Below are 1,143,245 nucleotides of genomic sequence, written 5' to 3' on the forward strand. Positions count from 1 at the left end.
ACTGAGTAGCAGCCACAGAACTTTTTTCGCATCATTCATATATCCATTTTATTTACTAGAAGCAATTTAGAGGAAAATGTGGTAAATAGCTGGGGCCAAAGATCTATGGATTAGTTTCCCCAGAATTTGTTTTTCATCCTTTACTCTATCCTTCATAAGATTTAGGACACCACTTTGTTGAGAGACAGCTTTTAAAGCTCTGCTAACTTTAGCTACTCTGACAGCTGTATTATTAAACTCTTAGTTCAGCATGATGGAAACTCATACGTAAAACCTGATGTAGTTAGACTTTAACTGGCAGTGCTTCATAAATTACCGTGTTTGCATTAATAATTCATTTCAAAAAGAGAATGCAGCTTTTTTAAAATGCCATCGCCAACAAAAAACCACTGTACTTGTCCAGCGACATTTTGTAGTGCTTCAGAAAATGAGGTGCATCAGGACATTTTGCTTTCTTGTGAAACGTACAGTCTGAGAGAGAAACGTTTGCTGTGGTGGGATACCACAGTCTGAGACAGTAGCCATGGAAGTGGGTTAAAAGTAAATGAGTAAGACTTGGGGGTTTTGAGAGCTCTGGCTTCACTTCCTTGTTTTTTCTCAGCATGTGAAGTCATCTCACTGATCTGTGCCTCACTCACTCACCAGCAAAGCAAGATTGGTTAATCCTCCTTTCTTTTATATTCGTCTTGTCTATCCTAATCTTGCCAAAAGATACACTTGAGTAGATAGATCCCTTGACTGCTACCAAAGAACCACCCTCCGCACTGGTCATCTGAGGGTTCCGAGCTAATAAATTACCCTGTTTGCAAACTCTGTGGCTACATGGAGCCTGGCAGGGTGAAGGTACAAAGAGATTCAGATCTTCTTCCTGAACAGAAACACTGTCAAGTGATTACTCATGCTAGATTGAAAATGTTTTATACAGCACAGTGTCTTCCAGTAAATCATCTAAGGTGCATCTCCTACTTTCAAGCAGATATTTCTGTATCCACTAGCATAGAGTAGTACAGAAAAATATAGAGTCAATTAGCTCTAAGAGACCATTTTCCTTTGAATATAAAGGAGAGCAGAAAACAAAAGATATATGGAAACTTTGTGTTGCATGATTTTCAGAAAACTGTGCAGTAGTGAATAATAGAATATTTTAATGCCTATCGTTCTTTACCTGTCTTCCAAGACTGTACTCAAATTTTAGCTCTGTTGATTTTAAAGTCATGCTCTACCATAATATATTAATGTCAATTATCATCAGCATTTTATTTATTTTAATTACTTGGTTCCTTTTATTATTTCTTATACATAGTCAGCCTTGTACTGATGGGAACAATTCTGCTGTCTTCAAGAATGTGACTTGTACGAAAAAGACCTGTAAAAATGGTTGTAATATTCATAGGGTGTCAAAAAATGGTCTTCATGTCCTCTCATTTGTGATAGTATGACTCCATCAGAGTCAGTGGGTTTGTCACCAGTGTAGCAGAAACACGCTGGAACATCAGGCTTCCATTTTCTCTACTCTGGGGATTTTGTACCCACATTTAATTGAATTTAAACCCCGTTTTATCAGGTTTAGATCCTTGAAACACTAGCATTTCATGGAGTAGAATAAAGCAAGCCCCAAATCATCTGAGATCACCAATAACAGCATTTAAGTAAAAGTAGCAAATTTGAGGCATAAGAAAATTTTGTGACTATGAAGAGGTTTTTTTGTGTCACATAGAGGCTGTAAGAAAAGTAGGTGTTGAATCAAGAGTGGGAGGAAAGGACAACAGTGAAGGAAAGCATGGTGTATGGCAGTCAGTCTGCAACAAGGTACTTGGCAGATGTTTGTTGCTGTCTCAGTGCTTTTATTTCACATACGACTCTTAGCAGGTCAATGCTGGAGATTTTATTTTTGTCTTCCTCCTGATATGTTTGCCTGTAAGACTCGATGGGACCACTCGTGTCACTGAGTGCAGACTCCTATTCTTGCAAACACAGGAACCCATATAATGACCTTTTAGTATTCAGTGGACTATAGAAAATAGTCCACAAGCTCTAACTGACCCACTCTGTAAAACATTTCCTAAAACCTTCTAACAAACACTACAAACAAGGATTAAAAATTGCAACCAAAAGGTATCACAGGAAACAGGAGGGGTAAGGGAGAAGGTAAAAATCAAAAGCACTACTGAAAAGTAGTTAGTAGCAACCCATATTCCTTAATACGCTCCAGAGCATCTGGGTTGTGCTTTGGGGCTGAAAACAGTGGAGTAACTGAGGCCCTGCCAGCTTTCTGTATCCTTTGAAAAAGAAATTTGAAATTATTTGCTACATTTTGATAGTACTTGCATTCAGTTAGCCTCTACTAAAGTCAACAGAGACTAATGATTTCTGACAAGTTCTCATTTCATTTATTCAAGATTTGGGAAATTTGAAAAAGGTTTGAGGAGGGATTGGGGTTTTTGTTGTTCTTCTTTATATTTTGACTTCATCTTTAGTTGTGTAGGTTTTCAACTGCAGGAATTTGGGAGGTGAGATCTTTCCAGATAAAACATTTACTAAGAAAAATATTGCCTTTTGCTGGTAGGATTACTTTCAGTAGTTGATGCTAGATTTTACATTCCTTATATCTTTTAAGCTCTCATTAGCATGATGGCATTTTTCGGTTTGCTAATAATGACAGACTGTGTCTTTATTACGTATTTTTCCCTTTGCTAAATGCCCTCTTCTGACTTTTACAAGTGAAAATGCAAGATTTAGTAGGCTGCTTATTCCTAGTAAAGAGAAAACAGGGTCTTTGGGTATGGAGGGGGAGAAGGTGATTTTCATTCTTTCCCAGGACTTTCCCTATAAAGGTGGAGATGGAGGTCTTTGTAAGAGGTGTATTGGTAATTCTCTCAATTTATTCCAGCTCTCTGATATCCTTCTTACTGTAGGTTTTATTAATTTTTTTAAAAATTATTTTTATGCCATGATTGTAACCTTAGTATGCAAGAGCAGAAGAGAAATTAACTTCTTGGTTTACTTTGTTCAAAGCAAAGCTTGACCATGCTTGTATTAACTAACTTTCTAGAAAAAATTACCGATGTTTTTATCAGTACAATTCCTGACACTAATCCTGGCTCTTAGTCTGCAATTTGAGAGAAGGTGGGACTTCAAAAAGTGTAAAGATTAGGTTGTTTAAAATATGAAATGTGTCCTTTTTCTAAAGGATTGAGCTGCCTTTGTGGTTGGTGATTACATAAAGCCACAAACATAGTCTCACCCACAAATACAGAAGCTTTATATTAAGCTATATACTGTACCCTTCCATATTCTAGTAATTTGGCCAAAGGGAATAGCATCAGGTACATAAGGAGTAGAGAAGTCCTTCTACAAAGATGTGAATTCTTCTTGGAGACTAATAGCTAGCTGATGGAATTTTATCAGGGAAATTAAATAAGAGTATGACTAAGGAATCTTGTCAGGGTTTTGAAATCCTGCCATAAATTAGCACTTTTCTGGGCTGTCTCTATAGAGACCAAAGTGAAATGAGTAGTAATATAGAAGATCCTTTTTCTTCAGATTTGCTTCAGGGAGCAAATATTGACAATGTGGAAAAAATTTGGACTGCCCTTAATTTTTTTTTCACTCATGAAGTGATTTCAGTTTTCTAGTCAATGCTGCTAATTTGGCAGTTTTGGCAAGTGCTAAATTTGCCATTAATGCTAAATAGAAAATCAATGGCTAACAGTCAGCAACAATATGATCTACTGTGACTAACGTATTTTCAGCTAATCTGTGAATGCTGAAGATCTCAGGGCGCTTACTGATGTCAATAGGAATTGGTGGTGGTGGTGGTATTGGGCCAAGGTTTTCTGTTTCTTGTTTGTCGGGCAAAAGTCCCTCAATGGAATGGCACATTAGCAAAATTCTGTGCCCTTGTGAAATGTCAGTGTTATCTGAGAAACTATTTGCAAGTTTTTTTGTTGCTAACTGCAGGAAGTACACTAAGTTGGGCCTTCCTGTCAAGCCTGCTTCTCATGTGGTGAAATGAAATATGTGCTCTGTGTTCCCAGAGAGCTTTTATGACAAATGGCAGAATAATAGCCCTTGCTAATTTGTATTGAGGTATACATGCTGCTGGCTTGGTGGCATCACTGCAGCAAACTGTGAATCATGTGCAAAATGGAAAAATCCCTGCTTTTTCTGTACTGGGAGTGAATACAGAAGAAGCTGTTGTTTGCTCCAGCTTTTGGGCACTGGTGCTCCAACTTTGGCTTTTCTTTTTTAATGAAAGAATGCAGGAAACCAAAACTGCCTTGAAGAATAAGAATAAAAATTGTCGTGGTTTAACCCCAGCCAGCAACTAAACACCACGCAGCCGCTCACTCACTCCCCCCCACCCAGTGGGATGGGGGAGAAAATCGGGAAAAGAAGCAAAACCCGTGGGTTGAGATAAGAACGGTTTAATAGAACAGAAAAGAAGAAACTAATAATGATAATGATAACACTAATAAAATGACAACAGCAATAATGAAAGGATTGGAATGTACAAATGATACGCAGTGCAATTGCTCACCACCCGCCGACCGACACCCAGCCAGTCCCCCGAGCGGCGAAAACCCTGCCCCCTCCACTTCCCCGTTTCTGTACTGGATGGGACGTCACATGGTATGGAATACACCGTTGGCCAGTTTGGGTCAGGTGCCCTGGCTGTGTCCTGTGCCAACTTCTTGTGCCCCTCCAGCTTTCTCACTGGCTGGGCATGAGAAGCTGAAAAATCCTTGACTTTAGTCTAAACACTACTGAGCAACAACTGAAAACATCAGTGTTATCAACATTCTTCGCTCTGAACTCAAAACATAGCACTGTACCAGCTACTAGGAAGACAGTTAACTCTATCCCAGCTGAAACCAGGACAAAAATAAAAGAAATTCTGTTCCAAATACTGTTGTTTATTTGTTACTATAATAATATATTCAAATACTGTCCTTATTCTCCCAAGTTTAAGAATCATGATTCCCATTTCAAGCACCTTAGATGATTTAAACAAATGTTCAGTACTTGGATTCAGCTTTTCCTCTGCTCCTCTCTTTCTTTCCTATCCAGGTTTATGAATTGTGATTTCATAATTCATAAACCTGGCATGGACGACCAGCTGTGTCACTGTAACTTTGACAAACAAAAAAGGGCTGTCTTCCGTACCTGGAAGCCCTTTAACTACTTCCCTGGACATAAATCTTCTGTAACCTTTAACATAAGAAGAATATTTACCCGCAAAGGAGTATAGAAATCCAGGGCATTTTGTGTCCTTCAGGTCCTGGCCATTGGATGGGCTGGAAGGCTCTTTAAGAAGCTGAATTAAGCACTATGCAAAAGCACCTTGCATCGCAGGGATGACATGCTAAGCAGGGCTGTGCATACAGTATGAAATTGTCCTGTGAATGTTTCATAAGTGAGGTCAACAGTTTGGTTCCTGGAAAGCAGGCCTGAAACGCTCAGCATGAGTGTACTGCACAGGCACAATGCATTTGTGGGACATCGTTTCCACAAGATCAGCACAATTAGAGTCAGCCCTGCAATGTTCCAGCAATTTTCCTCTCAAATTGTATTCTCATTTTGACATGAGAGCATTAGGTATGTAATATGCAAATGCTGGGGGAATAGTTGTTTTGATGCCAGCTTGGTTAGGTGGAGAAAAAGGGAGCTGCATTCAAACTTGGCATATGAGGAAAAGGAAAATTGCGTGGGAGTCGTGAGCAGTGATGTATTTTTTTAAGCAAGGGGTTTCACAGTGCTGGAGGAGTACTTCTCTAGAGTAGGCTTCATCCCTGGCCAATTCACTGCATGGGGAAAACAGTCCCTGTGAGTAAAGCTGTTGTGTTCCCTTTGACTGGGAGGGGGGAAGCAGGTGAGATGGGACTATGGAGGTTTCCACTAAAGCCCTAGGATGAAGTACAAGGAGAGTCTGTGGCTTTTAAGTATAATGTCTTCTGCATTCAAATTGTCACTTTTTTTTGTTGTAGGAGGAAAAGAAAGTTGGGATGTTGCCAAATGTAACCTCTGTGAATGTAACTTCTTTTTTTTTTCTTTTTTTAAAGTTGACCTTAGAAGTTAGAGGATCACTGGGACTTTCAGCTTTCTTTTTTTCTAAATTACATTTACTATTTCATGGTTACTCAACAAGGAGCTTGAAAATGTGACCTGAGTGCTCCTCAAATAATTTATTTTTAAATAAAGAAATTTCAAGTCACAAATATTAAATATCTTTCACAAAATCTTGAGATTGTCTTAAAATAATACCATTTTTACTTCTTTACTTCAGTTATTTCTGTAAGTTGTGTAGAATAGACACATAAATTTATTGCAACTCATCTTTTTCTTTGATAGCTTTGTTTGATAGCTTCTTCAGCCTTTCATTTGGACTCATTTTTCATTGAATTTCTTTGCTAAAGCATTTTTCTCCTCTTAATTCCCCAAAGGAGAAAGAATATAAATTACTACATTCAGAGGTATACAAAATGCTGCATTTTTAAAGTGTGAGCAAACAATTATCCTTTCCCCATTACCTTTATGGAGAATTCCTAGGCAAGAATCCAAATAAAGAGCAAATCTATGGTTACTTCTTCCTGATGGGCCAGTTACTGGGCACAGTTTTATAGGTATGTTGAGTGTCTGCATCTCTTGCTTTGATCAATACCAGCTACCCTGCTACCTTTTCTATCCTTCATTTCTTTTCCAACAGGAATAAAAGAAAAAATAGTCAAATACAAATTTTCAGTTTGCTTGCATGTATCTTCTGTTTAAAAGACTTATTTTTTCAGTTGAGGTACATGGGACCATTTGATTGATTCTTACAACAGAAATTCTACGGATACAGTCCTGTGTATTCTCCACATCAGTTTATGAATATTTTGTCTTGTTTCATTATTTACATACTCACTACAAGTTTCTGCTGCACATCTTAGACCTAAGCCTGGATCAGTAATTCTCTAAGTTCAGGAATTTGACTCCAGTCTAGAGGACTATAGAACTTTATAGAGAGAATTCATGGAATTTAATTTACAAAAGAATCTTGCTACAGGATGAAAACATGCAGTAATTCAAGAATTTTCTTAATTTATTCCCTGTTAAATGCTTTTGTCAATATGAAGATGTTCTTTGCTTCATTTATACTAATTAACTAAAAATTACAGAAAAATGAGTTAATGAACACTATTGCTTTGAATTTGCTAGGTTGGTCTGAGAAGGAAAATATTGGGGAATTGCATATGTGTGTTTGCATGCATACACACACAGATGAGAAGTAGTCAGCCACTGTTAGGAAAATAAACATCTGTTTCTCAGTCTATTGTAAAACATTTTCTTCCTGGTAAAATTATTCATGATGTTTAGGAGTACCTGTGTTCAGTACCTTGAAAGAGGAATCAAATTTCTTGACTTTATTCTGGGAATCCCCTTTTGAAGATTTCCAGGGAAAATGTAGTTCTCTGGCCATCTTCTATATGTTTTAACATAGACATTGAGAGGTGACTTTTAGATTGTAGACTTCTAGTTTGTTGTTATAGGCACTCTACAAATACAAATTTTAACACTGTCAGACCAGCCTTTATTGATTGAAAGTAGGTAAAAATGGTTATGGGGAAGGATCTTCATAAATGGATAACTTAGGATGTTTGAATAACTTCCTGCTTCCACCAAGTTCATTACAGTAAACTTGAGCACAGCATTTATTTTTATAGCTAATTCCACCCCCCCCCTTTTTTTTAAGGTTGTTCCTTCATTTTTGCATAGAACTGCTAAAAAGTTCATCCACTGTGCCACACTGAAGAAGTCGTTTAGTAGGGTCCGTGACAAGGTGCTATGGAATCATTCTCTGTTGGCAGAATACTTAAAGAGTTTCCTGGTGCCCTTTTTTAAACTCATTTTCTTTCCCCATTCTTACATGAGTGCACTGCTTATCTTCAGTTTGTCTCTGTGTCAATGGTTGACTCATATGCTACATACTAGCTGGTGTAGCAGCTCTTTGACCTGAACTAACCCTTTTCCAACTATTCTTCACTTGCATCTTGGCTACTCTGGCTTCTCATTCAGGTGATGATTATTCTTTATGTTCCATGTAGTGAAATATGATGCAGTCCCAGTGTGCTATACTTTAAAAGATTTACAGAGGAACCTATAAACAAAACAGAAATTGTGTGAGACCTGAACTCTGAACTCAGCTTCTTGTTGAACCGTACACTGACCAACCTTCATGTCTTGTTTAAAACTTAAAAGACTGAAGTCCTCTTGCTGCTTATTGCAAACAATGTATATGCTCTTTCCCGTATACTTGCATTTTGAATTTAAAGCTCAAATAAATGGAACAGGGGAAAAAACAGTGTTGTCAAGTATCTTCACAGGCACAAGATAACATGCCAAAAAGCCAAAAAGGGATGTCAGCTGACTGGGGAGCAGCACAGCTGGAGTAATTTTCTACACTAACTACTGTTTTTTAGGCACAGAGAAGACTTTTTTCTTGAAGGTGGTATGAAGTATTTTGCCTTTTCAGCACAGAGGGAAGATTTTTTTTTTTTTTCATAATAAAAAGACTGCAGAGTATTATTGCATCTTAGGGCTGAAACATTCTCATTAACTCAATGAATGTTTTGTCATGGGCTTTGTGGGAGCTAAACAAATTGCTGAATTGACAGCTTAATGACTACAGCCCATTTCCACATCCATCCCACTCCATTCCATATCCAAAAGGCTGGTTGCAAGTTAGAAAATGAATCTCTTTTTGTTTATCCTTCCCTTGTCTCATTGTGCTATGTGCTATAAAAACAGGTGCTGTAAAAACAGGACAAAGGATGGGCTTATTAGGAGGGTTGGGCTGTGCTCTTCCTGCTTGTTAAGATGATAGTCTGGGGCTTTAAAGAATAGAGCTCCTTTCTCTGCCACAATAGCAGCCACCTCTGTAGAGCCACATCCACAAAAGGATTTTGGCCTCATGGGATCTAATAGCCCTCAGTTAGATACATAGGCTCTGTATGCTGGTATACATAGGTATATCTAATCTGAACTCCTAAAACTCATCAAAGTGGCTGCCAATTTTTGATAGCTCACAGTGAGAAATCCCGAGGAGAATGTATATTTTCAGCATACCTCCTGGCTCCATGGAGTCCGTCCACTGCTGGTAGTCACAGGTAGGTGTTAGAGCATGTATGTGTGCCTTTTTTTCCACAAAACATCCCACCATGTGGGATGGTAGAATTTATCCAGTATTCAGGTAAATTGAGCCCACGTATCATTTGGCTGTGGTGAATTCATGAACAAGCATGCCTGGAGGTGTAAAGGCCATCACGGCTTCTCCTGCTGAAGTTGTTCTACTTGTGAAAACTGAAGTTCGTTGGAGACTTGGTATCTTAGTGGTTAGGGCACTTACCCAGACTTCAGGGGAGACTTTCATTTCATACCCTCCTACAGTCAATGTCTGATGTAAAACATTTCATTACTTAAAATTGATTCCCAAGTGAATACGTTAGTTATAAGGTAGCAATGTTATGCTTCTTCCTGACCAAATGGATATTCAATTAGTCTGAGGGGATTAGTTTTAACAGGAAGAAGTCAGGCAACATACTCTACAGTGAGGTATAGCTGGGTAGTTAGACCATTCCCCAGGGAAATGCAAGTTCAAATCTCTTCAAAGGGGAAGAGAAATGTATGTACATTACCAATATCTTGATACCGATACCTCAAAACACTATGCTCCTGGATAGGAAGATAGAAATGCATGGTACCTTGTTTTTGTTTTGTTTGTTGTTTTTTTTAATGTGGGGTTCAACTCTCCTGGTAAGCTCTGAGGATGCCAGTTTGATTGAAATCTGCAAAACATAAAGGCAGAAAAGTACTTCCTTTACCCAGGCTTTAAGATGTCTGTCAAGAATAAGGGATCTGTGTCCATGTATTATTCTTACTCTGATAAAAGAACTGAAGCATATGGTTGTCTAGGCTGCTGAGCAATAATCCAGCAGGGTTTTGAAGACATTATTCACAGGACCAAGTGGTGTCCAGGCACTGTGCATGTGTGGTTTAACACAACTGCAAGACTGGGGTCAGACTTAACCTGGGACATGCATGTTGCACTAGTAACATTAAGAGCTATAATGTCCTTGGCCACCCTGTCCCCCTAGATCTGTACCTGGGGAAAGTCTGAAGATGACTGCATTGCTTTCCTGAGGAGACCCAGGTAAAATGGAAGCTAAAACACATGAAAATAGGAGAGGAGAAAAAATGAGATATTTATTATGTACAGAAAAAAACCACGAAGATGTTAACCACTGCACCTTTAAGAAATGAATGGTTTAGAAAATAATTTGATCTGTATTGAATTCATGTGTTATTCTCTTTGACCTTTAGACTTGTGTAATTTGGACAAGTAGTCAAAGTCAAGTTTCCTTTGGACCTGCATTTTAATCTGTATATATAGGTGCAAAGAAAATACAAAAAAACTGTCCCGTGCAAGTGAAAGGGAAGTGAGGGGTTCCAGCCTGCATTCCAGTTTTGCTCTATGTACACTTCCAGGTGGATAGTGGTATCTGCTAGCAACTGGGAACTCAAGTTTCCAATAAGGTTAGCAAGCTGCATTTGGAACAAGGCTGCTTTCAATGTGAGCATCTGCCCAGACCCTTATTTCCCAAGAGATTTTGAAAGGATTTGGGCTTTTCTATGTTTGGACAAGATCTAAGCAGCTCTGGAATAATGCTGATATCACGTATGTGAATACCCAAATGTCCTGAAACAATTTTCCTCCATTGTCCTGATTTTTATTAAGAAAATCCTTTTTTTCCCCCTTTCTCTTTTTCCTGGAACTAACAAGTACCGATTGTTCTCTGTTACTGAAAACAGAAAGGAACAGAGTACTCTGCTTTCTATTATTTTGTTCATGTGACTAAAATTTGCCATTAGATTTTTACTCATACAGAAGCAAGTGCCAATGTAAATGTTTCTTGTAATGATTCTAGGCAGATGGTTTGTCCCCCCAAAGTAGATATCCACTAAAATTCCCCTCCAAAAATAAGCTTTTTGTCTGTAAAGACGGAAGTCCTTGATTTAAACTTTTCTTCTGCTATGGAACTTTGAAATCAGTTGCAGCAGAGATAAGAGCTGTACCCGTTAATTTGCTAGCTCTGTTAAGACAGACTTGATATATCTATACTTAAAACGAGTTGCCTTCCAAAAAGCAAACAACTTTTTTTGTTATTCTGGAGTATGAGAAAGTGCTAGTCCAATATAAGATGCACAGTACTCCAGGTTTTGAGATCATCACCCTGGTATGGATGGAATGCCATTTAATTTGGTAGTTCCCAGCACTCACTTTCAAAACCAGACAATGTCTAATGTAAACTAAATATTTATTTTCTGTAATCCCAATATTAACACAATTACCAAATTTAGAAACAGATAAGTTATAGAGGACCACTACTTCTTTTTAACTTCCTGACTTCTGGATACTGCTCACAGTTAAAGTGACTCAGATCTGGAGATGAACCTCTCTTTGTATATTCATGTTTTCCTTCAGATTGCATTACATTCACATCTCTTCTGCAAGATTTCTCATCATTTATAACTTAATGATAAGGTAACATTGCACTTACTTAGAAATGCTAGTGTCCCTTGGGTGTGGCTAGCTGGAGCCATCTCCTGTTCAGACAGTAAACAGACTGTGTTAATGGCCATCCTTGTTAACTTAAACTTGGGTTTTATTTATGGCTTTGGAGTTGTTACCTTCTAACTTTCCAGGTGGGGATCCCAACCTTAGTGCATAGTCTTTTATATATGAAACCTATAATTCCAGCAAGTGTATATCCTGGTTAACAAACTTCATACAAGCTTTGGTCTCTATAGATTAATATCACAAATAAATACAGTTTTAAAACACAGGTAACCAATTTCTGTATTCTTCAGATTTAATAAAAGGAGCATTAAAAATCTAATTTAGGTAAAGATTATTTTTTTCAAGATACCAGATTTCTCCATTAACGTTAAATTATCTTGATTGAAATCTTTAGTTTGTCCATGCAGTAAAATTTGCAACTGTCTTGTGTTCCTTGTGGAAGAAAAAGATATGGTCTGATGCAGATATTTAAGGTGAACACTGAATTCTTTTTATTTGATATCAATTGAAAGTGTATCATATTTAATTTACAGACAGGGGCTGTTACTAAATTAGTGAATAAGACCTTTTTTACACTTACGATCAGAGTGAAGAAATACTTCAAAAATCTGAGCTAAGTAAATGCATATTCAAAGAAAGTGACAGAGAGAACAAGTATAGGTGTTGTCATGGAGTCCTGATGCAGAAAATGAATTTCAGGTTCATTACTTTGTCATTGAGAATAACAGAATTCCCTCAGTCCAGAATCCTTGTCATTTGGGGCTGTTTCTTAACCAGCTAACATTACCCTGGAGCACAAAGGGGGTTTCTATTGCTTATAAGTGTTCAAATTTCTTAGGTAGATAGGAAGTGCAAGCAAGCTAGAAGTACAGAAAATGCAGCAAACCATGTATTTTCACAAAGGTGAGGGTAAAATGACTAGAAAGAAAATAGGATGAACTCACATAGAAAGAAACTTCAGAACAGATGACATATTTGCTATGATTACTGTCTGGAGTTCAGACACAAAGATGTAGACACATGACAGTTGTACTTTTTTTCTTATATGTCAGGAAACCCTGAATTAATTTAAAAGCTAACTTTATATAGCACTGGTTTAGGTGACTTCAGCTGTATTTTATGGATCCATTCTGTCATATACTATATCAGTCTCTAAGCACAGGGAACAGTTTTAAGGAATTAGAAGATTTTTATGTTGGATTTCAATTGCTTATGTTTACCAGATAACAATACAGTGGGTATAACAGCTATGCAAAGTAAGTATGATGGATTCAAGACCCTTTAAATCATAAAATTTGTAGCAGAAATGTCCCATCATCTCTGCAAATACCATTCTGACTTGAGACTCACTAGGAAACCATGCTCTTACACTGCATACAGCTAGGGACAACTGAGGGAATGGAATACACAATAATCCTTCTAATTAAATTATTTATGAATTGTGCTTATGAATGAATCTTCAACTTGGATCAAGACAGCTGGAGTTCAGAATTTTAATTTAATAATTTTGCACAGTCCTGCCTTGCATCCCTTAATGCAAATAACTATTTCAAATTCACATTTTCATCTCCCTCCTTGGCTGTGAGAGTTAAGTAATCGTGACTCCACTAGCATATACAGAGAGCACATAGTTGACATTTGAGGGGAAAATTACTGTTTAAGGACCAACCACCTATGAACACCAGCAGTTTCCTACCAGCAGTGGCTGTGTTAGTCTTAATGCAGTCTTATAGATCCGTTGCAAAACTTGACTGGTATTTGGAAAAGTCTGCTGAGATTGTTGGGTTCAAGGTGATTTAGAAGTACAAAGGAAAACCTGCCCATGGAAGATTTTTTTTTTCTTTTTCTTTTTTTTTTTTTTTTCATTTTGCTTGAATGGTCAGATATCCATTGAAATTTTCATTTAAAAAATGTCATTTTGGGGCCGAGTCCACATGTGTAATGTTTAAGATACCAAATATGGTTTTGTTCATAATGAAGCGCGATGGAAGTCTGGCACCTCTATAAAGCATCTGCTATTAGAAATGATATATGTACACATGTTTAAAAAATTCACTGTTAGCAATTGACAAAAAAATTACATGAATTTTTGAGATCATGGGAAAAATTACTGTAAAGCTTTCTTACTAGAGATCATTTCAATTACATTCTTGTGAAATGTACCACGTCTGTATCTCTTTATCGCACTTTTAATATGAGGGAAGTTGAAATTCAGTATGGCTAACTGGGTGAGTAGGGTGTCCTTATGTGTGAAATAAGCAGTGTACCTAAGTGATAGATACAAACAGTGTTCATCAGATGTACCCTCCTGAAATAAATTCCTGGCTGTCTCCCTGGCATTGGCAAGAACAGATGCCCCCAGAGGCCCTTGTAGTAGTTCTGTCCATACTGCTGCAGGGATCTAAAATTAGCTATACAGCATCTCTTTCTGGAAAACTTCTGTTGTGTGGACTAGTTAAGGATTTTTTCTGCTAATATTTGGGGGACTGGTTCACTAGATGCCTGAAACACTAGACACCAGTTGGATTGCATCCCAACATCTTTGTAGAACCTGGGAAGGCCACATCAAAGCAGCCCAAGCCTTGCACTTCATGGCTTAGCATCCAAACACTTTCTCATTTACTCCCTGTTTTCCTGTCCTCTCCTTGCATTGTACAGCATATTTTTGCCCTGCTTTTTAAGGGCATTATTGAGACTGATTTTCATTTTCTCCTTGAAGTGGCTGCAAAATACATGGATCCATCTAAGGAAAGTGCTTCTGGGTTGAATTGAGACCTGTTCTGTTATTTTTGATGGACACTAGCTTGCTTTCAAGAAGAGACAAGTAGAGATGATGATAACACAGGATTTTTGTAAACAAGGTCCCATGTCTGGGTTAACTTCTCTCTGGGGGCTGTTGGTGAAAACATCCCAAGCACTACCCTGCTAAACCCTCTGTATTGAAAGCCTGTGCTCAGGGAGGAGGGGAAAAAGAAAAGAAATTTTTAAAAATTATGTTTAGTATTTGCATAGCTTTTTCACAGGAATGTTACAAGGGAGCACAGCAGCCATTTTGACTCTCTCACGAGGCCACCCCTGTATCTGCTCAGCTATATATTTGCTAGAAAATGAAGTGCAGTTAAGAGACTACTGGTCCTTTGCAGCTATTCTGTTTTGCTCATAAGTTTATGTGTTGTTAATTTGGAAACAAAGCTATTATACTTCAGATGGTGTTATGGGTTTGATAAAGGAAGCAACATGATAGATTAAAATACCCTCCTTTCAGGCATTGCAAATTGCCAAAGCAGTTGTATTTAGGCTCAGTAGGTCATTTATCTTCAAACTACACAGCTGACTCGGCACTTGGGTGGGTTGAGAAGTAAGCGGTTTTGACATTTAGCAGCCCAAGGCTTCTTTTCTCCTTGAGAGACTTGCATGTCAGCTATGTTAGGTTTTGTCTGCTGCTACTCTTTTGAAGCAGATGGTAAAACCTCACCTCAGCTGGGTGGTTGGGACCCTTGCAGCATTTAGCAAGGCTAACCAATTGAATTATAACTGATCGTGCCTGCGGGTATCGAGTAGCATATGATTTATGATTATGGTGTTTTAAATATAGTCTGTGGAAGGTACCAGAATGTAGCACTGAATATATTTTGAAAAATCGAGAGAAAAAACCAATCACTCGCAGAAAACCAAACAAAATAGTTTAGAATGAGATAAGCTCCCTTCTGTTACAAACAGCTCCATCATAAGCATTTTGTCTATTGTAGATGTGCTCCTGCATATATTTAGTCTGCATGTTCAGTCTTCATTATATCTTGAAATTATTTAAACATAAGATTTGCACAGATTATAGCTCTTTGCTGTAATACGTGCGGTTTAGGAAATGCAGATTTCAAAGCTGGAGTCTGTATAGATGCTGAAGTGATAAGCCCGAAATAGCAGGGTACATTCAATGAGGTTATTGCATCGGCACCTCAGCAAGCACTTCTGTTCAGTTAGGCATAAAGCCTGAGGGTAAAGTAACGACCATTGTGGGATCAGCAGTTCTATTTTTAGACAGCTCTTTTCCAAACCTCATCCTCTTACAACACAATATTGCTAAATTGGAAATAATACATACCAAACAATCTGAATAACTAGAGAACATGAGTATTCATGCTGCAACATAACAGCAATATATATGCATCTTTCTTAAAAGAACATCCCTTAAAATGAAGTGAAAATATGTTTATTCATAATGAATGTCTCCAGATAAATGCCTAGCAAGGGATATCTTATCTTCAGCCATTTAGTAATCCTGCTTAATTATGCCCCTGCTGAAACTGGGAAATGTTGTAGAGAAAAGTGATTAGGAGAAGCTGAGCACTTGCTGCAAGGTACTATTGTGAATACAATAAAAAAGCTGCCAGTCCCTCAATAAAGACTGTTTAGTAATATACAAAATCTAATCCAAAGTGTAGCTTGCAAATGACATTTTTAGTTGCATGATCTACATTTCCTTTGCACTGGCAGAAGACAGATGAGGTCTGCAACCTTACAAGAAGAATATAGTGAATGTTTTACTGAAAATAACATAGAGGACAAGCGTAGCCATTTTTAGTTCACAAACCATTGGTGAATGTGTTGAAATATATGTTCGGGTTTTGTGAACACTCTGAAGAAATGTGCTTGTTAGGTAGCGAGCTGCTCAGGAGGGGAGCATGCTGTATGTGCTTGCATAGCATACAATGGGCATTACCAGAAGATAAAAATTTCTTCTGCAATCCAGTACTTACTATATGTCTGTTATTCATGAGTGTTCACTGTTGGCACCATGGGTTTAATCATGTATGTTATCTTCTTATTGTTTCTGTTTCCTGCTGGGATAACCAAAGCTTCATAAATCTGAGACTTCTAAGAATGTTTTGGGAACACGGAGTTCTTTAACTGTATTTTGTGAAGTCTGCTATCAATTTAGATTTATTTGTGAATATTTGCTCACATTAACATTTGTGAGTAAGCATGCAACCAAGTGTTAAGAAAACTATATGGTTTGCAGGTGTAAGCAAAGCAAACTGAATAAAATGTCAACAGCTTTTTTGGCAATACTTTCCCTTATTTCCTACATGTATTCTGCTTTGACAACCTGCTCAAACATGTTTTGTTTTCCTGAGGGTAGAGAAAGCAGGCAAATGCACATACCTTGCTTAGCATGCTATTCACACTTTCTAAAGACATATATATGTACCTTGTGGGGGCACTTACATTTCTTTTCTTGGAACAGACAGAAAAATTCTCACTTTTGAAAATGAGGTCTCAAAAACTGTAATGTACCACAAGCAGAGCAGAGCAGAGAAGAGAATAGAAAGGCAGCCTTTCCTCCCCTGCCAGACTCCCCTAAAAATTCTTTGTCCATATGACCAGGCAAAAACTCCTTCCTGACTACAGCTTAGCATTCAGTTTGACCCTGAACATGTGAGGAACGTGCTCCACCAGGCAACCAATTTCTTGCTACTAGAAGAAGCATAGGTGCCTCCAGTCAAAAATCTCATCTGTAGTTATGTCCTGCCTGCAATGCTTTGCAGCAGGAGCTGGCCTGAGATGCATATACAGACCTGGAGTCCTCATAACACTGATCACAGTTCAGTTTTTGGTTTTGATCTTCCAGGAATATTAGAGAAAATTCAGACAGAAAGACTCCTAAAGAATGTGCTGCACTACAGCATCTTACTAGCTGTGCTAAAGCTTAAATCACATTGTATAAACAAAAGTCAGCTATTTACAGTGATCAAAGCAGCACATTCTGTGGTTGCATCTAACCAAATGTTTTCTCTAAAAGGCAAACAGTTAAGCAGAGACTGCTTAAATAAAACAGAACATACTTGCTTATATTTCTAGAGCACTAAACAGCCCTTCCTGTGAAGTGTGAAGTACCATTTGAGAACTGAGGCATTGAACTGTTCTTATTACTCCAAGCTGTTGGTTTCCGAGCAACATTACAAGTGCCATTGCAAGGGATAATTTTAAAAATGAAAAATTATGAGGCAGCCCCACATCAGTATTTTAGAGGAGCTGAAACACCATTGAAACTCAGAATTTGTCTGAATTTTCACCAGGTGGGGACATACAAGACTTCAGAGGTCCTTTTGTAGCATCCAACAGTGACACATCTTACAAGGGAATCACAGAATATTCTGAATTTAAGAAAGGGTCTTAAAGAGCTAGATTTGTACAGGTGACAAGTCATGGGTCTTATGGGTTATGTTGTGCCATTGTACTCTTCATCAAGGATGAGATAACACTATGGTAATGGCACAAAGCTTTTTGTTTTAGGCACCAGTTTAATGAACTGTATATACACGCACACACATATAAAGCTCATTGAGCCATGGAATTTTTTGTTATTCCTTATGTTTTATTGGTTATGTTTCTTCTAAGTCCTGATTAGCACCATAGTCAAATAATTTTTTCATTTCCTCCAGAAAGTTAAATTTTCATTACCACTTGTTGGCATTTCTGGTTTGAGGGTTTTTGCTTTTTTACTCAATTCAGTAAAGCTGGATCTAGTGCAAGCTTCCACAGACATGAAAAAACCTACCCTGAAGGCACAGAGACTATAGGTATGCTGCCCTTGGTAGGGTCTTTCTGTGATGTCAAACCCTCAAGGCTTTTGAGGTAGACAAGTCATGTTTTTCCTGCAGGTGGTGGTACAGGTGGCTGCTGTATGGTGTGTCCATTGTCCCATAACTATCTTCACCTTGACCCATAACTACATTATATCCCGCATGCAACCTTTCTGCCTCCCTGGTAGTGGGTGCCCACATCAGCATGCTGTAAGGTCCAAGCCTGAGCTAAGCCCTCTTTGCTCTTGTGGCTATGCTGCTCATGGCTCTGAGGTGGATTAGAACAAATAAACTTTCTCACGGCCATCATCACCCCATGAGATGGGGCAAGGCTGGGCAGAGCTTGAGGTCTACATCACCCTCAGGGATAGAGAGAGAGGGGATGTCCTGCTGTGACCTGCTGCTCTTAACCTTTTGCAAAGGTAACTGAAAATTTGACTCATTCCAGTCTCTCCTTCACTGCGCTGTGGTTTTGGCAGTGTGAGAAGAGTACCTGCCACATCCATGGAAAGCTAAGTAGGGTGGCTGTGACACAGGAAATGTTCAGAAAGGATAATGGACAATGATTGATACCTCTTCTAGGGCTAGCTGAGGATCCACAGGAGAAAACAAACATCAACCATAAACCTCTATTCATTTCAGCAGGGGGAGAAACATGTCTCAAGCTAACAGGAAAAATGGTTCTTGAAGTAGAATTTTCACCACTGAAACTGAAACCATTTATATTTTATATTAATTTTATATTAATCAGACCATTTAGGAAATTATTCCTGCTAATTGTTTGTTCCTATGTATGTTACACCAGAGTACAGCCTACAAGTAATAACACTTTTATTAATTGCAAGGAATTCTGCAATCAGGTAGTGCATTATGTAATAGTTACATTGTTAAGTGCTAAAGCACATCATTTCTTATGGCTTCTATAAATCACCTAGAGATTTACTTTTTTGTCTCCTTCAGCTCCTAAAATACCTTTTAAACTTTCAGTTAAACTGAAGGTACCTGTTCTGTACCTCTTTCTTCTGTGTTACTCTCTCCTACCATGTCTTCTTTTTCTGTATTTTACTGGTGCGGGTTCATGCTGTTTGCCACTCCTGCTGAGATGCTTGGTTTGACAAAACAGACTTGCTTAAGTATAAGCTAAAGGGCTTGACTGGGCTCTGTAAAGTCTTCTGGAGGATACTGTGACCAAAGTGTCTATTTTAGGGTGAGAACGGAGTAATAGAGATATTTCTATTTTAATTGAAACACACATGTCTCATTCAAAGAATGTGAACATCCTTGAGAATAGAAGCGCATCAGAGTTATTATGCTAGTGAAGGTACAAATTTTGTCCCTTTAAAGCACTTCAGAGTTTGAGTCTGACTGGTATCTAATTAATGCAAAGCATAGACTCAAAATCAAGATGGAATGAAGAAATATAAGAACGATTTTGTGCTTGATACTTAAAAAACCCCCAGCTGGATCATTCGGACCTGGAGTTTGTCTGGGACACAGCGCTATTCACTGCAGGGGTCCAGAGATGATCTGCTCCTCAGTCTTGTGAGGAAGACAGATTTACGTTTAGCTATAATAGTTCTCTCTTGTATTAACGGACTCTGCCATTTAGATACAAATCACAAGAAACAAAGTTAAAAGGGACTATGAGACCTCCTCTTCATGAGCAAGACAGTGTCTGTTGTTTTCCTGCACAGACTCTTGCCACTTTTTCCCTCCCCCAGTAAAAAAGAGACTACAGCATCATCTCAAGAATCTGCTTTTGTAATTAGTTATTCAAACCATGGAAAAGTTTTCATAGTGTGTAACATAAATCTTCCTTGCTGGACTTGAATCCAGTGCCTCTTTGTTTTATTTGTAGTTTATTTCTCTTCTTTTCACAGCTACCTTTTATTCTTTTGAAAACTGTTACCTTGCTAATGGAGCCGTGGCAGATAAAGGAGGTACCGTACGCTATTCTCCATACACAGACAGGATGACTAAGGAAGAGAGAGAAAGGACAAGGAGAATACAAGGGGGAGCTCCTGTGATACATGTAGCCCGTTGATATCTTTAAAATTTTCTTGATAGAAGTGGTATGTGCTAGTACATGACAGCTGCTCTCAGTTGGCAGCAGGGTTATCTGAAGGGTCTGGACAGGTCCTGTTAGGAGCTGGCAGATTATACTTAGTATTCTGCTTGAAGAAATCACTTGTTAAAAGCAAGCCTCTTCTCTGTACTTGAGTTTGGTGGTAGGGAACAAGCAACATAAACATTTAGGATTAGGGTTAGTTCTAGAATAAGGTTTGCCTTGGAATGTCAGGAAAGATGACCTGCAGTTACTGCTGGGTTTCCATAAGTTTGCTTCCCGAATATTACAGCTGGTTTTGCAAGGGAAAAGGCAAACCTGACACAATTTGTTTGCGAAAGACCAAGAGCTCTCAATTAGGGATACAGTAATGTTTGGAAATAGAGGGAGGGCTGAAATGTAGCGTAGTTAGGTTTGCTAACCTGTTCTTAAAGGACCTAAAACTTGATGGATTTGATTTATTTCTCTATAATTAAGTCCAATACTATCGTTATAATCCTAGATAAGGATAAAAAATTCCAGGATGCTGCTTTGGAAGTTAATGATGTGTAGCAATCTTTTACTCTAAAGTAATTTATTTCCAGTTAAGGGCTAGAAATAAGGTTAAAATAAAGGTACAAAAAATCAAGGGGGTGCTGAGCTGCAATTATTGCTGTGTCTGGGAAGGCTTGGAAGGTAGTGACACTCTTTGGCTACTTGTATTTCCAAAAATAAAGCCTATTCTTGAACATAAAGCCTTGGCTTTGCATGAGAAAAGTGCACTGCCAGAGACCACAACATGGTATGTTCTTCAATGTCCTAAAGCAATCAGTCTGACAGCACCAATCTAAAGATCAGTTAACTTAGCTAAAGCCGGCACTGATTACAGTTAGGCCTTCCTGCATTTCTGACTCCTAACCCTGACTTTAGACATGAATTTATATTAGGACAAGTGATGTCCATGAAACTCAATATAGAATCCTAACTCTTTACATTTGCATACATTATTCTGGAAATGGAAAGTCTGAGCAACTCCTGTTATTGTGGGACTTAGACACATTAATTGACCTAGGCTTATGGCTGGTTCCTTTAAGACCTAGAAAAACGTAATGAATTCTGGGTGTTTCCAGGGTATTTTGCCTGGATTCCAACATGTATACAGGATTAGGTTTCTAATGGTGTTGTGGTTGCAAGGGTTAGAATTCGGTTAGGATCCTGAAACGTAGAAAGTTCTGAGCTGTAGTCAATTCTGGGTTTAGAAATGTTCACTAACATAACCTTTAGGGCTTGTACACGAAAGGAAGTAATATGCTAAGTGACTTTCCATCACTTCCATTATATTGCACCTGAGTTAAATTTGGAGTTTGTGATAAAGAATGCCAAGAGATCAGGATTCATTTTAATATTGTGGTTAGAAAACATGTCTGGGCTAAATTTAGGGCAGTATTATTTGGACCTAAGAGATCTTGTTGAGTTTTTTGAGCGACCTTTCAGTCCTTGGCATGAGTTAGGATTGGATGTAAGAAAATGTCAGATTTGTTACCTGCTGTAATTTTGGAACCACTGCTTCTGAGAGAGTAAGTGGATAGTCCATATCAATTGTTTGCAGTGGGACTCAGTTTGAGATTAAAGTGCCTGAATTTAGGCATTTAAGTATATGTGACTGCTTGTGAGTAAGATGCCTATACTCCCTTTGCAGTCAACAGAGATCTGGTTAATAAGTGATTAATCAGAGACTTAATCCCTAGTGAATAGTCTCAGAAGTTATTATAATTCTCAGGAGAAAGAGACCCCTTGGTTCACTTAGGTTTAGGATTCGATTTGGGTATGGCTAGGGATGGGGTACAGCCATGCAGTAAGTAATTTAATCTCAGTTTGTTCCCCTAGTTCAAAATTGAGCTGCCGCTTTAGTTGATCACCAGAACTTTTTTCTTTGTGCTTTCTAAACCTATAACCTATGTTCAGTGTTAAGATAAAACTCGGTGTGTTCATCAGGCACCTAATGTAAATAGCACTAGAACTAGGTTAGCAATATTTTTCAAATCACAGGCTGACTACTGTACAGCTTTCCCTGTATGTATGAACTTATTTCAAACCCTATTCTAATAATTAACTTAACATTGGGTTGCAAGAGGTAGATACTCACTATGTTTTTATAGACTTTAACAGAGCCAAAGCTAAAAATAGTTTGACAAAACTATTTACATTAAGAAGTAATTGCAGATTTGTCCTCTCTGAAATTCTAAACCTGAGGCTCTTCTCCCAGCCTGCTACTTGACAGCAATAGACTGTTGCTACCAAATCTTCCCATGGTCTCTTAACTCCTAACAGGACCACTCCTAAAAATAAGCTGTCAAACCTTTAGAAACATAGCAAGTGAGCCCTCCATTGACTTCCAAAGCTTAATTCTAATCTCCAAGTTTGCCTCTTTAGGGTTATGGATTGTTCATATAGGACCTTGAGAGTATATGAAGCTTTGCAGTCCAAACCAGCAGACTTCTACAGCAGAAAATGTAACGTCATGTAACATTATTTCCAAGGTCCTAATCAGTGAGTCTGTAACACCAGGATGACCAGAATTTCCTGAGTTTATTTACCCTAGACTTAACATAAGCTGAAACTCTAAGGCACCAGTCAGAGACCAAAGTTCAACATGTTCATTTAAGCCCAAGTGGAACTAGACACAAAGTCAGGTTACCATAGCCCTTCTGATCTCAGTATTACCCACAACTCCTAACTCCCTTTATTCCCAAGCACCCACCTAGCCCTAGTTTGCACCTTAAAGAATATGGCATTGCTGGCTAAACCTCAGCATTTCCTTCTAGTTCTCTAAGGAATTAGCTCTGACTCTAGACTGGTAAACCTGCTTAAATTTAGCTCCCTTATTAACTCTAGTTCACAAGCCTGTTTTGAAACTCAGACCTTAACCTTCATATTAACCCTAGCCCCAATCTTACGTTTAATGGCAGAGCACTGACCAAAACTGAGCATGTTCCTTCTAATCCTGTCATAAATTTAGGTCAGCTAACTTTTCCCAAATCACTATTAAGCATAGATAATGAGGCCCTCTCTGTTCAAACTCCTAACTCTAACAGTATTTCCAACCTTACTTTCCACTGTAGACACCAGCCAAGAATCTTTCTTCTCTAAAAATGTTAGTTTCAGAACCCAAAAATAAATGCTGTATATTAAAACCTTATTCTGTTTCCAGTTCTATACAAATGCTCTTCACATATTTCATGATCAAGATATTCCTCTGGTCCCTTGAAATCTACTCTGCACTTTGTGGATCACTATTTGGACTTGTGCCTATTTGCACAAGTACCCTTTCAGATCTGAAGTAAGCATGTTTCCCATTAGGCAGAGAGGAGGAGCAGCCATCCCAGTCAGACAGTGAGAGCTGCAGAGCTATGTGACCTTTGACTGCATCCAATGCTTGAGGTACACTGCATTGGCCAGTGGTCAAAATGGACAAAGACGCCAGATTGACATCTTTATTTCTGCTAGTAAATTTGCACCTGAGGTCTTACCCTTGTATGGAGCATTTCTGCATGCATAGCAGGGGAGATAATAATAAGCCTGTGCTAGAAAATAGGTGCATTTGTATGAACAGGGCATCCCTTTGAGAACTCTTTTCCTCCATGTTCAAAACAGATCATGCTCAAAAACAGACCCAAAAGATAATAAGAGGTTAAACCATGCTATGGTTCTCTATACAGAACAGAGTTATCAAACCAGTAAATAAAGAAGGCTTTTTCCAAAGCAGCACTAATTTCTCTCTGAATGTGATTAATAGAAAAAAGGTAACCTGTATGTGTACTGGCCAAGATGGAGTTAATTTTCTCCATAGCAGCCCACATGGTGCAGTGTTTTGGATTTGTGGCTAAAATGATGTTGATAACACAGAAATATTTTGGCTACTGCTGAATAGTGCTTGCACAGCATCAAAGTTGTCTCTTTTTACCACTCTACACTCCTTCCCTCCCTCACCCCAAGCAAGTAGGCTGGGGTGGGCAAGAAGTTGAGAGGGGATATAGCCAGGACAGATTACCCAAATTGGACAAAGGGTTATTCTATACCATATAGTACCATGAACAGCAACAAAACTGAGGTAGAGGGAGAAAGGAGGCAGATGCCTTCCAACAGGGTCACTGCTCGTGGATGGGCACCAGTCTGACCATGGAAGGTGGCAAGTGATTGCTTTTGCAGACCTCTTTCCTCACCCCCCCTGCCTTCCTTCACCTGTTGAACATTCTTTACCTTGACCCACAAGTTTTCTTGCTTTTAGTTTTCCTATTCTCTCCCCTGTCCTGCTGGAGGAGGGAGGAGTGAATGAGCAGGTTCTTGGCTGATGGCTGGGGCCAGCCCACCACAGTATGGTAAGGGGAGGCTGATAATGTGATCAGCTGAGCATGAAATAATGACTCCTTATATTAGTAAATTGAAAGTATTGTCATTTCAGATTACCCTGGTAGACCTCCACTGTAGCTTGCCTGTATTTCATAAACCTCTTAATAAATGCATGGGTAGTCTGTCTCTGGCATTAGCATCTTTTGCAAAACATATATCTTAGCATGAATATTTCTATCAAAAGTTATTTGGCAGCTGGATAATTCTTGCAGTCCAGGAGGCTAAGTCATGAAGAGCATAAAGTATAATTGGTTTTCATAGTAAAACTTGGTATGGATTCTTACTCACTGAATCTGTTTTTCATATGTATTTAATTATATATGCTTATTTCAGGGCTGCAGATAAAGTTCTACTGGATTAACCTCCAGGGCTGTGCAAAAACCAAACATGCGGGTATTATGTATGCATATAGCTCAGGATCTCAGTTGGAAGAATTTAGAATTAGACTCATTCCACAATGTTTCAATGACATTCATTCCTAAAGACAGTGAAACTGAGAAAGAGAAACTGGTGGATAGCAACCATAAAGATCAAAAATATTATTAATGCTTTATTCTTTCTCATTTTAGCATTCAGTGCTTTACCACTAAGCCTCCCTCTTTTCTTCCTTCCTCACCCCACTTAGGCTACTTGATAAACAAAGATGAGGAATTTTAATGGCATCTACCTTGTCTTATTCCAGTCAAACCATGCTAAGTCATTAATACAATAGATATATGATTGGTTTCCTACCTTCACATAAGGGGAAAATCATAATAATCTAAGAATGATTTTGTAACAAACTCTACAGAATGAGTTATTAATGACTCGATCTTGACATTTAACATTATTATTTGTTAAAGAATGAATGCTTCTGGATAGGTTTTTTTAATTTCTCAGGAATACACAGCTGGGCTATGTTATAATCTCACACTGAATCTTATGAAATTGTTCAGCAATTGTGTTCATAGGATTGCAGCTCTGAACTCACTTTTTGAATGGTAGTGAATGCTCCATAAAATTTGCAAAATTGCCAACCTTGTAATTATGAACTTTTCAGCACAGAAACAAAACAAAAGGTAGCATTTACAGATAACCTCACTGTATCACTGAAATGTGCAGGAGGAGTTCCAGTTCTGAAAGCTTTTATTTTATCTTTAAATTCAACTAATCCTTTAAATTACGCCTCCAGGAAAGGAAGTTTGCAAACTGCCAAAGACAGAATAACATCATAGATACCATAAGACATAATCAGGTAGTGAGAGGACAGTGCTGTCCCTGAAAATATTAATACTTGCTAATGAAGAGCCTGTTGCATGATTTCAAGCTTGGTAGTAGCGTAAAATTAACTTGCCTTCATATTGAAAGGACTGCAACCATGAAAGCATTATTAGGTGTATCTTTGGTTCATCTTTTGTCAGGGTAAAACAACATACCCTTCCCTGAGCTTTGTTTGGATGGAAGATATTCCTGTGCTATGACATTGCTATCAATGTCATGACCAAGCACCAGCTGCAGTTTTAAGCATGCAGCTCTACATTTAAACATGCAGTCAACATTGAGACATGCTTTCACGGCTCAGTCTTTCCACCTGCATAGTTAGACTACTTCTTAGATGAGCTTTTGTACAAACTAGAAATTGATGTCATTATTGCTATAAAAGTCTTCCCTAATACATAACAAAGCATCAACATGCTTCAACTTGAAATACTGGTTACGGAAGGGCCAGTTCTGCTCAAAACAAAGATTACCAGCAGCTTAAATGAAATAAAGTGTGACAACCACATACAACATCTTGGTTTGGTCCTTGGTCACTGCCCCAGATACCTACCACACCTGATGTCAGTAAGATGAAAGCTAGGAGCAATATAGTTCAAAATGAAGCTGAAGCAGATGCTCTCTCTTTGTGGGTAGTAGCTACCATGACCCTCATCTTCTCAACAGCTCCATACAGCACATGAGCATGGGTGGGTAACATGTATACAGAATGTATCAACACTCATTTGGCCAGGGGTACAAAAATAGTTTCAGGAGCACTGAAGCTAGCACCAGATGTCTGGCTTCCAATCTTCATACATCACATCATCATCTTTGCTTAGAAAAGCTGCAATGTTGTGAAAATACAAGCACGTGGTAATTTTTTGCATGCGTCAAGACTTCCAAAATCTACAGAGGCCAACTCTGAGGCAATACTTTGAACTATTTAGGGAGAGCACGCTAACCTGAGGAGAAAACTTCATCACAGACCTGACAAAATAAACCTTGAAAGGTGAAGTCACTGTGGTTTATGAAGTGCCCTAAATTGCATCAAACCATGACATAGGCACTGCAGTCATTTACTATGCACATGGAAAATGAAAGACAAGTTCAAGACAACACTGATACAAAAGACTGTATAAATAAACCAAAGCTCCTGAAAGCAGCTGTGCTTAATTCTGTCAAACAGTAAACTGCAAAACTGCTTGCTTGCCACATTTATCTTAATAAGCATATCCTTTAATTTTCATTTTTCTTCTACCGTTAGCTCATGTATTAAATGAGGATTAGGAAGAAAATTATAATGTTTCATAGCACTACTGACTGTGTGCTTGTATTGGGTTTGTGTGGCAAGGTTTTGGTAGTGGGGGGGCTACAGAGGTGGCTTCTGTGAGAAGCTGCTAGAAGCTTCCCTCGTGCCTGACAGAGCCAATGCCAGCCGGCTCCAAGACAGACCTGCTGCTCGCCAAAGCCGAGCCCATCAGTGACAGTGGTGGCACCTCTGGGATAACAGATTTAAGATGGGGAAAAAGTTGCTGCTGGCAAAGAAACTGCAGCTGGAGAGAGGAGTGAGAACACGCGAGAGAAACAGCCCTGCAGGCCCCAACATCAGTGAAGAAGGAGGGGGAGGAGGTACTCCAGGCGCTGGAGCAGAGATTCCCCTGCAGTCCATGGTGAAGACCGTGGTGAGGCAGGCTGTCCCCCTGCAGCCCATGGAGGTCCACAGTGGAGCAGATATCCACCTGCAGCCCGGGGAGGACCCCACATTGCAGCAGGTGGGTGCCCGAAGGAGGCTGTGACCCCATGAGAAGCCCACGCTGGAGCAGGCTCCTGGCAGGACCTGCAGATCCATGGAGAGAGAAGCCCATGCTGGAGCAGGTTTTCTGGCAAGACTTGTGACCCCGTGGGGGACCCACGCTGGAGCAGTCTGTGCCTGAAGGACTGCAGCCCGTAGAAGGGACCCACGCTGGAGCAGTTCATGAAGAACTGCAGCCCGTGGGAAGGACTCACTTTGGAGAAGTTCTTGGAGGACTGTCTCCCATGGGAGGGACCCCATGCTGGAGCAGGGGAAGATGGTGAGGAGTCCTGCCTCTGAGGAGGAAGGAGCAGCAGAGACAATGTGTGATGAACTGACCGTAACCCACCTCCCCATCCCCCTGTGCCACTGGTGGGGAGGAGGTAGAGGAAAATCAGGAGTGGAGTTGAGCCAGGAAGGTGGGAGGTGCAGGGGGGAAGGTGTTTTAAGATTTGCCTTTATTTCTCATTACCCTGCTCTGGTTGATTGGCAATTAATTAATTTTCCCCAAGTCAAGTCTGTTTTGCCCATGATAGTAATTAGTGAGTGATTTCTTCCTGTCCTTATCCTGACTCATGAGTCTTTCATTATATTTTCTCTCCCTTGTCCATCTGAGGAGGGGAGTGATAGAGCGGCTTTGGTGGGCACCTGGCATTCAGCCAGGCTCAGCCTACCACAGTGCTCTTCTCTAGTTCATCTATTCATCCCTGCATATAAAAGAGAGCAAAACAACAGACAAGTAGGTATTAACAAGACTGGAAAAAATACTCAATTGATCTCACTTCAAATGTTTGTGAAGAGAACTTACGTGCATGGTTACTTGATGACTATCTCTTCTAAAAAGCAAGTGAATTCTGTGTTTACAGAAGTGAAAGACATCCTTTGAAAGGCCGACTTTGAACTCGGATCCAGAGGAAGTAAGTAACCTATGAGATCTTGTAGGCCTATTGGTCCTGACACCTGCTCTCTAATATTTTATTTCTGTCCTTATCGTGTGTAGAAATCATGATCCATGCCAGGTTGTCTTATTTTGTAAGTTGCATGCCCAGGAGCTGGAACACTACCAGCATCTTGCAAGTTTAAAATTTGAAATAAAGTTTACAGAAGAGAGTGGAAAAGTGTACCCAAAGTTGTGACATGCAGATCATCATGCAGGTTCAGTGATTGACCGTGAAGTTTTCTGCTATTTTGGCATAAATGAGTGATTTTTTCTGGAGCATTTTGCTGCAAGCGCATACATTTCTTGGAACAGAACCCAGTTCCAGTTGCTCTTGGAAATCTGTATCACCTGCTTTCAGCCAATTTACTTATATTTCCCTCTTTTTCTGAGGCAGGTCCATGGGCTTCATGAATTACATGCAGAAGTAACCTCTGCTATCGCCCTTACAGAATGCTAGGAAAAATTTCTAGGAAAGGTTTGTTTTGACATATGGAAAGAGCTCTTCATTATGTGTTCATCACTAATCATCTTTTCTCTTTGTGTGAAATTTCTTGCTAAGCTCAAAGCAAGTATACATTCAAAATATATCTGTTGCACTGACTTAATTTTCCTATCTTCTCTAGTAGAGTTCAAGTGCCTGAGATATGTAGCTTGCTTTTAAATTTTAACACATGCTTTTTATATTTGCTTTTTTTTTCACCAGATTTACAGACTTTTGTCACTTTTCTGATGCAACTGGCAAACAGAAGAAATCATGAAGTTCCTATTTATATTAGAAATAAGTTAAGCCATTCATGAAAGCTGTGAGGCAAAAATACACTTAAATTTGAATACTGGCTTCAGAAGTGAAACTAGTGAAACTGATACAAACCCAAACCCACAGGTATTCAAAGACTTCATTGGAATTACATGTTTCATGCTTGTCTTCAATTTTTTTTCTTTTTTCCGGATCATAGCATTATAGATGGAATAATTCACAGTGATAGTGTGGCTGTCAGAGCTGTAACCAGTTTGCAAATGCTTATAGTTATGCTGGGCTCATTGTGATAAAATGTCAAACAAATCTCAATGATAGTTCTCACAATGGAGAAACATCTCTCACCCAAGCTTTTATGCAAATATTCTTTCAGTCCTTCCTGAATCTTCATTGTTTAAAAGCCTGTGTCATTTCGAAGCTTGTTCTGCAATGTGTCCATTTGTTTTAAAGAGTTTATTCTTTGAGTTCTGTATTGGGTGAAAATTTGCTTGCATCTGTGGAAATGTAAAACAAAGTAACCAACCTTTTTTTCACAGCTTTCACTGAATTTAATTGGAAAACACTGTCATTTGCTTAATTGGAAATGGTAATGTAAAATTTACAAAGGCAATCCAAAGGAATTAAGCACAAAATCACCACATTACAATGCTAGCTTGTAGGTGTATTGTTAGCTGCCCTACCACCGTGGAAATTAATGTAGAAGTCCTACATACAAAGATAGCTAACTTTCTACCTTATATAATTTAGTATTGAAATAAACTCTGTTGGCCAAAATCAATTATTGCATAAGCCATTTTAGATGAAAATAGAGAGAAAATTTGAATTGCACAGCATGCATTTAGCAGGTCAACATTTAGCTCTGTGTTGGTCCCTGAACATCATGCCACAAACGGCTTGTTTAAAATTTAGAATATCTTCCATTGTCTTCTCTCCTTTTCTTCTTTCATATCCTCTCCATCACTCAGCACACTGATACACGTTTACCTTTTCTGTGCCTCTCTGTTGAAAGAACTTCTTTTTTATCACATGCTTCTCACATGACTCTCTTTCCAGACTTAAATTTGCACTTTGCTTCACCAGCCCTCAAAGTCCCCTTAATTTGGTTGAATCAAGCATTTATGAGAAAAAAGAAATACAAAAGGTAAAAGGACTTTTAAAATTTTCAAGGTCAGATGCCAGCTTGTGCTGCTTCAGAAGTGTTTCTTCTGAATGGCTAACAGGGATTCTGGTGGAACTGCAGATGATTAACTTTTGATGTATGATGTCATTTTTATATTTTATATTTCTGTTGTGGTTTAACAGAACAGAAAACAAGAAACTAATAATGATAACGCTAGTACGACAACAACAGTAATAATAAAAGGATTGGAATGTACAAATGCTGCGCAGTGCAATTGCTCACCACCCGCCGATCGACACCCAGTTAGTTCCCGAGCGGCGATTCCCCCCACCCCCACTCCCCCCAGTTTATATACTAGATGTGATGTCACATGGTATGGAATACCCCATTGGCCAGTTTGGGTCAGCTGCCCTGGCTGTGTCCTGTGAAAACTTCTTGTGCCCCTCCAGCTTTCTTGCTGGCTAGGCCTGAAAAGCTGAAAAATCCTTGACTTTAGACTAAACACTACTTAGCAACAACTAAAATCATCAGTGTTATCAACATTCTTCGCATACTGAACTCAAAACATAGCACTGTACCAGCTGCTAGGAAGACAATTAACTCTATCCCAGCTGAAACCACGACAATTTCTTTTGTTTTTCAACTTCTGCTTTCATATAATTCTTATTAAATGGTTGATAGAACTCCTTGAAGGCTAGTTCTTTTGCCACTTCTCTGAAATCCTAGCTGTATGTCTCAGTAACTGGTAGTATTTCAATCACAACATCAGACTAATATTAAACCCCATCCTGCATAATTCATATTGTCCTAGAGACATGAAGCAAAAGGGTTTGGGGGCAATAATAGAGATGTTGATGGAAAGTTTTTGTTTTCTAGCCTTCTATATAAAGAGAGAACCAAATTCCACTAGAGTTCATTAGTGAACCATTAATGTAAATGCTTACGCAGAGTAACAAGAAAAATCTGCTCCTCATTGAAGAGAAAGACTAACAACATCCTAGATAGGAGAGCCAAGTATGCAATTATTTAACACCCCAATATGTACATTTGTGAAGAAAATAACAATATAAAATTGGTCTTTTTGTGCTATGCTGAAGAGCTGGATTACTCACAAATCCTTGCTTAGCAGAAGATCCTTCTCTAGAGGCCCATATCTGTTGGCTGCACACAGCAAGCTGGCTGCCTCCAACATTCTTCTAGTCTCAAAAAAAAAGCATTTAAAGAAACTGTACACTTTGGTGTTAAGTAAGTAGAGCCAGGCAGATATCTCAGGATGAAAGTATTAGATGAACAGAAGAAAAATGGGCACATCTACATGGCACTGTATACCAAACAACAGAAGTATTTGGCAATTGTCTAACTACAAAGCTAGCCAGACCTAAAAGCACAATAGCAAGAGGATTTTAGCTGTAGGCTATAATTTAAAGCAGAAACTCCGTAATTCTCCAGAAACCTTCCACAAATCAGAAACTGGATTAGATAATTGTTTAGGTCATTCATTACAGGAGAGTTGCATTTATTTCAAGGATACTTTTTTTGGTGTAAGAAAGAATGAAATCTGGGCAAAGCTGAAGCCTACATTCATTTAATGGTGCAAAGCACCAGAGAAATCAAGTATTTCCAATGGTAGTCTGAAAATGAAAGTTCCCTATAAGTCCAAAATAATGAGAGGATACTGTAGTTAGACAATGAGGAGCCTAGAGTAAGGGAACCAGTTTATTGTAATCTACATGACTAATTCTACTGCAGGTCTAGAAGATGTAGTGACATATAAGATATTTAAGAAGAAATATAATGAATTATTCTACCTAAGGGTCTGGTTATCCATAAATTCTCCTCTCTGTAGCTATTTGTCCCCATGAAGAGGGATTGTCAAATGGAATTTGTGATGACAGAGGACAGCAGATGTTAATTTAATAACATTTTATATTTACTGTGCATAGGAAACACATTTACTGGCAATTCAGTGCAGTTGTTCTTAAGACTTCTGTCCAAAAATCAAGACATCATGATGGCAATTGTTCTTGTTTTTTTCAGGATTTTATTTCTGACTTTCCCTGGTAAAGGCTGGGACTGGGTTTTCATTCTACTTTAAGAGTGGGCAAGAAAGTAGGACTCAACTTTTGTCTTAAAATTATTCCCTGCTTTCCTGAGAAGAAGCCAAAATGATCAGGGTCTTTTGAACTGCTTGTCATATCGATTCAATTATCACTTCCTGGGCCATGCTGTGGGCTAAACAATGGAGCTATACAGCTTTGATTTTCACCAGCTCAGCTGGTTGAATGTTTTTGGTGATTTTAGCACTGTGATAAAGTAAATTGAAGTGTTGTTCTAGCTCTCCTAGGAACGTTCTTCTGCCCAGAACTATTGCAGTATGTTGTGCAAAAGCTTTGTCCTTTCTTATGCCATCTGGGGATTCCCAAATGCTGACTAAACTGGCAGCTGCCTACATACAGCAGATGTAAAATCTTTCTATACCAAACTAGGAGGAAAAGGGAATTTAACTGGAACCAAGAATTTCATGGCTTTTATTTGTTTGTTCTTGCAAATATTGACTGGATGGTTCAGCTCAGGTCGTGCTTTAGAAAAACAAACCAAACTTCCTGGTTTATATTCAGGCCACATTTGTACTTCAGATATTTTGAATTGGTGTTTTTCTGTCCCTTGGGCCAGATTATCTGACCACTTTCCAAAAACCAGCCAATTTGGGCTGGCCCTGTTAATATGAAGATTAGCCCAGAAAAGTTGTTTATTTTCTTTCCTTTGTCTGGGTACAGCTGTCTAAACTATATTTATACCGGATAAAGATGGGAAGCAGCAGGGAGCTCTAATGCACTATGTTAGGCTCTTAAGAAATTATTCTAATTTAGAGCAGCCCTAAGGCTGCCCTAGGTTATGTTCAGGCTAGCTTTAAGGAGCAAACTAAACTACATACAATATAGCATTGTCCTGGGTTCAGCTGGGATAGAGTTAATTTTTACAGGAACCTGGGAGGGGGGGGGGGCATAGCCGGGGCAGCTGACCTGAACTAGCCAAGGAGCTATTCCATACCATGTGACATCATGCTCAGTATATAAATGGGGAGCGGGCCAGGGGGAGCTCTCTCGACTTTCGGTGGGGGAAGTGGCGGAGCATCGGGTTCCGGGTGGTGAGCAGTTGCACTGTGCATCACTCTTTTTGTATATTCTTTCATTAGTACCGTTGTTGTTGTCCCAGTAAACTGCCCTTATCTCGACCCTCGAGGTTCCAGTTTTTTTTTTTCTTTTCTCTCCTCCGTCTCCTCCCTATCCCGCCGGAGGGGGGCAGGAGGAGTGAGTGAGCGGCTGCGTGGTCCTTTGTTACCAGCTGGGCTGAAACCACGACAGTCCTTTTTGGCGCTCAATGTGGGGCACAAAGGGTTGAGATAACAACAGATCTGGCCAGAACGTGTTGAAACAAATTTGTCATACGCATTTCTTATATTAGATAAATAGATGTTAGTCACAATGTTGATTCATTTGTTTACATGGTGGCGTTTTGTAAGTTCTTATATGCTCTATGTATTGCCTGTAGTTACGTTTCTCACCTCTGGGAGAGTGATTGGGATTATCATTTTGCTGTACTGGGCAATGTAGACTTGTGAAATGATTACATCACTGGTCATGAGGTTAAGCTGGTATCTGTATGAGGCAGTGATATCATTTCCATACTTCAGGCACCTTCTATCGGATTTTATTGGTAATTACACTCAATCCATGGGGAAGTTAGGGGGGGATACTTCCCCCCGTCCATTCGCCTCCCTTCTCTCCTTCCAACTAATTACAACAGCTTTTGAGAATTTTGAATATGCTTGGGATGCGCAAGCCAGTGTGCTGTTAGTGCTATGCCTCCTGAATATGTTTCAGGTCTTGTTTAGGGCTACAAAAAGGCTCTTTAAGAGTACCACTCAGAGATATGCCCCAAAGCTGGATATTCATGGGTGGCACGGCATGTGGGAGGATATGGGCAGGTATCTAGAGAACTTCTCACCTCCCGTGGCTTGGAAGTTCACTCCCGAACAACTACAGAACCCTCATGAAGTGGTAGAATATTTGAAAGAAAAATGCTGTGGCTATTCCAAAGACGTACAACTCGCTGCGCTGTGCTGGGCCCTGGCCAGTATCTACCAAACACTGCTTGATATTAGGCAGCACCCTCAGGGGGAAAAGGGGGAAAAGATGGAAAACAGGGCAACAGGCACCGTGGCTACCCCAACCCCAACAACAGGCACCGTGACTACCCCAACCCAGACAACAGACGCTGTGGCTACCCCAACCCCGACAACAGGCACCATGGCTCCCCCTACCCCGGCAACAGGCAGTGTGGCTACCCCAACCCTGGTGACAGATACTGCAGCCAAACCAGAGAACCAACCTGTGCCAGTATCAGTTGCCCCTGTACAGAAAAAGAAACACACACAGAAATCAGTTCGCTTGGTGAGAGATGAAGATGAACCAGGGTCGTCGCAAGAACAGGAGGAAGAGGCAGAACCTGAAATAATTACCCGATCTCTATCCCTGAGTGAGTTGCGTGACATGCGAAAAGATTTTAGCCACCACCCAGGTGAGCACATTGTTACCTGCCTGCTCCGATGCTGGGATAACGGGGCTAGTAGTGTGGAATTAGAGGGTAAGGAAGCCAAGCAGTTGGGATCTCTGTCTAGGGAAGGGGGCATCGACAAGGCGATTGGGAGAAAAACACAAGTCCTCAGCCTCTGGAGGCGACTTCTGTTAGGTGTAAAGGAAAGATACCCCTTCAAGGATGAAGTTACATGTCACCAAGGCAAGTGGACCACCATGGAGAGAGGTATCCAGTACCTGAGGGAATTAGCTGTGCTGGAGGTGATTTATAATGATCCAGAAAATGCGCAGTCACCCACAGATCCAGATGAAGTCCAGTGCACACAACCGATGTGGCAGAAGTTTCTACGAAGTGCACCACCAACCTATGCCAACTCATTGGCAGTAATGTCCTGGAAAGAAGGCTATGGACAAACGGTGGATGAATTGGCTGTCCAACTCCAGCAATACGAAGGAAGTCTCTCTTCCTCCCTACGGGCCTGTGTCTCGGCTGTAGAGGAATTGTCCCGAGAGTTCCAGCAATTCAAAGTGGATATGTCCTCCTCCCCACCTGTACAGGCTTGCATCACAGCTATTGGGAGTAAGCATTCCTCTGCCCAAGAGAGAGGAGAGAGAAAGTACACACGACGGGCTAACCTGTGGTTTTTACCTGCGTGACCATGGAGAGGACATGAGTAAGTGGGATGGAAAACCTACCTCAGTCCTGGATGCATGGGTACGGGAGTTGCGAGAAAAAGCAACCAGAAAAGAGGATTCTTCTTGGAAAACTGCTGCTCCGGTTTCCCGTGAGCAGTCCCCCAGACGCAGTAGATGGACTGATCCCATTTCTGATCCTCTTGAAGGGACTTCTGATTCACACGTGCGAAAAGTGAGTAACGGATATTCTAACCAGGATTAGAGGGGCCCTGCCTCCAGCCAGGTGGAGGAGAGGGACAACCGAGTGTACTGGACAGTGTGGATTCGATGGCCTGGCACATCAGACCCACAGGAATATAAGGCTCTAGTAGACACTGGTGCACAATGCACCCTAATGCCATCAAGTTATAAAGGGGCAGAACCCATCTGTATCTCTGGTGTGACAGGGGGATCCCAAGAGCTAACTGTATTGGAAGCTGAAATGAGTCTAACCGGGAATGAGTGGCATAAACACCCCATTGCAACGGGCCCAGAGGCCCCGTGTATCCTTGGTATAGACTATCTCAGGAGGGGGTATTTCAAGGACCCAAAAGGGTACCGTTGGGCCTTTGCTATAGCTGCATTGGAGACGGAGGAGATTGAATAGCTGTCTACCCTGCCTGGTCTCTCTCAAGACCCTTCGGTTTTGGGGTTGCTGAAGGTTGAAGAACAACAGGTGCCAATTGCTACCACAATGGTGCACCGGCGGCAAGATCGCACCAACCGAGACTCCCTGATCCCCATCCATAAGCTGATTTGCCAATTGGAGAGCCAAGGAGTGATCAGCAAGACTCACTCACCCTTTAATAGTCCCATATGGCCTGTGCGGAAATCTAATGGGGAATGGAGACTAACAGTAGATTATCGTGGGCTGAATGAAGTCACGCCACCGCTGAGCGCTGCTGTGCCAGATATGTTAGAGCTTCAATATGAACTGGAATCAAAGGCAGCTAAGTGGTATGCCACAATTGACATTGCTAATGCATTTTTCTCCATTCCTTTGGCAGCGGAGTGCAGGCCACAGTTTGCTTTCACTTGGAGGGGTGTCCAGTACACCTGGAATCAACTGCCCCAGGGGTGGAAACACAGCCCCACTATTTGCCATGGACTGATCCAGGCTGCACTGGAAGAAGGTGAAGCTCCAGAGCACCTGCAATACATTGATGACATCATCGTATGGGGCAACACAGCAGAAGAAGTTTTTGAGAAAGGGAAGAAAATAATCCAAATCCTTTTGAAGGCTGGTTTTGCCATAAAAGAAAGTAAGGTCAAGGGACCTGCACAGGAGATCCAGTTCTTAGGAATAAAATGGCAAGACGGGCGTCGTCAGATCCCTATGGATGTGATCAACAAAATAGCAGCTATGTCCCCACCGACTAATAAAAAGGAAACACAGGCTTTCTTAGGTGTTGTGGGCTTTTGGAGAATGCACATTCCAAATTACAGTCAAATTGTAAGTCCTCTCTACCAAGTTACCTGAAAGAAGAACGATTTTAAATGGGGGCCTGAGCAACGACGAGCCTTTGAACAAATTAAGTGGGAGATTGTTCATGCAGTAGCTCTTGGGCCAGTCCGGGCAGGACAAGATGTTAAAAATGTGCTCTATACTGCAGCTGGGGAGAATGGCCCTACCTGGAGCCTCTGGCAGAAAGCACCTGGGGAGACCCAAGGCCGACCCCTGGGGTTTTGGAGTCGGGGATACAGAGGATCTGAGGCTCGCTATACTCCAACTGAAAAAGAGATATTGGCAGCATATGAAGGAGTTCGAGCTGCCTCAGAAGTGGTTGGTACTGAAACACAGCTCCTCTGAGCACCCCAACTGCCAGTGCTGGGCTGGATGTTCAAAGGGAAAGTCTCCTCTACCCATCATGCAACTGATGCCACGTGGAGTAAGTGGGCCGCACTGATCACACAACGAGCTCGCATGGGAAACCCCAGTCGCCCAGGAATTGTGGAAGTGATCATGGACTGGCCAGAAGGCAAAGATTTTGGAATGTCACCAGAGGAGGAGGTGACATGGGCTGAAGAGGCCCCGCTGTATAATAAACTGCCAGAAAATGAGAGGCAATATGCCCTGTTCACTGATGGGTCCTGTTGCATTGTGGGAAAACATCGGAGGTGGAAGGCTGCTGTATGGAGTCCTACACGACTAGTCGCAGAAACTGCTGAAGGAGAAGGTGAATCAAATCAGTTTGCAGAGGTGAAAGCCATCCAGCTAGTGTTAGACATTGCTGAAAGAGAGAAGTGGCCAGTGCTCTATCTCTATACTGACCCATGGATGGTGGCAAATGCCCTGTGGGGGTGGCTACAACAATGGAAAAAGAGCAACTGGCAGTGCAGAGGTAAACCCATCTGGGCGGCTGCACTGTGGCAAGATATTGCTGTTCGGATAGAGAAGCTAGTGGTAAAAGTACATCACGTAGATGCTCATGTACCCAAGAGTCGGGCCACTGAAGAACATCAAGACAACCAGCAGGCAGATCAGGCCGCCAAGATTGAAGTGTCTCAGGTGGACCTGGACTGGCAACGTAGGGGTGAGCTATTTATGGCTCAGTGGGCCCATGATACCTTGGGCCATCAGGGAAGAGATGCAACATATAGGTAGGCTCGTGATCGAGGGGTGGACTTGACCATGGACACTATCGCACAGGTTAGCCATGAATGTGAAACATGTGCTGCAATTAAGCAAGCCAAGCGGCTAAAACCCCTGTTGCATGGAGGGCGATGGCTGAAATATAAACAGTGGGAGGCCTGGCAGATTGACTATATCTCACTCCCACGAACCCGCCAAGGCAAGTGCCATGTGCTTACAATGGTGGAAGCAACCACTGGATGGCTGGAAACATATCCTGTGTCCCACGCCACTGCCCAGAACACTATCCTGGGCCTTGAAGAGAAAGTTTTATGGCGACACAGCACCCCAGAAAGAATCGAGTCGGACAACGGGACTCACTTCCGAAACAACCTCATAGACACCTGGGCCAAAGAACATGGCATTGAGTGGGTATATCACATCCCTTATCACGCACCAGCCTCCGGAAAAATCGAACGATACAATGGACTGCTGAAAACTACATTGAGAGCAATGGGGGGTGGAACTTTCAAACATTGGGATACACATTTAACAAAAGCCACCTGGTTAGTTAATACTAGAGGATCCGCCAGTCGGGCTGGCCCCACCCAACCAAGACTTTCACATACTGTAGAAGGGGATAAAGTCCCTGTAGTGCGCATGAGGAGTATGTTAGGAAAGACAGTCTGGGTTAGTCCCCCCTCAAGCAGAGACAAACCCATCCAAGGGGTCGTTTTTGCTGAGGGACCTGGGTACACCTGGTGGGTGATGCAGAAGGATTGGGAAGTTCGATGTGTACCTCAGGGAGATTTGATTTTGGGAGAGAATAGCCAGTGAATTAGGCTGTATGATATTTAACTGCTAAATAACCTGCCAATGTATGTCATTGTATCTATAGTGTCTACATGCCATATCAAGGGTATTACTGTAAGAATTACCCAAATGACTGAAGGATGGACTTTGAAACTGAGCCAAGTACAACAGTGATAGAACTTGAACTGGTGCCCAGCAATTTCCTCAAGATCAACCTCTTCGACCTGCAGGCCAAGGGTGTGGGTTGCACCAAATGTACCGGCCACAAGTTCCAGAGGCAGCATACAACAACCTAACACCTCGCACCATCTCTCTTATCCTGAAGAACTGTTACAACAGATGGAGCCCCAAAGTCATGGACTAAATAAAATTGATGGACACATTGGAGGGATAGCCCATCGACTAAGGGAATACTATTTGTGTGTGTGTTTGTGTGTGTGTGGGGGGGTGTCCATATACATATATATATATATAAGACAAGGAAAGTGGTAGTGGTTGATTGGAAAATGTAAGATCTGGGCATGATGTAGATGGTATAGAATAAGGGGTGGATAATATCCTGGGTTCAGCTGGGATAGAGTTAATTTTTACAGGAACCTGGGAGGGGGGGGGGGGCATAGCCGGGGCAGCTGACCTGAACTAGCCAAGGAGCTATTCCATACCATGTGACATCATGCTCAGTATATAAATGGGGAGCGGGCCAGGGGGAGCTCTCTCGACTTTCGGTGGGGGAAGTGGCGGAGCATCGGGTTCCGGGTGGTGAGCAGTTGCACTGTGCATCACTCTTTTTGTATATTCTTTCTTTAGTACCGTTGTTGTTGTTGTAATCTTTTTTGTGTTGTCCCAGTAAACTGCCCTTATCTCGACCCTCGAGGTTCCAGTTTTTTTTTTTCTTTTCTCTCCTCCGTCTCCTCCCTATCCCGCCGGAGGGGGGCGGGAGGAGTGAGCGAGCGGCTGCGTGGTCCTTTGTTACCGGCTGGGCTGAAACCACGACAAGCATATATACAGTTCACTTTCAGTGATCATTAATTTCTTCTGCTACAAGTGGATTTACACTGAGGAGAGAATCTGACTCAGTGCACTGTACATTATAGGAGACAACCATAGGACGAATTCCACTGGGTTGCCACAGTACTTCAAGCCCTTTACCATTTGTGTCTTTAATGTCTGACTTATATTGAATAGCTGCAATGTCAGTGGGTTGAATTTCCTCACTCTGATAAATCTGGTTTTGCAGTCAAATGCTTTGCCCTCATTTCATTACTTTTAAAAATGAGAAACTCTATTGCTCTTAATTTGTAGACAGCAATCAGCTTCTAAACAGCCCCACCACACTATAAAAATCTGCTGAGGAATTGGCATCTGGGTCAAGTGTTAATGAAGATGTAGAATTAGCAGATGAGGACTCTGGCAGTAACCATGCTGACCTGTCCCTGACCAACTTGTTCCTCTGATCCTTCCCTGTCTTTTTATATACTTAGCAAACTCATCATGCCACTTTTGCCATATTTTAACTCTCTCTTGCTCTCCCCTCCACCCCTCCTTTTTCATTTTATAGTTGGAACATCTGTTTTCATGTTTCCTGTCTTTTCAGATTGTCTTTTGTGGCTTGAGTGTAATGGCAAACAGGTTACTGGCAAGAGAAAAAAAACCCAAACCCTGGAATTTACACAGCTGTACACTGCATTTAGGAGTGACTTTGACATTGGTAGTTTAGGCTAACTGAAGTTTTATAAATGGTACGTGAATCTTTTACAACTGTAGCCTTAAATTTCTGTAGCCTTTGCAATATTCATTGCAATGGATTGCTGTCCTCCATATGAAATTCTCTGGAGTAGCCCTTCACGTTTTCAAGTTGTACTTAAATTATAGTACTTTGAAATTAGTAATACTTTTATTTCCCAGTTACCACTGGGAAAACAGTTTCTAGATGTTCAATAACCTTATGAGAAAATGATTATAGGAAAATTACATAAGCATATACCCTTGAGAGTTTAAAATGATTGGGATGATTAGAATGGAAAGAAAGGCTATATAAGAAACCTGAAAAGAATAGCCGATACCGATAAGGGTTTTCTACATAAATTATTTTAATTTAATCTTATCCAGAGATTTCTTTAACAGTTAATATAGTTAAAAGACTAAGCCATTCATCATGAGTTTTGTTTTCATTTTTCTTCTGGTGAGAGAGAGAGAGGGATATAAGTGGCAATAAAGCAAATAAAAGCAGCCTACTACTATATTTGTCTTCATAGTTTCCTTCTTGTCTGTACCAAGATTTTCTGAGCTAGAAGAGCAATGAGCTTCAACTCTTCTGCCATGTGTGCAAGTTAGCAGTCATTGAACAACAGCTAAAACTTCTGAAATCAGAAAATCGGGCCTCTTGAATGTGAATATTCTGAGGGACTTTAAGAAACCTTCCAACTATGGTGTTTACATTTGTAGTGCTTTTTTGTAAATGTTCTGATAAATGAATCCAGTTTCAGGAAAATTTACTACAACAATGACTTCTAAGAGAGAATTACAAAATATTTTTAAAAAGGGAAGTTTATTCTTCATAACTGTAAATATTCATGCCTGACTAAGATTAATATACTCATTCCAGAATGGGGCAGAATCATACCATGGGATCTATGATGTGCTGAATCATCTCACATTTGACTATTACATGGTGAATATTTGTATAATTATATAAAATACTGACTTGGGTCTGTTTAAAATACTAAGTGAATCACTTTTAATGCAGTTTGAGGAACTTGTGCAGTATGCTTGAGTTTGTCAGTTTTATTACTAAGATTTGCTTCCTGAGTGGCAGAACTTTTCTTAGGAAAAAACACATCAGGACAGACCAAGGACCTTTGTGTTGATAATCAAGAATCTGGAGTGAGAAATATTTGCTGCCTTATATTCTCATGAATACATAGTGAACACTGTCCTAGAATCATAGGGCAATACAAGTCAGAGGAGACTTCAGGAGGTCCAGCCTCCTGCTCAGAGCTGGGCCAGCTCAGAGATCAGATCATGTTGTTCCAGGGCTTTGCCCAGCCTGGTATTGAAAACTTCCAGGGGTATAGACAGCACAATTTTGCTAGGCACTCTGTTCCAGGGCTCAACTGTTTTCATGATCAATCTTTTTTTGTGTGTGTTATATCCAGTCTGAAGAGCTCTCTGAAGTCTCTCATCTTCTGCCCATTGCCTCTCTGTCTCCCACTACGCACAACCGTACACACAACTGTGAAACGCCCAACTCTGTCTCCTCAATAACTGCCCCATAGGCCCCATCAGGCTGCTGCCAGGCCCCCTGGAGCCATCTCTTCTCCAGGTTGTATGAGGCCAGTTCTGTCAGCCTCTCCTCACAGGGCAAATGCAGCCCACAAGCATCTTGGTGGTCCTCCACTGAGCTCATGCCAATTTATCAATGTCTGGTAGTGAGGATCCCACCACTGGATGCAGTATCTAGGTGTGGTCTAATAAGTGCCAAGTAAAGGGGAATAATCACTTCCCTCCATCCACTGACTCTGCTCCTGTTAATACAGCCCTGGATGCTGCTGACCTTCTTTGCTGCCAAGGGAACGCTCCTGGCTCATGTTTACTGTCTACCAATATCCCCAGAATTGCTCTGCAGCCTGGCAGGCCCCAGCCACGATTGGTGCAAGGGGTTAATCCAACCCAATGTGGGACTTTGGCATTTATCCTTGTTGAATTTCATAATATTCACATTGGCCCATTCCTCCAGCCAGTCTAGGTCCCTCTGGATGGCAGTCCTGCCCTCCAGCATGTCAGCTGCACCTCCTAACTTGGTCTCATCTGCAAACTTGATGAGCAAGCAGCACTGTCACCTTCTCCAGGTCACTAGTAATGATGTTAAAAAGGAGTAGTCCCAGTACAGATGGCTGCAATACTCCACTTGTTACCAACTCTTTAACCACTGCTCTTGGAGCACAACTGTCCAACCAGTTTTTCACCCACTTAGTTTTCACTCACCTGTACTGAAGTGTCCCAACTTGCATACAAGAATATTGTATCCAAGAGACAATATTCTTGTACTGAGAGATAGCACCAAAAGCCTTGCTAAAGTTGAGGTAAGAGACATCCACTGCTCTTCCTTTACCTGCAAATCCAGTCATATATACTCAAAGATGTACATTTTACTTCAGTTCTGTGACATACCTTAATAAAGACCAGAGCAGAATCAACCTTATACACTTACATTAGAAATAAATCTGTTGGAGTGTTGTTGGGCATCAGTGATAAATAAAAATGCAGGTCCTTATATGGTGTAAATTGAAGCATGAGTTCAAAATATTTAGCATTCCATTGTTAGCTATAGACAATAGAATATTGGTTGCATCTTCCTCACTTTATTTATTAGTCTGTTTTAATTAGATACATATAGGTTTAATATACCTGCACCTTTAGTTCTTAAGCTCTCAGTGAATTAGACATTGTGTTATATTAATCTCTGCTGTAACTGAATTGAGATAAATATCACAAAGTGGTATGATTTCATAGACAATAATGAAGTTATATTAACTGTGAATTTGATGCATGTTTTTCTCTCACATCATTTTACTATGTTAGATATAATCCCTTGCCAATATTTTTGTGTGCGCTACATATAAAAGACTTACTGTGCACAAATATACATATGTGCACATACGGCGGAGGAACACCTCTCCAGAGTCAAGCTGTATTATAAAACTCCATCTGGAGTTCAGCCTTGTCTCAGATGAAGCTACTACATATACAAGACTGCACAAAAATGTATGTGATCGGTTTGGGTTATGACCTTTGGAGACATGATACAGCAATGCTTTCTGAAGTGTGCTCTGCTGTAGTTCAGGATTGATGCATTTATTATGCATTTATTATTAATGAAATTAGCATATTATTTTATTAGATAGTGTTTTATTCAGAGATTTGTTCTCCTGTTCAGACTTTTGCATTCATCAGTAAATTATGCTACCAGGATTTCTCCTGCTAGAGACTACAACCTCCTTTTCTCCCACTCTCTTAAAATTAGGGGCCTTCCATTGTTTTATTTTTCTTCCCCAATGTGTAAAATCCTGTGTTTTGTAGCTTTGTTGATAGATTTACTGAGCTGGAGGACATCCTTGGTGATCAAAGTAATGCTGCAAGTTTTACACTTTAACATTAATTTTGTAGTTTTGGAAAGCATAGCACAGCTCATACTGTACACCCAGTATCCCTCACCCAGGTTATGTATTGATTCTTTTGTGGTACCAAACAAAATAAAAATGAAGATGATGTTGACTGCTCTAGGCTGAACATTTTTTTTTTTTTAATTCATCTGGAAATGGAGAAATTTCTTGAGTTTTTTCTTCTTAGATATATTCCTCCTTCTCTTTGGGAGATTATGCTACTAACATATATTTTCTCCCCACTTTTAAAACATGATTAGGACCTCTCAAGACAAGGACTTTAAAAACTGAGGCTGGTGTGTTGCACAACATGGTCAGTATAGCCTTGTCCACACCATGTACAGAATCTTCCTAGCCAGGAATTGTCTGAGAGAGAGGAGTTGAGGAAAGTCCCATCATTCAGCATTTTATTCTCTCTTCATCAGCAACAAAATGTGTTGACTTTAAAAGATAATTCAAAATCCATCCTTTTGCAAGTCTGTTATGGTGGGTGGAATCGCACAGCTGGATTCATGTGGCAGGATATTAAGAAAGCAAGTTCAAATATTTTCTTAAGGATTGGATTTTAGGAGGAATCTAATATCAATTTTTAGGAGCTAGCGTGACTATTAGAGTTATTCTTTCTGTATACACAGTGATTAATTTACAGTGCTACTTGGGCTTATAATAGATGACCATTATTTTGACCATAATTTATTATGACCTCACTGAAGATTTGTGGCAGACCTTAGAGTAGATTCTCATTGTGTTTTGCTTAAGCTGCACCTCTGCTTTATGTAGTCACTCTCGGGGTAACAATAAATACCCTGATGATCCACAAAAGAAGAAGGAGCTCGTAGGAAAGTTCTAACAAAGTAGCTTTATTTCTCCAGCATACGAGAGAGTTATCTGCTTCAGAATAAGCAAAAACTTACAGAATACATTTTGTTAGCTTGCTGTGAACCATCACAGAGAGCTGATTGTTTCTCAGGCCAGCCTACAACAACCAATCCCTCTGGCTTGTCTCCAGTACTATCTAGAAAGATTTCTTCCTCAGGCAAGAAGACTTCCCAATGTGATTTACAGCCCAATTTGGCTATCCAGACAGGTATTCGGTCTCCTGAGTAATACAGAAAAAAAAACCTGTCTCCTTTATTCAACCTAAACTCTTTTTTGCAGAGGGAACTTTTGTAGGAGTACTACTAGACTCTGTCTAAAACTTTCTATGGCTTCCTCAGCTGGGGATGCCAAAACACTCAGCATTGATCAGACAGTCCTCCCACCAAGGCCAACGGGATCACAGTGAGCCTCTGAAAGAAGAGCTCCTGAAAAATCACATATCATGTTAGCCATCTGAGTGCTCAGGGCTATAACAGCAGGTACTGTAGACAGATATCAATGTTTACTATTTGCATTCTGATAGCATCCAAAATGTGTCCTGCTGTGTCCACACTCCCATAAAGTCAGGGTTGAAGGACTTCTTTCCCATTTTGGCATTGTCTTAGTACCATCAGAATTTCACACTGAGTCCTTGACTCAAAGCATTTACTTACACTACAACAGTAGATTTGCCTGTGCTCAGTATGTATAAATAGCCTATCTTGGATTGACATTTTGTATTGTTAATTTCACTTGTCTAATTTTTTTTTAAGTAACTATTTTATACTCTGACAAGGTTGTTAAAGCTCTATTGTTTGTGAATTGTAATGAATGAAGAACTGGAAGTCTGGCAATAAACCTCCATCATCATTAGGATGCGGAAAAGCTATCTATCCCCACAACCACATAGGACTAACACTGTGAATGTTTTTCTTCTTGCATTAAAGTAAACAGAAGAAAGGTTTACAAAATTATGTGGTCAGACAAACAAAGAAGTGATTTACTGTGTTTGTGCATGCTGATTTCATTAATTTTTAACATGCATTCTGTAGAAAATATTCCATGAACAATTCCAAACAAGAAACCTACTGTACAAGAAGGATGCTAATAAATGTGATTAGTGAAGTGGGCTTGTATTTAAATTAAAAATTCACCACGAGAAAATAAATTTTCCTCTTTGTTTTGTCACCTGGTAGAAAAATGAATTGCACCATTGATATGGTTCACTAATCTAGAAAAAGTAAGCAGGTAATGAGAGGTTGGTGTTCAGCTATTTCACCAAAATAAACAGTGAAAGGATAGTCAAGGTGATTTGCAAGGCCAAGAAAATATCTGGAGAAGAACAGAGGATGAGCTTTACTGAAGAGTAGAGCATGAAAGAGCTCGTACCTCAGCACAGCACCAAGTAATCACTATTATTTGACCAGATCAAGACTGAGCATGTTGCACCCTATCTGAATCAGCAACAAACATCCCGCCTTCTCTTCCTGTGCATGCTCTGGATGCTTTGAGCTGAACCACCCTGTCCTAAGACACTGAGGAGAAAAAAATTAGTGGAGTAGTCATTCTTGGTGTGCTTAAAACTGTTTTAACCTTATGAAGTGTATATAGCTTCTACCTTACTTGGAGTTTATTTAAGGTTTTCCAAAAATAACATTGTGAAATACCAGTGCATGATGTTTCATTGTACATATAGCAAACTACTTTCCTCTGTGTATTGAGACAGATTTAATTATGGAAAGAACTAGTTACCAACAGAAACAAACAAAAAAATTTAAACTCTTCATATACTTTTCCCTTTTTAACAAAGGTAAGGGAAAGTCAGTTCTTACTGTCTCCAAACCCCTCCTTTTGTCATGGACTTTGTAACTTTACCACTTTTTTCAGGAGAGATTTTTATAGTGGGGTGCCTCTTCCCTCTTTCTTTAGATTTGTCACCCACCAGCTCATCTGTACGGGCTCTTGCTGATGTGGAACATTCTCTGAAATACATGTAGGACTTTAGTTTTAAAGATACTTCTTTGTACTTCAAAGCATCTCTAGTTGGACAATTGCTCATGGAAGACCCATATTCTAGAGCTCACTCTTGAAAAAAAACAAAAATTGAAAACTGAAGTGAGTCTTCTCAAAGAAGTTGTACAGCACATGACGTTCACAAAGTCTAATAGTAAGTTCCATTATTTTTGCTCAACACTCCTTTGGTCAGCCTTTATTTTTAGTAAGATCAGTAACTATTATATTTGTATTTAGCAAAAAGTTGTATTTAATTAAAAATATTGCCATTATTACCTTCAGAGCAACTCTCCTTAAATAATAAAGACACCATGAAAAAGGAAACCTCAGAATAAGCAAGGTGCAATTAAAGAGTGAAATAACTAAAAGGTGAGGATAAATAGAAGCAGAGCACACACTAGAGAGAAAAGAAAAAACATTTCTAATCATATTTGAAATGGGACAAAGAGATAGTGAAATATAAAAAGTTATTCTGGGTGATTGAACAGATGAGCTGAGCAGTTTTGTCTATACTGAATTTTGTCTGAGCTGAAATAGAAAGAGGCTATCTACTGCATATACCTGGGCATGTACAGTGTTCAAATAAAAAATGAGCAAGATCTCACAACTTGTGGTTGACAGGATTCAACTGTTGTTTTTGTATAGAGAAAAGGAAGGGCTGGACACATTTTGACATGAATTGAAACATGAATATTTGACCCTGACATTGATAGCTGCCTTTCTGCATGTTTGCATCTCCAGTAATGTAGTCTTCTTCAAAGACTTGGTTTCCGTAGTTAGAAGAAACTAACCCCGGTAGGTAACGTTGAACTTAAATGAAAATTATATGTAACCTGTAAAACCTTAAACATACGAAAACAGATTAAGAAACATATGAACATTGCTATTAGGGAAATAATACTTGTGCTTCTGTCAATAAGCCTTACCCATATGGATGCATCTTTAAGTGGTTCAATTTTCTCTCAGAGTTTAAGGACCCCAAAGATGTGTTTATACCTTGCATGATGCCTGTCATTAAGTCCACCCATACACCTAGTGGTGTTTAGAGCTAACAAACTATTTTCCCCTGTCCTTTTTCCACCATGAATTGCTGTCAAGTCTACTTTCTTGTATTTTAAAAGGAGTCAAAATATACACAAAGTACAAGGAATATTTAGGAAAAAATAGTCTTTAGAAAAAAATGAGCATTACGTGGTGGGTTGGCCCTGACTAGCAGCCAAGCACCCATGCAGCCATTCACTCACTCCACACCTTCCAGCAGAACAGGAGAAAATAGGAAGAACAAGAGAAAACCCATGGGTCAAAATAAAGACAGGGAAATCACTCAGCAGTTACTGTCATGAGCAAACCAGACTTGACTTGGGAAATTTAACTTGATTTGCAACATCTAATTACTGATTCAGGTATTGGGAAACAAAGTTGACAAACATTTAAATACTATGGGCTGCAGTCCCTTTGTGGGTGCCTCTGTTCTGGTGTAGGCTCATCCATGGGCTGCAGTTCATTTGGGGGTGTCCCTGTTCCAGCATGGAGCTCCTCCAGCTCCTCTGGCCTTGTTCTTTTTCTCTAATTTCTGAAATGTGTTTTCACCAAGACACCACCAACACCTCTGACTGGTTCAGAGGCAACACCAACTCCACTGTTGGGCTCATCTATGTCCTGTGGTGGGTCCATTGTGGAGGTGGCTGGAACTTGCTGTGTCTGGCATAGGGCGGTCCCTGACCTCCCCCCCACAGAGGTTGGTCATTAGGGCTCCCCCACCAACCTTGCCATTTATACCCACACATTAGCAACATTATTGCAGAACATGAGTTCAGTTGCTATGAAATCATGCTTTTGCAAACCAATTTACCCGCTTGTGAAAAGTGCATGGCAGCGGTTGCCTGACGGATATTCTCCTCATGAATAAAGTTCAACCTACAGGGCACAACTTGCCAGAATGTGAGTCCCGGCTGATTTGGTATCTAACAAGGCCTTATGCAGGGTACTAATCTTCAGCATTGGCCCCGTAGTCCGTGAGGGCCTGAACATGAGCAAAGGAGCTGTGTATTAATGAAACTGGAGGCAAAAGGTGCTCTGCAGAGCTCAAGAGCTGGCACAACTGCCAGACAGACCTGGGTAGCCTGACTGGCACCAGCATTAGATGGTTTTTATTCCCCTCTAGTATTAAGACAACATACAGCAACGTTAAATCTGCCATTGATCTGAAGGTTGCAAAGTTCAATGCATAAATTGTTGGTGGAGCTTGAAGAGTGTTACTGACAGGAGAAACTGGTATAACCAGTCTCCTTATGGTGAGTATAGGCATATTTATGTAAATGAACTGCATTTTTGTAACAGTTATGCTATCAAAACTTCTCTGATACCGACTCATAAGCAGGTACCCACTAAGGCTCTGCAGACACAAACCATGTCCCATTGACTAAAATGAGTTGCAGTGCAAAAATGGAGTACAAGACCAATATATGTTTTTCCAAGAAGCTGAGACCAAGTCTCCACAAGAATAATTAGCAGCTGCAATAATTAGCGGCATTAGCTCTTTTAGACCACAATCAAATAGTCACTTAAGCCTCAAGGATCCACTGAGTCAGTGTAGCTTTTAGCAGAGCAGACTGTGTAATGAGCAGTGCATGGGGAGTTGGATCAGCCGCCTCTTATTCCTGGGCTCAAAAGGATCAGGTGGACTAATGGTGGGCAGCCTTCTGGTATGGGTTCAGACCAGTTTGTGCCATTGACAGAGACCTTTGCTGCTCTGTCCCACAGGTTAATGCAGAAAAGACTAAGAAGCAGCTCCTTAGAAAATTAGCTTCAGAGTAGCTAAATTTAGGGTAATTAATTTCACAGAAGTGATGAGAAGGAAACAACTTCTTTTTTTTTCATTTTTCTTTTTTTATAACTTGGGTTTCTTTCTCGAGTCCCAGCCACTCAATTGGAGGAGATGAGGTCTCACTGTAATAGCCAGTGCATGGAGCAGCAAAGAGCCTCTGAACTCAGAGGCTTCCACGAGCCTAGGGAGAATGGAGTGACCTGTCTGCATCACTGTGATGGAAAGCAGAACTGGCCTCTGTGCTTTCTTTCCTTTTCTGAAAGATGCTTATATTCTGAGAGAGAAAAAGGAAACTGCAGTCAGCAAGAGATCTCCCAGTATCAAGTAGGCCTGTGGTGGCACAAAAAAAAAGTGAGTGTGGAATTAAAAGAACCTTGTTTGTGAAAGATTCTTCCTTCCAAAGGCTTATTAAAAATAAGGATTGAAAAGTTGAATTCTATCAAAATACATAGTTTTAAGTAGTTGTTACTGGATCTACATTTAGGAACTTTACTACCTTTCTGTGAAGCTTTAGGTCAAGGGATTCTCTACCTAAAACTTCCCTCTCACAATAAATAAAAAGTCTCTTGGATTTTGCAGAATCAACATAAAACATTTTAAAAAAGGAGATGGCATGTTGATAAATGTATGCGAGTCAAATTCTGCACAGACTTAACTGAAGTTTTTTCTTAATAAACACTTTTCTATAGAATGGAAACCTTTAGACAAAGATTAACCGGGAAGACCATGGAATAAAAATTAATGATATTGGTCTAAATCATTTATTACAGTGAGGGAAAACCTGGCTTAAGATTTAGAGAATCAAATACACCTTTACCTTGCCATTGAAAAGAATAAATAGAAAATAAGAATAACCATACTATGTATCAGAAAGCAGAATTTGGTCCACAGCTCCCCAGACTGTTATCTTGTTTTGTCCATGACACATATTCTTGAGGTGAGATGACTTTATTCCAATTTTGCGACATTTTAGAGTCACTTCATACTTCCTCTGAGCATGAGCTTGGTGGGTGCAAAGCAGAAAAGAATGAGCTCAAAGACGCTGTGCTGCCAGGCATGATACTTTACAAGAGACACCAGACTTGGGAATGTCAGATGCCTGTCTAAATAATTGACAACTACAATGAAGTGAGGGCAAAAGTCATTCCCAACCAGACTATATTTAAAACTGCTAACCTGAGCAGGCTTCATATTCTAGGAAACGTGTCTGAGATTCATCTTAAAAACCCTGCTGTGTGTTTCCAAGTTCAGTCATCAGCTCCAGTACATTTTTAAATGAGAGATTTACTGAGCCTGTTACTGCACAAAACTAGCTATAGGGAAAGTTACATTGTACTGATGAAAACAAAATATCTTCTGTTCCATTATAGCAAAGCTAACTTAGAAACTATCTGCTGTCACAGAACTTCTGGCTGGGTTTATGCATTGAAAAGAATTAGTTTCATTTATGATCTGAGGTTGTGCTTTGTTCAAAGACCTACCAAGAGCTAGATTAGCTGTGGATGTAATGTTAAATTCCAGTCAATGCATAGGCAGAAGGAACAAGACCACTCTCCAAAGGGTCTGGTGGTTGTGTGCCAAATCACTGAGTGGGCACCAAGCTCGGGCCAATTCTTCACGGCATGAGTATGCCCTGCTCCTACCAAAGTCAATGTGAGCAGTGTGCCTACATTGCAAGGCAGAGCATTTGACAAAGAAACAAAGATACATTTCTGCAGAGAAATCTTTCTCATGTTCTTTATGAGTATTGTTGGGGGGGGGGGTGTTTTTGTTTTGGGGTTTTTTTGGTTGTTGGTTTTTGGGGGTTTGGGGTTTTTTGTTTGTTTGTTTGTTTTTGTTTTTGTTTTTAACAAGCCTGCAAAGCTGCGGGATATTGAGAAAACAGATATTGGATGAAATCCCAGTTCCACTAAAGTCATTGGGAAAATTCCTATTGACTTCCCCAGGGTCAGCTTCCATCTACAGTATGGTCCCTTGTGTATTCTTTCTTGGTGACACCCAAATAAAATGTGCTTTGCTTACAAACCAAACTTTTTTTTTTTTTTTAAGCTGCTAGCTCTTTCAGCTCAGCATGGTAGCTGAAATACAAGCTGTGCTCTTCTCTGCATCTCCTATTATTACCTGTCATAAAGAATCCACAATTAGGGTTTAGCTGGCAATTTCCTTGCTGATACACGAGGCAGATGAAAATCCAGATTGTTCTTCCAAATCTCTTTTAGCTCTATGTTGCCGATATAATAGCTTTTTGTGGTGGTGTTGGAATAGTAAGCAGATATGTACCTCCATCCACATTGCCAGATCAGAAGCCCAATGAAGTCAGTGGGATGGACTCCCACCTAGTAGAAAATTAATATACTCCACAATGTTGCTATCATTTAATTTCTACAATCCTGTAGTTGGGTTTACTGCAGCAGCTATTCCAGTGTACCTGATCTCTGCAGGAGTTTTTTGAATGACTTCAGTGACAGCAGGACCAAGCCTTCAATAGTTGACACCAGTACCTGCAGACACACACAGGAAGAAGCTGATAGTTTAAAATATTTTTCAAACAAATCTGACTTTAAAGAACCCAAAGTAGAAGAGAAATATTCACAGATATGAGCATTTCTACAGTACCACAGTAATCTGTTGAGAGACTTCTGTTTTACCTGCAGAGGAGTGAGAAATGGAAGACAAGAGAGGATGAGCAGGGAACAACACAGGGTGTCTGGAGTACGAAGAGGAACTATTTTTCTTTTGCAGATTGACCAGTGGAGCAGGAAATGTCTTGTACCTGTCAGGAGTTTAAGTAAGTCATGCAATTTCTTTATACATGGAAAACATTAGTTTTCAAGTTGCATGTAGGGAAGACAAACTAGTTGGCCTACACCTTAGTGTCTATAGCTGTTGAAGATGACCAGTACGATAACTTGTGGAGGGTGTCAGAAACCTTACATTTCTTTCTGTGAGAAACATTTCTAACTCGATTTCTGTCCTGTTGGAACAAAGTCAAGTTAAAATGTTTCCTTTTGCCACAGAATGTCAACGTCAAGTTAATAGTTATTATTATATATAGAATAATTTCACATCAATTCACAAAAAATGGAAAACAAAATTACTAAGAGGAAATAAATCAAATCTTTCATATTTTTTTAATTAAAAATGTTATTGAAATTGAGTCATTCCCATGTAACTTATATTTTCTCAAAAGAACAGTTCTTTTAAAATTGTTTGACCCTTTCTATTTATAGATATTGTTTGTTCTGCTCTTATTTGTTTCTTTTTGCATTACTGCTCAAATAATTTCAAATTGCGATTTATGTTTATATGGCAACACAAAGGATTGAAGCCAGTGACATCTATTAAAATAGCCTGTGTCAGAGATTATGCTGTATTTACCTCATCCTGAGGCATTTTCCTGTGATCTCTTTGAATTAATTTAATTTGAAAAATGCTTTTCTGAAGTTAAAGTACACTGAATAATAGTTGGTTGTTTTGGAAACTGAATAACAAGAAATAACTTCAGCCCTTTTTGTCAAGCTACTAATTGTTTTGTTTATTTAAATTAAGAAAACAGACATGTTATGAATTCTCAAGAGTATATATACAGCATTCTCTCTGCTCAGCAGCAAAGATTAAATAAAAAAAAATCTGTAATTAATGTTTCTTTTTACATACTTTTGTAAATGGAGAGCAAAAAAGTTTAAACCAAAAAGCACTCATTTATTTCCAAAAAAGGAAAGGCTTGTTTAGTGGCTCTTCAGTTAATTGAAGGCCTTTATCTTGCCTGAAACGAGAGTGGAAGTCAGGGACACGGCCTGTCCTCAAGAGCTGGGGTGGTTATCATGAACCATCTCACAAGGAAACCTTAAACAGTCGGGGATCTTCCTTTTAATGAGGATACTCTCTTGCTGACAGACTCTGGGCCGAAGCATCATCATATCTGTCCAAAACAATAGAACATTGTGCCTTGAGCTGGCATCACAGCAAAACCCTACTGATTCAGACCTGGAGGCACAACACGTACTGCTTGCCTCTACGTGAACAAACAGCACTGGAGTAGGCACAGTGCTGACTTGTAACAAGAACCAGCTGCTGAGAAGGGCATGCTCTAAATCAAATCAGACAAAAAGGAAAGCACAAGGATTATTTCTATCTTGCAAATGGGAAATGCAGAAAGAAAATAAGAGCCTTTTGAGAGGGCTCACATGGTCTCCATGTGTATTAATACCCGAAGGGAGGGTGCAAAGAGGACAGAGCCAGCCTCTTTTCAGTGGTGCCCAGTGACAGGACCAGAGGCAATGGGCACAACCTGAAACACAGGAGCTTCTGTCTGAACATCAGGAAACACTTTTTTACGGTGAGGGTGATGGAGCACTGGCACAGGTTGCCCAAAGATGTTGTGGAATCTGCCTCCTTGGAGATATTCAAAAGCTGTTTGGACATGGTCCTGGGCAACTGGCTCTAGGTGTCCCTTCTTGAGCAGGGCATTGGACCAGATGACCTCCAGAGGTACCTTCCAACCTCAATCATCTCGTCATTTTGTGATTCTGTCTCATCAGCAAATCTGGAAACCGACCCTGCCACTGCTCACCCTCAATCCAGTGGTGCAGGAAGCCCCTTACTCTGTGCCTCAGAGCTTAAGTTATTTGTGGAATAGTTTATTCACTCATTTTTATGTTGTTTTCAGGGAACAACAGGTTCTTACTTAACAGACTCCATGACTTAATGAGAAATAAATACTCTGATCCTTATATATACTTAGATCTCTTTATGCTGCTCTGGAAATGCAGGGGTTATACATGAGCATGTGGTGTAGAAACGACTTACCTTGTCAAAGAAGTGTTTCCTCTCATTTTACATCTGCTGATGGCACACTAGTTTCAGTCACATATTCCTGATTTATAGTGATATTAGGGAATACAAAGTATATCTGGATGGGGCTTTTTTTTATTTAACTTTAAATGTGACTAAATTTGGCTTAGTAAATTTATGGTGTATTTCACTAGCCTTGCAGATTTTACTCTGGTGAATGTTTTCTGGTTTCTTTTTCAAGTTGTGATGCCCTGTTTTCTTCTTTATCAATATTATATAGATAGGGCCATGTACAAATGGCTTATCTGTCTTTGCATGCTAGGAAGATTTCAGAAAAGTCTTTGTTTAGATCCTAAACAAGTAAGAACATCTTTTGGTTGACATATTTAAATTATTTGAATGCTTAACTGGGGCAATCGCATTCTTCACTGAAAGTGCAAATATTCCTTCTAAATCAGTAACCAGAATGAGGAACATTAAATAATTTGAAGCAATGCTAAAACAGATATAATATAAAAAGACAGTCTCCTGTAAACAACACGGGGTTTTTTTTCTATGTCCTTCAAATTCCATATCTTGGTTTGTAATTTATATCTACAGTGAGGGGAACCATAAATGAATTACGAATGACAAGACAGTCTTACAGGGGTGATGGTTTTCCCTGAGGTACTACAACTCTGAGAAACAGCTGAAGAATAAAAAGGTGTATGTGACATGGTAGGAGTAGGCAAAGTTAAAAACCATAATTATTCTGTAATTAAATATGCATGCAGGAGGCTTTTATTCATATCCATTCCCACAAGGTGGATTCTTGGGTGATAATTCATTGGTTCAGCTCCACCAGATTTAAAATAGATTAATGCACTCAATGCTTAATTTTAAGTCTATTTAAGCCTGTAAATGACAGAAATTTATTTGTTTGATCTAGGGTGATTTGCATTTCACCACATTAGCTGGGAACCAATTAAAATATGCTTATTTCAATGATATTTTATCTTTTCCTTCCAATTCCCAAATATCATGGAGGAGTAAGCAGAAATCTATGCTGTTATTTCTAGAGTGCTATTGAAGGGAGATGAGGTACCATGGCCAGAGGGAAAATAATATGTTTTCTGTTTATTATGTTTAAGTAACCTCTCTTTATTTCTCCAAAATATTTTTTTCATAAAAGCATCTATTCTCTGAACTGTCACCATTTTTCATGTAGGCATCTTGCAGGCATGATACATTACATTATATTTTAATTTCATTTTAAAAATAACTTTAAAATATCTTTTAAAATTACAAGTACATTTAGCATTTCATTTTCAAAAGGAAAATACTGTTTGGGGGGCATTTAATTTAGATTAAAAGTTAATTTTTGAGAAAAAATATACAGTTCAACTGCCTTAAAAATTATTCCTAATACACTTGGGAGAAAAGGCTCATAGTGAATGTACTAAAAGGGAAACATGCTGAAATGGCTGGCAGGTCATAAAAATAGTTTCCACTTTTTTTTTTTTTTTCATGGTAGTGTTAAAGCAGTCAAGAGATGTAAAGCGAAATCAGTACTTCTGTGGGTATGGTTTAAATGGAGAGAGCCTGGAACAGCGGTGAGGGAAATCATGCTTTCGTGAGAGACAGTCTGTTCAGGCCCAGTGAAAGATGAAATGTATAAAGCAAATGGGAATGAAGTCTCCTAGAGATGGCTGAGATGGCCTAAGGCAGTGCTCTTTCTCCCCTACCAAAGGTCTGATGGAGGCTCTCTGAGAGCAGCACAGTCCCAGCTCTGAAGGAAAATGTCAGTCCCATGAAGATAACCTGCTCCATTCCATCAGAGGCTGCGGTGCTCACAGGTGCATTTTAAGGAAGGCATGAGAGAGTCTGTGAAGGCTTTTAAAATACATACTTCTTAGAGTACTATTGTTTTATTTTAAGATGCTTTGATTTTCTCTCTACACACACAAAAAATCCCAACCCTCAAAAATAATTATGCAGTAATAAGCAGCTTTTAAAGTAGTTTGGTGTGATTGTCATACGGAGGTATAACACACAATGTCAAGAAATGTATCAGGAACACATGTTGGGGAATGAGCTTTGAAAACAAAACGCAGCTCTGTGATCAGCTTTTCAAGATGGAAAGCACTAGGCAGAAGTGAAAATACTATTGCAATATAACTGTTAGAAATTATTACAAAATCAGTCTTTACTATTAGCTAGTACTCACGGTTCTGCTAGTTGGGAAGGTATGGGGTTTTTTTGGATTGCTCAGCTACAGTAATTGCTGACAGATGGATGCAATTTTAAGATCATTATTTGTAATCCTTCCTGTGCCCTCAGTATTTTATCTTGAAACAATTGCAATTAAGATGTTCCTCAGTAGTTTTTTGCTGAGACACATTCTTTTCTTGCTCACCCAGGTTAAAATGCTACTGAATTAATCATTGTACAATTTAGCTAAGGAATATAGCTTTGTTGATATGCTGTTATTTTTAACATTTAATTAGAAAGAGTCAGAGAGCTGATTAGCAGTACAGCATGATAGCACAGATCATTAAGACTCAGATGCATACCTAAGTGCACTATCTTGTCCCACCACGTGCAGGTGGCAATTACCTGTGTAAGCAGAGCTCTCCTGGCACGAAGTGCGTCAGTACCTAAGTGAGGTGAGATTTTGACGATGGGACCTCATTTCTTTGTCAGATATGTGTGAACTGATCTGACTGAAACCCATGGGAACCACATGCACCAAGGGCAACCAGCAGTCCAGAGGACTGAAGGTGTGTCTCTAGGGATGGTTGTTTCAGATACACTTGCTCTTCAGAGCTGTAAGACCAGATTTCTAGCTTATAATATTATATCTACAGCATATATTCATATAAAGCCCAGATGAGATTCTATGAGGTGAAAAAAGAGCCAGGGTGCCTTTGGCTTCCTCCTGCTCTTAACACTGGCCATTTTTGCATAAGCTCCCTAATCCCATGACAGTGATGTGACTGGACAACTTTCCCAGCCAGACAGCAGATCGAGCTGCTGCTGCTAAACCGTCATCAATATACAGAAATTATTGACCAAAAATGGTCTCAGCGTTATAGATGGATGTAGTAGGATTTTAGTCTAGCAATATACACTGTGTTGGTTCAGCTGTAAAAACTATTTGTAAATGCTGACCAACCAATAGCCATTACACAGCTATACCCAATTCAAATTACATTTCATTATTTCATTCACTAGAAAGATTTCTACCAACTAGACAAGGAATTGGATCAGACTATAGATCTTCGATAAAATTGTGTGTTACAGAAACTAACAATTTGCTGGGTGTAGTCCAAGAAAAACTATGATTTCCAAGCATGTTGACAAATACTCTTTCAACTCTATGCCCTCTGAGCTTACTATTTTGGAGTCCTTTTTCACTTTCTCCATACCGTCTGTTTCTTATAAAAATGATTATTACTGTTTGGTAGAGAAAAAGGGTGATAGAGGCATGTACAGCTGAAAGAAAACCCCTTTGTTAACCATTAATTCCTATTTTTGCCTAACATTGAAAAAATGGGAATAATTAAAGTTTAGTCCCCAAATACTTTCATTTTTATTTTTATTTCTTTATGATTTTTTTTCTGTACTCTACCTTGGGCACAAACGTTTAATAATTGTTTTGCAGAAGTATAATGCAACAAAAGAAAACCCAATTCCAAATCTCCTCAAGTAACAATTTGGATGCCCCATGCTGAAGGACTTTGCTAGACACAATGCATCTCATCAGTGGAAAAAATTACTCAGTGGGAAATAGATTCTGATCTAATTAAAAGAGCTGGCAAAGGAGAAATAACCACGCTCCTTATTCATCTGCAAAACTATCCTAACAGGCTTCAGGTTAGGGCTCGTAATGGTTCATCCCAGCTGTTATCTCTTTCGTGACTCATCCAAAGAATATGAGCAGGCAAGAGCTGGAGCCTGGACTCTGCCTTTTTCTACAGTGTATTGGATGCCCAAAATGGGAGCAGATACTGGTCCTGAGGTTCTCGAGTGCTACTTTCTGGGTTGGCACTTTTCTTAGTTACTGCAGCAGAATAAATCCCTATCATGCATGAGTTACACAATCTGTCAGTCCACTTAAAATGTACAGGTTTGTTCTGACCCTCGTTCAGGCCATGCTCCCATTTAGGCAAAGGTGAGCTGTGTGAATCTACATGATGGAGGCTGTAATGACTCTGATTCAGCAAAGCCCTTTAGTGCATATTTAGCTGTACATGTGTTAGGTTCATCCTCATTCAGGAGAGTGTTAATTCATAAGGTGAATTTTGAACACACACTTGAGTGCTGTACTGTATGAGGGCTATTACTAAGACACCTTCTAACCTTTATTACTCAAATGTGCTGCAGGATTCTTAAAAATGATGGCAGATCTATAATGTACTGAGGTTCTAGTTAGACACTCATTTCATGGCATTTTAGGTTTGAGAATGCTTTATTACAACCTGTACTGTAAGAAAATATTTTGACTGCATTCAGATTGGAAGGGTTTAATTGAATCTCCATTTAATGGACTTCTGCGAATATGAAACTTACTTACCCCACAAAGTGAAGGCCAGAGACTGAAAGATGGCAGAATGTCAGAAGGGTTATGTAAGTCATGCAATTCAAAGAGCACTTTAATTTACTATCCTGCAGAGACTGTTTATACATTCTGTTTATATAGCAAGACAGTAATGATGTTATCTCACTTTTACTTTGTTTTGAGCATCCAAGGTTAATGTATTAAAGCAAAAAAAAAAAAAGGTGACTAAGTCAGGATTTTTCCTGGGGATTACATTGAATGAATTCTTTGGAATAAAGATTTTTGTTCCTCTCTTTATTTCAGATCAGTATGCTTAGTGTTCATCCCAACCAGCAGGGTAAATGGGTGAAGACTTCTTACAAGCAGAGACAACATAAATGTCATTTGAAAACTGCTCAGTTTATTTCAGAGGACAAGATGAAAATGAGATGTGTTCAGAAGATGTCAGTGAGATCCTTGTGGCATAGCTGGTGCTAGGAACTGTATCTGGTAACTTTTGTATGCTTGCACCTAGTATGGTAGTCCATTACTTAAACTGCAATAGCTTCAAGACTGTATGCAGATTTCAGAAATTGTCTGAAGAAAATGCTCACTGTCTCAGTAGATTTAATGATTACTGAGTAAAGTATAAGAAAGCACTGCATAGCAATGGCTTTTTAAATTTGTAGAGCTGCTATAAGCATGTTATATACCTCTACAGAACCTCTCCATAGCTTCACAGCTTCAGGAGTGGAGCTATGAGATGTACTATAGAGCTATGGAATAACTTCTCTAGTGGTTCAAAGTGAGAGTGAGAAATTCAAAGTGCCTCTTTTTAGTGTATTACTGCAGATGACCTTCTTGGCAATCATCTAGGCAAAGGTCCTAGATAGAACCTTTCTTTCTAACTTAGATCCAGAGGTGGTGTGAAAATCATCCTGTCCTGTCCTGATTTGTTCAGAGTATCCTCTCCTACTAAGAAACCTTAAGAGGTGCTAAGATGTGGATTGTAATTATACACATCAGACAGAGAGAAGCTGGAGATTTCGACAAGGACTCACTCCTTCAGTATAAGACCCCATCCCAGCCTCAGTTTCTCATAAACAACATACATAATAGCTTAAGTCATCACTTTGCTCAGGGGAGCAGATTATTTGGTCAGACAAGGGACTTAATGGATACACATGAATCTCTGTTCCTGCTGATGCACAGGTTAGAGTATGCAAAGCAGTTTTTGCCCCAACACTTTTTAAGTCACAGCCCCTTGGCATCAAAACGAAAAGTCCTCAGCAAGGTTCTTCTGAATTTTCTATCCCACGCTATTTATACTTTTCCCTTCTTGTGGAAGGAATGGCATTATGTGACCCTTCTCTTCCACTCACATATTCAAGATATTCACGTGTAAGGGCTTGGGTTTGTAGCAAGTCTGTGCATACTTGCAAGGATAAACAAGTGACAAGACCCCACATTACTTTCCAAACACTCTCACTTGCCATCCCCTTCATGCCCTACTGAACTGTCCCATCGTCTCTCTCACAGTCCTAGCCCACCAAGGTAACCACTGATTCCTCCTAAATTCCTTTACCCCTAGGAGCTCTGCTGACACTTCCCAGCCCTGTTGGTCCCCACTAATCCCTCTCCATTCTCCCCCTCACCCTTTTCCAACAAGCTATGCTGTCATCATCACAAAATTGCATTTGCTATCCCCAAAATAAGGACAAAAGTGGGTAGAAAAATGTAACACTTGCCTAGATTGTTAAGAAGACAAGTTTTGGCTTTGTTTTCCATCCTCATGGAAACAAACGCAACAGGTTCCATAAAAATGTTCTCCCCCTCCGGCTTTTAGCATAAAACAACAGCTCGTCTCAGAATGGTAAGTTTCTGGCCTCCAGTCTTGTCAGTCCCTAGCCCTCTTTGCGTCTGACCCCCAAAAGCAGATAGCTCCAAGCCTTTCTTCTCCATGGTAGGGAGAACTTTTTCTTCATTCTTCTTTAATCCTGAATCCCATGGAAATATCATGTCAAGACCATTTTTCCGTACATCTAGATCTTACTTGGCAGAGTACAATCCTAGACAGATACCATCTCCAGAACCCCCCCCTTTAACAGCTTAAATCACTTCCTCCTGCTAAGCAGGGAGAGCTCCTTCTCAAAGGAAACTGTGCTAACAGGCCATCACTGGCCCTAACCACTTTGGAAAGTGTGTACAGTTGAACTCTCCTATGTCCCTAGTAAACAACCTGTCCATCCTGTGAAAAAAGGTAAATATTTTCATGATCGTCTGATAAATATATAATTACTTCATACACAGTGTTTGACCATACAGTTCAAAACAGTTCCTAGAGCAACCAGTTTTCCATTCTGCCCCAGATTCCCCAGTGGGTGGCATTTCCTTTTAGTGAATCAGAGTTGATGGGTCTACAAAACTCATCCTGTGGGTTACCGAATGTCATTTCATCTGATTTATATCCCCCAGATCTCTATGACAGCCTGTTTAGCATGGCACTACTGCACCAAGAAACGCACAGGAACTGTTTTACAAGTATCAAATTCATGTTAGTAATGGAGGAGTACTTGTTTTCATTGGGCATTTCACTGCTGTATATTATACTCATGAACAGAACTGCTGGGTGAACATGGGTCTGCAGATGTGTCCAAGAGTCTTCACTGGCAGGGAATTATCTGCTGTAGAGGCAGGGAATCACAGTTCCTGTCTTTTTGGATGATCATCCTTTCTTGCAGTTTCCACAGAAACCATATTAATGCAGAAAGAGTGTTTATTTAACAGGACATTGATATTGGATGAAAGAGACCTTCTCAGTTCAGCTACAGACTTTATGTACAATGTTAGACAAGTCACTTTAAAGATTCTGTGACTCATATCCTCGTATGTAACATGGGCGTAAGTAATTTCACATGCACTCTTAATTAATGTTTTGATAAATAGCAGGAGACTGAAGGAGAATCCTTCTCCCATCTGATCAAGCTAGTAAAAGGTGCCTTGAGGGGAACAGACTTTCTTACAGTTCTAGAGAAAAGGGCATAGTTAAGAATAAATCCAAGAAAAAATAATTTATACCCACTTTTAACTTGTGCTATATAGTCCATCCAATTTTCACTACCCAACCCAAAGCTGAAAACATGTGAAATTTTCCATCCAACATCAATGACTGTCACAAATCCTCTAGCTTCTCTTGAATGAAAACATATGCCAACTAGTTTTAGAATATGTCATCAGTTTTTTGTGTGTTATAAGACAATACCTTAATGACTTGGTCCAAGAAAAACAATTGAGACCTAACAACCTTAACAGCCACATAAGTGCCACAGATCTCAGCTTTGCTGGGGATGAGCTACTCATTCAGCAGAAAGTTTGTCTGAGTATTGAATTTTAAGCAGACAAAATCAATGACAGTCCCTTATCCTCTCCCATACAAGATTCTGATGGGGTTTGCTTCCCATTTTAAAACATCAGTGCATGCTAATTTAGAGTATTTAGACAACGAACAAACTAAGGAGTAAAATGTACTAAGAGCTGATTTTGCACAAAAAAAGAGGGAATGTTCTAAAGGCTGTTTTGTACACATTTCTATAGATAGGATGCAATTGATACAGCTGATTTTAGAATGAAATCAATAGGCATCTCTTTGTAGAACCCAAGGCACTGTATCACTGCAAACACTTAAAAGGCGTTTGTTAGAGTGCTGCTTTCCATTGCTTTCACTTCAGTCAAACTTAGTTGAGGGGTGACAAAACAGTGTAAAGAGATGGAATCTGCAAAGTAAGGTGAAGGCAGGTGCCTGTGAAAAGAAGAGGGTTTGCAAGCTGCCCTTGAGGCTGAATTTTTCCATTTCCTAAAGAATGTCCTGGTAGAAGTCATTTAGTCTACGTCATTTATTCCAAGATAGCTCAACAGATATTCCTTGGGACTGGCTAGAAAATAAATCCACAAGGTAAAAGAGTAATCCATCTTCCAAGATTGCTCAAATTTCTGTTTATTTGCCCAAGACTGCTGCCTTATACCTGCACATTAGTAACACCTATGTTTAGGGAGTGAGTACCTCCTCTCTTGGAACCGCACCAACTTACTTCTCATCTTCTAAGCAGCCATAGGATGGCTGTAGAGTTTCCATTTTATTCACAATTTGCCTAGGTTGAATTGGATTCAATGGCCTGAATTCTGACTTAACGCTATAGGCCCAGTTCTTATTCACAATAAAGATCTTTACAGTGTTGGTTTAGAGATGCATGGAATTAGGGAATAAATAAATTCAACCACTTTAACAGCATGTATTCAGCTATGAATGCATGCTTAAAAGTGTTACATAGAACTGGTCATTTCCAATGGAGAGGCTATCACCTTCTCAGCGTCTCTCCTTTTGGTCATCAGAGGTGTGTAAGAGGGACTTAGTATAAACAAATCTTTGTAGTCTGATTTCTATTTCTTCATTGCCAGTACTATGTCATTCAATTACCCTTCATCCCACTGCATGACTAGAATTTTTTTGTCATGAACCATTTTTAAAGTCTCCAATGATAAAAAAGAGAAAAAAAAATTCCTTCAAAGAAGTCACGAAGAGTAAGATTGATGACTTTTGTTCATGAATCCAACATTTTAAATTAAAAAATCCAATGCCCTCATGACTCTAGTTAATTGTACTTTGGAGATGGGATTTCAGTATTTAACTTTCTGTAGTCATAATGAAAACTTGCCTGTACATTGAATGATTTTTTATTTTTTTCCCCTAGTATTTCATCATAATCTTTTTGTTATGGGAATCACAAATACAGGAAACGTTTCAAAACCAGCCAGTTGAGACAGCAAGCAGTTAAATAACTCTGGAAAAGAGTGCCTTAATGCTGCAAAGGTGTAAGCATGTGCTGAAAAGTATGCATGAATAGTCCCATGTGTAAAGTTAATTGCCTAGATCAGCACATAATGATGATGCAGCACCATAGTACAAATAAACTAAAGTGATTACATGGACAAAGACTGTATCTTTTCATTTTAAAAAGATAATGATTAGAATATTACATTTCCTTCCCGTCTTTATTTGAAAGGGTGGAAACCAGAGATAACTCACGCAGCTCCTCCTGGGCAGTCTTATTTACTCTGACTGAGGTCTTGCTTAGCTCTTCACCTCTCTGCAGCCTGCAGATTAGAAAGCAGGCACCCAGAGCACTTCCTCTCCTGCCATTGGACTCCAGTTTTATATCCCTGTTTTAATAACTGTCGCATGAAGTGATCTCCATCAAGGACGCACTTTTCACAAGGTCTTTTTCCCACCGTCTTTCTGATAGCTTATTATGACTGAAGTGGAAATGTTACATAAAACAAGCTGTTTATGGAAATCTTATTTCTGTCACATGAGCTCTACCCTGATATGACAGGCACTCTATCTGGCTGCAAGTATTAAATATATTAATTATATCTGTCATTATGCAATTCCCCTTTTACCACCACTGGTTTTTATACTCCTGGTAAAATATACTCCGAGCAGTAAAATCATTGCACCTTAGCACACTTTAACGTTTATAACAATCTGACATAATAAGGATACTGTCATTGCAGAAACACCTTCCTACACCCATGTGGGTACTTGAAAATCTGTGCTTTCTCCATCCTCCTACATAAATATAGTAGCTTAGGAACTTTTCTGCTGTGCCTTGATTGTTAATGATAAGAGATGTCAGGTACTATTTAAAACATAAGAGATGAAAAGGGGACAATTCAGCTTTAACTATAATGCAGCTTTCCTTCAGATGTAGTCACCTGTTCTGCTTCTGTGAAGTGGGAAAAGTGTGAGAAAATATGAAACAGATGAAGTTTTAAACTAGAAAGCATTAAGATCCTATCTCAGGACCCCTTTCTCCCACTCCTGGATACCTAAAGAATATAAACAGCTTAAGGTGACAGACTTTGATGCCAGTCTAACTCCACTCACAGCAATTAAGTATGCAAGACTTCTACAAATGAGATCTAAACTCTGGCCTGTAATGGCGGACCTAATCTTCTCAAGCATATGTAATAACTATGTATAGCTTGTTCTCTTGCACTTTAGCAAGTGCTCATGACAGTGGTTCCATGGCTGTCTTCTCAAAACACAAGACACAGGTTTTGGAGCCCAAAGAAAAAGTTCAGTCAGGACCTTGCTAATCTTATGCTCTTGCCTCCAAATTGCACCATCAAAATAATGGCTCAGTCTAGACTGCCCTTAGGGATTCTGATGCCTGAGTGTAGTAGGATTTCTACACAGGTTAAGAATTCTAGATTTTTGCATACAAGGAAAAATTCCGTATATGTTTTGTTTAGAATAAAACAATTAGCACATATATAGAGAAAATTAGCTAAATCCTGGAGAATGCTGATGATTTTGAATCATGAACTAGATTTGGGGTATGTAATTGTGTAAGCAGCACTTTTGCCCTGTTGTTAAGGTAAACGTTCAAAGGTTGGTGATCCATATTTAGGAGAGCCGAGGTGCTAGGTTGAGTGTTGGAGTGTTACCATGTTGTGTGCCACATCCAGGTTGTAAAACTGCAGTCCAAGTGGCAAAGCATTCCCTGCATCTGAGCCACAGGAATAAAGATTGGTACCAAGCAATCCAGTATGGCTCAAGTAGCAGCTCTGGATCTCTTGTTATGTTTTGCTCTGCTGCTCATTTGCTTTAGGACTGACACAGTTCTGGCCATTGTGAGAGTGACAGGAATGGCTACGACAGTGTTTTGGAAGAGACCAGAGAGTTTTGCAGTGGTGAGACGTGATGGACTCCAGCCCTTTTACTACTACAAGAGGAAGACGGACTTCCTCCTGAATTTTGACGGCAGCACCTGGGAGAGAAGAGGCCTGCGCACACCCCATCAAGGGGGCTCGCCTTTTAGGGAAGCGTTGGGCGGCGGCAGCCCGCGGCTGGCATCGCCAGGGCTCTCCGCGTCCTGCCGCCGGCCCGGTCGGGCGCGGGACGGAGGAGGTGTGCGAGCCGGGGTGCCGGGGGGAGGACCGGGGGAAGGTGCCGTGCCTTGTGGCCCTGGGGCGGGGCTGCCGTAGCGCCTCGCCTGTGCATTGGGTCTACATTCATACATAAATATAGCCGGGGTGGGCTCGCCACACTCCTCTCCCCCCCAGGAAGAGACGGGGGGGGGGGGGGGGGGGAAGGACACGACAAATAAGGGGGGGGGGGGGGGGGATAAAAAAAGGAAAAAAAAAATCCCAGTGAGGTCATTTCAATGAGAGCGCAGGAGGCGATCAGACAAGGTCGACTTTTCCGGCGGAGGCGCAGCCCCTGAGGAGCGTGCTGCTGCATACCGACCGCCGCGCTGCCCAGCCGGCCGGCAGCGGCGCCCTGTCCCCGCCGCCGGGCCGGCACCTTGGAGAGCTCCGCGGCGCCGGGGCCGCGCTCGCTGCCGGCGCGGCGCGGCGCGGCGCTGCGCGGCGCGGCGCGGCGCTGCGCGGCGTTGCGCGGGGCCCGGCGGCGCCGGGGCCGCCCCGCCGCCCCTGGGCAGCGCCCGCCGGCCGCGGATGCGGCGCTCCGCCCCGGCTGCCGGCGAAGGAAGAAAAGTTTGGGGGCGACTTAGGGCCGCGGGAGCGCCGGAGGAGAAGGAGGATGCGCGGTTTCCCCGGCTGAGCGGGAAGGAAGGATGACCGAGGGGAGGATGTGCACCAGCAGCCAGATCATCGGGAGCCTCCTGGTGCTCTCCGTGCTGGAGATAGGGTTAGGGGTGTCCAGCGTGGCCGTGGGGGCGGTCAGTTTCAGCCTGGTCCTCACAGAGCATAAACCTCAGCTGGGAGACTCTTCTCCGGTATGGAGCGGGGTGTGTGTACGTTAGCCATTTCACTCTCTCTTTAACTCTTTATGGTGATGATCAGACCGTGCGAAGGCATCCCCTTCCCTTCCCTTCCCTTCCCTTCCCTTCCCTTCCCTTCCCTTCCCTTCCCTTCCCTTCCCTTCCCTTCCCTTCCCTTCCCTTCCCTTCCCTTCCCTTCCCTTCCCTTCCCTTCCCTTCCCTTCCCTTCCCTTCCCTTCCCTTCCCTTCCCTTCCCTTCCCTTCCCTTCCCTTCCCTTCCCTTCCCTTCCCTTCCCTTCCGCGTGTGCATGCTGCGTCGAGAGCCTCGCCGGGTCCATTTCCAATGTGCATGGGGTACAGTCGGCATACTCGTGGGGCAAGGGGGAGGCACGGAGGGAAGAGATGTATGTGTGTGTTGCGGGGGGGACCCCTTCTTTCTCGGTCCTTTTCATTTTTCAATTTTGCTGTGAACAATTGAACTTTCTGCAAACCCATTCTCACACCTGGGAAAGCCCGATGCCTCGAGTGGCACACGGGCCATAGCTTACAATCTTTAAATTGACTGTGAGTTTTGCTTTTAAAAAAGAACAGCCCTGTCCCTTATGACGAGACTGTCAAAAGGTGTTTTAAAATAATGTCAAGGGTACAACAGCTGAGTTCTGAGCTTTTGGAGGAAAAAGAGAAAGAGGAAATGGGAAGGAAAAGGAAAGATATGTTCTCGTGATCGGGGCACCCTGAGCTTCTTGTAAAATGAACAAAAAAATCAAACACCAATAATGGGTTAATAGAAGCAGCATGTTCATATCACAGAGCATTTCTCACTTCTCAAAAACCTTTCTTATTTTTTCAGTTTGAGATGTGCATGTTTCTAGGAAGAATTTTCCTCCAAATGGTTATTTATATTTATGAAACAAAGAGTAGGAAATATTGAGTATTCAGCCTAAACATGAGTGGGCATTTTTGAACTCCAAAGCTGGTTTTCGCCAGCTTGGATTGTACAGCAGTATTTCTAAAAGGATTGTTTGCTTTGCTTGAGATAAGATGATAAATGCAAAACAGTCTTGGTTATTCATCAGTGTAACCTCCTGTAATTTATAGATTCATTCTGACAAAGTGCTTTGTGTAATATTCGCACTGTCAATAATTTTTAATTATTGACAACAGTCATAAATATTTTTGGCAGTATATAAACACACACATAATTCTGCACTGCAGAACAGGTAGGTGAGAAATGAGAATGAAGACCAGATAAGATAAGGCAGTGGCCAACAGGTAATGATATAATCAAAATCACTTCAAAGAGGGAGGTTTCTGATCATTGCTGATGAAGAAAAAAGATTACTCAAAACCATGTGTCTATCTGAAGATTTAATGACAGAGGGCAATATCCTGGGTTTCACTGAAGCCAAAGAATTTTGGCCAGTCAGTGAGATCAGTATTTTATGCAGTGATTACATTTTGTGACAATGCTATCACAGCTGATACCATTTCATGACAATGCACATTTCCTGCACAACTGCCTCATTCATTTTTATGATTTCTGTTACCCCAGAGTTTGTACTAGCCATAGATTAAGATCTTCTTGTTGGCTCAAAGGACCTACAATCAAAGCAAGAGACAGATGTAGGATAAAAGGACGTAAGGGAGTATAAAGAAACAACAGACCAAAATTGATTGGTATAACAGGTGGTTGCATTAACACAGCAGCAGTCTGGCTGATTTCAAGCTGTTCGTAGGTAGAGTTTTAGAGAGGAATAAGACAGAGGACAATGAAGTGATTTTGCAGATGTTTATAGGAAATTCTTCCCATACATGGGTGCAGAGGCACCAAAAGGAACCCCAAGGGACTTGTTTGAAAATGTAACAAGTGGGTGAAGGATGCCCACAACCAAAGCCAGCAGAGACAGGCATCAGCTGCTAGGAACTGAGCAAACAACTGCAGGTTGTGTAGGCAGAGAGAGGCCACAAAGAAACTGTAAAGTGGAAGCAAACAGCTTATGCTTCATGTAGTAGAGGAAAGCAGAAATCACAGAGGTGTGCAGGGTGGGGTGACACAGTTATAAAGGCTTACTTACTTTGCCTTGAACTAAAGATCTTTGGTCTAAATTGTCACCATTATGGCACCCTCTCTGTACCACTCCAGCTGTTCAAATGTCTCATAGGTTGTGTTCTTCTGACTAGAGGACTAGCAGGTGAGACAGGACAAGAAAGCGGCCAGAGATCTACCGTCCTCCAGGGATGCTTAGGGCCATGGGTAACTAGGTCCAAATTAAAACAACTGGAGAAAGGTTTGTTTGTACAATCCTCAGAATTGTCCTGCTGCAGAAATGGCATAAGACGCCTTTCTGCTCACTGGATCTTACGCTGAGCTCATGTTGCCTGTATTAAAGAATATGTCTTGCATAAAATTTGTTATTCTTTTTTTCCAATTCACACTCTTGAATCAAGGTTTCCCTTTGAGAAATGAACATTAAGGACAAGAAAGGGACATTAAAGGAAAAACTAATACTTTGACACATTAGGATGCAAAACACTGGAGTTAAGTTGAACAGTGTCATGTCTCCTGCTGTAATTTACCTGGAAATATACTGAAAGCTTTTGACCCTGTTCTATCCTTTTATGTGGGTGGAACTCAGCAGAGGCTCAAGTTCATAAGGAAGTAGATGAAGATAGCATCACCATGGAAACCCTAACCTGAATTCCTAAAATTTGGGCATCTTAAAATCATGCACATTCTATCTCCTATACTCGCCTCCCTATGATGCTTTGCATTTGATGCACATTAGCTTTCTTCTTAAAAGAGTTGTTCTTACTGTTCACTGTCTCCATTCAGCCAGATAATTTACTAACGTACCTAACTTTAAGCATGTGAATCCCACCCATAGGATTAGAGGTACAAGTGAAGTTAAGCATGGGCTGAAGTGCTCTGATCGTTGCATGCCCTGCATTATGTATAAGCAAGCCAGGGAAAGTGGAGTAGACAAGAATGAAGAAATGGAAAGCCTAGATAATGTCTGCATCAAAAATGCATGGAAATGAGAAAACAGTTTCTAAATTTGTTCTCATTGGAGTTGAGCTGGATTAAGATAGTAAGAGTTGTTTAAAAAGTAGCCAAAAGAAAACAATTGAAGGTGTGACTGACTTCTCAAATTATCTGGAGCATGTTCAGATGACTATCCAGTTTATTTTACATCATATCCACGCCTGCTAAATTAAAAAAAAAAAAAAAAAAAAAAAGGCAGTCAGGAATCTAAGGTGAATGTGTTGTTGATTTCTGGATTTTCTTTCTGTTTGTTGTGACTGTGTCGGTATAATCTACTCCACAGGCTGTACTCAGTGTCACCCAGATTTCTTTTTTCCAGAAATTGAGATATATTTCTGAAATCCACCATTCCAGTTCAGTTATATGACTTACTATAGAAATGATTCAACCAATGAGCATGCTGAACCACTAACACTAACATAGCAAGAATGACAACATCCATAGCAAAGGCTTTTGCACAAACAAAAAAAAAAATCAGAAGATAATAATTCAAAAAGTACTCACAGATATTTTTTAAATGGTCACATATTTTCCCATCTATATTTAGAACATAATGGTTGCATCACTATGAGTAGTGACTATATATTCACACACACACACACATGTATATGGCTCTAATTCTCATTTATTCTGTAGTGATGAATAAATTCTTGCTATAAATGAGATCCTCTCAGAGAGAGAATGAGAGACAAAAGCCACATCTTTAGTCAAATATGCCATCTATCTTCATATGCAAGAGAGATACCTGATGATTCACTTACAGCTATGCCCCTCAAGATTAATACTTTTTTCCCTTACAAAGACAAATATCTAAATGTATTTGAGAGAGGTACATTCTCTGGATGTTAGTTGGTCTGTCTGTCAGTCTGTAGGGGCAGAATTATTTCCATAATTTGTGATTTTAGCACAGTGGTAGTCTTCCTGCGCATTAAAAATCTGCATTTATAGTTTGGCTACAGAAGTTTGCTCCAAGTTAGCACTTGAAATATTTCATTTCAGTGACTTTTTTTTACCCATGATTTGAAGGAAAAGAAAAAGGGTCAGTCAGTGTGGAACTATCCCAGAGCAAGAACATCATTTTAGACTGTTAAATCAATGTTGGTGGCCTAAAATTTTAAAACATTAGATTTTACATCTAGTTTTTACTGCTGCCAAGTTTCCTTTGGAAAGAACAGTCAAACTATTTTTTTTTTTTTCAAAAGAACACTAAAAAATTCACATTATTGTTTATCATGCAGACAAAATGCAGATGTGATCCTACTTTATTTTAACATGTGCATTGCATTTTCATCAAACTGACCATATTTCTGGCTGGCTCCTGCTCCTGATGAAATGGATCGCAGCACTGTCAGTGAGCTCAGTGGAAGCTGGAGGGAGTTCTGTACCTATAGATGAGGGAGGATGTACGAAACGTGGGATCTTCTTGCCTTGCATGGAACCAGGACTATTCACAACAGCTGAGAAGTCTTTCAGTAGGTTTTCTTTATCATTCAGACCCTCCAGAAGTATGTTCTGTACCTATGGATGAGGGAGGATGTACCAAGCGTGGGAGCTTCTTGCCTTGCATGGAAGCAGAACAATTCACTCCAGCTGAGAAGTCTTTCAGTAGGTTTTTTTTATCATTCAGACAGTCCAGAAGCATAAACCAATCTGGAAGATGGTCTGTCCAAGGGGACTTGTAGATCCTGGATTGTATTTAAGAGGATCTGTTGAATATAGACTGACTTAAACATATGCTTAAATGTTTTGCTAAGACTTTAGTTCACCTGCAGGGAATAATCTTCAATTTATTACTTCAGAGACCCACTTCTAAATTTCCTTGCCTGTTTCTAAAAACTATTACCTATTTTTAAAGCATCTCTGCAGGCCTAGAACCCAATGAATGGAAACACTAATCACAGGGACTGGGATAGAATTTAAACTGCTTGAATATGGCTTGAATCAGTGGGAATTGTAGCAGCAACTGAGCTGAAATGACCAAACAGCACACTGCCAGGTCAAGGTATTAGCTCAGATTAGACACATTTTAACACTATGTCTCACTTCAAATAGCAAAGCCCCTCTGCTCAGCATGACAGATTCGGTGGGACACAGGGTTAGGTTGTGGCAATGCTGTTACTTCTGGTTCTGCATCTGGATGACTTGTAGCCAGCTAGACATTCCTCTCCCCGCAACCCCTTGCATGGGACACCACCACCGTTAGAAGTTTCCATCCCCCTTTTGCAAAGTTTATTGTGTTTCTCTATGGAGGTAACAGGCAAACCTACCACCTAGGCTCGCTTTTTTTTGCCCATTGTCATTTTTTTCTAGTTTGATGCCTTTGTTTTCATGAGTGGATTCTGTGCCCTTTATGGCTGCACTAAGAAAACGTAATCCTTGTCCTGAAATACTGCTTTGAAGAAGAGTTACAATTAGAGACACCTTGTCTGCTCAGTTCATCCATTAGGGATTTCAGCTTTTTTCTCATTCGGATGGAGTTGAAGCAATGAGATTATTAAATACAATGGTCCTTTCTAGACATTACTAATTTCACATTTCTGGGTATTCTTATGGCAGTCACATGTTTATACAGTTTTAGTGTAAAACAGATTTTGTGGTTTACCACCTGATAAGAGTAGACTGAAGGGAAGCTGTTGATTCTGTCTTGATGGTTTATTCTTCCAAGTAGAGGATTATTTGAATAGGTATGATATGCTTGCATTTTCACTGTGTTGTATTCAAATTTGGAATAATTTCCCTTCCTCTATTTCATCAGATACATATGGATGACCCAGAATATGGGAGGGCTTTCCACAGAGTGTATGTAGTTTAGGCTGCTTCTTTGTCACAAACAATAACTAGGGATCAAGGAGTCCTTATATTCAACAGGTTTTCTCCACTATCTTCTTCAGCCTCTCTCCGGAAAGATTTTTCCATAGATAGTTTTCATTTTCTCAATGGAATTACACTCACTATTGGTTTTGCCTCCTCAAAACAGAAGAAAGAAAGGTTTCTTAGCTTCAATATATAAAATAAAAATAGTTCCTTTTCTTCTGCATGGTGGAAACCAACAAATCTTTGGCTTTCTGCAGATACAACTAAAACTGAATCTTTTTTTTCAGACTACCAGTAAGAAAGCCCCCTTTTTCCAGGAGAAAGTGAAAGAGGCCAAGTCTTTTGTTCCAGGAAATATGAAATAGGGATGGATCCAAACCACAGAACTTGAATCTAAATTGAGATTTCAGTCTCCTTACCAAAATTTCTGGGTGTTTGGATCTGAGGTTTCATTTCAAGCCCATATTTAATATAAAGTAAATTAAAGCAGGCTCAAAATAAACATTCTCCTTTTCTGGGAGGTCTTTGGTTCTTTATTCCAAAGTTCAACAGACCAAAAGAGAGATTTTCAAATATGCATATTGAACATAAGCAGGCACAGCTGTAGGGTGAATGGCAAAGTCTCCACAGACAAATAGACACTACTGCATCACCTTGCAATGACACTAGTGCTATCAGAGGGACTCTGACTCTGCTAGGTCCCTGGCAAATCTTCACTGAGAGGGGGACTGAGGCACCCACAGCCTACTGAGTCGCTAAGTAGCTTTCGTGCTTTGTAGTACCTTTCTTTCGACTTTCTTTCGACTAGGAGGTATGAATAAGTCTGCAACCAAAAGTAACCCCAGAAGCACTGGGAATTGGTTGGAAGTAGTGATCTATGTAGGTTTTTAAGTAAGATTTTGGATCGTTCAGCCTTTTATGATTTTTCGGATGAATAATAATTAAAACAAAAGTCCAACAGTGAAACATCTGTTTCAACAAGTCCCAGCTGAAGGTCCTTCTCTAGCTCCCAGGGCATTTTGGAGGGCTTATTAATTTAGCTTATCCTCCATGAAATGTTTTAGCCTTGTTCTCGGCATGAACTGTGAACACTTCAACAATTGATCATTCCTTATAAGGAGCTTATCTTCAATGATACATTTCTTTTCCACTCCTGATTTATTGTATTTTCAGTGTAAAAGTGTGTTAACGTTAACTTACTTCAGGTTTGACATGGTTAGAAAATGTAACTACATTTAAAGAGTCCAAGAGGTTGGTAAAAATCGACTGAGGATAATCAATGATCAAGTAGAAAGGAGCAAGTCCTCACCATGACAGTATTAGTTAGTCATGAGTAAACTAGTCCAGAGTAGCTCAACAGTTACAAGCCAAGTTTAACTGGTATGACATAGTGACATGAAGATGAAGTCTTTCGGGGTAGCCAAAAATAGGCAGAGAGTGGCCAGACAACAGAGCCCCTGGTGGCTGTATTCCAGTTGGCAGTATGATAAAATAGAATAGTTCAAAATTAAAAGACAAACAGGAACAAACATAGGAAATTCCTTTTGAGTCTGATTTGTACTCACATCCTTTTTCTGGTACAAAGAGCTAGTGTAGTTTCTCCCATCTACTTTTCGCTACTGCTGATCACAACACTGAGACATCAAAAATTTTACAGGAAATTACTATAGCATCAACGAAAAAAATTCCCGAGTCCCTAGCTATTCTATCAAAAAAGCAATGATCAGAATCAATCACATAATGTCCCACTAACTTCCTAACCTTTCTAGAGATCTCCAGATTGAGAAGCCTGGCTAAGGCAACTCTGCATGAGCAGTGTTCCTGAGCCCCAGGTATTGTTAATATTCTCTCTGTAAAGCAGGTTTCCACTGCTTCCAGTGACTCAGAAGCCTCTGTTGCCTCAGAAGAGAGTGGTAAACTTGGCTGATCATTTTCAAAGCTTTGCACGAGGTTTAATTGCCTGACACTGTGGCTCAAATTCATCCATTAGTTTTAATAGCAAAATGCCTGCTGTCATAAATAAATAACCATACTGGGTTTTGGGCAAGCCTTTTCTCTGTGAATGTAACACACTGACATCTAAAAAAACCACCCAAATAATATCAATCCTTTGCTACTGTCCAAGTACTTTTCTTCCAAGGTTTTTAACATGTTCAGGCACACTAGTGCATTCAGCTTCACCACTTGTTTGTCTCATAGTCACACAGATTATAAAACTTTGGCATGACCTTCTCAAGCTAACACGGAAGAACCAGGAATACCCAACTCCTCCGAGTTAGAATAGAATAGAATAGAACAGAATAGAATAATTTCAGTTAGTTTTCTGTTGAGTTCTTTAACTACAGGACACCTTATTCCTTGCATATATGTATAAATATTGTAGATGTACAGAGAGAGAAAATACATACAGAGTACACATACAGACCCTGACACAACACAATATTATCATAGAATCATAGACTATCTCAAGTTGGAAGGAGCCCATAAGGATCATTGAGTCCAACTCCCTGCTCCTCGCAGGACTACTTAAAAATAAACCATATGACTAAGAGCATCGTCCAGATGCTCCTTGAACTCTGACAGGCTTGGTGCTATGACCACTTCCCTGGGGAGGCTGTTCCAGTGACCGACCACCCTCTTGGGGAAGAATCTTTTCCTAATGTCTAATCTGAACTTCCCCTGACGCAGCTTCATACCATTTCCATGTGTCCTATCGCTGGTCACCTGAGAGAGGAGATCTGCACCTCCCCCTCCACTGCCCTCCTTGAGGAAGTTGTAGGCTGCGATGAGGTTACCCCTCAGCCTTCTCTTCTCCAAGCTGAACAAACCAAGTGACCTCAGCCACTCCTTGTATGTCTTGCCCTCGAGACCTTTCACCACCTTGGTCACCTTCCTCTGGACACACTCTAACAGTTTGATGTCCTTATATTGAGGCACCCAAAACTGCACACAGTACTTTAGGTGGGGCTGCACTAGTGCAGTGTAGAGTGGGACAATCACCTCCCACAACTGGCTAGCTATGCTGTGCTTGATGCACCCCAGGACATGGTTGGCCCTTTTGGCTGCCAGGGCACACTGTTGACTCATATTCAACTTGCTATCAAGCCAGACCCCCAGATCTCTTTCCGTGGGGCTGCTCTCCAGCCTCTTGTCCCCCCAGTATGTATAACCAGGATTACCTCGTCCTAGGTGCAGAATCCGGCACTTGCTCTTGTTACATTTCATATCACTGGTGATTGCCCAGCTCTCTAGTCTATCTAGATCTTTCTGTAAGGCCTCTCTACCCTCAAGGGAGTCCACAGCTCCTCCTAGTTTAGTATCATCGGCAAACTTACTTAATGTACATTCATCTCCTGCATCCAGGTCTTTACTCCAGGTAGTCCCTCAGATACTTTAACAACTATGGAATACAGTAGTCACCCCTTGTTTTTGAGGGGCCAGTACCTTAGGGATGGCTGATAGCTCATTCACTATTCTTTGGATTTCAACTGGGAAATACATTAGGTAATATATATGTATATGGCAGTACATAAATGTAGTTTGGAAGGGTGTGTGTCCTGTCCTTGAAAAACAGTAAAGAACAGCAGAACTGCCCAAACTGGTAGGTTCTAATGCTGAGTGAATCTGTAATTTACTTGTTGCTCCTTTGGTCATTTGCAAGGTTAAAATAACTTGTTCATTGCATTCCCTTCTGGCTAGCAAAGACTGTACAATGGAAATAGAAACTCCTCATCAATTGAAATCAATGGTAAAAAAATCCATTGACTCTAATAGGAGCAGAATTAGAGCATTCTTGAAAAAATGGGTGACCTATTCTTTCAGCTTTGAAGGTATATTATCAAACCCCCAGCTTTTTAAACTAGCTAACATACACTTGTTACAAGTTGAAACTATCTTTGATGGTATCTTCCAGATTCTTTCTGTAAGCTTTCCAGAACTCATGAATTTTTCTTTATACAAAATTTTCCTTTCAATTCTATTCAAACATTACAGAGAGAAATTATATTATTAATCTGCTTTATCAAATCTGACTGAATAGAACTTAATTACAGTGATTCTTTTTTTGAGGTTTCTGCATTAATTTTGAGAAATACAAAACACTACATGTGAAGATCTGAAGCATGCCTTCAGCTGAAGGCAATCTGCAATGACAGGACTGGGAGTGAAATTCCAAAACTTCACAGAAAGCCTGAGTGAAAACTTAAAAGGCAGGTGTGTGACTTCTGAGCTGCAATCTCCTCTGCCTGTGGGAAAGGGGCAGAAGGAGCCCTACCCATTGGGTTTTTGATTGTTATTCCAATGGGTGAGCTCTAGTAGCAATTACCAGTTGTATGTCTTAGTATGTCATGAGACATTCAGCTCCATGGTCTACGTGACCCAGCTCTTTCCATAATCAGATTGGTATTAAGTCCACATCCCATGCTTAGTGTAGAGGTTAATAATATACAAAATTTAACCATATTCATTGCGGGGAACTGATTCAATGGTCCTAACTCAGAATAAAAATACATCTCAAGGCTTATGCTTAGCTATATGCATGACCTGCTTTAGTTGGAGGGAGATAAACTATGTATTAAAGCACCTCCTCAACTAATACTGAAGCTGCAAAATTTTGGAGGGTAAATGAGATGTACATTAAATATGTTACACGGACCCTGAATGCTGTATAGAAACTAGGGTGGGCTTTTTGTTTGGTTTGGGTCTTTTTTCCCATTTCTTATGTAACAGCCATGTCTGTTCTGTGATTTAATCCTAAATCAAGGTCAAGCAAAGCCTTTTGCTAGGAATACCATCTCAGTGCAAAAAGGATGTGGAAAAATCCAGTTTTAAAACTACTGAATTACTTCCCAATAGGGGTGTAGGGTTAGCTTTACTGAAAATAAGCAGCATAGATTTCTTAATAAAGGAGTTTATGAGGTATCGGAGGTATCAAAGAAATCTTTTGATAGTATTACAAACACCTGGAGAAGGCTCTATTGCTTTCATACAACTCTTGTAGTTCCCACCATGCCTGCTCCCTCAGGGACTATTCACCGTTTCCCTGGTTCAACTTTTTTGTAGGAGAAAGAGAGACATCAGAGAACGTCATCAGTCTTTGATGCAGATCACTAAAAAGCATCAACATCTATTCATATCAGCTGGTAGGAGGTGTTCCTGGTGTTGTTAATTAGTTGTTACCTAATGCATGATGTGACAATTAGCAGATCAGTTTGTGAAAGGGAACTAAATGAAAAAAGTACAGATACCTTCATGTTATCTCTTGCAAAGTGGGCTATCTAGAATCTGAAACAGATTTTCCTGCATGCTCAGTGTAGCCACACCGACAGATGTACTTGTATTTACACCTGCACCCACGGAGGTGACTGAATTGCATTCTTGCCCAGAGTTCCACTGTCTTGAGGACAACAATCCATGTATGATCCCTCAGTGGTTCAGAGAGTAGAATCAGGGCATTAAGTACCTCAGCTATGCTTGAAAGTAGATGATTTGGACCACTGACTACTACCTTGCTAAATTTTTCTGAGGAAAAAAAGTAAAGAGTAAAAAGGCCTCTTTTGCTTGCAACATTAGGGCTTTTTTTTCATGTTTTGTTTACCCAAGCTATGCTTAATGTTTTGTTTACCCAAGCAGCTTAAAAGTAGGATTTTTTTTTTTCTTTTTTTTATCAGTAGTCATCCTCAGTCTGACCTCTCATTCCAGTTTCTTCTTCTTGGATAAGTGTGCTTATGGTTGAGTTATAACTTCCTGAAAGATAAGGTCTGATAAAAATGATGACAATTGTAACCATTGCCTAACCTACTGTTGTGGTCACAACTACAGCAACACAGCAGGATTTAAACTTGAGACCTTAAATGATGAAATAATTGTGGGGGTTTTTTTCTTTGCAGTTTCTGCTGTGTGGCATATGTGGAATATTGTGCGCCAAAAAGAAATCTGGACTTGTTGTAAGTTTTTCCACTGCATATATAATACATAAGTATTGGAAAGGCATACTTATCTAACTTAAACTCCTTACTGGGGTCTTTCTGTGTCCAAGTGTTTCTGATAAAAAATCAGTAAAAATTATTGCAAGTCAGCAGTCCAAAAAAGCAATCAGCACTTTGGGTTAATCAAGTAAAACAAGGCAGTTCTGAAATGGCCTACTTTTAGGTCATATCTATTTAAGCCATGCATCCCTATTCATCCCTGCCTGGATAAATTTGGATGGAAAACCTCTTGACACAAATTTATGCCAAGTCAATAAAAAGTTCCCCAATAATGTCACTGGATTGTGTCTTCTCTCTTTCAAAAACAAACACTGGGCTGCCACGTCAATGAGGCTGCTGACCAAGTTTGATCCTAGATATCATAGCTGTTCACTGTTTCAATAAGTTCTTTTCGCAATCAGAATCATGTATAAGCCAGTTTTAAAGTGATGGCGGATGTTTTCTGTCTCTTCTAAGAATCAGAAGTACAGCCATTTTTCTGACTTCAGCAAAATGGTGTTATTACTACTCAAGTCATAGCAGAACTTCATGTTCAAGACATGATCCAATTGTAAGTGATAATGTCTGGCTTAATTTTCTGTCAGCTTGATTATTCTGCCATATACAGATGGAAGTCACATAAGTGTGAAGGGACTCAAGATCTCTCTCAGATTATTGTTGAATATCAATGAGTTATCCTAAACCCTGTTACAATTACAGTCTCATTTCTTAAAGCATATGGACCATAATCAGTTTCTAAAAGTTGTCTGTTCTGGTGGTCTCATAGAACAGTCAGTTCCCAGTGGACTAGATCATATAGCCTGAATGCCACGTTCCTGATGATGAAATTCTCATCATGTGTACAGAAGTGGTCTGTAAGGCTACATAAATTGTTTTTACCACAGTAGATAAGTACATATGCAAAGCCGTATTAAGTAACATCAAAGGCCCATCTAGGTCAACATCTGACAGACCAGCAGTATCAAGGGAAGTGAATAAGACAATAATTTAGCAGTGTCTTCATAATAATGTCTTTTGCCCCCGAGACATTTGTGGCTCAAGGACATCCTGAATCGGGGTGGCATCTTTGTGATTAAACTGATAAGAGGTCTTTAAATGTCTCATTAATTGCAGCCTGTTTCACATCCTTCTAACGTTCCCAGAAATATTTTAACCAAGTTAAAAACAAACAAACAAACAAACACATAGTCACCACACTGACCTGTAGAGCTGCATCACAGATTTCTTTGTTGTTTCTCTTGCTTCTTTGTCCAGCACATTCACCTTGAACACTTTCGAAGTCCCCACAAAAGCTGTAGAATGCCTCCAAACTGCTGTCTGACTGAACAAACTAGAATTGAACAGGAGACAGAGTCAGAGGGCACACAAAGCAAGAGAGGTTCACTGCAAATATGAGGCATTCACTCCTGAGGAGTGGTGAGAAACTGCACAATAGAAAATTACAACATATACTGTCATGTTACTGTTTTAAGTAAAATGCTGCAAATCAGATTTGTGTCCTAGTAGTTCTTCCATTGACTAGCTTTTAACATGACCAACTCATTCTACCCAACTTGATCTTACATGCAACATCAGTCTTAACTCTTGTACACCAGAAGGTATTGTATTCCCTTGGAGCTCTGTGGGAGCTGAGAGAGTTAAAAATTAGTGTCTGTGCAGTGTTTTGAATTCCATGATGCTATGGAAGCATTGAACTATGGTTAGTGTCATGTTTTATATGAATGAATCTGTCTCTGAAAAATGTTACTCTGACATAACCTCTCTTGTCTTTCCTGACAGATGATACTTTTTTCTGCCTGTTGCATCTGTGGACTAATCGGAGGAATCTTAAATTTTCAATTTCTTCGTGCTCTGACAAAGAAGTCGTCTGCCCTCTATTCTTTGCATCTTGCCTCCATGTCTCTTGCATGCATTGGAATTGGTGGTTGCACCCTTTCTTCATGGCTCACTTGTCGGCTAGCCAGCTATGAACAAAGGCGAATGTTCTCAGAAAGAGAACATTCATTGCATCACTCCCATGAAATGGCAGAAAAAGTGAGTTGTGTGTCCTCCCTTATTTGCTCTGCTTCTCCTAAAATGCTACTGTATGTGTTAATGTTTACAGTTGGCAAGAGATGTATTCAGTTTTCAGTTTTATATGAGAAAGAGCTTCTGGGAAATGAAATGCTGCCATTCTGTGTACGCTTTATTATGTTGCATTATATTGAGCTATTTTTAGGTACTGTATATTTGCAGTACATCCATTTCAGTGAAGTACATCCATTTTCAACATAATTCCATTGTATAGCTATTCAAGGGCTTAGCTGCTAAATATAGCACTTCATAAATAAATGGAAGCCTTATTAATATGGATTATCATGTATTGTACTATGAAAAGGCACAGAATGCTTTCTGTAACCACATCATTGCATGCTTCCAGGATTTAATCAATTTCTTCCTCTCCCAAGTACTCAGCTTATAAAGTAGGTTATTTAAACACAAAAGCCACAGTTCACAAACCTAGATGACTAAACCTAAGCACCTAAGGCCATATTTAGACACCTAAATGAAACTGGTCTGATTTGCTGCAGCACTGAGCATTTACTGCCTTTCTCTGTTAAAAGGAAGCTTAACAAGGCATCTAGGTCTATGTTTAGGTGCCGAAACTTAAGCTCCTGCAGTTGAGCACATAGGGCCAAAAGAATTAATTGAATAGAATTCTTGAAATCAGCATGGGATTTACAGATCTGATTAACATTTGAGGAGTAAAATGTTCACTGACATCCTGCGCTTTACATTTGGACTTCATACCCAATGTCTTTCATTTGAGAAATGAGTAGAGAAAGGAACAAAAGTCAAGTGGACTGCCCATCTAAAGCTCCATGTGCAAGTTTGCATTACAACTGTAAAAGTTCAACAGTGTGTACCATATCTACTGAGACCTCTGAACAGCAGAGCGGGGATTAATTCACTCAGACTGTAGAATGTTTTCAGATTCCCTGACAAAACATGATATAGCAGTTAATTGTCCATTAAGTAAAAATTACTTGTCACTATTCTTTAGTTTCTTAACTGAGATGAGACTCCAAGTAGAAATATAGACTGAATTCACCTTAGACTATGTTTGAAATGTGTTTTAAAAAGTTAAATAGTACAGGTTACAACAGTAACATGAAGCAGGGTGATAAAATCAAGAGAAGAGATACATTTCTCCCTCTCATTTTAAAATGAAGCAGAATTCTGATGAGCTATGTAGGCAAGTATGAGCATGGTCTTGCAGATGGTAGGCTAGATCTTGCCTGTCAAAGAGGCTCTTGCCTCATCAAGGACAAAGATGAAGCCCATTTGAGAGAAGAAGAGATGGCCTGGGAAGGAAAACCTTTCAAAATACAAACACCTGCCAACCCTATCAATTGGTTTGGGCTGAAAGTGACCATGTATAGCAGTAGTTCACTGCCTCCTTTCCTGGCCTGTTGACCTACTGAGCTTTTAGAGACTTAGCAGTGAGGACTGTCAGATGCCCACTTATCTTGGGTGAGGGGCCATGATGCATGTGCAGAGCAACCCTATTGCACATGGTCAGCGAATGTGGGATGTGCCCCACCGATGGTGGACTCCCTGTATGTGTGTTGTAGAATCAAGTATGCATGCATAGATGGTCTGATCTGGGACTTCTTAGACCTACAGCCTGTGGACTGCCTGCTGCTGGTAGGTTTGAGTACATTAGCTCAAGGCATGCCCCTCAAAAATAATGAAGGCCACTGAAAAACTTACATTAAATTAGGCCCTGATTTAGAAAATAGCTTTAAAGTGTTTCATATATAAGACTATTTTGTATATTTATACTGATATACAGTAATATAGACATGTACTGCATGTGCATTTTTGTGCTATATTTATTGTATAATTGTTATATTTATATTAGAGATTGAGGGGTATTGAAATAACCGACCTGCCCAGCTGCCCGGTGGTTCCCCCGACACCAGAGTTACCTCCAAGGTACGCTGAACACTAGGGAGCTACCATGTTGTTATGTCACTTCAGGAAGGGCCACCTCTAAGAGGAAGTCATAGTTTCAGCTAATGAAAGTTGGCTGATGCTGTGATGTCACTCTGAGTCAGGAATGGTGCTTCCAGGTAGTGACATAATTCTACGTGGTGAACGCTGCAATCTGGAAGTAAGTTGAGTATTTAAAATATTCACCCTAGTTATAGACATCCAAATGCTCCTATTTGGATGTTTCCACCATTGACTCACTCTGCTTCTAATCTGTGTGCTCCTTCATTTCTTGAATTCAGCAACATTTTTTAATTTATTAATACTTTTATTTTTGAAAATAGAAATATTGGGGAAAATAAATGGTTTTCAATATTTTCTGAAACTATGATGATATTCTAATAGCTGATGTCTGCAGTGATTCAAGTGATAAAGCTGACAAAAGGAAATTTACACTCACTCATGAGTAGCCTTCTGACAGATCATTACCTGTGGCTGACTGATAGTTAATATTAAATGTCTTTAGTATTCTTGGTCCCTTTCCCAGCTGACTGATATCTTCAGCGTAGATCCAACAAAGGGTTTAGGCACCTACAAACAGGCAAAATGTAGTGCTTTGTTTCAGAGCAGACAACCCCCAAACTGGGATCCAGAGTCCAGTGTTAGGCATGACTGTTCCTCCTCAGTATATGAGGAGAATAAGGCACCATATAAAAGCATCCAACACCATCACCTGCCAAATGGAGAGCTGGGTAGTAGAAAATGCTCAAAATTCAGTAAGTTTACACACCTTATTTTCTCTGAAGCTCACGATCGATTCAGGAGTGTTAATTGGCAAGGCTACTTGGTTTGGTGGCTCTAAGTTTACTTTGTAGAGAGAAATAGGATATCCTTTCTTTGAAAAACTGTGCAGGGAACAATTGTCTTGTGATCTACTTTAAAATGTAGCTTGTAACACCTGAGAGAGGAGGCACTCTGAGTTCTGTTTTTTTGCCTCGCAAACTATTTATAAATCAAATATTGTGGATTAAAAGAAGAGAGAGAAAGAGTCAGACTAGGAATAAAGACCAGGTCCCAGAATTTTCTTCTCTTTACCAAGAATGTCAGCTACTATGTTATAAAGTCAGGCTCACTCTTTCTGTCTTTGTCTGTTTAGCCCAATGAATCTTGCTTTACTTTCTTCATAGAAATTTCCACAAGAAGGGGGACAAACAAATCCCTTTCCTTCCACATTTTCTCCAAAGTGTAACTAGGGGGTAGAAGAGGTGAATTTAATCTTTCCATGCAGAGAAGAGCTTCTGGTTCTTCTGCAAATATTTTAGAACTAGCCTAACAGTGGCACCTCTACCTGAATTTTAAAAAGAATAGCCCAAACTGCATTTTTATCTGTGCCCATTCCTCTTGGCATAGCTGGATGTTCTCTGGGATCTGGGATTGGACATAAGCAGCAGGTCACTTCACTTCTGCATCTGGATTCAATTTGGTATGAAATAGGCCTAGGACTGCTCAGAATAAGGCCATTCTGAGCATAAACTCTATGTGGCTTTTCAGCCTTGAAGGTCAGAGAACGGCTTAATTAATGTAGCCATCTCCAGGTTTAGACAGCTGCTAAGTAGGTATAGTTTGGACTGCAATTTGAGAATTAGAAAATCTAACTCCAAACAAATCTTGGTTTAGGTACTTTAGGATTCTGACTCATGATCAGGTCAGTTTACTCCAGGATGACTCATCTGCCACTTGAGTAGCAATTGCTGAACTGCTACAAACTGTAGTCTGGCATATTAAGGGAAAACCAAAATCAGTCCCATCCCAAGGCAAGCAGTCAAAACCCTTACATTCTGTTTGGATCTAGGCCTACTTCCCAAATGTCTATCCCAGCTAGCATCAAATGGCATCTGTTTGTAGCATGTCAGCACAGAAAAAGGTTTGAATGGAAACAAAGATTTAATTACCATCTTGTTCCTTTGTAGATTACCACACAAGCTTGAGTTGATGCACTTTCAAAGGACAATGTCACAAAACTGGCATAGATGCCATCAATGCTATATATGTTGTCTGAGAGTAATGTCCAACTCAATCAGTATCAATGAGTCTATCAGCTTTCAAATGTACTTAATTTATGTAGGAAGAAATGTGATTTCTTTTTTTTTAGTGAGGTTTATCAAGCCAAATAAAAAACGTAAAGTTTTTCTGAATGTTTGAAATTCAGAGTTTGTTAAATTTTTATTACAACCTTACTTAACTGAATTTCAAATACCATAAAATAATTGTAATTTTAATCAGTGTTTTCTATTCTTGTTCTAGGAAATGACAGACAACCTAAGCAATGGTGGCCCACACCTGATTTATAATGGAAGTGTATATTAAGAGATTTTAAAAAGTCATGGAAAGAAGAGGTTTTAGAATTTTCTTCAGGAAAAAAAGTAGACTCCAAGAAACTGAGAAAATGGAACTATCTTAGCTTTTATGGCTCAAATGTCACAACTGCAGAACAGCACAGTTGCATTTCCCTTCTAGAAACATGTTCAAAACTTGTCTTCTAAACATTTTGCGGATATACAATATTTATTCACTTCCTGGCTACTCTCTTTTGGTTTTTTGTCTGAATAACTTTTCAGAATTGTAATAGTATTTGAAATAGACTTCTCAAGACTCTTCTTCTCATGAAGATGCAAAAACCAGAAAAAAATAATTAAACTGGACCACATTTAGCCTGGTCACAGGATTCCTAAAGAGAAGAGAAGAGGGCAGAGGAGGGATGGCTGAGGGGAATTTTTTTCTCCTCCCTACTTAGCAGCATCTGGTGTAATATGATGGCTTCAGGTCATGTGGCATGGTACCAGCAATGCATCTGCACAGTCCCCCTCCCCACACTGCGAATGCATCCAGCCTCAGTTTTCCCAGTAGATTGCATCAAAAGCGAGTGCAAATTACTCTTCCAAAAGGCTCCCATTTCACATTCAGAGTGTAAATGAACAGTGTGCTGAAAACAACACCAATGTCTTTGTTTTGAAAGACAGAATGCTCTAAGAACGCCATAAATCAAAACCTCAACAATGCCTTGTTGTAAAGAAATTGTAAATATTTCCAATTTGTGAATGAAGTATATTTCGTAATTTGTTCATAAAAGATGACAAATAAAATTCAATCTGAACCAGAGATTTTAGAGAGATATTTTGGAGTTTTTTCTTGTTAGAAAGATCTTGCAAAGCTGAACCATCACGCTTGCAGTTTTGCACAACACATTGAAAGGTTCTTAAAGGGGTGAAGCAAGCTCAGAAAGGAGAAAAATGAATGTTGAACAGAGGCATGATCAAGGCCAGAACATGCTGGGAATTCTGCACACCCACAATAGTTTGGGGTCTGTTAAAGCAGTGTGTATGTTAAGGCAGCAGTTTTAACTGACCCCAAACTTTATTATAAGACCTACTGGCTCATATAGCCATGAAAAATGTAAGATGTAATCTGTAACAGAACATATACAGCATAATATTAATATAAAATATTCATATAAAATCATTCATTATTGCGTAGTGAGTCTATCACTGTGCTGTGAAGCCCAGCACTTCAACATGAGTTTGAGATGTGAGCATTATTGATGACTGGTAACATTCGGTGTTTTATACCTATGTTCCCAGACAAATGTGAATAGAATCTTATTCTTATTCAAGGCATGCCATAAAAACCTCTAGAAATTACATTAAATTGTTTTGTGAATCTATATGGTATAAAATAATCTTTAATCCAATTATTTTAGGATTTTCTAAGTCTGTAAGGGAGTTTCCTGTCTAATTACAACATATGAAACATCTTCACTGTGATGTAAGTCTCTCCCTTAAACTTCATGTAAATTAGTTGGATGGCTAAGCTTGTGAGTCAAAAAATGGTCGACCTTATAAGGCTTCTCTTCACTTACCTACTGTCTCAAAGGATATAAATGTGGTCAGAGCAAAAGAATTAGGTGTTAAGACATCCCTGCTCAAGGAAAGTTATTCCCTTCCCAGGTCCTACCAGCCTTTAGACTCTCTCCCCTACTACATTCCCGCTTGTTTAGACTGTTTATAGGTGCCACTGCCTCTTCAGCTTGGTGCTCCTCTTCCTCAGCAGCAGGAAACATGGGATATATCTGTCTCCAGAATGTGCCCCTTCTGGGAGCACTTTTGCTGCAGCTCTGGAGACAACCTGTCAAGGCAGGACTACCATCTAAATGGGCTGCAGAGTTTCATACAGGTTGAAGAAATCTACACTGGATGTAGAACCAGAGGTCATTCTGTAAGATTCCCTTCCTCATTGCACCAGTAAAAAGCCTGTAAAAGGGCCTTATCAAAGAAAAGCAAAAGTAAAATAAAAAAATGACTCAAAAATCTACATCAGAAGTACCGGGCTGAGGTTCATCACTAGCTCTGTAGGACAACTGTAAAATCATGGTTCGTACAGAGGTATCTTGTGACACCTCAGGACTAGGAATGGTAGTTTCAGAGAGTGGTTTGGAATTGCAGTTCACAATTGCTGAGGAATGACATGAAAGAACAGACCATAACGCCACCCATTTACTTATCACAAACACTTCACTTCCTGGCTTGGTAGTAAGAGTATGGGATGGTGCAGGGGAATGGTGATTATTCTATACCCAACACAGTAGTCCAGGCAACAGCCCCTTTCTCATACTTTGGAAGGGAAAGGAGGACACATTCTCCAAGCTCACAATGTTTGAGGCCTTACTGTGATTTATGAAATACAGCCACACCACTTCTACTGCTTTTCAGGAGGTGCTGGAAAGAGAGAGAGAGGATCTGGGTTCCAGAGAACAAGAGATTCAATTGTTTGGGTTTTTTTTCTTCTTTTGCTGCCAAGCCTGTAGAATGCAGAAAAACTGGCTGGTCCCTGCATTAATAAAAGCCTTGAAAATGCAAAGCTGGAATTCAAAAGACTTAGGAACAAATGTGACAGAGAAGACTGTTCCTACCTGAGACATACAAAGAGGATCAGAATTCTTAAATTCAAAGTAAATTACCATAATATATGGATGTGGTAGGGGAATTCTAGGAAATGTTTCGCTTCGTTTAATGGAGTTTTATTCCATAACTGCATACAGAGTTCAGCTGTAATGGAAATAATATTTTCTGCATGTTTTCATTACTGGTACAGTTGAAAGGACACTCATTCCACTTATCCAACTGTATGAAAACCAAAACTTTCAGTTTTCAGAATGTGACCAGCCAACATATCTACACCAATAGCTTGAAGGCTGGGCACCAAAATCCATTTTAATCTAAATAAGATGAAGCAAGTATTGTCCTTGACACAGTTATTTCTGATCCATGCTGCTGTAAAAGCAGATGCTGGCTTAGATTCTCTCAGAGATACTCAGCCATTATTTACTAGGTCAAGCAACACTCTTCCTGAAGGGGCTTACTTATTGAACTTTGTGCGTAGAACTTAGCTGGTAAGTCCTTAATGTGTGTTTTAATATTTTAGGCTATATTTTAGGCTATGTTTGACATTTCATAGAACCTCACCATATGAGAAACACACACTTGTTTTGAATTTACAACAATCAACAGTTCTTATTGCAAACTGTGCAAAAAGTGCATATAATATGTTTTAAATCTTTGTCTTGCACAATCTTCAATATATATTTGTTGCATTAAGACATATGAATTTCCCTTCAGATGGTCTGGGGAGGTATGAAGAACAGTGGACCAGGTCATATTCAATAGAAAATTTATATGCAGTAAGCCATAATCACAAATAGTCATATCAAAATTTTCTTTGAGAGTGTGGTTTTGAAGATAGAGGGAAAAGAGACTATAATGGATTAAGCCATTTTTAATCCTTTCAGATCCCAGTCCCAGGCAGGTTAAGGAGTTAAAAGGAGCCTTTTATAATTAAAAGCTTAGAAATATCTAAAAGCAGACTGGTATTCAACTACCATACCATTGTAGATATTACTGCATAATCCTTCTGCCTAAAATTATTCTAGCTAGCTTTCCCTTCCTGTATCAAAGTGACACCTTTAGCTCCACTATAAACCTCCAACAAGTTCCACAAAGCTGTTGTACATGCACCTGGAGACAGATTTTGAAGAATATTTTTAGAACTTGTACAAGGGCTAGTCAGACAGACTCACAGTCTCCAGGGGGGGCGGAAAAAAAAAAAAGAAAAAGCAGAATGTTCTTCATAAAACATAATTTGATTTGAGTGAAGATGCTAAACTCACCCTAGTTTAATATCATCAGCCTGAGGAACTCTGAGTGAACTTGGGAAGCTTGCTCAGGAAGACGTTTTTTCCCCTAATTATAAAATTATGAAAATGCGATTCAGTGTTCTGAAGGAAAAGAGGAAACTGGGTGAGATGAATCAGTAGCTGGAATTTCAGCAGAAAGGTGTGTGCCTGGAGAGACTTGTTTGGCTGTGAAAGTGTTGTTCTGTTTCAGAAAGAAGCAGCTTTGATTTGGAGCAAAAAGTCCAGCTTTGTAATCAGTAGAAGGGGTTTTTTTTTCCCAGAGATCCTTTCTGAAATCCAGTTTTAATCCTGCTATAAACTGCAAAATGTGTCATTCTAAAAATATATATAGTTATGGCATGTTGAACAGGTTGACCACGTACATTAATTAAAAATAACTCTCTATCCATGAAAATAGCTGTTTTGATGAACTGGCGTAATGTGCAATGGGAACACGCTGGGAAGGCAGGCAGGAAGAGGGACCACAAACCTAACTGAAAAAGCCTTGAACTGCAAAGTGTCATTACAGTGCTGCATATAATTCTACTGATGTAAACCAGGTATATGAGTCAACACAACTCCTCTTTGTAACCCTGAGAAAGCAGACATAGATTTAAAAGGAGCTAAGAGCCGTTAGGATTTCCTGCCTTATTTCTCACATCCCATTACTAGTAGCTAGTGTGAGACAAATCAAATGATGTAACTGGGCCCACAAACTTGTGCAGATCCTCTCCCACATCATTAGGTGAACCTTTTTTCTCTCCCTCCCACTTCATGCTGGTTCAAGCTAGGAGGTCATGTCTTATATCTTCCCTTATCTCTTCTCTTCTGTTAAAATACAGCTGTATCCTTTAAAGTCTTTAGTACTGAATAAATTCTTACCTTCCCTGCCCAGAGAAAGCAAACAGATCATTGACTTCATTTTACAGGCAAATCTAAATCTAAACCATGAAGTCCAAACACCCAGGCTGACAGTATTAAATTCCTGTGGTTTGCTACACTTACTGATATCATGGCTGTCTTCCCCCCTAAATCCAGGCATAAACTCCAGGACTGCTGACAGCTAATATTTTTTCTGAGGACTATTTATTAACTGTGTAGCACCCTGGAAAAATATGTGTATCAGAGCTCCTTTGGTAACCATTACAAATAAAGGACAGTAGGCTAATACTGATACCCGCACTGTGGTGGCAGCAGCAGAGAACCTGAAAGGGCCCAAGATTTCTGGATCTAAACCTCACAAAAGGCATGGGATTTTGTATGATCATATTTGTGCAAGGGATTGTTTTTTTTCTATTTTATCCTTGCTAAAAATATTGCATAAAACTATGAATAACACTGTTAAGTTTGTAAATTATGACATTCAAACATGAAGAAATGTCTGAATGGATTTTAAGACTAGATAGCACCTTATGATCAACTAGTTTTTCCTTCTGTATAGCACAAGACATGATACTTCATCTGACAATTCCTGTATCAATCACATAACATCTGGGTAAGCAACATATATTTTTAGAATTAAATTGGATCTTTATTTAAAGACTTCAAAAGATGTAATCTATTACTTTCCTTATTCCAGTGAACATAAACTTTCCCACTTTAAAGTGATTTGTTTCTATGCAGAATTTTTTTGCCTTATTTCCCAGGCACTGGCTCTCACTATGTTACTGTCTGCTAAATTAAGGAGCCTGGGAGAAACTGGGATCAAGTCATGTCTTAACCATCTCTTGGGTCAGCTTCTTAAACTCCCTCACTGTGGGGCAGATTTCCAGACATCAAATATATATATATTTTATTTCTTTCCCAAACCTTTTCCTATTTTTCCATGTAAACTTATTCTTTCTTTCCTGTGCATAGGAATTATGACAGTACCTTTAACTACTTATCCCATTCACCCCTGCCTTACCAAAGTTACATTGGACTGACAGCCAGCAGGCTAAGAGTTCTCATCTCATCTCTTTCCCCGATTGCCTTGAACTAATCTTTATACTATAAGGAATTTAAAATTCAATAAAATTTCATACTCTCTTGGCTTTCTTTCCCAGTTTCTTCTCAGATAAATGGCCTATTTTACCCCTAGGAGTAATGAAGAAAATAAGGAATACTTTGTGTTTTAGAATCTGTCTCCTTCCCTGATTTCTATTAGTGGATAGAAAAATCTTTTGTGTGGATTTGTTTCAGGCTGGCAAGTTTACTTTAACACTGTTGCTTATACACCTAGGATCTTAAAATGTTTACACCATGCAATAAGGAATTCTGCAGAACCCCCTTAATCCTCAGATGCAGAACCAGTTACGGTGTAGTTGTATTAATGAGACACTCCTAACCTGAGCTAATGAGCCACGCTGAGAGGTAGGGCTGATAAACCTGAACATAGAACCACACACATATGAATATATTGCTTCTGCACATTACAGATCATGTACATTAATGCACTGTGTGGCACGGGCACACCTATAGTGCTTCAAACTCATGCCTAGCTCTGCTATAGCTAACTTTCAAAGCCAACTGTCAAACAAAGCTGAAAGACTACACAATTACATTTCCATCTGTCAAAAGAAAGACATTTGCCTTATGTTAAATGGCAAGCTCAAGAGGGACCGACCTTTCTTCCCCACCTTATGGTACGCGTTAGGTTTTTCAGAGTCTATGCTATGGACTTGGGTCATAACAGCCTCTTGGCAAGTAATGCAGCCAGAATGAGCATCCAACAAAACATCTTCAAGGATATATAAATACTAATTTGTTGCAATTTGCCATTCAAGAAAGTGTTGCAACATTCTTAACTCTGTGGTAATTCTATGGCTACAGCGATGAGGCTGTGTAGGCACAAAGGAACCAACTGCATCCCTGTTGCAAAACTGGAAAATCTGGAAAAAAACCTAATTCTGAGAAAAAGAGTTTAATGATGTATTGGCACATCATACATCTAATGGCAGTAAAATAAAAAAGAAGGAAAAACAAGGTAGGTTTATTCAATATACTTTTAAATTCTTCACTTTCATTTTAACAATTTTTTTTGTGTTCAATTTATTCTTGTATGTCATGTTTGGGAGTCTCCTATTCTGTATAGTATTATATTCAACATTTGGTTTGAAAATCACACACACATAAAAAATAATGACATGAATTGTTCATGCTTTATGAACAAAGGGTAGTATGTACGTGTATCTTGGGGCCCAACTTCTGAAATACTAAATTAATGTTCCTTTTGAGGACTACATATAAATATGTGCTTAAGGAACTGCTTCCACTGAGAGCAATGAGACTAAGACTTATGTTTAAAGTTAAACCTGGACCACTGTCTCAAACAAGGATTCTTTTGTGAATGACAGCCTAACATTGAGATGAGTCCAATGACTAGTAACACTTGATTTCCAGTGGTGTCAATGTGAGAATCAGGCCCTTAATCTGCATCGCCCTGAACTCTGCAAAAATAGCAAATGGATGTGCAGACCAAAGGCACAGAAGTGATCAGTCAGAATAAATGAATTTTATAAGTACAGATTTATTGGAGGGAAAAAAAAGGGAAGAGACAAACAAAGGGATTTCTACTGCCTTCTCCCCATCTTTCCATTAGCACCCAATAGTGAAAAATGCCCATTTGTATCAGTCAATGCAATCACAGCTGCCTTGCCTGCACAGTCCCCCGAGGTAGACTGCACCATCCTTCACCCCTCACGGCACCTACAATTATAGTTTGCAATACCTGCAAGTCTTTAAGATGACTCTTTTTAATGGTTCCCCCAAACACACTGCTCCTAACCCCAAAAAAGGTTCATGCACGAACTTAGAAGGTTTGTTTGGAAGGATTTACTTTTGATTTCAAATAAATGTACATTCTGGGGACTTCCAGGATATTCACTGGGTCTGTCAAGGAATGGAAACATAACAGATGCCCACCAGCTTACTGGCAAAGAGAAGAGGTTCTGTCAAAACAGCACATTTATTTGGAATTAAGAATCTAATTTTAAATCTCCTTCTTTGACAACACTTATATCTTTGGCATTTACATTTCCAATGTTTATACTACTGTCTTAAGAACACTTAAGTAGAACCTTTATTTCCAAATAAAGTTTCATAACTTGGCAGGCTCATGCTTACTTTATAAATATAAGAACTTTAAATCCTTTTCCATATAAACATATGTAATATTTCCTACCAAAAGTGTGTGACAGCCAACAAGTTCAATTATTCTCAATCTATAAATCTGTACAAGACAGGTCATCCAAAATAATGTATCAGCCCAGGCATAATTACGACTATACATGTCCAGTAGATAAATAAATAACCTCTCAGTATGAAATAGCAGCAACTTGCCAGGAAAATTATACTGTGTGTTAGAATATCCCATAGGTTCATTGGAATACAGTTGCAGTGAAAAATGACAGGAGGCCTCTTCCTCCTAAGAGTGTTCACAGTTCTCTGCTGAGTCGGAAATCAGCAAAAAGTGAGGAAGAGAAAGACACCCCAAGTTGTCCTCTTCGCTGGCATGCAGGCAGCCCGGCAGGGAGGAGGCTGCCAGGGAGAGCTGGTCAGTTCCTCCTGTCAGCAAGCGTCTGTGGAGATGGTCCAAAGATCCGCAACACTGATGCGGGCACCTTGCCTTCTGCTCCAAAACACAGAATGAAAACAGAATGACAAAAAAAAGTGTATTTTTCCAACTGACACCCTCAATACACAATGCCACATGAGCAGTCCCACTGATTGCACAGGGGGTGATTACAGAAGCAGACACTGCTCACCGAGAATGAGCGTGGTGCTGGTTTAGCCCAGATTACTTAGCTTTTTGGACAGCTCAGCAGCAAGAGATTAGGAGCAAGCCTAAACATGGGTTTAAGTGTGCTGAACCCTGTGGCCTTCACTGTTCGTAGCTCCCACCGGCTGCCAGCCTGGCTGCCGCAGCCACGCTGCCTTGGCAGAACTGACCCTTGGCTGCCTGGGAGTGGACCGGGCTGCATGCAGTTGTACCACACCTGACTCCTCTAGCCATGAAGAAGTTGGGAGATTACTAAAGCATGCAATGTCCTCCCACCACTCTCCTCTGGAGTTTGGCTCGAGCCTGGTTGTGCTGGTGAAGCTGAGTTTGACAACAGGCCTGGATTTTCTTAGAAAGCCTCCAATGGCAATAGCGTAACATGGACTCAAACTGAGGCTAAGCATAATTTAAGACCATGTAAAATTAAATCCCACTGATGAGTCCAGTACAGCGTTAAAAGGCATTAGATTCTGATAAATGCTTTGGGTAGCTGCAGACTAGGCCTTGCAAGCCTGATATCTTATGTGCCTTGTTCTCAAAGTGGGATATCCCAAGCTTCTTTAGATATTTGGCTAGTCAGGGAGAAAGGGGAATGTTTCCAGAGGAAACACTTCCTGTTCTCAGGATCCAGAGCTCTGAATCTTTACCTTAAATCGGGAACCTGTGAAGGAACCAGGCACTTAAAAGCTCAGGCTGCTTTGAGACGACTTCACGGTTCTACCTCTCGCATCACAACTCGACAGCAAGAGCCCCTTTTGCTCAGCCTGAATGCATTCAAGCTCCTATCCCCATTTCTCAGCGTGTTCACCAAATGTCTTGCTAAAGGTTAAGCTGGGAGGCCCTCTTCTGTCGAAATGAAGCAGGCATGATTTACTGCACAGAAGAGCACACAAAGTGGCACAGCTCTGGGAACTACTGATTAGGACAGTCAGCTACAAGCCCTGAATTTTGCTGTCAGCTTGTCGCACCGTTTCTTTCAGGTTTGGGTGTTGGGGGTTCTTTCCTCCACGACTGCCTAAGCAAACCTGAAAGCAGAAGCAGACTACTGAAAAAAATCAGCATTACTCGGTGCCACTCCCCGCTCCAGCAGCTGCAGGACAGCTCAGTTTTAACCCACTTTTTTCCTGTCCTCCCTCAGCCATACAGCTGGGTTGTTAAAGCACTCCCTGATACTGCAGTTTTGAATCTCCTCTGTCTGGGAAGGGAATCAAAGCCACTTCCCAGTTCACTCTTCTGGCTGCTACATAAAATAAGGGCTTGTCATCCACCCGCATTTGAAAAAAGGCTACAAATTTGTTGCAGGGAGCAGACAGATGATACTATCCATGTATTTTTACAGGTATTCTCATCATATCGCACAGATTAGGGCCCTCAAGACCTGTTCTGCTTAGAGGCTGGCTCCTGGCAATGTTTAGGATGGAGCCGGAGAAGGAGCCTTTTGAAGCAGGGCAGGTCAGCCCAGTGTACCACACTGAGCTTCAGGCAGCACAGGACAACTCATACTGAGTTTTATCCCAGGATTAAAATGGAGTTTCTGAATTGGCACCCAAAATCCATCTCAATCCCGTTTTGGCTGTCTAAGTCTTTCACAGAATCTGATTCTTTTTGTACAAGACAGTTCAGAGCTTTGTTTCACCAACACAATGCAGCCTAACAACAGTTCCTGCACTGGTATATCCAGGCATGAACCTGTAACATCACTGATTCTTTGCCCTTACCATAAGCAATCCAGTAAAAAAAAGGGGGACACCCCCCCCCATTAGTTGAAAATTCCATTACAGACTTAATTGGCAAACTGTTTTTTCACTCTCAGAAGTAAAGATTTAAACCAAAACACTCAGATTTGTTATCCCCTTTCTTACCCTGGCTGAAAATCAGTATCACTTCTATTTAAGTCAGCAAGGTTAAAAGCAGACATGGGAGAAGAATCAGTTCTGACTGGCCAACAGTGAGACCCTTCCAAAACCCTCCAAACCTACAGTGCGTGCATAAAGTTAACTAGTGAGGTGTACAAGATGCAACTGAAAACATAAATAACTTTGGCAAGCCAGTGTTTTTTGAGGTTGTTCCTTCCTACTATTTCCTAAAACAACCATGTCCAATGTTTCTGTATTCCTTTCCTCATTAGAGTATTGCCCAAAGGAATGATGATAACCCACCATAGTGATCAGATCACCTGAGAGACTCTATTACTCTGCAAAACATGTTCCACTGGAATTACTTTAAAGATGAAAAATATCTGCTTCTTCTACCTGTGGTTAAAAAAATAATTAAAAAATACTTTCCATGAATGAAAAGACTTTGGATTTTAATAATTATTGTAATACACCTGAGGGAGTTACATCATTACTAACCTGAAGCTTTTGTAGAAAGCTGTTGCTCATGGAAAGCAACTCAGAGTTCAAAGGCTTCATTTATTGGTTTTTCTTTATCCTGTCTAGCTGAAAAGAGACTGGGCAGATTTTTTTCCCCATTGTTGTAGTGACAAGCTAGTTTTCCCCAAGATTTTGTGTCCTATTGTTGCTGTGGCACTATCTGATTCTTTGCATGCTGACAGCAGTATGAATCCTCACACTGACTTTAGCTGGCAGTTTTTCAAGTCTAAGGCTCTCCTTACCTACATGTAATTGTGTCCCATGGTTTGGACTACTGGAAAGAAAGGACTTCATTGTGTAGAGTTAAAAGCAGTACAACTACTGTGACATGGCAAAGTATGAGTATTTTGGTTACTCATATGGTCTTTTCATAGTGAGATAAAGTACCTTTCTTTAATAGTAACAGTGCAGCTGTAGTTCAGTCTCTCTTACCGATGAGTACATATGTAATCACCTGCAAATGCCGCCAAGGGAGCCATGACTACACAAAATCATTGGTTTTATATGAGGAACACTGAAAGATGGGGTTCAAATTCTATTTAAAGAATCAAATATACATGCCATGTTACTGGCTCAGTGACTGAAATAACACCGTGCAAAAATAATATGTTATGATAAGTAAAAAAGCATATTTCATCTAGTAATGTCAAAGTACTTAATGAGCATGAATTAAGACTTAAAACATCTGTGTGAGGTTGATATTATTGTACCAAACTGATATGTAATCTGAAGTCAAGATAAATACAGTCAAGCTGATGGGCCCAAAGTCTCAAACTCAGTCACTGACAGGGCCCTGAGTACCTTCCCTCCCTCCTGGGGGTTTGGCTGCTTGGGCTAAGACCCAACCTCAGCAGGCAGCTCTCAGGCCTTGAAATGGTTATGAAGAAAGAGCTCTCTGAGAAAAAAGCTGGAAGAAGCCTCAGCAGAAGCTCTCCCCTTTTCTTGGGAGATTAATTTAAGTGGAGGCTCAACCTTGGTCCCTGTTGCAGGTCCACATGTGCTAGGTCTTGAATCTCTCCGATTCTGAACCTGACCTTGACCCAGCAACTTGACTTTTAGGCTTGACCTCAGACTTGCCTCCTCTCTACGGACCTGTTGGGCTCATAGTGGACCCCAGCTGACCCTGATTACCATCAGGGACATGCTCTGTTCTTCTAGCTCAGGTCCTGTGGGACAGCGCCCTTGCTGCACCCTGGCAGTCACTAGCAGGGCCAACTGAACGAACCAAACATCTAATTTTAACTTTAACTATTAGGCAACATGCCTTACAGACACATGTACACACATTTCAACATAAAAACAAAGTTAGGCTTAAAAAAATGGTATAGGAAACATGATCCAATTACATGATCATAATTTTAAAAGAAAAATTTGTTGTATTTCCAGAGTGTTAGGTATCTGAGAAACTCTTTTATGGCAACAGCAGAAAGAAGTGTTTTAACAGCAGTAATATATGGCTTCTTATCACTGCTAGTAAGAACTTCCAGCATGCTTTGCCTCACCAGTTCAACAGGGCTATTATACCCTCTAGCTACTTACTAACCCAACCAGTAGTGGCAAAAAAAAAAAAAAGGAAATCATACACCGGGAGCCTCTTACTAATCTTAAATAATGCCACAATAATAGTAGCCAGCCCCAAGAGGAATGCTTTTTACTTGATTTTGCAGATAGCATACTCAAACGGCTAAGCTGCATGTTTAACTGCTGTATTTCAGGAAACCAGATCATTTTCTTTCAGCATATTTGAGGTCCTTTATTGATGAGAGCACTTGCAAGTATCACAAATAGCTAGAGGTATTTAAAATAAATTAATTTAATTAAAGAAAACAAAAGCAAATATTTTTAAAGCCATGCAAAACACGCTAATATAGATGTTTACGAAGTATAAATCATGGGTAATGTCTGTGTGTTAAGTGCAAATTATTCTAATTGCACAATTCAATCAAGCTGTCTGTAGATTCAAATTCCTCCTTAAAACATACATGTATTCTTTAAATTCTTTCACTATTAGCTCATTAAGCTCCAAATATAAACTTACATAAATAAATACACTTAGCATTTCAGCTTCCCACTCACGTCTCTCATCTATCACATATATCTAATATGCACAGTCCTTATCTTGCAAAAATGCATGCAATGGAGAAATACCGCGTGGGAAGTTACACTGATTTCAAGAAAAGTTCTCATTTACATGTCTTACAAGACTTACAAGAATACATAAGGGGAACACAGGGTCTGTATATAGACTATTGCAATATCAGCATTAGGCGCAAGTAGTTAAAAGACTGCTCTGTGCTCTGCTCTCCTGGTCTAGACTCCTCTCCTCCCCACACTCTCCACAGTAACTGTGCTGTGCAGAGACTGCAGAGTGTTGGATGAGCCCAGGAGACTGCTTCACTGGTGAGAGAATAATTTAAACTCCTAATTCAAAGTCTTGCTGGATCGCCCTCTTTGTCAAAGGCCAGTCTTGCTTGGGAAGCGACACTGCTTGTGGAAATACCTAAGACTCCAGCCCTTGCCAACCCTTTGACACATGCTTATCTGTTAGCATGAGCAGTTTAATTGAAGTCCATTTTCAGAGCAAAGCGTTCTGTGTGCCTAAGTGTTGAAGGGCTGAGATTTAAAATGCTGTGCAACTAGAGGCTGGCAACGTGACATTTCCAAATTTCCTTCAGCACCTGATCATTAGCAAATATCAGCAATGTCACAATACTGAGCAGTGCTGAGAGTTGCAAATGGAGGGTCACATTATTTTTGGAGCACAGAGTGCTTTTAAAAAGCCTATTTCAATTTGCAAAGTACGCTGATGCAATACACTGCTGTTGTGCTGAGTAAGCATGTTAGTTACGCTTTGCCTCATCCAGCATATACTACGCAATCTGAAATATCTGCTGAGCAGCAGTACAATAAACGTCATTAATTAAATGTCAGTGAACCAACAGTAACCACATAGTGGTATCTAGGACATTTATTTCCTGCTTCAAGTTGAGATGAATATTGCAGAACTCAGCAACCGCAGTGTCGTAATTTTTGGTGAAAGGTGGTTGCTATTTTATGGATAACAACCACAGTGGCATTACTGTTTAACATCTGTTTAACTGAACAGTGTCATCCTGTTTAACATCTTCATTAATGATGTGGATGATGGGGCACAGCGTAACCTCAGCAAGTCTACAGATAACAAAAGAGGAGGAGGAGTGGCTGATGTGCCAGAGGGTTGTGCTGCCATCCAGAGGGACCTTGACAGTCTGGAGAAATGGGCTGACAGGAACCTCATGAAGTTCAACATGGAGAAGTGCAAAGTCCTGCATCTGTGAAGAAACAATCCCATGCACCAGTACATGCTGGGGGCCACCCAGCTGGAAAGCAGCTTGGCAGAAAATGACCTGGTGGTCCTGGTGGACACCAAGTTGAACATGAGCCAGTGATGTGCCCTTGCTGCAAAGAAGGCAAATGGTATCCTCGGCTACATTAGACAACGTATTGCCAGCAGGTTGAGGGAGGTTATCCTTCCCTTTTACTCACCACTGCTGAGGCCACACCTGGAGTACAGCTAACAGCCACCAGGGTCTCTGGAGAAGTCTCTGTCCACGACAAATTGACACAATGGAGTTATGGCCCCTATTTGTCCCAGAGCAGGAGGAGTATAGTGATGTGTATCCTATACTATCTCATCTTGCAGCTAGAAAGTACTTTGTAAGCACTCCCTGAGGCATCTAGAATGCTTTTGCTGATGGCTGCCTTGTAGATGTATAAATAAAGAGTTTTTCAGACCACAGGACAGATTGAGGGCTGCCACAGGGCACAGTCATATCTGTTCTGCTTTCCTCAGCTTTTACTAGTATGAACTCTGATTTAAAAGACTGCCATGGCCCTGAGTTAAAAGACTGCCCTGGCCCTGTTTGTGTCACTGTCAAATACTTATTTTTCTGTAATGAAGCTGTCATTCAATCTAGAATCACAGAATAATTTAAGTCAGATGGAACCTTCAGAGGCCATCTGGTCCAAAGCATTTTTTTAGTATTTCAAAGAACAGGGATCCCACAGCTTCTCCAGGCAACCTGTTCTAGAGATTATCACCCTAACTGTAAAGAATCCTTTCCTTGTAACTAGTAAGAATTTCCCCTGCTACAACTTGCAGCTGTTGCCTCTCATTCTTTCACTGTGCACTGCCACAAAGACTATGGGTCCATCTTCTCCATAGCTAATCATTAGGTTGTTGAAGAGAGCCAATTAATTCCCCTGTTGGCCTTCTCCTCTCCAGACCAAACAAGCCCAACTCTCTCATTGTGCTATTGTTGCCCTGTGTCAAATATGGCACAGCAGTGTATGTCTGTTACTCATTGAAGATATAGTAATATTTCATTTGCATCATCATTAATGTTGATGATGCAAACCTGGCTAAGTGGGACTCAACTGTCTGCATCTTTACTAGCCAGAGTGCTCAAGGATTGCTACCATGCTAATCCTGTGTAGTAGAGGCAGAAACCATTTCTAAAGGCCCAATCCAGAATGCACTGAAATCAAAGCAGAAACTCAGTCTTGGCTTTAAGTCAAGACACTCCAGTTTTCAGACCCATTTTCACAATGAAACAGAAAAAGGAGTTCTCCCCATTCAGAGTCAACTTGGTATTTCTGAATAGGTCCAACAAACACTTGAAAAGAGTTCCACTGCATTATGTACAAATGAGAATTAGAGACAGAGTAGGTTATTCCTAATATATAGAACAGATGCACTTCACAATGTATTCTTAAGTCTTCAGATCCCTCTGTAGATTTCTAAGGCCCAAACAGAAGCACAAGGGACTTCCTCTCCAGCTACTTGGTGCATAAGTGACTGCCTATCCTGTGCGTAAGCCAGTACTGGCAAGGCTGGCAGAATACTATCTGTTGGACTGGAGTGGAAATGCAGAGCACTGCATTGTCCAGGTGGCAACCAAGGGCTACGCTTCTATCAAACAGACACCTTTGCCTTGGAGAATGGGTGTGACATTTAGGGCAACACTTGGGTACCTCTCTGATGGAGCAAGCATGCTGTGCTGGTCTTTACTCAGACAAATTCCTTTGGCTTCAGTTGAAATTTGCTTGAGTGAAGACTAACAAATATCTTGGGATTTGACTGTTGCATCTCATTTGCTTCCAGGAAGATGGTGATGGTAAAAATAACAATGAGAACCTTGTGAATAATGTCACATTTAAATTTACATAAAGGACAATGCTGCACGTCAGAAATTTCTCATGCTCTTAAGGGATTTGAGTAAGTGAAAAGAGAATCTGAAATGAGAGCAGGATTTTGCCCACACTGCATTTATTTTTTTACTACTTTCACCAGTCTAGGGAATATTAAAATTGTACTTTTGTCATGACTCTCACAGAAGAATCCCTGATTGTCATGTTTTGTTTTGCTTTGGTTGTTGGGTGGTTGGTTGTTTGGGGGGGGGGATGTTTTGATTTTATTTTTTTTTTACTATAACCGTGACTTCTGTTATTTGGGGATTTTTGCATGTGGGTGGATGGATGTGATGGTAAACAGTTGAACCAGTTCAATGAGAACCCTGTGAGCTGCCAAACTAAACCATGAACTAAGCAGGAAGTTAAGTGAGAACATAAAATTTTCTCTTTAAACTAGGGCAACCTGGCAATTGCCTAAAAATTATGCTATGTCTGTTCTTACGCCTTATGATTCAGAGAGATCATTCAGGCATCAAGTGATACCTAGCACTGAATCACTCAGAGGTGAGTGACACTCAAACACTTTTTTAGATAACAGCTACTATAGGCACGGTACATTGGAGATTACCTAAAATACTGCAGGTGCATTTGCTTCAGCACCTAGAGCTGCAGTACTCAAATGCAAATGGGAACATCGAGCTCTTCAGTATCCACTCAGAATAATGACTACTACCCTTTATTTGCCTGAAGGTAGGTAATACTGCTATTGATAGTCAAAGGCTCAGCTCTTCTAAGAAAATCAATGACATTAAAGAGTTTCTGAAGTAGTATACACTGCCTGAGAAGGGCAGCAGAAAAATAATGTCTGGAATTGTTTCACACTGATGACTTTTTTTTTTTATGCTTGCCTTCAAGCAGAGAATGAGGAAGAATTTCTTCATCATTTAGGCAGATCTTTATATATCATATACTGATTCAAAATAATTAAAAGCTGATCTTTCAGTTAACTAAGGATATTCCTGGAAAAGGAATGCCAGGATTTTTGGAGATTTTGTTCAAACAGCCACATGTTATGATGTTTACTCAGCCTCTTTGGTTTACAATATGAGAACAAAATTCCCATCAGATTTGAGGTATTTTGTTCATTCTTGTAGGTTGGAAATACAATGAGAACAATTTTTTTTATGATATCCAAACAAGTCCATATTTGATCCAAAACAAAACCATATAGTCAAAAGACAAAAACTAATTACATTTTTGAACCTCAAAAATTAATTGGCTCTCACTTCCATTACATTTGGGGTAAAAGCTTCAGTTTTTCTGGCCTTTCAATAGAAAGGCATATAACTTTAAAGAAATAGAAAGCATGTAACTTTAACTGCATCAGAAAATATAGACAAAAGAAAACATAATAATTTGTTACCATAAATACAGGTGATACTCAATCTACCTATTAAAGTCTGTAGTTGAAAAGAATAAAATAGCTACATAACTGAATCCCTCATTCTCCTTTTTAATACTTCTCAAGTGTCAACCCCACTTTTAAACTCTATTTATAAAAAAAAAAAAAAAGAAAAAGGTAGTAGATGCAAAATTGGGAACAGCACTATAAATTAAAAAGTCCTGTGTCTCACCAAAAACTATATATAGTTTCTAGAGTTTTGTCTGAGCAAGAGTTTAGGTCTAAATGTCCATTTAAAAGATAGAGAACTAGTAGAAACAGATCATGTAGTATCTTGAAAAAGTACAGGAGTCATAAAGCAGCATGGCAAAAAGACATTTTCTACTTTTAAAGTTAAAAATGGCTTTTCTGGAGGCAATCCCCTGTGGATCCTTAATTCCTAACTTTCCTAACAATTTTAAAAAAGCTGGAGTAAAAGGTTGCTTGAAGTTTCTCAGAGTATGAACCGCAAAATAACACAGCCAGATTGTTAACAGACACCTCATTTACCCCATTTACAACCTGTGCATCCATCTTATTTGTTAGCACAATTCGTCAGAAGCATTTACAATGCTGTAGAAAAGCCTTTGCTGTTCTTTATGTTGGCACAGACTGCTTCCCTCCCTTGCTTTTTTGGCATCACCTCTTCTGTATATGGCAAAAGTCACGTTCTCACATTATTTGCTGTACTTTCAGCCAGTATCTGAACACACTTCACTTATTGGCTGGAAACATGGAGGAGAGACTAGGCATCAGATCAACAGCCAGATCTTCACAGGTCATGATGTCTCTACCATTGAAACTCTGCCTTCAAACACCAGCAAAGCTGGAGAGGGGCATCACAGCCAGCACCAGCCATCCTATGGCAGGTTCTCTCATTTACACAGATGTAAGGCTAGGGATCTACCCAGATACAGTTCTTTCAGTAATATATTTGTAGATGAGATGCTTTACCTCCAGAAGAGTGATACACACTGTAGGCAATACTGATAGCCATTTCCTGGCAGGCAACAATCTACTTGGAGAATCAAGGGCCAAAGGCAAATCTAGTGAGTCCCCAGTTGTTAGATGTCCATCCCAGACATCATAAATGTCACTACAAATCAAGACAGATTATTAGCTGAAAAAAATTAACATAATTGCTGTCTTATCCATTTCTTTCCCTTAATGTTTCTCTAAGTCATTTCCTAGCTATTAAAGATTGACCTAGTAATCACTGACAAAACAAAGCACAGTCTTCATATTGTAACACAGATTAAATTTTCAGCCTGCCATGCAGTTACTGTCGTTCTCCCGGATGACGGCACTTTTTCAGTATCAAGGCTTTAGTGTGCCATCTGGTGGATTTTCAGCATTTGGTACATTTTATGTACAAACCCAGTGACACAGAGATGTCCAATATACTGACAGGAGTATCTACCTTTTCTGGCCAATGTCCTTGTTAGAGGAAAAAACAGCATTGTTGATTTTATCATTCCACTTATGGTCAAATTATATTTTTGCCTGAGAGTAATAACTTAATTCCTTTTACATTTCCAGTCAAATGAGTTTTTAATACTGTAACTTTAGCTAATCCCTTAACACTGATTGATTTTATATGTAATTGATTGATGGCTCTCTCAAAAAAGGCCTCCACAAACCTAGCCTAAGAGAATTACATATTTAGGGCCACAAGTTGAGACCATCTATGACACCTAGAAGCTTAATTCTGACTGACCGAACATGCTAGGATTAGTCTCTATTTGGGATGAGGGTTAAAGATATTGAAGCAAGCCTATTACCATACAACTTCAAATGAAACTGACAGTCTGAGTACTGATTCTTCATTCTAAGTACCACAGCAACAACTGTCATGAAAAAATACTGTAGGTTTTTAAGATACTGCATGAAAAATGTGAAGCCAGCTAAAATATTTGAAAAAAAATTCTGAGCATGAGTTTTCTACTGTATTCACCCTTTCTTTGTAACTGTGAGGCATTTCTTCATTTCTCTTTTTTATAGAGCACAAGTTGTGTGATGAGGAACCTGGGATGGATTCAATTTCAAAATGCACCAAGTCCTTTGAGAACACGGCCCTAAGAGGGAGTGTATCTTCTATTCCAGCACAGTGCCACAGGCACTCTTCCACTCTGCACAAGATGCAGTATATTCCATTGCAGCTAAGACTTCCAGGATTTTAATGCTAGATGGAGGCTGCCCTCTGAATGAATGAGCTGCAGCTGCCACAAAAGAGCATGAATGGACAGTTGGATGAGGCTTCTACCCAACATATGATGTCAATTCAGAAACCTGGACTAAAGATGGCAATGACTGTATGGGAATAAAAGAAAAGACCCACTGAGAGGTGCTGGATATGTGGCTGTTAATGAATCTCCTTCCTGGAGTCTGGCCTTCTTTCCATAAAGAGGAAACAAGACAAACACAGATAAAACAGAAAGGAAAAGAAAAGCAGTGATTGAAAATGCAGCTTTTGTTTTTGGTCCCAATTGCTACTGGCAACCTGACCACTAGAGAAAACCAGGCTCAGCATAGTTTTATCAGCCACTGCGAGACTTGGCAAACGTACCAATGCTGTGCTGTTTTAAACATTGATTTTAGCTGTCTTTTTGGACACAGGCTTGCTGCAGTGCTGCTAAAAGGTCAGCTGAGACAGACTGTTTTTAAACTGAAAGCTAACGTCATGAAGTGAAAAGAAGATATACAACTAGGGAAGAAAAAGGAAGACAAGAAACAAATGGGGGGGTATCGGGATTTAAGTGGTATGGTCCAGGTGGTTTTCAGACCTGAACTGTGACTGGGGGAGGTGGCAGTAGCACTGAGATTCCTGTCTTTGGTCAGGACGTCCTTTACAATCAGGTAATGAAAGATGAAGTCATATGATAGGTCTGAAGTCTCTAGGAGACTGCAAGACAATGCTGCTTTTGGTCCAGATATGCTATGTTGCATCAGCAAGCAGTGTGACCTGACAGGTGTGGATTCACAGAGAAAAACAGCTGGTGCTGGGACCAGGTATCTATACTAAAAGTTTAAAGGAGGTTATTTTGAATTAGCTATGGCCTGACTCCATAGACTTAATGACAATTAGGATTTAGAGTTCACCCTCCAGATTACTTTAGCCTGAAAGGAAATCTGGAAGTCCCAAAAGCACCTTGCAATGAACACCAAAGCACAGTAGCAGGGATAAATGGAGATTCAATTAGAAAGTGCAGACCAGATCTCTGTAGGGAGTTTTCTGGTGGCAGAGGTCCATGGGGATAACCCCGGATTGCTGCAGGACGAGAGAGAGGAAGCCCTTCTAGCACCATCTTGTCCAACCTGCCTACAGGGAGAAAGACAAAAATCCACATTTTTGTTCATGTTGCCTTTCCATCTTATTCTGAGTTGTTATTTAAGGAGCAGAGTTAGGTTTTTATTATCGTGGATAAAGTTGAGTGTAGCCCTTAGTGTATTATATGTTCTCACTGCAAGCTAAATCCACTCATAAATAAGAGTTATAAAACGTATATTTCATTTAGGAATAGAAGTGCATGCAGTTATTGCATAAGGTCTTTAACCGAGATTGAAAGCACATTACAAGGTTTAAATATGATCTGAATAGATGAAATAAAAAATACAGATATTACTTCCAAAAAGCTGAGAGCGTATAACATACAATTAATTTCAACAGACATTAAATACCTTGGAGGATTAAAGCCACAAGAGAATACTGATTACAGTAGTTCAAGACATTTACTCTTTCAATTTTGCAAGTTCAGTATGATATCTGAAAACCATTTTCATGTCAGTTCTTTCACACTAATCCAACTTTACTTGCAGTAAAGTACTGCAAATTATACCATTTGTTTTACCCGTGAAAATTAACAACGTCCTGTCTTCACAGTATGTTCAGTCAAAGGAAACCTTCTAGTGATGTAGTATCTGAGTAGTTTCAAAGGCTTTTGCATCACTCAACATTTTGTAGGGAGTTCAAGTATTTCTGATATCTGACATAAGGCTTGTTTTTAGAGAACAACAGTGTTTCTGAGGCCTCCACAGCGTAAAAGGAATTCTAACACCTTTAATGACATTGATATATCAAAAATTTATTTTGATAACTGCCCATGTGGATTCCATCAGTTTGAAAGTGTACATTTACTAAAAGACGTTAAGCTGATGTAAATTAGATTTAAATCAAAGAAAGAATACCTTTTCAAGGTTTTGCACCAGTTCAGTTAAATCAGTTTAAAATAAAATCTTAAGGCAATACTGTGCAACTTTGTGCTCATATAAAGTCTGACTGACTTCTCTGAACAAAGCCTTCACTAACCAGCCACAAGTTCCATTGGCTACAACAGGACAACAAGCTTTTTTTTTGCTATTACTATGGCTCACTTTGTAGGTCATTGCAGTGTACAATTGTATTGGGTTTGCATGGCAAGGTTTTGGTAGCGGGGGGGGCTACAGGGGTGGCTTCTGTGAGAAGCTGCTAGAAGCTTCCCCCATGTCCGACAGAGCCAATGCCAGCCGGCTCCAAGATGGACCTGCTGCTGGCCAAGGCCAAGCCCATCAGCGATGGTGGTAGCAACTCTGGGATAACATATTTAAGAGGGGGAAAAAAAGTTGCTGCTGGCACAGAAACTGCAGCCGGAGAGAGGAGTGAGAACATGTGAGAGAAACAGTCCTGCAGACCCCAGCGTCAGTGAAGTAGGGGAAGACGTGCTCCAGGCGCCGGAGCAGAGATTCCCCTGCAGCCCGTGGTGAAGACCATGGTAAGGCAGGCTGTCCCCCTGCAGCCCATGGAGGTCCACAGTGGAGCAGATATCCAACTGCAGCCCAGGGAGGATGCCACGCCAGAGCAAGTGGGTGCCCGAAGGAGGCTGTGACCCCGTGGGAAGCCCACACTGGAGCAGGCTCCTGGCAGGACTTGTGACCCTGCAGGGGACCCACGCTGGAGCAGTCTGTGCCTGAAGGACTGCAGCCCGTGGAAGGGACCCATGCTGGAGCAGTTGTGAAGAACTGTCTCCTGTGGGAAAGACTTATGTTGGAGAAGTTCATGGAGGACTGTCTCCTGTGGGAGGGACCCCACGCTGGAGCAGGGGAAGTGTGATGAGTCCTGCCCCTGAAGAGGAAGGAGCAGCAGAGACAACGTGTGATGAACTGACCATAACCCCCATTCCCCGTCCCCCTGCGCCGCTGGGGGGGTACGTAGAGAATCTGGAAGCGAAGCTGTGCCTGGGAAGAAGGGAAGGGTGGGGGAGGGTGTTTTAAGAGTTGGTTTTATTTCTCATTATCCTACCCTGGTTTGATTGGCAATAAATATTTAATTTTCCCCAAGTCGAGTCTGTTTAGCCTGTGATGGTAATTGGTTGAGTCTGTCCTTATCTTGACTCATGAGCCTTTTGTTGCATTTTCTCTCCCCTGTCTAGCTCGGGGAGGGGGGGAGCGAGCAAGTGAGCAGCTGCATGGTGCTTAGTTGCTGGCTGGGGTTAAACACGACAACAGTGCACCTGCATCCCTTTTTGTGACTTTCATCTTTCTTCTATCGTCTAGTACGTGGTTAATGAAAGTGTTAAAAAAATTCTCATTATATGCGCAAATTAGATCCAGGCCCTAGCAACAGAGAAAATTCCCATATAGGAAGAACACCATTTAGGGTAATTTGACATCGTGTCTTTTGCCTGGATTACCACGTGTTCGATTTAAATTTACGATGGCATCATAACACGGTCTTCGGTCTGAACTACCAGATGTTTGACTCGGGTTGCCAGTGGGGCAACTGGACGCCGAGGGGCATCATTAGATGCAGCATCAGCTGAAAAGAGAAAACAGACGGCGCTGATCGCGGAGGTACAATCTGAGGAGGCATTCAACGGTGCGCCCGGGAGCGTACGGACGGATCACGGAGATAAAGCCCTGCTTCTCGGTGCTGCCGCAGACTACCCCATCAGCCCGGCACCGGGGGGGAGATGGGGGGGAGGGGGGGGGCGGGAGGGCACAGCCGGCCAGCAGCGACCCGGGGGGCCGCAAGCCCCGCGGCACTCCGACACCGAAACAGCCAGCGCCGTCGCTCGGGGCGGCCTCCCCGCCAAGGGACCCGCCGCACCGGGGCCCCGCCGCGACCAGGCCGCACCGCCAGCCCCGCGCGCCCCAACCGGCGGCGCAGCGGCCGCGCCGCTCCCCGCCGCCGGCGCTCGGAAACGCGTCACTCCCCGCGGCCGGGACCCCCCCGTTCCGCGCCCCCCCCGCCCCACCGGATGGTGCGTGACGCCATCGCGGCGCGCCGCGGCCTCTGCCATCGCCGCCGCCGCCGCTCGCAGCATGGCCGTGGTGGGGGAGCCGCCGCCGCCGCCCGCCGCCATCCCCTCCTTCGCCGTGGCCCGCGGCCTGGTGGGGCGCCGCTACTCGTGCCTGGTGGTGGCGCCGCACCGCAGGCACGTCGCGCTGGCGCCGCGCTACCTGGGCCGCAAGCGCACCGGCATCCGCGCCCAGCTCGACGCCGAGCTCCTGCGCTACTCGGAAAGGTGCGGCCGGGGAGGGGGCTCGGCTGGGGCCCTCCCGGGTTTGGGGGGGTCGGGGGGGGTAGGCCTCCGCCCGCCTGGGGGCCCCGCGCCGCCGCCTGGGCCCCGCCGCGGCCGGGGCCGGCCCGGTGTTGGCTGTCTCCGGCCTAAGAGCTGACGGTGCTCCCCCCCCCCCCCTTTCTCCTCCCAGCCTTCAGGGTGTGCCGGTGGCTTACGACAACATCAGAGTGGTGGGTGAGCTCGGGGACATTTACGACGACCAAGGATTCATCCACCTGAACGTCGAGGCGGACTTCGTCATCTTCAGCCCCAAGAAAGGGAAAAAACTGGTGGTATGTCAACATGCTGATGTCTCGTGGGGCACGTTTTTTTATTGAGTAATCAAAGCTTGGCCTGCCTCCGTCATCAGCAGAGGTCTGGGACTTAGGTGGAGCTATATGTTAGCTTATATTGGTAGTTCATTCGCGTATGAGTAGTTTACAGGAGTTTTAGCAGTTGGAAGCAGCAGGTTTTATTTCGTCCGTCTCTATGTTTGTTAAATTTATATTTAATATTTATATATTATTAAAATACCGTATCATAAGGATAACGCATTATTAAAATACTGTATCATAAGGTTTACGGATTACTAAATACTGTATCATAATTTTGCATATCGTTTATATCGATGCTTCTTTCTGAAGCTCAGATAATTCTCAAACAAGTGTGTTTGTTCTTATGTAGTAGTGGCAGGAATGTTTAGGATGTTCTCATGAGTTTATTTCCTTCAAGTACAAGAGCAGTACATCAAGTTGAAGCCTGCCTTTCAGTAAAAGGAAATGTATGGCTTGCAGAACAGCTTTAAGCTTGTTACTACGCTTGTGTCGGTACTTGCTGGGGAAAAATAGTTGAGGGTTGGCTTACTTTTGTTGTGCCATACCTTTTACAGCACAGCTTATGTCTTTCTAAATGTGATTAAAGAAATGAATGTGTCCCCTTGTTAGGAAATGAATGGAAAAACCCTCAGTGTCTTTCTTTCATCCTTGGGGAGGGCAAAGGTGAATAACGTTTGACATGCAAATGTGTCAGAAAACCACTGAATGGAGTACTTAAAAGCTTTTTATGTGTCATCTGTATCTTTAGCTGCTAAGTAGTGCTGTGCCAGCATGAAGACTGTTTTAAGCGAGTAAAGCAGAATTAAAATAGCTTTAAAGCAAAGTCGATGGCTGTAGTGCGAGGAAAGACTTACCTGTTCTATTCAGGTATTCACTGTAGCCAAGTCCCATGTTTTGACTTTCTTTCTTTTGCAGATACAGGTTCAGTTCTATTTTGGGAGGAATTGTATGAAGAGTATATAGGAGTAGCTTCAGTTTTAGTGAAGAAGAGTTAGCTGATTTGCTAGATAAACTGACTTCGTAACTTGTGCGTAAACTCTCGTCGAAAAGTGTCCACATAGGAAACTAATACATATCATGTGCGTTTAAAGGGGTGGTCTTCTTGACTATAGCTTCATATGACTTTCTTTTTCTTTTTTAGGGTGTAATTAATAAAGTGGCCCCTAGTCATATTGGCTGCCTCATACATGGATGCTTCAATGCTTCTATCCCTAAACCTGAACAAATGTCGATTGTACAGTGGCAAGACCTGGGGTTAAAAATAGGGGATGAACTCAAATTTCAAGTATTGCACTTGGATTCTGATGCAGCTGGGGTGTTCTTCATTCGAGGGGGACTCACTAAAAGGAGGTATTGTGCCCTACTAGAGAATATTTTTAACTGTTTTAATGGGCTTGTTACAAGCTAAATGATTTGAATTAACATCTTAATCTTTAAGCTTGCTTATTTTCACACAAACCCATGTCTATACATAGCCTGCGTTAGTTGTCTTAAACTAAACTTTCTACTGGTAGGGACTCACTTGGATGTTTTCTCTGGAAAAATAAAAGTAGATTTTTTTTTTTTGAGCTTTAAAAATCTGCGTGTGCTGACCTATGAACTGTTGGTTGTATAAATAATACATGTTCAAAATAGCACCCCCAAATGTCTAGAGCAGCTGTGTTTATGAATGTGCATAGGCTTTCCAAGTGAAAACACTGCAGTTCGTGAACACAATGTTGACATTGGTGTTTACACACACATGCGTGCGCGCACATTACATAACCACAAATAGTTATATGTGGACGACTTAAATCCTTGCTGAAACATAAGAATATCAAAGATGGTAAGAGAAAACGCATCGCTTTACTCCTTTCACTTACACACCTCTAAATTTTTAGAGCAGTTTGCTAAAAATCTTAGTAGTGATACCTTTAAAAGAATTCATACAGATTTTTTTTTAAATGGTCATTTGCTGAGCGATTTTTTTCTACCAATGTGGTTATGTTTTTAATATAAATGTACAATATGACTACTACTGACAAAATCATAACATTTTTTGTTTGGTTTTTCTTTTTTAATCTGGAAGGATGCTCTGGATTGTTTCAGTGAACTTACAATGAAACTTAACAATTTTGTCCTCAGTGCCTCTGGGGACATCTCCTCCTCCATGGTTTTTAACTGCATTATTTCCATATTTGTCTTCCTAGACATTTTCTCCAATGCTCTCAGTTGCAAGGTACCTGCTGGGTTTTTTTATTTTGCTTGGGTTGGTTTTTTTCTTCTTTTTTTGACTTTTCTGGCATCACCTTTGTTTTAGCTGTATAGACTTCAGCAAGGCAATTGCTTGGTAAAAATCAGCAGTGTGTCTCATTTAAGACTGAACAGGCCATTGGCTGTGTGTGTTTGTGAATAACTTAAAGCTGCACTACAAAATGTGTGATTATGAATTAGTGGATGAAGGAGTACAAGAAAAGAGGAAAATCAAAATGGTCTGTACAGCATTTTAGAGAAGAAATTTAGGCTAAGATTTGAAAGAGAATCTTGATTCTGTGGTAAGAAGGAAGCTAGTCAGGTAATAGAAATTACCCTGAAAGTATTAAACTGGCTTTATGATTTTCTGTAACTAGAGTATCATGTTCTCCATTTGTTGTTGTTTTTAGTAAATGCTTATCTTTTATCTACTTGATGTAAATACTGTGTTTTAGCAAATTTTGATATTTCACTGTGTGAGGTGCACTGAGATGTCTCTACTTCAGCTTATTTTGTATACTTCTTTACAGCATGAAGCCCAAACGATCTGAGACTGTCACTGACAGTACAAATGGAGATGAAATTCAAAAGTTTGACCACCAGGAAAATGACTTGAATGACTCTGGGGGAGATAATGTCACAGAGGAGCCTCTGGGTGAGACGGATAACACCGGGAGGGAAAATGGAGAAGAGCAAAGTGTTGATGCTGTGAATGGATTGTGCGATGATAAAAACAAGAAGAAGAAAAAGAAAAAGCATAAGCAAGAAGAACAGGAACATGTATTGCCTACCAGTGACTCCAGTGGTTACCAAAGTGACCATAAAATGTCAAAGAAAAAGAAAAGAAAGCATTGTGATGAAGTTGAAGAAAGTGAATTATCTCAGCTGTCACAAGAACCCAAAGCTAAAAAGAAAAGAGACTAAAGTCTGAAGTGCCTTTCCTGAATAAGATTTCAGATGTTTTTGATAAGCTTCCAATAAAATCCTGTTTTCAAAATGCATATGTATATTTCTTTACTAAACAATCTGCTCTACTAGGTGGGATAATGTTTGTGTGCATATGTGCGCCAACAGCTTTAAAGGCAGGAGCTTTTAAAGAAGTGATAGAAGAAATGGGATAGAAGCAATATCTGCCTGTTTTATTTAGGGGAAAATAAGGCACAGAAGAACAGTGGAATGTAATTACAGGAATACATGCATCACCTCTGTGTCTGCTTCCTGGTTCCACACATTAACCACTAGCTAGTTACGATCTTTACTACTCTTAATTCCATCTTTGCTGCTCAGTATCTTGATTTTGTAAGAGTAGATTAGGTTTACCTTTGGGGTTCTGGAGTACCTGAATACCCAGGGGCTGAGAAGAGATTTTTTTGTAGTAGTAGTGGTAAGGGACCATGAATGCCTGTAAATGAAACTCTGCAGCCTGACTTAAAGGTTAAGCAAACTCAAGTGTTTTGGATCTTTCAAAACACCTTTTGTGGTACTCCAGGAAAAACAGTATGATCAGTTGATTCAGAGCAAGCCAGGAAGACGGGAGAAGATTAATGTAATCTAATGTAATGAAGTACCACTTACAGGTTAGAATACCGCTGAGATATAGGCTGATAAAGCAGTTGGTAATGGGACATACTTTGATAAAGTTTATTTTTATGCTGTTAAGCTCATTGACTTCACAGTTTTCTTTAAAAAAAAAAAAAAAGCTGAAGTGCAACTCCCAAATTTTTGTGCTAGTTGTAGCTTTCAAACACTGCTCTCTAGAACAGCAGGTATCTACTGTCAGTATTTTCCAAACTGTTGGAATTAATGTTAGTGGGAAGTTTTGACAATGGGAAAACGACAGTCAAACATTAACAAATGTGCCTTTATTAAGAACTAATTTTCCTGGTGTACATGTATGATAGTTTTTTGAGTATCAGTACTTTTGGTTGCAGCTCTCTTCTGTTGTGAGGAGTTCTGGGGAGAACTGTAGTGTAACATGGTCTAGGCTAGCTAGATCTTTAATGGAGGTAGGAGGCAATGATTACTTTGGTATTGATTTACCTTATTACAAGAAGACATAACCAGCTCCTTGGAAGCCTTGTAAGTAAATAGCATGTATGTGGAAACTTGCTGTTTGTCTGTTCTTAGGTGACAAAACATTTTGCTCTAGCGATTATGCTGGTGCTGTTAGCTCAATTTACTAGATTTATATACAGTGCCTAATAACATATCCATTCACATTGAACATGTTCTGAATTTAAAATGTGACAGTACTTGTTTTAGGGCTCGCTTTGTGCTATATTAATGTCTTTTATGTATCTTTAAAGCTCCAGACTTATCAAGACAAATCTAAGTTTTTGTCTTCCAAGCTTGATGGCATGGTAGTACATCATAGGCATTCTAAAGTTGTAATACTATGAAGAACCAAGTTAAGAGTTTTTGAAGACCTATAAGGTGAGCTTAAATAGCTGTTTAAGGGCAGCAGAAACTTCAGTATATCCTGTTTTGCTTGCTGTTCAGCATACTTGGTCTTGAAACCAGTTTCTGGACAGTCCTGAGATGAACATGAGTTGTCCCTGTTGTGTTTCTACAAGTGACAATGCTGCCACTTGAACTACATGCAATTTCATGGATACTGTCTCATCTGTCCATTCTTCCTGTACTGTGACAAAACCTGAGAAGTCAGATAGTGTTTGTAATGCATTTCTAACAGCACGCTGCAAGATCAACTGAGGGCAGTATTCTGGTGTGTTAAGTGTTGCAGAGAGTAACACAAGTCCCACCCTAATGTGCTTAAAATTTAAATACACAGGACAGGCTGAAGGTTGGGACATAATTTACAGTTAGAAATTATCTGTTAGCTCTCCACACCCCCCCCCTTTTTTTTTTAACATGGATTGATATAGAGGGAAGAAGTTAGATAGGCAGGTGCAGATATTTTTTGTTGATGCCTATGGGAAGAGGAAGATGGAGGCAGTTGCTGTTGCAGATGAACCAAAGACTGAGAGTCGTATCACTTCATCTGTTAGTCCTTAATAATCATTATAGCTTACTTTCCCTTTTAGGGAAGGGAAACACATCTCCAGCAGACCCACTGTTGGTGACTGCAGCATGAGCCAAGACCTACCAATTCATAGGACCAGCTTGTAGCACCAGGAGTTTTTCTTGCTCTGTTCCAGGTTTTCATCAGCATGGAGAGAAAGGAGATGTTCAGGGAGGAAGAACTGAAGTTGCAAATAATGAGTCAAGTAATATAGTATAAATGCTTTCAGCACTTTGAATGCTCTTTTTCCACTTTGCTGCTTTACCATTCTCTTACTGAAAGAGAATTGCCTACTGTAATTTAACAAACTATGCAAACTGGTTTTTTTGAGGGTATTAAGCAACTTTTCTGAAAGCCTAAAGTAATCTGTCTCAGTTTTGGGCCTTACTTAAAGCCAATTTTTTTTTTTGGCACACAAGTGGGGCCGGCACCCTCTGGTATCGTTTTTTGGTTTTCTTTCTTGGATTACAACAGAAGAGAACAATTAAAAGTAAATTAAATGCAGGAGCTGGCAATTCATGATTGCTGAACAAGTTGCTGGTCCAATATTACAAATACTGTAATACATTACATTAAATTCTTGCTAGGTTAATATGCAAATAGCAACTGTGCTACAAAATAAAATTGTAGATTCCTTTGCCTGGCAATTGTACAAAGCAGTTGACTTTTCTGCTGGTTTGTGTCTTCGGAAGGGGAAAAGTGAAGAAAAGACTTAAAAAAAAAAGAGAAGACAAAAGTGCTTTTCACAGCTGGAGCCAATATTGGCAGCCTCACAGCTGCACTGTTGATGTTGCTGTAGACACTTTCGGCATTAGCTAAATATGGCAAGAAAACTTGGATTTTCAAAAGTGAATTGTCACTCTATTCATGACTTTAAAACACTTCCCTTTGTTTTTTTCCCCTTAAAAAAAAGTAAGATTTTCCAGTGCTTGAAATTAACAAAGGAAAGAAGCTGAACTTGACATTTTCCATAAAAGTTTCTGACAAGTTTGATCATTATAAATGTTTAGCTTTCTGTGTTCCCCTGGACTACAAAGGAAGAGTAGTATTGAATTTTGAGTTGAGCTGAGATTTTTGAGTATAGAGAACAAACATTTGCAAAGCTTCCAGTGAGGCCAGGTGACTTCATATTTGTTTGCATGACCCTTCTGTTCCTTTTTTTCAGAGTGCATTCTAGCACAACTCACTTCTGTCACACAGCAAAGAGCAGGTTAGAAAGTAAAATTGTATTTTGTCCTATAACTATATTGATAGTTACAGCAAGGTAACTGTCAGGTGATCTAGAGAAAACATATGCTGTTTTTTTTTTCCTGTTGTAACATTAAATTGGCAACAAAGCCAATATTCACTTCTGTCTGTGGTTGATAATCTTTTGTCTGTATTATGAAAAATGTAGTTCCAACTTAACCAGCTATAATAAGTTTCTAAAGCAGGGACTGTTTCTTTTTCATAGTATTATAAATATTTTGATTTTGCAAACATGTTTCTCAGTGTATTGCATGCCTTTGGCAGAAGAGCAAGTGCTCTTAGAAGAAAGTATCTTTAGCTCTCATTAAAACAATTGTTTTGTACTCTCTGAAGCTTGCAGTGATCTGCAGTGTTAACTTTTGCTCTTTGTCTTTTCCTTGCTTCTCTTAGAAACAAGTTCTTTGCTTTTGACTTGGCAGTTTGCTGCTGCTTGAAATATGCAGCCCAAACAGCCCAGTGGATGAGCTCTAGGGAAAGGATTTTTTCAGGGGCCTAAGTAAGCTAGCTGCCATTTGGAAAACATGAGCCTTGATCGCATCTGCCTCTGAATAAACAGTTTGCCTTTGGAAGCATCTGAATGTTTGATAGCCCTCAGATAGTATAGACCTTTGTTGTAAAAAGCATGGGGGTAGTTATGTACCCAAACTGTTGGAGTTGTGGTTTTTTTCCATATACCTGTGAAGAGGTTATGTGCTCTGATGCTCTCACAGTTATTAGGGTTGATTATGAAAGGATTGAAATAGTTTCATTCTAATAAGGCATATATTTTTGTTACCATAATGTTGATTCTATTCTGCTATTTAGCTTTCAGAAATTCTGTAATTTCAATAAAGCCTGAAGTACTTCAGTATCCAGTAGACTTAGTCTGTTTATAGGGAGAAGATACTTTGTCTTCTGGATTCACGTGAACAAAAATAAGACTGAAAATCAAGATTTGCACTTCTCCAACATTGTCAGTAAATAAGTTTTTACAGACACAGATCATGATTTTTGTGTCCTTCATCATGACTTTACATGTAACTAAGTTGGGGCCGGGTTAAATTCAGCTGTAAGTCTTGTAGCAAGCCGTTCAGTTGACCTCCTGTTAAGCAATTAGAGGTATTTGCAGCCTGGCAATGGATTCAAGTTCCCCTAGAGCCAACTGTCCCAGGTAAGATGGGTAAGAAGGAATGAGCTTTTGTTTCCCCACTTTACCTATCCTCAAGAACTTTTAAAGGACCCCTGCACCGAGACATTGAATACATAGACAATCTCCTCCCATCTCCCAAAGTGATATGTCTGTAGTGTATTATCGTAGCTGGAACATTTCTGTTTTGGCCAGAGATAGTTCAACTCAACAAAGACTTCTTTGAGAAATCTATCTACAGAAACAGCTAAAATAAACTTTCTCTACAGAAGATGAGTGAACAGTAGAAGTTCTTAGTACATAGCAAAGAAATCTTATGAACAGAGGAAAGAATCTTGATACAAAACTCATTATCAATACCTTCCTCTTCTATGGATTATTTTAGCGTATTTCACGTGACTAGAAGGCTGAGCTGTGATCTTTGGTGTCTAAAGCTATATGATACTTATTAAGAGTGCAGGTACCAAGATATGACAGACTATTGCTCCTAATCCTCTATGCTCCTTCTTCCTTTATGCTTTCTTTCACTGGTGGCTTTGATGTATGGGGACTTCTCTAGGAATATTCTTACTACACCTGAAACATGAGGCCTCATTCAAGAGCAGGATTTCATTGTGCTCCACAAATTGATTGAGGAGAACCATGTGTTTAAGAAGCTCTGGTAAAGAGCCAGTCTGTCAATCAGTGTGTTATTTAGAAGCTCACATTAGGCATGGTTGATCCACTAGAAGTTTGGACACTGAAAGAAGCAGTTCTTTGTCAAATACCTTGACTGAGTTGCAATTAAGGTTGCATTCAGAAGTAATATTGCAGTTCTGTCTGCAAAGCCATGATCAGTGGGCATGACCTCATTGTGATACGTACATGCACAGCACCCACAATTTCTCCTGAAGACTCGGGAGCACAGCAGTGCAAGTACAGTCCCAGATTTGATTGAAAGCATTTTGTCAAAACCTGTGGGCAATAACTCATTCATGAAGCTCGTTGAAGCCAGAGTTGTCTTGTTTTCAGGGAGAGTTGGACTGGGGTACAGTTGGCCTTGATAAAGTTAACTGTTCAGGCTTGTTTGTTACTGTGTATGAAGACACAGTCTATGCTTTTATTTTCTCATAATAAAAGTGTTAGTGTATGGATAAATTAAAAATTCTGTATGGATCAGTCAAGCCAACATTTAAAAGCTGGATTAAAAAGAAATGCAAAGTTATGCTTCATCATTAATTAATATGAACATCAGGAGAAATAAGATATAGTCTAGGAGCACTGTTAAATTTTTGCATTAGCTCCATTTTGTTTCGGGTAACAAACCAGTGACATCTGACCCTCTTTCAGGATAATGCCAGTTTATTACGTTCGTGCTTGAAGACTCATTTTTTTCTCCAGAGATTTAGTCAGCTCTCCATGGACTCAAAGATCACCAGTGTTTTGAAGCACTTTCCTGGAAGGACAGGTATTTGTCTCCCTACTGAAAAAAACCCCTCAACCCCCAAACCCCAACAACAAAACAAAAAGTCCACAGATTGTGTAGGAACTTGAAGTTCCTTCATGGAGCCTGTTGACTTGGATGAGGGGATCGAGTGCACCCTTAGCAAGTTTGCAGACGACACCAAGCTGGGAGGCAGGGTCGATCTGCTTGAGGGTAGGGAGGCTTTACAGAGAGATCTGGACAGGCTGGATCGATGGGCTGAGGCCAATCGTATGAAGTTTAACAAGGCCAAGTGCCGGGTCCTGCACTTCGGTCACGGCAACCCCATGCAGCGCTACAGGCTTGGGGAAGAGTGGCTGGAAAGCTGCCCGGCAGAAAAAGACCTGGGGGTGCTGGTTGACAGCCGGCTGAATATGAGCCAGCAGTGTGCCCAGGTGGCCAAGAAGGCCAATCGCATCCTGGCCTGTATCAGGAACAGTGTGGCCAGCAGGAACAGGGAGGTGGTTGTTCCCCTGTACTCGGCACTGGTGAGGCCGCACCTCGAGTACTGTGTTCAGTTTTGGGCCCCTCACTACAGGAAAGACATTGAGCTGCTGGAGCGTGTCCAGAGAAGGGCAACCAAGTTGGTGAGGGGTCTTGAGCACAAGACTTATGAGGAGCGGCTGAGGGATCTGGGGTTGTTCAGTCTAGAAAAGAGGCGGCTGAGGGGAGATCTTATCGCTCTCTACAACTACCTGAAAGGGGGTTGTAGTGAGGTGGGTGTTGGTCTCTTCTGTCAGGTGGCTGGAGATAGGACGAGAGGAAATGGCCTCAAGTTGCAGCAAGGGAGATTTAGGTTAGATGTTAGGAAAAATTTTTTTACTGAGAGGGTTGTCAAACATTGGAATGGGCTGCCCAGGGAAGTGGTTGATTCACCATCCCTGGAGATATTCAAAAAGCAAGTGGACGTGATACTTCAGGACATGGTTTAGTGGGCATGGTTAATGGTTGGACTCGATGATCTTGAAGGTCTTTTCCAACCGAAATGATTCTATGATTCTGTTCTATGATTCTCTTCTATGATTCTATGACTTTAGCTTGTGGCTTTGTGAAGAGAGGCACACCTTTGCCTCTGGTGTATCTACACCCCACACAGAGAAGCAGTTGAGGACCTCTGCCTTTCAAAGAAATTCTGTATGTAGTGGCTAAAAATAAGTACATGGAACAGTCTGCACTGATGATGAATGGGATATGCTGATAACTTGTTTTGGTATGATTTTCTTGATGTTAAACTGAATTTAGCATGAGTGACCTACTTTATGTCTGTTATTACTACTAGATCCCATGTTTTCCTAGTTTTATCAGAGAGAGGATGATTCCTGTTCCATATATATAATTTCAAAATTCATCTTTTCATTTAGGGATAGACGTTAGTTAAACTTGAACTCTTAGTGGCCTTGGGCCAAGTGAATGATATTATGAATAGTTGTAAGGTTTCTGAAATAGCAAAATTGTGCATGTATTACAGATTCAAGTGCATTTGAAAATTTGTATTTTTACCCAGGTAGTCTTTATAAAGTACTTACCAAAATGTGCAGATGCTCATAGATTAGTTCTGTTGTAATTTGTGTTGTCGTTATTTCCATCTCACTTCGATGCCTGGTTTGCAAAAATATTGTCAGAAAATATCCCAAAATAGAGCCCAGTATCATCTTACTCATTCCTGATTTATATTTATCCTATAAATGTGTGGTTGTGCAGTATTATGATGATGAATATAAGGAAAAGCTGTTGCAAATAACTTTATAACTTCCTATTAATTAAGCGCAGCAAATGTCTTTTCTCAGGCAAAACAAATTCCCCAAAGGCTGTTTTCTCATTTTATTAACAAGTCTTAGAAATAGAAGAGTAATTACTATATTTGTGAGACAGGCATTCAAATTCCTGAATTACACTTGAAAGAAAAAATAGTTGAAAGATGTCAACAAACTGGATTGAATTCAAATACCAATAACAGCAATAAGGAAGAGCTCTGTTTCATGAAGGAAGAATAAAAAGATTGCCAATTTTTAGCCAAATAGTAGCTGTGGATGTAAGGTGAAAAAAATAGACTGAATACCTCTGCAATGTCTTGATAGAGTTTTCACTGCGCTTGAGGTGCAGTCTTAAACACTTTCAGGTTGCAATGCAGCAAGGCACATCAACATCACCAGCGAGGGACTGTAGATACAAGCAGCGCTTCTTCATATCATAAAGACTATGTGAAAACTTGGTGAAGGATTCTTTCTCTCAGCAATTTTCTATTGAACGCTTCTAATTCTATAATGAGAAATGTAACAAAGGAAAAAAACATATTTTCATTTTCTGTAGCATTTTTATTTTGGTGGTGGTGGTTTTTTCTTGCCTCTGAACAAAAATGACAGTGTGAATAATATTTCTAGTGGTTAGGAAAACTTGAGTACAGAGAGTTCTGATACTTCAGGTTTTGGGGTTTTTTTATTATTATTGCAATTATTTATGGTTAGACTTTGTTTACTGGAGCATACTTTAGAAAATGGTCTAAGAAAATTCAATTAATTTACGGAAAACTGAGTAGGAGAGAAGGATTTTAAAAAAGAGAAAAAGCTGGGGATTTCTTCACAAACCCCGAGTACAAAGGGTAAAATTTCAGTTTAAGGAAGTTCTTGAAATTTCAAAATCTTTCCTGAGAATAGAAGGCAACTTGAAGACTTCTCTTTAAAGGCATTTCTCTGTTCTCTCCACTAAGCATTTTCAGTCCATTCAAAATGCTTCTCCAGTATTTGGAAGTGTGACATAACATACTTAAGACGTGCAAATAGTCATTTCAAATAGAGAAGTATTCCATTCTAGGTATCTAAATTACATTGTTAGATAAGGAACCAAAGGGTTTTTTTCCTTCCAGTTCATATTCTGGTGAAATTGACTGAATTTGTTTTTTTTTTAAATGTGTCAGAATATGATTCCAAGAAAACTACTCTGTTCCACTCTGAATTTATGCTTTATATGTCAAATCAGTGTAGGACTTGGAAAAGTCTGGCTTGAGAAAGGGCTCCGCCTGTTCTCATGCAATGCCACATGGTGGAGCATTGCTTTTTCTGTTGGGCCTTTTCCCCACATCTGTCATCTAAAGAACTCAAAACTTTTGTGAACTGGTATTTGATGAGAGGAAGTTTCTGGTAAGCAGAAGATGTTTTACCTTCAGAGCATTACTATCTACTAGCGCTGTGCTACTGGAGCGGTTACAAAGTCCCTTGTCAAGAACACAAAAGGTTCTGAATGACAAAGGACACTCCTGCACTTTGTTGTACTTTTTGATTGCTGCTGTTCCACTCTTGGACTACATTCATAATGATTCTTTTAAATTAATAAAGTCAGTGAGAGCCTGCAGACTTATTTCATTCCTTCCTTTGCAATATAGCAGGGTACTTCTGTATTACAGTTGACTGTAGAGAAAACTTGTTTATTCAGGTGGAAAATGAACTAATATGCAAAGCTACATTTTTTTAATCTAAGTAATATTTTAGCAGAGTGAAGTATAATACAGCCACAAATGAGAGGACTAGAGAGCTAACTGAATTAAGACTGGAAGAGACAAGCAGAATTTGTATGTGCTCTGTATTTCAGCATCAAAACCTTTGTATCTACCCTAGCTGCTGTCACCAGGTTAGTTTAGTTTATTTTTAGTTTCATATATCTCAAAGTGCACTTAATACATGTATTCATCCAGTTTTTCACTGGTCATATTTCAGATTCTTTCCTTAATTTGGTTGTATAGGAAAAGAGGCTTATGTGGCCATGCTGTGAATACAAGCTCATGCAAATGCTGTGATGTGTAGGTGCATTTGTTTGTCCTTCCTTAGTAAATTTTTAGTTATTGGCCAGTTTGCAGACTTCTTAACTGAAATACTGAATTCCTATAAGTTTCATGGAAGTGAGTCATTGGGCAGAGGAGAGAAATTATGTTAGTTCCCCTGTTTGAAGAAAAAGTCACCCAAGTTCAGCTGTGGTGAGCCTTGACCCTTCTGTGGACTCTATGGCAGTAGGAAAAGCTTCAGGCAGAACTTTGCACTTTATTAGGCAGGAGGAGATGGGAAGGGAGGCATCCTTAACTCTGGTGCTGAGAAAACAAGTTGGGTTTGTCTTCACTGCACTCGGGGGTTTTTTACAACATGTAATTATTTTTTGTTTATTCACATCTCTGTTTTTTTCTGGGTTTGCTGTATACTAATCTGTTCTCCATTGCTTACATGGGACAAAGAGGCTGAAAAGTCCGTGGGAGTCTTCAGTTCATGAAGGCATTTTAGTTTTCACATAAGGCCACTGTTAATCATCACAAGCTCAGTATTGATCATATCACGTCTCAATGGCTGGTGTAAGACTTGGAATTAAGATTTTAAAGAGCAAATTGGAGGTGGGGAAATTTCTCTCTGTACTGCCAACCTGCATACGCTGCTGTGCCATGACAATGCCACCTGTAGACACATTTGAATTATATTAAGGTAAAAAGGGTGACATCAGATCACACTTGTAGCTCTCTACACTATACCAGTCACAAAGTAAAATACAGAAACTGTCCTGGCAGTTGAGACCGTAACCCCTTTGACTGCACCGAACTACAGTAATGTGCTTAATTATGCTTGTCCTTGTTCTGGATAAGGGTGTCTTAAGTGCTTGTCTGTAGATCTTCGCTGGGAAGGTTAAAAGGTGTCTTAATCCTGCTTAGCAGGTTGAGTGATGTTCCCACCTGAACACAAATCCATGTGTTTTACATGTAAGCAATGTAACCATTAGAATCTTGCAGAAAAGGTGGATAACAAAATCTTTACCTCTAGTAACGAATTACATTTTGAGAGCAAACTGAGCTCTGGTTATGGAATAGTTGTGGTGATTTGTCTTCAAGAGGGATTTCAGCCTTGTGGGGGGTGACTCAAAAACATCAGTAGGACTCTGCCATGTGTGTGAGTATTGGTGATAGAATATGTAACTATGTTTGTGGTATGTCTGTGCTCTGGAGTAGATATAGATCTGGCTCAGATTGCTTCAGGCTTAGTCATGAAAGTATCCATTGACTTAGTTTAGGAATTGCATGATTTTTTGAAGGTTAACTAGAGAGTGGAATTAAGGGGATTCTCTAAAATCTCAAATATGAAAAGACTAATTCATAACTTTAGAGGCAGCATTGAATAAATCTGCTATGAAAGACAGGTAATGGAATATGATGGAACTGTGCACTGAACTATGGAAGATGTTCACACTGCTTTCTAGTGGGATGCGATATTAAAATTAGTGTAGGACCCTATCAAGAAAAACAGTCTATGTGGGACCAGTATTCATGCAACTCTGCTTATTAAAACTCTGGAAAACAGAAGCTTCTCTTTCACAGATACCATCCGTGCCTAAAGACTTAATTCTGTGAGTCTTACTAAAAAGTGCCTTTCACCACTGAGCTGCTTCATCTGCTTTTAGTCTTGAAGAACCAACAATATATTTTGAAAAAAATACTTTTTATTTAAAAAGTCTTTAGTGCTAGCAAATTGGCAGTGTTTATTTGTTTTCAGGTACAAAATTTAATCCAAACCACTTTTTTTCGCTTTGAGTTGGCAGATTTTGTAATTGGAAAAGCTTTGCACACAAATTATAAGGAAAGTAATATTCGCACTAGTTCAATATAAAATTAACAGACCGTATGTACTAAATCAGTACTAAAATATTGTTTAAGTGACAAATAAAGTAAATTCTTAATTTTGTGTGTCTATGCAATTTATGTAGTATGATTCATAGTACTATGCAGCAAGGCCAAGATGGGGAATAGCAGGTTACAGGAGAGTAAAACTTTGATCTCAGTCTGCTCTTCATAACATAACATATCAATCTGATCAGTATCAGGAGAAAAAGAAATGGTGTTATCTTAATATTTTATGCTAATTTAAACCAAATGTCCTACAGTATTATTTTGGCACTGTGCTAGTGATGTGTCAGCTGTCTCCAGGGGCCCTCGTCAAAAGCAGAGGAAAGTCTCCTGCTGTGCCAATACTGTAAAATAAATAACATTCTCAGAAGGTTAATACAGAGCTGGACCACAGAGTGTTACTAGTTGTCATAAAACAGACAGAAAAAGGGTTGCATTCTAAAAGGCAAGACTTAGGAAATGACTGATCCCAGGGAAGGGTAAGTTTGTTGATCTGGAAACATCATTTGAGAAAGAAATGATGAGCAAGTGTCCAACAGTTTGGAAGTTATGAAGGGACATGTGTCCAAAATGCAGATCTATAGCTGAACTTCTTCCAAGCACATTTAACCTTGTTTGGTCTGGAAATCTCATGAATCCGAATTGTGTTTTGAACTTACACTTATCAGTATTGGTTTTCCTTAGGCTGGATAGTAATTAAATGCTGTCTGGAGAGCCTTTTTTCCCTATATTGATACTCTCATTTCTAGCTGAAACTAGTAAGACAAATAGTGCATTAATTACTTAATAAATAAATAAATAAAAGACAAACCCTAAATGTACGTATTGTGGGGTGACAACTAAATTCCTGTCTAGTTTCCTTGTGAGTGAAGTTTTGCTACCCATTTCCAAACTGCAGTGAGAGTAACGAGACTCACGTCTCTCTTCATCCCTCTCCACCACCCCTCGTAAATCAGAGTGCAATCAGCAATTCCAAACTGCTTACTGTGTGCCTACAGATACTGTAAGTGTTGCTTAACAAGGAAGTCAAACAGCTAATCATAGTCACGCACACTGTAGGTAATTTATGGCTATGCCAGGGGCTCTGCCATGTGCTCCACCAGCTGGATCCTGCTGTGGAGGATCAGGGGACTGTTGGGGTGTGCTGCTGCCCCCATCCAGCCTGAACCTCAGCTTTCCTCTCCATAGGCTAGAGGTGTACACATAAGCCCCATCTCATTTCAAAGCATGATTTTAGGTAGAGGAATGTACACTACCCAAGAACTGAGTATATTCCTGATTAATTAAAATTCTGGAATAATTAAAAAAACAAAGAAAGAAAAGCTTAGAACGGTCATGAATTTGGAGGAGAGCTGGCCCTTTGATGTCCTTCTTCATATCACCTTAAACATGTATGTCTCAGTAACATAAAAGATATTTCTTCATGTTCCAGTCATTAGCAGCTGCTCCTGAGACAGGAGTGGACTGTTGGATGAGGCAAAACTAATTTTTAAGAAGTCTGAGAATTTAAAAAAGGTTCTTACCTAGACCATGCCAAGGGCAGGCTTTCAGGGCAAGCCAGAGGGTAGCACACATGCAAGCATCCTGGGTGCAAGGAGACCACACCTTAGACCCTACCCCACCTTTGTGAGTCTCATGCAGGTTTTGGTCAGGGAGTATTGGCTATAGGAGGATTGGAGAGTGATAGCGTGTTATACTTTTTCTTACTCTTATTTAATTTTAAAATTGCTGTTTAGAGCGCAGTATGTTATAATGGAGTTATTGTATTAGTAAAATGGCTTTCTTCTAGAACTGTTTCTCAGCTTTCTATTTATTGGTTCGTCTGTGCTTCAGGAGTTAGCACCATCCCCAACTCTCATTTTTGGTCCCATTGACTAGGTGCTCTTTCTGTCACTCTATTCTTCTCAATGTGACCCCAACTTATTAAGCCTATTCCTTGCAGTCTTTAAAGAATCACAGATTTCCTTTACTTTTCTAATCACGAATCCCTGGTTCCTGCAGCTGAAGCAGAAGTTAAATGGGAATCCCCATCTGTATTTAATGTGCACATGGCACAATGCCTCTGTTATTTCTTTAAAATTATTTCTCCCTTTTAAAAGCCAAGGTTGAAAGTCTAACCTTGATCAAGTCAATAGGATTTTTGCCATAGAGTAGTGGGGCTTCTGAAATTAACACCAGAATCCCAGCAGGTATATTTTTATTGTTTATTTTTATCTGTGAACATCAGGTTGCCTCTTCTCCTTGATTCCTTCATTACTGTCTCCTTAACAGTAGTGAATTTTAATCTTAGAAAATAAGCTTAAGGTGTTCAGTTAGTTACCAGAGATGGAAATAAAGCTCATGGAATCCAGTTTATTTTAATTTCTTCTTTTTAGGCTTAAAGAGTTTTTTATCTTTATGCATAACTGAGAAAATGTCTCTTCTAAATCCTCCAATTTTTTTCTCTAGTTCTAAGTACCAATTTTTTTGTAAGAGAAACCTTTCCAATTGTCTCTATTTACAGTGTAAATCTACCAATCTCTTGCTTTGCCTGCTTTTCCTGGTCCTTTTCATAATTAACAAATGTATTTACATAAGAAAACTGGTTTTTATGTTCTCCAACCCTTTTAACTGATCATGCATGAATAACAGCAGTGCTGTCTGAGATCACAAGAACCTAAATAGCAAATTTTGAGGTGAAATCCAAGATTATGTACCTGAGGTTCCAGCAAATAGGGAAAAATGGCCATGATCTTCATTAGGAAGTACCAACAGAGTCAACTGCTCTGTAACAGGGAGTGTAATTCTCATTGTGGGCAGATGGAGACAGTACAAGGTCAGTCTGTTATGGTTCCCTATTTGAACATGTTGGCTGGGTAGCAGAATGAAATCAACTCCTTTCTTTCTCCTGAGTAGTAGAAAATATCTTCATTCCCCTTTATAAACATGTAATCAGCAGCATCAAGCCGTTAAAAAGCTCAGCACAAAAAAGTCTCTGCAGTCCCTGTTCTGGTGTAATATGATGTCCTTTATTCCTACATAGTAACAGATGGCATATAACTTTTCTTTTGCTGAAGTGCTTACTCTTGGAGAAATTTGGACATCGGTAAAGGGAACTTTCTTCCCACAAAATGATGTAATTTTATTTAAAATTACTTCAAATACATATCAGAAAAAAGATGCATGTTTTTCCTACCTGTGTCACTAAGTGGTACTCTTTGACAGACATTTCTGATGCTCAGCTTTCAGAATAACTTTCTGATTATTTGCATGTACTGAGTGCAAAGGAAGTTACGGTTTAATCTCTGGCGGACTTCTCAACATCATGTCTCACACAGCTTTCCCATCCCCAGGGATCTGTCCCAAACCAGAACATTGTTGCTCTAATTAAAACAGAGCTTCCCCCCCCCCCCCCCCCGCCGCCAACTCTGTTTTGATCTTGATTTTCCATCCATATTTAAGTTGGATGTTATTTTGACCCACCAGGACCAAGCCAGTTGTTGTGCATCATGCAATAAAACCCAGTGAGCTCTGCATCTTCGTTTAACACTGGCTGCTATGAAGGAAGGACTAGGCAATGGAAATAATCCGTATTTGATGTCAGCACAGTTCAAATAGGGCAGGTGCCAGCAATGGTGACTGTGAACCTGAGAGGCCATAGCAGGCTCCTGTGCAGCTCTAAGTCTCTAAGGCGTTTTGAGCATCTTGGCAAGCTTGCTGAGAAACCTGCCAGTCCTGCTGTGAGGTCAGCAAGCACATCAAAGTGAAGACAAGAGTTCTGTTTTTCAAAAAAGTGAGGCAAATGCTCAAGAGCTCAGTTGCATGAATTATCTCAGAGGAGCATGGGATAAGGAAAGAAAAACAGATGAATGCAAAGAGCTCAACCTAGAAAAAAACCTGACACTAAACTCTTTCACCTTCAATATTTTTTCCTTACAGCTTGATTAGTTATATCTTTCAGCTTTCTCTTAATTCCATTTCCCCCTACATATTTTGAGGTCCGTTCCTTATTTTCTATCACATTTTTCTTTTCTTTTTTTCTTTCTTTTTTTTTCTTCTTATTTTCTGTCTGTCTTGGGATCTGGAGAAAGTAAGTTGTGAATACCTACAGAGCTCCTAGGTATGACGGTGGCTTACATTAGTAATGAGTTAAATTAAGGAGGAAGCTTAACAACACTTGTGGGATGCCAGCTACTGTACCAGAGAGGGGATCATATGGTGTAATGGTCTCTCTCGTATCAGCCTCTGTTTTGCCCATACATGTCATTTAGGAGGCCTTTTTAGTGTGACATTTTGTGCTTCTTTTAAACAAAAGGGCTTCTGGGAGCAAAATATAGAAGAGGAAGAAGTAGGAGAAAAAGGATTTCATTGCAGACATCCTTACTCGTAACATTTCCATTCCATGTTCCTAAAGAACATGTAAAGAACAATACCTACAAGCTTGAGTTTTGTGAAAAATAATCCTAAACTTAATGTAGAAACACTGTGAGCTTTGATCAGCTCTTGAATTTGCTCCACAGCAGATATTTGGTACCCATATGCTGGTAAAAAGCTAGTGTATTTGAACTGTCCTCCAGGCTGCCTCTTGTGCCTGCACAGCCTTTGTAATCGAATTTGACCCAGAAAACCAGCATCTTCTTGTCACCGAGTTCTCCAAAATGTAAACCAAACAGAGGAATTCCCAAGTGATTATAACTGAAGTATTTTTTACTAAATGTCAGCATGATCTCCCATAAAACCAACAATTTGATGTGTTTTTCCAACCTTGCGGGCTTCAGCCATTTGGTGTGGTAATAAACATCCCCAAACCGTATGTCATTGATTGTTTGGCTTCAGCGATGATGAAATATGGAAAACAAAATGAAAGAACATAAACCATGTCTGAGATTTATTTGGAGACCGTGTGTGAAGCATACCTGGCTTTTCATACTTACCATAGCACCTGACAGAAGGGACACATTCAGCCTTAGCCATGTCTAGTTTATCTTGTCAGTGTCTGAAACAGACAGGGGAAACCTTTCAATGTTGTACTTCATAAAATTGTAACCAGACTGATAAATCTGTTTATTTTTCCTTTAAATGTGCCCTGGTTTCCATAACAGAGACAGCTTGCATGTATGCTGATGAATGGTTACTCTCCCATCACAGACCTTTATGGACTTTTTGCCAAGAAACTTGTTTAGTGAATTCCTCAGCCTTTTTTTTTTTTGCCTTTTTTTTTTTTCTTTTCCAGCACCTGAAAACTTGCAACTGGCCTGGTTTGAAAGCTGCCTTGGCAATTTTACTAAGGCACTTACTTTGATAGCTAAAAATGACCTTGAAGAATGATTAATACTGTGTGGGGGTTGATGACATAAATCTGTTAAAATGTGCCTGATGTACAGCTTCACATGCAAGAATGTTGTAGCCGTATTCCTGTACTAACACAGTGACATTGAACAGACTGTAGCAGATACAAAATCTACAGAAAAAGAAAAAAAGAACCTCCCAAAAGGGTTTGATTTTTTTTTTTTTATTTGTTACCAATGAAATGCTTCTGGTAAGAGAATATAAATTTAATGGAAAATAAGAAACAGTGGTCTTAAGGTACATTGGGACATATGCTCTAACTCACATAATTCTAGGGGTTGTTACTGAGAATGTAGGTACTTGCTCCAGGAATGAGAGAGTCCACTCTTTCTGTACTGTACTGTTTGTAATGCAAAACAATAACAAAATACAGTTAAAAAGGGGTAAAAGCCCAATTCAGCAGCCCAAGAAATATGTCCATCCTTTGTCTCAAATGCATATGTGCAAATCTGTCAGTTGCTAGTCATTTTGGATGTACATATTTAGAAGACATAGGTTAATTCCTTCCTAACCTAAAAAAAAAATATATATATATAAAAAAAATAATTAAAATCATAAGGAGATAGATAGAAGAAGGAAGGATGTGCTTCGTACTGGACTGGTAAGAAATGAACTGAAGTTGCTATCCCTAACCAGAGAAAACGCATGTCTTGCTGTTTTGCCTTTGTGACTATGGAAAGTTAGCTGAATAATTAGATTTGCAGAGGAGCAACTGGGGACAGTTTCTAGCTAAGAGGTCTCAACAGTAGCTCACAGTGTGCCTAATCATAGGAAATTACGTTGGTGATCTTTTTGCTGTATATTGGTAATGAGTCTCTATCAAACACTGTTTTATCCCAGTGTGATTTCCTTTGCCTTCAGAAAAATTCTGGATAGGCTGACGAGGGGGAGATGAGTATCCTAGAAGTACTTAAAATACAGTGCTCTGTGCCAGGTCATCTTTTCCATTGCATAGATCAGCCAGCACACTTCCATTTACAGCCTCATCCCTTTCACCAGCTCCTATGTCTGCCAGTGTTACAGGTCTTCATGGCTGCACAAAGCTGGAGAAGCCTCCAACTGCAATTTTAACAATAAAATAAAATAAACATTCTCAGCACAAATAGACTATTTTAGTTTCCATGTCTGACAGTTTGGCACCTTTCACAGCACTAAATTAGCTTAAAACATTCATCACTACACTGCTTTCAGAGAAGCAAAACAAGTACTGAGTAGGATTTGAGACTTGGTAAACTTTCTATTTAAGATGAAACAATCATTTAAACTGACAGGAAAAGGCTGTGAAAACAACTCAGAAAAATAACTTATTTCTATTTAAGACTCGGCAAATAAGAACAAGAAATGGTACTAAAGTGGGTGTTGTGCTCTTCTGTAAAAATAATAAAAAAGTGACAAGACTGATTTGCGTAAAACTTTGTAAAACCATTTTGCATCCCAGCCTTTCCCAAACTAGAGCTTTGTATGCCAAGTTTCAGCTTGAACTGTTTCTTAAGGAAATAATTTCTTAAAGTATGAGAATTATATAATGAAGTAGTCACATCTTAATCCTAAGTGCAGTTTCATACGTGTCATTTTTTTAATAGTACAAAGTATAATACAAAAAACATTTGAGTGCAGAAAGAATGTACACATTCTATTAAAATTGCAGCGTGTGCAGAAACTTAAAGAACCTTAATATGGTAAAGCTTTAAATCATGCTACTGTATCTGTATCCCAGGAGATAGATTCCTACAATACAAAACTAACATTAACATTTTTGCTAATGCTTACTAGCCTGGCAAAAAGCTTCATATGCTTTTATGGGAGGAGAATGTAAAAAGCCATTTGTCGTATGTTTTTGTGAGAAGTAATAGTTCATAAATTAAAAGGAAACTTAGCAATTCCTCTTAAAAGATGAATTTGCATGGCTCATGACAATCCACACACAATTTGGCCCTGTTTAAGATTTTCCAAGTGATTCAGGCTAGGTGGAGATGCTCCAATAATTTTTAGTTCATCAATATCAATTTTTTGAGATCTTGTTGGCTTTCCATGACCTGAGAGTCTTCACTCAGTTACACCTTGCTGAAACCGCATAATGGTTTTCCTCTATGGGATAGATAAATAGCATGACTTATCTGGCTATAAAGAAAAAAAAAAATCCCCCCAAACCAAAACACATTTTATTTGTGTTCTAACACAGGAGGGTTGCCAAAGTGGAAACTTCTAATAAGCTCATGTATTTATCACGGAAGTTAGTGTTACTGAAGTTTGAAAATAATTTGCCATATTCATGTTCATAAAAACACAGAGGTTTGTTGCTAGGATCTTTACTTTTTGCTATCTGTTTGATCTCTATGCTTACATTAGAAAATAACCTGAAGGTGACTAGCAATACTTTTATTTAGCCTGGAATTCTTTAGGAGTGCATTACAATGAGCAGTGGCTTTGGATCTTATTCTAAACTCTGGAACGTGACAAACACACTTGGAACAAAGAGCTAAAAATCTGCTGTAAAAATGTCTGTTTTGATTTTCCAAGTTCAGATATGAAAAAAGCAGGCAAACAGGATGAACAGTGAAAAATGTAGCTGACTAAATTGTTTCTTGAGCATTAGTTATTTAAAGTGTTATGAACAGTTCAGACAAACTAGCCTTCTCTTCAACAATATAAATGTCGTTTATACTGTCAGTTGCACAGAAATATGTGGAATGGCCCTGTTTTTTTGAGATGACCTTTGCTTTTGACATGTCTGAATCCTTACTTGCCTTTCCTATTATTCATGTTTTAACCAACATAAAATACCAAATATGTGGATGATCTAGTTCATCCATACCAGAATATAAAAATCAATTCAAGGACCAGATAGAAAACCATCTCAGATTTTTTTCCGAAGTGTGTCTAAAGATAGTTCACTACTCTGACAGCCTCGCTCATTTAAAGTGCCAGATTCACACAGTAGCTTTAATTCCATCTTGGAGTAATGTTGAATAGAGGTTTTAAGTGGGGTTATATTCTGTTTTATCTGTTGCTTCTGTCCAACCTTGCTGTAATCCCCTTCTTCCCTAATCTTTGCAAAAAGAGATAATTTATTATAATCATAGGGAGAGGGAGAGAGAAATAGAAATAAAGTGACATCTGTTCCTAAGTTTTCCTTATCTCTAAATTTTTCTATTACTTCACTTTCCTGTGTGTTTCTCTTTCAGCCTAAAAGAAATACAAGACTCTTTTTTCCTTCTTTCTATATAATTTTATATTTTTGGAACCAAGAAACAGAAATATATGTTTGCACTGTTTTTTCAAGAAATCAAAGTAATAAGACTGTGTGGTGCCATGCTAGAGAGACTGAAATACTACTCATCATTTTTTGACTACATCCCTGCTACCATCGCTAGGCTAATACTGCCACTTCTCTTGTGTTTGTAACATCTACCTAAAATGCTGTGCAGTCTCAATTTTGTGTCACTTCATTCAATATCACCTCTCTTTAGTCTCCCTGGGAAATAAGTATTCAATTTATCTTGCCAGATTTGTGCCAAATTGAGTGCTCTCAGATAATTTGTGAGGTCATTAGGATTATCCAGATCGACATAGGGTACACGAGTCAAAAAGGAACGTAGTCTATTTTTAAAAGCACACTTATTTCAAGTCAGGGTTTTGGTTTTGATCCTCTCACTTTCTGTTGTGTATCCCCATGGTGTTACATTTAGTGCTGCCACCTACAAACTGAAGATTCTCTGTCTTTGCATTCTTTGGCATTGGCTGTCAGGAGGACTGCTTCTGCATAAAATACATATTTTGCAGATATATTTGGGTCTCCCACCTGTCAGTACACTGGGTGGTGCCACTATGATCTAGGCCACTCTTGACCTAGACTGTGACCCCATCAAAAACTGTCTTTTGTCCACTGTAGCTCAGGAAGAGAAAGCAATAGCTGGTAGGAGCCGAACAACAACAAACCCCATCCTTTGGCTGAGGGTGGACTCTGCTCTCAGTAGAGGGCAGCACTGGTACCACTATAATATAAATTAACCATAAAGGACTGTTCTATAGGCTTGCCAAATGCTTTAACCAGCTCCTTATAAATCAAAACCAATGAAAAAAACCAGCCTAGAGTGGGACTTCTGAATGCATTCGTGCAAGGCATCTGTTATCACAGTGGCAGAGTAAGAGCACTGGCACCACCTGAGAGCCATTTTTAATTTTAAAGGCCTGGTTTTGTGAGCACCCAGAGAGATGGGGTTAGTAACACAGGTTAGGAAGAAGCCTCCAGCAGCAGAGATTTTTAAATGATAATTGTGTTAAATAAATGCCCTGGTCAAAGTGGTTGTAGTGCTGTGAGTGTCTAACATACTGCACACTGTTCAATCAACATGAATCATATCAAACTGGGACATTAACTTCTACCAGCACTCTTAGGAACAGCAGGAGTCTTTCAGTGTTGTCCTTTTGATGGCTTTACATCGGTAATCATCTTGTCAAAGTTTGGTTCGCCCCGGAGTTTCAGTCTTTTTTAATACTGATTAAACTCCACTGCACCCCCAGTATGTGTTTCAGCACCACAGCTGTGAAATTAGAGAAGGATTTCCAGATGCAGGTTTAAATGGCTAGGAAGCAAAAATGGACTAAGTCAATTACAACTATCCCATCAGGCCATCTTGGAGGCCTACTACTGTTATCCACACGAGTAGCATTCGGCAAACTCGCCACTTAACTGGCTATAATTTTAAAATCTCCTTCCCCATGAGACTAGCAGTAAAATCAACGTGTGCCAAAGTACCAGGATTTCAGGATTTAGTTCCAAAAGTACATGAGATCTTCAGTGAAAATACTACCTCTAAGCTGCATTTTGAATATGAAAATCAAATATCTCTGCTTAGTTGTTATCACAATGCCTTGGTAGTGATTGATTTTGTACTGTACGTGCAATCTGAAAGCGTGGCTGTATCCATGTACCACAACCAAGCGATTGCAGACTTGGACTCCACAACTTGTCCCTGGGCGGTGTAACAGCAGCCAGCTCTGGGTGTCCCTCCATGCCAGGCACTTGTAGCTGTGGCAAACTGAGTTTTAGCATTGCTCTCACTTTCCCACTCCCGCTGAGAGTCTTTTTTAAAGAAAAATCATTGCTTAGGAAAGTAAAGTTGCAATTTTTCTGGACAACACTGGATTCCTAATTGCTTAAACACATGCAGTCCTGCAGGTCTCCGACCAATATAACTGACAAGCAAACTTACGCATATATATAACAAACTCACCAGGTTTTAAGTTAAAGTAAAGTGAGAAAAACTAATTGGCTGAAGGGTAAGCATAATAAATTCTGGGGAAAAAGTGTAGCTGATCCCATCATAAAACAACCAGAATGAGAATGTGCTACATAATAAACTAAGTGTTACTGTTTTCTACAATCACTCAGGCCCTGCATTTTGATTAATTGCAGATCCCGAATTACTGAGAAAATGGCAGTTAATTACCCCTAACACCTTTGCAGGAACAGCTTGGAGGGGACTATGAAATTAGCACTCTGAAGTCTGAGTGAAATATATCATTTTAGCTTAATGGAATTTAATAATATTGTAATTCAAACGTATGTTGCACAAAATTAATAGTTTTTAATACTGAAATACCTTTATTTGATCTGTCCCGTATTTTATACACACTGACATTTATTGATTTCTTCTGAAATAACCATCACTTCCAGAAACCAGAGGAGAAACTTGGGAGTGTGTATTTCAGGTGGGGTATTATTCCGAAACCAGCAGTCACGGCAGAGGTTTGATGTGCTTACCCTGACAGCTTGGGTGCCTTTTTCTGCCCTGTCTTTAACTCTCCCAGGTAGCTTGCATCCCATTATGAGTCCAAAGGGCTGAGCTGTGGGTTTCCCCTGGAGCCCTGGGAGGAGGGCACACGGCGGGACCCTGTGCCCCGAGCCAGCCAGCCGCTCGGCCAGAGCCCTGCCGCGGCCGCACCGGCTCCCAGTAGCTTTGCTGGAAGAGCGGCCGGTGCAATCCTGGCATCTCGGGGTACCGCGAGCAGCCTGAGAGGGGCTTCCTAATTCCACACGGTGAGCTGTTTAGACAGTCAGTAGAAATCCTCCGGAGATTAAGAGAGGGAGGCCGCGGTAAATCCCACTCGTGCCATGGCTGTATCTGTGGCGGGCTTGGAGTCACAGCCGGCCATGGAAAGTTTTATGGAGGTTTTTTGGAAACGTGGGATATGCTGAAATTTCATCTTTTTAGCAAAACCCACGGGGTGGCGCTAGGCCGTGCTTACTGCAGCTGTAAAATCTGATCCTCCGTTCTTCTCCAGTCCGATTAAAACCTGCACGTTATTCATTAAATTATAATTTGTTTGGACATAGGGGAATAGAAAAATAATATCTGATGTCTATTTACAGTTTGATAGACTCTATGAAAATTAGAAATGAATAACTAGGCTAATAGAAAACATATGCCCAAGAATTATCAGATATGTCAGTTTAAATAAGAGAAACCCTCAAGGTAGTCGGCTTGTCTGAAAAATATTGAACTAGATTTTACACTTAGGAAAAGCCATTTACATACTAAAGACAAAAATAGAAAAGTGTGCGACAGTACATCCCCACATCCAAATCAGAATCACATTCACACGCTGTTGGATGCTTTCCAAATTCAGAAGATAACATGATTCCTGCTTACATCACTGCAGCAGAAGCTTTGCAGAGTCACCTCAAACCCAGATCCACATCATTTATGAGTTCTATGTTGTCCTTTCGTTTCTAAATTCAAGAAGAATTTGTGAGTCTTTAAAGTAAAATCTCTTCCATGTCTGAAATATCCAAACATGTAAAATAGTGGGTGAGGCCTGGATTTAGGTCTTTTAGTTCCGAAATAATATCTGTAGTATGTCATCCATTCGAGGAAAGAAAGGATTAGTCATTAATTTAGAAATAAATAAAACAATGTATTCACCCTGCAGAATCTATATACAACTTTCAGTAGGGACGATGGGACAGTATAAGCAAGCATGCAAGCCCAAATATAACAGTTGCTTCCAGACATATACCATAAAACCAGAGGTAGTAAAAAAATCACTGAGGGCTAAAAGAGGACCAAGGAATATTTAAGGATAGTTCATAGATGAAAACAAGCACATAGACAGAAAAGTGACAAAGTTTAAGATTACATGTCAGGAGTAAGAGGGTCTTGGAAAGGTATTTAAAAAAGTATTTGCACAAAGGATATCAGACACACAGGCTATATTTTACAGATTTTAACATTTGCAAAAAATTGTGAAAAAAAAGTGGGATGACCAGATATATTCTGTTTCATTCCCAGACTTACTTGTTCTTATGCAGAGTTGCATTAGTGGAAGAAAACTTACCATCTGTGTGTCCAAACATCACAAGACCACATCAGACTCCCTTGATTTCATAATCTTAGGTTTTTTCAGGTGTAACAGTCTTGTCTACAAATAAGTGAAAACTTTCAAAGCAAAAACCCACTCCCTGAATAGGAGGCTTGTGTAAATTGTATCAACACTTCTGCCTTGTGTTGATTCCTGACCATGCTATTGGTTTTTCTTCAAATTGAACAGAATGGTTTACACAGTAATATATCAAAGGCAGAACAAATGTAGCAACAGGTAAAACCAATTTAACTTGTAGTGGTATAAAACATTAAAAGGTCCGCTATTTGGGAATCTGTAGTATCTACTGTGGATGATAACCATTTTTCACTGTCTTTTTTTATATTAGTTTGTAAATGACATTTTGACATAATTTGCACAATTGGGAGCTGATGCTTCCCAAACACTTACTCAGTGCAACAAAAGTTATTGTTTAAAATACAGTATGCAACATTACCCAGACCTGCCCGAAACTCCATGTGAGAGATTCATGTACTGCTGTGTCTCTGATTCCCCGAGGGAATCGCTGTGCCCCAGCCCCGAGCAGAGGAACGGTCCTATCCAGGTCGGTGATGCTAACACAGAGGTGGACGTCTGTCCTGAGGACTGATCCTGCCCTGGGCCTGGCTATGCTCTCTTCTCCTGCTTTTCCCCTGCTATGAGTTCAAGCCAATAAAGTTTTGATCCACTATTTATTCATTACTTTGTTTTGCTGGGCCACTCTCTCAACAGAAATTGTTCTTGAAAATTTTGTCCAAGTTTTTTACTTTCCTCTCAAAGAACACATCCATACTGCTCCCCGTAAGCATGGGAATCGTGCCCAGCTGGAATGGAAACCTTAAAAGCAAAACACCAAAGAAATACGTTTTTTTCTACTGATTATGTTAAATCTTTGCTGTGCACTTTGTCCTTCGCAAGTACTTTTCCTTAATTGTTTTTTGTTTTTTAATTTGTGTATATTATATTCAAGCTAGAGGCTACCTTGCATGTCAGGTGAGGATACAAATGAAAATCTTGGACCAAGAAATGAAGTATTCCGTAGCAAGTTATAAAAACATCAATGAGCAGTTGGTAAAGCAATCAGGGTCCCAAGCTGAAGCGTACAGCAAACACAGTGACCTTAGCCTTTCTCTTTTGATTTACAGCAGTGTTGGAAAGTAACTTAACTAGGTGCCATGGGGCTCCAAGAACAGTTGAGTAAATGTATTGTTTAAATTGTTACGGATGTTAATTAGATTAGCAATTTGATGTTGAGACCTGCAGAGAGAAGCGGGTGTGCTCTTTGAAACTCATTCTTCTGGCTTGAAAATTCAGGAAAGTTGAAGCCCTACACTGAAGAAATCAATGAGGTCCTACTGAGTCTCAGAATCCTTATCACAACAGCTATGAAATAGCAAAGGAATTATCCTATTTGGTTTTAGAGGTAACAGGCACCAGCATTCATGAACTGTTCAGTGTAAGCACCGCAACTGGAGCATGAATGTCATACACATTGGTATATTCCAGTATTGGGTCTCTTATCAGGTGCTAATAATTTTTTACTGATGGACTGGTGTCAAATCAGAAAAGTTCATTAGAAAAATTGAGTTGCTATTACATTCCTAACATACCTTCTGCTCATTACTAAAGTAGCTAAGCATCTTCCATATAAATTAGGACAATTAGTAACATCTTTAGAAGATTTCAAGGAATTCCTGCCACAGTCTAGGCTGAAAAGCAAGAAAATAAGCACAAAAATTCCTGTAAGAAGTTTTTTTCAATCCTGTGGAACTACAGTTGTCTTGTGCTTTTGGGAAATACTACAACTGAGTGCTTTAATAATGTAATGGCAAGGTATTAGGCTTTCTCCTTGTAATCCAGTTTATACTTTTTTCAAATTCAAAGCAATTATACTCCTAAAATCTTCAATCAAATATATAATCTTTGTAATTCAGTATCCACAAATTACTGTTTGAAGTGCTCATACATACCCTTATTTTGCTGAATTAGGGCTACAGAAAGGAGAGAGAGATCTGCTGAATCTGCTTTTCTTATTGCCACTTGGGTTTCTGCAGAGGTCTGGCAGGCCTCATCTTGTTTAATCTTTCAGAGGCCAGAATAGGTCTCCTACAAGTCACTACTGCAATTATAACACAGGCCGTCAAATGAAGCTGGATCTTTAAACCAATCCAGCAGCTAGAATTTCAAACTTGCTATTTTTTGTGGAAAAAAGTAAATGGAATTCTAAATTATGGAGGACCTTACTGAAACCTCCCACTAGTCCTGAGTTCACAGCAGATAAAAGCAATACAAATCCCCTGATGTCAGTGCACCAGTGTCCTTTCACTCCAGCCAAGTGGCTGGCAGAAAATTCCCTAATGTCAAAATGCCCAACTTTTGCAGAAAGGAAGACGATATGTTAAATTCCCTCAGCTCCTGGAGAGAAATTCTGGTCACAGAGGATTATCTATTGCAGAAGAGTCTTGGTAATAAGCTATTCAGGCACTTGCATTTTTTACTTATGCATCCCCGATGACGCATTCCCTGGCTCTGAGACTCATGGCTATTTTGGAGGGAAAAGGGGTTTTGTTTTGGTTTTTACCGGGGTGGGAACCAAAAAAACCCGTAACTGTTAAAAGCTTATGTTCTTCAAATAGAGTAGGACAGGAAAGCTTCTTTCTTTTCTCATTCTTGTGCTCCCATGTGCTGACAATGCATCATGGAGCCCACATGTTCACATGGGTGTTACAGAAGTTCGTAATTTTATGCCTGTGACTTCCATCGAACAGCTGAAAATGGTACAGTACATCTCATTCCCACTTCTCATCCACAGGCTTTTTCATGCACATCTCTGATTCTCATTACCACCCTGGATGTCCTGAGCTATCTGCATCCATAGAAGGCTCATGGACATTTTTTAACATGTGCCTGATTTAGGAAACTCTGCTGAAAAAAAATCAATGCCCTAGGCTGTCTTCTGAGAAGATTAGCAAGTGCAAAATACTGAAATGAGAAACAGCCACATCAATACCATCAGGATTAGTCTCAACAGCAAGAAAAGAATGTTACTGCACCTGTGCCAGGTTTAATTGCTATGAAGACTGTGGATGGCTTAGCTTTGGCATTTTCTCATCAAACCAAAATAGAGCAGGCTATATCCATGGCGTCTCAGTCTGCCTCTATATCAGTGGAAAAATATTCCTGCAATGAAAAATGAATGCATTTCAGGGAACCTGTTTTAATGCACTGAGAATACAAAGGTCAGTTACAGTTAGTACTGCCAAAAAGTGTGGTAGCCCATTATAATGAAACTACTACTTCTCAGAGTTTGGGGCTATATCTGAGGCAAAGATATATTTTTCGATATTATTCACACAAAACTTGCAATTTAGAAGATCCTCTATTCTGAAACATAATCCAGAACATGAAGGACGAATCATCAGCCACCCAGGCATTGAGGAACTGCAAACGCCGCAGTGACATACATCACTGTTTAATATTATTTCCTTTGAAACAACTTGTGGCTGTTTCCCCTCTTTCCAAACAGGCTGCTAGCTAATGATTACATGCCAAAATAACTGCCTCACACACATACAGATGTATAATGTCATCAATCTATCTAAGAGCTCCTACACCCAGTACAGTTAGGAATCCGTACTTTCTTTGACTATTGCCATCTTCCTTTTTCATACTTCTGCTACTTACGCCTCCTTCTCTTCCACTCCTGTACATACACACCCCTTTATAATAACTACTGATTAAATAATAGTTGGTGTAATCCCAAGAAAATCAGCTTTTCCTCAGAGCCTCGCATCTCATGAACAGTGTTTCAGGTACATATGGGTAACATTGCTATGTAACCAGTAAAAGGTGTAAGAATGTGAGTGTATGTGTCCATGACTGCATACAGTTAGTACTAAATCCTCACTGGTGTCTCTCTTACCGCAGGGTAATTACTGTAGTTTACACCAGCCAAAAAGCTCTTTTTTATGCACTACTTATTTTGACACTTCTCAAAACAGCTGGACTAGCATTCACATTTTAATGCATCTTTTCTGTCCAGGCAGCATTCCAAAACAATGAAAAACCGGCCCTGGTTTGAAAAAAAGACATTATGACCACTGTAAAAGAAGTTCCATTAATAGATTTCCTATTTTTATAAATTTATAAACTGATACCTATTAATGGAAAGCCACTTTTGAAATGCTAAGCAACAGTGATTGTAGATCATGTATATTGAGTGCTTTGTGTCTGTGTTACTGCCTGCTGAGACCTGTGGTGTCTAGAAGGCAAAGAGAATCTCAAGGATTAATTACCAATAGTTAAAAATATTTTTTGCTTTAAATTTTTATGCCATGTGCAAGGGTGTGTTAAACAGAGGTTTTACTTGGTAGCAATGACAAGCTTTAGCCAGCTACTCCTACATGTAATTCTTTTTTAATTGCAAAAATTGAATTTCTTGTCATCAGGAAACCACATCATTTTGACGGGCTGTACATCAAAGTTGAGCATCTGAGTGAGTGCTAGGAAGTGAGGATCTGGGAGCACCACAGCATCCTCCCCAGGGCAGGCTGAGCCTCAGAGATAGCTCATGGGCAGGGAAGTATACAAGACTTAAAATCGGTTCTCTGCTTGAACTATGAATAAAGTTTGAAAAAGTCTTATATGATATCTCACCAGTAGAGACAACAGGAGAAAAATCACGGTTTATATAATTACCTAAGGCACATCCAGAACCTAGCAGGTCCTTAATGTGGAGAGAAGTTAACCTGCCTGAGGGCTAAGGAGCACAGGACATTCTGGTGCACAACTCCAGCAGGGAGCTAAGGGCTGAAAACCCGCTGGGCACAGACTAAGGAAAAATGGATTGAGCGTGTGGTGCATGCTTACTGCCCCATAACCTTGGCTGGGGGAGATTAGGTGGCTGCAATGGCATCAGTCAGCTGGGGATTTTTCCCTTCGTTTGCCTGGTTTTAGATTTTTAAATATCCCTTGGCTAAGCTTTTCTCCTCCCTTTCTGTGACTGCCCAGTGGAAGCAAAAGTGATTTAGTGAGAGGGAAAAAGCACTCATTTCCTACCACAGGACTTATACCTCCTGCACATTATCCCGTGTATATGGGGTAGGCACAAGACCATAATCCTGAAAGAGTGCCAAGTGCATGGCGTGTTGAAGGCTGCTTGCCACAAAGAAAGTTGAAGCCTTACCCAAGTGGATGAAGCGGGTAAGAGGGCTGGGTAGGGAGTTAAACCTCTTTCACAGAGTTGTTTAACATTTCAGAATACACTACTGGATTTGCAATCAGTTTGGAAGTGGAGTCTTATAACCAAACAGACGTCTCTTTTAGGAAAACCTTTGTATGTCTGAACAGAAAGAGGTTTGTCCTCAAGCAGGAAGCCAAACGCAGAGCTTACACAACGATATATTTTCAGTCATGTGGCCAAGACAATAAACATGCATCTTTTGATCTGCGTGGCAACAGCGCACGAGTTGTAGTTTATGCCGGGACAGAATGAGACGCAAATCTGCCAGGAGTGAGTCAGTACTCTGGCGTGTTTCTGCACATCCTAAATTTCACCAGGCTGAGGCTAGGGGGCTTTGAATAAATGTCTAAAGAACCCATAAAAGTATTCCAGCAAGCATGATGGTTTAAGCTCTTATGTCAAAACACAGGAACATGCACTCTATTTTGTATGAAATATTTTTTGGTCTTCTAACTATAAATTAAAACTCTTTAAAATGTGTGCTCCTGTAGGCATACATTTACCAGCAGTCTTTTCCTCTTTATATGATGCAAAGAGGGGCAGTAATACCTCTCCTGGGACTACAGAGGACATGGATAGAATTTTAAAATACCATTAAAAATTATCTCTTATTAATTGCTGTCACGTTCAAATTTGAGCAATATCCTCTGGCCATTTAATAGCAGCGCTGCCATTATACCTTGTTGTCTTACAACATTATACGGCTAACCACACTAGTACATTATTTTCCTAGACCGCCTCTGTTTACAAATCGAAGTGCCTCGCTTAAGCGCAGTCTGCTGAAATGCAGTGCTGTTATTAGGAAATGTGAGTGGGCTGAAGTGGGGATCCCTGTAGAGTTAACTTGGCAGCCTTTGAGATCCTGGCTCAACCTGATATTAAAAGTGAGTCATCAGTTTACCCACACAGCAGGCCCTCACTTTGTACTTTTCACTGCAAGCAGCTCAGCAGAAGGCCGGGAGATCCAGCGTTTGCTTCTCTAATTAATAACCAGCTGAAAGGAACTCCTTGTTAAGGAAGACTTGGGGTTATTTTTGTCGTTGGTTGGTTGGTTGGGTTGGGTTTGGTTTTTTTTTTTGTTGGTCTTCAGTGTTAAATGCATATAAATAATGAAAGCACAACTCAGGTCTACCACCTGGAAGGCTAGTGTGCAGTGCATGATAGTTGCCTAATACAGGCTGCTTCGTTTCCACTCCAGGTCTAGGGCTCCGCAACTGCCTCAGCTCCCTCAAAGTTATTTTTATATCTGCTGGGAGCTATTTGCAGGTCAGATCTTTCATTCACATTAATTTGGGAGTAGCCTGCTTTCCCAAGAAGATCCACAAACTGCCTTGTGTTCCTGGAGGGCCTCGGGCAGAAGGTACACCAGTGCTCACACCTCTCTGAGAAGCAGAGGAACCACAATACCACCAGGCTGCAGGGAAAACATCCCTTCCAGGTTAATCAATCAAGGCCAGGTTTTCCTTCTGGTATACATTTTAAATATCTAACTAATTGGTCTTTCATGCAGTATTTTCTTGTTCTAGCAGTTTTGTAGCAGCACCCGGCAGCAGGTAAACGTAGCGTGAGGAGTTAGGATGGACAGACAGTTTCCTGTACTCTGAAGCTGACTTGGTACTGATCTTGCTGTTCTCTTGCCTTTACCCCAGTCCATCAATCACATTTATATGCTTCTCTGTAACTGAGGTAACTCTTCTGTCTCTTTTGCAGCCTAAACCAAAAGTTCATGATTTACATGTCCACTTTGCTGATTTATACCTACATTTTATTGAAAGGTATCATCTTCTTCAGATTGTAGCTTTTGTTCTTTCTGCCCCCAACTTGATGTAGCATCTATATGACCTAAAGTTAAAGCATGTGGATTTCAGTGGAACTTGAGCACCTAAATCTAAATATAGATACTTTCCTGAAGCAGAGCCCGATTTTTTGTCAATGATTTCTGTTTCTAAAGAAAACAGAAATCAGTACGATATTTCATAGTGGTCCTAGTATAGTTGCGTAGCCACGCGGGGAAAAAATGATGTTGCGAGTGCAAAAGAGAAGTCAATGCCACAGTTATTTTCACTGCAGAATTTGCGTTTACCAAATTCTGTGTTCACTAAATATATATTTTTCAGGGCCTCTTTTTTTTCTTTTGATTTAGTTCAAGATACATTAGTTTTATGTACCTTTCTCAGTCTGGTATCTTCCTATTTATGCCTGTAACAGAATTGTTGCTATTCATTTGATGATACTAATTTTATGACAATGCTACAGTCTTGTTTCATGCAACTGCAGACCCACTAAATGCAAAAGCATGCTTTAGTTTTGCTGCTATTCAGTTTTGTTGATACTTGGGCCAAACTTTTTTTTTTCTGTTTGTTTAGATCCTCCCAAAGGCAAGGCACTGGAATAGGGGGAAAACAAAAATTATGTTATATATGAAACGGGTAGAAGAAGGGCGGAAGGAGGCTGAAGAAAATGTAAATCTTCCTAAACAACCAAATTATTTGGATTATGAAAACAAGAGTATCTTATGTCAAGTGCCTCTTCACCCTCTAAGTGTGCTATGAAATATGATCACTTGTCTTGAATATGCTCCATCCTAACAGCAACATTCTTGAACTTATAAACACTATTAATTGTGTCGAACTTGGAATCTGAATCCTGCAAACCCTTCCTACGTTAAACTGAATGGGCCTCATTCATAGCTGGGGTAGGTTTGAATGAGCTCAGCATGGTTATGTTAGGCAGGACAATTTTTTGTAATGCAGAGTAATTCTGCATTCTTTTCGCAACAAATCTTTGAGTTAGATATTTTGAAGTAGTCTGTATGGCAACAGGACCCCTTTTCTATATGCCACAGTTAGGCTGAGAAAGTCATGTATCATTAAAGACCACTGATACTGAATTTTCCAAATGGAAGAGCAACAGCTATGTGAAGTTATCAGAATCCTTTCCAGGCACCGTTCTCCATTTGTGCTGCAGCTAGAGCCTTTCTTGTTAGGTGGAATACAGCTTTTATTCCTGCAGATGAGATCAATATCTCTTTTACATCTTGACTTAAGCATATATAAAACATAGTTGTTTTACACAAAATTATAGGAATAGAGAGGAATACAATGAAAATGTCCTTCCTCTAAGTTTGCTTTCAATGAACAAGCTAACATATAAATTGCAGCCAAACCAGAACAAAAGGCCCGATCCACACTTCAGTACAGGTACTGCTTCTTAAATTGGTCCCTCAGCTTTGCTGGCTCAGATGTCCCACACAGCAGTTCTCCATAGCAGCACACTGACACACTGACAATGTGAATTTGGCTTCAGCCTGAGACAGAGAGGGACACCCTGGGAAAAGACCAATGTGGGCAGCTAGGAATGAAACTAAAATTTTAGGCAAAGTTTGATGTTGCATTTTATGCTTTTGTTTTTGTTTCTAGAGTTGTAATAAATTATTTAACCTTTTGATTTGATGTCAGTGTCTGTAAAGTTTTTCTGGTTCTAGTAGCCTGGTTTAAAGTTGTTTTGCTAGATTATGAATAGGCTGTTCCCATAGGCAGAAAGATGCTACACACAAGCACAGACTGGCATGCCTCAGAGATGCCACTGTTCAGGACCTATTTTGGGGTTTGGCTGGCTAACTCAGCTTAATGGCCTGATAAAACTACGTGTTATACAAGAAGGAGATGTTTCCTTTATCTGGTGAACTCTGCTGTGTTTGAAAATATACCTGCTTTTTTTTTTTTCCTTTAAAGACGCAAACGGATGTTGACCACCCAGACTGAGTCATGCAGTATGTGATGCCAAGAAATCCCACTGAAGCTGTGATCTGAGTCTATGTGTGATGTACGTGTGAGGGCAGTGAGGCTTGTAAGGAGGAGATGCCAAACCTGCTTTGCTGTTGCGCTCAGGAGGAAAGGAAACGTGATGGGAAAGCATTTGCTGAGATCCTGGATCATTAAGTGCAGTGAGGGTGGGCTGGAGGTGCATGAGGGTTCTCCCTAAGGAGAGTGGGGAGGAGGGAAACACTGTCCTCTGCAGTAACACACCGCTTTGTGCATCCTCCGAGTGACAAGGGCCCCAGGGACTGCCGAGATCTCTGTCCAAACGACAAAAGGTTTGTGCCATCATTACTCAGCTCTCTTCTGCTTCCTTTGGGCTATGAAGTCCCTGCCCGTGGACTTGCCAAGAACACACTACAGTTACTACAGTCTCCAGAAAGCTCTGCAACAAACCTCAACAGGCTGATCAATAACAGCACATCTCAGAAAAAAACAATAAATCAACATTTATGTACTGCTTCACATTTGTAAAGCGTTTCTCAAGCATGAATTAATGAATACACAAAAACACTTCTATCAGAGTAGGTGGTTCACAGGCTGTAATGATGATGAACAGGCACGTTTAATCCAAACCACATTGTTCAAAATCAGCACTTGGTGCAAGATTACTTATAAAACTCAAGGGTAAATCCGTGATCAGCCAAAAGCAGATAATGCTAAATGGTGAGTTACCAGGAATTTCCCAGACTTTGTCTGGGTGGCAAACAAAGTGGCCACTATTACAGAACGCACAGGCAAAGTATGGCTGCCCAGTCACTTTTAGCAGTCACTTTTATCCAGGCATCTTACTTACTTAAAGTAGCATCACTGATACAGCAAGATGTTACTTAGTCTTAGTAAACGTAGCGCAATTTCCTCCCTTTGCTCTTAGTACCTGGTATATAAGGTCTCGTATATATGTGATAACAAGGGCCAAAAGTTCACTACAGAAAGCAAGATGGAGCAAAACTCTTCGAAAATGGGGACAATGTGAACATGTGGGACATAAACAGGAAAAGGATCACTCCAGGCAATTGCCTAGCACAAGAGATGAGAAGAGGAAAAGATGAAACTGTAAGTGAAGCTCTGCCAGAACCACAGAGCAGCCAGAGGAAAAGTGATCCCTGGATCGGTGGGCAGGAGAGGCTTTGGCCAGTTTTGGTCCTGACTGTGTCCAAATTCAGTAAGTCCAATTTCTGCAGGGCAAGACCATTAAAGCTTATTCCTAAAGTTTAATGTTTAAATGCTAAGTGGATCGTTGCGCTACAGCCATCTGAGGGAACTGCAAGGAGTGTGAGTCAGGACTGCTGTATCAAAAGCCTGGCTAAAGAATAGCAGACTTGGAGTAGGTGAAATAAAGTGCTGAAGTAGTTTAATAGACTAACCTGAACACCAGGCTGTGACAGAACAAAAACCAGATCACTTTGATATTTCTGAATTAGCAATTCTGTTTCACATAAGAAGGAATATTCAATCATCATTTTTCTTGAAAAGTATAACCAGATGGGCAGCCACCCTAACAGCCAAAAAACATGCCTTTTGAGAGTCATTCTGGGGCATTCCATAGAATAAAACACCCTTTTCTGTTTGTTTCTAGCAGCTTTAGTTTCAGGTTCTGACAAAGGCATACAGGAATAACTGTTACACATGGAAAATGGTGCAATGGGAATACTAGCAACAGTGAACCAGCTCCTGTAAGCAGCTGAGTTACTCCATTCTTACTTGGGCACAGATCTTGATAACAGGGTTTTGACCTGAGTAAGAACTTTAGAATCAGGGAATCAATATCATTAGGGGGAATTGATATTTTCAGGACCTTTTTCTCCACTCTTTTCCTCACGGTGTAGTTTAGGGCAAGGAACATTTCTGCTTCAGATGCAAAGTGAACATACCTGTGAAAAACCAGATCTAATTCTCCCTCCCTCCACTTGTCCTTCCCCTAGGTTACCCTGTATGTGTTTTTCAGGTAATGCTGATGTTTAAATGCACAAGGTCTGTTTCAGGGAGGTGGAATAGATCACTCTTCCCTCTCTGTCCTCAGTCCTTGGGTTGAGTTGAGAACATGCCATCCATTTCATCAGCCTCAGACGCCCCCAGCCCTGTCCTGGACAAGCTTGTACAGATTTTGCATGGAGAAGTAGGAACCGTTCTGCTTTACCACCACTGAATCTCTCCTGTTTCAAGTTCTGCAGGATTAGGAGAATAGCATGTAAATGTGGTTTTGATATTATGAAGAACCAACGTGCTTGTCTTTCATAATGCAGTTTTATCAAGGCAGGTGCAATCCTAAAGTTTACTCTAAGTACTAAGTCATTATTCTGAAGAAATATACAGCTAGTGGAGGGGTAAATCACTTCTAGAGAGACTGTTTCCAGATTGTAATAGAACACTGAATAAAGAAAACAACAGAAAGGTTTTTTAAAATGAAATAAAATTCTCACATAAAAATCACAAAATGGCAGGACAGAGGCAGAAGTGTCTTAGAGAAGGCTGGCAGTCTGTATTTGTACAGTCAGAGAAACACTAAAAATAATTCCATCTTCTTTCCTTTATTCCTGTAGCATAACAGTGAAAAGAATCATGAGATTTATTTCTGTAACTGCAGCAATCACTATGGGGAAACTTCTGACAAAGAGAACTAATCAATAGTAGAAGTATTTACTAGTAAACTGTACAGTGAATAAGCTGTTCTAGTAATGGTCAAACCTGGGAGATCTGCAACTGTAAATGTGCTAAAACTAACAGCCTGATATTCACTGACAGAGAATTATATGTTCTGTGTCTCTAAGATACATTCATTCACACACATTCATAAATACATTTTGCACACCAAATACTGCATGCATATGTGTGCATGACAGTTAATGAGAATAACTTTGCTGGTGCAGTGCTTGACACCTTATTTGGGGATGTTTTTGATCAAGAAAATGGCTGAAGGAACACCAACCCCCTGTGTGGATCTCTTCTGGGAATTCCCCTGCTGCATGTTAAGAGGGTGGGTTTGCCTAGGACAACATTTATATAAGACACAATGATTTATATCATTTAACTGTCACTTCACTCATTCTGGAAGAGCACCACTGACTCTAGATAGCAGATGCAAGTCTGTAGGTTAAAATTAGGGATCTGCTTTTAAATAGTCTGAAATGCCTAAAAGAAAAATATCTCCGGAGTGCGTGTGTTTGCACTCCTGTGTGTGTTTGGGGAGGGATAGATGTAGACAACTATATATAATAAGGAATCCTTCCTTTCTATACAGTATAGCTCTCTCCAAGCAATTCCATGATGGATAAGCCACCGTCTATCCCTGCTTTAGTGAGAATCTGGATGTCACAAACGTATTTCCTACTCTTTTGGATTATTTCTCCCTGAAGTTCTGTATGTAGGGGACAATGCTACATTATTTTCCTTCCACTTTTCAGGCTCAACACATAGTAAAATCCTTGTCTGCAGATTTCAGGCTTTCTTTTGCATGGTTAAGTTATCAGCTTTCTGTCGGGGTTGCGTTATGTTTTTTGAAGGAGGTGGAAGAGGTGGGGGAGAAGGTTTATTTTACAAGCTGCCAGTTAAGATGTGTCCTAATGAATAGAATCTGGCTAACTCTCCATCCTCTATCAAGCTTTCCAGACTTACAAAGCTTTGAACCCTGCACATGAAAGGGGGAGGTATTTATTGGAATCTGCTATGACTGAAACTTTGTTGCTCATCTGAAGGTATCGTTTGTATTCCACTTCATAAAATAATGAACACTGGAGCTGTCTCTTGTGAACTAGACCAGCAGTCTTGTCCAATTTTAGTGGTAAAGGTCATAAAAGTTAAGTGTTCCAGCAGTGAGACCAGCTCTATGGTAGTCTTCAAAGGACATGCTTCTGTCCTGGCCAGAAACTAGGCATAAGCATATCAAAGACCTAATTTCTAAGAAGGCCTAATTTTAACTGCATTTTCATGTTATAGATGTCAACTGAATCTTTATCCAGTATTTAGGAAGCTTGAGTGACACTATTGTGATAGAAATAAGAGGTATGAAAATAGTTTGTTAAACAGATTTAGACAACTTTTTTTTTTTACTTTACCAATTTAACTTCCTGCATTTTCATTTTGTGTGAGTTTTTCCATTCTTGTCATGAAACATTAATCTGACTTCATTTGCAACCTCTACAATCTGTTTAAAATGCCTTTTATGAAAACAGTTAAAATAAATGTCACAGAAAATGTCTATACTCAAATCAAATAGCATTTGTAGATCAATTGCTGGTTCAAACAGGCAAGCCAGGTATTTTCTCCCATGAACTACTTTCCTCTCATTTAATTTTGCCATCATTCTTTCAGCCTTCTGCCCCAATCTTGCTAACTCCGACAAAATTATCTGCTATGTATTTCAAACAACGAAAGTCCTCCAAAAAGAAATCCACATCCATGGATGAAGTACAGCTGGTCTTTCATTTAGTAGCAAGCCTGTGCCACAAGGAGATTTAGTGAGTATTTAGTTTATATCTGCCAAGTGGTTTTTGAGAAGACAATAGTATTAACTCCACTGCCAGACCTGATACACATTTTTCAATGATACATAAATAATTTGCATTAAATGAAAGGCTTATTTTCATGATAATTTTTTCTTCCTCACCATGTGCATGTATTTATCAGCTTTTTTTTAATCTGATTTTTATAAATAGTTGAAAATTTATCATCTGCTCATAGGCCATTTCTAGGAAATATATATACGAGTGAAGTCAGTTACCTGTGATTGGTTATCTAGTTGTTTCTGAAGGACACGCATATATTAACATGACTGATACATAAAAATCCATTTTAAGGCAAGTTGTTTAATACTCAGTGGAAAATACTTGTGCCACTTGAACAAACATGTTCAAAAATCTTAAGCATATAAAAACTGCCTTATTAGGCCAGACTGAAGACTGAGATAGCCCCATACGTTGAAAGAAATCAAACGCAACATAATCCTGCAGCAGGTGTATCATCCCAGCATCCAGCAATTATCAGTTTAGGGTTTTCTTCAGCAAGGAAACAGATTTTGTGAGCACTGACAAAGATAATTTTAAAGAGAATTCAGGCAATACTTGCTGCACTTATCATTCCTGGCCTCTTTGCCAGTAGATACAGTAATGCACAGTGGCTGCGCAGACCTGTTGTACACTGTTAAACATAAGCCGCTGTGTCCCACACCAAAACTGGCTGCATCTCACCATCAGGAGAAGGGATTTCTCCCCCATTTGCCTTGAGGGACCAGGCAGTGGAGCAACCGGTGGGGATTGTGTGCTACCGCTCAGCACTTTCTGTGTCAATTCCCCCTTCGTCTAACAAAATCACCGTTAAATAAACCCCAAACTTCTAAAAAAAAAAAAAGTTAAAGAAAAAGTTCAACTATATGGTCTCTGTTAGAGTTGCCAGGGCCTTGCGAGCTGGGCATCGGAGCCTGGGGAGAATGCTGGACCCCAACAGGAGGGCTGATAGAGAGCTTCGATGCCTCTTTGAGCAGCATGGAGTTTCTAGCAGAGATTAAAAGCTGATTGGAATTTTTGTTATTCTTTAATGACAATCTAGTTCCTATGGAGAATGAATATTAGACCAATATGATGACAAATACTGATGCACATTTTCCACTGTCCTGAGAGTTACTTCTCCTTTCTCACATTCACTTCTTTGGTTTAATCATATGATATAATGAAATAGTAGTTAACTTTCAAAAACGTCAGGCAAATATTGAAAGCAGTATGCAACCCACAGCATAGTATATCTTTCCATAGTTACAATAAGTCCTATGCAATCCTACAATTAATGTCAGATTTGATTTCTCTTGTGCTTTTCTCTCCTTATTATAGCAATCATTTCTGTTTTTCCTCTCTCTAGTCTTTTCTCAGGCTCTCACAGCAGTATTTTTCATGATCACTTACTTCACTTTTGTATATTATTCTAGTTTTCGTTCACTTCGGTATTATTGTTTCAATATTACATTAAATTAATTTTTTTCCTCTGTTCTACCTCCCACACTCCCACATATTGATATCACTTATTCCACCCTCATTTCCTCAATATTCCTGGATGGTGGTTTATGGATAGAGTCTTCAGCTGAGTGGTGTTTGAACATGGTCACAGATTTGTTTGTGAGGTGTCTACACCATGTCTGCTTCAACCACTTGATAGAGATTTTTTATACCCATATTGGTTTGGCACAACCCGTACATATTTCAGCATCATTTTTACATGGAATGTTGATCTGTTTTTTCTAGTTTGTTCCTAACATTCAAAGTGAACTGAAGAGTGCATTGATCACTGAATAAGCCTGAGAAGGGTGATTTGAAGCAAGACTTAACACCAGAAGTTAGTACCTTGGGATACATATAAAGCAAATAGAAATGAAACAAAAATATTTTCAGTTCCTGAGACTATTTGGGGAACTGAAATGAGGATTCTTTGAATTCTGTTACAAGCTAATTATTTCTTGTTCTGATCTCGGGATATTTTTTTCCCAGACCTATTTGGCTATATTGGCTTTTTCCCCAAACCTGGAAAATATTTTTGAATGAGCATTTTATCCTAAATTATTCCAAATATTTTTGGTTTATTATTATGGCCAATATTTTTTGTTTCAGGTTGGCATTCTCTCTGCCCCCAGATACATTTGTTTTCCCTTCCCACTGAAAAACCAATATAATAATTTAGAAGCTTAATAACTATTCAGTAGACTTGTCACTGATGTTCAGATTACAGTTTTACTGCTACATAAACATAAACCCACATTTAAAGGAAAGTGCTGCGTGGAGGCAGCGTAGGTGCCATTACAAAAGCTGGTGGCTAGAGGGAACTCTTTTTCCTTGTTGGAGAGAGTGGCTCTAACAAGGCGATGAAATCTTTTGCTGCAGCAAAGCAGTCCATTAAAAGAAAAAGAAGATGGGAAAATCCTCGAAACAAAAACATTAGCATGAATTGAGAAGTGCTCCCAGTCGAGCGTAGGAATCGGGAGACGTGTCAATGAAATTTATCATTTCTACAGCAATAAAGAGAGCCTTTAGATGTCCCAGTCCAGGGACAGTCGTAGGTCGGACCTGGTTAAATGCCCTCCCCGTAGCCAGCTCCTTGGAAGCTGTTAGACTAGTTATGGCAGCCTGGGTTACCTTGGCTGCAGGGGTGGATGTTTTGGTTTTGTGCATGGGGGAAGAGAAGACCCAGACCACAAGAAAGAGCAGGGAGTTCACAGAGCAGCAGTAGGTAAGGCATTTAGGTAACAGCTACTGTACTTTTAGGCCCCTAGCCAGCAAATTAATTAAGCACATGCTTAACTTTAAACATGTGAGTAAGTCATAGTTTTAGGTGAGCTATTTGGACGTTTAAAGTTAGGCAGCTTTAAAGCATACAGGCATCAGGTTGCTTAAGCTTTGGTGTTTTGGCTCCAGCTACACCCCTGGGTACTGCCTGGGAGGGGGGCACAGGCTGGGTGGGGAAAGCTTTTGTTTGGAGAGCGTGTTGGGGTGGTGCTTGGCAAAAGCTGAGGCGTGGGGAAGCCTGACATGTGCACAGTCTCACTCTCATATGAAACTGGGCTGTGGCCAGCTTGTGTACCTTACCTAGGAATTTGGAAGCACTCCTGGCACTGTAGCGTGGTCTCAGAGACCTATTTTTCTCTTGCCTGTTATTCACAACCTCAGATAATGCCCTGAAAGATCATGTAGTAGAGCAAATCATATAAAGGGGAGCAAAGCAAGGATGAAAGATTTGGACAGGAGATTACATTGATCAATGCTGACAATTAGCATAACCTTAATGGCTGGCTTAATGCTACCTTACTCCAGTTCTGTTAAACTCCACTGAGATCAATGAGGATGGCAAGAAAGTAGTATAAATCCTAGCATACTCCTCCCTGTTAATGGAGTGAATCTGAAGTCATGGATACCCCACAAGCCTCAACTGTCCTTATATGGACTAGCTATTAGAAGCCAAAGCCCACAGCCTTTTAATGGGGTCACCATTACAAACACAGTAGGGACCCAGGTGTAAGCGTTTCAGCAAATGCTCTTGCAGATGCGCTCCAAATGTTCTCAGCTGCGCTCCAACAGCACAATTTGCCAAGAGCTGTTGAATGTATCTTGCGTTCGGCAGCTGTGGCTATATTGCTCAAAGAACACCGTATTTGACAGCTCCTGCCTGCCCTCTGTCTGCACAGCCAGCTGGCCTGGGCATGCTTGGCCCTGGGATAATGTGTGGGGTGTATTCAGGCAGGTGTGGCCCAAGATCTGTGTCCTGTGTGATCGTGCCAGGACTGTGTTTGCCAACTGCACAGCATGCAGGGCTGATCCTGAACATGATCTCTGTTTGGACCATGGCATGCTGTTTAAGTACTGAACAGTTCAAAAGTGTTCAGTAGTGTCAAATCAGACCAAAAGTCCATCTACCCCGGCATCTTGCCTCTGGCAGAGGCAAGTAGAAGTTGGTAGCGGAGAGTGTAATAGTTCTTCTCAGAAATACTTTCACATCCTGGAGCAAATCATGCTTCAGCAACTTAGCCAGATGTGATATCTTTTCATTGAAAGGACCTGTCCTGTCATATCCACATCACCCAGCAGCAGGGACCTCCACAACACCCATCTCGTGCTTTTCAAAACTGCCGCCAGATGGTTCTTTTTGACATCCTCTGGTTCCCTGTGCAACCGCTCTGCCCTGTGCGTGATTTTGTAGATCTCTGTAAAGTATCTGTCCTCAGACATTTCTCTAGAGGCTAAAGAGCCCTAGTGCAGTTAATTGTTCTTCACCTGGAAGTTGTTCCATACCTTTGATCAGCCCTGTCACTCCCCTCTCTACTTTTTTTCAGTTCCACTATGTCTTTTTTAAGATGTGTGTGCCGGGGGAGGGAACCATAACTGCTGAACTAGGTCACCTAAAACCTTGGACGAATTCCTGGGTTTCTATTTTAATGTCTCCAAAGCCTTGGCAAAGGTTCAGAACTGTTCAGTTTTCTTCCTCTCTCTCCCTTCAGTGGAGTTCCTCCTACGATTAAGGCAAACCTCCCAACCTCCCTGCTCGCCAGTGTGAAGCTGGAAGAGAGCGGTGCAGCTAGAAACACACTGATGGAAGGATGACTACATTTGGTCCTCTTCAATCTCGGGCATACTTAGCATATAATCTCACTCACAAACTGATCAAGTCCTGTTTGAAAATAAGCTAGTGTTTTTGCCCCTACTACTCGTACCAGATGGCTGTTCCAGAATCTCACACTCTTGATCATAGGAAATCTCCTTTCCAGTCTACCTTTCTCCATGGTTGCTTCATACACATTTATTGTTATTCCTCTTCTCTCTTTCATTAATGTTTATTTACCTGATATGTTTATGGACCACAAATATGCTCAGGATCATTATGTTAGGTTATCCAAACCAGGTCCTTCTAGTCCCTTCTTGCATGATAGAGTTTCTATTTCTTTCTTCTAGCTTTTACCTTCATCTGCCCTTGTTTGACATTAGCTTTTCTGAACACTCACGGCTAAAGCTATACACAATCTTCTGGATGAGAACTCACCAGTGCCTTGGCTAACTGCGCGCTTCTGGAAATACTGCAGTTGGTTAATCCCAACATGACATCTACATTTTTCATATTGGTAATTGCCATTGTCCCCGTGATCAGTTAATGCAAATCATCTCCTTGTCTGTAGATATCCTTCAGTTTATGCAAAGATCCCTGTTAATAATTCCCATGTATATAGCCTTTCATTTATGCTGTTGAAATTTATCCCACTTCTATTGCTCCAACTCTCAGTTCTTCCTCTATGATGCTCTGAATTTCCTCTGTGCTGATGGAAATATTGACGACTGGTCCCGAGGCAAGTCCTTGTGGAATTCAACTAGCAGTCTCTTGCCAGCGCAACACCTCCTCTTCGAGAGCAATCTGACCTCATTTCTCTTTCTGCCAGTCCTTTATGTATACCATACTTCTTCAGTATTAATCCCCCCTTCTCCAGATGAATTAATAACTTCAGTGGTATAGCACAAAGTGCTTGACTGAGGTTGAATTCTTCTTGATTGCAAAATGTGGTAATTTTACCAAGTAATGTTATCAGATTAGACTGATATGATCACCCTAACTAAAGCCATATTGCATTTTATACCACTTTTTGGATGTCTCCATAAATTTAATTATTTTGTCCCTTAAACTTTGTTCTACAGTTCTCCATCCCTCTTGAGCTCCAGCTGATAGGTCTAGCCAGGTTTTCCTCTTTCTTCAATCCTGGTCAAAGAGGAGAATGTAAGCACCTAACTGCCACTGCCAAATGTCACATATTGTTAAAAATCCTTGCCACAGGATTTTTAGTTTCACGTATGAGTTCTTTCACTGTTCTGAGACAGACATTAGTGTTGATTTGTGCTTACTACATTTTAACTTGTTTGGATGTGATCATTTCTATTTATATCCCCCCAATTCTCTTCAGCTCTTCTGCCTTACGTCCTCAATCCCAAAGAATTAATTTAATTAGAGGGTATCCCTGGAATATTTTTATTATTGCCCTTTCTTCACTGCATCCCTGTGTCTTTCTTTGTTCTTTGTTTTTATGGCCAAGATAGTGTTTATTGTGTAAATTCTTTTGCAAGCCCTAATTCAAGTTGTCTTTCACCAAAATGTGAGTCAAATAATGGAAATGTTGAAGTTCAGTGTTTTGGGGGACTTCATGCCATAATGGACATGTTATTTAGACTTTGATTACCAAACTATTTTGAGGACATGTTATCATGCAGTTAAGCATGCTAACTTTTTGCTCTGGTTTTGTTTTCTCTCTTGATTTGAACTTGATCTCTGCTGATTCCCAGTGCAGATAACAGTTGCTGAGTGAAAAGAAAATGCTTCTTAGAGTGTTTTATAGTGTCATAGCTGCAAGATGGAGAAAAGTGACCCATGCATTTCCGTTGATGTCTTAAACACATCTCACAGCAGGGCAACGCTGGAAGGTGGCAGTACTGGAGAGAAGAGTGGAGTAGCATTCGAGCAGCCCTTGTGGCTAAAATAGGATTTGTGCCAAATATTGGCACAAATATTCTGAGTAGCAAGGCAGCCCAGTACAGGCATCTTACTTCTGTTTTAATAACAATGTTACCTTCATCGCTGGGTTTGCAGAACCTCTTCGTTAAGACGTTTTTAAAATGTGAGTATGCAGAAGTGCATCCTGGTGTCAGCAAAGAGCCTGTGTTCACTGAGGGTTTTGAAGCACCCAGATTCATAAACAGGAGGGTTGAAGTCAGATTCAATAATAACCTGAGTCCTACCCTAGAGCACAGAGGCAGGAGTCTCTGTTTCATTCTTAACTAGAGCAATGGTAATTTGGAGCATTCAGTGGAACAGAACTGGTCATCATGAAGCGGAGGCCGAGGCTATAAAATCTGACACACTTGAGACCCCTGGCTTGTAAGGCTTTAGGTTAAGCACATGTGTCAGTATTTGCATGCTCTGCACCTAAATCCTGTAGCTGCTATTAGAGCTCATGGATTATAAAAGCTGAGTTATCAAAGTGCTGAGTTGCTGGCACAAGTCCTACCATCATTTGGGGTTTTTTTTTAGCTCCATCACCCTAGTTTATTCCCAAGTTTATTACTACAATACAAACCTGCTTGAGATAGATAAACAGCAAAATAGATCTTCCTTTATTAGCACTAAATATGCCATTTTCATTCACTATGCATCATTCTTTTATTCTTCGCTGTGGCTACCTTAAAGACACCTAGACATTTGCTTAAAATACATTTTCAGACAATAAGAAAGCAATCAAGTGTAGCCGTGTGCATGGAGCAGTCTCTATCCCCAGGAACCTAGTGACATTTACAACTTCTTGCCTTCCGAGGAGTGATCTTTGGGTATTTTCATACTCCAGAAAGTTCTTTTAAATATTTTTAGTCTCAGGATTGTGGGAGGGGATTGAAATATTTCATGCCAAGTTTTTCAGAAGGTGTATTGCCAAAAATGTCTGTGTAGGAAGAGGAGAAAGTACTTAAAAAATAAAGATATTCAGTTCTTTTAACCCAAATTTCAACTGTTACACACATGCTCTCCTTCATTCACAGAATAAAATGCCATGCACCAACACACACACACTTTGTAATTTTCTTGATTCAGATGCTTTTACAAACATATGGCTGTTGACAGTAAAAATTTAGAGAGAACTCTTACTGAATCTGCTTTTTCTCTACTTGCTTTTCCTTTATACTCACTTTTTTCCTATTCCAAACTACGACAGGCATTTACAGAAGTGTATCTCAGAAAACAAGAATTTCCTAGTCTTTCTCACCTCTTAGCATTCTCATCACCTGCAATTATGCGAAGCAATAAAACCCCGGATTCCTTTTCCCAGGAAAAAAAGCTACATTAAGTAAAAGATTTGTGACTGTGATTGATTACAGACTACAGAAGAACAAGATTATTCTGAAGGAAAAGTCTTACAGATAAATGGATTATAGTTACTTACACTTGCTGACATGGGATTGAAATACTCCATTTCTGCTTTTGTGACCACTGGGTTCACTCATGAGAGCTGGGTGAAACTGCGTAGAAATGGATTAGAAACACAAATAAAGTCCATTTTCCACTGTCCAAAGAGTGCATGCACAACAGAAAAGGAAACATTAAATGAGATATTAAAATGTCTTTCTGTTTTTGAGCTTGACCCTGCATTCCCTTATTCCGTTACACTGGAATTGATGGGGCTGCTTTACTCCCACAAGGACGATTTAGGCTATTATTAGTAAGAAACCGTTCCCTTCCTTACATGCTGTTCATCTGAGGAGTGCGGAGGAAGGCACACAGAGGAAAACTCCCGAGGACCGTGCGGTGGGGCTCGCTGTACCCGCAGCCCCGAGACAATTCTGGAGCCCCTCGCAGTGGGTCACTACCGCCCCGCACGCCTGGCCCCCGGGCAACGCCAGCGCGGGCAGCCGGAGCCGCACACCGGCATTGGGGGAAGGAGGATATGAGACCGCTGCTCCCGGCAGAATTGTGCCTCCAGTTCGTGCACTTGGAGGCACCCAGGGAAGGATTCAGAGTTGACCCATGGAAGTCTCTTGCCTGAAGGATAGCTGCTCTTCACTTTCCAGGGTGGGAGCTTTTCTTATTTCAGTTTCAGAGCTTTTCTTATTTTTCTAAGCCTTTCCCCTTTCCCTCTGCAATAAAGCGGTATTTACCCATGCTGTGCTGGAATGTTTTTTTATTTATAATGAAATATAAATGATGCTAAACTTTTTAATGTTAGTTTATTACCTTTATTTTCTACCACTTTTTGTTTGTTTGCTTTTGTGCGCCTAATTTCTGTTTTCATTCTGTTCTAATTTGTTTGCAGTCATTTTGCAGACAAACATCTGATGTAGTTTGGACCACAAGTGGCTCATAGATCACAGTCTGAGTAACAAATACTTATTGATGTTTGTACTCTTTTGGTAGATTTTTACTTTCTCTGTATTTCGCTTAAGAGTTACACTGGACATCTGCACATCTTGAAGGAAAATCAAAGATAAAAGAGCTTCTATTTTGATTTATATTAGCATTTGTTCTCACACCAGAAAAAAAGAAAAAGAAAATCAGAAAAAGAAAAAAATCCTAGTTCATTAATATAGGGGGGGTTTAAAATTACATCACTTATTTCAGGTCCCACTTCAATTGAAGATGTGAAGAATTAAATCTTGGTGAACCCCTTTATATTCAGGCAGGTGGGCAGTCTGTGTGCTGTTAACATGGCATGTGTGTCAGATGATATATGTGTGAACTGATCTTGAATGTAGCCGAACAGCTAAAAAACACAGATTCCAATAGCTAAAGAGATTGGGACACAACTTGCAAACAGCCATACTCTATTCCTCATGACCAGGGGTGAAAAAAAGAATTATTTAGAAAATATACCTCATTGGAGAAAGAGATTTACATTGCATGAGTGACTTCTTTTTAAATTAAATGGCAGGCATCCTTAAAGTGTAATTTACTGGCACAGCTGAATTCCCCAAGGTAACAAAACAAACTCCAGGGCTGCATCGAGGAATGCTCAGTAACCCGCCACCACCGGACAGCAACAAGCCTGCAGTGTCTGCGAGGTGGGCAGGCACTGGAGCTCAGACCTGCAGCAAACTGCTTGCTGGAGCTGCTGACGGAGAGATAATAAAACTCCCTTTTCTCCTCATCTTACTGATATTTGGGGAAGGTCGCTCCTGACATACTCAGGGTTTCCATGACATAATGATATTTTTTGTCCTCATGATGCTGATGATAGAGCAAAAAAATAACAGTGTAATCTGAAGCCCTGGAAGAGCTGGGCAGGGGAGACCATGAAATCCTCGGCCTTTGTTTGGCCTCTGCAATAAATTTGGTTCACTGAAGGGCAGGTGCTTCCATGGGTTTTCCTTCCATTTCTGATGCTGCTGGGCTCTTTGCAGGAACTTCTACCTTTCTGCAGAAATGTTTGCTTTTATTAAGGTCCTAGTTCTGTGAGGTACTTGGGAACATTTTTAATTTCAGATCATCAGTAATCTTATTGACCAGAAGTTTGGTATCTGCTCTGCTGAGTCAAAGCTGTAGCTACTCATTTCACTTAAGCACTTAAGTGAGGAAAATAGAGCAGCATTTTTCCCCTCCATTTTTAAATGTAGGAACCTCCTATATTTCCCACATACTATAAACATCCCTTTCAGTAGATCTGAAATATTCCTACTGCATTAATTAAAATTTATCTTTTTTGTATAATCCCATTTTCTCTTTAAGTCTCATTAACTGCTTCCTCCTCATCCTTACCTCAAGTCAAAGCTTTTTTTGTCTTCAGGGCTCCCTGGTGCTCCTGACAGCACCTTGCTCTCAGTTCTTCATCATTACTGCTAATGATCTGTTGGCAAAACCACCAGGTTTTTGCAGCGGACTCACATACTGAGGTGAAGATATCCGATTTGGCAGCTTACAGACATATGAGGTTTGGTGAGGTGAATCCCCACCCTTCTTGTCCTTCCATCCTTGATTACTGTTATTATTTCTCTAGGAATAATAGAGAAATAATTTTCCTTCCATCCTTGATTACTGTCATTATTTCTCTAGGAGTTTCATTAATCTAATTTGATGAGACTGTCTCCTAAGCCATGTACTGTTTTTCCTTCTCCTTTGGCTGACCTAGGATTTTTACATGCTATGAAGTAGCTTATGTGATTATAAACTGCATTTCTTTCAGCATTTAAATGACTCTCCACTGTAAAGTTCAGAGTTTGCTTTTGCATGTACTTAGGAGAAAACTGAATGAAACAGGAGCATATGCACAAATTAGGTTTAGAAGTCACGAAAATTATTTTTCCTTCCTGTTCATTCTGTCCTAAAATGGTAGGATGACTCCAAGACAGTGAGAAAGTCTGAGGGCCAAATTCAACACTTGCTTAAGAGGCTACTGAGTTTGTGTATGAAGGGTGATAAAAAATAAAGGAGGGATATTTATCACACGGGCAAGATGTGATTCTCATTTTCATGCTTAGAAAGCTCATTAGACCCACTCATAGTCTGTTTACACTGCCAAAGGACTATTAAGAGACTGAAGTGCAGATAAGAAGTGGCCCCAAATTGAGGCAAGAAAGACCAGCGAGGAGATCTACAGCCTTGTGCTATACTTTATTTCAAGCATCTCCAGATAAAAAGTTCAAGGACAGGAGGCTGGCACAGAGCATGGACTAACATATTCACAATGCAAACCTCAGAACCACAAATAACTTATTATTTCATAATTTGACTTCTTCGAGTGCTGCTAGCCCCAAAAGGCCAGCTCTTAACTGCTCAATTTTCTCCATTGACTCTAATTAAGGTTTTCCTTGGCTCATGATCCTGGTGAACTTGGACAACTTTAATTTTCTTTTTTTTTTTAAATCTGCTTTTCTCACCAGGTGGAGTGTTCCCTGCAAACCCTGAAACTTATGAACTTTCCAGTACATTTTACAAGATACTTTTGCCTACACGTTTGACTGAAGATGGAGGCATTCCACAAATCCCCAAGTAGAAATCATTTTATTAGCCAGTTTGTGCACTGTATACAGGAGAATATGGGATTATTTGTTAAGAAATTTACTGCCAAAAAATTTATGGCAGTAATATAAACTCACAAGTGTCCCTTTCTGCTGAGGGGGAGTTGACTTCAGTAGCCATATGACTGATGATGTGACAAAGTGTGATAGGGAATGCAGCTGCTGGACCAGAAAAAAATAGTTCCTAAAAACCAGAGATAGAACAGAGCAATACCTTTAAAAGGAAATCATTTTTTATTATGATTGTGCTAATTAACAATCCCTTCAAAAAGCCTGAAGATTACTTACTTGTTTTTTTGTCTATATTAGTTATAGAACAGGTAAAAACATGAAAGTGTTTTTTACTATTGTATTAATTATCTCTACTTCTTTGAAAATTTTTTTTTATACTGTAGCTGTACTTAATTCATTTAATTTGTTTTTAATTAAAAATCATTCCCTCCTATGCAGTTTTCAAGGCACTGCATGATGCTTTTGTGTTTGAAATTCTGTGTTTGATAATATAAGATTTATTAGTGATTTCTACTATTTGCATAAGGTAATGCTAAGGAAATTCTGTGCTGACGTGTTTCTCCTTTAAATCAGACTAGTTATTTTTGGCTTTTACTCTTTGTCATTTTTAGTTTTTTCCAGCACCTTCTTTCCCCTTCGCTTCCTCCTGTCTTCTCTCCTCCTACTCCCCAAAGCATGGAGAATTTCCAGTTTGGATTTGAACTCTGCAGCTGGCTACTCTGTCAAAAACTGGCTGAACCAAAACTCCAGATTAAGGCTGAGTGAATAGTTAATGGATGTTTCTTTTCTTTTTTGATCTGAAAAACCACCCCCCTTCCTAGAACTTTATCTGAAGTCAAATGAACCTTTCCATTCAGTCTCCAAAAAATGCTTTAGTTTAGAGTCTGTTGATTTCATTTTGTTTTTATTATATTTTTGTATTCAGTTTAGGAAACTTTGATCTTAAATCACTGTTTTGAAACAAAACATTCTGTTTTGAAATAAACTGAAATGAAGTATTGTAACATAAAAAGAAAATGCCTCCACCTTTTTTGGCCAAAACTATTCATTGCACTTGGCAAAAATTTGTGAAAAGTTTTGATCAACCGGGAACCAATTTTCTTTGTCAAATAAACAATGTGCTTGGAAAAAAAAAATCCACATTTACTCCATATATAATATGCAAATATAGAATATTTGCATATGAATAATGGTTATCTGTAAGTGTAAGCCTACCGCAATGTAATTCCCTTAGAATCCAATTATCCTGGTCCAACTGCCACGCGTAAGATACAAATGCTCTTGTCTCCCTATTTAACGAAGACAAAACTCAAGGATCAGAGTGGGGTAAGCAGGACAGAATGCGTGTGCATGTCTGCTCAATCCTCCCTGCCCCCAGAGGAAAGGAGGCACAGGGTGCCTGCTAATGGTGGGGCAGGTTTCTCCTTCCCCACTACCTCTCCTGACGGCAAAAGCCAGGCTGGCCTTCGACAGCTTAAGCAAAGTAGGCAGCTGGGGCATTTTTTGCTTCCTCCAGCATTTCACTGAGCCTGGGCAGCTGCCTGCACTTGCCAGGAGCAGAGCGGGGCCGTAGAGCGGCTGCGGCTGGGGGCTCAGGGGGCCGTGGCTGTGCCGGGGGGACTGAGCTCACCCGGCTGCAGCAGGCCGGCGTCGGCGTTTAGCCTTGCCAGCCCAGGCTCTCCTCGATGCCACTGAAGAGAAACAGGCCCCGTTACAGAGTCAGTCGTGGGACCAATTTCAAAAGCCTTTTGGATGAGATGAACTCCTTCCTCCACTGACTATAAAGGGGCGAACCAGGCTTTGAGTGGTATGAAATAATCTACTTTTTGTCTGTAAAAAAGGGAGCCAAGAAACTACCATTCACCTTTCTTCTTTTAGTAGCTGTGCTAAAATAAACTCTCCCTAGTTGTGGCTGATAGCACGGAAACACTTCAGTTTGAACTGGGCAATGCTCTAAGGAGCAGAGGCAATGGCTGGATTTGCGATACAGCAACAGCCCGTTCGTCACCCGGCACACTCTAAGGCAGCTCTTCTAACATCTGTACAAAGAAAAATACCGCTTATCGTATCTTTCAGCATTTATATTTCTTCTCAAAGGTAAATTAAGATGTTGCTTTTAGAGTTAGTTCTGTTTAATGTTATTCAGATTTCAGTTTCAGCTATTTCACACCTTTCAAATTCATAAACATGTGAACGTTTTGAAGGATGTTGTTTGGATTCCTTTTGGCTTTGTGGTATCTGGCTCTGTTTTTGTTTATGGCTTGGTTTCTATGTTTTTGAATTTGACTCCTGATTTCTTTTATAATATTTGCCTTTTTTTTTACCCTCCCTATTCTCTAGCTGAAAACCTGGTGCATTAGAAATTCTTTGTAAAGGATATGTGCCATTCTGTAGCTGTGGTTGGGAGTTATGCGAGCTTGAAGCTAAAAAAAGAAAACACAGAGGAACTGATAAAAGCATGCATATAAAATAGCAGAAAATCTTTTGATTTCATTCTATATTGCAGAGAACAAAAATATTTTCTGCAAACTACTGTGGAGAAAATTACTCCATAGTAATAATGTTTTGAGTTACCAGTCACTGAAGTTTGAATCAAATAAAGCAGGGACTTGGGCTCTGTGTTTCCTCATCCAGGTGGTCTTCTCACAGGGCACTGGAGCCACGTAATTTTTTTTTGTGAGAAATTTCATCTTTGACATCAAATCTTTTTTGGGATGTGAGGATCTTATCCAAGCTGCTGCTGTTACTATCCTTGCTGCTGTGGCTCCGTTGTGACTAGTTTGAATGTCAGGCCTTCTTTTTTTTGACAAGAGGAAGTTTAGACCACAATCTTTAGACCAGTTTTGCTTGTGACTTACCAAGTAAATACCATAAATAGTTAATATTTGGAATTCACAGATGGAGAAGATGAAAGCACAGAAAAATTAAATGGCTTGCTAAAAGACGAAGAGTGAGCCAATGGCAGAGCCAAGAAAGGCACCTTAGACTCTCATTTTAGTGTATAACTCCAGCCAAGACAATTCAGTCTTCAAAAGGGAAAACTATTTTGTAAAACCAATTATTATTTTGAAGATTGTGGCTAAAGTATGATGCTCTTTTTGTCAGATTTTGGAATAACCTGTAGTTCCTTACTAAGACAGCCCTGTTTTGAATCACCTCTGGGGACTGATATATTTCAACCCTAGGGATAAAAATGTTACAGACTTTGGAAGTACGTGCCAGACATAGGATCACAAAAATGTGAAAGCTGGGTCCTGTTTCCAGTCAGAAAGGCTAGATATGGGAAGTCTTTGCTTGTCTGCTTTTGAAAAAGAGAAGTATGTTTTTATTGGAATCCAGTGGCCCCTTTACATTTGGTTTAAACTCTTTCCACTATCTGCACGTCAGCTGTAAAATATAGTACTTAGATTTCAGGGATTCAACATGGTAAATACTCATGAAAGTAGAAAGACAGAGGACTGTGGCTCCCAACCTTTCTCAATACATGTCTCCATTTAGCAATATTCCAGTAGAGGTGCAGGTACAGGTATAGAGAATTTTGGCTTACTGAGAAAAGTCTTTCTTCTTACGGTTACTTCTCTTCACCTCCTCAGATGTAGTTCTGTGACCACACGTTGTCTGCATACCATAGGCTAAAGGCACAGGGCTAAGCTAGGTAATGTTTACACCCTGGCAGCAATGTTACTTCCAGGACAGGATTTCTTTCCTTACCATAGAGAATTTGGGTCCAAAAGGAGGCGGATGCAGATGCAGATTTTTTAGTAAGACTATAGCTAATTAACCATTGCCTAAGTTAATCCATTACTATTTGGCACCTTTAAATCACATGGGGTGCTCTCGTCCTAAAAAAACTTTTAGAAAATTTTTCATTAAAGCACGGCAGACATTTAGTTGAATCACAGGCTGTTAAATCAAATAAGCTTCACTGAAATGAAAGAGGAAAATCACCTTTTCAGCAGGAGGACCAGAAAATGATGGCAGGCCAGTGGCCAGAGGGCTTCATTCTCGTCGGGGAGACATGGGCATCTCTGCATGAGTTGGGCTCATACAGAACCTCTGACCTGCTGCAGCATGTCCTTCCATGGCTTAAGCTGAGATGTCATCTCCTGATTCCCATTTCAGTCTCCATAGATACCCCTGGGAGAATTCTTCCAGGTTTGTCAGTCTCACAAGCAACAAGAGAAATAATTGTCCATGGCTTTTTTTAAGTGGAGTACTTTATCAAGTGCTTACTGATAAGAAACTGCAGCTGTCCCGCAAACAGTGCTCCAGGGTGCTGTGTGACTTCAGTGCCAGTGCCAAAGGACACTCACAGCAACCTCTACACATGTCACAGGAGCAGCCCTATAGTGGGGTGGCTGCCAAAGAAGGAGGGAACAAGGGTGTAAAGAGAAATTTAATGAAAAGCAACAGAAGAAATCAGTACAAGACTCAGAAAATAGAACAGAAAGAAAGATAGCTGATGAGTTGCTTTTGTTTTTTTGTAAGAAAATGTTTCTACACTGAAATCCTTAAACAATTTTTCTAATGTTATTTCTCCAAATGAGTGTAGTTTCTTTAGCTTTGTATACAAAAATAAATAAAATAGTCCAAGCATCACAGCGGGTTCCCAGCTACGCTTCACAGGGCTTGGTAGTTCTTGAGAATATCGTGGTAGTCACTGAGGAAAGAGAGGCTCCTCCAGGAAGAGACTGAGATCACCTAGATTCTTCTCTATGGGACTTTGTAAGAGCATCTCTTTCTCACCAAAAGGAAAGACTGGCCTTTGAAGTAAGCAACCAGGTTCCTGAAATTAAGCAGTGTGAATATCCCCCTAACTGGATGCAATCATGGTATACCTACTTCCACTCAGAAGCTGCTTTGACTGGTTTCTTGTGGCTTTACAGCACTGGAGAACAGTGAGCCCTGGTAGAGGAATCATGTTATCCTGGCCCTAGATCCAATAAGAAACTGTTGCTGCAGATGTCAGAGAAGAACTATTTGGTCAGAAATGAACACAAATATAGTAGGGGTTTTATTGAAAAACAAACTACAATGTTTTTACAGTTAGAGAGCCTGTTTTGTATAATGTATAATTCAATATAATACTGACAGTTCCTTTTGCCCTATAGGGCACTCTAACCATGTTGCACTGTTTTTTTTCTGTGGCACCCCTGTTCATTCTTACACGGATAGTTATGACCAGACATGTCAACACACACTTGATCTTTGCTCTTGGCATTGATGTATTAAGGTATTGCCCTGTCTTTTTTAGGAACTCTCTTTCCTAAGCCACCAGTAGCATGGCAGGCTGTACTGTTTTTTCTGTGGTTGCACTGAAGACCTGAGATAAATCATTTGCCACTGGCCTGAGCACTAAAGCCTTGTAGGTGTGTATCACCTGATTTTGGCATAATAATGTTCCTGTAGGTGTTTTGTTGGTGCACTACAGCCTCCTGCTCCTCACCCTTGAAGCTCAGAAAGTGTCACTGGAACGCCCATGCCACAGGCACATCCCAGACAAGCCACACTTTCCAGCTTGTCCATGGCCTTCAAAAATCTCTGCTTCCTTCACCATACAGGTACTGTTGCTCTGTGACCTCCTAATTAACCGTCACCTTCTGGGAGATTGTTTGATTCATTAGGTGTGAATGAAAAGAAGCAAAACAGTGATTGTGAGCTGGCTAGGGGGAAGGTGGATTTGGTTTTGGCAAATCTGAATTTTGTTTATTTTTTCTTGGCTTGTGTTTCTCTGTCTGATGTGGCTCTTAGTTACCTTCAGTGTGCACTGTACTCAGAGCAGCCCTGCTGCAGGCACTCAGCTTTCCTACATTGAGCAAGAGGAAGCATAGTTTTGGGGATGATTTCTGTACACTGCAGCAAGCGAGTGCCTTTCTGTAACCACAGAAAAAGCTCTTGCCTGCACTATGGCATTGCTGTGCCTTGGCTGTGTTCCTATGCTCTACACAATATATCATTCACCATGCCACGCATTAACACACACAGTGCTCTTTTGCATTTCTAGTTCCGTCCATCTCTAAGCTGGGTCCTCACTACAGCTGACGTAACAGGCAACCCCGCTATTTGGGGAGTCAGTGTGCTTGGCAGTTAGTTGTGCACTTGGTGGGGTTTCTGCTTTTTTCTGTTTTTCTTTTTCTTTTTTCTTTTTTTTAACAAGAATCATTTAAGGATTACTTTATGTATAGAACCATTGCCAGTATTTTCTATAACCATCAAGTAAGAGCAAGTATTTTCCACATGCCTAGAACTGAAGCCATTTTTTTAGGAACTAAAGAGTCACTGGAGTGAAATTTAAGAACATTATCTATGACTTGGAAGCTCATTTAAAAATTCATTTTCAAGGCAGGATTAAAGAGAAATCTCTGTGGATATATTCACATTTTCATTAAGCATGCTCACTTGCTACACTGTTGGTTAACAGTTATTACACTGTCAAGTTGTTATTTTAAGAATCCATTCAGGGATCTTGAGCTCCAGTACAAAACCATATGGTCTATCAACACATGCCTTTACACTCCTCCACAAACTACATCTTTACCAGCAAAGCACCTCAAAATCTAATGACTATATATAGGTGCAAACCATACCACCAATCCTTAAGTATTACTGAATGTTGGTGGTGGTATAGGAAGGCACTTGGGTGGCATGGATGAACAATTTATTACTATAATAGTTACGGTGCCTTCATTGTTTTGTTTTGTTTTGTCTTTCACCAAGATAGAAAGAAGACATGGGGGCACAGAGATTCAAGTATCTGTTCTACCTCATTTAAGGCACAGATTTTTGTTTTCCCCCCTCCTCATTCAAGAAATGGAAGGCTTTTTTTTTCTGGGTACAGCACACAACAACTCTGCATAGCTCTTGAGCTATACAGTGTGTGTGTGGCAGCTGTGTGCGCTTCTCTATGTCCTAGCTGACAACCAGCCAGCTTTTCTGACAAAGACTCTCTTCAAACACAAAACCTTTTAGTCAAAAAATTTTGATTTCTACTAAACATATTTTGCCAAAGCTAGATGTCATCAAAGCTGGTCTGACTGATCTTATTTAGCATTCTAAAGAAGTACTGACCATCTTACAGGGTCTGCTCCAGGTTTTCTCTGATTACACAATATAAGGGTCCCTGGAAGAACTGGGCAAATCTTTCTTTGGAATCTCTGATTTCAAACACAGGAAGTCCATAAAGTGAATGAGTCCAAATTTTGCTAATTTGGTTTGTGGAAAGTATGGTTCAATATTTTACTGCACAACCTTCACATCAGCTTGGCTTTCAGCAGAATAGTTAACGCAATTATTTTTATGAGTGAATATTGATGTTTGATTCTATGTTTAGAGAATAAAGTTACAGTAATACCTATTTTCTGATCTGAGTGGGAAAGACTTGCTCCATCTTTTTTATCAAAATGGATGGGTAACCTAGAATTCATTTTGTGCCATCCATACCCATTGAGTCAGCCAAGTATTAAGATTTTTAATATGAGAATTTTACATAGTCATTCACGTGACCCCATATCCCTTCAACTATCTTGAAGTACACACTTCAAATCCTAATTCTTCAAAAGCTTATGTGTGTGAATAGTCCCACTGAGGTTAACAGGAGTTGCTTTGTATGATGTTACTAGAGTACATAGAATTCTTTGCAGATTCATTGCTTTAGTTGGTGTTGCATGGGGAACATAATTCCTAAGTAATCAGGGACTGAAGCAAAAACTAGTGCAATCTAGACACTTATATTAAAGTATTTCTAGGGCCTTTGAATGAAAGAATACTATTCCTGTCTGTATTTTCATGATATTTTCACAACAGAACTTTGCATAGCCAGCCCATTGGAAACACCTGTGAGTTGTAGCTAACCATCATGGCTGCTTTTTGAAGAAAGTGAGAAATCAGGGACTTGACTAACCCTGCAGTGTGGGGACAGGCATAGGGGTGGAGCAGTAGTAGAAGTGGAAAAAAGAGAGAATAAAAATGACTAGAAATGCTGGGAATGGTATGGACTTTTTTTCTGGACATGTCTAAGCATAATATTACAGCACATTTCACAGCCAGCCAGTGATTGTATACACTGGTGGTAGTCTCTAGGCAGGGATCACTCATTTCATACATCATTTAGAATTAATTGTAGTGATTCTGCAAAGTCAGTACATACCCTGGACGGAAGATTAAGAGAAACTGTTTTTGTTTCAAATTCTTTTGATATTTCCGTTTTGAAGTATTTCAATTTTCCTTAGACAGCACCCAGACTGGCCAATGATATGCAATACACTTCTCTTTTGAAAATAAAACTTTGTCAAATGAAACTAAATCTTTGACAGTCTCATGACAATACACACACGCCTACCCACTTCATGCTGGAAGGCTAAATGAAGTTCAAGGTTTGTAGACATCATTAAATCAGACTTGTAGAGCAAGGCAAGCATATATTTTTGAAGTATGGGTATTCAGAACTCTCAGAAATACAACTGCCATTTATGTTTGGAGAGGGTTACATATATGTGTGTGTATCCTCACAGAGAAGTTCTCCTAATCTCCTGGGTAATGAGAAATACTGTATGTTCCCTGAGTAGAAAGTAGTAACTAAAAGACTGCCCTGTGTCCCTCTCAGGTGAGCATCCCATACTGCCACCTAAGGCACTAACACAGCAGTAAGGTCTGGTTTCCTGGGCACTCTGAATAAAGCTAAAACTTGTAGTTTGAAGAACATTTACAGTATTGTGGAGGAGTCTAAGACAGGCTTGTAGCATGAGTTTGACAATCGTAGAGAAATTATATTGCACATAGGTCAATAAAGCTTATGACTTTTCAAAATATATATGAGCAATCAAATGTTATTTTTCAATAAAAATATCAGTATTATGATTCAGAATCTTTGTTTGAGATTTTATAATTACATGTTCATAGTCATAGTATGTCAGTACAGGGGAAAAATCTTTAAAGTGTTTCATCAGTGTTTAATTGAACTAAAGTAATCCTATGCTTTCCATTTGCCTCTCAACACTTTTCAGACTTAAGGTAATTTCATATCATGTTAAACTGTTCATTAAAAAGTCTAACACAATTTTGAAGGATCTGATTACAATGATTTTCCATTTGTTTCTGGCATGCTCTGGTCTCATAATTGGAAATACTAACATATGGATTGTCCCAAAATATGGTTCATGCTTCATAGTTCATGATTTATTAAGTGTGCGAATCAGAATATTTTGATAACATTCATTATGTCAATGCCAGTGGAAAAAACAGTAGAAAACTTTGAAATTTAGAGAAAATTTTATTTAAATTCCACAGAATTTTCTGTTTGAGCATGGACTTTTCGTTTGTTTGCACCTCTGTCATGCATTTAAGCAGTCCATCAACTAATCCTATTGTTGTTTAAAACCGCGCTATTTCAGCCTTTCTTGCAATATTTAGTTCATTAAAGCCAGACATGAGTTTGTGGCCTTTAGAGTAGCTTCTTCTCTTATGAGTGTGTATAAAGAACTTTGTAAGTGTTATATTACTGTCCTCATGTTAGAAATGGGAAAGCTAAGGCAATGAGAAATGAAATGGCTTGTTCAGAGAGACCCACCAGGCCGAGGGCAGAACTAGGACTGGACATCAGGCCTCCCGCATTTCACCACATCAATGCTGTAGCACTAGAGAAGGCTCTCTGTACTTCTGCATGCATTCCCAGGTGGCACATAGGTAAAGGGAGACCCAAACACAAGTAGAATTTCATTAGCAAACCCCCTCTCCTTTGCATATCTTAGCAAAGTTTTTGTCAAATAAAGTCTAGTCCCTGCTTTTGCACTGGGCTGTGAAGAGCCGGGCTTTACAGGCCCGAAGGTAGAGCATGTACTCTGTCATGCACCAGAGTTAAGGGAAGGAGTTTGCCCACACACTCCTCTAGTTACATTTAAAGCTACTCTACTTTTATCGATACAGGTATCGATGATGTTGGCATTCAGAAAGAGAGAAATGTCAGTACCTTTATTCTTCACCCCTTGCTCCCTCTTTCTCCTCACATTTAGATATGTAATAGGAAATAGTCTTCTAAGGCGCAATCATTCCTTTTGCATTACAACCATTCTTTTTGAGCTACAGAAGATGAGTGACATTCAGGAAGCCAGTCATGGGTTTATGATTAGAACAGATGTTTGCAAGACCTTCCTTTCAGGCAGTTAAAGTTGGAAGTGAAGCAGCAGATTAAAGGTAAGTACAAACAGCAGCAGTTCAATGTGCCTTTTAGTAGCTGCAAGGGTATTTTGGAGGGAAGGAAGGATCCTTTTTCTCTGCATATGAAGTGAAGAGATGATATGTGTGGGTTGTTGATGGAAGATTTTGAGAAGACTGCTGGGTGCGCAGGGAACGTTGAGCAATTTGAGCATAGCACAAGGACACTGGAGATTTCCAGTGCTCAGAACTCAGCCCAGCCTAGCATCTTGTAGCAATCTGAGCACTAGCAAAAGGCAAGCCCCCACCCCAGACATGGTTTTGCCAAGTTTCAAAGACCAGTTGTAAGTTACTGAAACATGGGAATACTTAAAAAATTGGCCATATCCTTCCTCGTTACCTATGGCCATGTACTGATCCAGCTATGATCTTCCTGCTTTTGAAACAGTCTTAGTGTGTAGTCTGAGGTACTGACTCATGAAGAGTATTTAGTTCATGTGCTTGTACTCTCACTACCTATGTTACTGAAGATACAGAACTTCCTTCTGTGTTGTGGCTACCGTATTTCCATTGTGATTGAAATAAATAGCATGTATTTCTACATTTTTCTACATTTACTTCTTTTAGGCTCTCAAACTTCAATACCTTTTTCTATTAATATGAGGGAGAGAGAGATTCAAAAGATTAGAATTTGGGGGGGGGCAGGGAGGATGAGTTAAGATTTACAGCTAGTTAACAAGGAAAAGGATTATTGTAACAAACTGTACTGACTAACTTCTGGCTATACACTGCACTTACGACTTAGCTCTACATATGTCTTTCTCATACTTTAGTATACCCTTTCAATGTGATGTCTGGTTTTGCATGGTTCCTAAAGTAGCTGTCATCCATAAAGGTAAGTACCTGAGCCACAAACTGTTGGAAGCTGTGAGCAGATCCTCGTGAATATGCTTTCTCTCCTCTTACATGCTTTAATATCCATTTTTGGCTACTGTGACAGATTGGTCACTGAGCTAAATGGACCTGTAGCCTGATCAAATATGATTGGTCTTATATTCTTATGAACACATATCAAAAGTGCTTGAAGTTTCTGTTTAAAGGGTTTGAAATGTACTGCCCAGAAATGACAAACAAACAGCCCAAGAACTGTGTAAATTGCTCAGCAAAAATCTCCCAACAGCCCCATTAGGATATGTGTGATCTGCTCACACAGACAAGTTGTGGGAATTAAAATAAAGTGGTATTCAATATAGAAATGATTTATTATAAATTATTCACTTATGCTATGCATGCATTTTCTACCTTGAGAAGAGTACAGCAAATTGATGATCTCACTCAAAACGAAGGGTACTCTAAAGAGCAAAGAGGTTGTTTTTTTCTCTTTTGTTGTGGTATGTTTCATGGAGGCCATGAAATCTATCTTGCTTCTTGTTAATAATTCTAATAATTATACAATGAATAGCAAAAATAAATTAAGGAAACTGGAAAAATACTAGTTACAATTCTCTTAATTATATATCATATCCAACAGAGGATCACCAAGCTCTTGTAGAGTGGAGAGATAATATTAATTTCATTTTATCAAGGCAAAACTCTCTTCCAAGACCACACAGCAAGTTAGTGGCAGATCTGAGACAGAATCTGTGAGTGTTGGCTCCTGGCTGTGTTCAGACTAAGGTGTTTGACTTCCCTTTACCCTAACAGTGGCAGGACATCACTGTCCCAGGCACAAAGAGCTATTGCATCTTCTCTACAGGATTCCAGTATATTTTTCTCACCTTTGGCACTACAGTAACAAACAGATTTGTTAAACTGAACACAGCAAAGTTCAACAGTGACCAGAGTTACTGGCAGGAGATCATAATGTAAGCATCTGATTTATAAACAGTTGAGAAAGTTTATCTCTTTGGATTTACGAAAACATGCTGTCATGAAAACAGATTGCTGCTATTGTAAATACCATGGAGCACAACATACGTGAAGTTAAAGCTGAATTTGTGCTGTGATTATCTATCTGTTTGCAGGCTCCCCTTTCCACAGCCTCTGCATCTGAACAGCACCCAGGATTTATAAAACAAAATAACAAAAGGTCCTGAGAACAATTGTGCAGAGATATAGTGTAGGCTTTCACTAGACCCAGTGGAGTAACAAATGTCTCTGCATCCTGCTTTATTGTCATGAATCCTTTGGTATCTATTTTCCTTCCCCTCTGGCTGTTGGATGCAATTAGTTCATCTGAAATTGCATGCCAAAAGGCCCTGTTTAATGACTTGCAGTATATAATCTTATATTGTCCTGGCTTTGAAATTTCTCCTTCACATATGCAGCATAGGGTAATGGATATTGTATTATTCTTTGTCATCTGATAAGCCTCAGAATCTGTATATAAGGATTTTTAAGTCATAAATGTAATTCTATCTAGAGAAATACAACCACAAAGCTGTCTTTTAGTTTTCCTATGCACAAAAGGCACATTTTGTTTTAAGAATCACTACTACAACATAACAGAGAGGTTGTTTTCCTGCTATCCAACCCTTCACCTTTAATTAACAGGACAAAGAGGACTGGGAGTTTGCACTTCCAATTCCAGTAACCTTTCAGTTCCTATAACCATGGGGCCAGGATTCACCCAATAAAATCTAGAAACATAGAGATTATTAAATGCAGTGTTTTGAATGCTTTTTATAAACACTCCAGGCAAAATGAGGATGTGAAAAAAATCAAAATGTTAAATGACACAGGAGAAGAGAACAGTGGTCCTTTACCCTGCTCTCTTTCCTCTGCTTCATGCCTTTTCTTCCCTGAAAATTTTCAAGTCCTAAATTCTGATCTGCCCTGGCTGATATATAAGGTAAGAACTTCATGCCATATTTTGAAAAACAGACTTCTTTATTCTTCCAGAAGAACTCAGGAAAACTGACTAATATCTTCTTTCTTTGATCACAGCCATGCCCAGGAAAAAGACAAGACCAGAAGGTTTCCACTTCCTCCTGAGCCCGAGGCAAGAGCAAATAGTTCTGCTTTGCTAGTAACAGATATTCTGATTGGAGAGCGATTTCAAGACTTCATGTCTTTTTGCTAGTTTATTTGCTGATTAAAGAGTTTTAGAATGTGGTTTTAGTCTCTTCTGTTATCTAACAGGTGCTGGCTAGAATTCAAATAAAAATTAAAAAAATGCAAAAATTACTGAAAGCCTTTGGCCAAAATCAGAGCTTAATCAGAACCAGAATCCCTTCTGAGTCCTCCACTGCTGATTCATACAGTAGTAAAGGATACTGCCTTCAATTAACTGCAATCATCATTTATATCATATAATTTACAATTGACTTAACGCATTAGAAGTAATGGATTACAGCATGAACTTTACAACAGGATAAATATCTCATCTTATGTAAAAATGCAGAGGTGAAGTCAAAGCCTTTGTTTCAACGATGCAGATGCCAAACAGCTAACTGTGTGTGGAGGAGACGTGCACTGCGCATATGTACCCATTCATGGTCTCCGTGAAATGTGTTTCTCTAAGAGCAATCAGAGCATGGGGATGTCCTAGGGGATGTCTTCTCACAACCACAGCACCTTGTGTGGCTCTGCTCAACATTGCCCAACAATGTTCAGGAAAGGAAATTGCCTGAACTTTTTCAAGTCTGTTGATTGAGCTGTTTATTTCCTAAACATTATCAGATTTTGAAAGATTTGTTTTGGCAAATAATGACTTTTCCTGTTTTCCTGCTGAGTAAAGTTACGCTGGCTCAAATTACTTGTCAAAGATTTATTTTTCAGTAGATGTTAACTATCAAGTCCTTTTTTCTTTTTGCTTTCACTATGCATTCAACAAAATCAGCTGACACTGAAGGTTTACACCAGCTCTGCATACTGCAGTATCGTGTTTCTAATTTATTTTCAAAACTCCTTTGAGTAGGTCTTATTGAAGAATAGAGGCAGTCTTCTTTGGAATCAGTTCCCTGCTACAAGCGTCCTGGCAGGCAGCACTAAATCCCCTTCCCTGGAGTAAGCCCACCCCGGTACCTTGATTCAGCCTCCATCTGGTCTGTTGGCTGCCTCCTTCCCATTCTCCTTTCCTACAGCATATACCTTCCAGGGGCAAGGCCTGCAAGGGCATGTGTGTCTCATATGGGTTAGGTAGGATGCAAAATCACCAGCTTCAGTATTTTGGTTAACTTTAGATGAATGTAGAGAACACCAGACTTTCAGGATGCATGCAAAACTAAGTGCTCTCTCATAAATTTGAGCTATGGCCTCTTTACACTGCTCTGGTAGAACGTAAAGAACCTCAGAACTGGGGTAAAGACAGTGCCAGCTCTCGGAGGTTGCCCTGTCCTGGCAGTGTTAATGTGAAGGAGCCCAGATGGAGAAAGCTACATCTTGTAGCTTGTACAGTGCATGCCATAAAGCTCTGGCTTTCTGCTGGGGCAGAGACACAGAGGTGGCTGCCTCTGCTCTGTGTGCAGAGAGATAAAGAGAGACTGCAGTCCTGAGGGACTCTGGGCAAGAGGAAGCCTGAAGTTGTACTTGCCCAGTATTGGCACCTCAGGAGTAGCTGGGATGGATGGAGACTTGAAGCCCTCCATGCTGCAGGTGAGCATGGTCTGTAGAGCTGCTTTCAGGGTGAACTGAAGGTGGTCCCTGAGCCAGCAGCAAGGGCACTTTTACAGCACAAGAATTGCAGCTGGTTTAGCTTCAGGTCTTTGGGATCATCTTGCCACACACGGTAGGCACAGCTGGTGGATATTCTCTTTTAAAATTATTTCTGCTTAGTCCTCCTTGTCAAACAATCCTGACGCACATCATCTACTGAACGGACATAGATGAGCTTGGTGGTCCCATATCAGAAATCCTTTATAAACTTTGCCCTTCAAAACCAAAATGCATTGTTTAACAGTGAATGCATGTCCTCCTACAGTTTATAATCCTTGCTCTCTCTCACTTGCAAATCATTCCCATCTTAACTCAGCAGCTGTTAGTTTGGTGTTTGTATTTCAGGGAATATTAACACTATGAAACTCTGGCCACAAGATTCAAGAAGCTCAAGACACAAGAAGTGTTTTGACAGGGTAAGTGGCAGTGTTTATCAGTCCTAAAAAGTGCTAGAACCACTGAAGAGACTTGTGGGATTAACACACGCCCTGTCTTTCACACACTTACTAAGTGAGTTACAGCTAGGTTGTAGCTAAGGGCAATTTCATCAACTCTTTCACAAAGCCTTAGGCTGTGCTGGTGGTGATGATAAGTGAGTGAGTGAATCAGAGTTAAGTGCCAGGACGCCTCACTATACATTATTACCTGCCAGAAGCACCTTGCAGCAGGGAGGGGTTCACTGTAGATGATGGGCAAGCACAGGCTGTGTAGGAACTGCTGGAAATGCAATGATAGGCTAAACTGAGAGGGCCAACAGGACAGAGCCAGTAGATTACTTAACTGAGTGACCTCAGTGGTTAAAGGATAATCAGATGAAGAATTCCACAAGCCACAGCACTTCTGAAGTCATGGCTAAATGGAGCTGTAGTGTAGTTGCTCTCCCACCATGTTTTCTAGAGGGTGACAATCATGATAACCATTGCAATAATTCAAATATGTTTCGCCTCAGTCAGAACTAATGTTAGGGGGAGGAAGAACTTATCTTATCTTTAACTTTGCTTGGTTACATCATATAGTGTGATCTTGTTTGAATTGCACTTTCTTCCCATGGGAAACATTGTGTTGGTCTTCATTATCCTGGTATGTTGCTGCTTAGAAGTTCTTTTCACACCTTTGTCATGCTAAGTACTATTGAGTTTGCTAACCTTTCCATGAAGTACTGGAAGTATGTACTCATTTATACCTGAGACTGGGAGATGTCAGGAACTCAAAAGCAAACTCCTCAACTACTGTAAGATGATATAGCTCACTTACAGACTCTTTGATCCTAATTTTCTACTTACAGTTTATATCTGAATGAAGTATCAAAATGTCCATTCTCATTAGTTCCCAAACCATTTGTTCCAGAGAATAGGGACATGAAATCTTGAGTTTTCTTATCCCATAATTATTAATCACTTCTAATCTATGTAACTGGATAAACATCCAGAGGATGGATACTGTAACTACATCTTGTGTCCAGTGATGACAGTAGAGCAAGCAACACTCTTCCAAAGTCCAGGCAGTTGTATTCCAAAAAGCAGACAAGGTGGGAAATGAAAAACAGCATAGCAGACATCTTTTTCCCGGGAGGATGAGGTTAAATTTGTCCAGTTCCAGGAACAAGAAACAACAGACAGTGTACTTACATGAAGAGATAACAAAAAACTGATTAACATTTGTTTGTGTGTTCACATGTGAGTAGAGTATGAACATGCCTGTAACAGCACAACACCGCAAATTAGAGACCAACTCCTTACTTTATTGTTTTAGATGTACTGTTTTCTCTATGGCCACTGCTATAGTACAGTGTTATTTGGTGTATGTCGAGTGGTCCGCATTTCATTAATCTGATGAAATTAGTCAGCATGTTCCACTGACATTGTGTATGGTTAGCATGTCAGTTGTCTCTCTCCAATTCAGCATACCTTTCTGAAAAGGCATTTCCTAATCCCCAGGCTATAATCTCATTAGAACTGCCTGATTCTAACCAAATAAATAGAAGTAAAGACTGATTGCCTAGTCAAAGCACTGTAGCTCAACTCGAGCTAAGGGTTTCAATTATTAATTTACCTCAGTGAAACTATATTGATTTACATCAGCTGGAAGCAGGTCATGGAAGCTCTTATAATCTAATGTCTATATTACATTGCACCAGAGCTGGCTCAAGCACTAGTAGCAGTGAAACATTGCACGGGCTAATTTTAGGCAGGAAAAGCCAGGTCTGATAACTAGGGGACACCAACTTCTGTTAGTGTACCCAAGCAAGCTCATTAAAGTTGAACTTCTGTATTTTGGTGCAACACTGCAGTGAAGTATACAGTCCAATTTTGCCTTTGTAAGTGTAAATATAGTCCTCTTGAAAGCAAGAAGTAAATCACACTGGCAGGAGAATCATGCAATACCCAACCTCCCTAATGTCTAGACCTCCAGTCTGAATCTCAAGTACACTGAGGTACCTTTGTGCTTCTCTATCCTTGCAGAGCTATGCTAATTCCTCCTTGGCAAGTCACTGGAGGAGTAGAGGAATACTCAATTTTTAAATCGTTATGGAAGAAGTCATTCCAAATGCTACAGTGCTACTGTATTCATGATGTAATAGAGTGGTTTTAAAGCTACCCCCTTGCAACCAAAGGATAGAGTGTGCCTCAGGTTTTCTCACACACAGCTCATGCTTGGGCTCTGGCTTATCTTCCTAGAGCTGTCAACCCCTCAGAATATTTTAAATTATGCCAAGATGGAAATTTGGAGAGGGGTCTTCTGAGTATTAGTGGAGGGGGAGTGCAAACTTGGCTTAAAGCTGCCTTTGTGCCCTGCAGCTGGAATGGCACTGAGTGCTCCTGAGCTATAGCCAACGATCTGGCCCTCAAATCAGTACTGATATGTAATATGCTTGACAGTCTCAAAAGCAGAACTGCATATTTTGTTGAGCTGTATAATGGGTTTGTGTTTAGTCCCCACTTTTTTTTTCCCTTCCAGGATTGTGATGGGGCCACCAAACTCATTTATATTTGTAGTCTATTCAGGACTGGGTTTTGTGTCACCAAAACTGAATAGCTTTTACATATGCTTGCTGTGTGATGAAATTGTAGGCAAACAACCAAAGAAAATAGGTGAAGATCAGGAAAATGAGTTAATTTCTTTTGTAAAGAATACATATTGCAGTATATCTTGGGCTGGATCCTCATTCATGGCTCATCCTTTTACACCAGTCTAGCAACATAAAACAATCCTTATGCAGTTTAAATGCCAGTACAGTTGTATTTGCCTTCACCATGGGGCCCTGTTACAAGGCTTTCAACTGAGCTGAAAAATGGAACCACAATTTTTAACGCATCACTTCTTTAATTGACCTGTCTTCTCCCAAAGTTTACCATCTGAAGCTGTGTTACCAGTTCCAGTACAATGCCCCATTGTAAGTAGAGGGAATATTTGCACAAACCAAATCTTTCTATTAATAAGAAGTTAAAATCAAAAGTCAAAATTATATCCTTATACTTGCCTTTGATAAGGGCATTCTAAAACCTACCAGCATACAATGTTTTTGTAATAACTACTTAAAATAGGAAGCAGTTAAATGAATGTAATCCACCTCTTCCAGTTAACATTATACCATTTCATTTATTAAACAGACCATGTTTGTTATATTTATTCTCCATTACTACGTGGAAGTTGTGGTTTTAAGATTTACACATTTCAGAATATTACTTTTTAATGTTTAAACATGTCAAGTGATTTTGACCAGACCAAAATCCCGAATCCTGTAACAGGTACAGATTTGCATTTTCTGGATGCTGAAAGTAAGTGTTGAAAAGAGCAGGTAATCAATGGTACAGAGTGCTGATGTTATATTCTACCTTTTTATTACAGAATTAGGTAATAAATCTCTCAGAAGTGGATATTTCCATTACCTAAAGCTAACCTGAGGAAAACCAAGACCTGTATTTAGCAGGAGAATGGTCTCTGAAAGAATGGTAGGAAATGCCTATTGGTCATCAGTCCATTCTCCATCTAACACTGCATTTCTTCTAGAAGTACCTGTGTGTCCTCCATCACTTCCTCTAGCCCTGCTTCTAAACAATATTGATAGATGGGATTTCTGAAACCTCTCCTAGGAAGAACTCAACGCAGTAGAAGTTAATTGCCATACAAAGAGACTGTACTGCCTCTCATGCAGATATGGGTGAGAAGACACTGCACTGCAGCTAGCATATGGTAAAGTAGGTAAGAGAGAGGCTAATCACATCCTCAGGGTACATCCTTGGTCCCAAAAAGGTGAAAATCTGAACATGAAAGCACAGCTTGTTCTACTACACCAGGGCACAGGTATGTGAATATTTGGTGGATTTCTTTTTCTTTCCTCCCTTCTCTCCTTCCTTGCCTCTTTCCTTCTTTCCTTCATTCCTTCTTTTCTAGTGATTCTGTGACCTCTAATTGCCTATTTTTTAAGTACAATCTTTCTTAGCATCTGCATTTCTATGAGAAATGTTGACGTCTTTTTTTTTTTTAAAACTTAGGAAACATTTGATCTATCAATTAATAAGTCTTTAACCAAACATGGTAAAGAAGGAAACAATTGGACAAGCCTTTGCATTTGGCAGGAATCTTTAAGACTCACTTTGAACAGCTGGACTCTTTACAGTCCTTGTGATGCAGATTAAATGAAAATAATACATGGCAGAAAACGGCTAAATCATTTGAACTTCACAAGTTATAGCCTAGAGCCATTTCACTACAGCTCATTAGGGAGTTTATGTTTATAATGTAATGCCTTTAAATAGATTTGATTTTTCTAAACAGGGTTTTGTAAATTAGAACTTTCCCAGGGGGCTAACCCAGTGCAAGCTGTTCCAGTTGTGGAGCACATCCTGACTGAAGAGGCAGGACTACAGAAGAAAGAGTTTGCTTAAAAATGCAGATTCCTGTGTATTGTCATTACTTGAAAGTTTAGGAGTATCACAGTCATCTGATGTATGAGTAATACCTAGCACTCCTGGGATGCATTCACAGAGTTCCCAACCTCTCATATTTGGAAACAAGCATCGTCCCCTCCCTGCCCCCCAGTATTGAGATAGCTTTAAAAATCATGAGATATTATGGATATATGTGGTGTTAGCTTGCTTTTCAGCTATTCATTCTCTAGTTGTTATGCCTTTCAGTCTTCTAATTTTATTTCTGTAATAAGGAAAGTTTGTCACTCTTTTCCTCATAAAAACCAATTATTTCCTTGTAGTCTCCTGATTCTAATTAGCAGGGCCCAAAGAAACTCTATGCTCATTTTGACGCAAACACAGACTTTTCCTAGTGCTACTTTTCAGAATTCCTTCCCTCCCTCCCTCCCTCCTTCCCTCCTTCCTTCCTTCCTTCCTTCCTTCCTTCCTTCCTTCCTTCCTTCCTTCCTTCCTTCCTTCCTTCCTTCCTTCCTTCCTTCCTTCCTTCCTTCCTTCCTTCCTTCCTCATATATTCTTCCAGCTATGAACAAAATACAGGTCCAGTACTGTTCCCCTTGGTTATCACAGAAAGCTGAACACTATGCAGCAGTTTTGGAATATTTTCACAGTACTTGAAGCACATTACAGAATTTGCATTGTTTTTACTGATACTTAGTTTTCCTGGAAAACTTTCTTTTTCTGTTATATCAGTTGGAGCCAGATAAGTCTGTGTTTTTCACTGTTGATAATTTCACATTATTTTAAATTTCAGCAAATACAAAATACCACCTAAACCTAATAAGACATTATGCAAACATAAAGTGAGAAGACAAAAGCAGCACCATCAAAGTACTGCATATCTAGGGAGTGTGTAGGATCCTGCTCCTGGTTCCTTTTTTATGGTTAAGTATGGCCCTGGTGAATAATTCCTTCCAACAGCCTTTCAGTATTTCCAAAAGAGGAGCCCATGTAATCACAGACACGGAGGCTAATTCACTCTGAAAGGAGATGGGCAGTGACCCACAGAGCAGCAACTCTTCTGTCTCATGATCAGAAGCATTCCCAAAGGGACTTCCAGATTCCAGTGACTTTATATTCCCAGAACACTTTTCCAGGAAAGTCAGCTACAGAACAGAGCAACATACTAGTTCAGGTTTCCCTATGCAGGGGAACTTCATCTGCTGTGTTAAGAATGTCTGAAGATTTCGAAAGGGCAAATCTTGGACTCATATTGCATGCACTTTTTACGCAGCCTCCCAAATCATGCCCCTTTTCTGAGACCTGTTCCACCCCAGGTGAGGCTTTTGATATCCACGTTCTGTAGAAAACAGATGGGTTCTACCTGAAGGTCTTGACAAATGTACCATATTTAGAGATGCAATGAAAAGGATGTAGTCAGCTGTGAAAATCTCCACAGGCAAATTGCTAAGCTGCAAACTTTAAAAATGCATTTATTGAAGAAGTTCAAGGATCTCCTATGTCACTGCAGTTTTATTTCTTCTTCTTTCCCTTTTCACCCATTGCTCGTCCTAGGAGCAAAGTCAGTGGGGAGTCTGCTGAAGCACAGAATATCAAATATATACGTGGCAACTTACTCCACGTATCTCACCACTGCCCGAGATGCTGCTGACAAGCCCTTGCACCAAGTTAAAGTTAGAAGCCTTATACACTATCATTCAAAATTGTTTAGACTTTTTCTTTTGATTCATGCCGTTGCTGTATTTTGTACATCCTCCTGACCACTCTTAGCAGCTGTAACAACACTTGTGGTATTACCAGTAATTTGCAACTTATCAAACATGATTGAACCTTGTTCTTTTGTGTAAACGAAACAGAACTCTCTGGTTAGCTTTCTTTATACTTTGGAAATAGTGCAAAGGAAACCAAGTCTATATTTGCATGCCAGACAATGAAACATAACACACAGTGTATACATGCCTTTGACACTGTAATTACTAGCTGTTGTTTAGATTCCATGTATGGTCACTGGCTTTGGCTGTGTTGGAATCAGCTGTATCAACATTTAATCAAAGTCTTATAGATTTTGGTTGTATATTTTTCTAATGTCAAAATGGAAATGCTGAGACTAAAAAATAAGTTCTTGGGTAAGAAAATGCATGCCTGCTGCACTGCAAAAATAATGAACCTTTGTGGCATAATGAACAAAGCCCACTGGAGGTTTTGCCTGTAATGAAGCACAACAGAACAGTTGTTTAATTTCTATTTTGTATTTTTAATTTGATTTACTTCTTCAGGATTTCAGCAACTTTTGATGAGTGCTTCTGGAAGTTGTACCTAAAACTGTGTTAATGTTGTCTAGTTTATCAGACAGTTAGGCCTAGCTTGCCTAACTCTTCTTAGAAATGAATTCTGTTAGAGGCTATTGTGCCTCTGCCATACCTTGGTCTGAACCATATCTGGTCTCTGAAAAAATGTGCTGGTAAAGCAAACTCCATGTCCACCACCTCAGATTGCCATACAGAGTCTCAATAAAGGGCACAGAGCATGAATGTAAGCTCATAAAACTTATTGCCTGTGCTGCAGAGTACCCACAGACAACATAGCTGAGCTCAGGGAGCCAAGCACACAGCAGTGAACCCCTGGAGAGTATTCCCTGTGTGGTCCATGCAGCTTTGTACCATGTTCAGTCAGGTGAAAGAACATACTGTGCACTTAGGAGGAATAGTTAAAGTGAAAATCATAAAACAGAATGTGCATTTTAAGTAAGTCCTTGCTCTATTAGTCTTATGGTCCAGCTCGCTTTGAAAAAAGTTTGAATAAAAGGAAGCAGTCAATGCTTTGCTAAATTCACGGTCCCGCAGAAATGCTCCTCCTGCTATGAAACAATCCCCTTAAAGGTGTCAGTGTCCTCTATGATTTTTATATAGGAATAATTGCTTTTGAAGTCCCATTTTTTTGTTGGTTACCTCTGTTAGGACTGGAGAACAAGTGGGATTAGTGCATCTCAAGAACATGATGGAAACAATCTTAAGCAAATACTTACTTAATTTAAATCCAAATGAGCAGAGATAAAGTCTTTATTTCTGAATGTTTCAATACATCCAAGCCCACAATAGAAAAATGGAAAATCTTGCAGTTGTTAGCCATTAGACAAGTCCTTTAGCACTCCCAAGGAAAGGAGAGCACAGGAGTCATGAGACAGCAAAGATGAAAAAGTAAGCTGAAAATGTTTAATGAAAAAGTGGGGGTGCTATTAGAAATGAAATAATGAGTAAATACAAACTGTTCCAGACCTTCAGGCCATATAAGTGAGTAAACTTTTTATTGCTCACAGCAGAAGTGGTAAACTCTTAACCTGACTTTCCCCTTGAATATACGACTAGAAAAAAATCTCAGTAATTTCTCTGCTTTGGAAAGAAAAAAGGCAAAGGGGGAAGGGCAAGGAAGGAAAGGATGAAGGAAGGAAGGGAGGAAGGAAGGAAAAGAGAAAGAGAGAAAGAAAAAGAGTGAGTATGAGAAATAATACAAGGGAGGAAGGAAGGAGAGAGAGAAAGAGAGAAAGAGAGAAAAAAGAAAGGAAGGATTGCCTGTATTGCTCCAGCTAGCCCTATGTTAATTGAGATTCTTTCTACATTCTAACAAGCTACAAATGAAAGTTGGCTACTTACTTTTACATCTGGAAAGCCAGATGAGTGACAGATTTCCTTTTGTTTTTCATGTATTGCACTCACTAGGATCATAAAAAAAGAATAAATCTTAATATTTTCATTCACAGGGCCAAGAGTGAATTTTCCAGGGTAGTTAATCATATTGCTGATAAAAATATTAATATCTACTTCATGATTATAGCATTATGATACTAACTGGTAGGAGAAGCTGACAGTGCAGAAGAGTTAGAGAGCTACTGAACAATATAGAATTGGATGAAATGATGCCAGTCTGGTACCAGTTACAAACTTCTTCAAAGCGCCTTTTCGGAAAATTTATTTAGTTAGTTAAATTTTCAGTGTTTCATTTGAATGTCATTTATCTCAAGAATAATTTAAAAATCCCTGGAGAATTTAAATTCTTTTTTTTTTCTGTGCGGAGTTTTAGATATATCTTCAGTTCAGATGAACCTACAGGTGGGGCTGTGGCTTCTGTTGATTGAGATGAAGTGCTGTGAGAAAGTAGGATAAGAAAGTTGTCTGCCACAAAAACATAGAAGGGCTTTGGGTAAAGAGGAGAAATTTTATCAGTATGAAAACACTGCAATATCGTTAAAGGAACAGTGACTACTGTCAGTGTAATAATGTAGTAAAGCTGTTCATAAATGACTAAGCAATAGCAAGAAAGACAACTCTTCTTGAAGAATAGTGTTAAATGTCAAAACAGCCTTTACCTAGTCCTCTTGGAGACATATCTTTAGTCTCTGGAGCTGGCTTTCATGTGGCTGATATTAATACAGCAATTCTGGATTCAAACCTTCGTGACTGAGAGCAACATTTGGCCTGATAGCATGTAGAGGGAACACATGAAAAAGTAAAAAGTTTAAATAAACAACCAAAAACACTTTTAAGACATTTCCTTGTGGATAGATTTAATTATACAAAACCAGTTGGAGGTAAAAGAATCTCAGTAAAACAAGATTCTTTTTCTTGGCTGAAACATGTTCATGTTTGAACATGGTTAATTACTCCTAAAGGATTTTATTATTAGGGGAGCAACATAAGTAACAGCTGCTGCTATTGTTACTTACAAAATTATTTCTACTATAAACCCCAATTTTCCCATGGATTAAATTTGCTAGAAACTCACTGTTTGGACTGCAGTGTTCACTCAGACTTTCTGAAAGTCTGGATGCAAATTATTTGGACATTATTGTATGTGAGAAATCTGTATTAGAAAAGCACTTGTGCAATTTTTTCCCCCTCCAGACTGACCAAACACTGAATGGCTGTAGACTGTGTTTTGAACTGGAATTACTTCTCACTGAAAGGCACTGTATAGCTTTGTTCTGGATAAAGCAGGCTTTGGGTTGAGCAAGTTAAGCATTTAAAAATTTAAAATTTGCGTAGATGGTACAGGAGAAAAGACTTTTTCTCTGACCATTAATCAGCTAGTCAAAAACCCATTAGAGAAAATGCAAAGCCTTTAGCTAGTTTTGGTGGGCACTGGCTTGAGGTTTAAATGTTGCACTCAGAAATAATAATCAGTCTGTGAGTTTAACAAGGACCAAAGTAATCCTTAGAAAAACTCCAAATTGTTACATGCAACTGAGGCGCTGGGGAGAAGAGACCATCCTTTCCTGGCTCCGATACTTTTCTTTCCAAAGCAATCAATTCCTGAACCCAAAACATAAGCAAGAAATCCTGCGGTCCTCATTTTTCTACATAAGTTTTCCACCGATTGTCCTTACCTGCTTTCTCATCATAATGCTTAAGTAGCTGAAACAGTTGAAGTTGGAAACCTGTAGTGTAAGGTATTTGTTAATGGCCAAACCTGTTCCCATAAAGGGTTTTCTTGCAGAAAAATTAATGGCCTGTTGAATGAAAGGGAAGCCCAGGATTTAGAGAAGAGCACCATTTTGGGGGGGTTCCTCACATACCAGAAGGCAGGATGTAACTAGGGCTATGTTCTTGCAGGAGGATCAGCCACCCACAGAACCTCCGCATTTTGCCTGAGAAAAAGATGTGCTAAAAATAGGTTGAAAGAAGCAACTCCCGAAAGAGCTATGCAGCCGGACTCAGGATATTTCACCTACATCGCTCCCATCTTGGTATGTCTGTGCAACGCCCTGCCCAGCTTCTCATTTTGGACAGTATTTAGTTGAAATAGGCTATATTGCATGCAGGCATGTAAGTGTTTATAGCCATGGCGACCTTCCCAGTGCCCCCAGCTGGCAGATATATTCAGAAATATTTTGAAACATTTTTGAAATATTTTGAGAGCTTAAGGGTACAGTAAAATGCCACTTCTGCTCTGAAAGCCACAGGATTACAGCAGATTCTACCAAGGAACAGAACCTCCAGATGGTGTCTGGACAATTAGTTCCAGATTGTGGAACTTGCACGTTTTTATCTGGAAAAGGGCCGGTGGGGTGTTTCAGTCCAAAAGAGCTTCAAAGACTGAGCTTCAAAATAAAATAAGACAATTACATGCAAAAATGGTCACTAATGCACTCAAGGCTTCAAAAGTGGGGGAATAACCTGATTACAGTTAACATATAATTTAATAGTCATATACCTGATTTTGAGCTAAATTGCAAAGAGTAACTTGCAGCTATAAATGATTCCCTTGGTCTTTTAGACACGTGTATCATATTTAGAGCCAAAAAAGACAGATTCCATAAGTGTCATTGATATGAGTAAAGGCAACAAAAGCTCTACTTAGGCAGTGTGCTGTAGCTCAGACAGAGGAAGCAGAAATCGTGAAAATATGTTGGTTTAGACAGGAATTTAAACAGGTTTTTATCAATAATTATTAATGTACCATTTATGCTTTATTACTATATTTTTATTAAAAATATACTTTACTAATTAATACAGTTGAAATTCTTACACTTGTATACGTACATCAGCATATGAAAAGTATCAATATTCAATATATCTGTTGTGAAAAATTAGAAGATTATTGACATGTTACTAAATTACTTTATTACTCAGAAGAAAACTGCTATAAACTTCATAAAGAAAACAGTAAATAAAATATATCTATCACTATCCAATCACCTCCAAAGTATATTAAAATAGAAATGAAAAATATAAAACATTATAATGCATGTTCCTCTTTTGTCCTCCCCAAAAGGCCCATATGTTAGATGGGTGTGTTTGGCATCCGTATATTTAGGTATATAAAGTAAGAATATAAAGCTTGCTTCTTCAAGATGCTGGCAAAAAAGATCCTGGAAAAAGTAATTAAACACATACTCGAGTGGCATGTTTGAAGTAAAGCTATAGACTTACTTTTAAACAGTTTTGGCTATATTTTTCAATACTTCAGGCCAAATTATTCAACACTTTGTGCAATCCAGATTTTACTGAGCAAAACTACATCACACAGATATTTTTTGGATTTTATTCTGAATTGTCCTTTTTTTCCCCTATCATTTGCATTCAAACACCTCTCTGGAATGTGCACAATTTAATTCTTCCAGAAAAACATAGCTGTTGGTGGGAAGTCCTGTTCTCAAGGGAAGTGTTGATTCGCCATCTAACTGTAGCCAAATTCATACTGGGCTTTGAGTAACAGAATAGTAACATTGATCTGGACATTGTATTCTGCAGGGAAACCAGTGAATGGAGTTGGGGGTAAGCCACCTGTGTTACTAAGCTCTTGGCGTGCTGAATTTTGAAATGTCTAGAGCTTTTTTAGTGTGACTGACTTTCTCAATATATTGAGCAGCTGTAGTTAAAAAAATAAGTACTTATGAATGAATGAAAATGTCCAGATCAGACCCATGTTCATTAAAATGGGACACAGCATTCCGATTCATCATAGAAAGAGTTGAAGATTTTTATCCCAAGTATTCCTTAGGCTGAAGAGGCTCCAAAGTTACCATTCCTCTTAAAATGTCCCCCACAGCAGACATATGTTAGGTGGTGAAGATCACACCACAAAGTATTTCAATATTTCTGCTGTCCACATTCATCTTTGTTCATGCATGCTTCTTTGAAGTGACGAGTTAATGATTTGCACTGGACACAAAGGAAGTCTAGACTAAGGTATGTGAACGCTACTGTCTCTTCAGCTTATGCTTGTTCAACAGTTTGCCCAAGATATGTATGGACTAAAAGGTGTGTGTGAATAGCTATTGTAGATTTTTATTTTAAAGTTCTACAATACTGTTTTTACTCTAGATGGACACTTGAAATCCTTGAATACAAGATACATACTCTGGCTGCCAGCAAATTCAGCTGAATGTCTACGGCATTTGTTAATTAGTAAAGAATTTAGGAAGTAGCTCCTATAAAACTAAAGAGAAGAGGGTACAGCACGTGTTTACTTTGCAGGCTTTCCATCTCTGCCTGTTACTCCAGTGTCTGTTAAGAGATGAAGGCCAAAAGTTCCTAGAAAATTAAATGTTAAAGAAATTGTGCACAGTGATGGTTTTGGTTAGAACTGGAACTGGCTGAAAAACAGACAAAAATACTTTCTATCTACCAATATTGAAAAGAAATGTTTAATAGGTTTTATTTCTTCCCGCCAAATAAATCAAGAGTAACTCAAATAAAATCTTTTGAGCTGTAGCAGTCACAGCTAGTATAAATATGAGGAGAACCAGTTCCTCAGAATGAAAAAGAAAAGTGAATATCTGGCTTAATCATTGAGTCTGGTATGGAAAATGATATTGTCAGTGCCAACGATCATAGAAAAGTGTGTTTCTCTGAAACATTTGTGAATGATCCATTGAAAAATCTGGCTGTGGAAGGATAGTAAAATACCTGTACATCAAATATTCATAGATGTGTATGAGGCATCTGTTAGACTTCCATATGGCTGAATGGTAGGACAACTCATCAGTATGCATGTAATCAGTAAAACAATAAACCATTGTCTCTTTTTTGTCTGCTTTTATTATTTTTTTCTCTTTATCCTCTTTTTTTGTTCCCCCTCAATTTCCTATTGAATTCAATTAAGATTCAGAAGCATGCCAAACTTGGATAGTTTTTTTTCTTTTAATAAACAAGTTTGCTGGCCTGGCAGCTCTTCCCAGACTTGCCCCCTTCCACTGTATTTTTGGTTCTGTCTTTCAGCAAATCAAACAATTGACATGAAAGGACATCAATCATAGCTATTCCTTGGGATGTATAAAATATGTACATTCCAAGCCTCTTGAACAGCATTAAGCAGCTGTGGTTAATATTCAGACTACAAATATGTTAAATATATTTTGAATTTTGCAACATTTGCTATTCCAGTCGTTAAATGAACTTTGCAGGTGTTCAAATACACTGCTAATCCTGGGGTTTTTACTAAGACTGTTAGCAATATTAAATTGAAACTCTGAAACCCAGGCACACTAAATAAACTAAAAAAAATAAGTGTTGATAAGTGAGTTGAGTTATGCTACAACCAGAATATTTGCTGAAGAGGAAAAAATAAAATCATTTAAAAAAATCTCAGCAGCCTGATTTTAAGTGTAGTACCAGATTCAACCACTTTATGGGTCTTCCTGTTTCCCTTTCATGTAAACACATTTCTTAAAGAAATACAAATCCCAGAATATGTTTCTCATCACTATGTTTTTTATTGAAGCTCTTTTTGTTAATGCTAATCTCTAATGTTGTCATAATCCATATGCAATGCAAAAGTGACAGGGAAAAGCACTGGTTCCCATTAAGCGAAATGCCAGGGTTTCATTCACTTTAGGAGTATGCCACAGAGTTATTCTCAATGTTAAAAACACTCTGCAATTACACAGCCTTTCCCCTTATAACTTACCTTTGTAGCCTCTCACCCTAAAATAAAGGAGATCCATAAACAGCAACAAAGATTCCCTAAAGTGAATCATGTGCTTATATTTGAATAGGGACAATTAATTTTGTAAACTGGGACTCCTAAACAACACATAAACCCTAAGGAGATAGTTTAGTCATTTTGAAATGCAGCCATTTCTGATAGCAAACTTACTTACAGGAGCAGCATCCTAGTGAATACAGAAAAAATGCATTTTGGTAGGCATGTTTTTATGGTACAGAAGATAAAGAGTGAAAGGTGCCTGCTGTTATTCCCATGAGGTGCAGCAAACTCTGCAGTGCAAGCACTGGTCAGGGCACCGAGGTCTTAAGCATAATTTTTCTTCTCCTGTGAAATTCCCTTGTTTCTGGTCTGTTTGCTTTGGCTTGTGCTGCAGTCTCTGTGCAATGGGAAGGAGATGTGGGGATTGCACCTGGCCAAGTGAGGCGCAGCCACCCCATGGTGGGCAGCAGAAGCAGGGGGAGAGCGTTAGCAGCCAGATGGATGAGAAATCCCACTTGCCACCTCACACCAGGCCAGCCCTGCCAAACAACCACTGCCACTCATAACAGCCAGACTCCTGCTCCCTTGTCCAGTTAGATGGCAAGATCCCCCTTCCTGGGATTATTTGTTCATGTTACGTGGGGTGCCGAGTCTTTGCTAGACCTGTTTACCACTGCAGTGCAAACGGGCACTAGACCACAGGTGAGCACAAGGGTTTTACGGAGAACAATGCTTAGGACCATTTCAGGTACAAATTTTCTCCTGAAAGAGAAGACAGTGTGTTGTTCGAGGAATACTCCTCCTTACTGTAGGGTTTTGCTGCTTCACATCTGCCAGCTTAAGTTCTGACGTGACCTGACATTGGTTAGGTTGTGAATGCATGGAATTTTTTTAAGTCATTTGAAGAAAAAGTTAGAGGAGTGTGAAAACACATGGAACTTTATCTTTTTAAACCAATTGATGACTAAAGGCATAATTTCATAGCCAGAATAGCCTTCTTAGCTTTTGTCTTTTTAGCACAAATGACAGAACAGTACTGCAACAAATTTAGGATTTATTGCTGCTGTTTTAAAGCCAGCCTTTAAGTACCATTTTTGTTTATCATTTTAATAAGGTCATTTAGTTGAAAAAGAAGTTCAAACTTGTATGCAGTAGCCATGTGACTTGTTTAGTCAATCACAGAACAGGATATTTTAAACCCATTTTACAATGGTGTATAAAAGCTTGTCTCAATAACCATCTGGAGAATATTGAGTTTCATAACTGGTAGGAATTATTCAATATCCTCCTCCCCACAGGAATAACAATTTCAAAATCTTCAAAGACTGATATCTAACTGGAGAAAAGGTATTTAGTGTTGTTAAAACTGGAAATTGTGTAGAACTAAATAAGTCTTTTTGATCTACCTGAAAAATGACTTTGTAGGCCAGGGAAATAGTTTCCCCAACTGTCAAGTTTTATATATAATCAACATTTCTTTCTCTTTTCATCATTGAATTATTTATTCCGCAGTGACCCCAAAAATGTCCTTTTCTGACTGGGGCTTAGGATACCAAGTTGATTAAATTAATGGGAAAGCTTTTGTTTTTCTTTTCAAAACTCGTAAAAAGAGCTTGCCTTTTTTGTTCTCCCATTTGGGACTAGCTTCCTGGCACTGTTAAGCATGTTCACAGGATCATGATGGTAAAAAGGAAACTTTCCTCCTAATGTTAAGGACTCTGAGTAAGGAGGCAGAATTTTGCTTTTCAAGGCAGGAGATGCAGCTGTGCTGAGATCAGTGGAGACAGCTGGATCCCACCGAAGGACACTGTGGGTGGCTGGAGGTCAGGGCAGTAGCCACTGACACCCTGGTACTGGTGGGTGTCTCCTCTGGCAGCATGGGGGAGGGCTATAAATTTCAGACTACTGAATCCCACACTGTTACTCAAAGACTGCTGAAATCACTATTTGTATATACGAAGGATGCCTTTTCTAGCTGCTGGTGCATACATGGTACAGCCCACATATGAACCTGCCCATACTCTACTCCTTTGCAAGCTTGCTTGGTGCCTGCGAACTAGAAAGTCCTGTCCTGCTGAGTTCAACCAGCAAGGCATCACATAGTAATCTGCATTTCTGAAGCAAAAAGCCTCCCACAATAGACAATGTATTAGAGAGGCAAATTACATTCTCCCAATCTATGGGAGGGACATGGAACGCTAAAAACTTGAAAAGAATAACCATCCCTTAAAAAATCAGACTCCTGAAGCACAAAGTCATGCAAAGGTTACACCTTGGAGAGGGGTTTAAAAATTAAACAAAATGTTAATAAATGGGCCACACACAAAAGCTGGTTAAGATTTACACCTCTCAGTGCAATCCTTTCTCTTCCCCAAACCAATTACCAATGGTCTATTGGAGTCTAGAGCAAAAACCATCTCACTGAAAACACACTAGTGCATGAACTTTTTTTTTCTTTTTTTGAGTGAAGACTTTTTATCAATATGAAAGGATGGTAACCCCCAGAGTAAACACTTATCTGTAAAATAGAGATTATGCGCTTAATAACATTTAATATTTTGGCATCTCAAACCTCCTGTGTAGATCAGTCTGGGAGAGTGGTGTTTATTTTCTTGCTACATGTGAAAGTTCATTCTCCGTATCAAGTTTGTTTGGTCCACTAACTTTGTTAACCTTTGCATTTACTTCTGTATTTGATGGCCTTTCATGAGCAGCCACTTTAGTAGCTAGGATAGAAACAGTTACATCAGGGTTAGAGGTCATAGCCATTACGGGATTTCAACTTAAAACAGTCACTGCTTTAGGGGGATCACAGTATGTTTATGATTAATTATTTTCTTTGCGAGAGTTTCTATGAACAAGATTATTATAGTAATATATAAACCATCTGGGTAACCTTTAATATCTACCTACTTTCTTGATGAAATAATAATCAAGACTTTGTGAAAAATCGCTCCCTACCTAACTAGAAGCTACCAGAGCAACAGTGCTTTCCTCTGCCTCTTCCGAGGAATTCCAAGGAAGGATAAGTGGGGAAAAACCTACACCAAGTGCAAGTACATTTTTAACAGAACACAATTCTTTGCAATTTGATGCAAATTTAAAAGCTGTAAAATTTTTTTTAATGACATACTTCTAGCTTTTTACATATTTTAAAAACACACGTGCAGATGAAATTCTCTGCGTAAGTTGATTTTTATACACCACTCCAGAATGTATTTTATTGAAGTCAAAACACCAAATAACATTTTTAAAAAATAATAAAATTATATTTATATCTTTAAGAAATACATTCCCAGTTGCACAGTTCAGATTCACAGTGCTCAAGAGACACTGAAATCATTGCTTAGAAACAGTATTTGCTGACTTCACCAGGGTAACAGTTTAATCCTTAAAGTAATCAACTTTCACTCTCTTCTTGGGTCTCTCGACTTTTAAGTTCTCACTATTCTTTTTGAGAAAAACAGCTCTAGGAGACAGCTATTATTCTCCTCCATGGGATAGTCCACTTCATTCAGACAAGTAATATCATCTTCTGTTTACACTCATCTGAAACAAGTGCACAGGGTCACCCTCTACACTCTGATGTTTTACCAAAGCAAAAGGAAAGACTGCAGCAGGACACAACAGACCTCCGAAACCCGAATAACCTGGGAAGCAGACTTTGCATGCCTATTTATTTCTTGCATTTGATCCTCTTGGAAAAGAAAAAAAAAAAATCCCAATATCATGTCCTCAAAGCATTTCACATCATAGAGTGAAACGCTGTAATAGAGAAGTCAGCTTTGGACAGTGTTTCCTTTTGTCTGTTTTTAAGTCAGGGGCCAGATCCTCAGGTGGTGCAAACTTCATTGACCTCAGTTTGTCCCTTGACTTGAGGAGCTGAACATCATATTTAGTAAGTACATATTAACATTTTCAGGTGGAAAAATTATTGAAGCAGTTTAGAAGGAAAAAAAAAAAACCAGCAAAACAACGGCAAACCCACAGGTAGCGTAGTCCTAGCAGGATGGCAACCAAATTATAGGAATAAACCACAATATGGATGCAAAACAAAAGTACTCCACAATTAAATCACTAGCCCTAAAATCTACTGGCTAAACAGTAAAGAAGCCAAGAAAGCTACACAAATTACCCTAACCAAGAATCTGAAGCGATGATTCTTTCTGCAGCCTGGATCTCAGAAAAACCTACAAAAACTCTGCATTATGTCCTGCTGCTTTCCAAAGCCTGACTTTGGCTCCTGTGAAAAAGTGTCTATGCAAAGAATTGCTTGAGCTCCAATAACCCTCCAGGCTCAAAATAACAGTTGCACACTACCATTTTTTACACCTAAAACCCTCTGCCTTCGAGGAAGAAATGTACATTTTGACTCCTTGTGATCCACTCACTGACTGACTTGTCTGCTCTGTTCAGCCTTTGCTGAGTGATGTGGTCATCCGAAATAAGCAGGGAGCTGGCTGCCAGTGCCAGCAGCCTGTAATGAGACCTCTGAATGCAAGAAAGAGAATCACAGTTTGGTTACAAACCCCTTGGCACATGGCTGGCCTTGAAAGATATATTGAGGAGCACATACTTCAAAACAAAAGCCCTCGGTAATTTAATCACTAGCCCTAAATCTGCTGGCTGCATGGTAGTTGACCAAAAAGTTTCCAAAATATGTGTCCAGAGGATCATCTTACCAGTCACTCACCCCAGCTACAACCAATGAGGCTGTTAAAAGAAAAGATTTTAGCTGTATGCTATCACATCGTCTGACACCTTCCCTTTTTACTGGTGCCGCACAGAAAGCCTTGAAAATACATGTACAGAGTATTTCTTTTTGACAACTATAAATCCCTGTTGGACACCAATACAGCATTTTTTGGGATTATTTCCACCATGGAGTAGCTACTCAGGTACTTCGCTGTGCTGAAGAGAGAACATAACTTCTTCACCCAGCGAGACAGGTGCCCTTTTGCTACCTGACCTGAATGTCTCCTCTCCTTGGCTGAATAACACAGAGTGCAAAAGCCGCTTGTAGAACTGTTTTCTGACTCATGCATGGGGTATGTCTGACAGCTCCAGGGAGCACTCTGCAGTTTCTAGGACCACACCCAGAGGGAAAACCCTTTTTTTTTTTTTTTTGCTACAGGCATGCATGAATTAGGATTGCTGTTTATCACTGTTTCTCTAAATTGGTTTTAGGTATTTGAATTCATTCAAATGCTGGCATCAGGACCCCAACTGCCTGTTTCCTCTATGGGATGTGACAGTATTTTCCCAAGTCCCTTTGATGTTGCAATTACACTTTAACCATAGGTACTCTCTGCCTATTGATTTTGGTGCTGTTGGTAACATGCTGAAGTCCAGCCACTCAGTCAAAACTGTACTATTATTTAGTAGCTCCAAGTGTGCTGAAAGCACTTGGTAGGGGTGTATACTACATCACTGGTTAAGCATTCTTGTTCAGTCTCTCTTTTTTCTCTGAGATTGTCTTTTAATGCATTTATAGCTAATAGAGTTTCAAGCAGGGCTGCAGTGTTAGGAACAGGCTATCCACCCTGAGCTTGACACAGTGCTGTTGGTCACAGCAAGTGCATTCTTTCCCTGCTCTCTTCTCTTTAAGCATGCTCTGTGGTGACCAGCATCACCTCTGCCATCACTCCTCTGGTTGCTGCATGCCAAAACTGAGGGCAGAGTAGTTCTCCTATATGACCATTTCTATCAAAAATGGTGGCTATCCTTGAGGTGTAGGTATGGAAGAAAAGAGTGAGATTCTTCTCATGGGGACAGATGTTACCACTCTGTTTTTACCTCTGCTCGGTAAATTACTACAGCTTAGCTGGAATCAGCGGGAGTTTGACTACTTGCACCAGCTGAGGAGCTGCGTAAGTTTGCGAGGCTGCTCCAGCCCATTTCCCTGTCTGGTTCTAAACCAAAGGATGAAAGCAGGGAATCCCAGGTGGTTTTTTTTCTGTTAACAAGGAGACTTGTTAGGGACAGGGGAACTGTCTACCCGGGAGGTGTCCTTCCTCTTGCAGAAAGACCTGGGACAGGGGAGACACAGAGCTGTGTACAGGACTCGTGTCCCCCATGGTGTGTGGTGAGGAGTCATGCCACCCTTCTGGGCATGTCTTAAAACCACAACACAACTTGCTGTTTGGTGCAGGAGCCAAATTTGCTTCTTTGTGTTACTCGGGATCGGGCACATTACAGGGGATTAAAACATAATCCATTACTGTGAGAATACACTAATACACATCCAGCAGCTGCCTCAGCAGACCTCATAAACCACAAACGCCCCTCAAAGTGGTACTGTAAACACTCTGCTCTGTACCAAGCACTCACGGTTTTTCTCTTCCCACTCCTCCTCAGGGCTTTCCATCACGCCGTCGTGCCCCTCTCAGATCATACCCACCCTCTTGCTCATATCCTGGTTCTGAGGCACTCTACCTTCTGCAAAGCTTATTTTAGAAATCCTGTAACATCCTGCCCACTCTATTTTTTATCCAGCAGAGGAAGACTTGACACTCCAGTTTCTAGTAAAGCAGCGGGGGAGACCATTTGTTTCTTACCACTATATTTATTATGTTCAGTCTGCTGAGGGAGGTAGGAGGAGTGAGCAAAAGCAACGCTTGCTCCTGTTCCCAAGCAATGTCAACTGCTTCTACTTGGCAGCTGCTAAGCCATCCTCTCCGCTGGATATTAAAAGATCCTGCCACTTTTCTGCTGTCTTAGAAACCCTGATGAGGACTTAAAAGGTGAACATGTGTTCCTACCCTGAAGTCAGACACAGTTTCTCCTGGTGGCAGCATTAATACAAACCTCAAAGAAACTTTCCCAAAACTAAAATGAGAGCTGTGCTCGGAGGTCTCTCCAGAGGTTGAGCCAGTCACCTCCTAACACAAAGCAGGCCCAACCGCTTGTGGTTGTCACTGGAGAAACAGCTTCTCAGGCGGTGCAAATTTGACAGATCTCTGCTGACTGGACTGCGGCAAGGCTGAAAATTTACACCAGATGAGGGACTGCCCTGGAGCCTCTGAAGACACGGCCCAGGAGCGTACCCTGGAAAACCCCAGCTGCTGTGAGAGCTCTCCCCTTGCTGGCTGACAGCGAGGTAACTTCCTCCCTGCACTGCCGACGGACGGCGGCTCGGTAAGCCTGTGAGCCCAAAGGCAGCAAAGCCCCACGAGCACAGAGGGAGGGCCGGAGGGGAGAAGTACCCTGTGCCCGGGAGCGGGTGGGAAGGATCAATGCGTGCTGCAGCGGCACCCGGCTGGGGAGCTGTGCTTCCGAGAGGTGAGGGACCCCCTCCTGCTGCCACCCCACCAGTTCGGCTCACATTGGGCACGTGCTGTTTTGTAGAGCGTGGTACGAGGCGCGGTGCCATCGCCCCGGCTTTCCAGCCCTCCTGTAACCCGGGGAGGAGCTGCTGCCTTTTTGGCCCAGGCGACCAGAGACCATTCAAGGTCTTGCTGGGCTGTGTTTGTTCAGAGAACAAACTGACAAGGTGAGCCAAGTATTTGTTTGGTGCCTTTCTCCTCTGCCACAGAAAATGGGCAATGCTCTATTTCCCTGCGCTCCACAGAAACTAACAGGAGCAACTAGCTTTCTCGCCCAGAAATCTACCTCTGACTTGACAACAAATGCAATGCCCAAAAGAAGTCATTTCTCTTGACTTCGTTGCAATGAAATGCTCACTGCCATTTCCCTTGCCTGCATCTGCCTTTCTGCACCTTGTGGACATGCACATATCCCCTTAACCAGGTGCAGTTTACAGCCAGGTGTAGGGCTGCCGTGTTTCTTAGCTTCTGATTAGCCTTGCCTTTGGGCCCGCTGCTTTGGGTGGCAACTTCTTGTTGCTTTTGGCTAAAACTGGAGTAAACTAGAAGAGGCTGCTTTGCTTCTTTCTCTTCATAGTAGCTTAGTGCAAATTAAACACAACCATCAAGAAAGAAAAAGAATAGGTGAGGAGAAGGAAATCTCACAGATCTTCACTAACCATGGAGAGGAGATTAATTTGAATGTTGAAACTGATCTGACAGCATTTTCACAACAGAAATACAAGACTTGTATTTTTCAGTTTTAATCAATATACTTCCTAGGTACTGAAAGATGTCTATTTTAATTTTGTAATCCATCAGACATTCTTCAGTAACTTCTGTTATAAAAAAGAGGATTTATTATGTTTCATATTTTTAAGATGGCATGTCTGGCTCGCAGTGATAAAATGGTGTTCCTTTTATTGTGAAAGTGAACATCCTAAAGTTTCTTCTGTTATGAATACTTGTACTACAATTTTTTCCATTGCAGTAAAAGTGATCAAAGTGATTCCACAGCTGCTTGTCTGATCTTTTTAAATTCTATGTTTTCTTTTAAAGTTCTATATTTAAGTAAGAATTAATGTAGAGCCTAGGAAGACATTTGATTCAAGTTCAGCAAAAGCTCTCTGATTAGTCATTATGGGGTCAGACAGTCTTACTGCTCCTACTCTGAATTGTTTAAGGGGACTCCATGGCCTAAGACGGTGTGGTACCAGCCTCAAGACAGATAAGAAGACATGTGTATCATAAACAGCTGGTGCTCCAGACAGAAAATCCCAGAGTGCACTGAGGATTAAATAATAAAATAAATTATCTATTAGGAAAAGATCATCGATTAATTTCAAAACTGAAGTAATTTAATTTTTTCAAAAAAGTTCTTAAACTTATAGAAGCACATTGTGCTATGAAACCTGCAAATAGAAAAGTCGACTCAGTTCTTCCAAGGCTGTGGGCTAAGACATATTCAAGATAGGTACATTAATTAATATTATACCCAACTGCCTGATAACTTTACTCTCACTTAGGCTTCTAACCACAGCAGCAACCAGCGGTGAGTGGCAGCTCTCCAAACAGTGACTAGAGACAGCTTAAGTACACAGCAGCAATATTAGGTTTCTCTTGGTCAAGAAGTAGAAAACTTCATAAAGGATGCATTCATTCTACTAAGCCACAGTTTACAGTCATCTACTTGTCAAAATTTGTTGCATCCTTCATTTGAATAAATAAAGAAAAGAAATGACAAAAAATCAAAGAGAAAGAAATGGTGAGCAATACCCATTCTAAGAACTACTCAGGTTACTCCTTCAGATTAGCTTTGTACTGTGCTTAAAAAAAAAAAAAAAAAAAAGTCAAAATAAATCAAAATCTAAAAACAGGAGAGCACAGAGAGGACAAGAAGACCTATCAACTCAGCCAATATTGGATGTTCACAGTAACAAAACAGCCTACTTGATGATTTTCTTGTATTCCTCTAGACTTTGGGCTTTTTCTGTCCCATTTAGAAGCACACCTAATGTTTCTCTCAGAAGCCACTTACAACTTTGTCAGACTTCAGTCCATTAGGGTGAAATTCTCTGTGCCAGGACTCTGCCTCAGGTTGAATTTATTTTGAAAGTTTCAGCTGAAATGGGTAGGTGGTTTGTCTGAACAAGCTTATTGAAAATATAATCTAGTCAGGAGGCAGGGTAACTCTCTCCTCTCCCTGCTCGCAGAGGCTGACGAATGGTGAGCAGGAGCTTGTGGAAGGGCTTTGACCGCAGCTCAATAGTACTCCAACTTCTCCAGGATGGTACAGTGCTCCACTGGTCTTCTGAAAAGGGGAAACTCAAAGTTACCATCAAGTTAATACATCATGAAGTACACATCTATACATCCATGTACTTATTTATAACAAAATACACTTGGATTTCCACCTGGAAACAAGGTCAACTCTAATGGTCATTCTAGAGCAAGGTCTGTTCATAGGATTTATAAAAAGCAAAATGTATCTATCTCAGGTTTCTGGATTAGGAAAGCAATAGCTCATTAAAAATGTGCAGTTATAGGAGGCAGAAGGGTTGGAGCGAGAGACAAAAGTTTGTTACCTTCAATCTCGACAGATGGAGAACTGGACAAAATCTGACAAGATAACAAAAATTGTGTAAATATTAACACAGATGTCTAATAGTTTTTGTATTATCTTGTTCACATTCTGCTTTTATACCTTTACTGTGTAGATCTATGTAAGAACATTTTACAAGCTCAAGTATTTGTAATTTGGCATTTACAAGATGAAAAATCTAAAATTTACAGAATGTAAAACACTCTAAAAGATTACATTAAACTGATCCAAGATGTAGCTTTTATGATCTTTCATATTAGTCAACCAGTAAAAGTTATGTTTGTTCAATGTAACAGTAGGAAATGGATCATGCAGCCAATACCCAACCATGCTATAGAATCTCAAACAAAAACATAAAGTGAAAGAAATCTGCAAAATCCTTGGTGGACACACACACCAAAAAATCTTTTCTATAGTATATAAAAGAAAATTGTATCTTATTGTTATAATGCAATTACAGATTAATATTAGGCATGTTAATTAAAACCGTTGTTTCTTTATAACAAGTCATAGTAAGCTTCTTAATGATTTGCTTTGTCTAGCTATACTACTCAAACATGACAAATAACATAAACGAGTGGAAAGAAATGGTCACCATTTATAAAATGATAACTATTGTAGTACAGCAATTTTTGTTTCTTACTCAGAAGTGTCTGGCATTTAACACAAGAAGCATTAACTAAAAGACTTTTGGTTTGAAAATTCCAAATACGTAAGCAGTATCACTCTAGTCATGGTCTATTTAAAGCAAAATAACAATGTGATTATTGTGGTATGGGCAAAATTTACAAAGTGAAATCATGACATTTCTCCAGACTTCTCTGTGAATCAATTTGGGATCTTGTATTTACCCAGTATAACCTTTCAGCCCATTAGTTCAGCTGCAAAAGTCACATGAGAGCTAATTGAATTCCAGCACAGTCTCTAACAGGTGCATTTTATAACATGTCAGATCCCACAGTTAAATGATTAAAGGACAGCTCTCTACTGGGTTTCCAAGTAATAAACACCTATTTTCGATACAGAAAGCACAGAGAGGCTATACCAGCTGAAATAACCTACAAACCAGCTCTACTTGCGCTTATGTATGTTAGTGGAAACCATACAAACCGGCCTGTTCATCTCTTCCTACTGGTAAAAATTCAGTGAAAAGGAGACCAAAAGTCTCATTTCTAAGATGTTACACCCGAAACATGAAAGAATGGTCTGCTAATGAGATTAGTCTATTGGCAAGACAAAAGCAGTTTGCCCAAGTCTTACCTTTGAAACATTATCTCTCACTGCCTTATGGCTAAATTGCTGTGATCCATTGTGGGCAAAACTCTGACCAAGACATATTTGACCCTCTTATTTCCATGTCTGTTGAGTGCACTTTCTTAAAAGTAAAACAGGTGTAAGTACAAGCACTTTCATGATGATCTCATCAGGTCTTACAATCTCAGAGTGCTTGTTCAGTGTTAGATAGCAAAATTAAACCATCAAAACCCGTTAATATACTCAGTGTGAAATTATGGTGATTCTTCATGGATTAAGAAAACTTTGTGGAAAAAAAAATCAGTCCTGCAATATGTAAACAACCATATTTTTTACATGTTTTCTTGTTTGTCTGTTTGCCTGAAACCTTGCTTTTATGACCAGCTCTGATCTGGCCTTCTTTTACTAGCAATGCTGACTCAGCATCCTCATTACATGCTCAGGTCAGGAAGAGAGCTCTAATTTTCCCCATAAACATTTTGCTTACCTAAATTTTTCATTACTTACTTTTGCCATCTCATTTTGTTGTCACCCTGAGGATGAGTAATATATTGGTACCCTTATTTGCTCCATTTTTTCCAATGACATTGTCCACAAACACATTCATGCTTACGTGAACTCTTTCTCTTTTGTGAAGTAACTGTATGTCTATATTGTCCTATCGGTGGAAAAAAATAATTTTAGAAAAAAGGAGAATCACATTAGAGCTTTCTCTGATTAGGACTCTAGTTTAATTATGCCAGTTTAAGATGCCACTTTTTACCACTGTCCAACCCCGTAACAATCAACTTATCTAAAAGCACACATATATAACTATGCCTCGGCTGCTCCTAGCTCCTTAATCTTAACTGTCAGTGAAGGTGGAGTTATTCTAAGACACGAGACTGAACTGGAGCAACAGAGGTCCAGCTGTGTCCACCCAGGAGCTGTCCTGTACCACCACAGAGGTGTGACCTCTGGTAGAAGGGCAAGGTAGGTAGGTAGGTGAGAGAGGTAACACCCTGAATGGAACAGTAGCATTCACCAGTCAGGGCTGGTAAATTTTGTGAAGCTGGGAGAAGCGATTGCTCTGTCTTGGGCTCAGTATCACCTGAAAAATATCCTATGCAGTAATAGGCAAGAAGTGCTGAAAGAGAAGGTCTCTTAAAGAAAAGCACTTCTACAAAGTATACAGAGGTGAAACAAAGTTGATAATTATGAAGTACACAGGGATAATCTGACTGTTTTCGGGATAGACTGAGCACTCAGATTTAGCTGAGATCTCACAGGGTTGCTGAAACTCCTAGGTGTTTTCTTCTAATGCACCTGCTGATTACATTCTGGCCATCTTCACATCTGTAACATGGTCAGCACAGCCACAGTCAATTCACAGTTGCATTTTCAGTTTCACATTTCTAACCAGGTACATCCCTTTATATCCAGGTTTTACTGATGTTTCTTCTCTGAATTCAGTAGGTGCCACCTTTAGACTTTATAAAAGCACCTATAGCTTGAGAGAAGGAGTAAAAAATTTCCTGTGTGTGAGCAGTATGACCCAGACTCTGCTATATAAATGCCATGGACAAAAGACATACTGTCTCAAAATATCCAACAGGTTATATGGCTGTACATACCCACAACCAGAACTCACTAATTGTGCTAAGGGGGTCCTGGGAGAAGAATTCTCCTCTGTCTCTTGCAGAACAGTGATCCAACATTCACATTCGTCTCCTACAACATTCAGGACAGGCATTTGGATTGGTGAAATGAAGGTAGGATCTAATTACTTTTCACAGTGCAATTAATTTCCACTAAGATGAGTTGGCATATAAAGCTATTTCAAAGTCCTATTTGTCCTTCAGTGAGAACATTGTTTATTCCCCACTCTTCACCCCACTCTGATGGTTCCTATCCATGTTTCTTTTGTGCACCTACCTTTACACTTTATCTCATGTCTGAATAAAGAATATGTACCTAACCAAGCCAGTATGCCCAAGGAGTTGTAAACCATGAACAAATACTATATTAAGAAAAAAGTATATTCCAGTCATTCCTGTGTTGATCAGATTCTGAAAAACTGTTTATTAATGGGGGTGTACTCTCCGCATTAATTTTTACAGCTCCTGACCTTGCAGTGTGTCATGAAGGCTCCTTGCGTACCAGGCTTTTGGTGTGAATCATAGCCTGGACTTCCACGGTCTTTCTGATTTGCAATAAAAATCACACTTTTTAGAGGAAAAAAAACCCCTCCTCTCTGCATTGACAGTGGAGTATACACTGAGTTCCTTTGAAGAAAAAAAAATTTGAATTTTGGGGGTTTTGATGCTGTGGTTAGGATATCAAACAATGAGGTTATGTTAGGTGCTGCCAGAAATTTAAGAACCCCATAATTTTTTTTTTTATACTGGAGAAATCAGCTTTTTTCATGAGAGAATGGGAAAGCCTATTTTTCTTTGTCAAGCAGGGCAGCCTTTTTTCTTTTTCCCTCTCCCCCCACCCCCTTTGAGGTTCTTCCAACCAGTTTGCTGTTATCCTTCACACGAAACAGCATCAAAAGTAGCATTCAAAGAAAGGAAGCCGCAAAAGATAAATTGCTGAAAATAAAGCCTGCTACTGAAAAATGTGCTTTCAAAGTTTCTGCAAGACTGTAAAGTCTATTTTTCTCCCAGTGATGCTAGATTGTGAGAAAAATGGTATGGACAAACCTGTCTAGAGATTAGTCTTTTTCAAAGCTATTGCATACAAAGGTACTTTTACGTAAACGTCATTCATGCTTAAAAAGGTAATCCTTTTAGAATCGCTATGTAGCTGAGAGTAGTATTTTCTTAATTAAGATTTGATTGCAATTTATGTTTATACATATATACACACAAATATTACTTCAAATAATTTTCTCGTTAGCAAATAGTCCTAATTTTGTTTATTTCCTTTAAAAAAAGAATATTTGTTCCACAGGAATACCAATACCCCATGAACTTCTTTCTTTTTTGTCTTTTGTATGGTACAGTATTCTTGAATTTCATTCTGATGTTAATTTATTTCTTTATGAATACTGAAATTGCACTGCCACCCTAGCAGTCTTTGTATACACCCTGTCACTACTAATAAGGTACATCTGGGAGTACTGTTGTATTCTAGCAGAATTACACTGTCATTTGAGGCGGATGGTAACACAATTTGTGTCGCAAGCACAGTCTGTGGATATGAAGAAACACTAATCTCAGCTTGGTATGTTCAGCAGATGAAAGTGAATCAACGAAAGATTTTCAAATGGCCATAGTTCATATTTTCTCTTTGAGTGGGAATATGCTTTTTTTAATTAAAAAAAAGGATAAAAAGACTGAAAATCAACTTCCTTCTCATGTCATTTAACATGTCTGCATTTTTTACTTTATGTTACACGGTTGAATGGAAGAAAAAAAACGATTGCTACTTTCAGAGGCTTTCTCCCAGCGCTTCGTCTCGCGCGGTGCTAATTGCACTATCTGGGGTGCTGCGTTTGCAGGGCTGGGCTCTCAGTGGCCTTGCTACATCTGTGTTTACATCTCTCCTGCGACCGGTCAGAGGCCTGAGCCAGGGCATTTCAGCCCCTTTCAAAACCAGTCCTGGAGGAGTTTAACCAAACCCTGCGTCACTGAGGTCGGTTACTCCCAAGAGTCAATCCTGCTCAATTTCTACCTTCCACTGACATTTTGACATAAATAGGCAGGCAGCCCTTCACTGGTGTGGAGATAGGAGGGCTGAAAAAAGTGTGAATTCAAACGGCTGTTGATAAATTGCTCTGCGAGGCCTTCACTATTAATTTCTGTCAGTAGACAGTAAAATGGCAATGGCTGCTCAACATTGTTCCAAAAAAAACACTTCCTGCGACAGGGCAGACCACACTATGCTGACAGATTGGAATCGGTCTTGCTCAATTGGCTATTGAGTGCTATCTAAAATTATACAGCTGGTGTTGAACAGGGGTATTGTTCTCACTCCACGTTACAAAGCTAAGCCCCACATAAATAACAAAGAGGGGATCATGCCCACATATCTGCTCACCAGAGCAGATGGGCTTTTGTAGCTTGCCTCTGGCAGGATTTGTCTTTTGTGAAAGAATTTCCATACATTTCCTTCTCTGAGCCCTTCCCATTGGTTTCGGCTCTTGGAGTGGGTGACATGACCCATAGGTCTGATTTTGTACATGATATTGACTTGGAAGCTGACAAATGGAGATGGCTGGAAGTGCTTTTAGGATACAAGTACCAAATTCTTTTTATCATTTTCTGTGGCCTTTGGATTCCCCCCAAAAAAAAGATATATGAGGTAGGGCCTGAGGACAGAAAATAGGTTGGTTTGGAAAATGATGGACAAACAAGGGCCATTCACGTAGCTGGTGGATGCAGACATAGCTGTCATCCTTCCCACCACAAACTTTAAACAGTAAACAAGATAACGCAGATAGGATTGTACCATCTTCCTGGCCAGGTTTTACGTAGAGAGAAGACCCATCTTGCAAGCTGACAAGCGGACATGACTGGCAGTGGTTTTAGGATGCGTATTGAAATGTGCAAGATTAATGCTACATAGTCGCAAGAAGAACTAATTCACTAAACTACTAAAGTAGTGCTTATCATCAAAGTGTTTATTAAATAGACAGGCTTACAGAAGTTAAGGATCAAAGTACAAGTGATCAAGTAAAAGCTCACTTGACAAGTCCAAGGAATACCATTAGGCAAAATGGCTACATTTATGTGCACTGTGGTGTTTGCCTTGGGATCATGAAGAAATCCACTTAGTGTCCCAATTAACCTACCTGTACGTTAATTAAAGGTACTGTAATCCATCATCGGTGTTTGCAAAATGAGCCTTCAGATTGAACATGCTAGATACTAGTAACTATCAGATGTAGCATTGATATGCATCCCTCATTCACTGTTGCTTAAAGTCTGCTAATAAGGGCTGAGACATCCGTGAAGCCCTTGGAGCCAGAAACAGCCGCACAACACAAGTGCTGTACTTCAACTCGGGAAATCCACCTTGCTGAGGAGTCATGTGTTAGAAAAACATCTCAGCAGGATTAATCCCTCTATTAACTTGGGAGCAGCAGTGCTGTGTTACTTGTTTGGGTCTATACTGCAGTGTGTCTATAGTTTTACCCACTTGTGTGGCACTACCTTGAGAAGCTCGCTCTCAGGCTGCACCAGATGGTGTAGACATGCTCTTAATAATCTTCTTCTAAGGCTAGGTTAGCATCGTGCATCATTTTCAAGCAACAGGCTGTGAATTAGATCATAATTTTGGACATGTGCCCATCCAGACCATGAAACTGGGTGTTTTATGGAGGATTTGTTCTCTCTCAAATTCCAGCAGTCACTAGTAGGTTGCTAATTATAAAGGAAGCAAGTGACCTTCCCTCTTAGTGTAAGAGTTTAAGATTGCTTTGTGGGAGTGTAAGAGGAAAAAAGATTTTGTGCCAGAGACGGTGAAAGTACAGAGTCAGTCAATTAAACAGGCCCAGTCTCAACTCTTTCTATGGAGCAGCTGGTTTACCCTTGGAGAAGGCCAAAGCCAGGTAATGCAAGTGAAGAAATACAATGGCTGGAAATGCTTGTTAGATTGAAGCGTTAGATTAATAGTTGCAAAATGGAACTGACATTCACATGACTTCTCTTTAATATCCATGGTTTTTTAACAGACTTTCCCGCAAGGGCTCTTTCATACTGATTCCTGCAGCAGTGCTATTTGGCCATTGCTGTTTAAAAATGTTGTGACACCGTGTGAAAATCTTCCAATAACATTCTTGGGAGACATAATTTTGTTTCTTTTCCATATACCTCTCCCAACTTGTTTCAGGGTTAGAGACACTTGTACAGAAGCGAGACTTACACTTTAGGGCTCTATTCTCTCAAATGTTTTGCCCCACAATGAATTCCCTCATTTGAAAACGCAGAGGCCACTGTCACACATGCAAATAAGGTGACTTCACAGGGAAATACCTATGGCAATTACCAGCATGTACGATTACATAATTTGCACCTACAATTGTGGTGATTATACAGCTCAGCTGGGCATGTAATTGTTCACATACAGTGAATATGCAATTACGTACTTGAGTGATATAGGATTCTCCCTTTGGAGTTAATCTTTTCCTGCTGCTTATTGTGCATATAAATTAATACATGTATATTCCTGGTGAGAAAAGAATGTGGTGACTGCTTATATCCTCACGGTTATTTCCTATAAAAATTATGAAGTGGTTGAAAATCACATAATATGGACCAAACTTATCATATCCTGGATCAATTAAGTTCTGTGATTTCAGGTGAAAACCAATTAGTGGTAACTTAGAAACTCAAAGAATAATTGCCTTAACTTCATATATGCACTTCTAAAATAAAAAAAAAAAATGGTGAAGAAAGATACAGAAAATATACCAACGGGTTTCTTGTGTTTTAAATCATACAGTACACTAAATTAAGACATTGGGAACCTTACTTAGAAAATGTTATTTATATGAAATAGAAAAGTCTGTTACAGCAGCAGTTATTTAAAAAATAAGGTGACAGCAATGAATTGTGCCTTTTTAAAAGGCACATGAGAGTTCCCTGGAAGTTTCCAAGCAAGATCAGCCCTGCATTTTACATAATTGCAAAGGTTTTGCTGGGATGAAGAGAAAGAATCCTATGTCCAGAAGGCATAGCAAGGATATAATGTTTGATTTTACGCAAAATCTCCCTTTTGCTCCTGGAAAACAGGAAACATGGAGCAGGCTAGCACTGCTAAGCTACTGTTCCCTATTGTATTACTTAAATGTACTAACAAATGAGGACAACAAAGACACTTTTGTTACAAATTGACTAGACAGAATAGAATATGAATTAGATATAAGAAAATGAAGGGAGCTTAGTTTGAAGTCATAAAGAGATTCAGTCTTGCTGTTTATTCCTGCTTCTGAAAGATAAAGGAGCCAGATAACATCACATTTCTCATGCTGTCTATAGATAAAAGTATGATGTTACCTTTGGATCTAAGAATTAGAGAGTGGTTATCCTTATAGAACTTTAAATATCCAGTCTGAATTTGTACCTCTGTGGTATATAAATACATCCAGGTGAGCAGCTAGAATTTGCTACAAACTTCTGTGAGAAAATGAAATTAAAAATGTTCATTGTGGCCATGATCATGGTAAGCTTATTTCCTTAGTACTGAAATGTCAGAAAAAGAACCTATAGCTAAGGCCACTAAATCACCAATTTAAAGGTGTTGCCTGGTGTTGATTGACAGCCATTCACATCTTCAGTCCAGGTGCTTGGTCCTAACTTTGAACTCCTAGTTTAAAAATTCTTTAATTCTTAATTGACTTTCAGGAAGACAGCTATCTTGCTGGACCTGGAGAATGACATCATATTCTACTTATCATGCAAGCTTTCTCATTACATTGGGCCTCTCAGCCCTCTTGGAGGGTGCAAGACCATTCCTCAGTTTTGGTGAGCCCTGCTCTTTGTTCTGCAGTAGTCTGCATGAAATACAATGAGATAAACAGAGTTATTACCCTAAAAAGCAATCTTGTAGGAGGAAGAAAGAGGCTTTTTGTGGAAAGTCAACAAGACCATGAGTTCTCAGTTCAAGTTTCTAATTGCTGTGCTCCTCCTAATTCCTTCTAGTAAGCAAGGCTACATCACTTTTCCCCTCCAGTGCACCCTTACTCATTTGCCTGAGAATGCACTGGGTCAGCTCTCACTTTTGGTACAACTCAGACCAAAGCCAATTGTCACAGTACCCAAACATTTTTTTTTTTAACAATTCATTCAGGATTTAATCTCTCCATATAGAAAAAAGAGGCACGGAAATCATCATTTCTAACATCCTATTGCATGACCCCCAAGCAAAATATCTGATGCTTTTTGGTGCAAATTGTAATAGCAAAAAGTCTGGTGGGAAGAGGTTCATTGCATCATATCATACATAACTGTCTAAGCTCTTCCCCACCCCCAAAATAAAAAAACAATCCAGGAGTCATTTCAGTCCTTAGAACCAATCTGCGCTAGACCCAAATAAGCAAACAGAGGCCTTGGATACCATATGCCATAAAAAAGCCATCAGGTTTGCCACCATCATGAGAGCTGAAAGTTCAGTTTCTGCAAGGAGATGTTGCAGTGAGTAAGAAAACCACAATGGGCATATTGGCATGTCTCTGCTACTGCTGTAATTAAGCCAATCACAATAAATACTTGCTGAGTGTTTCTCTGTTTAAAAAATGTAATTACATTGGACCTTCTACTGGCTTTTAGGCTTTTCATCATGATTAAAGAAGGCTAGACTGGAAACAGACTACTTAGGCTAACAGTGGTGCTGCTTTCAAGGATGAGGAGGATGAGGAGAAAGGGAGCCACCTGTGCACCTACAAAACCAGCTGAATGACAAATGCTCCTTGAACTATTTCATACATTGCAATCCTAATGAAAATGAAAGGAAAGCTAACTCACGCTGCTTTTTAAGAATAGTTGAATGTATTTTTCTACATTACCTTACATAAATACATATACATACATATACACCCCTTAAATATAAATATATACAATAGAAAATGTTCAGTTATAATTTAGTGTCTCGCATTCTGCTTCATGCTCACAGGTGAAAATAGGTTAGATAAGCCTTCATAGAAAATAGCTATGCTTTACCCAGTTCAATTCTATAGAACTTTCTCATTGTTTTCTGTCATTGTTTATTATATACTTACAAATTCTAACTTTGCAGTTTTCAAAATGAAAGCTGAGGATGAAACCCAAACCTGATTGAAGTTTAAAGGAGTCTGGCAGGGACAAAAATTGCCTCTTATGACTAATTCTTCAGCAGTAGAAATGAAAGTTACTGCACAACATTGCCCAGTGGGAGATGCAGTTTTCTGAAAACAGAAAATGGTCAAAACCCCCACAAACCAGTCTTGCATCAAGGGATTTTGAACATTGCATTGTTGTGCATAAGCATCTATGCCTTATTTTCAACTTTATTATTGTACCCAAACTGATGCTCACCTTTGCTATTTTTAAGTTTATAGGGTTTTACAAGTATATTCACAGGCACAGAGCAGAGATGAAAGACTGTCATTCATAAGACCCAAACATGGAGAACGATATCCAGTTTATCTCCCACATGCAGTAGACAAGCTTCCTCTTCAACAGACCTCCTTGCTGGAAGCCACAGAGTTGCCCAATCCAGCGGTGGTAGCTGTAAGGTAAGAGCAAAGTAAGGTTTGGTGAGCCCTTGAGCCATTAAAATCACGACTGGAACTCTTAGTGGTGCATGTAATTTCTTTCCTGTCCTTTTTCTCTGTCCAGTTTTCCACAGAATTCTTCCCCTATTCTTCTCCTCCCCTCTTTCTTTCTGTCATCTGTTCATCTGAACACCAATAGCTGTTTCTGGAAAATGTGTTTTTGGTACCTATAGGGAGAGACCTCTGGTCTCCCAGAGGGAATCTCTGTTACATTGCACAGTCTCCTGTAAGAACTTGCCTCTGTGTTTTTCAATACCAGCTGCTTCTTTCTGTGCTTCTCTTGCTTCTCTTTGATTACCTATTCCAATATTTCTAAATCATTCCTGCCAACCACCCAGTCATACTCCCCAGTATGCTATATTTTCTGCAGCATTTCCAGGTCAAGGTTTATATGGCAATGGATTAACAGGAATAGGCTTAAATGCTACAATGTCAGTGAGAACCACAGAAAGATACAGGGTGAATGAGCCCTAAGCGATGCACTATCCTTCTTGAAATGAGAAAAGAAAGATTAAACATAATTTCTATCTAAAAGCTGCCAGCATGAGAATGGTGTCACTTACTTATTATAAAATTTCTCCAGAGTGCTCTACAAAGCTCCAGACCTCACAAATGCCAAGTATAAGCCTTAAAGCTTGTTGATCCTTGGTTTCTCTGCTAGGATTGATAACAACCACGTTGTGTTCTTTGTAATGTGCCCCTCTACTTACAAAAATGTGGGCCGATACTATCTGGTTGCACTGTACATATCCACCAAATGATAAATTCCCATACTTGGATCACCTAAAGGCAAAAGCTACTTTAATGTATTATCCACTGTTCAGAAATTTTATCCCCAAGATAGCAGCATGACAAAAGGATTATCATTCAGTCACATCAGATTTTCTCTTTGGAAGTTGTATATCTCTAATCATACTAGAAGCCTATAATTGGGGATGACCTGTGTGGTCAGGATTGTATGTACAGCACCTTAGAAGTGTGAGGAAAACATGCGGATTGTAATTAAGACTTTCCATTGTACTCTGAAAGCTATTAACATGTTGTATTTAGGTGTATTTATTATGTGTTGCAAGCAGACTGAAGCTTCTTGACAAGATGTGGTCCCTATCATAATCAGTATAAGCAAGCATTTGTCATGAGATGGTAAAAAAATATTGCATACTTGGATTTTCCTCTAATTTTAGGCTCAGTGAGGAAAAAAGAGGTAAGAAATTGGCAGGCATCATATTTAATTTGTTCTAAATCCTTTGTTTATAATGATTTTATCTTTGTTATTTAGGTAAGTGAGGCAGGTCTAAAATTGATTTTTACCTGGAAAATGAGTAAAAGCAAAAAAAAGTCCCCCAACCTGAGCAAGTTATGGACTAAGTTCCTAGAGTTCTTTAGAAATACATGTAGCTTTTAGGTTAATAGTCTTGAGGATACCTTTTCTTAAATGGAGGCACAGCACATCATGAATTCTGCATGCATGGCAAGAGGAGGTTTCAAACATATCCTACTACTCCCAGATATGCTTGTGTTTTATCCCTGTTCACTGAGTAGTTCCAGTCCAGATTTTTGCAATAATCTCTCCCTCTTGCCATATTGTATAAATTCTTGCAGTTAAACGCCTATCTTCACGTTTTGATTAATATGGGAGGTGGATCTTCTGTAACACTGGAGAGATTTGTATTATACCCACGTCCTTTTTCTGTTTTGCAGTATAACAAACCAAACAAACGGAAAGTCAAACAAAAACTCCTTCAGCTCTCCCACAGATCTTTTCCAAATGTATCTCAGGGGAAGGGCTTGAGTTTTCCAGTCCCTCACCCCCTTCCTGTACTGTCTGCTTATAATCTAACTTTCTTCATTAACTGGAAAAGAAGATTAGCTGCTTCTTCAGCTATTCATACTTTCAGCAGTGAATACAGTTTATCTTACTTCCTTAGTGAAAATGTACAGAATCTGACAATCTGTACTGTTGTTTGAATATTATTCCCCCTCGCTTTATCCTGAGCTTTGACAATGGAAGTCCTATTGTCTTATCTCTGCAATGCCTCTGCAGTTATTTCCAGGATGCAGAGGTAACTCTCTACCGAGTCAAGAGGCAGGACTGTGAAAAACAGAGGTCTCTTGAAACTCTCCTGTGCATATGTCAGTGGAATGAAACAAAGTGTGTAGTCACCTGCTAAGTAGGACCTTTGATTCAGTATAGCATGAAGCTCTTCCTTCCAGTGCCTCCATGTCCTAAAGTGAGGACACTGTGTGATGACAAAATCATTTCAGCTCTTAATTAAAAAAAAAAAAAAAAAAAAGTTTCAACCATCAAAATTGGAAGGAAAACATAAAAATATGAACTTCAAAAGGTGTCAAAAGCCAAAAGGCAACTCCTCTCCTCCACCCCCAAAAAATCTTCAACATGCCTTTTCTAACTTCAGGCTTTTAAGTCAATCTCAAGATTTTTGAAAGCTTTGGTATAGCAGTAGTATGAGTAATTGTCCAGAAGAATACTGTGTTTGGAGATTTCTTACCCTTAATTACATTTCTTAGTGCAGTGTTTCTTTTTAATACTTCACTGAGACTGGCCATGCAAAGCTTTAACATGGTCATTTTGTAAGTGACTGTTGCTTGCATATCCATACGCTTCCTCTTTCTCTTTTCACTTCATTTCAACTGGTGAGCATCTTACCTGATATGTAAAGCATGGCTTAATCTGAGAAAAACAAACTAAAACAGAAGGAGATTAGAGCACCCCAGAAAAGCTATAGCAACTGGGATCTTTAATTTCACAATTTCAAATATGCCAGATTTTCCCATACAATTCTGAGTGCTGCAACAGAACCTGCAGCCTGACTTTTTTTTTTTTAATCAGAAATATCAATGTGATTTTTCAAACAGGGACATGATCTTTAGTCCTCAACCAGTGCCTGAATCCTCTTTAAAATGATCAATGAGTTCTTTTTTGTAAACATGTGTCAATAGAAAAAACACTTGAGGTTCTCCTTTTTCCTTTTTATGTCTATACAATTATAAAATAAAAAAAAAGGAGTGAGGATCAGAACAGTAAAGAACTTAAATGCTACTTTGCTTTGCTCCTGCCAGCTGTCTGTGTCAGAGCCTCTCCACCTCCTGTCCCCATCCCTCTGTTTGCATTTCTGCCCTCCAAGTCAGTCTGGATGTGGACGTGAGTCTTCACTTAGCTCATTGTAGAACAGAGGCCCAAATGCCTGAGAGAGAAAAGGAAAAATCTTGGCAGATTGCTAACATATCAAGTGTTAATGAATACAGTTCTCTAATTAGAAATGTCTGCAAGAACTGAGTAATAGGATCCTTTGAAAATGTGACAGTTTTTAATTTCTTTTGTTAGCAGAGTTTATACTTTTCTGAATTAGAGTTTTTATCAAACTGGCATCAGACTTCAGGAATGACAATAATACTTGAAATACAAATAGAGTTTCTTTTGAAACCTATTAGCTAAGGTAATATTTTATTGAAATTCTGAGTTTCTGGACTTTATTAGGTTAATAGATATAATTTAAGAACCTTTTTTTTTCTCCTTGTTTTCTTTCGCTTTTTAAAAAAATCCTAATGAATGTAAGATTGGCTGGAATTTGCTAGCTAATTTTCAGAAACATCTTGACTTTTTTTTTATTTAATTTCAAATGTAATACCTCCCCAGATGGCAGACTTTGTAATTCATGGCACCAGTTCAAAAAGGTATATTAACTGCCTCTAAACTGCTCAGCATCAAGCATTTACTGGACTTAATCATGAATTGGCTTAATATTAATTAAAATAAGTCCCTTCCTCAGCATGAAGTTTCAGGAGATGCAGATGGTTTTACTTCTGTGGCCCACCTCCATTTTATACCAACCCCCTCAAAAAAACAGAACAAAACGCTGAAGACCCAGAGTAGCACATAAACACTGTATGTCCCTTGAAGTCCTCTAAAGGAGCCTGAAAGGGATGGTTTCTTTCATTCTTGGCCAAACAGTGATAGACAAACAGGTAAAAAGGCAAGGAGAAAAATACCATTTACTCACTGTAGCAGCAGGAAATCAAGCAAAGAAAATAAACAGGGTTTGAATCCTGGGCCTTTAACCTGCTAGTCAGACAGTTTTCTACAGTTTCATTCTGTGCACATTTGTGTGCTGGTAAATGATGAAGGGGAGGTAGAGGAACTGAAGGCTTGTGGGATCCCTGGGACTCCCACAGCTACAAGCACAGCTGTACAAACACACGCAAGCTTTGTTAAGGTAGGGTGGGCAATAGGCTGAAACTGCTGAGCTGATCTGACCTATAAATCCCTTGCAAAAGCTCTGCCTGAGAGAAAGCCAGAAGTTATGTGTAAATGTTTTACCCAGCCAATTGTTTTTGGTCCTCTTCCTTATATACATAAAACCTCTAACATCCTCCTGGCTAGATAATTTTGTAAGTAGGTGCTTTGAGTGTCCTGCTGAATTGCTGATTACCTGGGGCGGGAGGAGGGAAGGGGAGGGATCAGTGGGTGGATGGAGGAACTAATAACTCAGGAACTCATTCAAATGAATGCAGAGTTTTAAAGGATACGTGATATATCACATAAGCTGACGTAGGGCTAATGGCTACAGGAAGTCTATAAAAAAGAGACTGCTACATCCAGCAGTTTGTTTGGAGGGGAAGGATGATATGAATTGGTCAGCTTATAACAGCAAGATTAGATTAATTACTTCAAACTGGACTGATGCAGTCTCTCTCTTCCCTTTCTCCTCCCAGCCTCCCCCAGTAGATCTCCTGCCGCTCATTTGCAGAGACGATCTCATGTGAGGACACAGCATTGCAACCCTGCGCTGTCCTAAGTGCATGTGAACAAGCCATACCAGAGCTAGCCCCCAATAACACTTACCATGCAAATCACAAAACCATCAGCACCCTTCACGAAGAAAAGAAAAATAGGGGATCTTTTTTGGACTTTTTTTTTTCCCCTTTCCAAACATTTCTGAACTCTGTGTGACCTCCTTTATGACTGAATCTAAGCACCTCTAAATACATAGCAAATTTAGACAGTAGAAAGCAGGGTAACGCATCACAAACTGAAGGAAGCTAAAGGAAGTAATGAGAAGTGAAACAAACAAAGCTGAAGATGAAAATTAGGCAGCCTAAAGCAGAGAAACTTGAAATAAAACATATGGATTGGAGTATTAAATGTAGTGTGAACTGTGCAACCTGCCCCCCATTTTCTTCTCCTTCACCATCCTTCCCACCACCTAAAAAGCAGTTAAACTACAGGGGGATAATATCACACTTGGGATTTATGAAACAAAATCAATGAGAGCAATGGGAGTAACGTCACTCCTGTAAATGATCAAAATCCACCAATTACAGGGAGGTGTTAATCCTCATCAGACCCGTTTGCTGCTGTGGCAGCATTTGAAGTAAAGCTGCTCTGGAAGTGTTAGGGGACCAGCTATTCTCACAGCATTTGGAGGAGTAAAGGTATTTCCACCCAGCCTTCTCTAAAAGAAGTTTGAAGAGTAGGAGACAAAGAAAAGGCTAGGAGTAAGGAGAGGGTCTAGCATCATATATTGGTTCACTTGTTGAGTGGGAATAAAAAAAATCTAGCAAATGTTGGGTGATCGGCCCTAAATCCCCTGCATGAGTTCTGCTGCTAGAGCTTTTCTCCCATGCCTTTCAACATCTCTAGACCTCCTCAGTGATCTGATAACTCAGTAATTGGAATTGGCTGCCTTTTATGCTGTATATTTTTTATGCTTTATATCAGAGGAAATCAGAGCTAAAATATTGTTGAATCTGTACTTGCTTTAGCTTGTAACTGAATTGCATTACTAGATGAGTAGAGATCCACATCTTCTAAGCCGATGTTGCCAGGAAGGATCATAAATGCAGGAAGCTTGCAGGATCAAGTCCTAGAAGACAAAAAAATCAGTAGCAAGTCAACAACGCGGGTGTTTGAGGGTTGTTTTGCTTTGCCTTTTCTCTTTTCTATCTCTAGAAATATAATTTGTTCTGTTAAATATGAGTAAAATGATCGGGCTTAATGTGATATTTCTCCTTGGGGTGAAACTAGTTAGGCTAACTATGCAGTGATTCATAAACACAGATTATGCACTGAATGGGCATTTTGGCCATTCAGAGATTGTTTTTGTCTCTCTGGGGTTTAAAGCAACAGACCCAAAGCCTAAAGCTTCTCAAAAGCCAGTTTTGCTTCCCTTGAGGTGGACCATTTTCTGCTGTGGCACTGAGAAAAGAAGGAGGCAAGAGATGGGAGATGAGGGGGGTTGACCCTGCCAGGGCTGCCAGCAGCACTTGGACCAGCTGCTTGCACTCTTACTTAGGCAAAGTAGGCAGCGAGGCTGTGGTCATTTTGCCACCACACCCTGCCTCTGGCTAAAGGCTAGAGCCTGTGCCCTGGGTCAGTCCTGCAGAGACTGCTGTCCTCCAGAACCGTCTACAGTTACACAGGAGGTGAAAGGCAGCATTGTCTGGAGAAGCTCCTGAAAGGTGCCTTTTGGAGTTTCTGCAAAGCAAAGGGACTCTTGGGTTTTGCAGGTACAATGTACAAATTAACAACAGACTGCTCAGAGAGACTGTGGAGTTCCATGCTTGGAAATATTCAAAAGACAACTGGAGGCAGCCCCGAGCAAGCTGCTGTAACCGGCCTTGCTCTGCACGGGGCGCTGGACAAGGCCACCTGCAGAGATGCCAGCCAGCCTCAGCCCTGCTGTGAGCCCATCCCTTTGTGAACAGCAAACTGTGCCTGGGCTTGACACGCTGCAGCATGAGTGACTGAGCTTCAAAAGAAAAGAAGGGTACAAAAACAGGGCCACTCTTTCTCACTACAATGGCAAGGTTTCTTTGCTGCACTACTTTTCTGCACCATCAGTCAGTCAGCCGTCCACCCTGCAGATGGCACTGCCCAGCATTGCTGCTTGCCTGGGGCCAGCAGGAGCTCCCCGCACCGGTGCCCATGAGCTGTGGGGTCAATCCAAACAGGCAGGACTGAGGAAGCCTGAGATGTCACCAGCTATGGCATGGCCTTTTTTTGTTTGTTTGTTTTCCTGTAGAATGGTCATGATATGGTCATAAAGAGCAGCAAAATGTAATCATAGCAATACTTAAATATTTATAGGTTTTTTCACTATTTTCCTTTTCAGTCACATAGAAAATGTCCTTTCCAGGAAAACAAACAATGGAAATTTGTGTAGCATGGAGAGCATATCATGAGGTGCCAACTGCCCTCAGACCCTGATTGTACAAGAAATTTTGTTTTATTGAAATACCTTTCTGACTCTGGGCTCTGACCAATGAGCACTTCAGCAGATGGCATCCGGGCAATTACAGCTGAAACTCTCCAACAAAACTAGCAAATATTGTACTGCTAATTCCTTTCAAAATGTGCCAGGGCACAGGAGGCAAGAAATTAATGACATATTGCAAATTTCCAGTATAATCTTTTTATGTTATGTGTAATGTTTTACTGAAGTCTTAGCTTCGTGCTATACTAACAAAATGAAAACACATGAGGAGGTGTAACCTCATGATAACATTAGAATATAGGGCTGGTATAAAATCGTTAGCTGAAATTTCAGTTTCAGGCCTATAATGATGCTTATACTACCATGACTTCCATTCATCTCTGAAAAGTGTTACCAAATGCTGCCTGACAAAGACATGCTATTTACTGATGGAAATCAGTACTTACTGCTAATCTGAAAAAACAAAGGCCAAATGAAAGTGGATTATATTCTTTCCCCATTTACCTTCCTCCGTTTCATTAGAGGTTCAAAAAGTCTATTTAAAATACAAAATAATTTACAGCTGGTGGATCTGAACTTGCACTTCATACCCAGGCCAATAAGCTTCCAGAAGATAAATCTGTTTTCTCAGTCAGAGAAAACAAGGGGTGAAATTTTGCTCTATCAAAAGCTAATGCAAAAGTCACATTGACTGCTCTGGAGCTAGGATTTCATCCAATATATAGCTGTAGCTCTGTTTTAAACTATGATCAATAGAGATGCAATGGTCCTTCTTGTAGCCGCTGAATATCCTCACAACATGGGAAATACATTAGTTATAGATTTCATAGTTTTGGTACAGATTACTTAGCTTGCAATTTGTGATGCGTAGTTCATGCCTAGTGGAAACTGCTCTAGGTTGAGGAATCAGAGCCTTCCTCCAGAAAAGAACCAAATGTTGGTACCAAATATGGACTCCGAGAGCTTAGGTGGAAAATTTTTGTTTTGTAGCCATTAATAATCTTGTGTCTTGAACAGTTCTTCTCATTTGGGAGCTTCCTTGTGGAGGAAAAAACACTCATATGAATATTCATAGCAAACCTAACTGAAAAGGGTTGTAGGTCCTATCAAAGGAAAGGTTTGCTGTTTTATCTCAAATGGCAACATGAAAATATGATTTTTGGCAGTATTTATCCAGTTGTCATGAAAAGACAGCTTTTTCTTTTTTTCTTTTTTTTTTTTCTCAGCCTGAAACAATTCACAGCACTATAAGTCCTATTGATAAGGAATTTAAAATAGAGATTTTTCTTTCTAAATCTTGGAAGTATTTCTGAAAAATGAATGACAAAAAATCATCACTGTTTTGTAGCATGTCCCTGAGTGGGGATTTTCTCCTATTTCTTAATGCTCTTCCTTTGCTACTCTGCTACAATCAGATCTATCAGCTGGCATGCTTCATTCTTCTTAAGCAACTAACTGAAGACAGGAAGTCACTTTGTTTATAGCAATGATGAGTTAGACCTCTAGAAGTGCTATAAAACAACAGATAGTGAGGTGATCATGTTAAAATATTTTAACGTTTTTCAAGGGTCAAGTTTCATATAAGAAGTGTTGTTTTCCTTGGGGAACTTTAGCTGGACCAAATCACTCAAATTGTTTGAAGTTCTCTCTGAGATCCATGTGCTTGTCTACACTGTTAATCTCCTGTCTACTTTGATGTTTCACCATGACTAAGCTATATGAGGTCCCCAAGCATTTTTTAGATGAGTCTGAATGCTAATAAAAGACAAGAATGTAAAATGATGCTTTCAACTGGTAACTTCTTCAGAAAATGTGCTGACAGTATAAGTGAACACAATATACAGTATTAGTGTATTTATACAAGTCCTACCTAAGACTGCCTTTTTCCAAGTCAGAGGCATGAGTAGCCTGTGTCTCTCTCCTGTATGTCCCCATGTTGTTTATCCATATTATTTTATAAATATTTTTCCAAGACATTAAAAAAGAAATTCAGAATGTTTTGGTTTAATTGTTAAAGCTTATAAACTGTGTAACGCAAGTCAAAATGCCTGTCAAATTCTGCCTCTGAGTAGGAGAGAAATGGAAGGGATGTTAATATGCTTATTTAATGTTTCTGCTCAGAGATTAACCAGGACCCATTTTGGGAGCACGCTGCTGCTTACTGAGGTGAAAGAGAAAGCACTATTGCAGACATCTCTTTACCGGTTTATCACATCCGTACCTCTACGGGAAAAAAGCAGAGAACATTCAACAGGTGAAATGTTAGAGGCTTTGTTCCTCCTCACTGGGGCATGTGAAGTCAAAGCAGCTCCGTTGATTTAATATTGTGAACAGATGAGGGAGAGGTGAGATCTCCCAGTTCCACATAACAAGGCTGTGACTGACTGCCTTTTCGTAGATCTGACTGGTCAGAAAGATGACACTTCTGCAGGCTTAGCACCAAACCCTGCTACCAGCACTGCTACCTGCATGATACTTACTCATTTTGCCACCTGCAGCTCTGAAGAAAGCACCTTCAAGAAAGTTGGTTTTCTGGACTGTGACAAATTATGACAGAGAACAGGGAGCCTGCCTTAAGATTTGGCTTCCAGGAAAATGTGTTAAAAGATGGTGCATTGACTTAGCAGAATGCAAAAATGGCAGTTAAAGTTACCACTCACCCATCAACAACATGAGATAGCCAAAATGTGTCACTTGAGAACTCTAAATATGCTAAGTTTATATTTTGGAATACGGCAAATGCTTCCTGAAAGACAATGCAGATGTTATGAATTATCACTTATATCATGTTAGCACTGAATAATTCCAGTCATCAGCTGGGACCTCACTGCTCCACACGTGTGCACTGAAAAGGGAGATCCCCTGTCCCAGGCTCCAGCTAGCTTGTAATCCACAGTTTAAAAGAAATGTGATGAAGAAAAGGAATAGAATACATTTATGAAAACATTTCATGATTAGCTCCCACTTTGTCTCTGATGACAGAAGTTCTCGGTTGGCACTTGTGGCAAAGAGATGGCATTAGTTTGAGTATCCTTGGTTATGACACTAGTGTTAGTCCAAAGTAAAATGAGGATACTCCAGCTGATTGCCGTATTTCTGATTGACTGTTAACGGTAAAATTAGTAAGCTCAGAATTATTTCTGAAGGCAACCTTTGACCAACTGGCTCACAGTATTTCCAACTGCTGCTCCAAGATATTTTTAATTGGCTTTTCCACCGTGTTTCAAAGTGTTAAGCTATCTGTTACGATTTATTGGCAGCTTTTAAAAGTACTCCACATACATAGGCAATGTTTATAGCATAAATTAATATTTCTTATGCATTTAGTCTGCTGTTTAAATGGTACAATCTTTATGTCAGCCAGACTATTTATGAAGTACTTTGCTCAAAATGGTTTAGGCATAATAGCTAATATTCCTATGTCATGAGTTAAGGATTTAAAAACTAACTGAAACAGCAACTAGTCTCTTCAGCTCTTTAGACTGCAGACATGGTGATCTCATGGTCTTCCTCATGAAGCAGAAGGTTTTGAATATCTGGATAAGAGATAAAATATTTGAAAAGTTGAACTAAGCATAGGGGAAGAAATCAGGAAGATAATATATAAATTTAACATCTGGACTGCTCATTTGGAATAATGCTTTCTGATGCAGCAGTGGATAGAGTAATCTTTCCTGGAACTGCTGGTAGCATGAGTGCCAAGAGGCAATTCCCCTGTGTTTAATTTTCTGGTACAGTCACTCATTACTAAAAAACACACGCTGATCAATTGCCTAAAATTAAGTGTGAAGACTCAAATCCAGAGCATCTAAGCAGCACTCATTTCACATCAAATAGGAGACTTGCAGAACGGCTGTTGGGGCAGCGGGGTCCTCCTGGAGCTCAGCATCGGTGCGGTTAGGCAGCACAGACTGCGCCAGTCTGAGTCTTGCTGGGCTGCCCTGGCTGGAGCTGCAGTGGCTGCTCTCACCCTTAGGGTTCACCTGAGAGTAAGGATGGCTCCAGCTGCAGATACATGAATGAGTACCTAGATTTAACATTTCTTCGCCCAAATTCTCATCTGGAATGGAGGTTGGGTTTTGTTGCATTTTTTGTGGGTGAGGGGTTTTTTTTGGGGGGGGGGGGGGGACGACACATCCCTCTGGGTGGGATGAGATGGGTTTAAGGGTATTTATGCAAACCTGTTTCAGTATAGTCAAAAATCTGGCCAATCTTGACCAAGTATAGGTATCTCTGAGCCAAAACTCAACTGAGCAGACACAAAGAGCAGTGCAAGTCTTTGTTTCCAGTGCTCATTCCAGAAAGGATGGGATAATTGTATGCTCTTTCTAAACTGCAGCAAGATTTTTTTCATATGTAGTGTTTCAATTTATTCTACAGCATTCAGAATGGTGATGTTGCAGCACTCTTGCCGCATTGCCCAGTTACTCTTTCATCACTTGAGGCTCAACAATTCAGTTGCATTTATTCATTTTGCACTTACTCTCTCTCACATGCCTGTTTAAACACAGTCAGAACTGTAACTATAACCCAAGCATCATAGGAAACAAAATGTTATTGGCAATTCCATTCACTGTCATTTATCTATATGTAGCCCCAAGATTTTACAAGTGAAAGTGTGAGTTTTCATGTGTTTTGCTTCTGCAAAGTACAAGTTCTTGAACGAGAGCAGAATTGCATGTTCTTGCATTTTCAGCAAAACATGTAGGAGACATTAAGTCCAGGACAAACTTTTGTTCCCCTTTCGTGTATTGCTGCACCTCTGTCTGCCTAATCCCCACCTTGCAACCCCAGCACTCTCTAAGAAATATAAGAATTTTGTTACAAAAAATCAAAAGATTCAATATTTGCACTGTGCTACAGGACAGCAAGAGAAACCTAAGTCATCAGCAGTATGCCAGACATGTAAAATAGCAGGGCAAAAGTGTGCAGAGGATGGGATGAAATAGTCATACACTGTATTAAAGAGGAAGAATGAGGCTTTTAACTAACTGGTTTTTCCTTGGTGTAGTTAGTCATGCCATACACCCACTCCAGGAGATACCCACACTGTGCCTACGTGCTGAGCTCTGCTGCTGCCCTGGAGTGGTGTTGCATCCACTGGAGCGTGAATGGTAGAACTGGTACCAAAGATCCTGCTGACTTGGGAGGGGGTATCCACTAGGGACCATAAGCAGTCAAAGTGGGAAGAGAAACTCTTCCAGACCACAACTGTTTTCAGCCCGGGGGATTTTCTGAGGACAAGTCAGTTTGTCTTTTTGGAATCCCCCTGTGCATCCAAGTGATCTAAACCTTACAAAGACATCTGAGTTCCCTGTTGCTTGTGGATATAGCAGTAAAATACACTTTGAATTCCAGTGTCAATGTTAAGACAATGTCTCCCTTAGAAATTCTGCTGGGTTAAAATCAAGGGAAGACAACTGTAGAAAACACAGTTTAAAGGTACATTTGAAGGTCACGTACTCCATTCTCCTATCTTACAGCAACTGTCTGGAATCCTGTGCTCGTCCTGACAGCAGTCTGTAGCCATAGATCTACTGAAACAGCAGATGAGCATGGTTTCTGAATCATATTGGGTAAAATAATAAATCTAAGTCTGTACCAAAACTCAGGAATATTTGTGATATGAAAAAAAGAATGTTTGAAAAACTGGAACCAGTTCTTGATTTTCCATATCTGAGACCAGTACCACTGGAACATCATCTAAAATATGACACCTGTGAATGCTGGCCATTGTTGGGATTTTTGTGAAAGAATCTGATCTCATAACACCATAAATAAAATGTAATCATAACGGTGGTATCTGAACAGGGATTTACTGTGGGAAGGAATAACTAAGCTGGCTACTGGCATTCCCTTATGACATCTGGCTTTCTAAGCCTGCACTTAGGTCAGCTATATGGATATTTACCTTCAACATTTCTAGGTATTCATCTTCCAAACTTTCTGAGATTAATCCAGTTTGGTTTTTCATTTTAATTATAGTGGATTAAATTTCTCTCAATAAATTACATTTGGCTCCTTAATAACAGTGGATGATCAAACTAATATTTGAGGTGACACTCTGCATTGTGGTTCTGACAGCCACCTTGTGTGCCCTCCTCACTGGGCTGCTTACAATGCTGAAAACTCCAACCCGACCTTGGCCTACCAGTCTATCTCCATTACAGTAACATTTCTGAGGCACTCTGATCCTTTGCGTAGCAAGACCATACAGCCTCCACAAAGGTTTACAGAAGTGCTCCTTGAAAAGCATCCTCCTGACTTATTTCCTGTGGTGGTGGGAGTGTGGACCAATCTAAAACAGGCTTTATTTTAATAGGTTGAAATGGGCTGAAGATAAGGCAAGGAGTTCATCTTCTTGGCTGACGCAATCTGTCCATCATCTGAGGTGTTTGTAACAAAGTGTGGTGGATTCATCTTTTCAAGAATAATTGCAATTTATAATTGCTTAGTGATGTTGCCACCTAGGAAAATTGAATCTCCCTCACATTAGTATTAGATGATCGAGATATTGAAGGGAATGTACATAGCTTATATTATTTCTTTCAAGAAATAAAGAGCACTGTGATGTCAACTTTCACCCTGGGTCTCCCTGAATCTTCCTGGAGTATCTCCAGGAGTGGGTGTAGGGCATGACTAACTCCAGGTAATCCTCTGTCTGTTTATTTCAGATAGTTAACAGAGATGAATGGAGTTAAGGATTTACAGGCGATTGTAATAATTGGTTTTGCACAGCCTAAACTACAATGGAGAGATGTTTTGTAGCATTTTGCTGACAATTAAAACAAGAAAAACTACAGTTTCCCCTCTGCAATAAAGAGTCTTGGAAGTTATGGAGACCAATTAATGTAGTCCTACAAGATCAGAACATATTAAAGTGTTATAAAAATGTCAGTTTAACTTTTATTAGCCTTGGTCAGTGTATTTCTTCTTTCCACCACTGGCTTTTTGATTGTATAGAGTGTACTTATATACATGTCCTTTTATCAAACTTTTTTTTCTATTACATTAAATTCAAAGTCATTCATATTTATTAAAAAAAAAATCAGCATAGTGTGTGTTTTTAAATTAGACATGCTTCCAACCCACCTTCCATGCTTCATCATGGTGCTAATAAATGTTTTAAGACAAATATTACTAACAGTTTGATTTTGGTTACACAAACACTTCACTTGTTTAGATTTTACAACATTTTATAAAGTGTTTTCCTGCCTAAAATATTAAGCTCTTTCTTCCAGCTTGTGGCCGTCTCTGTTTGATTGCTTTTAAACAAGTTACATTTCTGAATGAAGCTTCATTTGTTCTGCCAATGCACTATTTTGCCTGAAACTTTAACTAAGCAAAGGGATGTCTGCTTTTCCAGGCACATTTTACCTCTGACTCTTTCAGTCATGTTGAGATTTTCTGGAAGTCTTCCATAATTACAGTTTCAAAATATGCCAAGTGTAGTAACAAACTGTCTGTAGGCTGTTGAAACACCTCTTAAACACTTTGAAACTGGTACCTTTGTGATTCTTCATGTCTGTTCATCTGGAGGGAAGAAACAATAAGAGGGAAATTCCCATTTAGTAGTATGGGCTTCCTTCATGTTCTTGTGGATGCATCCATCCACAGCATCACAGGCTCATGAATGTGAGTGACTTGTGCCTACCTTGGCGAAGCTATGTTGGCTGCATTGTCAAAGGTTTAAAAATAGTCAACAGTGCATATGTAAAATCACTATGGCACTTCACAAGGTAAAGTAAAGCAGTATAAAATAGGGTTGAGGTGGATAAATATGGTGGTGAAATCTCTGCTACCACAGAGAAAAGCAACAATACTTTTTGTCTGAGGTAACTGCATAGTACAATTATCATCTTAGCATGCCTATGCTGCCAAGAAGAGCAGCTTTGCTGACAGAGTAGACTGCAGTGCCAGCTTGTAGAGCGAATCAGTGTTCCTCATGTAAGGGGACCATGGCATGAGCAAGCAGGGCTCAGTCCCAGAGCCCAGTGCTTCCTTAATTCAATCGGTGCCAAGACTGAAACTGCTCATATTGAAAATACGCTTAGAAATCATAACCATAATAGTTATTTATGTGTTTCTATAGTCCACACAAACCTTATACTTCTTAAAGAAAGAAAGACCTCAATCATATTATATGACCATATTCATCAGCCTTTTTTTTTCTCTTTTTTTGAGATAGATCATTTCCTTCAGATCCAACTGCCAAAAAAATCTGTAGGCATACAGCAGAACTGTTGCTGTTTTAAATCTCCTGTATTTTTTCAACTGCTAAATGTAAGACCTTATGCTTTAGATTTTCATACAGAAAATATACAAGAGCTTTGTGGAAAATGTGTCGGGCATGCAGTAAAGTATGCTATGCCAAAAGTATGGTATGTTTCTTCAGACAGTCTTCCTCAGGGATTTTATTTGCATTGGTTCTGGGCTGCATTAACATTGCTTTGTTAAAATATTTCCTTTTCCACTGTCATTTGACCATTTGTAGAAATGCTTCTTATTGGCTAAGATCTTTTTTTATTATCACCTTCACTTGAATGTCCCATTCCAGCTAACATAATAATAGGATATAGTGTCAGGAGATTCATAAACCGTAAGACCATTAACTCTAACACACTGCATGCAAGTTATATGTACAGCAACATAAAAGAGTGACATGCAGTATTACAAAAGGTGTCATAGAACTGGGGAACACGTATATCACGCTATTCACTAATTGTCCAGATACGACAAAAATCATCCTGGGAGTTGTATATACGGTATGAAAAACCAGCTTAAAGCACCATCAGAAATAAATCCTGGCCTCAGTGCAATTGTTTAATTTAACATTCTGAAGATGTGATATCATTTTTACCTAACTGTAAAAGAGTGAGCTTTGAAGTAAGACTTCAGAAAATACTGAGTCATTTCCTGATTCAAATATAAATTGACTTCCAAAGTTGTCATTGCCTAAATCAGCTCAGGGTGCCACTAATCTGCAAGAGAAACTCCTTATTTTAATAGATTCACAGTGGAAACAGATAGAGCTATAGGGACAAAGTATTTATTTTCCATCATAATATTTTTCAAGATCTTTGACATCAAAGCAAGAAAGTGTTAATGCATTTTTGGTTGAGTTGCCTTCACACAGTGCAAATTTCTTTACACCAGCTTAATCATTTGGAGCAACATGTAGAAACTTTTACTTAAAAATAATAATACTACTTTGTCATTTTATAATACCTTTTGCTTCATGAACACAAGGCACTTTACACACACAATATTTACAAACACAGAATGTCTTACACACATTGAAAGACAATGTTTTTGTCCTACGGCTTAGGATCTTCTCCATTTTAAGGGAGGAAAAACCAGACATGCAAGACAGGTCTACAACACTATGTCCTCCTGCAGAAGTGTAATGCTACCTCCTGAATAGGTATAAAAGATCAACAGAAGACAAAGATGAAAACTTTCCTGCACTATAACATTCACAAAGACCTTGTTTAATGTTAACAGCAGCCATTAAGAAGAATGTGTTAAGGCTATGATTGTCTGGGCAAATGTATTTGAATACACTTATTAATAAATTTTTTTTGTGGCTGCAGTAACAGTCTGTGCACAAATTCTGCCAAGTTTATGATGCTTTGGCTAAAGTAAGCACTTGTCCTATTTCATCAGCATTCCTTAGTCTAATAAATGCAACAGTCCCTATTGTCTTATTGTCAGCCTTTCTCTTTCCTTGTCCTTGTTTTATTTTTACTTTTACTTTTCTGAAATACCCATTGACTTAACTAGCTCAGACCTAGGAAGTCTCCAAAAGCTGATGGCTGGAGGAGTATGCCAGGGAAGAAGCATGACACAGCTGTCCTGCCCTTACACCCTTCCCCATGTGTCTGCCCTCGGCCGCAATCAGAAGCAGGACACTGGCTGGAATGAACCTTTGCTCTGCCCCCAAATGGCTATTTTTAAGAATTGCTCTGCTACTAAGCTGGCAGTATTCTTAATTCACTGTGCCTATCTCTGTGCTATCTACTATCTGAAGGTAAACATATGTACAATTATTTTCAGAGAAGTGTGGACAACTTCCATGACTTTTTCTTCAGTCTTATAAAATGCGGTGCTTACACTAACCCCAATATCTTGAGTCAGATTATGTGAGAGTTTTGCCCTGAATTTAAAAGAAGAAGAAAACTACTTGTTCACAAGACTATGAAGGGAAGTTTGATTGTAGGGATCCCCAGGGTTCAAAAGAGTAAGTCAAACCACAAGACTAGCCTGCATTTCTTAGTATTTTTCAAGTTCCTCTGGGTTTTTTTAGTCAGTCCTATGATTTTGGCAATCTCATTTATTGGACTAATTTTAAACACAGAAAGACCAAAACACTGTCTGAAGCTCCAGATGGCAGATTTTCATTGACCCAGTTGGTATTTGCTCATTTTGGGAGGACCTCTGGATCAAGGGTTCCCAAACTGTAAAGGCTTGTGGGGCCACAGTTAAGTGATCTGGTGTTAACTCTCAGCAACCCTTTAGGCAGAGTTTTCAATGAAATTCTTGATGGTAGATGTGCTCGGTGTGACATGGCAAACCGGGCACTTTGAAAACTAGCACTTCAGATATTTTAAGCCAGTCTTTATGTTTGCTGTTGGCAACAAGCGGCAGAAGGATTACAATATTATCCTAAAAAAGTGCTACATTCTATGCTATAATCTCTTTTAAGGGTTTGCTCTAACATCTTTCATCATAGTAAAATCCTTGATTCCTGCCTCTTGTAGTTTGCCCGGTTATATATAAACAGCATCTTCCCATAGAGATCAGGAACTTACAGCATTGTGCTTTGTCTTATCTCTTAGGATAGCAAAAAGAAAAGGGGGAAAAGGCAGGAAATAAAAACCCAATTATATGCTGATTTGCTAATGTTATTTTTCAGATTAAATGCCACTTTCTGTTACAAAAACTGTAGCAGTTGAAACTGTCAGTTTTCTGAATGCTTTCACATGAAGCCCTGTCATAGCAAACAGAACGCTGGATAGTCAGGCTCCTTAGGGGGCCAGAAAAACTTTGACAGAGGTTTAACAGCCCTTGAAATTATATCCCCAAACCTTGGAAAGCCTGCTGGTTCAATGGGAAAAGACATAAGCTGACCAAGTTATAAATAAACTCTTTTATCACAGGCAATGGTGTCTTGGTGACTTCAAAGGCCAAGTAAGAAGACTGACTTCTCTGAAGTCCCATAGACAGTAAGAACTTTATTGTGCTGGACAGGCGAATCCTGGTCCAGAGCTGCAATTTGATAATACTAAACTTTTTTCTTTATTTCCCCTTTCTTGTCCTGTTTTGATATCATCATCTGAATTTCTGGTAAACTGAGATCAGAAAACTTTCAATCTACATTTGATGTCAAATCGAGACGTGTGTATTTAACGCTTTGATTTCCTGTGCAGACTTTCTCTAATCTTGGAGCCAACACTATAAACATTTTAAATGTAATGAAAAACAAATCTACAATTACATACAGAGCTACTCACTGTCACCACTCCTTCTGCAGGTGAAAATGAAAGGATGTTCCTGGGTTGTCTTTTTCCATCTATTCCAATGTAGATCATTGTAACATATTAAAACAAAGAAAATGAAAGGCTAAAGTATAGTTTAACACCAGGTTTATAAAAAAAAAAAAAGTTCTGCAAGCATGAGCTAGTCTTTGAAACTATCCTGGACCTCTTATTTTAAATATTACCTAATATGTGATCCAAGCAGGATGAAAACTGGAGTGCTTCAGAGTGACAAAATATCAGAGGACCCAAACCCACATAATTTTTTGCAAATCTTAGCTCTACTATGTGGCTAAAAATATGCCACGATGGACATTTGCCTTTTAAAGACCTAAAGATACATTTGTTTTTTCTTTCCAGAGAGATTCTACTACTCGTCATAAGCAACCTGTTCATGAGACACAACGGTAAGAACGGAGAAAGTCCATCCAGTTTCAGTGTCCATATACATTGCCTTATTTGGGGAGGAACTGGTGCTTGGTAACTAGGTGGGGAGGAAAGACACGGACAGATAACCTAGGACAAACAGGGCAGCATCAGTAATTGAAGTGATTTGCATTGTGGTTAGTGATGCACATGTGGTTTTGACATAAGTGCCTAAACAGAATGGGAGCGTCTCAACCTTCTTCCCCTCTTCTTCCCCCAGAACCAAAAGTCCAGCTACCAGGATAGGGAAAGGCCCATATTTTTATCAGCCTGTTTCAGAGCAAATTTTCTATTTAAACTCATTTGTGGACTTCTCACTATTACACATTGCAAAATTCATTTGTGTAAAGTCTGCAGGCAACTTGTTTTACTTATGCTATTCAAACCAAAATACTGTATACTTCTATCTGTATGCAAGGAAAATCATGTCAGACACAGATACACAAAGGAAACACTGAAGCACAGAATATTGTCATTGGCAAAGCCAAGAAAAGAAGTTGACCAGCTGCCAGTATTTGAGGAGAACCAGCGGAAGGGGCATTACTCCAAAGGACACATGCCTTAAAGTTCAGAGATGCAACAATCTTTCATGTTGGACAAAGACAAAGAAGAAATGTTCCACCTGTTTCATGTGCCAAAGCAGCAGCCTCAATTTTGTTTTTGTTTTGTATCTTGATGGTAGATAAGTATTAAAGGGGTTAGACAGTATCATATTTTCTTGAGGAAACTTCCCTGCCAATTGAGAAAAACCTAGAAGAACAGAAGTCTTCTAGCAGAAGGTAGCTCAGTGACAGACTTCCATGTAATATCTAAAACTACACAATAACTTCTATACTTTTTATTTAAAAGATATGTTGCTTTTACTACCTGATCTCTTCTTTCTGCTCCTGATGTTTGAATTTTCTGCATATGGCACCACAAAGTGTCACAGGGAAGGATTGCACTAAGCTGGGATATCACAGAACAATTTTCATTGGTACCATAGAACTGTGAGGGAGAATTTGTTTAAAAACAAAGCTGGCAAACTGTTAAAAAGCAATATTATGGGTTTGTGTGGCAGGGAGTTTTGATAGTAGGGGAGGGTCAGCAAGGGTGGCTCCTGTGAGAAGCTGCTAGAAGCTTCCCCGGCTCCAAGTCGGACCCATGTCTGGCCAAGACCAACCCAATCCACAACAGTGGTAGTGCCTCTGGGATGACATATTTAAGGGAAAAACCTGCAGCAGAGAAGGAGATTGGAATGTGAGAGAAACCCCTCTGCAGACACCAAGGTCAGTGAAGAAGGAGAGGAGGACGTGCTCTGGAGGAGGGGATGCCCCTGCAGCCCGTGGTGAGACGGCAGGCTGTCCCCCCACCACCCCATGGACGTTAGCGGGGGAGCAGATGCCCACCTGCAGCCCGTGGAGGACCCCACACTGGAGCAAGTGGATGCCCCCAAAGATGGCCATGACTCCATGGGAAAGTCTGCGCTGGTGCAAGTCAGTGCCTGAAGATCGGCCCGCAGAAAGGACGCACGCCAGGGAAGTTCATGAAGAACTGCAGCCCGTGGAAAGGACCCACAATAGAGAAGTTTGTGAAGGACTGTCTCCCGTGGGAGGGACCCCACTCTGGAGCAGGGGAAGAGTGAGGGGTGCTGCCCCTGAAGAGGATGAAGTGGCAGAGACAACGTGATGAACTGATTGTAACCCCCATTCCCTGTCCCCCTGTGCCACTTGTTGGGGGGGGAGGTAGAGAATCCAGGAGTGAAGCTGTGCCTGGGAAGAAGGGAGGGGTAGGGGAAGGTGTTCTGGGGTTTGGGTTTACTTCTCAGTATCCTTGTTTTGATTTGATTGGTAGTAAATTAAATTGATTTTGTTTCTTCCCCAAGTTGAGCCTGTCTTTTGCCCATGACCATAAGCGGTGAGTGATCCCTCCCAGTCCCTGTCTCAACCCACGAGCCTGCCTTTATATTTTCTCCTCATCCCACCGTAGCCAAGGAGGGGGAGTGAGTGAGCGGCTGCGTGGTGCTTTGTTACCGGCTGGGTTTAAACCACGACAAGCAACCGGTGAGTTTAAATTTTGTTTATTTCTGAGACACATTAGAAAGTGATGATTTTCTGAAAATCTGGCCCCTCATATTGGACACCCAGAAGCACCAATTACTTCTGATGATCAGAATCAAATAGATTGAACTAGGAAAATTGTGTTCAGAGAATATCTCACTAGTGGTAAAATGCATACTTGAGTTGTGCATCGGTATGATGTATTAGTGACAAGTTTATTCACAATATAAACCATCTGATTGCAAAATTCTGTGTATTAACATTTTCAGAATAGGTTCTTTTTTAATTTTGTGTGTAGCTTTTGAATGGAGCAGGAAAGAAATACATCCAGAATTTCTTTGAACACTTTTCTCTTCTTGTTCTCTTCTTGACAAGGAGATCCTATGATTGTCCTTTTGTCATTCCATCACCATCTTGACAGTTCCTGAGCCACAGTGCACCTTTGCTCCTTTCACCACCCTGCTAGCTTTGTGTTTTCCTTCAAGATACAGTGACTTATTTTTCCTCACACCCCCTCAAAGATCACACAAGCCAAAGTCTGTTTGGGATCATTTTATTACATTTCTCAGCTACATTGCAGTAGATGAACATAGCTGATCTGTGTGTGACCATGTTCAGGATGTGGACTCTGACCATGCATCATCCATCATGTGTTCCTGCTATTGAACATGATATTCCCTGGTTAGACCACAGACATTAAATTACTCAAAGATAGCTCAGGGACAGTCCATAAGAGTTTATTTCATGGAGTCAGTCAACAGATGGTAGTATCCTAAACTTTATCACTAGGCAGTTATAATAAAAATAATATATTTAGGGGGTATTTCAGGAATATTTATTTTTATTCAAAGATTATTGTGCTGAATTCCTGCTCTGGATTCTGACCTCTTACCCTGCAGTATACTAAGTCCTTCTCATGCTACCCTGATACACTTTGGAGCTTGCTTTGGTCACCATGGCATTTACTATTTTACAATTTTAATATTGTTACAACCCTCCGCCTAGCCTTCTGCAGTGACCCTTCCTTACCTTTCATAACGGACCTGCTTAATATACATATATATTTATACAAATACATAAACATATTTCATTTCCAATAAATTAGTATTTTCTTCTAAAATATACAGTCATGGCAATCACATTTCATTATTCTGTTGGTATTCCTTAATTTTATATTCATTTAATCTCAATATAAGCACAGGATCTGTAATAAAATATTAACCAAAACCTACCCTGCCTCTCCCCAAAATGTCCTGAATTACCATGCTAAAGTTTCAAATTCTCCTTCTCAGATTATAAATCCTCCTTCAGCACTAAAAAAGTAGCTTAAGTATAAAGACATATTTTTGCTATTTCAAGCCCTTATGCTGAACTCCTGCTGACTACCTCCTGGCCCTACATATTCAGTGTATATTAAAGGAGAAGAAAAAAGAAACAAAGTACCTTCAAAATCAGCTGACCACCTTCCTGCTTGTCTTTCAGTGAAAATGATACTTCACTGTCTTACCTCTTTTCAACCCAGTTTTATATCCTGGCTAACAGTCCCATATCAGCCCACCACTTTTAGTATCGTTCTAACTTTTTCTATGTGTTCGTCTTGAACTTGGAAGATAGCATATGATATCTTTAATATTATTAACACCATTAATGTCACCTCACATCATCCTGCAAAGATCTGAAAATGTAATCAAATCTTTATCATTACTAATTAAAAAAGCCTGTCCTGAAATATCGATGCAAGCAGCTATCTGCAAGTAAAGAAAATGCTTTAGTGTGAGATTGTCATAATCTTCACATCCTCCTATGCTAATGACTGGGTTTCCTACATTCAGATTTATTCTTCTGAGACTTTATTTGAAAATCATTAGTTCAGTGTTGAACAGCCAAACTGGATAATGTCATCAAAGTTGGTAATGAACAAACTGCCCAAAGAGTACTATGGAAGTGCTGCAGTGATATTTTTATTAGTTGAGAGTTTCAAAAAAAAAAGCAGCAAAACTAGTTACTTAATCCATTAATGTACATTTGTCTTGTAGACTCTGACTGCCACCTTAATCACTATGTCATTGGGAATGGAAAAAAAAAACTTAGTTACTCTAAATGCTATTAGTACATTATCTAAAGCAAATTTAAATTTTTAGATTGGTATCTGGTCCCGAACCAACTGGCTTCCATGAGATTTCACCATGCCCTTTAGTGAAAGTGTTGCTGTGATCCACAATCTGAAACTGTAGTTAGATCTAGTTAGATCCTGGTCCAGACCCTGGAGGTCTTTCATTGACTACTACAGACTCTGAAACAGGCAGTTGATTGCATTAGTATTAAGCTGTTTTGGAACCAGTATTTTCCTGCTACAGGTACATTTTGCCTGCAGATTTACCTGTAGGTACGTTATTACTAAATCACATTATAAAGAATAACTACATTATAACAATTCACTTTGAAGCCTAGCAAAGAAAAGGACCACAGAGGAACCCACAGTCAGGTTTCTGACACAGGAGTAGATTCCTTCCTTCCTCTTTCAACCCTCCATCAGCACTGTAGCTGCCAGCTCTTTGTCACCAAGATGGTCACAGAGAGAGGGATGTTTCCAGACACAGGAAATTCAGAACTCAGAATAAACTGGGGGTAAATTTCAAATGCATCAATTGCCTCTAGCTTATCCTTTGGTAACTACTTATCCTTCAGCACAAAGCACCTGGAGATTGTTAGCACTATCTATTGGGAATGGTCCCTGGCCCATATTAACTCCCAGACTGGAGCCTAGGACATGTCCAAGTTGGGTCTCAGGAAAAAATGCATCTGAGTTGGACTGAAATGCTAGTTCTGTCTTCCTGGCAAATCCTGCAAGAGAAAGCAAGTGTTGATTTGTCCCAAAGTAGAAGACTTCAACCTGGCACACAGACATACTGCTTTATCCCACTAGCTTGAGCCAGAATACATACAGCTTTGCTCTGTAGTAACCTGTTGACAAATCAATAGCAAAGAATAGCATAAGTCTTAAGGGGAGGTCTTCTGGCCTTGGGGAGACCTTGGAGAAACAGAAAGCAGCCTTGCCTCTGATCTGCTGAGTGACCATGGGCAAGTCACTTTGTTGCTATGTGCATCAGTTTTTTGTCTTTCAACTAAGTGTTGTAATGATGTCTACAGCACCCTGTTTAGAAAGTGCTTTAAGATTTATTTGTAAAAGTCCTACAGAAAAGGAATGTGTTATTCATCATCCCTGTTTCATTGTTAAATAGACTACATTAAATTTATGGTTCTATTATTTTATTATGTCCCCAGTGATAGAGAGGTCTATCAAAGCAGAGAATAAAATAATAATGTATTTTTAATACGACACACAAACCTTTAGTCCATGCACAGAAAGACAGGAGGAAAAGACAGAAGTCCTAAAACCGAGTTGACGTGGATATGTAGCAAGATCTAACTTCACGGGCTGTCACCCTGTGTCGAGAGCTGTGAAGAGATGAAGGACCAAGTGCAGGCCTTGTGCTCCACGAGTTCCTGGCAGCAGTTGGTTTCCAGGCTTTGCTGGCCCATGGGCAACTGTACAGATGAATGAATATGCTGGAGGAATCATCATATTTCACTCCCTGGCAGCCTTACTTAGACTATATCCCTCTGCTGGGAACTGGGAACGAAGTCTAGTATGCGGCATTATCTTTCAAGCCATGGGTTGTCAAAGACACTGGGAGTGCTTTTTCATGGCACAGTTTCTATCTACCATGAATACCTGCAAGATCTGCACCTTTCACAGGCTTCAACATTTTTATCCTCCCTGTGCAGTATCTACCGCTATCCTCGTACAAAGGGGTGGGGGAGAAGAGGGAGGCCTTAGGCCAGAGAGTGTAAACAACATGTCCAAAGCCACAAAATAGGTGTGGCAGAACGAGATCTGAATGTAAGTCTCCTGAGGGGGAAGCAAGGGCATTAATCATCAGCTTCCTTAACCTCACCCGCCCCTCTTGTTGTTTGTCGAATTATCTTTTGCTTCCTTTCCATTCCTGTTTTCACTTAAATTTTGAGTGAGCTTGGACCTTGCTTGTTTGTTTCTAGAAAGCTACTTTATTGTTAGGGAAGTTCTTAAGAGTCTTCACCACACACTTTCCCCCACCCCTCCCAAATTCTGCACAGCTGTTTTGTCTCTCAGGTCTTTCTGGAGACGGGGTGCACTGGCTGGAAAAGGGCTGAGGGCTGAGGCAGGGGCACTCCTGGGCATGCGTGCAACTCTGCTTCAGGGAACACTCTGCTTCTCGGGCAATTCCTTTGATGTTTGACAATATATTTTATTCAGGGAGTCACATTTCACCTCTAATATATTTAAGTTTTGTCTGTGGTTCAGGAATCGCCATTAGAGTTGTTGCTTTTTCTGTGTTTTGGTCTTGGAGACCTAACAAAGCTGCAGCCAATAAAAACTCATTTTTTCTGTTGTATGCCCAAAAAATATCATCATGTAACTAACAAATATCATATTTTGGTTACAGTATCAGATGGGCAGAGCTTGTTACCTCCCAACAGATTAACCTTTGAATCTTTACCGATTCATTAACTATGCACATCAGTCACCAGATTTCAGTGAAATTTATGGCAATTAAGTATTGCAGTGCTCTGGAGGGTGAATAGGATTCTCCGTTATCAGTACCATTAATGGCTTTCTGAGCTGTTGCCAGTTCATTCACCCCACCCAGCTTTCAATAATAAAATAATTTTGACAGAGGGCCCATGTTTCAACATTTTTAATAAAAACAAAATAAAAAAACCATCAGTAACAGAGCAGTAAAGTTTTCCCTCTCTTTCTTCTTTGCCAAAACTAACAGAAAGGAAAATGTCAGCCTGGCTTGGCTCCAAAAAAGGAGGAAATTGAATGGTCTTAGTTCTTATTCTTTGACTAGTAGCATTGTGTACATAGAAGACTTGACTCTTGGGCTCATTTTGACGGATCTGAAACACAGATAAGAATGTGGAAGACTAGATTCTGTAATTTATAGCCAATGATTCTGTTTAAGATCTTTCAGTACCACATAACAAATCAATGTGATTTAGAAAATAACATGGTTTCTGCCATTGACATAAGCCATATGTGAACTGCTAAGCTACTATGTAAGCCACAGCTATAAATTTTAGTCAGTAGGAGGAGATTCTTTATGCTTTTCTGCTCAAACTATTTAATCCATTATCAACATTTTGAATGAGTCCTTGCTAAATTGCAGTCTGGTAATGTGCTGGAATGTCTCTCTTACGCTAAGGGAAGATAGAAGGCTGTCTTCCACTCGCAGTTTTCTATGTAACTCACTCACTTGAACATTTTAAAATAGGACAAAATTGTATCTTACAATCCTGTTAATAGGCTGCAGTCACGTACTGATAACAGATTAAAACTTCACTGACTATATTGCATATCATCTGTCCAAATAATAATACTGAATAGTCAGCAACAAACCCCCCCCATGAGTAGAAGAGCTAAGTGGCTGTAACAAGACTGAAACAGCAAATAAGCAGCCGGAGCCTTCCCTTAAAAAAGTTTGAGGTTTCAAATTCAGTCTGAACCTCTTTGTAAGCTTCATGCTTGCTTATGCTTCCCTTGCATATCCGAGATTTCTGACAGTTTGAGGACATAAAATGAAAGAGCAAACATTCATATAACAAAAGTGTATACTGCCCATCTCCAAGGTAAGCTTTTTTGGGCCAGAACAGTCCCATCTGACATGTGCGAGGCCAAATCTTCAAGTATGTCATTACCCACCAAGAGGCAAAATGCTGCACTTCCATACATGCTCATTTGCTCACCCAGGTTTTCAACTGATGTATGCAAACATTACAGGCAAGTGAGGTTTTTCTCTCACTGAGATCAGAGTATGAGGGAGCTCCGTGAGACTTCCCAGCAGAAAGAGAAAATGTGGGATGGGCTGCTCCCACCCAATGTTAGACACTTTCCTGGGTTGCTCTACTCAGCCTCTGCAGCTGTTGATGAGAAACAGGTACTCTCGGGGAGTGATTCGGGTCTTAGTTTGCTCGATTACTACCTGGAAGATTACTACCTGCCTCTTGGGGCAAAGAATTTCCCTGCTGAAGCTGCCTCAGGTAACTATCTTCTGTGGAGTGGGATAAATTTGTGCCTACAAATCTCCGCACTGTTCCCCTAACACTGCAAGCATCTGAAACAGCATAACTGGTGAGGGTGGGAAGGAGGGAATGGGATTTATCTCCCCTAAGCTTATCATCAAATGCTGTGGAATGGGTCTCTCCTGAGGGATACCCCTTACTCCCTACTGGCTAGACACAACTGCAGGTAAATCCTACCCAAGGCATAAGAGCCCAATACTCAGTGGATCCACATCATTAAAATAGTGCTTGAGTGGGAAGTGGGTGGAATAATCAGTTTATTTGTCCCAGAGGCACCGAGTTCCTGGAGCTGTGATTGCTCTTTACCTCCTTCATCTTGGTGCACCTCCTCACTGCACTGCGTTTTCATGCCAGAGAAAAATGAGGCACAATCCATTGCCCTTTCTGCCATGCCCTAGTTTCTAAAGTTAAAAAATCCAGGCATGTGAGGTGGAGGGAGCTATGACATATTCTGCCCTGGTCTCCTGTCTAGATGAATGGTGCTCTCCAGCTCTGCCTTTTGAAGGTAATCCATGCACTTTGAGCGCAAAGTTGATTGCATTATCAGGGTCATGTGTTGCTTCTGATGCAGAATTACCATAGCACCCTGTCTTGAACTAGGAGAGCTGAAGGGAATTACGGTACAAGCTAAGCCGCAATTTGTTGAATCCTAGCTCAGCAGTCACTCAGCCTGGTTTCTACATCCCTGGTGTGGAAATCCAGCTGCATACAGCTTTGAAAAGGTGATCTGCAAATCTCTTTGTGTTGTGAATAAAATAAATAGCTAGCACAAACTCAGAGTGTTTCTGGTGTGTACATTTATTTTGTTTATTAAAAAATCCTGTGCTCTTGTAACAAAGCACAGCATTTGGAAGCAGATCTGGTGTAAGGAAATGAGAACAGATTTCCGAAGGTGAAGGGATGCTAGGAGAGGACCTGTTATAACTCTTAAACAAACAATACCAGAGGTCAAACATTTCTTTCTCATCACTGGTCCATGAAATAGTTTTAGGAAATGTACTGATTGGGAAAGTATTTGGTCTGGCCCTGTAAAAGTGTTACTGACCCTGGCCGTTAGCAGAATACTGGCTCTTACAGTGTGGGTGTCACTTTGGCTATTAGAATATTGGTATGAGCTATTGAGTGTTAATGTTGTGCAACTTCAATATCTTGTGAAGATTAAAGGAAAATTAAGATTTGTGTCACTTCCATGAGCCAGGCTTTCATGAGAAGCCATTCCAGTCACATGGCATAATCAGCTCCTGGTTTTGTACACCCAAAAAAAAGGCGAGAGATTTCAATAGATTAATTAAGTGAAGAAATTATCCATCTCTCAAAGCAATTAATTTCAGAACATCTAATGCCCTGTGCAAATGACTTACACATTTAGGAAAAGATACCAGGAGGCTTAAAGTTGCAAACAGGCCTGCAGTGAGATTTTAGAAAATGGTTAACCTGCCTAAGAACTTCTGAAAAGCTTACTAGGTGCTTGTTTATATAGGGCTAATTCCCATTAATTTCAGCAGAATTTGCGCACTGACCACTTAGAGGTCCAAGAGATTATTGGAATTACACCTGGAGGAAGAAGAAGAAAAATTAAAAAAAATTAAGGAGAATTATTTTTATGCATTGCAGGGCTTTATGTATATGAATTTTTACAATACAACACAGAGCTAAATCAAAGAAAAGAAAAATACTGATGCTGATGCTTTGCTTTTCTAGTTTACCCTCATGTAAATGAACGCGGGAACTGCTTATGGAGACAGCAGTACTATAAAGAGTATTTCAGCCTTGGCTGGGAAATCAGAGGACAAAGAAAAAGAGTCTTTATTGTAAAAAATTGAAAAAAATCCCATTTAAATCAGTAAGGGATATATGTTTTCTATAATAGTTCAATAGATTTTCTTAAATAAAGTTTACCCTCCTGGAGCTTTAGTTGCAAACACAGAACACTGCCCTTGTAATAGGAGATAAACATCCAAGCACAGACCAGTTCGTATCTCAAAGCTCCAGCTCCTCCAAACTGCTTGAATCTTTGCCCTCTACAAGGTATTTATGACAAGTTTTGGTTCAGAGCAAAGCAGATAAATGGTTCCTCTTATTGAGTATTCCACAGTCTTTGTGTGATGTAACATCTGTCAGAAAGTTATAGATTGATGTTTCAGTATTATGCAGTACTGTGGTCTTTGGCCTCAGAACTAAAACCAAAATAAATGTGAGCATTTTTGGACCTTTTGCTAAAACTACGCCATGCATTCCTTTAATCTTTCTTTCTAGAGACACTGTACAATAGTTTCCTTGTTTTAGACCTTCAGCATTGCTGACATTAATGCAATTATTTTTGACAAGTTGAAAATCTTCCTGTAATTGAGTTTCTATTTGACTTTAATGTTTGCCCCATTTGGAAGGCCCTGTTAACAGATTTCAAGCTGTGATAATAATATTTCCTTCCTCTATTATCAAACATTCTAATCTGTTTTCTTTCCAGATCACCACTGCTCAAAACGGCCATGGGATATTTTTCAAAAGGTGGAAAAGGTCCTCTTTTCAAAAGCTTAGGGTTTGGGGATTTTTTTAAATTTTTGTTTAACATCTATCGAAATGACACAGTGAGTCTCAAACAAAACAAGTCAGCAAGACTGGAAGCACAAAGTTAGAATTTAAAGCAATGAGGTTTACTTAGCTCCTTTCATAAAACAGTACCATTTTTTAAAAGTAGCCTGTATAATTAATCTCATGTATTAACTGAAATAGGTACAATGAAATATAGGTTTGCTGAAATCATTTTTCTCAGCTGTAGGTGCTATAAAATCCATATAACAGTTAAATTTAAAATAACTTTCCCCCCTAAGTTTGCTTCCTTGAAATATTTTCCTTTGCTTGTATGATTTTTCTTATTTCTACACTCAAGGACACATTAAAGAATGCAAAAATTAAAGACTTCAATCTTTACCAGTACAAATTTCTGGAACTGTCACTCACAGAAGTTGCTGCCACAAACTTTCTCTTTTAAGGCACACTGACAGTGAAGTTATCGTTTTGTTTTCAACGTGATTTTCCTTTTTTCTTGGCAGGGTTGCTTCAAGTCATTTATTCTGAGTTACCCATGCCAAAGTATAGCCATGTTACTCTAACAAATAGACTCTGGGGTCTTTGTGACTCTCTGATACTTTGAGTTTAAAAGAAAAATGTCAGCCTTCAACTCTGGCTTTTGGAAACTCTCTGCTTTTGGAAAGTGCAGCTAGGGAAACAGTGTATAGATGTTAGAGGCAAAATTGGTTTTCCCTCTACTCACTATTCCAACTGATACTTAAGGGATAAAAGATGAAGCAAGGTTTTAATAGAAAACCCTGCCAAATCAGCCCAGCAAAGGGCAGTTTCATAGACAAGGAAGACTGGTTTTAAGTACTGCCTACTCCAAACCCTTGTTCTTGGGCTACATCAGCTGGTGGTCACCTAGTGACTACCATTCAAGTATCACCCAAGATGTGCATACCAGCACTCATTTAAAGTATGTCAGATTTATTATGCATTTTTAAGGGTGTATGGAAGTTGGAATCAGATGAGAGAGGCAGTAAGGTATGATCTCAGCTATTCTTTCATTGATGCAATTATTGGCAATTGCTCTGACCCTCCTTCTTTGCAAAATGCAAAAGCAAATCCTCTCATCATCAATGTAGAAAACCAGACACATAACTGTAAGGACATAATTATTATGTTCATACTTTATGGAAGAATAGCTATGCTATGCTTCGCCCCTGTATGCTTCTTTTGCCTTGTATACAAAGCGTTTAATAGGAAGGGGAAAGACCCTCTTGGAAGAGGGCTGGCCTAAATTTCTGCCATGGATATATAGGAGCAGCAATGAAGAATATTAAAAAACTAAGGCCTCAATAATCATTGGGAACTGCTCTGATGCTGCTTCTGGGGACTGTGCATAATCACTCCTCTTTCCCATGTCTCTGTTTCCCTTGGTTCCTCAACACACTCCCACTGGGCTGAAGCCATACACCAGAGAGGTCGGTTGCCTTTGCAGGAGTTAGCGTCAGTATTACAGAAAAGCCATCAACTGTCCCTATGTCAAGGAAAAATGTAGCTGTGAGACTTTTGACGAAAGGTGGAATTATGGTACATCACAAACCCCTTAAGCAAATGACAAAATAGTAATGCACTGTGTTTCATTGCCATCTGGGTTTCATTAATAGATTATGTTATAGAATGTGTTTCCATTAACAAATAAAGAAATGCTTATTTGCTACATCTCATCAAGTAACATAAAAACAGATTTGCAAATACATGCACAAATAAATGACTCAAATTCAATTTGGCATTATTCATGGATTCATGATCCTGCTTATCACCAGAAACTCCATTTCATGCTGGTATTCATGAAAATGCCCACCAACCACCCCAGATTTCCGAGCATGTGCCAGAAACACACAGTTATTCATTCTTTGTTCTTTTTCTCGCATTAAAGAGGGCAATTCTTCTGATGGGGGAGCAGGAAGTATGACCCATTCCATGCTGCGAGTGGAGAGCTTGAGACGTTTCAGGTCTGAAACCTGAGCAGGGAAGTGAGAAGGTGCAAACCCACACACAGCAAAATGAACCCTGTGTGACACAAGAATCTTGAGTTTCACACGGGGCTGGTACTGGTATTTTAAGGCTGCAATGAATGTGGGGGAAAAAAAACACCTTGCAGTACTGGTGTAAAAGATTTTGTAGATGGTATTTTGTCCCACAAATCTACAGCTTATGCCTTTGCTCTAATTGGTGTCTCAGTGTCACACTTACTGTAAAAATTTCTTGTATTGAAGCTTTCTTTACCATTGAACCCCAGAAATCTCAACTTATTTTTAAGCATTAAAATATGTTTCTAAATATAATTTCCATTGCCAGTAGATTCTGCCATGTAACCAGAAATGTGCAGGAAAAAGCTTTCTGCAGAAGAAAAACAGCTGGCAGAACTGACAGCCCCAAAGACTGCTATGCTCCCCATTGCCTGCCTTTCCTAGTGATGGAGTGATGCTGTGTATAATAGCACCAGATAAAAGGGACTGTATCTTGAGTAAATAAGCATATACATGAAGAGTATTTGGGTACAAAGTTTTCAAACACCTAGCAATTTCTGGGCTGTGTTGTTAATGTATGCAGTAAGCTGCTGAAATGCTTACTATACTGCTCTTTGCAGCATGGCATTGTGAAGCAATTAACACTTTTTCACATTATTGCTTTTTCTTTTTCTATTTACACATTTAACAATGCGGATTTCAGGTAATGAACTAGAATGGGCATTCTGTACATGATTTTTTTAACCTGCTGTTACTATATAAATTGCCCCTCAATGTCATTAGTTTTCATTGGCACCCTCTAAAATACCCAGGTTTGAAAATTTTGTAATTTAGGATTCCCTGGAGAAGAGTCCAGCTCTGAAGAACATTTATTTTAGCATTAGGAAAGATGAAAGCTACAAAGTTATTACAAGGCCTTAGCAATAGGAAATATAACTCATTGATTTTAAAAGACAGAACAGAAATCTGAAATACCAAAAACTGGGGAAATCTGTTTAATGCACCATCAAGCAAAACAGAGAGCAATTCATCAAGCAGACTGGTGAGCATATTTGGCCACCAAAAATGGCATGATATGGAAATGAGCTTGTTTGAATAAATTTTTATGCTGTATTAGCTGGATGCACAAGTATAACATGAATCTAAACAGTGCCAGTACTGCTAGATAATGCAGATACTTCTGCACATTCTGCTGCATTATATGTTAGGCAATAGTGCACTGGATATAAGTTAGAGAGTTATTATACAGTTTATAATTTGTGCTACTCTTCATTCCCTTATTCTCCTACAAGAGTGTACAAGACAATCTTGTCGATAGCTGCCTATGGGGTTTTTTTGATTCCAGTGCCCTCATATTAGCTTACTGGTTTGTGATTTGAAATTTTGATTGCACATGAGGTAATGCTGAATGATCAGTTGGGTTACAACTGATATGTCATACACAGAACAAGATAACAAATAACATAGAAAGCTTCATAAATGGAGTTTCTCTGTAGATGGAAGTGTTTTACCATTTTTTGCCGGAGTAGCACATTTTATTCTGGGGTTCTTTGTTTTTTCTTTCTTTTCTTTTCGCGTGACAGCGTAGGTTTAACATTTGTGGGAAGGGATGGAACTGCTCCTATTACTGAGTTTTGCCACTGTATTGTGACTCATACCTGCATGTGCTGCTTTCCCTATATAAATAGGTATTTTAGTCTCTGTGTTAGTCATGTCTCATCCTCTGTGAGCTGAACTTGCTGAATATGCAGATTTATAAATATGCTTGTCATAGCCTTAAATAAACTATCATGTTAGCTATGCAAAATCCATACATTTTTTACACAGTTACATACAAAATGTCTTCAGATTCATATCAAGGACTTGGGATCTGATTCAAGTCTTTTTGTTCCCCAGTAGCAACATATCTTCTCTAAGGTAACTGCCTAGGCTCCATCTATAACCAGCGGAGAGGGATAGCCACATCTAGGAGGTGATCTATCTCACATAGATGTCTTGGGTTATAGCTAGATTTCAAACTTAGGATATATTGTTATGTCCATAGTCAGCTTTTAAGGATCCTGTGCCGCTGTAGAGGTTAGAAGGTTAGGAAAGTATAAAATCAGTGGAGTCAGGATTTCACTCTTTGTAGTAGCCATGTATTAGTTAACTAGAATGACTGCTTGAGTTTTTAAATATTCTTTATTACCCTTCTCTGATTCTATCAGTGAGGTTGTCAGCATGATTTTCTACATGCCATCTAAGATAGATGAGCAAAACTTATCTCAAAAGAGATAATGCCTCAGAAGAAATGATTCTGTTTGCTTCTTCTATGGAGCTCTCAAATGGAAGCAGTGACTGATTCATGAACATAATTTGTGGACTGGTCCCTTCTCTCATCTTGGCTGGCTTGCTGGTGACCAGATGTGCTCTCTACAAATACAAGTAGTTTTTCCTCCATATTTTCACATCTTTTCAATTTTTCTTTTTAAAAACTCTTCCTTAAAAAAGTAAGGTTTCATCTTATTTTATTTTATTTTATTTTATTTTATTTTGAACTACCCAAGTAGGAGTGACATACAAGATGCAGGTCCAATTATATCAGAAAGCCATGCATAAATTATTTGGACTGCAGTGCTTCATGACGTGAAAACATGAGCAACATGGAAATCAGAAACTTATTCTCCCAGATTTTGTCTTTAATATATGCATTGGCAGTTGTCTGGGGACACTAGACTAATCAGAACCAGGATCTGACTGCCTAAATCCATGTAACTGAGGCTCATCTACTGATCCAGACTGCCTGCTCACCAGCACTGTCTTATTGCTGGTCTGAGAGTTCACTAAGGACTTTACGTCAGGCAGTACATACCTCATCCTGAAGGGTAATAGGAGAATACAATACATACGTTTTAGAACACATTTTAGTGGTTAGATTATTTACCTACAAGGTCTGAGATCTAGGTGGTAGCTCTCATCCAATTGCTCAGGCTTGAAAACACAATTTCTGTATCCACCCAGGATGGAGGGATAACACTCTCCATCCCTCCTGGTAAAGCTGTGCCACAGTGCAGCAAGGAGAGGGAGAGCCATAGGGCTGGGGGAAGAACATACCAAAAGGAAAATCCCAGAAGCCCAGTGAACAGAAGATGAACTACTCCTGGCTTATTGTTACTGTTGTTTTGCTTTGCTTTCATCCCAGGACACTCTAATGTAAAATACATTAACACTTGAAAGGCAAGGACTTGTGGACTAGCTTCTCTCTGAAGTACTGTCTTCTCTCTAGTGCTGTTACCATGAGGCTTAAGTTGTGTGTCTGCTGCTGGCTCGTCTCCTGGTCTTCCGTTGTGCAATGGTATACCAAGTTTTAGCAATAAAGTAACATGTTCAAAAAAGGAAGGAAGGAAGGAAGGAAGGAAGGAAAGAAGGGAGGGAGGAAGGAAAGGAGGGAGAGAGAAAGAAAGAAAAAGAAAGAGAAAAAGAGAAAGACAAAAAGAAAGAAAAAGAAAGAAAGAAAAAGAAAGAAAGAGGTAAAATTTACTACACAACTTCATATCCTTTTAATATTTACAAAAGCTCGGTGTGTTATGCCTCTAAAGCCTCTGATGCTTAGCATGAAAAAAATCTGCCTTTTGAATGCTTCTCTAGTAGCAAATTCTTTAGACCTGAGACAGATGATCAAGTGCAACTAGTGGAATGGCTATTTTGTCTCTAGTTCTGATGCCCATTTCAGAGCTCTCTTTTCCATATTGTTACTATGTTGAACAGCCATCTCCAGTTGCTAGATGGCAGAAGTCAGGCAAAGTTGAAATAACACTGATGAAATGAGTAAGGCCCATGCTCGCTGACAAAGGGATTTTGGTTTAGGACTATGAGATGAGTCTGTCTGTGAAGCAACTTTAGAAGTCTCTGAGAAATGCAGTCTCCTATTAAATGTTAAATGTAAATGTGTTAAATATAGGTCTGGTTTTTGTCTCTGGTATGCGACATTTCATAACAACACAATTCTTTGCAACACGACCATTTTGCAACAACCTGGATGTGTGCAATTCCAAGTGTGAGTTTCTCAAAGTAGTAATGATAATGGCACTATAATAAATGTCTATACTCTGAGAGTAGGCAAAGGCACTGTCCTGAAAACCTTCCTGCCCTTTAGTCTGTACTACTTTGTCTTAGCGCCCAGAAAATCAATGCAACTATTTTGATTTATATGCACTGTCTCTGACCTAAAATATTTTGAGTGTGGATGGGAATGACCTTGATCCTTGAAATTTATTATATACAGATTTATTAGACAGAAATGCAAGAAGGATTTCAAATGTTGATTTCTATGAATAAGATAACTTTTAACTTCAAAAATAAAAAAGGGAGGGCAGCTTTCAGTGTCAAGGTTCCCTCTTTGTTTGAAAGATCAGGCATGTCTCAGAGCACTTTATCTCTTCTTTGTATATATGGGGAGACCAAGAACACAACTCACTTGAAGGGGTGATGGGGATGTCTCATGTTAGACAGTGGAATGCCCCCCCCCACACACACACTTTGAAATTGTAGCATTAAATATTAATTTACATGAAATGCATTTTAAATATGCAGTGTTTATGCTGTCTCTAGTCATCTCATCACGTCACCATCATGACTACAAGTCCAAGCAGTGCTAATGGGTTATTTTTAGCAAGCAGCTGACAATGACTCACGAACTCGGATGGAATTCTAGCAGTGGAGCACAAAGGAGGACATTGCTAATCTTCATGTGTTCCCACAGATAAACTCAACATCTTGCACATTGACAGACTGCATACAAGGATGCCTCATACCCGGGTGCTGAGGTGGTTTTCCTGCAAAACAAAGACTGGTTAAAACACTATGCAGATCCTTAAAAATCAAAGGCCTCTGGCTTTATAAGTCCACTTTACGGCCTGATTTTGAAGTGTTCGTTTTCAATGCCAGACAGGTTCAAAAAGAATGTCTGTTTTCATTTCAGCTGGGCTAATCCATACATAACATCCTTTCCCACTATTTACTAGACTTCAGCTATCAAATGAAGATATGATGTCTGTGTTTGGGTTAGTTGGTTTAAATTCTAATGACCATGATGTAATCACTATAATCAAGCAAAGCTTGTATGTCTTTGGATTTGGGTCTCGTTGCCATAAGCCCAGTGTTTCTAGCCTTGTCGTTAAACTAACCACAACACTGCCTAATTTTCAATTAGCAGTGAGCTTGCTATACAAAGTTGTGTGGCCCTAATTTAAAGCTTGCTTCACAAGGTTCTTTGTTCTTTTTTAACAGTTTACTAACATTTAGATAAGCAACCTCAATTTGCAGTAGATGCTTTGTTAGACTGAACTTTCCCTGGGTTATTTTGGTGGTCATCATGAGTTTTTTTTCCAAAAGTGCTCATCAACTTTCTTCACATCCAGTGCAGGCAAAACTTTTGGGTAGGGTTACTCAGGAAGAGCTTAATTTAAATCAGTGCTGAAAATGTCTAAGAAAAAATAAATTAAATTAAGCTCTTTTAATGTCCCAGTTCCTCTGTGTATTTACCTGTGTTTAGGGAAAATTTTAGATTCTATATGTCATGCTTTTATTAGGAGAAAAGATGGAAACTCTGGATAAATTGCAATTCTGAAGCAATGAAGGGAAGAGAAAGAAACAGGATTCAAACTATTGCTTTGTTTGCCTTCATTTGTCTTCATCTCCTCTCTGTCTGAAAGTTTTCTTCCTTGCCTTTGAAAGTAAAATATCTGCATTTTTTATATCATTTCTCTCTAGCTGGTAAAATTGAAAAAAAAAAAAGCTTACTCAACACAACTTTTACATTATTCCTGCAAATTCTTTAGGTTTTAGTGCAAAAAACTGACTGATCAGAGAATAGCGACACAAGTGTTCAATAAATGAAGACTTAATCTAAGAAAAAATTAACAACTAAATGCATGTAGTTTAACAGAACTGCACTTACAAGAAGAGCTTAAGAATAACTGAAGATTAAAAGAATGAGGAAGGAAAATGTCCCATTTGCAATGCACATAGACACAATAAGCACTGATTAGGTAGGACTAAGGTATGAATTTATGCTGAGTATCAGGAGCAAATTCCTGCCAATGAGATGTTTTCAGAGAAAAATCAGCTCAAGGAACAATCTGTCTGGGAATTTAAAACTACATAGGAAATAAATTCCACAGAACAGTTCTTCATTGGTGTAAGATGGGCTGAAGCACTATGTCACTCTGGTTGAAAACCTCAGATGCATTGTATTCACTTACTATTAGGGCATAGGACTTCTGTATTAGCTTATCCCCAAGGTATGTCTAGCTGGGTACCCTGTTTCTGACAGGAACACATTGCAGATGCTTAGGAGAGTATGTAAAAAGAAAGCATGTTTAAGTAATTCGATTAAGAGTTAACAAAATGAGATAAATATAAATAGTGAGGAAGTTATGTGTGATTTCTTTTTATTGCCACTTGTTTAGGAAATCCTGACTGAAGTGTTAACATGATCATTAAACATTCTTCATTTCATCTTCATGCAGCATGGATTCCTTTTTAGGAAGAGAGGCAATATTTTTGACTCAAATCAGCCAAGCTGTTGTTCAGTCTGTAGAGGGATTATTTGCTTATGACCAACCCCAATAAAGGGCTGTCCTGGTTTCAGCTGGGATAGAGTTAACTGTCTTCCTAGTAGCTGGTACAGTGCTATGTTTTGAGTTCAGTATGCGAAGAACGTTGATAACACTGATGTTTTCAGTTGTTGCTCAGTAGTGTTTAGACTAATGTCAAGGATTTTTCAGCTCCTCATGCCCAGCCAGCGAGAAAGCTGGAGGGGCACAAGAAGTTGGCACAGGACACAGCCAGGCCACCTGACCCAAACTGGCCAATGGTGTATTCCATACCATGTGACGTCCCACCCAGTATAGGAACTGGGAAGTGGGGGCAGGGAATCGCTGCTTGGGGGACTAGCTGGGTGTTGGTCGGTGGGTGGTGAGCAATTGCACTGCGCATCATTTAGAATCATAGAATCATAGAATAATTTTGGTTGGAAAAGACCTTCAAGATCATCGAGTCCAACCATTAACCATGCCCCCTAAACCATGCCCTGGAGTACCCTGTCCACTCGCTTTTTTAATACCTCCAGGGATGGTGAATCAACCACTTCCCTGGGCAGCCCATTCCAATGTTTGACAACCCTCTCAGTAAAAAAATTTTTCCTAACATCTAACCTAAATCTCCCTTGCCTCAACTTGAGGCCATTTCCTCTTGTCCTATCTCCAGCCACCTGACAGAAGAGACCAACACCCACCTCACTACAACCCCCCTTCATGTAGTTGTAGAGAGCGATAAGGTCTCCCCTCAGCCTCCTCTTTTCTAGACTGAACAACCCCAGTTCCCTCAGCCGCTCCTCATAAGACTTGTGCTCAAGACCCCTCACCAACTTGGTTGCCCTTCTCTGGACACGCTCCAGCAGCTCAATGTCTTTCCTGTAGTGAGGGGCCCAAAACTGAACACAGTGCTCGAGGTGCGGCCTCACCAGTGCCGAGTACAGGGGAACAACCACCTCCCTGTTCCTGCTGCCCACACTGTTCCTGATACAGGCCAGGATGCGATTGGCCTTCTTGGCCACCTGGGCACACTGCTGGCTCATATTCAGCCGGCTGTCAACCAGCACGCCCAGGTCTTTCTCTGCTGGGCAGCTTTCCAGCCACTCTTCCCCAAGCCTGTAGCGCTGCATGGGGTTGCCGTGACCGAAGTGCAGGACCCGGCACTTGGCCTCGTTAAACTTCATACAATTGGCCTCAGCCCATCGATCCAGCCTGTCCAGATCTCTTTGTAGAGCCTCCCTACCCTCAAGCAGATCGACCCTGCCTCCCAACTTGGTGTTGTCTGCAAACTTGCTGAGGGTGCACTCAATCCCCTCATCCAAATCATCAATAAAGATATTAAACAGAACAGGGCCCAACACCAAGCCCTGGGGAACACCACTTGTGACCCGCTGCCAACTGGATTTCACCCCATTCACACTACCCTCTGGGCTCGGCCATCCAGCCAGTTTTTCACCCAGTGAATAGTGCTCTTATCCAGGCCACAAGACGCCAGCTTCTCAAGGAGTATGCCATGAGAGACAGTGTCAAAGGCCTTGCTGAAGTCTAGGAAAATAACATCCACAGCCTTTCCCTCATCCACTAGGCGGGTCACCTAGTCATAGAAGGAGATCAGGTTGGTCAAGCAGGACCTGCCTTTCGTAAACCCATGCTGACTGGGCCTGATCCCCCTCTTATCCTGGAGCTGCCATGTGAGTGCTTTCAAAACAAACCGTTCCATAATCTTCCCCGGTACCGAGGCCAGGCTGACAGGCCTGTAGTTCCCCGGATCCTCCCTCCGACCCTTCTTAAAAATGGGAGTCACATTGGCAAGCCTCCAGTCCTCTGGGACCTCCCCTGTTGACCAGGAACGCTGATAGATGATAGAGAGTGGCTTGGCAAGGACCTCAGCCAGTTCCCTCAGTACTCTTGGATGGATCCCATCAGGTCCCATAGATTTGTGAGTGTCCAGATGGCATAGCAGGTCCCTAACTAATTCCTCCTGGATTAAGGGGGGTATGTTATGCTCTTCATCCTTACCTTCCAGCTCATGGGGTGGAGTACCCTGAGGATGACTGGACTCACTATTAAAGACTGAGGCAAAGAAGGCATTAAGTACCTCGGCCTTTTCCTCATCACTGGTTGCTACGTTCCCTTCTGTATCCATTAATGATAGATATTCTCCTTGGGATTCTTTTTACTGTTAACATATTTGTAAAAACATTTTTTGTTGTCCCTTACGATAGTGGCCAGATTTAGTTCTAGCTGAGCTTTCGCCTTTCTAATTTTCTCTCTGTATGATCTAACAAGATCCCTGTACTCCTCCCAAGCTGCCTGCCCTTTCCTCCAGAGATGATAAACTCTCCTTTTTTTCTTAAGTCCTAGCAAAAGCTCCCCATTCAGCCAGGCCGGTCGTTTTCCTCGGCGGTTTGACTTGCAGCACATGGGAATAGCCTGGTCCTGAGCCATTAAGATTTCCTTTTTAAAGAATGTCCATCCCTCCTGGACCTCTTTGCCCTTCAGGACCATCTCCCAAGGGACTCTCTCAACCAGTGCCTTGAAGAGGCCAAAGTTAGCCCTCCGGAAGTCTGTAGTGGTGGTTTTGCTGACCACCTTCTTTGCCTCACCAAGAATTGAAAATTCTACCATTTCATGGTCACTAAGCCCAAGACGGCCTCCAACCATCACATTTGTGATTGGATTTGTACATTCCAATCCTTTCATTATTACTGTTGTCATTTTATTAGTGTTATCATTATCATTATTAGTTTCTTCTTTTCTGTTCTATTAAACCGTTCTTATCTCAACCGACGGGTTTTGCTTCTTTTCCCGATTTTCTCCCCCATCCCACTGGGTGGGGGGGAGTGAGTGAGCGGCTGCGTGGTGTTTAGTTGCTGGCTGGGGTTAAACCACGACAAGGGCTTACTGTAGGTTTGATTGTCATGTTGTCCAAGTGTCCTACAACTGCTTGCATGCGTGTAAGGGTCTTTCCTGGTACCAGAAGATAGCTCAGCCTCTGATATTCACTTGGTATTTATAGTTTTACTAAAGTCTATCTCATTTCTAACTACAAATATTCCTCTAGGGAATTAAAGATGCTTGCATATTAAAATAAAGCCATCTGTGACTATAATAAAAAGAAAGGGGTTTTTTTTATCCAATCTTACATGAGACTAATTTTTAGCATAGCAAGCTATAGCCAAAATTAAATTTGTAAAGAGCTACACTGAAATTTTAGTTCCACGCAAATGTATGCAGCGAACATAATATCACTTATGTCAGAAATTGTTCATTTCTTATTCTGTTACTTTGTGGTCCACTGTTCAAAAAAGGGCCATCATTAGTGTAAGGCTGGGCGAAGATATGTTGAACTGAAGTGTGAAGAGCTCTGCTTGTTCCACCTGCTATGGCGAAACAGCCTGTTCTAAGCTTTCTTTTCTGATTTTGAGACTACTTAAACTCCAAGGCCCATACTGTAGAACCCAATAAAATCTTTGCAAAGACAGACAGGCACTTATGCAGCTCTGCATACGTGGCGATGGAAAAGGGCAGAAGAAACCAAACTAAACTGAAAGGAATAAAAAAGCAGAAGGCACTTGCCCAGAGTCAGGTTCTGCCCATTAACGTGGTGTAGCCATGACTCACTGGGTATTTCTTAACTGCAACTACCAATGAACAGGGGTTTTGTAATGTCCCCAAGAGCCACACTGAACTTGTCACTGACTTCTCTATTTCCAGGCCCAGAGCAAAGTGTGAAGCTACCAGACAGACAGACAACAAAGAAAGCCTGCCTTCCAGATTTCCCCATGCCCAGATCACACTGAAAATGCCAGCCCAGCCAGCAGTAAGTCACTCTTTCCTGGTCCTCCTATCTAGAAAGCAGTGAACATAGATGCTTTGCAGGCCAGCCAAATTTGAAGTGGCTGCTCTAGCTGAAAAATAGCTTTCCAAGCTGCCCAAACCCCTCTGAAATCATCAGGCTAACTTCTCTGACTATCTTAATCCTAATTTTCTAGAGTTTCCAGAGACCTGAGGGATGATCACAGATATTTATAATCTCCCCTGTGTAATGCAGGAGCAGAGCTGGCTGCACAGCAGCTAACTCCCCTCAGTGTGACTGTTGCTTCCCGTATACTGGGTTATGTTAAATTCTGTCCCGCTGGCACATTCCCAAAAACTCTTCCCCCATGGCATGTGCCAAAGTTTTATTTTTTACCTCCCATCATGCCCTTGTTGTTGGACCAGCTTGGAACTGATCACAACTCATTTTAGCCTCCTAAAACTTAGCTATCAAATCAGATGGTCCATGAGAGTAAGTAGACACATGTGAACAGGGGTTTATCCCACCTGTCTCCAAACACCTTTTTTAAAATGGGACAAATTGTTCTCAGGAGGTGCTTATTACTCTCTACCAACTATCAGAGAAGCTTAGATGACTAATTTAGACTAGCTGCTAGAATTTTAAGGGACAAAATTAGAAGACAAGAATCCATCTCTGATCAGGGGTTGAGGAGCAAACAGCAAAGCAGCTGAAACTGTTACCTCTGTCACGTAACCAGACAAACAGACCGACCAGCTGACAACTTCTGGCCCCAAAAGCTGCCAATTGGTAGTTGTTGCAGTTTTACAGAAAGAGAAGTAATGCACAATGGCTAAGTGCCTGCAACAAGGGTAGTAGACAGCAAGAGCAATGGAAGGAAGTGGGAATTTGTGTTGCTTACCATGAGGATGGTAGCAATTGCAAGAGTTACTACTTGACTGAGTTTAGAGGTTCAGGAGGTACTGGGAGAGTTAGCAGACTACTTCAGTGATGTGTAAATCTTCAATGCGGCTGCAATATAGCCTCTGACATTTTTCAGATAATGATATCTAAGAAATAATTTCATGTTTTGCAAAACACGTATATGTATACATCTATTTCAATGTATAAAGATACATAAAAATCTGGAGCATATCCCTCTTTTTAAATTTAGTTTACTGATTGCCTGCCTATCTACCTGTCCTAAGAGACTATGATAGCTTGGTTGCACCACCTCTGAGGACATAGGCATGCCCCTTTTAGAACAGGGCAGCGTTTGGTGCAATCCCAAGCTCGAGTAACTGGTCCTGGTCGCCTCTCGGAGAGGCAGGAGGAATCTTGCTCTAGGTAGGTATGGAACCACTGGCCCATAAAGGCTGATGAGGTGTTTTTCATTTCTTACCTTAACACCTGTTAATTAGAGCTAAACTTATCTCTGCTGCAGTCTCACTGGTTTCCCTCTGCCAGCCCTCATGAGACATGACCTTTTGCTGCTGCCGCAGCTTCTAGAGATTCATGAATGTTTTTATTCTTCCAGTTCCATGAGTTCGAGTGCTAACCTGACTAGCCTTCCAAGCAAATGAAATAATTTAATGGGAATGATGTAATGCTGTGTAAGTGTGTTCAGGCTCTTACATGCCAGTGTCCTGCAAAAGCCTTTCCTCCCAAAGAATAAATTATAGACGATGAAGTCTGCTGCAAACCACCCACCCACACTCAGCCTTTCTCTCCTCCCCCACAACTACTTGTCAACCAAATGGATCAGAAAATAACCCATGTTTTCATTGCTTCAGTCAACAACAGTGTCTGCATTATTACTATGCGTTTGAAAAGTAGAGGACATTGCAAGCAGAAAAACAAAGAACTTCTAAGGCCAAATATTTGTACATTGCTTTAGGGTTATTTTTACATATAAAATGACATGTTAAATGTGGTTTACTTAACGTGTTTTACTCAAACTTCATTCACCTATAGACATCTGTGTTATATGGCACAGTATAACTGTAAGCAAAATCAAGTTGAGGAAGTGGAACATACTCATTCATGTAAGGTTTTTTTTTTTAGAAGAAGCAAGGAAATACTTACAATTTTTCTCAGTATTAGAGCCAACAGTTTAAAAAACCTAAACCATACAGATGTTGAAACAAAAACTGTGATGTTTATGAAGAATAGTAACTATTGAATGAAGGTAAAAATAGAAGAGAGCAATGTTTAAAACTTTTGCTGGTTCTTATTTTAGAAGATGACTACACAAAGCAAACCTAAAGAGTGGGATAGGATTTCACGTTTTATTGGCATTTGGGGAAACTTTATACTCTGTCTCTGGAAAATCAGAAAGGGAAGTGGTTGCAAGGAATCCACATAATAATGCATGGGAAAGCCAGCTAGAATTTACAAGGGAGTGGACGGTGCTGGTAAATCAAAAGGTTGCCAGATCACATGGTTCACAATTAATAATAGTGGGGTGTTCCACCAGTAAGGAGTTTCTCCATTTTCTTTTCCTTTATTACCATTTTATTCCCACTAAGCCATTAAATTATTTTTCTTAACTATTTGTGCAAAATACATGTCATTAGTAAAAACATATCAGGTATATAAGGAGAAGCAAATAAGCCTATTGCAGTTTCATAAAAAGCCAGGAAAGTTCCAAACTGTAGGGTGTTTTGTTTTGTTTTTTTCTTGCTGAGAAATAAGATTTTATGGCCAAATGTTATGAGAACCAAGCATTCACAAGAACCAGAGTTTTAATGCTCAGTTTGGAGGCTCATTTTTAGCTACATAGTACAATCTCGCAGTCTGTGCTCTTGACTTGGTGCCAGTTCTCCAGCTATAGTCCCAGAAAAGGATGTTTAGGGACAACTACTGACAGGATCTAACTAAAATTTGTGAATATTTTTGGTTCCATTCCACAATACTAAATTTCACAAATGTCACCCTTGTGTCCCACCACATGATTCTTGAGGAACTAACTAAGCAGTATCACTAAACAGAACACATTGCCTTATAAAGTGAAAAGGAATGCCAGCTGCCTATGTGATCCTGGTTCCCCAAACGGTTTTGCCCTAAAACCAAACTATTTTGATGTATTAATTCTGTCTCACGTTTATTTATAGTATCGCTATCCAAATGATTTTTTAAGCAGAGAACCAGGTAAAGAGCACTTTGCAAAGATTTCTCTGGAGTACAGGAGGATGAAACACTCACAAGAAATTGGGTATTCCATGAATCATCCTTAGAAACAGGCATCCTCTCCACAACTGGAATTTGTCTGTCAAGGGACTCAGTTTTACACAGTCAAAGTGCCTTCTTATTGACCACAGGTAGTGCACATTTATGGCTCCTTTGCCTTAATTTTAAGCACAAAGTGAGCTCTAATGAACCTGTTAGATTCTGGTTTCAGAGTTCCTGTTATAAAGGACCTACAAACACTCCTGCCAATATTAGTAACAAAAACTTCAAAGTGAACATCAGCAGCAATAGCATTTTGTCTGTGCCGGACTCTGGGTTCCCAGCTCAACTCTACAGTGGTTTGATTGTTTGCTCCCAGACAGGAAATGATAATTTGTCAGAACTCATCCTGGTTTTACCAAAAAAAAAAGGTCCTTAAAGTTTAAGAAGTGGAATGGAGAAAATTAATTCTGAATATATTTCTAGTCAAAACTGAGCTAAATCATTCTTAGAGTTTGAGGAGTGAAGTGTTTCCCCAAAGCTCTCAGATCTGTCCGTAAAGACAAAACTCCCATTGAATTCAATGGAGGGGAGGTTGACACTAGACATTTCTGTAAAGATTTATGCATACCTTCATTTCTCTAACACTTGTTATACATTGTATGAAAAGGCAGCATGCCATATGGCATAAGTAATTTCAGTGAGACGTGGCAGTGGTGTTTTATATGTAATTCAGAAACACCAACAAGATTTTTAAAAAGTCCTCTCCCCAAGGTACTTATAGCTTTAGAACCAACCCTGCTGTCCTCCATTTCACTTAATGCAATTCCTCCCAACTATGCATGTTTTTAGCAAGTTCAATTATAGCAAACTTGGATAAGAGAGGTGGTAAGGTAAACACTATAATGCTGATAAGACTAATGGTTATATGGACAAAGTTTTGGATTGAAGGTAGTCAAAGGTGGGGAATGTACACAAGAACTTGAGAAGGTTTATCAGTGTCCTGATTAATATTTTTGGATAAAGGAGAAACTCAACACTGTTTCATCAGTTAAAGACAGTGTGGTCCAAAGAATGAGCTTGCATGTTCAGACCAGAATGGAGAGACAGAGAATTCCTCATATAACTTTATAGATGGCTGTTGTTTATAATAAAAAAGCAATCATGCTAGTATCTTTTAAACCTACAGCACCTTTTCTTCCATGGAATTTTAATGTGCTTTTTCCACTCATTAATTGTTTTCTTCTTTCTGGAAAGCTGCTTCATTAAGCATAGCATGTAAGACATGCTTAACAGTATGTACAACATGTACAAGAAACTTTGTTACTTCTGTTGCTCTAAAGCATACCAGATATGCTTGGAGATCTCAAAATTTATATACAAGAAAATTTAAGAGTTAACTTTGATTTTCACTGAGAGTTCAATGGGATTTGTGTATGTAAGAATAAAGTAAAAGCAACCATATCGTACAGACATGTTCCAGAACTGTTAAAATTAGTATTTCAGTGCATATTGAAGAAACAATAAAAATATTTTAATATAGATCACAAGCTCATCATGCATATACACAGAGAATAATTGACTGAAACTGGCATGGAGAAGCAGAATACTACCATTTTTAAAGAACAGTTCAAAAACTAGGGGCAGAAGCTTAATATAAGTTTGGAGTCAAGGAAGGCTTGGAGCAGAAATATTTCATTCAAAGAACAGTGAACTTAGGGAATATGTTGGAAAGCATAAACGAATTTGAGACAGCTACATGCTTTTATGTAAAGAGAGATACAAATGAAAGATTCAGTGACAAAGTAGAAAGTTAAAGATAAAACTGAATAGAAAGATACAAGGTCCTTATACAGCTCCTTTCCTATTGAAATCTCCAAATTGTGGTGTAATTTTCATGGTATTCAGTCTTGAGAATCTAATCTAAGAAATGACAGTATCTATAATAACACAGGAAAATTGCTGACTGTATGTGAAGCATCTTGTCAGAATATGTTAAAGATGGGATTTACAAAAGTGCTCAGTAATGACTAACTTTTTGTTCTTATTGAACATAGTGAAGCAGAGTTAAGCTGATGCTTTGTTAAATCCTAAATCTAATGCTGATACTGTATCACTGCAACCTCTTCCCATTTGCCTGAAACTTAACGCTAACCTTAGCCTTATCCTCAGCAAAGTAACCTCAGCCAGTGTCAGATCTAAACCTAGAAAGGGTCCAAATGTCATCAGGCAGAAATCCAGTCTGTCATCATGTCCCAGATCCAGCCTTAGCCATTGGACATTGCCAATGAAAACATGATCCTTACTCCAAACTTAACCTTGGCCATTTTGCACACCTCTGTGCATTCAACTGGAAAGGTGGATCCCACAAATCTAGCTTAAGAACCAAACCTGAACCAAACTCAAAACCAATTAATTCTTTCAAGGTCAAGGACCTGTAACAACATGGTTTATCATAGGTCCTAGGCCTTCACCTTAGTCCAGCATATTGTTGCTTCCCAGCTCCAGACCCAAACTGAAGCAGCTTCTCCCTGCCAGCAACATTATCAGCCCTTTGCCATTGGCGTCTCTTTACTTGACCTGGAACTTTAACCTTGGTCTTGACTGTGGCCACATCCCTTAGCTCAAGGCTGTATGCAAGTCTAACCAAGTGACTTCTGACAAGATTAGACCAAAAGTTAATAATCTCTCTCCCTAGCCCCATCTCCCCTGCCATCTCCAGTGGTAATTTAACACCTGTTTCTCTTCCAACAGTTGCTAAACCCAGCAGTATGACTCCTCCACAAACTCACTGAGTCCATAACCCCCCCACCTGCTTAGTCCTAGTATTGGTGTTAACCTAATATATAGTGACAGCTTCAAACCTAACTCAAACAACTGTATAATGCCTGCCAGTATGGTCATTAAACTCAGATTTTGCTGGGTAATTTAGGCCTAGGGTTTGGAATTAAATTATAGTTGTGCCGACTACTCTTGACCTTACATACATTATGTTCACAGCTAAAGTTGGCAGAAATATACTGAGCTGATGAGAAGGCTCGGTTTGGGCTTACACATGTATCAGTGAAGTATCTTGCTTCACAGGAAGCTGCCAGATCGGTTTTGAGACTAGCACTGGAAAGAAACAAGGAACTAAATTTTAATCTGCCAGGCCTGAGGAGAGACTAAAATCTGCAGCTTGGGCTGATTTTCTGGTTTTACCCAGAAAGTCTGATCAGCTAAATTTCTGTCCAGTTAACATCTGAACTGGCACTTGTAGCCCACCTGCATAGGTACAGGTCTGGGAAGTGCAGAATTGCCTTGGGGTAGAGTAGGTTAAGGATTAAGCTATAGACCACATTAGGGGATATGGTATTTGACTTTGTAAGAATACTTCTTGGCACGCTGGGGAAATATTTAGTGAGGGCAAGCAGACTTCTCAGAGAGATAGCTGCAGAGAGAGGAGGAACCTGTGTTCATTACTTCTCTTCGAGCCTTTCAAAACTTCCTCCAAGACAAGACAGTCTCTTAATCTTATCTCTCCAGGCAGAGGTGATACCAACTTTAATTCACCAAGGCTTAAGAGATAAAACTGGAACATCTCATAATCCTCCTCCTGACAAATACATCTCAGTTGTCTGCAGTGGAAGCAACAATGGGAACATTCACTTAAAACAAGTGCAAGAAAAGGAAGCCCAAATTCAGAAGCTCTTCAGAAACCAAAGGAAACCAAATGTAGCCTTTCATTCCCAGGCTAGCCAGAAGTTGGCTTTTTCTAAGTGAATATTTTTTGTGTTTGCATCATCAATTCTTCCATAATAAGCTTTTGATTGACAGATGATTGCGGGAATATCCAAGAATATGACTACTAACACACAGTTTTGTAATAGCAGGCTGCAATAAGAACCTGGGCTCAGCTTGAGTCATTGTTGTTTATGAATGTAAGCCAGAAGAGCTGGAATCCTTATTTAAGAAGCGCTGAAGATTTTGTGGCATCCTTCTGGCAACAATAACACATCAGAGGTATATCTTCAAGACCATGTTGGCAAACATGTTGTAACATTTGTGGTAGCCACTTGACAATGGAAAACCTTAGGATGAATTTTCAACTCATAAATAAAACAAGAAGGGCTCATGCTTACATGATTATGGCTGTTGAACCTGGCCATCTCTATAATGTTCCCACTTGCAATGACATTCCTTAAACTGAGCAGTCCATCATTATAGAGCAAACACGTAATTATGGTTACAGACTTGTTTTGACAATATTTCCAACATTACTGCAACCTGCTCCAGAATTTCTTTATATCAGCTGATCTCAGGCATTTCACAAGTGACATTTTTTCAAGACACATTCAGTGGCTACCTTATCTCAAAAATAAGGGTGGTCCAGTGTCATTTACCAGAGTTACTAGAAATTGATTTAAAACTGATTTTGTTGTACACTAGCAGCAATATTAGTGGCTGACTTCTAGTGGACAGATCTCCAGTCTCAGACATTTTGTGAACATAGACAAATCTATGAAAGACATTAATACACTAATGCTGTCACTCAGAATTATTCAGGGTACTCAATTCACTGCTTGCCCTAGAAATAGACCATGCATAATTAAGTTCAATATATATAGAAAGATACCCTTTTGAAGTGCAATGTTTTGTTGCCTTGTAGGAACAGAAATAAGTCCTTTAAATTGGTGTGAGGGGAAAATTCTTATTCCCCATAAAGAGTAGTACACAGCTCAGTTCTGGAATTAAAAAAATACATTTTAAAACCTTATGAAGACCTTTATAAATTTGTATGACATCATATGAATTCTTTATAATGACTTACAGTAATTAAGACACATTTCAATAGAAAAATAGCCCCAAGTACATTTTTAGAGATGCTTACATATTTGCAAAGTATATTTTCTCTAGTGCAAGTGACATATAGTAAGTATTTGACAATGTGTTATGGTTTAAAGACCTTGTTGGTACTTGCTAAGGGTGAGTCAGTCCTGATTTTATTACCTATGAAGCCATTCCAGACTCATGCAGCCATTCCAGACTCTATCCCTCAGATTAATAATATTTATCTTCCATGTATTAGGATATGTATTTGTTATACTATTTTCTCATTGGTAATCTCTTGCTCTTTTCATTATGTGTATGCACATCTATGTATAAGAAATCTGTGCCTGGGAGATATGCATACTTTATAAGTACATGTCTCAGTACATGTCTCTGTACTCCCTTTCGTATATCTGAATATGTGTGTATTTAACAATTTTTTTTTTAAGTTAGTTTTTAATATAAAAAAAAGTAGTGCCCAGGCATTAAATATTTAATATAGTCTAGAAGACCAATGCTTGAAGATAATACGCTTGAATACAGGCTGGGTAATTTAAAAGTCAGTGTGGTAGCCATTAGTAAGTATTGGCTTTTTTATAGTAATCAGAAATGTATCATCTGTTTTATTTTTAGTTGTTCCTGTTGCAATCTTACAGCTTCCTTTCATGAACTTCTGGATTGTAACACTTTAAGTCATTTCCTTATCATACAGTGGGCCTCCAAACTTATTTCCTGACATAAAATTCTTGGTGTATTCTTATTACTTTTTAATTAAGTAGCCTTAGCATTCATCAAAGTTTTGGATGACAGTCCAGGGAGTGTGAAATTCCAAATTTAAGCACCTCCTGGGTGGAACCAGGAACCATTTGCCAATTGTAATGGCATTTTTCATAATGGGGGATCATTTTTTTCCAGCAGGAACAAAAGCTGCCAGCTCTGTTTAGATCTGATTGTAGCTCACAGCTAGTGATGTGGTTATATCAACTTGCCAAGCCATCACTTGACCTTTTGTCCCTTTCCAAGGCAAATTCCAGCTTTTATTGTTAACAAGCTACTCTCCTTTAATTAAAGATGGCCTTGCAGGCAGCCTTTATGAAAGAGAGGGTTATCCATTTGACTGGCTGAAGTTTCTGCAAGTAAAATATACCCTTACTTTTTGGCCTCTTTCCTGAGGAGTCTCACACTACAATTAAACTGATATAAGCAGTGCTGCTAGGAACGTTACTGTTGAGGAAACACCACAATTTTAAACATTATATAGTTTGGAACATGGTTGTGTTCAAATCGGGCAATGTTGAATACTGGCCACCAGGAGCTGCTTTACTCTAGGTCTTTCAACTAGTCACTCCATCAGAAGCAGTGATCTGGGATATGTCAAGGTCCTAGAATGGATCTTCACCTCCACACAAGTAGAAATCTACTTATTAATTTATTGAATACTCCCTTGCAAAATCCATTCTTTAAAAAATAACTCAATAGACTACATCCATCATGAGCTGGTGAGTAAGCCTATAACTGGTGCATCAAAATGTGTCATTCAGATCATGACATCTGGGAATACCTGGACCCTTCTAATAGAAAAAAATAAGGTATTTTAAGGGTGTTTACTTTTAAAATAATCTAATTTAAAACTGAATACTTTTTAAAACATTACAGATACTTTTAAAGTAGTGTTTTCATGCAGCATCTCCTGAGCTAGACATATCCCTTCCATATCTTTGCTGAAGCCATTTGCTAGTTTATTGTTTGACACACAAGAATACAGTCATACAAAGGTTTCAGTCATTATATAGCTTCAGTCATGTCACCTGAGCTTATCACTTCAGTTACCAAAGTTGGAAACTGTATAGTTATTACTTTGTATTTATTTCAGGAGAGCTTTGTGAAGATTCAGTTAGTGTCTGTTGAGCTTTAAGAACATGTAGTCCCATTATCATTTCACCTAAGTGGCCGATTCTTTGTTATTGTTGCTATTATGGAGTTGGCCCTTTATCAACTGTTTTGTTGACACTTTTGCTTCTGCATGCTCTGAATGATCTAGCACAGCTTTCCATGTTCATTGAAATGTTATAAGGGGTTATATACTAAATACAGACATAGCTCCTTTCTACAGCAAGACCATATAAAGAACTTTCTATTTTTTACCTTCTCTTGGCCATTTACTCCATCTCCTTTTGACAGTTTGCTACTCCTGCACACCTATGCAAATGGTTTTAGATGTACATGGTAAACTGGATTAGCTTATACTCCTGCTTTTTTAAACCCAGGTCATTTCCCTGATCCACCTTACAGTGCAGTTACAGTGCACAAGCCAATGAATGAATTAGCAGAGAGTCAAATGGGCAGTAAACCAAGGGGATGGGAGGAGGGTGTGAGAAAGGATCAGGGAGGAAACCTCTTAAACTGGCTTACCTGCAAGAGAAAATGCTAGTGGAGCTAAAGATCTAAAACTTTCCTTGCCAGCCTGCAGGGGGAATGTCGTAATAGGATAACTGTTTGTACTTAGCTTGGTTAGAAAGTAATAACTGTATGCTTTGCACTCGCCTTTAAATACATGTTTCAGAGATAAACCCTCATAAAATATCTGAAGAACATCAGCATTTCAAAAGTGTCTTTAAAAGTTATGAAAATGTTAGATGACATCAGGTAACAGTCCTGAGAGGGGGGAGAATTTGTTGCAGGCTGATTTCTGAGGTACTATATTAGTAGTTCACAGAGCTCACCTGCAGGATAGGACTTCAAATCAAACTCAGGGAGGAACCTTGCAAGACAATGTGAATAAAAGACCAGCTTGCCCTCAGACTGATGTCCTATGCAGGAGAGGGAAAAAGATCAAGACAGGAGTCTTACCTGAAGTTTGGATCCCAGATTATGGCTGATAGCCTAACAATTTTTTAAGTGAATGAAAGTGAGTGTTTCCTCAGAGCTTATGAACAGGTGTGGCTCAAGTTTGGCTTTTCAGGTATTTGTTTCAGAATAAAAGAACAATGTTTACAATTTGCATCTTCTTATAAAATATATTCTTTTTTCCTTCTTATTTCCATATAACAGTAATATAGTCATTTGAAGATACCTAGCAGACTTTCCAACACTTTTCTTCAGGGCTGTCATCTTCCTTTCGTAGGATCCAGAATGCTCAAACTGGATCAACCTACTGAAGTTTTTCAAATGCTCCTTTGCTAAGCTGTCAGGGCTAGTGTGGGATGGGCTGGTGTGAAGGCAAAAAATGAGGACAGGTCCTGGATTCAAAGGCACATAAATGAGAGTTTTCTAAGAACTGGAACCCACCTAGTTACTCTGCTCCTGCCCGTTATGTCTTCCTTTTCATATTATTTTTTACTCACTGTACCACTTGAAGGTCACCCAAGGTGAGAAGAATTTAATGTGCAAGTTTGGAAGTTTGTTGGATCATTGAAGGAAGGATGCAGAATAGGACATGTCCCATTGAAAATTACAATGAAGACAGTGAGAAAATATATACTATGAACACCACCTATTAATCAGGAGAAAGTGTGTGACTATTTTAAGGGACAGATGGGAAGGAATATAAATGAGAAAAGGAAACAGTGAGGCAGTTGTAAAGTGGTATAGCTGAGGTTCAGTGAACACTCCTGGCCAAAGCAGATGGAGGACCAGAAATTTCTGAAGTGTTTCTGCAACATGGTATTCTTCTGACTAGGACCTTATCAGAAGCACGACATAACATAATGCAGTCCTCTGTAGTCCTGGGGAGGAACAAGGGCTTGGTCAGCCTTGGTACCATTACACGCTGCCTCACAGTGTTCCATTACAAGAAAGAGTGGAAATTCATTAAAACACATGGTGGTCCAAAACGTGCACAGAAGGCAGTCACAGAAGGAGTTAGTTTTATTAGGAGTAAAATTTTCTGTGTAATATAATATTTCCCAGCCTCACTACCAAAAGGGCAAGAAGAATCTAAATGGAAAATGTAACTGCATTCAGTGTGCCACATTTGTGTGCACATGCACACACACTCACTCATTACATACACAGAAAATGGGGGAAAGAGGTTAACACACGGGAAATATACTATATAAAAAGCTTATTAGCAAGGGCTACTCAACATCTGTGGAAAAGTTGACAAATTCTGTAATAACAGTTCTATTTTATTAACGATCTAATTTTTTTTTTTTTTATTTGAAAGCAGTTCCTTGGGATTATTTAACAGCATAAAAGAGCCATTGCATTGGAGAATATAAATATTTCAAAGCAGGGGCTATAACAGAAGATAAAGGATATAAAGGCTTACATCCTGGTGCTACTCATTTTAGTATGCACATACTTACTGGCTTCACCCACAGCAGTTTTGACTGCACAGACATCCATTCCTCACACTGAATCAGTGAGTTCTTTTTTCCTCTCCTGTTCATTTTACTTCCATGTTGACAAAATTGGCTCAGGAGTGTCAGGTTAGCTCCATACGGTTCCCTACAATGTTTCTTCTGTAGCATCATTTGAAATGTCCATAGACTTCTGATTGCTTGTCACAACCCATTTTTACCATTTCTGTATTAATTTCCTAAGTTCAGCAGCTGCATCATTCCACCAGCCATTCTCTGAGTCCTGGAAGTAACTTGTTCATTTTTTTAATTAATAAGCTTTTTATTGCATTCAAATCATTTGGATGGAAAAGTGATGGAATTTGTAATAATCAATGATTATAAGGAAGTGGAAGAGACTGTTAATCATGTTTTTCAGTACATGCTTACTTTTATCTTTTTGTTTTACAAGTGAGTAATATGTATACTGACAATTAAAAATCCTGCATAGTCAGATTGTTTGGCATTCATCTGCTTTCCAATATAACCCACAACCTCAAAGGCAAATAATTAACCTGAGCAGCAAACCACATAGTTTTAATGCAACTCTGGCATTGCTGGAAAGCAAATTTGGCAGTGAACTGATTTACTGTTTCATGAAGTCCCAGAAGATCCCAGGTATATGTGTGCTTCATTATTCATAGAACTTTTTCTTTGACAGATTTGAATGGTAATGCAGTTTTCTGTAGGTTCAGGGTTGCTTTTGAGTTCATGTTTGCAAATCTGCAATCTGGCCTTTGTTAGTAGATTTATGATAAGCTTTTTTTCCAGCATAAATATGATATTCAGTGTGTACATTTTTATATACTGATGACTGTACTATTTTAGCAAATAGGTTTTCTTTAGATTTTATCTCTCATTCACCCATGTACCCCATAACGCTCTACTTTCCACCAAAACCATGTTTAATGTTTCATTAAGATACCTCTGTGTTGAAATCTTTGTTACACAGGAGAGTTTCAGGCCAGTCATTCATTAAAGCCCTGCAGAAATATTGCCTTGGTGTAGGATATATTTCAAGTTCCTTATCTATAGTGCTCTGTTAGTGAAAGTGATCCTATCTCCTTATGGGTATGTTTCTGTTTTGTTATCTTCCTGAGAAAAGGATAAAGGTCTTTTATATTTGCTGGCGGCAAGGACAGCAAAAAGGCTGAGTGACTACAAAATACAATAGTTCAATTTGCACCAATACAGAGACATGGTGGTTTTGAATTAGCAGATTGTGGAAGCCTGAACACTCCTCTTTCAGGGTCCATTGCGGTAGCTGGAAGAAAACTAAAATTCATGTCTTCTCCCATCAAAGTCAAAAGACTACTTACTTGTAAAGTCTTTGTTTTAAGAACTCCATCCCATCTGACTGCTTACCCTAAGACAATAAAATAGAGACTCCTCTGTCAAGAAAAGAATATTTGAAATACAAATAGACCTACTGGCTGCCTTTACAAATAAAGCAAACAATTTTTGTGTGCTAAAAGAAGTAATACTGTGACCATCACAAACTGCGGAATGAATTCTAGATAGGGATGTCAAACCTCTCCCTATTCAAGATGAGATCTTTGTAACCCAACTTAGGGGGACAGGTAATTACTTTTCAGCCACTGAGATCATTATTTCACAGACTCTATCATTTTCACAAAATAATATTTTTTTTAAAGGCTCTAATCTAGCAAAGAACTTGAGCTTATGAATTTGAAGTGTCTTGTTGATCTGAAGACAATGGATGAAATAATGATATCACTGAAGTCAATAATAAATATTGTCTCATGCTAAAAGTGTTGGACTGAGCCTTCTGTTGGTGAGCTGTTTATCAAGAACATTTTAAGGAATTGACACCAAAAAGCTTCTTTGCCATCCTAGATAGTCTTCCTGAATTGAGGATATTTTTTAACTTTCTGCCAGGATTCAGTTTTCAAGCTACAAGGCATATAAAACATCTAAATGCACAATTAATCAGCAAATGGCATGTTAATTCCCTGTCCCCACCCCCTACCAGTGGAACTTTTATTGATATATTCATTGGTAGCGTTTCTTTGCTGTATTTATTTGCCATCACTTTGCTTTCCTGACTTCAAAGACAGAGGGTAGAAGGGTTTTCATCATTCTTTTCTCAGAGCTGAGCACAGGAAATGGGAGATCTGTGCATTTTATCAACTTGGCGTCTGTGTCACTATGGCACTGGGGGAGGAAGAAATGCCATGATACCTAAAACTGAAAGTCCTAGACAAGCAGATAAGCCAAGAAAGGATAACAAAGAATTCATCCTAAAATGAAAGTTTGCTTTTCATTATAATTTTGTTGGGGAGAGGGGAAGAACTGAAGTAAGACTGCAGACTACAAACTATTACAGCTGCGCATCAGCTCCCACTGAAATTAGTGAAAGGAGTCTTGACATTGCCTTTACTGGGCATAGGTTCATCATGTTCCTCAGTGATAATGTCTATCCTAGTGATTAATTAATTAATTAAAGCTATAAGGGATGATGAGACTAATGTAGCTGTTGTGATTTTACTATGTTTCTGAATCAGAAGCTACAGTGAAAGTGTATGTGATGGTATCTCATTCACACCATTTGACTCGTGACACCAACGTTGTCTAAAGTACTGCTGTGTTTTATAGCCCATCTTCAAAATTATATTTAGACAACTAAGAACCTAACTATGAAAAATTAAGTCAAGATACTGCCATTATTTTAATGACTTGGAGTATATTTCTGTAACTTCTACTCTCTTAACTGCTGTCAGTCTCATCTCACCATGCTTCGTTTTGGTTTTTTAGTCTCAGCCAAAATTAATTATCTAGTCTCCCACAGCAGTAAATGAAGAAAGACAAGAAAATCCATGGGCATAAAATAGGCATTTAATATCAGAGAGGAAAATCTTCTTCTGGAAATAGCTATCTTTCTCCGCTAATGACTGAGGAGGATTTGATGACTACCTTCAACCAGACAGTTAACTTCTAGACAGCTAAAATTAGAGGACATGAAACTAAACCTTAGTGTATATGAGACGACATAATTCAGAGTTGAGTTTACCCATTTCCTGTTTTTCAAGTGATTTATATTACCCACCTAATGCCCCTTCAGCTGTGTTTGACTAAAGCAATATATTTGCCTAAAGAGCCAAGCAAGAGCATTCCAAAATATATCCTCAATAGTGCTTTGCACAAAGTCCTTATTTCCTACTGTAAAATCCTGTATTTCTATATGAATTCTAACTTTGATTAGCTCTGTTTCAATATGTTTATTCTTGTAGGACATTTATACTGTTTTGGGAGTCAATTTCTTACCTCAAAAATTTTACAAAACTTGCTTGTAGATTCTTTTGTAGTCTCTTAAGGGATGAAATGAAGTAATAATCTACTTTTTCTTTGGTCACACTTCAGCAGTGGGATAAAAGCAGGTAAGCCTAATGCATATATAATAGTTTTCGGTTTCTTATAAACACTTTTTGTGAGATTGCTCTACAGATTCCTGAAATAAATGCAAAAAAATCCCTTCATATTTAAATTCAACTTGCAGATTAATGGAGGTCAGTTTTTAGCTAACCAGTCAGTTCATGAAAGATAGATATCCCGAGACAGTCATCTGATATACCATCTTTTACATTGGATTACTTCTATTCTTTTCTTCACCTCGGACACTCCAAATATTAATGTCTAATTTCCATAAATAATTTCCTTCCTCTTCATATACTCTTCAATAATTTCTTTCATCATATATTTTAGGCCAAGACTTTTTAACGACACTCACTTTTTCCACCCTGAATATTGCCCTCCAACATTGCATTTCCAAGAATCTTTCCTTCAGCTATTTTCTATACATAAACTTACTAACTTCTCATTCTTTGGACTTATGATTCTCAGCATCATCACTCAGACACTCGTTAGAAAGGTTTGAATATTGCACATATACATAAATAATTAATTTGCTAAATAATATTAAGGTTCCAAATCAAATGGTAGATTTTGGTCAGAAGATACATGTCTTACTGTGGAGAATTTTGCTACTGTTCAGTTTGTTCTGAAGAGTGATGAAAATTTGAATAAACCCCTTGCAAAAGATGATGTCATCTCAGATAAGGGTGGTCTGTACACTGCTCCAAGGCTGCACACTCATTGATCCCTGAAGTTAACTCGATACAATGAACTGAGTAGTAGAGTGAAAACTCAAAAGAGAGGAATATCATTATGCCTGGTCATCAAAAATCTTTCAAGACTAGTGGAGAAAGAAATGTTAGGAGAAACCATCCTCCTCCAGTGAAGTTTGTTGCTTCAAAGAATTTATATTTAAGACTGAGATGTCTGTTCATATTCCAGTTTATGTGGGCTTAAGCCCAAAGAGATTCAAAGACATATTTCACACTCAGCCACCAGACTCCTGCGAGCAGGGTTGATCAGCCACCCTTCCTACAGGAAGTATTCCCTTATAGAAGTCAGTTCAGGATTCACAGGGCCACCTAGAAGGCGTGTGACTGAGTAGTTTAATTTTTAAGGTTCTTTTCTGATAGGCAGAGTCTTAGACTATGGTGCTTCCTCTCAACATTATGTATTTTGTGCAGTGATCACTTCATGTGAAAACCAACAGCATTTCTCCTATTACTGCTCAGAGACAACTGTCTTTTCCCAGGCAATGCATGAGAAGTGTAATGCTTAGCTCTGGCTTCTTGATTCTACTATGGAAATTGCCTACAGTTATGAGCAGCAGCCTCTACCATGTAACACCAAAGGCTTTCAACTTGGTCTTACCCTGTGTTAGGCATTAGCTGCCCCACTGAAATCATCTCATCTTACCATCAGCTAACGGTAAATTATTAATTCCATGAATGTTTAGGAGGTGTTTTGACATGGAGGGTGGGCTGGATCTCACACTGCTATGGGAGGCAACACATAGTGCCATATCCAGAGGGATTGAGTCCACTTGTCCCTCAGCAGTGCAAGGTTTGATGCAGAGAAGGGGCAAGGCAGCCTCCTCTCTCCCGTTTTGATCAACCTTATTCAAAGATGGGGTGAACTGGCAGGGGGAGGTTGCCCCGACCAAAGGGGCACCAGGTCCTCTCCTGCCCAGCATGCCCAGGGACTCTCGGGGTGCCGGGGCTCCCAAAGTCAGGTTAGTTATGCTCTCCCTTCTGCAGGCTGCACCTTCACTGCTGGCCCTAGACTTAACTCTTTGGCTCTGGACAGAAACTTCAATGTAGAGAGGTCAGGACTAAGCCAAATTGAACTTGAAAACAAGTATTCAAATCCTGAGGGGATGCAGGGATGGGGGGGGCAGGGGGTTGAAATGGCTGCTGTCATATAAATACATGAAACCCCATAAAAATATTTACAACACACAGCTAATCTCAAGATAACATTTTTTGGCCGTTGTAAAACTGACTCATCAATATAATGGAGTATATTTTTGGTTACTTTATTTTAACTTTCTTTTTTACAGTTAGTATTTACCAAGTCTCTGGGGCCTAAAATTACCTCACCCTTTTGCTTCAGGTCTACAGCTGCAGTTTCTTGCCTCACCATAGAAACGCCTGGAATGCAGCGTTGTGTTTCCTTTTCTGTTAGGAAAATAAGGGAAGCTGAAGTAGCAACTACCACCAAGAGACAGATAAATGCCTTTATAAATGACTAATTAATAACTTAAAGCTATGTTACTGGGTGGATTGTAGGTGACTGTTAGGTACTTTGATACTCCAACAGGCAGTAAAAGTCAGCTACGGTACCTGGTGTATCTTACTGTGTCCTCAGAATATACGTTCATCTGGGTTTATCAGATCAACAACAGCTAAAATTCATTTTTCATAGTTAGTCTGGAGAAGAACTCTTTAGCTTTTCAAAGCAGCCAGTGACAGTTCAACATAAAACCTACAGGAGATTTGAATTTCAACTAGTCAAGTTGAGCCCCCAGACACTAAGGCACTGAAAATCTTGAGTTCTTTTAGAAAATCTTGGCCCCTTTTTATTTAAAGAATTCTTAGCAGAGTGAAAGCTGCATCTCTCTGAGCCAAGAATTATATCTTTTGAGCCACGCCAAGAAATGAAGTAGAAAAAGATGAAAAACCTTGTAGTCCCAGAGTTGATAGGACTTGGCTTTGAAATGGCTTCTGTGATCCTTCCCATTACAGTGCCATATGACTGGAAGAAACCATAAATACTGGTATCTTTCAATAGTGCACAATGATATCTTTTTGTTGCTTCTGTTACTATATATGAAAATCACAGTAACCACAATGTCATAATCTGTATTTCTGGGATAAAGATTATTTTTATGCTTTGCTTTTGAATGCAGGAGTGTTACTAACTGCTATTTGTCTTTTGGCAACATTGCTATAACTTAAGCCTGACAAAGTTATTACTCAGTTATGAAGACAGGACTTGGACACATAGTAAGTGCTGATATCAGAGCATAGTACCATGGAAAATGAGTTTCCTAGGAACATAAACTGCTGCTCATTATTTACCTAGTCTCAGAGTAAACTCTGGACAATGACATATATTACCGTATTAGATAATCTGTAGTAATAGATTATGCTTATGAAGGTTGCTTGAAGAAAAAATGGAGGAAATAATATGATCTATCTGTGATATTATTTCACTCTAGTTAGAACTGGGCCTATGCTTCTCTCCTAAGCATAAAACCTACAGCCCTCAAAGCTAGAAAGTGTCAGTGTCAGATTGGAGAAGCACTGCAAATGAGATCTACATTTAGAGCTGTATAACTTTAATCATAACAGGGTCAACCCCCTCAGTGTGCAATGCAAAAGAATAAAGTCATGCAGCTAAAGCTCTCCTGCTGTTCTCCTTACCTGTTGGATGGATATTGCTGTCAATGAACAAAGAACATCTGCTCTTCTTGTAATTCTGCTTTTGAACCATTGTAAATTTCCAAAACAGTATATAAAGATAAACTGAAATTGAAGTCAGGCTGGGCTGGAAATTGCAGGGGTCCAAGAGCTGATTCACATTCTTGTCTCAAAAGCAGCAACATCTGTCAAAGAAGCAAGACAGACAGCTGCAGGCAGCAAGAGATTCTAAACTTAATCTACTACCTCACGCCTGTTAGTCTTTTTTATTCTTTTTTTTTTTCAAGGCAGAGCCTGTCTTTGGCTTTGCCTTTAGTTTATCTTAATCAAATGCAACTCCAACAATGCAAATTCCTCTTTATTATAGTGACGGTAACTGTGGAGTAGTGGAGAAATGCATAACGGCTTGTTATGAAAACTCTGCACCCTGGAAACATTCAAAGTCAGGTTGGATGGGGCTCTGAGCAACCTGTTGTAGTTGAAGATGTCCCTGCTTATTGCGGGGGGGTTGGACTAGATGACCTTTAAAGGTCCCTTCCAACCCAAACTATTCTATGATTCTGTGAATATTAGAAAAGCTCTTTTCAATAAATATGGGTCCTCGAGCCACGAATGTCAGTGGGACCATACTATTGTTGTTATTCATTTTTATCCACCATGAAAGCTAGCATGGGACAGTGGTTTCAGAGGACAGTTGACTAGATCTCAACATTTCACTAACAGAAAGAATACAAAGGAGTTGCTTTAGCACATCAATCTACTTAACAAGTTATGTCTTTATTCAGGTGGCTGGGGCAGGTAGAAGAGGAAAGCAGAACCAAGACTAGTACAGTTACAGTACCAAACCAGGACCTCACACATAACATCAGTAGAGTAGATTTAGGTTTGCAAAACAAATCAGAATATGGTCAAGAGGGGCGTGGGGGAGGGGGGGGCTGTCTTTTTAAATTAATAATTTAATGGTAAGAAATGTCTCATTGCATAAAGACAATATTAAAAATGTAGAACCAACAAGGTGGAAGAGAATTTACTGTCCCTACTGTTCAAAGCATTGATTATTTACATATACACGCCAACAAATAAAGAGGTGAAGCAAGCGCTGGTATCAACTTCTAAGGCAGCTGGATCATATCACTGTTTTCACTCTGTAATAAACATCTCTTACTGAACGTAATTACCTATGATGCCTGCAGTACTGCCAGCTACACTGTAACTCAAATCACTCCATTGCTTGCTTGCCAAAACTGTTAGAAGTATTTCTTTTGTAATGTACCATATTTTAGCCTAGGGGAGGGGGTAAAGAAATCACACTATATGAAATAATGTATCTTATTTTCACACAGTCCTGGACTGCAACATTCTTATTTTGGACATAAAGCATTTGATCTTGTTTCCACTGGAGCTGAAAGAAAAAACAAAACAAAACCATTCCAATTTCAATTCAAGCAGAACCTAATTCATACTTGGTGGACATGTCTATAAATAGATATCAGCTGACTGAAGTTTTGCCACATATTATTATTCACCAGCAGCTAATCTTGATCTTCAAAATTCCATACAATCATTCATCCCCATCACACCTCTCTGTGGTGCTTTTGTCTAATTAATTTAGATAAACCACAAGGCAGACAATTGAAAAATTTATCCAAATAATTCAGAGGAAATGGAAGAGCCAAACACTGGAATAATATGGAGCTGGGTAAAGCCACCATGTTGCTCAAGACTCGCATGGGACTTTGGATTCTTCTCATCACCGGACACAAAATAAAAGCATCACCTGTTTCTTAACTCCTGTCTTGCTGTTTGGAAAGCTCAGCACTAACTACTCTTAGTCAAGCTCCTAGATTACATCCTCAGTCCCAAAATGGGTTCTTTCTTACTTGTTTTTGGGTTTGCTCACTAATGGACTAATTGCTGTTAATGGATAGACAGCTCCTTCCTTGTGGAAACTCTTCTTTTTACTGGCATGCTTAACTCATGAAAATGCATTGTTGGAATAGGTCTGTGATGCAAAAAGACTAACCTTGTTTCTCTCTACAATCAACTTTACATTGGACCCTTATCTTTGTCTCTTGTGTCTCAGAATTACGATAGAGGCTGTGATTACATGACCATTTAGCACTGGGCAATGGACAATATTTATCTTACAGATATGAGTTAATTAGGCCAGGAACACAGACATGTTTCCTACACTGATTTCAGTAAGTTATCAGATTGCACAGGTAAATTGACATCCAGGAATTTCCCTGTCAGAAAGTCCTATCTTAATTCATTTTCACAAGGGACCCAAGATAAGGGTGGTATGGGAAGAAAGACGCAAGAATACTGTTGAGAGGAGATCAAGGAAAGGGCCTAAGATTGAAGAAATCTTATCTCTGAATTTCTTGACCTCTTCTGGCTTAGATTCCATTCTGAATATTTCATATTTGTAGCATTTGGGGCTCAACTTCCTCCTTTGTGCTTTCTTTTCAATAAAATAAAATAAAGATTAGACAAGAAAGGAAAAGAGAGAAGTTAAGCAAGGAAGAGGAAGAAGAAAGGAGGTAACTTTCTCCAGGTCCATTTCTAATAGTACTGAGTTTCCTATTTATCTTGCAGTCCCTTTTTTTCTTTTCTCCTCTTCAAGAATTATTCATTGCATATGTAAATAGATGCATAATCAGGATAAAGGAATAAATGCAAGTCCTACTGGACAGGATGCCCAAGCTGTAACTGATTTCAATGAGTGCAGTAGTGAATTTATCTAACATGACACTAAACAAGCCATCCTTTAAAAGTGCAAGTTTCATGCCTTTGTCTGGCTACCATTTCAAAAAAATTATGTCAAACACATACCAAGGTGAAAAACTACATGATTATAAAACCACTGAGGTGAATATAATAGTCCACAGAAAACACAGGACCACGCTGATTGGTCCTTTCCCTGGGACTGGCTGGCAGGTCTCCTACAGGCGAAGCTTAGACCCTGTAGCTTCGCCTCTACCCACGCTCCTTTGGTACAATTTCAGACAAGTTGCTTCCAAAAGCTGACACGATAAGTAAACATCAAATCCAGGCTCATTCTTAATAGTCAGACCACTACTGTTATGTCTGCAACCACCAAACAGGAGCTTCTTCTCGCTCCTTATGTGGCACCTGGTCTCTTGAGACCAAGGAACAACACCAAGTAACAGCCAGTGAGCAGGATCAGGGCACACCATCAGTTCCCGTCATGGATTTTTTTCTAGAGGTTTCCACAAATCTACCACATTTCTACTGTTAGCAGTGTGGGTAATATATCCATAACCTAGTGTGCTCACCAGCTTTGGGAAGACAAGCGTTATAATCTGAAGTGCTTTGATTCAGGACAAGGAAAACTGCTTTAACATGAGCATAATCAACAGCTGGCTGCCAACAGTCAAGCATGAGACTTTATAAGTCTCACATTTTACAGGGAAGCAGAAAGCACATAGCTCTTTTGGCCTTACTGAGCTTTGTAGGAGCATTTCAAACCCATGAAACAAGTGAATGAAAAATCATTATAGAGATCCTACGTATTTTTGTTACTGAGTTACTTTGTGATCCAGTGCCTGCTTTATTATCTCTGTCTATTGAGCTAACGGGTAAGCTTGTAGTTTTTTAACAATCATGACCTGCAGGCCAAAGGTTTTAGCCTCATGCCTCAAAAATAGAAAGCTAAAAAAGTGCTGAACACATCTTAAGATAACACAGAAAGCAGTAAGGCTCATTTAACACAGCAAGGCATCCTTCTCAAGAGAAGTAGAAAAGGGTTAAAATCTTTCTTGGTACAAAGGAGTTGAAGTGTAACCAATTACTTTATATCAGTGGAGAATATGGTCCTGTTAAAGTCAGCCAGATAGAACCTGATATAGAGAAAAACGCTATACTTACATACAGCAGAATGTCCAAGAAAAAGCTATTACAGAGAAGGCAGTAAAATTCCAGCTGATGCAATGAGCAGGAAACACTGGGTAGCAGAAAGTTGATTAAGTACATGTCAATTGGAAGACCTTTCCTCGGGTGTTCAATCACACAGAGAGTCCTGGGGAAAGTCCAGAACAAGAGCTCTTCATGTGAATTGCCAGGAATGGGGGAAATGTACCCCTTCCTGGAAGGCATATTGTCAAAGAGTGCCAAAACTACTAGAAAAAGAAATAAAAGGGAGAAAGATAAAGAAGGGGGGGGGGACGGGACCAAAAGGAAAAAAAACCCTACCAAATAAGTTGTAGAGCATTTTAAATGAGTAGGTATATAGAAGAGTTGAAGAATGATACAGGTGCGGCAGGCCTTTACAAACAATTTATAAAGAGAGAACAAAATAGGAAAGTTCATCTGAGTGAGAAATGACATAAGCTACACTATGTCTACACTGGTGTTTAATTCAAGTTAAACAATCCACTTGAATGAAATACGAATTTAAGCTAGCCTTCCTAAAAGACATTATTGGGCAAGCCCTAACATAAACACACAAAAGGAGAAGAGCCAAGAGGAGAAGGGCAGCATTAGTGTAGTGAAAGACACTACTGAGTCAGTTGGTTGCAGGCCAAAAATTCATATTACAGAAGGCTAATCCTGAAATAGTGAAAAAGTGGTAGTTCATAGACATCAGTTCTGGAAGTGATGGGAATCCCATTGCTTAATCAACACAAACATTGTATGTATCCTTCACCTATCAGAGCAAATGGGATCTCCATTTATGCTTTTTGCTGTCTGTGAAGTGCAAGTACATGACAGCATACAGGCAGACACAGCAATCAGACAGCACACAGCTGCCACAGAGATGTTGAAAGAATAGCTACTTCCCATAGAGCACAGAGTATCTGATTTCTGTATTGTGCACTTCAGCGCTGTGCATTTCAGTCAAAAGGAGATGATCTAGTACATATGTCAGCGGACATCTATTTATTTTGCGTCCTCTACAGTGCTAATCACCAAGGGGCACATTCATTACTAATACTTTCTGCCAGTGTATTTGGCATACAAAGTCTTTAAGACTGTCTTCACTAAGAAGGCATAACCTGGATTTCCTGGTTAAATCCGCTAACCAGTGAGATTGTCTCTTGGGTCTCAAAATGTGTACTAGTTTTCTTAAAGACCCTGTGCCTGGCAATACATGAGAAAGTGAGAATTTCACTCTGCTTGTTTGTGGTTCTAGAAAAAAAACTGAAGTATGAGACACAAATAAGTTGTGAAGAGTCCAGTATACAGAGGCAAATAAAAGAAAACCCAAAATGCATTACGATATTTCAAGTCTCAAAATTGTGAGGAGCTGATTTGGAAACCAGTAACAAGCTTGTCATCTCCAGAAAAGTAAACAAAACTGTACTGAAGCAAAACAGAATGAAAAGCTTGTGGATTTTACTGACAACCTGTAATTTATCTTGGGAAAAATAAGTTTCAGACTATGTCTGCTTATGTTTTAGAGAAAAGATTTTATGATTTTATTAACATGAAGCTGTGCTTATTGAGGCAAGTATTTTGTGGGTTTAGGTGCCCCTTTCCATCTAACCTATTGACATTATTATCTATCCCTTAGAACAGCCCAGTTTGGGGGACTTTACCTCTCATATTTACGAGGAAGAAGAAAACACTCTTAAGCTGTGAAACAGGCAAAGCAACAATTTCATCCTTAATGCTTTCCTGTCCTTTCCCTCAGACTCCTAACGAGTAAGTTCACACTTAGATCTTCTAAAGAATTCAGTGAAAGCTTTCAATATCAATATGAAAGTAATACTGATAATCCATTAATAATAATGATTAAAGGTGAATAGATTTACATTTTTGCAATACTTGTTATAGTCAAGCAATGGCTGAATATTTGGGAGATTGTTCCTATACCTCTAATTTTTACAAAAATGTTTGCATGAATGATGGTGGAAAAAAAGTTGCCCCTACATAGATAACTTATTCTTTCCTTTCTGAAAGTGTACTGCTCAAAATACTTCAGTCATCTATTCAGAGAGTAGCAACTGCTATTAACCCATCCAGCTTGTCAAATATGTAGTATACTGTATGTAAAGATGTCCCATTATCAAGCAGTCCATTATTACCCTAAATATCTGTTCTGGTATGTAGTCCACCTGAAATTATATTAGTCATTGATGTGTTTTTTTCCTTCTGGTAAAGAATGGAGTAGAAAAAGAAGGGAAGCAAAGAAACAGTGCCTGTTCTTCAGTGTTGCAAAGGAAAGCTTCCATGTAAGAACTGACCATAGATGGTGAATTGGCATCTACCTGGGCCTGGAGGCAGACCTAACAGAAATGGCAAAATAAGAAGTGGGATCATCAGTTCTCGACTTCCACTTCCAATTTGTCAATGTTTTTATTAATTATTTCAGTGTTTTTTATTTTAGTAAAAAGAATAAAATGTTAAGTGCTAACCTGAGAGAAAGAAAAGATTGCAAGGCAAGAAGAACAGACATAGGGAAGAACAGATAATAAAATAGATGTCTTCATTTTCGGATTAAAGCAAAATTTAAGGCATCAGAATTTTGTGTGGGATGGCAGAATTCCCATCTTCAATTAGCACACTGTCTAGAAGAACTTGGCACCTCCAGCATTCCCATGGATTTCTGGTCAAATCACACTATTCATAAATGTAAGCTCCACGCTAATTTTTCAATCAACTCTAATTAGAATAGTTTTAATTTACAACAGCACTTTGAAGATTCAGGACTAAATTAGCTTGAGATAAAGTATGTGCCATTCCCTGAAGACACTGGAAGTGTGCCTGGTCCTAATAATGGTGAATATGATTCACCATGTTTAAACCTTTATAAATGACAGTCTAGTGATTCTGTTATTTAGCCATCACTCAGCAGACACTGGCCTTCAAACGTGCTAAAAGCCAAGCACCGCTTCGTCAATAATGCCAATGGATGAGTTAAAAGTTCCACTGCTTGTTCATGCTGAAGGAAAGCCTCAAAGAATTCAGTACAAATTATAGCTAAAGATTCCCATGGCTCACTCTCTCCTACTGCTTAGCAACCAAAATATGGTGCTCCACATAGTTGCAGGGCCACTGTGCCAACATACATAAAGACTAAGGGGTGGGAGGTTTAAAGGAAGGATGTCAGTCATATTTTGGGGAAAAAATGACAGCAGTGGCTCACCAGAAAGTGTTATGGCTGACAGTCTCCATCATTATCTTATTTCTTAGTATCATAGTCTGTAATTAGAGTGCAGCTGATGTGCTGAGAAATATCTTTTCCACTACTTACAGAAGAGGGAAGCACTTATTCAAAACCTAGTCAGGTTTCCAAATGGTTTACATCCCATGCTAATTTCCCCAGATATTTTGTATTAAGAAAGATGGATAGACTTCTAAACCAATACTGTTTCTATGTCAAGAACACATTTCTATTTCTATGTTTATATTTATCAGTCTGAAAAAAAAGCATATAGGTGTCACTTGACAAGAAATATTGCGCTTGTCTTGTGAAATCCTGAAACTGCTGAGGTACAACAATAAATTCATTTTATGTGGTACAGTATTAGAAATTACTTACTTGACTTAGAATTATAAATGTATATTTTATGTTACAGCTAGCTAGAAGGTTACATCTCAGTTGTGGTCTTTCTTCATCCATTTGCAGGCATCACTTTTGCTAGCAAACTGTTTTTATTTATATGGATATAATGTCATAACTGAAACAGCAGAAAGAGCTAGCCCAAAACACCTCAAAGCCCCCTCCATTACAAGAGATGAGATTTATAGTTCCAGGGTGAGCTCACATAAACACAATTACCATATGAACTGTCTGAGACGTCGATAGCATTGCCTAGGACAATTATCAAGGGCCTCCTTACCTTTTTTTTATCATGTCCCATACCGTATCATGTCTCACAAATAATGAGACCGCAGCAATCCCTGCAGAGCCATTGAGACAAGAAAATAATAGAAGCAGAAAGGATTGGTTAATCCTTTCTGTAAGTTAAAAGTTTTGCAATTTGGCACAGACTTTACAAGCAATGATATAATGAATTTTGTACTTACATGATACATGATCTAAAAGGAAGTCCAAAAGTTAAGAGCATAGATCTTTGGGGGGTCAAGTTTAAATTCCCAGGACTTTCAAGACATGAAGAGTGAACAGCCTGACTACTGAAACACGAAACTTAGCATTATCATCATGCATATCCATCACTTTTGTTTGTTAGCCTATCTGGAATGAAAGAAATTAGAAGGAGAGCCATGGTGAGCATCTGGCTTGTGCTAGAGTAGCCGAGGCATCTTCAAAAGGACTGTATTTTAAAGAGTTCATACCAACAAAGATGAACTAGAATGGACTCCTGTAAAATATAATTCAATCATTAAGTGACTAATTTAACAAAACTTGTGGAGCCTGTTTATGCCCTTAAGAAACACTGATTTTATTATTCCAAGCTTTACACATAGTTCTGAGCCATGAGGACTCAATATATCAGACCAACAATTCAACAACTGGAAGTTGGCACATGCAAATTTTTACCAGCTGGAGTTTTTCCAGTACATTTAGGTTTAGGTCCACAAGTTGCTCTTCATCTCTCAAGTGACAGTTAATGCTCGCTGAAGTCACTAAGAACAGACAACACATACCATGCAGGACCTCACTACTGCTCAGTAACTCACCAGCCCATTGATACTGTTTGTATACATAACAATGCTGTTTGAATGTCTGCATAAGCCATTTATTCAATAGGATTTAAGAGGGTGAAAATCACTTTATATTGTAAAGGATCACCTTACAGATGAGTTAAGCCCCAATTAAACAAACCCCCACACAGTTCAACTGCCCACGTGGTCTTCCCAATAAACAGTCAAAGTCCACATTTTTAAATTGGACTAAATAACTGCATAGGAAACAGAAACATGCATGGGGAAACTTTGACATAGAACAGTCTTACCCCTTCAGCCCTCAGGGTTTCAGACCTGCCATTCTATGAGAGGGATGTCATGTTGCACACCTCTGCTCAGTCTACATCTCTCTTCTTGGGGTCAGCCTTTGAGTAGGAACATGAGAGATCATGTCTTGTCACAAGAGCCACTTCTCGAGATTTTTCTATCTCCTCCTCCACAAAGATATCATGAAAGGTCCAAACAATCCTACCAGCAATTCACACGTCAAAACTCTTCTCATAATCTTTTGGAATAAATATCCTGAGAGCATGATCCATGGATTATGTATACTGCTGTTAGTAGTGAACTATTATAAGCTGCTTATTTGAGATGACACAATTTTGTGTGTAGTTTTTTATGAATAACAGTTTTTCTTCTTTAGCTTACTGACTAGAGACCCACAAAAAAATGGTATGGGGGATATAAGTTAACTCCAAGCCAAAATTTTGCAACATTTTCTGACTGATCAGACAAATGAAAATATTTAATTTGTGGTTGAAAAAGAAGAACCCAGAACTAAATCATATGGCCAAGTTCTGCTCAACCCCAAATCCTCATTGAATCCAAACCTCTTTAAATAAAAATGCCTGATTGGATTAATCTTTCACACTAAGGAAATCATTGCTGCTCTTCTTACTCAGTGAAACAGCAATACTGTGTTACCATACTCTTGGAAGACTCACCACCTGTGCAATTGATAGGAAGGAATACAACACAGATGAGAACATCTGCTGTTTCTGAATTCTTTGAGCTGGTGAAAAAGAACTGGAGCTGCTAATATTTAAAATTATAAATACTATAAATATGAACATACTTAACTCTATCTACTTTTAAGGCAAGTAATGTCAAATTGCAGTTTTAAAATTCTACATTCTCCAAATACAACATTTTATTAGTTACATCAATATTATTAGGCAAAGCCAGCTGCTTGCCACTGCCTGCTGATCAGACTGATAAGGAATGCCACTGCATCTGTTTTTGACAATAAATTAGAATCTAAAATAAAAAGAAATCTTGCAGAATACATTGTCAAGTGTTCATAAATGGTCACTTGGACAAAAGCGTACAGAAATCAGTGTCCATATGCCCATAAGGAGTAGATGAAATCACTTATATTGTAAGGAAAAGCACCCCTGGGGCAAGGACTAGTGTGCAAATATGCTGATGAACAGAACCAGAGCTAAGGGAAAGGATAGAGATGCCAAGTATGCCTGAACGAGGTAGGCTGCTGCTACTTAGGGCCTATAACAAATATATGGGAACAGCTGTCAGCTGTAGGGAACATAAAGAAAGGAGGGATGCCTGCAAGGTAAGAGTAGAGTGTGTGAGTGTGTGTGTGAGTGTGACTCTGTGTGTGTGAGTGTGAGCGAGAGAGAGAGCGCACTGCAGGTGCTTAAGTGCTATGGCTCTTCTGGGGATGCTACTGGGTGGTGGAAACATTTGGCTGTTAATCCTAAAATAAAACTTCTCTTATTCACTGGAGTGGGGGAAATATGACATGATTTTTAATGTAACATTTTTATTTTAACAATGCCTGAAGGCAGAACTTGAGCCTGACTACATAGAGGCACTGAACAAAACATAAAAAACAGCCCTTGTCTCAGGAAAAATAAAGCCTGTTAAAGCTTCCTGTTCTCCTTGGATAATATTCTGAGGAACAACAAATAGCAATGTGATCAAAGTGTTGTTTATTTAAAAGTCTGTATGTCCTTTCTGAATCCAGCCAAACTTTTTACAAAATTCCAGTCCACCAAAATTATAACCCCTTTTTTCAAAGAATCCTCACAGAACCACAACCCTTTCAGCAGATACACAACTCATCCAAATACATGCAAACAGAGATGCGTACTGGAACAGAATAAATCCCTCAGTAAAGCTCCCTGTATTAACACGGGGACAAGAACTTATTCAAATGCTAGGAGATTGTAACCCTACCTCTACAATTTTCTTAACTAAATTAGATATCAAAGTCTCTAGCTTCTTTCTAACAGTTATGTGGTAGCAATGAAAGGAAAATTCCAGCCCCTACTTAAGTCAAAATTAATCTTCAAAAGCCTGCTAAAATTAAGCTTTTGTTCCTTGGCTTCCTCTTTGGCTGCTCCTTATATTCAGCCCTGAAAGTTTCTAGAGCCCTGGTTGTCTTTCCTGGATTTAATCCAATCCTGATGGAGGCTGAGAGGAGCCTTTGTCCCCTTCCTCCCCTCCCTTCCTTTCTCAAGGGACTCTTCTAACCCAGACTCAAGCTAAAGAACACCAAATGCAAGCCATTGACAGAATTTCTTTTATACCTGATTATGAATTACCTACTCTGCATAGTGCATCATGCTGGGCACCTTGCAAATATGTTAAGGGACCAAAGCCAGAGAAACTCCCAGTCTAAAAATGTTAACTATATTTGTCTCAGCTGGATTAACTGTACAGAGGAGGACGTAGCTGTCTCTCTCTGGCATACCAGTTTGTTTTCTCTCTTCTCTGAGTGGTTAGGCATAAAGCTTCATCAATGGTCTATGTGACTATAAAATGCCGGATAGAAATAAGAACTGATGTGCAGGGTGTCCTTCATGTTGGTAGCAGGGCTGTATCAGCATGGTACATGTTCGCCCTTGTCATCTTCTCACATCGTCACAAGACCAGCAGAATTTTTTACAAAGTATTTATATAAAATAAAGTTCCATGGATATCAGCAAAGAGAATGATATAATTGAGCTCCAGTTGTTATACACAGCAATGCAATTTAGAGTTTTGCGGTGAAATAACTGAAAGATAAAAATCTTGCTATAAAGTCAAGTGTTTGTTCCTGTTTATAGAATATTTTTTTTGCCTGGAGGTTTATCTTGAACAATAATTCTGCATTCAAGGTCTGATGTGACTGTTCTACATGTAACCTCGTCATCTTCCTAACAGAGAGAGTAAGAATGTAAATGTAAAAGAAATATGGTTTTTTACTTAGAAACCATGCATTTTGTTGCTTGTGTTTCTGAACTGCCTTGAAGCTAACCCAGCCTGTTGTGAACTTTAGGCTAGAAATCCATCTAGGCAAAACCTTCTTGCATAGTAGTATGAGATCCAATTCCCAGAAACTCAGTTTCTCTAGTCAGTAGGCTGCTTTTGAAAGGGTGGTACCATGTCTTTCAAGGATAAGCATTTAGAAGTTTACTTATTTAGTCTATGGGAACAGGCACTGGAGAGAGCTTGTACTTCATGTTCTCCCTGGCAGGATCCTCCTTGATATTTGGTAAGCCAGACACACATTTCTACCTACCTTGCTTACTTGAAGGCAATCCCTAATATCCTGCCTTTCTTAGGTGGATAGTGGATGAAAATATATTTGCTTATATTCTTGCTTGTTCACAGAAAAACCTCATGTGTCTCTACTGATTCATTTCTTGACTAGATCAATTTACATTGTTTGTGCATTCTAAATTCTCTGGCTAGGACTTGGCATGTGTGCCAGTGGCATGCAATGCCTGGCATCCGTATGACCAGCTTATGTGGTGTCACCCTGCTGTAAATCATGGAAATAATAGAAAGCATTTCTGAATTACATCCTTAGCCAATAGTAGAAAAGTTGCCTACTGTTTTCCATAAACTATAGCAACTGAAATTGCTCCTCCTGTGAAGAAGTCATTTCATTCTTGATTTTTCTTACTTTTCCCCAGAATATTCTTATTAAATTTGTAAAAGCATCCCTCTGTAACAGGTTGATTACAAGGGAAGAACTGCATTTTGTCCTGAGCTCATGTGCAAATATTTCCTCAGTTAACACATCTCTCCATTCCCAGTAGGATTAGATCATTGTAACTCTAATATTTCACAAGAATTTGCTGCTGGTTTGATAAATTGAAAAGATGGCATCTTCTCTACCGCAAAGTTCTTTGCCCCACAAAAAAGCCATACTGTAATAAATAATAAATATACAGTACAGCTTCCTTAGACAGATTCCAAGAATTTTATATACTGTAATTTAATCCTTAGAAAACCAGAGGATATTAAATGAACTAAACTGTCTTAGCCAGCAATCTCTGATTTGGGCTGCTCTTTGATGTTTATATCTGAAAGTCTTTGATGTCTTACAATTGTTTCAGAAATTAGAAAAAAATCTTGACTTTGTAAATCATTTTGTGATTACATAAACGACAATATGATGATGAATGGCACAGAGTTTACAAAAATGAATTGTTTCTCTGAATATTAAGTTAATCAAAAAGCCAAGATTGTCTAGTATGAGCTCCTAGTGCCTTAAAGATCCTTTGGCATTCCAGATGCACGATGAAACAAAAATAGCATAGCCTTATTATGAGCACCTTTCCACATCTGCAATCGTGTTATACAATAAACTCTTGTTCTTTTGTAGCAAGATTGCACTGGTTCTTTTTTTCTTTCTTTTTTATTATTAATTTGAAACATGTGGGGAGAGGGTAATCCAGTAAACCATAGGCATTTCATATCAGAGCTTTCATGCAATCACATGTAACGTCAACCATCTGGGTGGAAGGAGAGATAGAACTTGGTTTATATCAATAGACTGTGAATGATAGCAAGGAGCAGAAACAGTAGAGTTCAAATGAAGATTATATATATTCATGTCTATGAACATAATAGTAGTAGTATTCATTTGAGCATAGGCCCAGTGATGGAATAAACTGGTTTTGCTATTAAATAAAATAGCAAGCACTATACAATAAGAATGTTTGTTGTATTTACAACACTTTGAATGCCATTGAACACATTGTTTGTAAGTGGATGCAAATAATACACATGAAACATAAAAAAGAACAAGTTGTATGCATATACATGTGCAAAAAGAGAGATTTCTATCGGCAACATATTTTTATGATTGGTAAATATATGCCATTTTGAAATTCCACAAAACTAGTGATTAGGTAGACAATTAAAAGATAATAATTTAGAAACCATATGTCTGCTTTTATTTTGAGCAAAAATAAACCATTATCTCTAAAAACACATTCATTTATTGTTTATTTTCAAAGTGAACTTCAAAATTAAATTACAGTGTTTGGAAGAAAAAAATTAAATAGACATCTGAAAGAAATAGAATTGATTTAAAATTTTACCTTTTTGATGTCAAAGGATATCTTAGAGGAAAGCCTTAGGGATATAAATTCTTCTCAGACTTACAGTAAAGGCATGCAATTTTTTAAGATGCATAATCCTGTATCAAAGTTTTGTGAAAACCTGATAAAAACTCAAGAGTTCATACATCTAAAAGATTAAAACCAACAACCAATGCAAACACTTAAAATTATTTACAGTCCTGTGAAATCCAAACTGCATGCATGTGGAGTACTCTTATGTTGTAAAAACTGCAGCTCAGTCTGGAATTCTGTACAATAGAAGCAGAGAGGAAAATATATGACATGCAATATCTTTGCCTGTAGAGTACAAATTAGTGAGTTTCCACTCCATGTTTAGGTAACATATCATCTAATCATTAAGACAATTCTATGCTGATGTTTTCTTTTAATGTAGCATTCCAGGTGTTTGTTGCCTGTTCTCTACAAGTGACTGAATAGGAACAAATTCCAAGGTGAGAATCTGAACACTGAAATTATGTTCTGGTTGGCTGAATAGTTTTGTAAATAAGCCATTAAAAGAGGTACTATCTTCCAGGTTAGTTTTTTAGATAGTTAATAGTTTGGCTGATTGATTACTTTTTTTTTTTTTGGTTGGTTGCTTGTGAGTATTGAGCATTCTAATCATCCCCTACCTTTTACTTTATTCTAAAGAACTGAAGCCACAAGCCAGCGTATCACTTAAGCACTTGGTAACTTCAAAGTTCTCATCGCACTTGAAGTGAATGACACTACTTTTGTATGGATATCTATGAACACGAATAAGTGTTTTGCCTTTTTGGGACCTAATCATTGGCTAAAAAGCTCAGACTTATTGTATCAAAATATTCTGCTGTATTTCATGTATATTTTCTCAGATGCCATGACCGCAAATACAGTCAAGAGCTTTTATTGGCCATCTACCCCAAATAAATTCTCTGTGGAAACCTGAGGACAAGGGGACATGCCATCCCCTCCTGTTGGGAGGAAGCATGCTCTTTCAAAGGAAAAAAGATGTCAGGCTTCAGAACTCTGGATTCCAAGAATCGCAGGAACATAGAAATGCTGTTTGTAGGGGACCTTTGGAGGTGTCTCCCACACAAAGTTTACTTTTGCTAGCACTAGATCAGGTCAGACATATCTTAGTACTGTCCTGTCCAGAAAGCTTTCAAGGATGATTTCCCATGCTGTCTGGGCAACCTGTTCCAGTGTTGTACTACCTGTCTGCCACAATTAAGATGTTTTTGTCATCTTTGCACGTCCCCTTCTAGTAGTTGCAGGTTGCTGGGTTGCTAATAGATCATTCCTTAGCCTCCTCTTTGTCAGACTAAACAAGTCCAGCCCTTTCAACCTCTCTTCATGATCATCTTCAAAGGGCATCACTGCAATCTCTTATTTCTCAGTATCCCTCAGATACTAGGGGGCTCCAAATTAGAGTTTGTTTTCCTTATACAGCTTCATCAGTGCCAAGCAGAGGACAAGAATAACTTCATTTGGTCTGCTCCCATGCTCCCCCTAACACAGTCCAATACATGATTTACCTTATTTGCATTTTGCACTACTGGTTTATATTCTACCTGTAGTCAATCACACCCTTGTCCTTTTCAGGGGACTTGACTTATTTCCCAGGCCACACTGGTACATGATGTTGTTCTGACACACACTCAAGTTCCTTATGAGGTTTATGACAGTCCAGTGTTCAAGAACTCTCTGAATTAAAGTTTTCCCATTCTTCATATCAATCATTCCTCTTAATTAGTATTATCCGCAGCTTTGCCTGAACACGTATTCTGTGTCACAATCTAGGTTGTTGCTCGAAATACTGAACAATGTGAGTCCCAGGACGAAATCATAGGGTACTTTGCTCATTACCAGCCAGAACACAAATCACTGATTTTACCACCCTTTTACTGTTTTGGTAAAGCCGATTTTCAATGCATCTGAGAAACTATTATTCCAGTCCATATTTCCTCAGCTTCCACAGGGAATCTTTTTGGGCATAGTGTCAGAAGTCATCCTGAAGACCAGGTATCCATTGCTTTCCTCCTGCCTACTTGTCATGCCATCTCATCATAGCAGGCAATCAAGCTGGTCAAGTATGATTTGTCATTGAGAAGTCTGTGCCGGTTATTCCTGATTGCTTTCATGTGTTTGGAGATGGATTCCAAGGGGATATGCTTTATGATCTTTATAGGGGTTAATATGGTCTATAATTCCCCAAGTCATCCTATGACTTTTCCTAAAGATGGGCATAGTGTGAGCCTTTTTTAGTTGTAAGGGATCTTCCCTGATAACCACAGTTTTCTTCAGAGACAGCAACCTTGCAGTCACTACAGCCAGCTCTTTCAGTGGCCTTGGGTGAATCCCACCCAGCTCCATCATTTTCAAACCTCTCTCAGTAATGCTTACCCTGTTTCTATGGCATTATTGGCTTTCCCTCTTTACCAAACTGCACTGGTCCACACAGAGGTGTGAGATCAGGTTTTGCCAGTGAAAACTGAGACAAAAAAGATGAAGTCTACTTCAACCTCTTCTGCATCATCAGTCACTAGGTTGTCTACCTCATCAAACTCACATTTTTCCTGAACTTTATTTTGCAGCTAAGATATCTGCAGAGTCTTCTCTCATGACCTTTTATGTCCCTGACTTTTAGCTCTGACTAGATATTGGTCTTCAAATTCTTGTCCCTAAATACCAAAGAAAAATACTATAATTGTGCTTTTTCAGCTGTTTTCTTTCTATTTCTTGCAAGTTCCCTTTGTGTTTTAATTCATCAGGAAGGTTCCTGTTTAGCCAAAAGGACAGCTAGTGGGAGGTCTTAGACTGGTCAAGTGGATGCATAAGGCTACACTGGTCCTTGATGTTCCAATCATCACTTTCTGGCTTGTGAAGCTGAAATGAGGAAGGATTTCCATAGGCTGATGAGCAAAAAAGGTTCCTGCTTCTTCATGGTGCTTTTCTGTAAGCGGTCTGCTTAAGAAACATGAAAAGTAAAATGGGAAACAGTGGCAGATAAAATCTGAAAAGTCCAAGTTCTGGAAGGGACCAGCTAGACCTTCTTGTCTTCTTTTCTGAGTCAGTGTTAGAGAAATTTTCTCTAGTGGGAAAAAAGAATGTTTATTTTAAAATTTTTTATTCTTGCCCTCTTAAGTTACTTTATTTTTCCTAGATTTTGCTGTCAACCTTAAGATTGGCCATATAGCAATAAGTTAGATCAACTGAAAACATAGCACCTGTGGTTTTAGCTGCAGAATGGTGTCACAAGTTTTTCCTTCATTTTCATCCCTCTGAACAGAACCTTTTTGTAAAAGGCCTAATACCCATAAAATACATCCAGTGGGAAAATTTCCTGAATCCATTGTCACTGCAAAGATCATTGGGTTAAACATGTCTCTTAGTAACTTTATGCAACCACCTAGATTGGCAGTTGTGTTTATCCAATGTTTAATTTTAGTTTAATTATTGATAAGATAATGTTTTTTAATATTAAAAGGCTATTAACTAGAACTCCCTGTTCTCCCAACTTCTTTAAAACATCCTTGCTGTTGGTCTTGGAATAATAAATCAAATAATATCAATACTTTCAAAAATACACAATGCAATTAAAACAGATGTGTTTTAAAATATTCTGAAGAAATTAACTCTAGTACTAAACAGTAAGTGAAAAAAAATTACAAATTATATGATTGCTTCAGAATGCATTAAGAAACTCCCTTTCAACACAGGCTTAGAGGAATGAGTCAAGAAATCCTGGAAAAAATCTCTCATAGCAATAAAGACTAAACCAAAACCACCATAGCTAATCTTTAACATCCTAGGACACTCCTTCTGAATGAATACTATGTACTACTATATATCAAGTTTTCAATTCACAGTGCTGATTTTCTACCTAAACTAAGTAAAATGAGATTTATATGTGTCCTTTTTTCTTTCTGAAAAGTAGAAAAGAAAATAGATTTGCCCAATTATTCGACCTTTCTGGAGCTAAAGTTAAAAGGGATTGTTCCATTCCTAACTTATTTTCTCTGGATCTGGTCTCACAAATGAGATAATCCCAGAGAGGTTTAGCTTTGAAAGCAAAAGTGAGTGATTTGACTTTTCCTGAGCTTGTGACCCAGGATTACCTAGCAATTAAAGAATTAATCTAGTAGACCAGAGATAGTGAGTTTGTTCTTAGCTTTGCCACTAATATATTTTGGTAATCCAATGCAAATAACTGAACCTACTTGTCTTCAGTTTACCCCTTCACAAGGTGATATACTTACATATTTTGCAGGTGTATTATGTACATGCCTTTCATGGTTTAACCCCAGCCAGCAAGTAAGCACCACACAGCCACTCACTCACCTCCCTCACAGTGGGATGGGGAAGAGAAGCAGAAAAGTAAAAGTGAGAAAACTCGTGGGCTGAGTTAAAGACAGTTTAATAAGTAAAGCAAAAGCCGTGCACACAAGCAAAGCAAAACAAGGAATTCATTCACTACTTCCCATCAGCAGGCAGGTGTTCAGCCACCTCCAGGAAAACAGGGCTCCATCATGCATAATGGTTCCTTGGGAAGACAAACGCCATCACTCTGAACATCCCCCTCTTTCTTCTTCTTCCCTCAGCTTTATATGCTGAGCATGATTTTAAATGCAAGGATGAAGTTGTCTGTGATTCACCACATCCTTTGTGCAAATGAATTGAAACTGTTGTTCCTCACCACTAGCCTGGGGAAAATCCCTGAAGAGGGGTGAGACTGCATTATTCAGGAATTCTCTGAAATTGGGCAAATCTGGAGCAAAGATGACCTGGGGGAGAGGACATGAAGAAACTGTGTTAAGATCAGTGAGTTTACAGAATAGGTGGAGTATGAGTCCTCCCTCAGTCCTCACCCTCTAGCCTTGAACTTCACTTGGGTGCATTTTTTATTTACTATTTGCTTTTAAAATTTAGTGCCTATATATGGTTTTATTTACTACTGTGCCCTCAAACCACTGCATCAATGAATAAGACTACAATAGCTGCTACGGCTTTTAGGTTCAGCCTATGTTGTATTTTCCCTTCACTGGACAGAATTTGGAATTTGAAAAATTCAAATAATTTTCAATCCCAAGAGCTCTGGCCTTCATCTGTGTTTGATAACCTTCCCAGAACTAGCTCTAGCTCCCTTCTAAATCTCCAGCCCTACTGGTGCGTAGGAAAGGGTTCACCTTCCCTTCATGCCACCACCATCAAGGCAATGTGTCCTCCTGCCCCTTCTCCACCGAGGCTATGACTATTTAACTCTTCCTCCCTTTAAAATATACTTTTTTGTCACAAACTGCATGAAAGATAATCTTTGCCTTATTTTCTGGTAATGCATAAAGAGCCCAGTAATGTCTGGGCTTCCCCCTCTTACTAGTCACAGCAGAAATACAAAGGAAGATTCAGTCCCGGCCTGGAAGACCTTCTAATCTGTGATGGGAAGCAATGTGTCTGTAATAAATCAAAAGGCATAACAGAGGAAATTCTCCCCTTCTTCTTCATGTTGGGGAGGGAATAGGAGAACCACTTCACCTCCACAGAAGTAATGTCTGGCTTTCTTCCTTGATAGTCAGGGCCAGGCCAGCACTTTCCCAGGTATTAACATACTTAACTGCTCCCTTTTTAGTTCTAAAAACCTTCTACTCATTCATGTTAATTCCTACATTATAACTACTGATAAGCACCAAACTCTGTAGTATGCCAAGATTTGAGTTTTGTCACAACCTAAAATACATAGAAAATAGGAGGAAGAATAACATGTGATGCAATGACCCACCTACAGTGAGGGGGAGAGACTGCTTTAGTGTGGCTGTTCCAAAAAAAAATCAAGCATCCTAAATCATTGTTTGTTTCTAATAACCCGGAAAGATGAATATGTTATTTCATTTTTCCCCAAAACAAATAAAATTGCAGTGTTGTATTAGCTACATTGTACAAGTTAGCATCTATAACACAATTACATGTGACTTACTTTGTTGGATGAACAACATGACCAGGTACATGAAAATTAGATATTTTCTTGAATTATAAGGGGAATAAACAAATGGAGCTCAAATAATATTTAAAAGCCCATATGTAAATTCTCCAGTATGTAGTGAACCCTGTAATTGAAAAAGACAAGCTTACACAAGATTTTGAAATAGCCGAATGCTTGTCTTGCCCAAGTTTTTTCTATCAGAAAGATAGATTCTGTCATCTAAATTGGCGACAAGCAACACCTTCCACCACCTTTGAAACATTTTCTAAAGAAAATGCAGATTCAGGAGCATTCAAAACATTCAATCTCTTACTTACCAAAAATATGAAAAGGAAAAACAAGACATGACTATTTTGTATGGCACAGATGATTATAGATGTATTAGAATGGCAGTTTCTACTGGGAGTTTAGCACGAAAGGTATTATAAAAATTCTCAGGTTAGTCTCTTTTCCTGCATACAGACACATATGAATCAAGTAAATGGGTTTAAAAACATGTGATTTAAGAAAAGGTGTTTACCTTCTAGCTGTTGAGCCTCTAAAAAGGATCTATATAACTAACACCAGTTTAAGTAACTTTAATGTTGATGTTAACATGATTATTACTAATAACATCATGAATTGTTAAAATCAGTTATGCTGACATTAATGATATCTTTTTATTCTGTAATCCAGTCAAAATGATCGTGTGTAGAGCAAAGCTACTGGGAAATGCATTGTTTTCCTCATTCTTCAAAATTCTGAAAATTAAATGTTTCTGAGAGGAGTGTACTTTTATATACTTTATTGAAGACCGCCCTGCTACAGCAGACTACAAATTACAAGACTTTAAAAATTCTAGATTGCTTATACATTTGGATTAAAGTAGCCACAATCATTAAGGATTCTACCCATGCTCGAGCTCAGTGCCAGGCGAAGTTCGTGCAGCTCTGATCTGTTGTGCCAGAGCAAGGCCTGGGGATGGATAGCACTAACTGCAAAGGAAAATGGTTAAAGAGGCAGAGAGACAGAAAATAATCAAACCATGACAAGTGGGATTTTGGGGTAGAGACAGCTCAACCTAAGGATCTGAATAGAAGACTGAAGCCCAAGGAGGTAAGACTAAACCATGTTCCACACGGAAACTGAGGTAACAAGCTGAAGAAGTGGTGACTGGAGCAAGGACAGTTTAAGGGAGAAGAGGTGGGACATAACAGTGAATCATAACACAGAAAGAGACAGGACACTGATAAGGGCAGACCAGAGAGGATAAATCAGGTTGGACCTAATTTGTCAGAAATGAGAAGTGCCAGTACATCACATTCCCTTTGTAGACAGGAACAAATTGTTCTCTTCTCAGTACACTTTTGCTGCCAGCAAATATCTGTGAAATCTTCTGGCAAAGTATGCCATCTTCCCTCAGGTCCTGATGGCAGAGTGGGGGATAACATTTGGCTTTACAGCTTTAAAGGCAGCAAGTAGCATGATGGATCTAAAGATTTCAGCCCTGCCACAAACACATGTGAGGATAACGTGATGGAACACAGGATGGAAGCTTTCATTTTGCAGTTTACTTTAAAAAAATCTAGCAAATAACAGTAAAACTGGCATGTATTTTAAAAGTTACATTTGCAGAATCAAACCCTTTAGGTTAGTAAGCAACCAAAGCTGTCTCCATGTTGCTAATAAAAAACATGTTCCAGATATGTGTTAATAAACCACTTGATTAACGTATATTACTTTTAATTCATATTAAAATTGTATATCATCTATAGAAGGGCCTAGTAGCTTAATGGGGTCTTCTTAAGGTAAAAAGGCTGTATAACACAAGTGGTCCCTAAAATTAAATTCTTGGTAACTCAGATTGAAACCCTCAATTCCAATTTGCCAGTTTGTTCTATTTGCCATAATTGTTCTATATCTATTTGCCATATTGTTCTATTTCTGCTTCCCTTCTGCAAACAGAACCATATCTATCAAGCACAGTGATATGGCAGCTGACACAGCATGAGAAATGTTTTTTAAAAGCTCATATGAAATTATTTATCCTATCTTTAAATCATGGCTTATATAGCACAGGGAAAAAAACGAAGGTGAAACACTGAGCAACAAGAAGGAAAGAAAACACTATTTGTAATATTAGCAGCTTCTAATGTGTTGAATCAGAATTAAATTGAAATTCAGTGGGAAAGATCCTATGTGATACTGTAATTGGTGACTATTGTCATAAATATGCACAAAGCTGAAAGCTGTTAAGAGGATATTCAGGACTAGCAAGGAAAGAAATTCCATATCCTTAGGAGAATAACAATGCCAGAAGCTAGCGAGTCAGTGGATGGCTGAGAAGCTTGGCAAAGGAGACCTGTTCTTTAGAGAAGAGTTTCAGTGTAGGCCTCCTTGCTGGTGTAGGATATACACCTGTGAACTACGAAAAATCATCTAGTAGTTCCAGATTCTATAAAATGAAGCAGGTAATATCCAGATTCTAAAAAATGAAAACAAAATAAGAGGTAGAAGATCCTGCCTGGCATGTGTACTGTCAGTATCAGAAGATCCAAAGCTGAGTAGGTCAAGAGACAAAAGGGCTCATTTGACCCAGGTTGATCCCACCAAATAAAAAATGGAGGCTACAAAGAGGATTCTGGTAATGAATCTTCATCCACCATCATACATGCATTTATTCTGTTGATATATAAGCAAAATCTTTAAGTAACTATAGCTTTCAGCCTGACTTTTCCCTGCATTTTACAAATTGTGAGAGGTGGAAGAGAAAAAAGCATTAATTAATGGTTCTAGTACTTAATTACATACTAATAAAATTAATTAATTGTAATAAAGATTTAGAAAAAAAAAATCTAGATTCCTAGGTAAACAATACATGCTTTCATTGCATTCCATTTTCCACAAACAATATTTATATAACAAAATCAAGGTGAAAGAAGCTATGTTTAAATAACATTACATTTTTTCATGCACATTGATAAAAAGCCAGGAAATTCAGTTAAGGTTGACATTCCAACCTTAATACATGTCCTGTTCTCAATTCCTCCCACCCCTAAGGTTGTGATTAAGGAAAAAAGTATCACTCATAAAATTTTGCAAGTATGATGAATCACATCACACCCTAACCACAACTATTCATTTCATTTGTCTATGATTTACCCAAAATTGCACTTTCAAACTTTTCCTTCGTCATTTGGTCCCGTAAGGGGAAATATCAACAGTTACTTCTTTAAACTTTTCAAATGGTGTGTAATACAGCTGTAAATAGAAATGAATTGCACTTTACTGGCAGAACGTACCTAGTTTTATTAGATTTTGCCCAAAATATTGAGTTTTGCTAATGATTTCCTGTGTCAGGGAACAATGATGTTACTGAATGTCACATTTTTGTCAGGGAGAGCCAAGTTGTGAAACCTGATCTTTGTAAGTAGGTGCTTGTATTCAAATTGGAGTCCTATTAAAGACAGGCTGTGACAGAAGAATGCATTCATGCAGTCAGATACACATAGGATCAGTGCCTGACATTACTTCTGGGACCAGACCGTGATGCTCTGGCTTCACTGGATATATTCTGGTTTTAAGAACAGAACTGATCCTTATGCTGGACTTCACCTGCTTTGTAAGTAGAGGTTACTCACATATACCATCAACATAAGGAATAAAGTTAATCCTTATATTGCCTATACACGTAAAGTACTTGCAAAAAAAAAGGTTGCAGATTATACTTCCAGACTGAAATTCTAGTCACTGCACCTGAATATATCCAGTTGTGTTTGCCCACATACTCGGGATATATACCTTACTGGATTTTTTTTTTTTTTTTAGCATTTATTCATAAACTGCTAATTCTAGAGCCAAGGTTCATCCCATAGGACTGAAGTTAATCTGAGTTAGAAGCCAGTATCCCCAAGCTCCTTAGACAGTCTGTCAGGGCAGATAGACTTCAGGTGGACTGAAGAGTCCACTACAGGTGCTCAGATCTCTGCAGGACTCAGAGTGTCTCCATGATAACTTGATACTTGGATAAGAGCCAGCAGTTAGATAATATGAGCCCATTTCTAGTATCCATTTTATTTTTCTTAACTGATGGAGTCAATCAATTCTTTATGCATGTGAGACCTGAAGAAGTCAAAGTGAGATTACCTTGTCCTCATGTCCGTACACTTCATCTATCTGCAGCGTACCAAAGTCTTTCCCAGCTGTTTCAACCAGCAAGGCACTGCTTGCTCTGGTGTACATTAGCTTTGACTTTGACTTCAGGACTCTCCTCTTTTCTGGTTTCATTGCAAGCCACTCGAAACAGTACTGACTAATTCATCTGAAACTTTTTATTTGGTCTCCTTCAGCTTCACAACTGACTCAGACATAAACTCTTTGAACATAAACTCTATCACAGTCCAATGTTCCCTGCCTATATAATCTCATAATGCATTGAGACATTAAATCTATAACATCTCAATCAGTAATGCTAAGTTATCAGAATGGCAGCCTTTGCCTGTGTGATAATGTGGAAAATTATCAGCACAGGGACTCAGTACACAAGGTTATAAGGGGAGTAAAACTATTTCCATAGAAGTACGCTGAATTAAAATGCACGTTGCCCTTGTTCCTGTTAGTACAAAGGATATTGGATTTGTTATATAGGGAGGCTTGTTAAGAGACATGGATTTTCAAAATTGTTAACAACCACGACATAATCAGGGTATGGGCAGAAGAGGATATATATGCTTTTCTGTTAGGGCTAATAGATCAGAAAAGCTGTTGTGGTTTGGGTTTTAAAGCCAAACCCTACATGAACATCAAGAATCATATCATAGATATTTTTGAAAAAAAAAATTATGGAAAAAGCTGCAGAGTGGCTCGAAGGTGTAGCCATCAGTGTTCAGTATCTGTAAGCATCTTGTGAGCAAATTTTTTTATGGTAAACAAGTGAAATGAAAAGGTGGGATAAGAGATGGGTAAAGGAAGGTAAACAATCATAGAACAAACTGTATTCTTAGTTAAAACGAATCTAGAACACCCGTTTGAGCACCTAATCTGGTCTGAGAAGATTTCAGAGTATAAAGCAGCCTCTCATGAGAGTTCGCCCCACTTCCCCTATATTGTTGCATTGTCTATGCACTGAAAACCTGTCCCCTGCAGCACTGGATATTCATTATGCACTTCCTCAGCTCCACACTTTCCCGGATGTGATAAAAATCACCAAATATGAAAAAATGTTCAAAAACACACCTCAAATCACAGTTCATTGAGCTCATTATGCATGATTTAAAAGACAAGAGAATAATATAAGACAATATAAGAGAATATAATATAAGAGAATATATAAGATAATAATTAACTTATGTAAGTTAATATAAGAGAAAAGACAATATTTTAGCAAAAATATGGGGGGGGGGGGCAAAAAAAACCCAAGAAACAAAGCAGCAATTAAATCAGTTTGACAGGAGGATTCATCTTGGCTACAAGTCTTCATTTGCTGCTAGGACCTCCCAGTCCTGGCTTAGTCCTGGCTTTAGTGCTTCCTTTAAGGATTCAGTGACAGGCACACCCTGCATTAATCTTTTATGTTTTATGTTATATTGCTTTGTGGTGCAATACTGCCTCAACAACCTTCTGCCTTTACGTTCTGGCAATATAAAACGCTTCTGGTTCCGGTTGTCTTTGTAGTTTGTGTCCTGCAAAAATCTGAAACTAGAGATGTGAAGAGACCGTGGTGAAGGGCTGCTCTATCCTCTTCTAAACGCTGGTTTCCCACACGACGGTAAATTCGGGTGAAGATTGGCACAGAGTTGACGAATTCACATCTCTCCATTCATTTCTTTCTTTATCTGAAGTATTTGTATTTCCCCGACAATTTTGCACCCTGTCGTGACACATCTTTGCTGGCATTTGTCCTTAATTTATACCTCCACGTCTTTAAACGAAATATTTGCCACCTCACCTAGAAAGAGCTCAAATAAGTTACATTCCTTTGCGGATCGATCATAAATATTTACCTGATCTTTTGCCCGCCGAGCGTTTTTATATAACACTTAACATTTAGAGCTCTTCAACTTGCTGTTACTTTTGGATGCTCTCTAGTCAAGGCTTCTCCCAACAGATGTTTTACAGCTCCTCTTTGCCTCCTGAGTTCGTTCACCAGGTGTTTTAATGAACGACATTTGTCATAAATAAGCCCGTCTCTGAGCCACCTTCTCCCTGTTCGCTGAGAAACCTCTTAGCGCTAGTACGAACAAAAGCAACCTCCTGGCTATTTGCTCTTTATTTAGCCTTAGGCGTGCCATGGAATCCTTAAGGCAGACACCACGCCGCCCAGCACCTGCTGCAGTAGCGGCCGTGGTGGTGGTGGTGCGAGGGGCCGGGAAGAGGTCGGTTCTCGGCCCGGAGGAAGGCTGGGAGGGAAGGGCCCCCCTTCTGCAGGGCCGCCGCGGCCGCCGGGACCGGCTGCGCCCCGCTCCGGAGCTGTCCAACGTAGCTCCGCTCCCGCTCACCTTCCGCACCCCTTCCGCGCCGCTCCGCGCCCTGCCCGCCCCCCGCCTCTGACAGCCCTCGGAGCCCCCCCCCCCCGCCCCGGGCCGGGGGAGCTGGGAGTGGAAGTGTCTTTCCCGCGGCATCTTTCCCAGGAAAAGGGACGCGTGGTTCGCTCACTGTGTTGTAAATGACGGCAAATCCCGGTCCGCGGTGGGAAAGGTTTGCGGTCCCCTAGGCAAACAGGAAGGATTTTCGCGGAGCGGGACACCCGCCTCCTTTGATCTGATGGGCTTTGAAATCGCCTTAGAAATTAGAGACTAATTAGCCCCAAAGCGAGAGTGGCGACAATGCATGACAAAGGCGCACATTAGGCTTTAAGAAGGCAGTGCAAGAGCAACGGCCAGCCACTCCGAAGCGAGCTGCGTGCACAAATCGTGTGCCAAAGAAAATCGATCCGGTTCAGCCCGGGTGTGTCTAACACTGCCCGGGATTGCCAGGGCCAGGCTGTTTATTTAGAGGTGATGGTCTATGGGGTGGGAGGGTGAAGACACAACCCCTAACCTCTTCCAGCCTCCCAAGACAAAAGCAAAACAAGCCCCAACGTCCGTCCCCAAGGAAACCTTGATCAAAGAAAGGTATTCAGCGGTGTCGGGTGTACGGGTGTGTTTATATGCATTTCACGGTATTTTGCGCTACGTGTCCAGCGTTATCAGTGCGTGCAGTCAGGTCGATTCCTCTGTGCACCGCCGGTGACCGGGACGGCTCTACTAAAGGTGTTAAGAGCAACCGCTGCCCTGACTGGGACCGGCTTATCCTCGTCTCATGGGCGGAAGAAAGGAGTTTCAAAGCAAGTGCTTTGAGATTGCCTGAACCGAAATGAGCTTTACGAAGCAGCCTTTTACTGGAAAGATGTTTGAACTCTAGTTGAAGGGGATTTAGGGGGAATGGAGAGACGATTCCAACAGTTACTACTGGGAATGCAATATCGGGTCCCCTGCAATGCTTACTTAGGCTAATGGAGGTCCTGTCATTCAGCTCCCATTGCGCTGGGATACAGGGTAAACATTCCCCGGTGACCCTCTGCGTGCAGGTCCCCTCTTCAGGACATCATTAAAAGCATACACGCACTTGCCTGACATCAATTGTCAGGCTGGCTCTCAGGGTTCAGAGATCCCGACAGAAAGCAGGAAAACAAGCCCAGCGGACACCCGGCTCTGCGGCCGCGGGCTTTAAAGAGGCTGAAAATCGTTTGGTTGCGGGTGTGTAAGAAGAGACAAAAGTGCTCAGCAGGTAAGAGCGGCGGGTTTTGCCAAGAAGGAACTGTCCTTGATCGCTGTGACAGGATTGACTCGCTGGGGACTCCTCTCTCGGGAGCATCCACGCGTCCCCGAGGGGGCTGCCTGTCTCCTCTCATCAGCATCACGGCGAGAAGTTTTACAGCCGCTCTTTCTAGTCCTGCTAATCCTGTTATCGGGGGGGTTATAAATATTAACGCGGCTGGGGCTGGAGATGGGGGACCAGATTAAGCCCCCTCTGAAGTAAGATGTCAGCCAGCCTCTTCCCAGCCCACCAGCGCCCGGGGCTGCTGGCTGAGCTGCGCGGCAGAGCCCCGCAAGCGCCCTGCCCAGAGCTGCTGCTGGGCGCCTCGGTGCTGGATTTTGTGGCCGACCTCTCCCTGGGCGCCCCCCAGGGCCCCCCCGGGGCCGGGCCGGGCCTGGGGCTCCGCGAGGTCACCTCTGGGCCTCCCTTCGGGGACAGAGCCCTGTCGCTCCGGGACGGCATGGCCCGGGGGCTGCCCCTGGCTGCCTTCGGAGATGGAGGTCCCGAAGACGAGGAAGAGGAGGAGGAAGAGGAGAGGATGCGCGGCGCTTCCCTCCTGGACAGGCCCAGGAGAAAGCGCGTTATCACCTACGCCCAGCGCCAGGCTGCCAACATACGGGAGAGGAAGAGGATGTTCAACCTCAACGAGGCTTTTGATCAGCTGAGGAAGAAGGTCCCCACCTTCGCCTACGAGAAGCGGCTCTCCCGGATAGAGACCTTGCGCCTGGCCATAGTGTACATCTCCTTCATGACTGAGCTCCTGGACGGCTGCGGCAGGCGGGAGGCGAGCTAGGGAGCGCCGGGGCCCGGCGGGAGGGGGCTGGGGGCCGGGCACCACCCACGGCCCGGGCAGGTGGCCCCGGGCGCCTCCTGCCTCGGGACGCAGAGCCGTGGCTCCTGCCTCGGCTGCTCACACCGCGGCCGGGACCACGTAGGCGTGGGATGAGAAACGAGGAGGGTTTGGGGAAGCGTGCGTGCGTTGCGGGCGGGGGGAGGAGTGGGCCGGAGGAGGGGTGGAGAGGCTCAGTATGTGTAGATTTGCTAATATATATAATTTTTGTAAGGGGAAGGCGAAAAATGAAGGGCTAAGGCCCGTTGGTTTGTGCCGCGTCGCCTGCTTGCTTCACAATTTTTGCCATTTGTCGCTTTCGAGGAAGGCTCGGCCGGGGCAGCAGAGCCGCTCCACTTTGCGGAATGGGCTTCCAGCGGATTCAGTTGCCTGCCCAGCCGCCTGCCAGGGACTAGGAAAATCTCGGCGTGTGCATTTTAACCCAGCGCTTTCTGCTTTCTTAAAAAATAAACAACAACTCCCTTTTCTTTGAAATCCAGCCTGCCAAGTCCATACCGTGTGTCACAGGGCCAGTGAAGTGGAACATCTGGACACGACCGTTTGTTGTCACCATTCTCTTCCCGGGACCAGCTCTGTCCTGGCGTGTGGGCCGTCAGCGCCGTCGCTCGCACCAAGCAGGAGCTGGCCGAGGAGGGCCCGGCGCTCCCCGGCCCGGCCCGGCCCGGCCCGGCGCGGCGCGGCGCGGGGGGGTCGAGCCGGCCTCCCCGGCATCGGCGAGGCAAGGCTGGGAAGCCGTTTGCGCCCTCCTGAGAGAGAAAACTTGTGAGCTTGTGGGCTTTGATTTCGGGGAGGTCACGGAAAAAAGCCCTTTTCCCCCTCGCCGGAATTTTGGGGTTTTTTTCCTCCCCTCCTATATGTTACATTGCTGCCAGGAGAGAAAATAAATAAATTCTGAAAAGCCCGAGCGGGAGGGAAGGGGGAAGCCCGGGCCGGCCGTAGCCTGGGGATGGGGATGGGGACCGGGTCCACCGCAAGGATCGTCCTTTTAGCGTTACCTACCGACGCCTCGCAGCCCCTCGTTAACAGGGGCGAGAGCCGGGGAGAGCGGCAGCGGACGGGGAGGCCGTGGCCGGGCTGGGAGTGGGGCGGGGGGCCCGGGGGTCTCCCTTAGAAGCTTCTTCGGCCCTTCCTGATGTGCCTTTGGGCTCCCGCTCCCCCCCCCCCCCCGACTCTCCCTGCCGCTGGCACCTTCCCCCGCCGCCGCCCGGGAAAGACCTGGGCTTCTCCCCGTGTTTGCCGCAGACGGGCAGCAGCTAGCCTGTTGGGGGCCCAGCCCGGGCTGCCTTCAACTCGGGGGCAAAGGTCCCGTCCAGGGCAGTGGTTCTGCAGGAGTTGGCAGGACAGCTTTCATCTCCACTATATAAAATTGTCGTGATGCTAGTGAAATCAAGATTTACCCCGGATTCAGGCTAGTATGGCCGAGATCCAAAACTCACCCTAATACCTCTTTGATTTCTTCTCTCATGTTTTGTCAGCTCCTGTGGTGATTCTTCTTCTTTTTCTCATTCCATTCACTTTAATATTATCATGAGTGATCTAATAATATCCCGTATTAATATTCTAATACTCTTTCTCTTTTCACTTGTTTCCTTGGTTTCTTTTTCCACTTGTTTTTGTTGACCTCCCTGACTCCACACATTGCATCTGCTCTCCAGTTGTCAGAATGTTTTCTTTCCAAGAGGCAGTTGGATAGTTAATGCAGCTGGATCCTCTCTAGAAATTGGGGTGTTTCACCTCTTCAGATGGTTTGTGTTGATTTTTTTTTTGCTAAAAATAAAATGAGAAAAGGAACTAAGAATGAACAATGTTCCAAAATCAACAACTGTTCACATGACCCAGATGCATTTTGTTGTTACCACTGTCTCAAGCAAAACGATGAAGACAAATTCTTTAAGGACAATGAAATATTCAATTCAGTATTCACTTCTTAGCACTATGTCTTTATGATCTCTGTACAACTGTGCTTTCTAAAGCATGCTTATGTATCTTTTCATATTTTTTCTTGCTCATGTCACTGGATAAAATTAGAACTCTATAGCACACAGAGTCTTAAGTTAAGAGATTCATAATGTAAACATGTCTGTAACAGATAATTCAGAAATTATTGGTTTTCTCTTCTTGGTTTAATAACAAAACATTGGAATTTGCTCAAGATCCAAGGTTTTTCCATACTTGTGTTAAAGACTAGAGAAAAGCAGAAAGAAAATGTTACATTTTATTTTTAAATACAAATCAAAATCTGGATCTTGCATTATGGATTCTAATTTTTAACACATCATTGGAAATTTTGCAGCAGCAATACAGAACAGTAGTAACATTCTTATATGAGCCACTGATTCTAAAAATAGCATTCAAAATTAAACATGCAGTTATGGTATAAGACAACGAACATAATATACAAACAGCACAGATAAAGTATCCAGATGCATTTTGTGTTTCGTCAGACTTTGGAGGACTGTCTCGGCCACACATTGATTTATAGATGAGCCTGATGAAGAGGACTTTAATTTTTTATGTTTCATGCTTTTCCAAAACTGGCAAAGATTTACCAGAACAGTAATGTGGATGCAATTTTTTCTTAGACACCTGTGTTAAAACTAAAGTGTGCCCTTATGCCCATGAAGAGCTCAGTGACACAGCAAGATACCATACTGACCCATCACTTGGCCCATGTGGATGTGCCGAAGTCCTGGAAGCTCAGTCTGCTAAGAATATAGACACATTATGGAAACATCACAGACAAGCTTCTTGCTGGTGTGCAATCCCAACCCCCTGAAATAACAAGGCTGTGGGGTCCCTTCTCCCCTCACCCTCGTCTCACTCCAAGATAGCTGCATCCTAGTCTGTGGAGTCACAGTGCAATAAAACAGCATGTCAGGCTTGGGAAGCCAGCGAAACCCTGGCCCTAATGAAGTGAGTGCAAAAATGCTCCTAACTTCAGGAAGGCTAGGATTTCACCCACTGTAGGGAAAGGCCTTTCCCCTGCTCAGAAACCCTGCTGCCACCAAGGCTGAGGCCAACTGCCGTCCTTGGTCTCCCCAAAGCACCATGCCATTATCACCGCATTAAGAACAAAAACTGACAGTGTCAATTTCTTCTGGGAAGAGATAATAAGGGGTTTTTTAAAGCCTTAGAGCTGTTTGATCATAGCCCATTTTTAGATCCTGGTCTGAGGCGGGTTTGTTTGTATTCTTTTTGCCCACTGAAGGCTGCCTTTTGGTAGAAAGTTGACTTCCCTTGAAGCTATCACATTACAATTAGTATTCAGACATGTAAACCAAAAAATAAGTCTGAATGAAATCATATTTGAGAGACATTTGCTAGCTTTCTAAGAGATGTATAAATAATCAAATGATTTTGCAACCTAGTCAGAATGATCTTGTTTTACAGCTGCTCAACCTGAAAGCAGGTTTAAGCAAATTAGAGCTGGAAACAAGAACAAAATATTATGATAGCACTGCAAACTCCTGCATCCACATTCTGACCAGCTACTATGGCCACATGATTGGTGTTTATTATCGCATTTGTCAGCGTTTCCATTATAAACAGTCTAGTGTGGAGGGTTTATAACTCAGCTATAAAAATTCCCTCCAGGATGAAACTTGATAAGTGAAGTCTTAGTCCAACAACACTTTTTTTTTTCTGTTCCAAACTTTAAAATAAATTCGTTTTTGAAGTCATGGGGGTACTAAGCAAAACCAATGGAAAAGAGGTTTTGATTTATTTTTGTTCTCCTTCAGATCAGCGGTGCTTCTCAAAGAGATTTTCTATGTATCCCTTTTGGTCCTTTCAATGAACTTGGACCTTTGGGGGTTTTTTTTAACTAAAAATAGCTGAAATACTGAGGCTGAAAATGTAACTGCTGTGTATGCTGAGTCCCCTTTTTCATAAGAATTTGTTGTTTTTACCAGGCTTGAATACTAACAATCTGCAACAATGACAGCCAAGCTTTTCCTACTACTTATGCAACAGAACAGTTACAAGGAGAGCTAGGTGTGCTGGTTATAGTCTTTTTGTAGTACAGTAAAAATTGTTGTCTTTTCTAAAAAGTTGCTAAATATAATCAGTTCGGATTATTTTCTCTTAAACTTTACTTCAAAAAGCATGCTTGTTTCAGGTATTGAAATGAACATTCATCACAGAATTGTATCCAGAATAAAAGAATTGCCTGAATAAAAATATTCAACTGCAATTGCCTTAAAAATTTAGCTTTTTAAAAACTGCAGCTCAGGTATTATTTTAAAATTTGCCTGTATTTCATCCAGATTTTACTTTTTCCTGTCTCTATCCTAGTTTCAGGGGTAACCTTTGGTCTGGTTGGCACTAAATTTTAAGCCCCTGAAATTTTTCACAACCACCACTCTGCTGATCACCAGCCGCAGTCCAGTTCAGTGGTCCTTACACACCTGAAATTCCTATTCCTTCAAACAAGTCAAAGTAGGGGAGCAATCCTGTAATCTTTACTTTTGTATTGTCAATTTTCACATGAATGTATACTTGTAAGGGCTGTAATGTATTCAAATTGTTGTGTGCATTATATTATCTTAGTGTGCCTTATACTGCTCTCAAAGGCTTCAGTGCTGTAACTGTGACTCAGACCATCGCCTCCACTCAAGTATTTTAATGGTTCCTGCACAGAGCTATTGTAGTGCAGAAGGACAGGCTTCACTATTGTCACATGGAGCTTTATTTCAAACCAAAGTAATCAGGCACCCTGAGATGCTAGGCCTGTTTATGCTTTTCTCATACCTCTGCCATAATTTCGAAAAGAGAAAGAGCCTCCTGTTGGTTTAATAATTTCTCTTTAGCTCTGACAGCAGAAGAAAGATAGTAATTGTCGATGTTACTTCCAGTTCCATCTTGTCTTGCTCCAAGCCTTACAGGGGTTCAAGGGAAGGTAGTGCATTTTATGATTTTCTACACAACAAAGAGGAAATCTGTGCATGGACGGTCTTCACCATAAATAAATGAACGGAGAGAGGGAGGAGAAGTTAATTCACATGTTGATACTTCTTTTTTTTTCTAGCATTGTTTACTTACTGTACGGTCTTTAACTTTGTTAATGAATTCTGACCTTTGAAACTTGCAGTTATCAGAGGAAAGAGTGGTGACTATAGCACAAGAGATACAGCAATAAATATACCACAGCAAATACCATCACTGCTTGAACATTTCAGGTTCATGAGGGATAGATGATGTCTCTGATCCAGATAGAAGGTAGCTTAACAAAGACTTTCAAAACAACCAGTGATTCAGGGTCATTCACTTTTTGTGTGGCCAAGATGAGATATCATATAAAGATCCTGACTTTTTGGAGGTCACTGCAGGTAAAAGTTGTGACCTGAAGCCATAGCCGTTATTGTGGTCCTTGGTGGTGAAATGAAGTTGTGCAGCTGCACTAGCCCTTTTCAGCTGTGAGGAGTGATTACAGTGCCTTTACTGCTCATATCCAGTATTGCTGGAAAACTATATTGTGTTTTACAGTGCCCTGGGATTCCTACTCAAGCTCTTGGGTACTTGGCAGGGCTGCCTCTCTGTGGAAATTTGGTTGCAGAAAGGGCACTGGGCCTTGCCCCCAGAGCCCTGCAGCGGGAAGGGACCATGCTGTCTCCACGGGGTGTTTCTGGTTAAAATGCCAGTTGCAAAAAACACCCACCCTAATAAATACGACAAGAGATTAGAAAGATAAAGAAAAGTTTCAATACACAGACAATACACAGAAACTTTTGCAAGTTTAAGGGAAGACCCAACAAAGCTCCGACCCTAAAGCCGGTGGCTCTTTGAATTTGCCTTTTACCCCTCCACTGCTCTGCTTCTCTTTCTCCTGGCGAACAGAGGGCCCTTGCAATACAAAGAATGTCTCCTTTAAAACACATTTGTGTGAAAAATGAACGCAAAACCCGGTAGAGCTAGATCCAGCCACAGCACATCAGATTTCATGTTGCAACAGTGTGCTACATTTTCTATTAAAGCTGGCGCCAGTGATCACATTCTGCCATTCAGTCCACCCTGTGTGGTTGTATATTTTCTTAATGAGGATCTGAAATCAGCCCCCTTCACTTAACTGACAGTCTGCCAGAATTATGCCATCTTTCCAAATGCAGAGATCATATGATCCATCTGTTGTCTGCAGCCATGCAGGGGAAACATTTTCCAAAGAGAAATGTGGGTTGGCCCCAAAAGTATGTAATTATCCAAATGCTGAAGTGTTTCAGATGTTTCAAGGTGCTCTTGGACCTGATCTTGGCCATCTAAGCTCCTATGAAGTCTTTTAGAATAATGTACATAACTAAGCCATTGAGTTGGCAGGAAATTTTTGGAGTACAGGAATAATTTAAAAATTATTCTTAAATAACTTTGAGTTGAATCAGAGATTTAGGACTCAGCAATATCATCTGGGACATTTGGGAGTGCTTACACTTTTAAGTAGTTCACATTTTTGTTGTTAATATTAACACATATAAAAAAAAGTAAAGAGCATTAAGTGAATATGCAGAAAGGTGTTTTAATCTACCTTTAATCATATTTTCATGATACGCCAGAACACTGCAGTAACTCTGCAGCATCCTTGACTCTCATAACTCTGCAAACTACCAGATGCAAGAGATGTTGTAGGATGACAAATAATAGTCATGGAGAAAAAAAAAAAGAAAGAAAAAGAAAAAGAAAAAGGGAAAAGATGATTGAGAGACTGTGAAATGAAGGGCTATCTCAGATCTTTCCCTGCCTTACTTGAAGACGTGTGGAATTCATTTCATATTACATCTGAGCCAGTTTAAATTTTCTTTGCAGATATCTTGAATGTTGCCAAATATGATTAAACTTATAGTTTAGGTCCTCATCAGGTGCCACCTCCTTGACATATAGAACCCAAATTTTAATCATGAGCAAATGGAGCTTTCACCGAAGTACTGATAACTGTGCTTGAACTACTAAACCAAGCCTTGGTAAGATGGAGTTCAAGTCCTGTTGCTGAAAACACCTTTATCAGCCCCAAGGTATTAAATTTGGAGACATGCACATGTCCATTACTTTATTCTGTCAACCATATGTAGGTTGACAACAGTATAAGTCAATTCTCAGTTATATGTTCCACATATCCAGAAACTGAATGATTACAGTATCCCCTCTCAGATCACAACTGCCATACCTAAGACTGAACTACATTATACTGAGGAAGTTCTGTGATGTTAATAGCATGGGGTTTGCCCTTGGAGAGAAATGAGTTCTACCAAAGCTATGATGAGAACATATGGTACTTGTCATATTTAAAATATACAAGCATATTTCCTGAAAAAAAAACCCAGAGATTTCTCATATTCTCTTTGAGAGCAGTAAAAGCATGAATCTTCAGTGTCCCATTGGCCAAATCCTTTGAATGATCCAGTGCATAAGCCAAGTCTTTGACTGGAGAGGGTTTTGGAGTATAAGGTCAGTGGTTTTTGCCTCCAAGCTGAAAAGGCATATTAGGTAGCCGAGAATGGCACAGAAAGTGAAAAGTTCTAATGACACCTTCTTCAACCCTGCTTCCCCTCCCAAAACACAGTTCTCGTGAAGCTATGGGTCATTAGCATTATTTATTAGGAAGGTTTCTGAATCACTTCCATACCAGAGAAACACCCAATATCACCCCAAAGATGCAGTGTCACCTCAGAGATGCAAAGAGAAGGCTTTATGACCAAAGTCTTTTCTTTTGCTGAAAACAGCCAATGACACATTTTCAAATGACAGGAAGTCTACATGGAGACTGGTAATGTTTGCCTTGCAGTGGCATGGTGGAAATGCTGGCAGCACTGTGGAGGTTTCCTAGTCAGTGCAAATCTAGGGAAAACACAAGCTCTGTTTGCTGTGGTTTCTTTCCCCTCTATGTATAATGCTTCTACTACCTGTATGGCACTGCTGTCCTGCACCTGCATCTGTATTGCATCTGTATTGCAAATGGGGTGAAGTTATCTGCATCATTTGTGGTGCCACAGCTATTACTGGGGAGCCACTAATCCATTCCCTTCAGTTTTGGCACCCTTGCAGTAGCACCTACTCCAGTGTACGTGGATTTCAGATACCATTTTCAAATGCTCTTGAGCAAAGTTTAATGCCAACTTTTTGTCATGTAGTATTTTGCTAACCTCTATGACTTAAGGAGCAGTGGAAATCCTTTTTTTGCCTCAATGAACAGTTTGGGAGGTGGATGTGTGAAGAAATACAATGGCTCCCATAACCACAAGGAATGAAAAAGCATCTTCTATCTCTTTATAGCAGTATAGCTTGCTTCAGATCTACACTAGGTCTGTGAGAACGTGAAGGGCTGTTTCTTGTAGTGATAGCTGAGTGACTGTATCACCTTTTTCCCTCCTGTCTACAGCCTTTGGGTTGGCCCTTTATCCTTGATGTGAGCAATTATGAAGTACCTCCTATTATACATCTGATTTAGCATTAAGAACTTAATTTCCCAACAGTGCATCTAATCTTTAAACATGGTTATTTTTCTTCTTTTTGTGGATGAAATATACTACCCACAGTGAATTCTGTGCGGAAATGGTAAGTCTTAGACAGTTAACCTGCCAACTACACTAACAAATCAGATAGTTTGACATCTAGACCAGACTATTAGTTTCTGCAATGAACTGACAACATGAAACCACAGATGGAAGGATTTGGTGTTGCAAAATTTTACCTGCCAAATTGGAGGCTACGTTGTCCTCTCAGAAGAGACAGCCTATTCTGGGATGCGTCTTCGAGAAAGAGAATGTGGCAGCTGTTTCGCTTTGTACAGCAACATGACACAGTGTTATAGGAAAGAAAATACAGAAAATTATCTTAGTTGATTGAAATTAAGCCAAATGACAGTGTGCCATACCACAGCCACTCAATTACATACGCTGAATGTAGATAAAGTTGTAGTTACCCATAATGGAATCTGGCCAGAAGACATCATGAGTCTTTCCAAGACACTAAAGGATTTCCACTGACCAAAAGTTTAACATGTTGGCAGATAATAGCTAGGTTGAAGGCCATTTGGGGATAACCAAAATAGATCATAAATGTCACTGTAGATAGCACATGGCTGTAAGCCATTGCAATATAATTGATCAAACTTCTATCTCTTTGAAAGGAATGATGACCATTTTACTGTCAAATAATCCCCATTCAGCAAAAATTCCTGCAGACATACGTCATTCAAATTACCCAAACCTCTGATACAATGACTACAAGGAAGCAGTGCAGTAAACTCTGTGAGGCTGTAGTTTGTGTTTGTATTGCCTTCTTTTTTAGTAAAAGGTATGCTCTTACATACTATGTATTGTTGTAGAGGAAAGGATTACCAACTGAAGGTGTAAACTTCACTGTTTTGTAATAAAGCCCATGCTATAATCCACCACACGTCCTCTGCCTTTAAATTAATTGCAACATCTGCTGTCACCAAGAGCTGCATTAGCCCTATTGCAAAGTGTGTAACAGCAAAGAATAACATTAGATCAGACATTAGAAAATTTCATAAACTGCTCGAATATGAATTGAGACATAAACCTGAACATATTCTAGAGTCAGGAGAGTATTTTGGAATGAAGTCTCTGCTCTGACTTTGAAAATCTGGACCATATCTTATTGCTTAGGGTCCAGCCCATATACTTACCACTGAGCTCAAGTCATCTTTGCACTTATTAGGTCAACAACAACATTTCTACCGTGCAGCAAAATATGGATGTTTTGAAGACTGAAAACAAATTACAACCTTCATGCAAAGGATTATTTTTTAATCATGGAATATTCCACAAATTCAGCTAAATATTAAGGAACAATTACTGACCCTTTACTCCAAAGGCAGCCTCTCTTAAATATTTCTTTTTATTCAACAGTACTCTCGGACTGGACCTGTTTTCATTTTTATTTTATTTAAAATTTAATTGACCCATTTTAGGGCTTGATCTAAAGCCCACTGAAACACTCCCCTTGACATCAAAGGATTTTGGACCAAGTCCTTAATGAATGCAAGCACAAATGTTCTAAAAGGAGAAACGAATATTTCTCTGCTTCTGACATGAACTATGCTGCAAGGTCAGATAGTAGATTTTGGCATGAGAATATGTTTGATATAGATCCTTTTCAAGGCAGAAGCAGAAGCAGTATGGTATTTTACAATACAGCGTAGATACAAATACAGATGCTTGTCTGGAGGTCAGAGTACATAGACAGTCACATACATACATACATGAACAGTGAATGTGTGTTAATTTACTTTAACATATTAATAAACTATTGCCTCTTCTGGAAAATTGCCTTTGGAGTTTGGTAAACAAAATTTGTGCTCTAGATCAGCTTCACAGTGTGACCTACTATACGGCCTTTGGTCAGAAATTAAAACCAGGGTGTGGACCTACGGACAGATCAATCTCTAGTGAGCAAGGTGCCCTGACTAATCACCATCCTATATTCTAGAGGCAGGCAAATGAGATTGGGGTGCAAAATGAGCGGTAATGGTGTACAGTAGATCTTTAGGCATCATAGCTGATAGCCCATAGCACAAAATAATTATAACCTCCCACCTAGGAAGAAATACATAAACCTTAATTCCACTCTGACTGCCTTTTCTGAAAGGAAATACAACCTGGCAGAGAAGGAAATAAACCCCTGCTCCTTCAAAAGATCTTCTAGCTCTAAGTAGGTGTCCTTAGAAGTAAGGTAACGGTGGAAAGAACGAGATGGGTGTTCATTTCTGTGAACCATTCCCCTCCAGGCTCCCCTCCTCTGCATGGCTAGTCAGCCCGTGTGGTCTCCAGGCAGGAGGAGGAGGAGGTGGATGGGTTCCAACTTGCAGAGCTGGCATTCAATCAGGCTACCAACCAAAAAAACATTTCCATTTGCCTAGGAGAGCATATGTGTATGTTAGGACGACCTTCCAGGCCCTTTCCCTCACACCAGGCTTTGCTGCCTGCCTCAGAGGTAAAGGAGAGCCTATTACCCTGTCTAATGAACTCCTATGGGACTCTTGTGAGTCATGGTTGTTTCTTACATGGCCCTTTTTTTCACCTTCAACTGTGAGATCCCAAGAGCAACTGTAAGTCTAAAGCAGACCACACTGAGTAGGAAGCACAGGGGGTTCTTCCCCAGGGTGCAGACATGGCTAATGGGGGAAAAGCCCACTTCCATGCTGAAATTCTGGCTCTAGGACTCTGACTCGAATTGCATGAGCTGCAGGGAGAGTTTGAGTTCACCCCTAAGAAGAAGGCTTTCTGGAATGCTTTATCCATCATCTGTGCCCAAGGTGCTCCCTCCCCCACCTTGGAAGAAAAAGCAGAATTTGTGGCTAAAAAGGCCTGAAGTTTTATGGAGTTTCCATGGGCCAAGTGTACTGAAAGATTGAATATATAGATTTGAGTAATGTGTGGGAGCAGGAAGAATACAAAAAAGATATATTTACATAGTTCAGGAAAGATGGAAGAGATGGAAAAGCAAAAAAAAAAAAAAAAACAAAGGAGCTGAAATAGCAAATAAGCTCCATTATTAATATAAATAACTATTATCCCCTGGAGTGTAGATAAGCTTGTTTTACTAAGCAGTCTTTTCAGATTTAGACATGAAACCACATAAACAAGACCCAGAGCCATAATTAGGGGCAGAGCTCCACCACAACATTAGACACGTTGATCTCTTGCAATGGGAAGGACTGGTCTTCTCTGGGGTAGAGGAGAGGATACCACTCCAGCTTCCACCGAGGTACTCATGCTCTGTTAGAAAGCCCCATCCACTGCCAGGAATTATTTCTGGAACTGAATAAAACGCACATAAATAAAAGATTTCATATTAAAACCCGTGTTGCAACTCATTTCAGATCTTAATTTATTAGGACACTTGCCTCCTCTGTGGGACGGCTTCTTCGGTAACGGGACATAGGTACTCCTTGGCCTTGTCCTGAGGCGAAAATTGGGAAGAAAGGGCGATGCAGAACAAAGCGAAGCCCCGTGCGGGGAGCGGCGCAGCGCTCCCTGCCGCCGGCGCAGCCCCGCGGCCGGCCGGGCGGGGGCGGGGGGGGGGGTCGGGGCGCCGGGCTGGCCGCGCACTGCAGAGGCTGGGAGCACTAGAAGCAACGAGGCCTCGGGAAGTTAAAAAAAAAAAAAAAAAGCCACCGTCACATCCTCCTGTGCCAGCAAGCCGCTAGGACTTTGAGATGAACGACCACATCACAACGAGCTTAAAAAAAAATAAAAGAAAAATCACTGTAGTCGTTCTGACAATGAAGCTGATTCCTTGAAGGGTTCCCGTGTCATCCTTCTGTTTTCCGGAGCTTCCAAACGAAGGGAGTGGCAAAGCGCCGTGGTCTAGAAGCACACCAGTGAGAAGTGTCCGTGTGTCCGCGGAGGACCCGTGTGCCGTCCCCCCGCCCCGCTCCCGCTGCCCCGGAGCGAGAAAAAAACACTCGGGGCTCTCCGAAGCACGGCGGCTCTGAAGGAATCTGTGCAAACAGAGCCGGGAGCGGGCGGGCAGCCTCTCACGCCCCTGAAACTCGGACGAGCCAGCGCGAAGGGCCCCGGGCTGCCGCAGGAGCACGGCGGATGCCTCTGCCCGAGGAGGGAGCGGCTCACCTGGGAGCCCTGCCCGCCGCCGCCGGCCGGAGCGGGGAGCTGCGGGGAATCGTGCCCTCCGGTGGCCGCCGGCCGCACAGCCCGGCGGCCGCGCTCCCCCGCGGCCCAAGCCCCGCCGGCGGGGCCGAGCGGCACCGCGCCCGCCCCCGCCGGCCCAGGTAGCAAGGCTGCGTCGCCCGAGGTGCTTGGCAGCTCTTCCGCGCCATTGGTTGTATGCGCTGCCGCCGTGAATAGGAAGAAAGGAGGAGAAGGAAGCCGAAAAATGGGTCCCGCTCTCAGACCCTTTATATATTCTTTCCGCCTGCTCGCGGTTGCTCTGCATAGGTTTGTGCCAGGGCACGGCGAGAGTTCTCGGCTCGTTTCCTGGTGTGCTTTGAACACGGAGCAAATTACAGCGTAAATGTCAGTGTGGAAAGCTGCTGGCTACTCTCTTGTCCCTTTTGAAGGGATTGGGTCTTGACCAGGCTTTCACCTAGCATCTGTGGGAATTGAAATACCTGGCCATGGAAATCAGTGGGGGAACTTCAACTGATTTCAGTGGCCTTTGAATCAGGTCTTAAAGGTCCAGCTTCTGCAGAAACACCGGACTGAAGGCTTCCCCACTGAAAGTACTCAGGCAGCCTGTCTCTAAGTGTGCACGTATGTAACAGTTAATTGCTGAATATCCCAAGAAACCCCCACCAGTGAGAGAGTTTGGTATTTTACCACAGTGAACAGCCTTTGAGAGCTAAATTACAATGTGTGTATGTACACACCGTATGGGGAATACTGAACAGCCCATCGCAACCCAGTTGTAATTTGTGTGTATGCACATAACACATTGGTGGGCAACATTGTAGTTGTAACCACCAGATCTTGTGTGCATTAGTTCTTAAACTACTGCACTGATTTATAAACAGGCAGACAGAATCAGACCTTTCATTCCTTCTTAAACAAAAATCAAAGAAAGAATCAAACTGTCGGCCTACTCCATGCAAAATCTGCAATGTTTCTGCCTGGCTAAGGCAGACCCTGCTTGTCCCAGCCCGAGAGTGTCTCAGCAGCTAATGGGTGCCTACACAAGGACCAGCATATAGTTGGGGGGATCCTTTCCAGCTGTGATCAGCCATGACCACAATGATCATCACAGCCTGACTTGTTCTGTCATTCTGCTAAGCTTATTACTCATTTCATCTTCCTAGGAGCTTGTCATTTATTTAACTCCATGGTCACACCCACACCTGTAATCTAGGTGATTGCTTCACCAGTGTTACGTGTTACTGCACAGATGACAAAATTCTGGAGTTCTCTATGTCCTGACAGTGCCCCACGGAAGGGCTGATCCCACAGCATGCATTTTCCCGAGCTGAAGCGCAAGGAAGCCTGCAGGAACAAACCTGGAAACATCCCTAGAAAGGCCCTGGAACTGCTTGCAGATTTGCTTACCACCTCCAAAGAGCAAAGCAGGGTTGAGAGCCTGCCCAAGGAGCCAGGGCAATTCTCATCCAAGTCATGCTTATGCATAACAGAGAACAGGACATGGCATCCTTCATCCCATGCTCCAGAGTGGTCTGCAGGTCTGCCTTAGTGGCTTTTGAAGTTTCAAAACAGATGGTTTAATGCCATATGAATTACACAATGATTACTGTTTTAGTGTGGAATACAAAGCCTCCACCTCCATCCCCACCAGAACTGTATATTTTAAAATAAACCAGAGTTAAATTGATTTTTTTGAACTCTGCACAGTCCTCTCTCCCCTTCCCTCCCAACACACAGAAGTATGCACACTGCAAAAGATCAACTATACATGCACACACAGACTCACACGTAAACACACCAGTATGTCTTCCTCTCTCTCACAGACCCCCAGACATGACTCTGGCACATCCACCCTCTTCCAGACACAGGTCCACACACCCAGCACTAGCCAGGGTTGCTGCCCACCAGCAGGCCTGGGGCATCCGGGAGGGCTGCCCCAGCCAGCCCAGTGGCAGGACCCCGGGCCAGACCGCTCCCACCACAGCTCGCCTGGCCCCTGCACTCCTGCGGTGGGTCTTGACAGTAACAGCATGGGCTTAGTTTCCTTTGCTCCCAAGCACATGATTTGTGAGTCAAAGACAAAGCAAAAACCAAAATAAAAATGATGGGATTTTCTGTGTAGTCTGGGCTCATACAGCAGCGCACAGGTCCCAGGTAGCACCACACATGTTCTGCTAACTACTGCTGGTTGCTTTTGCTGTAGTTTCCATGAAGAGTAACTGACCCTAAACCCAACCATCTACCATGGTCAGGCCCTCTCCTCAAGGTCACCCCCTCCCTACATTTCTCTGTGTTTTCTGGTTATCCAAACCATGTAACACTCCCTCACCACCAGTCCTTGCCTCTCCCGCACACCCTCCTCTGCACACCCTCCTCCCGCTCCATGGGAAGCAAGTGATGTCCTGCATCCCACTCAAAGTTCAGCTGACATGGACAAGCCGTGCCTCCTGCTGAAGCACCTCAGGAGACCCTGTCCCTCCCTCCTTTCAGGCAGTGGATCGCTTCCATTGATTTCGCTGATGTGGGGCTCCACCAGGCATGGCCACAGCATCCTGTTCCCAGCAAGGTAACCAGGTTTGGTTTTGCACTTTGATGTCTATTCCATAAGAATGAGAGAGAGAGGAAAGAAGGCAAGAAGGAAGGAAGGACAGAAGGAAGGAAGGAAGGAAGGAAGGAAGACAGGCAAGCCCCCAGAGCTGCCTACAGATGCTCACCACAGCTCTTGCCAACCTTTGCTCTGTAATGACACTCCTCAACAACCCAGGGGAGCACTGAGGCTCTGGGCACAGCCAAAATTACTGGCAAGAGGGAGGTGGTAGGAAAGCCAGCTCTTCTTATCTTGGGGGCAGCAGCTGCTGCCAACACAGGGGAACACCCGAAGCTCCCCGGATGAGCCATGGTGTCAAGGTGAGTGCAGGGGCCTACGCGTTGCAGCACACACAGCAGGGACAAGCCAAAAGCCGGGGAAGCTGTGCTCGCTCACTGTGGGTCGGTGTGCCAGCATGCCTTCCCTCGCCTGGTCAGTCAGTCCCTCTTTCTTCCCCTGGTCCTGTTTCCGGCTGTTGCCCAAAAGAGAAGGTTTAGGGCAGACTGCTATTTGCTCACATGGTGGGATGGAAGACCCGAGGAGGAAAGCTCACCCGGGGGGTGTCCTGGTTTCAGCTGGGATAGAGTTAACTGTCTTCCTAGTAGCTGGTACAGTGCTATGTTTTGAGTTCAGAGCGAAGAAACCAGGACAGGGGGGCAGTGGAGGAGCGGCGGGGCAGCTCTGCCCGCGGCTGCTGCCCGACGGGTGCTGCGGCGGGGAGCTGGGCCGTCGGCCACGCCGGGCCGGGACGGCTGCTCCTCGGCGGCGGCTGCGCCGGGGTCCTGTCCCCTCGTAGCACCCGGGACGGGAGGCCTCTGCCCGGAGGATGCGGAGCCCCTAGGCAGAGGGGAGAGACGGCTCTTTTCCCCGGAGCAGATGACGGGGCTCCTCCAGAAGCCTCGTCTTTTTCGTCCCTGGGATTTATCGCTCCTCTGCTATTTCGTTCGCCCTCCCGCCTCAAATACAGCCGGGGAGCCGCGGCGCTGCCCCGGCGCTGCCCGCCCTGCCCCGCGCCTGGAGGTGCCCTGTCTAAGCGGTCGCTGCCAGGCCGGCAACAGAGGCGTGCGGTCCCCTCTCAGGGAGCAGCAAAAGTGCATCGCCCCATTTATTAGTGGATGGCGATTTCTAGCTTTCCCTCCCAGGCGTTCCCCGTTTGAATCTGAGCTGTTGTTAAAAAGACACACCACCTGCTCTGTGCTGCCAGCGAGAGAGGAAGGAGGCACAAAGGCGGGGGATGGGGAGAAGTAGCTTTGGCTGCACACATAAAAGAGAATTTAAAATAAATAAGCTCGGTTCCCAGGAAGTGCCGGGCTCGGGCGCCTTCAGGGCGGGCGAACTGAAGTGAGCGGTCAGCAGGCACAGAGTGTGGACAGAGAGGGTCCGCGCACCCTCCCGTCTCCCGGTATGCCAGGCTGGGGGCTGCAGGGGCGCGGATCCTCCCGGGTTTCCCTTAAGACGAGCTCAAGGACTGGTGCGTATGTGCAAAGCCAGCTCTTAGTTTCCCCGCTGCTTCTACCTCTGAAGATGGCTTTCTCCGAGCGCAGTCCTCCAGCCTGACAGGACACGGCTATGCCATCCCCCCTCCCCAGCCCAGAAACGTGAGGGTCCTTCGGAAAGCCAGACCGCGGGGGTGCTCGGTGACGGGAGCGCCGTGCGTGCGAGACCGGGACGGAATTAGGATGTGCCTGGATGCTGCCCCGCGGGTAATTTCCCCTTCCTCCCTTTCGCCGCAAGCCGTGCCCGCTGCGGCGGGGAAAGCCCGGGAGGTGCGGGCTGCCCCCCGGCTGCCCCGGGGCAGCTGTCCCCCAGCGCAGGCACGAAGCGGCCCGCTGTTCCCTCCGCAGCAGCGCAGGGGGTGCACGGGCACCCTCCTAACCTTCCGCCCGGGCCCCCCAGCACCACCCCAAAGCCGACTGCGAACCGGAGGAGCCTGAGGGAGAAACCGCGGAGAGGGAAGCTGAGAAAAGGGTTGGGGTAAGGATGTATGCGTATGTGTGGAGGGGGGGAGGCCAGATCACTTGTGAATGGCTCGAAAAAAATAATTGGGGGAGGGCGTGGAGGGGGGGAAGCGGAAACTTTCCTATAAAACTCAGCAAAAGTCCCTCCTCTCCACGTCAGGCCAATGACACTGCTGCCCCCAAACTTTCCGCCAGCAGGAGCTATAAGAACCTCCAAGTCTTCAACTTTCTCCCAATCCCAGACACCTCGAAGGGGCTCCAAGGAGGGATCGGGAGGGATTTTTTTTTTTTTTGGGTTGGCTTTTTTTTTTTCCTCTTGGATCCTGATGCCATCCCCCCTCCCCCCAAAGTGAGGTCCTCCCTCCCTCCCTCCCTCCTCCTCCTCCTTCTCCTCGCAGGCCAGCGAAGCAGCCGACCAAGGGGGAGCTGGCGGGTTAGGTGCCCCCCTCTTCTCCCTGCCCTCCCCCCCCCTCCCGGCCCGCTTCTCGCGTCTCCCCCCAGAGATGATGCAGCAGGACGAGTCAAACTCGCCAGTCTCCCCCGCCGACGACAGCTTGAGCAACAGCGAAGAGGAGCCGGACCGGCAGCAGCTGCCCAACAACAAGAGAGGGGGGCGCAAGCGGCGCTCCAGCCGCCGCAGCGCCGGCGGCGCCGTCGGGGCCGCGGACGAGCCCTGCAGCCCGGCCCAAGGCAAGCGGGGCAAGAAGTGCGGGGCGGGCGGGGGCGGCGGGGGCGGTGGCAGCAGCAGCGGCGGCGGCAGCCCCCAGTCCTACGAGGAGCTGCAGACCCAGCGGGTCATGGCCAACGTGCGGGAGCGGCAGCGCACGCAGTCGCTGAACGAAGCCTTCGCCGCCCTGCGGAAGATCATCCCCACGCTGCCCTCGGACAAGCTGAGCAAGATCCAGACCCTCAAGCTGGCGGCCAGGTACATCGACTTCCTCTACCAGGTCTTACAGAGCGACGAGCTGGACTCCAAGATGGCAAGCTGCAGCTATGTGGCCCACGAGCGGCTCAGCTACGCCTTCTCGGTGTGGAGAATGGAGGGCGCCTGGTCCATGTCCGCATCCCACTAGCAGGCGGCGCCCCCCACCCGCATCCCCCCGGCAGGAGCCCTAGGTAAGGCAGGGACCCCGAAACCGGCGGGGAGAAGTGGAGGGGGGGGGGGGAGGCGAGGGGCCACCGACCGCGCCGTGGGCCGGGCACGCGTGGCCGTGGGGGGGGAGAGGGGCCCTCCCCGTCCGGCGGGGCCCTGCTTCCAGGGCCGGCTGGAGAGCAGGGCGGCTGGAGGTGCCCCCCCCCACCCCCCCCGCCCGCCCCGGCCCCTGCCCCGGCGCGTCCCTCCCCCTGCGCGGCCCGAGGTGCGCCCCCGGACCCGCGGGGCCCACGCGTGGCGGGGCGCTGCCGGCGGCCGGCGGGGGTGGGCTGCGGGCGGGGAGGCGGCGGCGGTGCGGGTGTGCCCCAGCCAGATGGGGCCGGCCTGAGATCACTTTTTCACCAAACGCTGCGGAGCCAGCGGGGCTGCTGGGATGGTTCCTGCTGCTGCTGCTGCCGCTGCCGCTGCTGCTGCCGCTGCTAGTATTTTGAAGTGAATCCATGTCCGCCTGCGTGCTTCCCGATGAGCGTTTCCTACCGCCCCAGCAGCCCCCTTCCCTCGGCTCTGACACCGCTGGCAGCCGGGCTGGGGTGTCACACGGTCACCGCACCGCCTGCCCAGCAGAGGCACGCGTTTCTCCCTCCTCTGTTCATGCCCGATGTGTGTATTTCCAGAGACAGAGAGGTGTAGGTAGATGTTACGTGTGTCTTTCATTTCAGTAACGAGTTTTCCGCCCTCTCTGGGTTTTTGCAGATGACATTGTTCCCACAGAAGGAGAAAATGGACAATCTAGAGACTCTGAAGTTGGATACGATTTTTTTGGTCTTGTCTAAAAAAAAATGTACCAAGGATTTCTTGGAAATTAGAAGAGCAATATCCAAATTCAAAGCAGGGCGTGGGGAGCACTTAAGGAAAGAGAAAGAGACAAGGGCTTTGGACAGTGACTACCCTTTGGGCGTCGGTACAATCCACACATCTCTGCATTCTGATAGAAGTCTGAATCGTTCGATTTTTTTTTTTTTAATTTTGACGAAGAATGTTGGAATTTAACTTTTTTTTTATTTGCCTTTTTTTTGCATGCATTCCCAAGAGGTCTTGCCTGTGAGCCACTGATGAAAGGAAATACACTATTGTGGACTTTCTTCATTCTTGAATGAAACCAACCAACCAACCAAAAAATATCCCTGTAGAGATGAAAACCTTTTTTTTTTTTTTTTTTTAGGGGGGAATAAGCTGGGCTCAAGCTGTTATATACCCGGTTCCTAACTTTTTTATTATTATTATTTTTCCTCTGAGAAAAAAATAAACATTTTATTTATTTATTGATGACCCATGTTAAAATGCAAATAGATCCGGTGTCTAAATGCATTCCTATTTTTATGATTGTTTTGTAAATATCATTGTATATTATTTTTCTGCAATAAATAAATATGAATGAAATTTTAATAACCTTAAAGTTTGGTCTCTCTGAGAACTCAGGGTTGGAACTGGAGATAAATACCTGCTTGTTGAGCTGTAAAGACACCCAAGAGAGAGGGGGCACTAGTATAAACAAACCAGGCGAAAAACGCAAATAAACTAGCTACTGACAGACACAGGCACGTTATTTATTGAGACAGCTTTATTATTCTGCGCTGCAGCTCACCGCATTTGGGGGACGAAGATATTCTCTCTACTCTCTTTCTCTCCCTCTCCCCCTTCAATCTTAACGCCAAGCGCCGCAGAGTTCTGCAGGGAGCGGACTTTTCGCCGCAGAGCTCCGGCGCTGCCACTGTGCTTTGCCCCCCAGAAGTAAGGCAGGAGCAGGGCCCATTCCCCAGCCCCCAGCGCAAGTATTTTTGCTGATCTCCCTGAGGACGAGGCATCGGTTTTACACAGGGATTCGTCCACCCACAGGCAAAGCGAGAGAAAGCGAGGTTGAAACAGGGAAGTGTCTAGCGAGTGGGGTTTTCCGGTGGAAGTGATGTTTGACTGCTCTGCTCTCTAGGGTTTTATATAATATATAGACTAGCGATCACATTTTCGTTGTACAAAGCACGGAGGGGTACGCTAACCCGCCCTCTTCTCCTTTTCTACATGTAGGGCGCATGTTGCCTCTGTTTCTCTTCACCATACCCTCCGCGGGGTCCCAGTGTGCGGCGACACCCCAGTTGTAAGAGAGAGGAAACCTCCAGCTCTGAGGGCTCGGAAGGAAGGTGGAAAGGGAAGTTGTTCAACAACAAAAAAAACCCCCAACAACCCAACCCAACCCAAACCCCAAGCCCAACCTTTATAACCGGACAGCTGATTCCGCCTCTGCTGTCACTCGCTCATCTCCCAGCGCTTCGCAGCCGGCCCATTCCCGGGGAGCGGCGCCTCCTGCCCCTCCGCAGCTGCGAAGAGTCCACGGGTGCGCAGGGGCGTCCGCCGCGGAGCGCCCGCCCCGGCCTTGGGAGCCGAGCAGGGTCCCCCGCGGAGACAGGGACCCTGCCGCCGGGATTCAGCCAGTGCCTAGGGTAAATAGCATGGGTGTTTTTTCAAAACAGAGCCTGTTTGCATAGCCCAGGTTGAGTTGACTTTATTGCCTGAATGTTTTTGTTTCCATATCCACATATTACCGTCTGTTGCTGACATAACAGTATTATAAATTTAATATCGTGCATATTTTAGGCCAGTGTGCAATGTTTAGAGTAGAGAGCCGGCAGCGCTTGTTTGCACTGCCGGATTAGCGGGGACTGGGAAAGGGGATGGGGGCTCTGGTGGTCGCGGCCCGCCGTGACAGAGAGGAGGGGGAGCCGCTGCGAGCTCCCGGGGGGGGGCCCTGCCTCCCCCCGGAGCCCCGGCACCCCCAGCTCCCCGCTCAGCGACTCGCACGTCTCGAAAAAGCCCGCTTCCATGCCACCCGGCTACCGAGGAGGAGGTAATGTCCATCCGCGTTACTTCGGCTGCAGCAAAAGCGAGGGGCAGGGGGAGCCGACGGGGGGCTTTGGCCGTGGGGCTGGGCGGATTTGAGGGGTTGGAGGTGGTTTCGGTTTTTCCTTTGGGGGGAAAAATCACACAGGGGAAAGGAGGAAAACCGCCCCACGTTTAGGAAGAAAACAGGTTCGGGAAAAAACGAGAGGAGCTGCTCGGTGCTGAGGGGAAGGCGCGTTTCACGGGCGGGGATACCTGCGAAATATGAATGAGGAATCAAGTGCATTTTAAAAACCACGGGCCAAGCTGTGCTCGCCCTTAGGAATCCGGAGCAACTCCGCTTGATGGACTTAAACCTGATTGACTCCGTCACAACCAGCGACAGGCCTCTGGCACAGCCTGTGCTAGCCCTTCCCAGCAAGCTGAAGCACCCGGGTGAGAAAAATCCCCGATTCCTGTCCCTGGGGCTCATACCACCGTCAGGTCTCCCCACCTCACCCCTGGGTCCCTGCCGGCGCGGCAGCCCTCCCCGAGCACCTGGGTGCTCAGCCGGTGCGCTTTCCCGGCTGCGAACCCCTACCTTTTCTTCATTAAAAAAAAAAAAAATCGTAAAGAGGAGATAATCCTGATTTAAAAACACAAACGTGCCCTTTCCTGGGTTGGAATTGGGGACTGCAGAGGTCTGGTGCTCCTAGGGCTAGAGCCAAAAGCGATTAAGTCAGAGTCAGGCTTACTGAAGTTAAAAAAAAAAAAAAAGTATATTAATTTGTCTTTGGGGAATTTTAAACACTCTTGCAATCAGAAAATGAACTCTGCCTTTCGAAGTCCTGACTGATTTTGCTTCTTTCCCCGAGGCATCAATACGTCCCGTTTATTCGCAGACAGGCAAAGCCGAGCGGAGAAGAGGTCCGGGTCCAAGTAGCTGCCCCGTCTCATCGCCCCGGCCCCGGCCCCGGCCCCGGCCCGGCCCCGCGGAGCGCGGAGCTGGCAGAGCGCGGAGGCGGCGGCTGCCGGCGCTGCCCGCCCGCCGCGGGTGCCCGGCGCTGCGCCTCCCGGGGGGCGGCGGGCGGGGGGCGCCGGCCGCGGGCCCTCGCACATTCCTGGGTTTGGCAGGGGCCGCCCCGCTGCTTTCTCCAGGCCGGTATCGGATTCCTCCCAGGCGTATGATTTCACTTGAAGTCCTGCCCAGGAGCCCTTCAAAGTGCGCGCTTGTCCCGCTCCCATGATGTCAGGCGGTTTTCCCTGCATCTGTAATTTTAAGCAAAACAAACAAACGCGCGGTGGGGGGGCGGGGGATGGGGGCGGGGGAGAACGGGGGACACACACAAAAGTCACGGAACAGCGCGGGGGAAGAGGGGCTCACCTGCGGCGCCGGCACCTGCCGCCCGGGGCGAGCCACCGCGGGGCTCGGCGCCTGCGGGAGCGACTCCCGGGAAGGGGCTCAGCTCCCGGCGCCGGTGCCCCCCCCGCCCCGCCCGGCGCTGCTGCCAGCCGCCCCCGGTGGCTGTGCCCGCCCGGTTCGCACGGCGCTCCCTTTACCTGCCCCGCTGGGGCAGGCAGCAGGCCCGCCGGGCAGAGCGGGAGCGCTCTGCCGTAAATTAGCATCTTTGGGAAGAGGGTGGTGGCGGTGGTGACGGGAAGTCCAGTCCACCCCGTGGAGGGATCCGGGAGGCTAAGGCGAAAAAAAGACAGGCGCACACAGCCACATCCCACCGGGACTTGCTTTATTTGCTGCACACATAACCTGCCCGCAGTAAACATGGCACAGGATGTATTTTACATTAACTTCTGCACCAGCTTCTTTCGACTTCAGTCCACTTAATGTTCTTGGCAAATCAAAGCACGTGTCCTTTGAAGAAGGTGTGTAATTGGAGTTTAAGGCATGTATGGAATTCCCAGATGTCTATAAAGTAAGAAGGAGCATTTGGCAGGTCACTTGAAGGTGGAGCAGGTTAAAATCACTTGTACAAAAGTCCCCCTTTTTTAAAAGCAAACAGCCGGCCATTTATAAGGACCAAGTGATCGAGATCGCGGGAGGCTTAGAGCGGTTTTACAGAGCAGAAACAATAAAGCTCCGGAAACATAATGATGATGATAACACCCGCCTAAAAATCCGAAATGAAACGCAAAACAAAACCAAGTATTCAGATCGGGGGAAAAGCTGTCCGTTCTCCCAGTAATTCCCTGTCTCCTCCGCCCGCTCAGGAGCGCTTGCACCCCTCTTATTTAGGTATTCTTCTTGTCTTGGGTAGCCGACACTTCCCCGCTCTTTTCATAAGGAGGTGGCATTAAATTTGCGGGAGCTTTACGAAAATTCCCTTGTTCACTGCATGGACACGGGCAAAAGAGGACGCGTTTCACTCCAAAATAATCCCGACGAACCACACTGAAATCAAAACGGCTAGAATGATAAGAGCAGCAATTAATAATAGCAGAAATAATAACGGAATCGGTTTGGGACAATTAAGCGCTCATCATTTGTCTTTGGGGGCTTTACCGGTGTTCGTGCAAAATACCAGCCCGAGCAGGACTGTGGGTTTGCTTGGGGGGTGCAACAAACCCTGCTTGCCTGCGACGCAGAAATCCCGCCGCGCAGTATTGCGGCGGGACGGGGACCCGCTCTGCCCTCCTCATGCGGGGAAATCTGGAAATGGGAGGGGGCCGGCGGGGGAAGGATGCTCTTGGGAAGGGTCGGGGTCGCCCCCTCATGTTTAGGGTTGCTTTGTTCTGTTTGGGACGAGGCAGAGTCATTAAACAAGCAGTCAAGAAAGGAGCAATGCACACGGCTGCAGCCGTGGAGGAAAGGGGAGCTTCAGAGGGGAAGGGATTTTGACATGTGAAAAGTTAAGCAGGTACCTGAAGGAGGTTTATTTTGACCAGATGTTAGAGCTTTTATGAAAATGTCACGTGAAGCGAACAGATGTACAACTTGCAAATGGAGCCCCGCCTTGTAAATACTGGGAAGAGAAAGGCTCACAGAAAATCAAGCGTAAATCATTCCTGCTGCTTTTCTATATGTGTGTATTTGTACATAGATACACAGTACGTAGGTTCTACTTAAATATTGCTTTTTATTTGTTTGTTTGTTTGTTTGCAAAAAAGAAAATGCAGCTGTTCGGTCCAAACTTGCTATCCTCTTCCAGTGTGCCGAGCCAAAGTCACTTTCTCCCTTCCTCCCTTTTCTTCCTTCCTCCCTTTTCTCTCTTCCTTCCTTCTCTTTCTTCCTTCCTTCCTTTTTCTTTCCTTTCTTTTTTCTTACTTTCTTTTTATCTCTCCCTTTCTTTCTCCCTCTCTCCTCCCTTCTCTTGCTCTCTTGTTCTTGTTCTCTCTCTCTCACTTTCTCTTGCGTTCTCTTTCACGCTGCCTCACTCTTTTCTTTTCTTTTCTTTTCTTTTCTTTTCTTTTCTTTTCTTTTCTTTTCTTTTCTTTTCTTTTCTTTTCTTTTCTTTTCTTTTCTTTTCTTTTCTTTTCTTTTCTTTTCTTTTCTTTTCTTTTCTTTTCTTTTTTTTTTCTTTTCTTTTTTCTTTTCTTCCTTTCTTTCCTGTCCGTCGACCCCCTCCTTTAGTCTCGGGTCCGTTTGATCCCAAGGAAAGTATCGGATCTCTGCTGGGAGGAGAAACTGAGACTAATCAATTGCCTTCTGTTTGAAGGTGGGTAGAGACTGCTAAGAGGAGGGGAGGAGAGCCTGGGCTGGCAGCCCCGAGCCCTCCGGGCGCGGCGAAGGCGGGCGGCTCTGCCCGGCTCTGCCCGGCGCTCCCGCCCTGCTCCCGCCGCCGGGGAGCGGGGGCCGCGGGCGGCGGGACCCCCCTGCCCGGCTCTGCCCGGCTCTGCCCGGCCCCGGCGGCGGGGAGAGCGGCAGCGCCGCGACTCTCCAGGAAATTAAAAGCTGTCCGCTGTTTGACGTTTTCAGAAGGGCGCAGTCAGTCCTGCGTTCTTTTTTTGTACGATTACTGTGGGTGGGTTTTATTCTTTTTGTACGATTATAGCTATTTTCCGCGAAGTCCTCTGGTATTTTAGTTGAAAAACTGTGGCTCGTGTTACACCCACGGTGCCCGTGGTTATCACTGTCGCGGCAGGCTGGCAGGTAGGGGGGCGGCAGGTAGCCCCCCTGCAAGCCCACCAGCCCCGAGGCACAACGCAGGGCAGTGGGGCGCAGCCATTGCCAAGGAAAAGACCCGGGCTGGAGCCGGGGGCAGGCTGGGGCCGGGGGGCGCTCAGACTTGTGCAAACACCTGCCTGTGTTCTGGACGTTTCATTCACAAACCATTTCGATGAGCTTATTGCTTATTTCTGCAAATCTATTTATGCAAGTGGGTTTGATATATTCATTTTGAGCTGTGGTGGAGGCTGTTATAATAGGTACCTGTATTAAATAATAGAAGAGTTCTCACTGGACTTCGCCAGACAGAAATGAGTTCAGTCTTTATTTTTCTTTTTATGCCAACGTTTTAAAAGGTAAAAAGGCTGACTTTAAGCACATTAGTTTTGAGAATGACAATGCAGGCGTATGTAATGCAGATAAATAGACTGAGGTGCTACCCATAATCTATAGCATCAGCCTAAAAATCCCTGGGGTTTCTTAATCTAGATTTATTGCCTTTGAGTCCCAATCACATGATCTTGTAAAAACGTTTAAAGTGAAGGCAAATGGAAGTTTTTTAAAATAAAAGACTGTGGAGTCCTTTTTTCCTTTCTTAGCCATCGATGCTATAAATGACGGACTCGGGATCTTCAGCGGATATCACAATTTTCAGCAAAAGCAGATTTGTCTCGTATTCTTTAATGTAATTTAGAAAACGACGGGAGAATGGTTTTTACATTTATCCCAGAATTTGAAAAGGAGTAAGGCTTTTGTTCGCGTGTGAAAGTGTACATGTTCCGGACATGCAGGCACAAACACACACACACGCACATACATACACGCACACTCGCTTCTGAACCCTGGAGCTATCAAACATGTTTAGTGACTGAGTGAGATGCTGTCTACGGAGGGGTTGTTGATGTAGGAGCCAAATTAGTGTTAATTTCAAACAGGCGGCTAATTCCTCCACGGAACCTCAGCACTTTCAATGTCCTTTGCTGGGCTTCATGTTTAATTACTTGCAAAGGAAAATAGATCCATTTCCCACGTAGAAAGATTAGTTAATTAATGAGGTCCCTCTTTCTTTCTTTCTTTCTTTCTTTCTTTCTTTCTTTCTTTCTTTCTTTCTCTCTCTTTCTCTCTTTCTCTCTTTCTCTCTTTCTCTCTCTCTTTCTCTCTTTCTCTTTCTTTCTTTCTCTTTCTTTCTTTCTTTCCCTCCCTCCCTTCCTTTCTTTCTTCCTTCCTTTCTTTCTTTCTTTCTTTCCTCTCACTTTCTCTCTCTTTCTCCCTCTCCAAGCATCCTGGAACACCTTTCAACTTCAAGGTTTTTACACCAATATAAACCAGATCCAGAACAGGCTCCCTTCCCCCTTCCCCTCGGTCCTCAGATCTGAACTTAAAACATATATCATAGATCAGTTTTCATCCAGCGAATTTAGGCATAGTCCTCGACCTGTATTTTCAAAGAGATTCTGGGCTGGAGTCTGCAATATTTAATCCAGTCAGCTATTAAATGTCCTCCGGCTTGAATCAAGAATTTAAACAGGCATCTGTGCTGGGGATAATGACAGTTAAAGCAGTTTGGGGTATAGTGTGTGTGGCAAAGAGGGGGGAAACGGACAGAAGGACAACGATTATGTCTTTGATTTAGAAAATTCCTGAGTTTTAGGAGTTCTGTCAGAGTATTGGTGGGGGAGAAGATGAAAGAAACCCCTTTGCTCAAAGGCATGGCTTTAATGGGGAGAAATAGTCCTGTTAATACCTGACAGTGCCTGACACTCGCCTTTCTTCTGCCTGCCCAGCAGTAACGTGATACCCGCTCCCCCCCACTGATGGCCAGGACCGGTGCGGGCAGCCCCGCTCCCCGCGGGGGACCCGGCTCCGGCCGAAGGGGCGCTCCGCCGGCGGGAGGGCTCCGCCGGGCGCCGCCGGGAGAGCTCCCCCGGGGTCCGTCCCCCCCCGGGAGGGCTCCCCCGGGGTCCCTCCCAGCCGGGAGGGCCCCACCAGGCGGGTTCCCCCGCCCTCCCCTTTCCCGGGGCCTTTTCTTGAGACCTCGGGGTGGATGGGCTGGGGAACCCCACGGTGCTTCAGGCAGAGAAGTGTTGGGTTTTTTTTTTTCCTTCTTTTTTCCTTCCTCTGTCAACTACTGAGACCACGGCCAGTTAGATTGAAAGATGGGGTTAGGGTGTATTAGGTGGATTCCTAAAATCCTACAGGGCTTGAATCCAAGGAAGAGAAGAGACGAGAAGAGAAGAGCAGGGTGTGGGCAAGAGGCTCAGCTTTTGACTTGATGAAGCATGTGTCAGATTCTGTAGTTCAGGCAATTAAAACTTGCTTCTGATCAAAGGCCTTCATAAATCACCAGGAGAAGTGAACTGGTCAGAGACAGCTGTCTGTGTGAGCAAGTGGGGGGGGCAGCTGCCTATCCCCACCTTTCGGACACTGTCATCCACTCCCACTGCCTCTGAGGAGTGTCTCTGGGAGTGGATTTTTCCTGCTGTTTTACGGAGGCTTGTTTTATTTATGGAGGCATTTCAGCAGGAAAAAAATATATGGAGGGAGTTCATGACCACTGGTGACTATCCCGAGAGCAGAGGTGCCACAGTATTTTCTTTTCTGATCAGAGAAAAAATGCTGGATGCTGAGGAAATAGTGACAAAAAATATTTCCCTTATCCTTAAGAATGAAGCATGAGATGTCTGATTCTTTTTGCTGGGCTCAGCCCCAGGACAGCCCTGAGCACAGAGCAGGGGAGTCATGCCCAGGAGCTCCTGGCTCTGCCCTCATCTGGCTCCACTGCTAGGACCTGGGCAGTGAAAGGGAGAGGTGGAGGGGATAGGGGAGAAGGGAAAAGGGTTTTGCAGCTCAGTGAACGCAAAGCCCCTTCATCCTTGGAGCAGGGCACTGGAGCCAGGGAGTTCATGCAGTTTTGTGTGTGCCAGTCCCCGTCTGTGAGTCCTGGGGTGTCAGGGACAGTCCCACCGTTCAACTCCTCACTAATGCATCTTCTCATGTCAGATTTGGTGTATTATAGGAGTTTACAGCTTGAGGGGCTGCTCTTTGATATTGGCATTTAGGGGTGAACCTATAAGTGGTCTCAAGGCACTTGTCAAATTTGAGTGCTTTTTGGTGTGATTTATGGCAAAAGGCTCCTTTCTGACACCTCCATATGCCAAACCTTTCACCTTGCAGAAAACGTGCTGCAATAGCCAGGGTGAGTTTATGCCTGCTCTTTAAAACAGCTGCTCTGGGGTAATAAGATGGCATGCAAGCCCAGTAAGGAACATTTTTATGAGATTTGCCAATGGTTCAAATGTTTTCTACAGTGGTTTCTACCTCCTTCCAGCATCCAGGCTATTCACTGACATGCAACACTGAACCTGTCCTACCCATCCAGAGGAATGCAGGACACCCTTTCTCCCTCCAAATCCTTCCTTCAGGCGGACTTCTGAAGTTACACTTCAGTCAGCTTGTCAACCTTTCTCTGCCCTGTTTGTCATTTGGCCAGTTGAGGAGTCTCTGGAGGAGTCTTTGGCCATCAGGAGTCTCTGGAGATCCTTTTAATACAAGGCTTTTCAGAGATTGCTCTGGGCAGAGGGCAACTATGGAGTGAGAATTTGAGAAAGGCAAACAGGGGGCATTCATCTTCAGAGCACATCAATCACTATGAACTCTCCCAGGCTACTCCAACAGGCTTGGGATTCCCTTGCCAGAGATGAGTCACAGATAAATTACCAATGGCCCACAGAGAACAAAAGGTTTGGCCAAAAACTGCAAGGGGACGGGTGTTCTCCAAGAAGTAGCGGAAGCCTTGCTAACACATGCCTCTCGATGGATGGTGGAGCTTGATCTGCATTCCTGGTTCTCATGAACAGCAGGAAATAAAAACAAAAATAGATCAAAATTCACTATGTGGTAACTTCTTCCTTGCATTTCTTGGCAGGTGGACTCAGATGTTTGATCTTACTGAGAGACAGAGTTTTCTATCTGAAATTGAAATAGCCCCTCCTGCCAAACTGAATACATCAGCAAAACCAATTAACATTGAGCTTGGCTAGTGCTGGGTGGGGAAAGGACTATCACCACATTAGAGTTAGCATTGCAACAGCAGCTAACTGTCATCTGATCACTTCCTCTACGGAATGTCAATATGAACCAGTAAGTCTGATTTTCTAAGACTATTCATTGCTGTGATCAAATTATGCCATATTGAATAAAAATATCAAAAGAGGAAGAAAGAGAAAGAAGAAGAGATGAAAGAAGAAAGAAAGAAACAAAGAGAAAGGGAGGAAGGAAGAATGAAGGGAGGAAGGAAAGAAGTAAAGAAAGAGAAAGAAAGAGAGAAGAAAGAAAGAAAGAGAAAGAAAGAGAGAAAGAAAGAAAGAGAGAGAGAGAGAAAGAAAAACTTTTAAGAGATTTTCCTGAATACAGAATTAGCAGTGTCTGGTGCATGGTTGTCAGCATTTATCTGAAAAGTCCCAGATAATACTTGTTGCCTGTGTGTAAGGTTAATGGGAAGGGGAAAATAGACTCCTCTGCTTGCATCCACATTATTTCAATTTACAAGTGTGTCTACTTCCTGTGGATGATAAAAAGGTCAAACCCATTTTTTTATTTTGTTGTGCAGAACTGATCCTGCTGCTTTGAACCCTAATCAGAACCCCAACAGAAAAGTTAATATAGGTAAGACTAGCAGTTTGACAATCTGCTCCTTTAACGAAAGGCAACCTTGCTCCTCTCGCCTATCCTCTGTTGGCCAACCATATCGAAAGACTTAAGATTGCCTTTGTCCTGCTGCATGCATATTTTCCATGGAATGAAAAGAAACTTCCCCAAACTTCAAACCTATCAAATGTTTAGCATCTGAAGGATATTCATCTTTAGGAGGCAGGCCAAAAAGTCAATAAAAATTTAATTATTTCTGTAGCATATGGGAGCAGTTACAAGACCAAAAGTGCGATACTGTGTATTGGTATTGGGAAGAAACTCAACAATATACTTTCATATTTGCTGGTCAAGACAGTGTCCCCACCAAAAGACAACATAAGCCCCTGAAACTGCAATTAATCCCAACAGTTTCTAAAACTAGCACAGAACAGGTCAGTGATCAAGGAAGTGATTACCTGCAACCCACTTAATGATAGAGTGGTGCTGAACATCCATATGCAGGGAAAACATGTGTTTATCATTTCTTTGTGTGGTCAACAGGAAAAGGAATATTTGTATTGATAAGATTCTTGCTGTCTGAAATGAGTTATCTCTTGTATATGTGGGTATGGGAAGAGAGCAAAAAAATCCCAAACACTTTTGGGAAGAAACAGAAGGGAAATCCCCCATTCTAAAGTTAAAAATAGCTTCAATATATCAATCATTAGCAATGTCAGGCAGAGGAATGCTCCTTGTAGGGCCTGATCTAATGGGATCAACTCTGTGGGAGTCTTTCAATTAATTTCTTGGGGCAATGGAGCAGGCTACTATTGAGTTATTTTAGCATATCCCAAACTAAGTGTTAGATAAAGGGAAATTCAATCTGACAGAGGTAGGGGACTGACATGGAACAGCCTGAGAAGGCCTTTCTGTTATTGTCACATATGAATCCTTTAGCAAGACTTGCCATCAATCCAGATCTAGGCAGTGACAGTTTTAAACATGATAACCACTGTTTAAGGTGATACGTACCAGAATCTGCTGAAATAAAACCACACATCCATGCCATTGCTTTCATTATTTTAATTAAGAAGAATAACTATATAAGGTACCTATAACTCTATAAGGTATCATCTAAACCAATATATATTTAAATTACACCATATTTGTCTATCTAACCCAAACACATTCATATATTCAAGCACTCAGCCTTTGTTTATTTCCTTTGTTGGTCTCACCAACTCTTTGGTCACCAATCTGTTTTTTTAGGATGACTTATTCCTGCCTTTATTTGTGAAATAAATGTCGTCTTCTGCCTTCCCTTTTTCTTCTATCTCAATACAGAACAGCACATGAAGCAAAGTTCTGAAAAAACAATTCTGGAGCAGAGCTAGATTTAGGTCACATGAGGGTAAAAAATGTAGTTTTCCAATTTTTTCCAAATACGCCGCCTGCTTCTAGTATTCACAGGTCCTTAATAGCAGGTGTTTGAACCTGCTGTCTATCTGGAAAGGACATTGGCTACTGCCTGGTTACTAACTGGTTATCAACTTTCTATTCCATGGTTACTCGTGCTGTTGGAGGTAGGGCAACTAGAACATTTTGGCTTTATAGGGGCTTTGTTAGTCTCTCAGGTTTAAAAAATAGAGTCTTTTGTTTTTCTACACCCCCCCCCCCCATGCACTGTTAATGTCTTCCTTTCCTCCACCCCAAATTTGCTTGGTGGTAGTATGCAGTTTAAAGGATTTATTGGTATTAATTTGTGACCTTTTACCTTATTCATACACAGCTTCTCCATTGCTGAGAAATGCAGGGATCCCAGATGAATGCCAGTACCATTACTATACCACAAGGTTATGAAAGTTTTATGCCCTATAATGGTAGAGAAAACAGTTAACATCAGCCAGGAAAATGAGGCAGTCCAAGTTTTTTCAAAGTTGTGTCCTATACTTCCTGCAGAATACAAGCAAATTCTTACAGATTAATAATACTTGCCCACTTTACAGGGTTGTGCGAGGCTTACTTCATTAACCTCTAAATATTCTGAGTATATCAGATGGAAGATGTTACCTAAGTACAATGTATTTAATCCTTTATTTCAATGTATAGCATTATAAATACCATATAGTTTAACTGCATATAATTACATCTCTATAGAATACATATACACCTACACTATTGGTTATATTCCCACTAGTGTAATATATGAAGATGATTTAAACCAGGCAGTCTTAATAGATGTTCATAGCAGACCCCGGAGCAGAGTGTGACTCCCATTCTGAATATTTGCTTTTAATTCCCCATCATTATAGAATTTGGGTAAACTAGATACCTCTATATTAATATTACATTAGCAATAGTAAACATGTTGCCCCCTTAAAATCTGTAATATTTAATTCTTTCTTTTCTCTCAAAACAAAATGAAAGCTAGTTCAGTCTGAACCAAGTAGACTCTGTTAAGGTTACCTTTATCTGTATTGCTTGTAAACTAAATATAACCTAATGCTCCCAAGAAAGTATGGACTATTATGCCTAGGTTTTTTATGGGAACAGTCAAGCTGCATGCTACACTTACTGGGTCAAGCACTGACCCTTTTACTCACATTGAGTAGCATTTCACTCGATAAATAGTCCCACCAAAGCCAGTGGAGCCATTAATGAAGTAAGGAGTTACTCACTGTGAGCTGGGATCCCAGAACTGCCTGTAGTAATTCTTGCTTTAAAAAAAGGTATTAATATCTGCAAGCAATGGTAGGCTTTTGACAAGGAAGAATGGAATTCTAATGTCACTGAGGAAAAAGGATTCACAAAGTAGAATGTGATTCGCTGAGTGAATTTTGTACCACATGCTGCCAGTAATAATATCTCTTCCAGTCATAGCATGAAGTGAATAATTTTTGAAACTGTGATGTAGCAAGGAAAACTGTGACGTTTTTAACTTCTTTCCAGCAAAAGAAAAATATGGCCAGTTGGTTAGCAACATTGGAGCTAATTGTCCATGAAATGAATTTTAAAATAACTGTTAATTTTTAATTAATTTAGTAATTTCTCTTGGGAAATCTTCAATAATTCAATGAAGTGACACTTATGTAACTTTCTAGACTGGACATTTTGCAGCCTCATCAAATATAGTGAGTTTGCCTTTTCTGATGCAGACTACAGATCTCACAGCTGTATTAACAGAAGAACATCCCTCTCAAAAGCTGTAGCTGAGAGATATGGGCTGGTGTTTATTTGAGACTCCATCCACCTTTTTTCTGTTTTAAACCTATTCTTCCCATTGCCACTGTTAGGGCCAAGAATAACTGTATTGTGAAGAGAAGGATCACAATCTCAAGGCAATGTGCAGTTTTCTTAACTTCTTATACAGAGCACATCTTTATTTCATTTAGGTCCAACAGAATGCATGGGAGAAGAGTGCAAACAATCTCTTCTTCCATTCTCTCCTGTCTTTTAATTTACGGTAACATTTCTGGTGAGAAGCCTACAGAGTTGCTCCTGAAGATGTCATTGAGCTAGTAGCATTCCCCCCTGTGCTATCCCAGGAGCTACCTTGAAAATGTTATGAGAAAACCAAGCAAATTCATTTTCACTCCTGCAGTTTAATGCTGGTGCATTTGGTCCCTCTGCACATCAGACAAGGTAAATCATGCCAGCAGAAAGCCTCTCTTTCCCAAGCTGGAAGCAAACAATTGCTTCTGGAAATCTGCTCTGTGAGTGATGCAACCAGAGTTTTTAAATGGTGCTGAGAACAAAGCTGGTATGAACAATCCTCAATATATCTGACTGTCAGTACTGCCAGAAAGATCTTGCCTCCTGAAAAAAGTCTTGGTTTCTCAATACTTACTCTTTTTACCCAAAAGTTCACAAGTAAGGAAACAGAGATTTTGCTGTTCCCAGCAAAATAAGCTCTTCCCTGGGGCTATGATGAACCAATGATAGTTTCTTTTCATTGCACAAGCCTGGCTTAGAGACACGGGCAGGAGGTTTGCCAAGGTCACCTGCCCCAAGTCAGCTAGCCAGGCCTTGGGGACCTGCAGAGAAATGACCTGCTGGCTTTGTGTGGGGTGCACAGAAGGCATCAATGGGCACACCGCTGCTGTAGCAGGGACTCCACAAGTCCCGTAGTCCTAATGCCTGCGTGGTCATCTGTCCCACAAGGGCTGTAACCAGTTCTTTCAAGCCTTGCAGTTAAAACAGTTACTGGAGGAGGCTGGTCTGGGATAATGAAGCTAGCTATTGTCCAGCCACACAGATTGTGACTTCCTAAGTTTTATCTGACAATATCAGTCAGCTCCTCACAACTTCTCTCTACTCAGCTGTAGTAACAATTCTACTGCAATTTCAGGCATCAGCTCACCTCCCTTTCCCCTTCATGGGAAAGGGTAAGTAAGAATAATCATTCACTAGTGGAAAAAAAACATTTTTTGATGCAGCATTTTCTTCATTGCTTGCCAGTTTGGGACCTCTCCTCACAAGTTGTGATACATTTATTACTCAGCAGTTCACTTTTACGGGATGTATAAAAGGGAGTGGGGGCACTGTTTCAAAGTGTTTGCTCATAGAGCAGACAAAAAGCTTTTTGTACTGATATGCAGAGATGATGGACACAGGTTGTGTTTATTTGCTACTACGCTTTGTAAAGGTATTAATCATCAGCCTCGTACCGAACTTTCTTTTTCTGCGTGTAACATCAAAAGGGAGGTTTAAAGCTCTATAACCTTTTCTCAAGAACCCTACTCTTGAGTATTTCTGTTTCTTGTTTTGCTTTGTGGTCACTAACCACAGGAGAAATTTGTCTTTTTTACATATGCTGGAAATAATTTACTGCCCTTAGAAATATTAAACCACAAGAAACCCCCTACATTAAAGTAACATTAAGGGTCTGCCTAAAACCCACAAAAAGCCAGGAAATTGAGAGTTAAAGCTGAAACTCTGATCTGATACTCCAGCCTTAATTTACCTCATAGGGTATGGGTACAGCTGGTGGCTCCACTGAGGGAGTGAATGTTGCTGGGTGGAGTACTAAGCATTTTCTGTAGCACCTAGATGCAACAGCCTAAGTGAAATAATACAAATGTGCTAAGGGCAACCCCTTTTTATACTCAGGTTAATTTAGTAAGATGAATGGCCACATGGAGCCTTTCCACAGCCACTGCTAACTTTATCTCCATAGCTCATTGGCTAAATTTCCTCCTTTAGCCTGCCCAAAACAGCTTTTGGTCAGGGCATTCTTCTAACTTTAGACATGTTCCGCTGGGCAAATGATGAGCTACTCCTAAGGTTTGCTTTGTTGCTTGCAAGAAGATCTCAGCAATCACTCGGTTGGGTTTGCTCTTATGCTTCTCTCCTATAGTGGTTCCACTGTACTTTCATGTGCTTCACAAGCCTTTACCTGCCTGAAACACTGTTCCATCAATAAATGCAACAGAATCTTCTGGACCAACCAGAAAAGGTTAGAAAGAAAAGGATGCCGAAAACACTCAGAGCACCTATGCACACTGGTATATGCAGAGTTAATAGCAATAATCAAAGCATAGAGCTGTAAACCATAAGATGAGGGTCTAGGGAACTGTTGGAGTGACATGTGATGAAACCATGGAAGTTAATGCAGGGCAATGAGAAGCAAATCTTGGTTGTCTGGGTGCTCATGGGTATTGCCCTTGTCTTTTCTCACCAGAACTGATCACCACTATCAGTCAACAGGAGGCACCTGACCAGGTGGTACCTTTAGGCACAACCTTAACTTTCAAACAGGACAGATGATTATTGTTAAAAAGGAGGGAAAAAGCTCAGGGTCACTTCTCACTTTAGAAATTTTCAGCTTCACAAAGGATTTTTTGTCACTACAGCCTAACTTGCCTTCTGGACTTTGCTGGCACAGGAGGCTGTGGAAGCAGGCAGTATCAGTAAGTTCAAAAGGATTTGACAAATTCATGGACAATATGTCAGTAAACAGAAGCCTAGTGAGTGGTGTACCTCTAAGATGTCTAATAACAGCTGTAGATTCTGAAGATGTACAAAGCATATGTGTGCCAGACTCACAATTCTGTTGTCTCTGACATCGAAAGTGGGCTGGATGGACCACTGCTCTGACCCAACAGGGCTTTACTCATGTTCTTATTATTTAACTGTCCAAAATGGTAACAAATGACAGTTTCATCCTTAACTCTTATTTATTCTTCTGATTTCCCTTGTGAAAGACTTTTTCTTTTTGATAGATCAAACCTCAGGCAAAACTTTTGAGTGAGAGCTGTCATAGCCTTGTTCTGCCTCAGGAGCTGTGCCATGAGGAAAAGAGCAGATGGCCTTTGCTTCGCTGCTTCTGCTGAAGAAACTCTACCTTACTCGATTGTCTACTTTGTATTTAGATCTAGGTACAGCACAGTCCGGTCCTGCTACATACACCAGCTTTTCTTCTCTACCAGCAAGCAGATAAAGAGAGGGGAGAGGCAGCGAGAAAGTAGAGCTTTGCTTCTCTTTGCCAGTCAGCCAGAGGAAAACTGAACCAATTTGAGAACCACCGTGGAGTACTTGAGACAGCTGTTTCAGAAAAGCAGCTTGTCTGGACCTGATAATAAGACAGTGCTGCTCCTATTCCCTTTTTCAGGACTAAAACCACCAGTTCACTGGATGATTCAGTTGAATTGGGTAGGTTCATCCAAAGATGATGAGATGGTTTTGGGAGTCTTAAACAGGTACTGAACTGTAGCAACCTTTCCCTTTCTGTGTTACTAACTGACAGTAAAGTCTCAACTAGATAGAAAGCTTCTCCTAAGAAATACGTACATAGGAAAGGAAATGTCACTGTGAAACTGACTGAAACACACTGACTTTTTTTTTAGTATCAACAAAAGCTGTTAAATGACATATGTATCTATTTAGGCCTATAAACAGTTAAGGCAGGGGCAAAAGTTATGTTGTGAACACATTCTAGACCAGTGGAATATTATAACTCTAATATTCTACCCGTGGCCTAATTTGCAGTGAAGGATGATTTTATTAATGAAGTGAGAAGTGTGGGAAAATTAGTAGAGAGCTAACAATTAATAACAAATTCCAGTATTTTACAGCATTTATCTTCTAGAGTATATTTGTCATTATGCTTCAACAGCTTATTTGTGACAATCAAGTTGCATGAAGTTTTTTCATCATAATAGTGTAAATTTGCCAGATGTTTGACAATAATTCCTAGGCCTGTGCCTGCAGACTGCAAGTCTTCATGGAAGTCACTAGGTCTGAGAGGATTTAGTTGCTAAGACCAGATGAGGTTGGTGCATGGAATGTAGTCATACTGGAAGAATTTGTAATACCTTATGCTACCAATGACATTACCTCTGTGCTCTCTCAGATGAGGAGGCTGCTTATTATTAGGGTAAAGATATTCACATTATTTGAGGCTTACACATTTTGTGACACACCATAATGGAGACTATAGTCATACCAGTGCTTTAACTCTTCCTCTTGGCATTATCTTTTGCTGTTTTTTTTAAAAGGCTTTCAAGAAGCAATAATCCTAAATACTGTGCATGGAAACGATAAACTGCTTGTTGTGACTTTACTTTGAACAAGTTCTCCTGCAGAGTATCATATTTAAGTAAATTGCCATCAAGTACAGCGAGCAACACAATCATTCACATTCAGACAGAGCCTTTTGATCATATTCTAGAGTGCAATCAAGAATCACATGAGAATTCAAGTACACACCGGCCTCATTCAATACAAGCTAGGTGAGAGAGAAAGGAGGATTAATTTTGGATGTCAACTAATTGGCTGATGCATTAGCATATAGAAACTTGCACTAGGTATATGTAATAACTGTATATAATTGTAAATGGCTCATGTTCACAGTGCTCTGCAAATTTATGGTTATTCACAGCTGAAAGATTATTAACATTGTTTCATGTGGGTACAGCCCCCCCCCCCCCCTTCCATTTTTCTCAGATCAGAAAAAGTTTTGGAGCTTTTTATCCACAAGGTACATTAAAGTCAGCAATTGGGAATTGCTAACTGATGGGTTAATTGGGGAAACATAGAGACTCTATTGAACCTCAGCCAATAATTTAGCTCATAGATTTAAGCAGGGCAACAGATGTGGAGGTGGAACCTCTGAAGGAACACATGGCACTGGCAGGGCACTGTCTCTGTCCCTGTTTAAATTACAAGTGGAACAGCAATATGGCAAGGAGGTGAGAACTGAAGCTGTCTGAAAATATCCCTTGGTTGAAAAAAAATGTGCACATTGGAAAATAAATATTTCTCAGAGAAAATATTCATCCTGAATGCACACAGACATAGGAACAGCCTGAGGTTAAAACTTGACCACTGTTAGTGCCACTCATTGGCAAATAGCTTTGTACACTCCTCTATGAAGTCCCTTCTTCAAGTGCTTTCTCTGAACTCTCCTGAAGGTATTTCTCTTTTTTCTTCAAAACCCAATCTCCAACTTGCCTTTTTCGAGTTTGGTTGCTGGAAATAGCCACTAATGCTGCATCTCCTGTTGTGCAGGCTATAGATGAAATCCTGAACTAATGAGAGTCACTGGTAGGACTCCCATCAACTCCCACAGCTGGTAGAGTTTGGACAGCATGAAGCATTGATAAATATTCTAGTGCAAGGGAATATTATTGCTGGGGTCTATTCTCCCATCTTTTCCTTAATCTTGGATACTGTTTGTGCCAGTTTGGGAATATGTGCTTTGAGTTCCATCCTTCAGGGGATGGGAAGGCAGCTTCTACCATCCTGAATCATACCTGAAAAGGAACAGAAATGAGGGATATATTTCATAAAGTACTCTTCCTTCCACTAGGCAGTGAAATAAAGTTTGTAAAGGAAACTGTCCATCTAAGAAGCCTGGGCTGAAGTGCATCATCGCCTGAAATCTTCTGGAACAGCCAGTTGCTGTGATTTGGTGAGTTACCTGAAATAGACACATATCCACCATTGGTTTCCTCACTAGTTCTTTGCTTGTTGGTGTACTTGTTCTGTTTAGAACTTGTTACAGTGGAATATGCCTTAGAGGGACAAGTAATCATGAAAAACACCACAAACTTGATTTGCCACTTCCCCCTCTTGTTGAGAGAAGGAAAAACTGAGGTGGAGTGAACCTCCCCTGCTAGCCTGGCTCGTTTTCCATCCCTAAATGAGATTGGCCACACTAATTCTGGGTATAAAGGGGACGACTTGTTAAAAGTGGTTCCAGGACTCCTTCCTAGCAATGCATAATTAGCTCTTGCTGTGGGGATAGCAATGACTCCGCTTTTGCAGAACCCGTATATAATCATTTTTTAGGATGACTGTACATCTCTTTACCATTTAGGAATGAGAAGCATGGTGTGGAAAGATTTTCCAGTTTTCCAGTAGTTTAAATCTCTAGCTCAGCTTGGGGTTCTTCTTGGCTTTACTTTATTATGTTTGATATGGGCATCTTTGGGCAGGCAAGGGATGAAGGGGACTGTATTCAGGCTGCAGTCAGATAGGCAGTTCTGATTGCAGCTGTGCTTGGTCACACACTACCTCTTTCTGTTCATCTTTGTCCACTTCCCTCAGTCCTTATGCTATTCACCTTTGCTTCTTTACTCTCTCCTTGTGCTTGGAGGAGGCAAAAAAAGACTGGGGTTAAAAAAATTAATGGATCAAAAGTGTCCAAGTGAATCACTATTTTTTTTTACAGCTACATCAGAGAGACTACATACACAGCTGTGCAGGTAGATTTTAGGGAGCAATAACCTCTGGGGAAGGCAAGGAAGAGAAGCTGGGCATAGGCTCAGGAACACCTGTAGTAGCACGCTTGACTACAGCTTCATTTCCAGCCTCTGGTTCAGAAGTTTATAGCAGGCACATCACATCTACAGACTGGCAGTAGATATATTCCTGTCGACATCAGGGGGAGGAGGAGCTGATCTGTGAATGATGCTGACTTCAGATTAAGCCCTGTTCTTGAAAGCTAGGGCAAACCAACTGTTTTCTCGGAAATAAATGCAAATGTGAATTTATCTGAGATTTCAAGATTGGTCAGTGATGAGAACTTGTGAACCAACAGAATGGCATGTTTCACATCAGAACTGAAGTGTGTATGTGTGTGTGTACGTATATATGACAGCTTAAGGAAAAGGGGACATAACTGTGCTTCCTATTGGGTGATGGAGACAAAGATTTTTGTTGTTCTGTTACCTTATTTTCTGGTAATTTTAAATGCTGACACCCCTGATGTGTGCTTGTCTCCCACCCTTCATGCTTACATTTAATTCTGAGATTGGATACATTCGAAATTTTACGCACCTTTCCTTGATTGTTCTTGGAAGTTTTTACCAGTTTTTAGTTAAACATTTTGTTCCTTCTTTCCAAAAGCAACACCATTTTCTTTTTAACTGCTACTTAATTTTTTAAACTTGAACTCTATCCCTGTCTTTCTGTTGTGATGAAAAAGCTTATTTATTTCTTCTGAACTGAATGTCACCTAAAGCATATCAGTTATGAATAGTCTATTTATCCTGCTCCTGTTATTGGTGAGCATCCCAAATGCTTTGTGATTTTGCTGCCTGCTTTTCCTTATGAGGAAAATGAATCACAAAAGCTATTAGGTATCAAAAGAGATACCTAGGAAGATCTATAAAACACCTGAACTCAGTACATATCTAGCACATTCAGAGTCTGTCATCTGGAGGTAAGAGCAGTGACCTGGCTTTAAAGATTTAACCATAAGATACCTGTCTAAAGACAGTACAAAATCTGTGGCAAAGAAAGAAGCCAAACACAGCTCAGTGCAGTGCTTGAGACACCTATCCGGAGACAAGATGGTGCAACTTTGACCCCACTTTGCAAAAGGTGGTTTGGATACAACCTCTTGCATGCAGATACTCTTTAGGTACACAATGGGCATCCTTTGTATTGGTGGCCGATCTGTGACACCAGCATGGGCTTTTCACTGTCTATAGAAGGGGAAAAAAATTCTGGGTATGCTAGGGCCAGAGCAGATGACTGGGTGCATTTTAAAGTGGTAGAATGAGCTGCTGAAAATACTAGAAAGATCTGCTACCTCTCTTTCTCCAGCCTGCCTGGGAAAGGGTTCAACATCCCAGATGTCAAGTATTAGACTTCTGTCTTTCTTAGAACTTACTTTTTCAAGGATCCTGGGTTCAGTGATGTTTCCCCAAAGGGTAGCACTAGCTAGGGTAAAGCCTTGGATTCTCTGCAGAGCCAGAATTTAGTTGCCTGGATCTATAAAAAAGAAACTTCAAGAAACGCATGTGATTTCTTGACTTTCCTTGCTTCTGCTTGGTTTGGTTTCACTTGGTTTTGGGAATGTTTTCCTGAAGAGTTGTATTTGCATTACTGTGGCTTAAATGCAGCCACATTTTGATCATTAACCCTATTCTGAACCTCTGTAAGCATCTTGAATATCAAAGAAACCTGCCCAAATATACTTAATTTAGAACATATAGAAGAATCACCATTTCAATAAATAAGACAGCTTACGCTGACATGAAAGAGACTATTCATCCTAGTGGGTGTTTGAATTGCTTGGCACTAGCACCATTACTTTAGAGTGTCTACTATGCACTGCGGATACTTTTCCTCAATTCCTCACATAGAAGGAATATGTTATAACCTAGTTCTGGTGAGTAGTTAAGGACCATGAATAGTTTCTCCCTGCAGTCCCTTTCTCTCTGCGGTCTCAGTCCTAGCTTCAGAGGCAGATGGAGGCATAGAAAGAATGACTAAAACCCTCTTCAGGTCTAAGAGACTACATGAGATGGCAGAAGCAAACAGCACTTTGCTGAGCAGGGCCCCAGAATTCATATGAGATGGAGTACACGGAGAATCCTAAATAGACACTGGAATGGGGGGTCTTCCCTTCCCTTCCCTTCCCTTCCCTTCCCTTCCCTTCCCTTCCCTTCCCTTCCCTTCCCTTCCCTTCCCTTCCCTTCCCTTCCCTTCCCTTCCCTTCCCTTCCCTTCCCTTCCCTTCCCTTCCCTTCCCTTCCCTTCCCTTCCCTTCCCTTCCCTTCCCTTCCCTTCCCTTCCCTTCCCTTCCCTTCCCTTCCCTTCCCTTCCCTTCCCTTCCCTTCCCTTCCCTTCCCTTCCCTTCGAGGACAGGAACATGGATGTGTGCCTCAGTAAGAAGTGGAGCATGGACCTTTCACACTTTGCATAACCAGATGGAGCAGAGAGTGAAAGAGATTAAAACCTCCCCGGAGCAAGGCAGTGCCCTTAGGAAGGCAAGAATGTAGGGCTGACAGCTATCAGCCCTCATAAATCCCCTCTTCATTAACTGTTGAACCCTGGCATCCTCCAAGTTTTCTCTCACATGCCCTTCAGCCTTAATCCTCCCTGCCGTGGCCTGGTTTGCCACAAGTTCTCTTCATGTCCCATTTATCCTGCTCGCTCTGTGCTGCCAGTCCTCCTCCTTTCAGCTTTTAACTTGCTGAAGAGCAGTCATGTACATAATTTATTTTCCTTTCATCCTCTGAGTTTTTGCTGGGTTTAGATTATTTTACTGTTGTAACTAATGCCTTCTGTTGTTCACATTTCTCACAATACTCAACCATTCAAACAGACCCTGAATAGGTAGCAACAGTAAGCACTGTGTATTAACTATCCCTCTGAGATGCGCAGGACCCGTGGATGCAAACAGACCACAGGTTGTTGCCTACCCAGTTTATATAGGCACAAGGTAAGCCTCCCAACTCCATAGCAAGACCCAATTTTTCTGGAATACCATTTTCTATTTCTTTCCCCAAGAAACCTGCAGGACCAAGACACGAAATAACATAAGCAGTGGGTGACCTCAAATGTTTTCAGGGTAGTCAGCGTGACTCTTCTCTCACTTCCCTTAGCCTGAGAAGAAATTGACAGGTGATGTGGTGTACGAGCTTCCTGTTACTAATTCCTTTCTTTAAATGTCTGCAGACCCCATCTCACAACTCTTTTGGTTCACACTAGATTTCACTGTGATCAGAGATGGATGTTAAAACTCTAACAGAAACGAAATAATTTCCTAACTCTGGAGCAGTGCTGTAATATCCCTAGTCATTGTTCTGCATTGTTTTCTTTGTGGTATGGAAAACTTCTTGGAGAGGAAAAAGCCAAGCATGCACTGAAGAGTTCACTTGAAACATTTATCTTCCAAATCTAGGGTATCACTGGTGGTCGGCTGTGATATTATACATAAATCTACTGCAGATGAAACTGAGAAAAGCCTTTTCAATATTATTTTCAGCTAAAGTGGTGACAGAAAACATTATGAATGCAATAAACAGAAAGAGAGGGAAGTGCAAGCTTATACAGCAAGGCAGATTTACATTTTCCCCAGCTCTTCGCCAGCTAACAAAAGTACGTCTCTGACTCTGGGGTCCACTTTTATTGGAGGTTACTGCAGCAACCTCGCTCGTGCATCTGGCTAAATTTGGAGGTTGCAATAACCTTCCTTTCCCCCTTGATACTAGAGATGCTAGAAACATTCTGGAGACTCACTTTAAGCAAAGGAATCCCTCAAATGAAACAGGTGTTGAAGATGAATCATTTTACTTGACAGCTTATATCCCTATAGTCCTGACTGGAAAAGCTGTATCCAACTGAAGAATAATAAAATTTTACATTCTTTTTATCATATTATTTTATTGATCAGTCTTGTAGGATTATTAGTTAGCAAATCCTAATGTTTCCCTATCAAATGAGGATGTTGTGAGAAAACATTTTCTGTTTATTTTTAGACAGTGGAAATCCTGATTAAAACGCTGTTCCTTTCTTTAAAGTTCTCATCTCTTCACTCCATCTCTGACCTTTCTCAAAAGCCCATCTCCTTGGTCTGCTCAGAGCTGCTGCCAATGCTTTAATCTCTCAGTACTGTAAATACATACCCAGAGTAGAAGGTTGCAATTTCCTTTGACTTTAAAGTCACACTCCAGCTGTTTACCAAAAGAAGCTTAGTGGCTCGAAGGCAGACCAGCTAAGGAAAGATCATGGTCTCACCCTGTGAGGGTATCCAGTAGGGTATCCAGCAATGAAGGACAAGTGTGCTTCTGAGCAACTGAACAGCTCTCACCCCAGCATGTGAGGAGTCCAGGCACTGAGCTGGGAAAACCAAGATGAGTCCTGATGGAGAAGTTGGATAGGAGCATCATTACTACTGCTGATCCCCCTCCATCTCTGCATCATGTAACTGATGTGAGGGAGTATAGCCTGGAGCACAAAAAGATGGCACAAACAGACAAGCTGTGTTTGATCATAAGGAACAGTGTGACGAAGTGGCCACCAGCATCTAACGCCTAAATGTGAGCTAGGCATATGTGTGTTTAAGAGCGTTGCAAACTTCTCACAGGATTTCTTTCCATAGTCCTGCTGAAGAAGCCAATGCTTTTTTAACTAGCCAAGGGGTGTGACCTTCCATGAAATCCCACCCAAAATTGCTTTCATTTGGCCTGTGCCATGAGCCTGGCAACTCTGTGTTGTGTGGCGGAGCAGCAAAGGCTTTGATCCACTGCTTGCATGGGAAAGAATTTGAATGCATTGAACTCTTTGTAGAAATAAAGTTTTCTTGGACCAGCCCAAAGGTTTGCTGGACATAGCTCCTTCCCAGGGGGTTTTCTCTGATGTGAACCAGAACCACCCCAGCTCTAGCTCTAATAACCTAGTATATTTTACTTCCTTCTGCACTTTGACTTTTAAAACAATCACCTTTTTAGGTCCCAAAGCTGCAGTTGTACCCCTGCTTACTAACCCATGGAGCAGCTTCAATAGATGAGGTATCCTTGAGGAAGAGCTGATCATACTATTGCCCCCTGGGGTATTTTTAATCTGGAAAAACTTTAAATACCAGTTTTGAAGCTCTTCTGCTGGGTTGGCTTTGTAGGGTGCTGAGACCATCTCACAGATACCTTAACTACTGCTACAAGTATTCATGCCAATTCTGACCCGTTGTCAGCTACAGTGTCGTAGCAAAAAAAGGTAGTCTTCATACAAGAAAACACAGAAGAAATACATAAAACAGATTTGTGAAAGTGGGATAGATACAGTATGGAAACTACAAACTTCATCAGCTATTCATTGTGTTTCGAGGTGTCTTATATAAGGAATATAACTCATGAAATGGATTCAAGACATTGTGGCTGACTTTGAAACGTTAATTTAATTTTTTTTTAATTTAACTTTAATCTTTTTGAAGATTAAAGGCTACTTTCAGTTTGTTCTTTCTTTCTTTTGAAGGGGTTGAGGGACCTCCAGGGATTCTTCTAAAAATACAGAGAGCATCAGAATCACTAAATTAAGGCAACTTCTACTACAGTGAAGTGAAAGTATCAGCAGGAAAGATTGTTCCAGCTTCTGCAATAAGTAAGGGTCTGGCAAGGTATAGGATAGAGTTTCTCTAAAGCTCTGGAACTTGCATTTGAAACTAAACTTTGATTGGAGAAGAAATCAAAGAATTAATCAACATTGTTTTCCTGTAACAAAGGTAGTCCAAAAATTTGAGATGTCTTTGTCAATGTTTAACCTCACAATAACAATATTTTAGTATTTTCAGAGGGGCTGGGGGAGGCTGGAGGCAGATGGGGAAAGAAGTGGTTTTGGCTCTTAGGTTTTCATGTGATTCAGATGAAAAAGAACCTGGACCATTTAGCTGTAAAATATAAAATCTATTTCTTCCTTTTACCACGTGGCACACATCCCAGGCTGCTTAGAAGGTGTGTGAAGGGAGTACAGATAGTGAAGAGAGGTCAGGAAAGGCATCTAAAGGGATGGAAGCTGTCAAATGAACAAATTACATGTATTTTCCTCTATGCAGTATGTGCATAGCCTAAGAAACCAAGAAAAGAAAGAAAATCTTCCAGCATGCTTTGTTTCTCATACCTGGCTTCAAAGCCAGATTCAAATGTTGGCCAAAAAAAGTACATAAATTCTGGGGTCTGTTCAATGGGAGGTAGTGATCCTTTTCAAATTCATAACTTCATAACAGAAAACCATCACTTATGGAATGCACTCCATTTGGTGGAAAACATTCTTTCCAGCTCTATTGAAAAAAAGAAAACTCAAAGAGAGAGAGCTAAGCCACGTTGTACTAACATACATAGATGAAGCCATACCAGAAGTGGAACTAACAGCAGCTTCATAGCTAAGGGGTAACATACTAACCAAGGTTATCTTGATCTGGGTTATTGCTTGGCTAGTGTGTCCTGATGGATTTGCATAAGTAAATTTAAAATATTGTGTTATATTTATCTTGGAAACCCTTGTTGAAGATAACTAATTTCTCTAAAAGGACTGCATTTTTGGAACTATTGTTTTCATCAGATAAGGTTTTTCTTGGCTAAACCAATGTAACACAATAAGCATGGTCACAATGACTACCACTACCTAACCTGGTTAGCACAATTGCCTCTGTATTTATTTAATTATTATTGCTACTTTATGGACTTTTCATTAACGGTAGCAGTGAGAAAAATCGCCACCCTGTTGCCAGGGTCAACAGTCATTTATGAGAACTTGGTCAGCTTCTGTGAGGTAGTGTTTGGCACACATTTAAGAGTGTTTTCCCCCTGTAGTTATCCTCATGTTTTGACATTTCCATTGCAGTTTTCTTCTAAAAAAACCTATTCTGATTGGGTATCACTTATATCAGAAAGTAGCCTGAAATGGAAAGTTTTCAAAAGGTGTGTGAAATGCAGGTTAGTCAACTGTGCCATGAAGATGGACCAAAAGTTAGCTATAGGAAAAGGTATGAAGAATTCACAAGTCTTTCCAGCCAGCTCACACATGTTCAAGAAACATAAATCCCTTTGTAATTTTGGAATGTTTCACTTCATTGAAAAAATGGATTAGAGAGTGGATTAAAAAATGAAATGCCGAAGTGTGAAGTCACAGCCTCTGTGCTGATGCCTATTTGCTGAAAGGTCCATTGGGACCATAAGACTGTCATTCTTCACACCTGCCTGCCTCTGAATGGCCTCATGTGTACTTGGTGACATGCTAAACCACCACGAGCACTTGAGCAAAGAGATCTCTTCATGGTCTAGACACATCATGGTCACCCCTCGGCTGAAGCTTGCTGCATCTAGCTGCACACCCCAAGAGTGTGGCTGGACACTCCTAGGGCTGGTGCATGCATTTACTGAAGTCTAACTTCAGGGAAGCCAGGATTTTCCCTGGAGGAAAATCATCATCAGACTTTACATTCAGTGGAGCTAAAATACTATATACAGCTAAGAATCAGCTCCCCTATTGTTTCAATTCCATGATGGTACATAGATTCATAGCTGTGGTATGTACAGAGCTAGAGATAGACATATATGGTGCATTATAGTACTCTATGCTCATATAATTTGGCGTTTAGATGGGTAGCTAACCTAAATACAGCCATGGTAGTTTGGCAGATATCCATTTAATCTAATTTATCTTAAAATATAATTCTGCTTTTTAAAATGACTTCATTAAAGTAGCATCTTCTGACTCAACAAGCTCATCTTCTATGGGTACTTGGTGGCTTAGCTGCTTACTTTAACAACTGAAGTTCATTTTTGTCAATCATGCTTTTGACAGTCCTGCACTCTGAGGAAGAAATGGTTTTGTAGAAGTAGCATTCTGGGAACATCTCTGCAGCTCAGTAATTTCCAGGTTAATTCACAAGTGATTGGAAACACGTCCACACACGTGCAGGTTCAGCTTTTTTGTGTGGGTTTTTTTGCATGTGGATCGTATGTAGGAGAAAAGCCGATTCAGAACAAAAAATGCTGTAATAAATTACTCACACAAGTAAATTGCTCACACTCTTGCCCTCTTCAATGGCATTTTTCATTTGAGAAACTGCTCCCCAGCGGGAATGAAGTGATCACAATCTAGCCTTTGGCTAAAACACCTATAGGGCTGCATTCTGCTCTGCTTTGAGCACCATGAACAACATTTTAAACAATGCTCAAAGGAGTGGAGAATGCTGCTCTGTAACTCATAGGTGTGCTTGCCACAAGTGACAATGGTAAATAACTTCTGAGTAAAACTGTGCTTCAAACCCAATGAGCATTCACCCCATCCCTGCAGAACAGTAGAAATTGGTTCAATAATCAGAAAGGACAAAGACAATAACCTGTCTTCTTTTAAAGCAGTGAACATTTTCCAGAACACATCTGTGAGTTACCATTCTGTTATCCCTCAACTCTCCCCTGACCTCACAGTATGCTTTACATTCCCATCTTTATTTTACATTTTCAAAACTATTTCAAAACAATTTCAATTGAGAAATAACATTTGACGAAATGTAAGGTGGTTGAAGTCTGCTCTTCACATCTACTGCAATCAAACACTGAAGCCATCCTAAATACACTTGGGGGCAAAATGGTGCACAGAGATATAAACAAGCAAAAGCACAAATTGAGCTTATATGGGAATATTTTGTCATGGAGGGCACACTCTAATTAGATCAGATGAAGAAAGCAGATGGAAAAGTGGGCCAATAATGATGCTAATAGTGCAACTGAATGTATAATCCAAGAGACAGCATGACAGAAATAGACCAAGAGAGAGATGCATATATAGAAATGCAAGAAGCACCGTTGTTCAGCCAGGTTTGTTACATTCCCATGGAGACTTGTGTTTCACATGCTAAGAGCCACTACTCACTCCTCTCCTACACACATTAAAAACAGTCACTTATTACAGACACACATTGTCCTGGTTTCAGCTGGGATAGAGTTAACTGTCTTCCTAGTAGCTGGTACAGTGCTATGTTTTGAGTTCAGAGTGAAGAATGTTGATAACACTGATGTTTTCAGTTGTTGCTCAGTAGTGTTTAGACTAATGTCAAGGATTTTTCAGCTTCTCATGCCCAGCCAGCGAGAAAGCTGGAGGGGCACAAGAAGTTGGCACAGGACACAGCCAGGGCACCTGACCCAAACTGGCCAACGGTGTATTCCATACCATGGGACGTCCCATCCAGTATAGGAACGAGGAAGTGGGGGGCAGGGATTTCGCCGCTCGGGGACTGGCTGGGTGTCGGTTGGCGGGTGGTGAGCAATTGCACTGCGCATCATTTGTACATTCCAATCCTTTCATTATTGCTGTTGTCATTTTATTAGTGTTATCATTATCATTATTAGTTTCTTCTTTTCTGTTCTATTAAACCGTTCTTATCTCAACCCACGGGTTTTGCTTCTTTTCCCGATTTTCTCCCCCATCCCACTGGGTGGGGGGGAGTGAGTGAGCGGCTGCGTGGTGTTTAGTTGCTGGCCGGGGTTAAACCACGACACATATACAAACAGCAAATCAAGCACCTTTGGAAATAAGTCAAGCATATTAATATGTCAGTGATAGCTGTCTTCAGTAGTGCATTTTTGTTTCAATAATAAATCCCTGTGGGAGAGATAGGCTTCCTCAGAGTGTGGTCATTTAATGTCTGAGTCCTCTGGAGGTCTTATTCACAGCTTACTGTAATAACTAGAGAATTATTTCTATTTCAGTAGGTCTTGGTCAGGCTTCTGACATACTGCATACATGAACATTAATTCTAACTAAAACTTTGCTCTTTTAAAACCTATTTTCAGGCAAGCTACCCCATGGAATGTAATGGAGCTGTTTGGGTAGGAACCTCCCAAACCTCATACAAGATCTAAGGGATTTCTGTCGATCATAGTAAAAGCACTCAAGAACTGCATGTATGCAAAGAGGATGGGATGATGTGCTCTACCAGTACTGCAGAAGGCAGCAGTTTGAATAAGCTCCTTTTTCAGATGCTTTCATTCTGCTCTGCTTGACTGGCTTACCTTGCCTGTGTGTTGCCACACACCGTTTTGAAGATCAGTTTACATAGCTGCTTTCTTCCTGTTCCTTGTTATTGTTCACACTATTTTTCATCAGCTTTGGGGCAAATCTCTCCTACTTGGCATTAATTGAATAAACAGAGTTCTTTAAGGATCTATTTCTCTATCCAAACTTGGAACAAACTATGAGTTGGGAGATAGGATGATTAATACCTTCTGCAACTACAGAAATGGTAGCAAAGGACAAAGCTGCCCTGATAGAAACAGAGATTTTGGGCTCAGGTTCTTTTAACTGCTATTTCACTGTCTAAGCAAATGTTTGATTGTTCTTTTCTGGTGTATATCAAAACAGAATAGAAGTAAGAAAAAATAACTTCTGTTCCAGGACTGTTTAAGTTGACAGAAGATTTTTCTATGAGCAGGTTGTTTTTGTAGGTAAAATATGCACAGATGAGCTCTTCAACTTATATTCACAAGGTCTTGTTATTGCTTTAAGCCCCAATTTGCATTAGCTATTATTGGTGCCAGGCGTCTAGAGAGAAAATGCAACTTTCCCTTCATGATTATTATAGAGGCAGGATGACAGACTAGGAGCAAACCACTCCACCTCTGTTCCCACAGAGGTTCTGGGTTTTTGGAGGAATAACTTTGGAGCAGCTAACATAGACATCCACAGTGGAAAAAGAAACATACTCATAAACCCAAAAAAACAGGGCAGCTCTCCTAGTCTCAACGGGTGGTAGCAGGAGGTGGCTCTAAAAGGAAGTCAAATGCTTTAGTTCATTGCAAGAAGACTTTTAACTTCATGCTAAACTGGGATGGAGGCATATACCTAACTGAAGCTGCAGGGCTCTACATTTAGAACAATCTTTGATGAAAGGAAACCAAATCCCAAGCTCATTGAAGTCAATGGCAACATTCCCACTGACTTCAATGGGAACAGGAGGTAGTCCACAGTCATCAGAGAATTGCTAAGGAGCTATATTTATTTAAATCCAGATATGACAAACTTCTGTTTGTGATGGCTTCTCATAGAAGAGCTGACTTTGGTATTTCCATTCTAGCAAAAGTATTAGACAGCTAGTCTACTTAGCTCAAAATGTGCTTACGTCATTAAAAAAACCAGGATACCACACCCAGTTTTTAAAGCACAGATTCTTAATGAAGCCACTCTTGAAAGAACTCGGACTGATTTTCATGGAGACTACCGGTTGCCAGAAAGCACAGGCATGAATCTAGAGAGGTTTTTGTTGAAAAATGTGTAATATTTAAGAACCTGAACACAATAGTTTGTTGTTGCTATTTTCACACAACCCTGTTGCTGCTTTGCTGCTGCTGGCTTTGAAAGGTGCATGTAAACAATGGGAAAAGATTCACAACTTCCAATTAAGAGACTTTCATTAAGATTAAAAGCGGCAAAATTTCAGCATTCAGGGTCCCTGAAAGTTTGGACAGCCTGGTCCCTCTCTGTTTGCACAGGCAGTAGAAAGCACAGCATGTGCTGTAGCTTGCCTAGAGTGCCCATTTCTAGTTTGACACATAAGCAGCCTAGTGGCAAACCACCCTTGGTGATGACATGATGAAGAGTCCATAGAGTCCATAAAAAGTTCACTAGATAGTAAGCTCTTGAAAAAGTGGGACTGCTTCCTGAAAAGATGTCATGAGGACTTCTATGCAACCCATAGAAACAGCTCCTTTCTGGGTTTCAGGGGGGTTTTTTGTGGGCTTTTAAATTTCTCATACATTTCCCCAGCCAAAGTATAGATTAAAGTAATTTCAGTACTGCAATTTGAGGGATGCCATAACATTAAATTACACCCACTTAAATAATTACATCTCTTTAGCTACAAATGATAAAATAAACGTATCATGTTTAGTGTGTGTCCTTTGCATGCAGTGATATAGCAGTTTACATGCAGAGCCTTTCCCAAAGTAGCAGAGCGAAAAAAGTCCTTCTGGAAATCTTTACCATTACACTAACATATTTGATTGTGGGAAACAATAATTCAAATGAGGCAAAGGTTATGGTAGAAAAATAAATGAAATCAAATGGGAATAAAAGCTATAGCTAGAAGGACAAGTTTCAATCGGTGTACTTTATTCTCTTTCTTAACCTCAATTAATTGTTAAGAGGAACACAACTGTTAAATTATATCTTCTGTTGGCTTTATGAACTTCTCTTTGCATACTTGCCCTCTCAGAGCATATACAGCTAATAGAACTTTATTTTTAGTATTTTTATTCAAGTGGGCTATTACATACACAGAAAATGTGTGAGACAATGGGGAAGCAGATGCTGTAGCAGGGGGTAAGAAAGAGAATAATTCTGCAGACAAGAAACTCCAACTCTACAACAGGCAGTGAGGACTTTTCCTCACGTTTTATTATTTGGCCCAGGGAAAGGGAAGATTATCTTTAGTCTTTTAAGAGCTAACCTAACCAAAACACCATTAGGAATCCCACCTGTTGCTATTTTAATACACAGCAGGGGATATATTTGTCCCTGGCCCTCCTGGGCATGCAGTTCATGGAAGATGCCAGCTGTAGTTGCCTTTGCCTCAGAAGCCAGGGATCTCCTGCCCAGCTTGCTATTGCTCATGCTTTGTGAGTTGCAGCCTGCCCAGAAGGTGTTTATGCACATCTTCACAAATAACTCTCCTGCTCCTCTCTGGCTGCTCCATGCCTGTCTGCTTTATAAAATATATTTGAAGATACATCGGAAAAGAAAAGAAAGAGTAAACCGGTATGGTGGCAATCGTTTGGTCCTTGGGGGCAGTTCAGTCCCCTTGCGTATAGCAATGTTAGACATACATTACAGGCTAAATGCAGCTCTGAATTTGGATCTGAATTCCAATCAGGGTAAAATCTAGTTTACATAAATATTTGTGCTTGGCTCATTTTAGAGATAGTGTGCTGAAATTTAGGAGGAAAACCTGAGTCCATTTTGTCAAAACTGCCTTTGGCTTTTGCCATTCCAGTCTAGGATGACACCCTGTTTTAGGACCCACAGCCTCAGGCAACTGACCCAAATCTAAGCCATCCACAGGGCCCATTCTGCCAGATTTTCTCCAAGCACACCTCCAGGATTAGGCCATGGACAACACCAGCTGGAGTAACGTGCTTCTGCCTTTTCTGCCATGTTTAGATCAGCAAGGCTTTGAGAAAGACACTGCTTTGGTCCTTGCCCAGAAGGGGATGACAACTCAAAGCAGCCACAAGGGAGCTGAAACTGGGGGCACTGAAAACAGCTTCAACTTACATGTTAGTTAAATGCATGCTAGTTAAATATCCATTGGGAGAGTGAGAGAGAGAGCAGGCATGACTGTGTAGCTCAGCAGTTAGACAATGCCCCAGGAGGTAGGGGTGCAGTCCCACAGCAAGCAGGGTATGGCTATTAACAGCAGCTGTGAAGCTGACAGGACTATCAGATGTGATCAGCAGCTGACAGGGTACTGGGGAGTATATTTCATCCTGGGAATAACCACATGGCCATGTTTCCAAAACCAAGTGAAAAAACAGTAACACCAAAAAAAAGGCCAAATATTTCCCTTTGTCCCCCTTCCCCAAGGTTTTAATCTCATGGGATTGAAAAAGAAAAGATAAAATGATTTGTTCTGAAGAAGAATGAAAGCAGTATTTGAAAAGCTGGCTTCTCCTGTCTCCTGAACTCTGCCCAGCTCTGCTCAGTGTCCCAGAGACTAGGGTTCTCTGCAGGAATGGGAGTGACTGGGCAGGAGAAGAATAGACATGTCTACCAAATCACACAGACCGGGAAAGAACATGTCTAAAATTGCCAGTGGCACGTTTTCCTGGGAGAATGGTAGAATGCTTAAACAGTAGATACAGAGGAGAGGGAAGGTGCCTCATCACAAAAGCACCCCTTGGTGGGGCATGAGCAAGGTGACATCCTCTGAAAATGCCTACCATGAGGATCATAACGGAGCTCGGGCACGAGAGGAGCCCAGGAGCTGGCAGCCAGCAGGCCCTAGGCAGTGTTGATGCTCACGGCACTAGGAAGCAGCCCAGCAGCATCTCTGGGAATGCCAGAGGACACTGACTACTGCATTGAAGAAGCCAGGCCTTTGAAAGCCTAACACGCATGTTTTGTGACCAACTGAAACATCATCTAAAAGCATGAACTTAAAAAAAAAAATGTTGCAAATGCCTATGGTATAGTTTCTATACCTGTTTCTACAGGTAGCATTCCTCAATAACCATCATTACTTACCTTTTTAGGATTGTGAATTCAGTCAGCCTAATACCATTACATCTATTGTAAAAAAGCATCTTGGATTTGTGTGATTATATAGGCACATACCAGACCTCACACTGGTTTGTCTGCTATAAGCCAGGGATATAGATACTAGATACAGATATTATAGGCATGGACACAATTAAAAGAAGAAGCCTGAGGAAATATATTGTAGCATCAGAAAACATACTGCATGTGTCTCAAATCTCATCTTTCTTGGGCAGTCAGTCTAGTATCCCTCATGTACACATTAAATTTGGTCTAAAAGCCTGCAAAGCAAACAGGTGTGCTGCTGTCAGCACTCCTGCCAGGGTCCCAGCGATGTTAGGTTTGCCTTACTCAAGGTACAATAACTCTCACAGGCTGCTGCCAGGAAGCTCGGCATCAGCACACTGCTATGGAGAATTTATATGGTTATTACTGCATGGAGAAGAAATGGGAGATCCAATGTGATCTATGTGTCTGTTCCCCTCTGACATGTTTGTGTGACCTAGCACACCCCCTTTACCGAAGGTTGTGCCACTTGTGAATTCAATCATGGAATTACACAATGTGAAGTGTAGTCCCTCCCTGGAGTATATTTTCCTTCCAATTTCTAGACATAGTTCACACCGTCCTTAAAATTCCTTTCATAAAGACATGTGCATACCATGAGGAGGTGGTACATGTTACATAGTTGGGATAATTCCTCTTATATCATGCCTTGATGCTTCATTCTTTTTGAACCAAAGATGGGTACATGAGAGTGGAGCTCATCAGACACTTTTTGCTGTGATCTTATTTTAAACTTTCCTCTGAGCTGCTCAGATACCAGTTGGTGTCCAAATGACAGTTAATGATTCATTTTCAGGTACAACTGTGGAGTTTTCTCATCCTTTCCCACTCATCTCTGAGATTCACAGTGTGTGAGGCTGGGCTTAGACCTTCTGTAGGCTCTCACAGGGTTCTCTCCAGTAGCTTATTCTGATTCTGCAAGGGGATGAAGGATGTCCCAGACCTTTTGAATCATGTCTTAGTGCTCTACACTGTGAAGGTCCCATCACTGTGGATCCTGTGGGTACGTGGTGCACAGTACCCACGCAAGTCTTACTCATTATGCTTGAAATATGCACATACTTGTTTCCAGCTTCTTGGTTGCTTATAGAGCACGTATTTTGAGCGTAACACCTCAGACTTCCTAAGAGAGCCTTACAGGAAGATGCACTTCAAAGTTACAGCTTAACAAGGGTTATCCCATGATGTGTACCACCCTGCTTCCTTCATGCATTCAAGAAGATGCTTAGGCAACTGTATACGGGAGGATCAAACAAAATGTGTCTTGAAAAGGCATTAACACTGCTCAAAGGAAGTCTAAGTAGGCAGAAAATAGAAGCAGATTTGAGAAATCACCTGTTCAGCAAGAAGCAGTTTTTTCTGAAATTCCTGACTCAACTTGCAATGTGAGTTAGGGCTTTGCTTTACATTCATTTATGAGGGCTTGGTGCATGCAGCCTATGCCCATTCTGACCTGTCCATTCATTGAACCCCTAAGATTAATATGGGGCATAAGGACTGGGCTGATGTTTCTTTGTTTGGTAATAAGAACCACAACCTTATGCTTATAAGCAGTGAGAGTCTTGAGATAACTTCCTTCCAAATCCCCTGAAGCCTCATCTGAAATGGTTTGGTTGTTATCCCTTACACAAGTGTAGTATTTATTGATATTTTTGTGTTCTTTGAAACCTATATTCAAATTGCAACAGCCAACACATCTAGCAGGGTAAAGGAAAGGTCTAGTTCCTGTGTATGGATTTTTACACAACCCAAACAGTTCTCTGTTTTATGAAGGTCATTGAAAAACACGGAGCAAGTAAGAAAAAAAACCACACAAGGAAACTACAGGATATGATTCATAAAAATCCCATGTCTCTTCTATATGCTCATACAGTTGTCTTTGAAAAAACAAATAAAAGTTTTTGTTCTTTAGCAATGTTCCAGTAAGTAATACACATGCCAGAGAACAAGAAAGCTCAAAACAATGAGCTAAAATTAGAAGAGGCAGATTCAGCATCTAGTCACAAATACACACACATTTACTTTATAGTGTGAAGGCATCTGGAAGAAATATAGTCACATGGACTGTCTGGGTGCTGGTATTAGGACTGTAGCTCAGGAGATTCTTCCGTCAGCTACAAGCTCTTTGTGGATCCTCAAACAACTCTTTTAAACCTATCTGTGAAAAGAGGCAACAACTGGCCTGCTTTTGTGGCTGTTGTGAGGATGAAACCCTAGGTGTTTACAAGGATCTTTGATTTTTGTGTTGAATGCCACTGAAATAAAATTATTTCTTCAATCCACTCCATTTTAAAAAGTGTTAAAAAAGTAATTCAGTTTAAGCCATTTTGCTATTCAGAGTAAGTCTACTTCCTACTAAAATGGAAGAGAAGGAGAGACATGGTGTGCACTAGTACTGACCGTTTGTCAGCACTTCAGTGTTAATACTAATACATTTTTTTCTGGCATTTTTTTCTCCTAACCTAAAAAAAAATAAAATTCTGTGCAGCCGGATACTTGCTAGCCACAATCAATTCTCAGTAGACCTTATCAGCTCAATCAATAAACCGCTTGCATTCCCATGGGAGACATGTTCAGCAACAGCAAGAAGCAGCAAGATCTACATAAGAGCCTGGGGACTCATGACTTGTGGCCAGGACCACTCCTTCCATATTGTGCCATCAACCAGTAATCAAAGAAAGAGTTACTTACACCTACAGAGGAGGAAAGGACAGCAGTCATGAGTACATGCAAATTTTGACATTACAGAGAGGATTCAGGAGGAGCTGTCTGATACCACCCTAGATTTACATCCCCAGTGCAGATACAGGCTCTAAAGGAGGCAACATGAGCTATTGTAGGTAAATAAAGAGGGAGAGGTTTTTCAGCATCCAATATTCCAAAAAATTCTGAAGATTTCATTGCAAGGCAATACTACACTATGATAATGTTTCTCATGAAATGATTTGATGGACATTTTAAAGGATAACTGAAGTCCACATAATTTTCAAAGTTTTCTGTTCTTTTTGCTGTTTACAGATGTTGTTGCAGCTGTTCTTAAACTACCTACTCAACTTTCAGTATGAACCGAAACACCCACTGCAGGCAGGAGCTCAGAAGGAGCAGGGACTGGTTCCTTCCTGCTAAGGTGGCAGAGGCAGAACTGCTACACATCAGATCTAGTGACAGACAATACACATTTGCATTTTGGCTTACATCATAAGTATTTATGTATGATGATTTTGAAGCGAGGAGGGGAGGTGGCTGAGAAAAAGATAAATCAATTGCAGAATTAATTTTGGTTTTGTTTCCTAAGAATCAGTTGTTATTTTTCCTGTGCATTTGGTAGCTAGAACAAGGAATCATCTAATTTATCCTTGCTCATAGACCAAATTAATTACAACAAGACTAGATTAATCATAGACTCTATATTGGATTAACTATAGATGTTCTAATAAGATTCTCAAGACTGCATAATTTAAAGTACTGAGAAAATTGTTAGACCTTTACTGGTTGTGTTGCTCAACATAGCCAAAGTTGGAGAGCAGAATTTAGACAATGAAAGGCAAGAGAAGTTGAGAAGAAATTATTACAAATGACCCCGGTTATGTTCATACTCTTTGTTACTGTGTAGAATCTGTGCATGTAGTTAGGCTGGGTCTCTCTCACAGCTAGGATCAGGTACTGTGAATATGGAAAGTGACTCTGTACTGATTTGAGGGAACACACATATTTGTAATGCATGCTTTTACCTTGATTGATTGATGGTTATTTTGTTTTGATAACGCTTAACAACTTTAGCACAGACTAATATTTAATTAGATTAGACAGTTAAAGAACAATGCCTTCAAATGCTATAATGATCTGAATGATGTAAAATGATGTTGCTTGTATGTAAAATATACCGCAAGAGGTAATTTGGGATCTTATCAGCAATGGTCTATTTAGTTATTAATAATCTATGAATACATTAATGTGGCAGTCATAACAGGCTGGGTATTTTTCAGTGATTCGTGGACAGAGAAGTTCAGCCTGAAGCAGCATACAAGCTAAGAGTAGTAAATAAGCTAAAGTTTGCACAAAATCCTGGACCCATGCCCTTACTCAGCTTCTAGTAAAGTAGGAACTTCATTTTGGGTTTTCACTGATCCTGCTCCCTTTTATAGGCAAGACCAGAAAAGGACGTAACAAGAATCCCGAAACTCTGTTTTCCAAGTCTGCAGAGGCCTGTATGAATGAAGTACTGTACCCAGGCCACTGTGATAGCAAAGGGAAAAATAAAACCCTTCTCTGTTAAAAAAAAAAAAAAGAGAAAAAAAGTATCTCAACAGCATGCTGAAACCATAATTTTAACATAATTTCCCCCTCATTTGGCAGGGAAAACAGGCAGAAATAAGGAAGAAGAGCAATGGCTCAACATGCACTCAGTCAGCTTTTATCTCACTATTTACTCTTTCTGACAAGGAGCCATCCAACTCTTGCTACCCCTTTCAAAGCTGCCAGTGGAAAGAAAGATTTTTCCTGGGAGGGAGGATCTCCAGGGGAAGCAATGAAAAGCAAGAGAGAAGGAATCTGGAAGAATTCACTCCCACCCACCTACAGGAGATTCCTAGAAGAATTGTTAGCTTGAAGGTTTCCAAAAACCCACTCCACTTCTCAAAGGCAGGGTCATTTCTGTGGCAGGTTGATTTTAAAGCAGCAACGGTGTCTAGCTGGAACCTCTCACAAGGTTGGAATGTTAGAAGTAGTCCCAGGAGAGAGGGTCTAATGTACAAAATGCAGGTGAGGCAGCCAGAAAGACATGATGAATGCAATTTATCACAGGGCTCTGCAATTTATCACAATGGAATCACAGGAAACAAGCAAAGCAGAGAAGCAGATAGATAGACTGGATAGATTAAGCTCCTCTGGGCATGGAACTTCTTTGAAATATGCCAAGGAAATTACATGTTACATGTCCAAATTTTCAAACAATATTTTATTGATTGGAATGGAGCTATGGTTTTCTGGGGCTAGGGTCCTTTTCCCCCGAAAGGAAAAAGATGTGTTCTTCTGAAGAATGAAATAAAGCTAAAATTATAGGATGCTGTTTTGCTTCATTTTGGTTTTAATCCACCTCTGGAGCAGCTCTGGATAGATGCCAGGAGGTAGGGATTTGCACGTGCAAATCAAGTGCCTGTACTTCCCAGCTACCCTTCTGCCGGCTCAGCTTTCAAGTTTAGGTGCATGAAGCTCCACACACAGGAGCAATTTCAGAGGCCTGAATCTGTGAGCTACTTTTGACGATGTGCAAGTGATCAAAGTGCGCTCGCAGCAAACACACGCCTTCCTCACTCCCCAGCTTTTGTGGAGTGCCTTTCTCAAAACAGGTCTGTTGTATCAGCATAACAACTCCAAGTTTTACAGCAGCAGGGCTGGCGCGATGCAGTGGTCCAGAGTATTGCTGCAGTCTGCTGGATATTCCCCACCTCCCACAAAGTAGGGGCCTTACAGCTTTCAAAACAGCGCATGTACTATTTAAATTGTTTCACTGGGAGGAGAATTATGTGTTCTGCAATGTCTCAGGACAATGAGCCAAAGGAACTGTAGAATATGAGCTTGGTGTTAAAGCCGGAGCTCTGCAATGCTCTGCTTTGTGTGCGTTTTAGCCTGCTTTGTAACATTACTTTTACATTAACATTTGTGGTTCCTTTTTTATGCACTCCAGCTTCACCACGCTCCGCCCTTTATATTTTAACAGTCAGATTCCTATGATCCAACCAGGGTGGCATGTTCAAAGCTCCACTTCTTTTTAGCACTGATTAAAAAAAACCAAAACCAACAAAAACAGGCATAAAAAAAAGCTCAGTGTAACGAACAAGCTTACTTCAAATAGCTTTTATTAACACTAGGACAAGACTATAGCCAAAGAATTATACAAAACACAAAACAAAAGGGATTTTAACAACTTGGTTGAAGGCTGTTTCACGCCAATCCTATGCTCATATATCTATAATCAACAAAGTTTTGGAGCACAATAGTACTTAACATTACTCATTGGATGCTTTCAGATACAAAAATGTATCAGGAATAATAACAATGGTTCCTCTTACTCTTATGGAAATATTACTATTGACCTTTAAAAATGTTGCCCTTTGGGTCAGTCCCACTGATGCTTTATGCCTTAGAATCTGATCTGCCTGGAAAGAAATTACAGATAAACTTTTAGTGCTCTGAGCAAAAGGACTGGTTTTTATCATAGAAACAGATAGCAACATCAATTTCCCAAGAAAAAAATAGACATTTCAGCTATGCATCCCTAGACCAAAAAGTCAGTGTTGTAAAAACCCATGGCAATAAGTTTGCTTTGAAAGCTTTAGTTATGACTTCACCAGGTATTGCTTTATGCTTTCCTACTGCATCCTAACTTGGAATATTAAGCCAATCAAGGAATTTTAAATAGCAGTAAACTAAGCAGCAAGAGACATGAGTATGAACCTGTTCTTATAACACATGATGTATACACCCTCCTGAAGCTAATAGAATATATCCACTACTGTCAATGCTCTTTCAGACAGACTTTTCTGGAAGCAGAACTGGCACTTCATATCAGAAACAGGGATGTGTGGCCAAGTTCAGATCTGTATCTGCGCTTTTTTTACAGTTTGTGTGGGGCTGAGCACAAAGTTAAGGTTTCTTCTCTAGCTGCCTCCCAGATCTTACCCAAAGCCTGTTAGAGAAGGGATTTCAGTGGTCTTTGAATCAGGGCACCCTACGGCTCTGCTATTGCAAATATGCCTCCGGCCAGGCAGGAGTACCATCAGGAAGGGGATAATGTGTGGAGATCTTAGCACAGAATCACTCTCACTGCACAGTACCAGTGCCACTGGTTTCATGCGTCACTTGCCTTTAGACCATCCATGCAGGAGCATGCCTTCCTTATAAATTACAGCCCAACTCACAGTGTGCTAATTAACATCCGAATAGTAGTATCTTTGATGGTGCAGAACAATTTATATTTTGCTATAAACTATTCTAATATGCTGAACCACAGAGCATGGCACTAGAGCAGGATGAAGGATTGTGCAGAAGAGATATAATTAATAGTTGCTGGAATGTCCTTTTTGGTCTTTGCCCTCTGTGGTGTGTTATTTGCTAGAGACTAAAACTGAGCTAGTAACAAGATGTCATGAGACAAAAACCTTTTGGATCAAGTGAAAATATTACATTGTTAAAATCAAAATGGGTCCCTTTTGAGGTTAGAGAGGAATGCAAGTTTCACAATTTCTTTTTTTAACAATCAGCAGACAGCCAGCTAAATCGTACTCATAAAATACCACTCCAGTTTGGATCTGTCACAAAAATGAAGCATTTAATTGCTGCTAGAAGTGACAAAGATAAGCTATTCTCATTCCCACACCAAGGGCAGGGGCTTCTGTCAGAAAAGACAGATTTTTTTTTGGTGGTTTTCTATGTGCTATGAGGGTGAATTCAATTATAGGTAAAAAAAACAAAGCAAGTGACATGACAAAGTGAAAGCTTAAATGATAATTAAGAACCCAAACTCCTCCAAATCCAGGATGAAAAGCAGGTAGCAGAAGCTTGATTTAAGAGAAATTCTTTCCCAGCAGGTTCCCCCCCATGTACATATTCTGTTTTACTTCCATATGGAGACTGTAAAAAAAAAAAAAACCAACAACAATGGTTCACAAAGCTCTACTGTGACCTTTTAAAATAAAACAACCATGCACTGCTACACTTCTGGAAAGGCCACTATTGGAAAAAAAAAAACCTTACAAAAATCTCCCCTATCAGTCATGTTATGAAGTGTCTGCTGGGGGCTGATAGCTTCTCAGGAAAATGCACAGCATACAGGTCAGGGCAGCACACCTGGCTGCTGCTGCTTAGGACAAAAAATTATACAGCGAGGTTCATGTCTGCATGCATGTGGGCATGCTTGTGGGACAGAGGGGGCACTTCCCAAAGAACAAATGCTCACTGAGCACCTCCTTGCCCCTGCAAGCTACCAGAAGTTAGTTGCTTCACAGCCATCAGTGCCTTTGGAAAAGTTCCCTCTAATTCTTCGTCCCAGACACATTGCCCCGAAAGTGTCCTGCTGTCTGTCTACACAAATTAGTCAGTCTCTACATTCTTGTTCTCTACAGGACCTCTGGTGTTGGCTGCAGCAAAACCTTTCTAATATTTCATCTCCGGTTATGACTCTCGGCTTTTTAGGGAGGCTGCACTTAGATAAGACACCAACTCAAATACCACATACTCTAGAGGGGGATTCATTTTGCCACTTCCATTCAGCTGGCAGCAAGTTGTTGACTTTTTTGCAAAGTAAAGAAATAGCCATCTTTGTTTGCATAACAGCTGTTTATATTTTCTTTTTCTTTTATGATGTTTATTTAAGATAGCTTAATGATTTTATTTTCCTCAGATTCACTTGCCTGGAGTTAGTTACTTCATTTTCACTGAAAGTAAAATTAAGAAGGTATATAATTAAAAAAGGGACTAATTCTGTCATCTTTACACTGGCAAAATTCCCATGAACTTTGATTGCTCACTAGGAATTTTGCCTAAAAAAGTATCATATAATCAAGCACTTAATTGCTGCAGATTATATTGAAGCCAAATGAGCACATATAGAATTCCTTCACACAGAGTCTAAAAATGAAGTGCAAGACAGTCTTAAGTTTTAGCAGTTCTGAGATTTACCCTTCATCATCGCTCCCACTCCAGCTGAGGTAGAAGCATTAAGCTGGATAAAAATTATTATTTTCTTGACATCCTGAGTTATATGTCTTTTTAATTTTCAGTTTCTACTATGAATTTAAGGACCTAAGAATACAAGAAAAGTATTTTATGAACTAAGAATAGAATAAAAGCCCTACTGAGCTTAATATTTAGTCCCTAACACTAGGGAAGAATATGAACTGGAGCAAGCATGTTAGTGGTACTTGCTGCTGAGGCATCTCTCATTCTCCAGGTTGGTGGCTTAGGGACACCTTGATCCAGAGGCAGAGTGCAAGTTCCTACACACTTCCCTTGTGAGGCAAAGATTTGCTGCTAATGGCAGTGGCAGCCTGGGGTGGCCGTGCTGCAGGACGTTCTCCCACCTGCCTGCAGCCCCCGTGCCACCAGCACCAGGTGGAGGGTGACCCTGGCTCCAAGGGCTCTCCACCACCCCCTTAGCTTCACCTTCTCCATGGAATCACACACAGAAGCCACCATCTACCCCATCTTATTTAAGCATTTCAGCTCATTGTTAGAAGTAACCTAAGCTCAGATGTAGATATTTTGGCAGCCAGCTTGAAATACCTGGGACTTAATTTTCAGAGGTGTCAATCTCTCTAGCTTAAGCTGAGGTCCGTGGGAGACATGAGACTGTGATATCTCTTCAAAAACAGCTCCTAAGCCTCCGAATTTGGACATTAGAAAGGGAGACACATGCAATTCGTGCATCTTTCTGAAATTCTTGGAATTTGTTGTTGAATCCACTAAAACTGGGCATTTTTAAGAGTGTCTATGTGAATATTTCCCTCGAAGTATGTCTAAAATTGCTGGGAGATATTTTAACTGCAATCCATGGGGAGCTATTGATGGTAATAAAAAATACTGTGAGAAGAAAACAGCAGCAAGTGAAACTGCCCTCTCAGAGAGCCCAGGTCTGCTTTGAAGGAAGTGTTGATATTCACCATAAGCCTCAATCATTTCCCAGAGGGCTGTACGGTGCCTTGTAATGACATAATCAAAAAGTAATGGTGTTCTGGACTTAAAGGAAAAAAAAAAAGCACGGCTTGATCCATCTCCCATTGAAATCAAAGAGGATTTTGCTATTGACTTCAGTGAGAACAGAGTCCTGGACACAATCTGTGTGCAGTTTATTTGCACATTTGCTTATCCAAATCATCCTAACTTTAACCAATAGCGTGTCTAGATGTCTGCTTGGGAGTATGCCTGTTCAAATGTGTAAGTGTGAATTTATAATGTGGTTTAATTCAAATTATTCTGACATTTTAAAAGCATTTCCAGCTACAAAGGACAGCTTTAGCTGATTTCCACCCCAGAATATAGACTTTAATGGGTAAAGTTTGTAACTCACATTTCAGGCTGCAATTCATATTCAATTTCATGCAAGCTAAGGACACAAGCAGATGATTGTGCATTTGTGGGGTTGATTTTAAAACTGATCTTACTATACAGTCAATTAAAAATTTGCAGCCATTATTTCAAAATGTGAAAAGCTCTACAAATTACCCAACTCATCAGCTATGGTACTTGGTTTACTTGAAGGGAAATTTCTTTGATGACCACAAGAAAATTGCAGTAAATGGCAAGTAAGATTGCCATCACAAGTCTGCTGAAAATGCAGGATGAACTCCTGATTGCTTTAGTCATGTGAACAACCCCTTCAGAACAGCCCAAAGTCAGGCAAGGTGGCTTACACCGGGAGTTAATTTAGCCTGCTGGGACTCTTTGCATTACTAAAATGAGCATGATTTTGGCTTGTAAACGGGGGGTAGAATTTTATTTCACTTTCTGAGGGGCATGCATCCATTTTAGAGTAAGCCTTTCAGAATAAAAGTTTACTTCACATTATAGGAAATGACATTCCTTTTTTCGATTTCCCTTTTCAAAGCATGCCTCAGATTTCTAACTTGTAGCAGAGAGCTTTTGTATAAGTAATAAAAGTCTTTAAAATTAAAATGCTAATCATAAACAAACCCAAATGCATGAAAGATATAGTCTGACTGCATAACAAAAGAGAATTATATAATTCTATTTGAGTGAAATCTTTCATCTTTGATTTACAGGTTTGAGTCTGCTTATAACTGAAACCATATTGTTCCATATCTTTCATATCATGGCCTTCCCCAAAATCTTGTTTTAATTAAGGTTCCTTTCAGATTTCAGAATAAAAAGCATGACAGTCTTCACTTATGGCTTTAATATATCTTTTGAGTTTGGAAAATATATAAAAATGAACATCACTTGCTTTTAAAAGCTGAGCGAGCTATCAAATACTCCAAGTTGAATACTTCAAGGTATCTCTGAGGGTTCATTAGGTGAGAAAGTTGTAAACAAAATAAAAGTTGCTGTAGGAGAGTTTTGTTCATTTGAAGTAGTCTTACATACATGCCCTATCTCTTTCTCTGATGGTAAGGCAACACGTGTAACTGTTTAAGCATTTGTTATCAGCTAAAGGCACAACTCTATGTTATGTTCTCAAACATGGAATTAAACAGCTAAAGTCACATTGCGGGGAGATCTTGCTGCGCTTTGGGGATCTAAAATAAAGCCTAAACCCTTTGAAGCTTCTTAAGCACCATCAGTTCTCTTGGTGCAGGACTACATAAAAGAATCAGTTCGTATTCACACGACGACCTGTAAAAAACACCCCAACACAACCTCCACAGAAACACCTGAGCTTCAAATTTGCTGCACGCAGTTACTGAAGATCACTGCTCTTAGAGTCAGGACGCAGGATCATTTCAGAACAAACTAAAAACACATTTGAAAAGCCATCCATTTTTCAGAGACTACTTGATCTCTGCTGCACATATGGTGAGAGCTACTGTCAACTAGGGAGGGTACAGCACTTTTTTTAAAGGCAGAAGATCGCTCATTTTAGAGAATCGTGAATGTGTTTTTATGATAGAAAAGATTATGTGAAATGGGGAGGGATGGCCGGGAAAAGGGAAAAGAAAATAAAGCACCACCAACACAGTACTTCGGGGGGTTTATAGTATAATAAGAAGTGCTTTCCCTTTAGCTAAAATCCCTCATCATAATTTACATACCTTTCACTTATTCAGCTAAGAACTCGTTACAGGGGGTTAAAAAATGGCATGTGAAATAAAGGTGTTGGGGTTTTTTGTTTTTTTTTTCATTACACAGAGCAAGGAAAACAAATTCTATTAACAATTTAACACAGTATGAAAAAAATTACCCAGTAAAAAGTGTCAGAAAGTGATTCATGGAGTTTACCAAGTATTTTGCTGGCTGTTGCAATTCTCGTATCTATAATCTATCATGTAGAATTTTGTAATACTCTATTTCACAATTTATGTTGGTGAGTGGGTCAAACAGCATATAAAAAGCATGCTCTAGGCTCTTTCTCCCAAGCCTGTTTTACTGTAACTCTAGAATTGTAGCGGTTACATTTAAGGAATCTTTAAGGCCCTTTCAAGTCCATCCAAAGAACAAGTGAAGCTGCTATTCAGACTTTTGTGCCCAGTGTTTATGTTCCATCTGATCTGTGCCACCCAAGCAGCAGACAAGACATGTCTGAGGGTGCTTTGGGGGGATACACAATGATGTCACCCACAGGAAATATCAGGGAGGACTTGGCACTTCACAAGGCTGGCTCTTCTTCCATGGGCTCGCCAGCAGCTCTGTAAAAATAAACAGGCAATCAGAATACGGCACAAGAGTACACAATGACATTGTAGATTTTCATGCATAATCAAAGCTGATTTTTCAGCTCTCTCTGATGTTTATTTGTGTTATTCAGTTATCCATAAATAGACTTTCTTTCCTAGGAAGTATAAACAAATGTCAAGTGGAAAAACATTTTAGATCCAAGCAATCACTGAAAATGTTCCTGTTTATATTAAAATATGTCAGAATATTTTATAACTTTTTGTCCAGAAATGTACATGCTTTGTGTCAATAAAGGCAAATAATTTCAGGAAAAAAATAGCTGTGATACTTTCATTTTACAAGCTTTTGCAACTAAAAATACATGCATTTATTTTTTCAAGTAGGCCCATACCATTAAAGCAGAATAGTTCACTAGTAGCCAAGTAGTTAGCAGTGTTTGTTCTGGGGTTCTTCAGTCCTCTGATTTTTGATTCTGTGCTTTCACAAATGCATTGCCTGCCTGCCTGCCTGCAACGTCTGAGACAAAAGTCTGAACTCGATCAACAGATCACTGTCATAGAGAAGGTATCTATTAATAATATCAAATCAGATTATATGTATATTTTTCATTTGAAAGCCTCTGGGAAATATTCAGCTTAGACACAATGAGCTCCTTAAAACATCCAGTAAAAAAACAGCGGGGACATATGCTGGGCTGGCAAAAAGTGCCATAATTCCTTGTATCTGACAAGCTACCACACCTGAGGATTATGCTGGCAATTATAAGATGGTAAACTTCTGAGATCACAGTGAGACCTCACCATTGAAGGGCATAAGAATTTGGACATAAACCATTTTTCACCTCAGTCTGGCAGAATACCATACAACAAATGAGCTTAAGACCTTAAAAATAGTTACTTCAAGCAATTTTGAAATGAGGGGAGAGCAAAACTAAATGCAAATTAATAAATGAGATGTTTACCATTTAAATCTTGTAAGCTAGTATAATAACTGGCTTCAGTAAAACATCCCTCAGAAAGTACAAACTCATGAGGTCCCATGGAAAAAAAAAAAGTAATTAATGAGGGCTTGCACGGGCTTTGGTAGTTTATTCAGCAAGGAAGCCAGAGAAATTTAAATGAATCTGGAGTTTATTAAAGTCTTTCCCAATGAAAAATTCAGCAGTGTGTCTATAAATGATTTTATGCAGGTTATTCCTTTATGATTTGGAATGATCACAGCTAGTATGTTGAAAAACATGTCAGATGAATGATATATGAAAAAGAAGATGTTTTTCAGACTAATCACTTTCCAAAGTATTATTGACCCTAAAAGATTATTAACCTATAAATCTTAAATCTTTTGTTCCTCACCACATGGTGGAGAATGTTTCCTACGTACAGTAACCCCTGCAGCTCCCTCATTGCTGAGAGGCGAGGTGAAGCCCTCTTGCATTCCCTCTTTTTCCCCTCTTGCATTGCTCTGGCTTGCAGCAGAGATTGCACAGTGGCAACCAGGGTAGGATGGAGGCTAGCCTGCTGCTGCCGTCCTCAGGTGTGATAAAGGATCATGCACCATGTGGAGAATTCACACTGGTGGTGTACGTTGCTGTTGTGCTGACTGCATGCTTCCACCTTCTCCAGCCGCTTTTGGAAGACCTGCATGTCCTCTGGCATAACGCAAAAGTGCAATAAGCCCTTGTTAAACATCCAGGACCTTATGGGGCTGTCTGGCAAGAGGATAATTTGGAAGCAGATTAACAGTCCAGTTTTTAGGTTCTGCTGTGAGTAAGCGAATGGGAAGAAATAGTTGTCAATAGATTTCAACTGAGGATTGGCAGAGCAGGAAGGAGTGGAGCTCTGGAAAACCTCTGGAAGTGAAAGTGGGGGTTTGGCTTATTTATAAGGATCTAGAGAAGCAGTACGTGCAACAGTCTGTTCCCATGTCTTTGGTTTCTGGGACTGACATTCTCATGACCATAGTACAATTGAGAAATTATCGTATTCAGGGTGTTAGTCCTGGGCAATTTTTCACTGACGAGGGTGCTTCTGAGTGTCGGGACTGACCTTGAGTGCTACATTCTAATATATTCCAATATCTTCCAACAATATACTAATATTCTGCATTAGCCAGAGCCTAAGCACCAATAGAAATTTTTATATGCAAGTGCCAGATGCAGGGTCCTTTTTGGAAAAGGAGAGGAGGTTAAGGTGCCCTGGCAAATCCAGCTGTTGTCTCTCAGTGTGGGTACTCTCACAGCCTTCTCCAGTCTCCTGCTGAAGACTTATGTGTATGCTTTAACTTCGTTTTATTAGTGTCAGAGAAGTCACTGGATCTATCCAATGGCTTATCATTAAACCCATATATTTTTATGGGATAACGGCTAGGGCCAGAGTATTGTGTGGGAGCCAGTAAAGTTTTAGGTCCCTTAGTACAGAGAGAAAAACACTGTAGTCCCATAACACTGAGTGGTGAATCAATATATACCCATTCTGCTGAAATCAAAAGTTCTCAAAAAAAGAATCGAGGGGGCAGAGTCTGACAGGCCAAATTTATGTTACTTCAGTTATGTCACTGTTACTTACATCAGTTCAGTCAGTCTTCCTGTAGCTGACAAGAAGTCGGCATAAAAACATAAACCAGGCAAAAAACCCCATCCCGTATTGTATGCTCTGACTGGTTCCTCAGAGGTGCAGCTGTGAGCGCGGGTCTGACCCAGACTGATCCCATGCAGTCAGCAGATTCAGAAAGACACCGATTGGGACTGTAATGATTGTAGAACCACAACTGTGATTTTTCATTATGGCTTCACGGTGGCTTGTTCAAACTGCAAGTTCCTAGGAGCAGAGCCCTCTTGCATTTGCTCTGTTTATTTTGGTGTGCTGGAAAGAGTGCTCACCTATAGTTCTCTATATGTGCAATTCACACTATAGCAGAATGAAGTAGTGTCTTTGCAGTTAACACTAAACAAAATGATTCCGTTTAAACCTTAAACCCAAAGAAATAGATGAGGCAAAAATCCTACCATATGGATAAAATCTGGCAAAACACATGACATCTTAAGTATTGTTCTGTGGCAGCTGAGAAGAAACGGAATCCGTATTATTTATGATAATATTATTTAAAATAGTTCACATCTACACTTTAAAAAATGTTAATATTTAAGAATATAGATAAACCCTGTACATCATCCAAAAAAGTAAATGTTTCTCTTACCTTATTTTTTAAATCAGAATTACAGAGATTCCTCATAGGTACATCATCACACACATAAAAATAAAAATTCAAGGTATGTTTCCAAGTCATAGAAACTGCCGAACAAAAGATAGATTTTCTGGCGTGGTATGGCTGTTTTATGCCATAATCTGTTCCTAATTTAACTCAGCTGTCTCAGGGAAGATCATTGTAATTGAGAAGTGATCCTCTGGTAGCAGAGAGCTGGGGAAAAAGAGGTACATTTCTACACCATGGCGATGATTCGGAGAGTGTCTAAAGACATCATATAAGAGATCCTGGGTAAGTGTATACCCTAGTAAAAATGGTCTTTGTATGGATCAAAGAAAAAGGAACTAAAAGTAAAAACCATCATAGTTTAAGAGCAGAATAAGGTAACTACATGTATACTCTCAAAAGAGGAAGTAATGTCCAAATAAGGCAAATTAAATAAACTATAAACTCTGGCAAGTTAAATGTAAACTCTCAATGAGGCAAGCCAAAGGGGAGCCTGAAGAGCAACATGTTAAAGGCATAAAAACTACTAATAAAAAGATCTTTCAAAATACATCAGAAGAAATGATCAAAGCATAAAAGGAGCATCAAGGAAGGTAGACCGCAAAGGCAAAATGAACTATTTATATCTGTGTTCACTAGAGAAGTGTCAGGGAGATTTTATTATTTGCAGATGAACTATCTTAAACTGAATCAGCACTAGAACAAAGTGATATATTAAACATTGCCAAATTGTTAAGAGCAGACAATATTTGTCCACTGAGTTCTAGGGGAATGCAATTATGATGTTGCTGAAGAAATAATTATTGAGCATATTCTACTGCTTAACCCAGCATCCATGCAAGAGATAGAGAAGGTAAGAAACGCAATTCCCCTTCTGAAAACTTCAGGAGCCACAGTAAGCCTGTATGGGGAAATTGAAAGCAGCTATAATCAGTGATAAAATTAGAAGGCATTTAGGTAATAGTAATTTGGGTAAGAGTTATGTCTTAACACTTACAGAGAAAGCAAGCCTTACAAAGAGATTTCTGAAGGGAATGAAGGAAGAGAGATCAAGTGATATCCCTGTGCAAAGAAAGTCTTCCAAGAATTTTATCCAAATGCTTTGAGGAACCAGTACACAGTACTCAAAACAGGGGGGAGGACAGCTTTACCTGTTTATACACAGTGGTGGCTATGACTGAGAGCTTGGAGTTAATGGTAGAAGAGCAGAGAGCAACAGAAACAAGAAAAAAATCCCCAACATTAAGCTACTGTGTAAATCTACGGTGTGCCAAACACCTGGAGTCCTGCATGTAGTTCTTACTTTGTCTCAAAGAAAACTACAAAAGGCACAGAGAGGGGCAGGATCATCAGAGGTAAGAAATTATTTTCGTACCAGGAGGAATACAGTCTTGAGACAGCTGAAGCCTTTAAAACCAGAAATAGGCTAGAGACTATGAGTAAGGAAAGAGCTGCTTTTATTTCTCACAATGCAAGAACTAGCGGTTCCCCTGTGAATTTATCGGTTAATAAGTTTAGAGCAAAGAAAAAGAAGTGCAATGCCTGATGAGGCTGTGGCATTCACTACCTCAGCACCAAAGGTGTAAGTTCATTGAAAAAAAAAGCTTTGAAAAGTTTATGCTTGGGTGGGTATCCTGGAGGCTTTTACACAGGATGGGTCAGATACAGCTGTTGAGATCTACTGACTCACGGGGGCAAGGCTGGCTCTCAGACCCCTCTGCTCCTGGTTCTCTTCCTTATGCACCCACCACTGGTGGATGAGAGGGAGGTGGGCAAGATAAGGCTGCAGCCTGACCTGGGGAAGCTGTTCTTCAACTCCTGAGCCTGGCTGTGATTGCAGGTCCTGTGGGGTATGGCCAGATAGGTGCAGGTTACTCAGCAAGGCTGAGGTGGATACCCAAGTAGTGAAATGCTAAGTGAAGCTTTATGAGTTGGTACATAAACACAGCAAGTGACCTAGATGGTGGCTAGCTGTAGCCCATGATCCAATCAGGTGCTCTAGTATATAATATAATGTATGTAATATAATGCAATGTGACCAAAACTTCAACTGGTAGCTCTGTAACACTAAGAGTAATATCTAAAAATTACCCCTTGTTTTCATTTCCATTTGAGTAAAATCTATACTCAGCTGAATGAGGGCCATAAAGTAAAATTCTGATAAATGTCATTCTCAAGATTTACTGTTTGCTGTAAAAGTAGTAAGTGCAAGAAATCTCCCTCCACACCCTTTTATTTTTCCATTTAAGAAGAAACATACAGAAGCTCCAACGTATCCGGGACATCACTGTATTGAATATTTTCATAGCATGATTTCTGAAATGGATGTCTGGCCAAAGCAAAATTCTAATCAGCTAAATCTATATCTCACATAGGGAATAAGCAGTTATCAACACACAAAAGTTATGGTAGTTAGAAATGTTTTATAGGGCATGCTTGTTCCTTTAATTGTATCTGTACTTAAATCTGTGTTAGCATCATGTATGTTTTCTTTCCTATCCACAAACTTTTTTCTACATCTGTTCTCTTCTGAATTCTATAATCAAGTTTCAATTGGATCTTAAAATGCAGAGTTGTGCTTTGGTAAAATAAAACACCAAAAGCGTAGCAGCTTTTTGCAGTTTTCTTCATTTAGCCTGCCAGAGAAAATCAAATTAAAAAATAATCGGCACTGTCACGTGAAGAAAAGAAAGAAAGAGAGAAGAAAGAAAGAGAAATACTTAAGATGGGCCTTAGCCAGGAGCATTTTATCCTTTATTCATCAGTGGTAAATGAGTCAGATATGAGTTGGCCAGGAAAAGAGCTGCTTTACCCAAAATCTGAGTTTAAAGTGAGTCATCTCACTCCAAACACCACTATATCCTCCAACGTAACTGGCAAGAGTTTCCCGCAAAGAGACTCTTGCTGCCGCTCTCTTCATCTGAGGGCCTGACCATCCAAAGCTGAAGTCAACAGGATCTCTACCATCAGTTCAGTGAAATGGCGTTAGAGATGCAGGCCAGAATTATCAGCCTGGCTGACCATGGTGGGAATGAAGAGAAAGTAAATCGGCTCCTGCCATAATGAAGGAATCCTTCAGGCTGCCCTGCCAGCCATGGCGCTTTCTCCCCTGATCCCACCCTACATGTCACAACCAACTTTCCCAAACAAACACTCAGTGCAAAGGCTTGCAACAGGTCTTCAGAAGGTGGCCCCCATTGACAATGGGGGGAGATGGGGCGCATCTACAATGGCCTTATGAAGAGGGCTTGAGAGCCCCGGCAACTCCTCACGTCCCTGCAGCTCTGTCATTTGCCATAGTAAGGGACTGGAGAAGGAGCATTGCATACTTGGTCCTTTACAACAATTTAACAAATGTGAAAAAGCAAAGTTGGACTCATCAGTACATTACTGCAGTTTGTGTTGGTATGTGCCTATGAAATGAACAGCATGTTTTCGTGAAATGAATGAAATTATACTGGCCTGAAACCAGAGTGTGCAATGTCAAATCAGTCCCTGGATTTATGATCCTGTGCTGGACTTTCATTCATGCTGAAAGTGCAGCCAGGTCCTCTCAGCTCTCCCCACAGCTCAGAGGACTCTCAAAATCAGACTTTCAGGGTGACCATTTTTGATTACATATTCCTCCTTACATTCAGCAGGAAGAAAACAAAGAGAATGATGTCCTGAAGCCTCAGAAAACCTAACTATCAATTTCGGCACAGTGGGACAGCACTTATGTTGTCCTATTGCTCTCTGATGGCAATCTGGCTTTGGGTGACTTCTTTGTGGGTTACGAATGTGGAAACAGACTTAGGAACGCATGCGTGCATAAGGTTTTTTTGTGCTGCTGAAAAACCTCTGCAGCACCACAGAAGATATTTCAAACGAAGCCATTTTTCCACACAACAATTCATCACGACAGATTCGTCCCTAGAAGAGTCCAGAACTGATGAAGTGTAATGAATCTGGCAGCCACATGAATTCCACTTGTGTACATTTCAGCACATCCGTTTTTTTCCATTTCTCTCAGCTCCGCCCTGAAATTCTGTTTTCAGAATGCGTGGAAACTGTCACAGGTTATCAGTAGGTAGGTAATAAATACAATAATTCAGTGCAGCGTTAGTCAAAGGGTTATTTTTTTCAAATTGTGTAGGATCAGCAGTTGCTCTCGATGGCTGTAGTTTTAAGTGAGTGGAGGCACATAAGAAATACAATTCTTGGTTATTCTGAGCAATGTAAAAATACACAAAATTAACCACGCCCTTTTTCAGACAACTTAAAGCTTTGCTTTGTTTGACTACATTAGTTCCAACACTTTAGCTGAAATTCTTTATATTTCAGAGCTATGCACACACGAGCAGGCACCTTTCTGTCCCTGGCTAGCAGAAGTGTCTTATAACTGTCACAAATTTATATGACAAACCTTACATTAGTCCTTAGCTGAGCACTGATTAGCACTCTCACAAATCTAAAATATGTCTCCCGTTCGTCACATATTCTTCCCTAAGCTTTTATGGATTTGTTTGCAATAATACTAGCACAACAATATCCATAGCATATTAAAATATGATTACAATCGGAAAGGTAATTATGTAAATACTGTGAACTTTACTAGCTAGCTCTACTCCCTGTGTGTCCCTTTGAGCCATGTCTGTCAACTCATTGACAGATGAGCGCTCCCACTGTTGCAAGAGATGTTCGCTCCCAAACGCATCCATAGCTTTTAGCACTGCACCATTTCCCCGGATGCCTATCAGTTCAGTTCTGATTAAAAAAGCCAAAGCGGGAGGCAAGAACCGAATCAAGCAAGTAGTTGTCACGACGTAGGAGCCATGGATCCTTCTGGCTCCGCTCCCACCACCACCGTGCCCACCCGCAGCTCCCTCCTTTCTCTCCTGCTGTTACACAGCTCTGCTCCGCAGCCTGCAGGGAGCTGATGAGTCTCCTTATAAGGCTTTTTTCTCCTTTCCTCCTCTCTCCCCTGTTTTCTCTGTGTCACGGAAACTGAATGGTTCCACTGCATTTTGGGTCTCTCCTCTACTGGTGAAGACCAGGAAAGTTTATCCTTAAAACAAGTAAATAGGAAACTCCAAGAACTTCTGCAGTGGCTTTTCTGATTCCTAACAACTCTTTGAAGAAATACTGTTTTGTAGATGACACAGTATTCAGTGGCTATCAATTTTTTTCATCTCTAATTGGCAAGAAACACAGCAGCAGTTACTGTATCATTTTCTCAATTTGTGAAACTGAAAGCAATCTTCATTAATGTACAAAGCAGCTGACAAGCTGGAAAAAACAGTGTTCTCATTCTTTGCTGGTGTACCTTCATCTTGGCACACAGAAAATGTTGGCCCTAATCCTGGTCAGGATTGCTTTAAGTTTTATACTGGCACCATTCCATTGCTTCCAGGGAAGTAACTTTTAATGCCTGTCTAATATCATTTAATAATGATTTAAGTCCATCCTTATTAAATTTATCTGACCATGTGTTAAATGCCTTCCTAGAAAATTAAAACTAAAACAGGTTTGAATAGCTTCCAATGAGAAGAATATGGTTGATTACACTTGATCATGTCTATTTTCCTCATATGGATATTGCACTTTTTATGTAGCAGAGAGCATTAGACGTGGGCAGAAAACAAGGTTCTTGTACTAACCGCGAACCTTAGTAAAGAATTACACACACCAAAAAAAAAGCCTGCTAGCATAGAATACCTCTGCTTCGAATCGCCAAGTGAAAGAATTCAAATCCAGGGATGAAAAATTCCAGCTACCTCAGTTAGCAGATAATTTTGAAACACCCCTTAGTCTAGCTGTCTTCTTCATCTCACTTGGCTGGAGTGAAAGCCTTGTTCTCTATAATAATTGCGTATGCTTACCTGCTGCCTTCCTGAGGCATACACTGCTCAACATCCACTGAAAGAGAGGCCATAGCAGACACCGTTTCTGTCTCCTCCCTCTCTCGTTTCTGAGACTCAGCCAGAGCACAATCCACTGGCACAGAGTATGGCTCCACTGACTTCCAGTACTTGCCTAAGGAAAACACACATAATAATTTATGGGAATTTTAGCTAGCATGGTGGTACAAGCATAGTAATCACTTAGTTCAACACTGAGTGATTATAATTTAAAATCACTGCGGTGTAAGCAGTACAGTTGAAATTTCAGACTGCAGTGAAGAGGTATATTTCTGAACCTAAGAATGCCAAGTTGGAAAGTGCTTTCATTCCAAGGGCTGTATCACACCCTTCCCCAGAAGGTAATAAACTGGAGGAGTAACACACAGACTAATGAACGCATACTGTTAGACAGGCTATTGGCTTTATCTATGCAAGGTGAAGGGAGTTCAGGGCAGGGTTAATACCTAGAAGCTCTGATATGGCAGATGGTTGATGCATATACAGCAAATAGGACTAGAAAAATGAACATTGTTGTACAAAGTACTCACACAGCACTGTCTTGAAAAGGAAAAAAGTCAGAAATGCCAGCTCGGACTGAGGTGATGTTGCCAGAACAATCAGGTTTGTTAGTCCTGGATGTTCTTTCTCCTCCAACCTCAGGGCGTATACTAGAACAATAATTTATTTAAAACTTTCGTATATGAACTGGCTGCTGCTGGAAAGCTGCCAGATATAAGGAATAGAGGTTTCTGGTTTGCTGTGTAAAAACACAGCAGTGGATTAAAAGCATAAGTGTTCTCAGCTTTCTGCCTGCAACAGAAGAGACAGTAAGAAGCTTTTCAAGCAACGCAAAAAAAAAAAAGGCAGGTGACTCATCAGCAATATATAAAATGGTCTGCTATGGCAGTGCTATTAAGAAAGAGGTTGATTAGCAGTAACCAGATGAACAAGTAAGAATTTACATATGTATTTCTTACAGTCCAGTAATCCACCGAGCTCTCACTAATTGCCAGGTGGATGACACCTGGAAATTAGGAGCTTTGGGAAGGCTGGGAGCTCTGGACCAGAGCTTATTCAGTGTTTAGCAAGAAGCTTCCAGCAGCTGCTGCAGAGGTTGGATCAGGGTACTTATCTGGGAATTAGATGGAGGGTTTCAACAGCTGTGAAAGAGGAGGGATCAAGTAGGGGACTTTTCTGAGGGCTAAAAGGAGAATTTTGGCAGCTGGGCAGCGGGCTGAGTTGAGGTGCTTATCCGGAGGGTAGCTGTAGGCTTTGACAGCTGGGAGGCCAGGCCAGCAGTGGTGCTGCCTGTGCTGCACAAAGGCTGCTGAAAACTCCCTCTTTGGTAACACAGCTCTCAACACAGTTTCAGGCTTTTCGAAAGATGAACTTTTCCCTCCAGTGAGAAAGCAGCTGTCAATAAAGCCTGAAATGTCTTTATTCAAAAACATCATTGCAAGATGAAAGCCCAAGTCAATCTGCAAGAACAACCAGCGAGCATGGCCAGTGTGTTTCTTTGAACTCTAATAGTGTGCACGTTTGAGTAGTTAGCAGAATCTTTAAATAACGGGGACCTTCTGGGGATAAAATATAAAGTGTATTAAGTATCCTACAAAGTTGAGATTAAGTGTTAGGAGCTTGGCTTTGCTCCAAAATCATGAAAGACACAGCTAAAAAGTTATGTACATAACAGTAGGTTCAGTGATTGGAGCCTGGCAAATTTTATAAAAACAAGACAAAAATATTCTCTATTATTACTGTGCTCAGAGACCATATTCTCTATTCATTAAAAAACACACTAAAAACAAACAAAAAAGTTATATGAGCATTCCACAATGTTCTCACAGATCATATGTGCAAAAGTCAGTCTTTGCAATATACACCCAATTCAAACCCTATAATTTATGAGTTAAATGTTTGCAGAGTGGGTGGGGTTTTTGTTGCAGAAACAGATGTGCAAGAAAATCAAATCTGTTGGCATGGGAATAATACCCCCTCTTGCCTATAAAAGAAATGAACCCATGTTCACTGCTGGAGTTTTCAAGGGTTCTTATTCATAAAATAAAATATTAGTACCCAGCTACCACTGTGCTGCTCTCCTGCAGCAACAATAAAACAGCATCAGTGAGGATTGCTACATCGCATTCATTCATTCACACACAGGCTCACACACCAGCTGCCCCCTGAATCCTGACTTTCTTGTAACACTAAAACTCAGGGCCAATTCAAGCATATTAGTGGGCTCTCTGTGCCCATTTAACTGCCCTTCACTCCCAAGCGATGTGTGATTTTCCTTGTTTCCCCTCACTGAGAATTGTATTATAAGAGGGGCTTTAGCGATAAAGAGGGAGAGCAGAGTCAGGCCAGGAAGCAGGTGGCAGCATCTATGCAGTGGAGGGTCTTGGAGAATGGTGTGCATGGCAAGGTGTTCGTGGTTTGTGGGAGGAAATTTTAAAGCAGTCCCAAATAGGAATAGCATCCAGGTAGCAGTGCATACCTCATGCAAAGTGGGCTTTCTGAAGCTTGTGAGAAAGCAATGGTAGTTTTTTCTTTAAAATCAGAAAGCTGTACCTTACAAACACCTGTGGTAAGCAGAACAGCTTTGCAAGCTGCTTTTTACAAAGAACAACATTTATATGTTGAGCACAAAACATACAGGGCTAGCATGTGTGCTCAACCATGAGATTTGCAGGCAAAGTCTTGTGGAAGGGAGAGGCAATCATGGCATGCAGCTGCAAAGAAGCTTTGTTAGAAACCCTAGGTATCCTGTGGATTGACAATTAAATGAGCTCAAAAAGTATCTGCCTCAAACTGCTCACACCTCTGAAAATGCCATTTCTACTGTGCTATACTGGAATGTGAAATTCTGCTGGTCCTGTTACATTCATTGAGAAGAACTTGGTGGAGCTCAGGGGAAAGAATGAAGCATACTGCTGGTTTCATTCATACAAAACTTGAAGAGCAATCACGGCTTGCAAGAACAAACAATGAAACCAAATCAGTGTTCTAGGTATGCTTTGGATTTCAGCATGAAAATGTGCTTAAGTCTCCCTCAAAGATTTGTGGGAGCACTGATTATTACCAGGAAATAATAAAAGTGAATGTTTCTGTCACTGTTACAGGCATTTGTAATTGCCTTTCACAAATAGATTTGGACATGCCATACCATGGCTTGCTTGAAAAAAACAGTTTGGGGGTGGTATTCAAGACAGTGAACAGGATTGTTTAGGAATAGCATATTACATGGGTGTGGGAACTACTACTTCCAAATGTATTACATTTCCAAAGGAGCTTTGGATCACTGTCACAAACAAAACATTTAAAAAAATTCCATTCTAGTTAGAAGAAAGTTGTTTCCTCTCATTGTCTAACTAAGTATTGCATCTTCAATTTTTTGCAGCAAACACAGAGGGACTTTTTTTGTCTAAAATATTGATAATATTCATCATCAAAGTTGGAGCACAGAAATAGAGACTCAATATACACGCAAACAATCAGCCAAACAAATCAGGCTTTCTCAGTGTCTTTCACAGTGCTACCCCACAGCCTAATGCTTTTCAGTCTGCATAACTCTGCATAACTATTCAACATGTACTTGCTTCTCTTAATCCCATCTAAATATGCATCCTTCATAAAGCTGCACTAAACTTCCTCAATGCACCCTTCTGTCATCCAAGCATATTCCTCTCTAGTACTTGGTCTCTCTCCAGACAAAACGACGTATGCATAACCTTTCAGGTAGTAACTGCAAGAAAAGATAGAATATTGTGTATAAACAACTCCAAACCCTGAGCAGCCCAACAGGCTTCAGAACAGCCCACTGGACTGCTGTGATTGTACCAGCTCAGTTCAAACCTAAGCTTGTTCTGAACAAGTAAAGTTAAGCTACTCTGCAGAGCTCTGAACTATGTTTTTAGACAAACACTATGAATTTGTTCCTAAATCCATTCCTTCTTGCTGAACTGCCATCACTGGTGTGTATTTCTAGTAAAACACTATGTCTTTCTGGAGCCAGTGTTAATTATTTTTTTTCTCAATTCAACTTTTTTTTTTTTCCCAGATCCATTTTCATTAAATACATGTCTTATTTCAAACAGAATTGCGTATTCTTTCTTCATGTCTGTGGCCTGTGTGCAGCTTTCTGTCCTTATTATCATTTGCAAATCTGCTCTATCTTGCATAATGCATTAATTTCTTTGACTTGTTGATTCCTTCTAGATCATTATCAGGGAATTTTAAGGAAGATACTAACTCATGAACTACCCTAGGACATACCACCCAGCAAAAATTACTTACTGGAATTTATCATATATAGCTGATTTACTTAGAGCATTTGCATATCTGGGTTACTACAGGATATGAAGGATGAATTATATACCTACAATGAATTTTAATTGTCACTTTACAACTAAAATCAGATTGATAATTACTGCATGATCAATGGATAATGCATGGTGTCCCTTTTAAAAACTGCATTTATTTTATACAGATGAATACCAATTACTTATGATTTATCTAACATGAAACAAAACATTTGTTATCCATTTGTTACTGTTAAGGAACCAGCAAACAGTTGAACTTGGGAAGCTCCCACTGCCTTGGTAAAATGGCAAAGAGCAGAAGATTAGAAATTTAAGGGAAGTCTGCTCAGTTGGATTCAGGCAACTGATGGCAAAGCAAAAAATTTTCAGTGAGACCAGAGCAAATGCCTTAAAGCATCTGGGTAGTAAAGGGTTGGGGTCAGGGCACACAAGTGAAGCAATCAAGTACCTTCTGCACCAGAAACAGAATAAAATCATGTATTTGTTAGCATTGTTCCATGCATCAGTGCCCATTTTGAGCTTTTTAACTTTATCTCAAGCTCCTATACACCTCAAAGTGAGTAACTTGTAAAGGACTGCACAAACAGAATCTGAAGAAACTATTTGTTAGAGCTCTAATTTACCTGTCTGTTCCTCTCCCTCACTGACAAACATCTATTTCATCCAAGCTGCTCTGGAATGGAAAGATTTGGGAATATTCAGGAATCAGAAAGTTCTAAATAATTTCAGAGAGTTAGTTTTTCAGAGCTAAATACGTAGCAGAAACAGAGATGTCAAAGAAAGAAAAATAACAGCATATATAAATATATGTACTAGACACAGAATGTTGGTTTATACATAAAACATTTGCCACTCTTTTCTCTGAAACAATAGTTAAATGTCTATGACATTAATTAGTAATAAAAAATATCCCGAACCCACCAACCCATCAACCCAAACGGAGAAACATACTTTGAATTTCAGTGGTCTTTTTTAAAGAAGCTATTGCATTCATATTGGGGATTTGGTGCACAATATCTTCTGGGAGAGGCTCCAGCTGCAAGAATAGAATAGAATAATATAAATTTTCAATAAGCCACAGGGAAGTAAAACAAACTGAGACAATCTAATCCTCAGGAAAAGCTCAGCCCAAGAACTGGTTAACATTTTGCTGGTATCAGTTCTGAAAGTATAGCCATGATTTTGTTTTCTGTTTTCCAGCCATGTAATTGAATTCCAAGGGGCTTTTCTATTGGCTGCAAGACTAATCTATGGAGTCTCTGAAGCAGGTGCATGTCTGTGTATTATTCATTAAAAAAATGCTAGTTATTTGTGTAATTTTTGTAGGTTCCTCACAAACCAAATTCCACTGTGTCTGTATACGCAGCTGGGCACTCCAAACAAAACCTTGCTGAAGCCACACTGGAACCAAAGTGTGCACTCTATTATCTTTATTTTTCTGGTGTTATTACATCTAACCATCTTACACGTTTTAAGATTTATAGGGGAAACCATAAAACACAGCTGCTTTTACTAGCTTTACATTAATTTCAAATAAAGTAGTAGATAAAAAATGGTTATGCAGATCAGCAGTAGGAGTCCTCTAAGTATTTTTTTTTATAGTCAGCTGCATTTTAATTAGCCAGTTTTAATTGTATATTCTTTGAGTAGGGCTGCATCATAGTAAATTAGCGGAAGGAAGTGTTCTGTTACTGCACAGTTATTTTTGCCCTGCAATGGATAGATATACCAAGAAAACTGTGTTTTGAAATTCAGCCACATGTGCTTTTTTGTCCACCTTTCATACATTTTCCCCTAGAAAAAGGCTAAAAGATTGTTTGGGCTAAATGTGTCTTCTTGTGCTGTAACAACTACATTCTCTTTGAACTATGCTTAGAGTCCAACCAGTTTTTCCGCTTCCCCACATAGGCTGCTAAGGCTTGGCATGGGGCTCCTGTGGAGCCAGGAGTAGCAACCATGTCAAGGTGGACAAGGAAGAGCGGCATCAATACCAATCTCCCCTCTCTAAAGCTAAGGACGTTTGACTACCATTGACAGGAGACATCTGTACTGCAGACAAAACTCCTTTCTTAAGCACACCTGGGTCTACTTTGAACTAGGTCAAGTGAAGCCCACCCAAGGAGCTTCCTCTGTGAAGTTAATAGTTCAGTAGCCATCATATATTGTCCTCCAGGTTGCTTCCATTGAATTGCTACCCATCAACTAGATAAAATCAGCTTTGATCCAAGTACACAAAGTGGGAAGTAACTGCAGTGTAGATACTCCCTTAGCGGTGCTATTTTAAGCAAGCTTAGCTACAAATCCCAGAACTTCTGGGATCCTACCATTACAATCAGCAGTCAATGCCCGTCAGTGATAAAGACAGACATTGCAAATATCACCAGTCCTTTGGAATCTTGGTAACTAAAATGAATAGGGCTGTTCATGTCATTATTTCCTTAGAATCCCATGTGGGATTGCAGCTGGAAGATTTCCTTGTGGCTAGAAACAATAGAACTATGTTTTGTTTTCAAATAGCATAAATCACTCCTCTGCACAGTGAGCAAGTGTGCAGAGGAGTGCTAGGAGGATCTGACTGGGTCCCAACTCTACTTGGTTACCGAGGAGGCCAAACTGCAAAGGCAGATTGTTGCTATATAATATGTATCATGGATTAGAACAAAGAGCAATTACAATAAAAATAATATTTACAGATACATTTGCAATTCTTAAACCACATTTAGTTCACGATCTTCACAGGTTACTCTATTTGGTAACTCTTGCAGGTACCTGGGGGAAAATTGCATATTTATGAAAATGCCCACCAACAGATCAAGCTTCACAGATTTTAGAACAATAATCCATATAGCAATCTTAATAATCGATACCTTGGGTTATGTAGATAAATAGCGCTTGCTTTTATCACTTTTTATTTTCTGTTTAAAGTAATCTATCATTTGTCCAGGAAGAGGACAAAATCCTGAAGTTCTGTTTGGTGATACTGGGCACAGGAACACAGAAAGGGAAGGAAACAGTAGCTTAAGGTTCTGTTTTGACAGTTTCCTAATTCCTAAGGTTTTGATGACCAATTCACTCCCCTGAAGTAGGACAAAATAGCTTCAGGCTATAACAGTAAGAATAATAGTACAAGGTATGGAATTGCCAGACTGCAAGATGTGAGAGCTGTGTCTTGCTTTGCCCTTTGAGTACCTTGAGATTCTTTCTGCAGACCTCTTGTACTAATTATTAAGCTAGGACCAACTGATGTAGAGATAGCTAGAGGAGATTTCCTACTAAAAGGTGAATATTCTGTTGCCTTCTTCAGAGCTGTTTTCTTGCAGGAGCCAAAAAATCTTGATTTTTCCTAATATATCAATGGCACCTCTTTATTTATCAGTACAGAAACAAATTTTTTAACAAATAGGCTGCATTTGAATATCTAGACATATCAGAACATTGCAGATGTGGTTTTAGAAATCAGGATAAGCTGATGAATCATTAAAGAAAAGGTGAAAAACGGTCAAACATCCAACAGTTATACCAATCATTACTCCATCGGTTAGCTCTACTAACAGATCTGTAGGTGATGAGCACAACAGTCATGATTGATCATTTCCTTAACTGTTTTTTTCCACAAAACCTTCATTTTATATCCCAAACTCGGCTTCTGCTTTGGAGCTTTTCTGCCTCCTCACCCTTAAGGATAGCCAGACAGACCTTGGATCCTCTTCGATATCAAGGAAACCTTATCAGGCTCCACAAGTAAGTTCATTACATCATATACCCTGCTCAGCCCAAAATCCAGCACCATCACAAAAACACTGTAGAAATAAAGCCTGTGGGTTATGGCAGCTATTTCTATACACTTTGAAATGAGGCTGTCTGCATTCAAAAAAATGATTTCTGTTGGCAGCTATCCACTGGTTGGATACAACTGTATAGACATGGGGGTGTCCCTGGAAAATATCAGCAGTTAGACCCAACAGTGAACAAAAGAAATTACTCTACACCTGGCATATATGGCATGATCACCTTCCCTCCTACACCTATTGGCATTCAGATCATTAAGTCTATTAAATCTGGAGGCTAACAGAAAGGAAGTTGAAAAGAGCACTGGAAATACACTGTCAGGAAAGAAATCTTTCAGAGAAGAACAGCTCAAGTCTGCAGAAATAACCAAACCACTGGAGAGACAGTTTGGACCAGACACAAATGGTCACATTTTCAAAGCTTTTACATGGCTGAATCGGGCTTTTGTGCCCAGAGTAGCAGATGAAAGTAGAAACTGTGTCTGCTAATCATTTTCAAAGTAGGAAACACAATGTAAATGGGCAAAAATCACTTGGGCTGCCAAAGTATGACAGAGGCATATCAACAAATGTTTGAAGAAGGAATTAATGATGGAAATTCTGTGTGCCCAGAAAGTGATCTGAATTGATCCTTGGGATCGTGGAGAGAATCTGAAACTACAGCAGTCTGTACTGAGCTGGAAATTCTAGCAATATCTGTATTGTCCTTAGCACTGTCATGTTTTCAAGCACCAAGATTAGCTTCAGTGAAGATCGTTGTGGACTGCAGTTAGAGATAACTGACAAGTGAGGCAATTGCAAGGATAAGGTAAGGAGCATGGAGGGTCCTGGCAGAAACAGAGGAAGGGGAGAAGGCAGGCAGGCTCCTCAGCTTCCCCTAGGCTGCAGGGGATGCACTAAAACCTCCCTTTCCTGGACAGACTGTGCAAGAAACACATCTGCACATAGGGTTGCCTATGATTACAGAGGACTAAGTTCAAAGATCTCACAGGTCCTCTATGTTCTTATATTAGCAATCTTGTCAAAGTTTCTGCACTTTCTGTTTATATATAAGCACTTTAGGCAGGTATTTTTGTGATCTGCTGTTACAGTGCAGTACCTAACCGAGCCAGTTTTCAGTAGGGAATAGGTTCAAAAGCACAAAGGGTCATTAGCACCTACCAGCCCCCAAAACCCAAAGCATGCCTTGGAATTATGTAGCTTTGGAATTAGAATATTCTCTGTTTTCTTTGCCAAACCACTTCCTGACTAACACTGCCCACCTTGGTGAGTTTGATGTCACCATGCTGACCTCTGGCACATACATTGCTCCAGTGTCCTACCCCATCTAATTCTCTCTTTCTGGGCCAATTTCTGGACTCTGGGTTCATGCAAGCAGCGGCTGACAGGTGGCTTAGACTCAGTGTTAATTCTTTTCTAGTATTAGACTCAGATTAACAATGAGGAAGTGAGATTGCGACCAAGTTTACCATGCAATTTAAAATTGATCTCAGGCCATGTTCACTTCCATGAAAATTTCCATTTTGGAGAGAGAAATGCTTACCTGTTCTGGTAAATAACCCCTTTTAACGCAGTCCAGGCCCTCTTGGCAGAGCTCACTGCCTAGCTGGCAAGCAGCCCTAGATTCACGCCGAATTCCACAAAGGAGAAAAATGTCAACTTTTCATCATCAGCAGGAAAGCTGCAGAGTACGAGCTTTCCACTTAAATTACCATCCCCTCCCAAATGCCAGCTCAACAGATTGCAAGAAAGAAGCACATACTTCACACTCTGCAAGAAAATTGTCCAGTGTAAGTTTTCAAGCATGCTTGGGAGCCAACCAATCACAATGTTTTGTCAAATTCTGCTTCAGACTGAAATTCAAGCCAGAAGAATATTTACTAGAAGATGTTAAATTTAGTCACTTAAAAATGTTTTTGGACTTAGGGCCAAATTCAGCCTTGGCCGCCACAGTCAATGAGAGCAGACATGCATCCTCTCTGTGCCTTTGTTGCAGGGTCCTGCTGGGCAGAGCACACTGTGGATTGCACTTCTCTGTTTCCTCTGTGCAAAGAAGAGCATGACCCCGTCTGTGACTAATTATCACTTGTTATACACCACGGCAAACTGCTGTACCACAGAGAGCTAAGAGACACTGCCCAAACCTGTAGACAGATCAGAAGGACCATGATATTAGACTGACTTCTATGTCCCATGGAAATATCCCACCTGGCTGCTTGAAAAGAGATGGGATGAAGGAAGAACTAAAGCCTTAGTTTTTGACTCAAAGAAAGAGGTTTGTGCTTAAAGGAATCCTTCCTTACTCATTCTGGCTGCAGAAGAACCCCCAACTGAATGCAGTTATGTTGGAAATAAGCTGCAGGATTTAGGATCCTGAACTCAAGGACAGCTTATCCCTGAGGGCTTTTTAAATCCAAGTAGTAGCTCTTCAAGAGTAATGTGGAGGAAAGAAACCAGAACCTATCCTTGCATGTATAGAGGAGCCTTACTCACCTCTACCTGGCACCGAAAGGCATAGCAGAGCTCTTTATAGCACTGAAGCTAGGACTGACAAAATAGTGTGGAATTTCCATTCTCCATGACAAAATTTTGGGGAAAAATCTCAACATTCAACCCAATTTGCACACACTTCTTGGAATAACATACAAATCTTAAAATTTAATGGTTTTCTTAATTGAAGTAATATGTATATCTATATATGCTTTAAAAATAAGTATTTGAAACTATACAACCAATCTGTGAAAAACTGTAGAAACATTTAAAGAGTATCAAAATAAATGAAGGAATTGAATTTTAAGCAAAGGAGTATATCATCATCTCAGAAATGCTTAAGTTTAAAAACAATGTCTCTTTTCTAATTATCTGAATCTATCATTTCCTTTGTTTTGACAGATGCTCTTTTAAGGGACAAGTTCTCAAATCATGTTGAGAAAATTCAGGGATATTTTAAAGCAACTCATGCTCATCCTGCCTTTCTATCTTCCAGAAGGATTTCCATGTTTTCATTTTAGATTTCAAGGGAATCCAGCTGCTTAATCTCTTCTCACCTCTTAGGAAGATTTCCTTCCAAGGAGATAACCTACTGTGCTCCTAATTAGTTCTGCAAATGGTCAGATGGATTTTTCTCAAAGTGACATGGAAATTTTCTGCTTGTACACAGAAAGATGGACAAGGAAACCTAAGATCTTGAAATCTTTTATTTTTAAGTAATTTTATATGTAAACTTTCTAATTAATAATTTTATCTTCATGAAATTTATCCTTACCTTTACTTCTGTAATTTCCTTTTTCATTTTCCCATCATTTAAGGAGAGATTCACACAACCAAACCAGACTGAGCCATTTCAGACACTATAGGGTGTCTTGCCTGATTTCCACTTGCTGCTCAGAAAGTGTGTGGATCTACTTTAAGTTCTGTGTTAGATCTACCTGTGCTGATGTCCTGGATACCCTAAGGTATCTAAAAAGGCACTAGGCACCTCTGTTTAGGGAATTGGGTCTTAGAAAGAAACAATTAACAAGATAAGTACTTCCAATCAGAGAATACCAACAGTTATAATCCCATTTGTGTTTCTGTCAAAATTTGAAATTATTGCTCAAAAGTACTTCTGCAGAGAAGTTCAGAAGTATTGGCCACACATAGATGGGGCTGATAGCTCATTTAAATTCTGATTTCTTCCAAGAAAAAGAGACATTTTTAATAGTTTTTTTGGTTAGTCTTCAAAATCAACAACTGTATGCAGGAATTTCCTGTGCCACGCTCAAATTATTTAAAGAAGATTAACTTGACAGTGTATTCTTTTCCTAGTGGCTCCACTTGCATTTGTTAAGAGAAGAGTAAGAAGTTATCTTGCTAAACAGATCACTGTGCTACTGCGCACATATAAATAAGAGCAAAGTATATCTATTTTGGAAGTCAACCTGTTTTCCTTCTTGGTGTTCAGAGACAAATTGAGAAAAGAAAGCATTTTGCACTTGTAAGTTTGATGTTACCTCTACATATCAGACCAGCTTTCCATGAAAGTTGGAAGTTGTGGCTAGTTTTACAGTTATTCTTTTTTTAAAATGTTATTCCGCTGGTAACAGAACACATGAAGCAGTGAATTTCTGTATTGACAAGTCCTGGCCAAAAACAACAAAAGAAAAGAAAAAGTTTTCAAAAAACCCTGCAAAATGTTTATGAATTCTAATCCTCAGCACATGAATAAATACATCTGACAAACTGCAGAGTACCTTACAAAGGCCTTTCCCAACCTTTCTAATTTGAGTTCAATTATACGTGTAGTGTTTAGAAACTGAAGTTCATCTTGCCAATGTTTTTAAACTAGGGTTGCACTATATACCATTATTTGTAAAAGTGAAGGGCAGATAATAAGTTATAATTATCCTATTAATCACCTGTAAAGAATTGCATTCAAGGAAGAATGCATCCTCAAATTACAGTAATTGGTTGTTTGAAGAAAAACATTTTTTTCTGTCCTTGGCAGGAACACACTTGGAGTTTGCTGTGCAAGTTCATGAATATTATGCTGAAATCAAGCAATGTATATGCTATGGGCCATGTGGTGTAGATTGCCATAAATCTACAGATGTCAACAGACGTGCTGATTTCTAACTACTAACTAGGTATCAGACTTCCTCATTACTGTCTGCTCCTTGGCAACACCTTTACTTATTCTTTTAAGCAAACATCAATTTCTTATGGTAGTGTTGGTAACAACATCCTCTCTGGAGTATTTTTCTCTTCTTAACAGCCACAGCATATTTTCTCTTTGAAATTCCACTGCACCAGACCATTTAATGCATGTCCCTGAAGACAATGCTGTGAGTAAGTGCACAGGAGAATAATGCTTATTGCATGAGATGTTTCAAGTTATTAATGATCATGTTCTTTCACAAGTGAATTAAAAATGGCTGCATGGTTATGTTTGTCTTCATTCTCATCTATTGAATTTTTGTCTCTTCTGAAGTTTGCTTTGCTATATTTTGCAGATAGACTCACAACTTATCTAATTTCCTAGTCTGTAATTACTCTAAAATAAAATGGAAGAAAGTTGCTATTCTAGTACACTTATCCCATTCATTTTTCTCACAATCAGTATTTTTTCTCAGATAATGGCTAGCCAGTGACAGCAGAAATAGTAGCTGGGTGTGATATAGTGCTAAAACAAAACAAGGCAGTTTTCATAAATGGGTAGCACCACCAAATGGTCGTAACTGGATAGAGGGACCCAGTCACCTACACAGAGGAAGACACATCACATCATCAGCATTGTACCATTTGCATTAGTCCCACAAGGGTGAAAATTTCAGAGAATGGGCTTAGAAGGGCTATGAAAAGCCACTGATGCCATAAGATACTACCACAGGGAAGATGACGACAGAGAATATCAATAAGAGTGCCCTGGAATGGCAGCTGATCAGGAAAGCAATGCTGCATTCACTAAGATAGTCACATGCCTCAAGCTAGGTTTTGTAGTCCATATTTCGGCACCTAAATAAAAGGGCCAACATTGAGCTGAGCATTTTTTTCAATAGTGCATGTCACCACACTGGAAAACTCTCCTTATGGGACTTGTCAAAAGTGATAGCAGATAAAACCCAATGAAAGCTTCTTTTTTTTTTTTTTTTAATATGTCTACTTCTTTACATTTCTGACAATATTTTTGAAAAAGCTATCACTTATTGCATGTATAATATAAAAAATAAGCATAAAAATATTTTTCTCAATGGGTCATAAAAATGAAAAGCAAAGGTTTAAAAGAACATTTAGAAAATCCTTCTATCCAATATCCATCAGAAGACACATTACTTTACATCATTTACATAGGTATGAACTCTTGAAGTGGAAGGGAACTGGTAGACTGACTTCCAATTTGGCACTAATACATTTGATTGGAGAGATTATATAGCTATTACCACTTCCCCTGGGGAAAAAAAAAAGTAACATATTGCACTTTATAACAAGATCTTGCAAAATTCACAGTTTATGGTAAAGGCTTTTGTCCTTTCATAAATTATTTTGACTGCACCTTCAGCAAGCTTATTTTCCTTCTCACCATATTTATAGGAGAAAAGGTATTTTCTAGCAGACAACAGACCAATTTTCACTAATATTTTGTGTATATAAATAGCACGTACTCATATTTACTTAGTCTGATAGTCCACTCTCAAAAGTTTTTAAATAATATATACAGTGTTTGATATATCCTGGACACTGCATTTAAATTACATACAGATCAACCTGAATCTTCATTTATAGCTTAAAAAAAACCCAAACAATTTTTAAGTCTTGGACATATTTTTATTAATGTCGTTCAATTTCAAAAGCCTCTGAAATATATTCTTTCACAGGCCAGTTGAAGTGTCAAAATACTGCAAAAAATGTGCCTTTGCAGTATCCAGTTCCTAAGATTACCAGATACCTTGCAAAAGCCATTTTTTTTCCATGATAGTTGGCCGGAAGGTCCAATCCTGGTAGATGATATCCACACCAGTGACTACCAATGATGTCAAGTCTGGTATTCAGCACATCACCAAAAGCAACTTTGAGGTATTAAATCTTACTCAGAACTGGGAATAATTTAGGCAAACATAAAGGATTTGTTTAATCATCTAATTTAGAGGTATTTACCCAAACCAGCTCATCTGAGGCCTGCTCATTTCTAAGACATGCTCAAATTGCATGTGTTTTATACCAAATGAAAAAAGGACTGATGCCATTGTTACTAAAAGAAAATCAAAGACAGGAGCTTCAGCAAACTTGGAATGTTCTCTCCACCTACTATGATTTATATTTTACCTCATTTCCTAAAAGGGCGTTTATACAGGCTTCAGATGCATCACAGATGGCAGTAAGGTCATGTCCTCCCTCCAGTGCCAGCACAACACGGCCATCCGCTAGCTTCAGCAATTGCTTGGTTAGGTGACCAAAACCTAGTATTCAAATACAGTAGTGCAAATAATTAAATCAGAACAGATATTACTGGCATATTTCACATCTGCTGCATGAGAATGTAGAAAGCTCACGGATATTGCACAGGGAACATGGGATATATTTAGTCCAGTATCCTGTTTCTGACTATGGCCTACACCAGATGCTTTGGAGTTAGGTATATGGAATTTTGTATGAGGCAGTTATGAGATAATGTCCCTCATGCTGATCCCTAATAGCTGGAGATTAGTTGAAACATGAGGTTGTCTCTCTTCTTACTGTTGTTAACCATTATCAGCCTGGATTCTCTTCCTGTTTGCACACCAACGTAACACATAGCCATGTTATTTAGAGAGATCTGACATAACCCTGGTCACTTATGGCATTGATATGACAAATAATATTTATAGTTAAACTATGATACTATAATTAAAAATAATTGTATTTTTCAAATGAGATGATGAAATTTTTATTTACAAATTGCTTCTTCCTTTGTATTTGGGTTTGAGTATAATATACAACCATGGACTGAAAAATAGTGGAAACATATGTTACTTCTTAGCTCCATTTTGAAGTGATTTTGGAAGCAGCACTAACAACTAGATCACTTATTTTGATTCAAGGTTTTGGTATAAATTGAACCTGTCCAGAACTTCATAGATATCTCTACCAGTATTGCTCGCTCATGACCAACAATGCTCTAAACAATTCTGCACCACAGCCAAGAATGATGGTACTTTTTATGTGGCGATCTATAACTACATAAACACTACCACAAAGTTTTAATCTGAGATTCAAGTAAAATGAATTTACTTCATTTTTAACAACAAGAAAAACTGCATGAAAAAATGTTAGTTTGGAGAGACAATTTTGGAGAGAAGTTTTGTGGTAGTTCCTTAGGACAGCTATTGTTTTTGATTAATCTCCTTTAAGTGAGTAATGGTAAGTAAAGTTTTGAAACTACTGAAGTTAAATATCCATCACATCTTGCTCTTAACTTTTCCACTAGTTGCTCTACTGATGGTCACCACTACTATTCCAGTGCATTTCATAGCCTTAAATAAAGCATTTAGAAGTTACCTGCTAAAGGCTGGGGCTCTATAAAGACAGGAAAATGAACATCTTTTTGTTATGTTCCAGTGAAGAAGGTCATAAAAAATTAAAAACTACAAAAATTACAAGCATATTCTTTAGAGAAATTTTCCAAGACACAGACTTAAGGCTTGACCTGGCAAACAAGCAATCTCACAATTAGTTCCATTTATATCTTAGGATTTTGTTAAGCACATGCCCAACTGTTTTTAGAACAGGGACTTTAATGATACCAGATTTGGTTTAACTGTGCAGACAAAAGAAAAAAAACCCAACCAACCAAGACTTTACTTGCCACTTAATCTATAGATGTTCACAGAACACTTGAGGTGAACTGTTTTTTCCTGAAGCCACTCCACAATCTTCTGCACCCTCTAAGAACTGCAGGTTTGATTCTAGCAAAGAAACTATGCCATGGTTCAAATTACATACAGGGTTGAAAAACAAATAAAACCTTAAATTCTCATTTAAGCCAACCTTTCCTCCTGAAAAAAAACCCAAACCCAACAACCTACCCAATCCTCTCTACAAAAGACCAAATTTAGACAGGATAATAAAAGTGAAGGAAGGAGTGGAATGAGTATAACTTTTGATCTTTAGCCAATTTCTACTTTCTTTTACCTACAGGATTTATTTCTGTCTGCATATTACACATGTGATCTTCGGATTCATAAGAAGAGAGTGCCAACAGCGTAAAGTGAGTCGTACATACAGCATTTAAAGGAAATGAAGAAGAATGAACGAGCGCAGACTCCCCACATCTACAACTCACCCTTTGGGTCTGTGAGAAATACAACACCACTTTTAAGACAACATTAACCTTCGTGTTATACAGCTTCTGTGAAGAAGGGCAAGCTCTACCATGTTTCCCCTGCACATTTTGAAAATTTTGTATGACCGCAAATGTTGCTACTGCCCCATCATAATTTTCTGAGGTATGTATGGCAATAAATGTAAAGACTCTTGCAATGCCTTTTTCTTCTTCTAGGCAACCATACATAATATAACTCTTAGACATTGTTACAATGTTCGTTTGTCTGCTTGGTTTCCTAATGATTTTCCTAGTATCAATGTTATAATAATCATCCCTGGCTGAGTCAGGATGCAATGAGCCATACAGAAAGCATCTTTCTCAACAGAGATCACAGTAACAAGATAAAGTGTTGCCAAACCAAATCAACATGATGGGGGCTTTTCTTCAGTGTAATTACCCCAAGAAAGTAAAAGTGAGTTGCTAGAAAGGGAGGAAATAACTTTAGCCAACAGTACCAACATTGCTGGTGACCGAATGAGTTATGGAAATTCTTAACAAAGAAACTTGGATTCTGTGTCAGTGCAGCAACCTAGGAAAGATATTAGCTTCCTCAAGGAAATCCCCTGGAGTGCAGAAGTAACAAAATGGAAAGAAAGGAATCCCAGTCAAGTAATGGTTTTAAGATGGGCTGTAGTTCATGCCAAATAATTAAGAAAAACAAGAAGAAAATAGTAACAAGCACCATGAAAAGAATCAGTCATCTCCCCTGATATGAGGAAATCAAGCACATATTTGACACCCCACTGACCAACTCTAACATGAGAAAGGAGTCAGACAAACATTTTGAATCCTGGATCTTCCAGCTCACATGAATTTCTAGAAATCAGCAGCAGTTCTTGGCCCTTCTACTGTGCCTGCTTGAAAAGGTGCCAGCTGTGATGTTTTCAGTTTGGGTTTGCCATATTCTAAAACTGTATGGTTTCCCAGTGGTGCATAACACTTATAGATTAGTGGCATTTTATAGAAACAGAAAAAGTTCATTTATGAAATGGGAAGTCACACTAAAACATCGGTACTTGATTTTCAGTCCAGCCTTAAATGGTTATTGCTTCTTTGAGGCTGCAGGTGCCTGCGGGCCATTTAGAGTCTGAGTGCCTGACTCAATGACAAGCATCTCTTAATAAGGGCTTGAAATGGCCCTGGCAGTATCCACAATTATTTGTGTCCATAAACATGAGTCTAAAAGTCACATATTAATAATAAAAAAAAGAAATAGTATTTTAAAATCCAATCATTTCAGTCAATAAGTGAGAAAAGATCATACACACAGGGGTATTTCGCAAATCTTCTTACAAATGTACTCAGTGAATTTGTACTTTAGAGAAGTAGCAGCATTTTTTAAAGTTAGGCTCATGCAGTGTGCCAGGAAATTGTGAGCATGGTTTTGCGCCAACTGTTATTTTCATAATTTCTGTAATTTAGAAGTACCTGTTTCCTTCACAGATCCAATCTTTAGACATCCAGGGTAGAATTTGCAAAACACTTAATATTTTGTTTGCTATGGTCTTTTTAAAGACAATGATAAACCTTTGATTTACACAAGAAACAACATTAAAACACTACTAAGTAGTTCTGAAAATCCTACTCACCAATTGGTTTACATTTTCCTAACAAAAAAACTGTGGGTGCACAATTGTACATCTAAGAAAAGACTAGATTAAAACTGAAACCATTACAAACCATGTTGTGTATTGGAGAAATGTGCGTTATATGAGCTGTTATTTGCCAACCTTTGAAGTAAAAATATAAACTTTGAAATCAAAAACATAGCATGTACTTTTTAGTTATATCCTTTCCCCTCCTCTAGTGTTATTAGTGGAGGAGATACAATATTCAGCCTTACGTAAGAAAATATTCTATTATGGGAAGGCAGAAAGAGACAAAATTAATACTGTATTATACTAATAAGCAAGCTGCCAGGCTGTTATTGAAGGACAAAGTGTGCTGATCACTTGAATTATCATCTAAGCAAGTAATTCAGCTTTTAGTGGACTGATGTCCCAGTAAGAGCCCTTTTTTTTTTTTTTTTTTCTTTTGTAACAGACGGGCTCCCCATGCACTCCTTCTAGTTCTGCCAAACAGCAAGGAATGACATAGGTGAGGCTTCTGACTCATTTGACCAAAGTCACTGGAGCAACTATACTCTACCTGGCCTTACTGAAAGTCAGGAAGAACTGTTAAACCCTATAAAAAGAGAATTCAGGGTTATTTCAGTTTTCTGGTTTTGTTTTTGAGGTATCCTTACTCTGACAACCTGAAGTGGAAAGCGGCAGACAGAGAGCAGGTAAAATACCTCTTAACCAGGCCAGTTCCCTTCCAAGGGACTCATCACACAACTGCATTGTGTATTACAGCTAGAGGAAGTAAAGCTAACAAGTCAGAGTTTGTATGTACAGCCTCCCATTTTGAGAAAGAAACATTTGAAAATGAAGACAACTTGTGAATGTTATTCTTTTCACATCCTTTCCTCAGCAGGCAGGGAAAAAAAGGAACCATATGGATGGGGTACGCTCCCAGCCAGCACCCCAGAACTCCTTGTTTGCATAAACAGCCATATATGCAACTCAATTTGCTTGCCAGTAATTGTGCAAACGTGCAGTTAGTAGGGACTAAACCTGCCTCAGCAGAAGACAGACTCCTTCCCTCTCCCCCACCATGCATAAGGAGAGCAGATGTCTCCTGCACAGTCATTTTTTGGGTGACAGTGGGCTGAGCAGAGCCGTGGCGCTGGCCCTTGCTCAGGGGAGGTGGCTGGTGGAAGAACAAGGACACGTCAACAACTGAAATGCTGGCGAAGCTTTGGAGTTACAGAGAAAGCCTCAGCTTTCTTAGCCCCAGCAGCAAGGCCCCAACAGCTCTTTCAGCTTCAGCGTCTTAAAAGCTACAATCCGACCCTAAATTACAGACAGAGTTCTGGTGAGCTCCTCTGGCTACTCAGAGCAGCCTGGAGAGGAATACACGCAAAACACAAAAACTCCACAGTCCCTGTCCTGGACCTCCAAGCATGTAGTTAACTAATATTTAGCATTTAATCATGTCATTACTCTCTAATTTACTTGAGAATGTGTTTTCCTCTCATTAAAACTGTTGCGATGATCACTGCCAAATGTCTACCCACCAGTGTTCTGCACTCCTTCCCTGTGGTTCCTTCGTGACTATTTGATTAATTTTCACTGATATTCTTCCAACAATAGCATCTAAAATTAACTGGGTCAGTTTTTACATAACCTCCTGAGTCACCAGGCTATGTGTCCTAAATAAATATGTCCATACAGGAGTCAAATGATAATTTACCCTTCCAGCACTGGCAGGAGCTAGAACATTTTTCAAACTTGTGTTCTATGATAAGAGAACACATTTTCTTCACAGGTCTTAATTCAGGACCTTTTATTCAATCAAAACTTCATTTGCATTAAGTCAGAGGTTTGACTCAGTTGGCAGGATGTGGCCCTGAGTGAGGGGGAAAGGGAGGTTTTAATGCCAAATACATTCTTATGAAAAACATTTTCCAAATGGCTGAAATTACGAATGTTAGTGTTGAGGTACCTGAATTTAAATGGTAGAGATCTGGCCTCTAGGCATTAGCTGCTGATTTCTTGCTTTTAATACCAAAGGAGGAAGCTCAGTTACACTTCAAATTACATGTCTCAAGCAGGCATTTAATTCAGATTAAATTAGACAGTAATTGTATGTTAAATAAATACCAATGGTCTCAGGAACTCATTTTTTATGGATTAACAATTTATGTAATAGATGTTTTTCTTGCATGCCTCTTAGTTCTACAGTAATATGTTTTTCATAATTAGCTGCTCTTTAGCTGCTACACTGAACATAACTTATTGAATGTCTATTAAGTACATATTCAAGGATACATAGGATTCCTCTTTGAAAGCCAAGTAATGCAAATCTGTCTCACTACAGGAAAAGGCCCCCTTGACAATGCTCAGTAGGATAGTCTGGGCATCTTCAACTCTCTTGAGATATGTATGTATCCAAGTGGGTCACATAATCCATTGCATTTGCTCAGTCCTCTGGGAAGGAGGAACTTGTACACCTCCACCACACAATGGCAGCACTGACCACCTGACAAAATGTTCCTTAGAGAAAACACATGAAGAAAGAAAACTCCCCCAAACTCTTCTCCAGACTAATTCATACTAAAAAAAAAAAAAAAAAAAAAAAAAGGCATTTCTTTTGTACCCTGCATTATCAAGCAGTAGACAATCTGCATCCTCCAGGAAAGGTCATAGCGATGTACAAAATAATGATGATGTTTTTAGAACTGTTATAGTGCTGTCATGTGGATTCAGAGGGAAAATATTCAACCACAGATTTCAGCTGCCAGAGTCAAAGCAGGAACCTTTGGATATTCCCAAAACTGGCTGGATGTTTTTAGCCCTGTTCTTACTAGCTGTTTGCTCTGTGCCTTCCTTTCTTCTCGGTTTCGTCATAATCTCTTCATCTCTACCCCATCTCACACCTGGTCCAAGTAATAATTTCTCCACTGTCCTGTCATCTGCCCCCTCTTTTTTATTTTGCTTCCTATTTAGTAAATCCTCTACTAAGTAAAGCTGGCCAGGAAGCAAGATTATCCATCCCACAGTGTCCTTCAATTTTTTTTCAGGAACATGTAGCTGTTCTGCGTCAGAAAGCAAAAGCCAAGAGAGGAAACATAGAACTGCAAACATCAAGGTGACATGTCAAAATCTCAGATTCAGATCTCTCTGAAAAAGGCTGTTCCTTCATCTGGGTGGTGAGGGGATTCTCCATGGGATTTGGGGGGCTTTCTTTTTCTTTCTTTTCTTTTCTTTTTATTTTCTTTTTTTTTTTTTGTTCCTGGAGATTAAAAATCCCTCTAGACGGATTCTATGGGGATAGTCTAATCAGACTGATAATTATCTACTGAAAATCTGTCCCATAGATTGTGAAATCTGCCAAGATGATAGTGCAAGTGGTAGTACTGTTATCATGATAACTTACAAATCTGATCAAGTTGCCTGATTTAAACTGATATACAATACATGCAACTGATGTAACAAATTACAGATGATTATATCTCCAAATCTGAGTCTAGACTCAGTAAGATGTTGGCTAGAAAACAAGACATCTGATAAAAAAAATAATTCAAAGTATGAGGAATTTGTTTCTAATCCACGCTGGAATGAAAATCAGATACTACTATTGACTATACAAATAAATCAGTAAGCTTGATTAAGTTTGGAGAAGTTTATTATAATGCTACTGCCTATAAAATCAACTTGACACATTTTTAAAATATGTGGGGCAAAGTTTCTGCTGTTATAAATGAGTATAGCTGAAATGCGGGCACTGAATTATGACTGAAAACAATCTGATGGGAAGATCTAGCCTTATTTCTTTTTTTAACTGATGAAAAGCCAAGTCAGTTAATTTTTAATTGACCCAAGAGACTAACACAAAGGATCTGATTTAAAGCCCATCACTCAGAAGCTGAGAACTGACTGCCATTTTCTGAAGATGGTCTACAAAATTCTGCCAAGAAAAGCAGCATTGACTAAACGATCTTTCCAACATATACAGTTTCTCAGAGTCTACAAATTAAGGCTCTTACTTTATTTGCAGTCATTCATTGGCCCTGCCACATCAACACATCGCATTAAATTAAGGGCTAGTTCCTTAACCGGTGTTAATCAGCATACACCATTATCTAAAGACCTGGCCTCCAGATGTGGATCATATATCATTCCAAGACTAGACATAGATACAATAAGCATATCAGGGATGGGTTCTTGTAGGTGGATAAACTTGAGGTAAATACTCAATTTCCTGACCAATTTGGCATCAAGTCTCCTGGTGAACTCAGTATTAGTATCAGAGGTCTAGTGCCCCTCAGGATTTGTATCACGTTGTTTAATAAACATCACTTTAAAATATCAGGAGGGAATAAGGTAGTGCATTTCTAAGGGATTACTGTACATCTCAAGTAGTTACTCACTTTCCCTCTGGCCTGGTGCCCGTTAACCCCACCTGACATATGCTATAATCATGCAGAAATGCACTGCCTGTCACCACTTACTGAAAAGGTAATGTGTAAAACTCACTGAAGGAAATGGTATTGAAACTAGGTACGGGGTCTGACTCCTTACAGTCTTCTGATTAATTGCAATTTCCAAGTAAAATACATTGAGCAACTTTCGATTATGCTGTACTATTACAAAAAACGTGTAAGAATTAAGGATGTGATTTCAACCCATACAACAGCCCCTTTGTCCCTTTTCACAAACAGGTGCCTTGAAATGGCAGGTAAAACCCCACAGAGTAAAAGAAACTGTAGCTGCTATTTGAATGACATAGGTGGCTCTATCCAGCCTTCTTCCCAAATAGAGAAGTCATGTCAGAACCTTGTCACTCATGTTATTACACAGCAGAGTTTGCAAGAGCCTTATCCTGCTGGGAGCACATGAAAAGGTGGTGGGGAATTGCATAGGCCTCAGGTGAAGGCAGCACTGATGCCACTTTGTTCTGATGCACAGGAGGTAGAAATATGTAGAAGATATTTTTATTTGTTGTTCCCCAGAATGAAATACATGACTCATCCTCATCACAGATATGTAAAATTTTTAAGGAATGGGAGTAAAGATGTTCCATTTTTTTTTTTCATTTTGCAGACATTAGGGCTAGGTTCAGCTGCTGGGTGAATGAGGGGGCTTCATGTACAATACAACTTGTGATCTGGAACAAATTAATTGGAATAGGAGTAGCCTCTCTGTTTCCCCAGAAATTCTTCCCCCTGGAAACACATCTGAGAATAAAATCTTTTTTTAGAATATTTAATATCTTATCCCTGTCTTTCCAGTCTTCTGACATACAGTTCTCAAAAAGAAGCCCTTCTGTGACCTTCTGCAGCCAAATGGTGACCCACTAATTACTGCTTGAGAGCTAGTGCTCCAGAAACCCTCATGGAATTCTTCACCCAGTGGTTTTCTACCTTTTCTCAGAGAAACTTTAAAGAATGATCATAACAAGGCCTGGGTGAAAAATGCCTTCAGGTGGCTGAGCAGTCATGGAGTACTAGTTTCTGGATTTTCTCAGTGAGGAGCAGAGTCACTCAGGAACGACATGATTCTGCAGGAACTGTAAGTAAGCAAATGACCACTATCTCTGCGGTTACCATAGCATGACAGCAGTATTCAGGGAAGCTGGCAGACCTAAAAGAATTGGTAATCTTCATTGAACAATAGAAACATCAAGACAAACAATGACATTTCTGTGCTACACTCAGGCCTAAATCCAGCTAACTAGTGTCAAGGTAATTTGAGGACTCCAGATGTTGTTGCAGCTGCATTACCACAGTCATCTTAGTCATTCTTCTTAAAAGTGGGAAGTTCATAACAGCACAAAAATCATTCATTCAGTGTTAAGATACTGTTTCTTGAGCAACATAAGTAATTTCTTCTTCAAGGGAAAGCAGCACATTGGCTTTTCTAAATGGAGACACTGAAAATCTACTACCAGAATAGCTACTGTTTCTCCCTCCAGAGTTTTAACAGCTAGAAGTAAAATAACCTGCTGCCAGAGCTCAAAGCTCCCTAGCAGCTCCAGAAACTTAGCAAACAACATATACCAAACTGCAACATCAGGATTGCATTTATTCCTCCTTCTGACAAAGCTGAAAAGCCACAGCAGCTGAAAGCTTGGGCAAAAATTATCCAGACTTTGTAGCAAAGCCACATAGAAACCCTTGACAGCAAAGGTCTTTGACTGTCTCACTACAGATAAATAGAGAAGATCAACAAGGAAAAATATAAAATTCAGAACAATTCCACTCATCAGAGCATGCAGTGGTCACTCCAGCAGAGAAGGATACACTTTTTAGTCATTTTCAGTTTTGGCCAAAGTGCTGATTTCATTTCATAAAATAAATGGTCATGAACCAAAATTCTAGGATCTTCCCACTGTTTTTACTTAAATTTTACAGCTGGACACTATGTTAGAGGGAAACAATTAATTAATATTAATTAAGCACGAGAGAGAAAGATGAAAGAAAACAAAAAATGAGACATTAGAGAACTGGGAAAAAGATAAATGTGTATGTTGGGTTAATAAAAGAGACTGTTATTAAATGACAAATAAATACATTTGTGACTAAGAGACAATAAAGGCATGTAAGCAAAATTACTGGATGACTGAGTGGATGAACAGGAACAAAAATGAATGTGAATATGAAGCTCAACATTGTCAAGGAATTAGATTTTCTTATAATCATCAGGAATGGTCAGAAAGTAAAGAGAGCAGAGAAGGCTTGTGATCTTATTTCTACAAAGAGATGCTGAGCATTTCTGAATTCTTCACCAGGGATATACTTTTGTATCCTTTATATAGAGAGAAAGGTGAGGCAGTCCCACAGCTATATTGACATGAAAATGATTCAGATTTTGTCTGCAGTGAACTCTGGATTCCTCAGTGACCAGTTACAAACTCAAGGTCTAAACATAGGCAGCTGGCACTGAACTGAAAGTACAGTGTGCTTCAGGTGACAGATTTGTATGTGTAGGCAAAAATCTTAGTGATAACATTCAAAGCAAATAAGGTATTTAAATAAGTAGGTACTCTACAACAAGCCAGTCTCCCTGGGAGCAATCACATCACTTGCCATTTATTCAGACATACTACCACACTGTCACAGAGACAAAATCTGAAGTAATCCCATGGCTGCAGTGGATTTATACCTCTGGAACTGGGAGCAAAGTTTGGCCAAGTAAGTGCAAACATTTATCTTCTTTTAACCGTAGTAAAATAAGTTTAGAAATTGTGAATTAAATCCACATTAAAGTTCAAACACGTATTTGGAGATCCACATTTTATCAACCAGAAAAGAGCTTTTACAGTGAATGCACAACAGTTTCCTGAACTCATTTGGACTCAAGGACCCAACAGCTGTTGCTCCTTCTAATCTTTTAGCTACTTATATGTCTTACCAGACCATGCCTTACTCTAATTGGTCATCACAAATAAACTCAAACTACCTTTCCATAAATATGAATCCTTAGTGGCAGTGGAAAAGGCGCCTTCTGTCTCCCTCCCAGGTGATGCATGACTCCATCTCAAGATGATGAGCCCTGGCATACACCTAGCCCTACCTGGAACAGCTCAAAGATGACCTGGAAGTCTTTTTGACAAAGATCACAAACAAAAAGCTTTCATTTTCTTTTCCTCATACCCATTGGGAACTCAAACAGTAAATCTATGTATTTATTATAACACTTGTAAGGATTGAGTCCTCAGATCTGAGTAGAAAACATGTCTGGGGACAAGTGTTTGCAGGTAGGTAAAGAAAAAAGTCATTTCCAAACGGAAGATGACTTTTGGTGGTGGTAGCTATTAATAAACCACAGTTCTTTCGTGCTAAAATCTATACAAATCAGAGTAAGACCTGGATGTTGCTTATTCAAGGGATGTGAAATTCAACATGTGCAGCCGGCAGGGCTGATACAGGTGTGAGTGAGCAGGTGTGTGGTTGCAGGCAGAAGTGGTTGTAAAAAAACAGGGTTTTTTTTCATCCTATCCTGTTTCAGTTGCCCAAGAAACAGGCAGGAACAGTCCTTGTGACCCCTTCAGACTAGGTTGTTTTTATTTCTTGTACATGTTGTATTGGGTCTGTCTGCATCCTCACTGTGTCTGGAAATGCTCAAGAGAAATTTTTTTCACCATGACTATTATCTGTTCTATTGGACTACTATATAGTACAAGCAATTTAAAATTTGGATCAGAGCTCTGTCTGAATTTCTGGCTGTGGCTTTTCATGGCCAGCTGCAACGCATAAGTGACCTGCTGGTTGATGTTACAAATTGGACAATTAGAAAAATAAAAACATTTTTATTTAATCTGAAATTAAGATTCAAGAAACAAGAAATCTAGGGCTCCAAGGTGCTATTTTTTTGTCAACCACTTTTAACAGAGCTTGTGGTGTTTAAGCTTGTTTTTCATGATAGAAAAGAGGATAACAGAAAAACCTTACATACAGAAGAAAGGTAGAGGAACATTTATTTCCTCTCTTTTTTAGATTTAGGCAGAAACTTTGAAGTTAGCATTTATTGCTGGTTTATAGTTACAATTTGAACCTGGCCCTCTCTATACTGAGAAAAGCAAAGGTCCAGAATAGTAGATGTTCATTTAATTAACAACTCTACCTTAAAACATATGCAAAAGGAGTCCATTGTGCAAGCAATCATAAATCTCACTTGGCCTAACTTCAGAGCAATTGACCTTACAACCCAAATAATGTTCCTTTGTGCACAGTTTTTATATGCAATTTCTAGATTTACTGTTTCAAAAGAAAGAGTGTGTAAACAATTTCAGCTGAGCCTAAAGTGAGCAACTCATTCATCCTACAGCTGGATGAAAGTTTTGCGCCAAACTGGAAAACTTGTTCTGGAAAGAGTGTCTATTGGTGCTCAGTGGATCCAGATTCAAATTTTTCATTTATTTATTTTCACATGCTGCTGATATCTTAAATAGAAATGAAATGAGGAGAAGAGAAATGACAAGTTTTAGCAGTTCATTGGACAGCAGAGAATATAATAGGAAATGGTAATGAGACTTTGCCAGCCCAAGAGTATTCCCTTGTCAGTCATCAAAGGACTGGTACAAATAAAAAATTCTGAGGACTTCTCCAAGAAAAAGGCAGAAGAGAAAACATAGGCAACATAAACGTAACTTCTACTTGCCCCCACTCTTAACTATCCAGCATCTTAAAGTCTTCATACTTCTTTTTTCTATAAACAAAATTTCAGGCCACATTTTAAAAAGTTCAATATGCAAAGCATACTTACCACTTCCATACATGTGTTCTAGGTGACATCTATATGGAAACAGTGACAAACCCTTTCCTTGAATAAATATTGTAAAGGCTTTATTAGAAAATTTACCAAAAATGAAAATGTGTTATCTATATCAGTAGCGTGCATTAAAAATCTCAAAGTAACTGGCTCCAAGATGAATCTTTGCAAAATCTGAAGTCCATATGTGGGAGAGGCAACTTTAGCACTTGTAAATATCCAAAAATCTGCAATTAACCCGGAGAGATTCTTCAAATCTCTCTTAGGCTGACAGGCTTTTTTAGTTAGTCACTTCTGGAAAGCTCTGGTACTCTCGAGTCAGCCTCTGGAGGCTCTGCTGGCCATTTAGGGGATCTGGGTTTTCAATTCAGACACCAAGGTTGAGCGGTTAAAGCTGGGGCTGCCCAGAATACCTCAAAATCACTGGGAGGTTATCCCTGTCCTTATATGTAAGTATGGCCAATCTTTTATACATTATTAGAACTGATTGAAGTATTAATTACAAATAAATAATTCAGATAGTGTAGCCCTACTTCATGTTCATAATACTGTTTGTAAACATATATTAGTATTTGCCAAATGTTATGTTCATAAAGTTGTTTGTGAAGGTATCTGTTAGCATTTGCCAAATGTTATGCTCAGCTTAGAGGCTCCCTGCACACTGCTTACTTTGACTTCCTAACCTTAATTATCCACTTCTTATTAGTGCTCATAAAATGACATCCTATAGTATCTGCTCTCTTAATGTGTAGCTGAAACTTCATATACAACAGAACAGGGATTAATTAAGATAAAGTGATAACTAGTAAATAACCAGTTCTCTTGATCACACAAATATCCAGGAATCTTTGCAAAGAAATACCACTCCTCAGACTTAAATGAGAACATAAATTAGAGCCTGTGACTATTTCTTAATAGGAAACGAAAAAGGAACATGAGCAAGGGTGGGATGAATGAGTTTTAAAAGTCAAAGAAATGTTTACTAAAAAGAACAGCATTTGCATTCTTGTTTTCCTGGGCCACTTGCCCCTTTTGCAACCTGATAAAACAAATGAGTCAATACAAATCAAGACGACTTAGTAGAAGAACAGCAAATGGCCATTGTAAAAGTAAAGGCCAGAGGAAAAGGGATGCCACAAAGGCCCCAGCCCTGCAGGTTTTTTTGCAAGCAGATTTAACTGGTGTACTGTGGCCAGACACCTTTAGAGTCAGACGTGCCATTTCACTTAAGGAGAGAAAACAGCAAGATCATGTCCAAAGACAGTAAAGTAAAATGGAATAATAACTTGACCTGTTACAAAGTTCATATTTTGAAAAGAAAATAGTAGAAAACTTGTACAAACAATTTTTCATGAGAATCTATCCATTCTTCAACCATTTTTATGTGATAAACCAGGAATGTTATTCTTTCTTCATAGACATACTGCCTTGTTTTCATCGATTTACCCTGACTGTCAAGGAGCCTTCCAGAAAACAGTGGATAAGCTGAGAATTTATGCAGCCCATATCCACTACCAGACAAATCACTGCAAAGTTTCATTTTCTCCCTTGCCTGTCTGACAAAACTGCAAGACAGCCAAATACAGGTGTTCAGATATATTCAGACAACACTCTTTTTTCTTTCTCTCTTTTTAATATAATATTTTGTCATTTACTCTGGTGAAAACATTATGGTCTGCAAAGTAAGATCAAGCAATAATTCTAATTTTTTAAAGCCTTTAAAGCAATTTTTTGAGAAATATGGGAGCTTAGACAGCACATTTATTTAGTTTTAATTTTTGTGCTGTCATACATCAGCACTGAAGTCCTGATTTAGAACACATGCAGCTTGCCTTTGAAGTTTTGGCTGTTTTTTAACAATGGCAAAAAAAGATATAAAGAAATTAAACAGCACCAAAAAAATCATAAAACAAGGCTTTTGTGCTCTTGATTTATATATTGTTTTTTATGTTTGTTTAAAAAAAAGCTTTATTCTCAATAATCTTTCATGGGAAGCTTTGCTCTGACATACCTTTATTCATCTAAGCCTTTTCTTCTGCCTTGACCTTTCTTTTCTCCTTCCTATCCCCCCAAGGCTCTGAAGAGTGCTTTCTAATATCGTTCCCATTCAGTAGCAAAATGGGTTTATTGGAATTCTCCTGAAAATTTAAAGAGTAGAAAATGCAGTGATACGCTAAACTGATATTTTTGGATGAAAGCAATAAATATTCCAAGTAAACAGGGCCTCCACATGAAAGGGCTTTTTTCTGCTAGTGCTTGCTGGACTCCCCTTCTGGGTTGCGCATGTGCTGTGGTATATGTGGTCCTTTTGGTCAAGTTACACAACACTGGCATTTTCCAATGAAGTGCATGAAAGCTGATAGTTGCCGTTGTTCGTTTTCATCCAACGTGTTGTAATGAATAAGAGCCAAGGCCATACTTATTTGTTCTGTGGGCAGCTTTTTCCTGTTATTCTCTCTCCCTTTCAGCTCAAGGACTAAATTGTTGAAGCAACAACAAAAACACCACAACTGGCTTTATAATTTTTCTCCTCCTTAGGATCTTCCATTCCCTGGAAAATTTTAGTTCATACTATCGTCATCTAAAGGTACCGACACCATGTGCTGCTAAGACCGGTTTTAATTGCAGTCTACCTTCAAAACATATTGAAAGTAATTTCTAGACAGACCAGGTCCTGAAAGTGTCCAGATGTTTGAAGCAGAACATTAAAAAACCCCATAATTCTTAATTGTCAGCCTAAATATATATGTGTACAGTACCAGTGTGTATGTGTAGAAGGATATGTACAGGGCATTTATGATAGCTAAGGGAGTTGAAGAAGCAGGGGCTGACAAGGGAGCTGGACTTTGTCTGAGGCATTGCAGGAAGGTTAACAGCTATGTACTGGGAGATTACTGGGGACCTCCTCATTCACTGTATCTCTTCCCTTACCTTCACCATCTCATATCCATATGCTTCATCTCTGCACCCCTTCTAAAATACTTCTTACTCTTAACAGTGAAATAATGACAGCTGCATCTGAGGAGAAAGTTCTTTTTGTATTCCAGCTCATTCATGGGTTAGTGCAAAATAACAGAACCAATAGAATTTCCTATCATCAACATTGACACCTGGATTTATGTTAAAATGGTTTTTCCCAGTGAAGTGTAGTGGTAAGCTTATTGCAAAGACACCTCTGATTTCCACAATACCTCTCTTAAAATCCATATGAAGAACTTATGTAAAATTTTGACTGAACATAGAAGGTTCTGCAGTTTATTTTATTTTCATGGAATTTAACTATCAATTTTAGCAACTTGGTCTGTGTTTACAGAAAACTTGCTTATGATTTCATTTAATTTCATATTTAATCCATGACCTTTCTACATCTTGAAGAAAATACTGCTGGAAGGGAAAAAAAAAAAAAACAAACCTTTAATTTTAACATTCATCAGGATTCTTCTCCCCTGCCTTTAACCCAGGAAAAGTTAGCTGTCTTGCCTCTGCTACTCCTACAGGTTAGTTACTACTCAGAGGGGAAAGAGGAATCTCCCCAGGAGGATCTGTTGCACCAATTTTCAGAAAGGATTAAAGTCTTTTTGGAACTAAACACATCTCTATATTGACTGTCATGGACAAATCTGGACTTACTAAGATGTATAATGTTCAGAAAGCTAAACTTAGAGTGAGGAAGCTCTTCTATGGCTCTGAAAGACTATTTACATCAAGGCAGGTAAAATTTGCTTTCATCTACCAAGGTCATGCCTTGGCATTGTGAACATGGTATGCTCAGTGAGAAGCTTCTCAGGTAATTATTAGAGAAATTAGAGTTGAATGCATTCAGATTAAGTAGACTATGCCTCTGTTAATACCTCAATAAAAAATTACTCTTGCTAGAGATTTTGTAGGTTACAGAGCCCTGCTTTCAAATTCTTTATTTAAGCAAGTTATAATACTAAAACAATCATACAATATTAGCATAGTAATCATATAGTTAGTAGGAAATTATTTATAAAAATATTTTCTATATCATAATACTACCTAATATATTTATAATAATAATTCAAATCTCAAGCTAGCAGGGGTATTTTTATACAGAAGTCACGGAAATGATGTAGAAATTACGGTTGTTCTACTTGTAACATGGAAGAAGTCATTAGCATGTCATAACAATAATCTTTTTAGCTTTAAAGCTTATTCATCTATGAATATCTTGTAGAATATTTCCAGATTCATAAACTTTGAAAATAATTATATGCAGACAGAGGATTTCTTTGCCAAATTTGTTCCATTACTCCCAGTAATAATTCCTCAGACTATACTTCTTCTGACTCAAAATATTTATTATCCTATCAACCCACTTTTCACCTTGCTTGCTTTGGCTAAGACATACATCATCAGCTCTTTTAAGTTCCTCTTAGTACTTAGCTAATGCATTTTTATTCCACTGTTCCTTTCCCTTGAATATACTGGCACTTCTCTTCTAATAACATGACAAAAACTTGGTAAGTGGTGTGTGTTTACCAGGGTGGCTTTTAGATATCCCAGGAAAAAAGGGAATTCGGCCTTTTGTCCTGGTGTTTTAGAAGCCACCTAGTCAAAAGAATGGTTCCAGCTTGGATGTCTGGCATCCAGCATTGCCATCTTACACCTGGGATTTCCCAGGCTGAAATACAGGAAAATGTCCTCCTTCAGCATGAATTAATTTGCTGCTCTCAAGCCCTTTCTTTCAGATTAGCAGTTGACATATCTCTAAATGGTGCCACCATAAATACCTATATTGCTTCAAAAAGGAGGCATTTGAAAGAGGGGCAGGATTGCTTACTTTAGAGAGATAAATGGAAGAAAATGAAAATTGAACCTCTAGGGACATGCTCCAAGAGTGAAATCTGCACAGATCAATCTCCCAAAGGTAGTAAGTGGTAAAAGGTATTGATCTGAAACTAACACAGAAGGTACAGTTCAGTAACACAGTGATATAATTATAATAAAATACACTAGGGACTATTCCTGTAGTAGCAAGATGCCTTTTCTCTGAACTTTTTTGATTGTATGCTTATTTTTTATGCTCTTCTGAAGCAGAGTCTACTAATTGTGCATCAGTTTTCTTAAAAGTTAAGGAAACATTCAGAGCAAACCAATATATTTCCCAGATGCGTTGTCTTTCACTAGAGTTTTAATAAAATAAAAAAGAAAAACAGGTACTGAGCAAGGACAGTGTTATCCAATGGACTAAATTAGGTACTTGAGTCATGATGACAAGAAGGATGGGCAGATTTTGAAGAAAAAAGCAGGTTACTCAAGACATAATGTTTGACATCTGGTTTATGATACTCTAATTGTCAGTAGTCAGCCAAACCCAAAGACTGCTATTGTCTTTCAGATGAAATATAACTAGAACAGTGCTGACTATTTACTAAATTAAATATATCCTCTCAGTTTCTGCTTGAAGTATATGTCCTACCTTGGAATAGAAGATATGTTCCACTTTCTCTCTTAAAAATACTGGGTTTAGGTGTGACAAGTTCTGATGGCCAATGTACACCGTGCTAGAGTTGGCTGTATGAATAAAGTGGTTATGCTACAGGTACCCTTGTTACGTTATAAGATGGCCAATTCAATTAAAATCAATTACAAAATTTTCTTTGAATGTAATGAGACCAATAATGCATGTCTTTTAGAAAATTTTATGCAAAAAATGAAAATTAGCAGTATCTTTCTTACTTTTCCTTTCTTTTCTAACCATGAAATGCAGATTGCAATAAGGAAATTCTTATTTGGTCTGAATGGACACTCTTATGTTCTAGAATCTTTCCTTTTCTTTCCTTTCCTTGCCTTGCCTTTCCTTGCATTTCCTCGCCTTTCCTCGCCTTTCCTCGCCTCTCCTCTCCTCTTCCTCTTCCTCTTCCTTTTCATCTTCCTCTTCCTCTTCCTCTTTCTCTCCCTTTCCCTTTCCCTTTCCCTTTTTTTTCCTTTCTCTCCATTTCCCAACTTTATTATGTCTGTGATAAAGTACTAATTTGATCAGGCAGATTCAATTTCCCATTCTTTTTTGAAAGCACTTGTAAAAACTTATCTTCATTAAGTTCCACTAGGAGTCCAGCACCACGTAACTAATCAAAGAATTCAGTAGCTTCATGTCCCTCTGATGCCTCAAGTTCAAAGGGGACAAAGACATCCTGTTTGGTGTTTTGTTTCACTCAAGCTATTAAAACAGCACAGACCCCTTTAAGTGTTTTTTAAAGTAATCTTCTTTATTCCCTATCAGTAACCTAAACCATCATAGAAAACAGCACCAGTTTAGATAATTTTCAAGTTTGTAATGTGATTTGGAAAAAACCCCCAGTGATTCTCAATGAAGTGGAAGGACTGAACCTCCTGGTGGATGCAAACATTTCAGATATACTACTTTTTTCCATACACCTTAAAGATCTTGGCTTAGTAATTCTGTTCAACTTTTGTGACCTCAATGTTTTTCCTCAGAAAGCATGCTGGGAAATTCCCAGAGGTGTGCACTGTGTGTAGGAATGTATACACTCAAAAAGGGTCAAAAGAAAAAAATTACATGGTTCAGAGCATACGGACTGTCTTCATGTATATTCTACAAAGCTACAGTTGATGCAGTTGACACCACTAGAAAAATAGTTTTGTTCACAGGTTATATAAACACCACAATTTTTTGGGTAACTCCTTTGATGTAGCATATTTGTTAATTAAATTACAAGTTTTGAAATAACATCTTATCACTCAATCAATAGATTTTCCTTACTGTTTTTCCAAGGGCTTGATGGAGGTTTAAGAAGGTTGCTTACTCAAATGTTTGGGTGAATGAAAAATTACTTTTAACCCGTTTATGCTGGCTTCTGAAGTTTCAATGATACTAGGTTCCACTTTACCACTTTTACTTGTGTGCTAGGATGCTTTGAAACATTGAACGTAAGTATGCAACTGTTTTAAAGCTGATTACACAAAATTTCTTGAAATTCTTAGTAAATTTGTTAGTACACAGAGCAGTCATATTCAAACATGACTTTACTGCAAAGCTGTTCCTCCAATGTAAGAACCATAAAAGATGCTTCCTGTACTTGAACTATAATTTTGAGCTGAAAGTAAAGGATTTCTTTGCAATAGTCATATCTGAGACTACAGATACTGGCTTTTTTTAACAGAAATAAAATAGATACAAATAATAACAATTGGATTTGCTTTGTTACTAGTCAATACCTTTTTCTAAAAAAAAAAAAAGATGTTCTTGTTCATTTTTTCCATTGTTTTTGTAGAAATTACTCATTTTTAACAGAAAGAAATAATAATGCCTTTTGTGTTTAATTTTAAAAAGAAATTAATATGAAAAATTTCAAAATAAAACATATTTGTGAAAATATATCAATTTTTTAATTGTCATGTATATATATCTCAATTTTTAAATGGATCAATTCTTTTGGCAGCATAAAAATACTATGCAAAAAACCTGTAAGTTATTCTTTGCAAACCTTGAACATTGTTTAATAATAAGAAAAAGATGCAGAAGAACATATACAATATGCCTAAACTGCAGTCATAAATGAAAACATAAATTATGTGGCAATGCATGTGAGGGATCAACTTTCCATACAACACGATCACTGAATTCATATCCAGCATTAAGTAATCACATTAGGAAAATAATTTTCAAGATAGCACATCTAAAACACAGACATTTAATTGAAGGATGCATTCCACTATTAAATGGAAAAGCTTTGTTTTATTTTGCTTTTAGAGATTGCTAATCCATCTTAAGTAAAAAACAGATTTAGAAACCAGGCCTCACAACCAAATTGCACCTAAATTGATGCAATGCCAGATACCGAAAAGTTTTTGGTCACCATATAGATAGAGAACAAGTTTTTTTTACAGAGAGGAACCTAAGGAAAATGGATAAGAATATGGATCAAAAGAAACAAATATTTAATTCATGCTAACATTTACTATCATAAACAGAAACCAGGAAGTAACTGAATTTTGATTACTTAGCGATATTTTGTTGTTCTGGATACATACGTATTTTTAGTTTCTTCTTCCAAAGAAGTTCTTTCAAGATCTGTCCCTTGGTCCATTTTAATGTATATGAATCATAATCAGTGATGGGGAGAAAAGAAGGAACCTGAAGTAAATAAATTACTACTAAGTGCATTTCAAATGGATTTATTTTACAGCAGAACTACTCCTTTTTCTTTCCAAGTTAATTCTATAAAACTTCAGGAAGTATTTAAATAACAGCTTTCCCATGTGAATATGCTTTTGAAGAGTTTTTAGCATGTGTTTTTGTACCATATTAATACTTAAATGCAAAGTCTGTCCCTGTAAACATTACTTATTTTAGTAAATCTTAATCAGGTTGGTGGAGTGCTCTCAATCAACAGGAGTGCTCAAAGTGAGTAAAAACTTGTGGGATTAGGAGCTACATTCTTGCATTTCCAGCAATTTTATGGCACTTAGTTGGTATAAGCAAGAACAATTTCCTTAACACCCCCCCCACAACAAACAAAGGTAATTAAAATGCTGAAAAAAAGGTAGAGTTGTTTGGTTGTTTTTTTTTTTAAATGTGGCAGTGTTGGCAACTTGCATCATTTTTGCACATTTTGTGGTATTAAGTGTTTGCATTAAAGCTATTATAATCAGAAGATTGCAATGGAATGTCACTGTTCAGTTGATAAAGAAATGGCCGCAGGGAAGAGCTTAAAATATGAAGGAATTTTGTCCTGGGAGATTCACAACAAAAAGAAATCTGGGTAGTATTTTAATAAGTCTTACAATATTTTTGAGGTCTGAAGCAGTGGTTTTTAACTTCTAGAATTGGTAGTACTGATATTCTATTTGAACAATTAATTAAGGTGCAAGCATCCTGTGTGATGCTGCATAATGTGACTCTGTGAAACTACTGCCATGAATTGATGTTTTGAGTTTAATCACATGGGTAAGCACTCATTTCCCTTTACCCACAAATAATTAATATACCTGTTATAAGTCCTATTTTAATAATTTCTTTTCTTAGAGTCACTAGTACCTTGAACTTAATTTTTTAAATTTTATTTCATATGTTTTCTTGGTTAAATAAACCAACTCCACAGCAACTAAGACAATTGCCTGGGATCAAATCTACAAATACCAAGAAAATCTCTTCAGATCAGTGAAGAATTGCTGGTGCTGATACCAGTCAGACCTAAAGTGTACTTGATACTGGGATAGTGTGAAAAAGATGAGTTTGCAGTCAAAAAAACCAGATGGCCCCTTATCACCCCATGGGGCTAAACACACAAGAGTAAACTTCAGAGACGCCTTACCTTTACCTTGCCTGTCCCTATCAGGAGAGACTGTTATATTAAGGGTTATTGCCTCTCTAGCCCTCCCTGTGATCAGCTTTTGAAGTCCATGGCCAAGAGGCCAGTGTGAGAATATCACCCCAGATAAGAGGTGTTTGCTCTGTGAAATATTCAGGACAGGAATCCATGGACCCCATGACAGTTCAGCAGGGAACCACAAACTCCAGCTAATATTTTCTAATCCCCTGTTGGTTTGAGAACTACCCACCATAAAAAGCATAACTGGCTGTTTATTTGCGCAGGCAAGAGATAACATCTTAAAGTTACAGTCTGCCTTAAGTAGTAGGGATGTGAAGCCCAAAGAAATGAACCATCCAAGCTCATAATCAAAATTGTGTGTGCTCCCTTCTTCTCTGCCTAATGACATGTAAACATTTTGGCTGGTGTCTCTTTTGAAAGATATTAATCAAATATATTGGTTAGAAATCACAAAGGATAGTCTCGTCTACAAATTACATGTCTTCTTTTATAGCATTCTGAAGCTGTGAACAATATGTTAAAAATTTTCCCATGGCGCAACCAAGTAAATACTTGTGGCACATTTCTATTTATTACAGAGAATAGTTAAATTCTAAGACATAAATCATGCTCTTCCACTAAAGGCTTTACAAATTCCCAAAGACAAGCCTAATTCCCAATGCAATGATGCTATAAAAGATCAGACACTTTGTTATGGAGAAATCCACATTTGGAGATGTCTTTCAGCAATTTTCTCTCAGGACCCAATCCTGTGAAAGGCACATGCAAGTTGCTGAACACTGTGTCAAGTTCCATTAGTTTCAAAATGGCCCTAAAAACTTATATTCAATTTGCTGCATTGAAATTGTAATCTGACAAGTTTAATACTGCCTAAGCAAAAAAATTTTTTTTCCTTTACTTTCTTCTACTAAATGACGGTCTTTTGGTTTTGGTAAGGAAAAAAATTTCATAAGTTTAAATTTCAATACTGAGAGAAGATGCCACCAATTTTACCTTTTTTGCACCCTTCACATCAGTTATTGTCATTAGCCAATGTCACTACTGTGGCATGAAAGAAAAAATAACAAGAGGTAGGCGAAGAGATAAGGGAATATGACTGAAAAGGGAAAATAATTCTTAATGGTTCTGTAGATTGTCTTTTTTTCCATTGTAATCTATCCTCTGCCCTGTCCCTAGAAACTGCCCTAAATCAAGGAACTGGCACCTGATGCATTCTGCAGATGGATCGGCACTGTATATCTGGAACATAGTATACAGGTGGTTTTTCACTTGTATGAGTTAGTTAACTAGCCAGCAGACAAATCTTCTGTTTGTGGGGCAGGAGCAGGAGTGGAAAATGGAAATCTCTCCTGGCTCATTTACAGAAAGAAAGGCTAAGTGAAAGAGCAGGTCAAATCAGCACTTATTTATTAATATTTCTAATTGCTCTCACTTCCTGCTTAGTCAGACCCTTTCTGGAAGGCACACCAGTTAACCAGAAAGTCGTAGAAAACACTGGGCAATAACAAAATCAGTGCTAAGATTTCTGAATCCTTCAGATGTGTTTTAAATACATATTCAGTTAGGCGTGAGTGCTCCAAAGACTGAAGATTATTTCCCTGGTCTCAGTATGTGGTGAATTGTTCACCAGTCTGGTTCTCTTGGTTCAAATCTGTAGTCCAAGCCATTGACCCATGGTTACTTGACAACATGTGAAGGCAGATTCCTCAAACCAACATTAGAATCGTCCATCCATACTATGCTACATCCTAGAGAGGATGCTAATTTTATACAGTGAATTCCAATTTCTGCTCATTTTCCACAGGAGCCAATAGATTACTCTTCCTCAAACAACAGGATTTCTGGAATTTTCTACATTTCATATTCATAAACATAAATGTAGTATGAATGTCAATAATATACTGGATCCTGGAGCCACTGGCAAATAATTCACTGATATTTGCAGTGCAAGAGCAAATTTAAGGAATACAAATGCAGGAGTAAATGCAGCATAATCTGGCTTGGGAGGCTGGGCACTCCAATGGCCGTGCCCAAACCATAGGAGATGCTATGGCAACCACTGCTGTGGGCTAGGAGGAAAAAGAAATCAAAATGCTTTCCTTCTCCCCAAAAATCCTATGAAAATGTTCATGTCTGAGGGTAGGTCACCAATGAACTTGTCATTTATTCTGATGCCTTTTGTATTGTACCAAGCAACCATTCAGTTAATATTCAAGAAATCACCCTAGAAAAAACCCAGACTTTGCTTTCCAAAGCGAACCACTGTAAGCAAAGTCTTGATGCTATGTTTTCTTGCTGTGAGTCACTGGGTACCCTGTAGTTTCCAAGAGACAAAAGAAACAAAAGGAAAATGTCTGATATGAATCAGGAGACTCCCGCATGAAAAACTACATGAATGATCATTGTTCCACCCCACCTCCCATGCTTTTAGCTCTGAGTCAAAAGCTCAAGATCTATCCTGCTGGATAACCATCTTATCACCTCCAGTACCTCAAAGATAACCAAATTATGTTAACCAAAATCAAATCTCTGAACTGAGAAGAAATCAGACAAGAAAGCAGCTGTGGCAACTGAGTTAATTTAACAGCTTTCTGCTACCAAAAGGTATCCTAGTCCATCTCTCTCTTTCTCTACTGCCCCTGCCTCCCTTCCAGTAGCTGTGGCACACATTGGTCCCTCCATAACCTGATTCAGCTTCATAGCTCAACAGAAATCTCTTCACTTTTTTGGTTGATGAAGTTTTCTGATGGGTTGAGGAGTTAATGCTGCATGTGTTTACAGAGAGATATGACAACAACCAGAGCCAGTGCAAGGTAAGTAAGGGACAATTCAGAAGGGGAAGGGTCATGCAACCACCTTTTTCTATGGCAACGAGCTGTTGGAGCAGTTCACGCCATCTACCAGAACAGCACTCTGAAGCTGTTAGTGCCAGAATTTCCAAGATCATAGCTTCATGTGCTGACAGTTGAGTCAAAAAGACTTTCTTGCTTGTGAAGAGAAGAAATTAGACATGGCATCATAAAAGCCTGGAGTGCTATTTTTAGAGACTTGTGTTTAAATAGCTACCAAGTCAAAACTACTATTCTGTTTAGTCAGCTGTCAGTTTGCATGGACTCTTTTGGCCTGCCTTCCTTTAACATTTACCTATCACATTAGCCTCAGTAGTCCCAGTCAGGACTCTTTTTCAGAGTTAAGTGTCAGGGAAGTCTTTCAGACAATCACAAGAAAGTGTAGTCCCTCCCCAAAGACATTACAATCACTCTACCCTAAACAACTCACAGTCAGTTCAAGGTACTGCACAGTACATAGTCACAGTATTATTTGGGGACTCCTTTAGAAGTTGTGCTTCCATGAAAAAGAAACCAACAAACATATATATCATTTGCAGTACTTGAAATACTTAGAATTGTAACATAGAATATTTTAGAAATAGTGAGGCTGGCACACAGGAAACCCTTTCTCTGAAACACATCTGAAGTACCAGGCTTAGACCCAGATCAGTTTTACATTTGAATACAGTGATATGCAGTTCTAGCATTTTAGTTTGGTCTGTTTCTAACATATATACTACCCATGACATGTAGTGGAAAACTGAAAAGAATTCCAAGACACAGTAGGGCAATTGTGAAGACTCAAGAAAACACTAGTCATAGAAGAGAAATTTCATTAAGTGATTTTTGCATGAAGCTTCTAATGTCTGAGTGTGTTACAACATACCTATTTGTAAGGATGTTGTAAGCCATCTATGTATAAGCCTCATTTAAAGCCTTCCAGTGATGTCAAATACACCATGCTACACCATTTGTTTCAGTGATCAGTCATCTCATTGTTAAAACTGTGCACATTACTTCTGAAACTTCTTGTGCCCAGATGCTAGGTATTTTATCTTTTTATAGCATTGTATGCTACATTCAGAGAACTTGTTATCAAAAATCATTATGCCCTGTGGGAAGTTGGAACGGAAATATGAAGGGCAAAGCAGAAACCAACAGGACAGGCACCCAAGTTCAATCTGGTTGCTCTTATTTGTATTCTGAGAAGTGCCAGTTCCAGCCATGAGAAGAGGTTCCTCGACGGAAGACCTGTGGACTACATGTAAGTCAGCAGCCCTTTTAACACATTAATTTCTGCCACTTAGGCTGACATATCCTTTGGAAATAAACTATTCAGGGCATTAATTGTTTCCTCCGCTGTGATTACTCACACAGATTGTGCACTGTTACACTGAAGTCCTCTAAGCCCTACCTGTCAAGGGCTCATGAGGAGGGAAACTCTTCATAGCTTTAGCACTTTTTTCATTGGTCCCATTTGAACGGAGTGTATCACAGCATAATGCAGCTTTTGATAAGTTAAGGAGGTTATTGTAAATTTCTCAAATAAAAACGTTAAAAATTGCAAATCGCTTAGCTAGAGTCAGTTATGTTCTAGACACTGGATCAACCTTGCATCACAAATTTGGCATAACAGTAGACAGGTATCCAAACTGACAAAATATAATTCACTCTTTAAATGCTTGCAATGGTATCTTTTCCTACTGCTAATTGCTGGTGTTATTTTGCACTCTGGTGTCAAATAGCATCTTTAGAATAAGAGAGTAAAACAACAGGAAAACTCCAGTAAATCATCATAGCCCTTAACAAACACAGTGCTTCAGGAAGAGAAGTACCCTGAATAAAATCTTCATTCTTGCTTGACACTTCTCTATTTACTTTATTCTTTTTATTGAATGGTCACCATTTAATGAGCAATTATGTACAATATTTACTTAAACAGTAAAGTGATCTCACTGACTTTAATGCAAGCATTATTCTAAGGGCTGCTCTATAAAACAAAGAGAAAGGACTTCACCTCAGGATAATGTTACAGGGAGAACTTCAGTCAGCAGAACTAAATTTAGAAACAGTGCACTTACAAGATATAACAACTTGCAAATTTATGATCAGATTTGGCAGCTCTTTTTCAGACTTGTTCACTGTACAGAATTCAAATGGTGTGATAATACAGTACATTTTAGCAGAGGTTGTAAAAATTAACTATAAAATAAAGCACAGAATATATTAGGTCTATCTTCAATAGTTCCACCTAAGCATCATCAGGATAAGACAGAAGACTAGATTCATACTCTTTAGGGATCTCCTTACTATTCTAAATATAAAACTCTTTTATTCCCTTTATTTCTTCCACCATTATTTTTTCTTATACTTTATTGTCAATACAATTTTTACAACTCCTGTACAAAAAGTGGATTTAATACAACTATGTTTTTATAATACGTAATATATTGTGGTGATATTTTATCTGTTAATTTATTGAAAAATAATATATTTCTAGTAATAAAAAGGAAATATTAGGCTAGTCAGGAACTGAGGCATGTTTTCCTCTTATCTGATTATAGTTCATAGTAAAATTAAAGCACCTTTATAGTCCCTGATCTAAACAAAGGGATCCCAGTGACATCAACAGTTACTCTGCATAAGAGAGTTGTGCATGAGAGAGCTCCTGCTGCTGCATGCACCTTCACCACACAGCTTGGAGAACCAGTTTAACCAAGCAACATGGACAGAGCTATGCCAATACTAAAGATGGACTTGACAATACAAAAGATATTCCACTGTTTCAGCTAATGAAGTTAAGCTTGAGTCATAAAAGAGGGGACATAGAAAGTAAAATCTGAGATAAGTTGCTTGAATATCCCTGACAATCTCAGCCAGGCCCTACCAGATGTTAGAGAAGCTCCTGAGCAGGAGTTGGCACATAGAACTGACACAAGAGCTTGCGCCAAGAGGACTGCCAGAAAGGTTTAATGTGTTGTGTGTCTCGCTTTCTTTTCTTTGCTTTTTGATGTTAAACTTGGTGCAGTTATCATAGCATAAGGACACAGGCAAGGAAAAGTTTGTGAGTGGAGATAATATCTTTATAAAAAAAAAAAAGGTATATTTGGAAAAAGAAACTCCTTTTCAGACACAGACCCTTTTTTTGGGAAGACCTTCTTCAGGACAAAGTGGTTGAACATTCAAAAGTATACCTACTGTTTCTAATTATGCTAGATAGTCTTCTAAATGGCATTGTTGATAATAAAGTTTGCCTTTTTCTTACTAAGATGGTAGGAATATAGCTGGTACCAAAAGCCTGAGAACTTCCCAGCAGCAGAAAGTTCTGCCATATGCCACCAGTCATCTCAAGTCTTTGAAGTCTATTTTTTTCTTAACAGAATATAAAACCCATCACAAAGTTTACACACATGGGTTGAGTATATGCTTCAAGATGTGTATATGTACTTAGGTATATACAAGCACCTTTTGAAATGGTAGCACTTCATTGAGAGAGAGAGAAAGAGAGAGAGAGAATTGGAACAAAGGATAAAAAGAGCCAACACAAAGAAAAATGTGCCTGTGAAATCCTCAAAGTTGGGGCTGAAACAAACGTTTTAGTTAATCCTCATCCTCAATTCTACACTGCACCAAACAAAAACTGTTTTGGGGCCAGGTAAAAGTTAGTTAAATATTCTTTAGTTTAGCAAAAACTTTTCTCCTCAAAAAATCAACAGACAAGGACGAATTGCAAAGGCAGTTGGAGAAAAAGATTCACTTAGGGAAAGTGATTTGAAAAATGCAATAAGAAATGAAGGTTTCAAACTTCCCTTCCAATCCTTTTTAAAACACTATCTCTTTTTTTTAATAGAAAAAGACTGTTAGTGATTTCGTTACTTAATGGGACTGGAGATAAATTAGGTAAGTGAGATATCTCTTAGCTCTGCTATCATCACTCATCTCAGTTGGCCTTCTTCCATCCTACACTCTTCTAGAGGAGCTGAGGGTCACCTCACTGTGAGAAATCTTGATGTGCATCAGACCCATGAATTTAAAATCAGCTGCAAAAATATATACAACTAGTTTGTTGCTGATGTGTTTGTTTACTAGGCAGAAATAGCAGCTCCTCAGTATATCAGATTGTATGTCAATACAGCAAAAAATTAAAATACTGGGTTAAACAGGTTATAATTTACATCTCTCAAACCGTGTAGATTTAGTAGACCAATTTTTTTTCTGTATGTAATTGCCTGCTATATGGTTACTCCAAAGCTGTAATTAGTCCAATCTCTTATCTTCATCCTATGGTTTTTACTTTATGGCTTGGGAATGCTGATTGGTTAATACATTTTAATTTTTTCTCTTTGACTGTACTCTGAAGGAAAGACATAAACAATTCCTTATCAAGAATCTAGTGTCTCCCTAACTCTCTTTAACAGCAAGGTTAGTAGCTAAGGACCCATCTTCTCTCCTTTGATGTCAATCTCTTCCTAATTTATATGTGTAAAGTTTATATTGGGTCACAGAAATCAGAAAATTCAGTGTATTAAGTGTACACAAAGTGCTAAAGATTTATAAAGAAAGAATATATACAGGTTAAACTTTGGTTTGTGTTTACTTGTTTTTGGCATAATTTCAAATTATTACAAACCAATTACATTAAAAATTTGCATGAATATCTATTTTTACTCTTTAATATGAATGTTTGTCTTTGGACTTTATTTTTTTTTAATAGACTGTTCATTTTTCTACATACCACATATAGTATGCTATGTTCTAAAATGGTATGGTGGAATGTGGAGAATTTTGTTTTGGGGAAATAATAAATTCCTTTGGCTCTGTACAAAAGGCTTTATTCATCCCTCAGGTGCATGATCATTATCTGGGTCTATCATGGCTTTTCCCTTAATTTAAACAAGAACCACCTACTGTAAATCACCTTTTTTTGCTTACAGACACATGTGCAACTGGTAGATGTGCAGCCTCTTGCATTAAAAAATGTACTAAGATTTCAGTTTCTAAAAAAAGTTGTGAAGAGTTAATAAATTAATGCATGAATGAAAATTAACACTGATTCCAGTATCAAACAGTTTTTCTTTGCTGTCAGGGTGAAACTCAGTCTAACCTGAGAGGAAAATAGGAATCTTACTGCAATTTCAAGTTAAGTTGTTGAAGCTGCTATGCCAGAACATCATGTATGCCACAGTGTCTTAGTGGGGCATCATACATGCTTAAGGGACATGTAGCATGCATTCTCGGCTGCTAAATGCAGGTAATTATACAATTCTTCTCAAGAAAATATCTATTTTGTACCAGCTGGAAGCTCAGCTCCCTACCACATAAGCTCATGGAATGGTGCCTCTGACCAGGAACCATACTTATGGAAAAAAATAGTGTGAAAACCTCTTACAAATGGCTTTTTCATGCACAATGTTTTACTAAAAATCATAATACACAGATAAGTGATAGTCAAACATGCATACAGGCTGCTATATTTCTTTCCTCTCTAGTGCAACCACTGCATTAACCTGAACACCTGTGCTAAAACTCAGGATGCCTTAGTTGCAGACACAGGGATGTTCCCTTTCCAATCCACTTGTGCATTATTAGCACCTGTGTGAGTGTCTTTGGGTAGGCCCTTGCACTGCTCTCTGCATTCTTGGTTTCCACAGCATGCCACTACGGACAGTCACTCTAGCTCTCCATCTATCCTTTTGTCTTTGGTATTCAGGGGAGCCTGTGCAGCATGCAGTTAAAATGAAAATAAAATGTATGTGTCTCTTCCCTGCTCCTCCTGAGGTAAATACCAACTTCATTCTACTGACCTGTAACAAAAGGCAGAGGTCAGAAGGACAAAATCCTCTGAGTTGGAGTCCATTTGTGCAGAGTCTCAGTGACTTCTCCAGACTTTTCCCAAGGCATTTGTCATTAGAAGCAGAGATCCATATTTAATAACTATTTAAGTGTTATTATGGTATTTCTTGAGATATACTGAAGAAAAGTATATATACTGAAGAAAATTATTCACAGCATTGCATTAGGAAACCATTTTGTGTTGTCTCAGGGAAAGCGATTTATATATAGCGGTTAGAGTGCACATTGCTGTACAGAGCGTTACTACATTACCCAGCCTTGCTTAACATCCCAGGCTCAGAATCAGTTTGGTCACAAGATCCTGTAAGAGCTAGTGACTTTCAAGTGCTATGTATGAGACCCCTCAGACAGACCTGTCTTTCAGAAAGTATTAAATCTCTGCCATGAGCATACATTTTGGAGGACTGAAATGGACATCCAAACATTGAGACCCAACAGGGTAGTCTTTTAGAGAACTCTGGCCTTCATGAACACTGATGTAATTCAGGATTAATGCCATCAAGCTGAAAAGATTACAATAACAAAAGAGCAATATGAGATTTGACTTAGGCCTCCAAAGTCTAAAATCTCCAACATATATTTAAAGAGAAATAACTTACTCCAGCATTTGGAAAATGGTGCCTATTGAAAAGCATGAAACCTCTAAAATGTTATTTGAATGCCAGAAAAGTAATACTTTAAAATGCCACGACAAAGATGCCAAGAGGAACAGAAAGGAGTGAGCCAGAAACACTAACATGTTCATTTCCATCCTGTCTGCGAGCTGGGCGAGACCCACAGCTCCATGGACATCTCTGGGTATTAACTGATGGACAGTCCCTGCCCTCAGTGACATGGGTTTCATCTCACAAAACAGAAATATGGAAATAAGCTGGAGTTAAAATAACTAAAAAAAATACCAATTCAGAAACACGCGCCTTATGACGATACCTACATTTAGCTGTGACTTTGTAACCACCCAGCGGAGGGTCGTGGCCTTCCACGGCATCGAATCCTGCGGACACTAGCACAATCTCTGGATCAAACTCATTGGCGGCTGGCATAATCACAGTCCTATAGAGTGAAAAAAACCAACCTGTTAAAAATTAAAAGAACTATCTTCATGATATAAATTGCCACAATCTCAAAAATCCACAACACAAGATATTTTCTTTTAATTAAACCAATCTCCACTGTAGCTGTCCAAAACCAAACAAAGTCCAAGGCTTCAATTAATTTCTTTCTACAGTCACTCTTTTTTCTTTTCTATGATTGAGGAAAAAAAAGAAAATGCAGGTACATGTGAAAGCCTCTAATATTACACACACATCTGTGACTATTTTATCCTGCTGCCTATAAAAAGCTGCTTCTTCCAGGGAAGTGACTAATGGTTTACAGAGAGCACTCAAAGCCTGAGTGGAAACCCGGACTGCTCCAGTTAGTGCGAACTTGGTGTAAATTTGAACTATAAATTTCTTTTGGGAAAATGTTTGCTTTCCAAACTTTTTTTTTTCTTCTTAACATTTTTAAATGTTTGTCGAGGTGGGGGGTGACTCTAGCAAAGGAAAAACATGAAATTCCCTTAATCAAATCCAGACTATGTTGTTAAGCCTTTCCAAGGTCAAGCATAACAGGAATGTGACAACCACAAACTAGTGACAGCAGCCCCTGCTGGTGTCAGGAAGATAATTCAGCCCTTCACAGTCACAAAGATTCCACTTTTTTAACCCCTTCCTTGACAAACTTTCATGGGAGTATTTTGTCGCTTTGTTTTTGCTCTTCTCCAAACTCGAAGCCTTAAAGATGTGTTGAAGGCGAAGATAAAACACTGCATTCTGCACTTGCAGATGCCTTCTTTCAGGCTGACTTTCTGAAGGGAAGGCGTCAGGATGGCTTTTACACTAGTGCGACAAATGCTGAGCCTGTAATGACTGCGTTAATTCAGGGGGACATCACTAACATTAAAAGGCAAATACACAAATGAATATTCTATTCCAAATATATTAACTCAAGGAAATCCCAATTGGTCTACACTGGTCAAAGTCTGAGGATCAATTTTGCGCATGTGTAATACTATTTCTCTTAGTTCAATATTTATTTATTTATTATTTAATCAGCTTAGGCCAAAGAGATCATGTTTTTGTTAAAAGATTAAGGTTTTCTGTGGGGAAAAAAAAGGCATATTAATAATATTTTGACAACTCTTCAGGTTTTTCTTTAGTTTAGTTCTTGATCTGTTTTTTATAAATTTCATTTTGTTCTGATTTCCTCGAAGATAATTTTCATATTAGGAAAGTGTTCCTTTCACTTGTTAGTCAGAGAAAAGCAGAATTCATACTAAGTTAAAAGTCATTGTCAGGGCATACAGCTTTTCAATGAATATCATTTTACATTAGAAAAAAAGGATAGAGGCAACTTCATTTTTCCGGTGATTTTGCTGAAATTGCACCATGAACGTCTGCAGGCAAAGTGATATAGGTTGGGAAATATTCCTTTTTTTACACATCATTAGTAGGCCTCTGCTGAAGTATGGCTTCCAGTATTGAGCATTGCACTTCAAGAAGGACCTAGACCAACTTGAGAGAACAAAAGGAAAGAAAAAAATTCTAAAAAATGTGACCTAAGTGGATAAAATGATAGAATTATAATTATTTGATTCACATAACATGACAGTAAACATGATAAAAGTCCATGAATATGTAAGTGGTTGTTGCAAGAGGAAAGAAATAACCTGTTCTGCATTTCCACGGTGGATAGGACATGAAGTAGTTGCAGCAGGAAAGCTGTAGTTCAGACACTGGAAAAAGCTTTTAAATAGTAAGGATAGATAATAGTTTCAATAAAATGTTTAAAAAAATTGAAGAGTGTCCATCTCTCTGATTTTTTTATAATAGGTAAAACAAATATCCATGAAGCTTGCCACAGGTTCAAGCTGACATGGCCTTGAGGCGGGAGGTCAGATTACTTTTCTTCTAGGTCTTTTTCCTTTACTTCCATGGTGTATAACTATGTAACACACAGAGTACACGTAAGAATAATTACATTAGACACTATAGTGACTGAACATTTTTGCAAGCTAATCTCCACAAAGTTAGGGAACAATATCAGGAATAAAGATCTCCTATGCAACCACATATTTCTTATGTACATACCTTCTGATACTCTAATTATACGTTCATTGTCTGAAGCAACACATACTTCCCAAACTTCCCCACGTCTGCAACACATGTGGCACGGATCCTGATTAGTGATGAGGACTGTGGCTGATATGCAACCTTGATCTGTCCCCATAGCACCATATATCTTATACACTGAAAGAAGGAGGGATCCTATGGAGAACCCTCCCTATCTGCAGCCACTTGAGCTTTTGCCCTCCTCCTCTCCATTCACATTTCCTCAAATTCAAGTCAGGCTCTGTTTTTTATTTCTTCATGTCGAATAAAGTGGCAGCACCACAGAGTACAGCACAGACAATGCTCAGAAGTCAGAGGATGGAGTGCATTGAGTACAGTCAAAAGCTCTGGAAACTCAAGTTGCTGAGCATTAACAAACCTAACCAGGCTAAGAAAGAATGAGATTTTTGAGAGTCTTGTAATTTGGAACATTGGGAAAATCTACCACACTTCTACCACATTTCAAGACCTTGCTCAAAAGCATAAAGATGTCAGCACTTTTTTTTTTATAACTTGGGCAAAACAATGCATTTGACCCTTAATCTCATTCTTAGAAGCAGCAAAAATTGTTTAGCCACAGTTTCTTCAAAAATTTCGTCAAATAAATATGTCTGACATGAAAACTGCCAGCCATGCTGGGTAACACTAGTAAAATTATTAAATACTGAAAGCAAGGTCTTTCAACACAAAGCACCAGGAATAGCTATTAACACCATCTTTAATAGTACTGAACAGGAAATAGTAGCATATTCATAAATCTCTACAGAAATTATATATAGGAATCTCAGCTAAAGGAAGGAGAAGGCTATAAGGATAATAACTGGAGGTGGCTTTTACAATTCACTGTTCTGCTACTGCTTTCGGTATTACCTGAATTCACACGACTAAAATAAGACCTAAGAGGGTTTTTCTGAAACAAAAAAATTTTTCTTTTAAAAACGTACACTGTGTCTGTTAAATTTCACCAGAAGAATAGCACCCTACTTTTGCTATAATACTGTCTCACAAATCATGACAGAATTTTGCTGCTGCTACTCTGCATACTACGTACCACAAGAGCTAACATATGTGCCCACAAGACCTGTGTCATTGTTCATTTCTCTTTCATCCCCCATAATATTGAGGGACTTGGAATGTCAGAGCTCATCCATCTTACACTGTTCTTGATTTAATATTGAACAGAAAATCTAAGGACTTTTCTTTAAAAAAGACATTATGGAAAATGTAATCTGTTTACCAAGATAGCAAGCTTGACTCTTTTCTAAAACATCTCAGGGTGTCCATGGCCCTTGTTACAGCAGCCAAGACTACTATTTGGTCTTTCAAAAAGGTGACAGCTGCAAGTCTCTCAATTGCAGAGAGAACCATATGGACATCTACTTCCTAAATCTCTAATCCAGTCTTCCTCTACATTAACCAACAGGCATTTAAGGTTGCTCCTCTTTTGAATAACAACTATGAGATCTCCGCTCAGAGAAGAGTGGCTTAATGTCTGGAAAACATCGTAGCATTTATTTTGGACTTTGTGTAGGTAGGACCTCTCTAACCTTTGTCTTGCCTTGGCAGGAACTCCTTTGTGGCACAAAACACACAAGTAAACTCCTTCACAAAAGCGATAGATACTTTCTTATTTTATGAAGTGCTATAAGGAATCATATACATATGTTTTTAAATATGGGCTAAATTTCACCAGGACATAAATATAACCTTTTGGCATTTGCACCTCTCAGGCTTCAGCGCCTTCATTATCCCTGAATAGCTGTCTTTAGAAAAATGTTTTGAGGTTGTTATCTGTAAAGAAAGCCTACACAAAGCACTAGATTCCATCCCTTTTTTTTACCCCAAAGCAATGTGAAGCTCACTTCTCCCTCATAAATAGGCTTCTCCTGCCTCAGGAGAGTGAGGACAGTTGGACGGGCAGGGACAGCTCCTGACCCTTCACTGTCTTTTGCGAGTAGAGAATCATCAGACCCTGTATCCTTCTCCTATCCCATCTCATCTACACTCTGGAGGGCACAGCCGGCTGTAAGAAAGAGAAATCATCCATCGACTGCCTCCTCAGGAGCTCCATAATCATAGTGCTTCCCTTCTCAATTACCTAAAAGAATCCTCTGAATGAGATCGTAACAGAAAATATGCTTTTTTTTTTAAAGCACACAACTAGCATTGGTCATACACTAATAGATATTCATGTTAACCTTCCCAAATTCCTCAGACCAACCTTATGCTCAGAAGTCAGGCTGCAGCTGGCAGGATTTGTTACGGTGCGAAGGGTCAGAATTCTGCTCATCAGAAATCCTTTGCAAGGGTGCATAGGCAGCCTGCACTCAGACCTAGGTAGGAACAGTTATTATCTTACCCGCAGCAGGAGTAAGGAATATGTTTTGGCTTCTGGCCATAGGTCACCAGGCAGGTACAGACTGGGCACTGGCAGGCCATCAGCTTCCTGCTTGAAGCCAGTTGGGCTGCAGGGGTTACCAGCAAACAGAAATTAATGCTAGGATCCTTCTCTGACAAAATGAATAGTTTTTGTCAGAAGAGAAGTCAATTTTATTCTTCCACTATGACTCACACTCTCCTCTACTCCCTTCTCCAAAGAAAATAAAACACATAAAAGAGATATTTATTTTCTGCGATCCTGAATCATATAGAAGCATAAATATTTGGTATACCATATTCACCTAATGATGACAGCAGAGTTACAGGGGCATCTTGCCTGGCTGACTGTTTCTTTCTTTTCTCTCACATTTTTGTTAATAAACGTGTCAAAGCCTGAAAGCTTGAGCAGCTGGATCGCAGGAGTTATTCATCCATGCTAAATGTTGCAGTTACAATGAAACTGTGTCCTCCAGCCCAAGGTAGTGCAGATCCTCCTTTAAGTCTGATGGTACTGGGAACAGAGCATGTGCCTGGGAAGCTGAAAAGATTCTTTTTTGTCCCACTAAGGAGATTTCCCCAAAGAATTAATATGTTCCATTCGCGTATGCTGCTGTCTGCAGAGAAGCCAAGGGATGGCTTCCAGTTGGGTGTAGTCCTAGAGAAAACATCAGGCATGTGATCCTCCCCTCCCCACCAATCTGAACATCAGATGCAAGACATTAAAGAGATTCTACCAAGGGACTCTGTTCCTTTTATTCTTACATTCTATTTTTGTACATCTAAAGCACATGGTTAGGTTGCTCCCAAACATTTGTTCTCCCAGAAGAGATTGCAGAGAAGTATCCAACCCAGAAATGACTCTGCAAGTACCATCGCACAGAGCTGGAAATCTCCAAAGAAAGATAAGTTGATGCAAATAGCTACAATCCTTTTGCTGTGTTGGTAATTCAAAAAGGAAACGAGCAGGAATACCAGTCCAGCACAGTAATTTATGTAACCGAGAAAAAAAATCCACACTGTTCTAAAACTGCAGATTGGAGTGGTTTAGTAACATAAATTATTTGCTCTTTCCCTAAAATCCTCCAGTGTTTTCATCCAGTGATCTCAAAGTATTTTCAGAACATTAATAAATGGGAAGGCTCATATCTTCAGATGGTATAAATCAGTATAGCTGTTTCTGATTGCATAGTCCTCTAAAGCATTCATTTCTTGTACCCACTTCACAGATGAATCAGCTAAAACTAAAAGCTGGTAAAACACTTGAATAAATTACTTAGCTGTCCCTGGAAAAACCTTGAAATAAAATGCAGAAGACTCTAAGTCCACTACTTCAACTAGAAGAAAACACTTTAAAAGCGCTGTTATTTATTCAGTTATACCAGACCTGTATTTTGCAAGAAATATATATACAATGCATTAGTGCTATTAGAGTGGGGGTTTTGCCACCAAATGGAGATCCAGTCTGTTGTTTGAAAGAGTGCAGGTCTGCCTACAGTTTCTCAGTTTCACATCCTGCAAATAAAATATTGTTCCAAACAATCACTATGTTGTCCTACCTTAAAATTACACAAGTTTAAGTATGTTGTTGAATGCACCCTGATATGAATAGATCAGAAAATATTTAAAAGATTGCCCTGACAGGTATGTGGAACTTATGGTATCTATTATTTTTATGTGTTGTTTGCACATATGTTTTAATGTAACACAATATCAGGTAATGTCTATCCTTGCAGAAAGATACATAGCATTTCTGTACAACTATTTGATAATTTTTTTTTTTGTCTCTGTATTAATTGAGTTTATACTAGTGTCTCTCACTAAAATTTCGGTTTACCTTCATGACATTTCTTTATGCCAGTTCTACTGGCAGCCCAAGTTCACTGAGGCCAAACCTGAGAACTTTCCCACCAAACTCCTTGCTGACTGTCATCTGACCATCAGCTTTGTCCTGGACTTATCCTCCAAGGTATGCCTAAATTCTGCAGATTTTATCTGTATTAGTTTCTAAGTTATATATTTTATATAAGTTTTATCTTTATACCCTCTATTTTTATATTTTTTCTTTTATCCTTATAGGTTTTCCTTTTATAACTTTTTAATAATTTTATTTCTTCTCTATTTTTTATAAGTACAGTCAATATTCTTGTCCTTACTTTTATTTTACAATTACCTTATTTGCTTTCTGGAAATACAAAATATATTTTTCTTTTATTCTTCAATGGGCAAAAGGCACCACATCAATACAAAATCCTCACTACTGTAAATCACAGTCATTTCACTGGGATTTACACATGGTATTAAATTTAAGCACATGCCAAAGTGTTTAAAGGGTCAAGGTCTTCCACGGATGCACCCAAGTTGGTAATTTCAAACCTTGTACTTCTAGGAGTATCTAAGTGCCACTGAATGAAAAGTTTTAGAAGCACCAATAGATTTACCTTTTTTTTTTTTTTTTTGGCTTTTGAAGACATTTTCATAGCCTAAGGCTATTATTTGTGGGTTCCTTTTTAAATGAATAATTATTTTGGCGTCCTGCATGCAAGTTTCCTGAGTTCTATTACAGCTGGAATTGCAACATCTTAAGCACTCAAAAAGCATAAGAAATATTGACTACAATATCTGCTGATCCTTCCTTTTTTATTATTATTTAGAAAGGTGGTTTCAAGGTAATTATAAGGACTCTTCTACATTTGATCTACAGTATGCCTCAGTCAGAGTCTCTGAACTAGTAAAAAAAGAATCAAAATAAGAAAAAGTTAACAAAGAGGAAAAGTATGAGAAAAATATTACTTTGTGGTTTTCAGAATTTGCTTAAAAATTAATAGCACAGTCAAATAAAATTATCCAACTTCTAGAAACATGGGCAAATGCATATACACACATACAATGCACATTTACATCCATATTCAGAACTAAGTAAAATTAGTTTTTTAAATTTTTTAATTTTTTATTTAATTTTTTAAATTTAATTATTTTATTTAATTTTTTCATTTAAAAAAAAAAGTTCAGTGGCACTAGGTAAAGGGATTGGCTACAAATTATGGTTAAGCTTGCTCAAAGGCTATGGGTCCAAGTACCTCTCAAATGATTATATGTTGAAAGAAGAGGTTACCTTGGAAGGATCAAAGACTTTCAGCTGTCCAGTATGCAAATATAAAGCCTTCTATGGAAATATAGGCCAAGATAGCACTTCCAATAGCAGGATATCTCCTTTCAGAACACTTTTACCCTGAAAAGTGACTGAGTAAAAAAAATCTGCATTTTATATTAAATGTTCCTCTGTCTTTTAGAGTCTTATTTGTGGGAGCACCGGCGTGATGAAAGAAAAATTTACTATCTTTTTACCTTTAATTTATTTCTCAGATCTCAAATAAAGCTGGTTGGTACCATGCCATCTTGTGCAACATAACTTATTTACTAAGTTCCAGCTGTTAGCTAAAGGACTGATGTGGCTTCCAAGAGCTATATAACTGAAGATGATATATGAGAAGGGAAATAGAGGTTTAATTTGCAAAGATGGAGCTTAAAATAAACCACAGCATGACTTAAAATAGTATCACCAACACTGAGAAAGTAAAATGCAATAAATATAGAATCCCACCATTTTAAGTCAATTATTTTCCTATCAAAGCCATTCTAACATATATGGGAAATGGTACTGACGCATATACACTGCCAAATTTTACCCTCAAGTATTATTTAGGATGGCATTTAGCTTTCAGGGTGTAACATGTTCCTATCAGAAAAAAAAATTCAGTGCCCATTTCTTGTTATTAATTGTTTTTGGGGGCAGGGGGAAGAGTAAACCTTTAGAAGCTTTTCTGCCATAAATATAATAATCACATTTGGGGGTATTTTAATTTTTCTGTTTTAAAGTTTGCATGGCTGCTTAGAAAACATGACATTTCTATGAAGCCTGAGGACACTACAGTATTTTCTATAACAAAATAAATATCAGTTTTGCCCTTCTACTAAGTAATTTCTTTCAACAGTATTTTATCATAAAAGTCAGTGGACTTGGCCTAAAATGTTAACATAATAAACTAATAATACTACTAAAATGGTTCACTGCTCCCAGTAAATCTTATTACATAGTAATAAGATTGCTGCTAAGAAGACAAAAGAAAGTATAATATCAGAAATAGTTAAAGGCAGAGGTAAAAACTTACCTCAATGTGTTGCATTTATAGAGTTCACAAAATGAATGATAGCATGGTATCCCCTCTGAAGAATTTCATGTGTCTATGAAAAAGCATATTATTTTGAGCATATCCTATCTTTCAGTGTATTTTTAGAGTACTTGACACTTTTAAAATTACTTAGCAATCTAAGAACGGTATAAGAGAAAGGGCAGCGTAGTACCTGTTTTACTTACACTCCACAGGAATGGTGGAATTGGGGAAAACAAGGAAATGGTGGTGGTCTGAAGAAATTAAAAATTAAAAAGAGGGCTCTGGAGTATGAAGTTTGTCTCTAAGTCCAAAATCTACCCTCCTCCTTTACAAAAAACCTTTAGAAAAGCTTTCCAATTTGGGCATATAGCATACAGTTTGACAAACAGCAGCAATGAGGAAAATATGCCATCCAAAATTTACTGCTATTGATTGTACAACAGCTCAGTTTGCAATGTTAACAATCTGCTTATGTCACCACTGAAGTAATTGCTAGAGAAGTTTAAAGTAGTTTTCAATTCTTGCAAAAGTGAGATGTGGAGAAGAAGGGAGGGTAAACCTTATTTAAAAATGCTTGGGGAGATGAATTGAAGGGGTTGCATATTTCATGGGAGCAATAGGTTGAGTGGATAAAAGATACAGAAATCCCTTGCAAAAAATATTTTTACCACAAAATTTGCTAAATTTCTGAAAAGTGCAATTTGCCCAGAAGGGGATTTTTTTTTTTCTTTCCTTTTAAATGAAAAGAAAACAAACATTTTCTAGAAATTAAATTATTCATCAAGGTCACGGCCATTTGCAAAAGCATAATTTTTCACATACTGTATTCATCAACATGGATGTGAATACAAAGTACATGAAGTTGTCTTAATTTTTTTCTCAGAGGTCTCTACACATTCTCTCTTGCAAATGCTTTCTTGCTTTGTCTTGAATTTCCTTCCTCATAACTACTTTTAAAGGTATTTTCTGTGTGTGTGGTTTTCTGGCTTATCATTAAACAGAAATTTCACAAGTTTCTGGATAGCCACTATTATTTTAGTATATATTATGTTGTCACTATTCCTTTGAAGTAATGCTATTCAGAAAATTGCTTATATGGCTAATCTTATTTTTCAGCTCTTATGAGGTATTATTTCAGAGGGAAGATACAGACATGTGTCACTTCCTCTTGTTTTTTGCTGACGAACAACATACACTGATAGAAAAGGAACATATGGACATTTTCTCACACCCAAACCAAATTAACCAACAGGAAATGTCTCTGATCTCAAGCTGGAAGATACTGATGCTATAGGCAGCAACAGTATACAACACTTCTGTATTAGTAAATACAGGCTTATTTGTTTGTCTCATGCTTGGCAGAACTTTGTCATTGGAATTGAGGCCACTTCAGACCATCCCATTACTCCACTGTATTTAAACAGACCAGCTGGGCTTCATTCTGATATCTAAAAATACGACATCCCTCATATAACAAGGTTTTACACAGAACAGAAACATCAAGTCTTCTCTCTTCACCTAAATTGAATGTGACTTAATGGAACCCATGCTGATATAATTGTAGTGGGGGTTTAGAGGAAATATTTACAGATAATGTAAAGTAACCCAAAAAACCACTTTTCAATCCCTGCCCTTCCCAACCTCCTCACAAAATTCTCGGAGAGAAAGAGCGAAGATATTTGTGGGAGCAGGGTGAATGCTCACACTAAAGCACTAATCCCTAGGTACCACACAGTGTTAGAAACTACGACTTTTTCTGGTGCAGTTTCAGCTACTGTTTGGTTAGAAATGTGATCTGGTGTTGGCTCTGGGTTGTTTAGAGGAATCCTGTCTCTTTTATATTATCCTATCCCCTTTCTTCCCTTACACTCATTCTGCTCAACAAAATAGAGGAAATATGATAGACTCCAAAGACAGAGAAAATTGGATGTCAGTGCTCACAAATTAACTGAATTGAATGTGACTAGAAGGACTCAACTCACAAACAAAAGTACCAAACTTGTTCAGGGAGTAACGTCAGGTAGACTAATGTTTTAAAATACGAAACAGTCTTCTGCAAGAAAGTTACGCCTATAACTTAAAGAGTGAAGTCAAGGAAAGGACTGGAGGGAACTAAGGCTTAGGGAAATGTGAAGCCAAATATGACATGTTGACAACAATGGGAATTTTGTTTCTGATTTCAGTAGTATGAATAAAATAGGGTTTTATACCTGAAATTCAAAAGGGAAGCATTTTTATACAGGAAAGAACCTTAAATGTTAAGGAATCAATGTCACAAATAGGAAGTTTAATAAAATACGAAAGTAGCAAAGGAATCTGCATTAACACAATATCTGAAACAAAACCTAAGATGGTCAGAAGATATTGTATCAGCTTCAGAGAAACTTAAAAAAAAGAGGATATATATTCCCATTCACAGACACAATGAGGGAAACAAAAAGTTTTTCTTAAGCACATCTGGAAGGAGAAGAAAAAAAGGAAAAACAAAGAGCTCTGAAAAATAAGGATTGAAGACAACACCGCAGAATTCAGGAATCACATGTTCCCTGCATAAATGTTTCACAGCTTTTTTTTAACAGGGAAGGAATAGTGAAGAGCAAAGCACTTGAAATCTCAGCCTGAGAAACAAAACATGAAAATGCAGGTATATTGCGATATGATTTAATATTTTACTTAAGCTTCCATTAACTTCATCGAGCCAACATTTCTCCTAATAGTTTTTATTTGACATCTGCAAAAGAAATGCAGAAAGTCTTGTGGTCCTAGATCAAGCATAACTTTTTCAGTAGTGCACATGGAAGAAGCCTTTTTTTTGTGCCAGGCATTTTACAGCAGAAAGGCAACTCCACTCACCCCAAGAGAGTCATACTGATACAATGCTAATCCATTTGCCAATACAATCTCTTGCACCAACTCTTCATGTTGCCAGGACCCCTGAAGAAGGTCAGAGGAAAAATCAAGGTGAAGTTTGTGATTTAGCTGAAGAGCATCTAAAATTTACATTTTGATGTTTCTGAATTTGCCTTTCCCCCATGAACTTATGTCTCTGCACTTCTGTTACAAAACTGAACTGCTCACACCTCTTTTAATCATTTTTGGATCCTATTTGGAGTGATAAATTAGATAGTGTCTGCAACAGCATGAAACAAAAAAGACTTTTTCTACCATATGTTACAGCAATAAAAGAGAAAGCTGTTTCCCATTATTGGCTGGTCCATCCTCATGTAGTCAGTTGCCTTGGAAACTGAGATTGATTATAATTTCAAGAAAATGTAAGAATGAACTGAATCACATAGTTCCTTTTTCAATGTCTGTCTCAATTTACAATGTTGAAACTAGCAACAAAAACATCCCTAAGCATGATTTCCACCTCTAGCTTTATTTTTGTTGCACTTCTCTCTCAGAGTGACATTCAAAATAAGATAATAACTTAGATTGGATACATCAGTAAAATAATTGTGAAGTTTCAGAAAACATTGTAATAACTGTAAGTCAAATGTACACTAACATTGACTTAATTAAAAAAAAAAAAAATAGTTGTTCTTCCAGATTTGATATCTGGATGACACAATATCTAGGTATCATGTAATTCAAATTCCTTACTCTGTCCAAAAACTTGAACTTTCACTGAAGCCAAGATATACTTGATAAAACATTAATTTTCCAAGTATTTCACGGACCCCTTCAGGAGTTCATAATCATTTCTCTCCTAAGGATTTGACTTTGATTAGCTTTAGTGTGCTTACTGCAAATAAGTTACCATTTATTTATGAAAACCTTTTGTCATTTTAAATTCCTTACTTAAAGTTGCCAACAGAGCTTGTAAACTGTGCAAAGGACTCGTTCAAAAGCACCACTTTTCATGCTGCTATCTTTGGTTTACCAACAGTCCCAAAAACTCTGCAAAGTGACTTCTTTTGCTTTGACTTCTTCAATTCCAGTTGCCGACCTATATTTAAAAACAAGGAATTTTACACTAGCTGAGAAATTTGGCACACTCTTCTCATCTACTCTTCATTAAAATTACTCTTCCAACATAAAATTGCCAAACCTGTCATAGGGAGTTGTGGAATTACAGTGAATAGGAGGAAGTTTTTATCATTGCTAATACATGGGAGGTGATCCAATAGATTTTTAAGTTGTGGCCCCTTAAAGAAAGGTTAGAAGATTCTTGGCAACTAAGCAAAAAGAATTTGTCAGCCCTTCAGCATGAACAGCTAAGGAAAAAATTACTTATTAAAATCTGTAATCTTTGTATTGTTTTTCTGTAAGATAGTTCAGTCTTTGGAAAGAAAAACAGAACCCTAAGTTAGTATAATGTTAAGGATAACTACAGAAGGGCTGTATATATAATCATCTTAGTTGATTTTCATTTTGCAGTCCTAATTTCAATACTTTCTGACTTTTGTGGATTCATAACATTAATCAAATAATATCTAAAATTTGATATTTTTCTTCTCATTTATTGGGCAATTCATGTCTTCTTTTTTTATCCAGCTCTGCACACTTGACAGACATTGCTAATGAAGTAGTTTGCAATGAATTTTCTTATCTAGTGCCAAATAAATTATTTGTATTTTGTACATTATTTACCCAGTTTACCTTTAAAAAGACATTGCAGTAGCACAAATATAATTTTAAACTTCATGTCATAGCTTTTAAATAGTTAACAGATTATTTATTTCATTTTATTTTATACCTTGAATTCTAGTAAAAATCTGAGCTTTTAATTGTAAATCTTGAAATTTAATTCCAATCTCAAACAGCAATTTGTGCCCTGACACTGGGAATCCTGGCAACCTGTCAGTCCAAGTGGTAACCCACAGTCAGGAAGGAAAAAGTCATATTTGAAGAGACTTGACTGTGGAACGAGAACTGGTAAAGTCTTGCTTGCTATGACACAAAGCAAGCCAGCTTTCCCACCACCTTGTTGCACTGCTTTCTTCACCAAAAAAGCAATGACAGAGATGAGGAGTATCAAAGAGCAAAGAGTACTTAAAAATAAGCTGATCCTGCCAAGGCTGATATTTTCATCTTCCCTCTGGCTCTACTCCATTCTCTTTAAATTCCACTGAATCACCAAAGGAGAACTCTGGCCTGATCATTGAAACAAAAAATTAAAAAAATAAAATCAGTGACTAAACCAACAAATGAGAGGTACTCTAGTTTATAATCTAAGAAGGACTACTTTTAGCAGGATTACTAACTATTGATGAATACAGCTCGAGAATGGCTTCAAGAAGCTGCTGCAGTTCTAGAATACTAAGTATTTCTATAATTCATGCAGATACCGTACAGATAAAAAGCACTTAAAATTGAAAAAGGCATATGCTGTTTCAACAGCTACAGGGTACATGTGTCTTCCAATTTGGCTCTATTTCTAATTGCATGTGAAGCCAAATCCTGATAAGCAGTTCCTTCAGACTTGTGCTCTCTTTAACAGTTCCTACATTCTCCTTCCATAAGTTAAAAAATTCAATCAGAATTTTTTTAATTCGCAATCCCATATAAATGTAAATAATGATTTATTATTAAAGGAATGAAGATTATTATTTGTCGTGGTTTAACCCCAGCCAGCAACTAAACACCACGCAGCCGCTCACTCACTCCCCCCCACCCAATGGGATGGGGGAGAAAATCAGGAAAAGAAGCAAAACCCGTGGGTTGAGATAAGAACGGTTTAATAGAACAGAAAAAGAAGAAACTAATAATGATAATGATAACACTAATAAAATGACAACAGCAATAATGAAAGGATTGGAATGTACAAATGATGCGCAGTGCAATTGCTCACCACCCGCCGACCGACACCCCGACAGTTCCCGAGCGGCCAATCCCTGCCCCCCACTTCCCCGTTCCTATACTAGATGGGACGTCACATGGTATGGAATACACCGTTGGCCAGTTTGGGTCAGGTGCCCTGGCTGTGTCCTGTGCCAACTTCTTGTGCCCCTCCAGCTTTCTCACTGGCTGGGCATGAGAAGCTGAAAAATCCTTGACATTAGTCTAAACACTACTGAGCAACAACTGAAAACATCAGTGTTATCAACATTCTTCACATACTGAACTCAAAACACAGCACTGTACCAGCTACTAGGAAGACAGTTAACTCTATCCCAGCTGAAACCAGGACATTATTATACCAGGCTAATGTGAGAAAAAATGGTGTTCTAGGACATATGTAAAAACCCATGGATTTTGTTTATCTTGTTATCCATGCATTCAATTTTAGGCTCTGTACAGCTTCCTTAAAAGGAAGTATACATTAGCAAAGAATAGACCTCAAGGGGTTTGAAGTTTGGTTCATATAAACATGTAAATGTTTTGATGTTTATTTCCATCTTATCTATGCAGGGTCACCAATACTATCAGAATATCCTGTTATAGAATCTCTGTTTCTAATTCCAGGATGAAAAGATTCACAAAGTTTTGCCTTAACCTTTTGAAAATCCTGTTAAAGATTTGTTTTATTCTGAAGTTGGACTGAGGGTATAAGTTTCTTTTTTTTATTTTATCCAGACTAGTTCCACCATCTCTTGTGTAAATCATTATAGTCTTGTCTCTCTCACTTCATTGGCTTTTTGGTTTCCATCTGTTTTCTCTCATCTTTTCCTCTACTCTGCCTCATCTACATTCTCTTTCTACTCTGTTTTCTCTCATCTGCTTGCTCATTACTATTAGTCCAGCCCTCTGTTTTCCCCTTTACTTCCCAATTATCTCACAGAAGTGGAGAATGCATGAGACCTGAGAGCTCCATTCTGAGAGATGCTGACAACTTTAACTTCTTTTTTTGACCTGCAAACTTTAGCTTCTTGGTTTTATTTATTTTTTAAGAGAGTCCTGGATATCTTTACTGACCTAAGCATGTTACTTTTCTGAATGTTGTCTAAGGTATATCGTGTTCTTATTCCTGGAAGCATTAATTTCTATAGGACCCATTTGTACTTTTCATAGGAAGGTGTAACTCCTTAGTGTCCTACCTGCACAAAGGTTATCACGGTATCATGATATGTACTTTACTAATCTCTGATGGGAAGCCGTAAATATTTCATTGTTGCACATTATCGTATCTGTTGAAGAACATTCAGGAATGTGTTCATGTTAATAAAATTAATTTCATAATGGTGCTGTCTGTGATACAAGCAAAAATGTGAGTATCTCAAATTTTGAAAAAAAAGGATAGATAGACATGCATTTAAAACCTTTTAGGATCAGCACCCAAATATATACATTATTCTATCATTGAAAATGGCTTAACAGGGCAGGCTTAATGCTCTACAGCTACCTTTGTGACACCATGAATGTCACAACTCTCTGTTCTAAAGCTGTAATTTAGCCATTGATAATCAGGGGTAATCTTTAATCCTTAAATTGAATTCACTCAGAAACTTCCAGCTCAAAACTATTTTTTTTCTTTCTTAATAAAAAACAACTCTTCACAAATGTTCCAAACCATACAGTTAAGTACTGACCTTCCAGAAGTGTGCATATGGTCTCACTCCCAGGGCCTTCACTAGTTTCTCACATTTGTGCACTTTACCTTGTTATCTCTCCAGTGCGGTCCCCCGTGACAGAAGTCCAGAGATGCAGTGCTGAGGGGACTTAGACGAGGTCATCACCCCAGCACCAGGTCCATCATTTAAAGGGTGCATTCGTGCATAATTCACAGAATTACCTACACATTTCTATGTCTCAGGCTTGGAGACACTGGCTGGACACTTAACTGAGCTACTAGTTTCAGTGAAGTCCAGCTGTGCTATGTGTCCCTTTTCCTTGGGACAGCTCCCATTTACAGTAAAAGCCACCTCCTCCAGGTAAACACCCCTGAAGCAGGAAAGCCCTATTTATCTTCTGGGAATTACCACCTCTTCCCTTGTGCCAGCAGAGATCTGTATCAGTCAAAGCTTTCATTCCTCAGACTCTGCCCTTCTCCTCATGCCGTCCAAGGGAATGTTTTCAAGCAGTCCCCAAAGGAGGGACAAATAGTAAGGTTCTTGCTCTTCCCTGTGTCAGTAGAGGAGGAAAATCACTACAAATTAGAGCCCTGTTGTGCAGGAAACTTCTGGAAACTCCAGAGACTTCTACAACTTTCCAGAAGTTACAAATGAGGTTTAGAGAGGTAGCTTGGATGTTGCCTTAATTACAGAGTCCCTATCTCTTTTCTATGATTGTGAAAACTGTGAAGGGTTTGAAACAGAGACTGGAGAAAGGATCATCCCTCTGTTGAAAGCACTGTTTTCCACTGAATGGCAAAAAGACAGGTGACAGAAGTTGGCTGATTTGGATTTTATCAAATAAAAGTAGCAGTGTTATTCCATGTCATTCCACACTCTTTGACATCTCATACTGTTTTTTAAAGACTACGAAAATTTTTAAAGCTGAGGTGCTAACGTGGAGCCCTGTCAAAGTAAGGGTTGCTATTGAAAGAGGTAACCAGTCCTTCATGCTTTCAGAGAGGCTCTGTTCTGAAGGTGGCATCTGTGCCACAGCCAAAGCAGTATTTAACTTTCAGTGAAATGCTGGAGTCATGAACCTGAGTGATTTGGAACTGCTCTATTTATAAGCAGATATTCAAGACAGCATTTTTGGAAGGCAGCCACTGGAGTGTACTGTATTACGGAATAAATCACACTGAAAAGATGCTCCCTGTCAGGTTGGAGATACTTTTAGAAAAGATCAGTTACAGAAACCATCACATTTATGTGACTATTTCTACCTTTGTTAGTGACACAAGCTTATTTCATACACACTGTAAGATCCCAGATGAGTTCCCCTAAGATTTCACACAGATCACAATACCACAGGCTCTTAAATATAGTGGAGAGGTCTCATTTTTTATAGTACAATGAAGTACAATTAAGGCATGATCTTCCTCTGACAGGTCTGAAATGATCTCCATCTCAGCTCCTTAGGGAGTGTGTTGAAATTTAGCCATTTAAAAGATCTCTAGCCAATATTTCAACTGCTCTGAACTCTCATAAATATTATCAGCTCTAAACTTCTGGAAAAGTTCACTGTTGAGAGGTAGTCCCTTCAGGAGTATACAGTACAACCTGACTAAAGTACAACCTCATCCCAGGTTATTGTTCTCATGTATTTTGGTCTATGTGCAGTCAACAATATGGGCTACAGAAGGTGCAGTACAAGGGTATAACAAAAAGCGTACAACTGTAGTGGCAAACCTCCCACTTACTTTATCAATAAACTGAAGTGGGTACCTTGCCTAGGGATATGTCTATAATGCACACTGCAGCAAGACGCAAAGATCTGTAGCTTTAAAATGAGTCAGCATGGATACTGAAAAAATTTTGCCAGAGGGACTTGGTTTTGTATGGGCTATTTCATATTGCTAAGAAAAGGTAATTTATCTCAGTGCAGCATATTAGCCCCCTTAAAGCTTTAAATCTTTCCAGCCTGAAAGATTAGTTTGGAGACAGACATAAACTACTTACAGTGTGTGTGTTTATGTTTTGACACTGTGCAGTAAAGACAAAATCAATTAGCATGGGTGGTTCATGAGAATTCTTCAGACATTTCACAGGTAGCTTAAAAATGGATTGAACATGTCTACACTTGTTTTGCAGGTATAGAAGTATAGGCATACTCTGAGACACTGGCTTAGAACAATATCCCTAACCGTATATGGATGAAACCATGGTTAACTGAATTTTCCCAGAAGTATGTAAATAACCATTACCTAGAATAGAGATTAATTTAACCAGGAATGGCATCCAAATTCAGATGCAGACACCTAACCCTATACTGTAGGAGTCTATATGTGAGCTGAGGGTCTAAACTCTCATTATGTTTCACGGAGACAGAGGATTCAGTTCCGTTACCTACATGAAGATATCCAGGAGCTTTTGGGATGCAGGGGGACTCATCCTGGCCACCTGTTGACTTCCCAAAAGGGCACAATCTCCTACAGCTCCTGTGCTTTAGCTGTCAGCCCCAGCAGTAAACCTCAGCTCCTCCAGTGCATCTCATGTGGCACTGGACTTGTACGTTTTTGAGAACTGAATCAAGGTCATAGTTGGTACAGGCAGTGAAATCTAGAAAATTATTCAAACAACCAATGTATATCCCTGCTTAAGGGTGAGTCACACAGCTCTCTCCATTCAGCTGACTGTATCACCCAGAGCTCCACAATGGGAAAGTAGACACCTTGCTCACATGCAGATGCCTACTTTACAGGGACATGCCTGGATTTCTGAATTTAACCCTGAATTCACCTTTGTTATATACTAGTTTTTAACCATAACCTAGTGTGAAATAAGAAGCCAAAAGTCACAGCTTCTTCAATATTATTGAGTCAATCAGACTAAAAGCTCCAGCAGAGAAACCATTCTAGGAAGCCTTCCATTAACGCTATTCTCCATCCAATAAGGTGGGGCAGAGACGGTCTCCTGGGTAGACAGCAGAGGAACTCAAGCTTCTTTTTCCAACTGTAAAGTCATCTCTCTTCATATTCAAAGTAGAAAGGACATAAGGAAGTGAATCACTTCTGTATAATCAAATTTTTCAACTAAGATCTGAAAATGTATGGCTGCTTTCCACATTTTCCTTTAGGGTGCTAATATAAATTGTTTCTACACAGCAGGCTGAACCTTCTGTTCCCTCTCAATGAACGGCTTGTATATTGCTGCTTTTTCAGTGCAAAGATCATAGTCTGATCTGGGCAGCTAATACTGTTATAATAACTTATAACAATAATTATCTAGATTTTACTAAGAATAATAGTATTTATAAGCAGCATGGGCAATACAGGACTTGGCACTTTGTTAATTCCACAATCCTTACAAAATCTAATATGCCACAAATAGTATGGAACTGCAGTTACACAATAGCTACCATTAAATAAAAAATTACTTGTTTTTTAACTTAAAATGTGTGAATTATTAGTCCATTTTTTAAGACATCTAAGATAGGATTGACTGCAAATTCAAAGTAATGATTCGTGTTACTGTTAGAATAGAATTTCACTTCTGCTAAAAATGTTTTAAGCACAATAATAAATAGAATGCAATTGGAAGTCTTTTAAATTTTTAGAGAAACATTGAATTTGTGTGTATTTTCCTGTGTTTTATTACAGCACTATCAATCACTGTAGTTATTTTGGAATACTGTACATATGAATTAAATTAAGGAAACAGAGCTATTAGGAGAAAATATGCAACTAAAAGCACTCCCTGTTTTTTCTTAATCCTAAATCTGACCTTGTTAACAAGCAGGTGCAAGACTTCACACTACAACCAGGAACAATAAAGAAGCATGTTGTCCTCATTTTTCCTCTAATTGTTCTGTTCTCCAAATTGTATTAGCTCCCATTTGTTTTATGCAATATTCACCATTATTCCCTTTTATTCTTTTCAAGTTTATTGTAGTCCTGGAAGTAAGAGTACAATCCTTTGATTTCCCACATCACACAAAAGTAATCTATGAGAATATAGCATATGCCATGATATGAAAAATGTATCCCAGTTGAATTCCTCAGTCAAAAAAATTACATACCTATGGCATCCTCCATGAAAGTTCTCTGCAGTGAATTATTCCCACTGTTATTACTGAGTACAGCAATGAAAAGTCACAGCCAAAACCCACGTGTATATACCTTAGGTAGGTAACGTCCTTATTAACTCTTTCTCTGTTCTTTACCAGAGTAAAGGGTGCCTGAAAGCAATCTATAATTATATAAACAGGTAAAGCATCCAGCATCCAATTAAATGTTCTTTATGGCATTTATCTTCCAGTTACCCTCTTGTTATCAAAGAGTGTAAAAAAACATGTAATGAACAACAGAATGCAGTGCTGCCAAAACATATGTGGTGGTCATTGCATCTAAAAGTGACTTACTGAACCCAAGTGGTTCAATTTACTTCTTCTTTACGTATTCTAAAATGATACAAAGGAAGACTAATGAAAAGAAGAATCAAAATCTACCTTCAAATTTTAACAGGAGAGCAGGTGGATCTTCTACCTGAAAATTTTAACAGGAGAGCAGACAGATACATAGAAAGATGACATCTAACAGTCATTTTTTTAGATCTGTCATTTAAAAGATGCAGGCAATTCGCAGAATTAGTGAAAGTAATGAAGCCTAACATTTATTCTTGGCTCAGCCAGTGATTTGCTGTGTGGTCTCTATAGTGGTTTGAAAATACACAACACAACACCACTATCAGATAATGGCTACTTCATGAATATTTTTGTTAGACTTCCTTTTATTAAACTGCAGATTTACAAGCAATTGTAAGTAAGGTGGAAATTACGAAACTGTGTAGCCCTTAGCTCCCCATATAAAAAAAAGACACTTTTTAGTAATAAGCATTGTACTACCTTAAAAACTTTGTTGGAAACCTTGGAAATAACTGGTTTAAGCATCCAGGGAATTTTTTCCTGCAGTAAAATGCTTCCTCAGTCACTATCCCCTGCTTGACTTACACCACCCACCTAAGCTTAACTTTACTCTATAAAGTTTGTAGACAGATGTGCAAAGGTCAAATTAAACCACCAGTAGATTTTATAGTCCTATTCCTTCTATTGACGAGATCATTAGGCGTATGTGCAAGGTATGAATTAAATCACTAATAGATTATATAATCTCACTTCTCCTAGTCAATAAATCTTTTCCATTATACTATAATATTATATCATCATATATGCTCCTCTAAATCACATTAGCCTCTACAAAATGTGAATATAGCTGAAAGTACAATCAGACAAGTATTATGATTTACAACATTAATAGCCCAAACTACCTCTTAGGAAGGTATCAAAAAGGAAGTTTGTGTCTTATTATTTAGTTATAAAAAATGAAAGCAAACAAAATCTTCTGTTTAATAAAGAGCAGAACATCTGCCCATCTGGAAATATTGCTTATAGGAACTCTCACATTCTCACACTATGACACTTACACCACTATTTTCTCACAAAACAACCTTTTCTATTAGAAGGGATATTATTGTTTTCTGATAATTGTAATGAATTATGATGATTTCAAAAGATATTTTCTCAGCTCAGATGGAGATTCATTAGTGCTAATAAAATACACATCAAGATATAACCAGCTCCCTGTGATGCTGGCTATGAGTTTAACAGGTTAAAATTTCACAAAATGTTGATAAAAATATTGAAACCTGCTGCTTCTCTTTAAAGCATATAACCGATTTGCTATTCTACTAACATAAAACACGTTAAAATGACAGGCCATATGAAAGGGAAGAAAAACAAGAAGCCTTCAGACTTCTTAAATAGGAGTCCTTTGTGTTAAAAAATCTTCAGCTATACATACATAAAATTTGCATTATAGCATATATATTATTTATAAAATAACATAAGGCGGAACTAGCCTGAATTACAGAAGCCTTCTTTGTGAAACAGTGTTGCCTTAAGGAAAGGGCTGAATACTCTGCAGAATGTATCTTTGTGATGTTTCTAATTTTTATGAAGGAATCCAAGACATTTTTAAGCTTTTAAGAAAAACAGAAATATTAGCTACATGAAAAAAAAACAAACCACAAAGAAAATAAAAAAAAAAAAACCAAAATAAAATGCTCACAGAGTAGACAGCAACAGAACTGATTTTTCAGTCCTTTTTAATTTGCCTCCCAAGCTCATTGAGAAAAGTTTTGTGTATCTTGATCTGAACTTCACAGTTTCGGTCCCACTAGAAAGTAATATTCATCAATATTTCTTTTATTATGTGCTAGTGTTAGTAATATGGGATCTGGCCCAAATCGGCCAATATTATACACTTTCCTTAGTCTCGGGAGGCCCAATCCTGCAGACATAAATGCACATGTGTAACTTTACTCAGGCTAGTAGCCCGACTGACTTAATAATGAGTTAACATGTAAATATATTCTGCCACATGTTTAAGCATTTGCAGGATCTGGTCCAGGTTTCCCGACAGCAGTCTTCACAGGGACCTCGGTGGCCCCAGACACTGGATCCTGAAGACTGAGACACGTCTCTCCTGATATAGAGTGTCTAGATCTGAAAATACATTCATGCACACAAGTTCAGCTTTTTTTTCCGGCAGCACCACCAGCTGGAGCAGCTAAAGAGATTAGGACCAAACTCTGAAAGTAATTATCATGAAGAGAATAACTCACAACTAACATTGCTAAAATACCTCAGTTGTTGCTCGTCCTTACAGTATTTCACAGGAGCCTTTCTGGTTTTGGAGAGCACATTACAAGTTACCCTCAAGATATCAGGCTGGCTGTAAGGAGTCAGTTCTGTAGGGTGTCAGGTCTGCAAACACACCATAGGGGTTTCCTCACTTATTCCCACTTCAAAGAAGCATTAAGAACAATTTCTCTTTATTACAGATTTTAACTAGATTTCTTTCCCCTGTGATGATTAATTAGGCATTTGTTACAATTTGCCTTCTTTCCACCTCTAAGAATAAATGTCCCCTTCTGCTAATCAGACACAAACAAAATGTTTTGAAAAGTAATCACTTGCTAAAAAAAAAATACGGAAATTTGGCTTCTGTGTTGTGAGGAATGTACACACATAGCATAGTGAAATTTAACACGGGTAAATGATCTGACTACCTCAAAGTGAAGTTTTTGCCTTCCTACAGTGGCCTTTCACCCTGCCCTTTCCTCCAATCTGAGGAGAGCTGATGTTGATGGAACATATAATGGCTCCTTTCCTGTGTAGTAAAGTCAGCAATAAAGCTCAGTAATTAAGGTGACCGGGGAGGCCCAGCCCAGCAGGCTAGTGGTGTGGCGAACACTTTCAGAACTTCAAACAATATCAAAGTCACTGAAAAACGGGCCTAGTTCAGGACTGGTTTGAATTAAGCCTCACTTCCACACGCACTTTTCAAATCCAAGCTCAAACAAGAAAGCCAAGGCCTTCTGGATTTCATTAGAGCCAATTATCTTATCTGTTTCATCTCAGGCCTGACCCTAAGGCTGGCAAACAGCTATTCAGTGCATTTGTGTGGTTGTTTGAGAAAGCCTCCAGCCAGCCAATGGCCTGAGGAACTGCTAATTAAAACACAGTTGCCCCCTGCCTCTAGTGATTAAATATTTTCAAGCTTTTGTAAATAATTTTTCCATTCTTTGCCCCAAGCCTCAGAGGTCCAATACATGCAGTAATTTATTTAGTTTGTCAAAGAATACTGCTGGAAATAAAACTATAATAGAAACTTAGGAAACTCTTATATCTTGCTTAACTTCTGCAAGTGACATTCTACAAGTTTGCAAAACATGTATACTGTTTCTTTTGTAATTAAGCCTTAATAACGTCATTGTGTTTGAAGTGATACAGTATACAACAGGCATTACATTTTGTTGATAGTCATCATGTTTCATCAGATGTCAACAAGATACGTATGCTCATGAGCTTAATGAGATCGTAGATGCTGCGGATGTGATACTGAGTGATATCTGTGCTCTTGAGACAGATGGACAGAGGGTGGATCACACTTTCAAAGCCAGTTTGGGGAAGGACTGAATCCTATCAGTAGCATACTTATGTCTCAGTTGACAAAGAAGAGTTCCAGAACACAGGTCCATGTCACCATGTCCCAAATAAATTCTAGTCATTAAAATTTGCATAAAAGACAAAGAACTCCATGTCTTTCATCTGGGCTAGAGGACTCAATCCCTCCATCTCCCTCTTTCAAGTACTGGGAAGACACTCCCTTTTGCCTCAGAGCAGAAGACCTGATTCTAGCCTTGGTCCCAGCCAGCGTACCAGCTCCTGTGACCCCATGTCTTATATGCAGCCACTGTCATCAGTATTGGGGGTGTGTACCTCTCATGCAACATGATGGGGAGAGGAACAACTTATCTCCCAAATTAACCTTTTAACTCCTTACATCTTACTATTATCCTTAATAATAACAAACATATTTATATTACTACAATGCGTTGGAGGTACTGTCATGAACCAAAACCCCATTGTATAAGACACTGCAAGGAAGGAATAAAAAGATGGCTCCTGTCTATATACTCTATGGGGACTTGGGGAGCTACAGGCAGAAGCTGTACAAGCTAGAATATTAGAAGCAATCTTAGCAGTATAGGAATTCAACTACTGTCCAGTTTTGTGGGAGGCAATACAGCAAAATAGAAATGTAAAAAAAGATTTCAAGGAGGCTAACAAAGTAGTTTTGTAACTGTTTATGAGAATACCCTGCATGTACAAATATTATCACCAGAAAAAGCAGAAAACCTGTACCTGGTATCATGATTTGGAAAATGAAATTCATAGCAGCATTCTGAGAATGACATTGCAATAATAAAATGGCAGAAGCTTAGAAATCACTTTAGCTGGTTGGAATGGTAGTATATTCTGTATTTCACAGACATGCTACAGAAAGAATTTGCAAAATTTAGACATTGATGGGTTGTGACTTCCAACAGAGAAGGTCAAAGGTAACACAAGAACTTGTCTGTCTGACAGACAGAAAGATGGTTTTGCCTATAGAGAGTGGCAGTAGGAATGGCTTGGGGGTAAAAGTTTGGTAAGGTTGAGCTTGAACTAAAGTCAGATTTTGTCAATTAGTATATCATAAAGTTACTATAAATTTTCATGATGCACAGAGGACACATACCTAGAACAGAGGAGTAATTGGCTGACAAACAATAATTGGATTTGTATTGTGGATGAACTGTCCTCTAGACAGACACAAAGAAGGAGGAGGAGGAGGGACCAAGGCCAAAAGCAGAATGCCATGGAATCACTGAAGAAAGTTCAAGGAAGAAAATGTTGATTCTTCCAAAAGGCAAGTTAAAAGAGCTACTTGAAATGTTGAGTGGAGGCCAGGGATTACTGAACATGGAAGCCAGGGAAGGATGAATTTTCAAGACAAAGACCATCAGGGTCAATAAAAGTGGATGACACACAGGCCAAGGAAAATGAGGGTGAAATATAGACTCTGAGCTTTGGGCTAGGAGGGGTTTATGCTAAGAATGGTTTCAGAGGAAAAGAAGGCTGAGATGCTATTTTGAAGAAGGTCTAGACCTGAACCAGAGGACAGACAGCAATCTGTATTATCAATGGTCTTGGGGATAGAGATGGAGAAAGGAGAAAAGATGATAGAGAGAGAGATTAACAGCACTTTTCCTTTTCAATGAAACATGATTGTATCACAAGGGACAAGAGGCTCTTGTGAGGGGAATGAGAGGTTAAACAGATGAATAAGGGAAGAGAAAAGCTTATATCCCAGGTAGATCAGAAGATGAAAAAGAATGAGGCCCTGGTGCCAAGCAAAGGAGTTTGAGAAGAAGAACAAATGAGGAACAACTTTGTGATCAGAGCCATAGGACAGAGCTGTGGGAGGAAAAGGGGAGTTAGGGCTGCTGTGAAGAATTTGGTGAATGATCAAATTATGACCCCAAGAGAGAAATGTGAAAGGAAAAGGGGAGGGGGCAGTATTTTCAGTATTGGAAAATTATTTCTACTATTTGGTACTATTGGAAAAGTATTTCCAAAACTCTGAAGTTCTTAAATTAACTTTGCAAGACCAAAAAAAACCAGCATAAAAATTTCTGGGTTTCTTCAGTGATTTTTTACATAGGGGCCAATGACTGAACTTGACACAGAGCAAGTCAAAATTAACTCAAGAATGCTCATCCACTTCATGTTTTCACTTTCAGGGGCAGCTAATACTTCTTAGCAGTGGCCCAGCTGATATTACAGTGAGAATGAAATCACTGCCTTCTCAATCAGTTGGAAATCACAGGGTCTTTAAGCTGTTACATTTCTTTTGCTGGCTTTGCTTGCTGTTTCTAACAAGAATTATATTGAAAACAATGGGCAACCTTTTGAAATACTTTTTCTTTGTAGAACAAAGTGAGGTAAAAGACCAGATAATAAATTGTTATTTTCAGATCCAAGGGGAATCAGTTTCCATAGAGAGTTCACCACATAGGCAGTGAAGCAGATGTTAATAAAGCGTGAGGAGTGAGAAGTCCCAGTGACACAGGAATTGAAGCACTTGCAGAGGTTTAACAACAATAATTTCATAATCTGTAAGCATCTTGATTGGTGAGGTAGGAGGGTTGGATTGGATAGGGAGGTAACTAGCCCCCGGTCTCCCATCAGCCTAATAATGCAGGATTAGAACTGTAACTTTTTTGAGAAATGTACTCTTTTACTAAAACATAATCTTTTTGTAGATGTACATCACTTTGATATTTTTCAGAGGGAGGCTTCTTTTAAGAGTGAGTGGAAAAAAATTATTCCAAATAGTCTGACAGCAAAGGCATTAACTTCAGATGTGATGAGGTCAGGTTCATTCGTAAGAATAGGGGGCAAGAAATTGTTTTCAACCATTCAGGGATGGGATTTTTCACTTAAGGTTTTTTTGCTTCTTAGAGTGATGTCCTCACCATGAAGCTAGAGATGAACATTGTCACAAAAGGGTTTGAAACAAACACTTAGTTGTTTTCTTGGAAACTTTCAAATAGCTTTGGTTTTGTTCCAGTGTAGAAGAATATCACATGTCAAAACCGCGGACAGTTGCTACTTACTGGAACTGCTGTCTTTAGTCATCTCTACATAGTAATGCACACCCTGCACAGGAGGGAGAAAGCAGCAGAGACCAATCATTTTACTGACAGGGAGAAAGGAACCAAGTAAACTGCATCTTCCCTTCAGCCCTCCACCTTATATCATCTGATATGCACATGCACTCCTATGCAGGACACAGGAGAAATGCATCCTAGATATAGCTATTTTCAACCTGGTTTATACTATGCTGTAATTTTTTGGTTTCATTTTTCATGAATTTTTTATAAATTAATAATTTTGATAACTTTATTTTAACACCTGATATAAATATATCCAGAATGCTTGTGGTAGGTAAATATATGAATCAGCTAATGAAATACTTTGAAAGCTGGTTTTGTTTCATGGCATAACAACTCATGAAAGTGCTTGTATATAATCGTAAAGATTTGATTGCTTAATTAGGTTAAATGTAGTCACAGTATCTAAGATGAGATCCATCACATTTACTTGGTGAAGAGCCTCTGCTTTCACAAACTCTTTTAACAATGACTTTTGCAAGAAGCTACCATTTTGTATAAGTAACAACGCTATATCTTAGCCATAAATTATGCTGGTGTGCAGAACTGAGACCTGCATTAGCTGATGACACAAATGATTGATTTACTTCTAAATCCTGACCCTAGTATACGTGATCACAGTACAAAGACCCCACTTTGCATGAAAAAATATACAAATATGCCAAACATGGTAAGTCACCCTACGACTGAGCATTTTTCGTATACTGCCTGTAAGAAACAATTAACGTCTAGGAGTTTGAAGTCTGATGGATTCCCTCACACTGGGTAACAACTTATTCTTCAAGAAGCTGCATTGATTTAATGGGATTACTTGTGGCTCATGCAGTACTGCTAATGCCACATAATCATGAGTCATAGACCTCCCTGAACTTTTTCATTAGATATCTGTTTTTGAGACATACATGTTTTCATAGTTTCAAACATCTCTCCACAAGACTAAAAGCTGATTTTAAGAAGTAATAAAATACTCAGAGTTGGGGCTCCAAAAATATCCAGTAACAAGAAACCTCATAAGATCTTGCAGCACTGAGCACAGTGCTATTCAGCATAATTCAGGATTTCAAAATCTGACTCTTGCCAGATTTTTCTATTTTTCTTCAGAATTACTGGAGCTTTATTTGCTAGAATATATTTTCTACAAAAAATACTTATTCCTTTCATTCAATTACTTTATGGGCAAAGTGTAGCACAGGTACACAAAATCATTAGTATTAAAAAATATCTCCAAGGAGTTATTGGTGCAAAAGCATGAGAACATCTATAAGCACAGGCATGCCCTGGAGGTATCCACACAAACCTACACTGAGACACAGGTGCATGAGCACACACAGAACCTCACAATACTTCTTTGCAATCCTGCTTATGTTTGAAAGGAGCAAAATAAAAACTTCCATTTCTTTTTCTTCTTTAATTATTAAAAGAAGAATAGTGGAGGTCTTATTAGCTAAGCTGGCTAAAGAAAGCATGAATAAGAACTGTGTAGCTGAAAGGCCTCTGTTTCTGCTGTTCTTGAAACAACACTTCTGTCTGATTCTGGATAATGGGCTTTTAATAAAAATATCCACCAAAGGAAAACAATTAAACAATACATAAAGCACCAGGGTGCAATCTAGTGGTTCTGTTACAGACTGGAGCTGTTCCAGCAGAGAACATGTGGATATTTTTTACAGGCTACAGTGTAGTTCTCGAAAGTTATTATAAAGCAACAAAATTTAAATTGGGGCTGGACATCTATACAATTGCTCAGTGTTGCTGTAGGACTTTTAATTCAGACCTGAAATTTATCTCCATCAAAATGCCGCAGATATTTTGACTTTTAGGATAAAAATATCTTCTGTACCCTTGCTGCTGTTTAATTTCTTCCAGGATGTTTCTGGTGATATTTCTCAGCTTTCTATCAAAGTATTTGACAATATGACAATTCTTTATCCATACACCTCTATTTTTTCATCTTTCTGGCTTGACAAAAATTGGAAAATGGTTATATCAGAAAAGAGCTTAGGTACTTTTCAGTACTTTGAAACTACAGACCGTGTATGGCTTGGGGTTTTAATCAAATAGTTTTTAACCTGAACCACATAAACCTGACACATGCCATATTTTATTATCCTTTCTCCTCCACCCCCTACTCTGCCATGTCAATAAAAGAAACTGTGCATCTGTAGAAAAGTAAGCCGACACTAATTAATTTCTGCAATGAAAGGTTTCATTTCTGTAGTTCCAGTGAATGAAAGGAGCATCATACGTAATTTTAAAAATCCTGATACAGTAAAGGTGAAAATTTAGGGTAGTTTGGTGAGAAGAAGTTAGATTTTCCAAATAAAAATAAACAAGTAAGAAGAACAAGAGGTCACAGGTTATAAACAGTGTTGCCAGTTTTAGTTTTATGGTGAACTTTGAAGTATAACAAAATGTTGAAAAGCTGTTTATACCAGTGTTTCAAATGCTTTTAACTCTGCTTCTCCATTTCCTAAGGACTCTGTCCCTATCCCCATGATACTAATCATCTGAATGCTCAGAACATTTGTCAAGAAACAAGAAAAAAAGCATGAAAATTTACCATTATTACAAAACCTCCCCCACCACACTCAAAAAAAATACTCAAAAGCCACAAATCCTCAGGACTATTGAATATTTACATATGAAACTTATAGTCTAAGCAGATTTAAAAAATACTATTCCAAGCAAACTTCTACCTTCTTCAGACTTCTTCAAAAGGAACTGCTCACGCACTCTTAAGTCATCTTTTTATAGCTGTTTGGTGTACCTTTCTTTGAATTCTCCTAAGACATTTTCTACAGCAGAAAGGAAAAGAAAGACATCTCTGATTGAAATGCTCACCTTTTAAAGACACTTGGAAGAAGTGGACAAAATCAGAAATGAAAACCTGATTGAAATTATAACTTATGGCTGCAGAATGCTGTGGGTCACTGAAAGCAAACTATATACATCCATACAGAAACCATTGTATAGATTTCCTAGAGCTTCCATGACTGTGTTCTGTTCAGCTATATTTTTCTTCATAAAAGCAGTACTATGCCCATGACAATGCAGAATGATTGCGGATAGTTAGCACTCTCAATAATGTCCATCTACATTGGGGTAAATCATTATCTGCCTGTCATACATATGACTCAGAGATTCTGCCTTCCTCTTTACACAGTGAAATGCTGAACACGTTGCCGTCAGCAAACAGACAAGAGAGATAACAATAGCTGTGATAATCTTTACCAGTTATTGTAAAGCAAAATATTGAGAAATAAATAATTGATTTCCATTAGTAAAGATAAACATGGCATTTTGCTAGACTGAGGCCATTGCTAATGGAGTTCGCTGATAACACAACAGATTAAAGTTCTGAAGATGTTAGTTCTGTTTGCTTCTAGTTCTTTTATTGACTCAGGAGTCTGAGCCGCTAACTCGGCTTTTTTATTTCCTCTCCCACACCTTTGTCCTTTTATCTCTTCACATTTGAATCAGAAACTGAGTCTTAGCATATTTTCTAGATCCAGTCTAGCATAATATAACCTCAGCAGCAGCCTCTGGACATTATAGCCATAAAAAATAATAGCATTAAGTTATGGGTATTTAGAATTATCGTTTAAAAGAACTTTTTTTTCTCAAAAGCTATTCTTGGTGGAATTCATTAAACATTATCACAACATACCATTGTTCTATGACTCACTGTAAATAGTAAGGTACAGCTAGGAAAAATGTTGATTTTTGTCTCCTACATTCTTTTGCTATGTTTATAAGAAACCAAGGTTTCTACCCAGTCAGAGAGTTATACAATATTGCAGAAGAGTGATGTCAAAGAAAGCCATAATAATGTTAAAAATAATATAAATCGATGGTTCGCCCTCATGTGGTGTATTTAGCTCATTTCTAGAAAATAGCAGAGCTTCAGAGATGAGCAATTAAGATGATTTGGCAACTGGACACATTCCTAAGTGAAGAAAGATTGAAAAGGCCAGAAATACTATATTTTGAGAGAAGAAAAATAGGAAAGGAAATAACGCAGATAATGTAAATATATTTAAAATAATAAATATCCATAGGCAAGAATGTGCACTTCATCTACACATGTAGTACATGAACAAATGGATGTTTAACAAAAGTGGAAGACTAGTGATTTGGGCTAAACCAAAGAATCTTTGTTTTTCAGACACGCATACTTAAGACCATGAAACTCAATACCAACAGGATACACAAAACTTATTAAAGTTGTTATCTCCAGTTCCTCAGTGAACAAAAAGTTATAAAATTTACTAGAAAATTAAATTAATATATACAAATATATTCTATTTATGTATACTTATATGAAAAATCATAAGGAAAAAAACATAGACATACATTCTCTGAGTGGCCTTTTTAGGGTTTATGTATGAAATTATAACTTAAAAAGTCAAAAAAATTCATAGTACCTATACTGAAACAGAGTTAACAAGGAGAATATATTTGAAAAGCAACAAAAATACATTTACAAAGTTTTTCATTTGAAATATCAAAATTAAATGTCATCAGATTAGGAAATACAAAAATAAGACAAAAAAAAGGGTTGGTATACATCAACACAATCTCTTGAATAACCTTAACTATGCCTTGTAAGGCCACAAGACTACAGTGAATATTTCTTAATATTTTTGATCAGATATTAGAATACAGAATTTTAAACATATTTATTTTCTCCCAAAACAAGCACTGAGGACTGTAAGACAGAGTGAAGATTTTCTGCACACCTTCATTTTCTTTCATTTTTACACTTTAACATATGTGGTTACAAATATGATTTTAATTTTGGATTACCTCTGTTTAAAATTATTATTTTGGGGTAATTATAAATTTTGTGCTGTATTTTAAATTAAATCGTGGATATAGTTCATCCTTAACTCTGCCTTAATGTCACCTGTGTCTTCTGAATTTGCTCACCTTCTTAAATTAAAATCATACATGTGACTACTAAAAATTGAACTCAAAGATAATATTATCATGAGCTATTTCTAATCATTCCAAGAAACACACACACACACACACGTTTCATTTTATGAAAGATTTTATGGCCAGGTTCCTTGATATGCTGTAGCTGTTTTATGCTACTCTGGAGTAGAGCAAAGCAGCCAGAGCATAGTGGCTGGTTACGCTAAATTTACAGCTCTTTTGTTGAATAAAAGCAGTGCAAAGCAGTTGGAAGGCACACCCCAGTTTCCTTCTGTCTCTTGCTTCTCCCTAACTCTTCTGAACACTTATATTTGTTTCCACTGCCTCCTGCATTTTCTATATTCTGCTCTATGGAAACACATCTCTCCTGTCCTCTGTAAACTCCAAGTACATACATATATATATGTGCATGTACAACACAGACCTAAGCCTCTGTCTGCTGCCTCCTTTACTGACCACATGTGGTATAATGTGGAGCTTATGAAAATAATTATTTGAACACTAGTAGTTGACTGTTGCTCTTATTTTTTCTATAACTATTGGCAGAAGAGAGTGGATTACATCCTCATAAACTTGAGTGTAGAATCATCCTCTTAGAAAATAGCCACCATATTCTATTGCTTTCAAAGAGATTAAATCAAATTTAACCTGAATAGGTGGAAGTAAATGATGAAACAAAACTCTAGAGGGAAAGATACATCAGGCCTTGAAAATAATGGAAAAGAGCTGTGCGTTTGTGTTATCATAGGGATAGAGATGCCTACCCTTTAGAAAAAGGACATTATTGCAAGGATTTTTGTAGCTAGACCAGTTGGTTAACTATGGTAAACATCAAACAAAACTCTTCTGGCAAAATTAAAAGGTATAGTGATTTGATTACTGTACTGTTCCATTCTACAGAAACTTCTCTCTCCTACATTTTCTACTACCTCCTTGTAGTTAACATAAGCAAACATATTTTCTTAGTAGAAATGGGAAAGAAATGGAAAGGAAAACATATTGTTTTATACATGAAAGAGCAGTCTTCATCTTCAAACCAGCTACAGCCATTTAAATTTGATTTTGCACTAGAAAGAGTTAGTTTAAAAATACGATAAAGACTCCTCATATAGCACTGAAATCAAAATGGCAGACACAAACCAGCACCGTATTTTTTCCTGTCTCCCACTGGAGTCCCACTGGAGCCACTCACTCAGCATGCCTTTGAAGTGATTATTCTGTGTTATGCCTCTAACTCATCTTCAAGTTTTCTGCATTTTTACACATGAAAGTTGCTTTTTCCTGAAGAAATAGAAATATTTTCTTGGACAGTTTGGAGGAAGAGTAAGGTGTAATCTCATTCAGTCCCAACAAGATTTACTTAAAATAGATTTATCTAGTGATTTATGCAATTGAAAATAACTAATATTCAGCCACCTGCATGTATATGTATGTGCCTGTAAATGCTTATACTGTTCTACAAATAGATTCTGGCCTAAGAACCTATACCTGATATCAGATACATCGTCATATGCAATACCTGATTATGGGCAAAACTCTAGAGGCAGAAAAAAGCCTTGGTCTCTATTTCTGTGGACATTATCATTCGGAAGGGGCTCTGCTGTGAAATTTGACAGTCAATCAAGCAGTAACGAGCTACCTAGTGTCATGTCTGCTGACACTTCAAGTATGTGCCTGGTGCAATTTTATGAAGAAACTAGGGCTCTGCTAGTGAGAAAGTGAAGGTTATATGTACCCCCTAGGGAGCTTTAGATGATTTTAATGCAAATTTCTCAGTTCCTAAGAACTCAAAGGATTAGGCTCTTGAGGCAGCCAGAAAGCAGGAAGCCTTGGCTTCTCTCTAAACAGGCTCCACCCGTCTGCAAACTTATTCACACCTTGGTTTTGGAGAGGACCTTCACCAACACCCTCTCCTGCCTTCGCTGGGGATTGAATACTGCATAACCTCTCTGTCTACTGGGGAGTAGGTATAAAGAGAAAATCTCTCCATTTTGTCCCTTATTTTTCTCTTAAAATTGAGGATGTCCAACATTTTCCCCACCCCTTAGTTAGGATCTTCTCTGTAACTCTGTTTCTAAAATCAATTTATTTGAAATAAAAATCAAGCCCATTTTCCTATCTACAAAACTCACTGTTTATTTTCTTAACAACTGACATGTTACAGGTCAAAACCCCAGAACAACAGCTGACTTGCTGGGGTTTTTAGCAACTCTTCTATTGATTTTCTCCAAGACTGTACCTTCCTTTCTATCTATGGCTAAAGGACTGAACTGTGGATCTCTCTTTCCTGACTACTGTCTCACAATTCTGTCCTGGCCAAACTGAGAACACAGGCTACATAATTTGTGACATTTTGGATAATAGCAGGGATAGATTCTGATCCACAGGTTAAGTGTCTCTTTACCAGGAGTTGTAAATTTACCTACCATTCAGATCACATCCATAGAAAATAGCTACTTGGTCTATCCTACATAATGCACGGATTTTTGTATTCGCTCTTCGAAGTTCCATGCCGTTTGCTTCATTGATCCCCACTCAAAACCGTCATACCAAACCCATATCAATAAGCCCTACAGAGGGCACAAAGACTGTGCGCAGGCAAAAAGGGGCTTAGGGTATAGGGAAACATTTCCTGTCATTCTTACTCTTTTGGAGAAAAGGAAAACAGCAGTATCTATTGTAATCAGTCAACAGCATTATATTTCTTAAAAAAAAAAGGCAATTAACTATGTAACACAATGTATAACCTTCACATTAATCACAACATTAATCTCAAGGTTAAATGGATGCATTTAAAACAGCAGCATTAAATTTTGCACCATCAGCAATTCTTTTAAGGGAGATCCCAAACTTTACTTTGAATTTATCTGCATTAAAAAAATTATATAATTACACATTTATTTTAGTGGCATGTCTGTAAATGATTAGTCAGTGTGTAGTAGCTTACATGAATTTTATTTTCCTGAATAGTGCTGCTTTGCGCAGGCACAGAGGTTGAAATTCCTTCTAACTCTGAAGCAGAGTAATAGGTACAGCAGCAATATTAGCTGCTCCAAACTATTTACTAGTGTGCCTTAAACTAGAACTGCAAAGTACACATTTGAAAAGGTAGTATTAAGCCCAGGATTTTGTTGTCAGGATAGCAGGGTTACCAATTATGGTTGCAGTCTCAGTTATGTGAGTCTTCTGTTCAATAAGCTGGGACCAACATTCTCCACAGCATTAGATGGCCACATTACCTATATCTTTATTGGAACAGGTTGGATCCAAACCAAGAATTTTGGGGTGATCATACCAGATATATTAGTATCAGACACTAATACTAGTGATTTGAACCATCCAGTCCCCTAACTTCTGTAAAATCTCGTCAAAGAATAAGACAGATCTTAGAAAGAGCTTGATGTAATACCGAGGTGTAGAAAATTTGGAGCTTGCCACTGACTACTTGTTTAGACTCTTTAAATACAGGCAAATGTTGTAAATAAAATCAAAACCTTTTCCACAATAACAGTGTGATATTGTGAATGTGTAAGGCTATTTCTGTGTCTAGGGCTTAGACTTTGAATTCAGGTGTGTTGTTTAACAGGTCCTCTGCGTATTATTTCATGGACTGCATAGGAGTGCTTCAGAAAAAAAAAATAAAATTAGTTTTATACTTTTTGTGATGTATTTTCAATAGAATATAGTCAAAAGCTATGCAAGGTAAATGCACTACTTGAAACTAGAAGTCTTGAAAGTGATTGGAGATACACATTAGTTGTCTCATTGCCTTTCTTGCATATCAGTTTCCACTAAATGAAACATCTTTTCGAACACGTAGCATTTGCCCAATCTTGAGAGGTGAGTGCCCACTAAACTCTTCCACTGGACTGCTTTACAATGAAAGAAAATTGTGTCTGTAAGACAGGACTACTGAAAGTCTAAAAGAGTGTGTTTTAAATTGTTTTTATCTCCTCTGGTCCCATGAAAATAAGACTAAAGATTATGATGCATCACCTATGAAAGAATAAAATTTCATTTAGAATGAGCTATTGAAAGCAAAGAGAAATACAGCATGCAACATTTCCTATCATTCTTACTGAGACATTTTACAATTATTTGCTTTTAAGTAAATAACGCTTCCCTGCCATTCATAGTAAAATCCAATTGGTCAAATCTGTGAGCATCACGATGAGACTTTTAAGTGAATGAAGAACGCTGGATTCAGACCATACTTCATATTGCTTTCTATCTGCTCTGCTTGCATGCAACTGCAGTCAGTGTGGATGTGAGCAGTAATTTTCTTCTGCCTGGTATGAATGCTTACATTTAAATTTTGTAGGTAGAGAAGTGAGCAAGCTCAAAGTCATTTTACTGGCATGATATAATAATGATTAAATGAGTGACTGATTAAATCATTAGACTTCTTTTTTTTGTCAGTTCTGAGTGGATGATCACAACAATTAAATTATCTGTTTTTATTATTTACTGAGCTTTCGTATACTGGGATACTAGGATTAAGTTAGTTTCACCATGGGTCATTCTCCTGTCTTTCAAGATTACATTAGCTCTTATTCATGTGCTTATGTTCTACAACCAGTTTTTATAACTGTAAAAGAAAAATGTACCAACCTGAATGCTGTGAGATACTCAACATCGCCCATAGGAGGATCCAAGCCACCTGTCCAAGCAATATTTATGTTATACCCTTCACCAGGGCCACTTCCAACCTGAAAAATAGGAATAAAATGCCAAAAGGAGTGAAGAGGAGGAAAAAGGAGGAGGAAAAGGGGGGGGGGGAATTCTCAAGTGTGCTTTAGAAACAAACATCAAACAACATGTCAGATCAGCCCAGCCTTGTTTGACAAGGACTGCTCTGGGTTATGCACTTGTTCTCCACTGGTCCCCTGCTCCCAGTGGACAATTTGGTAATCTGGTGTAATTTAAAGAACCAGAGAAGGACAAGAAAATTAGGGGTAATCATGCAACGCAATTACCTGAAAGATACAAATAAAAATGGGGCTCTAAAGAAATAAACCTAACCTCATTTGGGGCTCCACTGCCGGGGAAGAAGTTGCCTTCATCATAGCGATGGAGGGAAACATACAGGATGCTGGGGTCAGTGTAAAAAGCCTGCTGTGTACCGTTGCCATGGTGAACATCCTAAAGGAGAAAGAAAACAGATGACAAATGTAATAATGTCCAACTCAGTGTAGAGAGCTCAGTTCTGCTTTCTTTTACCACCCCCCCCTCTGTTTCTCTCCCTCTCCCTTGCCCTCCTTTTGTCTTTCCCTTTCCCCCTCCCTTCACCACCCCATACTTCCTGAACTTTCAGGCAAATTACTCTTTAATGCACTCATTTTTTAAACTGGCTTCTAAAAATCAGGAAACCATAGCGAGCGTGCCCTGGAGACTCCAGATGAGCAGTCATTGAGAAATCCCAGTCCTTTTGTACAATTAGATATTTATACACCGGCTCTTTGTACTCCTTGCCTCAGTGATGGAATCTAGCATCCTGTTTTATGGAGGAATTTTATGACTTATTAACTGCCAACAGTTCATAACCCCTCAGGCTTAATTAACTAGCCTCATTGGCCTCTGAAGAAAGACTAATGTTTAAACTACAAACTAGTATTTTGCAGAAGGATCTATGGTTTACAGAGCTTTTTCACAATTCTTGACAGAACACTAAACATAAGTGTATTCATTGATTTGCCAAGTTCCACTATTGAGGTCAAAGGCTCTGCGACCAGCTGAGTAAATTGGCTTTCTTGAAACATTCAGTTCAGTTAGCAGTCCCTCAGCAGTTAGATCCACATCAAAAGAGATGCCAGATGCGGAAAGGACTTCATACTTCATTTTTGCAAAATCATGACGGCAACAGTTGAAGACATAGGAATATGATCTCATTAGCTATTAAATCATCTGGCAGATAGGATGGTGCCTTCCACAATCAAGGAGTGACCTTGGCCAGTCTCCATATTTCAAACATTATATAATGCCAGTGAAAAGAAATTCTGTCATTAAATAAAATACTGAAAAAGAAATGCTGACAGTGTATCTAGATAAAAAAGGCTGATGTTGTGGACTTTTCCTTTTTTTAGTTTTGTTTTCACAGTTCTACTATTGTACTATGTGATTAGACACACAAGAAAGTTTGCAAGTGAAAATGGAAAATCCACTTGCCTTTCAGTAAAAGAAAACTGGGTCTTTTTTGTAAGTTTCTCCACTGGCATTTGTAGGAAGCTGAAAAATTATAGATATTATTGATTGTCCTCCTTTAATCCATCCCTTTTTAAAATTTCTGATTTAAATTGAGATTTCAGAAGGAGGACAGAAAAGTAGTCTGAATGGCAACACTATCACCCAGACTGTATTTATTTTACAAACACCATGAGGTCTGAACCAAATTTAGGATCAGAGAAACAATGGTCTCATTTTCCTCAGGATGCCTAGACTCCAGGAAGGTTGGAGTTAGGTGTACGTTGCCAACGGCACAGCAAGCACTGCCCATTGCTTGCGCTCTTTGCCAGCTGATGTAGCCCATGACTTTCATCCACATTGTTCAAGACTCTCTACATTGATTGAGTCTTACTTGTTCTGCATTGTGCTTGACTTGGACCTCCTCTGGGACCTCTGTGGGTTAATATTATAATGCTTCCTTTTCTTTTCTCAGTTGAAAGTACTTGAAACAACATGAAGTTACAGCCCAACTGTGACTTAGTGCCAAGGTTAAATGTAACACATGTTGGAGGTGCAAGGGAGCACACACTGGTGTGAGGCTGTTGGACATTTGAAGGCAGCCAGCATAGTGTTAGAGGCCTCTGACTGGCAAATGAAGTAAAATCTGGCATGCAGACTAACCCCAGAATTCCATTCAGTCTTCAACTACGACAGAATTAATTGGTTTACTCCAAAACAGACCCAGATCATGCTAACATACATGCAAGTATGGATGATCTTGGAACAAGGATTGCAACAACAACCAAAGAAGCTATGTTGGCCTACCTATATAGATAGATCTGCAGAGACTATGAGTAAAAACATAATAGGACTTCATTTTGTGATTTTAATTAGTCTTTCTTTCCCATGCATATTTGGGGCTTTAGATACATTCTTGCTGTAACAGTTTTCAAATGAGAAGAAAAAATATTAAATGGACATAGAGAGCTCTTTATTATTATTATTATTATTATTATTATTATTATTATTATTATTATTATTAAAATCTCAAAGCTACCTTTCTTGTCTAAACTTTAATTCCACCAAGAAGGATTACTCTGTTTTGAAGAGCAGTAACTTCTCTGGTTAGACAAAGGAATGTGTTGTTTAAGACTGCGGATGTTACCATGTTGGAAATATGTTCACATTCTGCCCTTAGTAGATCAAGTGTATTCAGGGCATATAAGTCAGTTAAAAAATGGAGATGTATTCAGATGGTGGAATAAGGATAAGAAAAACTGGCAAAGAGGTCTTTTATTTTAGTGTAGAAATAAATGAAGGAAAGATTAAAAATTTAAAAGTTAAGAATTTATATAACAACACATGTAGCAGCTATGAAGACTACACTTAATTTGTAACTAGAGTACAGTTTAATGTGTGGGATTGAATATTACTTTTTAATATTTACATCGTAGTAACATGTATAGCTGCCAACCTGCATGGGGTCCTGCTGTGCTAGTCACTAACAAAATATAGTCTTAAAGGTTAATTTCAAGTCTAACATCTGTAATTCCATTCTTTCTTTCAGATGCCCAAAACACTCTGTTGGTGGGCATAAAGACATCACCATTAACTTGTTCATTCATTCAGTTTGGATTGTGATTTATCCATAGTTTGCATACATCAGAAATTTTCTATACGAATTTTTGTACATCATTGCACTGACCGTGGAGCAGACTAGGGACTGGACTGCAACTGCTCCAGGAATGAAGTAATCTGTCAGCCATATATTTCTCCCTTTTCACCAGCTGAGTTATTCTGGCCAATGGGATAGAGTCAGAGAGAGGCTGACCATTCCCCATCTACTTTCCTGGGTAAGGATAGGCAGCTTCACAGGTAATCATTTGCACAGGTAATGATTTGCACATTTAACCTTGCCTTGAAAAATTGAAGCTGAATTCCTAAGTGCTTATTAGTTAAGTAAGTCAAATGGAAGTGATTTCTTTTCCCAACAAAGTGAATGTAACATTTACAGTCAAAAAACCTCAAAAACATTCACAAAATGCAAACTTTGAATAGGCTTTTCTTATTAAAAAACAAGAATAAACACAGAGTTCACTTTTGGCCAGCATTTACAGCACTAAAACTCAATGAACTGTAAGATTCAAGTCAGCAAACAGATACAACATAGAGTGGAAGTGAATTTTGCAAAAATACTGGTTTCTTGCAGTTTATAATTATGTTTCTAAGTGATAGTAGACCACCCTAAGAAATATTTGAAAAACATTCTAAGAATAGTTAACCTACCTATATACTTATTCTACCACTCATTTTTCACTTGCCATTCCTTCCACCACACTCCTTTCTCTGCTTCTCTTCAAGAGCCAGTACGCATGTTTAACTGAACAAAAGTGCTAGATGGTAAGGCCATGACTTCACAATAAGATTTAATTATGAGTGCAGATATGAACAAGATTTAGACTATTAAGCCCTGCACTTCAAAAACCCTTTAACATATTTTGTCTTTAAATCTTTTATCACCTGCAAAAATTAATTAAGTGCAGATGTAACAGGTTAGGTTTTGATGCCAGGGTTCATTTCCTGTCTATGCTTTGTCAGACACCCTATTACACCTCCTCATGAACTGTAGGAAAACAAAAATGGTGCTCATAAATCAGCATTCAGCTTTCCTTGGGCTGTGCATTGGCCTGATCCTTTAAGTGCAAGGCAGAGCTCCAATTCATTATTCATGAAAATAATATAGACAACATGCCAAATGTCATCTGCATTTAAATAATCCATTTGTTAAACATATTAAGTATTGTGTAAGAATGCCTTATATTAAAATACAAGACTAATCCAATGAAGTGGATTTTTAATCACGTAGCTTTCCTTCAGGGAACCATCAAAAGCTGGCACACATGACTTGAAAACTTCTTAGAGGGAATGACCTGTTGATTTCTTTAATAATATCGAAGTTACACAACAAGTCGAATCATTGCTAGCTGGGGGAAGTGGCCAATTTGGTTACCAAAGCAACAACATTCTTTAAAGCACATTTGACTATTTAAAGTTTATATTCTGTAGGGAAAAGTAAACTTTGGTTCTGTAGGGTTATTTTAACGGTGGAAGTATCAATTCATTTAAGGACCATAAAAGTTGCCCTGATCTGTGCCTTCTTCTCATTAAATTGCAGTTAACACCATTAAAGTGAAACATAGATGTTTATGGCTTCAGTACTGCCATCCTGGTTTTAATGAGTTCCCAAAATCAGAGGAAATGCACACCTTTATTACTTGTAGATATTAAAAGCAGGAAAGTCTGACATATGAATACAAATTCATTATCTTTTATCTAGATGCACTGAAAGTGCAATGCTTGCCAAGAATACATACCAGATCTACAATCAATATCTTGCCTATATTTAGCTTGTCTCTCAAGTATTTGGCAGTAATTGCAATCGAATTAAAAAAGCAGAACCCCCTGTGGAATAGAGAAGAACAGAAATAAGAAAGCAAATCAGTCAGGAAAACAGCTATAAATAATGTTCAGAGCATTTTAAAAAATGCTATATGATCTCTGAGGCCATAAATCTGCTTCTGGGAGTACCTAGAAAGCCTTTTCAGTCATCTGCTAACAATTACAGTTCTTCAGAGACATGCACAATGCAGGTGATTGCCAGTAACCTTAGTGCTCCAAGATGGGCAATATTCCCTGGTACTTACATGGCTGTTGATTCTTCAGCATGATGGCCTGGGGGCCTTACAACAGCAAAGCCATTCTGTAAGAACAAGATAGGTTTTCAATTATCAGCCTAAAAAAATACTTGACTCAGTGCAAAACAGAGCAGCAGGCAGACTGGATTTAAATCTATTAGAGGCTCTTGAGCACTTTTTCTGTCCAGTCTCCCTTTCATAGTACTGCAAGAAATAATATATTTGAGAACAGTGGCATATAAAATTATATAAATACACACAGGCACATACATACATACACACACCACGTGATCTAAAGAGGAGGAAAAAGGCAGGATGAGAAAGCTGTTGTTATCAATTCTGCTGTCTAGAATTCATATTTAAAAGGAAGTAGATACTACTGATCCATTCTTGATCTAAGTTCATGTAATCTTACATTGCTCCAGCTTGACATGCTTCAAAATAAAAGTAGCTTGAGGTATATATTTTACATGATTAGTCAGTGTTGACCCTACCTTCTCTATGGACTAAATGATAAATTCAGACACATACACACACATGTAATTCCTAACAGTAGAAGAAGGATGACAATGAATATCCCATATTTCTGCAAACCATAAATTGAACTTGGGAACCTGCCATGCTCACAAGTTTAATAGATTCCCTAAAGTCAATTTCTGACACATTTTCTGGAATTGTATATAAATTTCATAAAGTACAACACTAGGATCAGTGATGATCAAGGAATTTTTTGCCTCTAGAGTCACTGAAGATAAAAGAAAAATGAAATTTCCCTCCTTCCAGTGTGGGTAACATAAAGGGAAAATGTAGAAGTATTGGCAAGCTAGCTTTGTTCAGAAAGTCAGATTGTGTATTCAAGAAGCAGTGTCTCATAAGGGTGTGTATCATACCAAATGTCTCTTACAACGGTCAGACTCAGGAGAACACCATTACTTCATCAGATTTACTCTTTATTTCAACTACTCAAGACATTTAGTCTCTGCTATTCAGCTATATATTTGACATCAAATTAATGACAATTAACACATACATAAAAATAAGAAATTATAATCTGTGCATAAGTATATCAGCCAAACTTGTATTTTTCAAGCAGCCTCATACAAATACCATGTGTATATGTATGGCTGCAAGACCAACCAAGTATTGTATTTTCAGAGAGGAGGGCACAGGAAGAAAAAGCATGGAATATTTCTATATTTTAATAATCAGTATTAAAGTAGTCCAGTTTGATATACTTAGGATAGTTAAATGTCAATGTTTCAGCCTTTACTCATCTGAAACACACATAATAATCACTAAACTTTCACTCATATGGGTGTAAATAAGGAGGAACAACATGGCAGTTAACAGAATTACATTGGTGCCTGTGAAATCTGTTTATTTATAATCCTATGACTGTCTGCTTGTGTGTACCTGTGCAATTGCCTACCTATGCTGTTACATTGGCATTAATTTAGAAACAAATACTACCCAGCTATCTCATATAATTTGCTGCTAAACGTAATCGAAGAAGCCAGCTGCCAAGTTTTGTGGAGTGTGGCCAAAGTTCTATCAGACTACAGCAAACAAACTATAACACAAATGGAGTACATCTGTAAGAGTGGTTCTTCTGGCCACCATTTAAAGAACCTGGGGGATTTGACATTGTGCCTTATTTTGCATTAAATGTCCACAATAAAAAAAAAACAAAACCACAAACCAAACAAACTAAAGACACAACAAATATATATGTTCATATTTAGGCAGGCATTCCTGGAGGTAGAATATAAATTGCCTATAGATCAAAGACACCATCAAAAAAAAAAAGGCCTTGTGGAGTGCACTAATCTTCAGAACCAAAGCAGCTTTACACTCTTAGCTAAAACCCTATTCCACATCCTTCTGAGGGTTTTGTAACATTTCCTTTTCACACAAAGTATGACATAGAGAAGAATTCTGTGAAGAATTCTTTTGTAGCATTTATAAAAAGCAAAGTATATGTATGCTGAGGAACGTACAGATAATGAAGTGAAAAAAGACTCAGAGAAGAGGGTATTACTAGAGAGAGAGCATCATGCTACCTGTATTTTGTTCTCTCGATATTTCCAAGAATTTGGAAAAAGTCCATGCAAGGCTTACAGCTGCCCCTGCTCAGCTCACAGCTCATTATCATCTAACTTTATCAGCATTCCCAAAAGATCAATATAATTAAGATAATTATCTCTGGGAGGATTTCATGGTGCAAGATAGAGACAGAAAAAATCAACACTGCTGTTTTTGACAACATGACAGTTACAGTATAGGCTTCTCTTTTCTGTTCCCTTCCTTTGACAAGACTGTTTGGAAGCCCTGTTTCGTTATAGCTAGCTAATTTCAGCTATCAGAGCTTAAGTTAGCTATTACAGTTCTCCATGAGCATGCAGGACATTCACATCAGTGTTGTGACCATTTTTTATGTGTTTTTACATCACAAGAAGTTCAATATTCACATGGGAAATTTTCTTTTTTTTTTTTAAATACAGTGCATATGTTATATTGATGATAAAGCATATACTATAATCAAATTTCACCAAACACTGAAAACTAGTTACCATACAGTATTAACATCAACTTTTGTGTAATTGATAAAACACTTCATTTCTCCTACTTTCAGGCTTTGTATGAACACAGTGTGCATTAGCACAACGGAACATGAATTCATTTATTTAGGCAATATTTAAATACCAGACAGTGAGCTCAGAACAGTAGACAGAAAGGCAAAAATCTGCTTTAAAGATAGAAAGACTAACACAGAGCAATATGTTGAAAATGAAGCCAACACACATAAATTCAAAGCATTTTTGTACAGAGCCTTATTTATACTAGGATACAGACACCTTTATATGTAGACAGAACGTTAAACTGACTGACAGACATGAACATTAGAAAAAGGATTCATGTCTGTGCCATTATATGATTACCTTTAGTTAAATTTGAGGATGAAGAGTAAAGCCTGAATAGAGATATTCTAAAATCTTTGCATATTTGAACAACAGAGAAGTCTGCCCAAACTCAGTTTACAGAGAAGAACCATTGCAGATAGATCCACTTTGTTGGATCTTTAATGAAAACTAAGAAAAAATGTTAGTCTTTTTCCATAGTAAGCTAAGTATTCTCTTCTTTCACGACTCCAAATAGGTAGTTGCATGCTTGATTTCCAAAGAACAGAGGTGTACATCCCACTGTGGCCTTCTTGTCTTTGGTGATATAGTTGACTCCTTCCTGTGGTGTGCTGGGCATTGGGCTACATCATGCTTGGGCATCTACTATACCTCTCCCTGAACCTTTCCAAGGCAAGCACTCAAGACAATACCATAACACGGGTGGTTACTCCAGGGCTTGGGACTGACCATCTACAACAGAGTTCCACTGGTGTTTCTATCATACGAGGAGGTAAAACTAGACATAGGCAATTTTTCCCTAGGGTAATATGTGGTGGCTGTGGCAAGGTGTGAATCACTCTTCCCTTCGCTTGGCAGTGGAGAGCTTATTCTGCCTAGATTCCAAGTGGACTAAAAGTGACCCAGCCAGTCTGGCACTCCAGGTATGCTGAGAAGCCTGGCTGAGAAGCAGTGCATACTAGCTTCAGCCTGGTACTACTCTGGTAAAATCATCTGGCTTTTTGTTGACTCCAAGAAAAGCCAGTGCCATGCAATAAATAGCTATGAACCCCAGCAGGCACTCCAAGAGCACTTATTTAAGCAGTAGAAGACTCGGGTTCAATTCCTTCTTGAACATGAGGATGAATTTGTAAATATTCTTCCCATACTTGTTTGTGTATTTAGATTATGTGGTCCATAAAGTAGACACTGAGACATATCTTTTCAGTCTAAATGAGTTTTTTAATAGGTCTGGAGTCATGATCTTCCTCAGCTCTTACTCAAACTTATGAATCTTTAATTATCTCCTGCAGAGTAGCAGTCCTTCAATAGAGGACAAAACACCACCACTGAATCTCAAATTTAAGATATGACAGTTTCATATGGAGTTTAAAAATGGATTCCTTTCAACTGAAAAGATAAGAAATTGAAGTTCTTCTTGTATTTTAAGCTGTAAAACCCTGTATGAAAGAGCAATGCCATCCAGCCCAACTATTCAAGAGGGAAGGGGCACAAACTGAAATAGCGGAGGCTCCATCTGAACATACGAAAATGCTCTTTTACTGTGAGTGTGACTGAGCAATAGAACAGGTTGCCCGGTGAGGTTGTGGAGTTTCCATCCCTGGAGATATACAAAAGCCATCTGGACATAGTCCTGGGAAACTAGCTCTAGGTCGCCATGCTTGAGCAGGGCGGGTGGACCCAATGGCTTCCTGAGGTCACTTCCAACCTCAACTGTTCTGTGATTCTGTGATTCTATTCAGGAGCTGGTAATCTTTGAAAAAAGGCTTTCAGGAAAATGGGCGTAATCTCTAATGATGAGCAAATTTCTCGGCAGAACTTTGTCCTGTTCACTAGCTAATTGCAGCTGCACACATTGTTAAGGACAGCTTTCTCAGGAACCACTGTGTATTTCATATGGAGACCAGGTACCTAACTGAGGGTCTGGATTCCGCACTTGAAGCTCAACATCCTCCTAAAGTCAGGTGTTAAAGTTTCTATTTTCTACATGTCTACATCCCTTAACCTAGCCCTTAGCTCTTAAAATTAGCAGTGCTTAAACATGGCATTCTTGGACATTCACTTGTTTTTCATGGAAAGGTTTTATTTTTGCTTCAGTGTGCACAGGCTTCAGAATGAGAAGCAAACCACTGAAGCTAATACTTCATTTCTTTGTAGAAACTTCTTCGGTTATTATACGGAAATGTATCCATTCCTCCTGTCAGAATTGATATTCCTTATGTTTTATATATATACAACTTTGTATCCTTATAAAGTTATATAAAAACCTATTTCTTTACATTTAAAAGGTGCTCCACACAGTGTATCTGACAGGGTGTAACCCCTGAAGTGGCCTTAGTGCCATCTTTAACCCTGCTATCTCTGGCTTAGTTAACTCTTAAAATAACAAACATCAGGGCTGCTCTAAGTCTCGGCTGCCTACAACAATCCCCTTGCAACTGGTACCCTGAAGAAGATAACCACATTCTTACCGGTGTCACTTATGCTGTAACATGATCCCAAGCTATGCCATCCAGCAGGGAGGGTAACCATAGGAGTGAGTGGTGTAAGGCGGAGGCAATCCTCAGTTACATGGTTAGGACAATTTTACAGGCTATTCATACTGCCAGAGCAGGAGGCAGTATCTGGCCCTGGGGGTCTACGAATGCAGTGAACAAGAACCCATGATTTAACAGACCAGTATTAGCAGCATGTAGATTTGCCAAGAAAACAGTAATGGACATGAGGGAATACCATTTTGTCTTGCAGAGGAAGCTAGCAGAGGCCAAGAACACAGAAATGGACATTAAACATTCAACTCTGTGATGGAAACAAAGAGTTGCCTGTCTGCTTTCCTGAAGGTCTAAGAGGATAGCACCAGAAAATACACATGAAAAGTTGGTGCTTGCAGGCTGAATTATATACAACCGTGATGGCCTGTTCAGCCACAACTAGTGTTAACTATATTGGAAGAGAAAGCAGCCAAAGAGTTTTAAGAACAGAGTGGTCATGGAGATAAGCTATATACCACACATATAATTAAAGTCGTACTACTATATGAAATAATAACAGTCATTCAGCTATAAATATAACCATAATTGCTGGGATGAACTATCTAAGAGATGGTTCCATATGAAATTTTGTAATTTTGTAAATTTGTAAAAGCAAAGAACACAAACTAGTATCTAAAAGACTTCATTGGTAACTTTGATTGATGGCTTTTATCAATCAAGTCTTTAACACTAGTAAAATAAGCATTCATTTGTTACTGTTTTTTACACACTATGCATTGTTAAAAATGCTGTGCCTGGGTGCGGAAAAAATGCCTTTTTTTTGTAGCTGCCACACATCACTCAGAAATTTTTTTAAGGCAGAGGGAGAATGTTATAGGGCAGAGGGTGAGACAGGGAGGTAGAAACAAGGGTCGGGCAGAGCCTGCAGGAGGAGAACTGTCCAGGAGGCACCTGAGCACAGAATACTTGCCAGGAAGGGAGATTTTTTTAGGTATCCAGAGGAGCTGTGGGGGGGGTTGTGTTGTTCAGGCAGGCATGGGAATTTGCTGACCTGAAGCTTTACTGGAGGGAGGACACTGTGGGACTAGGGAGACATTTGTTTTTAGCTCTTTTTGTTTATTATGTCTTTAGAAAGATACTTCATTTTAGGTTTTGTTCTAAGAATACATAGCAGTAGAGCTGTGAAAATGGCTGACTGATTTTTATACAGAATACTTTTAAGACTAGAAAACTAAGAGCTTGGGGGGGAGTGCGTTGGTTAAGCTAATTCTGCTTATTCACTAGATTAGTACAATTTACCATATGATGATTCCTCCATAGCCCTGTGTGACAAAGGCCTTGAGAACAGTAATAACCAAGCTCATTTGGAATGAGACTTTCAAGTTCAATTTAAGTTATCCACCAATTATACAAAACACCAGAGTAGCAATGCCCAAATGCAGGAGGTTTATTTCGGTATTGATTCAACCTGACATATCAGAAAGAACCATCCCAGGAACATATCAGATTCTGGTTCTGAGGAAACTCATTTCAATTGCTTTCATTCTGTTAAATGACCCCTAACTGCCAACAGGGCAGCTTCGCACATGTGTGTTCGTGTACACACATACATATGATAAGGCAGAGAAAGGACTTGTGCTTCACTCAATTCAGCTGAAATGGATGTTCAAGACAGTCTCAGACCATGCTTTTAACTTATGTGCCTTTTTTCTTGAGCATTCTTTTGCAAAATTCCTTCTTAATTCATTCAAACTTTTCTTTAAAATAGGGAATAACCATACATATCCTACCAACTCTTAATAGTTTATTGTGTAGGTCTCTTCTGTTTCAAATTTGTTGAATTAAAAATATATGGTGCTTACGTGTTTCTATCACAGAAAAGAGTGGTGCTATCACCAACGTTGACATATTTAAAGAATAAGCAAAGTAAACTAGACAGTAATCCTTATTATGGGTACTGTACTTAAAATAATTAATTCCAGCTTCTAATAGTACTGAATGGGGTCATCTGAGGCTGAAGAAAACCATTTCAGAAATGTTCCTTTGGATTTTCAGTAGTTCCATGGTCTGCTCTGGCACTGAGTGGCCCATGATGATGGAAAGTCATCTGCCTTTGCAAAAAGAGGTTCTTATTAGGTATACTCTTTTTAAATTATATTTTTCACTGGTTCAATATTTTTTCCTGCCAGTCAAATGTAAGATATTAAGGGACAGCCAGAGAAATGTATAACTTGTTATCAGAAAAGAAGTTAAGACACATTTAATGTTCACAAAACAGCACACAATAAAACAACCATTACAAAAACAAATAATATTTTGAAGGACATTATTCAACAAAGAATAATACTTGCAAAATTATCATATTAACATAATCAACTATCTGAATTCCAACTTCTTAAAAGTAGTATTAATCATTTAATAAACACCTAATATATGGCAACAAAAAAGGTGGCAGCATCAGCATGAATAATTTGGTTAACAAAAAGGAAATATCAGCAACCAAAACTCTTTCAGAAAAAACAGTAATTTGGCAAGCTAAGTCCTGAAGGTGAGATTCTCTGCAAGCTCTAAGAGTTACAAATGAAATCTGAAACTCAAGAGAGACCACAGATGCAGAAACCCTCCTTATTTTTCTCTGAGATTTGTCTAATGCAGGGTTTGGACAACCTCTGTACTCATCCAGTTCAGCAGCAGGAGGGAAGCGTCTGCTGCGCAGGATAGCCAGGTGCAGGCAAGGGGAGAGTCTCTTGGTGCCTAGCTGCCTCTGAGTGATGTAGCGTGCCGGCAGGCAGGGGAGGTGAACAGAGCTGAGCATCAGAGTCGATGTAAGGGAAGCAGCCGGCCTGGGCTGGGAAATAAATGAGAAGGCAGGGCAGGACAGCACCTCCCAGTGCCACCAAGCCACTAGATCATGCGCTCCTGAAATCTGTCTTGTTATTGCAGAGCAGTGACTGGGACACCACGAGTGTTCCTTTTGCAACATGCTTCTAGCACATCTCTATTTTCCTTTGGAGCAATGCAAGAGAGGAAGGACATCCTTAGGAGACACTTCCAGGAAAGAAATGCTCTCTCTGCAGATGCAGATCTTTTAGGGCCCTCTTTCTGAAGGTGTGGTCATTAGGTAGAGGCTAGAGACAGTGATTTCCAAGTTTACAAACTATACTGCATGCAAGAAATCATATGCAGGGCACTACCTGTATTTCTTCCCCAAGCCCCAAGGAATATATCGTAAGACTTCTCTTATCTGTTAAAATTATTTATTGGATATAGATAATGACTGCAGTGGAATTATATTCAGCCAGTTCCGCATATTCCACTCTTCTAAAGATCTGTGGTCAGCCAGCAGATTATTAGAAGCTATCTACATAAATCTGTTGGGGAAATGAGAAAGGAGCAAAGGTAGATACAGAAAAAAAGCTAGACAGGAGAGCTATGGCACTGATTCCATTTAATTACTTCATCACGCATCGGCAGGTTTCCTAAATTATAAAAAGGTCAAAAAAGGGTGACCTTCATGCAATATTTAGGCTCATCTCCTATTGTAATATTGCCAAGATGACATTCATCATACATGCAAATAAATCCATGAAAAAAAAGGAAGAACATAGCATTTGACTCAGTATAACAAACATCACATTTATCATACTATATATTTCAGTGGCGTGATTCTTTATTCTCTATTAAATGTTATCTCAAAAGTGCATCAAATGGATCTCAATAAGTGCTCATTATATTATTAACACCCCCCCCCAATCCTTAATTTTGATTGTTTGATATAATCAAATAAAAACCATCCAGATTAAGACTCCCCAGAGAAGGGACAATTTGTCCTGATTTAAAAAAAAACCACAACCACCGTAATTTACTATTACGGCAGCAGTAGAAATTCAGTAAACCCTATTGTTCTACATCCTTAGCACTGTCGTATTGATGCTTTCTCCATTAGTCAAGTAGATCAAAGAAATCTGATGTCTCACAAGGGGTTTGAACTACAGTGAAGAGAACTCTTAACTCCTGGTCAGTTTTTGAACACTGTCCAAATCAGATGAACAAAATGTTGCTGTTCTCAGACAAGACCTGTGTGAAATGGGACTGACAGTCTCAGGAAATTCAGAATAAAGTAAAGAACCTTCTGCCTTGCATACGAGTTTGACTCATGCCCAGCCCTATAGTGAATCTCTCAATTGTTCTGCAGACTTTCATAATTAATTTTGTAGTCTCAACCCTTTTCTTAGCAGCATGTACCTATAGTTCCAACCTATTACTATCACTCTATGCAATAGCAAGTGACATCAGTAGAGACCATGGAATAAGTATAGAAATTGAAATGTGCTGTCATTCCTGAAATAGACTTCAAATGTTAGATGCCAGTCAACACAGGGCAGTTTATGCTTGATAGATGCTACACTCTAGCTAGGCAGTGAAGACATTTATCTTCAGTATTGTACATAATTTGTTTTTTAGATTAATTTAATACCTGTCCATAAAATAAACTATTATATTAATTTTCTTTTTAGGAAAACCATGTTAGACTTTTTAAAAACATATATATTGATTCATCAATCTGTAAGAAATCTTTGGGCTGCTCATACCCAACTAACTGACAAATTTGATAATTCTCAAGTCAGAAAAGCACTTATTAAATGAATGACTTCAGTTTCTCATTCCTGAGGCTTCTTGTCTCAGACTTTGCCTATGCTAGATAGTTTTACTCCGAGGTTATCCTAATGTTGCTGTGGCTGTTTCAGAAAAAGGCATCTGTGATTCTCCAGTGGAGTGAGTAGATAATCCACTGCCTCCTCTGCTGCAATCTGGAGCGCTGCCCTGTGGGAAGTCCTTGCTGTGTATTGTAAGTCTGCCACTGTGAACTTCAGGACATGTGGCTCTTCTCAGAGAACTGTGGGATTTCAGAACAAATCAGTATGCCCTGTCTCATAATTTACTTTTTTTTCTTAAGATGACACCAAACTGACAGCGCACCATCTGATAGCAATCCGTGGTGGTAAACTTCCAGGGGAAAACTACAGCATGTTTCTCTACTGCTCTCATCTTGCTGTTTACATGTAGCAGAGATGTTATAACTTACACACAATTCTTGGAAGGCGCTTTTTTGTCATCCAAAGATTCTGAAGCTGCAGCAGATCATTCCAGATTCCCATCAGAGCTTAATCCTCCCACTCAGTGCTCACAGAACAGGCCCCAAATGGTTGCTTCACATGCATATTTGCTCAATGAACGCACATGGAAGTGGTCAGCTTCACTTACTTCCCCTCAGATCTTCACAAGTACGCTACAAAACTGGCATTTTGCCTATACTAGAAACAGCTGATCAATGCAACACGTATGTTTTTAGAGGGAAAATGGCAGCAAGATGGAAAAGCAACACGTAAAGTCATAAAGGTAGATTAGAACATACAGATCTGTGGGGCTAAAATCTTACCGCTACCTACAGTCTCATCCTGAACACTGTGTAGAAAAACCCAGAATACACGGCAAAAATCCCCCTAATGTTGTTTACCATATGAGGGTATTGGGAGCAACTCGCCAGCAAAACCCAGGTTTGTATGGATGCAGTGACAAAGCAACCAAAGGAGGACTCTGCTAAAACAGCTTATGTCAGGACTGGTACATTTCCAGAACTTCTGCTAGGATGCTTTTCTTCTGTCAGTCAGGCCTTAATAACCTTTCCATAACCTTAAATTATAAATACCACATGCAGATTGTTAGTTCATACAGTTGGCATGGTGACATGTAAGTCATTGGGCTTCATGCTGGAAGTATAGGAGCAGGTTAGATAAACACCTATCAGGAATGGCGTGAGTATTCCCAATTCTCTTTCACAGCAAATCCTTTTCATACCTATTTTCTTGATGATTTGGTATAAACCAACTACTTGGCATGTCTACTGAATAATTACCTTTCCTATGTCTCAACTGCAGGTTGCATGAGACTGCTTCAATTCTCTGCACTGTAGACAAAGATTCTATTTAGGATCAACAAAAATTTTACAGTGAACTACAAACTAGTACTAAATTTAAAATAATTGTTTACAGACTGTTGCAACGCCAGTAGCAACCAAGGTCTCACAGTGGCGGATGTTTGATTCTTTTCAGCTGTCCGTTACACACAAACAACCAAGAGCATTCACACTGTGGAAAGACACCACAAATGTACAGAGGTAAGCAGTAAAGATTCTGCAGTGGACCCTGCTTTTGTCAACTGCGCACAGGACGTATCTCATTATTCTTATCAAAACTTGCTTTTATGTTGCCTTAGAAACTGATGTATGTCCTACAGTTGCCAAAGCTAAAAACTCGCTAAAAAAACCTTCTTCACTTTCGTTAGTCCTGGTGGGTGGGAATAATGCACAGTGACTTGTGTATTGAATCCTACCATGCCCAAAAAGCTTAATATGAATGAAGTACCCCTGAGAAAGGATGCACAACAGGATCCCATAAGATGCACCCTGTCCTTGACCTGAGATTTCAAAATCTGTACATTTTGTGTAGGACCTGGCTAATGATTTCAGTGTCTGAATATGAAAGTTTAGTAACTGCATTCGATTGGGTCAGGGCTATAGTACTGCATTTCACCTGAGCATGCTGTCATTTACGTACTTATATATTCTATATCTATGTATATGCATAAACATATGTACCCCTCCCCACATATGTGGCTAACATACATATTTTGACTGAAATAAGACCGATATACAGGAAGAAAATTCTCAAGTTCAAATACAATTTGGAATTTTAAAAATCATCGTACCGTGCTAATTCTAAAATATTTATTTCTATCTTGATTTTGGAAACATGACTGAATCCATTACTATTTGGACTGGAAAGTGAATAAACAGTTTCATTAAGGAGGCATGTTAGCTCCAACAATGTTTATTGGGGCAAGCCTGCACTCCGGCTGCATATGGTGTACCTTTAAATAGGGCTGTTAAAATACCAAATAAAATGTCAAAGTCCGTCAGGTCTGGAGCTTTTATAAATTGTTTAGACTGGGGATAATTTGGGTTTTGTACATCATGCCTTACAGATCGCGCGGCACGGAGATAGGAAAGGAAAGGGGGCCAGGGAGAAGAACGCGGGGCAGTCAGCCTGGCGGAAAGGCACCTCCTGGGTCACCGCTCTCCTCACCACCCGCCTCCCTCTTCCCCTTAGCCTGCACGTCTGCTGTTTGCCTCCCCTCTCTCTGGGTGGTATCCTGAGGTTACGCACGTGACTAGGCAGCCATATTAAAAAAAAAATTTAAAAAATTCCCTTCAAAAGGCAGTGCCACAGCCACTTGCCAGAGATGTGCACGCTCCGAGTAACTTTGCCCCGGGCTGTAGCAGCTCTGCGTTGCAAGCACCCACCACTGCTTCAGCATGTCGACAGCAAGATTGTCCCCGGCGAGGCCTTGAAGAGCCGCCTGGGCTGCCACACCTTCGTGGCCACCCTCCCGGCCCTCCTCCCGCCACCCTCCCCAGCGCAGAGCGGAGCGGTTGAGCATCGCCTCCCCTCAGCCCCCCCCCCCCCACCGCCCCGGCTCTCCCACCCACGGCGCGGCCCGGACCTCACCTTCAGCTCCCGGGAGGCCACGCGGGCCGCCAGCTCGATGACACAGCCCACCGCCATGCGTGCCGCCCCGGCCGAGTGCAGCTCGTTCCAAACGGTGTCACTGTCCACCTGAGCAAACAGCCGGCCCCGGGAGGAAGGCAGGGGAGAGAGGGAGAGGGAGAGGGAGAGGGAGAGCATAAGAGAAAACAAACCCGTGAGGGAGGGCTGGCAGTGTGACAGCCCATGTACAATAACATCAGTCTTCCGTCCTGGCCAGCTGAAAGGCCTTCTGGACATGGCTTTGCTTATGCTTTTTCTCTGCACGGGCTTCTCCAATGGAAACACATTCCTGTCATGCCTCGCTGCCATTCCCTGTTTAGATTTCTCATTACAAACAGCGTTACATCGGCCGGGCTGGGCCTGCTCACCAGCCGCCAGACGCCGTGTGCCGGGTCCTCACGCCGGCGGGGGGACGGGGACCTGCCAGTGCCGGGACAACGCGTCTGGCGGGGATGGCCACCGCTGGCTCCAGTGGCCGTCACGGGCCACCCGTGACACCAAAACTTACCAGTGGCTCAGGTCATTACTCCTCTTTTGAAAAAAAAACAAAAAACAAAAACCGAGTAGTAAGCACTCGTCTCTCCTACCCATGCTGGAGTTGTTTTTAAGTGATTGAAATCAGAACAATTAACTGTTTGGATTAGTTTCAGTAGTCACTATTGCCATAGACAGAAAATAAAATTCAATAAAATAATGTGCAACCCTTGCTGTATCTCCAGTTTTGACGAAATGAACTAATAAGTTTTGGCTGAAAGGCTTTAGGTCCCACTTGGTAACAGATGAATGTGGTTATTATAAGCAGAGAAAATTATCTTTTGCGCCTTCTAAATGAGCAAGTGTGACATGTAAAACATTACATGAATATTATATAAAATAGAAGGATAAAATATTATAAAGATAAAATATTAAAAAGGGAATAGTATAAAGATGGCTAAGCAGCACTGCTCTAAAGCTCCAACTGGTATGCTAAAGTTTTACTTTTGAAATCTATTTTTAGTAACTATTTATTTGCAGAAACATACCAAAAAATATAGGTGAAATGTTGTATATCCCTTATATGATATTATGCCAAGCAGACATGATGGTGTGAAATAGTCTGAAAAAGTCATCCAAAGAGACAGCCAGACTTCCTCGATGCTCCATGGGAAGTGCATTTAATTGTATCATACCGTACAAATTTATCATGAAAAGAAAAACATTTAGGGATAGACAAAATACTGTGGCAGATGCTATTTGGATAACTTCCAAGCACACTGAGACATGTTTTCAGTTTGAACGAGAAGCTTCTGTTCCTAATTTCTTTAAAAAAAAAAAGGAAAAAAAAAAGGAAAGAAAAAAAGAAGGCAACAAAGAAAGAAATCAAGTAATTGAAAATGGATGCAACTGCTACTCGACTCTGGAGGTTCTGAGGAATTTCTCTGATTAGTCATTTGAAACAGAAAGAAGCTTGATCTTCTCTACACCTGTCAAATGTCTTCGCCATTACTGTTACAATAATATTATATTTCAAGCTACTAAAGTGATCTTATTTTTCAGTGTACTGGACCTGAGTTTTCTATCGTTTTGATCAGTTTTGCGTGTATGCAGCAGAACTAATGAAAATAGTTCGTATTCACAGTAGACCTGAATAAGATGACTGGATTTTGCTTGCAAAGTTTAGAATAACAGTAATAACAGCACACTGTGTTTTCATGTGAGAAACTCAAAATGTTGTACAAACACAATTAAGCATCATCAGCTTGATACAGGATGATTTATTATATTTGTTTTGCAGATTGGTAGCTTGAGATTTAAAGAAATTAAGTAGCTTTCCCAAAGATGCACACAAATCAATAGGTAACTAAGAAAATTACAAGAAATAAGAAAGAAACCAAGTAGTAAAAAAAATAATGACATATTTAACATTAGGCAGACATTCAGATTGTCTCTCTATTGCTTTAAAGCAACTGTGAATAAATTTTCATTTTTAAAACAAATAAGGAGATAAATAAGTAGAGGTCATTGGTTAAATCAATTTAATCAAACCATAACAAAGTTTGAAAAATACTGTGCAGTACTTTAAATAAAGACGTATCAACAAGAGGGCTGGGAGGGAGTACTTTCTTACCATTTTTATGGCTAGCAAATTAAGGTTAACATGAAGGAGTGGCTGATGAAAATGATTCAATGGCAGCTGCTCCATACACCAGGGCACGAGCAGGAGCCTGCATCCTCAAAGGGACTATGATTCATTTCCAGGAAGGGCGATTAAGTTAAAATTGTAACCACAGCTTGAGAGTACCCACCCTTCAAGACAGTTGTCTGCTCTGACACATGAGACAGCAGTCTCTCCAACCACCGAACGCTGAGTATTGGCCAGGATACAGCATTTATCATTTTCTGCTTTCAACCGAGTGTGAGGAGACTGAACTGGGACACCAAGACCAAATATCTTCCACTGAAAAATTTCCCTCAGACCACTTGAATGACTGCTACCTAACTTTACCTGGACTAGAAGTAAAAATGGGCAATCAAGAAACAAAACAGTGTTTCCTGAGGAATTTTCAAAACCAACCACCTAAATGTACATAGGAAATTCAAGATATTTTAGCTGATCTCTTCGGCATGGTACATGTAACGAATGGTAAACTCTCAAAGCCAGGGGCAGCTAACTGAAGCTGCATATATTAGTGTGCAGTTATTATAATACAAGAAAACTAACATAAACATATGAATAATTACCCTGAAAAGGCAGAGTGTTACAAACTTAGATGTCAAATTCTATTTCATATTCATGCAAAATTAAGACTGAATTTCTGAGGAACATCTCATGAAGAACAACCTAGAAAAACTTTCATCGCACAGCCAACGCTTTAGCTGTAACAACTGGAAAATGTCATCTCACTCCATTTTATATCATTATTAGTTCTATGTATTGCCTTAAATGTTTCAGGTGTTTAAACAGAGATTTTCTTTTAGTGTTACTCAGTGTTTACTTTGTAAATTGCTGTTGAAATACAGTGATATAAATGGCAAACCCATTAACATTACAGCTACTAACTGGCCCAGTTGTCAAGATGTATATGAAATGCAGCTATGTATAATTCTACTAGATATGCTTTTCTTTATTCCTGTGAGATGAAATGGTTGGATTTTATACAAGTAAAGGGAATAGGATTAGACACTGTGGTTTCTGGTTCTAGTTCATGTATATATCACATATATCTGACAGTCTATCTAGATGCTGAGTATGCATGAATTTGTGACAAATATGATGCTTTCTGAATCACACACTGAAAAAGTCAGATGGAATTTTATAAGAGGTTATTTTTGTTCCACAAGTGCTTTGGAGCAGCCAAAGAATTCGGTAAAAACCTTATCTTGATTAGGATTGGGGGGGGGGGGGGAATGTTATACAAAATTTACAGAAAATAGAGCCTTAGTAGCTTAATGCTAACACAGAATCTTAGTCCTTTTTTTCTGCTTAATTATATATTTTATTTCCATTTAAGAGTCCTTTAAAAAAATTGTCAGGGTAGGAAACTGTTCTGAATGTCTAACCAAATGAAGAAAAATTTTTTTTAAAGCATCAAAATGTCAGTGTTAAACTATGAGCATACTACACATTTTGTTATCAAAAATCCTATCACTGCTGCAGCTCTTCAAAGAAGGATAGTGCATGATAGCGCCAAGAGCCAGAAAACACAAGCCCTACTGAACACTGAATTTCTAACAACACACATATGGATTTACTTCACTCCGAGTTTCCTGAATGAGCACTATGGTTGTAGGCTTTTTCAAGCACATCTACTATAGCTCAATCATTGGCATGTGTAGCAAAGCTAATACTCTGTAAAGCTACAGATGATAGAAATTAAGCTACCTGTCCCTGAAGTGGATGTGGAGGCATTAAAGAGGAAGGGAATGACTTAAGTGAAAAGAAATGTAGGTAACTTTTCCTGACTGAATGCAACTAATGTTTCAAGACCTGTGTGCAGAAATTCCCTGCTTTGCACTACAAAAAGAACGTGATATGAATGCTTCCTGCAAGAAATATCTATGTGGTAACTTGACTTTCACAATGAAGACTTCAAGCACACTGAAAATGAGCTAAGAAACAAGAAGCCTTGCAGCAGAGATGTTTCAGCAGATAGAAAGCTTGTACCGTAACCCCTCATGGCTGGAATAGTTAATATTAAGGAATACTGACTATAAAGTTTGAAAGTTACCAATGCCTTATACCGTGCTCAGGTTGTGGCATGTGTATGTGAAGGTGGAGAGGAAGGATGTGGAAATACATCTGAGAGAAAGATTGTTTAGTTAAAGACCTTTCTGCAATTGCTGCAGTTGCTGAAACTGAAAATATTACTTGTCCTGCTATTTACGTTTATCTGGAACCTACCTCAGAGAGGCAAAAGAGTAGTATGAATAATAATGCTAAAGCATTTTTAAAAGATATTTATAACTTACTTTTGCTTTACCTGTCCCTTCCCCTGCTAGAGAACCTCTTCACTCCTCATCCTCTGTTTCAGTCCTCCTTCCTCCAGAAACCTCCCAGCATCTGCCTAATGGTCACTGGATCACAGTTCTCCTGACGAGAGATGCTGCTCGCAGTCTGACACACCCTTCCATTTTTCACACCCTGCATATTTATCTGTGTGAGTTATTTCTCCTTGTTAAATAATTATTGTAAACTCTGAAGTTGCCTTAAATATACATCCACTGATAACTATATGGCAATATAATAGAGAGCCCAAGCTACTGCTTTGGGATGGATTCTGACAAAGCATCCTAGAGCTTGTTCACTCTCTCACACACACACACACATACACACAATTTGCGATTTAACATAAATTCAGCTTCCACAGTGGAATTCTCGTTTCACTCCTAAAAGGAATTAAAAACATACTTAATCGTTCATCCTGCTCTGGATTCCCTGCACAACTGTTGCCATCATAAAAATCAAAATCAGTCCTCCTAGGGTTACCACATGTCCGTACCAAAGATACTCTACTTATTCTCTGAGAATAGTTCAAAAATGCAGTCTGTCATCTACCTGTTGATGGAAATTTTGACCTGCGATGATCCTTTGATAGCAGTGATTGTATTCTATGTGTCCAATACCCTGGACAACAAGCTAAAAAGTAGCAGTTCTTTGCAGGAGTTTAAACTGATTCTTTGCCCTTTCTTTAAAGAGCAGAGGTTGGGCTCAACTGTTCTTGGATGGAAGTTAAACCAGTATGTATTTCAGATGGATACATTTCAACACAAATCTGGAAAAACTACTACATTAAAAAAAAAAATTCCAGTCCTTTGATATAAGTTGTTATAAAACTGAGAAGTAAATAAAATCTAGTCAGCTAACAATAGTGTAGCTATACACAGTAAACAAACTGATTAAGAAATCTGTGAAAAATAACATAGGAGAGTACAGACCTCCTCAGTGATACTGCAATTTAATAAAACTTGTGTATTGCAGAGCAAATTCCTGTGCTTTAGCTTTAAAAGCATTCAGAGTCTCACACTCTTCTACTTATGCCAGAGCAAACATGTTTCCATCACTGGTTTTTTTTTTTGTTCCCTGGCATGAAAATAGAAATTAAATATTTTCCTGAAGTGTTGCAACCTCTAAAAATTGTGTGTGGCATTTTGCTGTCACTTCCAGCAAGGAGTCTGTCATTTTCAGAGACAGTTTGTGCCAGCAAATACTAGCGCATAAGTTTGTAATACTTTGCTCCTGACCATGAGCAGTACAGCTTCCCAGGTGCCACACTCATAGCTCTCACCTCTCACTCCTACAGATGTCCTGGTGATCATTCATCACCTCCGTGACTTCCACTAAGAAGCAAAAGGTCCTCAGCGTGCTTCTCAGCTGCTGTTTCATCTCACCATGACTAAAGAAGCGAAGGTGTGCACATCATCTCCAAGGAACAACCTCTAATGAATGGCCTGTCAGCCATGTCTCTCGTTAAGGAACAAAGGAGAAAAAGTTTGCATGGCTGACGTCTCTTCCATAAATTCCGCATACAGGAAGTGTGTAAAAGTGGGCTACTTTAGAAAAAAAATATGTACAGTAAGCTTCCTTTATTTTTACTGCTATTTTACAGCTGTATCAGAGATTTGTTCTGTCAAAGGCATTTCCAGCTGCTTTAATCTAAAATGCCTGCCATAGAGAGTACCCAGAATATCAGCTTTTCATACTTTCTTGCCTACCAATGTGGTTTACAAATAAATTGTGAAGGGGATGTGATCTTTAGGCTCCAGTGAAATGAATAGTTCAAAGGATCATCACAAATCATTGCTTAAACAAAAAACATGGAATTCACTTGGGCTTGCATTGGCTTCTCTGTTGTGTTTGAATAATTCCAGTAGGAGAATTTATCAGCAATAATAATAAATAATTTTAGAGGCTATTAATTCTGACCCCAAAAGCCTCTTTCCAGGCAAGAACAAGAAATGTGGACAGTACATGTACCCACTGTATGTAGAATATTTAACACCTTTCAAGTTTTACCTGCCAATAGTGATCTAACTTGTAAAGCTATTATAAATCAAAGCCAATTTTCAGAAAATACTCAGTAAAAAAATTCCAAGTAAAAATTAATAATTGAATGTCTAGCAGAGTTACTGATGGTGGTGGTCAGCCACTAATAAAAATGCAGCACCCCTACTTCTATACAAAGAATTCACCTGAAAGTTTGTAAAAAAACCAAGTAAATATGTGAGGTCTGTATTAAAAAATAAATAACTTTGTACTCAAAATGAGAATCAGAAAAAAATCAGACTAAGTCAAGCTGAAGCCTGAATAGAATAATATCTTCAGAAGAAATAGTTTGATTCAGTTACTCAAACTAACTTTTATGACAGGCATTCAGAATGTCTGGGTCTCATAAAGTATACATTAGACACCCTAAAGGATCTCAAAATCTTAGTGAAACAGTGGTGTGTGGATCGTTGGTAGGGGGAATGGAGGGAGGATAGCATGGATTAGATGTGGATTAGAACTTGTTTTTAGAAAAAACTCATAAATAAAACACTTAGGCCCAGATTCAACTCTCAGATATGTGGCATATATCACCAGATGCTTGTAAAAAATGTTACTGCACTTTCAGACCTAACCCTGAGTACTCTATTAATTTAACTTGACGTTTGTTTTAGTATTTAACGGATTAGTGTGTGAAAATGCTTGTGCAACTGCCTTGTTATGTTTGATCATGCAGTTTCCAGGAGTTCATGGGCAAATAGAACAATGTGTAGTTGGTTGTAATGCATACAGTTACAGGAAATACAACTTTTATGTGTAGAATTCAAGCCTTATTTTTTAAAAGTTTCATCATTTGCTTCTGACCACATTTTAGCAATACATAGCATTTCAGCTTTCTTCTTGGATGTAGATGATCTTTATGTTAGAGGCCACCATGGAGCTGTGCTAGAACCTGGTGTTTATTCAGTCAAGCAACACATGAATATTTCTTTTTCAGAGAGCTTTCCTGTCCATCTTGGGAGCTAAATTCTATTAATAAACACGTGATGTGTTTTTAAAGTGAAAATGTGAATTCTGCTTTAGTTACAGAATTCCCATCAAATCCATATGTGTGTGTGATTAAGTCTGGGGAGAGTGAATAGTATTAGTAAATTGTATATGGTACTATTCCACTATTTACATTTAACATACGTATATATATATATAAAAAATGTTTCATATTCTGGCAAATAAGAAGGCTTTGCATAATGCTGGCCTTTGGCAACACAACAGTCATTAGGAAATGCACAAAATGAGGTAAGGTCTTTAAAGATTTGACTTTATGGTAGTTCATTAACTTCACAATAATTTTCTATGTTCCATACGTTGTATCTTTGTTTACAATTTTAATCTGGTCTAGTACCAAGGAAAAAACGTCCTCTGTTAAAAAGGGGAAAAAAAATTATCTGAGGGACCAAATTCTGTATTTGATGAGTTGGCAGATTACCACTCCTGAGCTTTCTATCCTTCCTGCTGCAAGTAATAGCAGTCTGGGACTAATCTAAAATATTCTGTTGTGCCTGCAGTGATGCCAAGGAACTATATCTCAGTTGAACAGTTTCACCTCTCACTGGTCTAAACATCAAGCTCTGTGGTTGATGGCACAGAGCCACCTCAGTGCCATGAAAGGACAAGAATAGGACAAAATGTCTGCCCTTTAGTATGAAGAGATTTTTTCCTTTTTTGTGGCCATGGTATTGATATGCTAAATGTTGCATCGTCTCCCTGCCCAGAGATGAAACACCATTGCACTTTCCAGATCCAGAGATGAAGTCTCTGTACCTCAGTAAAGGAAGAATATCTATTTTCTGCTCTGATCATCCAGATTCATGTTATCACACTTGTTAACTTTTTTTCCTAGCATGAATGTGCCTAAAATTAGGAACTTAGTTGCTTCAAGTCCCTGTCAATGAAGGAAATCACGCACCTCCAGTCAGTTCTTCTGATCTTAGGTGGACTGACTCCTGCTCTAGTGATGCACATGGCTCTCTAATGGTTATATAGGCAAGCAAGGGTGGTCAGGGTGCTGCTTTAGCTGTTTCAGTAATTTGTCTAAAATTAGGTATGTGAAGCTGGACAAGTGAGTCTTCAGAGAACTGTTGTTATTCTGAACTGAAAGTATGTAAATGTGCAGTTTTTATCTCATTTCCCTATTTCTTCTCTAGTTTGGCCACTCAAGGAAGCTGTGAGCTTGTCAGCTAGAAAGCCTACAATTCTTTATGCATAAGAGAGCTTGATTAAAGTGTAATGTCAGTTGGTCCATTCCTACAAAACATAGACCACTGAAACAGCTGGCTTTCATGAATTGCCAGAATTGATGGGGTATACCACCTAAAAAGTGCGTTCGCCAGCACAGCTGGTAGTACATCACAACCTCATTCCCTCATCCTGTGGATAGCCTAAGTATGTTTATCTGGAACTGCATTAAGTGACTAAGCATGCAGACCCTTGAATGCTCTGGGATGAGAAACTCCCAGCCCTCACTCTAGTCCCATCCCCACTGGCCTTGTGCCTTGGGGTGGTACCAGGACGGCCTTTTTGATCATATATTTTGATGACCTCTGCAGAAAATATCACAGAGTCAACAACGTGTAACTCTGAGTCCTAAACAGTCGTGCAAAATATATCAATTAAAGTATAATGTGCTGTGCCTGTGAGATTGTTTTGATTAAATCTTGCAATTTCTTTAGGGATGGTGAAGCTGCCAGAGGGGCTTAGGAGGTAAACAAGTCCTTTATTCCCAGTAGTCTCCTGCAATCTGCTCCAAAATGTTATAACTGGCAAATTTCAGTAGGTTGATAAGGCGACTCAGGTAAGTAGTTTAAACTAATAGGTGAATATGTTGGCAGCATGGTATATTAATGATTTTACAGTGGAACATATCATATTGAGGAGATGAGCTTCTAGGAATAACAGATTGCTTTCCCCAAACCAGGAAACAGACATATTTTTGGTTGATATTATGAAAGGACTATACCTATTTTGGTACAGCCTGGGATATAGGGGAAGGACACAAGTTAATACTAACATCTGTGTGGAGGTGATGTTTAATTTGAGTGCCCAAAGCATAGGCAGTCTGATTTCTTTACAGCCAGATTTGCATGCAGATATAAGGAGAGACCCCTAAGAAGCCCAGAGTCTAAAATCTGCTACAAGGAGACAATGCCATCGCCAATACTTCCTTAATTTTTACGTTATTGTACTGTGGTAATGGAACCAGACTGGTACCATTAGCTCCCATACAAATAAGAGGAATGAAGAGTCATAATGTGCAAAGGCTGAAAATTCTTCCTGGGCCCAGACTGAGAAGATCAAGGGAAGAATGAGAAGCAGCAGAAAACAATTTTTTGCCTGGATGAATTACTGAAGTTGTATACTAGTGAAATCTCGCCTTTCTTATTGCTTTTCTTCCTGTGTGGTCAGGACAAAAAGTAGTACTGTCCAGCTACCACAGCAAGGAATGCCAGGAAGAAATGCAACATTCAGAAAATATGAATATTTTGTAAGTTTTGTAAAAATGTAGAGAAATTTTATAGCTTTACTTTTCTTTTCTTGATAGCTACAGGCCAAATTCTTTTCTGATATGAAAGATCTAAGCTACACTTCAGTTAATGAAACAAGGCCAGCAGTTAATGAAACAAGACCAGCTTTTCCCAGCAGAAAAATCTCATCTCATCTCTGTTTTACTGCCATAACAGCAAAATTAGAGGAAATGCAATGGACTTTCCGTAACACGTACAAGCCATACTTGGCCATTCAGATGGCTCAATATTTAGCCCATGAACCACTCTGTTCAGTTCACTAAATATTTATTCTGCTAAAGCCTGATTTCTTGCAGGGTGGTGTTCTCCCCCAGCTCCTCCTCTTGCAATTGAAAGATCCGACTTTACAGGTTTGGAGCAGTGTCTTCTGAGGGTGGGGGGAGAGCAGGGAGGATTGGATAACTGCCCAATTTTGTATGATAAAAGTGAAATTCTCTTCTGTCTGCAGGACAATCCCCAGGGAACAACGTATGAAACCCAAACTTAAATAAAATCATATCCTGTTTGCAAACATCATATTCCCTTTGCTTCTCAGTAATCTGGACCCATAAACCCCAGCACAGCTTGAGAGCCCATTCCTCATCTAAACAAATGCCATAAGCCCCTTTATACTTTTACAACCATGTCAGAAAATAATATTGACTGCCAATAGTGATGTGATTGGAGTTGCCTCCTCTGAGCCATAAAAGAAGCAGTCTGTTATCAATTTCTCTAAATGCATCAAGGGAATTATGGGTCGGTTCAGTTCCAAGTTATAAATGACAATTCAAAAGCCGCAGAAGTGTTTGAAGCTGGGAGCCGATGATGACATTATCATAAAAGCCTGCTCTTCCTTGCTTTTGTGGGTTTTTTTGCCTATCAACTAGACAAAAAAATATGGCTGAGAAATGACTTCAAGATTTCTTCACACAGCAGCAGGTCAAACAGGCAGGAAAACAATCACTATTTTTAGTGACAGACTGAGGCAAGGAGATGAAACTCACTCCCATTAAAAGTAGATTTCTGTTTCTCTTATTTTCATTTTCACAGTACAACAGAAGAGGAGGAATTGCAATAGATGGATGCATTGATGAAATGAGCAGCTATAGCTCTAGTGGCTGTTCACAGATGAGAAATTGTGGAATGGTCTGATAATCTGCAGAACCGAAAAGTAATTTGCGATTATTCTCCTCATTTGGTCATTTCACCTGCAATCTACCCACCTGTCCTAGAAAACTTTTCACATTCCAAACCTCAGACCAGCTGCAAGAAACTATCTCTTGTTATTAAAACTGCTGGCCCTAGAGCTGCTAGTCTTTCTCCAGTACAAGGAATTTCATACCCCTGGTACTAGAATTCTTTAACAACAGTTGGTTCTGGAACAATGTTAAGCTTGAAAAAAGAAGAAAAAGCATTATTGCAAGAGGGAGGTCCCATAGTTCAGCAGATGTTATACTGCTGACCCTGGATAGTCCTCTGATAAAAAATTAACCATCATTGAAAGAAAACCTGTTATGGGCAAATTTAGGAGGATAGATTTAGACAGCTTTTTTTCTCTGTGAGATCTGTTCAGTTTGGCTGTCAGTATGAAACAGCTTTGTGCTCTTAGATAAGGTAGCTAATTATTACTTATATAGTTTCTTATAAAACTATAAAGTTTATTGTTTGATTTCTTCTGAAAGCCTAACATATACCAAGCCAAATTCACCAATGACCCTGACATAATCAGTCGCTATCACTACTTGAAAGAAAATTCATATGGATGAAAAATGTTTAGGAAATCAGTAAACAATATCTTTATATGCATTTTGCACTGGTACAAAAGATTTAGAGCCATGATGGAACAGGATCAGAAAGTATTAGTTATGGACACTCCCTCTTGTTTGCTTTCCAAAATTCTTAAAAAACCCCTTTCTTTAACTGTAAGTAACGTCCAAAGAAGAGGCTCTCTGATCTTGACTGCAGGTTATTGATGCTGTTAGAACAAAGATAACAACAAAATCAATAACATAGTAGAATTCAGGGTTACGGAGGTTAGTTGGACCTTTGTTTGTGAACAATGCAAGCCATACCAAACTCATGCCGATATAGCCTTTATAGTCCACCAGCCGATTATGTCTTCAATGCCTGTGAAGTCCTAGGTTCCAGTCCTTGCTCCAAGAGCAGTTTCCATTTTGTCCAGTGATTCTTTCACATGAAATATATAAGTTGTTTGTGGAGCAGAGGATCAGAGCTAGGACTTCACGTTATTTATGAATGTATGATAGGTAGATCATAGCCTTAGATACATAGGCTTTATCCTACTTATGCTCTGTCTTACTGGTCCAGTGCTCTTTCCAACAGTGGCACAGCTTCAGTGCATGGTGTGAGGGTCCCCAACCAGAAACAATCTATGATCTCCTCAGTGGTAACAACACCCGCTAAGAGATGGGGACCCTGATATTAATTCCAGCCTGGCAGTGGAGAGAAACGAGCCGAGGTTTCCCATCCCCTGTGTGAGTAGTCTAACCACTAATCTATTTAATCTATTTAATAATATTTAATAATAGAAGAGCTGCATAATAACAGCCAGCAAGGTCCCCATATGGTTAGAAGACAATAGGATCAAAGAGCTGAAAACCATCGTTCAAGAGGCAGCCATAAAGACTCCTTCAAGAATGGAATTCTTTTATTTCTTAATACTTTCTCACTGTATTCTTTAGCAAACAAGTAAGCAAGTAAGCAAGAAAATAAATGAGAACAAAAATAAAAAAGATTAATTCTTCCATCCCTCCTTAAAATCTTTGCATGAACTATTCTTACTGCTTTACATTGATTATTGCTTTATAACCCTCAATTAAGTTGAAAGCTACTAAGTAGCAATGCTTCTTTCTTTCTGCCATCATTTTTGAAAGTAAACTTAAGAATTGTTTTCCACACAGTTTGAAGCAGCTCCCTTTCCCAGAGCTCATCTTAACCAACAGACAGCTAAATATCACTGCAAGAGAGCTCCTAATCTGATTATTTACCTTGAAAAAGGTCATAACCCATTCCTTTAAAAGAGCCCCACAGCAAGTCTGACAATAATAATATGTAGAAAGGCAAACCAACTAGAAAAAAAATAAATAAAAGATCCATTTCTACAACATGTTCTTTAATCCAATTTCCATGATTTTAAATAAGAAATAAAGCAAACAGACTCAAAAAAGTGTAGATAAATTTAGATGCTTAAAAAAATGAAGTTATACCGAGCATTTCCAACTTGTGTTAGCTTTAGAATGGACAACATATTTTCATTAGTAGAAGGATTTCAAAGCACATCTCTCTTTATGATTTTCTAATACCACAATAACTTGTTTCGTAGGAAAATTTTATACTTCAATTTTCAAAGCATACCACAGTCCTATTTACTTTCCAAAGTCTTCAAAAAGATTTGTCAAGAAATTTTACATCAGCTCCTCTTTACTCAGAAGCCTGAACAACATCCTTTCTCAACTTTATTCACTCTTGTTCAATTTGCTCTAAACTTCTTAATAACTGCAACAACAGTGTGAAAAATTCCTTTTTTTTATATAGAATTATGTGCATATATGCATGTGTGTGTGCATATGTGCACACAGTAATGCACAGAGGTGCATGTGGACATGCATGTCTACATGTCAATGTGAAATGTTAGCTGATCCACATACAGAAATGACCCCCAAGTTTCAAAATTAGCAAGTTGTTAGTCACCGAGTTCCAAATTTTAGGCAGAATCCTCAGCAAGCTAAGTCCACAGTAGAGGAGCTGGAATGATTACCACTTCCTGATTCTTTATTCCTTAACCCATAGTTCAGAAATCCTCAAAAATTACTAAATACTGAAAGCTAAAATGGAATTTTGCTTTTTCATGTGTTAAAACCTTACAAAATTAGTATTTCTTCTGTCGGGTATCTTATAATAAAACCCCCCACTATCAACAATACTTTTATCCTTTTGAAGGATAAAAGCAGATAAAACTTTAGAAGGTTGCACTGGAAGTTGACCTCCAGAGATTGTGGCTTTATTCCTGCATACTCAGAAACAGTGAAAGGGAACTAAAATATATATGCGACACCCAGCCAGCCCATCAATATCTAGTAATATCATCATTTCAATTTGATATTGCTGACATCAGTAAATGATGGACCCAGCTGGACCAAAAGTGTAGAATACTTTTGTGGGGAAAAACCCTGTATGTGAAAAATTATTTCTCCCTGGTATTATCTTCACTAGAATTTAATAGGAGCATGATACCAACATCAGTAGAAATTCTCCATTCTACACGTTTTTCAATAATTTAGATTAATTCTTTTACCTAATGTTGCAACAGATTTTTGTCTGCAGATTTTTGTCTACTGTGTCCTAATATGCACAAGCTTGTGTTTCAGAATGAATCCATTTCAAAACAGGACATAAAAATGCTCAAATAATTTATTAGTTTAACAACACCCAAGTTATTAGCTAGCAGCTAGTGAGCACTTCTCGCGCTACATGTTAGCTTTGGTAATTTTTTTGTCCTTTCTGAGAAATGTAAAGCTATATTTTCTTTTCAACAGTACACAAAGCAGCTTCTCCAAAGCTCATTTTCCTATAACAATTGCACCCATGTTACTTTCCTCAAAAACAGAGCTCATGTAAAAAAACAAAAAGTGGGACAACTAAGAAATGTGCACATTATCACAAAATATGTTCCTATCTAGCTGTTCCATATGCTTATTGTAATGTACTGTGTCCTGTGTCTTTGAAAACACAGTATGATAATGGCTCAGGTTTCATCTCTACATTTTTTATCAGCTTCTGAAGACTTTGAACTGATAATGCAATAGTGCTAAAGAATTCATGAATGAATACATATGTTGCATGCTGTCCCTCTTGTGAAAAAACAAACATCTACTTACCCCAAGTCCCCCACAAGGCAACAGGGAAAAGAGTTTTTGAGACACGTTTCCTATATATTAAAGAAAAAAAGAAACAATAAGCATCATTTATCAAAAAGATATTTAAATACTGGAACAGTAATCACTCTTTACTGTAATTCAGATTTTGGTATCACACAATGAAAATGCCATATATTAGAATAAAAAATATTAATAGTTCTTAGAAAACAAATCAGCCATGGGACATTTAAGGTACTTTTTTGGAACAGTGACAAATCTTAAGATTGTAAGCAGTACTTTCAAAGAGTATAATGATTGAATCTCCATAGAAAGTCACTCTGAACTAGGGCGACTAATCATCCTGATAACTGCAGCTGATAAGCAGCTTGTCTAAGCTAGTCATCTCAGCTTCTTCTACAGCCAGTGGGGTGAGGCAGAAACCTCTACCCAACCTGGATGACTGATGGGATGAATTATACTTGAGAAATGCCTGTTTCTTTTCACTGACAACAGAGGCAACCTCATTAAGCTTACATGAAACTGATAACTAATTTCTTAACTTCATCTCTCAGAAAAAGTTTCTCCTTTGAAAATCAGAGCCTTAGTCCTCCTATTTTTGCAAAAATGCTGTTCTCTTCACTTACATACCATCAATGAATTCATCAATATTTTAAAAACATAAAATAAAATACTACTTGCTTCAGTATTACTCAGTAAAAACATTCTACTAAAGGGAACAAAAACTTAATAGGCTTTAGAATCTTAATTTCTAGCTTACTCTGCTCTATACATTAGATAATGTGATAGGGTTTATCTTAATATTTATACTCACTTTTTATTCATTCATGTTTTCTTTTTTTGTACCACTAAACTCAGTGTTTGTCTTGATAAGGACAATATGAAAACCGGGTAAGGATCTCAGGATTTGATGCAGTTCCTATCCCGGTATGTAATCTGATCCTAAGGCAGCTGTGGGAGAGAACATAAGCTTTTCCCCTGCCGTATCACAGAACTGGCTTTGTAACTTTGCCATCTGGAGGAAACGTTAGATAGTGAATCACTCAAGTAACCTAGAGGAGCCACCCATTGTTATGGAAGGGGCGAACGCTGCAGTTACTCATGTTTAGCAGGTGCCAATGAAATGCATAAAGACAATTATAAGCCATCATCTTTGAAGTATGAGAGATCAGACTGCAAGGTCTGAGACGAAGAAAGTGCTTTACACTTCGAGTAAAATCCAAGATGCATTTTTAACCAACTAGAGGCCTTTGATCAGTTTGCACAGTGTGCAAGAGAAGGCAAACAAAACCTCCTGTGGAGCTACTAGGGGAAATGCAGGTGCAGCAGCTATGCAGAGTATTCTCATACTGTGAGTCCTAATGGCCTCAGACATGCAAGGAAATGTTGGCTGGAGGAGATTGTCAGAGCAGAGGTACAGAAGGATTTTCCAGATCTCATGCTAAGCAGATCCGGGGACCAATGCAAACAGCAATTTTTCACTTTTTACAGTGGGGAAGATCAAAAAGTCTTGAGCAGATAACTAAAAAATTAGTGCTGTTCAAGTGCCAGGAGACATTAATGGAAACATAAGCTGTAATTTGAGATAAAGAAGGCATTTTTAGAATATTGAATGACTAGATGTTTTTTCTTAAATTCCGTTGCAGAGTTGGGACATAAGAGAGAACAGATGAATTCTCATTTATCTCCCTGCAGCCGGGCACATTGTGCATGGTAAACACTATTAAAAACAACAAACACAAAGTAAAAACAGAAAAGCAGATGGTGAGGAAGGACACTAAAATCAATCAACAGATAGTTCTAAAACTGGGGGAAGCAAGGGGGAAAAAACCACAAAGCCTTTTCAGTGTATCAAGAAACTTGCCAGGATACTCACTTCTTGTTGCACGATAGTAAAAAAAAGCAGATAACAGACTTTGCAGAACAAGAAAAACATTGAGATTTCATGAAAAGAACAGCGGGGAAAAGTTCCACTAAGAGAGAGTGAGGCCATCACTTAGCTAGCCTCACAAAAAGAAAAGAGCTCACAACACTCTGCCATAAATGAAAATCAGTAGCAAAAAGCAAACCCTGAAAATGAATTGAAGTGAGAATTTCCCATGATCTTTGGAGCTGATGTCCTAGCAGAACTTGGTAAATAGCAGTCATTTTCCAGTAACACCCTTCCACACTTCAGGATACCTCCAGCATAATAATAAAAAAGATAATGGGATACTTCAAGTAAGATAGAAGACAGATTTTAAATAATCATAATTTTTTTGGCTTTGCATCAGGACAGAATTTGCAGTCACCAGCAAATCACTTAAGAAAAAAGATCTTTTAGATAAGATTCAGTACAACAATTTACTGGTAGAGCTAGAAAAATTATCCAAGATTTGTATTCTAAAATTTCAACCCACAAAGGCAGTAGAAGCTAGTTAGACAAATCAGGTGCTGAGGCACCCATCACTGACTGAGGTCAGGGCCCCCACAGAAGCCAAAGAAGCTGCTTAGGAGGTTGACAATTGGGGACTGAGAGTCTGATGAGCAGGAAAAGTGATTGGTGAAAACTCTCTTTCAAAAAGATAAATTTAAAAGTGTGTTCAAGTGTGAAAAGTTGCGGTTGGAGGAACCTGTTTTCAGTATCATCCCTCAAGAATGAAGCCATTTCTGCTAAGTGGTCATTTTTTCACTAACTTGAAATTGCAATTGCACAGATACTCTGTGAATGTATCGTTTAGTTCTATTCTAAATACTGCCCCACTATCAGGGATTTGTTGACAGTATATTTCTCAATTTTACAAATTTGTAATTATTGGAAACTTGATTTTTAGAAACACTTTCTTAGTTATGGTTGGAGAGGGAAAAAGAAAACAAATTTGTAAGACCTGTTTGATAACTGTTCTGCCCTTGAGCTTATTCAAAGAGATTTGAAAGGTGGTACTCTGTCACATGAAACCGTAATGTGATGTGACACATAGTCTGTATATTAGTTTCCTTCATGTCAAGACATTGTAGTGCAACATAACATGTTGCTTAACACACTACACTGAAATACAATCAGTCGAGATTGTATCAAGAGCTCAACTACACAATAGTGTAGAACTTGAAGTGATCATTTGCAATAGCTGCATTTGTAGGCCCTGATGCAGGGAAAATAAAGCCAAGAGTTCAAGCCAGTTTATACTCTGAAACCATTAAGAATATGTGAATGATAACTTTGTGCATAATTCTCACTGATTTCAGTAGTTTACACCTGTTTTGCTTTGCAGTCTTCAGAACAGATTTTTTTTCCTGAACAGGGACACTGAAATAAGAGTTTATTGACAAGTAGCACATTTCTAGACCCAGTTGTACTTAAATTTCATTCCTTCAAGTGTTTCTTTTCTGTTTGAAAGGTACAGAAGCTGCTCATTAGAAAAAAAAAACAAAACCAAAAACAAACTTCAGACAAAGCAGATGTAGTCTTCTGAACAGGGAGAGGGAACAAACGCTTTTCTGGAGCACAAGTGGAGAGCAAATGGTGCCTTTGTCTTTTTGGGTGGGTAGAGGAGTAAGGAAAGGAATGGTTAGGTCCTCCTTTTCATTAGGATGCAAAGCCACAATTTGATGGAACAATTTCTGTAGAAAAAAAATGCACTTTCATTGAAATAGAAATGTTTTATGAGATTATGTTGTTATTGATGACATTTTTTATGAGAAACATTTCCTTTAGATATTTCTCCTTTGCAACACATCATTTTGAATTTCTATACTATACCAAGATGTAAATTTTAATGTCAGGATTGGTTAGGTTCAACCTCACTGAACTGGGGACAATGAAAGGTGGAACAGTCACGCTGCATTTTGGCAAAACGTAAGAGACAATTAAGTTCCTTTATACAAGAGTCTGGAAGCCCAAATGATTAGAGCTTCCAACCAAAAAGCAGGCACATGCAAAAGCATGTGAGAAGGGTGTTTCATTGACTGTTGTCTTGGTAAAAGGCCATGTGAGATGCAGCAAGAAAACATCCTAGAAACAGAGACAGAAGAGGGCATTAAGCCAAGGATACACTCAGAATATATGCTAGGAGTGTGATCTTGATATAAACTTAGAGAGTAAATGTTTTCGACTAAGTGTCAAATAAAAAAGGCAAAGAGTGTCAAGTAAAGAACTGTGGGCAAAGAAATGGTTTTCTGAGATTGGGTAAACAGCTTTCTGCATTCTTTATACATGGGCAGAAACACAGCAAGGATACCTGGGTCCATTCCTTTTTTGACCTCATAGCTGCAACTACACACTGCATCCCATATGCTGGTCAACTACTGAGATCCAAGATGGGAATAATATTTTATATCAATGTGTGCTATATTAAATAATGTGAAAATTAAAATGAAATGAATCAAAACCAACGAAATTTAAATTAAATGCTTGACTCTATCAAAATGGAACATTTTGACAATGTTGATGAACTCAAATCAAAATGTTTCCAAATTTTCATTTTGCAGAAATTTAGAGCTTTTTCTTGGAAACACTTTTTGGTTTGGATTTGTCTTTTTTTTTTTAAGGGGGATTTCCTACCTTGGAAATTCAAGCTCCTGAGAGTCTATCATACTGTAAGTATTTTTCAGTTTTGATGTGGCCTTGGCTAAGATGTATAAACTTAGATAACATTGTGATCAAGACATTTCTCTTATCTACAGTTATGACTCACTGAAGCAACAGTCTGCCTTACAGAAGAAACTCTTAGCAATAGTTTCCAAAGCAAAATAATTGCTATGTATTAGTAGAACTGTGGCAGCAATTTCTTTTGATGGCTAGTATTGTTTTTGTTTGGGTTGGGTTTCATTACATTTAGGGAAAGCTCCACATCTTAGAATAAGTGTTATAAAAATAGCTGCGAATTAGAGTGTTGCATCCAGTGTGCTGGGACATAAAGGGCAGGATTTCACTCACAGATTATTTCCAAAATGCACTACTTTTCTGTGTGTTCCCTTTCACATTCTCTGTAGCAGGTCTGCCAAGTGGATCTGCTTCATCTTACACTCATGGCAGAGCTCAATTCAACCCCACTTTTCTATTATAAAAAGCATACACTGAGCATTGGCTGTGCATGAAGATATTTGATGTGAAAATCCTGTCAGTTTTCTGCTGTTCTGTACATCCATAGGTCCATTTAATATTTTAATATGTATTTTTCCCCCCTGTTATTCAGAAAGATGTCATATCCTGCATAATGGGAAAGCATTAAAATAAAGTTCACTTATTAGCAAGACTTAGGCATGGTATCTGCACTTAGTGTGGCTGAAATAATTGAAATAAAGCAAATGAGAACAGCAAACAAGCAATTCTGTCAAGCAAGTGTATCTTAAACTCCTGTTTTCAAATCAAAGAACACAAGGAGATAGAAGACCAACCGTGTTCAAAATTGCCATTGACCTCCAATGGAGAACAAATACAGTAAAGGGTCAACACTTTGATGATTTTTGAAGCAGATGAGGAGAAACTTCTATTGCTGCTTTCCAGCCTGTGCATTTTGCTAATCTATATTTGGCTTCCATTGTAACATTCTCCTTCCACATAGCAATGCATTTGGAAAAAGTGAATTTTTGTCACACTGCTTGCCAAGTATTTTAAACTGACACCAGCTATGACTAATGACAGTGCTGGAATGTGCTGTTCTCAGTAGAATAGAGGCCTGTACAGACCTAGGAGTTTCCTGGGGTCCAGCTTCTGTCTGTTCAGGGGGCTGGTGCCATACAGCAGTGAATGATGTTCAGAGTGAACCAGCTGTATTTCCTCCAGACTGGCTTTTCGACCTCGAATTCGCTGAAAGAAAACAGCAGAGGCCTACAATATTCCACTGACAATATTTAGGGAGAAAAAAAAAAAAAAGTAAAGGTCCGAAATAACATTTAGTATGATTAATAATGGGTTGAAATTGCGTCATGCAGGAATGTGACACTGATTTGTTTATTAAAGTAATGCTATATGAAAAACAAATGCGTGTGTGGTTTATCACAAATGCTTCACTTAAGTCTTAGCAGAGTTAACTTCATACAGGGTTTCACATACAAGAAAAAGAAAAGATTCTGCCTCTTTTCTACATTATATTAAGAGATACAAACCAAAAGGTGAAATATTTTTTAAGTAAGAAATCTGGCTAGAAAAATTCCAGTTTAAAGAGCAAAAACTTCTTCACACCTGTAAGCTGCAGATGTGTTCTGAATGAGGATTAATGTTTTTTGCATCACTACTAGTACTTGTGACTTATGCTGCTAGGAAGAACATGATCATAGTAAGGAGAGCCAGGGAGAAGAAGAAAATTAAAGTTTAAATGCTTTAATAAAATATTTCTATATCTTTTCATTTTTTTAATGTATGTTTGATATCCCCAGATCATTTTTGCTGTTACACATGCTGACTCGCTTCCTTACATTTTTGTAAGTAAGTGGATTTTGTCTCTTTAATTGTTTCTCCAGCCTGTACCCTCCGCACTTAAATCAGTGTTAAAAAATCTGGGATGTCTTTCTATAAATCCATTGAAATTTAATCAGTTTAGGAAGGAAGAAAGACAGGAGAAAAGGAAGAAAAGATAAAACTAACACTTTCTTATTCAGCAGATCTGCTCCTTGTATGTATTTGGAGTTACAGCTTGTCATAAAAATATTTACTTCTCTCCTAGTGCTCATGCTGCACAGCCTTTGCAGACACAGCATGAAGCAGATTTTGTTCAGGTTTGGGCGTAATAAACAGCACTGTCAACAAAGTTCTGGTCCCACGATCATCTTTACTGTTGATATTGGATAACGTGGGGAGAAAACAGCCTATTTTTAATGTCTTGGACTCTATTTGCAGATCTGATCCTTATGAACACCTGGGGCAAAACCTCTCACAACTTAGACTGTGGATCTGTCCGCCTGCCAAGGTCTCCAGATAAACAGGTTATCTAAACAGAAGTTATCTAAATAGACCATCCTATTTTTAATAGACTGATTAACCTGTTACAGAAATGCCACTCAATTCTCATTTCTTAGAGGTTAAGTTGTAATTGTTATTATATCCATCACCTACTCATGCACATCAGAAAGCACCAACCTCTTCACTAGGAGAAGAAAGCAATATTATAAATATTAAAGAGAATGTGCACTGCGGAAGAAAGAAGCTGCCAAGGGGGGTCAGAAGAACCATGCACAGTTTATATTGAGTTAAGCAGTGGCAATTTTTTCTGACTAATCAGGAAAAATGTCCTAAGAGATCTAGATGACTGTGGAATAAGCTCCCCCTCAGGGAAATGGTGGAAGCCCTATTTCTTGCAGTGTTTCAAACTTGACTGGACACAGCAGTGGAAAAAACATTTTAGGGAATGATCCAAGAACTAAATGACTTAATAAACCCTTTTTCATCTCTAATTTCTTCAAGCCTCTCCCAGTCTCACATGAGAATTTGTAGCGGTGCACTCACTTCCTTTTAACACACAGTTCCACAATCAAAATTGGCACATTATGTTACTTCATGGAGTCAGTAAACTCTGTAACGGTTCTTCTGGGTCAGATAAAATGTTTTTCTTCACAAGTGAGGTGACTGGTAACATTTATTCATTCATCCATTCTCATTAATGTCTATGTTTCTAATAAGCTGCTTTAAAATCTATATACCCAATTCTCCACAGCAAAACTGGGAAGGGAGGCTGGCTTTTAGGACAGCTAAAACAAAAGCATAAGAAAAGTAAAGAGGTATTTTCTGAAGGTCACATCAAAGAACCTTGAGTAAAATACTCACTCTCTGGTCGTATTTTCTACAAGTTATACAAAAATTCTTTAAGAGATGTTTAAGAGAGTTAATTGTCTGGCTCTTTTTAAAGTGCTGTTAAATGCCATATCCCTTTAACTATAAAAAGACCCACAGCTAGCCATTATTCTTACAATGGGGAGCTCTGTGATATCCTACGGAATATAGCGACTTGCACTAACAGGGTAGGGTCTGGAAGTGGCCTCCCCAAAACGTTTTGCCGATGAGCTACCTACTACCCACTATTGCCAGCCAGATTCTCTAGAGCAGAAACAGGTTCTGCAGAAACAGGTTTGGTGCAGAAATCAGGTGGCACTGAACAGGACGCTCGACTCCAGCCTGCTCCCAGCAGTGAGGTCCTCGGAGTGCAGCCAGCAGCTCAGCTGCCAGGGCAGGCACAGCCCAGAGCTACTCTTTCCCCACAGCTTCGCCAGCTCTAACCTTGAGCATCAGCAAGCACATTGACACAGTAAATGGCAGGAGGAAAGGGAAGGGTAAACAGTGCACACAGCTGTGCTGTTTCTGCATTCCCACCTCCTCGTTTACTGTTCCTTTCATCCCACCCTTGCAGTATCTCTGCTTGTCAAGCCATTTTCAATAACATCAAAATTTCAAATATTTAAGGCTCTACACAGAGGAAAAAATAATTGATATTAAAAATAACCTGTCATAATTGCTCAGAACAGTTCTTCTTACACAATGATGTCAGGATTTAGCAGATCTACAAAAGCACATGTCATAAGTCTGTTGCCAGAATCTGGAATCATGTAACTTCAGTTATGCAAAGCAATAGTTTCTGGCTCTCGGTGGCATGAGTTACCAGACAACATAACATATGCATCTGTATAACTTTACACATACACTTTTATCCACATCTTTTTTATTTTAAAGTGTCTTTCTTAATTTTCATCGGCCATGGTAGTATCAAAAGCATAAAATTTAGTAGAAAGCAGAAAATTGGCATAAAGCCAATGAAAAGGGAGAAATAGCATAGGAAAACTTGTGAACAGTATTTATCTCATTCAGGGGGATTTGAATACTACATCCATCCACCTACTACACCCTTAGTAGAAGGCAAGTCATCCTTTTCTAATGTGCATGACAATGTGTGTGTTGGCTTTCTCCTCTGACATATGTAGTTCCCTCATCAACAGAGACTTTTATACATCTCAGGAGAGCAAAACACTGCACCTGAGTACTTCAAAAAATCAGTCTAGAACTAGAGTTATTCTCCTTACAACGGGAAAATGCTTTCACCTTTCACAGAATTTTAGTTCAATGAGGACTGTCTAGTGTGGTCTTCTGTTTAAATAGACCATTAAAGTTTCACACAGATAACCTCTATGAACCTGAAGATTTTGGTTAGACTTTCAGCAGACTAAACTCTTGCACAGTTAGAGATTCAAAAAGACAAAGGTGACACTGCCTGTTTCTCTCGGCTAAACTAACAGGGATTGTTGACATACCTTAAGGAATACTTCTCACTCAGGTCTCTCAGCGTAAGGTGTCCATTTGCCTTTACTGGAGCTATTTATATGGAGATAGTGTCTCTGAAATTCCCTTAGCATATCCAGTTTGTAAACAAGGTCTTCAGAGTTTTTCTTACTTTTCTGGGATTTCTCATAGTTGTTAAATTCTCTCTTGTTTTTAAAACTACACACAGATAGCATGGATCGTTTGCCAGTCAGTACACCCACATCGCTTGCTACCTCTCCATTATGTGGGAATTGCAAACATATCTCTGACACACATGCACCCACATAGACATGCATTTACTCTCTTCATGTGTTTTGGTCCTCCAGTGCCTAACCTGAATCCATTCAACACTACAAAGACTTTTGCTCTTAAAGACTAACTTTTCCTGTGTTATCTCTTCTTTAGCAGTAAACTGAGGTTCAGAGGATGGAATTTTTTCATATATTTCAGTCTATGTGATCTGGCAGACTCAAAAGTTTTTAAATCTTTAAATTCTTTCCTTCTCTCCCCTTTGGTCCATGAGATATGGACAGCAGGAGGTGTATGATGTCTCCTTAATCCAGAAAACTACCAAAATTCAGATCAAATTCCAGGCTGAAAAGAAAAATGTTGCTGGACCACAGTGCCTGCAGGAAGTAGAGGTGGGGGCACAAAGTGGGACTGTGTCTACATTCTTCTTTTCTTTTTTAAAACTGTGCTGATCAGTGTAGCCTAATGTCAGTCATGTGTGCATAAATTATGGCCCCAAAGGAGTTATGTAAATACTTCCTCTCCCTAGAACAAGTAGAAAGCAGACACCACTACCAAAACATAATTCAGTCCTTTTTTCGTCCCAAAGGTAGGGTAGCTATGCATTGCTCTTTACCAAGAGAAAACTGCAAAAATAAGATAATGGATGATTTTATGCCAATCTTTACATCTTTTAGCTGCCCTGTTCTGGTGCTGCATTTGCTAACTGTCTGTTCTACATCTGTCAGCCTTTAATGAACAAAGAATAGGTATTTCAGTAAACATACAGGAACTTTTAAACTACTGCAGAAATATTGTGTCTGAATTTTATTTTTCCAATACCTATATACCAGGACTATAAAAAAGTCCACATTGGGGGAAACTATTCCACTCCCTTGCCCTGGACTCAGTCAGGGACTCGTCTCTCAAATCCAGCTCTCCAGAGCTGGCCGTGGTCTGAATGTGTTTCTCCTTTGTCTTGGTGAAGCCGATGGGGGAAGTAATCTATCTATTTGGAAGAGTGATAAGATTAAGGAAAAAAAGCTTTAACTAGTTTCACAATTTAGCAAAACCCCTCTAAACTGTTGTTTGAATAACTCTAGAGCTGAAATATCTATGGCTAGAAAGAGAAAATACAGTCTGGAGAAACAAGTCCTTTTGGCTGTGTCTGCAGCAGTAAATTAAGAAGTGCCAGGAAACATTCCCAGGCAGAGGAATGCAATCATCTGTACTATTAAATTGTTGAAGTGGTCCTTCACACCGTTTTGGCTCAGCAGCAACTAGCACTCTCCCAAACAACTCCCAGACATGGTTTGGTCACTGGCATGGGCCAGGGAGCATTCCTGGTAGTATGAACATGGGCCTTTCCATGCCAGTTGGCTGCAGTGGTGGAGAACAGTCCCAGGCACATTTTATTTCATAGTGAAGACACAACTTTGATTACCCCAGTCAAAACTTGTTATGATTTTACCAAGTTGTGTTTTAAAAATGCTCTATATGGGGGCAATATGAGCAATACATATAGGTAATAGATTAAGTCTAGGTTAATCTACCCAGATTAATCTATTAACTGCAGCAAGCATGGTGTCAGCCCAGTATATATGAATTCCATCATCCCATGCCCAGTTAGAGAAGATGGTTCTCTGTGCACTTGGCCAGCCATCTCTCCAGGGCCATAGACCTGAGCTGCATAAGAGGGGTTAATCCACACCACATGACTTTGGAACCACATTTTGCTATAGATAACAAAGATCCTATAGATATAGATTGCTCATTTTCATAAGGGTTTCTTGTTAGATTAAGAAAATAGGGAGGGCCTCCTGGCACAAGCCTGTGGCTAAGGATGCACACACTGCAAGGTAACAAGACCTGAGCTACCTCTCACTGAACTGGCTTTGATCCTGAAACTCCTCATCAGACAAAGAGTGGGACTGCAGCCCTCTTGTGGGACTATTGTTTTAGTAAAAGAGAAAAAAAGAAGGTTCACGGTTACTGCAGAGGATTTCCTAAGTGGCTGTTGCAGGCTGCTGTTCCTAAAATGCCCTTCAGACTTGATGCATGAGGCAGTGCACGTGGCAAAACCTGACCAGTGACCTCCCCACTCCTTCTGACACAAACCGTGGACAGTTATATTGAGAAATTATATTAAGAAATACTAATATCCATGAGGAGGCATTCAGAAGTCAGTAAAAGAGACAGTGCAGTTGCCCGTGGTGCTTTGACTCCGCATCCTCAGTGTGGTATATTCCAGAATGCAGCTTAATGGCGGCCTATTATTTCTGGAATAATGCAATAACCGCTCCTTTAGTGACATGAGTCATATATTCAGCTGAATAACTTTTCTTTAGAAAAGAATCAGAGCACCAATTAAGTGAATCACTGCAGCATTCCTTATTTTGAAAGTGAGCAGCTTTAAGGGCATGTTTGATGTCGAGCAAGTGCTAGAGAATTCAGTGAAGCAAAGGACAGATTGCATCATCAAACATAATCCTGTCTTTAGCTACATAAGAGGATCAAGATAAATACCAGAGCTATGGACCAGCTTCACACTGAGGTTCCTCAAAGTTTTATCATCAGAGTTTACATTTTGACAGCTCGTTTCACATTCCAGCTTCATTTCAAAGCACACAATGGGAGTCAAAATTAACTGAATGCCATTCAACATGAAGTGACTTATTTCCTCTCTCCCCACTCACTGGATTTTGCACGACCTAATAGGCTATATTTCAGTGTTTGAAATTGCAGAATTGTAAGAGGAAACTTCAAGTCTTCCAGGAAACTATTGGACTGCATGCATCTCAGACTAAACTGGACCACTTTTCCTATTTACGCCTTTTGCAGATCCACACAATTTACTGTTCAGCAATATCTGTTTATTACTGAAGAAAGAAATACATAGTAGCACATTGCATTTTACTTATTTTCTCTCTTTTTTGTCTTTCTTTATAATATGGGTCCTGAGTCAAGAAGGTAACTAGGCCTTATTTTAGCAAAGCACTCAGGTACATGTTTAACTTACTCCGTAAGTATGTGATCCCACTAGTGAAACCACTCATGTGATATGTGGCCTTAAGGGCCTTGCTGAAAGAAAGTCTTCCTGAAGATTGAAAAAATTATCCAAGCTAAAAAAAAGAATTAGCCTGTTAGAGTGCTGCCATCTAGTTAGATGAGTGTATACAGCAAATCCATTTATAGTGCTTGCAATATCTCACTGCCCAGTACACTAGGCTACCTGCAGAAAATCTTTGTGGACAGTCACTAATAGCTAATCAGAGAGACCTATTGTACCAGTTCCTTTGGGTCTGTAAAAACCTAAGTATATAAAGAACAGTAATTAAAGAAAACAGAATATAAGATCCCTGGCAGTTGTGGGATCCTGCAAAACATAAGCGAATTTGTGTTGAACTTTGTTAACTTGTACTGCAATGCAGTAAGCACCCTCAATTGCCACAGGCTTCCGCAGAATTTGGCGGTGCTGCACAACTCATGGGAAGCAATGAATGGTAGGAAAGGGCTGTTTTTCAGTAACCCAAGTCATATATGAACCTCAGAGCCCATATTTGATTTAAGCATGATGTTTTAATATGCAATTTTGTGAGGGAAATCAAAGCAGAAGAAAGTTCCACATTTGGTCCGATATTGTCTAGAAGATTGCTCTTGAATATCTCAGGTTTTGACGTGGTACCCATTGAACACCACGCAAATGAAAATGCTGTGGAAACAGACTTTAGAGTCTGAAATAACTCTAAATGGTGCAATGTGCTTATGGAGTGATATAAACTACATTTAAAAAAAGCAGTGTTCTATGCTACTACAGAAGTAAAATCTTTAGCTGCTTGAAAAAGTTAAGAACTGTGCTATTGAAAGGACTGCACTTGCTGTTTGACTACTGCTTGCTTGTCTACCTTCCTATATCAAGGTGAGGAACACAGTCATGTCTGGATTTTGGATTCTGATGCATGTGGATAAATGACTTTCATTGTGTAAATTCTTTGGTTTCTGATTGGGAAGTGTGATTTCCTAAAATGCATTATTTTAATATTGTCAGTTAAGTCCAAATAATTCCTCAGACAAATTACTCTCTTTTCACAGAAGTAAGACAGATTTAGGATTTCATAAATTTGCCATTTACTTTAACAAGTCAAGTATCTGGTCTTTATTTTTTATTACCTCGCACTTGTTTAGCAACCCAGTTTCTTGCAGCCTTGACCAGATGCTTTGGATCCTTCCAGCATGTTCAGGGTGATTAGCATAGTTGCCACACATACACTGGTGCTTCAGCATCAGACTGTCATACACAACACCTTCAGCAGAAAGACAGCACAATAAGAAACAGTAAGTGAAACAAATGTAAGTTATACTGTTCCATGTCAGGCATACTATAGCACAATTGGATTTTATTGACAGAGCAAGGTGAAAATTCTGGATCTTAATTCCCCTTTCCTCTGGGAGACTCTGAATTTTGACGTACAAGATACATCTTGTGATACTGATAAGGCAAAAATGAATTCTCAAGAAATTTTTCTAATACAGTTAACTGTAAAGAAGAAAGGAAATTGGGTGGAGTCTTGTTAAGGCTTTTATGGCTAGAAAAAATTCAGTCCTATTACTGAATCATTTGTTTTCTCTTTCTCTAGTGGGTAAGGTCAGTTAAGGCTGTTAACCTATATATAGCAAGAAAAGGTTATGTATTCATAGTGGTGCAAGGAAAATCATTCAGAAGAACCTTTTAAAATAAATTTTAAAGTGGCAATGCCACTCTGCATTTCTACTGCTTAACTAATACTATGTTAATTCCAGACCTCAAAGCATATCAGATGAAAGTTTCAGAGAGTTGCAGCAGTGGCAGCCAGAGTCCTTTTTCATTAAAAAGAAAAGTTCCACCCACTACTCAGTTAGGACCAAATCCTGTTGTTAGACTGCAATGCAAGGTTCCTTTTGAATTTTCTACACTCATGTATTCAAGGGCAGAACAACTTTATACAGAACAGCTATCAATATCACATTGCTCTGTAGCTGCGTATTGGGAGAAAAAGAGAACTTTTAGCGAGTAGGCTTGAGCTAAAGTCAATTTTCAAGGCTTTCAAACCACATCAGAAACACTGAAAAATTATTTTATTTGTTTATTTGTTGTTTGCATTTCCCTCAGAAATGTCTGGAACAAAAAATATTTTCCTTACTCCTGTGAACTATTTTCAGTTGCGAAACATTTGGATTTTTCTTCCCCTTACAGTTGAAAGGGACTTAAATTAACAGTTTCTCCAAGCTGCAAAACTTGGCATTAAAAACCTCTTTCTTATCTGCCACCACTACCGGGGATGCCAACACAGTTTTGGAAAATTGTGTTAGCCTGCTACTGAAAAGTCAGCCAGTGAAGAAAATACAAAATTAAAGTCCAGATTCAACAACATGCTCAATACCGCCCTTATTTAGCAAAGTTCTTGAATGGATATTGAACTTTATTAAAGTGTTTAAAAACTCCACTGAATAAGAGTCTGTATACATTGTGGGCAATGCAAAGTTAAGGTTCTGAGATAATTCAGTTAGAATCCAGCCAGAAATTATGCTGCTCTAGAAATATTTATGCTGCCATATTTCTTAGCTCATGCACTTTAAAACTGATCCTTTGGGATCTCGCTATTTAAGCCAAAATGATAATACAACAATTATGTTTAACATAAGGAAAACGCAAACATAATACCTATGTGCAGCATGACTATGTTTATGCTAAATGATTATCTAACAAACAAAATAGTTCATTAGCAATAAATTATTGTATTTACTTTCTTGGTTTGTTTTCCTTTAAAGAAAAAAAAAAAGAACCAGTGAAAATCTGGAGTTAATAAACTAATGCAGCTTAAAATCTCTGCTGGCATTGTCAAAGCAGTTAATAATTTCCTTTCTCTGCAGTTATTTGCACTGTACTGTTTATAAGCTTTGCTGCTTTATCATCGGGTCTTATAAGTTATTTGAAATAACAGGTATGCACACAAATAAGTGCGTGCTTACGTACCTTGCTTTCCTTTTCTTGGCACCCAAAGTTTTAACTTCTACAGTCTGTTGCATACCCAGATTGTACAGTTTGCCAGTGGTTATTATAACATTAGATAAGAAGACTTTTCCTCCCATCCCCCTGCCCAACAGAGAAGGTGTTTAGATGCTAAATGTACATGCATCAGGACTTTCAGAAGCTCTTAGACAGAGTAGGCAGTTATAACCAATGGATTTGAATGGAAACACTTGTTAAATGTTAACAAAATTAGCTGAAAGTTGAAAGTATCTCCTGCCTGCCATTCTTCCAATGAATGTTTTATTCTAATTATCAATGCTCCATACAGGCTTAGGTTTGCATAGTCCAAACTGTAGTTAATAGAAATAAAAAAATATATATTTTACTATGTTATTGTTATACAGAATTGAGATGTTATGTAATAATGACCCATATCAGGGTTGCAACTAAACAGTGCGTTTGAAGTGAAATGCTGAAACTGTGTATTCAGGATGCCTCCTCTGGTTGACATAAACATCCCTTTTGTAGTGCATTAGTATTTTTCCTAAAATAGAATATAACTGAAAATGTAATTTTATTGTACGTTAATTATTTTGTCTGAATCAAAAATCAGTTTAATTGAGTCAGGTCAGTATTGCACGGCAGAAGCATCTGCTCCAAACTTTTAAATACTAAAATATTTACACCACTGAGTATAAAATTTATTTCTAGCAGGATTAATTGACTTAAGAAAAGACTGAAATATATGTTTTCATTTATTGCAAGCATCTAAATTGATTTAGGATGTGCAAGTAATTCAGATGTGTGGCTGCTGGTCATACAGCACATGTGGTTGGTACAATACCACAATGCAGCAGTAGAGCTTACTGCTAAAAATAGCCTGTAGGATTTCCCTAACAGGATTCAGCCAATAATCTCCCCACCCCCACAAAAAAAGAGAGAGAGGGAGACAACTGTTTTCAATTGCAGACTGCTGTGAAATATTAATAAAAGACGGTTATTCTCTCTCTCCAGAACAAATGCCTACAGCCAGATTCTGCTCTCAGATTCCTTGTGTAAATCTGAGCAGCTCCACTGAGACTGGTGGATTTATTCTGGATTTACACCAATATTACTGAGGTCAGAATGTGGCCCTGATGACAGACTGGAATGGTGGCACCGCTGAACCATATAATGATAGAGGACACAGGACAAAAGAAACTGAATTTGCATTAAGTCAGAAAAAACAAGGTCTTCCTGGTGGGGACTCCCTAACACTCATTCTTTTCCAAAATACTTTATTTGGGTCAGCTTCTTTTAATCATATTTTAAACAGTGGGACAGCAAGAGACCTAAAAAATGTTGGCTAACAGCATGCTTTGAAGAAGGTGAAATGCCCTGGAGAACAACAGTACCAATAAGAAAACCTGAGGGAAGAATATCTAATAAATTATTCAGAAGAAAAATCTGACTAAATAATGTCAAATATTCTGTAAACCATCTAAATTAACATCAAGTAGTCTTCATATTTTTTTCCATCTTTAACTCATTATCTTGTGCATATACTGCATATATGTTGCATAGCTCTCTCACAACCATCACCATTCTGATTCCCTTCCGATATTTGGCTAAGAGCATTTTCTCTCATGACTCACAAAAATATAGGCTCATTTTGATCCCTGTGTAATATTCTGCCACAACAGTTTTCCTTCTACCTTTTTTCTCTTCCAAGAATATACTGTCTTTAAATAGGAAAAAAACCCAAAAAAACCAACAAAAAAACCCCAAACCAGTAAAAAATAATTCAAGGCAAGGAGGTGTTTTTACATCAATTTCTAAGTTCTGAATTTGACCTCATATCATGCTGTACTAGAATTTTCTCCCTTTCCACCCACCCATTCCTTCCTTCCATGCTTTTAATAATGGTATTGTTGCAACTGCTGTGGACAATGGCTGGTTGCGTCTTGTGCTCTCTTAAGGGAGCAAATCATAGAACTACACGATAGCTCAGGTTGGCAGGGACCTCCAGAGGTCTGTAGTCCAGCCCTCTGCTCAGAGCAGGTCAGCATTGTGATCAGACCAGGTTTCTCAGGGCTTGCATCCCAAAGGATTTTGGAAAGGCTGTATAAGAATAGATAAAAATTGAGTCTGGGTTTCTTTCTTTCCACTGACCAATGAATAAATGCTAGGGCACCATCCAGACCCAGGAAATACTATGCACAAATAAAACCATTCTGTACCATACCATACCATACCATACCATACCATACTATACCATATGTTAATAATACACATATCAATCTAGTTATTCACAGAAACTGTATTAGAACTGTTGATGTTGCAAAGTCTCTGTTTATTGTCACTCCAAAGGTGTTAATCTCATAATACAGAAAATAGCTCTATTTTCAATGTACTCAGAAACTGCAGTGATAAAGGTTATATATATAAGTCTATAAGCCCAGAAACATGTCAGGGAAAGGGATTTCTTCAACCAGGAAGGAAACGCTTCATCATGAATGCAGAAGTGTGTGCTCTGTTGGACCTACGAACTGGTCAATCAGCCAGGGGGTCCTGGCTGTTAGCATAGGTACAGCTTGGAAGCAGCTACAGCACCGCACTATGTCTTCAGCCAGTACCCAGAGGACATGAAAGAGGTGAAGGTACAGAACAGAAGTGGAGAAGCAGCAGCATAAATTTGTAGAGAAAGTGGAAATAGGAGGATTGTTTTTCTTTAATGAGTAGAGATGATTATCTTGAAAGAGCAGTGGAGAGGGGAAAAAAAGGTTCAACAAAAGGAGAAAGAAGGATTCAAGAAAAAGATGGTTTGGATTTGGAGAAGAGTTCAGTGGAGGATTGAGAATCTCAGTTGGAATAAGATGCATTTTTTGTCTCTCTCCTTCTCTCTTTCCTTCTCTCTTTCCACTGCTGTTGTTCATGTAGCAATGCTTTACTAAAGGGGTAAGGTTCTCTGCATATGCACTGTCTGCATTTCCATTGCAGAACCCATCAGGCTTCCTTGTGTCAGATCTCAAGCCTTTTATGCCTGGTATGTCCCATTTCCAGACACCATCTCCATTCAGTGTTTGTCCTACATCATTTCATTCCTTCTCTTATTCTTCCATCTCAACTTCACATTTTCTTTCTTGATCTGTTCCACTGATGCCACAAGTCCCCAGATATATGTAATCCCCTTGACCCTAGTCCCCTTTCTGGGGACTTACAAAGGGAGGTGTCAGTAAACCTTAGCAATCAGACTGAAATGTTTGTTACTCCATTCAACTTTTCCAGTGGAACTGCAGATTTTTGAACAGGACATTGAAGCCTACACACAGTGTGCTCTGTGAATCTTTTAGACTGAGTTTACAATGTTTTGGGGACTCTGAACCACAAGTAGAAAAACAGTGGCCTGGTTTAATAATCTTGTCTATACACAGCTGGTCTTTTTTTGCAGAAACTCATGGAAAGTGAATTAGCATGTTTCTTTCTGTACAATCCAAATGTTTGTTACCCAACAAGTGAAATTCCTAAATTGACAGTGTATTTAAAGAAGAAGAAATTATGTCTTTCATCTTTGAATGCCATCTTGCATCCATTTACCAGCTTATTTGCAGTGCTTTAAGGACATTTCTTTTTCTTTTGCATTTTTTTTCTTTAAAATAATAAATTTTTGCTTTTCAAGTTCACATTCTAACTGGAAAGATGGGAGAGCACACTGCCTCACACAGTCACATACAGTGTCCATTAAGGACTCCATCCTACATCAATCCATGGTCACAGCCTGAAGAGCTGTAAGCTTTCAGCATGGCAAGTTCTGCCAACCGATGTGAAGGAATTAATACTTCTGGCAGAAACCTGAATAAACAGTATCTCCAAGTATTCATTTCCCCTTTCTTGTGCACAGAGTAAGTGAATCTTCACTTCTAACCACACTGTAATGTTATACTGAGATTCAGACTCTTAAAAAGATGGACCCTCTTGCAAAGTTAGATTACCCATAATAAGAAATGGGGTTTCTGTGGTCATTTTTCTTCCTGTTACTGAAGATTTGGGGGGTTCTAATCACTCTGCTTTGGACAGCCCAGGCCATACCAATAGGAGATGCTCCCTGAGTGACTGGACTACCCAAGGCCTGACCAGAAAAACCTTCCTCTGTATCCTCCACACAACTGCTGAAAGACACCAAAGCTGTAGCCAACGTGACCCTCTAGTCATGGCTACGGCTTTGCTCTTTCTGTAGGGAAAGCAACCTTGTAGCATAGACTGACTTGTCAAATGAAGACATTGAGAATTATATTGCAGCTTTTCTACTAACTGGTGGTCTTTCTTCAACTTATTGGTGGTCTTTCTTCAACTTATTGGTGGTCTCTTTACAAAACAGGCAACAAGAACATGGAGAAAAGAACCAGAGGATAGGGAAATGAAAGAAAAAGCTATAAATGACCTAAAGGCACCAAAAATGCACCTGTTGCTATATTGCCAGAGCCAGTCAATGATAATAATTTATGACTGTGTGAATATTAACCCTGTGATTTATCAGCTGCACTGGTTGACTTGATGCCAGTACAGCATCATAAAACTGAGGAACAGTGAGGCTAAAACTGAATGCATTGCTGCAGGAGGTATTTGAGGCATTTAAATCTGTTGATCCTACATGAACAAATGCATTTGCCCTGCCTATTAAAAGCAGTCTTTAGGGAATCCTACCAGTCGTGTAGACATGCTGGCTGGGCTGGTCCACGTCTGGGTGAGGTAATGTGGAATCAGCAGGGGAAGACGGGGTCCTGGACACTGGCCGATGTTTATCTAATCCTGCCATGCCAACTGTAGCCATCTGAGCCTGGTAGATTTGCAATTGGTGGATACGCTGATGTGCCAGGAACTCCTGTTTCCAAGAAAACAGCACAGTAGAAAGAAATGTGAGACGGCATCAAGTAAGACACTGAGGGAAACATGTCAACAAATTAAGTTCATTAGGTCAGGGCTGTAATAAACAGTGTGGAAAAAAAACCCCCCAACAACTCACACCTAAGACCTAGTCAATAAATCCATTCAACAGATGTTTTCACACTGACAGTGTGGGCTGCTGACTCTGCTGGAGACTAGGTGATCGCAGGCAACCTGTCAGTTCTCCCTGACAGAGGTAAAGATGGCTTCCCATGCAGAGGCTTAAAAAAGACAAAGGTTTTTCTAATATACTGAATACATAATATGATGTTAGAATATGCATTTCATGACCCTACACAAATAAAAATAAAATCTTCCTACAGCACTGAAAGTGAAAAGTGGTGTCCTTACTACTCAGTACCAAATTGGCTGAGCAACTGTGAGTCAAGTTTCTACAGAGGACTCAGTTCCCAGAGCTCCCTGGAAAACAGGAACAATTTGCACATAGGTTTTCACAAATCATTTAGAAATTCAGGAACTGTTACATGAGATCCCACTTAGGGACCATCTTTTTTTGTCATAACTGCTGCTGGCTGTAGACAGTGCCAAACACTTCAGCAAAGATAGGTAGGTGTGAAAAGACTGAGACAGAGCAGAAAGGAAGATTTCCTCCTCTGCTTTGTTTGTCAACTGATGGTGACTTTTGCTGACATGACAAAGGCTGAAACCCTGCTGAAGTCAGTAGAAACCTTGGCATTCACTCACTCCAGACAGTAGGATTGCTTCGCAAGCCCTTTTCTTTTTGTTTTGATTTTTTGTGCATATAGTCCTGGAACCTCAACAGAAGGTCAATGCAAGAGAGAGATTTCAAAACTACTTTGCAATATAAATTCAGTTGAAATTCACAATTCTGTCTTAGAACTGCAGACTCTGTTTATCCTCACCTGGGCTCGGTATACATATATGCAGGTATATATATGGTGCATATATATGGCTTTTTTTTTTTTTTTTTAAACCCAGTAACAATTAGCAGTGCTGTATGCTGTTGCTTGGGACAGCAGCTCAGAGGCCTGGCCTGGCCAAGGAGGGAATGTTGGGTGCTCACAGAGGTGAAGCTGAGTTCAGGCTGTGTGGGAAGGCAGGTGGGAGTACCTGGGAGTACCCCAGCCCCTCGCATGCTGCAAAACCAATCCACAGCTCATGGGAAGTGACAATGTCTGCCCTGCATGTAAAAAAAGAGGCCTTTACGAAAATGAGTGCTCATCAATAACAGCTGAAATGAGAACAAATACTTTAAAAGGCAGCTGAAAACCCACATTAATATCTAGGGTCACCACTTCAGTGAAAATACATAAGGTCATGGGAAGGGTAAATCACCTGGGACCTTGTCATAAGTGACTAAATAAAGAAAGAAAATATGAGTAAGCAGAAAGAGGTTTTACAAGAAGTATCTTGGTTTGGGGTCATTGAACCATTTCCCTTTCTTTAAATACAGTCCCCAACTTTTCCTATTGCTTTTTTAATGTGTGATCACAGGATGGTATTGTATATTCCAGGAAATATCTTGAGGTATCTGAAGACATCTATGTATCCCCTTTCCTTATGAACATAACATAACTTAACGTTCAGGAATTCTTTCCTGAAATGCCTAAGTGCCTTGTTTTTATGTAGTTTCACTAATTATTTTAATTGTGATAAATTTTCAGGGGAGATTTTTTTTGTGCTCCTAGGCATACACATCTTTTGTAACCTTTGCTGGGAATGTGTGTGATTGGAGAGAAGTGGACAATGTGTGGACGGTACTGCATTGAATATTTTCCCTATGGAGAACAGCAGTAGATAAATTCCTTTGTGAGGATTTAGCATTCACTTTCCTCAATGCTGGCTTAGTGCTCAATGAAGGAGGCACAGGAGGTATTTTGCTGTCTGTGGCATGATTACTCCCTGCATCCTAGGGTCAAGTGGTGACAGCAGCACTGTCTGTCTGATTCTAGTGTATTCGCCATCTCCTGCCTACTCTTCCAAAGCATGAGAGCTAGCTGAGCAGTTTGGAAGAAGCCAAACTCCTACCTGCAGGAACCCTTCTTCACATTGAGCTTTACTGCCATACATGAAATTTCTGCTGCTCTCCTCAACCTCATAGGTTGCATTCATTGTGTTAATTAAATAGCTGGTATCTGTGTAGTTCTTAGATCAAAGGAACTTTTGATACTATCTTTCAGCGTTCACACTAACTAATGATAATTCAATAATTGAGTTCACTTTTCTGATAATTACTAGAGTACAGAAGACAAAAGGGTTTGTTCCCTATTGGAATTCTATTCAAGCTAGTAAGGGCACATCAGTGTGTTCGGCAGTCTGCATCAAACAGCATTATTTAAATACACTTCTTAAGGAAATCTTGGAAATTCAGCTATCAGTGAGGGGGGATTCATACTGTGCACAAATGTTTCTGTTTGGACTTTTCTCAGTGCCAGTAAACTCTGAGTTCTGAGCCTTTAAAGCTGCCTTGTCTACCTTTCTTTTATGTTCAGACCTGAACTTCACTTGTGCAATACCTGCACAATCTTTTTTAGTGAAGCTGTAAGTTTGCCTTTCGATCAATACCTAAAATCTCATCTATCCAGGTCTCTGACCTGAAAAAGTCAATTTAAGTGGTTTTGGGGTTTTTTTTGATGGTGTCTTGAAGAAGAAAAAAAGCAAAGTCTGAACACTACAAAATGTAAATAATTCAGAAAGATATTCCTACCTTTACTTATAAAAAGATTAGGTGTTTGTGTCTATGTAAGCAATAGAAATAACACTATTTTTCAGGCATATGAACAAATCATGGTAAATTTTTTTAATGCTAATCAACCTGCGTGAACATTACCTGAGCCAGACAGCCATATATTTCAGCAATTTGTCACAGACCAAGAAGAGAGCCTGTTCTTCCTCTCCTGTATTTTCCTAATAAACTGTGTTTTGTTTATATCATTCTTCCCTCCCCAAATGAAACCAGACACATACCTAGAATTTGACATATGTTTATCAGCATAATCAGTCCAGGGAAGGAGAAGAAATTTGCAGATGGTTGGGTGGAAGGCTGCATGACACCTGTTTTAATTTCTGAGGTCACAGAAAACTGTTTGCCTGTGAAAACCTTTTAAAATTTGTGCAAAGTGCAGTAGTTTGTCTCACAAGGCTTACACCGAGGCTTGCTCACATCCCCTGGTGATTTCCAGATCCTTTAACTGCAATTTTAAAAACTCTAGGCATCAGCAAAATTTGGAATTGTTTAGGTTTTAGTCAAAGTTTTAGGCTAACTTCCTGATTAGGTTTCATTTTACAGACAACAGGCACTCATGAAATACATATATTTTTTCCAGCCACCTACATATTTATGCTGTGAGCATTTGAGATACTCTGTGTCACACAGACAAGTGGATTAATGCAATGAGTAATGTGGATAATCAACACACTTATCTGGCTCCCCAAATGCCCACCTGGCCTCTGGAAGGGATTAAAGCAACACAATGAATTCATCTTCAGGTTTTATGTGCTACAGCACTGCAAACACATGTCCATCTCTCCAGCAATATGACAAAAGCAGTATTTGCACATCTGCAGGGTTAGTGATTTGTGTGAATATATTTGGAGCATTTCTTAGGTAACCCGAGCCCTGCCTGCCCCGCATGGAGCCTGCTAGTTCCAGGTGCCTGAGATTAGTTCATTAGTAGAGGCAGGCAATTAGGGCCTCTGCCGGAGCGAATGGAGGGCCATTCATCGTCTTGCCCAGAAACCAGCTCAGGTCCTCAGTAATTATTTTGAGGAGGATGTTTAGAATCCGTATCTAAAGAGAAGATGACCCTTTTAGAGGCATGGGAGGTAAATATTTGTTATTCTCCTAGTCTTACTGTAAGGTTTGTTGTTTAGGAGGAGCTGGAATTAATTTGGGTTGGTGTGAATACTCCTTTCATGTAGATGTGTGATTTGTGCATTTTGGTGCTTAATGTTTTGTATATTCTGAGGATTTTAATGACAACTACTTCCTTATTTCTACTGGTTGTGAGAACTGGTGATCCACAAGCATATTCAGCTGTATTGTTGGATGATAAAGTATAGGTGAATTGTCTATGAATTAATGTTCCTTTAAGCTGTTATGTTTTGTGTAGACAAAAAAATATGTGGGGTTTACTCAAGAACTTGTGTCTCAACAGTCTGCTTTTTAATTCAGTTTGATGTATTTTTTATTTAGTTTAATCACAGCTGAATGAATCCTAAGATTTGTACTTCTGTACCATAATCCTAAGTGTGTACGAGCATATGCACGTCTCTTCGGGGTTTATGCTTTGGCTTTTTTTTATTGTGGTAGAAAACTTTTTTCTCTGCAGAAATTCAAAATTTGCTATTCCTAATAGCAATATTACTGCTTATAGTCTCTTACATATCTGTAGCCAGGTTTATAGCCCTCTGTCATTGTGTCTCTACTGCATTCTGCTGAAGTATGAAATGTGTGCTGATGTCTATTAACTGTTAAAAACCATTCATGTAACACCCATCCTTCCCTCCTCTTCCCTCCCCCAAAGACCTTCAGTACTACTAACCCTTACAAAGTTTTTCCTCTCAAAGAACTTTTTGGCAGTCTGTTCACTAGTTAATTTTTTCCTATAATTTCCACATTGTTTTCTGAAAATTACCCAAGGGACCAATTATTACTGAGGAGAAAAATACGTATGTGCTGCAGGAAGTTTTGCCCTAAGCGAGCATGAAAACAAAACTTGCCCAGCAGGAAGACCTGCTGCCTTTCAAGTACTTCCTCTGGTTCCTTCCTCTGAAGGGTATTTCTGACACCTGCTCTGCTGCCTTCCCTCACCCCAAAGCTCCCGTTGGAGGCCCTGTTCCTTAGCTTCTTCCAGACCCTGGTAGCAACATGGGAACAGAGTAACTTCAGGTCCTGCCACTTGTCTTCCCCACCACCCTCCTTGCATTCCTACCTTCCCAGTGCCGTTGTAGCTGAATGCACCTAAGGGCTGTCCAGGCCAGCCAGTGGCTGCATCCAGCAAAATGGCATCTGCTTGCAGCAAACAGAGCTCAGTCCTGCTTTAAGGTCCCCACGATGGCAGCCTTGGCCCAAACCAAGACAGCATCATCCCAAGTCTGATGCAGTCAGAAATCCTGGACACCTAGAAACTTCTCATACAGTTCAGATGTAGCTAGTTAACAGTGCTTCAGAAATCGTGGACTTCATGGGAAGTGTTAATAGGATTGACCTTGGTTATCCTCAGAAGTGACAGGGAAAAAAACAGACAGCAATGAATTCCTAAATAAGGAGTATTAGAACAAAAAGACCTGTAGGTAAGCAGAAGTTGTAGCACTCTTGACCCAGGAGTTTTGTGAACTACTGTTCAGCCTACTGTCCTCAAACAAAACCATAACTAGTTGCCCTCAGGAACTGAGCAAAAATAGGTCATGAGGTCTTCTGAAAATACCTGTGTGAACAAATGTGAAACTGCAGGAATGGCTTATCTCTGTCAATCTATACAACCTAAAATAGAAACTAGTCTGAGATATCCCTGAAAATGAATATGTTGAGAGATCTTCTCTTAAACTGCTCTGTCACTTAGAGAAAACACGTGACTGAGAAACCCTACTGATACTATATTTGACAAAACCACATGTAAAGCCACAAACTTCCATGGTCATCACTTTCAAAAAAAAATCAGTATCACCATCTAAAATATAGTCAGCCGCAAATTCAGAATCAGCATTTTTATGAAAAGTGAATAAATAGCAAGTATGAATACAGACACAGACTGAATAGGTAGAAAGGGGTTTAGAGTAAGCAAAAGCATAGACAGGAAGAAACAGGGCAGCTAGCCTTGAGGCATCTGGGCATATTGGGTCACATATTATCAGGATGTTTATAGAATTTGGGTTTCTCTTGCTGTAATCCAAGGAACACAGTGTTGACTAGAAAATGGGTAAACAGAAATGAAGTCTTATCAACTGGAAGTCAGGTGTAGATGCAGAACAGTGGGATGAAAGCCATACCCCAGAACTGCCTAGAGTCCTAGGCAGAGCAGACTTGCCTTGGGCAGCAACCTGCTGCTCACAGCAAAACAACCCTGTGCCCTCTGCCCTCCCCTTGCCTGCTGGAGGACTGTGGAAAGACTTATTCCAGCTACTGCCAAGGTAATTAGTACTTGGGGTGGCTCTACTGCCGTGACTGCCCAGGGCATGGTCACCACCCTCAACGAGCTTTGTTTTCCCTCTCTGTTCTTGGAGAAGCAAAGCTGCTGCCACAGAGGCCTCTGCCCCTCTCCTGCCACCCTTCCCTTCTAGGGCAGGAGCACCTTTGGGGTGGCAAAAACTATTATTAAAATGGCAACCTTCTTGTCTAGTGGGCCAAGGAACAGGGGAAGAGCAAAGACTATTAATGTGGTGACAACAGTGTGCTCCTTCATCAAGTCATGTAGGAGAGGACGCATTCCCTGCCTTGGGTTGCGTGACCAAACGTGTGGTTCAGGGCTGTGGTCACACCCCTTGCCTCTGGTTGTAGGGCATAACAGCAGGGTCAGGACCCTATCTTTTACCCCTACTGCACAAGGAGCTGGGTGGGTTGCTGACCTGTGGTTTCAAAGGGAGAGATGGTAAAAGTTATCTTCCTTGGATGGAGAGTTTCCAAAAATCTAACTGTCTAAACATGAGCCATCCTGGTCCAATGTGGGTGAGGAGTAAAGGTGGCCACATGGGTTGAGAAGTTTTCAGCTATCTTGGTGAAGAAATATGAGCCAGGCAGTCATTAAGTTGAAGCCTGGCATGATTAAGAAGAAAGGAGTGATGGGAAATGGTTTCTGGGAGTGACAGAAAGGAGGGCCCTAAAGACAGAGCACCTTCTACTGGAGGGTAGTTCCAGGAGTCCAGCTGAGCTGCTGGTTTCACTCCCAGTTCCCGCTCCTGCAAGACCTGCCTTCTCTGCTCCTGATATTGGCAGGTACTTGACTTCTGTCACTTCTGCCAAAGTGCTGACACTGCGGTGTGTACAACACGCATCCAAAGAAAATGCAGCATGTCCTCAAAAGCTTGCACTCCCAAATGAATCTTTTCCTCACTTTCTGACTCTCCTGGAGATTTAGTATAAACCTATAAATAATTGGGGGTACAATGAAAGGGAGAAAGGGACCATCTGAACACCTTGTGTGTTGTTTTGGGGGGGGGGGTTGTTTGTTTGTTTTTTAATAAAGCTCTTTAGAGGATTCTTGTTACTTTATTACTTTTACTAGAAATACCACAAGACTTTCCTGAAGTCGTTTGGTGCTTTCCAAAAAAACAGTACAGGGAAGTGCAGAAATTAATACCAATGGCAAAACACAGTTATCCACGTCTTGCCCTAACTTTCAGTATTAACAAGTATTTGCTTCTTTCAGTCTGATGTGAATAAATAGGCTTATAATAGCATTTAATGGTTACAACCACCTAATCCTAGCATCCTTCCAGCAGTCATTCAGTTAAGCTGTTAGTTGGCCAAAACTAATTAATGAAAAATCACCTGTCCCACCTGTTTTCATTGTTCTGGGAAATATCACCCAACTCTCTTCACCAGTATTGGCAAATCAGTTTGGTGTTACTTTATGCAGGTCATTTCAACCACTTCCATTTTTTTGCTGTTCATTGGAACTATTTTTCTTAGCAGACTTGTATGGTTTCTGTTCAAGTGAACAATCGTTAGTTTGGCCTTCAGGCAGAGAAATAATAGTCTCCAGGCTAAATTCACCAGCAGGCCTGCTGAAGATCTGTGTTTTCTGCGTACTTCAACAGATTCTGCTTTGGTTTTATAGGCAACTCTGCTGAGTTCATGATTTATTGTAGAATTAATGGAAATTACTTGGGTCTGACATATAAAGAGCAAACTTTGGAAAACCTTGCTTTTCAATACAGACTCCAAGCACACTAACACATCAGTGTCTAAGCATAAAATCATAAAATCATGAGGGTGTATAGAAGCCCTCTGCAGATGCCTTCTCTCTTGTATGGAGGTACAAGAGATTAGAACAGGGAGCATCAATGGACCATATGGTCAGCAAATATAAGAGCCATAACCAAGGTGTTTCACCAACTCTGTTCTCTCTCTATAGATCACTACCTAATGCACAAACTCTAGCAGGTGTGTGTACTGCTATTGCCTGCACCAGAGCTCTTCTGTACAAACTATCCCTTTCTGCTGTCACACAGGTGTAAAGTGTTGTAACCTGATGGATACCAGGTTCCAGTCCTTTGCTGGAGGACTTCTGCCCCTCTGAAGATTTCAGAAAGGTATATTACCAAATCTTACACGTTACTTCAGTGGTTAAAATGTCAACAGACTTCCTTTCTCCAACATATTTGTAGTAAAAGTTACACGGTTTCTTGAAAATGTATGTATGTACACACATACATTTGCAAATATCACGAAGTATTTCAAAAATGTTTTCTCCGGTGCTCAGCTCTTCATTGATTTTGGCACACAGGGAAATAGCGATATGTAGTGAAATGGTGATATAGTTTGAGACTCTACCAAATATAGGATTTGAATATAGGAAGGATGCTGTGCGTGGAAAAAAAAGAGAAACTATCACAAAATAAATCTTTACGGATCTGTTCCATATACCTATAAAGTATTCTATATCTTTGCAGACTGCTCTATATATTTATAGAATAAATACATTTCTGCAACAAACAAGTGCATCTTGTTGTACTTCTTTGTTTTATTTCATTTGGAATAAGATCAAATTATTTGTATCAAATTCTGTGTAATTTGAGCAAAGTTGAACTGAACACCTAAAGATTACTTTTAAATATTTCTTGAAACCAGGGACTTTCCTACTATATGCTTCTCAGCATAAGGTTTGCTGCTTTTCAACAAGTGGGAGAACGGCCAGAATGGGCAAATTGAAAATGGGGAGGAAAACCCTTATGTTTGGTGATTTAGGAACGAATAGAGGGTTAAAAAGAAACATGGAAAACAGTATGTGCTAGCATAGCACTAATCGTATAATGCAAAATAAATTCTCTGGTTTCTCATTCCTTGAGAAGATCTTGGCCCTCAAAATGCAAAGTACAGTTCAGAAGAGACCATAATACTTGTTATGTTTCATGGGAAGGATGAATGAATTTATTTGAACTTGCTTCATCGCAATGTACTTTATATGTCCCCTCTAAAAAAGTAAAGGGGCTAGACCGCTGTCATGATGAGGGATGTGGAAGACTGGGTGGAACTAAAAGGGAGAAGAGAGGGAGCAGTATTACGAAATCTAAACAACTGAGTATCATAAGCTCCAACCTCTTCCCTTCTCACCATCTCTCTTTATGATAATGCTCTCCATTTTCTTTCTGTTTTAAATTTGAAAGCTATTTTACTTGTATATTCAACTATATTCCAGTCCTTTCTTGCCTTTATTCTTTTTCCAACAAAAGCTGAGTCTTCCATGTATTCACACCTTCAGAATCCTCAAATATTGTAAGATATTACAACAATTACAAGAAATGGAAACAATAAGAAAAAGTAAAAAGAATACTAGCTGGGGAGGAGAAGTGGGGGCAATAAGAACACTTGTCCCAGTGTAGCACTTCTGGAAGGTAGTTCATTGATTTGATCACTCTACATAAAGATCTTATCACTCCATTAGCCAACATGATATTTTTCTCTACCTAAAAGAGTAATTTACAGGAAAAGAAATCTGAATGCTTAAGAGACCAAAGGACACAAAATAAGAGACCAAAGGACACAAAATTAGAGACCAAACCCTAGTCTATATTCCTCATCTGGGCTCTGTTACTCCTTACTATGGTCGATGTCCTTCCTGACACAAGAGAAAACACAACAATCTTGGGTATATTAAAGTTTTCAAAAGTGCCTAAATATAAGACAAAAATAACTTTCTACTTTAGGAAATGGCTGTTTTTTCAGAGGATGGCTGCTTAGCACTCAGAATCACTATCTCTTTGTTTTAAAGGCCAGCTGAGGTAGTGGTGTCTCAATTTGTATGTTGGGGAAGGCAGCCCTGAAGATCAGCTCCATTGCCGGTGCAGTCCCTTAAAGCACCTCCCTGAGTGTAGCCTGATGGTGCCCTGGGAGGGCATCCACATGCTGGAGATTGTCTCAGGAAGGGGCAGATGAGCCTGCTGGGAAGCACAAATCCCATGTCCTAAGAGCTGTGTTGGTGCAGTCAAAGAGCAGAGGGCTTCCAGTAATTCTTAAAACGAAAGGACCTGACAGTCAGTGGAGAAGGTAATCTCCAATAATAAGTTATAATTTATAACACATTGTAGCTCTGTTTTGGGGCCAGACTGGATTATTTACACACATCTAAGTCTAGATGGACTAGAGGGGAACCAAGAAATTTATTCTGGGTTTTCACTGGGATATCTGAGAGAAGGGTTTGGCACTTCAACAGCTGCTTCTTAAAGCAATGCCCACAAAGAAGAGAGACAGTCTTCTTGCAGCCATACAACACTTGGAAAATATATATACTGGAAAATATTGCACCAAATCAATAGCCACAACTTTAACTACATCTACTGAAACCTGGGAGGAGGGAGAGGGGGAATTCTGAGAACGAGTAAAAGCAAAATGTTAATTCTATTTGTTATATTTTGTTGGCCTTGTCTTGTGACAAGTTTGTTATTATGCAGATTTCCTACCTGCCACTTTCCATGGGAGGATTTTACGAAGTGAAGTTATGCAGGCAATTCCCCTTGCTTCTTACCTCTTTATTCCTAATTATGTTGGCCCTGTGTTTACTCAAGATAACATTATAGCTGTCCCCAAATGCTCTAGACAAATGAAATCTTTTAGTGCTTGGAATTTTTTTTTTTTCCTATGTTGCAGAAGCATAGCTACTAACATGCTGAAAACAAGGCCGTGTTTGCTTATTGTCTGACAATGGATTATTAGTTTTTAAATCTTCACAGGCATGATTTCTTAGATGTCCTTTTTGTCTTCAGATAGATATATAATGTAAAGTCACACAGGATCGTTTGGGTTTTGGTGTTTGGTTTTTTTTTTAAATATTTACGTGCAATTACATACACTCTTGCACTTGCTGCTTTTTTTTTTTATTTTGCTAGGAATGTCTTCCTTCTTCCTCTGTAATAACTTTTACGTATATAATGCATCTATACCTCTTGCATGATGCCATCCTATTAAAGGCTATCATGAAAATAATCTGTAATTCATCTGCTACATAGAGAGTATTTTTGTGTGGAGAAACCAAGGTGTAAAAGTTATGAATCCAAACTGAACAGGGATTAGAAATTCTGATTTCTAAGTCCTTCCTTTAACCATTGCATCAATAATATTCTCCACTTCTGTCTTTTAACTATGAAATAATGCAGCACTGTGGCTTTCAGTGTTTCTTATTACAACAGACAGTAGTAGAGGTACAGTCAGAAGTTGTTTTGGTTTGTTTGTGCTGGATTTGGAAAAGGGCAGGAGAGAGAAGTCAGAGCAATGGGCACTAGAAAATGTCACAGCTTTTATGCACTGCACAGACAAATTAAAGCACCCCCACTCTGTAGCTTTAAGCTGGGTGCAAAAGGGTTCTGGACAGACTGGGTGAGTAGAGGAAGGCTGATCATCCCTGTGACCCACACGGAGACATTGTGGTGAAGGCACCCCAGAAAATTCTCAGCTGTTGTGTCTTTGGGGTCATTGTTGTCCTCAGTCTTGGGAATATCCAGCCTGTTTTCCTTCCAGCCTCTGGAGGGATTAAACCTACTTGGAGAAACCAGGAGGAAAGGTGGTCCCATAACATGGTATGTAGCGTACACATGGTGCCACAGCCAGCCCTCAGGGCCACTATGAGTCCCAAGAGCTGTGCCAACAGCACTCCAAGCCAGGCAGTGCCAAGGCATTCCCAATAGCTGGCACCCTGCATCCATGCCACTGCCATCTGTGGTGGCCTGCAAAACCTGCTGGCCACAGGGGACCTTTTGAAAAAGAATGGATATTGTCAAATGTATCTCAGACTCTTGGCAGAGCTGCAAATGTGGGCTGAAAGCTTTGGGGCTGGGTTCAAAGCATCGGGTCCTGCCAGCCCAGCAAAGTGCGTTCCCATCAGAACTCTACAAGACAGGACACCTTTGAAGGTTTCTTTCCGTGAGCAATGGGGCTTAACCTGATCTGATTGCCATATCAACAGATATGCTAAAACGTGGCAGATTTAGCCTGAGCACAACCAGAGAGGTAACGCTATCCAGAGGCCCAGTCGCAGGCAATGAGCTTCTCAGCCCCTTCTCTCTCTCTCCTTTTCCAAATCCTCCTCTGACTATGGGTATTGGGGTTTCTCTTTGCTACTCTCAATAGACAAACCTAATTAAAGCAATTAAACACTTAATAGTGCCATTCAAAAAGGGGAAAAATATGTGAGATTTTGGTGAGCTTCTGACTTTTGCTGACAATTTTAGAAATATCCCTTGTTTTCATCATAAAAGTTCAGATTCACACATCCAAGTGGCTCTTTGGACATTGAAATGTGCTATACACATGGATATAATATAATTCAGAAGAATCTGACTGCTGCTACCTGGCCTTTTTTGCTTGTTTTTAGTCAGTCTATAGAGAATTTAGAAGCCTTTTACTGTACAGTTAGAAATAAGAGACAGGATTGTCTTTCAGTTTTCCTCAAATGCATTGTGAGGCATTAATCTAAGCTATGACCAGGCTCTCTCTCTTTTTTTTTTTTTTTACTTTTTTTTTTTAAACCTGTATTTAATCCCTGATGATTTTTGCTGTCATACAGCAATATTCTCCAATGTTGTAATACAGTACATCCTATACATTACATCCTAAAGCAGTTCTGTAGTTTTATTCTTTTTGGGCAGAGGGATCATGAAGATGCCAGACTTCTAGTAAATTTTATATAAACTTGTTAATTAGCTGGAGAAGTCTCCTGATTTTAAGTACATCCAGAAATTGGTCCTGGTACAAAACTCTAGGTAATGCTTTGAAAATTTGGGTTCAGTATAACTTCAGATGGAAGCATCTGCTACCTCATCTAATCTGTAGCATATCTGTGAGTGTGACAGTCAACACCCTTTTCAGAGCTGGCTGTATTTCTGGGGTAATATCTGTAATACCTGGAGATTCAACATATTATTTCAGTACAAAAATGTTACATGAAGTTACTCAGATTAATAAGGCCAAAAGCTTTTGAGAACAAAGTTTTGCTACTCATGCAATGATTGCTAAGAGCGAAATTCATCTTGTTACTGTGGAAATAACACACTCCAACTTCACACGGCAGGAAGAAAAACACTGCTGATTTATGAGTAGCTGCCATCTGAAGGCATTGAGATTTTAGGTGCATTGAATCTTAACCAAAAAGACCTGAGGAACATCTGAGACAAAAGCCAGTTGGTAAATTCATCTCTGCTGTTATTAGGCATTCGCATGACAGGCATCTATTTGTGCCTACATAACCCCAGCCAGGAGACGGAATACTGGCTGTGGGTGCTGTTGTAGGCAATGCATTCCCGAGGAGGAAGCTTGGGGTGACCAGTGCATGTACTTGGTGCCTAAACCTGAGGTGCGAGTTGTCTCACCTAATCTTTGGATTTTAGTGAGAAAGGAGGGAGTGAGAAGCGCTGAGCAGGGGGCCGTGGCTGGCCCCCTCTGTTTGTGAAATGTTTGTGTCCCTGGTGGCTGTCTTCTCCCCAGGGGAGAGAGTGGGTGGAAGAGCCTCTCCTTTTCATTTAAGAAAGGGTTACAGGGCCATGCTGCCAAAAGAGCTGCACCAGGGGCTGAAAGCCCCGAGAGAGGTTTGGGTCAAGTTAGGTTGCTTTGGGAGGATTTGGATCTCTGAAGATGTTTTGTTTTCATTCGTTGAATTAAAATTTAATTTAAGTAATTGAAATACATAATCCATCTCTGAGGAATGCTGTCTTAATCTTGTCTCTTAGAAGAAAAAACAGGATTTTCAAATTTTATCTGTAACTGATCAGCTGTATGAGCTTACATCAGTCTTCTAACCTCCCTGAGACTTTATGTCACCTTATCTCATCCCAGCTTTATCTATCCTAACTATGGAGACTTCAAGCAGTTTGTCCTTTGCAACATGATGGTTCAGTGCTCAACACTAAGGGTGCTTGACTGCAGTTGTGGTGCTAATACACTTAAAATAATGAAAAACTATCTTGAAAATCCTCTTCTTTATCTCCTCACCCACCCCCCAAAAAATAAAAAGGAAAAAAGCTATGAGTTTCATTTAGTTTGTTTCAGCATAGTAATTACCTATATAGGTCCAATTACATTTCATATTTAAAAAAAAAAATAAAGAAGTAAATATAAGAAACTAGAGCAAAAGGACAAAAAGTCAGAGAAGAGTAATTGGATGGGAGCAGGCTGGATAGAACAAGAATCCAGCTTTAATAGAGAAAAATCGCAAATAACTGAGACTCTGGACCCAGGCACCGACTTTCTTATCACTTGGAAAAGGTCAGAGCATCACAACTGTGATTTTTTTGGACATTCATACAGTACGAGGCTCTGTTGAGTGAACCCTGATCCCTTAGGTCCCCCTGTAACAATTACTTCTTTAAAAGCTTTTAAACTTAGGACTTCACCTTTGTTATAATATGAAGGCTTTTGAAATCTGTGATTCATTTTGGAGGGTTTTCGTTTACTGCTCTATTCTACTATAAAACCGTATATACCCTGTTTATTCGATGCCTTCCAAAAACCCACAGTAATTAATTGCTGTAGCGCATGGTTGTGGTAGCCCAATGGTTGGACAAAATCAGCTGAGAAAGCAGGGCTGGTTGTGCACCAAGTGCAGCACCCGCCCACTGCTGACCACAATAACCTTTTTGGGAAAAGTCACTTCCATCAGTCAGGCCACTACAGGGCAGTGGCCGCAAGGCAGCAAAACACTGCTTGGAATAATTCTTTGCAGATGCCAGGAACCGGAAGTTTCAGGGAGAAAAATGAAAGCCATTCACTCTTCCAATGACACAAGCCTTTGATACCACAAAGTCATTTGGACAGAGAGCTCCAAGGTCAGGAAGGCACGTAAAGATTGGTGATTAGAGAAATACTATATCAGCAAAGTGTGGCAAGCTATTAAAAGAAACTGTAGCTTTTATGATTGTGTTGCTGGAGCTTCCCCAGGGCTATTTGTATTAGATATTGAGTTAAGCATAACTTATTTAGTCCCAGCATTCCAGAAAACATTTTGATGTCAGCTACTGAAGGAAAGTAAACACGAGGAGGAGGAAACAGTACTGATCCCAAACAGATAAAAATATTGTAATTTAATTTTGTGAACCCATGCATGTTAGAGCATTAAGAAAGAGGAATTTTTAAAGGTTGATTTGACTTAAAAGACTTGGTTGATAGAGGTATTTAGTCACTGTGCAGCTGGGGGAGGGAGGGTGGAGAAACAGAGATGATTTATCACCTTGAGTATATGCTACACCCTGACAAAGCATGAATGCAGTTTTCTGTAGACATCATTTTTGTCTTGAGCAGATTTTATGCACATGTGTGATTCTCATCTAATGCTGTGGGCTTGTGCATATGTTGGGCCAAAATATTTGCTTAGCTGGGCTGTTTGCCCAGTGGATGTTCTGATGGCTGGTGACAGGGATTTGCCTGCCCTGTAGTGAGCAATTAAGAGTCTTTGGGACTGTATTTTAGGAATAGCTCTATGGGTCTGGATTTTTGGTCACTAAGTGAAGAGTTCAAAATCTGATCTACAGGCTGATAATATCTGCACAGATATTATCTCACAGCTCAGCAGCTCCAGTGCAGGAGTGACGCTTGTTTATTTCTGTATGAAGAAGCCAATAAATCCATTGGGGAATTCTGCTCGTGGGTTCTCTATTCTCTCAGAATAACACTGAGGACCTGAGGAAATCACAGGTATAAATGCAAGGTCAGGTGTGGTTTTCTTTGATTTGCCAGAAATCACTGTTTATTTAAGAGTGAGGAAGTGGAGAGCTGAAACCTCAAAGTCAAGTACAGCTCAACCCCTTTAACACAGGGGAGACACCTCAACAACAGCTCCTTGCAGAGGGTTTTTTTCATGCCATCTTGACTGTGCTTTGATTTTTAGATTTTTTTTTTTTAAGATGTTTTTAGGTGGGAGGTTAGCACTTATAGGTTGGTTTGGTTTAAGTACTGCAGGAAAAAAGGGGGAAAAAAAGGGGTCAAGGAATATAGCAGAACTAGAGTAATGTTACAGATATCACTCTGTAAATGTTATCTGTCCAGAGATACCGTCCAAGAAACAATTTGTACTTCCTACTACCTTGCTCTGACCGGGTGTATTAATGTCACTTCAGTTTGGACCTAGGCAAGATGCCATCCCTTCCATTTCCTTTTATCTCAGTAGAATACAAAGTATGTAAAATTGTGAAGATCATATTTTGGTGCTTCTCTTGAGTAGCATTGTTACAGTTCAGTGACCTCATATTGCTGATAAAATAAAGTTTTTCACTCAAATTGTGAAATTCTACATTTCTATGTTCGGAGTAGGAAGAATTTTAGCATGAGATGAAGAGGAAGAAAACTTCCTCTTCCTTCTCTCCTTGCTATGTATTTTTTTGTGCTAATGTTTTCACTGCAAAGAAATTATTCATTACCACAAGAAAATCCCAGCTCTGCAGGTTACATATTAATGACCAGTCCTCCCAGACAGAGGATCGTATTCCATTTAGCAGTGCAAATGTTATGTCTGCGAGTTACCAAACATGCCATATAGAACTTAGCAACTAAGACTCTATTTGCATGTCCTCTGCCTAAAAACATACTAGTTAATACAAAGACTTCCCACAGTTTGTTTGTTTTTTTTTTTTTTTACCTTAGTTACTCAGACTTACGTACTTGTCCTAATTCTTGACATATTTAATACGATGATTCTGGACTATAAATTCTCTACCTCATAATTTGTAAGTTACCACTTTATTGGACTTTTAGGCTGTCTTTGAGAACAGTTAGTCTTTTACTCAGGAATACAACTACTGCATTTTGCATGTTGTGAAGACATAGTTGAAGCTTTTGTGGACCCATAGCTAAAAAGGAAAAAGGCTTGTGTTGTTGACTACCTGTCTTGAGGAGAATAATTTGTGGCTTAAGAAAAAGAAAGCAGAAATGTGCTTTACCCTGAATCTAGTCAGAAAAGAATACATAAATTTAATAGAAGACTCTAAGTTTGGCTATGACTGAAGGACTAGATAAAACAAAATCAGATTTAAGAAGATAAAATAAGAAATGCCTTGCTGCATCAGGCCAGTCTATCATGCCCGATACTGTCTCAGACAATAGGAGATGCTATTTAGTGAGAGCACACAAGCATGGCTACTCTCTGCAATTCGTTCCCCTTGTACTCTCCCAGCATCCAGAATTTTTGCATTATAGATGTTAGAGATACATCCCTGTCTCTTTCCTTTAATATCTGATTATGACCCAGTTGTCCATGAATTTGTCTAATCCTGCTTTAAACTGCTGGTTCTACAATCTCCTGTGGCAACAAATTCCAGAATTTCACTACTCGTGCAAAGAAAAAAACCTCTTGCCTGTTTTAAACTGACCTCCTTGTAATTTCAGCACAAGCTCCCAAATCTAATACTGCAGGATTTGGTGAATAACAGTTCTTCATCCACTTTGCCTGCTGCCCTCATGATTTTGTAAATGTCTCTCTGGGGGAAGGCATTCTGTAGCAGAATTAGAGATGTTTACCCAGGAGAGTCTGTGCACTTTTTCAGCCTTCCACGGGTGATAACGTGGCCCGGCTTCTCAGTTGTACAAATTACCTTTCTGCTCAGCATTGTTGAAAATGCTGCTTTAATTGATGTTCGTGCTGCAGCTGGCCTGGTGGGTCACCCGCTGAGCAGAGAGAGGGTACTGCCGGCTCCCGCCCGGCCCCAGCATGCCCCAAATCTGCCCCCTGTGCTCTGGGCCAAGGAGATCCTGGCAGCCAGCCAGGGAAATCTTATTATGGAGGTGATATTCACTAGGGGAGAATCTGAGAGGTGCATTTCAGTTTTACTTAAATGTTCTGGTTTCTACTGCCATGGATTTACATGTATAAAAGCCGTGCGTTTAATACATAGTAATGTATGAGCTTTCCAAATGTTTTCTCTATGCTTCTGCTTCTACTCTCCAAACTCTTCATTTTGTCTTTCTCTCTCTCTCCTTCCCTCTTCTTCCCACCAGGAGAGGATGATGCCTCTTTGCACAAGACGTTAGTGTGTCTGCGTCGGTGTTTGCAAGCAGTATGCAGTAAAACTTTTAACTATAATGCAATTTAGTCAAGAAATAAGAGACAGAACCCAAAGGCTGAGACCAGCACCAAAGCTAGAGGTTTGATATTAAATATATTGCAATTTTTTCTTTTTAATATTTTCAAGTAGGAAATAAATCTCCATTCTATTGAAAGATAGTTCTGCCTTTGAAGATAGAATAACGTTTACATAAACGTTAAGGTCGTCTTTAATGTAGCTTTCATTATCTCCTATGTTCCCCCTTTCTCTGAAAGCCCAAGTGACTGATGTCAAGATCAAGGGAGTCAATCAATGTAGATACACTCCAGGACCCAGATAGGATATAAATCACCCTTACTCCTAACCACAGTAGACACCTAACTGAAGGACAGAAGTTTACATATTTGCTGTCCTTGTGGGGGAGGCTAAATTTCCCAGCCACTTACCTCACGGGAACCCCTCATTCATTAACCAATTGGGGTGCTTAGTATCACTTATCAAATAGGCTAATCAAAGTTTGAGGGAAACCAGCTCTTGACCACTTCTTGCCCTTTGAGCACTCCAGGGCCACCTCCCACCCCTAGACTTTTATCTAATTAAAGTTAAAGAGGGGAAAATTAATCCATGGAAGAAAATGAGATAACAGCCACCATAGCAGACCATCCTGGAGTCTGGTTTGGCTTTCATCTATTGCTACCTGACAAGTAACTCTTCAGCGACACAGGAACCCCATTTTATGGGAGCAGGATCTGTCCCTTCACACAATGATGGACATTGTATTTTCATTTTGCACTCTCCATGTTGCAGTTGTTCTACTTGTAATGGGTGCGGGTGAATTAAAAAGGTCATCCTTTACTCTCCCTCTCTCAAGCTTGACTTAGTGCTGTTTTCACTTGCAGAATACAAAAGTGAAAACTGTAATTTATTACAGTACTAGCAATTCAAGATGTTTTGCTTGGATCCTGTGCTTGCAATTGGTTACCAACATTCCATCCTTTCTTGCTTTTGTTGGCTACTAGTTTATAACCCTCAATTTCATTCTCTAAATCTGTGTTTAAAAAGACATTTCACAACACAGGGTTGTGGGGTTTTTTTACCTTGGAAAAAAAGTGTGGAGTGTCCCCTTTGCAGATTCACTGCAATTTTTTGTACTACTTGTGTTTTGTACTACTGTTTGGTGTTCTTTTGTTTTAAATTCTTTCCTTCTTTTTTAAGCCACCTGATAGCAATATTTCTGAAGCCCAAAGGATCTTCCTTTATGATCGCTTGAATTTTTCAACAGCTGAAGCTTTGGCACTGTGAATATCAGAAATAAGTTAACGCTGGTAACGCAGCAGTCGTTAGCTGCACTGCGAACGGAGAAACTTGCATTTTATGGGGTACTTGGGAGTCCTGGGCTGTGGCCACGCAGCAGCAAGCTCTGCTCCTCCAGCAGCACCTGCCAGCAGCGAGTTGGGGTGTGTGGGGCAGCTCTGACACGCCACCCTCACTGGCATTTCAGGTTTCGGTGCACTGAGGGAGCAACAGCAACAAAGTTGGGTTTTCTTTCTAAAAACACTCTGATATTTTGAAGGCTGCATTTGTACTTCTAGCATTTTTAGCAGGAAGCGTTGGATTATAAAGTCTGTGGGACAGGCACATATGGCCAAAATTAGAAGTGCTGAGGAAATCCCACTTATACTCTACACTGTCGCAGTGTTGTAACTTGCACCTTGAGGCACTCAAGGGTGGGTAAGTTAAAGTAGCCCCACTCGGACTCCTTTCTAGAGAATGAGAATTGTTTTAATTATTACATGCTTATATTACTTTGGAATGGGCCACTGTTACTGGTTTGGGTTTTGGTGGTGTGGTTTTTTGTTGTATTTTTTTAAGCCTGCAAAGCCTGTGTGTATCTATAGCACTACAGCCAGCAGTAGTCATTAAATACCTTACAAGACTAACCTTAATATTGTCAGTACACAGTTCCTAGCACTTAATAATGGGTCTTCTGCAACATAGTTAATTACTTGCAAATGGAAGTTGTAAAAGGTAATAGGGTTCAAACCTTTTCATTTATATCAAAAAGAAGCCCCAAGCAAGCTTCCAAATCTCTTCCAAACTTTGGGAAAATTTTAGTCCATATCAATGTCTGAACTAATATCTGGCCTTTCCTTTAGCTACCCGAACTAATCCATCAGACCTACAATTTAGAACTATGACCTGCAGCTGTTTGGTTATGGAAGGGCCATTGGTAGGACTTTAAAGGGGGATAAGTGAGGCAGTGGAAATGAGATTCAGTAATCCCCCTGTATTATAAGGTATTTTGCACAGGGTGGGAAGGAGCTGGGACTTTTGCTTGCTCCCCCATCCCAGGCAGCAGTGGGGGGATACGGGCGCTCCCTGGGCTGCTGCCTGCTCAGTGCCCCCCGCGGAGGCAGGCAGCAGAGAGGTGTCTGCCGAATCCCTCCTACAGCTCCGGTGCCAGCATGGGGAGTTCACCAGGACCCAGTTAAACTCAGACATTAATTAATACCAGCTGCTTTGCTCTGCCGGGTGGACACGACCTGCTAGGAACTGGAAAATCTGTAATTGGGAAATACGTTAGAGAGAATGATTCTGCACTGGTAGTGGGATAGGCTGCAAGCTATAACAGCTCTTTTCCATCTCTAATTTCTACATATTTAATTTATATAGGGTACTGAAAACTTAAATTGTAGCAAACATTGGTCACTATCCACAAGGGACAGATTTGATCCAGTGACCCAAAGGCGAAAGGCTCTGTATTCCATTAGCAACCCCCTACAAATGCAGTCCCTCACTGAGGCTTTTATATCAATAACTAAATACCACTGACCTTTACAAGCTATGTGGTAACATTTTCAGTCTCCTAATTCTGAGTCATTTGACAAGCAAAGGGAAATTCGAGTTTGTCTTAGAGATAAAAATGGAACTTCTTCAATGTTTTGTTATTAGATATTTAGGAATACAATTCTTTTTGAAACAAGGGGAGAAGGAAAGCAGGTCTGATTATGACTCAGTGTGTTTAGGAGTGTCTAAAAGGCATTGCCCTAGGAGAACACATTAGGCACCACTCCTACACTGCTTTTCCCACCCTCTCCTGTGACTGATTGAGAAAGAAAATTCTACTCTCCCCCTTACAAGCAATTTTACATCTTCTACTCTATTACCCACTGGAATGTCTCTTGGAATTCCACCCAGGATCCAGAAGTTAAGAGAGTCTTGATCTGGATACTAGTGAAACTTGTAAGCAAGATAAAAGTATTTCTGCACATATTTTTTGAGCATGCACAAAAATGTATACAGTCTAAGAAGATATAATGCTATTTAATTCCTATTAAAGGTAAAAATGTGGAAATAACCAAAAAATATTTACATAAAATAGCAGTTGGAGGTCAGTATTCATGTCAGAGGTGGTCTTGTTCTATTTTTTTTTTCTTTTTTCCTTTACCTACAAGCCAAACACCACTAAACCAGAAACCACCAACCAGTACAGTCTCACAGTAACAAGATATTAATAGCCCATGGAAAAATCAACATATAATTTTATATTATGGTACTTACTAAAGTCCCTGTATTTTTTTTAGTTCTGACCTAACCATAACATGAGAAAAGGCAGTGGAGTGACATGTAAAAATGTGCGCTCATTTTAATTCGTAATATATTCAAAATATTGTTGGTAATTTTTCATATGATACGTTTTTAAGGAACCCTCCCTTCAGCTTTTTATTACGGAAAGCTGGGAATTTTACATACAAATTTTAGTGGTGTTGCTTTTTGTTTAAACAAACCTATCATCCTTTAATACACAGAGAAGTATATAATAATCCTCAGAGTCTATAAAGTGACTTAGATTGTGACACATCTCCTACCTCCTGAGGGGACTGTCTATGGGCCTGCTCTCTCCACCTTTAGTTATATAGGCTCCTCTCACACATGAGCTCTTTTGGCGTTGGTGGTGGTTTTGCATACACAAATGTTTTCCTTAGATAGCAGAGAACGCACTTGCATTACTTGCATGGACCTTTGAGGAAATCACACACATACAGGCAAGTAGGCATCTTCAAAATAGGTGCCTAAGCACTTTAGTGGTTTTACTTAAAATGACTTCACAAGAATCCCTATATGTTGTAATGGTCAATGACCTGAACTCTGTTGAAGCATGCTTAACACCTAACTTGTCCTTCTTCATTTCTATGCATGCTTTATTGTTCCCTGCCACATCTTTTACTGTTGTCCCTTCTTGTGCACATTCCCTTCGGCATCAGTGAGTTGGAATCACTTCTTGCTATGTTTCCTAATTCTTTTTATATCTTCTAATCCTCATACATGGGCTGCAGATTTTGTTGGGTTTTTTCTGGGGTTTTGTTTTTTTTTTCAAATTATATTGATCAATCTCTTCATGTCAAAATGCCAAATGCAGCAACAATAAAGGAATTTTCTGGCTAACAACTTGAAAAGACCTTAATCTGCATTCGACTAGCCTGGTCTCCTCATGGAGGTATGCAAACAGCTTAGCAAACATTCAATCAGTGTCTCTCAGCCATTGCTTCTTGGAAGGACTGAGGCTGGTTAAAAAGTGCAAAGCTCTTCCCTGATTTCGGGACTGTTAAAATTGCAGGAAAAACATCAAGCAAAAGAGAAGGAATACAGACACAGCTCCTCTGAAAACTCTCCCTCCAGCAATAAAAAGTGAGCTTGAAAGGAAGAATCCACTCAGCAGGCAGGATTGAGAGGATAAGATGTTATACATGTAACACCATTCTCACAGGCAAGCCAAGAGCTGCACTCAGTGTGCAAAGGTAAAGCTTTAGGTCAGAGCAGAAATGTCACAACTTTCGAAGAATTCTGGATACTCCAAGGAATGCCGTGGAGCCTGAGGTAACGTGAATGCAGACTGGGGCTGAGTTGCAGGCTTGCTCCTAGGACTCCTTGGGTCTTAAGGATGCTTTGCTGCTGTTTGTATTCTGATCCTAAAATGAGATTAGACACTTGGGAAAACACTGTGTTAATCTACTCCACAGTGATTCACGCTGGTCACCAGACTGGAGTGAAGTCCTGCTGAAAAGCTTTAAAACTAGGCAACAATATTGGAAGCAAAGCCAAACCAGCAGTGTTATTTCTAAGGCTGAGGGCTCCATTCCAAAACTACTGTCTCCTCTTCTCAGGCAGCTTAGTCTTCAAAAGAGGTCCAATTAATACTAAAATTTACCATGATTTGGGGGTCAATAAATCTTTTTTTTTTTTTTTTTTTAAGTGATAAACCACAAAATGCCCCATGAATTGATCTACTTCATGTTGCCATGGAGTTTGTTATCTTCTTTTTTTCCACATACCAAAGTATTTCATTCTGCTCTCTCCCTGAAACTTGGAGGATTTGGGTTTCTCCCTCTCCCAAGATAGTTATCATTGGCCTGTGCATCAAACAACTTCTTCTAGCGAAATCCAGCCACAGAACAAATACACCGTCTACCAAACCAAAGGCGCCCTCTTCAAATCGCAGTCCCTTTTGGCAGCCAGTTCCTCTCATACCATTATACCCGGAGCAAACTATAAATCTTTTGCCTTGGACACTACTCACTACCTCAAGTGAGTAAAACTAGCTATTACAACAATTTTAGTAAAATGATCAACTGCTAGAAAGGGATTGTGCTGTAGGTGTAACACATTTCACAGAGATAGTTTCAAAATTCAAGAGCTTCCCTCTAGCAAGCTTGAAGCGATTTCTTTTTTGTATCTGCTGATGCTTTTTTTTCTGTTTTTTCTCTCTTGTCTTTCTTTTTTTATTTATTTATTTGTTTGTTGGTGTTGGGTTTGGGTTTTTTGGTGAGGTTTGGGTTTTTGCCTGTGTGGTCTCTTGCATTCCTTGTGAGCTAAGAAATGTATCTTACCATTGCAGGAAACATCATCACACATGATTCTATGTACAGAAGAACCTCACCATTGCTGCCTTAGTTAAAAGGTAGATTTGAAAATACCAGACCAAATTAATATCTATTGAGATCAAAATCTCACTGAATTGTCATAGGACTTAGTTTAACCCTGAATGGTTTTGTCTTCAGATTAGCTTAAAAGGAATTCTTGATGCTATTGAAGGTGTGGGGAAGTAATAACTCCTCCTAACAAGTCCTCACTATAAACTGCCTGAAGAGCCATGCATGGAAGGGTACTTTTTTGGTTTTTTCCCCTCCCTATTGAAAATAAAACTCCACTGGTATATGCTCAGTTTAAAACATGTTTTGAACTGCATTGCTCCATACTATGCATTGGAATTGAGAGTTTGATATAGTCTATAACATGGTAGATTATTCTAATCCAAATCCTGTTTTAGCACAGAAGCAAAAATTTCAGCAAGGCAGTTAAAATGATAATCCAAATGCAATGACTTCAGATTATACAGACAGAGTTTTCACAGCAGTTGTCAAAAGGCATGTGTGTGTCCCCAGTAGATGTGAAGGCAGCTTTATGCCAAAGGCCATATTTGGCTGTTTGTTACCTCAGTCACCATTTGCACTGCTCCAGAATGCTTGCTCCTACTGCCTCAGTAATACATGGGAGTGAGAGAGGAAGGAGGACTTTGAAGTATTTGCTTATAAATCATTTCCAGGGCTGTGCAAAGCTGCATAGCTTACTTTCCAATTTCTGAATTTGGTTCGCATCCATTTGATGGCTCGCACAGTTTGTACTTTGAGGTAGTTTTGCTGCCTTTCAAGGTTTTTTTTCCTGCTGCCATCTCGGATCCAACTAACAAGAAGTCCTTTGCTACAGGGCAAGAGTGAAACATCATTAAGTCATAATTTCTTTTCCACAAGTGTAGCAGGTATAACCAAGCTGCTTTGCTCCTAAGGCTCCCAGCCCTGAGAAAGGAAAGAGGCTAGCCCCAAAGGACTGCATTTCTTGGGTTGCTATAATTTAGATTACAGTCCTTTTGTCAGAAGGAGAGAACAAAAGTGACTTAAAACTTCTTTTTTATCTCTCTTCCTTCAAAAGCAATGCAAAAGCTTACACTGTGTGCTCTTACAATCAGACTGAGCAGGGAACTTGTCCCTACATAGGTCACGTATGCATCAACAGGGTATTTTTACTGCAGCAAGTCCCAGATTCAGATCTGAAGATAAGCTGCTTTCTTGTCTTGCCTGCTTTTGTATACTGTAGCTAGCCTTCCTGGAGCTCATGCTTAGCTACAAATAGACTGGAGAGCTTTTTCGCTTCCTAAGAAGTCTTTGGAGGGATGCTCAAGCATGTTCACTGACAAATTTAAGAAACTGTAGGAAATTGGTGAAAAAGAAGCAGTTCACATAAATGTCCTGTCTAAACGAAAAGTAAGAGTGCAAGATTTGCAGAGGAAATCAAAGTCTGAAAAAGTAATTACACTTGTTTAGATTAAATACAAGGCAGCATTTTAATAAACAAGCAAAACCTCTGGCTAACATTATTTCTCAGCCTTTCTCTTATTTTATGTTTAAGATTAATGTATTTTCTCCTCAGATCCATAATCCCCAATAAATTAACCTGTCCAAATAACACATGCACAGGACAAAACTATATCTTTGATTTTAATTACATTGCTTATGGTTGCAATTTAGGTAGCCTTGATTCCAGCCATTGTTGTTCCTGAGGACTTGGGCACCCTCAAACTGCTAAGAAAATCTCAGTTCTTACATGGATCTAGTTAAGTTGTTGGTTGCAAATAGATAAACATATCTCTTTTTGTTGACAAATGACTTTAAAAACATAATTTTGTAAATATGGTGCTATGTCTATGGTGTATCATTGGTTTTTTTATAGGGACTATCAACTTACACTGTTGCAAGCTAGAAGAATTTAGTTGTAAGTGGGATAGGTTTTATCTGTAAATACAATTCCCAAACATTCAACAGAACTACAGGAAACATTACATTAACTGAATTGTTGCATTGATACAGCAAAACTGACACTATTAAGGGAATGTAATTTCTGAAAGTCCTACATGTCAGCAATTGAGCTTGTATCTCTTATGACAAACTTGATGTAACAAAAAAGGTTTATTAGCAGAAATACCTTGCGTGCTAATCTAGTGCTAGGTAGACACTATGTGGACTTCATTTTACATGACTGTAAAGCTTTACTGTACTTTAGTAGCAGCTCTTTGCATTAAAACAGAAGAAATATTGTTAAAATAACGGGTTGTGATAGAATGTGAAATGTAAACAGAGCAGAGCTTCCTTTCAAGGCAAGGAGGCTCACCCTCCCTGCTTGCAGGTTCCCTTTGACAGGAGTACAGAAGTACTTGGCTAATGTGATAGAGGATGAGGACAAGGATGTACCCAACCTGTATTGCCACAGTTGTGGGGGATCAGGATTAAAATAGGTGCAAAATGAAGACGATCTTCAATATTTCAAATTTAGATTACTAAATCAAAAAGTAATTCATACTTTTGTTTTGACTATGGGTAGTACATTGGCATACTAGTAGACAACAGGCAGATTTTAAAGACATTTTAGTATGGCTATCTAAAATACTCTTTAAATGAAGTATATCACACTACTTGGGTATTACAGTTATAGCGCATGTAGAGCTATAGTGTTATAGAGTGTTATAAATCATTGAGATGAATCTTAACAAAGCAAGATGCTTGTTGACATAGGCAAAAATAAAAGTGTATCTGAAGGTGCTACTACGCCAATTCCATATCCTCATATCCTTGTGCCTGCAATTTAGTAGCATAAATGTAACTTTGGAGGAGCTGCTTTTTGAGTAATCTGGAGTTTCTGGATTTCTGAAAATCAGCCTTTTAGAAATGTGGGATTCTTTCCACACATCCTTCTGGAAAGTTCATTCTTCCTAATTTAAAAACCACAGCAGCAGCCACCTTATGGATATGCATGACAGCCCTTCTGTGTCTTTCTCCTTCTCCTCACAGTTTGTCATTTTTGGACTTGAATAGTGCAGCCTGCTCTTGCCTGACTCCTCAGCGTGATATTTTCCCCTGTGCCCAGTCTTTCCAGAATCACACCACAGAAGCCAATATAGTAGCCCCCCCCCCCCTTTTTTGGGGGGGGAGGGGTGGAGCAGGCAGGGGAGGTAGGGGACAAGGGGAATGTTCTCCACAAACTCGAGCCTTTTAAGTTTTTCTTGGAGTTCCTCTGGTTTCTTTTAAGTAGAGCTGTCATCAACACTTGCTAAGTTACAACACCCTAAAGACTCACATAGTGAGTTATAATACATGTTTTCTATAAATCATGCAAAGACACATGCCCACAGCTTGTAATGCTTGTGTACACCTTCATGCACACATATAAATACCTATGTGTATACACACAAAATTCATCAAAATGTATAGTGGTGAAGGCAATTTCTGTATAATGTTCTTTCTGAAGTTCTTCGGTCAAGCATGTAAATACATGAATGGGTATATGGGGAGATGGGAGCATATGCCCCCACCTGTTAGTAAGTGGGAAGTAGTGTCATCTAGTGGTTAGCTCAAAGCTAAATGGGACAGGAGCTGTAATTCAGTATATAGTAACAAAATGTTTAATTCTTGCATTGCTGAACTGTGTAACTTAGAGGAAATAATTTTTATTTATTGTATCTCATTGATTCAGCTAGAAAATGGGGGAAAGTAAAGCCAGTTGGAGAACCATACACTGATATATCAGAAATGTGTAAACTCTGCTCAGATAGATGCTTTCCTTTTTTGCATCCCATCCCATCCAATGTTTCCCTCTGATGATATAGACTTCTTGAGAGCATATTCATAGACCTTCTGCCCACCCTCTTCCATACAACATAGTTTGAAAACTACTGTAGCAGGATGCTGGCACACTACCGTACAAAGACGTAGATTAATTTACTGTTGAAACTTACAGTAACTGAAGTTCATTCATTTTCCAAAAATGCAAGAATAGACAAGTCTTTCTACATGTAGTAATTCCTTATAAGATGGAACTAATTTGATTAAAAGCTGGTTCTTATTCTTTCCTCTTCTGGCAATGTGATTGTTAGAAATGATATCCTCATACAGTGTAAAGTACTCTTTTGTATCGTTTCTGGATGCAGGAAAACATGGACTTGAGTGCTTGCTTACAAGTGAAGGAAGTGGTGGTGTTAAGCACATACTTAAAGCTAAGTGTGTGATTAATTTCTCTGTAGATTTGGGATTTATAATATGAATGGAGTACTGTAAACTGTCTATCTGCTCTTAAATTTTTGTCAAAAGACTTAAAGCTGTAATTGGCAGAAAATTCTTATATAAAAATAACTGTAGAGTGTTAACATAAAAGCTAACTTATGGCTGGATGCAACATTATTGGTATGATTGTTTGCTATGGAATCTTAATTAGTTTCTCACCCATTACAGTTTCATGTATTAAAATCAAAGAAACAAAAATCTACTGAAACTGTTGAATGAAGGGCTAACCATATTGGAAAGGAGCAGTTATAAACAGGACTTTTCCAGCTGCCCTTGCTAACAGGCAACTCTAAAATCAGCGATGCATGTCTTAAGTTTCTGCTAACAGAGCTGATTTCTGACCAGAAGGCTAGAGTATTCTTTTTCATCTATTAAGCCCCGAAAGTGACAGTTCTTCTTCATATCCCTAATATTTCCTTTTCAGCTCACTAAGGCCAAAATGTCATCTTTTCTTATAAAACAAAAAATCAAAGCCAAATGGTTAAAATGCAAAGTTTTGGTTAAACAAACAGTCAGTATTTCAGTGGTTTTATCTGCAGCCTGCAGAGCAACTAAACAAAGCCAAGATATTGTCCATCTCTTTGACAGACAAAGAGCCTCAGAGGTCCAGAATGACATGCCTGGGGCTGGCACGTGATTAGAGTAATTAAATTAAATAGCAGGAAACATGTTTTCCATATGCCATTGCCTGGCCACACACAAACTGTAACAGTAAATCTTTTATATTACATTGGTTCAGGGAAATGTATAAAAATGCATGATGCCCACAAAAATAAAGTTAAAGGGAATGTAGTAGCATACTCACCAGGCTCCCTGGCTTTGGTCATTGGCCTGAAATGCCAAACGAGTTCATTCCTTATTTATTTATTTTTAAAGGTGCAGCTCAAAAAGCCCTGAGCATGTGAACATTCAGGAAGCATTACTGGGTTTACACTGGAGGGTAGTGCTGATGCTCCAATTCAGAGGGGGAAAAAAAAAAAAAAATAAATCCTCCCAGTAAAGTTAAGAGAAACGTCTTGGGTATCTTACAAACTGAAATCCTAATGCTTTTCTGTCAGTCTTTTGCAATAGTCAGGCCCTCCAAACATATATTAAAAAGGAATTGTTGTTTCAGTTCTGTTTTCCACAGCAATATGAACTCAAATTTCTTCGTTTTCATGGCCAGTTGTTAGAAAAGACAGCATGTTTATCCATGCCATAATACAGTCAGAAGAATTGCTAGTCAGTGGGATCATCTGTCATCCTTAAATTCACTTGTCACTGGACTATTAAGATCAACTAGAACACTTGCTAATCTATTTCTGACTCATCTTTCAGTGGTTGATGATGCCAGATTAAATCACTGGTATTTCTGTTTTGTTATGGTTTTGCACAATTGGGAAAAGGCTGCAAATCAGTTTGGAAGGAGCTATTAATCAGTGAGGTCATGGAGTTAAATGTCCAGTCCTTGAGATTTTTAGGACATGACGTACAGGAACATTTCCTACATGTGATAAATTCTGAAGACTGCAAAATGCTCTTAACATGAAGAGAATTAAGAATTTGGGGAAAACCGTCTCAGGACATGAAAACCTGTCCTTGAAAGTAAATTAAAAATGCATCTCACCATTTTCTGGTGAAATATATACTGAATAATTTCATAAGCATTTTAGATATTCCATCTTCACTTTATCTACCTCCTTGACCCACAATGCTCAGATAAGAAACAACAGAAACTTCAGTGCTTCCAATTTCAGGTCCAGCACTGAACTACGGTATTAAGTTTAATAATTGATGATAATTCAATGAAATCAAAGTACAGGCTTTCAGCTGGAAAAATAAATGTCAATTTATCTTTAAAAAGTAGTGTAACAAAGATGACAGAACATTGATACTCTTGGCTGAATCTTTAGCAGTTACAGTATTTCTCAAGCTATCGAAGTGAGACTCAGGACGTAGTCAGTATGGAGAATTAGGAATTGGGACCTTTTTCTTCTACTCCTTTGAATGCTTTCTTTACTAACTCATCTCCATTATTTGATCAGGAAAACTTGTGCTTAACAGTGAATCTAAAATAGTTAAAAGAAACAACAATGACAGGAAAGTGAAAACCAACGACTCATGCTGGTAGTAGCTGGCAGAGTGCGCGCGCGCTCTCTCTCTAACATTTCTTTAACTGTCTGAACTCTTCCCGGAAAGGATCATTGCATTTCAACTTAAATTGTTTAGCCTGAACTTTCTATAAAATGGGTTAAAATGATCAGTTAAGCAGCAAAGCAGTTAATCCCTTGTACTATCTTGTCTTCTAAGAACAAAAACAATAGAGAAAGTTCTTTGCAGCAGGTAGAAGGTGGAAATCTGGAGCCTCTGGCTGAAGTAATGTTGTCATCCTCAGGAGGGGATGGAGCTGCTCTCCAAGCTGAGGAGGGCTCTCGAGCCTAAGTACAAGGTGTCCTGTAAGACGTTTTACAGCTGTTGCTTCACCTCTTCTGCCTCCCCTCCCCGTTATGTCCCACAGCAGTGCCGGCACGAGGAGGATGCCTCTCCATCCTCTGCCCCTGCTTCCTGGCTGGCCTCCAGCCACTGTCCCTTCCGTGCCAGGAGCCACCCCTGCCATGGGGTGGCCAAGTCCGTGTGTGAAGCAGCAGTAACTAAAGGCTCGTGGCCTTTCCCAAGAGGATCTCTTATGCCTTCTGGTCATCAGAAATGGAGAGCTGGAAATCTGGAGAGCTTTGCAGAGGGGCTGGTACAGCAGGGGACAACCGCAGGAGGGAGAAGGGGCTGGAGAAGTTTCTGGTGAGGAGTTATTCACTGAAGGGGAGAAACACTGTGGTAGCTTTGGGTGTAATTGTTCCCCTGATTTTGCAAAATATGTTTGTGGAAAGCGGCTCTGCCTTTCACCTTTTGGTGCTTCTCCAGCATTACCCCTTTTAGGGACATAAGCTATAAGCTGTGAGAAGCCTCCATCCCTGTGAACCACCACAGTTGCTTCAGCAGCACAGAGGAGATGTAGCCTATAGAGAGAACTTGGTAGTATTTCTTTGCTCTTATAACACAGTCGTGTACCTAGACCTATGAAAGCATGTGAAATTCAGTTCAGTGGCTTCTAACAATGTTAAAGGAAGTAATTCAGTTTTGCTCTCGGTGATGCCCTTGGTGAATTACTCTGACCAAAGGACTTGGACAGTTTTGTTTTACCTGTCCCAGTTCCTGTCCTATTCCTTGTTCCAAAGACCTGCTATAAGCCCTGAGTACCTCCTCCAGCACAGCACTTCTCAGAAGCTACGCAACACAGGGATTGAGTACAGCAGCAGTAGTGACCAGTAGTTGTTCATTTCTGATGCGACAGCACTGTAACAGTGATCTGTGGAGAAGGCGATAGCTGAGGACTGGGTCTGGGTTTTGGTAGAGGTCAAGTTGTGAGACAGTATTTTCCAGCTTCTCATTTTGCATAGAGTATCTCAGCTGTGTAGTCAGCTGCATGGCTTGAATCTCCTTGTTTTCTGAGGCCCAAACTCTTAGTTCAATGGATGAACTTTGTAACAGAGAGCAAAATATGTATATATTGGTCCTTCTTGACGTACGTTACATTTACAGGATTCTGCAGGTTGAATGCAACTAACCTCAGTGGGATTGTGTCCCTCCTTTATGGCTTGCCAAATCCTTCTCCACTTCTAAACTCCTCACCTGAGAAGTCTTTTATTTTCCTTTTCAATACTTAGCATCCATATTAAAGCAGAAGAAAGAAAAAATAGGAAATACCAGCACTACATGGGTAATAACTTGTTATGCATCAAGCATTAAGTGCCCTGTCTTATGATTTCCTTAATTACTAGCTGAAGTAATCGTGCAGAAGAGCAGGTAGACACAGTAGAGCTGATCCTGGTAAGATGTAAAGAGCTTCCAAAAATGTTTCTTCTCTAATATACCTAACCCATGTTGAGTACCTGTCTATAAGTTAATATTCAGCCTTTTGCAATGACACTAAATGTGCAGGTGGCCATGACAGGAAGAAAGAGAATCAAACAGTGACTTCTTTCTATCATTGACCAGCTAAGTTCACAGTATCCTTTCAGGCTTAAATGATCCACTTAGTATCGAATCCTAGGGGCCATGACTGAAAACCAAATCTACGAAGGAAACTGTGTTATGAAACTGTCTCTCTGTGGTGACCACCTGCAGCTCACCTTTACGACAGCAGCTTCACAAACATTGTGCTCCTGTGGGTATGACATCCCACCAGACTGAACCCGCTGCCTCTTCTCTGACTGAATGTCCTTTATGCCAACCAATTTCACAGCCTGAAAGCATCTCAGTGGTTAATGGCTGTGGGAACCACTTGCCAATGAAATGGGGCAAGGCTCGAGAGTGCAGCTACTAGATCGCTCAGAGAGCTGGGCCCAGATGGAGCTGGGAATGAGCACCGGCTTCAGCATGCTGACTGCAAAACTCTGCCCGGCCAGCTCATCCCTAACTAGCTTCTCATCAAATTACAGATTTTTGTGCGAAAGCAGAACTTGAAAATGAAACTGAGTTAATGTGCTTTCAGTCTTTTTCTTTCATTAAAAGCTGGAGGAAAAGGGCCAGAGGTGAAAGAAAGGATTACTTCTTTTACAGGAGGGTCCAAGCTACTATCATAGTGACATATAATAGTACCTAATTTGAAAGCAGTTGATCAACTTGGGAAAATGAGCAGCCTGCTCATTTAGTGCATTATCTGTCAACACAGAAAAGTAACAGTCCCCATGCTTATTCTCAGTCTGTTGCTGCGGGAATGAATCTTGCTCCTGTTCCTTTTTTCTTGCTGGTCCTGCACTGCCTGTGTTTGTGTTCTCAGAGGCTGCCTGAGAAGGGATGGAGATTCTTATGAAGAAACTCGCTCACACAGCACAAAGGGTAATGCTGCATGTATTTTAACTGAAAACATTAGCACCCTTAGTGAGGCCTAACTACCTGCAGAAATGGCCAAATCAGAGCTATTGAAGTCAGATGTCCCTGGGCTGAGCCTGTGGCGATGGCACCTGTATTCAGCACTGCCATTCTTATTTTTCTGTCAGAAACACTAACAGAGAATTTTTGAAGCTCTCCGTATAAAGTCAGTAGCTTCAGAAAACTGAAAACTATGCAGAAACTAATGGGAAACTATGACAAAAGACCTGTTCAAATTTAGGTAAATGGCGAGAACCAAAAAGTTCCAGAAAGAAAGGAAGATGTCAAGGGATGTGCTGTTGGGCTTGGGAGCTTTTGATGCCCTAAGGCAAGGTGTCAAAATGGTTCAAAATGGGTGAGAAATCAGGGAAACCTGGTCACTACCTGTGCCTGTGTGCAGTCAGATAGCTGAGTGATGGAGCTGTGCTCTCTGATGTGTAATAACTCTTCAACTTTTATTTTCAGTAAAGGAAGATCTAGGAGAGCAAGCCTTAGAAGCAACTGGTCTACGTAGCTATCCCTCTGTGCACAGGGGGTGAGCACCTCCCAACAGCACTTCTGCCTTGTCCTCCTTCTGGTTCTGTTCAATACTAGAGAACTGCTTTAAAAATCTGCGAGCTGCCACCTAAAAACTATCACGGTGGCCTTCTTGATGGGAGCAAAAGGAAAAGACTAAGGGAAGGTTTGCAGACTGAATCCTCCATGCTTCACTAGCTGCTTTGCGGAGAACCTGAGCAAAGCCTTCTTAAGCCCTTGCCATCGCTGCGTTGCTGCAATCTCATAGCTGTAGTTTTCACGAGACTCTGCTGAGGAAATACAGGCAATATGAACAGAAAGACCTCCTTGGTCTCCTGGGGATCCAAAGGTCACAGGCCAGAACATGAGAGGAGACAGATTATGCACTGCTTTCTGCATTAGAGCACCTATGTCTCAAAGGCATTCGGGCTGACCTGCTCTTCCAGGACATTGAACAACGGAGCTTTATGAAGATTTAGCCAGCAGTATACTGAGGCATGCATCTATTCACTCTCATATTTTAAGGAAAGGAAGAAAATGAAAACTTGTGTGTGCGTGCGTATGTGTGACTGACAGAGAGACATTCAGAGGTCACGACAGAATTCTTCCAAAAATGAAGCATTTAAAGAAGCAGCTTTCCAAGAACACATAATCCTCTTCAATGATAATAATAATAAAACCCCGTGCTGTCTGATACAGGAAATGATAAATTGCCCAATGGTATGAAAGTAGTATGATCTGACTGTCAAAATGTGAAGTGATAATTACTGGGATCTGGACTTACAGACTTTCGATTCATGCTAGCTATGTACCCCTGATTAAGTAACTCTGCCTAGTGTTGCCCCAGCAGTCTCCTTACGAGCTGCTTTCTCTGACAAAAGGGAGCAGTAAGAAAAGTACTGAGGTGCTGGAGGGGGAAAAGAAGCATAAAAAATCTTGGATCAAAAAATAAAAGCAATATCAACATTATTCTGTGCAGGTATCAGTGAAATGAAATAATTTTGTTATGTTGTAATGCCATATGCTTGGTCAGACAATTCAGGTCTTGATTTAATTATGTGATAAAATAAGTCTTATTGCCTTCTGTAACTGAAAGTTTACAATAGGAGACAAACAAAAATAATAATCTTGGCAATCATTAAGAAAGTAGATTTGATATTTTGAAAAAAATTGATCATTTTTAAATCCTACTGGGAAAGAATAATTACTTGTAATCATTCTCATTATTATGCACTTTCACATAGAACTGGCATTAAAAAAAAGAATTATTATTCTTCCTGTAGCATAATTTTCAAAGACCATAGTTAGAAACTTGATAGAGATGGACAGGCCCCTAAGACTAAAGATGACAGAAAGCTGGCTAACTATTCAGATGGGGCTTACCCTCATATAGGTGAATGAAAAATTTTTGCAGAACAAATCCAGCTACACCCTCTTCCACCCCCTCGCCCCATCCATCCAGCCTATGGCTCAAGCTTGATCCCAGAAATCATAATGACAGCTTGTGTTATGTAGGCATTGTACCAGGACTGTGCACTCACAGACCTGAGGAAGGGCAGAAAGGTAAAAGGTCAGTGTCTCTCTTACTGGCTGCACAGTTAAAGGAAACAACTAAGGTAGCCTACCAAAAAAAAAAAAAAAAAAAAAGGTGACTTGAGCTAATATATATAAGACTGCAGCTGCAGTCTCATTTAGGAGGGAGGAGAGGCAGTGGCAGGTTTATTTGGAAGTATGACATTGTTCAAAACTTACATTTCCATTTATCCTGCCCTTCACAGCACTTCTCAAGGCCAAAAATGTTGTGACGTGCTACCACCTTGGAAGGACGAAGTGTGCAGAGGGGTACTTTTAACAGTGTATCCTCCAACCAAGCTCCCTTATATTTTCAGGGCTATGTACTGTTAAGAGTCAATACAGTTACTTCAAGGCAACTATGGAAAGCAACAAAGGCTCCAGAGCCAGATTCAAAATGTTTCACTTAATCAGCTAATTAAGAGACTGAATCACTTACAAGTAAGTATCTAGTCTGTCAAAACAACTCTAGTGACTAAAGCCCCCGTGTAGCCATCACAGAGAATTAGACATTGCTGAATGATTTCAAGTTACTAAGCTAGTACCCTTTTAACTCTCAGCTGCTCATGAAATAACCCTTGGGGGTCTCCAATAGCTGTGTGTGCCCCCAGGTAGCTAGGAAGTTATCCTGTATGAGCTAGATGAGTTTTGGGGCCAGAATCAAAATAAGCAAAAGGACTGTGACGCTTGAGCTCAGTAAATGGGGACCAGAAACCAGGACATGCCTAAAGGATGCCCCTTCCCAGTCCTGTTTGGGTGTGTGAGTGACTGAGCATGGCCAAGAAACCCAGCTTTTCAGCTGGCTATGCAGTTTGAGCTAATTGTTTGGTTTGTTTTTTTTTTTTTTGTCTTTAAATCTAATTCTGAATTAGGCTGAATTAGAAGAGAAAAAAACAAATGCAAAGCACAAAGTCTACCAAATGCAAAGTACAGTGTCTACCAAACAGAGTGGTAAAATTCCACAAAAATCACTGGGATTATTGCTCTAGCACAGAGAAGATAATTTTATCCAGGATGCTCTTCTTCTGTTTGCCTGAACAGCAATTCAGCACGTCATGTTCTAAGCTATATTCCTCCACTGAGAAATGAGATACAGAAGCCCCGCTACCACCCAGATGATGGGAACTGCGTAAGGAAATCAGAAACTAAATAAATAAATGAAAAGCAAACAAACATTTCTTAAGTGGATAAGTAGGACATGCTGCTAGTGGGACAGAATACAATAAGGAAATTAACTTGGCTTAGCTAATTTTAGCTGCAAATTGTGAAGTGTTCATAAGGGGGAGAAATAAGTAAACATTTTTAGATTGGTGCTTGGGACTAATGTTTATAGATTTTTTACCTCAGAATGCCAGTGAAGATAAAAACAGGGTAGAGTTGGCTTAAGTAATATGGAGTAAGTCTTAGTGATCCTGATGATAATGAAGATGGAATGAAGATAGTGCACGAATGAATTGCTGAATAGAAAGGATGAGTGGTGGTAGTGTCTGGAGTGCTCTTGCTTTGCTGAGGCATTCAGCTTTTAATCCTATTTCGTTAATGCCAGAAGATGAAAAAAAAGGCTAAAGTTACAGTGTCTACATTCCAGTAATGTGTGTCTGTCTTGAGTATGTAAATATGACGAAGCATTTTCCCTCATTTAGTAGTAATTACTTCTAAATTGACAGCTATACTGGCTTTATTTTGGGGGCAACAGGACAGAATAAACATCTATTGTTCCAAAAAAAAAAAAAAAAAAAAAAAGAGATGCACATCATTCCTGGAAAAAGATAAAGGCTTGTGAATTGTATTAAATTGTGATTATTTTTTTCGTTATGGGTGCTTTGATGAATGGTAAACAAGTAATTTAGAAAAAAAAAATCTAGGTGTAGCCTCCAAAATGGGAATGTTGTAAATTGAAAACATTTATGGCTGCTCTTCTAATTCTGACATGAGTATTTAAACAAAAGGCATCTCAATCAAATCCCAGTTAAAAGCATGATTTACTTATAGACACAAGATTCTAAATGCATAATAAACAATTGGGCAAGCAGTATAATGTTATACTGTTAATGCTAGTTTTAAGCTTTCCTAAGCTAAAACTTCACTTTGTATCTAATTTTTTGGGGTGTATTACAGATTAAACATTTCTTTGCTGGTATATCAGTGAAAATAATTAAATTTGATTTATGGAAATATTTATTCTTACATACTTATGTTGTTAAAAGCATTTTATTTTAGTTAAAATTATACCAGAATCAAAGCTGTTAAGAGCCTTTGCGATTTAAATGAACAGTCAGAAGAGCCAGAATGCAACAATTTTCTGAACTCTTTTGGTAGTAGTAATCCGTGTACTGTACAACAGGGATCGTTACGCAGTACAAACTATTTCTCTCTGTAGATCTGAAGCCAAGCTCAGGAAATGTCACAAAGCATTTAACATCTTCATGGAAGTGCTTAGGTGTTTCTCTAAAGTAGGACTTCACTGTCTTATGCAGTTGCTTTAATGTCTGCAAAGTTCGTGGATTCCCTCCTCACCAACATATTTATAGGTGGACTCTAGTTTTGCAAAGATCTTGAGAAATATCAAAGAGGTCAGTATAAGCTCAGTTTCAGATCAGCATCTTTAGGCAGGTTTTAGAAATGTCATGGAAATTATTTCAGTTCACCTGAATTTTGGGCAGTTAGGAGTCAAGAAACTGGAATTCACCTTTACCTTTCCTATATGGTACAACATATGATCACATGTTCAAGACAGATGCTGTGATGGGAAAATGAGCATGCATCAATACTATTCCACATTCACTAAAACTTATAATGGCTGATGTAGGATAAAACAAGAGACCAAAAAAAGACTTTGTGTAATTATTGTAAGAACAGTCTAATAAAAACCTTGCTCCTGAAAGCTTGAATGGTTTCAACGATGTGTAGCAAACATGTTTGGTTATACAAAGCAAAAGCACAACTAAGTTATCAAATTTACACAAAGTCAGATATCTGAAAGGGGATCTTTTAAAAAAAAACTTTATTAGAGAAAGGAAGAGACTTATATCAGAAGGCAAAAAAAGGGAACATACAAACAGAATATATTTACAACACAAAACAAGAGATCACCTCTAAGGGTGTAAATTATAATAAATACAGTAGATTTAAAATGTAAGAGACAATAATCAATTAGAAATGTGGTTGTTTAAACCCAGTTTTCCTTTTCACTGGTTCCAGGTAGTTTCTCTATTTTAATTTTATCCAAATTTGAAAGATTCTGAAATTAAAGTCCTCTAATATTGGGGTTTCTCACCTGAATGACATTATAAAAATATCTCTGTCTTTTGTGAATACATGTCTTTGAAGTGATATTGTACAAAAGTGTTCTCATTTGCAAGTTTCTCCCCAAATAAAATGTATTTTAAAAGACGCACTATCCCTTTTTTATGAGGCTGAAGTTAGATTTCAAAGAAAATTAAAATTATACAGAATAATGGGAAAAACATATAATTTCATTTTTATATGCTTCACTTTTTGAATGTGAATGTGATTTTTTTTCATCCAAGATGGAGAAAGATTTCTGTTCAACCACGAAGCACACATAAAAATCACCTGTGTTTTTCTCAATAAATCTTTCCTACCTAAGGAATTTCATATTAACAGCAACTATTTAGTCATTTGTTTGGAGACCTTCTAGGAAAAAAGGATAATGTATCTTCAGAAGTTGCAACATTTTATAAGAGATTTAATAGTATTAGAGCATAATGTAAACAACACATGCTAGTAACATTTTAGAACAATTTCTACATTTGGCAAAACACCTATCTCTCTTGAAACAGGATACTGCACCTTAAAATACCTCAGCTTTAGAAATATAAATATTTTTAATAGAAAAAAAACCTGACAAGGATTCCAGGTCAGTTTGGGATTATCCATATTAAAGGGGATCTTAATACAATGAATCTTTAACTAGCTTAACGAAAGTAAACCTATAAAACAAGGTAAACATATCAAAAGGGAATATGAAGGAAATGTTTCACTGGAAAGCTTCCTTAACAATTTCCCTACTCACTTTGTTATTTTCTTTGACAATAAATCAATTCATAGAGTGCCTTTAAAAACAGAGGGAGCGCTGCCCCGTCCGCCTCCCCCCACCCCGCATTCCTCAGCACATGAATCACTTGGGCTTCCTGTTTCCATAAGGCATTTCCTGCCCCCCCTCCCAAAATCACTTTTCTGCAGGAGAACAGCAGGGACCTGACAAAGTATCGACTTAAATAAACAGGGCCTTGCACTGCATCCAGCCTTGCTCTGCCTGATCTTACAGCAACGGAGAGGGACGCCCGCTCACTGGCTGCACACATGCACTGCGCTTTTCAGCTGTGGTGAAATGCTCGCTGACAATCTGAAGTTTCCTTTTGCCCAGCTGGCATTTTATGCACAGTCGTTATCTTAGTACTTGTCTGTGAGACCTAGCGGTAAAGGTTATGCAATATTGTACGATTAGTCTTTATTCAAAAAAACCCCCAAGTGATTGGATATCGGATGATAATGATAACAGTTCTGTGCTTTTCCTGCAATATCCTGATAACTGATTGGAACTTAATGCTGCATTTTGCTTCTCGCCAGTACTTGCATCTGCTCCATTTAAGGATGTCTCTGCAGACTGTATCATCAAATAAGACAGAACGAAAAATTAACTAAGCAGTGCAAAAAAGAAAACAATGCCATTTTTAAACAGTGCCTTGCCTTGCCTCTTTACATCCACCTTGTATTCTTCTCTAAATTATACTTTATACACCAGCCTGGGACCACTGATGTAGCAGTCAGTACCTGTCTACTGGGGAAAAAATACCCTAATGTTAACAGTGTTCAAGACTACAGTATGATACAGTATATACACATAGCTGAAAGCAAAAGTCAAAGGATTCAAAATCAGAGAAGAAGAATGTTTCATCAATCAGGTCTGGAAACTAATTCCAGCAATTGCTGATCTCAACAAGCTAAGTGATATGTTCTCTTTCACTAGAACTAAGCGATGTAATGTAATCCTGGGCTAATACAAAGTCTATCAGCTATTATGCAAAGATTTATGTAGAGTAGTTGACTGCAACAGGTATTTTCTCAATTAGTGGCCATAAGGATGAGCTTCACTATGTTTTCAAGTGTGCATACAACACTTCTGCCTTTGTTAGATTCTTTGAACAGTAAATCAGGATTTGCTAGATCAGTGAATCAAAACACAAATGCTTACCAAAGCCTAGAAAACGTACGTGACGTTCAGATAATAACCTTGATTACAAATCCTGGAGCTAAATCTTTGCCTATTACCTGTTGCATAAAAGCAGCTTGCTCCCCAGATTCCATTTGCTGGGTTTGAACATCCTCGTCACTGTCCGGTGGCTCCTCTTTGACTTTCACAGCCCCCACCTGCTGTCCTATTCTGTCATCCACATCAGCACTGCTGCTCTCAGCCCTAACGCTGGCACCGCTGGCAGGAGCTCGCTCTTCCTGCATCGAGTGATCTCCGTGAAGCTCTTCTTCAGCTTCCTCCAGGTGACTGCCAGGCTGCTTGAGCTGCTCAATGGACTTAGAGAGCATCTGGAAAGAGAAGGGGCAACAGCTATTGATTCCTTTCACTGATGCCAAACACTGAGAAGTACTAGATTTGCACCGACAAAATTCGAGCTTCCGCAGCAAAACCATGTAGCTCTGCATCGCTAAAATATTAATGTACAGGGAAAAAAGAACCAAAGGTCCTAAGAAAAAGGTCACTTGTTATTCTGCAGTAGAAAATACCATGTATGTAGAGAGTGCTACACAGTAATACTAAACTAAAAATAAGGCAGAATAATGAAAGCATTACACATCTGTTACACTGTTACAGCTGGTAATTAAGAGAAATTAGTCTCTCTTCAAACATAAATGCAGAAATATATTCAACTGTATTACAGTTCGTTTTCCACAACACAAAGTAATAAAAGAACTCGAAGAAATAAGAAAATTATGACTCAGGTTAATATTTTGCTACAAGCAAATCAGGGAATATTCACACAAGCTTCTTTACGAATTGAAGTACTGAAGGCACTAATAGTTGACAAAGGAGTGGTGACAAAGAGCTGCTGACAGTCACCTCTCCCGTAGCACAAAGATACTACAAGCATTTCTGTTCGTGACTGGAAAGACTACAGCTTTTATTGTGCACAGTACAGGTATCCCTGTTTCAGCAGTGATGATATAACACAGCTACCTGGACAATACTCATTTTACACCATTAACTGCTATTGTAAAGCTCTGCTGACATGCCAGATGCCTGGGTGTTGCAATCAAGTACAGTTTATATTTTACTATTTAAGATGCAGCAAATGTATTCCAAAATAGTCCAAATGTAATCCAAAAAGCCAAAACTGAAAAAAAATCCCTGCTTTGTTGAAAGAGGCACAAAACAAGACATGTGTGTAAGCTTCTGCAGGGTCAAGTGAGTAATTATCATTTATTCAACTGGCCCACTTGATTTCAAGCAAATACTCATTTGTATCACCAAAGTCAAATATACTGAGAGGGGAAAAAAAAACCCCACCTTTTACCATTACTCTTACATACTTTCTTCTTCCCATCTGCCCCTCCCCTCAACTACCAAGTCTTTTTTTTAAACTAAGTTTTAGCTAGTGCCATATGCTGAGTTACTGGATGGCTTCAGTACAGCTATTTTTGTCACAAACCTTGGACCACCTAATTTCATTCTGCTTGCTAATGCATATAGAGAAATGCCACCCTAGTGAAGGGCAGGGTTGCCATGTAAGCTATGATCAAGAAGCTACAGCTGGGTTCAGAAACTCCCACAACTTCAACAAGAAGAGTGAGTTGAAAGATCTGTTTGTGCAGTTCCACTTGATGCTCTGATGCATACGCCTCACATCAGTGGGGAAACAAATTCCACAGTGGAAGTCCACAGGCTTCGGTCACAGCAAACCGTCATTTTTTGGGGGTGTAATGAGAGTTTAATGGCTTACTAAAAAGAAACAAACAAACAAAAAAATCCTTTTTCATTACTGTAGTAACTGGCAAATCACAACATGTGTATCCCGTGTGCTGCAGGTGGCATGCTGTAAGCTGGGGAATCCTTACTACTGCAACTAATGCAGAGTGTCTCCTTTTATTAAGCAGCATCTGGAATATTTCTCAGATCAAACCCATAAATATCTTCCAGTTGTTTCTCAGGGGATGACGCTGACCAAGAAGGCACCGAAGCTAACTACATGTACTCAGCTCGGGTACACTCCTCTCTGTTCCTTAGTTAAACATCTGTGGGTGAGCCCTCTCTGCTCCTCAAGCAAGTAAAGAAAGGCAGGGCTGGCTGCTTGGCTGGCTGCTAGCAAGCAAATACAAGCTGAAACATCTGTGTGACAGATAATCATATACAGCTACAAGAGTCACTGATGCTGATCCATCTGTAAACCATTCCATGTGCCAGTTACTTGAATCAGGTGGGTTATTCTGGAGGGGAAGCCGAGAGAAAATGAGTGCATGTCCACAGCAAAGTTAAGAAACATATTTAGCTCATTACTGCTCTCCTTCCTTTCATGCTTTTTCACTTTTATGTATGTCAGGCTCTTTCTTCTTCACACTGCTATATGGCACAGATCTGCTGCTGAGCTTTCTGAGGCAACACGATGGACTGCACCTTCAAATGCTTTTTGCATGTAATCAGTGGAGTGATACAAGCACACGTAAGGGAGCTGCGGAGACTAGAGTGGTATTTGTGTGCATTTCAATTTGCAGTGTGGCTGTTTTGGGGCCTGCTCCCACACCACAGAAGTCAGCAGGCGATTTGCTCCAAATTTCGGTGACAGGAGGAGCTAAACAAATTCAATTTTCTAAAACTCTGTGAAATGAAAGTCTTTCTTTATATATTTACACAGTAGATTTTACAAAGTGCATTCATATTATCATCTTTACTGCAAAATCTTATTAAAAACATCCTTTACACTGTGACTTTAAGCCTCAGGCAAGGGGCTATGAGGCACTATGACTATGAGTCATGTCCTCTCATAGGATGGAGCATGATAAAAATGAGTGGATGGCATGGAGGGGGGAGGGGACGACCCAAAACCTGAAAACCACTCCTGCTGCTCAGACTGCTAAGCCACAGCTGACTGCTTTCTCTGTATCACCACTGCACCTTCATATTTGTAAAAGTCGTTTTTAAAGGCAGCTTGGCCTCATCTCATTCCAGTAATTACGTTAGTAGCATTACCAGGAGACTGTTCAGTTCTCCTAAAAGTCGGAAACATCTTATTTTACATTATATCTCCTGGTACTACCGTGGAAAATTACGTACCTGGAGACATGCAAAGATATCAGTTTAGAGTCAATATTTCTATCTTATCTCTCTATGTAAAGCTGGATTACACAGCAGAAAATGAGTCCTGAATGAAACACTGCTCAAGTCTTTTCACTATGCAGCTGGATACTTCTGCTTACACTTAATGTTTAAATCTTTCACTTTAAATCCCCACTTACCATTTTTTCCTGAATCTATCTGTAGGTACATGCAGGACTTTCTCCTCATTTTAATACATATTTTTTATTTTGAAAAAGTGATTGCTTAATCTGAGTTTTAATAAGACTACTTTTAAAAAATAATAATAAACCCATGGTTTATTTTAGTAATAAATTAGAGTTGTACAGAGTGGTCTTCTTTAACCAGCACACTTTACTGTTATCGCTATTCCAACTAAAGGATACACTCAAAAAAAAATGGTTTCATGCTAATGTAACCTATATTTTTTTTCCTTTTATTTTCAGGAAATTAAACTGTAAAGGATATGCATCAGCCAGAGTAAATAGTGGCAGCAGGAGAGGAAGCATTTACAGACATTAACTCCATTGTATGACTGCAAGAGTCCAATCAAAAAAGACATCAAACACAATCTAACCTGCTTGGTTGTACAGAAAAATGGAAGACTAAGTATAAATAATCTGGACATTGTAAAAGACCATTTTATAGGTCCTTCAGTCACAGCCCCTGCCTTTGTTTCTCCTTTGTAATGATAAGCTCTTGCAGAATACAGTATTTTAAATAAAATGTCTTTAAAAAGAGACAAAGCACAAAATCCTGCAATAGCCACCCCATACATTTCTTTCCCTAATTGATCATTTTAAATACATGGCAGTCATTTCTAAGAACTCGTGTATATACTTATGGAACATACTTTTTCTCCTTCTCTCCTATGGCTATCAGATTACTTTGACCAGCTATGTATGTTGTTAGCTGTACTGAAACAACTTGGCACCTGCTTATTGTTGTCTCTGTTACTCATGCAGTACAACTTTTTTATCTTTCAAAACCGTTCTTCTGCATTGTGGCTTAAACATTAGTTCTCAATAAAGGACAAGATGCTCTGGGCATTTTTTCAGTTCCAAACACAATAAACTGTTGCTTTAGTTTTGTCCAAATTATCCCCTACTATAAGCAATATCTGAAAGAAGAAATGTGCTACCTCTCACCTTCAGAAAATGCTAGTCAGATGTGTAAGCTGGAAAGCCAAAACCTCAGTTGTAGTATGTTTAATGAAACTAGATTAATGTACTTCAGCTGAACCTGATCTAGTCTTCTGTATGTCATAAATATCATTCAGAGAAGCAAATGATTAATCTGGGGTTAACTTTATCTTTTCAATATTCCTATTGACAACAAATAGTCTTCCTATTTTTTCCATCAATAAATCAACAGAAGCTTCCATATTATTTTTCATTTTTTTATAAACAGAATTTTCACTTCCTGTATTTTTTTTGTCATGGATTTTTTACCTCACAGTCTTGCCCAGTCACTGGTTCCCTATACTAAGATGCTTTAAACCAATCCTGGAATGAAAGCTGAAATTCAGGTGCTCCTTATCTAAGCTTTAACATTATCCATAGTGCTCCCATACTTTAGTGTACACTACCAACTGCATCATTATTTTAAACTTTACCATTCCAATACAGAGGAGGATTTTACCATTGAAACCAAACTGTCAAAATACTATGAATACATTATTTTAAGAACATATGTAGGGTTCCCACACTGATCAAATAAAATCTTGGTCCCAGTTAAGACAGTGCTAGTTTAGCTTCAGCGGAGGCAGGCCTTTATTCATCATATGTGACAAAAAATAACCTTTAAAGACACAGGGCTTTGTTCACATGCTCTTCACCTTATGATTTCTGAGATCTTGAATGCAGACTTCTGCTACGGGCTTTGCACTTTTACATTAATTACATCAAAATCACCCTTTTTTCTGCAAGTGGCAGGCTCAAAGCTTTCTAGGTAGAGATATACAAATAACATCAGATTTTAAGGTTTTCATTGTAGTAGTGGTCTTTTGGTACCTGACTACAATAATGTTAACTGGGGGTTTCAGACTTTGGACTCCCTTTATTGAGCAGAATGAAGATCTGCAATAGCGATCAAAGGGCCTTATGAGGAAATAAGCTGTCATTTGGACAGAAGTATATTAAAGCTGACAATGGCAAAGCCGATCTTCCCTAAGAAAGACAAGCGGAGTTCAGGTTACTTCACATTCATTATTATTTTTTCCTCAGAAAGCTGGGACGAAGGTTTCTACCTACTTTTGGATGGGATGTCAACATTCGCAGAATGTTTTTAGAAGGTCAGCATACTAGATCCCGCAGGTATACATGTCAGACTTCAGCAGAGACGTATACCATTTCCCACATCAAAAGCCTGGCATCTGACAGCTGACCAGAAATAATCCATAGGGGATCTTCTCTTTGTTATTAAGGACAGAGGCACATCTCTTGGCAATGATTTGTTTCTTTTCAGAATGGAAATGATCCAGGGGAATTCTTTACCTCTGACCTATGTTAGATTTTGCTTGTTATCACCCTCGCAGCAGCACTGGCTTGCTGCTGAAGTATATTCTTTTCTCAAAAAAAAAAGAAATAGCTTTTTAATACAAGATAAATACAAGATCAATGGGGTGGGAAGAAACTTGCTCTCTTCCTCTTTTTGTTGTTACAGCAAGATTCACCTGTATGTCTGCCAACAAGATCTGACCAAAAAGAGTTTTCAGGGAGTGCTGACACATGCCGTATCATCTTAGTTCAGGGCAAACATTCAAATACTGCATTTAGTTGAGATATATTAAAGCCTTAAGGACTTGAAGTCCTAAACATAAGGAAAAAAGGAAAGAGAAATGAAAAAGTAAAAGATTATATTAACTTGTTCTAAGCTCTTATCAACTGGCATTTCATAGTCTTGTCAGCTTAAAATGGTTCTGGTCTTTCTCAACAAAACTTTTAAAAGAATGTTTGAGTATTCCTTACTAAAAAAACCTCTACATTTTTCATGACTGAAAAGGAGGGAATTATACCTCTGTGCTGATTTCATTATACAGCCTATGAACAGAAGAGTAAGGGACAGAACAATGGAAAATAACAAGTGTATGTATTCACTTCATACATGCCCAAACTTGTCCTAAGAAATGAGAAGATACTGGGTTGCTTTGCTACATGGTCTAGAATATCTACTGGTTTAAGGTTCAAATAACTCTGCTTTGCAGAGTGCAAATTTGATTGTAAAGCTGTACAAATTACATAATGAACAAATAACTTCAACTGTGACTAGAGGCAAGTTTTAAGATTGAACAAAGTATATTCTACCATGCTAGCAGAGTTCAAAAACCTTATGTAGGCACAGGTGTTCAATCTGAACCTTTAAGTTAAAGGATTTAAGAATATAGTTTTAGATTTAGTATTTAAAAGCCACTCCATGATTTGATCTTTTCTCTCTTGTCTATGGGCTACCCTTAAATTCCAGTTTTTAAAAATCAAGTTTCTTCTTTTAAGTATGTAAGAAAGCCCCTTGGCTTTCTGTGTACTTGCAAAGGACAGATACATGATTAGAGCACTGACATGTTTCAATGCTATTCATCAGAATGGTTCTTCTGAGAATGGTGCCGCAGAAGAACCTAGATGCTGCAAACTGTAAAGTCTGATAAACCATGCGCATCCTCAGATAACCCTCTGCTTCTGTGGGTGCAGCACGATCTTATTGAGTATCTCCTTAGGTGTTTGCTGCTCTGATGAGTTACTGTGCTCCTGATGAAGGCTAGCTGCTCTGGGAGTAGGGATAAAGCAGACTGAGAAGTTACTGAGGCAAAGGAAGTAGGTTATGGAGGTTCAAGGCAGCAAAAGGCCCTATGATAAAGTTAAATTTCTACTATCTGCATATGTGTAGAGCCTATACTGTAGAGAACAAAAGCTAGGTTCACTACGTTTTAAAAGAAGGAATTGTTTTGTCTCTTTATCACAAATAACCATGTGAGAATGAAAGTGTATTTCAAGTACGAGAGGGAATTATTCTCCTTAACATATATTTTCACTGCAGTTTAACTCAGAAAAAAAATGTTACTGAAACAAGCATTATCCCAAACTAACTGCAGTCTTTTTACTTCCTTATGCAGCCTAGCTCTTGTGAGGTGCAATGCATTCCTAGTCCTATGTGACTAGGAATATGTTTACGTGACTCAAGTTTAATTTTCACATTCAGCACAAATGTACCTATATGCCACAGCACTTATCCCCAAATGCTATGGTAGAATTTATGTCAACAAACATATGATCTAACAAAAACATGTCAGTGAGGTTCTTTGCTTTGTGAGAAATGCATGAACTGATCTGTTTGTAGTGAATACCCACAAATAGCACAAAGACTCAGTACTTTACCAGTAAAAATTCTTTTCTCTTCAGACAATTGAGGGCAGGTGAAATATTTTCAAAACCTGAGGCTACGAGATATACATATGCCATCTTGATTAAACATATGGAATGCATACTCAAAGAAAAGCCAACTGGAGTCCTAGTTGAGTAATCAAAACACCCAAGCTGAGAGGGGTTAACATGCAAGGATCAGCTCTGAACTTTGAAGTTTTCTGGTCTTCATTTTTCCTAATTAAGACAAGATTTAATAACCAAACCACTGTACAAACTATGTACTTAAACTCTAGGTTTGTTTCTAATTTTGTTGGGAATTCTTAGTAGATTCCAAAGAATCAGTACCCTCTGGGAAGTTCACCCAGTAAGGTGGATTGATTTTTTTTTTTTTTTTCCTTTTCTTTTAGGTACAAGGGCTAAATGCCCACTTTTCATCTTTCCTTCTTTGCCATTACCTCTTATATATAGTTATTAAGTAACCCTCAAACAAAAGAAGACATTTAAAGATGCATTATTAATATCTGAATTACTAGAGGAAGTCCAGCAAACACCTTTTGGAAAGCTATATACTAAGTGCAGAAAAACATTCTCCAGATAAAAGCATTTAATTACTTGCATATCTTCATGTAAAGCAGGGAACAGCATCACATTTGTAGAAACATTAGCTCCTGATAAATCTAGATTCTGCTGCTCTTTGTTTATTAATGGATGGTCCCTTCTCTTCTTTTTCCACCCTCAGAATAAGGTGTTATTCTACAGGGAAAGATGGGCACAGTTCAACTCTGTACCTGATGTTAGCAAGAGCACATTCTTCTCTTTCTCCTTATATGGTATTTTATATTGCCGTACAGATAACAAACTTTCATGTTACTAACTGACTTACAGAGAAAAAGTTGGTTTGATAAAAGCAGATTAAAAATTTCTCCAGACATTTAATAAGTTTCTTACACAAAAGAGATAAATTTAATCAGCTGATTGAGTTCAAATGAGTTATATATTTACTCCACATACTAGTCCACAATGAGAAAGCTTAAAATACAATGCAAAGGCAGCTGAATGAAATGATGGCTGAAGCTCAGAAGTGCATATTAAAAAGTTGGATAGAAATCTAGTAATTTTTAAGGCATCATTTACCATTCAACAGGAAACCACCTGTAATTTAAACCTGTAAGATGCTTTGAACCCTATTTTGTTGAATTGTATTCTTACTGGTGTCAAGAATGACAAATTACCTTTGTAGCGTATTTCAGAAACTGAAAATGAAGATCTATACAAACGTTTACACCAACTATGCATAAACAAGATACTCGTGCAAGAACCTGTCTACTGTCCACGACCACATGGCACCAATACCTAAACTTCCTTATTAGTTTTCAACCTTTATGTTTATTGGCAATTTCTTAGTTTGGGAACTCACCTTATTCATGTGGATCTGCTGCTGGTACTGTTTCTGCTTCTCCAAAAATTGTTGATGTTGCTGCTGGATGACCAGCTGGGCCAAAGTACTCTGAGGAAGAGGAGCTGACTGGGTTCGATTCAGTGGCCTGTGACGAGGCAGTTTGTGGGCAGCTCTTATTCCAGGTGAGACTCTCTCCTTCGCTGCTAAAGGAGACTGTGGATGAAGAGGAACCGCTCCTGCAAAACAGGGACATTTCACTCCCGTGTGAAGAACGACAAACTAAAAGTTCTACTAGGACAGAAAGCTTTCAGCGAGAAGACGTGTGTATATTGCAGAACCTTGCATCAGCGCTGATGCAGTGGGACGTGTACCACGTGCCTCGCCACGCTGGGAAGTTCAGCAGCTGTAAAAGAATGTGATGAAGTAATCATTTTCTCTTTTCTGTAATCACTGAATTCTTTCAGGCTAACAGACTGCAGTAGAATCACTAAAGGGGGAAAACAAAGATGCTGTCCTTTTTTCTCCCTCCCTTCCACTTTTCCCAATGGTTAAGGATGTATAGTATCTGTGTTAGCATATTTGATTTAATGTGAATACAAATGTCATTAAAAACATCTTAAATTATTATTACATTGAAGCCTTGATCATTACCAGTCACAAGAAGTTTTTGCTGTCTCATTTGTTCTTTCAGTAACAGATGCTGCAAGAGAGCTTGGTGGCTGCTGTTTGGCTTTCCCTCCAAAGCAACATGAGGATGAGTTGAGGATGGAGGAATGTTCCCCCCATACTGTCCAGCCAAGGCCACTCCTTGTCTGAGCGACTGGGTCTCCCCCTTCTGCTTTTCTTTGAATGACGATGAAGCCTGTCAAAGAACAATGACACTGGTAACTGCTTTTCATAGACCTGGCCATTTATATCTCTGCTTGATTAGATGGTTTTAGATTAGATGTCATACTTTATGAACACATACAGAAGAAAAGATTAACATCCCTATTTTACAGCTTGACTGTGAGATGAAAAGGGAGGAATAACATGCCAGTTAAATGTAACACTATGAGAAACTGAGTAATGAAACCACTTGAAAAAAATCAGTAATAAAAGCCAAAGCATAAGGAACTACTAGTTAGAATATTATTAATGAAAAGACAGGACCTATCCTTAAAATTCCTAAAGACCTTCCCACAGCCTCCTGCACAGGAAAATAAGGGATCAGAGGAAATAGTTTCCACTGAGTTTGGAATAGGCAAGGCTTGGTTTTTCACATAACTTTCCATCAGACAGTAAGCCAATCAGCAAAACAAAATAATTACCTGTAGTAGTGGGAAGCTATTACTTTTCCTGGAGCACTCCCTGACTCCCTGAAGGACAGCATAAATGTAAGTTTTACCCTTTGCAAAGTACATTTGTATAGTTAAACTCTCATCTACACAATCATCAAGAGCTGTTGTATGTGTGTGGCATTTTAAAGTGCCCTTATAAATTGCACAGTTACTGATTTAAAGCTTTTGGAAGCTTTAGCATTGCAAATGTACTTTATATTTCTTTGTTCTTTGTCTAGTTTTAAAAAAAAAGTATTTCTTAAAAGAGCAGTTAAAGCAGAATAACAATTTTTACAGCAAGAATAATAACCTAACAGAAATAAGCATGTTGAGGCTTGCAGATAACCACTTATAGTATGCCATGGTAAAAACAGTATCTCTGATAATATAAATTCCATAAATTCTAATGAGGCAAACCAAGGTTTTCACTAATATATTTTGGGTGTATGCTTACTTCACACTCTGCTATCACCCTTCCCTGAAAAACAAACACCAAAGTAAACTTTACATTCAATTTGCAACTGCTTATTCTGGTAACAGAAATAAACATTACTTGTATAAATCAACCCCTTTGTTTTTTCTAAGGCCAAAAGTAATAATTGGTGCTAGCTGGCCACATCAAAAGCTCATATGATTTGAGTGAGAAAATTAAACATATTTTCATTTCCATTTTAATGTTACAAAATTACTTTGAAGCTAGTTATATTTTTTGTGAAATAGCTAAGAAACTTTTGATGATATTGTCTGGAAAAGTAAGCACTACTTTTCACGATCAGTTCAATTTTTCCATCCCTTAAAAACAATAATTTGTTTATAAGTATCTCATGAAAGGCTTCTAGAGAACTGATTTAAAGCTTACACAATTTTCTTTGCAAAGTTCTATATCTGATGTTAAAATGTTGGATTGCAGCAATGTATTATTGGTAAGAACAGTAAATGTACTGAAAAAGCCATAAAATAACATGAAACTTAAACTTGAAACTACATTTAGCACTGGAGTTAAGTAGCACTTATTATGAACCACTGTGGATCGTACAGATTTTTTTTTTTTACACCACGGAAAGCTGTACTTACACCCATAATATTATTATAGAAGCTACCAATTCATGTTCTAAGGAACTCAAATTGCTAAAATGTCTTCAGAATTTATACACTGTTGCATAGAAATACCATATAACTTATATCAGTATTTTTATATTTTTTGCTGGAAATCAGAAAAGGGAAGTTTTGACCAGTGGCAAAATTTTCAGATATTTTACTGAGCCTCGGATTTCACCTCTAGGTTCCTGGAACTTGGTCTAGATCTAAAGATCCTTATCCATCAGCATGGATTTCCTTACATACTATGTCTGTGTTTTCATACATTTCACATATTAGTTTAACATTTAGCTCTAAATAAAGGTGATTGCTGCAGACTGAACAAAGGGCATATGAATAGAACTTGTCATTAAAATATTAAGCTTTGTTCACGTATCACTAATTTTATTTGTCTGTTTGATAGCACGCCCCTCAAATAACAAACCTAGCTGCGGGAATACTAAATTTTTCCCCTACTATGCTCCAGCCCAGCTTAGGTTGTTACTCGAATCTCATAAGTTAGAGCTGCTGTACTTTACCACGTGGGGGTGATCACAGAATTTGAACTTTTATACTAAATGGTCTCCTCATATACTTCTCACCATGTCTGAAATCTGTTATCTGATTTGCAGACATAAAGGCAGTGCATGTGGCCCATACTTAGCTAAGCCCCACACTGGCACTTGTTTGTTTGCAATTAAGAATGATTATTGCTTTCAAGTTGTGCCCTTAAATGTTCAGATGTTGCCCAATGCAAAGAAATGTCAGGTTCCTACTCCGAACTGCTTACGTTCCAAAATGCTAAAAAAAGAGAATAGTCAGAAAGTAGGTTTTCTGGAAGCGAAAGTAGACAGGAAGGCTTGACACTGGTCACTTACACTGATTTGAGGTTGTACTGCTGGAAGTCCCAAGGTAATGTTGGGCAGAGAAGGGGATGTGTACAGACTCAACAAGTTCACTGATTCATCCTGTATCAAAAGGCGTTGCTGTGAAACCAGATGCTGGAATAAAGGGGAAAAACAACAGAAGTATAATCTCCAAGCTTTTTATTGTTGTTACTTTATCCTCATTATCCTGCTACATTGAAAGCCAGTTATGTATCATGCATTGGTTTGCATCCCAATGGGGTTCCAGATAAGGAAAAGTACTGTCCCTGTGAAAAAGCTGTTGGTATTTCTTTTCTTAAGAAAACAACTGATAGATGTCTGGGATTATTCCTCGGTTAGTAAATCAAATTTCCATGCAAAATTGAAATCTTGAGGATTCCTAGACCATCTCTTCTCATCAACTTCTCATCAGCTCAACATCAGTTCTTCTCATCAACTGCACTTTCCCTACTAGAAATTTAGCCAATGACTTAAGGAGTATATCTAGCCGAATCAAAGGTGTCATGAATGTGGATGTATCAGACCTTTACTTTACTGTGGTTATTATAATTTTTGTAGTAAGGTATGAAATGTGGTTTCTACCTACTCCATGTATTTTCTTACCCAGATTGTGATATGGATATGTTTCAGGCACATTATTTACTTCCATTGACATGGGAATTTTGGGTAGAAAGTGAGGCAGATTGCCACATCTGCCGTTTAAAAAAAAAGTACTGTCTCTCTCTCTCTATACGCATATATACAAAACCAGCATCCTATCATTCTCTGATGGTGGCATACCCCTTACAGCCTTCCTAATTCCCTTCGGGTTAAAATCTTTAACACTTCTTTTGAAGCCTTGTGATGTAATTTTCAAGGGCATGGAATTGCTGATATATTTTTAATTACTGTCAAGTAAACCCAGACATTCTACAAAGATCACCCTCTGTCTTTCCATTCTAGATTCATTGGGAAAAAAACATAAAAAGTTACATTACCACAACAGGGATCTTTTTGAAGCCTTTGCCTTTTTGCTTTAACAGTCATGTTTTTCAACATGTGGTCTAGTATAGTTGCTTGAATTACATTTTCTGTTTAACTCTTGCTTCCCTCCCAGAACTTTAACACAATAAGAGCTACAAAGGTCTTATTAGACTTAGGAACTCTGGCATGATATGGTCCCCAAGGGAACAACATCCTTGAAAAAGAATACCCTGTGTAACAGTATGACACAGTGACTGCTTTCTTCCCAAACAAAAAGCATATGGGACTCCAATAATAGACCACCTCCAAGAGGGATACTGCACACTCGGGCTTTGACTAAAGTAAATATAATAACTTGTCAAGCATGTTGTGGGGAGCTGTAGATTTTCCTCTGGACAAACCTGGAATATCAATTAACTCTGTAAAATGCTTTGTGCTAATACAATGCAACTTCAGACCATCAATGAAAAGTGGTTAGGCACAAAAACACAGGATGTTATTCCAAAACATAACCTTCCTCATACAGTTTGTTTGGAGATACGACCTATCACTGAGACAATAACAGTAGAAGTCTATCTCTGTAATTTTCTTTTGGTACCTAGGGAATGTCAACAGCATATGAAACAAAGAAGCTTCACTTGTATATTACATTAATTCCTGGCTAACGGTGTCTTGCCTTGATAACATCCACCTTTGACCATGAATAAAACCAAGTATGTCAAGACCATGGAGATATTATTGAGGGAGACTACAAGGATTTAACTGAAAAAGGACACTGCAGCAGCTCTAGTGTGCCTCCTAGAATATAATCAAATTTTAGCAACTGCAGCACCTATACAAAGCCACTTTAAAAATGCAAGTTTCCTTTTTGGTTTTCAGCATGCCCCTACTACCTTCTAAGATCTGAATTAACAAACATAACAGTGAAAGGGTGTATAGCAGTATAACACATTCCCACATTAAGGTCAAGCATGATTGCTTCATGATACAGAATCAATTATGTTATGTACTATGGGAGTTTAATGTTGAAAACAGGAGTTTATTAGTAAGAGCATTTCCATCCAATTTCTAATACTGCTAATAATCAGTCATTTTCATTTTGGTAAGCAACTGATTTTTTAAAATATTTTCAGGTAATATTAGCCTAGGCATCAGTTAAACCTCATCTCCCCAAAAAAATGTAGTAGCCCACCTGCATAGATTAGGGTCTTGCGTATGCTGAGGCAGAACTGCATGACCCCAGCTGCAGCTTCTCTTTTTATACGGTTGATAATACCTTGAAATGGTGGCACAAGCTGGAGCTGCCAGCAGTATCATTTGGCAGCACAATGGCTAAGCCGTGTTCCTTGTCCTACATGCAGACTTGATGGTTTGGACTGGCACTCAAATTACCCCAAAAAGCAACTTGCCCTACTTGCTCCTCTATATACTTACTCACTGGGTCCATGGATCCTGCTTCCTGATGCTTAAAATAGCCTTTCAACAGAGTTACTCTCTTTCTTAAAATAGAGTACAATAACTAAATGTAACTGCATAATGATCAGCAAGTACCCATGATCAGTTGTTGTACTTCCCTTGTGCCACTGGGACCTGCTCAGAAGCAGAAACACCTATTTCATGTGTGCATGTTTATATGCACATTTATACATTAGGAGGGGAAGAGGAAATGGTTTGGCTTTAATACTTCTCAATTGTCGAGCTACAGTAAGGTTGTCATAGCTTTAAATATTCACAATTACTTACACTCTTATTTCTTAAGGCTTTTGGGGTGGTTCTTTTGTAATTATTTAGACTCTCTTCACATACATACACTTGAAGCAAACCTCACCAGCTGGTCAGAAACCTACACATTTTTCCACTAGCCACTTGCAAAGAGCACCTCAAGGAGCCGAGTATTAGAAACATAGAGCTGTGGGGTTGCGCAAATCAAGTATGTGTTTATCTGCCATGCATGTCATTTATGCCTCCTGTATAATCAGGTGATATTCTAGGAAAAGCCGCTCTCCAAAGCGCAAATGAAAGAAAGAAAATGATCTGAAGCCTGCTTATACCAACTGGAAACTTTCCATTGCCCTCAATGGCTTTCGACCAGGCCGTAAATGCCTAAAATTAATCATTTCACATGACTAAGGCAGGCTGTCCCTCTGAACTCAAGGGACATGCTGTGCAGAGGCTCAATCCTGCTTGCATTTCTCATGCAAGTAAGATTTAGCCCCAGCACAGCAGGTGACCTGAAAGTGTACGGCATACTACAAGAGACAAATAGCTACTGCGGTGAACCTTGATGATACTGGAGACAACTGGGCCTAATAAAAACAGCATTTTATTTATAAGGTGCAATTAAAATCTTGAGTTTAACTTTCAAGTTTCATATAATGAGACCAGTGTTTTAACAAATGGTACTGAAAGTACCATTAAGGGAACTGTGATAGTAAAAGATTACCTGCAAAAATGTAGCATTTGCAGTGCACCTTTGTTCATTCAAAAAAATGTAAATGTCTGCCCACCAGACTGTCTGCTCCGGAGGGTAAACGACTTAAAAGTCTCGTTATTCAAACAGATATGGCAAAAATACTTTAAAACTCTGTTTCATTACTGATAATGCTCAAATTCTGTCTATGCACTAGAGTGTAATCATTTACGGTATTGACTCATGTTTTACTGGTAAATGGCTCTCTATCATAGCAACCTGTTTTCCCCCAGCAAAAAGTGTTTTACTTGCTGCCATGAAAACCGTGGCTATCCACCCACTCAGATATGAGCACAACACTTACTGCAAATGTCACAACAACAATTATGAAACAACAGCAATGTGAGTCATGCGGGATTACAGCAAAACAAGTGATATTTTGGGTGATTTTGGAACACTTATCCTATTATTAGAAACTTCTGTACTTTGTGTATCTGATGAAAAATTGATTAGATATATAGCCTTTGAGAGCTGGCAGCTAATGCTAAACTAGAAAAGAGCTACGTAGCAGTTTGGCGGCTGTTAAACTACCAGAGAAAATCCCACTGAAATCAAAATGCACTGCAGCTGAGATTTATGGAAAAATATTTGAGCCCACAGGACCACAGTATTAAGAGTCAAGTAACCAGAGAGGTAAAGAAATCCCTGACTGGATCCAGAAATGGAAGTCCATACTTTCAGCTTCTTAGCACACTTCCAGCATGCTAAGTGACCGACTCCAGCACGCAGAGCTCAACTTCTAAAGGAACTTTTTAGGCTCATTTGAGCATCCACAATTGTTTGGTGGGGCTGTAACTTCTGATGTCTGGCATATTAATGGCAAATGAAGCGCAATGCGGTGTTCTGTTAATAAACAGAATATAACCCTGCTGGTTGTTGCTACAACCTTTCCAAATCCCCCCCGAGATTGCCAGCCTGACCAGATTGTATGCATTTCTGATGGTGGTTCAACACTGTGGGCAAATGCCCAGAAACTATAACGTGCAAAGTAACAAGCATCGTGTATCAGTCTGAGACATTATTCCCTTTGCATTTTGTAGTATCCTCAAGTCAATAATAAGATCCAATTGGACAAGATTTCCTGTTTAATATAGCACTAACACCCACATATTACAAACTTCTATCTAAAACGTTCCCAGTATCAAAATACACCATTTAATTCCACTGAACTAGGATCTGATCTAATCCAAATGATGGATCTTACTCTGCATCATTTAAATTTCTTTGCAATTGCATACAGGGGGGCTATGAGGCAAGACCACATGTTAGCCATCAATGCAATATTTTTTTTCTTTTTGGTTACGGGCCAGAGAGAGGCTACTAATCAGTGTGCAGAGGTCACCCACCTGCCCCCTGGATCATAGTTCACACACACAATTAATTCATTATGGGGAAAAGTCACTGCTGGAGGTTGAACTGCCCATTCCAGGTTTTTTTGAGGTGAATGTCCTGCCACTGACCTGGAGAAATAGCTCCATTAGCTAAAACTCTGTTAAATCACATTTTCTTATGCAATTTTTCTAACATAAACAGTATAAACCAACAATTAATAGAAAACTTTGCCACAAAGCAGGAATTGCTGTAAGTATAGGCACTGGATACAGAATATTGTGGAATTTGATTCTCTCTTTGTTGCATTAGTTTCTTGTCCCTTTACAATATTGCCAGGGAAAGCATGACTTAGGCATGTCATCTATGCTAAATGAGGTTTATCACAACTGATTTACCATCTGCATTCCTGTTGTTATAGGCATGTATGTATGAAACAGAATAAGGAGTAGTTAAGAATCCTTCCGTGTACAATCTTGCTTTACAAAACAAGCATCCAAGACTCCTGGCATGTCAGTTATGTTGGTAAGTACTGCCCTGACAAGGAAACTGAGGTACATTAAGATAAAAGGCAGATGTGAAAAAGGATTTAGTCGCCTAACTCCGATACTGTAATTAAACAAATTTACTTCAGCAGTCATCTGAACCTGGGACCACCTTAACTCATATGTGTTAGGGTCACCAGTGCCTAAATCACTCTTTGCACATGAAAATTCTCCATCAGCATTCAGCACTGCTTACTTCTTCAGGTTATCCCAGAAGGTAATGTTCTGCAACACAGATGCTTTCAAGTTCCTTCCATAGCTCTCTCCCACTCTTCCAGTAGCATTACTGCTGCTTTTGTTTGGACTTCTGTTACCAAAGAGTCTCCTGAACATGCATCTCGTATATAAAGATGTATCTCATATATAACATACTCTGATGTCAGCCTGCAGTGTCCTGGTACCCCTGATAATTATATCTTCTGCAAGTACTCTGCTTGTGAGTATGATCAAATTGAAGTTTCACATCTCTTCAGTCTAGAAATCTGAGTAGTTATCTACCCAATAAAGACTCTTACCTCAGCTTGAATGTTAGATGGCAAAACTGAGGTTTCATTTTCTGTTACACTGCTGGTCGGACCATTGCTTGGGGAACTGGGACCTGATCCAGGGGAGCTGCTACTGACTGAGGATTCTGAAAAACAGATTAAGCATACATGAATTTCATACTGGAAAGAAACACATGATCTTGATTAATTGTATACTCTTTATGGCACAGGGTTTTTTGCTGTTGAAAAGTATCTATTGGTTATGCTATTTACTTACATTAAAGATTTTTAATTCATCCTCCATTTCTTTGGTTTTCCTTTTACAGTGCTAACAAGGAAAGATACTCTTGATCTTTCTCCTTCTGATCTCCCTGCTTCACAAGGGAAGAATTTACTATTTATTTTTCCCACAAAGATGGTATGGTACTGAGTATCAGGCAGAGATACAGACATAGAACTTGTAATGAGTAAAAAGAAAAGAAAGTCTTTACTTTTTAATTGCAAAGAGTCCTGCCTCTGTAAGAGATCAAAATGACAGAAATAGCAGGCTTGCAAAGGTCATGATAACATGTCGTCAATTCATGAGGCCTACTGCCATCCCCTTTCTGTTTAGAAAGGGGATGAGCCTGTTGTGGACTAATTACGTATGCAAGTAATAATGGCAAAATATACACCACTTTCACTACATCTTTGGCACAAATATGAAGGAATATTTATAGCATACAAAAATTTTAAAATAGCATTTGAAAGACTGTATGTTATCTTGATTTAAAATTTCCCAAGTTCTGTCTAAGATAAAGGGGAAGAGGATGATCTTGTTGTGTGTTGTTGTATTGAGTTATTCTAATCCTACACTGATATAAATTAAATTTATGTAATGGAAACAGTTAACAAGGTTAAAGATGGAAGAGTGCAGCATTAGCAGAGGTAAGCCTATTTCATGGGATAGCTTTCAAATTAAAGTACTCAGGAAGTTAAAATAATTAATATCTAAATGTGGCAGTAAATATTCTATAGCCACTTCTTTGCTTCTTCACTCTTTCTTGACTAAAATTACTGGGAGATTTCCTAGCTCTTTCTTGGACCTGTTACTCTTTCCTACTAGAGATGACTTCAATTTACTGAAGTGAATCTGTACCCAGCTATACTAACTGGTCAAGTAAAGTTCTCGCATCATATTCTCACTAGTTTTCACAGAAGAGCAGAAAGATAAACTTATTCTTTTCTCTCAGTTTTTTAAAAATTACAATAGCACTTTTTGTATAAATAGGCAAATAAATAAAGCACTATTTTCAGTTAAAAGAATAAAAAAAAAAGGAGAAAAAGGTTTCGGCCAGAAATGTTTGATCAGGGAAGTTTTGATTATGAAAGGTGCAATTTGTCGTATAGCCGATATTAATAATTAAAATGGCAATCTGTAAGGCTCGGAATTATTGTCAGAGCTAGGAGGAGAACACATTTATATTCAGGTTTCTGCTCTTTCAATGGTCACAGAAAAGAACTCCTGGGATAAGTATTTCGCGTTATACCTTACTTGCGAGCATACAAAATATAAAGAAATCATCTAAAACTAAGGGGAAGTGGAGGTCAAGAATCTCATAAGAGCTTCAGCAAATGGAAATAATAAATTAGCTGTAAAAAAATTCTAATCTGGAAATAATTTATAGGGAAATTACCTTATTTAGTTACTCTCATACTTACATTCACATCCACATCCCAGTTTTACACATGACATACTGTGAAAAGTTGTCATAAGAATTGTATGTGTGGGGACATTGACATGAATTTGTTCATGTTTGTTATGTTTCCATCTCGGTGTGACATAATTCTGATATACCAAGTGAATTCAGACACATCTGACAGACTAGTAACAGTTGATTGCATAAACATATGACCTGATTGTAACATCACTTGAACAAGCCATGAAGCTACCAAGTATCGATGCAAAGTCAAAGCAAGAAATGTCAGAATGAGGTCAAATACTGTAAATGCTCTTTTCTTTCAAATCAACAGTTAAAGCCTTGGCAGCATACTAATCCTAAGGAGAGGACTTTAGGCTGTTTGGGAACTTGGGTGCAATTCTGCAACATAATATACATAACAAAATTTACCACTCTGCAATACCAAAGATGTGAAAGAAAGCCTTAGCATCCATGGTTCATCCACCCTGTCACTTTTTAAGTTCAAAGGCAGGAAAAATATTGAAAACAAATACTACTTGATGACAAATTCTTACTTTGCTTTTTTTCCGCTTTTAATCCCTCCCTATGTCCCTAATTCTGTATTTTTACATGCTAGAAGTTCCCTTTCAATTACTAAGAATACTTACTATCTGCTATGACCAACAATATGCCACTGAATATTTAAAAGTTTCAACTCTTTCTTCTCAAAAAAACAGCTTAGTGAGCCCTTACATCAAAACCAGCTAATCTTGACATTTTCAAACAAGACAAACCAGAGGAATGGGGCCAAACATAAGATTCCAAAATGTCCTTGATTAACCTAAGTAATGCCAGATAGGTGTTTTTGTGCCTGGTATTAGTATCTGCATTTTCCGTGGGCGATGGGAAGTGGGAGGTGAAAGACCCAAAATATTGTCCCTGTACAGAAGACACAAGTGAAGGGAACAGACTATTCTTGTTTTCTCCTTTGATGTCCCTTGCCACCAACAGTCTACCATTTGTTTGTTCTTGTACTTGCTGTTGTAAAGTACTGGTTTCCAAGCTGGTTTGAAAGTATGGCTTTCAAATTGACAATGACTTTTTAGTAAGTTGTAGAAAACTGTTGATTACAAGCTATTGACACACAACCATTTAATATGGTTTTCTTTTTGGCAGCAGAAAAAAAAAGATACAACCTTTTGTTTAGCAAACGGTTTCAATTCCAAAATACCACTACTATTCTGTGAGCAGCTGCAGCTGATACAGAATTTCTCCATTCTTAATTACCTGTCACCTCAAAGAGTCGCTTCTTGAATGAACTGATGTTTCCATCCTTCCTCCTGAGTAAAGGACTGCTTCTCCTTTCTGTAACCTTTTGTTTTAACCTTGAACGTACCTTCAAATTAGGCTCTGATGCTGGAAATGAAGAGAAGAAAATAAAAGATTACAAATCAAATTGCTACTTTGTGTCAGACACCACTGACATTCCCTGTAGGACCTCATCTGATTCAAGGAGGGCTTGGAGGCAGAGATTTTACTGCCTATCCTCCCCAGCCATCCTGCTGCTCCTCATACCACTCCATTTTAGATTGGAGGCTAGGAAAGAGAGGAAGAGAGCTGAAAAGCTTTGGATCCCAGTATTTTTCTCATCCCATTTCAACTCTGAAGTTACCCATTAATTATTGTTAATATCGTAAGCATAAATTAGAGATGAATGCAACTTTTATTCTACATCATTTTTATCTCTCTTGTAGGTGAAAACTTGGATGGAAATACAGCTTGGAACTTGGAACCTTATAATTGGATTATGGTCTGATGACAGAAATAGAGAGAAGCCTCCACTGGTGCCTTTTGAATTCTCTTAGAAATATAAATTACGACAAGCCTTGCTGGCAGAACATTTCTTGGTCAGCAATTTTAGGCCCAGAACTTCAATGTTTTCTGAGTAACACACCAAACAACTAGATTTATGACAGTGTCCTAAGAACATTTACACAGCAAAATATATGCTCCGAAAATGAAGAAGCAGGATTGATTCCCAGAAAACCTAGGATTATATTTAATGCACCTTGGGTAAGTTCCACCTTTGTTTCCTAAATGGACACAGCCTTTTCATGTGAAGGCCAGAGATGAAGCTCTGCTGTGCTTTTTATTTTGAGATATTTTTAGCATGATCATGTACTCATTTATCTGTTCTTCTAAGTAAACCCTCTATCAAACAGACTGCTAAGAGCTAGTGAAAAATAATTGTGGAATAGAATTTGTTTGTATTTCCCTTTCGGGAACTGAGGCTTGGCTAAGCAGTATCTCAAAATAGAGAGAGCTGGAAACTGGGATCAGTTCTCTCTTCTATGCACAGACATAAGCCCAGCCCCAAAGAAGGAGCAAGAGTTAGCAGAAAAATGAAATAAATGAAATCTACATTCAATTCAGCATTATACCATTTGTCACTTCGGGTCAGAAACTCAGTTCCACACTTCTAATTCCAGTCCCTGCCCAGCATGTAATATTGCAAATTTTTTTCCTGCTGTCCCACTTGTTCCCTCAGGGATGTGGCCATTAGAAATGCTCATGCAAGAGCAAAGGGGCTGCACCTCCATTGGAGTGTTGCTGTAACCGGCAGTACCTGCAGTTGTGCGCCAGCCTTTGTCATGTACTACATCGCTCTTGGCAAGTGCTCCCTTCTAAGTGGCTTGTGCCTTGAGTATATTTCAGACCAATATATGCAGGCTAGCACAACACTGGAAATCTTTAATAATAAAAATATCAACAAGAAATTTATTTTTTATCATTTACTACCATTGTTAAGACCAATGGTTCTAGCGACGGAGTACAGATGACTTATTTGCTGTCTATGATACCATTTGCTATGAAACTGAGAATATAAAATATAACAATGGGCTAAGATTACACTACATGCTTTCACCACAGATCTCACCAGGTATGATGACATTTGGAAGAAAAGGTGCTCATTCTTTTTGCACTTATTGTTATTTTGATTTATACTATTCAGTACTCTTAAAATTTAGGAGAATATTTCCATACCTGTGACAGACTAATGTGATACAAATCCTTTGCAACACTCACTGGAGAAATGCTCCACTTCTATATGAATGTTTCATGCTCAGAGCGATTGCCTGATTCTATTTTTACCACATTCCCATCATATTCTGCATCTGAATCAATCATATAAGCAGAGAAAGCAGACTTTGATGTCAATGTCTGAATTTATGAGCCATCTGAGAAGACAGCCCTTGCATGAAAGACAAAGATAATTCTTAAATGGAAATAATCGATTTTAAAATGAAAAGGCATGGAGAAGAGTGGTTTTTAAATTATAAAATGAACCTCCCAATAAAAAACAAAGCCAAGGTTTGAAGAGTGTTTGCTTCAAGTACTGGCTTTCTTGAATGGCTCCCATGAGACACTGCCAGCTCCTAACATGGTACTAGCTAGGACTCAATGGCTGACAATAAGAATTCAGGTTTCAGTGCACTAAATATATAAAACTAACCAATTTGAGGATGTCTGCTCCAACGGACAAAATACAGAACTGGAAAGTGGTTTCTTGATACCTGTCTGTGGCTAAGGCATTGAGTTGGTGTGTGACTGTAGAGGTCACTGTACCAACCTGCCCCACTGAAGCTGAAGCAGGATTATTGTTGACTGCAGCAGGTATGGTTCACAACACCAATCCTATGTGTTTCAGTGCACTCCTACATGAAGGCAGTAATAACACATCTATAATTGCCAACTCTCTTCTGATAGTTAAAAAGGCAAAATTAAGTATTTTAAGCTTCAAGGACAGAACTGTGGATTAAAATTATAAATGTATATACATATATATACACACATGACTTCCCCAAAGCACATAGATGAGATTATTTAGAAATTATTTTAAGCCTTTAAACTGAAATGTAAACAAGTGAGCAAAAAGTGAAAATAAATTTTTCAGTTTTTTTTTTTAATTGAATTGTTCCCCTTGCAAGGCACTTGGAAAGCCTTAGTGGCAAATGGTGAAGAATTATTACATTTAATCTGCCTTATGTTTCAAATGAGCATTTGGTTCAATACTTTAACTACTGGTTCTTAGAAGTGGTCTATAGAGGGATAATGCTCAAAATAATTTTGCATTAGCCACCTCTGTAAGCATTTCTGCAGCACGTTATTAGCATCTTTGCTCAATTAATTAACCTTTGCTCAGAGTAGCTTCCTCATGCAGATACAAGCCCCAAAGAATTAACCTTTTTTGGCTCTATAATACCACAAAATCACTGAAAAGACCTTCATGTAGTCTACTATATGTGGTGATTCAACCATAAACCAAGACACTGACTCAGTAAGCTAGTTGCATGTGGCTAACTTTCTGTACTCCAAGCATCCCACTGGGGTCCAGGACTCCAAACTAGATTAATTCTACCCCATACAGGATGCATCTTGTATCTCACCTTCCTGAGGAAATAGGGCCTCTCTAAAGTGCTGGAGGTGCTGAATGAGGTGGGGTTTGCTGGGTTAGATGCCTGCAACTATAGCGGGCTGAATCATCTGACCAACAAGCCAGAATGCCAGAGACAAGAGAAAAACAAGAGCACGTGGCCAGGAGTGTAGCAGATGAGGAAAACAGGACTGCACATTTTCATGGCAGCAGGCTGGTAGGTTGGGCTATTCATGTAAAATCCTGCTAAGAACCACTATACATCTGCTATTGGTCTAATTGGCCACTATTAGCCTAGCCTCTTTGCTCCACAAATCTTTGCACTTCTACTACATTTAGCACTTTGGAACAAGTAATAATCAGTTCCCGCTTGGAGAAAGGGAAAATATATTATTTGAGAGTGTTTTGTTGCAAAGAAAATGAAAAGACACAGCTGTTTTCTCTGAAGGCCATCAAAGTCCATGTCATTGATCTCGATGGGAATCAGCTGATACCCATTTGAGTGATTCACTTGAGTGGATTTCAGGCAAGACAAGCCTGAAAATGACTTTGTTTATGTAACTGCAGCATAATTTGGAATAACGAGATGTTGCAGTAATATGGCTTGTTCAGTCTCATTGCTATTACCTGGCTTATTCTCTTTTTAGTGCTGGTAATAATGAACTGGTATTACTCTTTAAATGACTGTAAGTGGGTAACAGGTATGACAGATACTGAAAGTATTAGTTTAAACAACAACAGAAGATATCACAGGCAACCCGAGGATTGGCTACCTAACTTGTTGGCATGACTTGTAACTATCTCTCCAGAACTGAGAACTTTGGTTCTAGGTGAAGAAGAAAAACAGTGTCTCAATGACTTTTCTCATATTTTATGGTGGCTTCATATAGCAGGAAAGAAGTAAGTAACTGTACTGTTAAAAATGGAAGATACCAGACTTCTATATAGGTACACATTAATTTCATCACAACAACCATCATTGCTCAGGTGAAAGAAAACTATTCTCTCCTGGGGAACATGATACTGAAACACAAGCATGAGAGATAGGAAAATGAGTTGGTGAAGTCATTATGTCCTATACTCCACTTTGCTTAATATTAGCAATTTGCAGATACCAGCATTAAAGAATATAGCCTGGGGCCACATTGCTCCCAAATGAGCTGAGGTTTTTTTGACAGTGCTTTGCTTCACTGTTTCTTTTTATTAAACACACAGAGATATTTAAGAAGAAGGGATAAAAATCCTTTCTACGCATGGGGAGAGGACATATATATGAAGGGAATGTAAAAGATAATAATACACTACTTTCTGATGGTTCCTGGAACACAGTACTACTTTTGTATCAGAAAAGCGTGTGCCAACTTCAAATCAGCATTTAATGAACCCAGGCAGGAAATGGGGGATGGGAGAGGGTGCATAGCGAGCAGGTCCTCATCTCGAGGCTAAATCCATATATAGGAAACCTGAAGAATAGAAAGTGAGCTTTTGTCCAGACTTCGAAAGGCTCTAAAGTGAAAGCATTTCCTTTTCCTCGCTGGCAGGCTGGCTTAGAAAAGCTATGGGGCAGTCAAGGTAAATGATGCTAAATTTGGCTACAAAGATTCTAACAACAGCACGAGCAACAGCGCCAAATGCACGTCTTGAGAAAGATAAATCATTCCCTATTGCCCAGACACCATGTGTTATCCCTAAGATTCTTTTGAAACAATAACTTAGACTTCTCTAACATAATTAAGTCAACAGAAACAATTATGAAAAAGAGACTTCATGATCTTGAAGTAAGCCTTCACTGGTATTCTCTATTTCTTCAGCTGTCATCTTTTTTAAGCTGTGAAAGGTCATATATTATACTGATTTGAATATATTCTATGCTGTACTCCATGCAGGAGCTATTGTTTTTTCCTACCTTATATCTAACAAGTATCAATAAAGGAATACATAGTCAAGGAATTTTTCTTTTTTCACACCGCATAGGTTGTTATTTTTTATACTATTGTACTAGAGACCCATGCACAGATAAGCATTATATGCTTTACAACACACAACCATGGCAGTCCGTACCTGAGATAGATAGCTTAAAATCTAAGTTATAGGACAAATGGATGATGTGTGGGTATAGACCATCAGAAGTACAAGAGAAAATAATGAGATGGTACCGGTTAGCACAATGGCGGTATTGCCAGCATACCAGTGGCTTATCCTTTGCAAGTTTCTTTCTAGCACTGTGGCAACTGAGAATTTCAAGAAGATACTGAATGTGGATAATGAGGTAACTCTGAGATCTCTGTCATGATTTCATTTGAAGCAGGAGGAGCAAAATGGAAGAAAACATACTGTGAAGAGATCCTCATTTTTATGGGTCCACTGCATAGCACAACAGGTTCCTGGTCCATGCTGTGCGCTCACAGTCACCATGGTAACACACATAAGTAACAAAGCAGCCTGCCTGTCTGTGCCATGCCAGGACCTGGAGATCAAGGAAAAAGTCAAATCCCACCTTACTACTGCAGCAACAAAAACAGCCAAAAGAGGCATATCTAAGGTTCTTAAGAAGCTAGTCCGAGGGCAGTGGGCTTCCCAGCTTCCCCCTCAGTGATGTAGGCAGAATGAAAGGCACAAGATACCCCTATGCACCATCAGAAAGGATAAGTGAGAAGATAATCTGGGCTTCCTCACCATAACTCTGAATGCAGCCAAAGCCAGGCAGAAAGCTAGAGAGGCAGAGAACACAGGTCAGGGACCAGAACCGCTTCCAGCTTCTTCAGCCACTTTGTGGAGAGCTGCAAATGAGTTTGTCCTTCTGAGAGACCTGATGGTCTCTCAGCCTTTCCTCTGCCGCATGTGGTTCTTGCAGACATGTAAATAGTCTCTGCTCTGCGTGGAGTTTCTGACTTCTGCTCTGGCTTCCTGTAGGCAGCCACAGACTGCTTCAGCCACCTCCACAGAGCTGAATATATTAGGCATAGGCAAGATGAGCAATGACTTTTTGTTTTCATACATGACTGACTGACATTTGCTGTAGAAGGCCATGTCCCAGTACTGGACAACACTGGACAATGAACACATGGACATCCTCCCCGCTGGCTGACAGACTGGAAGATACCAGCATGTAGTACAATTCTGTAGATTCAATGATTTCTAAATTCTGGTGCTTTAAAATGCCATTTCTGAAAGAATTTTAAATTAGATTCATGAGACTGAAAGCTATTTTTACATGCCCTCTAATGCTCTTCCACGAACTACACGGACCTGACCACTGGGTGGTCCCAACAAGGCTGGAGCACCAGATACAGCAGTCCAGGATGGAGATGCTTTGTTTTTCCGGCTTGCATCACCTGATGTGTTTTCAGCATATACCGAAACTGTTTCCTGTACAACCATTCACTTTAAGGAGAGTGCTGGTCATATGTGAAACCCTTTAGTCCTTTGCTTTATTTTACTTTTGTAAAAGGTAGAATGCTTTATTTATTCAGACTAAGGTAAATATCCATTCCCTAAATAAAAAAACAGGTTTAGTGAAACACATGGTAAAAGAGCTAATTAGATTAGAGGGGATCTCGCAGCCCTTCAGCTCTCTTCAGGCTAAGGAAGCCAATTTAACACGATTAGCAAATTTTCATTGATTTCCTAAAGAAGGTTCAAAAATGAAATATTCCCTGAAGCTGTTTTAAATACCTAATCTTTCCTTCTTATTCATTGCAATCGGTATGAAATATAAAATTTGTTTTATTATCCACGCAAACAAGTGTTATCTTTCTAGGAATGATTTATTGAGTTACATGGAGGAATTACTTAGTGTACTGCTTGCATTTAGCCAGAATTAGAGATCTTTGTATTTTTCATTAAAAGCTGACCAGTGCAATAGATGTCCTGTTGATATTTGTTCTGCATGTAACCTGTGAGGCAAAAGAACAGGTCTCTTGATAGAATTCTTAACAATTTCTATTCCTTAGCACAGAAACAGCAACTCCTTGCATTTGCACCACTGGGCTATATAGCAGTTTCAATGAGGCCATGGTTTCACTGGGCCTCAAGTCCTCATTACATGTCAAGTCTGCTGAAACCATGGCATATTATTGCTATGTCAGGTCCATCTTAATCTTCTTCCATGTAAACTAATATCCTTTTCCAATAATAAATAGGGGATTAAAAAGCAAATAATACTACACTGTCTTGAAACATAGAATAAAAGAACAAGGATGTTTTAAAATTAATTCTCATCTTCCCTGCACATCTTCAAATTCTATAATTTTTTTGCAATTTTATAGCACTTATGGAAGCCAAATCATATCTGAGTTCTCAGGAGGTCTAGAAGAGAAAGAAGGTGCAACAGGCTATTTAATAGAGGGCATCCCTCATTTGAATGGTAATAACCAAATTTCGATATGCATGACTGGCAGTCCTTCTGGTTAAGTCTCCACTGGTTATTCGCGCTCCCACTTCTGACCATATACACCAGTCAGTTCTAGCTGGGAAGAAGTAATGGGAATATAATACCATACTTTCTGCAAATATAGCAAATCCCACCCTTCAGCCTAAATCCTCCTACAACATCCATTGAATCACTAATTTTGCACAAGAAAAAATACTTTCTTCAGTGAAGAAGTGCCAGAGATAATCCCCTAGCCCCAAAAGTTGAGGCTTCTGCAGGGTCACAGTTTGACCCCTAGGTACATGATTTATTTTTTATAGAATAATCATGTTCATGATTATGTTGCTCCCGAAGCCCCATACAAGAAGGAATTATTTAATAGGGTGATTAAATCCCACAGATTTTAATCTAGGAAAATATCCAGCAGTGATAACTCATCGATGGCAGGCAAAAAGTACACTGTAACATTTCATCAACCTTCAGAAATTCATGATGAAACACCGTCACCTTCTCCCCCAGTTTAACAGGGCATCAATGTTGTCAGTAGATAAGAGCTGGGCAGGTCTAGATTGCTGAAGCATACCCTTTGGAGTTGCCCAAAGACAACACAGAGTACAGGATGCCAAGAAAACAAAAGCAACCAAAACACAGTATATCTTGCTTTCCTAGCAGATGAGAACTATGGGCCAAATTCAGCTCAAGAGTAGGAAGGCGCTTCAGCTCCACTGAAGACAAATGAAGATAAAATTGGACCCAAAGTTTTTTGGACTTTCAAAACATGTTTTCCTAACTTCTGTGGGCAAGGTTGACTCTGTGAAAGGATCTCTCCATGTTAAGTGAGGTGAGGAGAAGACTGTTTAAAGTCTTAATTAGACATTGACACTGCACCTTCACAACAAAACTGAATTAAAACAAGTTTACTTTTAGATAGGTTCTTTATGCTCTAGGATATCATTCCAGTCCCCTACAACTCAATTAGCTAAATACACAATGTAACCTTCCATCTGGTAGAGTAATTTAACAGGAATAATTGTGCACCACCATAACTCAACGAGACACTGAGGAAAACCATTGAAATGCTATTTCCTTTCCTTTGGAAGAGAATTATGTACAATTTCAGCATGCTTTGCATTGCTAACAGTTAAAGCCAACAGGGAGGTATCACTCTCATTTATATTACTTTCCCATGAGAAAATCAAAAGCAAAGTACAAAGCTTATGCCGTTGTTCATGAATGGCTCTGTAATACTTACTTGGCTTTAGCCAGAACATGTTATTTGGCAGCTAAACCCCTTAATTATAGTTGTGGGTTTGAACAGATTTTTCAGTGAAGCTATGTTTTGCAGGAGTTTGGAGAAGTGCAATCTTTACTAACCAACATCTTCTATTTTGGATGATCTGATACCATGTGATTTCCACTTTTCACTTCTCTGTCTGTTTCTCTCTTTTTGCCATCTTTTAGATGTTCTTGTTTACTTTTCTAAAAGTTTTCAACTGTCTCTGCCCTAGATACAGTGGAAGAAAAATCCTAGTCCCACTGAAATCAAACAGGACAGTTTCTACTGACTTCAAAGAGTCTGAGATTTTATATGCAATATTTTGTAACTTATTTATCCAGAGGGAACAGACTTTGAAATGCCCATTAAAACCACTCCACTTCATTTTCAATGGACATTATGCTCTTAAAATGCTTTAGATTTTAGGACTGCTCCCTGCTCCTTATATAAGCTGTTTCCTTTAGGTTCAAAAGTCAGAAAGGTGTCTAGTATCTGATTACCTGCTTATCCAAAAGTTACGCAAGCTACTTGTTAATGCTAATTTATAAAACATTTCTGAAAACATACACGGTTTGTGTAAGAAAACCTTTATGCAACCACATGAAGCAGAATTTTGTAATTCAATTTTGGCTACGCATTGGGCAGTAAAAGGAGAACTAAGTATTTAGACCAAGATCGTGTAATTAGTCTAGCCATCAAGAAGGTTCAGTATCTAGCACAATAGAGTAATTACTGGCAAGAAAGAAAGTGATGTATATACAAGTAGTGGGATTCTTGCTAAAACAGAAATACGGTGAAAAACCTTTATCTGGGTCATCTTGAAACTGAGTATGAATCACCCACGCATAAAACCTTCGCTTCCCGCAATGAAAAACAAGCAGCAAATAAAATATATTAGAGGAAGAGTCTTGCACTGATGGGAAGGCTATGATGGTCTTTACGGGCATCACCCTGGTGATAACTCCTGTTGAATCCTGGTGCAGGCCCTGGCAGCTTTCATGACACCAAAGCATACATACACAAGTTCTTTTCTCTCTGACAGTGTCATTAAGCCTACCCTAGCATTCATTTTACTTAGTTTTAAGCTATCTCAAAAAATTTTCCCTTTAACTTGAGCTAAATTAGAGTGACAGGGCATCCCTCCTCACCCCCAGCTTAGGAGGCTGCAGAACCCTGATGGACCCAAGATGACTGCAGCCCAGCACAGTAGCTACGAGGGTATTACATTTCCTTAGAGCTGCTGGCTCCCAGGGGCTGAACTCTGTTTTGGCCTGTTCATTACATGAATCCGGAAGAAGCTGTTAACAACAGTTTGCTTCAGATTCACTCTTCAATTGCAAGTGAAAGTTTCTTCTCTTTCTAAAACCTCTTACTACTAATTATGTCCTCTCAAGTTATTGATAGTGAATTTAGGAAGGTTAAAAACGTCTGGTGATTAATGGGAAGAGAAGTCAAGAAAGAGAAGGGCTGGGAATCAGGATACTTTCCCCCCCCCCCCCCCTCACTCTGTGATAAACACCAGTGATTTCCTTTGGGCACATCACCTAGTCCAAATTTGTCAAGACTGTTCATTAACCCAGGAAAACAAGGACTCTGAGAGGCAGGAACACTAAGCATCCCTGAAAAATGGGATAAAATGAGGAGAATCATATCATGTTTGCCTTGTTTCCCTGCTGCAATAAAAAAAGTGCCTCTCCCATTTATTGTGCTCACTCATAAACTCAGAGAAAAATAATGCTTCTCTCTACTGAGCTTGACTTCTTCATTTTGGCAGACCTGGTAATTGAGGGTTTGTGATCCTCTAAGCCTTTTTTTGTTACCAAAGACCAAAAGAAATCCAGCTTTTTCATATACTGTTACTTCACAGGACAGTGTTTTCCTAGAAAATGCAAACAGAAATGGAATTTGGTGGCACAAAATGGAAAGGGAGAAGAACTTTCACACACAAAATGTTTTTCTTCTCAGTTTCAACTGCTCCAGTAAATTACTGAGTCGCTAAGTGCAGAAAGAATAATGGTAAGGAAATATTCTAATTAATTTCTTTTAAAAAAAAAATACATCTGCTGAGTTCTTATTCAGGAATCTTTCACTCTCATTACACAAGAGCTATGCTGTTATTCTACTGCCTAATCAGGTTAACTTCATATGGTTTTTACAAAGTGATCTTCATGACTGTGCAGCACAGCCTTCTTCCTCTCTTTCATCACAATATTAAACAATCCTTCATCTCCTCTTCTTTCCTGTATGAAATTACATAATTTCCCCCCTCCAAGCAAGAACCTTGTACTATTTGCTATTAAAAAAACCCCATGCTCTATTTCCATTGAGCATGCTTCCAATTCTTGGAAAGCGAGCTACAAACATCATCTCAAATAGTACTATTGTGAGTGATCTTCAGATCCCCAAGCAAAATGCAGGTTGTAAGCTTACAACTCCATCAGCAAGGAAAGATTCAACTGGCATAAAACCAAAATAAATAGAAACACTGATTGACATTCCCATTCTGCCATGATTGTGCTAAACTCAGGAAAGAAAAAATAGTTTATACTTGATATGATGATGTCCCCGGAATTTCTTCCAACAAAAGCCAAAACTTGAGGCAAAATGCAGAAATTCCATCTATAGCAACATTTTGAAAAAGCACGCAGTTTTGGTTAGAGAGCTAACCTTTATTGCAATTTACTGGCTTTTGCTGGTTTGCATCAACACTTGCGCACAGAAAATGAAATGTTACAGATTGAAGAAAATGCAAATGGTATGGCCATTTGCCAGAATTTCTGCATTTACTTCAACAAGGTAAAAAAAAACCCAAACCACTTCATTTGAAAAGAACTTCTACCCTATCAAACCCATGTTGTTTGCTACGTTTTTGTTAGTTTTACAGTAACCTCGTCAAGCAGATAATATTTCCACGGATAGATAGACATAGAATTATGGAGCTCAACAATCAAAACTTCCCCATATTAAATGATCAGGTCTTCAAAAGTGCACAGCTCCCATCAGAGCTCTTACAACAGTCAGTATGAATTTCAAAAGTATTCAGTAATAGGGAGGAATTTTCAAACCTCTCTGGGTAATTTAGATGCATTAGTCTCATTGAAAGTTAATGAGCCATGTGCTGCTCAGGCTTTTGCGTGCATTGCTGAAAATACACATTATGACTGGTATCCATGGTGAAAATCGTGGGCATTTTTAAAATTTGATCTTATGCTGTTTAGGCTAAATTCTGCTCTTAGCTACAGATATGTAGCTTCTCCTTATGGCATATTTATCTGTCCAATGAAGCAATAGGTCCCCGTGCTCTGCTCTTTTGAAAGTCTGTCAACACAGAGCATCTGAATGCAGCTGTGCAAAGAGCTGCATATCCTGGCCTCTAGCCCTTAGGACAGTCCCAATCCTCCACGCAGCTAAGCTGTATGAAGGCCACTGCTGACAAGTTCTGCTGCATCTTGCACAGAAAGGAATAATCACATGGTTCAGAGTGTTACTGAGTAACCATAGTCACTGCACTAGGATGTTAACTCTGGTACCTAACTGTAAACATAGAAAGAGCAAGATTCCTAAGTCTTTCCCTAGTTATCTATGCATCCCATCATTCCAGATGCTAGAAGAGTAAAAGCTGCACAGAATATTTTCCTCTTTACCATAGTCTTTCTGAATTAATTTTTAAAAGATTAATAAGGAGATGCCACTCCAGGACTAATTAGGCAAAGGTTAAATAAATTACTGAACAAGAAAGTGAGCAAGCAAGACTCATGATTTACACTGAAAAACACATTAGGATGTCAGGAGAGAATCATTCAGCTTTGCTGCCCATTAAATCTGATCTTAGAGTAACTGATTCAATCAGAATTATCTTCCAAGAGCATTTATATTAAAGTTGGAGAAGAGAAAGATACCTCCACCTTTTATATTATGAATATGGAAAATAAAATCAAGAAGCAAAACAAAGCTGTAATTAAAACCCACAACAGGTATTCCTTTCTTAAGGCTGAAAGGAATGTGAAGTCTGCTTTCATATGAATTGCTGACTTCATGCAGGTTCAGCACCACAGAGGGTTTACCAGGAGCCAGTGGCAACAAGCGTTCATAGCCTAAAGGAAAGGAAAAGAGGTTCGCCCCTCATGGCAAAGGTCAGATTTCTGCAGGCTTATAGCCTGTCCATATACATGAGTGTTCGTGGGACATCTTTGTCTAGTGAGGTCCCATGAGGATGGCACAGGCTCCACAATGTCCCCTCTGCCTGGAGGATGGGCCTATAACCACCCAGATCAATTTAGGGTCATTTGACTTGTGTCGATCTGGTTGCTGCTGCTTTTACTCTCAACCTGATGAACAATCATTGCAACCTTTGTGGGGATGTTGGTGAAGGCTGGAATTAAACAACTCTAGTATACAGACAGATTGGACGTGTAAACAGGATATTTAACAGTTGCTGTTTTCATGGATGTGGAGAGCTATCAAATATACTCCCTTGCTAACATGCAACATGTTGTACACTTCATTTATATTTGCTTATCAGAATCGCTATGTAAATGTCATAGAAATGGTTATGTTAATGATTATATTAGTATTTGTCTATTTATTCTGTAGATATCTTTTCAGAGAGTCATCATGTCCTTTGTTCAATTTTGGAACCGATGCATTGCATGCCCAAATATTTGGAATAACATATAGAAAACATCTGGATTTAATTATATTATAGTCGTCTTATGCAGACAATGGGAATTGAATTAAGGAATATTTTGAAACCCCCACAGAGATATAAAAGTATTAGCAGCTGCACGAGAACTTTACTGTTACAATGTTTGAAAATGTTTTGTTTTACAGATCAACAGTCTGACACATCATAAATATCAATCATAACATTTAAGATATATAAACATGGAAGAAAAATTAAAACTTGCATTTCAAAAACATGTAGATGAATTCACAGCATTTAGAAGATGTATAGTGTACCCTTTTTTTTAAAAAAATGAAAATGAATATTCAATTGGCACAGAAAATATATGTTGTACAGTGGTATTAAGCAGAGAACCACATAAAGGCTTATTGTGACTGAATAGCCTGAACAAGATTTTATAGAATCTTGTTATATTGCCACCATATTGTACAAAGAGTAATTCAGCTAGAATAAATTAGCATTTTGCTTTTCATGCTTTCATTCCTTTGAAAATATTTGGGGATATAATATGAGCTTAGAGAGTCTGCCCCAAAGTATTAGATACAGACTGGATTTTCTTTCCGAATGTATGCTGGTTCCAAATGCCACTTCTTTTCAAGTCAGTACCAGTTTTGCAGTTAGTTTTCAATCTCCCAGTGGCTAAATCACATTCAAAGGCTGTTAGCACAGTAGGGGGTCAGACTTTCTCTCTGAATGTAACTATATCACTCAACAGCAGACTCATGCAATAAGCGATCTATGTTTTCTTTTCTTTTTTTTTTCCCCTCCTCTTAGTGTCTCCCTGCATTCCTGGATACCGGTCACTGCACCAAGGACCTGAGGCAACAGCCACATGGATTCCACCACCATCCTTCTAGCTTTCTTTATGGTGCAGAAAAAGTCAAGTCTACAGTTCACCTGCTGTCAAGACAAAAGGTTCAGTTGCTAAATCCTCTGAAACATTCTGAAATGTTCCAACGAACATTTTCCTTGTACAATATTACACATTCCTATGTGTAAAAAGCACACACAAATGTGTGCGTGTGTATGTGTATATGCCTACAAACCGTGACAACCAATGACACAAAATATAATATTAATCCAATTCCTCCTCTTTCCATGAATTCCCCTCAAAATGTCCTGAAAAATATTGTCTAAAGGCAGCATACCAATACTGTATATACCATGCAAAAGAGAAAGCGCTATTAAACCCAGAAGTAATATTGAGACAAAGAAAATAATGCCATAAAAGATCCATGAAATGATGGTCTGTTTAGAAACTAAATCTATCAGGACTGAAGCTTGCACTAGCTGTTAGCACTGGGAAACACCGACTCTTGATACCATGTCGTCAGTCCGACCTCGTAAAGATGCAGTCAGGATCTTTGAACTTACCCATAGTATCATCCTGAGCAGGCTTTTTGGATTATGATATGTGCCTTGCTGATGGACAGCATGGTTAAAATAAAGGGTGGGAGAATTGCTGGGTAAGGGGCTTGAATAAACTACGCTAACTCACCCGTTTTACGAAGTGGAAAATCATCCTTGGCATCCTGCGCTCCTGGTAAAGTGTATTTGTACGGTGGCGAGGCCCCGCTCAGGGGTGGAGAGCTTTGATCCAGTGAGGTATGGTGGGCAGCCCTGCAGCAGACACAGAGAGGTCACAAATTAGCAGTCACTGAGGTGACCAGCAGTAACTATCTACACATGTTGTACACATGTCTCAGCTGTGTTTATGTTCTCGTTTGTCTAAGTGTGCACAAACCACAGGCTCATGTAACCAATTTCACTTTTACAGTAAGTTATGGAACTCCTCGGGATTCCCAAGAATGCGCTTTTTGTACTCATTATAAAAGTCACATAGGATAACAGTCACGTTGACCTACAGACAGGATCTGTCACCAGTTTGGGGAATTGACCATTTTAGATTGTTGCATTTTAATACGAACCAGCTGAGGCACAGCAAAAGCCATTTAAGTCTTGTTTATCACATACAAATAGATGTACATTGATCCAGCCTCTTCTATGAAAATGTGGGGGATTTTCAGGGCAGGGGGCCTCGTATAAAACTAACCAGAAATATCGAGTTGTTATTATTATCTGTTGGAAAAAAAAACCAAAATATTTAGTGCACAAGGTAGATAAAACCTTGCATTTCGGTTCAGTTTGAAAGTTTTGTGAGCACACCACTGGGCAGCACATAGCACTCACGTCAGCAGAGAAGCTCCAAGCTGAAGAGTGCTTTCTGACAACTGCTGGATGAAAGAAATAGTGTGGGTAGATCTTTCTGAACACGGAAACTGCAAACTGCAAAGAAATTGCATCATTTGGCCCAGAGACAGGGTTTGGGGTTTTTTTGTTTGGTTGGTTGATTTTTCTATTTAGAGGGGGAGAGAGGGAAAGGAGGGAAACTTTCAAACTTTGTGTTTATCTAAACGTAATTTTACTTGGCCTTTTACAGAGTCTCTCCCTATCTTTCCAATGTAGTGTGGTTAATCAAGTCAAAAGGGGCACTACCATGAGAGGAAGCACTACTTTCCTTAGTGTAGCAGAAGACATCTTCTGCAGAGCTCCTCGTTCTCACTCATCTGAAGTCTCAGAACTAAGCTTGGATTATTAGTCCAGAAATCTTACATACTCAAGATAATTTCACACATTATTTGGGGAAAAAAAAGAAAATTAACCACCAGAAACAATGTAACTATATATTAAGTCATGTTACCACAATGCTCTGATTAGCTCAGAATGGAAACTCCAAGGGCAGGCCTTCAGTAATTTTTTTTAAAGAGAACAAGTACAAGACAGAAATCTAGTGTACCATATGCACTTCTGTTCATCCTATTGAAGGCCAATTTGCACATAACATTGAAGTCTTTCAGAATTGCAGCCAGAGTTCATTTTGTTGGAATGACTTATGTGTCTGTTGTAATAAGAAAGTTAAAAAGGAATTAATCAGTAAAAAAAAAAAAGGGGGGGGGGTGATAAAAACTGTAAACTCTTAAAATGTTAATAGGCCCATTACAGGACTCAACAAAATCACTTGTTTCAATGGTCTAAGCAGATTCTTATCAAGGCCAAGGCATCATAAGAATATGCAGTTTTGGATACTAAAATCCATCACGGTAAGAAAAGTTAAATGACCGCTATCCTTCTCAAAATCCTTGTGAGTTACTTGCACCATTCGAGTAACTTCACTGGAAAGCAGTATCTCTTCAAGAAGAAACAAGTTTTGTGATCAATTCAAAACCCAAGTAAATCAAACACAAAGTTGTTCTAACTACGAAAATTGAAGAGACTTGGAAAAATGACAGGTATAGTTGTAAAACTTGTGATAGCATCAAGAGATGAAGCAGTTGAAATAAAAACTTTATACAAATTTCTGAGAGCATCTTGTTCTGTATAGCTCTCGTCTCATTACTGAACACCCAAATACTCTTTAGTTCAACCAGAAATATTACACTTCTGACTTTTTGCTGACTTCTTGGTTGAACTTCTGTCTTGTTCTGGAGGCAGACTCTCAATAACCCTGCTGAAGAAGCATTCTGGCAAGTTTTAACAGATACCTCAACAAGACAAGGAAACAGCTTAATACTGAACATACGTGTACCAGAGCTTGGGGTGGCGGCTAATGGAATGATTCTTCCCATTTGCTGGAGAGTCCTTTGTTGCCGATTTACTCAACAGGAACTCTTGAAGTTTCTGCTTCACTTCTGTACTGGCCACTGCCCCTAAGACACAAAGAATTGAACATATCTTATCTTACTTAAAAAAATTACATTTTTAAAGAAAAAAAAACCCCAAACCACACACACAAAAAGCCTGAGTTTTGCTGCTGCAAGTGTTGTAAACTGTAAAAAATATTGTTGGAAATCCATCAAAATGAGGTAACATTCGGATTGTTTGTCTGTAGACAACTGAAGTTGGCCATAATCCAGATATTCAGTGAAGTCATAAGGAGTATTTCAACAGTAGATGAGGCTATTCATCCAGGGCAGATATATCTACAGAATTTAAATTATTTCCTAATAATTCCCAAATACAAAACCAAGGATAGAACTAAAAAGATAGTGACAAAAGGTCACTTTGAGTTTGCATTAAAGAATGTTTTATCTTTTAGTAAATAGTAAATAGTAATAGCACACCAAAACTGTCCTCGGAACACTGTCTTGGTTATGAGCAGAATGCCGTAGAAAGAGCCAGCAGTGAGCCTTTTTATTCAAGCCACTTAAGAGCCTGTACCTGTGACGTCTGGAAGACAGACCACAGTCTGAAACATGAGTCTTAGTTGATAACTCTACTCTTACAACACAAAAACAACAGAAAGACCAAACCACCAGGAAGACACAGTGCAGTTTGACCTCTCTTGGTGGCCAGCTCAATACAGTACAAGAAGTAGGGCATGTCAATGTCAGGTTAAACTGCCAATTCCTACTTGCAGCATGGGACATGCTTCTTTACTCACAGCCATAACACTCTTTATTAAAAAAACATGAAGAAGAAAAATCTTCTTCTTCAGTTTTCCATAAACAGTGACGAAAAAGGGAAGAAAAAACATTTCTTTAAAGTAGCAGCACTAAGGCATACTGATACTCTAAGTATTTGGTCACCCAACCCTGACACAGCACAGCTAGCTGGTGAGCATGTCCCCCTGTGACCCAGTTCCCATAAAATACCTCTACTACCCCTCAGCTTCAGACCCTAACTCCCCTTCCTGCACCTTTCTTCCCTCCTGTAGTCATTAAGTAGATCAGCAGCAGCAGCAAATGCTGGGGCTGGGCCTGGGGGGTCACAAGTGCTGCTTGGCTGGCAGCTACATACTGAACAGCCACCCAGCAAGCCAAACTGAGAAGGGAACAACTGAGTTCACATCACTGCTTTTCCTTTGGTGGGAGCACTAATAAAGCCCAACTGTTTATATGGAGGCTGATTTTTCATACCACTTACAGAAACCTTTTGTTCCTGCAGTTTCTGCCACCTTCCCACTCTAGGTCAATAAGCTGGTGATGCTTTCACAGATTCATCATTCACCAAAGTACTGGAAGCACCGTAGACACCTTCATTTCTAAAGCCTACAATATAGTGGTACACCTACAACTGTTGAACTGATACATTTTTCCACCCAAGAAAAAAAGGCAGGAGCATAATGTACAGCTCTTTTCTGCTTCGGTCTTTGTTAATTAATTCTTGTGGTCCTTCAGCAGGGCAAGTAACAATATCTGCTGGTGGCAGCTTCATTTTGAAGACCTTCACAACGTACTTCAACCTGATTTTTAAACTGACCTCATGAAGGAGAATTATTTGTATCTGTCTCCCTCTAGTGAGCACCAAATTCCAACAGTATCCTTTATATCTGTCATTTGCCTTTGAGATATACGTGAGCTAGAAATAACCCTTGGTTGGGCCTCATGAAATGGCATCAAGAACAAACACAAGGCAGTTTGAAGAAGTACTAGCAAAAGTGTTCAGAAGTCCCAGCCAAAGATATTCTTCAATATTTTGTCATATTTTCAATCTTGAAACAATGCTCAAATTAGTTAATCAGCAAGTAATTTGATTTTTTGCTGTTTTGTGGTGCTTTCTGTATTGGGAAATAAGCTCTTCAGAATGAAGTTCTCAAGTGAATCTTTAGGCTTTCAAATTCCCTCTTTTTTTATAAAAAGAGCTAGATTCTTGAGAGACATATACACAGGTCTGTCAAAGTGTGCTTTCCTACAGTCCTCCAAGTCTGCACACAAACCAGCAATGTGTTTCTGTGGGTGCAGCAGGTGGCCCTGCCTTTCTGCAAGCACAGCCTCAACTTCTCTAGTTGTGTATTTCACACAGTAATAGGCTTGCTTCATGTTCCTGTTCATCGTCCATTTTGGCTGGGAGAAGGCAAAGGGGAATAGATCAATTTCTTATTAGGATTCATGGTACAATGGCTCTTACTTTCTCGGCCTCTTTCTTTGCCTCGGAGGGGAGGAAGCTGTTGTTCCCTGCGATGCCTCTCCAGTTCCTGCTCTTGTCTCTGCTGCTCCAGTTTCTGCTCTTTTTCAAGGAGTTCTTGCTGTTGTTTAATGGCTAGGAGTTCCTGTTGTAACTTGCACAGAACAAAAAGACATGAGAAAGTGCAGTTTGCACTGTTTTCTAGGTCAGTCCTGGCTAAAACAACCCCCTTGAATAACTGAGTATCAGTGCTTGCTTTTGTGCTTACACTTCTTTTCATCTCTTAACTGACTTTCCCCAGTCTTTTAAGCGGGATAGTGCATTACTGGCTGTCACTAAAATGAATTTTAATGTCAGCTAGCAGCCTGCTGCTCTGGTTTCACTTCTTTCTCTTTTGGCAAAGAAGCCTGGAAACTGCACAGGGTTCTTTGCCAGTGCATCACCCAACTCTGGCTGCTCTGCTCCGCTGCATTTGTCAGCTCCATCGAGCAGAAGCTTAGCACAGTAGCATAATGGCAAGTAGATCAGAAGGAAAAAATGAAAAGAAAGGCAAGATCATAAATTCATGGTCAAAATCCATTATAGCAATCCAACCATAGTGCATGTAATCCCATATATAATTTTCTTTTTACATAATATGAGGCAGTTCAGAGAAGAGTGAAAACACAACACTTTCAGGGCCTGCCTCCATTTTACAAATGCAAATATTATGCACTTGCTTATCAGTTTGGTTTGTGGGCACAAACTCAAATAGTAGCCCCAAAAAGCAGTCTTTTAATATACTCAAAACTGCACATACAGAAAAGACAGCCATATTGAAGTCTGGCTGAAAATCCAGCTTTGTAAAATAGGTAGTTTGATTTTCTGTGGATGTGGTGGCTTCACGAGCTTGATGATTCTCATCGTACTGCTTCGGTCTGCTGTGAGCAACTCGCTGGTCGGTGCTAGCAGTTTTGCTTGAAAAGGCTTTTATCACCCAAATACAGAGAAATAAGCACTTAAACACCATCTGTCAGTCACAGTGAACCTTTCAGGCATGTTCCCTTTTCATGTCTGCCTAAGCATATTCGGTTTGCAGATAAAGTGAGGGATAAATGAAAAATGTTGCTACCTTTATGTGCTCCTGAAGCTGGGCCTGATGCTGGCGGGTCAGGTTTTCATGCTGCTTCTGAAACTCTGCAATCAGCAGTTGTTTCTGAATTTGCTGCTGCTGCTGGATCAGAAGTAGTTCCTGCTGTAGCTGCTTTTCACGCATAATTGGGTCCACCATGGGAACCATCATCCTGAGATCAGTTCGCAAGTCTAATGGTGAGATAGGCTCTAATCCCACGGGAACCTCCGACTTTACATCCACTGTGGGAAGAAAACAACAAAATGTACATATATTAAATATAACTGGAGAAGGAAAACAGAGATCATTCCTGCTGGGGAAAAGACCAATTTCACTCAAAGACTGCTTCAATGTACAGACCTAACAAAACACTAATGCATTCTACGCTGTATGCAAACTTCAGACATTCCTACTAGCAATTGGAGATTTTACAAATTATTTTATCACTTACTTTCCATTCTCTGCAAAAATGCTCCCAGATTAATATTCTGCAAGCAACCCAGTTCTAAAACCTAATGTCACAGCCTAATGGAGCAACATTTAGTGAGAATCTCCTAGGCACTATCAATGCTTCACAATAAACACTCAGGGCACTTCTTCAGTGTAAGATGAAGGCTGTCCAGTTCTCACTGCATTGCAAGAGATTTTCCAAAGCAGCGTGTAGATTTTCTGAGGATGCTGTTACACATGAACAGCTACCTAATGCTATATAGCTACTGCATGTAAATATACCTGGCAAACACATAGGAATAACACATATGAAATTATAGGAAAATAAGTTGACCCGGAAACTGAGAAGTTTTAATACAGCTTTTTGAAAAGTGTCCACCATGCTTGGATTGGATTAGACATAACATACCATATATGGCTTGTAAAAAAATGAAAACATCTTGAATTATTCCAATTTGCTGCAGCAATGGTATATATTGTTAATCTAGCCCTAAAGTACTTAATGAAAAATCCTGTGTTTTTCTATCTCCTTATTTAAATCGAAGGGACTAAAAAGCAGCAGAAGAGAGAGGTTTGATGAATTTCACTACAATACTTGTAAAGCTCAAGTTTTCATATTAAGTGAGGAGACAGAGTGTAACTTTATCTATTTCAAAAGAACAAAAAACTAGCAAGTAACATTTCTACAAGAGGAAAATAAGTAACAGCTGAGGGTCTCTGCTAAAGCTCAGCAGTTCTGATTCCATCCACGAGAGGACAGTGGAACACAAACACATTCGCTCCCATTCCTACTGCTCCACTATCTTCATTGGAAAATAAGATTATTAACTGAAAACAAACATGCTGTCGGAAATGACTAGGGAACAAGATTTTAAGCATATTTTCTCCTTTGCTTTGCTACAGCTGTATTTGTTTTCAAGGAGAAAACCAAAATGATACAGAAATATTCTAGCAAGCAGAAGCAGTAAAACTGAAGCAGCAAAAATTGAAACTGCAGCAAATGGAGAGAACTGAATTGTAACTGTACGATCAAATCTACTAGTAAAATATTTTATAAAAACAAGAGATGAGGCACCAAATCTCTTCTACTGATCATGTTCTTTTTTCTCAAAATTCTGGAAACATACAATTTCCTGGGCTGTTTTTTTTTTAAAAACCTAGTAACTGTGATTGTAAAACCTCAAAGCATAATTTGCCTTCTTAACCTGCTACCCCAACAGAATGATTGTGTCTTAACTGCTTACTTTTGTTCTGAGACTAATCACTAAATTATAAAAAATCACCTTTAACTTACAAAAACTACTCTTGATTATAAATAATTGCCACAGACCAAGAGAAACGGACAGGCAAACCCCCAGCCTTTCATCCCATTTATTCAGCAGCAATCCACATTCCATTTGTCTAGACTAAATATAGCCGCGTTTATACAAGAAATCAATAGTGCTTGCAGCGAGCAGAGCAAAGACATGAATATTTCATCAAACTCGGACAGAAATGGCAATCAGCAAACTGACAGCAAACCGTGTGGGCTGACTGGCCCTCCAGATAAGTCTCCGGTACTTGGACAATGGCTCATTGCCTGCAAGTCACAATCTTATCATCGGCGCTCTTCTATTTTTAACATTAATTGCATTGTAGGTGACAAAGGCTTATCATGTTTAAAGTGGAGAGATGGATTTTCTTACATCTTCTGTGACAGGATAATAAGCCTTACTAGGAGGAATAATAGTAACTGGAGCTTGGCAAACCCTGCAGGGTCTGGTTTGCAATAGTGTTTGCAAACTGAACCCTGCAGTTTATTTTGCAGATATTGGCTACAAATCAACCCCTACAGGTCTGCATGGCAATTCAGGCTGATTATACTTCCTATCTCTGACGAGCATCCCGCTTCTTCATTTTCAGAGCACTTCTCGTGAGGGGAGGCCTCCAGATTTTTCTAATGATGGAAATTTCCTTCTACTATTAGTAAAACGTACAGCTGAAATCAGGCTCAGTTTGATAAGATACACACTTTCAAGAATTTTCACACACTCAAACAATAAATCTAGTGCTGGAATATCTACTTCATCAAGTTCAACTTTACGTCATTTCTTACTGTGGAGGAAAATAAACATTAAGGTAGTTCTAGATGCTTGAATCCATAGAAATCAACACATAATCTTCCATGTCATTTAAACGCCAATTTTTACTGACAAATAAGACAAGCATTTATTTCCTGGCATAAATATTGCTAACAGTAAGGTTACCGCCAATACTACTAGTAACTGCTGACATAGTGAATACTAACTTTTGGGGGTAATTGCTGTCTTAAAACTGTAATAGCTAATAGTTAGCCGGATAATAGTCAACCTAATCAATGAAGTTATTCTAAACAAGTAACTATAAAATCACCAAACTGAATGGTTTGCTACTGTCTGTTAGGCGGTCCTAATGCCACAGGCCATTTACATTTTCCTCACTTGTTACCAGCTGACAAGAAAGAGACAAAGCAGCCCCGTGGAGCTACATCAGTGTAAAAAATGTGTAATGGAGCAGAGAATCAAGATGAGTGTCTTTAAAAGCTTTGACTTTTAGTAGAAGCATTTTCCGCCCGCCACCCCAACGCAATTTTAAGTCTCGAAAGAGCAAAGGTGGTGCAGGATGTTTATTCTCATTGGGGCTTTTTATGTTTTTTCACCCCTCTACACAAGGATGTATGTATTTTTCAGGTAGAAAAGGAACGTCCTAATCAGTGCCCTCAACTTCCAAACATCACAAGAAGCAATGGGATACAGGACTTCAACAACAGGATTCATCGAGATATTAGCCAAAGAAGGAAAAGGATGGATAACGAAAGAAAATACTAATCAGAGCTTGATAAAGGCTAACTTCACTTTAAGGAGCCTTGTTTTGCAGGATTTCCAGTATCACCAATGGAACGATGTTGTAGCAGGCACGATTCAGAGTAGGACCCTGCCTGCACTCTCTCCACTGCGGTCTGCAGCAGATCCTTCCTAACAGCTCTGTTGACTACAGAACAAGCCTGGGATTCCTCTCTACGGTTAAATAAAGACAAACTCTCTGAGCTCATGTCAGCTGCGGTGAATACAACAGTAGGCTGCAGAATATTAACTAAAAATGTTACTGAAAGCTCGGTGATTCCAGGAAATATGCCAAAATCTGAGTAGAAAAATATTTAATTTTCAGCTACAACACACTGCAAAAGGTGTATGTATTTATTTTTCCTAAAAATACTCAATTGCCTTTATCTTGAAACATAACAACAAAAATAGTCTCAGAAGAGCGTCCATATCAATTATATTGCATAGATGGCACTTCCCACAGTGCTTTTGACATTTTGTGGAAAGAAAATAAGATACTTGCAAAACAGCATGCTTGTTCTTGTTGAATAGATTGAGATGCTTGGAGCATATGTAAAAAGAGGTAAAAGAGCTTGCTTTAACCCTGAGGCTTTGCTTTTTGAACCATTCCTTAAAATGGGAATCACTGAAAAACTGTAAGTCTTTCACTGAGAGATGGCATTTCAAGCTTTGTTTCCTGTGACTAGTTTCAATTTCTGATGTATTAGAATACACAAATCTTCTGAATCACAAGTGCTAAGGGAAAATATCAGAAAATAAAACAGCCCACTTTCTTACCATCATCTCCCGAGAAAGGCAATCTTCTTTTTTTTGTTTGTAGTTACCTTTCTTGGCAGACATTTATGCCATCTTTAAAAACAGGAACTTAAACAAGGTATGCTGCCATCAGCTGAACAGTCACCATTCTTTATCTGAGATGCAATGAAGAAGAATCCTAGTAGACTTGCTTCCCAGAACATCTCATCTAGTACATTTATGATTCCTACTATTAGAGGAACCATGTGAATTTGCTGGGACTGCAGGGATTCAAGCCAACCCCTTCCCAAAGGAATTTCTTGGTTACACTATTGGGCTGGGACAGTAAGGAAGGTTGGAGAGAGGAACAGGGCATGAAGTGGGTGAGGACCTTTCTCCTGCCTTGGTCATCCAAGGCAGCCTTTTACTGGAGAAGCAGTTAAGGTTTATGAAGTGAGCAAGGAGGACTACAAAAGTCGGAATGCTAAATGAAGATTACACGTGACAAGAGACAGATGACAAGCTCCTCCAACTAGCAACTTCAGTATTAGGCAATAAAAGCATATTCCTGAAAACACATCAAAACAAGCAAAATCTAGAAGAATCGTTCTGCCAAAAAATGGCTACACCTTACCCCAGACATCAATTTGGTGAAGTATTACAAAGAGAAGAGAGAATGGGAGAGCTGTTTATACTAGTGGTACTCTTTTGAACTCTGCTCTACAAAACAGGGCCCACCTGAAGTTATTATTAACTTGTACAGTACTTTTCATAGTTTTCATATGCTTTTCATAAAATGAAAACAAACCAGAACAGTTTTGCACATTTTAGTGTAAAAGAAACTGCCTCTATTTGGCCTCTTCATTCAAAGAAAGTGAAAAACCTTCCTTTTTACAGGATTAGCCATCAGTCAATCATGACATAATCAGAGCACTCAGGAATTTACAGGAAAAGAGCTCTAAATGGTGGAAAGAGTGGAAGATGCCTCCCCAGCCCAATAAAGATAGTAGTTTAAATTTATGCTCCAGTTTAAACCTAGAATTCTCCAGATTTATGTGCCACCTCATTCAGGACTTGAAAAGCCCGATACCTGAAAGGCCATAACAGTGTCTTTGAACATAGATTGAAAAAATGAAATACCGTAGGAGGCTGAAAGTTGCAGGAATAAGGAACAGAGGGTAGGAGGGAAACTTTGGCAGGCAGGTGAGACACAAAGTAACTGGCAGGAGATGGGGTAGAAAAGGACTGGCCAAGCAATAAGACATGAGCTGCTGACCAGAGATAGAGTGCAGGAAAAAGAGTTAAAATTTCCGAGCTTTCTGTGCTGAGAAGCAGCATTACAGGAGCATTGCTCACTCTGTAATCTAAGAGCAGCCCTGGCACACTGATAAGGTGGCAGTGAGGCCACAGTGTAAATAAAGAGCTAATAGAGGAGCAATGTGTCCATTGTGAGGATGCTGGGAAATTAAGTGAGCAACGTGGTTTTGAGTAGCCATGACTAAAGAGGATGACGTCTGGCATGAAAACTACTACAGCAATTGTTCAATGTTCAAACTTGCAGAAAAATCTCATAATCTGGAGCCCATTCCCCAGAGGAGAGGTGGCGTGCGGCTTTCTGGGGGAAGCTGTGCCATGGCAAGACCTGTGCGGCAGACTGCAGGAGCAAGAAGACAAAATTTTAAGAATAACTAGTGACATCAGAGGTACAAGTCAGATGATCAATAAACTGTGAAAGGTTAGGTTACCTCCCATGGGATGATTTATAATCCCAGCTCTGGTGGCTAAAACTTGTACCTCAATTCTCAGCTGGCATAATCTGTCATTCCTCTGTTAACTTCAATATAGGCAGAGCTTCTTCATGCCACCTGAGAAGCTTGATGCAGAATCTCTCACGAGTATAGGGGTGAAAGAAGACAGCTCTGAGAGCGTCTCATTTTAATATGGGGACAAAAACATCCAGATTTAGGATGACACTTGTAAAACTTTTTTACAATATTTAAAATCAGCAGAATTTTTTCTCCACTCTCACAATTACGCTAAAAGATGCATCCGAGCTGAAAAAAGTGTCACTTAGATTTCACTGAATGTTATTAATGTTTTTGATTAGTTATATATCCTCAATCGTACTCTGGATTTTGGTTGTCACAGGCAAGGAAAGCAGAAAGAAGACAGCAACTGCAAATGGAAGATTTTTTTCAAAGGCAACATGATGACTTTTTATGGCAGTTAAGTACTCGACTGCAATTTGTACTTTTAAAAATTCCTCGCTTGGAAAGGAAAAGGACAAGAAATTAGGACACATTTCAGAGCAGAAAAAATACTTTTCAGTTATTTTCTTGGATTATCCTTCAAGAGTCAGTAATTATTTTAAACAGTACTATCACTGAATCAGAAGTATAAGTGAACTGTCAAACCTGATGAGGCACTCAGTTGAGTTTATAGTATTAAGGAGAAGTGTAATAAATTAGACTAGAAATTTATTCCCCTTTGTTCTATAACAGGGATCTTATCATGATTATACCTTTTCCCTGTTTCTTTTAAGTGTTTGCATACATGTCATAATGAGAAGTAAAATAAATGCAAACAGCGATCTGGGCTTTGATTTACCATTCTCTTATTTCCCCAGGGCCCGGAAAGGAAGCTCAAACAACCACAAACTTCTAAAATATCAGTGAGAGGCCTTGAAATACCAACACTGAAGTTACAGCTAGCTGGCTTTTGTAAAAAATCAAAGGCTTTATTATATTGATTTACTAAAATCAGATTCCTTCTCTGCAACTAGGCTTTTGAGTCAAACAGTCATAACAAACACAAACATAAATGCCATCTAATTTGTTATAGCCAGGAAGTTTTTAAATGTTACAGTGTTCACTGTTTCTTCTCTACTGAATACACGAGCGAAAGTTCCACTTACGAGCCTGCCAGAGTTCATGCAAATTTCAGGCCAACTACTTCTGTCGCACAAATAAAGGCAAATGCACCCAGTAAATCACATCAGAATGTGAAACACTTTTAAACTCAAACCTGGGATCATCTGTTATCAAGAAATCCAAGCTGAGCTATATTTGGGTTTCTGAGTTACTTTATTTATATTTCAGCTAGGAGAACTCTTATATACATATTCTCTACACCCATCAGCACACAGCCATATTTTCACTTTTCGGAAAATGCCCTTTTGATATAAGGAATCTGAATATCCTAAATTCTAGATGCTACTGCTGCAGGCAAGATAAAAACACGTCAAAAATAAATGCACATATGGTTGAAAACGTAGAATTTCTACGTAACTTTCTTTGCAGTTCCAAAGTCTATGACATCCTGGTGATTCTATTAAACAATGATAATGTATCAGTGTTAATTATGCTGTTGATACATGGTATCGGGTTAGCCTGTTTGACCATAATGTGCCCACCTCATGGCATGCATGCACAAGAAATGACAGGGAAGAATGTAAAATAGCATTCTTTTGGCTGTGTATCTTCTGTGCATGGATCAGTACCACTGTCAGTGAGATCATACTGAAGATGCCAAGTAAGGTTTGATTTGGCGGCAGCACCACTTAGCGGTTGCAGAACTAAGTAGGTATAATGTCTTCAAATCAGTAGGTGCCAGCTTATCGCTATCTGCTGGTCACTTCATTAAAGCCTTTACAATTAATTAATTAAAATGAAAGCATATGTGATATAAATCTGTGTGCGTGCACTTGCATACATACATAATTCTTGTATCATATCCTGAAATGCTAAAAAAAAAGCAAAGAGCAGACATGATACAACGGATTCCTCTCACCTCCCTTTTTAAAACAGGTATAATGATAGATGCTACAGACACATGAGAAAGGCAATATGCTTTTAATTGTGTCAGTATTATTATACATCAAAAGACAGTGTACAAAGTCCCCCAGGTTGCTAAGGATGACTGAAAGGGCACCATGAGGCATTCTGGAGACCCACTACAGTCTTTGCCTCATCCCCTATCCAGAGACAATATGAGACTGCTACAAGTGGTACCAAATACATCCAGAACATATGACTTTCACTTACTTTTCTTTCATCTCTTCTCCAACTGTGAATGCTGCAGGCACGTTGGTGGCAATGTCGAGTTTACACCTGCTTAATAATTTCCAACAGTGCGGATACCACTATTTTAATCCCAAGTGGATGACACACAAAAAGAGGAGAGGGGGGAAAAAGCTCTTCCTTGAAGTGAGGATATCAAAGGTAGACAGCCACCATTTGGGCATGCCAGCAGGTATATCCTGAAGTATCATAGGGCAGCATGCTCCAGCCAAATTAGACAGTGGGTGGAGGTTTGCTGAACAAGTATCCCCAAATAGCTTTGCTATTTCAGCGGTGTGACAACCCGTGCTCCAAATGAAACCCTTGGAAGGCAAGATGCAGTGCAAATCTTTCAAGGAACTGTTGGCAACTTTGTATTTTAGGGAAAAACATGACTGATCCCAAAAATGCAGTGAAAAGAATATTTTCCAGTTCCTATTTTTTTTTTAATTTTTGTAGCTGTATGTGCTCCCCAAGATGCTACAATACTTAGGGTTTTCTTTTTTCTTCTTTTTTACCGCATAGCAAAAACTATCATGTACATGTAACTTACTAAGCTCACAACCTCTCTGCTATACCCAGGAAATCAAGAAAGACCTCCTATTATTCCAATGTTTTTAATAAATATTTATGGAACGTCCTGATCTTTGACAAGCATGGGGCTAAAAATGGTTTTGATCCCAAGCAGAGAAAAAGGGAGGACCAAACTGAAATCTCCCACAGAGGAGGGGAAAAATCCAACAGAAGGATAATAGTACTTTTTAAAGAATCTTTCTAATGAGAGAGTAAATGAGACGCCAGTCAGAGACTGGCAACTCAATACTACTTACTATGTTAGCTCAGAAATAAAACTCTTATGTATCCTATGCAAAATTAACAATTGCAGATGTTTATTAGCAAAGATGTATTTGCTTGTATTATATATTTTTTCCTGTTCTGCTCCCCTTTGTACCATGTTGCCTTGGACTGCAGCATACTCAGGGGAGTCTGTCTTCCTCTGCTCACATAAAAAACCTACTATATTTGCCTAGTGACTGAAATAAAATGAATAAATAATACTAGATCACTGGCTTGCCGTTTTTCTGAAGTCCACCTTTTGGATTACTGACACCTAGCAGCAGAAGAGATTACAGCATGCATAAAGAAAACACTAGGGTCAGGCAGAGAAAATTAAAGATTTGGTCCCAATGATGATGTAAAGCAAAGGAAAGGTAGAGCTCCTTAGACCGCAGAACTGAATTAGGAGTGGCAGAATATGACAAGGGACAAACAATGGCAATCCAGCTGATGGGAATACTATGCAGCAGTCAAGCCCCAAAGTTGGATGGATAATGACGTCAATAGGCAGAGGAGATGGGCTGCTGTAAAGAAAGTAAGGAGGAGTTTCTGAGGAAGATCCCTCTCAGCTTGATGAAAGGGTTGTGAAGGTTTTAAAGGTCTTGACTCAATCTATTTTGTGCTGCAGACGGAGTATGTCTTTCAGGGAACAACCTTGACTACCATACAGATGGCCTCATTTCCATTACTAAGACATTACATAAGGCAGGCACTCCAGTAAAAGAGATTACATAAAATATACAAAAGGCATTATGAACTCACAAGCAAGGAAATGCCAGTCTTCCAGGATGTTTTCTTATATTTTTGTCTCATTAATGTGAAGACAGTTGTGGTTTTACAGTGTATAGATCAAAACCATAATCATTTGCATTAAGTAATCACAAAAAATCTCTCTCTCATATTCTGCCATTTGGGATTTGGGGGAATTACTTGAAGAAAGGAGACAGACATCTCAGGTTCACAGCTGTAACCTAAATATTGCAGAACTCTTCCATTTTATAGCAAAAAGGTGTCTTGGCAAAGGCAAACTTTTAGATGTTTACTTCTAAAATCAAATAATGTTCTTGAGCTGAAAAAAATCCCAAGCCAGGCATATAACATCTTGTTCATGTAATTCTGTGACATAATTAGCATCATCACTATTACACTACTTATCTAAATTCCTCCTTTCCTATTTTTTCTCTTTTCACCACAGTAAATGTTTTCAGCCCTGCTGTGTCCATATCTGTGTTTACTTGATTATCTACTTTGATTCCTTGAAAACAAGTGCTGTAAATATCTGCCCTAAATTCAGAAGATTTCAGATAGCAAAAGCAACTTACCACTAACATTGCACTCTGTATGACAGAAAGAAAAGCTATTGCTATTTTTTTATAATGATGTAACACTAAACATAGAAAATACTATTCAAGATTTGTGCTCTCCAGACTAAAGGGATCTCTGAAAGGCTCCCTCCAGAATGCGGAGACATGATTTCAACCACCAGAGGGAGTCAATCTGGTTTTTCAGGTCAATTAAAAATTAGAATGAGCAGAAAAAGCACCGAGAAGAGAAGAAATCGCTAACAAATAAAGTAGTTTATATCCAGATATATATGGATACCAAACACAACGAAAACAAAACTTAACTGGTGTTCTGTTTCTTGAGATAAGAAAACCACCTTTTTTGCTTTAAGTGTCATTAACAAAATTCCTATTTGTATACTTCTCCTGTATGACTTCAGATTAATAAGATTTCAAGGCATCAAAAAATAATAATTGACATAATCAGAACGATATTCATATTTCTATCCAACTTATTACTCTTTCTTTATTTGAGTTCAAGACACTACCATACTCATAAGTCTGTTTCAGACATATCCTGGGTCAACTCAAAACTGTAAATACAGCAGGTTTTCTTCAGTTTATTTATGATTTAGTCACCTTAATCAGCAAGTAGAGTTAGGGACTTATGATGGTAAGTATAGGAAAGAAACCGACATTTCTACTCACTCTGGCAAACATTTGTCTTTGTAATTTTTCAGCATTGGAAAAGCAAACTATAGGAATTATTAAGATGATGGCAACTTTCTCAGTACATTAGCTGGAGATATTTTCCATTATTATTCTTCTAAATAAATACTGAAAAATGGTTCTGCATTCTGTAATATTCCAGAAACGAATGAAGTTAAACACTTTAAAGAAATTTATCTGTTATGTCAAAAGAAACAACAGCCATAGAAAAATTCTACACAATTCTGATGCCACTTAGCAAGCAGAATTCAGAAAACTGGAAATTCAAAAGTTATTACCCATTTTTGGTAGGTCCATTTCTTACTAGTGGGTTGGTTGTTTCTCTGTTCATCTCAACTCATCTGACACGCAGAAAGTCAGTCAAGCCTGTGGGCATTTCTTCAGTCTCAAATGAGAGATTCTTTCTCAAGCAAGCTTTTCCAGAAATCAAATTTCCCATTAAGAAGTCTACAAAAATCAGTGGGAACTCTTCTCAAATTTCAAACTCAAGTTTTGGAAATCTGCAGATCAGGCCTGGAACATGCACGCTAGACTGACTGCCTGAACGGAGTCAAGCACTCAAAATTACTCTTCAAGAAACTCTTTGGGTCCTTTGAGAATCTCTGCCTAATTATTTAAATAAACCCTACTCATATTGAAAGCCTCACCTCCCACTTAACACATTAATCATTCAGAGTAGCACTTCCTTCTCATCAGACCTAAGATGAACAAATCTTAGCCCATTGCAGTAAGAAGCACATTTAGTCATGTGGACTGAGCTTTTCAACCTGGCTGGAAATGTCATTACAAACTAAAATTCTGCAATACAAGAGGCAACATGAAAGTAAGTAAGTGCTCAGTTTCTGCACTTTAAGCAGAACTTTTTGTCATCAATGAGACTGCATTACAATATGTTACGGCATTATTGCATCAGGCATTGCATATTAAGGACTGGGAGAAGGCGGCAGTGCAACTAATTTAAGGTTTGCCATGGAAAGGCTGTAATACTGATTTTAAGGCAAAGCACTGAGAGATCTTGGTACCATACAGAAGTCATTAACATGTTCACTTTAACAAGAGACAAACTGGAATCTAGCCTGAAACCTCCTCATCAACGTACTGCAGAAGGCTGGATCCTGAGCATCTTAGTTGCAGCAGCAGCATCCCTTACTACGTTCTTCTGTTCAGTATAGTTTGTTTTCTTAGAAATTTAAAAATTTTTCCTGACTGCAGTAATTTGACTAATTTTGAGTTTTCCTCTTTCTTACTCAAAGTGTTTCAAAAGCTACCAGGAAGTGATTTTCAATTGTTTTAGTTTACTGAAAATATTATAATGAAGCATATTAAAAGAATTAAGAACAAAATGCAAATAATTTCAAATGCATCCAGAAAGTACAGCTTCACTTTCTATGGCTTTTTATATTTCTGCCATGCACAGTTATGCTGCTAAGAAACGGGAATTTATTTTGGCTAATGAGGCTATTTACATTAATTTTTTTAGATATGCTAGTGTTTGGTTTTCTTCCCTTAATTAGGATCTGATAGTGAATACCTGAACTGAAATTCCTACACTGTTATGGATTTCCCTGTAGCCAACCTTGGCGCAGCACTCTCTCTGCTGACCGTAAAGTTTAATTAATTAAATGAATGCTGAGACCATGGTAGTATATCCATAAAGCACGTTTCATGCAATGTCTTAGGAAATGAAGATGATGAATATACCACATGAAGCTGACTTTCCCCTACTCACCAACATAAAACACCATTTCCTAGAACTACCACAAAATCTGCACAACCACTAGCTACTCATCACTTTAGACAGACACGCTCTGCAGAAAGCACAGCAATAATAGGGTCTGGACATGGTATAAATACAGAGAGAATGACCAAGAGTCACTCCACCTGAAAGAAAGGAGGTCTGGAAATACAGACAATGGAGATGTCATTGATTTCACTCATTCCAAGTATGTGAGTACTATTCTCTCAATTGAGAGCTATGCACCTGATGAAACACCACAAAGCAAAGCTGATACCGAATACTATTACCTTTCACTTTCTCCACAACTCAGAGTCCCAAAGTGACAAACTGACTAGCTCTCGGTTCAGAAAGAGCTCGCTTATGCACCCATAATATTCCATTTCATTTCCAATCACACCTATATCTGCCAGAGAAAAAAAGAAAAATGAAATTGATAGTCAACACACATGCAAAAGGGCTCCTGAAGGATTTACCTTCAATGCCTTTTGAATACAAGTAAAATGAATGGCTCAAATTCCATGCCAGAGATGATAAAAAACTAGCATATGATCTTTCTTAAAAAATCAGAAATGACCAAATGTCACTCTCCACTATCCTCTTAATTCACCCATTTCCAGAACTTGCACCATCTTTTATAGAGCTTGCTTCACCTCTTCTTAGAAGATATTCTGATAAAGAGGAGACTAGTTGCAGACTGGGATGAAGTTGCTGAGATCTCACCACTAATTACAAGGAGGCTGACTTCAGACAGTGCCATGCTATATTTATCACCCACCTCTAAAAAGGTATGGAAATCAAATGCCATAAAGCTGCATGACTCGGGGTCACAAGGCTGAGCAACTGTAGATCCTGCACTCCTTGGAACAAGGAGACCAAGGATTCTTTGTTAGTCAACAATGACATATATGGCTGTATGCCATGTATGATACAATTTTGTGCAAATGCATTTATACTGACATATAACACATGTTATTGTGGCATAAGGTGAAGATCTCACCAATGCTACTGGTGGGATCACCCTTTCTGTTGACAGGGGCAAACTATTACAGCCAACAGTTAACAAGAAAATCGTTAGGGATCATTTGAAATCCCTTTTTTTGAACCATCCGGCATAATTTTTGCTGCCACCTGCTTGAAATTTAGCTTATTGAAATGTGTGGTTTTTGACTGGAAATGATGTCTGGCAACACGATATTCAGCTTTTGATTCCTGTATGCCAGCCAATGGATACAACATACATATCCAGACACACAGTTTAATACTACAATAAATGAAATACAAAAAAAAATAAATCAATAAATTTTGTCTCTTCTGCGATTCAAACCCTCAGTAAAACCCACCGAAACAGCACCTTATGACTTTCATCCAATGATGACCTTTCACAACCATCTGAAGACACGCACAAAATCTTGCCAATCACTCAGAAATCTGGCTAAAGGCCCCAAACTTCCAGAACTGAGTGAAAATCCTGTGGCTCAATACACAATTATCTGCTAGTCCAAATGTCTTAAGAAAGCACCTATGTGCAAACGACACAAAAGATCTTCAGAATTTGGCCAGTTTCTGAAAAACGGTTGCCCACATGGAACTACTCCAGAGCATGGCAGGTAGAGAAGCTAGTGCTCACTTCAATTATTTCTGAGATCTCAGAGCAACATTAACCCTCTTCAGAGCTATCTTCTGCTTTTCCAGTGTGGACCTGCTGACCATCTTTCCCTCAAACGAAAGAGGGAGGCTAGATGGAAAACTACCCACTAAACTTTCCAGTCCTTTAAATAAAGCCCTCTGCTGAGACCTTAGAGGGCATGTTCTCCCCATGTGTGTGTTCAGTTCCACGTGCTTCCAAGTTCAAAACACTGCTACAGTAATGAGATTATCCTGATAATGCCAGGCAGGCTCACGTGACACAAGCTTCAATGCAGTCCCCATCCAGGCTAAAAACACTACTGGCTTTTCCAATTTGGATATCAAGCTGGTGGATACACTCAAATAGCTACCTTCTGCAACCTCCCATCTGCAGAAACTGCCATCACAAATTTCCCCATTACCATTATTACAAAGAAGAGCAAAAGTAACTCACTTGTAAACCAAAAGCCATTCCGACCTGAGAAGTATGTCTTTTTCTGAAATAAACGTTACTCAGTTCTAAGAATTCACACAATTCACTTCCTTTGCTCTTCCTTGACAATGTCTATTTAGAAGAGATCTATTTATTCCTCCGCACATTTCACAGTTCCTGTTTCTAAATGAGAATCATATTAACAAAGGGTAGAAAGACACAAACATGTCTCAAGAAAGCAAGACTGATTTCTATAATGTATGTACAGTGTTGTTTCCAGAGGGACCCCCCCCCAAAGCTTCAAAGACAGGCATCAATGCAGTTAGCCTTTCAAGACTTACTGATCCTACCATGAACTTGCTGAAAATGAGAGAAGAAAGTAAAAAAGTGTTTAAGATAAAATGAATAATTGGAGATAACTGTATTACACTATAAACAGTTTCCAATTTACCTTTCATAAATAAATGTCAAAACTGACCTTCTTCCAAGAAACAGATCTGCAACTATTTCATGATAAATGATTGTCCTTTCACCTATTATTGTCACGTTGGATTAGAAGCACTTCTTCCTTCCTCTAATACAGCGGACTCCATGTTAAAGTTATTTCAAGATAATATATTGTACTTTCAAAAAAAACCCAGCAGAGTGAAGGGAATGCACTTCCCACAAATTCTCTCCATGCATAGTTATTACTCTCATTTCATTATTTTTCTGCTTAAACTAAACCACCTATGTCCTATTTCATACTGCAATACTTTCAGAAAAAAAAAAGTTCAAATACATATAAAACTTCTGAAAGAATACAGAGGACCACAGCACAGACAGCAAGAAGAGCAAAGCAACTGCAGCAAATGCTGCCCCCGCCAAGCACAACCATATTTAAGGAGATTATGTAGTGAAATTCAGATTTTTTTGTGGGTTTTGAACAGATACTGTGTATTTTTCTCCCTTCCCATGCTCTTTATAAGCTCCTCACCATCACCTCCAGGTACTACTCTTGACTATGTAACATTTGCTGGTACCTCCTCCCACTGTGAAACTTTACTGGTGGGTTCATTGAACCAGTGGTATATGTTGGCATGGGCATGCAGAGCTGTTTTCATCCCTTCCCTGCGGTTTCCTTTTCCACAGTAGGCTACCCAATATTACAAGGCACAGTCTGAACCAGTATAAACTTCCTGCTAAAAGACTGTGGTTCCAGTCCTCAGCCCGACCTTGGGCACCAAGGACTGACCACAGTCTCTTGAGTACAGAAGTATCAACATGCTACTGGAGTTGCTGAGTAAAATGATTAATGCTTTGAAATACCTGCATTTGCTAGCACAGTACGTTCTTAACTGTTTTCTTAGGCTTTTTGGAATCTGAAGCTTGCACCACCATAAAAGAATAGAATAAAAACACAAACCCATGCAGGTTTCTTCTCAAAACACTTTTTGGGCCATAACATAAACCCCACTGCGTGTCTGTGTGCCACTGAAATAAGTTATCTACTTAAAAGTAATATTATTTGAAAAGCATCCTTAAAAGTTAAATTCTTGAAATTTTGTTACATTTATATTTATATTTTAATAAATCTACATATAATTTTATATTCATGTTAATTTTAATTTTTTTTGTTTTATTTTACTATTAAACATGCTACAAACACACAATTCAGTTGAAAGCTGCAGAAGCATTGGGATCTGCTATCGCAAAACAAGCTAAAAAGGAAGAGCAGCTAAGAAAAAGGTAACATCAACTTTATTTGAAATTTACATTTGAATGTTATAAATATATGAGGAGAGCTGGATTAAGAAACGGATGCTGTAAGGCTATGCCAAGAGCTGCAAAACAAAGAACTGTTTGATCATACTAGAATAGAGTATTTCTTCTTACATAATGTTCCAGTCAATGGTTAGTACGGAAAGCTAGAGAAAAATGGCTCAAGTATAACCATTATTCCTAAATCTGAGAAGAGCTTAAAATTACACCTCAGGGAGCTAAGCTGCTTCACGCTGTGCGTAAGCTGCACATCTCCTCTCCCAGCAGTTCTTGCCAGCCCTCCCAAGCAGGGTGCAGACCATAACAGATCTGCTGTCATAATCCTCTCCCCAGAGAAAAGGAGGAGCTCCCTGGTCTTGTTTTACGAAAGGAGGTGAGACACTGGCTGAAGTCACTCTGAATATGTGTGGCGTGAGTCTTAATTATAGTCACATGAGATACGCCCAGTGATAGCCCTGATTGCCTTAATAAACCAATATGTATTGACAGAGCCTGTAAGAAGCAAGCGTGAGTGCTGTGAAACAAGCAGGAGCTGTGTAAGCAGCAAGAGCAAGGAATTATTTCTTCAGGGATGAATATGAATCTTACATCCCACACTTAGCTAGTAAAACATAATCCTGTATTTAATACAATTAAGCCAATTAACACCATATGAACACTATTTTAAAACTTGTCAAGTTGGGTACCCTAGTGCCTTGGGAACAGCCTTCATTCAGCAATGATAAAACCACTCTTACATTAAGCAGAACTCTTACAGCACAGGAGCACCACTTGAGATCAAAAAATAGCCCATGATAACTGATAATGACAACTCCCAGTAGCAACCTCCCAGCCATTTCACTGACCGCTCTTGCAGCCTGTGAAAGACAGAGCCACTAATATGAAGCTACAAGTCTTTAGCTAGTTTCAATCTAAGTAAAGAAAACCATCTAGCAAGAAATCTCACCCAGCCAGCCACAGGGCTGTTAAACTGCTTTGCTGAGGCTGGCTGCCACTGGGATTGCGTACTAGGGGCAATGCGGTGAGGAGGGGGTCTGCACTGCTAGACAAACCTCTGTTCCCCCACTGACACACCGATTTCCCTGTTGTATCCTCTTTTCTGCCATTCCCTGCTGGATGAGTTGGCGCAGTATGGAGCATGAACAGTCAGGTAAGGACAGAGAAGTGGAAGTCACACTCTTGGTCCTTCTAAGACTCTGGTTGGGGTCCTCTCCCAGTACTTGCCTGCTTACAGCTGGCTTCAGGGCACCAGCACACACAGTAAGACGGGAAAAACTGAAATAATTTCTTCCTTTGTGATCCATAAGGGGCACAGAGTAGAAGCGGTTCCCATAAGTGAGCTGGAGAAGAAGGGACAGAGCTTGAGAACTTCACAGAATTTATTAAGACGGAGTAATGGAAGAGGACTACAAACTGCTGCTGTAAGGCTGATAGCTCTAATGAACCACTGCACCATGGTAGACTTTGACGTTTGGGTAAACTGGACTGAAATAATCCATGTCTGCCAACTGTTTATCTATACTTATGTCCCAGTTGCCAGTATCATTCTGATGTGACAGTTACACATCTTAAAGGACAATGAGTTTTAAGCCTCTTTTCAGCCCAACGATGTAAATAAGGATCACAAGTAAATACCTATTGCTTTCACTTGAAATTGCTACAGATTTTGCTCACATCTTTTGGCCAACTTCACCCGGCTGTTAACCCTGACCAGAGTACTCACCAGTACAACAATTCTCTTAGCCCAATAGCCATTTCACACTATTTTGCTGATCTATGATTCCACTGTGAGAAGTGTATTTTTGTAAAGCAGGTAATTTCTTCAGAGAGAAAAGCTTAAATGGGTGAAAAGGCACTGAGGGAAGTCATGCGTTTAACCCCATCTCATGTAAAAATGGGGCAGGCCTTCAGTCAAACAGATGTACAAGGTTCTGCTAGTTTTTATAGTATTTACAGAGATAAAAGGCATTTGAAAGAAAATCTGTGCCTTTCATGTTAATTCCTAACATTTCTCCTGCCCCCCTTGACCCACGCTCTTGGCAGAGTCCTGCTTAGAGTCAGTCTGCCAATGCCAGGCTATGGCAGTCCCCTAAAAGTAACACTACTTGGCATGTTCAGAAAAGGGGGACTGGCGAAAACCACATGGCCAAGTTGGAGCCTCTTTTCTGCTCTCCCTCTCTCTGCAGGGACAGAGCAGAGCAATGGCAGTGGCAAATCTACTGGCAGATACCACATTTATTCACATTGAGAGTGCAACCTCCCTCATATGGACATTTTGCGATCTCTCTTATCTGAGCACATATTTATTTGTGCATATACATTCTAAAAACTGATTGATTACACTGGAAATTTCCCTGCTACTACATCTTAATATTTAGATTGATAAACAAGAATTTGCGGTCTCTGGAAAAGATCTTATGAAATGTCTGGGTTTTAAACTGCACCTTTCAATTACCAGTTTAATCTATTAATGTGATACCTCCCTCACCAGTTGTTGTAACTATTGCACAATCCTTTAGTCAGAAATGCTACAATGCAGTGTTATATATATGAAAGTCTTCTCTAATGCCAGTTTCCCTTCTGAAAACCACCATATGATTTCCTTTTCAGATCATATTAATTAATCCCCCATTGGATTAAACTGCTGTGGTTTGTTATTTGTTATGCTGTTAGCAAACAGCTGGCTCTTACTAACTTCAGTGTAGTTTGTGTGCAACTTAATATCATCTCCAGTACGAAACCCTTTTAAAGCTCAAAAAATGGTCTGTAATCTGTACGTCCTGTTGCATGGCATGTTTAATTTATAAACACTTTCATCTGTAGACAGTATTTTCCCACCGCATTTTTGTTTGCAGTTTCGATGGCAAACTACAGATAACAGAGCAGGCAGCTCTACTGTGAAAGTAAAGATACAGAGCAGATATCATTTGCAGAGAGAGGTATGCAAAAGACAGTAGAACCTATGTACCATTCAGAGCACAACAGCTCTTTGTGGATAAATGATGAAAGACATGATTTCTTCCAGTGAGTAGTAAGTATGCACAACAAATAGCTGTACCACTGTTTATTTTAAGAATATACCACAAAATGGGGAGAGCTACACAGCTGTTATCTGCACTTCTGTTACTGACCATTTCAGTGGTGTTTCTATAAATATTGCAGCTATAAAGACAAAGATTTAAAAATAGGTCGTAGGCATTAGGAGCAGATTATACTGTACAGGTGGGAAACAATGATTTCTGGCACAAGTACAGATGATGTCTGTGTTCAACATGTGGGAAGTCTCCATCAATACAAATCAGCTGCCACCAGTGCTGAATGAGCTCATGTCATTGCAGAGCACAGCATGAATCTTTGACACAGCTCTATTGCCTTCTCTAAGATACGTCTATATCTCAAGGGAGTAAAAAGACAGAAAACAGAAACATTTTTAATGTGGGTTGTGTGAATAGTCCTTTGATGTGTGCCTATAATAAAATAAGATTGCATATTCCTGATTGTTTCTGGTATTGGGTGAGAGACTACAGAGAATTACACAGAAAAGACAGACTTGCCATTCCTAGAAAACACAGTCACAGCTAGGGCAATTCAGGTATACAATGCCTCTAAGCCTAATTTCCCCAGGGAAACCTTGTCTATGAATGTCAAAGAGCACAGTATGGCTGGGTGCTCTTGAGAGCCCTAGCTGCACAGCTTTTCCTCATCTATCTGGAGTGGGATGGGCACCAGACAGATTACGGCCACCTCACTATCCACCAAAGAATCCTAACTGCCTTCCTAAGAGGTACAAAATAAGAACCATCCTGGCTGTCTACTTCCTCCCGGGATGCATCTTTTGGACACATCATTCTTCTGTCCTTGTCCTGCCAGTTCTCTTTAAAGGAAACATAAGAAAGGAGAGCATGGCCAAAAATCAACAACAAGAAAGCAGTCACACACTTGTCACACTTCTTACAGGTGACTCTTTCTTTAATACTTTAATAAAATCTTACCATCTTATAAAGTTCAGTATTTTTATTATCATAGTAAATATGACATATATCAAACCCTTGCTTCTGTCAGTCATATAGTTTCAAAATTGCAGCTTTTCCTTTGCAGCTAGCAACTTATTCCTCATTCCTTCCGCTTTTGCTTTCTGTCCTGCCCATAAGGCAGAAAGAAAGGGAGAAGAGTGGAAAACCTGTCCAAACAGCACTTGCCACCATTGAAATATGTCCAGTATGAGCATCCACAGACAGATTTACAGAGGAGAAACTAAAGCTCAAATTAGGACTCAAAGTATAACGTAACTTAATTCCCCTCTGGTTTTTGTGAGGAAGAAAATACAGAGAGAATATGCAGAACATCAAGAAACAGTGTTTTGTGGAAAACTACATCTCACACAGACTTCTAATTTACAGCCCAAATTGTTAACTAACAGCTGAAATCAGTTCAAGATTGATTGCTATACCTAAAGATTAATATACATTCATAGAAAGGTCCCCATTAGACACACCTCTTAAAGGAGTAAAAAGATTCCCCACATGGTTTTCAGCACTGGCCAGGATGCCGGAGCCATGTTCTTCAGCAGGAAACCACACAGTGGAATGCAGAAACCATAAATATTACCACAGATCAATTGCCAGTTGAAAACTGTTGCAGAGACAATCTATTCCTTCAAAAATGTTTGTTCATTCATACAGAATCCAACTGATCTGCTTTAAAAGCCTCTTCCTCAACCGAATTCTTAGATATCTGTAATAATTCCATTTAATGCAACATATTGGCTTTTTTGGCTATTGCTACTAAGTACTCAACTCTGCTAATCGTCTTAACGTTTTATTCCGTAAGCAGTGAACTGGTCTACAGAATTTAAGAGAAAATGTTAATCAACTGCATAGATGTGTATTTAAATATAATACGGTTATTAAATTAGATTTTAAATTGGCACTAACTTCAAGTAGACACTCAAGAATAGGAAAAAGTAGTTTTATGGCTGTTAGTCTACATCAAACATTGAATCACAAATGCTTGTTTTTTCCAAAGGGCTTTTTCCTTTCATCTGTTCTCCAGCTCCCCGCCACATTCCCTGCACTCAGCTTCTAATTCTCAGTTCCTAGCCATCAACACAAGCTCAGCGTTCCAGTTTATCCTGTCAGGTTTTTCTCTTTCCTACCCAGGGAAAGCAGGAAGAGTAACTGAGCACAGGAATGACAGATGTCCTTTTGGTACTTGGATCCAGGTTCAGATCCAGCCTATGGCAGCCAAAAACTAAAACAGCTGAGCTCTGAAATGGAGCATATTCACTGCAGATGAAATCTTCAGGTTATCTACACAGTTCTCCAACTTTTATCACACAGAAACTGTGGTTTTACCAAAGGCTTTATATTGGCCAGATGTTTACAAAAATAAGTAAATAAAATGCTTTTTTCTAGTATGACTGTACTTTTCCCTCCCATAACAAATTCCAAAACTTTTGCTCCTGAATATGAACACACCCTATGCTTTAAAGATCAGCAGAAATTTTAATGTGAGCACTTTATATGAGCCATAGCAGCAAAGCAGGTAAGGAGACTTGTGACGGGCACAAGACTTGCTGGCCATGCCTTGTTGCAAGCTCAACATACCTGTAGTTGAGTAGCTATAAAACAGTCATTCAGCCTCAGGAACCCAACGCCCATGAGACTACATGCAAAACCCCACTGGCTGTGAGTGACCAAGCAGGTCTGACATTAGACTTTCTGTGTTGCTTTTTTTTGGTTTTGTTACATATGTCTGAAATTTATCAGGAACGCAAACAAAACTCATCATCTTTGAAAAGCTACTCACCCTCAAAAACCAGCTGGAAAGGAAAAATCTAGTAAGATCTACCATTACCAGTCTTGTGTACTATAGGCAAAGAAGCACAGGTCACACATCCATGAACAATGAATTCAGAAATCTGGGGGGAATTCTGACTACACTGAAGTGAATATAAAATCTCACATGTACTTCAACAAGGATGGATTTTACACACACTGTTAAGAACTCAATGATTTTTTAGATTTATCTCGTTATCCATGGCCACCTCTTCTTCTGGTTGAAGTAAATTACAAAACTTTCCTTAATGTCTACTTTAACAGTCAAATGGAGGAATAATTTCAAAATTCAGGATGGAAGGTGATTTGCTACTGAGACAGAGCTCTGTAAGCTATGAGTAATTACTTCATACAATTACAAGTCTTAAAATTTCCAGTGCACTTACATGTATTGAAGCAGAAAGCAAATAAGACTTATCTTTTTTATCTTCTCATTTTTTAAATACACAGGAGATTTTTCTCTTTTTTAAAATTTTTTTTAGTTTCCTGAACTAAAAGCAAAAAGGTAAAATGTTAAGGCCCTAGAAAACCTTTATAGGTTTGTTTATCCTTCCCCTGCCAATGTAATATCACAAGCCTCTAGTAGCTGCTTATCATAATTTATTTAGCTCCATGCTCATCTTTGATTTGTACTATTCATGAATGGTGGGAGTGAGCTACTGTAAATGAGTCTTTGACTAAGCAGATGATCTGAAATCAAGGAATAGAGTACAAGAACTTGGAAGGCTCAGAATAACTGAGCAGAGAATATAATTCAGATGGCACAGAGATTTCGGTTTGGCAAGGATGCAATTTACAAAACTCACACTTCATCAAATTCAGTGAAATCCCTTCACTGGGGGAAATGAATTGTGTAGTAGGGTGAGATGAGAACACTCAGGAAGTATATTTGAGGGTTTTTTTCAGAATTGGGTAATTGTTATATGGAGGTAGATGTGCCTAATCTAAATGAAAATCTGCTTTGCATGATTCCTGAAAGTGTCTTGAAATATACATTAATTTATTCCTCTGGGCAAATCTTTGACATTGGTTAAAAAAAAAAATATATTCCTGCATAATACTGAGAAACACAATCTGGTATGTTTAAAATCTCAGTGTATATTCTCCCTTAATATTATTATTTATTTTCAAACTAGTTTAGAATGCAATTAAGTCCTTCAAAGATCCTCAGCTGAAAAACTAAGGTTTTTTTCTGAAAACAGACTTTAGCACTAAAAAAATAGAGAGGAGATGGATTCTGTTGGTAACACAATTGAAGCGATGCTGCTCTTAAGAAACATTTATAGGATCTCTGTGGATATAACAGTTGATACATGGCATTAAGTTACAAAATCTTCTCACACGCAATCTTGTTTCTAAGAATGAAATGTTTGGCAATGTATGATGTTAAAGTTCTCATTTTTTCTAGTGAGAATTTAGCTGGCGTGTATCTTTGGAATCAGCCTCTATCAGATGAAACTTGAAAGTTCGAAGCATCAGTACTTTTCATCGCAAGATGTTGACAGTAAGAGGTTGCGTTTTCAGCAGATGGGAGTAATCCCTTTGTCCTCCTATTAAAAGAGAAAGTCCTGTACTTTTGAAAAACAGAGATCTAGTGAAAAGCAGAATTTGGGGAGAAGTCCTTTACTCATCAATCCAGTAAAATCCACTGAAGATTATTATTTTAGTTGAAATGAGTAAGCATCTTCTATGGACAAAATTTATGTGGGGGTTTCCCTACCAAGGAGACACAGAATGTTAGTTTCCCTTCGTGATAGTATGCTTGGAATACACTCCCAAAATTTGTCCTGAGCAAAATTATTTTAAATGTAGTCATATTAACCTGTTTTAATAGAAATTCTAAGTGTTTTACCTTTCCTGATAGAGAGTTAATTTGATCTCAGCTCATTCTTCCCTGGAGTGAAACCCTACCTTACTCAGTTACTGAATACACAGAAAACTTACTGCATATTTATCATGGGTCTGAACTAATGACATCAGTGAATATCTAGCTGCCTAGAGCAGGATGATGGGGTAGCTCCGCTGACTGAAACAGAAACTTTGCCAATCTGTGCCACCTTTAACATTTTGCTAGGTAAAGCAAAACAAATGGAATCCACAATCCCTCCACTTTCCAGCACTATTAAATGGATTGTGGAACTACTAGTGCTGGTGCGCGATTTCCTAAGAATTCAAAGCTTGAGTGTTACAGTCCTCTTTACTTTGACTATATGTCAGCCTTTCCTCTGCTTTCTGAATTGAGTTCTCCTTGTTCTTTGGACTTCCTGGGGTATAGTAACCATGGAAAATAAATCTCTTTCCTTGTCTTCCATATCTACATTTACCACCAGCAAACGTCATTAAATCATGAAAAATTATTTCTGTCACATTCTTAAGAAAGCTAGATGACAGTCCATCCTGAGAAGATCAAATCCAGTGCATAGAGAAATGTAGTGAAGTTTCACACTTCTTGATGATTCTACATATTCTAACAATGACAAAATATACCTGCTACTTCTTTCATTCATTTCACTTTTTCTTTTATTGAGAGCTCAATAGTTCACTCCACAGTCACATTACAGCTTGAACACCTATGGTAGTTGAGAGAGGCAAGGAACAAGCTCTCTGCCAGCCTCCCTGTAAAGAAGTCCAGCTGAGTCAGTCTGCAGAAGGTTAGTAAGTTAATCACCATGCTCATTCAATTCTTTTATCTCAATTTTTTTATGTAACTGCAGGTTCTGCATTTTCTTCCAAGGACACTGGGAAGTCATTTCATAGAGATCAATAACAAGGACAATGTATTTTGATTGGCATCAACAACCAGGTTAAATTCAAACTGGTGCTCTAGCGATGAAGATCTCAAGATTATTACCAGTCCCCTGAGCTAACCATGCATTCCTCTAAAATGAACTTGCTAATTCTGCCTAAAACTCATTTGTGTTGCTCACTTTTCCACTGTTTTCAGCAGAGTGCTTTACATTATGAGCAACCTCTTCTACGGAAATTCTTCCTGGATGTCTTATTGACTAGACAGCACACCTGTATAAATTCAATCCAAGTCTTTGCATTAGCTATGATCTTAAACTGCTGACTGGCAGATTCCACTGCTTTCCCTTGAGAGTGCTATATGCAGGGTACCTCTTTAAGTTCTATTTAGCCTCCTTTCTTTTAAGCTATGTAGGCTGTTCATATCCTTTGTACTACAAATAGAACAGATACAGTTAATTGAAGGCATCCCTGCTGCTGAATTTAGCCTGCTAGTCTGGTAGTCTGAAACTTCAGAGGAAGTTCCTATAACACAGAATGAAAGGCTACTTTAATTTCCTCTGACCCTGTTACAGACCAAAACTTTTTGACAGGAAGGATTTTTTTGATATAATAGGAAGAAGCAGTTTTACCCTTCCAGCGATATGCTTCTAGCGCTCACATCGAGCAGAAGCTGCATATCTTACTGGTATACAAACACCAGCATACAGGAATCCTAGCAGGATACAAAAAACTAGTAGGAAAAATTTGATTCTCCAAAGTGAGACTTTTAACTGACTCGCAGCAACACAGAGAAAATATATTAGAATTTAGGGAAAGTTTTAAAAACATTTAGTCCCTTAAGAAAGACCTTAGATGCCCAGTGTCAGGTCTCAGCAGCCATTGGCCTTCCAAGTGCTTTTGAGAATCCTCAGTTCCTTATTGCACAAGTTCCTTCATGCCTAAATAATTTTGAAATGTGGATCTTAAGTAATGGAGTAACTGCAGAGTTTAAGTGCTATTTTACCTCAAGAAGATCAGCTGTCCACTTGCCTATACATCTAGAGAAGGAATTCCTATAACGTCCCCTTTCCATAGGGACTGTTAAAAGGTGGTATAGGTAGACCTCTTCTGCGAGTGCTCAGATTACACTGGAAACGTGCAAGCACAACCCTAGTTCCGAAACTGGAAAATGTCAGCGGTTTCTTTGCTACTGTTTCATTTATGTGTAGTCATTATTTACCAGATTGAACTACACTATCATACACAGTTTACTCTTTCCTGAGGAAACAGGAGGTGGTGCTGGTGAACCTGCTAGTATACATAATTGATCAAATAACTTGAAAACCTGCAGAAGCAGAAGAAATTTACCTTATGAACCTTGATACTACTTTTCTTGAAAAGTGTGCTTTAATACTACTTTTAAGTACTTCAATACATCTTTAAGTAGGAGAGCATTCAGAAGCCTGTGATTCTGATACACTATTTCCATTTTAAACTCTACCCTATTTAGGATTTCCATTGCTGTTATGTTTTGCTCTTAAATAAGACTGAGCTTGGAGGTCTTGACCCCATTTTCTCAATTGCTTTTGCTAATTTAACAGAAAAGGTTTTGAGGTTGGGACTGGAAATAACTAGCTGTTTTATAATTCTGGATTATTTTCTTTTGCTCCAACCATTTAATGTGGCTGTGCTTCTGGAAATATTTTTTTTTCAGGTCATTAAACTGTAAATTGCAGTGGTGGCTTTCAGGAATTGGGGGACGTGAGGGGACAAATTATAAATGACCAAGTTGTTTCATTTAGAAATACACTTTCTCTGAATGACCATTAATTACTTCCCACATAAATTTCCTAGTACTTATATATACACAACATCTGTATGGGTGAGTCTGAGCATGGTTGATGAATTTGAGGCGATTTATTGAAACAGACCTCAAAAAGGTTTTATGCTAAACACTGCGGGGTCTTTTCCAATGCAAGCTTGCTTCTGCAGTGGCGAGTTCTGGAAATTTTTGAGAAGAGGGGAAAACCAACCACCTACAGCACATCAGAAGTGAATGACAGCAGAGCAGTCCCCATGCACTACGCTCTTTTCCTGTTGGTACCATACAAAGTCGGGTCCCAGTTCGACGACTTAAAAAAAAAAAAAGTCTAGTTAGCTATCTCACTCTACCAGCAATGTGCAGAGGAGGGGGCTCTAATTAAGGGCTCTAAAGCAAAGCCCTTAATTTCAGAAGAAATACATATATATTTGAGTTCTTTATGGATAACCAGATGCACGTAGCTGCGTAATGCCTTGAACACAAGCTGGGGGGGATGTGCTGTCTGTTGCCCTCCAGCACCACAGTGTCAGCCTTGGATGTCTTGGGCTGAGGGAAGCCGGCCCCAGAAACCCACCAAGGAAAGCCAACCAAGACACCCTAGAAAATTTACAACTGTGCTGTGACACTGTGATGGGGTGGGGGTGGGTATGTTTTCTTTTAATGAGGGCTGAATATTAGTCACATCTTTGCATGTTGTTCAACACTGCTGATAATGTTGATAAAACAGGATGATTGCTGCACTAAAAGGACATTTATAGAAAAATTAGCACAGATGGGGTGAAATTATAAATACGTTGTCTGGACATCTGTGTCATTTATACAGAAAAAAACTAAAATGAGTGATAATTATCCACATTTGGTGGAGCAAATGAGGAAAGCTTATTCACTGTGTAAATAATACAGTATGCCTTTGGCCCCACTCCAGCAAAACTATATAGGCAACAAACCTTTAGGCTTGCACTGGATACTCTCTGATTCTTATATAGGCACAAAGTAGCACTGGGTTTCTCCCATGGTGAATCTATAAGAATAGTATCAATTGACCATTTCACTGGCTCCCTTCTCCATATTACATACACTCATTTATAACCTCAACATGCTAAATGACAAAGCCTTTAAATACCACTAGTAATTTATAAAGATTTACCAAAGTTATAGCATGCAAAAAAAAGTCCCAGAGAGCTGAAGGGCCTTTAATAACATTAGCTAACCTAAACTGTCTTAATTCCAAATTATACATTGTTTTTCAGTTCACTAGTGGTGCTCTGAAATCTGCATTTTTTATGAGGATGGCCATGTTTTCTTCTGGTGTTATTTACTTTCCTGAAGTGTCTTCTGCCACTGTAAAGTTACATAATACACAGAAGATGATAGAAAGACTTCCCTAGGACTTTTAAATTACTGTCTATCATGCATTGGTTTTGAATGTACTTTCAGTCACAAGCATTTTATTTATCCTTTAGGGTGATGTGTCCTTTGAGCACAATTGTTTATTTCAGAAATGGCAATAAGAAAAATGAGAGGTGGAGTCCATTTCAAACATAGCCCTCTCCCCCGAGACATCAGTTTTCCTATGGATGCTGTGTGGCATCCATTATATTTAAAATGGCTTGTTCTCCTCTAATTGGATTCCAGATGATTATTTTTGCCAAAAACAAAGGTTTTCTGTGTTCTTAAAATAATTAGGCCTGATTGCAAATCAAATTACCCAATTTCAAAGGCTTGTTTCCCTCTCTGAAATGCCTGTTACAGACAGACTACAGATGACTAAGTCTTGTGTCATCCTGTGGCTTTATTAGGAGAATGTTCTAAGTCCTTCACTTTCCCTGTAATCAGAACTATAATTTCTTCAGGTTATTTTAAGACCAAGCTACAGCTAAAGCAGGAAACTCAATTTTATTTTGAGCTCCAGACATGTCGACACAGCAAAGCAGGGCTCCAGTTTTATAGGCTATCTTCTTACATAAAGCCTAACACTGGTATTAAATTCAAGTTCTCTATGAGATGCACCATGCTGACTACTATCAGATAGCTCTCTATTCATGGAATGAAGAGTGGCACAAATGTTTGTTTTGATAATCTGTTTATAAGCTACCCTTGTAGAAACAATATAGGCTCAGTATGGCCACTTCCTTCTCTCTCTCATTCATTTTTAAATGAATAAGGAAAACAATCCTGTACCCAAATGAAAGAGAAGAGATAACGTAACAGCAGAGACATGCCCTCAAACTACCTAACAGCAAGCTCAGGGCATGTGTTTCCATTTAGCTCTTCAGCTTTGTTAGTGGCATTTGTTTCAGTAAAATTGCAGTAAGTTATAGAATTAATTCTACGGAGGCAGACAATTTACTCTTAATTCTGCTAAGACACTTAATCATGATGTAAGCTGTTGTACTAATAGCATAAAGAAGGTGCAATCATCCTTCACAACTATCTACCTTTAAAATGTAAAAAAAATCTGACAAAAGCTTTGAGAAGACATACAATGAACTTTAGAAAACTAACGTGTGATGAAATGTAAAAGCAAATTAGCAGCGACAGTGCAGCCATGAGGTTTTCTTGAGGCTGTGGAAAAAATAGAACATGGTTAGTACTCCACTACTTTTCAACAGCCTAAAGTGGGCCTCACAGCTAAAATGTCATCTCACATTTGATCTTCTATTGCCAGGATATAACTTAATTAACTCTTTTTTGCCAGTTCGCTGTTTGTAACTCAATGGAACATCATTCCTGCTTTTCTTTAATGTCTTCTCATCCTCCTCGAAAGAGCCTGAGGTTGCTCACAGTAATAACCAGTTACCTCTACCTATACCACATTACTTTCTGCGCTGTTCCTTTCTCTCCACTCCCCCTTTCTCATTTTTGCCCACTAATGAAACCTGTCTCCCAACTCTTGTTTTATCTTTTTACCTTTAATATCTTTCACGTTCCCTTTCCATCTGCACTGTGTACCAAGAAGTACACAAAAAGGAACTGATGCTAACAAAAGAACTGCTTACTGCTCTGGGAATAAAATACTGCTCTTCCCAGTGAGAATTCACCTGTGCTTTTCTCCTGTCTTTCTATCTAGCTTTCATACCTGTGGCTTTTATCACTGGGAGAAGCAACATCGTCCAAATTTATTATTACTCCTATTACTATTATTACTGTGGTTATTAGTATTGTTATTACTCTTAATAAATAGTTGCAAATTCCTAAAGCTTTATAAGCTAATAACTAGATTATGTCCCTAGTGGGAGTTACCTGAACATGAAAGGGAGGGAAAGAGCAAAATGGATCTTCCTTCTCTCCATATCACTTGCCCTTCCTTTGCAACTCAGAAGCTGTAGGTATCACAAGGAATCATAACTGTAGTTCACGTCAGGAGTTCAAACTGGTGCTGACATTTGAAATACTCCTTTTAAAACTACAAAAATTAGGGACTTAGAAAAATGAAAAATATTAAATCTAATGAGATGGCGTATAAAGGTATGAATGTATTCCCCAAGTCATGAATGGTTCCAACTCCAGCTTACAAAAAGGCTCTGTATCAGTATGATAGCTTTACTTTTAAAAGAGTAGCATGCTACATAAATGAAGCGGAACTATGTAAGGCTATGAGATATCCTGCTAAAGACAGTCCAAGTGTCAGGAAGACACTTTAGTACAGGGAGTGCAAAATTGCTTATTTGTGCACTTAAGTTAGATGTAGATTTACATATTATATTGATTCCAGGCTTGTTATCTGGAATAGTCATTCTTATGTCACTCCCTTTATGGGAATCTCTGTGTCAATGCAAATGTTTTAGGGACAAGCAAGAGCAAAGAGCGAGCCTAGGCACTTTCACACATCAGCAAATGATATACTTGGTTAATCAGAGGCCTTATTTTCACTACGTTTCATTAATGCTTTTAGTAGGTGAGCAGAGAATTTATAGGGGTGAATTTAATCTGGTAACTTCACTGCATGGCTCATTTTAATTCAGAAAGCAAAGCACCTCTGAACAGTGACCACAACAGAGAAACTGTGGCTATAAAGCAAATGGATTTGTCATCCCTGACCCGAGCATTACCAGTAAGAATCACTTCACTGAGTTTCCACTCACTCGAGCCCACTCAAATGGGTATATTCCTGGCTCTAGGTAAGCCATGTATAAGCCCAAAGCATCGATGTTCTACATGAGAAGATAATTGCTGAAGGCAATGAGAAATTGGTCAGTTCTGCTTCCTAGACAGAAACTAAGAAGACAGAGCAGAAGTATTCAAAAAGAAACAGCTAAGCAAAATCAGGATGCATCTCTCTATCCTCACCCCTCCTTAACACATTAACTTTTACACATGCAAGACTAAATATACCCAGTGTTTTGGCTGCGAGAAAGGCTGATCTCGCCACAGCACTCAGGGAGAGATTCACGGCGAGGTGTCAGCTTGGCGCGTTTGGGAGGAGCACTGAAGTGCTCCGAGTTCCTCCACTTTGCCTTGCAGTAAAAGTGACTGCAGAGCATCAGAGGAAGACCTCAAGAGGGTCCAACTTCCATTGATTAGGGATTCTAATGAAGATGTACAAACAGCATCTACATCTTTATAATGCAGACAACTGCCAATTAATTTACTAAAGAAGAAAGAAAATTCTCCTACCTGTCAGAACTGCACATATAGTGAACCACTGTTTCTCAGTTTTCCTGACTATGAGCGACATGAACTGTGTATGGTTACGAACACAATCAGGCTTACATTGAAACCCAAGCTGATTAACTGGAAAGAGGCTGACAGTAAATCATCTCCTCATGACTGTTTGGAAGTTTTCGCCAAAGACTCCCAGGAGAAACATTTCAGCTTCTTCCTCCTCCTTTCCTCCCTTCCTCATCCATCCCACTTCAGCATGACCCTGTTCGTTACAGCTCTGTTCAGGCAGTTACTGGAGTCAGCTGACAAGATATTATACTTAAGCTGCTGCCTTTCCTTCTTGTCCTAACTTAAGAAGTCACCAAGAAGTGCCACTGAGAGACTGGAATGCTGTAATTCCCGGGTTCTTGTAGAAAGATTGAGGGATACGGTGGTTACCCCCAAAACACTGGGAAGGACAGCTTTTGTTACCCTGAGGTAGGAGGTTTGGAATAAACCTGTGGTCATTGTAATCGAAGTGCAAAATATTCCCCAAACTGCATTCATAGCAAATGCTTTCTCTCTTTTATATAAGCTCTAGGTGTTCCCTAGAACAACTGTATGATTTATAACCACCTGCACAAGTAGCTTAATTCTGAGATACCCCAAGTTCCCAATTTTGTGATCTTCAAAAGCTTGAAGAACACTTTTTAGGTGGTTTTATTGCTATTGCCAGCTAATTATTGTTTCAAAGGTAAAATATCCATAGTCGTTTTGATAATATATCCAAAACAATGGAGAACTTGCTAGTGAATACAGAGGGATACTATTTGTTTCCAGGATTTTTCTGAAATCGTAACAGCAAGTCAGCAAAATAATGCCTTGCATGTTGCAGAAAAGCCACTGGAAACAAAGAAGAACCACTAAAGATAGTTCACAAGAACTGACAGCATTTCTTAGAAATTCTATATTATGCACTTATTTTGTATCAGACACTCACTCTCAGCAATTCTTACCTAAACAGGCTTCAGCAAAATCCAAACCAATGATACGTTGGAAGAAAATGTTATGACTCTGAGAAATCATATACAACATTTTCATGAAGCAGGGCAGAAGGTTCAGTTAATTATTCCTTGCCTGTAGTGAAGCTCACTTCACCCTGAATAAAGATAAATCATCTTTTGCCTCACAAAAGTGTTTGGCTTTTTAAAGATGAATAAAAAATTTTTTATATTGACTGACTATGTTAATAGAACTCTATTCACACTGCAACATTAAGCCTCCAAACTCTGCCTTAAATAACAATACTATATTACGTAAGCATGCTGAAACCTCAAGCCCTTATCTGTTTAATGAGGGCACCATGAATTCATAGTTATTTGCTATGTTTGTATTTTAAATGCTCTGTGCTTTAGTTCCCATCCATAACACAGCAACAACAACCTCCCACATTTCACAAAAGGTGTTGTGTGAATATATGAATATTTAGGAAAGTTGCAAAAGGTGAGCTCATGAAGAAATTAATAAATTTTGCATACTGAGTAGGGTACAAACAGGGTGTAGTTAATAATGCCTGCAGCCATGCACGGAACAATGAAGTTATAGAAACATTTTCATCTTTCAACCACTCTGGACATAGATAAGGCAGAAGTCCTATAGGAAGAAAACGTGATGTGATTATGCCGTTCCTATTCCTACCAGCTTCTTGAACTTTGGTCCCTTCTCAGGTTCTTTATTCATTCTTTGCCACTTCCATCCAAGCTGCTCCTGGCTCCTATCATTCAGCCAGTCTCAACCTTCCCACCATGCCCCAGCTTCCCAGTAGTCCTCAACCAGACTCAGTCTCCTTGGCCAACCAGTTGGTTCCCTCCCCAATCAGTTTTCTTTTTTCCCCTTCTCTCCCTTATGCTTCCAGTTTCCATCTGGCCTTTCATCAAAGTCTACTCCTTACCACGCTTGGTGATGGAGGTGGAGGGGTCTACAAGAGAGTTGAGGGTACAACAGGCTCCTGCCTTCAATTCAGGCACCTGGAATTGCACCGGGGCTGCTTTCAGCTGCCCTGCCTTGAAAAACAAGACTGCTAAAAAGGACAAGAATGCAACATGCTAACCGAAGACAGAATACCTTGACATTTTATCAGCAACACAATAGTAAAACTTGATCTGCAATTTAAATTTGGCCAACAAAAATAGATTTGCACAGAGAAAGTGAAAAGTTGCCTTTCAGCCACAAATATCACATGCCAAGTTCCTGCTCTAAAGGCAGAAACCACCAGAGTTTTGTGCTCTGGAATAAGGCAGACTGATGGAACTTTTCAAGGACAGAATATTTTATTTTTGTCTAGTTCCTTTCTCAAAAATGGTTGAAATGTTTTGGCCAAAAATAACAGGGGAAAAAAAAAAAAGAGAATCCACATTTTAGCAGACAGCTGAATGGCACCTTCGCAATCCTCACAAATATTTAGTGTCATTTCCTTCTAAACCATAAATGTTAGTAGCACATCACACTAGTCTGAAAATCTCAAAGATAAGCTTCTTTACAAGTAAGTCTCATCATTTTTGACCACTGCTACAATGATGATTCTGTTCTAATCTGGTACAAAAATGTGGCTTTAACAGACAAGAAAAACCAATACACTGATAAGCTGAATGGTAAGAATTAAACAGTTACTGGCAATGAAAGAGGAGACTTACTAGTTCTTTCCTGTTAACACATGGTTAAAAATAAAGGGTAACATATAATTCATGGGACTTGATAATCATTCCACCTTGCTATCCTAAAATGCATTTTCCCTTGCCTGTTAAAAAGCCCAGGTAGTACAATTCCAGGTAACAGACAATTAGTCTATCCAATGTAAGGCCTCATATAAACTTGTGACTCCTGTTGTTTCCCAAACACTCGAATAATTTCACTAAGTTCTTTGTAAGCATGAGACCAGAAATTAATTTCCCCTCCTACCAAAGGTACTTCCTCAAAACATTTGCTTCTGCTTTAAGGAACATAATTTTTAGAAAGCACTTTCAAAGGCTGCAATCAAGTTTAAGATGACGATGACCATCCAACCAAGTTAGCAATGCCACTGGAAAAAGTCCTTCTTAATTTGAAGTCTGGAATACTTAAGACAACACAAAACTTTTCAATCTGCTGAGTCAAAGATCTGGTGACATTTATTATGACAGCAGAAAGTGTAGGACTTCATCATTTTACCATAGCAATTGTAATCATTCTTAGGAAGTAATCATTAAAAAATGATTATACAGTCTTTTAATTCTACCTAATTCTTTAAACATAAGGAACTTTTTCTTGATCTGACATTATCAGAATCTCTAAACAAAAGGTTTTCTGTATAATAGATATATGGAGTGAGGTCCAGCGATAATACGCACCATTTCAGATTGATGAAGAATTTATGGGTCTCTAAACATCAGTGCTTTAAACATAGGGTATTTGCCTTCTTGGATCAGAACTAGAATATTCAACAGCTTGCAGGCGGAAGTCCATACAGCGCTAAATAGGCATAACACATTATTTTATTTGTAACTTTATTTATTGAAAATTTATTTCCAGACTTAGAAAACTGAATAAACTATGGCCGTTTCCCCATAAAGACCTCTGTGCATGTCCTGGGGTTCTTACCAACGGCGTGATCACAGTGCCATAATAAAAGTGGGACAACAGCTTTCATTTACTTCTCTGCTTACTTACAGCAAAGTAGCTTCAGCAGTAGGGAGCTCAGCATTGCCTAACTGCCTGTATAATTTTCTCACTTCTCAAGCAACAACAACAGCAGTGTAGGCACAGGTGCCAGAAGAAATGTGTAAGAATATGTAGTTTTGCAGAGGCTTCAAGCTCAGCTGTGCATGGCAGCCCTGGGGCCTCCATTGTAAAGATAAAATATTTCCTGAAAGACTGAAGAACGTCAGCACAAAATTTTGTTCTTTCTATAATAAGTAAGAATAATACTTAATTTCATGCTTCCCTTTTCAAGTCTGTAAAAGTATGTAAGCCTTCACACATGCACAACATTTGCTTTTGGCTTAAGTACAAGCAAATGAAATTTCAAATCAGAGGGTAACTTTTTCTGAATATTTTTCCATATATAAAGACAAGTGACTGAAAGAAAATGGCAATTTAATCCCAGACTTTACCAGCTGGCATCAGACATAGATTAAGATCATTGATTTTGGAACAGCAATGGATTTTTAGATTTTGGACAAGTAGGATATCTATTCATATCACTGTGAATAACTGATCAACATTTTGCATTATTTAGGAGACAAAGTCACATCATGAAGTGGACAGGAACTGGCACCCACCTACTAGACAGACAGTTTTTCTATACATTTTATCAAGTAAGCAAACATGCCCTAAGGAACACTGCAAGAAAGTGACTGTTACCAGTATAACTGAGAGCTGTTCCTATTTTGTGCTAAATTATTGAAGTAATTTGAACAAACTCTAAAATCTGCATAGACAAAATGGAAGTAATTTTCTTTTTTTCCAAATTATAAATTATTTTATAAAGTCTTTGTGTTTTCTTATGTAGTGATTTCTCCCCTCACAAGGACAGGTTTCACCACACCAAGGTAGAGTCTAAGCATTCCAAATGTGTTATGATTAAATCCATAGGTTTGCATGAATTGAGAAAGAACAAGGGGAAAATGACAATAGAAATAAAAATTAAGAAAAAAGTTGACTCGCCCTTCTTTAACTTTGGGAAAGGTCGATATGAAACAAGGATACTGTCAGTAAGGAAGGTGAAATAAATAAAGTGATAAGGACTTTTACACTATAAGACAGATGCCTCTTGGCAGAAAAATATATTAAAGTATTTATGGACAGCTCATTCAAAATGTAACAAACATTAAATACTGAAATGTGCCACTATGCATGCCAAATAATTTTCATCTCAGTGCCATTTTCACTCATTGGAAATCTGATGGACTGCAGATTGGTTTTTTTATTCTTTGATCTAAAAAGTCATAGTAAACATGCAAGTGCCATCTTAATAATCTTGGGAAATTAACAGTTATTTTTTCTTAATTAAATTTAGTCAGTTCTAATTTTCAGCATGCCCCAAGGTTCTTTATTCTTTTCATGCATAGGGGCCTTATAAATAACATAAACAAATCTTACACACGTAAGACATCCTTCAGGCCAAAGAATCCCAAGCCAGCCAGTTTATGAACACTTTCACCTTATTTTCTTTGTGAAGGGAGGAGTACATCCGTGTGTACAAGGACCACTGTGTAGCTACTGTGATGTCCCAACACCCTTGAGTTTTTCTGCTAGTGTAAAGCAGTGCAATTCAGGGAAGTCCAAGAAGAGGCATCAGCAAGCTCTGCTGTATACTGTACGGGTCATCCTGAAAAGAAACCCATGAGAAACACCTTTTATGGCACATGAGATACAACTTTCCCAGCTTAGAGGAAAACAGACTCACAGGTGACAGAGGAAAAGATCATGGCAAGCCCTGTGAAGAAGGAAAAATTAAGAAATACTACACTTTATACAGGCTGCAAACATACAGCTCTATACTCAAGTTTTCATAAATTAAACCAGATCTCTCATTTCCTAGCAGTCTAATCTCTTAAAGGCTGGACCTTTCCCAAAGCACATGTGTTTCACATAAGTGAAATTACCAGTACCCAGAAAACTGTCAATATTCAGACACTAACTGTAAGATATGAAGACCGTGGCACGAAATGAGGCAAATTAATCCAGGAGGTAGCCGGTGCCTGCTCCGCAGAGAGAGACAACAGGCAATTACTGCTGATTTCCAAGGCTACAACCAGCACTCTCTTAAAAACTTGTCTCAAATCCAGGAGAACCAGAGGTATCCAGTCTACCAAACAGCACCATACCACCAGAGACAACTTGCATGTGGGGCATTCCATATTTCAGAGGGTGGCCATGAGCGAGAAGTTGTTATTCTTCCAGTGTTGCCATCTGGCCAAAGAGGAAAGGTGGTTTTGAGTGTGGCCAAGAAGGAATGACAAAAAGATGTGGCGAGTATAAAATCAAATTCCTACCACTGCTGCCTTCTGGCATACAGGATTTTCATTTTTTCTCTATTACCCACATGAAATAATATTAACAACTGTCTTATTATGACAGAGATTTTTGAAAGCTGAGAAAATTAACAGCTAAGAGGTATAGAGGAAAGATAGGGCAAAGAGCCAAGTATTAATTAAATGCCTGAGAGATTGAAGGCCCATGTTCTGAGCTATTATACAGTGGATTCAATCCACTACTGGTTAAAAATCTCAGGTTCAGGTGTGCCCAAAAGCCTCTAATTCAAGAGCAGAATCTGCCTGATTTAACAGCAGTGGAGATGTCTGATGGTGCTAACAGCTCAAGAATATAAGGCTACTGAGCATGAAATCTTGGGCAGAAATGAGCAGAAATTATATTCCCCTCCTTGTACAAATACACATACTTCTTGAAGCTATGCAAGCCGAACACGTCTACCATGATTTGATCAATGTTAACTCAAACAATATTTACGATGGATATTGCATGTAACAACTAAAGCCATAAGTCCTTCAACACTATTATTGCCTAATGGATTACATGCCCTTTCTCCCCCCTTTTCCTTCTGTCATGGCCATACCAGGGTTCACTTTGAAGCAGGTCAGCACCCAACCAACATAAGTAATTTCATTCTAGTGAAGTCAGCAGTACCCAGCAAATGGCCGGTGTTCTGACATCACCATGTACAATTAACACAAGCTATTTTGCTTACTAGCAACCTAAGGTTGTGGTGTTCAAAAGCCACCATCTCATCTAGGGACTGATGAGAATGGAGGACTTCTTCCTTCTCACCAGAACAAATAATAGCAGGAGGCTCCACCACTTTGATTAAAATAATATGACTTCATAATCCCACTACTAAATGTGGTTATAATTGACTAACAATGTTATTTTTTACCCATAATCTGGTTAAAGATGCACAATAATCTTGGAAGGAATGTTGTATCTATGTAGTCTTCATGGGAAATTAATGCATACCATGAAATGTGGGCATTATAAAATATAACAGGTAAGAAAATAAAAAAAATGTTTGCGTCACTAAGTCTAGCCCCATGAATTTTGTGACATGACTCCATCTACAAGTAATTTTAATATGTAGCCAAACAGCTGTAGTTAGTGCTTTAGGTACTGCTTCAGCCTCCTACCTTAGTTATTTATGTGTCTGCTCTCCACAGCTCTTACTACTAGAAAAAAGTTCTAACATCTAACCTAAACTTTTCTTTTCTTTGCTTCAGGCTATTATTCCATGCTTCACCATCTTTTGAGAACAAATAATTCCCTTCCTTCATTTATATTGTTACCTTGAAGTTATTTATAGCCTGTGCCCATGTCCCTCGAGCTCTCTCTGTTATAGACTATAAATATAGCTCCCTTAATCCCTCTTCATATGTTTTATCCTCTAGTATTTATATCAGATTTGTAATCTTTATATTTTCTTTTCATTTTAAACTCTTTGGACCACAACTACAGACAGTATTGCAAATGAGTGGTAAAGCAAAAATACTTTGTTCATTTTAAATATGATCTGCTTATACTGCTGTAATTGTGAACACACTAGTCAAGGTTGAAATGCATCAACTACTGTAATTGCTTTAATCTCCTGGTATTTTTAAAACAAGTTGTTTCGAATTTAAAGTTTCTAATGTTTTGTCTGAGCTTACAGATTAATCTTACAAAAGATTTAGCAAAAATGATATCAGCCAAACGAAAGCCAGGCATGTAATTTTAAAAGAAGAAAGGGAAAGAGATATTCTTTCCCCATATGTTCTCTCAGAAACTATATCCTCCATTAACAGCCAAAATTGAGCCAATTTTTGTTTAAATTTGACTTGTTTTAATCTCAAAGACATTTAGGGAACAAATGAAGTTTGATGCAAACTGACTTTGTAGGATGCAGTTATGAGCTTTGAATTATAATTGCGTGCATATTTTGAGACACAAAAGTATAACAAATTCTTTCAAAGGGTTAACAAAACGGTGACTAAACAAGGGTCTGGATTTCAGTGGGGCTGTGACACTTGGTACCGGCTGAGGATCTGGTCCACAGACTTATCTGGACTTGCAAAATGTCCTTCACAAGGTGTCTCACTGGAGTTTGTGTCCTGCTCTGGCCTTTATGTGAAGTTACAAGAACTCTACCGCTGATCAGAAACAGTTTTAAAGATAAAAAGCGTAAGGGAAATAAATATTCTTTCTGAATCTAAGAAAAGGTTGATAGTACAGTGAGGCAATAATAATTGCTATTTTAATAGAGGTCTGGAAAGAAGAATAATGGAAAAAAGATTGATTGGGTTAAAACCACAGATGAAACAAATCTCTTCAGGATATTTCATGGAAGGCTCTGAGGAATGCCAGAGGTCCTCATAAAGCTTTGTGATTGGGAAAAAAAAATAGAAGAATTCACTCATTTTTTTTATGTGCATGGTAATTTCTATTGGGAGGAATAAGTGGAATATACCTTACTGCGCTTCATTAACCTTAATATAACCTTAAAACCAGATGGCTGTCATTGCAGACAGCTCAGTGACAACATGTGGTCAATGTACAGCAAGATTCAAACATGAAAACAGGAAGAATAGAAAGCAGGATAAAAGTAAGTTTTCATATTCATCAACGAGGCTTTGTCATCAGGAATATTCCAGTTCGGTTATCCTATCTCAAAGGGAGCCATGTCAGAAACAGGAAAAGGCTAATTGGATTTAAGATGATTAAGAGCTTGGAAAGACTTCCGTAAGTAGAAAGAGTCTGATTTTCATTTGCACTACTACGCTTTTTTTGCACGGAACACATACTATTTATATCCACCTAAGTATCCATCCATCTTCATTGGAAGAGGAAAACCATATTATAAATGAGAATTATTTGCATAACTACGGGCCTTCTGGGGAGTGCAAGTAAGGGTTATATAACAACAAAGTTGATTTAGTGCAGAAATGTAAGATTAATCTATACAGCCTTTCTCTTTTGCAGAAAGCAACTACTGTCTTCCAGGTAGACTTTATAATTGCATTCATAATCATGAAGTTCAAACATCTGAACATGTTATCTAAGGAGAAAGCTGAGTTTTCTTCTCTCTACTGAGGGTTTGGACAACTAGTCAAATACCAAGTCCTGACAGCTGGACACAACATGCTATTTCCTACATAAATGTTACTAACTAATGCTTCTGGTTTTCCATTCTGTCCCACGGGGGACACACTCTGTGGCTGTCCCCAGTTCAGACATACAGAATTTCACAGCAAGGGGGCAGCAATGAAAATCTCTCTCCTTTCAGATCTGGCATCTTCTACTTGGGTGTTATTGTGGAGAGCACAGTCGTTTTGAGGGGTTCTGATCCAAAAAACATCTGCACTTCGTGTCGCCAGGCTCAGCACAGCCCAGTGCCAGCCACAAGAGTCAAACTGTGCTTTCAACTTGAAATTGCACTCAGTAAGAAATGAACAGCAACAACCATGACAACTATATGGTCCTTTTGACCTACGTTTGCTAGCATGTCAGCATCAGAGTTATTTTATGGTTTTGGTTCACACAGGGAAGTATTTGATATGAGTACCTGAGTGGCAACCAGGGAACAGCATCATAGGAAGGAAAATTTTTCTCCCATAACTTGAATTCTACTGATTTCCAGGTTGTCTAGGAAGGATAAAGGCATACTGGACCACTCTTAGGTTAGAAAAATAAAGGATAGGAGGGATTACAGTGGGAGATGCCTGGCAAACAGCTTCTCCACAAAGAAAGATTACAAAAGAGAATGAAGCAGAAATTGAATGCAAGAGCCATGAAGGCTTTCCTGGGGCAGACTATTCACACAGCACCGCACCAGGACTGATACGGTTCAGGGGTGCAGATGGCTACTGCTTCCAGTATGTTCAATTTTGGTGCAGGTTGCTGAAGCCAACACAGATACAATTTTCTACTTAGTATGAAAAAACGTACATTTGTAGGGTATTTTCCTTTCATACTAACAGATGAAATCTGCCCTGTGGATGATGAAAGGTAATTATTGACAGCTTCGTAGGGACAGTATTAGCATAAATTCTACTTCATGGTAAAGTACTATGTAGTTAACTGGAGCTTAACAAGGTGCTAATTGGGTATGAAATTTTAGGCTCTGTCCTTTAAATTTTGAGAGGAGCAAGGGGTGTATTCTCTGGACACGGAAGATTTCCCAGGCAGCAGTTTGACATATATTTGGGGCCACTGTATGCTGTAGCTGAAGTTGAGAGAAATGGTTGTGCCTCCCCTCCCCGCTCGTGGCCCCTCCAACCCCGAGGGTGATGCCCTCCTTCCCCACAAGGCAGCACACACCTGCAGTGTCACAGGGAACCAGGGGGGGAGCACATTTTAACAGGGGTCAGCTCTTCACTCCACCATGTGTCCCAGTGGACGCATGAATACCTGTGTCGGTACAACGATGTGACTGTTCAGTGGAGGAAATGAGAGCAAAGGACCAGGGAGAGGATGGGACCGCTGCTCTTCCTTCCCAGCAACACCAGCTGCCATCTCTACAGACCTCCCTCACTCCTACGTACTGAGGACTTACATCTGTATAACCACATACAGAGTATTCACAGATAACAAAAATAAAAAGTTTAAAAAAAAAAAAGGAGAAAGAGGAAAATGAAGAGAGAAATAGTCCAGATTTCTACATTTACTCATGTCTTTCTGAATCTGCAGGAGAACACTAAAGCCTATTTGGCTGCTAAATGTTTTATAACCTGCCCTGCACCTGGAGCTCCCAGGCACTACCAGGAGAGACCTAGCAATAGTTTTCCTTAGATGGAATAAACAGGTCCTTAAGAATGAGTTCCTGAGGTCTTTGGGAATAAACGTGTGCTGCTGCAGACCTCCAGATATCTGCAGATGAAGAACGGCAGACAGACGGGGAGGTTTACACGATGCGTGTCCACCTCCTGTGGGCTGCTAGGCCTGCAGGAGGAAGAAGATCACTTTGCCTTAGGCACTCATTCAAGCTTACCTGAACTAACTTGTGAAACTCAGAGTTCCTAAAATTTTTGGCAGGTTTTAATACAGCCATACCAAAATGTCCCCAGTGAGGGGGTATGGAGCATGATTGGTGATAAGTCTATGTATATACATATTCTGTAATTGTATATGCATACCAGTGACAAGTATATACACATGACCAGTGACCAGAAACAGGCATTCACTCTTAGACGAGGCTTGAGGATTTTAGCCCAAGGGTAATTTTTTCTAAATATTCCCATTTCTAACCATTTATTTTCTAAACAAAATAGCTGTGTCAGTATTAGCATCCTTAATCATCCATAGCATCACCATTACTTAATTCTGCTGCATTAGCATTCCTTCTTTATTTCTTTGCCTATAGCCCTTTGATGTTGTCATTTGTAATTTTCCTTCTTTCCCCAGTTAAGTTCTCCAGCTGCCCCATTATCACCCTGTATGCATTGGCATGAGAGGAAAAAAAAAAAACCAGAAAATAAGCACAGAGGTCCGAAAACTGCCTACTAGGCCAAGCAGAAAAGGCAAGATAGGGATGGTGCAGATGGCACAGTGATGGGAATTTATGGCAAAGCTCTGGTGAGATTGTTCTGCAGGTTCTCCAGGAAAGCTAAGATACATGGGGGGGGGGGGGGGGGGGAAGGAGGGATTTCGGTACGGTGAGATGCAGCAGAATTTGTAGTGTGCGCATAAACAGACTCAGTGTCCTACACCTCTCCCTCTCCCAAACAAATTACTCATTCTCAGACAAAAACCCCAGAAAAATAGTCTGTAAAATGGCGAAGAAAATCCCTGAATACTTGCTTACTGTGTGATTACAAGAGTAACACAGTCCTGAGTTGTTTTTAACAACTTTTGTTGATTCTAAAATATTCCTACTTCCCCATGTATTCTTCATTATGGCTTTGGAGTGGGTTTTTTGACAGAAACTTCTCTCACTTCAGTTGAAGTTGATTGTTTTCATAACTGTTTTCACCTGTATTTTTCTTCTGTTGGACAGTTAGAACCGTACTTCAAACTCCCCTGGTTTCCACCTCCCACATAGTTCTCTTGTATCTTCAGTGCCTTCCTCACCCTCTCTCACAACAGTATTTTAACACAGGAAGTGCTTGCATAGCTCATCTCTGCACTACTACTCCATTTATAAACTTCTCTCATATTTTCTTCAAACCTCTTTGCCCCCTGCCGGTCCTTCCCTCACACTCCTTGAAGAAACCTAGGTAAGACCTACTATTTCCTATGGAATTCCTTCTATGATAACTATTGCCAATTCTTAAAAGAAACAATAGAGTAAAACTTTATGCTTCTTCTGAAACAGATCCTGTAGGAAAAACAGTGACAGCAGATAAAAGGATGCCAACTTTCTGACGTGTGCGTGGGAATGAGTGGATCTGTCTTTGGAGTCTAGAACAGTTTTGAGCATATGCAAGACTCAGGCTGGTGAGCATGTGCCGGACTCCCAAGGTAAAGTGGTCTCCTGAATTTAGGTCCTACTAGATTTCAGCAGCTGCTGTGCAAGGATTTTTATGACGAGCATTTTGAGGCATCTAAGTAATCTCTATATAGTCTTTTAACAATATGTATCTACATGTAAAAGTAGATATGTTAATATAAAGACTCATACTGATGATTTTCCTTTTGCTATTTCTTACACCATTCTGTGCCTCATACTAATTCCATCACTATTCATGTCAGCATGAGATCCTCAAAAATCTAGGCATTTTATTTTATGTTTCTTGGTGATATTGTAATATCTGTATTCTTTTATGCATTATAAAACTTCAGGGTCAGATTCAAACTAGCGTATCAAAAACTTGAACAGTCCAGGAGTTTTACTTCTTTTGTATCCACAGGAAAAAGACTTCACAAGGCTTAGGAAACACACATGTTCTTCAATAGGGATGTTGATCTAGAGATCAAACAAGTAGATGAAGAGAACTAAGAACTTACTGTCTCTGCAAGAAAAGGAGTTGTGAACAGGTAAATAAAAGACCATCATTAACATTTTACTAAATGTAAACAGGAGTAGCAAACACCAAAAAGAGTGGCTATGTAAGATTGAACGCTAACAGTCTGTTTTCCCTACTCCCTTTCATACTGTTACTGCGCAACACCAACAAGGTGGTGGCCTTGGGCACCAAGAAAGAAAAAGGAAACTTGGATTAAGAACAGAACAATTGGGGGAAATTATTAAATTAACATTAAGCTTCCTCATTATTCCATTCCAGACTTCACTGAAATTGAATAGCTGTGGTTCCTCCCTGTGGCATGCATACCTTCAACCACAGGGATCATGAAAGAGAATAATAGTCTTTAATTGTAAAAACATGATTTATATATTTGGCATTTTCAAAGAATTCATTCCGTTCCTTCTCTTGTCTCCCTTTGATGATACACAGTTTCATTACTAGAAGGAACGTGTTATCATTAGAATAAAGCATCCTGCATTTCAAGCACATTCATCCACAAAGGGCTTGAATTCTTGGAGCTCTTGTTGTGTTTGTATACTCCACAAGCTGGAAGGAGTTTACAACCAGGAGACTCAAAACAAAAAAAGCAGATGTGTTGGCTATGCTCAGATTATGCTAAATGCCAAAGTACCTTTACAGTCATGCACAGAACTGCCAGCCTGACAAAAAGAAACGAGCTGCTTATTATATAATGGGAGTTAAACCAGCACCGTATCATTCAACCATGCAAAGGCTTCCACCGATTTTGCAAGCCTTTTTACACCAGTAACATTCTGAAGTAGAACAAATCAGGTGCCCCCTGATTACACCCTGAATGTGCACAATGACAGAAACACGCCATTTATTTAGAGGAGAAAGGTAAAAAAGGAAAGATGGAGTTCATTAGAAAATTAAAATCCATTAACATTTCACTATTTTATAAATTGCCAGCTTCCTGAGCAACAACGACAGTCAGAAGCTGCACCGACACCCCAGCTGAAGATCTGCCACTTCACTATTTTTGCTGCTCTTTACTAAACTGTCACTAAAAGCTTGCTCCTAGTTAAACACATGCAAGCACAAAGATCCCAGTGAACTTCCCTAGGAGAGAACATGCCTCACTGTGTTTTTGAATGACAACTCTGCTTTAGGATTCAAGTTTTTCCAGTGAGCAGAAATGTTTGTGAAGCAGCCATAAAGAATGGTTTCCTAAAAACGTGTCAGTTTGCTGAAGCTTCCTGTTATGTCTGTGAAAAGCACCTAGAAGGCTAATTGAACAGCAGACATCACTTTTATGTAACAAAACTAGAGGGGTCCATTTTGGAGGAGCTGTGTGCATATGTAACATGTTCACACTGAACACGGAGCTTAACGGTGCCAGCCCCTAAAAATAGCACCTGGATATCCTTGTTCTCAGTAACCACAACCCCATCTTCTCCGTTGTTCAGTACATCGATCTGGCACCCCTCTCCCTCCTCCAGAAGAGACAGGAGCGGTGGTACCCTGAGGTACCTCGTTTTAATAGAAGTGGGGGAGATAAAGAGGATGTTTGCATCTGCTGCAAGCACACATTTTAAACAATATCCCTGCCCCTCAGCAGGCAGTTATCATGTTGTTTTGGCAGCAGGAAGGAATCTGTGGTTTTTCTTGAATGTTGCTCTTCTTTATTTAAACTACCAGAAATAAAGCAAAAATGACAGAATGCTCTGTCTATAAATAATCATTCCGGTGTACAGTTATATTAGGAGGTAACTCAGATGGCATGATAACGCCTAACAGGCTAATCTTAGACCTGTAATGCCATAAGATGAAAATAACTAGGCTAAGAATAACTGACCCAGAGGAGTCAGCCTGTTAAAGAGATCCACAGAACTGGGCATTTTAGATTTTCATGTGTTTAACAATAATATCTGCCAATTAGTTTCTCTACAATATTTTGCATTGTACCCACCATACAAAAAACACACCCACGACAGTAGTTGGGAAAGGTTAAAATGCAATGACACCTGAAACCTTTCCCATCATCATAGTCCCCATCATACCAAAACCTGAAATTAATGTGTATATACACGTTTGCAGGCTATCTATCTATTCTGCTTTCTCACAGCTTTTGCTTTCCCTGCAAAGACTGTGCAGAAGAAAGGGGCTGGGCAGTCAGTACAGAAACAGAGGTCTGATTAAAGCTCTGGTAGTAGGAAGAGTTACAAGTGTTCCTAATATCCAATGCAAATCCTAATGAACTAAATTGATTCTATACATAGTTTTACAGGAGGGAAGACTATGGCTGAAACTGTGTGCATTTGAGTGCAGTGCAAACCAATAGGTGTTCTAAAGCTTAACAGCTAAAATAATAAACAGCTGAAGTAAAAAGCTCTTTTCCAATAAAGTGATTTAGCTCAACAAACCAAAGAGAAGGGAGCTAGTGTCCTAGTGCCAGTACTGGTGAGCCTCTGTATTAAATGCAGTGTTTAATGGTATCAGGAAAGATGCTCAAAGAGGTTTTGAAATTATGTTCTGCATTCTTTTTTATTTACTTTCCAGCTTTTGCAGCTTGCTATTCTTGTCAATCTTGTAGTTTGAAATTCTTATTCCAGGCTTTTCCCACAACCTATACATGTATCTTCTAATACAAAGTAAGACTGTCAGGTAATCACACGGCTCCAGAAGCTGGGACTTAAATAAAAAGAAAGAAAGAAAAAGCAGTGTTACAGCATTAGAGGGCACATGAAGTTGGCAACATTGGTCTGTACTCAATGTCTTCTCAATAATGCAAAACAAAAAAAGCAGTTTCATTCCATTTTGCCACATTTTTGTTCAACTGAATTCATAACCAATGTCTTGTCCAGCATACATTACTGGGCAGAGCCTCTACTCAAAACCAGTGAGATTTTAACCATGAAAGACCTGCAGGTCTGTGTTGCTTGTCTCTCCTCACTGTATTGTTAAGGCTAAGACCTTACTCTTCCATAACAATTAATTCAAAAACTTCAGCTAGTACTATGAAGCACCAGATTTTTTTTCTACCTAACCTTTACAACAGGCATTGAAAAAGCCTCTCTGGCTGTTATGCAGAACTTCCCTGAACTGAATTTTCACACTCAATTTTTTCATTACTCTGAAGAGAATCACAAAGTAAAAGCTCGGCGTATTCATTCTTGCTCTCTCTGAAGAGTTATTGCCTGAGATACCACATATGCAACATTTTGTATCTGTAAGAAGTTTATGTTACCCAATTCAGATATGCAAATATGACAAGTTTTTCATGAATATCAGAGCAAACCTTTAAATGAATTTGCTTTCTGGAATCTTTCTGCAGGAATGGTTGAGCAGGTGAAAGTTTTGTTTGGCCAGAAAAAAATAGGAGAGCAAATACCAAAGAATTTTCCCTGAAGGCAGTATAAATGCATGTGTACAAACTTGTATACGTGGTCATGCGGCCACATGATAGGTACAACGTATGAGATAAATTTTGTACATCGGGGTTTACAGAAGATAGCCTATGAGGACCTGTCAACCCACGTAAATGATGTGTGTAGCATTGATTCTGTCATTTATATTCAAGTGACACAGCTGGAATTTCCAGTCTGGTGCAGAGAATAAATGCTGCGACTACGTTCTCTTACTACGTATGTGAAATTGCAGGTGTTTTGCAAGCCTGTAGATAGATGAAGTCAATCAAATTAATCATTCTAAATCACTATGTTCCCTCTAGAGTAGTTCTGCTCTATAGATTCCTGACCCTGACAGGTATCATTTTCCGTATTTCACAGAACGGTTAGCTGACCTAAGCAGGATTGCGTAACTTGCTCAGGTCACCTGTCAACTCAGTGAGGAGCCAAGGCTTTAAGCTCAAGATCTCCTTGAACTCTTGATTTTTCAACACAACAGCTTTGGGCAGGAAGCAGAGAATGCCTTATCCAATAAAAGCCAAGATGGAATTTAGGCAGGCCAGTGCAAGGCTGTACATCAAAATATGGCCACTGAAGCAAACGTAGCAAACTTACCCTTTGGAAATACAGCTCAGTATATTAAACCACCATAAGTTAATGAACTCCGCAGTACTTCTTAAAGCTCCACATCTGCAGACACCATGGCTAGGTAGGTTCTTTCTTCTCCTTCACACAAGTGACATCTATTTGAGTAATGTAGCCCTGCATTAGTTATTTATTGACTACATTTTAATGAGCATTCTTGCCATGAACTGTGCTGCACCAAATGCTTTTTTTCAAGGACTTACAGATTATTACTTGTATTGTGGTAAGATAGTAAGGCCAGCTGAATGCTAGGGTCCGCTGTGGAATTGCACAGACATGGAAGTTGAGACTTTTGGGGTAAAATAAAAGCAACAGCATAGTTAAATAGTAATTCCAGCTGAACAAGAGGCTTTAGACTCCAGATCTACTCTTTAAATAGTGAAACTAAAATAATTATATTATCAAATAAGAATACACCAGCATCATTTTCTTAAAAAAAGATGCACAGCACTTACTGCTGCATTTTAGAGCAACAGTACCATATGGGAGAATCTAGTTCAGTCTTCTCAAGATAGCTGAAACTGCTCTCTGCAGTAAGGTGTAGGTGTCTGCAAATTACACAGCTTCTTGAGTCAGTGCCGATCTAGATCGCTCCATTCATAATTAGACATTTGATTGGTACCTATCCAGATCATCTCATTCATAGTATGATTTACAAGCAGGGATGGAGACAGACAGGCAAAGCAGTAATTGAGGGAATACCAGAAGAACTGCTTCACATGACAGAAGTATTTCCTATGCCTGCTATTGTCAGAAATTCCTCAGATCATTCGCTTTGTAAATACATATCCATTGGCCATTGAATCTGTCCTCTTTGGGGATGGCTCCAGCCCAGTTTAAAATCAGAGTTGCATAATACATGCCCTTTGCATCTGGAAACTAGCAAATCTAAAAATCCATTGAGTGTTTAAGTTGTGCATGCTTCAAAGAATTCAAGAATATCAAAAGTGCAGTGTGAATGTTCAGGGATCTGTGCTTAAATATGTGCAACTTTTTTACCCGAGCAAAAGACACATACATGTAAGTGAAGATAACTTTAAAGTAAGGACACTGCAATAAGCAAAATTTAAATGATTGATTCTAGTTACTCCAAACACTAGAGCACATCGTCATACCCTGGCTATTTCTTTCTCCCCTATATGCAGCATAGAGGGAGACAATACCTGAAAAGTTACCATGCCTGATCCTGCAAGACCCTGAACTTGAGGGGACTGAAGGTAATTGACCACAGTACCAGGCTTTGTGGTTTCATGTGACATGAATTAAACTGCAGACTATGTACAATGTCAACTACTTGCAGTCTAGTTGTGTATTTTAAAGGCCAACAGAAACACTGAGGAACATTTTTTGTTCTACAGAATATATATTTAAACATCTTTTACCTGGATAATGTTCTTGACAAAGTTGTTTGTTTTGTTTGTTTTTGTTTTTGTTTTTTTTTTAAGTCTAAAAACCCCCTCTATTCTACTTGGTGCTACAGGGGAAATTGTGCATGTTATATGGGCCTAATGTAGTATCAGATAAGAACCCGCTGTTACATGATATTCTTGTCTCCAGTGAAGAAAAGGAGAGCTATAAACTTACAGAAAATTACCTCCCTTTCTTGTATTTCAAATGAGAAAATTGCTATTACTCAGGCAACATTAGTTGGCAGTTACAAGGTAGCATAGTGAGCTAAAAAAACCAGATTTTCACTTGTGTACATCTAACTTCAACTTGACATAGTATTAAAAAAGAAACAACTGGAGGGAGGGGAAGCAGTCAGTCTTATCTCTTTCACCAATACAAAAGCACTGGACACCTGCTGAGCTGCTCAGGAAAACCAGAGAAAAGCAGTAGTTCTTGAGCAAGAGGTTGACACTGTAGATGGCTTTGCAGAACTCTAACACTTTCAGAGAAACTTCTGCTTTTACCCACTGTCTTTGCTAGAGCTTCACTGTTCCTATTTGTAAACAAGCCTTTCACCTGATTTCTGTCCTTGACAAAGGAACTGCAATTGGTGATCAACATCTCTTCTAAGAAGTTAGGGAAATAATAAATTCTTTGAGACATGCAAAAAGAAACAAACCAACCCAGCAGCTTTATAAAGGAATAGAAAAATTGCCCATCTTAAACATTACCAGTTGGAAGTCTCCATTCCCCTTAGGTATTCTCATTATTTTAACGTGCACATAACAGCTTTTCAATCTCTCATTCCCTCCTTCAGTCTATAATCATTATGAGGTAGCCTTGGCTTTCTATATTGAAAAACACTAATCATGAGGTTAAGACATATCTGTCTTTTCTAACAGGAAAGATATTACCATTTGACACAATCTCTCACAATTTATTTTCATATCTGAAACTAGAAGTCTGCTCTAAAATTGTATGTAAGAAACTTAGGTAAACCTTTAAGTTCTTTTTCTATAAAGCAGGAAAGGAAAGGGTTTTTTTAAAAAAACAAACAAACAAGGGCTCAACAGGTATACCAAACCAGGCAATATGTGAAGAGGGCTGTGGTCTACACACATAATTAATCTTAAAAACTGAGAAGCACTGCCAAGTTTTGTAAAAGCAAAAGAAAAAGAAAAAGGGGGGTAAACTAAGACTAAAGTACATGTAAACAATTCACCCTGCATTCTACATATATGTCCTCTATAAAGCCAACATTATGAAAAACAAAGTCAGAAATCTAGGATTAAAAAGGTACAAAACAGATAACATTTTGGCTCAAAAGACAAGAGTTTCAGCCCAATAAAAACAGAACTGGACTTCACAGAGTTTAAGAGAGAATGGGCAAGAGTAACCTGAAATTTTGACTTTCTTAGCCTGTCTAAATTGACACTTTATCTGAATGGCAACAATTCTTCCAACTTAATTCATCCTCAGTACATCATTTGCAGGTTTCAAACACAGCTAGCAAAGAAACTAGAAAATACAAGGGTAGCTTCAAATACATGAGGAAACGTCCAGTGTTCTTTCAGAGCAGCTTTGAAATACCTTCTTTAAAAAAGACATCCAATTTACATCTCAGTGAGTCATTACATATAACTACCATTGCCAGGTTCACAAATATTTTTAAAGTATCAAAATAAGCCATGCATATTAAAGACATGTTAAAGTAACACTGTAATGAAAAGAGAAAGGGATTAGTATTAAACTCCCTTTATATGCAAACTGGAGAAAAGGAAACTCGCAGAAAGACCAAATCCTGTTTACAATAGACATATGACCAGAATTGCCTATGAGGGGCTCTAACTGCATCCTCCTGACAAGGTCTGCCTGAGGAAGCCTCTCTCTGTGAATAAGCCTGTACCACGAGCCCCATTTTGCAACCACGCAACAAAACAAACAAGGAATCCCAAACTAGATTTCAGTTCTGAGCATTTTGCTCTGGCTGGAAAGCAGCAGACTGAAGGAGACAAACTCCCCGCAGAAGCAGCAGCTGCTATCTGACATACTACCATAATTATTTAACAACAACTTACATAAAGCCCACAAAAATAAAGTCACTTCTTTAAAGGAAGGGTGTTTTCTTGTCGTGCTAGGCTGTATTTTCCCAGTCAGCCACTGAAGTCTGAGGTACAGAGCTGTCTCTTACCTGAGCTGATCATACTGTGCATTCTTTGCTGAGCCAAGAGCTGTTCACGTCCAGAAACCCCATCTGAGGAAAAACACGATTCACTCTCGTAAATTGTTTGCAGCATATTCCAACTGGTCTGCACTTCAGCTACACGAGAGATTCATCACTGCACTTGCACAGGGGCGTCAGGCACGACCCTCTGCGGTCCTACCTCCTCCAGCGAGGGTTGTAAGATAATATGCTTCGGCAATTAGCAACGTCTAAGGATTTGCACAAGTATCTATCGGGAGAGGGAAAAAACCCCAAATCCACGCTCGGCAGCCCCCGCCCGCTGGAAGGGAGCCGTGAGCGCGCAGGGGGCTGTGCGCTGCCGAGTTTGAGCAGTTGCGTTCGGGCAGCCAACGGCAGGTGGAAGAAGAAATGAAGAAATATCTCTGCGCTTCGGGCTTTCTGGCAGTGCGGGGAGGGGGGGAAACACAGCCTCTTAAAAACCATCAAACCAAATCAGCCACCTTTCCAGGGACCGGGAGGCCCCGAGGGTTTAGTCTGAATTACCCCAGCCCGGACCAGTGTTGCTGTCCCCACGCCCCTCTCCTCTCCCTGGCCGGCTCTCCCTCGGCCGGGCGGCTGGACGAAGTTGGCGGGAGCAGCAGCGATAACTCATTTGCATTTGAATCGACACCCGCGTGGCCCAGCGGCGGCAGAAATAGAACAATGGCCGGCCTGAGCCAAAAATAGGTCAAGCATGGCCGGGTGATTGGAGCCTGCATTAATGCGTTTAAAAATACCACAGCAAACACAGCTGTCCAGTCTCTGTCTTTCAAACTGCCTGCCGTCCTCCCTCCGCTGCTCGGCCTCGAGCGCGATTAACCCCTTCCCCCTGCCCAGCCCGTTTCGGTGGGAGAAGCCAGGGAGGGAGGAAGGGAAGGCAGGGAGCGGGGCAGAAACGCTCCTCGCCCGCGACTTGCGCCCCTCTCCCTCCTTGCCCTCCCCCAGGGAATATTTTGTGAAAAGCGAGCAAAACGCCACGGCCTCTGTATCAGTCCTAAAATAACGCCGGGAGGTTTTGCTGGCAATGTGGTTTCTGCCTCACCCACGCGCAGCCATCCTGCTGTTCTATTTTTGCTGCCCGTTTCTCTGGCTACGCCGCAGTTGGCTTTGGCGGGGGAGCCGGGCTGCTGCCTGCTCCCTGCAGGACCTGCAGCCGCCTCGGGAGAGGCGATTTCTGAAGCTAATCGGGCTGGGGAGGGGAGCAGAAGGTGGGGGCAGATGTTAATGAGGGACCGGGTTTTGTGCGCGCAGTTATAAGCAGCCTTTCCGTATTTAGCACGCTTGATATAATTCTTATAGTAAGTCACCAGTTGTGGCACAGCATGTTAGACACGCTTACCGACTATGCACTATTCGGTTGACTTGCTAAAATTTGGAGAGGGGCTGAGCAGCTCACACTTATTTTTAGAAGCATTAGGCAATTTGCACGGCGCCTTTCTCAGTTTTACAAGATGATGTGGTTTCAGAAGAACAGCGTTTGACAGCGTATCAGACAAGAGCAGCATGCTCTTCTGCGTCTTGGCAGGTTTCACGCATACTATGTGAAGTTTATTTTTCATAATGATATCTCAAAAGTTGTGTATCTTCTTTGCTGATTAATATACCTACAGTTAGATAAGTTTCATTTCACTGTTACAGATGGTACTTTACTCCTCTGGGTCCTGCTCTGCCTCGTAGCACTTGTTACACAGCCTGTCACTACCTACATACATGATAGAGCGGCCTGACCACTCACCTACCAAAATTACGAGTCCCCTTCCATGTCCCTGCTCTAGGGGAGCAACAATGGCCACAGGGACAGGACTCCTCACTGTAATCAAGAAGCCAATACAGAGGTCACCTCGGAGCTTTCTAGAAATCCACCAAATTCTCAACTATCTCCAGCATTATTTTGCTCCTGAAGACACAAGAAACTGCCCAATACTTGGGGCTCGGTTCTGCCTTTTGGTGAAGGATTGTCTGTCTGCTCTTCAACACAATAGATCGTAGCCAAAGGCAATTTTTTTTTTTTTTTTTTTAAACCTCTCAATTGGTTTACCGAAGAAAAGATTCACACTAACAAAGTACTGTGACACTCCTGTGACGTTTGGATACTTGATGGCACCTAGGAGGTCTGTGGCTCAAGTCTCCTCCATCACCCCAAACATCACCCCAAACCTTTGCTTCCTCCGTGTGCCAAATGACCTGGTCCTGCTGAAGAGTTAGGATTTGTCCCCTGGATAGACAGAGACCGCAGCAGCTCACAACAGGGTTTTCCCTGCAGGATCCTCAAGTTAGCACCTATCGCTGCTCGACACTCCCCTCTCCTTGCCTTCTCTCTTCCCTCTCCCCATTTTTCCCCAGGACCACTCCTCCCAGGGATGCAGCGAAGCTCCGCAGATGGCATACACCCAGCTCTGCCAAGGGGCACGGGCACGGGCAGCACAGCGACAGGTAGGGTGTTACAGTGCAAGACTGGGGATGAGCATCACACATACCATCGTACTATTGACAGCTGACAATTTGGTATCGTGAACATTTTCTCTTGAAAACAAAAATACCCAAATGTTTTGTGGGAAATACGTGGCACTTTCACGGTACACGGCAGAAGACGATTAACACGAATGCAGGGGGGATCACCAGTAGAACAGAAATCTTCTCTAGTGCAGAAAAAGCTTTTTATAGTCAGAAGTAAATAAAAAAGTGGAATTGCTGATGCCCTTGAGCCAACCAGAACATGACCCTGTTTAGTCATTAAGCACCTCAAAATAATCAAGTCTCGTATTACAGGGAAACACTGCAGGAATAAGTTAAAAACAGGTCAGAACATGGAAAGCTGTAGCGTGTGGAATCCTAGTATTAGGTACCCATACGTGCTTATAACTTCTTATATATGCAGCTGCATTTTTAAAGATAGCATTCACAGCTCTAATTGACTTCAAATACTTCAGTAACTAAATAAAAGCAAACTACCTTCAAGAGTAGAAAATGTATATTCAGATATTTAGCTGCAAGCGTTCTTAATTTTGGCATACGTATTTTAAACTGACAGACGCATAAACTATCCTATGTTAGCTAATTCACAGACCATAATAACTACAGCATTGTGCTTTATATTTTAGATGATATATAAAAATTATATCAAAATATTTTACTTATGAAGTCAGTCACCCCAAATGTAGAGCTTTTACAACCTGAATTCTTCTGACTTGCTTCGATGTATTATGGGCCTACTTTGGTACATGCTTAGCTTTAAAACACGTGTGTAAATCCATCCCCTTTCAACATAATATTTAAGCACATGCTCAAATTCTATTGATCGCAATAGAATTTAAGCACATAGTTAAACACTTTGCTGAGTCAGCCCAGCCTTTAACTGAGTGATCACATGAGTTTAAATAGCTCCTTTAGAGTCCCACAGGGGAAGGATAAAGGGTTCATGCCTGAAGAAAATCTGGTTTTTATTTTTAAAGCTATGGATGTTATAAGGTGACATTTTCATACAGGAACATGAGGGGTTTTGTTCTGTTTTTTCAAATGCATTTCCTAAACTTGGAGAACTTTAATGACACTGGAGGTAAGAGTAAACTGTTGAAATGATTTAGTGCTGCAGAGGTAACTCTAAATGCAATCAGGAACTTTATGGAAAACGTAAGGCATGTTAGTAGCACTAAGATCTCATTACAGGGGTTTCACAATGTGTTTCTCTTATTTTCCTTCTGAGTTGTTAAAAACAAATAAATATAAGGAAATTAAATCTGGAAACCACATTACTGCAACATTAAGACTGAGAAATTAAGCACTCAAATTAGAAAGAGCTAAGATTTCTACTGCATTATTAACTCTGCAACATTATAATTAAGTAGTGCTTTTCTCTTCTTACTTTCCTTTTTAAGTACAAACAGTATATTACTGGTTGTTTTTAGCATATCCCATTTCTCACTCATGTTATTCTGGAGCATAGCCTTCATTAATATTAATAGCTTAGTTTCAACTTTTGCAGTTTTATTACTTGTAAATGAATTCTTGAATAGATTTTTCTACCATATTGCTCAATTGTATCATATAAATATTACATACAAAATTAAATAAAGATATGTTCTCTAGCTTGTAGTTGTATGCTTAAATGAGGATACCATGGTCTTACAGGTGTCCCATTCAGCCCCTTTTTCATTTTGCAAGTGAAAACTCAGCAAGTAATAACATGCATCGATACCAAACAATGCATAAAAAAGTGGGAGCTAAATTAAGGTTGCATGGGTAGTATTAAATCTGGCCTATTTCAGTACCGAAGGTTTGATTTCTAATCTTGGCAGCCTAAAGAGCTCCTAACTACTTTTTGTATATCTAATCACTGGATTAAAAAAAGAAAAAAATTAACTATTGTATAGAACAGATGTTTCTGTAGTCACAGTTCATTAGATACCATTAGTACCACGTGAAACCCAAACATCCAGCATAAATTACTACAGTTTATGCTAGAGGATTAACTAGGTTAACGAACAGCAGAAGACTATTACCACAGAGAAGCAGATGGTTTGGGAGCAGAAAGAAATCAGGGGAGATGCTCAAGTGGTCTGGTTCTGCTCCCTCCTGGAACTAGGGGACCGTATTCCAAGCCCCTGGGGGAGTTAAAATGGATTACTTAATCCACGTGCTCTGGTTGGAAAGATGTAGTGTGGGAATGTCTCTGATCAGTTTTCTGTGTAGCAAGCCTTTAGCGTTGTCTGTGCAGGAATACATGTTGCTTTTTCTTTGCAGTGCCATGAAACCACATGATGGGCATTTTTCAAATGAGGAAAGAACTGAGATTCTAAACGTGTTTAAGCTCAATTCAAGCTTCAAAGGAATTTTCTGGGACAAAGAAAGGCCTATCTGTAGCTTTAGGGGATTTTGTGACAAACAATGAGAGAATAAAACTTTACAAAGTTTGGAGGATAAGGAGTGCCATGCTAGGTAAATGCATGGGTGTCTACCATCTCTCATATAACATTACAGAGAGCCTTGCATCTTTCTCATGCAAATTAGCTCAGGGTTTTTGGAACTAGCTGATGACTTATCACTTCTTTCTCCTCTTAAAATATGCCTTTCTGTTCATGTAAATAAGACTGCTAGAAATTAAGCCCTAGATTCAGGACAACACCTCAACAACATATACTTGATTATAAGCATGAAGCTTAAGTTAAGCATATGCATAAGGGCTTCATAAATTCAAAGGTACTTTCCTGAGTCACAAAGCTCAAATAATTTAAAAGACCACAGACAGCTATCAAATAAATAAATAATATTTAGGTTAGGAAATACATACACAATTCAATTATTCTGCTGACATAGTTATTTATCAGGTTGGAACTAAAATCTCCATATATTGCGGCAAGGCTGAGGTAAACTGCATACAAACAATACAAGCCATGTAGTCAAAAGCAACATCAGATATTGACAAATAAATGCCTCAGACCAGCAAAGCACTTTGCCCCTTTTATGCCATTAATGAGGCAAGTAGAGATATGAGCAACATGAGATTTACCGGGTCTTCCATGGTTATGCCCGGCTTTCTTAGAAAGACATTAGTGCATACGTGCACTGCGTCTGCCATGTCTAGCTCCACCAGACACACCTGGATGGACATACATAAAAGAACCCTAGAGCACATAACATATGATAGCTTGCAATACGTTCAGCATAATTCAGGCATTTCAAGCTTGTTGCACATCTACTGAGCAGATAATCTGTACCTCTATACAGTGTTTTGCATAGGATTTCCTGATGCCGGTAGTCTGGCAGGGTCAGATCAACCGACCTGGACACTGAGAGTTCCTGGACGACAGAATACGAAGTCCCTATGGCTGGAGAACCAAGAGGAACACCATCCCTGGCTTGTAATATATGCCTGGGTTTAAGTGCTTTTGGGGATTTAAGCCAAGTAGGCCATGCTTGCTGTCTGGAGAACTGCATTGTGAAAACCAATGGCTATGCAAAGGATTTAGGATCATAGTAGAAGACAGCTAACTAAATATGAGCTCCTAGGATTACACCAGGACCAAAAAGGCTAATAAAATCCTTGGATATATAAACAAGGTTATATTGAGTAACAGTAGTGAGGTGATATGCATACACCAAAGAGAATATTCTTGGGATACTGTAACTTGTTCCAGTATAGATACCTGAAGAAGTATGCTGAAAAAATTAGGATGGATAGACATGCCACGAGCATAAAATAGGTTTGGAAAACCATTGGGAATTGGAAAATCAAAGGCCTGAAATACTAAGTTTACTGAAGATGTTCAGGGGTGGCTTGTCACTGTCTATATATACACAGGACAAGATGTCCACTGGTGTAGTAAAATGCTCTGTATTTTAAGAAACAAGGCTTTAAGAAAAATCCATCAATTAGAAAAATTCAAGCCAGAAGTGGGCACACATTTTAAACACATTTTAACCACTGCAGCAACTTACAAATGAGCTTTACATCAATAGTGGCTGTGCCTCTGGAAAGAAAGCTCTAACACTTCTATAGGGCAAACTTATGGCAGGTTTTATTGTAGGACTCCAAGTTAGACAGGTCAGACCCGGTGATCATGGGAGTACCTCCAAACCAATTAAGAACTAGTAAGATTATTGCTTAACTGATAGGAATAATAACAACTAAATAGAATAATTATTCCTACATCAGAAATAGTTTTCTTCTTTTAAATCATCCTCTCCTGAAAAGCAGAGGTGTGGGTTTTGCCTTTTTTTCTTTTTTTTAGTCCAAAATATGTTTATTTTCCTATGAGATTTGATAATTTTTACAAGAGCAGCACAATGGAGTGCACTGCAGACATCTTGGGAAAAAAGTCTTTGTGGGGGGGGGAAAAAAAAAACAAACCACCACAAAGTGTTTGGGTTTTTTTGCTATTCAAAGCTGCCCTTTTAAGTCAAATAATTAGATCTCAAAAGTAGGGTCTTTCTAAATCCAGACTTGGATTCATGGAGGGACAAGGGGGCTTTACATAACATGCTACAACCACCCTATAAAGCTATAGTAGATTTATAGTAGATAGATACCCATTGTAGATTGAGACAATTGCTCTGTTAAATTTTGAAGCAAGAAAGACATTTTCTTAAATACCAAACAATATATATGGTTAGAGAACTGCCACAACAAGCCATTGGAAGCTTGGCCAAGAAAAAATATTTTACATAAAGCACTAAAAAGGGCCTCCCCTTTAATGTGTGGGCCAAGGAGCAGACCTGAGATGCCAGGCCAGGTGCTGGGCTGTGGGCACGCACCAGTCTCTCTTGCTGTGCTGCCTGCTGGGATCTCCTTCCTCTCCGAGCTCCTCTGGGGAGCATTCAAACACATGGAGAAACAGCGTTACATGCACAAACATGCCTCTGGGAGCAGTAACAAATTGACTGCTACTGCGCTATGAAAAGGTCACATCTCATGCCAATCAATAATGTTGTTATGAAACCATACAAAACCCTCCTGGTTAGCTGGACCAGGACGGTAGCGAAGTTCAGTCCTGGTCCTCTCCTGTTTTTTTCAAAATGTTTCAGTAAACCCAGATCCAGTTTACATCTAACTTCTTCCTCATCTTGAACTCTGATAACGAACAGATCCACAAACCAAAATGTTATCAATACACCAGCTTGGGAGCTGTTTTTACTGTGCCGGTGAATTTGGGGCAATGTAAAAAGGATGAAACTGACTTCAGTGGGTGAACTGTAATTATTTTGCCTGACTTCAGTAGAACCAGGATTTCTCCCAAGGAGCAACATGATCTTAATTTTCCTTGTGGAAGCAACAAATTTATAGACTGCAAAAGAGAAAAAAAATCAAAATACAATTGAAAACAAGGTTTCATAATGCTGAAAGGAAAATTACAACACATTTCAACTAAATATAACCCTTCCCTTTAGCTAAGTAAACCACCTTGAAAATCTTAATGCAGCTACTTACTGTAATTGAAAATACCTTTACAATATACTATGATACTGCCAAAATGTGTCACAGACTTGACTTCTGTATATACATGCATCCAACTGGTATTCCTAAGGCCAGAATCAGCCCCAAGAAGGCTTTTATCCATACTTCAAGCTCGTTTAACCAGATCATGCAACCTTCATTTTGCTAGGCAGTCTGTCCCATAGTAGGGATGAAACAAATGGAGAGGGTGGCTACAGCAAGTGCCCAGAAAAGTCACACCTCAGCAGGCAGATGTAGGCAGCTGCAGGCAGCTGCAGCTGCTGCTTCCACGCATCCCTCATCTGCCCCATCTCTGGCTCTTAGTAGCAAGGGGCTACTAAGTGCTCAAGCTCTGTAGGACAAAGGGGCAAGGCTGGTCCCAAGCCCCACAGTTTTCTGGAAGGAGAAGTGTTCACAAAATACCTGCCAAATTGTTCTGAGCCTCAAACCACTATGCAATGGCTAAAAAAATGCACAGGACAGAATTGATAATTTGCATGGAAAGCATGGGGAATCGGGAAGAACATACGTTGTATCCATGTTCATACAACTCCCATTCTAATCAACTCTAATCAGGTATATTTGTATCTTGCAAAGAGTCTGGCAGGGGAAAGCTCTTATGTTCACTTCAATCCAAAGAGCTGCTGGGAAAGGGCAGTCCAAAAATGAATTAATAAACAAAAAGTAACTCACAAATGCTGGATCCCAAGCTATGGCAGTCATCTACGCACTTCATATTCTGTTGATTGGTGGTTGAGAGAACAGGATGGCAGGATAGGTGATAATGGCAGGAAAACATAACCTTTCAGTCAACAACAAATCAGAGGTTCTACACCATCACAAGTCAGGCCTCACGCAAGTCATCAGTCATGGATGGACTGGCCTGTGTATGTTACATTGCACTTCATTTCCAGCCCCTTCCCCTGCTTGTTAAAGCAGCTGCCAATGAAATAAACTGCTAAGAACATTTCCCCGAGGTTTGAATATATTTTTTCCTTTTAGATCTGAAATTAATGCAAGTAAAGTGTTATCACTAGTCTACAAAAAATTGAGTGCGTTTTCAGCAGCCCACAAAATAATGCTGCACACAGGCTAAGCAGCAGTTCTGGCTAAAAGTAACCAGCGATAAAAGCTAGACTCTTCAAGGTAGCAGGTATCACCCGTGGACTGTGTCCACATGAATGAATAAATAAATCACAACCTAGATTATCTTAAACCTTAATTGTATTCTCCATCTCCTCTCCTTACCTCTGCCAGAATTCCAGCGAAAAAGCAAAGCTAAAAAGGTGGAGACAGAAAACTTGGACAACTAAAAAGTGCACATACGGTTCGCAAATGTTTTATTTGCCATGACCAAGGAAGCTTTCTACATCTCAGAAGACAAAGGAAGATAACTAATGTTGTAAGTCTGGTTTTGTGTTATCTGACAAGGGGGTGCAGCAAAATTGGGCACTGCCTTAACTAAAAATGGATATACTGTAATAATATGGCTGAAAGACCCCCACATAAGTAAATTACCAGTGTGATGAAACAGGCTTAAGTTTGGTCAAGCTTTAGTTTTTTCTTTTTAATTGCCAGTAAGAATGCTTCTAAAAATAGCATCCTCATGCTATACAATATTAATTTGCTTACCATTCTAAACAAACGCTTGTCTCCATTTTCGGACTATACACAAATGTGACAACCTTACATTTGAGGAGTAATTTACTTGAAGTAACACAGCAGAGCTCGTTTTATTTAGACAACTTCAAAGAAAATGCTACTGTAAGCTATCTGATCACAGTATTCTCTTTCGATCACTATTTGCAGGCATACAAAGTGTATTTCTCATAGAGACCTTATATGTATAAGTCTCGTGTGTGTGTGTGTATAAAAATATAAACAGATAAACAACGCACTTTCAGCTACTGGTGTCACACACCACAGTTGAAATACTAAAGTGCACATACATTGACGTAAACAAAAAAATAAAGCTGAAAGGTACATAAGCAAGTGTCTAGCTTAAAACATGTCATGATCGAGTACTTTATTGACTTGGGGCCTAAATCATTAGATTCACTTTTGTTCATTTAGTGTCCTCTCAGATGCAGTAGAAAGCCTCCAGCAATTCAGAGAGGCAGTATGCTATTCTGGGACCCATCAGAAAATGAATGAGTTGAGAAGTTGAGCAACTAACTATATTTGCAAGGGGAAATATCCGAGGCATACCTACCAACAAGAATTTCAGGCTAGAAATACACTAGGATGGTTGCCAACAGAAATATTTCATCAGTCAGTCTTCTACAGTACTGTGGCTCCCATCTCATTTTTTGCCAAGTTATTTAGCACTGCAGACACCAGCAACCAACAAGTTTGGTAACTGCTTTCATTTCTCATACTCTTTTTCTGGCGCTCAGCTGTTTTCTGATACTTCATCTTCTGATCCAAAGACCATAAGCTTGTCACAGGATGCTAAGGGGGTTTGTGTGTACTTTTGTGGTGTGAGGAAAGAAAGAAGGTATAGAGATGGTCAGTAGTCCCTTAGTGGCTACATACCCCCTACAGAGTGACCTGCAGCTGTGGAAGGCTGGACTGAATGAGCATGGTAGCTCCTTCAGCCATTTCTTATCAAGTGGCATTGGGAAATTCTGTGTTTTGAGGCAGTGCATGAATCTGACGATAACCATTTCCCCAGCACAAATGCTTTTATTTAGGACGTGTCCTAAATAAGACCATGTCCTAAATAAGACGATGTGTACTAAACAACACATTTATGGAACATCTAAATCAAACCAGCTACTGCAGCAGTCTTGGCGCCACTGCACTGCTAAACAGTAGATTGATGTTTGCCTGGATGGGACGCAGGGGCTTCACTGGCAACACCACATTAAGGAGTTCCCTATGTGCTCCCACTCCTCTCCTGTCCTTGTCCAGCATGGCAAGGTTTTACGTGTATTTATTCTTTCATTCTAAGGGAAATCAGATCAGTTTTCCAATGCAGCTCAAAAAGCACAGGGAACAAAACCAAGAACCCAAAAGCACAAGCAAGAAGAGCAAGAATTTTTTATCGTCACGAGGTCCTCTGCCTCATCAAGCCAGAAGCACAGTGACAGGAGTTCAAAGTACTCCTGACTGTGCTATACTATCCCAGAACTCTATTCACCAGTGGCACGACAGGATCACTTCCATCTTGAAGAGATTGATAAATCACAGAAAATCTATATGGCCAAGCCAATATATATAATCAAAATAACTGACTACCCAAACTAGCCAATATAATTTAAAGATAAGCACAAAGTCTACAGCAGATGTATTTTGAACACTAAGGGAAAAAAAAAGTCTTAGAACTCCATAAACAAAGTTTTTTTAAAAACTCAAGTTTCTAAGAATTTGGAGGCATAATGGTATAGACCTAAATTGCATTAGTTAAATAAACAATTAAGGTCTCCTTTGAAAAGGACAACAGTATTCTTCAATTAGTTTCTATACAGTACAAACTGTATTTTCTAATGATGCAGAAAATGGAATATTGGGTTAAGTAACTTCTACAGGACTTCGGCTGATGCCTTTACTTTTCATAAAATTTCGGACTAAATTCAGGCTACCTTAAGACTTAGACTAGCTAACAGACTCTGCTTCCTCCACGTCTTTCAATGCTCACGTGCAAAACTCCCCTACCAGTGCACAATTTTTCTGTCCTAGAGAAGGCAGCAATCAGGGCGTGCCATTTGTGCACTGAGAGGGCAAAGGGACGTTCCCAACTCTGCTGGCATCACAGGACAGGCTGATAAACAATCCATATCATTTGGCCACTCCATTTGATAAGCTTTACATTTATTTTTATCGTCTGCACAAGAGGTAAATAATACACAGTAAGGCTTGTTATATGTTATTCTGGTCGACACACAAACTTGAAAAGAACTAATTTTTCCCATCATTACAATTAATAATACAGTTCTCAAATTTTCATTTTGGAGACAAGATATGATAATATCCTATCCAATCTGAAAGAGGATTGAATCGTTGTCCTCTTGGAAAGTACAGTGTCATTACATGATTTCATATACAACAGAGCAAACCAGCCTAAGCATGTCTCGTGCCTTTCACTGTCATGCGGAGCCAATAATCTATTTTTGACTCGCACGGATGGCCTGTTCCCATATTTGACAAGGTAACATTCATCCCTCTACCTGAAGCAATGTAATTCTTCACTGGCAGAAAGTGAGACCTGCAGCAGTCTTAGTCTGGCAGTACCAAGAAGAAAATCTGCAATACCTGCTAGATACATACAAAACCCTGGTGGACCTTTTTTGTTTGATATTTTGTTTCTTTGGTTTTTTGTTTGTTTGTTTTGTTTATAGGTTTCTAGCTTTCCTGTAGTAACACTGAAAAAGATCATGTGAAGTTTTTTACATCTATGTATTCATCATATATTTCTTAAAAGTGCCCATGAAGGATGGTTAATGAATGTTTAAAAAAACCCCAAACCACAGTCTAGTTGGTTGTTAGGGCACTCAGGATTTAGTAGTTTTGAGCTGAAGTCACCGGTCACAGATTTCCAGTGATCAGAGACCCCATAACACTCTGTGTTCCAGGTCCCCATCTGTCAAATGGGAATAAACAGCAGTATATTTCACATTACTATTTAGAGGACAAGTGCTTTAAGGGAGTTCAAACATTGTGGAAGTGGAGAACATACACTTTCTTTAGGCCAAAATATTTTTGCCAAACTACTTCTACAGCGCACAGTCAGTTAGGAACTGGTAATCTGTGTCCTTCCACAGGGAACTGGCAATGCTCTGATTACTATCCATGACTGTCAATGCTTTTTAAAGCCTGTATTTTTTCAGATAGCTGATTATTACCAAAATAAAATTGCATGTGATTTCCCCAAACCACAAGCGTAGCCGGTTTTTCCTCAAAAGTTAGAGACAAGGAAAAAAGCCTGTGCTTTGTTTCATATTTCAAAAGCTTTATGTTTTTACCTGTGTTCCCTTAACTTGTCCTTTTCTTCAGAACATTCAGTGTAGTTCTGTAAACAGAATATTGCCACTTGCAAAAAAACACCGCTAAAAAAAGTTTCTTATGTCTCTCTCTAGGTTCCCAGGCTTACACCTGAAGAGATATTTCCATTCACAAGGAGAAACAAGACAGCTTAGCAACAGTTGTGGCAAGCAGTGAATCTCACTCATGTAGACACTAAATGCCTAATGTTAAAGAAAAAAATTGTCTAATTTAGCTCAAGATAATGCATTAAAAATAAACAACTAAGAACCAAACACACGCTTTTGGGCAAACATTTCTGTCTGAATCTGTTGTGCATTGATGAATAAATGAGATCAACTGAAGGACTTTTTTCCCCATTCAGCTGAAGCTGTGGTCATACACACCTGCTGTCTTTATTTCATCTCCAGCACAGACCTGGCATGGTCAGTTAGTTTTCAGTCTATTTTTGGCATGAGAATATTTGAACAATGATTGACCATGATAAACTGCCTCTGCTCTAGTCAACATTAAACTAGCCAGTCCTCTTTATACCCTTGCCATGAATCTGGAAACCTCACTTGCAAATAGGGGTAAATATTTCTGTAGTATATTCCTTTTTAAACTGACCAGAAGAACAGTCTTTGTGTTGTTGTGGGGCCCATGTTTATAAATGTCATCCTTTCCTTCTTCATTTACTACTCCTACCAAAAAGGATGGTGTTTTCCAAGAGAAAATTAGTAACTGATGACCATTTTTTCTATGACTTTCCTTTCTTGCTGTTAGTCTTTTTTCAGTTATTGCAGACATAAACCTGTCTGTCCTGCTCTCCTCCTCTAACTCTATCTTTCATTCACTACTGAAATGTTGACTCCCTCCATGCTTCACTTAACTAAAATCTCACACAAAACATAGTTCTGAGGTTTCTCCCATGCTAGTCTCTTGTTTGTGAAGAAGTGACCAAATACCTAGCTGTTCTTCCACCAGCTGGCTTAAAACTCTCCTCCTTAAGTCAATACAAGGAATCGAGCTCCTTTGCTCAGAAAACCACTGACATTACCAGGTAATATGGTTCTTTTCTTCCATAGCTGAATAGGTATGGAGATTATACATACAGCCAAGATATTTCTATCCAGACTGAAAAAATTATTTGGAAGAGGCCTTGTTGTTGTGATGATGAACATAAGGTGCCCCCTTCCATCAGATAAAAGAAGAGGTTGTGGCTTTGTACTGTAACTGCACTACCACTGCTACTTTCCTGTTCTCTCCAGGTCTTGGAGACCGTCCACAGACTCACTGACAGCCTGCTTCTGCAAGAAAAGCTCTTCCCCTGACCTGTTACCAGCTAAGAAAACACCCTGCAATCATTAGAAGTCATATTTATTCCAAACCCTTTGATTGGGACTTCATTTCACAGGGTTTTAACTGCTATAATCTCTGCTGAATGTTGAACTCAAAAAGCAGATGCAAAGCAGCCCTCAAAGAACAGCTCACGTCAAACATTTATCAGGTCTCCCATTCTTTTCATGCATAAATAAATGCCTCTCTCTTTTACTGTTTTCTCTCTTGTATTTGCTATCTATACTTCCTACAAAGAGTGCTCCACCATATCTCCTCCCAGAAGCTTCCAATCACTAATTCTGTTTTAATTTTCATCTGTCTATATTTATCACTGTATTTCACAACTTAGTCTCTTACTCTTTGATCCTTTAATAGACATTGTACCCTGCAATTTCTTTATTCTTATTAACAGCCTGAACATTCTTCATCAAATACAATTCAGAATGTGTTCCTTACCACTTGTTTTCTTATTGTACTTGCAAACTTTCATCTTTCCTCTGCCTACAGAGATGCTGCAGAAATTGTTTTCTCAACTACTGAAATTCTTCCTTTGAGTCCTCAAATTCAAAGAAAACTTCAAACACAGCCCATTTTGTCATGTCTCATTCCATTTTTTTTGGAGAGGACAATAGTGGTTATAGCATTCAGAAATCATCCCACATCATGTTTTAAATTTCGTTGCTGCTAACATTGTGTCTCTTTCCTCCTGGAAATGTCTAGTTCTTTAAAAGCCAACGAAAGGGGAGAGACCTCTCCTGTTTTGCCACCTATTCAAACAAGGGACGCAACTCCTGACTTTAAAATTTTAATGTTATAAATTGGTGCAATACCAGTGGATAGGCAAGTGAAAGGGAAAGCATCGAAAACCCATCATTTCCTTTTGATTATAAAGACTCATCATGTCAAAACTGATATAAGGACACTGACAACATACTATGAGGCTTCTATACTTAATATTCATCATTTGTAATCATCTCCCCAGAGCCAGTCTTACCCTTTGTTATATGGAAAACAGGGAGGTATAAAGCCCATTTTAACATGAAACAAAGGTAGGCTTTTTATTCCATGTGAGAAAACATTTTTTTCCCATAGTGCACAGCAAGGGAGTTGCATCCTGAATAGAAAAGGAGGAGGAGTGGGGAGGTGGTTGCAGAAGAGGGATAGTTACTATGCAACTTGGAAGCCTGCTAGAGAAACAAACATAGAAAAATGGCAGTTTGCGAAAAACCACACTGTTTATCAGTCTGAGACTGACCAAGATACAATGACTTAAAAGCATATGTTCCACGTCACCAAACAGGATGAGCTTGCAAAGCCTACAGCAAAGCTTTGCAAATATGTCTAGGATCTATTAAAAAAAAAAAAAAAAGAAAAATTAGAGATGTCCAAATTTCTAGTATTTCTTCAGCTCTTTATCGATACTTTCCTGTGCCTGGCTTAAAACATGCTCAAGGCAACCAAATAAACCTGGCATACAGTAACACTGTTCATTTAGCCAATTCAGCATATCTTCTGACTATCACCAGGAAAGTGTCTGCAAATTCACTACCACCCTTTCACTATTCCTCTCTTTCCCCTCAGTCTGCATCATGCTGTGCAGACCACATATATTTCAGTCATGTGCGTCCTGCCTTGACAGTCTTATATGATAAATCTGATAAGGATCTACTAAATGCTTACATTTTCATTTCAAAAGTGAGCTCTCATGGGTGGACGCTTCATATTTTTTTACTTTAAGAACAATGCACACGGATGGTGCTACAGAAACCATAGGAGATTTTACTTTGAAGCACCTTACGGCCTTGCACTTACACTCACGTAGGACTGAATGGAGCTCACAAAATTAATTATCTAAGCATCTGCAAGACTGGCACCAGTCCTCCCTTACTAGTTGAATATTGATAAATATCATCAAGCATTATGCCAAACAGTAGAAAGCTAAGCCACTCAAAAAGATGATATAATAGCAGCACGTAAATTTTAAAAAAAGCTCATCTGAATGACTCAGTCTGTTTTCATGATAAAACAAACTTTCTAGAAGTAGCAATAACAAAAGGGAGTGAAGTCTATCATTCTACCAAGACATTCAACCCTGGTGTTTACAGGTGCTTTATACCAACTAAGCAAAAAATAGCAAAGAAATTACTAGGTTATATTAAAAGAAAAGCTTAAAATAACCATTGTGAGCGAATGTTAGAGGTATGCAATGAACTAGGTTAGGACACACCTACAACTTATTATTGCCTTCAGCTCTGAGATCTCATTTATGAGCTCTATGAATACACTCTTCTCAACTAGAGCTGTTGAGAAGAGCATCATCAGTAAACCTTGCATCAAGCCAGCTGTTTCCTTGTTTTCCATATTTGATAAACATTAATAAATATTATGTCAATTTCCTTGTTTTCCATATTTGATAAACATTAATAAATATTGTGTCAATTTTCCACTCCATCCTTATTTTAAGAAAATCCTGACAGTTTAGTTGCAAAAGTTCCTGGATCGCTTTATATTTTCTTATTTGTATGAGAGTCAGAAGACAGTAGTCCAGCAAAATCACCTCCTCGAGATTTCCTCATCTTTGTTGCTTTTATACTAAATACATGGCTAAAGATATGACTGTTCCTGTCCTAACCCCTTCCTCACAAACATGGCCACATCATGTCACAAAAGATGGTGTCACATCTAAAATTAGAAACAATCTCAACTGTGATGATTTTAATGCTGAGCCTAACCTTGAGAAATGCTAAGTGCCTTCCAAGAGGTACAGGAAAATGGATTCGAGGGTTCTCAGCAATATACAGATTTTGATTGCAGAATAGCAAATCAAAAGACAACAGTAAAATGAAAAAAAAACCAAGAAAAGCAGAAATAGATATAGATTTAAAATAGATACTGCAGGAAAACAGAGTAGAAAGTGGCAGGATTAGTGCTATCCATTTATATATAATACTTGGGGAATGTTTTTCTAAAGACTAACGTGCTCTTAATTTTTAAAGTTCAATTCAGAATCTAAGCCAGTGGCTGACGGGACTAAACCTGCTTCAAATTACATTAAGCCCTGCAGGTTTGTGGGCCATTTGACCCACAGAAAAAATAATGACATTGCATATTAAAGATAATCCTTAAATGACCTTATTTACTTCAGTATACCACCTGACAGGATCGATGAGATCACTAGCTATTTCTAAATTACCCCAGAGCACAAAAGGGTGGGTGGGGGGAAGACATTGGAATAGGAAAAAAATAACAAAGCCAAAACTATGAAGCTAACAAGGCACTTCCTAATTCCTGCTACTTTGCAATTTATTGAATTACACTTCACATTCTTTTCTGTTGTCTTTCCACTTCAAGTGCAAACGTTCCACACAGCTCAATAACTAACCCCAGTTGTAAATTACTCAGTATGGTCAATATACCAGATGATTAAAAATTATTATAATCATTTCCAAGAACGACGTCATGAATCAAGGAAGGTATGTGTTGTGGTTTAACCCCAGCCAGCAACTAAGCACTACGCAGCTGCTCACTCACTCCCCACCCACCCAGTGGGACGGGGGAGCGAATTGGGGAACAAAAGAAGTAAAACTCATGGGTTGAGATAAGAACAGTTTAATAGAACAGAAAGGAAGAAACTAATAATGATAATAATAACAATAATAAAATTGCAATAATAATAATAAAAGGATTGGAATGTGCAAGTGATGCACAATGCAATTGCTCACCACCCACCGACCGATGCCCAGTTAGTTCCCGAGTGGCGATTCCCCCCAGGCCGATTCCCCCCAGTTTATATACTAGACATGACATCACATGGTATGGAATATCCCTTTGGCCACTTTGGGTCAGCTGCCCTGGCTGTGTCCCCTCCCAACTCCTTGTGCCCCTCCAGCTTTCTTGCTGGCTGGGCATGAGAAGCTGAAAAATCCTTGACTTAGTCTAAACGCTACTTAGCAACAACTGAAAACATCAGTGTGTTATCAACATTCTTCTCATACTGAACCCAAAACATAGCACTATACCAGCTACTAGGAAGACACTATCCCAGCCAAAACCAGGACAGTATGTCACTCTAAATTGAAATCATTAACGGTATCAATTTTTATGCAAGTTAGCTTGTCTACCGCTATTTGGAACACAATTTGATTTATTTCCGTTTAAGTCACGAAATGTGGCAAAGATGTGGTTGCATGAAGCATGAAATTTCTTTTCAAAACATACCATGTTGGTGGAGCAATTATGACAGACAACATTTCTACCATATAAGATGTGCAATATATGCTTTACCATCTCTTTTTTATAAAAGCTTGTTTTCTTCAGATTACACTGCATCAAAACCTTTCAAATGTAGTTATTATAGACTTTCTGACAAAATGCTAAACATTGGGTGTCCAAAGCTCAGAACATCTGACTTTCAAGAGGGACTGTGGAAGCTGCAGATGTGTATCATACTTCTGAACAAAGTAAAGTACATGGGCTGAGTTGTTTTTCCTGGTGGAGCCAATGGGATTTTCTGCCACCAGCCCAAGCAGCTCTGGAATCCAACCCTGCACCCCATCCAAAAGAGCATGTAGAAAATAGAGCCAAGTGAAATATATGTGTCTGTCTCACAGCATAAGGTACAGTGAAAAGATCAATAGACCTTTTCTTTATTTTATTTTACTTTAGTGAGTCATTTAGGATAACCGTTATCACAGTGAATAGAGAGAAGTGCCTGAAATTTAATGCAATGACCACACAGACGAAATATGAAAACTTGAAAAATCAACAAACTTCTTTATCAGAATATGTATTTCATATAGGTATGTTATATGAAATACATTCTACAAAGAATCTGGCTCCCAGCTATGGCAAGATCTGAACTTTCATTCAAACTATTAAGCTTCTGGTACTACAGTTGGGAAGCTACCTGAACTCATGGTGTTCATTGCTATGGAAGAAGAACATGCAGGAGAGAAGCTTTGGCAGAGAGGTTTCTGTTCCAGCTTAGAAGTGGCACAGACAAGACTGAGTGAAGAATCAAACATCAAGTATTGGAGCTTTCCCAAGGCGAAGGTGCAAATTCTTCAGAGTCCCCTCCCCTGCAACCTGACTTGAAGGATAAAGACTTTACTTCACATCTGTCCAATCCATAGGAAATGGCCTGCTGTCACCTACAACTGGTAAGCTCCAAAAATAGAGTAAAATTGATCTCAAAGGGAAAAAAGGATTGATTAGGAGGGGGGAAAAATCATTAAACAGAAAGGGGAAAAAAGTTATTTACTTCCTTTGAAAGGTTACACATTAAAATTCCCATATCACTTAGCAATGAAATACGCATTCAATACAAACGGTTTTTTGTTTTCCCACTTGGAGATAAGAGTTGACAGTGCAATTGTTAGCAGAATTACTGCTTCAATAAAAATTGCCACCATAAACAGTTCAGTTATAAATAAAAAAAGTTGTATTGTCTATTACTGTTTCAAAAGCTTATCAAAACCACTAAAAAACAATTTCATTGTACTAAATTAAGTGTTGCAGCTTGGCAACTTATTATCACAACTAATTGGAAAGCATACATGAGCCTGGTTTTACCACGCTATGACACATCAAAATCCCACAAAGGACTCCATGGGGAAAGTATGCATCTGGGTAGAAACAGCTGTTTGTGTCAGGTAAAATCGCCTTCTTACCATAACAAAGTATAACACAAACATGAAGCATAATGCTTATTTGTTACATGAAACACATGTATTCCCAAGTATATATTATTTTCTTAAAATGATATTCATAATTTTCTGCAGTATAGCCTCAAGCCATAGAGAAACATCAACATCTACATCAGGGTCTCAGAAAATAGTTTTTATTATTTGGCAGAGAATTAGTACTGAACTTATGATTTCAATATTTATATCCCAGCTATCATCAGTTACGTATGCAATCTAAAATTAACCTAATGAATATACTCTAGTCTTCTAACCTAACAGATTTTTATTTCCTTTTCTATTTGGTATAACATGCCTTTACATAGTTTTTGTAATTGAAACTATACTGCTCTACAAGCTGTAAGTTACTTCATTTTGTATTTTTTCTTAGCGCTAATAGCAATGCAATAACAGCCTGATTTTGCGTTGATGGAGAAAACATATGAAGGTGTCACATCCCTTGAGCGCTCGCTCAAGTCCATCTCTGTTAACAGTGCTACCATGCAGGAGTGCCAGGCTGGAGCTCGAAAGGAGCACACAGACCTCCGTTGCCAAGTGGCCAAAGTGACCGTGCACCTAGTGTCACACTGCTGGCAGCTGTGATACCCACTCATGTAAAAAGCCCTGCAGCCTTAAATTCAAGGCTGACTACATGGTTGGATAGTTAGACTTGTAGGTGCAATGTGTGGTGGAAGCCAAGGAAGTCATCTACAGCCAGGGACCAAACCTCAATATCATGAGTTCAGTACCAGGAGGATCCCTGAAGCTGGGAAAAGGAGACAAAGACCTACAGGACCTGCCAAACTGCAGAACTAGATCTTCTTCCTATTTTCACAATGCAGTCCCTAATTTCACAAAAGGCTTTCAGTATTCCTCAACCATGTATAAGAAAAGGACCTCTAAAGCCAAGCAGTGGATGCACAGATTGCTCACCATTTGACCCATCTGTTGAATTTCATGCCTTCTCCTATCCCTAATGATAATATGAATCAAATATTCTATTTCTAGCATTTCTTGTATGCATTGTTTATTTTCTCAGTCCTGTGTAACAAGCAGCATAGCTGCAAATGTCAGGTAGGAGCTGGCATTGCACCGTTTTAACTGGTGCTACAAAAAACCCCCATCTTTCACTCAAGTAATCTAAGAGTTTACCTCTCATAAAAATGTCTCACTGGAGCTTGCACATATGAACTGTTTCATTGCAGGGAAATCCCTTGTTGAAGAACATCATGCAAGGATATTATGAACTCTTAAATATAAAAAGCTGTGGCTTTTGGAAACACAGAAGCATAAAGTCCGATACACCATAACTTCACAAAAGTGGATGTAACTACAAACAGTAATTGTCTGACCTGAGCAGCCAGGTCCCAGCTGGACCTGATCCAGCAAGACTACTGCCAAAGGCAACAAGGTAGATTTCTTTTTTTCTCACTCTTCCTTTGTTTACTTTCAAACTTCTATTTAAGTTAAAGGATGAGAACAGCTGAAAGAGAAACGGGACACTAAAAAGTGCTAAATCCTCAGAGGCTGTAGAGAGATTACATGGAAAAACACCCAACTGAAAACACAGTACTAATGAATCTCACCTAGTAAGGAGAGCTTGAGAACAAGAGGACATCTTTCAAAAAGCTGAAGTTGTGCCCAGATGAAAATCATAGAGAGGCGTAAATTAAATACAGGAACACAATAACCCCCCATTCCACCCTGAAAAGTATAAGGATCAGCTTGCAAACTGACTAATAATTCTGTCTTCAAACACATGAGGTGCAAAAAGACTGTCAGAGAGACTCTGTAGGCCCAGTTAACGTTCAGGATATGGTAACAGCATCCAGAGAAGACAAGGTCATTGCAGTGAGGCTAAATGAATACTGTGCATGCATAGTGAACACTGGCTCGCTCAGAAACAGGGGTAAGCAGTGAAATGGTAAATCTGCAATAGTAAAGACAAGAGCTAACCATGCAGGACTGCAAAAAAGATTTCTGAAACTGAACAGGCAATAAAATGGCAAATCAATTCAAGGAAAGGAAAGGGAAAGTGATGTGCATAAGTACAGCAAACCTGGCTTCACATATAAAATGACATTTTACAATCACAACCACTCAGGAGTGAAATCTTAGATTTGTAAATAGTTCCACAAGAAAACATGTGCTGAGTGCTCAGTAGAAGTCAGAAAAAGGATATCAAATAATTGAAAACAATACTAGGAAAGGAACAGGGAACAAAATTGAAAGCATCATCACACCACTGAATAAATCCCCAGCTTATCTTGATACCTGGTACAGTTTGGGTCCCCTCATTTCAGAAAGGATATAGTAAAATTGGGAAAGGTTCAGAGAAGGGCAGCAAGGATATAAAATGACTTCTGGATGAGGAACTACTAAGCAAGTTAGAACTCTTCAGTCTGGATGAAAAGGATATCATATCCTAGAAGGGTTATGATAAAGGTCTGCAAATTCATGAGTAGTATAGAGATGGTGGATAGGGACCACTTGTTCAGTGTCTTTAAGTACAAGAACTAAATGTCATCAAAAAGAAACTCAAAGAAGTCACCTGAAATGAAGCAAAACAACGCAGTTTTTCACAGACTAGATAATAGACCCATGGAACTCCCTAAAAAGGGATGTTATGGATGCCAAAACAAGTCTCCTAGGGTGAAAAGAGTGGGAGGTTCTGAGATTACTGAAGAGAAATACCACACAAGTTCATCCCCGACATCTGTTTACAGCCAGTCCTGGAGACAGGATACCTAGTTCTTCGTGGTGGTGTACCACCACGGCATAGTGAGGAAGCTGTGTATGACACTGCAGCAAGACACTTTCCAACGCCATTCTGGAAAGTATTGTCTCAGTTAGATAGGTGCCATCACTCAGGTAAGTGAATTAGGCATTTAAAGACCTTCAGACAAGGCCACCTATATCTGTTAAAAGAATCTTGTTGAAACAGAGGTGGAGTTTACTGGTTTTGTATTTAGACAAAAATAAACAGAAATCTTATCTTCCTTACAAGTCTTATTTTTGTGTGTCTGCTTCAGTGCCTCCAAACAACCAAAAAAAGCCAAGACAGATACAACAGAGACCCAGTCAGATGTGCTCAGCCTCTCTCCATCCCAGGGGCTCTTGCCAGCTCCTCTCAATGGATAACTGACTCCACTAGAGACTGCCCACTCCCACTGCCGTATTTCTTTGTTCACAGGTAGGCGGTGGGCTCTGGACACATCTACATGCAACAAAATCTGGTAGAGCCAAGAAAAGAAACCTACAGCACATGAGCATTATAGCTGAAATGCCCAGTCACTGCAAAAATCACTTCATGGAAGTGCCAGCCTAATGCACAGAACAAGACTGCGCAGGCACTCTCACTCAGGCCATAGGGCAGGAAGGAAGACACTGCTGATGATGATGCTGCAAAAAAAAAGCATCTGCAATGATGACCTAATATTTACAGTGTGATAAAAAATGCAAACTCTTAAATATATTGTATACAAAGAAAAAAAGAAAGGAATATGTATTTTTTTTCTGAAATTCAACTATATTTGACATTGTTCACCCTATTTGTAAATCTTCAAGAGATTCAAAACCTCATGAGTATAATAAATCTAATGTAATCTGAATGCAATGCCTGCAAGGTCATTTTTCAGACAAGCTATGCCTTAAGACACAGTAAGCCAATAGTTAACAAGTTTTGTTAAGCAAGCCATCCCCATTCATTTAATAGCATCCCCAGCCAGCTAAAGGAAAAATATGTCCCCATAACATTATACTAATAATTAACTGTGATGCCATTAAAGGCCTATGCATAGGGCTCCACAGGGACAATGAATCATGTATTTACATTTTAGCCAGGAAAGTAGTTGCCTGGTAGCAAGGATGCTCACACCTGCCACAACATAATTACAGGGAAAATATTAAAGACCAGAGAAAAATAAAACACCCCCCCCCCCCATTTGTAATCCTTTAAATGTAATTTCAGAACTTGTTGGATTTCTGCAGGGCAGTAGTAAAGAATTGCCTCCTTACACTGCATTTCTTTGTTGTAAAGTATTAGCATGCTTTCTAATATTCTGAGGTGAGATAAAGAGATATAAGTGCAGATTATGACAGAGAAACAATTTCTTTTTATTCTGCTCAGAGTTGTATGAGTGAGTTTGGAGGGATGAATTATGCCTCATATACACCTGTAAATAATCAAATGTAAGAAACATGGAAGTAAACAAAACTATTCTCAAAGACTGAAGTCCACAAAATTGTACTTAGTGCATTACTAAATCCACAGCGGAGACAAAGATAATTTCCACAGAATGTCGAATCACAAGTAATCTCCAAGCAAAAGAATTACATCTGGCTATTGTCTTTTGGCTGATGGAAATGTAGCCATCGTGCAATACCTAATATGTCATACAAGCTTATCACAGATCCCTTGTTTACTGCCTCAGATAAATATCTAAACTCAACAGTTAGAACTTCAGTTAAGAATTTACCTTTTCATATGCACACACTTATGTATATATAAATATATACGAATAGAAAATGAAATGCTTTTAAAACTTGTTTTTTATATATATTTTTATACTGCAAGTTTCAAATGAAAGCTTGAGAACGTGACATAAATCTTCAGACTAAAAAAGAACCAAACTGAAGGCAAACATAGGACTCTCCTAAAGATACTTAAACAATATATAATTATTCAGTAAATAGCTTCTGAGCTTACTGGTTTTTGAGGATTGACTCACAACTTTTATTCTGGGTTGGCAATATAGGCTCACTGTCTCTCACACATTTTCTTAACTGGACTATGAAGTCAGAGCTGAGCAACATAAGACACTCTCATACTTTTCCAGGAATGAAGGGTGAGGGCTAGCAAAACAGGCACAATTTCCTGCCACGTAGTGCAGATTTTTACCAACAGGTAAAGCTAGATGAAATAATAAATTAAAAAAGAAACAAACAAACCAAACCAAACCAAAAAAAACCTTGACAGAAATAACAGCACAGAGATTCTGTTTTCTGCTCTTCAAAGAATGCAAATTATTTGACTAAATTAAATATTTTTAAATAGCAAGTCCTTGTCCTCTAAGCAGAGTTTAGGTAAAACATTATTGGCCTGCTTAATTACCTAGTAGCTGATTAAAAGTGACTGCCTGCTATATGCAAGTAGAGTTCGGGTCACATAGCAGAGCATCTGTCATACAAGACGAGGCTGAGAGCTGGGAATGTTTAGCTTGGAGAAAAAGAAGGCTTAAAGGGGTCTTATGAATGTGTATAAATACCTAATAGTAAAGAAAGAGACAGAGTCTTCTCAGTGGTGCCCAGTGAAAGGACAAGACGCAATGAACACAAATTTAAATACAGGCAACTCTGTCTAGAAATAAGAAAAAAAAAAATCACTCTTTTACTGTGAGAGTTATCAAACACTGGGACGGTTGGGCAAGAGAGCTTGTGGAGTCTCCATCTGCGGAGATATTCAATACCTGAGTGGACATACTCCTGGGCAACTTGCTGTAGCCGACAATTTTTTTTCCAAAACTGGAAAAAATAAAACTTCTTTGGAGAAGTCAGAACTTACTGAGACCAAGCCCAGCAACATGCCACCCATGAATGACTCAGTTCTCACAGAGAGATCCTCCATCTTTTGTGGTGCCCCACATGAGTAAGGAGACCACCTGAACACCTTTCAGTGCAAGACTTATGCCTTAGATCTACACTTACAAGTTAATGGGTTTCATACTTTATTTATTTAGTTTGTAAGTACTTTACGATGGTGGGTCAAGCATAGACAGGTTTATTTAAGCAGCCTATTTTGGTTAATTTAAACGCATAGCTAATAAATTCAAGCCATGAATAGACTACCTGCTCCAGATCTAGCCCTGCTGGTTTAATGTATTAGTGTTCCCATTGCAATCCAGCAGCTGGAGTCCACTGCCTGCAAAACTCTGCTAGCAGAAGATACTTTCACTCAAAGAGACCACCAGCCTGATGACCTATTGGGATGTCTTAGACACTTTTGCCTTCAGTGGAGAAGTTGCACAAACCCTTATTCTGGCAAAGTTTTGGAAATATTAAGCCCCAGATGGAAAGTAACAAGCCACTGGCACGGATAATAAGGCTTTCAACCTGCACAGCTACTCATAGAGCAGGCATGGCCATCAGCTAAACCAAAACAATCTCAATTCAAACTGAACAATCTCTCAGAGGTTTAAATTCAGGCTAAGTTCAGGTTTAAAGACAGGCTTAACTCTACTGACTTAAAAACAGAGCCTTAGCACTTCAGTGCAAAAATTCTCACATGGATAATCACTTTTCTTGAGTTGGGTGAAAGCATGCTTTTATAAACTACGTTTGGAGGTCAGAGCTTGCTACCTTACCTGACCAATGTACAACTGCATAAAAACTAGAGGAAAAAAGCTTGGTGTTTTTCTGAACTGATGCAGGGAATCTGTTCTCACAACTCACAAGCAACATTAGCCCTCATTTATAGAAGTGCTGGCACCAATAGTTTTCAAATGTAAAGTGGAAATTGCTTTTTGGAAAAAAAAAAAAAAACACAAACAAAAAACCACCACAAAACAAACCCCAACAAATTTCAATTAAACACTTGGGAAAATTTTAAAAATTGGTTTGGAACTTCTATACACAGTTCCATTTTGGGGGAGAAAATTAGTTCTTTAAGAATTTACATTTCTTGCTAAATTTTGCATAGCAAATATTTACTATAGTAATCCTAAGAGCCAGAAAATTGTTTTGATTTATTTACTTTATAGCATTGCAACAGCTAGGGATAAATTATGCACTTGCTGCCAGGACTACAAATCCATACAAAGTTATTTTAAAGGAACATAGATGAGATGACAGTTGGGAGAAGACTGAAAACCTCAGTATTGCGGTCATGCCCTTTGGCCCCACCACCACCCCGCGGTGTCAGAATTGGACCCACTCACTGTGTCCAAACGTATTGGGAGCGGAGTTATGCAAGGCCCTGGCTGTGTTACACATCAGGGATCTTGACTTTGCTCCAGAGCCATTACAGCTGAACGGCCCAGAGCTGCTCTCCATCCCCAACATAGATCTGGCAGCGGACATGTCTATTTGGATTCCACTCCCTGGGATTATAGGCTGTGGATGCCACTTGGAGTCCAACACACATGCTGCAGCACCCAAGATAGCAAAGCTGCCTTCATCACTACAGCTGACCACCAGATACTGGTAGGGATAGAATAACCCAAGCCCAAGCCCTTTCACGCTGCCTCACGCTCCATGCTGCAGCTCTGGTGGCTTCTCCAGGCCAGAGCAAGCCACCCATCCTGCAGGCTGTGTGTGTGGTGGAGACCAGCAGCTGCACCAGCAAGCCACTTGTTGGGGCCTCAGATGCGCCCAGTTAAAGCGTTAAAGGTATCGAGCGACGAGTTCAAGTTCAAATGTATGACCTCATCACATGAATGAACTCTTAAGACAGCACATGTATTTTTAGGACAGAATTTTTGGAAACCTTCGGCATTGGTCTAATTCTGTTCCCACTGATTTCAGTTCTATTATTCTAAAGACCCTACAGTCATACTATTATTTAAGCCAACAGGAACCTGGTAGGAACCCATATACTCTTTTATGCTGTGGCACCTTGATTTTTTTTTTAAATTAACTACATGGTTAAAATTAAATTGGTTTATGTTTTAATAAAACTTACTCTGAGAATAAATTATTTTTCCTTCCTTTTCTCTTAACCTTCTTTTCCTGCAAAGGCAGATATGAGTTTTACTGAATTTGGAAGGTCATGAAGTCGTGCCAGTTTACACAAATTTGAAACCAGCTTAAAAATACATCATACGATTAATCGAGATACCAGACTTAGCTCAAATGAGAGTCATGAACTTTTCAGCAGCAAAATCAGTATCTGAATTAGTATCCAATCACTCCACATCAATCGTACAAATAAACCGAAGAAAAAGATAGCACATCATCAACTCAGGTATAAATAGCCTCCAGTTCACCAAAACCTTTGTGGACAACAATAAAGTATTAAGTGGAAAGTAAAGTAACTTACAGTAATTAGATTTAGACTGCTACTTAAAGCAAGTTGTGACTCAACACTAATAACTAATTTTACCTTCCATGATTAGTGAAAGCTGATTAGAATTAAGTATGTTATCTGCTGGCTCTGACATGATTATTGTCTTACAAAAATTGTCGTCTTAGTTTTGCTGCAGCTACAAATTTCTCTTTAACAGGTATGCTCAGCAACACTGTAAGTATTCCACTACTTATATATTATTAAGCTCTCCGATAACGTGCAAAACTCTTGTGTAGAATTCAGGAGCTTTTGTCATTGTTCAGTATGGACTGAATTCTGTGAGGGACTGAGAAACCACTGGTTTAGGATCTACGTTCTCAGAGATAAGAGAGCTGTAACTATAAAGTGACAGGTTTCTCACAGTCCCAGTCACTAATGCTGCACAAAAGCAAAAACATACACACAAGTTAAAACTCTGACAGGCTTCAGTTGATACTGAGACACTGCGAAAGAGGTAGGTAAACATGGTAATGGTGAAATTATCTAGCCATAATTCCCATTTAATTTCCTTTACACATGTGACAAATTATTTGATTGCTCAGACTGAAACAAGACTCAAGACTAGACATAGCAGAAAGATACAGAAGACAGTTGGGTATTTACAGCAGTTCAGGTGGGGTGGACAAGATGTCTACTGTATAATGGATCTTGAGAAACATCCGGCATCCCGGAGTGGCCAGATAGCAATTCCCTCATCACGAACATGCAATGAAGTGCCTCACAAATGGTCTCACTAACTGGATATGAACTACAAAGTTTGTGGTAAAAGAACTACAACAGGACCTGAAACATGCATTTGAATATTGTGATGTGTCAAGTAGTGCCATTGATAATGGACAAATGTTGGCCATGTGTACTGTTATTTCAAGGGAAGAGGGGCAGATATCGCTCTGCATTCCAGTGCTAAAGAGGGTGTTTAACGATACTTTGTTCATTTAATGGAATCAGTGCTTTGCTTGAAACTCAGAATCTAGAATTGAAGACAGAAAAACTTGGGAAATAATCATGTAGATATTCACCTCCTTCTCCACATATTTAAACATTCCTTGTGTCTTTAAATCTGAAGGTTTAACCCCTCAGAGAAATAATAAATGAAACCTCATATTAAAAAGTGAAAAATCTCTCTATCCTGCCGTCACAAGAAGTAGATGAAAAAGTTCTTTGTTTTCATATACACTTCATAAATTTAGCAAAAATCCAGTAATTTAGTATTTGTCCTCGCTTGTTTGGCCAGAAGAGGAAAAGAAAAGTTAAGAGACAAAACACAGACTTGAAATAAATAGTTTAAAACCTGAGGTATTATGTTCTTGATGAAGAAGGAGGTGGTAGCTGTTGTTCTTTTGACTAAATTCATCACTTATATGCATATGTTTTTTCACTGTATGGTGACCAGCAGCACATCTATTTCTTCAGATAAAAATTCCCAGAAATTATCATTAAAGTAGGGACAGTATTAGCAACCAGCAACCTCTGCCTTGTTTGTGCAACATGCACCGGAAAAACATAGTCCCCTGTTTGTTCATTTAGAGTTAACTTATTTACAGAGACCCTAGCAGTAACATAAAATCATAAAATTCATTTCAGCTCTTGACATAAGTGGGTGCAATTCTGCTCTCTTCAACGGAGCTTCCTATTTAACCATGGCTGTTCGTGCTCCCTAAAAGAATTCAATGGCCAGAGTTGCTCTGGTATCTCTTCTTAAAGTACCACAGAATTTCTCAAGAACAAACTTGGTAACTTTGCTGTAAAGCTCATGCACAGAGAAATTTCCCTGGGCAGGGGGTTCCCACCAGAGAAACACTGTGACAGCCACAGATGTTGCTTTGCCAAAGGGATCACAGAAGATCCAGAACCATTTATATTTAGTCTGAAGGAAGCTCAACAAGAAAGGGGAGGTACATCAGGGGATGCACTGAGGTTGTAAATTCCCACATCAGCATGTCCTAATATGGGTCCTCTTACCTCACCAACAAATGTTCATGTCCCTTCCAAAAAAATACGATGAAAAGTAATTGTTGCAATATTGTTCCTTTTCCCTCTGTGTGTTCCTCTTTTTCATGTCTCCTCATGCTAAGTTTCAGTGAATTTAGACCACAGTTCACAACCTGTGTGTTCACACTTACGCCTATGCTGTTCTTTGTACAGCTGAGAGGTTTGTAGTTCTCATTCAGGTGAGCACAGAGCATACTGCAAAACCATTTCGGAAGAGGAAAAATACAGCTGTTTCAGCATGCTTTTGCTGTGCTTTACCTAGGATTGTATATGGCTTATTAGTTTACATGGCATTTTCTTACTTACCTAGAATTTCTACAGCTGCTTTATTGAATGTTCTATGGGATCACAGAGGTGATCTTGATCCAAACCAAGTCTCTTAATAATATACATATGGACTATGTCAGTTTTAGTATTTGGGGTTTACTGTGATGTAAATGAGAACAGAGACAGGCCTTGGCTCCTACCTAGAAACATCAGAGCGCTTTATGTTTATGCCTCTTTTATGAAGTATTTTTAAGTTAGAGAGCAGGACTGCCCCCATAGGTTGCTTTCCCCTCAGGTGCTGATTCTAAAATCAATGACTGAATTTACAGGAGAAAAAGACCTTTGTAAGCTTTTTAGATCCCAAATGGGCAACCTCTATTAGACCATGTTTTATTTTCACAAACTAAGGCCCAACAACCATGAAGGGCATGTAAGCCCCCATAAACCCTACACACTGGTTCCACTTCAGTGAAACCGAGTGAAGTGAAACTGGCAGGTTTGCTGAAGCTCAAATAAAACTTATTTTCTTGTACTAATTTAATGGAGTACCTGAAAACTTCACCCATTCAAAGCCTGTCTCCTCTGCCATCTGCTGGAGCCCTGTAATATAAACCCTGACATACCAGACTATAACATCTACCACAAGGAAAACATTATTATTATGTAAAATAAATTAGATGTATAATCAGATAATCATGATGAAAACTGTACTTTTATCAGGTTGATGTAGCACAGCAAGCAAGCTTTGATCTTGGATATAGCAGTTAGGTCAGCATCCCGTATCAAATAAATAAAATTCTTCCAGGCCCTTCAATAAATGAGCATTACAGTTATTGGCCCAAACACTAGCCTTTCTCACAATATATATCCAGTTACTCCAATGTAGTTCATAAAGTTACCCAAGCTGTATCCATTTGTAATGGAGTCCAGACTGTTACGTTATTTTCCTCTGTGTTTTTAAAGCAAGTGTCAAAAACAAGTTTCAGAGTATGAGAGTTGCATACTACCCATATGCCTTGCAGCTTCCTGTAAGAGTCTGTACACGCTGGTGTCATGTGAAAATGCATTTTAAGCCATACATTTTAGGATTGTTTTTACAGGTACGATGCAGATTGCACTAAACCAAAAGAGACCTCTCCTTTACGGAATGTGTCGAGTGTCACTCCTGGTGCCCAGCCAGGCTCACTGCTGAATTGTCACTGGCAGGACTAGAAAAGGCAAAAACAAGACAAAACTTCTGCATGGGCAACTTGACCTCCTCAGCCTCAGCATGCCAGACCTTCTGGAGCAAAGTTATATGAGGATGCCAAGATGAGGGGAGGCGATTCTTTGTCCACAGCTGAGACTACTACTCCCACAACAATGCAAGAGAAGCTTCTTAATGCTGTTGATCTTATCTGAGAAATAGGGTGCCAGATTTTATTTTTCCTAAAATACTTCAGAAATGATCCAATATCAACAAAGAGAGGCTTCAGCCCTTTCAGCTCCCAATGACTTTAGCAGAGGCTCACTACATCTCCAACTAAACCATGATTTTCCATGTTTTGGAATAGGGACAAGGCAAGTGAAGAAGCTACCATTCAGGTTGCCCAATGGTTTCATTATATCATCCTGTACTTGGCTCCTTATAGTTGCAAAATAACTTAATCATCTCCTTAGCTTGGTTGTTTGCCTCCCATCATTTTCAAGGAGTGGGGGAGCAAAGTTGCAGGTAAAACAACTGAGCCAGCCAAGACAGCTCTTTTGGAGAGGAAATCTAGGTGGAGGGAAAAATTGTTTTGCCCATGCAAAACTCCTATCACTAACACCTCCAGCATTTTAGAATCCACATTCCCACAGTCTTAGAAATAGGTTTCAAAATTTGCCAGAGAAGGTATCACTTGACCAGAGAGGTGCCTTTTACTGTTCCCACCTAATCTGCTGTTGAGTTACAGATCTGAGGAGCACCATTTAAACATTGTGCAAGAAAAACATTTTCTGGGGACTAATACAAAAATTCTTTCTTGTTCATATACTAAGCTAGACCTGCTTTAAGCAGGGTATTGGACCAGAAGACCTCTAGAAGTCCCTTCCAACCTATATTTTTCACTGTTTCTGTTATCTGAAAAAGGCCAATCCAGCCCATAGCTGACTGAGACTCTCCTTGAGGTCACTATTTGGCAATGCCAGAAATTTCTGCCAGAAATGTGAACCAGACCATGAGAATGTCTACTGGCTGTCAGCTGGTGGAGTTGAGCAAGGGCAAATTAATGTAGTTAAGGGGATTGACCCTGGCAGGGTCTAGGCAGTCTAAAGCAAGTGTATTGTGCCAGACAGTATTTTTCTTTTCCAAATTCAACATTACGCATGCCCAGCTCAGAGACTGTCAGCTGCAGGAATACTTCATTGGGTTTTTACAGGGTTAGGAAGTTTTGTGTGAATGAGGAAAGAAATTGTAAGTAGAGAAAGATCTTCCTCTTGATTACAGGAGCTCGATGCTCCCCAAGACCTGAATTCTCTCCTTGCCCTGGCATATGGTTCCTGCATGCCCATGGGCCAGTCCCTTAGGGTGCTGGCTGGCAAAAAGTGACTGCAAACTAGATTTGGACTGGAACTGACAGGTCATCAGGAGAGCGGAAGTGATAAAACAGCAATACTTAGTTACTGCTTCATTCTTCTGTGCAGCTGAAGTGATTGACCAATGATTCCTGAAGTCTCCAGGAAGATGAGAGCTATGGTTCACAGCCTTGACATGAGACACCTTCCCTTTGTGTGAAAGACTAAAGGCATGTTCAAACTGCTCATTTGGCCCAAGCCTACGCTGAGGTCTTGGTGAGCCCCTCCTGCGCTGCTTACGTGCAGCTTTTCGTCCGACTGGACCGGGCTGTGAGAATTTTCCTCTCTAGAGGGCAGAGGAAACCAAATTAGCCATCAGGTCTCTTTACACTGGCACGACACCTAGTGGAGTGAAAATCTAACGCAACATACAATAGTCTCTAACTAAGAGGTGACAATCAACAGTCCAGCTATCCTCCCTGTTGCCAACTGTCTCTCAGGTGGTGGCACCACCAGCACCTCTTCTCCACCCTAACATGGAGAGAATGCTTACCCTTAGAAGAAATTATAGGTCGTTTAAGCTAGCTGTTTGCACAACCATTAACAGACAGCAAGAAGGGAGTAACTAGCAGCACCACCTTTGAGCTGTTAATTGTCATGGTTTGTGTTGGGTTTATTATCAACATTGCTTGCAGGAAGGGAGCTCATGTCTTTCCCAGGAAAGCTGCCACTCCGTTACATAAAACATCACCGTTTTCCCATGGCCATGCTTTGAAAGAACAACAGTTTCTCCTCAGTTGTGTGAAGGATGGAGCCTGGACATCCACCTCAGTGCCATGGATGCCCAGTGGGTGGAGGTAGGCTCTTGAATCCCGGAGTAAGGTCCTAATGCAGCAGCGAGGAACAGGATTTTGCACATACTTCTGTCCTCGGTATTTCTTCCTGGGTAGCTGGCCAGCCCATCACAGAGCTCCCAGCTCCCCAGGAAGCCGCGCTGGGACTCCTGCCTCGCCTCAGGATGACAGAGTCCACGTGCCCAGGATGCTGCTGCGGGACCCCAAGAGTTAGAGCAGTAATCAGCTTTAGCTGCACAGGACCTTTCTGGGATACAGCATTTAAGCCAAATTTATCCCATGCGGCGTGTGTGTTTTTGCTGTTTTCTAACTGAATGATCTGGTATGACTGGCCTGGGGTTCAGTGTTGATTTTTCTGCTGAGAGCGCTGTATCTGCAACTGAACTTGAATGGATCTTACCCAGTACGCAGCGATAATATTACTAAGTAGTCTGAGAAACAGAATTTTTAAAGTTGGGTAGCTATACTGCTATTTTAGATAAACTCTGAGAATATGTCTAAACAGCAGAATGCTCTGCAAGTCAGAGATATCCTGTCTTAATATAGCACAACCACAGTGCTTCACTCAGGCTAATTTGGGAAACACAATGCAGAACATCTTATTATGCAGCTTCTGATAGACTACCTAGCTCAACCAGAACTAGCTAAAGTAACTCAGCACAGCAGTGCCCTGAGTTTGAGTTGTCTAGTTATAAAATAAAAATAATACCATCTCATCTTTTAAGGACATTATGAGAAAAAAAATAATCTGTGAAACACTTAGGTAAAATAGTCAATAACCGCTATCAAAAATCCTACAGGACACAAAAAAATCTGTATTTAGCGCAGGGTTGGAGGGCAGGTAGTAAATAGAGTTTTACTGAAAAGAGAAGGAATAAGACATCTTTACAGAGCAACCTATACAGCTAGATCATCTATCAAGTGTTACCAAACAAGCCAGATTCTGTAGGCAAAAAAAAAAAAAGTCACTATAATGAAAGTGAAATGGCTATGAATAAAAGGAAAGGAGGAAAATTAAGGGTATATGGACAATCTGATTGCAGTTTAACTCTTCTATTTTAGCATTCCACTATTTTACCTCTCTTTCTCTCTCCCTTTTTTTCCAGTTTCACATGTGTATCTCATACACACACACGCTTAAAATATGAAAATATAGGTAATATGTTTTCTAATCAAGAATATCTCTTTCCACCTGACCAGAAAATAGAAGGCGGCTGTCTTCCCTCAGATTTTATTGTGCACTCTTTTTTTAAATCTATGTTGATACACCAGTTTCTAAATTCAAGCTAAAAAAAAAAAATATATATATAAATAAAAAAAAAAAATCCCTATTTCCTTTGTTGGGATATTACAGTCCTATTTATATGTAGGAGTAGTGCTTTATTCCTCTACAATATGACATCTGGTTCTGCAATGGTTACACAAAGATGGTTATTTATAGACCAGGGAAGCACAAATGTCCCTCCCACCTCCGCCAGTATAAGGGTCACATAGCCCTCACCTGGTACTAGATTTAACATGACAGGTGATAACATAGAAGTAAAAATAACTTGTCAGTATTCCCGTCAAAGTCAGACAATTACTAGTTTAAACACAGGGATGATCTGTTCTTAATTACAGAAGATTTAAATACACCAGAATACAAACATATGCACAAGTACACTCCAACAGATACATGTATATGTACATACGTACGTACACACATGCATTACTTACAAAACATTATTTTGGTCAGAAACCCACAAGAAGTTGAGGCTAACATCAGCTTTAATTAAAATCAGCTCAGTAAACCTGATACTGGATTTCCAGTACTAAATGGAGGTTTACAGGGCTTTAATTAGGATATAAAGGCTCTGTTCCCAGTGGAACAGATCCTCAGTAAACCCCTCTGCTAGTCCATTATCCCCAGTCCAGCATGCGTCATTAGGTGCCCCTGTCTATTTTAGCCTTATTAATGTGTTTAGGCACATACATCAGTGAATTAGCACAAACTGGTCTAAGGTTTCAGAATGAGGGAGCCAGTCATTTCCATCACATCAGCTTTACCTCTCACCTTCCAGAAAAATAAATACTGCAAACCAACCCTGCTAGTTTCCCAAGTAAACTGCTCTAGATATATAGCATGTCTCATAATAACATACTGCATTTCAACAAGTTTATATAGCATACAGGAAGGGTTTTTTAGACAACATCCATAGACCAAACTCAACTACTTAGGTTTTGAATTACAAGACAGACCTACTCTCAGGACTGGGGATACTTCACCCTTGCAAACATAAAGAAGTTCAAAAAAATATTTACTTTTCAAGTATCCTGTACTCTTGCTCCTATAATTCTATAGGCAAATTAGAAAGACAAACCCAGACAGAGGAATCCTTTAAAGAACTAATGCTTTTTAATAATTTTTCTTCCTCAGTGTTCTTCTAAACAGGCATTATTAAGTTTTATTACTGCTTTAGTTACCTCTCTGTCACCCAGAGAACCTCATTTTGACAATATCCTAAATCAGAAAATGTTTCATCACCAAAAATTGTTATTTCTATGTTTCTATGCCAGGTGACTATCAAACTTCACAAAATATTTCAAAACCACTTGAAATTTGTAACGGTCTTACTCATGTTAGTAATCAGGACAAAACTTACTTGGGCTACACTCCAAGCGTGTATTTTTAAATGGGTAAAATACAGGAAAGGCATAAATGTAAGGTAGATATCAATCATCAAGTCCGTACATATTAATTTTGATATGGCCCATCACATTGCTACTGTCAGGGAATTTTACACACCTTGGTCATTCCACTCAGTCATACTACATACATCTTGACTGAGAAATTGCTTACATCTGTTTGTAGCCACAGCAAATCAGGGCCTTAAAATCAAAGCCAACAGGAAGAGGAAACTGTGATAGCTCAAGCCCACTACCTGTGCACTGCCGTTCTGCAGGCGACCAGAGGTTAGGTGACACTTTTTTAGGGCATCCATACCTGGTAGGCTCCACTGTATAATACAGCACTAAAGTCACTGGTTTAGGTACTGAACAGAAACTAGTTTTAAACCTACCCCGGTTTAAATGGTCAATCAGCCACTGAGATAATTAGCCTGAGTCCACATCTTCTTGTGCCTTTTGAGACCTCTATTATATCCAATAGCATGGAGTGATCCTCCTCACTTGCCAAAATGAAGGTCACCAGTATGGCTAGAGATGCTGCTGCATCCCACTGTTAGGTAGAGAAAATGCTCTATGAGGCCTTTTATCATCTTCTTTTATACTTCCATTGTCATAATCAAGCAACCACTTTCTGTATAACCAAAAAACAAAGAAACCTGTCAGTATGCAATCTCTTTCTTTAATCTGGGAGAAAGGAATTTGTATTGATGCTAATATGCCTTCCTTAAATTTATTGTCAACTGATCAAACAAATCTTGATCAAATAGAACATATGGAATATTACTCAGTCCTGGTTTAGCTTTTTAATAGAAAGCATATCTTTTTAATACAGACATATATATATATTTTTTTTTTTTTTTAATTTTTTTTTTCCCCAAGAGCTGTGATAAACATGCTGGGATGATTTGGAGAACACAGAGAAGCGCAACCTATCAGACCACCAGTTAACCCTGAAAATGAAAACCATCTGCAGAGAAGTTTATTCCAGTGAGGCCTGCTGAACCTGGAAACAAGAAACGGTTGTGGGTTTAGGATGATAAGAAAACCTACTGTCACAAAGGTATTTGTTTGCATTTCTACTTATGGCACAAGTTATAACTTGTGGCATGAATTCTAGCACCCTATTCTGTATGATGTTACATAATGTTGCATTTACTTGGCAGATCGAACCTTCAGGTTCATGGGTAATTACTTATATTTTAGCTCATGCCCATGTTTTTACACTATCCCATTAAGAGCTGGTAATAGAAATGAAAATCATTAAAACTTTTTAACATATTCTGGGATTGGAAGCTCTATTTAAAAAAAATACTGCATGTTGACTGTAGTCTGACTGCTGTACACTGTACTTCTCCTACTACTGATAGGTGATATATCTTTCACACATAAATGGTCAGACCCTAAATCTAAAACGGAAAAATAGAAGTGTAAAGAGAAATACTTAAAGCACTTATGGGTAGTTACTTTTGCAAAGCCACTTAGCAAAAGAGGAAGAAATGCAAATGAAATCAGGTCATTCTGATTTCCAGCCTCCTGTTCTAATCACTGGATAATAGCATCTTTCCTAGCTCCCTTTCAGAAAGCTACCCATAGAATATATCCTACGTATACATAGCTGAAGTATCAGCTAGAATCTTGAAGGATCATTAAGGAATAAGCAAATTACACCAATGAATAACAAAAAAGAAAAAGCACTGTTATTTTACAGATGCCTCCATCATATTTGCAACTTTTAAATATCATTAGCACTTGATAAGAAGTCCATAAGAAGTCCATTTGCATGGTAAGAACCCAAAGTGAGTACAAATTTAAATATTCATCAGGAAGCTGTGGAGCTTTCTGCCAGTCAAGCTTTGCCATTTTATGAATTCAGAGAATAACACTCAACAAAGTATTCAGGCAGGAAAAAGGAACAATAACTAAAATGTTGCTCTAGCTACAGTTAACGCTCAGAAGCATTGTTGGAGTGTTTGATAGATCAGATGAATGTAAATACTCTATTTACTGCTGTGAAGTAGTCAAGAAAAAATGCTGTGAACAGTTAATTATTACCACGAATCCAGAAACTCTAAGACATTAATTTTAAATATTCAATTACCTATTGAACAAAAATCTATTAGGATGCTGTCGTGAGTGTAGCGGCTGCTTGTTAACTCTCCAGCATGGCAATAAAACTTGGGCAATGACTGTAATTGTACTAGGGATCAAAGAGCTGAGCTCCTACTGAGAAGCAAGTGTATACACTGCCAATATTTCATCATTCAGAGTCACTTTCCCTCCTCTACCTAATATGAAAGCTATAAAAACAAAACAAAAAAAACCCTCAAACTGTTATTGTTAAAGCCAAAAACTAATTAGTCATTGCTTCCCAAAGTGTTATGTGAAAAGTCTCTAGAAATAATGGGCTGCATTCTCAAATTTTATAGGTTTACTGAGTCTAGTGTTCTCTGGTATTTCCTGTTTCCCTTGCTAAGGAATATTGAGTGGAGTTTACAAGTCATCTTGAATAACACACAAACTTTTCAATAAAGGCAATAATTTATAGATTCATAAAGTAAACACTTGAAATAAAGACAAGGGTTGTAAACAAAAGGAGTAACAAGACTTTTCTATTGTTTTTAGAACTAAAATTCCCAGCATCTTAAACCTTCCAGCGGCATATGATTTGCCATTTTGGTAGGGTTTGGTGACGCACTTTTATTTTTCCACTTAAAATATCTGAGCTTGAAAGCAGTAATACGTGACATTCCAGTGCGCGGGGGTGGGGGGGGACAAAACCAACACATCCATTTAAGTCCAAAGTACTATTTTGGTATGTTAATGCATACATATCATAGCAGTTATAGGCTGCTAATGATATGGGGAACAATGAACAGCTTTCTGTCTCTTCCCCTGTAAGATATTCCAGCAAAAGATCTCAAAACATGAGGACATATATAAAGACTTCAATGTGATTCTTGAAACACTTATGTATGTTACTTTTCCAAGCTATGAGAATTTGAATGGTGCTCCATACAATTAATGACAAGGAATCACCTTCTTTCTTGGTAGCTCTACCTACTATGAAAACAGGGTTAAATATCATGACTCTTGATCAAAGTCCTGAGAGGATGATTCAGATCCCTGGCCCCATTACAGTTAATTGGAGTTCTGCTATTGACTTTATTATGTCAGTATTTCAACTTCTGAGATCATTTAATTGTCCCAAACATTTATCACCTTGTTTCTGTTTTACAGCACAGCTAAAAGCACATCCAGAAGAACTGCAGCCATAATGCTATGACCAAACACCGCTTTAGTGAGGACTCAAAAGAGAAAAATACCATCTTCCAGAAAAACAATTCCTAAATCAGCCCCTGAATTTGTGCACAATCCTAAGCCATATTCACTTACGACATCTAACAGCATCACAGCCCCAGTGTGTATTGCTGCATCTTAGTTTACTTACATTTTACACAGTTATTATGAACGTACACTGGTCAAGAAAATGCTTTTCCAACACATGAGGTACGTTAAAGCTCTGTCCATATCCATGTGCAGGTGTATCTGCCACGTTTCTAGTATTGTTCTGTTTTTCATTACATTAGCAAAAAGACATAGATTTTCAAAGGACTGTGTTCAAGGAGAAAATGCCCTTGATTTACTTAATAAAGAAAATAGGTGCATCTGTATGCTTAACTACCATCCGTATAGTACATTTGATAAAACTAATAATAACAATATGCACAGATTGTTCTTTTTTTTTTTTCCTAATCTTGTGTATTCAACTCACATAGGTGTAAGTCTGAACCCAGCTCCACTGAAGTCTAGGAGACTCTACTGCCTCTTATGGCAATGGGATAGAAGTAGCAGGATTGGTACTGAAGAAAACAAGTTGGATTAAAAGAAGAGACAGAAAGCAGGGCAGTTGGGTGGATCCCAAACCCAAAAGATATCTGTTAGCAAGCCAGAAATTTAGGCTGCATGTTTTGTATCTCTTTGAGATGTTTTTTTTTGTATTCGCTGACTATTAAACTGCACAAAAAGTACCTGGAGATGTAGTAAACTTGCACTGCTTTGGTTAAAAAAAGGTTTTCCACAGTAAACCTCTGCATTGAAAAGATGCCTTTATCCTCAAATTTAAGCTCCAGTAACATATTTAACAAACTAACCTTGGCCTTAAGACACCATCAGAACGTGCTTAGTTTCACCACATTATATATAATGTGTTTTACATACAGACACTCTTCAGTAAGTTCATAAAAGCAAGAGCTCTAAATTTGTCTCTAGCTGATGTTCATTTCTTAAGAAATGTACACATCTGCATGCAAATGAGGAACATCAGTTGAGCTCCTCACATCTTGTACGTGGTCTTCCAAAGACCAGTTCCCACAGGCAAAGAAGCACTTGGTCCCTCAGCTTCTAATCAGAGCTGCCTCCATTCGGTGATCTGGCACAATACGCACAGTCTTATAATAGGTGACAAAAAGTGAGAAAGCCATAAAATGTCTATGTTTTGGGTTTAGCACACAGAGCCTCTCGGTTTTAAATGTTCATAAAAAATATCAAAATATTTTTAGAAATGAAATCCAAGATACCTATTTTGAATAAGCTGCTGTGTTCTGAGGTAACTGGATTGTAAAAACAAACAGGAGTATTAATAAAAATGTTCCAGCAGCTTAAATCTGTTGTAATTTAGTAAATTACTGTACACCCACCCAGTAGTCCTGCACTATAAAGTTACTTTCGACTTTATACCAATGTATTTTCAGCAGCAAATCTCCACTGCAGACCATTTATTTGACCTTTCCAGCACAGATCATGTTATAATACTGAAATTCTTTATGCTCCTAAAAATAGCAATGCAGAGATTCTGAAATGATTAATGACAGTTAGGACTGTTGAGCTTGATGTAGAAAAATAAAATGGTGTATACATCCATCCATCTACTGAAACCTGTAAGATTACTTTTCCTGTTCTGGGGTTAGGATATTAAATTTCCTAAGAGCTCTCCACTTCCAAGATTGTCAGAATGTCAATGGCTTTATCCAACATTTGTTCTAACATTTAATATAATACATAACTGCCTAGAGGTACCAAAATACAGGCAGCAATTGAAGGGTGGTTTTCTAAAGATATAAATAGGAATGCTAGACATGAGTTTATTGTGAAAATCTTGAGACTCCCAAGACTCAGGACTGAGATCTCTGTCACAGCCACGTCCCTGCAAAGCGTTCTTCTGTTCAAAGTACTCCCTGACAAACATACTTACGATGTGGAGATCCTTTGCCTTTCCTCAGCAGACTGCAGTCCAATCTGCTTGAAAAATCTTGTTAAGGACCTAGCACTGCTACAGTGAATTTCTTTACTTTCTTCATAGAAGTGTCAGTGTTTATTAATGAATTGCATAGAATTAAAACACTGATCTCTAGAGTCGGTATCTGAGTATCTCTTGTGCTGGTAACAAAGAACCATGTCCCGTCCGAAAATTAAGGGGAGTAAAGCGTATAATAGGACAATTATAGTGATACTACCAGAGAATTACGTATACGCTATATTTTAAAAGGGTGACCATAAAGCTGACTGCGATCCAGACCACCAATTTCAATTGACTTGTGAAGGAAAACATAGCTGACTATCCTGGAGCAGATGCCTAATTTTTAGATGGATAAAGTGACGTGAGATGAATTGTGCTCTGTGCATCTTAATGCCACTTTTTTTTAACTCATTCTTCTGACTCAGGAGGCAAAGTTATCACTGGCCAGGCATATTCTGTTTTCTAACCACATTAAAACCAAAACTGACCAGTGTTAAAGCCGTTGCACATGATGAATGCATGTTCAATTCACTTAGAGCCTATGCCAGTGACACGAGCTGAATGTCAGCTGTGTCTTACATGTCTACTTATTCTAGCTTTTCTCAAAGAGGAGAATCATGACCCTCCATTTTCAACACTTAAGCAGCAGGCACCTAACAACACTTAAGCAGAGGGTGGAATAGTGGAGAGCATGAAGGTAATAAGGTCTCAGCAAAAATTTTGCATATTCCTTGGATGGATCAGCAGATGTACAAGTAAGACGCACAACCTGTTGTGCACACAACCCTCATGCATTGCAGGACAAAACAGAGGAGACAGAAAACCCTGATGACTGTCATTGTTTTTCCCCTGGTCCCCCAGTATTGCAGTCCACCATGTAGAAATGGCATTGTTCATTATGAACACGATGGAATAACCTGACGAACGAGCTAAGAACTTAGTTCACAGCCCATTTAAATTCACAACATTGAGATGTGAAACAACAGTTGTTTCTGTACGGGTATGAGGAAACAAGAGCATTAAGGACTCGATGCTGAAAATTTAAACAGCAAAACAAATCAGGGAAACAAACCAGGATCATTGATGTGCGGTAGCACATGAAGTTCTCCTTCATTACAAATTTGCTTGGTGTTCATTGCTGGTAATGTGCAGATGTCATTGCACTTGCCTAAGACCTTTCTTGTAATGAAGGACTGATTTTACATACTATTAAAATTATAATGCTGCTGCTGCAAGGAACCTGAAGGACGACAAGCTGAAAGCTATTACTAAGAACAAGATCCGAATATGTTCATTCTTCATATTCCACGCTGCCATTTATCATTCAAGGAGCAAATTTTACAGCTCAAATAATAGCATTTATAAGGATCCTAGATCTTTAACTTCCATTTCAACACCAGCCATATCTGAAATTCTCAGCATTTCTGTTGCAGGCCTTATCATTTCAACATATATTAAGTGAAAGCGAGCATACACGGAATACATGTTTCTTTTAGTAGATCCTGGATTTTATAAGAAACAACTAGTTATACAGGAGAAAAAAGCCCAAGTCTTTTAAATTAAAACTGGTGAAACTCATGCAAATAACAAAAATAACACATTCTCACTTAATACTTATTTAATAATTCCTTAAACTGTTTAAATAAATATTAATTTAATGCTCATTTTAAGTTTCTTTTATAACAATTAAAATTGCATCGATAATGATTTAATTAAGTTAAGCAGGCTTCAGGTGCATTTGCATGCCTTTTGTAACAGCAATTTAAAACTGAATAAATTAAACTCTTGCAACTTTTCAAATACAGAGATAGCAAATACAATTCTTCTTGGAAACACTCTCACCCATAAGCACCTTTATGCATATAAGCAGTGCCTTTGAGTTCTATTCATGGAAGTGTTTTCTGGAATGAGGCCCTATGGAATAAACGTAAAAGTGGTACTCTATTTTCTAGTATTAAATATAGCTGAGGAGCATGCAGTTTTTGAATAGCCATTTTATTCTTTCTGTGTCTGAATGCCAGTGCATCGTTGGTGGTACACTTTGAAATTTATAGAACCCATTCATATAATATTGTGAGCTGTTCTTATTTCCATACCATGAAAAGTATAAAATTTCTTACTGAAGGGAAAACAATATCCTCAAATTTCTATTTGCATGAAGAAATACATACCTTTGGGGGTCATCCTTGAACTAATCTTATTGTTTCAACATGATAATTCTGTATATTTTTGTATCTTCACAGTTGTTCACAAGCTTATTCTGTATTGAGATGTTACTTTTCTACCTTAAATCTGTGTATTTTTTAAATTTAATTCCTTGCACTTGCTTTTCTGAAGTTCTATGAAGATCACAGAGCAAGAAATAATACGCAGATATGTTTTGTACAAATTCTTTGTGCTAACGCATGAGAACTCATCTTTTCTTCCAGTACAGTGACAGCTCACAGATACGTTTCAAGCAATCTTTTGCTTTTTGGTTTGTAGCCATTGAATTTTAAATTACTAAGCAACATTAAAACAACGAATGCAAGATATTAATCTTGCATATGAATTGTATGAAAGATAAAGCTATGCGCTTTATAAGTAAAGCTATTTGTTAAATGTAGATGATCAAATTTTTTGTTTTCAAAGGGTATTTGGAGACATACTGTTTGAGTCCTTGCCGTATTTGTAATAATAAAATCTTTGAACAGGAGAGAAAAATCAAGATCTTTCCAATAACCAAAATATCTTGATATTTCTATCAAAATATTTTTATTTCATTCTTGAATTACCATGCTTCACATTCCAGGTTCCTGCCTAGTTCTTTCCAATATTCATCATTAGAATTTGAGTGCAGACAAGAAGGAACAGACTGAATTTCATAGCTGCCCAGTGACATGAAAAATCTTCCCAGTAAGAAACTTCCTGTGCCACTGTCTCCAGACTGATCAGAAAAGTGAATTAATTGATCGAAATTATGACAGGCAGAGTGACGTGTACAAACAACAACCAGGATTTCAAGTTTTCATGTTAGGATTTTGGGTGCTTATTTCAATATCATTAGGGAGGGAAGAAAGAAATATATGTACAAATCTCACAAATTAAAAAAAAAAGAAAGGCTGTCCTGATGAATATTTATGCATATCTATACACATATGTATGAAACACACTTCCTGACTTTGAAGATGTCTTCCCTATACAAGGAGACGAAGCCAAACACTTATACTTCTCTAGACCGCTCTTCTTTCAGCCATCTCAGATGACCTGGGGTACTTCTACACCCGAAAAGCCCTGAAGGGACGCCAAAAAGGCCAAAGCATCTCAATGAAAAAGTTTAGGGAGGTCCTGCCCTGGGTTTCAGAAATCAATAAAGTTAGATGAGCAGGGCTCAGCATAGCCCTGATCAGACTAGACTACTTCAAGTTTCAAAGCTCGGGGCTGTGTTTCACTTCCTGGTGCACCTTCTTCACAAGCGGAAACATCCTGCATTCTGCAAAAGAGGCTGTGCAGCCCCAGGACTAACACAACAGAAGAACATGCTAAAAATCCAACCATAAACCTCTTCAGCCTTTGCCAGTAACCACCTACCTTTCCTCTGAAGTCTGGCTAATATAAGAAAGGCCATTCTAGCCTTTGTGGACCGTTCCAAAGAAGCCTCCACATCTCCTTCTGGTTTTTATACCAGGAACAAAATGATTGTTAGAAAATTAATAAAAGCAAGTGTCTCAAAAAACAATGTGTGGGGTATTTCTCACTGAATATCTATGACACATAATAGAGGAAATATCTTTAAGGATATTAACCTTAGATGGGAATGAAATCTACCACTCACATACTAGATAAGATGGAATCACAAGTGGAAAAATCCTTACAGTTTTTAAATACTTGAATGCCTATCTTTGTTCTATCTCAATTAAAATCAATACATCTGACAATGTCATTATTTTGTTACTAATAAATTACGTATTAAATGAATTAAACATCACACACAAAACTATCTCTTAATGGGAAACCATTGTTATTAAACAGCATTAAGAAACAACATTTTATTTGGAAGATGGTCCAGTAAGGTCATTCCAAATATTATTCAATATTTTTATCCTTCATCTAACACTGCAAATGATGTAAAATCTGAATGACAGATGAAGTTGAATGAAGCATTAAGGCTCTGTTCATTTCAAGCAGAACAAAACAGGTTCTAAAATCATCAGTTGAAGAAGTAAATAAGGCCTTCTTTGGACAACTGAAGAAGCCTCAAATTCACATGCCCTGATACTCAAGGGGGAGGGCTTCAACCACCTCTTATCTGCTGGAAGGACAACACAGCAGAGCACAAGCAATCCAGGAGGTTACTGGAGGGCACTGGTGGTCACTTCCTAACACAGGCAATTGAGGAATGGACAAAGGCAGGTGATCTGCTGGACAAACAAGGAAGAACTGGTTAGGAATGTGAAGGCTGTGGGTAGCTTTGGCTGCAGTAACCATGACATTGTGGAGTTCAGGATCCTGAGAGGAGGCAACAAGACTAATAAGCAGAATCACAACCTTGGACTTCAGGAGAAGAGACTTTGGCCTGTTCAGGGGGTTGCCTGGAAGAATCCCATGGGACATGAAGAGAAAAGGGGTCCAAGAGAGCTGGTTGATTTTCAAGGATCGACTCCTCCATGCTCAGAAACAGTCCAGCTGAGGGGCCTGAGGCCAAGCAAAGGCAGAAGGAGGCCTGCATGGATGAACAGGGAGCTCCTGACAAAACTCAAACATAAAAAGGAAGCATAACAGAGGTGGAACCAGAGACAGGAGACCCCAGAGGAATACAGAGACACGATTCAAGCATGCACAGATGGGGTTAAGAAAGCCAAAGCCCATCTGGAGGTAAATCTGACACGGCACATGAAAGGCAACAATAAGACCACCTATGGAGATATCAGCCACAATAGGAAGATTTGGAAAGAAGTGGGTCCATGGTTTAATGGGGCAGGGGACCTGATATCAAAGGACATGGAAAAGGCTAAGGTCCTCAGTGCCTTCTTCACCGTTGTTTTCACTAGTAAGATTTGTCTGCAAGAATCCCAGGCCACTGAGACCACTGGGAGGGTCTGGAGCACAGAAGACTGACCATCCATAGAGGAAGATCAGGTTAGGGAAAGGTTAAACATAACCATAAGATCAGATGGGATGCATGCAGGAGTGCTGAGGGAGCTGAACAGTGTTGAAGGAGGTGATCCTTTCACTCTGCTCCACGCAGGTGAGACACGTCTGGAAGGCTGCATCCAGTTCTGGGGATAAAACTCCTCAGTACAGGAGAGACATGGACGTATTGGAATAAGTCCAGCAAAGGTCTACAAAAGACAATGAAGGGACTGGAGCCTTTCATATGAGAGGCTGAGAGAGCTGGGAGTGTTCAGCGTGGAGATGAGATGGCTCAGGGGAATCTTATGAATGTGTACAAATGTCTGACTGGGGATGATGTTGTAAAGAGCATGGAGACAAACTCTTCTCAATAGTATCCAGTGAAAGGACAAGAGGCAATGGGCACAAATTGAAGTACAGGAAGTTCCATTTAAACATAAGAAAAGACTTTTTTCACTGTGAGTGTTGTCAAACACTGGAACATGGTGCCCACAGAGGTTGTGGAGTCCCCATCTCTGGACATATTCAAAACCTGATGGGACTTGGCCTAAATCAACCTGTGGTAGCTGATCCTGCTTTGACCAGGGAGGTGAGAGTGTACGATCTCCAGAGGTCCTTTCCAAACTCAACAATTCCATGATTTTGTGACTCTGTGAAACACATTGTAGTATTTTATTGTAGTTGGAGCATGCAACAATCCTACCCTTTCACTTCCTATGCTCTATCATGCCAGAATTAAGAAAAATGGCCAAATCATCAACAGAATTTTGTGCAAAAGGACAAACAAGCTCAGAACAAATAAGCACATTTGATACCACACTGCTTTTCTCAAACCAAAGGAAGCACCACAGAGGCTAATTATTTTTGCTGTTCTTATCCATAAGTGTTACATTTTTCAATGTTCACGGAGAAAAACTTTAGTTAATGAGATCCATAAAGATTCTTTAATCAGCTTATATTGTGAAAAAGTATTAAAGTCTCCACTTTCACAACAGGCGCATGAAATATATAGTTTTATGATATATTACTAGCACAGGAACTCACCTCCCCCTTTCCCCTGAACCACCTGCAATTTTTAATAGTCATGTATCGCCAGGGTACCAGAAACCAATAAAAGTTTAACCTGCCAATTAACAACTAGGTAAAGTTCCAGCCTTGTACAATATTTTGATTGCTTCCAAGAGCTTTTCACAAAATACAGAAAATATTTCCACAAAATTGTTAGCCAGAGTTTTGATCCTATCTATTACAAGTTGAGTAGCAGGAGAAAAATATAAGTGTATTAAGTATGAAAAAAATTCATCAATTTTTATACATGACAGTAGACCTGCCAAAGCCAGCTCTGGATAAAAAGCACTTATTTGTTAAGGGAAGGAGGGGAAAAATTAAAGAGAAAAAAACCCAGAGGCTTTCATTCTAATATTTCCTCTCAAAGGGGACATAGAAAGTAAGGGCAGAGTTCAGCTATTCAATACAGGTTAATCAAGGTATGAAGTACGGTGCAATAGTTTTCAATTTATTTAATGATACTGCATCAAAGAAATAAGGATGTCAAATAATATTATCTTGGTTTTCAGTAATTCTTTAAAAACTAGATAAGAATTTATCACCTTTCAAACCATTTTCAGGAATACACAAATTGAATTGCAAAATAGTTACATTTATTTAGATCTGGACTGGGAGGTATAAATTTTTTTGGCATTACCATTGAAAATCACGGATCCTAAGCACTGACCAATAGTCCCATTATGGCTTGAAGAAAAAAGAGAAAAATAAAAACATATCAACCTCTGAGAGCTGAGATTTAATTATAAAGGAAGAAAGTCTAATGTATATTGGCAGGAAAGAAATCAAAGACAATATCGATCACCAACTATAACAGGCACCAACTCATATCCATCAAACTAACCAGTGCTGTTTTTATAGGCACCACACAGTTTTGCAGGTGAATACAGGATCTCCTAAATATAACAAACACAGTGAGAAAACATAAATATGTCCATCTGAAAGTGTAACAAGTTGGTAAAGAAAGCTGTTGAGCAAACAGTGAGAATACATCTTGACTACTGGAGAGCAGATGACATGAAGAAGTGGCAGAAAACAGAAGGAGAAAGTCAAAGTTAGTGGGACGTGGCTGGAACTGCAACCCTGGAACTTCATGGAATTAAAGCAAAGAAATTATTTGGAGAGATAGCCAGTCTGAAGAGGATGAGAGCAAATGAAAAAAAGGGAGGTAAGAGAGAGAAACGAAGTCATAAATTGCTTAAGGCATAAGTGGAAGGACTTGGAAAAAAAAGAGGGCCTACAGGCAATGGGATGAAACTAAATGACAGATGGAAAAGAGTTTGGGTTTACATGGTAACTTTCTGCCATAGGGATGCAGGTGCTGCAGAGTAACCTAATCGCTGGCACTACAGGGTTACAACTGAGCACACAGCTGCATTTACAGGAGACTTTCAAGGCACAGCGCAGTTTGACTACTGCAGTTACACCTTGCCTTCAAAAACTGTTTGAATCGAGGGTGTCAAAAAATGCTGATATTATGTAAAATGAGTGTACACAATTTACAGGAGCTAATTAATAGCCCAAGACAAGTCCTAGAAACAGCCTGAATGTAGGTTCAGGTAATTTCTAATGCTCCAGTCCACTCAATGAAGAGAAGGTGCACTGAATTCAGAAACAATATTTTTTATTTTATATAAACAATATGGATCAAAAATTACCAATTTTTTTATGATAAAAGAAGAGCAAATTTTTTTTCTCATAGAGTCCAGTACCTGGATGAATGTAAGGAGTTTTCTTAGAGTCTTAGCTTTGTAGTGATTCTCCTGTACTGGAATCTCAACTTTGTTTTTTCTTCCCCTTTCTATCCCTTTTTCCCATCTTTCTGCCTTTCAGTTTGTAATAAAAAGCTTTAAAACTTAATAAGCATTAGGCAATGATGAACTATATCAAGCAATTTCAAAGAATCATTATTAGCATTTTTCAAACTGCTGTGATTTTTGTCAGGCCAAGCGATCTAAAAGATCACTTTTCAGGAGACTGGCATCCATTACCACTGAAAAGAAGTATTAACTGAAATATTGCCCCGCAACTCATTTGTGCTCCCTTACCTGATCACAAACTGACTGAAGAAATAGCTGTGGGCTTTATGGCACACTCAAAGTGTCTTCCAGCATATTAAAAACAAAAAAACAAAAAAACAAAAAAAAGACAGATCTAGCTTCTTCCTAGTCACACAGTTTTCTTAGTAAATTCTGTGTGTCTCTGTTTGTGAGAATTACAATAAAATCAATATTTGTAGGAGTCAAGGAAGAAAGGAAGTGATCACCATACTGAAAAAAACCCCAACCAAAACAAACCAAAAAACCACTATGAAAGCCCATAGGCCAAACATTTTCAGACAGAGGCAATAAGCCCTAATAGGAAATGTTCTGACTCCACATTATTTTTATCTACTGTAATTTTCATTTCATAATTATAGAGGAAAGGGGATCAAAATCATTTACAAGTGCAGACTAAACAATATTTTACAACAAAAATGCAAAGATGTGACATTCTGGTAATATCTAATTCATCATTCACTTGGTTCTAGATCTATATTATAACATCAAGCACATACCCATTACTGGTTATCAGTCCAATTCACATTCCAATAAAATCAATAAAAATCAGTTTACATTCACATTTTGTAGGAATAGCATTTTAAGAATCTCTTGGAGAGATTCCTGGCTTCTCAGGAAAGGGGTCTCAGAATGATTGAAAAGGAAGAAGCAATACCATTTATTTCTGGTTCTCTAGATGTTCAATAGGAGTTTTAATTCAGAACTATTGTGTTTATTCAAGTCATTTTAGATAACTTTTTCCAAGTTTTAAGGGCTTGGCATACAGTATTAAGTTTCATCTATAAGCACCGTAACTTTACATACAAAGCATTTTTTTTATTATTATCAGTATACAGTGTCAGTGTACAACATATGCTTGATTCAAAAGTCCTTCCAAGTTTAACTGAAACAATCCTAATGGTTCCCAAACAAAAAATTAAGTCAAATAACGCTTTTTTTCTCTAAATTATTATAACTTAGATAAAACCAACATAACAGTGAAACACAACAACGTACAGTAAAAATAAAACCTAACTTCTACTTCTCAATTTCTAATTTAGAAATTATATGGGATGGGAAGATAAACAAAGCTGAAAATTCAGTAACCCTTATTTCAGTAGGAAGGTATCACGAACATTAGGTTGGTTACCGGGCAAGGAAACTGTCTACATTAATTCTGCTTTGATTTGTGGCAGTCCTTGATGCCACTTCAACTGAGGCCAAGTATGGCCAAGAAACACAGCTCTCACCGTAGCAGTGCAAACTAAGAAAGCAAGACTGATCTACACCTTGTATGGGGCACTCCTGGTGATCAGTTTGCCCAAAAGGTAGCACAGTCCACATTTATCTGTTACTTCTCCTTTGCAGAAGATGGGGATTTTCCTGGTTTTGATACACTTATCTTCCTTCATTTATTGCATGTCATGTTCACGAAGGAAAATGGATTATTCAGCTTCACCATAATGTTTTACTCACTGACAGTTGAAGAACTGTAGGAATTAGTTTTGCCACACACCAGTGATGTGCCTAGTCCTTTTTCAGCTTCATAAACAAGTCAAAGGGAAAGGAAATCTATTTTTTATTAACCAGCTTCTAGAACTAAGTCATTTATGCTTCACTCTGCTGAGACCCCTAGTCAAAGGAAAAGAAAGCCAACTGCAATAAGTTTACCAGTAGATTGCTTTATTAAAATCTATAAGGTGAAATTTTTCAACACAATCTAATCATCATAAAATATGTTATGTATTTATGATAAATTAAACTGTTATTACATGTCTTTTCACTGTAACACCACCCTTGGGAGCAAGGGATTTTGTAGGTTCCAAATATGTGTTATTGTAAGGTGCTGTTCTACTTAAGGTTAAGTTGCATTTTCCATTATAAAACCCCATTTCCAGGGTTTTATTACTCAGCCATAAAAATCTGCTTGGGGCTGAAATACGGCATGTAAAGACTCAGTTCAGCAGCAATTTTTTCAATGAACATTTAAGAAAAAAAAAAAAAAACAGAAACCCCTCAGTTTAGCTGTTTTTAAATTAGTAAAGTGCCAAACATTCAAAGACATTCCACACCTGCAAAGATTTGAGTCCGGATCTGAAGTACTGACCCCAAAGGCCAAAAATAATCTCTTCAGTGACCATCTGCCTGACCGAGCCCAATATTCTCCCATGGCAAAGCAGAGACAGCAATACCAATAGGGCAGCCTAAGCATTGCAGCACGATCTTCAAAGACTGCTCTTTCCAGACCCTTTCATGAATACTTGAACGCTTTCCCAAATCTTCCTCCTTTTAGGTGTATATTTTTCAAAACTACAATTAAATTAAAACATAACTTTCCCATTTGATTCCTGAAAAAGAAATGCAAGATGCTTCACTTAACTTTGACAAGCATAAATAATTATTTTATCAGGGCTCTTTTTTTTTTTTTTTTTTTTTTTTTTTTAAGGTATGGGTAGTGCTGGCATTAAAACTTCAAAAATATTTCAATGAATTTGCCTTTATTTACTTTGCACTATTAAGTTATGGTGACACAGGAATGGATCAGAGTACAGGTTTATTTAGCTCTGTACCCAGCCTGATGCAGTGACTCATGCGCAGGTACCTAGGAAAGAGTAAGAACAGAACAAACATACTGTTTTCCCAGCCTCCAACTATTTTCAGCTCAACAACATCTTGAGCCAGACGCGTCTTCTGATATATTTAAACCATTGCATGAGTAAAAATTTCATGTAAAATTATGTAATTTTCTCTGGAGATTTTGAGTCTGTGAATATTCTTTGGTTTTAGCACATAAAATCCTAATGATTTATAGTGATTCAACACAGATATAGTGACAGAATGATACACGCTTGCACACCAGTATGTGACCACACATACACAGCAACTCAAACAAACTTTAAAAGGTCTGATTATAAAGGCAGGAAATACCAGATTAATCTCGACGGCGCAACTTTCATTTTAACGCCCTTGTGCATGGCTGCTGTAACTCAATCTTTAACCACACCTCTACATGCTGGTTTTTTCTACAGAACTTTTGCTCACAACACATTTGCTCACAGCAGTCATTGCTCTATTACATCTTTTACTCTCTCCTCTTTGATCATTATGTAGTCTTCACTCACACCTTATTCTTTGCACAGAATAGCGATGCAGATCTAAAGACATTTCTTTCCAGGGTCTTGACATTTCCTTACAGGTTTTCCGCTGATTCACACTGCAGCCACATGCTCGATTTTGAGTTTTGCAAAGTCTGGCAAGATATGCAGCAGGTTACTGATCCACCAAAGCAGAAATACAGCGCCAGAAGACTGAAAGTAAAGAGGAGCCACTCCTCTCGGTTGCCGATCTGGGACATTACCCGTGACATTACCTTCGTCCTTAAGCAGTGATTAGCATAGCACAGCACTTAGAGATATCCAAGCACAGCTACTCTACGCTTCACTTGCAGTGGATTTCTCTCCTGTCCCAGTCTCCGCCTCTAGCCAGCCCCAAGCTGCAATCCTACAGCTTCCAGTCACAGTGCCAGTGTCACTGCCCAGGAGATCACTGTGACACCTCTGCCGTGTAGGTCCCCTCCTTCAAATGCCTTGCTACTTCCAACTCTTTGGGTTTCTCCTTGTGCACTGTGAGGTCTGTTAACCTTCCCTGCTCTGGGCTCTTTTCCCAAGAAGTCCCAGTGTGCTCAGAAACCCACCCTGTACAGGTTTTTCTACCTGTAAACCTCTAGTGTCAGTTTTGATCCAGATGACCTGGAGCAGCCACCACAGGCAGCAGGAGCACAATGGCAGGCGAGTCCTGCCCATCCCTGGGGTTCAGGGAACAGAGCAGTGCAAAGCTGTAATGCACAGCGCTCACACACATCTTCCATACACCAATGTTTTTGCAACGCCTTTACTAAAGTTAACTTTGTAATACAGACAAATTGTAGAGGGACCGCTTATTCCACTTAAAAACTGTATTTAACTAGTCAGTGCATCTGTTACGGGTTTCGTATCAACTGAAGCGTCAGCGTAGACAAAACATTTCCCTTACCATTTTTAAATGTACGTATTGCACATAGTGCCGGTGGCATACAGTACATGCTGGTGATTTACCTGCAGCTGTATTTCAGCGAGCAAATCCCTCCCACTCTGCAACACCCAAGCATATCACCATCACCATCATTCTGGGCCAAAAGGCAACGGCAATGTAAGTCCTTAGAGATTACATGGCCCCTCGTGAACAGTTAAGTGGAGATTATTTAAAAGACTTAATTACACAGAAACCTGACACACTCCTTTTTAATGGGCAGGCAGACTGTTGTTTATTTAGTTTTTGAAATCTAGTCTAAATTGGGCCTTCAGAAAGAAAAAAGTAGCCTAGGTTTCAATTAACAGATTGTCTTCCACTAGTCAAGGGATAATTTGAGCTTTAGAGAAACACGTGTAAGAAGTAAAAATAAAGCATAAGTGCTTCCTCATACTGTATATTGTTTTGCATCAGTCTAGTTATCCTGTGGTTCATCATTGGTATTAAAAATTTACATGTATAATCTAGTTTAAAGTATATTAAGATAAAGTAATATTGTATCTTACTATATAACAGTCATTAAATCTTTCAATACTGTCCAGTTTATCAGCAATGGTTTAGAAAAACCATCATACAATTAAGAGTAGGAAAGATGGAAGCTTCCACAAGGAAACTGTGCAGCAAAAGGAGTATGTCAGTTGATAGCAACAAAATATTTTTATAAGAGATTGATACTGCTTAGTAATATCAGTATCAAATTTGGAAATGTTTTGGCTGCAACTATGCAAATCAGTGACTGGGACTGCCTGTTTAGATGTATTGGGATATATTTATGACACAAATGTTGTGTAGAATGAGATTGTGTAAAAAAACCCAAAATATCCTTTCTTTAATAAAAAACCAAATTCTTAAAATCTGAGAAAAAGACTTCAAAATGTTTGTTTAATACTTTTCATTCATAATGACATTAAAATTAACTCCTTGCAGACTGAGGTACTGCACTACATCAGAAAAAAAATTTAAGCAATGCCCTTCAAGAAAAAAAAAGAACTGTATTATGGATCAGAATGAGGAGCACTTAAAATTGACTTAGGAACTAGGCATACAGTAGTGATTTGCTATTCAAATTGACTAGGTCAGAAGAAATGAAGCATATTATTTTCTCTTTAATGATTAACATGAAAGAACATCTGCACACTGCTCTCAGCAGCAGAAAGTAGCAGGAGGAAACATATAGGCAAGCAAGATTAATTCAGGTTGTTAACTGGCATGAATTTGAGTTTGCAGTGTACTTCAGAGTGAACAGAGGGCAGGATGATTCTCTACCAAAGATTCAAGTCAACAAATTAACCGAATTAATACTTTCTTCATACGTATAACTCCACAAAATATTTTGTTTAGCTTTGAAAATACACATATTCCCAATACTGCGAACAAACAGGAACACAGATCCCCACTCATGAGAAAATACATAATTTTTTTTTTTCCCAACGTTACTTTCTATTCAAATTTTACCAAACAGTACATACTACTTTGGGTTGTGTGTACCTATGTACTTTAAAAAAGCCCAAGGAAAATTAATTTCTGTTTAAGAAATGAACACAAATTGAAATCATATAGCAAAATTAACACTTAATAGCTTTACAAATGCTAATGCCTTCAGTAAGCAATAAGCAAGCCAAGCTATCACACAGTCACTGCCTGCGCTGCAGACTTTCTGTCATGAATTCCAGACTTCTGCTTTTCTGCTAAATCTGGCTGAAATTTCCCAATGTGTTTTAAAGCTTGAAGGGGAAAAGGCAGAGTGTGTTATCATTTTAGCCTTGTTGCCTCAGGAATGAGGGCCAAAAGTCCTGAATTTAAAACTGTAGTTTGGTTGCCCTACAAATCTTGACAATGAAGGATTACAGGTTTTTAAGCATCATGATACATTTTTTCTACCATTTAGGAAAACAGCTATTTTTTTAAAAGAAGTTTCACGCTCAACTTACTATTTTTCTTCAGTTTTACATTACAATTCATTAAATGCTTCATTCCTTCAGTTCTGTAAGCTGTCTTCCATCCATTTGAAATCCCCATTGTTCTTGTGAAATGACATTATTCTGTCCAAGAGGGAAAGCAAAGGGCTATGGACCATATGGTATCTTCACTAAATTAGTAGAAGTTGCACTAATGCCAGTGGAAACCAGAATTCATCTACCCTACAGATTGCATCTGTACGTCATTGTTTGGGGTTAAACAACAAATGAAAAGGCAGTTAGATCTGATTGGTTAAATAAGCCTGGAGAAAAAAAGATCATTAATTAAAAGAAAAAAAAATTACTTTGCTGTTCTTTCATTTATTTAGTGATAATAACAAACAAGCCTCGATGACATCATCATACTGTTTTTCACCACACACCTTTCAGAGGGCTGCACTATTAAATATGATTTGCACTGGTAAAAATGCAACCTGCCATTGTCATAGTGCTATGAAATGAATAAGCACCCAGCAACTAATACCAGAGAAGCAGATATTTAAAAAATGGGCGTGCACGGAATTGCTGCAGTAGAATTGTCCACTCCATCATGCCACAACTCTAAGTACTGCTGCAGCGAGCAGGTGTAACCCTACTCCCTCGTTTGAGCTCAAGAGGAACCAAACCGCCTTTGATGGCAGGAGGAGAGGGAGTCTCTAGGACACCTTCAGAGTCCTCATAACGTGGCTGTTTTGGACGAGCAAAGAATCCTGAATCTACACAAGGTCCCAGGCTTGGCCCAGCGGACTCCTGGGATTGACCAGGAGTCACATGAATGACAACCAGCTTAGGAGAAGGACATGCCTGCCTTCTCCATGGGAGGACAAAGCTCATCATTCTGCTATACTTCAGCTGCTGCCTTCGCTTGTGCAGTTTGCCAGTCTCCTCTGGGGAAAGCCCTGCCAGTGGGCAGGATTCTTTACTTGACACACCAGTCCATGCAGAGTTCAACCAAAAACCTAAATATTTTTAACTTGCGGACTTGCCCCACCTATTCAAAGCTTGCTGGAAATTCCCCGGCATGTTCTTGAGCACGTGAGCTGCCCCGGGCAGCTGCTGTCATTGTAACACTGCCAGCGTGTGCCTTCAGTGCCTGTTGAGGCAGACATGGTGCCCCGTTCAGCAGTGGCCAGCAGCGATAAACTTGCCCGCCTTGCGCCGCCTCGTCAGACACGCTCAGGCCCCAGCCACCGTACCCGATCAAATGCTGGTCCATCGCTCAAGGCTTTGTCAACAACATCAAAGCATCCAGCCTCCCAACAACGCGTTCGAAGTACTTATGCACAGTCACAGAAAAGACTGACATTTTGGAAATGAAAACTGCACGGGCAGTAAAAAAAAACAAAACAAAAAAAATAAAAAATTGAATATAATGTGTTGAACATATTCTATTTTCATATTTAATTTAAAACCTCCATTTTTAAAGAATGTAAAACTTCTGCAAAACACACACTGAAATACTACTGAACTGAATGAAATCACAGCGGAAAGGTCTCAGGCTACATCAGGGTTATGGTTATTGCCATAAATTTTGATTAAATGTTTATGAGTCAGTTGAAATATTGCAGGCAGGATCTTTTTTCACTACAGGGTGCACAGATACAGTGTAAAATCCTCTAGAAATATAGGGGATTGTGGGTTTAAAATATGATTATTTATTGTTAGATCGATTTATTATGGCAATGGTTAGGGGCCCCACCTGAGATGGGAATACCACCAAGCAAGGCTCTTTTTAAAACAGAGAGGGGAAAAAAGACCAACTTAGGGCTGTGTTGGGCGGAGATGAAACAGATGTGAAAGTCAAAGAAGGGGAGAAGCAGCATATTAGCTCTGTAATATAAATAAAGAACTGAAACACCAAGATGAGGCGACTTGTCTAAAGTAGTACTAAGTATCTACAGTGGGCAGAGGGGCACTAACGCCCAGGGCCAGCCCAAGTTTTCAGCTAATGCCAGGGAAAGAACCTGGAAGCAGAAGTGCACTAGACTATGCTCCTGTTTTAATTAGAATATCGCACTCAATAACCTTCAATTTTCAAGCCTCATTAACCAAACATCGTATCACAGTGTCACAGACAGGAAGATGCTGCTTCAGAAAAAGCACCTTTTAAAGCTGTGTAAAAACTTCCCTAGGAGTAAAGTTTTGTGATTGTTCTGGGTACATGAAATGAAGTCCAAAATCCAAATGCAAGCTACTACGAAAACAAAAATTGCAGTAAATTTAGGAATATTTTTTTCCAGCTTCTGTTGCACACAACTATGTGCTCTTTGAATCAAAACATCCTACAAGTATGATTTTGATCGGATGAACTCATGACTGGTTCAACTACCTAGTTATTCTTCAAATACCAGCTTGCTGAAACACTTTCACAGGGATATTCCTCTCTCCTGTAATTCTCAATTGTGCACATACCATATAGTGGTAAAATTAAACGCACATTTAGTAAATTTGTTCTGCAATTATTTACTTGTGCAGGACCAGCTTGGAACTCCGGAAAGTTTAGCTTGTTAATTATGAGTCCACTGCTAGACATTTATGTTAGAGAAATTACCAGGACATGCAAAGGTGTGTAACAGGTATTCACATTCCTCTGTGCTCTGAAGAGAACAGAATCCCTTTGGAAATCTTAGTGCGTATTTATGCATTTAAAGACCAATCTAATACATAAACATATATAAGGTTCTGCAAGCTCCTGAAAACTTGCATATCCTGAATTTGCATGCATGAGTTCACAATGCAAACAACACGATTTTAAAGTAGCAAAATGAATTATGTAAGAATGTGTTTAAAGAAATAAAAGGAAAAATAAATCCTGGTTTATGCAGCCGTGCTAACCCCACCCCATCAAATACCACCACAGCTGTACGAAGAACCATTGCTCAGCCCTCCACTGCACTGCCAAGCAGCAGCTCTGCTGCTGAACAGAAAACTGGCCTGCAATCGAAAACTTCCTTGACAGGGCTGAGAGGATGCACTGCAGCTGGGACTTGCTGAATTTGAAGGGACAATCAGCAGGAAGCCTATTGTGGCCTTACATTCACATCCCAGAAATCAGGAGAGTTCATGCCCCAAGTGGTCCTCTCTAAGAAGAGGTAGACCTCTGATATACTCAGGTATTGAGGGTAGTCAGAGAAGTGGGCTGTCCTGCTGTCTTTCCCTTTCCTCAAGCATTTCTGCTGCTCTAAGCACCCAGATGTTTCCAACATTGCCATCCTATTGCTCTTTCTGCTGCTGCTTGAGCACTTTGGGCTTTAGCTTCTGGAATGCTCACATGTAATTACCACCTAATCGATCACCCACAGTTTTGCCCAGCACTACAGCTGGCATAAAGCAAGTGGTAATTTTTAATACTTTATAGTTCCAATAATGCTAAAGAAAAACAAAGAATCTTTGTGACTGGCACAGCTTAAAGCATGTTACAAGCAAGGGAAGTATATAAGCTTCTCAAAGCAAAACGTAATTGTGGAATTGTATACAACAGGAAGAATACGGCAACCCAACAACAGAGGTTGCAACCAGTTCACTCCAGAATCACACATCTAAGACCATGTGTGTCTATTCAGGTATGCACAGAGAAATGTGTTATGATTATAATCTTTTTGATATCTACCTGTTGCCAAATTGAAAAGAAACAGCCCCTGGAAAATAAACCATCACTAATTAGCTGAGTCTTACCAGCAGAGTGCCTGTCAAATCCTTTTAAGTGACTGAAATGAATTTCAAATACTTTGTTGTGTTTTTTTTTAAACAGTGGGGAAAAAGAAATCATTTAGCAAATAGCACCTGGATCCCATGAGCTCTTCAATAATACTATGCCTGTATTAAAAATGTTTTTGGAAATCCTTGAGTACATTTCCAGTATATCAGAAATAAAGACGACTGTCAGATACTCTTATTAGTCAGTTGGAAAAGCCAAAACAGCCCAGTGGGAGGGAGAAATGTTATACTGATACGATTATGAGTCATTGCAGTTTTGCTTGAATCAGGGCCATTTATTTGAAAATCTGCTGCCCCAAAATGTTTCCTAATTTGCAAAACCCTTCTTTTTTTCTTTTTTTTTTTTTTTTTTTAAACTGGATATCTTATATATAAATTTGTTTCCATCACTTTATGCTCAGGAATTTTCTGTTGGCCCTTGTGTAGCATGATGCCTGTAACATCCAAAACAGAGGGCTCCAGGATGTCTGCCATAAGAAAATATACTGGCTTGCTTTATTTTTAAACATTAATACAGTTGGCAACCATGAGGACATGAATGACATGATTTACAAGTTTGTGGGCCAGACAAAGAAGGATCAAAAGATTATCTGCAAGCAAAGAGTCAACATTTCAAACTGAGGAAACAGGAACAGAGAAGGCTCATCTGTATGCAGACCAAATCTTTCCAGCAACCTAAGGTAGCAGGGAACAGAGCGCAGGAACTCCTCTGCTCCAGCTCCCTCTGCAGGGGTCACGCTGCAATCCTGGTGAGCAGATTTCACCCTCGGAGCTTATAATTGCACATAACTTCTGTGTCTGTGTGGGAAACAAATACACAAGCGGGCAGATAACTTCTAATGGCTGGAAAAGAAACCTAAGAGAAATGTCATTTTTTTTTTTTTTTTTTAACCTTGGTATAATACCTGAACTCAAATGCCTACACTCTTGACTGTCTAACTGTGGTTGCAGTTTGGATCCTTGCCATAAAGCAGACACAGTACATTAAGGAGTACCTGCACTCTGAAACAAAGTTCGGTGGTTAGACTATGGCATGAGCAGTTTGCGAACAAATAAGCTAAGCTACCTGCAATAGCTCCCCTGAAAATCAGTTGTTCCCCCCTTGCACTCCGTGGCACAAGCCTGGTGAGGCACATCTCATATGTTTAGATCCCTTCCTCAGGTTTTGCTCTTGGGCTTCTTCCAGACCTGTCTTTAAATCACAAGTGACACTAGAAACAGCACCAGAACAGGAGCTGAATGAGTTCTGAATATTGACATTACTTGGCCACCTTCTCCTGGTTTCCAGGTCTTCATAAAAGACATCAGACTCTTCTTGGTGGTGAAGATTGTACGAACTCCGAGAAATTGCCAGGAACAAGCAGATGGGGACAAAACCACATAACACGTCTACTCGTAAGCTACAGACCATAGTCTGGAGAATTCAAAAAGCATCAATTACTCCTGACTTTGAAAGACTCTTTGAAAGACATTTTTGACTCCTTCCCACACCAGCCCCCAGGGAAGAAACAGCTCTGTCTTTCTGCTCTTAGCCCAGCATGGAAACGAAGGACTGCTTCAGCTGCACCATCCAGCACAGAAAAAGAAAAGAGAAAAAGCAAAATCTGAACCAGGGTGGGAGCCGGGAAAGATACTACAGCCAAATCAAACACTTTCCAAATGCTGGAACAGAATACAATCCTAAATACAAATGAACCCTGCTGGTTTTATGATCTGCACAATGAAGTTTATCAAGGTATCACTTCAAGGCTACATCCTATTTACAAATACAGCACTCAAGCCTTTAAAGAGCTGTGGCAATACTAGGTAAATACATGCTACTAATTACTTCTTCCCAAGGATTAAGTTGTTGCAGTTTGGAGCTGAACATCAGAGATTCTTGTTCATGCTTCCTGCTTTCTCCTTTTCTGTACCAAATGAATATTTTCTGAACACAGTAACTGGAAAAAATGGTCTTTTCGCTCAAGCATTTAAACAGTCAGTCCTCTAGTGAATAATAATAAAAAATAAAAACAACATTAACCGGATGGACTGAACTCCAACCAACAGCTCCCCCTACCAGCTAATCCAGAGGATCAAGAAAAGCAAAAACTGAAGTTGTTTAGGATTCGTAAAAGGTAAGATTTCCAGCGATAGCAGGAAAATTTTAATACAAGCTCAGAGGCTCATGCTCAGAGTTTTGTGATGACAAGGAACCTTATACCATAGACAACACCTCAACAGAGTGCATCTTACAAGTCACTGGAAAAATAATGTACTTAACTGTAATGACATGTTTAAATCTACAAGATAAAGCATTTCTATTTTGTTTTATAAAACGAGAGGTAAATTTCACTACAGCTGTGTTGGAAGGACCGTCATCATCTTCTGCAGTAGGAAATGGCATACATTTGGAAGCAGAATTTGACTGAGTTAACTGCAAGCCTTGCAGACTTACAGAAGCACTTGGGTTCAAAGGGACCTTGGGACATCTCCAGCCCAGCTTCCTGCTCTGCCAGATCAACAGTGAATTTGGATCACATTGTTTAGGGCTTTATCCCATTGGGCACTGAAATCCTCCAAAGGGGGAGGCTCCACAACTTCCCTGAGTACTTCCCTGAGTAATCTGTTTGCTTAATTATCCTCATATAGATTTTTTTTTTCCCCTTATTTCCAATTTATGACAACTGTTTCTTGTTATCTTCCTGGGCATCTCCACAAAAAGCCTAGCTCCACCTTCACGGCAACATCCTCTTAGGTATATCAGAAGGCTGCTATTCCCACTTTTATTCATACCTTTGTGAAAACCATTTAACTAAGAGTAAGTCTCAAGGGCAACTTACAATTGTTTTCTGGACACACAACACACACATTGTTTGTATTCAGCTACACACACAGAATGAGCTCGTTTATCATGAGGCTATGTGATCCATCACATAGACATCTCCAGACGTCCGAGTTGGCTTATGCATGTTACACAGTACGTAGATAAATCTACCTGTCTTGTGCACACATATCTAGCCAGCATACCAATAGCGTATCTCGTATTTTGAAAGCATTTCATCTGTGATTTGTGCACTGATTTTCAGTTCTGAAACAGTTTTCAACATTGTGAGCAGCTTCAAATAGCCATTTGCTTTCCTTCCTTAAACAAAAACAACAAAACAACAACAAAAAATCAACAACAAACCTCATAAAACACACAAACGTTTAATCAAAATGTTTTCCTCTGCTTTCCACCATTTCCCTTATCCACCCACATATTGTTATATCACAACTCTAAAGGATACATTAATAGTATAGTCTAACAGCAGCAGGCCTAGAACATGAATTTCACATCTGATAATGTGAGATTCCCAAAATTCCCAGTGAAACATGTAAATACATATTTTGAATAACTAAGAAGATCCATTATGTTGATCCTAAAAGTTGTGATATACTTATGAGTCAGAAATCTATTTTAGTTCATTTAGGATTATGTTTATGACACTAAGTACCTTTGAACTAAGGTACTTATACCTTATATAAGCACAAAAAAATAATACCTCTAATACCATTTAAAGCCCTCTAAAATGTTTATTGGTTTCCCTAATACTTGGTGAGTATATAAAATACTCAATTGTGAAATGGAGTGATTTAAAGCTTTTAATAGCTCTCTGGAACGAAAAAACTGTATAGTTTGTTTGTTGCTTTTCCTCTTGTAAAAAGCATACCTATACCTGAAACCTGTGCTCTAAAGTAACTCTTGTATATACTGTGTGTAGATTCTGGATTCACATTTACTGCCACATGCCATTTCTATACAACATAGACTGACACATAATTATAAACCTAAAGGAACCAACTCCGGGGTTCCCATGTATGTGCAAGGCACCACTGCCTTCACAAGCATAACACACCAAAAGCACAAGCACAGTGTTCAAATGTTGCAATCTCAGAGAGAATGAATAACTGAATAGACCCCATTTTTACTTCTTTTCTTTTCTCTGAACAGCAACATATTGCAGCATATTCATGGAGCTGCATGTTAGAAACTTCCTGTAAGCGAAACTTGCATTTCTCATTCAAACACATGACATTTTTGATTGATGCTATGTGGCTAAAACCATACCATTTGAAAATCTCCAATTATAAGTGCAGTTATGAAAACCTTTTCCTTGTTGACATAAGTGAATCACTGATAGATGTTACAGTTCAGCTTTTCCAGGCACAAAAGACACTTGTCAACAACCTACTGCACTTTGACTTATGCTCCTAAATCACTCAAATGCAGTGCCTCAAAAACCCATTTCTAATTACTGTGAGAACCTTTATCAATTAATTAGTTGTTAACAATGTAAGTAAAATACTACACATACCTACAAATAGTTATTTAATCATGCATCTGTAGATAGATGCAATTTATTTTTTCTTTTAGCAAATTCCATTGTGAGGAGAAACTGTAAAGAAATTTTTCCTATTTTGATTAGACACCCTTTTATCTTCTGCTCTTCTTGCTCTAAAAACTTTCACCAAAAAGCAAAGTCCTCTACCCGCGTTTGCCTGATGTTGTATTTGTCTTTCACAAAATCCATGTAGAATTAAACTGAAAAAAATAATATTCTTATATACACATATGTTACTGTATGTGCACTATTATTTATGTAAGAGAGTCCACACACTTATTCAGGCATCTCAGGAATGCTGTACAAAACCCTGTGTGCAGTATCAAGCACCAAGTCTACAAGAAAGGAAATCTGTGTTTGCTTTCCTAATAGTAAATCAACTTAACGTGAGGCACAGAACAAAATTCTTTCCTACTAGTCACCTGCTAGCTACTTTCATATACTCAACATGCAGAAAATAAACCGTCTTTAACCATACAGTTTTATTTGTAATCCCTGACTTCCGAACACTAAATATGAACCAGCCACAGCACAAACATTCGAAGTCCTGTGAAGAGCAGCCATCGTACTGGCCCAGACACTCAGTGGGTCCAGCAGCTGCCCCTCGGAGCCCGGCCCCGCCATCCTCTGCACCCGGGAGCCCCCAGGTCCGCAGCCTCACATGCCAGTGGCTGGCACTCAGGCCCGCTAGCCCACCTCCAAGTTTCTTAGGGTTCACACAGGCAGGCTCAGGGCAGAGGGAGTACGTAGGGGATGGTTGGAAGTAGGAGGTTATAAGAATAGAGACTGCAGCAATCAGGCGTAGCGCTCAGTCAGATGAGCGTAATGACCGGCAACCTGCTTACAAGTGACAAGCTCCTTCTACGCCCTTTTCCCTCCGTCTTCCTATGCCTTCTCCTCCCTGAGCCACCTTCATCAACCTTTGATCCTTCCCCCAAATATCCCATACCAGATCTTGCATATTCTTGCAATCCCATTAAAATACGCCATAATAAGTTTTATCCAATCCCAAAATATTCTGGCTGCAAGAACCCACGTAAAGTCCTATGACCCTTCAGGTAATAACCTCGTTAAGATCTCACGGAATCTGAGGGAGAGGTTTCTTTTGGTGGCTTTCCAGCCAGGGACCTTCACAGCGTTAGCCACAGGTGTTGGCTGCGCTTGGGTTACTGCTGCTACTACTATACAGGGCTACCGCCGGTCCTCCAACTCCGCTGTGCCTTCGTGTTCCCCCTGCTCAGTCCCTGCTCACCATGCTCAACAGGTACCTGCGTAATCATCCTTTTCAAAAGTGATTTCATTTCCTTTAAAAAATCATTAAAAAACTCGAAATTCATTTCAGATGGTATGACCTGTTGTCCTGTGATAAAACATAAACTAAATTGAATGTTCGTGTTTTGATGAAATATAATTATATTTTAGAAAATTTCATGACAATAGATAATTACATAAGCATGATCAGTCTAGGTCGACAATGGGACAGCTTTTAAATTGGCAGGATTATGAATAGTAAAGATAGGTGTCTATTCAATGTAAATACACTCCCAAATACACAGGAACTCCCCATCCAAGAGAGTGAAGTCATCAGCACTGGGTGAGGATGTAGCAAAGCCAGTGCCAGAGACCTGTTATAAACAGGGTTGATTTTATTAATAATCTAGCTTTCAACAGAACTATTTTCATGTACAAGAGCTATTTTAATATGCAAGCATCATGGACTTAGCACTTCCATCATATGCTCCTCATGACAGAGACTTGGCACTTGTCACCAGCATATTTACTATGATAATATCACAAATAAATGGACTAAAATAGAAAGCAAAAAACTAATAACTCTAAAATGTACTAAAAATACAGGCCTTTATTTTAACGAAGTCAGGATTTCAGCTTAAACACTTAATTGCCTAGGGGAAAACCTAGTCTAATAAACACTCAATTCAGAGCTGTGTTGAGGATCTAATTTGTTATGCAATGGCAGCCGAGAGAAGGATTTCAGTGACAAGAGCTGCAACACGCAGACAGAATGGAGAAGAATTCTGCAGCGTGAAGTCTGCCAAAGCCTTCCACTTTTTTAATTCTAGGGTTTTGGTTTACCTCAGATTTGTAACTATTTAGCATGATTTTCATACTAAGAATAAGAGTGGGGCCGAAAGTGTCTAATTCCAGGCAGTTTTTCATACTTTTTAAAATGGAAACTAAATTCCATTCTAAAATGCAGCCCAGTGAATCTCAGCAGAAAACAGTAACAGTAGGAATAAATCTGTTAACAATTTTAGAAGATTATTTGCAAGTTCCATGGTCCTAAAATAGAAATCATGTATTTCCTAACATTCTCACCCAGAGATAACTGGAATTTCAAGGAACAGCTGAGGAATGTTAATGATCAATAAAAGAGATTTACTTGAACAGTTCAAAGTTTGGGAGCAGTACCAAATACATGCCTTTCAGAGCTAATTTTGTGTCAGTGACCTAGATTATTGAAATGTCATTTATGGCACCCTAGTTCTCTCTTACTTTTCACTTAGAGAGGTCTAGTGCAACACAAAATTGACATTTCAAATACTACAGCAGCAGTTTATTTCCTAAGCCATTATACGATGCACTGATTTCCTCAAAGAAGGAACAAGCAAACAAAAATTATCACATAGCACAAGACAAAGTTCTACAAATTTTGGTGAGGAATTCAATCTTGTTACAAAGTCTCTCGACAAGTATACCTGAGCATCATATAAATCATCTGTTCCTGCCCTTCTATGTTCCTAAAGCAGAAGTCACCTATTAGCATCTGTATAAACCTGAAACTCCCAAACTGGTACACCATTATACTTCCTAAGTAGATCTAGATATTGGCAATGCTGCTGTTAGGTATTATATCAACTAATCTCTATTACAGACAACCATTCTGGTTCTGTCTTCCTTAATCCTGTTCCTTTGACAAAAAGGAGTGTAATTATTTGTGTCTTCCACTGCTGTTTATGCAGTTCAGTTATATATAAAGAGGAAGTTGATTTAAAACAGTTGGTTCTACTCCACACTTTGAATAAATATAAGCTATAATGAATACAATACATTTCAAGATTGGAAAAGAATGCAGACATTTCAAAGCCCACAGATCTCTTATTCAATTCTTTGGTTTATACTTACTTTTAATGAGGATTTGTAAGACCTCGACATTACTTTTAGAGTAGGTGCAGTACCCACACACACTCTGCTCAATTTAATATTGGACTTTAAAGAAAACCAATCCTGAGTTCAGATACAAGCTGACAATTCCACTGAGCTTAACAGGACTGCAAGAATTTTATTTGAAAGCAGAAATCACCAACTAAATTTTAACTGAATTTAAACTGGAAGTATTGTTTTAACTACAGAAATGACTACCATGTCTAGCTGCATTAATACCTGCATTTCCAAATTCACCTTAGTATTGATATCAGCCATTCAGAAATCCTTAATCCACAAGAAAAATAACGATGTGCTATTTCTGAAACACAAAAAAGAAGTGTGGGGAAAAAAATCAGAGGATTTCTAATTGGATTACAGAACACATTTTAGGCTTTTGTGATAATGGTCCATAGACATAGTTTCAGTTTTGAGCACGAGTAATCCTATTGATTCATACAGAAGTATTCATATTCTTAAGATTTAGTATATACTTCCATAAATTGCTGAAAATAGAACACCAAAGATCTTAAGTGGAGAAGCAACATCCTCACTTCTAAGAAGGCAAAGTAGTCAAATACATTTAAATAAACCTGTTCTCTTTTATTTGTTTCTACATGTGAATGTAGGGAAAACAAACTTTGAGAACCCCAACAGCCTCCTGAACATATCTGGTTTCTTAAAAATGTACTTAGCGTGTTTGTTCATTCCCCCTAACAAATTTTCCAGGCATCTTAATACAGAATATATATAAAAAGACACAGAACTATAGCCAATACTGATTTAAAAAAAAAAAATAGAAAATATATTAAATTCAGAAAAACAAGTATCACATAAGAATAGGCACAACTGGCTACAGGAATAGAACTGGAATATTATGTATAACTTGAACAAATCAATCAGAGATCATCTCTTACTGAAGGGTAAGGAAAAGATCACAGCTTAAATTAAAGATAGCTATTGGAAAAAGAGAAGCAGAGAGGCTGAAGTGAAATAATTTCATTCCACAGCAGTGAGCTCCTTGTGACTCAGAGACTCTCTGCAGTTCCTAGTGTAATCTTTTTTGTGCCTCAAGCTCCAGCAGGTCCCTGAGCCTTCACATTGCACTCTCCACTTCCCCACGTACATATGTCCTGCAAGTGTTTGTACAGCAACACAATACCAGCATTAGCCCAATACAAAAACATCCAAGTAGAACAGTGTTTAAATCTTATGCTGTATTAAGTTAAAATGTAATACAAGTAAATGTTTCAGTTAATAAAAAGTCTCTGTAATAACTGTTAATCATTGTGCATTAAGATAACATTTATCATAATAATATTCATTACAATGAACAAGTTGATTTGTTAATAATGCGGATGTCACATGCACTTCAACGGGATTCCTTTATTCACCAACACCACAGCCGTTATTTTAAAGTGCTTCCAAAAACATTAATGCACAATGTTAATCTGAAATCCATACCTTAGTTATTTTCACGAAGCAACCGGCAAGGTTTGTTTAGGAAATTTCATGCCAAGCTTCAGAAGTGTGCACTCTAACCTTCTTCAACACATAATTCAAGATAAACACTTTCTTCATGACAGACGTTTCAAGAGATGAAGGAGTGGAACAAAGGCAGAGAGTGACACGAAGCACAAGTTCTGCACCATTAAGATGAATGGGCAGATTAGCTGGAAAATCCATAATGACACGTTGGGCTGGCTGAAGGGGTTCTGTTTATGTAATTACAGCTTTGTTGCTTAAATGATAGGAAGCTCTGAACAAGACCTTTACCTCAGTAACCCTGCACCAGCACTTCGGCAGTGCTTCAGTATCCCCGTCCATCAGTGCCAACCACTGCAATTCACCTGACATCTCATTAACGGTTTTAAAGCGTCCCCTACTAGAGGACAAATGGTTCATTAGGCAAACTGTTATGGGCTAAATACAATCTTTCTGCAAAACATGCCAAGCAACATGCAGGTATATTGCCAGCAAGGGCAAAATAAAAGTCAAACAACACACTCCCATCCAGCGCAGCCAGCTGCTCGACCCACGTCTCTCGCTTACCAACAGATTGCGAGACGTCTTGCTTGCTTTAAAAAGAGAGCTCTATCCAGCCTATCTTAGATGCAAAAACTGAGAGTGCAAGTCTGTGTGTGCTTCGCTCTAGAAAGAAAGATCAAAGCAACTTTGCATGCAAGAAAGCCCACTACAGTCAAGCCTGCCTTCTCAATTCATGTTTACAGCAACATTAAAGACCACAATGCAGAGGTGTGCCATGAATTAAAACCTGACCAACGTTTGTCTTTCAGTAGTGACTTACCATGTCCTAACTGGCATGACACACACCGACTTACTCAGAGATTACAGGAGGAAAATTATATATATGAGTTTGGCAAATCTGGCTCTCCTGGAATACTAGGATCAAGGAAAAGAAAAATAGCTTGAATTTGTGCACGAGTGCTCTGCATTTCTCGCTAGGAAATCCGGTGAAGGCTGCTCAGAAAAACTGAAATATTTTTCTGAAGTTAAGAATACCCTAGTCCAGGGTTTGCTGAGCACAGATTGATGCAGGAATGCTGTGTGTAGATTAAGCTGGAATTACTCACTGACTTTCCATGTTCTTCTTCTAAAAAGGTGAATATACTGACAGACATTATCCTATGAAACAGAACACCTGTCCTCAACCTAATGATTACCTCTGTTTCTATTTCACAGTCACATAATTTCCTTACAGCGAAACCAGCATTAGCTTATGATGAAAGGTAATATGTGCATATGTGCTGAAAATGATAGGAATGCTGGAGAAAATGCTTTAGAACAACATTTATTGACTCTCATATTCCTCCAGTTGAATGTGATGATCATTTTGCCCTTTCTAGTCTTAAACTCCATGAATCCATAGAAAATGAGGAATGGAAAAAAAAATATCCCAAATATTAGCATTAATCGAAGTTGCAGTAATCATATAACACATTTTCAAGTCTGTTTCAAAAAGCCACTCCAGTGGCACAGCACAACTTCTGAACTCAGTAGTCATAGTTCCTGTAGATGATATTGTTGTAAAGGACATTAGGACATGAAGAGACAGCAATTGCAGCCACTTATGCCTAGGTTGATATATCAGCTACTTAAGGGAGTACACAGTAGTTCAGGAAATACTTCATGAGTAATTCTCCTGCACAACATGGGGAATTCAATACTCAGTCATATCACAGACCAGATCCAAACCAGAATATAACTAACTAAAGTTTTTCAAACTCCAGTCTCCAAAGAAAGTTTTCCTGAACTCCTATACAGCCTAAGCAGCACCAAAACTCACCAAGCACTTTGCTTTGGGTCTGAGGATGCTGTAGGTGCCCAAAAGTCAGCCTTTGTGTAAACCACAACTTCTTTGGTCCAAGCTATGCAGTGCTTTAGTTGAGCCTGACCTCTGACTAGCCTAGAAACTAGGCAGAGCAGCACCCCAATCACCCTAACAGTAGCTGTGCTCTGTATATAACTAACATGTACAAACAAAATTAGGTTTCTCTCAAAACACATTCGTAGTGGCTTGCTTTTTAAACCATAGCTGTCCCAGAAAAGTAGTATTGCTTCAAGATCCCAGCCAACTTTCCTCTGAAAGCCCAGTTTAACAGGAAATGAAAGTCTTAAATCCAGTTCGCTTCTCAGCTGGAGGAGGTCGCAAGTGTAACTTCTGCTTTCCAAGAAGGTACCTGAATTCAGACAGTTGGACAGTCAACGTGGCACAAGGTAAAAAGCAAGCAAAAAACGTACCTTGCTCTGGCTGAGCAGTGAGGGAAGATCTAGGTTCTAATGCCTACCCTTAAGATTATTTTTATTTTTACTGCTTCATAGGAAGTTCAAAAGCAGAGTCACAGCCCTATTACAGGTCTTTGGTTTTCTTTTTTTTTTTTTTAAATAAATTACAACACAAATTTAAACTCTTCAGCTGTATCATACATCTTCTGAGCATGTGTTAGGATTCTGGGCAGGAAAACTTTGGTTGCTATAAAACCTCAACAGTCAAAGAAGCTGATAAATATAGCTTGCAATGTGCTTATACTGAAACAGTTTGTTCCAGTCATACGGGACTCTTGACTTGACATTCCAATTAAAAAAGAAGTGACAGAAAAAACATTTCAGAGCCATACTTTGGTATTAAGGCAAGGATGTGCAGAATTTTCTTTTTCTAAGATGAAGTAATTGGAATAACTGACATTTTAGCTACAGCAGTTCCTTATATTTCCTATACTTTCCTTTCATTTCTAGATTAAATTAGATAAAAACTTCCTGAATTCATGAAAGCAAACTCTTTGTCATTTCAATGACTACATAGTTCGTTATCTCCAGCATTAAGTTCGTGGCATTTCCTGTTGGTGTTTTAAAAATGAAAAAAACCATGAAATCTCAGAATTGTAAAAGATCAGCACTTCTCACTAAAAAAAATAGCAACTCCTGAAAAGAGGTTGATAAAGCTCCAGTTTATGCATACCAACACCAATTACTTCTCATAGCAAACTTTTCTGTAACTCTCTCAATTTTTTTCTGATCAGAAAAATCCCTCCACTTTGTTGGTCAGGGTCTTGAGAAACAGGTATTTGGCCTGGCAAACAGTGGGCGGTGCAGTCCAGACTACAACCTGATCATCTGGACAGCTTAACAAAGCAGGCTACTTTCTCACCATCAAAGTGCATCCCACTGAAAGAGCTATCGATCCTCGGGGACTTGCCCGGAGCGCCAGTTGCTTTCCCGGTGTCAAATCCTGCAAAGGAAGGAATGCATTCCCTCTAAGGGGAGCCTGCCAGCGCTGAGTTAGCATTTGCACTCAGACCAAAGCAGCTGGGGAAGGGAATCAGTCTTTCAAGAATAGAGAAAAGTTGGCTAGGAGTTCTCCCAGTAAAGGACTGGCAGAGATGAAAAAATCCTCTCGCTCTGCATAGCAAAGGAAATGGCACATTAAAATGCCCATGTGAAATACAGATAACTAAAAATCCTGGGGGCAGTATTGCTTTTAGTAGCTTGAGTAAATTCTTTTGCTCTATTAACAATCAAAACTCATCTAAAAAGCAAAAAGTAGGTATCAACTACTTAAAATCCATCTATTATTATAAACGTTGAGTTCTCTGACCTCGTTCTGATTGTTGCCAGGTAGGCCAGGCCAGAAACAACATGCGATTTCCTTTTCCCAGTTCAAAGGAATCTGAGTTAAGAGTCTGCAAAAGGTGCAGCAGGAAGAATCTCATGCTTAAATGTCTTACACTTAAAGATGCAGTTTAAATTTGCTGCTGTTACAAAAAAAAAAAAGGAGCTGTAAGGCATATATTCAATATTCAATGAATCTGGCCAAGCATTCAACGGTGCCAGGTTCTGTCGTGACAGCCCGCCAGTTCCCAGGCCGCTTGTGCAGCAGACCGAGGAAGAGGCTGGCTTGTTAAACTTTCCATTAGGTTATGAACAATCTGCTCTCCAAATCACATGGGTACTCTAAATGATGCCATCAATTCAGTTCTCTATGTATTTATTTGCTTTTAATTAGGGGAGTCTCCCATATACCATTGCTATAAGAACTTATTGAAAAGAAAGCAATAATAGTGCTAATTCTCCTTAGTTTGTCATTGACACCATTTGAGAGTTAATGTAAATGACAGCCATCTACTTTTATATGATTTTGTACTGATGTAAATGAATGCAAATGTTTCAGGTTAAAGATAAACAGGCTTTTAAAGACACTATAAATATTTTTTTGAAAGCATATGATGCTGAGCATTTACTTCTACTCCTCCCCACCCCCCCAAATCTATTATTTCCTTTCAAGGAGATAGGAATTTATACAAACTTTTCAACAAATTGTTTTCATCATCTTTTGTCTCAATGAGCAACTGTACCCACAGTAACATCTATGTTCAGTTCTGCCCCTGAGAGGCAATGTCCATTACTTGCTGAATTTAGTTACAAAAGCACTTTTTATTTATACCACCTACCCAATACCACTGGACTTGCATACAGTTGGGTTTTTTGTCCTATCTTTCACAGTCACTCCCTTACAGGACCAAATTGTGAGAATGCTACTAAGGACAAGACATGTGGTTTAACCATCTGCTGTAGCTACTGCTGACCTCTTTACCTTTTCTTTATTACCAGAAGCACAGTACCACCAAATGGCTAGAAAAATCAATCAGAAGAATGCCAGCAGGTAGACAGTGCCGTCAAACACCTTTTTAGATCATACTATAGAACACACCTTAGTGTAAATCACCCTTCGGTCATGTTTAAAATTTACTTTTTTATAGGAACTATTCTCTACATGTCTGGATGAGGCCCTCTAAAATGCCTTAAAAATCTAATAAGGAGCCAGGAATTCTTGTGGTTTCATTCCAGTTCTGCTACTGACTTGTTGTGTGGTCTTGGAAAAGGCACTTATCCTTTCTCTGGGTTTTATTTCTCACATATGGTGATATTAATATGCAGTAAAAACTAAGGCCATATCATATGTGAAGCTGAGAAAACAAGTTGACATACACAGCAAAAAAAAACCCCAAACCCTCAACTGTATTCATCATCATAAATGCAATTTTAAGCACCAAGATTATTGCTTCTTGGCAGATGAAAACATTACTGTGAAAAACACAGGGCATGAGAACAAAACCCAATAGCTACTATATGTTATTCACCTATGCGCACATTCTTACCCAGTGGTGCCTTGACATGCACTTTCTTGCCTTTCCCATCCAGGAAAAGCGTACACCACTACAATTTACCTTGGAGTAAGTGACGCATTGCAAGACAATGCCTCATTCAGCCCATAGTATCTTTTCCAAATGCCATTCATAATCTTAAATCCCACTGCCTAGCACCTTCCTCTAAGAGGCAGTACTCTGAATAAGGAATAGCAGGTTGTGTTTCATTATCATTACGGTCAGCAAACTGACAGTTACCCCCAGGGCCAGCAAAGATTTTCTGACCTTGTGAAGACAAGTTTGCAGCATTCACTTGGAAAGTATACATGCACCAACTGTAATTCCTGATCTCTGCGTTTTACTGTAGATAGTACTAATTTAAAATATTAGTCAGAGTCATACGTCAATTTTTCAATATTAATAAAACTCAGTACAACATACTGACATCATGTCTAAGTTTTGCACTCTCGACTTTGAAAAAATGTGATGTGTTCTGGAGAGCCAGTACAGTAAGTGTCCTAAAGATTTAGGGACAAGAAACATCATATACATGCAATGTACTATTAATTTCTGAGAATGCCTTAAAGAGCATGAGTAATGCATTACAGGACCGAGGCTCAGCAGAATGGCTTCTGAACCTTACTGAATCCTACCAGATGCTGCTGAGCAAAGGGCTCTGGGGTCCCCTCCGAAAGATAATTCCTTTCCAAACAAGAGCAGCCTTGCAGACCTTCTCCAGGGGAAGAAGATTTTTTTTTTGCCACACTGCCAAATAATTAGACTTCAAAAAATTTCCCACTTTGTTCTGGAGATGAAATGGATGCATTTAAAAGGAAAACAAGAAGGAGACTCAGCCTCAAACCGTCGAGTAGCTGCACAGCTGGATTCTCCGGTGTCAGCCCCAGATATAACCAGGGCCAAAGCTGAGTCAGGGAAAGATGGGCTACTGAATGCTCCAGGAGGTGTCAGTTCTCCTCTAGGCTACATAAACCTTTCCAACTGAAGTTTTGTTTTGGGTTAGCTAAATTAGGATTTTTGCAATAAAAAGTTTCTTCATTGGATCCACTGAGAGCACCTTCTGAAGCTCTGGAGAAAAGTCTTCTACTGGACTTCCAAATGAGAGAGCAGGCAGAAAGTTATGAAAACCATGCAGGGAATCATCACAGCATTTAGATACATATTACATAAAAAGAAAATTATTTCCTAGGTACTCCACTACAGCAAAATTGACACACAGGGCTTGATTTAAAGCATGCCCGTTGTACTGAGGAGTCTCTTTAACCTGCAAGGGTCAGGGATGGTCTCTCAGCTCATTAGAATAAACTGCAACACAAGCCTCAGGAAAAAAGCTTCTCTTTTTTTCCCATTGGAAACTCTTTCATGCATAGATAACTAGCTATTTTTATAGAAATTGTGAAAAAGAATCCTATCTGAGATGTCATAATTTACCTTAAGGTCCATGAAGCCTAGAACAGCAGTGTAACAGATTTTTAAGGTATCAAGAAGGACAAACTGTATTTCACACTGGCAGTACTGAAGAGATCGATTTTATTCTGCCTAAACCCCCCCCCCCCCACTTCCCAGGAAAGCCAGCTGGGCAAAAGGACTCATTTTATTATAATTTCCAAAAGAATAATAGCATTCACACCTAATTTCAGAGAAAATATAAAATGACAGGGTTTCATTATTACTTAGAGGATTTTGCAGCCATTAGAAACCTCTCCATTAAAGCATAAATATGAAAGAAAACATTTTCTGATGCTTTTAGGGAAGTTTGTCACCAAAGATGTGTTACTATGCCCAAGAGAGTTCATAGCATCTGTAATGATTAGTTCTCAAGGGAAAATGTGCCCCGTTTCCACATGATATTCATATTCATTATCTCTATGTTTTGAAAAAACATCCAAAGAACAATTTTATCATTAGCTAATGTTTTAATGATGATAATGTTGCAGTTTTAATACAAAGGAAACATGTCCATGCATTTAAACATTTAGATTTAAATGTTTCCAGAGTTGGGGTATGTGCATTTGGTCTATTTCTTCTGCAGCTAAAACATCCGTTTGGGAAAGACACAGCACCCTAACACCTGCTGTTCAAAGCAATGCCCTGGGATTTCATTAGTTTTCTCAGTCCTTGTTGCAGAGATAGGACAGCACAACAGTACATTTGATTTTGCCTGAGAGAAACAGACCTTAAGGTTCCAGGCCTTTTTATTTTACAAATACTCTCCAAATATCAGCACCTTCCCTGAACAGATCTGTGAGAGAAGTAGATATAAATATCACTGTGCACCTGATGCAGACAGTATGTGACTTGTTCCAAGGTCTTACAAGTGTGAAAAACAGTAGGAAAATTGAAACTACACCTTTGGCAGTCCTCTCATGAAAAAGCAGGTGGTTGTGGCCAATGCAAAGAGTAAAACAGGTTCCAAGGGATGCTTCATTTATTGCCAAAATTAGTGACCTGCATGTATGTCATGAACCGCCTGTATTGGCTTGAGATTCCATGTCACTAGAAAGTATGAACAACAAAAAGGAATTTTTGTAAAACTATGTATGTATGTCTGGGCACCTCTACTTTCAAAATGTCATTATGCACTTAAATTTATTGTCTATTGCATCATGCAGTGGAATAGAACAGTGCAATAGATTTTGGTTTGGTTTGTTTTTTTCTTTTTAAACAGACAAATAAGCCTTTCGTTTACAGAAGGATGAGAATTTGAGATATCAATTTAAATTATAAGGGATACCTGTGATCACTGTCCAAATTACAGTCTAAACCCATTATTTCTCACATTTAATTTCTGGCCTCAGAAAAAGAGCTGTAATGTACAACAAATGCAGTCACCTTGCTGCCTCATGAATGCACCACGACTGAAAGGTTAAAGTTTGATGACACCCTGTAGAGGCTGTAACACATGATAAAACTAATAAAACCAAGTCTATGACAAGGTCACTTTATTTTGAGGGAGTGCTTTAGATGACAAAGGTTCATTTCACCCTCCTTGATAGTTTATATTGCAACTGAGCTTTCTCAGCATTAAATCTCTGGCTGGAGACATGCACTGGGCAAACTTGTTTCATTCAGAAATGGCACAAAGAAAGAGCCTGTAGCTTCTCCGGCAGAACTGACCTAACACAATGCATCTGCCACCCTCCTACACTCACCCCCCACTTTGTTCTGAGATTTCTACACGTTAGCTACCAGCACTCCTTCCCCCCCGCTTTCCAATAGGACAAAGTTAAGTTTCACAAACAGCGAAGTGTGTTAATTCAAACAAAACACAGGACAGCACTTCTTTTTAGGCAGTAAAGTCCTGTCTGCATATTTTAGCTGTTGCATAATTGTTACCTTTAGCTCATAAACTTCAAGGTCAGTTCAAGGTCAAGAGTAGGTGTTTAGCACATGAAACTCAGAAATGCTGCTATAAGATGCATACTTTATAAACCACAATATTTTGTTCTCATTTCAGTTTGTGTGGTGGTGGTTTTTTTTTTTTCTTACTATCTGGTAGTTTTTAATCTGCCTTCATAAGATGTACATTTAAACATTACTTTCAAGCTAAAAGTACCATTTATACACTTGGAATGCAGACTAACGTATTTCTATACTCCAAATTTGACTATTTCCCCTCTAACATCCACATAAAATGTTAGGAGTTTGTTTGCTGAAGAGCAGAACCCAGCCACTAAACCAAGGCAGTATTTATTGAGAGCTGGTATCAAACATTTGAAGAAATTTATGCAAGAGAGAGAACTTCAGCTACACAGATTGTTACTAATAGTTCTCTCATATTGAAATCCATGATAAAGTTTACACTTAAGTCAATTAAATACAATTGAATTCATATTGCTCTGGCTCACTTCTACATGTTAACTATATCACAGCACTAGCAGTAACTGCTAGGGTAACTTTTCTTCTTTTACGTCATGGGTATTTTACTTCATGCAGGACAGAAGCACACTGTATAATGTTAAGAAAAACGTATGAAGATAATTAGAAGAATACTAAAAAAGTGCAAGGGAGTTCATAAACTAAATAATTACTTAAATCTTTGCTGACCTGAGCCTTCACACAATGGTAGTTCAGAGTGGTGACTGGTTTTGCGCTCCCTCCTGTCTGCATGCTCTCGATACCCAAGATACAGCAAATAATGTCATCAATTTCCTTCAATTACATTACAAAGGATTGATTTGCACCCAGGGAATAAAAGGTTGCAACAGTAGCTTTTGCATCACTCAACAACAGAATCCAGCATTTACAACGTGACTCAGGAGCACACGGGAGGAGGGAAAAAGTCATTTACTTAGCGTTCTTTAATTCTTTGTGGTATAATGAGAGTATATCATGACTTATGGCTAAATAGCACATATATTTTTCTCAGGAGAAAAGCCTTTCATAACCTGCTCATTTCTGTGGCACTCAGGAGTTATGAGATCCAAGTCCACTCGTAAGCGTGGTATCCTGCTGACAGCAGTTTGATAGCCCTTCGATTAAAAATAGTTCTATGTGCTGCTATGTTTTCAAAACATGGGTTAAAATGCTAAACCACCAGAGTTTAAAAAAAGTAAGCTTTAATGATGGTGCACAAAATTAGTTACTTGTTTTTTAAAATGGGTTCATTTATTGTTAATTACGCATTCTTTTCCTGATTTGATTACATAAAGAGTTGGTTTGCAACACAATAGCATATGAAGGTCCGTACAGCTTCAGGAGAAACCCTATATGCTGTGACAAATCCAATAACCATCAGGGTATTTGGTTCATAGAAATAAAGCGTTTCTTAAAATATTTTGCTGATTTGCTAAGGTATTGGGAGACATTTTGCTGAATGCATAGCATGACATTCCCAGAAGGAGATATATTTTATAGTGAAGTTGTCAACAAATTTGCTCATGGGATAAAAGGTTGGTGCTTATGAAGCAAAGGGTGTATGAACAGGTTGTGGGGATTGGGGTGCTAAGACTAGAAGAGGAAAGGTGGAAAGGAGTAGAAGGATGACACTGCTTTCTCACCCTCTGCTTCTACTTATACAGAGGAAAAAACGGTGAAAAGTAAGATTTTTTTCCTCATTTGCTGGACTAAACAGAAAACATAAACATTCACAAATTGTAATATCTTTAGTTTTCAAAAACAAGTAAGGCATCAAGGAAATTGTTAATGCTGTATTTCAAAACTGAAATGGATATGATTTGTGGTAGGGAGGGTAACATCTCATTCCCCTGAGGACTGCCCAAAGCAGCACACACACACACCCACATCCCCCCTCAAAGTGCTGTGCCAGTATAGCAGGACGCACTCAAAGCCCCCTCCATCATCCACTGCATATCCCTGCTGCACGCTCCCCTCCTTGAAACATCATGGTCAATAGCTATTAAGTTCAACATGTAAATTATGAAATACATTTCTGAGTAGTACAGACGACAGCATGTTTAAACCTCAAACTAAAAAAGTAGGAATAAATACCATATCAGATGGAAAAAGAGTAATTTACTCGAGGAAACAGTTTCAACTCCATGTAAGTTTGCCATTGCGGTTGTAAGGAAGACTTCTGGCTCCCTCTAGGGGTTTCTACCTGCCCCTTTACAAAACATATATTTTTAACATACTCTATAAATTTCTTTCTCTTACCTCCTGGTAAGGGAGGAGAACTATGTGATTCTGATATAACTAGACATTATTTACCTCTCTGTGGAAAAGGTAACAGGTATAATAAACCCTGCTTTTCTTGACCCTAAGAGCAAAAACTCCACGTGCATTTGTTCTTGAATTGCCCCAATCTCCTAATTGTTTGTGAGAAAATATTTCAAACCAAAGCAATTATGTACATATCTTTATAGTTAATAATCTCACAGCAAACTCTGATGTGAACCATCACTAATTATTTTTTCTTCAAGTACAATCATCTGTCATATTTACACACTTCATCACTTCTAGGTTTTGTTCTTACTATTATCCTGAATAGTGTTAAAACACCGTTATTTATTTATTTTTTTAAATTGAAAATTACAGCCTATTTTGTGTTTGGAACCTATCAGACAACATGAAGCAAAGGGATGAACGACATTGTTGTAAATCCTGTTCTAAAGATTGTTACCTAGTTACATCTCAGCTGGAGCTTACACACTGCTAGTACACAAGGAATGAGCTCACCACTTCAAATTCAGCAAAACAGTAACTCAAGAAAAAATAGCAAGAAAGAGAAGCAATAGAATTGCTGTTTGTAATCTGTTACAAAACACTTCTGCTCTCTACGCATATGCAAAACAAGGTAACAAGGCCTAAAAATCAGTGTGCCTCTTTCCATTGCCTTTACTAGGCTGTAGATCAAGCAGGTCATCCATATTTTGCCTCTTACAGAATGCAGATAAGACAGGGCAACAATGCATAATTTAACGAACCTCTGGAGATGTGTTATTAGGCCCTTTTTAACAATTACAGCCAGGTCTTGGAAATGTCATTTCTCTGAAGAGTGTTTGTGGATCAAGCCTGGCCCATTTGTATGAATCCCTTGCAGAGTCGATCACTTCAGTTCTGGGTGCTCAGCATGCTTTGCATCAGCAGACAGGTGGGAGGCTAGGAAGTACTTCCAGCACAGGTTTAAAACAGAACTAAGCAAACCCAGCATCAAGCCCAAGGAAGCTACCACATGCAATAAGAATAAAACCAACTCCGGGTATCGGTAATTCCGTCCAAATGTATTGCCTCAATGTCTGTAACTTGCTTAATTCAAACTGAATCAAAAGTTTGGAAGCCTGTTCAGGGAAACACAGCCTCACCTCTCAAACTGCGGCACAAAGCAAGTCAAGAAGCAGCACAGCAACAACAAAGCTATTGCATGCATGCCCGCTGCTCTTAGGAGGATTAGTGGGGGGTCAGGCTCCCATGGCCGCACCTGCAAAGCTCAGCACTATGACATTAGCTAATATCCTGCATAAATCATATTCCTTCTGTTTTAAAAGCAAATAAATAGCTGCGCATGTGTCCTTTGACCTTCATTGCCGGGAAACCTATGCAGTTTATCTTTATGGCAATAGACTATGCTGAGCTAACCACTGCTGGCAGGGTGTCTCTCTACTGTTTTAAGTAGAAATTAAATTCAAAGTGGCTATACCCATAAAGATATATTTTTCTAAATCCTTAAGAAGTGGAAGGGACTTCAAGAAGTGTGAAATAAGGAAATTTAAAAAAATATAGTAGACCATATATATGGACTATATGGAGAGAACTACAGTAAGAAAGCCCTCATAAGACATTTATGGTGTAATATGAAAAAAGAAAAAGTCCAAACCATAAGTCCAATTCAGGAAGCATATGAGCTTTTGATCTTATTTCATAATATAAGGACAGAGATGAATGAATTTTTGCTTGCCACAGCTTCTATAGTCCACTTAACATCTCATTTAATTTCAGGCTCAGATCCCCATTACACATTCAGTCTATATGCAAAACACTATAAAAACAGTTATTTATGATTTACCAGAAACTTGCAAATACCAAATATATAGGCATGATTGCATAATAATCTTATTTTTAATATGTGGAATAATATTAACCAGATAGATCTGCTACTAGAATTATTGTTATTTACCAGACCTTAAAAATGGCAATAGGTTCTTAAATAGCTTCTCTCCATAGAGGGTATTGTTAAGAAGTTAAGAAACAATGAGGGGGAGTACAGAACAAAGATATCATATTGAAATAGCCTGTTTTCTTTGAACTCTAATTTTACAATAGATCCTGTAAGTCAGTATCTTGTGAACCAGGCATCTAGAAAAATAATTCATTGGGTTGGGAGGAGTGGTGGGTTGGGGGTGGCGGGGGCAGTGTTTTTTGCTTTTTCAAGAAACCACACAAAAATTGGGCGTATGCACACAAATAACCTATTCTGTTATTTTTCTGTTATTTGTACTGTAGTGTACTGTACTGACATGGTGTAGTGCCCCCGCTAATTGTAGAATCTTTTTACGACATCTAAGAGATTTTAAACAACCTCAGTTACCAAGAGATTCTGACAATCTAGCCAGGAAGGAACAAAGAACCAAACCAAACCAGAACAAAAATCCATTAACTGGAATAATCAACTCTACTGATGTGTAATAAACACGTAAGACATTTTGATGAAAGTGTGTTTCTCACATAGCCAGAATATTTATGGCAACATAATATAAATAATAGAAAATATTTAATACATTATATTAAGTAGCAGAAAAAAATTATTTGATAATTAGAAATAAAACTAAAAGGCTGCTTTAAAAGTTTAATTCTAGCTTCTTTTCAAACTGACAAAACTCTCATTTATTATTTCTACATAATGATGCCATAAAAATTAGAGATTGAATGTGCTATATAAGTACACAAACAAAAGTGCATGAACTGCACAAAGTACCACCAAGGTGAGTGCAACATTACTATAATTAATTTCAAAACCAATGCATTTGAATGTCCATACTAACCAATGAGAATTCAGTTTTCGTATGGAAATACAGCTGTGAAACAAGACTGGAATAAAATATATCCAGGTTTCTTTTGTGCATGGGATTTAATTCCACTTTGAAGTTCAGTAATCCACATTCTATTCCAGGACTATCAAAGCTCCCTTGCACAATACCTTGGTTTAGAGCAGTAGCAGACAGTGTATGGCTTATAGGAAGGGACCAGATCCTCTCTGCAAGCAGAATAAACCTTAGCGTGATGCAGAATCCTGAGATTTGCTATGAAGAGGTAAAATGAGTTGTCTGAGATCCTTCCGGACTGCAGCATTCTTGGGAACGCAAATGCAACTTCTGGATTTAAACACAGGGCTGTGTTTTTTCTATTTTATTAGATAAATAAACAGTATATGTAAAATATGACCTTTTGTTACATCACTAAAACCTACTTTGCTCAGTCAAAATCAACTTAATGTCACAGGTTTCCTTCTTTCTACTTTTCTTCTTTTCCTCTACATAATTTCCTTTAAATTAGATTGAAAGCAAAGACTTGATAAAACAATCTGGTTTAACACAATGAAAAGCACAAGGATATCAGATAACCTGAAAATCTCAAGCTAGCTTCAGGCATGAGTGGGTTTTAATCACAATTTGGCAACTGAAATGTATTTGCAGCAGTCTATATGAATCAGCTCAGACGGTGGTTTTACTGATAAAAATGAAAAGAGCAATAGACACGCGAAAGGTTCTCTAAGGCAAAAGTAGTGGGACTGAGCACTGGATTCTTCCCAATACTCTTATGTGAAGATAAACCTGATGGAATTCCCTCACCCTGGTTTTATAGAAAAATTTAAAAGAAAAGGAAAGAAAACAAAACACAACTGAACAAAAAATCCCAACACCACTATTTTTAGCAGGAGTTTCATGTTTAGATCTTAGTTTGCTAAGTCCATTCTCATATAAGCTAAATGCAAGTAACTAATAAACTAACCTAGAAGATGAGCAGAAAATCTGAGATGACTTCTTGTCCATAAGTACGAATCAATTTTAATTCAGTACTGTTTAGGGATACAGTTTATATGAGCTCACTTGTTTTTGATGGATACAGCCTTCTGTTTGTTCAGCTGTAGAAAAGAGGAATGCAGCCCAGGCTGATGGTGAAAAGGAGTAAACAAAACTCCATAAACTGAAGCTTACAGAATTTATGACACCCACTTTGGATATAAACTTGAAAAAAAAGAAAAAATTAAGAGGCATTACAACTCCTGAACTGAGATGCAAAGCCAACAAATAATCATCATTACAAAAAGAGAATAGAAGGAAGTAAAACAACAAAAGAACCCCCAAACCCCACCCAAAACCTACCAGAAACACTACATATTGTGTATCGCATTTTTTCATCTTCAGAATTTAATTAGCCCAAAAAGAATATTCCCATCCCTCTCTGCCACACACACTGTCTGTGCATTCACATAGATATGTATTTGGCAAACATGATAAGCTTAAACTAAAATAAACAATAACTCCAAAGTATTTCACATTTTTTTCTAAGTAGTAGAGATACTCATTTGGACCGCTTTGAGAAAACTGTCTCTTTCTTCTGCCTGGCCTAACACACTGAAGTACTTAAATAAAGCCTCATGTGCTTCAGTTAGTTACCTCCATCACTTAACCATTCTGACCCGTTCGGACCTGCTGTTTCCTCCCTTGTTCCAAAAGGCTCTGCAGCACTACCAGGGACACAAATCTGGAAAAGAGACTGGGGAGCTGCAAGCTGGGGTTTGTTCTCACCACGGCTGCAGCACTAATGATGATAATACACAGAAGGACAAACTGGAACTTTACTTGAAAATACTCAATCGAGCAATAAGGCCAGCAGAGGGACCCGTAAGGCCGAACAGTCATGCAGCTATGCAATTGCAAGAAATTTCTATTCAGAGGTTAGTTTTGGGACGGTTACAGAGAGTTTTGCACTGCATGCCCCCTTCCCAAGGGCTTCCCACAGACTGCGTGCAGATCTTTTAAGTGCACTGCCCAGCAGAGAGATCTTGTGCTTTATTTTCTCAAGAGGGTTGGGGTTTTTTTTCATTGGTCTCCCATCCCCACTCGACCAGCCAGCCTGGGAAGCGGGGTGACTGAAGAGGGCTGGAGGGTGAGCTTGCTGTCCCCTGGCAGTTTTGGCAGCAGGATGAAGCGCCCTGTCCCCCACAGGCTGGCTTGTACAAGATGAGAGAGAGGTCAGGCAGTGGGTCAACTACTCTGAACTGATTCCGTTCAAACTGCTTTTGAATGGACCACAAAATTTATCTCCATTGATGAGCCCCCCGTGTTCCTCAACCACAGGACAATGCAGGAGAGCAGCTGGGTAGCATCAGTCTCACAACGCAGCAGCCTTCTTCAGATGCATTCACAGTAGCATCACAGGAAATGAGAAGGCAAAAACACAGCAAAAAGATGCAACAAGCCTGTCAAGTGAAAGCAACTAATCAGATCAAGCTATTAAGACATCCTGGTAAGCATGAGGAAGACCTACCTCAATACTTCCTTACTTTATGATAATAAAGGGCAATAATCTGCAGTTCTAGCTACACTATTAGACCTGTCACCTCACTGTGACAAATTCAGTGCAAGGCATTAGGTAACATTTTTTGCTTCAGTCCTCAGCTTGTACCCATCGATATTATTAACGTGCCTTAATTTTATAGTAACACTGCCTTTTATAAATCAGGATCAACACTTCCTCCTTTATTCACAATAAAATGCCCCCAAACAAGCAAACTAAATGATAAATACACAGTTCATTATCTGGCAATCATAACCACAATTTCACAGGCCTCAAAAACAGTGTTCCTTAATATCTGGCAATCCTGTCTTCAATAGAATTATCGTGAAAGTATAGAAACTATCTTGCCACCAAAATAAAACACTTGAATCCTGAGACACTCAACAAATATGGTGTTTTCCTGATGTTTCAATGTTATTCACATAACCACAGCTAGGGAAAAAAAAATATCAGCACTTCACATAGAGTACCCATAATTACTGTCCTCCTTTTTTGGCATGATACTCAATTCATAACACGCTTGACTTAGAGCACTGTTGAAAAGTAATAGAAAAATTGTTCACAGCCAAATTATGTTCATAGATATTTATGCCAAATGAGAACCAAATATTATGCTTATAACAAGCTAGCTGATAAAAACATCAAATCACCAGTTTAAGGAAAGGAGTCTTACAAAGGCAGAATGGACTTTTTAGCTGCCTGCTTGCAAGCACAGCCCAGAACATGCTCCTCTTCTTTTGAAACAATGACATCTTCACAGTATTAAAAAAAACATTTTTAATCTCAGGAAAATAGCACTTCTTAGAAGCTTTGGTGTAACTGATACCAACCACCAACAGCACTCTGCACTGGAATTTACCTGAAACTGGAATTTACACAAATAGCCACGCACGAAGTGCTTCAAATAGTCTCCAAATACTAGGGCACCTGACAGTGAGTTCAAAGTAATTTCGCATTTTTGGGAAACACTAGAGAAAACTCTGCAATTTTGTGCAAAAGAGGGATAAATGACAAAAAGAGGGCAGCAATGATGTATAGGCTTTGTGATTTTAACCTGTTGTAACTTACTTGTAATTTGCTCTTACCATGTTTACTGTCACAAGCATTACTGGAGTTTAATATTAAACACTCCCTGGTACAATCCTTAAATAATACAATCTTAATTTCTTTTTAAAGCAACACTGACAGTTTGGAAATGAATTTATACTTTTTCTGTAACATCTAGGTGGCTGCCTTAAATCACCATAGTGATCCCATGACTAATATCCATCAGAAACTTCCCATAGTAATGCCATTGTGAGTTCTAGCAACTAACTACTTCTGACCAGATCCTTGCTCAATGCAAATTAGATAGAGCAAATTTAGACAAGATATGAGCCATGTGTCTTTGACATAAAACTAAAGAAAGTTCCAGACATCTGCCTCACCAGGATTTTGTTCAAAAAACCACTCCTACATACCAGTTATAAATATACAGAAGGTTATATATATTTATTCTAGAAACATATATTTGATAAAGATGACCTTCTCTGCAAAATGAATTGGGAAAGTTTGGTGGTGGGAACATGAGCTGTGGAAATGAAAAAGGGTGTGACCACATTTTGTTAGATCAGGGCTTACGTTCAAAGAAAAGACTACAGCAATGCAAACAAATTGGGAGGATCTAGCTTTTTTTTTTTTCATTTGGATATTTAATAAAATACAGAATTGTGCCGTCTGTATGTAAAGCAATGTAATTTAACTATCTGTGGCTGTACACCATGATCATCAGCTGCCCACATACATATGGTATGGAAATACTGTACAGCCTTTAGCTCCTCAAACACATGGGTCTGTGCTGTCTGAGCTTTCTCTCACTGCAGAACGAAAAGCAACCTGTCCCTATGTGGAGTCGGTTCCAGCCGGGAGATGGCAGCAGTAGGCAGTGGTTCCCTCATTTATTTTGTGTATATGCTCTTGGTCCTAAGGTCAACACTAACAAAAATATAAAAAGACGGGGTGCAGGAGCATTTTTCAAGGTCACAATATTTACAGTTACACTGAAGTAATACGTTTGTGGTTTCTGATACTCACTGTTAATCCAACACTGAAAGGCAATTAAAATTAACAGAAGCTATGATACACTTATGGTACCTATGGCAATCTATGACTACTTGATAGTGTGTCTGCTGTTTTACCAGTTGCCTTCATGACATTTAGTGCACAAGCAAGGAATTTTTTTATTTTTATTTTAAAGAACAGTACAGTCCATCTCTCTTATCCCTCCTTTTCTTCTTTATTGATAGGTCCCTCTGAAGTCTATCATACAACCCTTCAGACTGGCTAAGCAGTACTGGGACTCCTCGTGGTGCTGTGTTACCTCTTCTCTGGAGTAAGTACTGCAAACTATTCATCGGGCAGTCCCACCACCACAGCTACGGCTGCTGCCACTTCACTTGACACTGCTGTCAGGGAGGTGGCAGAGGGGACCGGTCTGCATTGAAAACGTACTCCCTGAAGAGGGTTCTCACCAGTAAAAAGTTTCTGTCCAATGCTACTTAGGCTATTTTTGCAGACTTGTGACTGCATTTAACCCATTTTCTTTTGGAGGAAAAGCAGGCATAATTATTAAATGTAAATAAAATTTAAATATTCAGCTAATATTCTATGACATTTTAAAAAATGAAGGGAGGAATAATGAAAAATATTGCATACAAACACATTAAAATGAATTCCAAAAGGGTAATGACAGCATCACAAAGCAGGGCAGAAGAGTAAGCAAGTGAAAGACTACTGGCACTATTAAGAGACCTTCTTTAGAAGAAGCTATGGCATGGATGGAGTCTGTATTAGAAGAGATTTTGGAGATACTAGTGGAAAAAAGCCCACATTATGGTATTTGCCATAGATTTACTGAAACAAATGATAAGCAAAGGATGATGAAAACCAGGATGGCACTTGACCATTAGAATAACAGAGAAGTCCTTCAAAGGCAGCAGTATTTTATTTTGCTTTGTTTTATTTAATATACAGAAATCTTGAGTAATACTTATATACACGCTGAAAAATGCCTGAAGATAGGAAAAGAGAGAAAGCAAGCTAAGATGAGGGAGGCAGTTTAGGCTAGGCTATAAAGATGGATAAGTCAGGAGATGAAGTTTAGACCACAGGGGAGTGGCTAGAAATCAGTTTAGGAAAGATCTTCCAAAGCAGCTGGAAAGAAAAGATATGTGGAAAGAAAAACATAAGAGGGATGTAAAGAGAAGACTGGATCTCATCTGTCTTTTAGGATATTAAGACCTTGGCAGAGGATAAAAACTTAACAATGGAAATAAAAACAGGGAATAAACAGTCAGCTGCAAGGCCTGGCAAGTGGTTCTCCAGCAAATATTTTCCAAATTTAACAGGAAGACATCAAACACTGTGCCCACTGTATCTTTGCTTTTCTTCTCGAAACAGTGCCTACCACTGTGGCAATGTGCTACTACCCCTTGTCTTACCACCAGCTCAAGCAGCCAGAGCCCTGCACGCAAAACCTTACACAGGTTCTCAAGGGGTGGAGGGGGTCTTAAATATGTAGTGTAATAACCAGAGAACATAAGGCCTGACAGTAACTCCCTGTCCTAAAAGCCAAAGAGATGAAACTACTAAATAAGCAAACAAACAAATACCTTGGTATTGGCAGCAATACGTTTCAGTGAGCTGATCTTAAAAAAGCTGGGGAACCAATTTTATTTTCAACAACACATTAATGCAGCAAACATTTTTCAAATGTAAATTTGCTGAAACATACAGTCTCCTAAAGAGCAGGCACTTTCTTAATTTATGACTACTATATTATGAATTTATTTTGAAAAGGGATTTAAAAGTTACTGAAAGAGTCTTCACAAAACCTCAGGACTTCTTTCTTCCTTTTCCATACATTAAGCCCTTTCAAACAAAGCAAGATGAGATATGCTAAGAATTTACCTCCACAGTAGTCATTTCAGAGGGAATCAAAATTTCAATAGGATATAAAAAGCTACATAAAAAAAGAAAATCATTTGTGAATTTTCTCAGGAGAGGGGAAAGACAATTGTTTAGTGTACCATATAAGAAAAAGAAACTGTATCTTTGGTTACAGTGCACTGCAGGCTTAAAGCTAAGCAGGAGAGATCCTAGTTAGTAAACATCATCTCACTCATTCTTAAGAAGCTTAAGAAATGCCATCACCAAAATACTTGACTTAGTCTATCAGAATAACTGAAGTAACACATACATGTTAAACTCATGCTGTAAGAAGGACTAATCCAAAACCTTTTTTTAAACATTTAAAATCAAAGCATCCTACTAGGATGGATATTTCCTAAGTCCCACCTTTAGATCATCTATGTAGATGTTGTTAAGAAGAGGAGGAAAAAAGGGAAAAATCTCTTTTTGTAATTTTGTGGATTTTAGGTGATAATGAGGAGCCTCAAAAATAATCTCAGTGCTTCAGATTTTTATTTCAATATCGTATCAATACTAATTTAAAGCACCATCTGTAGGGTTCTCTCTGTTATTTGACAATTTTGCTGAAGGCTGAAGAAGCATTAATTCCCAATCAGTCATCTACACAACTATGTCCAATGTGATGTAATACTAACACAGTCAACAGTCAGAGATTTGGGATAAAAAGATAATTTCTCAGACTAGACCAACATACTCTAAAAAGGAATCAAGAGGCAGAGCTTCTTTGACATCCCAGGTAGTTCAACAAGAGCTTGACATACCATTAGAAAATAAAATCAAAGCAAATAAGGATGGAAACATGAAGAGTTTCTCCTTAAAAGCTATTATACCCAAAAGGAATAGTCCACTTATGTGACCAGAGCACTTAGGCAGAATGAGAAAGGCTAAGCCACTTTTACATAGCTAAAACCCATAGAACACCTTAAGTAAGAAGCAGTATAACAAACCACAACTTTATTTTCTCTCAGATAATGCAGTTATTCAGATTGGCATAGCTTTACAGTATACTGAAACACTGAATTAGATATTATCTGTTCCTCTATGTACTTTTTTTAGAAATAAATATGTAATTTGTAATGCATTCAGCTGAATCTAAAAGGAATGGTCTGAGAAGAGAGAGACTGGCATGGTTAGAAGCTGCAAAAAATTGCACCGAGTTGGTTTTGGTCATTTTCAGTGGCACTCACCAGCAAAGGAACAAGTGAACACTTTTATAAATACATTACAGAAATGTGAAAAAGAGGACACTTGAAAGCTGGCTGTGTTAACTGTTCCTCTTCAAAATTTGCACGTCATCTGGAAAAAAATCTCAGGATGTGTTTATTTTTTTCAGGGCCAACACAACTCTAGTCTAGACTTGAGTGAGTTATTCCCCAAGTTCCATTTTGATGTTAACACTCTGCACCTTGAAATTATGTCAGATTCAAAAGGGTGAGAGGAAATTTCTATTTGAAAAACTACTTCATTGCAATGGCTACTCTGATTAACAGCTTGGAAGTATCAGAGGCTATTGCTTCTCAACAGGAGAGGATGCCCAGCTTTGTGTTGCACATGGAAATGCAGCTAGTACCCAGGTGCAGCTTGAATAGTTTGCAACCCTGTATCAGTATGTCCTCACTGCTGAGCAGTAGTTTCAGACCGGACTGTGATACAGATAGACCCACTCCGTTAACACAGTGTTTAGCACATCTTTTCATCTACAGTTCTCTGTATCTGTACAAAATGTAAGCAAGAATTCTTAGGCTCATTGTAAGTGAAGCTTGCCTATGACTGTACAGTCAGCAACCAGCAAAGGTTCAGCAGTGCTTTTACACATGCAGTCCGCACACACACAAGTGCTAATACACCCTAAAAGACTCTTCATTTGCCGGAACACCACTGTCTATCCTGGCACCTATGTAAGCTTTAAAAAAAACGCTAAGAAGTATGGTCAGAGGCAAAAGTTTCTGGGTACTTATAGGTCAAGGCATGACAATTTCTGAAGGATAGATTGTTTCATTTAAAGCAGTTAATTTCTTTAAGTGAATCTCTCTGAAGACCTGCTTGGAGCAAGCGAAATACCCTTTTAAACTTGTAGGTGCATTCTTCATGACAAACAATAATTCATCTGCAAGTATAAATGGCAGTCTGCACAAAATAGGTGGCTTCCACATACACTGCATGTATGCAGTACCGTTTACTGCTAAGTGCCAATTTTTCAAAATGTGGCCTGTAATATTTCTCAGAGCGTAACGGCATACTTCAGCATCACTTTTATTCTTGATGAACAAAATCTGTGCATTGCCTGTTGTAGTTAGTCTGCACTCAGCAGGTTTCATTGTTAGAAAATAGCTCACAGAAAAGATGGAGCTCCGTTTATTTTGAGCTGTGGAATTTAAGCTATAATTGCCTAATTAGATTTCAAAGCCCACTGACAAGCACAATCAATCTCCATTTGAATATCTCCTGATACAGGCATGGAAGTGACCCCTACAAGATGTGGGAACCTCATTAGTGATGAACAATTAGGAAATATAAAACTAAAAAAGTTTTAATAAACACAGAGTGAACATTACGGTCAACTATAACAGCTGTTGTGATTTTAGGATTTATGACAGATTTATGACTTGTATGTTATAGTACATTTCCTACATACTCACAAGCAACTCCTACAACATACACCAGATTTTTTAAGCTGAAAAAAGAAAGGAGGAGGGGCAGCAAAAATGTAACCCTTGCGTTCCTTTTTGAAACAAAATCTTCAAAATCAAAAGCCTTCAATTTCTGATGTGTAATGTAGCATCCCCTCTCCGACTTGACTTTACACACACACTTCAGAAAACACAAGTAAATTCAAGGACTAACTCAATAAAGGAAATCAATGATGTAACAGCTAACTTCTGTGTGGTAAACACACTCAAATGCAAAATACAATGTTAGGTACCTCTGCTCCCATTATAGGGCGTTCCAGGTGACGGAAAAATTAGTCACCTCAGAGGAGAAACCACAAAACTGGTGCAGAGAGCAAGAAACAGCCTAAAAGTAGCTAACAGGAATCCGAGACAGACAGAGACTGCCTGGGTTACTTGGCTCAGTTCTTCACAACTAGAAAGATGGACTTAACAGAAGTTTAATTCCAGGTAGGTGCACACCAAAACTGATACCAGCCCTTCAGAATGTCAAAAGCCAAAAAAGTTCTAATTTCTTCTAAATTTTTTCCAGAATATTCCTCAAAATATTTAGAACAAGTATCAGACTTCACTCGACAGACCATGAGTCTCAAAAGCAGCAGTACACTGAAAAGAAGAAAGTGGGAGAAAGAGATAGGGGGAGAAGGAGAACGAGAAGGGGGGGGGAACCAAAGGTGTTGCAGTAGCCTTGCAGAAATTTTATTAGGTGATACACGCCTGGTGATCCTTGCAAATGAACAAGGCTCTGTGCTGTAAAGGAAGGAAAAAGAACCGCATTCGTTCCTGCCAATATGACTCAGAGGAAAATTCCTTCCTATCCTCAAAATCAAACCATTAGTCTAACCTGAACGTGCATGCACGACGTGCCACTCTGCCAAGTCTCTTCAGATCCTGGCATTTCCTCCCCTCCCCTGCTTCAGCAAAGCACATCAGAGCATCTGCTTCACTGGGCCTCAAACCACCGCGACGTTTCTGGACCTCACATGATTTACACCATCAGTTCCCATCTAGCAGAACACAGGAGAGCACAAAGCCTAGGTATTAAGCTCTCCTAACCAGTTCTGACACCATGCAGTGTGCCAGCTAAGCTGGGATTTCTGACTTGGGCTACCCAGCAGTGACACTGGCGGTGCAATGACTGAGGTCAGAGCAAGGAAGAGGAGTGAGGGGCAAGGGACTCAAGGAGGCAATAGCCCTCGGACACAAAGGTGCGCAAGGAAGAGGCACGGGGGGAGGCAGCGGCAGGATGGGGAGAGCCACAGAGAAGGAAAAGCCAGCAGTGAGACTGCACTTCAAGATGACATCCAGTTTCACCTACAGAACTTTTACATGGCAAAGGAGTGGCAGCAGATGGGGAAGTGGCTTTACGTCACTCTGAACCATGGACACTTATAGTTTACCCTTTTTCTCCCTTCCTCTCCTTTAACTGCAGGGAGGGCAGAAAAGCCAGCCTGCAGCCTAGCAAGAGCGGTGGTGGGGAAATCTTTCCAATTACATTGACCTGAAGACACTCAAACAATTATTTTTTCCTTCCTTACACGTCCTACTTGAAAAACTAAGACACAATGCAACTCACTATGTTCATTCTGAAGATGAGAAGGAATGTTCTTCTCCACTATTCATCCTTTCCTACTGCTATGGAAATCAACACAACAGTTTATAACTGGGTGTAATTCCACACATCTCATTCAAAAACCCATACTGACCTTACTGTCCTACATGAAAGGACATCACGGCTGTCCTTTCAATAGCATAGTTTCCCAAATCTTTCTTTCAATGAAGTATCTTCTGAGAAAAGAATAAGCAATATTGGGAAAGCAACTGTGTGCTGATTCTGGCTGGGGTAGAGTTAATTTTCTTCATAGTAGCTGGTATGGGGCTATGTTTTGGATTTGTGCTGGAAACAATGTTGATAAGAGAGGGATGTTTTCCTTACTGCTGAGCAGTGCTTACACAGAGCCAAGGCCTTTTCTGCTCCTCACCCCACCCCACTGGCGAGGAGGCTGGGGGGGCACAAGAAGTTGGGAGGGGACACAGCCGGGACAGCTGACCCCAGCTGACCAAAGGGATATCCCAGACCATATGGCATCATGCTCAGCACATAAAGCTGGGGCAAAAAGAAGGAAGGGGGGGGACCACGTTCAGAGTCATGGCATTTGTGTTCCCAAGTAACCATTACGCGTGATGGAGCCCTGCTTTCCTGGAGATGGCGGAACACCTGCCTGCCGATGGGAAGCGGTGAATGAATTCCTTGTTTTGCTTTGCTTGTATGCGCGGCTTTTGCTTTACCTATTAAACTGTCTTCATCTCAACCCACAAGTTTTCTCACTTTTACTCTTCTGATTCTCGCCCCCATCCCACCAGGGTGGGGGAAGCGAGCAAGCAGCTGTGTGGTGCTTAGCTGCCAGCTTGAGGTCAAACCACGACAAACTGTCATTTACTACTTGGATTTACCACTATTGCAGCATCGGTTTGCAGGAGCAAACAGGAAAGTATCTTGTGCTTTGCTATGTGATTTCCAGCATTTCCAAGAACAGTACTGTTCTTCAGCAACTAAGAGAAGCTGATGAAATTCAGAAAAGGAAAAAATACCCTATAACACAGCAAACAATACTGGAGACAAGAATAAGACAGTTCCAAATACAGAGAGAGGACAGGAAATGTAGTATTAGATTGTTACTCTTCGGCTTTTTAATCTCATTCCTACTAAGAGCCTTTACAGACTATTTATAGTTATAATTAAGTGTGTTTGGTGTGTCAGTGTGCTCTACAATAATTCTACTAACAATTTAATTACTAAAAACTCTTTTTGCCATTAGGCTGTTAACATCTGAGATTGATAACAAAGCACAGGATAATTAGATGGGGATAGTCAAACCAAATGGAATTCATGCATTTATTACACACTTGGTTGCTCATCTAAAATTAGGTAACTAATCTGAATATGAATGATGAAAAATAACAATCATGAAAAAAACAATTAAAAAACAATACAGAGATAAACGCGATGAGTTTTTTTTCTTTTTAGCCATAAGTGCCATTTCTATTCCTGATTATAAATGCAGCCTAATGTGACTTCCTATTTGGTTTATGACTACATGCTGGCAGGAAAGCACATCATTAATTGATCAGCAGAAAATACTTCATTTCTTTTAGTTTATGTTTAGGCTTTGATCTTAATTTCTCTTGTGATTTCTGCCAGGATTGTTTGTCATACTTTAACAAAATCCATGAACCACATAGGAGATGTTAAGCTTATATCTAGGCATTTGCCTGTGAATAATCTTCCTATAGTCTAATTTACATAATTTTATTGTTTAGTGGATTCTTTCCATGAAGATATATTACTGCCATTGCAACTGTACTTAAAGTGGTGTCAATGGAGTGTGCTTCTGAGAGTTATAGTTTGCATATAAAAATCTGCTCTGAGCTAAAATACGGCATATATCACAAAACAATGCCTCAGAGAAAATTCAGTTCACAGAATGGCAGGAGGAAAATCAGTTTGGCCATGTTAACCTATAGGAATGCAAAACACAAATAGAAGATAGAGATTTTTAGAGTGTTTCTTAGAGCTTAAGAATCTGTTGGTTTGTTTTATTTATTTTTAGGGTCATAATGCAAGTAGAATTCTGTCTTTGGGTTTGGGAAGCTTAAGAATTAAAAACTGAAATTGATAATTAATACTGTGTTTAGAAAGGTTAGTTTTCCATGTCAGACTGAACATACTGGAAAAAGACATAATCAGGATTTTTTTAAAATAATTGAGCTGTTTTACAGGTTTTTTTCCATTCAATAAACTTGCTAGTTTTCAGAGCTGCCAGCACAAGGAACACCTGTTAATGAGATTATAAAATCTAAAATATTATCAGTATCACAAGAATACTTTCTGACCTCATTGCCAAACACTCTACCTGAGCAAGGACTTATAGATTATTTATCTGTTACTATATGCTACGCTTTCTGAATTACCTCCAAGCCTCACAATCTTTAAAAGTGTTTCTTCAATACAAGGGAAACTGAGACTCAATACACAGGGCAACTAGCTCCCACTGATTATAATGCCAATATCCTTTTGTTGCTCTGGTTTAAGTGACTTGGGCCCCTTAATTCTTAACCAGCCCCCAAAGGTCTTCCACACCCTGAGAAGCTGGTCCACTCTGATCCCTGGCCAGTGCTGCCACGGAAGGGAATGGGCATTAATGAAGAGTAAAGATGCCCAGAAAACTCCTTCAGAACCAACCAAGCAACCTCACCTTCCTTGCACACCTTAGCAAGGCTTCTAGATTCACTAACTTTTCTCAAGACTGGACAACTGCACTATTAAAACTGTCACTGAGCCCAGGCAGACAGCGTGGTGATGCAGCCCCCCAGGCCACTCTGAGATCTCAGGATAAGCCATGCATGGTTTGGGAAAAACTCCCAGTGTGCTGTTATCTTGGTTGCAAGTGCAGAGACTTATGGGCATCAGGCACCCTTTGGCCACCCACACCTGGGCCATCCGCTGCCTGAATTGTGGCCAGAAATGTAAAATAATGACCAAAGCCAATGATCTCAAGACCCTATAAGTAGCAATCCAAGGACACACTTTCTGAGCTCTCCAGGACTGCAGCGGGCTCTGTGACCTAGTATGTCCCCCCATGCTGGGACGCCTCTCAGGGTAGATTTCGTGAGGATTGAAAGACTGTCCGTCGACGATTTCGTGAGGACTTAAAGGCCAGATTTCACGAGTTCTACCAACCGTCCGTTGATGAATGACGGCACATAAAAGTCAGTAATTGATGAAACTCATGAGAGGGAAATTTTAATCATAGGTTATCCTCGGGGCCGGGGTGAGGGGGGCTGCTAACATTTGGTTCAGAACTTTTGTATCTGTGCATGTGCATTTGCAGTTTCGTTCAGAACTATTTGCTTGTCTCTGATTTCGTTTGGAACTATTTTTCCTGTCTGTGCGGTTCAGAACTGTTTTCTCTGTCTGTGCACGTGTATGATATGATTTAACCTCCATCTGTGTGCAACCCCGCTGTAAGTTTTGGGTGATTCTTGCCATTTTCGAATCTTGAAGTCGCAAATTTGATTGTAACAAATTTCATCGAATCACTCTGTTAAATTGGCTGCTGATTAAGTACTGTTAAAATTATACAACCTAATCTTGTGATCTATCTCAAAAATATTAATAAATCCTAAACTGCTGTTAAACCAAAGCCATGTAACAAAATCTCATTCACGACAGACAGACTCCAGGAGAGGGCAAAGAGCTCAGGGCCCTGACATTTTCTGTCACTGCGAAAGACTAAATAAAATGCTTATTCTCCCTCAACCTTGAGGGTGCAAAGTTAAATTTTGCTTATGGTTTTCATAGGCTTTGATCTAGCTCTGTATCTAAGGCAAAGCAGAAAATAAGTGTGCTTTAATTATTAATTTTGTTGCACATACAGGGAAAAAGTGGGAAAGCTGAAAGAAACATGATGTAAATAATTCAGATATGATTGCAATTTGCACATTTAGAAAGTGTAATTAAAATATTACAGATACAACTGTTTCCATTACAATCCTAGGCTACATTCACGTGGCATAATATGGACAAGCCACCTTTTTGCCCTGCTTCTGATGTCAAGACTGAGTTAACTCCGACTTTTCAAGACAGTATATTACTTCAAATTTGGCAAGCAAGTTTGCTAACTCTGAGATTTTAAATACAATTCCCACATCCTTTGCCAATAGCCTTTTCACTAGCAACACTTTTGTAAAGATGTTTTAAATGTAACCTAATGTTGAAGGTACGAAAAATAGTATGAAGTTATTTAACAGCAAGAGTTTAGCATATCAAACATAAGAAAGGAAATGCTGTAAAGAATGAGATTCACCACCCCATCCCACTGAGACCAGTTAATAGAATATATCTGATTCTTTGAGGAGCAGGTAACTTTATGTAATTTGGCAGAACAATATATTAAGAAAAAGCTCTCAGTACTAAATACATTGTCTGGCTGCTCATGGTTTGAAGCCAAACTTTTAAATTAGTATTGTACAAATCTCTTACTTTGTATTTCCTAGTGCATGCATAGTTTTGTAATGTTTGTTTCCATGCTTTGGTGTATTCCATTTTTATTGACAAATTTTTCCTCACAAAGGATTCATTCTTCCTTTTCTTTGCACAAGGGAACCTCTTGGTAGGATTTCCACATTGATGGAGGCTCTCTGTTTTGAGGACAGGAAGACAACAATTCATTTTGTTCAAAGAATTTTGATTCTTCACACCAAATAAAACCTTTGTTGGAAAAAACCAAAAAAAGTTAAGAAAACAATATTTTATAACACCTACCTGGCTCTCAAGAGGTATCTCTCTGTGTAATGAGAACAAGACTGTATAGTGGCTTCATACAAAACAACCATATGTCTCCTCAGTTAATCTAGTATTAAAACAGATATCCAGACAACTGAAAACTAAATTTTGTGTGATCACTTTCTCACATACACTTTATTTAAACTCCCAAATGAAGCCATGGGGGGAGGGGGGAAGAAAGTAAGCATTCATGGATTAACTGTATAGTACTTTGATATTAGAGCAAAATATTCCTAGCTCACATGGACTGCAAAGCATCCTCAAAATAAATGTTTACATGCCAACCCACCTACTTACCTACTGGTATTTCTGTAGTTGTGCTTAGGTCAAGGAGGCAAGTGACAAGTTCATGCTGATTTCAGTCATGTATTCTCTGGAAAGCTAATGGAACATGGGAAAGGCTCAGGCCAGAAGAATTAAAATCAAATACCCAGGGGGAAATTCTCAAGTATTTAATGGCACAAAGGAACTGCCAGTTTCTAGGTAGTCAGACATACGTGCACGCCACAGCAGGGTAAGCTAGATTGCAGACTTACAGATTTCTGAATATACTGCTTAGCCACTGGTACTGTAATAATTAGGACAGAAACATTCCCCTGACTCTTAAAAAATGCAGGACTGAGGTCTTTGCACAGACACATGAATGCCTTTTTCCACTCATGTAAAAACTACATGTATAAAACGAATTCCTGATTACAGACTTAAACTGACAAAGACTAAAAGGTTTGAATACTAAAATAAATTTCAGGGAGCTGTGATACAGACTATTTTGCAAGAGTGAACTCAATTGAAGTTTTAGCAACTGATCTGAAAACCATTTAAAACTAAAAACTAAAATGCAAGCAAGGCATTGCCTCCCTAAGTATGGCAGTACATATGGGCACAATTTTAATAAATAAAGGAAGAACATTGTACACATCTACTTCTACTCCTGCTACCACACTGGTTCATCTCAGCTAGTGAAAAATTTTTCTGTCGTTTTCAGCAACCAAAGCTTAATGTAGCTGCACAAAACCCAGTTGTGTTCATTCTGCTTGATAGGTCTTCCCCACCAGCCAGATAAAATGACAAAATCAAGCAATTGCGACTCTCCAGTGTTTGCTTTTAGGTAAGGGTTACACTGATATTAGAAGCAAGGGTCCAAGCAAATGTAAGAAATGAGTTAGATCCTAAGGCTACACTAACATTTAGGTCCAGTTTCCCAGTATGGCCTCAGGAAGAGACTTTTAGTTCTGGGAGGATTTTTGGAAGCAATCTGGTACACTCTTACTCTAATTTTAAAATGCATCAAGACAGAGCATATAATCTGAGTGTTACTAATACTATATAACATATGTTATAGTGTAATTTTCTCTCCTCTTATTATTTCAAATGCTTAGGTTAAGCTATGAAATTCACTATTATTTTTATTGATATTATTATTATTAGAATTATCTTTAAAACAAAGCTTGAAAATGTTTCCTTTTACCAATGAATTTGCTTTTTTCTATATTTTAAAGTGTGCCAGAATTATTCTTTTTCTTAGTGCACCAAATTAAACATAGTATTTTATTATATTTAAAATAATGCTTATTATATTTTTTGAATAATGTTTATTATATTTTTTGCCCAGTCCTTAACCCTCATTTCAAAAAGTATTTCAAATGAAAAATTCAAGTTAAGTAACATTATCCTATTATTAATGAATTAGCAAATTACAGAAACTGTCTTTTTGGTTTGGATTTCATGTGAATGCATAGAATCTTTGTCCTACAAGCAATGTGCTCTGACAAAATGATAATGCAAAAATGTTGTATGGGTATGTAGTCTGAAGCTGTAACAGCCTGAAGATGATTAATTTTGCTGAGTTATTTTAAACTGGATGAAATTTACAGCAGTTAAAGGCCTGGTTTTCAGAAAAAAAATTAAATAATCTCTTTGAGAAAGTTGAGAGTAAAAGTTGACAGCTGTCAGTCTGGTTTTTTGGTTTGTTGTTTTTTTTTTTTCCCATTTTCTAAGGTTAGTGAATGATTATAAGCTATGGCAAATTGTTTCTGTACAATGCAGAAATTAATACAGAAACTTGACGTAGCATCATCATACATACAGTGAAGTATACATATACAGTACAGTACATTTATGTTAAATTGTACCCTTTGATAAAATACTGAAAATACTGCTGAAGGAAATTAAATATTATCCAGTCCAAAACTAAATACCTTACTAAACGACAGAAACACAATAGAAAAAAAGCACACCAAGATGATTTCCCAGTCTTTATTTCCTAAACTGAGCTTGGTTTTCTATTCTAATATGCTACTCTCTCAGTTAACAGATCTCACAGTCATCTCCTATCTCCCTCCCCAAACTCATAATCCACTTTTTTTTTCCTACTATCCTGTAGACTCTCATGAATACAACATATTTCTACGGCACCCATTAGAGGCACAGACACATTCAGTAGTACTCATTCTTCCTAGAACATGCAAGTCTTTTGACAGCACTGAATGATTATAAATTATGACTTCCAAATCCAGAAAATAAATTTAAGAAAATTCTAGTCTGCTTTCTGCTAAAAAAGCATTCAAACAGATCTGGAACAAAAATGTCGTGTTTTGGTTTTTTTTTTTTTAAAACAACGCTCCTTTAATATAGTACAACACAAATGGAGTCTGTCACATTGCAAGTCTCAAGGCGCTTCACAATTTTCAGCAAAAGCTGACAAAACTCTGTCTAGTTATATATGACATAGAAAACAGATTTTTCAACTATTATGTCTTAACATAGTAGCTGAATCTCAAAACAAAGAACATAGCTACTGTGTTCTTGAACTTGCTATTAGAACTGACATTCAAAGGGCTCTTGAATTCAGGGTTAGAAGTTCCAAAGTCTCCCTTCAGGGCAAAAAGAATTTACTCAAAGACAACATTCCAATCTGTCTTTTGTTACAGGAGCTGATTGCTTACAGAACAGTGTTAAAATCCACATGCTACATAAAAAGACAGATCTAATAATAGAAGCAGTGTACCAAACACATTGAGAAACTAACACAATTTCTATCGCAATAACTGTGTGAAAAGTAGCAAAGGCATTTTTTTGTATCTGGTCTATACACATGTCCACAACAACTTGCAATATTATCTCTAACATCTACAATCTAAATTTCTTCTGAGGGGGACATATTTTTGTTTCAACATTCTTTGCAGAATCAGAACACAAAAAAAAAGCTGAAATTTCATAATAGCCTCTTCATTGTTATTTTGCAAATATTTGGGACGTGAAGGTTGATAGTAAACCAGCCAACAGATTCAGAGAAATTATAAGGAGAAACGGTCACTAATCCCAAATATTCCCACGTCAGTCTGTCTCTCACTCTGTAACATAAAACAAGTCAATATAAGGCTGGGACCTGGAAGGGTAAAAATTCGTGTCATCCTTATAACTCCAAATATTTTTATAAGGTGATACACAGAGGAGTTTTTTCATGTAATAACAAAAAGGTTCTTCCTCTGAAAAAGTAGTGCTAGACATACCAGTATAAAAATGAAAATATCTTTGTATCTGAAAAGTCATTGCAAATAGCTGATTGTCTGACACATATATAATACTTCTAGAAAAAAAAAGTTTTTGTGTAACACTGAAGTTAGACACAGAGACAGACATATTTGAGTATTGCATGGTGTATCCACTGTTCGCATCCCCAGTAAAATGCTTTTACTGTCTTTGTTCTGCCAGTTCAAGTGCACATTGTTTGGTTACATCTTTGTTATACTATCATCATCACTAGAGACTCCAATTTCAAATGGAGGACCAAGAGTATAGATTTGTCTTCGAATGTCATCTAATATCTACTGTATTATTCACTTGCTGGAGGATATTCACATAGGCTAATGTACCTCACACATGAACATCTGTGCTACTATTCCCAGGTCATCTAGGCCATGGAAAAGTGAATGCTGTAGCCCCAAGACTTTCATACCATGTCATTACACAGTAACAAATACAATAGCCTTGCTCTTGCTTGAAGCTAGTAATAGATAGGGATACAAAGCATTGGGATTTCTGTTTGGTTTTGTGATTTCTCAGATCTGTCCAGAGCAAGCATCCCATACAGAGCAGGACTCTTCCTTCTCATGTTCTGTTGAAGGAAAATGCCAGCATTGCTGAGCTCTGCTTCTCATAGCATAGTTCCAGTTTGCACCCTAAAAATTCTTCCCTCTCAATGGGACATAGTGTGGAGTGATAACAAAAAACTTCGGCTCCTTCCAGCTATTTTTCACAACACAAGTGAGAAATATATATACATGATGGAAAGTATGAATTGTTTTCACTTCAGTATTTGACCGTATATCTAGCATGAATGGGAAAGCAGGAGATATACCAACTATTTATATAGCATATATCTGCAAGAAATACATCAAATACTTTTATCAAAGAGCAGTAGCACATTTACACCACTTTCAGATTCCTTATTCTACACTATAGCAAACATTAGTAAATATAAACATTGACAACATGTCAACTCCAGCCATCCCTTACAGACCTGTGTAGCCCAGACGTGCTTATAAAGCTCACTGTTTGGAAACCATTCATTTCTATGTTCACCTAACACCATGCATAATCATAGAATCATAGAATCATTTCCGTTGGAAAAGACCTTCAAGATCATCAAGTCCAACCATTAACCATGCCCCCTAAACCATGTCCTGCAGTACTCTGTCCACTCGCTTTTTTAATATCTCCAGGGATGGTGAATCAACCAGTTCCCTGGGCAGCCCATTCCAATGTTTGACAACCCTCTCAGTAAAAAAATTTTTCCTAATATCTAACCTAAATCTCCCTTGCCTCAACTTGAGGCCATTTCCTCTTGTCCTATCTCCAGACACCTGACAGAAGAGACCAACACCCACCTCACTACAACCCCCTTTCAGGTAGTTGTAGAGAGCGATAAGGTCTCCCCTCAGCCTCCTCTTTTCTAGACTGAACAGCCCCAGCTCCCTCAACCGCTCCTCCTAAGACTTGTGCTCAAGGCCCCTCACCAACTTGGTTGCTCTCCTCTGGACACGCTCCAACAACTCAATAACATCCTGGCTTGCGACTGAAACCTTTAGGTGCACCTGAAATACAGCTAACCACCACCACCTGCATACTTGTTTAATTATACTAAGCTAGAATTAGGCAGAAAAGTGGCTGGAGAATTACTACTGTGCCAGCTCTTAAGATGCTTAGTCTGTTGGTTTTTTTTTTTTTAATCTTCTTGCTGCCAGGAAAGCATCTCTTTGTTTAATGGAAGTTGATCATTTTGGTAATTAAAACCAAGTAGGTGCCTTGCAATTCTTAAAGACCCTGCACAAAGCCAAAAGTTAAATGCTGTTTTCAAACAAAAACTTGAAGAGAAATTGTAGCCTCTGAGAAGGTGTAAAGACACACACATGCTAATCTTACCAGCTGGAAATGTTAAATTCCTCTTTAGAAACTAGGTTAATACCCCTTGGAAATGGAAGTGTTTACATATATATCCTACTTTTTGATGAATCCTACATAAAAGGAGATTCAAAACTGTAAAAAAGCATTCAGCATTTTTTCTTTATACTAACTTCCAATTAAAAAAACTATGGTCTTCTTTTTAAAAAAAAATCTTAGGTCAAGGGGTTTTGCAGGCAGATTTCTTTTTCTTAATCATAGAGGTTTAACAAACTTAAATTACTCAATTTCCACAAATGTATGTATCTAAAACACTGGTCCTCGAAACACTTTCATTCATCACTTAAAACATGTCTTCCCCAGCCACATGCACAATATGGGACCACTTCCAATCAGGACTTACTCTAGAACTAGCAGAATAGACTGGTCCTACAAACACACATTTGCATGTTTCACCTAACAGACTCAGCTGTACAAACCCAACAGCTGTAGGGAGAGACTGCTCACACTTCACAATGAGGTTTATATATCTCCAGAGCCGAACAACTTCTGTCTGCGCCAACATCTCCAATGCGGCCCCTTTGGTGGGCAGTGACCATATGGCAGTATCTCTCATTGACAGAGAAAGAGCATTTCACTGCAAGCTTGTACCTTCCTTGGATCCATGCAACCGAAGTCAGGTGAAGTTTCTAAAGTTTCCTATTATGAAAAAATACTTATACCTCCACATGGTGCAGGGGGGAAATGTATACAATGAATACAAATCCATTTACTGCATTGGATAATCTAATGCATGCATCAGAAATAGGTGCACAATAAGCTATGGGGAATAAACCAGTTACAAAATAAGTATTTTGAGCCAGTTTCCTCAGAATTTCTCTCTTATTCAATTATTATTGTTGGTATTTGTTCAGCATGTTCTCACAACTAAATGTCATTTTCAGCCTAATTTTTTTAGCAAATAGGAAATAACATTCACAAGTTAGAATACACAGATGAGAGCAAATACTGTGTTGCTACTTCAGCAGCAGTGAACTTTTTTATGAAGCAAGCAAACATCAGCTTGAGTAGGAAGAAAGAAGTCTCAACACTTATAAAGCAATAAACTCTTTCTCCTTCCTCTGCTTTCCCCACACCAGTCTTTCACCTTAATAATAAAACATGCAAAAAAGTTCTGGGGTGGGTTTTTTTCTGCCAGTTCAGCACACCCTGATCCCATGCAGAGCAGCATGTTGTTATGACTTCAGTGCTTTCAATGTACAGCAGCTTTAAGTGAACAGAGTTAGACTGGAGACTCTCCTTCTCCATATCCAAGAAGGGTGTCAGGGTGGCACACTTCAGAGCAGAAGGACAGCTAGCTGAAAAGAATTACTGTCAGATCAAATAAGGGAGACTCAAGAGGACAGGGCAAGGATCCAACACCCTTCATCAAGCTGTACCGTGTCCTCAAGTAACTTCACTGTGGTCAAAGGACTGCATCAGAGCAAGGCATGACTTGGAACAAACAAAAACCAAATGAACAGGAAAAAAAAGTCTGATTTTCTCATTCTTTAGATTATCCAGGAAAATAAATTATAGTAGGTCATATCTTCTTGTGGTTTATAGTTAAAAGTACCAGCAGCTAATCATATAAAAAGCAGTTAGGCTATCTAGTCTAGTCAGAAGTGCATGAACGATTTATTTCTCTCCCTAATCTGATTCTGTACGTGCTGTCTCAGGTGTCACTGCACTGAGTTGAAATTTAAGTGGCATTAACATTTTAAGTTTGCATATTTATCCTTGGGGCTTGGCAACAGGAACACGCTTTACCAGAGTATTCATTCTAATGACAAATAAAGTCTGAATACAATTTGCACACACAAGCCTGAGGTAGATTCAGGCTACTTATTCACGCTGTCGCTCGGGAACAGGAAGCTCAGAAGATTTTGGGCATGCACCTACCCCGCGAGGAGCTCTGCTCTGCAGCAGCTGCTGTCCATGACCGGCCTTCCCCCAGGGCTCCCCCACAGCCCAGGACCCTGTGTCAGCCCCCCAGGGCTGTCGGTCCCTGCCCCACCGGCCCTGCAGCAGGGATGGGCTCCAGCTCCCTGCAGCCCTGCCCAGCCATGGGCTTCACCCACGGGCCCACGTCCCAGCCCAGCCTCAGCCTGGATGGCCGGGGCAGGCCCAAGGTGAGACAAAACCAAAGGACGTGAAGGCTCCAGCAGGCAACCACTGCAGGAGGCTGAACTCTGCCTGCTGGCGACTTTTGCAGGCTCTCCTGACAACACAAGGGCCGCTGCAGACAGAGTATTTACAGAGCATCATCTCTCTGAAGGGATATTCACATAACCCTGACATGGACCCATCCCCACAGCCCTGCCTAGCCGTCCCGGAGCTGTGTCTGACCTCCTTGCCCCTCACTGGGCCTGACCTCCCTCCCCTGGCTGACCCTCAGCCAGGCCAAGGCCCAGCTCCATCTTCTTCCCCAGCTTTCAAATCTGCCTTTCAAAAATCCTTCTTGTTCTGGACTGTCCCGATCAGGCCACCTTTCTTGGCATTTAGCTAACCCCTCTCTTCACCCAACCCATGGAATTAACATTTGTGAATACTGCATCAAGTATGGATTGCTGCTACAAGGCATGGTCACAGGGCAGCGACAGATCGAACAGTGCCCAGGAAGCTGCTGGCCTGAAAGCTAACAGCTGCTCAGTACAGGCTGAACTTCAAAAGAAACTGCACTGCAAATGCACAAACACTGTCTTCATTTCCAAAATACCACAGGAACGCCACTTTGTTTTAGAAGGAACCAGAGTTTGCCCATTATGAAGTTGGACACAGAATGGCTAAAAACCACCATCTAAACCAGAGCAGTACTCAATGACCCTACTATAGACACCCACTCACAGCTCCAAATCAAAATGCTGCAAAAAAACTTCAGAACTGTTGCTGGAGAACAGCATTACAGATTAAGGAAGCAGTGGCAGACCTAGTTTAGGTTTGGCTGGCTCCTTATAACTTTTACAGTAGGCCTCAACCGTTTGTTAAATTGAGAAAATACCTAATTCTATCTAAAGACACAGAACGTGATCAAACAGGGAGGGGGAAGTTGTTTGAAGAGGAAAACAATCTGCTTAACACGGATGACTATTTTTATTATTAATTTTTGGTGTAAAACAGACTTTTTAGTTTAGGAAAGAAGAATACAGCATACAAATCAGATGTTACAAAGAGATCTTCATTGCTGAAGATGACTGAGTAGGCTGATGTTTGAGGAAGATGGTAATGTGAGAACCTGAACATCTCAGAAGACTCTTACAATAATATCTCACTGAGCTTTGCACTCCTAACCCAGGGAAAGAATGCCCTCTGGAAGGCTGGTTATCTCACTTCAGCTCCTATGTTGTTCATCAGAGCCACTGAAAAGCCTCCTAGTAACCATAATCCACATCAGAAATACACTGGTTCTGAATCAAATTAAAAAATAAATTCAGAAATATTTACTCTTGAAAAAGGTGAGACTGTATTTCATTACCTTCTGTACCAATACTACTTAGGAGAGATTTCTTCTTTTCACCAGCTGATAGGTGGAACTGGCCATTTTAAAAGGCTTATTTTAGTGCCTTGCAAAGCAAGCTGTGAAGTGATAACGAGGCAACAATGTGGCCCTCAGATAAAAAGAGGTATTTATTTAGCACAGTCTTATACCATCTACCTTTCACCAGCAGGAAATCTGCTTTGTTGGCGATGGTAGTTCCACAAATAGAGACATAGGCTTCTTGCCTCTTTTGACATTGTTTTTGCTATGTGGTTTAATACAGCTACCACCTGACAAAATATATCTAATGCTCACAGCCACTAGCAAAATGCTACAAACACACTGGGCTTTGCTTCAAGCAATGCTAAAACAAATAAAAGTTTATGCACCCCACAGCATGTTTTTTCCTAAACTTGCCATAGAGGCTATATTGTACACATTTCTAAGTATCAGTCACAAAAAAATAAACCAGAAGCTTTGTTCACCTAAGGAATCTCCAAGATCATCCTTTCAGATTCTTCTATCACAATGTAAGATCAGATTTTTTTGACACATCTGACAACAGCACTGGCTACCAGTTTTGGACTCTAACCACTGCACCGAGAGCTTCCTTACTCACATTAGATGACTACCACTTGAGTCCACTACATCAAATAATTTTTTCTGGTGTTTGCTTCCTTGTTAAAGACCAACTCCAACCTCCTGTGTGCCCTTTCTCCATTACTTTCTCTAAAAACACCTGTGTCAAACATGTTTCAGGCTTTGAAGAGTATAAACTACAACTTTTAAGGCAAGTATTTCTGGTTTCATTCAGAGGAAAATGGTGGGACCACCATTTTCCCCAGGCATTATATGCACCTGGGGAAAGAACCCTCATAAGGCCAAGACAGAGCTTTTCATTTGTTGCCCTGTTTTTCCTGTAACAAGGGAAAGATAACCTGCTGTCCTGGTTTGGGCTGGGATAGAGCTAATTGTCTTCCTAGTAGCTGGTACAGTGCTATGTTTTGCATTCAGTATGAGAAGAATGTTGATAACACAATGATGTTTTCAGTTGTTGTTATGTAGTGTTTATACAAAGTCAAGGATTTTTCAGCTTCTCATGCCGAGCCAGCAAGAAGGCTGGAGGGAACACAGCCAGGGCAGCTTACCCAAACTGGCCAAAGGGGTATTCCATACCATCTGACGTCATGTCCAGTATTTAAACTGGGGGCAGTTGGCCTGGGGGGATTGCTGCTTGGGAACTAACTGGGCATCGGTTGGTGAGGGGTAAGCAATTGCATTGTGCATCACTTGTTTTGTATATTCCAATTCTTCTTATTATTACTGTCATTTTAATATTGTTATTATTATCATTATTAGTTTCTTCCTTTCTGTTCTATTAAACATTTCTTATCTCAGTCCATGAGTTTTACTTTTTTTCTTTCCTGATTCTCTCCCCCATCCCACTGGGTGGGAGGGGAAGTGAGTGAGTGGCTGCTCGGTGCTTAGTTGCTGGCTGAGGTTAAACCACGACACCTGGTTAAAAGGCTGTCACTGAAGTGGCAGTGATACTCACTGTCCAGAGCTAGGAAGCAGCAAGGCCTTACTTTCTTCAGAGACCACTTACATTACAAATTCTTTGTAGATACTATCTTGAACCAGAAGATCAGTTGGCACAATTCTATGTCTGTTACAAAGCAACAGAAACCTAGTAACTAATTATCATAATTGTTTACTGTTGAGTATTTTTTTTGTTTTCACATGTAGATGCAGAGACGACTGCATGATACACCTCATCTTCCCACACATTCATACTAAGGAATTGTATTCCATATAGACATGGCTTGTGGCACAAGTTCTGGCACTGACAGGAAAACCTGAAGGAAGGTTATAGGACAGCAAGCTTCTATTTACATATACTTAGAATAGATAATTGTCTTCTGAAGTATGAAAACGGACACAGCTACGTAACAGATAAAAGCAATAATATTTAATTCACATTTCCCTGTTTTTGTATATAAATTCATCTTTAAGAAGAATTTGTTTCCGTAATCAGTATTTGAAAAGCATAGAGAAAATTACATACAACACTAGAACCAACACAGTCTTTTGAAGCCATTGCATCTTTTAAAGAAAAGTAGTAATTTCTATTCAAATCCAGTTTGATTTGATTCAGACAAACTTAAAATTATAGCAAATGTTTCATTGCTTTGCAAAATGCTAGTTAAGTTAGGCACTGCTTAATGTTTGGAAGAAAAGTTGTCTAAACCACAAAAAAATGTGCTTGCACTAAAGAAATATCATTGCTATATTATATGTGTGTAGGCACATGTGTGTGCGTATACATAAACACAAAGAGAAATCAGTGTTATTTCCATGACAGTCTTCTATCTTCCAGTGACAATATGCAGCTTATATATGTTATCAGTTGGGCTTTGAAATACAACTGTTTAAAATATCTGTGTTTCTTCACATTCAAAAACCTATCTCGGTAAGAAAGGACCAAATATTAAAAGCTTTTGATTCTACTGCATGGTCCTTCAGCAAACAACATTTCCATAGGGTAAATTTATGTCTAGTATAATTCCAATTAAACTAATAGGTTGTAGTTAAGACCAATTTGATTCTATTCTTTCTGCAGGTAAAGTGGTATATATTGTAGGTAGACTGTATATCTTTTGAAGCATTTAATATGTTTTCCATCAGTGAAATAACTCAACTGCACACAACAAAACATGTCACGAACATGACAAATCAGAATACATTGCTGATTTCTGTTGGTGCAGGCTACTCCCTACAGTTCCTCAAAAGTCTTTGTAAGGGACAGTAGATACGATCATAATTCTGAAAACTAACCAACCAACCAAAAAAACCAGTCTGCAGAAGGTGCTTTAGACATCTTTACAGAACTTTTCAGCACAAATTCAGCACAGCTTTCAATAGTGGTATATTAGAATAATAGGATTCTTTAATAAAAAAATAAAATTGGGTGATCTATAATTAATAAATGTACGAGAACAGGGCTTCTAGGGTAATATTTCACTATCTAGCTCAAGTAATGTAAAAACAAATATGAAGACATAAAACAACAAGTATAGTGGATTTTATAAATCCTGAAGTTGTTCACATAGATCTAAGTTTTTAAAAAATTTTTTTTTCATTCTTTCTTTTTAAATTATCCTGAATAAATGAAATATGCCTACAACACAATGAGCACATTCAGTCCTAGTTCCAGTTCATTCCAGTATTAGAGAAGTCTGAATGTGGTATTTTCAAAGATGTTACCTCTAAGCCTTTCTAATTTTTTTATTACCTTAAAATATTTTTCTGAGATTGAAACATTTTCTCCCATCTGTCAAAATATTGCCAGCAGAATAAAGCTGGTAGTAATTTGTCAAAACATTTAATTGCAAAAACAATCTTAAAATCAAGCCCAACTCCTTGAGCTACTTAGAATAAGCTGTCAAAGAGACAAAATGTTTTCAGAAGACTTTGAAGGATTTTGCTATATTTGTTTTAAAAGTGTTTAAGCAAAAAACTAATGCAAGTAGTAAAATAAATAGACAGTTAAAGCTGAGTTTCCATTTTTTGCCTAAAGCTACAGTTTGCCATATATAACTTAGATAATGAAAATTACAATAGGTGCTCCAGGGAAACTACATATACCACTAGGCAGGCTTCCTCTCTTCATTTACATCTCCTTAGGGAAAAAATACAAACAACAAAAACAATAAAAAAGGAAACAGCAACAAAAAAAACCCTCACAAAAAAAACCCAAACAACAAAACAAACAAAAAGCTCCAGAAAACAAAACAAATAAAAACATTTATCCATTCAGATTTTCAACAGCTATCCACAAGGAAAAAAGCAAAAATCAGAAATACACTGTTTCATGACTGTTTTCATGCCTTTGATATACAGATTTTACAAACATAAAACTCTTAAAGAATATTAAGGCTACAAAGTTAAGCACTCTGAAGTTACAAAACTTTGTATTAGGATTGTCTTTGACATTTTAATTTGGCTGCTGTTCTTATATGCAGTACGGCAAAAATTTTAATTAGATGTTCATATGCTATTAGGATCCTTATATCAGGGATGAATGTTACTCATTTAACAACAAGCTTGTATGATTTTTTTTTTCCCTATTCAGTGATTAAGGTTCCAAACTCAGTTTATGGAACATTATCTACAGCCTCCTTTGAAAGCAGAATTGTTCACTTCTTCAGTGAGCTCCCTAAAATGTTCAAGAAAATCACTTTGAAACACGTTTTACCTTTTCAACATCCCTCCAGTATGAGAGAATCCTCTACACTACAGATGTTGAGTGGAGTCACCAGCTTCCTTTGTAAACCAGTTTTCCCCCAGTCTGGCCTTTTGCACATAAGCTCTCCTCACCCCTAGCCCCAGTATCACCACACTGCTCCCCCATGCTGATCTCCTTGCCTAGCCAGCAACTCTACCAATCCAACTTCCAAACCTAACACCCCTAATAATCTGTCTGGTATTGCTTCAGTTCCCTGTGGATGCTCTATTAGCATGTCTAGTTAATATACTGTGTCTTTACCTGCCAGTTTTTCAACTAAAATTTTACTCTGCCTAGACTATTGTTTCTCCAAATAGTGAGACATTTCTGAGCTGGGAAATACTATCCATTACAAGCAAGAAAAACAAAAGCTCTAAAACTAGGACATGTCTTATCACCCTGATACTGCCTTATGAACTCTTGGTTGGATCTGGCCCTTGCCTCAAAGTCTGCCCAGCTTGCCTATGGTGGGCGCTGTGTGGAACCTGGGATCCTGCAGGAACTTTTCCACTTCTGCACAACACCGCAGGGTTGGGAGTTACTCCATGCAATTTAAAGGAGTCTCAAGAGCCTTTCCAAGCTACAGAAACCTCCCCAGTTTGTTTCAAGTATCTTAGAATTGCATAAAAGTCCTGTATCAGATCCTCTTGAAACACTTTCCATGTCTCATCTGAGTTCACCTCAGAACTAAACCAGAGCTTGAAAAAGTCCTTGAAGAACTGCTTTTTTGCTTTGTAAAAGACAAAGAGATCCTCAGCTATTCCTTTAAGTTTGGGCTTTGCAAAAGCTTCTACCAAGTGTCAAGAGGGGCAGGGCAGGGTAGATGTAAATGTCATTCCCTGAACATCCACACACAGGGCTCCCAGCCATTTCATACAATATGAGATTTCCCATATAATCTTTCTCTTCTTTATAAAAGCACAGTTTTTTAAACTTTCCCTGTATTTTCCTGCTATAGTTACATACTCGGAGTCTCTAACAAGTTCCTGTGAAAGCACCTGAAGGGTAAAGAAATATCTGCCAACAAAAAAGGCTGGACTCTCAGGTTTGGCTTTAAGAAACACTAGTGAGAAGAAATTCTCTCTTTAATTGCACTATCGAAAAAAGCTTCTGGGATGATACAACTTACGCACTACCCTTCTTCAGAAATACATCTAATGGTGTGTGACCACATGCACTGTTCCATAAAATCTCTGTGCCAGGGGTGTGGGTCATTTTGTTTTGGTTTTTTTTTTTTCATTTGGGGGGGAAGGATGTTAAGACAGCCAAAACAAGGCTTAAGTTATTCAGGTGAAATAGGCATTCTGAGAGCCCCAGAGTGAAAGCGGTATGTGCCCAACAGTGTTTTCATTCTCAATAACTGTAGAAAGACAGAATCTGTACTACAAACAACAAGGTCCATGGAAGCAGGATTTGACCTTTGAGCTATGGAAGCTATATTTAATATATATACTATTATAATATATCACTATAATAGCACAAAAAATGACATGGATTTTGCTACTGAACTGTAACTTGTCTAATATAGCAGATTTTGAAAGACACACTTAATAAAGCTCATCTGTTTTTGCAACTTCCAACAAATACTGTTTTTCCGTTAAACCTATTCATTCTTACACATTAATTTCTGAGAATCATATTTGAGGGAGGAAAAGAAACAGGAAATACAACTGACTGAATCAAAAAGCTTAATTTCCCTGAAAGCAGTCAGTGTTTTAAGCTCTTGGAAAAGCTGCTTATAGTTACGTATTTCATTAAAAAAAAACAAAAAACAAATGCTAAGGGGACTAAAACAACATACAGACCAGCATGTTTTGTCTCAGCTGTATTTCCAAAAAAATATGCTTATGTAGATATTTAAATGTTTTTCAAAATACCATATATTGAACTCTTAACAAAAGTGAGCCACTTATCTGAACAGCAAACTGCCTAATGCAGCTTAAGAGGCTGTTGGCCTTCCCTGCTACAACGGCACATTGCTGGCTCCTCTTCCAACTTGTTCACCAGGACCCCCACGTCCTTTTCTGCAAAGCTGCTTTCCAGCCAGTTGGCCCCCAGCCAGTATTGGTGCATGTGGTTATTCCTCCCCAGGCTGAAGTTCAACAACGAGAAATGCAGTCTTGCATGAGGTTCCTGTTGGTCCATTTCTCCAACCTGTCAAGGTCCTTAACGAAGCTGTTAAGCAGTACTGGCACCAGTTATCAACACCTGGGGCACTCTACTAGTTACTGGCCTCCAGCTGGACCTTGGGCTGCAGATTACAACCCTTTGAGCCTGGCAGTTCAGCCTGTTTTCAGTCCACCTCCCTGTTCACTTATCTATCCATACTTCATCAGTTCATTTGTGGGAATGTTATCGGAGACTGCTGAAAGCCTTACTGCAGTATAGATAAACAACATCCACTGCTCACCCCTCATCCATTTTGCTAGTCATTTCATTGCAGAAGGCTATCAGGTTGGTGAAGCATAACTCTCCATCATAAGTCCATGCTGACTACTCCCAATCACCTTTTCCTTCATATGTTTGGATATGATTTCCACAATTATTTGGTCCATCACCCTCCCAGGGATCAAGTTGAACATGACCAGCCTGTAGTTCTCTATGTTCTCCTCCTTGCCCTTCGTGAAGACAGGAATAACGTTTGCTTTCTCCCAAACACCACAATCTTTCAAGGATAATCAAGAGCAGCCTTCAGAATGACACTGGCCACCTCCCTTAACACTCATGGATGCATCCCATCAGCTCCCATGGACTTGTATTTGTCCAGTTTGCGTTCCTTGATCTTCCCCTACTGAGTCTTCTGTGCTCCAGACCTTCCTAGTGGTCCCATGGGCCTCAGATTCCTGAAGGTCAGTCTTATCAATAAAGACAGAGGTGAAGAAGGTATTGAGTATCTCAGCCTTCTCCATGTTCCCTGTCACCAGATGCCCTGTGCCATTCAGTAGTGGGCTCACATATTGCATAGTCTCCCTTTTGCAGCTGATACACCTGCAGAAGCCCTTCTCATTGCTCATGTCCTTAATGCCCCTTGCCAGATTCAACTCCAAGTGAGCTTTGGCTTTCCTAACCCAGTATCTCCCTATTCCTCCAGAGTCACCTGTCCCTGCCTCGATTTCCTGTATGCTTCCTTTTTATGTCAGATTTTTGTTAGGAGCTCCTTGTTCATCCACGTAGGCCTCCCAGCACTTTTGCTTGACTGTCTACACATCAGGATGGATTGTTCCTGAGCTCAGATGAGGAGAGCCTTGAGAAATCAACCAGCTCTTCTTGATCTCTCTTCTCTCCAGGCCTGTATCGATTTTAATTGTGGTGTAGCTTGGTATAAGGGCTGTGCCTGTGTGCACACCCAGTGCACTTAAGTCATTAATTCCCTCGGTGGCCCACGAACTCCCCAGGTAGTTCTCTACAGAGATGAGATAAAAGGACTTATTTGCAACTTAATACTTAAAGTATTTGACTAATTGCTAAAGGAGCTTGCCATGTGGGAATTTTGAATGGTTCTAATGATTTCCCCAGGCAGGTCCTGCTGTGCCTTGACAAACTCATCTGCTTCAATGTGATTAACATCTTGAATGGAGTCTCTGGCCCTTGCAGTGAAACACTCAGGCAGTTTGTGCAGCAGAGTTAACCAAGTTGTACATAGGTAAGACACTTGCAAATAGTTAGTAAACTGTTCCTCCAGAGGCAGAAATGGTCACATACAACAATCTTTGTAGTTAAGATTATTTAGGAGATGATTTGTACATAGTTCAAGATACTCTGTAGCAATGGATCACACATGTGCTGGAGAGGTCAAGCAAGACCATGAGTCAGCTGGGTTGTAAGTATTCAGTAGAACTGTGGTTTGGAGAGTCTTACGCAATCCACATGAAGACACTGTTGCAAGGACCCACCATTCAGACCAGCAATTGATTGATTTGTTCAAGAGATTTGATTGTTGTGGGAATCTGTGCAACAAACTTCTTCTATGGGACACTACAATAGAGTATTTATTTCTTTTTACTGTGCGAGTCCATGACTTGAAAAGCCATCATTAATCACAGACCCTTTATAATTTATGATTTCTGTTTATTTACCAGTATCGGTACTTCATAGGCTCCTGAAATGTCAACACAGCAAATGAAATAAATACAACCACTTGATATAGGAATTGCTACTGTTGGCATATGCTACAGGTGCAGTCAGTAAACCAGACCAAAAAATTAATGTGATCAAAATTTGCGTCCATAATGAATTAATTGCATTCCTGCTTCTAAAGTAACATTTCTTTCTGCATTACACATTTATACTACTACATTATTACGATAGTCTGAAAAATGAATATGACAAGATATGCATACAAAGTATTTTAAGCATACGCTTAAAAGACATACACTTACAATCAAATAATTCAAATCTCATTTTGCAATGAAGGGACATTAGCAGATCATTGCCTTTATAAAAAGCCTCACAGATAGCCACTGACTTGGCATCTGTGTTGAGACAGGAATAATAACTTGATAGATATGTGACCACATGAAGAAAATAGGTAACTAGAGGAACACTGCAATTATGACACAAATATATACATAAAATGTACATAGTTCTGCAAACAGTGCCATTTCTTTTATGAACACATCTTTTCATCCTTTCCTCTTACTCCTGACAATGCTGACAAAAAAAAAGTTGTGTAATAAATAATTCTGTAAACATTCCACACATATTTTTAAAAGATAGCAGAGTACATAGACAGATTTCAACGTCGGTTGCCATAGGTGGTCATTTAGACTTTCCCAGCTGGTTTATTTCACTTTTAGTAAGTTTTAAGTTATTGAAAAGCCCTCCATGCTGTGCTGGTTTTGGCTGGGGTAGAGTTAATTTTCTTCATAGTAGCTGGTACGGGGCTATGTTTTGGATTTGTGCTGGAAACAATGTTGATAAGAGAGGGATGTTTTCCTTACTGCTGAGCAGTGCTTACACAGAGCCAAGGCCTTTTCTGCTCCTCACCCCACCCCACTGGCGAGGAGGCTGGGGGGGGCACAAGAAGTTGGGAGGGACGGCTGACCCCAGCTGACCAAAGGGATATCCCAGACCATATGGCATCATGCTCAGCACATAAAGCTGGGGGAAGAAGGAGGAAGGGGGGAACATTTGGAGTTAATGGCATTTTGTCTCCCCAAGTAACCGTTATGCGTGATGGAGCCCTGCTTTCCTGGAGATGGCAGAACACCTGCCTGCTGATGGGAAGCGGTGAATGAATTCCTTGTTTTGCTTTGCTTGTGTGCACAGCTTTTGCTTTACCTATTAAACTGTCTTTGTCTCAACCCACAAGTTTTCTCACTTTTACCCTTCCAATCTCTCCTCCACCCCACTAGGGCAGGGAAGTGAGCAAGCAGCTGTGTGGTGCTTAGTTGCCAGCTGGGGTTAAACCACGACACATACAAAGTTTAGGTCTCCATTTCTGACAAATACATATCTAAGTAATAAATTAGTTTACAAAAGAATTGAGGAGAGTGTTACTGTAGTAATCTATTTTTGATAATGTTAGCATATTCATTGAAATAATTTGGCATCAAGTTAGCATTTCTTTTATAAACCTGAACTCAAAAGAAATTATAGACAAAAAACTATGTAAAAGAAGTAAGACTAACTATATTGTGAAATACTGGAGGGAATAAAAATGACTGTTCACATGCACTGAACCCAGAGACGCACAAATATGATACAGTCAATGTAAAGAAAATCTTTATGTAAATTCCAATTCCTTTACTACTTCCACCGTAATCTTTATCTTGTACTATACAACCCCAATAAATCAAAAATAAGTGGTTTTGGCAGCATTGAGATGGTTCTTAAAATATTTCAACTCTTCTTCAGCTGTGTGAATCGCTATATGAAATTGCAACACTGAATGTTGAAATGGCATTATAATAAATAATTATGGCATTTGTGTGCTTTTTTTTTTTTTTAAATCACTACAATAGCTGCATGGATTCACATTTAGAAAAATCTCTACCTACAGCGTGAAAACAAAGATTTTCTCTAAAGCCTGACACTTAGACATTTATTATTGAAGATGATTTTACAAGAGTCAAGATTTAATTAGCTAGTCCTTCAGATGTACTTCGAGGCCTGGACACCAATTCATGTATTTCACTGCTGTTGGCTTGGACTTATTAAGGAAAATGCACAGTTTTACTAAATGACAAATTATTTTGCCAAAGTAACCATCTTGGAAAATCTTCTTCCGGGAAATAGTTGCATTGTTCAGAATATTTTTGTGATATAAATATGAAGCAAGTAATATTATTTTAAATGCCTCAGCATTGTGCTCATTTACTTCTCCAAATCAGGTAAGATTTTTTGTTGTTCACTGTCAAGTTTATGAACAAATGATGGTCATTTACAATATCAATTCCCATTAAAGGCAATTAGATTGGGGAAGAAAACATAAGTAGTTATGCCCGAAGTGGTATTTTTAAGTATGTTAAAAATGATTAAGACAAAGTGAAATGATGGATTGGCCCTATTTAGGAAAGAGTGTTCCATTCTTTGTCATTACCAAGCAGGGAATGGGTCTGTGGTATGAATGACTGAAATCATAATACTGTTCTGGGATTTCAGAGCAGATAAAATGCAGTACGGACAAGTATCTGTCAAACATAGATGTCACATATTAAGATGTATGAATAACTGTAATCCAGTATTGCATTCCTTATCTACATTAATACATGAAGAGGAATGAAGGAGAAAGAGGGCAAATGAAAAATAAAAACCCTTCTCTACAGGCTTCTAGTAATTTGGCGTGATTAAGACAGTTCTCATAAGGACTGATAATACGCATCCCAAACATTTGCCATCTGACTCTGTTCACAGTAGTGCAAGAAGTAACTTTGAGGAAAAAATACAAAATATATCTGATTGCTATCAACCATCTTTAAAAAACCTGAAAGATGGCACTCTTAGAAACATGATCTAGGGAGCATGATCTAGAAACATAAAGTATTTCTTCATCACACACAAATATACAGCTATACTAAAAGTACAAATAAATCAACTTTGAATTTTCTGAGTCAATAATAAAAAATCTATTATATGCAACATTGGAAAATACTTTTTTAACAGTTACAAATTAGAATTAAAGTCTCATTAAAAAGCTTATTTCTTATCATTAAAATATTTATGGAAAAAGTTTATAGGCGCTGCACTGAATATATAAGAAAATATATTTTAACTGATGCTGCAAAGAAAAGAAACAGACCTCAGTCAACAGGGCACAAACCCAAGACCTGTGGGTGCCCAGGCGAACTGGTGAAGTTACAGACCAGTTTAACACAGAGAACAAAGCGCAGGGCTGCCCACAATGCTTTATTCATTCAGAATTGTTACTCGCGATTCAGGGAAAACTGGGAAGCATTACTCTAAACAGGCCAACAACAGAAGTGATAGTATTGTTCCATGAGGACAGCATTTTATTTTACTTCATTAACTTTGCCTTATTCAATTTTGCCAAGCCGTCAGTCTAGATTTGGTATTAAACACGTTCATCATTTATTACACTTACACCACATTGCTATAAGCAAATCCAGCACCTGAATTCAGAAAAGGGTTGGGCAGAATCCCAAACTATTAAAAATTAGTTTGTACTTTTGTAGCTTCATAAGCCTCTAAAGCCACAAAGCCATGAAGGTTACTTTTAATTACAAAAAGCACCTTCAAGAATTTATTACATAAATCTTTATGACTCTTTACGTGATCTACCCACCAACTGGGATTTATCCATCCTCATCTCAGGCAAATTATGGCAGTAATAGACAGGTCTCACCCACCAATGCCAGTCTGTAAGTCCCAGCTGAAGCAGTGCAGCAGTTTTTTTTTTAGATTCTTTGGGTTTTTTTTAAGATGTTAGTTATTCTTCTTGTCAGCCCTGAAATTCAAGGCAAGAAATGGAAAAACTGCCAACTCTTGCTGCTGAAATTATTTTCAGGGAAGCACTGCCTTTCCTGCAGCTATTGACTACTTGGAATGAGACGTATTTAGGAACTCCCTCAACAATTCCCAGATGAATGTGTATTATCCCATTCTGTCCATCCCATTAACAAATACTCCACTTCATGGGAAGGCAGGTAAAGAAAGAAATGGGAATTATGGAGTCCTTTCCAAACTACCCTGCACCCACTGCTACCTTCTAATTTGTGTTCTGCTTGGCCAGAGGTTTTTCCCTAACTAGGAGCATCACCCATAGTAATCGGTCACCTTTGCCTTTTGGGGACACAGTTGTTTAGGCCCTGCTAATTATGAAGTGCTTTACAGAACTCAGAAAATGAGTAATAACCAAAAGCTTAATTTCATAACCAACAACTTGTTCAGCTTTGTTTGTGCCACCTGACTTTAAAGGGAGGGATTCTTTTTAATCAGCCACGGAAGAGAAGAATTTGTATGCAAACAGAATTAAGCTATCAGTAAAGCACGCCAGTTGAATGTGGATTCATTAAACAGGGCTGCATCTGAGGACTAAATTAGGCATAGGGAACAAAAGGAAAAAAAAAATCTATATCTTAAAATGTGATAGGGTCCATTTACACTCCTAGATGAGATTACTTTTCTCTACAATACATTACCCAAAGGCACTTCCAAAACTGAGGGAGTATATTACATGGCGCTAATCAGAACTTTTTCTCTAAGTAGGTCAAATGTTGAAACAAAATCTTGAAATCTTATGCACTGTTAAAAAAAACCCCAAACCTCCTGAAAGCAGTACAGCCATGGTGCTAATCACTTTCTAAAATATAAAAACCTTCTGCATAAACATTAGATGTAGCACTTTAAAATGCACAGTCATACACCTGAGGCTGTTCTTTCACTGTCATTTTAATTCAGTTTTTAATAACCAACTGAATTTTAATTAGATGAATGACTTTATTTGCATATATAGTTTAACTTCACAAAGATTGACTTATTTAACATTTAGTTTTTTCTGACATCAAAACATGCCCAGTTCCAAATGGTCAGGCATATTTAGACTTTAGGAATATATTCTTTGTTTAGAAGAAAGTGACTAAGGCAAGATAGGTGTTTTTTCTGTTTTTATTTACAATAGGCATATTATATCTTTGAATAGCTGTGACTGAGAATGAGGCATCATGGGGAAAGACAGTGAAGGTACTAACAAAACTGAAGGTGAAACAGCTTTCATAGAATCATAGAAAGGTTTGGGTTGGAAGGGACCTTAAATATCATCTAGTTCCAACCCCCCTGCCATGGGCAGGGACACCTTCCACTAGACCAGGTTGCTCAAAGCCCCATCCAACCTGGCCTTGAACACTCCAAGGGATGGAGCATCCACAGCTTCTCTGGGCAACCTGCTCCAGTGTCTCACCACCCTCACAGTAAAGAACTTCTTCCTTAGATCTAATCTAAATCTACCCTCTTTCAGTTTAAAGCCATTACCCCTTGTCCTATCACTACATGCCCTTGTAAAAACTCCCTCTCTGCCTTTCTTGTAGGCCCCCTTTGGGTACTGGAAGGCTGCTATTAAGGTCTCCCCAGAGCCTTCTCTTCACCAGGCTGAACAACCCCAACTCTCTCAGCCTGTCTTCACTGGAGAGGTGGTCCAGCTCTCTGATCATCTTCGTGTACCTCCTCTGGACTCACTCCAACGGGTCCATGTCCTTCTTATGTTGAGGGCCCCAGAGCTGAACACAGTACTCCAGGTGGGGTCTCACCAGAGTGGAGTAGAGGGGCAGAATCACCTCCCTCGACCTGCTGGCCATGCTTCTTTTGATGCAGCCCAGGATACGGTTGGCCTTCTGAGCTGTGAGCGCACACTGTCAGCTCATGTCCAGTTCTGCATCCATCATTACCCCCAAGTCCCTCTCCACAGGGCTGCTCTCAATCCATTCTCTGCCCAGCCTGTATTTGTACATGGGATTGCCCCGACCCAGGTGCAGGACCTTGCACTTGGCATAGTTGAACTTCATGAGGTTCACACAGGCCCACCTCTCAAGCCTGTCAGGTCCCTCTGGATGGCATCCCTTCCCTTTGGCACATTGACCGCACCACACAGCTTGGTGTCTGTGGTGGTGCATTTCGCCCCCTCTCTGGGCCAATCTATGAACTCGGGAAGTCTTGCTAGGCCTTAGCATAAGTGTAATGAGTTGGGAGGTTAAGTGTCCCTTGACCGTACCAGGAACTCTGGCATGGCTAAGACAGGGAACTGCACTGACCATACCATGGGCTCCTGTTGCCTGGCAGAGGCTGGGAACAGGAGTAGGGATAATTAGTCATTTCCTGACAACCTTGGGACATAGCTCAGTCCTCTCCTGACAGCCTTGGAACATCCCATATCTGAATCTTAAGTCATTCTCTGACAGCCTTGGAGCTTTCCTTATCTGAACTGTAACTCATGTGAGCCGGCACCAGCGCAGCTGGAATTCCAGTAATTTGCTGCTGACTAAAGCCAATCATCTCACAAACCTATAAACAGCAGTACTAAGTGAGACTCTTTAAGCTCTCCTGGACTGCAGCAGGCTGCGACCAGCATCTCCCTCTGAGTGGGACACCTCTCAGAGCTCACACACTCTTCAGTTTGCGAAGATCGGAGGTCTGCTGCCGAAAGCTGATGAGACTGCGTTGATACTCTTCGCTCCTTGAGGCTCAACCCTTCATCCGTTGAGAAAGATGCTGAAGCATTTGACGTGAATATTTTCACTGAACTCGAGGAATTTTTAACAGGTGTACCTCTTTTACTTGCTTATGTATATCTCTCAGTGTTTTTGTGCATGTGTGTGTGTACTGACCTGAATATTCTATAGCAAGTATATTACAAATACTGCTTTTCAAATCTAATACATAAGTTACTGTCGTGAACTTTATTCACCTGTGAATGAATCTCAGGCTGCTATTATACTCATAATCCCTTTAGATATAAACCGTTGACCAAGTCTGGGACCAAGAGTTCATCCAGCTGTACCTAGACTCCGACAGGAGTTTAGAAAGCAAGGGCGTCTTCTCTGAACTTTGTGAGTCAACAGGAGGGTCTCCCGAACCTTTTTACATTCCCAATCTCTGTACCAATCATGATAAATCAATTCTAACCCGAGTTTCCTTTGTATATTTCTTTCTTAACCTTTGCATCGATGGTTTCTATATACATAATTTTAGTTTGATTATAACTTAATTCCTCTGTGTACGTTTCATTCATGTATTAAGTAATAGAGTGAACCTTGCCTTCGAATTCTGTGAAGTTGTGCTTTTATATCAACTCCTATTAAATCTTGGGGTTTTTTTTTTTGCTAATACCATTGGAGGTGATTCTTTAAGCGGTCCAAACCACTCTATTTCATGACAGCATCATCAGCAAACTTGCTGAGAGTGCACTCAATCCCACTGTCCATATCACCGACAAAGATGTTAAACAGCACTGGTCCCAATAACAACCCCTGAGGAATGCCACTTGTCACTGCTCTCCACTTGGACATTGAGCCATTGACTGCAACTCTTTGAGTGTGACCATCCAGCCAATTCCTTATCCACCAGGTGGTCCATCTGTCAAATCCATGTCTCTCCAATTCAGAGAGAAGGATGTCATGCAGGACAGTGTCAAATGCTTTGCACAAGTCCAGGCAGATGACGTCAGTTGCTCTTCCCTTACCCACTAATGCTGTAACCCTGTCGCAGAAGGCCACCAAATTTGTCAGGCATGATATGCCCTTAGTGAAGCCATGTTGGCTGTCATCAATCAGCTCCTTATTTTCCAAGTGCCCTAGCATAGTTTCCAGTAGGATCTGCTCCATGATCCTGCTGGGCACAGAGGTGAGACTGACTGGCCTGTAGTTCCCTGGGTCTTCCTTTTTTCCCTTTTTAAAAATGGGAGTTATGTTTCCCCTCTTCCAGTCAGTGGGAACTTCCTCAGACTGCCACGACTTCTCAAATATGATGGATAGTGGCTTAGCAACTTCATCTGCCAGTTCCCTCAGGACCCGCAGATGCATGTCATCAGGTCCCATGGACTTGTGCACCTTCAGGCTCCTTTAACAGTCTTGAACCTGACGTTCTCCTACAGTGGGCGGTTCTTCACTCTCCCAGTCCCTACCTTTGCCTTCTGTGACTTGGGTGGTGTGGCTGGAGCATTTGCTGGTGAAGACCGAGGCAAAAAAATCACTGAGTACCTCAGCCTTCTCCATATCCTGGATAACTAGGTCTCCCATTTCCTTCCAGAGAGGGCTCACATTTTCCCTAGTTTTGCTTTTATCACCTATGTACCTATAGAAGCTTTTCTTGTTGCCCTTGACGTCCCTGGCCAGATTTAATTCTATCAGGGCTTTAGCTTTCCTAATCTGATCCCTGGCTGCTCGGACAATTTCTCTGTATTCCTCCCAGGCTACCTGTCCTTGCTTCCACCCTCTGTAGGCTTCCTTTTTGTGTTTGAGTTTGTCCAGGAGCTCCTTGTTCATCCATGCAGGCCTCCTGGCGTTTTTGCCTGACTTCCTCTTTGTTGGGATGCATCGCTCCTGAGCTTGGAAGAGGCGATACTTCAATATTAATGAGCTTTCCTGGACCCCTCTTCCCTCCAGGGCTTTATCCCATGGCACTCTACCAAGCAGATCCCTGAAGAGGCCAAAGTCTGTTCTCCTGAAGTCCAGAGTAGCAAGCTTGCTGCGCGCACTCCTTGCTGCCCTAAGGATCTTGAACTCTACCATTTCATGGTCACTGCAGACAAGGCTGCCCTTGAGCTTCACATTCCCCACCAGCCCCTACTTGTTGGTGAGAACAAGGTCCAGCATAGCACGTCTCCTTGTTGGCTCCTCCACCACTTGGAGAAAGAAGTTATCACCAGCATGTTCCAGGAACCTCCTGGATTGCTTATGCTCTGCTGTGTTGTCCTCCAACAGATATCAGGGTGGTTGAAGTCCCCCATGAGGACCGGGGCTTGTGAAGGTGAGGCTGCTCCTATCTCTCTATAGAGGGCCTCATCCACTTGGTCTTCCTGGTGGGGTGGCCTGTAGCAGACCCCCTCTATAATGTCACCTGTCCCTACCCTCCCTTTAATCCTTACCCATAAGCTCTTGATCAGCTCCTCATCCATCCCCAGGTGGAGCTCCATGCACTCTGGCTGGTCATTGATGTAGAGGGTGACCCCCCCCACCTCGTCTCCCCTGCCTGTCCTTCCTAAAGAGCTTGTATTCTCCCATTCCAACAATTCAGTCACAGGAGCCATCCCACTACATCTCTGTGATGCCAATAAGATCATAGCCCTGCAGGCGTGCACATGCCTCTAACTCCTCTTGTTTATTCCCCATGCTACGTGCATTTGCATAGAGGCATTTAAGTTGGGCCCCTGATGAAGGTGACTTACTGGCCAGAGTGGCTGGAATTCTTTTGTGCTGCCAAACTTCAGAAGAGACAATTCTGACTTCAGGTTCCAGGCAAACACCACTTATACACTGTCCTATATCTACTGTCCTGTACTGCACATAACTTTGCAAATTCACAAACTAAAAATCTCTTCAGTAGAGTATGTTTTCTAGCCATTATTCTAAAGCCTAATTGAAGATTATCCATTATTATCTTCATGCCTTCTTTCAAAATTCAGAAACAAAATACATACCAGTTCGTGGATGGGCATAGAAGGGAGGAGTTGCCATGGATTTAAACGGAAATACCGTTAACTCCTCTGAAGGCATATGCAATAAAGCTCTGCCTGCCTCCTGGGCTAACTGAAAGCTGTTTAACTGCAATTAGGACAGCATAGAACCCTTGCTGCTAAGAAATAGGCTCTATTAGCTTGGGCATAGCACCAGCACAGTTTTCTGTAATCTCAGGATGCAGACAGAATTATCTTCCAGGTGTTTGCAGCATGGAAACAGTAAACTCGCATCTGTCTAAAAAGGACACATTTACTTACTGATGTTACAGCTGTAAGTGCAGAATCAGGATTATGAATTTTGCTGAAGTATACCTGATCGGGGAATGATGACTGGAAGCAGCTGAATCAAATCTGAAAACAGTTAAAATATGTGAAATATGACTTATTTTCATTAAAATGGAATGGGAAGAAGTGGGTAACTTGCTGGGGAGTACAGTACTGTACTTTGGTCTTGAAAATAGAGCCAAAGTAGCTTCCTTAACCGGGTGAGATTTAGAAAGGCCCAAGGGGAAGTTGCACCTTTACCAAACAAAAAAGCAGCTTAGTAATGTACTATATCCAAACTGCTGCAAACTGTGCTTCAGCAAGAGCTTCACATAAAGGAAAGGTATTTTTTAATTGTTCAAGGGTTCTGAGGGGTTTTTGGGGTCTATAATTTTGGAGGGGTTTTTTGGTTTGTATGGGAATACAGAAAAATTCTGGACAAGAAAATAGCTTGTCAAATAAGCTACTGTGTCTTATGGAAAATATAATAAAATGCATGCATATAGCCTGCATCTCTGTTAATGTAATTCCTTGCAAATAAGACAGTAGGTAAGCAAGATCCTCATATAATCACGTAAAACCAAAGACAGAGTCTAGGATGCTACCTTGCAGAAGGAACACATTATCACAGTGAAGAGTACTTGAAGGAGGAGGGTTCTTTGAAAATGAGAGGATCCTACCTAGGTACACAATGCAACATTACTGTCCAAGTGAAAGTTTGGTTTGTTTATGTTCTTCACACACATAACCTGTAGGCTATATATGACTATTGGCTGTGTGTCTGAGAGTCACATAGTAATAACATAAAACGTCATTTTTAAGCCTGAGTCAACTTCTGGAATGATTCCGTATTTCTCCCCTCAAGTTAACTTATTGTGAGTTAATTCAAGGCACCAAACATGGTTTTGTAAAATAGTATGTAGGCTTCCACACATTTGTTCTGGTCTACAAGTATGTGTTCAAGCATGAAAAATAACCTAAGTTAATTAGCAAATAACTAACTTAAGGAAGAAGAGTCTTCAGCAGACATACTCCAAGTTTTGTCACGCCTTCACGGAAAATAAAGTAGCTCTCCTAATTCAATCTTCACACTAAGTATTCTTAGTAGACATGCATGACATTAGAGAGAGAAGGTTTTGGTTATAAAGCACAAATACTCATTAAGGAACTGTTGCATGGCCTTTTCAGGCAAATAGATGTCTGAGAAAAGAGTATATTATTCAGAATTTTTGCCAATTTGTTATTAAACAGCATTCAACTGTATGTAACATTTTTAAATGCAGCAATTCAGAGTAAGTGAGTACATGAAAGGATAAATCTGGTTCACAAAGTCTAAAATCTTCTTCACAGTCTGGGAAAACACTACAACAGGGAAAAAAATTTCGTAAGAAAAATCTTCATCTGTCAGTCAAAGATTCTCCTGGCATAACTTCAAAACTTTACTCCCACTTTGCTATACGTTTTGATATAAAAGTTCATCCTTTCAAATCATCATGTTAGACTAAGCTAGCAATCTTGCTAGAATATCTGCAAACAGAAGTATGTAAAAGAGTAAAAAATGGTTGCAATCTCCAAAACATACTTATGACCTCGCACCTTAAAATTCAGAGGTTTTTTTATTCTTAAATACTGTGTTCATCTGCCTAAAATAGTTTGCTTATGGACCTTTTTTCTTCACTCTTCTCCCTATGAAGACAGATATGAAAGGAATTGGAATCATAATACCAAACATGAAATGAATAATGCTGTTCACAGTTATTCAACAAATTGTACTATTTATTTCCAAATGATTTATTTAGTGAATATTTTCTGCTGTATGAAAACAATGTATTAAGTCCTGCAATCTTTGTGTCTTATTTGTACAAAATGCATAGAATTTGCAGATAGATCCCATGTGAAAGAAAGAAGAAGAAATCTCCCAAGTCATATGACCATTTCTTAAATAAACAGCAACAATAACGATCTTTGGCACAACAAAGATTTGACAAATAATAATAAGCTAATGAAAATCTACAATTACCAGGATTATAAATTATGGAATCAGCAGCAGCATTGTTTTCATTTACAAAGCCAAAAGTAATTATAAATAATGAAATAAGGGAGCTCTAGTAACAGCCTTGGTTAAGAGTATCAAATTAGTGAGCTGAGCATAATTTGAAAAATGTAACAGCACTGAAGAGCGGTCATAGTGATAATAATTGTCAGCATCTGCTATTTCACTGCAATAGTACATCAAATCCAGCTGTAAATACAGGGCTTTTTAAGCTTTCTCACCGAGTTGTACACTATCCTGCTTCCGGTACTTTCAAATGCAGATATGCAACGATCATGCCTCATACAAGGATATTCAAGGAAAAAATTATGATTGAGAATAAAATTACTTACCAATATTTATGACACAAGAGGTGCCCTTCTAGACAGAAACTCAAATAGGACAAATGTTTTCCAGCCTCTATTAAAATATTCTCAAGTTGTTATTTGACAATTTTAACTCTGTTCCTACAGAACTCCTGTATAGTATTCAAACTAATTCTGTTCCATTTCATCTTCCACCAACACTGGGTAGAAAATCAATCACACTACTCAGTGAATTGTATTATTCAAAATTCTCTATTACCTCATGAAACTTATACTGCCAGAATGACATGCTGACATCTGAGATATAGAGGAAGCAACTGAGAAGGTTCAGAGAAGCTTTAAATGTTCTACTTCCTACAAGTTACAAACCCTCCAATTCTGACTAATTTGGGCTTCATAACCATAATCTTCCTTTTGGATTATAAAAAGTCCTGGGAAATATCAAACCCTGCCTTTATTCTAAACACGACGGAAGTTACATTTCCTATAAGCGCTCAGGCACTGAAGGTGGGAGTGCACCATGGAAATTATATAAAATTCTAATCACGGCCCACGTGTCTTTTGCTTTCCACAGGAACTACGGAAGATGACAAATGCAGGCTGGACCTTCCAAATACCTATGATGGGGAGGGAGATTACAGACAGATGAAGCAAAGCAATGTGCAATTGCCACAGACATTTTGATGGAACTCCTAAGTATCTTCTATAAACTGTGAAATCCTAGATAGCTTCATTTTTTCCGCATGCCTCCAGAAACAGCTACATAGATAGTACAATATTAAAGACTCTCCCTCACCATTCCTCCTTCTGACCTCCTCCCACCTACAGAAGTATTACGTGATCAGATTTTAGAAACATTATTTAAAATATCCTACGTACCCTCACACTCACAGCAGTGGTCATATACAGTATGCTGACTTGCATTACTCTTCATGTATAAAAAACCCCCCAGTAACTGAAGACTACTTTGAGTGCTACATATTCGCCACTCACAAGTTTGATTTTAAGACCTGACCTGCCTTTTTGTAACATTATTTATTTTGCCTGTTATGGATACAGAAACGGTACTGTTTTAAACTGGAAAAATGTATTTGGGAGGAGGTGGGGGTTGTGCAGCAACCTTTTCTGTAACATTAACACCACATAACACAGAAAAGGCACAGAAAAAGTCACCTTGGAATTATTTTACATTTGTTTGCGCACCCCTTCACTTACAACTAACTGGAAGAGAAAAAAATGAGCTAGAGGAGGAAAACTGTCTAGCAGCAAGCTGTGCTTGGAGACAGATCTCAAAAAAGTAGGTTTCTTGGCTTGAAAGAATCCCCCCCCCAATATTCAGAATCCAGTGAAGTTAATTAATTTCAGCGACAGTCAATTGAACAGTTAATATGAACAGTAAGTCTACACTTGTTATGACTACAAACACCACAAATTTTGGAACGCATAATATAAAAATTGCTTTGAGATGAAATACTGGATTGAGAACACTGCTCTGAAACACTGGGCAGCTTAGGGCTCTGGTAACACAGATAATTAGGTTTTAAGACTTCTAAGCCCCAATGGCTGTTTCTAAGACCAAAAAGAGATGGCCTCAGGAACAGCACTAAAGTATATCTGGGGGCTAGAGAGAAAGGAAGAAAGAATTGACAACCCAATACCTTAAAAATTAAAACAACAGGTCCCACACACTATTTGGCTAAAATGTCATATTTTTAAAACACTCACTTTTTGCCTCCCACTTTGCAACAGATTTGTTACTAACATTTGAAAATTTTTCCTCTGCATACAGAAGAGTTGAAAACTTATTTTTAGCCTGGTTTCCTAAGGAAATGAAACTTATCCGTCAGGCCCTCATCACAATAACTTTTGAATTCATAGAATGAATAGGGTGTAAAACATGTTAGGTTCCCAAAAATGGCAGCTAGGAGAGGAAAGGGAATTTAACTAGTGCTCCCGCTGTGGGGTTGCCTTCACTACACGTCAGGGAGAACATCCGGGAGCTTCTCTCTGCCACCTCTGAGACCAGGCTGCTGTAGCTGTGTTGCTCAAGGGTCTAGGTGGAGGCACGAAAGGATAAGGCTGTTTTTGTTTCATTGGATTGTTTGCTTTAATGAAAGCTGGGATGATCATATAGTTGCATAATTCCAGTTCGGTTGCAAATGAAAGTAGCATTGACCAAATCTCTCACTCATGTATCTTGTCACAGGTCCACCAAAACTTTTAAGAACAGTATAGATTTGCTGAGAATCCAGCATCAGACACAGCAATGCAGTGAAGACTGAAGTGGTGAAATTTGTTACTGACATGAATGAGAGAAAAAGTTGAAGAATTCCAAGTGGATCTCCTGTAGCTGGATAACTGGGTAAAAAAATAATAATAATAAACTTCGGTGTAAAGAAGCAGAGGGCAATATTAAGGGTTAAGATGTCTGCAAAACAAGCTTATTCTGTCACTTCAGTAAGAACAAATTACTTGCTAATTAGCTTCATGTTGCTCAGATAAGCAATATGGATGGCCTCAAAAAGCAACATATTCTGCAGCTATTACTACTCTGTAACTTATTCACGACTGTTAGATTTTAAATTTTTTTCCCTTACAGGACTTACTGGATGTTTTCCTTGATGGCTCTCCAAAAACACCGATATTAAAGATAAGTTTTGTGAAAGCCTTTTCATTACAGTACTCCCATATTTTAGGGCAACAGTGGCTAGCAAGCACAAGATCTCTCCTAGCTGAACCTTCCATGGTCCAGCATGTTTTCTCGTGCAAGATTCAAATGGAATTACTTCTACTGTTTTTCAGTATGAGAATATAAATGAAACTGTAATAATTTCAAAACCTTGTTTTTATCAACCTCATGAAACTCCTGAAACATTTGGCTTAATGTTTTTGTCTTTCAAAAGTAAATATCCAAATATGAGCAGAAAACATAGAAGTCACTTCGCAAATACATGTTGCAGAAACTATAAAGTATCAATGTGAACAGACAGCTTGCACTAAAATAAAATGAATTAAGGTGTTGACACTATGTTTTCAATGAAGAACCTAAAATGTATTGTCAACTTTTTAATGATGCCTTCCCTAGGAAAAACGCCCATTACTGGGGTTTTTTGTTTGTTTGGTTTGTGTTTGGGGGGTTTTTTTTGCTAGGAAAAGTATCATTAAAAAGCTGCTAACACATTTCAAGTAAAGCTATTAAGTAATGAAATATACTGACAACAGAAGTTAGCGCATCCCACCAAATGAAAAATGCTATAAAATAGATTCTGGACTGATGTGCCCTTCCCCAGTTTTTGGGTATGTTTAGCCACATCACAGACACATAATCAATAAGACAAAAAGAAATAGCTGTAACAGCTGAAACCCCTATTACAACTTTTGGCTGCATACTAAGAATCCAATCTAACTCCCATTCAGACCAGTAAAAACAGGCTAGAGCCTTCAATTGTACTGCTGCCAAGACACCAGGCTTGAACTTCATATGGATTTTATGGTTGAATGACAGTTTTTTGAGCACAGCAAGCGTAAAACCAGCTTATTTTAGCCTTAACTATACGTCGCCACTCTAAGACTACTTCAGGTTATCTAGTGTATTTAGAAGTGAAATTACTGAAAAGTATTTGCTTGTTTATTTAACCTATTATTTAGGATTTTTAACTATAATAATAATTACTAACAGGACCTGCAACAGAAACCATGAAACAAGAATTTTCCACCCACCAAGTAGTAATAGCAACCAACGTAGATAGTTTCAGCTTGTGAGGGACAGCACAGAGGAGAGAAATGGAAGTTCAGTTTTCAACTCATTCAAAAACCATCAATTAAGCCACCTTTCAGACTTTACGGGCTTGCATTGGTTTTTCAAGTGTTATTATTATTATTTTGGTAGCTAGCTTCTAACTTGTCAAGGGAATATACCCTTCTGACCCTGCATGAAGTTTGTTGCTAAGGCAGAAATGTGTCTCGATTTGTTTACTATGAATAACACATAGGATCATATTTTTTTAATGATTATGAAAAAATAACACAAAGCAATACATCTTATTCAAATTTTAATCACTGAGGGTCACTTCCAATTCAATTTTCAATTTAAATCTTAAATGAAAGGAACTTACCAGTTAGAGCGTACATGGTCTCGTTTATGTAACTCATGGTGATTTAGAACGCTAGCAAGGCTGTTCTGATATTAAAAGCAACAATGAAGGGAAGTGGTTAGTCAACTAGCTGGTTCTGTTATTCCCTCCCACTTCTTACAGAAGCACCTAACTCTGTGGGCTCATAATTCAGCTTACCATCCCAGTTCTTCCTTTTGTTTGTTTAAAAAAAAAAAAAAAGAAGCACCACATCAGTTTTGCAGGATTATTACAATGTTTCAAACCAGATGCTCAATACCTACAGCCATAATAAGATACCAGATACAACATCCAAACAGTAATAATCTCTGCCCAGTTGGGGGGGGGGAATCATCAAGAACCACCAAAAATCTACCTAGAAGTAGTTTTTCTCATTGCTGCTTTGACCTGAAGCTAATAAAATGCAAAATATCGGGCATTAGTGGGGATGGAAGAATACATTAGCTGTATATATCATTAGTCAAGTTACCTAACAGACTTGATTTAGCTGACTTTGGAGTCAACGGACAGGAATTTTTATGCAGGCGTTTATGCATCTGTGCATGAATAGGGGATGCGCTCTAAAAAAATATTAGTGCATGAATAGGGGATGCTCTCTAAAAAAATAGTAGTATTTTATAGTCACTTCATACAGGTCAAAGTGACCAAGGGTAATGAGAAACAGAAAAGAACTAAGAATTATGTAATTATTTTTTAATTAATATGTTTAATTTTTGCCTTAAAGCCACATTTGTAAACGTATTTTCAGACATACACTGTATGTTTCTTCACTTCAGGTAACAATGTGGTTCAACAGAATATATTTCAAATTACCATTTCACTGCTGAGCCATGATTTTTTCTAATACACAGTCTTTAGCACCACATGTAAAAGGGACTCTGAAAGAATTAACACAACCTCAGTGTCCTGATTTAGTAAGCTCCTTTAAACACAAAGAATTTCCACTTTTAGCAACAGTATTTGGAAAAAACCAAGACATCTCCCTTTGCTTTTGTGCATTAAAATAATATAAAACAGACTAAGACAAGTTGGTTAAAGCAAAGCCACAGAAATAGCCCAAGTTTATCTTCACATTTGTGGTCTCATGGTTTACTTGATGCTTTCCTCTGGCATTTGTAAAGTTGTCACGACCCAGGCTGGACAGACCAGGGAGTCGTGTTTAATTTGAAATTCCCTCGGGCTAAATTAAGGTGAAACGACACCAAACAATCAGTTAAAGATTTTATTTACGACAGAAGCAAACAGAACTGGGGAGGCGTGGTAGTAGGTGGCAGGGTTTCTCACAACAGGAATTGGCATAAGACTACTTCTGTAAACCCTGTAACCATATACATCAATTCAGGGAATAAGGAGATCCCTCCCGTTGAGTCACGAGGTTCAGAGCAGACCCCCTTGCTTTCCAGACTCCTCCTCAGAGAAGGGCCCAGGGGCGGCTGGATCCACTCTTAGTCTCAGACTTGGCCAACGGTTTATATCTTGAAACGGATGAGGTGTAGGGATTGTGGAAAAGGAAAAGGAAAGAGAGAAGAAGACAGAGAGAGAAAGGAAGAGAGAAAGATTTCACCAGTCCTGGGTCCAGTGTTGGTTCAGTCAGCCAAGGGGTTCAGTCAGCTGAGGGGTCCAGTCCCGGTGGGCTTGCGTGCCCGGGGCTTCAGTTTGTGTCCTTTTACCATCCTTGCCCCTCCTTCGGGCGGGCACCCAAACTCATCAGGTTAATGAGCAGTTTGTGAGCCTTTGGGCTTGGGGGTCGTTTGTGGAGTAACTTCTCCTTCCTTGCAGACGTGGCCATTGTTTGATCTTTGTATCAGAACAGCTTATCAGAACAGGGAGCTGCGCACCCTCCAGCACGCCTTCCCCCTCCTGTTGCTGATGTCTGAGCTGATGGGCTTTTCACCTTGGTTCCTCGCTGTGCAGGGTTTGTCTTTAAGCAGAACTTGCCCCACCACAATGGTTGAGACATTAACTCTTTCAGTCTCTCAAAAAAGTACATCAAAGATTCAGTGCCTAAACAATCCAAGAGATTGGGTGTTTCGAGTACTTGAGATGAACATTGATCTAGTTTATGATTTAACTTCTCTCCCTACCAAAAAGCCCCCCTCACACCAAAAAAACAACACTTGACTGAGACCACAAGGAACTGCATTCTCTCTGCAACACAAGCACTGCCAAGCCAGCAGCCTACAGAAGCTCTCTTGCTTTCTTGAAAGCATGACCTTGCCACTACCCAGCAGAGACACTGCCATATTTCACTTTCTATCACATTTGTTTCTTTCTTCCATCCATAGGGATTGCCCATCTAACAGAATGGAGAAGCTACATTTCCCAAGAATTTTCAAGGTACCCCACAAAAGTCTATCATGCACAGACCACCATCCTCTTTCATGGCAGGACAATTCTAATAGCATTCTTGTTGCATCTTCCCAGTAACTTAGCATTCAGCTGGATATTGTCAAGCCCCATTTGCTGTAGCTTGACAATGCAAAAGACCTTACAATAGTACTATTAATTTCTTAAATATTTAATTACTAAAGAGCCTCTGTGGAATCATTTCCCTTCTCCTGGGAGGAATAGATGACAGGATCTGGAGGGAAAGAGACCCTCCAGAACCTGGTGAAAACGTAACTTGTGGAGGTTATGAAAAAGGACTTTACTCAGTAGGAGTAGAAATGGGGACTAGATAATGCTACCTGTTTTTGAAGCAATTTCCTGGTATAGTAAGGAAATATTTTATGTCCACAAACACATCACACTAAAACTGCTGTGCGTTCCCACTATCTCCCTATTAAAATACTGTCCCATAGTTTCATTTCCTTTACGCTTAAAATATTTATGGGATTTCCAACAGATGTGTACTCATAGCTGGTCTGTAACCATTGCTTCTTAACACCAGAGCTATCCTTCAGCTTAAGGACAGCTCTTCCCTCCCTTGTAATGGCTGCACTGGTGCAAAGAAATCTGAGCCTGATAGATTTGGAGAAGTTTTGATGGCTTTCCACCACACATACTTGGGGTGCGCAGGTGGGTGTGTCTTTAGCCATGTTGCATGTGCCAAGAAAATGTATTCTTTTAAGGCTTTTTAATTATTCCTTTTCACTTCTGAAGGAATTACTACACTGGTTCATCCGAAGTCAAAGTTATGCTCATATTTTTAGCATGTATTGCAGTATCTATGTGCCATACCCACTACGTGAAACGATCATTATCCATGCAAACGATTTTTTCCTTTATGCCCTAAGGTATTTATAGTTTTTGCATGTCCACGGAAGAGGAGAATTTTCCTCTCTTTCTCCACACTTTACAGAATTCCTGTCCACGTAGTTCTTTAAAATATATAAATATGTATTTGAATTAGCAGTTACTGAATGCAAGTAATTCCCAATATAGATTTTCATCATCATTTAATCATTATCATATAAAAGTATACTCAATTTTTAATTCCTTGATATGCAAACCATATTCTGCTTATTATTTGTGAAATGACTGGCACATTATTTATGTTATTCCAATAGAGAATTATATTGTTTCCCTTTTGTATCTCCTCTATTCAGGATGCATCGCCTTGCTATTTTCCAAGTGTTTGTCAAGCTTACTGTGCAGACACTTGTCTTCAAGTCAAATATTCCAACAAAGGTGCTTCATTTACCTCAAAAGCTTAAAAAGCAAGAAAATCACTGTGCAAACTGACAGCTGGACAAGCAGGTGTTTAAAATATATTTAAAAAAAAAAAAGTGAAGGTAACCAAGTGCTAGATGTGATAGCATAGCCCCAAGAATTCTACACTTGGATTTTCTACTACTGGCTAAATCGTGGTGCAGTGCTACTACAAACATTAGATATATAAAAAAAGTCAAGCAAATCATAAGTTTTCTACTTCAGAAGATCAGCTAGGCATCTTTACAGTCCTCCCTGGATTTCCAGCTGTGGATTATCCAGAAATTTCAGCTGTAATGCATCACAGAAAGTTGTCTATAGTAAAACCTGGAACAGAATTCAATTTAACCAAAGGGTGAGACTCAGCTGAAGTAGATGTGTACTCCTCTACTCACTTCAGTAGAACCGTGCTGTTTCAGCCTCATCGATGAAGGATAGGGAAGATGACCTTTTATAGTACTTTCACCTACTCACTAGTCAGTATAATATTCTGTAGCTTTTAGGACCAGACACTAACCCACCCAATTAAGTCAAAATAAGTGTTAGGTGGAGAAAACTGAGGAATCATCACAGAAGTCCACATAAGTGCTTACTTACATTAACATCATCACTACCTGCAGACTTTCAAAATACATTTATTCAAACAAACCAAAGAGTCAACTGAAACATTCCTATAAACACAAAAGAGGAGCAGTGCTTTATGCACGCTAACTATATCCCAAAAGAAAAAAAACTACACTCGAACTGCCCCCCAAAAAGTAGCTCTCAGATTATCTTTAGTTACTAAATAAACGAACTATTATTCAAACCTCCATGAAAAGCTTTCAACGTTTTTCTTTAAGATCAACAAATCTGGTGTCTCTGGAACTCATCAGAGAAACAAAGCTGGAGATCCTATTAGTATGCCCTGTGTGTGACTCTCCTCTGTATCTGCTTGCGCCTTTCTACAGATTATGAAACAGCACGAGATAGAGCAGTTACTTAAATAACAAGAACAGAACTAAATTACCAGCACTAGGGATTGCATCATATAAAGAGCATACTATCTTCTGCTCTAGAAGGAACAATTAAAAAATCCTTTCAATATCTGCTGAAATCTCAGCATTCATCTGCACAGTGGCTTATCAAGAAATAGTAAACTTTAAAAATTGATAGCAGATATAAGTTACTGTACTGGAGATAGTGCAGGAGCATAAAGTTTTCTTCATTAGTCATGATATACATAACTAATATGTATGCCATGTGGCAAACATACCAGACATCAGGGCACCCCACACATTTTGGTATAGTTAACTATAGTGTCTACTACTCTACTCATTCTACTTCTACATATGCAAACGCTGCTGTGTTTGCTCAGATGTTTCTACTAGGTTAACACCACCACAGCAGAAAAAAATAGCTACATGTTTCATTTTGAAAGACAAAAAATGATAATGTAGGAAAACTTTTGTTTTATATACAAAATACCTATTTTTCTTCCAGTGTAACTGTTAACCAGGCAAGTACCAAAAATTTCTAAAATGCATCCTTGCTCTCTTGAGAAATCATTACAGTTCTCCTTCTTGTTTAAAATAAAAACAAATAAAAATATCTAAACTGTTCCAATCCCCATTTAGACCAGTTGTTAAGCATTACTGAAATTCCTTGAGGAAGTGCAACTTTTACAAATTTGGACAGCTTGTTTCATTTCCCTAAGCTGTTTCTTTATAATATCTTTGCCTAAAGGGCAGGGAGAAAACGCCCCGCAGAATCTAAAAAAAGGTGTTCAGATGGACAAAACGAAATGGAGTCTTTTTAAAATTGACCTTTTATTACTAAAACTTTTGGTCTGTTCCATGGACTGAAAAAACTCCTAATTAATTTTACAATGCCAGGGTTGCACATCCCAATGGGTGTAGCATGTGCTACATTGTGTAGCCCTCAGATAGTCAGAAGACTTTGGTTTTCTGGAAGTTTTTTTGAATAGCAAAACTCTTCCAGTCTTCCTGTTCCCAGAGTCCAGGCAGCACTACCTGCAGTAGCCCTTCCCGAGGCTGATAGCTCCATCAGAGGAAAGCTTGAGAATTATTCACATTGCAGCAGAATCAACCACAGCTGTCCTGTTTTCGGACCACCTTTAGGCTTCTCTAACACACAAAGACTCTGAGACTAAACTAGCACTAAATTAAATGAGAACCCTCTTTATCCTGTTTCAGGTTACACAAGGAGCAAATTTACTTTACAAAGATAGAGTATTTTCAGAGTCTAGAAGACAAATGTAACTTGTGTCTGGATCACCATTGGCACGGGTCTCTCAAGCTGTTCCTGGATGGAGTCACTCCAAGAAGGTTCAGCACTGCCTCCTCCACGAGTGATAGTCACAAGCTAGCGTCTCTCTATGTTCTTATGTTACTCATGTTCCACAGCCAGAAAAGAAAGTGTATTTTGTAGATATTTGCTCTTATATCATGGATCCTTGCTATTTGAAAAGACTCTGAGCATGCTGGAACTCCCAAAGCTATTTTAGGTCGTTTTCCTAGATAATGTTTTCTGTTATGATCCAATATCCCATTACCTTTGGTTATGTGATCTGGGCCATTGTTCACAGTTTGACTTAAAAAAACAGATGACCAAAGCAAGATATGTGAAGCTGTCGCAAAGGATTGCACACCTGAAGTAAAACTCTTAAGTGAAATTTAGTATTAAAACATACCTTTTGGGGAAATTTTCTTACATACACCTGTCAAAACCCAGAGAGATCAGCACCTTATGCACAAGACCAAACCACCCATGAGAAAAGCATAATGGTTTTCTATCTAACATGCTGTGATATTTCATTTGCAAAATGCTTACGCAATGACAATCATGAGTTTCACATCTGTCCAGAGGCATTTGCATGTGAAATGATACCACCTTTTGTAACATTTCTTGTAACAGCTCTGTGTTCTCCATGCTTACACACACATTGTACTTCATAATACATTCTAGACGCTTCCTTTACTCTCAGTGTGAGAGAAGACAAATCAAACATTAAAGGCTGCTTATGATCCCACTGCTAAAAATGACTGTCACAGGATGCTAAGAGTGAAAAAACTTTAAACAAGATTAAATCAGACAGGATGAGATCTTTTGCCCTCTCACTCTGCACATTTCAGAGTACGTAGCAGCTATGGAAACAAGCCAAAATACTAGCATGTACAAGTCAAATTGGGCATAATGTCTCATTGAAGACTACACATTTCAAACGAGTTTAAAAATACTAAATTTGGCTTCCAAAACCCTTTTAAAATTTCCTTTAACTTCTAGATGACATACTGAAAATATGAAAAATGGCATAAAACATGTTACAGATGTGATGCTTGCAGCAGTACTTCAAAAACTCATAGCAATTTTTTGGTATTCACCTTCAGTCGCTGTTAAGGTTTCAATTTTTAGCTTACGTATTCCAGATATACCAGCCAAGTTTTTTAAAGAACCTAGAAATAGACCCTCAAAATGTGAGCCAGAAAAATAAGAAAAGAAATATAAAATCCCTGGTCAATTTGAAGAACATTGACCTGGTATTGCTGGAAAATTTACATTTGCAGGAGGAAAAAATGGTGCAGAGGATAAGAGACTCCAAGTCTTGTTATTTCAGTGTGGGTGGGGAAGGAGATAAAGGACAAGTGTTGCTGCATAGATTCTACAACTACTCTTCATCATGTTTTTAACATATGGCATGGATGCACAAAGCTCCAAACGAGGAGCATTTTGGATGGAGCTTTTTTTTAAAATCACAAGAATAAACAAGTAAAATAGAGTACTAGGAGCATCTCTACAGAGGGAACACCATATAAAACACTTTGCTCCCCCTCATTAAAGAAAAGTATCTTCCACTTTCTCTCCAAACCTGGTATCAAAATGGTCAGAGAACATGTCCCAGTTGTTGATTTTGGCCAGAAGACCTCAACAGGATTACTCCCAAACTGCCCAGATTTCACAGTTACAGTGGCCAGCGATATTTTTGTATTCTCCTGCTTTTTTGCCAATAATTTACCTATCATTTAAGTTTCCAGACTGCATCCGAAATCTGTATTAGGATGAGATCTGGACATGTATCAGCTATTCCTCTGCATGCTTATTTTCACAGAAAATAAAACTGGGTATGTAGCACAGCGAGGAACTGCGGCATGTACCAGTAAGTACCCATGGAACAGATCCTGGATATACAGAAAGATCATTAAATTCACTAGGATTTTTTTTTACTTTATCTATTATTACTAGAAGATAACTCCTAACACCAAATACACACTTGTGCATTAAAGTTTTAACAGTAGAAAAACTATCTTATCTCCTATACTTCCCTTTTTTTGGCACTACGTTAGATACAGAGATGACTGCTGGCTCAGAGGAAAGTGATCTCCCTTTTTCAGGGAATCATAAATGCAAGAGCTAAAGTTACTATATTTACTTTGTCTCATACTTTCAGCATTACAGAGAAAATACCTGAAAGAACAGAGAAGGAAAACCCCGTAAGGATTCTTTTTCTCCTCTTTTCTCCTAATTTCTCAATAATTTTCTATCTCAGTTTTGGAACCCTCCTTTTCTTGTTTCTCCCCAGCGGTAGCAACACAGGTAGTTTATAATACAGACACTAATGAGATCAGGCTGGTTATTCAATGATTAAGAGAAAGGGAGAGAGAGAGAGAAAGAGAAATAGTTTTAAAATATATATATATTGAGTGATTATATGCCTAATGCTAGCTGAATTCTTTAACCTCTCACTGCTTTTCCCCTCTGAATTCTGTATGTGTCTCCTTTGCCCACATTTCTTCCTGTTCTGAAAGAGAAGTCCTGCATGATCACATCTTTCTTAGAGACAGCAAATGACAGCAAGTGGCACGTAGATTTTTGAAGTGCAAGTGGTTCAGAAAAGAAGAAAAAGATTTACCCATAAATCAAATAAGAACTGATTTTTGTTTTGCCAAGACTGTCCTAAGGTCTAATATTTTCAAACTGGTACCTCCTGAAAAGTAAAAAGTAAAGATTTTATTTTACATAACTACTCTTGAAGCTCTCAAAGCTCAGTCAGCTCCATCTACTCAGTCAGCTTTACACTGACTATGTAGACCTTGATGAACAGAGCAGCTCTAAGTGGATTTTATCTGGTAACGTCTTAAGTTCTAGTTATTCCACATGTAACTGCAGCTTAATCTTCTAATCTCTTGTTCTGCTCATCAGTATGACTTTTATGTATGCTGATCTATAACTGTTTAAGGAGAAGCTTAAAAAAAAAAAGAAAAAGGAGAAACATTTGAAGGTAGAGATTTTAAGGAACTTGGTGCCAACTTGCACTTTTCACTTTTTTGTGAAGAAACTAATCTTTTCCATGAAATAGAGTGACTTCTGTGGAGGAAAGTTTTAATTCTCAAAGGAGTACTTCCTATCTCCCCCCCACACACACACCTTTTTTTTAAAAAAAAAGGAAAATAAACTTTGCTATTATCTGCTGAAGCATGGAGAATTTTGAATGATATTGCATAAGTGACTGTACTGGAATTGTCTTCCAGTCTCTAAGCACGTAACCCTAACTGCTTTCTCAAGTAACCTGAGAATCTGTTCCAATGTTGTCTTCATTTTTAATTCTAACAGGAGATAGCTGCATTTGGCTGTCAGTGTCTTTAAATAGTAAGCAAATAGTACGGCTCTGCAATGTACCTTTCTTGTAAGAGAAAAAAAAAAAGGCTGTAATTATCACTGCATGGTACCCTGTATATTAGTGTGCACTCGAATATAAAAAGTGCCTATTATCTGTACTGTTACAGACTACAAAATGTGCACCTTTAAGGCAGTACAGCAATTTACCAATGATGGTGCTTCTTTAAATAACTATGTTAGAAGAATGAGCATTAAACAACTTTTAATGGCTGCATCTACAGAAAACTTTGTGGCACTAAGCCACACATCTTTCTCATCTGAAATTTATATTTAGACCAGTAATTTCTTTTATCTGTATACCAATTTCTCATTGTTACAGAACATATGCTCTTCCTCAAAATAACTTGCTATTTTTGTACTATTACTCAGCCACATACTTCCACAAAGCTGCAAGTGTTACTTCAGATAAACTTAGCGGCTTTTTGGCTAGTTTCCATGTTACTTTAATGACAGAAAAAAGACTACCTAATGAAGCATGCTCCTGTACCCCCTCCACCAAAGTTGAGTTCGCTTTGAGTGAAGGCAACAAAACCAGTTGTTTATCAGTCCCCAGTCAACTGGTAGGGATGGAGGGGAGGAAAAAGGACAAATTCTTGCAGTTTCCTCTCTAGTAGAAGTCCTTCGGGCAGGAACGGTATCGTATCCTATCTCTTAGTAACTCTGACGGCTTTTTCTACTATTTTAAGTGTTTCTGAATGGAAAATAGTAGCGGTCCAAACTGTAGGATTATCTCATTAAAGGGTGGATGAAAGAGAATGTTAAACATCCACAAGATTTAACAAAACTGGTCACAAATCTGATAGGCATCTTTCTAAATCTTTGATTTGATACATTCAGCCACAGCAACTCAAATTTCAAATGTTTTAGATAAATTACCATTGCCTCACTAATTGCTATTCAGATGTCATACAATCTTTGAATTTAATAGCCATACTACCTCGTCCAGGACATTCTTGCATCAGCTGTCATCATTAGCACACCAATGCCATTTCGACCCCCAGTCGCAAATATGACTGTGCAAGACATATATTTCAGCAAAAAGTCTTATTTTATAAGTAATTTATACAATCATAGAGATATGTGGGGTTTGCTAGGTATTTTTTAAAATATAGATACCCCACGCACTTCATATAGAAATAAAGTATTTCAGTATTCTTCAAAAGGAAGTAGCAGCTTGTTTCCTACAGGATTTGAAAAACAAATTGACAGTCTTCCTCTCCATTTTGATCATCACGATAGATTCAAATTTGTATATATATGGAAGAAATAGGAATTTAGCATGACACAATACCTCTACTAAAACATATTTGTTTTCTATTCTAAGTATGCATACATTTCTTACCAACTACATGCTTTCTTTTCTGTCTTACATAACTATTTTAGACCACATTATGTGGAGTTTAATCATATAAAGTAATACATCCTCATGCAAAAAATCTCATTTGTTCAATCACATCGTTCGTACATATTCTACCCAATACCACTAAAGTCTACACAACCAGAAATTTATCACACAGGCATGTAAATAGTTTCTAATCTAAAAAAAAAAATATATATATATTATCTAACTTTAAAAAATTTTGACCCAAGTAATTTATTGAATCCTGATTTTATAATATTAAGTCCAAAAAGGCCTTACTAAACTTAGTGACTTTGGGCCACTGACCCTCCTCTGTAGCTCCTCCCTGAGGAATTTATTAAATCTCTGTCCTGACAGATCTTCAACATGTTTTGAAGAACTAGCATCTAAATGATCAGAAAGTTTCCATTTGTTTGGAGATGTTCTGAGAGGAAACACACTGCTTTCAAGGATTGCTTAAAGCTACAGAAAAAAATATTTTGGACACAAGAATTTTGAAAATTGAGTGCAAATGAAGTTGCTTCATCACACAGCGATTGTATTATATGTTGTTTGCACAGCTCCAGTCCAGTAGAGCCCTAGTTCATTGGGTAGTTTCTGGACATCCCACATGAATAAATAATCTATAAAACTTTGTGAACTTGCTTTCCTTATGTGTGTCTTTTACCTCTTTTTAATTTCAGTGGTTCTTAATCTATTTTCCCTACAGTCCTCAGAGCTGACAATTATTATCAGGAAAAATTATCCTAAACTGTTTGTGATCATAAAGTAAAACTGCCAGGACACAAATGCGTTGTGAGGGAAGCAACCTCCATCTGGGGAGCACTGAAAGAACTGAGAAAGTGAATACATCTTCAACTCCGTCACGCAGAAACAAAACAGACGGTCTGACCAGTTTAAGGTCTTAGCCCCACATTTAGCTAACAGAAATGAAACTGTTGTTTTATAAATGTATTTCTATTAGCATTGCCCTATTAACATTAACTATCCTGTAAGCTACTTTGGCAGAGTTTTCCGTATTTGTTACACAACTCCTGCTAAAGACTGCTCCACATTACGCAACTCAGCAGGATGCAAAAAACTCTAAGGAGGAAGTTGAGGCTGTTCACTGAGAGGCAGGGAGGGGACATCAGTAATGTACTGACCTTTTTGTTTTCACTTTTCCATATTCTACTGCATTCCACGTGCTACTGGTAAGTAAATTACTCAGTTTATTTAAAACTAGCAGAACAAAAGCAAAAAGTGTAATTGCCATGCTGGTTTAGCCATCAGAAATCCACTCTCTCTTACCAAGTTATCCCTATAGTTTATCTGCTTGGGCGTCAGATAACTGCCTCAGCACAGCACAGCAGGGCCACTATCACTTAATCATTTTCATTAACCCACCTGCAGCCACATGGACATGGCTAATCTGTAGTACTCTTTGCCCCTCTGTACCACTCATGTTGGGATACTAGCATGTTCTATTTTCACAGAAGCATAATATAATCACAAATTGCAAACTAAAGTCAAGTCCACGCAAGATGTTTTTGCTGCTCTAGTACTGTTGGCTAGCAGAATCATTCAATATTAGACATTAATGGATAGTTAAGAAAACTTCTTTAACATTGTAGTGTCATCGCTGGGCATATTCTGCTGAAGAAATACTTTACCAACCAAAAGGGAACTCCAACAAAAATCAGCAGCAAGACAACAGCACGATGTTTGTCTACATGTATGGGGATGATCTTGTAGCCTGAAATATGTCCAACTGTAAATTAATAAATAATAGAAGAAAAAGTAATAGGGAAAACAATTAAGCAATCTGACCTCTGTATATATCAGACACGCTTGAATCAAAGCTTGGTTTGAATTTAGTGCATTTGATTAAAAAAATTCAAAACATAATCAACAGAAATTCTAGACTGAAATTTTAGACTGCGTGTCGTTTAAAAGCATCCTGGTTCACAGTTTGAAAGAGCTAACATTCAGTTATTGAAACTATTCATTATCCAACAGTAATACAGCTGTTCATCTAAGAGAGCCTTCAAATTTCTCAATATTAATTTGTCAGTTTCTCTCCATTAAGCGCTGATGAGCTGAGCTCGGATTATAATTTTTTTCTTTTTAAATAGGAATGAACTGCAAAATCTCTTAATTTAAGAATTAAATTAAGTCAACAAAGATCACATGCGACAACTTCAACTGATTGTTAGATGAAGTGTAAGATAAGACCAATATCTTATATTCATCAATATTCACAAGCAGATATCCAGGGAAAAGTAAGAATAGGACATATATGATACTCTCCTGAATAGTCTTCCAGACTCCAAACCCTTTCCACTCAAGGAACTTTCTGAGGCAGATATGATAACTGTATACTAAGAAATCTTTGTTTATTTCTCCCCATGTACTTGTTCAGACTCCACTTAGACCCAGAGCAAAAAAATTAGCACCAGCAATATCCTCAGCAAGGCTTTCCACCACTGTTGCTAGGAAGAGGAAACCTTTCTTTGTTTTGAACCCATCTCCTACTAGCTTCACTTGATACCCTTTCATTCTTCCAGAAGAGACAGAAAAAATTAATCCGTATCAACATTGTCCCATGCTATTTATTATTTTGCAGACTTCTACAAAGTCCTACTAAATTCTCTCTTCCCTGATACAGAAGCTCTTCCACAACACAGATCATGGTCTTGCCCTACTTAAATTCTTCCGATTTTTAGTAAACCATTTCCGAGATTTCAGAATTCTTTCTGAAAGAAACAAAGCGACACACTGTTATCAAGGTGTAAGAAAACCTTAGATTTATATACTGACATAATAATGTCTTCAGGTTTGTTTTTTATTTCTTTCCTAATAATTCCAAACACCTAACTTGCTTTACTGAATGCTACTTATTATGTATTTCCCGGGGAGTATTAAAACTTCAAGATCTCACTCCTGAGTGACTGCAGTATTTTTGGAGCCCAGCACATCTTATATGAAGTTACAATTGCTGTTTCTCATGGGTATCACTTCACATCTACCTATGCTGAATTTTATTTGCCACTTTATTGCTTAAAGTCAAAAGGTTTTTGTCCAATTCTTTACAGCTGTCTCTCACCCTTACTAACCTGAACAGCTTATTAATACCAGCAAACTTTCCTATCTTACAGCTCATCCCCTTCCAGGGTTAATTATAAAATACTGAACAGCATAGGTCCCAGCGGAGCTCCCCTTCTGTCCTTCAACACCTACTGCAGCTGACCATTTATTTCTGCCTATTTCCTACCTTTATCCAGTTTCTTTCCCCACTCATTTCACTCACAAAGAATTTTCCCTCCTATATCGCTTCAGGCCTAGTTTCGTTAAAAACCTTCACTGTTGTCTTTCACAAAGGCCTCTTGAAAATCCAAACAGACTACGGTGCCTAAACTACTCTCTTCCACATGACTGCTGAACCTTTCGAAAGGGCTTAAGCCTTTATTAAAGGCATGCTATTTTTCCCCTGAGAGCATCTTTTTTAGCTAGGTATCCTCTATTCTGTTCTTCATAACAGGCTCTGCTGACTTGTCCAGTAGAGGGAGGATTTTTTCTATGGGTTTCCATGGGGTCCGTTTCTTCGCTGAGCTGAAACTGCACTGTTTTATTGCTGTATTGGGTTTACGTGGCAAGGTTTTGGTAGCGGGGGGGGATACAGGGGTGGCTTCTGTGAGAAGCTGCTAGAAGCTTCCCCCATGTCCAACAGACCCAATGCCAGCTGGCTCCAAGTTGGACCTGCTGCTGGCCAAGGCTGAGCCCATCAGTGACAGTGGTAACGCCTCTGGGATAACAGATTTAAGAAGGGGGAAAAAAGTTGTGGCGGGCACTGAAACTGCAGCTGGAGAGAGGAGTGAGAACATGTGAGAGAAACAACTTTACAGACACCAAAGTCGGCGAAGGAGGGGGAGGAGGTGCTCCAGGTGCCGGAGCAGAGATTCCCCTGCAGCCTGTGGGGAAGATCGTGGTGAGGCAGGCTGTGCCCCTGCAGCCCATGGAAGTTCACAGTGGAGCAGATATCCACCTGCAGCCCAGGGAGGACGCCACACCAGAGCAAGTGGATGCCCAAAGGAGGCTGTGACCCTGTGGGAAGCCCGCGCTGGAGCAGGCTCCTGGCAGGACCTGCGGACCCACGGAGAGAGGAGCCCACGCTGGAGCAGGTTTTCTGGCAGGACTTGTGACCCCGTGGGGGACTCACGCTGGAGCAGTCTGTGCCTGAAGGACTGCAGCCCGTGGAAGGGACCCACACTGGAGCAGTTCATGAAGGACTGCAGCTCATGCGAAGGACTTACATTGGAGAAGTTTGTGGAGGACTGTTTCCCGTGGGAGGGACCCCATGCTGGAGCAGGGAAAGAGTGTGAGGAGTCCTGCCTCTGAAGAGGAAGGAGCGGCAGAGACAACGTGTGATGAACTGACCATAACCCCCATTCCCTGTCCCCATGCGCTGCTGGTGAGGAGGAGGTAGAGAAAATCAGGAGTAAAGTTGAGTCTGGGAAGAAGGGAAGAGTGGAGGGAAGGTGTTTTAAGATTTAGCTTTTATTTTCTCATTATCCTACTCTGATTGATTGGTAATAAATTAAATTAATTTTCCCCAAGGTGAGTCTGTTTTGCCTGTGACGGTAACTGGTGAGTGATCTCCCCCTGTCTGTATCTTGACGCACGAGCCTTTCAATTTATTTTCTCTCCCCTGTCCCACTGAGGAGGGGGAGTGATAGAGCGGCTTTGGTGGGCACCTGGCATCCAGCCACAGTCAACCCACCACAATTGGCAAGCAACATGGCTGTGCTTATGCATGCCAGTGCAAAACGTGACATCTGCCACCTGAAACATTCATTTGGCCAACACCATACTGCAAAATACCTCCCAGACCTAACTAACTCCATGCATTTGAATTATCAAAAAAAAAAAAAAAAAAAATCCTACTAGAATACTTGAATCATGATTCAACTTAAATATCTGGGACTGCACTCTCCTGGTTTTGTAGAGCCGATTCCCAGTGAACTTGTCCAGCTCTGCTGGATCTTTAAAATTCTGAAAATACAGAAAGACTTCTGGATTCTTATAAAACACCACTTCAGGCTCACTGAGTTTACTTAAACTTTGACCCACTACAAAAAGGAACCATTCTTTGGATGACAGCCTTATATAGTTACCTGTCTAAAATACGTGCTGTTCAATTCCTATATCACACATTATTGTGATCGCATCTCTTATACTGTACAAAAAAACCCCACAACACCAAACCCCAGCATACTTTACATTACTTGCATATATTTTAAAAGAGCATAAAATTTGAAAGAAATGCTTCAGGAAATTAATATTGCTTATTAAGGAAAGCATCTTTCTCACAGTCCTACATTCACATTGAAATAACCCAAGAATTTGTCAATCACAAAATATTCAGCAGATACCAGAAAGATACTTTGACAGGCAAAGTAGTATTAGGAGTTTGAATGACACATTTATTGGTAAAATGTGAGTATCTTCATTTTAAGTGCATAGTTCTACACCACAAACCAGATTTAGTTTTCCAGCTAGAAGAAAACTAACTTTTTGTAAATTCATATTCAGCCTACTGTTATATAAACCTGATCAATATTGTTAACTCCTGCAAGTCTTGCATTTCTTGGTGAAGAAATCTCCTATCAATAAATTATGGTACTGAACCAAAATCCAGAATTTTGAGCTTTGATTAGGAATATTAGTAACTCCTTTGAATTTAATAAGTAGTTTTATCTCTTCAAACATCCAGGAGACATGCTGAATGTGTGTATAAGAAGTATTTGCATTTCTTTTACTTTTAAATTGTTAGCTTTTCAGGTAGATTAGAATATAAGTATGCAGGAATTGAAAGATACGGAAACTCAAGCCTTATGAAGCCATTTTCAACAAAATTATTTTAATTTATTCATGATAGAAATGCAAATAAATCTTTTGAACACATACTGAGCACAGAAGTTTGCAATGAGACTTCAATATAATTATTATAACTTGGGGAATGGAGAGAAGTATTAGTGAGGCAGCTTGGAAAAGAGACCTTCTAAGGATACAGCCATCAGATAAGCATTAACAGGGTTCACAGTGCCTTTCAATCAGTGAGTAGTACAATTTTCAAACTAATGTCAGAAAATCCAGCAAAATAATACAACTCTTTCTTCAAAATGCCCAATATACAATAACACAGGTTAGTTAAAAACAAACAAACAAAAATTTTAATATTTTTAATGTAAGAAACATAAGAGCCACTAGTATGTCTTACTGTTACTTGAGGCTGAGAAGACCTTGTGTTGGGTACAACTCTCTGATCTCTCTCGCTTATGCACCTTCCTTTTGCCTCTCTCTCTTTCCTCACAAAGACATTTTATGTAAATATAGGAAAGAGGTCTATCAGATACATCAGGTATTTTACTTCTGTCTGGGAGGAAGAGTGACAACAAATATTTATTCAAACATGTTAAACTTTATATACATATACGGACGGTGAAAGAATACACACATATGATCAGATATAGCACTAAAAACTATTGCGGAGTACACACAGAATGAGTATGTTCACACAGACCATTTAATTACTTAGCATGTGTAAGAAAAGACCGGAAAAGGGATGACCCTCTCCCTCTTCTATTTCTGTTGTCATCATAATCCCTTGATTCTCAGAGTTAATAAAGAAATAATCTGCACTTATTTCTTTTGGCATTTTGTTATTTAAAATATTTAACACTATTAAAGAAGTATGGAGAATTTTTTTTTCCTGCTTAAAAATAAAATTTTGAAGAAAACTCACATTAAAAATTTATTCCAATGTTGATTAGTTTGGATACTAATTAATAGCTATACATCCACCCTAATTAACATTAAAATGGTTTCATTTACTGAACCTCACAGACCTTTTTCTTCTTTTCCTTAATTTTAATTTATTGTGGCAAATGATATGGAAATCCCTCTGGAAACTCTGCCATAAGATGAACATCCTTTCAAATACAAAAAGGGACACGTATCACTTTAAAGGTTGTAAGGAAAGCTAGAAAAAAGCAACCAGATAACAGTACACTTCAAAAGATACACTGCACAAGAGGGAATATATTACCAAATAGAATAAAAATCTCAGCTCTTTTCTAAGAACTAGCCTGAGACTAACTCATTTCACCTGGCTTCTGGTCACTAAGCATGAATAGATATAATGGGTCCTCTCCCTTACAAATACAGATAATTTAAATCAGAAAAGCATGCCAAAGAGAATACCATATCTGACTTTTACCATCTTCTAAAGCCAAAATGTCTTTAAGAGTCATGTTTACTCTAAAATGCAGTATGATTGAATGCAACATAACAGTACTCTTTTGAAAGGTTTAATACGGCAGTTCATCATGAAAGGAACCTAAGGGAATGTTAAAATTGTGTCACAATATTCTTCTGTTTGTACAAAAGGCCAGCCCAAATTTGATGAGAGAAAGCAGGTCTGTATGGAATGTAAATCCTGTCAGTCACACCTGATTAAATTTGTAGGAAAAGACTAAAGTTCAAATTTACTACGCCATCAATGGTAGATGTGATGAGAGAGAAACAGTTCTCCCCACCATTCCCAGTGACTTGTTGCTCCCCCAACCACTGTCAGACACTTCCACTCCCCCACTTGTTCTGGCTCATCCTGCCTCCTCACAGTCATTCAGATGATCAGGGTTTTGGAAACTGTTTCCCAGAAGTGTTGGCTTCTGTCAAACAGAAACAAACAAACCCAACATATCTTACAAATCTAGCTTAAAATACAGGTACCCAGAAAACTAAATATATCTAAGGGGGGGCAACTTCTAACAGGGGAAGATCCCCTTTTACCACATCCTCCTCTTTTGGAGCTACTTCTACTACCAAAAGGAACAGTAACATGGAAGACCTGCAATGCCTACACATTTCAAGGCATGAGTGGCACAAACTACTCAAGTAACCATAAAGCATAGCTTACATTCAGGAAGAGGGTGGCGTACGAGGTCTGATAGTGATTTCCAAATCTAACAATCAACTTTAAGAGAGGTTATGAAACTGCTCTGTGTTCAGCTACAAGGGTAAGGGAAAAACAAGAGGATCCAGCTCTTCAGTGTTTCACAAATGTCATGGTTGCAATCTACCTTGCAAAGATGCATCTCCAAGGAAAATGCAAATCACTTTAAAGGAACTGGGAAATCATGTTCAATGAAAGCACATAGGGGGAGACTGTACAATTCAAATGAGGCCCTTTTTGGGAAATTGAAAAGGAGCCAGATCTCACATAGCCCCAATGAAACAAGCACCCCAGGCAAGCCTTGATATTCCCAGTGCTCCGACACATCTATTAAGACAGTGAAAAATGCTTTTATTTGGGCTTGAATTCCCATTGTCAAAAGATGGAAAGACTTGGCAACACTTAATTGCACTTACAGACTGTTCTACAATTTATTCACATTATGAATTACAAATAATCAGTTCAAGTGGCTTAGGCTGATTTTGTAGTGATGCTACAACAGATTAATTTTACTTGTTTCAGTTAGTGTGGATTTCCTAAGACATAAGTAAGAGCCAAACTTGCGTGAGCAAATGGTTTTGCTTACAGTAACATAGTGAGTTTAAAACAACAACAAAAAACCCCCAAACAACCCAAACCCAAAAACCCCATGTATAATAGCATTTTTAGAAATTTAATCTTAAATGAAGAAGAAATTCAGAGGAAAATCAAAATATATGAAAACAATCCAGATTTACTTTTAAAGAAGAGTGGTTAAACTAATTCAATTCTACTATGGATACTCTTCAGGATTAATTAATTAATTAATTCCATACAGCTTCGTTTACTTCCAAAATAAATGAATATAAATTAAATTAAGGAAACTAATTTTGAAAGCCTTCTGAACAAGGATTTAATGCAATTTAACTAATCCACTTCAAGTCTAGTTAGTACAAATTAATTTTTTGAGTGTCCTTGTGTAAACGAGCTCAAAGATCTTGGAAATGCTATCGTGCTGAAAGACCTGGATAGTTTTAAGGGCACGCACTATAATGTACATAAGATGCTCTATAAAAAGTATTAGGCTTTATTACAGCTTTCTCTTTTTTCTGCTGAATTTTGTTTTAAAAGGGGACATTTGCATTTAAATTATGAAATTTGGAAAAATTTTTTTTTTAATAGATCAATTTCTCTTTTCTGGTGGTGGTGTTAAAATGGGGAAAAGGATGTACTTTTAGACTAATGCTAAAAGTAATCACTGAGGGAGATTTCCAGCTACGTCTAGAAACAGTCATAATAAACAGGCATTTCTGCATATGTGAATATTTATTTTTATATAGGAAAGAAATTCAGCATTTTCCAGAACACGGGTTTTTATTCTTAAACTCTAAAAAGTAGTGCACTATGTGAAATCTGTGGTCATTTTGCTATTTTCAATGTTTAACCCCTATCTATACCTAGGCATAAACCAGTCTTAAACACTACAAAGAAATATGTTAATTTACTTTCATGCACAAACTCAAGCAGGTAGTAAAATATTCTAAAATTATCCATCGCTTACAGGAAACACCAAGACTACCTTGCCTACAATAATTCTCAGGCTGTGCACCGCAAGAAGGAAAGGAGGAACAGAAGTCTGATCTAAACACGGAGGTCTACGGACACGACCTGACTGCTGGACAGCTAAGGCCTGGCTCTCTCAGCTTCAGCTGCCTTTACTCTGCTGAAGCCACGTCTGAAAAACACTCATGTAAAAACACTGAGAACGGTTGGGCTCTGCTACAATGGAACAAGGAAGAATCCTGAACGGGTAACTAAATACTTGGAGGTATTGAGTATTTCTCCATAAGCAAGTCCATATTTTCTTGACTTTGGTAATGACTTCATTTAATTCAGGTAACAAGAAATCGTGCAAGCTAGGGCAATGCTGCCTCCTCCTAGCCTGTCTTCACTTGTGCATCAGCATGGCTTTTCACAGCTTCCATCCCCTAAAAGGCTGCCCGTTGAGCTGCTCCTGCAAATGCTTCCAAGGGTATTTCAGTCAAAATGTACCAGATTAGCAAATGTTTAAAATATTAACAGCAATCTGATTCCCGTAATAGACCAGAGTGCATTCAGAGAAGGCACTTTAGGTACCGCTATCCTCAGAGATATCTGGCAGAGAGAAACAAACATTGAGTTGAAGACTTATAAGAGAGAGCAACCTCTTCCAGCACAGCTTCCCGCTGAATGCACTTCAGTCTACACCTTAACATGATCAGTGTTAGACCTAGATTTAAGCAAAAACTAAACAGGTTTCAAACAACTGAGAACCAGTTCAACCAAAAATTATTTCTGAACTTTAATGAAATTGAGTTGTTCCAGCAGAAATGTGTGCTAAAACATTGGAATGAGAAATTCTTTCTTGTGATGCCTTTTAAGTGAAACATTTAGATAGTTCATGTGGCATTTGAGAAGCACGTTACTTGAATTTTTAAAAGTTGAGGTACAATCACTAAATTCAGAAGTCAATTATTTGCTCTAAATTTGGTCAAAATCACCCCTTCTTGCTCTTCCTTCCCTTAAAAGTAACCAGCTCCTGTGGCACAAATAATTTACTGCAGACATCTTTACTGGTACCCATTCAGATCTGCTGAACAGCCCAATCAACATAAAGCTAATTCTACATCTAATCTTAATCCCCTCGTCAGGTAAGTGGGAAAGGGAGGTGAGTAGTAGATATGCAATGTATTACGTCTCTCCTCTACCAGATTCTTAATAAAGGAAATGTTGAAATCTCAACCAAAGAGCTCAAGGGATCTCATTTCCCCTTCCTTTCTTGCTCTCCTGTTTAGGAGTGGGTCATAATTATCCTATGGTAAATAGACTGGGAACGATTTTTAGGTCACTGACAAAATATTTAAGTGAGAAAGCCTGGAGCAGTCAAATCATCACAGAGCTTTTCCTACAGCTGGGATGATCTAAATCCAGACACTCATCAGTTTAAGACTGCATGTCATGTATACAGCTACTTAAAAATTCATCTGCACAGCTTTATCACTTCTGCTGTCAAAAACTAGTAAATTCTTATAATTTGATTTCAACCTAAAACATCTTCGAACCTGACTACAAGTGTTACTATTTTAAGATTCACTTGTAAATTGAACCTGCAATCATGTTCATGCAAGGACAGATTTTCAAGTTCTTAAATCACTACTTGTTTCAGCCAATAGTCAAACAGACTAAACAAGTGCAATTTAAAAAAAAATTTAAATTAACGCATTTTCAAAGCACTTCTGAAAGTTATTTTCATACTGAAATGCTTCCAAAAAAGCTTGTAACAGAAAACTCTGCTTAGCATCAATTAGTATAAAAAATTACAGGCCACAAAAAGACTGATTAATCTACTTCCTGCAGTTCAAATAAAATCTCATGACTCATGAGCATGACAGGTGCAAAAGAATTAAAGTCAAGGAGAGAATGCCACACTACCAATTTCAGACAGTTTTGCATTGTAGATACATTTAAATATAAGCATCTGAGGGGAGGGGGGGGAACCACCAAACTTATCTTACCCACCCATCACTGAGCTACTTCAGGTAGCTAGTGCTACCTTCAGAGACAGGCTGGAATTTTTGTGTGGTTTCTCATACGAGGCTTAAATTTATAGGATGATGACAATTTGCATGGTAGACATTGAAGTTGAGGAATTCTGGGAGATTGGATGAAGCAGAGAAAGAAAAATCCTTATTGAACATAAAGAAAATTCTATGGCGAAAAAGGCATTTAACTCAGAAAATGTAATTATTCATTTAACTAAAGCAAATAGTGCTAAGGCTAAAAAAAAAAAATCTAAAAAGCCAATAGAACATGAAGATCTTAACTAAATCCAGTTATCACAGAAAATGTAAAACTCTGATGGGAGAAGGATGTGGAGACATTTAATCACTCAGTACGACTGCTTCATGCCAGCTGTATGTAATTTGTATCATCTCCCTGTAAAGTAGGCACCTTCCTCAATCCTGGTTTTCAAAAGCCTTTGCTTAAACCAAGACTCATTTCTGGATCTTCTGCGCAACAGTCTTCAACTGACATAATTGCTCAAAAACCTGATCAGTGCTTTTCGGGTTTGTACAGCTTGGCTTTTGTTATGACAATTCTTCAAACACATTCCACCTCCTGCCCCCAGGTTTTCCTATAATCATGAGTCTAGTTAGATAAGTACTAGATTGAATAGCAATTTATAAGCACACAGCTAGAATGGTCTGGGGACTGTGCAATTTCACACTATGCTCTCCCAGATGTAGATCAGTAGACCTCGTAAATAGTTAGGATGATACTGCAGGTTGAGATATTCACCTTCAAGCCTCTCAGTCAAAGCAGAATTCCCTGTCCCAGGTGGTTCCAAATCAAATAGACTTGAGCTTCAGTTTCCCACTTCCTAGACTGGTCACTGAGACTCCTAAACACAGTCTGAACACAGGTCCCCAACAGCAGGCTGGTGAACTGTGGAAAGTGCCACGCCTCAGAACAGGTTTTGGTTTTAATACCATCAGTTAAGCAAAAGTGCTGCAAGGAACCCTTCCTGAAATCATATGGGCTGTTATTTTGATGTGTACTTGCCAGGTATCATTCTGACACACTCCCCATATTTTTTGTAATGCTTTACCCCTGCAAACTTACTCCACACAAGTCCCACTCATCATGATGCCATTAATTTCACTTAAATCATTCTTCCCTTGCTTTCAGTGGGATCATTCCCAGAGTAAGAGCCCTGTTGTACAAAGATGCATAGTCATAATCTAGTTCCTGCCGAATACAGCTGTGAGCAGTTATTGTACATGCCTTTGAGTTTAGTATTATGTAACCTTCCTTTGGCTTACCCACGTGGAGAAATATTAAAATAAATTAACATTTTACTGGTTCTCTAATTGGAAGTGTCTGTTCGAAACAAATATGTTTATCAAACAGTTTGACTGTGAAAATACATTACTGTAGCTGTAGTTACCCAAATTACACGCTGTCTAAAGCAAAAAGGGCAAAAGCCATCTGGCTCCATATAACTCACATTTTCTAGACAGCTTGCAGCTGGTTCTGATTAAGCAGCATCTCAGTACTCCCAGAGATCTATTTTTAACTCTGCAAGTTTATTTTTAGGGCTCACACATCCAAGGCACATGGTGTTTACATTAATAAATGAACAACCGCCTACAGTTAAGAAAAGCTTTGTGCAATTCTTGTGGCACAGTCACTGTGCAACATAGATGGATGGTTAAATAAAACATCATGTGTACTAATTTAAGAGCCCTTGCCCACCTCTTGGCTCTTTACAGGACTGCAGACAGCATCTCTGGAGAGCTTGAACGGCAGGAAGAAGAAGGTGCTAGACAACAGGATGATCTACTTCAGAAGTAACATTGGGTGGCATGTCCTAGGAAAAGAGCACATACCTACTGGCCCAACCTCTCCCTAGAAAAGTCTTTTTTTCATGTGGGACCTGTAGAGTGCCCAGAAAGCTCATCTCTCTATGCTATGCAGCCACATGTATAAGGTAGTGGAAATACTGTCCTTGCCATCTAAGCACATTAATGCCGAACAGGAAAACAACGTACAATTTAGAATTACTGAAATCTACTACTAAAGCCCTGAAATTGTCAGAACAGTGGATGTTGCAAGTCCAGGAAGCATCAGCTGACCTATTTGGAGATTTTTTAAATTTTTTTTATAGACAGACATACACACAGTTTACACATGACTTTTGACTGTGAAATACCAGCTCGTTCCTGTACCATCAAAACATCCCTTTCACAAGGATATTAAACACATACACCAGAAAGGTTAAAGGTAGGACATGTTTTAGGGTTGTTTTTTTGGGGGGGTAGGGGGCTGTGTGCGGGGTTTTTTTTAAGGTCTGTATTTTTTCATTCCATGGTACAACTGAACTGCAACTTCATATTTTGGGGGGTAAAAAAAAGATCAGTAACTAGCTATAATGAAGTTAAACATAGTTAAGCTAAAGCTAATCCATGCTACAATTTTATAATACTAATTCCATTTTGCATGGACTTGCAACCTATTCTATGCATAGACTACTGTGCGCAGTACATGCAACCTCCTCCACCTCTGATCCCTTACTCTTCCAAACCAAAGCACCAGCCAGCGTGAGTTGGCAAAGGGAGCTGCTAGCGCTCTTCGACAGGGTATGCTCCCAGAGTTTGGTTCTGGATAGTTATATGGAAAGAACTATTAATCCTGAAAGTAGAAGGTTTTTACTGCTTCCAGAAACACTTCCTAGACTTAAGAAAACACAAAACATAAGTAATCCAGATATCCCTTTAACAAGCAATCAAAGGAATTTGCTCTTCCAGTCCATACCCACTGAGTTACCTCAGTAATATAACAGACTTTGAAACTAGTGGCAGCTAAATACCTTAGAATCCCATCAGTGGGGATGTTTTCAGCACCATAAAGTACTAACTAGCTGTAAAGTGTTAGCCAGCTTTGAAACAAATCTCCATTTCAGCAGCTAGGCATGCAGAGCACCAGAGAAGCTGGTCCCGGTTCCCCCATGACATTGAGGACCAGTGCCAAGCGGAAGGGAGGCTATTTCCCCAGGAAGTTCTTTTAAAAAATTTCTTTTCCTTACTCACACTTTAGACACGCTTATTCTCGTGTATTCCTATGTTTCTGCACGTCTTCTCTCCACACTTTTTTTCTTATGTCCTTGTTCCTTATTCTTTTAAGTCAAGTCCAGCGTTTACCTCTCCCAGCCTCCACAGCTTTTAACATCTCCACTGCACCTCATTTTCCCTTCTCTATCTTACTTTCAAGTCACCGCGTCAGTGCCTTTCTTCCTAATCCTCCTCTACACGCAAATGCTGGTTTTGTTTCATTATTCAGTTGATTGGCTGAGGAGTTTCTCCCTATTACTGAAAGAACTATACTATTAAATTCCCATGTATAGACAGATCTGTACCCCAAAGACAGCTACTGCAGTCATTTGTTAATGTCTCCCTGCCAGAGAAATGAATGGTGACTCCCCAAGTCCATAGGTACTCCTAATCAGCTAATCAAAATCAAAATATTGTCATCTATCACAGATTCCTTGTATGGTAATATATTAAGGAGTGCTCACAAGAGTAGCCTTTCTTGCATGTTTGGTGAGGGAGGGTAAGTAGACCCCTCAAGTGCACCCATGAACACGTCGTGAAAAGCATGTTCTAATATACCAGTTTGGAAAGCTAAAACATTGATGAAGTCACAGAAATAACACAGGGGAAAGGTAATGTAGTATTTCATATAGCAGCACTATGTTTTGAGTTCCTCTCTCTTCTTCTACTCTTTACAAAATAGCTGAACAGAAAAGACAAAGCATTCTGTGGCTATTTCAGCATTTTCCTGTCTTAGCTTACACTTACTTGTGAATTTGTCCACAAAAAAACTGTCTAGGGCAACTGCTGAATGTTGTTGAAGGATATTCATCAGGATCTGAGGCAGCTTTTGAGCAACAGAAGAGTGCTCTCTGCACCCACAGCAACTACTGAAAGCTGAGTTGGGGATATCTAAATGAGCTGTATTCACTTTAAGTCACTAAAGATACACTTCAAGGCTAGAGGAAGAGTTGCAAGCACCTTAGGGGAAGCTGTGAAAAATATCCGATGTCTGTTTTCTTCATGCAGCTTAAAGCAGGTGTATTGTGCACTGGCCTCCATTGCAGGGTACTACCTCAAAATAGTATTGTCTCAAGATACAGAGTAGCTGTATTTTTTATACTGGTTATGCTTCTTTTTTTGCCCCCCCCCCCTTTTTCTTTTTAAGCAGGGGTTCTGTTATGTTTCTTCCTATTAATTACCTTCTCTAGAAATACAGTGCTGGCATCACTATTGAGACTCAGCTCCCTCTATCCTTAACAAGATCTGGTTAAACGCAGATGGAATATGGGCTACATGTCCTAGCAAGACAAAGGATTGCTAATGCTGTTCCCGAGTCAGAGTTGACCATTTCCTGAAATGGTTAACATATCTTTTTCCCCCTTCTGATTAGCAAGTGATGTGAGTCAGACAACACAGAGCATACACAGTAACTCACTGGTTTCCATACTTACAGAAAATGTCTTTTTCTTCTACCATGTCCCAGATCATGAATGGGATCCTTCATGAACGGATCCTTCATGATCCAATGAAATCCTTCATGAATTTCCCACTCATGTCAGACCATTCTCCATTACCCAACATAGGAACAGTCAAGAATACAGACAACATGAAACTTCTATAAATGGATGACACGGACATTCAGTTTTGAAAAACCCGTAAACGCATTTCTGCACAGCACAGATGCAGCCTTAAACAGCAATACACAGAGGAAGCCACATGTGAGCAGTTGTCATCTACATCACTCATGCCATGGCAATGTCCTACAGTCAAGTACTGAGGGGCACAGAACCTGGTTAATCCATAATCCAGACACCTGAGAGTGACTATGTCTGCAAAGTGAGAGTTATTAAGCAATGAGAGAGTAATAAACAATAATTACTTGCATAATTTTACTTTTATACAACAGAAATTTTCCTGTCACTTCCAGGTGACACCTTAAGAATGTAAGAAAAAACTGAAAATGTTAAGAGATTTAAAAGTGTGATCTACGAGAAAAGGTTAAAGAAATGGATTTTTACAATCCAGTAAAGAGAAGACTGGAAAGAAACACTAGCAAATGCTATTATAGAAGAACATTGAACAAGTGAGGGGGGAAAATAGCATGGCAGCGGTCACTAGTTCTCATGTCTTCAGATCAAACAGCCATTAACTACAATTGGTAACAAAGGGTACTTTGGGTAGGAATTCAGAAATACTAAAATAGCTCAGAGCTTTGTTTTGGCAGAAACTGCCAAAGTGTTAAACCAAAAACTTTAAACTCAAATATCCCATGTTTAATGAATGGGAGTTTTGTCAAACTGTCTCGGGTCGCCTTCCTTTCTGCCAGAATTCCCAGCCAGAGGCCAGCACCTGTGGGAGACTCAACTCTGTCAACCTCAATGTCTGTTCCAACACCAACACCATACATCACAGCCCCAAGAACTACAGTCCTCACCAAAATTACCCCAGAACCCCTGACAGCTGCTCAGCTTTGTCATAACTAAGATTTAAAAAAAAAAAAAAAAAAAGAAAAAAAAGCATTATCTAAGTATTACACGATTTCAAAATCCTCCCCCACAGCGAGCAACAGTCCAAAATAAGATCTTCTGTGTTAATCTCTTTCAGACCACATTAAACTTTGAAAAAAATTCTAAGAGTTTACAAATCTTGCATCTCTAAACTGCAATGTTAAACAGAAATAGATATAGCAAGTAGAAATATAAATAAAAAGAATAGGAACCTTATGTTTCTAAGTATAATCACACATGGAAATAGGTCATCAAGGGGGACTGTGGAACTCACTGTGTTGTTAGCTTTTAAAACAGGCATTTGTCTAGTCTTCATAAAGATGATCAATATTTTTTTTTAAATATACCCTGACGCAGGTTCAAAACGTGAATTTTGTAGGTTCAGCAGAACTTGGATCTACACCACAACATGCACATTATTGCCTGAAGTAAAGTCTGCCCCTCCCCCTGATTTAAATCATACCTTAAGGTCCCTCTAGACCTTCATTTGCTAAATGCTACAGAACAGTACTTAATTTCTAGATTAAGACATTCCACACACTATAACATTTTGGACTTTGTAATGAAGTTTTGAAATTGTCACCAGCTTCAAAATTAAGGTGCTACAAAATGGTGCTACAAAATAGTCCTACTTTTTGTGAGTTACCTCATCTGCAAATTACCTGTTGTGTTATAATTATCACTGCAGAAACACTTATTCAGCAGAAACACATCTGGGCTGCCAGAGACAAAATTAGGAGATGGTGCGTGGGTGGGAAAAAATTAAAAGTTGGCAACATGCCTTTTTTAGGGTATTCAATATAATCAACATTCATGCAGCTAATCTAATGAATGAAGAAACTAAAAGAAAGTTTTTATTCATGGTGTCTTATTTAAGTTTCTGTATAATATAACATTTTAGAAACAGTTACAAAAAATGTAGATGTTACGAATTCACATAGGAAAATATTAATTGCATGATCTTTCACCAAAGCATATTTTGCATACTTCTAACCGCTTTGTGTTGCATGTATCTTAATGAACATGAAAGAATGCCTGGCAGTCAGATGCTGAAATATCACTTTTAAGAAGTGGTACACTGTATGACAGATGATGTGACCTTGTTGGTTGTTTCTTTCAGCTACAGAGCTGAAAAACAAAAATGTTCACTGAGCCTCCAAATTTTGCATGGACAGAACTGGGAACTCTTAACACTTGGAAACCAGAAATGACCAGTAAAGTGAAGATGTGTGAAGAAGTCCTTAGTATTTCTCTCCAGCTTTACTTACGGCTCAGTAATCCCACAGTTCTGGAGGCTGACCATGCTTCTCCTGCTCAAGGATCACTCATGATCATTTCTTTCAAAGGTAGTACATGAGTTAAACACTCTTTCCTCTTCCCTCTTCCTTCCTCACCTTGCCAATGCCATTGATTGTGTGGCTATGTAGTAAACCACAACGAGGAACCATTCCAGGCTAAAAACCACCCTTTTTTTTTTTCTTGGGAACAGCTGAGCCTGGGTCCGTTCCCAAATCTGTTTCATCCTGTGGCCACACAAATTACCTTGCATGACCAAGCAATCAATGAGAATAGTGAGAAGAACAGGCAGGCTATCACTAGAGCTGCTTATTCTGGCACTGCCATTGAAAAAGTCACTTCTCAAAATGTAACCTCCCCTTGGTGGCTTTTTGAATCACGCAGTTCCCCTACTCACAGTCTCCCATCTGCTCTCCTACCCCAGCGGTGACTGTGTCCTGTCTTCTCCCCCCACTAAGACAGACACACAGCAATGAGTCTTGACACCAAATCATTTAAGTGACTGAAGTGAAACAGCCATCTGATGAGTAAAATCACGCAGGAGGTAAAGTGAGTTTGTAGCGATGCAGGGAACCACAAGCATCTTCCACAGTATTTTTTTTCAGATATAAAGAACCCTGCTAATGATGACACTGGAAAAGGATATTTTTGTTGTTAATCTGGATCCTGCAAAAGCAATTCTCCAAACCGAAACGTGAGGATTGACAGAGACAGAAATTAGGAAAGCAACTGACCTGCCCAATAAAATACAGCAATGAAGCACCCAGAAAGATCAAACTTTACTTTATAGCATCTGAGCAATATTAATTAGGTCTTTTCAAAAAAACAACACCTCAACCTCCCCCCCCCAACCAACATGCTAGACAGTACATTGAAACAAACAACGTTTGTAGAAGATCAAACAGATTATTGTGTATGCCAAGACTAAGAATGAAATTCAGATGCTGGGGTGGAGGAGGAGAAGAAGAAAAAAAAAAAACCATCAAGAGTAGATGCACTTATCCAGGATTGGTCCCACCCACCAAGGCATTAGGATTTCTCATACTCTGCACGGTCCAAGGAATACTCTGTATACATGACAATCCAGCTGCTTAGATAGGAAGTTCAAAGATGGTAGTGAGCCCCCTCCCCAGTAATATAAAAATCTAGGCCCTGGGCCATATGGAATTGGAGCACAGGATGATGCATGGCAACTGCTGAAATTAGATGGGGCAGGGACATTTCTTCTATTGAGCTGCTTCAGATCCTGACTTGATTTGGAATTACACAATATTTTTGTTCCCAGAGCAAGTTTGTATACTTAGCGAAGGCTTTACAGGTTACGCTAAAGAGTTTGCATCAAGTGAACCAAGCTTTTCTAAGGCAATGCAGGACGCTCCCATTGCGTAAGCTTCCAGCAAGCACAATGACTTCAGGATTACAGGCAGTAAAGTAGTAGAAGCAGAGCTGGTTAAAGGAGACTGGAATCCAAACTTCTCTGTTTGGAGGCTTTCCAAACTCACTCAGAGTGATGGCGAGCTTCTATTCAGTAAAAACACATGCATATTTTGTCATATATTTAGTGACAAGTGAAGCAACTTCTAGGTGGCTGTTGGGATTTATAGCTTGTAAGGATGAGCCACGTGAGAAATTAGCCCCCCCCATCATTATCCAGCATAATCCAATGGTTAATTACCAACACCGTTGAAAAAAAGGAGTCCCATTTCATCTGAGTTTGTCTTGCTTCAGCTTCCAGCCACAAGATATCATTAAATCTTCCTTTTAGGAGTAAGTATCTTATGTACCAGAAATCTTTTGCACATTAGCACTCATATATATAAAAAGAATCATCAATCACATTGTCTTTTAACCTTCAGCAAAAGAAAACAGACTGGATGACTGAATTTCTGAAGTTTCTTTAAATAAGGTATATTTCCAGACCTTGTATTATTTCTGTAAGCTCTTCTTCAAAGCCCCTTCTGAAGTGTTGCTATCAGAATTAGAACCAGTACTCCAAGAACAGTTTTGTTCACTTAGACTAAATGCAGACTGAAGGAAAAGTTTTGCTTGACCCTAACCACGTCTCTGTTCTGTGTCGAAAAGGAAACAAAGACATATTCATTCCTGACTAATCCAAAGCTTCTCTCTGCTCCATCCCCAACACTGGATCTGGCCACTGAAGCGGAATCATTACTTACTCTCAGCATTCAGCTTCCATGTCATAAAGAAGCCTGTGTGCTTTACTAGCTACTGCAGGGCACTACCTTCCCTTTTCGTGATTCAGGGTGTTTATCCTGACTTACAACTCATAATCAAGCACTCCTGTGTACAGACAGTCAAAAACTGATAGTGGAGAGCTATCAAGAGAGGACTTTCAAATCAGGGCCCTAGAGCACACAACCTATGAGGAGAAGCTGAGGAAGCAGAGTTTTTTTAGTTTGGTGAGAAGATGACTAAGGTGGTGGTTTAAGAGCAGCCTGCAACTACTTGGAATGGAGTTACAAACACCACGCAGGCACATTTTTCTCAACAGTGTTAGATGACAGTGTGTCCTGGTTTGGGCTGGGATAGAGTTAATTTTCTTTCCAGTAGCTGGTATAGTGCTATGCTTTGCATTCAGTCTGAGAAGAATGTTGATAACACACTGATGTTTTCAGTTGTTGCCAAGTAATGTTTATACCAAGTCAAGGATTTTTCAGCTTCTCACACCCAGCCAGCAAGAAGGCTGGAGGGGCACAAGGAGTTGGGAGGGGACACAGCCAGGGCAGCTGCCCCAAACTGGCCAAAGGGGTATTCCATACCATGTGATGTCATGCCCAGTATATAAACTGGGGGGGAGTGGGGCTGGGGGGGGATCACTGCTCGGGAACTAACTGCACACCCGCCAGCAAGTGGTGAGCAATTGCATTGTGCATCAGTTATTTTGTATATTCCAATCCTTTTATTATTATTGTCATTTTATTATTGTTATTATTATCATTATTAGGGGGTTTTTTCCTTTCTGTTCTATTAAACTGTTCTTATCTCAACCCATGAGTTTTACCTTTTTCCTTCCAATTCTCTCCCCCATCCCACTGGTGGGGGGAGTGAGTGGCTGCATGGTGCTTAGTTGCTGGGTAGGGTTAAACCACAACACAGTGAAAGGCTCAACAGCCACAAATTCTAACTTGGAGGCTCAGGCTTCTCACCAAGAAGACAGCACAGTACTCGAGCAAGATACCCATAGAAGCTCTGCAAATCTCCAGCCCTCGAGGGTTTCAAGACTGATCTAGAGAACATCATGCCCAACCTGATCTGGTGTTGGCAATAGCACTACAGGACCTCTAGAGGTCTCTTCTAATCAATATTCTATGATTTTCCTCTTCTTAAGTGCTACATTCTTTGTTACTTTTATTTGATTAATATGCATATTTTTCAAAAGAATTTACTTTATCAAGTGGGATTATATAACCTTATATAACCAAATTTGTTCCAGTATAACTGATCTTAGCTTTACCAGAATTATTTCTTTTCCTCTAGATAACTGATAAAAATACTAAGTAATGTTAAACTAGTAATAAATTCCTACAGATGTCTACTAGGAAAACCTTCAGGGGATAAGAATTTTCCCTATGTTCAACGGTTTCTGAAACCTGTTAGTCAGTTTTTATTTCATTTAAGGCTGTAATGATTTTGGATAGCATTATTTTTAACAGATTGTCACATACCACAGAAGTCTAATTATATTCCTCAACAATTATCTTTATCAAGCAAGCCTTCTATCATCAAAAACATTAACGATTTTTCTGAAAACTTTTTTCTTAGAACCATGTTAGCCAACATGAGTTATAACATCATATTTTCACTCTATTGAGAATGTAATCTTCTGATTGGCTTTCCTAAGGTCACCCAAAATATAAGCATATATATTTACCTATTTAAAGTATATGTATATCTACTTAAAAAATAAAATAGGGCATTAGCTTTATTTTATAGCATTCTGAAGTCTGGTTTAGAACATTTAAAAATCTGTTTAGCCAGTTATAATAATATTCTTGTATGCAAGTTATCCACATCTGTATGCTTAGCATTACATCTGATGTTTAATATTTAATAATGTGTTAAAAAACACCTGATGTTTACTATTTGAGTACTGGTGAAGTACAACTTTTTTTTGTTGCTCTGAGATGCAAAACCAAAAAACTAACTTCCCCAACAGCTAACAGAGAAGTATTTATTGCCCTGCCCACAGTGTTAACACTTTTATGCAGCGCTAAACACCACCACAGGCCAATGCCATTGAAAAAGATACAATAGGAATAAATTATATTTCATTGAGGATGATTCTTTCAATCTGGAATTGTCTTTTTGTACCCTTTGTCTTGCACCTACGAGGAATTAGATGCTTACCCAGAACCAGTTATATCCTGATACCTAGCAAAATTGAGCACAGTCTTAGTTTACATGCACTGAAAACACAGCCTTTGGCAAGCAGCAAGAATTAAGGCATGGAAAACGGTTTACAGAATACTTCTGCATCAAAAGCCCAGATCTCCCATAACAAGAGAGCTGTTCGGAGTTTTGTTCTGTGAGTAAACTCAATTTTTTTTCAGGATATACCAAAGCATACTAGCTGGGGAGTCAAAAGCCATTTAAGTAATTTATTCAATTTATATTGCCACACTGACTTAAATTAAATTTAGGTGGGCTTGTTCCCTAGACTCCAGCGAAAGTGTAACTGTGCCATCTTGGTTTAATTAACCAATCAGAGTAAAAATTCCGACAACGCTGAAAGGACAGTGAAATACTGTGTTTTGTCAATGGACAATAGATTTGCTATTTTGAGAGGTGTGTGTTTTAAGTGTCTAAGTGAACACTGAGGATAAATTATATACTTAAAATGAGAAAAAGTTTGCACCTCTAGTTAAAAAAAAAAGCCATTCTGAAGAATCTTTACAAGCTTTATAAACCATACTGAAATAAAAAAAAAAAAAAAAATCTTTCAAGATTTATTCCCAGAGGGCTAATTTAGCTGTTAAAGCACTACTGCTCAAAAAGTAAGACCTGTGCTTTGGCTATGCAGACCAACAAAACAATTATTTTGAAAGACAAATTCCTAGACAAAAACGTCTGGTAGCCAATGTTTACAAGTGATTCCTGAAAGGAAAAAGCAATACAATTGTCATTTTCAAGCACAGTATCTCTTTGAAAAGATAGGAATTATTTGTGTATGCAGAGGTTAAAATTCGCATGCATATATCAAGTTAAAGCACCACAAAGTTATAGCAAAAAACACTCTCCAGACTTGTTCAGTTAACCTGAATCTGCAGAAAGTAGTAACTAATCCCACAACACACTGGGTAGGTGACTTATGTTGTCATTATTTACTTAAACCTTGGAGAGTTAGCACACAAAATGATAGACCCCCATGAACATGCGCAAGTGTAAACACACAAATGAGAGCAGGACCATGACACTTCAATGTTTTGATTATCAATTTTAATGGTAAATGGTGTAAATTACTTCTAAGAGGAAACAAAAGGAACATAAAAGTAGCACAAGGTATTTACAAACTTTAATTACTAGCAAGTGAACAAGATAATGCTTTTTTATCTAATGCATGCACAGAGCATTTTAGTCATTATTTGGTTGTCTTGTATATTAAATCCCCAGTGGCAGAACACATTTTGGATCCAAATTTTTCATTCATGCTTGTGAATTATTGGGATTTTACCTAGAAACACCTAGATAAGGATGTAAGGTTTAAACTATTATTAGAAAAAAATAGAAAGACAGAAAGAGAGTCTATAAACCGCAACTTCTTTTACATGTCATAAGGGTAAAACTAAGATTTATATCAGACTGAGGCTATTTTGGACTTCCGTAAGGAGATTAAAGAGGTCAAAATCTGAGCTGCACATCTGAGTCATTCTTTGCATTGAAAGTTAAAAAAAAAAAGCAGGGGGTGCAGCGGGGGAAGAATCCTTCTTCTAAACATTTCATTAAGGCTGAGCTTATAGATGTTACTTTTTTTCTTTTTGATATCTTAAAGAGCTGCAGTACTCTGTCACACATAGATAGATAGAGATAACATATCTATTAATAGATAACGTATCTATTAACCCTGAAAGTTATTGGGCCATTTTCAGTGAATTACCAAACATATAACTAATCCAATCTTTATGCAAGTGATTTTTTTTTTTTTTTTATCAAAGGAGAAGTCATCACAAAGTCATCACAAGGAACAAATGCATTTGATTCTGTCAGTCTACAGTCAGAGGTCTGAAAAACATCCATGCACTCAGCTTCAATGGAACTTAAACACCTGCCAAAACACACCTATTTCTATAAGAAGAGATTTTAGCCTTCTGGTATTATATTTACTACTTTGTTTTAGACTCAAAGTTCTCTTCAATCTTTTCACAAAAAGATACACATTCATCAAAATATTCATCTGTTCACAGCATCTACTGCTCGTGCAGAGATGGTTACTGGACTGCAATGCAACCTTTCACTGCATTTTAATTTTAAAACAGTAGTGGAAATACCATTTTGGAGCATTTTCTATACTTAGTCTTTACTAATATGTGGAAAATGATTTATGGAAAAGCAGAGCAAAGCAGAACAAGAAAACAGGGGGAGTCAGCTTTGCAGAGAGGAAGAACAAGCTATTCCTCAAGAGGAACAAACAAACACCTATTAAAGAAATTCAGAATCAAGATGACAGAAGAGTGATCCAAAAGTAGGAACCGGCAGAATTCAGCACACAGCTCCTCTCTCTTCCCACTCAGTTTATTAAGAAAAGAAAAATCACTTTCTGACTGACTACAGCAACAGGCAGCTCTTACAAGATACTAAAGACCTGGAAAAATAAGCAATGTTGTTGAAGAGCAGAAAGAAGTTTGAACAGGGATTTCCAACTTATTATGTATCAGACTGGAATTTTAATTCAGTAATTACAGATAGATAAAAGAGCTGATTTCACCTAGATGCAAGTAAGTAAACTGTACACATTTTGAACTTGTTCTCTTCAGCAGCAGGCACATGTTGACATGCTTTTGAAATCCAGAAACAGTGAAAAGCTCTCTCATCCTAATCAATGACCAGCTTTCCACAGCAGCATTTCACTTGTTTACAACAGTAAAAGGAAGAAACTGGATAAACTGGATGTGTGCTTTACCACTGGGAGACTGTGATACCAAACGCTGCTAATTTAGCAATAGTTTGCAGCATCTAGAAACCTGCTGGACAGGTCAGAGTTCAGGCATCTTCCTTTCGTCATTATCTATTACTATCATAGAATCATAGAATCATAGAATCATTTCGGTTGGAAAAGACCTTCGAGATCATCGAGTCCAACCATTAACCGTGCCCCCTAAACCATGCCCTGGAGTACCCTGTCCACTCGCTTTTTGAATAACTCCAGGGATGGTGACTCAACCACTTCCCTGGGCAGCCCATTCCAATGTATCATCTATTAACATTACTCGCCCCTCTTCCCTAACAGAAATGATCCTACCCCCAGTGATTCCATGAACGACTTCAGGGGTTTTGGGGTTGTTTGTTTGTTTAATAGAATTGATTCCACTGATTCCAATGTTACTTTTAATTTCATGGTAAAATGCGAAGCAGAAAATCTGAAAGATCTGGGTGACAGGAGAGGCAAAGGGGAGAAGAGATGAGATCTCTCTGGACTTATTCCCCTTCTCACGTTACAAAAAGAAAACCTAGGGTCTTCATGCCTCTGTGATCTTTATCTTTACAGAAATATTTATAGTCCACCCTTCCCCATAGGTGCTGTTATTCTTTGAAAAAATCTGGGTAAGGAATACTGTATTAAATCAACACATGCTTTAAATGAAGCAACCTCCAGTTCAGAAGAGTTAATATCCTTTGCAAGGGTTGGAATCCTCAGAAACTGAGCTGGTAGGCACACAGCAGGCACAATCCCCAACCACACCATCATTTAAACAGAAGATACCCTTCAAAGTATTAGACAGTTAGAGACAAATAACTCCAAAATATTAATTCACCACTGGGTATTATTTAGTATTAAAAAAAAAAAAAAAGTCTTCCTCAAAATAGTAAGCTATTTATTTGTTCTTATATGGCATAGTCATTTTCTCTTTCTGTCCAATGCTTTGTATCCACACAGATCATTCAGAACATGCAATGGCAACAGGATGTAAACATTTCCTTAATGATCTTACAATTTATAACAAGCAAAGCAAACAACCAAACATCAGCACCTTCCCCTGTTGGGATTTAGCATTTACTTTATAGCTCTACAGATTAGCAAGAGCCTGGTCCCTGAAGGTTCAAAGAGTTGAGATCAATTTAATAGGTTATAGTGTTGTTGCAAGTCAATGTTGCTACACTGGAGACCTGTTCACTACATCATACAATGTAAGGAAATACTTATGTGCATTGGTGCTGCAAATAAACGCTATCCAAAGAGGTTCCTCAGATAATATTTGAACAAAACATGCATAATTTTTGCTTGTTCCACATCAGGTCTTTAAATGGACTTTCTGACAATTTAGGTATGAAGGGAATGCAATTCTAAAGAAATAAGTATCTTCTTCACTTAGCGTATCACATTGTAAAAATACAGAGAAATTTAGCATAGCACACAATGAAGCTTTCTACAGCATTTCAGAATTTTTTCATTGACAGAACAAGCCATCCATGAAGTGGGCTGGCCTATACCATTCATCTACAGAGCAGCACTGCTTTACCAGTTTGCATCTTGTTGTTTTCTTCTCTTTTTTTTTTTTATTTAAAGTATACTTATCTTCTGTATACATACACAAGCTATATGTATGTGGGCTAGATAAACTGTAAAATGAAAAAGTACATCTACCATTCTGTTGTAGCCTACAACCATGACCAAAAATATTGACATTACAATATATTATGGAAATTTTCACGGGTCTTACATATAAGACACATGGAATGGTATTCAAATGAGGTAGCATCCTGGTATCACCCAATAGAAAAAGAGTGGTTTTAAATACTGTCTGTATTAAATGGGAATGCTTAAAAGTTTCCTGCTTAGAAATTATTTTAAACTGACCTAACCACTGGCTGTAACTGAATATAGCAACCTGTTCTCTGAAGAAGCACAAGATTCTCAGGACTAAAAAAGCAAGAGCACAAAACCCCCTACCCTAACACTATTAGACACATCTCCATCAGGCTTTTGCCATTTAAACTATGTGCCATAAATGCAAGAACTGCCTTCCACAGGCTCACCATCACAGGAACAAGCTGCTCATGTCAGTGCCAATCCAATTAACTTTGCTTTTGGAATACTAGGAATACTTCCTCAACTATTGCAGTGTCTTACAAGTGAAACAAGTACATCTTGGTATCTATTTATAACCTCAAGTTAGAAGTTGAATCATAGAATAGTTTGAGTTGGAAAGGACCTTTAAAGTTGGATGGAACTGCCCTTCTATGTCTCCATCTCATAAGGCTCACCTTCTGTCCTGGTTTCAGCTGGGATAGAGTTAATTGTCTTCCTAGTAACTGGTACAGTGCTATGTTTTAAGTTCAGTATGCGAAGAATGTTGACAATGCTCATGTTTTCAGTTGTTGCTAAGTAGTGTTTAGTCTAAAGTCAAGGATTTTTCAGCTTCTCAAGCCCAGCCAGTGAGAAAGCTGGAGGGGCACAAGAAGTTGGGAGGGGACACAGCCAGGGCAGCTGACCCAAAGTGGCCAAAGGGGTATTCCATACCATGTGACATCACATCTAATATAGAAACTGGGTGGAGTGGGGGTGGGGGGAATCGCCGCTCGGGGACTCACTGGGTGTCGGTTGGCGGGTGGTGAGCAATTGCACTGCGCATCATTTGTACATTCCAATCCTTTTATTATTACTGTTGTCATTTTATTATCATTATCATTATTAGTTTCTTCTTTTCTGTTCTATTAAACCATTCTTATCTCAACCCACGAGTTTTACTTCTTTTCACGATTTTCTCCCCTCGTTTCCCTTTCACTGAGGGAAAGAAAAATTAGGATCCCGTGGGTGATGTTGCCTTTGAATACTACAGCTCTGTATGTGCCACAGAGGTGTTTTGACATTGTTGGTGAAACAACCTGGAGTTTTCACAGGCAAACTCTAATGATGGGGAACACTAAGGACTAGATTTAGAGATATTTAGGCACCTAACTCGTACTGAAAGCAATGCTTCTAAAGTGTCTAAATACCCTTACAGGTAATCTGATTATATTGAAAGTTTCTGCTTTATTGGATTTGGAAAGACAGCAAACATGAATGCATATTTACAATTTGTTTTTTCATAGCAATAAAAGTATTGGAAAACTTACTTTCTTTTTGTGAGAGCCAATTTAATTTTTGGTTACTTCTGCAGACTATATCTAATGCAAGATAAGAAACGTTAGAAAGATACCCAATCGACTGGAGTATCTTGGAATTTGAACTGCGTGTTTAGGAAAGTACAAGATTATTTCATATTAGTCACCACTGCGATACAAATAAAACAAAAGCATGCCTTTCTGCCGAATGCCCCATCATGCTTTGTATGGATAATTCACTGCATGCAGCAAATTGCATTGTAAGAAAAAGAGGCTGAGTATGAAACCCAGCTATGCTTGACTCCATTTAATGTAAAAGCAGTTATTGCCAGTTTTCAACACTGCAATCAACAATTCTCAAAAAATCCTCACTGAAATACATTTCTATGAGATAGGGCATCTAGCAGATAAATACAGCTCACTATTACAGTGTTTGCCCTGATGCTTTTATAGGCTGTTTGCACAAAACCAAAGCAGTCATAAAATAAGCCACCTGTAAAGTGTTATTTTACCAACAGTACCAGAAATAGATACTTCAAGTGTGGGTGAACAAAGTGAGAACCATATGGGACGTTGCACAGATTTGAATTGGGGACTCTCGCTCCTCAAAAGAACTGAAGTCGAGGCATGTTCCATATGCAGCATTCTGTTTTCTTGGAAGTTTGAACATTGGGTACAGCTACTAATATTTCTACTAATATTTCACTTTCTATCAGGTGAACCTGCAGTAACTCATTTTGCAGGCATCAGTTAAAGCAGGTTCAGAGACCACTGTTAATTACACATCCTTAAAGGGGGAAGCTCTGCAGAGAATGCCCAATGTGGGCAAATATGACTTTAAAGCTAAAAAGAAAAATAACAGAATACCAATTGCAGTCTTTCTTTAATGAAGCAATTGTGCAACGGCAGAAAATAAATTAATGACTAAATACAAATATTAAGAATTAAAATGTTTTAAGATGCCTATTCATGTGCAATCATGATTATTCAGTTTCTTAATAAACTCTACAAAAATGTTTTAAAACCACTGCAGGATTATACTGGCTTTATAGTTCAACTGAGAAGGTATCCCCAAAATAGCCTTTTCTGCCTGTATAGCCATTATCCTGTTTTATAAGACAGTCATATCTTATCAAGCACAGCTGGCATATCAGTCACCTGCCAAATCCATTTCATCAACACAAAGAATTATTTATACCCTAATACAGGACAGTGTTCTGCAGGAGTGAGGTATAAATATAAACAAACTGACCTGGTGTTGTGGAGCTCATTGCTCTTGAAGGAATGGTAACTTGTTGATGGTGTAAAGCCAAATTGCAGCAGAAGTTGTTCAGGTTTTGAGGTTCTCCCAGAAGTGAGGTGAATCTGAACAAAATAAAGAAGAAAAAACACCTTGACTATATGTTAACAACATCGTATTTTTTTAAGAGATAATTGTGTCAAACACACTTAGAAGAACATTTGAAATTTCTCACACTAAAGGTTCTTTTTTTTATGTACATTTTTGCTGTAAATTCAAGAGCTGATGGCCACTGAAAACAAGACTAAAATTAAAAGATCCTCAAGCTTCAGGGCAGTCCAGAATCAGATACAAATTTGCATTACAGCCTATCTATAGTCACATAACAATACCAGAAAGTAAAGGATGAACTGGTCCTTTCTCTTTCTGCTAAGATCGGGGAGTTATATGAACTAGAGTTTGAAAGACTTGAGGAAGAAATAGCTGGATTATATACTTAGGGCTAAGCAGTGGCCAATTCATAGTTTTACTCTTACTGTAGACATTTGCAGTCGGCATTGAAACATGAATGTGCAGAAACAGGTCTGCATTCAAAAGCCTTTCTGGAAGAGCTACTACTTCCTTAACAGTGTTTACACAGTTCATGAATAGAACTTGTTGAAATAATTAGCATAGTTGAATGGGTCTCCCACGACTAGCTAATGACATCTCTGACACCATGAAGATAGCTGCTAATAGCGCAGGCTGCTCTAGAGTAAGGCAAGGAAGGTTCTGCAATTTGGCTGAATCCTTTCACAGTCCTGTGGCATTCTCAGTTCAATGCAGAAGCAGAGGCAAAAATGTTCCTCTAATACTCCCATCTGCTGAAAGGTTAAAGCTGCAGAGAAGAGGCTTTCAGGGAACTAAAATATATTTTCATTCAAGCATGATATAAACAGCATAATGGGAGAGAGGAAAAGGTTGTAGTGCATTAGAATGACTGTGACTGTCCTATTCAGCCACTGCTCCTGAAGCACCTAAGTAGTCAAAGATATTCTTAGTGCTGAATATTTTAGCAGCTTTTGTCACTTTTTTTAAACCACCAACTGCACATTTAGTTTCAAGCTGAGCTCAGCCAAATTTCAGATAGTAAATTACATTTTAACCAAGTATAATCATTTAAGTTTAGCATCACTATCATTCAAGAAAGGGAAATCACACATTTAGATAAGTAACTTCTGCATTTATGCCCTCAAAAGTAGCCTGCTCAAACAGGCATGATATTTGGACACATCCAGTACTCCAGCAGAAAGCATCTGTAAAACCAAAATTCATGATACTTCACAAAAATCCTAATTACTTTCCCTTGCTTACCTCATGCATCAAATCTCATCAAATATCAGATGGAACTGCTATTAAATTGAACAACCTCTACTGATAATCTAATCCAAAACCTCTATTTGGGCACATCTTTACCTTGACTGAGGCAGGCAAGTTACTTCCCCGTATAGCTCCAAGTTTCATCAATATAAGTACAACCAATGCACAATTCAGGCTCGACAAGTTTTAAGATTTTATTTCATTTCAGAGAGCTCATTACTATCCTAGCAGCTACACAGATCATGAAGAACATTTTCCAGTGAATCCGATGTCCATTCACTCAGTATCCAGCCTCAGCTGTGACTATGCAGTATCTCAAAGAAGTAAATAAATGGATATTAATGCTTAACTATGGACTTTACTGGAGTGAATTTTCAGCAGAGATTTAAACTAAACATAATAGAAAATTCTGGGCATTAGGATTTGACAATATTCTAAGGGAAACACTTAAGATCACCATAGCTAAAACTGTAATTTTGTCTAATTTCACTTCGTGTAGACCCTCCCACCTAAGTGGATGTTTGAAGCTAGTACAACCAGAGAATGTGCAGTCAGTTCAGACTGCACACTCAAACAGCTAGGCTTTCACCTCACAAACCAATCTTCGGTTTTTACCCCAATAAAGACAATGGCAAGTAATTGGGATAGTTGTGTGTGAAAGTGAGAGAGATCAGTGGATATGACTGGCATGCTCCTGTCAGCACAAATACTGACATTCCACGCTCCATCAAAACAACGGTCCCACCAATCCTGAACTACTGGATTGTGGATACCAACCTTGCTGAAACTCTGTAGAAGGAAGCTGCTTCATAGCTCTTCCATGCTCTTCTGGAGCAAGGAATGCTTACCCTTGGAGGAGGATCAGGTTAGGGCAGACTTAAACAAGGTAGACATACACAAGTCCATGTGACCCGATAGGATGGATGCTCCCATGAGTGCTGAGGCAGCTGGACAGTATCACTACAAGGCCACTCTCAGATTACCTTTGAAAGGTCATGACCGTCAAGGGAGATTCACAAAGACCGGAAGAAAGCAAACATTACTCCTGTCTTCAGGAAGGACAAGAAGGAGAATACAGAGAACTACAGATCAGTCAGCCTCACCTCAATTTCTGGAAAGGTGATGGAGCAAATAATCCTGGAAACAATTTCCAAGTATGTGAAGGACAGGAAGGTGATGGGAAGTAGCATATATTTATGAAGGAGAATCACACTTTGCCAACCTGATAGCCTTCTACAATGAAATGACTAGCAACACAGATGAGGGGAAATCAGGGAATGTTGCTTATGTTGGCTTTAGCAAGGTTTTCAGCACTGTCTTCCATAACATCCTCACAGACAAATTGTGAAATACAGATAGATAAGTGGACAGCGGGGTGGCTGAAAACTGGCTGAGCTGCCAGGCTCAAAGGGCTATGATCTGCAGCCCAAAGTCCAGCTGGAGGCCAGTCACTTTAACGGAGCACCCAGGGGTCAATACTGGTGCCAGTAGTGCTTTTCATTAAGGACCCAACTGATGGTACAGAGCATACCCTCGGCAATTCTACAGATGATTCAAAATGGGGAGGAGACGTTGACAGAGCAGATGGTTGTGCTGGCATTCAGAGGGACTTCAATAGGCTAGAGAAAATGGGTCTACTGAACATACATGACAAGGTTTGGGGAGGGTGGGAGGGCTGCAGAGGTGGCCTCTGTGGGAGAAGGTAAAGGGCTGCCATGTGCCAGTCACAGCCGGTCCAGTCGGCCCTGCAACAGCCCCAGCGCAAGCCAAAGCTTATTAGCCCATAGCCAAAGTTAGTGGAGCCTCTGTGAAAACACATTTAAGGGCAAAAAACACTAGACCGGGGCGAGGAAGAAAAGTGAGAAACGGAAAGAACACCAAGGTCAGAGGAAAAGGAGGTGCTCCATCGCAGAGCAGCTAGGTAAAGAGCAGTGAAGAAGATGGCGCCAGACTCTTCTCAGTGATGCCTAGTGAAAGAAGAGGCAATGTGCTCAAACTGAAATATGGGAAATTCCATTTAAACATTAAAGGGCACTTTTTAACTGTACTGAGGCCAAACATCTCAGAAACAGACTGCTCAACTAGTTTGTTGAGCCTCCATCCTTGGAGATTGTACACCATCTTTAGCAACCTGCTGTAGTTGACCCAGCCGTGAAGAGGGGCATGGACTAGGTATCTCCAGAGGTCCCTTCCAACCTCAGCTACTCTGTGATTACACAATGTGGAAGTTAGGGATTTTTCCCTTTCAAGATCACCACAGACAGCATCAGCACTGGAATATTCATTGCAGTTAAACCTACTGAGAATAACTCCTGTATAAGAAAGCATTCTGCTGGGATCCCCATAAAAAGATTTCTGTTAAGGAATTTTGTAAATTCAACTGCACTGGTAGTCTTACATTTTATGAAGTGGTGGTTGGCATCCTGCCCGATACTCTACTTCCATATATTTCTTGTAAATGCAAAGCTTTCACTAAGCTGAATGTTGTTGTTCAGGTTCAGTTTTAACAACTCCTCGCAAATATGATACAAGGCTCATATTGCCAAAGCTCACATTTAGAACCATGAAAAATTCCACATCACCATATACAGAATTATATTCATAACACAGACACTCTCATCCAAATACACTTCTACTGATAAGCTTACATGCTTCATTTCTTTCCTTTTACTGAAGGAATGTCATAGAGTAAATTAGACACTATGAACTGCAGTGCCACATTTTTTAATGTTAGCACTGAACCAAAGGAAAAAAGCATAGTGCTGGCCACAGTACATTGTAATTTCATGGGGAGTACTGGGGTCCTTGGGAGATGCATTTGTACTCTACCTCCACTCACAAAAACCAGCACACAGTTCCTGATCGGTCAAATCTTGACAATACTAAGGTACAGCAAGTGGCTCCAGGATTTAGTATAGACTAGATGCACTTCCTAAGGCATTCCATTTTAACTGGATGATAATTCATCCTTTACTCGTTATCAACTTGGCATATTAGGCTATAGCACAACATACAGCAAATTAACTTCTACCTTCAGATATATCACTGGAGGTGACGCTACACATCAGTGATTTGCATTTACTCACCCAAGAACAATGAACCTTGTCCTTTTTCTTCAAAGCTAATTCAGTAGTTCATGTGTTCCAAGGACTGATGCATCTTTGAAACTGCTACAGAAGACAGTGCAAGATGGAATGTAGGTCTTCATGCCCACTGGCCACCATAAAGCTTATGGTTCTCATGACTATAAATAGGTATAACATTTTCAAACACAACTAAGCATTTCAAGTTAATAACATTCCTTTAAACTGTCATCTCTCACTGTGCTGTCCCAAGACTATATTCACTGACTACCTTTTTTCTATCTTGTGCCTATACTTCAAAATTTTGGGGGAATTGAGTTTCTGAAATAGGATGCAATGAATACAAATTAACAGAATTGAGATGAAATAGATATTTCTACTTCTATTTCCCCCTTCCCCAAGATGAATTTTTCATGAGGACTTCTGAAATTAATCCATAGGCACACGTTTTTCAAAACCACATCCTGGAGGTATCTTCCAGATCTTTCTCTTCCAGGAGGATTTTTTACCCAACTCCAAAATACCTCTATTTGTAAAAGGGTTTAGAAAATCATTATGCAAAGATTTTGCGGATAAAAATATAGAGTGATACACTTCATTAAGTTCTGAACATGACAGGTTGGCACCCCTAATAACACATCTAGTCGATTCTCTGCTGCATATATTGTTTTAAAATAGCTTTCAGTTACTTATCAACAAAATTGTTATTTGGAATTGAGATCAAAATGCTGGGGGCCATTCACCTCAAATGTCACAAGAAAGGAACAGTAATCACTTCTTCTCACAACAGCTTGTGAGTTAAAAAACTGCATCTAAAACAGCTGTCAGAATTGGTACAAACTCTGTTGTCCAATGAGCAGTTTAGCAAAAAGCACAATTAAAAGAAATCAGAAAGGTTAAAAAAATAAAAATAAATAAAACAATACAACAACAAGAATTGTTCTCTACAGGACATGAAAAACGTGATAGTTAAAAAAAGAATATATCTTTCAAATGAAAGATATTTTACAAAAAAAAAAATTGAATAGGTATTCATACTGTATATAATGAAAATCAGATTAAAAAAAAGAGATCAAGCTATAGATCCTAAAAAAAAAAAATAATAATAATAATGCATGACAACATAAAGACTGGAAGACAAATTACAGTGAACTTTTACTAAAGTGAATTTCACCCACGTAAGCCAAACCCAGCGTGCCAAATCTAACCCTTCTAACCTCAGATGAACCTTCAAAATTTGATTAGGAAGTGAGCCGGCATATGCAAAAGCAGAAAAATAAGATCATACTTGTTAAGAAATGTTGGTGTGAATTCTAAAAACAAAGGACTTAAAGACATCAGCTCAAAGAGCAAATGGCTATATGATCTTTTATACTATTTCTATTATATCTGGTTTACAAATATAAAATAAGAATAAGCTAGACGAAAACCAGGACATTATGCAGCATAATGCTATCATGCAGTGACCTTTATATGCAAGTACAATGCAGATTTACTAGCAGCACTATCAAAGTCCAGCCCAATAACTATTAGGGTATATAACTGCTTTCAGTGAGAATTTAGCGGTTCCACAACAAAGCCTCCAGTATCCGGAGCTCAGTGCAGGATTAAGTATTTTACAATAAGGTATTCAGGTATCTTATTCTTAATTAGGCATCTACTTAAAAACTTTTTGAAGTCTATAACAATTTTGCAGTACATATCTTCGAAGGTTCGGTACTAAAGAACTACTCTAGCAGCAAGTTATGGACTGTCATAGTCTTTATATTTCCCCATCAAAGTCATTTTTTGACACAGTGCCTAACAGAAAAGTATGTCTTACAGAGTCTGTAAGGAATCCTCAGCTATACTACTAACATATAGCTATTTCTTTTGAAGAGTAAGTTACATCACTGTACTTTTCCCATTACTCATATGCAATATAAAGCAGTTTTATACCTCGAGAATGCTGTTAGCATACTACTCATGCTGTTGTAAGTGGGAAGGCTCAGACTTCTGTCCAGTAAGACAAATCCTCCTTTCTGAAGCTCTCTTAAGCAAGGAAAAGAGCCATACAGCCATTTGGTCAATCTCTTTTATACTTGCCATCTACTACAAAGATGAAGCAAACAAGATTTCTAAAAAGCAAGATGAGATGATGCCTTCCATCAAAATTGAGCCTTAGGCCTCAATCATCAGGATTAAATAATGTGCTGCCGAGCAGCTGGCTGGACTTCTGCTATGCCAATTACAAGAAATTGGCACAAGCTTCTGCTCCGTTTCCCACTGAAGCCAGTTGGAAATATGATCTAGCTAAAAACAACCTTTTTTTTCAGCCTCATCAGGTTTTTGAACTTGTTCACCACGCACCTGCAGAAATACTTCTGCTGCAGCTTAAGTTGTCCTGGCTCCCTCCTCCACACTAGCCCCTTGGCTGGGCCAAGAGGAGTGCACATCAAGCTGTGCCCTCACAAAGAAGAGCTGAGGTGCAAGATTCATCCTGCATCAAGTACTACCAGGCAGTAGCAGGGACCTCGCCAGGTGAGGGACTGGCCTGTATGATGCTTTCATAGCAGAAATTTAGAATACAAGACAGGCTAGCCTCTTTATGTCCACTTTTTTTTTTTTTTTAATTATGCCAGATTTTAGTCAGTACTGCTTAAAAGCATTTTGGAAGCAAAAAGAACTTCTGCTAGGGAAAAATGAATCATAAAATTAGGAGGTCACTGAAGCACAAATTTGACTTCTATCACTTCTGCCACTTGAAGCATTGTAAAACATAACTACTGCCAAGACTGTATCACTAATCAACATACGCAGGCAATTCCAGAAAGAAAGAGCTCTCTCCTGCATTCCCAGAGCCCTGCCAATGGACTCTGCTGGAGCCAGGGAAACATAATGGACTTCTTAGATTCTTCACAAAGCCTGATGAAAAGAGGGATGGAAGTATCAGAAGTTAATGCTTCTCTGTGCCCTAAGGGTACCTCACAAGGGAAGATACTACTGAACTGAAGTTCAGTGGCTAGCAATGAAAAAAAAAAAATGCCATCAGAGACCTGAGGAGATCCAGTTAAACATAAGGAAATAAAGAAACAAACAAAAACCTTTTTCACTGGAACAGGTTGCCCAGGGTGGCTGTGTAGTCTCCATCCTTGGAGATATTCAAAACCCAAGCAGACATGGCCTTGACCAGCCTACTCTAGCTGACTGTGCTTTGTGCATTGGGATTGAATTAGACAATCTCTAGAGATGCTTTCCAGCCTCAGCCATTCTGCTTCAAGACACACGAATAACAGCCCTTGTAGGTAGTTCGAAACCAGGTATAGTCCTCTGCCCACACACAAGAGCGTGGAGAAACTTCCACCAGATGAATATAACTGAAGGAGAGCACGTGTCTCTTATGGCCTGCTTTCTGAGAAAAAGAAAAATTCGAAGTGAGCCACTACAAGAAATCACAGACCCCAGATTATTTTGAAGGAAATCTCAAATTCTACATTTCTTTTATTTTGCCTCTCTTCCCCAGCACTACCAAAACTAATTATCCAAGCTCCTGGGAAGGAAGTCTCAGACAGAACTCAAGCATCTAATTTAGAAATGCTTTCTAAATTCTTAAATTTGCCTTTGGAAAATTTTAAGTGGACTTCTATGGAGAGCAAAGGCAAATTTAAATGTCAGCGGGCATACAGAAACTTACATGAGCACTGTGAGCTCTGCACTACTGACCTAAACTGTGCTTAATTCAGGGGATATTTGAGGGAGGCAAGACTTTATTAATCAATAATTTATTATCAATCATCATCAATAACTTATTCACTGATAATTAAAAACAAAAAAACCACAAAAACAACTTTTGAGTTACATGAAAGGCAACAACTCTACTGAAACCAAAAGAGCATACTCTTACCCATCTCTGCCTGCTGTGTGTCCAAGAACATCCATTTCTCTAAAAATGCTTGAGATTAAATGTAATTTTAACACATGAAAACGATTAACAACAGGTTACAGAGGAGGGAAGGAAGGAGGGAAGGAAGGAGGGAAGGAAGGAGGGAAGGAAGGAGGGAAGGAAGGAGGGAAGGAGATGGACTGTTTATTCTATGTATGCATACACACAGAATAAAAACACACCACTCCAACACACATTCTTAATAAATCATCTTACACAAGAAGAAAAAAGTAAACATGTAAACTTTTACCATTCATGTCATTAAAATACAACTTTTCCCATGGGTTCAGGTAACCCAACCTAGTTCAGAGCACTAGAACTAGAAACAATCTTTCAAATGAACAAGAAATAGACAGTAAATAGAGCACTTCTGAAACCCTTTGAGCCTCTAATATGTAGTCAACAGTATTTCAGCTTTGGTTTATATCTGTCTTTTCACCAACTGAAAACTAAATTTCTCTCAACCACCCTCCTTTTTTCTTAAACTGAATCATATTTCAGCTGCTACTGAACCTTGCTGCACAGTGTGGCAACTAACATATAGCTACTGATAAAGAACTTTAGATAGTGACACAATTTTCCCCTATTCCTTATTTAGTCTATCTTTTCAAGTAAGGAGCAGCATAACAACTAATTTATTATGTTTTAAATTTAATCTGAGATGCACAGCATCTGAATATTTACAGCAGGGGGACTTTGTAATTAGAACATATCAGAACATCAAAGCTTCATACAAAAATGCACTTCTGCATTTCTGCAACATCATACTTATTTAGAATAACCAAATGCATCTCAGGAAACAAGAATTATTAGCCTCCCTGTGGGAGTCTGTCTGTCTTGGACTCTACAGGAACTGACTACTTATCTATAAGAGAAAGCCTCCAAAGGGAATCTCAGACAGCTGACCTGGGTTCTGAATTGCCCTCTGAAGTAATTGGTCTTGCTTTCCTTCTCAGCTCTTAAAGGAAGCATGAGGGTATGTGCTGGTTAAGTTAAAAGGAAGGGGAAAAAAAAAAAAAAGAAAAAAATTTAAAAGAACAGCTTCATGTTTAAACTTCCTCAGACATCATAAAAATTTTATTTGGAACCACCAAACAATTACTTTTGGTATAATTGTTTGGATTCATTTCACTTGGACATACTGCAATGAAGTTTTTCTGGTTTTAATGCAAAAGGACATTCTCTCCCTCACTGAAACCTTCCTCAATATGTAACAATTAAACACTGATGTGATCATAAAGATACATATAAACACTTGGGATTATCACCACTGCCTTCAAAAAGGCTAGAGTGAAGTTGCAGCTAAATACCCTTGAAAAACCCAAATTCAGGTTAGATTTGTATATGTATAGATTATTAGCACAAATAACCATATTCAACAGAACCTGATTTGCAAACAGTTCTTATTTTTTGAGCACAATATGTCTCTGTAAGCTTTGCTTTGACACTTTGTTTGGATGAATCCAGACAAACCTCAAGGTGAACCATCATAATATTCTGCTGCTCCCCAGCCCTTCCACAGAGGCTATAAAGCCATCCATGGTTTCTCCAGAACCACTGTTGCTACTTCCATTATATTAGGATGTAGATATCCCATCCAGGATTCAAACTACTTAGTAAGGCATTCAGTACTCTGTTATTTAATGGACATTTAAAAGTTATCAAAACCTTTCTGAAACATCAAGAGATGGAAAAGAGCTCTTGCACCATGCCTCAATGATCTTCAGTTAGTACACTCATGTGGATGGCAGAACACAGGTCTCAAACATGACCTTCTGGTGTCTCATGTGTACCACCTTCCCCCCTATAGAAAGAGTATCCAGTCTTGGATGCCTTCCTTCAGTGACGCAGGCATGTTCAAAATGCTGTACAAGTGTTACCTCATTTACAGTTAAATCATTGCCCTCTTTATAATTACATATATTTTCGATTTTGAGAAAGTCTAAGCCACTTACAATACAAGATACTGTTTTTGAAAAAAAAAAAAAATTAAATAATGTTTTCTGAATTTTATTGCTTATCAGCCTTAAAACATAAACCCGAGAAATGAGTATTTGAAAAAAAAAATGTATATATAAAGCAGAGAACTTTAAATCCACAGGCATATTTGGATCTTTGGTAATTGTAACTTCCACCAGACAGCAAATTTTCCAGAAAAATAAATATGACACAGGAGTAAGGCATGCGAAATACAAACTCATGACAACTTCATTGTAGGTCAAGAGTCCCAAGAATACAAAGAAAGAGAAGCATCTACAAATAGGTAGAACACAAGCCAGGAGCCATGGTGATCACCTACAGAAAGCAGTCAGCTACTTCCATTACATAGCACACAGAGGCCCTGGGTAAGAATAAGGCCATCTTGTGTTTCGGTAGCACCTAAAGGAGTTCCTCCTCCAAGGAACTTGGAACCTCTGCCAGCAAACCAGGCAGAGGGGGACAACAGGGCTTAGTACAGGCACAAAGCACAATGATGAGTGGGGATTGACACCTGTACTCCAAGAAAGCTTTTTATAAAGTGATAAAGTCAGACTAACAATAGAATCAACATAAGAGAGAGGCTATAGGTACATAAAAGTTGTTAGCAAGCTTAGCAGGAAGCAGAGGCAAGCTCTACGTGGAATTTTTTCATAGTTGTGATACAGTACATGAGATGTTGTCCAATGTTATTTCATGCATGAAAAGTAGCCAACTCAAAAGTTTCCATTTAAATCTATGATGGAAAAGTGGGTTTATCTGCTTAGTAGCAAAAGGATTTTTGTTGGTTTTGCCATCAAGAATTCTTCAGCTTTTGTTGCTTAGTTAACAGCCAAATATTTTTCTGTTCATTGAAAACAAGTTTCAGTCAAATTTTCCTCAGGAAAAGCATATGGATGGCCAGAGAACATATAAGCTGAGGTTTTGTATATAAACTTACCACAAAAAAATTTTATATTTGCTGTCACTGAATTTTATCAAAGCTTGGACAAATTTTTTTTACACTAGCTTCTACATACATTAGGCTTCAATTTTGGCTTTTCAATGTCTACAGAACTATTACCACAGAGTCTTTAATTGTTTAAGCAGTTATTTGCATTGTCTGATGAGTAAGAATTTTTGTAGAGCTTGTATTACAACTAAATAAACCTTTCACTAAAGCTGATGCTTTGAAGAACATTTACATTGAATGTCCTTTGACGGTGGATTTCTTTACAGTAGAGCTTTATTTGTCTTCACAAGACAAGTTTAGGATTAAAACTGACATTTTTTAAGAGTATGGTTCAGCAGGGACTACACGATACATGGAAATTTGATTAATGCTTTAGCATTTTCAGCAGTGGAATACAAACCAAGAAAACAGACCTTCTGCATCAGGTAGTTAAACCAGATCACAGGTAGAAGTCTGAAAATTATTTTCATGCGCTATTAGTTTTCTGTGATTTCACCAATGTCACTGGGGAAAAAAAATAAACAAACACTATCTTTGATAATTTATAAGTTAGTATTATAACACATCCTTCACACAGGAACTTGCCAGCCACAATACAAGAGACTTATTAATGCACCTGGCTGATGAACTGAACTCATAAAGCAGAACTTTGGAGAAAATTCTGACCTCTGCTGCAAGTGCATATTATCATTTAGCAATAGCACTAGGGCAAAATAACGGGAAAATCTAATGACATTCATAAAGGTCATCGAACATAAGTCTCGTGCAGGAGGGCGAAAAAACAACACAACCCACATTCTGACCAAGTTCTTGTCCACTCTCACTCAGTGTCTGAGGGTTGAAAAAAAAAAATTGAAAAAAATAAAACAAAGACCCAATGCACATCAAATCAACTGGTTGGTTTGTTGGGGTTTTTTTCCCACAACAGGCAAGAAGCATAAGAAAAAATAATTAAAATTACAGTGTTACATTTGGATTTACTGCCAAACTCTTGTAGCAAGTAAATCCAGATGCACAAACAGGAATAGATTTTATGTTATTTTTACTGGCAGAGTCCCAACAACCTGTCCGCAGTCCCTGACAGCTCATACAGCTGCAGATTTCCTGCTGCAGGCTCCTCATCACAGATACCTAACTCCTTTTGTTTTGTTACAACACCAACCATATTGCAAATTCAACTAGAAACAAGTTTCAACAGAAGCTGCATCATTATGTTTGATGATATTATGCATGCCATACCACAGACTGGTAAATAAACATCACATTGAAATATTTTCCAGTATATCCATGGTTTTGCAACTTAGTATAAAGATACTACTATATTTTTTATTTTATTTTATTTTTAAACTTTAATAGCATGGTAATCAAATTCCTCTTGACTGTAGGACACATGGACAACTTCATGGTTAGATTTGTCTAAAGAGAGTTATGGCAAAGTAAAACCTAACACAAAATTTGAAAGCAAGCAGAACAGCAAAAAAATACGGCCTACCTAGTGGAAAATGCCTAACCTAATTAATTACTAAACAATTAAAATTATTAAATAAGACACAGATACCTTAAATAAAGGCACAGACATTCACAATGAGAAAGTTCTTTGTTCGAATTCAACTACACTTTATTGGCAATATGAAATTTGAGCTTAAAACTAGTAATTATAGAACAACTACATTGTCCCACAGCTGGAAGAAGCTACTTTCCTCATGAACATAAATATCCCTAACCATAAACCTGTGGCTAAAATAGCCTGCGTAAAACCGGATGAGGTCTCCCGAGAAATGAGTGTAGTGACGTCATCTCCTTTCAAAACCCACTCAAATTCCGAATAAGCCAAATCTCAGGTCATTTCAGGCTCAAAAAACAACAATCAGGCAAATGTAGCATAAGCCTTCTTTTCAGGGATCTCTAGTCTAGCAAAAGATTGAGTAAGACTAAGAAGCAATACCCAGGACTTGTGACTAAAGATTTTTCTGATTAATAAGTCAATTATAAAATTTAAGAAAATAAGTGACATAGGTAACCGATTGAAAACAAAATAACAATAAAAAGTAACCTACTTGCCCACAGGAAGACAGTTACTGAGTATTCAGCTATTTCAGCACTAGTCCACAACCCAACTTCCCAGTAAAATGAAGAATTGGTTTCATGGAATTGATATTATCTTGTACAAATAAGTTAAGAGAAACCTCACTGCAGCCCTTCAATATATATAAAGGGAGGCTTATAAGAAAGATGAGAGAGGCTTTTTACCAAGACCTATAATGACAGGACAAGGGGCAATGGTTTTAAACTGCAAGATAGTAGGTTTAGATTGGACATAAGGAAGAAATTTTTTTTATGATGAGGGTGATGAGACGCTGGAACAGGTTGTCTAGAGAAGTTGTGGATGCCCCATCCCTGGAAGTGTTCAAATTCAGGTTGGACGGAGCTTTGAGCAACCTGGTCTAGTGAAAGATGTCTCTGCCCATGGCAGGGGGGTTGGACTAGATTAATTTTAAAGGTCCCTTCCAACTAAACCATTCATTCCAAGTTCACATATTTTTTTTTTAATTTAAGTATGCTAAAAGAAAGATCAGTTGATGCTTCTGCTAAAAATTTAAAATTGTTATAGATGTTGGTGCAAGGTTTAATAGTGATGAAACAGCTAAATACTGATGAAACAGCTACCAGCATGAACCAAAGAAAAGCATTATCAGTAATTTATAGTATTTCTAACACTACTACAAAAAACCTCAACAAATAATACAGTAAGCACACAATTGAACCCATGCTGACGGAAGTTAGCACACAGCCTTTTGACTTTTCAGTGCTAAGAAATAGCTCTGCAGATGCTGCAGCTACACATGTATTGCATTAGTCCATTAACATTTTTCAATCACCTTAAAAAGCTTTTTTTTTTTTAATGCCTAGAAAGATCAAAAAGATGCATGTGTCTCGTTATCACTCACAAAGCCTTATAAAGCTGGCATGCTACATTTTCAACCCCTCTTTTTTTTGTTTTAGTGTAAGTAGGAAGAAACCCAATTTCTTAGAGGCAGGTAAAAAGACCCAGTTGCAGCCAGTCAAGGAAAAATAACATCGAAGCTGAAAAACAGGACAGCAGACAGAAGAGGACATGGAAAAGGTTAAGAGAATTTGCTAGGCTGCCAGAAGATGATCTAAGAAACTGAGCTTTATCCCAAGATAAGTCTTCAGCTAAAATAGTCAATTATGATAAAGAGACAAGGAAAAGAAGCAGTAAGTAAAAGTTATGATGGTGTTCAGAAATGCAGAATTTCCATTCAGAAATAAATGGAAGTATGACAGCATCAGCTGGGAGGGGTGGGGGGAACACAGAGGAAAATTAAAAAAAGAGGTGCAAGGCAACTCAGGCAGTAGGCAAATCAAAGAACCCACAGCTTCATGTACCTTTTTGATGTTTAAACAGAGCAAGACAGCAAATATCTCCATTTCAGCAGGGGGAAAGCATTTTCAGGGGAAGTGGAAAATATATGTATATATAATGCAATAATAAAAATTCGATCCTGCTGAAATCTACAGCAATGTTCTGACATTCTACTACTTCAGTTTCGTAACACTTAAATATTTATTGACATGGTTCAAGTTCAGGGCAAAAAAGAAAAAGTGGTATCTATCGCCTCTTTCAAAGTTTCATGCTTTTTTATCCTTATCTTAGTAAAAATGAAAGATCTTCACAAGGAGACAAAAAAGTCAATGTGCCAAGACCCAGAAAAAGTTCCATCTTTGCTCTTTTTCTAGTCTTCTGACTAACTGTGGTAGGGAAAAGTAAGAGATACTGATAACTCACCAGAAACTTATTTTTTTTCATGATGCACTTCATATAGCAAGAGAATTAGGTAAGAGGTTCAGACAGAAAAATGATAGGTTTTTCTCAAATACTACAATACCTTTTTCAAGTCAGGAACATCTGCTAATACTGTCAGTGAGAAAGACACCTTTTTCTCGGGATGGAGAGGCTTTCATTACCTATGTTTAGGCACGGAAGTCACAATTAAATGCGGGCGTCTGCCAAAGAAAATGTATTACAGACTACAGCAGCTGCTTTGATGAAAAATATGTACTATTACTGTTTCCCTGCCACAGCAAAACCTCAGTTAAAAAAAAGAGGCATTTAAAGATACAGCTCTGCTTTCTCAAAATGAGATCAGTCAGTCCCATTATAAATACGTTATAGAATTCTAGAGCTTATTTCAGTGGTGGAAATGTTATTTCCACTATTAATGTCTAGGATATTGGCGTAAGAAATAACCTCGCTCTGGTTCTATTACAATATATACTATTGAAAGACATTGGTTGTCTTCGTTATCTCTGGATCACTACCTCACTCTAAAAAACACATTGTTCGAAGGGCATTTGCATCTTACCTTATATCAAACTGTAGGTCTTGAATATATGCAGCCACTCTGTGTACTCCGGACATAAAAGTAAAAGCGACACCACAATTTTATTTCAGGTAGATCTACAACTTCATAGATTCTCATCAAGTTCTTCATTCTAAATTGTTTTGTATACATGAGAAAATGCTGTGGGTCTATCTCAGCCAGAACTGCATCTCCCACAACATCTGATGCTTACATAAAGTGTACAAAACCACAAAAAGTGCATACTGACATCTTCCAAGTTCACTCTTCCAGTGATTTACAGTCTATGGATTTCCCAAGCCAGGAGTCTCTTGCACTAAGTAGACCTTAAAAGATTTTCTTTTGGTTATAACCTTCATTACTGAATGACAACACAAAAAAAAGTCAAAAAAGCCATTTTTAGATGTGTGTAAATCCCTTCTCTTCCTACAAATAAGGTTATTAAACTTCAGTTAGGGATGCACGTTGGCTGAAGCAGATATGTGCTTCTCAACCTCATCCAACAGTTGTGTGTAATGTGTGTTAGTGGATGCACTCTAGTCTGCATCCTACTTCAGATTTCCAGAGTGCAAGACTTGAACCCTATCAATACACACTGTCATAAACTAATTGCCACAAGACTTGTTACTATTAATAACTTTGATGGACAAAACTCTATACTGTCTCTTCACCTCCTGGTAAAAGAAAGATCAGAGAGCAAAAGCTACCTTTCCTCCCACTGCTTACCAGGACAAGAGACTCCTTTTGCTGCCTATACAAATGTAGAAGGGACTATGATAGCAATTCTGGTGGACAGTTAAGCATTGTCCAGTGAGCATCTGCACTGGTCTACTTCTTTCACATGCTTGCTTTATTTTTTAATTTTTCCCCCCCTGACTGTTTTCTCAGGGATAATAGAGTGTGCAGGTACTAGCAATAAAACCAAAAAGCTGCATCTACACATACTTCTAGGTGCATTCAGCACAATAGCAAAAATAAGAATTGTTTTAAGGTTGCACAGTAAAAATACATAATTCCAAAGACCATATTGTTGGGGGTGGAGGATTCTCCCCACATTGGAAATCTAATCCACACACTATGTCAGAACTGATCTGCAATCTCTCTTACTGACTGCACAAGGAAAAAAATACTACAGTAACATTTAAGAAAGAAGGGAATTAAGGATTCCTGCTGATAAAAGATGTAAAATACAACCTGCAAAGACAGCTTATGTGAAATTAATCTGTGAAATACTAAGACAAAAAAGTAAAGTTGGGAAACTTGAATTAACCAACACCATACCTTACTCACATCAAGCCAAGGTTTCAATGACACTACTCAAGACCTTATGCTCCCACTGTGAAGAAGTTGGGGTGTGGGGAGGAAAGAAATAAAAAATTCTTCTAATGTTTTCTTGAAGTCCTTGTGTCCACAAGCAGAACCCTCCAGCTATAGAAGAAAGCAGAACAGCACATTTCGCTGACAGACAGCTTGCAGTCTGCACGCCCTCACCAAATCAGCTACATCCTGTAGTGATGTGGTAAGTGGGACTCAATGGAAGCAGCATTGTCTCCTGCCTGCAAGCCACTCCCGGAGTACCCGTGGCCTAGATCTTGTGCTTGCTAGACACATGAATATTTTGGTGTGCAGCCCATAACATGAGGAAGGCTGGTCACCTAATTTTGGTCAGGTGAAAGAAGCAGGTATGGATAGTTAAGCTGAGAAGTAGAAAAACGCAAGAATAGGACACACAAAGGAAATCAACCTTCAGCACTTTCTATCTTCCATCTAGAAAGACATGTTAAGAGCTGCCAAAAAGAAAAATTACTCTCCTTCTGGTTTGCACACGATTCTTGGACAATTTGGTCCAGAAAAAAACAGCATTTAGATTTTTTGCTTTCTAGGTTAATCTAAACACTGTGTGGCTCCATTCCTCCAGCTGTGCTACAGCCTGCTCCCTTCCTCCATCCCTTTAAATACACAGGCAGCACTGATTAAGTAGTATTTACATCAGTAAAGCTACCGCTTGTTCAGACACTTTTACCACTAAAACTGTTCTTCTATACACTGAACCAATTAAATTTTACTATCAGTATTTTGGAAGGTGTCTTGTGGTTTGGGTCAACTATCTGAAATCCTAAATTTCTTAGTCTGTCATTACATCAAGTCAATACCCAATTAACTTGGGGAGTGGAAAAGGAACTCAAGTGAAGACTTGAAGGAAAATAAGTGTTATACACAGGTTTCTTTAAAAAAAAAAATAAATAAAAATAAAAGAGAGAGAGAGAGAAAAAGAAAAAAAGGTTACAGGAAATACCAGCCTTTAGTCTTCAGCAACACATTGCCTTCATATCACTTTCAGGTATTCAGCAGTAATCCATTTGTTTTGAAACAAAAAATAGTTCGAATGCCATTTCAAGTTTCCTACGTAAAAGCTCTTTTGAGATTAAGACACAACAGAATACTGGCCATATTTAGGCCTACTTTTAGGGAGCTTTTCTTAATCATGTCTTCTTCTATAGTATTGTCTCCTCTCCAGTTCACACACTGTAAAATCATAGTGGCTTTTTGATCCTCAGTTCTGTTTATCCCATACCTCCTAGTCTCTGCAGGATAACCTGCTGCAGTCACAGCCCTCTTCCAACCTCCAATTCTTCTGAAAATACCATTAGGAATACTCAGTGGAGTATCTGCACAAATATGACTAAAGAATAGCTTATAGAGACCTCCTTTCACTGGCCACAACAGGTACTCCCGAAGTCAGAGCTACGACTAACGCTCCGAGACGTAGCTGGTACTCAGTGACTGCTATCAACAGTTCCAAAGGGTTTTTCAACACCACTTCTTCAGCAATCAAACCCACTCTGCCTGGGATTGCCACATCACTCAACTAACACTGGGTTGGTCATACAGGTTGCTTTGACTATGGTAGTGCAGTAGATAGTCAGACTAAAATTGTGAAAAAAGCAAACAGTGCAGCAGCTTGGCATGAAAGAATTTACTCTGGTTCTCCTGTTCAGACACACTAAATCCATTACTAGTTAATTACATTACTCTTACAAGTTCCAATCATTTGCAGCACAGTAAGTTAAACTCAATCTCTTTATTTTTATATTCCATTTTCCTGTATCTCCCACATCTTCCATACTATACATACTGCCTGTTGCGTTGACTCACTTTAGCCTTTAAAGGAGTTTGCCTAATGTTAATTCAAACTTGACTAATTTTTGGAAAGGGTCAATGTGCTCACTACAGGTTAATCTATTCACAATGCTGTGGTCTTTATCTGCCTCTTGGGACTCATTAGCTGCATTTATGCAACTGTGCACACATTTACAATGCATGTTCTTTGTAAGATTTAAAGATCTGATCTAACAAGGGCAAACTTTGTTCCAAGTCATCCAAAAAACAATCAATTAAATTAATCATGAACATGAAGTTAGGCACATACCTTACTCTTCACCAAAAAAAAAAAGTGCTGCATAATCACAGAGAAGAAAAAAGCCAGGCTCTTATTCAATTACAGTGCAATATTTGACCCCCATTTTGACCCTAACTGCTTCTAAAAAGAAACAGAAAAGTAATTGCTGATACACCTGTGTTACATAAGAAAAGGAAGGACAAGTTTAATATCTGCAATGCTAACAACACCAAAAAAGAAACTACTTTAGTCCGCCCCCCAAAAAAACCAACCCAAACCCAAGCTTAAATGCAAGTACATCTTGCTGGCACTTAAAAACATAGTTTGTAAACTGACTGTTACAAATAATCTGATTAGGTTAATAATGAATACTTAAAGGATATATTCAGAACACAGAATAAACCTGAGCCTGTTACTATCAACATCATTAAAGACCTAACCAGTGTATCAGGGTTGTATCAAGCTCAGAAACTTCTAAGTTAACAGTATGATTAAAAACAAGAGGGAAAAAAAAAAAAAGAAAAATTTGAGCTGTCAACATACTGAAGTGCTTAAGATCAGGTCCTACCTACATTGTAATATGTATTTCAAACATACACAAGGCTAAAATGCAGTCTTTTCAGATAAGAGCTAGCTTGAACTGGTAGCATCTCCAAGTTCAATAGTTCTCTGTACATCTATCTTACACCAAAGTAACTCTCCAACTAAGCACCTGTACTAAGTATTGACACTTAAACCAGATTCTTCCAGCATGTCACAGCTTGACAGCCCCACAACAATATCAGAACATTCTTCAAGCATAAATGAAACATTAGCTTATCTTTCAAAACTTAGCTTTTCATGCTCATTTTAGACCCATCCTCTCAAAACAGCCCCCAAACTGGCTACCATCAACTCAGCCCTTCTCCTATACAAGTCATCACCCTACTACTCAGATGCTCCCTCTCATCACCTCAATTTGCCCATCTACTCATCATGCCTTTCTCCCCAGGTGCCAATATTACCACCAACCTTGTGTGCCAGCTTTCCCTCTAAATTTACAGATTTCCTCATATGTTAACCATTTTCTGTAATCTCATTACAGAGCCTCAGCGACTACCTTGCCAATGTACCTCTTTCTTTACACAACTTCAGCGTCACCCACAATCAATTAATTTTGATATTTTTCTTCCTCAGATCAATCTTTAACAACTTTCTATAATCCCCTTCTTTGCTGGCACATTCCCACTCCTAGATGATATGCATCCAACCAGTTGAGTGTCCCAGGTGTTCATCCAGCACCACTTTCAACCTGGGCTTCTCTCATCAGCTTGGATCAAGATAAGACTTTGTCTGGTTATCTATGTCAACCTATGTCAATCTACGGCATAGGAATAAAACTGTATATTCCTGTAATTTCTTTTCAGATATCTGTCTATATACTTATTTTTATTTGCTAATAATATAACAGACAGTCCTGTTTAGATGTGGTCCCCAGCCATCAATCTAATTACTCTGATTTTTAAAAATCCTCTCTTTTCAACACTGCCCACTGATGTCACCAAATTCTATGATTTGCCTTCCCCCATCTATGTTTTTTTTCTTTGACTACAGCACTTCCACTGTTGCTGAAACATAAGAATGTCAAAGGATTCCTTCATCTCATATGACTCATATTCATTACTAAAACTCAAAGAAAAGGCATAAAAGAAAACTGAAACTCACAAAACAAATCTAAGAGCTTTGCTATATAGGTAATGTGTCATCATTGTTTTCTTCAAAAGGTCTTTGTGGATTGAAAACACAGATAAAATTCTCAATCTGTGCAGTCTTTGCTTTGAGCTAAAACCCTAGCTTTCTACAAAGATTATTAGAGAAAACATATTTAACTTCTCTACGTTAAAAAAAAAAAATCATTGAGTAAGTGTTCAAAGAATACTACTATAATCAAACTGACAGGAAAAGATCAAAAACAACAGGGTAAGCATCTTTAAATTTAGGCAGGTACAGTACTACTTCTATAGAGCACTGAAGTCTAGTATCTGTCACAGATACTTTGAAAAGTATCGGTCCTTGGTTTCACTTGGAGTACTTCAGCATATGTTTTGCAGGACCAAGTTCTAAATTATGAAATCAAAATCTGAAAGGAACAAACTTCAAAGTATAAGACTAGATTTAACAGACACATTTATTTCTTATAACATCAACTCACCGTATGGGTTTATATATGAAATGTAATAACCGACTATAACTTCCCTACTGTATTCCATTTGCTAGTGCTAGGTGTGTGACACTTTTCCTCTGTGTTAGTCGGCATTTAAAATAAATGTGAAAATAAATGAAAAATAAATTGTACAGATAAGAAATTAAGTTCTGTACATCCTGTATGTATGTACAAATATATTTTATTCAGTAATATTGCTTGTATATATTGTAATAATGTATTTCATTCTTTTCACAAGATTGCCATACCACATGCTTCAATAAATAGCAGCTTAAAATTTTTATTTAGCAAAAATGGCTTTGCTGAACACTGTTTTAAGTACACTTTACTATGGAATCCATTACTTTCAATTACATTAATTTGATTTTAAAGGGGTATGACGTGTTTTAGAAAGAAAGGAGTTCAGTTTAAAGCCCTGTGAAAGAAATCAAGTGGTAAAAGGTGCAATATTCAAAATTGCAGGTATCTGAACATTTCTACACAAAATACTGTGTTTAAGAATTCTAAGACAAAAAATCCTCATGGCTCATAGAAGCACATGGAGAGAAAAGTGAAATCTCTACGAGAATTTAATCCACAAACACTGAAAAAGTAATCCCACTAGGTGCAATGAGGACTCATCAGAGGTATGACTGTGATATAAAGACAAAATGCTGTGGGAAGTACTCTAGGGAAGAGTGACCACAGCATGAGTGCTTTTACAATGCATTCAAGAAACTACACAGCAGGAAGGAGAAATGAGTTGCAAGAAAGAGAAGCATTTCTAAAACAGGTAGTTTGAAAGAGGAATTTGAAAGACAAAGTTGTATTTTTGAAAAAGCATTCATCCAGAAAATTAAAAGCTCACTTAGAGGAAAGAGGTAAAGAACCACTTTTTCTTTTTTCATCTGGTTGCATGCTTACTGTTAATTTCATAGCAACTGTAGGTGAATTTTCCCTTATGAATGCATGAAAACAGTTAAGAAGAACCATGAATTATTGTTTAAGACTCTTAAATGATTTAGATGCATCAGCCTGACTTAAGCCCAGAAACCTCTGAGCTGTCACTTACCTATGCCAATAAGAGCTGAACCGAGATCCTTTTTTCACATTATAACCTGTCTTCATATCTACATTTGATGGTGTATCTAATCTAAATGAGATCTGACAGAAGGGATCCATAAATGCCACAGGGGGAAGGATGAATCATTATGATCACTCTGAACAGAAAAAAGAAGTAACCTCTTCAAGCAATAGCAGTGAACTTAGAGCTCAGAGAAGCAGCGGTGTTATTAGCAAGTTCTTCACTAATGTCTTTACGAATGTGATACTTTCTGTAGCACTTGCTGAATACTTTGTGTTCACCTGCTTCCTCAAATGTTCAGTTCGGGAAGAAATACGTTGGCATCATTTAAAAGGCAACCTTCTAGGAAAAACATTGAAGGAACAAGCTAAAAAACGTTCTGCCACGCGATCATATCTCACCCTCTCCTTAGCAAGCCTCTACCAAAGCTTGTGCGTGGGAATTAGAGAAACGGCCATTTCATTTCTAAAGGAAATCCCTTGGCACAAGTCGGGGTGGTACAGATTATATAGCAACAGGGAGATCTAGGAGCCATATGCAACCACATTTGGATGGCCACATGTGGATGTATAACTGCGCTACCAGTAAAATTTCGTGGTCATACATCAGGTACTCCAGGAGAAAGAAACATTCTAAGTTGAAGTTTAAGAAAGTTCAGTATCCAGAAATTGTGAGCACTATCCTGGGCTTCATGCAACATCTGCCCCTTCCATGAAGCTCTATATAAAACATTTAGAGGCTGCCACCAGCCCTGGTAGTGTATCCTCGGGGGACCTTCAGTGAAGCGCCAGAATAATCTCCAGACAACCTCTCCTGCCTCAGGACCTTCTCCCAGACCCATACCAGAGGCACAGCCTAGAAACAAATCCTCAGATCCCTCAGACAAGTTTCCTGGATCTCACCGACTTCCCCTAAGGTGCTGAGGAAGAACTAGACTAAGTTTGTGTCTACAGCTACTAATTTTGCCGTTGTATTGGTTTTGTGTGGCAAGGTTTTGGTAGCGGGGGGGGTTACAGGGGTGGCTTCTGTAAGAAGCTGCTGGAAGCTTCCCCTGTGTTCGACAGAGCCCATACCAGCCGGCTCTAAGAAGGACCCGCCGCCGGCCAAGGCCGAGCCAATCAGTGATAGTGGTAACGCCTCTGTGATAACATTTTTAAGAAGGAAAAAAGTTGGGACGGCAGTATTTGGCAGCCGGAGAGAGGAGTGAGAACATGTAAGAGAAACAACCCTGCGGACACCAAGGTCAGTGAAGAAGGAGGGGGAGGAGATGCTCCAGGGGCCAGAGCAGAGATTCCCCTGCAGCCCATGGTGAAGACCATGGTGATGCAGGCTGTCCCCCTGCAGTCCATGGAGGTCCACGGTGGAGCAGCTATCCACCTGCAGCCCATGGAGGACCCCACGCCGGAGCAGGTGGGTTCCTGAAGGAGGCTGTGACCCCGTGGGAACCCCGCGCTGGAGCAGGCTCCTGGCAGGACCTGCGGATCTGTGGAGAGAGGAGCCCATGGAGCAGGTTTTCTGGCAGGACTTGTGACCCCGTGGGGGGCCCACGCTGGAGCAGTCTGTGCCTGAAGGACTGCACACCGTGGAAAGGACCCATGCTGGAGCAGTTCGTGAAGAACTGCAGCCCATGGGAAGGACCCACGTTGGAGAAGTTTGTGGAGGACTGTCTCCCGTGGGTGGGACCCCACGCTGGAGCAGGGGAAGAGTGTGATGAGTCCTCCCCCTGAGGAGGATGAAGCGGCAGAAAATAACGTGTGATGAACTGACCGTAAACCCCATCCCCGTCCCCCTGTGCCGCTGGGGGGGTGGTAGAGAATCCGGGAGTGAAGCTGTGCCCGGGAAGAAGGGAGGGGTGGAGGGAAGGTGTTCTGAGATTTGGTTTTATTTCTCATTACCCTACTCCGGTTGATTTGTAATAAATCAAGTTAATTTTTCCCCAAGCTGAGTCTGTTTTGCCCGTGACGGTAATTGGTGAGTGATCTCTCCTATCCTTATCTCAACCCACAAGCTCTTTGTTATATTTTCTCTCCCCTGTCCAGCTGAGAAGGAGGGGGAGTGATAGAACGGCTCTGGTGGGCACCTGGCATCCAGCCAGGGTTAACCCATCACAGCCATTTAGACAGTGTTTCGGCTAGGATAGAGTTAATTTTCTTCCTGGTAGCTGGTACAGTGTGTTTTGGATTTAGTGCAAGAATAATGTTGATAACACACTGATGTTTTAGGTAGGATAAGCACTACTTAGCAACAAGTTAAGGATTTTTCAGTTTCCCGTGCTCTGCCAGCAAGCAGGTGTACAAGAAGCTGGGAGGGAGCATAGCCAGGACAGCTGACTCAAACTAGCCAAAGGGATATTCCATACCACAGAATGTCATGCTCAGTATATAAACTGGGGGGAGCTGGCCGGGTGGTGCAGATCACTGCTCGGGCATCAGTCAGCGGGTGGTGAGCAACTGCATCGTGCATCACTTGTCTTTTCTTGGGTCTAATTTCTCTCTTTTTGTTATATACATTTTCATTACAATTATTATTATTGTTATTAAATTATTTTAGTTTATTTTGGTTATTTTATTTTTGTTATTAAACTGTTCTTACCTCAACCCATGAGTTTTACTTTTTTTTTTCCAATCCTCCTCCCCATCCTACTGCAAGGGGGGAGGAGCAAGTGAGTGGCTGCGTGGTGCTTAGTTGCTGGCTGGGGTTAAACCACAACAGACAGAAAGGAAGTTCAAGGATAAAGATACATAGGTTCTGCCTAGAGGACACATGCTCTTTTACATATTTGTGAGACAACCTGCCCAAGCAGTAAAAACATGGAAGGTAACACCTGAAGAAGTCAGAACTATCCATTCCCACTCATCGTCCCAAAACTTGCTTTTACATGAAAATTGCCTCAGAGAAGCAAAGTTCTAGGCTAGACACATGTACAGGTAACTTAATCTGATTCAGCAGAAGAAAAAGCCAGATGTGATAGGCTGTATATCCTACCCAATTGCCAGACCCCAGAACTGGGGGAATTCAGACCTATCTTACCACCCCTATCTCACAGGAGGAGAACATTGTGAGCTTTTACATACAACCATCCTCCAGCTGCAGAAGAGGGAAACAAGGACTTACAACTCTACCATGCAAGGCAGGTAATGAAGCCCCGCACTGAAGTACCACCGTGACCTCTTGAGTATAGCTCAAGAGACTCCAGTTCTCCCAGCATTCTTGTTCTCTACTGGAACTGCCTGCCTGCAGCTCAGTAGACATCTAACTACTTAAGAGATGCAAAACAGGAAAACTTCTTACACAGCAGAACCTCCAGGCTTGATTTCAGACCAAACACAGCTATCCCACTTCTAGCATTGCTACATCAGCTCTCTCCTGGATATGACTGAGACAGATCATGAAGTGAAGCAGCGTTGTCATAGAGAGAGCACACAACTGCTACTTTCGAGCATCCACTCCACTCTGAAGGAGGGGGACTTGAATCAAGTGTCTTGATCCACTTATTCAGCTCAGTCTAGAAACACACAAAATAAAGACGGAGCATTACCAAGTTGCTTTAAGCCATTTTTTCCTCTAGGTCCCCTATCCAGGATGTATTTCATAGTCTGCAAAGCCAAAGATCACAACTACTATCTCCAGACGCTTGCTCACTCCCCTGTACCTTAAACATGCCAGGCATTGCTTAGACCTATTCTCCTGGTCATGAGCAGGCAAAGGATCAGAATCACATGGGAAGTTACCAACCTGGAGAACCAGAGATTTGAGGAATAAATAGTAAACCTAAGCTGGTTTTGAATGTGTAACATGGGCGGGACCTGGCCAAAACTGCTGACTGTCCATGCTAGGAGCACACACTCACACTGCTTAAACATACTCTACTGATATCTCTAGTTAGGCTTGGAGCACCAACTGCTGAAGACACTTGAGAAGGCACTCATGCCTCTCTACTGTCTCCAAGTTTCATATTCAGCTTGTCCAGAACCCTGTGCTGTGAGCTAGTAATCACTTGTCCATCAAACAATGGCGGGATGCTGCTTGAGCTTTGCTGTTTTCAGTCTGTGGAGCCTGTGTTACTTTGGTTGTCACCTCCTTCCTGCCATCAAAGGTTGGCAACATGCAGACATTCTCCTGGCATATAGCTGGAGTTTCATGAAGGCTGAACAAGAAGCATTAGAAGTTGCAGGCAGAGCTGAATGGTGGCTGTTGCTTGTCTTGGAAGAATCTACTCATTGTCCAGAGGGCTTCTGTGATTTGGATGCTGAGCATGGCAGGACTTTTCTCAGGAAAAGATGAGCTTTTCTTTTTTCTTTCACCTCCCACTGCAAGTTGCCCCTCTTGATTCTGAGTCACTAAGAGGCCTGTAATCCAAAAGTCATTATTCAGGCCAGAAGACAGAAAAAACTGGGATAAGACTTGTCCACGCTGGTTGCCTATGGTTGGTAGACAGCTTTCTGTTTAGAGCTGTGAGCCAGACTGGGACTCAGGCTGTCATGGAGACTGGGAAAAAGCTGTGGGGAAAAATATAGGGAAAGAAAACATCCTTACTCACAAAAGGAAGAATCAAGTCTAAGAAGCTCTTGTACCAGCACGGAATGTATCGATATTGGCTCAGTGTGTGCCCCTTAGTGCGAATACGTAATACCATTGCGACTTCCCATGACTACACAGCCACTAGACCAACATACCAGCCAGCTGTTTTCCCTGGGTAATATGCTTCCTCTCATCATTGTTCTAACCAGCTAGTCTATAATGGATTTGAGAAGAGACAATGCACACAGGCACCTTTCAATACTACTGGACTCCAGCCCCTTCTCTATGGGGTCTGGTGCAGCGAAGTAGTCAGAAGATGGAAGAAAAAAAGTAAAAAATTAATTGGATTGCTGGGCAATATTGCCAGCACCTTGCATGCTTAAGAATGCTTAGACATCTAGATGAGCCTGCAGAGATGCAATGGCTTGGGATGTAGGCCTGAGGAGCTAGAGGATAGAAAGTTGTACACATAGGGAAATTAGTCCTATAATTAGGAATAATTTTGCCACAACTCAATTCAGATTCATAGTTTTAGAGTGGCATCTAATGTTTCTCTGTGCAGGAAGACAAATCCCAGCCTTCATGAGCAATCATGGATAAAACTCTACACGCTTAGACATAGTCATAGCATTCCGCTTTATCTAAATAGTATTTATGCCCACAGGACACAGTAATTCGAGGGTTACTGAAATTTGAATAAAATTATAAAGAAACAAACATTCTTTTTGCATGATTCAGGTGAAAAATGTCCTCCTTTGCTACTGAAACAGCAGATTGAAATTGACTGCATTTAACCTTATTGTAGAGAGGAATGTAGAGTTTAGGTCTTTCTCATATAGGTGAGGCGACAGTTTCTTCATAGCTCATTATTCTAAAAAACAAGGTGTTGAAAGTGCCTTCTTTCCTTCAGCTTCTTTACTTCAGTTATTCAATTGACTCCAAATTGTCTCCAGTGCTTATACACAAAGCTGTAATTACCTTCTGTGTGTCAGTAAGAAATAAGGGAAAATACAGCCCATTCTGTAACAAAATGACAGATTTTACAACCTTACACAGAATGGAGGGCTCTTCTGTTGATCCTTTTTCATTCCAGGAATTATGCACTGAATAGTGAATAAATTCTATTATACTATTAAATCTAGTTTATTTCTATTGGGACATGAAAGATGACTCCTTCTAATCAGGAACTCAGCCCCAAAATAGACTGGGCCTTCAAAAAAAAAAAAAAAAAAAAAAAAAAGAAATAATCAGGCTTCACTATTATTTGATGCTGTTGCCTATCCAGGCATTAATTATTCAACTCTGTACATCCTATACATTTCCAGCACAATGGGAATATGGGTATTCAAGTAACAAATATGTGGTGAAATTTTTTTTTTTTTACTTTGAGACTCCATTAGCTCTTTCAATATTTATCTGACTCATGATATATCTCATAGCTATGTGAAAGGGATGTTTTCCTTCCACAGTATATAAGGTGTTGGTATGAACCTGGCTATGACTCTTGATCAAGTGAGAGAGAGGAAAAAAATGAGACTCTCTGGAACAGATCCAAGATACCATGCCATGGAAAACAGTTCTGTAGTGACCTCTTCTTGAAGCTTCCAGAGTGAAGTTAGAGGCAGGATGGAGATGAAGAGTTCTTTGGTTACATATTCACTTCCTATTGCTCCCAGGTAATATTTCTCTGGCAGTGACATTGGTTGGCTCTGAGTATTTTCTAGTTGTCATCAGCCAATACGATCTTGACTAATCCAGCTGCCTACATTAGCTCTTATATCCAAGTCCAAAGCCTCCATTTGCTTCCCAGAAATACTCACTTCCACTTAAATCATTAAGATTTTACTGGCTTTATTCTCACATGCAATTCTTAGGATGAAAGTTATTTTTTCTCCTTTTACTACAGAACTGTAATAAAATAGGCAAAGCTTCTATTAATTTTCAGACGTACTGCAAAAGAAAAAATGAATGTAAAGTGAAACAACAGAATTCCAATCTATTACTGTTAGGAAACAGGAACCACAGCACTGAGTAAGCTTGCAGTTACTAAACCAAAGAGCTTCCTCATTTATTCCAGATTAAAAAAAAAATATTTTTCACTCCTTAAATTTCCCTTTATTTCTTCTGGCAGCACTATTCTTAGTGTCTAATTAATACATTTTTAGAGACGGATGCAAAATGAAACATAACTGGTTTCAAGTACCATTTGCTATGTAGCATCAATGCTTACTGCCCATATGCACAGCATTACTTTGACTGTAAACAATTAACCAGTTGGAAAATGGTTAGAACCACACAAATTCCTGATTCAGGGACAATTATTTCTTCATCCATCTTCTACACAAAAATTGTATCTATATTTGTAGTACTAGTGATGCCACAGCCAAGACTATTCTACACCAGGGTAAACCTAGAGAATTCAAAAGTAGCAGTCATCTTTCAAAATAGAAATACTGTTATTAGTACCCCCTTTCATAACAAAATATGAAACTTTTTTAATTCCGTATTACATAATAAAGTATTGTAATATATAATAAAACAGGTGAAAAACCTAGAGTTATACGCTGATTATTCACATTAATCCTATGTCTTTATTAGTAGTTTCTGACAAAAGCTTCCTGACTAAAATGGGTAATTGTCTTTACACAGTGCTTTAGTTTTTCCAGAAGCTTAAATTTTACAGAAAAAGTTCCACAGAATTTACATTATGCTTCAGATTTTTAAAAATCACCCAAAGTGTGAGACTCCAATTACTATTAAAATTCTGGGGACTGGATGACGATATGCAGTTAGATTTAATTCAGTATAATTAGACTGAATCACTAGCTAACACATTTTCAACCTGATGCAAGTCAGATTCTCATTTTATTTACCTTGATATGTGTCAGTAATATCAGCTCTGTTAATATCAGCATAGTTAATTATTCCTTTGCCTAACTGAAGCAGCAACATTAGTGGAAAAAGTCTGTAGATAAGAGAATAATAGCTTGCATATGAAAATCTGACAGATCAGTGCACTCGTGTTCAGTAACCGCTTTAAGGATGAAGAGTCATAGCCTTTGCTTTGATTTGTGTGTGCTTAGCACATATTCCACAGCCCTTTGTGATGTATGACTTTAAAAAAAAAAACCCAAACAAACCAAATATGAACAAAAGATAAACAGATTAGACCCCAGTTCTGGCCTTGGCAATCTATGCAGCTCCCATTCACTCTAGAATATAACTATATACCACAACAGATTTTGGTCTTTTTATTATCTTGATTTTAACATATCTGGAGCAGGAAGCTATATAGTGTTCTTTTTCACAAAGGAGAGTAATATAGAATCCCTGTATATGTACCATAGCAATAGGGACCTGAAAAAGAAGCAATCATATGATGATTTAAGAGAAATACTTCAGCTTACATATCACAGTTAATCAATTTCATGCAAGAAAGTCACCCTCCATCAGAGCAGCCAAGCATAATTTGAAGTATTTTTTTTAATCTAGCTTACTTTTCATTTGTTTTGATTATATTTCTGTGGCCTTAAAACATGAAAAATATGCCTGTTCAGGCTCTCTGCTGAAGTACTTAGACTGAAATCACTGCAAAGAATACATATCTTTGTTTCTTAACACAATAATGGATTTATTATGTTGCTTCATTATCTATACAGAAGTGTATTTTGATCTTTCTGACACTTCCACACATAAAACCTAAGTTATGGTCCAAATGTCACCTTAAAAAGACAGGCTCTCAGTTGTGTCTCCTGTCCTCTCCCCCAGCCCAGTCTCTTCTTACAAAGATACAAACGCTCCACAGAAATGAGTGAGGAGAAATTATGCATACAGACTTCACAGGCAACAAACATCCCAGCAGCTCTCTCCAAAAGTACTGATGACCATTCTGAGGATAAGTAATTGGGAAGCAGAGTCAAAAATTACACTCAATTTGTCACTACAAAGTCAATCAGCACTTTCACATTTCTCACATGCTATGTATACAGACTCGCCATAAAAATTGCAGTGAAATTGTGGAAGCAGCTCTGTTGCTACTTTGTGGCCTAGAGAAAAATTATTTCATTTGCCAGACACCCAAAAAAATCTCCTACGCGTACCACCACACTCTGTTTTCATGTAATCAGAATATGCTGAGGAAGCTACAAACTTATATTTAGGCATCACTAAGGAAAACTAGTGATGGGGGGGACAGAAGCATGCAGATATTTTGGTGTAGGGAAAACGTACCTAGAGTGCATGCCAAAATCTGTTAAAATTATTTAAAGGTAATTGACAAAAGATGGCAAAGAAGAATCATCAAGAATTATTTTTTTATACACTTTTTTAGCTCCTCCACTGCTTTGATGGTCTGTCTAAATTCTATCAGCCTCTCTGGGTAGCTCTAATGACTAAATGAGCACTTAACTGCTGCCAGCTGCAATCCCAACAACTTCCATGCTCCTTGCCATTTCTGCTCCTGGCTGGGAAAGAGATGACTATACTACAGTCTTCCACAGTGCATGTCTTCAGTAGATCTGAACCTTGAACAGGGCTTTCACAAGCTCTCCTTGTAATCTTACCTGTTTCTCCCAATACAAATAGCCGATCAAGAGGTGAAAATTTCATGTGCAAAGGTGACATCCTGATCTCATTATTTTCAGTTGAGGTCCTAACACTGTTAAAATCAGTATCCTCCTCAGCAAATTGTTTAGAGATACCCATTCCTATCACCTTTTGAAATCTGCAATTTCTTCATAATCTGAATCAGTATCAATGACATGCATTAGCACAAGCAAAAAGAATGGTTGATCAGCTTTTAGAAGTCCTAAAGAAGTTTCATCACATTAATAGACTGGTATTGCTCTAGTCATATGTATCTCACTGAAATGCAGTAAAAACCTAGGGTTACACACCCATTAATCACATTAATCCTGTATCTTTTTCACTAGTATCTGATGAAAGCTTCTTGACCAAAAAAAGCATTTAGTAACTTCATTTTCCAAAACTTTGTACTCTTTTGTTTCAAATGACTAAAAGATAACAATATTCAATAAAATTTTCAGATCAGGACTCTAACTTCTTTCTTTCAGGGAGGAAAAAAAAAAAAAAAAAAAAAAAAGAGTGTAGCCAGATGGAGTGGGAGACAAGGTGCATGTGACGGCAAACAAATATAGATACTTCATATTCTTCCAAGAGACTTTTTGTAGAAAACCTGGATTTATTGAGAGCAGCTGAACATTCTCTTTGATGCTTACTTCATTCACAGATCTTCATAAGAGACTAATAAGTTTGAAATAGGGAGAACTAGCACCTCTGAAAATTTTTACTCAGCTTTTCTTTGTTACATTACATTCAACAGTGCTCTGCGTTCAGTGCAAATTGTCCACCTTCAAGCAAGGAATGTACCCATGCGAGAGGAATAGATTGCCAGGCTGCTACTACAGACAGTATCCATAAATTACACCTAGATATCTCATTTATAAATGAAAATATCTTTCTCTGACTCATGTCTTGGTTTGGATTCCCCTCCAAACTATTCACTCTTGTCCGCTCTGTGGCCCTTATTGCCACAGCACTTCATCTTGACCATGTGTTCACTCCGTTGCTGTTGATGAGATTGAACTTCAGTTCCCCGCTGCTCCCTACTTATTCTGATTTTTATGGAAGGAAAACTGAGTACACAGAGGCCAAAAAGGATCCAATGGCAAGCTCCAGCTAGATCCCTGGTGTGGAAGATGGAGGTCAACGGGGCAGTTCTAACCCACATTAGAAGACTCTTTATGATCTGTTTTAGCTATTGAATATTATTTTCCATTTCAACTCACTGATCTTTGAATTTATAATATGTTTTCAGAGAATATATAGAGTAACTATTTATATCCCAAATAAAACAGCTTCAGCTCCAATACAAAAATATCAAAATTTCACTTACTATTAATAGTATGGCTTATTATTCAATGTAGACAATGTTATATTGTCTACCAAAAGAGGAAGCATAAAAGATTAAAGTGATAACTGTATCTATTGTATATTGTCAGCATATTCCTCTAATTTTAAGCTATATATGAACAACTGATTAGCTATCTATCCATGAATCAGGTAAAATATCAATAATTTATACATTTTACACACTAAACACAGTTACTATGTGCATGCTGCTTATTTTCCATTTGGAATTTAGTGTTTCATTTTTTTTTTCCTTGGAAATCTTAAATTCACACCTGCAGTTTACCCACTTCTTGTCAAAAGCAAGGCTTCAGTTCAATAGTTAGGCACCCTGGTGACTTAATAATAACTGTCAAAAACTTGAATAATTAAGAGTTTTGTGTAATTAAAAGCCTAGACATACAGAGTATCTGTGTCATGTAATTTTCTTCATATGCTTCTATAAAGGAGATATTTGAATGCATGTAAAGTGTTTTAAAATAAAATTCCAATGTCACATTACTTCCCTACTCCAAAATAACATGACTCAAGAACTTTTCTGATAAGAACTATCAAATAAACTGTGTTTCTATGTAAGCTGTAATAACAAATTCTTAAAAGCACGTAATAGCTTGTATTAATTTTACGGTGTCAAGACAGTACAGTTCTGCTCAATGCCTTATTCATGGATTTTCAGAATCTTGTGCTATTTACTATTTGGTAGATTTACCAATACGAAGTTTTAGGGTTCCCCTTTACTCAAGCACTAGACCTCCTTTGGAATACTGCATCCACTTTTGGTGCTTCCAATAACTGAAAGATGCCTCCTCCTGAGTCCACCAGGACAGTCAGGGGCTGGAGCACTTGCCCTGTGAGGAGAAGCTGAGAGAGCTGAGCTTGCTCAGCCTGGAGACAAGATAGCTTCAGCAGGAACCAAACATCAGCCTGCCAGTGCCTATGAGAAGGTTACCAACAAGATGGAGCCAGGCTTTTCACAGACATGTATGGCACAAGAACAAGAGACAAAAGTCATGAATGGAAACGGGGAGGTTATGTCTCAACATAAAGAAGAAAAATTGCTCTGAGGATAATTAAGTATTGGGTCTGATTGTCCAGAGAGGTTGTGGAATCTCTTTCCTTGGAGATTTTCCAGACAGAATTGGACAAATCCCTAAGCAACATGGTCTGAATTCAATGTTGACTCTACTCTGACCAAGAGGTTGGACTACAGACCTCCTAAGGTCCCTTCCAACTTGAATGCTTCTGTGATTTAGTGTAATCATGAGCACTACAAAAAGTAACAGGAAATGAAACTTCCAGTTTGACCTGAAAACATCCTAGGACACATCAATCCAGCTTTTTAAAAAAGAGATAGAGTATTACCACCCTTGGACAAGGCACTAATGAGAATTCTATAGGCACAGACTACCATTCTGGTCACATTTGCTGAAGAAATATAAATTCAGATTGAAAAGGATACAGAGAAGGGCACAAAGATATCTGGAGGAATAGAGATATTCTTACATGAAAATAAACCAGAAGGGTAAACTCAGGCTGACTAAATGAAAGCTTAGAGGATGTATGATTTCTGTTTGACCAAAAAGTAAAACCAGGAAAGTTATAAGATAATTTGTATTTAAACAGGTATAAATTGACCATGTACCAATCTATTAGCACACTTACCTAGACTTCTCATTACAAGTCTGTTAAGTATCTTTACATCCCTTCTTGATTTACTTGTAGAGTTTATAGCTGATGACATGCATCAACTCCAATAATAGTTTATTTTGGGGAAAAAAGGGGGTGGGGGGGCAGAGATAAAAAGAGAAAAACACAGAAAAAGGGAAAGGGAACTGGAAGAGCAAAAGGAGAAAATGGAAAGGGGAAAGTCAAAACTCCCTCCAGTGGCTAGCCAAGAAGAGAACTGACAGGGTCTCCCCAATAAACATCCTCTCTCAGGCATCCTCTCCAGTGCATCAGGTGGTCCACCATACTACTTTTCCCAGAGAAACTATATAAATTTCCTCATGATCTGTTCAAACACCCTATTGCCTGTCCCCACTTATGATGCTATTCGCACTGATTGGAGTAGTCTTCGATCAGAGGCTGATGTTGCAAGCTAACTGTCTGTTAAGCTTTGTGTATATTATTGGGTAACACTTATCAGATACTTGTCTTTCTCCTAATGCAAACTAAAAGCTGCAAAAAATGGTGCAAGAAAAGGATGGTGAGTGACTCTTACATCAGTGGCAATCACTTCCCACGGGAAACCTAACATAACAGTGGCATCAGGGTGTACAGGTGCAAAGCCATGAGAACAACAGTACGAGACCAACAGCACGAGGACAGCAAGGGAGACCCTGCCCCAGCAGCTTTGGTGAAAGGTTACAGAGCTGCAAGGGAAAGGCAGAGTGCAGAGCTGCAAATGGAAGACCCTTGGTATTGCAGAAGGTTGAGGCACCAAAGGCACTGTGCAGCACACCACCTTCTTTATGAATAAGTTCAGGCTCAAGTCTTCTCATATCTTGCATGCACACAAGACTGACTTACCCTTCAGGGCTGCCAATTTCTCTAGTGTACCGAGCACCACCTTTTCAAGACACTCATTAGACAAGGCCTTCTTCTCTCTTCCAGGTTAAAACAGCATGGCAACAGAAGCTGGACTTGGTGAACATGACAGTAGAGACTCGCACGTGCTCAGCCTGAGCCAGATACAGGACTCAAGTCCAAACAAAGCCCCAGGAGTAACAGTCATCCATTCTAGAGAAAGAACACTCTGTATCTTGAACTGAAATAAACTAAAACAAAGACTGAGAGTCTCGGAGCAGAAATCAAATTAAGAGATACAGAATCCAGCATCTTCTACTCCAAGACTGAAGAACTAGGGACAAATAAAAGACGTACTGTAAGTAGTCATCATCTTACAGGCTCTTCTGAGCTACCTTCGCTGAAGGCCATTTAATTTCCTTAAACAAAAATAGTTTATTTACATTTACGCAATAGCTTTAAAACCAAACTATCCTGATAGTTATTAGACATTATAAAGGAATTTCAACAATGTATCATGATTTGTGAGTGATAAATGTTAATATTTATATTGAAAACCACCATTAACAAGAAATTACTGGAAAATAAGAACAAATATTTGCTTCCTACTACCTTCCCAGCTCATAATCTACATAATACATTGAATTAATGCTACAGACAAGTAAACATCTGATCTCGAAGATTGTGTAACAGAAGTTTTCAATCACTTTTCCCCATAAAGGAATTTCTAAATGGCATAATTTCACCTTGCCAATCTTGACTGTGTAAGAACGTATGAACAATAAAACCTAATCAAACCAAAGATCTGTTTAGCCCAATATCTTGTCCCCAGACACACAACAGCAAATGAGTAAGGAAAAGTGAGGAAGCACAATGCAACCTTGTAATGGTGCTTCCTTGGAATACTCTGAAGTCTCCAGAATATTTGCAGGTTGGGGACATTCTGGTCTAGAACCATTATCTCTCTGCTTTCTAGCCTTTGATACATTTTTCGTCCAGGAATTTGTCTAAATCGTTTCTGAACTCATGTTAACTTTTTGCATTGACAAACTTCTTTGGCAAAATATTAGATAACTATGTATTGTATAAAAATGGAGAAGCATGGAGAAATTTGGGTACGTCCTCACAGGAAAGTTAGATCATACCTTGTAGCTGGAAGGATTTTAACATGGCCTGAAAGTATTGAAACATTATTTTTGAACAGTAGTTAAGCACTGTTTCGCTATAATTTTTAAGCTGCTTGAAGATGAAACTATGGATTAGCATGTACGAATAAACTTCATAATATTATAAAAGTTGTAATAATACAGTCAACACTAGTGCAGTCCTACCCAGCATGTGCTGACATACACAACATAACACATTCAATCCAAGTAAGTTACATCAAATAAGTGATAAATTCCTTGGTCATATATGATCATCCTAATTCAAAACCTCAAAACCAACAGGAGTAAATGAAAGGTGATTTCATCAAGTAATGTTAGCTCTCTAATGCCTAACTCACATATCGGTTTCAGTAAACAACCTAACCTTAAGTGATTCAGCAATGCAACTTTCTTTCTCTTGAAAAAAATACTTACTTCTCTGGAAATCATTACTGAAACCTTGATGCATAACAAATATCTTTTATCATGGAATAGTCCAATGTTCTGTCTTTACATGAGAGTTATCTTTAATTTAACTCATCAAATACATTATGTACCTTCCTACTTAAATGCAGCAACAGAAAGAACACTTTCTTATACACTCCTGAAGAGACTGGAAAACTGATAAATCCTCATTCTTTTAACTTGAATTTCTGTGGAAAGTTAATTTCATGTAAACAGTATGCATATAGGACATAGCATATAATCCTCAGCAAATCTGGTCTAAACCTCTTCTGTAAAAGGGAAAAAACCCTCACTCCTGAGATATACTAAGCTCTCTCAGCTACATGATTCAGCTATGACTACACTGCAAACCGGAAGTATTTTCTACTGCAGTTTGTATACACATACCCTAAGTAGCTTTAAATTAGCTAGTGTGAATACTGGTGAATATAAAACGACAATAGTACATGCAGTCTGGTAAATATGTGCTTAATTTACCATTTTGGAGATGACTAGGCTACATCCCAACTTTTTTGTCATTTTTCATTGGCTATAGTTTTTCATACACAACAGGATTCCATTATTTTCGCAACTACATTTCTCCTACTAAGTACTAGTTGAATACTAAGAAACTAACTATTCCAACTACATTTAGTCACCCTCAGTATTCATGGTAATTCATACCAGGATTCATATCATTTTCATGATGGGTAAACATTAATTTGATCAATTTTCAGTATACAAATTACATTTTTGACAACAACTTCTATGGGACTATCGCAGGTAGCGAGATGAACAACTGAAAATTATTTTCCACTTTAAATGCTTTTTAGAAAGTACAGAGTTTTTATAACTGAATCTCTTTTTAATGTTATCTTCTATTAAGAAATTAGAAAATATATATGCCACTCAATCACAACATTATCTATTCTCCCAGAAAAATTCTAATAGGAACAAATGCACCAAATGAAGCATGTACTGAGACTTTCAGTAGTAAAGACACTATATTACTTTTGGTTTTAAACTGCTCTGGGCACAGGAAGATGGTGGTAAACAGAAGATACACAACAGCTTACAAACTACTATTCCCGTTTCATCCTGTAGACTGCTCTTTATTTGTGGAAAAGCAGGTTAATGAAAAAACAAACACTAGTGTTTTCAAAACGGGCATTTTAATGTCAGGTTGAAAATATTTGGGTGTATTGCACGTTCACATAGACTTTGATACCAAAATACAAAGGAATCTGACACCAAGAACAGTGTTCTGGGTAGGCTTAACTACGGTGCTGCACTTGCATCAACTTGGTCAGCAGGAAGTATAATGGCATGGTTTTCTCTTTTTCAGAATTCTGAACTGACAATGACATTTTCATACAAAAGAGAGCTATTTCAATATTTATATGAAGAAGCTGGCACCAGTGGCAGGTAAATATAACTGACTGCAGCTTTTCTCTGGGGCCATGACGTGGTTTTTACCCAATGTTTTGGATCACATCTCTGCCATCGTAATGAAAAAGAGGTGTTAAAATAGTGTATTATTTGCATCATTGATGGTGGAAAGTTACGTGCAGTTGAAACCTATCTATTATATACAAATAACGATGCAACTTAAGTGTATGAAGGGATGGAATTCCCTTCCAAGACTGCTCCGGTATTATGACAGAGAACAAGCCTGCATTTCTCTCGGAACAAAGTAGGCATTCTGGGTACAAAACATATGTGGGTTGGGGCCACTGATACAGGCATGCATTGGACATGAGAGAAAATTCAGAAACATTCAATAAAAAGATAATTTTAAATATCTTCAATACGTCTAGGAAAGCTGTTGGGGAGCCGGAGGTGGGGGGGAATGGGAGAGAGGAGATAGGAGAGGGAGAGAGCATTTAGAAAAGCCTAATGTGAAATACCTTCCTTTTTTGTTCATGAGTTCTCAGCAGAGCTTGCAGGCCTTTGTGAGCTTGCAAATTAAATCTTGAATAACTGTCACAAAACTATTCTTCTGTCACAGAAAACAAAATGTCAAGGAACTAAAGCTGACAATGTTGAAAGACAAATATGTTTAAAATTCCTCGGTTTCTGTGTCGGTGCTTGTTCCGTGCCGTTTGTGACAGAGATTCTCAACAGCTTTTGCATCAGAGAAGAACATTCGTATGCCATTTTCCTATGTCAAAAGGTCTCCACGATTCACTTCGCTACTTCTTTCTCAATGTTCAGCTTGTTTTAAACATTTCTCTCCTCTTACATTCTCACATAGTTTAACAGTGTTTTTAGACCTCTTTGGAGCACTTAAAAATACAAACTGCCGTGGGCTCAGTGTAAATCTTTCGAAGACGAATACATGTTTTGTGCATGACAAGCAATACCTGCTTTTTTTTTTCTATAACAGTGATAAGCACGAATGATTACTGATCGCTATTACATTCCATTTCAGATCAAAATTCAGACATTTTAGCCGAGTCAAAACAACCGTACCCTTAGTAGAAACTACCCGTCCGATGCCCAGCGTTGCTATACCCTGCAAGTTGCCTTGCCGGGATGCGCACACACACACACACACACACACGCTGCTTTGCCACCGAAAACGCAACGACACACAACTCCTGCCACGCACCCGGGACGGGATGCAACCGTACCTGCCCTCCGGCCACCGCCTGCCCCAGGCAGCTCCGCCGACACCGGCCGGCGGCGGTCCCTGAGGGGAGCCCCCCGCCGCCCGCCCCCACCTGTTCGGCCCCCCCAACGGGGCAGCTTCCCCCGACGCCCTCCCCCAGCTCCCCGCTCCCCAGCCACCGTGGGGAGCTGGCGCCGTCCTCTCGCCCGCTGAGGCTCCAGCAACCGCCCCTTGACAGCCCCCGAGCTGCCGGCGGTGCCCCCGGCACCCCGCGACACGGACACGGCCCCACAGGAGGAGGGGGTCGCAAAGGGACCCCCCTCCCGGACCCAGCGGGGCGCACATACGCCAGGCAGGGCAGACGCACGGAAAACTCCTCTTCCACTCGCGCTCCCGCGAAACAAAACTTGCCGGGGGGCGGCCGCCCCCCACCGCCACCTTGCCCGCCCTGACACGGCCCAAGTTCCCGAAACGTTCCCAAAGGTCCCAAAACATCCACCCCGGCAAGGCAAGGGCAACGGCCGGGCGGCGGGACCGGCCGGCCGGCCCCCACGGCCCCGCGCTCGCTGCCGGCCGCGGCCGGGCGGAGCGGAGCAGCGGCCGGGCGGAGCGGAGCGGAGCGGCGGCCGGCCGGTGCCACTCACCTTCCCGCGCCTCCGCCTTATCTCTTCGCTCGCGGGCTGCAACTTCCAGTCCTTCCCGCAACTGCCATCCTCCACCGGGGCGGCGGGGGAAGGAGCGGAGCGGCGAGAAAAAGTTGCGGCGGCGACTGCCGCGGGGATTAGGTGGCCATAGCGCCGGCGGCGGGGCGAGCCTGTGCCGTGCGCGGCGGGCGGGGCGGGGCGGCGGCAGCTGGCGAGGGGCTGCGCGCTGCGATCGCAGCCTGTGGCGACGCGAGGAGATTTACTAAAAATAGCCGCTCGGCTCGGCTCGGCTCGGCTCGGCGGGGGGGGTGGCGGGGGGAGGCCGCCGGGCTGCGCCGCGCTCCCCGCCGCGGCCGCTGGGGGCCGAACGGGCCGGGCCGAGCCGCGGTGGGGACAGCGCCGAGATGGCGTCTGGCCCGGGCAGAGGGGCAGGGAGGCTCCCCGGGAGGCGCTTCGGGCACGGAACCCAAAGGGCTGTGGCTGTCCGGGCCCCGCTGCCCGGGGCGGGCGCGGTCAGGCAGCGCTGCGGGCGCAGCGGCGGCCGGAGGGCGCGGCCCGCCGAGGGGGGCGGCGGTGCCCGGGCCGCCGCCTGAGCCCTGCCTCCCCCCTCCACCTCGGGGCTCTGCGGGTGCCGGTAGCCGCGGGAGCGCGGCCCTGCCCGGCGGCTGCGGGCGGGCGGCCGGAAGGGCTCCGCTGCGCGCCTGGGAAGACGGGGCCCGCTTGCCGCCCCCGCCGCGCCGGGCCGGGCCGGGCCTGGCCTGGCCTAGGCCCCGCGGGGCTTTCACCGCCTCCCCGCGGGGACTGGCTGGCGGCCGGTTGCGGGGGAGCCGCTGGGTCATGTCGCGCCCCTTGCCACCCTTCCCACTGGTAACCTCTGTCAGCCCTCGGGGAGGGGATGCACCTGCCTCCCGCCCGGCTCCCCTGGCAGCGAAGGCAGAGGTGTGCTGGGCCCCGCCGTGCGGCCCCTCGAGGAGAGGCCGGCGGGGTGGAGTGAGGACACGCATCTGGGACGGCGCCCGCCGTTGCTTCCACCGGCTCTCTGGCGTTCGCCACAGGGAGAAAGTGTTCAAGCTGTTGTGCGGTCCTCGCGCGGTGGTGTTTCTGTTCCCTTGGGCTGTCACGTCCTGAGGTGATCACACGTTTCTCTAGTGCTGCTTTCCCCTCGTGGTCTTTTTATCAGTCTTGGTGTTTCGTAGTACCTTCAACTAGAGGATGCCCGTCTTTCTGAACCCACGTTGGGTCTCATTGGTCATGATTAACAGTCTCCAGAATTCCCTTTTCCTAATACTGTTTTATATGGCATATGAAGCACTTTAGCCTATGGAATCTGTCTTAACCACATTTATTTCTCATATAAATTTATGGGTAGATTTCCTCATTACTTGGAAGAGAAGGGAGTGTCTCCTTTTATTTCTCCGCTTCCAGGTAAAGGTTAGCCTCGAAGTAGTTTAGTTCTTGGAAATCTAAGCAATCAAAAAAAATTCGTTGGCTGTCTTCCACCTAAAGGCTTTGGAATTTGCATTTGTATTTATAGATATATATTCCACTTATTACTGTAGAAGTTTCATGCTGTGTTTTACTCATTTTTAATTTTTTTTTTTTTAAGATTGACTGTACTTATTCTTTCCACTGTATTGTTTTCAGATGTTAGCTTTTCTGAAATAAATGTTTAAAATTGTTGCTTCCAAGACTGGTGAAGAACTAGCTAAGACTAAAAAGTAAAGGGGGTGGCTAAAGAAGGAGGTTTGGAATTTGGGCCTGAATGTCATTGATTGCTCAAGGGATACAACAGATGAAAACGCAGCTGTGGTCAGCAGTGTTTTTTGTGACCCTCAAAATAAAACTCACTTCTCTAAATTAGAAATAAAACTGTGTCTGCATATGTTTCAACTTGGAGAGGAATCTCATTAGTTTGGTTTGGTTTGTGTTTTAGTTTGGGAATCAGTGTCAGCGGTATTGCTAGATGTTAAGTCACAGAGTGCCATGTGACAGACCTAAGTCCAAACTGGCTAATGAAACCACACAGCACTGCTTCTCTGACAGATCGATACACTTCAGACTGATACATACTTTTGTTTCATTATGTACTCTTGCCCTCTGTTTACTCAAAGGAAGCATCGGCATTGTAATTACATTCTAAAAGACTAGTCACTGTTCTAATGCTATGTTGGGAACTCCTGAATTTTTACTGGAAAATAACAGGCGTCTCTGAGACACCTCCGTGTTTTGGTTACTGCTGTGCTTGCCCTAGTCATTTCCACTCAGTGCTAATAAATATAATGAAGTGGTGCATGGTGGTAATATTCAGGCAGCCTTTATCTTGCTTTTGCTAGATCTAGTATTGCTATTCCATTACTGCATTGTCTACTCCTAATCCTACTGACCAAGAAATAATTTACAGACTTGACTGATTTGCTGGAGTGAATATGTGCAGCTCTTCTTTCAAACGTAGTGTTCCCCATTTTATCACTGTCTTTCTCAGTTATTACAAACATTTACTGAAGGTCATGGGGGTGAGAAAAGAATGTGGTATGCCTGCATTGTAATTTATAAGTTTAATTTATAAAACGTAAGATGAGGTGCTGAAATCCTTAAAACATTTTTATTCCTAAAAAGAGACTTGCATCATCCTTGCAGCTTCATCTCTGCCATGTCGTGAAGTGGTGTCTGCTGACCATTAGGCCTTTGATGCTGTCCTGGTTTCAGCTGGGATAGAGTTAATTGTCTTCCTAGTAGCTGGTACAGTGCTATGTTTTGAGTTAGGTATGGGAAGAATGTTGATAACACACTGATGTTTTCAGTTGTTGCCAAGTAGTGTTTAGACTAAGTCAAGGATTTTTCAGCTTCTCATGCCCAGCCAGCAAGAAGGCTGGAGGGGCACAAGGAGTTGGGAGGGGACACAGCCAGGGCAGCTGACCCAAAGTGGCCAAAGGGGTATTCCATACCATGTGGTGTCATGTCCAGTCCGTAAACTGGGGGGAGTGGGGGTGGGGGGATCGCCACTCGGGGACTAACTGAGCGTCAGTCAGCGAGCAATTGCATTGTGTATATTCCAATCTTTTTATTATTACTGTTGTCATTTTATTAGTGTTATCATTATCATTATTAGTTTCTTCCTTTCTGTTCTATTGAACTGTTCTTATCTCAACCCACGAGTTTTACTTTTTTTCCCGATTCTCTCCCCCATCCCACTAAGTGGGGGGGGGAAGTGAGTGAGCGGCTGCATGGTGCTTAGTTGCTGACTGGGGTTAAACCATGACAGATGCACTTCACATACACTCTAATTTACAATAACTGGATTTTTGAATGGGAAAAGCTTGCATCTTTATCACACAGAAGATCAGTAAGGTCATTTTGGGGAGGGCCACAAAAGGTTTTGGAAACCACGACAGAACAGGGAAATTGCCTTCCCCATAGTTCCTCACTTAAGGTAGTGCCTAGTGAAGGCAGTAGGAGAAAAAACATAAACTTTTTTTTTTTCCCCCCACTCAGATAGGAACACTGAAAATATAGAAAATGTTGAAAAAACTAATACATCTAAAACTCAGTAGCATTCAGTAAACCATTTTTCACATTGACACATATCTTCATATCCTTAATACTGTGGAAAAATAGCTTTTGGAAGTTCCCTGCCTTCACTAGAAACTACCTTAGGTATTAAAAAGGCACTGAGGTATAATAGCTCATCAAGCAGTGAGCAATTCCCTCGCTATGATACTGAAAGGAAACGTGTAGGATGTGCTGTACTGTGTGACCATTAAAATGATACTCAGCTATGTCCCTTTCCAATCCAGTTCATAAACCATCGTTTCACAAAAAGTGAAACCATCAAGATGAACAGAAAAAAATCCTTAATGTTTAACAAGACCAAACTGTACTTCCAGCATACACGTGCTTGTTAACTTGTGGATCTGAGTAAGATGGAAGTAATGCTTGTCCATGAAAGCTGTTGAGGAATGAACAAAAGCTAAGTCTGCCCCATTAGTTGATGCTATATGCCATCTCTTTGCTGAAACGATCAGTCCTTTTGGTTGTATTTTGTTCCTCGGCTGCCAGACAGCAGATCCTTTTCATTATCTCTGGCAGTCAAGAGGCTTCAATTATTCTTCTCGGGTGTAATCTTGCAACACACCTATGCTTCTAGTCACATCCAGAGCAGCCTCACAAGACATACTTTACAGAGATGATTCTTAAATTCGGCTTGAAGTTCAAGGAGGCAGCCACCTACTTGCTATGTAAGATGAATAAACACCCCAAATGTTAGCTGGTGTCTGTTCCTTAAGTACCTGTCCAGTTTTCAGTGGAACTCATGGCTCTCCTTTTCATCTTCCAAGTTCAGACAAGTTCAAGTCATGCTGTAGTTCTCTGTAGAAATCAATACCAGCTGCCTCTTGTCTGTCACCTTATAGGGCTAGATCCTTCTAATGCTTCAGATCACTTTTTTTTTAATCATCCATGCACCATGTACCTAAAAAACGTGGCCCTTCTAACCAGTGTTGTGCAATTCTCTATGTATGCTTTATATACATATTAATGCTTACAAGAGTATCTGCTGTTGCAATTATTTGTATTTTACTAAGAATGTTTGCATTAAGTCCTTCTTTAAAATTTTAAGATTTGTCTTCTCTAAGAAAAACACAGAAATTTGGGGGGTGGGTAACTTATTTGTGATGTCTGTTATTTTGACTGAGAATTAAAAGGTCTTCTTTTGGGTAAGACTGCTAGCCTTTTAGTATCTTGCTCGGTGGCTCATAAACATGAAAATTTTACATGTTTCAGGTTGGGTATAATTGTTGATTTTGTTTACAGAAAGTGTTTGCTTTTCTCCTGAAAAAAGATCAGCGGTTTAGCTGATCAGACAGTTTTACGCTATGTGTAAGTAACCACTTAACTGCTACAGAAGTAGGCAATCTAAATAAATCAACACAGATGCCAACATTTTAAAGATAATAGGGAATTTTGTACTAACATTAAAAAAAGAATAGTTTTATATATACTTAAAATGTCTAATGAAAATATATTTCCCGCACACTGGAGATAATTTAATGTGTGATCAGGCTCTTTCAGTGCCTGGGCGTTCAGGAATGTGTACACATACCTACATTTGATAGGAGTATTCAGGTGATTAAAATTAAACATGTTATTGCCCCTTTTTTTTAGTGCCAGTGGTTAGCCAATATTTGGAAATCTGTGGGCTATTTCTCAGAAACATGACAGAGTCAAGTGTTTTTTGATCCCGACCTATTTGCAGAGAATATAAATAAATCTTTTTGCCTTGAACACAGTAAGTTGTGAAATGAGTGACTGCACTGGGCTGCTTGCTTGTAATGCCAAGTCCGCACGCAAGTGTCCTGTAGCAGCACTGTGCCCCCAAAGTGGTTCTTTCACTCACACAAAGCAAAGGTTTTTAAGTGCCTCCTAATGCTGTGGTGAACTGTGCAGAACTTGCAATCATTCGTATAAAGAGGGGATCTAAGTACAAGGCTTGGATGTCTGTTGAAAGATTTCCCATTAGCTTTGGACTAACTGGAGCTGAAGCTGAGCCCTGTCCTTGCTTTCCTATACTGCCCTTCACTCTTGGTCCTGAATCCTCTTCCGCCCTGATCCTAAAAACCTCTGACTGTTGTGGTCTTGCCTGCTTTTTGTCCGGATCCTTTTTTTCCCATTTTTTCTGCTGCTGAGGTGCCAAATTTTCTAAACTTTGTGTTGAAGACATTGGTATGTCCCATTATAATGGTGCAAGTGACCCCTCAGGGGTACTAACCCTGCTCTGATCTCTGACCTTGTTCTTTGCTCATTCTGAACCAGATGTCTCTCCTGAAGTTATCTGATAACCACCAATTGTCTTATCCAGAGTCTTGTTCAGGCCGAGCAGCAAGTTCCGTCACTCTGTGCCCTGTTTATATATTCCCAGTGTTTTCTTACTGTCTCCTTGATTTTCTGATGTCCTTGTTTCTTCCCGGCATACAATGTACAGTTCCACCAAAGGAGTGCATTCGTATTCACACCTCATTGTACAAATCTTGGCTTACAGGACTGAGCACCTTTTTCAGCCTTGTCGTGCTGATCCACAATTTGGAAGGTAGTTTCTATTCTTTGCCATTACTAAGTTAGCAGGCATTAAAGTATTCCTTCACTTACCCTGAATAGAAAATGGATTTTATCCAAACAAGGATAGATCATAACTATACCAAGAACTGCCCACAGATGATAAATATATCTACCTTACAAAATTCCAGATGCATTAGTCTTTGTAAAAGTGCTTAATAATTACAAAAATAAAATGCCTGGCCTTTGCACTTGGTGTGTCTTATTCGTTGGTCATAATCATTGTTAGAAGGTAAAGAATGTTATAGGTGAAATTCTTTAGTTCATAGCTGAACTACTGTTCTAAAAACAAGCTATGTTTAAGTTGAGAAGAGGAGCTCTCTGAGGAACACCCTGTCATTAAACCTGACCAGATTGTGCTTCTTCAGGTGGACAATTGCATCTGGTTTTGTAATGTGCTTTTTACAATTAACTGCATTACCAGATAATATGTGATTCTGAATGAAAGAGTGAGCCTGAAATTACACAAATCTTTCTCACTATAATGATTCATCAGGTAGGATTTGTTTCAGCTTTCTGCTTTATCTTTTTTTTTTATTATTATTATCCCACGCTCTGTAGTGATGACAGAATTGTGATGGAGAACAGGCAGAAGTTACTGCTGGGAGCCTCTGTTGATAAGCTTGATGCATGCAGCTTGGGCCTGATGATGATTCATTGATGATCAAATGCAATGAACAGCACCATGTGAGTGTCTGAGCAAGTCATTTTCTGGGGGAAAAAACAATTTGGTGACATTATTATTCCTTCCTGTAATTTCTTATTTCTTGTTCTGAAATGTCAATATCCGGTAGTTTTTCTTGCCCGAGATCCCATAGCTTAGTACCAGGGCAGCATGAACCATGATGTCCATGGAAGGAGAGCTTTTCCTGCACAGCTCTCAGCTGTGAGGAAAGGTTATCGTTGACTTGGTCTTGGCTTTTCCAACTGGGGTAGATGAGCTGTGCTGTAGATGTTTCTGTTGTCTTGGTTGACTTAAAGATAGATTCCGTTGTCATGGCCACTCTACTGTTAAACAGATAATTACACAGGCATAGGATAGTTTTGTAATAACATTTGATACTAACATTAAAATATGTATTTCTTATTATTGATTGACTTCCGTGACTATGGAAGGCTATTGGTGAAATAAAAATTGACATATTACTCCTAGGCGGGTGGTAACAGAAGAGAGGGGCTTAGCCCCCCCTTGTCTTTTATGAACTTCTGCAAATGCAGTATATGCTCCCCACTCACAGGTATTACTCTCAGGCTGCATAGCTCCTCTTTCAATTTAAGGTAGGGCTGCAGGCACCCTGCTATTAGCAGTTTCTACTTGGCAATAACCTTGTCAGCTCCCTTTTGGTATTCACCCATTATCAACCAAATAACACTAGTTTCTGAAAATGACCAGTTCCATTTACATTTCATAATCTGTTGAAAGGAAAAACATTTGTGACTGAGTAAGAGAAGGAAGGAGCTGTCAACCCTGTTTTGCGATTACTGCCCACAAATGTTCTCACATTTTGCTTTAAAAAAGTGTTCTGACAAAAATATTAGCACTAATAGTACAGTATGCATATGTTCTCAGAGTATAAATAGTGCAACTTCATCTCACGAGATAGCTCAGGGCTCTATCCAATGACTTTAATGAGGTTTGAGGTTGATCAGTGCCTCACAGCAGACGCTCAGCACGCAGGAGGAAGGTGACATGCTAAACTTGTAATCACGTGAGATACAAAGCACCATCAGTATTTGTCCAAGCCAACGGGAGTCACAGAGCCTCAGTGCCTGCAGCGTCAAGTGTTTCCTTCTCCAATGAATGTCAAAAACCATTTCTTTCTCCATCACACAGTATCAGCATCCTCCAACAGATGCATCCTACAAACAGCAATCTGTATCAGCATCCTGCTTTCACACAAGAAGTGAAACTCATTTGCCCTAACTTAGGTGACTGCATTACCCTCGGCTGTTCAGGCAGCAGAAACACCTCCAGAAAACAACTCTTCATTCAAATGTAGGTGACAAAAATTAGGTGTGATGGATCCCACCCAAGGTGTCTGCTGTCTTTTATTCACTCTTTACAAGCTTTGTTTTTATTACATGAAGTCTTACAGGGGAATTTTTGTCAGTTAAGTTGGCAGAAAAAAAACCATCTCATTTACAGACCACCAAGGAGAGACATGTCTACTCTTACATAAATTCTGGATTTGTAAAGTTAATATTCATTTACAAATGCATATGCCGTCAAGGCGATGTATTCTGTTCAAGATTATCAAATGGATACTCTTTCTAAAATTGCAGTGTTTTGCAATTTTAACACTACAGGATGAAGTGGACGTTGAGAATACTAATGCATTCAATTTAGAGACATTGATAGGATCCTGACAAATCTGAGAGTGGCCAAAATTATTTCAGGGGAAAGTCAGAAATTGGAATTAACAAGGGGTGTCGTTTACATACAAAAAATCCCATTAGTAATTAGCCTATTTTAAATATTCTACTCTTATTTTTTGTGTCCTCTACTGTGTTTCATTCTTTTCTTCTTGACTGTTTGCCACAATTATTATCTCTCAGCTAAAGAAATTCAGGAAATGTTGCTGACAAGAGGCCCACGTTTAACTTCTATCAGCCTACCATTTCTTTTGCATGTAACTGAATAACTTTGTAGAGGTCACACATACTTGTTGTACTGCATGAATGCCCAGTTTCTGAAAAGTTTCATGCAATGTGTTGTACCCTGAAGAGAAAAATGTACTTCCTCACTGAATACTGCCTATTCTGTAGGAGTAAAATATTCTGTGTTTTGGAGGCTCATATATTTTCTGTGCTAATGATTATTAAATAATTACGCAGTACAGCATAAAATCTTACATATATAAGATTTATAATATATGTCATATATGCACACATATATGTGATCGCTATTGTGTAGGTATATTGTATATATGTATATATCACATTATATGTAAGTATATATAAATGTATTTATAATATTCAAACATGCACATAGAGATATATTCCCAGTTATAGCTGAGAGATGGAGTGAAAGTCTCTCTCTCCCACACACACAGAGTGAGAAATTTTATCTCAACTTCCTGCAGTTTTTTTCCTGGAAAAAAGGAATTCATGAGTATAACAAAATTCACATGCACATAACCTTTGAAACTCCTGCTATTCCACCAAGTCACAGTACTAGAATTACATAAGAAGAAAAATAGACAAAGCCTGTTCTTTCTGTATTTCTGTCTTTGTATGTAAGATAGAGGAGCTATGATCTCTGCCCTAGATCTTTTCTGCATATGATATAGCTACTAGAGAATACTTAGGTCTTTTAAAAAGTAAAACTAATAAAATATCAGTAGCATTATTTGTTACAGAGTTCATTTAACACACATATTTATTTGTGTAAGCCTATTCAGATGAAACAAGTGTTATGTATTTTTTTCTTGAGGAATACAACCATGCAACTTAAGTCATCAGTCTAAATAAAACTCCAGAAAATCTTAAACTCACCTGTAAAGTTTCATATTAAGCAAGGATTTATATATTGGAAAGTTCTTATTTATTTACTGCTATTTGTAAAAACCCAATACATACATTTTTCTATGTGAGTGTTCAGCATATATATCACATGAACTGTCAAAGATATAGCTAAATATAACAATTATTATCTTACTTATTTGTCCGTAGCATATATGTAAGAGAAAATCAATGTACTCCAGTCCTCAGTTTTTCCCTCCTCACCTTCTCAAACAAGTCTGGATTTGTACAGTTTCTTGACTAGGATACAAGGAAAGAGAATCATCCATTCTCTAGCAAGCCATATTTTGGCCAATTGCCAAATCCTTACAAAGGTGTTGGCACATTTGTTTTGTAGTTGTTTTATTTTTATGTTCTGATAGTATGATACCATTAAAATTTTAGAGTACAGACAGTTCTTAGCATAATAAAAGAATCTATGAAGAAACTACTTCATGATGATGACTCAGACCCATTTTGTCTTCAAAGGTGGTGTTGTGGATTGCTGTACTGGTCAGTGATGACTGAACATTTGGTAATCTTGAATTAAAAGGTTTTTTCAGTATTGTATCCTGTAAAAATTGTCATGCTTTTATACTTCTGTGTCTGTGCCTGTACTCATGTCTGGCAGGCTCTAGTACAAAGCTAAATATTGTCAGGACTGCTGAAACAGAATGATGAAGCATTAGTCTTTGTTGGATGATAAAGAATGGGAAATCCTTATTATCAGTCCATGGAAAAACAATTTCCTTTAGAAACCCATCAGACTCCCAGTGCCAATAAAATTGTCTGAATGAGGATTATTTTGGTCCATGCACTGGGATTCTGAAAGCAGAAACTGAGGACTGGTATCCAGTTTAGCATCTCAGTGCTTCTTCATATTATTGTCTAGTGGCTGCCTCTGATTATTAATGAAAAAGTGATCAGTAATAGTTGCTGTAAAAATATGCAGAATATGCCAGGTCCGCTTGTAACGACTCAGACAATGGCTGAACAGAACACTTCAAACACAGTTATCTTTGGCAATCATTAGGTGCAATGAATTTGCTTTTTTCCTGTTGTTCTGTCTGAAACCAAACTTCCCAAATATATTTTTCCAATGTTTTCTCTATTGCTCTTTACCTTCTCACTGAGCTCACCTAGCATCATGTTAAGTTTAAGTTGTCAACCTGTCCCAATACACTGCTCAGATAAGGAATGGCTGTTACATTTTCACCCAGATCCTGAAGAAAACTAACAAGCAAATCATCAGGATTTGATCGCATACTGGGCATGAGTATCTTAAAACCATCCTGTAGAGTTTTGGGCCAGTGCTTTGGCCAGTGATGCAGAAGCAGATTACCAGCAATTGCAGGTAGTTTTTAATGGTAGGCTGAGAAGCTGAAATACAAAGCAACCTCCAAATCCCAGCTGCAGGCAGGTAGAGGGTGAAGAGTTACACAGTCATTTCTTCAATATGAAGTGCTAGTGTTGTAGTTTACACCAAATCCTTTCCAATACAGGTACATAGAATTAAGCACCCACGTCTACAGTTACATGTTTATCTGTCTGACTTCAATGAAATACAGTGACTTTAGATCAGATCATTTTTGCTCTGGTTTCACAATGCAATTCATGTAGAGCTTGCCAGAGAGCAGCTGTGATTCCTCATGCTGCTGGTTCTTCACTTCTCAGATTTCTTTACCTAATGGAGGGCACCTTCCAGATCCATGGGCCAGGGTCTCCCTGGGGCTGGGACTGCAGGGACACCCCGGATTGGTGGCAGGGCAGGGCTGTGGCAGCACTGCATCCTACTACCTCGCTGGGGCAAGGACTGACAGCCCCAGGGGAGGCTGAAATGGGGTTCTGGTCAGGCTGGGGTGAGCCCCAGGGGATGGCAGGCAGGGCCAGTAAGGCTTGGTAGTGCCCCCAGCATCCTGAAAATATAACAGGGCTTCCAGATTATCTGTGTCTTCACTTATGTTAGCACTAACCTCAAGGAACTTGTACCCATGTGGGTTAAATTTCTTCTTCTCAGTGAAGGGTACCATTTTGATCCAGATGGCTCTATCACCACCATGACACTAAGAGCAGAAACAGTGACAGAATGGCACGATAGACTTTCCCCTCCCCAGTATCAAAGGCAGTGCCATTATCTGGGACATGTGGGTCTCTAATGTAAGAATTTGGAGGTCAGGATTTTGAACAGGTATAGTTTAGAAATACCTATATCCCTGGGCATTGAAAGATCTATTTGCCCTGAAGGAAAGCCATTTATTAAGAGGAGCCTTAAAGTGCTTTCATGTAAACATGGATGTTTTGCTATTGCATTTCAATTTTTCTTAAGTTTGGTCAATGGCTCCTTTACAAATATTATCTGAGAATATGTTGCTTATTTTATTCTTACAGGGGATATCTTTCCTTTTTTTCCCTATAATTAGAAATATGTAAATACATATAGGAGAACAAGACTGAGAAAACTTCAATTATAATCCTAAAGATTAGTTTTATGACACTAAAAAGGGCTGAAGTTGTTGGTGCTTCTAATTTTCTGTTAGGCTCCATCGCAATCAGAATTATTGACTAAAACTGTAAAATTAGATGGTGTACTCCCATAACAAACCAATAACGTGAAGATTACTTCTGAAGTAGCTAATTCTTTTTTTATTCTGAATGCATACGCGCAAATATGGCATTTCCTTAAAGTTAAAAATACTCAAAAATACTTCTCAAATATTACAAAATGTTTGTCTATTTTATTACCAAGAAGATTTGACTGGTTAAATGATTGAGAAGGAGAGACACAGTCAGGTAGAATTCATTTACACATAGTAAATCAACTGCTAAAGTCAAGAAGAGACATAAAAACTCAACTCAGTAAGGAACTGAACAAATAATTAAAAAATTGTCAATATGTTACATTTTAGTAGTTTATGGGCAAATGCATTACATATACCTGAGACATCCTGTAATCTTTTATCCCTTAAGATTTTTTCATACAAGTGAATAGAAAGGAAGATGCCTGGGAATATATAGCCCTATTCACGAAGAGCTCCGTGAGGCAAGATGCCGGTCCCTGTTCTCAAAACGGTATTTGAATAGAGTATAAATGAACCAAGTAAGTCTGTTGTTTTCCCAAATGAGGCAATAAATGCTGATGTCTTGGAGCATAGAAACAGTACATTTATTTTCACATTTGTGAAATAGCAAGCATGCATTTGGATGCATGTCATTAGGGCTAAGTGAATGGTCTGTAACCAGACAGAAACAGGAGAGCTACCCATTCAGAATTCAAGGGCTGAAGCTGTATTACTCAAGATAGAATTTCACAAATATTTCTGAATACTTTATGATCTGTAGGAATGAACACAAGTTCATCTATATGCTAGTTACATAACACTGTCACTCTTAACGAAAATAGAAAGTACAAAAACTTCAGCTCTGCAAAAGGTATAGCTGCCCACAGTGTTCCAGTTTATGGGTTCAGTCCTCCAACGCAATGAGCACGTTGGTCCCAGTCCAGCAAACTACTCAACTATCTGCTTAACAGTATGCACGTGAATAAGTCTGTTATGCTAAACTGATACTATAGCTAAATAGAAGAGTCACAAGGTCCTGAGATCATAGATGACATCTCTTCTTCACTATCTCTATGAAATGTTAGCATTACACTTACCTAATTCACTGGGGTTTTATACACCACCATTCATAAAAAGTTAGTCAATAAAGTGCCATATTCAAGTGTGAGAGGACTACAAAATGGGTAAACAGATTTTTTTTCCTCCTTCCAGTTTCTTCCAGGAGGAAATGCTCGCAGGAGCTTGAAGGGATTATTAGAATTTGGAACAGAAGCTAAAGGAGCTATAGCTCCCCTCTCTCCACTAGCTGTTCATAATGCAATGTGTCCTGGATATCACCTAACTGGGAGATGCTGCCTCTCACCTTCCCACCTCTTTATTGACCTTTGCAGAAAGGGTGAATGCAAAGCTTGTCACTCTCTGTGCTGGGTAACAGACTGAGGCTGTTGCAGTCAAAAAGGCTTATGCTGCACTCATCAAATGTGATATTGAGGCTGCTCCAGCATAATCACCCTGAGCTTCCAAAAAAAAGTTCTGTCTGACCCAGCCAGGACTCTTGCCCATGGTAGTATGATTCCTCTGCTCTCTCTTCTTTCCATGCCATTTGACCTCTTAACATCAGAAACAGTTTGAAATCCATGTCAGGTTTGGCCTTTAATGACACCCGAGTAGTTTATCATCACATGAATTGAGTTTTGTGATGCACATTACTATTACTAATACTTCATCAACAATTTGCACGTCTCACATGATAAATGTGGACTAGTGCATTACCCAGTTTTCTGTGTGCATCACGAAGCTGCTCCCCTCAATCAGCATTGTTGCAGTCTGTTATTTGCTTTCTTGCTATCTATCCATCCATGTATAATATGACACATTTCCTACTCTAATCTCAATATGAAAACACCAAGAGCTTTAAAAATTTTGTACATCTCCAGACCACCATAGGCTACTTTTTACCTAAAACAATGTTCAGATGGCTGTCACAAAGAAACTTAAAGTGAAATGTCAAAAGCTGTAAGGATGAAAAGCTGCACATGGTAGATACAAGATTCAGCGCACGGTAACTCCCTCTTAATAAACAAGCAAAGATCTATTGGAAGGAAAATTTCCCTGCATTTGAAATTTAACTGCCAACCATCCACATCCTACACATAACTGTCAGAAAGGATGTCTAAATCTGTCCTCGTTTATAACATGTGTTGTGACAAGATTTGACAGTCTCTGAAAGAGCTATAATTGCCACCTAAACATCCAGCATTTTGTCAACTGCGATCATGTTTAGGGAAAGCATTTATTTCACTTAAAAAAACCTAGCATTTTTTCTTTCTTCTGAATGAGATGACAGATTTTTTTTTTTCTTTTCTCATTAGGGGTTGCAAGTCAGATTTAAGGATTTTTTTTGTTCCTTTTTTCTTTTCAGTATTTTTCCAGTGACAGAAGTTGGAACTTTTCAGATTAAAAGAAGAATTATTAGCTTGAGGAAACCAATAGCAATTTAACAGAAATACCATAAGGACATCTACCAAGATACTGACACAACTGAAAATTTCTGAATGTCAAGGTGGTTTTGATAGGCGCTCTGCTGAATATCACAACAGGAACCAAGGTGAAAAAGAGGGAAGAGTATCCAGGTATTTGCCATTTTGTTACTCTGAATAAATGTTACATAGTTTTTAGTCGGGTGCATATAGTCATCCTAATGCAACCAGAAACACTGCTGCAGGATGGAGATGGGAGCTGTTGGTGGTATGCTCCCATCCCATGATGGGACCTGTTGGCGTGAGAGCAGAAAGAATGTTTTGGATGAGGGAAATGAGACCTGTCTCTTGGGCATTAAACAGTCTATATAGTTGGGACTGCAACTAATGCAAAACCAGTTAACTCCCCTGATGGTTCAGAAGTACAACAACTCTTACCAGGCCTAAGAGTTTGTGTCTTAATTGCTTTTCTTGAAGTACTGAGCAATAAAAGTCACCGCTACTAGAGCAAACACTCCCCAGCAGTATCGCTTTAACTCAGTCTGGCAGCGTTCATGGTTCTTCTGTGTTTATTTACCGAAAACCATCCAGCAATCAAACTTTATTCACAGGAATGTTCACAAAATTAAAGAACAATCTGCGCTTCAGAGGGCATTGGTACTAGAACTGGTACGTTTTCATATGTGATGGATGCAGCTGGGACACGGAAGCAGGACTGCATGCAAAGAACAGGTGTCCCCAGATCCAGATCTACTTGTGCTTTCCTGGCCTGCCCTTGCCAGGTGCACTGTTGGTAAGAAGTGTTAGCCACCTGGCATGTCTGTACTGTGCTGCCATGGGGCTTTTGAGGAAGAACTTGGTAAACTCTTCCTCTGTTGGCTGGAGGGGTCAGTAAATGTACTAAACATTTCCTCCTGACTGGAGTTTGACTTGGAAATGGACTGGGAAGCCAAAAGAAAAAGACTTGCTGTAACAGTAAGAGCACAAGTTTGCATTAAGTAACTTTGTCCACTTGTTCAGTCCTAATTACAGGACTCCTATACACTATATTCTGCCAGCTAAGGCTTGCTCTCTTACACTCAAATCACAATCATTACTGATTCCTTCTCACACAGACAATTGTCCATAATGGGTGTCCACAGTGACGCCACACTACAAACCTGGATGTGAGATAGGATGGCCACACTGTGTAGTCAGTCCAAAGCTCAGTTTCAGTTCAAACAGTAAGTCATAAAATATTAATCTGACACCCAGCAAATAGCCAGTTTAGAAACAGGAAGAAAGAGTCTCAAACTAGTAACTGCTATTAGGCAAATACATTTCCTTAAATATAACTGAAAAGGACAGTCCAACATCCATGAATGTTGCATGGCATTCAATAAGACATCAGAAGATGCTTAAAGGAATAGAACCAATTCATAGATCTGTCAGCTTTTACATGTTTACACTGAGATACTAGCAACCAGTACCTTCTGTTAAGAGTATCCTTAAACAATGGAAAACTTATTTCAGGAAACAAGTAAATAAATGGATCATAGACCTGAATTAGTTATCTGGGCATATGAAATTACTACTACTGGTCCATTTAGATTTGTTTAAAGTCAATATCTGCCCATAAATCAGACTCAGTTAGTTGGAGCAACTAATAATGAGGGGGTTGGGTGGGGTTTTTTTTGCATTTGTCTCAGATTATATATCCCTTATCTGTTAAGAACTTTCCAACATTCTCATGTTTCAGTGATGTTGCTTGCTTAGCAAAGCTGGTCGCCTACCTACATGCTCTTATTCCTCTGTTGTATATAATGCAATAGAACTTTTGAGTTCTACCGCCGAGTAGCTACTGGAATTGATGGAAGCTCGAGGAGAAAATACTAGAAATATAGGACAAATTTAGACACTGACCTTGTGGTCAGATATCCAGCAGCTTCAGGTACCTTTGTAACTGAAGATGGATTGAGGTCTCAGGTTTTGCCAGCTAGTAACACCTTCCAGAGAAACAATAGTTTCATCATCTCTCTATTGATCTGCACTATGCAGGTTTTTAAACATTAGCATCCTGAATGACCTGAAAAAAAAAAAAACCTATGGTAGAGGGAAGTTGGAAAAGAGAAATGCTAGCACAAGAGGAAGGAATGGATGCACTTTCTGTGGGAGTAAAGGTAAGAAATAATCACCTAGAACACATGCAGAAACCTTGGCAAGGGAAAAAAGAATGGATACTGGGCTGGGATTCTAGGAAAAAGGGCAGGGAGTTCTTGACAGGGAAGTGGACAGGAGGCAGCAGGAGATTTCAGGAAATCTTTAAAATGGATGGGAATGGAAAATGGCACGCTGGGACATCAAGAAGTCTCTGATAAATACAATGCTCAGCACCTTCAGCAACTGCAAAGCGAATGACAGAACCTCTTTGATGTCAGGTTTCAAAACCTCAGAATTTATGGTCATAAGTATTATCAATGAATATCTATAAGGAGAACTGATAGAAAAAAAAGTTATTTTACAAATTCTAAGTAGGTTGCCTTTCTTTTGAAGGGGCAGAAAGAAAGTTCTGCTCTTTACTGGTAAACAATGAACAATTAAAAATTTGACTGAAGTTCACCTTTCAAATCAACTGTAACACCTGTGCAGTATAGTAGTTAAACAAAGCATTGGTTTTTCCCTCTTTTTGTTTTTATGATTCCTTGTATATATCTGCTATTTTAGACAGAATCCCACCCTGCAGTGGGAATAAATCCAGGAGATGACAGCAAGCAGAAGGAGTTTTTGTGAGGTTCCTTCTGAAAACATTCCCCCACATGACTCTGTTAAGGTATGCAATTAATATTAAACTGTAGATCATACTTCCAAGCCATTCCAAATGCTAATTTGGCATTCCTCCTGGGGTACCTGTGCCTGGTTAGCTAAGTAGGGAGACAGATAAAGTCTTTGGTGTGTGAACCTATGCAGTCAGGTCAAGGAGAACAATTAGGAGAGATCCTGCCTATCCTAGAATACCATCCTAACTAGAGCTAAATAAAGGGGTTTGTACTTGAATGGCAGCTTCCGTTAAAATTTTAAATATGTAGATATGAAAAATTTAAAAGAAACTTAAAAAAAAATACAGTGAAAATTCCACTTCCTGCTCCAGGAGAGTTTTAATGGCTATAGCCATTAATGACAGAGGGTAACTGTGCTAATGTTCATGTGCTTATTACTCCAATGTCAGAGACTTTAGTAATCAGTATTTGCATTTAGCTTTTGAGATCAGAAACATATTATGCCATTTTTTCTGAGTGCACCTTTTTCCTAATACTGAACAGTGAGCATTTGGTTGTAAAAATAAGACTAAAATAGCTGTTTTGGTGCTTAAATGGATGGAGTTGTACAGCTCTGAATGCTAATCAGCTGCAGGTAAAGAATGTTTCCTTTTGTGGGAGTTTGCTAAATGTGCTAGCTCAAGCTAAAAATAACCAGCTGACCTGCCCTCATCACAATAACATTGTGGAACTTGTTTCTCCTTGCATGATTGAAGAGCAGGTGATATAGTCATACATTTTAAGACAGAAAGGGGTCATTTTGCTCATCTAGAGACTGCCTTAATGCTAGAATACTGGTATTTATGTATCTGATGTGGGAAACCTGCTTTGGGAATTTGCACATAAAGATCATTGAAACATGAGTCAATTCAGGAGTTCTCCAATTGTTCTTTGTAACAAAACACCGCTCTATTATCTGTGCTTAGCATTCTCTTGTGTTGCTATGATACAGAGATGCTAACTTCAAGTGAAATGGTGCCAGCAGGCTAATGGCCATCAAAGCAGTGCAGAGGCCTGGCATTAGCTCTCTGTTAGGAGGTCTAAGGGAAGGTCTGTTTTAGTGCTTGTCAGAGGCCTCAGCTAAATGTCCTTGCAAGAAGGCTTCTCCATGTGAGAAAAAAAGCTGATCTTGATGGAAAGGGAGAGGAAGACTTGCTCTCTAATCCTCACAAACATGCTATAGAAGAGTAAAAGAATTGGGAAATACATAAAAAGGACATTAATAAGATTTTCAGATTCAGAATGGACCAATAATAGATTAACAAGTAAGAAATTGCATTTAAACCAGAAGAAGCTTATCTGAAACGCCTGTTTCTCGAATATGTTTGCCCCACATTCATTCCCTCATTACAGGATGACTTAGCTGTTGTTTGAAAAAAGTTTCACCTTCTGTTTGCCCATTCAACTGCAGTGAATGCAGCTGTGGTTGTTTATTGTTCTTAAATACAGTGATGATGGTATTCTGTGACTATAGAAAGAAGACTATACAAATACACTGGCAACAAATTTGTTTTGAATTCTGTTCTGCAGTTGTTCTCTCTAAGGTGAAACTATTTCATTGAAGAATACTTTAATGGATACAAGAGTTCAGTTCATCTTTATCACATGCTCAGGTTTTTATGTGAAATGCGATAAACTGGAACTGAATATTTTGATACCACGTGTCAACAATATTAAGTGTAATGCAATTTCTTTTCTGTAAAATGCTGTGGGTGCTGGATTTTAGAAAGTAAAATGTGTACCACAGAAAAATAGATCAGCTGTGCCTTGTCATACTTGAGAGAGGTTTTGCTTTACCATTGCTGTCAGAAACCTGTAAAGGAGGCGATTACAAAACCTCCCATGACTATTCTAGTACTTAGTAATCCTTACCCCAAGAGTGGACTTGTCTAATTTAAACTTTCTCTGCTGCTGCTTTGCAGAAGGGCCAAGGCAGTTCGGTAGACTCGTTGTCACCCACAAGAGAGACACTTCCCTATGCCTAGCAAAAAAAACCCTCAAAGCCACTGACAACGTAGCCTCTATGGTGAGCTTCTGGGAACTGTCAGTGAATGCTGTGCAGACCCTCAGCTTCCAAAGCATAACCCCTCCAGCTTAGTTGCTTCCAGATTGCCCGCACCCCATTTATATACTAATTCTCTGCCATTGACGAGACAGAACACAGTTAGTTTACTGGTGGCAACATAACCCACCCACCATGTTTCATGAAAACAGACAGAGCTGTTGGTAAAACAATGTAAAAAATTACATACCTTTAAGAAATTGAGAGACTCAGATTGCGGTTTGAAGGCCTGCAAATGAAAAATTGTATGTAAAATAAACAGAATGTCACCTACAATTATTACAGACTGTTCCTTTGGAAAGCTGCATATGGATATTTCATTGCATTCCTCGAGTAACTTCTTCATCCTCTAGATTCTGTCTTTCTCTTTGTTGCTCCATATTCACATATAGAATGGAGGGTCCCAATTCCCACTTTGCCTAATGTTTTGGTTTCCCTCAGGCTCCCACCGTCAATGCCCTGATATATTCTCCTTGAGGTATTTAATATTCCACTTATTAAATATAATAGAAAATACACATTTAATTAAGCCTGTCATCTCCAGTGTATTCTCTGCTGGAGAACAAACATGTCTTGTTCGTATCCTCTGTGGCGAAGGTTGAGAAAGAGATAGGCTTTGTCTTGTCCAGGAATAATTTGAAAAGAAGCTCCTCTTTCCCCTGTCCTCCAAGTATGTACGCATTCATGTGAGTGCCATCTCTCACAGTTTAAGCTCCAGACTTCTTCCACAATCACCAGTGTGCATAGGGAATAATTCTTTTCTTTCCTCTTTACAATAGTCTTCTATGTATTTGTCTAGTTGATAAGTGTCAGTGTATGAGCTTGTAGACCACAATGATTTCTGAAGTTTCCTACTTCTGTGGGGGTTTTAAAAACTCTTAGACATTTTTCCTCATAAAAGACTCTAAGCCATTCAGTTTAATTAAGAATCATATTCCCTAAAATCAATTATGCTGTACAGAGTAACTGTTGAGTCTTCAAATACAAATCCCATGTAAATATAAATTTTCCTTCAACTTTTCTAGAATTTTACTTGCTTCACATAAAACTAACTGCAACTTTTGATTAAATATAACATATTTTCTTTGGATTGACATGTCTTGTTTTTCCAGGAATGTTTCTGCACTCTCTTTTGAAGACTGGAATTAAACAACATCCCTGGCATTTCCATTTTTAACCTTAAAAAGGCAAATGATGATCCTGACCCCTCAGTGGTCATGCCCTATACTCCTTGTTCCATTCAGACTCAATAGCAATTGCCTGTTGCCAGAGTTATTTCAGATTTCTTAGAAGGAATTTAGTATATAGATTTGTTCAAGTGTGAACTCTCTGAGGAAAGAAATAACGTAACTCCCACACTCAAACAGGACCTTCCTGCAAACACGGCAAATATTAAAGGGATTGAATGGAAGAAAATAAAAGGCTGGAGATTTTGCAGTTCAAAGTATAATTTCTTGAAAGTGAAGGACTCCCCTTGGAAGTTCCACAGTCATATATGATAGTTTCACATACAGCACAGAGCTTAGCAGGCTTTGATTTATTTATATGAACAAAAACATTTTTTTAAAGCTGTAAACAAGTAACCTGATAGAGTAATTAGTCATGCAATACAGCATTGCTCTTCCATAGTTTATTTTCATCAGTCATATTAATCACTGCAAAGCAGATGTATTAGGGGTGACCCAAGGTTAAAGCAAAGGATACAAAATAATGAACTGGAACAGTAGCTGATAACCTGGAAAACTTCTTGATTTGTAATTCTGCAAGCGCCTGTTGCGGGTTTCAGTGTCAACTTCATGCAAGTCTATTTCCCTTTTAATCAGTCAATCTCTGATCATAGTGATGTTTACTTTGCATTAATTTTATCTGCCTTTGGAGGTAATGTAACTGTGATAAGAGCCAATTAGTTTTGCACCATCAAGAAGAACAATGAATTGTGACTTGGCAAAACAAAGATAAAATTAACCATTTGCCTAAATGGTGCTGTTCATTGTTGTTTTCTCATAAGGCTTCTTCTGTAATGTTCAGCTCCATGAACAAAACAGCTCCGGATATGCAAGTTTACCTAAAGGAAAACATGTTCTGAAACGAACACTACACTAATGTAGCAACACTGCCCAGTAATTCAATGCTCATTTTCCACAAGCCATTAGATCCGTCTAAAGATTGTATTTCACACACATGAATAAGTGATGCAGTGAGAAATAAGCTAGCAGTTCAGTTCTTGTGGCTAAGGCTTTTTAAATAAGTAAATTGAGTTGGGTGGGGAATGCTTTTTTGACACAGATATAACAGCACTATCTTTAAAAAAATATTATTCCAAGTCTTTTGCTCAGAAGTAAGTCAAGTTGCACACTGGAGTGAAACAAACTCAAATCACTGGACAGAAAAGTTTACAAATGTATTTTTTTATAATAACATCATGAAGGAATCTAACATGCAAGTAGCTTCACAGAAATGTAACTATTCCTGTGATACAGCAATAACCTGTTATTCGTATTCACAAGAAAGAACTAGGCATTTTAGATGTTATTTTAGAGTAGTGTCATAGACCCAAAGATTTGGTTGATAAAATCATAATGACCTAAGGAAAACTAAGAAAAAAAGATCAATCTTAAGAAAAAAAGACTAATCTAAGATCAATCTGAGGAAGAAAACCAAACCTAAACTTAAGCAGAACAGGTGTTTTCTCAGATAAATGATACTAAATACAAATATAAGAATGGGAGAAAATGGAAGCTAGGTTAATTTGTAATTATCAGAATAAAAGAGCACAGATCTGCAAATAAAAAGAGAAAACAAAGGTAACAAAATAATTTTATAAGCAATATTGAGGTGATGACTGAGCACTGGTCTGCTACTGAACAAAGAAGGTCAACAGGCTTTAAGTCTTTTTTAATTAATTGTCTTTACTAAGAAGACCCACTGATAGCAAAGGCCTAGAAAATTAATACCAGTAACGAGGAGTCGGTTTTCTGAGTTAAAGTATGGGAAGAACAGGTAAGAAAGTACTTAACTTAAAATTTTTCAGATTAGCTCAATCTGATGAACTTCCTCACAAACATGAAGACCTAATCAACACAAGACTGTTAGCAAGTGTATTTAGAAACTCATGAAGGATAGAGTACTTTCTAGAAGACTTGAAAAAAGGCGTGCATAACACCTACATTTAAAAAATAATTAAGGGCTGATAAATTCTAAAGCTGTTAATTCAACATCAATATTCAGAATAATTATGAAATAAACCAAAGAAGCAATCTTTAAGACCCAGAACTGTGTATTTAAAAAAAAAATAATGCAGACAACTGAAATTTTTTTTACCAAGAAATTACTTTTTTTTTTTTTAATCAAACTAGTCTGTTTTCCTTTAAAACAGGCTTTGCTCTTACAGGAAAGGAAACTGGTTTCCTAGATCTTGGTGTAATAAGGCAATCGCACTGTCCAGTATACTCTTTTATGGAACCAGGGGAAACATGGTCCAGATGAAATTGCCAAAAGCTGGTGCAAAGTCTTTGGGTAGAATACCTGAAAGCGTATTTGTCCCTGGTTCACTGGCAAAATGAAAGGACATAGTGGATGTAAACGTGGCCTGTCTCATGCTCCAGTCTATGTCTTTCCCAGCCTGGATGGTGGAATAAAGAGTACAGTTACTGTATCTGAGGAAAAGACAGACCTAGAAGGAACCGTAAGTACACTGGAGGAGAAGATCAGAACTTGAAATTATCTTGAGAGATTAGCAGGGAAACAAACAAACAAAAAAAGATGAAATACAATTACAGAAGTGAAAATACTATGCTTGGGCAAGAAGAGTGCAAAAATATGCAATATTTAAGTAAAGTTACTTTGAAACAAGAGCTAAGAGGTATATCCTGAGCATGAGTTAGCAGTTTCGTGCTGCTATGAAGCCAAACATCACATTGGAATCAATTAACAGCAATAGAGACTGCGGGAGACCTGGCATAATATTCCTGCTCTGCTGAGATAGATTGATTAAATCATCTCCCAAGGTTGCCTCTATTCCCCTTTATAATGCTGTCAGGTGCACTGTTACAATTTTTGCTTTATTTCAGCAAAATAACTTCCCTTTAAATCCTTGAGATGCTGATTTAAGGCTGAAATTTTCAGAAAGGCCTAAGTACCCCACTACTACAAAATTAGGAAAGGTTTGGGTGCCCATGATTACTGAGCAGTTCCCGGGATGCTTGAGAACCTAGCATGCACATAATTCCAGAAAAATAGTGAGTCACTTTTTAAAATGAGTGAAAATGTTTTAATAACTAATACTTGAATTAGCTCAGATTTTTTTTTTCTTAATTACCTCTATTATTTATATATTTCTGCAGCCCAATTCATAACCCAGACCTTTCTATTTTGGGAATCCACTTTTGCTTTTCTATAAGGATAAAAACAACTACATTTTGATCAAATTTTTCTTTGCTTGAAGCCTGTGTTTCTCTGATAACTCCCACTGCTTCAGAGAGACATTTCCTTCTCCCTTTATCTTCTGTATCTAAAACAAGAGTTTGGAAATGCCCAAGTCCATCTTTATTGAAACAGCTGATATCTCTTATTTTTAGATTAAGTCAGTATTTATTGGTCAAAAAGAATATTTTGGAGTTAAACCTACTTTTCAAAAGCTCTTTGAATTTTTATGTATCAGAAACTTCTGTATCTTCAAAATAGCTTTGAGACCAGTAAAAGCTTAAACTTCTAAGGAAAATAGTCACATTCCATAGCCATTAAATACAAGGTATTAACTGACATTAGCAACAGTAGCCAAAAAAATGGAGAATCAATCCACAAAACTATGACAGGCTTTATTTTGACAGAATATTTTCACCTAATAAGCCGACAAGGTCTACCAGAGTTTCTTGCTCTCATAATAGAGAGCACAGGATTACATACAATGGATAGCCTAATGCTAAGAGCAGGGATCTGGACAGAAGATAAGATAGCATAGTGTTTCTATACTGATGTTTAAAGAAGAGATGAGAAAGCTGTCTCAAGTTACAAACTTCATTTGTTCTTTTAGAATACAGACTTAATTTTTTTTCTAAATTTCATTCAGAGCCATAAAAAGAAGTCTGCTCAAAGAATGAGGCTTCTTGTTAGCACATCTGGAAATCTATTCGAGGCTGCACAGGTCTGGAGGAATTCTACAGCATGGGAAAAGGTACAGTGGTAGCTATAGAAATATGTTAAGTACAGGGGAGAAAGAGGGAGACTTGTTCTGTTGATCTGAGCTGAGTTTACATTTCTGACTATTTATTTCTGGGTATCGATGACAAGTTCCTAATGTGTGCTTATATAGTAGTGTTAAGTCAGGGAGTTCCCATGTTAACAGAATATAAGATGTAGGGAAAAAGCAAGTCAGTTTAAAACGTAGAAGAGTATAAAAATAACTACCAAGTTACTTTAAAAACAATTAGCTTTTCCATGGAGATTTGTGCCTTTCCTAGCTAGCCTCTTTAAAAAAAAAAAAAAGTCACTCTGTTCATCATGTAGTAATGGAAATACTGCAGTTTCAGCAGTTGAATCAGTAGAATTTTACTTTGACGAGTCATAGTAACGATAAAACAAATAACTGTAATTAATATTAATGCTTAGAGTGGTTGTGACCTATAACTAAGTGCTTTAAATTGAGAGTGCATTAAACAAAATCACTCTGGGCCCCTTAACTTCTCTATGAAGATAATTGCAGGGAAATCCAGTCCACGGTAAATCACGCTTTACCATCATGCTTTCTGCTGCGGGGATGAAGTTTCTAGCACATTCCCATGTAGACATACACCCGCCAAAACTGAAAAAGTACCACCTACAGCTTACAATCAACAGCCTAAACTGGCCCATAGTCTTCTTTGAAACATGTCTTTTTGAGGAAAAAAGTAGGTGACAGTATGCATACCCATGTAAAAAACGCATTCATCTAAGGGAGTTAACTGAATTTCTGAATCTGCAAAAAGAGATGGAAAAAACCCTGGTAACAAAGTACTTCTGAGCCAGAAGCCTGAGAGTTCAGGATTTTGATATTTTCACAACAATAAAAGAACAAAAAAGGAGCAGTCACTGAACCTCAGGAGAGCGCTATACAATATGGAAAGCTTTTAAAAGCATTGGAACCAAACTGCCAACCTTTTCTAATGACACCATTATGAGAACCCATGGTGCTCTCAGTGCTCAGTAGGCACGAGAGCAGGCCTCCATGGCCACACTTCACAGATCTCAACATCTGATATTTCAGTTGGTTGTAATGAAAAAGAATGGGGATTTTGAAAAGAGAGATAATTAATGATTGCACATAAGGAGTTAATGGTTAAAGTAGATTGTATATCTTGACTTAAATTGCATTAAGTGAGAAAAAGAGATAGGAAAGCTTGTTTTAGACTTGTTAAATCTTCTTTTAGGCAGAATTGGTGGAAAACCCTCACCTCTTGGAGGATGTATTTTTATTTGTCTTGTTTGAGACAAAGTCCAGTTACATGCATTCTTAAGGAGTGATACATCCTTATAAAGAATAGGGAAAGACTTTTAAGCATTCACAGCTATAATTTAAACAGTGACAAGTTTTTGCTTAGCAAATGGCTGTGAAAACAAAGACATTGCCGCTCCTTCATGTGTCTGTTACAGCCTTGTGTCCTGCCACCCTACTCCCACAGTGGAAGCATCAGAGTGCAGCATGTGCACATGGGTCTTGGTTGCTTCTGTACAAAGCCCATTGATGTAGCTTAAACCATCATGGTCAGCAGTGTCACATCAGGTAGCCAAGCATTTTCCCATCTGCTGTGGGAGTGAGAACCTTCAGAGGAAGAAACTAATAAATGGGAATATTCTCTAAACGTCTGAACTGGATTTCTTAGACTGTGTTTGGGACAATAAAGCATGTTTTGCAGATCCATCAGGATTTCATTATCAAGCCTCCCTTGTCTGGATTTTGGTGACTGCATGCACCTAACCAAGAGTTACAGAAACGCTGGAAATCAGGTCAGATTTTAGGTACCCAATGTGTCAGTTTGGTGCCCATGTCTCTCTAGTCCATCTAGATAGTGTACAGTCTAATAAGCCTTCAAATAGAGTAATACTTAAAATGAAAACACATATTACTGTACAAACTTATTTAATAGAAAATTTTCTTACTTTATTTAAAGCACTTAGATTGCGTGCAAGGATGTCAATGGTCATCCACAGAGAGTTTCTGAGTCATAAAATGAAAAACAGATATGTAAATTGCTGGGACTACTTCCCATGTTCTCTCACAGCAATCTATTACATTCCATAGTCATCACACTCATCTCAATTAGACCAGGGTTTGGGGCTGGATATCTATGAATACGCAACACTGCATTTTGAAATAATAGATATAGCTTCCCAAAACCTTTAATTATCTTCATAAAGCTATTTAAATAAAAAATTAGAAACTGTCAGTCTTATCAGCAAAACCCATGTTATGTAACAGGACTGGATCAGCTGCAACGCAGACAGGGACACAGTTCCTTAGACTCTCCGCTAACCCCTAAATGTTTAGTCACTTTTGAAAGCAATATTTAGCTTTGGAATATTTAGCTAATTTTAGCAATACTGAACACCATCCGAAGTGTATTAGGCCTGAATTACTGTCTCACAAGGAGTTTATGACAAGCAAGAAAATAACATTTCAGTCTAAGCTGGGGACTTTTCCTATCAACTCTAAACCAAACAGCTAGCATGTGGTACACCCTGCATGTGGATTAGGCAGAGTATACACACATTTGTTCCAACCTTAGTTAAAGGTGCTGGAGTTAGTGAGACTAATATGGCCACAGCTAATGTCACTAAATGTTTTGTCAATGGCATCAATTACAGCAGAATGGGTTGGTTTGCTATTGAATCAGTTAAAAGCAAAATTTAAAAAAAGCTTACACACTGTTTCCTTCTTGACATTTTTAATTCCTTCTCCAGCTTCTACTTTCAAAGTATACCAAGTTCATGCTTGACTTAACTTTGAACATTTTCTTTTAATTCTACTTCTTGCCTTCCTATTCATTCTTCTTTCTAAGCTCCAAACTACGCATTTATTTTTCCTCAGGTATCATCTATTTAGATTATTTCCTTTGGTGAACCATATCACACCAAGATTTTGACTATTTATATAGTAATTTCTGTGAAACTAGTGTTTAATCATCTATAGCTTTACACAAAAAAGAAATGACCAGTCTTATCTCTATCTTTTCCAGTTACCAAATGCTTAGTTCTTGAGAAAATATCATACTGTGTATTGACTTTCCTCCCACAATAAGCAAATGAAATCTGAAGCGTTCCCCAATTTATTTTTTTTCTACCCAGAAGGGAACATTAGATCATCTGGTCTGATCTTAGCTATGTGTCACAAAACACACTTTGTGACCAAGTAGTCTCTTGGCCTAAATTTTGGTTTAGTTCATGAATTAAATATCTAGCTTAACAGACAGACCAGAATTTGGTCCGTCAGCAATCACAGCTGGAGTTTTGTTTACAATGGGTTATGTCCGTCCTCTGTACCTGCCTGTCTTCATATTTTCATTGATGTTTCCCAATGTAGATGGGTTTGCAAGAAGTTCTGTAGCGACATTCCTAGCTCGTTTGGTTTTAAATTTTAATTTTCCAACTGGAAATCACAATTCTTGTTCATTGCTGCATTGCAAATGTATATACCTGAAGTATCATGGTACAGCATTTGAGACTATTATTAAAATTCTTCATACAGTTCAGGTGTATGTAGGAGGAAAGTGAAAATCTGTTAAGAGGGAAAGTTTTCCTTGTAAGTAACACCTAATAATATCCACTGACTCTCTCAATTATGAGTTATACTGTCAGTCTCAGAAATTACTTCCTGTTAATGTGAAGGATATCCATTCCTCTCCCTTGGCTTTCTTTGCATATGCAACATCAGAGTCATCAGTCTGCAAAATGAACTTCCTGGCAGAGAGCGGAGTAACCTGGCCTGATTTGTGGCTGACCCTGCTTTGAGCAGGAGGTAGGATTAGAACCCACCAGGGCTCTTCCCCTACAGTCTGAATTATGTTATGGTCCTATGATTTTCTTCTTCACATGAAAAAGTTCTTTTTACAACCATCAATCTACTGGTGCTTGTATTTGTTTTCATCTTATCAGGCCCATCTGAAACCACTTTGGTGGTAAACCTCTATGAGAATGAGCTGAGCATAGCAATCTGTGTGAAGGGCCAAGGAGCCCAGTAGGGAATTAACTTTGCTTAGGACAAGCCTTATTTCCATTATGTAGCCTGGACAGATTGCCTCCCCAAATATGTAACTGCATTTAGTGGTATCTGCAGTAAACCTGACCTCTAGAAGAAACTGGAGTATAGATTTCATCTATGTCAGTGTAGTAGTATTGCTTACCTAATGGTATCATCCTCAAGGTGGGTGTATATGGGCTGTGAGAACTCTGCCTGTTATGTGACAAATGTTCACCACTGCAAAAGGCAAAGAGAAAAATTGAAAGAGCCAAAATGGTGCTGAAATCTCATTATCTTTTGCAATTCTAGCAATAGAGAAACCTGCAAATAACTTTTCATCACAGTGCCTATATATTGGACCACTGCTAGCTGCTCCCATTTTTTTTTATTATTATTTTTGCTTCAAAACATCAGTGACCCGATCAGAGTCCCTCCAGAACTACACTGCCTGGATCTGGGACCAATGCAGTGTTATTACACCATCACTTAGTGATCCTTCATTCCCCCTAAATTAACTGTTTATAATTCCTGTGTGATAAAAAGGAAGCAGTTTTACAAAGAGTTGAACAGGTGCATATTGGGTTTGCGTGGCAAGGTTTTGGGGGGGGGGGGGGGGGGGCTACAGGGGTGGCTTCTGTGAGAAGCTGCTAGAAGCTTCCCCTATATCTGACAGAGCCAATGCCAGCCAGCTCCAAGACAGACCTGGAGCAACCAGATGAAACAGTTTGCTGTGAACCCACAGTGTTGGTGCAAACGGCTTGCAGAAAGCCAGAACAAAAGGTCACATTGCAACAGTAAACACCCCAGCAAGCGGCTGCAAACACAGGTACAGGCTGCTCAGGAGCAGGAACAAACATCAAGTACTTGAAGTAGCTATAGCAAGAATAGAGACAATTTATTCAGTAGCTACTGACTGGTTAGCCCCCAAATTTGGTAAAAGAAGAACAGGCAGAGGGGTTTGGAAGTCAGAATCAGTCCCTTCCCCCTTCCCAGCCATCTCAAATTTATAGAAAAGACTAATCTTCAGGAAAGTAAAATTTGAGTCATACCCTCTAAAACCCATTTGGTCAGTCACATGGCTATAGGAAAAGATACATTTTAAAAAAAAATCGGAATAGCTGTTATCACAGCCTGATTTGCTGTCTCTTTCAGCATTTATAATGTTGCATTTACAAAAGCTGGCTGATCAATATGCTGCTGCTAAGCCTGCATTTAAAAAAAAAAAAAAAAAAAAGATGGAATAAACTGCCACCTAGAGTTAAATCCTTGATGTTAACATTGGTTATATTTATATTCAAGATAGACAGCTTTAATATTACAATATTCAGGACCCAAGTATCGCTAGTGAGCATAGTGTTTGAATGCTGGTGAAGTGAGTACAGATTTGTCAGATTACAAGTTGAATCTGATGTTGTGCTTAATTTCTTGACAGATATCAATCTATTTAAAAGTCACTAAGGAACTAGAGATCATTACTAGTATACATTATTCTCACTTTACTAATGGTGATCAATAGACTGAGCAAGTATTGAAAACAAGGTGCTGTATTTTTTTTTCTTGACAAGTCACTTCCAGTCTTTTAGGACTGCATATGTATTAGCAAGTCTCCACAAATTCATTAGCTGGTTTGTTTCATCATAGACAAATTCTAAAGCCAATAAATATCTACTGTTCTCTATACCTGCTGTAAGAATTCTGAATTTATTTTCCTATTTGTATTTAAATTAAAATATTATTAATTTTATTTAATAAGTGTGGTGGCTGCCAGGTGCCCACCAAGCTGCATTCTCGCTTCCCCTTCTCAGCAGGACAGGGAGAGAAAAGGTGAAAAATTCATGGGTCAAAATAAAGGCACTTTAATGAAAGAAGCAAAGCCTGCACATGGAGGTAAAGCAAAAAAAAAAAAAAAAAAAAATTTACTCTACTTCCCATCAGCAGGTGATGTCCAGCCACTTCCTGGGAAGTAGGGCCTTAGTATGCACAGCAGTTGCTTCAGAAAACAAATACCTTAATAACAATTGCCCCATTTCCACCTCCCACCCCTTAGCTTTTATTGTGCCAACTCAAATGACCTATTAAAATGAAATCCAATCAAGAAAATACTCAGCTGTAAGTTATTAGAAAATATATGCACTTTGAAAAATATTGTGTGCACAATGTTTTTTTCAAATGAATAAACATCCAACAAAAAAAAGTTATCTAAGAAATCCACTCCAACAGAGAAGAATCCAGAAACTTTGTACCAGAAAGCAGTAAGTTTCAACTAACAGAATCTGAAGTGCTCTTGGCAGTAAGCATGTAATCAAAGGCTGAAAAGACAGCAAAGATTGTGTTGATATCCTAGCTATCTCCTCCAAGAGCTCATTCCTGGTAAATAAAGGTGGGTACACCACCAGGTTTAGCATGCACATTGGATTGCAGTTACTTACAAATGGGTCAACAACTGGTTGCACAACTGGTGTTGATGACAGGGATTTATCTTTTATGATGGGAGCCTCTTGAGGATGGCTAGAAAGAGATGGGATTCACCTGACCAGGTGGGGAAAAAAGCATCTTCATTAACAGGCTAGCCAACCTGGTGAGGAGGAATTTAAACCAGGGGGATGACAACCAACAATCAAGTGAGGAAGTGGTGGACCAAGTTTGGTAAGTAAAGGTTGCAGGAAGACATGGATGAGACAGACCTTGAAAACAACAGAACAGGACAGAAGGGGGAAGCATGGCACAGAATGCTCTTACACCTTTTCTTGGAAATCAGCACAACTGGGCACCTCTGTTAAGTGCCTGAACGCTAACACACACAGCATGGGGAATGAACAGGAGGAAGTACAAGTCTGTGTGCAGCTGCAGGACTGAAGTTTCATCAGGACCGCAGAACTGTGGTAGGGTAGCTCACATGACTGGAGAGCTGTCACAGGTGGATGCAGGTTTTCTGGGAATGACAGGCCCAGGAGGGCAAGGAGAGGGAACTGCCCTTCATGTGGGAGAGCAGCAAGTATGGCCGGGGCTCTGCCCTGGGATGGACAATGAGTCTGCTGAAAGCTTATGGGCCAGGATGGGAGGGCAGGGCAACACAGGCCATGTTGTGGTGTGTGTCTGCTATAGACTGTCTGACCAGGAAGTAGATGAGGCCTCTTCAGACAACTGAAGCAGCTTCACATTTGCAGTCTCTAGTGTTCATCAGGAACGACTTGAGCCACCTGTTATCTGCTGGAAGGACAACACAGCAGAGCACAAGCAATCCAGGAGGTTACTGGAGGGCACTGGTGGTCACTTCCTAACACAGGCAATTGAGGAATGGACAAAGGCAGGTGATCTGCTGGACAAACAAGGAAGAACTGGTTAGCAATGTGAAGCTTGTGGGTAGCTTTGGCTGCAGTGACCATGACATTGTGGAGTTCAGGATTCTGAGAGGAGGGAACAAGGCAAAAAAGCAGAATCACAACCCTGTACTTCAGGAGAAAAGGCTTTGGCCTGTTCAGGGGGTTGCCTGGAAGAATCCCATGAGATGGACCCCTCTTTCCTCTGGGACTAATAGACCTGGGTGATCTTCAAGGATCCCTCCAGCTGAGAGGCAGGAGGTCAAGCAAAGGCCTACATGGATGAACAGGGAGCTCGTGACAAAACTCAAACAAAAGAAGGAAGTAATACAGAGGTGGAAGCAGAGACAGGAGACCCTGGAGGAATACAGAGACACTATCCAAGCATGCACAGATGGGGTTAAGAAAGCCAAAGCCCATCTGGAGTTGAATCTGACATGGCACATGAAGGGCGACCAGAAGAGCTTCTACTGAGATATCCAGCACAAAAGGAAGATTTGAAAAAGTGTGTGCCTCTTGCTGAATGGAATGAGGACCTAATATCAAAGGACACTGAAAAGGCCAAGGTACTAAATGCCTTCTTCACTAGTAAGACTTGTTCACAGAAATCCCCGGCCCCCCAAGGCCAGTGGGAAAGTCTAGACCAACGAGGACTGACCATGCATAGAGAATCAGGTTAGGGAGCATTTAAGCAAACTGGACACAGAACTCCATGGGACCTGATGGGATGCACCCAGGAGTGCCAAGGTAGCTGGACAGTGTCAAGGAAGGTGATCCTTACCCTCTGCACTGATGAGGCAGATGCATCTGATGTCCAGTTCTGGGGATAAAGCTCCCCAGTAAAGGAGAGACACAGACACACTGGAGCAAGTCCAGTAAAGGGCCACAAAAATGAAGGGACTGGAGTGCCTTTCATATGAGGGAGAGCACTGTGACTGTTCAACCTGAAGAAGAGAAAGCTCAGGGGCATCTTATCAACATGTATTCCTGTTCAATGGAATAACAGGAAAAATGACCATCCTAGTTAAACACATTTGACTCTTGATAAAGGTGGAAGTCTAAGGTGTTAATTGACATCTATATGATTAGTGATGTGTAGAGGCAGAGCTGTTAGGAAACATAGTAAAGAATTCTTAGCTTTGAGAGCTTGGTGTATCTTATTGGTAAAGACAAGGTACTGCATTAATTTTAGTAACAATCCCATTAATAAACCTGTCTAGTATACTTGCCATAGTCAGATACAGAGGATAAAAAATAATTATGTCATTCTCTCCTAATTAGTAAGTTTTACTTTTTTGCATTTTCTCAGTGTTTGTCTCAAAAATCACATTTGAGCAAGTTATCTTATGGTAAGATTGCATACCAGCAGGTTTGCACACCTGACTCAAACAGAAGGGTTCAAGGTTTTCTTAGTTTCAGTAAGAAAGTAAGTTCTTCTGGAACTGACCTCTCTGGAATTAATTTTATATTCAAACTACTCTTTGAAATTTGGCCTTCTAGACCACCATCCAAAGTGAACGTTTCTAGCATTTCACACCAGTGAAAACACTTTTTCCTCATATAAAAGTATGTCAGTCTAATGTATCACTGTAGAAGACATTTATTTTTCCTTTTAAAAAAATAAATCAGTAACATATATTCATTAGAAACTTTCATATTTGTATTGCAGAAGCACCTAGCAGCCTAACTTTAAATTGCCACTAGGTATAGGATACACAGACAGGATAATATGATCCCTTTCTCAAATACATCAACATTTCTTTTTCCTCCAGCTTCTCGTGAAGAGTGCTAAATTCTGTTTGACTGTCTGTACCCCTCTCCTTAACACCTGTCTATCATCCTGACCAGAATCATATACCCCCCCCCCCCAACAGTGGAAACTAAACCACAGGGAGTTTGTTTCTACAGTTGGATAGCAGTAGTTATTAACTACTTTAAAGTAGGTTCTTTGTGCGTATTCACTGTATTGTCACTATATGCTGGAAGCACAATGTCTGTCTCCTCTGTAATAGCTTACAGCAAGTCTCAAATCCACCAGTAAATTGCATTTCAGACAGTGGCTGACATGTATAACCATGTTGCTTCCCATTACAGAGCTGTTGTGCAGCATTAAGTCTGTCACTAGCACTTTAGAAGCATTTGTAGAAGCAATGCTGTTATTGTTGCTATATCATGATCATGGTTTGTGAAGACTTGTCACATCACAAATATTCAAGTAGTGTAAAAGTTTGCACAAAGTTCATTACAAGCCATTAGATGTTCAGAAAGTTGTATCTATTCTTGCAGTTGAAGTACTGAGTTCTCACAATACAGGGAAACTGTGCAGTTCAGCTTATGTCAAACAATTGTTTATCAAGCTATAGTTATACAGTAATAAATGACTGCTTCTCTACTTTGTAAGTCTGCCCTGCTTTTAAGCTTTTCCTGTATCCCTCATGCACAGCAATTCCTTTCCTTCCCATCCTTTTAATTTTGTGTAAGTCCAGTGACTTTGAAAAGAAGATTTGGACACATAGTAATGACAGATAATCCATTTCACACATTTGGAAATGTTTGTTTAGTTTCATTATCACTAGGATTCTTTAAATATGAAAGAAAAGAGGCGATATTATAAGGGATATTTCTTGTCTGCAGTAATTAAAGGATCCTGTTCTTCCTTCTGAGTGTACTGGAATATTCAGAATCATAGTATCACTTAGTATTATTTGAGAGAGACATGAAATATGGTATTTTCCAGAAAGTTACATACATATGTACATACTTTGTATTAAAAGTATTTATCTTTGTAGATGATCCACATCATGAGGTTCAAGACAATACCTTACTCAATAACAAGTGACATTTATCATAGCAGTCAGTCTTGAAGGCCTCAGATACCTAGGACAAGCAATGTGAATACCTGGACTACCCATAAATGCATGGTTCCTCCCTAGAAGCAGGTCATTATAAGTTTTTTCAACTGCAGAACTGCTTTCATCTACAGTATTTACAGAAAGATTTCTTCAAGTACTTGTGCATTTCTGTATTTAAGTTCAATGATAGACAACTATCAAAGTACTGAAAAGCATTATGGAAAAATCATACTTTTTTTTTTCTTCAGACAACTGAAGTCCTTCAAAATCTAGGTTTCTAGCTGATCACCCTTTTTTTAAAAAAAAAAAAAAATATATATCTATGCAGAGGCTGGGTTCTAACTCTATTAGTAGGCCAGGCATCTTTTGTTCAATAAGCAGCCTGAATACTTGCAAGATAAGAAATAGGAGGTATAAACTGTAATGACCCAGTTCTAATGTGAACAAACACAACCTATGACCTCCACAGTATGGAATTCTGAACATCAGTCCCACCTTGGAAGACAAGAGAAGGGGTGAAATATCCATGTCTACCTGCCAAACACTATTTGCTTTGCTGCAGTTGAATTGATTCACAAGTCATATACTTTGCCAACCTCATCTAGGACCACTGAAATTATGCAAGTGTCATTGGAGATAGTACTGCACTGAAGAGAGATGCTGCTTCACTCTAAATACGCCTCTCTGGCTGCAGAAACCCTCTGTATTGCAATTTGGAAGTCAAATTGCAGGGCTTAGCTGAAGGCAGCAGTTAATAACCTGTTCTTAGCCTATTCAGTGACAACAGAAATAAGAGATAAAGGTAGGTTTACAATGAAGAACACGCAGTACCCAAACAGACACCAGGTTTTCCTTACAGTCATCTTCAGAAATTCTAATACTTTTAATGCATACACCAAATACTGATAGAGATGCAGGATTAGTTTGGATCAAGTCCTTGCTTGAGGAAAGAAGTTCTTAAGTCTAAATGTCACAAGCTAAGTCAAGTCCTGTTTCTCCAAACACTGATCAGTAAAGTGTTATCAGTTAATAGCTGGTGGTTTTATTTGGTAAAAATTATCTCTTCTGACAAAAAGAAAAACTAATAAATAATCTCAACAAAGCCTGCCTAAACAGGCACCAAACTGGGGTAAAGGAGGACTGGGAGGAGCAGGCTGAGTCACAGCCCCATTTCCCACCCCACAACCACACTTGGGTGCTGCTGGCCCTGCCGAGCATCACCACAGGGTGCTAGCAGAGACTGCAGCACTGGTGTGTGCAGCAGGAGGGGAAGCGGCTTTTGGAAAGAGTCCGTAGCAATAATTTCAACTAAATGTCTTAGAAACAGCAACTGTGTTTTCCTGCCCTTGTCTGGAGTTTCACAGGTTCAGAGTTGCTGTCTACAACTGCAACAGAGCAAACAAAACCAAAGCATTGATCTGGAGTTACACCTGTGAATGGAGAAGTGATGTATAAAATACATTATACTGCTTGGATATACAGCTGCAGTTCTCAGCTGCTCCCCATGAGAGCATTCCTTCCACACTTGTCTTGTAACCTTTGGGTTTCATACTGAAAGGATCCCTCATGGACAAAGATTAGTTTTGCTAACCCAAAATACCTTTGGCACCTACAAAGCACTTCTGCAGGAAGCAGAGCTCTGCTCTCAGAATAGATAATTAGGTTCCATGATTTGACTTGCTCTACTGAAGTGGAAAATTCATCTTGTTTTCTAGCACATTCCAAAACAAAACATTGCACTACACTTTCCAACACTTATTGCAGAATTACACATAATAAACAGATCAGCATGACAATTCATAGCCCCAATGCAAAACCAACATCATCTGTCCGATGAGTGACAAACCACCCGAGACCTTTTAAAACACAAGGAAGCATCCCGTACCTTTGATTCTCCTGGCAAAGCAAGTTCTTGCTTATTTTACTCATACTGCTTCCCCCATCCCTCCTTCCTCCATTTTCTCACATGCTACTGTGGAAACTTACATCAAGCAATATATTAGTTGCAGACTTTTAGACAGAACTTGTTTTATTAGCTCTATTCTGAGGTGTCAAGCAAGAGGGCTTCAGAAGAAATAGGTTGGTAGCACACAGGGAAAACTGATAGTTTTGGCATAGTTCTCCATCCAGTATAGTCAATGGTAAGGGCCTTAAGTTTCAAATAAGAGACAAGACAAGGTTACACCAAGTTTTCTTCAGTGTTGAACTCCTAATAAAACTCAGCAGGCCAAACTGAACATTTGTTGTTTCTGGCATATAGAAATAATACATTACGCAATCCTCCACTACAAAACATTTTCCAGTTTTTTTTAATATATGGTAATAGGCTTGAAAGAGCAACACTCAGTATATTAAGCTGACATTTAAGTAAATAAATGACTAATAGTTACAGCCAGGAAAGAAAAGTAATTGACTATGTTTGCTAAGACTTCTGTACATATCAGCAACTTTTCAGATGAGCAGAGATCTCCCAATACTCTTCCAAAATTAGGCACATGTCCCTCTTCCCATTTTTAATTGGTACAACGAAATCTAAGATGAAGACTCACCATGTTCTCCTTTTACAGATGGGCTTTGAAGAAACGAAAGAAAATACAAGCCAGTAAGTTAAGGTAGCCAGCAGACTAGGTCAGAAGTTGTTAAGGAGCAGCACAAGTGAGGCTGTCCCAGGGGGAAGGGGAGCTGAGGATGAGCACAGCATGGGCAGGACCTCACCAACAAGGCACAGTCCCACCACAGCAGGGCAAGCAGAGTAGGGACAGTCATGGCAGCAGGTCCCACTGACTATCCAGCCATCATCAGGCAAAGGTAAGTTAACAAATCCAAATTTAACACACAAAATCTAAATAAAACCACACCCCAATAAACAGGGCTGAAAAGAAGTACACTTACAGCAAAACTCAGAGACCGATGGTCTGGGCCAGAGCTTAAATGGAGGTCTTGGGCCGGTGGCAGCAGCTGTGTGGGTGAAGGTCCCAAGTGAGGCCTCCCACAGCAATTGCAGCCTCTCTGTGCACTCTGGGCCCTGACATGAACCATCTGTCTTCATTCATCAGGAGAATTCCTCTGGTTACAGAATTACAGTTATCCTCCTGAAAAAAACTAACTCAAAAATATTGCCTTGAATGGCTCAACTGATATAATTGAACAACCAGACAGCCTCTGACATCCTCTCAGAAAGAGAATTATCCTAAAAAGATAACTGAACATAGGTATACGTTTATAAACATTAGCAACACCAGCTGGGACAAAGACTGTGGAGAAAACATTCACTTATTTCCCATTAGTTATGATCTGCATTGCAGCAGAGAATGCAATTTCTAGTCTTCAAGAGACTTTGTACCAAGCAATTGTGGTGATGAATAAAAGACAGTAATTCTTGAAAACATTTTCTCACAAATTTTATAGTAAGTGTAGGTTTTGGCATTGTCATCTGTTTGACAGATAGCAACTGTATTAGATATATTTTCTGACTTTTAAATAATTTTGTGAATTTATACACCTATTAGTAGCTTCCTCATTTGATTGTAGAGGTTTTTATTTTTAATTGTTAGTTCTTCAGCTAAGCATAAGGTAGAGCCATCACTATGGAAGATATAATGCACTAAATTAGGTCTCCTGGGGCTTATATGGGAAAAAGAAAGAAGATAATGTGATTAAGAGGAAATTCAGACAGAATATGTTATAAAGTTGGCAAAATAAAGAATTTTACGGTATTCCTGCACTAATGTTAGAAGCTTGGGAGATAATCAGAAACTACTACAGATTGTCATGAATAAACATAATTATAATTGGATTGACAGACACAATGTAGAACAAGCCTCACAACTGAAATGCTTATCAGTGACAACCTGTACTCAAAATCTAGGCATGGCAAAACTACTGTGGAAATGGCAGGCCTAGTGTACTATATGCTTGGAGCCATACATTAAAGGGTCATCCCTGAATACATATCCAGGGAATATGATCTGACTTCAGGACACATAATGATTCAGAGGCTCATTCTTCTTCAGCATTTGTTGGTCTTCCACTTCTGTAGTAGTTCAGAATCATATAATTAACCCAATATCACTTCAGGAGCGAATACATTATGCTGAAATACATGGGCTTCAAAAAGAACATGCTCAGAATTACTTTTATATAATAATTGCTCATAGTTTTTATATTAAACCACTATGAAAAAATGCAGAAGAGTGTCAGAAGGTAATGTGACTTTTTTAAACTTGAATTTGGCTCTTCTTTGTGTGCTTTCCTCAGAAAATGAGGGTTATGAAATGGTTCTGCTTCTGCAAGTTCCCCTTCTCGTAACTTGGAACCTAGTAGCATCAGCGACAATAAAAGCACTGAGGTTTCACAGTTGGTGTATGTCTTCAAGTTCAATGAAAAAAAATGACACTTAGGGAGAGAAAAGAGCTGCTACTAATGTTCATTAAAAGACAGACAAGAAGAATGCAGACATTTTACATCCTATTTAACAGAAGTGCTTGGCTGATCTACATACACTGGCCAGCCGGCCAGCACATGCGTAACTGAGCTAGTCATACCATGTGCTTTGTCTTGTACAGCCAGCAGGTAAAATAAGGTAGATTTAGGATATGCTGGGTGCTGGGGTATTTGGGTTATATTTGCAAATCATGGTGGACACTGGAGATATTGCTAGGTAGGAGGTCAGCAAAGGTGTTGGAGAAGACCAGCATTCTGCAGTGGGTGTGCTATATGGACCTGGGGCAACATGGGATTATTGTGAGAGTATATGCAGGACTAGGTCATAAATCCACACAAACCCAAACTTTAAATATTACCTTCCAGTTTTTAAGGCAGTTTATTTTACTCCTTATCATTTATAACTAGGGTTTGAAAGTAATTTTTTAACTTAAAATTATCAAGAACATTAAGTTTTGTAATTGTAGGTCTTGTGGAAAGACATTACGGGACGCTCAACCATTTTATTTTGAAATCCCATACCTTAACTGAAATAGCAAGAGGCTGTATCTTTAATATGATAACTTCTCTCCATTGTGCATTTTAGCCTCTGGATTTATGTAAATATATATTTAGGTATAAAGCAGCTTGGCTATAAATATGTTTTTATGATTGAACTATGCAATGCATTCACAGATACTTAAAGATTTTAATTAGACTCTTGTTTTATATATCATCAGTGGTCTTACATATAAGTCTCTATAGTAAAATATTTTAGAAAGACCAACATTCCCCAAAAGCTCCATAAAAGAACATAAACTCCATAAAAGCTTCTAAATTCTTACTATGTGCGTACACCACTACAAGAAAAAGCTACATAATCCACTTATTTCTGACTGCTGTTTGCCTTTAAAGCAATAGTTTCATGCAGGGATGATGATTAGTTCCCAAAATGTTCTCCATAATTAATTTAAAAGAGGTAAGTAGTTGTCCTTATATTTTCTTAGCCTTTTAGAACCTGGAAAATCTATTGCCAAATCAAATGCCCATCAATTAAAAAAAGAGTAACAAGAAACCAGTCTCTTCCCCTCCCAGTTTCTATACCAAATGCAGGCTCACAGAGAAGAAAACTTTAGCTCTTCATCAAACATTTTGAATATATTTGCATATAAAATAACCAGAAAAGACCAGATTACAATTTACAACACATTTTTATAGTAGAGTTATATCCTATGCCAAATGGAGAGTGCCTTTTCTAGGCTACAGCAAACAAAAAAATCTAAAAGTAGTAACTGTAGTACTGCTGTTGCTATGGGTGTTCTGCAAGTCCCCTTTGACTTCTTTGTCCAGTTAAGATATGCTATTAATATACAAGGACAATACAAGGACATTTAAAATCATGAGTCAAAATCATGAGATTGGTCTACAAACAATCTGAGATTATTTTTATAAGTGCAGGGTTGTGGGGTTTTTTTATTTATTTTTATTTGCTTTTTCATCATTATATCACTTCTTAAAGTTTTCTCTTCAACCACAAAGTTATGAAACTTATGTTGGGGGTGGGGGAGGTTCAAAGAAAATCAAGATCACATAAGAATAAGTAAGTTTAAGAGCTTTGACAAAAGTACCTGTGATATATGTGAGACTCATGAGAAAGGATAAACTTTTATACCACCATATAGTATTTTGCTTGGAAGTATCAGACAAATGGAAAAAAAACAACAACAGTTGTAAAGTATCAAGTGGGGCACATCCTGCAGGGTTCATGCACTTTCAGTTCCTTTAAACTATGTGATCTAGTGCTCTGGAGACCTTTGAAGGTGGCTGGCAGCACGAAGTCTCTGCTAGTCCATGGAGATTGGCCTATGACTTCACAGGTGAAAATGGGGTGAGAAGCTTTTACAAATCTGTCTTTAGACATTTCAGTTAGCTATCTGATTGCAGAGTTATTTCCACAAACCATGGGGGGATCACAAAGGGTGGCAGACAGGTTAGCAGTGCTGGATGTATGTTCCTGTAGCAGGCTCTGCCTGCTTGGTGCTGCTGTCTGCAGGCAACAAACATCTAAACAGGCTGGATGGAGGCAATAGGTATCCTGTAAAACTCTTCAAGTAGTTTCATGAAGCTGGGTATTCTAGGGACTTAACGTCTGTAACATCAAAGGCTACACATGAATGGAGGATTTGGAAATACTCCCAAGGTTGGTAAAGAAGGAAGACATAAAACCAAACAGCTATGCATGTTGAATGTATCATAACATGCACCATCCAGTTTAGGCATAGGACAAGAAAGTCTCTTTTCCACATCTGAGATATTTATACAGGGTGACCTCGAAGTAGATTCTCTAGTGTCTAATAATGTATGCACTTATACTACAACTTCTCCTTTAATCAGAACACTGATAAGATTTCCGTGTTGTACTTGGCCATTTTCCAAGCCTTGTGGGAACATATTTATTTTTAGAACTCTGGTCCTAAGTTAATTTGGTTGGAATTAGCCAAAGGCTCAAAGGTATGAATGGAAAACAGAGATAAACATGCATGTGTGCATGCATGCACACTCACACACATACATATGCACCCACACATGCAACTTTGTTATCTTATAAAAACCAATCTGAAAATGCAATTTAAAACAAACCCTTCAGCAGTAATCTGCATGTTATACAACAGCAAATACATAAAGAACAGCTGACTATTTACTTGGTTTGGAAAATTTCCCTATCACTCATGAAAAACAAAATTGAAATACAGCATTACGCTTATATAGGAAAAAAGATTATTTTTATAGTCCCAGCAACATAGTTTATGCAAGTCCTAGCATAATGAAAGATGCCCTATTTGTCAAGTAACAGCATGGTGGTCTGTAATAAACACTAATATGGTATAGCATGTCAGAGATCAAAGCCTCAGTCCTAAAAGACACAGAATAACTCATGAAAACATAATTACTGTTTTGATTTAATACAGGCAGCTTGTTTAAAGTATTTTTTAAAGACATGCAAACATTTCAAAGTAAACAATTCTCTGAAAGCAAAACAGGAAAGAATCCAGTTCCCTGTCCTTCCTCTTTTTACTTTGTGGCACACCTATTTTTGATATTATATAAAAAGTACATATCCAACTTACTAATTCCCTCATTGCAGTTTTCCTTCAGTACTACTGTCAGCTGTATCATATTGAAGTGGAAATAGATTTCTTCTCCATAGGTCTCCTGCTTTGTGCTTAGTATCACGTAAGCTATAACATATTTAAAATATGCAGTCTTTTAAGATGCAAAACTCGAACTTAGAGTTTTGCAGAATCAGGTCATGATTATACAGTCAGTTTAATGTGATTAAATCCTGCTGATTAAATGCTGCTGCCAAATGGGTGGTATGTGCTCCTTAACTTGCCTGACTGCACCTGCTCAAAAGCCTCAGTGATTGTACCAGTATAAGGAAGACTATTGGAGTAAGCAACTGGGCACACGGGAAGACAGTCAATTTGTGTCAGGTTAACGTGAGCATGTAGCCATCACTGCAGGCCTGTTATATGCAAGTTAGCAGTAGAGATGTAGTTTTACTTATTTCTATGAAGCATTTCATACAGTTGGGGTACTTTAAAAAAGTGTATTTTTCTTGTAACTTGCCATTTTTAACTAAACAACTTACAAATATTTATTATGAAGAAAGTACATTTTATTAGTTCGACCACTGGATTTTAATGCCTACATACCTCAAAACTGATCTTAGGACAATTTATGATCTGCATAACAAGCTGTGTTTTCCGTTGTTCTTCCTGAAGAGAAAGGCCTGTCCCAAATACTTGTGAAGTCAGTCAAGATCTAGAACTTACAGCTTCCTTAATAATCTAGAAATACAAAACCACTGGAACCAAAAATAAATTTGGGGTTCTGCCACTCACAACAGTAAGTATAGTCTTACACATAAAAACAGGAGACTATTGGAAAAAGATACAAGGGAGCATGTGGCCTACTCTGTGCCTAAAATCCTGAAAATTACAGTCAGTAATCACACTAGTAGGCATATGCGCCTGAACCAACAAAATGTTATCTTAAAAACAACTCAACTCTTAAAATTAAATGTCATTCCTAATTGGAAAACAAATCACAAAGTGCCACTCAAACTATTTCATTCTGTATGTTTAAAAAGATTTTTTTTCCACATCCCTATTGCAGTCTTTTAATCAGCAGCTGCGTACTTTACATACATGATGAGAATGTTAACTACAAAGAAAAAAAAAGAAAATGTTCTGTGGAAATAGATGTAATTTTGCTTTCTCTAGCTCCAGTGCAGCAATCCAATTCATTCTAGATTCATTCCACTTCATTGTAATTCATTCCACAACTGAACTTTCTCTAGACATAATGTAAAGATTTCAGAAGTTTACAAAGCTATGACAGCTTCTGTGTAACTAGCCCAGTCCTAGCTATGTGCATCCCAATGAATTAATGCAATTCTACTCACAGCTCTTACCTAAGGTAACAGAAGAAAGGTATTTTTCCTTATTATCCCAGAAATAAATGACCTTGAGGAACAAAACTCTGTCTCTCATAGATATTTTTGGGTACAGAATTCTAAAGTGATAAAGAGGTCTTCTGAGTTCTGGAAATCTCCAGATTTCACAGAATACTGATGACGTCCTTTGAAATATTAATCTGCTTGTGGAGCACTGTTTGGAATAAAGCTTCCCAATCAGTAGGCAAGTGTCAGAAGATGTCTAAGTGTGTTTTGGTCACAATCCTACAGACACTTAAACATGTTTGCTTTAGTTCTGTGCATTGAATGATTATAAAAGTTACTCCAGTAGCAAAGTTAACAGATGCAAAAGTTTTTGAAGGCTCAAAGCATTAGGAGTAACAAAAATGGAGGGTTTTGAATCAAGGGGTATCTGCATCACAAAACAGAAATGCATTTTCTGTACTTCCCTGGTTTTCTAAGGCTTTAGGATTCACATACATAAGCAATTCTGTGTCAAGAGGAAGGACAAAAACTTGCTTGCCTAGAGCAGAATCTTTCATCATCACATGGCTCAGACTCATGACTGCACAGACAGTGGCTTTAGGTGAAACAACAAAACCAACCACAGGACCTGCTATAATGAACTGTAACTGTATTTGATATGTCTATATAAAGCTATTTCATATTTATTGAAAAGCTATATACAGTTTAAAGTTACAGAGCAGACATTTCCTTTCCCCATTAGTGAGAATGACTGATATATTAGATCCAGAAGTGCTTTTGGTAGCTACCATCAGCCTTATCCCAGAGCACTTTTCCTTTCTGAGATAGAAGCTCTTTGGCTTGAGGGAGAGGCAGAAGATGGACAAAGCCTGGCAGCTTGCTTGCTCCCCTGGGATGGTACCCTCCCTAGGTGCAAAGCAGAAGACATCAGCCCATATTCATGCTCAGCCCTGAGAAAGAGAGGTATTTCTGTAAGAAATATGGAGATGTTGCCACACTAGGGGCCTAGCAGCAGAAAGGAGGGAAGCATATTCCCAGTATGAGAAAGGAGGAATAGAAGTAAAGAAGTATTAAGTCCAGATATTGCAGGGTGAGGAACAAAAAAAAATGGCACTGGGTGAGCAGAGAGAGCACAGATGCATGAGGGTGAATACTAGAAGACTTTGCAGGGCAGATGTTTATTTTCCACAGCTGGATGCAGATGGGACTGTGATTAAAAAAAAAAAAATCTTAAAATTGCACAATAAGTATATTATCCTAACTTGGTTTTGTTTCTTTCCCCTGATATATTTTCAAACTGTGTGTTCATTGGACTGCTCCAGAAAGGTGCAAGAAAAGATCTAGTGCAGTTGATTTATGCTTCGTAACTGGAAAATCTCTGTTCCAGCCTTGCTGTTTGTCACTTTTGTCAGATAATTTGGAGCTTAAATTAAAGAACTAGCTGCTGTTTGGGCTTTAACTCTGGAAACACTTGGAGATATTAAGTAAGTTTTTAATTGCATCTTATATTGAGGAAGAACTTGATGTAGCTAATACTGTCCTTAACTGGCAAATTTTTAATTGAATAGATGAATAAAAATTCAAAATAACAATGCTAAAAGCAATCATCTATCAGAGTTGGACAGAACACATCTTTTCTTTTCTCCTGTCCTTTTTCACCTCCAAAGCACTGCTGAGTTTGGAGTAAATCAGGCTTTTTCTGGCAGTTATTTCATATCTCAAAAGTGAAACGGTGATCCTTGTGGGAATCTAGCAAGAACAGGCTTATAAAAGGTTGTAATCGATCTGCATAAATCCAAAATCTTTTATCAGTATGATGACTAAGCAGATCTGAATTTCAACTCAAAACTGCATTGCAGACTCCTGTGCATAGCTGTTTAAGAGAATTTAGCTTAGTCTGTTACTTTGCAATCTCAACTTTGACTCCAGAGTAGTCTGGGTCAAGTGATGTTAATATTCAGTGTTTCTAAATAAAATCTATGTGATTGTATTGTTGGTTTAATGTGAGGGTATAATTTGACTGCAGCATCTATACTGCTTGTAATATGAGGCATAAATAAACCTGAAGTACTGTATGCTCAGCCTGAAGAAAAAGCAATACCCTTTGTTAAACCCACTGACATCAAGGAGGAAGGGAAAGACAAAATATGCATTTCAGGCTCACAAATCCTTTTTCCAGCAGGCATTTCCAGATGAACTATTTCAAGAGAGAATGGGAATTATCAGGAAATTATGGGATTCAATATGGAGAATTTCAACATCCTACTTTAGGATATGCCTTTTCTGCAAGGATTAATACTCAGGTCTGTGAGTCACTCTGCAAAAGCCTATCTAAGATTATGCCTTTACTAATCCTTCATGACCTTAGGTGTATTGCTGATGTCCTCATGTCGGCAGCAGTGGTGTACATTGTTCCAATTCTTTCACAATAAACTGTGGAGAAACCTGTCTGTCTTTCTGGAACTGGATGTAAACTATGAGAAAGGACAAGTGGCAATTAGTCCTCCTGATAAAGTGAAGGAAAAACCCACACAGGAAAGCTGGGCTCCATCTCACACCTCCCTGTCTACGTGGCTCAGGTTGATAGAGGAGACGCTATTGTGTGTTAAGGGAAAGGAGAGTACTGGCAACATGTGAGTAGGAGTTGAAGTTAAGAGTGCAATGATCCTTAATTTAATCCTAAATGGCTCGCAGTGGTCTTGCAGAAAGTCTCCTACCTTGTAGAGGGAGTGTTACAATCAGAAAGAATAATTTTTTCCAAAAAGTAACATTAAAAAAAAATCTTGTGAAAAACTTGAGGGGAAAAACAGAATCTCAAAGATAAACCAAACAAACCATAGAAACATTCAGAGGTACCAAATCTTTAGTCAAGGACACATTTTGTATATAAAATCTACCCAGTTAAAGATTCTTCATAATGGCCTCTCTGACTATGCGTCTAACTATGAGGAAGAGGAGTGCCTGAGGAACAGGTTTTTCTGGTGAAGGAGGGACCTGGTAGTCCTTGTAATACATGAAAAACAATTTGGAGTTGACATAGGACCATTTTTTAGCCCTCCTTCAGGGGAGCAGCAACTGACTTGTGCTGTAAAGTACATAGAGGAGAGTATTCTGGGTCTGTTTTTAACAAAACCAGGGGAAATGTCGTCATTCAAATAAGCAATGATTGTTGTACTCCTCTGTATTGTCCTCTTTCTAATGCAATACAAGCAGCATTTCATTTCAGGAGTTTGGCTTTCCTGTGGCTCTTTTCAATGATTAAATTAAATCTCTACATTTTGTAGAGGTTTTTTGCATCAGTCTTTGTTATGAACAAATTGCTGTAAGTGGGCAGCAAAACAAACGACCAGAAGAATGAAGCCAATCTGCAAAGTGACCTCGAAGGTCTAAGCAGTGAGAGCTTTAGCTCTGAGTCCATATACAGTACTAATAACTCTTCACCTGGAGAGAAGATGCAAACATCAGTGACGCCCAATGGGAGAAAAGTGTAATAAGCCCTCCAGTGTTCTCACAAATTTATTATAACTTACAATATTTAGCTTCCTTCTTAAAGTTTGTGGAGCCACGTCATTCAATGCAAGAAGAAATGAGCTTTAAAAAGAGTTTGTAGCCTTTCTGATTGCAAAGCAAAGCTTGAAAATATGACTTGACTGCTTCTTAGAGGTTCAGGAAACAGGGAAAATGTAAACAACTTTCATTTCCAATGTCATGATTCTTAGAGTTTGGCTAATGGCTCTGAAGACCTGGGGTTGCTGATACTGCAGACAGAATATTTATTTTACTCTTAGCTATTCCATTCTTCTCATTCCGCGCTCCCCTCCCCATCAGCAGATTAACTGTCTTAGAAAATTTTTGGTTATGGATTAGGCATTTAGGACTCGGTGGAAAACATCACTTGAAAAAAAAAAAGGAAAAAGTTTTAGAATCACTTATAATTCCCCTCTGTTCAGCTTTTGGTTTTTAAATTTATTTCCTAACTAAAGAACCTCTCATATCCTTTGTTATCTGCAGTACAGTTAGTCAGATTTCTCAGACTTCTCAGGATATCTTCATCTGGGTTTATGTGAAGAGGACACCACTGATACCAATTTTTCAGAATACAAATATGGTAAATGAAGCTAAATTTTTTAATGCATAGTGAATAGCTTTGCTTCCTACTTGTCTGTCTTTTGCTAGCTGTCATTCTTATTAAGCGGGTATTTTCTACCACAATGTTTTAGATATAACCCATTTTGTGTTCTCCATGCCATTGAATATCTTCATTTCAGTCTTAATTCACTGGCAAAGTTCAGTATCACTGTAACACTTTATCACAGTATCAGTATCACTGTAATCACTATTAAAGCAGTATGTAACCTGAAAATTCAGGCCCAAACTTCATCTGCTCGTGACATAGACCTAATGCCTGGAAGGATAACCACAATATAATGACGCAAACAAATTCTTCTTACCAGAAAAGTAAACTGAGTCTACTGGATCTCCATCACCAAACAAAACTAAAACCCATGTACACAAATTGTTTGCAATGTGTTCTAAAAATGGCCATAACTATGCTCAAGAAGATACCAAAAGGAGGTACTTTTCAGACCTGTGGACCCGTCACTTAGGCTGATCTACCTGCCAGACACATTCAGGAGTTCAAATCTCAGAAGAGAAACCATCCAAACCCTTTTGCAACAGGTAGTTGCTGTCAACATGTCAAGCATGGGTAACAGCAAGTACTCTGAAGAGCAATAGAAATATCTTCAAACCACAGATATGTTCTCATGACTCCTGACCCACTTGAAAGGAGGGAATGGGATCATTTACCATACTGTAGAATAAAAATTCCATTTAACAGTTTTATCTTCAAAGATCAAGAATTGCATTGGTTGTGTCCAAAGGAATTTTAAGGATGAAGGTGATTTTTCTAAACAGTTTTGTATCCTATCTTGCTGCCCTCTGTAGCAGCAGTGTGCAAATAGCATAGGAAGCCTTCTGCTTGTGTGCATTATTTTCACAGAAAATCCACGACCAGAAGCTAAGCAGCTGATGACTAACACCTATCTTACAATTCTGAGATGACTCTAGTTATGTCATTATAGACTTCTGAGAGAGACACCAATTTTGGGAGAGTTTCCTTTGTATTAAGAAATATAGTTTATCTTTATTCTAATACTTGCTTAGACAACTAGGATTAAGCTGCTAAGGCAAACAGTGTCTGTCCTAGCTGGAGACAGCTGTTTGAATAGCAGAATGTTCACTACAGTGAAGATGTGTAAGCTGGCAAAAGCTTTAAAAGAAATTTCAGCCTCCAATAAACAATTCTGAGAACATGAACACTGGGCAGATATTGCATCCTTATTGCGAAGTATGAAGCAGGAATTTCATCTGATAATTCTTCAGTAATTATTTATCTAATGCCCAACATTCACATCATATTGTCTTGATTGAGTGACCCCTTCACATACATCCTTGCATTTTCTCTCTGTGCTGCATCTCAGGTGAATGCTGAGAAAGCAGAAAGTGAATGAGATCTTTAACTGGAAATTATGGAGTTGTGATCCTGATCAGAAGGAAAACTTCTGATCAGGCAGCTCAGACCAAAGAGCTTAGAATAGGCAACATCCTGAAATAACAGAATATTCAAATTTCACACATAAAAGATGCTCTGAGTTTCCCTTTCGATCATGTTGCTATGTAGAATTTTGGGGCCATCTGATCTTACTTGAAATGTAATGGAATGCAACTATAAAGATAGAGAATTGCTTTTAAACAGTAAGACTTAACACTTGAAACATTTAATGACTACAAATTCTTCAGACCTCCTCCACCTCACCTTATCCCCCCCTAAAAAAACAAATCCCAAACTAAACAACCCTAAGCAAACTGCCATCTTGAGCTATGAACAACTTAAACAAGAGAACAGAAGCCAAACTTTGGTTTATGTCAGCTGGTTATGGACAGTCAGAGCTAATTTATAGTATACAGAAATAATTCTGTAAAAGATCTTTTCTAGACTGTACAGAAAGGTACAAAAGTTCAGGCTTGCTGATGAAGTTAGAAACAGTCTCGTAGCCATTCTAATGAAACTGCTTAGTAAAGCAAAATCGGTCTGTTTTTGTTCAGTCTGTCCCTCCCCCAGCCCTGTTTGTAGTTTCCCCTTTCCTTAGTCATCACTTGTCTTCTTGCATATGCCAAGAGAACACATCCTTTTGCTCTCTGAATGCAGGTTCCTGCTGTTTCAGAGGTTATCTTAATGGCAATTAGGTCACTGATTTCATTTTTCATAGCTGGTGAGCTAACAGTCATTTAGGTTGTGGGACTGCGCTTCTTTCAGGGCTGGAAAATAATTTGCTCTCTTTTGTGCTTCGCTGCAAGTTGGCACAGTTGCTTTTTAATTGCTAAATCTTGCCTATTCCCCTTCCATGTGTGCTGTGTCTGCCCCCTCACACCTACATTTTTCTCTCTGATCCTGTCTCTTAACTTGGTGCGCTCACTATACTTCACTTTACAAAAAACTTTATAAAGTCTTAGATGGAGAACCTGCTGGTGCTACCCCTATCTCCTCCTGCTCTGTTTCAGATTTTAATGCTGCATTCATCCATAACTTCAGTAGATACCCCCCCCAGCTTCCAGTGTCTGCAGTGGGATTTCAAAATGTGGATCTAGACCATCAGGCAACTTACTTTGCTTGTGAAAACTGTAATAAATGCAAGGAACACCAAGATGTTTGGCAACAGGTAGGAGTCTTATAAATATGTCTTATAGTTATAAGTCTATAACTATATAGTCTATAACTATATAAATTAGTCTTATAAATATGAAGGTATTTGCAGCCATCAGCATTAAGGTACTACTTCTAGTTGAATTAAGCATTCATCTAGGCCTATAAGAAAATTCTCTGAGTATTTTAAGGACTGGGTGCAAAAACTTTCTGCCAGGTTTGCATTTGATTACAGATACACATACTTACCCTAACACAGTTCTTTGCAGTGTGCTTGTGGATTTGTGGAAGTGACAAGAAAATAACAAGCGTGCTGCTCTGCCTCATGAGCACGGTGCTAATGTGGCTGCACCGCTTCCGTTAAGTACGCTAGCTCGTTGCACCGCCATTCCCAAGCTGTATGTGTAATGAATGCACAAGGATAAAATGTAAGGAATATGACTCTCTCATGGATGACTCATCAAGTCTAATAGCATTATTGTCACTTGAAGATGGGCTCAGGGAAACAAATAAGTGTTCAAGTGCTTCTGGCCTACCATTGATAATCCTTTCGATCACAGTTGAAAGCCTTGTTTCCAGACCTGCTCATACTAATTTAGAAACACCCTTCTCCCCAGAAAAAAAAAAAAAAGAATTTGTACCTACATTTTTTCAGTTTATTCCAAGAATGGGAACAGGTAACGTAACTGTTTAATTCCTCAGTGATGGGCAGCTTTCTTTTCTCTTCCTCTTTTGTGCTACTCCCAGCAGACTATTTTTTCAAGAAGCACTTCATATCATGTGCTTTCCAAGCTGCTGCCTCTTCTTACCTCTTCTTTACAATGCTTCCCCCTCTTCTGCCTTGAGTCTACTTTCCTGTGGTTCAGTCCTTCCTCACAGCCTCATTTCTGCTGTTGCAATTATACTACCTTTCCCTTTTGAAGTTGAAATCGTATTAACCAAAAATTAGAACAATGGATTATAACATTAATAACTATTTTGCGACAATATTAAGGCTATGCTGACAGGTGTAAAATCAGAGAATAGTATTCAGTAGAAGTATTGGTAGGTTTATTCCAGCTGTACAAGAATGGAAGTTGCTTTCCTGACTAGTATGCTGTTGGGCTGCCAAATCCCAAGCAGAAGTAGGGGCAAATTCAAATTCAAGTACAAAGTATTAATTGTGACTTCATCTTGCTGTGAGATTTGCATAAGATTTGCTCTTCTTTTACATCTAGCATGCCTAGGATATATACAGTTTTGCAGTAAGTTTTCAAAGGTGATTACTTCTTTTGAAAACGTTACCTGATGTGTCTAAACATACAAGGTAAAGAAATACGGTGCCAAGAGACAGTTTCTTTTGCTAGACCATCATCTTGCTTCAACTACTATCATTTATATGTATTCATAAATATCATGAGACTTTTACCTCCTGTTTACCCCTTATATTTTATAAGCTGGGTAATTTATCTTATCAGTGCATGATACTGTGTCTTGCCCAGAGAATGTATTTATAACTAAGTGACATGGCAAACAGTAGGTGTTTTAAGTATTTTGATTCTGTTTTCTACCTAGCTAAGTATGTGTTGATGTTATTGCATAATTACACAACTGACGATTTACTGAGCACTCTGCTGTATTATGGGTCCCTCAGGGTTTCCTCTACCACAGACCTGAGCACAGGGCATTATTTGCCTGAACTGAAGTGTGATGAAAGCCATGAACAGAGAACCACAGCTGTGTATATATATGAGTGTCTTCCAAATAAGCATCTACAGAATGCTGTAAATAAATGTTAGGGGACCAAAGTGATATTGGAATTGGTATTGGAAGTGGAATTGGTATTTCAGAACTCCCATTGCTCAATGTTTTTGAACAATTTTTAATTTATCAAGATGGTGAAATACCATGTGCTAGACCACTGCGTGGTTCTGTTATTGTTAAACCTATTGTTTAAAATAGAGTTGTGTGTGCTGTGAGATTTGGATTTTCTCTGAGGGATCAGCTTGGAGGAAAAAGTAATGCTAACACGAAGCATTGAAAAATACAGACTCAGAAGTACAAAGCTTACTAGATACTTTAAAAAGCTAATATTTTGGAATATTTAGAAAAGTCAGATAAATTATTATGAATATTGAGGGTCTGCCTTTTTGAAGGGGCAATCCATGTGACTAACAGCTGGGTCTCTGACAGGGGAAAAACAGTTGTATGAGTAAAACTGAAACTCAGCAATACTCACAAAGAAAACTAAGAAGTGGGCAACCTTGGAGTACTAAATATTTGACAATCCCTGGGAAAATTAGAGAACTTCCACAAAACCTACCAGCCTGAAGGGCTGCCTAACATCCTTTGCACCTCTGCAAGAGAAGGGGCTTTACTTTTAGTCAGGGAGAAAAAACACCATAATTGAAGAAGGCTGGTTTTCTTCATGTTATAAGAGTAGTTAGTGTTGCTTATCCTCCATCTTCACTGCTAACCATTACTACATCTTTGGTGTGCATTGTCCGTTATTTGCAATGCAGAAAAAAATCCCATCTTGTTTCTACTCTCCCAATGCATCTAAAGTTAACTTTGTAACTTTAAAGCCTAGTTAAAAAAACAAGCAAGCAAACAAAACCCCACAGAACAGTGTTTAAAAGAAGAGCAACAAGTTTCAGACAGGAATCTGTGTATTCAAATACTGAGCTGTGGGGTACATCGCCCCATGAGCAGGGCTCGCTGGTCTGGTGCAGACACCGCTTGGCTTCCGAGTTGTTTCGGTTCCACAATTTATGCCACTACGTAACAACACTGTAGGTAGAAGACTTAGAGATGTCTCTTTCTTAACATCTAGAGGAGGGAAACACATCCAGTGCTGCATACGTTACTGGTGGATGAGAGGCATGCTGCTTGGTCACAAATGTAAAAAAAATACTTCAGTTAGCGTCCTCAGAACAGCTGCCTGGCACCGAAGAGCTCAGAAACAAAGCACTCTCGAGTGAGGCAGGGGAAAAAAACAAAACAAACAAACAAAACCCAAACCAAAACCCACAGCAGAGCTGCCTTGACAACAACGTTTCAAATTCTGCTGCTCTCAACTTCTCCCTTCGGGCTGCGCAGTGTTTCAGGGCCGCCGCACCGCGGGATGGGCTCCGGCTCCAGCACCGACCCGCCGAGCCATACCCGGCCACCGGATTTACCAGACCGCGCGGCCTCGGCGCCTTCCTGCCCGCCACACCGCAGCCCTGGGGCCGGGGCCGGACCCGGACAGAGGGCCGCCTGTACCGGTCATGGTCCCCCCGGCCCAGGCAGGCAGGGGCGCGGACCGGGAGAACGGCGGGCCGGGCGGGCCGCCGCGGGGCGGGGAGGGGAGTGAGCCGGCCCCGGCAGGGGCGGCCCCGCGTCCCGCAGCCCCAATGGCCTGGCGCGCCGGGCGGGGAGCGGCGGCGGCGGTGCACGTAGCTTTCTCAAGATGGCGGCCTCTCCGGACCCAGCTGCGAGGGCGGCTGCGGAGCTAGGGGCGGCGGGCGGCCGCTGAGGGAGGCGGCAGGGCTCTGGCGGCCCTCGCCTGGCCTCGCCTCCCTGCAGGGCGAGGGGGAGCTTTCCGCGCGGCCGCGAGGCTTCGCCATGCTGCGGGGCTAGAGGCTCCGCAGCGCAGCGGGGTAATAATGTTAGCAGAGGTAAGAGCCCTGCCGCGGCTGGCGGGGTGCGGGAGGGGAGGGAGCGGCTTTCCGTCCGCCCGAGCGGGCAGCTGCGCGCCGCGGCCGAGAGGAGGCTCTGCCCTCGCCGGGGCCTCCGAGCCGCCTCGGTAGCGGGCAGCCTCCCCGTTGGCCGGGGAGGGCAGCGGCGCCGGCCAGCTCGCCCAGGGCAGCGCTGAGCCCCTCTTATCAGCCCGCCCTCCCTCCCCCCGGCCGGGCGCTGTTCGCCCGTCGGGGGCCGGCAGGGCGGGACGAGAGGGGGACGCTCCAGCGCCGCGGCGGAGCCCGGCCCGCCGTGCCTGCTCCGTGCGGCAGCCGGCCGGTGCGGGCCCGCCCTCCCCCGCGATCCGTCGGCGGCTGGGCTTTCCCCCCCGGCGAGGGGCCGCGGGGCCGCTCCTCCGCGGAGGGCCCCGTTTCTGGAGGAGCACACCTGGTGAGGAGGGGGCCTGCCTCGGCCCTAGGCCTCGCCGGAGAGATGTCTCCGCCCGGGCCCCCGACGCCGGATCCGACTTCAGCTCCTCTGGCCTCCACCTCTGCGGTAGCTTCGTAAAGCTGCGTGTTTGCTTTCTTCTTAAACGGCTTAAAGCCAACAGTTTTGCTGTTGCAGGAGTTTGTGGTTGTAGGTAATTGGTAGAAGTTGGCTGCCTCGGTTTCCCTCTCCCTGGTAGGAGGTTTCTGTCCCAAAGCAGCTGAGCAGCCAAGCTGTGAGGCCAGCAGGTATTTGAGGATCAGCGTGGGCTAGAAATGGCTACTGTGTCCGAAGGTGCTCTCAAAGGGGCAGTCTGGGGGTGTTGGTTTTCGAGTTGCTGGAAACGAGACTCTCCCCGTACTCGGTTTTCTCTGCAAAGACCAATTGATTTTCTATTTTTAATATGTCAGCAAGGTGTCTGGCATACAGGTACTTCTCCAACATGATGATTGTGTTAACTGTGTCTTATAATTTGTCATTTTATTCTGCAGTGAAGGTTATTTGTCCAAAACTGGTTTGTCTTAAATCTTGAAGGGTGAAGGCTTGTTTTCTGATACCTGAGAAATTTAGCTTTGCTTTCCTGAATGAGAGCTAAAAAAGTATTCTGAAGCTTTCAGTTTGCATCAGTTCAAAGTTTCAGGGCATTAGGAAAAGTGGTTCTGTAGTGCCATGAGCTTTCCGATTTCACCGGGAGGGTAAAATTTGCCAAGTGAGTTAAACCTGTAAAAAGATGTGACCTATTTTTGCATGAAGGGTATGTGGTGGGTGGTCGGGGTTAATAAGCTGCATTAAGTAGTGTTGGTGAGTGTGATACATAAGCATTAACCATAGTAATTTAGATTATTTTAAGGGTGGGGTAGAATGTTCTGAGTCAGTGCCTCATACCGGACTGTTTTTTCTGTTTGATGATAGCTGTGTATGCCTATCCAAGACACTTTATTGTCTTGAAATTGAAATTTTTTTTTCTATTAGCACTGGTGTAGCAGCATGGATCACACTTGCTCTGTTGGCTTTTTGAGGTAGAACTTGGTGCTTATGTGTGTGATGACCAGTAATGATACTTAGCCTTGGTGTCTGGAGGACTGGATTCTGATGTCCTTTACTTCTAGTTCCTGTATATAAAATATTTGTATATAAGATGCTTCAGGGTGAAGAATTCCAGGCTTGGTCTCTGCCAAGGAGATGACTTTTTAAATTTTTTGGGGGAGTCTAGCAAAGTTGCAGGCTTTCCTTGCCTGCCTGAAAAGCAGTTGTGGGGAGTTTTTCAAACAACCAGACAGCTCTTGGCTGTCAGAGGACCTACCTGATATGTGAACTGGAAGGAGTCCTTCACGGCATGGTTTTTTGGGTGTTCTAATGGTGACTTGGGAGCTAAAACACCTTCTGAAAACTGTATGCAGTCACACCCATGAACCCTTTCCACACTTTGCAGGAAGATGCAGATTGCTTCAAGCCTACTGATACATGTATACTAATCTCTAAACACCTAAATATCTCTCTCTCTTTTTTTTTTTTCTTCTAAAATATGTGAACATTGAGGTGGAATGTATGCTGGACTGATACTACAGTAGGGCAATAGTGAAAACTGCACATGTCTGTAGGCTGCCTAAATTTATCTTAATAACTTTGAGGAGGTGGAACACTGGACAGCCGGGAAGTCTGTTGGTTTTTTTCTTCTCTCAAAGTAACTATTTTATTTGAGAACATATAGTGAAATGAGATAAAAAAATTTGCTGGACATTTGCTGACTTGTGTAGTTTGCTACTGTCTAGAATGGCCAAGATCACTGTCTTTTTTTTTTTTAAGCCATTAAAAATTTAGAAACATTCCTGCCACTATAACTGTTAGTTTTATAATTTAACAATGTAGACAATATTATTCTTAAATATATTTTAAGCATGAAGGAAAGGTAGAATCTGGTTCTACATGTATTGTTATCATGCAGTTAAAACATAACTTAGTTTCTCAAGATCAGTTTCCTACATCCTTTGACTATATCCACATATGCAGACCCCAGCAGAGTCAGTCCAGTTTTGTGTGGATGCAGTTAGGATTAGGATTAGGACCTTCTAATCAGTAATTTCAAGGGAAGATTGTACTTCCCGTCAGGAAAAAAATACTGGGTGTGTTTTTTATTTGGCCCTTACTGCAGGTCTTCTTATTTTAGTTGCATCAGAAATCATGTCATTGGATGCCAAGCACATATACTTATTTACCTACTTAGCAAACACCGTTCCCCAATTTTTCATCATCTTGGCCATCAGAACTTATTTCTGCAGTCACGTTGAATACATTCTGTTTGCATGCGTTGAGTCCTGCTGCAGTGATTGTTTCCCTAGTCTGTTGGGTTAGCCTTTCTGTGTCTTCTCACTTCTTCCCCTTTTCTTGTTCATCAGATGTCTCCTTTGCTTTTCAAGACCCAGTGTAGCCTGTTTCCATGCAACTTGCTGTTTCAGCACTTTTTTGTCTGATTAGGCCATGATGGAGACAAGTTGCAATGGTCTGTCTCCTGTGTTTTCAGGCAACTGTCTTCACCATTCTTGCCTCTCGTGTGGTAGCAACTGTACTGCCCTGACTACAGCGAGGTGGCTGGTGTTTTACAACTCTGGCTCTTGCTGGTCAATAGTGTCTTAAGCTCTGATAGGAGCAAACATGAAATAGGATTTCGATGGGACTTAGTTTACAAGAAGTTTTAGAATGTCTTTCAAATTGATGGCCTGTGCTGTCTGCATTTGCAGCCTGTGTTGCCTCTAAAGAAGGCACTTCAGAAAAAGTGAGGAGTAGATTTCTTTTTCCAATTTTTTTCCCTCCAGTTGCTCATTAAACTGCTTTGAGATGCTTAGTGAGGACTTCCTTTGAATTTATTAGCAGCTAAATTTTCGACAAAGTAATTCTCAGCTTAGCAAGACTACTTTTGTTGCAGTACTAATGACGATTGACGAGATTTTTGAAATTTGACAAAGTAGAAAAACTTTTTTTTTCTTGTCCACAACTAAAAATGAGCCATACAAAATCAGCTCTGACACATTGGTGTTTCTTGTTACTGCAACTGGGCAAGATAATTCATTAACTACATGTAGTATTTCCTTTCCATTAAACAATCTACTTTTTATTTATAAGAGATGTTTAACAAACTTTTTTGTTAAACTTTGATAGCTGCTAACCATTGAAAACTGTTTTTGAGCAAAACCAGGGAAATTAGCCTCGTTTTTAAGAATAAAGGTTAACTCAGCAGCTTAATTTGCTGTATAATAATAATGAATTAGTCTTAGTGAAACAGCAGCAGATTGTAATGTATATGTTAGTCCAGTTCTGAAAGATGCAGAACAGAGTTAACTGCTTGATACATTATAGCCTTGTTAATTTTTTCTGTTCCTTGATACATGGGCATGGAAGGTTGCTCTGATGCTTCATGTGACTGAACTATGTTTTGCTGGTAGAGAGAGCTTCAAATGTGTAGATGATTAGCAGGGTGTGGAAAGAAATTAGTTTTCTGTCCTTTTGTGAAACTTGTATGCTGGGGCTTTGCCTTGGTGCCAGTGTTTTGGCAGATGAGCTGTAGCTAGAGCATCAGTTGGAGCCCCTCTGGAGGTGAAAAGCCTCTCTTCTTCAATATATTCTGTAAACGAAGGCTACCCTGTTGCTGGTCTGCTCTGTGTCCCTAATTGTTGCTATGACAGCTCTTTTAATAACTCCATATTCTGTGGAATGTCAGTTAAAATTACGTGAGGAATGGTAAAATTAGGAAAATTAACCTTTTACAAAGAATGGATGTCATCTGTTCCTAGTGTTTTGTTTTTAAATATTTTGTTGGCTGTTAGTAAAAGATCGTGTCTAAACGCTCAGGAGTATTCTTAGAGTGTACAGTTGGGCCTAAACTGCTGAGACTGAATGCAGATTTCTGCAACAGCTCTAAAATGTCAGTCTGGACCATTCCCCAAAACAGTGCGGAAGAAGAAAAGTGTAAAGTTCCTTAGTTCAATAAAAATAATAATAGCTTGTCTGGTTAGATAGCTGAAGGAGCTCCAAATGATGATTTCCTCTGTCTGGTTGCACTCTAGGGAATTATCTCTGTTTTAAATATGTTTGTCCCTTTCTCCCCACCCTTACAAAGATGACAAAGCATGTTTTCCTTTGAACTAGCATTAGGAGAGTTGCTATTATTAGAAACAAGAAATCATTCGTGTTGAATGTAAGTTATTGGCAACACTTAAAGAATTAATATTTTGAAGTCCCATTAGCACTTTTCACCATTGCTTGGCTGAGAGTACTGAGGCTGGAATAACAGAAAAATCAATTGCAATTGGCACTTCCAGTTATACAAGAGAGAAACTTCAAGAAGTACAAGGCATTGTGATCTTGGGCTTAATTGCTTGTTCTGTCCTGTCCCCCCATTGTCCCTGTGCGCCCCCCCCCCCCGCCCCCATAATGTCTGATTTCTGAATTGAAAAAATGAGGCATTATTTCATGATGTAAACATATTGAAATGTTTTAACAAGAGCACTCTAACCTTGTTTACATAATTTCTATAGTATTAAACCTTAAAACGATGACCGCGTAGGTATGACGTGAAATGGGCGTTTATTTTTAATGTGAGTAAGCATAGATGGTAGGTATGTTCAGTTAGGGGATGGCTTTTATAACTGCCATTTCCTTTGGAAAAGAGGTCAATTCCTACCCTCTTAGAGTTTGGGAATACCTGTTAAAGATGTTATTCTTGCTCTGAAGCAGAAGTAGCTGTAAAATCCTCAGAGAGCGGAGGTGGATTTCTGAAGAAGTTACAGTGTCTATTGGCTTTCTGTTTTCTCTGTGGAAGGGGATGTGATCTCAGTGTTGCAGGTAGAACAGCATGAGTCAAATTTATTCTTGTAGAATGTCAATGTTAAAATACAAACTTTTAAAAAGCCCCACAAATTTTTAACTGGTTTTGTTCAAGTGGAGTTCTCTGAAAATCCAGGGATTTCCCTGGACAGAATGCAGAATTTGACCATAGTGGTTCAGTAGTTTATTTTGAAGCTGTTTCACCAGTGCCCCTTAAACTTCTTCAGTCCTGCTGCTTTGCATATTTTCTCAGACAGTAAGCACAAGACCAATTTGATTTGAACCTCACAGTTAGTTGGTCCACCAGTTGCCAGCAGGAGAAGGAGATAAACTCATCTCTGCTGCTTATTTTCCATTAAGTCCCTTCCTACATCGAATGGCCTGTATGATGTCCTTTCTGTGCCTTGACTTGGTTTGAAGAATTTTTGATAATCAGAAATACTAAATATCAAGAACTGGTTTTTATTTCACAGGTAGAAATAGTGCTGTGTTAATTCAAGTGAGGAGTAATATGGCCTAATTAAAAGGTCACAGGTGCCTGTTGTCTATAACATTGATGTCTAAAATGCTTAATTCAGTGTCCCATTGCAGTTGGAGTTTTGGGTAGGAAGATGAGCTTCACACATTTTCTTTCCAAGAATGTTCATTAATTTGGGGGCTTACTTTGAAGAATATTAACTGCTTAAATGTAGCTGTGCTGTTCTTACAGTGTGATTTTTATTTTTATTTTTTATGTCTGTTCCTCTGCCTTTCTTCCCTTAATCCCTTGCTTCTGGGAGGAACAGGGTGATCCCAGTTCTATTTTAATGAAATCTGTTTGTGTCAGAATGCTATTGTTTCATAAATATCACTATTTTAAGATCACATATTCCTGTTCTCTAGTATATTTTTGCAATTCTAAGATATAACTGTACTCAACACTTCTGCTGGTGCCTCTGAGGCAGTGTAGGTTAGGCTATCTCTTGTGATGTAAGGGAACAAACTTGAGCAGGAAGTTTGAATTGCTACATATCCTGTAGGATGCTCTGCATTTCCACTCTTCCTGTCGGTGCTGTCAGACAAGGCCAAGTAGAAAATACTCTAGAAGTTCATCGCAAAATTCTTGCCACAGCTAACTGACTGATTATGAAACACTGCCTCAGACTTGGGATAATTTCTCTCATAGCTCTTAATTGTTACTGAAAGCAATGGGAAAGAACGTGCTGGACATTCCCAGTCATCCTGTATTCAGCATTTGGCATTCCAGACCGTGTGGATGAGTTAAAAATCTGGTGGTGTATATGCTTTAGGAAATAAGTATCTAGCCTGTGTAACTGTAGAAAGAGTGATTGCTTTAAAGTTTTGCTGATCGTCAGAATGATCTTGGAACTGTTTGACTTAGAGATGTGATGAAGCCTTGCTCGTTGCCATGCTGCTATTCTGACAACTGCTGCTGCAGACTGAGGAGGGATGTCTCTGATTGGTCTTGGGACCTTTCTTCCGTGTGAGGCCTGGCACCTCTTCACTTAAACCTTTGCATTCCATGTCCTTTATAATAACTCAAAACTATGTTTATTTTCAGTTTTCCCAAATGTTGTAGTATTTGATAACATTGTATCATCTTACCTTTCTGAAGCATATGTAATGATTTTTGTGATATCTTGAAAATAAGAGGATCAGAAATAATGATATGTATTCCTTATCCACTGAAGGAACTATTTGTGCTTGAAACTGCATCTGTATTTTGGTGTGTGATTTTTTTTTTTTTTTTTTTTTTTCTTTCTAAAATGCTATGCCGAGTGTTTGTTTCCCCTCCCCTGGTATATCTTGGTGTATTTGTTAATGATAGATATCTTAATTTTTAATGAAATCTATGTTTGATTGAGGTATCTAACTTCTTTTAACATACGTGAAAGAAAAATACTTTTTTTTTATGGTTTATATACTCAAATTAGTATTTCTGATCACAATGCTAACAAAGGGAAATTTCATTAACTTTGTAAAGTAAAATCATATACTGTGAAAATCCTAAACCTTGCAATGTAATGTCTCAATTAGAGATTCAATCTGATGGTACATATAATGAAATGGGAATTACTTATTATGGTTCATTTATTGCTGATATATATAATTTCAAAGTTCTTGTGGAAAACATTGTGTGAATATAATTTTCATTGTTTTGATAAGAAAATATTTCTTTACAATGCTAGGCTAGGAGAACAAGGTTTTATTTGCAATTTTCACTCTTACCACAGTTTTTTCCTTTTCATAGACAAAATTTTTTTTCTAAATTGAGTAATCTGCAGTAGTTGTGTTAAACATAACTTACTCTCGCTTTGTGTGTACAAGCATTTAGTACTAGCACCTTGCTTTATGGTCTTACAACTATATACTGCATTCTCCCTTTTGTGCTTCATGCTTGTGTTAATTTGACTTGCACATGTGACTAAAACTTTGACATAAGTTTTATTTATTTCTTTATGTTGATTTTAAGGTCTGGACTTTAAATAGTATTGGTCTTGTGTCTTTCAGTTGGCAGTTGCCCTACTACAGCTGCTTAAAAAATTCTTGAGATTACAAGTTAGCAATAGTGAGACCAAAGGCAAACTTTAATGTTCTATGAATGTTTCTAAGCTCTTCAATTACTTTATTTGGTATTTTCCTTTATTGAATTCTCCAATTAATGATGTTCTCCTGTTGCCCATTACTGTTTCTTTTATTTGTGCTTTATTTTACTGATACCCCTCTCTTCTTTTGTTTTCTATTTTAAATTATTTTTCTGTTTTAATAATTTCAATATAACATTATGCTTGCATTCTTCTTAATTTTTCTCTCTGGATTTCTAGAGATTTGCCCATAACTGTTATTTCTCTTATTCTCTATTTTTTTTTTTTATGCATTATGCAAACCATTTTTCTGTTTTCCAATGATAAAAGTAATTGCATTGCTTCTGTGTGGAATAGTGTACCTGAGTTAGTCTATGAATGCTTCCACCTTGCTGTCTGAATGGTTCTTCTTTTGTTTATTACTTATGCCTCTCATGTGTTTCCTTCCTCTTTCTTCCTTATATATTTATCTTTTTTTGTCACTGGGTTGGCCATATATTTTTCTTCAGATATCCTGCATGCATAAAGGAATTTAAGACGTTAAGAATGCTATTTCACGTTTGCCTTAACTGGATGTAGTTTGAGCTGATACTAAAGAGGTTTTCTCCCTCCCACCAGACACAAGCTGGTGGGACACTGCTTGTTGTATCAGGTCTAGCAGTTAAGCAGCAGCTGCGTGAGGAATTGTTTCGTCTAGGTGACCCAGCCTTCTGGAGAGGGTGGGAACACAGGAGAAGTTGCCCTATCAACAGCTGCATGGGCTGGTGTGAGGGAGGTGCATAGTGCTTTCCTGCATTTCCTTCTGTTTAGATCTAAGGTGACTCAATATCCAAAATAATTCCTGTCCTTTTGAAAACAGGGAATGTCATCATTCCTTCTTGACTTCTTCTTTGCCTCCAGAAAAAGTTACGAGTAAGGTTGGTTAGCTCCACTTCGGTTAGGTTTCTTTTTTGTTCTTGATGTTCTTGAGCAAGCGGCAATGATTGAGGTTTTTAGATGTCTTCTGTAAACTTGCCCTGAGACCTGGATATTCAAATGACTTAATTAGTTTCGTCTATAATTAGTCTCAGTCTATAGAAGTATTGGTGGCAAGAGTTGATGCACCATTTCTGTCGTTTCCTCCCCCCGCCCTGCCCTGCCCCAATTCTTTGAAATTTGTTGGAAATATTCCATGCCCTGATGTTTGAGAATGAAGTGTTCCACCAAGTTCGTAGAATTGTCCCTCTAGGTAAGCTTTATTTGCAGATGTTCACGCTTGCTTTCCCTCGTCAGTGTCGCAGTGGGCAGGAGGTAGTATATGCACATGGGAGATATTCAGGGAGTAGTTGACACTGTAACTCTGGACCCTGATTTTTTGTGAGGAAGGAGAGGAAGACTACTTGAGGCTAAAAGAGTCATCTAGGATACTCAACAGGCTCTTGGCTTCCATACAGAGGCCAGATGGACAGAGGTTATGGAGCAGAGTCTTGGAAGAAATTGTAGGAGGGTTCACTCTACTTATGCATATCTGGTTTTGCTTCTGACCTATACACTGCAGCGCCAGTCAGCAGAGTTAGGTAGCAGATCACTTGGATAAAACTTGTGAAGTTTCCTAGGGGTTGTGGAGGCAGCAGGCAGAATGGTTTTCTCAATAACGGTATTCAGGAAAAGGCGAAAGTGCACAGAGGACTGTGAAAGAGATGCACGGAGTAACCATGCTTTCCCGAAAGGGATGGTGAACCAAACATCTCTTAGAAGTGAGTGGATAAAGCAGACAGGCAATAAGGACTGACAGAGGGATTGGGAAGGGGGATATTAAACACATGAAGGGGAAAGACTGGGATTGTTTTTATTAATATTCCCATTACATTTATCCTATGGGAAAAACACAATAATATTTAAACACTTTTTTCCTACTCTTGAGTAAGGGCAATTTTTCCATACCCTCAAAGTGCTGCTTTTTTTGTTGTACGTTCTGCCAAGAGTTAGGCATCAACTGCTTATTAAAGAAGTTGCAGTCGTCTTTGGATATTGTGGACTACTGAATAATCTGGAGACACAGAACTAATCTCTTTCTCTTGCTTTATTTTATGCAACTGGATGATATTGTGTCCAAAAAAACAGTTGCAAGGAACCAGAAGTTTTGAGGCTTACTCTAGCTTTGTAAAGGTTTTCATCATTTTGTATGACATCTGTTTCCACAGTTGTTTTGTCTTCATCCAGTAAGCATGCTTCATATGAAACTTGGCCTCGTAGGAGTTCAGATGTACTCTCGGAGACTACTGGGAATTTGTAGTGAAATAGTGGTTGTATCAGTTTCTACATTGTGTAACTGGAGGAAACTTACGGCACTTAAAAGAACTGCAGCAAGTTCAAACTTAAGAAGGAAACAGTGGAGTAACATCACAATCTTCAGAGGAAGGTGCTAGTATTCTGTCAGTGGATTTAAGTTTCTTCTTAAAATTGCACTGTATTTGCAACTTGGGATCTATTATTTGGCTACTGAAAGCTGCTGCTTTGTGGTGCATAATCTGATCTTTGAGGTTCCTCTATTTTTACATCCATTTCATTTTGTAATTTGTTAATTATGATGCTGGTTTAAAAGCACTACATACTTTTAAAAAAATGTTGGGGAATTACCAGCAAATTTTTGAGAAGAGAAATTAGATACAGTGAAGGGGTGATCATTGCAAGCAGGAGTCCAAACTGAAGCTCGATTCATGGTGCTGGCACTGATTGAGGGCTTGGAATTAGAAGAACACCCCCCCACCCCCCGAGTATTAAAATCAGTGAATATAATGTTGGTAGCTGTTTCTTCAGATTCCAATGTTTAGGCAGTAGGTGCCCGTTATTATGTTGGTGGTAGGTGTATAGGAGGCTACTGCTCTTGCTTGTTCATTTTTGAAGACAAAGGTGAGCACTGGGGGTTGAGGGGGTTAGTACTTTTAAAAGTTGTGTTACTTCCCAGTCACATAAAGGGGGAGTCAGAATATTAACTGGGAGCACCACTAAACTTTTTAAATCTACTGTTTCCTTGGTGGCCAGTGTAGCCAGTATGTGGCTTCAGTATATGGATGTATTTTGTTGTGGCACAACACCCCTTGTGGTGGAATTGGATATTGTACATTCTTTTCCAGATGGATTTGTATTGTAATGGATGACCAAAACTGGACATAGGACTCCAGGAGTGGTCTTACATCTTCAAAGAGAGAAGGTTCAGTTTGCTGGACTTGCTGGTGACACTTTTGCTGGGTAGAATGCTGTTGGCTGCTTTTGCTACAAGGGCATGCTGCTGACTCGTGTTCACCTTACTGCCCACCAGGACCTCTGGGTCCCTTTCTGTAGAGCTGTTTCCCAGAGAGCTGGCTCACCAGACTGTATCGTGGCCAGGGTTATTCCGCAGATGCATACTTGTTTTTGTTGAACTTCATGAGATTACTGTCAAGCCATTTGTCTAGCCTGTCAACATCCCTCTGAACAGTAGCTCTACCTTCCAGCGTATTGAGCGCTCACCCCAGTTCAGTATTCTATGCAGACTTACTGGGTGTGCACTGTGTCCCATCACCCAGGTTGTTAATGAAGACATTAAACAGTATCCGTCCCCCATACTGATCATTGAAGGTTCCCACCTAGTTACTGGCTGCCCACCAAACTTTGCACCACTGATCATGTGAGGGGCCTTGAGCACAAGTCTTATGAGGAGCGGCTGAGGGATCTGGGGCTGTTTAGTCTAGAAAAGAGGAGGCTGAGGGGAGACCTTATCGCTCTCTACAACTACCTGAAAGGGGGTTGTAGTGAGGTGGGTGTTGGTCTCTTCTGTCAGGTGTCTGGAGATAGGACAAGAGGAAATGGTCTCAAGTTGAGGCAAGGGAGATTTAGGTTAGATATTAGGAAAAATTTTTTTACTGAGAGGGTTGTCAAACATTGGAATGGGCTGCCCAGGGAAGTGGTTGATTCACCATCCCTGGAGGTATTCAAAAAGCGAGTGGACAGGGTACTCCAGGGCGTGGTTTAGGGGGCATGGTTAATGGTTGGACTTGATGATCTTGAAGGTCTTTTCCAACCGAAATGATTCTATGATTCTATGTGTCTCTGCATCCAGCAATCCAGTCAATTTTTCATTTACCTTACCACTTATCCAGCTCATACCTCACCAATTTTGTGATAAGGAGGCTGTGGGATATTGCATTAAAGGCCTTGCTAAGGGCAAGGTGCACAACATAAGCCCCGCTGCTTGTCCGCAGCATCAGTCACCTCATCATAGAAAGCGATTGGGTTGGTCAGACATGATTTGCGCTTGGTAAATTCATTTTGGTTGCTCACAACCTTCTTAAGGACTGAGGTGAGGCTGACTGGGGTGTATTTTCCTTCCTTCCTGGCCTGGACCTTCCATCTTGCAGATCCTCTTCTGCTGCCAGTATAATCTGAGAAATCATTTACGTTGGCTTTCTGTTGAGCTTTGGCTGTCTGGATTCCATAATACCAGTTGCAGTACTGCCTGTAGTGAAGGTGCCATTTGACATTACAGCTGGGAAACTCAATGTGGTTTTCCTTTCTGAGCCCTACATTACTGTTTATAGCTTTTTTCCTCCTTGTTAATAAAGAAAAAGTGACTTTTTTTAGGGGTGGAGAGGGATGGGGATCTTCTAACCACATGATTTCATTTACCAAAATAATGTCACAAGACATGTGACATGACTGACTGTAGTTAGAGACAACAGCCTAGATCACTAGGGACAATGTGGAAATTAATTTTTAGTCTTGTTGAGCATGTCTGTTATTGGAAGACTCCTGGCAATTATGATAGATAATGTGAATTAGCTTCTTTCACATTTGTAACTTGACCTAATAAGGCAGTTAGAGTCTCTCTTTATATTTAGTCCAGTCTCAGATAAAAACATTCTGAAGCTATGTTGCTAACTTAATATTTTTTAAAGTAACTTTTTCATCTAGATGAGGAGTATTGCTTATCTGGGAACTTCTAGCTTATGGTATGTACTTCTGAAAATAATAAAAAACCACAGTAAAATATTATACCGCATCCAAAGCAGTTTCGTCTTAAAGTTGGTGGGATAATGTTGTAGTTCAGAGGACTCTGAAAATTGTGCTGCAAGTAGCAAATAGCAGATACAATATTACCAGTGGATTAAAGAATTAAACAAAACTCTCAGATGACTGATTTTATACCCTGAGGAAGCCAGGGTACTAAGAGATTATTCAGAAGTTAATGACTAAATCTTTCTACAGTAAAGTACTGGATTTTGTGTGTGTGTGTATATATATATATATATATATAATATTTATGTATATGTGAAATATATCTAAACACATAATAAGTTTAACTCTCAGTAAAAAAAGTCACACACATCCTGCAGATATGTCATTGAAACGTATGGTTTATCACTCTTTAGAAGAAACTACTGGTTTTAAGGAGTTTGAGAAAAATTATTTGCTTTTAGATGCTTTTAAGCAGGTCATCAAGTGGTAGAAACAAGAATTTTATTCTTTTTCAGTGTAAAATTTGAAGGGGTCGTCTGCTCTGTTCACATGTGATGAGTTGTTTAGGAAAAAGCAAAAAAAAAAAAAGCACAACAACTGCTGCAGTTCCAAAGTGTGCATAACATTATGGAATTTATCTTATTTTATACCTTCATGTCTTTGACAGTTTTGTATTTGTAAAAACTAAGCACTTTCACTTCATTTCACTTTCTATTTTTGTGGGGCTGTTAGTATTTGAAGTTTGAGATTTCCTAAAGTAGATACTGTATTGTTGTGTGTCTTTTTTCCTTTTTTTTTTTTTTTTAAGCTAATTCTATCAATTTAAGATTGTACAAACTATTTTGCACACAGCAGCTGCTGTGAAATTGTGTGGTATCTCCACAGAAGAAATAATGGATATATTTTAAGGAAAGTAATCATTGTTTGTCAGACCTCTTATAACCCATCTTTTTCTACTTTCTCCTCCCTCTAAAGATCATGGACAAGAATGGCTTGCCTTTGAACAGAAGGCTGTGTTCCAAACCATTTATGTATAAATAACCTTCATATATATATTTTCTTAGTAAGTATGAGCTGATATAGGTAATGGCATAAATTGGGAAGTAAGGTGGAGATTTGAGTTCAAGGAATAGGCAGCTGCTTATTGCTTGGCAGAAAGGATGCTCAGTTGAAGTTACCACTACCATGGAACATGAGCTTAAAACTAAAGACATTTTTTTTTTTCTACCTTCAAAAAGCATAGCTGTTATGGTATGAAGAAACCTTTTTAAAAATGTCCTGTGCAACTGTTTCTGCAGTAGCCCTGAGCTCTGCCTGCAAGTTTTTAATTAGATGGAACATAAAGAGATGGCCTACTAGATCTGACTCTTTTATGGAGAGAGACTGATTGAATGTATTTCTGTCAAGATAAATATTGGGAATCTTAAGTGGTAGAAATTGTTCTAGAAGCAAAGTTGACGATTCTTTAAATTCGTTTAGTGGGATCAGGTTTCTTTAGCAGTGAAAGAAAGAAAACATTGGTGAAAGGAACTTTTAAATAACTTTGCTGCAGTTTTAGGCAAGAAAGTAAAAAGTTCAGAATGCTGCTTGAGCAGTAATCACAAATGAAATATTCAATAACAGTTTCTTGACTAAAGAACATATGACTTCTTTTCAGCCATTTAGGAGATCAGACTTTTTTTTACTTGATAAAGATTCTGGGGGCTTCCCCTTCTCTCTCCTTTGCCAGTGTTTTGCACCAGCAAAACTTGAAATAGATGTAATCTGTTTATCCAGAGGCTGAACATAGAACAGTCTAGATTATCTCATTGGCTTGAATTCAAGCTAGAGTTGAAGAGATTACTTCATTTTCTCACTGTAGATCACCTTAGGTGATCCTGTCAAGCAATAAGCCTGGCCCTGTTTCGATCACCCTAAGGTGATCCAAAATGCTTTGATCCTTTTTGTCTGTCTTCTGTTCACATGTCTAAACTAGCTTAGATACAAGTCAGTATGAATTATTACGAAGGAAAAGGATCACTTTGAAATTATATTAAAAATGAGTTTGAGTATGTCACTTCTTTATTTAAGAAAGTAGCTGAAAGTGGGCTTGCATCTCCCATCCATCGTTATCCAAGATGTTCAAGTGCTTCTTTTAAACTTGACCAAAACTCCATATCCTTTTAAACTAGAATACAATTCAGAGTGGGTTTTAATGCAAGCATGTTACCAGAAAGAGTATGTGTGTGTGTGTCTCTGAAGGTGGCCTCTTGTTTTTCATAGTAGGATAAATACTTATTCCACTTTCAAAATAAGGTTACGTGAAATGAGGCTTTCTGTCCCTTGCTGATAATTCTGCTGTATAATAAAATAGCTGTTAGTGCTGAAAATGAAGGTTAGTAAAATGAAGGTTGGTTTAAAATTAAAAAATCCACTTCCTAATTTCATGTTGTGATCAGCAATGCTGGCAGAGCAGGTGTGTGCGTGTGTGGAAATCTTGACTCTGGAATCTGGGCTGAATTTTACTCTGTTTTTTCATTTGAAAAGAAAGTTTGGTGTTGAAAATATTTACCATTTCTTGTAGAACAATTATCAGTGTTAATCAGAATACTGTTCTTTTTCTTCATCAGCTTCATTACACAAACCAATTGTATCAAAATATGGAACATAATTTTTCTATTTTTATTTTAATAGTAATATACTGACTATAGCAAACAGGCAGGTTTTATTTTAGTAATGGAATTTGTTCCTCTCTGGATAAATACTGAAATTGAAGTAACGTGCACAATAGCTTTTAAACTTTTTAACTTTTAAATTTTTTTACATACTGTACTTCAAGAAAATGTTAGTGTATATTTTCATTCAAAGGTTTGCACTTATAAAAATGAACATCATGAATACTCGAAACAGTGCAGTAATTGTGGTTTTAGAATGTGGATGAAAAATTATTGACTGTCCATAAGAGCTTTGCTACACCATCTTGTATAACTGTGGGGGGGGGTAGGGGAAAATGATCCCAAAAGCTTTTCTGTCTCATGCAGTGTGAGGAGCAGCAGGAAAATCCAAACTAAATACAGTTACACATGATTGCACTTGAATTAATCCAACTTAACCAATTAAGCCATTTGACGTACATAGTGTGCATTGAGCAGAAGAGGAGGAGAAGGTGAGGTAGGGAGAGGACAGATGGACTCTTGCTTAGCAGAGGAGGGGAGAGCTTCCAGCCTCTGTAACTGGGAGGGATCAGCAGGAATACTGCACTTATCCAGAAGAAACTTCATTGGCCTAACTTCTTAACTCTTAACATTAATTGTGTAATTTATTTTTTTATTTAAAAGACGATTAGTATATATTTATATACTTCAGTGTTTTAAGCTTGCTTTGGGAAAAAATACTTAGAACAATAAAAGAAAAATAGACTATATAAAATTCCTTTTTAAAAAAAAAAAAATCCTAAGAGTTTTCTTGTGAGTTCTGCAGTAAATTGTATAAATTCACTACAATTATTTTTACATAGTCTGAAGTAGAAATGGAGTTTTGCCTTGCCTTTTTGGGCTAAGGAAGGAAAAGGGCAAAAGGATAAGGAGGATAAGATAAAAAGAGACCTCTAGTGATGTTAGGAAATGAGGATATGCAGAACTCTCTTCAAAACCTTGCTTGACATGTATTTCATTTGATTGCTCGAACTTTGGCAGATAGGAGAATGTAACTACAAAGATGTTAATGGCTTACTTCACAATCATTAAATATTTCTCCTAGTAGTGTAACACAACAATTTCATCACAGATGAAACTGGCACTCCAGTTTTCCAATTTTACTTGTCATGCTAGTGAAGAGACAGTAATTTGAATCCTAAAATAATGTTTTTAATCACTTGACAAAAATGACACTCACCTTAATTATAGAAAGGTTTATACGTGAACGCATTCCATTTACACTCAAAATGGAAGTAAAATTAAAAGGCAGATGTGTAGAATTAACAAAATTAAACTTGACGTCTACTGTATATGCAATCCTTGTCTTTTTTTTTTTTTTAATGTGAGCCCAGAGGTGGCATTAAATACATTTGGCAAAACATATTAAAAAAAAAAAAAACCAACAAACAAAAAAAAGCTTAAACTACCAAATGGCAAAGAATAGTTTGCTTATCAATGTCTAGTTAGGGACAGGTCGGCAACTGTCATTTTTAAAATATTAATGGACAAATGTAATTGGATATACACAGTAAAAGAATTGTCAGCAAAGCAGCATGTTTTTGTTTTTAAATGGCACTGTTCTTTCAATGTTCAGATTATTCTGTTGCAACCATTAAATCTGAAAACAATCACAAATGGCAGTGTTCAGAAGTGGTATTGGCCTGTTGGATACTACAGCTGTAAGACCTAAATAGTATTCTGCTGAAGCTTTAGGATTGACAAGTGGATGATTCCAGAGCCCAGCCTTCCTGTGTGGATGTTCTTTGCTTCCCATCCTGCCCTGTCTCCAAATTTGAAACCACAATTACTCTGAGTGTGTGGGGGAATTGTGAAGAGAGCTGAGTATGCCTGGAGCAGGAGCTCCTGGCTGGAGTGGGAGGACGGTGGCACACAGAGCCTCATGAGAGGAAACACCTCTGCTGTTTGGTGGCAAAGGGGAAGATAGGAAGAAAAGGACTACCTGTCGGCTGGAGTTCTGGAGTAGCACTGGTTTTGCACTAAACTAGAAACACTTATGTATCTTATTGCCAGTTGCAAGCTAAAATTGACAGTGCCAGTTTAAATCCAAGAACAAACCTATAGTCACTTTGTGAATTATTTTAGTGAAATGTGTATCAAGGCTGAGGATTTTGCTTAAAGATGGGACAGAAGCAAAGCTCTGAAAGCTTGTCAGCTCGATTAAGCAAGCAAGAAATCTATTGAAGCTGCTTTAAAGTATAGTAAGACATAGTTGTGTTTGTTACTGGAGTAAATCATTGCTGTTGTGGCTGGTACATTAAATCCTTGCCATGCTACCATTGATTTGTCTGCAAAATACTTTAGCTAATTCATAACTAGTAAATTATATTATGCATAACTGCATGCATACTAAATTACAGTGGGATTTTTCTTCTCTTAAACTGTTGATTTAAGACTGTCTGTGTGGCCTTAGTACACAGTTTCTAGAAAGTGAATCCTGTGGATTTACATAAGCTCCTGTGTGAATGGTGATGTTAAGTCGTGTAGTCAGTCTTTGCTCAGCACTGCTAGCCATAACAGTATGCAACTGGGACCATCAAAATGCTGCATTAATTAGGAAGCAGAAGCCAAAGAAGGGAAAAGCAGATGTGTATAAGAAAGCAAGTTCTTTATGTACTACTCTTAGTAGCTGGCTGTATACTGTGGAAAAAACATTGAGTGGGAAAAATGGACAAAGCCTAGTCAAAAAAAAAAAAAAGTTAAGCAGGTGGTGTTGAGAGGTGATAGTCTTGTTATCTGTAACAGCTGAATCAAGCTCATGTGAATATTTGCATTAGTGTGTGTCTCCTCTCACCTGATAAGGCTCTTCAGTGTGCTGTTTGGACTTACAGGCAGCCCTTTATTTCAATTGCAATTTATTTTGCTAAAGCAATTCCTTACTGTGGGAAGAAAATTGCTGTGTGTGACTATGATGCTACATTAGCCCTTTGCGTATATGACCTTACTAGTATGGTGCAGAAGTTTTTCTTTGTAAGATCTTAGTCATGAAAGATAAGTGGTGATGGTGGGGCTAACATACAGCATCTGTGGTGGTGGTAAGCTGAAGTGGCTAAAACTGATGACGTGGAACGGTTGTTGATCTGGAATAAAGATCCTTTATCCATGTGCACATGTGTGTATGCATACAGTATCTACCCATACATGCTTACCACAAGATTAAGGCCTATATTCTTCCTTAGTGTTTAGGTAACTGTCCCTAGTTGACTGAAATTCAGTAAATAGTACTATGACAGTTCAGCTTGGAAGTTTGCCCTCCCAGCATAGGGCATGTCAGCTTCTTTTAAAGGGTCTGAAGAGCTGTGACTTGAACACTGTTTTTATACCATCTCTTCAGAAGACTGGCTTGTTCATTCTGTCAAGAGTGACAAGCATTCACCCTGCAGTTAACTTCAGTAAGGTTAGGCAGAGCTTCAGTAGATCTGTGAATCTTATAAAAAATTGACATTATAAATAAAACTTATTTGGAAATAAGTTGTAAGTAGCGGGGTTTGAATTGGTTTGAATTGAGCTAGTTCCATACTGACCAGCTGTATTAGTCATATTTGTGTAATGTTTGGACTTTCTTTTCTTTTAATAGTTGATTGTGATGTGTTAAATGAACTTCGAACAAAGTTTTCATTTTTGTTTGGGAGTTGTACTGCTGAAGTCCCTTTAAGAAGTGTGAAGTTAGGGCAAGTTTTATTTACAGTCAGCCTAAAGGGAACCATGCTGATGATTAGATCCCTTTGAATGTCTCAAAATCCGTAAAACTATAAACCACTCATCTAAAGTATACAAGAATTGGGCCAGTATCTGTTGTACTTACTGCAGTGTACCAAGTTGTGTGAGTTTTAAGAAATCCTATTAAAATACCAAATGAGATTTGAATCTCTGTAGCCGTATGCTAAATTGCAAAACTAGAGCATAGGACAAAAGGTCACTGTTTTATTTGAGTTATAGAACTTTTTTTGTTAATTATCCATTCATCCAACTCTGAATATACATCCTGCTATCTAGTTTAATTAAGTTTTGTTAAGTCATTTAGAGTGCTTATGCCATATTTAGAATTTAAACTTTTTTGAAAAATGCCATTAAGCATGCTGATTTTTTGACAAAAAAAGACCATGATTAAATGTTGTTTTCTGTGTGTATCTTCCTGTTGCTTGTAGTGCTGTGCAGAAGTTTTAAAATGTATTTCTGAGGGCATGAACATGAGGAATCTTCTTTGTGTATTGAAATGTAGATAGATCATGAAAGCTCATGTCTTTTTTTTTAGTTAATTGTTTTATTTGCCACATTTTTTAGCTTGATGTCCCTCTTCTTATATCTCTCCTCCCCACCATCCAAGCAATTTTTCTACTGCATTTACTTACTGTGAGTCAACAAAATCTTCTACTCAGCTGTGGCCAGGTTTTTGTTTTTATTTATTGTAGCACTGATCTTCAGCATTTTAGCTGTGTGGATTGTATGGTTAGTATCATAGAATAAAGCTCTTTTTCAGCTTAAAGAGAACTGAATAACTTGTAATCCAGTTTTTTAATTGCAACACTTTAATTTAAACACGTAAGTATGTAGACGAGTGTAAATTTTTTCCAGCCTCAAACACCAAGAAAAAAGCCAGTATAGCTTCTCCATCTCTTGCTAAGAAACTTGGAACTAGGAAGAAAATAGAATTTCATCTCAATGTTCCATTAAACTTAAAATAAACTGGAAAGAATTAAATTATTCTGATGATTACAATTTATATCTATGAAACAGTCTCTCCTTAGAGCTATGATTTTGCTTTTGGGCAGTCTGATGTCTTGCTTTCAGAAAGGAACCGAAGCTGCTTTATGTAAGAGCCTTATTTTATATTATTTTTCATTGTTTATAGGATTTTTAAAACTATTTTTGTGAGGAAGTTGATTTTTCTGAATCCCATGCCCAAGATGGACAGATGAAATCTAAATAGTCCCTTTAGAGAAATGAGAGCTGTAGGCAAGCTTCCCCTGTCCTCCATATTAAAAGCTAAAAAAGGGCTCTGCAAATATGGTGTTCAATCTCTGCTTGTTTTCTAAATGTCAAACTGCAAGACGAGTTTATTTAAATACTTTCTTAGTGTTACTTGTTGACATAGCAGTTGTCTGAGTTCCCATCAGGGTGTCATTTGATCACTGGTAGGAAAGGTGTAAATTAGACAACAAAAAAAGAAAAATTGAGGGCCTTGGAGCTGGAACAGTTTTGGTGGCCTATAAATACTTATCATTGGTTTCACACTCTTGGGACTTGGCTGAAACATGCTTTCCATATCGAACTAGAGACTAGATTGAATTAAATTTATGTAATCTTTGTCAACTGCATTGCGGTATTGTGAAGGTCCAGAACTATTGTAGCTCTGCTCAGTCAGGTTTTCACTACCTTGCTTTTTAGATTACCCTGCATATATGTATATATACGTACATATGCGCATCTATAATTTATATAGATAGATCAAGTGTATATGTATATATGTGTGTATATGAATGCACTTATGCTGTAACCTATATTGGCACAATAATCTGAATCTTACTGCTTTTTTCATACTCCTGGTGAATCCGCCAGCACAGGTGAAGTTTTGCCTGCTGCATTATGCAAGACAGCAGCCCCAAAATCCCACCAGCCCCACAGATGCTCTTGCAGCTGACTTTAGCTGCACCATGGGCTTTCCAAACAACCCATCTCCTCCCCATTGCAAAAGTATCAGTTCTACCTGCTAAGCCAGATCGCTTCTAGGAACGTGGTAATGCCTGCGTGGAGAAAAATGTTAATCTGGAATCTCTTTTTTTTTTTTTAATATATATTAAATTTCCTGATTTTAAAACAGAATTGCATTTAGATATTTCAGAAAATTGTTTGAAGGCTTTTGATTTCTGTGGTAAAAATTGTTAGAGGTAGTAATAAGTTTCTTAAGGTTCCCTTCCTTTTATTTAAAGGGAGGAGTAAAAGTAAACTTGCACCAAATATTTGGTGCACCTGTTGACCCATTTGTGACTTGACTGGAGAAAGGGACGCATTTTTGGTCTTGCAGCTGCTTTGATCTAGGGAAGAAATAGCATTGCTTGGTTGTGGAAAATGACGTGTTTAGTTGTGTAAAACAAGGTTGCATTTGTTTCTTCCTGTTCTGTTACAAAGCCTGCGTTTTTCTTGGAAGTGGTGCAGAATTTCATGGGGCGGGGGGGAAGGGATCTCAAGAAACAAAAGCGCATAAAATGAGAATAGAGAAGAAAAAGAAATTATGCTTTAAAGGGTGATAGTTGCATCTGAAGTGAGAGGTGAGTAACAATATTTGAAAGAAAAATGCTCTAATGTTGGCTGAACTGGACTACTAGCCCACAATATAACTTGATAGCAATGTGCTTTTAAAAAAATAAAGATAATTTTTATTTCATCAAGCAAAACTGATTTCATATCTAGGTAAAATGTATCAAGCTTTGTAGAAACTACAGATATTGCTTTGGAGATGTAAAGTTGTATGAATATCATATTAATTATTCCTTTTCCATGTGTTCTTGTTTACAGACCAGTCTTTCCATATGGGGATGGGGAAGTCTTGGCCTTGTGCTTTTTCTAGTAACTTTTGGACCTTTCGCTATATTTTACTTTGCATTTTATATCCTCTGCTTTGTGGGTGGGTAAGTATACTACTTAGTGTATTGTATAATTTACTATGAAAGTAAAATTTTAATGTGTATATTAGCAAATAGTTTGCTCTGAAAATCTGAAGTGACTTCTATGTAATTAATGTTTCCATATTTGAGCAGCTCTTTATGAGCAAAATTTTTTTCTTGAAATCTCAATTTTATCAAAAGTTTTTTTTTTCCCTTTGCTGTTGAATAGCGCTTATACTACCTTTGCCCAGGCAAAAAAAAAGATTTCCGATTTAAAAAAAAAAAAAAAAGAAAAAGAAAAGTAGCTATTTATACTGGTTGTTAGAGGAAAAGTACTCACATAAAACCAATGTTCATGTCAGTTCATACTTTCTATTACTGTGTTGGTTATTTTCCCAGGTACTTACTAAGTAATTATGTCCCCTTTCCTTATCACAATCTCATTTTCCTACCCGAGATACTTCATTCATGAGGAAAGTGAGTTGATGTTTTCCTTGGTGTGTGGAAAGTATGCTTATCTTGAACAAGTAGATCAGTTCAGCAGCTGTAGACATTTCATACTTTATCTATATAGGCAGGAAGGGAGCAAACAGGTGATGTTTTTATAGACTTTAGCACCATTATTACATTGTATATTATAGTATCTGCCTTGTAACCATTAAAACTTTTGTTTTTGATGCCAAGTCTAAATGTATTAGTGGGATATTCCTCCTTCCTCTCACTTACAAGAACAATCTGCAGGACAGTGACATTTCTAGGCTCTCCAAGACCTGCTTGGCTTCTACTGGGGTGTTTGGTCTATCTTTAATATTTTTAATTCCTTCCTTTGGAACACTCTTTTAGCCTTCTTATTGGATATAGTACAGAATGTATGTATATTCCTGTATGTCTCATCAAAACATGTAATAGAGTTTAGTGGCTAAAATTAGAGCTGCTACACTTGGGTTTCAACTGTATTAAACTTGGAATTCCATCTTTGAGAAATCAGAATAGTCAGTCTACCAGAGCGAGGATTTAGTTAAAGTAAAACTACCTTTTATGTAAATGCTTTTGTCTTGTTAAGTCTTGATATATGTATGATTGGCATATTTTGCTGGCCATTTGTTCAGGGCAAAAGGCAAAGAGTTTGTCCAAAGGGCAAGAGTTTGTCCATTTACTGTTTTGTACTACCACTTCCTTAGTATTTGCAGTATGAATAATGTAGGATATAATAATTTCTTAAAAGCATATCCTTCCTTCTTGCTCAATTTCAGTTGCTTGGCTTTTCAAAGCTAACAGTCAAAGCAGTCTCTCATGGAGTATGTCTGAAGTCAGCTACAGTTTGCCACTGTGAGACTGCCTCTAGTGCCTGAGCTCACTCATTCTCAAGTCAGCTCTGATATCTCTTTGCTGTGATTCTTTTCCTGCTTTGGTTCTTTTTTGTAGGTAGTTAGTGAACATTGATCTTAAGGATAAGTTCATCTTGTGTGTATCTGTTAAAGCAGAATTTGTATCCATCTCCCTATTATGTGTTTACTTATGTAGATAGAATACGAAGTTGCAGCCTTTCCAGCAGAATGTCATTACTTCATTACTTTAACATACACGTCTTCTTGGCTAAGGCTGTGATCTGGCCCTGTTTTACACTGTTAATCTTTTTCAGAGCAACACACCTACTTTAAGTTTAACATTCAGCATACAGAACCATGAGTCCTAACTAGGTCAAGTAGGTTTATAGCTAAATTATTCTTGCCTGCTTTTTCTTTTTGAATTAATTCCCATGAAGTTACACAAAATACTTACTCATGTTTCTCTTAGAAACAAACGGAAATTAATGTTGTGAAGTAACCTTTTCACTTATGAATGGCAATTGTATATCGTAACATAATTTATATAAATTTAGAAAATAAAAATCTAATTTTGGTTCATGATTGTAGTATTGTCCTTAATACTTACCGTACCCATATCTGAAGAAAAATAATTTTGGACATGGATTTTAATGGTAGAATTTTATGTTGAAACTTGGAGTTCTTATCCAATTTGTCATGCAGTTTTCTAACTTTTTATACGTGCTCAAAACCAGTGGCCTGTATCAAAGGTTTCTGACTTGCACTAGCTGGGAGTCCACTTCTGTCCCATTTTGCAGTTCAAACAAAAGAAAATGTTGAATCATAGCTGGTTGCATTCTTAGTATTAACCTAAGCATTTAAATTATGTGCCAGTGAGTTGTGAAGGAAAACAATGGTGATGCCATAGCGGTATCAACAAAATTAATCTGTTTATATTGTTTCACTTCTGTCATGTGCTATCTAATTATTTCTTTTCTATTTACTCTTAACTGTGTGTTTGCACAGATAGCTTGTAGTAAGCGTACTATTGTTGTTTATGTGCATGGAAGTATACTGAAATTATTTGTGTATATGAATAAAAGCTCTAAATCAAAAGTTCTCCTTGTTTCATTTTGTTTTGTTTTAAGACTGTTTTATAAAATGTTAGCTTTTTTGGTTTTTAGTACATCCCTCTTCAATTCAGGATCTGGTAACTCATCACTTAGGGAACTGAGCTCTTTCCACCAAAAGCAGGAGGCAAAAGATAGGTATCGTTTCTTTAACCTGTGTAGCCAAGACTGTTACAAGGTGTTAATCTTCATGAAATGTTTTTTTTGCCTCTACTTCAAGTATTGGTGCAAACCCCTTAACCTGAGTGCTGGGCCTGTCTTTTACCATATGCCTTTTCTTTGTACTATGATTGTTTCTTACCTTATTCTCTCTCCTTCCCTCTTTCAATCCTAAGGAAGTAAAATAAAAATTATGTGAATTGCGGGTCTGCCAACAGCGTTAGGCTTCTGATGTTGGGAGAATTGAAATTTCTTGGACCATCAGTTGCTTTAAAGGAATTTGCTCTGTCGTCAAACATAATTATTGATACTTAATCACATCCATATATATGTGACTGGCTGCCCACATTGACGATTCTAACTGCTGACCAAATTGGGAGCAGTTCTGAAGCTGCTTTTTGACTTACACAAAGCATTCAGCTGGGGCTGTTACTTTTCAGACTTGAGGGGAAAATGATAACTCTGTAGTCTTCATTTTTCTATCTTTCACCTTTGTTCTGCTGTTTATCTGTCCCTGTGAAAAGCTGGCCTTCCAATAATCTTTGGAAAAACTTAACAACAAAAATTTAAGTAAAATACCATCTCTTCCTTTTTCTGCTCTATTCATTTAGAGAAAAGAATAAAATGATTTCTCATTTACTGTACTGAATATCCTCTTGATGAATTAGATAAGCATTTGCACTGGAAGTTTCTGGTTAGCTAACAGATACACTGAATGGTCAGGCTATGCATCCTTCTCTAATGCACACATGATTTTAAATTAGAGAATAAAGTGTATTGATTTCTGCTATAGAGGCAGAAGCTCCTAGCATTTCTAGCTTAAAAATGAAAATACTTAAAAGGCACCTAAGATGAGCATTTAAGCTATTTTGGTAGCATGTTAGTGTTTTTGAATGAGTCATTAACTTTAAAAGTGTCGTAACATTTGATAAAAAACAGATGTATAATCTATAGTTAGTTATTTGCAAGGCTTCAATCCTTTTGAATAGAAGAAAAGCACCTTTGCCATCCTTGCCTCCCCACCCCCCTGCTAAATTGCTAGTATATGTTTGAAGTTAAAACTGACTTTATGCCAAAAAAGAAAAAAAAGGCATTTGGGGTATACTGTTTTATTTAAAAGAAGATTGAGGTTTCTAATAGAAAAGTGGTAGATAATAAAAAGAAAACCCAAACTCTTTAATAATTAAAAAAAACCCAACAAAACACCCCCCTCTCCCAAACCAAAACATGAGTTAACTTTATAGCATAGTGAAACTAATATTGAGATTTTCCTAAGCAAGTTTTTGTCATTGAACTGAATTATGATGCTACTAGCACCATTGGTGTTATGATTTTAAAGCTATCTGGAGCAGAAGAGCAATCAGACCTGCTTTTATTTTTTGTCTGTGTATGTAGAAAGTACACGTGGCTGGCAGATGAAAGGTGGCTGTAAGGGAATCAGAGTATCAAGTGAAATTTTCTTATGCATTATCAAGTTACCGGTAATAATTTTGTGTAGCTTTTTATTTGTGTGGTTTTTGGGTTTTGTTTGTTTGTTTGTTTTGTTGTTTTTTTTTTTTTTTTCTCCCTGGAGTTGTTCAGGTATATAAAAGACCACCTCCCTGCTTCTGAATTACTGAACCTCTGGAGTACTTAAAAGGAATGGTTCCCAGTTCAGAAATTAAAACCTTCAAATGGCATATTTTACCTTGGTTAGGAATTTTTTTTCTAATCATATGACTATTTTTATATCAACAGCAATCTATATTAAAAGAATGTATTATTTCAGCACGTTTCAAGCCTGAAATAAGTTTGTGAGTTCCTGTGGTCACACGGGTCAGCTGGCCTTTAAATTGAATGCTTTGAAATTTGTGTAAAAAGCTATGCATGTTTAGCTATCCCAAGGCTAGTCTAAGCAGCAGTATCTTCATATTCTCTTTTTTATTCTTGACTTTTCAAAGGCTACATACTCAGATTATGCTATAATTGGTACAGCCTTTAGGTTTTCATCTCTCTCAGTAAAATCAGCTTTAAGTTAATGTGGTTTTCTGCTCTAGTGTCATAAGCTGTAAATAAATTATTGCTGTTGTAGCAAGGTTGAACTTTTTGTAAGGTTGCTTTTTCCCTTATGCCTTCATTATATCATAAAGAAAACAATAATAAAATTAACTGCTGTCCTGCTTAACTATAAGTCATAATTTCAATATCATTGTAGTATTGTGAGGGATGAAGGTAAGGAATTTCTGATCTAACATTCTTTTAAAATAAATGGTTCAGGAGTGCATTTATTTAGATTTTATATGCTGAATTAATTAAAAATAACAACAAAAGCCAAAAAACCCCAACACTCCAAAAAAACTCACAACCCCCCAAAACCCCAACACCTTGTGTTTAACTCCAGTTATCCTCTAGACTTTTTCCTTGACTTTGTTCCTATGCAGCCTGGCAGGACTACTGGTTTCTTTTTTTTTGGTTTGGCTTTTTTTTTCTTTTCTTTGCAGCTTAAAATAAGTTCCCAGTTGAAAATTTTCATACTTCTTGTTTAAACATACATCATCAGTAGTTACGTACTACACTTACTACATAGGTTCTTCCTTGTCTGTATTATTGTGGCTTATGCCACAATGCAGTGGCCTAAAGGTATCTCTAAAGAGTTTATTTCTTCATAGTGTTGAAGAAATCATAGTATGAAGAAAACATAAAAGAATCTTTGTGTAATACAACCAGAGCAGCTTATGTATGTACCCCTCTTTCAGTGTACTAATATTTGTGAGCACAGGTAGCATGCCATCACAGGTTCTTCTCATGCAGCAGGCTGTGTAGTATAGACTGTGCTATATAGATCTGCTATGTGATAAGAATATATCAAGACTGATTAATGCAAGGCTGGGAAACTTCATACTTAGTATTGTGTCAGTTATTTTGAGAGGCATGCTGCGCTGTGAAAGCGCACTGTACTAGGAGGGTAACCAGAATTGTCATGTATTGTCATTTTATAACTTGCTGTGAAATATTTTGCGGGGGGGGGGGGGGGGGAGATGATTGTTCTAGCTGGTCTTTGTTTTTCCATTTTAGGGGTTTTGTGGTTACTCTTTTATTTGGAAAAAGCAACTCGGAAAAATACCTTGAGCAGTGTGAGCATTCATTTCTTCCTTGTACATCAGTTGGGATCCCTAAGGTAAGGAGAGTTTACTGGTTTTAACTGCTAGATCAGATTTTATAACTTTGAAAATTAGAATGACACTAATAATCAGCTTTAATCTAAGAATTTTACCCATTTCCCAAGGTAAAAGAGCCTGCTTTTATGTTTTGAGTCAGCTGCGCTGTGCAAGTGAAATGCAAGATTTTTTCCTTTTTGAAAGATAAGCTTTTCAAGCATTTATTGAAAGTTTGTTTCAAGTATTGTTTCTGGCTTCGTTATGAGAAATGAGTAAGATATAACTGGCTAATATTATCTGTGAGGGAATTACTAAACAATTCCTTCCTAGACTACTTGTATGTGTTTGGGTTTTTTTGGTGGGAGTGGTAGCTCCTTCTTGCTTTTTCTTGCAAGACTGTCATGACCGTTTAGGATTCTTCCATCACTGGATCTGTAGTCTCTCCAGCTTTGATTCTTTTGATTGTTTGTGATCAGAAAGTTGCTTGCCTAACTAAGAAGATTGAACTGTAATAAAGTCTAGATTTACAATACTTTGGGGATGTAGAAGTTGTTATCTTTGGCTATCTTTAAGACCATGCAAAAATCCTGGAAATGCATAGATAACTGTGGAGCAGCAGTGGGATCTGTTTTTTCAGATCTTTTCTTTTTTTCTGAATTCTTAACAGACACATCATTTTGGTTGATGGACCTAAATTCAGGGTTCCTAACTGGATAAATCTGCATCTGTTCCTGGTTTATGAACTAATACATCTTGGCATCTCAGAAGTTTGGATATATCTTGGCCTAATCTGTTCGCACTCATCAGAATAGAGAAAACACTTTAACCCAAAGATTGCTAGTTATGTTATATTTAATCTCACAACTGTTTGACAGAAACATCCTTCCCTGTCTTAGCTGTCAGGTCACTTCATGTTGTCTGTGAAAGGAGCGGGGGGTGTTCATTTTTCTTACCGGTAGCACACAGAAATTTATTTTGTGATTCAGCAGTATGTTCTCTAATCACAGAACATTTTTTGTGACTGGTTCATAGGTCTTTTGGTAAATGGCCTTTTCACTTAAGTCTTTGAATCTGTTGAGATAAATCTGGAACTTAAGTATATGCTAAACCATAAAATAACATCCCTGGTCCAAAAATAACGTCACTGGTCCAAATGAAAAATATGAAGTTTAAGGCTGAAAAAGGGCAAGCCAGCAGTCAACTAATGATTCTGTTCCATTAATGAAACCTCATTTTAGGGGACTAAGGTTCTTGGTGCTATATAGACTTCAGTGCTTATATGGGTTGTGGAGTGTTGCTTATGTCTCGTGTTTTGAGAGCAGATTTACAAGAAGTTTTTCTGTCTCTTAAATTTCCCCTACATCGCTGAAACTCTTTTTACGTTCATGTTACTTTTTTGAGTTCAGTACATGTTTATGCTCCGGTTGCTTTCTAAAAGAATAAAATGTGGGATTTTTTTGCATAATCCTTGCAAATTCAGTAGTTTGACTACTGATTTCAGTGCAGATTATTGACACATCGCTTTTCTCAGCTGACCTGTCTTGACTAATCTCTGGATTTAAGTTTTGTAGTATGAAGGCATTTATTTTTAGCTGGCTTACCAAGTGCTGTTTGAAGTTGTTCTCCAACTAAAATCTGTTTGTCTTCTACAATAGTTTTGTATTTCTTTTTTGCCATTGTATTAAAATAGCATTAGCTAGTTTAGCTGAGCTTTTCAGTAGCAGTACAAGAAGAGATGAGTCCTAACTAAAACCAAATGTGTGGTTTGCTTGGCATTCCTGTTTGCCATTTCTGTATTAAATTTCTGCTGACTTATCTTTATTGGAAAGTAATATTTCTAACTTGAAATTGTTTTCATGTTTAAAACTATTGTGGCCCTAAGTGGTCCTGAACAATGAATATTCTTTCAAGTGGCTAGTATATAGATTATGCTTTGTCCATGAACCAAGTACAAACTGAATTCACCTTAATATGAAAGTATTTTTTGATACTGTATTATGAGAAGTAATCTGATTATATAGGTTCTTTTATAAGAAGCTCTTTTCCCCAAAGGCAGTCAGAGCTTTATCAATTATTTTCAGGGGGTTTTGTTATTTGGGGATTTTTGAGGCTAAGATGAACGTTCAAATGCTTGATTTTAAATAAATCAGGTATAATTCAGGGCACCATAATTGTGGATGGAAATAATGTGTAGAATATACCAGATTCTAAGTTACAACACAGGATTTGGTGCCGATAGGTTTCCTTGGTTGCTGCTTACTATGCTTACTAGTGAATATATAAAGAATGCCTCACATTAAGGAGAAATAGTTACATAAGTTTGATGGAAGATTATATACCTTTCTGCTTTTTTTTTTGTTGTTGTTGTTGTTTGCATACACACAGGGAGGTTTAAAAATTAGGATTAGACTTGCTTTTCTTTTTGCAAGTCTGCTTTATATAACTGTTGTGTCAGGAATTTATTGGATGATGCCATATACTGGCTCTGTAAGATACACAATTGTCTGCAGGTTTATATTAAAATAATGTTGAATGAAAGGCAAGTTTAGGGCCTTCTGAACTGTTAACTGGAATGCTATTTTCAATAAAAATTATAGATTCAGTCCAACTTTAACAGAAGTGTGGAATGTTCTGTTATTATCATAATTGAAGTCTCTTATGCTTTATCCAAAAGTCAAGGAGTTTCTGTAGGCTGTGTACAATGTTGCCAAATTACTGTAAGGTAACAGTGATAACAACTTATAAGTGCTAGTTGCGTATTTGATCCCTGATTAGTCTCTGAATCTCTTTGACTCAGTTGGTCGTATGCTATGTTATGGATTTGATGCAGATTTGTAAATCCCCTGTGTCTTGTCCGCTCACGAAAGCCTGTGACTATGTGATTTGGGAAATAGTGGCACAGTCCAAATGAGGCATTTTTCATGTTTAAGTTACCTAGCATAGTTTCAAAAAAGGCCTTTGAAAATATCTGCTAGTGCAGCGAAGCAAAAGTCTGAAGTCTACTCAGTCACTGCAATTACATGCCTGTGGAACCTGGGTTTCTTTACTCTGTACTACTTCTCACTTTGTGGAGTGTGTGCCCCACATTCCTCGTAAGTGCTTCCTGCCTGCTTAAAATGAAGTAAGTAGGTGTCAAATTTAATAATAACAAGTGATATTCATTTTTCCTAACTGATAGTTTAATACTGGTAGAGTATGTCAGATTAATTGTGTATGAAGTGACAGTCAAATAGGACAGTTTTCTTCATGTGAGTTGGGTCCTTCCTTTAAGTCCATCTTCTAAGTCAGTGTCTGGAAGGCCAGGCTTAAAACTAGCAGTGCTTTCCAAGTGAGAACTGTGATCAGCTGTTGTAGCTGCAATGAAATAAAAGCAGATATTCTAAATTTTAGTTATCTTCAGACATATCAAAAGCAAATGAAATTATACTGCATGTACATAAACATTTCACTGGAGAGAAAAAAGAATATGAAAGAATGGTCTAACCTCGTAGTTGGCTCTCCTTTGAGCAGGAGGTTGGACAAGATGACTTTCTGAAGTCCAGACCAAAAATTGAATCCTATGAGCCTATGAACATTCAGATTTTTACCAAGTAATGTTGCATGTTTTCTATGTGTCTATCTTTCTTCTGGCTGGTGCTTTTTTTGCTGCTGCTTTTTCTTCTGTGTTTTCCAAATGTGGTTTTATGCATGCAGTCCTCAAACTTCACAACTCTCTTTTAACCATTTTGTTTGGCAATTTGAACTATGCTGTGCTTAGTAAAAATACTTAATCATTCCCTTCTGCATTGGTTTGGTATTTTTGACACCATCAAGACAAAAAAACTTTGCAAATTCATTAGGATATAGCTGGAGTATTGTTTGAATATGAGTCAACTTCATTCATATTAAAGTAGCATTGAACTGTTCCTTTGTCTTGAAAGTTAAAAAATATACAGAATTTTGCAACAAAATACTTTGCGTTGTGATATAGAGTTAGTTAAGTAGGAGGAGGAATGTTTTCTGGCCTGAGGTACTTCACTGCCATTCAGTGTTAACTGGTCTGAATGAGAGATGCTTAGGGAGAGTCACGTAGAATAGAAACAGTGGACGTATGGTTTATAATTTTTTCATTTACGGTTTTTGGCAGTTTTTCTGTGTTTCCAATACAGTCATAACTTTCCCTCTAGATCAAAGAATAAAATAACTTGATTTTTTTTTTTTTGAACACTAGTGTAGGTTGTTGGGTTGTTATTTCTGTGGAAATAATGGAGTTTATTGCAGATTTAATCTGAAGTTTGTAGAAAGACACTGTATTAGTCCACTCAGAGAAGCACTGATAAAGGGTGTGCTTTTTCAGTATGTCACTTGCCAAAAGTCAGCTTTGATGAAGTCATTCTTGGAGTTAGCTGCTCTGAGTTGCAAGTCGTTCTATAAAATAATTTTTTACCCCCTTATCAGTTACTTCTTAAAGACTTCTCTGTCAAGTAGTGATGGTACAAAAGAGTAATTTCTCTCCTGGCATATAGAATAAACTGTGATGGATAAAGAAACTGAGAGAAAAAACAACTGAACAATTACCTGCATGAGGTTGCACAGGAAGTTCATAATCAAGTATGGAACTGGGATCTTACCCACAAACTGTGTTGTGCTGCTGTCATGTTGTTGTCCTGCTCCCCCCTCCCCCTTTATAACTATTTGAGTTTTATTTCTTTCCAATCTAGTATTTTAGCAAACTTGCTCCTTTACAGTAAGCAAGAAGTAGGTTTTCAGGTTAGTTCGTCACCATTATTTACTATATAGTGAAAAATACAAATATTATTGTTGCCCAGAGAGGTTGTAGATGCCCCATCTCTAGAAACATTCAAGGTCAGGTTGGATGGGGCTCTGAGCAACCTGATCTAGTTGAAGATATCCTTGCCTGTTGCAGGGGGGTTGGACTAGATGACCTTTAATGGTCCCTTCCAACCCAAACCATTCTATGATGCTATAATTATTTCTTATCTACCCTATAAATCATAATAATAGGGAAAATATTGTGTAAAGTCATTACTGGAAGTATACATATATCATAAACAGTAGACCTGATTTTTAATTATAGCTAAAACCTGCAAAGTTACATTTCCTAATCTCTTTCAAGTGCATGGAAGAAATGAAACGTGAAGCCAGACCTATTAAGATTGACAGAAGACTGACGGGTGCAAATATAATTGATGAGCCTTTGCAACAGGTAATTTCTAACCAGGACTATTTAATCTATTTTTATTTTTGCAAGTATTGACTATGTAATACGTAAGTAGTTGAGAGGCAAATAGAAGTTGAGAAATTTTATCATGTTTGAGAGTGGTGAGTGAAAAAACATTGAGGATAGGCCAGGATATTGGGCAATATTTGAGTCTGTTTTCTGTATATTATAGTTTCTCAGCATAGTGGTGATGAATGCATGCAAACCAATATGAAAAAAGCAGTTTCAGTATGTGAGTTACATTGTTTCACTCACAGTTGCATAATGTTATGGGAGTGTGGTTTACTATCTTAACCTTTTAAGATGACTGCTGCTGCTGCATTATCAGGCACATTATCAGGCTATTTTATGTTTTGTTGTCTTTTGTTCATTAGCTCATGGTTACTTTTTCCTTTCCAATTTCAGGTAATCCAGTTTTCCCTGAGAGACTATGTTCAGTATTGGTATTACACACTAAGTGATGATGAATCGTTTCTTCTGGAAATCAGGCAGGCTCTTCAGTATGCACTTGTTCAGTTTTCTGCTAGGTAAGAGTGTTTGTATTTACATCAACGCACTGTCTAAGCAAGTGGACAAATAAGCTCTGTGGGTTGTATGGTAGTAGATAAATGATTAAGTTTATTTATTGGCATAGTTAAGTGTATTTTACAGAAAGAACATGTAAAATTTAAAAATCATAATCTAACAACTACAGTTTTTGCTGATCCCTTAAGAAATGAATGGAGATGATGTTTGTAGTCACGGTCTTTTGCAAAACAGCCTTTTCAAAATTTATATTAATGTCTAAAATTACTGAATAACTTTTTCTGCAACTTATGCATTGAGTTGCATGAATCATCACGTTTTTATATACAGGTCTGTTTCATATAAACAGCAGGGCTATTCCCAAGGTAAGTCAATCTGAAAGCCTTTAATTCAGACATCTGTATCAGCTCAGATAACTTCTAAAAGTGGTATTGCTCTTCAATACGTAAGAACAATGAGTATTTTTAAAGGAGTGGTGATCTGGGGAACAAAATGATATGTCACATATGTAAATCTTTTTTAAAAATAGGGTTGATTCAGTACAAATGGATAGTTTGTTAATTGTCCCATGTTTTTTCTGCTGTTGCTTAATTAAGTAGCAGGAAGTCAGGGAACTTGTCTGAGAAATTATTTATCTTCTTTAGTATGGCTTATTTCTCAGCCCAGGTATCACATGCCACTGTGCTGATTGTTACCTGTTTTCAGAAGAGGTTGTGGGCCACCTAAATATAATAAACTTCATAGCAATTTTGAGGTTTTGTTATGCCCTCCCTCTGTTGACTTGAAAATGTAGGTCAGTGTGCTTTTCTGGCAAGAAAGGTCAAAGATGGAGAGCTATGTTTAATGCTAGGAAAAATTCATGGTAGTAAAAACTTATTGATTGTGAAATAATGGAAATCCTAGGAAACTGTGTTGGAGATAATGAAAACTAGGCTAAAGAAATTGTATGTTACAGCAAGGAATCCTGTGCTTACACGAAAAGGACCTGGCTACCCAATTTCATTGTTTTTGTCTATTTGGCAAAGTTACTTCATTGAACAGTATGAAGCACTGGGTTTGTGTCAAAGCGGATCAAGTTATAGCAAATGTTGTTTTTTTTTTTTTTTTTCCTACAATACTATAGCTCTTAAAAAATAGCCACCACTTCTGTGCAGTTGTGTTCTTCTGTACAGATCAAATCGGTTTCAAAGGGCTGCAGCAGTTGTTATTAAGAGAAAATGATCTAGTGTATTTATAATGATTGTAGTTGGATATAGCTGTAGCAGTCTTAGATTAGTACCATCACCTCTAATTTCCTATACCTTGTGAGCGTCTGGAGAGAATGAATACAGTAGGATTTTTTTGTTGTTGTGTTGGTTGTTTTTTTTTTTTCCGTGAGAGTTGCACATTTGGGAGAATGATGTAAGGCCGCCACCTAGTGTTTTTATATGATTTGTTGATTGTGTGGATGGTGGATCTGGATTATTGATGGTTTTGACTGCCCTTTGAGACAGCTCTGCTTCTTATTTCTACATCTAGATTTTGCAGTAGGCTTCCCTCTATTCCAGAGTTCCTTATCCCTTTCTCTTTCTTTGAGGGAAGAAAGAGCAGGTGAGGGAACAAACACAATAAAAGGAAGTGTTGTAGAAGGATTCTGCTATAACAAAGTAGGTATCTGAGAGAATTCAGGTAGCGGTGTATTTAGTGCAGAGTAAAAGCCATCACTAACATCTAGCTTCATTAAACCTGTGCCTTTTCAGTTTGACTAGTAAGGTATGGACATCATAAGAATATCTCTGCATCTTTTTCATTCCACTAAGGAAACAGTTTTATGCAAATCTAGCAGTGACTATTTTCTGACACTAACCTATGTGCATTGTTGGAGATGCACGCTAGTTACTGCTCATACAAGCTGTGGAATCAATTGTTGATAGTATTAGGTTGCTTGTAGTTTCAAGTGAAATGTGTGTTTTCTCACTCATGCATATAATGCAAATTCAGAAGAAAATGTTTTTGTTTAGGTGCCTTCCAAAATGATAGAAAGTATGGCTGAAAAAGACCTGGGGAGTATTTTAGTTTTAGGTTGTAGACTGTTTATATCAGGATTTTTCGTAGATATTTGACAGTGTCATGAATCGGAACGCTATTCCAGATACTAATGTTGACCTTAAAGTAGTTCAAGCATAAATATTAATGTGGTGTGAGAGTGGTATTTTACAGTATTTGATTTGTTTTCAGTGGATAGGCAGTTAGGAGACTGATTTATTTCTTTGCTTTTCTGTGTTTACTATCAGTGTGGTTCTTGGCAGGGAGGAAGGAGAAGTAGAAATTTATTGTTCTTTGTGTTCAGGATAAAATAATTCATTTTCATGGATGTCCTTTTCTGACAGGTCAAAGGAAACAGACTGGCAGCCTTATTTCACTACACGACTTGTTGATGACTTTGGCACTCATCTTCGAGTTTTCAGAAAAGCTCAGCAAAGAATAGCAGAGAAAGGCGATCAGATGAAAGGTAATGTAGTGATTAAAATATTTTTTTTTTTTATTTGAGTCTGAGTAGGCAGGTATCTTACATGTGTGAAATATAGTTAGCTTTATTTTATAATTCAAGTTTATTCTCAAGTTTCTAATCTTTACAAAAAAAATGTTTCTTTTTTTCTTTTCCATAGACCAAGCTGAGGAACTTGTAGATACATTCTTTGAGGTTGAAGTTGAAATGGAAAAAGAAGTCTGTCGTGACCTAGTCTGCACTTCTCCCAAAGATGAAGAAGGTCTATCAATATTATCTTCTGAAGTTATTTCAGTATAGCAGACTAAATTAAAATACTAACAATTTTGTACAGAATATGAAATATACTGAAATCTTAACGTGTGACTTTCAAAGTGTGATTATCTACTATACATATACAATTCCTCTAATTTGTACATATTAACACTATAAGTATGATGAAGTATGTACATATGTAGCTATTCCTCTTTTCATTGGAAGACTTTTAGGATAGAAATATTGTTTTCTGGGAGGCAGGGGATGGCTTTGCAGATTCTTACTGCTTTTGGTTAGATCTGCCTTCATTATCACTATTCCATAGCCTTCATTAAAAAAATCAGTTCATCTTTTTGGGCAAAGTGTGAAGGAGGGGAAGAAAACCCTGTATATGTTAAATAAGGAAAATACATTGGAGTTAGTTTTTTGGTTTTTGGAATGTGGTTTTGTTTTATCTTGGTTTTGAGACTCTAGATCTCTCAGTTGGGTTAACATCAGTGCTGCTTATAGTCAGTCTGAAAGGTGTTACTGTGGTGCTTGGACTGTAAGAATATATATGACTCTATATTTGAATTTAATTTTAAGGATTTATCTGTTGGGTTTTATGATTATCAGGTAAGGTGTGAAATAATAAATATAAAATTGTGCTGAGGTTTTTTTTTTGTTCTGCCTCCCTAGGATTCCTAAGGGATCTGTGTGAGGTTTTACTGTATATATTGCTACCTCCTGGAGACTTCCAGAACAAGATCATGCGATACTTTGTCAGGGTAAGTACGGATTCTAAAAGCCATTCCAATTCTTTGGTGTAATGCCATAAAAAATTTTAGATCTGAACTGCTGCTCTTATTTTATTTTGTAAAATTGATCTAATTTATTATTCGGTTATTTTAAATGCAGTACAATCTTGAAAAATATTTAATAGCAGAGAACAGTTTGTGTGAAATATTTTTGAAGTTTTTTCTGCTTCTAGCAACATAAGAAAAGCGTGATAAAATGGATATTGTTTTTCTTGAGGTATTACCATCATCTTCTGTTAATTGAAAGGGAATGTGCTAGTGCCTGTGGAATGTTTTCTGTAATTACACGAGTTTTTTTTATTTAGCCTCTACACAGTGATTTTTAAATTGTTGTAGTTATATTAGCTTTAAGAATAAATATATAAAATGATTTACTATATTTTGTTTTTCAGGAAATCCTCTCCCGAGGAATTCTTCTTCCATTAATAAACCAGCTCAGTGATCCTGATTATATTAATCAGTATGTCATATGGATGGTAAGATTTATAATGTTTAAAATGAATGGTATTTCCAGAATATTTTCATATAAAGTTTTACTTGTGTTCCCTGTAATCATGGCAGATAAATATCTCGTAGAAAAGTTACCAGTGGATATATTGGCAGAGATAGTGTACTTAACGCTGCTATATTAAATTTTTATATATATATATTACATACATTACATGTATATAATATTTTTTATATATATACACACACACACGCACACACATTCACACTCTATGTTGTCCTGGTTTCAGCTGGGATAGAGTTAACTGTCTTCCTAATAGCTGGTACAGTGCTATGTTTTGAGTTCAGTATGTGAAGAATGTTGATAACACTGATGTTTTCAGTTGTTGCTCAGTAGTGTTTAGACTAAAGTCAAGGATTTTTCAGCTTCTCATGCCCAGCCAGCAAGAAAGCTGGAGGGGCACAAGAAGTTGGCACAGGACACAGCCAGGGCACCTGACCCAAACTGGCCAACGGTGTATTCCATACCATGGGACGTCCCATCTAGTATAGGAACGGGGAAGTGGGGGCTGGGAATCGCCACTTGGGGACTAGCTGGGTGTTGGTCGGCGGGTGGTGAGCAATTGCACTGCGCATCATTTGTACATTCCAATCCTTTTATTATTGCTGTTGTGATTTTATTAGTGTTATCATTATCATTATTAGTTTCTTCTTTTCTGTTCTATTAAACCGTTCTTATGTCAACCCACGGGTTTTGCTTCTTTTTCCTGATTTTCTCCCCCATCCCACTGGGTGGGTGGGGAGTGAGTGAGTGGCTGCGTGGTGTTTAGTTGCTGGCTGGGGTTAAACCACGACAATGTGTATTATCTGTACTCTGTGTTGTAACTGTTTGGCAGAAGTTGCCTGACTGAGGACAGGTGTATGACAAAGTGTAAAGCTGAGTTCTCTGACTGTTTCACTTGGCTGTTCAGGAAGCATGGCAGTAACCTTGGAAGTTTTTTCCTTGACTGTTTTTACAATGTGTCCTTCAAAGCTTAAGTGGTGTCCAGAATGACAAGTAGTAAGATTGGTGTTTGATGGGTTTTTGGGGTTTTCTTTTGCTTCTGCTCAGGAATCTCAGGGTGATTGTTTAGGGATATTTGTGGTAACACTTAATAATTTAACTGAATGGGAAGAAACAAACTCTCTACTCTGTTATCTCTCTAATGCACCTGCAAAAAACCCCCACCAAACTTAAAAGTAGTGATATATAGTAAAATTAACGTAAATAGAATAGCCACATTTTAATTAATGTTATGATTTTTTGCAAAGGAAGTTGAAACTTACTCTTATAGTTTATCATCCCTTATAGGTCATGGATCAAGTTTAATGGTTTTTTTCCTTTTCCCCAAGTTCTCTCTAGTTTTATTCATATATTTTAGTCTTAGAGTGTGCATTCAAGTACTATGCTGAAAACACCCTTGGATTTCAGAGTAAAAGATCTTATGTATGCAATGAATTCAAGTGTACATGTACAATGTTTCCTCTACTCCAACCACCTCCACTTCATGTAAAAGTTTGCACACTGCTTTTCTACAGGAACCTAGCTTTAATAAGAAAAAATACTGCTGCTTGTATGGACCAGGCTTTTCAATTTTTATTTCCTCTTTCCTCCTACACGCGTTCTTTACTTGTAACTTGGCCTCATTCTTTATTTACTGAGCACTGTCCCTGGCTGCATCCAAAGACAGAATTCTGAGTTTTTTTTATAAAGCTTTCTGTTATTGATGGTAATGTCCCAAATATTAACCTTCATAATTGCCATCTGAGATGAGGAAGTAAATGTGCTGGGGGAAAGATAAGGAAGAATAAATGCTTTCAAAAATATAATACAAGTCTTATGAAATGAAGATTGTTGCAGAAATTAAGGTCAGAAGTAGAGATGACTGAAATAAATTCTGGCTCCTTTTGGAACCTTTGTAAAATCAGATTTGAATGAAAAAAATCAATTTCTGAAAATGAGAAGTTTAATTCCATGTTACTAGGCACACCACAGTTTGATATTAACTCTCTTGCAATAAAATACAAAGCTTCAATATAAAATTAGAACTTAATCCAAACTTGTCTCTTCACTGTAAAATTCACATTTCTACAAAATGCTTGAAGTTTAAGTATTGCTTGTACTATTCCTTTTAAAAGCAGATTTCTAGGAAGATTTTCCATTAACTTTGGTCAAAGGTATCCAGTCTTCATTCTCTGCTCTGTGCAACTCATGTCAATGCACTTCTGCAGTGCAGACCAAGTATTACATTTCCATATCAAAGTAAGGATTTGTGAAAGATGTGGGTGAAGTTACTTTTTTTTTTTGCTTTAGATGGTAAAGACAGCGTTAGAATTCAACCCTTGGCACCTGTGTGCACATGCTGTAAAGCTGTCAGCCTTCCCCTGATCTTCGTGCTGCATTCACAACACAGTTTCCAGTGATCTCGGCAGCAGAGCAGGCTTCCTTCACTTGCACAAATTCCTTTGAGTCTCTAGAGCAGGTTCACCCTATGCCAATTCTGGGAAAATAGTATGTATTGAAATAGCTTAATATTATTTACAAAGGTATCTGAATTAGGGTTTCAGAGAGGATATTAGTTCAGTCATCCCCCCCCACCCTACCCTCCCCAGTAGGCTATGATTGCACTGTAGAATGTTTTCTTTCTGTAATTCTGTATCTTAACAAGCAGTTAGTTACGTTGGGAGCATTTACACTTGTAGGGGACCTTGGCAAAGCTGAAACCTTTTTAAGTGGTCTTGCCAGTTTCTGCCTACTCAGCTAAAGAGATGGGTAATAGAAGGTTGATTGGGTTTTGGGCAAGGTCTTCATTAAGTAGGTTGACGGACTTTCCATGTGTCTGTTGTACTTACTGAAAACAGAAAATGATGGTGTGAAATAGGTTTTGCCTCTGTGCATGCTTCTTCTTTCTTGGTCCATGTGAAATTTTAGTATCAAAAGGAAGGTTTAGAATCGTCAAAGTGTTTTCCAAATGCCAGTTGCGGTGCTGTATCAAAATAATTCACTTAATGAAAAATCATGTCATATGCTTTTAGCTGTTTTGCATTATTCACACTAAAACTCTCTCTTTCAGATTCGTGATTCCAACTGTAACTATGAGGCCTTTATGAATATTATTAAATTAAGTGATAATGTAGGAGAGTTGGAAGCAGTGAAAGATAAAGCAAGTGAAGAACTGCAATATCTTCGATCTCTAGATACAGCAGGAGATGGTTAGTGCTGTATTGTTGTACAAAATATGACATGCACTACTAGCATGATCACTGAAGAATATTCCAAACATTTAGAAGATTAAAAACTCTGATGCAGCATAGTATAAAATATTTTGTTATGCAAAAAATAAATAAATTACATGAGAGATGTTAAAACTTGAATCTTCATAAGTGTTTTTTTTGTTTTGTTTGTGGTTTTTGGTTTTGGGGGTTTTTTTTTACTTTTTTGGGGGCTTTTTGTTTTTTTTTTTTTTTTTTTAAATATAAACTAACTGGTTAGGTATGTATACTTCCATTGAATTGAAACTTGTCTGACTGGTAGTTCTGAATTTCAGTAATACTTTAGGTATTAATGGATATAAAGTTAAGAGTTAATCTGAAAAAGGAAAGAGAAAAATATTTCTTGTTCATTTCCATCAGTAAGGTATTTAAACTGGGAAAAAACCCTTCTCTTCAAAGCTGATGTGTTTTGTATGTGGTATGTTACTTTGTGTGTGATATTTTTAGAGCATTTCAGAACAAGAGTTTATTTGCTCATCTTCATTGCTTAATCCTCTTTGTTTTTGCTTTCAGATATCAACACTATAAAAAATCAGATAAACAGTTTATTATATGTTATTAAAGTATGTGATTCAAGAATTCAGAGGTTGCAGTCAGGAAAAGTAAGTGTTTTTAGAATTTTTTATTTCTGAAAGAGTGAAGTTGCAAATGACTTACTAGTTCGGTCCAGCTTTTTAATTCTTGCATTTTGAAACACAACTTGAAGGTATGCAATTACAGGAATACAGTATACAACTGAAGTTAGTCTTGTATTTGTGGTTTAATTACGGAAAAAATTTCTAAACGTTCGCATATTTAGAGTTTTTTGGATTCTGCCTTTAGCAGTTTAGGTATGTCAGTACATTTTAAAACTATTCTTACCTTCTCAATACAAGAGTTTGCATCTATGTAACAAAAATGTTACATAGATGCAAAGCCTCTTTGTATTTATACACTTAGATTCAGTTCTTTTTTGCTGCACCACTGCATACCTTGTGTGCCTCAAGCTTAGTCTTTGGCAAAGATCCCTTTTCTTGTTTGATAAAGGTACCACTTGCTGATTATTTTGCAACACCTTGTAGATGCCATGTATTGCCTTTTGTTAGACATATTTACCTCTTTAGTTCAACGAAAAGCCTAAGGCAAACTGGATGTTAAATTTAAGAACCTGGTGTTGTTCTGTTTGCTTGTTTAATATTTTGTTTTATATTTTAAGACTGACAGTCAGTATGTTTGACTTTGCTTAGTTTCTTGACTCTCTTAATTGGACCTAGGTGTGGCTCCAAGATAATGTAATCTTGTGCATATTGACTGTTAAAATTAAGTATTCTATAGCTGGACCCAAAAGCATTACTGTAATACCAAGAAATGTCATATTGACAGAAGGAAGTTGGGCAGAGATGAATTTAAGTTGTGACCTGCAGACCATCAAATGCTGAAATTAGTTCATCTTGTTAATTTTTTTTCATGCTACTGTCACTGTTGGTGAGGGATTTGGGGTTAATTTGACCTGTATAGTATTACATGAATGGCAGTGTTAAAAGCCAGCTTCCCATGTAGCAGAAATCATCCATGTTGAAGGCAAATAGTTATGAGAACATGATCTTATGATCTAGATCTTTACTTAATAATGATTGTGAAAATAACTAACCATTGAGAGGCTGCTTTATTATCTATAATGTAAATTGTTTTTTATTCAGTCTGCTTTGTGGTAAGTAGAAGTTCTAAAAGCTAATTTAAAAAAAATAAAGCCTTTGAACACACTGAACTGTGTCTTACAGGAAATAGATACTGTGAAACTGGCAGCAAACTTTGGAAAACTTTGCACAGTCCCTCTGGACCATATTCTGGTAGACAATGTTGCACTACAGTTTTTTATGGGTAAGTGTTAATTTATCTGATCTTTTTTATTTATAAAGAATATGTTAACTCACAGGACTGTACACTTGAAATTGCTAAATATAGGTGTTTACTGAGAGCTAAATGTTTATAAGGCCCTTGCTAGAGGGAACCAAAACCGTTTTTGCAAATCAGTCTGTGATTAACTGTTCAGAACACCATACTCAGTTATTTCCAAAAGCTTGTATCAAGCTTGTTTCAATACTGATCTCTCTGTAAGACTGTTCTTGCAGTATTTCTTGGTCTGTCACTTCACGAGTTTGTTCTGTTTAGAACAGAATCACTGCAAGAATTGCTTAGAGGTTTATAATTGGAATGACTCTGAAACTTACTGCAACCGTTAGTCTTACTTTTGCTGGTCTCACTGAAGCTAATGAAACTAATGACTATAGATGTTAGATTGAAGTTTAGAGGATTACAAGGCTACTGAAGGTTGTCTATTTGAGAAGCTAAAATACAGCACTAATTTATGTATTATTTTAGGTTTATCATATAATCAAGAAATTGATGGATTAAAGTTGTATAATTAATTTTTAATACTTTCTAATGTTTGATTCTCTTCTGTGAATTCGTTGGGCTGCTGATGTCATTACTAAGAAAATCTATCAGTTTTGTTGTTGTTGGTAGTCCTTTTAATGCAGTAGATGGAAATACAGTACAGCAGAGAGGAAACAATCCAGGAGGTTCCCGAAGTGTGTGGAAGATAACTTCCTGACACAGTTGCTGAGGGAGCCCACTAGGGAAGGAGTCCTGCTGGACCTGTTGTCCAGAGAAGGACTTGTGGGTGATGTGATGGTTGGAGGCTGTCTTCGGGATAGCGATTGTGAAGTGATAGAGTTTTTGATTCTTGGAAGACTAAGGAGGGAGGTCAGCAGAACTACCACCTTGGACTTCCAGAGGGCAGACTTTGGCCTCCTTAGGAGCCTGGTTGACAGAGTCCCTTGGGAAGCAGTGCTGAAGAGCAAAGGAGTCCAGGAAGGCTGGACATTCTTCAGGAAGCAGTTTTTAAAGGTGCAGGAGCAGGCTGTTCCCATGTGCTGAATGACCAGCTGGCAGGGAAGAAGACTGGCCTGGCTGAACAGAGAGCTTTGGTTGGAACTCAGGGAAAAAAAGGAGAGTTTATGATCTTTGGAAGAAGGTGCAAGCAACTCAGAAGGACTACAAGGATGTGGTGAGCTTATGCAGGGAGAAAATTAGAAGAGCCAAAGTCCAGCTAGTACTTAATCTGCCTACTGCTGTAAAAGTATATAAAATAATAAATGTTTCTATAAATACATTAGCAACAAAAGGAGGGCTAAGGAGACTCTCCATCCTTTACTGGATTCAGGGGGAAACATAGTGACAGAGGATGAGCGAAAGGCTGAGGTACTGAATGCCTTCTTTGCCTCAGTCTTTAATGGTAAGACTGGTTGTTCTTGGGGTACCCAGCCCTCTGAGCTGGAAGACAAGGATGGAGAGCAGAATGAAGCCCCCATAATCCAAAGAGAAATAGTTAGTGACCTGCTACACCACTTAGACACACACAAGTCTGTGGGGCAGGATGGGATCCACCCAAGGGTACTGAGGGAGCTGGTGGAAGTGCTCACCAAGCCACTTTCCATCATTTACCAGCAGTCCTGGCTAACCAGGGAGGTCCCAGTTGACTGGAGGTTAGCAAACGTGACACCCATCTACAAGAAGGGCCAGAAGGAGGATCTGGGGAACTACAGGCCTGTCAGTCTGACCTTGGTGCCAGGGAGGGTTATGGAGCAGATCATCCTCAGTGCCATCACGTGGCACACACAGGACAACCAGGTGATCAGGCCCAGTCAGCATGGGTTTATGAAAGGCAGGTCCTGCTTGACTAACCTGATCTCCTTCTGTGACAAGGTGACCCACTTAGTGGATGAGGGAAAGGCTGTCGATGTTGTTTACCTGCACTTAGTAAAGCCTTTGACACCATTTCCCACAGCATTCTCATGGAGAAACTGGCTGCTCATGGCCTGGATGGGTGTATGCTTTGCTGAGTGAAACAGTGGCTGGATGGCCGGGCCCAAAGAGTTGTGGTGAATGGAGTTAAATCCAGCTGGCAGCTGGTCACAAGTGGTGTTCCCCAGGGCTCAGTGTTGGGGCCAGTTCTGTTTAATATCTTTATTAATAGATCTGGACAAGGGGATCGAATGCACCTGTATTGGCTTTGTGTGGCAAGGGTTTGGTAGCAGGGGGGGTTACAGGGGTGGCTTCTGTAAAAAGATGCTGGAAGCTTCCCCTGTGTCCGAGAGAGGCAATACCAGCTGGCTCTAAGACAGACCCGCCGCCGGCCAAGGCCGAGCCAATCAGTGATAGTGGTAACGCCTCTGTGATAACATTTTTAAGAAGGAAAAAAAAGTTGGGACAGACAGAAAAACAGCAGCCGGAAAGAGGAGTGAGAACATGTAAGAGAAACAACCCTGCAGACACCAAGGTCAGTGAAGAAGGAGGGGGAGGAGATGCTCCAGGTGCCGGAGCAGAGATTCCCCTGCGGCCTGTGGGGAAGACTGTGGTGAGGCAGGTTGTCCCCCTGCAGTCCATGGAGGTCCATGGTGGAGCAGATATCCACCTGCAGCCTGTGGAGGACCCCACTCCAGAGCAGGTGGGTTCCCGAAGGAGGCTGTGACCCCATGGGAAACCCGCGCTGGAGCAGGCTCCTGGCAGGACCTGCAGATCTGTGGAGAGGAGCCCACAGAGCAGGTTTTCTGGCAGGACTTGTGACCCCGTGGGGGGCCCACGCTGGAGCAGTCTGTGCCTGAAGGACTGCACACCGTGGAAAGGACCCATGCTGGAGCAGTTCGTGAAGAACTGCAGCCCGTGGGAAGGACCCACGTTGGAGCAGGGGAAGAGTGTGATGAGTCCTGCCCCTGAGGAGGATGAAGCGGCAGAAAATAACGTGTGATGAACTGACCATAAACCCCATTCCCTGTCCCCCTGTGCCACTGGGGGGGTTGGTAGAGAATCTGGGAGTGAAGTTGTGCCTGGGAAGAAGGGAGGGGTGGAGTAAAGGTGTTCTGAGATTTGGTTTTATTTCTCATTACCCTGCACTGGTTGATTTGTAATAAATTGAGTTAATTTTCCCCAAGCTGAGTCTGTTTTGCCTGTGATGGTAATTGGTGAGTGATCTCTCCTGTCCTTATCTCGACCCACAAGCCCTTTGTTATATTTTTCTCTCCCCTGTCCAGCTGAGGAGGGGGAGTGATAGAATGGCTTTGGTGGGCACTTGGCGTCCAGCCAGGGTCAACCCACCACAGCACCCTCAGTAAGTTTGCAGATGACACCAAGCTGGGCAGGAGTGTTGATCTGCTGGAGGGTAGGAAGGCTCTACAGAGTGATCTGGACAGGCTGGATCGATGGGCTAAGGCCAATTGTATGAGGTTCAACAAGGCCAAGTGCCCGGTCCTGCTCTTGGGTCACAACAACCACTACAGGCTTGGGGAAGAGTGGCTGGAAAGCTGTCTGGTGGAAAAGGGCCTGGGGGTGTTGGTCGGCAGCCGGCTGAATATGAGTCGGCAGCGTGCCCAGGTGGCCAAGAAGGCTGTACCAGAAATAGTGTGGCCAGCAGGACTAGGGAAGGGATTGTCCCGCTGTACTCGGACGGCACTGGTGAGGCTGCACCTTGAATCCTGTGTTCAGTTTTGGGTCCCTCACTACAAGAAAGACATTGAGGTGCTAGAGCGTGTCCAAAGAAGAGCAAGGAAGCTGGTGAAGGGTCTAGAGAACAAGTCCTATGAGGAGCGGCTGAGGGAACTGGGGTTGTTTAGTCTGGAGAAAAGGAGCCTGAGGGGAGACCTTTATTGCCCTCTACAACTACCTGAAAGGAGGTTGTAGTGAGGCGGGTGTTGGTCTCTTTCCCCAAGCAACAAGTGATAGGACAAGAGGAAATGGCCTCAAGTTGTGCCAGGGGAGGTTTACGTTGGATATTAGGAAAAATTTCTTCACTAAAGGGGTTATCAAGCGTTGGAACAGACTGCCCAGGGAAGTGGTTGAGTCACCATCCCTGGAGGTATTTAAAAGACGTGTAGATGTGGTGCTTAGGGACATGGGTTAGTGGCGGACTTGGCAGTGTTAGGTTAATGGTTGGACTTGATGATCTTAAGGGTCTTTTCCAATCTAAATGATGCTATGAATGTGACTTGTTAGAATTCCAGTTTGAACTTTCTCTCAACTTGTACTTATTGTACAAGCCTGTTACATCCACATAGTAATGATGGATTCACTTTTTACATGTGCATTTTAGAATTCAGTGTTTAGTGAACTAAACTTCCAGTTTTGTTTACCAATTGTCACCAATATGTATATAGTACTTTTATTTTTTTGACTCTAGATGACAAGTATTCCAGGTGTATAACCAGATCCTAGAGTTCTATATGTAGTTAACATCACAGAGAATTCTCATTCTAAGATGCACAACAGTAACTACAGTTGTTTGGTGGCTGTGTTCTGTAGATTACATGCAGCAGACTGGTGGCCAAGCACATCTGTTTTTCTGGATGACAGTGGAAGGATACAGGGTTACGGCACAGCAACAGCTGGAGGTACTTCAAAGCCGGCAGAAAGATGGAAAACATCAGACTAATCAAACCAAGGGTCTATTAAGAGCAGCTGCATTTGGAGTTTATGAGCAATATTTATCAGAAAAGGTAGGAATAACTTATTTCTGCATTGGTTGGAATTTAGTATTATACAATTTCTGCAGATGCTTCTGTGGTAGTTATGGCTACATTAATATGAAATGGGTTTGATGTAGCACAAGTTGACATTTAAGCTATTACTTGTGTATCTTCTCTTCCCTTATATCAAGCAGTAAGAAAATGCCTTCCTCCCCGCCCCCCCCCCCCCCCCCCCCTTTTAAAAAGGCTCATACTGGCACTGGTTGTCAAATGCACTTAATGTGTTCCTTAGAAGCTGACTTTCCAGAATAGAGGAAGACTAGAGAAAATGTGAAGACAGAATAAGAAATTCTGTCCCTTTGTGTATGCCGTCCTTTCCCTTCCTTTTACCCTGCCCTCCCCCCCTTAAGAAGAAATGTTTAAAAAAAAAATGCAACCCAATATTTGTACAAACTTAGATTAAGATTGGGTTTTCAAATGAGATAACTTCCTGTGCCTCTCTACAAATGTCTGTATAAACTGCTCACATATCATTGTTGGGTATCTTTCAATAGGCTAAGCTTGAATGCTTTCAGTAGTCTGCTAATAGTGGAGTCTTCTGTGAAAGAAAACACTTGTCAACTTCTGTTAACAAAGCATCTTTGTTCTGAATTTGTGTATGCATAAAAATGACCTTTCAACTCACTCAAAAGCTTCGCTCAACAAATTATCCCTCAAATACCTTGTAATGCTTCTCTTTCTGCATCATTTCTTTCACTTTGGTTTTTTACCTCGATAGTCTATCGACACAGTGATCTGTACAGAGCTTGCTCTGATGGGTTTTTCACCCCAATATTCTGTCGACATGGTGGACTGTACAGAGCTTGCTCTGATGGGTTTGAGCTGACTGTATGCTCACCAGTTTGAAGTCAAAAGCCACCTAACACCGGAGCTATTCCAAAGCTGGTTAACTCAGCCTCTCAGCTATGCTACCAAGTGAGCTATGTTGGGTCTGGTTCAGTGCTGGCTCCCTGTCTCTGTTACAGAAAATGGGGAAAGTGTGTGAACTTGGGCCCGTCTAAAAGAATGCTTAATGGGTAGTGGTTTGAAGTATGTCATATCAAGGGATGACTGGGAATCTGATGGCTGATATAGTCGGTATGCTGGTAGCTGTAATAGAGTCTGCATAAAAAGCTACCATGATTATAGCTACTGGTAATCTCTCCAGAAATTGGCAGAGTTGACAAACTGTTAGCCTTTCCTCAGATGCTTCAGGACTTCGTCCATTTACTTTCTTACTGGCTTTTTCTTAATTTCTGAATCTAGATCTTTCTATTCATAAATAAATAAAATCTATTTTTAAGAATGAGTAAATCAGTTTATATATCGCTTCAAAATAATGTGCATAAATTGTTTTTGAGGTGATTCTTAGTATTCAGTCCTGAAACTTCCGAGTTTTAATACAAACTGAACTTAATTTTGGGAGGGGGAAGGGGTCCGACTGTTGTGTGCTCTAGACAGTTCTCGAGATATACTCATCAAGAAGAAATTTAGTTTACTTAGAGAATTGCAGAATTGTATTGGATTTTATTTGTGAAAATAGAAGCTTTCTTATTTTTATGCTGCAAAAGTTGATTTAGATCTTTGACAGGCATCTCCAAGAGTTAATATTGATGACAACTTAGTAGCAAAACTGGCAGAAACACTGAACCATGAGGATCCAACACCTGAAATCTTTGATGACATTCAGAGAAAGGTATACTCTATTCATCCTGTATTTCATATAGACTGTTAATGCTATGGAGTATAAAATGTCACTACAGCCATTGAAAAAGGAGGAAGGAACTCAAATATTGGAAAACGAAAACCTGTTTTACCATTTTCCTATTCTATAAAAATCATCCTCTAAATTGCCAACTTTTGCTTAGCTGTACATAGCCCATGTTTTCAAAGCAATAGAGATGGAAAGAGTAGGTGTCCTGTATGAAATTAATCATGAAGCAGAATTTAGAATTATGGGATTATTATTTGTGTTTATGCACCAATTTAAGAAAAGTGCCTGTGTAGAATAACTAACTGGTACAATTTTGGTCCAGTTTTAGCTCTCTTTTTCAAAGGTGGATGTAAGCATGTTACCATATTAAATTCTATATCTCTTTCCAGAAGTTAATTTGACTGTTCTGTTTCTGCAAGCCTGCACAGTGTAGCACTCACAAGCAGCAAGTACTGAAGATGAAACAGTCTTTTTACTACCTGCATACGTAGACTTTATCACTCAAGTCTTACATATATATATTAAAAAAAAAAAGTGAATGATTAATGTCCTGGCAGTAAATTGTATCCCAGTCTGAGAGGTTTTTGTTTTAGGTCATTAACTGAATGTTCTGATTCATGCTAAAAATTAGTGTTATGAGCTGTAGAACTTAAAATGACTTTATTGTACTTGAGGCCCACATTTAAGACTAATGAAAACACCTTGTGAAATCTGTATTGCCCGAAGTAGGTTACAAGGGCCTTGTGTGTGATTTCTGCAGAAGAGCATAGATTTCTCATGTGTTACAAAAGAAATTGACTTCCTCAGACTTGCGTGAAATTTTTTTCCATTCTTACCAGGTGATAGCACTTGTACAAAGCGTTCCATGGGAAAAAAATAAATCATTATTAAAATATTTTAGAATTGACATAAATATCCAAACATCATGAATTAATTCCCACTACATGTAGTTAGTTACTTGTGTGTATATGTATATATACTGTCACTGTATAGGCTATGTAGATAACTTTTTGAGGTGGTGTGGTTAAACCTTTGTGAGATAGGGTTATACTGTATTGGCTGAATTGGAAACTTTAAGGAAAGTAGTATGCGGTGTCTTCCCTCCCTCCCTTTCCCTCTTCTCACCTCTCCCCCTAGATTTTTGATCCTAGATCATTTTAGATTGGATATTAGGAAAAATTTCTTTACTGAAAGGGTTGTCAGGCATTGAAACAGGCTGCCCAGGGAAGTGGTGGTGTCACCATCCCTGGAGGTATTAAAAAAATGTGTAGATGTGGCACTTCAGGACATGGCTTAGTTTCAGGACATGGTTTAGTTTAGTGGTCATGGTGGTGTTGGGTTGATGGCTGGACTCGATCTTAAAGGTCTTTTCCAACCTAAACGATTCTATGATTCTAAGTGTTTGCAGGTCTACATTTATAGTTTATCAACAAAGAAGAACTTTGAGAGATAAGCTGTTGTGAAATGGTAAAGACCAAATGTGTTTATAGTGCAATTGGAAGGGTAAAGGGGAGAGGAAGGAAACATTTACAGTTAACTTGCTGCTTCCCTTCCTATACATGCATGTCTCACTAGTTAAAAAAGTATTTTCTGTGATTGTTGTACTTCTAGCACAATTAGTTCTCATAACCTTTCTGTTAAAAGTAAGCTTGAATTGAAATTCCACAAACTCTCATTAGGGTTTTAAAGGAAACCCAGAAACACATAATAGAGTGCACAGATACATGTTGGTCAAGTAGAATTTATGAAAGCTTGTCTGATTAATTAAAAAATGTAGTAAGTAAGTAATGTATTTCTAAGGTTGACATTTATATTTCAATAAGGTATATGAATTGATGCTGCGAGATGAAAGATTCTACCCTTCGTTCAAACAGAATGTGTTGTATGTGCGTATGTTAGCTGAGCTTGATATGCTGAAGGATCCTAGTTTCAGAGGATCAGATGATGGTGAAGGAGGTGAGCTCTATATCTAAGGGGCATTTCCTGGGACCATTCTTTTTTCTGCTCTAAAATGAAAATAAGAAAATTATCTACAGTGTTTTTGATAAAACAAAAAGTCCTGTACTATCTCTGATCTTTAAATTAATGTTTCGTCCTTGTGGTTTTTTTGTAAATTGTTTTGGGAGTCAAATAGCTTTTTCTGTAGTAACTTTATTTAATCTCATGTACGTTTTTTGTCCAGTCTTGGTAACAAGAGTGTCACTAAAATAAGTGTGCAACTCCATTCTCATTTTTTATTCAAAAATATTTGAGGTACTTCATATTGGGTTTTAATATGTAACTATATTCTTCATCTGGAAATAGAAATTGAAAGTACATAGGAGGTGGTTTTTAAAACAATTAAAATCATTCTCGTTAACTGAAGTACAAGTCTAATGGAAATTGTTTAACTATTAAACTGACTCCTTAATGAAGCAATTTCATGTGGTGATATAAGCTTAAAAATATTTTTTTCTGGAGTATTTATTTCATATCTCTAGCTGTAAAAACTTACATTTTCTGTTAGGTGTCTTTATTGGAAACTTGAAGTAGTTATATATTGGACACAACATTCTGCCCAATGCAACAGTTGTCCATTATTTTCCATAATGGTTTGTTTTTGCATTTTTATTTCTTGTGTGTGGCCCTACACTGGAGAAAATCCTCTAACCTGTTTTTTCCTTTCCCCTTCCTCTCTGCCCCCAGAATCTTTTAATGGGTCTCCTACTGGCAGTATAAATCTGGTAAGTGCTTGGATATTTTTTTTCCATTATTATTATTTTTTTATCCCCAACAGTAGGGAAAGTGTTATAAAATAGTTTAAATTATGTATGTTAGAGGTTTTAGTTCACTGCAGTTTAATTTCTGAAGAAGTTCTTGAATCAAATTGAAATACACATAAGGTATCAATTAATGAGAACACTGTCCCTTTTGTACTTTCCCCTGTGTTTAATGAAATCTTGCATTGTTTCTCACAGAAACAGTAATAATCTAGAGTTAATTTATGCAAAGCATACTTTCTTATCCCTGGTTTTTTTTAATAGACATAAATTTGGAGTTAGGTAATAATAGGTGAAAACAAATCCTTTGAAACTGAAATCTCAATGGATTAAATTCAAATAGACTGTAAATGAGGCATTTAATTAGATTTTTATAGGTTGATTTTTATTTTTTTTTTGGAGTTAGGACTTGATTTGGAACCGTAAAAGTATCTGGAGTTTATTCAAAATATGAATCTTTGTTTTCTAATCTGGCCAATTTCAAGTTCAATTTTTTTTTTTTTAGCAGTTCTTGACTGGGTCAGTTTGTCAGAACCTTTTCCTTGTTACATGAATGTACTTAAATATTTGAAATATACTTCTGCATGTACTAGTGGCTGCATATGTATGAAGAGAACTGTATACTTCTACCAGACTTTTTCCAAATAATCTGTCCCACATAGATCTTACTAGGTTTAAAATGTTTTAAACCAAAAATGAAATCACAGTTATTTAAAAAGAAAAAATCATAAAAATTTTGATGTATTTCCTCCCTCTTACTTGTTTCTTCAGACTATATGTAGCTGAGCCACAAGATATGCAAGGTTCAATTGTGTGTATGAGAGTATTTTTCCAAATCTTTTACTTTTAGAAAGGTTTGCAATCTGCATGCAAGTTCCTGGCTTATGTGATTCATAGGTCCTTCTAATTCATTCTTGGAAGATGCTGTAGCTCCTTAGGAGTTCCAGTGCATTGGTTAGATCATGCTTGCATGCAGAGGAATGGAGTTTATTTTGTAAAGGAATACATTTAACATAAGTGTAAATATGTTTGTGTGGGGGTTGTTTCTTTGTGGGTTTTGGTTTTGCGGTGGGGTGGGTTTTTTTGAAGCTGGAATTTTTTGCCTATTGTTTTCCTCTTGTTTACATTTTGAAATACAAAGAAAAGGGGATGTTGTCAGCTGATAACAATTTACACAAAATCCTGTTAGATGCAGAAGGAGAACTTAATTTAGCCATATTTTTTATAAATTTTTACATACATTTGTGGTAATGTCACAAGAGATTCTTTTAATCGACGAATCTCTCAAAAAGATCTTTCAAATGTCTCTTTAAGTACTTTTTCTAAGAATGTTCTGACATATCAAAGTTGTATCTTATAGATGGGGATTTGCCATTGCTGTGGCTCATCTGGCTAGTCGTTATCTGCTGCTTAGTTTCATGTGGCCTTTCCAAACTAAGCTAGAAAGTCTTAAAGCCTTTATCGAGTACTGTTGCAATACAAATAGATATTTGCATGGGACAATTCAAAGTCTTGATTTTTGTTGTTGTTGTGAAAAGTATATTTGCAGAATATTACATTTAATATTTTTATAAAGAGCAAAGAACATTCTAGCAGAAATGCGTAATAAATCTCTGTTTATGCAGAACTTATGCTTTCTGTAGTCCATATTGTTCAGGGTTTTTAGTGCTTTTACAGGTGTTCGAATACTGGTAGATTAGTTTTTCCTGGCTGAATTCCATGTCAAGAGTAAATTTCTGTACACATAGTTTAGCTCCCATGTGTTAGTCAGTTACATGAAGAAAAATAGACCTTGGAAAGGTTACTTCAAAGGTCAGAGAATTTCTGTACTTTTAGCTAATGACAATGCATTAAATAAGATTGGGTTGTGGTGTGATACTTTTGCTTTTTAATTAACTTGTGTTCCTGTGAATATGTGTAATGTCAAAGGTATTAGGTCATATTAAATACAAACTGTCTGTTGTGTTATCTGTTCAAGTTTCAACCATTTCATTTACTTGTATTAATTGTTGCTGTATAGTGCCTTGCCACAGCAGTTGAGTATTTCCTAAAGTTTCCATTATAAAATACATCATCTGCAGTTTATACTTTCACTGTAAGAATGTATTTTAGGATTATTTGGAAGAGAGGCTCAAAACTCTTTTGAGGAAAAGTGATTTTACAAAAATATCTTCTTAATTCTGCCTTTTAATTTGACATATTAGTCTACTATATTAAACCAGTAGGCCGTATTTTGGGGGTATAAAACCATTGTAGATATTTATAGACTCTTGCAGATTTCATCTAAATGGATCCATAATCTGAGCTTTACATATTGCTTTTGCATCGAGTAAATAAAAGGAGTTACACAGGTGTTACATATCCAAGACCTTGAATGGCAGCAGAAATGGCTGGGTTGAACTTCTGGCAGTCATTAGTGTATGTCAGTCTGAACCTCATTCAGTTATCAAGAAGAAAACTGAACTGTTAGGGTGGCAATGAAGGGAGACAGGAAAATGAGAAATAATGATGCCTTTTAAAAAATTTAACAGTAGCTTAATGTTAGTGTTTCATAGCAAACGAAGTATTAGAGCAGTTGACTATTACTTTCTTCTTTAATAACATCCCTTCCCTCTTACTGATAATCAAATCCTAGAGCTCTCAGAATATCAAGCACTTATCCAAGCTTCCACAAATTCCTGCCATTCATCAGTCTCAGGTGATATTCTGCTCTTAAATTCGGACACTACAGTATAGAGCACACCTTACAGGATTATTGCTGTCCAAGGGTGACTTGCTTAGGAATGGACTAAGTCAGAGAAAGTCAGCCCTATATCCAATAATGACCAAAAGCAAGTGTCTAATTAAAATTATAGGAACAGTCCACTTAACGGTGATACTTCACCAGAATACTCTCTAGCATCCAGTTAACTTACAGACTTGGGAATTCTTGAGGTAAAAATGATGTCTGCTCTTAAAATATTTTTTGCATTAATTCATCTGTTCTACCATTGAGCAGACATAAACTTTCAGCACTATAGTGTACAGTGGCAAAACAGATTTCCCAAATGGACTCCTCTTCTACCTTTTTTCAATCTGGGACTTTTGTACTGTAAGTCTCCAAGCTGTATCAAAATCTTTAGGAGACTCCTTACTGCAATACATGATAAAGCATAGTTAGTATGATAAGACCTTTTTAACGATGCCATTTATTCATTATCTAGACTTCATAACAGAAATGTTATTCCCCTCGCCTTCCATGGTGGCTGTTTAGGCAGAGACTGATTGAGGTGGTTGAAGCAGAGAAGAGCCATTCTCTTCAGAGAGCTTGAGAAGGAGTGGTGTAATACGTAGGGATATCGTGGAGATGATAGATTCAGCTGAAGAGGGGGCAAGAGCAGAGTCTTTAAATCACTTACATTTTCAAGTCCAACCTATGTTTTGATTGTCATCACTTAAGAATGGCTTATGTTTAAGGAAACAGAGGAGTTTAGAAGCTTGGTTGATGTGTATTGAGGTTTTAGTTTGACACAGGTATGGCACTGCTACCCAGTAGGTCCCATTCTGGGTAACTTTTTGTGGAAACTCACTATTAAACTGGCTTGGTTAAATTATAAAAGATAGCTGACTGCTGCATATTCATTCTGAATGTGTATCTTTGAAGAATTTTAGAATTTTGAGGTAAAATATATAAAGTAGCTGGGATCCCAGTGCCTATGAAATCTACTTAAGTACTTTGATTTTTTTTTTTTTTTTTAACCTGGTAATTTAAGATTAGGATCACGTGTAGTGGCCCATCCTCCATTTTTTTCAGTTGTGTGTCCAACTTTTCCACCCAGCAATCTTGCTGAGCTTTATTATGTTAAGTCTTTAGTGGTCAGATCTATTGTATCATAAATAATAGAGAAGCTTCTCTAAAAGACGTGTTAGGCTGCTTTTGATCCCAATAATTACTGCATAGCGGAGACAGGGTGTTAGCCAGCTGAGGATGTACCTGTTCATTTTTTATGAGGGTAGACATTTCTGAGAGAAGTGTTTACTGTTTTTTACATACAGCAGAGAAATTATTCAGCTTTTACTGCACTGTAGCTTTTGTGTGGTGCTTTAAATCAGTTGAAAGAAAACAGGATGGTGCAAAGATAAAATCAAAAGATCTGTTACACACCACCTGTGACGCCCATCTACAAGAAGGGCCAGAAGGAGGATCTGGGGAACTACAGGCCTGTCAGTCCGACCTCAGTGCCAGGGAGGGTTATGGAGCAGATCATCCTCAGTGCCATCACGTGGCACACACAGGACAACCAGGTGATCAGGCCCAGTCAGCATGGGTTTATGAAAGGCAGGTCCTGCTTGACTAACCTGATCTCCTTCTGTGACAAGGTGACCCACTTAGTGGATGAGGGAAAGGCTGTCGATGTTGTTTACCTGCACTTAGTAAAGCCTTTGACACCATTTCCCACAGCATTCTCATGGAGAAACTGGCTGCTCATGGCCTGGATGGGTGTATGCTTTGCTGAGTGAAACAGTGGCTGGATGGCCGGGCCCAAAGAGTTGTGGTGAATGGAGTTAAATCCAGCTGGCAGCTGGTCACAAGTGGTGTTCCCCAGGGCTCAGTGTTGGGGCCAGTTCTGCTTAATATCTTTATTAATGATCTGGATGAGGGGATTGAGTGCACCCTCAGTAAGTTTGCAGACGACACCAAGTTGGGAGGGAGTCTTGATCTGCTTGAGGGTAGGAAGGCTCTACAGAGTGATCTGGACAGGCTGGATCGATGGGCTAAGGCCAATTGTATGAGGTTCAACAAGGCCAAGTGCCCGGTCCTGCACTTGGGTCACAACAACCTCATGCAACACTACAGGCTTGGGGGAGAGTGGCTGGAAAGGGGCCTGGGGGTGTTGGTTGGCAGCCGGCTGAATATGAGTCGGCAGCGTGCCCAGGTGGCCAAGAAGGCTGTACCAGAAATAGTGTGGCCAGCAGGACTAGGGAAGGGATTGTCCTGCTGTACTCGGCACTGGTGAGGCTGCACCTTGAATCCTGTGTTCAGTTTTGGGTCCCTCACTACAAGAAAGACATTGAGGTGCTAGAGCATGTCCAAAAGAAGAGCAAGGAAGCTGGTGAAGGGTCTAGAGAACAAGTCCTATGAGGAGCGGCTGAGGGAACTGGGGTTGTTTAGTCTGGAGAAAAGGAGCCTGAGGGGAGACCTTTATTGCCCTCTACAACTACCTGAAAGGAGGTTGTAGTGAGGCGGGTGTTGGTCTCTTTCCCCAAGCAACAAGTGATAGGACAAGAGGAAATGCCTCAAGTTGTGCCAGGGGAGGTTTACGTTGGATATTAGGAAAAATTTCTTAACTAAAGGGGTTATCAAGCGTTGGAACAGACTGCCCAGGGAAGTGGTTGAGTCACCATCCCTGGAGGTATTTAAAAGACGTGTAGATGTGGTGCTTAGGGACATGGGTTAGTGGCGGACTTGGCAGTGTTAGGTTAATGGTTGGACTTGATGATCTTAAGGGTCTTTTCCAACCTAAATGATCCTATGAATCTGTGATTCTGTGATTCCACAGTTGCTCAGGGGTTTTGTTTTTTGGGTTTTTTTTTTTTAATGCTCAGTAAAAGGCTTATTTGTAGCTGTACTTCTATTAGAGTTGAGATATCAAATAAAAGCGGCAATTATGTTAGTGATCACAATACTATGTGAAACTGGTAGGGGAAATGAAGGGCCGTACACTCTGTGTAAAAGGCTTTAGTAACCAGGTAATACAAACACTTATTTGCATTGTTACAGTGCATTAAGCTATTCTATTAATGTAATGAACTGAAAGTTTGAAAATGAAATGGATTAATCAAAAAGGATCTCTCAAATCAGATGTCTCCGTGATCTTATTCTCTCTTTTCTGTTTCTTCCTTCTTCCCTCTTCCCCCGACCCCCATCATCCCATGCAGTCCTTAGATGACCTTTCAAACGTCCCTTCTGATGAGACAGTTCAACTCCATGCATACATCTCAGATACTGGTAAGTGAATCTGTTATGATGGCTGCTTGCTTGTTTTCCACCATTTATTTTGATTTTTTTTAATATTACAGGCCCTTGAAATCCTAATCCTTTCATTTTTTTTAACCTCATAAAACATTTTAATTCATAGTTCCCATTAAGTCCTTGTAATGGAAATCCTTACAGAATTGGTGCTGTAGGTCGTAGACTATATATTTGTACTTAAAATGTGATTTAATTTTTGTTCTTTATGGTATTATTATTTTTCCTATCTCTGGAGAATCATTCATTAAACTTAATATTGAATAGCATTTATTTTAGCAATTATTTAAAGAACAAATTGTAAAAGCCATCTCTTTTTTTTTTTTCTAGTCACACAGTTTTAATTCTTGACTGTTTGCTTCTGCTGCTGTAATATTTTCCCCTATTTTTTATGCTTCCTTATTGACTTAGCTTAATTTAAGTTAGTGACTTCAGTCTTTACAATGGTGTCATTTTTGGTTATCTTTTGAAAAAATTTGCCTAGTAATAAATAAAAAATTTTTATTACGTGAGAGTAAATAACAGAAACTTCTCAGATATGATTTGCAAATAACTCCAGTTAGATGAGATTGCACTAATTAAATTATGAATGAATCTTCAGATACCTTTTTGGTAGATTTTACTATGCAACAGACTTCAAAATCTCTGCATTTCTATAGCAGACAAATGAGCTATGAGCAAGAATTCAACTACTTGACATTTTAATTAAACTCTTGTTACTCCAACCAAGTGTGAGTGTGGTGCAATTCAAGTCTTGTGTATTCAACCCTCAGAGAAGGGGAAAAATAATTTAAAAGTTAAGAATCACAATTTGCTTTTTCATTTAAAATGGCATGTGATACTTTTTTCTGAATTAAACTTAGAAGTTTCATTGTTTTGATCTAAAGAAAAGGTAGTCTTAGAACCACACAAATCATGTTAAATTTATTACCTTGATGGCAATGTGTATTAATAACTATTAGCTTGACTCCGTGAAGCCATAATACTCCAGTTGAACCAGGGGATATGTACAGGTTCGTATTGTAAGATAGGACTAAACTGGATGTCACCTTCCTCTTCACCTCATGTTTGAACAAGAAATACAAGTTCTTGCTTTCTGAATACTTCAGGCAGTAGGTGCATCTTGCATCTGTGTGCAGGCTCCTTTCCTCTACTGATTAATACCCTTTATTGTGTTTGGGGGGTGTATACAAGATCTTCTCCATAATCTTTGAGGGTTCGCCTTGTCTTGTGTTGGAAAATAAATGCTAAGAGGCTATGACATAAGGGGCGATGGGGACAACTTCTTTCTTTTTCTGCCACTACTGTCCTAAAGTGGTACTCCTAAAGGTGCAACTTAGCAGCACCGCTGAGATGTGGTATGGTGGCTGCACGGCAGAGTGGACAACCTGAGTTTAGAGGACAGAGCTTGCTCAGCATCCGTGGAGCCAGGGTTTGCCGGCTCCGTTATCTGCACAGTCTTTTGGCAGCATCGTGACTGTCCACTCTTTTCTCTTGGGGTTCAGCACTCAACATTCTTCTTCTAGAGGGTAGCTGGCAAAGAAAAGATGCTCCAAATGATGCCAAAAGGTAGATGGCAAAGAAAAGATGTTCCGTACCCACTGTGCACCTTGCTAGTGAGTAATTCTTACATCGTCAGCAACTGCCCCTGTCCTAGAGGTGCTCCCTGGCTGCTTAGATCTTGGCATTATACTTGAAAGAAGTCAAGGCTGGTAGCACAACAGAGGTTGGAGCTGATGATTTGTCAGGAAAAGTGTGTTTTATGGAGTGTGGGTGCAGAACTTGATTAAAAAGTATTTTCATCAACCACACTGGAAAATTGTGGTTACTGGGTATTGGTTCAATACTTACAGATACTACATGTTACCAGTTTAAACAGTGTGCAGTGTAAACTATTGGTTCTAGGTTATTCTGTAGATTAAATGGAAGTTTTTGAAACAAACTCTGTACTGGGAGGAGTTCTGTGATGGAGGAATGTCCAAGAGAACTTAAATATTCAGTGGAGAACAAAAAGATGTTTGCTTGTATTTAACTGTCTGTGTTCTTTCCATTTATAAATTGACTTCTCCATAAAATGTGTGTGTGTGTTTACACATACGCAGAATACATTATATGTATGTACACACACATACAGAATACGTACATATGTGTGTGTATAGTTTCTGTTGACTTAAATAGTGTGGGGAGTATTTTTTATCTTATAGTTAGTAACAAACAGCTGATGTTAATAACAAAACTGAATGCTTACAGCTTGCTAGCACTGTGTTCTTTATTTACAGATTTTTTTGATGGACAAACTTTTACAATATGATTAAAGTACTTTGGAGACTGGAATTTCTTCCCGTGTCACAGTTGTCTTTCACCCATACCTTGAGTTCTTTAGGTTAAAATTATTTTTTAAAAGATCTATTCACTATTCTCTAAAGTTGAAACCTTTTCTATTCTTTTTTTGTTTTGCATGTCAGTGAAACTTGTCTAACTTTTAAGGCTGCTTAATCTCTTAAGTTTACATAATAAGTTTCTGGAGGGTATCACTTATGCAGTGTTTTGGATACAGGGATGGCTTACTCTTTCGCTTGCGTGTCCATTTTTGTCTCAAGTCTGTCATTCCAGACATTTCTTCACTTCACGTTTGTGTCCTTTCGTCTTCCTTCTTTCTGTTTGTTCCTCTTTTATTTTTGTTTTTAAACTACTAGTCTATGCTGACTATGACCCATATGCTGTGGCAGGAGTGTGTAATGACCATGGCAAGACATATGCACTGTATGCTATCACAGTCCATCGGCGAAGTCCAAACAGCGAAGAGACATGGAAGACATATCGACGCTACAGTGACTTCCATGACTTTCACATGAGGATCACTGAGCAGGTAATTAATCTCATAAAAATCTTTTAAGGTTTCTTTGAAAGATGCTTTCTCTGTGTGATGGTATGGCATAAGTAGTGGCTTTCTCAAAGTGACTTAAGATGTGGAGTTACAGCACTATGTTATTTTCTATTAAAGTGTACTTTTTTTACTGTTTATATCATACACTATTTGTACTGAGCAGTTTACAGGTGTGTGTTTATATAGTTTAGTATCTGATGGCTATGTAATTGCTTTAACAAAAGGAAATGGAACTTGGAAAGCTCGCCTCTCCCTGCCCCTTGCTTCATTTTACTTTGAAATGTTTGTATGGAAGAACTATTGGTCTCAAACAGTGGCATATTTCATTTGTTATATTTGTCACAGATTAAGAAATAAAAACTGAGCTTGGGAAATAGGTATTTAAGTTTTAAGTGAAATGTTAAGGATTGGTGGGGTCTCAAAGGGGACAGCTGTTGGCAGTTCAGTATACTGCTAGACAATCTGCCTTTTATTGCTGTACTTCTATTCTCAGACTCTTTAACTCTCCTAAAATGAAAGAGGAAAACCATAGAGACTTGTAATTCACCAGCTGGTACAAAGTAGAACCTGCTGATATGAAAAAGTGTTGAAAATGCAGTGCTTTTAAAAGAGGAGGGTGAAATACTTTTAAACCAAGCCTTTGGAGAAGTCAGATTTGACTGCATAACCTTTGAACTAGTCAGAAGTGTTGGATTACATCCCTTTACTCTGTTATTAATAGAGAGGCATAAAGAACAAATTCTGTGCAGGTAGGTTAGCATTGTAAAGTCACAACAGTAGTAAAAATGGAAAAGGCTTTATTAAAAAAGCAAGTGTGTTGAATATTTGTCTTAATTATAAAGTCTGACTTTCCTTTGTATTTCTGATTATCTTAGTGTGCTGTGAATAAATTTGAAATACCAGTTTTTATACTCCTCTTCAGATTGTTTGGGTTTGGGTTTTTTGTGGGTTTTTTTGTATTGTTTTTTTTTAAATTAATTCACTGTTTTGAAGAATCCCTGACCTGTTGAAACAGCTATGGGTTCACTGACCTTACAGTGAGTTAATGTTCTGTCGATAGGGCGCAGTCATTTAAAACTGACTTACCAGTACATGACTAGAAAAAAAAATAAAAGAAGCAAAAGTTTTCAAAATGTGAAAGCTCAGAAATTTCGTGTTGCTAAATCCGAGTTCTTTGAGTTTACAAAAAATGGAAATGTTATTCTCTAACACTAAGATTGCAAAAAGTAAATAAATTCCTGTGCTTCGTAGCAGCATCTCAGAAACTCCTGACAATTTTGCTTTGTTTTGACAATAAAATAGATATTGCTACTGAGTTTATGGGCACAGGAATGTCACTGCTACACTGAACACCCTTCTTGTGTGTTTGTCTGAGGCGTTTTTATTGGCATGTTAAGGATAAAGGTTAGAAGCTTTTATTTAAAATAAATAGGAAGGGCAGGGATTATTGTTTATGTTTTTCAGAGAAAATAGGTACTTGATCCAAAATGGAATTGAAGTTAGCTGTGTATAGTATCTGTATGAGCTTTTTTTCTTAAAGTACTGAATAGATTCACATTAGTTTTAGTCAGTAATGTAATATAGATATCTACTTCAAATGATATTTATTTAAAACAGAAGCTGTTCTTTGCTTGCATTGCTTCTGTTTAGATACAAGTATCCAAATAAAAAATAGACCATGTTCTGTTCAGTTGTTTTCCTGCATGACCTATTTGCAAGGGAATGGCATTTGTGAAGTTGAAAATAGTTATTCTTTGGTGCTTCCTCAGGCCATAAACGTTATGAGCTTTGTGACCTTCCAAAGTTTAATGATGTCTTTGCAAAAAGACACCTTGCAGGGACTGAATGGAATCCTTCTCATTAAATCTGTAATTTTGTGGTCTTCCGTAGAGAGAAAAGGATACAACCTTTTTCCAGGTTGTTTCTTAAAGCCTAGATACTATACCTTTCTCTCTTTACCACCTTTAGAATATTATTTATTATTTACAGGAAGTCTGGATATAAGATAATCCTTATTCTTTGAGTTTTATTCTTGTCACTTCTTTATTTTTGTGCATTGTAGCAGATATGTTCAACCTTCTTAAGTCTTAGGGCCTCTTCTTTCCCTGCCGCTTCCCTGGAACACCAGTTCCTTCTGTAAAACTGAAACAGTGGAAGACATGTCAACCAGTGCCAATCACTGTCATTACCTGGAGAAAAGGCACAAGTGATGGCATATCAAGCATGGTATGATAACCTGTGTGTAAACTGGGTGCTGCCTTCCACTCTAGGGATAAAAACTTATTCATTTCCTTAGTAGGTTTGATCAGGAAAGGAAAGGGAGGATGTTTTGGAAAGATTTGCAAGTTCTCTTGATGTAGTCTCATAACCCTACTAACTTCTGCGCAAATAATAATGATAAATCTTGAGCCTAAACCTTTTTGAGCAGGTGTGATGACAGGAATAATTTGCACACTATCATGCTCTGTATTTCAAAAGCGAGTATCACATGTGTGTTCAGAAATTAAATTTTGCCCTTGACAGTCTCCAGAGATTTTCATGTATTTGTTCTTGACAGCCTACCTTTCATTTTGGCTTCTCCAAGGAATCTTGAGTTCTGGGCTTGATGCAGAAATTATTTGTTAGGTGTTACATGGTAGATAAGAATAGGTGAATATAATGACCCCTGCAATTTCTGAGCTTATATGGTGATTTGAAACTCTTTTGAAAACAGACTCCCCCCCCCCCCCCCCCCCCCCAATCTTCTCTTTTTTCTAGTTTGAAAACCTTGCAAATATACTGAAACTTCCTGGCAAAAAGACATTTAACAATATGGACAGAGAATTTTTGGAAAAGAGGAAAAAAGATTTAAATGCATATTTGCAGGTAAGCTGTTATGGGTTTTTTGGTTGTGTTCTAGGTAGGAATTCTTTTTTCTGAGGTAGAAAATTTGCTGTGTTGTAGGTGGTATACAATCCTAAATAGTATACCATAAGAACTTCATATTATCTAATAAGTTTGCCTTTTCTTTGCTGTTTCAGTTTATTCTCAGCCGGTTCTGTCCCAACTCCTCTGAGCTGGTGAGGTTCCAGCTGTGTTGGTTTTGAGCTCTATGCCACTTAACTTTTTTCCATTACACTCATGTTTGTGGTTACTTTCTCTCGTGCTGTTGCATAAGGATTGGCATGGCACCTGCTCCGGCGGTGTAGCACAACCACACAGCTTCTCCATTCAAATAAGGCCTGTATCAGCCCAACTAAAGGAATTCAGTTGTCCTACTTCATAGGGACTTTCTGGTCATTTAGCAGTAAAATATGTTGACCAACTCAATGAACATGTTAACAACAAATAATGAAGATGAATAAAACGTGAAATTTGATTGTTCTGTTTAGAGTGCTAATATTTTTTCCTTTGAGATATGTGCCCCATTTTTAATAGCAATATTTCTTTCAGTCACAGCGTTTTTTTCTTCCTTTGAGTTTTAGAAGCAGTTTGAGTGGTCATAAAGGTGTGTATTTTTCTGTGACATGCTATAATTAACATACTAGTTAATGTTACGGGAATTACCAGGAAGCATGTTGTTTCCATCTTGAGAGTAGTGTAATGTTGGAATAAAATTTAGAGAATGAATGAGAAAATACATTGCAAGATGTAGTGTCTTTGTGCATGGTAAACTTTCACTAAACTGAATGATATGGCCTTTTTCATTATTTATTAAAAAGCACCTTTTAAAAATTATTTTACTCAGCTCTTATTAAATCCTGAAATGATGAAGGCTTCTCCAGCTTTAGCCCACTATGTGTATGACTTCCTGGAGAATAAAGCCTACAGCAAAGGGAAGGGAGATTTTGCACGGAAGGTAAGAATGTTTTGCACTGTCAAGGGAACTTCAGAGCATTCATTAGTGCAGTGATTGCATTAAACAGAGATGTTGAACTGATATTAAACAGCTATATAGCACTTTCAAAACAACTTGCAAGTGAGTTGCTTTAATAGTTTGTGAGTGGCAAAGTATCTGAGGACATATGGAACCAAAAATTTATGGTTTTTATAACAGGTAAATTTATTTGTATGACAAGGAAATAAAATTTTCAAATAGGACACAGTGTATTGCACCAAGACTACTTTGGAAGTGTGTTCACTTTGCAAGTTACTTTGTGAGATGTCTGTGATTTTTTTTTTTTTTGTAGTCTCATTCCTTCTAATTTCTTTTTTCAGTTCTTTACTCTGTATTTGCTGCTGTTACCATGCTCTCCACTCTTCAGCCCAAAAAATGAAATGCATTTCCCTTCAAAAGCAGCTGTTATGTATTTAGCTGTTGTAACCATTCAGAGTCATTGGTCAAATTTGGAGCTCTGAGCTATGCATCCTTTGTTTTTTTTAAGCCACCAGAACTCTCTTCAGACAAGTGATTCTTTGTTCAGTTGACCAGTTTGTATGGGCATCTGCTTTGCAAATACAGCTATTTCTAAACTTTTAGTGATTTTGATATAAAAAGCATCTGCAACTGTATTGTCACTTCAAGTTGTTGTTCTGCCTATATTCCTTAAATATTTAACAGTGAAACAGTTAAATATTTATCAAGGTTTATGTAATGACTAAGATTTGATTTCTAGCTTATCAGGTTCTTCATAAACTTAACTTTTTAAGGGCATCACATTAGTACTTGTGCCTCTGTTTGGACTGAATTTAGAGTATATACTGAAAAAAAATTGTATCAGTTTCTGTGGAACTACTTTTTGGTTTTAATTATACTTGCCACGATATTACAGCATATTACTCCAGTGCTGTTTAAGAGGCATGTTTCAAAGATGAAGAGTTGAAAGCAGAAGTGAAACATCTGGAAGTAGGAAGCTTGGAAGGGAGAAATGGCATTGAATGGAGAAGAAAAGGAAAATAAATTCAAGTTAAGAAAAGCTGAGGGATGGGAAATGGAAATTACTCAGGAAAAAGATCTGTTGAAAGATGTAAATAGTTACAGTAGGGCTGTAAGGAACAAGAAATATAAATGAAAATGAAGCTAAAACTTTATTCTGCATTTGGTAATGAAGTTAAGCAATTTGAGTTGTTCTTTATGTTATTGTTCTCTGGAACAGTGTGATACTTCTCATAGTGTATTAATATACTGGTGTCCTCATAGATTATACAATTCTGGTTAAACATCTTCCCCTTCAGATGGACACATTTGTAAATCCACTGCGTAACTCTATGAGAAATGTATCAAATGCAGTCAAGTCTCTCCCTGACAGCCTGGCAGAGGGAATGACTAAAATGTCAGACAACATGGGTAAAATGTCAGAGAGATTGGGACAAGACATAAAGCAATCATTTTTCAAGGTAAGAAAATATTTGGTAGATAATACATACTAGTGAATTCATAGGAGATTAGCTATCGACTCACTTAAACTTATGTTGTATTCTATAATGAAGAGTCAAGTCATTGGACAGGAAAGCAATCTGTTTATACCTATACCCTTTTTAATAAGGTCCAGCAGCCATTATACTACAAACATGGAGTTCTCTTTGCTATTAAGTAACACATTTTAAGATGGCATCTACAGGCTGTTAGAGTGATCCTTCTTCACTTAATTCAGTGCAGCCATGTGAGAAGAATGAGAGTCACTGATTTTCATATTTTTTTTTTTTACCACCCATTCTTATAAAGCTAGATTGCTGCATCTGCTGCTTTCATTAGAAAAAAAAACCCATACATTCTGAAACTCAGAATAAGGAGATAGCTTTTCTGCTTATTCCTTGCTGAATTGTGTTTTTAATTAAATTTTCTTTCTGTCTTTCCTGCCATCTTTTCTCATCTCTTTATTCCTAAAATGTGATACCTTAGAGGTGGGGAATGGTAGCCGTGGCATGCTATCTAGAGGTCCTATGAAGGTAGTAATCTTCCTAACATGTCCATCTTAACTTCTTTTCCCTTGCCCTCCTTTTTCTGTGTGTAGCTGTAAGGTCTGTGATCAGGGATTGTTCCATTTTGTGTTACCAGAACAGTTTTATGTGGCAGATGTAGAACAGCAACCAAGATGAGTTAACCCTTAAACCATGAAAGGGAATAATAAATCTGTGGTGTGGGGTGGGTTTTTCGTGTTTTTTTTGTTTGGTTGGTTTTTTCATTACTTGTGAGATAAAATGTTTGGCTCTGGACTTTCTCATTGCTGGTAACTTCCCTGGTGTGTGACTAACAATATATCTGCAGTTACACTCACTGGGAAGTCCATGACTAGGCAGGACTTAAGATCAAGAGGAAATACCAGAAGAAATATCAGTCCCCTGTGAATTTCTAGGTGTTTTTCAGTTGAAGCATTAGTCATTTGAGAAAATACATGTGGATTGTCTTAAAGGTGTTGATAACTTTGATAGCTATGGGAGAATACCTACAGGCTTGATTTGTTGGAAGATGAAAGGACTACTGTGTATTTATCTGCAGTAGTATGCAACTGACTTTTGACCAAATGTTTGATTTTCATTTTCATAACCAAATTGATTATGAAAATTGATCTGACTTACTGGTATTCTAAAGTATTTTTTACTTCATAAACATTACCTTTTTTCGTTGTAGGTGCCTCCTTTGATCCAGAAAACCTATTCAGATCCTGACCATTGCCGTGTTGCAGCACCAATTGATGACAATGTGAGTCTGACTTTTGTCCTTTCAAAGCTGACTCCTCTAAAACCAAATTAATGAGTTACTTATTTTAAACTATGTATTTATTGTTTTCTGATATTATACCAGGCACTTACAAACAGTTCTTTAATTTTAAAAAAGAAACTTACATGCTTTCTTCTAAAATTAACATTTTTGTTAGTACAAAAATGGTTAGCACAACAGTGGAGTAACTTATTGTGTACATACTGCTGCATCTGTGGTTTTTGGGTGGGGGTTTCTTTGGGGTTGTTTTTTTTTCCCTGACCTCCCTCCAATTTCTGTCTGTTCAAAGACAGTATGGTACCAGACTGTTAGCATCATTTCTGTTAGCATTTTACAGATTCTGATTTCTGATGTGACCTTTTAGGAGGCATTTGTTTAATGGATCAGAAGTAGTGTTTGCTATGTTTTTATGGAAAAAAAACTTCAGAATGTTTTCCTAATAATAAACTTTTAGTATGTGCATACCTAAAATGTATAAAGTAGTAATATTAGAAACTCGAAAGTGAAGTTTAAGCTCTTGATGTTATCATAAGCTATGGTATTTTGCTATTTTGTTTGAAACATTGATCATATATGTGAAAACAATTGTAAGAAAAACTTTTATCTCTAAGTAAGACAGAAAGGCTGTAAGATTATCAGTGATTATATGCAATTTGCTATGGTCATAAATCTGCACCTGTTCTGCCCTTCACATTTTGGGTTTTTTGGTCACATCAAAGCATTCCAGTTTGTCTTCCTCTGTGTAACTACTATGATGGCTTGGTACATGTATTTTTGCTCAAATAACATAGCCTTGAGTTCTTCTGGGTTTTCTTTTTCCCCATTATTTTTCACTATATCAGACTGTGTCCATAAATTTGTAATTACAAATCTATATTTTTGATACTCCTGAGGCTTCTGTTTTGCACAGGCAAAACAAAATATCATTCAAGTATGTGAGCAGCTTCTCTGCAAATATTTCATTGATCTTCTGTAAAAAGAATAGAAGCTACAATTCTTGATAGCTTTTAAGTTAACATACCAAGTGCTCCTGAAAGGCAGATTTCAAATATTTTAAAACCTTTCAATTCTCAACTGCTTTTTTAAGATGCATTGTTCACAACTTACAGTCACTCAATCAGACAAAAAATATGGCAGTTTGAATGGAATTTTATGTGGAGAAGCAGTACTGTAAAAGTGAGGCATGGATCTATAGAATCTCCAGCTGGATTATGAATCCACTTGTATATAAAGATGTACTTGTGTAGTCCACCAAAAAGAGTCCACACAGCTGTGAGATCTTGCTACTTCTTCCAGCGTAGCATTAACAATATAGTGTAAACTACTATTCTTCCAGGTAGAGCTGTATCAGATTTCAAATACAAAACAAAATTCTGAATGTTATGCTTAGAATGTAAAAACCCTAATAAAAAAGAAAGCACAGAGAAAGTGCATTCAGTCTTTAAATAAATTTTGCTGAGCATATAGTAAGATTTTAATTTTAGCTTGCTATTCTATAAAGTTTTAATAATAAATATAAAGTTCAAATAATGAATCAGTCAAAATCAAGTTAATTTGTTTTATTTGAGATAAATATTTGTGGTCTCTTGTGCAATACAACTGTAACTCCAAGTGCTACCTTTTTATGCAATAGCTTAACAATATGTAGGGTTGTATTTTAGCATATAAGCAGGCCGTGAGAAGCTGCTGTTGTTTCTATAAAAGAAATATTAGTAACAACTAAGATGAAAATTGAATACTTTCATACTACAGAACTTAGTAAACTCTCCCTTAAATTTTAATATTTGAGAAAATATTGACAGTTACTGCAAGTATACGCCATCCATCTTTAAAAACTTTTACATAGTTGCTGAATCCTCTGCTTTAGGATTTCCATAAAAGTTTGTCGTAAGCCAATCTGTGTAACACCTTCTATTAAATAATAAAATGATGATGCTTTTCTTAATCTACAAGTATAAAAGCACTTAATAGCCATGCAGGTTAGAACAGTATCTAAATAAAAGGCAGTTCACTGCAGTGAAGTTTCTGTTACGGATGCACGACTAACCAAATCCAAAAGGTGTTGAAACTCAGATTTATTCTTCAGCAAAAGTTAGTTAGAAGTCCGGTAACATTTAATAAAACCACAGGCTCAATGGTGTAAAGAGAATTAATATTACACGGCCGACTTAAGAATTTCCAAGATTTAAAGTGATGGCTCAAAACACGCGTATCACTCACCTAAAAGCTGAGGGCTCTCTCCCTCGAGGAGTTACCTCGGGCGGTGCCCCGGCCCGAGGGGGAGTCCCCAACTGCAGACCCGCTGCTCTGGCAGGACCCTGTTTATACCCCTGTCGAATCTGACCTGTGGTCATTTAATTCTATTGGCTAGGAGGGTCACCTCGGTGTACCTGGCGCATCTCGATTGGCCAGTTCAAATTTCAACCTGCAGCCTCCAGGGTTTCCTTCCCCTTCTCCCTTCCTGGAGAAGTTTCGTTTCCTGCTGGCAGGATGGGGGGGGCGGGATGTACTGCCACAGTTTCATTGTTCTTGGAAGGTTCTGGATTTGGCGCAGTGCATCCGTAAGAAAAAGATGCCAAAGAAAAGCTTCTTCCAGAGTTTTCATGTTTGAAGTACAGCTACCAAACGAAGAGGTCAGGGACAAGCTCTTTCTTTAGGACATGTTTACTTGTATTAACTTTGTTCAACTTTGGTGAAATAACTGTTTCTTCTTTACTTATTTTAAAAATTCAATGGATTTAAGCCTGGTTTATCTTTAATTTTCAATCTTTCTTTGCAATTAGTGATGTTATAGATGATTTAGGGAAGATTTCATATTACTATAAAATACAGAGCAAAGTTTTTCTGTCATTGTTCTGATTATACTGACGCATTTGACCTGTGAAGTAGCTACTAAAACTGCAGCTTTCTTGAACTGACCTAAAAGTTCACTGATTATACTTTTACTCACTTGATCAGGTGGATGACAATATTCCGCTGAGAGTAATGCTCCTCCTTATGGATGAAGTCTTTGACTTAAAGGAACGGAATCAGTGGTTAAGAAGAAATATAAAAAATCTGCTTCAGCAACTTATTAGAGCAACATATGGTGACACAATTAACAGGTACTGCTTTTCTTATATAGAGCGATCGTGTGAGTGAGACTATATAGACTGTGTCTATAAATCCTTTTTGGTATTACTAAATTATTGTGGTTTACATCTGCATGCATTCCCCTTTCAAGAGGATCAATAAACCCAAGTACAAATGTGGTGTAAAATGGAGATAAACACAGAACATTGCTGAAAGACAAATTCCAGTAACACTTATATGCCAGAGAACTTCCAAAAGAGCTTCCACATATCAACGAGTGTTCACGTTTCTGTGAATGTAACTTATACTGATGGTGTCTATGCTTTGTGCCCTGTGTTTTACACTATACTTTTTGTTGTTAATACTATTTATTACTTTCTGCACTATTTTGGTTTACATCTCTTTGATGCCACAAATGATACACTGGCACTATCAAATTATGTGAACTGTACTGAGTTGCTATATTAAGTTTTTGCTGTCACACTTTAAAAGATGGAGGGGGGGGGAGGAAAGGACTGTTATGGAGTCCGTTCTGCCCCCACCATGTTCTCCATAATTCACATATACCCTTTTTCATGCAAATGCAAAGCAAATAGTGCTAAATAAGTAATGTTTCTTGTCCTCAGCTTAGAAATCTCTACTGTTTCCAGGCTTACCCTTCTAATAATTTGTTCCTGAAATGTAAATAAAAATATAGAACAAAAATGTTTCTAGAAACAGGATTGGCACTAAATTGTCATGTTGGATTAGTGCCATGAATCAAAACCTTAATTTCTGGTAGGTGAGAAGTAGTATCCTGTTACTTTTTCAGGACATTCCTCACTGTATCATTACTTTTTACCCTTCACAAGTATATTTTTGATGTTTTGATCATTACTGTTAAACATATAAACAGTTCTTGTGGTACCAGTAGCGATGCAGCCATGCATCATGCCAGGTGACAATTATCTTGATACCTTTGCTTCCAAAAACATGCTGCCCTGTTGAACAACTCTGAATACTTTTTGCTGTTTTCAGATTGTAGTATAACTAGCTGACTTTGGGCACAGGCTGCTGCTTTCTTATTGCAGAGATATGTGCAGAACTATTTTGCTTCTGCATTTGGAGCTACACCAGATACTCACAGCTTCCTCTGGTGCAGCAGTCATACCTCGTCCTAGCAGATTCTTGGGGTTTAATGGCATTCTGCAACAAAACTGTGTTTTCCTTTTTCTTAGAAAACTAAATTCAAATTATGTTTAGGGAAATAATCCTGGGATTATGGTGATACACAGATGCTTATTTCTGTAAACATACAAGATTTGGATATTGAGCTGTGTGTATGTGTTATTGAATGAAGGTCAAAGTTTATGATCAGTCTGTATCTCCTGTTAAAGATTATGAAGTAACTGCATACATAAGTACGGTAATTGAGATTTTTAAGTAGGTTCTTTGCTTGCAGAAGCAGAACTTGAAGAGTGCTCCGTGAAGAGGAGCACTCTACAAGCTGAATATTTATCTAATGCTGATGGGAGATGCAACATCAGTTTTCCAACCTCCTTAGTCATCGTACGTTTACTCAAAAAGAAAAAGGCTTTAGCTTTAGGAGTGATCAGTGAACTTAGGTTTTTATCTTGAGAATCAGTATTTGCCACCTTAGTGTGCAGTTTTATAGAACCTATTTATGGAGTTGCAGAAAGCTGAAATTATACTTTGTTTGCCCTAGACTGCTCTTTAAAATGATGTACTTTATTTGTTCTCTGTTTTAAAAATTGAATGAGGGAGACTTGTTGCTTTGATTTTAGAAAAATAGTCGATCATGTTGATTGGATGACATCTCCTGAGCAAGTAGCAGATGCGGTGAAACGCTTCAGGTATGTCTTTTATCACAGATGTAAAATATGAAGTACTCGCCAATTAATGTCTAATATCTGTGTATCCTTCCTGTTCTTTTTATGTGAGGAAATTATTACTGCTGTACAGGATTCCAGTTGGAGCATACACTGCTTTTTATGTGTGTTAAGTGAGAGAAAGTAATTGTCACATGAAGAATATTTTTGAGTTTTCTTCTCTTCCTTAAAAAGTTCTTTGTTAATCAGTGTAGAAGAACTAGAGTATGGGTATACTTAGGAATTTCATCATATTACTGGATGAAGTGTCTTGTTTACCTTGATGAAAGCATGTGCATGCCTTGCCTTAAAAGGCAAACAATTATTACTAAAAAAACCCCTAGCTCTAAGCTAATAGGTTTTGCATGTGGGCAGATATAACAGAACTGAAGTCTGAGTTTGAAAGTATCAAAAGCTCTGTCATTCCATTTCCTAAAAGTCTTAGTGGCTTCTGCAATGCTGTTGAGTGAAGGCCACCCCCCTTGCCTTTTTTTTGTTGTTGTTGTTGTTGGATGGGGTGAAAGAGATAAAGTAGGATAATGTATTAGCTAAAGGGTCATACTTTACAGATATTCTGTTATTCTTTTAAAAAAACTGAGTAAGAATGTGCGCTTCTTACTCAGAAAAAGAATGTCATTCACTGAGGCAAAATACCTTTTTAGACAGGCATGTCTTTTGCATTGGGCTTTATACTACACTGAAACTACTTCACCTTGGCTTTAGCTTGTTGATAGGTTAACTACTGTCAGAGATCTAATGAAGCAATTAATAGACCTAAGCCTAGAGTCTCTCAGTGGCAATAGAGACTGGTAAAAGCAAATCTTCGGTATATTTTATGTAACAACTATATGGTATTTGAATGTTTTGGGTGTGTAGTATTTTCTTAAAATTCTCTTTCTTCTGATTCTTGTACTAAAAAAGTGTATGGTAGCTACTAATAGATTGAATGTATTGTACTTCTTGCTTTTGATTTCTTTTTTGCCTTTTCCCTTTTCTAATATTTGAAGTGTGTGTTAGGTTGTGTGCAAATTACTTTCTTGTATTTATTTTATGAGATAGCTTTGAGGGATTAAAAATAGTGTTTCACGTGATAAAATTTTAATGTATTTTGACAGATTTGCTTTTGTTACAGAGATGCTTTTTGGCCCAACGGCATTTTAGCAGAGACTGTTCCACGGAGGGACAAAGCTATTAGAATGAGAACAAGAGTGGCAGGGAAGACCAAATTACTGGAGGTAATGCCAGGTAAGTGAGTCTAGGATTGAAGCCTAATAATTCTTACCTTATATTGTTACTGGAATTAATGTCAATATTCTTGTTGATTGTTGAAATGTTAAAAAGAAATGTTGACATATTGTATTTAAATAAAAAAAGTTTTTAATTATAAAGCACTGAACACTTTCACATGTACTGTGACTTTGCAACTGTAATTCTCTTGGAACCAACCCAGTATTTAGCTTCACTAGAGGATTTAAGTTTAGTGCATGAAATGCCTGTATTCCAATACAGTGTGATTTCATGTAAAATAACATAGTTCCACATATATAGTGTAAAAGTGAAGTAATTTTCAGAAATCCTTTCTGCTGTAAAAGAACTTCTAGTTTAGTTATGTATAGTAGAGGCACTGTTACTTCCAATTCCAAGCTATGTAATTTGAAAGACTTAATACTCAGTTTAAGTTTGTTGTTAACACAGAAGCAGAATTTAGCTTAAACTTCTGTGTAACTTCCATTTTTGTAGATGAACTGAAGCACATCATAGGCGCTGAGACAACACGGAAGGGCATTCTTCGGGTATTTGAAATGTTCCAGCACACTCAACTGAATAAGAGAATGGTGTACGTGTTTCTGGAGAGATTCCTAGAAACCTTATTTCCACAAAATAAGTTCCATGAGCTCTTCAACAAACTGCATTCACGGTCAAAGCAGATGCAGAGGTATAAGCAGAGACTACATTCTACTCAAGCGCCTTCCTTGCAGAAAAGGTGACACTTCAAACCTATTAAGCTGGTGTATGTTTGTCCAGGACTAATTACTTGGGCAGATTCTCTGGGGCTTCAAACTCACATGCTGTTATTTCTGCACCAGTCTTCTAGTGTCACATATTAGATTATTAATGCATCTGTAAGACCTGTGAATCTTCTCATCTTCACTTGTAATTCAACCACTACCAGAAGGGTTTGTGTGTCTTAAATGATTTGGTGCGTCTTCATGCAACATTGAGAAGAATACTAGCCCAATATATAAGAATGCTGATTCCTTCTGTTCCTGAGTCGATGTTTTGCCAGCAATGAAAAGTGCCAGACTGTTCCAGTAAAGCACAACTGTGGTGATACAATGGAAGAAAAGGATGTTCTGGCACTGGGAGATAGTGCAATGTGTGAGAATCAGGTGGAATTGTTCGATGTTACGACTGTTGAGGCTCTGTAAGGCTCTTCTAACATTCCTGTAAAGGCTGAGCTAACAGGAGAAGCAGTCTCTGGAATGGCAGGTACATAGGAGAGGGGAGAAGTAGTTACAGCCCCATCATAAAAGTACATTTATTAAAGAAAAGTTGAGGTAATGTGGCTTTCATGCCACATTTACTTTACCTTTCATGTTTTGAAAAACAAACTAACGTTAGATCTAATGGGGGTTTTAGTAAAGGCAGAGGTGCAGTAGAAATAAACCCTTTATTCTGATTATTCTGTAGCTTTAAGGGCCATATTCTGCTCTTACAGCACCTGGCATACATTTTGCATGTAACTTCAGTGGAGAAGGGGCATCATATTTATGTTCAATTGGAGTATTTGAACATACATCAAGTTGATAGTTGTAGAAGGAAGGGGGTACATGTTTCAAAGAGGATAGACATCATGTTAGAAGATGAGGAAATTGCACTAGGACACAGTTTACACACAACTCCTGACTAAAATTTGAAACTTTTTGTGTGTGTAAAAGACTATGTCCTACTTCATTGAAAGATTCCTTACCTTTTAGTGTGTAAGCCTCGTATGGAAAAATATTAGAATTACTTGGTCCCTCACAGGTAAAGGGTTTCATTAGTCATATGCAAACACTTGGAAATTCCTGAACACATCTCAGTGTATATATGAAAATAAAAAGGAGATAAAACTACAATATTTTTTTAAATAATTTTTTTATTTTTTGCATAGTGTAAAATTTTAATAAAAATTTGACATCAAGGCCCCACATCCATCTGTTTAGTTTCATTGAAGAATTTCTGTCCAATTAAAAATAAAGTAACAACTGAATAATCCTGTTTGGCCACAGCATATCTCAGTTTGTGTTTTCTTTTTCATAGTCCCCAACTGTTTGAGCACCACTATCTGGGTGAATAGACGGTAATCCTATATAGTCAGGGTTTTTTTCTGAATGCTAAACACAGGGTGAGATACAGCTATTGATCAAGGATCCTTATAGTAATTGGTGTCTTAATGGGAACAAATGATCCTTTTGTGTGAGGGAGGAACATAGACATTTTCTGAAAGTGTTCTAAGAGAAGATAGAAGGCTCTCAAAGGACCTAGTTAAATTGACTGAAGCCTCTATATAGATCATTTTTTCTCATGGACTCTATTAATGCAATGTAGCCTTTTATCATACTACTTAATGATGATCATATTGTACTGTTAACATTCTCATACAGTATGCATGGGCTCAAGTGCACTTGGTTTTTTTTTTTTTTCTTTATTGCAGAACTAAATACTGTAAATGAAATCCCTTTCTTTTGTAATCCGTAGGAAGACAAGTTGGTAAATACATAAGAACCCTTCCCCCTTCCTCTCTGCAGGTTCTTTAGAAGCGTGATGATTAAGTGCTGTTGAATTTAACAAAATTATTGAGTTCTGCGTGGAGTAATCAACATAGCCAGCTCCTATTGTTTACATGCCTGTATCTTCCTCTGACGTTAGGGTGCTTAAGCATACCTGACATCTTACTGATGAAAGATCATTCAGCATTGTTCTTGGCGATATAGTGAATATATCATTGATCCTACCAAATCTAATTTATGTCTTTTAAATCACTGAATTTGTTATGCAGTATGAAAGTGGGAACTTCAAATAACGGTTTTGTCAGATCTGTGGAACCTTTTATCTATCTGTAGGTACCATGAAAAATTTCAAGAGAATAGGGATCATGTGCAAATTTGGGATTTTTTTTTTTAATTATCTGGTACATTTCTGTACAAAAAATAATATCTCTAGGAATGTGAACTGAACACAATATGTCATGTTTATTAGTCATTTTACTTAATGAATTTATTGCATATATATACCTATACACACATTTATATACATGTGTGCATATGTATATATGTATTGAAGTTTTGTCTTCTGTATTTAATTACAGAATGTGGCTTCCTAATTCAGTGGTGCCTGGTGGCTGGCACAAATCATCAGAAATGAATATTTTTTGTTAAAAAGAGTTTGTATGTATCTTTATTTAAATGGTTTTCCTGCTCTGTCAACCCATGCAGCTTGTTAGCCTAGAAAGTCTCCAAAACTGAATGTTAATATACAGCACTTAAGTGTCTGGGTGTATCTTCTGGCCTTTGGGTGCTGTGACTGGCCGCTGAAAATTGTGCCATTGTCAACAAATGCACTTGTTTTAGCCTTAATTATTTTTAAGAGAAAATGAGCAATTGAATTTTTCATTTGGTTCATCCTCAAGCTTGTGCTGCTGGTGTTTGCTAGAACTAAACAGTAAATTTTAAGTGCTACCAGAATGTGTACCAAAATAAAAATATATGAATTCCACAATCTAAATTTTAATTTTGTGCAATATTTTCATTTAATGCATGTGTATTTGAATAACTGTAAAATAAATGAATTTTTAATGTTTTGAAGTCTGGGTTAAAAATGTCTTCTCAGCTGAACAATTTTGCATTCTGTTGTTGCGTTAGTTTATTTAAGGACTTGTTTTAAAAGTCTTATTTGTTACTACTTTGTTAATTCCCTTGTTCTCAATGATCCTTGTTCATCTGAGCAAAGCTCATATATTACAAGGGAAAAATCTGAAGAGCACATCTCATGAATATAGCTGTTATAAATTACTTGTGCATATCATTGTACAGTGTCAGCTGTGTGCCTAATTGTTCTATTGATGCTTTTTCCCCTCCCTTCTCCCTCCTCTCGTTTCTGTAACAAAGAACATGAAACAGGCTGCCATGGTCACTTCTACTGAATGGCAGAGGACTCTGAATTTTTTTTTTTTTTTTTTTTAGTTTGCATTTATGTTCTGTCCAATAGAAAGCTAAAAAATTATACTAATAAAGTATTAACAGGATTATTATGAGTCTGTTTATTTTTAGAATAACTTTCTTGCTAGCAGGTACAAATGTTCCTCAAGTCTGGAAAAACATCACTAAAGATAAAAATATTGCTGTTAAATAAAACAATCATTCCTTGATTTTTTTTTTAAACACTTTATAAACGGGTTTTGTTTTTAACAAATTAATCTCTACATTAATTTTCAACCAGCAATTGCAGAGTCCTGTATTTTAAAAGGACTTAACGTAGAAACAGTGGGATTGTATGGTGTAGGAGTTTTTTTTATATTGTTGCGTATTTTACTCTTTGGCTTTCTCCCCCTGGGCTTATTTCTGCAGCAGCTGGATCTACCATGGGAGCACAATTGTTACCCTTGATATATTTATTCCAGCTGTTTCACATTCATCAAAAAGATGTCCTGAGCTAAAGAGATGTTAGTTCTTTGACCTTAGGGTAAAGTGTTCACTGCTTTCGCTAACTTACACGCTTTTGCTACAGGATATAGACACTTCAGGACACATCTAGCCGATTGCAAGTTCTTATTTGTTGAAGCTGTTATCCTAGAATAATTTCATGGCAAGAAATCCACTCCATTATAAACTTTTAAAAATAACTGCCATTTGCTAAGAGAGGGTAATATGTGTCTGTGGCTTATTTAACTCTCCAGTCTGTCACATCATCTGGTTTATTTTGGTTTTGATGTCTAGTGAATGTGTGAGGATTGCTAAAGTTTTTGTAAAGTTCAGTAATCAGCATCACTCTGCATTGATTTATTTCACTACAGATTTCATTATTTATCTCTTGGGAAAAAGGGAATTATATAATGAAAACAATCAGCTCACTTTTGTTATGTATTTCAAAAGAAATTAAGCTTTATTTTAATGAAACGCTTGAAACATCTATGCCACTGCAGTTTTCCCCCACACGCACATGAAATATGTTTGAATACTTTCGTATTCAAATATCTCAAATAACTGTTTCCCATGCTGTGTCTCTCTGAATTACTATGGCATGTTGGGGTTGGGATAATTATTTGATACCTGGCTCAGCAAGGGCTTACTGGAATTCTCATTTGACATTTTAGAATTGGAATAGTACATAAATTAGTTCTGGGGTTGGGCTTCAGTAGAGAATGAGATTATATTGAATTTGTTGGCAATCAAGAGCTACTTATTGGGAGTAAGGAGTGTAACTTTCAAAAACAGACTTGCTCTTTCTTACTGTAACAGTTTTAGAAGCAAGTTCCGAGTAGTCTTTTGAGTCTTCGTGCTGAATTTTCTCAGCTTGAGGTCTAGAAATATGCTAATTCTGAATTCAGAGATACTGATGGAACTTTCTGTTACGAATTTACTGGAGTTTTTGGTAAGAGATTCTCATAAAATTGTGAGAATTGGGAACACACTTCTTTGTTTAGAACATGTGGAGGATGGTTCTGTGCTTTACTTGGTTATTCCATGTGCAGAATAGCCAGAATTGAAAGAAAGTTTTACTTTTTTTGTTCTTTTCTTAAAATAGTCAGCCACTACTTGGCTAGGTACAAAACTTTCTTTGCAGAAGTCCTCTCATGTTAGCAAGCTCCAGGTTTCTTATTTTTCAGTTTGAAGGTGAAATTAGAATTTGATAATCATAGTCCTTTTCCTTCTTGTTTTCAAGGACTTCATACAAAACATTCCTTTATAGTCTGTTTAAAAAATTGGTTTCACATCTTACCTGCTCAATTTTGTATTATCTATGTTGATTTAAATCACTGGCTTCCCAGTAATCCCTAACATCACATCATTTTTGCAAACGAAGAAGGCTTGCTTTATACCCAATGTAAAAACACGAGGTATTTTGGGGGAGAAAAGGATAGGAGCTTCATTCAATATTCTGCTTTCTTGAGTAATCGTGTCAGTGCAAAAGTGAAATTGGAATGTCATGTGATTGGGAATTCAGTTTTGCTGAGTTTGTGCAGTGCCATGTAAAGGGAACATGGGCCCAAGGTTGTCTTGTGTATCATATATAAAAAGAAAACTAAGGTATTTTTCTTACATGTAGGTTCTGAGTGGTGCTGAGGATAGTGGTTAACAGTTGTGCTAAATGTCTTTGAATGTGTTACAGCCTAACCTTCTGCTAACAAGGTAGATATAGCCTGCAAAAGTGTGTTATGGATGAGGGTTCTTTAGAACCAGGATACAGGCTGTCACCAATGAAAACTTGCTGAAGTACATGAGCAATTCCAAGTGATTCCACATAGAAATATTGGTGCTATTTTACTTGCTATAGAATCATCCTTTTTTTTTTTTTAATAGTACTGATATTACCAAGAATATTGTAGTCTCTAGAGGGTGTGTCTTCTTGAGCCATAAGACGTGTAGTAATATTCAGTAGACGGCTGTTTGTGTCGGTGGGCTCTCTTGGCTTGACAGCATTGGGGACAGGAATAAAATTCATGGATGGTGGTATAGAGGAATACTAGAGTAGTATTTTTTTCCAAATAAAGCAGTAATTTATTGAAGTAAGAGTAAACAGAATTACTTGAGCAGTCATTTGATTTCTTAAGTTAAATTTTTAGCATTATGGTACTTTATATGACAAGATTTTTATTGTGACAAAGGCTGTACTATGATTCAAACACTAGAATCAGTCACGTAGTAATCACAGGAGGTTTTCATAACAGATTATCACTAGAATGTATGGACTAGAGTGCAGGTGGATACTGGACAGGAAAACATTTTTTCTGACTGAGATGGGAGAGAGAAACTTCTGCATTCTCTGTCCATTCTGGTGATGTCTTCTATGCAAAGAGAGAAGACAATAGTTAAACCCTTCACTCTAAATGGCATATGAAAATGTGATTGGGTTATATTCTATATGTAAGATCATCTACTAAATCCATAGTTAAGAAAACTGGATTGCTGTGGTGGGTTGACCCTGGCTGGATGCCAGGTGCCCACCAAAGCTGCTGTATCACTCCCCTCCTCAACTGGACAGGGGAGAGAAAATACAACGAAAGGCTCATGGGTCAAGATAAGGACAGTTTAATAAAGCAAAAGCAGAGGTTGTGGGCAAAAGCAAAGGAAAAGCAAAGATTTTATTCTCTCCTTCCCATCAGCAGGCAATGTCTGGCCACTTCCCGGGAAGTGCGGCTTTGGTACTCATAGTGGTTGCTCCAGAAGACAAATGTAAATAATGAATACCCTCTCTTCCTTCTCCCTTTACTAAGCTTTTATAGCTGAGCTGGCGTCATATGGTGTGGAATATCCCTTTGGTCAGTTTGGGTCAGCTCTCCTGGCTATGTTCCCTCCCAAGATCTTGCCCAGCCCCAGGCTGCCAATGAGGGGGGGAATGTTGGAGAGACAGCCTTGATGCTGTGCCAGCACTGCTCAGCAGTAGCCAAAACACTGGTGTGTTACCAATACCTTTCTAGCCACCAATACAGAGCACAGCACTCTAAGGGCTGCTATGGGGAGAATTAACTCCATCTCAGCCAGACCCAATACAATTGCTAATTCATATCTCAATAAAATGACAGTCACAGCTTCAGCTATCTGTGTTGAAAACAAATCCTTCACCTGATTTTTAGCAATGCATATAATACAATTGTGCACTTTTGTGGCCACCGTAACAGTTAGTATTGTGGACTAGAATTAATAAGAATCCAAAAGAAGCTACCTTTTACTTTTTAAAATTATTTTAACTGAAAACTATTGTACTGATGATTCATTTTATGCCAAGTCAAGTGATTGTTTACTGAACCGAAAAAGATGTGCTCTCATAATGGGTCCATTAACCCATTTCTTCTGAAAATAAACAGTAAACCTTTGCATCCATTTAGTAACAGCACGTGAAGTACAACATTCTCACTGTTGCCATTAACTTAGACTTGAATAAACTGAAAAGAAAGCACTGCAGAAGAAAAATTGAGATGGGTCAGAAATGTCCCTCAACCTCAGAATTATTTTGGAAACTTAAAAAACCCACCAACTTCCTTTCCCACCCCAACACTTTAAGCATTCAGACTGCTTATACAAATTAGACACTAAATAATTGAACTTTGCATGTTGTAAAGGGCAGTTTCTTTACCAGGCTATTAAATTTTTTGTGCATCTCTAATATTGTGTGGTTCTGAGACTTAAACATTTTGCATTAAGTATGTCACATCAGAGAAACACTATTTCACAAGGAATGCTCTTGTTTCCTTTCGCATAAACTATTCGTAGGTTTTATCACAGAATGAGAGAATTACCCTCCAAATAAGCTGCATAGCCTTTGCAAACTGCTTTTGTTGATCTCATAAAAAATGAGTTAATCTCCACTGGCCAGTCAGCTCAGCTAGAAACATTTGTCTTTTACTAAAAAGACAAAAAGGATGAAGTACCACCACTAGGAATTCCCAGAGGTAATGTACACTTTTTCTTCGGTTATTTTTTTTATCAATCAGCAAATCCCATTTTCCTCCTACCAAGGAAACCTAAAACAAGGAATTCTAAAATATACATCCGTTACCACTTTTGAGAACACTAGTTTATATATACATACCTAAATGTATGTGTGTGTGTGTTGCAAAGCATAGTATTAAGTACAAACATCCTTCTGTCTATCTTTTGAGGAACTTTACAATTTTAAAATTTAATATGGGGAGACAGAATTATGCTTTTGTTTTTTTCATTTAAAAATAAAAAAATATGACAATGTTAACAGCTGTTTTGAAGAAATTTTTTTGTTGATTTTCTTGATTTTTTTTTTTTAATTTAATCATAGTACTTTTATATTTTTAATAATCCCTCACATCAGAAGTGGCAAAAAAAGACTAGCATACATTTGCATGTTTTTTTCAGTGACATGGAGTGTTTTCAGCTGCTTGGCATGTTTTCCGTGAAGTTGCTCTTGAAATATGGACAAGGTAAACATCTTTATGGTGAGTGGTGCACTGGCTCCATGCATTGCTCAAACAGCACTGGACTAGCTTAAAGGTAAAGGGGTTGTGTCTGTAGAGAAGATGTGGGCAAAGAATTGCGTTTTGTGGGAATTACGGATGTTCAGAGCATGGAAATACCTGAGCTGTTAAAGAATGTTTTTTCAGTATGAATGCAGGGAAGGACACAGAATGAAATCTTGGCTAACAGATGCCAATTACAAAGTAGTACTGCAAACGCTGCATTCGTGAGTTACTGTCTTTGTGCCTGATTTGACCGTGTATGCTTTTGCATTCTACATGGTGGCAGTTCCTGAAGTTAATTGAGAAAGAAACCACATTTAGGGCTTCTATTTCTGGGCCTGTCTCTTGTGGGCCTGGAATAATTTCATTTAAATGAATCTTCTCTTTACTATTAACAGTTCCACATGTAAAGATAAATTCTCTTGCCTAATATTAATAGCCTGATGCATCTTTTGGGTCATTTAAATTCATAAGACCTAAGAAGAAAATCTTGGAGGGATAACTACCTGAGATTTTCAAAATTTGCTTAGTGTAACAGGTCAAGTTAAAAAAAAATCCTGCTATTGATTTTTTTTTTTTTTTAGATTGTGTTTAAAGTAAAACAGACATTTCTAGTCTTGTTTGTGCTTAGTAGGTTTTGCTGCAGCAGCTCTTGTTTACTCAATGTAGGAATATATATGAGAGACTGTTTGTTGTTAAACTAACTACACTTACAAAAAATTTTAAAAAGTTCCAAATACATTTAAACCAGATAAAATGCTATTTAAAACATGCTCTGTCTCAATTTTATAGTTAATATTTAACCATTTTTTATTCCTCAGTCTGGTTTATTATAAGCACAACCAGGATAGTATGCTTCTAAAAGCAAATTTATTTTGAAGGAGATTGCATAGTGTACGTGTAGAGGGTTGAATGATACATGTGATAAGGTACTCATGGACAGGCAATGTAGTTACTGAGTGCAGTTAGGAAGAAGTGTGACAGAGGAGCTGAAACTCCAAAAGTAACCCCCCCTTGAATTGTAGAGGTTAAAAAGAAGTCAAGCAGTAGAGTTCTTGGATCTACACCCCTCCCATCTGTCCTTCCGTCCATCCTTCCTGCTCCCTGCAGTGTTTTAGTTAAGGTTTGTGGCTTCAGAATTCAAGGAGCTTGTCTCTTGGCTTGATTTGCTGCTGACATTTCATAAGAATAGTTGGTCGTATGAGATGAAAACAAGTACTTTGGAAATATTTATGAATTTTGATCCAAAACTTCATGACAGCAAGTTCCAGGCCTCTGTTCTCATTTATTCTAGCCCTGAACCGCGTTCCCGGTCTACATTCCTCTCTCTTTACAAAGTGTTTTATGTGCTGTGGTTTTTATCAGTGTGCGATGGGCCAATAGTGCCTAAGATCTGCTTGGTATAAAGAAAGTGATTGTATATGTCAGTACGTGCAGTAATGGAGCTGCAATGGGGGAAAACTGACACACAGCAGGTGTGCAAGGAATAAGCAAAACCAGTTTATTATGATAATGATCATGAAACTGAAGGCCAGAGAATGTGAACTATTTCTAAGGCCCCTGACACTTTCACCAAGTGGTCTTACAGTATGCGCTTGCCATCATCTGTTCAGCTGGGGGCAGTTTTGAGAAAAAAATGTTAATTCAACATTGCTGGGTTTAAGAGAGTCCCAAAATTTCATATTATCACATAAAAGTCAGTGAGCTTAAAAATAAGCAGACGGTGTAGCTTGAAGTATTTCCTCTTGAAGCACTTGGGATCTGTGCATCACGGCATGTTGGGAGTTGTTTGGGAGTGGTTCATGTTTTGCAGTTAGGTTTGAGGGGGGCTGGAGTGAGTGTATTTCTGAGCCCCACAGGACCAGGCTGAATATTTGCTGCAGCCAAACATGATGCAGGATCCTTACATAGCTGGTGGTACGCTCCACCAAAATCTTTTGTTCTGATAATGCTCGTGCTTTTGGGAAAAAGGGAAATGTCTGCTTTGAAAGCTGCTCTATGGCCACAGGCCCTACTTAACAGACCTGTTGATGCTTTTGTTTCAAAGGAGACTTTTCTGAAATTACTGGGGGTGGGGGTGTACGAGGAGGTTGTCCTGGATTTAGCAGTTAGAGCTGGCACATCTTCTACTTAATGTTATCCTACCAGAAGAGTTTTTTTGCGTCGGGGACCTCCTCGACATCTGAATCAGATCAAGAGAAACGATGGGTGTGTTTGCAGGTCGATTTGCTGAAAATCTGCAGTAGCTTCCCTGCTAGGAGAGAAGCTCAGAGTAGGATCTGGTTGTGCAGAGCCTGCACTGAGCAGGAGGAGCCTTGAGAAACCTCCAGGGAGCCCTCCAGCCGAGAGTGGCCCGGGCTCGGTGCCGAGCCTGCGGGAGCCTCTGTGCCCGTATGGGAGAGGCTGCCCCGGCAGTGGGAGAGATTTTTGTTTCCCACCATGCGGTGTGACCAGCTATAGCTCCAGTGGGGGAATGACATTCAGGTGTAGTGCTATCAGGGTGATCTCCTGCACCCTCCCAGCTAAACCTTCTCTCTCAGGGAGCCCTGAATGGAGCCAATACAAAATCACAGTCCTGCTTTCAGAAGCACGGAAACACCACGAGGCTCTGTAGGGAATGACTGGGCCCATTGCATTTTATTTGGGTCCTTTCCAGGAACCTCAGGATAGTGCCCACGGGTTTCAGCTTATTCTCTGAAGGGCAGCTATTACAACAGCCTTGAATGATGCAGGTAACTAAATCCATTATTCTGCCAGCCTGGTGCTACTTTAAAGCTCTGTGGTTAGTGTTACTTGCTGGAGTAATTAAGAAAAAAAAAAAATTAATCCGATTGCAGTCACCCAACATATATACGTTTTTGCCTTGGTGTATCAGTCTGGCCAGTGCAGCTCCATGGTAGTTGGGCACTTTTACCCTCTTGGAAAAAACCTTCCAGCTACAGGTGTTTTTCTTTTTCTGTAGGGGTGTTCTAGAAGGTCACAGAAGCATGAAATCTATCCTAATTCAGCTTAGCTGCTAATCACGTAGAGAGAAAGGAAAGTGTGACTGAGTATTGAGTAAATGTCAGTTGGCACCTGTTTTCACAATCTCAATTTGTTTTTCTTCTCACACCATATTACACCTCTTAATTTAATTTGTGACTGGCCTTTTCTCCTCCCAGCTGTCCGGGGCTGCAGTGCACACGTTCCAGCTGGTGTTACTGGGGGTTTTGCTCGGTCTGGGGGCTGAGCTGAACAAATTATCCAAGTCCCACAGCCGCCCGGGGTCTCTGTGCTCCCTCGCTGCCTTATCTCACTTACAGGCTGGTAATTTGATTCCCTGGACCCGAAATGGAGTACGCATATTTCAAATACCTTTAAAAAGTCTTTCCCATCTTAACTATGTTGTTTTGGGATTAAAATGGACTTTAGGTAACAGAGTGGCCCATTCAGCAGCTTTGCAATAATTATGGTGCTAATGGTGATTTAAGTTTGTTTTTTTGAACAGAAAAGTTCCTAATGGTATTTGCAGAAGGGTAGGCTGCCTGGCAGTTGTACTGTGAGTGTGTCACGTGTAAGGGCTGCATTCTCCTTCCCTCTCATGTGCAAGCACGCAAAAAGCAGCAGGGCTGGAGAAATCAACATCCCACCCCCATGCCCCAGAAAAGTTTAAGGTAGTCCCAAAGTGACGTTCAGAGAAGTAGCAAATTTAATTTCTTGGACCTCAGGCTATGATAGCTTAATCCTTCCTCTCTAGAACAGCCATCTTCAAAAATAAGATGCATGGCTGTCTGGCAAAATTAACAAACAGACTGAAAGACGATGAATTTGCAAGATACAGAAGCCAGTGTTATCTCCAGAGCTTCCCTTTTTAAAGCATCTCAGCATTCCAGGTCAAGAAAAAAGAAAATTGCCCAGCCCTGTTCTCCCTGAGCAAATGTTTCTTGTCTTCTGTCAGCTCAGTGAATTTCTAAAAATTACAGTGTTTTTATGCAGTGGTGCATATTATTAAATAGGCTGTTAATTTGGTCTACAGAAGCTAATCTAAGTTACCAGCTCTGACTACCACTGAAACCTGTTAGCTTAGCATACTTCCATCCTGATAAGCTCATTGTCTTACAAAACTCATTGTCACAATTACTAGTTTGCTATTATTGTTGCAAGAATATGACTGCTGTTACCAAGTTTTGCCATTTTAATTTGAGAAAAGCCCTGTATAGTGGTATATTCCGTGTGTTAAATGATATGGCTCCTTTTCCTCTCCAGAAGTTGTTCTAGTGAGTGAATATGTTAACAGTTGTCTTTGAATAATAAGTTAGATTGAAAACGTATTTCTGAAAATGAGTCCTAAACTGAGGAGCTGCATAAGAATTTTTTTTTTTTTTGGTGGCTTCATGGGAAAAATTTGGAAAACATTTAATTTAGAAGCAGTTTTGGTCAGCATAGTCTGTGGTTGCAGATGGTGTTGGCAGAGCAGGCATCAGACACACTGTCTTGTAGGTGGAAAGGGCAAAGACCTGGATGGAAGCTGTGGCTGAGCCGTCAGACCTGCCAGCTTGCAGGGACTGTGTAAGAAAGCTCTAGAAACTCTTTCTCATTTTCCCCAACCCCAAAACAATTGCGTTGTTTGTATTAAGGATGGCCCGATATCATACTTAGTTTCAGCAGGTTGTTCTCTGTTGCTCTTCTCTATCAGTTTCTTGCCTCCATGTATCTGTAAAAGCTCCTGGTGGGCAAAGGAACTGACATCTATTAAAATGTTACCCTCGTTCTGCCTGTATTTCATGGATGTAGGATGGATATTTGAGAAGAAACAATCTTTCAGTCTTCAGGTTTTGACTGTTGGGAAGTCTCTGCTTGCACATGATGGCTAAAGAGGAATTTTTAGAAAAGTCCCTCTTGTCACAGCCAGTTACTGCTTGAAGCTTGAAACTTAATGCATGTCAAGGCTATCATCATACAGGTTATTGTAGGTTGCTTTTTCCCTGGCTGTGGTTAAGTGCAATCTTACCTCTCCAGAGTTCTGCCACAAAGACCATATTTTTAACTTAGACTATTATCATTTTCTGCTTTCCTGCTGTAGCTGTTTTCAGAGTACATTGCCTTTTTAGTCCCCCAGAACCTGTAGAGGCATAACTGTAACAGGAAAAATTAAGCTGCAGAGAGATCCCATAACAAAGTTTGAAAAGTCCTCTTTGTCAGTTTTTGGCATATGATATTTTAAAAAACCTACACATACTCATTTTGCTTTGCAGTAGCCTTTTTTTTTTTTTAAAGAAACTGTCCCAGTTGTACTACTTTATACTCCTCTTAGACCTACTTTCTGTGTACAGCAAATGTTTCTTCAAGCAAACGTGGACCAAAGAGCCTGGTGGCTGCTGCTGCAGCTGGTAGGAGACCTGGATCTGCTCATGGCAGTGCCCTCCTAATTGCCCTGGTGCGATGCATGAGATCCATCTACTGAGTGACAAAGGTTCATTTTGCTGACATTCGCTCTCCATGTAGTCCCTGATATTTGGCAATATTATGCCAGTGAAATTGGAAGCTTTTCTGTTTTGCATTTCCATATATTCTTTTTCCTCTCTCCCAGTCTTGCAGGTTTGCCATAATAGAATTATTAGGTTGACTATTTTTTTTGTTTGTTTGTCTGTATTTATTTACGTTTCATGTTGATTGCCACTATTTTGAGTCAAAAATGTGCATATGGTAGTGCCCTATTTTGACAGATTTCGAGCTAAACTCAGAAGTTGAAAGGCTTGTATAAAATGTTGGAAGAGATTTCTGACTTGTTGGCAGTCTTCGCTCTCCCTTGCCTCACTTTTCCATGTTTATTTTAACCCTTACATTGAACCCCGCCCTTTCAAAAAGGTATCACAGGGCTGATATGGCAAATAATTTTACTTGTGTGCCTGTTGCTGATGACAGAAATGTCAGGTAAAAGTCCAGCATGTGTGAGTTAATCTGTGGAGGCTGCTGAATTTCTTTTCCATTCTCTCTGACAAAGGATGCTGCTGCCTAAGGTTGTCACACTTGGGATAGAGAAAAAAGTGAGGCTTGGAAGGGAAGTAAACACTGGGGAAATACATTTGCCTAATTAGACCTGGTGAGACCAGGCCGAATTGAGCTTCCCGAGATCCTTCTGTGTCCTGGTGAACTTTTATTTTTCTAAGTGCAGAGAAATTCTGTAATAAAAAACAAAGATTAAGGCACTTGGCTCAAAAGTAGGACCACTTAAAAATATGTCTTCTCCCTTTCCTACAGTAGAAGTTGCTATCCTGAGTATTTCAGCCCCAGCACATATTGAAAAGTCATGAGGAGTAACATCCAAACAAAGTCTGTAAGGAAAAGTGGTGCCTCCTTTTCCTGCAAATGATAGGGAGGAAGAGAATTTTGGTGGAAAGCTGCCCTTGAGAGGAGCCATCTGTTCAGTCAAGAGAAGCAAGAAGGTTTCCCAGTTGAAAGTGCAGCAAGATTCTGTACGGAAGAAAATACAAAGATTTATTTTATCAGCTCTGAATAATTTACCCAAATAAATCAATAAAATGAGACTTCTAAAAGAATTGCCTCTCTGTTCCAGAAGGTCCCTACTGCATAGATACTGCAGTGTTTGTACGAACTTTTCTGTCTGAGATGAACAACTCCTGCCCTGTGTTTCTTAAATTGCTCATACACAGCTCCACTGCCCACCCCAGCATGGTGGGGGAAGAACGCAGTAGACCTTTTTCCATGCAGCAAAAGAAGAGTAAGGAAGCTGGTGAAGGGTCTAGAAAACAAGTCCTGTGAGGAGCAGCTGAGGGAACTGGGGTTGTTTAGCCTGGAGAAAAGGAGCCTGAGGGGAGACCTTATTGCTCTCTACAACTACCTGAAAGGAGGTTGTAGCGAGGCGGGTGTTGGTCTCTTTCCCCAAGCAACAAGTGATAGGACAAGAGGAAATGGCCTCAAGTTGTGCCAGGGGAGGTTTACGTTGGATATTAGGAAAAATTTCTTCACTAAAGGGGTTATCAAGCGTTGGAACAGACTGCCCAGGGAAGTGGTTGAGTCACCATCCCTGGAGGTATTTAAAAGACGTGTAGGTGTGGTGCTTAGGGACATGGGTTAGTGGCGGACTTGGCAGTGTTAGGTTAATGGTTGGACTTGATGATCTTAAGGGTCTTTTCCAACCTAAATGATTCTATGATTCTCTTAAAATTATCTGAAGCCTCTGCTGCTGAAGGAGATGGCCTGGGCAGTCCCTGGTTGTTCTTGCCCTGTTATCTGCCTTAAGGACAGTATGGAGGACACCAGTCATGTAGTGCCCACGCTATTTCACTGCCTTGACTGTCTATGCCCACTTGGATCTTTCTGCATGGCTGAGAATTAAAATTGGTGTTTAAGGTCTTTTGATGGTTTTAACTGATAACTGCTGTTTGTTCAAGCTATCTTTGTTAAGCATGCCCCCCTCCCTCTTACTGTTCAGGTTTTGTAAAAATGCATTTTTAGATTAGACAGGCTTCACTACCAAATCTACTTGTTAAAGGAAACTTTGCTGCCTCAAGTTTTTATGGCTGACTACCTTTAACTTAAACACAGATGCAGGTTTCCCTGAAGGAACATCTTTTCTAGAGCAACCATGACTTAGCTTTTGGCTGCTGGCTCCTGCAACAGTATCGTGGCATATAACTAAGGTAGGAAATACATGACTGTAGTTGTTGCCTATCTTGTACTTGCCCTTGTTACTGGCAAACTCAGACAAATGAAATGTTCAGATAAGCACGTTTCTCCTAGTGTTCATTGCCAAATCAGAGTTCAACTAACTGATAATATTTGGGTGCCTTAAGACAGAAACCTGTTCTGTCCTTGTTCAGCTAGAAATGCTATTAATAACTTTAAGTGCACTTATTAATCAGGTTAATATTTTATATAAAGATTGTCTTAAGTAATGGATATCTAGCATCTGCTGAAAGATGTCCAAGACTTTCCAGGTGCAACTATACCTAATCTAAGGGCACTGAAATTTGATATAATAGTACTGCTTTTCACATTTGAAATGTGCAGATACTGTATGTATCCCAAACTGCAAGCTAGTAAAATGCCTTAATAATCATACATACCTCATTTTATAGATTAAATACTTGATTTTGCAAAGATTTGCCTGGCTGCCTAACTTGATATATTCAATCTCTTTCACAACAGAACACCACCTTTCGTCTTGTGCATCTCCATACTCCAGAGTTAAGGGAACTGAGAAGAAAGTGATGGTTACACAAAATTTTGCAAGAAATGTACACTGTCACCATATGTTCTGGATCATGCTTTCACTCTTCCTTTTCACTGTTTTTTATAGGGCTCTGCTGGGGGTTAGGTGCGTTGCTGGCGGTGCCCCAGCCCGTGCTGTGCCCCAGCAGGTCTCCATTTCACACGTGTGCTGTAATCCCAGGGTGAGATGGAGCCGCAGGGGCTGACCCGGGCTTTGGGGCGTCCCTTTGATCCCCCACGCGCGGGCTGACGAGCAGCACAGCTCAGCGCAGGGAGTGCTTTGAAGCAGGAGTGGGGCAGCAGCTTGCTGAGCAAAAGTAAGGGAGGGAGAAACCATTCTCAGATCTAGAAATGTTTTTTTGGTCAGTTTCCAGCTCCTCTATAACTTGAGTTGTGCTGTGTTCACTTTTGGGGACACAGAAAACTGGCAGAAATTTTTCTCCATCCCTTCCGTGTAGCCCATGATGCTCTTCTAACAGCCAGGAGAGAGGCAGCTTCTGTCACGCGTTAGTGACATTCTCCTCTTGATACCTCATCGGTACGTCTTTAGCCGAATGCTTTTAAAAAGTGCTATTTTATTAAAGTGTCTGTGTGATGTAATCTATATTCAAGGGAAGAATTTTCATTGTCTTTTTTGGAAAGCTTAGCATGATTGTGGTGCCCCCCAACATTTCCCCTCATAGAGACATGGCTGCAGGGCTTTCTGGCTATGCAGGAAGAAGTATGCTGCTGCTTTTTTCTTTTCTTGTATTTACCAAGAAGGAGGGGTGCTAGCAGCAACCGTAACAAACTTCAGCAGAGGGCATTTGCCGATGAGCTGATGACTGACTGGTTCTAATGATCCTCAGCTTTTCTCTGGGTCATTAACTCTCCTAGGTAGTTATTAATCCCCAGGAAACATCCTGGGTCTCAATGTTCAGTGCATAAAGACAAGACAGTCTGTTGCAGATATTTTTCCTACAAAGCATCCAAAACACACATTCAACTAAATTTTTTCTTTTTTTTTTTTCTTTCCAGATGTTCCAGGGTTTTTCAGCCTCCTGGAGAAATCTTCTCTTATCTTAGTGATTTATTTTGGCCTTACATTGAGTGGGGTGGTTGCTGCTATTACATGTCTGCAGACTGAAGGTTTCCACACGCTTTGGTCTTGGGGCCTTCACTCTCACTTCATTAAGCTAACTGCAAATGTCTGTGCACAACATAATGATTGTTGTGCTTTGGAACATATAATTTATTGGCCTAATTCTTGCTTTCTGTCCTTTACAGTTACTGTGCTGTACTGATGCCCAGAACAACAGCCACTTGCAGATGATGGAGAGACTGATGCTCTTAGAGACAGTAGCACAAACATGTCCTCTGCGTGTCAACAATAAATCCAGTATTTTCAGAGCCAAGGGATGAGGACCTCTGTGGTTCAGCAGCCACAGTATGGCTTGAATGGATGATGCCTCAAAGAACCAGAAATACTTTTATTTTACTTTTGTGTGCTCTTATTTCCTTTAAAATATGACTGCTTAAAGTATGAGGGAGAATCTGTGAAAAAATTTATATGAAAACTTACATCTGCTAAAAGGCACAGCTGAGTCTTGGAGAAAACAACTCATTTCAGCTGCTGCCTTTGTAGGTGCAGAAGTACATTAATGCCCCAAAAGCCTGACTCAGCACATGTCTCAGGTACAGCGATGGGAAATCCTCACACCGGGCACATTTTGGGACACTCCTGAGAAACCTCAGCTTCTGGTGCTGTTTGTGGACAAACTTTTCCTTTAACATTAAATGTTTTGAAATCTTTAACGTTGGAAATGGTTTGTTACTACCTGATTAGACCTCTGTAGAGACCTATCTCTGGGTTTTACACATAGGCTGCAAGAGGTTTTTTCAAGAGGTCCTCGGTCTGGAGAACACTTCTGGGGTGAAAACACCAAATTATGTGAAGTATTATGTGTGTTACAGTAATGCCTCCAGAGAGCGCACACACTGGCAAAAGTTATAACCAGGCCTGCGGCTGTGACACCTGTAAAAGTTCCCAGTAAAACTCTTTTCTGTGACACACTTTTGTGTCTCAGTGTGTCTCCGCCTGCGTCCAGGACCTTGGCAAGGCAGAATGGCCAAACTACCCCAAAACACACAGAAGGCCATGGGAGAAGAGTGGACCTGAGGAGTAAAAAATCATCCCGGACTCGTGTTTTCTCCAGTTCAAAAGGGATCGCAGACTTTGCTGTGGTAAGTCTCCCATTCCCTTCACTGAGTAAGGTGTTGCAAGTGGGATTAGGCCTTCCCCTTTATTTGTGGGAAATTATTCTCCTTTTCTCTGCAAACCAGGACTGAATTGCTTTGTAATGTGTTCATTTTTTTCAAATACCTATTCAAATAATTTTTTTGTGTGTCCAGACACCTATTACTTTTGTATTACTCCAGGTTCTTCCAGGAAGCAATATTTATGGTGCCTTTCCCGTACAGAGCTCCTCTGTGCTCATTTTGTGAGGTAGGCAAATCGCACCCCCAGTAAAGAAACAAAAGCTTTCCATTGCACATACTTCCACTTAAAAAGTTCTGCCTAGAAAAATAGGCCTATGATTAGCTTCTCAGTCCTAAATGTAATTATAAATAAAAGAACAGTTGCAAAATAATTCTACCTACCAAGAAAAACTTAAAAATTATATTGTTTTCAGTCAAAATGCTCAACTTTATAATATCTTTATCTCTAGAGATGAGGGCTTTTTTTCCTTTCCTTTTGATTTTGTGCCTATAATAAGCCTGTAGCTGCCAGTTTAAAATCGAGTTGGTTTGTCCTTTATTTATTCTACAGCTGCACAGGTCACAGTCCTCCTGCAGCAGTCGCTGGAAACAGTACAAATATGAAACAAGATTGCCACCTTCTGGAAAGGCCTTGAAAACTGAGCTGAACGGGATGAATTGCAATTTGGGATTTTTTTTTTTTTTTACACAGATTTAAGATGACAGTAAGTATTAATGTCTGCTTTTCTGGCTATATGCTAGCTACCTGCCTGGCTGGTCAAAGACTGAGTTCCCCCACCGTGACGAGTCTGTGATACCCTGGGGAGAGGGGTATCACGCGGGGAAGCCACTGCGATCACAGCAAGGACATTCATCCCCTTTAACAAGCTCTGGCCCCTTTTAAGCCCTAGAATACAGGGGGGCATACATAATAAACAATTTAAAGATATTAAGTAATTATAAGTGTGGGAAGTACAACCAGTTAGAGTTGTCTTTGCTGCCTTAAAAATGGAAAAAAGAATTGTAGAGCCTCAAATATTCCTGTGGGGATAAGAAAGGGCAAATAGTTTATATTTGATCTCTTTAAACTATCTCTTGGAAAAACCAATGGTGAGCAATGTGGATGTTTACCAATAATACTTTGTTTTCAGAATTTCTTTTTAATTCTCCAATTTAATGCCTGGAAATGAAGCTAGCAAATATTGTTTTAAGCGCTGTGATATTTCAATAGTCAATGTATGACTGTATGGGTAAACACTTGCAGTCCTATTCGGCTCCAAACCAAAGGTGACTTCCTTAAAAAGCAGAAACCGCAATATCAGAACCGAATCATTTCACTGATCAGGTTGTCTAGTATTTTTCCAGTGGAGCAAGCAATGCCACATTTACTTTTCTACTGCAGATACTGTTTTTAAAGACATATATTTAACAGTTGGCATAAGTCAGTCTGGAGAAAGTGGGGCTACAGACCTTATGACACAGTATTTTATAAACAAACCATATCCCTTATAATTTTAAAGGAATTCTTTTCAAAACTGCCTAGCTGGGACCACTGTGGGTGGAGAGCCCTGCTGCAGGTCCTCTGCCTTGATGGGTGCCTTTGCCTTGGCCATGTGCATGGGTGACAGTGGCCAGTCCTCTCCCCAGTTGCCAAATTACATTTGTGCTGTTTCTTGGCTACTGGTTTTTGCTCTGAGTGGTGTCTCCCCTGGGATGCTACTAACAGATAAGCAACATGTTTGGCTCTTTGTACAGTTTGCATAAAAATATAAATCAGTCATCGTGACCTGTTGTCTTTCGAAGGGCCACACTTACTGTCAGCTGTTTTCTGCCATTCAAATGCCACCTGAAATGGCACTTTTGCTATACCATAATGCAAAATTATTTATGAAGACTGAAGTTGTTTCTGTGACCTTTTTTTCAACTATAAGGGAAGAGCAGACAAACTGTATGGAAGTTGTATGGACATACATCCAAACTAAGGATAAACCCACTTACTCAAAGTATATGAGAAGTGGCTAAATGCTGTATCATCCAAACAAAACTAGGTAAACTCCATTTACCTTAACTGTCCCCTGAATGTGTTAGTGCATTGTATTTTATTTTTACCTCATGCATTTTTTTGCACCAGTACAAATAATTATATATGACTGTAGGTTACAATACGTCATCTCAAGTGAACTGAGCTTGTATCTACTACAAACAGCTGACTGAAGTTCTCTTACGATGTTACCCTGCAGTAAGGAAAAGCTGCAGAAGAAAACCTACTCATGAAAAACTTTTTCAGTGTGTGCTTTGTAAATGGAGTCCAGAAAACAGAGATAGAAATAACACTGAGGGTGCTAATTGCTTACTGCGTATTGATGAAACAGAGAAAAAGAAAACTCCCAAGCTTTTGGAAGCTGGACCCTTCCAGTGCTCAGAGGTGATGCTGGTTTTGTCTAATGTTGTTTCTGAAAACTGCGATAGCCTCCTGCAGTGCATATAACGTGGAAGGTGCTGGAGAATGCGCTGTCTGAAAGTACCCTCAGTGTTATGGAGATTGAGCATGATACGCTAAAATGTGTTTAAATTAACTTAGTAAATGTACAAAATAAGCAATTCTAAAATCTTTCTTTGAAAAAGAACCAGTTGAGCTAACTGTTCATTGCAGATAGTACTTTGAATTAAAAAATAAAATAAAAAAAAAATTCCCCATCTTATAGTTTTAGGTGAATATGCATTTGGCTGAGACGGTGCAATGAGCGACTGACACAGCACAAAACAGAGCAAAAAGTTGCCCAGGGTCCGTGTTTAATGGACTGATGCCATGTTGGAGGCTGTTAATGCTCTTGGGTGATTTGTGTGACAGGGACATCCAGTCACTCTGTGGCTGCAGGGTTGCAGTTGCAGGGTTAACCTCAGCCTTGCTCGCTTAAGTACAGCTGGTTGTGTGCAGCTACAGCGGGAAGAGGCTCACATACACGGTTTCCTTCCCAAGGCTGGGTCAAATAGCTGAAGGGTAGATATATCTGCTGTTATTTATCTGCTGGGAGTTGGACTGAACTGACTGACTCATTTAGCAGAGGTAATTACTAGCATTTTGCAGCTGTCTCAGTTACATCACTGAAAGGAAGACTTTAGACTTTCAACCATGAAGCGCTTGTAAAGTAATGCATTAACTCCTACTAAACTCAGAGCTTGTTCTTCCTTTTACAGGATTTGCTTGGTGAAACAGCAAAATGAAACTGTATGCCTGGAGACAGACCTATAGCACTAAGCATTACGGCTGAAAATTTGAGGAGAGCTGCCAACTAATTAACACATCCAAGCAGCTTAGCTTTCCTGCTGAGTTACAGCTGCAGAGGGACTATTCAAGGAGCTGGTTGTGAGCACAGTGGTACTCTGTGCCTTTTTCTAAACTTCTGATATGTGAGCAAGTGACAAACTGGAAGAAGAAAAACATTCAAATAAATACTTTTAAAGGATCTCAGGAATTACTCAGAAGCACCCGTTCCCATGAATATTAATACACGATTTTTAAAAAAAAAAGGCTCTGCATGGAAACACTGGAAATACGTTTAATATGGAAGGGATTCATCTCCCATATTTATGATTCTGACACCTTCTAAGAGTCCGATTTATCCCATCTCCTATTTCACCACCTGAGATCCAGATTTTCAGAAGTAGCCAAACTGGTAAGTGCCTTTGAAAACATAATCCTAAAGGCCTCTTGGTCATTCGGAAACCCAGTGCATGATTTACTCTCTGAGCAAGGCTGGAGTTTGTCCTGTGGGAAGTCTGGGACACATGAGTGAATGGACCTTTCTTTTCTGTGACGCACCATTTCACTAGACATGAATTATGGCCTTCATAAGCCCTTGCAAGTGCTCGTGCACCTCCTCCCTAGGTGCTGGGTACCTGTCAGACCTGCCCTGGCACTCTGGCCTCTCCTCTGCAGGTCTCACCTACAGCAGCCTCCAGCATTAGCTCTATTTCGTAGCTAGACCACAGACCACTTAAAAACTGTTCCTCGTGCATACAGGCCCTTTCTCCTGTGGAAGTGGAAAGCAGCTTTCTAGCAGAACCCGTCTGTGACATTTACTTCAAGGAGAAGATTCCCACCAGGAGCGGGCACTGGCCTTTCACGGGCAACCACTGGGTCTTCACTTGGACTTAGCAGTGCCACAGCTGTTTCTTATTTTGGGTTTCCTTTGCCTTTTCCTTCTCTGTGGGCTGGTGCTGGGGACAGACCATGCCAGCTCCTGGCTGCACGTGCCATTTCCACAGCCTTATGAACAAGCTGCAGGGGTCTCCAGGAAAAGTAATCCACCAAGCTTGCTGGAGAAACAGCACGGGCATACAGCAGGGGCTGCTGCTTTCCTTTGCCATCAAAGCAAAATCAGCTTTTTCTTTCCACCTTTCTCTTTCTAATCAGCCTTGCGAATCATTGACTTACTGACCAAACCTATGCTAGAGATCAGACTGGGTTTCAGAGCGTTTTACTGCACCATCAGTCTTGCTGCATGCTTTAGTGAGAAACCATTGGGCTGGCACATCTGCCCTCCCTGTTAGTATATGGTCCTCGGCGGAAAGCATTGGGCATTGCGTCCCGTGTTATTAGCTCTTCAGGTTAAGAAAAGTCAGGCTCTAACTTCAGTTCCCCTTGTTTCCACATTGTTTTCTCAATAAAGATCAGCAAACCTCTACTACATGGCTATTGCTTTAAGTTTTAGTAATTGATAACCACATGGATGCAAACAAAATAAGTATCATGTATTGTTATTACAGCTCAGGCTCCATGACTGAACATTTAGAAATGGATAAAATTTTCTGCTGCCTTGGATTTATTTTTTTTTTTCCTTCTTCAGTAATTTCTTCACAGGAAACTTGCTCAAAGCATAAACACTTTAAGTCAAGCTTCAGACACACGTTAGTTGTTTCTCCTACTCCATGCTGGATCTTTCGTTTTATATGGTTATATCACCATTCAGAGCATTATAAATATAAAGTGATGTATGTATGTGCTGCATTTTGTGGCTTTAATTTCTACAGCCTTGTTGAAAAATTGCTCTCCTGCTCAAGATGACAAAACATTTCAAGTTAAAACCCAGAAGAGCTCTTAAAGAAGGCTTAAAGACATACCACTGCTTTTCAGACAGACGTCTGCAACAACTATAGGAGAAAATGCCGATGAGGGTCAGTCATTAGCATCGCACTGATGGACTGGTAGTGCCACCTAGTGAGTAAGGAATATTAGCAAATTTATACAACCTGCTACCAAATGAATTTACAGCTTCTACAATTGTATCATAAAGTGTAGAAGAGTAGCTTTAAGGAGTAAATATATTTTCCTTGGATTTCGAGCCTGAAATGCTTGGACTTTAAATAACAGGCTGTACTTACACTACTGTGAAAAGGCTTGTCCACTTGGCAAAGTATCGCCACAAGGTGAAACATATCACATCAGGGACCTTTTTTTTTCAGATATGTGATTTCTCATAAAGCCAGTGGGAGTAACTTTTTGTGACCTCTTTGAAAAGTCTGTATACATTTGTTTTATGCTCAAGCATGCACACAGGGGTAGCATGTGCGTTAGATGCTCTTCCCGAGTGACATTTTCACTGGCAGTGCTTAAGGATATGACCACAGGAAATCAAATGCAGCTGGACTTTATTCTGATTTTTTTTTCTTTTTTTAAAGAAGAAGGAACTTTGAAATCTCAGATTTTGATTTGAATATTAATCCATATGTTGTATCTATCATCTCCATGGTGATCTGGGCGACTGCTTTCTGTTCCTCGAGAGGCTGTTTTTAACATGACAAAATCCTCAGTGCTTTCAGGCACTGTCTTGACTACTAATGACATGCTCAGCTGGTAGGGTAAACAGAAACTGAGTTTCTCCATCGTAGCCCGAGAGTATAACTTTGCACAGAGATATCCACTGCAAAGCGTTAGGTCTTACACGCACAGAGAAGATATATATAGGATACTCAGTGTTTTGCCTTTCTTGTATATCACGACTTGGGTAAATGCAAACAGGTTTTTGAAGGTATTTGCTTTAAAATATGCACACAAAAAAAGGAGTGATTCAAGTAACATGGGAGAAAAAGCAAGAAAAAAAAGATTGCCTCTGCATTTCACTGAAGTGGTTTTTTTGTTTTGTTTTTTTGTTTTGTTTTGGGTTTTTTTTCCTTCTATTTAAGCCATCTGAAACACACATTTGAGATCAAAATAGTTACTGGAAACAAGAACACTTACCATCAATAACATTGATGTGTCACACTGCTTGCTTCCTGCTTAGACACATTTGTCTTTTGCAAGGAAAGAGATTCTTAAAGAAGAAATTTTCTTTGTAGTTTTACTCCATTTGTTTGAATTATTTAAGAAAAAAAACCCTTTGTTTCTTTCTTGCAGTTTTTGTTGATTTTGGCAGTAATTGCTGTCATTCCCCTTCTTATACTATTGTTCATACGCTAGGAGCTCCCTGCCTGTATTTGAGTGCAAATAAAAGCTCCCTTGTGGCCCGGCACACGCTGACTGGACTCTGTTGTGGGATGGCTCTGATTTAGTTGTATATTATTATTGTTCTTTTTTTTTCCCACCCTGCTCTGAATGGATCCCTTTGGTTAGTTTTACTGGGATGTGAAGATCTGTGATTGCTCTGCTTGGCAAGTCTTTCTCAGCCAGAAATAATGGAGCAGACTCTGTCCCGGATGAACTGCTTCTTGAACGGGGACACAGCAAATTGTTGTAGAAAGGAAATGCAATGAGGGAAACATGAGCCCAAGCACTTAGATGTGAGTCTTTGGGAAAACCAACCAACAACAGATGCACAGCCTATTGCTGACCTCCAAGGTCAAAAACTTGCACATTTAAAAGAAAAACACTTTGGTGACTAATAGAGCACTTTAAGTAACATACTTTTGCAGCCCAGGAGAGTGGTCATTTTAGCTTCATCAGAAAACTGCCTCTGAATTTTATCACAGCCCTGATAACTAACCCGTTCAAAGTAGAAACAAATTCTAAAGCCTTCAAAAGGGTCTCTGATCTTTTATCTTTATCCATACTGGGTTGTGGGTGAAAGAGTGTGTGCACTCTGGACGTGCTAAGAATAGGTATGCAATAAGTGTGCTGGTGGGTATTTTTTCCAAGAGGCCATCCTGTTTAATGCACTAAATCATACTCCTATGAGGTTAAATTTCAGATATAAGTCAAAAAAGTGGGAATTCAGAGTTCAGGTGGCTTGTTGTTACCTTAATAATACTCCCTTGTGAATTACATGCATTTGTTTTGATAACAGGATCTTTCCACATGATCATGTAACACTGACTAGTCTGACCCACTAATATATTTTATGAGTGTGCTCATCATATAATTTTACCTCTTCAATGTGTGTGTGTTTAGGGTGTAATGGGAAGACAGTGAGCTAGAAAGTCTTAAGATTTATTCAGAGTTTCAAAATGAATAGCACAGAACGGCAGCTCCAAGGAGATGGAGATAGATACCTTTCCAATCTGTTCTTTCTGAGAGCCAGCACAGGCCTTGGGATGGGATCACACAACTCAGACACTCAGAAAGGTCATATTTGTCTGTGTAGTCAGAAAAAAGACATTTACTTGCCCATTGGTGAGTCAAACCAATGACTTTCCGGGTGTTGTTGAGTTAATGATAGTTTCCCAGGGCTGGGGAAGCAATCTTTTGCATCACATCCCTGTCTTAAATGCCCCTCCTATGCTCCCGTTCTTGTCTTTTATACATTCCCAACCTATCAACCGTCAAGAAAAGTAGTGTTTGAGCAGCTTCCCATCATGGCTGCATAGAGAAAACCTTGTTTGGCAAGTACAAACTCCTTCGTGATTCCCCCAACCAGCGTGGTGATGCTTCTTTCTTCCCCTGCTTGGTGGTCTAGGTCCATCCTGAAGGAGCAGGTTCACTCACTGGGACTTGTTGCAGGTTGGCTTTTAACACTGGTGCTGCAAAAAAACCCACTTCACAACAAAATAAATAAATAAATAACGTTAACTGTTAATATGTTTGAAATGCTCTAGTGTGTTTTGCCAGTTTTGCTATTTTTGGTGCTATCGGTAACTTCAGAGGCACTTTTGTTTTCTGTGCACTCTGTTGTTCAATTTCTGTTTGATTAGCTGCATGTGGGCTGTCTTTTTGGAAGGCAGAGGAGAAAGACTTTCAATAAACTTTCAAGGACATTTGATTTTGTCCTTTCCAGCTGAGATAGCTATCTTTGATCTTAAATGGCTGTAGTAAGATGACAACTAGTGACTGAAGTAATTCTTTGCTACGAAAAATATATCGAGGGTCATGTATGTTCATCACTGGTTTCAGGCTACTGTAGGCAGCTTGCTTCAGTACAGTTCGGAGGGTCAAAATCAGAAGCCTAAATTTTCAAATGCAATGCAGATGGATACAGGTATTGACTATGCATAGCCACAAATAATCACTTATGCTGGTGAGACTGCAAGGAAAATTCTTCTTGCTTCCTTAACTTTGACTTATATACTAGCTACAGCTGAGATTTCTGTGTGCCTTTTTTGTTTACATGCAGTCTGTGTTCCTTTTCTGAGTGAAGGAACAGGATTATGTTTTTGTAGTATTGCATTTATTTGTTTGCTTTGCTGAAGATGGTGTTAATGGTGGAAGCATGTATAGTTTAGGCTGACTTTCCTAAGCTGCTCTTATCAAGCACTGCTTATGCTTTGGCATCCAGTAACTGCTTTCATACACGGCATTTATAATAATTCTCAGTCACTTTTGCTAAGAGATTCTCAAGAGATATTCCCACTGTACCAGGATTTGCAGAGAGGTGCCAGGAACACTGGGCACTAGCTGACTGGCTGATGTCATGTCCCTGCTGATGCCATGTCTGTGCATGCCTACACCAGCTGATGGCTGAAAGATAACTCCTTTTCCACTGCTAGATGGCATTGTGTCTTAAGGTAGGAAACACTGAATGCCCTTATGCTAAGTTTTATCAGCACATCTTTTCATTATGTTCTAGCAGCTGGTTTTTTTCTGACTGGAACCTATGTTTTTTGTATTCTGATGCAAAATACCTATTCGGTTAAAGGAGGTGTGTTATTACTATGCCTCGCAACAATGTGGGGAAACCATATCTCAGATGCTTTATTTATAATCACTGCTTTCTAAAGGTAACTTGCAGCCTTAGGCTTGAAGCTTGGCTATCTAAAGATGTGCTAATGGGTAGAGTTGTACTTTTGGAAAGTTTTCATTCTGTTGCGGAACGATTCAAAAAAGATGCCTGTTTGAGAACTTTACTGGGTGGAAAAGATGGCTTGGGTACTAGAACACGCACCTTCAAAGTGAAGTCACCCATTCACACATCTCATAAGCTCTTGCAGGCTAATACAAAAATGCATCTAGTTCCAATCTAACCTTGCTTCACTGGGGGCTGCGGGTGGGGAGAGAAAGAAAAAGTTACACAAGGAGCAAAGAAAAAAATTTATGCCTTCAGCTGACAGAGGCTTGGCACAGTAGGCTAACTTCAAAGTGTACTAATACTCTCCAGAGATCAGTAAACATGATTAATATATAGTCTGTGGGATATTATTGTGTGTGTGTGAAGTTACATAGCATTCTAAAAACAAAAACAACTTTTATATTTAATGTCTAATGTATTCCATCTGGTGGAGTGTGTATCAATATGTTCCCATTAAGGGCCAGATTAGGGGCGTAGTGCACATGCTGAGTAGTAACTTAGTCTGCAAATAGTGAAATAACGCTGTTCTAATGAGGAAATCATCAGCATATGAGTTTAAATCTCCCATATCAGTATGTTTAGAAAAGCAGCAACATGCTTCTGCAGGTTTTCTCTTCTGTGCCATACCTATCAGTCTCATTTAGCAGGCAGCCTGCGGAAACATGAAGCTCTGATACTGATTTTTATTCTGTGGTGGGTTTGCTCTGTGTCAGACTACATGGTCTGTGCTACTCATGCCAGTGTGGCTTTACTGGAAATCCTTTCGCAGAAACCACTCTTCCTTTGTGCATCCTAATTTAGCTTAATGGGTGATGCATTTCATCAGCGGATGCATTGAGCGTAGAGCAGTGTACTGATGGGTCTTGTGTCTCATTTAGTAATCATGCTCTGATTCAGGTGTCCTGAGTCATGTGTTCGTATTCGTTTGCTTTCTTTAAATATCAAAATTTCTGGGTTTTGTGCATTTGTATTTTGTAAACTTTGAAGAGTCTCCATTAGATATTTGTAGGGCAGTTAAACTCCAGTCCTTTTCCTATCTAGCAAACAGTATAATCTGTGCTGTTCTGTTATCGCTGGTCTTTCAGCTGGTACAGAAACTTGGTGTTTGCAAATGGTCATGGCATTTTCCTGCAGTTCTCTTAGTTCCTTTTAAAATAGGGGGAGGGCAATATATGTTTAATGTATTTTCTTCCTTCCTGCATTTCTCCCTGAAATTATTTGTACCAAAGCTATATGCTGTTAAATTGTAAAGTTTCCCTGTTCCTCCTCCTCTTCTCTGCAGCTGTTGAACAGCTGGCAGCCAGCTGTAGCTTAAAAGGAGAATTTTGAGGGCGTTTGGGATTTTCTGCTGGCATCTCTGCCAGCTCTGTCTGCAGCCCCACTTGGGTTTGCTGGGCTTTGTGCAACATGTGTGTGCTCCCTCTGCCCTTGCTGCTGTAATTACTGTGAGCCTGGAGAACACAGCCTTTTCCTACTGTTGTATAAACTACCTTGGCCAGCCTGTATCAGCTGTCCTTTCATCCACAGGCATTGCCTGGCATGGTCTGTGAGTGCAGGCAGTGAAGGGTACCTTAATTTTCTTCATTCAACTTACTACTCCTTTAGAAAGAGCTGCTATCAAATGTAAGACATAAACTTGTGAAAACCAAACATTGAAATACTGTGGATTTCAACCTGAAGTCCACAAAATGCTTGTATGCAATGTACAAAAAATTACCTGGTTATGTAGTACAGATTCTCCCCTTCATCTCAAAAGGCAAAGTAAATTTTCATTCTTCCTAATAGGAATGTTGTGCAACTAATGTCTATAGCAGTGATAAAGACAGGAACATCACCCTTCTGGAACTATTACTTAAAACAAAGCATTTTGAGGTGTAAACCTACTGCTGTGGGTGCCCAAGAGAAGCAGAGCAAGTGGTTTTTATGAGGGCTTCGGTCCATTCTTCACCTGTACACTGCCCTGTTGGGCCAGTCAGTCAGGGTGGGAAAACTGGGATGTGGCCCTTTACGGCAACATCTTGCCATTGCAGAAGTTGGAGCTCTCCCATTCTGACTTTTATACCAACATTACCAAGGGAAGACATCCAGGGCTGTCCTTCTGGAGGAAGACCCTTCTTCACCAGGCTGAAGAGTGGCATTGCTGCGGAGCATGGCTTTCTTGCAAGATGGAGAGAAATGACTTAGGGTGCTCTGGAGTTACCAGTATCTGTGAGGATTTAACTGATGCAAGTGAGGTATTATGTTGGGATTTTTATTTCTGATCCATGGCATGAAGTTACAATAACAAAAGCACTAAGCACTTGCAAGGATTTGGGTTTGCTACAGGTGATTTCATTTTGAGCCAATTGCTGAAATCTGTAACTACGTTTTAAAAATGTATTTTTATTGTCCTGTAATTTGACCATGGATCAGAATAATAAAACCCTGTTATACAACATGCTTGGCAGCATGTTTGCACTGGAAATCTGTTTAAGATCCATTCAGTATGCTGAAATCTTATGAAAGTTGTGTGCTTTACTCAATAACAACAGACACTTAACTCAGAAACTTATATATGCAACCTTTTCAATGTGGTCACCTTGTTTGCACAAGCAGCAGAATACATCAGGCTTTGACTCAGTATACTGTGTGACCAAGATGTGCAGAAAGTGAATATATAGGGTTTCCACTGGGGACAGTGAGCTCTAGGGTGGAAATATTAATCCTTTCTAAAGGCTGATGCAATTCATATTCCATCAAAACCAAAGTGATTAGGTATACAATATTTGTGTGATCAATAGCTTCTTGTTCAATAGAATTCTTCTCTTGAGGATGAAATTAAAAGGCTCAGGGCACTATTGGTTGGGGACAGAGCAGGCAGTGAAGTTCTCCACAACCACCAGGAATCTTTTAGATAGAAATCAATTCCCTCTTGCCATCTGCTATACTAATCTTGATTTGAAATGCCTTAAACCGTGCCAGGTTGCAAAGAGTTAATATAATATTAAGATGTTTTCATTAAGGGTTTCCCCCCTCTGGATGTCACAGTACTCTATCAAAGAGAAATATCACAATGAACTAAATATTTTGGAAGATATTTCTCCTCTGGGAGAGAGACATTTACAGAAATTCCGGACGTGAAAATGTCAAATGTTACTCATCTTCTCTGTGGCTTTTTTTTCCCTTTTTGAAGTATGTTTGCTTCCACTTGGTAGCTGAGGGTGTCACTGCTTGTTATTTGATATGTGGAACTGGGGCACACAAAAGGATGACTAATCCCATTTACTGGAATTTTACAGTTTTCATCAAGGCCACAGTTTCCATTTCAAGCTTTATAGTAAAAGCAAAACACCAACTGGCAAACTGACTTCTGTTATTGTTGTAGTAAATTAATATGGATTACTATTACAGTAAAAGGGTCCTTTTTGAAGATTGCTTCTTGAATTGAAAAGAAACTTTTATTTAAATATTTTATGAGGGGCAGTTTATAGTAACTATATATTACAGTACAGAAGGCTCCCTGTCCCTCACCGAGCAATACCAGCCAGCATATTGTGTCCTTTTTCAAATACACACACTCTCTGTCTTTGTGTCTCAGTCTCCCTCTCTTTTTCTTTTTAATTTCATGGTTTCAGGACCAATGGTTTACATCTAGGCTGAAATCAACTTCTTGTTATAGCCATGTGACTCTCATAGTTATCAGTGAAAAATACATGCATCCCTTGTATCTTGTGTAATTTTTGCTTAACATTCAGCAAATCTGACGAAAAAAGAAAACCTCATAGTCACTGTCTTAAGCTGTTCTTTGCAAAACCCTTTTCTTCTTTCAGTTTCTCTAATGCTTCTACTGCAGCAGTATTTCTAGTCTCAGAGAGGGCAGCTATTGCAAGTCTTCAAAAAATGGTCTGAGCTTATTGTGACAAACCTGATTACTGTTTTTTTAAAAAAGAAAATCAAATTCTAAGATAGCCATCTGCTTGCATTCCAGCTCTAAGCCCCTTTCATTTAAATCACTGTGCTAGTCTCTCCTCACTAGTCTCAGACCATTCCTGCTGCTTCACTTTCCTTCCCTTTTTGCACCCATGAGTTCCAGTGAGTACATGTTATGTTTCCTTCCATCTTACACTCTCCATAATACACCTATTGTACCCAACCTGGAGACCTCCTTTGTATACAAGAGGGCACAGCCTTTGGAATAACAACACAGAAGTAATGAGATTAGATTTATACAGAAACAAAATGAGGGTTGACTACTCTTTGCTTTATTGCAATTGCTACAGTACCTGGTATTTCTGAAACCCCCAGCTGCTGGGGCTTTGTCACCTGAGGACTTCACCTTCTGGGTGAGGCTGGAGGACCTAAGTCAGTCAATTCTAAGGGATGGAAATCACAGATCTGGAAATTTCATGGTTTTTAGACCAAATCTGTAACCAACCCTGATTATATGAGATCTCTTTTTATTGCTCCATGGGTTTTTTTCCTCTTTTCTTCTGGAAACTGTGTCTGCGTAGCAAAGTCTCCCTGACTCTTTTGTGATGTAAGTACAATTTATTTTGGGGACTGGTAAAGTCCTCTTTCAGATGGAATCAGAAAAAAAGAACTACCAAAACACAAAGAATAATGGAAACCTTTGGAAAGAAATGAATAATTGGGCTAACCAGCATTGGGAAGATCTCTGTTCCTGAAGACTGAAGTCCTCTCTTGCTGGCAGCACTGGGATGGTTTTCAGTTTCTTGAGACCGAATGCAGGTTTTGGCCATGTGCCGCTTCCACGTTGGGACCAGGCAGGCCAATTGTGCAGCCTGAACTGCTCTGGAGGTTGGAAATCTGGGACGTCCCCACGCCAGGTACGTGGGGGCACAGCCTATCTGCACAGGTGGCAGGTCAGGCCAGGGTTTGCCACTCGGTGCTGCCAGCCTGCCCCGTCTCTCAGGGGTGAGGGCTTGGCGGTAGCAGAGCTCAGCCAGTTGTGCTCGGGGCTGAGTCAGTGCCAGCCAGCCTGCGGGGTTTGGGCACAAGGTTCAGTCGCCTAGAGTACAGCCGGGCTCACCTGACTAATGCTTTGTTTTGATAGTTGTAATGGCTCTTTCCCGTATAATACAATTTCCTCTCCCACATGATCCTGTGTCCAAACTAAAGGTCAGACCCTCATCTGGTTTAAATCACCATGGCTGTGCTGATTTCATGCTTACGTATACTAACTAATGAGCTGGAAATTTACAGCTAGCACTGTTACACAAATGGATGGAGACTCATGGCACTGGGGTCATCAGCGACAACGTGAGTAAGGATGTTGAGACATTTTGGAGTTCTTACTTGTGATGACCATAGCTGAGAATTTGGAAAATCACCCTGCCATACTCTTTGTGGGGGCCTAACAGCTCTGCTTTCAGTTAGGTTTCAGCTTTTTATAATAAACTGTCTCTACTCCTACACCATTCCTGCGCAAGCTATTCTTCAGCGTAGCACTGCTAACAAACCGAACACGGCTATCCCCAGATCCCAGACCTTACTTGAAAAACTTCTATTTGCTTAAATGGCAACCAACCTCAAAGCCCTTCTTGTTTGTAAGTCTAGTGAGACATGAAAGAGCTGCTCTTGCGACACTGTATTGCAAGTGGCCTCAGAAACTACTGTTGATGCCGGCCTAATTCCCTTCTCAGTTAAACGCTGAGGGAGCAGTGGATGAAACTGGGAGCTGTGCCATGACAGTGGATTGTCAGCAGCTGAACTGCTGTCTAGAAATGGAAAACGTATTTTCATATCTTCTGCTATTCTCCTTTAATGAATTTTGAGTTTTTTTGCCCTGTTTTGCCTGTCTAACCAAGCTAGAACTCTGTGTACTTTGACTACTATTCTCCCTTAAAGACTTTTAGTATTAACACAAGTGTCCCTCTCAACACACAGCAATATTTTTAGAGAGGATTTGCAACAGAATAAATTTTTATCCAGCAAAAATAATTTCTTCTGATTTTATTTGTTTTTACGTCTGTGAGATGCTAAGAAGAATGTGATACTACTGCCACCCTACCCTTGAGTACTCTTTTATGGAAGAAAACAAATATGACCAGATTAATGACTTGGTGATAGATTCATTTTCTTAAAGAGAGCTGAAGCCGTAGGATGGCTATAACAAGACTGTGCAGGTATTTTAACATCAGAAGTCTGCCAGGAATGAGTGCTCCAAAGCTGATCCATGCTGATTCACACCTGCCCTACACACGCTCTCTTCCTCTACGGAGCAGCTTTCCCTCTCCTCCTAGATTTTCCAGAAGGTGTCACTGTAAGGCAGTGATGGTCAAAAAGTCTGTAGATTTAAAAATAAATAAGTGAAAAGGACTTCATGGCTCTTACTTTCTTGCAATGATTATTTAACTCCTAATAAATCAACACCAACAGTTTAAAACATTAGAATAGGAACAAGAAATGGGAGCATCAAAGTTTCTTCATAATTTGAATTTACAGTCTGTCTGAGAACATGTCATCCCAAAGAAAATTCAGCTGCTCAGGCCATTAGTTTAACAGCTGAGAGTGTGAAATTACCAAAATGACTGAGCAGTTTTAAAGCCTACTCTTTTAATGCTTGTATTCTGTGTGTGCACATAGGAGTACATCTGAGAAGCACATGTGTGCACCAGTGGATGCAACTTCATAATGAAAAGCTGCAAACAAAAATATTTATTTTTCCAGGTATTCAGTGAGATGTGGTTTGTTTGCAGACTTCAGCTTCCCCTGGGCTGTGTGACTCAGCACAACACACTGGAGGCCCTTACGAAATGAGTGGGTGACACAGATTTGGGAAATGTTGCTGATGTGGGTAAGGACTGGAATGTGGTGCTGCAAGGGTGGATGAGCATGAGGGCTCCAGTCATCCGAAGGGGATATGCATATTAAAATGAAATGCAAAGGCCCACACCTAGGAACAGTAAGCCAGAAGTACATCGGTAGGCAACAAGTGAAGAGAAGAAAGCTCAGGTTATGGCAGTGACTAATGGGCTACTGATATAAGCTGTCATTGAAAAATATAAGTATGGCCTAGAGTCAAAGAGAAGAGTTGTTTCCACTGAAGCCAGAAGAGCTTCAGCACCTCTGATCTGAGGCTGGCTGAGCACTGACCTGGAAGGCTGCACTCAGCTCTGGTCCTTTGCCTTGGGAGGTGGTGAGAGTGGGCTGGAAGTGGAAAAGCACTGGCATGCTTGGGGAAGCCAACTGTAGCATGCCAGAAATATAACCTAGGGTGCAGGAAAGTGGCAGCACAGAACTAGTAGGGGGGAAGCAGCCATTTCAGCTGGAAAGTAGATGGAATTAGGGGACAGAACCCGTCTCTTTACTGTAAAACTAACTATAGACTATATCATGTCCTTAATTATAACATGACTGGAGTTAACAATTCAGGAGGGCCTGTGTCCTTCCTGTGTCTCCATGAGATAATCATATGCAAATGCTGGATCATTCATTCTTCTCCTACCTGCACTCTGCATGGGGTGGGTGCAGCCCCAGACATGATGTTTTGTGACCTATCATCTGTCTCATGATATCATGAGCATAAACCACTACCTAGTGTTCCTGGGGAGGAGGGAGAAGAGAGCAGCCTTTCTGCTGCATGTCCTGTGCAGACATTGGTGCAGTGCTGGTTTACCAGTCAGGAGACGAGGCCTCCAGGCTTCTGCCAGTCTCCTTCACCTGATGCTTATTTTGAAATTGAATCTATAAGATAGGACAGTTACTTTGCTCTGGTCATGGTAGTCTTCCTGGAAGAGGTCTGTCTTGTGAAAAACCACTGTGGCAGGAGCAGTTTTGGGGCAGGGGTGGATGGGTGAGCTCCTGGGGCTCCTTTGAGTCCAGCCTGAAGGGGATCCCACAAAAAAGCGCAATGACCACAACAATCCTGGTTTTACTTTGTGGAGACTTGGTTTGTGGGCCTTTTGGAGTGAAAAGCTGACCTGAAAGAGAGGCACAAAGCCGTAATGCTCCCGTGATTTCTGCTTCCCCAGGACAGCCATCAGAGTGGAGAGAGGAAGGGAGATCAGGAGGGATCAGGGAGGGAGGCAAGGCGAGCATCTGAGTTATGTCCCTGAAGGACCCCACCAGGGCAGACTTTCAAGTATTCATTTTTACAGCACATTCTTTAGCAACAAATCTTCTACTTAACCGATGTGTTGACAAATCAATCCTGATCTGAATTTGTACAATGCTTTGATTCTTCAGGCAAGTCTTGGATATGTAGCCAGATTCTTAATATAGAAGCAAATGGAAGTAGGTCATTTCCGCCCTTCAAATACCATTAAAAAGCTCCACTCTGCTATGGAAGAAAGGGAAAAGTTTTCCCTGTCTTTTCATCTTCCTAGGTTTCTACTGTGCAAAGTGCTCTATGAAAATAAATTGGCATCAAATAAAAATTGTTACTTCCCTTTTCCTTCAGTTTTACTCTTCATCAGGACAGTTTTAATGAAATCCATCTATTTAGTTTGTGGGATTCTAGTAACATACCTTCCCATTATACCATAAATAATGGCGAAGTAAGAATCTTACGACTATTACTTTTAAATCAGAGTTATGGGTTTTCTAATGGATTCCATAATACAAATTTCAAAGTTTACAGTAGTTTAACCATAGACAAACATTGTATCCTTCCCTCCTTTGTAATTCAGCTGCTCTTTATTTTCTTCTGCAGCTTCATATGGTTTAAACATCTGGGCCTTCGGAGCCGTTCCATGCCTGCTCGCCTTATTAGAGGGTTTGGTGCTGGAGCCTTCGACCGAACGCCAGAGTCCTTCCCTTTGTGTTGCTCAGTGACGTACACAAGAACTTTGAGGTGGTGTAAGAACAGAGGGATTCATGGCTAATAAATACTTCATCTAAACGGGTGAGTGTTTGAGCTGGGCTGTTAGCTTAATTCTAACCATAAGGAGCAATAACCGCAGCATACTTTGGGTGGGAGAAGACATCAATCACTGTCACTTTTCAGCAGAGGAAAATGAGTGGAGAGGGAAGAAGCTCGGGTAGATTTTAGCTTTTGGAAACTGGGATATAAGCTTTTCATCCAGGCTAATTCTCTTCTGGGTTGTTGGTGTTCCTAACATTTTACTTCAGTGGTAACATTAGTCCTATTACTAGGTAAAACAAGATGATTAATTTGTGTATTCTGACCAAGGCTGACTACGGATATGTTATTCACTTGTGTTAGATCTTAGGAAGACCCTGACCCATATTGGTCCCTGGGTGTGTAGGGAGGTTTTCCACAGTAACTCCCTTGACATACCAGAATTGACATACCTCTGTTGTGCTCTGAAGTTTTTTTCAAATTATTCAATTTAGGGAGAAGTCTTGTGACTCCTGTCACAAGTTAACATGCTGCCATATTAAGCGTTCCATAATTTCAGAAGCTTCTTTCTCATGGTTATTTTAAGCTTCATTTACATCACCATTAGTAGGCAATGAGAAGATTTGCTTTTAAATCATCATAGTAGGTTTATCCGGGGGAGTGATTCCTTGACAGAATTTTTTCTGATGTGGAAATGATTCACTCCCTTTAGTAAGTTTTGCATTCACTTTTTTACATACTGAGGGCAAGCTCCTGGCCCTGCCGATGCCAGGAGAAGTTTTGCCCTTGACTCCAGGATTTCAAGACATCACCTTCAGTCTTCAATGCAGTCTGTCTCCCCACAACCCTCATTTCCCTGACAATGTCCTCAGCTTTCCTATGATTATTAAAAAACTCATTGACACTGTCCCTTCCTATTTGGTTTTTGGACACCGTGTGCACCCAGGGAAATCTCATTTTCATCAGCAGCATCACTGCTGTCACTGGCATGGGGAGAGGGCAGCTGTGACACTGCATTGCTGTCTGTGCCCATTACCAGCAGAGGAAAGAGATCTCCTATATGTCTTACTCATTTAGAGGAGAGGCTTTTTCAACTGCAAAGCTTCAGTCTTTTAACTATATTCACCATAGATGTTTTTTCTTGCAGCCATATTCTGCCACTTTGAAGCAGATGAGTTTTTGTAAATAAAATGCATTTTCCTCTTTATTCTGGAAAACTGCTGCCATTCAGATGAGTTGCTACTCCTCTTAAATTTCTCCCACTGCCCAATGCATTTGAGAGCCAGCTGAGTCATACAACAATACATAAATGAGAATGAAATGAGAAGGGCATTTGCTTTGTATTTTCTCCTAATCATTATTACTCTATCCATGTCAGCTTCAGATTTACACCAGATTAAATTGAGTAGAAAGCAAGATGACACAATCCATCAGGATCTCCTAATTAAACTCTTTCAATCCATTGAATTTTTTTTCACCCTTTGTTATAACTTTTCAAGTCTTAGTGGCCTGATCAGGTTGAAAATATTCTGCTTGTACCTTTTGTAAAAGCATGGGCAACATTTCTGTACTGAAATGGTCATAAACAGTTTTGCCATTCATTTCAGTGGAGTTAAGAATTTTTTTCTGCATCAACAGAAAAACTGTAATACCTTTTGATAGTGCCTTTTATTTATAAAAGAAAAAAAAACAGAAGAAAAAACACTTATAGCTTTTAAAGGCAATAAAAATAAATAGTTTCATAATGTAATTTTTTCCCCAAGAAAAGCATTTTCTAAACAGAACTTTTTAATTGAGAAAGGTTTTTTTCACTTTTAATTTCAGCCTGACTGTTAAAAATGTGATTGAATGGTTTCTTATAGTTCGTTGCACTTTTTTTTTTCTTTTCCACTACCATTTCTTTGAATCTTGCTTCTATTTTCAGTTTGTTTTGTCTTCTTATTGGTTTCCATTTTTATTTGCTTATGTATATCTGTATGTATGTATAGGTTTTTTTTCCTTTTGCTCTTTTTATCTCTCTGTCATTGGAGGTCTCCATTCCCTTCCCTCCCCTATCATCTCTCCCGTCCTTAATCATACTGCTGCTCTATTACTGAGGAGGTGATTGGAACCTCAAAATATACTTAAGAGCATCCTTTTGCTCCTCTTCTTCGAAAAACTGAGATTCTTAGTACCACCACCTAGCATGCAGCTGCTAATGAAGGAAGGTAATTCACCAGGCATCTAGGGACTGACTGGAATACCTATAAAATGGAAATGGACAGTGTAAAGCACAACTCCTGAGCTGGTGTTAATAATGTAGGTGTTAGAGGAAGAGAAAACTGTCAACCATTGCACTTGGCCTCAGTAGTGGAGAAACTCAGCATAAGGTGGAGCTCCAGTGGGCAGCTGGCATGTGGAAATCCAGAAGAAGCCTGGGAGAGTATTGAATGGTTTTAACTGGGTCTTTCTCAACAGATCTGTGCATGCAGAACCAGTAATTTGCTTTGGAAACTGCAAAGCTTTAGATGAATGCATAGCACACAAGATTCGCAGTAGTAGCTAAGTTGCAGTTTTGGTACACGTGTAGAGAATGGAGAGCTAGAAATCTGAGCCAGCTCCTGGGAGCATACCTGATGCAACAGCTCCCGGTGATGACTGGCAAAAAGGCATTCTCAGTCGCTTAAGATGATGACTGGGTATGCACTAGAAGCTCATCTGGTTTGACTAAACTACTGTCAGTAGTTTGCCTTCTGCTTAATGATGTTTGGGGTCAAGAAATTAGACTTCCCCTTGCCTTAGTTCTTTAAAAGTTTTGCTTCTAAGCATGTGGAATTTTTAGGGTTCCTAATAAATAGTAATTGTGTAGGATTCATCTTAACACGCTGGTGGGTGTGTGTTTGGGAGAAGAAGTTTGAGCAGTCTTTTGAATAATAACCAGAAGTCAGAGGACTTCTTCAGAAAGTGGGAGATTTAGATCCTAAGAACTTTTCAACTCTAAAGGGTTTTAACAGCATTGTACACATAAAATTGATAATCTGCACTTGGAAGAGTGCTCTAGTGATCTTCTCTAAAGTATCCTGATACAGGCTGCCCTCTTGTCATTGCTTTATGCAAGTTATCTAAATATTTTTTGAAGCACAGAAAAAATGACTTTCCAGCCTCATAATTAGGCCTGTTGTCTTGGGAGATGGGAAAGCAGATTTCCAATCTGTGATTATTTCCAATTATTACCTTGTGTTTTTATAGGAAGTGAGGAAAAGCAATGAGAGATTGAGGGTACCCTCTCCAATACCAGTCTACAGCTTTGTTGTTCAGACATTTATTAAGGAACTAGATGATGTAGATTTAAAACTGCTTAATAAATGGAACCGAAGTCCCTATAGATGTGGCCATTATATTACTTGTTGAGCTATTAGGGGAAAGCATTAATCATTCTCCTTAAATCTATTTTTTGTTTCTGAGGCTTTTACTACAGACACTTTGAAGGAAGTACTCTCTCTCTATAACAAACTTTCCTTTCAGTCTGTGACACCTTCTTTTAGAAACATTTTTTATTTCTTTCAGCCAAAACGGTATTTTTGTTTCTAAGCACTCTGTGCTGTTTTGTTTCCTTCAAATCAGTCATCAAACTGAGAAAAGCAATTATTTGAACTTTTCTGCTTACCTGTTTAAATCATTCACTTCTTGCCATGATAAGTGCGATGAAGGCTAACTGCTTTGAAAAATTTTGTGCCTTTCTTCTGGTACACAGAATGGAAGTGTCTGACCAGACTAAGTCTGCTCTTATTCTTGAAATAGTTCTGGACTGTGGAAACACTCAGCACAGTGGTTGATGTGTCAATGTGTTTGCCACTGAAGAATAAACATCTCCATGCCTTCACTGTAAAACAAACTCTCTTCCTTCCCCAATCACCCAGGTCCCCTCATGATCATTATTACTGACTGGGCACAGACAAAATACGTCAGCACTGAGAGATGTAGTTGATTATGTCAAAAGGGGAATCCAAACCACATACCTAAAAGTTGTCTGGAAACACTTTTGATACGTCACTAAACTTGAAGGCTACTTGTTTTGGCATATCTCTCATAAGTGACCATCCCTCACCCCTTCCAACTAATTTATTAAAACTATTTGGCAGTAAAATCTTATCAGTCTTTCAATTCAGGGTCATTAGTTTCAGAAGCACCAGCTCCCTTACAATAATAAGGAAATTGATCTTGGCATCCAAATTACTTCTGCCTATTCCACACTGGATCTCTTCAAGTCACTATGTCAACTAATTGTCTTGTAATACATGTGAGTTACTACATATCTTTTAATCCTATTAAGAAGAGAATAGTGATTATTTAGTTAAGGAGCTCATTGGAAAAACGACCTAAAGTGTGCTCTGAATCATTAAACAAAGCCCATAATTGAATTATGTAACACTTGGGAGAAATTTCTGTGCTCGTTCCAGTGGGTCAGCAATGAATATCAGTTTCAAATGTATTTAACTTTGACTACAAGCGCAAAGAAGGATGTTATTCTTTGTCAGTGTTTCTTATTTTTCCCCATGTCACCACTGAATTGATTTAAAAATTTGGGATTGGATGGATTCTTAAAAAAATATATATTGTCATCCAGTTGTAAAGCTACTGAGCAAACTGAAGCATCTGTCAACTCAGCTTGACACGACTATTGACCTGCTGATCAGATGTAGTCCAGCACTTGGTGCATTTGAAAAATCAAACTTTTAATTGTATTTTGCTTTTGAATATATAAATTTTATTGCTTTTGAATATAGAAACTGATGTACTGTTGCTCTCAAATCCTATTCCCTCCAGTTCTCTAAAGAGATTGGTTGTTCTACTGAAAAGCCTGCCTGCCTTTTCACCAAGCATCTAGCAAAAGTCAAGATAACTGAATCAGCAGAAGTCAAGATACTTGAAGAACATTTCAGAGGAATGGTGGAAATCAGAAGTGCAGTGGTGAGGGTGTCTCTTGAAAAGGTCTGACCAGTCTTGCAAGAAGAAGATTTATCTACTTATTCAGTAACAAGTTATGAACCAAACCCTGGTTTTAATTTTGCTCTTCTTGTAAGAATGTTGCAGCACCAGGTGACAGGACAGACCATGAGGACCGGTGCTTTAAATGCTTATTTTCAACATTATAAAAGTTGTAGTATTTTCTTTTTACCCATTTCTTAATTCTGAAAATGTTTCTGGAATCTTGAGACCTCTACTGCTCTTCACCTTGATAGGTAAAAGGGAAATTCAAACCCAGTGTTAATACTATAGTTAATGCTTAGCTATACATCTTCAGCAATATTATATTAGGTATATGAAAGCAAAACAGTGTTCAAACTAGCAAAAACGTAAAAAAAAATTTTCACACACCCCCTCAGTGCTTTGAAAGAGCAGTTTCATAAAGCTGAAAACAATTAAGAACTAAATCATTTGGGAGAAAGCATTTAAACAGAAAAATGTGAATGATAATTGGGAGCTGCTTAGGAATATTTTACCAAATGCTCCAAAAGCCACAATTGAGAGAGAAGGCCATATTGGTTTTAAAAAAAAATACCACCCAAACAAAACAAAACAAAACCTTGGCTCAAAGGGAAAGTGGAAACAGATACGGAACACACACACACACACACACACACAAAACCTAGGAAAAATGAAAATTTATATAATAATAGAAGAAAGGCAAATATGATAGTAGTACAAGTCAGAAGATAGGAATCATTCAACTCTTGTTAAGGGAAAAAAAAAGCACACAAAGTCCAGCTAACTTATAGGGTGTAAGAGGGAAGTTTTAAAATATACTAAGAAATCTTACAATCATATTGCTCCATTGCTAAAAGAAAGCAGCAGAATTGTCTATAATGACGCAAAGAGGCAGATCTGCTCCGTAAGTAGTCATGTCCTGAATACAGAGAAAGAGCCAAGAGAGGTATTCACAGCAGTTGTCCAGGACATCAAACACGTGCCATTCAAACTACGTATTTTAAAATCAGCTAGCTTGGTAAACCTCCCTCTAAATATTTGTTCTCATCTAAAACTGGGAAAAATTAATCCCATACCAATATTTTAAAAGATCAAGAGTGTGATCCCAATAGCTGGAGGAATTGTGGAAAGGTGCTGAAGAACTCCTACATGAAAAATGAAGGGAGGGTTCTAGTTTCAGCATCAATTGACATAGGTTTACAGAAAACAGCTTTTGATAACTTATTTTTAAAAAATTGAGATAAGTTTGGTTGATAAAGACAATGGCATCAAAATGTTTTGACATTTGGCATTCTGGTCAAGACATGAAAGGGGCAACCAATAATATAGCATAGATTAAAACCTCAGCATGAGGTCTCAAATTGCAAGCCTCTCAGGGAGCTGTCATTAATAATAGGAGAGGTGGTTCTTGGCCTTTATGTTGGTAACATTTTCATCACTGATACAAAACAAAATATTAAAATTATTTCTGATAGGGTTTTCAGAGGACATTGAGACTGGGCATGAAGGAAACCATACAAAAAGAAGGGCTCAGAGCACTGATGCAAAGACAGAGAGAGAGAATAATTTATCTGCATATGGGAAGGTCATTCATCCAAGAATAAAAAGTTACAGCAATGCAACTGAGGAGCTAATGACTGTGCAAAAGTGATGACAATCCTGTGAGTAGGCTCAGAGGATGGCTCTTCTGAAAAATTTGGGTTTGGCTTTTTGGTCTAGCAACAAAAAATTCATTAATATGGCTAGCAAGTATAGTCATGGGTTGTCTGTTGCTGCAATTCAAGGCAAGCCTGTTTTGGGAATTAATTCTGGGAAGTCCTGCAGTCTATGAAAGGGTCAGGCTATAGATGGTGCCTTCCAATCTATGAAGCTGTGAAGAAAGAATTGACCATCCAAACCAGGAAATCCACAGGGGGATGTGAAGAGATCTACCCAGGTCTGAAAATATTGCTGCAGATGTCACAACTCACATAACATTTGGAGAGTTTTACGCTAATGTAATCCATCTCTGCAAAAATGACCCATCTGTTTCCACTTTCTGTTCCTTATATTATCTTTGTAACATCACTGTAGACTCCATATGGAACCAAAATTCTCTTTAATTTTTTTTAAAGCAGAGTTCCTGATAAAATCTGGCATTGTAATGATTTGAAGGCAAGGATAAGCTTGGAAAATGGAACATTTTCTGTTTCCTGCCCATGTAACTATGGTCCTTCCCTCTCTGCAGGCACACATGGCAAAGATATATACAAATATGAATGCATTTACACTACATGTATACTGTGAAGAAAAAAACCCAATTAGACTAAGAAAATAGATCCTTGCTTTGTATTAACAACATGCATACTAATCCTAAAGACAAATTGAAAAGTACATTTGGAGAAGTATTTTAAATATTAATAGGTGTGATTTCTAAATTTGTGGTATTAATAATTGTTTTGCTGTTCTTTATTTTTATTACTTGTGTTTTAAAATCTCCCTTGGCTTTGTAGTGAATCCAGGCTGCTGGGGCTTGGCCTTGTCTTACTGCAGTTTAAAGGAATTTTGCCATTGACTTCGTAAGAGCCAGCTCTACTTTTACTTTTGCTTTGCAGCCTCTTTTAATTTCCTTTACTGTATACATTAGCCCAGAGGTAATACTCCCAATCCTGTTACGGAAAGATCCTTTTTAAATTTCAGCATTTAACTATTTCAGTGGAAGTGTGAATTAATTTTTTTGTGTGTTTCAATGAGTAATACTGAGGGGAACTATTAAACTGTATCCTCAAGCTGTTTATATATGCATTCAACTGGGGAAAAATATATTTGGAAATCTAAAAAGGTTCTTGGTTAATAATGAGTGGTCTTTGGTGTGTCTTATTGCACTAGGAAGAATGAATAAATGCGATTACTGGAAAACCGCTTTAGTCTCATATTATATTTCCCCTAGAGGTCCCAGTACAAAGCCTGCTGGAGTCAATGGAGGCTTGGAGTGCAAGCATTCTTCCAGTGCCTTTGGTTTAGCAATAACAGTGACTTATTAATCTTCAGTTGCTAGACTAGGGTGGGTATCTTTCCAGAAAAAAATGAGCACTAATATTTTGCTCAGGGAAAAGGAGGAAAAGAAAAGCAATTTTAAAAAAAAATATATTTTTAAGCAATAAATTCTCTGAATCCCCTTTAAAATGAGAGGGAGCTAATCAGGAAGGTTTTCTGGTAACTTAGCAATCTCTCTGTGTCTTTTTCCTGGCTGGCTAGTCAGGCACTTCAGGCTTTTTGCTGGGCAGGAAAGGAAACAATAAGTAATACCAATCACACAACAAAAGTTTGAGCATAGAGTAAAAGAGAGCAACTCCAAGGAGGACTCAAGACCACTTCTTGTCCAGGTCCATAGCTTAGTTTAATTTAGATGTTTTTATGGAGGAAGAGAAGGGAAATATTTTGCAGTGTCACATGTGGTTATAATGGAACTATCTCTGAACTTCTCTTTCTTCTTTTGTTCCCTTGTGCTCCTGTTTCCTGCCTCAGGTTTGGGAAGGAAATGCGCTGCAGCTCCAACACAATGACCTAGTCCTTCACAGAATGCGGGAAAGGTCTGAGAACTTGTTAACGGCAGTGGCCTGGCAATATCCTTTCTCTCCTTACGAGAGTTGGCAAGACATAACTCATCCTTATGACTTCACTCCTGCTTTTTCCCAGTGACTTATCTGTGTGACAACAATATTCAATAGGCATTTTGTCTGGTAAAAGCCAACTAGCATCTTGAAGCCGTGGTCATTCTTCAACTTTTCCGTCAAAGACAGAGAGGATTTTTAAGTGTATTTCCTGTGCCTGAACTAAACAAATACTTAGCCAACGGTAATGCCATCAATCCATCCTGTCCATCTAGGACTGGTATTTTTACTCTCTCCCTCCCCCCGTCCTAGGTATCTACTTGTCTAATCTGGATAGCTATCTATTGGTCTAACCTAGATAGATAACTAAGAAAATAAAAATCAAAATGGGAGGAACTATTTTACCAGCTTTTAAAACATCACAGAGAGCAGTCCATGCTACAGTTCATGGGACTATTTAACCATTAAGAAGTCTGTCTTTCAGGGAAGACTAAGTATAGAAGATAAAGTTCCAAATACTTTACAAAGACAAAAAGAAATAAAGAAGTAATCCTTCAAAGAGTGGAAAGATTTCTATTGACTTCAGAGGACACTGGATCAGCTCTCTGGCCACATCATGCAGTCTTGGGTGTCAAGTGATACTGATAAATAGTCATAACAGCGTTGAAGATTTCTCAAGTGAACAAGGCAAAGTGGGTGTGTATGTGTACACATAACATCAATCTTGTATTTTAACTACTCCTCAGTAATCAAGAATGTTGTGTGATTCCCTGGTAAGCTGCTGAGCGTACACATTTTTTCTTTTAAATTTTTTTTAAATTATTACTAGTCTTACTAAGAGGGCCAGGCCATCGCAGTGAGCCTCTTGTAAACAAACCGTCAGTTTATGAAAATTCTATCTGACCAGAACTGGAGGTTAAGCTAAAAAGGAAAAATCTTAAGGGTAGAATTTAGTAATACTTATAGTTTTATAAAGATTTTTAAAAGCTCAGTTGGAATAAAATTGCATACCCAACGGTTCACTTTTTTGTTACCAATTCAAACCAGGTTTAGACTAGAAAAGTCTGAAAGTTGTTAACACGGGTTAAGTAAACTGAGACTGCAGTAGTAAGGTAATTGCAGAGATGGGCCCATCACAAAACCTGCCCTCATAGCTAGCACAGTTTTCAGTAGAGGCATCTGCTTCTGTTCTTGAGTAGAGAAAATGAATTGTCATTTCAACTCAGAAGAAGTTAGCTCAAGGACTGCCATTTTAACTCCCTTTTGGCCAGATGTGAAACATTAGGTAGTCTGTCAGAGCTGGAATTGCAGGCCAATGGGGTCTGGCTGTGTGCATTGAGTTCTATTTGCAACAAAACATTCATTACCATATTATTGAAAGGTTGTTGGAAGCATAAATGGCAATATAACTTATGTTTTGATTCACAGTTTATGTTAAGACCCCTTTGAACCTTCCTAGGAGGGAGATGGAAAATTAAAGTGAAGATAAATAGGAATGAACTGAGTATACCTTAGATTAGTACTTTGTGCTGTTCAAGCAATGAAAAGTGTACTCACTGCAAGTGGGAATCCGTTGTCTTTAATCAGGGGTCACGACTATGAATTTTCTGTAAAGCTCCTTGTAATTTCCTTTGTTTAAATGCAAGAAATCTTTAAGAAATTTATCAGATTTGTTGGAGGCCATTTCTGATCTGTGAAATGAAACAATCTGAAAATATTAATTGACGTTAGGGTTTAAGCAAAATTGACCCATGGAAAGAGAGTGCATTATTACTTTTGTACAGTCAGGACGGTGTTGAACTGACTTGGGCACTATATTAAATTATCTGTTTGCCTTTATTTTTTTTCACTACAGAAATGGAACTGACAACTTGATGTAAGATTTTCCCATTTGCAGAAAGGGCAAAGAAATGATCCATAAAGTTTGGGTTTACTTTTGATTTATTTAACACTTTTTTATGCTAAAAAAATTTAGTTTCAAAATGAAAATGCTTTCTGAGCAAAATGCCAAAAATGCTTTCCTGTTTGAAATGTTTTGTCAGGCTAAACACAAATTTGCAAAAGCCTTGGGTTTCCCAGAAACTGGATTCTTTCATACAACTTCTGCAACTTGTCAAAAAGATTAATCCAGTATTAGTCTTAATTTGTACTGATATGAGGGTGAGTGGAGAGCTGGGCCACATGTTCCCATTTGCTCATTCTAAGCCCTTTTATGAAGTCTCCAATTTCAGTACAATCATATCAGATTTGAGATATCCACACATCTGCTCTGAGATCAGCCAGCTAGAAACATTTTGAAAGGTGGTGGAGCATGTGAGTGTGTGTGCGCCTTTGGAGGTTTTCTTTGAGGCTGTGGATTGCGATTTCATCCAATTTTACATAAGCCATTTAGTTTTAATGGAAGCTTTGATCATTCATAGAAGAAAACAGCTTTCATTAATCAAATTTAGAATGCAGAGGATGACTTAACAGTGAGGTGTGCTTATGTTCATACACATGCTTCAGTCCCAGTGTGCTAATTGTCCCCGCGTTTTTCCTGCCAACCCAAGAACACCATGTTCTGTTTGAAAGATTGAAGTTGATAAGGCATAAAGACATCTTTTTCAATAGATATTGAACCCACAGGTTCACCGGTTTTGTAAATTAATCTGCTTTGGAAATTTTCAGAGGTCATCAGTTATGGAAATGATCAAAAGCAAGAGCTGTAGCATTACAGAGAAAGATTTCTTGTTTAAAATGAATAAGAATGGTTATTCAAAGATTGCCTTAGTAACATTCAGCTCTGAAAGGCCAGGGTACCATGATGCAATTTCATAGACATTGCAAAATGGATTTTTACTAAAATAATAATAACAATAATAATAAATAGCTCCTCTTAAAATAAGAATTTTTATGATAATGAAACTCATGCTGGTTGAAACATATTAGACACTAGCAACAGAGTCAAATATCAAGATATTGGCACAGCAATATAGAAAGAAAAGACTGAAAAAAAGACCTGGTCTCATTCCCTCTTCTGCTGTTGGACCACAGGAAAATCTCAGCTCCGGTAAAACCAATGGGGTTTTGTAATAAATTCAGTTGATCCTGTTTTGGGGTGGTTTTTTTTTTTTTTCCAACGTATGATACATGAAGAACATAAATCTGTGTCTTTAAATGCATTCAGTGAAGAAATAATGACAGTAGCTACCCCCCTGATGTTGATTAGTCAGCTGATTATCTGTCTGGAAAAAAAAAATTACACAAAAAATGAAATTAAAAACACCCAACAACTTTAGTAGCTTGCTGAATCAGGAAATGCAGATTTGGATGGATTTCTTATAATTAACTAGGCCCATATTTTCCTAAATATATAAACATCCCAAGTCTTTTAAAAGACGTCTTTGAGTATCACTGTATGTGTTGAGGCTGGAGTCTCAACTGTAATTCTTGATTTCCTCCACCTATGTGTATGCCAGCCAGAACACTAACATTGTTTTCGTAACATTTCTGGGTGTTCGACTATGTTTTGTACAGCATTAATTGAAACAGCCAGGTCAGACTGCAAGAAGATCAGCCTCTCTTCCTTTTTATTTTTTGTATGGCACGTGTCAGTGGGATGGGCACAGTATGAGTTTTGCCAGGTTGCTTTTTCACGTTTCCTCCAAAGGGCACTGCTTCTCCTGTAGTCTTCTGAAGATAAATGACTTGCATTTCCAAAGGTTTGGGCTTATTACTGTTTGACAGTGGGTAGAAGACACTATTGCATATGATCTTTTTCTTCACAGTAGTCTTTCTGAACTCTTCAAAGTGTTTTCTTTGGAGCCTGTTGCTAACTCAGAGAAAGCCAGGCAGCCAACCAAGAGCTGCTTCAGTATCCTTCAGCTTCCTTGTGCAACCAAGTGTTATTGGTTGTGCTTGTACTACTACAATGTACCACAATAAGCTCTGGACAAGAAATGGAACAGAAAGAGTATTTATTTTCACCAGCAATGAACAGGATATTCTTGTCTGGTGAAAATTTTTTTAGCCTTCATTCTTAAGAAACTTCAAAAAGCTTGTAAAGATGATGGATAGGACAGACTTTCATTGGAGACGTATTATGTGGTTAAACTATATACCCTCTCACACAGGTGTTTTTGGTTGTAATGGAGAGCTTGTGTCATGCCGTAGCTGCTTGGGTATTCTCAGCAGTAGATTCGCTGTGATCTCACAACTCCTGACCAGAAGTCACTCCCTCAGAGGGAGAGATAGGATCCATCCAACCATGGATCATCGCTGGTAATTCCTTTCCAAGGTTAGCATATCTTCTTTCTGCCTGTTACCAGGCTGTTGATCTCACAACCCATTCACTAGTGAAGCAGAGGAAAAACAGCTGCTGTAAGACTGTCAGCGTTATCATTTTAGTTTATATCAGGAGTTAACTTCTGAAATGAGTCTCCTGTTAGGCCCACTTTTTGCAGTTTGTTCACTCCAAGACCACATTACAATGTAGACCAAACTGGAGAGCTTTCAAATCAGAAGATGAGATCCAGCCAGGCTCCTCATGCGCTCACACCTCTTCTGACATGTTGGGCCAGCCTAGAACTCATCTGCAGTAAAATCCTCTCTAATGAACAAAGTGGAGAAGCTGAGTCCTCAGGAACAACTTTTTCTCTCTAAAGATTACAATCCTATTACAATCCACTGCTTGCTAATGCAGATACAGACAGTATCTCAGTTTCTTGTTGTGAACATAGATATACATTGGTGTTTGCTGGAAACTGGTGACTGAGCAGCTTTGCACGATGGTATCTTCTATGCACAATGTTCCTCCAGAGCTTGACCCTCCTATATCCACCATCTAAGCATGGATGTTTCCCTCCCTGGCTGCTTCTCGTGACTCAAAGCGAAGGCTATGGCTTCCTTCCTGCATGACAGCAGACTGACCAGCTGCCACACCTCTTTACTGATGGATTGAAGTGTTTTCAGGCCTGAAGTTGCATTCCCTCCAGCTGCTACTGATGTATACAATTTTTACTAGCCAAGAATAAAGGGATTTAAGGGAAGAAAGAATAAAAGTGAATTGTCAAAGGAAATCCTGCTATTGGTTTCCACTATTTCCTTCTATTGTTGAATGTCGCAGATGCTGAAGTAAATTTCTACTGAGATGGGAATCCCACATTAACTATTGTCATCCACGTTTGGTCATGGCCAGCAGTTAAATCATTCTTCTTTCTCGTTTGAACAGCCGGAGTGCACAGTGGTATTTCAGACATTTTTCTGAGTTAGTATGCATAATACTTCCCACAGGTCACTGTCCTCTGAAAAGGGCCAAAAGGGTTGAAATAAAAATATTGAACCTTCCATAAACTCTCTGGCAGCTCCCGTGGAATTGCATAGAGCAGCATGCTTGCCAAAAACCCCAAGTTATATAAATGCCATCTTTTTTTCTTTCTTCCCTATGTTTTTAGATTAGTTTGTACGGAACATAATTGAATTCCTCTATCATACTATAAATTTTGTCCCTGATGAGTTGTCTAGCAAATTTCTGAGAACCCTTTCCAATCCTGAACTGCTTCTCAAATCACTATCCCCTGAAGGTGTAAATTCAGTGTATGGGGCAATCCCTCTTTTTAAATGTGGTGCTTAAAAGAGAGTTTAAAAACCTTGTTGCAAATCAGTTCTAGCAGTGCTATGTCTGTAAAGGGAATACGTGGTGCTCCTCCACTAACCAGACATGATATTATCCTTGCAGGGTTGATTCTATTTTCTCTGCTTGAATATGAATCCCCTTTACTGGGTGAATGCGGGTCCCAAATGTTCACTCCGATCTGCAGTTCTGCTCGCAAAAGACACAAAAAAGATCCCAGTGAGAAATGACCAGGAGAAAGAATCCAAGTAATAGGGTTAGCTGTTAATACTTGTTAATACACTGCAGATGCAATGAGTGGAAAAGCAGAAAGACAAGCAGCAACCCAACTTGTAAAGTGATATAACAGGCAGTGTCTTTAATGAGTTTTTCACTTGAGAGGGAAAGAAACTAAAAACTGTCTGAACACGGCCTGTAGAGTTTTCCTTCATAGGACAGTCTCCTAGCTGTGGCAAATCGCCCGGTCCTCTACTCCCACCTCTCCCTCCCCTACTGTAATCGGCAGCACAGGGACACGCAGGGTGCCTGGCCGTGACAGGACACACTGTGAGCAGCTACAGGCTCCACCTATGCCAATCTTCACCCGGTGGCTGAAATTACTCAAGTTGTTGGCATTGCTGGAAAAACTGGCTTCAGAAGTTTCCAGTCCCCCCTCTGCCCTGGCGCCTTGTATCCCCCATGCTAGTGTTTACCATACCCTCAGGTTGCACTTCTGTGACAAATTAAACCAATCTGAGTCAGCACAGCCATGGTCTCATCTTAATACTTTGCGCTGGCTCCCTCCCCCGCCTCTTTTGTACTACCCCTGGCACTGAGAGTGCCAGGAAACCCTACAGAAAGCCCTAATAGGTTTCTGTTAAGCCCTTTGAACCAGCTCCGAGTCACTGGGAACCATCAGCGCCGGCATAAGAGGGGTGGAGATCGCTAGAGAAAGGGAGGGAGGATGGTGGCAAAGCCGGTTTAGATTGGTTTAAGCTGTTGAGAAACCTCATCCTCATTGCATAAGAACAGCAGCATGTGGGGCTACTCAGTGAGCTGAATTACTGAAATGATCTACATTTAAAAAAAAAAAAACCCAAAGCAAAAAACCTCCCTTCTCGTAAAGGGTTGCATTGGTGTGGCTGAAGGGGCAGCAAACTACTGTGGAATATTTGTTCCTGTGGGGTCACTATGGCTCTCAGTCGATCCCATAAATCCCATCCCATAAATTTCTTCCAGAGCTAAGCAGTGACTGGAACATGCAAGATCAGAAAAAAAGAAAGTTAAAGGCCTTTTTTAAACTGAAAGTGGTAGATTCTGATTTGGGTTGGAGGTGCTTAATTAGAATATCCAATTTAAATAGCCTGTTCAAAGTTATTAAACCTGTATGTAGATACTCTGCACCTCAGTTCAGTCAATGAAAACCTATTGTGCCTTTCAGGAAAGATAATTAACTCCCCCAAATGTGTTCGCCAGAAAAATTGGAATATAAATCATCCCAACAGAGTGGTTTGAACAAATTAAAACCAGTCTGTTTGTTACAGTGACAGCATGCTTACTTAACTCGAGATACAGTAATGGGCTCTTTGATGTCGTTCTAATTGAACCAGCTTCCCCAAATTATTTTCTACATTTCATTTTAATGTCTTCAATTATGTTTTTGTGTCTCATTGAAATAAAATCACATTTATTTTATATATTTAGATGAAGCACCACCTACCTTGAAACACCTTAATATAAAATATTCATAATTTTGACAGAATTTTAGGCACCAGATCACGATGGTTATTTATTTGTGTGGAGGATGGCAGAGCTTTCTTCCTTATCAAGCATACAGATAATCTGAGTGGCAGAACAAATGTTCCTTCATCTTTCTTTTCGGACATCTCTATGTGAGGATAAGATCTTGTGTTAAAAAGATGTGATTGTAGTTAAATGGATCTTTTAACATTGTAGACTTCCCAGGACAGAGAATATAGCAGGATTGTCCTTAGTAATGTGCTGTATCTTGTCCTTTTGCTCTTTATTAAAGAAGGACATTAGGACATAGCAACTGGCTTGCTGGGTGCCTATTTATGGATTTTACCCCTGGTTGTTCAGGGTCTGTGCATCTCTCCCAGTCTCATTTGTTCTGTTCCACTAGTACCCACATCACGTGATGTTTTAGTTTCCACAGTACCCAAGTGAATTTCCAGGAGATAAAACTACTGCATGGTACCTGTCCTTTAACTGTGTTGGTTTGGTTAGTTTGTATGTCATTATTTCCTTAGTACAGCCATGCCCTTGCGTTCCTGTATATAGACCTTAAAGCAGAGTTGCCTTTCTTTCATAGAACAGTGTGGTTGTAACAGCTCTACTCTCATTGGAGCTGACAGAAGCACTGTATAATAGGTGTGAACACCAAAATTCAAATCATTTCATGCCTTGCACCTTTTTCTTTAGGAAAAATAATAGATGGTCAAGATGTTAGTAACATCTTTAAAAGAAGCACCACCTAAAATGAACAGAAGAGTGGTGTGACTTGTTCACACACTCTGCAAGGATGCCTTCAGAGTTCTAAAAAAAATGGGTTTCATCACAGGGCACAGGTATGTCCCAAATCACTTCCCTCATCTGCTCAGATGACTTCAAAGAAACCAATGAAATGCAAAAACCAGCCTTATGGCATAGTGAGCTGGAACTGATGCCTTCTACTGAGATTTATGGTTATATCTGGGAAAAAAAGAAGTCTTTCTGTTCTTTGTCCTAAATGAAGCAACAGCTACCCTTATAGACAGGCTTGTAAAGGGCTGTGGTGCTGGCTCCAGAATTCTACTTTCTTGGGTGGGGAGAAAAAAAGAAAGAAGAAACTCTTAGTGGAGGTGAGGGAGAATGTGAACATTTTGGTGTTTTGTATTACATGTTTCTGTTTCTTGTCAAACCCTCCTCATTCCTGTTCTATTCATAGACTACTTTACAGGAAAACAAACTGTAATAGTTAGCATCTGAGGAATCCATAGGCAAAATAGACTTTAAAGGCTCTCTTGAGCCAAACCCCAAAATGTACAATTTATTATGCTAATTCAAATTAATGCACTTTGACATCAAGCTTCAGAGTTGCAACAGTTTAAGTGGCTTAAATAACAGAGGCTTGTTTTCAGAGTTTCTGAACTTCTGCTGTTCCCAGTGAATTCTGCAAGAAAACAGAGCACTAGAGAAGGAAAGATTTTCCCTGCACCCAACCCCAGTTCGTACTTGGGAGCAAAAAATCGCCCATAGATAACTCACAGTCTGTGCTCTAAACTTTTAAAACATTGGATAGAAATCACACTGGATAAGCTAAACTACCAGAGCTTCAGGACAAGAGCTTAACAGGCTGTTAGGTAGATCCCAAACCAAGGAATATATCTTGCAGGTGTCAGAGGTGGGTAGCTGTGCTCTCCCTCATTCCATTGAGACAATTTGTAGGATAACAAAGAAGGGGCCCTTCTGGAGAATCACCCTATGGAAAGACAGTGCCTGCCTGGAAGCAGTGGAGAGTCATTGGTTTACTTTATCTTCCTTTATTATTGCAACATTAAACAGGATCTTCATTATTCCTTTAATGTGTCTTTTCCGTGGTTGAGTATGGCATCTCTAGAGCTAATGTAGAGGTACCAGTTACTACAGTAGTCCTCAAATGCATATCGTTATCCTGTTTGACATAAAATTGTCATTCCTAATCTTCATTCCTAATCTTTGTATTATTATAATTATGAATTATTAAGAGTATGAATAATATATTTTTCAAAGTTGCTGCTGCCCGGAAACATAAAGGAGTATTAAAAAATTTACTCTGATGGAAAGTTATCCTAAGGGACAATAAAACATACTTGATTTCCTTTTATATCATCATATTTTGCTTTTAAATCATACTTGCTGGCAGTCCTTGAGATTTATTCTGGGAATTTTTTGATTAGGAGCAATCTAGACAAGACAGTAGCACTCAGTCTCCAATGCAAAGCCAAAACTGTGCCAGCCACAGCTGCATAAGCTTTTCCAAGTTTAATTTTTAAAGTCCTTGAGAATAGGCAGAGAAGAATGTAGTCTCTGAAGTTCCACAAGACAGGCAGTTCCCTGAACCAAAATTCCTTATGCTGATTGTGAAATCAGACGTTAAGATGCTGTTCTCTGATTTGCCAGAAGTGGCAGTATGGATCTTTGTTTCTTAAGTAAACTGTCTTTGATTTGACTGAAATGAAATCTGAAAAAATAATAATAAAGGTGTTCCTAATAAAAGGAAATTTGCAGCAGGACCCTTTGAGACTGTGCTGTGTATCAGTGTATATGGGCATGTAGCTGTGTACAAGCATATGCCTGCATGCACTATGAAATGGGGAAGTGTTTGGAAACAATCTTCAGATGTAGCACTTTTTATGATACTTAAATATTTATGTAAAGTGAGGCTGACTGTGTTTTCTACCTACAGTTATAGCCCCGCCGGGTTACAAGGGTAAAAAAACACACACGCAGTACGTTTTCCATGGTGCTTTGACCCAGGGGCCTTTGTTGCCTGTTGTAGCAGCTTTCCCTGATGCTGACTAAACCTCACTGCTAATTCTTATGGATTAACTTGAATAAAGGGGTCAAAAATCTCGCCCCTAAAGACTAGCAGATAAAACTCCTAGACTGAACTGTTCAGTTTTTTATTGAGCTTGAGCTGCAGTGATATTTTTCTAAAAAACCGTTGCCAGTGTACACATATATCAAAATGTATGCATGCATATTTCACATTGTGAATATTGCTCTCCAAAGTATGGCACACATTTTGCTCCAAAGGAGGAGGAAAGTAGTTGATGATGTTTAGATGTTTAGAAGATTAGCTGTCAAACTCTGTTTTCAGTTAAACCACTAATAAAGGAATTCTTTCTAGATTTTCCATGCAAGTGTTTCAGAGTGGGTGCCCAGAAGGTACAGTAATGCAGTCGTCCCCATCCCCCCCCCCCCCCCCCAAAAAAAAGAAAAACAACCCAATAACAAACTTTCCTTGAAATTGCAAAGCCTGACAGGTCTTTAAGATATTCAGTTCCTGCAACACCACTGTGTCCCAAAGCTCTGTGTATCCTATGGCTCCTAGGGTTGATATTGGTAGCAGAAGTAACGTGAACAATTCTTGATGAGTGATTTTTGCCAGAAAAAAAAAAAAAGTAAAGCAGAGCTGGTTAATATTACTAAGATAATGTAAAACAACATTTAACATTTGGTGAAATATTCTTAGCACCAGAAAAAGCTCTTGTTAACATTAGTACCTGACTATGTGAAAGATCCAGGCAGCAGTAATAATTCACCTATTAAAAAAAATCACTGTTACTCAAAAAACAGGTATGTGAATTTTACGAATGCTCCTCTCAAATTTAGAAAAAAAAAAATAGATTAAGACATGATGTTGAGAAGTTTTACTTTTAACTGAAAATTGTAACTAGTTTGGTGTCTGAGTCCTGACTATAAAGTCTATCTTTTCAACATAGGAATTTTCGCATTTTATTGGGCAATTTTCTACTTTTTTACACATGGCCTAATACTGTATCTCTTGTTTTAGGGAGTGGTATCTAGCCATATAAATAGCTAGGATTAACTGCATGCCTAAATACTGAAGTGGAACTACTTGCACAAGGAGCTACCACTCAGTGGGAATAAAACAGAATTGGGTGTAGAATTATTTGTTTATTACTCATCAGGCAGAATTACTTGACCACCCAAATGAAGTCCCCGAGGCAGTATCTGAAAGCCAGCAGTAAAAAAAAAAAACAGATTACGCTCTTACAAGTGGTCTTTACAGTGGATTTTTTTTCTTTAGTTTTGTTCTGGACAGGTTTTTTTTTTTTTTTACAGTTTATTAATGACAGGGCTAAGAAGAGAGCATTTGAACTTAATTAGTGATGTAAGATAATACGTATAATTACAGTATGAAGAGAAGCTAAAATATCTTGGTACATACAAGTGGCTGTGTTTACTACCACAGCAGTTAACCCACATATAAAAGGACTTTTCAAACCAAATTCTTGAAGCTAGTGACAAATGTGGATAGCTTTCTTAAACTGTAAGAACCTCACTGGCGCCATCCGACTTCCTCTGAAGTCAATGGAAATTTTGCCTGCAACTTCAGTGGAAGTAAACAATGAGATAGTCTGGAAAACAAAATGAACAAGTTGCCATTAGTGAGTCATGAAATCTGGAATAAAACTCCAAGGGAGTCTCCATGTCTTTCAGTCTCCATGTGAGTGTGCAAAGCAGAAATTTTTTACTTCTTTCTTTTCTAGGAGAATGCTGAGATAAGAGAGCACTGTCACAGTATGTCCCCATATCTGAACCACTAAGCAAACATCCATGCTTTTGTATCCAGAGCTCTGGTTCTGCATTCCAGCCTTTTTGAGCTTGATATATCTCATGTGTGGCCAGAGATGTGGGTATTCAAAGCCTAGAATGACGCAGAGGTCTGGTAAAACTAATTTATGGTTGTCTAAATTGTATCTCTCGTTAATAAAGAGCTAGGAACAAATTTTGCAGGTTTTATACTGTAAATGTTTTCCTAAGAAGTTTGTCGGCAACCTGAACAAATTAAAACTACAGTTCATAAAATTTTGAGAGTATTCCTTGGAATAAGCATACACAGAGTGAGAGATCCTTTCTTTGCAAGGTGTAATGTGAAAACATTTTCCCACACAAGATCCCTTGTTACTTAAAGGGTCAAAAATGCTCACATCAGGGTAGAAGACAGGAGAAAACATGACTGGCATGGAGCTAAACCCCCTGTGAAAGTACTATGGGAAAGGCCACTTCAATAAGTGCATAATTGTGCAAATAAGGATTTCATCCACTAGTCTGCCATGGTTTCTCAGAATACAACGGCAGTTCAGTTTGAATGTATTGTGCATATATCAGTTCTGCATACTGGCTGTCAAGGGTCTCTCTTCAGACAAAGCCTTATTGTTTATTAAAATGTTTCATAAGTCCTTGTTGTGGGAGCAACAAACCTCTCCTCCCCACCAAAGCCAGATCCCGTTCAGAGCACAATTTGGAATGCACGTCCTTGTTAATTTAAAGTACAGAATAGCCTCTCTGTGGTCTGTGCTAAAAATCCATCTGAATGCAACGTCTTTCCCCTAAGCTTAAATGGGCCATGGTGTTCTGTTTCAAAATAAAAGCATACACTGACCCTAACCCTCTGCTCTGGCTAAGCCATTTTCTGTCTACAAGCGGAGGAGAATGTAGAAAGAAAGAATATTTTAGTCTACTTCTCAGTCTCCACTTTTTTTGCCCATAGTATAGGTAAGAAAAACCTTATTCAGGGCTTTGCTAAATTTTGCTTAGCTGTGTCTTCTCCGGAAGACATTGAAGCAGAGAAATGCTCCTCACACTTTGTACCTGCCGTAAGCGTGATCATTGCATGCCTTCTATACTGGGGCTGCAAAGTGGACAACATGGAGATATTGTGCTCCTTCTTATTCGTCTGGGATTTTGTTCCTTTGCAGCATGAGAAATGCTAGAGAAGCTGTAGTATAGCAGATTTAATCCTCACATTTTCTAAGTTCTAATCTTTTAAGTAGAAATTTGAAACATTCTGTTTCAAGTAGGGATGTTATTTAGTCATAACTTTTAATTACTCAGCAATAACTCTTAAGACTATTTGCATCATTCTGATTGCCTGAAATCCATATTTGTGTTTCTGCTTACAGTAGTTAGATGTATTAACTCATGAATATTAGACTTTAAAGATTGCATCCATTGGTAAATGAAAGTTATTAATGCATAAAATTGTTTCACAGGGAATCAGAAGCTGTAGAGTGGCTAAGATGTCTTTTACTTATTGTTGCTAAACAAGACCACAAGTCTGTATCAAATCACAGCCCACTGACTCCCTTACTACTTACCAAGAGAACTATAATTACCACTCCAGCCCATGGGTTAAACAGGTCCCTTACTGATGAAGAAGCGGGATGTACAATCTCTTGGGTAAATGGCATTATAATTTTAAATGTTACAGACATTTTCATGGTATTTAAAATAATCTATTTTTCCTAAGAAAACTATTTTGATTTCACTATTTTCTAAAGTCTTCTGATCCAAAACAGTTCTGTAGGTGGCTGAGGCTATATCACATTATCTTGTCATTTCCTTGAGATTAGGACCTTTACTCAAGACAATACAACTTCCATTTTTTTTTTGGAGGGGGGGGGGGAGTGAGCTGGGAAAAGGACAAATAAAATTCCTCAGTGGCCCATACCATATGTTTTAGACCAAAGGCTTAAACAAAAAGATATAGCACAGCAGGATAAAGAACTGAAAATATAACAATAAAGTGCATCTTGGATAAATATACAAAACAAACGATTCTGCTCTTTCTTCTAAAAAAGAGTATTTTAAATGTAAATATAAACCAGGGGTTTTCTTCTGAAAAACCTCAAACCCCAGTGCAAGCACATTCTAAAATAACCCCTGGAGTGAACAGCCCAACATAAACAACAATGGCCCACAAAAAGCATTTTTGGACCATTGATGAAATTTCCATTTTTCTTCAAACTGACAGCTCAGGAGAGCTTCCAAGTGTGTGGCTATGTGCAACGTATCAGTTAAAGCAGAAATGGTGTCACGTATCCTATCAAAATAAGAACGTAGTAACCTAAGCTCCCTATAGTCACTGCCGGGGCTGTATGGAAAATGTCCATCACTGAAAGCTTGCCACATCTCAGCACAGCTTACTCCCTCTCCAGCAGTGCTGTGTGACCTTCCAGTACAGCAAATGTGTGAGGGACTGCTTGCTAGTGTGGGAAAGCAACATGTTGTACTCCCTGGTGAACTGCCACAAGGCAAAAAGGAAGATTACCTGCGGGTTGTGGGGTTTTTTTTTTCACTTCCCACCTCTCAAATGTAGGATCACTCTCTGCTGTTTGTTTTTATGCCAATAATTATATGGTTCTTGATTGAAACTAATGGTTTTCTCCAAAATCTTTTGCCTGTGCCTTGCAGAAGGCTGTTCGTCTCACCCATTTTTACCTCGAAGGCTTAATCCTCTGAGCATTAAACACTTGCCACTTTGCTGAACTGGGATTTGTTTGGCTGTCTGTTTTTTTTTCATCCTTCTTTTAGTAATATTCAAGGACAGAGGTGAGTGCACATATGTATGAACAAGTACCTGGGCAAACGGGTGTGGGAAGGACACAGTCTCCATGGCAAAATGGTGCTTTTGTTTTAAGTAGCTTTCCTCTAGGAGGCAAATAAACCTCTTGTTCACCGAGTGCCCTTCCTGCCCAGCGAACCACGGCTGGACAACACTCCTCCTCACACCCGTAGCATGGAGGGTGCTGAGGAGACATACCTGAGGGGGTTTTGACTTTGTTTTGGGCTTTTGAGGCAAACCGTAGTATTTTTGCCTTTGTCTGGGGCTCCAGCCACTACTGCCACAGTTCCTTCTTCCACTCCATGCCTGTTTTCCTCCTGACCTTTGCCTGGCCGGACGAAGGAGAGGAAGGGAGGGAAGAGAGACCTGCCTACCAAGAAAACATTTAATAAATCACCACAGCTTTGTTTTCTGCACTGTGTCCACACAAATACCCACGGAATGAGAATCTGCTCAGCACACACTGCCACAGGAATCTCCTGTTCCTGTACAGTGTATACGAATCAACACAGAGGTCTCTTTAAATTGGGTTTCTTTATTTAAAGGAAAATTAAGGCTCCATAAACAGACTGTTTCACACTCATTTAACTTCTTTCCCTGCAAAAAAACCTTACACAATATGCTTTTTTCTTTTTTGTTAAGCATGTTTAATGAACAAAGGAAGCTTTTGTGCAAATATGATTTAAACCTTTTTTTTGTGAGCATTTTCAAGCAAATTCCTTGTATTTGGGAAGGCTTGTGAAAAATACAGTAAGAAATTAATATTTACTGATGAATTTATTAAATGAAATGCATTCAGTGAAGTTTCAGCCTAAAAGGAATTTGAGGTCATAAAGGTGACATTGCAGTCTGTACATACCTTTAACTGATGTGCTGAAAGAGTCATGTATGTGTCCAAAACACACAGCATAAAAAGCCTTCATACTGCCTCTTCTCTGTTCCTTTTACTGATTCATTCCTGATGACTGGCACAGTTACGACATCCCTGCTTTGCCCTGCCAGGTACCAGTCATTCCCCTTCCACCCCGGTGACTGTGCCCGTTCAAACAGAGCTCCATGTGCTCCACTGTAATTAATGATGACAGGTTTTCAAAGAGAAGGAGGGCCTGGAGGACGGGCTGGTCTACAGCCTTTGACTGTTAAGCCTTTTGGCTTATTTACTCAGGACATTTTTTTTCCTCCTACATATCTATCAGAGGCGTGAGTCATGCTCACATGCATGTCCATAACATTGCTTAGGTAAGCCCTCTCATTAAGTTCAGTATGGCTAGGCACATGTAGAAGTTTTCAGACTGATTGGAAGCCTTGATTATTAGACGAATATCTTTTTTAACATCTATCTGTATGTCTTGTAGTAGAGTAAGACTCCGGTATTATCTGGGGCTTCCACATGTTACTACAAATATCACCAGCCAGTAAAGAGCATGGATATCTCCGCGTCTGTCAAAACGAAAGAGAACAACTCACTGCTCTACCAGCTCAGACCTATTTCTCCTATTTCTGGGAAGTGAAAATGGCTAAATATGCAACTGTCAAGGCCATATGTTCCCAACACATGTGTTGCATCTCCATCTAGCTGCCAAAAACATGTCTGTGTTTGACTCTAAGAGGTGCTGAGTAGTTTCTTCAAGGTCTGAAGCATCTCTATGAAATGTTGAGGATAATAATGTTGCCAGGTCTCAAGATAATACAGAATCAAGACATGACAGCTGAACTCTTCTTCCTTCAAAGTCACTGGGAAAGTATATTGTGATTCAGGTAGCAGAGGAGTAAGTTGCAAGTTTGCCATCTCTCTCTAAAACAGAGAACTTCACCCTAGTGACGCTATGTTAGGTACACATAACATTTATCTTATCTCAGTGACAGAGTTTCTGTATCCTGGTTTGAAACTTGAGGCTGCTATGGTTTTGTCTGTTTTACAGAACTGTGGGAAGGGAGTTGAAGAACATTGCAAGTATTTACTATAGGCTTCACTAGCAATTAAACTTTATATTAGGCCCTCTTTTCTGAGTAGCATCAGATAATAAAGGGCCTAAAGGTCCATTCTCCCACTGCAAGAGATACAGAACATAGGTATTTCAGCCCCATCTATTTTATGCATACACAGGCTAGGACTTAGATAGAGGTGGTGAAACCAGACAGAGAGAATCCTTTTTTTCCTCAGGAATGTCATCCTGCATTGCAATGCCTGCCTTACACCAAACCTTTCTGCCTTAAGAGTTAAATTCCTATTACAGACATGAAAGCGGAAAGCAAACTCCCCTGCATGCAATGGCTTTCCTAAAAGTCTGGCATCCCTAACTACAAACAGTGCAGCATTTCTTCAAGGACTGGAATCATGCCCATACACCAGGAGAAGAAAACTTTGTGAGAGTTTGTATTATGATTAATAATACCATTAGGTGATACTAGCATTAAGAGAATTGTGTTCAAGACTTTTTTCCTTTATATTTTTATACCTTAGGTTTAATAAATGGAATTCTTTTTAATCAGAATTTATTTAGACTCTAGCAGTGTTATAGGGAAAGTGAATGGTTTCTCGAGTGAGATGAAATTTATGTTCATCATCTCTGAGATCTCCATTATGGTGATTGATTAGGATGAGGAAGGGAACTAAACCTGGAAGAAATAGGATTATTTATAGACTCTCTGTGCAAGAAATGAAGATGGAAAAGCAAAAGCAAAGGAGTTCTTTGTTGGCCCACCACTCCACAAAGCCAGGTCCAGCGCAGTCCTGGCTCCCCTCCTCTGAGATCAAAGGCATGGGGATTTGAACAAGCTATGACCACACCAGCCAGTAACACAGTGTAGCTGTAGAGAAAAACCTGCTGCCCTTCCCTCCTCACCACTCTGGCACAGCGCAGTACCAATGCCTGTATGTCTGCACCTTGTAAGCAGAGGTGGGCACCATCCTACCTATTCACTTGCCACTAAACCCACAAAGTTTTACTCCAAGGAATGTTGTTACAAAAGGTGCAGTGTCACTATTGACGACATTCAGAACCTTTAAACTAAGAATAGGAAGGGTAGCAGAGGTTTTGCCCTAGCCAAAAAGAATCAGTGTACTTTTCATGTCAGCTTAATTCCACCCTCTTCACCACACCAATACATTCATTAAAGGACAGCTTGTCCATTTACTTTCTTTAGAATTATTCTCAGCTATCAGTGACAGCAAATCCAAATTATTTTTTGCCTGATGAAATTACAGCTGCTGCCTGGGGCAATAATATACAGATGGATGAGTCTTCAGAAGTGAAATGCCACATCAGCTGCTGAGACATCTTATTATATATATTTAGAAAAAAATTATCTTTAAAAAGAAGCCATGTAACAGGGGAATATTATTTGTAATTTCTAATATGGCTTCTTTTCTTGGAGTCAGACTGGATAGAATCTTGCTTTATGATATATACGTAAATTTCCAGTGATATCTGCAATGGGATGAAAAAAAATCTTCTCTCAGAACTCTCTCACCACTGGCGCCTTCTGTTTCCAGGTCCAAAAAAATACCTTCATTTTATTCTGATTTGCGTGCTTGTGTAGGGACCCCAAAGAAGGAACTTTGCATTGGAAATTAGGATGTGCTCTGTCCGACAAGTAGAGGAAGAGGTGGAGATCATACAGTAGTGTTAGCACAACCTGGTCACAGTGGTTGCACACAGTTTTTCCCCCATTATAGCTTCAGGGCTGATGTCTTCCATGCTACGTACCACATAGGTCTTTCTCTTCTGCTTTTCAAGACATATATGTGCTTACTGGCATACAGAAATGTAAAATTTTTTTCTTTGGGGCTACATCCTAATAATAGAGGCTAAAGACCTCAACATTTCAATTGCATGTCTTCTTATATTTACATTTTGAACGATTTTAAAATCAATGCCTTTGAAATGTGAATGTTCCTGACAGAACAGTCCGATGCCAAAGAGCTCTCTCTCCACAAATAATATAGAGGTTCTTTCCACCTACCTGGTCCCATCCTCTCCTTATCACTCTAACAGCTGTTTCTGCTCACAAAACGTGTCCTCATTTATGCTTACATTCTCTAATATATCCAGTTATAATAATAAAACCACGTAATAAAATAATAACCAGTTATAGTGCTACGTATCAACTGGAAAATTTTTCCTGAGAAAATACAAACTTTCAGTGCAGCAGAGAAATGAAAAACACAAGCTCACTTCAAAGAAAGTAGCTTTTTTGCTTTGTTAGCTATGCATATCTACTAGTACATTTAACGACTTGTTTAGCAAGCAAGCATTTAATTGTTCCCAAAGTTACACCAAAGTTAGTTCAAAGATCATTGAATACCCTAGTATTCAATAGAAAAGTTGAAAGTACTTAATAGAAGACACATCTTGGCTGAAAGAAAAATATCTTTTGAATAAATATCTATTTGCTGCTTACCTTCTCTTTGGATCTGTGCTATTCTGCTCAAGGAGAAAATCATATAGGTTTGGTAAACTCAAAAGGAAAGATGTAAAAATGATTGGGAAAAAAAAAGAAATAAGTTTAATTTGAATAGATTTTTTTGGTGAATGAGAAGTTTCAGTCTAAATTAAGCATTTATTCAGAAGCATCCTGCTCTTCTATAAATGACTGAGACTGTGTACGCACAGGCTTTCCCGAATGTGATGTTTATTTGCAGATGCCAAGATGTCCTTCAGTCAAATCTCTAACTCAATATTATAGAAAGTGGATGCAAAACTAACTCCTGCTGTCAAGGACAGCCAGCTGGCCCCCATGTGTTCAAGCCAGAGAGAGGTTCAGGCTTGAGAGAAGCTGATGGGCGGTCCATCCTTCCCAAATTGCAACGGCTGTGAACATCTTCAAAATTCCTCTGGGAGTGGTTTTGTTTAGCAATTGAAGAGTTTAAGATTTGTGCTTTTGTTTGGGTTTTAATATGTCCATGAGGTAACTGAGCCCAGAGTGTCAGCACAGAGTCAAGGCACTCTATGAAAGCCCAATTAAGTTTAAAAGGCTTTAAGCACAAAAGCAAGAAGCCGTTTCTTGAGTGGTGACAATGCAAAGCAGTGAAGGAGATCAGGACACAGAGAGCTGAGATAAGGTTTTGATTTGGAGCACTCTCTATTCAAGGCATAAAAATAGATCTGGTTTTGAGAGAGGCTGAGCCCCCAGAACTCCAGCTCCAGGAAACAGCCAGCAGCCCTTGAGGAGATCAGGCCCATAAAGTACCGCAAGCTGCGCTGCTGTGTTTTGCTTCAATAGCAGCAGAAGCCTAAAAATACTTATGTCTGTATTTTACTTCTGGTTTTGCCATTGAAACTTTATGTAAACATGATTAATTTAATCTCCATGTCTCACTCTCTAATGTAAAAAAGGGGCACCAAATTTTTAAGATGCAGAGAACCTGAGATTGGTTGGAAGTGCTAAAATATATGTCAGAGAGCATTTTGTTGAGAGCATACAGGCAGAAGTGTCACCTGAGAAATTGTAAGGGTGGCAGAGATGATCAGACCTTGGAATTCATTTCCTTCTGCTTTGTGAAAACTTTCTTGCCAGTTTTAGAGCTCTAAATGTGAGATGACATTTAACAAGACACAAACTGCCTTTTCAAAAATCAGGTATCTTTCTGCAATCTCTTCTCAGTATCACAGAATTTTGTAGTGATTTTTAATCCTGTTGTCAAACAAGTATGGATTTTCTGCTCAACTCTGCCACAGCCATGGTCTAAAACACAGTGACTTAAATGTAGCTCTTGTACTGTGTTATTTAGTTTATTTCCCTGGCCAGAATTTACTGAATTGAACTATAATTTCTCTATAGCAGGGTGCTCTGCTTTAAGTGAGAATGCCAAAATCACTTGGAATTGGCAATGGGATTGAGTAGAAGTCACTCAATGAAAAGGTTATGGATTTACTTAGCTAGATGACATTGCACAGCCTGCCTGCAAAAAACTTCTGTCACTGGTGGCAGTGCAGGAGAAGGAATGTCATGTTAATATTTTTAATACAGCCGCTTTTCAGCTGCAAAGAGAACCTTGGAGAGCAGCTGCCCTGTGTCTTGGATTTGGATGTCAGAAATAAGCTGAGCAGAATCTCACCCACTGAATCTAAAAATTTCTTGCTGATGAGCTCCTAAAAGAGCTTTTTACACTATCTGAACCTGTTGCTATAAACTCCAGAAAAATTCATCAGTTCTCTCTACAAATACCTATTAAACCATAGAAATGTAATATTTTCACCTTCATGCAGTTATTTTATCTTTTACAATTGCTCCTTTGAGTCGTCATAGATCACTCCAAAAAAAAAGAAAAGGCGGCAAAAAGCAAGAATGCACCTGTGGGAAAAAACGTTTCTTCTGTGTCAAAGTAACTGTTTAAGTTTTTTACTGAAAGTCTGTTTGCATTTTATGCTCCCAATGTTTATTTAACATTGCACTTTATGTTCTTAATAGTCATTATTATAGTAACAATCTTTAACTTTTTACTTGTGTCTTTCCTTTTTGCAACTTTGCATGTTTTCAAACCTTCTGTGGCTTTAAAAAATAAAGGATGCAAAAAACCTCCTCAGATGGGGAGTGAACTATCTTCTATTACATTGGAAATAATAAATTTTAATTTTCTACATACTATATTGCATTTTGGACCTTGCATACAGTAAGCTGAAACAGATTTGTTCCTTTCCGTCACAACTAATTGGTTTTAGACTTCAACTTTTCTCTGTCGTTTTCACAAATGTCTCACTACTCCTTCTTTTAAAATTGCACCTTTTACACACCTACTGAGATGCTCAAGGATGTGTTTTAGGTCTGTCTGATCTCCCGCTTACACATCCTTCAAAGCAAGGGGAACTTGCTTCTCCATCATCTTCAGCCAGCTCCGTGCCTTCTGGGATCACTCCCTCTCCTAGCTGACGTTCTGATATTCTCTCCATATCTAACATTTGCCCTACACCCATTCCTGCTTTATGTAGTTTTCCTTGGGCTGCTGCATGCCATTCTAATTTTCTGCTACATGCCATCCACTCACTTTCCCTCTGGCTACAAAGCCAGGTTTAGTGAGCTTTGTGAGATCTATTTAATTACTAAAAACCCATGCAGTCCAGCAGTAAATGTAATATGCATTCCAGAAGACCTACAAACAAGTTTTACTTGGCACTCACAGCAGTGAGGTAAGAGAATAAAATGAGTTTGTGGTCACATAACCACACCACCAGCAGAGAGTTATGAGAATGCTAGACCCATTTTAATTAGGAAAAATGTAAAAAGCTTACATGAGAGCCATCATTTGGGTCTTCTGTGAACCACAAGCTGTAATTACGTAAACTATAACTATGAATTTAGTTAGCTTTATTCCTGGATTTTAATATCACTGTGAAACAAAAAGTTGAATTTGCTTGAGATTGCTCAAAATATGCTTTTATTTAAAAAATATTCTTCCCCAAAAACGTACAAGAGATTGGACTTTATAATCAGCATGGTCTCCTTTAACTTAAAAATTGGTCCGTGCTGTTCTATAAATCTGTGCAATATCTTTATGTTTTTAAGGCTGATTTCTAAGTAAGTAGAACTGTACATCTTAGAAATTGAACCCTCTGACTTCTGTAAGTGGGGAATTTAGATCTTCAGCATTTCTCTGAAACAGTTATGTCCTGAGGAGTGATTTCATATTTGATTTTTACAGTGATCTTATGCTAGGATGGACTGTTACTTATGCTGATTGAAGGTGATTTCTTATGATGCAGGAGCCAAATGCAATTTTTCAGCCAGGTAGTGCGGTATTACCAGTGATGGGATTAAACTTTTGCTTTGGGGACTTGCTCAAAAGATGATGAATTGGATAAAAAGAGTCTCAGATACCACAGTCTCTGGTATTTCATTACATCAGCAAGGCTATGGCTAGATTGAAATAATTCAATGCCATGTTCGAAAGCTGAAACTATCACCAAACAAGTTGGTATGTTTATGTGGCATATTACCATATCTTGCTCAATCAATAGTAGTCAGCTTGGGGTTCAGTAGAAATGTAGCTGAATAAACACGATGTGATGCCTGAACCAATTAGCCTCAAGATTGGGTTGTCTGGCAGTGGTGGATCTGTCTTTGCTTTCTTTGAAGGTGTAACTTCCTGGCCATCTGCTGTTTAGTAGAATCATGGTTTTCTAAGTTTTTTAAGAGATATGTGGTCTCTTCTCCAGGTACATCTACACTGTAGTCTCTAGTAAAATATAAAAGAAAAACTGAAAAACCTTTACTAGGGTAGATTTAACACCTGAAGTAGTGGGACTGTGGGACCTGGAGTAAACTTGGGAGTGGAAAACTGACTATTCTAGACAGGAGAAAAGTCCCATGAAGATAGATGCTTGGTATGGGGTGAGGGAAATGCCTTGCTTTGCTGGGTCACCACTGTTCGATAGCCTTTCATTTTTACCTGTTTCCTATGTAGCAGCCGTGGTGGTACTACACTGCCCATCTTTAATTCAATAATTCAGTGATTTGGACACTCATGCGAATGGGAGATAACCAATTCATTTCCTTCTACTGCTTGCTGAATTTTGAGTCTTTGCCATCTTCCAAGCTAATGCAAGAAACTTGATTATAATTCTATCAGTGCATATAACTGCAGAGGAAGAGACAGACTGGAAGGAATGTATCTCTCTCATTGAGGCTGTTTTATTTTAATTAAACATTTGTTGTCTCATGAAAGTGATTGCTGTAATGATGCTCAATGTCACAAAACTCAGAGAAAGTGGAAATATGGATTTCATTCTCTCTGTCAAAAATCATTTAGGTAGTTCTACAAGATGGCACAGGATCAAGAACAGGGACTGAGAAAACCATCTGACTTCTATTCAGGATGCCACAGTGCTTGCTCGGAAGGTATGCCTTTCTGGCAAAGCATGGAGAGAAGCAGCATGGGTGAGTGATGTAGCCCTTTGGCTGTTGGATAAAAGACTGTTATTATCAAATCCAGCTTTAGATACATGTTATTTGTGTGTCTGAATGCTGGGCAGCCTAGGACTTCAGAAGCACTGGCAGTGGCAGTATAGGTTTCTACCAGAAGTGTAGGTGTGATTCCTGTGCTTCAGGAGCGTGCTGGGTGCTCTGCACTGGTGTCGCAGATCTGTGGCAGAAATGTCAGCTATACTACACGTGTGTAGGGCAAATCAGGATTTAATTCATATATCTAACCCTTCCTGGAAGGGTGCAGACCTAATGTGCAAACACATGCTATCCTGCCACGTGGTGAGAGGGTTTGCTAAAGCTGTCCCTCCACAGCATGGCCCTCTCCTCTGTCCAGAGCACACCTCTGGGATCAAACCCAATGAGCAGGGCAGATGTCACACAGACTTGGACAGGCCCAGAAAAAGCACACGTGTCTAGGGAGCTGTATGAGCAGGAATACAAATATGTGTGGACCCTCAGTGCCTCTCAGGCAAGTCTCTATTGAGAAGGAGTTTTGAGGTTCTGAATTTTGGAAATAGGCATGCCCCAGGCCTAGATAAAGGAAATACTGTTGAAATATGGTAGTAACAATTTAACAGCTCAATGCAAGCCCTGATTGGAGGAGAAAAAGATTTCATTTAAAATTAAAACTGAAGTAAAAACGATTTTACCCATTTATACTCACATGGTCACTCCCACACCAAGACGTGTATATACAGGTAGTCTGTTCAACATGCAGGCAACAAGACACTTGTATATAGGTGGTCTGTTTAGGAGTCTTTGTGATGACATAGGACCAAGGATGTCAGCTGCTGAGTCCTCCTTACATCCGTTGCATTCCTCTTGGGTTGGCAGCCATCTCTTGCTTTAGGCTATGCTCTGAGGCTCTCCAGCCCAGCCCAGCCCAGCCCACCTCTGTCATCAGGACTTGCTCACTGAACTTGGTCTTCTCAACTGGGTGTCCTGAAAAGGTCTGAGTGCAAGGCTCCATGTGACCTGCTTAGCCAGATGCCATCACCACATGCTATTCATATAACATTTCTCCTGTGGTTTTTCCCTCCGGTGCTTTCACATTCTTACATGGGTTGGGTATTGTAGAGTAACTTGGGATGTTCATCAGTGTGACTGGAACTTAATGAAGCCCCAGGTTCACAAAAGGACAAAACGGAATTTTTCTGAATGACATTTCAAAGTAAAATTTCTTTTTTCTTGCTTATGTAAATTCATTGCTGTTCACAATCCAGATGAACTGCTAAAAGCTAAGGCACTTGTTTAAACTACTCTTCTTGAAGAAAGCATAGAAAAATGCATTGCCAATCAAAGGTCAAAAAAGTGGAATCCTAAGTCATTGCTGTTTAAAATTTACATCCTTGTCACAACTAATAATTAATTTCAATGACTTATCTGGCAGAAAAGATCAGTAATCCTGAAAATTTGTGGTAATCCAATGGCTATCTCTAATGTTTTTCTGTGCTTCAGGCCAAGGAACTAACATTTATTTTGAAAATAGACCTTGGTTCCTTGAGTTGTCCTTGGAAGACAGTCCCTGGAAGAATTAGTGTTTTACATACTTCAAGTGTTTCTTAAATCTTTAATTGTTTCCTTACACTTCTGTCCCCATGTGATCTGTGGTTTTACCTCTTTTATTTACATTAACCAGAGAACAGATTTTATTTTCTGAGTTCATTCATTTATGTAGCTTTGGGCAAATTTAACTGTATGGGTCTGCAGACTGACCCTAGGAAACATCATGGAAATTATTAATCCAAAATGTACTAGCCCTGATCTGCTCCTTTAAAGATTAGTGAGTAATCCCATCAAAGTCCAAAAGCTAAATGTGGTTGTAAACAATACTTGTAGGAGGAAAATTTGCTGATTCCTTATCTTAATTTCTGAAGGTGGCATTTCCTCTCCCCCTTTTGTTTTCTTCTTGATTTTAGAGATGTGTCCTCAGCTGGTGTAAACTGAAATCCTTCTATAAAGTCAGAGTTAGACTGATTTAGACCAGCTGAGCCACTCCACCTCCCTTTATGTACAGACTTTGTGCTCTCTCTCTATGCTTCCAGCTGTGTGCTCCTTTGCCAATGGCCTCCAACAGCTCACTAAAAGTTATTTAAGTTTAACTTTTGTTGCTTTCCTCATATAAAAATCTTTGTGGAGGAATGTCATTAACATAATTTAGAAAAATCTGAGACCTTCTGTCTAGAAGAACACCTCTGAATCAAGTTTCAAGCAGAGCATTATATACCAAACTTTGTTTTCATCTTATAAACATGGAGTTTAGCAATGATCTTGGTTTCTACCAGACTGTGGTTCTGTGGTCAGTAACATTAACCTTTACTTTTCTGGATTGCTTAGTAGTAAAAATTTGTTAGAGACATGTCTGACAAATTCCAGACTCTCTGCTTGCCCTCCTGGCAAACTGTGGAATGCCCAGTCAGTCATAGCATGGGGTTGTTTTGGGATGGCTTACCCTTACGGTTCGAACTTCAGCCACCTCCCTGCATAGAGTCCAAAATAAGTCTGGGACTTTTATCCCATGAATGGCAGGACAACATGATATCTGCTCATCAAAATAACATCAGTTGGATATTATTTTTAAGGTGTACTGGGGTATGGGAACTAAGAGCATCCCTTGCTATGGAACACATACAGAAGATGCAATTGCATGTATGCACTGCCAGGTGGTTGCCTGCTGTATAGTTGAAAATTCTGGCTTCCTTTCAGCCTGGCCCATAAGCTTCCAAGAAGAGGCTGGTGCAAGACATGCAAAGAAAGTTTCCAGGACAAGAAAGAAGAATTTTCTGGAAATCTGTCCAAAACTCAGTGAAGTGAGCAACCTACACCATGTGCATTGAGAAGACAGTATCTGAGGCTGAAAATCCAAACTTATACTAATCTGTTGAGCATCGCTTTGGAGTTAGAACATCAGCCAGAAAGGTATTTTAAGAGATGATATCTACTGTTTGGGAAGTGCTTTATCCTTTGCTACCTGCAGCTGCTGAACATGCAGGAAACCACAACAGGCTTTGATTTTGTGATGTTACTACTGATAGGAGAGGCATTTTTTCATCTACCTGGGTCTTCCTTGCCTCTAGATCAGATGGGATTGGGTATTGTTCTTTAGAGTGTAAGCTGTGCTTTATGACCTCTGGTATGTTAGCTGATGTGGGTGCCAAGGCGGTGTTGCTCCAGCCCGGGGCTGGTAATAGGCAAGCTGAGCCAGCCAGGTCAGAGGTCAATGGTAGGATGGATGAACACCAGATGCAATAGCATTTCCAGAAACAAATCTGTCCCCTCATCCCTCCTCCCCACGCAATAACAGCAGTGATGTGGCACAGGCCTGCACATGTAGCTATTTGTGTGTCTGAACACTGGGCAGCCCAGGACTTCAGAAGCCCTGCACTGGGTATTGAAATTAGCAGCCTCTTTTGGCTCCCGTGGCATCTTCCACAGAAGTCCTCATCTTCCTTCTCTTTTGCAGAAGAAGTGAGTCACTCCTGAACAGCTAACTCTCCAGAGATTCCCTGTTGCATTTTGGGGATTTCAGCTTTGCCTGACTAGAAAGGGTGATCATGCTTCTCCTAGCAGGAAGAGGATTTCAGGCCAGTCTGGGTTCTGTTGCCAAAAGAGTTTTTAAGTGACAAGCAGCTGCTACTAGAGTGGGTTAAAAGAAAACATCCAGATATTTGTGACAAAGGAATCAGTGAACTCTTTCAATAATTATGGACAGGTTTATGTGCAACATATATATCTAGAATATATAAATATATGTCCATATATATATATCATGGACCATATTATAAAGATGCATATTACTTGTTGTAAAAGACTTCATTTTGAATTACACAGCCATATACAGTAGTGGGAGAGAAACCAGTGCTGCAGAATTTTCTGATAGATTTGATTTTTTTGTAACTTAGAGAATAAGGAAAATGCACTTAGTTTGGGTGCTTTCTATGTAATCTTTCAGGAATAGTCAAATTGTATATTTAATTTTGTCACCTTGCCAACATTCTTGTTCCTTGTAGTGTGCTGTAGGCAACAGTTGCTTATAGATTGCTTATCCTCATAACTTCCCAGCCTCACACAATGTAATTTCCTGTGTTTGTGGGCTAAGTAACCATTGATTGCAGAGACCTACACACTGGTTTAATGGCCCACAAGATATGGTTTAGCATAATTCTCGAGGCAAAATGAATACTAATATTTTGCTCAGCAGCATTCTTCTCTTTCAATCCATTTGATAGATGCTTAAAACCAGTAGTAATTTTAAAATTAAACTTCTTTGCCAAAAATCTCTGTAAAAAGAAGGTTTTTTGACTGGTTATCAGTTCAAGATATATGATATCCCTATCATATCCTAGATGATCCAGAAATATTTTCATAAATACAAGCAATTACTATATTGGGTTTGTTTGGATTTTTATGCTATCTTGTAATTGCAGTTTATGACTAATTGGACAGCTGTTAATTGTTCACTGAAACCACCATGAAGGCTGAAAGTTTAGTGAATGTTAATAACAATTCACTAAGTTTTTATGGTGCACTGTTAATTTCCTAGTTCTGTTGCTCTAAGTCATTGCTGTTCTTCAGTTCCATTAAGTCTTCCATCCAGACCTTTTTTCTTCATGATACACACCATACTGGATTTTCAAATGCATGCTTCTTCCCTGCTGAAACCACTTCTGTAGAACAAGCCCAGAAAGAAGAGATCTCAAATAACTCTGAGGCTAAATTTTGTAATAAGTTACTTTGAAAATAGTTTTAAAAAACCTCCCTACGTACAGAGAAATCTAGATTGGTCAACTAACAATTAATAGTCTGAAGAAATATCAAAGTGTGTTGGGTAAATTATTCATGGCTTTGAATATAAAATGGAAAATGCTGGCTTGTGGTAATGTAACTATAATCAGCTGTCTTGGCTTGTCAAAAATGCCTCTAATCTATCTTCTTAAAGTCTAACTGTCTTTTTCTCTCCAAAAATGAGGCTTGAGAAATGGATAAACTTTAAACTGCTTTACAGGAAAAAACTTCTGATCATTAGCAGAAGTCATACTTAGTTAAAGGAAGGTCAAAGACTTCTAGAATTGAAATATATCTTGTCCTGTTTGGAGAGGAAATACCTTTAGCCTTTTGCTATATAACTTTTGCCTGTATCAGTTTGAAAAAGCACAACCATAGGGGAGGTGATTGTATGTGTCAGACTGTTTCTAAATTATATGACTCTTCCTTGTAGCTGTGCATAGGCAAGCTCTGAATCTTTTCACTCAAGGTGATAGTTCCTTCTGTGGGAAACAACAAGCAAGCTTGTTTGCTAGAAACTAGAAATGAAATTGCCTTGTTCTGGCCAGATTTCAGAATCATTTAGCTGCTTTTCAAAATTGTAGCCATAGTCCTTTTCCCAGACTTTATCAAAGTCCCAGGCCTTAAAAATAATAGTAATCTGTTATCTGCTGTAAGGGTGAGTAGCCACAGTGAAGTCATGAGCCCTGTTACATCCTTTAATGTCTGCTGACGTGAGGCCTAATATAAAATAAGACAGAGATGCATTTCATGCCATTTAGCTGCATTTATGTGTTTAAATAAGGGGATTTGTTTCATCTCACTTTGGGTGTCCAGAAGTTAGATAGGTAGCTTGAGCTACATGTCTAGGTGTCATGCCTCGGTACTCACTGGAGGAAATAGGCAGACAGCATTGCTTCTGGAACTAGTGACTTACGGCTCCCGGCTTGAGATGAAATGAAGCCTTTGGGGGGTAAAGTGCTCTTCATTAATTAGGACAGTGATATGGGTAAGGAGCTCTTCATTAATTAGGACAATGACTTTAGCGAAAAGCTAATTTTTAAATACTGAAAGTTACATAAGATAAATCCTGTTCTCCATGGCAAGCTCTGAAGGCAGAAGCTGCGCACAAATTATTTTCTGTGAAGCAAATGTTAAGGGAATTGTGATCCCAGAGCACTATAGCTTAAATCCTTGCTTTCATGGAGCATCTGCATTTTTATCCCTGACCATGGCGTTGCCTTTGTTAAAGTTTTTGGATTTTAGCATCTGCTTTCTGAAATGATAATAACAGTAAAAATAACTTGTGATAATTTCATTTACTGTACCATTCAAGTAATCCTATACTGGTAATGTGACCTTTCATGAGATAGCGATGTGGAAGTAAAATAAGGTTGCATAGCACCCTAGAATTTCAAAATATCAAGGAGGAAAAACAGAACTATTCTAAACATTTACTTCAAACACTTGAAAGTTTAGTTATAACATTTAGATGGGCTATTTTATAATCATACTCAAGGGCTGGCTGCTTCTTATTGTTTCCTGCCAGTGATGCACAGTTCCCTGTCTTCTGTGCTGAGGACAAGCTATGCAGACAGGCATGGCAAGTCTACTGCACTTTTGACCTGCTGGTTGCCTTTGTTTCCTGTCTACCTACATTAGTATTGGTTCATTTGCACAAGTCTTCATGTACAATAAAATAAATACAATCTCACAGTGTAGCTTCTGCCTGCCATTAAGTGGAATAATTAACAAACATTTCTCCTTCATTCCTGTATATAGCTTTTACATGCAGGAGATGTTGAATAGATCTAAAAAAGAAGAAGAACGCCACAGGTCTCTGTTCTAGGTCATTTGGCTTTCAGACTCTGAAGCTGGCCTCTCTTGGGAAGGTCTGATGTCTTCCAGTGGAAGGCAGGAGGAAATGAAAACAACCCTGTGGAAAAAGAAAAGAGGAATATTTTTCCTTCCTTGCTGGATTATATTCCCTTAGGGCTCAGCAGAAGTCTGTACTGCATACTGAATATGCAATAGATGGTTCTGCTATTGCTAATTCTGTGGTAATAACCCAGCAAGATATAAAAGCTAATAGGCTGCCCATGTGTTTAGAATAGTCTTCCAAAAACACATTTTAAAAATAAATGTATTCCAGAAGATGGACTGGAAAGAGATATTTTTTATATCCTAATTGGAAAAAAAACTCTCTACATTAAAATTGATGTGAATTTCTCTACTGAATTCAGTTAGAGTAGGCTTTTAAGAAGCAGTTCTTGAGAACTGTGCAGGGAATTTCTAGCATCAATGCAGAAGCAGGTTTGTGGCAAATCCAGATATCTGTGGAGTATCTGTTTTTTCACAAGTGTGCCAGAACCTAATGAATAGCTACTGAATAATGAATGCCTATATAATTCTGTCAACTTCATTACATATGAATGTAGTAAAAAGTATGCTAGATTTTCTACCTAATATACTGGTATTGATAGGTCTTTTGCTGCATGTCTTTCCCAAGAAATATCAGTGGTACCGTCTTCTCTTTTGGCAGTTTCCATCTACTTCTGTGATATCAGCTGTTATAGCTTCTTCACCAGTTTTTGCATTCCTTCTGTGTGTTGCCTTCCCTACAAGCCATATGTTTCTTGTAAATGCTTCTGCTAACTTTTTCTTGATGCATTCTCCTGTGGTTTCCATGTGGCAGCACACAGACTATTCCCTGTTCTTTTTTACCTTTTGGTAGCAACTATCTCTAGCTTTCCTTATTTCTACAATCCTTCCATTCCTCTGCCTGCAGTCTCTAAAGGTGTTTTCTGTTCCTTTTTTCTCCATAGACTTCACTCTCTATGAGTTTTTATTGTGCAAGACATTGTGTACAACAAAAGTGCTAATTATGGTTGGCTAAATATAATCCACTGTGTGTGGAATTTCTGTAGAAAAGACAGATAGGCTAAACAGTGGCTGACATTAAAGCATAAAAGTGTTTGATAGTTATATGAATGGCATTAAAACAAATGCTTTGACTGGATGTCTGTGCAGGCACGGTTTTCCTAGAAAGTGTTTTAAACTTACATACATAAACAAAGTGGCAATCCTCTCCTAAATTTTATTCTGTAGTTAAAGGTCCAGAGTTCTCCATTGCAATACCAACATGAATCTGTGAAGACTGTGCACACATTGGTCCATCAATTGTGGACAAAATAAATGAGAACAGAAAAAGTATTCAGGACCAGAGCTGAAGATATTTTTTTCCACAATTCAACCCACAGTTTTGTCAGTGTGGCATTATGAATGCATAAGTGCAAGCTAACGCTTTCTAATATATCAGAGCAAATAATACAGACTTTGTTCCTAAGTGAACAGAGAAATATAGGACCAAAGTAGCAGGTGAGATGACTGTATAACTTCAACAGCTTGTTAAACAGCAGATCATATTTTCAGAAGGCTTCATCTGCCTTCAGTCAAGGTTTCGCAAGAAAAATCTTAAATTACAGCATTTTTTAAATTTTATTCGTTGCATTAATACAATATTTTAATTTTGTACCAGGTACAAGAGGAGGCTAGAGACACTTTCAGAGGCATCTTAATAAGTTACTACATAGAAGGCTAAAAAGCAGGTATAATGTCAAAAAGGAGAACTTCACACTTCGTGTTCTGTACATGCAAAGTTTTCTTGTGCGTTTTGAAAGTCAGCTGAGGTATTTCTTTTCACAAGGTGACCTAACCATATAAGCAGATTATCCTTTCATATTTAAGCAACAAAACTTGAAGATGATATTATTCTGTGATCAATTTATCATGATGTTTGAGTGGCTTTGGGACATTCTGAAAGCTGGAAGATTATTTTTAATGGATACATTTAAAATAAATGTTTACAAATACACCTGTATTTCATAAGTTCATTTGCTATGTCATTAGTCGGTGTTATTTATAATCACACAGCTAGATTGCTCATCATCTTCCCAGTTAAACAAATGAATATAATTTATTTTTAATTTGAACCATTCTAACATTTTGTTTTAAATAACAGTTTTTTGATCTCTGAATACATTCATAGCATGCTAACAAAAAGAAAACTGTTACTCTACAAAAATGAAATGTGGTTAGGTTTTCTCATACGGATGCAATAAAGAACACTTCTGGTCACTTGACATTGCACAGCTGAATAGTTTTTGACAGGGAAAATAACTATAGTTTAGTCTGAGCTTTGGCAGTACTACAAGTTATTAAATACTTGAAGTAATCCAGTAAGTGAAACTTTGTTATAAGCAGGTTGCTTCAAAGTATATTATCTCCATGGTTACAGACATTTTCATTATGTTAGCCTTTTTTCTATTTAGATGTACTGCTTGCTTCTTCATTTTTATATTGTTTCTGGGACTGATCGATGGCCTTTTGGAAGTTTTCTGTTTTCCTGATTTCTCCTCTTATCTTTCACTTACAAGTAGGATGAGCTTGTTCCTAAAAATATAACAGAACATTCTGGTAAAAATAAATAAGTTCAGAGCTGCTGTTCAAATCAACTATACTTAAACTCACTTGTTCATTTTTCAATATTGAGTTTTATCTAGCTCTCTCATTTCCTTATTTTGCAAAAATAATACTCTTATCACTGTGCATATGTTACTTTAGCTATCCTTTGGGCTTCCACCACCACAGCATGAGAGTTCATCAATCTTAATGTACTTCTTTTCTGCTGCAGTTGGGAATCGCTGCCTCTAAGTGCAGATGAGGAAATCAGGACACCTGCATGGGAGCACATGGCACACAGTGCAGGCACACAGGGATGCCCGAGGGAGTTGCAAGCAGGAGAGCTGCGACGCTGCCGCAGGCACGGCTCCAGTGCTGCACGCCAGCATGGCTGTACTGCTTCCAGGATCTCAGGTGACATCTCTGCTGAGAGATGTGTGGTGTCCTGCAGGTGCATCAGTGCTCCGAGCGGCTGGCCCAGGCTCAGGCAGGGACTCTGAGCTGGGACGGGGACACCAGCTCCACGTTGGTAAACTCCACATCCTAGCTGAAGAGCACTGTCCCTGCTGCATTCCTTCTGACCTACAAGCCAGCCAAGCTGAAGATCACTGAAGCACATGGGAAGGAACCCATTGGTTCTGACCAACTTTTCTTCAGGCCTGGTGCAGAGACCTGACTCAGTAAATCTGCTTATGGGGACGGCTCGATTGGGTGAGCTCTACTGTTGTTCCAGGGTCACATTCTCAGGGTTTGCAACAAATGCCTTCACACTTTGTAGAGGGAAAAGTGAAAACGCATTCTTTGGATTGATTACCCAGGTAATTTGAAAAAGAAAAGAGGAAAGGATTCACATGATGGGAATATCTAGCCAAAGGAGGAGAAATCTGTGAATGAAGGTGAGAGAACTCTGGCTGATGTACATAAGTGATAAGAGCAGTGAAGCATATTAAATGTGAAATGTTCAAATCATGGTGCCAATATATTTTACCAAGTCCTTCCAGATATGGCTGTGCTTCCTCAAATAAAGTTATTATAATTAATGTCTCTTTCTAGTGATGATCAATAGGCTAAATTAATATGTAGAATTAATTTGTTCAATGGACAATATTTTTTTTTCTCTGGTAATTACAGTTATTTTATTTCTGTCATGGAGAAATGTGATATGAGGTGGCACTGGATGTAAAACAAGGCAAAGGTGAGGAATGATCACCTTAGAATTCCAGCAGTGTTAGGTGAAAAGTGGGAAGCAGACTAGAGGGTGATGGAACAATTTTCCAGAATATGATTATTTTTTCAGAAAAAAATTAAGTTCCACCATTAGGTGTTTTGCTCATGTTTCATAGAATCTGATTTGGTTTATACTACATACAAATATCATCTGCAAAACCAGTAATGGAATGTATTTTTTAATAAATGGGAGTGTATGCAGTGAAATAACCAATGCTGAAACTCTTACTGAAAGCAACTGAACTACTGTGAGTCATCTTATAAATGACAAGGTTTGTATAAGGTCATTCTATATCATATTACAAAATAACGCACAAGTTAAGTCATTCTGGCAGCCACTTACGATAAGAGATATGTTTCTTGAGCTTTATTAGTTTTTAGCATTACCCACATTACCATGGATATAACACAGGCATTTTTCAAATATTTCTATGGGTTAGATAAATTTAAACTTTCTATTCATTAGAATAATAAAATATTTTTTGTACAGTGGACTGTTTTGTATAAGCCCAACCTAAGGACTCTTATTGTATAAGAGAGCATGCAATTTTATAATTTTATACGAACAGTCTTTTGGGACTTTGAAAATTTTTTTTTATGATGATGTTCATAGTATAAAGTTATTGTAAAGTTATTGTTTTTTCTTGACATTCAAAAGGGAACAACATTAGCTTTCCAGAGCTGAGCCAAAAGAGTCTTTATTAAGTTGTAACTGTAACCATTTTGCAAAAATCAAGTAGATATCAAGCAGAGGTGCAGAAACTTTTGCAAATATGTCTACATTTTAAGACAGCTGTTATGTTTTCTGTTATTTTTAACACATAATCATTAGGAAAATATTTATTAATTTGTAAATCCTTAATGGATTTAATGAGGGAGCTGAGCATTGCTAACAGTACCAGAAATATAAGGCCTGAATATTACAAAGGAAGGCACCACTGCAAGTAGCACTTCTGTCAGGTACCTGGTAGGTGATAAATTGTGGGACTGGTTACAATTTGACAGAGCTGAGGTTTATAGCAGTCATGATCAGAGTTGAGGGATGCTGATCTCAGTCATGCAGAGGAGGGTGTGGGAGAGGAAGGTGAGCCTTTGTACCGAGCTGTGAGACTGGTGCCAGGTTACAAAGGTCAAATACATAATAGCACTCTCTCATTTTACAGCTTTATTCCACATATGAAGGCAATCTAGGAATCCAGCTTAGATAAGAAAAAGGCAGAAATACGTATTTTGCTGTGCTTTGATTTTGGATCTGTTTTATGTTTCTTTACTAATACTAGAGCCTCAAGGAGTGCTGTGTTCCCAACTCAACAACCCAACACAGAGCTGTGACCTAAACATCCATACTGCAGTGCACTGTGTTGGGGAAAAAGAGGAGAAATCAATTCCAGTTACCACAGTTGCTCTGGTGGTGGGCTCAGAGCCATTTCTCTATCCTAATTAAAAAATTTACTGAAATCTACAGGAATTTCAGTGTTCTGCAGGAACTCTTCCGTGCACTCAGTTAACTTCTGGTTATAAAAATATAGCTCTTCATCAAGTATTATTTAATTTACATCATAATTAAGTATCTAAAAATGTGTTTTACGTGTTTAAAAGCTCCTACCCATTTCTCCCCAGCTAAGAGAAAACTCACCTGGTAAGGGTTGTATCAGGCCTAGAGAAAGGAAATAAATATTTAAATCCTCAACTTACAGGTACTAAAAATAGTACTGTGACAGGCAGCATTTCTCTGAAGACCAGCCCACAGGTTGGAGTGTGTGAATGCAGGATAGAGCAGAAAAAGCTTGCAAAGAAGTCCTGTCCTTAAAGTTTGTAGCAAAACTCTGTTGGCTCCAGTAGCACCTAAATTTCTTTTTGAGGCTCCTTGACAGTAGATCTGTGACCACATGGAAGAGGGGTGTGTGCCTGGAAACCTGGATGGTCTCACTAGGAAATCAAGAGAGGATGCATAGGCTCTTGTTCTGCATCATCCTGTAGGAGACTTTATCTCCACTGACAGCACAGGGAGTCCTGTGGCACTAGCAGCTGACTTCAAGACTTCTATTTATTGTTTGAAATGGAAGTACCATGAAAACCCCATATGCAGTATGCACCCTCCATTCCCCCTGGTGGGATCACAATGGCCCCATCGTATAAAGATAGATCACATGTTCATATGGGCCAGGACCAACAATTCCTTTGTATTTTTTACATTACCTAGCTCAACGGAGCTCCATGCTAGCTGATTCTTTTCCAGATTACTGAAATATAACTATTTAGTCCAAGTAAAATAACTCTAGTGTGTTATAATGTTTTATCACATGTGTGTTTGTGTCAGGTTCTCAAAAAGTAGCAACATATGATCCGTAACACGGGTCACATTTATAAGCAAGCATTCACACAGCTCTGTGAAAATGTTTAGCATTTGTGCAGGTGCAAACCAGCAAAATTGTGAGTCTTTATGCAATATGGATAAATATTATTAACCCTTATTTCCAATTAATTTACATTTTGTCCCACTAAGCTTATCAACATGTTCTATAACCATAGTTGGTTTTCTACACTGACCTAACCTGTGACAATACATTCAGTCTGAGAAAGGAATCCTTGCTCAATCTTACCATAGATCAATCTGTTTGTGGTGAAGGGAGAGAGAAGAGGAGAGAGGAAAGTGCAGCTGTCTTGATGGCTCAGGACTCCATTTGCTGTTATTGGGGTTGACGCCATTTACTGTTATCTGCTAAAAGCTCTTTGACCTGCAGACTAGAACATGATTGTTAATAAAAAGCCATGAAACGCATCTGAAATGGTAATAAAATAAGTGAACAGAAAATGCCCCCATTTGGGGGCAAATAAAACATTTTGTGAGAGTCCTTTTTTTTTTCCTTGATAAAAACGGACTGCTGCAGAAAAGCTAATAGTGAGAAGTGTTATCATGTGAAAGAACTGCATGTTTCAAGGAAAAAGTGTGTTCACTGACTACATTTCAATGTCTAAAAGCTTGTCTAGATTTAAACTTTCTCATGGGTCTACAGAAACAAGTAATTTATGTTTATGTAAGGAGGAAGGGATTCTTTGCACAAGTAAAGCAGTAATAGCTCTGGTATGTACTTCGAGGTCTGCAAAATTGCTTTTACGGGGGAAAAGCAGCTCATGAAATTTCCACAGCTAAGGCCAGTTTGCACAATCCAAGTAAATGTTCTGGGGTATTCTCTGAGGGCTAACAGGCTGAATACACCCACCATAACTCCTCCCTCCCGCAGCGGTCACAGAGGCCTGGGGCAATGGGTGTCCTGTCTTACATGTCCTCGGAAGTCATCTCACTTCTGAACCCATCTTTATGCCCCATTCTCACAGAATTATAATTAGTAACAATTCTAGTTAATAATATTTATTGTTCAATAGCACAAAGGCAAAATGTACACTTATTTCCAGGGAATCAAAGGAAAATTTGCATTATCTTTAGGGTGGTGTCAAGTTTTTACACAGTGGGTGTGGACATTTTTTTGCAGGATTTTGCATGACGTTCCTCACTTTCAGTACACATGGGGAAAGGAGGGGAAGTATACAACTTCTCTCCCCACTGTATAGCATTAAAATACAAAGAATATACCTCCTTTTTTTTGGCTTTGCATTAAGGATTCAGCTTTTGCCCTCCATATTGTCCAACAATCTGCTAAAAATTTCCAGCAGCTACATTTTTCAGTGAAGCCAAGTACAGTATGAGGTTTTCCAAAAGGTGACTGAAACAATCCATTGAAAATGTCAGTCAGAAGCCAGAGTACAATTTTATTTATTTTTTTGATCCTCGTTCAGAATTCATATGATTAGCATGTGGCAAACTGTAAAACGAAGTGGAACAAAAGTGCCTGAAATAAATTTCACCTTGACCTGATTTCCACTTGACTGAATTTGTTGTAGTATACTGGTGACACATAGTGGATAAACAGTAACACATGTCTGCATTTGAAAAGGGAGAACAGATGGTAAACACACTGATATAAGGGCTGTTACACAAGAGCTCTGTGTATAATTCAGAAAGGTCAAATCCCCTGAAAGCCAAAACAAGTTTGATAAGGGAAAGGGATTCATTGACAAGAAGGAGTCAAGTAGGCACAACTGAAGCAGACAGGGCTTCCCGCTCCTCGGTGGGTTTCGCTCAGAAAAGGCATCTGGCTACATCTGTCTCCTTTTGTAAAACCACTGTCAGAGGTGTTAGTCACAGGGATACTTGTTCTGAAAAGTGCTTCCTCAGAGGATACCACTGCTGGTCCACTGGTTGAATTTGTGCCACTGTCCTAAAAACCACCTCTTGTGCAACAGTAAAATCATGCTTTTTACGGTTTGGAAAATATTTTGACCTTCCCAAGACATTGATTTACTGGATCTTGGCTTCTGCAATGTGGATTATCTGCTCCCACTGGTGACTACCAGCTGACCATGAACACTGTGTTGGGTAAAGGGGTCTAAGCTGAGTTTGGGAATGCAGCTCTCTTTGAATGTCTTTACTGTTTGCATGTCTACTGGTGTGTGAGAAGGGTTAGTGTGCTCATTTCACATATTGGGACCAAGTAATTTGTCCAGTGGCCACCTAGGGTAGAGTAATGAGCAGAAGAGTGATCTCCCAGGTCCTAAGTAAATTCCTTGTACACTGAACTGCCTTCTGTTAAAGGCATACTGGAAGGATTTCGTCAAGATGGACTTTAAAAGGAAAGGAGCTACTCAGCCTCACAGATGGTTGAAGTATTCATGGTCAGTAAGAGAAAAGAGGAAGAGAAAAGAAAGTTGAAAATCCAAATAAGACATCATTAGCCAGTGGTGGTGGTGGTGGTAAGCTCCCAGCCTACGCTCCAGCAGTAATTCAAGAAATCTAAGTTAAAAAAAGCTGTGTACATGAAAATATAATTTTCTTTGCAAGCACCTATGTTTTAGGTTGTAGTATGGTCTTAAAATATTAATTTTTGCTGCTCAGAAATGCATCAAAATATATCTAATAAGAGAGACAGATAATAAGTAATTTAGCAGAAAATAATTCTGCAGATTATGAAGATTTTAGTTTTCAAAACTATTCAAAGGAATTTTATGAAAATGTAATTCATGGCATAATAGTTACTCTAGTTTCTACTGTTAAAAATATACCTACAGAGTGTTATTTGTAAACCATATTTTTTCAATCAATTCTTGGCAGGAGACTATAAATTTAAAATTGAAGTTGCTCTGTTTAAGGACTCACAGAAAACAGAGATGGAGTGAAAAATTAGGTGCTGAAGTCAGGCATGTTGAATGTTCAGCTTGTATCTGTTTTCAAGAATTAACAATGCCAAAGCCATTTCACTTGTGACTTATTTAACAGCTGTCTGCAATTGGAGATCCAAATTTAGTCTCTTATCGCATCTTGTACTCGAGGGGCTACTTATTCCCTTAAAACAAAAGCGATCCAAGCCAACAATTTTTCCCACTAATATAACATTTTCTTTTTAGCTAAAGCAGGGACCTTGCTGGTATCCCTGCCAAACAAAAGACATCTCTCTGCCCCTCACCAATGTCTCTGAAATTTCTTTAGTGGTTACATCTCCAAGGCTAAAGGATTTGTGGCCTTGAAGCTTGCAGAGCCTTAGATGGGTAAAGGTGCTGTTCTGTTTTCCTCCCCAGCTACTCAAATGGTGGAAAAAGTCTCTTCAACTACCCTACACCTCCCTCCCTGGCCTCTATTTGACATCTCCCCATGGTGACTTTTACATATGACCTGGCACAACCCCAGGGAAGGCCAAAGTGCCCAGAATATGGCACAGCTTTGTACTTCCTGGGGAATTTGCAGAAGGAAATTAAAATGTGACTCTGTGTGCAGTTCTTGTGCTACAGCCAGCCTGCACCTCCTGTGCACCTGCATCATCTTTAATTTAGCGTCATCAATGATCAGTCCAGCTCATGTACTCTGAACCCAGTTTGCTCTATGAACCAAAGCACAAAAAGTGGGAAAACCGTATGAGTAATTTTAAAAGTGCACTCTAAATCTAAACTGAACTGGATAAGCATTAGTTGTAGCTATAATCACATATCCAACCTGCAAATAATGAATATCAAAGGGCTTATGGGCAATTCTTTGGCTGAAGTGCTAAATGGAAAAACAAATCTATACAAATCTAGGTCTGTTTCTGAAGGGTTTCTGAAGGATTTATGGACACAAGGAGTACTGACTTGTTGGGTGTTATGTATGTGAGAAATCAATTCATTGTCCTCAGCAAAGCAGCAGCATATCATAAAAACCCAAATGTCTCTTTCTCACTCACCTGGGACATCCAGCTGAATATTTAGACTGTTAATGTATAAAATATATAGCTCTAATATCAATTCTAAAACCAGTTGCTAAAAACTGGCCATCTGAGAATCAAATCAGCATTTTTATTCAAGGAAGAAATTAAGTAACATTTAAGCCCTCCAAGGTAAAAACATTTGCTCCAACATGAGCGTGCACAGAAGAGATTGCCTCTAAGTTAGAAAATATAGAGGGTTTCTGGAATCAGACATGTATAATAATTGTGATATGGTGTCATATTTGTGTAACAGCATATTAACCTGAATATATTATTACAGTCATACCTTTATTCTATGAACCTGGAAATATACTGTGATTTTTTTTCATCAAGTGACATTTAAGAGAAAGGATCACTGAGGTTACCCAAGTGCTGCTCTTTCAGAACCACTTATTAGTTTTGTCTTTAAAGGTCACCAATAAAGGGTAAAGTTCCTGGCTCTCTGCTTTTATGAGTATTTTTTCCCTTATTTTTACTTAATGGAGGATATTTCAAGTTTCTGTATCCCAAGATAGGGATTTAAAAAAGCATGGCAAGATAAATGGCTGTCAAGTCCACCATGTGTTTTGTAGAGGGACCATGTTATCAGTGTATCATGTAGAATGTTATCAGTTGCCCATGAAGGACATGATATTGAAAGGTATTTTTTTTCTGTTCAGTCCTGGTATGTTCCAGCTGTGCATCATAAGTAGCTATGGTTAGGTTGAATTAATTATCATTTCAGGCATAAACTTACAGTAGGAAATATTACGGATTCATGTGTGGCCACATGAGGACCATGTTTAATTTTCAAGTAACTACCTCATCCCTAACATTTGTTGATTTGTAATAGGAGTCCAGTCTGGACAGAGAGAGAAGGCAGAGTTCACAAAACATTGCATGGCAGCATGCAGTAGTATCTGGTATGCAAGGGTAACAGCCCATTTAGGGAGTATCTCAGGCAAAAGGCAGAACAATGTAAGATGGTTCCAATGAAGATTACAAAAATTTAGGACAAGGCCATAAGCTGTGGCTTTGAAAGGAACTGGGATAATTCTGGAGGTTGGGCAGGGGTGAAAACTCTCTGTCTGTAACACTTCAGTCCAGGTCCCATCTGCAGGGAATTGCTCCTTCCTGACCACTTTAAGCAGCTGTTTGTGACGCCAAGTTACTTTTTTAGTACCTAGAGACTGCTGAGGTGAGGAAGGACTTTGTCACCTGAGCGGTAATGAGTTGGCTGCTTGGAGAGCTGAGATGGTAAAGAGATTTCCAAATTTTCCGCTGAAGTCAAGTACAGTTGGGGTAAATTTTGTCACTGATACTCTTGTATCACCACCATTATGTGTAAATGACACTATCAGAATTTTAAAAATAACGAATGATAAATCAAGTCATAAAACAACCATTAAAACCTCTGCCAGTTCCTCATTTGATCTATGGAAAATGCTTTTTTGACCACCCATTCTCATCAAATAAAGTTGATTGATAAAAGTAGTTCAGTTCTTTTCTATTTTTGAGATAGCTCACACTCCAGTGAGGCCCGGTTCAGAAAATGCCTACATGCAAATATAGCATATATACGGCTTTCCATGAATGAAGCAAGTCATTTGTGAAGCATACAAGAAAGGTTTAACAGCTGGTTACTTATTGGATACTTACTACATCCACACCCCAGGACACCAACAGATATATTGTACATTTTATATTTCAGCAGTTTGGACATGGCCAAAGGAATTGCCTTTACAATTAGGGGATCAGATCAAAGGGCCATTAAGCTCCAAATTCTGATTAGTAATGGTTATAACCATATATCATGGACATATCTTTAAAGGTTCAGGAGTATATCACTAATCACATTCACTAAGCTCAAGCACTGAGAGTCTGTGAGCTGTGAATACGTAACCTGAAGTCAACTTCTGTGACAAGTTTCATTTACAGGAGCTTTTAAGGGTCTGCTTCATGCCTACTAGTAAAAAAATTGAAATAAAATGTTAAAAAGTGAATGCATTTTTGGAAAGAAAAAATTACATGTTCATGTGGTATCAAAATATTCAACACATTTATAGAACAACCAAAGAGGGCTTTATTCTCTGTTACCATAACTGGGATCCTTGGAATGCTTAAGAAAGGCTATTTAATCATTAAAAAGAATTGGGTAACTTTTCTTTTTCTAATAAATTGCGTTGGGTTTTATTTACTATCAAGCTATTTAGCCACCTTCTGCTCTTAACTGCATATTGCAATCCCATTTATTATGAGATCTGTCACTAACAAAAGAAAAAGAAATGGTCTTCAGCCCGCAGAAAACAATAGGTATTTACTGAAAACAACTTTGCTTAGATGAAAATAAAACAAATCCAATATGTCTTCAAGATCAACTATCATTTTTAAACTCCATTTTATATGAGGACACATTTTTCTTCTAGATGATGACCTGTGAACTCAGAAATAAATATGTTGCCATTAGATATTTCACCATGACCTCTGTATCAACTCTATTTAAAGAAAGCATGGTGTTGCAAGAAATATGCTTCTATTCTAAATGTTTTCACTCCTTCCCTTTCTCTTCCTCTCTCTTTCTCTTCTGCTGGACCTCTGCTTGTAGAAGGGATGTGCTTCTACATGATTTACGAATACTGTGTTAACAGGCCAGGTAAAATGTGTGCCATAATTGAAGACTCTCTGAATGTGTTGATAAGCACATGGATAAAGAACAGTCACTGGGCATCCAAAACTTGGATATTCAAAGAGCCTTTGATGAGGTTCTACACCAAATATTACTGAAGAAGCTAAGTTGCCATGTGGTTGGAGTAAATGTTAACTTTCAGCCCAGGGGTTCAGCTGCCTGTGATACAAGTTTCATGCACTACAACTGTGTAACCTTAGCTCAGTTTTGCTAAGATTGCTGTTAAAAGTGAGAGAAGGTGCATGAACTGAAGGCATTCACAGCAAATGGATGAGATGGTAATTGCTGAGATAGTAATCATTAGGAGCTCAAGGATTCAAGAGGAAAAATACTGACATGAAAAGATATATCTCTCTTAAAAAAAAAAAACAACAGACCCAACCCGGGGATTCGTAAAATAATAAAATCAGCAGGATTAAGGATTTGTTCATTCCAAGGGGCAGTGGAGACCTGACTGGTGCCTTCTGGGCCTGGAAAGGCTCACTGGGTGTCTTGTTGGTGCATAGTGTATTACTGCTTAGCCTAGTAGTATTTATTTACTATATATGTTAGGCAATAAATAATTGGCATGTACTTTCAAGATTTGCAGAATTTCCTTGTGCACGGGAAAAGATGAAAAGTTACAGAGAGGTTCTTCTGTGGACTGAAAAAGGCTTAAGGACAGAATGCAAATGGAGTTTTAATGGTCACTTTTCAGAATTGCTACTAGTGGCATATACTTGGGATTACTATAGGGACAAGATTTATTCAACATCTTCATCAATAACCTGGAGGAAATACTAAGCTCTTTTGTGTAGTCAGATGACATACTCATGGTGATGAACTCCAGAATGGCCTTGAAAAATTGAGTGAGCAGCTGAACAGAGTGTAGATGTAGATAAATGCAAGGTAATGCTCCTAAGGGTAGATACACAATGTCAAATTTGGAAGTGGAAGTCACAATTGAGGAAAGAGGTTTTTGAGTCACCATTTAAAATCCTCAGCAATCTTTGCTCAATTTACAGTGGCAGTCAAAAAAGCCAAGAAGGTGTAGTTGAGTAATGAGATGAAGACTGTAGAGTAATTTTGCCATTGTACAAAATCATGTACATCCATGTCTTGATTATTGTGTGCAGCTCTGGTCTTCAAGGCAGTGGTACAATGGAGTCAAAGGTGCAGAGTTCAACTAAAATGCTTTAGGGATCGTGCAGGTGCCTTCTGCAGAGGGACTAAGCCAGAGCAGAAGGCTGGGGTGGGATATGATCAAAGTTCACACAATTGTGAAGAGAGTAGATAAACAAAATATGGAACTGTTTTCCACCAAATCTCACAAAAAAAAGGACAAGCCAGAGTAGGAAACTGGTAAAGGGAAGTGGATACCAAAAGAAAAATAAGCAGAGGTATACACCAATGCAACAATTTTGAATGCTGAGGGGAAATGAAAAGGGTATACCACAGAAAGTGCCCAAATTAAGGTGCCTGATTCTCCACTCTATGATTTCTGAGCCCCAATAGGAGTGGCCATAATGTTTTACAGAAATCCAGTTTGAGGAATCCCATCGCAAGGCTATCATGGGATTCACACAGTGAAGCTGTGTAGATGGCTCATGAGATATCCATATTGTAGCTCTATTACATTATGGTTTTCCAGGAGAAAATAGAGATGTCTAGGACCACTGTCATCCCAAACATCTAACACAGTTGTTTAGTACGTAACCCCTCCTACCTTTTCTGATAAATTCAGTACTACTGAGTGCTGTTATGGAGGTCTTCTGCATTACTGACTGCATTTTATCTTGTGTAATATTCTTCAGAAAATCTGTGTAAAAACTTATGTGATTATCTAGCAGAACCACAGTAGGTTCCCCGTTGTGACTTTACCTTGATGCTTATATTCTAAAAGAGAACTCAAAAAAGGAAAAGAAGGAAAAAAATCCTATGCCTGAAAGTTATTAGGACAGATTTTTGAGAGATTTATTGCAACACTACATAAAAGCCTAAGAATCATGTCTGCAGGAAATTAGCTATGCATTCCAAGGAACATTTTAAGTTGAAATTCGGAACTAACTCTTCTCTAATCTACTCTATGAAAATACAAGACTAGAGAAACTTCCTGTCTTTCATCCAGTCCACTTAAATAGAAAAAAAACTTGACAAAGAACATCTTATTTAATCTTCATATGCAGTAAAAGTTCTTTCAGTGTCTGTCAAAGTCTAATTAGCTGCCTGACTGTATCTCTGAGTCTTTAGGGTAGATTTATAAAGGCACTTCTTAAAGAGGAGTTTGGTGTGGTCCATCAGAGGTCTTTTTCTGAGGACACTTGAGTGGACTCTAATGGCTCCTGTAACGCTTAGCTGGTGTTGCAGTCCTTTGCAATAAAATACATATGCATGTATCTTGTTCCTGTGTCTATAATGAATGGAAGAGGGGCTAAATGAAGTAAGAATAAGTTATGTTTGATGGTATGTCAGCGTTGGGAGTATTGAAAAGGGAAAAATTTAAGGTGCCAGTTCTAACATAATTGTTTCACCTGAGTACTTACTGGTACCACCTCTCCATCTTACCCAGGTGTTTCAGAAGAGCCGTGACCAGAGCCCCAACAGCCTGCAATGCCTCAGCCTTCACTGCCCCTGGTCCAGACCAATGATGGGGCTCTCTACACATCACTCACCACCACGAGGCAGACCTCGCACCCCCATTGCCTCCCCTGATGGAGGCCACTCCTTTCCCTGCCCACCAAAGTGCTGGAGAGGACTAGCTCTCATTTACGTCTGGGATCACTGGTGTCTCTGAGTCAGGGAAGGGAAGTGTGTGAGGGGAGGAAATTGTCACAAGGAAGGCAATTTTGCATGCTGTCACGCAGCTTGCAAAAGAAGCATGCAGCAGGCTGAAGAAATCTACAAATGTGATTAGAAGAAAAGATCATTGTCTCCCTCTGCATTCTTCTGAAACACCTCCCCTTCTGCTCCCCAGACCATTTTCCAAAAGATTTAATATTATCATAACAGTTGATAATACTGAGATGCTTCTTATAGATCCCAGAATTGGAGAAGGCTCATACGGCACTGCACATTAATTTTGATTGCAGACTTAACTTGGCTGGCTGACTATAAAATGAGGTGATATCTCCAAAGCTTTATTGCTGTAAGGATCAATTGTGGCTCTTACCTTGGGGATACAGAGGCCCATTTCCCACCAGAAATTTATATCTTGGTAAAATCTTTCTGGATCTTATTTCCCTCTTCCCCTAAGTGCAGATGGTATGTATGCTCATATCAAGTCTGGCACCACAACCCATGGAACAGGGAAGCATATTGCACCTGCATGTCAGCCCTACATGGGCAGCTCTCTGGCTCACCCTGAAATCACAGAGACAGGCAAGTGGCAATCCAGGCTGAGCGCAGAAAGGGGCATGTAGGAGACAGAATGCCTTTTTTTTCTGTTTTCCGGCATATAAAAACTAAATATGCTTGCCTTGTACTATCTTGCTAATGCTTTGCTAATTGCTAATTTCTTTGCGTGATATTGTTCTCTTAAATTCTCATTAAATGGTACACATGCATGCACAATCCTATTACAATTGTTTTTGAGATCCCTACCAGCTAAAATGCATTTGTAGGTGCCACAAGTAAAGATTGTGTCCAGTACAAGGTAAACAGACTGACAGATGGATTACATGTTACATTTACTGCAATTCAGCTTTTCTCCAGTGTATTACCATAAACTATTCTCTCTGCTTTAATACTTCCCTGTTACCAGTCTCCATTAGTGTACATGGCACTGGTATAACTAAGATCAACATCAGTTGCACAGCTTGCAAAAAAAGTTCAGACCATTCTTCAGAAACTGGACTCCTGTAGCAGTGCATTGGAAGCAAAAGCACTCTTCAACAAAGAAAATGGAAACGAGTTGCCACAATTGTATAAATGTATTTTAGTATTCTCCATGAGTTGTTGAAGCTGGTTTGGGGTCATTTCAAGCAATCTTTGTCTTCTTTTTTGGATTAATATACATCTTGTCAAGACAGACCGTTAATTTGTTGTAGTCATTGTCACCAGTCACCAGAGAGGACCACATAGGAATGTAGGCTCTAAAGCAACCTTGGCATGACTTATTTGTCAGGGTCCATATGTGGCATGCTAAAATCAGAAGGTTTATATTTGCTACTGAACAAACTTACAAGTTAGTTACCACTAATGAAGACCATTCCTGTTAACAGTGAGATTCCACAGATATGTCCTGAGGCAGTCTGAGTGAGCTGGATGGATCCATATAAAATGATAGTCCGGGACTTCCTCTGCAGAGCTGACTGTTATATGCTCACACCACACGTGCAGTGGTGGTATGTTATGAAGCACTAGCAGAGATGGGAAAAGATTGGATCAGAAGGTATATGACATAATGCACGATCAAATAGAGCTGGCTATCATCCAGGTTTGTGTGCAACAATCAGTAGCAGGCTAGAATGGCTGAGTAACAGATGGCTGGTACGGATGTTAGAAAGGTTTGTGTTTAGGCACCCCATGCTAAGCCAGCTAATCTACTTCACAGATGTCCTTGCTTTTGCAGCTGTTTTCCTTAGATGTCCTTGAAAATTCAAAGTCTGAACCAGGGCTACTCCTAGATACACCTGATATGACTTGTATTTCATGTTGCTTTCACAGAGTGATAAATCCAGTGTTCAATATAAGCACTGTAAGTATGATGGTTGTATTTGGCTAAAACCTATCACTGGTCCTAACATAAGACCATATTGTTCATCTTAGCAATCAGAGTTATATCTAAGATGCTCTGACAGAGCACTTATATAATGAAATGGATTTTTTTTCTACATAACTTTAAAGAAAGTGATTTATTTAATCAGACAGTGTGAGACTAGCAGATTTGTTGGCTAAGGCAACTGCTATCAAATTCAGCATCCCATCAGGATCTAGGAGTTTCTGGGGGAAATGGGAGTTAGAGTAAGATTATAAGAAATGAGGCAAAAGTGGCAAACAGTAAGACAGATTATCAGGTACTTGCACCTGAGATGTTGAAAAGGGATACTCTTCCTAGGATGGCTTTAAAACATTTGGGTACTTCTAGACAAAAGACCTTGTCCAAACAAAGGAAAAATATCTATAGTGTATGAAGCCTACAGGTTTGGCTAGAGCTATTGGTGCAAGAAGGGCAGTGCTTGTCTTGCCAAAGATGGTCTGTCTTAAGGGAGGAGGGCCCCATATGCAGTAGTATTTTAAGAAGTTTTATTGCAACATGTAGCTGTCAAAGTGCTAAGGTATTTTTGAGATGGGGCATGCCAGACTGTAGCTACATGCAAATATTGGCTGCTACTTATTCATTCAGATACCAAAAGGCTGTGGAAATGGCATTGACACTAGCGAATGAAATCTGCAAAGTTTCTTGTGTCAGTTAAATTCAAACACAGATCTGAAAACTGTGGGTTGTATGGATCCTGGATTTACAAGTCTCTGCTTGGATAGTGGAAATGTTAACCATAATCATAGAGTTTTAACTCCCTATTAAGCATTGTGCTCCTTTTTTCTAGGTAGTTTATAGAAAACAGGCCTGTGTTATATGAAATGTAGTCCAGTACTTACATTCAGGCATATGCTAAAAATATCTGTCTTATTTTCCTTCTGGAAAACCTCCAGAAAAACAAATCCGGAATTTAAGAAGCTTGTAAGATAGGGCTTCTATGCATCTTATTTACCTTTGTCTCCACTGAAAATTAGAAGTATTGCTACAGGACTTTCCAGTAAAGAGAGAAAGTGTCATAAAACAGTGAATAGTAGGGACAGAATACATTTCAGCTAGCAGATTTTACAGAAACTGCAGTTTCTTCTCAGGCCGATGCTGAACATGGCCCTTCCTTGGTAACTGAAAGAAAAACTACGATGCGGCTTGGAACACACTCAAAAAGTGATTTGGACAGGAACTGAACTATAAGGTGAAACACTTCCAGAAAAGACTGCATATATATCAGTGCTTTATTTTTCATCACTGATAATCTATTAAGTTATTTCTCTTCCTCCCTGTTTGAATAGATGATTTAGGTGTGTCCCTTTTAGACCTATTGGAACAAAAAATGAAGCTACACTGGATTTATCTTTCACCAGAACTAATGAATTCAGCCTGCTTTTTAGGTAGCTGAAAGAGAGAGCTAAGGCTATGCTTCCACAAATAAAACCCCAAGTATAATGCCAATTCAGATGATCTGTGTGGAAAGATGTTGCTTAATATTGTTTTACTCAACAGGATACGCAGAAAAGAAGCTTCTCAGTTGAACAGAGAAATAGGGAAAGAAGGAAGCTTCAGAAAAGCTTGCAAAAGCCTGTCTGGAGACAGCGGGCTTTGTGGTGGAGGTGTTGGCTGAAGGCTAAGAAAGTGTTTGTTTCGTTGTATGTCCAAGAGAGAAGGATTTTGTACATTTTTGCTATATGCCTCAGTCTCAGAACTTGGTAGGAGGCAAGGACTTTTTCTGCTGTTGCAACCACATTAGAGGTGCAACATTTCTAATGCATTTGTGCTTTCCACTACTAGAATTTAGCAGTATTGTTTCTATTCTAACTAAAGCTCTTTCAGAGATGCCCATGTCTAGAACCATTTTTTCTCCTAATTGAAATATCCCAGCATAAACAACTATTGGTTAGCCACTCTGGCTAGAAGGGCTACTGCTCTAGCTTTATAATAATATTTTTTGCATAACATCTTTCACCATGTGCCTAGCAAACTACACGCATCCTTGAAACACTAAGAAAAGTGGCAGTTGCCTAAGTGTCTCTGAATCACCCAGTAAAGTTGAAGAAAGTAAATCACATTAACTTTTTATTATGAGAATTTTGGAGGGACAAATAAATGAAATTCTAGTTTTCTAAGCCAAACCAGAAGACAGGCTTTGTATAAAGTAACTATTTAGCTGTTGGTCAAGATGAAACCATCATCCTTGGCTTAGAAAGGGACAGTCCAGATAATGGAACCTTGACAACTGATACATCCTTGGGGAAGAGTGGCTGGAAAGCTGCCCGGCAGAAAAAGACCTGGGGATGCTGGTTGACAGCCAGCTGAATATGAGCCAGTGGTGTGCCCAGGTGGCCAAGAAGGCCCACGGCATCCTGGTATGCATCAGAAATAGTGTGGCCAGCAGGAGCAGGGAAGTGATCGTCCCCCTGTACTCGGCACTGATGAGGTCACACCTCGAGTCCTGTGTTCAGTTTTGGGCCCCTCACTACAGGAAAGACATTGAGGTGCTGGAGTGTGTCCAGAGAAGGGCAACCAAATTGGTGAGCAGCCTAGAGCACAAGACTTATGAGGAGCGGCTGAGGGAACTGGGGTTGTTTAACCTGGAGAAAAGGAGGCTGAGGGGAGACCTTATCGCTCTCTACAACTACCTGAAAGGGGGTTGTAGTGAGGTGGGTGCTGGTCTCTTCTGTCAGGTGTCTGGAGATAGGACGAGAGGAAATGGCCTCAAGTTGTGGCAGGGGAGGTTTAGATTGGATATTAGGAAAAAATTCTTTACTGAAAGGGTTGTCAGGTATTGGAACAGGCTGCCCAGGGAAGTGGTTGAGTCACCATCCCTGGAGGTGTTCAAAAAGCGCGTAGACAAGGCACTTCAGGACATGGTTTAGTGGGCATGGTTGACAGTTGGACTCGATGATCTTGAAGGTTTTTTCCAACCTAAATGAGTCTATAATTCTATGATTCTATGATCCCTTCCTTTCATAGGTTTATATTCTGCATGTCACTAAATTGCTGGACAACTCAGTATATCGTTTCTAGTCTTCCCTCCTTGTTGCCATTATGGCCCTGGTGAAGAGAATTTCCTCTTCAAGGATGCAAGGTTGCAATGAACCATGAGTGTTTTCTGATGACTTATCCGCCAGTAGGTACAGCATTTCAGAGCTGTAAATAAACCAAATGAACCAATTACACCTCTTGTCCTGTGGAAAGATTCATGCATTCCTAAAGTCAAGAGTTATTAGACTGTCAGCTTAAAATCTCCTCTGAAAAAGGACAATATCCCCAAGTCAAGCTGGATAGATACAAAGGCACTCCTGGGGAGTGGTGGTACTAAATAGTCCTTAACTCTGCTTTTTGCAGTGTGCTTTTTATTCTTTCCTATTTCTACCAGAGATTGATGATGTAGGTAAGGTCTAAGTCCGGGAAATTTTTCTTCAAAAAGTGAAGAAAGCTCTAGTGTGAGGATGAAAGAAATCTTAAATCTTTAAGGTTTTGGATCCAGGATCCACATGAAACCCTGTGGCAGAGCAAGAGGATGAATCCAGATTTCCTAACTCCTGTCTAAGGCCTCCAGCACCAAACCATCCATTCGCTTTCACATTTTTCTTGAAGCTAATGGCCCTGCCAGATGCTGCTTAATGTATGAGAATCACAGGCAGAGGTGGTATGGCTATTTTCAAGCAGCCTACGTAAGCAGGCTGCAGACCAGGGTGGAGTGGGCTTAGCTTAAAATCTTTGGAATTTTAGGGATAGACCAGAGAGAGCACAATTAGCGCAGCATTACTGGGACTCACTAGCGTGCTGTGTTGTTAACCTGCCAGGCATAAAATCCCCTTTATTGTTGGGAGTTCATAATTCCACAAAATCCGCAACAGTTTTCGGTTATAACATCTGAAGGGACCTTGATGTTTATAGCACAGGTTTGTTCATGATCTACTGAGAAATTCACCCCCCCGAGACATGTTACTGGCAGGTATGACCTTTTGGGGAAGCTGGTAGTCTGGCTTAATGCTCTGTTTATTTCTTCTTCAAAGCTAAAAAGTAAGTAACACAGAAAGCGGTCTGCCTTCTCTGATATTAGAAAAGGTTATTTTGATTCTTTAGCATGGACAGTTGATTTATGGCAACTCTCGCAGCATTTGTTACCAGCACGTGTTTTCAGAAACTAGGTGGTTTGGGTTTTTTTTTGCAGTACCTGAAATATAATGGGAAAACTGGTGTTTACATAGTAATTTTTGTTCAGATTAGGAGTATTGAAGTCAGTCTCCTGATTGTCCCCTCTTGCTGTACTTTGGTGAGCAATGTTTCTGGGGCTTCTGAAACTGGATTCCTTTTGGATGAAACTAAACAATGATACGGTCCAGGAGTGGAGCTGGTGTGGTCCAGCCATTACTGGGCATTCAGTCCACTGAACCAGGCTAGAGATAACCTGAAATAAAAAGTCCCCAAACATGTAATGTGGGCATCAGGTCCTTAGCACCATATAAGAGGACCACTTACTCAACAGATCCACTCCTATCAATCTGTGCCAATTCCTAATGTTGGCATAGTCAATACGTCCCTTACAAGACTCTAATGTTACTGAACTGATGTAGAAAAAACATAAATTCATAACTGTTACAGAAAGAGTGACTTCCCTTTCAGTTGGCTAGCAGAGTACCTTTAGGTTGCAGAAGTCTGAGTTTTGATGAAGCATTTCACATATAAGAAGCACAGATCTGGGTCACAATAAATAATGAGTACCAGTACATGCTAAAAACTGTACATTAGACAGCAAGGCTATAGCACAGTAGAAGGGACTATGCCTGTAGTTAAGAATAAATAGTAGCTCAGATACTTCCATTGTCACTTATGTGCTTTAGGAAAGCTGTTGCACCTTCAAGAAGGATTTGAAACACACAGTAGAAAAATCTGAATTAAAAATAAAAAAAATTAAAAAGCCTCTCCCTTTCCCTGTGACCATCATAACATTTCTGGATTAATTTACCCTGGAATATGATACTCTAGCCACACTTTTCTTCCTTTAAGTCAAAACTGTATGTCTTTTAAAGGATTTGACATACTTCAAACAATATACTTAATATTTTATTGGATACAGTTTGATACAGACAATAGAGGTACAGCGATACACTGTTGGGAACAGTTATTGAATACAAACTGAGGACCTGTATTATCAGAGATTTTAGATGATCCAAATGGTTCCTTGGGATCTTAGTACTTATGAAAATGTTTTCTAGTTTTCCACCAAGTGTGGAAGGCTCAAAACTTCATGCTATCTCAGCACTTGTCTGAAATTACAAGGTTAAGATCTGTAAAGAGAAAGTCACACTTACAAAACATGACAACCTCCTTATCCTGTCTTTAGAAAATGGCACAGATAACTGACATAAACACTACATAGAATGTATTTCTTAAAATATATATTATGAAAAGTTAAATATATTAAAATCTAATTTGCCTTTCTTCCCAGTAGTCCTTTTTATCAGTTAAGTTGTGCTCTGTGCAGAGACTTTTCTATAGGGTGGTAGTAATTGCTGGAATTCCAGTAGTAATCAGGACCCCATGATTAAACAATTCCTGTATCAGTACCTTCAATCATAGCAGAAGAAAGAAATCAGTGGGATGAAGTGACGTGCACAGGATTACATAGAAGTTCTACTGAAGAGCCAGTGAGACTACTCATAGTATTCTGATAAATTGCGGTCTTTGCTGTGCATGAGGTGCCTGTGGGACTATCAGAGACATCTCTTTTGACAGTAGTATGTTTTAAAGAAAGCAAGATGGTATAAAATAGTTTCTCTTTTAATTTCGACTCAGGGGTAGAGCTTCGAAAATGCCCAACCCTGCCCTCTGGAAAAAAAAGAAAAAAAAAAAAATCAATATTGAGTACTACTGCTCATTTAAGATGTCTGTGATCAAAATTCTGACACTCTCTGAGAATTGTTGCTTTTTCCCAGATCCCAAAGTTTTGCTTTGAACCATATGAAAGCTAACAGAATGCAAATGGAAGCATTTACACTAATAAATTGGAATTGACTTGGAAAACTGTTTAATAAACTCCGTGCAACTGTCTGCATAGTAGTAGCTGGGAGGAAAACAGTAATGTCTCTGCAGATGCAATAACAGTAATCAGCTGAACATGGTTTCTGTTCAGCACTTGTCTCTCAGGCACCTCAGTCCTACGCCCCATCAACATCTGCCTTAATGCCATACTCCTTAGACGTAAGACTTGTATTAAATTTTCTTTAGATCTGCCTCTGTACTCCTAGATTTTCTTGTAACACAGCAGGATTGCGCTATTTGTATACAAAGGTGAGTATTGTGCTTCTTACAACATGAGATTGTATTATTTGAGTTGTATCAATTGTGTTGACATTCTTTGAGGACAATCTATTAATTTCATCATTAGTCTTGTCCTCCCACACTCCCATTCAACCTGTTACTCCTCCAGGTTAAGCATCATGCTTTGTGCCACCTAAAATAAGTTTGCTGCCTCAGAGAACTCATGATCAGACTTGTGTGATATTTGTATACATATGCAGTGGGTGTTCGCATGATTTTCTTCTGGGTGCTCTGATGTAGCAGTGACCGATTGGTCAAACCATCAATGATCTACTGATCTACCTACCTAAACTTTTTTCAGTCATTCCTAATTCATTTGGACACTGTTCCTTGACTAGAAATTCAGAGCACAAATATATCATCTCCTTTTTCCTGAGAGCTGATAATGTAACCAGATATGTTGGCTTTGTGTGGCAAGGTTTTGGTAGCGGGGGTGGATTAGAGGGGTGGCTTCTGTAAGAAGATGCTGGAAGCTTCCCCTGGTTCGAGAGAGCCCATACCAGCTGGCTCTAAGACAGACCCGCCGCCGGCCAAGGCCGAGCCAATCAGCGATAGTGGTAACGCCTCTGTGATAACATTTTTAAGAAGGGAAAAAAAGTTGGGACAGACAGAAAAACAGCAGCCGGAAAGAGGAGTGAGAACATGTAAGAGAAACAACCCTGCAGACACCAAGGTCAGTGAAGAAGGAGGGGGAGGAGATGCTCCAGGTGCCGGAGCAGAGATTCCCCTGCAGCCCGTGGGGAAGACCGTGGTGAGGCAGGCTGTCCCCCTGCAGTCCATGGAGGTCCATGGTGGAGCAGATATCCACCTGTAGCCCGTGGAGGACCCCACGCCGGAGCAGGTGGGTTCCCGAAGGAGGCTGTGACCCCATGGGAACCCCGCGCTGGAGCAGGCTCCTGGCAGGACCTGCGGATCTGTGGAGAGAGGAGCCCACAGAGCAGGTTTTCTGGCAGGACTTGTGACCCAGTGGGGGACCCACGCTGGAGCAGTGTGCTCCTGAAGGACTGCATGCTGTGGAAAGGATCCATGCTGGAGCAGTTCGTGAAGAACTGCAGCCCGTGGGAAGGACCCACGTTGGAGAAGTTCGTGGAGGACTGTCTCCCGTGGGAGGGACCCCATGCTGGAGCAGGGGAAGAGTGTGATGAGTCCTGCCCCTGAGGAGGATGAAGTGGCAGAAAATAACGTGTGATGAACTGACCGTAAACCCCATTCCCTGTCCCCCTGTGCCGCTGGGGGGGGGTTGGTAGACAATCCGGGAGTGAAGTTGTGCCCAGGAAGAAGGGAGGGGTGGGGGGAAGGTGTTCTGAGATTTGGTTTTATTTCTCATTATGCTACTCTGGTTGATTTGTAATAAATTGAGTTAATTTTCCCCAAGCTGAGTCTGTTTTGCCCGTGACGGTAATTGGTGAGTGATTTCTCCTGTCCTTATCTCGACCCACAAGCTCTTTGTTATATTTTCTCTCCCCTGTCCAGCTGAGGAGGGGGAGTGATAGAATGGCTTTGGTGGGCACTTGGTGTCCAGCCAGGGTCAACCCACCACACCAGATCATGTGGCAACACATTACAATCAGGCCCTTCCTTAGAGAAAAATCTCTACAAAAATGCCCATGCAGCCACAGGATTTTGGGCCCAGGTAGTAACCAGCCCTGCAAAACACCAAAAGGCAGGGTTTGGCTGATGCTACAGCCTCAGGGCCCCATTGTGCTCAGAGAGGATTTCACATCTCCATGTGTTTATGCATGGTGATACTATTTTTGCTTCCCTGTATTTATGAAAATAGAGCTTAAAGCTACATTTCCAAGGATAGTATCTCCTCAGTTTTTTGACAGACATGGGTCATGACATTTGTGTTTATGTGTAACCCAAGCCTAACCAGCAATACGTGCAAAGCAAGGGATAAGCCGCTAGAGCAGGGAGAACTATTATTAGCAAGCAATTGACTCAGCAAACATAACTCTATTTTCTCTTTCTGAGTTACCTATTGGTCCCCACTGGATGGTTCCCAAACCCACAAAAGTGTTTCTAATGACTGCTGCATACCTATGGCATGAGCACTTCTGTAAGCACATAATCATGACAGCTTCTCATCCCATAAATAACTTTGCAGATAAAACGAACATAAAGTTTCACAGGAAGTGAATGAAAAGCAACTTTCAGTCCAAATGACTCAACTGCAGCCTGTATCCCCCCAAATTTCCACACACAAAAAAATTTATTTATTTATTGATGATGTTTGCTACCTACAGAGTACTAAAATAATTATACAAGGACCATGCAGAACTTATTCACTTCTACAAGAGCTAGAATGTTATGAAGTTGCAAATGTCCATGTCTACACACAGTACTGGAAAGTGCATTGGCTAATGTCCTTTTGTACTGAAGTAATGCAATTAAATGTTCTTATTGTGGCTAAATCTTACAAGGCATATTTTTAAAACATATTTCAGGGTGGTTCTTTGACTTCTGAAACACAAAAGCTTCTGTCAATGATACTGCCTTTATGTTATGAAGTAGCATTGGACACAGTGGGCATACTTCAATGAAACATTGATGCTTGTCACAGTGGAAAGCTTTTTATTTCTCAACTGAGCTAAATTCCTTACTTTACTCAACTCATATAATAAAAAATAGTAGGTTGGTTTTCAGGATATAGTACCAGTTTGGAGCTAAAACTGTGACATCAGGGAGCCAGGATTTCTACAATATGATATTGTCTATTTTTTGTCTGTCTGTCTCTCCCCCTTAACTCTCTCTCCCCCCCCCCCGAATCTCTCTCTTATATGGAGGAACAAGGATAATAAAAATAAATGGTAGCACATGGAAACAGCTCAACTAACCACAAATGTGGCTGATTAGAAAATTAGAGAAAAGTGTCCTACTGTCAGGAGACTTCTGTTCTTGGAAAACAGTGGGGAAGCAGGAGACTGTAGTAAGTTTGTTATTCATTTTCTCCATTTATTACATTAAAATAACTATCTCATTTTTGTTTGTGCCTCAAGTCCAAATGGATAGCAGAGTACAGCGAATGAAACATCCAACATACAATTAAATATACAAGCCAAGTCAGCCATTAATAGTTCGCTCTCAAGCATCTGGATCCTGAATATACACTTATACAAGTTGAATTAATACGGTTGTTTACTCACATTCTTCCGGAACATTTTCAGCCATCAGCCCTTTGCAATAATATTACACCCAGCCAGGCTGGAGTCTGGTGACTGGTTATTCTTACACAGATCCCTAAGCAAACTCCTGAATAAAAAAATTAAAATACAGTATAATTCCTCTTTACTTGTTTCTGAGATGTAAGTAATGTTATTTAAAGTCTATGTAACCTTGAGTTATGTGTCCTTGTTAGGTATACTAAATATAGTAGGAAGGTGACTAGCACAGCAATGGCTTGAAGGTATTTTGATATTCCTTCAATTTTTAACCCCATGGACTTTTCTAAATACAGCCTGTGTTCAAAATGTTAATTTTACTTGGAAGCAAAACTGAAGCTTATTCTCCACCTGTAGAACTTAAATTCTTTTTTCCTGGATCTTTCAAAAGTACCACCCTTATGGAGGAAATTCAGTCAAGGCAGCTTTGTCCAGCCTAAGGACTATGGTCGCAAAGCCTCTATACGAAAATTCAGCCACTGATCCAGCCTCTTTTTATTTTACTGTCCATTTTTTCTCCACATTTGAGAGCTTTCTGCAAGGCTATGTACAAGCTGTTATTTCACTGAGCTCTCCAACCACCAGTAAAATGTCAGTTCAGGTGTTAGGAAGCCCTTACACTAAAATCCTTCACATTTCTCTGGAAGATCCTATCCTCTGAAAGGAGTATTACAATTATTTGAAAACCAGAAAAAGTCAGGATCATGTGATTTAATTCCCAGTGGAATTTAAATCTGAGATCCATAGGGGTCATCTGAAGACCATCTATTTAGAATATCCAAATGCCACGCTATGTCAGTGTCACAGTATACACTTTGATCTATAAAAGCAGATAAGATGTTTCATCAGCACTGAATAGCAGCTGTCTTTAATGGCTTTAAAGATAGAATAGACTATTTCAACTATTATATAGTGTCATCTTTTAACATCTCGGGAGTGGTAAGCATATATAGTATGGTATGGGATGAAGTTAAAACATTTCTCTCAATACAGAAAAAAAAAATAACATCTGAGATGAAGTTTGGAGATTCTGAAAAAACCCTCGTGAAAACTTATTTTTGGTATTCTTATTTCTCATGAAGCTTCAATTTTTGAACAAAAATTGTGGAAACTTCAAAATTTCCCATGAGATAAAAATTCCAAATTTTGACCAGATGTGCTTGGGAATCATGACAGATAGAGAGCTAAATGTCAGCTCCCACTTCAACACTGTAGGTAAGAGAGCAAATATGGACATGTAGGCAAAGAAATATCAAGTTGCTGTGGTGTTAGGGAGATTAGGACTGCAGTGTTGTAACCTTTGTTTTTATATATCTTATGAGCCAGGGTTCAGAAGAGTGCTTCTTGTGGGGACCATAATCATAGCAATCTATTGATTTAGTTCAAAGCAAAGGTTAACAGCTCATTTAGTTACACATGTCTGTGAAAATCAGGTTTTACAGTATGGGGCTCTCTGATACAGCTGACGAAAGCTTATCAAGGTCACATGGCTGTAAGGGGAAGCTTGAACAATTCAGAGATAAGGTGAAGAATTTTGTAGCTAAGACTAGTTATTTCACTGGCACAATTTCATTTTTTGGTGCAGCCTCAGTAATCTTTAAAAAAGATTTGGAAATATTCTTGAAAGAGATTCTGCACCCTCTGGGTACATTGCAGGCACACTGAGAGAAAGTTGAGAGCCTTTCCTATCCTGCTAATCCCAAAATTGATGAGGGATTTCAAATCACCCAGGGGATACTGGAGTGGTAGCAGAAAGATTTTGTTTTCACTGGGGACTGATTTGCACTATAGTTAGTGACAACAGAAATATCATGCTCTTCCTCTGTGTCATGGTTTAACCCCAGCCAGCAACCAAACACCACGCAGCCGCTCACTCACTCCCCCCCACCCAGTAGGATGGGGGAGAAAAATCGGGAAAAGAAGCAAAACCCGTGGGTTGAGATAAGAATGGTTTAATAGAACAGAAAAGAAGAAACTAATAATGATAATGATAACACTAATAAAATGACAACAGCAATAATGAAAGGATTGGAATGTACAAATGATGCACAGTGCAATTGCTCACCACCCGCCGACCGACACCCAGCCAGTCCCCCGAGCGGCGATTCCCCGCCCCCACTTCCCCGTTCCTATACTAGATGGGACGTCCCATGGTATGGAATACACCGTTGGCCAGTTTGGGTCAGGTGTGCCCTGGCTGTGTCCTGTGCCAACTTCTTGTGCCCCTCCAGCTTTCTCGCTGGCTGGGCTTGAGAAGCTGAAAAATCCTTGACTTTAGTCTAAACACTACTGAGCAACAACTGAAAAAATCAGTGTTATCAACATTCTTCGCATACTGAACTCAAAACATAGCACTGTACCAGCTACTAGGAAGACAGTTAACTCTATCCCAGCTGAAACCAGGACACTCTGCTTTGCTCTTCAATTTTTGTCCCTAAAGGAGCAAAAAAATATCTTTTTCTCATCAGATTTGTTCACTGCCTTCCTATGTCATTTATGATGGGATTAAAATTTTAGGTTTTTTCTTCAAAGCTCCCGGTTTCCCTGCTCCTTCCCTCACACTTCACATTTTTTGACAGCCCAGCTTCTCTTTCCTTTTCTCCTGTTTCAGCTTTCTCCTTTTCTCCATGTTTTCCTTTGTACTTGAAGAAAAAAAACAAACCACAAAATTTCTTCCTGTTTTCAGCCACCTTCTTCAAAGTGAAGATTATGGCTATTTCTTTTTTCATTAATTATCACAGCTCTGCACAGTATAATGCATTTGTTACCTATGCCAATTTCCTGAACAGAGACAGACAGCAAGATTGTTTTTTTATGATACAAAGCATCATCCTAATGACATTTCTTCCCAGAGGGAGAGAGAGACAGAGGGAGAGAGGGAGAATTTTCTGTTTTCCTGCTTCCAGCTTTATCTACTTTAGGATCAACCATTCAATCCAAGCTTAATGAAGTAATTAGGTCAGTGTGAGGCAGTTTCCCAAGGGCAGAGCCTTTTGGAATTTTTTGTTCTTTCTTAAATGAAGAGATGTTATCCAATATAGCATGGTTCCTACAAACTATGTTGCGTAATGCACATTTAATCTGTATATGTAACACAGCTCTGCAGCAAGTCATGATTATTCAAACTAAACCTGGTGACATTTCAATGTGTCTCCTATTTTCCTTTTTCCTCTTATTTTTCAGGACCCAAAGAGCTTCTATTTCTTGTAAATACTCTTGTTCTGTATTGCTACCAGCAATCCATGGAATTTTTCTCAGCGATGAGAAGATTGTGTATTGCAGCTCAGTTAAGTACTTTTTCACTGTCCAAATGAGTAGATTGTGGCAGCAAGCCACTGTACTATCTACACAACAACGTGCACAAAGTTGTGTCTGTACAGTATGTGACAAAGAGGTCTATATGTAACTCACAGTGCCATTAATATATTTTCCTATTAATAAATGATACAAATGTCCTGTGACATTCTATACATTGCATTTCAGATACAACTGTATTATTGTTTCATTGACATCAGTAACAGTCAGCTACTGTTCCTTTACAAACTAGAAATGCTAGAGTGAGAAAAGATTTCCTACATCAGTTTAGCTATAAAGATTAATTGCTGGAAAGCCATAAAATACTTCTGTGTTAATCAGTTTAAGTAGCAATAATCTCTTTCTGGAACTAGAAATTCATTAATTAATCATCCCAACTGTAAATGCAGTCTAGGCAGAAAAATCAATAAAAACCCCAACCATTCTTTTAAGGTCAGATGTTATCAACCAAAACTCTGCTGTTTTACTTATGCAAGACTGCACATCTAGTTAAAGATAAGGCAACCACTGCTGCAAAAAACTTTGTATATGTGATGACGAATTTTTATAAAGACCTGCAAAAAAGTATTTTCAGTTTTACTGAACTTGCTTTTGTTCTCATCCTTCTCACACCATTACTGCCTCATTTTGCACTGCCCATCCATAAGCAGAGAAGTAGGATTTTCATTTAGCATAAGGCAAAAGGGCAGATTTGATCATTATTGAATTTGTAGTCTTAAGAGGTATTATTATACAGAAGGACCTGGGAGATTTTCCTAGTATGGATATAACTTCTAGATAGTGAAAAGTTTTACATATCTTCTGGAAATTCATGAACGAATGAGCAATAAATAATTAACAGTTTCTCATAAGAAAAAATGGGGCAGAGGCACTCAAAGAAATTATAATAGATGTAAAACCAGCTAAAGGCATTATTTTTCACACACAAGATTACAGTGTGGTACGCAATAGCACAAGATGCACTTGGTACTGAATCCTAAATTGCTATCAGATTTATCTAAATAAACAAGATTTATCCTACAAAAGAATTTTGAAAGAAAATTCCATCAAGGACTATTAAGCACTATTAAGTGCCTCAAAGACAGACTGTTGCAGATACGAGACACATATTCTTATAGTTTTCATGCATTCTTTCCCTAAATATCAGCTTCGGGCCTTTGAGAGAGGCAGGATCTTTGGCCTTTAGTCTGTCCTTAACATGAGTATTTCTTATCTTCTGCCCTAGCTTTTGCATTGTATGACTCACCCGTCTGTATTTCTGTCAGCAGATGGCATTACTCAATATGACCCATGAATGTAAACAGAACAAAAGGGAGTCGATTGTTTCAGAAAAGGAAGTCTTCATCAGAGTATGATAACAAAGTAGTCTGATCTATTTTCGTTTTGGAAATTCCACTCTGAAAGTTAGGCAAAAGAGAATAAATTGGTTCTCAAATATATCCCTTAAAGGATTACATAACGTGAAGCAAGAAACTAATTTTCTAGAAAAAACATGAATTGCAAGTTGTGGTGGGTTGACCCTGGCTGTGCTCTGTACCCCATGCTGAGCAGGTGTGTGCCTGAAGGAGGTTGTGACCCCGTGGGAAGCCCGCACTGGAGCAGGCTCCTGGCAGTACCTGTGGCCCCGTGGAGAGAGGAGCCCACTCTGGAGCAGGTTGCTGGCAGGACTTGTGACCCCATGGGGGACCCACGCTGGAGCAGTCTGTGCCTGAGGGACTGCAGCCCGTAGAAGGGACCCACGCTGGAGCAGTTCGTGGAGGACTGTCTCCCATGGGAGGGACCCCACGCTGGAGCAGGGGAAGAATGCAAGGAGTCCTGCCTCTGAGGAGGAAGGAGCAGCAGAGACAACGTGACGAACTGACTGCAGCCCCCATTCCCCATCCCCCCTGTGCTGTTGGGGGGAGAAGGTAGAGAAAATCAAGAGTAGAGTTGAGCTGGGAAGGAGGGAGGGGTGGGGGGAAGGTGTTTTAAGATTTGGTTTTCTCTCTCATTACCTTACTCTGATTGGACTGGTAATAAATTAAATTAATTTTCCCCAAGTCGAGTCTGTTTTGCCCATGATAGTAATTAGTGAGTGATCTCTCCCTGTCCTTATCTTGACCCACAAGCCTTTCATTATATTTTCTTTCCCCTGTCTGGCTGAGGGGGGGAGTGATAGAGCGACTTTGGTGGTCACCTGGTGTCCAGCCAGGGTCAACCCACCACAGAAGTGCAGTATTTAACTCAGAACATTCCTTGAAGTGTAAATGTGAAAAAAACTCTCCAAATTCCATCTCTCATGGCTGTAATAAAAGATTCTGCTGTTGAAATGAATATGTATTACCAAACAAAAGAGTCTATTCCATTAAAATGGCAATATTGAAGAATCCAGCTTACCAGACTAATGACTAGTTTCACCATCCTCACTCACGTTACAAATGTCTTGCTATATGAATACACCTGATGAAATGTATGTGACTACCTCTCCTGATAATGATGTGGGTAGAGTTTATTCATCCTTCAAAAATTCAAAAATAATTCCGATTATCAATGGGGAATGACCATGTGAGATGGGAGAGAGAATCTTTTGGGGGCTTTTGTTCTTTTCAGCAATACTGATAGAAATTTTATGAATATGTTAATTCCCAAAAAGCAGACCAAAGCAAAGATGAGAAACAGAATGGCATCTGAACTGCATGAAAGATTGCATTCAAATCAGGATTAAAAAACCAGTGTGGCTCACCTCTGCCTACACTGGATAAAAAAACTTGTGGACTTTGGAAGAGAGATAAGGACAAAGTATAACCGACCGAATCCTCGGTTATGTAGGTTACTCACCAAGTGAAATCATTTCTCTTTGTGAATCATTCCTCGACTTTCCAATCTCTTCCAGAAGTCAGGAACCTTCTCAGCAAATGCGCAGCCACCTTCAAATTTACAGGCTTTCATAAACTGCTTTTTGTTGATCACAATATTCTCATAATAAACTTAAATTGGCTTTCAGTCTGTGTTTCACCTTATTTAAGTTGCATATTTGGAAATATTTACAAATACAGGGAATGTGACTGACATCAGGTTGAACACTGACACTGGTTAAACCATTTGTCCTGGTTTCATTTCAGACATCTAACTTAGATACCACATCTCTTCTTCCCCTTTTTACTCTCCCCACCCTCTGAAGGCTTCTACCCTTCTCCCTTTGACTATGAGGAAAAGATAAGCCTCTCAGTTCCTTGAAACACACCTAAGCCCCACACCTAAATTGAGACAATGCAGATGGTGAAAATACTCATTAGTGTGTAACTACATCTAGTGTTGAAACAATGCAGAGCAATCCCTTTGGAAAAATACACTACTAAGAATTTACACACATATCTCATGGTCCACTGAAAGAGAAATCTTTTGATGGGGGAATGTTTCCAAGCAGCAGTTTTTTCTTAGAAAACGACCTCACTGAAAATTTAATGGAAAACTTTTTAAAGAATTTCCTTCGTTTATACTGTTTATCTTTCTAAATGTTTTCAATGAATGAGGATGTTCAACAGCGTAATGCCTACAAGGATAATTTTAAAAATTATGGGAAAAAACTCTATATGACAAATTATTAATGTACATTCATGTTTAAAAGCAGAAAAACTCTGACAAGTTATCTTTGCTTTAAGCTGGATTACTGCAGCTAAAGATACTATGCTATTCAGAACGTAATTTACATTGCTGTTAAAATTCTGTTTGCAAAACTGAATGCATTTAAGAATGCAGCTGGGTTGAATGATTTCAGAGTACATTTATTCAACTCTAAAAATTTGCAAGTCATATTCTTACTTCAGGAATTTCTTTCTGAAAAGTCTTTTTTCATTGACTTTAAGCCTACCAAAGAGATATAACTTTTCTTACATTAGTATAATAAATAATGAATAATTAGTATAATGAAAAGAATTGCTGCTATATTTTTATTTTTGCTTTAAAAAAAGCAGTTTATTTAGACAATAATTTTATGTTTTTCTAAAACTGGAAATGCATTGAAAACTCTTGTCGCCCCTACTTCTGTACAGTTTTAGGGAAATATTTTTATAAAAATCTTCTTCATCAAGAAATACCCAAGAAAATTAATTCCATTCAAACATCTGCAGTATTTCTGTGTATTCCTAATTTGGCAGATCTTGCAGGGGTGATTTTCATAATGTGCTTAGCACCACCCTCAGGAAATCTTTAAGATGTCTCCCATAAAACTGGAGAAATGTCATATCACTACTTTTTAAAATACTTGCTTATTTCTTTCTACCAGGGAAAGCTAATTATGTGCGACATATGAACAAGCATGAGAACTCATGCATACTCCTAGTTAAAAGAAACCTATAGCCTGAAAAAAAAAAAAAAAAAGTATTTCCACAATGGGTTAGAGGAGCAGCAGGTGAGAAAAAGATGTATGGGGGAGAATTGCAGATTATAGCTACCCATAGCTAATTGCTGTTTAGATGAAACATGTGCATCTGTTTTCAGCAATTAGTGTGGAGATCAATAGAAAACATATATATTTAATTAGACATATGGTTCATTTTATTGTAATTGGAACCCCATGTCACTTCTGGCTCTCCATATGCAGTATGCTCTAAATTGTTTTCTGGGGTGTATTTGCATCATATGGAAGGTGAAGCACAGACACCAGCTGATACTCAGATCTTACTGTCTTGTGGCGCTGTTAAATGTAGGCATTTATGGTGATTTAATCAGACAGAAACCAATAAAACTTTGATTTTGAATGTCATTTAACCCTTTCCCTGATGACTGACCACACTGCATGTCTTGTAACAACCACAGCTGTTAACACCACATCTGTTCACCAGTGTTTGAGCTTACCACTACTTTGAAGAAAACTGTTTCCCAAATCTCTAAAAATTAAAGAAATTTTCATTTCAACCCTTCTGAGAAACAGGCATATTCAGAATAAGGAAGAATGGTAGTGGGCTTATGACATTTTACTCACTGAATACACCTTAATCAGTGATTTAAAAAAAAAAAAAAAAAAAGAATAGAAACAGATAAAAATCTTCCAGCAAAGTCTGAATAGACAATTTCACCCCAGCTCCTCAAATTTGTCCATTTACATAATACCTGGTTACTGTAGGTCAATCTCATATATATTAAACTGTAAATGAGGGGAAGCTTCCTCTGCAGTGTCTAAGAGCAGATATAAAAAGCAACAGAATTTGAGAGGGTATTAGTAAAGCTTCTTATTCTCAGTGCTCAAACTGTCTGTTTGTATATGTGTGATATCACAAAATGTGTTCAGAAACATTTTGTTTAACTCCAGTATCTAACTTAGACTAGTTTATATGCTAATTTAAGTATTCCAATATTGTTTTCCAGAGTTTTTATTAATTTAGCAGATATAAAATGAATGAAACAGGAACAATTTAATGAAAATCACAACTTTCACATAGTTCTTGCTCAGAATACCTCACATTGTAAACATCTGTCTGGTTCAGGCTAGTGGATCTATTTTAAGCAGAACTAATTAATAGACAGAGCAAGAAAGCTCTGTTAGAGAGGCTGAGGGAAATGGCAGAAGGAAAGTTGCATCAACAGTAGGTGACAACTGTTCCTTAGACTTTCACATTAAAAATTCTATGCTCAGTCTAATAAAGGATGCAGACACCAAAAAGTATGGCAGTGAAGGTATTCTTTGAAAGGATGAATGGGTAGCTTTGACCTGTTAAATGACCCTGTAGCTAAAGCTTGCAAACAAGAACTAAGAGCTGAAGTAAATCAGATCTGTCTGGATGAAAGATTGCAAAACCACATATCAGGAGAGCAACTTTGCAATCAGATATGGGATATTCTTGGTAAGGGAACTTTCCAGTCCTCTTGTTTTGTGCTCTGATAATGTCAGGAAAGGATTGCTGTTTCATGGGGAGAGAAGAAAAGCAAAAGCATTAAAGTGCTGAATCTTACCTTTGGATCCCTTATATATAGCTGCGTATACATTTTGTATGGTGAGACATTCAATGTGCATAAACAGTCTTTGCTTCCAGGATTATGTTTCAGGAATAGGAATCTTTGAACCAAATACTCTAAACAACGACTCAAAACTGAATATTTCCTCTCAATGCCCTTCACTAGAATATTTGATCATATGCACTAAGAATGTCACTTTTCAGTCTAGCATGAGTGTAAACTAACCATGACTTTACCTTAAGGTACTGGCCTAAAAACTTCTGAAGTTGCTGAGCAGCCTTTTTATAAGAGGTAGAAGATACAGATTTGGCATTCCTCAAGTTGAGGACAAATTTTAACCTTTTTTCCCACTTCTTAGGGAAACATTCTAGACTAATAGTAGGCACCATCACCACTATTTTTTATGAAGTCTGGTCCTGCCAGAGAAGGAGGTCTGGGAAATTATTCTTCTCAGGAGGCTTATATGGAAAAATCTCTCTCTATAATTAATTTGGGGAGAAATTATGCAAAACACTCTTCAAAACAGAGCAAGGTTGGATTTTAAGTGCCTGAAGAATGTTAAAATTAAAGAGTAAAGCATTTGTAGATTTAGAGGCAAGTTTATTAGGAAGTTTCTATATTGCCATCTTGGGTATTGGTCCTGAAACTCTATCCATGCCTCCTTTAAAAATTTACATTCTTTTTTCTTAAACACATCTGTCTGTAACTGTACAAGCTTCCTAAGATGGTTTTGGGCTCCCTCTTCCCTGTCTTTGTTCACTGCATATTGGTAGAGGAGTCCATTGACACAAGACACCTTTGGCACTAAGGCAACAGCTGTATAGAGACACACTTCTAGCAGACAAGTCAGCTGCATTAATTTGTTTTGTCAGAAACTTGTTCTTTGTCTTAGTTATATAAATGGGCTCAGAACAGAGCAGCCAGGGAGCAAGCATTAGAAATGCCAGGGAACATCATGTAGTTCCTTTCTCATGCACTGCTTCAAAGATCCACTTTGTCCTGCCTAATATTTTTTTCCTTCCTGGCCCTTTAAAGTGCAACTGTCCGGATCAAAAGTATTATTCTTGGACTAATGCCTATGAATATTGTCAGTAATTGCCCCAATTAATGGGAACTTTCTAAGTATTATTGCCTTTGAATAAATTGTCATCACCATCCCTGTTTTACAAGGGGAAATTTCTTTCTTTGGTATCTGAATTCTTGCTTGCCTCATGCTGCAGCCTCAGATATTGTTGCTGGACAGAGGCCTGGGCATGGAGCGCACTGAAGGCCAAAATATATAAAAAAAAAAATCCCTCTAGAAATCCATCGAAAGTGAAATTGTGTGTGTGAAGTTTTGTTTTCGCAGAGTTGACAGAAGTGCAGCTGGCTCGGCCAGGGGACAGAGCATGCTGTGCTGAACTCTTATGTGATGCCCCGTCTGCAATGGGAGGAAGGGGACAGCTCACATGGCAGTACCAGTCTGCTTTGCAAGACATATTAACAGTTGATTTCCTCCTTCCCTACTTTGTTCAAAATGGTTGTATAACTCAGGATAGTATCAGCCTTTTTGGGTGACAAGGCCAGGTTTATTGCAAGGGCCACATGGGCTACCTTGCATGAGTGGGCATGTCCCCACTCATGATGCTGGGCTTCCCAGCCACGTGTTGGCTGTGCAGCAGGATGTGACCCACAACTGATGGGCATAAGAAAACAGCATATTCAGATCAAGACGTATAAGTGAGAGTGTTGCTCCTAGCTCTCACCCAGGCAGTGGCTACCTCATCTGTGTTGATAAAAGCACTGCGTGGCATTGGATGGTGTTTCAACAGCAGGCCACGGAGGAAGGCAGCAGAGCGGTGTCTGTGTGAACAGCGCTGCCAGTGTCTGTCCTGCTCACCAGGAGCCCTCGTCCTCTGACCAGGAGTTAAGCACCGGACTGCTCCAACACCTTCTGCACATTACCACCCCCACAGAGATTATGCCTCTGTTCAGGCTGAAAGGATTATTATTTACCTCAGCCTCTGCCACAGAGTAGATGTTGGCAAATATTGACTCTTTTCTGTCTAGCACTGGTCCTAAGAATCAAAGAGAAAATAAGTCCAAACAAAAGGCTTTAGCTCCATCTTGGGATTTTTTACATTTCATGAGGAATGATGAGGCTATCCTCTTCTCTTTAAACAGATTTTAAAGTTCTGTTGGCATCAGGAGGATAGGTGCAGACCAGGTAAATGTTTATGGATGTAACTGCATTGCCTAGAGATCAGAGATCCATGCTAGGAAATGCAAAACTACTGCTGCCACCTCAGTGAAAAGCTTGTGGCCATCTCACTAACAACTTCTCTAAATACTTAGCTGCTCTGGGGAAATGGGAAAATGTCATCTCCTCCCTGCCCGCAGTTATTTAAATGCTCCAGTGTCAACCAATATTATTCTGCTTTCGTGTTTTTCTCGGTTAGACAGCTGCTGGCTCTGCCTTTATGGGAAAGCCACCCTTGAAGTCACTTGACCTCTTGGTGCCTTAGTCAACACAGAGGGAACATTGAATAAAACCAGGATGTTGCTAGAAATCATATGACTCATTTGAAGTGGGAAGGGAGGCCATTTGGGGAGTTGTTTTTCTTTCTCCTTGGGTAAATAAGAGTTTGGCTTATTTAATTACATGCAAAGGTGTACAGATTCTGTTTTGCAAGAATATATTTTCACAGTCCAGCAGTCATCTTTAAAAGGTCAACAGTTTTATATGAAAAAGTAGCATACCTTTTGATCTGAAGCAATACCCTGTACTTCTTGTATTCAGATACCAGGATCACTGCATGGGAAGCATTGGCATATAGATGATATCTGCTTTATATATCAAGACTTTAATTTGGTTTATAATTCTGTTTAGAAGTGTAACAGAATTCTTGTTACATGTAAAACAATTTAATAAATTCAAAATACAATTTTTTCTCAGAGACAAAATATCACAACCTATAGTGATGACTTTTTCACTATCATGACCCAGCAGCCTCCCCAAAGAGCTGCCAGCAATTGCCTGGAGGTCATGAGCTTGTTTCCTTCCCTTTTTTCTGGCCTTCTGCCAAAGCAGATTTGTTCAGACATTAAAACCAGGTCTACTTGCTGCTTCAGTATACCAGCAATACCTAATCATCCTACTCTGCCAAATCATGGAGTGGATTTACTGAAGTACCGTCGGAAGTAGGACTAAAGGTACTGTGTTGCTTTAGAAGTGGGCTGAATATAAAAAAATACAGAACCATGAAATCAAGAACCAGGTGGCAACACAGGTGGAAGCAGTAAAGCTCGAAACCTCAAACTGGAAAAATGCACGTTATCTATTAATCTATCAGAAGGACAGTGTCTAACTATTTTTCTCACGTCTGATGTCAGTTAGGTTCTCAATTATAAAGTGTTATACCTTACTGAAAAGAAGAGGCATTTAAATATTGAATTGATGTGAAGCTGTCAAATAGTGAGCAATTCCAGAAGGCTGACCCGTTCATTTAGACACTTGTAATGCAGACTGAGAAGTTCTGGAGGAGCATGATAGGAATTCTAGTACAACCTCATTGTTATATATCTGGACACAGAATATCTCTGCTTGCAAGCAAAGATCAAAATGATTTTGATTGGAATGCAACGTTCTACCATAATTTGTTATTGCAGTGCACTGCTAAAGAGTGCATGGTTAGAAGTTTTCCTTTCACGATCCCAGACAAGCACTTTCTTTAGCTTTGGCGAAGGGAGCCTTCACCTCATCACTCCTGATATTTTCATTTAGCTTTCACATTTGATTTCAAGATCAGAAAAGGTTACATTGAAACCATGCAATATTTACAGCTTCACATGGCTTTTGGGACCACCAATATATTATGAAAGGTTTGTGAGCTTTAGTGGGTCAGTTGACAGCCCTGGTCTGCACTATCATCTGAACAGGAAAAGATTGAATCAGGATGACCTCAGAATCCTGAAATGCCTCTGATGCTGTGGCCCTCTCAAAATTCTGACATCCATTTATTGGGAGAAATAAACTCTGTAATAATGGCAGTAAAATAAATGGCTGCACATACAGTATGAGAAAACTGCATATACCGGATGACTTGAAAGTCCATAAAAGCAACACAGAAGAAACAGATGCATCAGTGAATCAGAAAACAAAGGGCAATGGTTAATTCCAGAGGAGAGGATACATAAGCAGTTTAAAGACATGGCTGGAAGCCCAAATTTTAAGAGAAAGCCTTTGTAGAAAGGGTGACATTAGTTAGCAAGGCTATAAAGTAGGGGCTGTGTTCAGACTTGGGGGTCTACTGGTTTCTGCTCACAGAAGGTGTTGATGCTCTCACTGAGAAGGGACCAGCCCATCAAGAGGGACAAAACACAGGCTTGCAGCTGGTGCATACGCCGAGTTCACAGCACAAGCTCAGGAGTCCTGGGAAGTATTTTCATCTCTCCAAACTCCTTCAGGGAAGGTGTGACTCAAGATGGAGCTGTGCCTAAACACTACAATTAATATGCATGTTAACATGACAGATACTCTTCAAGTTGAATGTACTCGCAACACAGGTTGTATGCGTAAGGCTGCTTGTTATTTACAGTGTACTCCACTAAATCCCAGTTTGTCTTAGTGATGCGTCCTGTTAAGTACCCTATTCATAAGGCAAATAAAGTTATATTGACCATAATCACATGCTTGTTTCATAACCCCTTGCCTATTGTGAAGCACTGGTAGATCTGTGTAATTCAGAGACCTCCCTCTTGACCTACTTCAGTGATAACTGTTTTTTGTTCCATCCTTTGATAAACATTATTCCACATCTGGAAGACAGTCCCACATATTTGAATATCTGTAACAGATGTTTTGCATATAATTTAAAAATAGTTTTAAAGTGAAAGTTTAAAGAGTTGCTGCATATTACTCTTAATGTTCTTATATTGTTCTTATTGAAAACAAATATTTTGTAAGTTTGCTTCCTCTACCATTACAGCAGCAGCAATGCACAATGAACTCCAGTTAAGTATAAGAGAGGTTTCCACCCAGCATAATGCAAAATCCTGATGCAGAACTGCCCCCCCAACCCTATACTAGAAACAATTATCTCATACTGAATCTCCTTGTAAGTTACAAAAAGGTTTTATATTCCTCACAGGCTGTAGGTAACCAAAAGTTATTGTTTATCAACAAATTTCATAAGTGGCTTAAACTCTGATATTAATGCTGTTACAGCAAGGACTATTTTGTATGCAGACATGCACTCTCTAGGCATAAAACTTCCAGTAGGCTTCATCCTCCATTCTCTTTCATTGATATTGTCTCCTACTAACTTTAAAATCTCTGTTTTCATGATTTCTCTTCAATTCCTAGCGAGGCATAAGAGAAATCAATGCAGTGGATGATGTCAGTAGGCCTTTATATTTGAAATCTCAAGGATAGAGTAAGCATGGGAACAGCAGTATTATCACAGACCTATTTGGCTCTCCACAAACCACAGCTGAATCACACTAGTCAGTGGCACCGTTGCATCTGTTCTGTGCATTATTTAAAAAGTTTCAGTCCTCAGTGTGCTCTAGATAGTAGACATTTTAAGTGCATGTGAATTCTTAAGGAAATCCATTCTCGCCCAATAGTCTAAAAGTAAAGAAAAAAGCCTCACTGCTCGGTAAGTGGTTAAACTCTGTTACCTAAACATAAAATAGGTTTGTTCTCTTTACCTGCATCGGTCTCCACCCACAGGTATGTCTGCAGAAACTACTCGTTCATAAAGTTGCTGAATTGTTCATTGTATTAGCCAAAGGGATTCTGAACTTTATTGCTAATGGGTCTGAAATAGTTATTCACAATCCAAATATTCACTTCCTCAAAAACAGTAAGGAAAAAAAAAAAAAGAGATTTGATTTTGCAACAATAATAGCACAAATATATACTGGAAAGTTTATTACATTATAAATCACTGTTATAAAAGAGTTTTCTTTGGAACAGTTATAAAATAAATTGATGAAAGAAGATAAATAGAATGATTCATATGTTCATGTGAACTCCGCTAAGCTACTTATGAAGTGAATGAGAATTAGTGGTTTGTAAGAAGTCTCTGCTTTCTTAGCTATGAAGTTTTGGTGTTTGACAGAAGACTCTGATTGAAAATAATGACCTCATCTACTGATTTACAATTGACCATTCTGTTATTAGGGATATAACGAGGCTATCTGCTAATTAGAGCTTATTGGGGCTCATTATCTAGAGACTGACAATTCCCATAAAATAAGAGGGTATGCTGGAGACATCTATGTCTCAGCTACAGTCTGGCACTCTGGTATCATTTGAGGACTGTAATTTTGAAAAATAACTGAAAACCTCATGGGCTGTGAAGAGGAGGAAGCAGACAGTATAAAGGCTGGGCACTGTGCCACTGTAAATACAGAAGTGTTTGCCATCCATCACATCACTGGTCTGGGCAATACCCAGAGTTATGCCTCCAGGCCAAACTCAAAATCAGGTTTTGTGGCTCTCAAAAACAATTAACTGAATCTGGTATTTGTTTAACCCTTTATTGCTTATGGAACATATATGAAATATATCCATAGATCAACCACATGTACTGGCTGGTGTTCCTGTAAACCTGAAGAAAGTAGGGTATAGAAAGTGTTCAGATTAAAGAGCGGTAATGCTGAAAAATATTTCTTCCTAAATGTGGGATCATAGAGAATTAAGAAAGTGGTATTTGATCCTCAAACGTTGCAAAGAATCTTCTAGAATAATTATAACTTTTTTTCTATTTTCTGCTTTCATAGGCTTTTGGCACATTTCCAAATATTCTGCAAACCCAGTAAAGTCAGTGAAGTTTCTTAGGTATAACTGAGACTGAAAATATATCTTTCTGAGCTTTGTCTTGCTTCCTCTTTTGAGAGTAAACATAGACACCTGTAATTATGGAAAATTCTTGTCAAACCATTTGTATTTTCAAATGGTTTTGTAATAGTTGCAAGCAACTCTGTGCAGTTTTGGGCCTTGCTCTGTTCTGGTGCTTGAAGAGTGGTGCATACATAAGGTACAAATGTATCTCTTGTGGCTTCCTTCTGAGCAAAACAATGATTAACCATACATTCCTTTTCCTGACTGTGTAGAATATCTTGGCAGATTTCCCACCTTCAAGTGTTTGTATGTCTCAGTGGAGGCATGCGGTCTGACAGCACCTTTTAATATTAATACAAACCTTGCCATAGCAACATGAGTGTTGCCACAAAAAGGTCACTCAAAGTCACTTAGATGAATAATTTGAATTACTATGGGGAAAATTCCAGATTAAGCCCAGCTTCCCAAAATTGTTGTAAGACACACAATTGTTTCATTCTCAAACTCTGGCTCAGTTTTGCATTCCCCGTCCATTTGCAAGGAAACATGGCTTCATTTTTCATTAGATCTTAATAGCAAGAAGTAAGAATACACAGGACTCCAGCTTTAATTGCCAGTAAGTTGCAGCACTTAAAAGTGATTTATGGTGAACACAGAGAATCGGCCCCCTTAACCAACAAGGTCTGTAGGCCCCGACCCTCAGTAGATGTTCCTTCCCTTCATGGCAGCTCTCAGGAAAGAGTCTCTGTAAGGGTGGTAAACCTCCTCCAAGTGCTCAGGGCTTCAGTGAGGAGATGGAGGAAAGGACTCAGCCCTCAGAGCCACTTCAGTGAGATGCAGGAACCAACTGGCTGCAATCATCAGTACTTTAGGCTGATCTGTCTGTTATGTTGTAGGACAGAGAAGAGGGAATTAATAAAAAATGGAAAAAAAATGTGCACTGACGTATCTATTAGTGCAGAGCTAAGATCTGGGTCAGGCAACAGGCAGTTTTTATAACCTCTAAGTGTACCTGACTTTCTCCTCACATAAAAGCAAGGGACTGATGTTCTCCTATGTGAGTCTGACCATAGTTTTCAGTACAAGAGCGTTAATTACAGTGGCAGAGAAGAGCCCAGGTACATAACAAACAGTTTACATGATATTTCCTTTAATCTGTCCCTTCACTTACTCTCTGTTCTGTGAATCACGGGCACAAGATTTTCCACAGGAAAAGTTGAAGTTAATAGGTGAAACTCTTGACCTGAAGAAAATAATGCTGAAACCCTCCAACCCCATGCTAATAATTCCTACATGACTCCGTGGTTCCTGAGTTCAGGCCAGAAGACAGCCAGAAATACCATGAGAAACCATCTCTGGTTAGGCCACGCTGCCATCCCTTCTTCAGACCACACCATGACTCCACAGGCTAAGGTAAATTGCGAGGCAATATTCACTGTGCCCTCGTCTTAAGTTTGCCCATGTACTAAAAACAGGAACAGGGGAGGTATCAAACACCACATGTAGAGGATGGAACTCCAGCTATACTCTGAGCTCAGCTACCCTGAGGAAACAACTCTTTTCATGCTTTTTTGAGAGAATACTAAAGAAGAAGCAACAGGCTTCTGTTTTTAAATGAGATGCACTGTACAATTTAACTACTCTTTTTGTAAGTTTGGTAAATGCAAAAGCCTTCAGAAAGATTTTTCAGAAAGAAACTGTGGGCTCTTCAGAGCATCTCTACTTTGGATTGGTGCTTAAAGATGCCAAAATCTCTTTGCCTTTTGAAGTCCACTCATCATTTGTAAAGGGAAGTACTGAGGAAAATTTATAGGATGTATCTGGTACTTTGGGCAAACATGAAAAGATTTAACAGAAACAAAAGAAACCATAGAGTTTACTTTTATCATGTGCTCAAGGATCACAAAAAAATATTTCACAAGAATCAAATAGCTGGAATGGGTGTGGCTGGTTTGAAGCAGCATGAAAAGACAAGAAAATTTGTCTGTGCTCGGATCTTAAACTGCTGCTTGGTGAGTATTTTGTATGATGATAATTTCTTTGCTGAAGTTGAGGGAAGGTGCTACAAGTGGCAGCTATGAGATGATCATGTACAGAGAGTCTGTCCCCATTGCTGTTGGCAGCACCACAGAAGAGCCAACTGTGAAAGCACTGTTATCCATGTGAAGATGTGGAGACCACTCCCTTCGAGGGACCTTGGAGTTGAAAATAGTCCCAAAGGGTTCCTCAAATAGCTAAAAGAAGGCATCATCCTTGACCAGCTATGTCTCAAAGTTTTGTCCTGAAAAACAAGCAAGCTAGAAAATTACTGAGCTGTGATGACTTTATTAAGGCTGCCAAATGAAGCATGCAAAAGAGTAATCTTAACAACCACCCCCCCACCCCGTGTATACGTGGCAAAGGGATTTTAACTAACTAATTTAATTGCTTCCAAGACCTGCTGACTTGTTAAGTGTACAGATGGTGATGAAACAGCTCTGCTGAAGAAGTCCAGGTTCTCCTGTTGAGACTTGGAGGCACAATGCCAGAGCCCGCTCTGTGCTGCCAGCTTCCACTGAGCTGGGAAATATACAGACGCTATCCCACATAGGCACTACAGTCCTGAGGATCACAGGAAAAAGCACAGAAAAAAACATCAATACTGTCTTGACTACTGTTTAAACACTTTGCAGTAAATACGGCTGGGGACCAAACACTAAACACACAGAGAAAACAAATTTTTAAATACCTGCTTATTAGGGACACCCCATCCGTGCTGAGCATTAGACAAGGCAAGGGTGATCTGGGATCCTACCTTAATGCATATGCACAAACCAGCTGGGTTATTGTCACAAAGACAGCCCTCAAGTCTGCCATTTCCTAACTTCTGAATTATATGGTTTTTCATATTGTGTTTTTTCGAGATAAGCTGTGTGTGTATAGTTTTAACATATGGCAGCCAAAGAATTCCAACGAGGAGATCCAGCCTTTCTATAAACCTGCTGAGAATTTTTCTTTTCCTTGAAAACCACAAGAGGTCTTGCCAGAGGTTACATCGATTTTTGTTTCAGTGTAGATTTCTCACTAGAGCAAGTGACTGCAAATCAAGACATCTTTCTTCTGTTACAAATTCAAGCTGGGAAAGTTTGGAGAGATTGATTAAACTTACCTTTCTGTCCATTCAGCTCATACTCCTTCCTGACTTACCTTTGATGCTTAAAATCTTCAGGGCCTAAATTCTTGCATGTTTCTGTCTAAATCCTGACATCATAAAACATTTAAGTGTGTAACTCATGCCTAAGCTCCAGCACATTGCAGAAATATGATAGTGTGTCTTCCCTCCCAATTCCTTTAAGGAGCCTATGTATGTGATGCTTTTCAAGCAAAACACACTGATTAAAGCCCATGTCTTCCCCTGTCCTTCATCACTGAGAAGTCAATGTTGAGAGGGCTTAGGCAGGATGGGGATATCCAAATGCAGATCTTTCCTCTGCCTGATCTGTGTGTGGGATTTAAACCTAGATCTTCTAACCACTGCAAAGCTAGAGATGTTCAGTTCTGATATCCTCTCAGCCTCTCTTGTCCTACTGTGTAAAAAATACTTAAATATTCATTGAGCTTGGACAGAGTGTGAAAATGACTATATTTAGATCCCGACCTCTGCTCATACAGCTACTAATGTGTGTAAAGTGGATCGCCTTCAACAAACAAAGACTCTGCTCAGCTTATTCTATGGTCTAAGTGTAAGGGAGTTCTCTGGGGAGGAAAGCAATTTTATTTCAAAGCCTTGCTCTAAATCAGGTGTAAGGAGGACTTGAACGTAAGGATTCGATGCTTTTATTTCAGCTACAATGACAGCCTTCCTCTCTTGGCTTTTTTTAACACCACTTTGGCATTTACCCTACTTCTGAAAATGATTTGTGGCTGTGAAGTATATGTTAAAGGAATCCTCTGTCCCTCTACTCAAAAATTTGCAGATGAACCACCTTTTACAAAAGAGCTAAATCCTGCTTTTGCCTGGGAATTCACCGTTGGCCAGTTTAAGTTGCCTCACATGTACCTGGCTGTCTTTTCTCAGCCTCCTGGGCTTCAGATATTTAAATGCACTCTATCAGTTGCCTGGCACTAACTTGGCTGTTGAAGATTGCCCATTTGTGCAACTGGGACTCAATTCCCCCATATGTGCTCAGGGCAGACAGGAAGCAGCGTGGTGGCTCTAGTGGCTCTTTGGAGGCTGCAGGGACAGCGAGGGTGACACTGCCTCCTCGGTGGGGTAGCGAGCCCGGAGGGGGAAAGTGCTGGGAGCCCCAGGGCTCAGGTCCCGGAGGGTGGCACCGGGAAGGGCACGGCCCACCCCTCTCTCTGACAGCAGAACCCAGCCCTGCAAAATCAGGTGATTGTGCAAAAGCCAAGTAGAAAACATATGGAAAGAATGAAATCAGGTAACCTTGTAAAAAGACTGCATTTAGAAAGATGAAAAACATGGAGAACAACCTGAGAGGCTTAGCCTGAAGCAAAGGCTACAGGTACTGCCAGCCTTTTCCTGTGCAAACTGAAACCCTTGACCAAGATTCAAGGTATGAGGTAGTTGTTAGCAATACTATGGCTAACCAATATCAGATTGGTACACTTGCAATATTTCATTTTAGAAGGCCTGGTTTTAAGAAATGGAGTGAAGTTAGACTTCCAGAACTTCTCGCACTTGACAAATACTAATGAAAATAGTTTGGGTTCCTTAAAATTGTTATTCACATTTTTCTCTCCTGTTCCCATCCCTTCACATTCCCATAAGAAAGTGTGGTCTCCTAGGCCGTGTACCAAGAAGAAGCTTCAGCTCACCCCAGATAAACTCTGTCAGGATATTACCTCTCTGCTCCATTGCTATTGCTCATTCCCTTTATTTGAGGAGAGGAACTGTGTCTTGCCCCAGTGAGTCTCCTCACCATAGTATAGCAAAAAGCCAGCACTACACTTGAGCCAGTGCAGGGTGCCTTGCATCTTTTATGGTGATCGCAAGCAAAATAAGAGCTGGCAAAGGCAATGTGGTGTTCATGGCACGGCTGCAAGCACAGCCATCACAAGTGTCCGTGAACATGTTTTGTTCTGTGTGCATACCACAAATATGAGTGAAGAAGTTTCTTTCTTTGAATATAATCGTCGGTCATCCTTCAAAGCATAAAAATGCTTTGGGATGGAGTAAATTGTAAGCATGCAATTAATTGAAGTATTTCTTGCAGCTGAGCTGCTCATTGGATTTCATCTGTTCTTATACTGCACAGGCTTTTTTATTTTGCTTCCTGTTCTGTGCTTGTTTTATGATGTGTAAATACGTCACAGGAAGGCTATTGTCAAGGGATTCATGAAACTAACATTTTCTAATTAATAAACTAAGATTCAATAGTGGGTTACACCTAATCTTCCTGAGATCCAACTTGGAACTTTTAAAATTGGTAACTGTACATCATCAGTGAATAAAGCTAACAATGATTCATCCTCCTTAAATAAATCGTGTTTCTCTTCCATAGGCAAATTTAAGAATTTTGCTTATATAACCAGAAAAACTAAGAGAAATTTTTTATGCAAAAAAGATTAATGTTTGATAAAGTAGCACACATAAATTAAACAAACGAAGTGAACAGAACATACGTTAAAAAAACACAGATAAAACCCCCAAAACTATTAAAATTGAAATACCTTGTTCAGGCCAAAATATATTTCAGCCTTGAAAAGGAATGGGTAGTGTCAACATTAAGCTTTCAGCTAGTGCACCTGAAATGCAGTAAATATGTTTTGCTATTATCTGTACCTGTCTGAACTTGTTGTACTATTCCAGGGCTGCTCTCCACACTAGTATGTCTGATGTCTTTGCTTTGAAACAACCAGCCTGTATTGTGGGAAATAAACAGGTCTGTGGCACACCTACTTAATTTTTTTGTTACGCCTGCATTATCAGAGAAGGAATGTACACATAGCAACCTCTCCTGTTTTCTGTTAAAGTAGAGTGACTATTGAATTCTTTCTGGATTACTCTGCAATCTGCAAGAACAAGCAATTACAGTAGGTACAAGGTATTACCTATCAAACCCAGTGTACTTATCGTGTAAGCAGTGAGTGCTTACATGATAGCCATGGTCTGTAACTTAGCTATCTAAAACCCTGCTAAATGTTTTAAAGACCCTTTCACAGGGTTCCCCACCAGTATAAAAAAAAAAAAAAAATGTCAGCAGATTATATGTAGCAGCTGTGTTTTTAGCAGGTCTGGGCACTGAAAACCGCCAAAGATAATGGTTTATGAGACCCAAACTAATTCTTCACTTAAAAGCACAGTGGGCATTCTATTACTCAATGCAACTAAACCAAAAACTTTTGCTTCAATAATGTAATTGAAAACATCAGAAAAAATAAACAAGTTAGTCATCTAAAATGAATGCAAGCCATCTTTGATCCTCGGTTTGACAGTTCCAGGAGCATGTTTCATTCTGATCTAAATTACACTGGGACATCTAAGTTTTTACACTCTAGTGTTTTTTTCAGCTCATTAAAAATAAACATTAATAATCACTTCCCATGTTGAAAGCTGACTATTTCTTCTTGCTTTATAGCCAAATCCTTACCCATGATAGAACTTTAGCGTTTATGCTGTTGCCCCTTCGTTGACTTAATATTACCTCATTACCTTAATAATAAGTTTATTTCTCGAAGGACATTTAATTCTTTATAGGCTATTCCAGGATTTCTATCAGCCACTTATTCAGCAATCATATTTTTGTACATACACTGAGATAAATCTGATAAATTGAGCTTAATTTTCTGTGTGTGGAAGATACAAAAGAGTTGTTCAACCACAGTGGACAGACACCAGGTGTGCATGAGGGTTTGGGCTCTTGTAAAATTACTTTTCAGCTCTCCTAGGAGTTTTCAGAGCCTCTTCCACTTACATTTGTAACCCTTTAGAGCTGGGACTAAATTCAGTCAATAGTACCCAATTTCTCCACATAGGTGAGCCTGTGATTCCCCTGGCAGTGGTGTGCAAGGAGTTCCCCCAGGTCACCCTTTGCCCACAGAGTGCCCTGAAACCTCCTTTCTTTCCTGTGTCAACCAGGCAAGAAGACTTTCTCACTCCTCTCCTAACTCCTACAGATGTGCTCTGGGACTGGTGGAGGATTGGGTACAGGGAGCTGAAAAACATTCAGACAAAGGAATAAGAGCGGGGACAGTTTATCACATTGTCAGCAGCTGATGGAGAGCTTGTTCTTGCCCAAGAAGTTCTGTGTTCCCTGTAAAGTACAGGCATATTACTGAGTATAATTAAAAATATATATATATGTATCTTTGCAATGGCATACGATGCATAAACCACCTATTCTTGAGCCTCCATCTCAAAAAATCTTAAGCTCAGCATCTTCCCTGAGATAACATCTGTCCTTCATTATCTTCACATGCAGGCTTCTCTCTGATGTGTTTGTGAATAGCTCTTTTTTTCTGTGATAACCCTGACATTACAGGACTCTCACTTATATTAGAAAACAAGGGTTTTTTTTGTTGAATTACTAGTACTGAGTCTTTCAGAGTTATGTTTTTAATGAAAGTTTCCATAGATGGTGGATTTTACTTGGATGGCATTATACTTCCATAAAAAATAGTAGGTCTTTATTGTTTCCATATATACCTCTTGCAGTTGTTTTTTGAGCTGGTCACAGGAAAAGCTGATGTCATGTAAAGCTTCTATGAAGGGACCCTTCCAAAATTTTTTGGATCATTGTCACAGAAATAGAACAGAGAAGAAAAGTGTCTGAAAGACCAGAGAAATTTTTACTAACTCACCTTTTTCATATTGAGGTACAAGGCTCAGCTTAGCTATTCCTGGTCATGCTTACACTCACATGAGCCACAGAAAAACCAGTGAGTGTAGTGCTCTCTCTAGCCATGGTTAATTTTAGTGCTAGGTTTTAATTTCACCTTTAGTGTCTGCAGATCTCTACACATAAAACTTCCAGACACCTACATATAGTGAATTCTAGGACAGTGTATATCACTAGCATAACAGATACAAGTCCTATCAACTTCCTATTCTCTTGATTAAACTGAGGATGAATTGTATCTGTAGTTTCAGTTTAACAGTGTCAGGTGTGTAGGATCTCAGGCTCCATGTATCTGGAGAAGATATGAAGGTGCTACTGTTTTCCAAACTTTCTGAAGATACTAAAACAGCTACATGAAATAATTTTGATGCTATTAGGCAAGGGTAAGAATTTTCCATAGTAACTTAGGGAGATGGGCTGGGTTCATCTCATATGACTTTAGGCATGTAAGTAACAGTCTCTCTCTGTGTATAAGCTGGTTGCCTGGGCTGCTTCTGCAGGCACTAGAAAGAGATAAGAACACCTATGGGGCAATATATCTCACTTGACTTAACAGGCCTCAGCAGCCTTTGGATCTACATAGCTGCCACAGTTTTGGGAATAAAATTGTGGTAGGCACCTTTAAAAATGTACCCATACCAACTATGTTGCCACAAAGCAAGGGAGTCTGTGCTTAGATATACTTGAAAATCCATCCTTCTCATTGGCATCAGTGGATGGATAGCATGATTCACAACATGATGGAATAAGTGACGTGAATGAGGCAAGAAGTGAAAGAAATGTTAAGCATATCTTCTCCCTATCCTTGAGACTATGTTATATATACTTCAGCAGGAGTGTGCACGGTACTTTGCAGGCATAAGAGAGCTCCCAGGGAATTTACCATCTAAGGTTATTTGTCAGTGCTTTACATGAAACTACTAAACTTGGCAGGATCCATATTCTTTTCTGATATTATGAGGGATAAAATAAGCAGCCAGGGATCCCACAGACTGAGTAATGCTGAAAGAAGGTGTTTTATACTATAAATCTGGCACCCTCCTCTTCTGTATCTTGAAAGTCGAGACGCATCTGGTCTCAAGATGGCCTGGAGTGGAAGTGGACATCATGGTCATGTATAAAATTCCTCTATCTCAGCTTGAGAACTTGGCTGCTCCTGAGCCACAGGTGGTCCTCTGCTGGGGACACCGCCTCTTGCCAGGAGCCCTTAGCTGAGATGGGAGAAAGGAAAGCTCCAGTTCCTGTTTTTTTGAACTGAAGTGTCAATGACCATTATTTATTAACTGACAAAGGGGCCTTTTTTTCCTCCCTTTTAATTAGAAACTACAACAACTTGCTTTTCAAAGCTGAAAATACTTGAAATGATCCCAAGTCATATTCCAAAACCACTAGCCTAAAGCTGGCAGTTAGAAGCCTAATGAAATCTGATCGACTGGCTGAGCCCTCCTTTTCCTACACACATACTCACATGCACACACACGCTCCCCTTGCCCCGGCACCACAAAAAAGACCCCAGACAAGACAACCACATTCCTTTTGAACAGCCATCTACATTTGTTACACAGCGGACAACTTGGGATCTATCCATGAGAGATTACACGTACTGCTTTGAGAAGCAAAACCTCCTTCACGAAACCTCCCAAAGCAGACTAAGAAAAGCACATTCATTTCACAGGCTATTTTTAATTTCATTCCAGGCTCATCACAGGGCTTTATAATCCTCTTCTGTGGGGAATATCTTCATAGTTTGAACTCCTCTTTAGTGGAGTAGATTTAGCATTTGCTGTGGGAGGGGAAAGGCTAAATGAAGCTGCACTGAGTTGCAGCAGCTGCTCTATCACAGGCTCTCTCCTTCCCCATTTTAGCATGATTGCTATTCTAGCAAAGGCCTCTGCAGCACACGCACACACTGGCTCACAAGATGTGAGGTTTGTTTTTTTAATGGCAGAGTTTGACAGACAGCTTGCTGCTGAGGTTCAGCCAGATACATCTGGTCAAAGCAATGCTGCTCATTTACATCTGTCTCCCATGCACTGAATTCTGTCAGGTTTTAATTGTCATGGATGGAGTTAATTGCGAAATGCTCGATACTGAGAGAATATGAAAGATACAACATAAAACAAGCATCTGTTCTATGAGAAAAAATGAAATGCTGACACAAAGCTGGCCTAAAGCTCAAGCAGCTTAAATGGCTGCATATGCCCCATGTGTTTGAGTGCTCCAGGATTATTTAGTCTGTCCCATCTAGTCCTCCTCCTAGCAAGTTCCTCTGCAATAGCCTGGCCACAGAAACAGCTTCTGAGTCTGTTCTTGCCCTGTAGCATCACAAGGGGTGCTTGAAGATTGTGGTAGGACACAGATAAGTCAGACTATGCCACAGGGGTATAAACAGCAATAAGGTTAGAGCTGGTGTACAGCTGAACGGGTTTGAGGAAGAGGCACTTGTGGGGATGGGGAGTAGGCAGAAGGTGGGGAGGTTGGAGGTGCACCAGTCACGAGAAAACAGAAAAATACTTTCTAAATGTGAAGTAGGGACTTCTTGAATTTTGCTTAAGGCATGCCCCCATCACCTCAAACCTATCTGGTGTGGATGGCCTATGCTTCTTTTGAACAGGAATGCCTGTCTGCAATGTGCTTCCTCAAACTGGGGTCAGATAATCTGTCTGTCATCCAGTTGTTCCTCTTCAGCAGGACCACTATTAGCTGGTCACAGAGCCTTCATCATATATATGCCACCAAGTGGAAAATAATTTTAAACTTTTCTGAAGACATTATGATGCCCAGAAGTTTCCACAAGGAAAATATTTCATCTGTCTGAAAGCATGGAAAAAACTCTTCTCTATAGACCTTCAGTCAATGACTGCCTCTAGAAAATGATGGTTTGTAGGAATACATAAAAGTGGCATGTGGCACTTCTCACACAGCATAAAGACCTTTTCCAAAAGCACGCTATTTATTAGAAATCATGTTTCATTTCCATTTGCACAAAGTTTTATCATGTGTTGTTATATCTATGCTTGATTATATTATATTATGTTTGATGTCTCTGTCCATGAAAACGAGTTTCAAATGAGAAACTTTCAAGGATACCCATATTCTGTATAGTCGGAGTATACTTTTTCCTATGCTAGCCTTTCTATAGGCACAGAACCATCAATGCCTGCAAAATATTCACAACACACCACACAATGCATATGCCAAGACATACACTTAGATCCTATTGATTCAAGTGAGACTTCAGCATTGTAAGTTAAACACACACTTAACCTCTTTGCAAAATGGTGCCTCAAATACTTTTAAAAGCCTACCTCTTTCACACCAAAGGGTCATAATAATTTGGAGCTAGTGGTGCCACTTCTGAGTACTTTGATCTGCGTAGCAAACTCCTCCTTGTTGTCTGCTGCACATCTGTTTATCTTCTCACCCCAGTTGCACTCCATGACAGCCTGTGGGCTCTCTGAAGTCCTACTCATTTAGGTGGGATGCAGCAGAAATGCAGTCCTGACCATCAGAAAAGTGAAAAACATTGACCCTCTTGAGTCAGGAGTTAGAAACTGTACCAGATGTGAAGAGGAACAAATCGCAGCTAATTGCAGAAAACAGCCAGCAATCCACAGAAAGATGCAGAACTCAAACAGGAAATGCCACAAACTTCAGGAACAGAAAAAATTCCTCTAGCCCATGGTGTCTTTACAGTCTTTCTCTAAACCCAACCTCTAGTCCTTTTAATGTCAGGTTAGCTACCCCTTTGCTTCTTTTGTGTTTATCATTCTTTGCTACTTTTTTTCACAATCCCTTTCCCATCACCCTCCTTACCTCCAAAAATATACAAGTAAATAAATAAGCAGTGACTGTGATCTCTCTCTGACTTTGTTCTGCTTTCCATAGAAACATGGTACAGGTTGATGCTTGAGCAGAATTCATTATAATTTTAATCCTCTTGAAACAAATATTTCCCTGGTTTTGTCACCTGGAGCCTTAGGATAAATTTAGGAACAAGAATATGCTGTCTATATTTGTTTGCATTGTTTTTAAGATCTTTATGTCTATTTGGTTTTATTTGTATATAGTGTATTGTCCACTACCAAAAAGAGAAGGTGGTGTCTCTGTGGAGTCATACCTATCTGCGGTAAATCATTAATTTTTCTGTGCTTCAGAAGTTTGGAATTCTCTTCCATGTTCAGGGAGTCAAACCCCTTCAGCAGATCAGCTTCACCATTTTCCTGAACAGAAGAGGCAATATTGAACCTGCCTCTATCACTACCTGGTTTTTCCTTTGTCTTTGAAGTATCATCATATGGAAGCCTGTACAAACAAAAGATTTTTTTCTTAATTTCCCCATCTTTTTATGTGAGCAATTCTCCACCCTTTCTGTTCATATCATTTCCCTCACATCAGCAGTTCCAGAATAAGAAAATTTGCCCAGTTTGCCAAAGATACGTGAAACTCTGCCACATCTATAGAAGGGCAGCTTTTTCACATTGATAAAGCACTTGACACATAGTAGGTAGACCGTGTGAAGGGTGTCACACACCAAAACTGCGTGACCGAGCACAGGGCTACAAATATTACTATTCCACAGCATTCACAACTCCATTCTAAATGCAATAGGTAACTAGTTTTGGACATTTTGCCAGGTGTTTTCCCAAGGAACTTATGGATTTGCCTGGAAGAAGTGAACTGGATTGCTAGACTATGTCAGTTAGTGCTTTTTGAAATCCTGCGTTGGACTCCACATAGTGAGTGTGTGCTTGTGGGTTCTGCTGTAAGGTAATGGAAGGCCAGGTCTCAGCTCATCCAGCTGGAAAATGTCAATATTTATACTTCCTTGTCTACATTAGAAATTCATAACTCATTAATTTAGAGCACATTAATGTAGGTGCTCAATGTGTACCAATTTATTTGGGCCCATAAATACAATTTCTTGTTTCTAAGAAATCAGAAGAAGGATTAAACAAATAAAAATGAGTAAGTGTACTTTGAATTTTCCCATGTTTTAATAGTGGAAGAAAGAGCTTTAAATGTGTAGTTATTTCTAGGACTTGTAATACCAAGTCTGAGATCAAGCAATTTAAAAGAACATAAAAGTTATTGGAACCATGTTTAGCTTGTTCTTAAAAACCAACATGTTGTCTTATAAGCTCAGATCATTTTCATGGGAAATTAATACCTACTGCTAATAGCTGGATTCAATTTCTAAGAAATTACTCCAGAAGCAATCTTCTGATAAACAGTTAAAGATCACTTGTGAATTTATCACATGGCCCAGATTTAAATTTGATCAGGTTCCCTAGTGTCTTCATTTGCATTAGTGAGAGCTAATTCCAGAATTAAGGGGCTTAGTTAGTTGCAAATTTTTGAAGGACAGAGATGATGTTGATTATTGCATGAACAAAGCCTAGGATTTTTGAAGAATTTAGGGGAATTAAAGACCCAGCTTGCGGTGGAATGTAGACACCTAAAGCTCCTAAAGCTTATTTATATTATGACTAAAAGATGTTTTGTTACAGAGTTACCTGTTTCCAGAAATGTCATGCTAGCTATTAGTTAAGTTTTGACCAGAGACCTCTATTGTAAGCAGGAACATGAGAAGTGCATGACCTGTATGTAGCACTGTCTTTCTGGGATCTCCAGCCACAACCGATTAACAAAAATGCCAGGCATGGCAGTATGAAGCATTTACCTGTGCCAGGGAAAAGTTCCTTGTTTCACATCATGCTGTCGTAATAGATTACGGGTATCAGCAGAGCAGGGACAGCTGAGAAGAGGCAAACTCAAGGTAATGGTCAGTGGGTGCACGTCAGCTTCTGCCACCCCAGTAATGGTGTAATGGTCTCAGCTATTAGAACATGTTAATGATGTTCTCCCCATCCACCAAGAACTGCCTCAACAAAACCTCAGGAAGAGATGGGAGAAAGAAAAATAGTAGTTTAAACATGGGGGAGGATATCATAGAAAGGCCTTCAACTTTCCTTTTTCATTTGACAGGCTGTTGCTGAATCCTCAAGCTTCCTTTTAAAGTGTAGCTTTCAGTTGAAAACATGGCACTGTGCAATCCTGTATTTTGGGTATAGAAGAAAAAAGGTGTACCTTAATGCTAATTTTAGCCAGTTTTTAAAAATCAAGCTGTGGTGTTTCTACCTCACATGTTATTGTCTGCAACAGAGTTCTGCATGCCAGTTTGTGATACCATTCACAGCTCTAAACCACCATTCTCCTCAACTGTGCTGGCTGAGGCACTGGGAGCTGTAAGGTCAATTAGGTGCCAGTATTTGAACTTGGTGGTTGCTAGCAGTGCACATGGATGAACAAGATTAAAAGTACTAAGTAGCTCTTTCAGTTGCTCCCCCGAATCCTGGGTAGCCAAGAAGAGCAACTGCTTGGTGAAGTTCAAGGTCAGGCAATATTTCAGTCAAACATGGTGATCTAAAGTAAAGGGGAAAAATGTCTCTGGTGGGAGAATAAGTTTGGTGATGGGGGACAGGAGTGTGAGATGAGTCTTCCCACTGCCATATAGTACAGTAATTTTTGGGGTGGACAAGCTGTGCAATGTATTGTTTATTGCATTAATTTTATTGATGAGGTTTAATAGTGTGTCGTATGTAAATTTATGGGATTATTCAGCTCACGCTCTCCCATAACAAGGGAACTTTTTTAGCTGTAACTAATAATTACAGAGCTGGAGTACTGGTCCAGATCACAAAGAAATTATTAATATAACATTCACCAGATGAGGGCAAGCTGAGCACCCATCTCCACTCAGTCACAGGCGACGGTCAGAAATCCTCAGACACATCAGCATAGTTATGTTCAAGGTGCAAATGTAGAACTGGGAATAAATGCCACAGTCAAGTTGACTCTGGTTACTTTATGTGCCAGCTCAGGCCAGGTTGCTGTGCCAACCATCACAGTGTATTTTCCCTTGACTTGGATCGCTATCAGTAGCATCTTATGAACTGGTCTGGTCTGTGTTACTGATTGAAAGAACAAATAGGAACCACCAATGTTTTAGACATATTTTTAAATCACGCTTGGTAAAAACTGAAATGGTTAACATAAACACTCTCACTTCAGATTATGTTTCAAATTGAGCTGACACCTCTCTCTTTCCATTTACTTTAAAATCAAGTAATAAATCATTGACATGCTTCAAATGAGCAGCTGGCTAGCCCTATTATTTTTCTTGAGATGAAAAAACCCGCAAAACAAAACCTAATAGCCAAAACAGAACTAGTTTAGTTGCAATACAATAGACTAAGTTTTTGGCTGTAAACCCTCCTTGTGGTGTACTATAGTGTTAGTAATTCTTCTACCCTGTGGATAAGACAAAAATGAATATGTTTGTTCTAAAGCATATACACACAAAAAAGAGCCCCAAACCTTATTCATTTTGGATGTGTTTGTGCTTATCTAACCATAATGGTTAAAACTCTTTTGGCAGTATAACAGTGCATTATATAGTTTATTGCTTTTTGTTTTGGAAAATGAAAACTGCTAAGATATTGTGGTTTGGAAGCTGTCTTCAGAGTGTGTATGGTGTTTCTCACAGGCGTACACTTTCACTGCATTTTTGTTTTGTCAATGGATTACAGACATCTCATACAGTTAGACTTCTATGTACCTTTTTAAAGCCCCTTAAAAAGTGTAGGCAGAGTCTCAACTGGTTTTATTTGAGTCACTCCTCTGATACCAGGAGAGTTATGTATCATACCATAATAAAACTAATAATAGTGTATTATACCAGACCAGGAGCTGGGTTTTTTTATGCATTATTATCAAAGTTTTTGATTCCTCACTTAATAACTAAATATATTTCCCTCACCTTTCCTTAAAGAAGGTTTCCAATCTATAAAAAGATATCCCTTTCTGAGATTTATTGAATAAATAAAAGAGAATGAAATTCCACAATCTTTTTTTATTGTGTGTAGTGTCCGATGCCGAGACACATACAGAACCAGTAAATGGAGAGAAAGGTGAATAATACAAAGGAATTCAAGGGGAAATGATGTGAGTGGTGGGGCCCGATTCTGATGGGATTGCAACAGCAACAACAAAACCAGGTTTTATACTAGGAAAGGATCGCAATGTCTATAGCACTCGGCTTAGGTTATTTTTTCAGGACCCTGAATATACAGAGAGCTATGATGAGGCATAGTGTCAGGATGGAGCTGGAGCCTAACACTTACCTGGGATTGGGAACACTTTTGAGTAGTTTTACGCATATGGACACTGGGGTCATCAGAGTTATACCTGAGTCCTGCTTTGCCTGGAGACCTGGAAGGTGGACTGGGGTTACCACTGGAGTGTTGATGGCTTGTATGTGTCGTTCTCACCAGTACTTTCAGCTCTTACAGTTGTGTTTTAATTACCTCTCATGTCTTTAAATCAGGATTTATGTTGCACTCAGTGTGCTGGGTGGTGACGGGGAGACTCCTTGTCTGTTTTGTTCAAAATGAATACAAGTGTGGTGAGATTCCAAGGATTACTAGGGGAAAAATAAGATGTTTCCGTCCAAAGGTTATAGCGAAGGTACAAACCCTGTCAGGTCTCCATGGGCCAGACCTCTTCATTTCCCGGCGTGGTCCCAGTGGTAATCCCTAACTTGGGATACATAAATTTAGTTTGAGGAATGTTTCACGGATATCTGTATTTCCTCCCCTTCCCAGATAAAATGGCGAGCTGCCATTTAAGCCCATCTCAGTGCCTTTTTCATCCTCTTTTCCTCCCACTTGTTTATCACTATCAGTGGAACAGTGGCTTGAGCAAGAAATAACTGACAACTTCTACAAGGAATAAAAAAGTTCTTTGTTTATTTTTATCTCAGGACAGAAAGACTGGTGAAAGTACAAGGAAATAAATGACTAACTTATTAAAGTGCTTGTCAAAGAGAATGGGCTCCCATTCTGCATAGTCCAACGTGTGAGTTGAGAGGAAATGTGGAAATATTTTTCTAGTGGAAAAATACTATCTCCAAGACAGTCATTAAAGTGAACAGAGGCTGAGTGGTGCCCAGGTGCCAGCCTCCTCCTGCCGCAGCCGAGTCTCGCAGGCAGCTTGCCTGGCTGCGCCTGGCAGCGCGCTCACCCCCAAGCACGCTGGGGCAGGCACTCTGGATTATGAGCTCCAGTTATGCCTAGGGTCACATCTGCAGGCACACAGTACATGGAGAGGAGTCTGGCCATGAAGAAAGGCTGGTCCAAGTGCAGTGGAGACATGTCCAGAAATTCAGAGCTTGAGGTATCACCATTTTGAGTGAGGATACAGGTTTTAAAGACTACAACACATGGGGAATACAGACTGTGTTTTATATATTGTTAAGTAAAGCATGTAATTAGTAACAAAATCAAGCAGCTATCACAGTGACTGTACACAGAGTGGTTGTTATAACACTATTCCTTTGTTATTGCCTTCTGTTACTCTAGACATGCACTGACGTATGATAAAGATATGCGGGTGTAATAAATATTAGGGTGCTCTCATCTATGGTATGCCACTGAGGGGAGTAAAATCAATAAAGAAGAGATAAAAAAGGAAATAAGTCTTAGAGGGTGAAGCTATAAATCAACATCAGGTAAAGTGCCAGTCATGTTTATTTGGTGCTTTTACTGCAAAAATACATAACAAGAGGAATTGGCTTGCATGAGACATAATACCAGGTAGGGCTCACAACCGCACCTTTACCTTTGCTGCCAAGGTCTGCCTCTGCCAACACAACTATGCTCTGTCTTACTAAGGGTCTCCTTTTCTATGTTAATCTATCTGCCAGCACCCCTGCATCCGCACCGGGGCTCCCTGGTAGTGCATGGGGGTCAGCAGACACCTGGCAATGGGAGCCAGCCTGGCTGGGAGCTGGGAGAGACATTAACCTCGCAGCAGTGCTTGCAGGCCATGCTCCCAGGCTGGTTCATCCCGGCTTTCGCAAGAGCATCCTCCTCCCTGTCTCTGCCACCATGGTGCAGCCATATGATTCCCCCAGATCTGTACCAGATACTAGTCTAGGTGGGGCCCACATACGCCTAACAAATTGGATGCAAACGTATTTCCAACACCTCTTCCAGGGACCATAGCCTGCCTGCTGGCCTGCTAGGAAAGATAAGTGTAGGTCTAGGCTTGGTTCCCAGATCCTGGAGATAGCTGCTGGGGAAACAAAGGTGCTCTTCTGCAGCTTGGGCAAGCACTTCAACCCCACAAGTGTTGCAAAGGGGCCCCTCCGCTCCTGGCAGTATTTAAAGGAAAGTGGCAGTCATGAGTGCATTCAGCATGCTTTGCAAATGCCTCTGTGACCATGCCCCTTCGGGGATTTAGGCAGAGGAATGCCTGGTTCCGCAGCTCCCAGCTGCTCGGCCCTGTCAGAAATGGGCCCGTTCTGGGAATGTGCTGAGATGTGAACCCTGGCACCAGGGAATCGCAGCGAAAGAGGAAAGTGTCTCTGGTGTTTAGGTGCCTGCAGGCTTATGTGGCAGCTGTGTGGTGGTATGCAGTGTCTTCATTTTGCATTCACCACCCAAATTCTGCTCGAGACCCCTAGCTTGAATCCAGGGTCTGGTTGCATCCGACCCACTTAGAGTGCGTTAACTGGTGCACAGAATCACCCTTTCCCTTTCTAAAATGGGTCTTCACCTCTCTGTCTGCTTACATTCCTTTATTTCACCTCTTGTTGACTCTGTCCCTTCATCTGGCCCCTAAACTGAGCCTCTTTTTCTGGCTTGCAGGCCTGGTCCCACCCTGGCAGATCCCAGTCCTCTCTGCGAGGACCTTGTCCAAACCTGGCCTTTCCTCCCAGTCTCCCTCCTCAGGGCCTTTCCTGGCTCCAGCCATGCACCACACCTGCGGCTGATCTGCCTCAGATTATTCCCCAAATATCTCCCAGTTTTCTCTAAGGCTGCAGTCAGGATCCCTCCATGATCTTCCACTCCCAGCAACAACTGCTACTCTTCCCCAGAGCTGTGGAGCAAGCACTAGTTTCCAGAAGAAAGGGCTGATTTTATGTGGGAACTGCAGATTTTTTTGACCTTTTTTGGTTTTTTTTATTAAATGTTTCCTTCCTGAAAGTCTTTTCTGTGAAGGGACTGCAGGTAATGCGCGACAGTGTATTGCATAACATGATGCAATTATGTGTTTGCTCTGGTAAACAAACAGGGCGCAGAACCCAGCCAGTTCCCAGATTTCATACTTTCCCCAAATGTTTTCACAGGAAAGAATTCACATTGCACTTCCTCTGTTGTTGCAAAGGTTCAAAGCATTCATACTTGGCATATGGTTTTATTTTATTTTGAGTTTTATTTATCCTTGTTTTCCCTGAATATAGAAGCCACCATAACTAAACTGTACTGTAATTCAGATACATGCTTAACTACATAGTAAAACAATGAAAAGCAAATTTAAACAAAAAGTAAATGAACTCAGCACTAAACCACAGCATATTTCCAAATGAAACCGTTACTGCCCCACAGAATCATTACATTGCCTGCATGGTAGGATAAAATGAAAATTACCTCTGTGAACATTTTTCAGCAAAATGACAATGGAAACCATATAAATATATTTATACACATATATACATATTTATGTATAACATAACATTGGCTAATATCATTTGCACTTTATTCCTCTCTGTAATATCCTTGATTACACAATTGTTACCTTTGATTTATGTCAATAGAAGTGAGAGAAGGACCATGCCCTACCACTTACAGGCAATCATATCATCATGTTCTCAAATGCAACCTCTGTAACAAGCATGATTTCCATTACTTCTTTTTCTTCTCATATTGAGAGCTCTAGTTTATATTTATCTTTGTTGTGATTTTTTTTCTTCTTAAAAAATGATTCCTTTGTGGGAAGGAGGAATGAACTGACTCAAACAGCTGTTGAAATTTTCAAAAGTAGAAAAAACATTTATTTTCTATCATTTCTAGTATAGGTTTGTACTAAACAGATAACTTTGTCCAAAAGTCATATTTCTGAATTGTTTGGAAACAAACTGTACATGGCACAAAAAAACCCAAACAAGATCAGAACACATAATCCTACATTTTATTCCACCTGAGATTCTAAAAAAAAAAAAAAAGAAAAAGGGCAATCTTCTTTCTGTGAAGGAGAGAATTCCATACATTAAGAAGATAATACTTTTCTAGCTAAAATAGCATTAGACATGGGATTTTTTAGTGCAGGCAGATGTCAGTCATTCATCCTATTTATTACTTCTTTGAAGCCAAATGCTCTATGTAGGTTAATAGAATTCCTACCAGTCACAAAAAACCATTGTTCCAACTGGAGAAGAAAATGTTGGCAAAAATATGGGAGAGTCATAGTTAATCTCACAGAGAACAATGAGTTCTTCAATTAAAAAAATGGGAGTTTCTGCACTGTAGTAATTTTATATCCCCCATTCAAATGAAATAATGATCAAACAATTTGCTGTGCAGATGCATTCTCACTGCATTAATTGTGGCAGGATGAACAAGTTCTAACAATATGGTGATTAAAAATGATCATATTTCAATCCAGAGCTAAAAAACACTGGAAGGTTTCAGTAGATAAGTACTGCAAGACAGCGTCTTTCATCTTTCTATAGCTGGCTTGAAGCAGTCCAGGTCATTAGTAACCAAAAGTTTTTATTGTCCTCGATAAAGATCTTCTGAAGTCTGTTTTCTAAGTGAAATGAAGCAGCAGTTTAGGTTCCACAGACCAGTAAATCTCTTACTGTCGTTAGGGGCTTTGCGGGCTGTCCCAGCACACCAAGCAGGAGCTTAGCATTCAGGACTGTGCACTTACTTCTCACCCCTAGAAATATTCCCCTGAAGGACAGGTTTGGGAAAGCTTGCTGGGGGAATGCCTGAAGGACAGACAACATTAAAGTCACCCATGCTAAATTAACATGTAAAAAATACAAATTGTTTCAAATAATTTTCTTTTTTATTTGACCTGTTGAGACCTACTACAGACCTCCAGAGCATCTTTAGAGGCTGCAGGAAATGTGCTGTAAGTCACATGCTGAGTGATCTTAACATGAAACCGGAGAGAGTAGGAAGGCTCTGCTTTATCTTCACCTTCTGCACTATTTCTGTTGGTTGGTCTTTTATAAGTGAGTTATATTAACACTCAGTGAGAACCTTACACTGCTTGTTTCTGAATTTGAACCAGTCATGAAAAAGTCTGCATTAAATTTAGAGAGAAAGCTTTGCCTTTGCTCTGAGTCAATACAAACCTCAGAGCTGCAAGATTTACAGGAAATGATAAGTACGCCTCTGCTTTGCATGTAGGAAAAAAAGGTGGGAGGGAAACTCCCTCTAATTTAATTGTATGAATGGTAGTATTTCTCTTTTACCATGTTGCACAGTGCCTGAGGTAGTCTTGTTGAGGAGCTGGTGTTCTAGTTGTGGAAATGACACCGGGTAGTGAATCTAAGTGGATCTACAAAACTGGTGGCAAAGAGAGGAATGGCTGGTGGGAGGGCAGGAGCAGTGCACATCCCTGTGCAAACAGGCGCAGGACTCTTGCCTGAGTAAAAACAGCCTTCAACGCAGTAGACTGGCTGAAACAATTTTTTAACCTCATCCTGAATTGCTCAGCCCTATCTAGATGCTATTCTTCTTACTGAGAGCTTCTCTGTGGGACTGCTCAGGCAACAGCTGAGTTAATGAGCTAAATTTGTGAAACTGGAGTGTATAGTTAATGTCACAGAGATATCTCAGGTCAGACTCCTCCTGCCTCTTTGAGTAGTCTAGACAGGTATATAAAATCAATTTGGTGTAAGGGAATTATTTACTGATTGTCCTGGAACTATTCAGTTAAATTTTTGGACAGCAGATTGGACTGCATGCCTGATACTCATTTATTCTCTTCTAGGTTCAGATTCTTTAAATATCTTCCCAGTTGTCCTGGTTTCAGCTGGGACAGAGTTAATTTTCTTCCTAGTAGCTGGTATAAAGTTGTGTTTTGGATTTAGTATGAGAATAATGTTGATAACACACTGATGTTTTTAGTTGTTGCTAAGTAGTGTTTATACAAAGTCAAGGATTTTTCTGCTTCTCATGTCCTGCCAGCAAGAAGGCTGGAGGGGCACAAGAAGTTGGGAGGGGACACAGCAAGAACAGCTGTCCCAAATTGGCCAAAAGAGTATTCCATACCATGTGACGTCATGTCCAGAATATAAACTGGGGGGAGTGGGGCTGGGAGGGGCAGATCCCTGCTTGCGGACTGGCTGACCATCAGTCAGCAGGTGGTGAGCAATTGCATTGTGCATCAATTATCTTTCTTGGGTTATATTTCACTCTCTTTTCGTTATCTTCCTTTTAATTATTATTATTATTATTACTATTATTATTATTATTATTATTATTATTATTATTATTTCAATTATTAAACTGTTCTTATCTCAAAGCACGAGTTTTACTTGTTTTCGATTCTCCTCCCCATCCCACCATGGTCTGGGGGGAGGAGGGAGTGAGTGGCTCTGTGGTGGTTAGTTGCTGGCTGGGGTTAAACCACAACACCAATCAAAACCAGCTCGTATTCCCAGAGATCTCAGGATGCCTTCAAAGAATCACTGAAAACATCACTGGTGGCAAGGATTGCTTATGACCCTCTGCCCTCCAATTACAGCCTGAATATGACCCTGCAGGAATTTCCCATGTGCTGAGAAAACCAAAATGTTCTAGAGCAGACTGGCAACTTGCCCTCTTGCTTTTATGTCCCTGTCACACCATGTACACTGAGGACCAAAAAGAGGGGAGCACATGAAGTTAACTCTGTAACTGATAATGTCTCTTGCAAGTATCACAGGCAGGAGCCTTACAGATTGTTCCTTTTGCTCTTGAACAGTGGTAACAGAATATGTTGCACAAGGGGATCTGCTTGACTATTTTCAAAGTACAAAATATATTTTTGGAGAGCTAGAAAAATAATAGTAATAATTCCAGATTCAGTAAATTTAATCTTTTAGAGTATGAGCAAAGCCCCGAAAGTCTTGAAAACGAAAGAGGTTTAAGAAAATAAGCCAAATATAGATACATAAGCATTTTTCAAAAGTTGCTGCTCATGCTACAAAGGAAGATGAGAAAATCAGACAGCCACTTTGCACACATGAAAATGTCACTCTCTAGTTGGAAATTGCAACTCTGTGAAGACTTTTCACTCTGAAAGCAGGAGCCTGAAGATGCTTTTCTATGGTGCCCACAAGTAAGCTTAAGCTTGGGCAAGAATGAATTTGATTATAAGGAAGCTGACTAGCAGGCAATCAGAGAAATTAAAAGGACACACATTAGAAGTGTTCATTCTGCAAATGAACCCCATTTTGAACTCTAATGGATTCTGTTTTGGCTATAGTGTTTTGTGCAAGCTTGATTTGTAAAGTTTTATGTACATGTAATGGTAGGTTAAAGTTACATGTTTATTAAAAGAAAAGCTACAGGGCTTAGCCAATATATGATCATCCTAGATAAAAGCTGATTCATTTTGGCCCAAGGGCAGAATCACTGGAATAAATCCTACTAAGCACTAAAATCAGAGAGAATCAAAGCTACAAATCTGGCATGCAAGAGCTTTAATCTAGAAGCACTATATACATTGTATTATGCTTTGGATTTTAATGTACTCATTGCTTGAGGAAAAACCATCTGCTTTATATTATGCCTGCGGTGCAGAGTACATTGATTTCATCACATCTCTGTACAGAATAACAATAAATGGACTGTGAACCATTTGTCAAATAACTTATTTAAGAATATAACAATTGGTATAATATTTCAAGGTATGAAAACACAAAGAGAATTAAATAGATTAACTGTAAAAACGCACTTTGAGAGCATGTTTCAGAACTGTCTCGCTCATCTTCCATTTATTTTATTCTCCATTTTGACAGTTGGCTATCTTCAGCTGTCACTGAAGAAATTGATTCAAAACTTTCACTTTGTTCCTGTTTTACAGATACTATATTATATTGGGAAGAGATAGTGATCTTCTGCAACATGAAAGCTGCAGGACATGTCCCGAGCCTTTTTTTTTTTTTTTACAAGAAAGTTATCACTGACAACATTAAGGAAAAATTTAGCAGAACTTCAGATTTTCAAGAATAGATTAAGGCAGAAAACATTTGCTAGGCTTTACAAATAGCTGGGTTCAGAAAAAGTGGAAGTCAGGTTCCTTTCTGGAATAGGACTTCCAAAGCAAAATGCAAAAAACAAAAGCACAGTAATTGCAAGTGTTTTGCAAAAGAAGTCGGTAACATGTTTTGACACAGAAGTAAATCTAACTATCTGGGAACTTTCAGAAAAGCAGAATAAATGTGATGATGGGCATAATGTTACACAAGCTATATCATTGTGCAAACATTATCTACAGCATAGAGTGACATACATGCTTATTATGGTCACCAGCCAGCACAAAGAAAGTTCAAAGGATGAGACAAAGTGGTGCAAGTAAATGCAGTCAACAGCACAGTTTTCCACTGCTTTGATGAAGAATGTGTGGTTGCTCCATGCAGCGCAAGGCAATAGTATTACAACAGGAAGTCATCCAGAAAAAATTGTCAGATCAAAGCCTGAAACTTCTGTAGTAGTCAAAACAGTACTGAACTGCACCTAAGTGACTGCATGATGTGAGGGGCAAGCACTTAACTGCTGTTGTTCTATCACTGTCTGATCTGGATTCCCCTGCTTTGGAAGATAAATAACGATTGACCGACCATGATTAGGCCAGTAATTAGAAAATTTGTCCTAGCCATCAGAAAAATTCAATGGTGCTTGATAGCTTTGTGTGTGGGATGATAAGACCAGATTACTTTAACACTGAAGGGCTAGCTCTGGTGACACAGAAGTCTTCCTCAACTGGTATTGGAGAGCCTTTCTGTTTACACTAGACCAGACTCCAATACCTGAATCACTCTCCAGACTTCACTGACTGTAGGTCGAGATCTTTCCTGACAGTAACAACTGAAGTACTGACACCAAACTCACATGTAGATTCTAAAATTAGGCATCTTCACCTGGTGCTGACTCCCCACCCTTTCACTCTGCTGTTGTTTCTGTTGCACTTTTTCAATGGTATAATTCAAGACAGCTAGCTCTAAGTTACAGCCATGCAGACTAGGTGGCATGGATCATTCTGATTCATCCATGAATCTGTAAATCAAAAGAAGTTTCAAACGCTCAGTAAAATGGTCTCAGATGCTGCGGTCTGCATACAGGGAATATGAAAAAATTTTTTTAACTCCACCTTAATTAAAATAAAGGGCCTCATATTTAAGTGGGGAACTAGAAAGTAGTTACATTTTATCACTGGGGTAATCTCCAGTGCTTTGGGTCAGCCCCATTACATGACTCAGTGCTTCACAAGAGAGCAACCAGGACTGCAGGTTCCTCATTTCCATCAGGATTTAGTCATAATTATGGGGGGAGGTGAACGGCTCACTTTGGAATGAGATCTGCTCCTGCAAAGTCATTAAAAGAAAAACAAGCAACCTTTTCCGTGGAAGCCCACTCATTCTCCCTGCTCAGACCAGAAAGGTCTAGCAGCGGTGTGGGGTTGCTCAGTGCCTGCGCCATTTCAGGTTGGTAATACCTGCCCCTCCTCTGGCCTGATTTCATCAGATGGCATTGACAATGTCTGCCTATGCAATCTTGAAAACCAGAAAGTTTAGAAATAAACTTAAGCAGTCCTGACTTGAGCAATGATATGCTGGAGATGGGCTATGCTGACTTCTTTGCAAGAGAAAAAAGGGGATGGGGATAGGCAGCGATAAGGGAATGACACCTGCACACTTGAACACAGATAGGGATTTTTTTCCATTTTTTACCAGTCCTCTCTCACCACTCACCTCTGCTCAAAATCTCCTCTTACTCAAGCACCACAGCACCCCTGCCCCAGTCCTGCTGTGCATGTCTTCATAACCACTGTCTCACGTGCTTGGCAACTCAACTTCTCTACCTGCTTTTGGAAGTTCTGCTGCTGTCTTGTGTGCCCTGACTTTACATGTGCTGGCCCATGACTGTCTGTTATTGCTGCCCAGCAGCTTCTCTGGCTAAGCCCGACTGTCAGGGGAGAAAGAACCAGAGTACTTCTGTGAGTACATCAAATGAGCTACATTTCTTTGAATCTATTTGGACATATTTGAAGACAGAAAAAGCAGGAAATGTCTAGTAAAAAATGAAATATAGGTAAAAGGGCCCCAAACTAGTCTACATTTATATTTACTACTTAACATTTTAATTTTTAGCCTGGGACTGAAAATGAGGTTGATGCAGGAGATAGTAGAAACATAGAATATCTCAAGTTGGAAGGGACCCATAAGGATCATGTTATACCCTAGACCTTCATTTTTCTGTTTTGTGGACAATGCACACTTCTTCAACTGCAGTAGGCAGAGGAAGTGGCCATACATTTCTAGTTCCCTTTTTGGTACCTAAAAGAAGACTATGAAACTAAATGAAATTATGCTAGCACTTTGCCTGATGTGACATTGTATATATTCTTTTCTTCCTCAACAAAAGTCAGTGGCTCTCAGCAGACAGCAGAATCCAAATAAATGTAGTAAATCATGATAAACATAGATTCAAATAGAAGAAGGGGCTTTCACAAAACTAATCAAAGCAATGGGGAAAGACTGCTGAGTGAGTCACGGGGATGAAAGTAAAATTTTATGGTAACATTACATTGAACACAAAGAAGGAGTCTGAAGACCTGATCCTACCTAGCATCTGTCGGGACCCAGATGTCAGAATATATATGCGATGTTGAAAGTCTGGCACACATGGTCAGTGTGGCTGCATAACTTCAAAGGACAGTCATTCTGTGTGTAGGACCCCAAGAAAAACATGTTGTACAAAAACCCCTTAAGTAAATGACCTTTCTGGCAAAGATCATGTTGGTATTTCAGGTAAATCAGACTGTGTTTAAAAAAAAATGCAGTAAAACCTTAATGAATGCCTCTGCATTTGGCATAAAGCCAAAGAAAAATGCTGTGCCACTGCTTTTCTGAGAAAGTGAAGTTATTATTCACTCCATGGGTGTGGGATAGTTATTATGCACTTCTTTGAAGCAAAATTTTTTCAAAGGCAATTTAAAGCATCAGGTAAATTGCATGTGTTTTAAAAATAAAATACCTCTTTTATTGACAATACACACATTTGGCCAGGAGGAAATCTATAAAAGGAGCAGGTTTATTGGAAGAAGTGACAGGAAGGTTTTCTAAAGATTAGGACTCTATAAAATATGATACTTTTTTTGGTGACTCTCACTGCATCTATTCCAGCAAGCCGATTTCAGTGGGAATTTGGTTATTGTGTGTACATGTGTGCATGTGTGTGTGTGTTTATATATATATACAGATAAAACTGTTAATTCCCCTATGAGCCCATGGTGGGTGGTAGGAGTTCTCAGCCTCATTCACTTCATGGGGGAGATGCAGATTCTCAGTATACTACCTGGAACCTCTCTGCTCATATTTTAATTTTATTTAGAGTAAAATCTTCTCTTGTATAGGTAGTCTGAATGATTCAATCATTTATAACAGCAATATGAAGGCTTACATTGTACGTATGTCCCAGGTGAGCCTTTCCACACAGTTCTCTGAGTTTTTGAGTCACAGATCACTCAGTTTGTAAAACTGTGCAGAACTGTCCACAGAATTTTTGGCCTGGTCAGCAAGCTTGTCTTTGGCCTATTACCTCATCTGCAAACAGAAAGACTCTTCAGAATGAGAAATAGGAGATAAGAGGGGAGCAGTGATGGCAGAGCTTCTATTGGAGAAGTGGATCCATCATCGATGAAAAATATCCAGCACTGATCCAGCTAGCTGATACTACACAGATACATGCAAAGCATCTGCTTGAGGGATCACAGTCAGCTTTAAAAGTCTCTCTTCAGAAATGTTCTTCCTCCCTCACCAGACCAGAGAGCTGGAGGAAGAAGAATTAGCATAGAAAACTGAGCTGAGTGCCAGCAGTTCCAGCAGAGCTGAAGTGCTGTGCTTACTGTATCTGTTTTTCGTGTCTGCCTAAGACAGCCTGGACTGATCGCTGTAACACCCAGTGGTACTGGCAAACCGCCTGCACTGTGTCACTGTAAAAGCTTTCTGGTCAACTTTCTTATCCCCTGTCACAGAGAGGGGAACAGGCAAGATGCCACCAGCAGCAGCAAATGGATGATTCCCAAGGTCTTTTGCTCACACAACACTTACAAGCAGGATGCAACCTAGCTGAATGCGTTGGAGAAGTTATCAGAATGGTTTTATACTGAATGCCAAGCACCACAGGCCAGAATTGATGTGCTATCATGCAGTCACATTTGGACAAAAGCACTGCATTTTCTTTAGTGAGACAAGATTGGCAGGTTTTTGCACATAAAAATGTAAGTTGCTTCTGCAGTCCAGATGCTTTGGTGATACAATTAACTTTTTTAAATTTTAAAAAGTTTTATCAGTACAATGTTAACCAGTTATGAGCACAAAGGACTACAACCTAGTGATGGATTAGAAAGATAAGATGTTACTAAATGCAGTTTTGCCCTCCCATTTTCCAGGTTTGTGAGACAGTAGCTAATTCAAACTGCCTATTAATGTGCTAAAGAAATCCACATGTTGATCATGTCAGAATGTAAAAGGGCTGTAATGCTTTACTAATTTTTTTCCTCCTAAGTGTTCCTCAACAATGTGAGGATGCCTCAATGTGGCAGTGATTCATATGCCTGGTGTAGGCATCAGTCTGTTCTGGCCTACCAGCTGCTGCTCTAAAAGGTTGTGAGATTGCTTATGTAGATGCTTTGGATAGCGTATAGCTGAAATGGCATGATAGGCCTGTGTGTAGGTCCCTGAATATCTTCCAGTGTGTCATTCATTGATGTGGGTAGGAGATTGAATTTATGAGTTCAGAATTTCAAGATTTATTTGTGTAACCACTAGCTATGTATACCTTGAGTAATTAAATGGCTGATCTTGATCTTATACCTTACTCATGCTCTTGATATTCTGTAAAATACAGAAGAAAGCTACATCTAGCATTGCATCTCATAACAGATCCTTTCCCTTTGCAACAGTGAAGTATTTCAAATAGTCACTCTTCATTCCTCAGAGTTAAGAGTAAAATGGATGATGACATTATTGCTGAGCAAGAAGGAAAAGATGCATACCAGTAAGACTGTGTCAGTAAATTGCTAATACAGCAAAGGTTTCAATTTCTCAGTGAAGGGCAGGGATTACATTCTTTGAAACTACACAGATGCTGAGGAGAGGCTGAGTGGCTGAGGAAAAAGAATAGAAGGAAAAACACAAAAGCTGATTTCTCCACCTGTAGAAAAGATAATATTCCGAAAGGTGTTTAGAAAATAAAGTACAAAAATCTTTCTATTGCCTCAACCACTTCAAATAGTATATCATCTTTTATGAAAAATATCTGTCTAATGGACCAAATACTGGCAGGACTGAAAAGTAGAAAGAGCCCTGTTTTTGTTCTAATGTGATATTTTCTATCTCCTTTGCTTTGGTGCCAAAAAGGTTATAGTGTAGATCAGAAAACTAAGGTTAAAAAAACCCAGTCAGTGTTTTCCAAGCTTGATCCATATTCATTTTTAAAACGGGCATAAGAGCTTTTCTGTGTTTTATATGAATGACAATTGTCTCCAGCTTCAGAGGCAGTAACCATTACTGCTGGGATGGAAGCAAAATTAGGAGACCCAGAGGTGAAATTCAGAGCCAGAGACTGCCAGAACTGTTTTAGGTGCATTCGGAGAGTACAGTTATTTTCACAAATATGGTCCTTGTTTTTCTACATGGATAGGCAGAAGTGATCTCTTTCCTGAGGCTTATAGTTTCTAAGTAAGGTAGGCCACTTCTAAACTCACCTGTCAGCTTTAAACAAGCTAATTTTCTTACTTTGCAGACTGAACTAAATCCACTGGGCCTCCAGGTGAGGAAGAGCAGTCAGGGTACAAACACAGGCAAGAACGGAGGGGAAGACAGAAAGTCAGTGGGTAAATCTATACTGTGTGATTGTTTGTTTGTTTGTTTTTCCCATAGGCCAAAAGGATTCCATAAAACATTGCCAGAAATATTTAGAAGCAGCAAATATAGGATTTACATGCAATTTTCATAAAGAATCTCAGATAACTTATGCTGCAGTTTGTCAAGTTCCATGAGGTAAAACAATATCATGAGCAAAGATGTATGTTCAGCTGCTATGAGAGCATCTTGATGATAGCTGAGAACACCCGCTGCAGGCTGAGATATGACACACAAAGGCTGTCAGCTAGGGAGTAAACACCTTCCCATTCCAATTTTTCTGGATGGATTTTGAAATGTTTGGGTGAGTCACTTCCAAAGGTTTTGTATGGTTTTCAAAAATACATGAAACCAAAAAGAAAAAGCAATTTGGCAGGCAGCTAGGAGCCCTTTAAAAACACACAGGCGAGCATCCACTCTTGGGCTGTGCACACATGTTTTTCCCGTATAATGAAAGGCTCCAGTCATGGACTAAGCATGAATAAAAGATGGAAGAAAACCATTAAGTCATATAGATTGTTCCCAGAGTACAAGCTAGCTCAGTCTAGGTCTGAGTGCCCTACACCATGGCACCTTTAACTAATCCCCAAGGGACCATCACTGGATCTCCTATTACTCCCCCAACCTTCCTTAATATTTAGGTCTATCTTTCTTTCACAATTTTATCTAACAGCTCCCTGCTGCATCCTCTTCTGTCAGAACAGTTGTCCCTTTCCTTTTTGTCTTTATCGTTTGGGTAATGCAGACTGTCACCTCTTTCAAAGTACAAAGAAAACAAAGAATTCTTAGTGATGGAGAAAGAGACACTGGATAGGACATTTGACATGAGTTTGCAACATACTGTTCAGCAAAACCAAACCAATACAAATCTGGCATGCATAAGGAATTTCCTCATATAAAGAAAGAGGCAAGAGATTTTCCCATGTATGTATGTCTCTAATATGATGAACAATTGATTCAACTAATGTCTCTTTGTCCAGCACTGACATAATGGACTGCATTCAGTTTCAGAAAAAAACCGAAAAACAGCCCCCACCACCAAAACCTCAGCTTGCTAAAATGAAAGGATTTTGGAAACACAATAATAAAAATGGGCTTGTGTTACAAGGGAAAGGATTGAGGATTTTTATTGAAGAACTTGCTTTCTTTTCAAGAAAAAATAGTAGCCGGTCACCTGCTACTTCTGCTGGATTGGTCTATTTCTTTTAACTTGTCTCTTCATACCAATTATTTTATTGCATGCTGTATGGAAATACCAGTTCCTGAATACATACTGTTCAACTACAAAATGACTAAAGGTAATAGTCAAGAAATATTTTGTTCTATGGCTGTCTTGGAGGCTGTATCTTGAGATACCTACATAAAGAAACCAGTAGGAAGAAATGAAGAGCAGGAAAAGACAGGATGAATGAAAGGAAATCTTTCTCCCAGGGAGACCTTGTATAGGCTGACCACGGTCTTGAGTGAATAGAATTTGCCACAGTTGTCCTAGTCAGACAGACAAAGCTTTTATACAACAAAAAATCCTGTTCTGTTGGTGAGAGGAGAGGGATGATGTAAGAGGTCTTTGCATCATTCTGTGATTCACTAGTAATATTTCTGTTTACTGATGCAGTTGATAAATCAGGTGATGTACTTCTACAAAAGGCTTTGCTGTGAAATAGCAATTTTGAAGGTTCCTGACTGATAAGCAGAGATTAAACAGTCTGATCACAAGCTATAGAAAGCCATAGGTCATAGCTTGTTTATGCAGCTCCCCAGGAAACACTCCAGCAGAACAATGACAAGACTTTACATGAGCAGGGTAATGAGCACAACATAGCTGCAATTCACAGCACTTGAATATTTTTAGTTTCTAGTGTGCCTAAAAAGCAGGCTAGGCATTAAGAATCAGAAAAATCAGGACAGGATGCAATTTATCCTGCAAGGCCAAAAAATGTTAGTCTAAAGATCTCTTTAATGTGATCTTAATGGCACTGTACTAACATTCATCTGATATGAATGATTCTTTTTAGGCAGACTAACAAAAAAAAATCTTAAAAGCCACAGCGCCTGCATTGTGGTTACAAATGAGCATGATCCCAGAAGCAGATAAGTAGCTGATTTGCTCCCAAATGTGCAGGATCTCAAAATACATTCATGGTGGGTGAGACTTTTTTAATCTCTAGCCAAGAGTTACTATTTTTCCTCCTTCTGCTACTAGACAAAACGTGCCTGGACATTTTATAGTGTGCCATAAATTAAAGAACACCAAAGGGACCTTCACTCTTTATTATAGCAATCTACACCAAAACCACAGTCTGATTTTATATTGTAAATAAAACAACATATCTGGTTTCTAATTCCAGCAAGCTGAACAGCTAGTTGTTAATGTGGCTCTGAAGAAGTATTTCATGCATGATTTAGGAAGCTGAGTGTAGATAATTGTATCTAAAATTATACTACTAAAAATATAGTATGGTAAATGGAAGGTCAATAACTGGCTCTTGAGGGATGGAAGGAGGTCCTTCATCAGTTGTTGCATGCTATTTTTAAAGTAGTGTTTCTCAAATTTTGGGTTACAACTAGGAAGTTATAAAAGGCTTCTAAGAGGTAATGGGTGGAAGAAGTATGTAGAAGTTCTATTCCTCTAACATCGGGGGGAGTGACAAAGGAACATGAGTGGGCTGTAATACCTGGCTGGGTATGTTTATCTTAGCCAGGGAATTGCTACCTACCTCTCACTGCTGGCAGCAGCTTGGTTCCTCCCAGGCAGAAGAATTGACTCAGGGCTGAATGAAGACTGACAGGCCAAAAAGTTGAGAAAGACTGCTTCGAGGGAAGACATGACTCAGAAGCGACTGGCAATGAGAGCGCTGAACTATCGCCTTGAGTTTGGCACTGGGGTGAGGTCCCTGTTCCCAGCATGCAGGGGGCAGAGGCGGAAGGATGATGACAAGGGACAGACCCAAGACAGGTATTCTACTTGCCAACTCTGCTGTAAGACTGATGTCCAAGGCCTAAAAAAGGCCTAAAAAACCCCCCCAAAAAACAATCTCTCCACTAAAGGTGAATAAAGGACGATTATGCATATTATGCAAAAATTCCCTTTATGTTGCAAAGTAGGAAAAGCTGTTTAAGCTAACACACATAAACATGTATGTTAGATGTCTGTGTTATTTTCAGTGTTGCTTGCTCTGAGTTGCCATAGTTGGAACCACTCACCAATGTGCCATGGTAGAGAGTGGCTGGCAGAGCAAGGCACGGAGAGCAGTAGAAGTTGCAAAGAACAGTAGCAAAGAAGTGTGGCAAAGCTACAAAGAGCAGGTAACACAAGCAACTTAGCAGCTGTTCAAATTGGGTTGTGTTACCCAACAGGTTTTATCAATTGAGGGCTGCTACTTAAGTGATAAAGCAAAGTAGACAAGAGTTGACCCAACAGTTGCCACATCAGAGGAAAACAGACTCTAAAATTGTTTGGTATTTGCTTTAGGCATTAGGTGTTATAAATCATCCTGTTTACCCAACTTATTGGAATTTTCTTCCCCTTCTCCCCCCTAAATAACAACTGTAGAGTGATATGTTTGCAAGCAGGGAAGTCAGCTCATTTTGAGCATCAAGTAATTCAGATCAGCTACTCCAAGTTCCTGGGTGGGAGCTCGACTGGTATGTTTGTTGCAATGCTCTACGTTTGAATGTAGTCCTTCTGGCTGCCAGTCAAGCCCTGGCAGAAGGGTTGTACTAGAACCATGAGGCTATTGCATAAAAGGGAGTCACCAGTTTCTCCACAATTGTCTCAGACAAGTCTGGTCTAGGAGCTTACAGTCAGCTCTGGGCCCTGTGTGAGCAGTATGTAGCTATATGGATCTCCCCACAGTGTCTGTGAAGGAGTTAAGAGCCTTGGCAGCAATCCTGAGACATATTTGTCCTTTGCATCTCCTGTTAGTGACTTCAGCTACCGCGCAGCATTGTGGCAAGAGTCTGGCTACCTTGTTCCCCAAGGAAATGGGCAACTGTTCCAGCAATGAAGCAACCGTTCTTGCTACAGAATCCCATAGGTTATCTAAACTCCTTGTCTGCCTTTGCCAGCTGGGAGCTACCTGCCAAAGTGATTTGAACAGACTTTCATACTATACTTTGGCCCTTTCTGCAGAAGATACACAGCTAATGAAGATGCCTGTCTTCATTAGGAAGCAGCAGAGGCTACAAACAACATTGATACTATCTAAATGATAAGCTCAAATTGGTCTTATTCTGCTAGCATCTATTGGAGCAGGTTGTATGCAAGGTTTATATGACTCTTGAGAGCAGGTAGGCAAGCATGTCCATTAATACACAAATACCCTACTTTTAAAAATAAATAACAGCAATGAAAAATGTTCCAGTGGTGCATCCACTCAGATCTGGATCTTTTGCCATGTGTTTCACTTCTGTCCAACGTTTATCATTAGAGAGCAACTGGCATGCTGCCTTCAAAGCACTTGGAACTTCCACAAGTTTTGAAGTCACAGCTGAATCAGAAAATCTGTATCTTTGTCATCTGTAGCAAGAAACATTTTAAATGCTGGGTTTAGATGTCTGCAAAACAAGGAGGGAATGGAAGAAACTTGATGAATATGACTTCACACAGCTATATTTGAGGGGAAAGCAAGAGATTAGAAGCACATTAATGAGGTTTATCTACGTTCTTTTAACTGATCATTTCCATATTTCTGCTGCTTAACAATAATATTCTTGGTCTGAAGTTCCTGCCATTATTGTTTTACCTAGAAAACTGAAGCATTAAGTTAGCAAAACTCTTCTTTCCTTTTATTTATTTTATTAAAAACTATTGAGGGACTGAAAATAGACTTGAGCCATAAAGGTAAGTACATAAAAATTTATGTGCTGATTATAAGTCTAGGTCTGAAGCTTAACACAGATCCTTCTTTATATTGAATGAGGTGTCACAGGCTCTTATTAGCCTTTCAAGGTTTGATTAGATGCCAGTGTAATTAAAACATTCTTTGGCACATGATCATGTGCCTTCATGATCACAGGCTGCTCTGTGTGCATGCATGTGCATGTTACATACACAACAATGCTACCACCACCCGCCAGGGACTCACAAATGCTATACCATTTTGTCCAGTAATTTTAGGGACTTCTGCAAGCAAAGGACTGTTCTATTTTTTATAATGATTAGCACTACTGTGGAGACCTGACCAGCTCTTAGCATTGTATTAGAAACTCTACTGGTAGAAAGTCTTCCTCCTCTTCTCTACAGTTCCATTTATAACTTGGGAGAGCAATTTGCAGCTTCTGTAGAAACGTCTCAGAGACACTGATGATTATAATGTTGATGACAAGTTGAGAACTTGGAAAATATGTGCCTTAAAACCCATATATGGCAGCATGGACAGCTAAAATCAAAGGGAATAACCTCTCTGATAAGACCATCCATAGCATATTTCAGCTACAGAGATCCTTCATCTACTGCAGATGTAAAACCAAGTATGAAGGTCAGGCTGGTTTTTTTGTTTGTTTGTTTTGGGGCTTTTATATTTAAACCTCCATCCAGAACTGATGACACTTCTCCCCTCAAGAAAATGAAAAAGATGCTGGTGAAGAGCAAAACGAGTGCCCTAATTGCTAGGCCACAGACTGCCCTGGGCACCCAACACCTCATATTGAAGAATCCAGTTGTCCTAAGTGCATGTCCTAGTTCCTGACTAATGGATACATCCCTTGCTCACTCACTCTCTCAGTTATTCACGAACTATTTGTTCCAAGTGGAACAATTTAAAGAGGAGAGTTTGTTTCACTTCAGGATATCCTATAAACCATTTTAGAGACCTTGATTTAATTCACATCCTAACTCCAAATAAGGTAGAGGATGGAGCTAATTTGTGTGTTTTGCTTGCCCATTAGTTCGTTTTGATAGAAGACTTTCTAGCTGCTTTCTGTTGGACAAGTTTGTTCAGTATGTTCTGAAACCACTTACTGGTTTGGGCCCCATAGAGATGCAGGAAACACCTGGTATGCAACTTCTCAAGGGCTTGGTAGCCAAGCAGCTTAATGTTGCCAGGATCTGAGCAGTTATGGAAGAATCAAGGTAGCTGGCAGCTGAGTAGAGACTCTGAAGATTTAAATTTTGCTCTTTAAAAAAGTATGGATGATGATTCAGAAACTAGAAAAGAATAAAAATACACTCAGACATCTTTCAAGTACATTAAGGGTGAGATCATCCTTTC

At 39.2% G+C, this 1,143,245-nt stretch overlaps 6 protein-coding genes and 1 long non-coding RNA gene across 35 annotated transcripts; 6 read left to right on the forward strand and 1 right to left on the reverse strand.

Annotated features, from left to right (window-relative positions):
- Nucleotides 1–66,789: 66,789 nt before the first annotated feature.
- TMEM196 (transmembrane protein 196) lies at nucleotides 66,790–86,096 on the forward strand. Of its 6 annotated transcripts, none has more exons than XM_052800467.1 (5): nucleotides 66,790–67,151; nucleotides 78,864–78,920; nucleotides 80,742–80,996; nucleotides 82,867–82,940; nucleotides 85,242–86,096. In XM_052800467.1, exons 1-5 carry the CDS (start codon nucleotides 66,972–66,974, stop codon nucleotides 85,246–85,248), a joined length of 573 nt encoding a protein of 190 aa, XP_052656427.1. In that variant the 5' UTR covers nucleotides 66,790–66,971; the 3' UTR covers nucleotides 85,249–86,096. The 6 variants fall into 6 exon arrangements, with proteins under 6 accessions (XP_052656427.1, XP_052656434.1, XP_052656443.1 ...); XM_052800474.1 differs by having other exon boundaries at nucleotides 66,790–67,145; XM_052800483.1 differs by having other exon boundaries at nucleotides 66,790–67,133.
- A 23,075-nt stretch (nucleotides 86,097–109,171) lies between these two features.
- Nucleotides 109,172–113,014, forward strand: POLR1F (RNA polymerase I subunit F). The gene is made up of 4 exons (XM_052800524.1): nucleotides 109,172–109,410; nucleotides 109,598–109,739; nucleotides 110,923–111,131; nucleotides 112,544–113,014. Exons 1-4 carry the CDS (start codon nucleotides 109,208–109,210, stop codon nucleotides 112,935–112,937), a joined length of 948 nt encoding a protein of 315 aa, XP_052656484.1. The 5' UTR covers nucleotides 109,172–109,207; the 3' UTR covers nucleotides 112,938–113,014.
- Nucleotides 113,015–301,113: 188,099 nt separating this feature from the next.
- On the forward strand, nucleotides 301,114–301,683 carry FERD3L (Fer3 like bHLH transcription factor). Its single transcript, XM_052789178.1, has one exon. The coding sequence runs from the start codon at nucleotides 301,114–301,116 to the stop codon at nucleotides 301,681–301,683; it is 570 nt and encodes a 189-aa protein (XP_052645138.1).
- Nucleotides 301,684–318,225: 16,542 nt separating this feature from the next.
- TWIST1 (twist family bHLH transcription factor 1) lies at nucleotides 318,226–321,427 on the forward strand. 3 transcript variants are annotated; one of them, XM_052800548.1, is made up of 4 exons: nucleotides 318,246–318,328; nucleotides 318,451–318,900; nucleotides 319,386–320,000; nucleotides 320,731–321,427. In XM_052800548.1, exon 3 carries the CDS (start codon nucleotides 319,388–319,390, stop codon nucleotides 319,955–319,957), a length of 570 nt encoding a protein of 189 aa, XP_052656508.1. In that variant the 5' UTR covers nucleotides 318,246–318,328; nucleotides 318,451–318,900; nucleotides 319,386–319,387; the 3' UTR covers nucleotides 319,958–320,000; nucleotides 320,731–321,427. The 3 variants fall into 3 exon arrangements, with proteins under 3 accessions (XP_052656498.1, XP_052656508.1, XP_052656518.1); XM_052800538.1 differs by having other exon boundaries at nucleotides 318,226–318,900; XM_052800558.1 differs by lacking the exons at nucleotides 318,246–318,328; nucleotides 318,451–318,900 and having other exon boundaries at nucleotides 318,937–320,000; nucleotides 321,068–321,427.
- A 40,061-nt stretch (nucleotides 321,428–361,488) lies between these two features.
- HDAC9 (histone deacetylase 9) lies at nucleotides 361,489–860,275 on the reverse strand. Of its 17 annotated transcripts, XM_052800625.1 has the most exons (28): nucleotides 860,058–860,272; nucleotides 819,910–820,022; nucleotides 647,941–648,003; nucleotides 595,881–596,122; nucleotides 594,773–594,923; nucleotides 592,446–592,572; nucleotides 590,364–590,485; nucleotides 575,386–575,514; nucleotides 572,468–572,583; nucleotides 566,637–566,759; nucleotides 564,673–564,720; nucleotides 564,014–564,224; nucleotides 563,381–563,598; nucleotides 554,575–554,844; nucleotides 513,713–513,890; nucleotides 507,190–507,323; nucleotides 499,233–499,353; nucleotides 493,569–493,618; nucleotides 478,609–478,716; nucleotides 465,919–465,974; nucleotides 465,589–465,676; nucleotides 461,075–461,194; nucleotides 460,664–460,761; nucleotides 423,792–423,910; nucleotides 391,999–392,132; nucleotides 382,361–382,445; nucleotides 377,067–377,220; nucleotides 361,489–368,006 (listed from the first exon to the last, which is right to left on the reverse strand). In XM_052800625.1, exons 2-28 carry the CDS (start codon nucleotides 819,926–819,928, stop codon nucleotides 367,967–367,969), a joined length of 3,324 nt encoding a protein of 1,107 aa, XP_052656585.1. In that variant the 5' UTR covers nucleotides 819,929–820,022; nucleotides 860,058–860,272; the 3' UTR covers nucleotides 361,489–367,966. The 17 variants fall into 17 exon arrangements, 15 of the variants coding, with proteins under 15 accessions (XP_052656585.1, XP_052656614.1, XP_052656644.1 ...); XM_052800654.1 differs by lacking the exon at nucleotides 647,941–648,003 and having other exon boundaries at nucleotides 860,058–860,275; XM_052800684.1 differs by lacking the exons at nucleotides 819,910–820,022; nucleotides 860,058–860,272 and adding an exon at nucleotides 649,016–649,123.
- Nucleotides 639,483–640,622, forward strand: LOC128147771 (uncharacterized). Its single transcript, XR_008237104.1, has 3 exons — nucleotides 639,483–639,597; nucleotides 639,696–639,841; nucleotides 640,231–640,622. It is a non-coding gene; the product is annotated as an uncharacterized LOC128147771 (long non-coding RNA).
- Nucleotides 860,276–913,940: 53,665 nt separating the features above from the next.
- SNX13 (sorting nexin 13) lies at nucleotides 913,941–991,897 on the forward strand. Of its 6 annotated transcripts, none has more exons than XM_052800733.1 (26): nucleotides 913,941–914,175; nucleotides 936,255–936,367; nucleotides 941,994–942,096; nucleotides 947,193–947,282; nucleotides 947,703–947,824; nucleotides 950,192–950,313; nucleotides 950,471–950,572; nucleotides 951,244–951,332; nucleotides 951,755–951,838; nucleotides 954,923–955,061; nucleotides 955,635–955,723; nucleotides 956,882–956,981; nucleotides 961,458–961,651; nucleotides 963,252–963,356; nucleotides 965,198–965,330; nucleotides 966,060–966,097; nucleotides 972,053–972,122; nucleotides 974,840–975,012; nucleotides 977,788–977,895; nucleotides 978,758–978,868; nucleotides 980,185–980,346; nucleotides 981,581–981,652; nucleotides 984,629–984,774; nucleotides 986,527–986,595; nucleotides 987,743–987,855; nucleotides 988,351–991,897. In XM_052800733.1, the coding sequence occupies exons 1-26, from the start codon at nucleotides 914,164–914,166 to the stop codon at nucleotides 988,596–988,598; spliced, it is 2,907 nt and encodes a 968-aa protein (XP_052656693.1). In that variant the 5' UTR covers nucleotides 913,941–914,163; the 3' UTR covers nucleotides 988,599–991,897. The 6 variants fall into 6 exon arrangements, with proteins under 6 accessions (XP_052656693.1, XP_052656710.1, XP_052656719.1 ...); XM_052800714.1 differs by lacking the exon at nucleotides 913,941–914,175 and adding an exon at nucleotides 914,521–914,731; XM_052800725.1 differs by lacking the exon at nucleotides 913,941–914,175 and adding an exon at nucleotides 914,522–914,731 and having other exon boundaries at nucleotides 974,873–975,012.
- Nucleotides 991,898–1,143,245: the final 151,348 nt, after the last annotated feature.

This window comes from Harpia harpyja, chromosome 1, assembly GCF_026419915.1.
Source record: "Harpia harpyja isolate bHarHar1 chromosome 1, bHarHar1 primary haplotype, whole genome shotgun sequence".
Classification (NCBI taxonomy): Eukaryota; Metazoa; Chordata; class Aves; order Accipitriformes; family Accipitridae; genus Harpia; species Harpia harpyja.

Coding starts and splice junctions, on each gene's coding strand:
- TMEM196 (XM_052800467.1), top strand. CDS start 66,972: ATGACCGAGGGGAGGATGTGCACCAGCAGCCAGATCATCGGGAGCCTC. Junction 78,921..80,741: donor AAAAGAAATCTGGACTTGTT/GTAAGTTTTTCC, acceptor CTTTCCTGACAG/ATGATACTTTTTTCTGCCTG. Junction 80,997..82,866: donor CCCATGAAATGGCAGAAAAA/GTGAGTTGTGTG, acceptor TATTTATATTAG/AGATTGAGGGGTATTGAAAT.
- POLR1F (XM_052800524.1), top strand. CDS start 109,208: ATGGCCGTGGTGGGGGAGCCGCCGCCGCCGCCCGCCGCCATCCCCTCC. Junction 109,411..109,597: donor CTCCTGCGCTACTCGGAAAG/GTGCGGCCGGGG, acceptor TTCTCCTCCCAG/CCTTCAGGGTGTGCCGGTGG. Junction 109,740..110,922: donor AGAAAGGGAAAAAACTGGTG/GTATGTCAACAT, acceptor TTTCTTTTTTAG/GGTGTAATTAATAAAGTGGC.
- FERD3L (XM_052789178.1), top strand. CDS start 301,114: ATGTCAGCCAGCCTCTTCCCAGCCCACCAGCGCCCGGGGCTGCTGGCT.
- TWIST1 (XM_052800538.1), top strand. CDS start 319,388: ATGATGCAGCAGGACGAGTCAAACTCGCCAGTCTCCCCCGCCGACGAC.
- HDAC9 (XM_052800573.1), bottom strand. CDS start 648,592: ATGCAAATGAGTTATCGCTGCTGCTCCCGCCAACTTCGTCCAGCCGCC. Junction 563,599..564,013: donor GCAAAAACTTCTTGTGACTG/GTAATGATCAAG, acceptor CCTGTTTTGCAG/GAGCGGTTCCTCTTCATCCA. Junction 513,891..554,574: donor AAGCTGCTTTTATGCAACAG/GTAATAGGCAAA, acceptor TCTTGGAAACAG/GAGTTCCTGGCACATCAGCG.
- SNX13 (XM_052800714.1), top strand. CDS start 914,669: ATGTCTCCGCCCGGGCCCCCGACGCCGGATCCGACTTCAGCTCCTCTG. Junction 961,652..963,251: donor AGCAATATTTATCAGAAAAG/GTAGGAATAACT, acceptor GATCTTTGACAG/GCATCTCCAAGAGTTAATAT. Junction 966,098..972,052: donor CTACTGGCAGTATAAATCTG/GTAAGTGCTTGG, acceptor CATCCCATGCAG/TCCTTAGATGACCTTTCAAA.